We start from the raw sequence: 1,098,691 nt of genomic DNA, 5'->3' as shown, positions 1-1,098,691 counted from the left end.
CCACAGCCAGCCAAGAACATCAACATCTCTCCCAATGCAGCAGCACTGAGTCACTCTGATGGAGGGCAATAAAAGCTAGTGTCAGATGCTCTGCAACAGCATCCTAGTCTTCATTTACTGGTTGCATTTCAGCAGTCTGGAGGGCTGCCTTCCTCTGTCAGCAGAGCCCCAAGCATGGCCAAGCTGCTCCCATCTTTCTGCAGAGGACAAGGGGTGTCTACCTCCAGAGCATTTAGCCTTGTCCTGGACAGGGAAATACTGTCAAGGAAGTGATTTTGGTGAGAAAGGGTTACTCCTCACCAGCCACTTCACCTTGGGGGAAAAAATAAAGGCCAAGTGCTGCCCTGTAGCCAAGGCTGCCTGCTAAAGCTGTGTGAGTTCTGTCTTGTGACCAGTCCTCTGCAAACTGAAGAGCACATCTGGTTAGCTTTATTGTTTGAGTTGGCATGTATTCTTTTTTATTATCAGCTGTTGTCACACTTAATGGTATAGGACACATTTATCTTTGCAACTATCACAAAAGACAACCACCAGAAAGCAGCACCCCTTTTTGCTTGCAGGGCCTGCTGCCCACTGGTCACCCAGGCCAGCCCCCAGCTTAGTGCTAAAGAAGGTTGGCCTGGGGCTGTCTAGAGGCAGCCACTTAGCACCACTTCTCTTAAACTTACTTAGCATGAATAGCTCAGTTGGGTGAAGCCTTATGCCACACTCAGAACATGAGGGACTTGCACCCAGCTCAGGAAAAGAGGCCCCAGAAGCAGCTCCAGCTGGAAAAACAGGGACATCACAAGCAGCCTGTATCCCTGTGTCTCACACTCCAGAAGGGAGGATGTTGCAACTCTGAAATAAGGCATCAGGACCCTGAGAAACAAAGCCTCCTCTCCCTGCTGGGGCAGGGAGAATTGTGGGGTCTGGAATTACCTCCTCCAGATCCTGAGACACAACAACAGGACCCAGCAAGGAACAGGAGGACCCCAGACCTCAATATTACTCTTGGTGCAAACTAGGGTGTGAAGGGTGGAGAACTTAGACCATAAAGTGAGAATTGCCTACGGCTTCCTTTGTTCAGGTCCCTCTCCAGGGGCATCCAGCTTGAGCTGTCCTTTGCTGCTGTACCACTTAGAGTAACTCAGTTTGTGGTCCTCCGTGTCTGAGACTCTGCCTCAGGAAACCCAGGGTCAGGGACCTTCTTGAACAGACTGGTGACCAGACTGGGTCACCACCACCAGACCTTCCCATCTCCAAACATCCAACTGCCAGCAGCAGGTGAGGTCACCTGGGATCTCGGGAGCAGGCAGCACCCAATGGGTGAGTGCTAAAATGCCCTGAGCAGGTTCAGAAAAGTTAGAGGGGGTTCAAGGGCCCCTAGGAAGGAGTGTCAGGGTGGGTTCCAGTCCCTCCCTTGCTGCAGCTTTCTTACGGGTGCGCAGCCTGATAAGCCTAAGGTGCAGTAGGCAATGGGGAATGCACCTGGCATGGAGAAGGGGACACCCTTAGCCAGGGTACAGGAAAACTGGGAAGAGATTGATGGTACGTCAGCCTGTCAAAAATGCACATGGTTATGTTATGGCAGGAAGATGAGCCATTTGCAACAGAAGATGGTAATCCAGCACAACACTGGCCACAGCAAGGGACTTCTGATGAGGAAACATGAACTTTCCTGCAACATCATCTAGAAGAGAGGTTTCCAGCTCAAACAGATTACTGGCACATTTGGGATAACTGGGCATGGGCACAGGAGCATTCCAGTCAGAAGGGAGGGAGCAAAGAAACCCTGCCACAGGTAACACTCACACTAGCAGATCCTAGTACCCCAGACCATGCTCCAAGAGCTCCTGCTCCACCTTATATGCCCGACAACCTATCTGTCCTTCCCCTTGCCCTGCTCCTCCTCCCTCTACCAGCTGCCAGACTCTGTCCTAGGATCTCCCGTGTGCTGACTGATCCTGCCACTGTGCAGCCAAGGGGAATGCAAGGGGCCAACCCCCCTCCTCCTGTGCTGCAGCTGTTTACTAAGCAGCCCTGGAGCCCCAGCCATCTCGCCTTGGGGGCGGGGGGGTAGTGGGGTTAAAAGCCAAGATTAAGAGAAGATGCCAAGCCATGTGCCCAGTTATTTTCTACTGTATGCACCAGGTAAACCAAACCATAACCCAACCTGGAGTGACTCCCATATTCTTTTGAGGGAATTATTTCAACCAGATGAACAGGAGAAGGTAACAAACCAAGATGCAGAATTAGCACAGCAAGCCAGGGGAAACAGAACCCTCTGGCCAGCAAATGATCCAAAGTGGGACTATAATAAAGCAGGAGACAGAGCCCTGTGTCAAAGAGGACTTGGACATTTAGTAGAAGCAGTTAGAGCATGCAGAGAGTTAGGAGCAAATGGGACCAGAGTGCAAGGTAGACAGTGATTAGATGGGCACCCCAGTGACTTCTGGGGGCAGCTGCAGCAAGCTCTGCTGAAATATGGGGAAATGACCCCCCACAAAACTTCAACAATGCACTCAACTAGCATAGCATAGATCAAGGAGCCCTTGATACACAGAAGTATTTTAAAGAGCATGCGCCAGGCTGGCAAGGGGAGACTTTATGAAACATTTCAAGTGTAGCAGTATTCGTTTATGATGGTTGAGAGGAAAAACAAAGCTGAGCAAGTAAAAGCAAGCAAGCAAGCAAATTCACTGGCTACAGCTCTAGCAAGGAATTTACAAGTGAAAGAAAGGGGTCGAGGAAGAGGAAGACCAAGCCCGGGGTTCGGCCGAGGCCATGAAACAAAGGAAGGAGGATAGGGGGAAGTGAAGGGAGAGAGTGTTATTCTTGGGGGGATTTAGGACGTTTACAGCTGGAATGTCCCCTTCAGCCTCAAGGTCTGACTAGAGACAAGAACTACCCATGTCAAGAATTAGCTCAAGAAAATAACCATTCACAATGGCCAGAGGAAGGGAGCCCTGATGACCATGAGGAGGCAGCAGGGTCACAAGTTTTTCTTATGTGGGGAATTCATTTAGACAAGAAGGGACATAGAGCTGGTAAAGTAGAAGGTCAAGAAGCTGAATTTTTAGAAGATACAGGAGCCACGTTATCTCCTTTAAGTTTTACCCCCAAAGGATCTAAAACTGAAGACGAGTTTCTAACGCAGTCACAGGAGGAGGGGGAAAGAATTTAAGCAAGCCCTTGTTTTTAGGAAACAAAATAGGAAACAATAGGAAAGGAAAGCATATGGGGGAGATTCCTATTAGCAGCAGACTCTCCAGCATGATTGCTAGGAAGAGATCTTTTGCAAAACCTAGGCATGGAATTACACTTATCCCCTGAAGGAAGGGATCTAATAGTTATGGGAACGACTGTCATCACTGAAAGCCCCAGCCCCAGAGTAAAAATACCAGAATTGCTAAAACCTGTACCAGCAAAGCTATGGAGGAAAACTGGTACTGACATGGGGTTGAGCTGAGACTAACAATCCACAGTTATAAAAACCAAGGGAGGAAGCCCACCAGCTGTGAAACAGTATCCAATTCTCCAAGAAGCCAGGAAAAGCATACAAAAGCAAACAGGCCAATATTCAGCCAAGGGGGTTCTGAAACTGTGTTTCACCATAGAATACTCCCATCCTCCCTGTAAAAAAGAGCAAACCAGATGAAGATGGGGATCCTGAAAACCGCTTTGTACACGATTTGCAGGCTATCAATCAACACATGGTGACTCCTTACCCAGGGGTACCTGATCCTTCTACTCTACTTCTACAAATACCACATGGGCAAAATGTTTTTCTGTAATTGATTTAAGCGCCCCTTTCTTTAGTATCCCACTTGGTGAAAGTAGCCAACCCTTATTTGCTTTTACAGGCAAAGAGCAACAACAAACATGGACACATCTCCCACAGGGTTTCACAAGGTCTCCCACCCTTTTTTCCATGAATACTGGGGAATGATGTAAAGGATACCAAATTACTGGGCGGGGGGGAAAATCAGCCCTAGTGCAGTATGTAGATGACTTGCTGATAGCAAGTAGAGATGAAGGTACTTGTCTAATAGACTCTATACATCTACGTATGGCTTTAGGAGAAAACTGTCACCAGGCATCTCCATCTAGTCTCCAGCTGTGTCAAAAGCAAATAGACTACTTGGGGCTCATTCTGAAATAAGGGCAACGACTACTAGACCCAGAAAGAGGAGATGCTGTAAGAAAACTCCCCCATCCAAGAACAAAGAAACAGTTACAAGGATTCCTTGGAGCTGGGGGATTTTGCAGACCATGGATTCCTGGGTTGGGAGAATTCACAAAACCCCTGACAGAGGCAACCCAGAATGAAGAAGCAGAACCCATTGCATGGAGCCCCAAAAGGCAGCAAGCTTTTAGAGCTATGAAAGGAGCTTTGGCATCTGCACCTGCTCTCAGGCTCCCAGATTAGACAAAGCCCTTTGATTTGTACATACACGAAGGTAAGGGGATTGCCAGCAGAGTAACAATGCAAGAATTAGGATCCCACCAGAGACCAGTAGCATGTTATTCTGCTCAGCTAGATTCAGTTGCAGCAGGGGTGCCAGCCTGTACCAAATCTGTGGCAGCAGCAGCAATAGTGAAGAGAAACCACCCTCCCATTCTGGGACACCCCGTAAACAGTTTGTCCCACACAAAGTGGAGATACTGCTAAAATATGCAACCCAAGCATTATCACCACAACAGGCACAGAGATATGCACTGATCCTCCTCATGGCAGATCATGTAGTCTTAAAAAGATGCAATGCCTTGAATGCAGCAACCCTAATATCTCTGTCTGGTGATGGAGAGAGACATCCCCAACATGAGCAGGTAATGCACACATCAAGCAAGCCGAGAACTGATTTAACTGATGTTCCTTTGCAAAACCCAGACCTAGTTCTATTTGTAGATGGCCCATCCTACTAGCTGCACGGACAGCAATGAACTGGGTATGCTGTAGTCAGCCAGGAACAAGTCATAGAGGCTGAACCGCTTCCCACACAAATGAGTGTGCAAGGAGCAGAGCTAGTAGCCTTGACACACACAGCACACCTGGGAAAAGGAAAGCAAGTCAACATCTACACCAGCTCTCAGTATGCCTTTGGGGTGTGTCATGCAACTGGGATGTTATGGAAAGAATGAGGACTTTTCACATCATCAGGAAAGTGGCTAATGGAGAAGAAACACGCAATTTGCTAGAGTCAGTCCAACTGCCTGAAGAAATTGCTGTAATGCACTGCCCAGCCCATACTAAGGACACTGCAGAAACTAGGAAAGGAAATGCTTTAGCCAACACCACCACAAAGGCTGCAGCCCAACAATCTCTGAGAGACTGTGTGGTTGCAGCTCCAATCAGGAACCAGAGTGAATGGCTGAATTTAATACACCCCAAAACCATGCATGAAAAGGACTGCTCAGGAGCAGAGAAGAAACAATGGGAAAAGCAGGAAGCAAAACAAAATGACAATGGAATATGGACAGTTGGGGGAAAACATTCTACCCACCCCCAAAAAAGTAATCACTGTAGCTAGGTGGTTTAACAATAAAGCTTATGGGGGAGCCGAGGCAGTAGCTAACCAGGCACACAAAGGATGGGCTGCTCCAGATATGGGGTTCCAGAGTCAATGGAGTCACACAGGGGTACCCATTTCACAGCAAACATAATCAAGCAACTATATACATCACTAGGAATAGAGAGAAACCTGCATACTCCTTTATCACCCAGTCTTCAGGACAGGTAGGAAGAATGAACAGAACATCAAAAGAAAAAATAGCAGGAATATGCACACATGCTAGTCTAAAAGGGCCAGAGGCATTGAACTTAGCTCTGTGGGAGGTTTGAAATGCTCCATGACAACCCACAGGACTAACACCAGCAAAAACTCCCTTTGGGAGACATTTAGCCCTACCAGGGCCTTATATCCCTGCTAAGACCAGCCTGTTAGAGATGAACAAGTGACACAACATGTACTAGCTTTGCAGGAGCAGCTTAAGGCTCCACAAAATCAGGCGCCATGGTTTCAGCTAGCACCATCAGACATTCAGGTACATGACAGACAGTCTGAGGATGAAGTTTTAGTTAAAACATTTCTACAAAAATCCAAGTCAGAACCTAAGTGGGACAGGCCATATACTGCCATGCTATGTTCTTACTTTGCTGTTGAAGTTGAACTGTACTTGTATACATTGGAAAGGCGTGCATGTATGAGAACTCTTGGTAGTCTTATATTCATTAGATACCATTGCTGCAAATACAAGTAATGACTCAAATATTTGTGTTCACAACTTGACCAAAATTGTGGGATGTGACTTCAGTTCCTCAGCTCCTGTTAGATCTTATCAGTTGTTACCATCTAATTATACATTGACTCAGAATTTACTACCAGCCCCACTGGAATACATCTTACACTGGTGAAAAAGCTACTACAACATGACAACCTGCATCGACTGCTAGAAGGCATCCAAAACAATGGACAAGAACTCTAATCACCACTCACCAGGATACAGAAGAGATACACCATGTCTTAGAAAGGGTAAGGAAGGATGGAGACCACCATGGGTGGGAAACTCTTTTAGGATGGTCACCAACCACAGCAGGGATTTATGATCACCTGCTGCACTCGGTAGTAGCTGTGTTAAGTTCAGCTGTGTCCTGCCTATCACTTAACCATATTATACATAAAATTATGGAAAGTGATAGTATGCCTCAAAAGACTGAGGACTGTTTCAAGCGTTAGCAGGGATGCTTAATAAAAACAGAGAGGACTGTTTAAGATTATTGAACTGAAACTGTCTAGAGGTAGCTGCCCATCACAACTTTTATAAAAACTTAGCATGAGTAGCTCAAGTTGCTGAAGCCTTAGGCCACACTCAGAGAACATGAGGGACTTGTCCCAGAGGCAGCTCCAGCTGGAAGGATAAGGACATGACAAGCAGTCTGTATCCCTGTGTCTCACACTCCAGAAGGGAGGATGTCACAGCTTGGAAATAAGGCCTGTGCTGGGCATCAGGACCCTGAGAAACAAAGCCTGCTCTCCCTGCTGGGGCAGGGAGAATTGTAGTCTGCAACAACCTCCTCCTCCTCAGGACCTTGAGACACAACAGAGGGACCCAACAAGGAACAAAGGCACATCCCTTAGCAGAAACCACACCAGTAAAGGTAAGGAAAGAAACAGCCTGCCCAGGGACAACAATGAGACCCAATAAGGAACAGGAGACCCCAGACCTGAATATTGTTATTGGTCCCAACTACCCCACAAGGGGTGGAGACCTTGGATTGAAAGGTTATAATTGCCCAGGGATTCCTTTCTTTAGGGTCCCTTTTCAGAGGCAGCCAGCTCAAGCTGTAATTCCTGCACGCAGGCCATTAAAATTCATTTCATTCACTTGGATTTGGCTCCACACTTCCCAGCAGGAACCTAGGGTCAGACCCTGCTGTGGTGGGCAGCAAACCTAACCTTCCCTAACACTGTTGGAGCAATACCAACTGCTGGTTTGAGCCTCTTTGGGAAGCCCCATGCTCAAGGTTTAGTGTCATGCCTGACAAGTTTTCTGCTTATTACCTGAGGGCTTTACCTTGTACAGGATTTTGAGACAATTCAATAGTACTAATGATTTAAATAGGGCCTTGTCTGCCAATACTCTTCCCCCCCTCCCAAGGGGGCTAACTCATTCTCATTGGCTGTGGAAATAATTCATCCCTTCTCAAACCACCCAAAGTGCCCTCACTCTCCTTTTGAGCCTGTGTTCCAGCCGTCACCAGAAGGGCAACATGCTGAACCCCCTGCTCCTCCCCCAAGTCCCTCCTGGCCCCACTGCATTCAGGAGAGATTTGGACTGTGCTCACAAGAGCTCACAAAGCAGTAATGTTGAAACACACTGCCCTAAGCTCAGGAGTCTCCTGGGGGGCTGGTAGGGGCTAGTTTTACACACCACTCAGTTTCTGCACACACCCTATAGCAGACAGGCAGCTGGGGAATCTCCTTGACAGATAAAATAGCTTTAGGTAGTCCCTGAAGCAGTCATATTTTACTTCCGTCATGTCTAAAAAGTCAAAGCGACACGAGGCAGACAACATACCAGCTACATTTTTCAGCTTCTGATGGCAGCCTTCGGATCCCAGTTGTCTGCCTTGCGAGCAGACCTCACCTTCTGATGTTCATGAGCTCGAGTGCTCTTCTAAGACCTGCAGGGGAAAAGTAGAGTCAATCCAATTGTACCAATGATTAGCTACAGGACTTGGCATGTCACATACTTGAACACAGGGGCAATCACTACACTGTTGTACCTCCAAGCAAAGCTTGTTCAGAGGGGCTTATTTAAGCCCATTAGGGGTGATCAACACCCATGTCAATGGACTAGGCAGAGACTGGAAACTTAAAACATGCAGGAAATCACCTCACTGGATGGCTCCTCTGACAAGCCAGGAACATCTCAGGCCCATCGAGCTTCACAACTTGACATGAGAAAGACTAAAAAGGGCTCTCCAAAGAGCACGGGGCCCAGGAAAAAAGCCCCCAACAAGCAATGCCTGTGCCACGACAGCATGTCTGGCAGGAAGACAGGGGACCGCTGCCTGCTGAAAGGAGCCCCCAGGCACTGTCACCTGCTGCTCCCCCTCAGCACATCACACATCAAAACACATAACCTGCACGAGCTCCTTCCAGAGCCAGCTGCTTTCCCAACTGTCCTACCAGGGCTTGCTGCCCCATTCGGCTACTGGGCACAGGGCCCTGCCAGACCCCCGGGTCAGCAGCACAAGCAGCCCTGCTGCAGCTGCCGGGAGCTCACAGCCTCCTAGCTCCAGCCTCTCCCCAGCCGTCCCTCCTGCCCTGCCCCTGGGCTCAGGCACTGACCTCAGCAGAGCTCTGCAGAGGGGTTGGTGTCCCCAGCTCCTGCCCCCGGTGCTGCACAGCCCCAGCGCCTCCTCCCCGGCCACCCACTGCCTCCAGCAGAGCAGGGGTCCCACAGGCCACCCCACAGGCAGCCCCAGAAGCTCCTGGAAGGAGAAAGGCAGCCTGGAGGCAAAGGGCCCCTAAGGCAAAAGAGGGAATAACACCAAGAGGTGCCCAGGGAGGGGACACTGCTGAGAAGCTCCAAGCACCCACTTAGAGACACTGGAAAAAAGCAACCCCACAAGCAACTTCTGGGAAGGAGCCACCTGCCTCAAGCAGCACTGTCCCCAAAACAGGGAAGAAAAAGCATCAAAACCACCTGTCAAAAGCCAGGAAGGGGAGAAAATCCACACCCTGGCAGAGCACACACAGCAGTCCCTCCTCCATTATCATGGGAAGGGGTGACGGGGGGGAGGTCACACTCATTTCCTTCCACCCTTCGGTTAGTGAAATTCAGGCAGTTTTGTTACTCACCAGATCAGACCTGCCGCTTTGGGGCAGTCAAGAAGCACCAGGTCCCACTGGGACAACCCTGGGGGCTCATGCCAGGGGCTCCCCTTCTTGCCTTCCTGCCCACCCCAGCCCCTCCATGGCAGGAGAATTGGAGGCAGGATCTGGCTGTGCTACAGCTGTGAGGAGCTCCCAGGAGCAGACCCAGGGCACCCTGACTCCCAAGGCCTCCTCACCACTTGCCTTGACTTGGAGCCAAGACCTGGCTTCCCATCACATTGGGTTTCCACTCCAGGGCCTGAATCAGTTCAGTTTGCTGACCAAAAACCCAAGAAACACCTTGTGCATGGGAGAAGAGCTCTTCACTGCCTGAGGTTTTCACTACTTTGTTGTTAGTTGACACTTGTTGGCTGAGAAGCCTTTACTTAGACTTGCTTTCTTTTTTAAAAATTAACAAAGTTAAAAGAGATAGCACATCCTAATACAACCACCCCCAATTACTGCTCATTCAGTAAGAGCCTGGATGCTCTCTTCCAGGCCACTGTTTACTCCTCTCCTTCAATGCCTGCATTCCAGTTTTGACAACAACATGAATTTCAGAGGATTGTTTTCTCTTACAGAGCAGAGAGGCCGTGTGCCAGTTCTGGCTACCACTTGCTGCTCTGACACAGTCCCTGCTCCATTTCCCCTCCCACTCCAAGGGACTCAGAAGCAATTCCTGACAAGGACACAACAGCGTTGTGTGCACCAGCAGCACTGGGCATTAAATGAAACCTTGCTTTAAGAGAGTTTTAAACAAACCAAGCATCTCTTCCCAAATAATCCTGTTCAATTAATTATCAGCTCTGCCAGGGACACCTCAGACACAACAAGCAGCTCCATTTGTTCTTTCTGGGGAAACCATACATTGGAGTTTCAAAACAGTACTTCACTCTACATACCCATAAAGCTAGTCTAAGCAGCAAACACATGCAACACCTTTTTAGTTTTGCTTGGATGCTTGCTCTTCTTCCATAGAAGCAAGAAATAAAGATTTCTTTTCTTTCCAGTGCTCTTCTTGAGACATGCAAAAAGCCCTGAAGGGAGTCAGAAGCCTCAGCGCTGGAAGGCTCTGACATGCCCTGTTTGCAACAGGCCCAGGTTGCCTGCTTAGAAGTATCACTCTTCAGTTTTCAAGAACATGCATCAAGGGAAAGTGACAAACTGTTGCATAAACAGAAGAGCATGGGAAGACTGTTTGGTTTGTCCTCAGTGGTCAAGTGGTACAACCCACTATCTGACACTTCAACACCTAAAGTATTTCCTGTTAAAGAGCACTGGACTGGGGCTGTCTAGGGGTAGCTGCTTAGCACAACTTTTAAGAGACTTGCTTAGCATGAGCAGCTAGATTTGCTGAAGCCTTAAGCCACACTCAGGTAACTCATCATGTTAGGTGAAAGAGGGCCCCAGAGCTGGTTCAAGCTGGAAAGAGAAGGAAGTCACAAGCAGTCTGCACTCCTGTGCCTCACACTCTGAAAGGGAGGATGTCAGGACTTTGAAATAAGGCCAGTGCAGGGCACCAGGACCTTGAGAAACAAGGCCTCCTCTCCCTGCTGGGGCAGGGTTAGTTGCTGTGGTCTGGAATTACCACCTCCTCCTCAGGACCTTGGGAGACAAGGGCAGGACCCCACAAGGAACAAAGGCACATCCCTCAGCAGAGGTCACACCAGTAGAGAGAAGGAAAGAAACAGCCTGCCTAGGGACACCAATGGGACCCACAAGGAACAGGAAGACCCCCCACCTGAATGTTGCTGTGGTCTCAACTACCACACAAGGGGTGGAGAGCTTAGATTGAAGAGTTACAATTGCCCAGGGATTTCTTTGTTCAGGGTCCCTCTTCAGCAGCACCCAGCTCCAGCTGGAAATGATGCACATGTGTTATTCAATATGTTCATTTTCCCTCTGACTTGGCTTTGAACTTCCCAGCAGGACTCTAGGGTCAGATCCTGTTACAATGGCTAAGCCCACACAGTTTTTACATAACATTTATTTCAGTTCAACCAAGGCTTTCATACTGTTTCAGGTACACAAGTAAATAGTAGCTTACCAACCATTCCTGGGAGAGAGTATATGAGCACCCAAGCTCTTAGCTGGGGCATTTCCCCAAGGCCTCCAAACTGCTTCAGGGACATGAAAGAATTCAGCAACGGATAACTAAAGTCTGAGAACAGGAACACTCCCAACCTCCCTCAGGCTACTCAGAAAGAGTGAAGAGAAAAAGCCCTCACAACTCAGTTAACAACTCTATATTTCACCACACTTGATCAAAGGTCTACATGACTAAGTAAAAAAAATAGGTTAGATGCTGCAGAAAAAGGAGCAAACACCTCAAAAAAAACTTTCACACCACAAAAATACTGTGACACACACAGCCACCAAAACCCTGAAAAAAATAGGGTAGCACATCCAAACTGAAAGTCTACATAAAGAGATAAATTAACATTGAGGAAGAGGAAAGCAGAGGAAAACCCAAAACTTAAACAGAAATAAAAGAGGCAGCCAAGAACAGGAGCAGGAAAAACAGCACAAAGCAGCTCCAAGAACCACCCAGAAACTAGAACAACTAAACAGCTTTAAGACTTATCTGAAAAAACAACATTAAAAACAAGACACACAACTCACAACACAAACAACACCTCAAAAACAATACTCAGAAGACCCACACCCCCAACACCAGCCAAACAAAGCCCCCACCCCCAAGGCTCAGCTTAAATACAGCCCTCAGGCCAAGGGGCAGAGGGGGCGTGGCTGGGGCTTCCAGGTGAGGCTGGTCAAGGCAATGTGGACCTGGGTGTGTGGTCAGGGTCTTGACAGCACAGGCAAGAATGGCAAGGTGAAGCCTTTAAAGGTCAACAAAACAGCTAGAGAGGTTTAACGTTTGCTGAGGAAACACCACAATGTTCTGCCAGAGAAGAAAATGGCTGGAGAATGTTTGTTTTCTGCTACTTGCGTTGTAGGGACTAAAAAAAGCCCCTAAGCAGTGCTAGCGAGGGCCAGGCCCAAAGCACGCAAGAGATGTTTCTTCACATGATGCATAATTAGACGCTGGAGTTTCTGGCTGGATGTGAACAGTTCACATGGGCTCCAAAAACGCCTGGACAAAGTCTCAGGAAAGAAAAATCTGTGAGGGATGTGAAATGCAGAGGCACCACCTCTGCTGCTGGGAGTGCTTGAGCCACAGACAGCGAGATGCATGGCACCTGCAAGAGGAGGATTACTGTCTGCTCGCGCCGCACATCTGGGCAGGTACAGCTTCTTGGAAGTGCTGGGAAGGCTCTCGACACCCAACACCAGCAGGTATCAAAGGAGGCTTTCACAACCATCGTACCAAAGGCCTTTGGGGGCCGGTGACACCAGCTCCTTAGAAGATCTACCCACCTAACCAAATTGTCCTAGTTAAGCTTTGTTTCAGTGTGAGGTGCTCCAAGGGACTGTCACTGGTCACACAGAAGAGCTTTCTTGCCTTGGCACTGGGCTCCTTGGTGCAGCAGGAGGCCTTAATTGCCCTGACCAGGCTCAGCTGCGGCTTCGCTGACCAGACTCACCTGGGGCTTCCACCCACCCGTCCTCCACCCGTTGGCCAGAGGGCTGCATTTAAGCTGGGTCAGGGGGAGCTTGTTCTCCTTGGGTGTCCTGGAGGGAGAGTGGGGTGTTTTGTTTATCATGTGTTTGTGTTGTGCTGGGTGGGTGTGTTTTGGGGGCTGGGTCTCTAGGGTGGTGCTTGTGCTTTGTCTGTTTAATGCTGTGTGAAGCTCTCAGTGAGGTGACTAATAAATTTGTTGTTGTGGTGCCCTGTTATTGTAGGCTTGTAGCTGTGCAAAGGCTGCCTCTGTTTCTGTGTGTGTTCAGATCACCCAGACTTCTGAGCTCCTCTTCCCTTCTGGAGTCCTTCTGTGTTTCCTGTTCCCTAGCAGGTAAGTATGTAACCAGGGCTGAGGGCTCCTTGCTGGGAGCTGTTTTATTATTGGAGGGGCCAATGCTCCTGATCTCCTGAGCAGTCCCTGTTGAAAAGCTGTGTCCTTCAGCTTCTGGTGGGATGCTTCTTGGGCTGCTCTTTTCAAAAGGGAAGAGTGTCCCCCCAGGAAAAGCTTAAAAACTCCCAGTGTCCTTTCTTGGAAAGCAAAGAGGGCTAAGCCACAAAAGCTGGTCAGATGTACAGTCTCTGCAGCTTGAAGGGCTTGAGTTCATCTTTCATGTAGCTTGTTCATTGCATCTACTTACCTTGCGGGAAAGGCTGTTTTATGTGTCTGGGGGATGGTTGGGGAGGAGAAGGTGGGGAGGTTGTAAAAGATGCTTAAATCATCAGGTCAGGAGGGAGTTCTCAAAAACATTGTTGTCTGACCACAAAAACCAGTTCCTGTGATGGAATTGGGTCAGAGTCATTCCTTGACTATGCCTGTGCCTTCTGAGATGGAGGTGAGAGTGTTTTTTCCAAATGTCCCAGCACTTAAGTCAGGTCTTCTCAAGAAATCTTCATGCTTCAAGCTTAAATTAAGCAGTGGTGCTGTAATCAAGCCTAGCAGAGAAGAATGAAAGGCAGAAAGACAAAACGCAAAGTGTTTAAAGACCTCCCAAGTCTGGCCAGATAGCTTCACAGCCATGTTTGGCAGATGCTTGGCAGTACTATGCTTTGAGGAGAAATGAGTGTCTCTTCTCTTTTCAGCTCCCTTTGGATGCTCTTGTTTCTCTCTGGAGCTCTCCAAAGGCATGTGCAGTGCTGCAGCTGAGAAGAGAGAAGCAGCTGCAGGAGAGCTCTGCTGCAATCCCTGGGCTTCAAAAGCCTGAGCTGCTGCTAAAGACATGGCCTATCCCCCCAGGACACAAAGGGGGCCAGCTGCCACATCAAGGGTAAGATGATAGGACACCCTGTGCTGCCCAGTGTGCAGGGCTTTGCTTCTCTGGAAGCAGCTGAAAGTGCGAAGCATGGCTCTGGGCAGGCTTGCCTTTTGGAGGGGTCAGCACTGCTCAACTCCTGCATCACGGTGAGTTCCTGTCTTGCTGGAGTAAATGGAGATGCCGGACTAAGTGATGGTCAGGGTTTCCTTGTGGATTCTGTCTGATGACACAGAGGGTTTTCTTGTGGTGAGCTCAAAGCTTGGGTTGGGATTAGTGCAGTCACATGGAAATGCTTTACAAGCAGTAACTAGCAGTGGGCATGCCACCCACTCAGTGTCCCAGCTGTGAGGGTCTGGGGGGGTGAGGTGGTTGACAACACCTGGCATGTCCCAGTGAGGTGCACCTGCAAGAGCTGGGGGATCCAGTGAGGTGCTGGGGAGGAGTTCTGGCAGTGACTGGGAGGTCTTGGTGTTGTGTGACAGGGTCTTCAGACACTGCTGCTCTTCAGATGCTTGAACTGAAGAGACCAATATAAAAAAAGACAAATGGCTTTGAAAGTGTCTCAGGTGGGTGGAAGTTTTCTTTTTAAGGAAAAGCTAGACTCCACTGTGGGAGGGTTTGACCTACAAAGTGGCTGCACTCTCAGGCTGATGTCTGGGTGTGAATGCAAGTTAAATGTGACAAGGGTGTTAAGCTGCTAAATAGTTCAGTGTATCCAGTGCTAAGCTGAAATAAGTGAAACCAAGCTGTTGCAGGTTGCAGAGGCTTGGCAGTCTGGAGCCTGGTTAGAGGGAAGTGTGCTTGAGGGCTACTGGTGTGGAAGACATGGTTTCCTGTCTCTCTCCTGCCCTCACAAAGGGAGGCCTGCTCTAATCTTGCAGCAGGGCAGCACTGGAGCTGTGGGTTGGTGGGTGGGTGTGTGCAGGCTGTGTCCTTGCTGATGAGGGAATCCTGGCCCCTGCCCTCCCCTTCCATGTGATGTGACATGTGGATGTATGGAGTTATCCAGCCACAAAGGGGGTGGGGAGGGTGACAAACCAGTCACCTGTGTGGACATGCAGGGGAGCACTGGGGTTGCTGCAGCAGGGAAGCCAAGGGCTGCAGCTCGGAGCAGGGCTGGTGTTAAGCACAGGCCTAGTGAAGTTAACCATCCACGAGTCCTGCCTGGAGCAGGGACAGGCCTAACACAAGCATGAGACTCGATGCTCCCACCCGCTCTGTCTTGTCTCCAGCTCTGGCCTTGCTCTGGAGGACAGAACTGAGTTCTTGCTTTTACTGCTCCCTGGCTTCCTAAGATGAGGCAGAGGGACTGCTCCCATTCTGCTCCTCTTTCTGGTGTTGAAATGCTCCCTTCCTAGAGGGCTCTGGCTTGGGAAAGTCCTGTTAGGCTAGTCTTATTCTGTCAAGGATTATCCTGTCTCTTTCTGTAGTACCTTTAGGTGTGTAACTGCTTTAAAAACAACTCGAAGCCTTGGTGACTTCATGCTGTTGTCCAGGGGAAGCAGCTCTCTGTTGGAACTGGACTTGCTGGGCTGCTTTGGAGTTCCTGTGTGAGAAACCCTTCCTGGGAAGGACTTCCTCTTCCTGAGGACAAGGACTCTTTCCCCTGAAGTAGTCTGCATTGTTTTATCAAAAAAATGAAGGTGTTATAGTAACTCTGTAGTAGAGGTGCTATTAGCAGGATTGAGTTATTGCTATTCCATCCTGAAAAACTTGGCCAAAAATCAAGGGTGATGTTTGGGCCTTGTTGAACTGGTGGAAGACTTGCCCTGGCTTGAGGCCAAGCAATCAGCTTGAAGTGCCCAGGTAGAAGAAAAGAGAAGGTGGGGGGAGAGGGGAGGGAATGAGTGTATTGCATGTTGCTTTTTCAAGGAGAAGTGGGAAGAGAGAGTGCCTGGAGTCAGAGCTGGCTCCAAGGGCCTGAGGCCCTAAGTCACACATGGGTGAGGATCACCTCACCAGGAGAGAGGGTGTTTCTCCTTGTGCAGGCCTCCCACTAGCAGGAGCAGCAGAGAGGGTTGGTTGGCCTGCTGGGGACCCTGACAGCTGCCAGAGCATCAGCCTGGCAAGTCTGTGCCTAGCTGGGGGGTCATGGAGCAGTCTTTGACAAGGAGATGGGCCCTTGACAAGGGGGGTGGGTGGTGTCTCTGCAGGCTCTGCACTGGCTAAATGAGAGAGCAGTTGCTGCAGAACCTGCTGTTCCCTGTGTCTTGTCCTCAGGTTGTCAGCTTGTGTCACCTCCCTGTCAGAATGTGGTGTGCCTCGACTTCCCAAGGACTGAAGCAAGGCTGTGTTGGTGGCAGCTGCAGGCATCAGTTCTGGATTATTTATCCAAGACAAGTCATCAGAGAAACCTTCTTCCCAGCAAGTGAGGAAACATGAAATGCTAAGGATAAGACCAGCTGCCTTGCAGTGTTTTATGAGGCTGTGAAAGGTATACATGTTTTATGCATCAGCATAACTTCCAAAAAGCTGCAGTGGAGTTGGGGGGGGGTGTGTGTGGAGAGGAGAGGCTGATGACAATTATACCAAGGCAGTATATACTGGAGACAAGAGGGGCAAAAACTGAAGGAAAATGAAATACTGGATGGACAGTACTTGCTGCTGCAGTTAGTAGCATAGCTGCAGTCCGTCTGGGCATGCTGGAGAAAGCTTGTGTGAGAGATGAATACAAAGTGAATCTAGTGGATCACTTCGAATTTTTTGGGGGGTAGACCTGCTCTCCCGGGGCCGCGGGGTAGACCTGCTCTCCCGGGGCCGCGGGGTAGACCTGCTCTCCCGGGGCCGCGGGGTAGACCTGCTCTCCCGGGGCCGCGGGGTAGACCTGCTCTCCCGGGGCCGCGGGGTAGACCTGCTCTCCCGGGGCCGCGGGGTAGACCTGCTCTCCCGGCGCCGCGGGGTAGACCTGCTCTCCCGGCGCCGCGGGGTAGACCTGCTCTCCCGGCGCCGCGGGGTAGACCTGCTCTCCCGGCGCCGCGGGGTAGACCTGCTCTCTGGCCCCCCCCCCCCCCCCCCCCCCCCCTTTTGTGGCAGCACCCGTGGTGGGAACAGGTCATGGCCCTGCACAAATACAGGTGAAGTCGTGCTCTGTGTCCTAGGCAAAAGACAGGGGAAGAAACCTGCAGTAAGTGGTGACAAAAATAAAAGCCAAGTCTGGAAGACACTGCATGAGCTAACAAAGCCACTAGTGTGCTGCTGTCATCTTCAGCAGTGCAGAAACACTTGTCAGAAAACTGAGGTTTTTAACCATCCTTGGTCTGTACAAGCAGAGAGGCCAAGGAGAGAGCCTGCAAAGCATGATAGTAAGTAAAGGTAATGCTGGGCATTTCAGGCAGGGCCCTGTCCCCCTCCATGCACATGCCTGCAGAGACTGGCAAGGCCAAGAGCCTACAAATGCCTGTGGAAGGAGCAGAGCAGCCCTTCAGGTGGGGTCCCTGGCTGGGCCAAGGTCATGGAGAGAGCTGAAGGAGAGGGACCTTGAAGTGTTCCAGATGAGTTTGAGAGGGGCTATTGCAGGAGCAGGTCCAGCTTTCAAGAAAGTGATTTTAGCTGTGTTAGTCTGTATGGAATCAGCTTCCCAAGTTTTGCATTTCTGAGGGTATTTTAAGAGGCAGCCCACTGAATGTCACTGTGTCCCTTGACATGTGGTGTGGGAGAAGTAAGTACCTATGAAACTCTTCACCAAGATGTCTTTTTCCTTAGCAGATGTGCTGGAATTCCTTACGGCTGTGGCCATATCTTGCCCTTGGCCTGTCCTTCATATGGGGCCTACTAAGAAAAGGGCAGAGCTCTTCAGCCAAGCCCTGGAGCTGAAGAAGAAATGTTTCCTCGGTGTGTTCCAGTCAGCCTGCGCAGCCAAGCCTTGTGCTTCTCAAGCCTGGGTATGACTGAGGCAGCCACTGGCACCCAAAGCTCCTGCAGCACTGCTTGGCCTGGGCATGTTCTGCCTCCTCCATGCAGCTGTGTCCACAGTGTGGTCTGAAAAGCCTGCTGTGGACAGGGACTGGGTGTCTCATTCTTGGGCCCCCAAACAACTGTGCTGCCTGTTAGCTCCTGGAAATGCCAACGCAGTGCTTCTGGCATTTGGTGACGAGCATGCAAAACACTGGGGGTTGTTCTGGAGCCTGTGGAAACAGGAAAATATCCTTTCAGGCCAGGTGCATGAGTTGCTCTTGGTTTTTCTGATACGCATCAAACCAAGACTAGTAATTGAACTGGGCTTTGGCTGAGACAGTCTGATGGATGTTCTCCCAGGAAACCTTATGGCATTATCTACCTCTTCCAAAGAGGGTTTATGGAAAGAGCATGTCTTTAGCAGAGAAAGCTACACATGGGGATTGTTTCTCTAGCCTTCAAACCATAAGTCATTCCACTTTCTGATGCAACTGGACTTCATGGAGCTGTGTTTACTGCCTTAAGGCCTTGTGATAAGTGTTCACTGATGATGGATCATGTTTCATTAAAAACCACCAAGCATAAAATGAAACCTGAGTGGAAAGGGTGCCTGAGCAAGGAGGTCTGCCAGTGTGGGAGCCCTGAGGTTCCTGGAGCCTGGACACAGTGGGGAAGCCCCCAGCTGCTGTGGTGTGGGGGGCTGAGGGGAGGGGGAGGCTGCATGGGGAGCATGCTGGGTTCCCCCCTGAGGCTGGACCCCTGGGTGGGGTAGAGGGTGCAATCAAGATCTCTGCTGCCTGCCCCTGTGTCCTGACCCACTGCACAAAGCTCAAGCTGGCAGCCAGGTTCCCCCAGCTTTTGCTCTCCCTGTGTGCCCAGAGAGACCTAAATCCAGTTGTGTCCTGCACACGAGGCCCAGGAGGGATCCTCCTGTTCCCTGGAGAGCTCTGCCCTGATCGCCAGCAGTCTTCCTCCTCGCTGTTCCTCCTCTGTTGCCCACTGCCACCACGAAGCCCCATGTAAAAGACTCTGTCCCTGCTGAGCGTGGGAACTGCCTGCAGCTTCCCGTGGGTGTGAGCGCGTTTTCTAGAAATGAGCCCGTGGGCCTGAGCCCTGCAGTCCTCCCCTTCCCCCTCAGCTTCCAGCATGAGCATACGGGGGGGTGGGGGGGCTGGAAAAGTGAACCAAAAGGAAGCTAAGGTCTGCTCTGGGGTCCCGGCTTTCAACAAGGCTGCAGAAAAGACTGTGGGCCTGGGATTTTCTGTGAACTGGACGTGCCCTCTTAGTCCCTGCTGGCAGTCTAAAACTGATTCATGGCACTGGCAGTGCGAGGGATGGATGTGAGTGGGCAGGAGGCCTAGGCAGGTGCGTCCTGGCTGGGTTTCATAGTTGCACTCATCATGATGACTGGTAAGTGTAAGACCTGGGAAAAAGGCATGGTGTGCTTACTTGATTGGGGTAGGTGACACATAGGTCTTGTTTCTGTTGCTGCTGTTTCTTCAGCAGTCCATAGAAGTTTATAGGAAAGAGCATTTTGGGAGCAGAAGTCCTTAGGTTCAGCAGGTGATAATGGGTTTTCTGCCTTTCCCAGGTATTAGCAGTAGGCAGGTGGCATCCTATCGTGAGGTGATCAGATGTACCAGGGGTTGTATTTAATGAACTTGTCTGTGTTTGTTTATTTCAGGTGTAAAAGAGTTCACCCAAAAAGTTGCTGGAAATGGAAACACTGCTTTACCTGTCTCAGCATCCAGGGCGTTTATGCTCAGCATGCCACCTCCTTGTCAAGCATCAGAGTATGTAATTTTTTGGACTACCTGAAGGATAAGGAGCTTTGCCCGATCCAGCTGACCGCCAAGGAGTTCACTTGGCAGTTGAGTTCTGTGCTTTATTTCCTTTAAAACAACACGGTTGTTTTTATCTAGCAGTGATAGCAGTGGTTTTTTACAGTGTAGCTCTTCTTTCTCGCAGAACCCCGGTAAGGAGGAAACGCACCTTCCTTTGAAGAAGGATGGAGAAGGGGCTCCCCGAAGCAGAGTCCAACGTTGTGCTGACAGGATGGATGGGGCGGCTGCAGAGGTTTGTCGTGAAATGGGGAGTTTTCGCCCCCTGCTCGTCGGCTCCGGCCCAGCCCAGCCAAGGTGTCCGCCTCGGGTCTGTGATGCTCTCAGGAAGGTCCTGTGGCGTGTGAGAAATGAGTTTTGTGACTTTAATCCCTATTGCAGTAGGCAGGTGCCCGTGTCAAAGGACTGCCAGCCTTGCTGGTTTGTTCAGTTGACGTGAAGAGTGGATTAACCTAAGGTGAGAAGTCTTTGCAGAGCAAGATCAGGTATATTTGCCCAAAGCACCTCGAAGTGCTTGTCTCCAGAGCTACCAGGACTCATCTGGAGCAGCTGTTAGCACTTTTCATAAGGAAACAGATGTGCACTGAAAAAAGCAGGGAGGACTGCAAACTTTCCCCCGTCCTCACAGCTGCTTATCCACCCTCTGGCCCAGCGAGGTGCCAGTCCTGACTGTGGCTTCCCGAGGTTCCCACGAAACAAGAGAGAAAGGTTTTGGTGTTAGGCTGCAAAGCGGAGAGACTCAGACCCCCTGGCAGTGACCCTCTGCTCTGTGCAATGCTGCTGTGCTGTGGAGAGGGGTCAGGGTCAGGCAGTGCCTATTTTTATCGACATTTCTTCATGCAAATCTGTGTTTTAGGAAAATACCCTTGAAGGAGGAGAGAGAATTAAAAGTAGTCTTTGTATTTCAAAATAACTGATGTTGAAAGTAGGAGAGAGGCAACTAGTTTTTAATTGAACCACTTACTGTAAAGGCTGTCTTGCAGGATTAGACGCTTGGACTACAGAGTTGTAAAGAGCAAGCCACCCAGGCTGATGGGCAAAATTACCAGGTTTTCATTAAGGAAGAAATACAGTTTAGGTGTGGACAAGTGTGTGTATATATATATGGGGATCAAAGAGCCACAGAAATTATTACTATATTTAAATTATTATTATAGTTATTATAATGGGAACTTACTGTACCTAGCAAATCCTGCCTTGTTTAGCATTTTCCTTAGATCAGAAGTCAGAAAGTGAAGACCAGGTGGATTCATGGCTCTGTCTGTATGTTGTGCACCATTTGATGTGTCCCGTGTCCTTACGGCAAGGCTTCAGGCTTTTCCTGACAGACTCTGTCCTCCTCTCCGGATGCTCCGCTGAGCAGAACCAGCGCATCCCCTTCCCGCAAGTGCTCTTTTCTTGTCTCGACTGGCAACGGGTGCTACCGGACATAGAGAGAAATAGCTTCTTTAAAGATGTGTTAGATAAAAGGTTTCTCTTTTTCAGACTTCATGCCTTTCACTGGGAGCTAAGCTTTTCACCTGCTCTTTGAAAAACCAGACGCCTAAGACTTGGAAACGCTTTGGCAAACATGGAGGAACACGGCTTAAAGCTGTGCTGTCATTTGGAGGGGGGAAATAAAATACGAGTGTTCCTCTTCATGCTGTGGCAGAGAAAGTGGAGCTGCTGAGATGATGTGATGGGTGGTCTTCCTCTTCAGTTTTATGCTCCTGAAAGGAAATACAAGGTACGCTGCAAGCGCGTACTCGCAGCATCCGCCAAAGGACAAAATCTTTTCCAGCAGCAGCCCCAAATCCCGGAGACTGAGGTGAGGACGGGTGTCAGCCACGAGCCAGAGCCGCGCGCCAAAGGGAAGGGGCTGCCTTCCACAGCCAGAGGACGAAAGAAAGAGAGAGAAAACAGTAGCGGAGCAGCTTGTCAAGGACAGAGTCGTGGCTTTCGTTGCTTCTAGTTTTCCCACCCCGAATAACTTTTTCTCCCAACAGACCGCAGCCAAAACGAGCAGCAGACACTAATCCAGGCAGTCCAGGAACGACGGGTCAGACGACAAGTGGATGCCGGTTCGTCCGCTGTGGAGAGGCGCAGAGAAGAGTCCCTGCCGCAGGTACCATGGCCCTAAATTGGACACTCCTCCTGCCCGCTCTCCGCACGTGCGGGCCGGGCGCCGGGGCCGGGAGCTGCTGCTCGGGCAAGAGCCGGGTCCTGCTCGCTGTGGCCGGTCCCTCGTGAGGGCCTTTGCCAGCGCAGGTGATGCCACGTGGGAGCAGCCGAGCAGGGAAGGCTCAGCCCGAGCCGCGGCGAGGAGCGCAGCCCCGATGGGGGGACGCCGGCGCGGGAGGGAGGCGGTGTCCGGCGAGTGCCCGTGCCCGGCTGCTGGCCGGGAAAAACCCCTTTTGCCTCGTGGCTCCTGGCCGCTGTCGCGTGCATGGGGTGGTCTGAGGGGGGTCGGCGCGCGGGTCCCGCTGGGCTCGGCGGTGCCAAACGCGGCCGGGGCGCCCGCCCGCCCGCCCGGGGCGGCGTCTGCCTTCCCCGAGGCTGCTGCCGGGCTCAGGCCGAGCCCCGCGGGGCAGCTCTGCCCGGGGAGGCTGCGGCAGGGCCGCGGTGTCTGTGCCGCAGCCCCAGCGCTGAGCGTGGGGGGCCGCGGGGCGCCCGGCGGGGTGGGCACGGCCGAGCCGGTGCCTGGGGTGGCTCGTGGTGGTGCTGGGCCTCTCCTGAAACGCCCTGCACTTCCTTTTTTTGGTTGTTTCTCCTTTCCCTTTTTTTGTTTTTTTTCCTTTCCCTTTTTTTGGTTGTTTCTCCTTTCCCTTTTTTTGGTTGTTTCTCCTTTCCTTTTTTTTGTGTTGTTTCTCCTTCCTTTTTTTTGTGTTGTTTTTCCTTCCTTTTTTTGGTTGTTTCTCCTTCCTTTTTTTGTTGTTTCTCCTTTCCCTTTTTTTTTGTTGTTTCTCCTTTCCCTTTTTTTTGTTGTTTCTCCTTTCCCTTTTTTTTTGCTGTTTCTCCTTTCCCTTTTTTTGTTCTTTTTCCTTTCCCTTTTTTTTGTTCTTTTTCCTTTCCCTTTTTTGTTCTTTTTCCTTTCCCTATTTTCTTTTTCCTTTCCCTTTTTTTCTTTTTCCTTTCCATTTTTTTGTGTTGTTTTTCCTTCCTTTCCCTTTTGTTCTTTTTCCTTCCTTTTTTTTCCTTCCCTTTTTTTGTTCTTTTTCCTTTCCCTTTTTCCTTCTTTTTCCTTTCCCTTTTTTGGTTGTTTCTCCTTTCCCTTTTTTTGGTTGTTTCTCCTTTCCCTTTTTTTGTTGTTTCTCCTTCCCTTTTGTTGTTTCTCCTTTCCCTTTTTTTTGTTGTTTCTCCTCTCCCTTTTTTTGTTCTTTTTCCTTCCTTTTTTTGTTCTTTTTCCTTTCCTTTTTTGTTGTTTCTCCTTTCCCTTTTTTTTGTTGTTTCTCCTTTCCCTTTTTTTGTTGTTTCTCCTTTCCCTTTTTTGTTGTTTCTCCTCTCCCTTTTTTCTTTCTCCTTTCCCTTTTTTTGTTGTTTGTCCTTTCCCCTTTTTTTGTTGTTTCTCCTTTCCCTTTTTTTGTTGTTTCTCCTTTCCCCTTTTTTTGTTGTTTCTCCTTTCCCTTTTTTTGGTTGTTTCTCCTTTCCCTTTTTTTTGTTGTTTCTCCTTTCCCTTTTTTTGTTGTTTCTCCTTTCCCTTTTTTTGGTTGTTTCTCCTTTCCCTTTTTTTTGTTGTTTCTCCTTTCCCCTTTTTTGTTGTTTCTCCTCTCCCTTTTTTTGGTTGTTTCTCCTTTCCCTTTTTTTGGTTGTTTCTCCTTTCCCTTTTTTTGGTTGTTTCTCCTTTCCCTTTTTTTTGTTGTTTCTCCTTTCCCTTTTTTTGTTGTTTCTCCTTTCCCTTTTTTTGTTGTTTCTCCTTTCCCTTTTTTTGCTGTTTCTCCTTTCCCTTTTTTTGTTGTTTCTCCTTTCCCTTTTTTGTTGTTTCTCCTTTCCCTTTTTTTTGTTGTTTCTCCTTTCCCTTTTTTTTGTTGTTTCTCCTTTCCCTTTTTTTGTTCTTTTTTCTTTCCTTTTTTGTTGTTTCTCCTTTCCCTTTTTTTTGTTGTTTCTCCTTTCCCTTTTTTGGTTGTTTCTCCTTTCCCTTTTTTTGGTTGTTTCTCCTTTCCCTTTTTTTGTTGTTTCTCCTTTCCCTTTTTTTTGTTGTTTCTCCTTTCCCTTTTTTTTGTTGTTTCTCCTTTCCCTTTTTTTCTTTTTTCCTTTCCCTTTTTTGTTCTTTTTCCTTTCCTTTTTTTGTTGTTTCTCCTTTCCCTTTTTTTGGTTGTTTCTCCTTTCCCTTTTTTTGGTTGTTTCTCCTTTCCCTTTCTTTGGTTGTTTCTCCTTTCCCTTTTTTCTTTTTTCCTTTCCCTTTTTTGTTGTTTTTTCTTTCCTTTTTTTGTTGTTTCTCCTTTCCCTTTTTTTGGTTGTTTCTCCTTTCCCTTTTTTTTGTTGTTTCTCCTTTCCCTTTTTTTGTTGTTTCTCCTTTCCCTTTTTTTGTTGTTTCTCCTTTCCATTTTTTTGTTGTTTCTCCTCTCCCTTTTTTTGTTGTTTCTCCTTTCCCTTTTTTTTGTTGTTTCTCCTTTCCCTTTTTTGGTTGTTTCTCCTTTCCCTTTTTTTGGTTGTTTCTCCTTTCCCTTTTTTTTTGTTGTTTCTCCTTTCCCTTTTTTTGGTTGTTTCTCCTTTCCCTTTTTTTGTTGTTTCTCCTTTCCCTTTTTTTGGTTATTTCTCCTTTCCCTTTTTTTGGTTGTTTCTCCTTTCCCTTTTTTCTTTTTTCCTTCCCTTTTTTGTTGTTTCTCCTTTCCTTTTTTTGTTGTTTCTCCTTTCCCTTTTTTTGTTGTTTCTCCTTTCCCTTTTTTTGGTTGTTTCTCCTTTCCCTTTTTTTGGTTGTTTCTCCTTTCCCTTTTTTTGGTTGTTTCTCCTCTCCCTTTTTTTGTTGTTTCTCCTTTCCCTTTTTTTTGTTGTTTCTCCTTTCCCTTTTTTTGTTGTTTCTCCTTTCCCTTTTTTTTGTTGTTTCTCCTTTCCCCTTTTTTTGTTGTTTCTCCTTTCCCCTTTTTTTGTTGTTTCTCCTTTCCCTTTTTTTGGTTGTTTCTCCTTTCCCTTTTTTTGGTTGTTTCTCCTTTCCCTTTTTTTCTTTTTTCCTTTACCTTTTTTGTTGTTTTTCCTTTCCCTTTTTTTGTTGTTTCTCCTTTCCCTTTTTTGTTGTTTCTCCTTTCCCTTTTTTTGTTGTTTCTCCTTTCCCTTTTTTTTGTTGTTTCTCCTTTCCCTTTTTTTGTTGTTTCTCCTTTCCCTTTTTTTGTTGTTTCTCCTCTCCCTTTTTTCTTTCTCCTTTCCCTTTTTTTGTTGTTTCTCCTTTCCCCTTTTTTTGTTGTTTCTCCTTTCCCTTTTTTGGTTGTTTCTCCTTTCCCTTTTTTTGGTTGTTTCTCCTTTCCCTTTTTTTTGTTGTTTCTCCTTTCCCCTTTTTTTGTTGTTTCTCCTTTCCCTTTTTTTTGTTGTTTCTCCTTTCCCTTTTTTTGGTTGTTTCTCCTTTCCCTTTTTTTGGTTGTTTCTCCTTTCCCTTTTTTTGGTTGTTTCTCCTTTCCCTTTTTTTGTTGTTTCTCCTTTCCCTTTTTTTGTTGTTTCTCCTTTCCCCTTTTTTTGTTGTTTCTCCTTTCCCTTTTTTTGGTTGTTTCTCCTTTCCCCTTTTTTTGTTTTTTCTCCTTTCCCTTTTTTTGTTGTTTCTCCTTTCCCTTTTTTTGTTGTTTCTCCTTTCCCTTTTTTTTTGTTTTCTCCTTTCCCTTTTTTTGTTCTTTTTCCTTTCCCTTTTTTGGTTGTTTCTCCTTTCCCTTTTTTTGGTTGTTTCTCCTTTCCCTTTTTTTTGTTGTTTCTCCTTTCCCCCTTTTTTGTTGTTTCTCCTTTCCCTTTTTTTGTTGTTTCTCCTTTCCCTTTTTTTTTGTTTTCTCTTTTCCCTTTTTTTGTTCTTTTTCCTTTCCCTTTTTTGGTTGTTTCTCCTTTCCCTTTTTTTGGTTGTTTCTCCTTTCCCTTTTTTTGGTTGTTTCTCCTTTCCCTTTTTTTGTTGTTTCTCCTTTCCCTTTTTTTGGTTGTTTCTCCTTTCCCTTTTTTTGGTTGTTTCTCCTTTCCCTTTTTTTGGTTGTTTCTCCTTTCCCTTTTTTTGGTTGTTTCTCCTTTCCCTTTTTTTTGTTGTTTCTCCTTTCCCCTTTTTTTGTTGTTTCTCCTTTCCCTTTTTTTGTTGTTTCTCCTTTCCCTTTTTTGTTGTTTCTCCTCTCCCTTTTTTCTTTCTCCTTTCCCTTTTTTGGTTGTTTCTCCTTTCCCTTTTTTTGGTTGTTTCTCCTTTCCCTTTTTTTGTTGTTTCTCCTTTCCCTTTTTTTTGTTGTTTCTCCTTTCCCTTTTTTTGTTGTTTCTCCTTTCCCTTTTTTCTTTTTTCCTTTCCCTTTTTTTTGTTTTTTCTCCTTTCCCTTTTTTTTGTTTCTCCTTTCCCTTTTTTTGTTCTTTTTCCTTTCCCTTTTATTTGTTGTTTTTCCTTTCCCTTTTTTTGTTGTTTCTCCTTTCCCTTTTTTTGTTGTTTCTCCTTTCCCTTTTTTTTGTTCTTTTTCCTTCCTTTTTTGTTCTTTTTCCTTCCCTTTGTTGTTTTTCCTTCCCTTTTTTTGTTCTTTTTCCTTTCCCTTTTTTTGTTGTTTCTCCTTTCCCTTTTTTTGGTTGTTTCTCCTTTCCCTTTTTTTGGTTGTTTCTCCTTCCCTTTTTTGTTGTTTCTCCTTTCCCTTTTTTTGTTGTTTCTCCTTTCCCTTTTTTTGTTGTTTCTCCTTTCCCTTTTTTTGTTGTTTCTCCTTTCCCTTTTTTGTTCTTTTTCCTCCCTTCTTTTGTTGGTTCTCCTTTCCCCTTTTTTGTTGTGCTTTTCCAGGGACAGAGGAGCCCCAGCAGTGCTGTCTGGGACGGCCAGTGCAAATGCCGCAGCTTCACCCCAGCACTCCACTCGCCTCCCTCCTGCCCCGCGCGTGGCCCCACTCCTGGCTGGGGACGACCTGCCTGCGCCCGCCTGGCTCCGGGAAACCCTGCTGGGAGCACCGCGCGGGCTCCTTGCAGCGCTGGCTCCCAACAGCTCAGCTCCAGCTCCAGCGGTGCCCCGACCTGCGCCCGGGTGAGGCTGCGCTGGGGAATGGCCCCGTTGTGGGGCCTGCGGTGGCTTGTGGTGGTGCTGGGCCTCTCCTGAAACACCCTTCATTTCTTTGGGTTTTTTTTTTTTTGTTTAGTTTTGTTCTCTTTTTATTTTCTTTTGACATTTCCAGGGACAGAGGAGCCCCAGCAGGGCTGTCTGGGACGGCCAGTGCCAACGCCCCAGCATCGTCCCAGCGCCGGCTCTGGGACGCTGCCGCCTGCGCGCAGAGCCTGGGACAGCATGTCCGGCAGCAGGGGCTGCGTCCCGGCCCCTCTCACCCCCGCGGGCACCTCGGAGGCGCTTCCTGGTGAGCCGGGGGACGTTTCCCCCGGTGCCTTCTCCCTGAGGAGCCTGGGGGGTTGTGTCCCTGGTGAGTAACAGCTCCAGCCTCGCTGCCTGTCTCTGTGTCCTGGCCAGGGGCTGCCGACACCGCGCGACGGCCTCGCGCCTCCTTTCTGCGCTCCGCAGCGAAGCCGGGAGCACCGCGGCGCAGAGAGGCAGCGCGAGGTTTGTTTCCTCCCGGACAGAAGCCGCCCGGCTCCCTACTCGCAGCAGGACGATGCCTCCGCTCGCCTCCCTCCCGCCCTGCGCGGGGCCCCGCTCCTGGCTGGGGACGACCTGCCTGCGCCCGCCTGGCTCTGGGCCTCCTTGGGAGCCTGCTGGGAGCACAGCGGGGGCTCCTCGCAGCTCAGCTCCGGCTCCTTAGGGCTCGGCCTCATTACAGCAGTGGTGGTGACTGACAAGGTCGTAAATCAATCACTGTCACAGCTTGCGTATTAATATCATAGTTCAGTATTCCATACATACTGCACAGTTAGTTTATTAACAGTGTACATACTCCATACACACATTGAATAAAGAGTCCAAGTCTTGTACAAATGGGGAATAAACAGGGGAACTGGAAGATGGTGTCTGCTCGTGTTTCCTCCCCAAAAGCGCTTTCGCTCCAGAGACTATCTCAGACGCGAGGTTCGGCCTGGTGCATGCCAGCCTCCCTGCTGCCGGGGCGCTCGCGGACGGACCCCCACCTCCGGTGAGGGTCCACACGCCCTGCCCCCACCCCTGCCTCCCCCCACCCCACAAGGGCCCCCTCAGCTTCTGTTTGGGGGCTGGAAACAGCTGAACTCGCCTCTGTTTCCGAGTCCCCAAAACGCAGCACTTAGTCTCTGTTTTCAGCCACAGGAACAGCCCCATGAGCCTCCACTTGTGCCCCCAAACGCAGGACTTGGCCTCGCTTTCTGACCCCAAACCCAGGGCTCATGGGCCTGGGCTTGTGCTTGAAAACAGGGAGTAAGATGCCCTTTGTGCCCCCAAAACGCAGCACTTAGCTGCTGCTTTCAGCCCCATGAGCCTCCACCCGTGGCCCCCAAATGCAGGACTTGGCCTTGCTTTTGGTCCCCGAAAGCCAAGGCTCATCCACTTGTGCTTGTGCTTGAAAACAGGGACTAACCTGGTCTTTGTGGCCCCAAAACGCAGCACTTGGCTGCTGCTTTCAGCCCCATGAGCCTCCACTGGGGGCCCCAAAACCCAGGACTTGGCCTTGCTTCTCAGCCCCAAACCCAGGGCTCATCCACCTATTCCTGGGCTTGACCACGGGACCAACCTGCCCTCTGCGGCCCCCGATCGCAGCACCTGGCCGCTGCTGGGAGCCCCGGGGCAGCCGACCTCGCCTGTGCTTCCCAGGCCCAGAAACGCACGACCCGAGTCTCCGTTTCTGGACCCCAAAACACCCGACCTGGTCTCCGCTCCCAGCACCCGGCTCCGCCGCCGCTCGAGGCCCCAGGACCCGGGTGGCGCCCCGGGACCCGCCTGCACCCCAACGCCGCCCCCCCCCCTCCCGGAGCCCGTTGCTGCCCCAGCGCCCCCCCCGCCCCGCCCCAACCACGGCCGGGCTCCAGCCCCGCTCCGGCGCTCGCAGCCGCGGCCTCCTGCTCCCGGGCTCCCCGCGGCGCGGGGCCCCTCGGCCGCCGCGAGCACCGGACCTCGCCCCCTCCCGCGGCGCCGCGCTCGGCCCCGCCGCCACCGAGCCCCGACGCCGGGACGAGCCCGCGCGTTCAGCCCCGGCAGCGGCCCGTGCGCGGGGCCCGGGGCGGCGGCAGCGGGGCCGGGCCGCGACAGCGCTGCGGGGAGGGACCGGGCCGGGGCCGGTGGGGGGGGGCGCCGGGCTCCAGTCCTCCGGCCTCCGCTCCCCGGCCCGGCTCCGGCGCCCCCCGCCCGGCCCGGCCCCGCGGCCGAGCCCCCCCCGCTCCTCACCTGCCGCCGCCCTCCCGGCCCCCAGCGCCCGGGCCGCCGCCGAGCCACGGAGCAAAAGCGGGAGGCGCCGCCCCGCAGCCGCCACACACCGCACTGAGCTCCCGCCCGCGGCGGCCCGCGCACGCGCCCTGGCGCCGGTCCCGCCCCACTTCCGGTCACGCCCCGCTTCCGGCCCCGCCCCGCTTCCGGCCCCGCCCCCGCCGCCCCGCGTGTCACGGTCGCGCCGTCCTCGGCGGCGCCTTCCCGCGCTCGGCGCCCTCCCAGCAGCGCGGGGCGACCGGCGGCTCCCGGCTGCCCGTGCCCGGCCCCGGCGCTGCCCGCCCCCACCCCGCGCCCGCGATCCCGCCCCGCCCGGCGGCGCAGCGGCTCCGCGCCGCCCGCAGCAGCCGTGGCGTCCCCGGGGGCGCCCGGGGAGCGGCGCTGGCCGCGCCCGGAGCCGGCTGGGAGCGTCTGGGGGGGGCGCGGGCGCGGGCGCGTCCCGGGCGGGTCGCTCCGTGTCTGCCGCACATGGGCGGCGGCCCGGGGCTCCGCGGCGGCTCTGTCCCGAGCGCAGCGGGGCCGGTCGCGCCCCTGCGCCCGGCCCGGCCCTTCCCGGCGCGGCACCTCGGGGCCGCGGGCGCCGTTTCTGGGCGGTGCCGGAGCCGCTTCTGGGCGACAAACGCCCCCCGCGGGGACCTGTCGCACCGGGGGCCCCGCGCCGGGGTGACCCCGCCCGCGGCCGCCGGGCGAGCGGCGCTGAGGGGCGGAACCGGGCGGGGCGGAAGCGGAACTGGAGCCGGGAACCGGAGGCGCCGGGCCGGGCAGCGGCGGCAGCGGGAGCAGCAGCAGGTACCGGTACCGGCGGGGAGCGGGGTTCCATTGAGGGGGGGAGACCGGGGCACCTGCTCTGCCGGGGGCGCCGGGAGAACCGGGGCGGCCCGGGTCTGTCCGCGGGGCAGAGGGAGCCGGAGCCCAGCCCGGCCCGCGGCGGGGCCCGAAGGAGCGGGCGAGGCGGCGGCGGCGGGGCCGGGCCTGGGCGCTGCCCGCGGCAGAGGGGTCTCCGCGCTGCCCCCGGGCCGGGCCGGGGCTGCCCGGGGGGCTGGGTCGGGCCCCGGCGCTGCCGGACGGGCCTGGCCGGGGCTGGAGGGGCCCCGGGCGGCGCGGGGGGCTGCGAGGGCTCCCCGGGCGCCTCTTCCCTCCCTCCCGCCGGAGCCGGAGCCGCCGGGACGGACCGAGCCGCACGGAGCCAGAGCCGCCGGTGCCGCTGGGGCCGGAGCCACCGGCTGCTGCCTGGCGCCGCGGGCCGGGGCCGCTCGGGCGCGGGGCCCCGCGGGAGCGACGCGGCCGGGAACCATCCGCTGTCCCCGGGCGGAGGGTGTCACCGGGCCCCCCCGGGACAGGGACGGGGACGCGGTGGTGAGCGACGAGCCTGCGCAGGCGGCACCCGCACTGCCGGTAACCAGTTCCTCCCGACGCCGCGGGTACCGGCTGATGGACTGACCTTGGGCAGGGCCCTAAACCAGCCGCTGCCCCAGCCCGGAGGCGGAGGGCAGCTGCCCCGGTGTGCAGCGCTGCGGCTGAGGGCTGCGGGGTCCCTGGGGACTAATTACCCCGGGGGGGGGATTCAGGGAAGGCTGAGACAGGAGCTCAGGGACCTGCCCTCAGGGGTGACCAGTGACTTACAGGTGTGGACTCCATGGCCACTGATGGGTTACGGAACATGGCTCCGGGGATTGTAAGGGATGCGGTTACTGAGTACTGAACGTGTGGGGTGAATGCTGACTAACGGGGTCATATATGTCAGCTCACTGTGCACTGCGTGAACTAACTGAGCGTTTGGCTCGGGGATACTGCATGGACATTGACTCCCGGGTCAGTATGGATGCAGTTCCCACAAGCTGACTGCTTGGTTGGTGGTGAAAGTGCGGGGTGAACACTGAATAAAGGCTGGACTGGGAAGACGGTGTCTCAGTTTGTTAACAGTGTACATACTCCATGCACACATTGAATAAAGAGTCCAAGTCTTGTACAAATGGGGAATAAACAGGGGAACTGGAAGACGGTGTCTGCTCGTGTTTCCTCCCCCAAAACCGCTTTCGCGCCAGAGACTATCTCAGACGCGAGGTTCGGCCTGGTGCATGCCAGCCTCCCTGCTGCTGGGGCACCCGCGCGTGGACCCCCACCTCCGGTGAGGGTCCACAGGCCCTGCCCACCCCCCTCCCACCACCCAGCCCAACCATCCTCCTCCCACCACCCACAAACAGGCCCCCTTGGCCTCTGGTTCTGGGGCTGAAAACAGATGGCTGAATCTCTGCTTTCAAGTCCCAAAAACGCAGGACTTAGCCTCTGGTTTCCAGGCCCAGAAACAGCCCCCTGGAGCAGTTTTCAAGCCCCAGAAACACAGGACTTAGTCTCTGTTTTTGAGCTCAAAAACCCCAGACCAGGCCTCCATTTTCAAGCCCCTAAAATGCAGGACTTAGTCTCCATTTTTGAGCTCAAAAACCCAAGACCAGGCCTCTGTCTCCCAGCCCCAGCACCTGCTTCTTGAGGCCCAGAAATGCAGGACTGAGAAAGGGAAGCTAAACCCTGCCTTCTTGCAGCTCAACCACAGGTCTGGGGGCTGTTTAGGGGCTCAGAAATGGACTCTGAGCCCCAACAGCAGCCCCCTGGACCCATCCTTGAGCCCCAAAACAAGAGAACTTAGCTTCCCTTTCCAAGCCCCACACCTGACCCCCATCCTGTTTCTCCAGCCCCAAAACAGCCCCCTGGAGCAGTTGTGAAGCCCCAAAAACACAGGACTTAGTCTCTGTTTTTGAGCTCAAAAACCCAAGACCAGGCCTCTGTCTCCCAGCCCCAGCACCTGCTTCCTGAGGCCCAGAAATGCAGGACTGAGAAAGGGAAGCTAAACCCTGCCTTCTTGCAGCTCAAACACAGGTCTGGGGGCTGTTTAGGGGCTCAGAAGTGGACTCTGAGCCCCAACAGCAGCCCCCTGGACCCACCTTTGAGCCCCAAAACCACAGGACTTGGCTTCCTTTTCCAAGCCCCACACCTGACCCCCATCCTGCTTCTCCAGCCCCAAAGAGCCCTTGAACCTGTTCTCCAGCACCAAAGCCCAGGACTAAGCCCCCTTTCTGAGCTCTGAGACCAGTCCCGGCAGCCTGGGTTGAGCCCCAGACCCGCAGGACCAGCCTCCATTTCGGAGCCCCCAAAGGAGCCCCCGGAGCCTGTCTGGGAGCACCAGACACGCAGGACTCAGCCTCCACCCCCCAGCGCTGCGGTTCTGGTGCTCCCAGACAGGCCCCGGGGGCTCCTTTGGGGGCTCTGAAGTGGAGGCTGAGCCCCCCAAACCCCCCTTCGTCCCCCCCCCAGCTCCCAGCCCTGCACCACCCCCGTTTCCAGCCCCGCAGCAGCGCCCCGAGCCCCTTTCGCAGCCCCCAGGCACCACGGGGGTGTTGGGGGGGGGGGTGGAGATGAGCCCCCCGGCCCCGCGCGGGTCGGGCCGTGCCGGGCACCCGGGCCGGGGGGACCCTCCGCTCCCCGCAGGCAGGGCCCAGCCCCGCGGCGCTGGGCAGCCCGGGCCGGGCGGGCGCTGGGCTCCGGCCCCTCGGGCTTCACTGCCCCGCGCCGGCCCCCACCGGCCCCGCAGCCCGAACCCGGCCGAGCGCGGCTGCTCCCCCCCCCACCGCGGGGCCCGGGCCGAGCTGGCAGCGGGCGGCACCCGGCAGCAGCACCGACGGGCGGGCACCGGGCCCGCAGCTGCCTCCCGCCCCGGAGCCGCCTCGCCCGGCCGGGCAGAGCCCCCCGCCCCGGCCCAGGCAGCCCCAGCCGGGCCCGCACCGCTTACCTGGAGCCGGGCCGCCCGGCCGGGGCAGCGCTCGCTGCTGCCGCCCCGCCGCCTCCGGGCTGCGGCAAGCGGGAGCCCCGCGCCGGGGAGGGGGCGGCCCGGGGGCCCCGGACACCCAGCGCCAACGCCCGCCCGCGGCCCTGGGGGCCGGAGCGGCCGCGCATGCGCCAGGAAGGGACCGCCCGGCTCCGCCCCGTCCCTGGCCCCGCCCACTGCTCTGGCCCCGCCCCTCCCGTGGCTCCACCCCGCCCCCGGCATTGGCTCCGCCCACTTCGCGGGTCTGGCCCGCCCCTTGTCTGGCCCCGCCCCTTTGCCCCGCCCCACCCGCGGCCTTGCCCCGCCCCTGGTTCCGGCCCCGCCTCGGCCCCGCCCCGCCCTTCAGCCCCGCCCCCGCCGCAGCTCTGGCCCCGCCCCCTTCAGCCCCGGGACAGCGGCCCCGGCCGGAGCCCCGGGGACCCGGCGGCCAACGGGGGCGGCGGGGGGCGAAGCGGCTCCCGGGCCCCGGCGCAGAAACGCCCCGCTGCTGCGGCAGGTTCCCGGCGAGGTTTATTTCAGCGCCGCCGCGGGGGCTGCTCGAGGCCGGTGTCCCGGAGGAGCCGAGCGGCCGCCTGCTGCACCCGCGGGTCCCCGTCGCTCCGCAGCACCCGCAGAGCTGCAACGGCACCGGCACCGGCGTCAGGGCCGCACCCGGCACCGGCCCGGCCTCCCCGGCAGGGCCGTGCTGCCCCGCGGCCGCCGCCGTGCCGGGGCCCAACCCCCCCCAACCCCCGGGCCCGGGGCGCCAGGGCCCCGTCACCTACTTGCTGAGAGCGGCATCGCTTCCTCCCGCGTCAGCCACTCGAGGCCCGCGTGCTCCACGAGGACCCCTGCGCGCACAGAGCAACACACCGACATCAGGGCGACGCACCGACATCAGAGCGCCCCCGGGACCCCCGGCCCGGGCAGACGGGGACAGCGGCGGCGCGGGGGCAGCGGCCGCAGAGAGCGCCCGCCCCGACTCACCGGCGACGTCGAGGGCCGCAGCCTGCAGCTCCCCGCAGCTCCCCAGGAAGCGGCGCCGGGCGGCGACGTACAGCATCTCCTGGTGCTCGGGGCTCTCCTGGGCCTGGGGGACGCGGGACGCGCCGTCCTTCTCGGCCGCAAGACGACCCCGCCGCCCTCGGCGCGTCGCCCGCTCCCTCCCTCCCTCTCCCGGGGCCGGCGAGGGCCCCGCGGCCCCATCGCGCCCGGGCGCGCGGCTCCTCACCAGCTGGCTGCAGACGTCGCCCAGCAGCTCGGCCGCGCTCAGCCGGGTGGTGACGGCGAGGCCCTGCCGCACCCTCCGCAGCCCCAGAAACGGGGCGCACAGCCGCAGGGCGCCCTGGCACGCCTGCCAAAGAGAGGTGAGCCGGGGCGCTGGAGTCGCTACCCTGGGCGGCGCAGGGGCCACCGCGCGGGGACGCGTTCGGGGAGGCTCTGCAGAGACCCTGCGGCTGCCGAGCAGGCGGCAACGGCAGCAACGTCCCTGCGGCTGCCGCCCGGCTTCGCTTCTTGCTCCCCCCGGGGCTCTTACCATGGAGGCGCCCGGGTCGGGGTCCCGGAGGTGCAGGACGAGGGTGGCCCACGTGCTGCCCAGCTCCGCCGTGAAGAAAGACCTCCACCTGCTCGTGGCAGAGGCGGCCAGCACCCCGTACAGGGTGAAGGCCGCCGAGCGCAGCGACGCCTGCTCCTGCAACCAGAAACCCCGGCCCTCAGGCGGGCGACTGGGACGCCGCGTACAGCTGTTTCTGCAACACCCGGGCGCTGCCGGTCGAGCACGACGCCCGGAGAAAGGACCCCCACGGGGGGCACAGACAGCAGCTCCTCCGCCCGCCCCAGAGAGAAGCGTCTTCCCCGAACCCTCCCGATCCGCAGCGGCCCCTGCCCCCGCCGTCCCCTCGGACGCGCCCGCGAGGGACCCTTCGCGCAGGCGCCAGACACCGCCGCTCACTCACAGCATCGAAGAACCCCTTGGTGGCCCTGGCGATGTCCCTGAAGGCGGAGCCCACAGCCTTCCCCTTCAGCTCCGTCACCACCTTCGCCAGCGCCAGCAGGCTCTCTGCCACCACCTCCGCCGCGGCCGCGTCCTCCAGGCCCCTCCGCAGCGCCTCCAGCACCGCTCCCTTGTGCTTTCGCAGCTGCCGAGCGTGACGCACACGTGAGCCTCCCGCTAGCCCTGCCTCCCACCGCCCCTCTTCCCCGTCGCCTCCAGGGGCTGAAGCTCTCAGAAGCAGCCCCCGAGCACATCGCAGCCCGAGGGGCCCGTCGGCACCTCCGTCCCCTCCGCAGCCCGGCCGGTGCCCCAGAACAGAGCGCCCTCGGGGCAGAGACTCGCAGCTGCCTCTGCTGCGCTGCCCGCTCTCTCTCATCCCCCGCAGCTCCCCGCCGGCATCTCTCCGGTCGCGCAGGGCTGCGTTTCGCGCGGAGCAAAGCCCCTCTCACCTTCTCCGGCGCCCCGCTGACCAGGTTGCCCAGGCCGCGCGCTGCCATCTGCCGCACGGTGCTGCTCGAGTCCCGCAGCTTCTCCAGCAAGGCCCTCGCGATGGGCTGGAGGCACCTCCACTCCTGCAGCGCCGGCTCCTTCATCAGCTGCAGCACAGCAACCCGGCCGTCGGCACCCGCAGACGGATGCGGACCAGGCCCGGGAGCAGCAGCCGCCCCGGGCTCCGCACGAGGAAGCCCCGCCAGCCCCGGCCGACCGCCCCGGCGCCCGGCAGCTTCCCTTGGGGCCCGGCCCAGGCTGCGGCTTCGGCCAGGCCGAGGGCAGCGCTGCCCTGTGCCCGGGGGGCTCGTGGGTGGGTGGGGGTGGGCAGGGGCCGGGGAAGGGCAGCTCCTGAGAGAGCTGCTACGAGGGGGGGTCTGCTCCCACCGGGAACGGGACACCTTCTGCCGGCACCTTCTTGCTGGCACCCTGAGAAAAGCCCTCCTAAACCTCCCTCTCCCGCCTCTCCCTCACCTCCGCACAGAAAGCCGCGGCCGTGACCCGCAGGTTGGCCGAGGGGGCGTCCAGCCACCGGGTCAGCACCAGCACCAGGGGCAGCGAGACGGTCCCGGCGCGGAGCAGCACCCTGCGCGCAGAGCACAGGCAGGCGACGCGCGGTCACGCAGGGCGGCACCCGGCCTCGGGCCCCCGCGATCCCCCCGCTCCCACGCGGGCTCCGCTCGGCCCCTCCGAGACGCCCGGGCCCGGGGGAAGGGTCCCGCCAGCCCCTCCCGGGTCGCGGCCACCCCGGAGCAGCGAGGCGCCTCCTCGGGCTCTCACCCGGTCAGCAGGCAGACGCCGTCGTGGTGAGCCCGGGGGTCTTCCAGGGCAGCCCAGGCGCCCTGCTGCCGCAGCAGCCGCAGCCACTTCCCGTCGAGGCACGTGCGCAGCACCGCCTCCAGGGTCTCCAGGGAAAGCCTGGGCGAGGAGAGAGCAGCGAGGCCTCAGTCACGGCGACAGGCGAAGGAAACGCTGCCGCCCGCGAGGCCTTCGCTCGCTCGTGCTGCGAAACACCCCTGGAATGACCTCTCACAACCCTGAAGCCCGACAAGCTCGAAGACACCCGGCCTAGGGACCCCAGGGACCGTCGGCTCACAAACACGCCAACAGAGACCAAACCAACCAGCACGCCAACGCTCATAAAACAAGAACTACAACCAAACAGACAAACCCAAACCAAAATAAATAGAGCCCAGGGGAAAAAACAAGTCTCCCTGGGGCACCTTCCTCCCTGGGAATCAAGGTTACGGGGACCCAAGCCCGGCCCCTGCGTCTCTGTCCCCCGGCTCCTACCTGCAAGGATTGTCGTCGCTCGCGTGGCCCTTCAGGAACAGCTTTCCCCGGGTGATGAGTGCGGAAGACGGCATCTCCTTGCCCACTGTGGCGCTGATCTGCTTCAGCAGCACCGGCAGCAGCTCCGGGAGCAGGCGCAGCACAGCCTCCGGGCTCTGCAGCGCTGACACCACCACAGAGATGGCCCGGGTCATCTGCAGAGAAACGCAACCCAAAGCCGCCTGTGAAAACGAGGCCTTTTCCCACCTGTGCCCTGCCCGCCTCGGGGACCTTCACTGCCTGCAGTTCACTCCCCTGCAGCCCGGCAGCAGCAAACGCTCTCGGCTGCCAGCGCTGCCCAGGGCCCGGCACGGCACCGGCCCGGGGGGCTCAGGGGTGTTCGCGGCGTGCGCGGAGCTCCCTCAGGCTGAAGGGTGATTTGGGCAGTCAGGTACGAAGCCGGTGCACGTACCTTGAGAGGCTCCAGCGCAGCCTCCTCCTCCTCTGCCTCGGGCTTGGCAGAGCTGGTCCTGGGCTGGTCGCTTCCCGAGTTCTTCAGTTTTTCCATCAAGACCCGCAGGAAGTGGTCCACAAAGAACTTCCCCCCCAGGACCCTCCACAGCTCCTCGGTGTCACTGCAAGGGAGCAGAAGTTCCCCCGTGAGCCCCCGGGCTCTGGCACCTGCGACGCCCTCGGCAGCGCCAAACGCTCTCCTGGCCTCCACGGGGCTGGTGGCGGCTCCTGCCCGTCCGTGGGGCCGGGGCAGTGCACGTACCTGTCCATGGGCAGCTGCTTCTGCAGCAGGCTGTCGATGACGGCCCCGGGGTGGTAGAGGGCGAGCAGGGACACGGCCTCCAGGAGGAAGTGCCGGAGGGTGTCCTGCTGCATGGTCGGCATCCGGACGTAGATGATGCTCAGGATTTCTGGCACCTGATCGCAGACCACAAGAGCCGTCGTCTCCATCCTCTCTTGCTCCTCCCGCACGGCCCAGGCACCGCCACTCGGCCCACGAGCAATTCCTGCTCCCCGACCAGTTCTCGGGACCCAGCCCTAAAGCCCCAAGGCTCTGCGCAGCGGCGGGGGGACGCCGGACCGCCACGGGGACACATCTCTGCTGCCCACCGAGGGCGACGCCGAGCAGCCACCCCGGGCTCCTCGGGCCGGGAGGGCTGAGCATCGCGCCCGAGAACCGGGGAGCAACTGGGCACTTTGGGTGCCTCAGCTCTAACTGCCTCCGTCGTGGGAGCCACCGGGGTTTGGCCCAGCAGGGTCAGTGCCACCGGACGAAGAACAACCCCGGGATGAGGCGGCCGGCACTCGGATTCGACAGAGCCCTCGGCGCTGCGCACCAGGGGCGGCGCTTTGGCCCCCGGCACCTGCACGAGGGGCCCGGCAGCGGCGGAGGCGGGAAGGCCCGAGCCCCCGGGAAAAGGCGTCTCTCACCTCCGTGAACAGCTGCCCCCCGCACGTCTCCAGGAAGGTGAGCAGCCACTCGCCCGCTGCCTGAGCACACGCGGACTGGGCCGACAGCATCCCGTCCAGGGCGGCGGAGAGGAAGTCCGTGGCCTGCGCTGGCGGGATGTGTTTGCAGACGATCTGGGGAGACATCAGAAACGGGAGAGGCCACGTCGCAGGTCTGCTCCGGCCCTTCGGAAAGGAGAGGAGACTCGAGCGCGCGGCCGGCGGGGCAGTTCGCTGGGCCCGCAGGGTGCCAGGGCTTTACGGGGCAGCTGTGCAGGCAGGGCCTGCCGTGCTCTGTGCCGCTCGACAGCCGCTTGCTGCTCCCTTGGCTCTCCCAAAACGCAGCGGGGCCCCGGCAGCGAAGCAGGGAGCCGCGCGGGAGCCCGGGCACCGGCTCCCCCCGCGCCGTGGGGCCAGGCACCTTTCTGAGTCTGGAGGAAGCCTGGCGCAGAGCCTCGGCGTCTGGGGCGCTCAGCCGCTGGCACAAGGGCTGCACCTCGTCCTCCTCGGCCCCCGTCTCCAGCGTCCTGCCTGCAGGGAGCACCAGGAGAGAAGGGCGGCGATGGCGACGGAGACCCACCTCTGGCCCAGGGGCCGAGAGGAAGGAAGAAGGGAGCCCGGCCCCTTGCAGTCGTGGGGCGCGGGGGGCAGCGGGGGGCTGGCCGAGGCCGGGAGGGGGCTGCCCTCACCTTGTATGCGGAGGAGGTGGCCGAGGCAGGCCCCTGCCCGCTGGCAGGACGTGGCCAGCGAGTCGCAGGTGAAAGGCGCCAGCAGTCCCACCATGGAGCCAAAGGGCCCGAAAGAGGTTTCTCCCTGGGGAAACACAAGGACGACAAGGAGGTCGCGGGCAGCCCTGGCGGCCGATCTCCCTCTCCCGGCTGTGCTGGCGCCCGAGCCGTGGCAGGGCATCGGGGCAGGCAGCGGTGCAGCCCCACAGCCCGGGAGACCCAAAACCCAGCGCCCGGCGTGGGGCAGAGCTCCCTGCTGGGGCCGCAGCCAGCGGGGAGGGGGGACACGGCGTGCGGGGGTGGGGGGTCCCTTCTCACCGTGAGCTCGAATCGCTCCTCGAAAGCGCCCAGCAGCTGGGCGCAGGCCTGCAGGGCCCTCTCCCGCTCCCACTCCTTGGCCGAGGTGAGCCAGTACTCCAGCACCTGCGGAAGAGCACACCCGGCTCACACCAGTCCCCCCGGCCGTCCCGGCCTGCCCACCGCCACCCCAGACGCCTCCCTCCCGCCCAGAGTCCCGCCCAGGAGCTGCCGCCTCGGCAGCCGGTGGCGCGGCCCCTTGCGTCCCCAGCAGCCCCTCACGGAGGGCACCGGCGCAGACCTGCCCCACGGCCACCTCGCGCTGACCCCGCCGCCTCCGCAGCCCAGCTCTCCCCACGCAGCCGGCACTGGTGACGCCTTCCCCGTCCCCCCACGGACACTCACGTGCAGCATCTCCGCGAGCCAGTCCGAGCTGAGGTCTTCCTCCAGCAGGGCCGTCAGCAGCTCGCCGAGAGCCCCCATGGTCCGCGCGTGCAGACCCTGAGCGCGGGGAGAAGGACGGGCGTTGGGCCGCGCTCGGAGACGCCCAGCTCGGCCGCAGGGGCAGAGCGCGGCGCGTGCTGCGGGGGATCCCCGGAGAGGCCGGCAGAGAAGGGCCGGCAGGTACCTGCACGTGCCCGGCGTCTGCCGCCGTCGCCCCCTCCTCTTCCGCCGGCTCCAGGGCAGGCAGGGGCATCACGCTCTGCACACACTGATCCAGGAGGTCGCGGTTTTCCTCCCGGCTCAGCGATGGCTTCAGTTTGCTGGCAGAGAAAGAGGGAAACACACACGCGTCTCACTCCCGCTCCCCAGAGCGGCGGCTCAGACGACACCCCCCGCAGCCCCGGCGCACAGACCCTACCTCAAGTGCCCCACGGCCACAAACGCCTCCCGGCGCACGGGGGACGCCAGGCGATCCCGGGGCTCCCCCTGCACGAAGCCCTGCAGGTCACGGAGACACGCGCACAGTGGGCAGCGGGCGGCCGCCGAGAGCCCTCCCGCCGGCACCAGGCTCCGGGCGCTCCAGAGGTCGCGCGCGGCCAAGGCGGAGCATCGCGCCTCGGGGCGACCGGCCTCGGGGCTCGGCCCCGACCTCCCCGCGGCACCGGCCCGGCCCCGGCACTCACCAGCAAGGTGTCCAGCAGCTCCCGTTTGCGGCAGAGCTCCACGCCGCGGGAGCCCCCCGCCACCCGCACGGCCCGGCTGACCTCGGTGACGCTCCGGATCAGCGCCAGCTTGAGCTGCACGTCCTGCGTCCCGGCACAGGGAAACACGGCGGCGCCGGTGAGGAACTCCTCAGAGCGCCGAGGGCTCAGCGAGGAGCACGGCGGGCAGCCCAGCCCCAGAGCACGGCGCGCAAGGGCCACTGCGTCTGCCCAGCGCCTCGGGCACCTCGGCTCGGCACGCGGGTCGCAGGAAGGAAACCTCCTCTCCCCTCCCGGGAAGAAGCTCCCCCCGCGGAGGCACGAGCTTTCCCGGCTACCCACCGCAAGGAGACCCCCGGCCCCCGGCCCGGGGAGCGGGAGGGCGAGTCCGGCACGCCTGCGAGGGGAAAGGGGTGCGGGAAGGGCCGCGAGCAAGGCCCCGGGGGGCAGGACTTACCTTGGTGGAGAAGGAGAAGCCCAGCACCTGGAAGGGGAAAGGCGGTGGGGTGAGAGGCAGAGAACCAAGGCGCACAGACGCGGGACACGCAGCAGCGGCCCCGGAGCGCACAGACCCCGCGGGGCAGCAGGGACGAACCAGGGCTGCCGCGTCCCCCTCCGCCAGCACGGGCAGGGCACAACCGCCCCCGGGGCGCTGGGGGCAGTCGGCGCTCGCGGGAGCTTCGGGGAAGACCCACGTCTGCGTGGCCGCCCTGCGCCCGCGCACCCACCTGGCAGCTGGCGCGGTAGTGCCGCAGGATGCGCCCCACGACGTCGCTCTCCACGCGGGCCAGGAGCTGCTCCGGCGGGGCGCGGAGCGCGATCCGGCCGTAGGCCAGCACGAGGGCCGCGTGCCTCCCCGCTCTCTTCCCCTGGTGGTATTCCTGCGCCGCGGGAGAAGCCGCGAGACGTCAGCCCGGCGCCTCCGTCGGGCCCCGGCTCCCGCTGCCTCCCGGCGAAGGAGCCGCCCCGCTTTCCACGCAGCAGCCACCCCTGGGCTGCCGCTGGTTTGGAAGTGGAAACAAAGCAGAGGACAAAGGAGCCAGGACGCCCGGCATCCTTTACCTTCAGGCGTTTGAAAGCCCCGGACACTGGTCTTTCCTCCATGGACGCCCCAAACTCCTGCAGCACCTCCAAGGCAAGGTGGAAGTGGCTCTCGGCAGAGCCGGCCACAACCGAAATCATCGCCTGCAACACAAGGGAAAGGGTGAGGCGGCCTCTGGCCGACACTCACCACGGCAAGCTCCGAGCGACACCTGCGATATCCTCCGACGGGAACAGCAGCGGCAAGGAAAGGAGGAGAGCCTGCAGCGCTCTGCTCGGAGAGATCGCCGCTCCCCTGGGAATACCGAGGGGCTCCGGGGAAAGCAAGGGGAGAAGAGGAAACTCACCTCTCTCTCAGACACCTCCAAGTAATTCATCCTTAACAGATACTTCTTCATTTCCCGGCGGACGTAGGGGACGTGCCGACACGCTGCCAGGGACACCCCGACAGCTTTATACAGGAAGGCCTGAAAGACAAGCGGCCACCCCAGACGTGGTCACGCACGGTCTGGCGGCACAGAGCCGGCCGCGACGCACCAGCCCGCACCAGGCCCGGCTGAGCTGGCCGCGGCGCCCGGCCGTTCCGCTCGGCTCCCGCAGAAACGAGGCCTCGGCAGGGACCCACCTGCTCCCGGGACGGCCGGGGGTAGCTGCCCGTCTGCTGGCTCAGCTCCACGCTCAGGCCCACGGTCCAGGCCTGGCTCTCGATCGTCTCCAGCGACGTCCTCAGGAACTAGGGGAAACACAAGTTGAAGCGAAGACCCCGCAGAGCGGGTCACGACGTGCGACGACGGGACACGGCACAACACGACACGACCCTCTGTGATCCACAGCTGTTTGCAAAACAAAATCCCCAGGGCCTTTGCAGGGGGTCTTTCCCGTGTTTCCTGTTTTCTGAACAAAACCGGCATTTCCCTGCTCAGGGCTCCCCTGCTCCTGGTTACCTTTCCACCCACACCTTCCCCCTTCCCCACCGGTAGTTGCTGCCCTCGCGGCAGCGCTGTACCTTGAGCAGGAGCTGCTCCCACTCGGCAGAGTCCAGGCAGCTCTCGCTTTGCCCTACAAAGCCGGAGCAGGAAAACCCTCCGTGTTACTTAGCGCCAGAGAAGAGCCCGGGGGCTCCTTGGCACTCAAACACCCTCCGGCTCCCACGCCAGAAGGGGCCCAAGCCGCGAGGCTCAAGCCCTGATGCCGAACTCTTGGCCGGGCTCAGGACACCTGACGGACCCTGGGGACGGGGGACAGGGGCACGGACTCAGCTCAGCCACACGCCCGCCGGTCCCAGTCCCCATCGCTCGACTGCAGCTCCAGAGCAAACCAGGCCCTCGCACGAGGGCTTGGACCATGCACACACGTTTGCACCAGGACACGTTTCACCCACCCCCAGGAGCGCCGAGTCCGGCCCTCCCAAACACCCACGCAGCGAGGACGCCGGGGTGCTGCCACACCTGCTCGTGGCAGTGACGGGCAAGAAAGGCCCCGTCCCCCAGATGAACTGCTCCTGGGCGTCAGCGCTGCTCCCTGGAAGGGCAACGGCTGCAGAGCCGGCGCTGAGAAACCCAGGGCCAATTCCCCTCCCTCACGCCTGGACGCCGCCTTCTCCTGCCTCCCCTTCGGCCTCTCCAGCCTCCTCCTCCCCGACGGCACGTTACCTTCCAGGCACTGCAGCAGGAAGGGGATCTTCACGGCCCACACCATCCCCAGGGCGCCGTGGATCTCTGCGGACAGGGCCCGCAGCAGCCGCAGGGCAGCGACGCCGCAGCCGCCGCCAGTGTGAGGAGCCGCCGCCACCACCTGGGAGAGGGCAGGCGAGACCCGGGCTCGGGGCGGCCGGAGGAGCCGCAGCTTCTCCCCGCACGGAGGGCGGTCGCCCGGCCCCGGCCCAGCCGGGAGCTTCTCCCCGGCGCCGCCGGCTTCTCCCCCGCGCAGCAGCAGGGTCCCGCGGGGCCGGGGAGGCTCCGACTCGCTCCCGCACGCCGCTTCCTCCCCGCGGGCTGCCGGCCCCGGCCTGCGACGCGGCTCTGCCCCGACCTCTCCCGCCGCCTCCAGGCCCCGAAGCGCTTTCCCCGGGGCCCCTACTCACCAGCAGGCGAGCCAGCAGGGCCTGCGGCCTCGGCAGCTTGGCTGCGAGGAGACAGAGAGGCCGGTGAGAGCGGCGCGACCCGCCGTACCCTGCCCCTGCCCGGGCTGGGCAGCCCCCACGCGGCCCACGGGCTGGTGCCCCGGCCCCGGCACAGCCCGGCACGGCTCACGGCGAGAGCTTCGGCTTCCTACCTCGCTGCCGGGAGGCCGCGACGTTGGGCTCCTCCTCTCCGTCCTCGCCCCCTGCTCTCCCCCGGCTCTCGGCCAGCTCTCGCAGGCACCGGCAGAGCGGCACCAACGTGCCGGTGTACTGGGCTGGCACCACGTACTGCAGCAGCCGCGGCCACAGGAGCTGCAGGGAAGGACGAGGCCACTCAGCACGTCGCGGTTCCCACCTCCGTGCCAGCTCCAGCTCGTTTCAGCTCCGAGATGGAAACGACGCTCTGCATTTCCACTCGCCTTGTGCGCCTGAGGGGCTGCTCGGGGAGCACTTTGGGGAGAGCGGGGCAGGGAGGCAGCAGCAGGGCGCAGGACGACTTACTTTGGTCATCCCCCGGACGGAGACGTCCAGGGAGCGCAGGATGTCCAAGCACAGGGCTTGAAGATCTGCTGCTTCCTGCGCTTCTGCCTCAGACAGCTTTCCCTGCGCCTGCAAGACACGGTTGGGACAGCACCAGCATCAGCCCCTGTCCCCGAGACGGCAGGTGAAGCCTGAACCACCCAGCGCTGCCGGGATGCTCCCCCGGGAGCCCCCATCTCCGGAGGCAGGAGAGAGCAGAAAGTCCCACGGGAGGGGCCAGATCCCAGGGGAAGGAAGCACTAAACAGGCTGCGACCAGGGAGACCCGCTGCTCCTCGGGGCGGTCGCCAGCGTCGTCAGTCGGGGTGTCGGGATTACGAGCTCCTCCGGGGCCCAAGCGATGCCGCAGCGGCACCGAGCCGGTGCAAGGAGGTTGCCCTGCGGCGGGGCTGCGCTCAGGGACAGCGCTGAAACGGCAGCACGCACGGCCCAGCGGAGTCACGGCCCAGGCAGCGCCGCAGTCGGGTTTGTTACGTGCTGGTGGGAGGCCAAAGCACCCCCCAGCCTCCTCCGAGATCCCCCCCAGGAACGGCGGTGGGGACGCCGCTCGGCCCTCTGCACCGGGGGCTGCAGCCCTGCTGGGGGGGCTCCCCATTGCCAGGGCGCCCGCAGGGGCTCCCCGGACACCCCGGGCACACAGCAAAGCCGAAGCGCCGCGCTCTGCCCTCACCAGTCTGCCGGAGGCCTGGCTGAACGTGGCGAAGACGTGGGCCACCAGGTCCCAGGCCGAGCAGCTCTGGACGCTGCAGCCCAGCAGCTCCTTGGTGAAGCGCAGCGCTGCCCTCGCCACCTGCCACGGAGCACGTTGCAGTTACCCCCTCTGCTCAAAAGCCCGGGGGCAGACGCCTTCGCACCCACCCAGCCCCTGAGCCCCGCGCGGAGACCGTGGGGGTGCGGGAGGCCCCTCTGCTCCCACAGCCACGGCCACGCAGGAGCATTTCCACGGGGAAACGCTCCCCTAGGCTCGACCCCCAGCAGCAGCCCTGCCGGGGGCTGGCCAGGCTCTGCCCCCAGCAAAAGCTTTCTCTGCCGCCCACCGCGGTGCCGCCCCGCGCCAACCAGCTCACCTTCCTGCTGGGGTCTCCCAGCGCGCAGCGCACCGCCTGCACGAGCAGGGGCAGGCTCTGGCCTCTCTCTGCTGCTGGGAAAGACGGGGAGAGGCGGGCGCTCAGGCAGAGCCCTCGGGTCAGCGGGGAGCTGCCAAAGCTCCCAGCTCGCTCACACACGAGCGGCACCGAAAACCCGGGACAAGACGGTGACGGCCGAGGAAGCAGCAGAGTCCCCCAGCGACTCCGTTTACAGACACAACCGGGTGACGGGACCGACTGTTTTAACACCACAGAGCGCTGCAGAAATGCGATGGGTACAAGTAGCTCATGTCCCTGCCCCGTCACCAAGCATCGAGTGCTGTCACCGGTGCATCGCCGTTTACAGCCGCCCCATCACATCCCTGTCCCTGCAGCCGCGTGGCAGCTCGGCTGGGGAACATGCGCTTTGCAGCTCGTTTCGGGCGTTTGTGCATCACTGGCAGCCGTGTCTGCCCCCAGCCCGGCAGCCCAAACCCCTGGCCGGCCTCGCTGCGCCCCGCGGCACTGACCTGTGGGGCGCACCAGGGCTCCGAGCAGATCCAAGGACACCACGCGCGCGGCCTCGCTCCGACTCCCCAGCTGCGAGCGCAGAAAGGCCACCGTGTCCTCAGGGCAAACTCGGGCTGCGAGGGAAGAGTCGTGCTCTGCGTTAGCCAGAGGGTCGGGAGAGAGCAGCGAGGGCACAGCGGTGTCCCGCGGAGTCTCCTCCCCTCACCCAGCAGCAGGACGCAGGAGGACAGCTCCGACCGGTGCTCCCCGCTGTGCTGCTTGCTCCCGTCACTGAGCTGTGGGAACAAGGGGCGCTTTAGAGAGAAGAGCACCAGCTCCGAGGGGGCTGGAAAGAAACTGCTCCCTCCGCTCTCGCCTCCCCGGGGGCTTTGGCTACAACAGCCTCTGGACACCGCAATGGGAGGTGACTCCCAAATATCTGCACAGACTTGGCCTTAAGGTAGGTCCCGCTGCAAGGACGCTCTGCCCGGCCGCCCAGCAGGACCTTCCTGTCCCCGTGGGTCAGGTCTGCGGCACCCAGCGCAAGCGGTACGGGGTCAGGCTGCCCTTACCTGGCGGTGCACAGCGGTGCCGATGGCCTCAACCTCGTCCTGGGGGATGGGGACCTGCACTTCCCCCAAAACCGCCAGGAAATAACTCAGCGCCTGCAAGGGAACGGGGGTGGGAAGAAGAGCGGGGCTGTCACCTAAAGCAACGTCTTAAGAAAGGAAACCCGGCGTTTCTGTGATGAACTCCTCCACTCCAGGCCCCAGGAAAATAACCTAAACTCTCGACGGTGCCTGGGCGTTAGAGCAGAGCCCCTCGCGTGCACGACGCCCCAGGGACGGGGGTCGAGGCCTCCCTTCCCGAGGAGGTCGGCCCCGGGGATGCTCAGCTCCCTCTCGGCCCCACCTGCGCTGCTCTGGCGCTGCCCGAGAAGCCCAGCAGGCCTCAAGCCTCCCCTGCTCCCCCCCTTTCTTCTCAAGGGGTCCCGGCTCCTCCAGGCACCCCACAGACCCCCAACACCTCGCGGCACACGCACAGACCCCACAGCCTCACCGTGCCCCACACAACGCCTCACCTTGGTCACCCGGAAAGAGTCCTGGACCTGCTGGTACTGGCCCAGGAGCCAGGGGAGCTGCTCCCACACGCGCTCGCGGTGCTCTTCCTCGCGCACGAGGAGGCCCATCATGGCAGCCATCGCCCCCAGGACGGCCTGCTTGGCCTGCAGGGAGGGCAGCGAGACGCTCTTCAGCGGGGCCCCAGGTCCTTCCCCCCCGACACGGTCTGCCCTCCCCACGGAGAGGCAGCGCCCTGCTCCCCTGGAGGAGAAGGCCTTGCTCCAGAGGAGAGGGCACGTCCCCACCCCGGCCCCCCCGGATCCGGCCCTGCCCAAAGGCCCCCGGCGTCGCGGGGCCGGCGCGGCAGCCGCTCTCACCTCCTCCTCCTCGCAGCCCAGCCAGCTCCCCACCGCGTGGCCGAAGAGCGGGGAAACGCTGCTGCAGAGCTGGGCCTGCCCCACGCGCGGGAAGCTGCACTGCTCCCAGGCGCCCAGGTAGCTGTTCACGGCCTTCGACCACTGCTCCAGGACTGCGGCGAGAGAGGGCGCAAGGGTCAGGGAGAGCCCGTGGCGGGGACGAGGCCTTGCTCTGCCGCCCCAGCCTGCCCTCGGCCGCAGCCCCCGCTCGCCGCGGCTCCATCCGAGACCGGCTCCGGCCCCAGGCACAAGCCGCGCGGTGCTCGGAGGTGCCCTGATGGAAACGCTGCGCTGTTGCTCTCCTCCTCCCCATCACTCCTCCTCCTCCTCCTCCTCCTCCTCCTCCCAGCCGTGCTCCCCTCCTGCGCTTCCCCCTGCGTCCCTGCCCCAGCCGTCCCAAACACTCGCCCTCTCCCCCGAAACCCCCCAAAACCAGCCCGCCCTGCACGCAGCAGGCGGGAGGGAGCCGGGGCAGAGCTCGGAGCCCGGCAGGTCGCACCGGGAGCAAAGCGCCGCAGCAGAGGCGCCGAGGCTGCCCCGGCCCCTGCCCCTGCCCCTGCCCCTGCCCCTGCCCCTGCCCCTGCCCCTGCCCCTGCCCCTGCCCCTGCCCCTGCCCCGGCCCCGGCCCCTGCCCCTGCCCCTGCCCCTGCCCCTGCCCGCGGGGCCGACACTCACCGCTGCAGACGGCGCGCAGGGTCCGGCTGCTCCCCACCTGGCTCAGCATCGTGCGCAGGGCGAAGAGCGTCATGCCCACGAAGGGGACGCACCGCAGGGCTGCGGAGAGGGCCGGGCAGAGGCGCAGAGAGCGGCCGCCGTCACGGGGAGCCGGGGCAGTGCACGGGGGAGCCCCAGGGGAGCGCGGCGGGGGCCCAGGGGGGTGCCAGAGCTGCCGCAGGGGCTGGGGCAGGCCCCGGCGTGGGGACGGCTTGCCGGGACTCGATGGGGTGCTGGTGCCTGCCCTGAGTGGGGAGCGGGGCAGCCCTTCGGGGGCCTGGGAGGGCGGCGGGGGCAGAGCCGGCCCCAGCAGCCAGCGAGGGGCACCGAAACCTTGCAGCCTCCAGTTCAGCACGGAGCATTTTGGGGAGATCGGGGAGGATCCCTTCTCCCGGGTACCGCAGACCACAGCCCCGAGCCGGAGGCCGAGGGGCCCTACCGTAGCTGCTGGCCAGCTTGCCCAAGGTGACGAACACGAGGTCCTCGGAGATCTCTCCCAGGGCCCTCAGGCGGCACTGCAGCTCGCACATGACGCTGTCGAAGTGGCAGCGGGCCAGAGCCACCAGGACGTCGCTGGCGGCCGTCCGCACCTGCTCCGTCACGCCCTGGCGAGAGCCACGAACCTCCCTCAGCGGGAGAAAGGCCCAAGGCGCCGGCAGCGACCGCCTGCCTCCAGCTCTCGGTTCCTGCCTCGGCCACCTCCCCGCTCAGCCCCGGGCATCGCCCCCCAAATCCACTGCAGCGACGAGTCCCCAAAGCCTTTGCCTCCAGGAAACACTTGCTGGTGCAGAAATCGCGGCCCTGCACGTCCCAGCTCCGCCACCAGCCCTGGGCGCAGGCGCCGCCGGCACAGGCAGCTGCTCTGCTCTGCGCTCCCTCTGCAGCGGGGCTGGACACGGCCTTTTCTATCGCGGAGCCGCATCCGCGGGGAAGGAGCTGTCACAGGGGTCTGGGAGCCTCTGACGGGGCTTAGTGCTAGACACGCGTCCTCAGAGCCCTCCTGCGTTTTACCAAACCGGGCTCTAGCCAGGCGCCTCTGGCTGCCTTCAGAGAGGAGCAGCTCACCTGCGCCGCTCTCATGTCCCTCGAGGCCGCTGCGATCACTCTGGCCAGGACAGCGCTCTGCACGCGGCCGTCGTCGCCCTGCAGGACTCTCTCCAGCTCTCGGTAGACCTCCGCTCTGTCGCCCTGGGGACACGGCCCAGAAGGGAAGAGCTTGGCCTTGCCTTTCCTCAGTGCCAGGGAGCCCCAGAGCCGGGGACACGGGCCCCGCCAGCGGCAGCGTTTGCAGCACGCGCGGGTGGCAGGAGGGCGGCGGCGCCCTCGGGAAACCAGGGGCCCTGCCGGGCACCCGCAAACCCAGGCCCGGCACAGCGCGACGCCCCCGCCTCACCTCCTCCTCTTGCAGGCGGTTTGACAGAGAAGCCACTCGCCCAGCAAAGGTGGGGACGGCTGCAGGGACGGACTCTGCCGCCCTGCCTCCATCCTCCCGAACGGGAGGCCGGGACCAGCAGCCTCCACAAGCGAAGAGACCTGCAAGGAGAGACCCAGAGGATTAGCACCAGCTCTGCTGGCCTCAGCTGCCTGCGCTGTTTCGGGGCAAACGTCTCCTCAGCCTGCAGAGAAATCCTTTCCCCCAGCACTAACACCGCAGCCAGGGCTGTGTCAGCAGGCGGGCAGCCAGCAGGGCAAAGGCAGGGACTCCGCCCCTCTGTGCAGCACTAGCGAGACCACCCCGGACGCTGGTCCAGCCCAGGCTCCTCAGTAAAAGACAGACACGCTACAATGCTGTGATATAGTGGAGTGAGTCCAGAAGAGAGTCATCAGGATGGCTGGGGACTGAGCACGTGATAGGCGAGGGAAGGCTCAGAGAGCTGGCTTGGGGCGGCCTGGAGAAGGGGAAGGGAGAGCAGTGCCTTGCTGCACTAGGAAGAGCATTGCCAGGAGGTCGAGGGAGGGCATCCTCCCCCTGCTCAGTCCTGGTGAGGCCACTGGAGGACTGGGTCCAGTTCTGGGCTCCCCAGGACAAGAGAGACATGGAGCTACTGGAGAGAGCCCAGCACAGGGCTACTAAGGTGAGGAAGGGACCGGAGCATCTCTCCTACGAGAAAAGGCTGACAGAGCTGGGCCTGCCCAGCCTGGAGAAGAGAAGACTGAGTGGGGAATCTTATCCATGTGTATCAGTATCCGAAGGGAGGGTGCAAAGAAGATGGGGCCAGACTCTTCTCAGTGGCGCCCGGGGACAGGACGAGAGGCAACGGGCACCAACTGAAACACAGGAAGCTCCGTCTGAACACAAGGAAAAAACTTCTTTACTGCGAGGGTAACCGAGCACCGGAACAGGCTGCCCAGAGAGGTTTTGGGTCTCCATCCTTGGAGATACTCAAAAGCTGTCTGGACGCCATCCTGGGCCAGGTGCTGCAGGTGACACTGCTTGAGCAGGGGGTTGGACTAGGTGATCTGCAGAGGTCCCTTCCAACCTCCAGCAGTCTGCGACTCTGTGAAGGGGGTCACACCCCGGAAGAGGCACCCAGGGAGGCTGTGGGATCTCCATCCGCAGAGATCTGCCTCGCAGCCAGGGCCCATTAGCTCCTTGGGTGGAAAGCCCGTGAAACCAGAGCCTGGAGGGAGCTGCATGGGAGCGAGGAGGCGGCTTTCTCCCGGGGAGCTGGTGCAGTTGCAGGGTCAGGGCAGCTCTCGCAGCGTCAGAAACGGCCAGCCCTGCTCAGCGGTGCCGAGCACCAGGGGTTCGCGCTGGGGATCTCCTGCAGCCCCGGCCCAGCCCCGGCCCAGCCCCTCACCTCGGAGCGCCCGGAGTCTCCGCATGGCGCCGGGCCAGGGACAGCGCTGCTGCGCCAGCCCTGCCTGAGGACAGAGCGGGACCGCGGGGACCCGCTCCTGCGCGCCACCCTCACCGCCCCAGAGCGCTGCGGCCAATGAGGGCCTGCCCCGGACACGCCCGCCTACATCACAGAGGGCCCAGACCAATGGGGGCCTGCTTGGGGACACGCCCCCGCCCATCACAAAGGGCTGCTGGCCAATCAAGGCTTGCCCCAGCACACACCCCTGCCCATCACAAAGGGCTGCCAGCCAATAAGGGCCCTGCCCCAGGGCCACGCCCACTCAGGGCAGGGGGCCAGAGAGGGCAGCAGGCCAAGGACCCCACCAGGCCCCCAACCCTGCCCCATCTCCCTCCATCACTGCCACCCCCTGGGTTTCCTCCAAGGGGGCTGGGCACCGACCTGGCCTCAGCAGCCCCTCCCAGCCCCACAGCCAGGGGCGACTGCTCTCCAGGGGCTGCTTCGCCCTTTTCTCTCCTCCGCCTCTTTGCCTGCCTTTCTCCAAAAAGGAGCCTGCTGCAGGCTTGTCACCTGGGTACACGCCTGTCTGTGTCCTGCCCTCTGCTCCCTCCACCAAGGTTTGCACTCCCTCTCCAAGGAGCACAAGGCTGGACCCAGAATTGGAGGCCTCAGGCCTGTGACAGCCTCCAACATGCCATAAGAACAGGGCTCAGGGGAAGGAGAGAGGCAGTGCACATCCTAAAGGAAAGCTCCTATCAGCTCATATTGTACAGGAAAACCTAAGCTCCCCTTTATTGGGCAGGAGAAAATTTCAGCAGAAGACAGACCCTGCAGATCAGGAGGACTTGGGGTCTGGGCACATAGGCCCCCACGCCACCAGTCAACTTACTTGGTTGACTATAAACTCCCTGCTGGCGTGGCCTGACTGGATCCAGGCCTAAGCTCTTACTCCACACTGACTGCAAAGTGTAGCTCCACTGCCACAGCCAGCCAAGAACATCAACATCTCTCCCAATGCAGCAGCACTGAGTCACTCTGATGGAGGGCAATAAAAGCTAGTGTCAGATGCTCTGCAACAGCATCCTAGTCTTCATTTACTGGTTGCATTTCAGCAGTCTGGAGGGCTGCCTTCCTCTGTCAGCAGAGCCCCAAGCATGGCCAAGCTGCTCCCATCTTTCTGCAGAGGACAAGGGGTGTCTACCTCCAGAGCATTTAGCCTTGTCCTGGACAGGGAAATACTGTCAAGGAAGTGATTTTGGTGAGAAAGGGTTACTCCTCACCAGCCACTTCACCTTGCGGGGGAAAAAAAAAAAGGCCAAGTGCTGCCCTGTAGCCAAGGCTGCCTGCTAAAGCTGTGCGAGTTCTGTCTTGTGACCAGTCCTCTGCAAACTGAAGAGCACATCTGGTCAGCTTTATTGTTTGAGTTGGCATGTGTGTTTTTTTATTAGCAGCTGTTGTCACACTTAATGGTATAGGACACATTTACCTTTGCAACTATCACAGAAGACAACCACCAGAAAGCAGCACCCCTTTTTGCTTGCAGGGCCTGCTGCCCACTGGTCACCCAGGCCAGCCCCCAGCTTCGTGCTAAAGCATATAGGCCTGGGGCTGTCCAGAGGCAGCCACTTCGCACCACTTCTCTGGAACTTACTTAGCATGGGCAGCTCAGTTGGGTGAAGCCTTCGGCCACACTCAGAGAACATGAGGGACTTGCACCCAGCTCAGGAAAAGAGGCCCCAGGGCCAGCTCCAGCTGGAAAAACAGGGACATCCCAAGCAGTCTGTATCCCTGTGTCTCACACTCCAGAAGGGAGGATGTCACAACTGCAAAACAAGGCCTGTGCCAGGCATCAGGACCTGAGAAACAAAGCCTCCTCTCCCTGCTGGGGCAGGGAGAATTGTGGGGTCTGGAATTACCTCCTCCAGATCCTGAGACAACAAGACCCAGTGAGGAACAGGAGGACCCCAGACCTGAATATTAGTCTTGGTCCCAACTACAGCATGAGGGGAGAACTTAGACCACAAAGCGACAATTGCCCAGGGCTTCCTTTGTTTGGGTCCCTCTCCATCCAGCTTGAGAATGAGTGCTAAAATGCCCCGAGCAGGTTCAGAAAAGTTATTAGGGGCTTCAAGGGCCCCTAGGAAGGAGTGTCAGGGTGGGTTTCAAGTCCCTCCCTTGCTGCAGCTTCTCTTAAGGGTGCCCAGCCTGATGAGCAGAAGGTGCACTAGGCAATGGGAAGTGCAGCTGGCAGGAGAAGGGGATGCCCTTAGCCAGGGTACAGGACAACTGGGAAGAGATTGATGGTACAGTCAGCCTGTCAAAAAGGCACACAGTTGCATTATGTCAGGAAGATGGGCCCTTCACAACAGAAGATGGTAATCCAGCACAACAGTGGCCACAGCAAGGGACTTCTGATGAGGAAGCAGGAGCAGCTACATTTGCTGAAGCCTTAAGCCACACTCAGGTCACTCATCATGCTAAGTGAAAAACAGCCCCAGAGCTGGTTCAGGCTGGAAAGAGGAGGAAGCCACAAGCAGTCTGCACTCCTGTGCCTCCCACTCTGAAAGGGAGGATGTCAGGACTTGGACATAAGGCCCATGCAGGGCACCAGGACCTTGAGAAACAAAGCCTCCCCTCCCTGCTGGGGCAGGTCCATTGGGGTGGCCTGGAATCACCACCTCCTCCTCAGGACCTTGGGAGACAAGGGCAGGACCCCACAAGGAACAAAGGCACATCCCTCAGCACAAGTCACAGCAGCAGGGGAGAGGAAAGAAACCACCTGCCTAGGGACAGCAATGGGACCCACAAGGAACAGGAAGACCCCACCCCTGAGTATTGCTGGTGGTCCCAGCTACCACATGAGGGGTGGAGAACTGAGACTGAAGAGTTACAATTGCCCCGGGATGTCCTTGTTCAGGGTCCCTCTTCAGCAGCACCCAGCTCCAGCTAGAAACGCTGCACATGTGATATTAAATATGTTCATTTTCACTCTGACTTGGCTTTGAACTTCTCAGCAGGACCCTAGGGCCAGGCCCTGTTATGGGGGCTAAGCACACACAGCTTTTAAAGTAACATTTATTTCAGTTCAACCAAGGTTTTCATGCTGTTTCACATACAGAAGTGAATAGTAGCTTACCCAACACTCCTGGGAGAAGGTATATCAGCACCCAAGCTCTTAGCTAGGACATTTCCCCAAGGCCTTCAAACTCCTGCAGGGAAATGAAGTAACACAGTAATGCATAAGTCAAGTCTGAAAACAGGAACACTCCCAACCTCCCTTAGGCTACTCCCAAGAAATGAGGAGAAGAAGCCCTCACAACTCAGTTAGCAGCTCCATCTTCCACCACACCTGACCAAAGACCTGCATGACTAAGCTACAAAACACATCAGATGCTGGAAGAAAAATAGCAAACACCTCAAAAAAAGCTTTTATACCACAAAAACACTGTACCACACACAGCCACCAAATTCATAAAAAAAATAGCATAGCACATCTAAACTACATAAAGAGACAAATTAACATTGGGGGAGAGTGGAGAAAGAAGCAAAACTTAAATTAAAACAGAAATAGAAAAAGCAGCCAAGAACAGGAAAGACACCACAAGGCAGCTCCAAGAACCACTCAGAAACTACAACTAGACAGCTTTAAGACTTATCTGAAAAAACAACATTAAAAACAAGACACACAACTCACAACACAAACAACAAGTACAAAACAACACCCAGAACACCCACACCCCCAACACCAGCCAAACAAAGCCCCCACCCCCAAGGCTCAGCTTAAATACAGCCCTCAGGCCAAGGGGCAGAGGGGGCGTGGCTGGGGCTTCCAGGTGAGGCTGGTCAAGGCAATGTGGACCTGGGTGTGTGGTCAGGGTCTTGACAGCACAGGCAAGAATGGCAAGGTGAAGCCTTTAAAGGTCAACAAAAACAACTAGAGAGGTTTAACGTTTGCTGAGGAAACACCACAATGTTCTGCCAGAGAAGAAAATGGCTGGAGATTGTTTGTTCTCTGCTTCCTGTATTGTAGGGACTAAACAAAGCCCCTAAGCAGTGCTAGCGAGGGCCAGGCCCAAAGCATGCAAGAGATGTTTCTTCACATGATGCATAATTAGGCGCTGGAGTTTCTGGCTGGATGTGAACAGTTTACATGGGCCCCAAAAACGCCTGGACAAAGTCTCAGGAAAGAAAAATCTGTGAGGGATGTGAAATGCAGAGGCACCACCTCTGCTGCTGGGAGTGCTTGAGCCACAGACAGCGAGATGCATGACACCTGCAAGAGGAGGATTAGTCTGCTCGCGCTGCACATCTGGGCAGGTACAGCTTCTTGGAAGTGCTGGGAAGGCTCTCGACACCCAACACCAGCAGGTATCAAAGGAGGCTTTCACGACCATCGTACCAAAGGCCTTTGGGGGCGGGTGACACCAGCTCCTTAGAAGATCTACCCACCTAACAAAATTGTCCTGGTTAAGCTTTGTTTCAGTGTGAGGTGCTCCAAGGGACTGTCACTGGTCACACAGAAGAGCTTTCTTGCCTTGGCACTGGGCTCCTTGGTGCAGCAGGAGGCCTTAATTGCCCTGACCAGGCTCAGCTGCGGCTTCGCTGACCAGACTCACCTGGGGCTTCCACCCACCCGTCCTCCACCCGTTGGCCAGAGGGCTGCATTTAAGCTGGGTCAGGGGGAGCTTGTTCTCCTTGGGTGTCCTGGAGGGAGAGTGGGGTGTTTTGTTTATCATGTGTTTGTGTTGTGCTGGGTGGGTGGGTGTGTTTTGGGGGCTGGGTCTCTAGGGTGGTGCTTGTGCTTTGTCTGTTTAATGCTGTGTGAAGCTCTCAGTGAGGTGACTAATAAATTTGTTGTTGTGGTGCCCTGTTATTGTAGGCTTGTAGCTGTGCAAAGGCTGCCTCTGTTTCTGTGTGTGTTCAGATCACCCTGACTTCTGAGCTCCTCTTCCCTTCTGGAGTCCTTCTGTGTTTCCTGTTCCCTAGCAGGTGAGTATGTAACCAGGGCTGAGGGCTCCTTGCTGGGAGCTGTTTTATTATCGGAGGGGCCAATGCTCCTGATCTCCTGAGCAGTCCCTGTTGAAAAGCTGTGTCCTTCAGCTTCTGGTGGGATGCTTCTTGGGCTGCTCTTTTCAAAAGGGAAGAGTGTCCCCCCAGGAAAAGCTTAAAAACTCCCAGTGTCCTTTCTTGGAAAGCAAAGAGTGCTAAGCCACAAAAGCTGGTCAGATGTAGAATCTCTGCAGCTTGAAGGGCTTGAGTTCATCTTTCATGTAGCTTCTTCACTGCATCTACTTACCTTGCAGGAAAGGCTGTTTTATGTGTCTGGGGGATGGTTGGGGAGGTTGTACAAGATGCTTAAATCATCAGGTCAGGAGGGAGTTCTCCAAAACATTGTTTTCTGACCACAAAAACCAGTTCCTGTGATGGAATTGGGTCAGAGTCATTCCTTGACTATGCCTGTGCCTTCTGAGATGGAGGTGAGAGTGTTTTTTCCAAATGTCCCAGCACTTAAGTCAGGTCTTCTCAAGAAATCTTCAAGCTTAAATTAAGCAGTGGTGGTGTAATCAAGCCTAGCAGAGAAGAATGAAAGGCAGAAAAGACAAAATGCAAAGTGTTTAAAGACCTCCCAAGTCTGGCCAGATAGCTTCACAGCCATGTTTGGCAGATGCTTGGCAGTACTATGCTTTGAGGAGAAATGAGTGTCTCTTCTCTTTTCAGCTCCCTTTGGATGCTCTTGTTTCTCTCTGGAGCTCTCCAAAGGCATGTGCAGTGCTGCAGCTGAGAAGAGAGAAGCAGCTGTGGGACAGCTCTGCTGCAATCCCTGGGCTTCAAAAGCCTGAGCTGCTGCTGCCCTGGCTAAAGACATGGCCTATCCCCCCAGGACACAAAGGGGGCCAGCTGCCACATCAAGGGTAAGATGATAGGACACCCTGTGCTGCCCAGTGTGCAGGGCTTTGCTTCTCTGGAAGCAGCTGAAAGTGTGAAGCATGGCTCTGGGCAGGCTTGCCTTTTGGAGGGGTCAGCACTGCTCAACTCCTGCATCATGGTGAGTTCCTGTCTTGCTGGACTAAGTGATGGTCAGGGTTTCCTTGTGGATTCTGTCTGATGACACAGAGGGTTTTCTTGTGGTGAGCTCAAAGCTTGGGTTGGCATTAGTGCAGTCACATGGAAATGCTTTACAAGCAGTAACTAGCAGTGGGCATGCCACCCACTCAGTGTCCCAGCTGTGAGGGGGTCTGGGGGGATGAGGTGGTTGACAACACCTGGCATGTCCCAGTGAGGTGCACCTGCAAGAGCTGGGGGATCCAGTGAGGTGCTGGGGAGGAGTTCTGGCAGTGACTGGGAGGTCTTGGTGTTGTGTGACAGGGTCTTCAGACACTGCTGCTCTTCAGATGCTTGAACTGAAGAGACCAATATAAAAAAAGACAAATGGCTTTGAAAGTGTCTCAGGTGGGTGGAAGTTTTCTTTTTAAGGAAAAGCTAGACTCCACTGTGGGAGGGTTTGACCTACAAAGTGGCTGCACTCTCAGGCTGATGTCTGGGTGTGAATGCAAGTTAAATGTGACAAGGCTGTTAAGCTGCTAAACAGTTCAGTGTATCCAGTGTTAAGCTGAAATAAGTGAAACCAAGCTGTTGCAGGTTGCAGAGGCTTGGCAGTCTGGAGCCTGGTTAGAGGGAAGTGTGCTTGAGGGCTACTGGTGTGGAAGACATGGTTTCCTGTCTCTCTCCTGCCCTCACAAAGGGAGGCCTGCTCTAATCTTGCAGCAGGGCAGCACTGGAGCTGTGGGTTGGTGGGTGGGTGTGTGCAGGCTGTGTCCTTGCTGATGAGGGAATCCTGGCCCCTGCCCTCCCCTTCCATGTGATGTGACATGTGGATGTATGGAGTTATCCAGCCACAAAGGGGGTGGGGAGGTGACAAACCAGTCACCTGTGTGGACATGCAGGGGAGCACTGGGGTTGCTGCAGCAGGGAAGCCAAGGGCTGCAGCTCGGAGCAGGGCTGGTGTTAAGCACAGGCCTAGTGAAGTTAACCATCCACGAGTCCTGCCTGGAGCAGGGACAGGCCTAACACAAGCATGAGACTCGATGCTCCCACCCGCTCTGTCTTGTCTCCAGCTCTGGCCTTGCTCTGGAGGACAGAACTGAGTTCTTGCTTTTACTGCTCCCTGGCTTCCTAAGATGAGGCAGAGGGACTGCTCCCATTCTGCTCCTCTTTCTGGTGTTGAAATGCTCCCTTCCTAGAGGGCTCTGGCTTGGGAAAGTCCTGTTAGCTTGTCTTTTTCTGTCAAGGATTATCCTGTCTCTTTCTGTAGTACCTTTAGGTGTGTAACTGCTTTAAAAACAACTTGAAGCCTTGGTGACTTCATGCTGTTGTCCAGGGGAAGCAGCTCTCTGTTGGAACTGGACTTGCTGGGCTGCTTTGGAGTTCCTGTGTGAGAAACCCTTCCTGGGAAGGACTTCCTCTTCCTGAGGACAAGGACTCTTTCCCCTGAAGTAGTCTGCATTGTTTTATTAAAAAAATGAAGGTGCCAGCTTCTGCTGTATTAAGGTAGAGGCAAGAGTCTTTGGGAAGAAACTCTGCTAGTTTGGTGCTTGTTCTCTTCCTATTCCAGTTTAATGCTGTTGCACTTGCCTTGCTCTGATGCTGTCGAGTGGTGTCAGTGGGGGTGTCCTAGATCCAAATGCTGTCCTGTGTGTTATAGTAACTCTGTAGTAGAGGTGCTATTAGCAGGACTGGGTTATTGCTATTCCATACTCAAAAACTTAGCCAAGAATCAGGGGTGATGTTTGGGCCTTGTTGAAGTGGTGGAAGACTTGCCCTGGCTTGAGGCCAAGCAATCAGCTTGAAGTGCCCAGGCAGAAGAAAAGAGAAGGTGGGGGGAGAGGGGAGGGAATGAGTGTATTGCATGTTGCTTTTTCAAGGAGAAGTGGGAAGAGAGAGTGCCTGGAGTCAGAGCTGGCTCCAAGGGCCTGAGGCCCCCAAGTCACAACATGGGTGAGGATCACCTCACCAGGAGAGAGGGTGTTTCTCCTTGTGCAGGCTTCCCACTAGCAGGAGCAGCAGAGAGGATTGGTTGGCCAGCTGGGGACCCTGACAGCTGCCAGAGCATCAGCCTGGCAAGTCTGTGCCTGGCTGGGGGGACAGGGAGCAGTCCTTGACAAGGAGATGGGCCCTTGACAAGGGGGGGGGGGGTGTCTCTGCAGGCTCTGCACTGCCTAAACGAGAGCAGTTGCTGCAGAACCTGCTGTTCCCTGTGTCTTGTCCTCAGGCTGTCAGCTTGTGTCACCTCCCTGTCAGAATGTGGTGTGCCTCGACTTCCCAAGGGCTGAAGCAAGGCTGTGTTGGTGGCAGCTGCAGGCATCAGTTCTGGATAAATAGCACCAAGACAAGTCAGTCAGAGAAACCTTCTTCCCAGCAAGTGAAGAAACATGAAACACTAAGGATAAGACCAGCTGCCTTGCAGTGTTTTATGAGGCTGTGAAAGGTATACATGTTTTATGCATCAGCATAACTTCCAATAAGCTGCAGTGGAGTTGGGGGGGCGGGGGAGAGGAGAGGCTGATGACAATTATACCAAGGCAGTATATACTGGAGACAAGAGGGGCAAAAACTGAAGGAAAATGAAATACTGGATGGACAGTACTTGCTGCTCTAGTTACTAGCATAGCTGCAGTCTGTCTGGGCATGCTGGAGAAAGCTTGTGTGAGAGATGAATACAAATTCAATCTAGTGGATCACTTGGAATTCTTGGGGGGTAGACCTGCTCTCCCTGCGCCGCGGGGTAGACCTGCTCTCCCTGCGCCGCGGGGTAGACCTGCTCTCCCTGCGCCGCGGGGTAGACCTGCTCTCCCTGCGCCGCGGGGTAGACCTGCTCTCCCTGCGCCGCGGGGTTGACCTGCTCTCCCTGCGCCGCGGGGTAGACCTGCTCTCCCTGCGCCGCGGGGTAGACCTGCTCTCCCTGCGCCGCGGGGTAGACCTGCTCTCCCTGCGCCGCGGGGTAGACCTGCTCTCCCTGCGCCGCGGGGTAGACCTGCTCTCCCTGCGCCGCGGGGTAGACCTGCTCTCCCTGCGCCGCGGGGTAGACCTGCTCTCCCTGCGCCGCGGGGTAGACCTGCTCTCCCTGCGCCGCGGGGTAGACCTGCTCTCTGCCTCCCCCCCCCCCCCCCCCCCCCTTTTGTGGCCGCACCCGTGGTGGGAACAGGTCATGGCCCTGCACAAATACAGGTGGAGTCGTGCTCTGTGTCCTAGGCAAAAGACAGGGGAAGAAACCTGCAGTAAGTGGTGACAAAAATAAAAGCCAAGTCTGGAAGACACTGCCTGAGCTAACAAAGCCACTAGTGTGCTGCTGTCATCTTCAGCAGTGCAGAAACACTTGTCAGAAAACTGAGGTTTTTAACCCTCCTTGGTCTGTACAAGCAGAGAGGCCAAGGAGAGAGTCTGCAAAGCAGGATGTCAAGTAAAGGTAATGCTGGGCATTTCAGGCGGGGCCCTGTCCCCCTCCATGCACATGCCTGCAGAGACTGGCAAGGCCAAGAGCCTACAAATGCCTGTGGAAGGAGCAGAGCAGCCCTTCAGGTGGGGTCCCTGGCTGGGCCAAGGTCATGGAGAGAGCTGAAGGAGAGGGACCTTGAAGTGTTCCAGATGGGTTTGAGAGGGGCTATTGCAGGAGCAGGTCCAGCTTTCAAGCAAGTGATTTTAGCCGTGTCAGTCTGTATGGAATCAGCTTCCCAAGTTTTGCATTTCTGAGGGCATTTTAAGAGGCAGCCCACTGAATGTCACTGTGTCCCTTGACATGTGGTGTGGGAGAAGTAAGTACCTATGAAACTCTTCACCAAGATGTCTTTTTCCTTAGCAGATGTGCTGGAATTCCTTACGGCTGTGGCCATATCCTGCCCTCAGCCTGTCCTTCATATGGGGCCTACTAAGAAAAGGGCAGAGCTCTTCAGCCAAGCCCTGGAGCTGAAGAAGAAACGTTTCCTCGGTGTGTTCCAGTCAGCCTGCGCAGCCAAGCCTTGTGCTTCTCAAGCCTGGGTATGACTGAGGCAGCCGCTGGGACCCAAAGCTCCTGCAGCACTGCTTGGCCTGGGCATGTTCTGCCTCCTCCATGCAGCTGTGTCCACAGTGTGGTCTGAAAAGCCTGCTGTGGACAGGGACTGGGTGTCTCACACTCAGGCCCCCAAACAGCTGTGCTGCCTGTTAGCTCCTGGAAATGCCAACGCAGTGCTTCTGGCATTTGGTGATGAGCATGCAAAACACTGGGGGTTGTTCTGGAGCCTGTGGAAACAGGAAAATATCCTTTCAGGCCAGGTGCATGTGTTGCTCTTGGTTTTTCTGATATGCATCAAACCAAGACTAGTAATTGAACTGGGCTTTGGCTGAGACAGTCTGATGGATGTTCTCCCAGGAAACCTTATGGCATTATCTACCTCTTCCAAAGAGGGTTTATGGAAAGAGCATGTCTTTAGCAGAGAAAGCTACACATGGGGATTGTTTCTCCAGCCTTCAAACCATAAGTCATTCCACTTTCTGATGCAACTGGACTTCATGGAGCTGTGTTTACTGCCTTAAGGCCTTGTGATAAGTGTCCACTGATGATGGATCATGTTTCATTAAAAACCACCAAGCATAAAATGAAACCTGAGTGGAAAGGGTGCCTGAGCAATGAGGTCTGCCAGTGTGGGAGCCCTGAGGTTCCTGGAGCCTGGGCACAGTGGGGAAGCCCCCAGCTGCTGTGGTGTGGGGGGCTGAGGGGGAGGCTGCATGGGGAGCATGCTGGGTTCCCCCCTGAGGCTGGACCCCTGGGTGGGGTAGAGGGTGCAATCAAGATCTCTGCTGCCTGCCCCTGTGTCCTGACCCACTGCACAAAGCTCAAGCTGGCAGCCAGGTTCCCCCAGCTTTTGCTCTCCCTGTGTGCCCAGAGAGACCTAAATCCAGTTGTGTCCTGCACACGAGGCCCAGGAGGGATCCTCCTGTTCCCTGGAGAGCTCTGCCCTGATCGCCAGCAGTCTTCCTCCTCGCTGTTCCTCCTCTGTTGCCCACTGCCACCACGAAGCCCCATGTAACAGACTCTGTCCCTGCTGAGCGTGGGAACTGCCTGCAGCTTCCCGTGGGTGTGAGCGGGGTTTCTAGAAATGAGCCCGTGGGCCTGAGCCCTGCAGTCCTCCCCTTCCCCCTCAGCTTCCAGCATGAGCATACGGGGGGCTGGGGGGGCTGGAAAAGCGAACCAAAAGGAAGCTAAGGTCTGCTCTGGGGTCCCGGCTTTCAACAAGGCTGCAGAAAAGACTGTGGGCCTGGGATTTTCTGTGAACTGGACGTGCCCTCTTAGTCCCTGCTGGCAGTCTAAAACTGATTCATGGCACTGGCAGTGCGAGGGATGGATGTGAGTGGGCAGGAGGCCTAGGCAGGTGCGTCCTGGCTGGGTTTCATAGTTGCACTCATCATGATGACTGGTAAGTGTAAGACCTGGGAAAAAGGCATGGTGTGCTTACTTGATTGGGGTAGGTGACACATAGGTCTTGTTTCTGTTGCTGCTGTTTCTTCATCAGTCCATAGAAGTTTATAGGAAAGAGCATTTTGGGAGCAGAAGTCCTTAGGTTCAGCAGGTGATAATGGGTTTTCTGCCTTTCCCAGGTATTAGCAGTAGGCAGGTGGCATCCTATCGTGAGGTGATCAGAGGTACCAGGGGTTGTATTTAATGAACTTGTCTGTGTTTCTTTATTTCAGGTGTAAAAGAGTTCCCCCAAAAAGTTGCTGGAAATGGAAACACTGCTTCACCTGTCTCAGCATCCAGGGCATTTATGCTCAGCATGCCACCTCCTTGTCAAGCATCAGAGTATGTAATTTTTTGGACTACCTGAAGGATAAGGAGCTTTGCCTGATCCAGCTGACCGCCAAGGAGTTCACTTGGCAGTTGTGTTCTGTGCTTTATTTCCTTTAAAACAACACGGTTGTTTTCATCTAGCAGTGATAGCAGTGGTTTTTTACAGTGTAGCTCTTCTTTCTCGCAGAACCCCGGTAAGGAGGAAACGCACCTTCCTTTGAAGAAGGATGGAGAAGGGGCTCCCCGAAGCAGAGTCCAACGTTGTGCTGACAGGATGGATGGGGCGGCTGCAGAGGTTTGTCGTGAAATGGGGAGTTTTCGCCCCCTGCTCGTCGGCTCCGGCCCAGCCCAGCCAAGGTGTCCGCCTCGGGTCTGTGATGCTCTCAGGAAGGTCCTGTGGCGTGTGAGAAATGAGTTTTGTGACTTTAATCCCTATTGCAGTAGGCAGGTGCCCGTGTCAAAGGACTGCCAGCCTTGCTGGTTTGTTCAGTTGACGTGAAGAGTGGATTAACCTAACGTGAGAAGTCTTTGCAGAGCAAGATCAGGTATATTTGCCCAAAGCACCTCGAAGTGCTTGTCTCCAGAGCTACCAGGACTCATCTGGAGCAGCTGTTAATGCTTTTCATAAGGAAACAGATGTGCACTGAAAAAAGCAGGGAGGACTGCAAACTTTCCCCCGTCCTCACAGCTGCTTATCCACCCTCTGGCCCAGCGAGGTGCCAGTCCTGACTGTGGCTTCCCGAGGTTCCCACGAAACAAGAGAGAAAGGTTTTGGTGTTAGGCTGCAAAGCGGAGAGACTCAGACCCCCTGGCAGTGACCCTCTGCTCTGTGCAATGCTGCTGTGCTGTGGAGAGGGGTCAGGGTCACACAGTGCCTATTTTTGTCCAGATTTCTTCATGCAAATCTGTGTTTTAGGAAAATACCCTTGAAGGAGGAGAGAGAATTAAAAGTAGTCTTTGTATTTCAAAATAACTGATGTTGAAAGTAGGAGAGAGGCAACTAGTTTTTAATTACACTTACTGTAAAGGCTGTCTTGCAGGATTAGACGCTTGGACTACAGAGTTGTAAAGAGCAAGCCACCCAGGCTGATGGGCAAAATTACCAGGTTTTCAATAAGGAAGAAATACAGTTTAGGTGTGGACAAGTGTGTGTATATATATATGGGGATCAAAGAGCCACAGAAATTATTACTATAATTAAATTATTATTATAGTTATTATAATGGGAACTTACGGTACCTAGCAAATCCTGCCTTATTTAGCATTTTCATTAGATCAGAAGTCAGAAAGTGAAGACCAGGTGGATTCATGGCTCTGTCTGTATGTTGTGCACCATTTGATGTGTCCCGTGTCCTTACGGCAAGGCTTCAGGCTCTTCCTGAGAGACTCTGTCCTCCTCTCCGGATGCTCCGCTGAGCAGAACCAGCGCATCCCCTTCCCACAAGTGCTCTTTTCTTGTCTCGACTGGCAACGGGTGCTGCCAGACATGGAGAGAAATAGCTTCTTTAAAGATGTGTTAGGTAATAGGTTTCTGAGATGACCTCTTTTTCAGACTTCATGCATTTCACTGGGAGCTAAGCTTTTCACCTACTCTACTTCATGCTGTTGTCCAGGGGAAGAAGCGTCTGTTGGAATTAGACTATGGTGAGAAGGAAGAGTGGTGTCCGTGGGGGTGTCCTAGATCCAAATGCTGTCCTGTGTCATAGTAACTCTGTAGTAGAGGCACTCTTAGTGGGACTGGGTTATTGCTATTCCATACTCAAAAACTTAGCCAAAAATCAAGGGTGATGTTTGGGCCTTGTTGAACTGGTGGAAGACTTGCCCTGGCTTGAGGCCAAGCAATCAGCTTGAAGTGCCCAGGTAGAAGAAAAGAGAAGGTGGGGGGAGAGGGGAGGGAATGAGTGTATTGCATGTTGCTTTTTCAAGGAGAAGTGGGAAGAGAGAGTGCCTGGAGTCAGAGCTGGCTCCAAGGGCCTGAGGCCCCCAAGTCACAACATGGGTGAGGATCACCTCACCAGGAGAGAGGGTGTTTCTCCTTGTGCAGGCTTCCCACTAGCAGGAGCAGCAGAGAGGGTTGGTTGGCCTGCTGGGGACCCTGACAGCTGCCAGAGCATCAGCCTGGCAAGTCTGTGCCTGGCTGGGGGGACAGGGAGCAGTCCTTGACAAGGAGATGGGCCCTTGACAAGGGGAGCATCTCTGCAGGTATCTGCACTAGCTCATTTAGTACAGCTGTTGCAGAACCTGCTGTTCCCTGTGTCTTGTCCTCAGGCTGTCAGCTTGTGTCACCTCCCTGTCAGAATGTGGTGTGCCTCGACTTCCCAAGGGCTGAAGCAAGGCTGTGTTGGTGGCAGCTGCAGGCATCAGTTCTGGATAAATAGCACCAAGACAAGTCAGTCAGAGAAACCTTCTTCCCAGCAAGTGAAGAAACGTGAAACACTAAGGATAACAAGACCAGCTGCATTACAGTGCCATTAAAAGGAACGGTAACTGCTCACCCAGACGGCAGCCTTGGTTTGATAAGGGCTTGTGTCAGGCTTGTGAAATAGTTTGATGAGGCTGTGAAATGTGCACCTCTGTTCTGTATCAGCATAACTTCCACCAAGCTGCAGGGGAGTGGGGGGAGGGTGATGGCAATTATACCAGGACAGTAGGTACTAGAGACAACAGAGAAAAAACTCAAGGAAGATAAAATACTGGCTGGACAGTACTTGCTGCTCTAGTTACTAGCACAGCGGCAGTCTCTGTGCCTTACATTCAAGGCAGCGTATCACCATGTGCTGTCGGTGTTGGAGAAGGCACGTGTGAGGGCTGAATACTCCTCAAGCACAAATTCAGTGTAGTAAATCACATAAAATTCTGGGTGTGTCATGAAGGTTTGTGCCACTTCCGCCTCGGCGCGGCCACTTCCGCCTGGCGGCAGCACCCGTGGTGGGAACAGGTCATGGCCCTGCACAAATACAGGTGAAGTCGTGCTCTGTGTCCTAGGGAAAAGACAGGGGAAGAAACCTGCAGTAAGTGGTGACAAGACAAATGAAAGCCAGATGTAGGATAAGGGGCTTTGCCCGATCCAGCTGACCGCCAAGGAGTTCACTTGGCAGTTGTGTTCTGTGCTTTATTTCCTTTAAAACAACACGGTTGTTTTTATCTAGCAGTGATAGCAGTGGTTTTTTACAGTGTAGCTCTTCTTTCTCGCAGAACCCCGGTAAGGAGGAAACGCACCTTCCTTTGAAGAAGGATGGAGAAGGGGCTCCCCGAAGCAGAGTCCAACGTTGTGCTGACAGGATGGATGGGGCGGCTGCAGAGGTTTGTCGTGAAATGGGGAGTTTTCGCCCCCTGCTCGTCGGCTCCGGCCCAGCCCAGCCAAGGTGTCCGCCTCGGGTCTGTGATGCTCTCAGGAAGGTCCTGTGGCGTGTGAGAAATGAGTTTTGTGACTTTAATCCCTATTGCAATAGGCAGGTGCCCGTGTCAAAGGACTGCCAGCCTTGCTGGTTTGTTCAGTTGACGTGAAGAGTGGATTAACCTAATGTGAGAAGTCTTTGCAGAGCAGGATCAGGTATATTTGCCCAAAGCACCTCGAAGTGCTTGTCTCCAGAGCTACCAGGACTCATCTGGAGCAGCTGTTAGCGCTTTTCATAAGGAAACAGATGTGCACTGAAAAAAGCAGGGAGGACTGCAAACTTCCCCCGTCCTCACAGCTGCTTATCCACCCTCTGGCCCAGCGAGGTGCCAGTCCTGACTGTGGCTTCCCGAGGTTCCCACGAAACAAGAGAGAAAGGTTTTGGTGTTAGGCTGCAAAGCGGAGAGACTCAGACCCCCTGGCAGTGACCCTCTGCTCTGTGCAATGCTGCTGTGCTGTGGAGAGGGGTCAGGGTCACGCAGTGCCTATTTTTGTCCAGATTTCTTCATGCAAATCTGTGTTTTAGGAAAATACTCTTTGAGGAGGAGAGAGAATTAAAAGTAGTCTTTGTATTTCAAAATAACTGATGTTGAAAGTAGGAGAGAGGCAACTAGTTTTTAATTGAAGCACTTACTGTAAAGGCTGTCTTGCAGGATTAGACGCTTGGACTACAGAGTTGTAAAGAGCAAGCCACCCAGGCTGATGGGCAAAATTACCAGGTTTTCATTAAGGAAGAAATACAGTTTAGGTGTGGACAAGTGTGTGTGTATATATATGGGTATCAAAGAGCCACAGAAATTATTACTATAATTAAATTATTATTATAGTTATTATAATGGGAACTTACTGTACCTAGCAAATCCTGCCTTGTTTAGCATTTTCATTAGATCAGAAGAAGTCAGAAAGTGAAGATCAGGTGGATTCATGGCTCTGTCTGTATGTTGTGCACCATTTGATGTGTCCCGTGTCCTTACGGCAAGGCTTCAGGCTTTTCCTGAGAGACTCTGTCCTCCTCTCCGGATGCTCCGCTGAGCAGAACCAGCGCATCCCCTTCCCACAAGTGCTCTTTTCTTGTCTCGACTGGCAACGGGTGCTGCCAGACATGGAGAGAAATAGCTTCTTTAAAGATGTGTTAGATAAAAGGTTTCTGAGATGACCTCTTTTTCAGACTTCATGCATTTCACTGGGAGCTAAGCTTTTCACCTGCTCTTTGAAAAACCAGACGCCTAAGACTTGGAAACGCTTTGGCAAACATGGAGGAACACGGCTTAAAGCTGTGCTGTCATTTGAAGTGGGAAAAAAAATACGAGTGTTGCTCTTTATGTTGTGGCAGAGAAAGTGGAGCTGCTGAGATGATGTGATGGGTGGTCTTCCTCTTCAGTTTTATGCTCCTGCAAGGAAATACGAGGTACGCTGCAAGCGCGTACTCGCAGCATCCGCCAAAGGATAAAATCTTTTCCAGCAGCAGCCCCAAATCCCGGAGACTGAGGTGAGGATGGGTGTCAGCCACGAGCCGGAGCTGCGCTCCAAAGGGAAGGGGCTGCCTTCCACAGCCAGAGGATGAAAGAAAGAAAGAGTAGTAGCGGAGCAGCTTGTCAAGGACAGAGTCGTGGCTTTCGTTGCTTCTAGTTTTCCCACCCTGAATAACTTTTTCTCCCAACAGACTGCAGCCAAAACGAGCAGCAGACACTAATCCAGGCAGTCCAGGAACGACGGGTCAGACGACAAGTGGATGCCGGTTCGTCCGCTGTGGAGAGGCGCAGAGAAGAGTCCCTGCCGCAGGTACGATGGCCCTAAACTAAACGCCCCTCCTGCCTCCCCCCCTTCCTCAGACAGCTGTTCATCTCTCTTGGTTGCGGGATTTCGTGACATATGAGCCACGGCTCCCTTCACTGAGAGCCTGTGGTTCAGTTCCCCTGGAAAGGCTGTAACTGCAGCCTTTGAAATGTCACGGTAAAACACTGCCAGCATTGCAGGTAACGAAGAAGCGTTGCCGCGTGAGGCAAAGCAGGGTCTGCCAGGCACCAGAGAAGGGGAGAGAATTAAACCCTTGAAACAGTCTGAGTGAACTGTGACACAAAAGGAGAGGGCTTTTCGTAAGACGCTGGAGTACTTCATCGATAAATACAGTTTTATTTTTAGATAGACTAGAGGAACTCAGTGCAGAATGAATGTGGTTATGCAGCCTAAGCAAACATGGGCGTACTGGGTCCACTTGATGGTGCCATGTTGACGTATTTGTGGAAGGAAACTGATGTATACAGTGAGAAGAGCAGATAATATGTCTAGTTAGATGAAGGACCTAAGCAGCAGGCATGGAAATCACATCCCAGAGACATTGCAGCATTCGTCACTAGGTGCTGCTTTGCAGTGATCTATCCTTATTGCAAAAATCTTTTCCGTTAGGAGCTCTCGCAGATCAAGGCCTCTAGGTAGCTGTGTCCTCTCCCAGTGGCAGAACACTGCTGTTCTTGCTTTTTAAATGCTCCAAGTCCTCTGGTTTGGCCTCAACCTTTTCTTCAATGAATTAACAGGAGTATTACCCCCAACCCTGAACCCAGTGCAGCTTCCAAAGGAGTACTCTGAAGTCTGCATCTTTCTGAGCCGTGAGGTGTGCTCTCTTTCCCATAGGCTGTGCAGACGGAAGGAAGGTGGATTTACAGATAGGCTGAAGAAGCACCTAATTTCTGGAGGTGATCACATGCCTGAGGTACAGGCTGTCAAAGAGAAGCTAGTCCTGACTTGGCCCTTATTTTTTAAATGGTGAAAAAGCAGATGGTGGTGGTCTGGTTTTTTTAGTGCCCTTGAAAACAGGGACTGCAGCTGCAGCCTTTGTATAATACAGGAACACTTAACCCTGGAGAAGGTAACAGGCAGCTGCTAATTCATCCTCAATGGAAGTTCATTGTTTTACGTGAAAGGAAAACGTTAGTGACTGTCAGAGGACCAAATCAGGACCAAGGCATGCTCTGTAAACTGCAATTTTCCACCAGGTTTTCTACACAGGCAGCAAATACTGTTTTTCTGTGGGTGTGATGTGGATGCTGGGAGAGGAAAAGCCAAAACCTGGCTATGTTTCTCCCCCAGGTGTGTGAGCTGTGTCCTCCAGTACCAGGTTTTGCTCCTGACAACTAGCCTGTGATGGAAACACGAGGAGGGAAGCCAAGCAGCATAAACGCATGCTTTTATTTTATTTTATTCTAGGTGAAAAGCCCTGCGAGCCTCTGCGCGTGGAGAAGTGAATCAGGCTGCCCGGCCTTAAAAAGCGTGGCGGGGGCGGAAGGGCAGGTGCCGACCTGAGCGCTCCCCGCTCGGAGCAGCGGCTCTGGACGGACGGCGGAGGCCGAGCAGGACGCGCTGCTGGTGAGGGGCTGCCGCCAGGGCGCAAGGTGCTGCGTGCCCGGCCTGGCAGTGCTGCCCTGCCCGCCGCTGCCTGTGCCCTGCCCGGCCCGGCCGGGGCTGCAGCTGGCGGTGGTGGTGCAGGCCGGGACCGGGAGCCGTCGGCGGGGTTTTGGCCGGAGCACGGCAGCTCCTTCCCGCCTCTGTCCGGCACGGAGGAAACGGCGCGGAGAGGCCTCCGGGCGGCTGCGAGCAGAGGACGAAGCTTCTGCCGGCTCTGCGGGGCCCAGCGGTGAGCACAGAGGTCCCCGCGCACCGGCAGGTCCCGGCCCGCGTCTGCCGGGCTCCGCTCCGAGCCTGGAAAGCAGCAATCTCGGGATGCTGCGGGAGCTGAGCTCACTCACGTAGTGGCAGTGAGTACGGTACCTGCTCGATCTGTGCTGCTGGAGTCCACAGCTGGTTAGAACTGCAAATCCTTCTGTATCATCGAGGTAATGCTGGCACAGCAATGATTTAATAGCTGGATGTGAACCAAAAGTGTATTTTCAGCAGACGAGTTTCCCTGCAGGAATGTCAGCGGTTTGCCGTGACGAGCAGCCCAGGTTGGTGGTGTTTCCTGCAGGCTTTCTCTTGGGCTTCGGTGACCAGGAAAAACCTGCTTCCGTGGGACTGTTTCTTCCTCTGCAATTCCACCCCAGGTTAAAGCACCGTCTCACAGGTAACCCCTCTGTGAACACCTTGGGTTGTCTCGTTACTTCTGCCAACTGCTTCAGTTCTTAAATTAACAGATCAGATTGCATGGCTGAAATTTCACAAATGAATTGTGTCTTAAATGTTAATGCACTCACCTTCTTGTCACAGCTGAAGGCACGTACACTTAACAGGTGCAACTTTGGGTGCTGGCAAAGCTAAAAGCTGTTAATGTGCAATCAGGAAATGACTACTGAAGGTTTTTCTTTGGCCTGTCTTTTTGGGATATGGTTTGGCTTAAAAAGAAAAACAACAAAAAGCACAAGAAAACCCCCAAAATAGCAGTTTCCTAATGCATGTGCAAAAGGGCATTTCGTTGGCAGAAGTGCCCCAGCAGTAAAAGGGATTGCACCGTTTTTCAGAGGTGCAAGTTTGCCTTGTAAGCCTTATGTCTACAGAAATATTTTAGACTCCGTAATCCATTTGTTCAGAACCCTGTACCAACTTATGTCTGTGTGAGGAATGGAAGGATTCACATTTCCTTGCCAGGACGATGCTGTCTTCCCATTCCTGAGCTGATTGCGGGAGGAGGGAAAGGAGGAAAGAAAGCTGGACCAGGTGGTAGCTCATGTCCTGCACGTGCCAAAAAACTTAGTGTGAGATGACCTGAGACTCTCAATTCAGCTGCCTCCATGTAAACAAAGAGCCCTCGAAATAAAAAAATCATGCGCTTTAATCTGTTTTACTGATGCTGTATTCCACAGGCGCGTATATCGCGCAGCTCACGTCCAGCCTTTTACAAAGACTGCAACTTTTAGTAGAGCAGCTGTGTTATTGCAGCTGTTGTTTTTGCAGTGGTTTCTTCTCCATTTTTTATTGACAGAGAGGAACCGCTCTAGGATTGCTCTTCAGCCAAAAGCATGTTTTGAAAAAAAAAAGTGCCGTGTATGGTATTGCTTCTGGTCCAACAAGGTTGTCATGAAAAGCAGATGATGGCTGCGTAACGAGTTGGGAAGCCTGTCTGTTTTCATTGGCTTCAAAGGGGCTTTGAGCATTCAGGTGGTATTTCAGCAGTCAAAACAGTGCTTCTTTTTTAGGGCAGAATAGATATTCCTTATGCAAAACCAGAATAGGTTTTTCGGTGCTGTTTTAGTTGCAATAGAGAGAATAGATTTTTGTAATATGACTGAAGAATCATTTAAAATGCTCTAGACCAGAGAACAGACTATAGGCTGTAGGTGTCCAGCTGAACCTTCCTCATGTTGCCTCTGCAGCCTGTTGTGGTTTCCGCCTTTTAGATTACGTGTTCAAGTAATTTTGCACAGAAGTTTTTGAACAAGAGTGGAACAGGCAGGATTTTAACTCTCTCAACTCTTTTGGAGACGGGATAGTCTGTTCCCAATTCCTTCTCTTGCACGCTTTTCAGACATGGTGTGCAGAAAGCTGGTGGAAAAGGCACCCAAACTATTTCTGCAAGGGGTTACAAAGCAGCAGCAGTTTGTTCCCGTGCTCTTGCCTTCATTAATGGCTGGTACATGTAAACAAGGATAGTAGATTGCACCGGTGGGTGGGGAGGGGATGCTGCTCAAACCAGCATCAGTGATGTTACAAAACAGTCAACAAACTGTTTGTCTCAGCCCTCTCCTTCCATCACTCCAGTTTTTTTCCCCGTCTTTTATCAAGTTTTCAATGAAACCTCCATGGTATAGCTCGGAACACCTCGGAGGACTTCATGTGTGGTGTTTCAGATATAAACCCGTTCAGGTCCTATCTGTTGACAGCTGTGGAGTTAAACAGGTCGGCATTCCTGGCTGAGGTAACCCTTGCTCTTTTTCTCTTTGTGGGTGACTAGAAATTGTCACTGACTAATCACAACCTGCAGTGATAAGTTGGACCTTCTCTTTACAGCAAAGAAGAGACTTAGTTTTTAACCTCAGGACAGCTGGTGTTTGTGAGTAGTCTCAGAGATCCGGTGCAGACCAGGCGCTTGGACTTTTACCACGAACTTAAAAAAAATGACCTGCTGCAAGAGGGAGAGATGCCCTTGCCTGTTGCGAGAGTGCCTTTACTCGTTCTGCACTCATTAGCTGCTTGTCTTGCTCTTTACTGTAAACGGAAAGGCATCCTGACCTTCTGCTGGCATCAATACCGTAGCTGTCCTGGAGGTGGTGGTGGGGAGGCAGGCAGGGTACTCCTTGACCCTTTCCTTTGGGCTCGGAAATGGTGAGCTCAAGATGAGGTTGGTGTTTATACAGGCTTCATTCACCTCACCCCCTAAAATCTCTTCAGACTTTAAATAGACTTTAATTTTTTTCTGTGGAGGGATCTGTGCATTAAACATAACTGTGCTGGAAGTCCAAGGTATTTTAAGGCCGACTTAAGTTTTATGGACCAAGGTTTAGCTGAAGAGAAGGCTCTGAAAGCTGCTCCGTCCTCTCTCGGTTTAGGATGGTTGGTGTTTTGGGCTTGGCAGCTCGTGTCAGCCTGTGATGCCTTTGTGGCAGTGACTGACGAGTGCCTTTCGGAGAGTGCTTACGTGGTCCCTGTTTGCCTCCGAGACAGTGCGGCAGCGATCTGAGCTGTGCGTCTAACCTGACTGCTGGAATCCAGGTGAGGGGATGTGCTTTTTTCATTTTCCTTTGTTTTGTGGGGTTGGTTGGTTGCTTTGCTTGGCTAGTTGGTTCTTTGCGTGCACGTGTCATCGCTGTGGCAAGCATCTCACTCTGGAGAGGCTTTTAAACCTTGAAGATTTCCGGAACAGAATTGTACCGGCCTTTGGAGCCGCCTCGTGTCTCGCCCTTTTTGCCCCATCTGTTCCAAGCTGAGGAAAGGCTTGTGGCTGACTGCTTTTGCTGTCACGACCAGTAGCACTGCAGTGGCAGAAAGAGGCCCATGTCCTTCTCCTTTGGAGCTCTAGGAGCGAACGGAGACAATGTCATCTTTTCCGGAGTTGTTCTCAAGGCTCCGGTAGGTTGAGATTTGTGGCATAACTTGCTCCCGGGCTGAGCGCTCCTTTAGTCTTTGAATTAGCTGCTGCTTGGACTGTAGCTGGCAGCTCTTTACAGGAACCTTGTGCTGCTGCTAATGGTTACAGTATTTTGGCAGAGCCCAGGTTTGCAGAAGTGCTCACATATTCGAGCAGCGCCAGAGAGCACTGAGGCAGTTTTTCCCTGTGAAAGGGGGTGGTACTGGTTAGAAAGCAACTAATGAGATGAGCTGCTTTTTGGTTAGGTACAGAGAAAGTATTTACGTGGGAGGTGAGAAGTTCAGTGGACTGCAAAGCGGTTTTCTGTTATAACAAGATCTAGAAGAGGGACATCGGTGACTTAGCAGATTTTTGCTCTGGTTGGGGCAGGGGAAGAGTATTTAATCCTGACAGCAGTAAGAGTCTAAGCAATGGAGGATGGAAGCGTCTTGAGTTTTTCTTCAGAGGTGTAATTTTTAATGCAGTAAAGATGTGAGAGTAAAAGATGGTGGTGATCTTATGAGCCAGAAGGAGGTATGATGATTTTTCCAGCTGATTCTTGGAGCTGAAATACTGATTCTAGAAATGTTTGAAAGACAAGGTAATGCCTAGCCGAATAGAGCACAAGCGATAGGAGGACTGAGACACTTATTTGGTGCATAACACCTGGGTGTTTCATGTCTTTTTTTCCTGTCAGGGGTTCTCCAGTTGCAACTGTCAGTTGCCTTGAGTCCTCAAAGGAAAACAAGGGAGCTGCTTAACACGAACTGCTTTTCGGCGGCAGTCTGATAGACTGAGCTTATAGCCATTGTCCTTGTGTAATCTTACTCGGAAGCTCGTGTTCATCTTGTAGCTTCTATGGATTATTTTGGCTTTCCAAGATAAGAACCAAGCACAGCAGCAGCTGCTGGACTGTTGTACCAAAAATGGATTTTGAAAAAGGTTGGAAATTGCTTCAGTAACCAACAGGCTGCTTGGAAATAGTTTTGAAAATTCCATCTGTCTCTTCTTCAGAATACCTTTAAAAGCATTTTTTGCTTGCAAAAGTTTGATTTAGATGTTCTTGTTCCTGAGAATTTCCAGGTTGTCCTCTGTACATCGTGACCTTGACATAACGAAAGTTGAGGAGGAATCTCAGCAGGTAGTCTGTAGAAATTGTTGTTTCAGGTGGCTTTTTTGTATCAGAAATGCGCTTCTGAAGGCTTTTGTTTGGTTTTCCTCTTGCTTTTCAGTAGCTGCCTTACACTTCTCCAGCACTAGAAAAAGAATCCTTCAGGGGCTCGAATAGAAAATGTGATTTCTCCATCTCTTCATGTTTGTCTTGGACCCCCTGCTAATCCTTCAACTTTGAGCTTGGCATGAGGAAGCTTTATTTGATCTATGGGGGGGGGGGGGTTAGTCAGGTCAAGGGATTCTTGAATTATGGGGCGTTGGGGGTCTCAATGCCTGGTCAAACACAGAAAGTTCACTTTAGCGGTGCATTTGGGGAAAAGTCCTGATTCAGAGATGTTCGCTTTGCACCTTTCAGTAGACAAAATTGAACACTGCAGTCCTGGATTGGTACAGAGGAATTGATAGAGGTGAAAAAAATATATTTCTAAACACAAACACATTGACATGGATGCATATCTTCCCGAGTTTGTCTTGTGCATGCCACTTACCTGTCTTGCCTGATTTTTGGGTTTTTTTTAGTTTTTAACTGGGGCTTTTCTTTAATACACGGTGTTTAATAATGGGTGTTTTCCTCCTATTTCAGCCGAAAACTAAACCCGAAGCTCAGGCTCAGCCTCCTCGCGTACGTGAACAGCGTCCAAGGGAAAGACCAGGTTTTCCACCCCGAGGACCTAGACCAGGTAACGTGGATCGGTTTGTGTCCCTGCTTGGGGCTAGTTAGTGAGATGGGTCTCCTCGAATGGTCTGGCCTGTAACTGTGGCTGTACTTGGCTGATTATGAACTGTCTGTCCCTACTGTCTTCAACTGGAAATGGGGAAATACGATTTGTAGTCCACACTGAGATGAGCTATTGCACAGATTCAGGGTTATTTCTAAGCTTCTGTTCTTTTGAATCGTTTATTAATAGTCAGGCCACTTGCTTGTATGGCTGAATACCCTTCAGGTGGCTTGATGCAGTTGGGAAAAGCTAGTTTTCAAATCTATTGGGTTTTTTTGAGTGAGCCCTAACTTTTGCTGACTCTTGGGAATGAGAGCTCTTACATGCCTGTCCTTATGGCCTGTAGTGCTCTTTGTTTTGGCCGAAAACCTTCCCCCAGGCTGCTGCTGTGCTCTGCCCGGGGAGGCTGCGGCAGGGCCGCGGTGTCTGTGCCACAGCCCCAGTGCTGAGCGTGGGGGGCCGCGGGGCGCCCGGCGGGGTGGGCACGGCCGAGCCGGGTGCCTGGGGTGGCTCGTGGTGGTGCTGGGCCTCTCCTGAAACGCCCTGCACTTCCTTTTTTTTGTGTTGTTTTTCCTTCCTTTTTTTTGTGTTGTTTTTCCTTCCTTTTTTTCCTGTTGTTTTTCCTTCCTTTTTTTCCTGTTGTTTTTCCTTCCTTTTTTTTCTGTTGTTTTTCCTTCCTTTTTTTGTGTTGTTTTTCCTTCCTTTTCTTTGTGTTGTTTTTCCTTCCTTTTTTTGCTCTTTTTCCTTTCCCTTTTTTTGTTCTTTTTCCTTTCCCTTTTTTCTTTTTCCTTTCCCTTTTTTTGTTCTTTTTCCTTCCCTTTTTTGTTGTTTTTCCTTCCCTTTTTTTTTCTTTTTCCTTTCCCTTTTTTTGTTCTTTTTCCTTTCCCTTTTTTGTTCTTTTTCCTTCCCTTTTTTGTTGTTTCTCCTTTCCCTTTTTTTTGTTGTTTCTCCTTTCCCTTTTTTTGATTTTCTCCTTTCCCTTTTTTTTGTTGTTTCTCCTTTCCCTTTTTTTCTTTTTTCCTTTCCCTTTTTTATTCTTTTTCCTTCCCTTTTTTGTTGTTTCTCCTTTCCCCTTTTTTTGTTGTTTCTCCTTTCCCTTTTTTTGTTGTTTCTCCTTTCCCTTTTTTTGTTGTTTCTCCTTTCCCTTTTTTTGGTTGTTTCTCCTTTCCCTTTTTTTGGTTGTTTCTCCTTTCCCTTTTCTTGCTTGTTTCTCCTTTCCCTTTTTTTGGTTGTTTCTCCTTTCCCTTTTTTCTTTTTCCTTTCCCTTTTTTTTGTTTTTCCTTTCCTTTTTTTGTTGTTTCTCCTTTCCCTTTTGTTGTCTTTCCTTTCCCTTTTTTGTTGTTTTTCCTTTCCTTTTTTTGTTGTTTCTCCTTTCCCTTTTGTTGTTTCTCCTTTCCTTTTCTGTTGTTTCTCCTTTCCTTTTCTGTTGTTTCTCCTTTCCCTTTTTTTGTTCTTTCTCCTTTCCCTTTTTTCTTCTTTTTCCTTTCCCTTTTTTCTTCTTTTTCCTTCCCTTTTTTCTTCTTTTTCCTTCCCTTTTTTCTTCTTTTTCCTTCCCTTTTTTGTTGTTTTTCCTTCCCTTTTTTGTTGTTTTTCCTTTCCCTTTTTTGTTGTTTTTCCTTTCCCTTTTTTTTGTTGTTTCTCCTTTCCCTTTTTTTGTTGTTTCTCCTTTCCCTTTTTTCTTTTTTCCTTTCCCTTTTTTGTTGTTTTTCCTTTCCTTTTGTTGTTCTTTTTCCTTCCTTTTTTGTTGTTTCTCCTTTCCCTTTTTTTGGTGTTTCTCCTTTCCCTTTTTTGTTGTTTTTCCTTTCCCTTTTTTTGCTCTTTTTCCTTTCCCTTTTTTTGCTCTTTTTCCTTTCCCTTTTTTTGCTCTTTTTCCTTTCCCTTTTTTGTTCTTTTTCCTTTCCCTTTTTTGTTCTTTCTCCTTTCCCTTTTTTTGTTTTTTCCTTCCCTTTTTTTTGTTGTTTTTCCTTCCCTTTTTTTGGTGTTTCTCCTTTCGCTTTTTTTTGGTGTTTCTCCTTTCCCTTTTTTTTTGGTGTTTCTCCTTTCCCTTTTTTTTGGTGTTCCTCCTTCCCCTTTTTTTGTTCTTTTTCCTTTCCCTCTTTTTGTTGTTTCTCCTTTCCCTTTTGTGTTGTTTCTCCTTTCCCTTTTTTTTGGTGTTTCTCCTTTCCCTTTTTTTTGTTTCTCCTTTCCCTTTTTTTGGTGTTTCCCTTTCCCTTTTTTTTGTTTCTCCTTTCCCTTTTTTTGGTTGTTTCTCCTTTCCCTTTTTTTTGTTGTTTCTCCTTTCCCTTTTTTGGTTGTTTCTCCTTTCCCTTTTTTGGTTGTTTCTCCTTTCCCTTTTTTTGTTCTTTTTCCTTTCCCTTTTTTTTGTTTCTCCTTTCCCTTCTTTTGTTGTTTCTCCTTTCCCTTCTTTTGTTGTTTCTCCTTTCCCTTCTTTTGTTGTTTCTCCTTTCCCTTTTTTTGTTGTTTCTCCTTTCCCTTTTTTGTTCTTTCCTTTCCCTTTTTTTGTTTCTCCTTTCCCTTCTTTTGTTGTTTCTCCTTTCCCTTTTTTTTTGTTGTTTCTCCTTTCCCTTTTTTTGTTGTTTCTCCTTTCCCTTTTTTTGGTTGTTTCTCCTTTCCCTTTTTTTGGTTGTTTCTCCTTTCCCTTTTTTGTTGTTTTTCCTTCCCTTTTTTGTTCTTTTTCCTTCCCTTTTGTTTCTCCTTTCCCTTTTTTTTGTTGTTTCTCCTTTCCCTTTTTTGATCTTTTTCCTTCCCTTTTTTTGTTCTTTTTCCTTTCCCTTTTTTGGTTGTTTCTCCTTTCCCTTTTTTTGGTTGTTTCTCCTTTCCCTTTTTTTGGTTGTTTCTCCTTTCCCTTTTTTTGGTTGTTTCTCCTTTCCCTTTTTTTGTTGTTTCTCCTTTCCCTTTTTTGTTCTTTTTCCTTTCCCTTTTTTGTTCTTTTTCCTCCCTTCTTTTGCTGTTTCTCCTTTCCCTTTTTTTTGTTGTTTCTCCTTTCCCTTTTTTTGGTTGTTTCTCCTTTCCCTTTTTTTTTGTTTTCTCCTTTCCCTTTTTTGTTGTTTTTCCTTCCTTTTTTTTGTTGTTTTTCCTTCCTTTTTTTGGTTGTTTCTCCTTTCCCTTTTTTTTTGTTGTTTCTCCTTTCCCTTTTTTTTGCTGTTTCTCCTTTCCCTTTTTTGTTCTTTTTCCTTCCCTTTTTTTTGTTCTTTTTCCTTCCCTTTTTTTTGTTCTTTTTCCTTTCCCTTTTTTTGTTGTTTCCCCTTTCCCTTTTTTTGGTTGTTTCTCCTTTCCCTTTTTTTGGTTGTTTCTCCTTTCCCTTTTGTTGTTCTTTTTCCTTTCCCTTTTTTTGTTCTTTTTCCTTTCCCTTTTTTTGTTCTTTTTCCTTTCCCTTTTTTTGTTCTTTTTCCTTTCCCTTTTTTTGTTCTTTTTCCTTCCCTTTTTTTGTTCTTTTTCCTTCCCTTTTTTTGTTCTTTCCTTCCCTTTTTTGTTTATTCCTTCCCTTTTTTGTTGTTTCTCCTTTCCGTTTTTTTTTGTTGTTTCTCCTTTCCTTTTTTTTTGCTGTTTCTCCTTTCCCCTTTTTTTGCTGTTTCTCCTTTCCCCTTTTGTGCTGTTTCTCCTTTCCCCTTTCTTTGGTGTTTCTCCTTTCCCCTTTTTTTTGCTGTTTCTCCTTTCCCTTTTTTTTGCTGTTTCTCCTTTCCCTTTTTTTTGCTGTTTCTCCTTTCCCTTTTTTTTGCTGTTTCTCCTTTCCTTTTTTTTTGCTGTTTCTCCTTTCCCTTTTTTTGCTGTTTCTCCTTTCCCTTTTTTGTTCTTTTTCCTTTCCCTTTTTTGTTGTTTTTCCTTCCCTTTTGTTGTTTCTCCTTTCCCTTTTTTTTGCTGTTTCTCCTTTCCCTTTTTTGTTCTTTTTCCTTCCCTTTTTTTTGTTCTTTTTCCTTCCCTTTTTTTTGTTCTTTTTCCTTTCCCTTTTTTTGTTGTTTCCCCTTTCCCTTTTTTTGGTTGTTTCTCCTTTCCCTTTTTTTGGTTGTTTCTCCTTTCCCTTTCTTTTGGTGTTTCTCCTTTCCCTTTTTTTGCTGTTTCTCCTTTCCCTTTTTTTGTTCTTTTTCCTTCCCTTTTTTTGCTGTTTCTCCTTTCCCTTTTTTTGCTGTTTCTCCTTTCCCTTTTTTTGTTGTTTCTCCTTTCCCTTTTTTTGGTTGTTTCTCCTTTCCCTTTTTTGTTGTTTTTCCTTTCCCTTCTTTTGGTGTTTCTCCTTTCCCTTTTTTTTGCTGTTTTTCCTTTCCCTTTTTTGTTGTTTTTCCTTTCCCTTTTTTGTTGTTTTTCCTTTCCTTTTTTGGTTGTTTCTCCTTTCCCTTTTTTTTTGCTGTTTCTCCTTTCCCTTTTTTTTGCTGTTTCTCCTTTCCCTTTTTTTTGCTGTTTCGCCTTTCCCTTTTTTTGGTTGTTTCGCCTTTCCCTTTTTTTGGTTGTTTCGCCTTTCCCTTTTTTTGGTTGTTTCGCCTTTCCCCTTTTTTGTTTTGCTTTTCCAGGGACAGAGGAGCCCCAGCAGTGCTGTCTGGGACGGCCAGTGCAAATGCCGCAGCTTCACCCCAGCACTCCACTCGCCTCCCTCCTGCCCCGCGCGTGGCCCCACTCCTGGCTGGGGACGACCTGCCTGCGCCCGCCTGGCTCCGGGAAACCCTGCTGGGAGCACCGCGCGGGCTCCTTGCAGCGCTGGCTCCCAACAGCTCAGCTCCAGCTCCAGCGGTGCCCCGACCTGCGCCCGGGTGAGGCTGCGCTGGGGAATGGCCCCGTTGTGGGGCCTGCGGTGGCTTGTGGTGGTGCTGGGCCTCTCCTGAAACACCCTTCATTTCTTTGGGGTTTTTTTTGTTTAGTTTTGTTCTCTTTTTATTTTCTTTTGACATTTCCAGGGACAGAGGAGCCCCAGCAGGGCTGCCTGGGACGGCCAGTGCCAACGCCCCCACGTCGCCCCAGCGCCGGCTCTGGGACGCTGCCGCCTGCGCGCAGAGCCTGGGACAGCGTGTCCGGCAGCAGGGGCTGCGTCCCGGCCCCTCTCACCCCCGCGGGCACCTCGGAGGCGCTTCCTGGTGAGCCGGGGGACGTTTTCCCCCGGTGCCTTCTCCCTGAGGAGCCTGGGGGGTTGTGTCCCTGGTGAGTAACAGCTCCAGCCTCGCTGCCTGTCTCTGTGTCCTGGCCAGGGGCTGCCGACACCGCGCGACGGCCTCGCGCCTCCTTTCTGCGCTCCGCAGCGAAGCCGGGAGCACCGCGAGGTTTGTTTCCTCCCGGACAGAAGCCGCCCGGCTCCCTGCTCGCAGCAGGACGATGCCTCCGCTCGCCTCCCTCCCGCCCTGCGCGGGGCCCCGCTCCTGGCTGGGGACGACCTGCCTGCGCCCGCCTGGCTCTGGGCCTCCTTGGGAGCCTGCTGGGAGCACAGCGGGGGCTCCTCGCAGCTCAGCTCCGGCTCCTTAGGGCTCGGCCTCATGACAGCAGTGGTGGTGACTGACAAGGTCGTAAATCAATCACTGTCACAGCTTGCATATTAATATCATAGTTCAATATTTCATACATACTGCACAGTTAGTTTATTAACAGTGTACATACTCCATGCACACATTGAATAAAGAGTCCAAGTCTTGTACAAATGGGGAATAAACAGGGGAACTGGAAGACGGTGTCTGCTCGTGTTTCCTCCCCAAAAAGCGCTTTCGCTCCAGAGACTATCTCAGACGCGAGGTTCGGCCTGGTGCATGCCAGCCTCCCTGCTGCCGGGGCACACGTGGATGGACCCCCACCTCCGGTGAGGGTCCACAGGCCCTGCCCACCCCCCTCCCACCACCCAGCCCAACCACCCTCCCACCCCTCTCACCCTCCCACCACCCACAAACAAGCGACTTGGCCTCTGCTTTTTGGGCTGAAAACAGATGACTGAGTCTCTGTTTTCAAGTCCTAAAAACGCAGGACTTAGTCTCTGCTTTTGAGCATGAAAACGCAGGACTTAGTCTCCAATTCTGGGCTCTGAAACCAGTTTGTTGAACCTGTTCTTGAGCACCAGAAACGCAGGACTTAGCCTTCATTTTTGAGCTCTAAAACACAGGACCTATTCTTCTCTTGGCCCCCCCCCCCCATTCAGCTGCCTTAAGACTCTCTTTTTGAACCCCAAAACGCATGACTTAGCTTCTGCTTCCAAGCACTGAAAACACATGACTTGAGCTTTTTTTTTCAGGGCTCAGAAACAGAGGCTGTCTATTTACCCACCCCTGCAGCCTGTGTGTGATGTTGGGGGGGGGGGGAGGAGAGCCCACCCACAGCCCTGTGCCTCCTTCTGGTCCCACATGCAGTTTCAGGGAGTGCTTGGGAACTGGGGTGGGGGCAAGCCTCACAGTGGGCTTAGCCCTGGTGCTGTGGGGCAAGTCAAGGAAAGGGTGTCTCACTGCTCTCTGGCCATTTCGGCTTTATTTCCCTTCAGCTATCACTGACTTTCCGCATGCACAGGGGCAGGGGCACGCACACGCGCGCACACACACCCCTCTGAAAAGCCAGAAGCAGCAGATGCTATCACTACCCGACCAGGCAGAAGTAGTTTTTATTGCCTGCTCTCACAGTCCTGGTGAGGAGGCTGCGGCCACCTTGAACCGTGTAATTGTCCTGAGACTGAGTCTGCAGACGCATGTGGAAACGGGGCTAGGGCCAGCCTCTTGCTCAAGTTTCTGACACGCCAGGGACACAAGGTCCCATAAGGGGGGGAGAATGCAAACAGCACCGTGCGGTGACCCTGCATGGTGCTTACCATAACCCCACTCTGGGCTGCAGAGGAGCTTCCAAGGACAATACCAACTTCTGCCCGCAAGTCTGCAATGCCCATCAGCTCCATGCCAGCTGGAACGACACAAGTTACCCATCTCTGCAGCCAGCAAAAAAAAATATCATCAGGACCGGGAAGAGATAGGGGGCTCCACTCTGCCCACCCAAGCCTAGACAAAACCCTAGCTGTGCTAAGGACAGGGCCCTGCCCAGACACACACCCCCCCGCCCCGCCCCAGCTACACAGGTGGCAGCAACAACACAGTCCCTTTAGGCTCAGCACCCAGCTCTGACCTTTAGATAACAACCAAAAGCAGACAGCTATTCTGACCTTTAGATAACAAACAAAAGCAGATAGCCGTAGGAAATCTGCATTGTTTTTTCTTCACCAGCTTCTTTCTGGCCTCCAGCACTGGGGTCTGCAATTAGAGAATTATCTGGCCAGGCTGCTGCTCCCCCCACACCTGAGCGCCTGACTGGGACTGGGTGAGGCTGTTCTCAGCAGAAGGAAGGATCCACTGGATCCCAAAAGAGGTCTGGGGACAGAGCAGACGCCCTGCACCACCTTCTGCCACCAGCAAACCACTGCTAAGGTCTGAGTTGATCCAAACCGTAAGGGAAGAGCCTGCACTACGGGCTGCTAAACCAGAGGCCTCCTGCCCAACCTGAAAGGAAGAGGGTTTAATAAGTGTACAGCAGCCCCCCCCCCCCACCTTCCTCTTGCTCCCCCACCGCGGCGCTACCCCCGCGTTGCCCCACGTACCCGCGGGGCCCGGCCGCGGCTGCTCACCCCGGCGCAGCACGGCGGGGCGGGGGGGGGGAAAGACGGTCACGGCGCCTCGGGGAGCCGCGGCCAGAAGCGCGAAGCCGCAACGCCGCCGCGGCCGCCGGCAGAGCCGGGCAGCGCTGCCGCCGCCCCCGGGCCGCGCTCGCTGCACCGCGGCAGGCCCGCTCCCCCCGCCGGCTTCCTCCGCTCCCTGCTCGGCGCTCGCCCACCCCTTCCCCGGGGCTCCTGGGGACCGGTCCCCCCTTCCCGCAGGCTCTTACCGGAGACGGAGACGGCGAGCGGGCAGCAGCCCCGGCTGCCCCGAGAAGGGGCAGCCGCCCCGCGCCGCCGCCTTTTCCCCTCGGGCCGCGCCCGCCCCGCCGGGACCCGCCCCGCCGGGACCCGCCCCCGGCCCAGCCCAGGTAGAGTCGGCGGGGGGAAACGTTCCCGTTCCCGTCCCCCATGCAGCAAACGAGCTCAAGCAACAAACGCGTTAGGCGCCCCTTCACTGCCACAGAAAGCCATAAAGGAACTTGCAAGTTTTTAAGGGGTTCAGGGGGCCATCTCCAGACAGAGTCCTGCTCTGTCTGCTTTCCTTCCAGTAGCCCCTCTCACGTCTCCCACAAAAGCCCTCCTGAATTCCGATGTATGGGAAATGTATCATGCACAGAAGGTCAGGCGGGAGAAGTGTTTATACCGCATTGGAATTCAGATTACTCTCCGAGTGCACACACGCAGCCATTTGGATTGCACCTTAGCTAAAGAATAGCTATACAAGGCCAATTTGCAACAAGCGAAGATCAGAGGAGTAAGAGGAATTTCTCAGACCAACACTTCCAGCTCTTTGCGACAATTGGAAATACGCAGTTCCTCAAAAACATAATACAGCGCCAAAACGCGCACGTACTCCGAGCAGCTCCTCTGCACCATCCTCCACTTGCTCACCACCAGAGCGGGCCAGCGCCCGCAGGGGCAACCGCGCAGCACCGCAGGGAGCAAAGCCCCACAGGGCAGCCGGGGCTGGTGGTGCTACGCATTCGAGCACCGCTCACGGTAACGTCTTCCTTCTTAGTTTTCATGCGCTGTAGCAAGAGGCTCATGTGCAGCTTTGAAACCTTCATTTCACATCTGTTACTTGCTAGGCTTTATTTTGGGCATGGAGAGCTAACATCTACCCTGCTTCTGCCCAGGAAAAACTCAGTTAAAATAGCTATACCTTGTCAGTGAGTAATCAGTCAAGTTAAAGCACTCTGACTGAAAAAGAAAGACATACCTTTCACCTCAGGAGACCACCTCTGAAATTGCAGAAACCTTAAGCTAGCTGGTTATTTTCATTAAGTCCTACTGATGAAAGCATCCGGCCTGTTCCTAAAGATACGCCACATTTCAGTGCAGTATGATGGATTCGACTGTTCCTTTTATGTTGCTGCCATCAGCAAATGACAAATATCAAAGTTTTTCAACTTGTGTTTCAAAATATTTCTAATTCTTGATTACATTGAGATGCCAGGCAAATGCAACAGAGGAAAACTTTCCTAGTGGGAGAAAGGGAGCAAGAAAAAAATAAAATGGGAAGAAAACTGCATGAAAGGACAGGTAGAAGGTCACAGAATAGACGGCAGAATGAAACAAGTATTTCAAAATTCAACAAAATACTTCAGGGTCATCTGCTAAAAGATGTTGATACCATCTTCGTCGCAATGCTGAAATATATAGGAAACAGAAGAGAGGAATATCAGCATAAGACAGTTAAGTACAGAAGGAAGAGGACTGAGATAGAGCACTGAAAAAAGATCAATAGACCAAAAAAATGATATCCTTTTGGATATATTACAGGAGAGAGTTTGGCAAAAAGTTAGAGGCACTAAGAAAAGATAAAAAACAGTTTGACAGTTAAAGGCTTCTGCAGCTCTTTTGTTTATTTGGGAAAAAGTAACATCAAAGACGTAGTAAAATCAGGGAAAAAATTAAGGAGAGCAGGAAAAGGTAGCAACAGCTGCAGAAGGCAGATTGTTACTAACAAATACAGTAAGATATTATAGTGGGAACTCATAAAAATACCTATAACACAAATCTTGAAAAGGATGCTCTGTAGGATGGTGAGCCCAATGCTCTGACTGAAGTAAGCCCACAGACTGGTTTGTGAAAAGCGATCTGCAAAATAGTCATGTTCAGCCTCATACTATAGCAGATAAACGGGTCTTTTTCAAGTAACTAGTGTAAGAGACTAGGTCAGACAGGTCAAAGAAAAGGAAATCATCAAAACTAGTGGGGAATGATCATGACCTACTGAGAAAACTGCCTGTCTCCTGTTAAAAAACTCCATAAAAGTGTTTCCCACAAGATTCTTGACTGCTCTTTGCTCACTTAGCTGCTTCACTTAGCAGCTCCCCAGAAAGAAGCAGATAAAATAGTTAATCCTGTGGACATTTGCCTTTAAACAAAATAAAGATCTACTCTCTGCTATAATCTCAGCTCTGCAGCCACTGAGTATAATGTCTGAACAGTATACAAAGCAGTCAGTTAAAATTTCCATCTGGTCATAAGAGGAATCCTTAGAGGCAACACTCATTGCCTAATGCAATATTTAACTTGATAGCAAAATACCTTCACAGCCATCTGTCCCTCTTCTCAGGTCATTTTGGTTCAGATTTACATTTCTTGCCATAGGGAAGAAGGAGTCCATGCTGTTACAGGAGAGCTTTGCTCCTATAGCATGCACAAGACTTAGTATTATTCTAGCAAATGACTGCTGCCCTACAAAACCATGCGCAAGAAAAAGAAATGGTTCTTTGGAGCAGAAAATGTCCTCCTGTTTTCCTGTGTTGGCACAATGCCTGGCAGGGCTGCAAGAAGAGACCCCATTGCACAAATAATGATGAACATCTCCAATCTGTCTGCTCGCAACCCTGATGCACAATTCCAGCTCCACGTCATAGAAAACCGCCAAGCTCAGACTCTGACTTCAGCGCTTTACTACAACCCCTCCGTTCTCATACACACAAATACACATAGTGGCACTTCAGTAGATGAGTGTCTGTCCTCATGGTGGCTCACACCCATACCTGAAGGTTCAGAAAGATATGCTGTGTGTCCTGGTTTTGCTGGAAAGGCACCTTTAAATATCGCCCATGGTAGGCTGGGGTGTTACATGGCATGCTGTACTGCAACGATGCACGTGTGGCAGATAGCAGTGCCTGTGGGACATCTTTCACCTTGGACACGATGCCATGTAAGACGGAGGAAGTTGGGAGCATGGAAAGCATCCATTAGATACAATATAGAAACAGCTGCTAGGCTGAGATAAACAAGCAGCAGTTTTTATAATGAATGTAGTGTCAAATGTCACCAAGTAATAAGAATTACAACTTCAGAAACTATTTTGCTGAGAGAACATAAGATTAGAGCCAGTATTAGAAGGAAGATTTGATTATCGATTTGGAAACCAAAGAAATCAAATATTCATAATGCTCAAAAAGATTCTAATGGATAAAATGAAAGAATTGCAGAATACAGTCAACGCTGCAGTGAGGCAGACTTATAGTTTGGCAGGCAAGAGATTTAGACATGAGGGCAGTATTTTATTATAAGTAATTATCTAATTCTGTGCCAGTTTCACAAGTGTCTGGGTTGTATCTCTGCCTCATTAGGAAATATATACATATATATACATATATTTACCAATACAGTCACAGTAATTTGATTGGAGCTTAAGAAAAAAGTCTTTTACATAAGTCCATCCTTTCTACCATCACTGCCACAAAAATTTATACTGGTGAAGACAGCTACCAGGTCTAGAAAGTGAAGCATTTTCTTAAAGCAAACCAGAAGGCTTCAGATTTTTTTCAGATTTCTTGGTTAGTTTCTCTATAATTGGATGAAGTAATATTAAATATCGGGGATAATTTTCATTCTCTACCCCAATTAAGTTGCCCTTCAACTCGCTGCAACAAAATTAAGTCACGTTCAATAGTAAGAGTCCTGCAAAATATCCAAGTTCAGCTGACTGCCCTTCTCTCAGATAGTTTCTCCACGCTCTGCTTTCCATCTTAGAGAAACTCACTGGCTCACTCACGTTTTGGACAGCTCAGGACAGGAGAAGCATTAAATCTGTGGTACTCCTAAAGCTGATCCACTCCCCTCACCACTGAGTTCCAGAAGGAACAACTACAATGGGAGAAAGATCAAGGTGTTCCCAAACTGCAGTTTTCCCAAGCACCTTCCACAGAAAAAAGCTGACCATTACCAAAGGCACCTGCAAAGGCACTCGGCAGCACTTCCGAGACTGCCCAGCTTCAAGCGGAAGAGTTTGCTAGCTCCATATAGCAAAGACACTCATGTGACAGCAGCATGTCCTGTACTCTAGTCCTTGCTCCCATCACATTATTACATCTTTTACAAAATGAGACACAAAAATTTTGGATACGGGTGCCCAAATTCTGCCTGAATCTCTGTGTGAATCTCTGGCTGCTGTCATGCATCCTATAAGCCCCACAAATCACCAAAATCATAGCTAAACCTAATGCAAAGTTGGAGATCTGAATAACTTCTGGATTTGCGGAGACGTGAAAGGAGATCCATCTTTGGTTCTGTCCCCTCCTGTTGCTTTTAACAGCCAGAGCACAAAGCCCTCTTCCTAACTCCTCAGTCATAAACCACTGTGCATGCCCAGTTTTCATAGAGTCTGCAAGATGGCATGCTAAAAATGGTTCCTATACCACATGCATGCTACTGTCTTTTGAACCTCAAAGACCAAATTTTCAAAAAGCATCAGTGTGCTTAAAGACAGAAATAAACTCTTCTGAAAGTATCAGAAGCCACACTGCAATCCTTACAAATTTGGGTCAAAGTCCATATTGACAGGGTCACTTTTAACTATCAAGCTCACCAGCAATCGAAAAACTCAAAAGGGCAATTCTCTCTGTCTCAGAGTACCTGACCATGGTAAAACATGGTATTGCGCAGGAAGAGCAAAGCGAGCCATTATTGTGTTGAAGCACCCGTATGTAAGAGGTAGAGAACTTCCAGCAACAAGTTCTCAGGTATATAATAACACCCCCAAAAAGGAGGTCCATGAACTCCACTGCTTTCCAGTCCAAAGGCAAGTCCCCCTTCGACCTTTCTTTTCAACAGTGACTTGCACTTTATCAGCATCTCTGGAAACCCACACAAGATCTTGCTTATCTCTGTGCCCTAGGGAAGTGCAGTGGAAAATGTAGCTTAAGTCACCTTGCAGAGCTAATATAGTCAGACTTAGCAGAGACAGGTAAACCACAAATGACTCGTGAGCACCAGAAACAGGTATCTTTTTCTAGCACATATTTTTACTTGCAGAGGCTTTTCTGCCTCCACGCAGTGCAAGTCATGCAAATAAAAGGATTCTCCTTATTGAAGTCTCTTGCCAATACGGACAATCAGTGTCTTGGGAGAGCAATCCTGGCAGACTCCCCCAGTGTAATTAAGAGCTACCTAGAAATGAGTGCACACAAGCAAAGCACAATATACAACTCAGCAGCCATGTCTGTGCTCATCTTGTATTGTATTGCCCAGTCCTGCGGCCACACAAACACAAAGCACATGTCCTGTATCATCCCTTGACCTAGCCTGCCATGCTGCTGCTGCTCCTCCTTCCACCTCTCCAGACACACACCTTTCATAACAGGCCAAAAGTAAATAATCCATACTACTCAGAAATTATGTACACAGCACTCGTACCTTTCATCCCCAGATCTTTACTTGTTCACCCACCTGGATAAGCACCATATTCCCACTTTGATATACTAAAGGATGCACAGAAGAACAAGGTAAAGTGGGGATAAGGACCTTGAGGAGCTCACAGCACTACAAATGCAACATTGACCATCAGCTTGCATCATAGCTCCCATGCAGGGAGTCGGACTGTCTTTGACAGTATGGTGAAGGGCAGACACGTGTCATCATTTCACAAAAAATAAACAACTGATGGTTGCTTATTTTTCAACCATAAATAATGACAGAGCTGATAATACACGTTCACCTTTTACTGCCTTGCTTTTCTTCTCATGTCCCATTTCTTCTCCTGAACTGTCTTCTGCTTAGTTTGAAAAGTCTTTGAGCTGGGGGCCAGCAGCCAGATTGTAAGCGTTACCTATGTCAACAGCAGACAGTCACCTAAGTATCTTGTAAAATTCTGCCACTTAATTGCATCCGAGAATGGAGAAGGTGCTGCAGCCATAATTACAGTGAAACTGATGCACACAGTAATCAGATGGAGACTTTTACTTAATTTCCCCCAAAGCCTACTAGTAGCTCTACAGAACAGAATCCTCATTTATTTTTCATTTGCACTATTTTAATAGGATGTCGAAACGCACACCCTCCTTTCCTTGACATCATTGCAGCCACAGAGCTATGCTGCAATGAATGTATATTATATCCAGAAAAACTGACAGGAGAGAAAACTAGCTCAAGGACATAACAAGCATAAATACATGCAGTTTGTGATAATTTTCAATAAATTTTGAGCTTACGGGACATTTATGCCTGCCTGTTCTACAGTAATGGCACTTCTGGAAATAATTCTAACAAACTACCCACACTTCTGTTTATGTGGTTGCTATAGTCAAGACTCATGCATCAGTTCAATTCACTCCTTCACTTTCCCAAATAAAAAGGAAAAGGAAACTATGAAAGAGCTCATTACCAATGGGTTATAATTTACTTGTTGCATATTTATTTTTAATGCTATTGCTTCTGTCAGTTTAATTCAGCATCGCATTATGCAGAACAGTCTCTCGAGTCCTTTCCTTACATCATTAGAAGAAAGGAATTAGACAGTCATCTATTACAACCACTTCCACTCAAGTATTAAAACAATTGTCATTTGGCGGTAAAGCACAATCAGTAAGATAAACAGTAGCTGAAGAAGGTGAAAACATTCCAGTATTTTCATTTAATTGCACAAACAGCCTATTGCAAAAGTGGAGGAAGAAAATAACAAAATTAAGTTCATCGACCTTCTCAGAAACAAAGAAATCTTACCAAATCAATGTTCCCACCTTTGCCCCTACGACAGGTCATTTGCTGTGCCTCTCAGGCACATGGATAGGACCAACAGGCTCTGAGTGCCCTGACCAGCCTGTAGGCATCTTTCTCTGTAAACCTCCTCTTCAACTTCCCTTCCTTCCGTCCCCTCCTTTTTCTCCTCCCCCCAAAAGCACTATGCCCCTTCTAGAGGTTTAGCTGCCACGTTCAAAGCCTGCTCTGATATGCCACAACCACAAAACCTTGGATCAGGCATCTGTGAACCCCAAAACCTTGGATCAGGCATCTGTGAACACAGCTAGCTTTAAGAAAGAGCAGTGAGAAGCTTCATCTAGGGCCTCCACCCACGTTTCTTCCCACTTCGCTCAAGGCTGCATCAAAGCCCAGGCCCTGTCTGCGTTCCCTGCCTGGGCTGTGCCGTGGGCGTATCGTGCCAGGCCTTGTGCCTTGCTGGTCTGACTTCACTTTGGGCCTGCCTCGTCCCTACAGACTGGTCTGGTGGTCCTGCAGCTGGCCCTGGTCACCATCACCAGCCCTGCCCTGCCCTCCCCATCCAGGCGCTGTGGGAGTGTGCTGGGTTGGGGAGGTCCCTGCCCTGCCTGCCTTGCTGGCACCCTTGGGTCCCAGCTTGTCTGCCATTGCAGAGCTCTTGCTGCTCCCTGACAACCATTCTTGCAGCCTCGGGCTTGCTCCTGCAAGCTGCAGTGGAAGCTGCACCATGCAGCACTGTCGCGATTGCTGCTGTTACAAACTAAGTTAAACTGCAGCCTGACTGAACTCTCTGTCACATCTGTTCCCATGGCACAGCTTTTCCTTTTTCCACTAAGATCCACCTTGTTCTGCCCTTAGCTCCAATATCAGCTCTGGGAGGGAAGCATGATCCACTAGGAGGAACTGCTGAGTTCAGTAAGCCTCCCCTTTGGGTTAACTACTTCCTACAGTCTCTTTTTTGGCAGAAAGATGATGCAAGTGAGATTAGACAGCACAAGGATTAAATAAAATAAATCTTAACTTTCCATGGGGTGAATCATACTATGTTCTAACTCTTGCTCCTGGTGGCAAAACATCCTGGACCTTGATTAGGACAAGATACCTAAAGATGCCCACTTCATGAGGAAAAAAAGAAGTCTCAAAGACTCTTATTTTATACAAATTAAGAAAGGAATTAGGATTCTAGGTCCTCAGTAGAGTAAATGTTTTATCCTCAGTAGAGTAAATGTTTTACCTGAGTACTGGACATATAAAGAAACCCCAAACTGATCATAAGACACAGCACTGGTTTTCTTGCTATCTTTCTGAGAATTCAGAGTGCATGTTAGCACCTTCTTCTGACTCAACTGCAAAACCTAGGTCCAGGCTGAGGGCAGGTCAGAGTTATTCTCTTCACTAGTATAAAGCAGATATTCTCTCCTCTCAAGAAACTGCTCACTGTTCAGCCATTTTACACAATCACTTCAGCACAGGGCGAACTGAATCAGTTACCACTTAAATTTTAAAGCCTCAAATGTATGAAATAGCCCAAAGTTCATTCTTCTAGACATATAAAACAACTCCTGCCATTTCTAAGGGATGTGTGTGTGCCTCCACGTAAATTGTAAAATCATACTTACACTTTCCCAAGACAATTATGTTTTGGATATGAGATTTTCTGCCAAACACAGCATTAGACAGGATAATCATTTCCATTGAATGCATCTGTGCGATTCAGGGTGTTGAACCTCTGCTGTGTTCATACGAGCTAGAACTACCCAGGAGAAGACTTTAGCGCTTGTACCTGAGTCTGATCCCTTCTGGACAGCAATGCGGAAACCTCATGCTTGTTCTTGTGCAACTAACTGCTCTTCTGATTGTTGCTCTACATTCACAGCAAGTCTTAAAAATGCACCTAACTTGCAACTTCTTCAGGGTTGTCTGGCTCAAGAAACTTGTTAGACATTGGCATTAAGCTTTTTGTTTTTTTCTGGTCTCTAAGACAATGAGCAATTCTACTCAGGAGCAGATTTTACTAAAGCACTGTGAAATGTATTTCACTGGACAATGCCACATACACAGCTACCTTAAATCAGCCAGCTCTTTCCATCAAGTTCCTTCCTGTTAAATGATGGTTTTATTGACATTCTTTTTAAAAAATAAAAAAGTGAATAATCCTGCCAAAAGATATTTTTATCCATTGAATTCATGGAAAACAAGACTCCCAGGTTCTTCTACACTGTTTTCTGTTCTTGCGCAGATTCTTCCCTTAAATAACTTGCCTCCAGCACCAGTATTCACATACGGACAGAGAAGAACATTTCTGACATGCGTCTCGGAGATCTGTACTTCATTAGAAGTTACGTTTGGTTGCAATATCTGCCTGAATACTGTGTGTTATTATGACACCATGTCCTTTGTACAGAAACCCGTTGCGTGCAGCAGTTTCACCTCATGAGATGCAAGAAGCTTTCACATCCCCTGTCTCCATGTTTTCTGTCAGCCTCTCATCTAAAACCTCTGTCAAAGCAATAGAAGGGCGTACTGCTGTGGATTTCTCATTTGAACTTGTCAGATTTTTTGCTTAAAATGGGTAGTAATCAAATCACTTTGTTTCAACATCTCCTTCATATAGCTTACTGCCTTCAATATTTAGAGGCACTTTTGAAAGACCATCTTCAACAAGAAGCATCTTAGTGGACATAAGGTCTATTTTCACTAAGTCCTATTGGAACATCAGATTTTCCAACATTTAGGTCGTGTTTTGAAAAAATATTGTTTGTAATTTGCTTTCCACTAGCCTATTCTCTTTGTTATCTTCCTTTGCCTTCAAGCAGTAATCTGAAACAATTATGATAAATCAAGAATGAATTTTCTCAATTATATTAACACATCCATGAATCTCTGCTTTTGAGCACTTTGCCTTCATATAGCTGCCTCCTGTTGTCATACATCTAACTGAATTTTTGTGCGTCCTTTATAACTAACCTTATTCACTCCTGTCTAGGATTTGTTCTTGTTCTTTTTCAAATCTTTTCTTTGCCATGCTGCAAACAGGATTGCATTCTCAGTGTGTTTATTAAATCACTATCCCCCCCCATCTCATTATCAACAGTTACTTCAGTCTCATTATGATTATCAAATCCATTTGAAACAATGCTGTGGTACAAATCACATCCAAAGGCACATGCGTTGAGGAAACAGGTCCTTCTATTCAATGACCAAAAGGATGAAGCGCTCTGCACACTCTGTATCAGTTTAAGACTCATAAAAATACCTTGCTTTCCATTCAAAATGGAAAACACTCTGATACAACTTCCTTGGTTGTCCTTACATTTTATGGCCTAAATACTAGTGAAAAGTTTTTAACAAGTCCCATTCTGTAACACCACACAGAAATTGCCTGAAATACAAAATAAAAATATCTAACCTTACATGAACACTGAAAACAAGGTTAAAATCCATTTTGCCATCTCCTAATCTTAAGGCTTAGACCTAACCATGTATGCCTCTTAGGGTTTTTGTGTTCTTTTTACTGAACGCTCCTGGGATTACCACACTGGCAAGATTGAGTTAATGTGTCAGCTCACTCCTTCTTCATGAGATAAAGACACATACTAAAGCTTTTCCAGCACATCTTATATTCACAGAAAATAGATCCAGATTTGATTTACTTATTGTACGATACATAATTTACGAACTCAGACTTTTCCCTGCAGTCCATATTTTTAAAGCTATTTAATTGCCTAAGCTGATACACTTGCATTTGAGGAGGATTTTCTAAACTTCTCATTTCTTGCGCCTTTCAAATCCTGGTCTGATTCCCTCAGGTCCCAAGGATAAATGTTGTCTACAATATGAGTCAGTCTTCCCAATTGAAAAAAACTAGTATCACTACCTAAAACGACTTGCCTCAAAAGACTGTTGTACAAGCCATTTACACTTTAAAGAGATACCATTCACATGGCCTTCCAGTTTTTGTGTGCAAATTTATCATTTCATTTTGGTCATTCCTGAGTTTTCACTTCTCAGGCTAGGGGGAAGTTACCACCTGCAAGCTATTTCTTTCCATATTTGCTTAGAACTGAACTAATCGAAATCAAACTGCTCTGCAAAAACTGGAGAGCTAAGGTTTAAAGTGTATGTAATTACATTTGTCAATTCTCCTCCCCCTTTTGTTGCACTCTAAAACACATGGGAATTGTTAATTAGGAGAATGCAAACTGCACAAGCTTATCTCCAGTGCAACCTATATGGCAATTACCAAAACAAGGGAGAGCTGGAACCAATTCATATTGTATGCACAATGACATCCCCTTCACTTCTTGTCAAAGAGGATTATAGTGCTCTAGCCTGTGCTCATATGTTACTGGCTCCTAATCCCTTACTTGTCAAGGCCTCACTGTGTTGTATTTTTGGTTAAAAAAAAAAGTCTTTCTTCCTTCTGTCTTGGTTGGGAAATCAGTAGGTTTTTATTTATGAAAGTTGACAGCCTTTAAAAATGACTTCATGAAAATACTGTAACATCTCTACTCTGCTATGAAATCATGAAATTAAATTAAAACTATGAATTTTAGATGTGAAAAGGTTAATCTCTCACTTGTTATTATATTCATTTCAGTAATGCAGTGAAGCATATAAGCATTTGGGTCATACCAATATATACGAAAACCATTCATTTCCCAATCAGGTAACACTGATTTTATACACAAAGGTCTATTTTATATGGAAACTAGCTGTAGCTGTCAGTGTTATCAAACTACAGAGAAATAGCCCATACCTTTCTACTGCTAGAAATGTAAAGAAAACTGCAAGAAACACATCATCTCTAACCCAGCCAAGGTATTCTGAGATGCTAAATACAACTTCAGAATCTGCATGTGCAAAACGAATATGGCATCTGTCAGAATTTCCAAACATCAAAGAATGAATGAAAGGAATTCACACTAAAAACTACTTGTTACTGGACTGACGAGATATTCATTATAAAACAAATAGGTAATAATGCATGAAATGCCAATAAGAACTTCGTGATAGATGATGCTCTGACAGTATCTGAGTGATGATGAGAACTGTACATGGAACTGTAGTTCCACGCAGGACTGTTTGAGCAGCACCACTCAGCAACTTGAAAAACTAGCTAGCATCTGAGTTCAGCCGGCCACTTCTTTAAACCCTGGCCCAGCTGATGGCAAACAAGAGTCTCTGCAACACTGCCTGCCAGGTTTTCTGGTATCTATGAGAACTATCCACTAGCACAACCTAGTTCTTGATGGACAGGTGAAAGCTTAGTCCAGCCTGGGTAGCCCTTCACCTTTAACTCCTGTGAGAAACTTTCCTCCACATTCCTCCTTTGCTGAACTGAAAAAACATGCAATCTTCTTGAGAGCATTCTCCCAAACATGGCAGGGAACACTCTCATTTTTATTACAGTGGCATGTAGCAACACGATGAGAAGACTGCTCCAGAACATCTGTATTTTAAACAAAGTTCAGTAAGCCGGTAAGTCGCTCAAGCAGAGAGAGACTTTCAGAAGTTGCCCAAGGGGACAACTAGCTCATGCTCTTGTTTCCCACTGCACATGCCTTTGCCTTCATTTCCCAGATGCTGCTAGCACAAACAGAGGAGAATCCCTGATAAACAAATCTTCCCGCAATTCCGTTCTCCTCAGACTATTTTTCTCCTTCAGCTCTGTCCACAGCTTTAAAAAAATCACAACACTTCCTCATCAAAATGGCTCTTTAAGAAACCAACTTGAGCAAGCTGAACAAAACCTTCATCTGAAACTGGGTCTCTTTTTCGTGTCCTTCACCTGGCAAGCATCCAGACACAGTTCTCCGAGCAGCAGCTGCTGGCTCCTTCTCAAAGCAGAGACCGGTGGCAAGACTTTACAGCTACGTTTCCAACCATGGATGAATTGTTCTGACTTATGGCTTGTGCTTCATTTCTTTGTCCTCTGCAATATGTTGCTTACTGGCCTCAACTATTCCCTCTCCTTGAATAAGTGAGCAAGGTATTCATGGCCAAAGCACTCTTTACTGTCCATCTCAATTTTCAAATATGCCAAAATTTGCCACCCATACTAATTTAATTAAAGGTTGTCTGCTCATGTAACTGTTCTATTACAAGATCTAGATTTGACAGAAACTTTAGCAGTTAGGTGAAATCTTTTCCGCCTTTCACTTATAAAAGATCGAGCAACAAATGTATTTAATCTGGAATAAATTCAGCAAACAAAGATTTCAGCTTGATGAATATAATGGTCCATTTCTGCTCCAGCCTGGAAATTTCCCACTTGACCTTCAGGATTATCAGCACTTATGAGTTCTCCCAGCAGGTCTTTCTCAGTAGTCTGCTAGCATTTGTCAATTATATTATATGTAGTTACAATATAACAGAGGAATTTTACCACCTGGCACTGGTACCCAGAGGACAGTATTCTAAGGACTGGATTAAGAAAATCAGCTGCCTCTATATTGATATAATATTGCCACCCTGTGATAAACAGTTTGAGAGTATGCTTTGATACTGGCATATACAAGGCAACTTGCATAGCAGGGTGGATGCAACTAAATTAAATTCACTCTATGAATAATGTTCACTTGATATCTGTGGATATGTCAAATGGATGTATATGTTATAGATAAATTTTAAACAAAAAAAAATACATGGTAAAGATTAGATACAGATTTTAAACAAAGAACAGTGCTACTGAAATAATCCTTGGGATCAAATATTTACCATGTCAGAGGAATACCTTGAACCGCAGCGCCCTCTCCAGCCCATTTCTGCAATACTAAGACATGACAATATTCATCTATTATTTAAGCAAATAAAACTACCTCATTCAGTGTTTCTCCACAGGATTTGCAGTTCTAGATTTTTATAGTTTATCTGGACTCTGGACTCTGTCCAGTTGGTCTTTACCTTTCTCCAGGTGAAATTTCTAAATCAAGAGACAGTACTCTAGGTGAACTATGTTATCAGCAGAGCTGAGTACAACAGAAGCATGACTTCTTCTGTCTTACAAGGCATATTCTTATTTAAACAGCTCCACACGGTATTTTCTTTTCTGTCCTCTCTAGCAGCACAAGAATGTTGACACATTTTAGCCTGCAATCCACTAAAACCCCTGAACCTTTACTCCAAGCAGATAGGTAATTCTCACCAAACATCATAGACGGGCAAGAAATATAAACACAAACCACATTGCTACAAAAGCTAACTCGAGGTTACCTGGCAAATTAGTAAGAGCTAAAGTCTTTCTTTGGAGCTGTTCCATGACCTTTTCTAAGTCCTCCTGCCAGCCCAGAACCACTGAGAACAGAAAAAGCACCGTCCCAGCTGAACTGAGGGAAAGATTTTTAAGTTCCAGTATCTTTTCTCTCCACATCTTCCTCACAGCAATATCAAAAAGAGGACAGGAGAAACCAAAACAGCATCGCTAAAGGTACAGAAATGCATAGCTGACAAGAACAGATGTAAAAGCATCACATTGGGAAATCAAGATGAGACAACTCCATGCTTTCCTTCCAGTCTGGGCTTTTGCAGCTTGCTGCCATTCTCGCCAACCCAGCTGGCCTTCCCTCCACAACATTTCCCCTCTCCTAGTCTTGTGCCAGGTTTGGCCTCTTGTTGCTACATGTTCTTATGGCATCCCACACTGTTCACTGCTCAGGCTCCTGAGGAAGCCTGTTCAACTCAACCCTGCTCTTGCAAGTGCAGAAGATCACAGCACAGAAGACAACCTGCCTCTTCTGTTACATCTGTTACAGAAGATCTTTCCCCTGGGGTCTGATTTTTGCCTCATCAACGAGCTACTTCAAGAGGCTTTATAAAAAGTACTGGTGCGCTATCCCATGCAGTCAGGCTGCTAGAGCTACCGCCCATCCGCCGGCCCAAAGCAGCTGCCGGTCTGCCTCATGGAAGAGGTAGAACATCCTCAGCCCGAGCCTCAAGTGACATGGCTTAGGCTAGTCCCTTCTACCATGTCATTGCAGCCAGGTAAGACTGGGCCCCGGATCACCTACAGTGATTATATGACAAGAAATAAATTGGGAAGCCTCAGCAATTTGCTTTCACTGGCTGCTGTAACGGTACTTCTAACAAATCCACAACTCTGTTCTGGTTTGCTGTCCACAACGGCTTAGAACTGAAATGCTGGACAACACAGATCACATCTCAAATCTGTCCAGTCTTCCTGACAACAGTCTTTTCTTCTCTAAACTGCTCATTTTGCCCCTTTACTATGTGTGCCTTTTGCCCCAGTTCCCTGGATGCACCTTGGTATCTGGTGTTTCAGCTAGGTGACAGGGCAGTATGCTGCTAATGAAGTTCATCACAGGTAAATCTGTCCTGTAGAGAGGAATTTAAACAACTCACACTCATCAAAGTGCCAAAATAATTTAACTCAGAAGAGGGATCTCTGTGACACTACGTACAGCTCAACCAAAGACCTCATCTCAGTGGGCAACCATATTAAAATACAAAAGCTAGAACAAGTGTTACAATACACAGAGTAAAAATGGAGAATACAGGAAATATTATGCCATGAAACACAACACTGTGGCAGCTCTCCCATGGCTACTAAATGCAGTCACCACATTTCAGAAGAGTATCGCAGACTTTTAAGATGACCTTTACAAACAGATAGGCAGAATGTCCCAGGGCCTAGTATGAAGATAATGCAGAGACAAAATAGGTTCACCTTGCAGAGAGTTGATGACACAGAGATTTAAGTTCATAATATAACAAATGCACTAGAGCGAATCCAGCAGGAGCTTCTCTTCTCCCATCACATAGACACAATTAACAGTCAGTATACAACATGGCAAAATTCAGAACCAAAGATTTCCATTTTTGCATGGTGCATTTTCAAGATGTGAAACTTACTGGTGCAGAAAATTCTTGTGGTCAAGATGTGACAGGAATCAAGAGAAGGCTGCCACTTTTGACAGGCAATTCAGAGTTGTAATAGAAACCTTACAAAACTTATGCCTGAAAGATGTGAGCACTCTTTACCCACTCCTGACGAGACTAAAACCTAAAACAGAGCACGCTCCATCCACTACCTGCAGAGCATCTCACGTCCTCTTTTGAGAGGTCTGCCACAGCCAGAGACACAGCCCTCGACTGGGCAGACCCAAACCCCCCTCCCGGAGAGAAGGGGGGAGGCTGTGCCCCAGCAGCATCCACTCCACGGTGGCGCAACCTGTCCCGGGAGGCCAAGTCCTTTGGGTGCTGGCAGCGGGCGGTGTCCCCAGCCACACGAGCTGCTTGGGAGATGCAGCCCGGGGTGGCACTGAGCACCTGGGCCATGCTGTTCTGAAGCCAAGTCTGCCCCTTGGCCCGGGGTGCCAGTGTTGCCAGAGCCGCCCCTCTGCTGAGACCCCCAGCCAGCCTTGCTGCGGGGGCTGCAGCTCGCACAGCCCCACCGCCACCGCCTGCCCCAGCACCCCCGGCCCTGGCATGGCTATGCCCGGGCATGGGCGCCCTGAGGCAGGACTGTGCAGGGGCTGCTTGGGAGTGCATAGCTTTCAGTAGCAAGGGCTGTTCTCTTCTGGTGCTTATCTTCATGGTGATTCAAAACAGCTTTCTCCAAACCAAGGACTGTCTGACCCAAACGGTTTGCCAAACTCTGCACAAACACCTCTCCTACCGCTGCTGTCCAGCAGACTTAGTCTGACCCCAGGCTGTGGCCTCCAGGACTCTGGATCCCTTATTTTCTCCTCTAAACTTGCCCTCTCCTTCTGAGAGCATTTTTACATTCAGCTCAAACTCTTTCTTTTCCCAGCTCACAAACTTAAAGCTGCTACCCAAAATTGCCAGCCCTGGAGGAGAAACGCCAACATCAGTGGTTTCACGTTGTCTCTAAAAATCATCTCTTGTATCCCTCCTCCGTGCATTTCCTGGCAATGTCACGACTGAAAAACCTCTGCAAATGCATATTCATCAATAACTCCATCATGCAAGCCAACACTAGCTTGCCTGCCTATAAATCCTCCTTTGAATTCAGCAGACCCGAGTGTTCAGCGTGACTTACGTGAGCACTGTCTGTGATGGAAATGAAGCTGTTCATATAAGCAAAATCTGACTAACAGGACCAATCCAAGGAGGGCTGCACACTCTCTTACTTATAATGTAGCTCTCAGTTACAACAGACAAAATTAAAAATAAATGTTCACCACAGACATTTCCCTGCTTACTCAGTCCCTCAAAAAACAAATGTTATGGTGATCACAGGAGAAGCAAGTGATGAGAAAGTACGTCCCAGCAATTGCTTACTTACTCTCTGAAACTGAACTGCCCTGGGGAGGAGGGGATCCTCTCAGCTTCCCCGAGGCGGGAGGCAGTTTTATCTTGCTGCAAAGGTCCATCAGAAACGCAGTCAGGAGTACAGCAAATGCCCCCTAATTACAGTAAGGCAGGGGCTGTGCAGGGCCTTGCTCTGTGCTGGTGAAGTGGAAAAGGTAGCGGGTTCCCCTGCTTTGACTACATCGGCCCCAAAATCACGAAGTACACGGTGACAGTGGAAATTACTCTCGCAGCTAAACGCCTGGTTAGTACGGGTTACAGCAGAGCTATTACTAACACAGTTTTAAGGACAAGTCCCATTTCCACTGAAGTCAAGGGGTAGAAATCTGACCTAAGTCACTCTTCTGAAGGGAACTGAGTTACTGTGTGTTTACACCAACGAACAAAATGTAGCTCACTGAATCTAATGAAAGCAACACAGACTCTGAGTTTCCATTCATTTCAATTTAAGTTGTTACTGATTTTTTGATACTTTTCATAGTACATGGGAAGGCACAGTGTTAGAAAACTGTTACATTAAGAAAAAACACACTGAAGATTACAGATTGCTACAGATTCCAATAGCAGTTTCATTCTGCAGCCTGGAACATAAAGGATGTCAGCAGTTCACATAATAAGGATGCTACCAGCTACGATTTTTGGTAAGAAAAATCTGGGTAACAAAGCATGATTAAAAGATTTAAACTGAGATTTTGTGGAAAAAAAGAAAAAGTAAGAGTAATACTCAGCACTCTGCCAGGACAGTCCCCTACAGGGAAATTATTTAAGGTGCCCAAGATCACACAGAAGTGAGTTGCAGAGCTCTGGAAGGGACATGGGACCACAGTCTTCTGGGCGTTGGGCATAATTTCAGTCACCTGCATATCCCAGGAATCAAAGAGCAACATTGCCAAAACTTGCTAGAGATTTTTCCATATAATATCAGAAGCAGTTTACTGTCAGTCTGAGAACCTGTAAGCTGAAAACAGATGATGAAAAGAAAGACAGAAAATAAGACTGCAGAGAATTAGTCTGGTGCAGAATTATTGCAGAGTTCTCAGACACAGTAATATTTCTGGCAATCCCAAACTGCACAATTCAATAAATTCCTGAGATGTGCTACAGGAAATTTTTTCTCAGAGCATCTGTCTCAGTTCAGCAATACGAGTGGGTTTACAGCTAGGGATGCTCTGCTTAATCTACACTCAAAATCAACTTTATTCATCATTGTTTAGCACAAAAATCTGGAATGGTACATTTTATAATTCTCTTAATTTTATTATCTTTTTCTCTTGCCCCTGTTTCAGCAGGTCAGTGTGAGTGCACTATAGCCCAGGATTTGGGAGCTGGGTGCTGTACTGCCACGTGGTCTGCTATAAGTGACTCGCCTCAACTCAAAGTCACCAAGAATCACACAGCTTTATACTCCACAACAGAAGGAAACCGATGGAAAAGCAGGAGGTAGAGATCAGCATCCCAGGTTGCCGGGTTCTTCAGTCATCATGACATTCTGTAACCGTGCGAAGCTACAGAAATCAGAGCCTTTCACAGATGATCTTACTCAAAATCACTTTCTTGGGAGGAGAGCCATGTAACTACATTATAATTGCATTCTCAGCTCAAAGATGTTCTCACTCAGAATGAAGCAAGAAGATTTTGCTCAACACATTTTCCCTTTACAGAAGCACCAAGAGACCTGGCTATTCTAGATCAAGACAAAAAAAAATAATAATGCCATAGTGAAACCCTCACATTTGCACTGAGAACTCAAACTGGACCAGCTTTGCAACCTCCAGTGAGCAGAAGATTTCATCCCTGGTACAGATCTGCTTCTTGCTATGTTCGATTTACCAGTCGGTCATGATTTCCCAAAAACTGCACTGCAGAGGCTAAGCACAGGGCTGCACACTCCCTAAAGGAGCTCCTGGCTAACTGCAACAGCAAAAACTGCACAGGAAGCAGCTGGGAGACCGGGCGAAGACAGCTGAGAAGGCAAAGACAAGGGCCACCACAGGAAGCACGCACGCAGAGAAAGAAAGAAAAAGGGATTTCAGACAGACCCAGAGGTCTAAGCGGGGCTTTGCCATGAAGCAGATATTGATCTAGCAGCCTAACCAGTCACAAAAGTGACCTGAAGAGAGGACTCTGAAAGCACCTCAGAGCCCTGCACTGTCTCTGGCTGCCTGCAGGTATTCACACGCTCCATGAAGCCGCCCAAACGCCCCTCTAAACTTCTGCAGAGGCATGTGCCAGGAGATGGCACAGAGAACAACAACGGTGCAGAAGGGATGCACCAGCGTCTTCTCGTCTCAGAACACAGAAGCAACAAGTTTTCCAGGGCCTGTAATCCTCAAGTGAAAGGGAGACAGAGCGGAAACCACTCTGGAAAACAAATCACCTCTCATTTCCTATTTATTCCTGAACAGCCTGTTCTAAAAGAAAAATAACGTCCAATTTTACTACACAAGTCCTATACCCCATAATTCCCATTCTTATATTTGCAAGCTTCTGGAGCCCTAATAAACCTACAAAACACCACAGAAATGTCCTCTTTTTATCCTTTCCATTTGCAAAGTTAAATGGATCAGAAACTTATTACTCTTATTCTGCCTTGCTATTACTGGGTTTGTATTTGGAAGTAGAACAAACTTGATAGTATCAAAAACATTCTTTTTCCTTGCAGATACGAATCAAACAGCTAGGGATTATGGAATAACATTACCACTTCTTTCCTGTTTCTGGAAACATCTTTATATTCTCAGAGAATTTTGCTTTTCGTTCGATGGCTAGCCTGCCAAGCCAGTAACCTAAAAAGATACACTTCTTTCAGGAAAAAAAAAGCACACTCTTATTCACCTGTTGTAATAATAGATAGGTCTCCAGTCTAAAGCTTCAGCCTAAAGCTCACCCAAAACCTCCTGACATCAACAACCTTTGGAGCAGACCCATAATAAAAACAACGATTTAGCTCCAGATCTACAGCAGATGTAAATTGTCTAAGCCCTGTGGATATCAGTGAAAAAGTATTGAAAATCTGAGTGCAAGGGTCAAATTTATACCTGCTGCATCATCACTGATTCCAGGGGCTGGGTGACTTTAACTGTCTGCCTCATTTACTCAAGCAGAAAGTCCTTGTCAGGTGAAAGACCTAGTCAAATGAAAGGCACTTATGATTTCTAGAGGTAACACAACATTTAAAAGTCAATTTTTCTCCAATCTCCTCTTTGTCAAAACTTGCCATAGAAACATAGTTCACAGACAGTACAGCTATTATCTTTCTTGCCTCAAAATAGAGACAAACAAAAATCATGCCCCTGAATTTGAAATAATAAAACATTTGGTACCTGACAACTGAACCGTGAGCACAGTCACAGTGCTTTAACTATCAAGGGCTTCAGGGCCTGTTTTAATCTCTTTTATTCCTCTTCACATCTTTAAAAACAGAAAATTGCCCAAATGGGCAATGGCAAGATTTGTAGTTTGGTTTTCATTTACGAACTCCAGTGCTGAATTTTAGCAAGGCTGCTACAGACTGCTAATCATCAGCAGCAATTTATCACCAGGCTGTCCTGTGCTGTTTGTGTCTTTTGAGCTCAGCACAGCGCATGAACATCAGCTGCCTGACAGCCCACCTGTGATGATTTTGCTCTAGTGCTTCTCCTCACTAACAAGTCCTCATCAAGCTCCGACTTCTCATGTCTGACCAGAAAAGCTCTCCTGCCACATGGCTTCAACTGCCAAAGGTTTACCCAAGAGGAAGAACATACACTTTCCCCTTTCCAAGACAGTGTCTGGTTTCCACCAATTTGTTTCCATGAGCCACGAGGGACTGGTGGAGATTTCTTATAATGCCAGACGTTAAACAGATTTTCCAAGCAATAAGCTGTATGACAAGGGTAGGAGGGATTTCTCCCCCCCACACACAATTCTTTTACATGTTTTAAATTTCCTGCATCTCCAGCAAACCAGACATGAATTTCACAAAAGCTTTGTGCAAAGCACACTTCTGAACACTATTTATAAACTGGCCTTGTGTTCAAATAAAAAATTACTTGCTTTCCAAACTTTTGATCCTTTCTATAACAGAAAGAAATCCTCTACATTAGTAGACCTCTGAACAGACCCTTGTCCTAAGCTCGGGTCTAATTCTTCAACGCCTATGGCTATAACTTTCACCAAATTTAATGGGAGAAAGAACAGCACCAAAGTTCATGGTTTTAGAGTGCCCAGACCTATCTTCTTAGTGAAGCAATGACTACTTGTGCCTCCAACAAACACTTGCTTCAATCAACCGTGAAAACACATGCTTCACACAAGTCCTTGCTTTGAAAGCAAACAGCAGTAGATATTCCTTAATTTACGCTTTGAGAAAACCTGGTACATGCCACCCAAGGACCCCTCCCTGGTAGCTGCGCACAGGGAAACGCAGACTGTGAAATGCCGCCTTTGCAACAACTCGATCCCACCCTTTTCCATCCCAATCATCTCCTTCCAAGGCCATATGACTTTCACGTGACAGGGCCTATATGTCTGCAGATTCAAATTTGGGGCATGTGGTGTGATGTTCAGCCAACAGAACCTGCACAAAAAGGACACATACAGCCACTGAACATCAGGGAGTTACCTATCTTACTTGGTCAAGTCAGAGAATAATTTGGACTGTTATCACCATGCCTTGACAGGAAACAAGGGTATTTTCCCCAGTGGTTTTCATACACAAAACACTCCCCTCTGAAAAATACACGCTTTGCAGGGCCCTGCACGTGAGCAAAGAGATGTCACTGCTGTTCTTGGCTCCCTAGGTCCCCAGTTCAGGGAACATAAAGAAACCCATAGGATCCCACTGCTACCGAGTCCTCTCAGTGTTTCCATTCCCAGAATCCAGACAGGTCGTGATGGGACAAAAATGATTAAATGATCCCAGTAGGTGCTCTCAGAGGAAGATGCAGCAAAAAACTTGTTGCAGAGCTGGCCACAGTCAGTGTGGTCCCAGGAGGTACCAAACGGTCCCAGAGTTATTGAGCCCTGGTACATACGGCACAGACAGTCACATCGCCACTTTGTGAGGGTGTAACACCATAAAATACAACAGCATTCTCCAGACTCAAAAAGCAAATGACACCATTTATTGATTTATCTTACAATAGCCTTCCACAGGCCCTCAGACACTTGCAGTCTGACCTCAGCTGAGAGCTTTGTTAATAGGCCTTAAGTAGTTCGAGAGAGCTGTCTCTTCCCCAAAGACCCTGCAGTCTGTGCGGACAGGACAGAGCATGGCTGGAGGGGACAAAGGGAATGGCAGAAAAACTAAGTGATTTGGCTACAGCTATCCAGCAGGTCAGTGACAACCCAGGTGTAGCACCCACTGCCAAGTCATCTTCATGGTCCCCCTATCACACATGACACATCCCACTCCTCTCTGTGGCAAGAGATTGGTCTGTAGTCTTGCCTTGAGATTGCCTCACGGCAGCAGTTGCTCTGAGTGCAGCAGGTACTGAGAGAGGTACTCTGCTCTTCATTCTGTTACCATTTGCCAGAAAAATCCTCCCCTGTTGCCTTGTAGCAAAGGCAGCTTCTCATCCCCTTGTTTTTATTCAATCTCTGATTTTAATTTTTCACTGAAAAGATGACTGGGCATCACAATTCATCACTTTATTGCTCGTCTTTGTAATTAATCAACAGACTCGATGTTAGAGCATCCTGAGCAGTCTGTTTCTATGGACATGATAATAAAAGTTTATGGCATACAAGAAGGAGGCTGTACAAGAGCAATGGAATTGCTTCTGAATTTTCAAAGAGAAACCAGTCACTTGAAAATAAGAGATGTTTATTTACCACCTTTTCCCAAAATACTCAATTAGCATTTGAACACTGCCTTTGTTAGTGTCAGTTCACTCATCAGGCTAGCTTCTACTTGGCCATCACTTTTTATCCCCCAACACTTTTACCGCATCGAAACTCTCTCTGCCCAAAGGCCCCAGGTCCTACCACCCTCACTCAGGTTAACTGATGGAGGACGGACATTGCAAGCAGGGTCAGCACAAGATTCAGGAAAAAAATTAACTGCAGCACTGCTCTGCCCAACACAGGTTATTCTGCTGACTGTGCTGACTGTTCACCTTTGTTCAGCACATTGAAGGCCAACAGCAGACTTCTGAACTGCCCATTCCTTGCCCATCCTTAGGGGAAATGTGGCATCAGCCTAAAGGCAGTTGTTACCTGCTCATATATGGACTGTAAATGTGTGCAGTCTGCATAAAGCAATAAAGGGCACTAAAACACACACGAGACAATGGACACAAATTGCAATATAAGGCATTCCATTTAAGTATAAGAAAAAACTTTTTTTTAGTAGGAGGGTAGTCCAACACTGGAACAGGCTGCCCAGCGAGGCTGTAGAGTTTCCATCCTTAAAAATATCCTAAAGCTGACTTGAAATGGTCATGATGCTGCTTGGAGCAGGGAGGCTAGACTAGATGGTCTGTAAAGACCCCTTGCAACCTCAATTATTCTGTGCTGGTATGTTAAAGAGCTTCTGTTTGAGCCATATACAAGCAGAATTGGAAAAGGTTGCAGAGTTTCTTCAGATTATGAGATCACAAATCTGACTCCATGGTGCAGGCTCTTATACTGCTTGCTGTGTTGACTGGCACGCATAGAGCCAGAAGAAATGGATCAAACCAAAGGATGCTGGGCTTTCTTCCTTAAGAATTGTTTACTTGCCCTGTCAGCTTTCTTTGCTTTTGCCCAGCTCAGCTCCTTTGATTTAGCAAAACCGAATCTTGCTTATAACCATACATTGCTTTCCTTTCTCTGTGGCATCACAGCCCTGTGTTAACTGGAAAGAAAAAGATGGTAATAAGTGATAGAGGAACACAAGCTGCAAGTGCTTTGTTTGACCCATGAGAACAGTCAGCTGTGTCCTACAGGAGGTCACACAAGCAGGAACAGCACAAAGAAGCACTTCTTAAACTAGAAATTTCTAGATATGGGGGGAGGAAAGCTCAGGTTTTTATTTCGACAAATTTGGGAGCATCTCTTAAAACAGTATAGATGGAAGAGTACTTAAGATTGTAAATAGATCTTATCTTTCCCTATTTCATTTAAACTTTTTTAAAAAATATACACATGCACACACCTATGTATATCTATGCATAGATGCCTACAGGGAGACCAAGTTAGTAGCCAGCCTCCTTATCCAAAAGACATCAGGACTGCTGAACACAGCAAGAACAGCAACAGTTTATTAAATGGAGACTAGGAGTCCAGCAAACCAAGCTGAGTAAAGCACCAAACAAGAGGGAGGAGACGTTGACTTGCAATGCTAGACCAAGTTAAGTGACTACAGAAAGCACTTGCAGGTCATACATGTTTATTTCAGTGTTACCCACTCAATAGGTTGCTAATTCAAAAGTAGTTCTTGGGTTACTATTGCTTCCTCACAGGCAAGCGTGGGACTCAGGACAGTGCAGCCCACACAAGAGGGGTTTGCTGTAGGGTGCTGCCCAAGAGTTTAGGAACCTCGGGTGCACCATGGCCAGAGTCACCACACTGTAGGGTTGCCATAGCCCTCCACTGACCCCAGAAGCACTGAGTTAACTTAGTCAGCAAAAGTAGTGACACCGCAGACTCGCACTGTAAGCACCTAGGTACTGTGGAACTTCGCATGGGGTTATTTGTTGAACATCCCTACTGTTATCTGTTGACCACTGTATTGACCATCTTGTTATTAGCTGAGGCCACTGGTTCTGTTGTGTAACCATGGCCTGGCTCTGTTTGATTGGGTAATGAACTAAACCCAGGAAGCATAAAAGCAAGTGAGCCACCTACTTCTGGTGTGGTGGACCCAGATGCATTGTCAGCTGACCTGTGGACCAGGCAATCCACCCCTCTGCAAGCCAACTGCCAAGGAGAACCTGAAACATCTTGGCATAGGTCAAGCGTAGTGAGAATAATCCGGGGAAATTTTACCAGAGGGGTGACTCATAAGGACCAGGAAAGGGTGAGAACTGCCATCTTACTGTGCATCCATAGCTTAACCACAGAACTCCAATATGTGTATTATATTTTTAGTTCTGTTATATTTCTAGCCTTACTACACTTTTTAGCTTTGTTATACTTGTAGATTGTCTGGCATTGTTTAGTGTTGTCCAGCATCTGTCACGTGTACAGCTGCTTACTTCTAATCAATTCTTATATTTACAAATGATGCTCTCAAGTTCAGTGTAGCTAACCCCAGAATCCAACAATCTCGGACACCCCTCTAGTGGCATATCATGTTTCCCATAATATTTTGCTAACAGAAGCACAATCAACTCAAAGCATTGCAGCAATGTTATTTTAAGCTCTGATATTCTGGACCACGACTACAGAATATTGTTGAATAGTTTTTGAAGTCTTTATTTGATATTTTTGGAGGCTGCAAAGAATGTGTTTAAGCAGTTCTATGAGTAATAACTTCCTCATGTGCGGAGGAAGGCCCTTCCAACATACTGTATTGATACGATGTTATGTACCCACCACAAACACAATCATGTAAGCACCGGATGGTCACATGATCCAAAATGCCACTTGGTAAGGCCTGAGAGGAAATGGAGAATTCCCACAGCCAGCATATAGCTTTAGCTAAAGATGCTGGACTATATTTGAAGGACTAATGGACTCAGCCTCACAACCAGTGACTTGCTTGTGTTTGTCCATTTGTTTAGGAAAGCAACAGAAATGAGGTTCTGTCTCTGGGTTATGCTAACAAAGCATACTATATCACTATAACACACTTGATTCTCTATGAAATATGCACTGAGGTAACTTAAGTTCATCATGACTCTATGGAAGCTAAATAGGACCCCTGCATTTTACTGTTAGTATTATTTACACTAAACGCAGAACAGATATAAGCTGTACAGCTTTCCAGCTCCCGAGAAGTCTATACCTCTCCTAACTGCATTGAGATGCATCTCTAGGTGGCATGTTTCATTTCGCATCAGCCTAACTCCAGCACAGTTCTAGCAGACTGAACCAAATTGCTTATCATCTTGCAATCTGCTTCCATCAGCATGGGAGAGTCCAGTGCAAAGGCCAACACACAAGCCTGCTAGACCCAGGAACTGACACAGTAAGCTCACTGGTACTGACATCTTAAGAAGTAGAGGAGGTAGGTACTAGGTTCTGGAGTCAGTGCTCAATCTTTCATTGCCTAGCAGTTCCTCTTCTCTCCCCGAAGTCCCAGCTTGAGGTTTCTAGTGCTCCAGCTAGTGCATTGAGGTCACATTGTTCAGACCACTATTAATGCTGAGCAGTGCTTAATTCCACAAATTGTCCAAAATTTCAGTGGGCAATACTACCAAAAAGGAGGCAGAACCCAGCCTTTTAATTTCCCCTGCTTTCACTTCCAGATTTCATTCCTCTGCCTTTGTTCTTGCACAGCATTATGGTACTCAGTGATTCATTTAATAAGCTACATGGCTACTTACACAATACAACACGTGCAGGTCCAATTATCTATAACAGAGCTGGGTCAGGTGACTGGCCCCTGCAGGGCTGCCAAGGAAGTGTTTCATATCACACACTGCACAGGACCAGGAGCAGCCAAAGAGCAGCACTGCATCTCAACTGAGAGCGTGCAACAAGCAAGGCAAGTTGGAGAATGGCTAAGGTGTGTGTACTTCAACAGCTCTAGTGCAGTCTTACATGGTCATGTGAGTGAACCCTTTTCATGAAAAGCTCAACGTTACATACATAGCTACAGACATATACAGAGTTCTCAGAACATCATCTAGGCAATACTCAAGATGTGCCAAAGAAGTACTCCTGCATACCATAATCCTGATTGTCTCCATCACTCAAGCAGTATCAGATAACTGCAAAATGCAGTTTCAATGATCTGCAGTCAACAGAGAATGAAGAAACCACTGACAGGCCATTACATAGGTATATTCAGCCTGTACGGAATATGGACAGACAAAAAATGACTTTTCACAAAGTATTGCTAGCAAGCTTTGACATACTCCAGCCTCGACAAGTTTCTACAGCATTCTTTAGCGCTTCGTTAAAGTTTGCATCAAACTATATTAAATGAAAGTGTATATTACTTCTGGTAAATTAAAAATGCTGGATTCTAAATCTATTTAATTAGTATACAATTTCAGTTTGAATAGCAATTAAAGTATCAGAAAAACAAGCATTCAAAAATGGAAGGGAAATAATTCTATTTAATTCCTGCAAAACAGAAGCAGATTGAAAATTCTGGAAGCTTCTTGCTTGATTTGGAAGAATTCAAATAACTAGTTTCCTCCTACACACTATATTGTAGTTTACTGAAATATCAGGTGAGAAATGAACTCGTTTGACTATGTAGAACATAATGCAAGCTGCTCTGCAACACATTATCTTGCACAAAGCAAGCAAGTTCCTCTGGTAGTCTGGAACTCCTCCAGTTGAATCCTATTGAGGATTTGGCTTTGATCATTTTTTTTTGATGATTTGTTTTCACGCTGTTTCATTGTTCTGACTTTTTAGTTTGTATTTGTGACATGTGTAGGAGGGGTCTTAGACATGCACCAGAACACACTTGTCGAAAATGCTGTAAAAATATGAACCAAGCCTTCTCCGAACAGTCACAAGCTAAAACTAAGATGAGACAAGAAATGGCTACAGAGAGGAGAATAATAGGAAACTGAAATACAAGTGGTCAGCACAAGATGGAATGGATTTTTTTTTTTTTTTACTACTACTAATATTACTTTTTTCCTGAAACAAGTTTCTCTCCACAGGTTGACATAGCTTGTCAAATGTAAAACTTTTTGTGAGGATGTACTGATTTTATGAAGCCTTGGAAAGGCTTTTTTTTAAGGCCACAAGCCCTTTTGGTCTGAGCCACAGAGAGCAGAAAGTATTTGCAAAAGAGCCTCACGATCACAACACAGATTTGCAACATAGGGAACACTGAAACAACAAGTCCTGGCATTGCCATTTTCCCCATCCCAGACTACCCCTCTGAGTAGCAGGGTTTCTGGGGAAAGAGGCACCTTTCACACTCTCCAACTGAGGCTGGTTATGCAAGGGCTTGATCAAGCCTGCCATGTCACTGACGAGAATATGAAATCCAGAGTTACACAGTTCAACTGTGTCCGTCTGCTCATGGAAAGCCTCAGAAGGTCTTGAGCTCATTCCGAAGTAAAACAAGGAAGTTTGACATCTTGAAAGCATTTCACAGGAGAGGATGAGGAAAGATTTAAGCAAGTTGCATAAGAGGTATGAAGTATATTTGCCATGAACTTTATCAATGGACAAGGACAAGAGCAGGTGAAATGAAAGGGCCAGCAGGGCTCATGTGTCACAATGTTGACACATCTGTTAGAACCACATTCTCAGATGCACAAGGCAGGAAAGTTTTGAGCAGGTGTGCTACCTCTCCACTAAAAGACCTTTAAAGGGGACCACAAAATTAAAAAGAGGTGGAAAGAAGTGGCAGAATGACAACAAAGGAATTGTGGCACACCTTGGAAACTACAGTAGTGCTGCAAGGCATGAAATGGAAGAAAGATGCATGAGGGGCCATTTGTTTTCCTCCACAGTGTACAAGCCACTGTCTGGCTGTAGTCCCCTGCCTCTTCCTTTTTTGGATACCTTTTGTGCTTTCCTGTATAGGATTCATTTCTTGCTAAATCAGAAAGAAGGGAGGGGATATTTGCCCTTCCCCAAGTTTCATCATTTCTACTGCATCTTCAGTGCCCACTGCCGCTTTTAGGGTCTGCAGCAATCTGTCACTCTGGAATTCCTATCCCTTCTTAGGGCATCCTTGCGGGAGGCACACCGAGGCATACCTAGTCAGCGACCTGAGAAGGAAGAAGAATGGCTCTGCTACACAGGCAACATGCTGACATTCTTCACCCCTTGGAAGAGAAGCAGGGGTGAGGAGGGGCATGTCTGATAACACAGTGAAAAAGAAAAAAAACAAGCACAGAACCTGGTAATATGCCTAATCCTACCGAACCACTCAGGCAGACAGCATCAACAGAGGACATTTCATTATAGTGTTGAGTGCTCAGAGTAGAAAGAAAAACCCATTAAATACCAATCAAGATGTCAAACACATGGCAATTCTGCAGGAAAGCTACTCCTAAGCAGGCTTTCCCCACAGTACTCATGTGACTGACCTTCCTGAGAAATGTTGTTACATTCACAAACCCAAAAGCTCACCTGAGCAGTGTGACAATACCTGTTCTCCCATGTTTTCCTGTTTTCTGTGATTCTTTTACCATTGGCTTAGCAAGTTCAAAGAAAGTTCAAACAATCTTAACTGTTGTCTTGGTCAGGAAGTCTCTGTAACATGTATTTCTAGCAGTTCTGGGTAACCACATTACATTTTCAAACATTTACAAACATACCCGTCTTCTTGATCAGACAGATGGATCCAGAACAGGGAGTAAAGCAGGAATACCAAAGGAATTCCTCAGGAATAAACTGACCACAATTCTTCATTCCCATCACTCATCACCACTTTAACAGAGGACAACTTCCTTAGCACAATGACAACTAATCAGGATGCATTTTATCTGCAAAGGGTTTCATTTTCTAGTATCTGCTTCAAGGAGCAGTCTCAATAGCCCAGCAAAAGTGCCATAGAAAATGCCCTACACGGTGCATACGAGATCATTCAGAAGAACCCCTCTGTTCTCTGCTAAAGAAATCATTAGTTCCAGTTTCGATTGCTGTAGTCACAGCAGACTCTTCTGGGATTTCTCACACGCTCTCCTACAGTGGGGCAGGCTAGAACACATTTTCTCACTAGTAAGAGATATTTACTTATTTTGCATCCTCTAGTGTTGACAGAAGGCGCTATTTGGACAGCGCTAGGAAGTCAAACTGTCTCCTTACCCTTCGGAGAAGCACAACGCTGCCAGCACCATGAACTACCTGAACAGAGCCGAGAGGCTCCCCAGCACTTCAGGGACAAATCGGCCCTTCTGCAATGCAAGTTCCACTAACCTCACATCGCAGAGCATGCCTAGCGCAGCTACGCAGCAAAACCCACAAGCAATGGACAACACGGTACCTTTGCAACGGCAAAATCGGCTCAGGACCAATGTTAAATTGTGTCACTCATGCAGACATGTAAGAAAACAACATACATGGCAGAAGCAGCCTGCATCGTAACCTACAGAGAAACACCAAAATAGATTTTTTTTTTTACCAGAGGTGGCATGAACTTTCTGCTTTTCTTGGTTTTGCTTTGTTTTTCAGCCACCCTCTGTTTAGCTCATGGAAGATAATTCAGTCGTGCTCTCAGCTTCACCCCATTTGAAAGGCAGCACATGACGCAAGCATCTCACAGATGCACTTTGCAAGTGCTGGAGTCTTGCATTCGGCACTGGCAGATAAAGGCAGCAATTTCTGCCTTGACAATCCAGATCTGTGCTCTGAAATGGGTCTGGCTGGTTGTTAAACTGCAATTGTTTGAATTTGCTCCTCGGTTCGTGTTTCTGCTATGCCGCATCAATGCTACAATGGCTGAATATCATGAAAATCGGGGATTGGGAGTGGATTAACACCTAATACTGTTTGCAGCAATTTTGTGCATTTTCTATCAAGGTTTCAGGTCCTGCTTTTTTCTAGATCTAACTTTTTTTTCCAGTAAATTTACTTTGAAAACATCATAACAGATCATCCTGTGAGATATAACATTAACCCCAAACTGACTTCAATTAGCACTACCTACATTATCTGCTTCTTAATTGACAAATAGCCACACTAAACAAAAATCTGTGCTGAGAAGTGGTACTGGTGACATTAAGCAGATCAGAGTTATTAGCCAGGAATAAGAGAGAGGGATGATATCAGCTGTGTATAGGCCATTGCTGAAATAAACAGTCTTTCCTAATATCCTTCCACATCAGCTGCTGGTCCCCCACCGTGAAAGTCAATTGGAGAGCTTTGCCATGAACTTCAGAATGCAGGGAAACAGCTCAGGCTCTGGCATGCATTTCTGTGTAGGCTGTGATATACAGTAGGAAAGGCAGAGACCACTTAACATATATTTCAGGGAGGAGAAAATTGGCTGCAGATGTTTCACAGCTGTGCACAATACCTTTGTTTTACTGGAAGCTCATTGCAAATCTGTTGTTGAAATGTACCTGTTAAAACAATTTTTAACTTAGAGGACTTGGGGAACATCCTTGCACCTGACTCATATCACCATACATAAGGTGTTTTGGGTTGGGTTTAAGATCCTCTTGGGAAATGCCACAGACATATGAAAAGATTGTCTTACCACAGCACTTTAGGGGCTGGACAAATTAAAAAAACTTCCATTAATTATTAAAGCTGTAAAGATATCTGTGAAAATGAGGGCCTAAAATCTCCATAAGGCTCTCATAAAAAAACTAAGTTGTTTATTTTATTATTTTATAGATCCATATATTGAGAGAGTTTTGAGGGGCAGAGGTATAATTCCACAAGGCAGGGAAGCGTCAAACATTAACTGCTTTGTGCTGAACCACCCTACCGTTCATGAACTTGTTTCAGTGTGAGGTTCACCAGCCCATTTTAACAGCTCACTGTATCTCCGATTTCTCCCCTTGTAGCACCTCTGGCCCAAATATTTATGAATAACATAGGCAGGATATATAACTGTAAATAAAAGCTACAAGAAAGGGAAGATCAATGGGTAACAATTTCCAAAGCAAACACAATAAGTCTCCAAAGGTTGCTTTTTGTCTTCATGTGCAAAGAAAACAATTCTGCATTTCAGCTGGACTTACAGTAAAAGGGGAGCAATGCAAGTGGACAACCATCTATATTATCTGACAAGATTTTGTGAGCATCTGGAGTCTAAAACTAACAACCTGGCTAGAGATGAATTCTTGGCTGTATTTTCTTGAATTTTAAAGATTGCAAACAATAGCAACAGGAGAAAGCAAAGTCTGTATGCCAGACAACTATGGCTACCCAGCAGAGTGAAGCCTGTAAGAATACCTGTAAAAGTACAAAAATAATCTTCCTGCCTCTAAACACAATTTTATTCTAGGAATACCAAATTCCTAGAAGTTTATTCTAGGGGCTGGATGGAGGGCATATCAGCACAGAAACAGATGGAATGAATAAAACCAAAGTATCATTTCAATGGGAAAAGATTGGAAGGAAGCAAAAAAACTGAACAAGGAACTGACAGACTGAAACAAAGAGAGCAAGGCCTCCAGCGAAAGCAGGGCCAGAAATCTTTCCGTCAAAAGTGGCACAAGTGTATGGAAGCTGGTAGCAGAATCAATAGTGGATTTAAGGCTGGGCTGGAAGCGCTGGTCTATGGAATAATCCACAAAAGCAGATGAACAGATTGATCTCAGGGCAATGGAAGATCTGAAGGAACAGATTTGAACACAACTACAGTCACAGAAGCAAACGATTGGGTGAACGAAACAGTCTGAAAGCAAGCAAAAGCTGCCGAATGTACCAGGATGCAAGAGGTTGGGAAGTCAGCAGCATTATGCAAAGAGTAAATGGACCACAACAGTACCAGAGTCCACAAGCACTGCAGGTACAGAATAAAGAAAAATAAAGCTGCGAGACTGCAAGAACAGTAAACACAGCCTAGTGTAAAGGACTGGGTAGAAGGGAGAAGTGTTGAAAAGGCATCCTGTCTCTGTCCAGCAGCCCCAAAAGATACCAGCAAGTAGCTGAGCTACAGAGGAAAACAGGGTGGGAAGAACTGGAGAGAAAGCTCAGCAACCATCCATGGAGTGGAGATTCAGATCGTTTCCAAAAAAGAAACACAGCCTACAGAGAAGGGTCTGATACAAGGAACATGACAAGAGGAATAAAAGAGCAGAGAAATATGACTGGACAGACAAAGAGGAGAAAAGAAAGAAAGTAGGGATTTGGAGAATAGAGAAAATGGAAGATGAGTAATTAGAGTAGGAGGAGAATGGCAGAAAAGAAATCCTGCAACACCTGAACAGAGAAAACAAGGGAAAGGAGGACAGACTGCAAAGAAAGAAGGGGAAGGAGACCAAAGCCAAAGGACTAAGATGACAGATGAGTAGGAGAGAAACTCAAATAAAGCTTCATTTATGTGACTGGAACAGGCACTGTTGGTGAGGAGCCAAGCATGCAGACAGGATAAATGAGGAGATCCACTCACGTTTGAAAGAAGGGACAGTGGAGAATAGCAGAGAACTATCAGTAGAGAAAAGGAGAAGTCTGGCATAAGAGAATAATGGGAAAAAACAGTAAGTAGGCAAAACCACAGGCTAGAATGAGATGGGGAAATAAACAGATGGGAGAATCAAAGTAGGAAAAGAAATGTTAGTAGTTGGATGAAACAGTGAAGAAGGGAAGCCGCCAACAGGCAGAAATAGAACACGTGACACAGCCAAGGGAATTCTGTAGCCAGAAGGTTGAAAGATGAGCAAGAGATGAGAAACTACTAAATGGCTATGACATGAAGACAGAGGAGAAGAAAAGTGAGCAGATGGATTGTAAAAGGACAGTCAAGATCTAAGAGAGGGGAAGAAAAAGGAACAGCTGATCTCAGAAGGCTGACAAAAGATTGTAATAAAAAATATAAACAGCCACATGCATGTGATGGAGTTTAGCCTAAACTGATGCTACTCAGAGACATGTGATGGTCAGTGCTGAACAACAGATCAAGAATTCCACCCTGTCTTGAGTAAGTGCCAGCTTCTATCCAGCCATCCCAGGCTTTTCAAACTCAGCAAACTCTGTGTAGCTCTATTTTGGCAGCAGTTCAGAGGCACCCAACAGTCTCTTGGTGCTGTAGGGGCAAGAGTGGATTTAGCTGCTGATCTCCTGTCAAATGGCTCAGAATAGCAGCCAGTCCCACCTGAGTCTTGCCTGTCATACATCTCCTTGATTGCTTTCTTTATCCAGCTAACTTTGCATTTCTGTCTCCATGTGCTGGCATGTGTTCTGGCACCACCCAATAACTCTAATACTTTTGCTTCCCATGAACCATTCTTAGACTTGAGGCAGACAAAGGAAATGTTAGAGTGATGGATCTTGAAGTCATGTGGAACAGTGTAGAACAACCCCTCTCCCATACATCTTTTCCATTTCCACAAGCCTTCACCCAACGAAATCTCACATTATATTGTATCACATCCCAGCAAAAGAAATTTCTAAACTAGCAACACTAGACCAGAATGGTCTGTATCTTGCTGTGCTTCAATCAGTCAACAAAAGAGCAGCTGCTGTAAATACCAGAAGATGAAACAAAATCATCATTACAAATACTGATGTTCAAAATCCTGATGGGTAGATAGATACCTGTACACAACTCCAGCAATCATGATACTGAAATATAGTCAGTCAGAGCTACAAGGAAAACAATTTTTGCTATGAGGATAACTAGGCATTGGAACAGGGGCCCAGAAAATTTGTGCATCCTCCACCCTTGGAGATTTTCAAGATCTGAGTGGACAGAGCACTGCGTGACCTAGTCTGAATGCAGTGTTAACGCACTTTGAGCAGGATGTTGGAGTAGAGAGTTCCAAAAATCTCTTCCAACTTCCATGATTTTGTGATTCCATGATGAACACAAAGAAGGGAAATACGTTGTACGTTTACATCTATGCACTTGCAAACAAAAGGATGAATCCTGAACCTGCAGCCACAGCACAGCTTCTCTCACACACTTCCTCTGAATCCCCTTCCCTGGAAAAGAATTACATTTCCTAGTTAACACTAATACTGCTTAGACAGAAATCAGTAGGACCTTTCTGCACAATGATGATTTTGGTCATCCGTGTGAGCTATGAAGATGCTGGATAATCTGAATCGTGTTTTAGAATTCAAGTTATAAAACAAGAAGAAAGTACATTTTTCAGAAAACTCAGCTACTGCGATTGTCTCTCCCCTTCTCAACACACACATTTATAGCACTAAACATTTGTATGGAAACTAGACTTATTCACAATTACGGCCTGACCTCCCTGGACTTTCATATAGTAATGACAGCTCTGTTTCCCATTAATTTCAGCACTATACTACTCTGGGCTAACAAAAATTTGGCTTTGACCATTGAGTCCTGACTTGCCATACTCATCTTCAAAAGAGCTACTTGTTCTCCAGTGCTCTCTGACACTGCGCCTAGTCTGCAGCCAGAAGTAATAGGTTAGACAACAAGAGGCAAAAAATGTGACCTGAAAGGCTCAAAGGCTATGTCAACACTGCAAAGCACACAGGCTGACACTTGGTACAGTCATCTGATTTAAGTGTCACTTCAGAAGACATCTGTGCTGCTATTTAATTCAGTAAACATTTCAAGGCCTTTCCCATTCTGTTCATGTTTCATAATTTCCATCAGTGTCATCTAGCCTACATTCAGCTACGGTCAGACTGAACATTAATTTCCCTGATGTCTTCAGTTTTTCTAGGAATCAAGATTCTCAGGGACACATATATACAATGAAATTGTGAATGAGTTGCCAGAACTACAACAAAGTCCTGCATAGTTCGCTTGTGGGAAGATTAATATGACAACCATTGCTAATAATATTAATCCTAGGACAGGTAATTTAATTCTCAGAGGTATACAGCTTTTGGACATACCTCCATGGGGAAGAATATGCTTACAGTTGTACATCTAAACAAACTGAATAAGCAATAGAAGGCCTGAGCACACAAAGAATATGTCTTGTCTCAAATTTACCTTGTGCTCATTTCCTAGAAATGCAGAAGGATATCAAGGCACTGCCATATTTTATTTATTTATATTTTTCCAAAATATAATCAAGCTGGACAGATCCTTCAGAATACTTGGATTTATTCCTCTGAACATCTGGAACATCAAAGTTTAGTATTTTTCTCCTTTAGCAATATAACTGTGCATTTATTTTTGCCAACCAATCCTGTTAAAAGAAACCATGACCTGGTTAGGCCAGGACACAAGGAATGGAAAAAGTGAGTATAGAATACCCCTAAAAATCTTGACTCTTGTACGAAACAGTGACAAAGTAGAAAAAGCTATTTTTAACTTAAATATCAACTTCGTGGCAATGCAGTTTCTATCTCCTCAACGGCAGTTAATCCACTTGCCAGGCAACAGCAGTTTTAAACATTTTATAATCTTGGGGGGATGACAAGTGGTCACATTGCAACTGCTTATTACATACACAGTGAATAAATTAATAACAAAGCACACACATGCACAAACCAATATAGAACTGTATCTACTCATACAGAAGTAAATGCTCCTACTGGGAACAAGAGCGTGTTTACATGCTAAGCCAATTTCCCCTTTGGGGTCAGAGGCAGAATCTCATCTAGAGGCCTTAAAAGCCCCATTGCTGCCTGGGAAGAGACTCCCCAGCACAGGCACAGTGGAAAAGCCTCAGCGCTTACCCAACAGCTGGACTAACAAACAATGAAGTACTAGCTGCACATGGCTGGGGTGCAAGAGAGCAGTAGCACCACCACAGAGATCTAGGGCAGAAGGATGCTGTTCCGCAGCCTGGGGAGGCTGCCCTGATTTGCAGAGGGCCTACAGCTGGCAGGCTGCCTCTGCAAGGCACAGCACACCACACCACAGCTCAGCCCTGCCAGACCTGAGCAAGCTAAACAGGTTACACAAGCAACATCGCCACACAACTGTAACTCCAACCTCAGAACCTCGTTGAGGACATGAACTTCATACTAACATAATGATATCCTCCCCAACAGGCACTCTGCCTCATCCCAACTCAGCATTACTCCTGCAGGACTTCTATGTGCCCAGCTTGCACACGCCCAGCACAACCAGTTACCATCTCTACAATCCCCACGTAAGGCACAGTCGCAGTAACAAGTAGCCCCTGTCCAGAGGAGCCCACAATGAGGACAGCTGTTAAGAGACTGGGAATATACTCTTCATTTTATAACATCATCATGGTAGAACTAAACGACTTGGCCCAGTACTCATGCTTTCAGTCAGATCATATTAGAGATGATGTATATTAATACACATTATTTCAATTAATTTATAAAAATGAAATTATGTAATAAACATTAGATCATTTAAGTGAAATCATATTTTAAGCACACATCTCCTAAGCTTCAGTCCATCACTTAAACATCAAGAAGATCCAGTACCTCAAATTAAATAAGCATTGCAAATTACATGGATGAAACAGCTATCAAACACAACCAAATCCCTACTTCCTTAGGCCCAGTACCCTGCTTGTATGAGCAGTCAGTGAGTCTGTGCACACAAGGTCTGTGTGATGGAGTCAATACTCCACCAGTGCAAAGAGATGCCTTCCAGGAGCTACACTGTATTTGAAGGAGGCCAGGTGTCACCTTGGTTCAATGAAATATTTTTTGAAGCAGAATCTAATGACAGTTCCTTGGATGAGGCCCAAAAGGCTGTCACCTCAGTGATCCTGCTGTTTGCTACTATTTTTGATTGCAGTTTTATACTCAGGTCTAGATTTGAGAAGTGATCAGCAGTGATTCATGGCTTCAAGGCAAGGGGCCCTCTTAGCCACACTGGCTCTTGCTAGCATTTCTTGGGCAGGAGTACTGTAGATGTTTTCAATCAGGTGAAAACCAAAACCTCCAGAGAGCAAGGCTTTAACCCAAAGAAAACCTCTCCTGAATAGCACTTTTTTTTTCCTGTCTCAGGAAAGTAGTTGAGACAGCTGCTTCACACAGGTGGTATTCCATGCAGTGAATTACACTGCTTTTATGGGTGGCTGGAGACACACAGTCTCTGAACAATTAATTTTACCACTGCAGCTTTGACCTATGAGCACTTTTTATCACTGCAGAAAATCCTCATCAAATCCTCATGTGCAGGTGCAACATAAACACCTTGGGGAGAGCACAGTGCCTGTGGCAGGTACAGCTGGGAGCAAATTATACAAGTGACAGGGGAACAGAAGTAGAGGCAGGACACAAGGCAAAACTCACCTGGGCTAAAGAAAAATAATAGAATAACCTCTGCTGCCTCTCCCTGCTGCTCAAAAACACCTACCTCCTTCTCATCAGTAGGGGCCCTGCCCTCAGCCAAAGGGCACACAAAGAAAGCCTCAGGACCTTGTTAACTGGTCACTGAAGAGAAGGGCTTCACACACAAGCTGTTTAGGCACAATCTCAGGAGCAGCTGTGTTTTCCTCACCACTGGGCCCTCCAGGGAGTGGTGCAGCCAGCCCCACTCCCCACACACTCCTCAGCTCTACCCAGTCCCTGCCAGACCCACCTGACCTGGTAGGCAGCTGGAGAGCCACAGCTGGGCACTGAGCTGGGGAAGAGCCCCTCCTCCAGCTCCAGAGACTTTGCTCTCTGCAGGAGGACCACCCCCGGGCAGCCAGCTCTGCGCTGCACCCAGGAGCTGGCAGAGCCTGATAGCACAGAGGGCAGGGATGTAGTGGAGAGGTTTGCTCCAGGGGCCTTAAAATGGGAGCCGGAGAGAAAGTTTTGCTGGGAGTAGTTCTAACCATTGCACAGCAAAGGAGGGGAGAAGCATTCACAAGGTGTACTCTGCACAGAAAGCAGCTAAGTGTTTCCTTTGTTCTTTTTTGGGGTAGGAACAAAGTTTCCCAGGACTTCTGCTTTGCTGCTGTGTACCCTGGCTGCAGCCCCCTTCAGCGTGTAATCAGAGACACTCAGCAGACTTTTCAACTCAGTTGTCACAGTCTTGCAGAATTGGCCCTTTTGTACAGAGGAGTAAACTGAGGCCAATATTCTGTGAAGTCATACCCTTCCCCTGCTCCCCCACGCTGACAGCAGCCACACGCAGTACTGGATCAGCCTCAAGAAGTGCATGTCAGGATTTAAGTAACTTACCACAGTGAAGCAGTATATCAGCACCAGCATTGCAGGTTGTGCCATTCTCTTGCTCTGATGACAAGTCCAGTCATCCATCTAGAAAAAGGGGCAAAAGGAAGTGTTATTCAACTAATTTACAAATCAGCAATCAGATACTGTAGTAAGTGTCATCATATTTTCCTTACAGGAAAAACAGACATGGCTTTTAAATAGTTAAAAGAATATTAGTGATTGTTACTAGAATGTTACAGCAATGGGCTTCATACTTGCTCACATGCTTACAGATATACCAGAAGTGGTTTCAGGCTTTTTCATTTCCTCCAAACACGTAGGAATGCCATTTTTCACCCTAAACCCTTTGCCATTTTCTTTTAAGAAGAGAAGCTACCACCAGGAGTGACCAAAAAGTAATCAAAGATTTTGAAAACATTAAGCCAGCCATTTCCTAGATATACAGTGCTAGTGCTCTGAAATTGGCAGCACTTCATTCTTTCCTACCACAGGGAATGTTGCACACTTCTGTTAATACACAAGTGTTCATTTAATATGAGAATCTTCTGATGTGTCACTTAATATGAGAATCTTCTGATTAAAGGTCAGAAGTGCTTGCATGCCTATAATATGATGAAAACTGGCCAAAGGCCCCAGACTTACAGATGTAGATTTGTACTTCACAGTTGGTAGGAAGAGGAACAAACCATCCTCTTCTGAAATATGAAGTCATATGAACACAGCTGGGGCAGGGGGAGAAAATCAAACCAAGGAACAGTCATAAGGCTGTTCAATTACCATAAGCAATGCTAGCAAAAAAGCAGTCTCCTGACTAATGAATTTCAAAGGCTCACAAACTCAAATTCAGATCTAAATTTTTATATTCACCATGACAAACAATTGTGTTTGCAAAACTGATTTGAGATTCCCCTGAAAATACCTGTACTCATTACAAGTCCTTTGGGTTCCTGATCATGTCAAGAATATTATAAAGCTTGTTCTTGTCTTACTAGTATTTTCTTTTTTTTTCCCCTCAAATCAGGAAATAAAACAAGCAAGTCATCTTTTGTTGTTGTTTTTGAAGTAGCATGCAACAGTGCATCTTATTTGATCTCAGAATAGGATCAGACAGTAACATTTGGATCTAGACTTAGATCCACACAGTCTGAAAAGTCTGGAACAAACTTATACACACTTCTTCCTCTATCCCTCTTCCATCAGTTGAGGGGCAGTGACACACCAGGGCAAAAGAGGAGAGGGGAAGAAGGTGAGGTGACCTTTCACAAGAACAGGCAGTATGAAACTTATTTGGGAAGCAACTCAAATTAAGAAAATTCTCATCTGGCCACTTGTGTCTCCACATTTCAGTGGAAAAAACACACCACCCTTCAGGTACATTCCAGAATAACCATTCTCTACCGTGATAACAGCCTTGATATGGTTGACAGACCTTCTGTGCTGATCAGCAGCACATTCCCAGTGTACACACACTTTGGAGTCACTCATTAATGAGCAAGTTGCAAGCAGCCAACCAGCGTTGGGGCAGTTAACATCTTTTCACTAACCGTCTGCCAACAAAAATCACACAAACCTTTACACCAACTGGGCAGCGTTCTGCTTGGGCCAGGCAACTAATTCTGGAAATTAGTCAGCTGGTCTGATGAATGTAAAAAAAACATTAAAGGGTCATAACATGAGCCAGAACCCATAAAAACTGAAGGGCTGGGTAACTTGATGGCTACTGACACTAACACAAACTGAACCCAGCTGTCTTTGTGAGCCTGTGTGCTTTGTATGGGAGTCAGATTTTCACTTCAGGCCAGTGTAACTCTTTACTTGGCTGGAGGCACTCCTGACTGACCCGGTCTCACAGAGGTGACCTCGCCTGTGACAGAGCAGCCTGGTCCTTACAGACATGAAGGCCCCACCACCTTCCCCCCAAGATACAGGTCCGCAGAGAAACGCTCTGCCGTTTCACTGTCCTGGCAGTACAGGAACTGCCAGCTCCAGATCCTCCGTTTGTGTCCCAGGAGCTGAGAGACCACCCATAGCAAGGTGGGAAAGGCTACCTCAGCCTCTTGGCTGGAGAGAGGGGTTTCCCCCACACCAGTGAGCACATACACCTCTTTTCTCACCATTGCAACTTCTAGAGGCAAAGGGCCTGAAAGGAAGCAGCCCATTCGGGACCATCCGGCTGGGCTCCACTGCTGTTCTAGCTGGCCACTCCTCTCCCTCTCCTCCGGGCAGCCTCGCTGACAACACCATGTTCCCGGCCTGTCCCGAGAACCGCACACGGGGCCTGGAAGAACCACAGCTCATTCTGAGGGCAAACGTTAACAACTCTGGCACGGGAAAGGCTAGGGTGATCTGACCTAACTGCCCTCTGATCAAGAAAAACTGGGACAAAACGTTTCTGTGGGTAGTCTAAGAAACTCGGCATAATAAGGGATAGGATACAATGCTCAAAGGGAGAATTTATTCCTGCAAGCCTTCCAGAATTACACCACATCATGGGTCCCAGCTAGTCATCCTGCAATGACAGAAAGAAAGCTCGTTTCCAAAAAGCTGCAGATACAGACCACCTCTTTCTCGTCCCTCTGGCTTTCTTCCGTCCAGATTCACAGGCCTCACTGTCCCACAGAAACTACTGGGCCAGATTTAAATGGGCAAACAGAAATGGCCATATGACCTATGAAGTCGCAGATGGTAGAAGACATTAGGAGCTAAAGCATTTTTTTATACAGACCCAACCATGCATCAGGGAAGGGCTTTCAAACACAACAGGCCTAGGCCAGATGTGTCAATACCATTAAGGCAAAAGGGGCTCTGAAACCTTGCACAAATCTCTCCATTCCTAAACACATATACTTTCTAAAATCATATCTCAGAATACGCTGGAGTGAACCATTTGCCACAGTCAGGTGAAGGGCCATGAGGTAATACAGCGTGACACAGCCAGGTGGGGAGAGAGTCTCTGGGGCAGGACACTCCTAAATTTTTTTTATTCTTGAGAACTTTCAGATTACAGATCTGCCATCCCTCCACACAAAGCGCATCTGACTGGAGGTTTTCAAGTAGCCAGAAGCACCCTAAGCTGAAAAACGATCAGGGAGAGAAGTGGATTTGTCACCAGCTTGGGAAAGTGAATTATTCCTGACCAATACTTCTCCCACGGCACCACAGCCCACCGGCAGCCACGCCACGGTTGCCCACCTCACTGCGTGCAGCATGCTCTTCTGCCAAGCAGCAGCCTCAGAAGCTTGCTGGCCCCCTTTGCAAGGGGGGGGGCATGATATAAAATATTATTTCCCACTGTCAGCTCCAGCTTCTGCAGGCTGAAGCCCACCTGTTCTCCCAGCCCTTCCCCACCACACTCCAGAAAAACAAAGTGGTGCCCTCCCACACATAGTTGTTATTCGTGTGAGGTGGGGAGCAGCCCCCCCACACCCCACATGCAAAAGCCAGGCCCCCAGCCCCAGATCCAGGCTCACCCACAGGCAGTCTTCAGGCCCCAAGCCCCATTGGTGCTGCTCCCTGAGCTGGCTGCGACAGCCGAGGCTAAGGCACGGCAAGGCCTCGTGGCACCTCCAGGAGCTGAAAGCACCGGCCCCGGCCCTCACCACTGCTGAGCAAATGGCTGCTGTCACACCGGGACCCAGCTAGGGCCCCCCCTGCACCAGTGCAACCCTCCGCATCCCCTCACCGATGCCATCAGCCATGGTAGCTAGGATGGAGCACATCCCTGCAGGCAGGGGACAGCAGGCAGCAAAGAGACCCCCAGGACCACCTTCTCGCCTCAGCGGCTACAGGGGCTCCTCACGGAGCACCACCACCCTCACAGCAAGCCCTCTAAGGGGCCACCCCGCCCCGGCGCCGTTATATACCGGCGGCCACGCCCACGCCGCCCCGCCCACGCCAACGGCCGAGCGCGAGACCACGCCCCTAGCCCCGCCCACCGGCCGCGCGCGCTCGCGAGCGCCCCCTGCTGGGCGCAACGGTCGTGCGCGAGAGCGCCCCCTGCTGGGCACAACGGTCGTGCGCGAGAGCGCCCCCTGCTGGGCGCAACGGTCGTGCGCGAGAGCGCCCCCTGCTGGGCGCAACGGCCGCGCACGCGAGCTCCTCCTGCCGGGCCCAACGGCCGCGCGCGAGACTGACACCCCCCCCCCCCCCCCCCCCAAAACCGGGCCCAACGGCCGCCTGTGAGGGGCCAGAGCCGCCCCCCTCCCCCCCCCCCAAGCTGCCTCCTGACAGGGCCGGCTGCATCCCGGCTGGCGCCTCAGCTGCGAGGGGGCAGGTGGGGGTAACCGCGGTGGCTTCCACTGTCGCTCAAAGAGCCTCGAAGCTGCTTGTTCCGCAGGGGGCTGAGGAGGGACCGAGCCAGCGCTCCTGGGCAGAGGAGACGCGCGTGCCCAGGTAGGCCAGCGAGGCAGCGCCTCTGACCGTGCACTGATGGGGAAACGCTGCCCTTCCCCTTCCCGTCCAGGCAGATCTGACACACGCCCTCAAAGAGCAGCTGAATGTTAGCGCTGACACTGACAAACAGACACCAGGGGCGGGAGCAAGCAGGAGAGAAAGGCATCACGCACCCAAGGCGTCCTGGGGAGCTCAGGCACCTGCGGCGGCCCTGGCGATGCCCTACGTTGCGCCGTTCTGTGGTTCGGGGGCTACCCAGCGCCCCCGACTGCAGCTGGGGCACCCAGCAACAGGTAGCAACACGCACAGGGCCCAGTGTTAGCCACGGTTTGCTAAAAAACTGAAGCACGACAGAGTTCAAAATTTGTGAGAACATGTTTCCTTGGAAATGTGGGAATCGGGGTTTGGCCTCCACTCTATCCACACTGGTTCTGTAGATATTTCTGCAGATAGATTACTGTATTTGTTTGTCTTCCAGGGAAATGTTGGTTTGCTCATGTAGAATTTACATCTTTGCCTGTTTAACTGTACCCCAGCAGTTACTGGTATTTCCAAAGGCACTCAGAGGTGCTGGTTGAATCGTTCTGTTATTTCTCTGTGTATCAGAAAGAAAAGGTGATGTACTTTCTCACAAAATACCTCGTACAGCCATCTGAGGAAACAGTGTCTTTCAGAGTGGGAGTGACACCTTCTTACATCTTTTGACTCTAGCATTCAGTTTTCCTTTTGTCAGCCTTTCTACCTGCAGTAAAACCATTTATTTTGCTGTTTTTTTTTTTTTTTTTTCCCCTACTTGCTCTATAGCTGCGACATCAACTAACTGATGTAGCTCCCCTTTTAGTCCCTAGACTGAGGGAGCTTTCCCTGGGATATAAATTATACGGGTTGAGCTCTTTTAGCTCTCACCCGGTCTGCACTCAGCTGAGAACTTCTCTATCCCATGGAAGACATCCCAAGACTCTTCCTCCAGCGCTTCAGTCCCCTGCTTTTTCAATGAAATCCAATGTAAAATAGTCTAAGTTACAACGTGTGAATAAAGGTGACAACATATGTAAATAAAGCAGCTCTTGGGTGTTTGTACAATCTAAACAGATTTTTTTTTTTTTTTTTTCTCCTGGGAATGTTCCCCCCGCACCACTATCTCCTTATTTATTTTTCATTTTTGTCACAAGAGGGCACTAGTTGCCTAACTACATTAATTTTCCCACCCACAGCTTGACAGAAAAAGCAGAAAAGCAGAGATGTTCTTGGGATTACACCCACTGAGTAAATGTAATTACACTTGCATTGAGAGGGACGATGAAAGCAGACCCATCCGGAAAGGCAGATCGCATCTTCAGTAGGACCGACTTCCTCCTGTCTTTGAAAGTCACAGGGCAGCGCGAGCAGGTTACAGCAGCAGCCTGCTGTGCTGAACAGCGCTTCAGCTGACTGTGGCCAGGGCTCTCTGGGATCAGAGGGGTCTCTCCTCCCGTGCTATGTAGCAGAGCGCAGGAATCCTAGCTTCCCCTCTCATGCTCTGTTTGGGACACTTTCTTAAGGATGCACTGCCCTAGGTATGGATAAAGTTGGAAGTAGCAGAAATGCTAACTTTTCTGGCATTTCATTTGTCATTCATACATAAGACTCAGCAGCTCCCAGGAGACGCACACAGTGTTTCTAGAATATTGTTTTCAATTTTTATTAAAGCCAGTTTCAAAGCTTCTGCTCTGTGCTGTGCCAGATGCCTAGGTGACCCAGGCACCTGGACTCTTGAGGGAATTGGTTATTCTGAGAAGGATAAATATTCATTCGCCTTTGCATGGTTCTTGAGGAGGTTTTTACTATTTTTAAAACCTAATTCAAAAGTAGCAGACTAAAAATAAAGGATTTCAAAAAAAAATCCATATAGCACTTTGCAGTGAAAAATGTAATCCAAATCATGATGGAGCTAATTGAAATGCAACTCTTCCTTTTTTTTTTTTCCTCTTATTCTTCACTGTTCTGCTCTCCAGACAACCCAACTGCACAAGCAGTTTAAAACTGCTGTGCCAGGTATGCAGTTTTTATGCAACTTCATGATCTATAGCTTGACACAGAGCATCAGTTTGATATCAGTTTGCCTGGCTTTCTTCCCTACTGATGAGTGTCTCAGCGAGAATCTTGATGGAAATACTCTCATTGTTTGCCACAAGTAGGTGGCTCCAATGGTCCAAGGCCAGCAAAGAAGCTGGTTTTGTCCATGCCAACTCTTTCTCCCCAGGCTGACAAGACACACAGAGTGCGACTTGCAGAACCTGGAGAACCCTCGTAAATTGGTTTGTATATGTTTTCACATCTGCTGGATCAGCCATAGAAGAGGAACAGTGCAGTAAAACTGGAGAGTGAAATAGTACTAATTGGTGACTACATTATCAGGTTAAGGGTTAACCTACTTATCAGGTTAAGACACCTAGGCTTGGATATTTGTGGATGTAGTCAATGGAGACTTACAGTCCAGTTCAGTTACCAAAGTATAGGCCTCTAGTATTCATTAAGACATCCTTGAAGTATCCTGCAGGGCCTTCATCCTCTGTTCCACAAAGAGCTATGTCTCTTGCAGGTTTTGTGCTGTACCTGCCTAGATATCTCAGCTACCCCAGGGCATCTGGACTGCCAGTCTGTCTCTGATGGACCTGCTGGGCTCATGGGGATCAATGCATCTATAGACACTGCTGGGGCAGGGGGGTAGGGGACGGGAGTTGGTTCAGCGCTCGCTAAGACAAGTTCTGATCTAAAAGTCGGTTCAGCGCTTGCTAAGACAAGTTCTGATCTAAAAGTCCTCTAGCTGCTGAAGCACACTGCATTTCCCATGTTGGATGGGAAACCTTGCAGGAAGCTTGTAACGTGTGCTCATGGTTTGGATACCCACGACTGCTGGCCAGCCTGGTAAGGTGCTGGTCGTGACTCATCCCCGCCGGGCTAGGGATGGACTGCCTTAGGGACTGCCTCTTTCCCCACATTTTGCCTTTAATGAGACAGCACTGGGCCCTCAGATTGGATTCTCTTCATGAATAGCAAGGGACGACTGCTGCCTTTTATTTATTTATTTACTTATTTATTTATTTGAATTTGCTCCTCACTGAAATAACCTGTGTTTGATAAGCCTCTGAATATGCTGTAGTAAAACATTAATTTGGTGCAGTTCCTGGCAGAAGACTGACAAAATGTTCCCATAAGATAATTGTAAGGATCAAGATAAAGAGATTCTTTAACTGATTTGATACCCTGTGTAGACTGATTGATTTGTTTCATGTTTACAGTTATTTTTTACTGCTCAGTGGTCACCACTTTGACTGCAAATCAATTTAAATTTTTGACATTTTAAATTTTGTATGACATTCAGTCCAATAAAGGCAGAAGATTTTCCATTGAATTTAATGACAATTGGATTGAGCCCTTTGAGGACGACACTTGCATGTTTTGCTGCTTTTGTTTCCCTGCCTGGCTGTAAACTATTTTGGAAACCTGCAGCCAGAAAAGTCTGTGCAAAATGATGATAGCCATATAGAGTGAAAAGAGAGAGGAGACTGTGAAGCAAAGGCTTGTGTTCCAGACTGTACACTTGCGGCTAATAAATACCATTTAGCAATATCAAAGGGTAGATTCTCTTTTCATGGTTCACATGAGCACTGAACATTATATGTATTTGTGTGTGTGTGTGTGTGTGTGTGTGTGTGTGTGTGTGTGAGATATGCAATCATAATCAAAAGAAGCTTATTCCTTTTTTTTATAAAGTGGTTTTGAATGTTTTCCACTGTATTTATAAGTATATATATTTAAATGCAGAAATAGCAGTATGATATGTTTCATGCAGCTAGCAATTAGATGTGTACATCTGTAGAGCGTCTGTTGTTTATCAAGCAATTGTATTCCTTAACTTGAATTGTATACAAATAAAGTTACAGTGCAATGGGCAGTGCATTCACTTTTTACAGTGGTATTCCATACAGCAGTCCAGATTCTTAGTCCTGAATTGTACTTGTCCACATGATGCAGAAGAGACCAAGACAGAAGAGACTAACCTGGGGGCAGAGGCATGATGTTTTTTCTTGCAGCACAATGTATTGCCTGGATGCTGCCTGCCCCCCCTACCCCTCCAGTCAAACTATGCTCTTCCCCATGAATGTTTTCTGAAATCTTTCACTATTATGTAGCCCACATGTACATATGATTCATTTTATTTCTAGACTGTATGCAGAGGACTGAAGATTTCTAGAAACAGAAGCAGAAGCTGATACAATACAGCCTAAACATTCCTTGAACTAACCCAAACTCCATTTAACAGCTAGATACACTTTAGTCATCAACTCAGAACCAACAGTGCTACGCTGTCATAAAACAAGAAGGAAAATGAGAGGTTCAGACCTAGGTGATTTCACAGTGTTGGAGATTGTGGGAAATTTGAAAGGAACAGTTAAGATGAGGACCAGACTGTGCTTATTGTTGCCAACTGTGCTATTGTTTTCTATTTGAGGTTAGTAGAAGACAGAGTCTGACTGACTTTTTTGGGTGTACTGTGAATGTTTTAGTTACTGGCTGTATGAGCTGTGTCCTCAGTGTTCTTATACACCATTTTGCCTTTCTGTCTTGGCTTTGCTTTTATTCTGTGGCTTCCTGAGAAACCCAACACTAGCTATGTTTTTTTTCCTATAGTTCTGCCACTAGAGAATGTGCCTCAGGAGGCAGGAGGGATGCCGATTCTTCCTGAAGACAGAGCCAAGGAGTGATCAGCCTGCACTCAGTGGGCGGAAGCGCCTTTCCTGAAGTCCTGCACCAGACCGGGGAAGTAGGTAAGCACTTAGGAGAGAGGCACAGACAGGAGAAGCAGCAGTGCGTTGGAAGCTAGTGCAGCTGTTGGTATGCAGGTGCAACTTACTTTCAGTCAGGGAAAGCAGCACCAAGAGGATGGGCAGCTGTATTCTGCTGCGCATGAAATCTGATTGGGTTTCAGGTGGCAACCCCATCTCCGTGATTTTTGCCTGGATGTTGGGGTAGCTTCAGGAGCCATCATCTTCCTTGACCCACATTGGCCCCCCAGCTTTCAAGACCAAGGTCAGGCCTCCACCCTGGAAAAAAAGATGGATGGGCCTATCCGTCCACAAGTCCTGCCAGCAACATCCAGAAATAGCTGGCTATTTGACAGGTCTGAGTTGCCACAAAAGGCAGCTGAGATTCTTTTCCCCTCCTATTCGTCTGCATCCTTTGAAACATACATGTGTCCCCCTCATGTGAGGTAAGGTCTAAATTTAAGTTTTATGGGAAATGGTTGTCCCTCTTGGAAGCAAGCAGATAAAAACTGATAAAAACTTTCTTCTAGGGCAGAGAGTTAATGTTTTTATACGGCAAGTCTGATTTACAAAAGATTACTAGTTAGCAGCTCCATGCTTGGGCACTCTTACATGTAAACATGTTTTCCTGTTATTTTTGTGTAGTGGTGGCTAGATCACAGCTAAGGGAACATTCTGGAGTTCAATTTGACCAGGAGCTTTAAGCCTCTTTTCATTAATAAATAAATCACATCTCTCTAACAGGCAGGGATTAAAGCACAAGGTAAGCCTGGGGTGCTGTTCGAGTGGCTCCCTGAGCTGCACAAGAGGAAAGTGCGTGTGTAAAGCTCAGACTCAAGTACTAATCCTCAAGGCATTGAGTACCTTTTTATTTGAAGCACAGACCATCAGCTGAGGAAGGGAGGAAGGACTGGTAGGATCACCATGCCCGAGGCAGACACTCGTTCAGACTGATGTTGTGAGCACCCATAATCATGGACAGTCGCAACTTGTCTTTCTTGAACCTTATGTGTGCAAACTGCTTGGTGGATAGGACCAGCCGGGAATGATCGAGTAGTCAAAAGCATTGGTTCTGCTCAGGAGTCAGTCTCCTCTCCTGTCCTGCTCATGTAATCAGGGGCTAGAGATAAGGCCTGGTTCTGTATATGGCATGCAAGATCACGTGAATCAGAATGAATTATGGTTTCTAAGTAAGTTGGCTTGCACACCAGCTGCAAGAACGGTGGGTAATTATATTCTTCAGAATCCATGATTCGTTGCTTGCCACTGCTGCTATTTTGGGGGGTAGCAGCATGACATCAGCAAGATTTACATCAGTCTTGAAGTGCATCCTTTTGCAGAACTCATGAGTGTTTGGTTATGGCAACTTCTGATATATTGTGACTGATAGTTGGTAAAATGCTACTGAAATCAGGTGAAATCCTGATGCATAGAAGTCGAGGATAAACTCGGGCTGACCTCCATCAGCCAGTATTTCACTGATGTACAGCAGCTGAGAACTGGCAAATGTAATTTTAAAGCTTGTCTGATATACTTGCTGAGCCAGAAGCCATCACGGTTACTGAGCTTCAGGCAACGTCAAAGGAGAGAATGAATATTCCAATTAAATTATTGGGCTAATGGCAGGAGGCACAGCTGCTTAATAATCTAGTTTCTCACTAGGGAAGCAAAGTCCACCCCCAGGTAGACTGTCTTACATACTGTCTTGCTAAACAGAAAACATTCAGGAAAAAGAAAGCTTAAATCCACCCTAATATGACTCAAAAAGGAACTCAGCAACGTTGTATAGTACCCCATTTTAGTGTGTGGCTGCCAAGAGCTTATGTTACTGGTGTTACATGCTTCCTAGGGGCAGAGCAGCCTGGAGTTGTCCCTTTACTGGGCATGCAGTGCTACGGGAGCAGCAGTCAGGTGCCTACTCTCCTTCGCTTTTGTGGAATTACAGTGTATACCCCAGGTCTGCGTACCTTAAGTCCGTAGAAGAGGGAAGTAACAGAGACACTGGCATCAGTGTGGCAGACAGAGCCCAGGAGCTACAGACCTGCTGCCTCCTATGTGGCCCACACAGGAGGGACGTTGTTGTGCCCACCCCACTGCCCTCACTCATTCGGACCAGGGGGCATCAGGAGAGCATCCTGCTGCAGTCTCCTTAGAAGGACAGTTCCTGATGTTTCCATTCCCCACTTCAGTTTCTAGCGGTGTGCAATATGCAGTAATGCTGCAGGAATTACTTTTCTTCTTGGTTTTAACACAACGGCCTTGTGTTCTGCCCATACTAAGAAAGCAATTAGGGCTGCCTCACTCTTCTGATAAATTGCTGGGTGTCACCTTAATTTTTGCACTGTTTTTGTGCAACTCAGTAAAGCCAGTGGACAGAATCCCATTGACACCTTTGGGCCTTGGATCAAGTCCAGTAACCTTTGTTGCTTATTACTGTCACACTAGCTAACCTTTAACTCGATCCATAGCACCCACTCCCCAGCCATTATGTACTTTGCTCTATAAACACAACCTCTGTTTGAATTGCCTTTGCAAACATGCAGTTGAGATGGATGCATTTCCAGAATGCTGAACACACAAAGCAGTGGACTTAAATGTTCTTGGAAAGACTGGAGTACAACACAGAAAAATGATTTTTCTTGTAAAAAGTGATTTTATTTTAATTTTTTTCCAGAGTTTGTAGTGAAAGTTTCCTATTATTGAAGGGAAACAAATACAAATCAGGCAAGCTTATACATCAGTAGTGAAACATGCCCTTCACAGTGTTGCTGCAACCTGTCCTTGCGAACTTGACTACGATCCTAGCATTTCATCTCTGCAGTCCTAGTGAAAATTGTATTGTCTTAAGAACATTGAGAAAAAGAGGAAAATATTAAAAGGACAGATAGCAACAGATATAAAATAAATTAAAAGCATCTGTAAAGGTTTCTTTCCATATACAAAATATCTTCTCTTTTTTTTGGTAATTTTAATTTTTTTAAACTGACATTGTCTGTACAGGCATTAACCTCTAAACAGAAATCATTTACAAAGGCGTTTTTTACAAAGAGAAATGAGTTGCTTAACAACATGTCAGTCTCCCGCAAACTATCAAGCATCTCCTCAGAGATGCACATTCAAAGCCTTTGAGCCAATCCTGGAGTGGCACACAGTGACTGGAAACCCCAGAGGTGCTTGGCACCTCGTGAAAGGTGCTCAGCTCCTCTTGAGTTCAGGGTCCCAGATAAATGAAAAACATGGAGCCTGCCTTTGTAACTCTGTTCAGAGGAACAGCATCATTTGTTCTAATTGACAGTTCTCCTGGGTCAAGGTATCACATTGCAGGATAAATACATTTTATTTTGCACCCCATATTATGCACACTTACTAGGAGATTCCCCATTCAGCCTTAAAGAGTGGGATTTTCAAGACCTTTCTGCAGTGGTGGGCTCATCGACTGCTACTCACTGGGGACTATGCTCCCAGAGGAGTCCTTGGCAGAGCAAGGCTGGTGCTGCATCCTTCAGGACAGCCTATCCAAAGGGAGAGTTTCCATAGCTCAAGCCATTCTCCTAGCCATCTTTTGAGTCAACTGCAGAAATAATGCACTGGCATTAAATACTATATAATTAGATGGAAAGCAGAGCCATTTATCAATCAATAGTATTGCCAAAATACAGGATAAGAGGGAAAAGTCCCAGACACTTACTTAGGACTAAAATGGTGATTAGTAACATTAGTTGTAAATTATTTTGAAATCCTTACTAATACACAGTTATATACAGAGATCATTGTCTATGTGATATACATTACTGATGATAGACACGGCTTTATTTAGAAAACTTCACTTAGAAATACAAATGCAAAACAAGTCTTGTGCATACAATGTCTCACATACATGGTTAACTGAAGAGAGCGCTCAGAGTGTTTAGCTGGAAGAAGCAGATCACATTTTACCTGGAGGATTGTACCTATTGGTACATGCCAAGGTTAATGACAAAGCCTGGACGTACCCTGGTGAGAACCAAGCATAACACATTCATGTTCCTTTTCAGGTGATGCTTTTAAAGCCATTTCCAGACTGCCTTCTAACAACACTGGAAAGGATCTCCAGTAGCCTTGAGCTCAGCTTCGGTTCCAAAGAGCAACTCGGACCACTGTTGTCTCGGACTGCCGTGCCAATAAAGCATCTGCATTTAGTAGCACTTCCATTTTGGAGCGCAAAAGCTGTGAAGCCTGACTGCTGAGAACCCTATTCTACTCTGGGTGACTCCGCTTCCACCCAAGGGGTGGGCCAGGGCTCATCTGATCTCCGTATTTTCCTCTGAGGGCCCCATTCCACTGTTTGCACCAGGCACCATGCGCAGACTGACCGGGGCAGGGTGCAGTCCTGACCTTCTGCCCAAGGGCCCAGCAGCTCCAACTCCCTGCCAGGACGCAGGATGCAAGGGCCTGCGTCCCCTTGCCTGTGGGGAGCTGGGTGCCCCGGCCAGTTTCCTGGAGACGGGCTGCCCTTCTCCTAGGGAGCAGTTATTGCAGTGTGGTGACTCTCCAGCCTCCTGTGGGCAGTTTGAAAGTTGCCAGGTACTTTCTGTTCCACGCTGCATTTGGGAGGATGTCGTCTTTTGCTGCTCTATAAAGGGAATCTGTTGTGGTCCTAACACAAGGCAATCTGGGGAGAAATGCAGCCCTGAATGAAGTAATGCTGAGCAGCTCCCACCCTTCTACTGAGGACAAGGGGTGTCTACCTCAAGAGCATTTAGCCTTGTACTGAACATCAAAAATATTGTAAAGGAAGTGATTTTGGCGAGAAAGTGTTACTCAACGCCAGCCACTTCACCTTGAAGAAAGAAATTGGAAGTGTTGCCATGTAGTCAAGGTTGCCTTCTAAAGATGTATGAATTCTGTTTTGTGACAAGTTCTCTACAAAGTGAAGATTAGATTTGGTTAGGTTTGTTGTTTGAGTTTGCATGTTTTTCTACTAGCAGCCATTGTCACACTTAATTGTATAAGATATGTATTTATCTTTACAACTATTACAAAAGACAACTATCAGAAACCAGCACCTACTTTTACTTGCAGGGTCTGCTGCCCACTCATCATCCAGGCTGGCCTCCAGCTTAGCCTGCAGCAACCTCCGAGTGTCCCAGTGACACCAGGCTAAGGAGTGGGCTGACGGTGAGAAGTTACAAGGCGAGCCCTACAACACCCGGCAGCCTGGGGTACTTCAGCTTTGGACTGTCTGTAAAGTCACGACACGAGCTCACACAGCTCAGCCCCACAGAGACAGGCTGCTTTTCATTACCAAGACACACAGCAGCACAGCAGTCTTCTCAGTCCTGGGCAGTGAACAGCTCTTTGTTGTCTGCAACCATCTTTCATTTCAGTCAGAAGAAAAGCAGAGTATTTTTCCTCCAGTTTTTAAGTCTGATTTGCACATAGAATATCTAACTTTTCTCCTGCATATAGAAGTCGATCAAGTGTACACAACTTCGAACTTTACTATTTTGTTTTGATGGCAGTTCTGCTCCTATATGCTGAAGATGACAGCTGTTGTCTGGAAAGAGAGACTTTTCTCCTACAGTTCCATGACACAGATCCTTTAAGGCAATATTCTGCTGCAGAGCTCTTGGAATCCTAACATACAGCAGTCAGGTCTGCTAGCTGTGCTAATAATTATCATGACTTCACTGGAGCCCATAGAAAGGTATCAAGTCACACTCTTTGGGAATCTGACTGCAGGGGTATACTATTCAAGCAGAATAAGGTAAGGACTGCAGCCTAACTTGCATCTGGGCCTAATCTGTGGTTCTTTTTTAAAGTGAAATTCCTGTCAGCTTCAACTTGGTCTTTGTGCAGATAAAAAGTAATTGCTGAAAGGATTCATAGGTCATTATGTTCCAAGCCTACACCTCTCACAAACATGCACATTATTCAGGTTGGTAAACACGATAGCACCAGTGACCAAATACAAAAATCAATGACTGAATGTTTGAAATAGCCTCAAACAGCGATGAACCTGCAAGATAGCCTTTACATAGGAATATTATCATCACCTTCAAAATACTAAGGAATTGCTACCTCCAAAATAGAGAATCTAACCCTCATGATGCCTGGGAGTTAATTTATTCTCAATGTGTATCTGCTACTTAAGGACACCATTTCATAAAGGTTTGTAGGTAGCTTATGGAAAAGGTTGTTCAGTATTGACTCTTACTGCAATCTAAACATTGTTCTTGCCAGCCAGAGACACTTTAAAAAAACATCATTCTCTATAGATTATGTTGGTGGAAATGGAACTGGGGTTTTTAAGTATTTCTGTGAATATTCATCAGATAACAGAATGAGCTCTTTGCAGTTATGTATATGATCCATTAGACTTTTTTTTCTGCTAGTAGTTTCTCAAATGAATATGCTGATGGATACATTAATTGAAAGCATATTTTATATTCTTTTTTGTGCAAAACTTGCTGGTAAGAATTCTTAAATTGACAGCATAGCTACAACAAACTTCATTTTAAGAGCAGAAGTGAACCAAGCTAAGAAAAAAAAACATGCTACATCAGATTAATGTAACCAGTTAAAACTCACCAACCAGAGACAGTTTCAATTAATTATAGTGAAAGTTTACAGATCAAGAATTTTGCACCAAATAATTTCATGTCAGGAATCAACTACCATAATTTGTGCATAGATTATTTGCAAATATTTTACAGAATATTTCTTATGAACAATTCACTCAGCTGCTTCACCAAGTATGATACTTTCATACCCTTAGCCCACTCAGTTTCAAAGTGGCATGAAAGAAAAGTCTTTGCTTTTGATATACTACAATTTCAAATGCAGCAGTAATGGTTTTTTGTTCTTCAAACTGAGGCAACTGAGATCTAAAAAGCTGAATTACAAGGAATATGTTAATGAAAATGAATACACATACACAGTCAGTGACATGTCATACTGAGGAAATATATATCTAAGTTGGATTATCTAAGGCTCTTAGAATGTCAGATTTGTTTGTTTTTTTTTCTTACTTGCTGCGCTCTGTTCAGTAACCTAAAGCAGAAAGCTTAGCTTTAAAATGAATAATATATTTCTAACCTCCATCCCCATTAGTCACTAGAAGAATGGAGACAAGAATTAACAGCTGCTGTTGTTTCCAAAATCTTGTACAAAAATAGATCAATGCGTCCTTCTGACAGTCTCTAAAATTTTGAAGAGTCTTCTGTAAATTTCTCTTTCATCTCTGTTTTTCAACAGAAACAGTCAGTCCCCATCACCAAGACTTACCTCTTGGTCAAATCCAAAGATGAATTTTCATATTGCCCTTCCTTGGAATCTCTATTCAGAATCCATTCGATCCTCTTATTCGGATTTGTTTATTTTCCTTTTTCAGGATAAAATGCTTTGGCAGTGCAAACAAAAAGTAGAAATCATGAAAAACAATAACAAAATAGTAATCGATCACCTCAGCATTTCAAAGGGGTCCGCTGAGATGTTATCTGCATGCACAGGACTCCACTGTCATGTTGGGGTAGACCTTAAGAACCACATTCTTATTTTCATCAAAGAATAAGATGCTAAGAGAAGACATTTTGTCAGGAACACAGCAAGGCTCGGGAATGCCCGGGACAACCCCAACCGCTCTCACTATACTCTGGATGGTGGCATGGTTTGAGGGCTTCAAGGCCTGCAAGAGAAAGATAAAGCAGAAAATGAAAATGCACCCATGCCAAAACGGACCCATGTCCTCTACATTGCTTTGGAACAAAACTTAGTTTCTTGAAGAAGGGCCCTGTGGAGGCCAAATGGCTGTCTAGCTGTAGAGAGTGTCTTTCACTCAGGACCATTTCCAGTTGCCATCATATGTGCCTAAGCCAGCAGCAGGCTCTGACGGCCACTGGATGTCACTGTTGCTCCATAACGTTCATGGGGACAAGGCAGCCTCTGGCTCTCCGTGGGACGTGCCTTTCTAGGAAAACGCCCAGGCAGCAGGCCTTGAAACAAGGCCGTACCTGTAGGTCAAGGAAGTCTCTTCCCATGTGAACTCGGTTATATGCAGGCTGCAATTTAGTCATAAAACTCGTACAGCAGGAGTGAGACAGTAAACCTCACACTAGTAGGCCGATTCATTAGGGGAGCTAAATAAATACAGCCTGTATGCTGGGAAGTTAGTCTGATGGAATGTGGGCGCATCAGGAAAAACAAAAGTGGATAAGGTGTGCACAGAGGAGAGAATGGCAGTACTTTACACCATCGCGTTAATTGTGCCAGTTTGCTGTCTTGCAAGGTTTTGTTGGTTTCCTTATTCTTCCCTGCCAAATAGCTCAAACTGTTCTACTGTGAATTTGGCTACACGATGATTAAATGCACCTTTCAGCTGTAACATACATCATCAGTGACATTACTGAATAACAGAGCCCCCAAATCCCAAGTCAGTCGTACCTCATATTATAGTGACATTTTGCTGCAAAGGACAGGGTTTCCTAGCTTTATATTCACATAAATGGGAACACATTTGGGTTTGTTATAAGTAAAAAGCAAATCTGACTAGTCAGACAATTGAAAAATGAATATATTACATTTTACCTCTGAACCTCCAAACCCTTCCAGAACCAAATATCTGTAGTAGCTATGGTAGGTGAGCATGAGGACTGCACAAAACATACTTCTTAGTCTAAGACTTTTTTTCACAAGAGAGAAATTTTAACAATGCATTTTAGAGCTCCACTTACACAAAGACCCTGGGAAGAACGTGGTTAGATATGCTCAGTCAGATGCCACTAAGAAATATATGGAACAGGATCATTTGGGCCAAATTTGCAATCTGCGGTTTTGCTGGTATGAGAGAGAATTTGCTTCTCAAAAAAATCAGTGATGAGGATTAGATATCTAACCACCTGATTTGCAAGTCCTAACAACCTTGCATGCAAAAAGCACAGGAATAACTGTAAGATTCTGGCTCATTATATCATTTGTGTAGCATATTAGTACATTTTTAAGTATCTGCTTCCAGTTCTGCTGGCAATACACATGGATGTCTAACCTGTCCCTGCTTAAGATGACATAGCTCCCAACTAATGCCAATTGCATTTTTCTTCTTTCTTACAGAGACAGATGTTCTGTAATTTCCAACAGAAATGAATCTAAATGGACTTTTTCTATATCATGCTGTCAGAACTAGTCTCAAGCGAGAACAGGAACCATTTGACACACATTTGGAAAGGATTCACTTGGGTGCATGCAGCTATTCTTTACGTATGTGTTAAACATAATCTGAACGGTTTTCCTCCTTCTGATAAGGAACCTCTCTTGCATGCAGAGAGGCTGAGGAACAAACAGTGCCTATCCCTAGCTTCTGCTTATCCTTCAAGAGAGTGAGAATCTTCTTAAGTATATTTGGGATCCAGCTCCATTTTTAAGCACAGGAGTTCTACCTGATTTTTTTGCCCATTACTGTTCAAGTTTACTATCTTATCAGATGAATGTGATAGAAGTTCCTGGTGATGTTCTGTTTGAAACACAAATGCAAAGCTTGTTGCACCATCCTCTTGAAGGCTCTACGTTAGCTGGCATGGTTACAAAGGCATTCCTGTCAATCTAGCTCGCAGATCTCAAGAAAGACACTTTTATTTGTTTGTTTTTAATTCAAGAACACCTATATTACTCAGCAGTAGTTTATAAGGATTTTTAAGAGTTTGTTAGATTTGTACACAATTCAAATTTTTGTATAAATTCTGCTTGCAAAAGGATGTGAAAGCTCAGGTGGCATGCAGGCTCATTCCCTTACTCCATTCCAGTGCAGCAGGCTCCACAAAAGTCATCAGGGGCAAGAAGTTAGGTCTTCTAAGCCTTCTGATCAGATGCCAAAAGGTTAAAACAGTCTAAATGAGATTGACATGTATCCCCATTGCCAGGGGAACTGGAATTCAAAAAAGGTTTCAGAATATGTCAGATTAAGGTCTCATTGGAAACCCTTCATTTATCTTCAAATATGGAATCTGTACCACTGGTACAGTTTCCTAAAGAGTGCACATTCTTTTTTCCTTTTCTGCTGGTCAAGTTTGAAATTACCAAACATAATTATACTGTACTGAAGAGGAGACCAGCGATTCACTGGTTTATGGCACCATGCCATTCTGTAATGGCTGAGGTTTTGATACAGCTAATCAGTCAATCTGACTGGGTGGAGTTTTAAACTCTTCCTTGAGTTCCCTCTTTGGGCTGGGCCCTGAGCTGCATTATATCCCAGGGTGTTGTTCAGAAGCAGGTATGCTTTTATGTACAGAACTGATCTCAAATATTGTTCATAGACCTTGTGATATCAGGGAAAATAGCCCAGATACCCTCTGTCATTCTATTATACATGAGCTCAGCAAGAAATGCATCTATTCTATATGAGTATCTTTTGATACAGAACATCCTCTGTACTGACTTTAAGTTTGTCATGAATACAGTGCTCCTGGCCTTTAAAGGTGCAATTTTGAAGATAACTAGCCTTGGCATAACTCTGCTTCTGCCAATGGGGAATTTAACTGGGACCAGAGTAAAGCCTAAAGCTGAGTCCTTTTCAGAAAACCAAAACTCACCCTGGAGTACTGAACTGGCATTATGCCCTGCATAAGTAGGGGGGAGTTAGGTCATCTTTGCCTCAAGGTTGCATATGCTCTGTCCAGCACATGCTAATGAAAAGCAGGCTTTTCTATTAAGAGGAGAGGAGGGAGGGGAGGGGAGGCCAGGAGGAGCAGTGGGAGGGAAAAACTGACTCCAAACTGCCAAATCTGTGAATGAGTCCAGCTGTGGCTAGGGCTGCACCTGCTAAGCTGCATGCATCCTTGGGAGACTTGCTACCCTGTTGAATTTCATTAGAGATGTATTAGGAGTGGGGCAAATGATGTCAGTTATGAGCTTTCATTCCTGACGTGGGAAAAGGTCTGCCTGGCCTGTACGCTCTGTGGTGTTCTGCAAGCCCAGCACATGTGGGGTTGACAGCAGTCAAACCAGCTAATTGAAATCAGGGAAAGGGTAGGGCCAGAAAATTTGGAGGTGGAGAGGGAGGGGGAAGAGGCACATCTGTTCTTAATTATCCAACAGGTTGTCAACTTTAGGAGCTCACCCTCAGCAAGGGAACATTATATACCCACAGGCACAGATTAGTTTGTTATTGCCTGATGGTTATAGTATCATTTTGCAAATGCAGTCCTATTAGTTGCACCAGATATTATGTATGGCTCAAGAATAACATATGGCTCTGAAAGATGCTTGTTTCATCTTTACATATACTTAGTTTTTCATTTTCACTGGAAAAACAAGGTGATTTTTTTTTTTTTTTACAAGATTAAAAAAGTGCACAAAAGACACAGTTGCCAGAATTCCAGCATGAACAGAAATTTACCAGTCGCTTTCAGGGAACTAGACTCATGACAGGGTTTCGACTAACTGCTCTCATAACAAGCTAGTTCTCTCTGTAGCACATGGCAGCAAGTATTCAGCTTCACAATGTCTAAATAACTATAACACTCTGCTTCTGTATTCCTCACCCAACCAAGTCTAGGCAGTTTTGCACAGAAAGGCAGGATCAGGTCTTTTAGCAGGAGTTCCTGGAAGAAAACTGGTGTCCTGGTTAAGGCACTGGTAGACTTGGGCTATAGGCTTAATTCATGGCAATCAGACCTTTTGATTCATCTCAGAGAAGTTACTTAAGTTTTGTGCTTTATTTGCCCACTCATCTCCCCTTTTTATTTCTCACCTTTTTCTACTGTAAGCTCTTCCAGAGCAGGGACCACTGATTGTGTTGTACACGCCTATCTCAGAAGGAGAGTGGAGGGGTGAAGAGGAGGAGGAGGAGGAGGAGGAAGAGAAGGGAGAGAACTCCCTTGGGACTGCTAGGTTCAGTTACAGTGACAGTAGTAGCCAATACTGCAAGTCTACTTACTTGGGTGGATGAAGTTAAAACATGACATATCAGAGGCCTATGCTATTATTTGCAGCAAAGCACAACCTGCTTTTGGCAGAAATAAATTTGGCTCTGTAAGTTAGAAAATGTTTTTATGCAGACTATCATTCCTTTGGGGAATTAGCTAAAGATGGACAACTCACAGATAAAGCTGGAACTCATTTTTCACCCAAGCAAAATACCTGTTACCTATCCTTCAGCTGTGTGCACTGTAAGTACCTCCCTGTCATGCCTCAGAGTGTCAAACAAAACGTTAACTTTCAATTAAACTTCATTTCGCCTCTTTAGAACCACTGGTACTCAACTGATCTCAGGGTGTTCTACTTGCAGGAGCATTTGTATAGCTCATTGTGTTTATTTCCAGAGGTTTGAAACTACTGTGGAAATTAAGCCCTGAGGTTCTGGAGTACATCAGGGATTTTCCAGGTGCAGGTACTAACAAAGGCCCTAGGTAAGGAAAATGAACCTTATTATTACATTGCCTCTTTATTATTACTGTGCTTTTGGTTTCTGGGGTTTTGTGCGTCTCTCTGCAGATACTTCCCTCTTTTTGCTACTAGAGAATCCATATTCTCAAAGCCTGATCTCGACTCCTTAAGAGAGACTTGTTTTTTGCCTCAAATTAGGAATTTCCCACCAGCTCTGGCAGGATTTCAGAAGGAGTAGGCAGAGACCAGTAACAAGTGCTTCTAAAATGACTACATTCAAAGTGACCTTGGAGAAAGCCTTGTTTGCTCTAGCGGATGCACATTATCAAGCATTTTTAGATTTGATCTATACCTTTCTGAAGGCAAAGGGAATTCTTCCCACTCACTTTGCATCAGGCATGGGTTTACTCAAAATACATGATGTATACTGACTATTAAGAGAGAGCTTTTCTGAAAGCCATTTTAGTCTCGGTAAGTAAATATCTATTTTGCATGTCTGCCAAATATTAAAAAACATGTCAAATGACTGGGATGGAGTGGTTATGCTCTAGCAAATGCGAGATCCTGGGTGTTACTAAGCACCTCAACTATCATTTACTTTTTTGAGCGCTGAAAGAGCTGGAGCTGATAATCTTAGGAAATAGGTGCCTAAATGCTTTTGGGCTTACACTGAGACACCTTCAAGCCTTTCTGAGAAGCTGCTACACATTTTTTCACTAAGTTATCACAAACGCATAGGAACTTGACTGAAACCGACCTCCAAGAGAATCACTGCTTGTCCAAGGCATATTTCACTCTGTTTTCTTTCTATTGATGGTAGCCCAGAGTAGCCTGCTCATTTTAAGTGAAGCATATTTTAGGGGCCAGGGTCAGCTGGAATAAAGAAACTTTATTCTTGTCACTCCTTTGAATTAAAATATCCAGACTGTGCTGGTATGACATACCATTTTCTTCTGAGCCAAGACTGGTCTCTCAGAGCAACACTTTTTATCATTGGGATGAAGCTGTTCTAAACAAAGCTGCAACTGGAAATGCTGACCCAGTATTAAGCAGAGGAATGCAGAGGGCATTTGTATGGTTTTTCATGTCCTTAAAGTTAGAATGAAAAAAGTCCAGGTCCAGTGCTTTTAAAATTTCCAACCAGTTACTGGTGTGACAGAGCATGGTTCCCATGAACAATAAAGTAAAAGGCACAGTACAATTTGTTCAAAGGTAATGACTGTATCTCTTCCTGTTTTCTTTTCTTTTCTCCTTTGGTCAGAAACATGAAAGCCCCCCATTGCTGTCTGAGGTAGTCAGGTAAGTCATCCCCTTCAAATAGAGAGACCTGCCTTCTTCAGCTGGCCCTCTTTGGCCTCCATCACCTTTGGTACAGTCCTCCACCTGTCATTTTCAGAGGACTCACTTGAGTCCTGAAGTCACTGAAATTCCACATAAATTTTGGAAATTTGCTAAGGCTTCATTAGGTCAGAAATAAAGACTTTTGAATATAAGGTTACAGTGAGACCAAAAGCCCTACCTTTACTGGAATTTCCTGTAGGGATTATTTTTTAGGCCAATAAATACTGCATCCCATTTTCAGGTTTTGGTAGGTGCCAGGGGGAAGCATGCCACTAGTAATAAGATTGGGCATATGATTTTAAGGAGCCAAGTACATCCACCTAAGTCATGGGGCCAGGATAACAAAGCCTTTCTTGCTACTCACATGGCAGAATCTCATCAAAACCAGAGGGTATTTGGGAGTCAATTTGCCAGGATCCATTGCCTGTGGATCTGCTATGTTTGTATTTACAGCTTAGAATGGCCTTGTGCGGATACCAAACTCTTCTTTAGCAGGTGTTTTACATGTGATTCACTCAGCTCTTTTCCTTACATTTACAGCATCACAACCACTCCTACAGCTCCACAGACTCGCTCTTTCACTGTACCATTAATGCCTTACGAGGCACATATTTACCCTAGAGTGTGCTATCCTGACTGATTCCACTCCTAGTCTGCCAGCAGAGACTTCCTGGCATAACTACTACTGTCTAATAAGCAATTTCCTGGGTCTGTCCTATATTATGTTTGTTAAACAGGTTAATAAGCTCACACATCATTAGCACTATTCAGTAAGTGTTTTGTAGCTATTTGGTTTCTGGACAAAAAATATTCCTATGTAGTATTTTTTTCATTATCATTGCAAGCCTGTCTTCATACTAACTCTTTTAACCACTATTCCTTGTAGCACAAGACATGAAGATATCACTTATTTATACTTTATCCTAATACAGGATAGGAGACGAGCATGATTTTACTGGTACTGGAAAAAAATGCATAGTTTATAAAGCCTATGTGAGTATTCCTGCTCTATAGTGGTGGGACAGTAACAGACAGTGTAAAAGAATCAATAAACACAGTACCTTTGGAATTGGGAACTGGCATTCTCCTGAGCAGTAATAGGCATCAAAGGATTTAGGGGAAATAATCCACTCGCTCCAGCCAATATCTGCAAAATCCACCTTGAGATAGCGCCGGGCACAGTACCTTGGCTCATTCCACTGCTTTCTCCTTGCCTTCTTCAAGGTTTGTTCATCGAACTGGAGAGTCTGGCTCTTCTGGTGATGACTCTTCCTCTGCTTTTTCTTACCCTTTGCCCTCTCTGTCAGCCGTGGCTGGAGGGTTTTGTAGGGTTTTCTGTCTTCCCATCTCTCATCCTCATTGTACTGGTACTCGGCTCCTGGAAGCTCATTATTCTGCAATGGCAACAGGACATTTGTGGAGCGTTTCCGACGCCGCTTGCTGAGGCTGCTCTTTACATGGTTTTCTCTCCTGGGAAAAATCCTCACCAGGGGATTACGGTGCCCTTGCAAACTAGAGACAACACTCTCCGGCTCTGAAATAGCAGAATCATTGGCATATACCAGAATGTAGGGTTCATAGCGAGAAGGTGCCTTTTTCCAGGGGTGATGGCTACTCAAATCCATTTTGACACTGATCAGAAGGTCATTGTTTTGTTTTGCCTCATGCAGGACCTGAGTGATATCCTTCCACTGCCAGGAAAGGACATCCCGGTAAGCAGTAGAGACATTTGTTAAGAATTGTCCCAGACTCCGAGTCTGGTTACCAACAGAAGGAAAGGTCCAAACTGAAAGATGAATCTGAATTTCAGGTTTCCTGTGCCTGTGATGAGAACAGTCTCTGGATCGGGAACAGTTCCAACTAGCATTCAGCAGATCACCAATATAATAATACACTGAAGCTGACAAGATATTTTCAGACTTGGTGAGTGAGGTCAAGTTAAAAACATACAGCTCGTGGTTTCCAGGGCTCCCTAGAAGAATAAATATTTACATAAGAATATGGGCAATTCCAAGTGTTAGGGACATCTAGTCCAGAAGGACTAGATGTGTTGCTTTCTAGGTTATCCATTAAGTTCAGGTGAAATTTGCGTGCAGTATTCTGGGAACAGATTTAGGCCTCTATTCAGACTGATGACCCAGTCAGCCAACTGGTGATTTTAAATCACGTACTTTCTCTCTGTTTCCCTTGCAATACATATCTCCATCCAGAAATACTCATGCATTTACCACTGCTCCTCTGAATTCAGCAAACAAACTTGGTCACAGAAACACAGCTTGGTAAGAGATGCATTAAAGACTGTACACATCATCCGCAAACTTGAGCGATACCAAAGTAAGGTTTTGCTCTTTTTCTCTCTCTCTCTCTCTTTTTTTTTTTTTTTTTTTTTTTTTAAAAAAAAAACATTTTCCCCCCCTCCACCTCCAAAATGAATTTTAGGTGACCATGGTTGCCCTGCCATGCCCTGCCTAAAGAATTGTCTGTCTTTGTCCAAGACAAACAAGACATCGACAGCACTGACTCACACCTCAGCCCAGACCCAGACTCAGCTGAAGTTTGAGAAAGGCTTGCATTAGCTTCATTAGGCATTGGATTGTTTGTAAACGTCCATTATACTGATGAGCCACAGCTAGAGTTATAAAGAAAAGATTCACTTCACCACTAGTGGCTGCGGAAAAGCCTGGATTCAAATGGGGCATGATACTTGATGTTGCCACAGGCTTAAAAATATACTCTCGGGTCAGTCATTTGAGTGACTGTCAAGCCGTTCAATGCAAAAAAAGGCTAACTAGTTCCTTTAAAACTTCCACCCTGCTCCTCTGTGATCATCTGGGCTCCATCTACAAGACAGGGACTTTAGGGGCATGGGTGCATTTATTTCCTCTAAGTTCTTACAACTTCTAAGTTGTCAAAGAGACTCTTAAAGAGGGACCCAAATATGTAACACTCATTACAGCTGCCTACATATATCAAGATGCGGAATGGGTAAGCAAACACAAAGTACTGAGTATTTGAAAAGCTAAACCAAAAGACCAGCTTAAATCCTGAGTTACAAACTGAGGTACAAAGGATGCTTCCACTCAATACTAACCATGTCCCCATGAGAATAAGACCAAGTTATTGGCCCTTCGAATGGGCAGGGTAACCTTCAAGTGCGCAGCTGAGTGTTCATTGACCAGAGCCCTTCACAACCACAGGGCTAGAGTTGGGCACAGTAGCAAGTATAACTTACTAACAACAATATTGCCCACAAAGAAGAAACGTGGCCTGCTTCTGAAGACACAGGGTAGAGAAATACCGGGCAAGAATTACCTTAATCGTTTTTAAGGCTTGGATGTCAGTTCTGGAGAGAGACAGACAACTCACCGTTCGTAACGAGCTAAAGACACACAAGCTTGTCTGACAGCCTTTTGGCCATGTCAGATACTGATCATAACATGTTTGCCTCTAGAATAAACAGGCCCTGGGCTGCTTCAGTTACATCAGGTAAATTTAGTCATTCCACCTAGGAAGTTTCATTGATTTTCACGACAGTCAGAGCTGCCACACAAAATATTTACCAGTGTAGCTGGAGATAGATGGACAGTACTACAGCAACCTTGATAACCAAAATAAAGTATTAAAACTAAATGTTTCAGGGAGGGAGGGGTATGCCAAGGGGTGGAAGGGGTCAAAACGCACCCACTTGCCTCTGTGCAGAAGAAAACAAGCCAAGGAAAAAACTTCTTCCGGGTCAGGATGTTACTGTATCAATTAGGCGGGAGGTGGTGGAAAGTGGGATTTCCACAGCTGTGAAATTAGAGAAGTCAGCCTAACCACAGGTATCCTGCACAAACCCAAAGACACAATCCTAACACAGGCCTCACCTGTGAAAAATGTGTGGCTGACTACTTTAAGCCCCTGTAGGGTGCAACAGAAAGGCTTGGGGGGGTGAGGCTTAACTTTTGTTTTAAAATTTCCTGGTTGGACTGTGATTATGTCTGTCCTTCAGAATGGGAGAAATATAGATGCAAATGTTAAGGTGCTATTGAGAGCTGTAAAACCAGGCTGTATGGAAAAGTCAAATATAGTAAAACAAAAATATGTTCTACAGCCCCCAAAAGGGCTGGAAACAACCGAACACATTAGGAAAACAAGGGAGCATTAAGTTAAATGCTTCTTTGACGTCGTGGCACGCCAAAACCCTTTCCAGAGGGTGAAGAGAGGTTCGAGTTTACAGAGTTTTGCAAGATTTTGAGAATTTTGTCCTCCCCCCCCCCTTTTTTTTTTGTTCCAAGGAATGACAAGTGCAGACATGCCTGTGGAGTAGGGAAGAACAGACTCCCCCACTTCCACTAAGTCCTCTGCCCAAGCAAGTGAAAACAAATCGTTTCCAGTACTGATCTTTCAGAAATTTTGACAGTTTTATGTTCTGGGTGACATTCTGGGCTTCCAGGCTCTGATCAGCAATATTGCATCTGCTAACGCCATTGAAATGTGCCCATCAAATGACCATATTCTTCCTCTTCCTCCCCAGCCCCATCCCAAAACCCCAGATGGCCTCTTTTTTAAACTTATATTTTGAAGAACAAAATATATTTTAAAAAAGCAGGAATCAGTTCACTAGAAAGACAGAACCCCCCTCCCCGGTATATCACATGCATTGCTTCATGGAAGTAGGGAAAAATCATCACACACTTTTCACCCAAATAGGGGGAAAAAGAAAAGACCAAATCATCTAGGCAAGACAGCCTTGTTTAAACACTCAGCCTAGTCTGATAGTGGATCACATCGGTTCTCATAGGTAAGTTTCCAATAGCTGAAAATTAACATACCAAATCCATCCAATTTCTACCTATTTCTTATTACTGGGAAACCAGATTTTCCATGGGTTCAATCCTACTTTTAATTCATGAAGCCCCAAAACAGCTACTTATTACATTTGTAGTAAGCACACATGAACACCTGATCTCTGCTTGGTTTGTAATCACTAATATAATAAGGTTTATATATAATTTGGCAAAGCACTAAGTACATCAGTCTTAAGAACCAGAATTTATGATGTCTCATGCGTGTCTGCTTTTGAAGTTATTTTTTGTATCACTGTTGTATGTTGAATCACAAGTTTTGATTTTAACTTTTAATAAGAATTCCATTTAACAAATACTGCCTGTTCTAAAATGACATATTGTAGTGGAACACAAAACAAGCTGCTTTTGTTTATAAAGAAACTCTAGCTGGTGTGAAGCAGGCACAGAAGGAATATATACTTCTGATTAAAAGCAAAACCCGAGAAGCCACTCCTAGTATTTAACTACACCAAAAGCTAAGTCCTAGCAGTAGGTGGAGCTATTTTCTTACTGAAAGACCGCCATGCACAAATAGCTCAGAAAAGTTTTCAGATAATTCAATTTGCAAAATGCATGTCATCCTGAAAGCAGTTATTAGCAGCCAGCACAGATGTTCTGTGGATTTGCTGGGACCCGGCTCAGAACAACACAACTGTGTGACTTAGGTTTCTGTCACAGCTTAGGAACACTGTGTCAATTCCATCCTTCGTGTGACAGTGATAACTGACTCTTAGATGTGAGCAGTGAACTTAAATGCCCATGCCCCAGGCTAGTCATTACCCTTAAAAATGACAGATATCTAAGGGAAGAATCAGCTGTAAAACACCTGCAAATGCAGCCTCTCCTCAGGAAAATTCAGTTTCACAATGAAACTTCAGAAACTTCAGCCTCAAACCCAGAGCACACAGGCTCTTGAAGATCCCACAATAGCATAAATTCAACTATTATCGAAGGAGGTATTGAGTAGCATCTAATAGAATTATATTGCAAAGTAGGAAGCTTTCCATGAGCCTCATCCAGCTCCCTCTAATGACACCAGTAAAGCTACACTGACTGATGTGAGCTGAGGTATTAGTCTTTATAATTGCTTATATAGATTGATCGATCCCCGCCCTCACCAAACCCAAAGAACCCCAAACAAACAAAAACCCAAAGCAAACCCAGCTAGGGGTTTAGCAACTCTAGTACCTTGCAAATGTTGATTAGAAAATATTTCCTAGGATGTTACTGATACCTCAATTTTAAATGGAAGGGAGGAGGGGGGCAAACTACAGAGCAAAGTCCTTCTACAATTGCTTAGTAGCCAGCTGAGAGAGCAGGAATAGAAGCCAGACTAAGTCCAGCTTAGGACTCCAGTCAGTTTGCCCACTATAAAAAGAGCTTTAAGATCTTACATATGACAAAATCTACTTGCAACACAGCTCTCTTTCTTTTTTTTTTCTTTTTTTTTAATTGCCAGACAAATAATCACTTTGCACGTTAAAGGGCAAAAACAAAAAACAAAAAAAAAACCCAAAAAACAAAAAACAAGCCATAGAAAATTGTGGCATCATAATAGCTTTTTCTGTTTTCAGTACCTAACAAAATGTTGAAACATCAAACATTTGTAGCAGCTTTCTTTGTGCTAGTTGCCAAGGTGTAAAATGCTCAGTGGCAGACACACACATGCTCTTTGAAGTATTTGATGCTGAAGTGGGACAGCTCAGAGTGATGCTGGACAGAAAGTCCCCTTCTGCCTCGGCCAGCTCTTGGGATAAGGCAGTCGTGGGAAAAACTTAAGAGCCCTGGGTGTCCCTGCACTGCAGGCAACAGTTGGGGCAAAATCGCAGGGGGCAAGGGGAGCCGGGGGAGGGAAGGGCACAACGACACAACCTTAGTGCCTGGAAAAGTTCTGTTTTATGTCTCTGAGCATTTTAAGTGGTAACCTCGCACTCACTCACACCAGTGTACAATGCAATGCAGTGGCAGCTCAGTATTACTGATTGAATAGCAGTAACTTCCCTGGCTCATTTTTTATCCCTCCCAACTCTGCATGCAGTGGATTTCCATCAGAGCACTTGCAATTGAGCCAGTCTTTCAGCCCTTACTTACTTAAAGGGAGTTCTGTTAACTCGGCTTCGTTCTTGCAGTACAAAACAGGAAGCGCAGAAGACTTCTCAGCAACAAAGCGCATAAGGAGAAGATTTCAGAGGAAAAAAACTAAAGGAAAAATATGTGCAAGGAACAGAACTATATGCAAGGAATACACTGGTAGCTTCTAGATATTCTGAGGCCAGATTTTATTAGCAATCTCTTGTCTCCTTAGAGGAATCACCACGTGTTTGCACAGCCAGCCTGCTGAGGAGTTCTGAAAACCAAACTCTGCAGCACAGAGCTCTTTCGAATTGCAGTAGGCAAGATGGGCATCAGTGCACTTTTAGCATTGCCTGCGTACACTGTGTGGAGCTTTTAAATGGCAGCTGTGGGCTGGAGCAGAAACGTGCTTCACAAGAAGAACATCTCATTTCTTGTATTCATGCAGCATGTAACAAGGAAGAAAACGCAGCCCGATGAGTAGGCTACAGACTGAGCTGGTCTCCTCAGCCCGTATGACTGTCATATGCAAGTCATAATTCACCTGTGCCCTCTTCCCTTTCTTGAACAAAGCCCAGACAACCGACACCACGGCAAAGCTCGTAGTGGGCCAGGGCCACTTCCCCAGTCTCTGCTAGAGGGGCTGACAGAGCTCACCAAGGGGGGTGGGGGGAGATACAGAGTTTTCAGGCCTCAAGCAGAAATACCTTGCTCTGTCATGCAGGTGGTCATCACTCTGACACTGCCTCAGGGTGTGCCCTCACTCACAAGGCAGTAGTACCACCGCTACCCCTGCAGTTACTGGTGGCTTAGACCAGAAAGCAGTGCAGCTCACAGCACTCGAACCAAAGTACTTGTACCTGCTCAATCTTCAGAGGCACCGCCTGTGCTTCCTCACCCTCCCACAATAACCCACAGCTGTTCGCATTGCCTGTTGCTCTTACTAGCATTAAAAAGGTATTTTAGGAAAAAGCAGCAGGTCTGTGGAGACTGACATCGCCAGCGTGAACATATTCGTGTTACGAGGGGCATTTCCAAGCATCAATAAGCTGGAGCAAGTCCACTAACATGTGGTGTGTTTACCTTTATAGAGGATGCACTGACATTTTTATGGACTGCCAAATCTATCCCATGGGTGAAAAAGGATGCAATAATGAGGGCTATTTAGTTATACAGTCATCATTAGCCATCATTTAAATGAGATATTAAAGTGGTGCCCTTGTGCCAGTACACAGTTAATGTATCAGTATTTCCGTTGTAAAACCATGTTTTTGTGGGTTCATAGCCCAGCTACAAAAGTTCACTGAAAGCTGGAAACAGGGACGACTTCCAGGCTGGGAACACAAATTTGGAAGCTAGGTTTCTTCTTTGCTCTCATCTTTGCTCTTACTTGATTGCTGCTTCCTCCCTTACTAATTTGAGTATTCACAGAGCAAAAAAACCAGAATCCTGTCCTCTCATTTTGAAGAGCATAAAACTTTGTGCCAAATAGATTTTATTAATTCTTTCAGCAAAGCAGCTGAGGTTATAGCAGCTAGTAACTTGACATACAAAAATAATAACTCATCACCCTGATTAAAGCTATAATAACTTAAACAAAGAACTTTAAAAAGCAGTGATGGTGCATGCTCTCAGTCTAACTTACATGCAGATTTTATGCTGCGAAAAACAGGAATATGTACATTGCACATCATATAAATATGCTGCACAGCAGGTAAATGGTCTATTTTTCATACATTTTAAGCAGAAAGACCATAACAGGTTTGAAAATTAAACATGGTATCAAACCCAGAGCTCGCATACTCTAATGAATTAGGACAGGTAGCATCAGTACACGAATCTGGGAAGGGGCAACACCGAAGGCTGACCTTTCTCCTTACGGTCATGATTAATTCCACTTTACTTGCCCGAAGTAGGCTGGCGTATGAAAACCAAGCTGTGCACACTGCCTGTCCCCTCGGGGGCAGAACGCTGCACAGGGGAAGTTTGTGCTGCAGACACTGTGACTGACCGGGGACTCCAAGCACGGTTTGTCAGTGTGCGTGACAGCACAGGGAGAGACACGGTAACAGAAGCCAGAAAATTCAAATGCTGGGTCTGGTCCTGAGAGGCCAAACCTATAGGTCCTGTCTCTTTGCCTTAGAATAAAGTTTGCAGAGTCAGGCCTGAACTGCCTAAAACAAAACTTAACACGTTTCAAGTTCCTTCTGCCAAAAACCTAGCACAATGCTGCTGTTTGCACTGTATTTACAGGGTTATATCAAAAAAATATATACACCACACCCTCCCCTGCTTCAACCTTAATGTTTTAAAGCTACTTTTACTAAAGACCCTTAATGTTACTAGAGCTGAAAGAAACTAGAATTTTGCCCCTGTTGGTTTTTCAGTCTGATGGCAGTCAGCAACCGGCTGCTTTCCCTGTGCAGGACTTGGTTTCCCTTGTCTGCGTGGGCATTTCATACTGCAACAAAGGGAAGAAAAGCATTTTATAAAGGAGGAGAACATAGTTCTTAAACCACAAAAATGGGCCCGGGGCAGGTGCAATACCTAAAATTAATTGAAATTCAGTCAATAAAAAAAAGAGTTAAAAGCAATTTCTGACTGTATAGTTTTACTATAGCATCATTAAGGGGACCCTCCAATTAAACCTGAGTTTTTTAAATGACTCATTTGCAAGACATGTTCCTTTAGGGATGCTATGATTTAGAACTACTTTAATGTGCAAACTAAAAGTCTTGCATTGTGGGCTTTTATCTTTCCAGTCTCTGTTTTACTTATTCCAGGTTGTATCTTTCCTCCAAGTCCAGTGCCTCAGAAGCTGCAGAGCAGCAGCCCTCCACAGAAAGCACTGGCGGGAAGCAGATTTATACTGACAGGAGGTCTGGCTGTCCAGTGGTTTTGCTAAAGAGCAGGAGAAAAGAACATCCACGTGCAGAAGCTGAGGGACAGGCTCGATCACCGTTTAACGCTATGCTTTCTGTAAGTGTGAAAATGTTCAGCTATAACTCACGTATTGGCCTGTCCTCCTTCTAGCTTTCATTTTAGAGTCACATGGGATGGGAAATCACTCGTTGTCGTGGTGCCTGCAGACAAAGACTAGAAAAATCCTCTACTGGAGGATTTTTATTTAAGCAGACCTCACGGAAAAGCCTGGCCTAAGCAAGACCAAGGCTGCTGGTGTCATCCCACAAATATCCCACAACATTGTACTTGCAGCCTGACCAGCTGCCACAGAAATCAGAGGCTGAACATCCTTTGACTCGAATATGTAAAAATAAATTAGAGCAGTTAAGCCAAGAAAGGAAAATGGTGCTGGGGTATAACTGGATATACTATAAACAATGTATATCCTCAGTACACTTGAGAGGGATTTCAGGTTTGGGGATTTTTTCAGCTTTGTGATGGGCATCAAAGGTTAATATTCTGAGTGAATCAAACCAAACAGTTATGTTTCAAGATAATTTTACAAGATTAATGAAAAACAAATTTGCCTTAATAGACTCACATGAATGATCATCAAAAGCAAAGGCCAAAAACCCCAACCCAAACAACAAACCACTAATAATCCAGCCGATTTGTCAGCTCTGGTGTGCAAAAGATTTTAAGCCAGCCTAGGAGGGAAACTTCAGATGTGCCCAGGTATGGCCCTGTGCTTGTCCTGTCCCCTCCAAAGACTGAGCCACAGAAAGAAAAACTTGCATTTAACAGGTGTTAAGATGCTTGTTTTCATTAATCATTTTTTGGTTGTTTATCATGAGACTACAGCTGCCATAGGTGACCCCTCTTCTTTCCTTCAGCTAAAAGACAGAGAACCATTTCAACAAATCCTACTGGTTTTTGGTTTTGTTATGCAACATAACTTTATAGGGTCCTGAAAATTTTTCTGCTGGGCTTATTGAGAAATCTAGGAAAGGACTTTCCCTTGTGGTACACACTATCAGTTATAGAAGAGCCAGAAATCCTTAGGGGGAGAAGCATGGACTTTCACTCATTTCCATATGCCTTGTCTTTTCTGGTCAGCCATATTCGAGTTGTGTTTCAGAAAAGAAACAGCTTCTCCCCTGAAAGTTTGTAGTTAAATTGATTTGTTAAGCTGCAAATGAAATCACTAGATATTTTCTTTATGGCATCTTGCTGCAGAAGTGGGAGAAATTAGTGGATTCTTAAGAAAGTTCTGCTCATCTCAGATGTAAAGCTGTCTCCTAAAGTGTTTAGTAGCTCAGGATTATATAATTTGTTGAAGGAGTAACAGCAACATAATTAATTAATATAGCCATATCAAGGGTAAGGGAGGAGCCCGTGGAAAGCCAGAATTTGCAACCAAGGAGCTGCAGCATTCAAAGCAAAGAATTTGGAAACAACTTATCTCAAAAAGGAAATACTTTGGATGTGCTGTTTCCATTGCAGATCGGGCAGAGCAGACAGGCACAAGGAGAAAGTCAGAAACCTTTCTTTTCATTCCCTCCCCTCTCACCCTGCTCAGGGAACAATTGATCTCAGGTTTTTATGGAAATTCACTTTTTCACCACCAATAACCATACATATGAGCTGCTGCAGTCTATAGGGAGAGAAAGACAACAGCTAACTGGTTAAATATTTTGCATAAATACTTATAAAAGTGTCAAAAAACTTATAACCACTTCCAATTTATTGCTTTGGCACTTGAACTGTGAAAGTATTGGAGGAGGAGGAAAGGGATTAGTGAATAGTATGTTTATAGGACTGCTGCCACCCAACGTCAACTAAGAGTATAAATATAATCAGAAAGACCACAGAGATGGGATTTCAACCAAAGGCCTTCTAGGTTTAGAACAATAAATATCTTGAATCAGATATGCTTAAAGGAGCAAGTATCGCTCAGTTTAGATTATGCCTTTCCTTTTTTTCAGTGAAAGCACTGTTTATTTCAGAACAAAACAATATATATTAGACTTGAATACAGAAAAGACTAGTCACATTAGAAGGACAAGAGAGCTACTCCTACACAAGAATTGTGGGAGCAGCAGCCGGGCAGTCCCAGCTCTCCGTCCTCTGAAACCAATGTATTCAAGGCTCCTGCCTCCAAAACCTCCATCTTGGACAGAAATACTTGCAGTAACACAGGATGGACAGTGTTTGTAGACTGCATCTAACATGCCAAAGCCATTCAGTTATTCATGGTATTTGATCTCTGTGCAGCACTATCCTATAATAGATACTGTTGCCTTTGAAGAATCAGAAGTAGTGACTCCCAAAGAAACCCAAGGAAAGTTTGGCACCCAGCTCTCATTTAGATTTCTGGGAGAGGAAAGAATCAGCGTAGCTCTCTGAAACTCCCAGACAAAACTCACTTATCAGTGAAAAAGCTGCTGTGTTAATCCATTAGTGTCAGGAAAAATAAGAGACTGGCAAATCAGGCTGCTACGTGTGGCACAACAGTTGTCGTACAAATAGCGAGTTCATTGGGATGCTGTAGATTTGGGACTCGTATTACAGTGATGGTCATGTTCGGGTTCTGGTATTTACACTTAGTCCTTGCGGTAGTCAGATAGACACAGGAGCAAGAGCGGTCTGTGGGGATGCAGAACTAAGACGAGGTGGTCTTCCCTTTTTTCTACGGCACAGTTCTTTCGGGATACTGCCTAGCACGCCTGCCATGTTCAGTGCGTGGCCCCAGGATACAGTTCCCTGAGGGACCCCAGGATTAGGGGCCGTACTCACGCGTGTGCTTTGGAGAACTGAGCATTTCAGCTGTCCAAGGTGTTCCACCCAGCCATCCCGGCTACCAGCACCCCTCATTTCATGGGCTAAAACTTTACTGCAGTGGCTTTGAGACCGATTAGCAGTGCTAACATTGCCATATAGAGTCTTAACCCCACGTCCTGTAAATACTCTTTTATGAAAAGAGACTTTAAATTTTTCACAAATCTACCTGTGCATGCCAGGCTATAATCAAAGCTCCAGTCAGAGTGACAGTGGTCTGAGTGCCACTGCCAAATACGCTGAAATACACTAGTTAGCCTGCACAAGCTGTACTTCAACTCAGATCTTTTCCCATTTCCTCTACCTACCACTACTGTAACCAGCATTTGAAAATGAGCACTCTCTACGCAGTCTAAACGATCCCCAAATCATGTTATTACTCCATTACATGCAAATCACCCCTTGATTTCAACAGAAGCTACACATGCAAAGCACTGATAAAAGGAGACTCCAGAGAGCATATAGTAATTAGCTCGTTTCCCTCATATGGCACTCATATCTTAGCGTAGGGGCAATGCATACAGAGTTGAATAGATAAGACAGTAATTAAAGTACGTGAGACAATGTAAACATTGTAACATAAACTACACGAGTGTTGCTAGAGGAAACATGACTTTTCTTGTCCTTTTCCTCCTCACATCAAGTTCCCCGGGTGCTAAAACATGCTGGATTCAGCGAGACAGCTCGCCCCTCAGGACTAGCGCCGTTCACACAGGTGCGAAACGGACCTTTATCTGGACTCGGGCAGAACCGAAGCCTGTTTCATTTGCCTTCACGGTCTCACCTGAAAGCGAGCTGCTTCGGCAGCTCGGGAGGTCTCGGCGCAGCGGCCGAGGTCTCCCGAGCGAGCGCCCTTCCCTTCACAGCGGAGGCGCGCCCGGAGCCGGCTCTGCGAGCCCCGCCGGGGCAGCGCCCGGGGCCGGGGCCGGGGCCGGGGCCGCCCTCCGCCGTGCCCCGGGGCCGGGCAGCCCTGGGCCGTGCCCCGCTCCGCCGGCTTCGCACCGGGCTCGAACCCGCGCGGCGCCCCCGCCGCGGGCCGAGCCCGGGCACCCACTGCCCCGCTGCCCCCGCCGCCGCCTCGGCCTCCCCCCGGCGCGGCGCCGCGGACTCACCTGCTCCGAGCGGGCGGAAGCCGCGCACCGTGTTGCCCTGCCGGAGGTGCAGCGCGGGCAGCCCCGCGGGGTCCCGCGGCCGGGGGGCCGCCGCCGCCGCCTGCCCGCCGCGGCTGCCGCTGTACTGGTCGTAGAGCCGCAGCATGTGCTCCGAGACCTTGTCCCCCGGCTGCAGCCGCTCCGGCCGCCGCCGCTCCAAGCCGTAGTCACCTGCCGCGGCTCTCGGCCGGCCGCCCCGCGCTCCTGCCGGCGCCGCTCTCCTCCTCGGCCCGACCCAGCGAGCCTTCAGCGCGTCCCCCAGCGCCAGGCACAGGCAGCCCCAGCCCAGGCACAGGCACAGCACCCAGCGGGCCGACCCCACCATCCTGCCCCCTCCGACCCGGCCGGGCGGGCTCCCGAGCCCCCCGAGCCCCCCTGCCCCGGCCCGCAGGCACAGGCGGGACCGAGACCCCCAGCGGAGTTTGCTTCGGCGAGGTGCAGCCCCCGGCGGCGGCGGGCGGAGATGGGGCCGCGCTGAAAGTCCTAGATGGGGTTTCCTCTTCGGAAAAAAGGGGGAAAAAAAGTGGGGAGGAAAGCGCCCCCGCGCAAACCGCCCGTCCGTCCCGGGGCTGGCAGCGGAGCAGTTTATTTCCCTTCCCGCGCAGGTTGTTTTGTGGCGAGAGGCGGAGGTGCTGCTCCCCGTGCGGCTGGATGCTCGTCTCCCGCTCGGACTGGTGCAGGCGCAGCCCGGGTGAGTTTTGTGGGGCGGGGGGGCGGGAGGTGTGCGTGCGTGAGTGTGAGTGTGAGTGTGAGTCCCAGCTCTCGGGGCTGATCTGTGTAATCAGCAGCCAATCGCACCGCCTTCTCCTTCGGCTCCGGCTGCAAGCGAGAGGCAAAGCGAGGGGGAAACCACCGCGCGAAGGAAAACGCGCACGCACACACCCGCAGCGCGGAGAGTCGGCTCTGCTAATTCACTCCCTGGCACTGACCGCGTCCCCGAGGGCAGCTGGGACCGGGGTGGTGGGAGGTGCCTCTCCCCACCTCCACCCAGCCGCTTCCAAAGGCAGAGGAGTAAAAAGGTTGCAATGAAACAAAAATCCTGAAGCAAATCACACCCAGCCTCCTCCTGCTGAGAATCTCGGGTCTCGGCTGGGCTCAGAGCGCCGGTCCGCGGCAGGCAGGTGGCAGGCAGGGTGACTGGGCCGGGCCGGGCGCTGAGCCCACCCTCCTCAGCGGCACTCTGCTTCCTCCTCTGTCCCCCTCCGACCCAGCCGGGGCTGGCCAAGGTGTCCCAGCAGGCTGGAGCACACGGGCAGGGGCGGGCACCGTGCCCCCGGCCAAGGGAGGACCCCTTCCAAGCTCCACAGCAGCGGACAACACCCCATCGGATGCTAACGCGGTCCCTCCCAGAAAACGCTCTGCAGCACAAAGGCTGCCTCACCTCATACCGCTGGTGACGGGAAGCCTCTTGCGTTTTCCACGTTTATAAACACCTAAGCCCACATGTGGAAAATGACTAGGTTTCCAGCCTTAAGAAGGGAAATAAGAGAATCACCTTGCAGCTTAGCGTGTGGAGCTCAACACACAGTATTTCCAGCATGGGGCACTCATGTTTTCAACAGGCTATTTACAGGGCTAATTAGAGTACAGAGCTTCCACTTGTGTCTCGTGTGGCAAAAGGTAACAAAGCAAACCCTAATGGCACTACACACCTTCAGAAAATGCATCACTATCATGCACTAAGTGTATACTAAAATGTAGCACGGGAGAGAACAAGCTTGCCCTTCAAATTCCACCGAATATGGCACTTGGGTACCACGCATCCTTTTGCAGTTTTAGTAATGTAACTACATGAAGTGAGCAGCTTTTGCAGTTTTAATAATATAACTACATGAAGTGAGCAGCTACTAGCAGATATGAAGTAAAGAGATGGTTTTCAAAAGCAGACTAATAATTTTTGCATGCATGAAATTTTGTGTTTCATTTTCAAAGAGTTTCGAGGCATCTAATTGGCCATACACGTCTAAAAATATTATACACGTATGTACACGGACACACATAATTTTAATAGTAATGCTAACAGAAAGATTACGTTTCACCTCTCTATATAAGAAACTTACATTAGTGCAACATAAAATTTGGGCAATTCAATATACAGAAAATTAAGGTGTGATCAGGTTCTTGGACAAAAATAATAAAATCAATGTAGTTTTCTGCAGGAAGGAAATAAAATGATTTGAACTGATAGCTGAAAAATTCAGCCCGAGTAGCCATCTCTGACTTATGGCCATGACTGAACTTCCAGTCTCAGAAGAAGAACCTTTGAGCAAGTGAAATACTGGTTGAGTGCAAGTGCTATTTCAACTTTAGTTGTGTTATTTTTTAATGGTGAGACACCATTAAAAAACTATTTAAATAAAACACTAGCATAACCCAAGTCTCTTTTAAACTTATAGTGCCAAATAGTTGGCCATGAGAATGTAATCTGTTTTGCACGTCCAACAGATGAGGGATCTTACACACTGCGGCCCGACTCTTCAGGGCCACTGTAAATTGGGAGTGACTTCAGTAAAAGAGAAATATCAGAGACAGCACATATGTACGTCACACAGTACTTGAGCAAAGGCGGATTAGAGAAGAACTGACTGAAGCTCAACATGGAAGCTCAAGCACACTATTGCTGTGCTTTTATTTCAAATCTTTTAAGGCTTAGCATAAAGCACTGTTTATGCAAAATTAATTCAGAATTTGGCTCCCAGAACCTTGCCCCACCACCTGCCTGTGGTTGCTTAAGTTAGGTGTCTAAAGCAGAAAGTCAGCCCAGTACAATCCTGTTTCAGTCAGTGAAAAGAAAGAGGACTCTTGGGGTAAGGGAGAAAGGAAGAAGTGACTTCTTAGAGCACTAAGTTAGGTGCCTTCTCTGAATCCCTCCTTTCAGACGGGCATTGGAGTTTTTTGAGAATGCTGCAGAAGCACAGATTGGGTTTCGAATATCACTTCCTTTACAAATTGTCCCCCAGATAGAGTGGGATTCTCATCACATGCAGATCTGAGGCTCCCAGAGTTAAAGAATATCCTTGTATCAAACTGGACATACAATTTTACATGCCACAGCACCGTGACTGCACAAAACAAACTGAACTAGCACGTGTAAGTAGTTACTCCTCATTAGTAAATAACGGCTGGCAAACTCTCAGACCTGGCATCTGCGATAACAGTGCTTCTGCACCTTTCTATTATTTCTTTTCCATTTCTTATGGGGAAGTGCTTCAGATCACTGGCAAGTTCAGACCTGGTCAGAGAACAAAATTCTGTCCATGTCCCAGAGAGCTTAAAGTTTAACCCCACGGGTTTCAAAATAGTTATGTTGATTTACACAAGAAGAAAGAGGCCCCTTGAAGCCATATAGCCGTGCTGGTACCGTACGCAATGGCGAAGCTGTGTTTCTGGCCTTGACAGAGGGGCAGGGTGTTTCCATTACAAATACCACGGAGGTGATGGCACCCACAGGCTCACCCTCAGAAGACTTCTCTGACAGGGATTTTTTTAACTGCAAGTATCACTGAGAGATGTTACGGACATCTCAAAGTGCCACTGAAACCACCCTTTTCTCTTACAAGCGCAGTATTTCCAACCAGGAGGCACATTCTACTTTTTAAGCTCTGGTAAAAAAAATCTGAAAGATTGAATTCAATGAGTTATTTACATAACGGTCAGATTCCAGCTGCTCTACAACCCTATAATAATGTGTTTGCCTATGTCATTTATGGGACAGGAGGGGAAGTGGAAAGAAGTAATTCACAAGTGGATTGGGAGAGTGATGGAACTGGAAAAGGACATGGTGTGATAAATGGACAGGCTGCCTGGCTTCCGCAGCACAGCTGGACTACAAGCCCAGGTGAAAGCACTGTGCAACCAGTATTGCCAAACACGAGTGGGTTATTCTGTTGCCATACCAAACCTCAGTAGCAGAGAGAAGACTTAGATCAGGAATAATAAGAATTTACGTACCTGAATGATGCACTTAACTTTTATTTAATCTTTATCTAAAGGCTCCATTCATGTGTGATACCTCAACAATTTGTTAGCTCTGCACTTTTTTGGGTAGCAATATTAATGTATTGACATTGCTTTGCATCTTTCAGTCATGAACCACTGCTAACTTTCAGCAAGACAGCGCCAGGGTCAGCGTTAGCTCGCTGGGGCTCTGCCAGGAGGGGGGGGGGGGGCTGCAGCTTCCTCAGTCATCCCACAGCACCGTGCAGATACCAGGAAATTCCTTTAGGTACCGTGCCAAACGCGGGAGCTGCCTCCCCCTGCCTTTGTCAGCACAGAGCTTCCTTCCCTGCTGGCAATCTTCCACCTGCTGCCTAAGCCTGCACTCCACCTCTTGCTGCTTTAGCGGTACACGGACAGGCACACGACGCTGAAGAATCTGCCCTTGCTCTGGTCGTTTAAAAGCCATGCCCTCCCACTGAGATACAGCTGTGCGTGAGGGACGGATAGCGAGGCTGCGGCCTGTGCTAGAAGCGACTGTGTTTTCACAGATGAGATATTCCCTTGTGCAGTATTCCTGTCCCCACGAAATCAGCAGGATGGTTTAACACTACGGTCAGTATAAGCGGACACCAAGCCTGTAATTCCATCGTGTTCCCTCACGCATGCTAAAATTACTCTATGATTCTACAAATAATAAATATCAGGCTTACCATGCAGCACCTCAGCAACTTACTAAGCAAAACCAGACCCCACCCTGAACTGAAAGGACTGTCTATCTGTTTGGGAGGGTTTAATCTTCATGACCTCTCTTGTTTGTGGGCTTTCTGCTGTGACTGGCCGGCAAGAAACCTGCTAATCCCAACTCTCAAGGTCATTTTGCTGGTATGACTGCCTCAGAACTGGCAACTCTCCCAGTATCACCGACTCGTTTCCTGCAAGGCAATGCACACGCAGTAACTACACTAGAGGTGTAAGCCTGGACAGTGATGTTGCACTGGAAGGACCCAGTCTACTCGGACATCCCTCACTCTCACTATTCTGTGTAAGACACTGTCACATGTGGGGCCTACCAGTCCTGGTCTAGCAAGTAATTGAAGTTTTGGCAGGAAAAAGCTGTGTTTAATTCAAAATAAGTAGCTTAGAACGGGTGAGGCTGATTTTCTACCCATCTTACTATTACGATTTTTAGAGCATGTATTAAACGTGCACTCACTACTAAACAGACTATATTCCTGGCTACAAGCTTGCATTGTGGCTCTTGGTTCCCACAGCTAGTGCGCTGCAAAGACAAAAAAGGAGGTGCCAGCTTTCACCGCAAGTCAAGGCATTATTAAAGCGGAAGGAGATTTTTTTTCAACGCTCCTCTGAACTGCTACAGCAGAAGTGCAGCATGATGTGTCAAACTACAAGTCAGTGGACTGCGACTCCTACCTACTTCAGGTACTTCTGGGATTCTCTCTAAATGGGGACCACCTTAAGCACTCACCATTATGAATGGTGCATACTTACAGGGATTACGACACCTAACTTTCGGTGTCTACATATTAGCTGGGTGCCTGTCACCCCAGTCCAGTCAAAACAGGGACAGGAACCTGAAGAGCTATTCGGCTCACCCTACAGTAGACATTTGGCCTGCTGACTTATTCTCTGTGTAGCTGCAAAGATATTCTTTGGAGTTTTACTGCTGGGATTTTCAACTTCAAAGGCTGGAGTAATATTCCTGAGTTAGATCATGAGCCCCCAGGATGCTTCTTCTGTACCCTTCCTCTTCAGGGGCAGCAACATGAATACTTGGAAAAGAGGCTCTCCAAATTAATGCCCACTTTTGAAAATACGGATCTTGGCACCTGCAAGCAGTATCTGAATCTGCTGATAGTAGGAGTAAAAATCTTCTTTCTTCAGTTGACAAATATTCAACACTACTGGATTCCATGCTTAATGGCCTTCGAGGAGTTGTCAGAAGCAACTCTGGATCCTGTCAGGCAGGGTTTGTGTTCTTTCTACCTATCGATGTTTATTCCTAAGACATGGACATTGAGAGATAAGCAAAAGGATTTGGCTAAGTGAGAAAACAGTATCCTTTAAAATGAAATATTTTGGTTTAAATAAATTGTGGTCGGTTAGTTTAGATTCTGACTATGTCCCCATCTGAAATTCTCCATGGGCATCTTTTCAGCTCAGTTTCTTAAATAACATTTTACAAACATCAGTGAGGGCTATGGAAAGAACCCATGGTTTGGTTTTCAGTAGATATTTTGACACTGGTGCTACTTCCAGAATGGAAATGTAGTTCTGCCGTTTTTCTTAATACACTCTGTGGCCTGGATCCTGCTCCAAGTGAGGCAGATGGGTGCTCCAGGCTGGATGTACTGACTGGCCAGGTTTCATAGGGCTGATGCTTAATAACACAAGGAAGTCAGCATTTGCTAACACATTTTGCTGAGTTTCTTTCTCTGAAAAAAATAATACTAATTTTTAATTGAGGCATCAATTTTGTCTGCTTCCAAGGCCATATCATGCCTGACCCACCTGACTGCGTTTTGTGATAAAACGACCGGATTTGTGGAGAAGGGAGATGGGTGGATGACATTTACCTTGACTTTAGCAAGGGTTTTGGCACTGTCTGCCACAGTATTCTTGTATCCAAGTTAGGATGTTACCGTCTGGATGGGTAAACAATTAGAAGGGTGAAAATCCAGTTGGATGGTCAGGCTCAGAGGGTCGAGGTTCATGGGCCATATTCTACCCGGAGGCCGGTACCAAGTGGAGTACCCGGGGCCTATCCCGTATTAACATATTTGTCAGTGACCGGGAGGGCACAGAGGAGCACGCTCCTGTCAAGCTCGCGGATGACACCTAACCGGGAGGACCAGCAGATGCGCTCAAGGGCAGGGCTGCCATCCAAAGGGACCTAGGCAGGCTGGAGGAATAGGCTGACAGGAACCTTATGAAACTCAAAAAGGACAAATGCAAAGTGCTGCCCCCGGGAAGGATCAGCCCCATGCAGCAGCACAGGCTGGGGCCTGGCTGCCTGGGGAGCAGCTCTGCTGAAAAGGGCCCGGGTGCCCTGGTGGACAGCGAGCTGGGCAGAGCAGGGAAGGCCGACAGCATCCCGGGCTGTCTCACCAGCAGCGCGGCCAGTAGATGGAGAGAAGTGAGCATCCCCCTGTGCTCAGCATTTGTTAGACCACAGAGAGAACTCTGTGTCCATACCGAACGTCGGTGGAGGACGGGAGGCAGTTCAGCAAGGTCACCACAGTGAGTGGTGGCTGGAGCACTTGTCCTGTGAGGAGAGGCTGAGGGAGCGGGGCTTGTTCAGCCTGGGGCAGAGGCGGCTTTGGAGCAATCTCACAGCAGCCTGCCAGTACCTGTGAGGGGGTTACCAAGAAGACAGACGCAGGCTGTTCACAGCACTGCACGGCGAGAGGATGAGAGACAACAGGCATAAGCTGAAACAGGAGAGGTGCAGACTGGATGCTAGGAAAACCTCTTCCCCCTGAAGGAGGGTCAGTCATTGGAAGAGGTCACCCAGGGAGGCTGTGCCATCTCCATCACTGGAGGTTTTCAAGACTGACTGGATACAGCCCTGAGCAGCCTGGTCTGATCTCACAGCTGGTCCCGCTTTGAGCAGGAGGTTGGAGTAGCGACCGACAGCGGTTCCCCCCAACCCGAACGATCCTATGATACTATGATTCCCTGAGACCCTGCTTGGCAACTGACTGGTATGAGCCAAAAGCTTTTGTTTGCTTTGTATCAATATGCAGTCAAATCCTGAGGTCTTTTCTTTGGGCCAAATCCTCATCTGACACAAAATACCACTGATTTCAATATTATATGCACAGTTGAGATTCACCATATCATAACGGTCACGCTTAAAAGATTTGCTGCATTTTCACCAACACTCTTGTGCAGATACTTATTCAGTGAGAAAACCAGTATTACTTTACTGATTTATGCAGTAATGATTTTCATCATGTAAGGTTTTGGCCTCCAAAATGCAACAAATGTTAACAACAGTTCTGAAATTTAACATCTTCATTCTGCTCTCAGCTTTTCAGCTGCCAGCAGAACTGAGCCCAGCTCTGCCCGAAGAGACAGTCGGGGGAATGAAACACCTAAGCTCCTCCCTGAATCTGGGTCTACCCGGTTACAGCTGATGTGACCCTCGTGGGCCTTTTGAGCCTTCTATTGCTAAAGGCAAACCAGGTCACTTGGAAGGCTAAGAAGGGTTAAAGAATGTGTCAAGCTCTGGTGTTGATGCAACAGCAGTAAAAATGATTTGTGCACGATGAGATCTAGTCTGAACTTGGTGCAGAAGCACTGTACATATTTTGCATTCTTAATGGAGATGACTAAATGTGGTGTTAATTTCTTATTTTTTCTCCCTCCCCCTTTTTTCTGTCTTGGTTTGCCAAATGTAGCTGTTCAATGGCATAATCATCAAAGCAACAAAGTGGAATAAAAGCTTACCTACCTCTCCTGTGTTTATAAAAACAAAGCAAACATTTCAGTATGATATACTGACAGGCTCCAAATCTCAAAACACAGTCCAGCTTCCTAAATCACTTCTTCTGGAATAGCCAAACAAACTCATCTGCCTTTCTGCGCAGCATGCAAATCATTTTGGTACAAATGTACGAATCAGGTCTTAGGCAGTCTGGAGGGCAGGTCTCCACACAAAACAGCTGTAGGGGCATGAAAAGCTACAAAACATGCAGACAGACAAAAAGAATAACCCTCACCACATGGAACAAATTCTGCGCACACACTGGTGTCATTATGGATTGACTCCATCCTATCCAGTAGAGTCACCCTAGATTTCCATCTGCAAAGCTGAGATAACAATCTGGATTGCTATAGATAATCTATTACTGTATTTTTTTCCCTCCCCAGCCCCCCAGAGAGAAGAAACAGGAAAGATGCAAAGGGGTCAAATAATGCTGTTAAAGTTCTGACCTGGTCTCTAGAAAGAGGCACCAAACTCCAGCTGGTGTGTGCGTGTGCGCGCGCGTGTGTGCGTCTACAGAGGCACTTGCAGGCAGACATGTGAGGCAGAATCAAGCTCAAACGATCTGAAATGCTGGCTGTGTATAAGGCAGCCTGACTTTCTTTATCCCTCTTTAGTAACAAAAGGGTTACTTGCGTTACAGTTGGGCAGGGCTGGACTTTTCTAAGCTGGTCGCTTGTCTATACTTATTCTACCACAGTATTACAGAAAGAGGGCTGGTGCATGCTGCTTGTTTGTTCTCTCATTTGCCGGTGTGGATAACTTGTGGGTTATCCGTGAGCACTGTCCTTCCAAGCTACAGCCAGTGCAGCTCTCTGCAGGTCTGCAGCTCCTGCGCTTTCCCTGCTGGGCCCTGGCACCTTCTTGCTTGTAGAGCTCCACCTGATCCACCAGTAAGACTCCAGTTTGTGCTTCACACACGTTGCTGTACAGTCACGTAACTCGTAAGCAACCTAGCCTTTTTATTCCTTAGCCCTGGGCATACAGTAGGCCACAATCTTAATTAACTTTATTTAAATGATGTGCAGCGCTGGTGCCACTACCAGGGCCAACCTCACCGCTCTCCAGCAGTCCCTTTCAAAAGCGCTGTTTAAAACCCCCACCGAAAACTTCCAGGTTTCCACACTTTCAGTAATTGCCCTGTAACGCACATACCTGGTAACTTCACAGTTATCTGTTCCCTCCACACAAGCATTCGGAAGTCCCGGGGAAGAGGAAACCACAAATACTCCTTCTGGGGGAAATGAAATAATTACATATTTGCATAACAAAGTGATATTAGCAAAAGCTGTTCAGCATGTGAAGGCCAATCCCACGCTTGTGCTTATTAGTCGCCTGGGTTTCAGGCTTTCCAGAATTTACTCACAGAGGCAATCTCCGCTGCTGTGGCTCCTACATCCAGTTCTCCTCACTGTCATCTGGTGGATATCCCACGCAGCTTCACCTCAGCCCTCTGCGCCATCTGTTTGCTGGTCTCGGATGGGCTTCTGTGTATTCTGCTCTGGCAGGGCTCCTGCCACCGAATTCCTGGGTCAGTGACACCACCTTTGCTCCCAGCAGCATGTGTTCACCCCCTCCAAGTCAGCCCCACTCTTACTAGATCCGTAATCTCTGGCTAAAGCAGCCGCTCCCCTCCCCCAAAACATCACTCCAGAGCAGCCTTGTCTCTTTTTGTTGGATTTGGTCTTGTGATCGAGTCAGAATCTATTGCTGTCAGCCCCGAATGACTCACTTTTCCCAATCCAAATCATTCCCCTGCATCCTTTATATGCACACGTTCCCATGCACAATTCATAAAGTTCAAAACCAGCACAAGAGAACACTAAACAGCACATCAGCAAGCAGCACTTGGAACTGCACTGCACACATTGCAACACACGGAGCTGGCTCTCCCCTTTCTTTTATTGGGGAACAAAGCTGTGTCCTTTCCCTTTAAAACTCCTCGCTCTGGTCTTATAGACGTATGCAGAAAATAAGTCTTTTGCTGGGAGGAGTGGGAAGAAACTTTTACCAAGCTACCTCTCTGCATAGCCATTATATATATATATGTATATATTATATATATATATATATATGTATATATGTGTATCCATTATGCTTGCTTTTTTATGCTTACTAGGCTGGGTGTTTGCTCAGGTGGCCAGCATCAGCCTTCCCGTTGGAGGTGCCTTCCCAGCATAATTTCTTCTCTAGGGCCCGGAGATCACATGTTTCTCTCATCACAGAGAACTTCTGCTGTGGGATCTGTAATAACTCTGCTTGGAGTTGAGCTGAAATAAAACATGCCTCAAGCGAACAATAGCCAAATAACAAGAGTGATGTTTTTTCTGCTTGTAAAGAGCATGTACTGCACACAGGGCTAATCTGCATGGCTTCAGTACATTCAGCACCTGTGTTTTTGTTTTCTTTGCAGTGGGAACAGTGGCTTGGCCTGCACTGCTTGTCCCTGCCTGCCTTGCGGAGAATTGCCCAAAGGTTTTATTCATTTTCAATCTGATTTCTTTTCTGTATGCGGAGAGTTGGAGTTAAGGGAGGATTTTCCCGTACGACCTCTTTCACTGATGGCTGAAGGGAGAACACTTCATGACCACGCTGTAGGCTGCTTGGAGGTCTTGTTGTTCTTTATGTGAGATAGAGGTTGGCTAATACGGTGGCACTGGCACTTCTTTTTCCTTCATTCAGGTTTAAAGATGCAGCTGGATTTGCAAGGCTGCTGCTGGAATCAGCAACTTGAGAGTACGTGTAGTGCTGTGCTTTCTGAGCAGATACCTTATTATATAACTATCAAATTCAAATCTGGGCTTAACTACCGCCATTGCTTTGGGTTCCTCATACAGCTGGCCTTCCGCAAAACCACTTTTGGTCAGAGAATGCAAAGCAGAGCCTCTCCATAAAATCACGTTGATCTCATCAGAATTGCATTCCATGTAACAGTAAGGGACATTTTCTAACTATGTTCTGAAGCACCCTGTTACGATAGTTTAAGAACAAAGAACTTCAGTTTTTGGTTTAAAGTGACTTTTCAAAGCACCGTATTTTGTATTAAATAACAACTCTTCCTCTGATTCTGCCTGTGGCTCAGGATGGAGCTGTTCACCACCAATCTTACATTGTTTTTTAGCTTCACTCTATTATCCAAAATAAAAACAACAACAACAAATGTTCTGAACCTGTAAGCAAGACCAAAGATCCAGACTCCATATAAAAGGAACAAAACTAAGATTTTGGCAAGGGAGGTAAAGAAAAATAAAAGAATCCAAAACATATTCAGGCTAATATCTGTAGAACTTAACTCCTTTTAACTCATTTATGCAGTTTAAACATGCTTGGGGAAAAAAAAAGAAACAAAGAAACTCCCAGCGGTATAAAATCTAGAGTTTTGTAGATCCTTTGCAAGGATACACTTTCTCATCAATGCATAAAATGAGCTTAGGGCTATGCACTGTTCTGCATCTGGAGTAAATGTCTTGATCGGCAATCATACATGGTCTCTTTTCAGAACAGAATGGAGAAGTTTCCATTCCCCTTACGTTTATAGCAGGCAATAATTTCAAGCTAGACAGTTTGTATTTGTTTCTGCTAAAAAGTCACAGAGCACAGGAGGGTATTCGGGAGCTTTCATGTGGTTATCAGTTCTTGGAGAGCTTTTCTCTTATTACCATGTGTTTGGCTTGTCCACTATGTGCCTACGCAGAGCAGAACAGTGACAAGATGTTGAGAAAAAACATCACTGTCATTTTAGCATGGAGGGAAGTACAATATAATGGCACTCTATTGCCTTTAGGACTATCTTGTCTGGATAGGAAAATTCACCTTTTCTTTAAAATGTAAGCCAGATTATGGAAGTGTTCGGGGGCAGATTTTCAAGTGCTCACCACTTACAACAGAGGCTAAATTTTCTTGTATTTAGGATTGGCAAAGGGCTATGACATGTCACTTTGGAGCTTCCATTAATCATATCCTCTGGTGCTCAGTTTTGAACGTCAGAAGAGAGAGGACACCAGGAGATTAGCTCACAGGTGAGGCTGGACGGGAGGGAATTTCAATGAGTTTTTTGAGTAGCCATTAGTTCTGTAGGCTCAGTGAATACCATTATTTCATGGCACGTATTTTAGTTCAGAAAAGACGACAAGTTTTTATCTCAAAAGAGGTCACCACCAACTGCAAAAGATGAGGCTACATACGTCTTCACAGCCTTTCAGTTGTCTGCCTTTACATATATATAGTGCATTGGTGCTTTCACTGATAATGACCTGAAAACACGTAAAGCTCACTTGAATCCAGATTTCCTTCCATTTTACTACAGATGCAGACATGAGATACTCTTAGACTTCCTGTTATTAGCATCAAGAGTGTAGATTCATAAGACAAAAATAAAAGAAGCTGAACTCATATGGAAATAACTTCTACAGTTGAAAATTCACTTCTATTTAGTCTTACTTCATCTCTCTTCTTTTTTTTAATTATTACGACTTTGAGATAATGTTCTCCAACCTCCAGGAACCATTTTCCAACTTAAGTTTTTTATATTCCTTTGAGATCTGACTAGATTGAGAAGGAATAATGACAATTCAGTGGTTCAGAGGAATGAAACGTGTTTTATACTCCTACCAATTGTCCCTTCTACCAACCTTCATAATGAGGATTTCTTCTTCTCTAGTGTTCAAGAGAGGCAAAAGCTAATGTTTTCAGAATGGCTCGGGACCTCTGATTTTGTCTTGCAAAAAATATTTCCTGAATTACGAGCTATGCTATAGAGCCAATTCTGCTTTTATGCTATAAAGACGCTTATAAATGAATCTCTAGCCCTTCCCTTGAACTACCTCAATAAACAAACAGTAAATCAAAGCTGCGTCAATCACAGAAGCCCAGTTTTCAGATGAGATGCAAAAAAATGATGGAAATTTTTATGCTTGGAACAGATAATGAAGAGAGGGAAACATGGAGAAGCATCAAGGTCAAGAGCAATTTGCCCCAAGAGCATAAGGCCTTCCTCCTCTCCGGAGAAGTACATTTCCAACGCATGGGGTTGCAGAATCAAAGGGTTTCTACAGTCTTGGGCTTTTGTTCTTTCTGTTAATAGCCCTGGGAAGAGGCATCATTTGTCTTTGCCTGCTTGTTTTCTACTACTGGCTTGGCAGTTTCTCCGGCTTTGATGCGAAGGGCTGCGGTGGGTGATAGGTTTCTCTCTGCCCCGTCTCCAGGAGATCGTGCTGCCCGGAGCAGGCGCGGAAACTCCTCCCGTTGGCATTTGCTGCGTCTACACTAGGGGGCTCTGCTGACCTAGCTATGGAGGCCGAGCCTTGGCAGCGGAGACCAGGCCTACGACGTTGAGCTGCGTTGCCATGCTCTGCTCGGCTTCGTCCACGGCCTGGCTGCAGTTCAGGGATGAGTAAAGTAACCTCCAGTTTGCGTATCTGCTGCTAAATTTTCAGGGTCCGATGGGATGAAGTGCTACATATAAAAGCAAGATGTTATAGTAAAAGATTTTATTGTATTTTGGAAATGGCAGAACTTCATAACGTTGAAAGTTTTATGGGAAAGAAAACAAGTCTTCTAGGTCTCTCTCCCAAACTCTTGCCGCCTTGAAGTAACAACTTTCGCTTTGTAATTGCTGGAACACTCCCTCTCCTTGCACTAAAGGGATCTTTAACGCGCCAACTGCTAAGACCGAGGCTCTCAGCCTTTTCCAAAAGGAACATGCTTGTGATGAGGCTGGTAGATAAACCCCACCCTATGGTAAGCCTAGCACTGCTGCTACCATCTTTTTTCTTCTCTGAGTTCCCTCCCTCGTCCTTTCCACAGATTCACAGTTTTAAGGTCAGAAGAGATCATTAAAATCATCCAGTCACTTAAACAATAAGGTCCAGGGAATTTTATTCAGCCCTTTTCTGCCTTTGTTTCCTCTGCTTTCCCCTCACATCCTTTTTCTTTTCTCGGTAATTATTGTTATTTGTTTTCTCCTGGCTCTGTCTGCTGCTTAGCTTTGTGCCATTTTCATGTTGTCCCCTAAGCAGACAGCTATGTTGGTGGTTCTACCAGCTGCGTCATGTAAGTACGGGTGACTTCCCCAAGTGCCCTGGGCATGGAAGGGAGTCCCCTGGGCCACTGCATTGCTGCCTGAACTTCTGGCAAGCTGGGTCCAAAACCTTCCCTCTTCCCCCAGGTGCCTTTGCAGTGTCACATACCTCATGGACCTCAGAGAGGGCAATCAAGGGGCTCTGATACATAGACTGCATATCAGCGTGGGGCCTTCCTTCCACTTTACCTCTCTCACGAAGCCAGGCACATACCAACTCTAAACCAGTCTGAAAAGCCACCCTCCTTCCCCTGAACACAAGGTAAAGATCTTTCAATCGTTTATTTTTCTTCCAGATGGCGTTAAGGTAACTAGACAAATAGTTGGGAGAACAGCCGCAAAGATGGACCTTATGCCCCTCTTCTGAGGACATGGTCGTAGATAACAACATGGAGGTAGAGATCTGTTTCAATAGGTGTCCGCGTGGTGCTGTCTCCTGGGTAGGCCTGAAACACAGAATATTACAGATATCCAAACAGTCAGGAGAGACGAGGCATGGTTTTTAATTTCATGAATCTTCTCGTTCCCTTGGAACACAAAGACTGATCCCCCTTGAGGGTGGGGATTTCTCAGAGAAGATTAATGTCTCCTGATTAATTTCTCCTGTGCTGCTTTTAGCAGATGGAAAGACAGCAATACAGTTCTTTTAGCTAAACACAGCTAGAAACAACTGGACTATCAACTGGTCAAAGAGAAGGTCCAGTTGTAAAGATCAGGCAGCTGGTACTGAGCCTGTGAAAGCTGAAAGCACTGAGAGAACTCATGCTGATTTCGGTTTGGCCCACGGTGAGCACTTTGAAAAGTTTGTTCTGCATCAGTAAGCGTCACAGAAAAAACGGAGCCAGACGGATCTCAGGGAGACCTACGTGCCTGTACCCTGCAACCTGCGGGGAGACCGAATGTACACACTCCAGCGCTTCTTAGTGTGGCTCTCGGCATGCAAGGGTCTTTCACACAGACACTGAAGAGCTGGTTGTTTGTCACAGATGTTCTGCAGCTGTAGGAAGTTAGACTGGTGGCCCACTTTCAGTGCAACCAAACACATTTTTAGCTATGCATTTTTGAATTTCTAACAAACCAATACACTTATTTTGAAATACATATAATTTGATATTTTCTACCGTTACTATTCATATGCGACCATCATTCATGGGAAACACATCAAAGAAACCGTCATCCTAGATCTGTTCAGTACAAACCCAGACCAATTATTGCCCAGCTTACTTCATGTTGGTTTTGAGAGTAACCAAAGCCTGGGTGTGTTTGTCACATTCAATCTATAGTCCAAAGACCTCAGTTGTAAAGTTTAAAAAAGGGCAGTTAGCGCTGAAGGAACAGTCAGTTTCTTATAGAGGGAAGCTGTTCGTAAGATTATTACCCATTTAGTTCTCAACAAAAGATATATGTGGAAATTTAAACAACTTTCAACTTTGGCTGGAAATAGGATGCCAAGGTGACTTTAGTGTGTGAGTGCATTTGCTTTGTTTGGATTCAACTGCTTTGCAAATCTAAATAATTACAGAGTTACTTAAACAGTAGTGGGCAAAGTCTGAAATAAATGGCATAAATCAATCAACTTCAGCAATAATAGGATCAGACCCATTTTTAGGAGAAAGCAAAGCATACATTTATGCTGTCAATGGTATGTAAGAGACACAGAGTCTGTAACATTCATCCAGTATATAGTACTACTGAGGCACAAGCATTTTCCTTTTTTTAATCCAATGATAAATCCTTCTGAATGATTTACTTTGCAGTTCTCCACAAGAACAAGCATCCAGTGTCAAATTTCTCTTTTGTCTGGGACAGAGTTTAAATCGGAGTTTGACCCTTATGCCATGGTGACAATCCCAATCTGCTGCGAGAACCAAGTGACCTTAGTGAGGCAGCCTTCCTCAGGACTCCTCAAGTATTTTGTATTAAGGAGGAAAAACGGAGTTTCACTCACTTTAGGTTTCACTCAGTTTAACTGGAGCAAATTTGAAGACAAAACTGAAAGTCATATACAATTAGCAAAACTATTGCATGTTTTTTCAGAGGGATGGAGAATCGGCATCTCAGTGCTCATGGACTTTACAGATATGATAAAACCAGCTAGTGTGGTCATGGCAAAGTCACTCTGCATTCCCTCTTTTTTAAAGCCTGTGTGACGGTGACAAGCACTAGTGCTGCTGCCTGTGCAGCTGGGGAAGGAATTCTGCTAGTTTCAGTTCATCACTGCAAAAGTGCTGGGATGGAAGATGGCCCACACTTCATAGGCAGGAGCTGATCGTGCTTTATGGATTTGCTGGTGTTCGGCACCAGCCAGGATTTGGGATATTACAATTCTTGCATTTTGTTTCGAAGCAACTTCATATTCCTTTATTTTTAACCACCTACAGGCACGTTTCATAAAAGGAAACTTGATTTTTTAAGAGGCGATAAAATACAGGGTCTACCAGCCCCAGGATGGGTTGACAACATCCTAACAATTTTTCATCTTAGCAAGACGCACGTGTAGCATCACCTGAATAGAACACGCTCTCTTGCCACACCAGATGCACCTGCCCATATACTGCCAGCCCATTAGCTCTATAAGTCTCCCATGCCTCTGTCCTCAGTCCTTCCAGCCAGCCCTGCTTTCCTCCCAGTCTGTTCACTCCATGCTTCCCTTTCCTTCACACTTCCAGCCAATTCAGTTAATAGGATATAGACTCAGCCTGAAGCCTGTCCTGGCAAGAAGGGCAACGTTTTCTGCTTCTGTCAGGAAGGCAGAAGAGCAGGGAAAGGAAAGAATAGAAGAGAAATCCTGCTTTGGAGATCTTTCAGCTTTGTCAGTCAGTTCAACATTTGATTGCTGTCTTCATGAGGGAAAGGCCTAGATATACTCAGTCATAAACAAGGTAAGCTAAGTTTAGCCTGACAGGGACCATAGTAGCTGTGTCAACAAAGGAAACAGTATGTCTGAGTAAGCCTGAAATATTAGGTGCATATTGATAAACACACTATTTGCAATCAGACTTCAATAGCTTAGCAGTCCAACTCCATTGCATAAAGGAAATCCAGAATATTGCAGAAAAGACATTTACCTTTGGATCCACATTTATTATTTTCCTATCACTTTTGTTCTTGAAGAGTAATCCACAGGCATTTTCTGCAATCACTTGGTAATTTGGGCTGGAATTTGAAGTGCTGACATTTCTATCCCAGTTGTAAAAGCTGTGAAAATGTGAAACAGAAATAGTGTACTTTTAATGGATGTCATTCTTCCAGCTTAAAGGGCAGGTTCTGACCTACTTATTCATGTTGAGTAGTTCCTGATTCCACAACAGCCCCTCTGAAAGCCAAACAGATTCACTGAGGAGTAGAAGCCTACTAAATATTAGAAAATCTGTCCAAACGTGGTCCTACATAGTCTCTGGCAAACCAAAACTGAGGCCCCTAGTTGTCTTCTCATCTATTCAGTACTAGTGTTAGGAAAAGTTTGAGAGCCTAGGTTATAACTAGGGGGAAGTGGCAGTGCTTGAGAATTACTACTGTGACAGCAACAGCTCTGGAGACCACCTGAAAGTGCTTCCTGGACCACCACAGATCTGCAAACCAGATGTTAGAACCAAGTTTCCCCTTTGGATCTCATTGTAACTCTCTTGCTGCCTTACTGTTTTCCTCTCTCTTGTTTTTCATGTAATTCTGGTAATAAAGAGTTTTTGGATGTCTCCTTATGGCCAAGGCACAGGGGGGAGGTGCTGAACATCAGTTCCCCAGAGAAAATCCCAGCTCCCTGAAGAGCTGTAGGTGTCAGTCTGTGATTAATTCTAGAGCAACCATCCGATCAGGCTGACTCTGTTTGCCGGTTTCTAAAACATCTCAGCACTAAACACCACATCAGAAGGAATCATCAGCCCACTATGTCGATACCAAATGCACACAAAAGGATTTCAGCAATTTATCCGTCTTACTTCTAGGCTGGAGGTGTTGCAGTTCCAAAGGAATTCTCACACTTTTCTTTGATTTCCCAAACATTTCATCACCTGGCCTTAGCCATTTTGGCTTTTGTACTTGCAACACAGCCCACTAACAGGCTGTGATTTGCATGCTCGTTGTTAGCAATTTTTTAGAAACCTTTTCAGCTCAGTTGTGACTGCAGATTGCATGATGTGATGGCACTGCTACATGTACCTCACTGGGGTACTCATTCGATCATCTTAGTGGCTCACTGCACTTCCGCTTCTCACCAGATGTGTGTATCCTTTGTCAAAGGAAAAGGAAACGGGAAGAAGTCAGGAAATTGTTCTGGGCATAAGCAGGACTCAAGAAATTTTGAAAATACAAAGCCTTTTATTTTCCTGTCTTCTGCAAGGATACTCTGCTCCAGCTAGATACATGGGTTCCAGTTTTAAAAGCGCCTTGATTTCTGCTTCACATTGAAAGAACGTAAAGTGATAGGCCTCATTGTTACGTATCCTAAGCTTTTTTACATTCTGAGCACCTCTGGTGTGACTGAAGCAACGCGTAACGACTTCGCAATGAATTTACGACACCCTTACAGAGTTCATCTTGGCGTTACTGAAGTCAGCGGGTGATTTGCCACTGAAGTTAATGGACTACACCCAGGTGATATAACATGGACCTGAGATGTGTTCAGCACAAAATTAAGTTCTTGAGCAAATGAGGTAATGCAAGTACAAGCTGTCCTCTGGCATTCTGCGCAACCTGGTACTTGAGAGTCTGCAGAAAATGAGTGAAAGGTGGGTGGACATCATAAATTCAGCTGAATGGTTTTGCGTTGATACCGTAATTGGTCAAGTTAACTTGCTGTCTATAGGATTATTTAATGCTCCTGGGTAGTCATGTTAAGTGGTAAACATACAGAATTTTTGTATGCGCTGTTTAAACCTACGAATAAGAATATACACAAATTTATATACAAATTAAATACCCAAATTCTTTTAACTCTACTCGACAATGTTATTTCATCCATACAGCTTTTCCCTGTCCCCCAGGACACAACTCGCTTAACAAGACAAATCACACTAATGGAAACTGTTTGTCCTGGAAAACCACTACCAGATTAGGAAGGATTTGCTCTACATTATCTCAGGGGGAAAAAAAAAAAGTCTCTCTGCAAATACTTCCCCGCATTCATCAAAAAGAAATTAAACATCTGAAGGAGAAAATAGTCAATTAGCTGCCAGATAATACCTTCCTGCATTTTGCCAAGTTTCCAACCCCACTCCTACAATACTTCCACATTTAAGCCAGTGGGAACTTTGGATGTCCAGTGAATAAAAGATCAGAGCTCAGACAGGCTTTATATTGAGAAATGAAAGTCTAATGCAAATGGTTTTGTTACGGTTTTGTTTGCTCCACAACAAATTGGGTGCCATCATGTGCTTGGATGCTAGAGAGCGAGCCGCAGTATGTCCATTGGTGAAATGAGGTGTATCTATCTGTCTGAGCTCCGTACTGAGGAGCGATAGAGCCGGACAACCCCCTGCGCAGATCCCAGGCCGCCCTGCCCACGCACGAGCACGCAGGAATGCCGCACCCCGCACGTCCTGACGTTGCCATGTTCTCTAGAACAAAGGCCAACAGAGAGCGAGAAGGCTGCTCTTACGAGGAAGACTTCGGGGATGTCTGGCCACAGAAAGAGATTTCCACTTGCATCCCTCATCTAACAGTCTTCACTGAAAACTGACACAACTGATTTTACGATGAGATTCATGCAGTCTGCACCCCCAGCTTCAGCCGGCAGAATGAGAAGGGCTGCTGAAGCTAGATGCAAGGACAAAGTAATACATGCTGGCTGGAAATATATATAGACAGGAAGTCCATGGTAAATTTTGATGAGAGGAGCAAGGGGTTGGAGAAGCATCCTCTGCAGCAGCCTCTCTCTTCGCTGTCAGTTACTGCTAAGGGGAAACTTGATCATTTTACTCAATACTTTCTACCATGTGGCCGTTGTTGCAATAACAGGAGGCTGGAAATCAGGACCCAGGAGATCTCCTGTCTCATCCATGTTTCTCTCTCTAGAATAAACAGTAAACAAAATTGCAGCAGGAAGTACTATCATGAGTTACTATAATCCCAATCCAAGCAAATTGATTTTTATTAGTAAAATTACAGGTAGCTTTAAATATTTAAATTATCCTGAGATGAAAACATGCTATCAGACGAACAGGATCAAATGCCAAATTCAAAATCTACTGTGTACTTTTTTTCTATTATTACTTTGTTTGATTTCCAAGTGTTTTGGAACAAATTTAAGTCTTCAACACAGCTCTTAAGTATGTGGAATATGAGAGACTTAGCAGTGCCCACAGTCCAGCTGCAAGAAGAATGCATCTTTTTTTTCTTTTAACAATGAATTGTTGGTGCAGTGGTATATAACAAGTACCACGCTGTGTTTGGGTATACAGACTAAAATATGTGAGGCGTTTTTTTCGTTCATCAGCTAATTCTGGTCGGAGCAGATTTTCATTCCGCAGGCAGGCAAATGCCTTCCCAGAACCCAGGAATATGAATACAGGTCTTTGTACGCTTAAGTGCTCCTTCGGGTACCAAGATGGCAGCACATCAAACCACATGGTACTTACAGAACGTCTTTCATCCAAAAATCTCTGGATCCTTTTGTAAACATGCATTAAACCACTTGACATTCTTGTGAGATGTAAGGCAGGCTTTATTACACCTCATCAGTGGCAGGGGCAGTCAGGGCACAGAAAACGTCAGAGATCTTTCCCCAGGATACATGGTCCCTGCTGCCAGCTCTAGCCACGACAGGAAAGGCTTTAGGTGGACATGGAGTTGGCCAACTGTTTTCCTGTAGGCAAATCTTTGGCAAGGCTTTACAAACTGTATTTTGAAGCCCGGGTGCATGATTGTCCCCTTTCTTCCCTTATTCCAGGGTGGGAACTGAGCTTTGATGGAAGATGGACTCGCACAGCCTATCCTGGGAGTTGAAATTCAGTGGTGCATCAGGCTTGCACAGGCTGGAGAGTGCTTCAGTCAGACACTGAACAATCCGAGGGTTGCCAGTCACCACCTGACCAAAAGAGAAGGTGGTGTGTATCTGCAGGGTAAGAACTTTGTTGTCCCAACTTACTGTTTACTATTTAAAATCAGCAAAATCAAGGAGAGAGAACATAGCGTAAAGGTGTTTATGTCTGTTTTGGCTCCACCTTTGATCCTAAGGGGTTAGATTATACTACCCTCTTCTTTCATCCCCTCGGGATAAGGATTGGTTCCTTGATTCAGTTCTCTATTTTTCTCTTCCCGCCCACACATACACTAAGATAAAACCATTCCCTATAGCAGACTGGGACTTCAGTCAAAAACTAATTATAAACAATGATGGCTCAACAGCTTTTTTCAGTTTGTGGTTATATGAATTTGCGATGCAAACTATCTGGCTGCAGACCCCCTCCTGGTGATTTACAGACCAGCTTTCTTTAGTTGGGCAGCAGCAGAAGGGTGCAGACAAGGGAGACAGGGAGATGCAGGACAACAAAGGAGAGAAGAAATGGGAATAAAAACCAGAGTAATCCCTTTATCCCGAAAAACGACACACACTTTCTTTGTGTCCTCCAGTAGGAGTGCATCCATCATCATTCTAATAGGAGGAAAAACTGGCATTCTTCATGCGCTTGCCAAATATGACAAAGCAGCAATATACTTCGATGGGACTGGCCTGTCAGTCCTTCCACGGCTTTCTGGTGCAAACGAGGTCAATGTCTCAGTAGGACATGACACTGTAATACAGCACATATGCCTGACGCCATGCCAACCACTGTTTCATAACAAGATGCATGTCACAGACCCCTGGTTAAATAAGAACAAGCTACTTTTTTCCATGTAAAAGAGTTAGAGATGCTAAGAATTGCTTTTCTTTTTCATCTTGAAGCAGCTCTGACTGAAATAATTACATTTACCAAATAACTGCCATGGTAGAATAAGATTTGTTACGGTACTTCGGAAAACCAAGGCAGTTTGATTTGCTCCACAGCTACCATGCACAGTAGTTATTTTTGCACTATTGGGTTAAAAACAGGTAACATTTAGCTAAATTCTCATGGCTGATTATCTTCCATACTGGTAAATCAAAAGTAACTCCACTGAACTCTTGTATAGAATTGGTAAAAATGAACAGCTAGCCCATAGGACTAATTCATGCCTTGGTTTCCTACAGGCAGTGAAAAAGTGCAGCACCTCCTGGTGCGCCTGTAGTTACAGAGCAGAGTCACCACGGTAAATACTGTCTGACAAGTCCTCTTTATACCACTGGCACTGGGGGGAAGCGGCGACATATGATCTCGGTATCTAATCTGTTACCAGGCTTCCCCGTGCAGAACCGGAATGGTGAGAGGATGTTTAGCACTGCAGGCAGAAATAATTTTTAAGACTGTTCTGACCTTGCCTTTGCTATTTAGCTAACGCGGAGTTTGCTACATCTCATTACCGAACTCGGGAAACAGCCATGCCAGTAGTGGGGGTGGTACTGACGTTTCATTACTGAAAGGCAGTTTTTAAGGATGAACACTGTGGCAGCCAGCACTCGATGCCTCTGAACCTAGCAGAGATGCGGCTTTTCCCTCTTGCTCAAGTCTGGACAGCTCCTGCAGGGATGCTCGGTGGCCAGCACCACCACCTTCGCTACGCAGTCGCTGAAGGCAGCCTCTCTGTATCTCTCCCAGGCAATACTAGAAACCCCCAGATTTGGCTCAACAGAGATCAATGGCAGAGCTGCCACTGATTTCAGGAGGGCTAATGTTCACACAATACATTCAAAAAGCACAGGACAAGAACCAACATATGACTGCTAATCACGGGGACTAGAGCTACTCCATGGCAATGAAGGTCATGCATGGCAAGAGACTGAAAATATCTCACTGGTCTGCTGACTCCCCTTTCACTGTGTCGCTTTAAAAGCACCTGATCTTTTTTCTTATCCCTCTTCTTTTTTTTTTTTTTTAAACATAGGTGACGCTTTGCAGAAAGAGCTCTGAAAGGATGTGCATCCATGCTGATTCCTATCCTCCTATAATTTCACAGAAAAAGTGTAATGAACGCAACACTGGGAGGACCAAGATCCCGATCTGGCACCACCAAAGCAGTGCTGTGAGGATGTTGGGGCAGCTACATCTTCTGCGCAAGACACCCTGCCACGTAAGCAAAGAGTACTGATGAACGCTGGACACGGCAAGTGCCGGGAGGTGTCCAGTGGGGCACACAGATTGGCTTTAGGCCTGCTTTCATCTGACATCGTCCGTGGCATGCTGGAGCAGCTTTCAGATCAAGGAGCTTGCAGAGCTCCTCTTGGCACCATAACCCTTTCACCTTACCCACTTCTCCCATTAACCCCCAAGCCACGTGGCCGCTCTACCTCTTGCCTGGGCTCTGCCTCTAAGATCTCCCCGTTTCCCTACACTGAGAAGGAAAAAGAGCGCCATACGCCAAAATGATGAGCACCTGCAGCTTCCACTGACCCGATGTGACGCTGTGTGCCAGCTCAGCAAGCCTGTAAGTCAGCTCTGATGAGTTCGGTCTACACAGGCATACCACGAAGGGCAATAAACTGAAAGCAGGTGAACTGAAGACTGCTATTAGGAGCTGCACGCTAGCAGAGAGGCTTGCTGAACCACAAAAGCACATTGTCTGGGGAAGGAGCACCCAGACTGGACTAGACCATAATACAAATCTCAAACCCATGATGCAGGTGAGATGGACCCCAAGGTCTCATGGGAAGGCAATTCAAAGCTGGTCCACTAGACACTGGCAGGATTTCTGTGGTAAAGAGCTTGCATGAACATAAGAGAAAAGGATTCAAGAGCAGAAACCCCATGTGGAACCCCCCAAAGTCACAGGATTTGTGGACTCGAAACAATTAAACTCCCATATTAGACCATTCTGAGAAACATCAGCTACATCTGCTTCTTTAAGAAAGACAGATACTTCCGAGGAGTGAGGAAAGCTCTTTCAAGCACTTTTGGCAAAACGAAAACTCACCTAAGATGGCACGTGATCACGTACAGTAAGGCCGAATGCCACGATTCCAGCAGTAGCCAGAGGGGGAATGTGGCAGGCAGGAAGCTGATCCATTAGCCTGAACTTGGATGCTGTGAGTCTAAAGCTTTCCTACTGTACACAGCACTTATCTATGTTTTAACTAAATGGTGCATTTCGAGTTTATCATGGCATGTCATATTTTTCAGTTGGAACAACAGCAACAAAAAAGACAACTTGGAAAGCAATTTTTTTACACAAGAATTAGACCTCCCATAGCCAAAAGATGCTATCGTCCTGCTATTTTTCTGCCTTTTGACAGAATAACCACCTGTAATCTTCATACGAAACAGTAATTGTCTAATTGAGAATACAAAGATCCATATTCTCAGGGACTGCTGGTGAGTGCATCTCTCCTGCCTATGCCCATTTACAACTGCTGCATAGATTGTCTTGTTGGTCTAACTACCAGCACATAAGACGGTTAGATTTTCTTCCTCTGCTCCACACACACACATGTACGCAGATACTGAAATACTTGTTGCACTGAGCTTACTCAGTGATGAGTTTTCTTCTGGTCATGAATTATCTACGAATCAAAGATGATTTGAAGTATGTGTAACACACACACAGAGCTCACGATACATCTCCTCTGTCTACACACACACACCCACATGGGTATTCTGCACGCAGCAGTGGGATCCAGATGATAATCCTGTACATCTCTGTGTAGTCTCACAAACCGCCTACTCCCCTGTCACAAGTCATTACACTTCACCTTCCATGAATGCCTAAGGACTTGAACTGGGCCACATATTTCAGTCTTCAAAACCTAAATGTCATGTCTCAAGTTTGCTGCCTCAGAAGGATGTTATCAAATCAACAAACGCCAAACAGCTTTGTTAAGTTTTCTTTCTCATTTCCAAATATAGGATTCTTCCTTCCTTGCAAATTCTCCTGGCCTCCGGGAAGAATAGTTCTTTACGGGACCTTGACAAGTGCAAAAAAAAGTTTCAAAATTCATCAGGGAAAGAAAGGACATTATGCTTGCTTCCAGGGCAAGAAGATATAGATTTTAACAACATATCACTGTTGACACGACATAGCATATCCCTGACTCAACCTGTCATTGAGTGTAAAAGATATCTTTTCCACTGCTAGGTTTGGACTGACAAGTAGCAGTGGGAAATTAAACAAGAGAATCACTACCTGTGTTTTAAAAACTCTTTTTTTAAAAAAAAAACCACACACAAAACCCTTCTGCAAACTATCAGCATGCAGAGATTGTCAGTGTCTGTTTGGGATGATCGTGTAATTCAGGTGACATTTCAGCATTCAGAAACGGCACAGTTGCCTCAAACTCAGTCTGACAAAACTCTTTGTGACAACTATTCCTGCACATGTTTATAATATACCTCCAGACACTGGACCTGTGCCATACACTGAAACTTGCAGAACTGACTCTTCCCTGCTATATAACGCTATATTCTTCTGTGCATATATGTACACAACAGAACAGCTCTTTTATCATACAGAAAGCGTAAGCTGAACATGAAACCAGTAGCTGTGTAGCTCCATCTCTTAAACTCATTCCCAATTCTAAAGTTGAATATCATGGAAGTCCAAACATTGCCTAACAGAGGATTGCAACTGGCGTACCATAAATCTGCTGATAACCTTTTCTTCACCAGTGTGGCTTTTCCTGTCTCCGTGTCCCAGTATGCAACAGTGCATCCTTAGCAGCAGCCCGCGGCGAGGCTGGGACTCGGGCAGGCTGTGGGCTGCAGCTCCAGCAGGAAGGCGTGGGAGGCCGCGGGCCGCACGGCAGAATATTCAGAGCTGAACCACATCTGGCATCTGAGCTGGGCCTGGGTCATCCTTTCTGTAATTCAGCCTGGCTCTCCACAGCTGGCAGCGCAGATCGTAGTCTAACAGCTCCAACTTGTAGGTCCATGTGCTTTCACTTTTAGTGGACGTTAGTAGACATCCTCAGCACTGGAGCATTTAGAAATATTTCTGTTAGCCAAGATGTTTTTTTGTGTAATCTGCTCAGCACTCCCAGCGTTCTCTTTGAACTTCGGCTGGGTATGGCATTTGCATTTCAGGATGAAGGATAGGATTAAGAAGAAAAACAGAAGAAATGAAAACAATAAAAGGGAAAGAAATTGAAGTCCTCAGGGTTATAGGCCCAATCCCAAGAAATGATGAAACTACTGTCAGACTCCAGAAGTTGTCTAGTAATCACTCAGAATTTATTATTTTATTAGTTCTCTCGATCTTTAAAAGAATAAAACCACCCAACACATTAGGGTTTATGGCCAAAGGAAAGAAAAAGTTTTATCCTGAAGCTACGACAAAGAAGATAAAAAAGAGGCATGTAATTGTTGAGAGAACAACAGGATGAATAGCTTATACATATTGTGCAATTAATAATCACTGAAGGCCTGTTGGAAATTGTGTATAGCTGATAGATCAACATACAAAACTGGAGTCCCCATTCGCTTGCATACCAGTACACAGTGATTACATTAATAATGAGCCAATCAAGAAATTTGTTTTCCCAAATCTGCCTTTTTAAAGTATCTTCAGCAGGGAGCAAAAAACCCCTATAAAAATAAAAATCTGAGCTGTAAAAGTCTCCCTTTTAGCCAGGCCTTGGTATTAAAAAAAAAAAAAAAAAAAAAAAGTCATTTACAAAATGTCCACGCACTGGTCACTCTGTCCCCGTTCCACACCCAGCATTGTGGCCAGCTGAGATTCTCAACAACAGTCTCTGGAGAACAGGCAGATTTATTGAAACCATTTCTTTACCCCAGGAAAAAAGGAGAATAAAATGATCAGCCGTGACAAGGAAGAAGAGATCACTGAATCTTCCTCAGAAAAGAATGAAGATTTAGGCAAGGGTTTAGACTGATTATTTGAAGTGAATTTCTAGTGAAGGCTGACCTAGAAATTAAGGGAGGTGTCATGGTTAAGCATTCATCTGGTTGTCACACAGGTTCACGTACTAGCTTTCCTTTCCCATTAAGACCCACAGTATGATGAATGACTGGAGCCCTGCACCATCATTCAGCTAATTGCTTCAAGTGCCAAAGATACAGGTAAGTGCCAAGAAGGATTTCCAAAACCTGATGATTTCTTGCCTGCTGATTTCTTGTGGTAGGAAGGGTGCGTTGTGGGGGGAGCTTCTACCGATTTTTGCGAATCCCCCTGGGCACCTGCCTATGTCTTTAACACCTTTGAAAGCGTGGCCTTTAGATGTGTGCTGAAGTTGCACTGAGAGCAATGCTTAGGTGCTTTGCTGGATCAGAGCCATAATAAGTCATGATGAGCAGGAAGACCTGGAGGAACTAAATGACAGCTAGACAGGTAGGTGAGTTAGTAAAGGAAATGTTGAAGTACTGCTGCATATCAATTTGGATATGTGTGTTCTTTGTGGAGCCGCGCCAGCTTCTCAAACATTTTCTCTTTTGAAGGAAGCAGGGTTAACATCTATGAATAAATTAGCTCTCTTGATCAAAGTTTGATTAAGCAACTGAGATGAAATGATGGATTTTTCTGAAGGCATGTATTCAAAGCATGCTTAATATATGCATGTATCTCTCTCTGCCTTTCTTCTTGTGTTTTTTCTTTCAAAGGGTCTTCTTCCTTTCCAACTGTAATCTCCTTAGGCACTGAAGGAGTTGAGTCCAGAAAAAATTAATCCATAAAACCATCTGCTGAAACTTTTAATTATCAGTTGAACTGATGAAAAATAATTATTTTATGAAAAAACAACACTTTTTTTGTCTAGCATTTTACTTGTGGGGGGAGGAGGGTGTCAAGTCAGGGGAGACAGCCAACCTTCCATTCTTGAACAGTGTTCTGTCTTTTCCCACAACTTCACTATTGCAAATCCTTGGAAATCCTAATGGCTTGTACAGTGAGGGAATCCTTAAAACAGTCAGTCTGCTGAATCACTGAGTTTTCCAAGTGACCCAGGGACATTTAACTGCATCTCTCCCACTGGAACTGGAAAACAGCAGATTGAAAATCTCAGTGCCCTGAGAAGGACTCGGTTCCCTTCACACCTCGGTCTAGAAGACCGTGAAGTCACTGGTGGGATACCTCAGGCCCTGTGGCGGTGGTGCTCTGACCTGTGTTGCTGCTTTCTCATTTTGTCCAAAGTTGGACAACCATACAAAAATTTAGGAGAAAAGTCTTAAAAATCTAGGCACATCTTCCAAATGCTGCTCTACAGCTCCCTCCCCCCCACCCTGGAATACTCTCAGGATTTTATCTATATCGCAATGACCTCAGGTTTTAAATATGCAGGGAAGGAGGGATTAGAACTCTCCAGTAATTTCCATCTTCAACAACTTAACTTCCTTTCAAATGGCAAAAGTGCCATCTATTCAGGAAAGAACTACCTCGTCTTGGGGAAAAACTCTTTGGGAGAACCACTCCTGCACTGAATAGCTCCAAAGGGCTGATATGAAGCACACATCCTCAGCAAAGCTCTGGATTACACACTCGGGGTTCAGCACGTGAAAACTGCTGTGGAACTGGACATGGATTTTGCAGTTTCCAGCCTGCCAATACCCCTGAAGAAAGAGATGCGTTTTGCTAGGATTTTGTGTGGCCAGAGCACCCAGGAGACTGCTAAATCTGAGGAGAACTACTGAAAGCTAGTAATGTAAAAATAAAATTAAAAAATGCACAACTTACTTTGTCACTTTCTAAATAGTAGTTTTAACTTCAGGCACCGCTTCTTGACAAAGCTAGTCTTGATGTGATCAATTATTTGCTTACAGTTGAATGTTCAGTACAGAAAAAGGCACTGACTGTTTTCTTTGCTGCTAAAAGTTGATGCAACACACTGCAACTACCAGTGTGACACCCAGCAACATATACCATGAGTGGCGCAAATTAACATATCTATATTGAAAACAGATTTTTTTATCCATTCAAATCATGAACACACTGTTAATCTGAGAGACTGACATATCTAATCTAATTCTATGTTTAGTGACGGAGCAGAGAGATGACAGGGCATTAAGCAGGCAACTTTTCCATTTCTATTCAAACATGGCAAAGTTGTGATATTAGTGAAGCAAAATAGCATACACAGTGTTCCCATTCCTTACTTCTTCTCTACAACAGACTCATAGCTTGTAATCTGACTGCAAAGCTTACGCACATGAGACACACATGTATAACTAGATAGCCAAACTCTCTCATCTACTTGCAGATTAAAATGAGAAACAGCCTATAAGCAGAACTACTTTGAAATCTGAAGGGATAAAAAGGAGAGAGGCCCCAGTTCCAGAGAGTACTTTAAACACATGGAGTACACGGGGACCACTCAGCACGCTGGAAGTGGGGCTTATGCTCCGGTCAGAGGAACCGTTCCAGGAAGAGGTTATACACAAGAGAGGACAACAGACGGTAAGGACGCAGGAAGGAGAGGGAGAAGCTGAAGGAGAACTTCACGCGGTAGGAGGGGTACCGCGTACGTGAGAGAACAGGGTAAGTGGTTGGAAATCATTTGCTGGGTCTTGCAAGTGAGGATGAAGATCACGAATCCGATGCGACAGAGAGAGGAAGCCAATAAAAAGACTTATGAAGGGAGTGAGCTGGCCGTGTGACTGTTACTCATATTAGCTGCAAAACCACCTGAGGTTATTTGAATCACAGGAAGCAAAGAAAGACGATACATGTCCTTACAAAGAAGGAGCAAATGTATTCAAAACAGGATAAACTGATACGTAGGACTACTGAGGCAATACTTTTTTAAACAGTTCTAAGAAAAACTTTTTAGATAAACAGCTGACAATATGAATGTTATGCGTTTCTGTAAGATCTGAGGGCTCAGATATCCAGAAGAGGTATGCTTAATATGGCAGTTTCAATGTCTGCTTAATCCACAGTCCCGTAAAGAGCAACGCTATTGAACAAACTAAACCAGCAAAACTGCTTTAAAGAATCCATCTCCCTGCTTGTCTTTAACATGCAGAGCGTAAAGAGGATATTACAGCATGCTGTAGATAAAGAACCACCACAACAACTTTCTCTGAATGTTACAACCTAGAAGCAATTTTTTTTTCTTACTTACATGCATGAAGCTTTTACGCTTACTGCTTAAAAGAGGGCTGGGCTTTATTCTTTTTTTTTTTTGTTACGCATTTCCACTGAAATGATACCCACAATGCTATGTATTCATACACAAAACTCAGAATCTGAAACTATCGCTTGTTTTTTAAGTCATCCAGGCCAAAAAGAGCAACAGTGCTGCCTAAATGACTGAGGCACCTGAATCCCACAGTTTTAACAGGACTTTCCTATGTGGCCTCGTTGACTTTGAGAATTTTACTCTGCTTCATTTCTGTAACTTTCTGACTGAGTATCAGTGTGGAGGCCTGAAGATTCACATCTTTTCCATGGGATATTCACCCCAGGGTAGAACATGAGAAGACACTCGCAAATAATATCAAATAAACCACAGTTACAGAATTTTGTGATCTGCTTCAAAACATGCTAAGTCTGATATCACCAATTTTGCTCATGCTGAAGCTGCGGATTTAGTCCCATTGAAATCGCTGGGGAGATCTTCTCCCAAGGCTGCTGTACCACAGAGCTCCTGGTTAAGAGTCTGACGTGGTTTCAAAAGGTGATGGAAAGCTCTTTCCCTATCATCTATCGCATACTGCTGGGATGTTTACAGTTACGCGGAACTCAAAAGTTTAACAGTATTTGGTAAAAAAATAAATTGGCAACCATTAGCACAGATAGCAGCTAATTCCCATGAAAACAACCAAAATGACAGAACTGATGGCTATGGGAAGTAAAACCAAAGAATTTCATTAATGCTACGACACTAGCAAACGGGGTCCGAGTTAGCTGGCAGAGACCCTCGTCACTGTCAAACATCACCACTATTAGGAGAATGGATTTGACAGAAGCTCTGCAAGTGCAATGATGAAATGCCAGAGATCAAAGTAAATACAGAAATAATAATCCCCATTCTCCACAAATGTATCAATGATTTTCACAGGTCAAAAGACATCATTTTTGATGGAGTTACTTCCAGATGAAAGCCTTCCAAATCAGGAGTATCAGGCCAATAGCCTGAACTTGTCTAAAACACAGCAATACAAAATTACAGAAAAAATATTACAGAAACATTGGGAAAGTAGTAATGAAAACTAAGTGTCTTGTAAAGCCTGAAGTGTAGACGAAGACTTCCTGGAGCCCAGTCCAGTTCCCTCACCAGTCTGACAGGAGAAAAAATTGCTGTTCTGCATTTCTGTCGTAAGTTTATCACTTTTCCATGTTTTGAGAAATACTCTAAAGAACAGAGTGGAGCGGCTTTGCAGCATTCGGAGAATGGGAGCGGATCCCATCTCCTGTGAATCCTCCAAGGCCAAGATGCTTTGACCTCTGAGAAAGACTGTGATTCTAAGAAAGAAAAACAAAAAATATATAGTCTTCATCTCAGTCAGGTCCAGGGCAAAACTTCAGTGGGAGCAAGACTGTGCCTTTTACATGTCCACATGGGACATGAATAAAACCCTGTTTCAGGGAGGTTAATGCAAAAATTTCTTTTTTGGCCTGAGCATTCTTCTTCTTTTTGAAAGAAGTATATTCAGAATTTTTTTTTTGCAAATCCTGGGAAATTTTCTCTTATACAGGCACAATGTAAGAAGAACTCTCATTTAAGTATGAGTACTGTGTTTCACAGCATAAAAACAAAACCAGCAAAGTCCTTTACATACTCAGCAAAATAACATATTTAGCTAAAGAACATATTCATAAAGTGCCTTGAGTGCTACAGTAAGATTACTCTGATTTTAACTAGTGGCTGGGTAACAACAGTTGTGACTAAGACTACAAACCTTGGCAGAAGGAAGCTATTTGGAAAACACAGTGATTGTCATCTACCGGAGAAGAGAATTAAGTGACACGGGGAAATGTGAAAATGTGAAAATGATGGTGGACATCACCAGTGCCAGGCAAAACAACAGATAATGTTGTTACAAACTGTGATGGACAGAAAGTATAGACCAGAACTCAGCAAAACAAGGATAGACAAAAACTTCAATGAATCTCTCTCTCTTTGAAGACAGAATATGCACGTGTGTGTGTATGCAAGAAAAAATGAAGGTATATTGCTCCCAAACAGCACGGTGGTTTTAACAGCAGAAGAGAGACACTTACAGCAGATTATTTACTTCTGGCAATTTTAAATCGAAAACATAGATAAGTTGTTCCCCTCCCTAATGTTTTGAGCTGGATTCTCGGATATTATGATTTATAACTGATGTGTTCATTTTTTCCCACATCTGCTTAACATAGCTTAATACTTTGAATTTGAATGTTTCGTTGCAAAAAATGCCGCCTCTCTCCCCACCAAGCTAATTCTCATCAGTGCTTTAAATGGTTCAATTAGCTCATAAGAGCATTAAGAACAGAAAAACTACCTTTCCTTCCCCACCTTAAATGTTAGCCCATCTTCCTCCCACCCTTTCTCCTGCTGTTCCTCAGGAAATATTTTCAGTGTGGTTACAACATGTGTGATCTGCATGTGCACAGAAGGCCATAAATCCCTATTACCAAATGTTTCTCTTAGCTTTTGAACATCTCGGAGAGCATGGTATCAGTATCCCACAAACCTCAGGGCAGACCAGTGCAGGAGAGGGAGCTAGCCAGACCCCATGTCATTGCAAAGAGCATTTTCATCGGGGGCTATAAGGAGAAGCAGAATTGCAGGGAGGTTTTCTCAGTGGCAGCTCCAATGTGTAGGTGCAGGTGCATTACCCGGACAGAGTGCTGAAACAATGCATTTCTGGCATAGCGAAGCCTCCAGCTTGGCTCGGCTCTCACAGCTTCACATCCAAACCTTGTTACTAGATCGGGCTGGAATGTCATTCTAAATCCATAGTCTCCAGGCATTAATCAAGAAAGGGGGCCGGCAGGAGGGGGGAAATCCTATTTAAAACTTGTAGTAAAGGAAAAACACATCCTCCAAAAATGCCCTATCAGTGAAAGAACTAAGGCTCTTTCCCAGCTTGTGGTCATTATCAGAGACACAGTAAATATAACCTGGGGCACCCACAGAGTACCTGCAGTTAAGTTGTCATCATGCGCAGATGTACGGTATCCTTACTACAGCAGTACATTATATTATTTCCTTAAATTGGTCTCCTACTTCAGCCCCTGGAAAAGCACCAGAAGAATTTATTGGGGCCGAGAGACTCCAACTGCACCAAACAAGCCCCACCAGGCTCACTTGGGAAAGCATGGGAACTCCCTGCCACTCGACCGTTAGGGCCGAGATCAAAGAGGAACTGAGAAGCTAGGAGAAGAGGGCTGAGCCGCCACCACGATCAACGCGCAAGCTCTGACACCAGGGAGGGCTGTCCCCGTGCTGCTCCACGACAGCGCATCAGCGCCCGGGCGAGGGCTGCGTCGCTGTGACCCTCACGGCACACCCCGGGCATCGGAGAGAGCCCGACAGGGCCTCGACTCAGGAGATTCTGGTTTCCATGAAAACTGCGGACATGAAGAAGTATCAGGAGCTTCCCAAAGGAATGTCCTGTTGTGCAAGGTCTCGACAAGCACCTGTGAGCAAGAGGGGAAAAGGAGGCAGGGGGAATTCTGGAAATTCAGAGACCAAGAGAACTAGGAAAAGATTTAAATGCAACTAAAGAACAGAAAAACGAAGTCATACACTTACTTCGTGGAAGATGAGAAGGGAGGTGTGACGGGTGATAGAGGAAAAAAAAGGGCTAAAAGGACATGTCATCCTTTATAAAGTTTACAGCTTTTGAAATCTGAGGCACATTATTCCTTCTTGGAATCCCCTCTGCTGTCATGAAGTACCTCGCCCTGCCTTGAAGTGGAAGAGACTTAAACATTAACCCTCAGGTAATCCTAGGGGTTAGGCAGTCATGAACCAGACTTCTATCTACTCTCCACAAGCATGAATGCCTTTAGGATACTTGGAAAATCAAATTGCTATTGTATAGCACATGAAGATTTTTACATATATAAATAGGAACTCTGTAGTGTTCCGAGGTTTTTAAAAAAATCAGGAGACTCAGAGAAATGTGCTATTTACCCACACGGATCTCTGCTAGAGGCCAGGAGTTTTGTCTTAACTTTCTAAAGCCCCCAGAGACATACTTTAAAAGCTAGCATGTGCTGCAGTAAAGTGGCTTTAACATGATAAAGTCAGTGTGCATTGCTTTTTCAGTGCATATTCCTTTTTAAGAATACCTGTTGAAGCAAACTAAAAACGATCACAGTTACACTAACTTGATTTTGATGAAGTATCTTTGGACATGACCACTGCAGTCAGAAAAGAAGGTCCTATGAGTTGTTCATTTTCATGTAAATACTTACTTTTTACTGAAGTGATGTGAGGATGAGCAATGAAATAACTGTAAGTGTAAAATTTTTTCATACAAAGAAAGATTAACTGGTGTCGCACAGAAGAAAAGTACATGACATCATGATAATCCAAAAATAAGGAAAAACACAGAGATACTGAACAGATTTCAACTGGAGATACTTTGTTGTACAAGATCAAATTACTTGCAAAACTCGCTGCCACAGCACAGGATAGAAGTAGATTCAATCTGAAGTACCGAGGAATGTTTCAACCAAATATTTATTTCAAAATCCTGATTGCCCAGACCTCACCAAGGATGTGGGAGATCTAGCTGCAAATCCATCATTCATTAGATATTTGATTATTGACATAGCTCACACAGGAGAGACTGAAAAATGCTGCCACAAAAGCCAATAATCACTGAGTTATTCGGTGCTTGTTAGGGATTGTTCTCTGTCTCTCTGGGCTGCTTCCCCCCCCCAGCAATTTAAGGACAATAAGCTTATTGCAAAGAGAAATTTTCAAAAGTTTTAGGGGAAGTTTTTCAAGAAGATAAAACAGATCCCTGATCATCCACAAGTTAAGGAAAAGATGAATTTAAAGAGGAGCAATATGAAGATACCCACTTATCTAACAGATACAGACAGCAAACTTCTGCCTCCCAGGCTTTGCAGAATTGGAAATACGGCATTAGCACTGTGCCGGTGGCGGGAGAAGCCCCGTCAGCTCTCGCAGGTCGTTAAACCCAGACCCGCACCCAGGTAGGGAACCCAGACAGGAACATTCCCAACAGCAACGTGACGCAAAGCCTTCACCACCTACGAATCAGCTCTGGGAACCCCAGTGATGTTTTGTATTAATTCTGGTTCCTGGAGGTTAACATATTGTCATGAAACAACCTCTGGTCTTTTATGCTAGGCACAGGTATGGGCTTTCTATACCAAGAGATGGGGCTTCACCATGCTAAACTTCTGGGAGAAATCCTGCTTCTGGCAAGACTTAGTGATTATCCAGTGAAACCTTACCACCATTTGCTGCAATTGCACAGCTTTACCTACAGCAGGTGACAACCAAGGCAACACTATTATTTATCAATGCAACGCAGAAGAATTTTACCATAATCTTCACTAGGATATAGCTGCAACTAAAAAAAGTACTAGTTATTCCATACAACCATTCACTAAATATATGGACATACCAACTTTAGCCACAGCTATTTCCTTGTCTAACTATAAGGAAAAAGTGGTTTCTCAGACACCCATGTGTGGCAAAAATCACACAGTACTTCACGATCACCGCACAGTGCTTTGACTGACATTTATAGGACGGCAAACTGAAAACAGATTTCCAGAAAAGCAGTCACAAAACTATGGGTCACTACTGCCTCATTATAAATACTCCTTATACCTGCTTTACTAACAAACAGCATCCGGACCGGCCACTACGGTGTAAACTAAAGCTCTGCTTGCTGAGTCAAAGCAGATTGGCTCATGTTATATTGTGACCCTGTTGCTCTGGATCGGTGAAATCCTGCGCTTTTTTCTCTGCTGCCTGAACTCTTCTCCCCATCCTTCACATACTCTTTTTTGTAACTTAGATTTTAAATAAACAAGGCAACTGATCATGGTGAGCAGTATTTTAACTTACGTGCATCTTAATATTTTATGCAAAAACATTCACTAGTTAAAAGTCCCAACCCAGGGGCCTTATTCGGTTTTCTTGCTTGGAAAAGCCTGTAAATACCTGCTTGAAGTGTTCTTCTAAACAAGGAAGTAGTTACACAAATGCCTGTGTCCCTTATTTGGGACCAAGCCCATTAATTGCTACTGTCCCTATTATTATCGATTATATTGCAGTCATGTTAGAAAGCCCATTCCGCCAGGGACGCAAAAGGGGCCCTTAAAAAGGCACCCTGAAAGGGTTAGGCACGTTCTCCAGGTGTGAGACATGGCACGCTGACTGGCAGGTCTTTAGCCAACAACGGGACGATTTAGAGCGGCTTGACAAAATCCAGCTCGACAGCACCAGCGCATATCTCCTGTCAGCATTGCAAAGATTAATTCGGTATCATTTCTGGTCCACGTTAAGAGAGAACTAAGGCTTGTGGGAAGACACATGGCTATCTGGCGAGGCAAGATATCCAGTATTTGATCCTGTGACCTGCAGAGCTCCCTTTGGATACATGAAAGCACAGAAGAGTAGTGCAAAATTGTTCTCTTTATTTTCAGAGAATCCACAAGAGGAAAAGGAACATCATGTTTAGATCTGATTTCCTTATGCATCTGTCTGTGCATCATAACACTGTCTTCACACAAGTAAACAGCCGTGAATCACTTCTGCTTCTCAAATCACACATGGAAGCTGTAACCCAAATCACATTCCACATAAGTGTTTGGCCAATTTCTATTTTCCAAGATGTTTTTCCTACCGTTCTGTTGTTTCAGGTGATAATTTACTATACGGACAAAAAGGGCAAGATAGCCTTTCCCCTACATCTTTCTCCTGAAATTTTAACAGTTTGCAGTTTTCATTTTCCTATTGCAAATGCATACAGTTAGTTTGTTCAAAGCTATAAAAAGCCAATCTCTCCCCTGAAGAGATTTTATCTTTCTTAATTTATTAGAGTATGAATTGAAATGAAGAGAGAAATTAAAAGTGAAAGAAGTAATATTTACAGTATTTAAATATAAGCCAGATGTGGAAGTACACATCTCCAAATTAAACATTTACTGAGTTGGCAGCAATGGAATTTTTCTTCTCACTCATCCAGACCTTACGTTTGAACACACTAATTTCTATTTAAACATCTATCTGCCATTTGCTGCCTGTGCCTCGTACATCTAAGTGGCAATTAAGAACTGTTCCCCCACACTTCACGCAGTCATTTCTCTTGTAGGCAAAATGGCTCCATTTAATCGCCAAAAAGTTTTAAGCCCATGACCAAAAATCATGGGCACCGAATCTGAGACAGCAACACGCATAAATAGGCATGATCTGAACCTCTGAGTCAGCTGTAAATACTACTGAAAGCAACAGTAGCTGTAGGTGCTGAAAATCACCCCGAACCAAGCCCTGCTGTTTGTGAGTCAGGCTATGAAGGCATATGCATGATGAATACCATCATAGGAGGACAAGTACCGTTACACAAGGAGAGGACTCTGGAGTCGCAGCTAAACACTAAGAGGAACATCTTTTGTTCCCATACCGTTAGGGGAGGGCTCCAGCTGACCTGCCCAGACTGACACCAGCCTTCACGGGCCTCAACATGAGGAGGGCAGCCTGCTTTCACCCCCTTGGCAATTCATTCCCTCAAGGGCTCAACACCAACCGGTTTGGCATTATTGGATAGCGGTCAACACATGCAGAAAGCAGCTGGAATCAAAGAACCAGATGGGTTTGTAAACATCAAGTATGATGATAAATGACAGAAAAAAAACCATATTTACTTTTTGTGAGGGATAAAATTAATTCTTGTCCTCATCAAATCCTTTGAAAAGAGTGCATCTTTCCTAAGAGATCCAAAGGAATTTACCCCATGGGTCTGCGAAGTCTTGTGAAATTCGGATGCTGACAAGAGATGAACTTTTTTTCCTCAATCCTGAATTATTTTACTTTGTACTATAACTAGCAGTATGGCAATCCCTGCAAATGAGGGGCTGCATTCTACCTAATCCTTACTGGTCGTGCAGCGAGGTAACGAGGAACGGGTCCCGTGGGGAAGTCCGCTCTGCCTTGAGGGGAGCGCAGGCGCTGTTCCGCGTACGCCTGGCACCGCCCCGGCGGCCGGGAGGCACGTGGGGCCCGCTCAGCGCTCGCTGGCAGCGTGGAAGTGAGCGGCTGCATTTGTTGCACTCCAGGAAAGGGATAACTTACCAGGATACAGCACTGCATGTGTAGAATAAACGCAACCCAAATGTCCAGGGGCAAAAGAATTTAAAAGCTTGGGCCACTAACTTCAATCACTCCAATCTACAATTAGGTACCCAAATAAAAGTCATTAACTTTTCATCCACAGCTACAGCTGACGTCCACAAAATTGGAGATTGCACATTTCCGAAACTCAGGCTGTTCTTAACTAGTTACCTGAAATTAATTTGGGACTGAAGCTGTGATCTGTATGCCTAGCATGCAGTCTTTAGAGATGCTAATGACCTTCTGCCTTACAGGCACCCACCGCTATTGAGAACCTGACTTTTCTTGCGTTATCTGTGCTAGCTGGAGAATCACAGGTCACACAGAAATCACAAATGGGGCCAGCAGATTATACCACGCCTGGTTTACCAGATGGCTTCCTCTTTAGAGTCAACTTAAGTACAAACTACACCCGGGCAACTAGAGAAACAGCTATCTCTAGATCTTTCAGCACAAGGACAACCTCCATGTTATACTGGCGAAAAAATGCTCACCAACAGAACAGAAAACACCAAAATAAATATAACTTGTTTTCTTCTAATATCCATTCAACATCCTACCGTATGAAAGCTAGGACATCCACAACAACAAGCATCACCAAACACAGACTCACACTACCAGTTGTAGATGACTTACTCTTTAATGTAGATGCCTTAATTAATTAATTTACAGGCAGTAGCATGTTCAGGCCATCAGGCTGGTTATGAGGTTACCACAGTTCCTGAGTGTGAGTCACTACTGCCTCACTGCTCCTAACTGGGACTCAGCAAGAGTTCAGTCCTGGTCCTCCCACCTGCTCCCCGAGGGAGGTGAAGTTCGGCATTTCTTCTGCCCGGCACAGCGGGATTGCCCACGCTGGCCGGCACAAGGAACGCGTGAAAATGCTACCCTGACCCTGTCAGCTCTTGCTTGGGTAAGCAGGGTGGGAGCAGCGCTTCTGTGTGAATTGCCATCAAATCTATAGGGTGAGGGGGTGCAGCAAGGCAGGGAGAAGTTGCCTCATGCCCCACGCTCGGGAACGTATTGCTGGCCGTGATTTGGCCTACAGGTCTTCACAGATTAACAGATGGTATCTTAGCACCAACTGACAACAAAATGGGAGGGAATTCCAACGCCAGTTAATGAACGACTGCCAACTCCTACGCCCGCTTGCAGCCAGAACAGACCACAGTCGAACTACAAGAAGCAGAGGGCAGAATCTGATGGGATGTTTCTTGCCAACAACAAAACCCAACATGCTGGCTCCGAAAGTACCAGTGGGTCACGATGCACTTCTGTGGCAGACAAGGTGCATCACCACAAAGCCCTGAACGCGAGACCTCCCATGCTTGGCCTGAGGAATGCCAGGGCCAAAACCAAACCAGTTTCACCACTGATGAGATAAGGAAAGGATTTCAGAGCATAGGTTCTAGATTCTTCCCCTGTACTAATGTTCTACAGTAAATGGCTACTTACCTGGTCCCATTCTAGAAAGACAGTGCACGCTGGAAAAAAGAAATTAAAACACTGCCATCACAAATTAAGTGCGAAGATAAAACGCTGCAGTATATAGCATCATAAATATGATATCTATTGCACTGACCTAGAAAAATAACAAAAAAGTTGGAGCGGGAGTTCACATAGAACTGAAATAGTGTAATCCTAATGGAAGACATGCGTTTAATCCTCACTCACAAATGGAACTGAGCCAGATAGTCGAAGTATAGCTTATCAGACAGAAGTCAACCCCAAATTAGTCTTTTGCTGTCCTCTTTAATTCAGCAGAATTTTTTGGTATGGTTCCATAGAGTGAACATTCTCCATTTTCTTTGAACGAATTGTATTACACTTGTTTCTCATCAAATTACATAAATTAGCTGAGAGGGAATGGATTCAATTACAGTCCAGATTCCAGACCTCTTAAGAACTAACTTACTGCCTAACACATTCCTTTCATTTAATAAACTGGAACCAAATGAGGATTATATCATATAAATAATACTCCCTTGAAAGGGCAATGTAGTAAAATGGCAAAAATACTCAGAGGAACCACGTAGATCAAATACAGGAACCTCTGAAATTACCCACTGGATTTAAAGTATGAACATCACATGAACTTCATGGATCAGTATTTTTCTTCCGTATCGTGAACAAGAACTATATTCAGAGGGCACTTAAGCCCAAGTTTAATATCTCCTGACAACCTCAGATAGCCAATGAAAAAAATGTGGTGCAGCAAAGTATTAACTTCCATATTTAAAAAACATTTGACAGCTTTGCATGAGATACTAACCCTTCCACAAAATCAAAAATTTACACCTCAATCTCCCAAATGACTAAAAGTAAAGATGACCAAGAGTAAGGGCTCTGTAAAGCTCCGAGTGAGGCTGTTTCCCAGAGAGACCAATTCTTTAAAAAGGGAGGCAGCATTTTGGAACAATCTAAACTGACATGACAGATTTTAGAAACAACCACTCTTGACCGAAACACCTAGCTATTCTTTAAGCTTCAGATATAGGATATGCCCCCAATGCTAAGACATTTTTATACCTGCCTAAACATAGAAGTATCCAAAAAGAAGAAGAATGTGATGAAAAGATTTTGATTTGACATTAGCCAAGAGATTAAAAGATGAAGTCATGTAATTCTACATACAGCCAAGACACTGCCATTCACATACGACATTTTTGACATATTTTGAAGGAGCCAGATAGAAAACAGAGAGACAGAAGAACAAGGTTGTCCAGATGAGACATGGTCATAAAACGTAAATTAACTGTACAAAAATTCAGCCAGTTTAGACAACTGAAGAATGGCTAAAGACGGTTTTGATTGCAGCCTAAGAAATCACAGCTTGTCTAATACTAAAGCTTTATTTAATCCAGCATACAAATACAAAGACAGAATCTAGTTTAAATTTAGACTCAAATCAAGAAATAGAACATTTCAAACTATGCAATGAAGAGGTTTTCAGGGGACACAGCAAGTTCTCTGCCAACGGGAATCTTTAAATCATGACTGGATACCTTTCTACAAGATTTACTCACATCTGGCCATGTGCTAGATTCAAGGCTTCCTAAATTTTATGGTGTGTGTTATGCAGCAGATGAGGTTAGATGATCCTTGTCATTCTCCCTCTCGGACTTAAAATCTAAAAAATTATAGACTGAGAAGAAACTTATCAGTGGTGCGCTATAGTGAATGTATAATAGAGGGAAAAATCAGTCACACAATAAAATGAAAAGCAGTTTAGTTTAAAAAAGGCTAAAAAGAACTACTCCAAGGAGAACGCATTATTAAGAATGTGTGGCAACGGGAGAAGCTTTCTGAGAAGAGATTTTTACCATATTGCTTTAGATAATAGATGTGCTTTTACACCCAGTCTGCTGCTGTGGTTTGGAAAACAATCCACATTTCATGTTCAAAGCTTAAAGAGATCCAGACTGGGATACACTTTCACTCGTTATTACTGTTTATTTATTACTATGGACGATCTTTTATTTTAAAACCTAGATGCAGAATTGATCATTTTTTATACTGGATACACACCGCCTTCCAGTGATTGAAAATATCCTGTGACATAAAGCCGAAGTTCAGCAAACCAGATTAATTTTGTATTTTAGGTTTTTTGGGGTCAAGTCACAATTAGCGGCCATCTTTTCTTCTGCCCATCGCTTCTCCAAAAGCAAGGCTGCAGGCCACCTAATTCTTAGGCAGGGGGAATGAAAATACAAGATCGTTAAGTATAAAGGGCTCGCTTTACCTCCCAATGCGGTCAAGAGAGGAAGTGGTAGAGGAGAGCTGGTAGGTGTGTTTTTAACCCTGGATAGCAGAGCTGTTTAAAGTTGCACAAAGATCCCCAAACATTGCTTCTGAGGACACCTGCTAGGCAGCAATTTGATGAGAAAATGCCAACAAATGCCAAAAGAAACTGTTTATGCCCGACCGTGCTGGCAATTAATGTTCTTCTGAACAAAATGCCTACTAATATATACTACCATTTTGACTTTTAATAAATTTCTCCACAAAAGAAGATATTTCATGTAGAGTCAGAAAAACACTATATGACGGCTCCACCAAAACAAGCCAAATTTTTACAACTCTGAAGTCTGTATATTTAATACCTTCATATATACCAACCTTATTTGCTACTGCAACTGTATGTGCAAATGTCTCTCTACATTCAGGTGCGCTCATAGTTACAGTAATTGCACATGCAAAGGGTGCAAAAAATGCATGCAGACTTCAGTTGTGGTTTGATGAGAATACAAGCAAGGAAGAGTGACAGAACTCAGCTTGCTGGAGGGACAGATTGGTTGTAAGCTATGAACGGCAACTGGTGCAGTTTTCCCAAAAAGGCCAACTTTCTTCAGCCTGGGAAGAGCAGACAGTGTCGCACTCCACGACTCCCAAAGCAAGCCAGAGCAGGCTGCTTCCAGGGGCTCGGCCTCTCCTTGCAGAGGGCATGCACAGAGATGTCACAAGTATCGTTCAAATACTCGCAGAGTAGAAGGGATTCAGTGTCCCTAGTCACCCTTTTACTAGCTGAGAGACAGAAAGCAACACAACTAGAGTTTAATTCCTCTGACTTATTTTACATTGGAGTGAGGCGAATGACACCAACAAGCAAGAGTTTCTCTTCAGTGACTTTAAAAGGGAGTATGGAGTGACCTAATCACATGTCCTTGCTGTTAAGCACAATAATTCCCACTGCCCCACCAAAAGTCTCCAACATCTGATACACAATATTCATTATGCAATTAAAATAGTTCCTGTTTCTGACAAAAAAGCCCCAATGAGATCTATGCGCAAAAGTCTCCTCTAATGTCAGCAATTTCTGTTCCAGGAGTGATGAATGGGTCCAGCGAGCACACCTGAAAGGATGAGTTCGTAGGTCTTGCCCTTCACCGCCTTGTTGATTCCAAAGCATTCCTAGTCCACGTCCAGAGTGCTTCCCTGTTTGGTTGGTGTTGGTCTTTTTGGCGCAGAACAGGTGGCTTTTCCTTAGAGCCACAGTGGGTACTGAAACATACTTGTATTCCTCTCTACGGAGAGGCTCATCCATCGCTGGGGACACCACACCAGGTGATCTTTTCGCCCTCTGAGCTCCTTCAATCCGTTTGTCCTCTCTAGGGGAGCTCACAAACTAGGAGCAGCACTGTCTCCTACGCATCTACTTATTGCTCCCTACTGTTTCACACTGGCTTACTGAAAGAAAACACACATCTCTGTCTCAGATCGGTGCTTCTTTTCTTTCTGCAATTGCATGCTACATGGGCATGAACATATCCATACAGATATCTGGCCTTGCCTACGAGCTTCGCCAAAGAGAAACAAGAGAAATAAGACAACATGCCAAAGCCCTCAGCCTGCCCATTTCAGCTTTCCTCCAGAAAAACCAACTTTGAATGGTCTTTAGTAACAGACACATTCCCTATTACGAGCAGAACTCACGTCAGTGCTCAGAGAAGTGGTCCTTTGGTCATGTTCACTAACGCAAGCCCTGACCCTCCTGGATCTGCGGGCCTGAGCACTCCCCTCACACAAGCACACAGTGCTGCTACCCCTGACAAGCCAGGGCCACTAGCAAGGGTGTGCAGACGTCCCTGAGAAGGACTCTGTGTTCCTTAGCTAAGCTTAGAAAAATTAACTGGGGATTACGGGTTAAAGGGAACTCATTGGATTTGAACTTCTACAGGACTAGCCAAGTCTTTCCCGCTGGGCTTTTTCGTGCCTGCCCCCCATCTGTCCAATAAAGTCCTCAACGTTAAAAATGAGGGGCAGGAATGAAATGTCCTACTCTGCAGATATATAACTGATGCAAAAAGGGAGGCGTGACAAATACAGTGGGCCATGAAATACATAAATGGCATCAGGGTTGGAGAAGTTCTGTAATGTGATGGAGATTTTATGAAAATTAAGCCAATCTGTATAGGTGATGCATCATGGTCCACATCATTTAACCGTAAAGGAAAGGTTTCTTCTTTAGCCAGTGTACAAAGATGGCATGACTGCACTACATATGTTTATGTATATTTTTATATATTTCTTTCTATATATATTTCTAGATATATGTATATGAACTTCATTAACTGCACTGTATACATTCATACACATCTATGAATAAAACAAAGTCTTCATGGTACTGTGCCAGCTGAATCTGAATCTATGTTCAGCTGATAAGTTCAGGTGCAGTTTTGCATGGGTAGCATTCAGCTTATGAAACCTAATATATAAGTAATGCTTCATCTCTTTTTCTAACAAAGAGGTAAAATGAAACAGGATATGAAACTATATTCAATCATAATTGAACACACTAAGCTGTCCATGATGAGTTTGCACCTCACTCTAGTTTTGACACAAGGGGTAGAAAAAGAGATTGAACCGTACACTAAATGAGAGATTTTTCAATACAGAATAAACAGGACTTAGCACAACTACAGGATACAATGGTGACGCTTCATATTGCATATGACATCAATGACTTACAAGGCTTAGGTATGAGTCACTAATAAAATCCAAATATATAGCACAGCAGACACAATGTTATGTCTATTAGTGTTCTTAATTCAATCATAAATGAAACCCAACTGTTCATCCTTGTGATTTAAAAGTGTAAAATTGGGAATTTTGCTTCCCACTGCTGTAATGCTACAAGAGTCCAGTGTGTTTCTTTGCCTTATTACTGACATCTGCTGTCCCACGAACAAACAGCACACAAATGCAACAACACGCTTGCCCTCTCCTACACTCTTTCCTGCTTTTTCTCTCTGTAACTCATACCAAAATTTGATCGAACAGTATTTGCAGGGATTTGCATTGCTTCTAGAGGGGCTACTGACATTACAGAAAACCATTGTCACTGAAGATGGAGAAAATGCAGCAACTCCTTTATTCTTGACACCTTTTTACCGGGAGATAAGAATTGTGAACAACTAGCTGCAATGTCACACACAATTATTAACTTTTATCAGGTGGGAACAGGAGACTTGCATAATAATTCACAACCCCAGCCCACTGAAATTTTTACCGTTTCCTCCCCAGTCACCAACAGTGCCCGGCCTGTGGCAGTGCTAAACGCTGTCCCAGGCCCCAGTGAGACTGGAAGCTCTGCTCTGCCACATCTCTCGGACTTGGCCTCCACAAGCAGAAGTGCACAAACACACCTCATGCCCCTGTCCGTTGGCACACAGGCACAGCATACATTTTAAGGAAAATGGTATCCTTCAGTGAAAAGTGCACTGATGACATTAGCTACTGGTAAAACACCATCCTACTTGTCACCGGAAGACTTCTGCCCTTCGCGCACTTCCAAAGCAAAGCGTACTCCTGGGAACGCTGTGGAGACCAGGGAAAGCCCGGGATGTTCTGGCAAAGGCTGACTGGGATAAGTCAGCAGTTACTCAGTGCCATCTCCAGAGTTATGCTCGTACCCTTCTAAGCATGTTGCTATTTATAGACTCCAAAGGTTAATGAAAGATGTGGAGATAGGAAAAGGTTGTACTGTCCACGTAACATTTTATTCTCTGGACTAAATCAAACTGACAGGGTCCTTCCTTAGACTTGTTCTTCAGAACTGATCCATGGTATTTATCTTCCCGCGAAAAACAGTTTCATAAACCATCTTCCTACTCAAAAACATTTCTATCTCCCTCTCTTTCTCTCCTTCTCTCTACATATTGCCCAAATACAAATAAATGAAAACAAGGTCTAGATAAATACCTCAGATCAGTGTTCCGTGGGAAAAGTCTTTTCTTCCCGCTGAAGTAGACTTCAAAGTCGTCTGTTGTCAGTCTGTGCGCGTAGTCGATGTATGCAGACACCTCCTGGCGATGAGAATTCCGGTCACGAATGAAGATTATGGACTGGAAAACACAAAAAATGCCACAAGTGAGGGATGGAAACATATATATATGCATACATTTCTATATTAAAACATATTTAGAGATTATACAAACATTTTCAACTCCACCCTGGGGTAGAGTTTTATTTGAAATTAAGACACTTAAATTATGACACACAGGTTTTAATAAATGCTAGGCAAGATTCAATTGCCTAAACACAACATCCCATGAGACGCCCTTGTGTATTCCTCCATGCCTCCAGCTGCCCCTTCAGGAGGACATAGATTCCCCAGAGGTCCTGGGTCATATTGGCTGGCCCTATGCACATAATCCTAATGCAGTCAAAGGCCATCAGACATGTATTAAGCAAGTGCACTGAGCCAGTGAAAGAGGGTTTTTGTTTGACCAGTCTCCAATGCTACAGTCCATGCGCTAACTACAGACCAAAGTAATGACGTGAGAATGTTCTTCATTTTGGGGTTCATCTCTACACCAGAAGCAAAGCTTATTCAACTCACTATTCACAACAGATTTTCAGCTTTTCAGATAGATGAGTGGCTGGAAATTGGCCACACACCTCTCTATTCTGTGTTATGATCGAAATACAAAGCAGACTTTGCCAGCCCCCTCTCTCCCAAGACAGTCCCTGTGCCATTTAATTCCTGACTGTGAGTACTAGAACAAAAATCTGATGATTTAAAGACAAGCAAGCAAACAACAAAAAAATTTGCACACAGAAATACAGCTGACTAAAGCAGGATGGGTATAAGCAGGAGAACACCAAGAACAACAGAATTACTAGTCATAAATTCCTCTTTGGGGCTCTGTAAATTACCCGTTTAGCTTTTGAACCTACACATGTCAGTGATGAATTCAAGGTGGCAATAAGGCACCTGGAGAACAGCTACATATTTAGTAGCTGTTCTGGCTGAGAGAGATTACTTTTTGTGTCACACTTGGAAGGACAGAATAAACTGGCTCTAATGCTGCTGCTGAGATGCAAGTCATGGAGGAAAACCAGTGATGGGATGGTTTTCTATGCTATCTGTTGGTGGGACCTCTGTTTCTCACTTGCTTTCTACTCTGTTTCTTTACCTTTTACTTTACTGTCCAAATGAAAGGAGAATAGGCTGGTAGAAGACAATTCTTCTTGATGTGCTTCCACAATGCAAGAAGTACAGAACTGGTAGGATGAGTGCGGACTTAGAAGGGTTCTGGCACCCTGGGGCCCATACATGAAAGACTAAATGCTTAGGGTAGAGATTATTAGGCAGCTGAGATATGAAAGTTTTTTTTTAGCTGTATGCATGCTTGTTTTTACTCAACTGAAATCAGGTGATATTTCTTTTTTAAATATGGGGAAGATGGAAAGAATACAAGATGGAACTCCTTCAAAAGACATTTTTTGTTTTAACAGCAGCAGATTTCTAGAGAGTAATGGTTTATCTGGCAAGCCATTGTTATCCTCAAGACATGTTTCCTTTTCCAATTTTGCGTTTAATTCCACCAAAACATGTGCTACTCATTTTGCAATTTTGTAGCATCAGCATTGTTGACACAAAGAGCCAGAAGACTCTTTCGCAATGCATCCCACCATCTTGAAATGCAGCTCCTCCCTATTTCCAGAACACCTTCTTTTGAAGAACTGATTTATGAGTCTGGGCAGCCAGGTAAGGGCAGATGCAACACAATGGAAAAACAAATCTTTCTCCCTGGCATACAGCAAGAACACTGTATGTTCCAGCCACACTTAGATACGAGTTAAGGTGTACGTTATACACCTGAACAATGTATTCATCATCGTCCCTCTGAGGAGCTAGTTTTCAATAAATACCTGGAACTGCTTAGTATGAGCCAATCATTTAAAAAAGCTGGCAAATCTTACATTATTATTTGCAATATTAAATGCAAAGGGTATCTTTCAAGTCTCTTCCGCTTATAAAATTAATCTCCAAAAGCAGTGCTCACATATAATCAGCTATAAATCAACACAAAATTAAAGGCAAGCATAGAATCTATCATCAAAATTGCTTTATGAACTCCGAGAAGCCAACCAAAATATCTAAACAAAAATGTTCTATGTTAAAGGTACACTTCGGAGGCCTCCTTCCCAAAACTAAAGGCCTTTGATCCTCTCATCTGTCAACATTGCTCCTTTTCATTCTTCACCCCATGATTCATTTCTAACCACCCATAAGCATTCATTCATTAAACTATGAATCCGCTCAAATTTTCTTAAGATGTTCTGAACTTTTTAATTTTGTCAAATCTTTCTGCCTCAGAGAAGACTTGTATAAATTTCTCTCCCCAAATGATAAAGCTCTTCTCTTAAAAAGAAAAGAAGAACACCACAAAACCCCAGAGTAGAAAAATTCTCTCCCAAAGGGCTCTTCATTACTACTTCTCTTTTGTCTCTAACACACCAAACTATTAAGCATGGAGTCTGTGCTTTACATCTGTCCGTAAGTTTTGAAGGACTTCTTACATGGAAAAATCTTAGATTTAAAATGGTGTTTAAGAGGTACATTCACGCATGGCTTTTGGACCTAAAAACTGAACCTATTTACAGTGGGAGTAAACTGACTTATAATCACTATAATTTGGAGGAAATCAGCAACATGGAGTTCATCTTACTGCTCCTCTGATGAGAAGTAAGAGGCGCACTGAAGTTACCTTTGGAGTTCAACGAAGGATCGAGGAGTTCTTGCACTTTCAACAGACTGAATACCTGACTGCACTGCCAAAAAGCAGTGGAGTTGTGCCTGATCCACTCAGCCAGAAGTTTGGCCCCTACGGGCCTGCGCATTCCTACCGAAAACAATCGGTGATACCGCTGCCTTTGAGAGCAGCGCAGGTAATTCATCTCTCTTGTTGGACACAAATGAAACCCACATTTTGCCAGTCAGAAAATGCATATGAGGACATGCTTTTCAGCTGTGTGCAACAGGGACAAAAAGTAGTAGGTTCAGAAAGCCTTGGCTGTACAAAAGGACTGTGACTCACCCCAAAGAACAAGTAGTACACATTTCCTTCTTCTGAAATTTAGACACGTCTCAAAAACGCGGCCACCGCACGCGGAGTGAGGTCAGCCGTTGCGCACACTCCAGCGTTGACGTCGGAGGAGGCAGCCGAGAGGCGCGCGGGGCCGGCGCCCGCCGCAGCGAGCACAGGTGGGACGAGGGCTGCGGGAACGCTCTGCCAGCCTCCTGCGTGGGCTTCGCCGGGGAACGGGACCCGCATCCTGCCTCTCCGGCTGCCAGGAGGTTATAAGAAAAAAGCTCTAGCTCTTCACAGGTGGCACGAAGGGAGGTTTAAACCCCCCGAGAAGGGGGATGCCGAATTTACAGAGAAAACCGTGGGGCGGGGGCTGAGGAGGCCAACAAAGCTGAACATCTGAAAAGCATGGCTTGGGACAGAACACGATCCCATGCTTTTCTGTTTATCCTTCTCATTTCCATCTTCAGTGATGTGTTTTTACAGCAGATAAATATTGGGAGATGCCAGTGCTTTGATTATTACGGAACTATTTGCATCTGCTGCTTCCTACAGACAGAAGCAGAAAATCTGTAAGGAGCTGCAGCTGTGCTATGTTAAACATGGGGCACTTTCTTCAGGAGTGTATATACGCGAAAGGATTAATGCAACCTGTCATATTTCAAACCAGATATTAAAAAAAAAAGAAAAAGAAAGAAACCACTGTGAATAACCTATTCATCCTGACACTTACTGGTGTTTTCCAATATATATTTTTCCAATTCTGTTGCCATCAGTGTTTGCCTTTTAATGTGCAGCTCTACCAGGGGATTCCAGTAAGTGCATTTCTTCCATCTAGAGAACATGAAAATCAATTCAAAACTTGCACTGATTTCCACAGGCTAAGCTGACAGGCAGAAACACGGAAAGTAGGCAAGTTAGATGGGGATAAACATGGAAAGAAAATCAGCTTTTGAGTCTTCCCAACACAGGTAGGAACTTGAAGTGCTAAGAATACTAAGGTGTTTCATTTTCAGTTCAATGCCTGTATTTATTTCAAATTCTAGAGGTTCAGCTAATTTGGATAACCTTTTGGGAATTTTTCTGTACCAAACCTAAACAACAAATCTTTTGGGAGTTGCATACCCTGGTCCACTCTGCATTCTACAAATCTATAAGCTGACAAATATCGTATATATTGGGCGGGCCTTCTTGTTCGTGGCACACACCCTATTAATCACACAGACCCACTTCAGCCTCCCGCATACATTTCTAATTGGTATAGCACCCCGGGGGTGTTGCATCCGACTCATTCAAACCAACGAAACAGAAGTGTGTGATCTTTGTGTCATGCTCCAAATTCATGAAAGAAAAAAAAAAGAGGTATTTGAAAAGCTGTTCAGGCAGGAAAAATACAAACACAGCTTTCCTTTGGCCATCATTTCAATAAACACTGCGGACTTCATTCTCACATGTATTAACGCCATTATATGCTGTTCAGGGAGTATAAAAGGATTTTAAAAGAGACACAAATTACACATATCTCCTGCTTACAGTTTACTTATACTTCACTAGCCTTAGGGTGAGTAAGAGTCAGACTAGACTGATTTTGGTACTGGGTTTCCTGGAGGCATCAAACTGCATGCTCTTCAACCTGTGCTTCAAAAGCTACTAAAATCATGCAGTTAAAATACAGGCTGATATAGCCGTGAAGGTCTTCCACCTTAGTCTTCATGGAACCAAAATATTCTGGGTAGACTTTCTACACGGATTCTGAGAAAATACCATCCGAGCCTGAGTCTACTTCCATTTGTGAGCTTTCGGGTTGTAAGAAAAAAGCCTTCAAAGCCTTCCAGCAAAACATTCCCATATACATTATTTCATGCATTTAAACATGTCTCCTCAAACTAGTTTTGCTTCCCACCAAGCCCTCATCACAGTCACCAAAATGCTAACACTTGCCCAGTACTTTGCATATATTTTTATGAGCACTGTGAGACAGGTTTAAAGCTCATCAAAGACCGAAGACCTGCTTCTGCTGCCATCTGTGAACACTGATCAGTCTTGCAGGGTTTGAAATGAGTTTGTTTGAGACTGTGATCAGAACTGCAACAACTTGGTGAAATACAGCAGGCAGACCACTAAGAACCTTATCATTAAAGCTGGAAAAATGAACGCATTTTCTCCTCTTTTGTTAATATTACAAGTAAGAACTACATTCCTCATATTAAAAGCCAAAAGCTAAATTGGAGACTTTAAAATACTCCAAAATCGAAGGGTCGTTTCAGTTTTGAGTATCAGGCTGGGAATGAAGGGATTTGTGGAACCTGCTCACCACGTAGCTTCTGCTGAGTAATGGGGTTTCCCAAAGAAAAGGCATTGATGGAGTTGAGCCTTCTGAGAAAGAACCCCAATTTGTGAGAATCACCCCTGTACTAGAGCCTGATCTTTATTTTTTCAGAGGACAAAACAGCAAATGAGCGCCCCAGAACCCAAGGCCTTTCTTCTACGATGGCAAAGTTTACAGTGAGGGTTAACATTGTTTATAAGATCAATTAATATCCCTGGGCAGGGGAAAACACAACGGACACTTTGGAGGAACTAGACCTGAAGGTGTGTGTCGGTTATCTAACAAAAGCTCTTAGCTCTCCCTAAACCCTCGCCTTCCCTGTATCCTTACACGAGAGCACTGCTACTCCGAAAGCAGAACATTTTAATACAGGCTTTTCCTTAACCATTTGTTCAGGGCAGGCTGTGAGCACATCCTAAATATTCATTTCAGCAGTTTCTTAACTGCGTCCAAGGAGTTTGCTGGGCCAGGACCTACGAGATGGCAAATAAACCAGAGCGCGCCCTGATTCAGCTCACTCAGAAACGCGTGCTACGGGGAGACACGCTGGAGTGAAACGGAGCCGAGGAGACAGAATAGATGGGAAAATAAAGGGGCCAGCTCTGCTGTCTGGTGAAACAGTCTTGCAGCACAAGTGCTTTAAAAGCATGCCAGGTTGAAGGTAGATGACGGGAAAGAAAAGGCGGACGATATTTAGGAGACGGTTATAATTCCCCGAGGAAGCTCTTTTCATGTGGACAATATCACAGGCGGGGACCCAAGGGTCCAAGCACAGTTAGGCTGAAAGGGACAGGTTTAAAATACATTATGAGTTAAAATACATTTTTAATGAGTAGCCATTTATTTTTCCTGCATAGTGTTTGGCCTTATTTGCCACCTGCAGATCATGTTACGTCTAATAGAAATACCAGTGGGCAACAGTAGTCAGAGAAAGGCCCTCACCTCTGTATCTTTAAAACAGATGCTATTACCATTTCTGCTTTGCAAGTAAGAATAAATTGCTGACCTGTTCTTTTGGCTAGCGGAGAGCGAAAATAACATAAAACATAGACGTGCAGTTTGGGATTTTACCTTTTGCACAATTTGATTTTGGGGGAAGAGAGAGGGGAAACTGGAGCAGAAATATGTTTTCCTTTTAGCAGGGAGATTGAAACACCACTAAAATGAACCTAGAATGGGCTGTGCGCGCATTCTCACACTTTCACCCGGGAATACCATTCTCTCACTTCTGCTAACTTTGAAGTGTTTCTAAAACTCATAATACATTGGAAATTACCTCCGTTCTCCTTTCCTATGCTCAAAAACGCCAACCAGCTTTCTGCAAAATGTGCATCTTTTACCTACTACTCTACAACAGAAGGAAAAACAAGGAGTTTCAGAGTAAGCCCAGGATCACTGCAGCCTTTAGTCTTTCTTCTAATCTATCCAAAATAAGCAGGATGTGGTCTAAAGGCAAGTGCAATCAAAAAAAAAGGGGGGGGGGAGAAGAAAAAACCCCCATCTTAACACACACACACACACAAACATAAAATATATATTTGCCTTTTTTCCCCCTCTCACTTAAAATGTCTTCAGGCTCTGACCGATGTAATTACCTAACTTCCCGCTGCACTTTGAGCGGTCGGGAGCGCCGTGCCGGGTTGCAGCCCCCCGAGCGGCACCGGCCGGCGCTGCCCTGCGGCGCCCCGGCATTTGCAAGCTCTCCTCCATGCTGCGTCTAGCTGGCAGCAAGAGGCAAGCAAGAACTGAGCAGGAGCACAAAGCAGACGGGTACTGCACCTTTTGTCGAACGCTACCGCTCTTCTGCGGTTCACAGAGACCCAGTGCAAACCGGTGTCGCAGCAATAACACGGGGAATAGACCACACGGATGCTACAGTCATCACCCGAGGCCCAGTGCCGGAGCTCGCAGAGCTGGCGCAGCTTCCACTGGGGCAAGCAGGAGACGGCCGTGCGACGGGACCTGCGGCTTCCACCAGCGCCCTCCGCACCGGGCAGAAGGCCCCAGACGCAGCACTGCGGGAACGTTTTCAAGGCACAGAGGCGCCTGGGAGAGATCCTGAGAATGGGGCCGCTCACCCAGGCCACGCACTCGATCCTAGAGGCAATCCTAGCTCTGCGGCACACATCCTGCACCTCATTCTTTTTTAAGAGCTTTGCCCTGACGGGATTTGAGAGGAGCGGTCCCAGCTGTGGTATTTCAATACCACAGGAACCACTAAGGAACGGAGATGCTGCAAATTTGGTTCTCAGTCAGCAGGGCTGAATTCATTGAAAAACCCAGACCGTGAGTGCCTCTGTAAAACGTGCTCATCTGTAAAACGGGCGCCTGCACGTTGGTGCTCTGAGGCCGGCGGCCCTCGTGTCTTTAGACTGCACAACCTACCACCTTTGTACAAGCGAGTACCATGTCTCACTGAATTTGGACCCGTGGCCAGGATCGTAACTTTGACGACAGCAGCCCTACAGGCGGCGGAGGCGAAGCTCGCCTGCCCAAGGTGACAGCCGTCTCATCTTGCAGCAACCACGGGCTGGGAAGCACGCCCGAAGCCTTGCGTCTGCGTTGCCCCATGAGACAAGCCACTGCGAGCCGGGCACCCTCTGCCACGCCACCGCAGTCGGAAGGACGTGCGGCAGCAGGCCCACAGCAGCGTCTGTCTTGCTTAACGTGCCGCTGTGCTTCACTGGTGTGCTTCTGGGCACGTTTCAGAAACACACACGCTAACCTAACCAAACTTTTCTGAACCTGAGCAGCAGTGTTTGTGGGAAAGAACGGCTGGCCAAGAAGCAGATGTTCCAGCTTTCAACTCTTCAGAAAAAATTTAAAAAAATCTGGTTACCCTTCAGGAGAAGAAATGTTTGCTGTGTCTGTGAAACATGTGCTTCCCAGTCCCTTGCTGCTGAGCGTTCAGCGGCTGCTCTGACTGCAAGAAGCTCTGCGGACTGTGAATTTGCTTATCTGTGTAAACAGGGTGTTGCCTCCGTCGGAAAACGATATTCTGGCTGAGAACAGGCTGCTCAGAGTGTGAGTTTCGATTAATTCTGTTAGCGTTAGAATAAAGGAGCTTATTAAAAACAGAAACGCACGCAGAACTTAACATTTGCTAAGGCAGAGGCGAAAAGTCAGCTTTAGCAGCAGGAAGGCAGCCGTACCTTTTGGATTCAGCCAAGGTGGAGTAAGGCAAACTTGTTCCGGAATAGGAGCATTAGCAAAGAAGAATAGTTATTCCAGGCAATTCTCTGAGCAGACAATCCCACAGAATAAAGTAGTATATCATCCTATGAATGAACTATAAAGGCACTTCTGTATACTTAAAAAGGGTGGGGGGGAACAACCCAGGGAACAAAAAACACCCCTCTGCCCCGAGAGTTTAGGTCCTGGGCTCTTAGGGGGGTTGCTTCATTTTGTAATTAACACGAGTCATACAAGAGCACTGCAGATGCTTTCTGAAGCTTTTCTTTGGAAGCAAACTTTAAAGCCACTGAAGAACTACAAGCCTTTTAGTTAATTCAGAGACGTGAACAACCCCAAAATAAATACATCATCAGTACATTAAGGGAGGAAGACTACAAAAGCCACAAACGTGCCGTTATCTCCCCCGTTTACATGCTCTCCAGCGAAGCTCGGCTCTCTCTGAGCCATGCTCTTTGCCAAGGCACTGGCTGCTCCAGGGGAAGAGCTATCCCGCTGAGGCCTGCTGGGTCTCCTGGCAGGATACCGTATGTCACCGAATCATGACTATCACGATCCCGTAGGAGGTGAGCTGCCAAACAGGGGTTTCTGGCTGCTGAGGATGACACTTAATGTGTGCTACAGGATCTGAGCTCCTCCGGGCTTCTTCCACACCTCGCTGCGAGGTCCCCCCAGCACACGCAGTTTCCACAGCTCCACGGATCCTTAGCCCGCAAAAGGAACGATACTTCTGTTTGCAAATAGGAAATTTCTTATCCCAGAAAATCACATTCTTTCTTCTTCTACCTCACTTCCGAACTGCCACCCGCCCGGGTGGCTTGCTCCAACAAGAAGCTCCCATGTTTTATCCCCGGCAGGAATCCCCCTGCGTAGCCAGGCACGTAAAGCTGAGCGGACAGACGCGTCCGTCTGTCAGGGCGCTTAGCTCTACCTCTCACCATAGCCGTGTTGCCCCGCGGAGGGGAGAGCAAAGGGAGCTGCGGCAGAGACCGCTGACACCCAGACACAGCGTTCGGTGCCTGAGCACCCTCCCCGCAGCCCTGGCCGTGCTGCCCCGAGCCCACGCGACGGCCCCGGGAGCAGAGGGACACACGCGGGCTGCAAAGCCTCCCCGAAGCAGCAGTAAGGCATGCCACCACCAGCGACCTCCCGCCTTCCTTCACCCGGTGCTTTGCAGCGGGCTCAGGAGCGGGGCGAGCGTCCTCCCACAGCTCCCCGCAGGCGGGTACGGGCTCCCAGTCCAGCCTGCCCCCCCAGCAGCCTCGCGAGCCGAGCTCTCCCTCCTCAGCCTTGACGGCCGCAGACGGGCCCAAGGGCAAAACCCCGCTGCAGGAGGGGTGCTGGGTGCCCTCTGCACGCCCGGGGGTGGCCCTGTCCCAGCGGGCAGCCTGAGGACCCGCCGGCATCAGCCTGACACTGAAGCGAACCTGAAGGGAAAAAGCACCACTAGCTTATTCTCTTCTTCCATCTAAAATGCATCAGCTTAGAGTGGTTGATGGCCACACATTTTACTGTCCATAGCAAGTGATTCTTGCACGTCAACTAATATTTTCGTATATATTCCAGATCATCCTTGCTGCATGGTAACAGTAACTTCGATCAGAAATCTCAGTCAAGTCTGGCAGAAAGGAAAAGGTCTCAACTCAAGAAGCACTGGAAGAAAAGCCGACTGACTCACGTCATCCAGCTGCAGCCTGTACGGCACGGTGACAGCCACGTCTGGCGGAAAGAGGCAGGAAGGCAGCTCTCCTGGACCGAGACTACTTTGGCCACACGGACACGTTCATTTACACAATACAGCTGATCTTTGCTCTGTACCACATAATTATAAAAACCCAGAGCAGCGTGTGCTTAACAGCGTGCATCCCACCGGGCCTGCGCAAGCCCTGGCTCTGCCAGCACGCAGCCAGTCTATCACAAGGGTACGCAGCGGCAAAACAGCACTTGTGCCTGGGCAGGCCTGCGGTGACAGCAAGGCGGGGGTCTGGTCTGGGCAAGCTCTCTCCTCGGCTCACAGGAACGTAAGACCATCAGAGCAAAGGTCCGGCAAAACCTGTACCTGTTTCCGAAGGGACCCACGCCAGGTGTGCAGGAAACGGCGGCAGAGCAGGGCGGTCTCCTGAAGGCCCTCAATCTGCAGCTCAAGCCCTTCCTAAGCCAAGGCGTTTAAGACCGGGCTATTAGCTTTTCTGACGAACCTCCTGTACCACCTAGAGGACACGTTCTGGGTCGGACAGCAGAAGCGACTGCAGAAGTAGCTGAATAGAAGGTCAGGCCAGGGACTGTAAAGGTAATCGACATTTTGCCACTCACTGGTACTGCGGGAAGCGAACGTGCAGAAAGAAACGTAGAAATTCAAGGCACTTTCCTAGCTAACTTGCTGAAAACATACATTTCTGTTTGTCTTGCTAAAACATATAAAAGCTGCGTAATTATTACACGGGCAAACTATGAGATAAATTAGCAAAAGATTTCAGCCTGGAAAGTATGTGAAAAGAAATGCAGTGCCTTCTCCAAAAATCTCAACTTTCAAAAGTCCATAAATATTGCTTAAGGGTTTGGGGTTTTTTTTTCAGCTCGCCCTCCTGTACCTGTGCCATCAGAAGGGCATCAAAGTATTTTCCCTGGCCAACATATAGTTTATGAAGAAGTAAGTAGTGGGGCATGAGAAGCTAGAATAATAAGGGTATGCCGTGAAGTCGGTGAAAGGGACTGCTGAAAGCCTGCCCAAACGCTGCACAGACTAGATTTCCATGGGTGAGACGGCCTCAGGGACAACAGCAGAGCTGCACAAAGGGGCCTTTTATTCGCGCGTTGGTCATTCTCTCTCTTCCTCGGGCGGGGGGCGGGGGGGGGAGAAAAAAAAAAGCTATATTTTCTATTAATTGGCCAAGAAACCTTTCGGCGCCCCAGACCTGTCCTGGTTAACTTTCTCGCGGAGCGTGTGAAGAGCAAGCCAGGAGCAGCCTACCCGCGGAGCCCCGGCCGCGCGGCTTCCTCCGGGATGCACAGTCCCCCACTGTTCGGCTTCCTGCAGGTGTCTGGGGTGTCAGCTGCCTCCTATTTATTACGGGTCTGCTGTGCACAGGGAGGCAGGGCAGGCCGTCAGCAACAACTCTGTGCAAACGGGTCAGGGAAAGGAAAATAAAGCCTGTACAGCAGGAGCCTTTAGGGTCTGGGGTTTTGCTGGCAAGGCCTGGCCTAGTTCCTCTTTAGGTGCTACTTAAAAATTGCTACTTGTTTGCCTTGGAAGCGACTTCACATAGCAGGGCCTGTGTGAGATATGTGTAGCAGAGAAACCAGCTGGAGGCAGGTGTGCTGCCTTTTTATTTCAGCCTCTACCGGAGGAACACTTCCTCTGCCCAGTTCTGCGGGGTTTGCTTTTTACAAGTCTGTTTATATAATTTGTTTTCCAGGGGGGAAAAAATCACTGCAAAAATAGTAAAGGATTCATTTGCATGACTTTGAACTTTGCGGTTGTGTGTGTGTGTGTTGTTTTGGTTTGGTTTTCTTGAAAGGAAAAAAGAGAACTAGACATCTTACAATTGCATGAAAAAATATAAGCAAATGCCTTTTCAAATTTAAAACCTTTTCCTATTTACCCAGATCATCCGCTGACCTAAAACGCGAACCGTGCTGCCCGTTCAACGTCGACATTGATCGGCGGACTTGCGGCAGTTACGTTTCTTCTCGGGGGTGCAACGAAACGGACTCGCGCGCAGCTTTGGCATTACACAAGTAACTCGACTCGGGCCACCCAGACGTGTCTGAAGCCGCTGTTGAAGACACGGCCTACAGAGCGTCCCGGCAGCGCGAGCACAGCACAGGCGCGCGAGGCCCCGCGCCGAGCGTTTCGGCTCAGCCAAGGTCACCTGGGCGGCCCGTCGAAACCAGCTCGGGAAATTAAATGAGGAGAACAGACCCCTGTGCTCGCGCTGCTGGATGAGGCGCGGCACCGCCGGCGCAGCCGCCCGATGGGGCTCCAGCTGGGCACCGCGGATCCGACAGAGGAGCGCCGAGTACCTGCTCCCCCGGGCCAACACGCCTCCCTTGGAGGAGGACTCGCTCTCCCAAGACCTGGGATCCGTCTTTGCCAGCAAATCCACAAAACTCAGCGTTATTTTGTTCTCAACAGACATAACCTGTGCGCTCGCCGGGACGCCCCACCGCCTTGGCAAACACCGTGTTTGGACAACCTACAGCTCCAGTCATTAAGGCGAATCATAGGCCCAGTGTTACGCTGGGCTCTTCCGCTCTTCGGCAATAAAACCCCTGGAGTGACTTATGATAAGGGACTGTGTTATCTGTCTTCCCCCGAGGAGATATGTACACACAATTCACCGTAACACACAATTGCCTTATTTTGCACCAGGCCACCGAGGGACCTGAGAATCAATGAGCACCTTAAAGCAGCAGCAACCTGCCCAGCCGTCGGCAGCCTTCGCCTCCACCGGGCAAACACCGAAATGAGTAAATACCTCCCCCCATCTGCCCTGGGGGCATCTGTTCCTCCACAGTAACTTCAAGGCAACGGTCCTGCTGACGTGAGCGGGTGTTTGCTTTTCTGAAGCCAACTCCTTACTCGATTTTTACCCTCGCTATTCCCGGGCCTTGGAGCAGCTAGAAAGCCAGCCGTGTTTGGCAGGTGCAGAGCGGTGCAATAGTGCTAAAACCTGCAGGAACTTCCATTTCCAAAGGGAGCAGAATGAGCTCTTTTCCTGACTTTATTCAGACCAAGGTACAAATGGGCACTGTTTACTAAAACAGATAAAATTTAGCTTCTCTTAATGTCAACTCTGATGAAATCTGTGAGAGAGAAGAAAGAAAGAGAAGAGAAAAAGTAGGAAAAGAAAAAAGCACATGAGGAACATACTCTGATACGAAAACAGACAGGGTCGAGCTCCAGCTACGACGACAGCGGCTTCTAGGAGCTGCTGCAATTTTCACGAACATTTTCAAAGTCATCACATACTTCAGCTCTCCTAAACTTATGAGATATCAGAGGATCACTGCAAAAATTCCTACGAGGTAGTAATGAGCAGTCACTGATTGCTCAAGGTTTAGATATGGTATGGTTAAAAAACAGCTTTACTGAGGACAGTCAAAAAAATCACAGACCCTGGAGAGCTGCACAAAACTGAAAAAAAAGAGCGCAAAGATCCACCAAAGTCCTCGAGCCTCCGCAAGGGAAAAACACACCAAAATGAACAAAAAAGATACAGGACAGGAAAAGAAATAAAATCCAAGCACAGCAAAGAAAAAGTGTCTTTCTTTTAATATAAGAAAGTTTAGAGGCTTTTGTGTATGTGCATAGTCATCTTTTCCTGTTAGCAGGCGCAAAAGTCAGTGTGACTTGATTTTAAAATCCTAATTAAAACGGGTGTATCTTCGTCTGCCTGACTGTGCACAACATCCTCGAGGCACGGGATTTTCTCAAAGGCCCAGTGCTGATCCCGCTGAGTTTTCTCTCTGCCTTCCACAGAGCTCGAGCCTGACCGATGCTTTGAGACCCCATCCTGCACCTCCACCTGCAACAGCTCCGCTGCCATCGGCCCCCTTCTCAAAGAGAAGAAAAGGGGTTGCAACCTTAACAACTCGTTCTCCTCCATTTTTTAAGGAGAGACCTTTTAAAACAACCCACCTGTCTCAAGAGCACTCTTTCCTGGTATTTGTCAAGCATATTTGAACAGATTTGACTGTAACTAATGTCATGCCTTCAGCCATTGAACTGAACTAGTCATTCCCAGTCTTTTTTTTTTAAAAAAAAACCAACAATGTTTACTGAAACATTCATAAACTCTGCTTGGCAGCCTCAGGGCTGTATATACCCTGTGTTTACTTATCACTGACACTGCTGGAAAAGACCAGGGAGTATTTCATTATTCTTTTCCCCCCATAGCATTGGTTCCTGATTCATTACCCGGTTTCCGTCGGCGGGGGACAGGCCAGCGTCCGTTTGGAGTTCAGACTTTATACGCGGTCTCCAGCGTAAAAGGGAGCTCCGCTAACTGTGCGAACGCACTTGGCAGCTGGGGTACCAGCTTCTCACTTACGCTGATTTTACACCACTGAGAGAAAGCAAGGAGGCCTTAAAATTGGTTATGATCCATATTAGACTCCGGCCTCACTGTCAGCTCACGAGTCTACGCAGATGTAACGTGCGGGCAGTGCTAGGCACCGGAAAGACTCAAGTCTGCCAACTCTTCAGGGCAGGGAGCTTTTAATAACGGCCATCGGTAAGCTGCAGGAGAACTTTACAGATTCTTATTAATAAATATCAAAGCCAAAGAAACGGTACGTAAGCCTCTTGCATATTTTTCCTGCCGTTTGCTTTGAGTACAGCACTGCTCTAAACTGCTGCTGACAAAATTCTGTAGAAGGCATCTTCAAACAAAAGCGGCTTTCAGGAAAGTTACCTTCTGCATTATTATTCCTGCTAGTAAGACCTGAAGTTACGTAAAGCACATTTCCTTTAAAAAAACCCTCTATAAGTCCTTTCAACACCTCTGAAAGTCACCTCCTTCTATCACAGGAAGACAGAAACCAAGCAATCAATCCAAATAAGCATTGGCAAATGATCAAAAAGGGCAATCTCCTGCAGAGTGCCATCGAAGACGAGGATTCAACGAGTACAGAAGACGGATCCTGGATTTAAAACAGCATCCTGGTGAGCAAACACCTATCCTAAAAGCTCATATTAAAAACAACAACAAGAAAAAACAACAGCAAAAAAACCCCCTGACCACAACCCAAGCATTCACTTTGGAAACGAAGGTCTGAGGTCTGAATCGAACCTGCCGGATTTTTACTCTGTGGATGCCATTTATCACCGAGGCTCCGAGAGGCAAGCAGGTCATTCTAACTGCTCGCAAACTGGCCTTGAAACGGCACCAGTCATTTAAAAGTGTCTCCGAATGCTTATTATTAATTCCAGGAAAAGATATAAGCCTTCTCTTGGGCCACAATTCACTGTTCAAGCCTGCGTTTTGAGGTTGAACTGTTCCTTATCCACTCACCTGTGGTATTTGTAAATACTACATGCCATGAAAATTAAAACAAGAATGAAACCCCATAACCCAAGGGTCTCTGGGCTCGATCCAAAGCTTGCAAAAATCATCAGGAAGATTCCTCTCCATTTCAGTCATCTGACTCAGGCCAAACTTGGATGCTCACTGCTCTTCTAGTAAAGTGTATTATAGACACAGAAATGGCACCACAGGAGCTCTGTTTTACCCACCCCTGTGTTTTACATCTGTGTTTTTACTGACAGAGGACTTAATTACTCTGTGAGAAACTCCTCATATGGTGAAAGCAAACTAGGCTTCCCCACTGAGCATCTTCTGACTGGTGAAGAGTCAATCCCAATTTAAATATACACTTTATTCCAGTCGGTGTGATGCCAGTATGGCAAATCCCGTGCCTGGATAACAGCGCAAGCTGAGAGGCAGCACTGTCCTGCAAAGGGGACAGGCTCTGTAAAGGTGAAAAATCCTCGCGAAGCATAAAGCATCAAATAGCAGCAGACAGTGCATCAGTGGCTAAACACGGAAAACCTTCTGCCAAGAGCCAGGTTAAGTTAAGGCGGCAGTGAAAACGGGTGCCATTCTCAACAGCACTGGAACCATTTGCGAATACTGCCCTAAGGTGAGTTTTTCCAAAGTCTCCCTGGCAAAGACTCTGAAGGGGCTGGCTAGCACACTCGCTTGCAGAGACTTCAAGGGAAAGGGGAAGCTTTCAGCTGAGCAGCCATTCCCCAGAGCCCTGCGGCAAGTGTCCCCCGCCCTTCTCAGTTTGTGGATGTCTTCCAGCAAACCCCCACTGCGTCGCAGGCTGGTGCAGACCACGCGTCCTCCGCGGCCCCGCTCAGCAGAATGCCAGGCAAGTACATCCACCAGCAAAATCACAGGACACGGATCCCTTCCCATGTAATTACAGGGTGTTGCCACTGTGCAGATGCCTTCATGCAAAGCTTCAGCTGCCCACAATTAACCAGAAGAATCCTGCAGCAAATGTGGTTGGAAGAAAAAAAAGAAAAGTTTACCCTACATTTGACAGAGCTCGCTATAAATAGTTATAGGGCCTTGTCAAGAACATCTTTGCTGTAATTTCTCCTAAAATCTCATTTCAGCGGGCTTTCGTCCCATGTGTATATTTCCTATCGGAAAATGGCCTCACTAATCCATCTTAAAGTTGTCTCATTGCCTCTGCCTAGCATCTGGAAGGTATGCACGTGGATTTATAATGCTTATGTGAAGCATAAGTCAGTGGTTAATCCATTTGATTGTAAATCATGAGACTATGTACTGCGACCACATTAAAACTTTGCCATGAATAAAAAAAGGGAAAACTACAGCTAACCTATAATTTTGGTTGACTGAATCAAGTCTATTCCATGGACTCACACGCACTTAGTCCTAGATCTGTCATACAAAGGAGATGTTTGAAAGTCACATATTTAATGACTTACATGTGTAGCTCATGGGGCTGATGGGCCGGTGACTTTTTTCTCCCTCAACAGTTATTTACTCGACAAAGGAAAAATGGACAAAACCCAATGCTGATGCTGTGGAGAGTGCCTAAGTGAGAGAGGTGACTTCTTCACAGTTACAGCCTTAGACTAACGATGGAGCACTGGAAATGAGGACGAAGCTTAAATATCCTTGGCCAGGCTCTCGCGACTTCACGCCACTGAACAGCGTCCAATGTTATACCGAAGGCAAATTCAAAGCCAGCGCCTCAGCCCGCTACTTCTACTGCATTCTAATACCCGTGTGCCTCACAGCCCCGAAGATCTAAAAAGCCAATCTGCTTCGTATTTTTACTAGCATCCTGAGCCTCTATTTACTCAACATGCAAACTGAATAAGCAGTACAAGGTCATCCTTCATATCCAAGCTTCCTTGCCCTCATGTGCACGAGCACGATTGCTTCATAATCCGGAGGAGAACAGTGCTGCTGGGATTATTTTCCATGCACAAGCCAGGAAATTCCAGCAGGCGTAACCCACGGGTGGCTCTCTTTTTGGGAGAGCCATCATCTGGGATTTGAGTGGCGCTCAGGAGACCAAAGCAGCCCCTTCCCTCCACCCAGAGGCCCCAGCTGGACTTTCTTTCCTGCGGCAGAGCAGCTCCTTCACACATCGTGCTGCCCCACAGTTCCTGCGAGCGGGCTGTGAAAGCCTGGTGGGGGGTATGCAGTGCTAAAGCAGCCGCAAGCAGAACCCCACCTTGCTGCTCTTTGGAAGGGAAAGCTAGGCTTCCCCAGGAAGGGTACGCACCACAGCCAGCCTCCCCTCTTCCCGCTGCCGTTAACGGGAGATTCTGGGATCTGCTTTGCTGAACTGTGCCCTTGCTCCTCCAGGCCGCGTAGCCCTCCTCTGAACTGAAGCACCCCAGGCTGTTTTATCTGTCTTGCACTGTATCTGTCATTGCATCTGACTTAACTGTCAGATATGTTTCAAAAATATCACCTGCCCCAGTCCAAATTTCAGCACTTCATCTCCCCAGAACGTTTACTTCTAGGCAAGCAATGATCAAAAACTGCCGTGTGTGTTGTGCTGCCAACTGGTTGTACTGCAAAAATGGAAAGTGAATTCCTATCTTGAAGGGAAGCGAGGAAGGCAGTAGGAAGTCCTCTCGAGAGGACTTAGTTCTAAGGGTTTCCCCTTCACGTCTTGATTATTTCCTCAGAGGTTCTTCCAAAGGCGGCAGTTTTCCAGCATCAAAGCAGGAGAAACCACGCTGCTGCGCTTCTGTTTGGCTCCACTCTCAGAGCATTCGAGCACCGCAGAATGCTCAAAGACTCTCATTAATTAAACATTAGTGTCACTAGGACTGAAAACATTACTTAAGACTCTATTTATGGAAACCCTACTGTTTCCCTTTGGAAAAGGAGCATGACTGGGGAGGGAAGAAAGAAGGGAAAGGGAAAAGAAGATAGAAGTTACCCTACATTAGTCATTTAAATTCAGAGAACCAAACGTTAGAGACACCCACAAAGAAATTTCTAACCTGTATCTGCTGAAAAGGGACAGGCCTCTCCAGAGGAAACAGGCTTTCACACATGCAAAGGAACAGAAATGCATCTTCCCTTCTCACAAATCCCACTGCAGCCTTCCTTTCTCATCACTTTTACGTCCTTCTATTTGAAACTTGGCTCATGTTCATCATATATGACCGCACTCTCTCAGTGCAAAATGAGCACGGGCCTGAGCTGTGTTAGGCGCTGTACACACTCACAGTACAGAAAAGCCTTGCCCTCTTGTGATTTCTTCCAAATTTATGCGTAGATCCAGTCCTCTCTTCCATGCCTTTCCTCACTCCCCCACCCGCCCTCAGCTCCCTCTGCGACCATCCCTTTCCAATGTGGGTACAAGCACTTTTTTTTGTGGCTCTCACACCTGGGAACAGTCCTCCTCTACTCCTCCACCTCAGTGCTTTGCCTGGCTTCAAACTCATTTGAAAATCTGTGCTCTTCCCTTCTCTGTTTCACTGCGGCTCCCTTCCTCTGTCGGCAGCTTTTATTTTCATTTTCTTGCTAGCCACTTACTCCAGAGTACAGGAAATCGTAGCCTGGCCCAGTAGTGATACTTGCATAGCATTGTTCCCATTTTCTGACTTTTTATTTGATTTTATGAATTTTCTGGGCTCTTTTTATGATTCACTGGGGACCTGGAAGGAGGTACCATGATGCCAGATTTCATGATTTTGTGGTGAGCTCTGTGGTACTTCATGTAGCCCCAGAGCCTAGAGCAGTGATTAATAAGACTCTCAGATTTCATACAAAGAACTAATAACCCTCAGCCCTGGAAAGGACATTGCAGAAACTTGGACTAAGGTTAGAGCTCAGCAGCAAACAGCTAAATAATGATTTGAAAAGATTTCAGCATTTTTAAGTCAGACTCACAATCTGTGAACTTTTGGGGTTGGCAGTTTTAATAATTCTCAGATATCCAAGGTAACGGATGATGGAGGAAGGTATACGTGAAACGGCGAAATCTTCAGTAGCTGTGACAGGCAGACTGAGCGAATGCATCCTCTGTCTCTCACAGCGCCATCCTTGTCCATGATCAGGGCTCCTGGGCCGTCTGCAACTACATCCCTACATCAGGAAAGCTTAGTGGGGTAGTCAGTGAGGGGAAGCAAAAGTAACTGCGACACAGAAGCAGGCCTGTATGAGTCTACCAAGGCCTTTTTCTCCTTGCAGACAGAAGAGGAAAGAACCCAAAGCTACCGAAACCCAGACCGTTCTTCTGTCTCTGGGCTGTTCCTACCAAAACAGTGCTCAGGCGCAGAGAAAAGAGAAAGCAGCAGCAACTTGCTAGTGCTACCGGCTCAAGTCCCATGTTTAAGCTCTCCTGAAAACCCACCTTAGGGCCCTGTTAGACAAACCTGTCCTCATAAAGATCCACCAAGGTGCTCCATTCCTGTCCTGTTCCCATCAAAGAAATAACGCAGTCAGTCTGTACAAACTCCAGGCGTTTGACATCTTCCTGAGTTGTTTTGTGTGGTCTATCCCTTATATGGAAACAAGCCTAAGTAGACAAGAATTCTTTTTGATAAAATGATCTATCTACGTTTCTAATGAAATCCAACTGGTAACTCCACTCAAGTCTCCCTTGTCAGGAGCCTGCCAAGGCACACTCTGCTTGTTTACACCAGCAAAGCGCTTCGGTCAACAACTCCAGAACGAAATGCAGCTTAGAACAAAAACTGTACACTTGGAAAGACAAACAGACAAAAGACATCCTAAGCACCAGTTTAAAAAGTAGCTGATTTAATCAGAAATGTTTCCAAATGTTTGATAGCTTATAGAAACACATTTGAAACCGTATGGTTCGCTTTCTGTTTGTCCTCTCCCTTCATGTCACTAATATCATTTATTTCTGATGGATTAATTTGCTTTTGCTTTTTTTCCCTCATCTGAAGTCATTGGACACTTGATGATTGGTTTGGCCTATTATTTCAGGTGAGGAACGCAGAGTGTTTGTGGTCTCCTGTGAAGAATCAGCAGCAAAAGCACGCGAAACACTGAAAAATTTGGGAGCTGCTTTTTATATCAAAAACCTCACAGAGAAGGGAAGAGTCACGAGAGATTACAAAATTAACAAAGAGGGGCAAGATGGAAATCAGGCATATATGACCTATACTGAGCCCAGAATTTTTCAGAGGGGCAATTATTCTGTTAAAAAAAAAAAGGGGGGGGGAAATTTTAGTGATTCTAGTTGCCTGATAGCTATTTGTAAATATAAGTACAGGACATGCTGAAACAGCCATCCAGGCCAGTACTGTGTTTGGCTCAAAGAGGTTTGGGGCCGTTGTGCCGCAGGTGCCACAGCAGCCGGCCAAGCGCTGCTTGCTGCTGCAGACAGCGCTGGCGTTACCGTGGCTGTGTCTCCCAAAGGAAGCTCGGGCGCACGGTTAACACCTCTGTCAGTCCTCTACGTCCTGCAAGGACGTGTCTGTGCACAGACAGGGCATGGCCAAATTCCCACTCCTCACATGCTACCTTGCACTGACAGCTCCCTCTGTAGAGAGGCAGTAACGGGATGGTGAGATGCCCCTGGAGCGAGGAGGACTAAGGGTGCGGCTGAACGAGGCGGCGAGGCAGGGGGTGGGTTTCCAGGGTGGGAACCGCAGGGAACGGGAGGTACCTCGACCTTCAGCGCGAGTGGAAGGAATGTCTCAGATTTGCTAAGGAGTAGAAGAGTCCACGGGCCAGCTGCTGCAGCGCTGCTACGGGACTGCAGATGCCCACGCCAGCTCCCTTTCTGCTGACTTTGTCTTGCTCTCATCATTACATTTGGACCTTCAAGGTGCTTCATGTCAGGCACGTGAGTTCACCTTCAAATACTGAAGCAGTTTAGCTCTGAGCATAAAGAGCAGTTGCTCAGAACAGACCAGTCACCACAACACCGTGTAGAGAGCTCAGAGAGCATCAAAATAAATGGCTGGACTTTCAAAGAGACTGAGGCAGAGCTATCCGACGCCGAGCTCTTCTCAAAAACTGTCCTACTTAGGTGCCCGCACGTGACTCAGGAGCTTCTGAAAGTTAAGTTTCCTTGAGCAGTGCCTCTGACTGCTTGAAAATCTGGGCCATATTGATCCTAGCAAAGTTAGTTTAGCCCAGCTTGCGCCTGCAACTTCTGCCTACTCCTCATCTCCTTGCACGTTAGAACCTCATTAGCTCTTTAGAAGTTCATTAGCTGCTGCCTTTTGACAGGCAATCTCCGCAGTACGATACGCAAGGTGTACTCTCTTAGAATAACAGCAGGAAATGCCTACCGTGGGATTAAACACCGCAATGTTCTTCATGATGTTCTTTCATGATATCCTGGCATACCCTGAATACATCTTTTACATCAAAGAATCACTAATATAAACATACTTTGTTTACACTGTGCCTCAAAAATAATTGTTCAAGATCTTCTATACATCTATAAATCACTGATCAGGCCAACTTCCACAACTTCTACCTCATCCTGATTCCAAGTTCAGAATTCAAAACACACTTCCTGATTCTAATTAAATCACTAACTCTAAACCACTGTAATGCCCACAGCTGTCACTCCTAAAGATTTTTAAAAGAGCGCTGTGACAGTTTACAAGGAATCTGAGTGAGGAAAAGGCCAGGCAGCGTGCTGCTCTTGACAGTTCTGTAGAGTGCAAACAGATTACATGGCCCTCCAACTCTGAAAAAGTTCCTCATAATGTACTTGATTTTAAAATCCTGATGCTTAACTAAATCACATATTAATATAAAAAAAGCATTGCAACACAGCTTGGGTAGGAAAACATATAATTTCCTGAAATATACCCACAAAAATAAGGAAATGGAGATAATATCTATGCCTCCAACTTGCCATGATAGCTACTATACAGTATAGCCCACTTCAACCCAACATTGCCTTTTACTTGCACCTTTTCAAGACATGATTTTCTTCCTGAAATATTCTGGTTGCTTTCGATGTAGTCCTTGCTTGTGTTGACAGAAGGTAGTTTGGTAGAAGGTTGTGAGCAGAGCAGTGATTGAAGGGGACAGAAGAAGGGCCTCTCTGGAGGAGGAACTCAATATATTGAGTCATGATATAATCAGGGTCATGACCACTTAATATATAGTCAGCAATGTACAGTCTGTTGGGGAACAGGGGGACAGCCACCATTTAGTGGTTTAGCGTTTCACTTGTAGATCTATCTATTCCATAACCGGTTTTGTGCGTAAGCATTCATCAGTGCTATAAGCAAAGGTATCAACTTCTTGTACTTTTAAATATTTAGTTGGAAAGAGTGAAGGTGCATCAGAGCAAGACCACATTTGCTAACGGAAAGTATTTTGTCCGAATATATTGCTGCCCCTGAAGACATTGCTGCGGTAAGACAAAACATAGCTACAGAGAGAAAAGCCACTGCACACATTTCTTTCTCCATCGTCTGTCAGGTGTGTGAGCATGGTGTCCCCAGCCCATCAGGTAAATGTATGTACCCTTGAGCTCATGAAGAGAGTTTTGATTCTGGAAATCTGGACTATTATGCACAGAAGTTACAACTATAACAGAAACTGTTGGTAAAAAGGACTCCCTGTCCACATGTGAAAAACCCTCAAACTCACCTACTGGATGACTTGTTAAAAAAGAGCCTCCTCTCCATCAGTTTTTCCTTTGCTTTCCTTGGCTAAATGAATTTTGTAGAATACAGAGATCAATGAAAGCAGGATCTGTCAAGGACATATTCAGCCTGAGCTCTATGTTAAATATTCCCCATGACAATTTTAAGGGCAGAATGAATACAAAAGCTCTCTTTCAAACAAAGCAAACACGCACAGAAAACAAAGAAAATGCAAAAAAGCCTCACCATTTGCTCAGCTGGCCTACTACCTTCTTATCTACTGGCCAGCAACTTTTAAGCAAAAACGGAAATATATCTTGAATTCATTTTTAATCTAAATCACAATTCAGAATCTTTATCAGGCCCATCCAGAGTATAAACTCCATATTCCTGTTGTAATAAAATATGTTATTTTTTACATAGCTAGCATAATAGCTGCACTAGAGTATGATATATAATTGTGTTATTGCCCTCAAATTCATGAAAGTATAAACATTGACAGACAGATTACTTTTTTCCCCTCATCATTTTACTTTGAAGTTAAGTCAAGGGTGGCTCTCGATCAAGAACGTACTTGTACACCTGAGCATACGTATGCACAGGCCCACAGGAAATGTTAAACACAGTTCAAATATAAGCATGGAGATTTCCTTTTAGCTAACTCTATTAACCATGCTTGCATTTTTTAAGATTAATTTTCCAGAGGAAGAAGAATGATTAGGTTGTCACTGAGCATCAAGTCCACTGTTCATGCAGCAAAATTTAAAGCAATCTTTTCTACAGAAAATTACAGTTCAAACTACAGCTGAAAAGGATCTTAAAACAAAATGGAAAAAGACACAGTGTAAGGAAAGAAACCCCAGAAAAGTCCGAGTGTGCCAGCATGCTTTTTGGACACTGCTCGATGCAAAATCCCTTGAAAAAAGACTGGTTATTCCTGTAGTCCTTCCGTAAAAAAACCTGCCACATAAAGCAGGAGTGACATTGCCTCTTAGGTAGGTCAACTAGAGTAAGCAGAGAGGATTATTTTGATGGGTAGAAAATAACTGCACAACAGTGACAGGGGAAAGATACAGCATAGACAAGTGCCACATCCCAGACTGATGTACAGTAGGTGCCTAAGTGCGGAGTGTGGAAATTTATTGATTTTTCCAGCTTTTCCAGTACAAGAATGAATGGACATCAAATGAAGTGAGTACAATCCAATTTCAAAAGAAACAGGAGGAGGCATTTTTTCATGCAACGGCACTCCTTTCCAAAGGATGCTGTAGGTGCAAAAAGCTCACCTGGATTCAAGGGGAGACTGATGTGTTAGGAAAAGGTACCCACTGACGGTTACTAAATAGACAGATCACACCAGACTCCGCCAATCCCACCAACAGAACACTTGGCAGACCAGAAAAGTACTCAAGGGAAGTATTATATATGGTTGCCCTGTTCTTACTCTTCCCAGGCGTGTGTTTATGGCTACTGTTTTGACCAGGATCCCGAGCTCAAAGGACCTTTGGCTAGAAACAGTAAAGCTGTTCTCATGCTCTTATGACTGAAGTTGCGACTGTCTCCTGTGGCAGCGTTGATCCCGGGTGATACGAACAGCAGATCTCCCTGCGTTCACCACTCCCTGCCCGACTGCTCTCCAAGGGCCCTACGCCTCCGCAACCAGCCGTGACGGTGCTCTGACGACGGGGCTTTCTGAAGGAGGGAGCCGACAGGTCCCAGAATGCAGGCTGACACTAACCGGGTGCGATTCATGAAGGAAGGATTTCACCTCGCGTCCTGAGGGCCTGATACAAACGTCTTCTCACTTTGAGCTGCTGCAGATGACCGAAACCAAGGGAACGGGTCCAGCACTTGCCTTTCTGTAATTTCCTGGTGCTTGTGCCTGGTGCCTCGCGGGGCAGCTTCTAGCAGGTGGCCTAGCTGCCTGAAGCAACTGGACCTCAATAAATTGCTTTCAGTAGGAACTAGCTAATTGTCTGGGACAATTCAGTTTGAGTGGGAGAACCAAAATCAATAGTCCTCTATCATCGCCCCTTGCAACCACCTACTGAAGGTCCCTTGCTCCGCACTGAGAGCGCCCCTGCTGCATCATGCCTACGCTCAAACCCGGCTCGTCCTGGGGAGCCTTCCAGCAGCCCCGGAGCACCGATCAGCCAGTGCAGCTGGAGGCCAGCTCTACGGAAGGTGAAGTTTTGGTACTTTCCACTTCCTTGCCTGTCTTCTCTTAGCTGAACTGTAAGCGGTTCTTGGCATCAAAAAAGAAACAATTCCATAATTTCCAAATGAAGACAGCAAACGAGAATCAAACTTCACTGCACGCACGCTAATTTCATAGTGTAGGCCTAAGTACCTGATGAAAGACTGAAGCTCGGTTTCTAAGACACCAAAACAAAACTGTAAAATCAATGCTGAAATCGCTGCAGCAGAAAATGTTATCTCCGAGATTCATTTCAGTCAGCTGAAACCAAATTGGTAATCTAAACAAGAACATGTATGTTACTGTTACTGATACTATTTATACGTTAATTATTTGGATACAAGGTAATGCTTAACATATAACTGACCCTTTCTTCCAAGAACGGTTTTATTTATATGTTCCTCACATGATTCTGCCAAAAAAAATTCATTGGAATTTTCTGCAATTTATAGAAGACTATTTACAATACCAGTTAAAGGTCCCTCCACAGAACACATTTCTTCCACGAATCCTGCAGATATTAACCAAGGCACCACAAATTCTGCCCAACGTTCACCGTCACGTTAGCACCCCAGGCACCCTGCGCTGCTTCCCCGAGCGGCACCGGGGGCCGCGGGCTCTGCTCACGCCGCAGCAGGCGCTGGGTCTTGCCACCGGCCCCTGCCACGCCGACTGAAGACTTAAATATTGCTGTGATGTTCCTTGATAACACCCTGCCACGCTTCAGCATAGGTTTTCACATCAGGGAATTCGCATTTGTTTCTCGCACACTAACCCCTGGGGCAGACAAGCAGTAAGTCTCATTTGCAAAACACAGTTCTAGACTTTGGAACCTAAAATTCATTGAAAATAAGCGTGACTGAAGGACAACTAGGACAAAACTACTTTTTCAAAATAAGTAGTGGGTTCCTCCGCCACTGCTAAGCAATGTGATAATCCTGACTGGCTGTGTTTTGTAAGCAACTGTACTTATAATAACGTTGTTAATAGAAATAACAAATAAGAAAGCACCTGGGATAGTTTTTCAATGCATCTATTCAAATTCAAACGAAAGCTTATGGAATTCATACCAGCACGCAGACAAAAAAAAAAAAAGCATCTTGAATGAAGTATCTTGAATGTACTTCACAACCGAGCTAAATCAAAGCAAATCTTATTCCCCTCAAGTCTGATCCATTGTCAGTTGATGTAAATGAGCATTAGTTAAATGAATAAATACCTAAGTGCCTTCAGCTAGTGCCAAATTCACACATGGTATAACTTGTTGGCGAATTTGCCTACATGGGTCATCAAGAAAATATTTTCTCATTCTGTGTAAGAATAACACAGGCTATTCATCTCCCAACAAAAGTAATCTATTAAACAATGATAGCTGCTATATAGAATTTAATTAATTCTAATTTTCCTTATCCAGACACGTGTCATTGCTATTCACCTGGCACAAAACATTTTCTGGGAAAGGCTGCAATTTATTAAGCTGAAAATCACATCCACCATTTACAGTTACATCATCAGTAACACCTTTTACTCCCTTTAAGTTGAAACCCTCAGCTTCAGAAGGGTGATTTTTGGCTACCTTGACAGACTTCAGTTTTCCCTTAACCCACAGTTTAGGGAAGCTCTTTTCTTCCCAGTAGCCTTTCAAGCCTGTTAGGTATGAAAATATGCCAAGACGGCCCAAGTATGCATTGCCACGTCCATTTGCTGGAGATAACCTACAATTTGTTTTTTCTCTCCTCTCCTCTCTGCCCTTTCTCCCTCTCTCTTTCTGTCTGCCAAAGACACGTCTCTCCAGCGTGGACACAGAGCACTGGGAACTTGAAGTCCCCCATGACTCCTCAACAAGCCAAAGGCAAGTGCTTCCTCACCGGTAACAACTACAAACGCTCAGCTCACTGTATGTGTACAGGGCTCCTTTAATATTCCAAAAATTCACCTTATCTTTTGGCTGGTCTGAAACTGCCCCTAGGATTACAACAAGACGCCTAGATAGGCATCTGTAAGGCTCGTGCTGCCTGTGCGCATGCAGTCCCGCACGCACGCACGCGCGCGCGCACGGAGAGAGGAGCTGCCGGAGCGACCGGCGCTGAGGGAGAGGGCAGCCGGATCTTTGTTCCCTGCCTCTCCCCAGAGGCAGCCGTGGGCAGGACGTGCCTCACGTCGTTCTCTGAGGAGATCAAGTGATAGGGACCCCGCACGGCTTCTGCTCCCTTGACAGTTTGTGAGTCACCGGCTGACCCAGCCGCAGACGCGCTCGGGCTGCTGCAGCCCTCCATTCCCACCGGTTACCAAAAGCCAACGTACAAGAGCCAGCAAGTCTGGGGCCTCCGTCACACCGTGCCCTGCCCAAAAGATAAGCCGAGGCGACTGAGGCATCCTCCTGGTATGCTTTGGCTTCAGCATGTTTGAGGAGGAGTGAATCCCGTTTGCAGCACCACTTTGAGCCAGCTCCACTCAGGGTCAGGCCTACGGGCGGTAGCTAGTGGCGTGCTGCCGGGCGAGGGGACGCGGAGAAGGCAGCAGTGACAGGGAGCACGTACGGGACACGGCGAGTCAGCACTCGGCAGGTGCAGGGGAAGGACAACGGACGCAGAACGGTAGGGCGCAGGGAGGCATTCACCAGTTCCTCCTCCACGCTCAAGGCATTTGCACAGATAGCCAGCTACCGCGGAGGCAAAGCCGGCCGCTGTGAAAACAGTCAGCATTTGCATCTGGTTGTAGCAACTGCCTGTGCCAATTTTTGAGTCTGTGCCTGAAAACCCAGTCCAGGGGGTTCTCTTTCCCTTCTTGTCCTTCCGGCCCATTTCTTTTTCTGCTTGCCCTTTCTGCTTGTCTTTTATTCAGCTTGGTGTGTTTGTGTATTTACATCACTTGTGCTGCCCACATAGCTATAACCTCACTCCTTACTCTTCTCTGCAATAAAGTTTGGGGATTTTGCATATAAAAGTCAGTATTTAAGGGAAGGAAGGAAGAGGTTAAGGATGGACTTTGTTCTAACTGCCCCAGCTACCTTCAGTCTCTTGACCATAAGAAAAACAATGAACCTGTGATGCCAAATCTTTAAAATTAGAAACATCTTGAAATGCCTTTCACCAGTTGAATGTTTTTGGAGAGTTTTTGCTTGTGCCAAAAAATGGTATAGTTTCATCCTTTACAACTTCAGTAAAGCTTCTGAAAATAGCTTAGACTCCAATTAAGATGAGAATATTCTATTAACCGTCGACAAGTCAGTGCTTTAACGCTGACCTAACCAAATGCAGAAGTCCTTTTGTCTTCGCTGGCTGTGCAACAGCTATAGATTTTGTATTCGCCCATTTTAAGCATTTCAAAACATTTCTGTGATGGTCTTGACAACCTTCCAGTAAAAAGCAGCTGTCAAAATGTATCGTACAATATACTAGCAGACCTCCTCCACACTGCTGCTATAATTAGGTGTGTTCTTTACTTTTCTTTTTTTTTTTTTGGCTTTAAAGCAACTTTTAGAGAATATAATTTTCAGTTTGGCTAAATAAAATGTTCAGAGCACATCAAGTCCATAATTATATTTCAATTTGAGAAGAATGTGTTCTGTTTGAAAGAAAGCAAGCAGCAGTGTTGGTGGTAATTTATTTTACTTTTCACAGCTTCTGAAAGCCAAACCCTCAGCGTAACTACAGCTCACAAAATATGCAGGAATTTGAGACCTCATTCTGAAGTGAGTTCAGCATCCACACGTCCCTCTTAAGGCACCACTGTATAGGTGGAGGCTCTGAGATTTTTGCCTTCCAACTCTCTTCTGACACTTTTTGTGACTCCAGTGAAATAGAGAATTCAGTTCTCCATATCAATAATTATGACAAATTAAAGGGAAAGCGTTAGATTCCCCATTAGGGTCTGGCTGTTTTTGGTGCTCCTGCAACACAAAATACCAATAAATAAGACCAGTATTTGTCTTTGTGGGTGCTTTGAGTCAATGGAACTACGCAAAGGAGCCAGAGCATAACCGGAGAGCCTGGCTCCAGAAATGTGTATTAGTACCTTTTTGACAGCACTGTTTAATACGGCAGCTTGGTCAAAAGCCTTGGCCGAAGTCACCCTGATACAAGCACATGGAAGCCAAGAGCCATACCAGGCGTGAATCTGGCCCTTTGTGGCAGGGCTTTGCAGCCCATTTTTAGGCCAAACTTTTACTAATGTCCCATGAAGTTCTGCTTGCTGCTGGAGTACACAACTGCACCCTGAGGTACAAAAATGCTTTCAAAATGCAGTGGGTTTTTAGAAACTCTTTGGGTACATCTATCAACAGAGCCTTGTCCACGTTCAAGACAAGAACTACACTGTGACTCAAGGAGTTACAATCTGTCCCATCTTCCCATAGAAGAAAAATCCCCTTTTCCCTCTTCCCTCGCTTTCCTCCTACGTTCAAACCATCACTATCTTACCTGGCTGGAAGTACACTGGTTCCTTCCTACTTCACGTTCACAGTCTCATGCTTTGAAAAATAAAATAAAAAGAACTTTTTTTTTTCTTTTTTTTTTTTTTTACATCGCAAGTAACTGCATTTGTTAAAATATTTGAAAAATGTCTTTTTCTTCCTCCTGGGTTTGGTTTTATTCTTTGAATCTTTAAATCTTTATCTATCACTCTGCTCTCCTTTTTTGAGCCTTTCAGTGCAAGCATCTAAAGAAGAACGACACTTGTCCGCAAACCAAAGCTGGCAATCTTTTGGGGCCACTTACCCAAGACCAGGGGGAGACTGACAAACTGTGTGGACTGGCAATACTGCCCTTCTCCATCCAGTCCCTGTTCTTTCTTTCTCCTGCCTCCAAGCCAATTCAGTCCACTTTCAGCTTACCGTATCATCATCTCCTAATTGTCAGCCATTTCTCTTCTACACTTTCGGTCTCTCTCTTTTTTTTTTTTTTTTGCTAGTTTTATTCCTCCAAAAGCAGAGCTACTGAAGTCACCAATTTTCTCCTCATTACCATGTGTCAGGACAACTTCTACTAGTTCCTCCACCCACTGATTCCTGCTCATACAGGGAATAACAAAGCTGGTGTGACATTTCAACTCCTAATGGCAATGCTTACGCTACACCATCAGTGCAGCTCTTCGCTTAGGACAGAGCCTGCCATTTGCTGAACTGTCACAGTCACCACTGTTGTTTTCCCAGAATATTTCCCCTTTGGTTACTCGGACTGCTAAACCATGGATTCATGATTTACATTTGCACAATATCATTAATCAGAAGTGCTCAAAAGTCCCCCCCAGTCACACACCTTAAATGTACATGGTTTGGGATGGGAGAAAATCTTATGCTGCGTAAAAGCCCAAGAAAGCCCAGATGCCAGGTAAGCAAGACTACGGAGAGGGCACTGTAGAGTTTTAAGGAAATTTTTAGAGTAGCAAAAGCTGAGAGAGATTTGAAAATATAATTACAGCACCTCTGACAACAGCCATGTTACTTCATTGCTGTAAACTATGTGTAGATGTTAAGTTCTGCAAATGGCCTTGAACTGAAAGGGTCAGCCTCAATGGCAGTGCTCCTACAGGGAGGAATTATTCCTATTTTCTTTGTTTACAATGAGACAAGTGGATGAACACTGCCCTCTCCCTCACACCCTCTGAAGGAGCTGCATTGCGGCAGCAATGTACGCTGGCTGCATTAATTCTTTCAGCAGCGAGACAGGGCAAGACAAAGGGGTGAGAAAGGGACAGGCGGTCGGGCCCTTCACAGGCCTACCAGATCAGCACGTCGGCCATTCAGCACTGGCGAAGGCCTGCGGGGTTAGATGACAGGATATTGGCTTTTCATCCAGAAAAGGATGGAAGAAACAGAGGGCAGAAGTAAATGGAGAAAAGTTGAGGAGTTTTGCAGGGCTCTGTGCTAGGATCTGTCCAGTTGAACTTACTTATAGATGACAGCAAGAAGACGTGATGGGGTGAAGGACTGATAAAGCGTGTTGATGATACCGAATTATTGAGGTTAATAGGGATTGCAACAACAGTCAAAAAAACCCCACAAATCAAACATCAGAAAATACATTAAAGATAGGGATGTCTTCAGTACAAGAAAACTATGAGTCAACTAAGATGACCTGGAACGATATGCTAGGATAGTCTCAAAAGGGATTAAGTGTTCACGATGCCAAGGAAGAACTAGGAACCATCAAATGAAGCTAAGAGGATGCAGGTTCAAAATCAGCAAAGAGAGCGGCTCCTTCGGCAATGGACAGCGCATCCACAGAACCCGCTGTCACCAGATGTGGACGTTAAAAGTTTACATGTGTTCAAGAGAAGACTGGGCAAACGCATGGGAATTAGAGCCACAGGAGACTACTAAATACCATCAGCTTCCCAGAAGGCTCTGTTCTATCACTCAGATAGAACTGAGACAAGCAGTAAGAATTAATTTATTCTCTGACCATAAACACCTAGTCATCCTAGCAGGGAAAGATGCTAGGTGCTAAAAGAAAGAGAAGTGGGAAGTGAATGTCTATCTACAGCTTGAGAAAACCACCACCAAATGACTTGCACTGCTTAATTTTTTTCCTAGCTTATTTATTGAAAAAAGTCATCTAAATCACTGAGTAACCTTGAAAATATACACAAGAATCTATCCAAAGCTGGGTATATAAACACGTTAAAACAGCCCACAGCTACATTTAACTTCAGCCTGATTCTCCTTAATCCATCAGCACTGTATACTGTACAACTCTCAGTTCTTGCCAGTTCTAGAAATATATTTTTATGTTGACAATTTGCCCTCTAATAATCTTTCCTTCATATTTAAGCAAGATATATTTTTTCTCCACCATTTCTTCAGTTTATTTTTCCTTTTGCATAGAAAATACCTCTAATAGTCATGCTTCAACTCCTCTGAACTATTCTTCCTCTTTCACTAGGCAAAACAGAAACTCAGTAATGCATCAAGTGAAAGCGTGTTCTCCTCTTCTGCCTTTTTTGTGAGAGAGAAGAAGGGAGCGTGAATCCGTCCTCAGCCAAGATCCCTAATACCTCTGCTACCCCCTCAAATGCAGTCCTGTGTTTCAAAGGGTACCTCGGGAAGTAGCCTTGGCTTTCATCATTTGGGTTCATCGCACGCTTAGCCAATTCTTGCCATCGACAGTATTCAATCTGCTAAACGCTTTTGTTTACAAGTCTGATACAATTTCAAGTTATAAGGCTCCAGAAGGAATTGAAAAGTTCTCAACAGCTTATAATGGCTGCTGTAAGGAGACCTATGAGCCTTTATTTCTTGGTCTAGTACCTGAATGCATAACACGAACAGAGTGAAGTACCTTAATAGAAAGGTGGGGAATTTTCAGAAGGAGATTACAGAACGCAGTCAGCCTGTCACTTCAGGGAATATGGGGATCTTAACTCTGCTTCCTTTTTTTTTTTTAATGACAGCTTACGTATCCATGCTGTATATCTGGAGAGGTGGTCTTCTGGCAAAAGAGTGTCACAGAAACATTATAAATAGACCCCACATTCCAGACCTATCTAAAACATGCCCAGGCTTATCTCATATAATACAATTCAACTCTCATTTTTTGTAAGAGTTAAATGCCAGCAATAGCAGCTTCCTTATATAAGCCTTACACTTCACAGAAGTGCAGTCTCATCAGTTTGATAGCTTGTAGAAGCTCCAGGCTGTGATATTATGAGCTGCTCCGAGGCATTAAGACCACATACACCTGCAGCCACAAGCATTTTATAATATATATATATAATTAAATAAATTATGATTCTCATTGCTGCCAAAGTGTTTTACAGTTCAAAATTAGAGTGATCCTTTCTTGTACGTGAAGTTGCAGGCAATGAAACATAATCACTACATCAACTCCAGATTGCCACTGATCCTTCTGACAGTGCTTCTGCTTACACAGAAATGGCAGCAAATGTAAAGAAAGCTGCCTCAGAGGCAATGCACCGTGTTTCACCAGCTGAGCCACCTCCGCGCCACTTGTCTAAGCTATAGCCAATGTGAGACTACAGAGGTTGGAGCTAGACACTTCTGGAAATCAAAGAAAAGTAGAAATTAACAGGATGTTTTCAGTCTAGTAAGGCTGAATGTGCAAAAGTGAAGAATCATGAGACTCACAAATACAACGTGTAAGGTACAAATTGTTATTCTTAGGATAAAATGTATGGAATGTGTTCAGAGAACTAAATTATGGCGAGTCACTTTTGCATTTTTAGTTTTTAAATGCAAATACATACATATAACTGTAGAACACTCAAAATGGCAAAATATAGCCACAGCTTTCCCAGGAATTAACTTAACTCAACCATTTCTTCCTAAGAACCAGAAATCGCAAGAAGGGAAACAATTTAAAAAAGCGAGGTTCTTACCTGGTGCGCCATAATAAATCAGCCTGTGTTCTTTGTGTACCCCAATAATTACGCTACATTTCCACTCCTGTATTTTTCTGTTCAATTAAAAGATTTCTTTTGGGGGTGAGGAGAAGACAAGAAATATATGCTCACTGGTAACAGCAAGGAGAGAAGCATGGTGCTGGCCTGCCACTGAGTATTAACCCAACATAATATTGAGGGGACTGCCAAACAACAACTGAGCTGGATTTGCACCTTGAATGTACAAAACAGAGCCGGGCAGCCTTCGGTCGGGCTCCCCTGTGCTGGTTACGGCGGTGGCTTCCAGCTGCCCGCGTGGCAGGAGGGGAGAAGCCAGCCACTGTCCGCGGCGCCTGAACGCGCCCAGTTAGGGTCACCGGTCCTGCAGGTCCCGAATGCTCTCGTAACGGGAACCTCTTGAACAAGGAAGATATGAATTTATCGTGGGTTTTTACTAGCGTAGCCCTAAAGCTGTGGGCGTTCTCCACCTACAAAAATTAAACCACACGCGAGGTCGAAAGCACCCCATGTGTTTTGTCCATTTCTGGGAACACCGTTGACAAACCGGCGCCTGTCCTAAGCCAACAGTTCACAACTCACTCCACTGCTGAACACGGTATATGACCAGAGCATGGAAATAAAAGGAATTACATCATTCCGTAGCCTGATCCTTACATTTGACAGCGCGAAGACCAGGTCCAGTGCCCGAACAGAGCACAGCTAACACCGGCTGCACTCCCTGCGATAGGGGAATAGGCCTCTGAATGCCGGAGGGCCAGGCCCACAGCTGTTTGCCCTGTTTTCAAGATGAACAGAAGCTACATGCTGTTCCTGATTTTTCACTGGACTGAAACCGGCTTCTTTTTCTATCACCAAAACATACCAACTTCGGCAACTTGCAACTGTTGCATGCATTTACGTGCCAACATTCCTGCTACTAAGGGACTGGTTTACAAAATAATCAATTAAAACTTCAATACTCAATCCTTAACAAAATTCCACTTAGCCTAATGGGAATTTTAGCTAAGCAAAAGAATTCTTTAAGTCCACCTGATATAAAATGGCTGCATTTCACTAGGAAGAGCTCGTACTCATGTCGCACAGCACTCTCCAGGGCTAGCGCTTCAGCCCGGGGAAGGACGCAGCAGCGCGCCAGGCCAGGGCGCAGCCGAGCCGCGCAGTTGTCGGCAGGAGCAGACGCGGCCCGGGTGCAGCGAGCGGAGCCTTGTCACACTAGAATCAGCTGTTGTTTTCAAAGACGGTCAGGATTTAAATGACTTGAGAATTTGCAATTACTGAGCGTGAAATCAGCTCTTTTTACACTCGGGCTATTGCAAGGATTCCAGCAGGGTTCCAGGAAGTAAATGCTGGAAATGCAAGATTGGTTATGATGAGCTTCAAATACCATCTGCAAGGCCAAATTCACCCTTGTTATCATTCCAGTGACTTTACTGTAGCTGCACCAGGGATGATTTAGGCTCAGGGAATTCCATAGATGCATGAAATAAAAAGTGTTTTTATGCAAATGACAGGAACAATGCTCTGTATCTGTCTCCGGGCCTTTTCCACGTCCAGGAGGCCAGGCAGGCGAAGCAAAGCCTGCAACGAACGCTGCTAACGACGCACTTGTCAGCACACCTAGCCAGCTACAGTCTGCCCCGAGCAAGAGCAGCAAATGGAGCTCCTCCACCTGGGAAGCTCAAAACGGGGAGACAACAGGGCAGTAGTTCCCTGCTGGCTGCCACTTCTGCTTGTAGAAGGTGAGGCAAATTGCACACGCGCTACAGCAGCAAATCTGATTATTTCAAGTTTTCTGTCAACTCCCTTGTTCCGCTGCAAGTGGGGGCAGAGAGAAGGCTTAATCCGCTCTCCACCCATGGCCCTTCAGGGGACCTGGGGAGCCACCTTCTCCTTCTGCAGTGCCCCACCAACACCTCTGCTGGGGACTGTGACCAACGAGGTCACCACCATTATAAGATAAAGAGCGCGTACGCTTTGCGGGGAAGAAGTTAGCTGTCGGTAATTCACTTGGCACCATCCTAAATGCAGAAGAATGCAAATCTCTGACTTGTAAGCAAAGTGCAAAGATGGGAAAAGGCAGATTGTACGGATGGAGCTCTTTGGCGCAGAAGTCACAGTGTTATATAGCACACCAGAAGGCTTTAATTACGCAGATCTCTTTCAAGGTCTGATTTGAAAGCGGACAAAAGCTTGTAAGCAGTTGGGAGGTATTCTCTTTCTGCTACAAGTGTTGATAATATCTGGAGCAAGGAGAACATCTGAAATATAAATTAAACGAAAAGTGCTAACCCCACAAGTTGGATCTTTTCTTGCCTATTCATTTATCTCTTAATCCACTTCTTTCCCTTCACATCTGCCTCTGACTCACTATATCCCTTTGCTTCCATAACACTTTGTTTTTCCCTAGAGCTTCTTTCTTCATTGTTTTCCTTATCTAATTTATTCCCTTTTGTTCTTTGAAAAACAGCATCTCTCTTCCCTGAATTATTTGTTCTCACTTATGTTACTCAGTGCTGTCTTTCCAGATCTGAGGACCTCCTGCATCTCCCTCCATGCCTCTCTCTCCTTTTCTAACCACATAGCTGTCCAAGCCTCTTTCACTCTGAGCACCGATGAGGAGATGGGCACAGCAGAGCACGCAGGGAGCTAGTAGACAGCTCAGTGAATTGCGTGGAAAGAGAAGCACTCTTAGCTGCCTACGCAGGAAGCAGAAGATCAACCTGTGGAAGATAAACGACCTCAGAATAACTTTAGTCCAGCCGAGAAGCTGTTCTCGTGGCTTGGCTTCTCTGGCCATGTAGGAGAAGACTGGAGTGTCACAGCAGACAGAGCAGAAAAGGAAACCTGAGCAAAGGGAAAGATTGCCTTTCCTCTGCAAGATGCTTGCTCCCACCACTACCGCATCTGTGCCTTCCCGGGCATAGCCTTGGCAATTGTTTGACCCAGTAACTACAGTGTATAGACCACAGCTCAGAAGCTGGGAACACAACTTCTCTTCTTTAGTCCCACCCAGTAACATGCACTCTCCCTGAAACATTCGTAGCAAGCATCCTCCTGTGGACCAGCTATTAAGAGGAAAACTTCATCAGCTCTTACATATACGCATCTGTGGACTTCCTTATGCAAACCAAAGCCAAGCAAAGCAATGACTGAGGAGTTATAGATGTACATCATATGGCAGTCTGTTGCTTACACGGACTCTACAAGTCAAACAAATCTTTCTCATTGAAAATAACTATTTTCAAGTATGGTTCTGGAAATGCTCAGGCCTCAGCCTCTGGTACCTTGCAGCACTTCTTGTTAATTTGACTTTCTAATATATTGTCATGGAGAATTACGGTTGGCAAAAGTACCTTGGAGCTGGCAGAAATGCCCTGGACTGCAAAATAAAAAAAAGAAAAAGCATCCCCAGCCAGAACTATCATCGATTTCTACAAGAGACAAATTCTTTCACAGAATGCCAACACGCTCAAATGGCATAAACTGTAGTATTTATTCTGTTGAGTCAGTGTTGTTCCTAAACTCCCAGTCAAGTCACTTACTGGAATATTTTGCTGTGTTCAAATAATAAAACTACACATTCAAGCCTCCTCTCACTCTCATGCATCTGCATCTATTTACAAAAAAGTTACTCACACAGGTATGCTTAATTATCAGGCGCAGATACTAAAATTTACCATAGCTGCTACCCCTGCTAATGGGCAAGCCAGAATCTCTCACGCACAAAGTAGTTCCAAATCTTTAAGTGGCTGGAGGAAGAGGGAAACAACGCAGAGTCTCTCCCCAGCAACCAACAGAGCAGAGCTCTTCTGAGCCTCGATCCAGAACAACTTGAAAGCTTCACACGAATTTCAGAAGTCCTCTTACCTTGAATGGGGTGCAGCTAGTTAATAACAGGAACTGGCTTCCAACTATTGCAACTCTGGATTTGGCCTGTTCCAAAATACAGATATATTTTGTTGGGACATCTGTTCCTCAGACTGGAGAGCTGTTTCTGGAAGTTGGCAGACGTGATGGTAACCTTTTTCACTGAGTTATGTGAAAACATAAAAGATAATTTTTAAACTTCCATCTATCCTGGAGGAGATACCAATGGGCAGCAGCTGTTGTGAAATGTTTTGAAAGAGAGAGAAATGAGCAGTGATTTCCTGGAAGCAAAAGAAGAAAATTCACAGCTTGCTTATGTCCTTCTGTCTAATGATCATTACCAAAACTGTGTTTTCATGAGAATGGCCTAAATAAATATTTGGTTTCGACCTGGTTTCAAACACCCCTGACACTGAGAGTGTAAGCAATAGCGTATAACAGGCTACAGCGCAGGTCCTCTTTGGTCTTGCAGCCTGGCATGTAAACTTGAAGGCAAGAGCCTGCGAGAAGGGAAATGGCGGAAGGCCGGATGTTCTTTATGGATGGACTACTTCTTATCTGGCTTCATGGGAGCAGGAGAGGCAAAGGATGGCTAGAGCAAAATGTTCTTGGCCACTGTCTTTACTGGCAAGACAAAAATGACCCAGCTCAAACCTTCTCTGTTCATAATTGCTGGATTTCATGTAATTTTCAAATAGTTTAATATTCTGGGGATGTTATTAAAAACAGACTCGTAACGCTCAAGAACATCAGAAATGCTGTAAAATGGCTGGCTGGTGGGTAGCCCGTCTCCAAAAATCACAGAGCCAGCTAAATGGAAAAACACAAAACTTAATAGCTACAAAATAAAAAATACCAGTGTATGAATGACACTCAGTTTTCCATCCACACAACAGAAGAAACAGAAGCTAGATTTGACGTTTCAGAGTGGACTTTTGTTTCTCCGTTTGTTTGTTTGTTTTTTCCCAGAATGGATCACTACCAATATGGCAGGCAATAACATCTTGCAACCGTGCTACAGCATCACCAGGAATGGACTCAAACATGGCCCTTCCTCAGCCCTCATTCTTCTAAAAGTCTGACTGTTATTCACTGTAAGCATGAAAACAAGCGAATAAACAAAATTCCTTCTGCTTTTCCTTAAAAAAAAGAAAAAACAGACCAAAACTTATAGCTCATGTAAATCAGCTTACCAAAGGCAATGGAAAATCAGCTTACACAAGATGAGCATTTGATTCGATTTCTCAGGAAGAGAGAAGGAACCATACTTACTGTAAGTACAAAAGGGCTTGTTTCTAAAGGTATCTTTCATACCTTGTGTTAAACTCACTTAAAAACAGGCACTTTTTTTTCCCGCTGCAAACCAACACCTAACCAAATGAAACGGCACAGGTACTGCACTTCATAAAGAAAACCCTGCAGGAGGTTATTCCTGTCTGTTATGGAAGTGGGTGAGAAGGAAGAGATGAACACAGTTGTCTTTTCTTGACTGAAAAAACAAAAGACCAAAGCTGCTCCTGGTTTCTAACATGCAGGTTTTTCATCAACACACTCCTTTTTCCTCCACACACACCCTGTGCATATGCAAAGTAAAGCAGAGGTAAAAAGTCATGCCTGCAAGACAAGTCAGCAAGTCATCTTGAATGAAGTTCACATGAGGGAGGCTGGCAGAAAGAGGACCACACAGCTGGGCTACAAGCAAATGAGACTTCTGCTTTTTTGCTATATGCAAGACTTAAATGAAGTCTGAGGACAGAGATCCTTCTGCATTAGGGCAGGTTTGACTTCCTAGGAATAATTCTTTTGCCCTCAAAACCACCTGTCACCAAACTGTAATCCTACTCTTCACATCCTACAAAGTTACAAAAACTAATAACAAAGAACTGAACCTCACTTTTTTAAAAGAAGCTACCATTTTCCCATGAAGCCAGGATGTTTCCCCCTTAAAGAGCTTTCCACTTTTAGTTATCTTGCATAACCAGCTTCCCACTCTTTTTTTTAATGGGCAAGTCATTTTTCTGCAGAGTGGCCTCTCATACCAGGCACAGGCACCTGGTGCACAACTCAAGGCCATGGCTCCCAACTGACCTGGGAAGCCACAGAAGTGTTGCTAAAGTGTAAAATGAGACCACTGTACAGATAACGATGCTGTGCCTTACACCAAGACATTTATCCCATGTTCATTTGTCATTTCTGATTCAGAAACAGGCTGAACCAAGCAAAGCACAATTTTGCTTTTACCTTCTTCTCAAAGCAGGCCTGATGTTTCTTCCATGCCTTTTGATTAATTCTCCTAACAGAAGTTAACAAGTTTATGGGCTTAAGTTAGCACTGCTGCCAAACTCTTAGATGATGCATCTCCAGCTTATAGTACCAGGCTGGAGCACTGGCCATGAGGAACTGATACACTTTCTGTTAGCAGTGAGAGGCTTGGTGTCAAACATCTGAAGTAGCTACACTCTACAATAATTTACATTTCTGAATGCCAAACTAAACTGTATACCATTAAATACTGTGAGCGTCTGTACTACTACATGTGCAGAGTACCTTACAGTAATCTGTTCTAGAGGAGATGAATAAATCACTGCTCGAAGTTAACATCAAAAGAAAGGAATTTTCTATCTTCCCGACAAGAGCAGACGGGGAAAAGTGCTTCAGCAGATCTCTTTCATAAGCAGCTCGGTGCTGAGAGAGACCTCAGACCATGAACACACAGCAAAAAAGGTAATGCACATCCTCTCTCAAAGCGGAGGTTGAATCCCAAGCCATTCTTTTCTCCGCTTCCCCAGCCTGAATTCATTCTGGATGGAGCATTAATTCAGCTGCAGTCAGTTTTGTTTCCATGCAGACATTGTGTCATTCATTCTACAGCAGCAGCAGACATAAAAAAGTAGCAGTATAAAAACAGAGCCGGTTAACATCAGCAATCATTTAAAAGCCTTAACATGAAAGAATGAACTCAAATCATGCCCTGAGAGAAGCACAATTTATTAGGTATAGGGAAAGCTACAAACTACGCATAAGACCAAACAGATTTAGAAATCTCTAACGTGGAAGAAGCACACAATACTGAAAGCACCTGTAAGTCATTCCTCTAGGCCAGTAGGGTCACCAGGACCAACCGCATCTGAAAGCAAAAGAACAAGTCCTAAAAAAATGTTTCATCTGACTGGGTCCAGCTCTGAGATTTGGAATCCTTAAACCAAGCTGGGGAGAAGGGAGTTCACTCTAAGGCACCCGGGGAGGCTAGTAAAACCAGATCTGGAAGGACTCGTCAACATCTCTGCTATTTCAAACCCAAACATAAATGCCATTATGGAACGTGGTTTGGCAAACTCCACACACCAATATTTAGGCAGGTTTGGATTTTTATGAGAACCATTCACATGGCACTGTACCAAACCCGTGTCTGCGTTCAGGGGCACTGTGATGGCAGATACCCTCTTAAAATCTCTGACCTTTTTTTAAAAAGAACCTAGGACTGAGCTGTGGTTTTCTGCCCAGCTGTTTCTGCCTTGCTGGAACTCACCAGCTTTGTCAGATGAAAATGTGCACGGTAGCACCTCTCCCTTCACAGGGATGCTCGAGGTGGAGCAAGCATGGAGGGATGTGGAAGCAGCGGCTTTTCTGACTGCAAAGCTGATGGCACAGCAAATGCTGCCTTTGGCTGTCTGACTGTGAAACAAAGTTCAAGTCTGCTTATCTTGACAGAAATGTGGTAAGATGGGTAGGGACTGATAAGCTGCAAAAGGCATGATCCAGCTTCCTATGGATTTCCTTTTGGTTTAAAGGATTTAATACTTTGCATTTGCCATCCGTGCTCAAACTCAGAACCCTTACCCCCCACAAGATGAATGTGCCCTCTCTTCCTCAAAATAAATTTATCTTTTTGTTTGGACAAGCATCCCAAGTTGCCACTGTGACAACAGATGGATTTTCTTGTGCTGACCACAGGAAGAGATGGGCAACTGCAGTAAGATGGCTCAAATATCTTAATTGTAAGCAGAATTCCATTGTGCTCGCAATTATATAAGACAGCTCCTACTATATACCCCACGGTATAAAAACACCCAGTAGTATAGTGACCACCCAGAAGTGAAGGACCGAATTCCAAGAGTTTGGGGGGGGGGGGGGGGAATAGCTTAGTTACACACGTGTTCTTGTTTATATAATTCTTTAGAAAAATTAAATTGAGCTTTAAGAAAATAAAATTAAATATTGATGTCAACAAAATGCAAATTTCTAGAACATCTGTGCTGGAGAAATATGATCGTGTTAATCAGAGCACTGGATTAAGCTATAATCATAATAGCCAGATTTAAACAGAAAGGGGAAGAGTTTTTTAAAATGGAAGTCCTGTAAGACTTGTTACAAAGATAAGTGTACTGCTTTTAAGGAAACCAAAACTACAGAGTAGCTAGGTCTGATCTCATTATACCAGTCTAAATGCATATTATCATTACTCCATTAAAGACAATTGATTTCCTCTGGATTTCCTCTGGTATTTCCGGGTGGAAAATGGTTATTCTTTATTATTTGTACTACAGGCATGTACTGAAAAGACCTCTTACACATAGAAGTTTTTAAAGTCCCAAAGACACAACTGAAAACGTAAATATAACTCATCCCATTTCACAGACAAAAGCAGTTACACAATAATATCAGTAGAACTGCAATAGCCATAAACTGATACAAGTCGACTGACTTGAGCGCAATGCTGTTGAATTATATCGCTTAGAAAATCACCTGCTTCACCTGGCCATGAGAGCAGCAGCAAACTGGGAACTGATTTTAGAAAGGAACGGATGAACTCAGCTACCCTGTGCTGAAGGGACTTAACTAGACATTCAGAACATCTTTTTCATTCCTAATTTGGTCCACTATGCCTTACTAATTTTGACTGACCAGTCTGCACTGAATAAGAACAAGCCCATACCTTTATCTATCTATCATTCGGTCCAACAATTAAAGAAAAAATCCTAGACCTGAATTTCATACATCCTTGAAAACACCTAACTAATTTAAGCAAATTATTCTCATGGCATTCCTGAATCAAGAGGAACCAGGATGGTTTTGAAAATCCAGTCTCTCAAATGCTCCTTGCTTTTCACAGGCAAGCATTCCTACTTAAGCCGTGCTGACGACCTGCCAAGGCAAGGTTAACAGGGCTTCATCAATAACGTTCTCAGGTTTCCAGCGTAATTTCTCAACCAAAATGTCTTGGCGCATTTAGCTATGCCAGAGGATACCCTCGCGCTAATGCTTATGCCAGTTGTAACGCTCACGTAAATATCTTAGGGCTTACCCAAAAGACATGCTGGTGGTTTTCCACAAGCTATCTTAGACGCCTATACTTACCCCATCACCAGAGAAAGCGAGAACTTCTCGTCCTTTAATTTATTCTGAAAATCACTGCTAAAATCTCACTTAAGGTAGAGGAGGATTATTAACTTCTCATTTTTCACACTGGGAAAGCAGAACACAGTCTGGATTTATGGTCCTCATCCTTTTGCCCAGCTTGTCATTATCTGACACCAAACACTGGAGATGGAGGTCGGTGCTTTTACAAGCTGGGAGACTAAGAGAAAATGAAGTAATGACTCTATTGATATGTTTAAAAAGAAGCACAGTGAACCACAAGTGGCGAATGCTATGTTCTCTTTCCAGCAGTACCCCAGTGCTCGCTGCTGAAGATTACAGGGACGGAGCAATCAACAGCAGGGCACATCTGCACTTCTCAGAGCACCAAAAGACCGGGAATACAAGCAGGCTGGGGGTGTTTATGTGGAGTTACCTTGGTCTCAGCTTGCTTCCTCTTTCACTCAGCTCCTCCCCCCTCAGCAATCCCGCAAGCATTTCTATCCTGCTCATCTTAAAAAGCAAGACTATCCACTGGTTAATCCAGCCTAAAAGCCCTTGCGTGTTAACAACCTCGTCCTGTTTTATTTAGCACGGTTTCTTCCTCTCGGCCACACAAGCCTGTTTTTTTTTTCAACATACAGCTCTCTAGGGCCCTGGCCTTGATGGGGTGCCACAGTAACACAAACAAGAAGAAAGTCACTGACAGCAGTGACCCTAAACAGAAATCCAATCCAAGGCGCTATCCCAACATTTGTGCGCTTGTCCAATGTCAACAAAAATGGCATTTACCTAAAAAATTGCATTGTCGTTAGACTATAGCATGGGAAAGTCTTCGTTTTACGGTAGTACATTATTCCCACCAGAGTTTATCAAATACCGGTTTAATGGCAATATTGCAGCCCTGGCATCAGCTCTGCGTGAGACCACTGAGATTTGGTGTGCGGATAGGGAACCTTGCGCCGACGCTCAGAGGAGAAAACAGAGCGGCGGTTCTAATCCCACATTCAGGCAACCTTCCCATTGACGTCAAACATAAATATTGGAGAGTTCAGCTGTGTAAGCCTTCTGCAGTGTTGAAAACAAGTATATTTTCAGTACTTAAATGCTTGGCATGTTCTTAAAGAGAATTCAGATGAAGCCTAAAAGGCAGGTCCTCCTGAATAAGAACTTGCTGCTGTACTAACCATTCGGCTCAACAATCTTCCTGCCTGCGTCAAGACTCTAGACCATCAGGCCAAGGCTCAGCACAACAGGAACCTCACCAATAGTGCAATCCTCGTCTCATCAGCTGTTCTAACTCAACTGCTAGCTCTATGGCACACAGAGAAGGTGAGAATTATACGTAAAGGCAGTGCAAGTATGGTTTCAGAGGGTAACCCCTAAGGTGTTACTCTGTGTGTTCTACAGAAGACATGGTATACCCCCTTCTCTTCTGCCGATTGCATTAATTGTCACATATTTTTAAATATCAAAGAGTAAAATGTAGCCAGGAACAAAAACCACGTTTGTCATGTTTCCCTGCAAGTGACAACATTGCAGGATTTGGAGCTGGGCAAATTCACTGTGCATGATCACAGCATGCACCTTTGGCCTGTCCCAAACTCTGCGTGTATGTGGACGTGCACGTAACAAAAGCTGACTACAAGAAAATACAGCCCCACTTCTTCAAGCAAGGTTGGTGCAGACTGCCAACAGTGTGTAATCATTAGGGCTCAATTTACTTTTTTATTCTTTTGCTGCTGATACTCAGTTACACGAGCTAAAATCAATACTAGAGAAGGAACTCTTGCGCTACAGCAGGAATCAACACTTCTGAGCATATGAGCCGATCAGGACAACAGCATAGCTCAAATTCTGTCTCTGCTGAAATGTAAGCATTGGTAGGACTGCACACGTCTGTTCCAGCCAGGGTAGTTTGTATTTATTAGTGCAGAAGTGTAAAAATATTTGCTGGTAAAATGAACCCAGCGGATGTTTTTGCTGGCAGGAGGCACCTAGTGACAACTGTACTACTCATTGTGAAAGAGTAACAGCTGAGCATGTGCTTGCATTGCTTCCGCATTGACAAAGAGGCATCCAGTATTCTGTGATTAATTGGATTATAGTGGCTTTCCACTTCCCACCCAGATCAATTGCCATTTGAACTTACTCACTTATCACCCTACAAGGTGAAAGGTTGAAAGAATAACTTCGATAATAGGCCTTTTCCAAGAGTTTAAAAGACTGCTCCCCCCCCAACACACACACACACATTTCTTTAGTGCTTTGCAACATTTTCACTATGGTCAAGTAATGCATTTTTTGACTTTGGACAAACAATCACCTAATATGACAAAAAAAAAAAAAACTGGGACATTAACATATTCTTTTTCCCAAAGAGAAAGCAAAGCAAACATATTTGCACTTTGTTTTGTTCGGGAAATCAGAGGGAGCATGCCCAATGAAACCAATTCCCAGTGTAACTCCAAGTCTGATTTCAGCTGTAACGATACAAGCAATTCCATTCCACGTGATCTTTCCAAAAAGCTACCTTTGCTTAGAAATGTTATTTTGTCACTGCTGTGGCGTTTCTGACACATTTTGAAATTAATACCCAGTAAACACTTTGATCTTTCTTTTATTTACATTTTGCAAGAACTGCGTAATGATTTTCGATAAATACATTTCCGAGTAGCTCCCTGGTCTAGAAATGACAGCTTGGCACATTTGTTAGCACTTGAGAGGGCTTAGCTGTAGCTGTTGAGGATGGGATCACAGGCAGATATTCCTGGAGTTATGACGATTTGTCAGGGACACACAGGACACACAGGAAAAGGATATACAACCTCTCTGCCTTCACGTTTCTCTACGAAAAAAGCCAAAACTTTGCCTGCTACTTATGTGGACTTCTGGGGTAAAGGCACCGCAGATTTGGCAATTCTCAGAAACACCAAAGAGAGCTCAAATATTTGCCATGTAGAATCACAGCACAATTCATTGGCAAGTCAGAAGTTGAATGTGCTTTCTTGACTGGGTTGACAGGTATCAGCGCTTCAGCATACTGAAACACTACTGAAGTAAACAGTAAGTTACTACATTTTTCTTAACATAAGAGAAGCATAAATATAGCACAAGGTCACTTTTTTCCTGTAAAGAGGAGGGAAATGGAAGAGTAAGTGAGAATAAATGGGTACTAGGGGATCATCACAAGAAATAAAGCGCCTGGTGTTAAGATCTGCACTGAGAGAGCAAATGATATTCCACGTATTTTACAGCTTTCCACCTCCAAACTGTAAAACACTGAGAATCACCAAGGCACTACTGATGAAAACTGCAATAAAAAGAGAGCAAGCGCATATTAGTCGCCTTGCTGAGATGTCATGAAGCTTCATAGGTTAATTGTGTGCATCCTGTGTGTGCCAATGATGATTTTCACAAAAGGTAACGTATAGAGTAAGTCAGACTGGTACTCTGGTGTGCCGAAGACTTTGTTTCTCAAATGGCAGTGTTGACAGTCTGTTCCGTCTTCTGTATTTTCAGCATGATCAAAGGTGCGTTTTATTGGCTTCGTCCCTATCTGGAACTTCTTATGTAGCTGGTGCCCAACCCTGCGCTGCGAGCGAGGAAAGGCAGCTAGTGTCAGGGCACCTGGAGAACCAGCCTTCGCAGAGTGAAGATGTTGAGGCACCCTCAGTGTCCTCTCTTACCGACTGGTACTATGCTATAGCACCACTTGGCTCCGCTGCGTGATGAAACCACAACCTCTTGCCAACGCCATTCACAGAGGAGCCTCAGCTATTTAACATGACCAAACAAATCGCAGGCAGCGCAGCAAGTCAGCTGCATTAGGCTTAACAGTTCCAAACCCACAGAATACAGCAAACAAAGGATATAATTAATGTTTACTAGGGTTTGTTCATCTTACAGGACAGGTGCTCCCTTTCTGACTCCTACTAATTGTGGCCGGATGCCAAGTGCACAAAGCCACAGGTGGAATCCAGCTATTTCCACAGTCTATGAATCTCAACAACTGAATCAGTGCTCTTGTGAATGCAATCAGACAGATGATGCCAATAATTACCAGTCTCCAGTTGGACGTTGTACCAGTAATTAAATGGAGCTGAATGATACAAACACCAAGCTAAGAGTGCAAGCTACATGCTCTATCAACCTCAGTTCTGAATTCGCTGGGTTCATCCATTCCCGAGTACAGCACAACTCGGAGACAGCGTCTCCGAATGTCAGGGGCCCAAGGGGACAGCGGTAGAAATGTGGAATATGGCTGTCTGTACACAACTCAGATAATGTGCAGCTCTTTGGACAGCTACCTCCTCAGAGAAACTTGTCCTGGAGCCAGTGAAAAAACAGCAGATTTATTTCCTCCACCAGTTGGAAGTACTTTGTCCCATTTTGATGCTCGGATCCATGCTATCCTGTATTCTGGCTTGACTGACCACAAAGCAACAAGGTTCTCTGAGTAAATACTTATTTGCAGGAATTATGTCCTTACACGAGGTAATGAAGGAGTAACTTCATCAGGTCTCTACGAAAGCTCAGGTTTTCTATGCTTTGCTTCTTCTCTGCAGCAAACATTCCTGCTCAAGAAAAAGCAACGTACCTTAACTTTCAGCTCAACGGCCTTCACCCTCCACTGAAATTACTCCGACTCCTGCTGCCAGAGGCCACCTGTCCAAAGTTACAGGGTCTAAAACAAACCTCTCAGAAAGAGGTGCCTATTCAGGCAAGGGAAAACAGCTGTTTCACAAAAATCCAAGCAATTGCTTCAAAATCCTAATGTGTTACTCGGAATACCAGTTCAGCAATTTCAGCGCTCCTTCATATGCAGAAGATGGCCCACAAAATTGAAGAAGAAAAAGAAAAATTGTGACCAACTAATTCCTTGTTTGAAAGACCAGGGTTAACTGCAGATACTTTCCCCCTCAGGTCAGCTGCAAGCAGGCCAACAAGACATAGATGCCATGGCCATGGTAACTGCTTTTCCCCGTTCAGCACAGCACATGGACACCAACCCTCAATTACTAGTTCATCTCTCAATTACTTTGGTACCATTCAGCAGAAAATTAGCAGGCAAAAAATCGCTCTTCTTTTCACCACCTGAATGAACCCAGGGAAGTTTCCAAGCACAGCACCATCTACACATTGGCCAAAAATTCCCAACATATGAAGCTGAGGTCTTGCTCCCTTTTCAGTGTGAATAAGCACAAGGAAAAAGGCTCAATGAGCAATGCTGACATTTGACATCAATATCACAGTTCCTGAAAAATCAGTCTTTTTTCCTAAGAGGGGAGAGGGGGGCTAAGCAGCTCCCCCGGTCTGAAAACGTTACTCTCAGAATTAGCGTAGCTCCTATAATGACCGAGTCCCCTTCTCCTTGCTCTGTAACCAGCTGTACACTTGCTTCATTTTTAATAAAAAAGCTTGGCCTCTGATCACATGGATATTTTCCTGAACATTATACCAGGAAACTTTGTAAAAAAAATCATTCTGAAAATTCAAAATAAATTGCTTGTTCTGAGTCAACTTCATCTAGAATTCTATTAACGAAAAGGTTTATGGAGCACGGTTTTCCCTAGGAGAAGCCATCTGAGCCTGATCCACCTGGAAATACTTAAAGCGATGTTATTTTATACTAGTCTGCACTTGGTCAGAGCTTTGTTTATTTCTGCCAAGCAGCTGAATGGTCTGCAACTCCCAGAATTTCTCTGTCTCATGGTTCAAATAAGCGTCCGAATAAGCATTTCACTGAATGTATTCAGGCTTGCTCATCACTCGCTTTTCTGTTTAAGGGCCTTCTAATGCTGCCATGTTTGAGTTCTTCTACATCACCTTGAAACTGTTCTAGCTTTCAGACTTGTACTTAAGAAAAATCAATTAACTATAATGACACACGGCAGTTCTAGGAAGGACTGATCCCAAGTGCTTAATCGGGCAAACTCCCATTGATTTACTGGAAGCTCTGGTTCCATATGAAGAACAGGATAGGTACCTAGTTTTGTTTTCTCAACTGGCTGACATCCTTGAATCATAATTGAGCAGGGTGGGACTTTAATTAACTGAAGCTTTTTACCTCTGCAAGTTTATACAAGTTGTGAATGAGCTGCCAAGCACTGCAAGCCTAATTCTGCAAATCAGTTCCACTTTCTTGATCACCTCGATATCCTTCGATGTCCCTAACTGACCATATTAAGCCACCTAGGAACCATGTCAGACAACCGAGAAATGCCAAATACACACAACGTAATGCAAAAATTAATCACAATGTGTCACGTGTTAGCATTTCAAATCGATCCACTCAGAAACGTGGACTCTCAAAGACGAAAGTGCTCGGAGTGACAGCTCCTTGATATGCTATTGTTCTTCCACATTGCAAAATGATATTTAACTGAAAAGAAGTTATCTACCCTGTGCAAAAACAAACAACTGAGTAAATGAATTATGACAGCGTATGTATTATGATCATTCAGATTTTTTCCACTGAAGAAAAGCAGCGCTGTTTAGGCATGCCTTCAGCATTTGCTTTCACCGCAAAGTAAGCTCGTTAACAGTATATAAATATAAACTTTTTTTTTTTGCCTTAGGGATTTAAAACATGAATCCCAGCCACATAAATATTTATGTACTTAAAAATTATTTTTAAGCCACTTTTAAAATGTAATTGTTTTTAATGATTTTTTAAACCATTATTATTGGTTTCTTCATTTACTTATTAAGTTAAATTACTGTACTTGAGGTAATGTTCTAGTATGAACTATACACAGGGAATATACGCAAGATCTGTACTGAAAGCCGTAATTATTAATAGATTATTCTATGTATCTAAACATGTATTCTACATTCACAGTTCTTTCAAGATCTATTTCTATGATGCTTCTCATAATGGAAACCTGGCCTCTAGATTTCGCTGTAAAATTGGTTGCAATGCTACACAGGCCACCATATTGCACTGGCTTTCTAATACAGTATTTTGTTTCCAACAGACACCAAACCATAAGCTGCGACCTGTAAATTTGCATCTCAAATTACTGATGGCTTTTCCTCCAAAAATATTAAGCCTCACTGCACTAATGGTGTATATTTACCTCCTAATGCTTATGTGGCGAGCCCATAATAATATCTGAATGCTGAAGTGACAAATAAAAAAATCCCAAACCAGATCTGTACCCCAGAGTAATTTGAAAAATTAAGTATTGGTGTGTAAATCATTGCTTTGGAGCTGTGTGGGCAAAGCAGCAGCTGCTGAGGGAGGAAAAGACAGGACTGTGCTCAAGGGAGAAGTGAGCATTACAGACACAACTGCTGAATGGGAGTCTGCTGGAAAACATGCTGTCCCCATCTAAAGCTGCTCTTAAAAGACGCAAAAGCACACTCTGAAGGCTGACACGCAAACCCAGTCCAACAAGTCAGAGCAGGCAGCTGCTGGTTCCCCTCAAGTCCATTCCCTTCAACTGTACGATCAACAAGGCTGCCAAGAAAGCAGCTTCACTTTTCAAGACAGTCGGAGGCTCCACAGTTGTGCTCGCTTACAGCACAGCGGGATGAGGACGAGACCTTCGGATGTTTCCAAAATGCCACTACAGGACAGTGTCACTCTATAAGAGCCCACCATCAGTTAATCAGAGAATACGGGACAGGTGGAAGGCTACAGATGGGTTAGAATATATTTTACCTGCATTACCCCCCAAATTCAGAACGCAAGCAAGTCCAGCGCAATGGCAACTCTGGTTACCACTGGGACCAGACTGCTGGAGAAGCTGGACTAGACTGGTGAGCCTAGCTAGAGCTGGGCTGCTCTGCATGAACTTACTGGTTTGGGTCTTGGGCTGCTCTGATACCTCTTTAACTTCTCATGTTAACCACAAGTTCCAGTCTGGATTTGAACATTTTTCAGCAAAGCTGATGTGTTTCTGTAAAACACTTTGGCTCAAACAAGTAGCATCTGTTGAAAGCAAATGAGTTGTCAAAAAAATTTTAATGGGCTCTAGTGATTGAGGAGACTCTTGTCTGTCATGGACAAAGCTCTATGTTTAGAATACACTTGCAATGCTACTTTAAAGAAACAAACTGCAGCCTCTAATCTTTGTGCTGCAAAAGTTGATCCCAAATATGCTAATTTTCTGCAGATATATCTGAAAAGGTGTTTAATATACGCAAGGTCTTCTTTCACTCCCACAGCAACTCACTGTAAAAACATGCCACATCATGTCGCAGATGGAGCTCAACCCTCCGAGACAAACTGCACTGTGTCAGAGAACTGCATCAAACCAATCATCCCAGTAGCAACGCCTCTGCCACTCAGACTCATGGTAAAAGCAAGGTTCAATGCTTTTCTTTGTGTGATACAAAGAACAACTTGCTTGTTGTCCTATTATGTTGTTACAGGCTATTATCTGCTGCACTGTTAAAGACAAACAATAATCTTGTATAGGAAGGGACACGAGAGTTCACAAGGAAGTCCACTGCTTGCAGCTAAGTAAATATTTCGCCACTTCATTGAGCAGCTCTATCACTTATACAAAATACTGCTTTGTTGTACCATCAAAAGCCTTCCAACCAGTGATGGGAGAGCCATAAAACAGAGCCCACAGTTCACTGCCTGTTCTTGTGAATTATCCAATGGTAAGAAGCTACTGAAGTTATAGCAGCACACGGTCTGGCAGTTCTCTTCTACCACCTCACCCGGCTTCACTGGATCATGCTTGGCTCCATTCAATGAACGGTATTCATTCCCTGGTATAATTGCTGAGAATTTAATTAAATATCCCTGAGAGCCAGCGAGGTCAAATTTTGTGCATCTCCGCCTGTACGGCCACTGAAGAACCCTCCAGTCAGTTCAGGGCTCTAACTCACAAGCTTTGGGGCTCGGAGGAGACGGTGGTCCTCAGCTGCCCGTCACCTGCTCCTGCTGCAAGGGCTGCCCATTAGGAGAGACCGCAGGCAGGGCAGCACGCACTGCTCTGTAACCTGCCCTATTAACCACAGCCCGAAGTGGACTCACGACCCATGCGACATTTAGGCACGGCTGCTGAAGACGACACCTCTTGCGCAAGGCGCCTGCCACCCAGCAGAGCTGGATTTTCTCCCTTTCGGCTTCTCCCTCTTCACTCTGCGCGGAGGGGACATAGCCTCCTCAGCTAAGTGCAGAAGGGACCGTCAGCAAAAGCCCTTAAACGACGGGGGAGGTGAGTCAAAGGAGGAAGGACACCAGATTGAGCCCCGTATATATGCCCTTAGGGCTGGCAGAACTGCCGGAGGATCAAACTCTCCTCCTGCCTCACCCCCTGCCGCTCTCCCCACAGGGACCTGGGGCCTCGCTTTGTGAAGCATTGCCATCACCAGATATTTGTGAGGATGCAACTTCCAGTTAAAGACATTTCTCTACAAAGAAAAGTCTTGGCAACCTCCATCCAATAAAACAAGAATGTTCTGGAAAGGAAACCAGACAAACGCTCCCAGAAATACTTTTCAGTGATTTTGAAGTGCAATATCTATACAAACATTCATATCAAACCATAAACTTTATGGGACGCAAAGTCCTTCTCAGCTATCATTGCAGTAGGCAAACCAGTTGCTGCAGTACATCACATAAGATAACACACACTTCTCTCCAATTGCTCTTTTGTTTGCTATTACAGAATTTAATACAGTATTGATAATATGTAACTTACACAAATGATAAAAGCTTGAAATAAAAGTGTTTGCTTTGCCACCTTTCCAACAGATAGGCTTGCGTCCTATTCCCACCTGCGAAGCTTGAAGCATCATGAGTGACGGCACAGAGTCAAACGCAAACAGAAATGAACGGCAGTGCAGAGCCAAGCTCAGCGCACACCGAGTGACAAGGACCAGTCCCTGGGTGGACGGGGGCTGGAAATCAGAGGAAGAGATTTTCCTCCCACAAACTCTGCAGGCGCCATCGAATTTCACTGGCTGAAGCCAGCAACTCATGCAGCGACTCTGGCAGGGCAAGGATAGGAAGGTGAACAGCCCAAAGAAACGCTGGGCACCTGATGTTTCCAGCTTCTCAGCGTCCTGCTTGCTTCCACTACTACTCATTAGCCTCACTAGCACAAGGAAGAACACACTTCTATTATTTCAAGCCTTAGATCTCCTTCAGACCTAACCCGCAGTGAAGCATGGTCCCACAACGATGTCTGTTAGGGGACATGGACGCTGTATTTACCCTGAGCGCATCCCCCTCCCAGGTGTTTGGCTGCCAGGGCTGGGGGCAGCTCAGAGCCAGCGTGGTGGACATCCGTCCCCTCCCTCTGCTGACCCTGGAGAGGCTCCCAGCCAGCGCGACAGGGAGGCCGCAGCCAGCGCTGACCCCTGCCCGGGGGAGCTGCTTTCACATGCTGAGGCTCCAGTGCTTGGCCCCCGCCGCAGCTACAGCTCCCGCTGCCTCGCAGCCCTGCCTGCGCCTGCCCATGGGCCCCCGGAGTGATTTCCAGGCCTGGCCTCGGCCCTGCCTCACCAGCACAGACTTGTCTGGCAATCGGGGCTCTTGGACGAATGTGGCTGTCCCCGGCCTGCCCTGTTCCCTCGCTGGGGGCGGTGGGACAGGCCCTGGCTGCTGATGCCTCTGCCCTGCCTGCCCGGGGACCCCGCAGCTCCCAGCCCCCAGCCCTGGGGAAGCAGCCAGCCCTCACTGTGGCCTGGAAAAAGCTGCCTGTGAAGATGCGCAGCATTATCCAGAAGTTGGGAAGTGAAGGCACAGAGAGAGGGAAATGTCAAAAAAGCCATACAGGTACTGAATAACCAAATAACAACAATCACCCTTTTCCCTCCTGCCTGGCTACAGAGAATGCAGGAGTCTCTAAATCGCTCTCATAGGCAGCTCTGATCACTTACCCAAGTCGGACATAAACACATCTCACATGTTTCTAAGGATGTGAAGCTGGTGACATTTTACAGGAGGCACAGGGATGCCCTGTGGGCTTTGCTGAGGAAGTACAGTAAGTCTGTAGAAACAGGGAAATTACGTGTGAAATCCCACCACTGACATCTCCTTCCTATCTTCTCTTCTGAGTCTTCATACCCGTGTATTTCCCAGTGAGGATTTGAACTTAGAAGTCAATGAAAAACTTTGCAAAAGCAACAGAGCCCAGGACTTTCCTTAATGCCACAGAGCACTATAACACAGCTACACAGAAAAAGGTCACTCATGACAGCTGTAATCCTAAGCCCTTTTAAACCATAAATAAAATATTCTAGGCATCAAGTGCAAACAACTTGGCTGAGGGATGCAAGAGGCTGTGGAATAGGCCACAGGGAAAAGCCAGCCACCACCTCAGACCGCTCAGAGCGTGGCTGGTGTCTGTCCCCTTCCAAGGTTTGGAAGGGTTGGTGCCAGCTGAGACACCAGTCCACCCACGCACCTGGGCCAGGACCAGAGATGAGGGCACTCTGCCTTGCAAAGCTCACCGCTGCACTGTCCAGGTAACACTCACCTGCGAGAAGCAGGCTTTGCCTACCCTGGAAAACAGCCTGCTTTAAATGTAACAGCACGTATTTGAAATAGGTACAACAGACACAGTGATGTGCGTGCACGCGCACACATACATGCATGCACGCAAGCACATATACACACACACCTGGTTAGTTCTTTCAAAAGAAAAGGGGCTACGTGTTCCCAGCAAAGTCACCTTCATACTGATACAACACATACGCTGTTCTGAAGTTGGTGCCTGCATCTCTGTCCCTCTGATGAAAGAACAACAACAAAAAAATCCATAACCAATATCAACAATGAATGAAATGATTTTCAAATTACACCTGGCCTTAAGAGCCCAAGCGTCATGTTTAAAAGGTGATTTCGTGTTACGAAAAAACACAGTAGTTAAGGATCTCATCTTCTGTACCCGATCTGAGGTTCTCTGCACACACCTGCAGAGAATACATGTCTTCATGGACTAGTGAGGCATGATATGTTGCTGTTATCTGCCCAGTCACCGCTGTTAATGGAAACCCACCTGGTTGAATGTTTACACTAAAATGATGCCTAAAAAGATACTGGTTCTGTTCTTTTACACTCTACACCCATGAGAAATAAGGATATAAGCACCCGTGACTTAATAAGCCCCTGCATGTAAATGGCATAGGCAAGAGAGCACGTTTGCAAACATTTTCTTTTTCTGTGCTTTAGCGGAAACTCTTGACACTACCATTTAACTGCTAGCCATCTAAATACCATTTAAATACCTGCAGGAATCTTGGCAGTTGTCATCTATCTGAAATTCTGAAGAGTGACTGCCTGGTTTGTGCTTCCAAGGAGAATAAATGGCAGGACACCGTGCATTTAAGAAGGGCTAGCACACATAACGGAAAAGGCAAGGTGTGCTGTTCTTAAATCAAGTCCTCCGAGCGCATATAGCAGCTCGCCAAATAAGAGCAGCATTAAGATTTATACGGAAAAGTCATGAAACCGAATCATTTCCTTCAAGTCTTCTGCCTTTTCTGGCCCCTCGCCAGTCAGATTAGCATCTTTCACCACTTCCTGCTCCGCGTGTCTGTGCACCACACACCGCAAGGTACACGCAGGCCACTAACAATCCAACGCAAGGACATTCCTGGGTAATCAAAGCATTTTTAATGAGTATGTTACAAGAAGGAAACACGCTGTGGAGGCTCTTTATGATAAATATAGCAAGATGCTTGCAAATGGGAGACTTTAAAATGTAATAATGCAGTGAAATCGATCAGATGTTATCAATTGCACTAGCTCAGAGATCACCCAAAAGGATGTTGGCTTGCATACAAAAATATGGTTGACAGCACTGCAAAAAAATACAGAAATGCTAGATGGAGCCTACAAAAACTTCTGCTTAGTTGTGTCTTTTGAATTGCTAGACACATGAACCTAAAAATACAGGGTAATGACCGATCGCTATTTCCTTATTGCAGAACCTGAGCCTATTGGTTTTATCACAGCAGCTGTAAAAAGAATGGGAGGATGCGGCAGAGCAGATGAAGGGAGCGGGCACATGGAAAAGCCAGTACTAAAAGTTTAAAGTCAAACAAAAAACTTGGCAGAAAAAAAGTCTTTAGCCTGAATATCTCAAAGCTTGGTAACGGCCGAGGGGATTAATAAAAATGGTTAACAAAGTGGGGTCATTGGAATTGGAAAGCAGTTTTGTACAAGCCGTCGTCGTATAAGCCAGATACATGCCTCGGTGCCCCAGGACGTACTCAAGCGCCAGGGAGCATTCAGTGTCTGTTTAGTTTTTTCTTGTTTACATTTGTACGACTTTGTATTAGTCATGTTCATTTCATCGGCTGCCGTAACTGCGTTTCACTGTGTTACATAGGTTTTAACAACCAGAGCTATTAAATATTATTTAAAGTACCAAACAGCAAACAGAGTTTAATTATTAAGCACAGGGCTACAACAAACATTGATTTTCAGGAGCAAGGTAATTCAGCTATTTTTCCACAAATCTAAAACTGGTGCATCTCTGCAAAGAGCAAACATTTGTGGGGAAATGCTGGCAGACAGTTTGGTCAAATTTTGACTTTACAGAGATACAAAAAGAAAGAAATTATGAAGCTGGAAAACTGTTCTGTAGGCGGGTGGTCGCAATGAATATTTTGCAGTTAACCTCATACTGATCATTTTATGCAAGGGAACGTATTTTTCATGTTGAACATCATTAATCATATTCCTACTGCCAACGTTGTAGAACACGTTATCTGTAACACGGCCTAGCTTTATTCAGGAAACCATAATCTCCAGTAGCTCCAGGGAGCTACTCTCTCTCGCTGGTCACCAACACAAGCTGCACAGGCAGAGGCCAAAGTGGACACAGCCAAAGCCTTAAGTAAGGGGTGACGTCTCCCCAAGCGTTCAGCACCAACCCCCTCTGCTCTTGCCAAAGTTAACGGGACCTTGCCAGCAGGCTTTAGAGACTGACAAACCTGCTAGTGCCCTTACATGTTAGTAACATCCTACCAGTGGCAGACTTCTCCTGGTTTAGTCAATCAGTAGGTCTCCATTTGATACTGTTCTTAAAACAATATGTTCCTCTGTTTCAGGCAAGATACTCCCTAATTTACCCTACTATAAGTGTGAGAACAATCAGGACCAACGCTTTGTTAAAACATTTAAGTTACATGAGAAAGTTAACAGAGACAGAGAGAGAGAAAGATTTTAAGTACATAGCTAACTACAGCAAACTTGCAACAAAACTTTGGACACTGAAAAAGTATATGACTGTGATGTCCCTAAGTCACCTCTCCACTGTGTGAGAAAGCAGGGTCTGAATGAAGTGACCTAGCTGTAGGCCCAGAAAAGGACGGCTGTCTCCAATGGTGGCACTTTCCTGTCCAAGAGCATAGCTAATCAGCTTGGACATAGCACCACCCTCATGCAGTAGCAACGTCCTCCCATTGCTCCCACAGCCCAGCTGGTATTTTCCTGTATTATGGCACCATGCATAGTGGATGCATCAGTCTGGTTGATGGGATCTCAGTTATCACTGCACTGTTTGCTATCGCGTGCTATAAACATATGGAGAAGATAGAGCCAGGTTCTCCACAGACATGCATGGTGGGAAGACGTGCTGCACGGAGTCTAACGTACCTTAACCTGTGTAATGTTAAGGCACTCCCATCTGCAATATTATAAAGCTTGCCTTGCATTTGCATCTCCGTAATCTTCCCCCTAAGCTGCTGTGGCAGATTTTCCAAAGCTCTGTGGCAGTATTTTTTTCCCCTTGTTGTTCTCATGGGCTTGCACCTGTAAGCCCAGACACTGTAGTTATGATGGGTTCTCATGGGAAGTGATTGCTACCAGCATGTGAATCATCCTTTCTTTCTGCCCCTTATTATGTAGCTTTTGGCTAATATTAGAGGAAAACTTAGTGCATAACAAAGAAGATAATAGTCTTCCAAATATCCAGGAAGAGTACTCAATAATGTACAGGCACAGGAGCATGGCAACCAGAGTGGTTGCTTGCACCTGAGAGTTTTACCTTGACACTTCTCTCTCTCTCTCTCTCTCTGTCTCTGTCTCCCCCTCTCCCTCTCTTTCTTTCTCCTTCATTTTTTTTTTCCAGAGGTGACTTTGGCGTCCACATACACCGTCAGTTATGGACAACACTAATAAAACCTTGTGCATGCCTCATTATCCTTTGTGCATCGGATGAGAGCCAGTGTTTGCACACTGAAGCTGAGAAGTTCCAACAGGTTACAAAGAAAACATGTTTCACCATTAGGCCAGCCAAGCCTGGGAACAAGCTGCCCTGAAAATCTGTGCAGCCTCTATCCTTGCAGGACTACAAGACCCAACCAGAGAGAACCCGAAGCAACCTGGTCTGAATTCAGAATTGACTCTGCTTTCAAGAGGAGGTTGCATTGGAGACTTCTCAAGTCCCTTACAATCCGAGTGACTCTGTGACTTCGTAACTCTATATGCAGAGTCTCCTCCTGAAAAGCCCTAGAGAGAAGGCATACGCCTCTTCAGGCACAGGGGCCTGGCAGAGGAGGGTGAGAGACACCAAGGAGGAGCCTTGTGACATCACTGGAGTACTAAAAGTACTTCAGACTGACTTAACACTATTACAGTAGAAGAAAGTACTTTTTAGTAGCTAGCATAGGTTACCTTCTCTTGGGACAGGACCCAAAGCTCACATAAAAGAGTTCCTTTCCCTTGACTCCACAGAATGTGGTGACGGCTGTGACATTTCAAGGAAGTGTCACTGGCCGCCTCATCCCAAGCAAGGACAAAGCTGCACAGAGGGTTGTGTGGTATTGATCAGTCATACTTCTCTTTGAAGTGCTGAGTTCTGCTTTTAACTACAAAAGCTTACTCCTTTCACAGTTTCCAATCAGTGATAAGAAATACAGTCAACCTTACCAATGCCTTAATTAATGAAAAAATGGAAAAATACAAAATGGGATGTGTACCCGTTCAGATCGGCAGTACAAGCCACGAGCAAACTGCTTCACTCAGAGAAAGTGACTTCAAGATAGAGTCCAAACTATCACATTTTGTTGTTTTCTTCACTAACTTTATTAATCTTCTGTCCTTTCTAACTTTCTTAATCTTTCTTCATCCTTTCTAACATTCATTCAGTCATGCAACTGAACTGAAATGTAGCTTTTATGTCTGTAGTACTTGCTTGTCCGTTTTTTGCAAAGATGAGATCCCAAAGTCTATGAACCCCACCCAACTGATCAAGGTAACTAAGCAGATGGTAGATTTTAAGTGTGAACAGTCTCAGGGACATCTGTAATTCTGTCCATATTTCCTTGGTATCTATGCTTAAACTCAGACAGACTAGGGGTCAAGCCAATTACATCCACATTGCTTGTACGAACAGAACTAAGCCTCAGCCAATCCTCCTTTCAGCCTATTTCCCTGTTTGGGAGTCAACTTGCTCACTCCAGGGTTGGACCAATGTACAAACTTGCATTTAGGCAACATGAACAATCATGAAGGCTGGGCTCAAGCCTGAAGACAACTGAGAGGGATTAACTTTCCACAATGGAAAGAAACAGAGACAGAAAAAAGGCCCAGTGTGGAAAAGGAAGAAAACCATCAGAAGACAATGTCTATGAATCAGAATATCTTTTACTGAGGAATTTACAATCTAGTTTCAAGACTCCTTTATCTACAGGTAATTTTCAAGCTCTGTCATGTTTCCCCTGACCTCTTCCTCACACCTGCCAGGAACTCTCTCTGCTCTCCCATATTCCTCTTTAAAACTCAACATTTTGCAATGCTTAAAAAATTGGAAACTGCTTTGAGGATTCCTGCCACTACTGCTGGGTACCTCCTACCTTGGGATGCCTTCAAGTTTCTGGGCACTCCCCACATGCTGGTGTTCATCTGTGGTCTATATTTCTTTTCTATGCTTGCAAGTATTTTTGGAACAGAGATAGTTTTTTCGTATTTGTATCGAACACAACACAATCTTTGCCAATAGCAGGCTTTATGGGAGGGCAAATAAATAAAGTATGACTTAACAAAAGTGGAGAACAAACAGTAGGAGACAGAGAGAGGAGAAGCAACCCTCAAGAAAATCATTCTGTATTTCATTAACAGCATTCGTTTCCTGAGACCCCTCAGAATGATGACAATACTCTGTTACTTCAAGGGGGAAAAGACATGCATCAAAGGTAAATGAACGCTTGAGGAAAGCATTGAAAAAAATCACAGAAAGGGGTAGTGAGTACAATACATTTCTACAAGTGGGGAGCGTGGCTTGGGCCTGATTGAATAGTCTTCTCCAAAGCACGCGTATCGGATATGCTCCTGCAGAATTCTCAAATAGCAAGAAAATGCAGAAAGGGAAAGCTTATTATTGAAGGGAGCTAATGTTTGTGTCACCCTTACAGATGGGTGGCACTTTTTGAAAGTTCTTTTCGCATCTGCAAGGGAGAAATTTCCATCACTATAAAGCTAAAATCAGAGCTCACTAAAAATAGAGGTAAACAATACCTCTATTGTGTTCAGTTACTAGGAGCAATACACAGATTTCTCCCAAGAGATCAAGGTAGAAGACAGATTGTTAATTTTTTTTTTTTTTTAATAGTCAGGGTTGAAGCAAAGTTGTTCATCAACAGGCAGCATTTTGTGCTTCCTTGTACTGAACTGTCTAACCAGTTAAAACAGTCAAGTTTCAAGGATGCCATATCTATAAAATAAAGTTTAAAACACTCATGTCCTAATCTCGGCTGATTGGGACATCTTCAAAACATCTGCAAATTTTGGTGCAGTGCCCAGGAATCATAATTATTTCTGAGGAGGAGAAATTGAGATTTATTGAGTAAGACAGGGCAATACCTTGAAAATTATGAATCTTAGGGAAGATATGCTATTGCTAACAGCATTTCAAAAGTTGATGAGAGTCAGCACTGTGGAATGGCAAACTCCAGGCATATTTTTAATGATGTTTTTGATTACACTCTATTTAAAAGAATCAGCTGTCAACACTGATCATTTCCTTTTGTATAATTCATAAAGTGGTTAATTTCAGAAGCAAAAATATTAGGGGTTTGAGTAATTGGCTGTTGAAGCACAGTAGGTACTCGAACTCCACATCTGGTGACTGGGAGCACGTGCTTAGCCTGCTACATACTCACTCAAAAATGTACTGTGCGGAGGAATGCGCTCCCATGCACGGCCTTTCCGACTAGCGCAGGGCGGAAAGAACGTCTCCCCGCCGAACACAGAGGCCTTGCAATAAGCATATTGCTCGGTATACAACAAGTACGATGACCCTATCCATCTTCAGAAGCAGCATATCTACTTAGGATTGAAGCAGGGTGTGCAAGAGTTTGTGTTACGGTGAACAAAGCTACAATCGTTTGTGGTTCCAGCACTCACTCCTGCGCCTGTCACCCAAGTGGAATAATGCTTTACCAAGGCTGTGAATCAGCCCTATAGCACTACAATTTTATGCTGTTATATGATTCAGAAACCTAGACCTGTGGTCTTTGAGGCAGTAGTTTTCAACTATTTCTTTTCATGAGCATCTAAAAATTCACTTACACTCACAAACTGCTTTTCATTCTCACTGCATGGTTTGCAGGCATCCCCCCCGAGGTCTCTACAGACGAGCTGAAAACCTCTGTGAATAAAATGATCGGCACTGCATCAGCATGAGCTCTCACATCGTCTGGAGACTCTTCGCCCCAATGTCCTGGCCAGCACAGAGCCCCAACACGCAAAACCTCGTAGCTGAGCCTGTCACTGCTACTGAGAGCCGCGGTAACCCGTCCCCAAGCTCTGCCCTTCAGAGCTTTGCCGAAGACACGAAGCATATCACAAAAATAAACTTGCTATTACTGACACCACATCTGCTACCTTACGCTATCACAACATCCTGAAATACCGATTCTTGCTATTTAATAAATGTATTTAATGAAACTTTCCATTCCTGTGGTTGTGCCGCTTAGCATTCAGGTCAAAGAGCTAGACTACCTTCTGATTTTTTCCATAATTTCCCATTATCTCGATTTCCAGTTTTAAAGGAGAAAGGTGATATAGCCACAAGGTTATAAACGCACAGTGTATATCTTACTGTGACTCACCACACAGATATGATACTAGAAGCCAGGGAGAGAGAACATATACGTAATATGCAGAAAAGCATTTAAGAGTAATTTTTAAATATACTTGTGATTATTTGTTCAGAAGCTGGTTTTTGTAATCACAATCATTTCATGACTAAAGTTTTAATGTGATTATTAGTGAATTGTCTTTTTGCTTTTATTCCACCATAAAAAGAAACACATGAGTGAATTCTAAGCACAAAAACATAACTCCAGTTTAATGAGCATAATCTCTCCTGAGTAATTTTATTCTTTACATATTAAAAAACAAATCAGGCATGTAATCTTTCAACTATCTGTTCATATGAATATTACAAAAAGGGCTGGATTGATCTTCTGCTAAATCCCTTTCCGCTAATAATTTAGTTAAGTGAGGAAAAAATTTCACAAGAAAAGCAATATTCCTTCAGGCAGTGATGGATCTTTCATCTTTGAGGTGAATTCCTGCTCTCACGTGCCGTGATTTCCATTTCTTACTGGGTACACGTAAAACAAACGTGTTTCCTAATCACCAACCCTGCATGTGTCTGGTGGGATCTGAATATCAAACTGGGCCTTTTTTATTGATCACCAGTAAAGAAAAAAAAAAGACAAACTTTGCTCTGTGCAATTTTCATTTTTTCCAAAGGATGCCTGGGATTAAGAGCAGAATTTGGACTTCCAAATGCAGTTTAGTTAAAAATTTTGTTGGACATCCAAGATATAGAATATTTTCCAAACTGTTTTCTCACAGAATGTCTTTCGAGGATTACAAATAAACACTATTTAAAAGTTGCTTTAGTCATGACATGAAACAGCTGGAACACTGACTCCCTTCTTCTGAACTATAAAAAGAATTTTTGCTCTTTTTAGAGTGTTTCAGGAACTCAAACCTGATATTTGACTTGATCTCTGGATTCAGTTAGGCTCCTCACACACGTTACTTTGCCTGGCAATACTTTAGCACTGCCCTTACATTGAGGTATTTCATTCTACAAATTTAAATGAGCCCTCTTTCCTGTCTGTAACTGGTTGTGGGTGAGCAGCAGTTGGTTTCTGTAAGAAGGCTTAACAACTATCAGTACATACCTACTTTTTCCAGCCTAAAACTAGGACTATTAAAATCTCTGGGGAGACTATCTTGAGTTTTCAGTAAGGAAGACGATTATGTTTTTAAGCTCATCTGTTTTCACTAAACTTTCTAACGCTTCTATCTATTTTGGTCTCTTTATGCAGCACACCATAAACCTTCACACTTAACAGTGCAGGCAGCGAAATATGCTCCTTACGTTGGTATAAATTACAGGGGTATCATCTGGAGGTCACTGCGTTTCCCTGTGGGTGTTGCTATATAATCGCAGCATTAGGTACTCATTGTGCAACGAGTCATACTTGTGCTTAACTTTATGCACTAAATGGAGCAATTTTCTGCATTTCAGTGGAATATTTATAGGTACTAATTTAGGCATGCTGTAAACTTTCACAACGTAAAGGTAAAATTATTTTAACCAATAGAAGCATCTAGCTATCCATTTGCTAACTGATGATATTTTATTACTGAATAGGTCAAAATTGAGCAGAAGTATTTATAAATATTTCAACAGTCCATATAACTGACCATCCAGTTTTTGCAAGTCAGACTTTAAGATTTTGTCTTTGGCTTTTCTGTTTCTCACGGAACTGCTGAATACCTTTTCATTGCAAAGTGGTATCACTTTGTTTCCACTCGGCAGAAGCAGTGTCCAGCTGTGGCATTTGGGGAAAAGACATGGTAGAAGCACGTAATAGCTGCACCTCAGGGCTTATTGCTTGTACTGTAGCTGGCAGGTCAAGGGATGTGATTATTGCCCTCTGTCTGGCACTTGCGAGACTGAACCCCGAGTCCTGCATCCAGTTTTGGGTTCTCCAGTACAAGGAAGACACTGACAGACTGCAGCGAGCCCGGCGGAGGCCACCAAGATGATTAGGGGCTGAAGCACCCGACACAAGAGCAGAGGCTGAGGCAATTTGGTTTGTAAGAGCAGAAGGCTATGGAGGGGGATCTTACTGCTGTCCTCCGCTATGTAATAGGAGCGTGAAGAGAAGATGAAACCAGACTCTTCTAGGAGATGCCCAGTGGAAGGATGAAAGGCACTAGGGAAAAGTTGGAACACAGGAAATTCCAACTACATATTAGGAAAACATTGCTCACCATGAAGGTGGTCAGATATTGAAATGGGCCCAGAGAGGGTGTGGGATCTCCATCCTCAGAGATTTACTGCAATAAGAAGAGATAGCTGTTCAGACAAAAACCCTTATTTTATCACATGTGAACTATATGCAAAGAGGAAGTCTGTTCCATCCAGATTGTTCATACAGCCAACTAGGAATTTCTAAGATTTTTGTGTTCTAAGTCTCTGGAGTCCAACAATCAGGAAATAGTAATTCATTAATTATATAGAAGTCTAACATTTACTGCTCACAAGTAGCTATCGCTACGGCTCGGTACAGAACAACTGTTCTGAAGAGAGGATCATCAACCCCAATTTCCGTGGGTATGTGACAATAAAAACATGTCAGCTAACATCGTAATAACAGCATTACCTAAAGATAAATGAAGGCCTCCAACAAGGTTCAGTGCCTTTGGAAAATACTGCATAAAATATCAAGAGTTAGCAATCCACGAGAATGTTTTGGTAACCGACAATTACTTTTTCCTGATAATTAGAGGCTTGGGAAGAGGCATGCTGCTTTCACAATTCCAGGAATGTTTGATCTTTAGCCAACCATAATACTGAGTTACATAACTCCGCTCATTAGTGGCTGCATCAGTCATGAATACCATCACACACAGGAGTTGAGACACAACTCTTCAGAAATAAACAATTAGAAGTAAATGAAAAGTTACAGACAGAACGGGAGAGAGATACGGACGCTGTCCCCAAATCATGCTTTCCCCGTCAAGTTTTAAAATCCTTTCACAAACATTAATATATTCGTCTCATAACGCTCTTCTGGAGTAAAACTGTAACCCATTTTATAAAGAAAAAGGCTGAAAGAATATCCTTTTGGAAGTGCTGCCTATGTGGTGCCAAGTGCCAGGAACACGCTGCAGCTCAGGGGCACGGTGAGCTGTGGGGGACAGGCACTTCTGAGGAGCAAGCTCTAAAGTGGTCACCTCAACATGGGGCATCCCTAAAAAGCTGGCACTGGGGAAAATACGGGTCTAAGCAGCTCTCCAAGGCGATACAGACCCAGAATTTGTTGCTGTGATAAAACACGAGGGAGGGAGAGATTATTGTTATCTTACTCAAATAGAAGCCAAAAATTCTGCAACAGTCAAAAATCCGGAAATGCATTAGGTAAGAAGTCAGGGAGGCAAGTACGAGTGAGCCACACATCACCCTTTTGAGATGATTCCCTGTCCCTCAGATAGCTCTGTAAGTCCTGTTTCTTTTGTATTTTTCTGCATTCCCCCACTGGAGGCCTGGCCTGGCTCGACTTTCTCTGAAGAGCAAGAATCGCTGTCAGCTCCTGAGCCAAGGGAGCATTTCTGAAAGGAACAGCAGGGAAGCAAATGTGCATTTTTAGGAAACGTTTTCAGAGCAAATGTTTCCAAGTTCTTCAAGCCTGCATTAAAACATTAAGTGAAACAATATTTGAGGCTTTCACTTTTCTAAGTGACCACAGAGATTCACAGGCTTTTCAGTACTTGGAGGTTGGGGAGTGAGGGAGCAAAGAAAATCTGAGATTTTCAGTCATATAAGCCAGCACACGACCGGGATGAAACTGGAGGGAGAGCAAGCAAAAAAATATATAATTTATATTATGACCTCAGTTATAAATTATACTAAAAGTAAATTAGCTGCTAAGATGACATTTTAAGTTGACAGCCATAGCGAGGGCAGAAGAAACCACCCAGAAACGAAGGTATCACAGTGCAAAACAACTCTTATTCCACAATAGCTCTCAGTGGACAGGGAAGGAAAAAAAATAAGAGCTCTGAATGAATGCAATTTCCAACAGGGCCCCAACAACTTTTCAAAGACTTATCACTCATTTTGTTAAACTCCTGAAGCTAGCAGCACACTGGGACAGGGGAGAACTGGATTCCCCTTTTGCAGGTGCAATTTTGCACCTAGAAAATGAATTCCAGATGCAAAGCAGAGTACTTGACCACCTCTCTAATACAAACCTTTAGTTTGACTGACGTTTGCTTGCTTAAATTCCCACCTGCAGTTCAACTGTGGGTTAAAAAAGGGGGGAGCCCTCCTTTCAAAATCTTTGTTCTGACCCATTGCCACATATATGGTGGTACACTGGGACATGCAGAGATAAACTACATCTTGACTTTATATGGAGTATTTTAGGCATATAATTTACGTATGTCAATTATTTGTGGTAGACGAAAATATTTTTTCAATTATAAATTAAACTTAAAGGGAAGAAAAACATCTGGAAAGGCCCTTTCTGTACTTACAAATAGGGAATTTTGAAAAAGTATGCAGTCTTTGGGGATGTCAAACTGATTTGAATTTTTGATAAATCGTATTTCGAATTACCTTTTTTTCCCCTGTATGCACAGTGTGGGAATCCAAGGAAGGCTGAGGATACAGAACTTCCCCAGAAGCCATCAAATGTTGCATCTGGCTCTTAAACAATGTAGCAGGCTATTGAGGTTTTCTGCCTGGGATCATTTCAATTTGTTTACATCATTACTAAACATCTAACACTTTCTGAATCGCTGTTCCCCGAGAGGAGCGAGATCCCCGCGCAGTGACACAACAAGCACGCTACCTCGGGCGTATCACCCAGGGCCCGGTTTTTCCAGGAGCCCCAACGGCTTAGCTCCCAGCCATCGAGCCCTGGGCAGGCTCTCGGGGAAGCTCAGCACTCAACAAGCAGAGCTTGCAGGAACATTTTCTCTAATAGACTCAACGTTTCTATTAGTAATTTTTCTCAAGATGAGGCTGAAAGAGGAGGTGGTGAGGGACTCATTACTAGTACCTATAACCGTGGCAGAGTAAATATAACTGACCTTTTGTTTTACATACAGAACACTATCAAAAATTGCTAAGTCACTATGAAAAGGGCCTTTATTTGCCCCTACCTGAAAATGAATGGCACAGGGCAGCGACAACAACTGCCTGCAGTTCACTAAGCCTCGCCGGCTGTACTCTCCAATGCTTCGGCACAGTGGTCCTGGACAGCAGAGTGACCCTCACCAGGGAGCCATGGACGGCTGCTCTGCAAGGAAGGAATGCTACGGTCTCAGCCACCACATCTCCACTCCACGTTTGCTATATAAACGTGCCAAGAACCCCCGCAAGCCAGAAATGCAGCTAAAGCATCTCCAGATCGCAATACCGCACTACAGTGCTCAGGCTGTTCTCGACTGCAGGCTCTCGGCTTGTACAGGTATCACTGCTGGTGGTCAGCAACACACCCAGATCCCAAGTGAGCTCAGCCAAACCTTTCTGGGGTTACGTGAAGCAAGCAAGAGGCAGGCAGGCAACACAGAAAACAAGCATTTCTGATGGTGGGGGTAATTTCAGAGTTACAGACTCCCGTTCTGACGGCTCTTGAGACACCAGGGAAACAATATTTTCTCTCGTGAGAACAGAGGGGTCGGACTGGCAACCCAGAGCACGCTGGCGAAGACGACAAGGATCTGCATGAAGGAATCCTCACCAAGCAGGTCATAGCAGTCATTGAAAAATATAAGAATAAATAAATGAAAAGGGGCTAGCCAAGTAAACTAAGACTCACACTAAGAAAAAAAGATTGCAAGAGTGAGATGTGCTCTCTTGCTGAATGCAGAGGAACAGGTCATGAAGTACCCAGGTATTTCTCCTGTGCACAAGCTCTGTTTGTTGTCAGTGTGGTAAGGGTGAAGCAACACAGTCAGTCAGTCAGTCTGCTGCTTGTCTGTCTGTCTCTCTCCTTCTCCCACCTGTTTAGATGTGCTTTTGACCAAAGCAATTCGAGCTATGCTTGACCACGTTCCAGCTGCAGAGCGGTACATCTTCAGGGGAGCAGACTCCGCTCACACACAAGGAAGGTAAGCCATAGGTATCAGGCGCCTTTCGCTGACAGTCCAGTTTGAACGCACTGATTAGAGCACCATCATACAGACGAGCACACTGTTTATTGCCACTATATATCACAGGCTTGGAAAAGCTACAGCGCGGGCTTGGTGTGCCGGAAAATCAGCAGGACTTAATGTGCACTTCCCACCAAAACACAGCCTAGCCAAAAAGAAGGTGGGAGAGAGGAGGCGTATATTGGAATTAGAGAGGCTTTCAAGCCCACCAACACCGCTACAAATAGGAGGCTTCTGCTAACAATTATTCACTCCATTAACCGTATTCTGTTTTTTGTGGACAAAAGGAAGCCGTATCAGCAAATCTCACAGTGTTTCCTGCCTTAACTCTGCGCTGATTAAACAGGCTCACAAGTAATGGCATACCCCACTTGTCATTTTATAACCAGCAGCGCGGTTCCTGCTCCTGAAGCTGACAGAAGACAAAGCTAGCTCACATGGCTTCAGCAGCTGAGCGCTTCTTCGTATTCCTCTAAACGGACTAGAAACCCCTCAGTGCAGTGGCAGAGTCCATGGAAATGACCGCTCCAGGGCTGGCGGCGGCTGCCACGGGAAGCGGCAGGAACGGGGAGGCAGGGAGGAGGAGGTGGCTGCACTCCCAAGTGCAGGCTCTCCAGGTAAATGGCTCCTGAGTGACGCTAACAAGGAGCTGCAGTCCCTCAGGCCCACCCCAAAGCCGCTTGGGGATTTTATATGTAAAGCCTAAAAAAAAAAGAGATCACTTTAAAATTATCCATCTCGGCAGACATGACAGTTATGAGGCAAGAATATCTGAACTGTCCTGGGAACCACTGTGCAGTAGCTCTTGGCAAGTGGTAACTTTTTAAAAACCACTCGCAATACATGCTGTTGCAAGTGGCAGCAATGTTAACTGTTATCGCCAAGGACCTATATTTGCAGCGTATTGTGCTTTGGGACATATAGATAATGTAGTCCTTACTGCAGTGAGCTTACTAACTGCGTAGATAAGGCAGGGAAAGGGCGGAGGGGAAGCAGAAGCACAAACCTGTAAAATGACTTCCCCAAAATCACAGAGCAGGTCAGTGGAAAAGTCAATAATAAAACCTCGGTCTCCTGATTCCCAGCCAAGTATCCTATCTGCTAGACCACATTGCTTCCACTTGTTTGGAAATAGCATTTACATTCACGTACCAACGGGCTGATTTACAATTACAAGTGTGCACATGGGCTGATAGGCTGTATGATTTTTATATATAAAATATGAAAAAAAGTAACATTTTTAGAGGACTTTCTTTGGAACTGCCTTCCCACTGAACAGTAGTCCTTGCGAATTACGGTGTTATCTAACAGGCAACAGACTGTTTGTATTCTCATCTTTTTAAGAAACTTCAGACTGTGAAATCACTTGAGCGCTCCGCGCACCAGTGTGCCCAGGGATGATAAAGCCAGAACAATATTTGCTTGTCAATTTTAAGCAGTGCCATGAGTGTAAATCCAAGGATGTTTTAAAGTCCTTTGAAATCCTTAGGCGCCAAGGTCTTCATGAGCGTGAGAAGGGGAACTGAGCAAAAGGACTAGCAGAAATGGCCGTGGTCACTGGGTCCAGGCCCTCGCGATCACAAACATGCAGTGGGTGCAACAGGCCAACCTGCGCCTGAACCCCATGCAGTTCAAGGGTATTTCAGCTGCAGCTGCCTTGCTGAGGCTAGGACAGACGCCTGCCCAGGAAAACTCTTGGCTTCTGTGGGTAAGTATCAGCCTCCAGCTGTGACTGGAATTAAGCCAGTAAGAGCTGCTGACCTTGACTTTGCCAGGCCGCCCAGAGATCCGGGTCCATGACGGCCTTCCCCGCATGGAGTCACGTCCCACCAGCGAAGCCATCTCACAGTCCCCTCCCTCCAAAGTGTGAGTTTGATGGCTCCCCGCTCCGTGAAGAACTTGTTCTGCACGTCACAGGCCCCAGGAAGGCTGGCAATGCCCGCAATTCGCATTAAAGGATTCACCGGGAAATACATGCTTCCTCCCGGCGCACACACACACTCCCATGGCCATGTCCAAACTGACCGATGGAGATAAAGGGGGTGACACAAGGAGTCTTAAGGCTCTGTCCCCACACAGGGCGGCTTAGGGACCAGGTCTGCGAGTGGCGGGGCTGCTCTCCAACCCAGGCACCGGGGCTGCCTTTCCACAACACAGGGCGCAGATAGGCTGGAGAGTGCGGTGGTGAAGTGGAGGCTACACACATCTGGGAACTGACCTAGACTAGGACTTCAGGTGCAACCCTGGGTCCTCCAGTTTCGATGCAAGCTTAAAGACACTTAATTCAAAAGATCAGTGCCTCAAAATACCCACAGTGTACCACCCAGGGAGAGCAAGGGTTACCAAGGGTATTTCCAGTGTTTTCAGAGCATGTGCTGGCTGCACAGAGACTTATAAAGACCAGCTAATGTCTCCTCTACAGAACACATTCATCAACAGAGACGTCACAACCATAATACAACGCATATTCATACACAGGAGACTAACACTGAAGTCTCTCAGCCCCAAACACGCAGGTCTTCCAGGACTGGGGCTGAAGAGAAAACTCTAGGTTTCAGAAACGTGGCTGCATTCTTTCCGAAGTGCAGCCAGCCAGCTAAAAGCAATTTTCAAAAATTTCCTTGCCCCGTTTCTGGTTAAAAAAGAAAAGATCAACATGGCAACGCAATCTCCAACTGACATTAATAGAACCAAGATGGATCCCTGAAATCTTGCAATCACTGACAGGAGAGCCGAAGCCCACATATACATAACACACAAATTAGCAACTCACATCAATTACAGTGTGGTGTTCTTAAAATATAGAGCAGACTTACAAGCTTTGACGGATACAAATTGAGAATAACAAGCCCTTTTCCTTAGATAAAGGGAGACAAAGCAGCAGTAGATCAAAGCCAACATCTGAAAGCTGAGTGATTATTTTTAACACTCTGACTCTAAATATAACATGAGCATTTAAAGATGCATAATTTGCTTTAAGCATGGCAATTTTCGAGCCAAATCAATTTTTCAAGCTGAAGGTCTAGAAATGTTGATCTGGTACACCTTCACTCTGAAGAAACGATTGCTTTTCATAATAAACACATCTGATTTCAGTGATATTGGTCACTTTTTCCTCTTGGTTTTTGTTCAAAAAATGATTACCTGACACAGCTGTCCCTGTTTTCTGTTTAACTGCGCCTGCTGCCTTCGGAACATGCAGATTTTCTGGCAAGTTTTCCCTAGACTTGCATTTAAATCAATGCTGGCAGATGTTTCAGACAAAACCTGTTAGGAAAGCTGAAGAAAACATCCCTCAAATAGTCGATTTGTACAGGATACTCTCTTCACTCATTAGCTGTGATGCTAAAAGCTAATTCTCAACAAACACCTTGTCACTAGTTGTCAGAGCTGGCCCCTCATTTCCACACCGTCCTGGCTTGGCCCAAGAAATCTCGAAGGTCTGCGTCTTGCTGCTTTTTGTTCCCTGGCAGCTCAGAGATATAAAATACAGCTAGACCAACTTTCTCGAAATAAAAGTATATTCTTGCTGAAGATGGTTTAATGGTATTGAGTGCTTTCATACCAATTCAAATGAAAATAAGGTATTTCAGGAAGAGAACAGGGTATCTGCTCTGCCAGGGATGCATCTCAGCAATAAGGCAATTAACATTATTGCCTTTTGCTGTAAGTGATTTTACATTAATGAAGATGCAAAACAGAAGCTTGCACAGCTGTCGGTTGGGAAGGGCAGTGACAGACGCACTCGGAGATGACCTCCGGAGGAGTCCAGCGTGGCCCGGTGGATCAAAGAGAAGCCTTGCGGGAAAAGCAGGAGGAAGCTGTGAGACACAGCTCTTTTGAAAAGTGCCTGTGTACTTAAAACCATGCACGCTGCAGGCTACAATATTCGATTTTTCTAATCAGAGACCAAGCATTGTTACTGGCTAAAATCCAAAATTTCTTTCTGTCCGAGCTCTTCACATAGTAGGGACCAAGAGCCAATCCTGAAGCCTACGAACACACAGATCAGCTAAACATGTAAGTTAGTACAGAAAGGACTGAAGGTTGGTCAAAGAAATCTATACTAGTGCTGCATGGGTGCAGGCAACACTCAGATGGCACCACAGCACATTTGTGTGTTTGCCCTTCCTTCGGAGCTCAGACAGTAAGTTTTTGTGTCTGTTACATCAAATATACCAGAAATTAAAAAAAAGCATGAAAAAAGCCTTCAATTATGTCTTTGTATTACACTAGTGCCTAAGGAGAGGCCTAGATCAACAGAAGTCATTGCGCTACATGAGGAGTAAATGGAGCTCAGAAAGGCAGTGCCTGTCAGAAAGCTGACAAAGCTCTAGCTGATTAGAAATGATTTTAGGTGTGATGATCCTGAATGTTACAATAAGTCTCACTTGTACCAGCCATCAAAGAAGAGGAGATATAAAAGCAGATGTAAAATGACAGGCTTTTATATAATTATCTGAACAGAAGCGCATTTGCCAAAATCAGGGGAGAGGACGTTGGGCTGAGTGAGATACGATACGTGAGTCTGGATGAAATTTTTAATTGCTTGACTCTTTAGGGGAGACCGCAGCTCCAAGATGCTAACTAAGGAGAACCTGCAGAGCACGCTGAGTGTGAAGACCTGAGAACAAGGTCCAAGACAAAGCGCAGGCCACTTACGTGTACATCCCACCGTATAGGTGTGCTGCCATAGGAAACACAGTGAAAGAAAAAGTAACCCAGGAAAACTTTGGGGGATTTTCAAGTACAGGACAGACAACACACATACAGGAATAGGTAATAAATCAAATACCTGCTAACAGTTCTAAATATTGGCATTCTCTCAAGGGCACAGGTACAATAACTACCATAAATACATCAGTGAGCAAAGCCACCTAAACAATTGGCCAACTGTCCATAGATTTGCTGTAGCTCTTGTCGGTCGGGAGTAGTTAATCCAGGCACCAGAACAGAGCTGGCACTCGCCTTACACCCAGCTCCCGTGAAACTTCCCAGTTCAACAATACATGTTAGCAACACAAACTGGCACGCAGGACCTGGGGTCTTCCTCCTTCCTTGCAAAGAAGTGAATTACTTGTTATTCCCACAAAAATTGTCTTCCTCAGTACCCAGGGAAGACTGCTAAGTTTCACGTCGCAGTATTACAGAATCAAGCAGACAAGCGACTTGACCTGTTCTGCAGGTATCAGTTGCCCATCTCAGCCACAGCCGCCTCCCTTCTGCTTGGGCAGGTCTAGCAGCCTGTTCCCTGGAAGCGGGCGCTCACCCTGTCCTTCGCACCCCCTCTTTCAGGAACCCCACCAACAAGAAATTATTTTTTCCTTATTAGTTCATTCATTTGGCGGAATCTGCTCATCTGCCGAGAGCGCCTGAGTGCTGATATGGCTCTAAATAAACAGTTCTACATCTGCTTCTGCCAAAAAAATAAAAAGAAAAAAAAAACACCAAAGAAACAATTTCCCCCCCCCCCCCCCCAAGCCATACACCACCACTGCTTTTATCAGTCAAGAGCCCAGTGCCAGGACTCTGAAGGCACCAACAGATCCCAGTTTCCCTGACCGGCCACATCCAGGGGCTCTGCCACGCACCCTCTGCCCGCTGGCCCGGGAGCTCAGGCCATGCCCTCGCTTGGGCTACAGCGCGTTCGGTGCTGCTTGGCCTCATGCCCTGCCTCGGCCTCAGACCCCCCTCATCCCTACCAGCTGCTCTGGTGACCACGGGCTCGTGGCTGACGCCGGTTACTGTGACTGCCCCGCTCTGCTTGCTTTGCTTGGGCACTGTGGGAGCGCGCCGGGCCGCGGAGGTCCCTGCCCTGCTTGCCTCGCTGGCACCCCCGGCTCCCAGCTCCCCTCCTTGCAGAGCAGCCCCACTCCGAGCGCTCCCTGACATCCAGGGGAAACCTGGAAGGGGAATTCACTAAGCTTGAAAGATGGGTTGATTTGTAACCCAATTTTAAGGATTGTTAACATCTTTAACTGATCCATCCAAGATAACAAACGATACCTGTGACAGCGCGGGAAAAACAAACCTGTCTTTTACGTCTCAGGCTTCTGCCTCACTAACATCCCCATTCTCCCCTTCCCTTGCCCTCCCAGGCTCACTTCCCCTGCTTTGCTAACTGTTGTTCTGACTGTCACCCCAAAACCTGCAGAGCAGCCAGATGTTCAAGCCACAACAGACTTCACTGCTGCAAATCCACTAGGGGTAACTGCTCGATTACAGAACCAAGTTTCATTCGATCGGAGATGCTGGATGGGAACACAATCTGGGTATCTTACTGTGCCTTTTTTATTTTTTATTTCTTTTAATGAAGTCCCTATGCATGACGTGTAAACAGAGCCTAGAGCTTGCTGGCAAGTTCCTTAAACAATTGTGTAAACTGTATCTTTCCAACAGTAAACATCATTAAATCTGATGGCACCTGTTTCTCTCTGCAGCGCAGTTTATATACTTTGAGAGAGAGAACTTCAACAGGAAATTTTTCAGTAATTCAACATAAACTAGAAGCTTCCATCTGCACTTGGAAGCTTCATTGAGTTTTGGGAGGTTTAAGTGGGGGGCTTCACAAGTCCATAGCCGACGGACGCGCAGGCACTGCATATTCAGGCAGGCACACTTGAAGTCACCCAAGTCTAGCTCATGGTCCAAGCGGACCACAAGTTCCTTCCCAGCTCCAGTGGAGAGACTGTTGCTGGTGCTAGATGGGCTTCTTTTCCCTGGCACCAGACACGAAATAAAGAGATGACCTGCCGGAGGAGAAATCCCAAGGGCTAAAACAGAGGGATACGGAATTGACTGTGGAGCGTTGGACTTGACATAGTTCACAGCACACTGTCCCTTCAACGGGGGCTGCAAACCAGCCCTTCCCTGCAAAGGGAGAACGTGTCAGACTCTTGGACATAATTCAATGAGCTTTCAGAGCATTTCCCTGCCTCTCTGGGTTCCTCCGTGATTGACGAGACCATGTCGTCCAAACCCTTCTCAATTTACAGCTGATGGCAGCCATCTTGCTGGAAATTAATCTCATTTCTGACTCCCCCTCAACTAGGAATTCCAGCATAAGCAACTTTTAAATCTGAAGTTTTTACTTTTATGTTTTAAAGAAGTAAGCATCTGATGAAATACTATACTATGTAAACAAAAGGATTATACCTAACTATTAAATGTAAAGTCCCTTGTTTTGTTAAAGAAATACCAAAGCCAAGTGCAAAGTCCCTAGATACACTTGCGGGATATTCAAAACTTCCCTGATCTCCAAGATGGATCAGCCACATTTTCTGCAAGCGTTTCTTCAGATCTTCTGGTAATGCTAAGAGTCCGTTCTCCTCTGCAGGAGTTACCTTCTAGGAGACACGCGCAGGTTAGAAGCCAGGATAATAAACTGCCCTTTGGCCTTAGCAAACTCGTATCACTTTTCTCAATGTTACCTGCCTTCTGGAGACAATAATGCTGACCCCATCCATTTTACAAGCATCTTTTTAAGATCATTTAGAAGCAAACCTTGGTTCCAGTTCCCAGTCCAGCTCCCAGACCAGTCATTCTGAATGTCACATATAAAATGGATTGTTCAGGAAACCTGAAAGACCCCTAAGAAACTGGCCATAAAGACTCCAAATCCTTCCCCAAACACAAATACTGCAGAGCATGTAGGGCAGAACAACATCCTGAACTATGCCTCTGGATAAAGAATTGCTGGAGACTGTGTAAACCACATTTTAGATCAGGGAAACACTTGCACTCATACTAATCCAAAGCATAAGACAGCAATGTCTTCAGGGAAAAAAATATATGGAATCTAAAACGCAAATCTTGGCAGCTAACAGGACGAGGAAGACCACACCCTCAGCTGAAATAAATCAGCATAGCTTCTGGGCCACAGTTTGGGGGCTTTAAACATATCTGCAGGTTTTAACCCAAATTTCCTTAACTGTGGCTGAGAAAAATGTGTGCACAAACTCAACTTTAAGGCTGTGCATGCAGGTATCTTGACTGGAAATTGTTCTTACAAGGCATCAGTAGCACATTCAAGTGGACAGCAGCACTCCTGAATGGGCACAGACATCACAAACAGAAATTGGATGGGCAGCTACACTTGTGTTGACACTTCTAACCCTTGCTAATACTCAGGTAACACCTAACCTTCGTGCAGACTATATAGCAACTTATTAGAGCTAGTAATTAAAACTGATTGGGAAAACTTTGCTGATCTTGAAGATAATTCTATTTCTGGTGTGTCGCAAAAGGAGAGGACCTATTGCATTTCAGAAAGAAATGGGATTCAAAGACCATTTCAGAAAGAAAATAGCACAAGACTGAACTGAATTCTTTACTCCAGCAAAAGTTGCAGCAACTTCCACAAGATTTCAGTCTGCATTTAGGAACTGTGATTTCATCTCACAACGTGGAAACCGCCTGCTGTACCTTGCAGTATAACAGCTTCATCTGTTACTTTATAAGGTCTTCACTGCGTATCGCTGGCCAGGATTGCTAGTCCAGATTTTGAAACTATATTGCCTTCCTTACGAGGTTCCATATTAATGAGATCATCACTGAAAACAAGGGAAATGCACGTAACAAGACTTGCCATTGAAAATCGATGCAGCAAGATAAATCATCCTCCTCCAGGGCTGCAGCAATCTGTTCGCCAGGATTCCGAGCTCTGCTGAACAAATTTTTCCATGTTAATGAGCTCTCTGCTCTTTTCTTGGTGGCCATGAAACCCTCTGGGACCTCTTTTATGCCTATTAAACTTGTGATATTCAGCAAGACTTTAAAAAATACAAATAAAAAAAGCTGAAAGCTACATCACAAAAATGAGGAAAAATCCAAGAAGAGGTGCAGGCAATAAGGAATAACACTAATATGTAACTTTTGCGATCCCCCCGCAAGAAGTGGTCAGAGTTTGAGTTTATGTCCTCCAGGGCTGGACATCATGCAGTCATTAAAAAAAAAAAAAAAATCTCTGATATTGCCCTTGGCTACAGGGTTGTTAATACGCAGGAGGCCATCTTCAGTCCTTGGCAGCCTGCAGCAGGTGGCTGAGGAAACCCATTCTGCTTCTTTCAAGGAACACTATGTTTTTATCCCACAGAGACACTGAACAAAATTAGTTTTCTGACAGACCTGAGATGAGGGATGATTCCTCTCCTTCTCTAACACTTTCCTGGTGGATTTGCTGCAGTAATCTTCAGATTTGAGAATATGTTTACCGTAACCTCTTACCTAGCCACGTACATGCATTTGATCACTTTGAAAGAAGAAGTTTTGAGACATCTTCCACAATATTGGTGTGCAAGAGGTGCAGTTCCATGTTTGGATTTTGGCAATATATCCTGACTAGTACAAATGTCTGGTTTCCATGAGAACAATGTAGGAAAAAAAAAAGTTTGGCTCCTAAATCAGACGTCAGCTCAGCAGTAGTCAAATCATGTAAGCCCCAAAAGGCTCCACAGCCAAGACCATGGAAATCTGGCTTTTGTGTCTGCCCAGACTTCTAAATAAAATATATTTGCAGAGCAACCATGGTGGATCTGCACAAGCAGGGTTTTTCACCCACATAACAACAGTTCCTCAAGAGGAGAAAATAAAAAAGATTTTTTTTAAAGAGACAAAGAGAGACACAGACACACCTGTACGCCAGATATTAAGAATGATATGGAAAACATATTTCTGAAATTACACACTTCTCATCATTTTGGGCAGTTGAAAATAACTTCCAAGGAAGGTACTTTCTTGTATCTACTGTCATTTCCATATGACTACCAACCAAACTATAACTGTTAAGAGCTAAAGTTTGTGCCTTTGCTATTAGGCATTTACATCTTAAGATATCAATTAAATACCATTCTCATTTTGCAAAGAATAATTTACTCTCCCAGCCAGCAAGCAGAAACTGGCAGCTACACTGTACACCTGTTATTATGCATTACAATGAAATTAAAATATTTAGAGAATTTGGCAAGTCTACTCTGCTAAAACTATGCTGGTAGTTGTAACTGTGAACTGCGTAGATGAATGCTGTTCCTGCTCGCTAGAAAAATATTGCTGCATAAAAAACTACTGGTGGCCAGCAGCTGGCCTTTCAAGATACGTATCAAAAACACGCACTTTGGGACATTTGGTCAGATGGCACGGGTGCCGGGGCTCTTGTTATGCAGCAGCAGCAGTAGGGAGAGCGCCGAAGAATGCCCCCCTTGCAAGCCATATGCACTGACCTCAATGGGTGAAGTGCAGAGCACTATTTATTCAGGTGCAGGCATACAAATCTTTGTGGGTTGTTCTGCAATGATAAAACAAAGAAGATTCCAAAGAATGCGCTCCATGTGCGACTTCCAGAGCTCCACTGTAAGCACACTGTATTTGCCGTATCAAGTGACAGCCAGAAGCAAAGTTATTGTCGTTTGGGGCCGCTGAGCGTAGAGCTGGAGCAGCTCTTAAAAATGGAAAAGTTTTATAGTGCTGCAGATTATAACTGGGATGTAGGGAATAATAAAGGGACCTAATGGAGATAGGCTTTTCTCCCCCAAGTACTTATTTCAGCTGTCCTAGCCTTTTCATGTGAAAATAAATGGTACAAACTGCTAATAAAAGGCAATTTATGTGCATTTCTTTTGTCTTCATGAGCCGGTTGTACTATTACAGCACAGGGAACTGTGTAAATCCAAACACGGTCAGTGACCATAGCTTGTGTAATTATTACTTTTACCTAAAATCAGAGAATTTATCCTCAATACAAAGCACCACAAGTGCATGTGGAAGTAGGAATTCCAGTAATTTAAGGAACAACATAGGTCTCATTGTGAACAACAGGAATTGATGCAGGCGCCTCAGCATCGATTATCCCCAACGTGAAAAAATTCCAAGCATAAGCCCAATGCATGGAGGCCTCACTACATATGCACAGCTGACACTAACCTTATGTAGTCAGTCATTCCTGTGTTTTTGACATGACCAAATGACTGCAGTTTACGGTGTTGCTAGGTTATTTTAACCTCATCCACACATTGAATAACATCCTCATCCCAGGGTTCTGTAAAAAGAAAAATACCTGAAGGACCAGTGGTTTCCAAACGACATGCGAGTCGTTTCAGAAAGAGCGCGTCAATTGAATCATAATTGACAATTTTCAGAGACAACTATGTCCGGTGATCTCAGGGCAGTTTTACTATAAACAGATCACACAGCCATATACTGGGCGTGCACGAGCAGCTGAGCTAAACCTGGCGTATTTCAACAGCAGAGAGCGGGAGAGAAGGTGAACGCCAGCCACCTCCAGGTGTGCTCACTCCTGGCCACCCAGAGACCGGCTCAGCGCATGGCACGAGTGAGAGCCGTCTCTCGGCAGTCCGGCTTCAGGCCCCAGCTTTGGAAACTGGAGGTCACTGCATTCCAGAAGTGTGGTACTTCTGCTCTTCTTCCCTACGCCAGGACCCGCGCGCACCCTTTGCAACACACTCGTTACGGTACTTCCTCAAGAAAATGACGACAGATTGTTTAGAGCTGGATCAAGCCATGTATAGAGTAGAACCTGGGTAACTCACGGAGAAAGGAGATATAAACTGGATGAACGACGTGCAGTTCAAAGTGTACAGTAAAGGACTCCTACTCGGAGCATACCAGCATTTCTGCAATGCCTGTAAAACCTGGCCAGTTCCAGGGCTCTACACGGAGAATGGTGATTGTTCCAACTACCCAGGATTGATACCAGCAGTAAATACCGTCAGTGCTATTTCCTGACCCTGTCAATTCTGGATGCCATCTGGCAGCTTGGCACTTACTTTTCTTAACGGTTCAGTTAATCATAACCCCAGTACACTGCCAGCAACACGTGGCTTGGTTGGGTCACAGCTGTTCCCACAGGAGACAAGTGCTTCCACGTGTGCTCTACTTGCCTTTTCACTCCTTCCCTGCAAGACACTCATCCCCCACCAATGATGGAGTGTCCTAACCCTTGCCACGACACTGATGAGCATCTCTGCCTCAGCGGGATATCTTGGCCCTCCTCGTCAATACTTGCTGCCTCCTTTTAACATCTCTCTCATATGCATGCAAGCCCACACAAGAGTCTCAGCCCCAATAAATACCTCCGTAAGACAAGCAGGAAGGGCTCAGCCTCAGCCTAAGACATTCGCTACTTGCAGAGAGAACAGGAAAGTTTTATGCTTCGTGCTCCATTTGTCTCTTGGACGTGTACACATGTCCTAACCTGGAGGTCTCTCCAGTGATCTCTTTAGTCCAACCACACTGAACAAGAGAAATATTGAAATGCCAACTGCGAGTGGCTGGTTCTTTCCACCCCTGCTAAGGTTAGGATGGAGAGACATCCTCAGATGAAGAGAAGAACAGAAAAGCATTTCTTCACAGATGATTTCCACAGTGAAAAGGAAAAGCTGAACTGGGGGTCTTTTCTGGTTCATTTAAAGGGTTAGAAGCAAAAGCCTGTGATCCTCTAAAGAGTGAGGATCAAAGGAGGAACAAAAGATGAACTATCTTCGTCTACCAAATTTTCTTTCAGTAGAGGGAGAAATTCAGGCCAAAAGAGTTTCACCCCAAGCTAGCTTTTGGCTACAGTAGACTCCTTAAGCATTATGCATGATTAAGTATTCACCCATTATCAAGTCTAATGAATACCAGTTTACTATCCACTTTTCTGCCCTCCAAGAACAGAGGATGGTCTCACCCTTTATCCCATATCTTTTCCAGCTGTGTGCTTGAGGGTAGAGAAATATCCAGCTGTGAGAGGCCATTCTGTCTCTGCTATTTCTTCTCTTCAGGAACAGAGGTCATTCCACCTTTGACTTTACACCCTGCAACTGAAGGCAAACAAGAACCAAAAGAACATCTGATCCTCTGATGCCCTGTGCATCCTCCTCAACTCAGCACAGAGCCAAATTTAGCTCCTGAGCAAGCACAGTTGCACTGGCAGCAATGAAGGGAGAGAAGGATGCTATCCCTATTTAGTTAATGGATCAATATTTTGGAAGTGAACAAGTATTTCTGAAAGGAAGGAAGAAAAGACTTACTTTTAACTATTTTTGCTCTTGTTTTTCAGGGATTTTGTTTTTAAATAGGTGAAAAATCCGCAAAATAGAAGAATGACTGTCAAACCTGCGGAGTTTATTTGACCCAACTGAGTTTAACGGTTGGTTAACTAATTTCAGTAGGTAGCTGAGACCAGCTCCAGCTACCTGTGCTAGCTGCACAGAGAAGCAGAGCATAGACATTCTGACTAGAGCTGTTTTGTACAAAGTGCTGTTTGGCTAACATCTGTTTTTCTAGCAATGCTACAGCATAAGCAAGTTATATGTGTCTTTGTTGTGCTATATATTTAGCTTGGACATTTCAACTCGCTTTTGCAGATCTCATTTTTTTCTGGAGGTCCCTTTTTTTTTCAGTTTTTCACCTGTAAGTTTTTTGTGTAAATTTGAGCTCTGGTAAAGCTGTCTCCACACACAAAGCACAAAAGAATTCTGTTTGTCCCTGCAATTTTGTTTCAAGTTTCAGGTGTGGGGACACAAATAAAGTCTTTATTGTTACTTTATTCATTAGTTCTTCGCCAAAAACTTCTTCAGAAATGAAAGTGAGTATCAACTGCAATACATTTTCTTTTGCAGAAGTTTTCAGCTAGGACCTGGACTGAGATACAACAGTTAATGTCAACTGTGGAATGCTTTTCTTTGTGTAACACGTTAACCAAGGATTAGGCTGAGATCACTATATTCAATTCAAAATGACTACTGAAATAGGAAAATAATTTTCCAAAAATTACAATTCTTTCAATGGCTATCTGAAAAGATAGCTATGAGCTCACCATGTACACATGCTTGCATATTTGGATGGCCTTTGATGCCAATGCTTGGGAAGACGTGACCAGTGTTGTTGGTGTGTGGAGACCATACAGAGGCAAGATACACGGTTCCAGATTCAAACCCTGCTGATCTACCAATTAACAAAGTTATTTCATTAACTCAAGTCAAAAAGGACTAGCTAGCTTCTCATCTTCCTATTCCTTGTGCTTAATTGTGGAGAGCTGTAGAAAGTTTTTGCACAGATGGGATTGCCCCATGCTTAGATTTACAAACAAATGCCAGAGATAAAATATCTGCCATGTTTTCGTAACATATATTCTTATTTTGGAAATAGCTCAAAATTTTCTTATAAACAGTTTGTACACACTGAGATATCTTGGTAAACTGTATGTTGGAGGAAAGCTACTGTCAGAGGGCAACAGGCGTCAGTCCCTGCCTCTCCCAATCTCCTGCTGCTAAGGAGAGGGCTTCACAGGGAGAGGGTATCATAGGCATTCTCCCCTAGGACCAGGCAGAGGATCCACTCACTTGGCTGGGGTTAAGCCCCACAGAGACCAAACTCAAATTCAGGTTAGAATACATTAAGAAAAAAAAAATCCTTCAAAGCATAATTCACTATGGGAAGTCTGAACACAGGTATTTCTTGAACAGCAACCTAAAAACGCATACATGGACTATATGAAAATCACGGCAAGTTGTCATCCTGAAGAGAAAAAGTGAAAGAGACACCGGAATAACATCTATGTAAAAATACTCCAAAAGGAAATTTTCCCATTTGGCTGTGTGAATCTGCCTTTTGCCTCTCAGCAGCAAATATATTACATTTTTGAGTAACAGTGAAGTTCAGATATGTTAATCTATCACAGTGAAAAAGAAAACTGCAGAGATCTCAGATGTGGAAGGATGCTGTAATACTCTTTTTGAGACAGAATTTGTGGAAAAGCTGTCAGATGAACTGGGGGTTCCTTTGTCAAAACTGTGAGGTCTGAGTACCAAGAACAGATATTCCCAGCTGGAAGCCTTTAACAAAATTTAAGTGGTCTCCTGTCTCATCTTCTCAACGGCCGTCAGAAGTAAGGGCATTTGAGAAAAAACACAGAGGATCTCTCTTCTCATAGCCAGTATAAGGAATTTATCAAGAAACCAACATGACTCTTCCATCAGGAAGTTTTTGAATTTCACTTACTGTATTATCTATCTACATCAACCACAGTAATGGGGGTAAGTAATATCAGAACGTGACCTGAGAGGTATTATTTTGTGACAAACATTCCTGAGCTGTTCTTCACCCACAAAGACGACATAGGAAAATTATACCTATGTTATTTCTGCTAGAATCTGAATTAAGCTAAATATGTCCTTCTCTAAAAGATTAAAAAAAAAAAAAAGAAAGAAAGAAAAGCAAGTTTCGAAATATACTTGAATCTCAATGGATTTCAATGAATTCCGATGAATTCCTCCCTTCTAACATAACAAATACCTTGAAAGGATGATTCACTGGTTCAGTTCTAGAACATGGATCTAAAATACTGCGTGTCTAGAGGTTTCTATGCTTTTGTTCTTGAGGTCTTGATTTACTGATCAAATGTACAAAATAATCTCTTCCAGTCTAGCTATTGATGCGTTGCTTCTAAAGGCAAGTTACAAAATGACTATGCATAACAAGGCTAGAGGTATGAAACACATTTGGAAGGAACATTTTTAGCTAGGACATCAGTCTCATTTCCACAGCAGTGGCCATTAGACACATATTTGAATGCCATCATATGACCTAAAAAGGTCACACTTTAATCACCTTCCACTACAGGGGGATTGCTCGAGATAGAAAAGAAAATAGAAATAGAAGAAAATATAGCTGGTCAAACATACACTGGATACCACAGTCAGCAATGGTTCTCTCTGATGTGGCTGAAGAAAATTACTTCTTCCTCATGGAATTGAAGGGAAAGAAGAAACAGAGGCCCAAAGTCAATGTCTATAGTGATCAAAAATAAGCGAAATGAGTCCTAACCATAATTCTTGGTTTAATTTACACTGAATGGTCAACTGCACATGAAGTATGTCCAGTGTCAAATCATTATTTAGATATCAACTACGTACACACACCTGACAGAATTCATCTATGTAACTTAAGCTAAAATTTTCCACAATGAAGTATGTTTTGAAAGGGAAGACACAGTGTACATCTGCCTGCGTAAATCATACTGACAGTGGGAAAAGATGGGTAGAGTTGTTCGTTATGAAGCCAACATACAGACATTTTAATAATGCAGTTCATGAACATTTACCCGACCTTCTATATAGGTATTGAGACTTTATTTCTTTAAACTCTGGTGTGTTTATGAGGGGAAACATGTTGATCAAGAAAGCAATAGAGCTGGCAGAATTCAAAGACTGGATATTAGAGCTTCATAGCACTTTTGGCCCACGTGGAAGGTGCTTTCTTTACATCTGGATATGTGAAGAGAAGTAAATCACAAACCTAAAATACCTTCCCACTAAATGGCTTGAATAAATGCAACTAACGTCAAGCCAAACACATATTCTATCTTCGTTAAGCCTGTTAGCCTATGTATAAGTTACCAATTACAGTAAATTAAAAGCACTTGCATTGCTGGCTCTCACCCCATCAGTCAGCTTTTAGTTCTTTCAATAATCAGACTGAGCGAGTTTGACAGAAATAAAGCTAGAGACTGCACCCTATTTAAAACACTTCCCTTTGCATGTGAAAATGACGCCTTCTATAAAGAGTATCATCTCTGTCTGAAAGAAAATGGAAAGGGCAAAGTATTCTTATCGGAATAACCTTCACTACTGTTCTTCGCCTTTTCTTTGCAATTTAAGGTGACTCAGTTGAAAGCTTGATTCTGAGGATTTACAAAACAATACAACTTGCATACTAAGCTCAGTATTTCATACACACCTGTTTGTGCCTTGTACTTCCTGGCAAGTGATTAGAAACCATCTCTCACACAATATATTAAGTGGGATTTCAATGCTTTTCTTTATTCTTTTTCTTACACAAAGAAGGTATATTCGGTACCACTTCTGTGGGCATTAGCGTTTATGGTTCCGACGTAGCATCAGGACTCCACGGAAGCACAGCTCCCTGCAGAAGACTGAACCCAACACAGAGAGAGCAGAGAACAAGCCGGCGCCAAGGGCAGTTCTGCGATGATTTGCCTATCGGTGGCAGAAGTGCAGCACCAGGCAATCGCAGCGTTAATGGCCAAGAACGCACAAGGCTTTCTCGCTCGGGTAGCTACACTATCACCACAACCACAGAGGCTTCCTCTGCCTTAACAGAGAAAGAACGAGAGCTTGCGTTGAAACGCAACCTAGCCAGCTCCCTGCCTGAACGGCACAGCCAGCAAATCAAGGCTTGAGCACAGGTGCACAACTGGAACGGCCACAAATTATTAGCTGCTATCCCAAATTCAGAAAGGAAGCTGAGACACCCGAGAGTGACTCGGAGCTCAGACAATCAGCCAAGCTCTATACGGTAAACCAGAGATAGGTAAAGCGGCACCCAAGGAAGTGAAACTTGTATCAATGTAGAAAAACAGAGTATGAATATGGTAGCAGCTTCCTTCATTTTATAAAGAAATTCAGAATGGTTTTCTCATCCTTGCAACTAGGAATATGGATACTCACACTGCTGCATTAATTTTATATCAGAAGTAGCAATTTTATATCAAACAGAACATTAGTGTGAGGTTTTCCTGACTTTCAACTACCACAGGCAGTAATTTCGATACAGCACAGTGCCTTCAGGTGTCTTCCAGGTTGAACTGCCCCAGCGCTTATTTTCAGGGATACATTTTATTCCGGCTACCCATGTCTGCAGGCCCATTCTGCATTTCAACACTTTAGATCAAATGTGATGATTTTTACACTATTGCAGCAAGACTATCATTATCCCCTGGTGCAACTCATTTTCATATCATACAACAAAATCACATCTATTTTAAACAAGTCCTTTGCATATCTCTATGACTTTTCTAAATGCACTAAAGGAAGCTCAGTTCCAAACTACATTAACTGCTATAACTCAGCTGATTTGGTCAATTCAGAGCCATTTGGGAAAGCAACATTGCTGTTTTGAATGATTCAGGACTCCTGACCGGGTCCCAAATGAGCACTGAAAAGGGATCTGTGGTATTCTGCGCACCGTAATTCTTGGTATTATGCTACAGTTGCAGCAACAACAAAAGAACACCCAGAGAATGCACAAATATTATAAGGCAAGAGAAAAGAAAAAGACAAGCAGAAACCTAAGAGGAGCAAGGCACTATATTGACTTTGACAGTTTCAGATTCAATTAAGAGTTAGAAAACCTCATTTTTATATATGTTTAACTCTTGAAAACCGTCATTAAGCCAAACCTTAACACTGTCCATCCACACTCAATGTGTGAAAACATCTCTCAGAACAGTAGTTTTGAAGTCTTTCTCCAGAATCCCGTTTTCATAAAACAATCATCATCAAAGCCCCAGAACAACAAAAACCCAAACTGCTGCTGCTGGTCTTCCTTGAGACAGACGCTTCTACTGCATTCCAGTACGGGAGCAGCTAAGGAGAGACCACGGAACTGGGTTTTTCCTCAAAACGTTCATGATCCACAGGTTGAACATTTTAATTCTCCCACTGCACCGGGGAAGGATGGAATTGGCCAAACATAATCTATAAACTTGGTTCAAAATGAAAAAGTCAATCTGCACAAGGCCGCACGGGCCACAAGCAAGCATTTTCAGCAAGAAGTCTGCAACTTCTGCTGCTCCTCTGGCACAACACTGTCATGATTCCAGGCCTCATCTCTAAAGGTCTGATGTCCGAGTTGCCCAAGTTTACCAGCAGTACTGGCTCACTGAGTGACTGCTATATTACGTGACAGCACTGATGGATCCAATTACCATGCAGGAAATATAACCCTGAGTGGTATAACCTGGATGTGCAGAAGACAATCTTCCCTGTGGCTAACCTTCTCAGTGAACTCAATCCTGAACTGACCACCCTTGCAGATCAAAAGCAAGGTGTAGCTTTCTAACAGACTTTTCTGTCACTGGCACACATTAAATTTAAATAAAGCAAACCATGCAAATAGTTTAATATGATTTATTTCCTGCTGTCTAAGGGGAAAATAAAGAAAGCTGGAGAAATCTGTTCTATATGTAGATTGTCTAATCAGGCACTATGACAGCGATACTTTTAACAGAGCTACATTGCCGATTGGGGGGGGGGGGGCATCTCCATAGAAAATTTACTGCAAAGTACACAAAGGTATATGCATTTGGTACATCACTTCCTCAGCACTAACCTCCCCAGCTCGGGTCAGTAATGCACAGAGGAGTCCAGCTCCTCGCACTAGCTTCTCCTGCGAGTGTGGCTAGAGGGGTTTCCAGCAGCACAGCCACATACTCTCAGCCTGCCCACTAGCATTCCGGGGGGGGAACCTCCCTGCACGGCTAAAACCCTCATCTAAATTAAGAGGTACCAACGGCAAATGCCACTGACTTTGACGGGGAGCAGGAGCTGGTTCAGCCAAAGAACCTGTTACCATTTCTGTGCCAAATCAACCTCTCCCAGAAAGGTCTTCTCAAATAAAATAATACCAAAAGGGCTTCCAATAGATGGCAGAGCGGAGAGAAATATTTCTCTAAGCTAAACTGAAATAAAAGAATTCGAACAATGTAATATATGCATGCCCGCCCAAATACTTTGATAAATAAAAAGTAATCCAAAACTAAACCCCCCAGAAATGCAAAGCCCTCATTTCACTGTGGTGTAATGCATTTTGGCTTTGGCCTCGTGTACATATGGTTCAAATTAGCACCTGCATACCTCAGTTATTAAATAAAAAACAGCTCTCTTTACATGACCTGTAGAGTTCTTGTATACAAGAACTTGTCCAATGGCATTATGTCTTCCCTTATCAGATGTGTGCAGTATGACATAATGTAGCACTACAGCCCAATTGGCAATCATTCAATTCCCAAGCCCTGGGTCGCGTTTCCCATCGCCTTGTTCCAACGTGGACGGTACAGTGCTTGGTGGCTAATGGATGGAGGCCAGGAATTTCACCTAAGAGCCTTCAAATATAGCCCAATCTGATGAACTAAACTCAATCTCTAGGGAAAAATGCATCTGTCAAAACCACTGCTCACAGCATGTGGCTGAATCGAGAGGTATGCACCAGCAGTTTTTATCTTGATTTGTTGCACATAAGTTAAGGTGTATGCTATGCGAGCAGGATTGCAAATGAAAAGTTGCTGTTCTAGATATATTTTCAAAACCGTGCTTAGGGATTTAGATGGTAGAAGAGAAATTGTCTTATCATTGAAGCACATATTTTGGAGTTAAAGAGACCTAGTTTCTATTCTGGACTCTCCCAAGCATTTCACATGAGCCTACACAATTGGCTTACCGTCTCTAGATCTCATTCTTACCTGCTGGGCTGGTGCTCGTCAACACAGCTGACTGGCACCAACTGAGGACATAACTCCTGATGTCTTTCCGCCACTGTGTATAAACAAACCTTTGCTTAATGATGTGCAACCATATTCACTCCTGTCTGTTAACAGATCGAAGAACTTGGAGACTTCTTAGGCTGACGCACCATGCACTCAGTACTCGGAGATTCCCCATGCTAACACTGGGAGCTGCTCCATTCAAGCCTTCTACAGTCCTTTAAAAACCAGTAAAGGACTAGCTGTCCTGCAGAAGGACGTTCATTGCAAACAGGCAGTGCTTGAGGAGGAAAAAAAAAATGTTTAGCTATTTTTTGTTAAATGTGGCAGAAATCTTTAGGGCAGTAATATATGGGATCACAATATAATATATATTTATATAAATAAAATAGTTGACTATAAAGGCATTCTTAATCAGTTCAATAATCGTTTCATTTGCAGTCACTTCTCCAGTCTTTCAATGAGCTGCACTAGGCTACTGCCCTGAAGACATCTACAAAGACCTACACTGCTTCAATAAACAAACAAACAAACAAATAGATAAATAAATAGATAAAATAAAAAGCTGTGAAAGTAGAATTCTGAAATAAAGATACCTTATCTCTTCCTCACATTGTGAAGAGCTTAGCGTGAAAAAAATTACAGTGAGCACTCCAACAGCACAGTGCAACTCCGAGGGCCCATAGTGAACCCCAGTTAAAACCTATCAGTGCATAAATGTCCCAAACTGATACGAGCTAGACTAGGGCCCCTGGGCCGAGTTGTGAACTCCCTTCCACTCAGATCTGCATTTCCTTCGTGCCCGGGTACAGGCCTGTATTATCAAAACTGCTCTAACCTAAAAACTTTGGATCTGTTTTTCAAATATTTCATGAGTGCCATTTCCCAGGCCAAACCACTCCCTAACAACAGCAATAACTTGAAGCAGGCCAGCATTTAATTCACAGGAGCTTATTTCTTAAGATACTGCTCATATTTATGCTTAAATGCAATTCTGAATAAAGACTTTTTTCTACTTGCTGTAGTAAAAGCAGTTCTTTAAAATACGCCGCAAGAGTTGCACGGCAATAATCATTCTCAAAAGGTCGCTCGGTGTCAGCCTGTAACATTAATTTGTTCTGCACTTGCTCAAACACCGCATAAAGAAAACTTTCAAGTGCAAACACTGAGACATCCAAGAAGATTAGATTAAGCATCTCCCTTTTCATCTCAGCTGAACGCTAGCCAGTAAATACTCAAAATGGTGTTGGACAACGTCGCGCAGCTGTTCGTTAGAGTGGACGAGAGGAAATCATTAAAGATAGAAACTTCCAGCCACTTGACTTCCACACCAAAATAGAATAAGCGAGTGGTACAGATCGACGACCCGATCTGCATGCCGGCGAGCCGATTGCCAAGCATGGCTTTTCCCTGTAACGCGAGCATTTTTCTACAACGCAGTTGACAGCTTTCCAGTCCTGCTCTCCCGGGCTCCCATGCTTACAAATCCAGTAGCTGGAATTTACATAATTGCAATTTCACTTTGCAAATATTGGTGGGCTTTTTTTACGCCTGATTTTCTGAACAGCTGTTTCTCCACTAATTATTTCAAACATTTAATAGAAAAATGCAAACCATATTTGATACAATTATTGCACACACAAAAAAGAAGAATTTCTCATGGTTTGGAAGGTGAGGGGACCAAAGGGTTTTTATTCATTTTTTCTTCCTTTCCTTCTCATTTGCTCTTTAAGAACAGCACATGCAAAACATTTGTGAAGCCAACACAGCTGCAGGGCCCGCTCACCAGACCAGTACTGTCTACTCAGTATCCTTTCTAGCTTTTTATAGATACAAGTTAAAAACACCATGAAATTTATTTCCTGTAATAATGATCCCCAAATATTTTCTTTAAAAGTCAGTGTTTCAGCAAAACTGTCCCAAGAATGTAGAGTTACGCATTTACATTGTGTTACCTTGGTCCTTGCCACCCCCACTTCCTTCACTGTCACATTTTCAGACACTCTTATGTCCTTTACCTTCTTCAGTCTCTGTGGCCTATGAGTCTAGGCTGGCACGAACGTCCTTGTACGTACCGTGCTGAGAACTGGCACATCACAGGCTGGAGAGGTGGCACAATCCAGTATTCAGAACACATACATGGGCTCTGAGCCTTTTTTCCTAAATCTCTCTCTTTCCTACTATAAATTCTTGGGCAAATCACTTTATACCTCATTTTCCCCTTCTTTATTTGCTTCAGGCTGCTTCTGGTCTCCACCTCTGCATTTTCAGTGCCTCGCCTTGCCTCAGGAAGGACCTCTAGAAGCTGTTATAATGTAAATGTTATTATTTTAAGCTAATAAATTTAAAATCTCCTGGCCTGCATACACAATCCATTCCACCACACTGATATCATTTCCTCACGCAGCACTTGTTCTTTTAACCATTATACAGACTTCCTTCCGTAACAGCAACCCTCTCCACAGTGGTACGGCTATAAGCAATATATACCCACACACACTCTGGTTCTTCAGCCACGGTCTCTAGACTGTCGTTCACGAGACCCTCTGACATTTCTTAGGGCTACTGGAAAAGTACAGCTGCGGCTGGCCTGCCAGACGCAGAGACCGACATAAGCTGCAGCCCGGGGTACGTGACTTGCTCAGCGCTTGGGTCCCGAAGCCAGAGGAAGGTCAGGAGCGCTGCTACAAACAGTTCGGTGGTGGGGGCAAACGGTACGGACTGCTCTTACACCCAACCTCACTCCGCCTACCGGCAAAGCAGCTCTGGAATTTGTTACAGGCAATCTGGATAAGGAATATGCCACAAAATAACAACAAAAAAAGAACAGTTTGCATGCCTAAAAGTTCATTTGTTTATTCTAGATACATTATTCAGTATAATCAAACACTACTTTTTGCCTCATTTAGATCTGTACACCATGAGGGCTACAATAACACTGGAAAGCAATATAAAAATACTGCCTCCTATGCAAAGCCCAATTAATAATGGTTGTTCCTGTACTCTTCTTTACATCCTTAGAGCTAGAAAGTGAAAGCTTTCGAAGTATACGCATGAACTGCTCCAGCTACCAAGACAGGAACACACATCTAGGTAGGGATGCAAGGAAGAGAGAAAGATGATCAACTGTACATAACAAAGAGGAATTAAGGAAACACAAGGACATACGTAATTCCAGTATTCTTTCCTCCTTGGAGGACTTTGCTTTGCAACAGTAGCACTACCTTTATAAAATACAGCTTCTGTATTGTTCCTACAGATAGCAGAGCAGTAGTCCAATTTCTGTAGTGTAATATGTTTCTACACGGAAAAAATGCCCAGGTCCTCAGGGCAGCATCCTACAAGAATCTATGCAAGCAACTGGCACATGAGGCCTAAGATACTTGGTACAGATTTTGGATTGTTTGGGAGGTTTTAGGGTTTTGTTTTCCATCAAAGAAGCAACAGCAGTAGCATCTGAGGCAGATATTTATTTATATTTCGTTAGTACCCAAACACACTGTGTTAGCTGCTGTACAAACAGAGAGGAAAAGCCCTAAACCAGGGAGCATGCACAGCACACCTCTGAGGAGGAGGAACTCTTCCATAACAATTCCCCATCTCCGCCAAAAAATTCAGAGAACTGATGCAGGTTGAGTTGAAGGCTATAAAGCATCCCTCTCTCGTATGTATGTTGTGCCTGAGAACCAACTTGCAGTCAGCTGAGATATCTCATCTAGAGCATTTATTTGCTTTCATTTCATGTAGTCACAATGTTACTGCACAATTTCTCCTCCTAAGCCATGAAGTGGCTTTCCAGCATCACTAATATATCTTTGCAATCCAAGGTAAGGCTAGGCTAAGGCTTGGGGTTTCTCTAATAAGAAAATAAAAGAGCATCAAAGGTTTTTTGTAACCTTTCCATGTTTGACCAAAATATTTGGATTTGTGTTTCTAAAAAAGCCTGTGGTCATCTTTTGCCCACATACCTGCCACCAAAGTTGGAGGCTACGCACCCGTGCTGAGGTGCAGTGTCCTGGTACAGCGCACGGTGTCTGCCTTCCAGTATTCCTTCTTGCTTGTGGGTATTTGGGATACTGTGCAGGAAGAAGAGGAGGAGGTCATCATCTGCTGTGATTTACTTCACCCGCTGCTATTTAGACTCTACAGTGGAAGGCAATTTGTCATTTTGCTCTGCCTGTTTTTTTATTCTTTCCCCATTTAGTTCTCATCTGAGACACTGGTTGCTATAAATCTACTCTGTAAATTGTGGCGTTATGGGACTGTCTGTGCCTGCAATATTTAAAAAAAAATGGTGAGTTGTACAAATGATTTCAGAACTGGAATTTGAAAGCGTTCATCTGAGTATGTCAGTTTATTATTCTCCCATCGATCGGCAGCTTCCAGGGAACACCTCCTGGGAAAAGCTAGTCACTAAGCCTGGTACGTCAGAAATATTTGCTAAATGGAACAAGCAAATCTTAGCACCCAAGACCACATTTTTGTCCTCTATATGTTTATGCTTCTGAACTGTCTTTTAATCCTTGTGGCATCCAGCTACGACCTGGCTTTCTGTGCAGTCGAAGGGGTTGATTTGCCTGGCACCTCCAGTTGTGCTTACGGTATCTGATACCCAAAGTATTGACTACCGAGAGGAACTGTCTTTAATATTCTGGAAGTGGTAGATTTTAACCACGTGTAAGTATATGGCGAACAAGATGGCAGTTCACATTGGTAGTGCTCTGAAGTGCCTTCCCTGACAGCGGTGCTGATTACCTGCCACAGCACAGTTTCTGTGAAATACTTGCCTGGAATGTCTGGTGGCTGCGAGATTTATGCATGCTGGACAGAACAGGCGGCAGCAGAGCATGCAGGGGCAAGGCATCCGCATCTTCTAATTCAAGAGACATAACTCGAGAGTCTTTGCTTAACACCCAAGTCAATACAATTTACCTTGGCAATATCTACTATTTAGATTTATAACTTTGCTAGGTTTCAGCTGTGCTCAGAGCCAAGAGAAAGGCAATCAGTCATCACGATGAAAAATGAGCGACCTAGGAAATATTATAAACTTGTCTATCTAATTTTATTTGTCAAAGAACAGATAAAATCAGGTTTATTTCATTCTGCCTTATTTTGACAACTCTAGTTGTCAACACTAGTTAGGGTAGTATAATAAATAAAGTGGAAAAAGCACATTGCTAGTAAAAGCTTAAATAAAAATATATTTATATTGATTGTCTGCAAGTGCCAGCTGCGGGAAAAAAGCCTCAGAACTGTTACAGTTCTGCATGGAAAACAGAAGTTATTTTGTTTGGCATCATACAATTTCACTAATGCTGATCTCTAAACACAAGAGTTGGTGGCCAACACAGTCACAATAATTAGCGATTCCTGTTGTTCAAACTTCAGAAAACCTGAAAGGTCTGCTTACCTGGAAGCACCAACCACACTATGGAAATCCCCTTCAAGGAAACTCGAGGGGAAAGCCCTCAAAGGCAGGCTGTGAATACATCAACCTGGTGACTGGAGTAAGCGCAGTGTTTTTCGAAGGCAAGAGCAAGAGGCTGGGGTGTAACTGCTGTTTATGGTTGCTAATATTTTCTCCCTCCGTCTTGTTTTCCACAGTAGACCTAGAGTAATTAACTGAGGCGAGAGTAGAGTAAGTCACAACTAGTCATCAATTTAAATTGGACACAGGTGGCCAGGAACAGTTACCGAGCGCAAACCATGGTGGAAGCGTTTCCAAGCTGATTAAATATCCCATCTGCATGAAGCATATCCAATCCTCTCTTTTTTCTTTTATTTCACAAATATTGCATGGGATGAAGGAATGTCAGGGCTGAACTCTCCAGTACAGATGTAGAACACATGTATTTGCATCAGTCTAAAGCAAGATTATAGACACTGGAAAGCAGTTTTGGTTTGGCACTAGAAATCTTCTATTTTATTAACTTATGGTCCAAACAATTTCTAGAAAGTCTTCCTCACATTATAGGAGTAGGATTACTTCTACCAGGACAGGTTTACCAAGCAGATCTTCATGGGAGAAAACTATGAGAAGCCACTACTCCAACTCAACAAGCTCAATTTAAGACAATGATTCAACATAAGCAAGTTCAGCAAGTTCCACGGCACCGCGGACCGTCACGCCAGCAACACTCTCAAAACTCTGCGTGTGATTAAAGCCCACAGAATATTACCCAGCACATGAAGACCACCGCCAGGTGTGCTCTGAGGGGATCTTTCCTTACCCTTCAATTTTCTTCCTTCTTCTCCTACATATGTGCAGTCCTGCCTACCTCAGCTCAAAGGAATTAACCTGAGGTGGGATCAACTCCGTTAGCGGGCAGTCATTCCATTAAAGCTCTCATCAGGACCATTGCCAGTCAATGGAAGAGGATTTCACTCTAATATTTGGACGGCGAACAGGACTACTTGAGTAGAGAAAGAGCAATTTGACTAACTTCACTTTAAGAGCCTTAACACTGAATCCTTAAAGGTTCGAACAGATTCATCCTTACGATTAAATCCATGACCAACCCTGTTGCTTGAAATAAAACCACACAAGCCCAGTTTACTTTTTCATGCTAAAAAGAATAGACTGCCAGCTGCATAAAAATTAATTGGGTTATTCTGCTCCAGAAATTTGTATTGATTAAGCTTTGACTATCAAAAAACAGAATAATCATCTTATGAATGTTCTATTATTAGTAAATCCCTATTCCAAAGAATTTTCTCTGCTATTTAACACTCCCACACCACAAAAACTAAACACAGGGTTAACAAGCTGAGTTTCTAGATATGTGGTATTTTGCTCCATCCTGAACTAAAAGAAGAAATAGTATCAAAAACTAAAGAAAGAAATACGAAACAAATCTGAGATAACTATGCAACATGTTAAATCCTGTGTATTTTATTAAAAACACTGTTTCTCTTAATAGTGGTAGAATTCATGCTGATCTACTGCTAAAATGTAATTTTATTGATGAATTTTTCAGTCAGTCATTTCATGATGTTTTTGCAAACAATAAACCTAAGAACAGAAAGAAAACAGATGGCTTTATACAAGTTCTTATGCTGTGATTTTAGTTTTTATAAAGTCACCTTTAATTCCGAAACTTCTGAGTTTAAGGAATTACTAACTTTGGATAATGATGAAAAAATAGAAGTAGGAACTTAAAAATTTCATATCTGATGCGTCCAATCAGATTTTGTGTTTCAGAATAAGCAGTGCAGAAGATACCTTTTTTTCCGTAACTGTTTTTAAATGATTATATACTTAAAATACTGGTATCTTCCCGTTTTTTCCATTTTTTAGTATATTTATCTATTTTGGGCTGTATCGCACTTATCTTTATTGCAGCTAGAGCTAATGCTTTTTTTTCTTTCAAAGTAATTGCAAGTCTTGATAGTTTGATGTATTATGATGCACAATACACACAAGAAACCTTTCTACAGAAAAAAGAGAAGGGGGAAAGGGGAAGGGGGTTATGTAGCTGCTCCTTTTCCATTAACGTGGTGAGGAATGACAAAGCCGCCCAAGTCAGAAATTCATTCTTTAAAGAGTATGAGAGCTTCAGAACTTCATCAACAGAGTTACGCACCCAGCTACCACTGAAAATCAACTGTTTTCCCATCTATTGCATCCACTAATATACGAAAAATCCTGACCATTACTACGCGTGACCCATAAGAGACCCATAAGAGTCAGGCTGCCATGTCACTGTCTCCTAGCTGGCTTATGAAACCCAGACATGAGAACGCAGTAAAAGAAAAAAAAAAAAGGCAAGGAGCAAGGGTGATCTCACAATTACCAAGGCCAGATTACAGGCATGCAAGCAATTAGTACCCGAACCAAATCTAGTGCAACAGAAAAGGTAGACTGCTCCCAAGCCAAAAGTACCTTCCCATGGCAGAGTCAAAACAACAGCAACGCTGAACTCTATATGCGTTGTGCAGTCACTCACCTCTACGCTAACAGGGCTCTATCAGAGTTATACCAAATATTTATCTTCTTTTCTACAAGTTATTCAAAATATTCATAAATTGGGTTTTATTTGAGAGGAACTATTGCCTTCAGCTTCATCTGCTCCTCCTTTAAAATTATTTCCTCATGCAGTTTAAAGAATGCACGTCTTTGACTGAGGAGTATGAATGTGTCTTGAGGCCAGGGTTAGCTGAGGACAAGTTACCTTGTCCAAATTATTCATCTGAAACACTGACTACATTTACAGTGCCTGAAACCATCCTCAGGCTCTGCACGGAGCAAGTGTGGCCCTGGGCACTGCAGGCACAGCCCCTGCAGACCTCGCACGCTGGAGCAAGCCTAGCAGGTTAACACGCCAGCGAGCACCCCAGGTAGGCTGTCCACGGCATCTTATAAGCAGGTATAGCGCAACACAGTTTACAAACGCACGAGAAAGCGCTCTTCCTGAGTAACCCAGTCAGAGGCACAGAGATTTTCTGCCTGAGCGGAGTATAATTCTCATTTATTGCTGAGCATACATAAACAGTACGGGAGTAGGAGAAAGAGGAAGAGTTTTGAGTGCACTTTAACTGTTAGTATTAAGTATTCCTGAAAACTTAAATGAGAGTGTTGCACTCCTGGTATCAACTTGGTCCTGTTAAACCCCCCAATGCATACATAAAATGCGAGCAGAAATAATACTGTGGCCTGACGCTTTGCTACCATGACACATTCCATTGCACTAATGTCACTCAATTACGCAAACTTCACAGGAACGTGCTCTCCAAGGCTGGCAAAAGCCGTGCTGTAAATTCATAGAAGAAATGGTCTCAATGTGAACGCGTTTGCTGACACGTGGCGTTGGTTTAAAACATAGTGTCATCACTCTTGAACTGCTGAATTTCCCTTTTTCTTTACTTTTGGGGGTGAGAGGGAGGAATAAATAGAGCTGAAGGACCTAAGCTGAGCTAAAAGACCACTCTAGCAGGATAAAGTGAATACTCAAAATACAACATGCAATGCTGTCAGAGGATGCCAGACAACTTTTTTAAAGAAATGTTTACTCAGATGCCAGCAGCTCTTCCACAAATCCTCAGAAGAGCAGAAGATAAACAAAAAACATATAGCTGAAATCTGAGAAATTTAGATTAATGTCAGATCATTTCCAGTCTCCGGCCACAAAGAGATGCAGTGGCAAAAGACAAGGATGCATGTGGTTGTTACAAGCCTGATGGAAAGAACATAATACATTTAATTACTCTTGCTACATAAATATCCTGAGTTAATCTCAGTGCAAGCCCTGTGCTGGCCCAATAACACTGTTCTTTTCCACGCACCGAATCATCTCTTCTTCTCTTTGGCTGATGGTTCTTCCACTCCCCTCGTGGGAAGGGAGCCTGAGTGCATCCCTGAACACTGTGGAGCATTCCTGCCCCCTCTTGTCACAGCTCCATTACTACCATGCTGTGCTTCTATTTCCAAAGGTAATTTTACCTCTCACCGACATTTTGTCTGATTTTACCCCAGAAATATCAACTGCTTGGCCCTCCGATGTTTCTTGGGGATCCTCCCCTTTCTAGACATCCTAACTTTAATTGCAGATGTCCCTTCTTTGGTTTGCAACTCAATATTTTGCAGCCTTTCTGTCTGCTGTTCCTGCATGCTTTGGATTAACTTACAGCTCTCAAGGAAGAAAAGATGAAAGTCTTGTTTAGAATTCAGAAAGCTTTTCTCTCTCCAAAAGGAGGGACTCGTGAAACCCGTGCGACACAGGAAGCAAGGCCGAGCCCTTCAATGCCAAGCTGTTGAAACGTGCCTGCGTCTGCACGCCCTTCCACCTGGGCTCCTCGCCCAGCTCCACTCCTGGCACCTCTGCGCAGCGTTGCACCATGCCACCTTGCTCGGAGACAGCCTGGGGCTCTGGGTGACGCTGGCCATAGCCGCCTTTAGGACCAAGCATGGCTGGCCTCTGGAAGGGACGGCCGATGAGATTCAGCTCTGTGATATGCTGGTGAACACCTTGAAACCTCAGGCGGCTCCTCGGGAAAGATGTTACAAACTGTCCAGAAAGAGTAAGAACTTGCAGGGGGAGAACGGGCTACAGAAAGGAAGCTGGCTGCAGTCATTCCCTCTAAGGCAGAGGGAAACACGGGGAGTGAAGGCCTCCTGCTTCCCAGAGACACGCGTGCATGGACTGCACATTTTTATTCAGCAATTTTGGATTTGAATTAATACCGTCATGCCTCAGAAGAAAGACCTGAAATATGTGGATACAGTAATAAGGCCTTCTGAAATCTATTTTTACCTTGTGCACACACTTTTCATCTGTTTCCACTCTGTTGCACCCATTACACTTTGTATCTGAAGACTTGACAATTTTCAGTACAATCCCCCCTTGGCAGTGGGGAATCATCCCATCTCCACCTTATCACCAGGGAAACAAGCAGACGGGCAGCGTGATTTTTCAAAAGCATCTGAGCACAGCGCTGCTTGCCCAAAGCCATAAGGAAAGTCTGTGGCAGAGGAACTCGGACCATGTAAGACCTGAATACAACAAACACTTTCAAATCTCCTTCCCCTCCCACGTCTCAGTTGCATACCCTCCTCTCGTTCCCTTCTCAGGCCTACCCGTTTGGGCAGAACCCTGCTGGAAGGCCTCTCTGCCTTCCTCCCTGGCTTCTCCTATACCTAAGGTCCCGGGAGGGTGGAATGCTACCACCTTTTAAGTGCAACCCAATCAATCGAAACTCCAAAAACTCTGGCGGCTTCCCATTCCCTTCAGGAATCATGAAAAACATAGACATCTTCACAAACTGCATCTTTTCTGCTGTCACCTGCACTAGTTCTTTTTTCCTATGTTGTTTCTTTCGGGGGGGGGGAGGGAGGGGATGGTTTCTTTAACATACAGTGCAAAGATTTTCTTCGCTCAGGTATTCCGGGTTGCAACAAATTTCTTGTCTCTGTCTGTAAAACAGTATCCTCATTTAAACTTCAAGTCCCTTGCCTGCTCTGATGTTACATTCTAGAATAATATCGCTCATTAAAGTCATTCGGCAGAAGTCGGTTGCTCAGGATTTGGCTATTTCTTCCTAAGAAATCAACTGCAAGCGGGACAGTTTCCAGAGGCGGAGATGCTTGCATTCCTCCTCACAGTGCATTAGCCTACTTACATGACGCAGCGAGCTCCTGGGGTGACTTAGCTAGTATCAGCTTCACCTCAAGACCAGAACCCCAAGGGCTTGATTTCAACACAGTGACTCAGAGACATATATATATATATATATATATATATATATATATAAAAGACCCAATTCAACATCCACGAAAATCCAGGGAAAATTCCAACTGACTCCAAAAGGACCTGGATCAAGATCTAAAAGCAGCTACGTCTCTTGCTTTCACCTGAGACGGTGTCACCAAATCCCCCATCCCTGTACTGGATCAAGGTAAGCCTCACGCTCCGCTGCAACTGTCACCAAAAGAGACCAAACACCGCTGGCCCTCCGAGGGGTGCGGGGAGCCCCGGGGCAGGGGCACGGGTCACTGCAAGCTCCCAGCACGCTGCTGCATGCCTCGCAAAGCCGCTGCTGCTTTGTGGCGACAACCGCACAGCACAAAAAGACTTGCTGTTGATGTAGAGAAGGCTCCACTGCAACCCTAACGCTCAGAGTGCCAAAGGTATTATGCACATCGCATTTAGGTCTACCACTGGAAAGCTTCATTCCCAATGGGACTTCTCCCACAGAAGTCTATAACAAAACTCTTATCTCCCCAAATCAGGATCAGACCCAAAATGAGGACTTCCTTTCTTCCTTTAAAAACAAAAATAACAATTTTGGAGGTAGGCGAGGTGAAGAACTTATCTAAAGAAAAAAATCATCAGTGTCCAAGATGCTCTATTAAAAATATTTTCCAATTACATCATGACAGCTTCAAACAATGAGAACTGATTTTAACATGCAAGTTTATAACAGAGCTCAGATTCAGGATGGAGCTTTGAAAAGGAAAAAAAAAAAGGGGGGGGGGGTGTGGGAGGGCAGGGAACCAGGATCAGATCCTTAATTATACAGCATTTACTGTTAGGTCACCCGAGAGGCTAGTCCCCATTCTCTCCAGTTTCAAAGCTGCCTTACAAGATTTAAGAATGCGCAAATCAACCTCGCATCCTGTCTTTGGTGCCCATGACAAGGGCAAATGGCTGGGCAGTAGGAGCCTTTACATGAAGCTGAAACACAATAGTGCTGGGAATTATTCTTAATTTTAATTTTAAACTTGATCTTTCAGCTGCATGACTGACCAAGTTATTATTGCCTCTGCTGAGCAAGGTCTGCTCAACGTTGCGCGTTCTGGGTCTACAAACCGAGGACAAACACCGCCATTGTGTAGCGTGTCAAGAAAATGGAGAGGCATTGACAACCATTTCTTTCCAAAGCCGAGGAACAAAAAATGCTTGTCTATCAATTCTGCTTTTTACTGTACATTGCATTGTATCTATTACCAGCTGCTGACAATGACTTTTTAACATTTCAAGTTCAACTAGTCGAAATAAAAAGCAGGTAAGGGCCCATTCACATTCGCCCGGTATCTACTGTAGTATATTTTTTATCTTGGAGAGCATGAGACCTCTTTCATTTAATATTATTTATGTAAGACTGTGGTTTTTCACTCTTAAAATCTTTCTATTTTGAAGCCTCCTGACGCTGTACAGAACTTGTGGCACCACAATTGTTCCAATACCAAAACAGTCACTACTAACTCCAGAGAGTGGTTTCACTGCAGAAGCAACATAGAGGAGAAGCCAAACTCCCTTAGTAAGAAATGGCTTACAAATCTGCAAATCTACCTTTCTGCTGCATTTCTCACCTATGTCCTTGTTCTGCTTTATCTACCTGCCACCTCCCTCAACTACAAACAGATCTTATTTTTCTCAGCTGACTTCGGCCAAAATCTTCCTTGCAAAAACTAGCTATGCTCTCTTGCCCCACAGGCCTGCCCAACCTGCTCTCCCCTTTCTTCTCCTACCCGTGTGAAATGTGCCAGGCCCCTGCACAGGCCACGCAGCAACTCTGCTAGTGTGGACAGGGGTCAGTTGTCTCCTCCTGCTCCAGCCCTCTGAGGGGACAGGAGGTGCGGCACAAGGCCATGCCCGACTCACCTATTCCACATGCTACATTTTAGCCTGCCCGAGTTATATCCCTCCTTATTTCTCTGGTCAACTTTGTGATCCAGGCCAAAACCTGGGCTTACATTCCTGTAACCCATGGGTATACAACTTCCTATTTTGCAAAAAAAAAAAGTATTAGCACCCAAAAGAAAACCTTTGTTCTCCCTTAAAATTAATTCTCTCTTTAGTTTACTTAGAATTCAGGTTTTGAATAAGGAATTGTTATGAGGAACACATAAGAGCTATTCCACAGCAGAAACTTGTTCTTAATTACATCGAAAGGAAATGCAGGAAGGAAAGAATCAATATGCCTGATTATATCTGCCCATATATTAAACTCAAGAGCCTGTGACATTGCTCACTTGTTATGGCCTCAGCATTCATCTCCAGGAACAGAAAGCTGGTTAAAAAAAGTATCAATCAGTGGCATTTCCATAAACAGAAAAGGTAGACAGAGAAACTCTCCCTGTCTTTATGTTTTAAAGGAAACATAAGAAACAACTAGTAATAAAGAAATACAAAATGTTTCCATTTTGTGGGTTTTTTTTTTAAGAAGGAAAGCTAAGTCGATAGAAGAAAAGTGAGAAATTACATGAATAAAAATTAAAGAAACTGAAGTGACCTGAGAATAGCTAATGCATTACAACCGCCATTCCGAAAGCGACCCATACCATATACCGCTCAGTAAGAGCATCACTTACTACAGTCCACACGAGGCCCAACCCAAAGCCCACAGAAGTTGTCAGGAATCCATCCCCAACTAGACTTGCTCCAAGGGGACAAACCCATTCTCTTTCCACTTAAGTAACTGTCATTAAATGTATGGGAACACTTTTTCTACTCCAATCCCTTTCTTGTTTACAACTTTTCTGCTGTCAGTAAATACAATGCAGACAGTTAAGGCATTACTACTTTCTCGGTCCACGTTGTTCACTAGAGGCAGCAGGAACTGGGCTGAGATAAGGAAGACTGGCAGGCAAAGACCTGGGCAAGATAACTTTCACAAGACACACCGCCTATCTGCAAATCAGCATGATGTTTATGCACATACCTATCTTGAAGCACACATTCAGACCCTGCTGAATACGAAGCTGTGTGCCTGCTTATAATTAAACACGCTTCTAGGTTCTCTCCTGCATTTGTTTAAAATCAAATATGCATAAGCTCTGTTTATATGAAATCGGAGGCGTTCAGCATGCTTTTGCAAATGTTACTGGTTTTACAATTTCTAGTATTCTTTTGGCTTACTAAGGTTTCATCCTTTCTCCTTTGTTCATGAGTATTTTCTATAAAAGCAAACTTCACTGTTCCACAATCAATAGGTAGGATTCTGAGGAAAAAATGTAAAAGAAAAAATAATGACCCTCAGGGTAAAATCAAAGACCAGGGAAACTTTTCTGCCATGTGCCCTGCAATGGAAGAGAGCCGATAATTCTGATGCGGCCATAAAATTTCTTTAGCGTACACCAGCAGCCCCAGTGGAACCACCTCTTGCATTTCACTCTCTGAGTTGTAAGTTTTATTTTGTAAAAGTTGAAATCTTTATTTTTATCTGTTAATACCAAAAGCTTATGCAATAGCTACCGGTTAAACACTAACAAGCGGTTCATTTTACTCAGCCGAAACAAAAGGCATAGTCATAAAAATAAAGCAGACCTTCTACTTTTGTGAGTGCTTGTTCCAACTTGCTTATTTTTAAGGAATACTGAGTTTGGTCAGTCTCACCGATAGTCGGAAACGTTCTTTAAGGACAAGCCTACTGAGAAAATACGAAGGAGGACTGTAGAAGATTTCTTAATGCAACCTTGCTCTGTTTCATTCGGACACGCTACCTAACTCAGTACATCAAATATTGTAACCATACGCCATGGATCAACTTCTTGCATTTAAGAATAGGAAAAGAAATCCCACAAGAAAACAGTTACACAGGGGAAGAACTTATAGCTGATGAAAAGCAGTTGAATACGGTCCTTCTCTTTGCTGGAAAGACTTTAAAAAATGCGGTTTGCCCCAGTGATGTGAAATTTTGCACAGTCTGCTTGAACTGCATTTGCCCCTACCTGCCAATGTAGCCTGCACATTGTGCAGGAGGTGTTTGGACAGCTCTTGAAAAATCTCCCTCTACTACGCGTAATCCTGGTGTACTCCAGAGTTGTCACTGTATTAGCTCTTGCTGACAACAGCTATCTAGTACTTGATCAATGATTTTAAACAGGAGTAAAGCCTCACACACCAGGCCACAGCAAACTTGAGCATTTTCTTGAGCTTACTTTTGGCAGACAATCTGAAATCAGTGGAGCTAATAAAGCCATAGAAGACATTTGCTCTCATTTTCCTCTCCTTACAGAATGCATTTCTGTGCAAACAGTGCATTTTAAGACAAATTTTAAAAGACACAAACACACAGCCGAAAGTCACGTAAGACAGGTCGCAACTAGTATGTCCTTATTGCCTCAAAGTCACTTTCTGAGCCTGCTGATGTGGCGTTTAACTTCCCCCTGAACAACTTGAGAGAGCTGTTACTTGTTTTTTACCTCTGTAATGGCTACAGCTGCATCCGACTCCCCATGAGGAGCTCTGAGCTGCGCTGCCAGAAACAGCACCCTCCGCGAGCCCCTTGCAGTGGAGGCACCTTAGGGTGTGCTGACTCAGCACAGCCTCACTGGCATCGCAGCAGCAGCAATGATGCGTGCTCTTCGCTTCAGCAGTTCAAAAAAAAACCTTGCAGACTTAAATATTTACAAAAGACACACAGAAGATGGGAGAAAAAGCAGGCGGGGGAAAAAAATCAAAGACAGATAAGGTAAGAAAGCAATAGAAATCTTCAGAAAAAGTTCACTTTAACCTCTTCCCTTTTATTCAGCTTGTTCTTTCTACTAACACCAGCACCGAGAGTGTCTTGAGGTTGAATTCAACAGACATTGACCATATAACGGGCTGTGTATCAAAAGAAGTTTCTCTTCAGTGACCCGAATTTCACTTGCTCCATTACCAAGGACAGAATGGTTCCCCTTGTGCTTCTCTCTGCTAGAGTTGAGGCTTGGACCATTTTGATCTCCATTTCCCTTTTCACTTTTCTTGTAATTACTCTGAACACTAATTCAGGTTACTGCAATTTAGCTGAGACATGCAAGATTTATTTCAATGACTTACTCCAGGAAAATTCAAGATCTCACCTGCTGACCCAATTACAGACAAATTTGACAGTATTTTTCTGTCCGATATGAAGCAGAAGTCCTGGGTCAAAATCCTACTCACACTAACATCAATAAAAGCTAAGTGTTTTAAGGCAGTATTTGAAAACAGGTGTTATGAGCCATACTATTAAACCTCCATGTTAAAAACTTCCTTTAAAGGAAAATAAACGAGCTTAGAAGAAGAGAAGAGCCTCTTGAGGCATATTGAAAGGTTACAGACATGGCTGAGACGTAAGTGAAGAACGCGAAAAAGCAATGTAATGAAGCAGGCGCTAGTCTGGAAACCACAGGAGCAGTGAGTGTGGAGGCAAGTCAGAGACACCTCGGAGAAATGCCACACAGGAGGAAATCAGAACCATCAAAATGACATGGTGAGAGGGAAGTACTGACGGAAAGCTGCCAAAAGCATTGGTGAATTAAAAACTTGGCTTACTAAATCTCTGTCACTGCCCTTTCCTAAGGAATTTAGCTGACAACAGAAAAGTATAACTAAATACAAGCTATTTTGATTTGCAGAGCATCCCCAGCCTTCCCTCTGAAGCTTTCTGCATGCATGAGCAGCGAACAAGCAGCACTCCCTGTCCCAAACCACTTCTGCTCTCAGTAGGCGGCGAAAGAAAAGGTGAGAAAAGACACAAGCAGAGAAGTGTCGCTAAGACCCTTTCTGAAGACATGGCAGTCTTTTCACCAGAAGTATTTTTTTTAACACAGCTTTATATCCATTCGTGTGGGGGCTAAGGCCTGAGCACTACCTCGATATAACTAGAAAAGGGGAAAACAAAAAAAAAAGAACAAAGAGATCCTCCTGTTTAAGCAGCAGAGACCTTCTTTGCTCTGTGTTCCTTCACTGGATCCCAACAGAAAGAGCAATTACTATGGCCTCATTCAGACCAAAAAAAAAAAAAAAAAAAAAAAGGCTGATAAAGGATGGTTTACTTTGGACAACAGCACTGCCCAGTTTCCAGATCTGCACAGTGAGTCTTTCTATGTAAATACTATAAGTTGCCCCAATGTGTCTCCCACAACCTGTGGCTTGGCAGTTGTTGTTCTTTACTCACCAGCTCTTTCCCAGCCTCTCAGCTTTTTCCCTTTAGATGCCTGCTCCACCGCATGCCTGCTTCAGTGTGGGATATGAATGCTACATCATAAGCTGACATACGTTCACATGTCTGTTCCCTTAACTGTTTTCTTCATGCTGACACCCTCTTCCCTCTGAAAAGCAGCATGGAGTTATGGAGCATGTGACTATATACAGAAGTATTTTATTGAATGAGATCGCTGCAGCCAGACTACAGTTCCTGGGGGATCTCATCTATGGGGAAAGGAGCAAATACATTCCCTTGTGATAACCGGAACAGTGACTATGAACTCTGGCTTTTGGGTTGTTTCAAAGCTACTAGATAGCTCTCTCCCTCCCTTTAAATTTGGGATGCGCCTGAGGCCAGTGTTTGGTTTCCCACCTGCTTTGTTTTCAATGTGAAACAACCATACAGCAGCTGACATTTACTTCTAAGTATGGATGATACATGTTCATCCAGAAAGCCCCTTACAAATAAATCTTTTCAGGACCTTCCCAAAATACTGATGGGAAAATGTACTTCACAAGTCTTCAAATTTTGTTAAAGTCTCCTCCTGCACACCTGATCACGAAACAAAACTGAAAGCACTATAACATGGCACAGTTAAAAAGTGATACACTAGTATATCTAATATAAAAGTCTATAGATGTCTGTAAATGTAGTATTTATAGATCCAGTTTTCTATATTCTTGTTTCTGTCTTGGATGCTCAGTTAATGGATGCAAGTGTTTCAGAATAGGACAAGTACTGTGGATGCACTGGTCTGATCTGGACACTTAGCATCTTCCCAGCAACACAGGCTAGACTTTATCAGTCTCTTTACCGAATGTACTTTCCAGCTCAAAGTGATGGTGGGGCTAAACAAGACTCTGGGCAATCTGGGGACTTCTGTGCTCCCAGAAGCTGGTGGGTGACCAACAGCGAAGCCAGAAAGCTGGTCCAAAGCGGACCCTGCAGGTGTTCCCACTGGAGCCTGCATGTTGGGCATCCGCCGTCAGGCAGCTCCGTGCCCACCGCTGATCCTCTTCCCAGCTCCCAGCACAGGTGTGAGCTGCACCTGCTAAAGCATTGACTTTGCTCGCTGTGTTAACAAAACAGTAGCTGCTGAACTGCACCTGCCTGTGTGAGGTTACAGGCACAGCAAGGCTAGCAGAGTCTACCCAAGAAAAAGCCCTGCTACGCTAACGGGCAAATTCGACCCTGGTATTGCAGCCGAGTGAAATAACCGGAGAGTCCAATTTTCTCATGTCAGTTAGCCTTTGTTGTGCTGAATTTGTTTTTGCAACACCTGAAATCTTTTACTCACTTCAATTTTCAGTCAGCTTTTGTGGTCAATTTTCCTAATGCTTTTGAAGCTTCCTTTTTTTCTGGGTTTTGTCTCATGTCCTCTTACACGTGAAGTGTGGCCCCACCTTCTGGGCATGCTCAGGTCTTCAGGAATTGACCCAAATTTCATGGCGCTACCCAAGCAGTCAGGGCAACAGCTACTGGCTCCACTTGGAAAACTCCAAGTTACCTTATGGCTGCTGGATATCATTCAAAAAACAAAATCTGCACAAGTTTCAGCTGAAGCTAAACGCAGATCTGAACAAATGGTTTAACACAGATACTACAGTCCAAAAAGATCATTGTTCCTCTTAGTGTTTGATATGGCCTCTCCATCATGAGCTGGGGTGGGAGACAGACCCACCCAAAGCACGGCTCAGCGACAGTGTAACCCGAGATCTGCATCTTGCTGATGACGTAGTTCTGCTAAATGACAACCTGGACAACATGCAAAGCGAGTCCAGAAGAATGCTTAGTACTGCAAAGAGACCCAGCTCATCTGTCACAGAAACCAAACCTACAGGGGCTACTAACAACTCCCATCTTGAGCACTGCTGTAGAAAAAGGAAATACCTGAAATTTATGTATCTTGTTATCCATGCACAAAAAGAAAGGATGGTTCAATGGTATAAACTAGCTGCCTTTCCCACATAAAAATTATTTCGGCTACTGAAAATGCATATTTTAAGGGCCAAACTATGACACTGACTCAAACATTACGTACACCTTACAAATGCACAAAGGCAAAATGCAGAAATCTGTCAAAGATGCAAAGATACTGAAGTTGCGCCTGGCACTTGGTATAATCCATGAAAAAAGGATTACATACATGAATTTCTCCACCCCTTGCTCTTCAGAGAGGGAACGTAGAGATTTACGGACACAGAAAACAGGTAAAGAACAGTCTGGGATTGACAGGAACGGTGGAGCCCTGTCTGTGCTTAAAATGACATCCGATGGCGTGGGAAGGATTCAGACTCAAAATTTAGTCTTTATGTTCAGGGCACTGGCAGAGGGATTAGATACTACTTTGCACCTAATTACACAGGCATGTGTTCACCACTCCTGCCTGGTTTTCTAATACAGATGACACATGTCATTTTTACCTCCGGATAATGAAGATGATGATATTTAGTGCAGCTCCAAAGGAAGTGAGAGTGTTCACCGGTTTCTATGGCAGGACATACTTCCGTGTAATTCCTGTCGCAGAATGACAGAGTGATGGAATAATGAGAACATGTATTACTGACCGCTGTAATTTCATCCCTGCTTGAAAGGCCACGGCTTAAAAAGGAGATGAAAGCCCCAAACTGAATGGGGATGAAAAAAAGAAACAAACCTGACAGGAGTAACGCTCACTGTCTCAGGGCAACAATGTCACGTGTGTCACGTGGTTTTTCCACTTGGCGTCATGCAGATTCACGATACGCTCTGAAAGGAACCGATCCAAGTTTATTTTCATGGGCCTTTGGATGGCTGCTAGAACACGCTGGGGCATTTCTAAACATAACGGGGTCATATCCAGAGAACTCAACAGCAGGACCATGCCTGTCTCACACTGCCAGCAATAACTACTATTAAACGATTCTTTTTTACTCATCTCATACACAGATCCCACTGTGGTCTGTGACAGTTTTACAACCGACCTGTACAGAACCAGGATTTAACTGTGCATGAACACTGATTTTTAAATATTACTATTTATTTTTACTACAGCAATGACAGTCAGCTCCTGCTAGGGCTGTCATGCTAGATGTTACACAGTTACCTTAAGAAAAGGGACTGCCAAGGCAATGCACCGGAAAGTCAGCCCACAGCTCAAAGAGAAGGGTAGGAATCAAAGGTAAGTGGCCTGGGTAGGTTTTCTGGAACTGAAACTGAACTCTGCACCTGAAACCAGCCAGGATTTGTGACAAAAACGGAGCAAAGGACAAACGGAGGGATTTGGAGTGAGGATGAGCGAGGGTATTTGGTAACAGTGCCACGCAAAGGCAGGAGAGAGAAAGGAAAAAGGCCACCCAGCAAAGACCACGCGTCCCTGCTTCCCTCTCAGACAAAGCAGAAGAGTCAGCAGCTCACTGCCGTCATTCGCAGCACCCAGAGAGTACAAAAATACAGCTTTCTGGAGGAAAGACAGAGGGCTCACACCATCGGCCATGAGCTCCCTGAACACCGGGTATAGGCAAGCAGCACTCTTGAGAGCCATTTCTATTTACTGTTAAATAACAAAAAATATGCTGTAATACAGGGAGCATATGCTATGATTCCTTTCTATTCCTGACTAATAGAGAATGATTATCTCCATTAGTTTAGACTATATTCTTGGAGTGGATTTGTTTATTTGACCATTTAGTGCTGTAAAGTTACATCACAGATAACACCTCACTGCAGTAGATGATCACAACAAGAACCTTCGCCCGCGACATATGTATGTAAGAGCTTCTAGCCTGTTTCTTCAGACTGCTGAAGAAAGCCCATTTCCATTTGACAGAAGAGTCAATAACCAGTTGTCACCTTGCCTGGGCCATTAGACATACAAAACATAGACATACAAAAGAACAGCTGATTCGTCATCATTAAGATTATAAACACTACTGTAAGCACTAAAAGACAATTTTTGTTTTCAAAATACAAAAATGTAGAAGACTAAATCAAAGTCTCAAACAGTAATATTTCTCATATACTCATTTCTGTGATGACTAGATCCAAGATGCTCTAAGTCCAAAGATGTTTATGAGTCCACATGTTGCTATTAATTAAACATTACCGTACATTTTCCAGAGAAGTAAACTCTCGCAGCATTCTCACAGTGCAAATGGCAACACCCATTAGGTTGCACTTCTGTGAAAAATATGTAACTACAACATTCAAGAAACATATATATATTCAGAAAGAAAACTGAATGAAAAACATGTCTGATTATCTGGTTCTCTCCTTCAACTCATTTTCAAGCCAAGAGAGAGGAGGAGAGAGAGGGAAGGAGACTCCTACCTTGCATATTTTAGGCTAGCAGTCTGTCTTCTCTTGTATTGTTTTATTTGGCATTCGTGGGATACCTGCATAATTATTAGGTGTGTATATGCCCAGATATACACTTGGAGGAATTTCAGTAAGGTAGATCTGACTTTCAAGTGTTTGCATTTATTTTTACACATCGCAGTTTATGATCCAGGATGGCCAAGTTGAAAAAGCTTACCTATATTTCACCCAGGAGAACAATGATGCTGATGGCATATCATAAAAATAGAAAAGAATAAAATGAGTCAGTTTGAGAGAGCCAAGGTTTTCTTTTCTGACCATTTAAGCGATAGTCTGCGAGCTCCATGAAAGCTAAAAGGGGCCGGGTCTTTCATATCCTATTCATATCTATTCATATCATGTTGAGAGCCATTTCTTGAGCACTGCACACACAGAGTGGTCCTGCAACCAGTATGTCTGAAGAGCAGTCAATTCCCAGCGCCGCTGCAAAGTGCTCATGGCACACTGAGAAACAATTTTCTTTATCTCTTCAAGGCAAAATGCATTCCTTTTCCTTATTTACAGGATACCAGCCAAAAGTCATTATGAACTCTCATAACTATGCAGTATCTAGTACAAGGGTTGGGTCCTGCAACAATATTTTGAATACAAACTGAAATATTTACAAGTGTTATTGAGATTTAGATTCACTTCCTTTTCAAGTCAACTGTGAAACTGAAAATGATTACATTTTTCTTAGGTCTCTTAGAGATAGCTCATTACTTTATGTGGTTCTTACAGTTTCGCTGTTCACAGTGAAAAGTATTTGCTAGGTGAAGGCACCACACTGGCGATGTGAGAAGCACGGGTTTGCCAGGGGAGCTGTTCACAACTGCACAGAGGCAAACAAACGCGCTCTGCTCTCCGGTGAGAACTGCAGTCGAAGTAAGCTTCAAACACTTGGAACGAAATTTTGTAACTTACCATCTTTGGGATGCTTATGTTAGATGCTTATATTGGATCTGACAATCCAATATGGCATTATTTGTCTGCAGGCAACACAAAATATTTATGTTTTGCTTCAAAACAAACATAGATGAAAATACATTTCTAAAATACACACAAAGGCTAACGTCTCTCTCTCACTCGGTTTTTCACTTATAGGAGATAAATACTTGGTATGCTCCCAAATTATTGAAGGGAAAGCATTTCATTCTCACACAATAGCGTCCTGCCTGCCTGCGAGAACAAGAGCAATTTTCAGGACTTCCTGCCTTTGAATTTTCAGTTTCAAGAAACACACACACACACACACGGGCAGATGTCACAAAACATGTATCTACACTTCCCCTTCCTCACCAAAGGCTGTGCACCACTGTTCCTGGCTTTTCTCCTTTGCCATCCTCAACCACTTTGTGAGTTCACCCACAGAGCGGCTCCGTGGGCTACAGTCTCCTCTGCAGAAAACAGCAGTGGAACCCAAACGGGCGCAATGACCATCTGAAACTCTTAGAAGAGAGTCAGCCAGCTAGAAAATGCCCTTTAAAGTTATTTTGGGGGGTTGCAGAACCTGCAGAGTTAGCAAATCTCCTGCTAGAAAAGCGGCTCTGCAACACTGCAATTCTGTCTGCCAGGAATTCTCTAAGTATATACTGATATTTTGACCATCTATGAAGGTCTACAACTCTGTAATGTAGTGCAGACAGTGTGGGGTCTGCAGTTTCATGTGACCTCTTAAATAAGTACAGCATATTGTAAAAGAAAGAAAAAAAGAAGGGGTTCCTCTTACCTATTTTAATTCATTGTAACACAGATAACATAGCTTCTCTTTGCAACATGACTCTCTAGCGGTACTTGTTCAAGATCTTTGACAATCAAGTCACAGACCAACTCTGTGCAAATTCTTGATTCAAAATATTTTTTTTTTAATGAATGGTCTGCCTAAAACGGCGCATGCTAACCATGGAAAAAGTCACAGACCCCATGTTCCTGGAAAGTAACATCCCAGCTTGCTGCTGCTCTCCTTCCACTGCTAGAAAACACCCCCGACTCGTGGAGTAAGCCCTAGAGCCCTCACTCCCATCAGTTCTTTTCACTAATGCTTGCAGGGTGCTTACATTACAGACATCACTGTAGCATCTGAGTGCTGGGCCCTTCTTCCAAGCATCCCACCCAAACCGTCGCAGATCAGCTAAAAGCATCATTGTGCTGCCGTCAGGAGAACTGGGACACAGAGAGACCAAGCGACTCAGCCAAGGACGTACAGAGACTATTGCAGCAGAGGAAATCCAAGCCTGGCGATCAGCTGATATAAACATGCCAGTGTGTGCCTCCTGCTACTATCTCCAAGTTCACCTCCAAGATCCCTACCCTGCTGAAATCCTGTTTCTGGAATACCTGATAGCTGACATGTATATTAGCTTGCAAAGAGAGAAGAGGGAAAAAAAAAGGTTACGTTCCTTTCCATACCCCATGGCTGTGTAGCAGGAATGCTAACGGATCCCATGGAACTAGACAATATTGGAGATGGCAAAACCACTCCTTTAAAATGAGGCAATCATTAATCCTTAGGAACATGACACAGTCCAACAACAGGGGCCTGATTCTGCTCTCAATGCTTTGCCTCAAATTCTCACTGAACTTCCTAGAAATCTCCTCAGTAATGGGACAGAATTAAAGCTTTCATCTTCAGAAGGAATAAATCTCACTGTATAAACCCTCTCATTGCCACTTCAGCAGCGCAGTATTAACATAAATAGTTGAGAAAACCCATTTTATAGGTTGTAAATAATATCATGTAACACTTAGAATGAAAAGGAGACTATGAGAGGCTTGAAGCCAAACGATTCTCATATTCCTGTTTTGCAAACAAGAAACTATGTCTGAGGAAAGCGCTGATAACTTAGGTCAAATGCGGAGTGAAAGAACACACCCTTACTGTAAGTTGAACTTTAAAAAAAATACCTTTTTCTTAAAAGTACGGCCAGCTGCTCTTCCTAAGCACACAAATGTGATCCTCCAAAACGCTACATTTACTTGAATACTCAGTAACTCGGTTATTACCTGTTGGTTTTTAATTTCATTTTGTTTGGGGAAAAACACTGACACAACAAGCATATTTGAAATCACTTCTAAAGCAGAGCAATTAGGCGATACGCACGTTTCCAAGAAAAATAACGCAGGTAAGCCAACCGTACTTGCAGCTTGCTGTACACAGTACTGAATAGCTCCAGTCCTATTACTTGTGCACGTTATCCTTACTGTCATGAACAGAGGCACTGAAATCTATGGCCCTGTTAACCAAAGCCTGCATGACTATGAGTGTGCCTGCTTCAGGCCACACACTTCAGCAATGTGCATGAATATTTGCAGAATCAGGGCCAAAGTCCTATTATAAGGTTCCAATGTTGAGGAGGAAAAAAGAAGAGCAATTTTGTTCCTAGATCACAAAGAATTGTCCGAACTACAGATTAACTGAACTTTGAATTTTCTCCTACGGGGCCTGCAGGGAGAATGGGAGCATGACTCGGACGACACTTGTCTCTTTTGGTGGGAGCAGAACACTTAACTCCCTCAACCTTCTCCAGAAGTTGGAACTGAAAACACTTTCCACTGCTTGACGAGCATTCATCTGTGAACTCCTACCAATCTGCTGATGTTTGCCTACATCTGGAATTTGGCCCCAGGCAAATGTTTCTTTCAAAAAGCGGTAGAATAAGTTTTTGGACTTAAAAATCAGTCTTACAAAATCTGAGGCTATGCGTTTCAGTCCTGTACGTACATATGATTGAACTGAAGGGGCAACGCTGTCCCAATTCCAGTGCAGCTCCTCCCACTCCTCAAAAAAAGGCAAACAGTAGCTCCCTAAGACTTAATATACCCTATTCATTTTGAAGCAACTACAACATACTCTATTTAAACTGTATCAGCATAAGCTCCACAGAGAATGCAACATGCCCCACGTGTTACAGTGTCACCACATCTCAAACTCCTGTCAGATAAAGCCAATGTATGCTGTCCTTTTCATTCATCGAGGGTTTCAACTGATGCATGTGGTGGACTTCAACTGTTTTTTATGTCTAACAGAAGAGACTTGCAGGCGTACATTACATGTGCTGGGGTCATTTATGATTCTACAATCCAAAAAATATATCTAGCGCAATGATCCCTTGCAACGTACGCCTTGCTTAATGAAACCCAACAGTCTACAAGTATGCACAAAGTACAGCTATAAAGCTGTTCAAATTAACAGGCAAGGTGGCCACTCAGACTCTAAGAAGGAAAATATTTACAAATATTGCATATTATACATTAAAAAAAAAAAAAACTTGAGGCCCATTAGTTCTCATTCCTGCTGCATTACTGTGTTTCTTTCAGTAATGCTTTCAACGTCCTTTCTTACAGCTGGTTTTCACGGAGTCTCACTTATCAGACCACTAGCTAATGCCAGCAAATAAAATGACCTGTTGACAGGATGACTGTTATTTCATTCATTTCCACTAAAAGCTTTCATGCAATGGCCCTTTTTGCCTTTCTCCATTGCTTTGCTCAGAGGTTATCATTTATAATGTGAAAGTCATTGCGCTTGGTAACATTAGGCAGCCAGATGGTTGAGTATGGTTCTTTCTAGTTATGAAAAAAGAAATACTCCTACCGTAAGGGGTCGAAGGCTGAAAACGCTAATTAATACATGTCGGCAACTAATGCTTCAAAAAGTCAGTGATCAAAAAAGAAAAAAAAAAGTTTTAGACAATATCATCATTTTTCTATCAGTACCATCACATTTCACTGAGCTTACCCCCATGTCTTACATCATACTACTGATTTGTTTTACACTACATTTGTTTACATTTACATTAGTTTTACAAAACAAACAACCTGAAATAAGAACCTACAAAGGGTGTCTAAGCGCAAATGCTGAAAGGCTCTTAAAACATATGCAAACTATTTCAGAGAATAGGTTTTCCAATTAAACCAATGTGTTCTTAGTTATTTATTGAGAACTGACAGTGTGCTTAGGGCCTGTTTTACAAAGGCATTTAGAAAGGTTCATGGGTGCCCGGAATTACCAAAATTGCCTCCGACAGTTAGATGTACCAACTCCCAAATGGGATTGTGTGAGCCATCTTAACGTCTGTAACACCTGCTAGGCTTAGATTTACACCTGTAAAAAAACCCTGCTACTGTTTGGAATAGAAAAGAGACTGAGGATGAAATTCCTTTGATCTACTTTAATACAGGACGAACTCAGTCTACAGCAGCAGCAGAGAAAGAGAGAGCCCAATATGGAAGCCCAGGTCCTTATTGACATTTAATATACTCTTATCCCATTAAATAGTGCAGTCTGTAAGAAGACTATGATTGAGCAGCACACACGCAAAGCAGCTGACATTCTGGCTCCATTTAACGCAGTGGTGCTGATATAGCCATGGACTTCTCCAGAGGCATGACAACTCCAACCTCAGTTTCCGAGCAGACAAAACCAGCGGCCAACTAGTATGCCTACTTCGCTTTGTACAAGCATCCTACGGAAAAACATCCCAGAAAACACACACACACCCTTAAGATAACCTTGCCATTTTATGATCTCAATTAAAAGTTCTGCAACTGGTATTTTACAACTTCAAATGTAAAACTAAGAGACTTACTAAGCGAAGAGATATCACAGAAAGCAAACTTGGTTTGGAGAAGCAAGTTTGTTAGGAAGTCAGTGTCAGAGATAGGAATATTCACTTTCAAACTGAGAGGCTAGCAGCTTGCAGGAACCTCTAAGTACGAAAAAGGAAAAACCGCAGCGGCTCGTGCTGCAGCGGCCGCACTGCAATTCCTCGCTGGGAAAGCAGGTTACAGCGCTCCTGTCAAAGCAGGACTTTTACTACACATCAGTCACTCTCACCAAACTCCCTGCAACCCCCCCAACACTGGGAAACCCGAGGATTACCATGAAACGTGAACCACGCTTCTGAACCGCCGTGAAGGCTGCCTCCACCCTCTCCTGCTTTTTCCAGGCGGGGTAAGATGGTGGCTCAGCCACCTTGCCTGGGGAAGGAGGAAACGAGGGGCAGCCCCGCCGCCGCTGGGGCAGCCACCGCAAGGCGTTGCAGACGTGGACGGATCCGTCACACGACTGACGGGAAACCCTGATAACACCACCAGCACCCTCCAAGCCCTGGAGCCTTTGCTAGAGGGTAGCCAGGTGTTCGGCGCTGAAGGACTCTGATCAAGAGCCCTGTCCAGGATTTACCACTGCCCTTCTTTAACCGCTTAGAGAAGCATGAGACTCTGCTTCAAGACTGAAAACCAAACCAAGCCCTTCTGTTAGGCAGCAAAGACATTTAGCTCTTTTTTCCCCCCATGTATGTTTTAGTCAGTGATCTGACCTTAATAGGTGGAATTTCTGAAAACACACCTTTTTTAGCTGAGGCATTTATGTCACATTTCTACTTTATACCTCATTTGGTTTTTATACACAAGCAGAGAAGAACGTGGATACCTATGAAATTCCTCCATGCACAATTTAGGCACTCACCTCTGTGACATTCTTTAAAAACAAAAGAAAATCTTCAGAAACACATTTCCTACGTGGACTGCTAAGTTACACTCACCTAAGTACCCTACTGCTGCCAAAGTGTTCTGCAGTGACAAATTATAGCTACTCTAGGAAAAACAAATGGTTTCCGTTTTAGGGATGCTCTTTGATGATTCAGCACAGCATTACTCACTTTAAGGAGTTCTCTTCCCACTGCGAATTTTCTTTCTTCAAGCTCATAAGCCACAATGGAAATTTTTCATTGCATTTGCTGGCTTTTAACCCATCATCATGTTACAAATATGTTAAGCTGAATTGCAATCTATATTTGCTTCGGATCTATAATTAACATATGTCATACTAACCAATCTTCCCACTACGATTCCTATTCTTTACTGTTTTTAATGTATTTAAGACACTGACTGAAAAAGAAATACTTGTCACTAATCCGGGTCCCATTCAGCAGAGACCTCGGCCTATGCCTACACTAGCCAATCATGCAGCACAGCAAAAGCAGATCTGCAGGAGGGAAGCGTCTAGCGCTGAAGGCCCCCCGCCGCCCACTACATGTGTTTTTTGCAGGGGGTCGCTTCACCCTAGCACTAGTCTGATGCTGTGAACCGGTGGGTAGGTGAACCCTGGGAGCGCAGCTCTCTGTTTCATTTCCCTGGGAGGGAAATGCAACGGGTGTGCTCCAAGACTGCTCCACCACGCAAGAACCCTGGGCACCAAGAGGGGCCCATCGAGAGGCTCATTGCAAAAGCGCCCTCCTGATCCAAACTCAAATGCTGATGCAGACGCACCCTCACACACGTGTATGCACTAACTCGCCATTCCCTTTTCAGGTATTTAATGAACAAAATTCCTGCTGATACAAATAAAAACAATTCCAGGGTCTTTAAAGAGAACTTATTTGGTCTTGAAGGTAGTCATAGCAATGAATGACATTACGCATTTTGATCAGGACTTTAAGTGAACTTTGAGGACTTCTGAAGACAGCTAAAGCCATCCAAACAACATGCCACATTCCTTGCTGTCAGCTGATCTGAAATATGACCACTTGCTACTGTATGAGTAATTTGCAGTCATTTATGGCCATTACGTCAGCAAAGTGATACGATTGATCTATTATACAAAATGCACTCAGCTTTCATATATTTCTCTTCTCTTGTCAAATTCCTTCCATACAGAGTAAATGTTCTGCAAATTTCCCAAGAAAAATCCATTTTATCTAATCACATCATTTTTAAGCATTTAGAATAGCCTACAATCCACATATTGCAATTAATTTTGAATGATTTTTTCCTCTTAATGCATCTACAACTTATGTAAGGTATCATTAGAAAAAATAAATGTGATTATATTAACTGTTCCTTCCTAGTCAGCTTCTCTAGAATAGATTAGATATGCATAAAGAAAACTATCATAGTGAATTTATAAGCAGCCTTAATACGCTGCGTAAGATTTTAAGTAACATTCTCTGCCTGCATTTTTATCCCCTTTTGTTGCTATTGATTGTTCATCCGAAGAGTCAAATACTAGAAATAAGATGACAAAACGAATGAACAGCCAGTTCCCAAAAAGCTGTTTTTGAGGTTCAGAAATGGCCCCGTGTCCAAGTGTTCTTCTCCTCTCCATCCTCCTGTCACAGCCATTTGCTCTATGGTGCAGGGGGACGGTGGTCTCCACACACACAGCCTACCCGTCTGGGCCTGCTCCCTGTGCTGTCCATCTGTAGCATATTTGCTTCCTCTGGACACCAGCTTCAAGGCTATCCACTCGCAGAAGCAGACAGCACGTGCTTCAATACCTGATTACACTCGTTGCCAAATATGCACCAAAACAGAGCACACAAACAGTAGCAGAAAATCATGCCTATGATTTCTGGAGATACACAAAGAAAAGAAACAGTACTGCTTATAATCTGCACAGTGACTGGTGTCAGCAAGTAACCTGATTTCCCCACCCCTTTTAAATGGGGAGAAAGGCATACGTAGCCTTGTGGTGCTAAAAGACAGAGATTACTTCCAGGAAATTCCAGTTTTCATTTCTTTTACACTGCATGCTTTCTAGAGCAATGGAAGTTGATATATGTTTTATATCTCAAGGACAGAAGTGATTTGTTTGAAATTAAGCTATGATTACCTGCATGACTCATTTGATTTCCACAGGGATTTATTAATTGGACAAACATGGGTTCAGTTAAAAGAGAAATAAACATGTGTACGATACCCTCTTTTTCTTGAGAGGGAGCACTTCATAAATGTTGGGAAATAGTAAAGGGAAAAAAGACCATGTCAGCGCAATATTGTTGGTCATATACAACGCAATCTTATATTTCAGAGTTTGCAACATAGGAAACGGGTATATTAGAAACTGCCCAATTCACAGGTCTTTCTGAGTCAGCTGCAGTGAGTTCTTTGAATGGCTCTGAAGGAACAAGCTGTAACCAGTGCTTTTATACCAGCTTCAATAATACACATTTCAAAGCCAAAAGGCCCAGCTATCTCAACTGTTTACACAGCCAACGTGCACTGGGAAAGCAACGACCAACAAGTTCCAGTCTACCATGCAAGAATTTTATCCGATCCCCTGATTGTAGTCCTCGCAGCACTGGAGAAAGGAAGGACAGCCTTGTTTTTGTTTTTTCCGCTCAGTGGAATTGGGGAGAGGGAAATCCTTAATTTACTAACAGTATTCTTTTCCACTAAGAGATTCCACCTACCTACTTGAAGCACCTAAGCGCTTTTGATGCTCATAGTGAAGTCTTCAAGAACACATCTCTAACTTGTTCTGATACAGCTAAAATCCAAAGCCACACTTATGGGCTACCTGTCTCTCCAGATGTATCGCTACAGTAGTATTCCCCCCTCTGCCCTGCCAACCCAAACCCCCCCCCCCCCCCCCCCCGCGGAAGTCTGTCTCAAGGTATTCACAGAGTAACTGTGAGACTTGCTCTGAGATTTAAAAAAAAAAAAAAAAAAGTTCCTGAGGATTGCATAATTTCCTGACGCTTTTTTTAAAAACCAACCATGACATACACTGGGCCCTTTATCACCTTGAATCAACAAGAAATATTTAATACATACCAGGGTATAGGTGAGGGCTAGATAGGGTAAACATGCACCTGTGTAAAGAAGTGGAGATCTGTCTGCCTGCAGAATATGCCTGATGATAAGACTTACACTAGATTTCAGGTGAATTGTTATTTATGAAAGTACTTTCGAAATCCAGCACTGGGGACTTGTTACCTTATCCCCCACCTCCCTGTTCATTTTTCAAAACTACCTTGTACCACATGCTTCTTATTTCCCTTATAAACTTTTCTGGATCAAATGTTTCAATGGAATTGGTTAACAAACAAGTGCATGCAACACTTGTGTCAAGAGAGGCTCCTTTGAGGAAAGCATCCTCCCAGATCAACTTAACATATGGATGACCTGCAAATCTGACACAACACAGCGAGGAAATAGGAATCTCAGCTAAAGAGGCCACACGAGTGACCAAGCACAGCTGAGATTTTTCCCGATTGTAGCCTCGATTTCTTTGCAAAGAGGATAGGCTGACTAACACGGGGCTTGCCTTTTGCACAGAAGTGGGGCCATACCCAGAGAAGAGCAACAGATCTTTTCTTTGAGGATGGGAGTGGGATTTCTAAAGCTTTAGAAATACCAGCAGAGCTCCAGCCAAGTCCATACAAATCAGACTGCTGACACCGCTCACTACGTCAGGAACTAGTCTCCTAGATCTGATGTTGCTGTCATTGCGACATACAGGAAAAGTGCTGCTAACCCTAACTAAAGGCCTGAGCCTTGTAGAGAATGCTAGAGCAGAATAAGTATTACTAAAAGTTTCCTCAGCCTTTTTAACCGTTATTTCTTCAGCAACCCTAAGTCTAGCTCTAGAGCTGGTAACTCCAGGTAAGTAAGTCTGAGGATTTAATGAAATCGTTCATTAGTTCAAACACAGGCCACTGTTGTCACCTGGTCCCACCCAAGGCAGTATTGTGGAGTCATTTGATGACCCTCTGCTGTACGTCTCATTTTTATTAGGCCAACTTGTGTGTCTTGAGACCAAAATCCATGACTTGCACAGCCTTCATCTCAAGAGGATGAAGATGAACGGAGGAGCACAGAAATCATTTGTCCTAGCTCCTGAGGAGAGACAAAATGTTGGAACGTCAGCACGACTTGGCAGCAGTTCTAGCTTTGCAAACAGGCAGTCTTTTCTTTGGGTAGCCTGGTCTGTTCAGCAGCCAGTCTATACGGTCTTAGACACCAAGCACAAACCCCAAAAAACAAACATAATTGTGTAAAGCTCTAGTAATAATACTGGTGGCACGGGCAAGATCAAAAGAAACATGCTTTCATAAGGGAATACCTTTGCTCTGTTGGTTAATTAAGTATGCAATAGTAAAGAGAAGTGTCTTTTGTGTGCATTTGTGATTGCATGAAACAAGGTCATGTTCTGAATCACTGTCTGTAATGCGTTCCCACATTGAAGCGTATTAAGAAAACATGACAGGGTCTCCTGTACACCAAACTGCAGGAGAGTCAAGAGTTGAGGCTGAAATTCCACACCTGATTTACTTCATTATATCTAGTTACGTACTGAATAGCTTGAAATAATATTTGCTGTTCCAAAACCTTTTGATACATAACCAGAGGCTGTTTTGGGGGCCGAGAAATCCTATCACTACAGGAGGCCTAGGAACTGAGACCAGCTGTCTGCATTTTGAGGGAACTCTTCCAATCCCTGCCTTTTTTCTTTTTTTTTTTTTTTTTGGTAGGCTAGCCCATAATTTATCTACCTTTTTTTTCCTCAAGCCCCATATGCAATTCACCAAGTAGAGTGCTAAAACCTTACTAAGTGCTTTCCCGAATCCAAGCTCCATTTCAGGTAGCTGTAGTGAGTCTGACCTCCTTGTGCCCATGTTCTCTGCAGCGTAAGCCTAATACAGCCTACATAACACAGGAGCAGAAAAGGAAACCAAACTAGCCCCAGGACAGACCAAACCAGCCCCGTGCCTGACGGCACCAGAAGAAAAAGCCTTTGGGGGTATAATGTGTTTAGGAAATCAAAGGGACTGAAATATCTTTTTGAGAGGATAAACCTATCGTATCTTCTTCTGTCTAGGTTTCTCAGTGTTGAGTTTCCCCCAAGGAGGAGAATCTCCAGGGGAAGCTTCCAGGAGTTGCCTGGCTGCGCTGGATTCAGTTTTAGGCGTTCAGTGAATGCTGCTGTGCTGTCCCTCCAGCACCTTCATCCTGGGAAGCCTAACACTGACCGCAGCTCTTCCCAGTGCCTTAGGCCCTCTGTGGTAGCAGAAAAGCACATTTCATTTCCCATCTCCAGAATGACACAGCACCCTGTCAGCCCAGCGAGGAGCCATGGTTTTCCTCCTCCTGGGCTACGCTCTAGGCTGCTCAGAATCAAACAGCAGGGAGGTCTCAGCCGCTCCAAAGTGCTGGGCTCAGCCCTGCTCCCTTTACATAAGGCCAGACAGCTCTGTTAGCACGGCCGGAGTCTTGTCTGGAAGAGGCTCTGTTTAACTCAGTAGTGTCCCCATCTGTAAAATCAAGGAATTACAGTTTCTTTATAGCAGGCTCCGAGAACCCCAGCCAGGAAGGGAAATACAAGAGTAGGGCGCTACCACTAAAAACTGCACCTTTTTAAAAGTTATGGTAAATATCTGAAGCAAGTCACAGGTTGCTTCCACCTTCCAGCCTAAATCACTAAGCCTTTTTTGGTATCTCCCATCCTGTCTTGTTTCTGCCATGCATTTAACCTTTTGCATCATTTTTCTCCTGTAGAAATCCCTAAATATCCCAAGAAGCACAGTTCCCATGATATTTGTCGGCCAGCTGAAACCACAAGGTGTTTGAAGAAGCTTCATGAGAAGTCTTGCTCACATATGTTTTGGAACCACATTTCAGGCAGCATTTCTTCTGCAAATTCTGGCGGTTAATTAGCTAGCCATAAAAGAACAAATATTGATCCTAGAATTATACAGGGGAGGGAGGGGAGTTACCATTTTATTTCAATTATAAGAGATGAAGGAAAGCAAAAATCATTAGTGTACGCCTGATCAACTTCCTAAGCAAACAGAACAAGAGAATAAAATCACAGTCACTTTGGACTTACAGATGCTTATTGCTTTTGCAATTTTTTGAATTTTTGTTGGATGAGAGACAATAAACCAACAGAAATCCAGACTCCTACTATTCCATAAAGGGGGCAAGAAACAACACTGCTTTACTCTATACACAGCAACAAGAGCAGCATGACCACTTCTGACTCTTTTTCAATCAGGTTAGGAAGTTTAAATGGAAACAAATTGAACTAAACGCCTGGAATTCAAACCTCCTTCCTTGCCTAGCATGCAGGCACAAGCCCTTCCCTGTGCGAGACCAAAGCTATTAGTCAGTCTAGGATACAGGTCCCTCTTCCTTTTAAATGTACAGATACTGATCTAGGTGGTATTTACAAGTGGTATCATCAACCTCAGCAACGCCACCCCCAGAGCACACCTACATAACTGTGCAGAACTGAAGGACAAAGCAGGAAAAGATTCCCAAGTAGCCTCTGCCAGCACTAACACGGGAAAACAAGACACCAGTTAGCACAGCACACAGACAACTCTGATAGCTCTGCATGAGCCAGCTGAGTCAGGAGGCAGGCAGCGACCTTCATAGACCTTCCCTGTATTAGAATCAACATCTCAAGCACCTCACAAAACTCAGCAGTGCAATTCCTGTATCATCAATGTTAATGTGTTTCAAAAAGATTCTCTTGATAAGCAAGCTATCTCTTCCTCTATTTAAAGTCCACATGGGAGTGAATTTTGTAAGACAAACCCACAAGTTATGTAAAACAAAATGTACTTCACTAGACGTTCTTCTCTCAAATCCTTCACTCCATCACTTACCTGCTTGTGAATTTTCAGTCAGCTTTTTGATGTATTTTGCTTTTAAATAAATTAACATCAGTAAGTCTCTAGGTTTCGAGGAATCTCTCCTAAATCAAACTTTTAAAAATGTTCCACGCACAACCTTCATGTAAAATACCTCATTTTCCAATTCAGGTAAGATTCATTTTTAAACTGTTAAGACAACCATAATCTCACAGGTACTCACAGAGATTCTTCCAGTACGATTGGCTTCCTCTCTTTCTGCCAGTGCCCGTAAAAAGTTATCTTTCAGTTCTTTTCCTGCACTTGCTAGTGACCTGGAAAACAATGGCACACAGTTATTACTGCTATCAATTATTATTGTAGGCTTAGGGTTCAGTGTCCTGTTGGGTTAAGTGTTCTGTAAATATAAGGAGATAGCCTTTACCCTAACATGGTTAATTCATCTATTGCCTGTTCTGATTTACATTCTTGCTGCAGTAACAATGCATTTCATGCCCTTAAAACATTCTTCAAAAGTAAACGCTATTCCAGACGTACTATATGCAGTAGTTTATCAAAAGCTGACTTCCACTTGTATATATTTTCAATTCTATATCAAGACTAATCAGAGTGCTTGTTTTATAACTACAGAATGATGGCCAGAGTCATGTTTACACAAGAATACCAAACTTTCACAGTGGACAAATATAAACTTAAGCCAGCAAATATAAACTCAAGCCAGCAACTTATCAAATGAACTACTACATACCTAGACTGTTGGGTGTGGTAAGGTCAGTATACTTTCGATATCTTTAAGTACGAAACATGAAAAGACAACCCAATTTTCCTCCAAGAAAACTGGGAAAAAGCATCGCAAAAAGGATACCAAACTCTAAAAATTCATCCTTCACCTTTGAACATGGTACCCTGGAACTGAAGCAATAATTAAAAATAGAAAACACCCATCAGACCGACAAAAGCACTGAATCTTTGACAGAGCTCACCAAAAATATGATCCTTTAAAACAGTTCCTACAAGTTTCTTGGGCCTAACCCAAAGCCCTTCTGTAGCCACAGGAGTCACTCCGCTCCCCGCAGCGTGCTCTGCATGTACAAGGAGGAAGCTGACCCTTCTGAGATCCTGCACTGGGGTGGCTTCAGTGGGACCCTTTCTCCTTTCAACATTTAAAGCAGTGAATGCTTGTTGGAATACTCTCTCTTAGGCAACCAAAGGCAAAATAGTGCCTCTTGATTCAGCACAGATCTACCTGAAAAGGGAAGTATTATAACCTCCCTGCCACTATCTTGATGTATTTCAATAAAAAGGAGCCGCATCTATCAACCTAACAGTATCAAGAAAGAACTTTGTATCAAATATATACTGTATGAAGTCTCAAAGAAACCCTTGCCATGAAAATTGAAAAACTCCCCTGGCAAATTTTTAAAAGTAGAAGTCCTTGGCAATGTCCTTAAACTGTATGCATCAAAAGCCTGCATCTAAGCTTCAGGAGTCTGATGTAAAGCAGTCTGGTCAAGCTCTGGCTACTTCACCAGCTGTTACCCAGAAATACATTAATTAGAAGCTGTTTCAGAAGTGCATCTGCTGCATTGTAAAAATAAAAAACGGAAGACTAACATATGGATTAAAACTCCTCAATTAATTAGATATAAAAGAAGAATAAGAAATGGGGTATCACATTTTCCTCTTCCTGTCCGGTTAAGAATTCTAGATTACCAGACTCTGTCTGGCGGACTTTAATACTAAATCAATAGTAATGCTAAATCTATGTTTAGCAACTGTTCCATCTGACTTAGCTTGAAGTTTGTGGCTCCTATTTCAGGCCCACGGAGGGATTTGGTGCCGGAAATACCATGTGTTTTTATCCACTTGTATCTGACTGTCTAGTAAGAGACATGACCTTTCCTTAAAAAACTTGCCTTACTGTCATCCCTTGATCACCAACACAATTCTACCAACATCTTCTATTTGAAATACCTGAACCAGTTTTACAGCACTAAAATATATAAAGCTTTTTTTTTAAATAAAAGTATCCAAGAACATCCTCACTTCATTAAGAACACACCCATCCATGCCTCAAATCAAGCCGCAGTATTTCAAAAAAATACAAAGATGTCATTGGCCACCCTCCCCCCATGTCAAAAACTGTGCAGTGTTAAGAAGTAGAGGTGAAATACCACAGGTACGTCACAGGCGTACGGTAAGCAGCTTCTGGTAATCCTTGAAAGAATTCCCGTGGGACGTTATCACGCCTTATTTGTTAACTGATCACGTTGATTACTTGAGGTCTATCTCAGTAAGGCTAACCTCCAAAAGGCATAAGATATGAATGGAAATCATCTTATGTATACGTATTTTCTATGCTAGCCTCAGTTTGGCAAAGTCCTCACTTGCTCTGTGCAAGATGTTTCAACATCTACAAAAGGGGCGGGGGAGAAAGATGTTTTCTGAATTTTACTAAAATAAACTTAATCTTACTATGTCCCATAAGGAAAAAAACCCAGTAATATTACAACTGAACAAAACATAAGAAACGCAGATGATCATGGCTGATCTCATAGTGTCACAGCACCAAGATCATTTGGAGCACAGCTTGGTATTAACAGGCTGCTTTTTGTAATAAAGAGGGGTGGGAAAGAAGGCCAAAACAAAACCCCAAGAAAATTATTCATATTGTATGTTACGTCTGAGAAATACATCAAACATCTGTTCATTTGGAATATCTCTAGAACCACATTTTTAGAAATTAATCAATGTCATTTGACGCTCATCACAAAGTCATAATGGCCAAAAAGTATATAGCAATGCTCCTGGATCAATGTGTGCAGCAACGACACATCGGATGCGTCCTCTGTACCATACTCTTACCCTCAGTGAAGTCCCCCATCTTTAAATATAGACGCCTGAACTCTAGAACTCCAGAATCCCAGAGTATCCCCCAGTATCCAAGCAACCACTAATCTTTCCTGAGGTAGAAATAAACAGCTACTGGGTAGACTTGCCACTTTTATTAACTGGCAATGATTCACTCCTTTTATTTCCTGCATGTATGTGTTTCTTTGATTCTTCTTTGCCCCTTAGGATGTGCATCCTCCACCTCGCTATCCCAGCTCCAACCTGTCCCAGCTCTCGGTTCCATCTCCCTTCTAGGGGCTTGTCCACACAAGAAAATTGCACCCGTTTACCTTAAGGCAGGTTTTAAACTAACATATTTAAAACAGTACAGAAAGTTATATGAATATTCTTAAGAGTCAAATCAGGCTCATTTCAGTGTGAAACATGAATCAATTAGGAATTGATTTGACTTAAACTGCACATAAAGAATTGCAAGCTTCTGTTAAGCACGCACTGAACTGGTTTAAAAAACAGATTAAGTTCCAATTGTATAAGGTTCTCATGTGAATACAGCCTTTTATTCATGCAGAACGTATAGCATTTATAGGAACATTATACGAGTATTTGTTACTAGCCATTCTTGAGACGCAGCAGCTCGTGCATTCTTAGTGCTCTGGTTTACCATCGCAGCACAAGGCTGAGCAGAAAAGATCAAGGCATTCCACCCTGGGAAAGTTCCCCCACGCACAGACAGGCTGAAATTTTGAGGTGTGACTAGTTAGGAATTCATGAAGGCTACGTAAATGTTTGTTCCATCTTCCTGCCAGACGAGACAAGGGAGTTCTCCGAGCAGGGAGGAGCGGCAAGGAATTCTCTAGCGCCCGCCGAACACGACTCCTACCTAACAAGGGTTATTTAAGTTGCAGTGACCTGAAAAGTGCTGTTTAAAAAAACACAAAAAAGGAGTGAGTCACTCAAAACTCTGTATTAAGCTCTTCACAATCTAGAGGGTTGCAAATTATATACCAGCCTACGAAATATGCTAAAGATGCTTTTGCTTTTTCATATAAACTTGCAGCACTTAAAAAGAGCAGCAGAGAGCGTTTAATTATTAGAACGAAGTTATGTGTCTCTAGCATCACATGCGTGACCGTGACATTAAATAAACTTAGCACGCACCGACTGAAACTACTCCCACCATTCAGTTTGTGCCACGGTATACTTGCTGAAGGATGTTTCAGAGCGAAGTCCCATTTTACAAGGCAGCATCATCTTCATCATAACTATCACAGGAGTTGACTCTTAGATGTCTATACATCATTGCTTTTACCAAGATTTTGACTGAGTAGCAATATCCAATTTTGTACTGTACTTAACAAGCGTTTGTTTGTGTCCTGATGTTGTGCTCTATGTTACAGCGAAGGATAAAGTCAAGTCTGGTGAGGTTGTAATACTCCCCACTGACTTCAGCCAGCCAAAGCTCATGGCAGTCCACACAAAGGTTCACCAACTCTAGATGAAGGACCGAGCTCACCGCAGGTCTCCATAGGACCTCTCACCCCATCTGGTTCAGCCCTGAAGGGATACCACAATCCTGCCACTGGGATTTTCTCCCTCTCCTCTACCTTTACGTGGCACTTCTAAATAACTGCTAGCCACAGTCACCTAAGCACAGCTCTTAACTGCACATTTCTAACTGATGTTTTTAATTAACTGCACCGTGTGGCTAGAGGTCCACACTAGCAGTAGGATATTACGGTGCTAGGTGCTGTATATACTGCCCGTCCTGGTGAGCTTAGAAACCAACCAGCTGGACACACTAAAGACTGGAGGGAAAAGTAAAAATATAGGCAAAAGTTCTTATTCTCCCTTTTCAAATGGGAACCTGAGACACACAGAGATTAACAACATATCCAAAGATAACACAGAATGTCTTACCAAACATGTTATTACTGTTAGTAATCAGATGGCAAATGCTCTGTAACTAGTTCTTGTATTAAATATAATTTCTAATATTAACTTCCCTCCTTCTAAGGATACGCGTTATCTGTACATAAAGAAGAGAAAGCATTAAGAATGAGTCATACTCCTCCCTACAAAGTCCTTCAACGGAACTACCACTGAAAATAAATACTACAGTTTAGCAAAAATAAAAAGCATATTTTTCCTAAAGCAATTTTTTTGGGGTGCAGAAACTCCTAGTGATGTTAACAGTACCAACTGTTGGCTGCTGTTTCTAATTCCATAAATGCAGTTCTGATTTTATGATGCTCACAGTTTCACTTATGAAACCATGAATTTCCATGCTATCTTGTTCCTTCCAAGCTGATCCCTCCCTTCTGAGAGCTGCCACCAGCCCGTGCACCTTCTCCCGTTTCCAGTTCAGACACCTTTCGTGAACCTCTCTGGCCGTGTGCTTCCGCAGCTTCACTGCTACGTGTTGATGCAGCAAAAAGAACCAAGGCTCTCACTGAACTTGGGTTACGGCGCCTTGATTCTTATTTTGATAAGCTAAGCTGCTTTTTTCATTTTATTATGGTTCCCTAGGGTTTCATTTACTTTATTTTTTTACATTGTCTACCATGTGGCCTTTTCCTGAGAGCACTGGAGTCACAGTTGGAAACAGAACAGTGTGGTTGAACTTTCAGAGAGCCCGGCTGACCTGCAGAATGCTTTTTATCAAACTGAGATAATGGGAAGAACATCTAACAGTCCCACTGTTGTTCTTGCAAAAGTAAACTCTGTGTTCCAGTTTAGCAGCAACGGACTGGAATGCACACTCTCGCCTAGCTTCTGCAAAGCAGCTGTGTTTTGCAAACACCTGCCCCAGGATTAGTTGGGAGACAGGCGTAAAGAACTCAGTCCCAAAGCTTCTCCCTCATTTTGAAACACATTTTTTATTTTAAAACATTTGAAGCACAAACCTCCCAGTGCCACGCGCTTGCAGCACTGGGTCCTGAGGCAGGACTACAACTTGAACACTGTTCCAAGACATCAGACCTAGAATGGTTTTCTTTACATGAAGTGCACACCCTTTAAGAAGCGGGGAGAGACTATAGTGCAAGATTCACCTTAGAGACCAGTGTGTAAGGCTGGGACTGGACAGATCCGAGTTCGCAGTCTTGCTCCATCACTAATATGTGGCATGAGCGTGGCAAGTCACTTAGACTTCTGGTGCCTTAATTTCCAGTCTGAAAGACTGAGGGGATGGCACTTCTCCAGCTCAACCCAGCCAAACCCAGTAAGGCTGTGCGTGGCACAGCTAGAGGCGCAGCACTTACAAAAGCTTGGGAAGCATTGGCACATTGAGGAAATGCGGACAGAGATTCACTTGCTAATGCTCAGCCACATGAATTAGAAGCTTGGCTTAAATGGTTCACTTCATTTCTCATGAGCCTCTCTCCTCTGCAAGCATATGAGAAACTGCACCACAGTTGAACGTTATGTGCACAAACCCTTAGCTGTGGTTCCACAGGCTGCCTTAGGGGGATACCACGTTGGTTCTTGAGACCAAGTAATTCATGTTCTCACTCTTTCCCCAGTTTCTGAGGGACGTAATGCTGCAAGCGTGCTTGCCCCCTTTAGCTGATTCACATGAAACTGGAGATGACGTGCAGAAGACTCACGCAAGAGTGATTGATTTCTGTTGCACTGGTCATTTTAATGAAATAATACACAATTACTTCAAACAGTAATGACACTAGATAGGTAGAACCACAATCCTTTCAACACCACAACTACTTGAATTCATCTGTACATTTATCTCAATCGTAAAAAGGAAGAGTGGAAGAGAAAATAATAAAAAAAAAGAAATCACAGATGTATAAATAGCTGGCCAAATCTGACCCTCAGGGGTCCAGTCTTCTATTCTCCAGCAGCATTTCCACTGTATTACCAAGCAATAAGGTAAAAACAGGCACCTAAAACATCAACTGAAATCACAAGCAGGGTTTGGATTACTGCATACAAAGATGTCTCTACCTCAAATTAAAGGAAAAGTAACTCATTTCCAAAGAACCACCATATGAGGTTGCTTAAATGGGAATTATAGATTCTAAAACCCCCTTTTGGGGTCAGCTTTGCCAAATACAGGCCAGTTTATCATACTATCCAACTGGACATGGTATCTTGACTTGCAATACCCTGGTGCTGTTATAAGCAACAGCAAAAGGTAAAAGCACCAAGTTGTCTTTCTCACATTTAAAAAAGACTACAATAGAAGGAAAAGATAATTATTTAACTTGTTTTAAATTTAAAAACAACTTAAATTTAAAACAACTGCAACAAAAGGCAGCAGCACTTGTACAAAAAGCATCTGCAGTTTTATTGGTGAGGTGCATGGCTTCACAACAGGGCAGGAACTAAGCAGGCATGCAGGTCTAAGAGTGAAATACAAATTTTCTTAAAATCTGCTGCAATATCTCCATTCAGCGCCTTGTTTACTGTAGCAGTGTGAAGTCTTTAAAACACTGACAGAACTCTTCAATTACAGTAAGACCAGGCTCAGAGCGTCAGTAAGCTAGAAGCTTAATGCTGACCTCAAGAGAAGGCAAGCTATACACGGGTAGAATCAGGTCCAGTTTCACCAGGTCCTTCTAATGCTTTTTGACGTTTCCAAAGCTCAAATGCATTCCTGTAAAAGTCCTCTGCAAAACCTCCACTGACTTCCTAACCACAAGCTCCTGACCAAGGTATACAGTTCAGGGCATATGGACGCTGAGAGCTGCAAAGTGTGTACTACCTACCTATTTGTGCAACTTCATTTTTCAAAATACTTTTACTGCATGTCTGTGTTAAAAAAGAACCATCCTTGACAACAAGTAATTGGATTAGGAAGTTAGATAAGAAGAGACACTTAAACTTTCAAACATTTTGACATTTTTGGCATGTATCCATTTGTAAAACCTGCTATAAAATTTTTGATTGCTACTTACATAATCAAACATAAAGGAAATACCTTTGGAAGGACGTTAATACCATACATTTTATTGTTTAATAAAATGAACAAGTAATTGCAAAAACCATACTTACTACATGATATTTGAAACTCCATGGAGTAAATGGTATTTTAGAAAACATTCGGGTTTTATACGCACTCCTCTGAAACAGTTTCCATAGCTATCACAGGTTTGGCTTGTGCTGAGAAGCCCACACCTGACAAAATACTGGCACCAATATTTCAAACAGTTACAGCTACCAGCAACGTGGTCCTGTCACTTATCCAACATTCACTAACTTCCAAAAAAAAAAAAAAAAAAAATTTCCCTTTATCAGCTCCGGGCTAAGGTCGTAGAATACACTGCTGCCAGTTTAAAACAAGTAAAGGGGGAAACCTGAGAGATATTCCTAGCACAGCTATCACAGCTCTCCATCTATCAAGAGATGACTGTCCCCTGTATGTTACATCTTTTGGATCAAAGAACTGGACTTGCAGTCCTTTCTCAAGCAACCCCTCCCCCCAACTTTAGGAAGGAGATTTATAATGAAAAGAGGAATTGAATATTTTCTCCCCACAAAGAACAAACTTGTATTTTCATTAATACCAATTGTTAAGCCTCATATCGATGTTCTTAAAGGGAAAACATTTTATTTTCTAAGATTTGTTATGAATCATGAACTAACTTGGGTGATGCCCCAGAGCTCAATCCTGCATCCAAACCTTATTGAAGGAAAGTCAAGGCCAACCCAGACTCCCTGGGTTTATGCTCTGGGCATTTTCTTTGAAAGAAAATTACTGATCCAGTCCTTCAGAGTAATATGTTTTTTTCTTGCAACAGGGCACACTGACCACATAACGTGCAGCTTATGAGAAGGAGAGGTATTCCAGTTTGGTTATGACTCTCAAAGCTGGACTGGGTGCAGGCCAAGCCAGTCTCCTCACACAGGTCAGAGCAGCTGTGAGACCTTGATTCAGACTTCAGCGGTTGCAAGGCACCTACAAGGAGCCATCTGGACAGAGATGAATACCTATTCTGGCAGCATCCCATGGAGCACCTAGGCCCATACTGCTGTCACATTCTATTGTCAGGAAGGTACCAAAAAGCTATGAAAGAAACGGATCCCTCTTTTTCACCATCAAGAAGATACACTGGAATGTAGAAGACTTTAGCGTCACACCTGAATCATGACTGTTGAGGAATGGAACTGGATTTTTTTTGCCCAACACACACAGTTGTCTCCATGACTGTTAGTTTCTCCAAAACTGGTGCCAAAAGGTTAGGTTTACTAGGTAGTCTATGAAACAACACCCGGTTGTAAAACTGGGAGATAAAATTCCCTTTAACTTTGTTGTGAGAATGACAAGACCATAGAGGATTACAACAGAGACACAACAAAATAAATCTAGCTGTAACTTAATTATGTGACTCCTCTTGTTACTACTGAGAAGCTGACCTTAAAATGTATAATTTAGGTGTAATGCAGAAACAAAGAATAACATTTTGTAATAAACAAAATGGGAATTCCACATGGAATCTTACAGAACGACTTCATCAATCAGGAAAGCGCTACTCATAGATAAGAAAAAATGATCTGTTCCTCCAAATAAAGCCTAAATTTCCATAGCATTGCGGGGCTGTAGAACTTGCCAACAGCACCAATGTCAAAAGCTGACTCTACAGAGGCTCCTGCACTGTACAGATGCTGCAGCTACTGCTGCTATTGAAAGCAGTAGTGCTTAAGGCTCAAAGGACAGTCTTCCCCTAGTGAAAGCAATCAGGAAAAAAACTTGTTCAAGACTGCACAGAAATAATGATATTCCTATGAGATAAATGTGTCTCTCTGGTTTTAATTTTTAATAAATAAGAAGAAAGAGGTTGTTCATATATGCCATTGTCACCAACACAAGCTACCAGAAGAAAGATGTTTCTTAAGGTATAAGTGATTTTTCTTTTTTTTTTTTTTTTGCGCCAAGAAGGTGGTGACCGCAAAGATGCTGCAACGTACAGTTCAGTTTCCAGGCTGAACAAGGCTCTTCGTTGGATACTGATTTACAGTTTGGGTTATTAAGATAAAAGTGGCTGATGACTTTCTGGCAGAAGTCTCACACCTAAGCTTCGAGCCCGATCTCTGCAGAGAAGTACTGATCACATGTTCGTAAAAATGCTTACCACGCTTTCTGTTTTGAGAACAACCCTAACACCAAGTCTGCCCTGAGGGTACACAGATTAGCTGGGCAACAGCTGCCAAAGCACTCCTCGGCAGCTGGCAAGCCCTGAGGCACACTGACCCAATATTTTTACAGCTTACTGTTTCCTTCTGCTCTATCCACGTTCGTCTACCACTCCCAGGACTGTTGTGTTTGAACTTCCCTGTAATACGCTACAGTGATGACTGGCGAGTAGAGCAGCACTGTAGCAAGTTCATGGACACCTAAACTCAAATGATCCCCCTAAGCCATGAGAACTTCTCACAAGCCAGGTGAGATAGCTTTGGTGCTGTTTGGAGTGGCCAAACTAACGCAAAATTGCCTGAATGGCAAGCATGACCTGTCCAATCCACTAGTGACCAAAGTCCTCTGAAGACATGGGACTGAGCTAATCACCTGCACAATTGCTACTTTTGTGCCTGTGGTTTTCAAGTCACATGAAGAACTGAATATTTCCTGTTTAAGGAAAACGTGTCTCGAGGTAGTTGTGGGATATCTGATCTCACCAAGAAATACTGTTTCACAAGTGGTTACGGCAAGGGGCCTGAGAGGCAGAACTAAGTCGCTCAGGCATCAAACATACAAAATCGGCAGGAACACCCGACCAGGCTAAGACATGCATTTACAGTGCTTACCTTTTCCGATCACCCAAGAACTTGAATTCAGCACTAGGAAAATAAAGCATCTCTAAATGTTAGGCATTTTTATTGTGCGTGACTACAGTTTTGGCAACCCAACAGAACTTGGGATTGGGATATTCCTAGTAATGGAGAAACTTATCCATGAAAATAAAGATACCTATCAAGATTTGGACGGCATTCACTGGACAGGCCAAAGTGGATTAACAAGAAACCCCATGCACTTGCAACCTTTCTCCTGCAAAGCCAAATGATTTAACTAACGGTGAAAATTTGCCCCAAACATTCAGTCCTTAGATAAAATTCTAACAATCTCCAACCCTTAAATAACACTTTTTTCCTTCTTTACATCATAGCCCAGCTCTTCATTTCTACCTGAGGAACGGGAGACGCAAAGAGCTACTGTCGCTTCGCAGCAGTCATACAGCACTGAAGTGACAGCCACCCCTTGTTTGACTGCAGTACCTTCCAAATAGAAAGGGAGCTCCCAGGACACTTGCAGGCATAGCATAAATACCTGCTTAAGTGCACAGATTGATCGCAATCACAGCAGTTAAGACTTGTTAGCAATTCACCAAGACGAGACGACTTTTAAAATTGTTTTCATATCTTAACGTTTTACTAATAGATGCAATAGTGTGAGTAAGACCCAGAAAAACTCTATTTCCAATACAACCAGAATTTGCTGTAACAACAAAATGAAAGACTGCTTTCTGAGTAGGCAACAAGAGAGAAATAATCTTTAAAGAAATTGGTTCCGCTCTGCAGCTGGTCCAACGCTGACCCACTTTTGCTGCTGACTACTCTCCCATCGCAATTACACAAATGCTAGGTGCGATTCCAACCTGATTTACACTCATTCTCTGGCACCAATCTCCCTGCCTCCTGTAGTTAACTGAGGCCAGAAGTATCACTCCTTGCTTCTTCCATAAAGTCCTCTGCATTTTGCCTCCTCTAAATAAAGGTTCCTGTTAACTGCCTTGAAATCCCTCCCCCAGTCAGTTAATACAACACTGGACTGAGTACTCCATCGCTCCCCTTCTTCCTTTCCCGTCCCCTAAAAGGATAGCTGCTTCAGACAGAGAGATATAAACGGTGAGGAGAACATGGGAGGGAGGAGAAAGGCTTAGAGACACATGCACAAGGGCCAGAGCCTGCTCCCAGTTCCCTCAAAATAACCAACAAAACCATGGACTTCGGATGGAAATAAGGCTAAAGCAACAGATGACTGACACAAACCCTTGGCAAAAGAATGTGAAAATGGAACTGGGAAAAACAGAGCACACCTGTTCGCTCCACCTCACAAATGCTCCAGTTTTGATGTCTAATTTTTCTGAAGGGGGGAAAAAAAGTACTTCTAAAGCAGAAAGATTTAAGGCAACATGCTTAAATGAGGTCCTCTTATCTTTTTTTGTGCTTGGCTGGCTGACCATTCCCCACTTCAATTACTTGGCTGCTATTATGCAAATGAGAAGGATGCCAGAAGTCATGCACCTGTGTTTGCCTGTGTATTCAATATTCCTATTAAGTCCTTAAGCCCTATTATGTGGTAGACAGGCACGCAGGATTGCTCAACTCCGGTTACAGCAGGGCAGGTGAAGGGCTTCTCAAGCTCCAACAACAGTTAGAAAGAATTTAAGACAACACAGTGGTTAGACTTGGTCCTACAGCTGAGAAGAACAAAAACACTGAATGGTACCGAAAACTTTGTGTTTAATACAGCTGCTAATCTGTACCCACATACTTGATGCATGACAAAAGAATAAGCTCGGCCCCAACCCTGCATGCCGACCTTCAAACGAGGTGAGCAAGTCCTTCAGACTCAGCTGTTAAGCTAAGCTCGCATGCTGTATGTTTTGCAAGGCTGAAGCTTTATACATTTTCTAGTATAGTTTACAGCGACAAGAGGAACTTTTTCCTTGCTTTTCAGGAGATCTGCTTCACTGTCAAAGTTGTCACAACAGACTATTGCTATGTCTTAGCTGTTTTGTTTTACTGCTACTTAACAGCAGCTCTCGCTCCATCAGAACCTCTCTTTTCGATGGGTTCTCAGTAAACGCTGATTTTGCCCTAGGCATGCCATTTAGCTGTATGGAGCTGAATGCCTGCAGTAAGAGAGCACAGTAACAACTGCCTGCCTTTGCAGAAACACTGAGCAGTATGCACCATTACAAATATTTGAATGCGTAACTTCCAAGACATGTTGAAACGGTGACTAACAGCTGCACCTCCACAGATTAACCTTGCAAGTTCCCATCTTAAACCAAATCAAATGAAGAGCTGGAGCTCCAAAGGAGTATCGGCCTGACCCTCCGTCCCCTGACAGTGAAAATACTGCGAGAGACAGCATCAAGAGTAGTCGTGCCAAGACACCAATGGAAAGGCATTTTGGAGAGGCAGAAGCCAGAAACCACTCAGGCAATGTAACATGTTACCAAGCAACACTTCTAACTGCAAGTTGGGGATTATAATGTCATTCACTGAAGGCTCACTACCACTCTAAATTGAACAGGCAGGGATAAACAAAACATCTGGTGCACCAGAGCTGTATCATGTAAAAAGAGAGAATAATATAGAAATTAAAAAACGTAGCTGTGCTGTGCTGCTAGGCAGGCTAGCAAGCACAGACAGGAGAGCCGCACCAGCCCAGCAACCAAGGCAAATCCAGGGCACAGGTCTTACAAGAAGCCCCTCGGCCACAAAGGAAGATCAGAAATGGCAGGCGCTGATCTTTGGTCAGAGTGGTACCTGCCCAGCAAGCTGATGCACTGTCAGCTGTCTCACTAGGCTGCTCACAGGACGGGGCTTGGGGGGAAGCGGAGAGGGGACAGCTCATCTAGTCTGAATCTGCCTGAGGGCTTCATCACGAAAGGAAGTCAGCGGCCCAAAAGCAAGCACGCGCCACCTCGGCCTTTCTGCGTGCTCACGAGGTTACGCAGCTCTGGCTGGCTACAGAATTTTAGACTAATTTTCTCTGAGCATTGATACAAGGGCAGACTTAAGATGGAAATATTTTTTATTTGTTGATCTGTATTCCTTTAGCTGTTTGGTTTCCTTCGAAGCTCCTTAAATAAACATTTCATTACTTGAATTTTTTTTAACCAGTTGAGATTTGTTTCTTTGTTTTCTCGTGTCTAAATTACTAATATATTGTCTCAACTTTCACCTACATAAAATTGCTTGGCTCTAAAACTAAAATTGGGGAATTTCCTCAAGTCTAATGATGGAGAAGGAGATGAAGCGGTCTCTGGAGAGAGAGAGAGAGAGAGAGAGAGAGAGAGAGAGAGAGAAAGAGACAGGGTTTAACTCAAAACTCAGCGAAAGCTTTGTTAACACGGGCAAGCATCTCCTACCAAGAGCAGGCTGAGTTTCAAGCAAAGCTTGTGAACACTTCGCATGGCCTTATTCACTGGCAGATTCCAGCTTCCATTATTCTGAACAATTTCATTTCTTAGGGGCTCTCTGACACTTTTACCAAGATGACCTGTTTTCATAACCATTGCACAGCAGAGAGGATTTAAGCTGTCAAAGCTGGTTAACACCATACAAACTGCTGCACTGATGTACTGGTGAGTTTATATTTTTGTTACTAGTACTATTAAGAAAAAAAAAGCTGCTAATATATGGGATAAAAAATAAACACAGTAGTGAAACACTGCTGTTTACTTGAAAAATCAAAAATCCTAACTTTTTAAAGGAAGGTCCCTCCTCCTCCTTCTCCCTTCCTAATTGCCAAGGAAAGCAAACAGTTTCTAGGCTCTGGAAAGTCACTGGTTGAAGTCCAACTAATGTCCTTGATGCGCAGAAACTACCTCACCAGAACCTAGGGATTTATAAATTTGATTTAGAACGTACTAGCAGAGTCGGTATGAAGTTTATTGTCTGGAGAACAGGGAGCCATCCCTTGGTCTGGTCGTTTGTTCTTCTTCATGTGAAGTCTTTTTCAGTGCTTTTGCCAGAAAAATACTCTATTTAACCCCAATGAAAATATATTTCAAGTGTAGGAAAGGAGGAGGGGGGTAGTCTTTGTACGATTATGTTTATGGTAGAAAAACACAAACGAAAAATTCAAACCTGTAATAGTAATGTAACCTGACTCCCTCCCTTTCCTCCTCGCTTCCCACGATTATTTTTTTAGAGCTAATTTAACACTCAACATCAGGAAGTAACAGAACTGGATGAAACCAAATCCTTCTTAGACAGATGCCACACACAATTTCCCAGTGACCTCTGTTCCATACTTCTTATGTAATGCCCTTACTGTTTCAAGCTTTGGCGTTTTTTATACGGACAACCGGCAGTCCTGGCAAAGCAGATGATGCTGCAGGGTATTACCACGCTGCGGGCTTGCAACGACAGCCTTCTGGCAATGCTTAGCAGAAAGCCTGAACGTGGGCCACCAGAGCCCACGGGCGACCCTCTGGGGGGGACGCGCAGCCCCGGTGGGGAGCAGTGGTGCTGACCAGGGTGCTGGCTCCGCCGCGCCGCGGCCCCCCAGGAGCCACCACTCGCTCGGCACCCCCAGCTGCCCTGACGGGGCCCCCCGCTATGTCACGCCAGGCTTTGGAGCACTGTTGACAGGGACAGATGCCACTGGCCACACCTGCTCTCCCTAGACCACAGGATCAGAAGGAAAGGATTGGGAGTTCCTCAGAATACCCCTTCATAAGCCAAAATTAGGTTGCCAGAGGCTGGAAGAGCCTCTCTGGTCGTTAAACATACACAGGGCCACAGCCTGAGCAAGAGCTGTGGAAGTGTAACTAAGTACCAGCAACGCAGATAATGCCCTGTATTTAGAGAATGCAGAGAATGTCCTATTTAACCACAGATATTCAACACCCAAAGAAAGAAATTACCATTATTGCAACCGAAGTTTGCGACACGGTGAAATGCCACTGCCAAAGTACTGAGTCAAACTCCAGCTGTGGCAATGCTGGGGTATGAAAGATGTTCTCCAAAGAACCACGTGTTTGTTTGCAAGCAACCATCTAGTTACACATCTGGAAAAATACCTAATGGATTGGACGATGGGTAGAGTGAGGAAGATACAGGTGCTTTTCTCTCCAGACAAAGAAGTTTCGTTACAGATAGTGTGGAACAAAATAATTCTTAAGGACTTACTAGCTGACCAAAAAGACAGACCTTCCAGGTCACCCATGGAGATAAAGCCAAAATCACAGAGGATTTGCTTAGGAGAGAAGAAAACAGATGAGGGTGGTAGTCTGACTCCAGAAGAACACCCTCCACCCGCTCCCAGACTAATATACACATGCCTACAGCCTTGAATACTTCTCACTTATAAAAGCTTTCAAACAATTGCAGTGGCATCTCCACCCCTGCACAGCACAGCACAGGCACAACACAACTCTGACTTGATTTTCCCATAATTGCTTCACCTACACAGAGATATATTTTAAACAGAACAGTCTTTCAGATTTTTGAGACAGAACTCCCTCCAGAGTCCTGGATACCTGGAACAGGAGGAAGAAGTTTGGATGGCCTGTGCGCACTTACTAAGTATGGAGGATTGTGTGCCATTACACTTCAACAAGCATCTTTTCTTCTATGTTAAGCCAACAAATTATTAAGTTGCAGTCTTCTAGTATCTGAGGACTGGCCTCAGTTAGTGCCACATTGAGCAACGCAAAGCTAAGGGCTTTGTGTGTGTCACTGGACTGAGATTCAGGCTGCTTCTGCTACATTTACTGACCAATAATCTCATACATTAACCCTCTCTTTATATCGAAAAATCATTCCAAATACAGTGCTCTGGTACAATATGCTTTGGCTGTTACTAAGCCCTGAATGATGTCATGTTTTTATTTCATTTAGCAGAATTAAAAAATTGGCATTTCTGTGTCTGCACTATGGACTTTTACAAGAAAAGTACTGGGTTTTATGCAATAGTCTGCATCATTATATTCTTTTTTATACACACAGTAACTCTTAAGGTACAATGCTACATCCTTGAAATCACTCAAACTTCAACTACTGACTTTAAGAGGTGCAGTCACTCACCCCAAGAGCATCGTAGATTTGATGCCCACCGAGACCAGCAACGTCTGTGCTGTGCCTAACACTCCTCATCCTCCTGCACGACAAAGGTTTACCCAGCGATTCCTGCACTTAACACGGTGCCTCACTGAGCCCCAACCGCATCTCGTAGACAGAAATCCTTCTCCTTTAAAAACTGTCCCTCTCTTACATGGTTCATAATGCTGGAACCAGCTGGTTAAACACTGTCTCTGTTACAAACACCAGGTTTTCAGCATGTTTGCAAATCAGTTAAATGTCGAAGCTAAGAACTAAGAAATGAAAGCAGAGATGTTGATCTAGAATCCTAAAATAAGGTGCAGGGAAGTTGCCCGTGCATCGAGCGTGCCAGGGTCTTCACCAGCTCTGTTGCTCTGGGGCTCCTCTCTGCATTCCCACAGAAGAGCAGCGAGGCTGGCTGGAAAACGAGGGGTCAGCGGGCACGTTGCCCGCAGCAGTGCCGCTCCGGCCCCCACGCACACCAGCAGCGTTCGCTAACCCACAGGCGGAGGAGCACACTGCCCCTGCGGTGAACCTCGTTTGCTCCAACTTTGTGCAGGGTTATACAATTTGAAATCATGTTCTGCAGCATATGATGTATGTAGTCATACTCTCTTCCCCTTCCCAAGCCGCATCCCCAAGATAATAGACAAAATAGAAAATAAATCACATTTTCCCTATGTCACGGACTTGCATCACATTTTGCTTATGATTTTTAAAAGATCGTGCGTGCACTTGTATGAATTGGCCCATGTTTTTCTTGGGAGCGAAATTGTCTTGACAAAGTTTAAAGGAGGGAAAAAGTCCATTTTCGAGTGGAGTTAGCAGCTGGGTTAGAATTTACCCTTGAGTAAAAAAGATAAAATTTCATTTTGAAATGCTGATACATATTTTAATCAAAAAAAAGAAGTTCAATGAAAATATTCATACTTATTAGCTCACTAAAGGTATCTCCTTCTAGAAAATACAAGTTACAAAAATAAAAATAAAATATAATAGAAATAGTATCTTTATATAGACCTGCAAAAACTGTAGCAAGTAAAACGCAAGCAACCCCCAAATATTTTGGGGACAGAACCAGCTATAGCATAGTTCTATCAAAACTCATTGATGGAGTCAATCATTTTTAAAGCCTTAGCAACTAAGCTAAAAAAAAACTTTAAAAAGACTGAAAAAAATTTGAAAGCCAAATACTGCATGAATATAATTTTCTAAAATGATAACTGATAAAATTATGTCCAATTTCTGCAAAAGTTTCATGTATTTAAATCCAGTGGGATTTGCAATGTGACTACAAGATCGTGACTAATTCATTACACTCTTGCTATTTTTACTCCTCTCCTTCCTAAGTATCAGCATAAGCCATTTACTCCAGTAGTGTGCTGCACTACTAGTTATTTTTATTGTCAAAAATCTAGGTAACCTTTTTACGGAGCTCTAAACTGGATTTATTTTGTGATCCTTTCAGAGACTTCATACCTTCCAGAAAAATGACCACAGAACCTGTCACAGTCGATTAATAAGCTCATTTTGCACATTCTCACCAAATCTCCAAGCTATTTTTTAAGCAAAGTTTAAAAATAAACATTCTTGGAGGCTACAGTAAGCAGGCGGCACTTTTTCGGCATTCATTTCTGACCTAATAGGAAATAAAACGAAAGCAAGAGCAGAAATCTCACATTAAGACATCGGCCATCAGCAGCCTACATGCCTGAAGCAAAATACATTATTTTGCTTTGGATAATCTAGCCTTTGTTTCAGCCCCACGCAATTCAACTATGACTCAAATACCCAATTACAGGAAGTCCCTCTGGGCCAGCATAGAGATGTTCCTGATAACAGCAATTGAAAAACTGGAAAGCGCTGTGCACAAGATGATGTTTTCATATAAAACGTCTGCTGTGCAGCGGGCTTGCGAGCTGCGAACAAATGTTACTGATAACATTATATAAGCTGCCTTTAAAAACCTAAGCAATATTGCACTCACAAACAACAACTCGAGTTATCTTTCAGCACCACACTTGGATTTAAAGCTACAAGCATACAACATAATGGCATATATTTCCTGAAGTGATATAGATTAAGTCACCGCACGCAGCTGATTCCCTTCAAGTGACCTTGAGTTTCAGAAAGCGCTGAGCATTCACCATTAAAAAAAAAAAATCAAAACCCAACATGGCCCAACAACTAAAATCACTGTAAATAGCTTATGAAAATTTAGGACCCAAAACTCGTTAACCAAAACGTGTTTGATGCAGTGTCCAGGGCTTTTCAAGGCCAAGATCCACATGACCTATCTAAATAGCCAAAAAGATAACGTGCAGCTGCTACACTCTTCCAACCAGCAACAAGCATGTCAATCCAAAATAGTTCACAGAACGGGTATTTAGGACAAGTTTTATCCAGATCACCAAGTTATCTCTGGACTTAACCACTCCTCTGTGCTTCTGCCATCTTACCCCTAATCCATCAACTCTCCAAGAAATTTATCTCATGTACTAAAAACATTAAGACAACACAAAATCTCCTTCATACTACACTGAAATAATTTGCTATTTGGAAATTGGTTCTCTTCCATTGCGATACAAAAGAATCTGATCCTTTACTTTTTGGATTGGAAAATTATATATTTGCTAATGGCTGAGCAATAACGTACAGCTCTGGAGACTGTCTCTTCCACCTACCACAGAAAAGGGTTCAGCGAGTCCGCTTTCCAGCATCAGTAGTCTTGTCCATACGAGCAAAATGAGAGACTGCTGACAGCATACAAAATGAGTGGAGCCCCTCCAGTCTTCTTCCCCTTTCTCCCCACATTTTTTTTTCCCCTCTTGGAAAACACAAGCTTTCAGATTCAAAATAATTTCATGCCTTCGTTCCAAGTCCCTAAGGCAGGAAGAAAGTGCAATGGCCTATTCACCAAGAAGCTTAAATACAAAAGTTGTGACCCAAGAAGACACAGAGTTGAAATAGGCTCAAATACTGTGACAAGCTAGGAAGAAGCTGCTCAAAGCATCAAGCCAAAAATGACAACATGAAGAGGCAGAAAACAGAGTGCTGAAGCACCAGCAGGAAACAGCCCCCAGGATCTCATCCAGAGTTCTCACCAGGAGGAAAAATAAAAAATAAAAAAGACATGACATCTGTACTAGTTTAAATTAAAAAAAAAAAAATTAGTCAATTGGTACAGTCTGATACACTCCATTACTGAACTCATTTCGCTTTCAGACTGGCTGGCTGCATGCAAGCTGCCTGGACCAGGTTAACTCCAGAACCGCAGCTGGTAGGTCTTCACGTGGCAACAAACCAAGGACCAGTCTAACTTTTTTTTTTTCCCCACAATAGGATTATCACATTTCTGTGCCAGCACCCAGGCTTTGGCATTGCGTGGTTTATTCACACAAGCATAACCAAAGGGACTGGGCAAATGGAGTGTCTCCAGATACGAGGTTGCTAATGCAAGTTGGGCTGCTAAAGCAGAGCAGAGCTATACCAAAGCACTTGCCTTGCCAAGAGGTCCTGCATCAGAGGAACACGCTATAACCACTCTGATATGCCGGCATCGCCTCCAAATGCCAAGAGTCACAAAGCTGCCTTAAGCCCTGGGTCCTGAGCTGGATTATTCTTAATAACAACAGTTTTATCCGATTTCTGGCCTATTCAAAGTCTTCCAAGTCCACTGAACACTGACATGGACAAATTATAGCAGTCAGGTGGTAGCTAGACAAAAGCATCTGGAGCTCATCTAGAAATATTGAGGACCACTACGAAGGGTGGGATATGTGCCCAAGACTTCGGAGAGAACAAGTTACAGCTATTCACAACCTGCCAAGTCGGAGAAAGCACGGACACCCTCAGCACATGGACTTAACGCCATAAAAACGAAAGAGCTTATTTACTTCAACGAAGATCCATAGTGTAATAATATTTTAGGGCTATGAGTTACGAGAGGTTTTTCAAGCGGTATATCAGTTAACAGTTTAAGGAATAAAAGGGAGAGCAAGCAGAGAGAGAAAAAAAGAAAAAGAAAACAAGAAAAAAATAGAAAAAAAGCAGTAAGACCATCTCTGCTGGGGGTGTGAACTGAGAAGGAACTGAAATTGCGAGCTATGACTTGATATAATTACCACCTCCACTCGAGGCTCACAGCTGCTGCCTAAAACGTTCCAGAAATTTCTGCAAGCTTTGAGACCGCTGCCAAAGCAAATGCAGCGCACTGCAAGACTGGAGGATGGGCTGCTAGGCAGGGTACCTGCCATGATACGGGAACTCGGAGCAGCTTGAGCTTTCTTCTGTTCCTCTTTTTGTTTAGATCTGAATTCCAAAGCACAAAAGCAAAAGCTTTTGGCACAAACCCACTTCAGAGACTCTTTCTATGCATGTATTTAAGAGAACAGGTTTTTGCAGAACTGTAGTTACTTATATATTACAGAAAAGGTTTTCCTCTGATTCCCAAAGAATAGTGTTTGTAGTAAAATGAGGCTTTTTATTTTCTCTTCTGATGAACTATCAAATCACTCCTTTTTGTTACTTCTCTCATATTCCAAAGAGAGAAAAGCATCATTACCTGAAAAGCATACTAAAGTTAAACCAAGTCAGAATCACTGCAGTAAATCCTTGTATAACCTATGGGGCAACCAAAGCTAATGAATGAGTGGCTATCGTACTCAATATCCTAGCCTACGTAAGTTATCTTCCTTCAGATATAAAAGCCACTGAATTATTCACTGAATTTACATTTTCAGCAGGAAGAGACACTCCTTTTTTCTGCAGGGAAAAGTGGATTTAAAGGCAGAAAATAAATGTGTTAGCTAAATTGGAAAGGTAATAAGATGAAGTAAAAGTTGCTATGGCCACACTTGAAGAAACATGGATGAAGATCTTCGGAAAACATGTCCAAACCTACTGAATAAGACTTTCAGCAGCTAACTGAGAGGAAAATCGAGAGCCTGAGTATAATCACTTAAACTACTGTTGTTCTTTTAAGCATAATATCATCTTCATCCTGGGATAATCAACTCCTGAACCTTTGGCACTTGAGTTTATTCAGCTCAAGCTACAGTAATTATTTCATTAATTGCTGCAACTTACATTTATTAAAATGCTTTTAGTCCTAACCACATAGGCAGGGAAGAACGTGAGCTGCACTCATGGAAGAACAGTGAACCTCATTTTCAGCTCCCACACACATACACAGACATGTCATGCATCTCAGCAAAGCTTCATTAAGTAGAGCTACACAGATGACAACAGTTGTGGGTTTGGCCCAACATCTTAAATATATAACAATAAAAAAAAACATAACAGACATGAAACTAAAATTCTATTATTAGGAACTTACATGCTGTTACATGTGTGCTTGTAAGTATAAAACTGTAGTTTTATTAAGTTTGATGAAAGGTTGCATGGTACTCAACTTCTATATATAACCCCAAACAAGCTCATTGGCAATTGGTTAATCCAGGAGCCTGAAGTTTTGCCAAGAAGTAAATCTTGCCCTAATATACCTCATACCTCATCCATCTTACCATGACCATAGTTCTGAATTGCTAAATAGCAGTGAGAAGTGCTCTGTAATTTAGAAAATCTGTACCATTTTTAGAAGTAAATAAAAGTTGTAAGTTAAGGATTTGTAGCATATGGTTCCTGTTTACAGTTCTTCAGTCTTCCTGAATCCATTTACGAGAACCATAATGAGGTAAAAATGTTTAAGCAGAAAACAAACAAATAAATACAGCCCAAGCAGGCACTGCTCCGCTTTTATTCTTAGGCTACTTAAAATCTAACCTGATATGGGAATGGCACAATTTTATGAAGAAATCAGGGGAATTTATGCTCTGGGGGACACACGAATGCAAATATAGCCGCTCTCTGTTGATTTATGTAATTTCTATGAGCTTCTCGAAGGCCCAGTGGCAAACGAAGGGCAGGTTGCTACTGGGAAGAAGCAAGGTGAGGAGCCAAGGGGGTTACACTTCTCAGGTCTCACTGAATGCTGCAAAGTGAGAGAGAATTTCCCCTGGCAGGATGCAGCTCCTGTGCTCTTCTAAGTTTTAGCCCAACACCCTCTCATGGTACTTTGCTACTACGCAGGGATTTTTAAAAGAGGGTCCAAATATCTTAGAATGCCTGAAAAACAGTAACTTGAAATAAGATCCTGGACCAGAAACTAGGGTTTTAGCTGGGCCTCTGAGAGGACAACTGCTTTATGCCTTCCCATATCTGTCTTTAAGGGCTAGTTCATAGGTCAATTATATACACTAGCACAAAAGTGCCACTCGTAACAGACTGACAAGTTAGCTCTTGAAAGTATGTTACTGGTGTTAGCATTAAAATTCGTTATTGTCTATTAAATAGTTACTGGATTATCAGTTGACAATGGGCTGAAATGGATTAATAGGACAATATTATCCAAAAAGCAGTAAGTGGATTAATCCATCAAGGAAGTACTGGAAGCTTTTTTCCACCAAGCATGGTAGTTACTGTATTAGTGCTGAATCATTACCCATTTTTGATAGGGCGCTTCTGCCGCATTTTATTCGACATTGTCATACCACCGGACAGTAATCAAGTCTGTATTGTGCCATGCTGTGACATTACTGAAAGCTATTTCTTTGCTTAATTCCATTTGCAAAACTTGGGGCCGATTGAAGCCCATCTTTTCTACATGATTCCACTGCTTCATAAGGCAAATGTGACACTTTCGTGCAGCTCAATACACTTTATCTGAGAGGGGAAAAAAACAAACAAAAAAACAAACAAAAAAACAAACAGTAGGAAACAGAGAAACAGGAAACGACACATTTTCAAGTCAAACCCAAACACGGCCAAGCGGCAAATAGAAGCAAGAACAAATTTCAACAGAAGCTTGAAGTAAGAGACATACTTTCTAGTGAAGAGAAACAGAACCTGCGACACCTGATGAGTCTACCAGCGTCAATGGAAATACCTCACTGCTGTTAAAATGCAGTCACGACAACAAAATTCTTCTAATACTTCTTCAGTACCAACCTCAATCGGAAGCACTCTTTACTTGTTCTTACATCCCCGCAACAATAAAGGCCAGTCCTAGTGACTATGTCGCAAAAACAAAGCAAATCACAAAGACTGCATAAGACCGAACAACTACGGAAGTAAAACGCGTCATAAAAATGGCAAGGCTTTCTGATACCACATGCACTTCCAGCAGTGCAACAAGACTCTTGAGCAGGTGCATAACTTGAACATCATGGATACCCCTGCTTGGTTCCAAGCCTACTCCGGAAGTACAAACATTCTTCCATACCCCACATCATTTTCATACAAGACTAGCTGAAACCCTGCTTTCATTTTCAGCAATTTATATGCATTTGTTTCTCTCATCAGGAGCACAGAACTTTATTACCTAGTCCAGTTCAGCTTTCCATTTCACTTCTTAGTGCTGATACAGGTTCTCGTGGCGGATTTAGTTCTGATCACTACAAGGACCTATTTTAGTGTGGTATTTATTTTCATCCCATTTGGTGGAAAGAAAATAGTTTGATGCTATACAGTAATATTTTTATGTTCAATGACTGTGCTATGTTCTCTGCTCTAGTATCTGTTCAGAAATCTCTCTTCATCTATACTCTGCTGCGAGTTTAACAGGACTTTCTAGAAAGCCTAACCAAAGCAGGTTTTTGCCTGTGCCATCGCCATCACTGATTTCTGTTCCTATTTTAAGTTCAGGCATATATTTTGCTTTTTTGTTACTTCAGTCAGAATTTTTGCACTTTGTAAGATGCTTCCATAAACGGTCGATGGTTACAAGGGTAAAATTGCACCATGTGGGACTGGCTTGGTACGCACTCAGTTAAAAAACACTTGGACTCTCTTCCTTATTTGCTAAGTCTTTGACCAAGAAAAGTTCAACAGTCCTGTCAGAATCAATTGCTTTATACAAGGTTGGGTATATTCTTCATAATAGACCTGCTTCACTGTTTTCTAGGATTTCAGTAGTTTAAAATGCAATTAGTCATTCTAGCAAATAACCCGTGATTGTGAACTTCAAGGAAGGTTACTAGGATGCATGGATTTATTGCCAGTCCCAGTCATATGAGAGGGGACAGGCTGACAAAGGTTATCATGCTTACAGTCAGGGTGAAGATCCTGGTGCGTTCAGACTTGCATTCGGCCTTGGTTCTGGATCCAGCACTTAGCAGCGACTGACCTCCTCATTTTGTTGTTCAAGCAAGCACACTTATTCCTGCAGAAACCTCCTCAGAAAGAGAAGTACGTGCAAGAATAAAAGGAGCTGACAAGTCCTCAATGATCAATAGGAGAAATTTTCCCTTAGGTTCTTTTTTGCAGTTGTGATGGATGTAAAAAGCAAAATGGAGTAAAACATTGAAAATAAGGAAAGAGGTAACTGAGCCAAAGGGCTAAGGAAAACTGCTCACAGTGAGCATGATCTGCTGGTTGTGCATAACGACATCAAGGGACTTGGAAAGAAGCCTCTTTGGAGTAAGCCTGAAAAAAAGACTTGGAAGCACAGCATCGGGGGGAAAAATTACTTCATCAGGAAAGTCAACTTGTGACCTAACAGGACTTCCTAATTTCAGTGACTGTGACCAACTCTTTCTGTTGCTAAAAACCTGTAAACATTCTCTGCTGATTACTTCATCAAATACCTAAAAACTAATAGACATATACATTGTAACATCTGGAGCAGGAAACAACATACTCCCTGCAACTTTCAGAGATGAGAACAACTTCATTTTCTCTTTAAGAGTGTAAATATAGACATAAGCTTATTATTTTATAGATGGCTTGAGCTAGAACGTTTCACACCAGATTTAAACATATCTTAGAAATTCTCATTCTTTGAAATTGAAACAGTCAAGGAGTCGCCTAAAAGATGTAATTTCAAGAAAAAAAGTCAATGTTTAAATCTTTGTTGTATAATTGCGTACAGTTTGTATTTCCTAAAATCTTTGTTGAAAAAGAAATCAAAATCATTTAAATTCTTTTGTTTACTTTCGTTATGTCATTAACTATGAGAAGAAGATAAGTTATTTTTGAAGTTTCCAATTAATTAAGATTTGCCTTTGAAGAGCTCTCTAAATAAGCCTCTTATTTGCTTTTCATAGGCACTGAAGCGTTTTGCTAAGTGCACTGTTTGTTTCTGCATATTTTAAAGTAAGTTTGAGTTGAGAATAAGGAATAAATAGGAAGACTTGCTGAAAATCTGGAAAATATGGACAGAAAAGATTTATTTGATGGTGAAATACTTACAGCTTTTTTAAAAAAACAAGCAATACCACTACTTATGTTGCAAACTCATTTCTGTTAATGCATTAGTTATATGAGAGTTAAGGCCACAGAGATTTGCAACTATTTTATTTATAAAATGTGCTACACAGCTAGAAACGCATGACTACAAAGAGTTTGAATTTCAATTGCAGTTGCTAACATAATTCAAGTTGTGAACCTTGACCCTTGAGTGTTAGTATTGGTTCAGAACACAGTTCATCAGGTCATAAATAATTGGAGGGACATTTAATTCTATGTGGAATAATATTAATTACATTCCTTAGAGAAGTACTGTTGCAGATGTTAATATGAGCAAATGAGCTACAGAGCACTCTAAACATTTTGGAGGAAATGAAAAAAAAAAAGAAAAAAAGCTGCCAGTTCTAGTATATACAGTTTATTTACTTTACAATGGGAGATGGCTTGAAATCAGAACGAGACGTAAAACCCCACAAAGTTCAGGCCCTTCTACACCCGAAGTTTGTTCATCTGTCTAAGAAATTATGATCTAGGTGTGAATTTGGATTTTATATTACCCTAATGCCAAATTTCAAGGAGTGAAGATATCTGAGTTAATGGCTCACTGGCTCATCTCTAGCTTTCACACTCAGCTCTCTAAGTGCTTAAACTGCAGCAAGGACTGGTTGATGAAAATACAGTTTTGGCAGTTTCATATCTCAGTACAGATTTTTTGTATATATACACCCCCCCTTTTTTTTAAGCCAGGTGGGTTATACCTTGCACAAATAAAAGAAGTGATAAAATTAAGATCACTTCAACCGTACAGCTCCATTGGATCCATAACTCAAGCTTTACAAATCTAAACAAACAAAAACAAATAATTAAAAAAACTATCCAGTTTCCCAATGGCTCCTAATATTTCTATACATTCAGATATTAAAAGGTATTGTAATGACTGTTTAGAATATTTAGTTATTCCTAAAGCTTTCTACTGTATGCTTTGTTTTCAACAGTATAGCCATTTCACAAACAACGCCATGGACTATACGTGTCTTGCTTTCTACCTCAAGATAAATTTTTGGCAATGCCCGATCCAAAGACATTCAATTGTTTTCAAGAGAGAGGTTAGTGAAAAAAGGTTAGCTTTTCTTGGTTGGGGCTTTGCTTCTTTAAAACAAAGAAAAGAGGAGAGGGTTCTGGGGAGCAGGAAACACTAGCAGAATAATTGCACTGTACGTTATTCATCACTCAGGTAATTACTACTTTGAAATGCATTGCACTGAAGAGAGTTGAGACGTCTTACAGTAAGTTTCTGAAAGACAATTTCTTGTCTAAACCCTTTAATCCCTGCAATGTGACTGACACTCAAATATTGATATGCTGCACTGAAAAGAGGGATTTCTCTCTGCTTTGTAATACATGTGCACACAGCCTTGTATGTATAGCGAGTGGAAACAGAGTTGGAAGTACGTCTAGATTACACAGACCCATGTACTTGGCGAAAGAGAGACCACCACCTCTCCTAATCTTTATTCTGGTTTTCAGAGAATCTGTCTTGTAATTGTTTAAGCAGAAGGATAGGCTCTTGATATCAGTGCAGCCACTAAACGTCTGATCTGACAATCTCTTAGCATTACCAACAAACTATTTTTTTGCCTATGGACTGACAAGTGGGAATTCTTGGACTGTCATCTCCGGGATGACTAAAGATACTGACGTGCAGATAAGCAGGATCAGGGCTGATTTATCCTCTTGCTTCTCCTGGTGGTCACTTTCCCCCAAAGCACTCAAACCAACTTGCAATGCATCTTCTGTCAATCTCAAGCCTTAGCAGAGGAGCAGAGAGCTGTAGGAAACCCACCCCACCTTTCCCCACTGAGAAAATCAGAACCTATTTAACACGTTTTGCTCTTCAGGCGTAAAAGAACTGGTGCTTGCATTAGCCATTCGCTCCAGCGACAAAATTGTTCAAATTACCATTTCCAAGAAATGCACTTTCTAATAAGCTGCACAAAATGCTGAGGGGGGATTTTCTTACGTTACGCTTCTGCTCCTGTGCTTATGCAATGTTTAAGAACAATGAATCACCAGTCCTGATTCAATCTTCAGGGTACAGGCTATGGCTAACAGTAACAGATGCACAAAAGCATCTATTACTATTCTTGGGCAGGATTTGGCCTGCCAGCACCCTTATTACTGGCAATGATGAATAAACCACAAAAAAGAGCCCAGACTGAGTTTGCCCAGTTGCAGCGCGAGGAGGGGGTTTTAGGGAATGTATTTATAACTAACAACCATAAAAAAGCAAAATATACAGAGCTGCCAAATATTGTTTTTGAGAAAGTTACTTCAGAAACTGGAACACACATCCACACCGCCAACATTTCAGATGAGCAATTCTCGGATTTTTAGACAAAGAAAAAAGGTTATGCTCTTTTTGCCTCCGTTTCTGACTGCTTTGGGGAAGAGAAGAGCTTGCATGTTGAAATCTCCCATGGTCTACTCCAAAATTCCCTTGAGGCTTGCCAAAAAAGTGATCTTTTATGCCCAGCCTGTAGGAAGGAACCAGTTTAAAACCTGGGCTCTTGACCGTCAGCCCTGTCCTACTGGTAGAGAGGAAGCAGCTAGGCTTGGCCTCGGCAAGCCTGGGGTTTGAGTGAACTCAGTGGTCAACAGCAAAACCAGAGAGTGAAGCTACCTGAGCTGTGGCCCCACCCCAGACGACCACTGCCGATCTTTGCAGATGCAGCACCCAAAGCTTACGGGGCATCGCTGCGCTGGGCACATCTGCGTTTCTCCCCACCGCTGACTTAGCTGGTTTGGTAGCTGCCGCTTGGTGTGAAGCTTTACAGTAAGCGTGGAACTGACCGCGGGAGCCAGAACAAATACAAGCAAATTTTAAACTTGTGTTACAATATGCAGAAACTCTAGCTCAGAAAGATGCAATGTAAATCGATCCAGGCTGTGCCACCAATGACCTCAGCACTAATTTGGAAAAAAACACTCTATCCTGAGGTGAAAAACAGTTCATCTTGCACAATAGCTCCATTAAGTGTCTTTATTGAATATTGAATAACTGCCAATTGTATAAACCTGTGCCAAGCCATGCGTGATGGTTTTGGGACAGCTTCTCAAGACAGTAAAGACCAAATTCTGGTCAAACTGTATTTATACTAAAATTGTAGCAATTTTGTTATGCATCATATTCTGAAATTTCATATAATGAGATGTATAAAATAGAAAGCCTAAAAACCATGAAGAAGCTATTTACTTATTTCTTTCTGACACTACTATTGGAAACCCCAGCTCAGAAAAGTATCAGGATTTAAGCAGATCCTTAATTAACTGCTTTCCTAAACTGAAACCGCATCACTGGCAATACCATAATGGAAAACATGGCAGCACACAGCTTTGGTGTGGAGGAAACTCAGTTTCTATTTTTCTCATTTGACCAAAAAGCAGCGTTTCCAGACCAGATTCAGTCATACCAGCTGAACTTCCTTAATTCGTCTGCAGATGTTCAATAGTTATGGCTTTTTGCATAACCTTTTCTACATACAGTTATTTGGAATAATCATTATTCATGTGAAAATCTTTTCAGAAAAATAGGTCCATTACAGTTGTCAGAAAAATAGACGATGGAACTAAAATCTATCACGTTTTCAGTATTCGAAACCATTTCAAATGCACAGCAGGTCTTAAAAGGATCAACAGAGAAGGACAGAGGAAAAGAGAAATCCTTCCCCCCCCCCCCATCATTTTATAAGTCAATAAAACTCAACAGTTCTATCTGAGAAAAAAATGTATATGTAGTTTTAGCTAGCATATATGAATAACTTTTTCTTCTCATTTGTTGGAAATGATTATATAAACTGTAGATACACTGCCAACTGAATAACCTTTAATTATGATTATGTGGTTGCACATTTCTTCAAGGAACTTTTATAAGTTTGCGAGGCAGGATTTCCCCCTTACAAAATATATGCTTGTTCTTCCCCAGCACATGACATTTATTCATACATCTGCTAATTCCCTTCTTCATTATAATTTCCAACAATTTACCTTGTACAGTTGCTAGTCTTATTAGCCAACAGTTCACTGACACTCCCCTATACCACATTTTCAAACCTATTGTCATACTTGGCACCTCCCAGCCCTCAGTTTAAGCAAAAATATTCAGACCAATACAGGGAGGTTAACCGTTTCATAAACCCTAGGAGAACACCACTTTCAAAACAAAATAAAAGAATAAACCAGGGAGATCCAACTTAAGCAATTACTAAAATTAGAGCAGAAAGTTCATTTAGGCTGATCCTAAATCATTTGTATCTCTGTGGGTTTAAAAAAAAACAGAACAAACCAAAAAACCCAAACAAAAATATAATCCTAATTTAGACCTCTCAGAATAAAACAAGAACCAATCAAAGACAAGAGAACACCGCTGGCAAATATCTGTGGTAACGTGTCTCTGAAATTAATTGCCACATTCTAAACCAATTTTACTGTAAGTTTAAAATGTAAGCCATGAAAAAACATTTTTTAATCTGAAATTTATAAAAGAAATGAATATGCCGGAAATGTAAAGGCACAACTTCTGAAAAAAAGAATAAATGGAGTAAAGCTGCTTTCATCAATGACTTCACCTAATCTTCTAGGAGCAGCTCAGGTTCATCTCTAAATCATGACAGCTGGTAAGGAAGGGCAAGCCTAACGCATGTGAGCCTAACGCATGTGAGCAGAGATGTGAAACAGACTTCATGCACGTGATTCTTAAGTTCACAGATACTTCAACATATTTAATAGAGATACTTTAATAATCAATCTCACATCCCACTTAGCATGGGCCATCTAAAGCTCATATATTAGTAAGACAGCCAGGCTTGATTTAAATTATGGAAAGTTAACTGCATATACATCAATAATCTGCTAAAAAGGTCAGGTATCCTTGTTGAAAACTTGTTCTTTATTTCCCAAATAAAATGTATTCATTTTCGATTCTAGTCATGGAGATACAGTGCTCAGAAGTATATCAATAATGGTCATGTAAAGTATGCTTTATTAAGTATATTATCTTCTACCATTTAGCTTGAACTGCACATGTATTTAACTTCTTTGATCTGTCCCATACGATACCAAATCTACAGACTGTACAGCTTCTCAGAAAAAGAAAAAGAACAACTCCAAAGGGTGTTTTCCACCATTTACCCTATTCTTGCCATTTTCCCAGTAGCACTGCCGTCCAGTACAGCAACATCCTACATGTAGTCATGTGTAGTAACGCTAAAATGTAAAGGCTGGCAAGCCCAATAAGGCCTTCACAGAGAGGATGAAAATAAAATCAGTCCCCAGACACAAGAGCAAAGGCAGTGAAGCTTCTGTGTAACATTAGCTATGGACACAATCATTGCTTACATCAGCTGAGTTGCATCCCTTCCTATCACAAAAGGAACTAATTATGATCACTAATGCAAAGTCATCAGTCAAGCTGAGATTGTTGAGGTCTGCAAATCCCAGGCATATAAAGAAAACTAATTAGTGCACAGTGCCTATAAGTTACAGATGAAAAAAAACCCAAATATAATAAAGTTTTGGCTGTTGATATCCTGAAGATATCAACATGCATCTTCTCTGCAACGTTTCTCTGAGCAGAAATTTAGAAGAAAATTCCAGGGCATGTATCTTATAAATACGAGCCATGTGTTAAGAAACACCGTCTTACCCAATGAACTGGCTAAAGAGACCAACACAAGCCTGAGTTTCAGTGTACACAAAAAAGGCAGACGCACAGAACGCTTCCTAGCACTTCGCCATCAGAAAGCACTTGTTTTCCGCATACGAAGTTGTTCTCAGGTTCGTGCAGCACACAGGAGGTGACAAGTCACTCCCTCCAGTTCCTCTACTGCTAAAAAGGGTCAGGGATTAGAAAATATGAAAAATCAGTAGCCTCCACTAGCCAGCAGCCTGGGACCAAAAAACTCCTTTTTAGAAGAGCTGTATTACTGCCATTTCCAAATGGGGGCAATTACAGTAAAACCTGCAAAATGAGGGGTGCTAACATAGGTGGCTGTAGCTTCAAGAGCTCCGGCTACTGCGGGCTAATTGGCTACTGCGGGCTAATTGGCTTCGCAGGGCTAACAAAGGAGGCGAGACGGGACCAAAAACCCCACGCCTCAGACAAGGCACTGGCAAAGGCCTTCCTCCAAGAAATGCTTCCTCAAAGTTGACCCACCGAGGCACTGCCTGGCAGGGGAGAGCACAGGGCTACGATGCCAGGACCTTCACAGAGAGGCTCCCAGCTGCTGAAGACTGGCGCTTACAAACCAAGCGAAGCAACATGGCAGCCTCACAAGCAATGCTACGCTGACATCCAACATCCCTAAACCCGTTCTGCACTCTTTTAAGTTCCGCAAAAGCTTTAATGAAATTTAGCTCCACTGCATCATTTATAAATGAAATAATTTTACTGTCAATAACAAAATATTGGTTCAATTTTTAAGCACATATATTTGAAGTCAAATGTGCCAGCTTTTTCCCTTCCCCCTAAACACTGAAAATTTGCACTGTTTTCTCTAAAATCTCTAGAGGCAGCAATGGAAGAGTTGAGTGTATTGGCTTTCCTGTATTTCACCCTACTCCAGCCAAAGGAATTCCCCAAAAATCTTTAATAAAATAGAAATCATACATCTCTATTTACTTCCTGGAGAGCACAGTCCAATAGAAAGAAAGATGTTGACCATCTAAAATAAAAAAAAAAAAATATATAAAACCTGTGGCCAGAGACTACCTGAAAACCATCCTAACTGACACATGAGAAAACAACTGGCAGTCTCTGAAGGTTGCCTCTGCCTTCCCCTAACTACCTTCAGGGTTTGATTCCGACTTCCATGGAACTTCCACTGTTGAATGTTTTGTAAATGAACCGCAAAGATAACCCTAATATTTATTTCTCTGGTGGGTTTTTTCGGTAAGTCAAAGGTTAATGAATAGCTGCAGCATAAAGCACAGGCCAGCTGCTTTGGGATGTCATTCACCTCATTTTTTGGCACAACAAAATACGCATTTCTGATCCAACTAGCCTGCAATTGCTGACAGCTAAAACTTTACTATCTAAATATTTTTACGTATAAGAAATTTATTGGTAACTCTATCAGAGTATTTGTGCGTATATACTTTAGCACATATGGTCATAATGTGAAATACCTTTTGGATATATGGCATGATTACCGAAAAAGATCTAATTTTATCATAAATAAATAAAATTCATTATTCTACATTCTGTCCAGCTGAAAGTCAGTTCCTTGTTTTGACTAAGTAATCTCAGTTGCTTCACAAAGCCTAGTTTCTTTAATAACTAAGGACTCCACAGCTGATCTTACATTGCTGATTAACTATGGAGTCCCAGATTTTAATGCTGAATACACAAGCACATAACATGCAGAAGTCCAGTTACTAAATATAAGATGATGGCTTCAAGGCAGGAAAATTAAGGTTTAGAAATCACTTTATAATGAAAAGCATGTTACAGGGCGGGGGGGAAAAGTATTTTCAAAGTGCACATTCTGGATTTAGTAACACCTCTATTCTTACTCTGGGGTAAGACACTTTTCAACCAGGTGTTTCCATGCTTGGAATGACACTCAGCACTGCAACTTGTGAATACTTGGCACATGTCAACCCCAAGAGCTCTGCCAAACTCCTTAGTCCTAGACTGCCTTATTGCACTAGCCTTATTGTTGCACAGTTTGAAATTTGGTTACACTTAAATACAGGCATCCAGTGCCTTTTTAGCTGTCTTGGAGCATTTAAGAGAGACAATGCTGTGAGATGAGACACTGAACCTCTAGGAAGCTTGAGTTTCTCTGGAGCAGCTGCTAGATTCCAGGCAGGGACTATCCCTTTTGCATATACATGGTGGGAACTTGCTCTATTAAGGGTAAGTGAACTCTAACTATCACCTAACTTCAAAACATTCTGCAAAATACTGCCTATTTGCTTAGCAGAACAGTCCACATGTTACAGGACATAAAGAATAAATTATTGCTTCTTTAATGCATGTGACTTATACAAGACCGCTGAAGCCCTCAGAAGTGCTGAGCATCCCTTTGCCAGTGAGCACCTTGTAAACAAAGCAGCAGTGTTTGTCACAAACTGGGAGCAGGCCCAGTTTAGTTTGTGAAAACATGCTTCTCTGTTGGCGTAACATGAGAAACATTTCCTAGACTTCTTATTAGTCTGTGATAACCAAGACAGCCAATCAGCTACTGGAGCAACAGGAAAATGCTGTGGAAGTTAACTGCCTGTTATTCCCATGCCAGTAATGAATGAGAGCTCTACCTTCTGCCTACTTGAAAACCTGATTAGGGAGGCCATGGAAGGCCCAACAAACAAAGGCGCCAACCAGAAAGAGGGCTGCGGACTGTAGCAAAGAAGTCATTATTTATTTAAGCTCCGGTGATGATCACTATATGAGGTGCAATCATTTTTGTAGAAATGCTGTGAACCACTTACTATGTGTTTTATTAATGCTTGGGAGTGTTCACTTCAAACATATGCGACAGGTCCTTGCTGTTCCAGGGACAGTCAGGTTCACCCCAAGCCTGGGGGGCTTTTTATGAAGCAGGCATGGTAAGGGGAGTGGGGGACACAGCTAACCTTGGACTCGGCGGGGAGCGCAACTCCCCAGCACAGAGCCCCAGTGAAGAAGTCGGCATGTTCCCTGCAAGCATGTGGCTTTGGGAAAGCATCTAACCAAGGAGATCTTGGAAGACTGATTTCTCTGAAGCCACTGCAGCACTGGAAGGGTGTTCCCTTGAACAGGGCAAAATCTCCCAGGGCCATAGTTAACTCTGTTGCTGCTCCCAGCCTCTTAGCTCCGTTTTCTATATTTCTATAGGCTAAACTTTCAGATTTCTTCAGCAGACCATTTTCAATACTCCCATGTGTACTGTAAACAGAACTGGACAGCTGCAGTATTATTAGTAATTTTCCTGTTTTTTTTTTTTTTTTTTTTTTTTTTTTTTTTTTTTTTTAAGTCACCATGATCCATTTTCATTTGGGTATTTGAGAAAATTAAAGGCAGCTCTAAAAAGGAGCTCCAAAACCTAATGCACCACAATGAGCATGTGGGCAGGTTGGCAGGAAAAATTAAGGGGTGGGGGGGACTCAATTGCTTCCTGTGGTTAAGATGTTAAAATCCATTCCAGAAGAGACTGGCTTGATACTGTGGGTTTCGTTGCTATCTTATTTATGAAGATCGGAAATAAACTTGCATGTGTGCCCCACTTTCAGTATAAAGCACGTGTGAAACAGATGGAAGTGAGCTATACTTCCATCAAATACATTTGAAGACTCATATTGAAGATGCTGCCAGATGCCACAAAAACTAAACAGCTTCCAGAAGAACAGAATTTACTGTTGCAGTGACAGCACTTTCCAACAAAATAACAGGCTATGCTAACAAACTAAAGGAATTCAGCTTATCCACAGAGATTTTTCTTACTAAAGTCACTTATAACTTTTTAAAGATCAAGCACCCACTTATTCCAATTAATTTAGAGCAGACATATTAATAATTGGGTATCGCTAACCCAGATTTAAGGCTTCTTGAAACGCTTCGGCAAATTCACAAAAGAGCACTCAGATTATATTTAAACTCTGAGGGTCTGAAGTTCAGACGAACTGATTCTACACCATATACCTATGTTAGCTGGGCACGTGATATGTGCGTTATTGTCAGAGCCAAGTATTCCATAAGATCTTAGTGATTTCTTATAAATGCGAGCAAAATAAAATGAGCCTCACTGAAAGGAGCTGGAAAAACAAAGTTTATTTCTGAATTCCAAATTAGAAATGCTTCATGTGATAAAATGCAATGAGATATTCATGAGCACTGTGAAAGACGACAGTAAAATGAACTTTTTTTGGTGGTACAAAAAGAAGTTCACAAAGCAAATCATATTATTGCACAGGAAAACACACAATGCTACTGCTTGTAAAAGAAAAAGGTGCTTTCTTCAGTGTTCCTGCATAAGCACACAGATGTATAAAGTGCCTCCCCCAGTTGTCAGGTCACTTCAGGAAAGTTTTTAGTCGGGGTAAGCCTGACTTAGAGAACCTTGCCAGAAGCAAAGGAGACACTGCGAGGGAGATATTCCTAGTAAATGCTCCAACTCTGGAAATAGTTCCCACATGTGTCTGCTAGAACCCAAGTTTCTAAATATATTGTAAACTCTGCTTCATTCAGGTTTTTGACAGGAGAAAAAATGGCTAAAGGACATGACGGGATGCAAGAATACAACATGGTGATATGGCAAAGGGTCTTTTACCATTACAATAGGCAGATATATTTAGCGGGATCGGCATTTTGTTCCACATATATTTTAAGTATTACATTTTGTTCTAAGATCCCAAAAGTATCTATAGCAAAGGAGATAAGTGGGCCTTTACAAACACATTAGTGCAGGAGCTCATTATTAATTGCATGACACTAGCAAGTACTAGATGAACATTCCACGTTCCCTGTCCCTATATAAACCCCACTGACAAGTTCGCAACCGTCAAGAATATCCTACTGCACTGCCAAACTAGGAAGCATATGCCTTGAAGATGTGCTTCAAAGACTGGCACATGGGTATGGTTGGAATAGCTTATCAAAAGGATGAAGAGGTGACTGAGTTATAAATATCTTCATGTGGAGAAAATACCAGATATTATTAAGCTCATTAATTTAGCAGAGAAACATCTAGCCAAAACCAATGGCTAGCAGCTGAAGCCAGACAAAGTCAACAGAGTTTTGGCAGTCAGGTATAGCAAAACTTCTCAAAGCCACTCAAGTCACTTGCTTTTATGAATTCAGGTGGAAAGCCAGTTACTTTAAGGCCATGGATTTAACTATGTCTTTAAAAAGTAAAGTCCCACTGTAAAGACTCAACAATGTTTCTATGAAGCACTGGGTTTAAATGCACAAAGACTGCAGAAAGCAGGCCCTCAGAAGAGTCAGTTTTGTTTAGTTTTTTTAACCAGCAGCAAAAAGAAATACCTGAGCTTATCAAATAGAGAACCAAGTTCAAGGTTTAATGAAAATACCATTGAATTACTGCAATCAGTACTAAGTTCCCACCATATTCGGTTCTATCATAACTGAAAATCTTTCTGTGAAAGACAATTATCACTTATCAGCATTGATATTAAATGACAAATTACCAGGGCTGATTAGTGACAACAGTTCCCCCCCCCCTTTTTTTTCCCCTCAACATAAACAGGTGTGAATCCAAATTTTTGTTTGCCAAGCTTTAAAGTACTAGTACCCCCAAGGCTGTGGAATGGCACCAGTCACTTGAAGAAGCAGAGTACATTCTTAATGTGACAAAAAGTACATGTTTAAAGTCCATGCTTCCAAACATGTCTCAATCCTAAAGCTCATCTCTACATCGGATCTCCCTTATTCCATCAGAATGACATACTGAGTTCTCTGTAGAACCAGACAAAAAATAATAATGTTTTGTTTAGAATTCTAACTGAGATGTGTTGGGAATAAAGAGAAAGCTTTCTTAATATAGTCTCAGCAGGGCTCTTTTTTTACCCATGTATAAAGACTGGCAGAATGCCCCTATTTCCTTCCTGATTTCTCCCCAACTTTTTTTTTTTTACTTAATTATTTCCTGATAGTAAAAAAGGGGGGAGGGGGTAAAAGGCAAACTACCACTTTATTGAGTGTTATATTTCACTTCTAAAAAGTAACTTTTCACCTTCGAGTGTTAACTGAACACTTAAAAGCTAAATGAATACATCCCCCTATGGTACTTCCAACACAGCAGAGTGGACCGTTATTAAAAAAGCCAGACTCCTGCAGCAAAGTCATGAAGGAAAAGCAGTTACCTCAAGTAACCCAGGTGGTACACTGGGAAATCCTCTCACAAATAGGGTTCCACTAGATAAGCAAGGACAGTTTTCCTAAATGTGTGAGGATAAAAACTGAAATCCTTTCTGTCACTTGGAAACACTCAAAGATTTATTTCAAAATTTGGAGAGCGTGTTAATTCAGGTGGCCAACTCAGATGAATTCCAAATCAGGCGGGTATTTTACTGCAAACTGAAAGCAGGTAATCCAGTAATCTGCTCACGTCACATTAAAACATTTGAAAATAAAATAAAATGAAAACTAGTCTGTCCTGATAGTGTGGTTTGCTTGCTGCCTTCACTCCTTGCCTCACCAGAAGCTCTCTCTGCTTCTATCTTCTTTGTGCCTCACAGAAATATCCCCCAAAACAATTAAGCCAGAAGGAGCACTTGGAGGAATTTCCAGGTCTGGGTCACGAAGGGCGAGTTTGCCGAGAGCGCTTAGTTTCATAACGGACTGAAGATGAGGACGCTCTGGCTGGCAACACGAATGTGTAAGTCTGATTTCCTTGTCTTTATGAGCCGGTGACTCGTTTGATGGACTGGACACCATACTATGTAGGCACGAGTAGCGTAGGGGCAGAACCATATACCAGTCACACCGGGAAAACGGCGTGAAAGTTACTCTAGCATCTTGCTGGTGAAATCCTAGATGTTGCCTACATTTAAAATAACATCAGCATCATGTTGACTGTCTCTAGATTTAATGATCTGTCTTGTTTCAGGAAATAGTCATTTCATAAAAATAAAAACACAGCACAATGCATACCTTTGCCGTACTACATGTCATTTGCCATTAAAATTAATCTTCCTAGAAGCACATGGAACATCTTAGATTAGCTTTTTTATAAACACTGTCCTGCGTATTATGTTATATCCTACTCACGAAACCCTAATAATGCAAATACTTTAAACAAGGTGTCAGGTGTTACGGTTATGCAATAAGACTTCTTGGTAGAGAAGAACTGTGGCTTTTCATCAGAGCAGAAACATTAAAAGCAAATGTTAGAATGCAAATAAAAAATTAATATTCTTACATTGCCTTTAAGCTTCTATGAACAAAAGAGTGAAATCTCTGATTAACTGAAGCCATTTGGAAGATTACACTGCAACACTGAGTGGCTACGGTTACACATAGTGTACTGTACCTGCTCAGGTTTTGGAGACTTGCCACCACAAGAACTCAAACCCAAGCCACCTGCCTGTAAAGCACAAGTGTAAACCTCCTGAAATTGAAAAATTTAATCTTTGTTTCCTAACAAATACACGATAAATGCTCGAGGAATGTGAGACTGTCATTATTACTGTGAAATCCTTGGATAAAAGATTTGATTTTCTGAAGTTTACAGCAGTGTGGTCAGCAACTTCTGACCTCTCACAACCAGCAATGCATATGATGTGACCTGACTGAAAAATAATAAGGGAGCAAGGGACATGGTAGAGATCAGCTAAGACGAGAAATTACCACACGGCGCTCTAGAGCTGAGTAGCAAAAGGGAGGACCTGAGCATTATGACAAAAACAAGCTATCGTACATCTGACATGACAAGGTAATGTAATATAGTCCTCTCCAAGAGGAGGTGATAGCTCACAGCAAATCAACAGATGCTGGCCATTCAGACCAGTAAACGACAGGAGGTAAAAATGACCTCGGCTAAGGAAAATGCTTCACTTCCTTAGATGGCCAAATCTTTTGCTGGCCCCATGGTTTGCAGAAGAAGAAATGGAAAATGTTTTTGATGACGGTAGCCAAAATGGGGTGGGGAAGAAGCAACTGTATAGCAAATGTACGTTCATGTGAGTCATCACCACTCACTGACTCAGAATTTCATCAGTTAACCTGTGTAACACTAGTCTCTCATGGCTGACAAAGTGAAATCATGTGAATACAAGAAGAATCAGTGCTATACTGTATCTCTCCTTTACTGAAACAAATGAGTGAATGACTGGAGGGTGAAGGGCAGATGGGGTAGGACAGGATGACTGCCGGCAAGTTGTGTCTTCAGAAAGTTAGAGCCTGATACCCTCATTGTGCCTGCATGTCAATAACTATTCTTCCTGTGAATGGTAAGCATCAATTGCTCCAACGGCAACCCAAAATGCAGCAAGGAATTAGTCTTTATCATACTCCTGATTCAGGAAATCAGTCACAAACGCATTTTATAATTAACTCTATCCCAAGTCAAGCTCCAAATCCTCCAACCCTGGAGACATCTCCCCAAATCCTTCTCTCTGCCTTGCTAACAGCCTCTTCCACAACCTCTCCCTCAATCATTCCTGCAGAAAGGAACACAAATTAGAGATCAGGATCCCAGATCTCTCAGGACCACACCTGACTGTTTTTCTCTATGGCTTCCTCTTATTGATTTGTACCTAATGAGTGCTTACAGTGATTCTGTGATCCTCATATACATTTCCGAAAGCTTTCTTGTAAAGAAAGGGGAGGTGTTAGAAGAAAACTGTGTTCCTTAAATTATGAAACTTTCAAGTTGCGAGATAGAACTGTCTTGGGATGGCTGTACTTGCCTGTCAATACACACTCATGCAGACAGTCTTGCATATCATTCAAACTGGCAACGTTTTCCAAGAGTTCCAGGTGACCACACCATACACTTCTATGGCATTACAATATCATCATTATAATTTTCTTTCAACAAGTACATGCATCAGAAGGCAAAAGCTGTAAACCAATGACCCATTTGATCTTAAGGCCTTCTCACAGTTGGATTTCGTGCTATGCCCTATCCTCTAAAACCCTGCCAAAGTTTGAGTATAATCCACTTACTGTACCTTACATCCACTTACTGGGTTGAAGCTTCTTATGCTGATTTTATAGCACTTCTTCAATGTGGCTGAAACTTCAAAGCTATGCATCTCTTCATAGACATTTTCTCTTATAAAACCTCCATATACTTTTCCAGGTTCAAAATGGCTACATTTCTGCCACTATGTGCCTGTTACTGCATGATTATTTGTACCTTTCCAATGGTTTTAAAAGAAACAGCTACAATGCCCGTTTGCTCCTTTTCATTTAAATTAATCTGCAATGTGTAGATTGTAGGCCTTGTGTTGGCCTTTGTTTTCCAAATTATGGCATGTAACAACCTCCTGAACACAATCTGCACTGTTCCTTTGGCGCCAGACATGAAATTTTAAGCAAAGATCAAGTTTTGCAAGGTCCCAAGTGAACTGTCCAACCCTGTTTTATTTGGATAAACATCTTAGGAAGCTGATGTTCTTAAGGTCTCTGTAGAGCTCTTGATGACAAATGAAATTACTAAAAGCTCTGATTGAACGCTGGCTCCATCTTGTCCTCACAGGGTCCAGTCTCAGAGGAAAACACCTTACTGTGTCTGAGTTTATCATTAATTCCTTCTGTGACCAGCTTTCCTTTCTCGCTACATCACTTCCTCGTGACTTGTCCCAGTATTCACCTTAGCAGGGACACTTTGTTACATTAGGAGGTTTTAATACACATTTTCATTGAACTTGCACACTTTTAAGTTTCTTCCATGTCAATGAAACATTTCTGGACTACTAGCCCAGAGGAAAACTACTTAGGGCAGCATAGATAAATTTTATTTCTGTCAATTAGGGCCATGTTTCAAATTTCCAACACAAGCCAGGAAAAAAATCTACTCACAGAGGATCCAAGTGAAATCTGCAGGTCAGACCTCAGCTGAGGCAAGTGGCAGGGTTAACTTCAAGAGACATGCAAATCTGGCCACCCACACTTACATTCCTGAAATGTTCTCAAGTTAGCTGTTCTGAAATCTCCACAGGGCTGTCTATGAACAGCGACAGCTGTAGCTCCAGAAAGGAAAGGAGGAAAAAAAAGAAAGAGGGGATGGACACCCTCAGAGAGGAAAACAAACAAAAACCCCACAGAACACAGGACAGACTTCACATCACTTTGTCTCACCTGCTCAGTTGTGAGGTCTTGAAGCTGCTACTAACTCGTGCTAAATCTTGGTATGCTATCTAGCACATCTGGTACTCTAACAGTAAATAAAAATGCAGTTCACAGGAACCTGAAGTTATCAGGCTTAACCAGTTTGTCATATTAAGCTGTGTATGACTTACAGAGGGACTGCTGTAACCAAATGTTGCAGGTATGCAATCACTTACTGCAGCCCTAGGACACCAACGGCTACAGCAACCACACCTGGCATCAATTCACCAAATCCACCTGGTGAAAACTGCCACATTAAAAGGAAAACACAAAACTGGCAGTGAGGGAAGTGACTGTGATGTGCCAAAGGGTATTATTTCTGTCCAAAAAGCAGAGGCAAAAATCAGCTCCGTGGCAGGTAAGAACAGTGGAAGCGCAGTTCAGGGAAAGGGTTAATGAAGTGAACAAAGTATTTGACAAACAAACTAGTAGATGTTTATATTTTCTTCAGTTGTTCAGTGTACTGTATCAGTTACTGGAGCTTCAAACAGAACAATTAAAACACATCTGAGAAGCCTTGCAGAATTCTGGTGCCCCACACAATTATCTCCGCAGCAAAACTTGGGGCTAATGTGTTGCAATACGCTATTCAAACACCAAACACTTCCTTTCCTATGATAGAAGATAATCCAGGAATTTAATTTGTGAGCTCCCAGGTGGCTGTCTTCCACATTACACAGGCCTGAGGGCAACTGAATCCTTTAATACCTTTTGTACCCTCCGGTGAATGTTCCAGACATGTTCCAAGAGGAGCTCCCCTTTATGTAACCACATCACACAATAACAAGTAAGAATTTACTCTGAAGCCAAAGATGATATTAAAAGTTACCTAAACACATTATTGTTTCGATATTTTATGTGCATTTTACACTAATTCTCATTTTTTTTAAAAAGAAGTTTAGAAAAGAAAGAGATAAATTTTGTAATCCTTTCCCAGAAAGGATGTTACCATTGCAAAAAGCAATGCAGCACTTCAAAAGTGCAACAGGGAGAAGTGTGACAGAGGAAAGCAGTAAGTGGAACAAAGTGCACTAATCCATAGAAGTGATTCTGCCCCTTTTAGGTTAGCTTCATTTGTGGTACTTGAATAAACCAAGTCTCACCTAACCCTTCAAGTGTAAAGGATGATCTTATCAGGCTAGCTTTTAAGTAAATCAAGGAGTTCAACCTGGCCAGAAAGTTTTGACATTGTAATAAAAAGCAGCCAACATAACTATTGATAGTGAATGAAAGAGCAACTTGAGCAAAGCAGCATACTAGTTATTAAAGTGTATAGTAACATTTTAACAAGAGATCAAAAGGTTCCTCAGATCATTAAAACACATTCCAAGAACCAAAGGTATAAGGCCTTTGATTAAAAAATTTGGTGGAAGCAAGGAATACCACAGTTTTAAAAATAATCATTTATGAAGATGATGGATGGAATTCCAACTGTTGGGGGGGTTTTTTTAAAACAATGTTCACAGTGAATCCCTTATTTTTTCGCCATTAATGCCAATGTATCTACACTTCAGATATTCTTTAAATGCACACACGCACACATCCTCTAAAAATAAATACCAAAGAGGAAAGCTACTCATATATATGTTTAGGACAGTCTCCTTCCATACATACACACTCACCCATGCGTGTTAAAATGAAGCCTAGCAAAGACAGGCGCAGCGTCAGTACTAAGGAGTTATATGGGTACACTAAACTCCATACTGGAAATCTCACTTGGGGACAGCCACCGAAGCCTCAACAGAGCACACACAGAATTTTTGGCCATCATATGAATATCCTGGGATACCTGTGAAAAACGTTCCACAAGTTCCCTTCCTGCTCTGTGCATGGCACAGACAAGCTAAGTTTGACACAGGAGACATGGTGGCATGCCTAAGCATGCTGGACACAGCTCGCACAGTTGGTCCAGCGCTTCCCGGACACTTTGGAAGCATCACCCACATGCTGAAGACTGACTTGCCTATACAGAGCTGCAATAAATGAAAGGAGGAATGCACAAAATACTCTACTCAGACAAAACATCCGAAGGGAATGAAATGAGACAGCACACACTACAACAGCTTTAGCATCGGGACCATATGACACAGCCTCCGAGAATACAGCTATGCTGAAACAGCAAGGTCAGCAGAGCTCACTAGTGGAGAGAGAGAAAGAGCTGCCTTCTTGCCACTAAAAGCAATTTTCTATCCCCACAGCAGTGTCTACACAAGAAGTCTTCCAGACATCACTATGCTACTCTTCAGATTTCTAATCTATAATCTCAGGCTATGTCACCAAGCTGTCTAGTTTAGTGCAGGCCTCAGTCATCCCAGAACAGCTTTTAAGAGGTCACCCTTAACGTTCTTGCAGCCCCAAAACACAGCAGTTGCGCAGCGTTCTCTGCCTTCAGTTTCAATAGCACACATGGCCATGTCAACTGACTTCACAGGAGTGGCAAAAATAGCCCATAACCATGAGTGTATTTTAAATGTTGTGAGCTGAACATTTGACCGTATGCTACAGAAAGAAAAGCCTTACAGTGTCACATTTACAGTTCTCAAAGTCCAAAAGACCAGTTAAGAATGGAAAGTCCCTTGGACTGTGATAACATAACAGGCACCCAACACCCGAGCACTCCTCTTGTTCCTTTCAAGGAACTGTCGCCCACAATCAAGTTGAACTGACAGTGCATGAGATCGCAAGAAACTCATTAGATGCCAATTCAAGTAGAGATACAGCACTGGTTCCACTTCAACCTGTCTTCAATTAAAAGTGCTGTGACAACTTCCTAAGAACTCCAAAATTTTCTATCTTCTGAAGAGACCATTGAAGCATCAAAAAACAAAACATCATCCCTGTCTTTTGCACTTTTCACAATGGTTTCATGGAAAGTGAATTGGCAGAAAAGCCTAAGACCTAGAAATCCAATAGCTATGCTAAGTTTTTCTTTATTTTTTCTTTGTAGTTCTTATGCATTAAGTCTAGCATAATCTGGGACCTGTTGTTCATTCATACTGCCTCATTTCACACATACATTCCTAGATCATATATAGAGAGATATTATACAGGGAAAATCCATGTGTGCTCCACAAAACCTCTAATTCATGTGACAAAGTTGCCAAAGTCAGGAGTAAGGAGATCTAAAATTCACTTCTCACCTTCAGACATTTTAGATTTCCAAGCATTCACTACCCTTCTTCTTGTCTATAGCCCAGCACACATGAATTGCGTCAACAGGCCTGTATATTGGGCTGCTATTCCCTGCATTGTCAGAGGAGTTATCATTCTGATTCAATCGCCCCATTTATCCTAATAGCCAGCCTGGACAAGCTTGTTTTCTTTCTTCTTTTAGTCAGCTTCTTCGAAGGTAAGGGTGACACCGTCTCTCTAGCATAGCACCTCCTGACAACACTGCACACCTTGGACACCTCAGGATTAGTTTAACAGATACACTCGTCATCAGCAACCTACTGAACTGTCTCAACTTGCAGCCTTGTGTACAGAGGGTAAACCAAATGGGATTCATAAAGGCTCAGCAGAATATAGCTGCAACGACAGGCTTCGGTGATGTTAATGACTTAATTCTTTGCTAGCTTACTAAAAAGTTGTATGCAAGGAGCATTAACAACTATAACCTTCTCTGATTAGGATAATATCTTGATATAAAACACAAGAAGTGCACACCGGACATGTGTTGTTTCTGCTTATCCATCAGGCGTGAAGGTAAAAAAATAAGACAGATCTTTTGCATAGTTATCAAAAGCAAAGTTAGCAACATCAGAACAGAAAGAAAAGTAAACAGGTTTTCTTCCTTGAGATTAAGCTGTGTCCTGCTCTTAAACTGTAACTCTCATTAGACATGACTGCTGACACCATAACATCCAGATTTTCCTTCGAAGGAAAAGAAAAACAATCACCAGTAAAACAGTGGTGTTACAGTTAAGAGCACACAGGAGAAGGCAGGGACTTCGGTAACTATAAACGGGTGCCCCCTCTAGTGAAATGGGGCTGCATATCGATGTCAAACTGAGCTCTGCTTTGGTGATGCCCTACTTTACACAGTAATCACAATCTTCAGGACACAAGGTTTGACTGCAGTAAAGTAATGCCTTTTATTAGGCAAACTGACATATTAGTTTGGACACACGAGCTTGAAAACTTGCCTCTTTTCTGCCAGATTATCAGTTGCTCTAATAAATTATATTATTTCTCCCTTTGACCCATATATCCTTAAACCTCTACAGGCATTTGGTACAAGCAATATGACCTTATCTCCCATGCAAGGCTTCAGCACAACGATTCACGCTTTGGTAAACTGAGATCACCTTATTACTGTTGTGTTCTATGTGGGGTTAAAACCTTAGACCAGTCAAAGTTGAAACTGGTAGAGATTGATATACCACAATATATTAATTTGAGTTTGAAGTGTACATTTTCAACTTCAAAACCATCTACTTTTTAGTTCACAAAAGTCCAGTTTTATTAACCCTCCAGATTACTCGTTTCTCAAAGTCTGATCAAGAAGGGATAGGAGCTGGGTTACGTGTTAGGCCAGGACTCAGTTTATATCATGATCCTAAAAACATGATTAAGTACTAAAACCCCTCCTGGCTGACTGTTAGCTGAATTTCAGAAAGAGAGATGAAAGAAAGCAAGTAGGAAGTTACTACTTCATCCCATGAATGAAGTTTGCCAAACAACTGAATAAATTCAAATGCATTTCCTACACGTTTTTCATGATGAAAGCCAAATAACAGAACTACAGGTTTCACATATTAGTTACTTTATTTCAACAAGCCTTTGTCTTTACTACTACTGCCTCCAGAATTCCAATAGTACATTTCCATCTCTTGCTATCATACTTTTACAACCTCAAGATTTATTTTTAAAACTACTCTGGACAGCAGATAAGAAGGATCTTGATAGGCCCTGTAAGAGGGATCTTAGACGTTATTTTTCATCTTAAATGCTGTGAAGTCTGAAATGACAAATCTTCATTGATCTTTTGGATTGAGCAAGAAGTAGGTCTGTTGGCAAAAGAACAAACCATGGTATAAAAAACAAACAAGCAAAAGCTTTTTTCTCTTTAAGTTGCAAATATGATGTATATGGGAAATAAAACGACAGCCTCTAGGCCTGACAGGATACAATATTTGAAACGAATCATTCACTCAAGTCTGACCACAAAACTTCTCTACCTAGAGGATTTAAAGGGAACACAAAAGCCAACTTTAAATCCTGTACCCCAAGAGCTCCTGTCAGAGGTTCCTGTTTGACTTTATCTGCTTTTTAAGGCCTTTTTCTGGAAATTACTATAACATCTGCTGACCTGTGGCTGATACCTGAATATATGTTTCCTTGCACTTCTGAGTAAGCTAGACTGAAAAAGTCCTGCTAAGCAATGCCCAGAAACAAGTACTTTGCATACTGAATTGAGCTCTGTGACAAAATAGATAGCACTGAGATTGCACCCACACTCTGCGTGTGTCTGTTTTGCAATAGATAGTCTTGAAGCTACATCAGCTAAAAACTATTCTCTCAGCAAGCAGTCTTTTTCCTTCATGCAAGTTGATGCTTAAATCTTTAGGGTCATCTTAGCTGGTACAGTTTTCAAGTGAAATCCAGCCCAAGTGAAAACCAAGGTCATTATTTCATCCTAAAAACTTCTTAAAATCGTTTCCAGGACTCAATCCTGAAAACTGTCTCAAGGTTAAGCAAGGAGGAGGTTAGTGAGGACTAAAAAAATATATATATATATATACACATATATATATACACACATATATATATATACACACGTATATATATACACAAGATGGACCTCAAAAAACACAATCTGGATTCTTTAAAGTAACAAAAGCACTCACTCATTGCAGGGAAAGGTGCTGCTTGTAAAACTGTCACATTTGCTGTGCTTATGATCTTCCTTTATAGCTATGAAAAATGAAGTAATAGTAATTGGCAATCATTTCTTTAAAGAACTCACACATGATTTTTAACCTTAGTTGATTTTTCATGCGACAAAGGCTCATATCTATACTTTGATTCTTAAAAAGGGATTTGGCATTCAAGAAAAAACTTTTCCTGTATCAAATTTTATTTAGAGACTATACAAGAAGCTTATTGTTAATGACCTGAAAAAACTCTGGAACCATGACATCCCTAAGGACAAACCTAGCTCTTCAGGCTAGGCAAAGTACAAAGTACTTCATCAACCTTTGAATTATTAAAGTGGGAAGAAATAGGTAAGTGCTAAAAAATGATAAGCCACTCATGTACAAAACTTGTCATCTTCATGCATGCAAACTGAAGTGTGATTTTTTTTTTCCCCAAAGAAATTCTTTCTATGGGGCAAACAGATTCAGCTTTCATACCCTTCAGATGTCAGCCTCACTGACCCTATATTAAGGTTCCATGATGAACTATGCCTTCGGTCTGTAAAAGGAAAAACAAACTTTCAAGTAATTTTGCAGATGATCAAAAACCCCTGCCAGTAGATAGGTGACTAAAACCAAGCACTTGAGGCACCTAAATATGAGCTGCTACTGTTACTTTTGTATCCGTTTGCCTTTTAGGGTTACTTAGTACTGCACTTACACTTACCTAATTTTATTCTTACCAGGATAAGTGTAACAAAGCCTGTTTTGACTACTTAAATTCTCACAAACAAGTTTCTGGCTCCCATTTACCTCTATTAAAATAACCCATCTTAAAAAAAATAAACCCAACCCAGATGAGCGATCAGGCCTTTAATCCTTGACACATAAGTAACACGGTACTGACTACAATATGAGTAGTCCTGTTGGAATTACATATGGGCTTAAATGTCTTCCTAGATCAGGGGTTGCCTGACCTTGAAAACAAAGACCAATTTCTAAGCTCACTAAGGTTGTGGCATTTAGTTTCTCCTCAGCATCCCAGTTCCATGACAATGAAATCTCTGAGAGACCCCTTTCCTTTCTCCATTTCCCTTATTACAGGCAATGCATTGACAATATCACTCTTCCTTAATTCAGAGTACAACAGTGCATACAGCCACAACACCACCATCTGTGTCCTCAAAGGATTGTGTTTGCATTATTTTTGGAAATTACTATTCAAGAGCCAAGAACTGGACCAGCAAGGACAATGGTTTTGTATTCCTGTCTGGACTTTCTGTACCCGCAAGAGCTACATCTGATGAACACCCCAGAACGTGATTATGTCTTGCCTGATTCTGTTACCACACAGGCATACATCTGGCATTGTTCAGCAGTAACCTGTTACGTATTTGTTTCTTGTTTGCTGCAGGCTGGTGCAAACTCACCACCTGCTTAGCAGCTCAGTATGTTCGCTTCTGCAAAAATATCATTCTCAGTATTACAATCCCACCAAAGGCTTTCCTGACACCTCAGCAGTCAAGTCAGACAAGTATGCCCATGTGCAAATTTAACTAGAAGCTAATCAAGTGACAGGCTGAGGAAGAAATAATTTGCTCCTCTTGAGAATGAGTCTAATCTAGAAATCTGTAAGAGAGGACAGGAAAAAAACTCAGACATTCTGTGTGTGCTCATGCTGCCTGCAGCCTGTCCCTGAGTGGCAATAGTTAGGAAAAAAACCAAGCATTTTCCGCGGTTAAACCATAAATACAAATAGACTGGCACAGCTGGCTGAAGCCATAATGGGAAAGAACCTGGAAATGACCACTGACAGATGGTTGGCAAGCACCCACTACCCACACATACTTCTCTTACGGGCTGCCGACCACTGTCAGTGGCCCTCCCCAGTTTGTTAATGTCAACAGCGTGTACAGTGCTGACAGTCCAACATCTATGCTCAAAGGAGGCTGACTGAGAGTCTAATTATACCAACATCACAGCTGGGTTCTGCAATGATGAGCAGTGCAGTTGAATTGTGATCAATTCTGCCAAAACATCTCTAGATAAACAGGCTCCTGATGATCTGTCCTAGAGCCCATCCATGCAGCGCCCTGCAGTGATAGCAAAAGGGTGCCATGTAAGGATACTCAAACTAGTTTATGGCACTTTATTGGGTGGGGGATGCAAACATTTTCTTAAATTATTCAGCACCTAGTCTGTTGGTGACCTACTGAAAGGAAAAAGCTATGCAGTTCACAGAATAACTACATACCAAAATATTTTTCGTATGGTCTTTCTTTTTAAGCTAACTGCAGCAGCAACACAAAAACGAGAACAAAGAGCGTCAGAGCCAGAAAGCCCAGATATGAAGGCAAACATGGGTGTCCTGTCCAAAAAGCTGAGAATCCAAAAGGAAAGAGATAGCAAAACAGTGCAAATGGTAGAGTGAAAGTACTGAGTATGGAAGATCAGGATAGAGGTGGGCACTATTTATCATGTTACCTGAAAATTATATCTTTTTTTAATGTAGACACTTGGGACTTCCAGTAAGGAACACAAGATTGTCAGAGCAAGATGAAAGAGTGCTTAAAATAAATATGGGGGCACAAGGAAGGAAACCACACAGAACCACTCCCCCCCCCCCCCAAGCACTACTACCTAACATTGAAGTCTTCAATGCAGTCCTGCAGTGTGTATCCTCCAAAGAAGATAACTACAGCAGTGATCCACAATATGCACAGTAAACTATTGGAAAGGTTTTTCGGGTTCAAATCAACAGTGGACCATACCAAGGCAACCTTCCCATCTCATCAGAAAAATGTTATTGACCCTGTCTATGGAGCAGAGCAAGTTGTAGTAACTACACAGCTGGTGGAAGGAATGACTCCACTGCTGTGGAAAGCAAGAGACTGAACAGATGGCACAGATAAGCTGGCAGAGACGGTCAACAAGTAGACCTCTCTCAAGATGTGGCTGGGCACAACATATGTCAGAAATGTCAGAGTTAATACTAACGTAAACATTTATGTGCCACTGGAAGGCAAAAGAAAAGATTACACTTCATGCTCGCAGTGCTTCAGAATAAGTAGTTTGCTTTGCTCTGTGAGAATGCCTGAAGTAGTAGTTCTGGTGTTATCAGTGAGAATTACTAATAAAGGGCATTTTCTCGAGATGTGGCAACACGCAGATATCACGGGGCTGCTCCCTGGGATCAGCACACTGCACTGTGAATTCAGGTTCTGACAGCAGGAAGCTAAATTCATTCCTTCTCAGAAGCAAGAGTTACTCAGCGTGCTGGGAAAAAGCAACTCATGATGCCACAATGTTTCTAAGAAAAATTACGTGCCTAAAAACACTGCTTGAGGAAAACCACCCCATCGCTCAGCCTCAGGATAGAAGTCCTTATGGATAATACTGTAATGCAGTAGGGCTGACAGATCATAGCCTTATAGGATCGTTCAGACTGGAAGGGACCGTGCCGGGTCTCTAGTCTGACCTGCTGCTCAAAGCAGGCTCAGCTATGAGATCAGACCAGATACTGCAAGTCTTTATCCAGTCTGGTCAGGAAAACCCTGTTACACTGCTTCTCCGTGCTCATAAGGAAGAGGTCTTTGCTTATATTGAAGCAACCTCTCTTACTTCAACTTACGCCCACTGTCTTTTGTCCACCCACCTCTGGATCTTCTCTTGCCAAGAGGTTAAAATTACATGATATCACTTAATTTTTCGCAGCGATTCAGACGCAAGAGAAAATAAAACACATGCACACCTAAAGGTAATTACTTCTCATTTCTTCTGCTTTATAGGGGTTGTTTTAACTAACCCTTCCTTTATTCACTGTAAACCTACTTTGTTAAAGAAAGCTTTAGTCCATCTTTTGCTAATGTTTTCCATGTTTTTATTTCAGGTTGTTACTCCCCACCTCAAAAAGATTTAACTAAACATAATTTGGAGAAAGTTTTACAGGAATATTCAAGGTATAAACTATCCCTGTCTGCAATCTGACAAGTGTGTGTGCGCGCACACACACACGTCATGATCCCATCTTAAATGCATTTATGGAGAAACAGCTCGTATGAAAACAGACCAAAACATCAACTACCTAAAAACAGTACTGTGCTGTGATACCAATTCATGCTGAGTAAAAGATCTGCACAAAAGACAATGGAAAATATTCTAGTATTTGCACAGCCTGTATTCCAAAACACTTGAACTCTTGGGGTTTGACTCCCTCTCTGTAAATATGTGATAAGATATAGCAGAGACAAAACCCCCCAAAGTGGTAACAGGAACAGCTTTTCAGAACATTAGCCTGAACCCCTCCTGCTGAACCACTGAGCATCTGCAGCTGGAAGACCAAATGGGCAGATCTGAGATAAAACCAGGCGGCCAGATAAGCCAGCCTTGTGCAGAGACTCTGTATCGCCTTCTTCACTCACCATCTGTCAGGTAGTCATGCCTCATCCACAGAGAAGGAACAAGGGCTTTTACCCCATGCCTTCCTATTCCCCTTTCCATGGGGTCAAGGAGCCAGTGGAGTGGAAAAAGCCAAGGACAGCTGCATCTTTCTGTGCAAGCCTGAAGAGAGCAAGGGGAAATCCTCTTTTCAGAGCCTCACAGCCTAGTAGGTCTGAAAGCCCTAACCCATCCTTCTCCTGTAACGAAGCCAGCATCTCGGCCCACACGAAAGCAAAGAGAGCAGCAATTCAGGGTGGCGGTTTTGCTGGAGTGCTGCACACCAGCTTCAATACCCCACATCCCGCCCCCCTTTTTTTCCCCCTTTCTCAAAAAGAGGAAGGTTTGACCCATCTGTACTTCTTTTCCTGCTCCTTTGTAACAACTTTCAAACATCATCTTTCTCTCTACATCAACCTGACAAATGTAGGAACAAAAGAAAAAAATACACAAAGGCTGTCCAAAGGAATTAACACACAAAAGAGAAGAGAAGAGAAAACCTCTGACACTAGTCAGAAGGAATACTTGGTTCCAGGTCATGATTTAAAGAGACAGTTATATGACGTTCTCCAATGTGAGTATTCAGCAAGTTAATTTATATCACTTTCCAAACTGAAAACTCCTAAATCACTAGTCAAACTGTGCGTGCTAGTAAAAATGCAGGGAGAGTGTTTCTTGCCACGGCTGAAAGCGAACCAAGAACTCTGCGTGAAGGATGCCTGCAAGGTCATGTGCTGCCAAGGTTTCCAGCTAAACACAGGTGTTACAGAAAGGCACACACAGTACTCTGCTCTCTAGCAGCTAGCTTAAGACAGTCAACTACACTTTTCACATCCAAATGTGGGAAAAGGAAAAAAGAGGGTAGGGGGAACACTGCTAAAATTCATGTTTTTGCAGATGTCTAGTTCGAATCATTTAATGATCTTTTATTTCAGTAGTAGTTTGTTCAAAACTTTTATCTGACATTTTGGGTGTTCAAGAAGAGAAAGAGGAGACAAGAGGTGTGAAGAGGGAAGGTGTAATGAATTTAAAGGTTTCTCTTCCACAGACTGCTTTTCATGCAGTTACTACACATCATCCAGCAGAAAGGTAGTAAGGACTCATTTCCTCTGCGAGGAAAACTAATGCTCATGCCACCATAGCATTTAGCAATCAGTTTTCCTACAGATTAAGAGGCTTAAAAACTTGAAAAGGGGTGTTTTAAATACATACATACACATCCTAGACATGTGAATCGTGGGATCCTATGAAAGAGATTTTACATGCCTTAATCATTTAAAACTACAAGGATAAGCAACCATCACATTCATTATTAGCACATGCACATGGAATTGGGTTTATGGTTTATATACCAAAGCACTCCAGGCCTTCAGATGGAGTAACTCTGTTACTAGAAAGAAGTTTTGGTGGTCAAGTCGGCCAATTCCTGACTCTGCACCTTTCCCAGTATAGCAAACATTTGCACCATGATCATCCTTGGCTACAACTCTGCAAGCAATGATGAGGAACAGACTCTCCGAGCAACAGGCCTGTTCACCTTACAAGCAGAACAGGTGTGATGTAATTTGCTTTGATCTCCAAAGATAACCATCAGACCTTAGGCAAATGTGGTATCATTCAATAAGTAAACATATCGGAAACAGGCAGTAGCTGTGAGTTTGGCTTGGCTAACAGCCATTTCTTTCTCAAATTTAAGAAAATTCAAAAAAGCGTAAAATTTGAGTTATTGGAAGACAAAGCTATGCAGGCAAAAGCTTGCATCCCTATTGCCTTCAGAAGACAGCTTACAAAGTCAACAACAGAGGTGTGATCCGAAGACCAAAGAAAGAGGTGGGAAATCTGCTTTCATCTCTTCTTCCTCCCAAGTGTCCACCTTGACCCCTCCCTTTCCCCTGGCAGAGGCCTCTGACTAGACTCAGATGAAATCCTGACCCACTGAAACAGCCTAAGTTCCACAGACATCTTTCACAATGCATTTCAGTAAAAAGAAACTGCATAGAGAGAGGGAAAGGAAAAACGTGGTCTATTAGATATAACTACTCCCACACGTTCACCAGTTATTTTACTTCTCCCTTTGCATCCAGAATTACAAGAAGTGGACTATTCTGCTTGCTTCACTACATAAACAGAGCTTTGAAATTCTTTGGTCTTGTTAGATTAAAAATATTTAAGCCTTATACCATGAGTACACAAAAATACTAAGGAACTCCAGGCTTTATTATACCCAGTTGACATATAAAAAGTTCATTTTCAAAAGCAAAATTATTCTTTAATTAGAACAGCACACAAAAAAAGAAGCCAATGCCAAACAGATTACTGTTGATTTTGGCTAGCTTAATATAACAAGCAAACTGATTCTGACATGATTCTACTACATAAGTGTGAGAGAGTATAATCATTAAAGCCTGAAATTGCACGCCAACTTAGAGAGTTGAGCAAATTTAATAGGTAATTTATAAGTCCCCAGAAAAGGGCATCTACAAGGCAGAACTGACGTTCTGTTAACTCCACTCATGCTGTCACTTGTTTCTCCACAGTTGGCCCTATGACATGCATCTCAGAAATAACCTGCATAAAGCTAGATAACTTCAGATGTGGGAGCGACCATTTTCTCAAATTCACAGCTTGCTTTCTTTTATCTAGGAGTGATTAAAACGTGAAATAGATAGTTATTAATAGAGTATCATAATGGGCAATGTCAAGAAAAGAGAGAGAAACAGGACCTGACTTTTATTATTAAATCGTATGCATTTAATATCCAGACTAGCAGTCAGAGTTTGACTCTATCCCCTTCTTTGTTGTGCAGACTCTTAAGGCATAACAAACCCTATTCTTGACATTGCTGTTTCACTGTGAAAGAACAGCATAGAAGCAGCTACCTAATCAGGAGAAGGAATCAATACAGCAATAGTGACTCAACCCATGGAAACAAAAGAAAAATTAACTTGTTGAACTGACCAAAGAGCAGGAAAGAATAAAGAAACAAACAAAAATAAACCAGGGAGAAAAAATAATTTGGCAGAACAGCTAGAAAGAACAAGGAACACCAAGCAGTACATTCAGAAGCAAGCAATGCTTTCAGGAGGGTACATTCAGGAGAAAGGAAACATAACAGAAGGATATCAAAAGAAATGAAAAGTAAATAATGTTCCAGCAACTAAAACAAGTGTGTGTGTGTGGGGGGGGGAAATCAGCATTTTAAGAGCGAAGCAGAGATGAAAGAGGCTTTCTTTAGACCGAAAAAAGCCACACTGGACTGGAAAGCAGAAAGCCACAGAATAGCCATATTGAGCACTGGGAAGGAGGTATGAAGACAGGCAGCCAGTAAAAGTTAGAGAACACAGGAAGGTATGATCAGAAGATCATGGTAATGAGTGGCATGAGAGGAAGGAAATGGAGAATTGCCGCCATTTCCAAAAAGCATGGAAGGAGAAGAGAGTTTGTGTGCTGAGCAAATGGCTCAGAAGTTAGCAGAGAGTTGCTACTGTCAATCGATAAAAGCCAGAGGATGCAAAATGTGGTTTGAGTAACATGCAAAGTTTTTCCATCCACTGATAAAGTTTTACTGTGACAGATGTTCTTCCACCTGAAGATAGAAAACAATGGAGGCTGATGACATCTGTTAAGAAAAGCAAAGTCATTATTTCACCACTTTCACTGATTAAGGTTGGGGGGGGGGGGGGGGCGGGCGCAGGGGATGGAAACCAAGCAGCCTAGACTTCCAGAGCAAAGTGAAGAATACACTATCTGTGGCAGACAAATGAGTGAATTGGCCTTTTGGCCAGGTTGTTTAGATTTCATCATAGCTGTGTTCTGAGAAATTCAGTGTAAAGATTCATAGCGCTGGCTACCAACAAGCATAACGTAGGCAGGTGCTGGGCAACACTTCCCAGGCACACTGCAAATGCCAACGTTCATGATACTGAGCAGACTCTTGATAGCACCTTCAGGAGTTTTATATTTTAGACTATTGAGATTTTCTATCCAAAGACAAGCATGTTCTCTTTGTGTGTGTTATATCTAATGCTCAAGCCTCAGTTACTTCTTGTAGTTTTATACGTTGATAATATAATCTCTTTGCCTTAGCAAGAGATTCAGTTTGCCCCCGAATAAAGCTGGTACGATGACTGGAATAATATCTGCTACAATGATTGTCAGTATTTTAAATAAAACAAAAAAGCTCTTATTAATGGGTGAAGCTACACTGAGTTCTTCCTTCTAGGGCTCCCTTTGAATTTCTTCCCCCCCTCCTGTAAGAGGCCATGGTATCCGCAGTTAACACTTTTATTCTATTCAGTTTAAAATAGTAAGAAATACTGGATCAGGGCCGCAGCTGGCCAGTGCCAGCATGATGCCTCCAAGAGTGACTTTGAGATCAGTGATGCTACAAGTGTTACAAGAGCTTTACACTTTGAACAATTTTGGTACAGAGGAGGAAATTCTGTTACGCCAGAGCTGAATCCAGTATCAAAACCCAGCCCTCTCCCCTGCAGGGAAGCAGTATATTCTGCAGAATATTCTGCAATTGCCATAGCAAGTTCATCCAGTTATTATGTCTGTTACAAACAATTTATTAACTTCTCAGAAGATTTTAACTGCTGCATCATTTATCGCTATGTGCTGATTTAAATACAAAAAAAATAATAAAAAGCCATGCGGATCACTCAAAAGATGCAGGATGAACCCTTTGGTTCTTATACAGTTCTGCTTATCAAAAAATCCTAAGCTTGTTATAAACCAAAAGAGAGATAGGAACATTCATTTATCCTTTAACTGGCGCAAGCCTACACAAAAGAAAAACAGGCTTCCAAATGCCAGCTTCTTTCAGGATGACTGCAGTTTCAAGCCCAATTCATGGCTTTCTGCAGCACAAAAGTCTGCATGTCATCTTTTCCTAACAAGCATATGTGGAGCTATAAGAAAATACCTTTCTCCTCTTCTTTTTTACTGATACAAAGCAAGCAGATTTCAGAATAAAATATTTCTAAAAACCCTACTCTAGCCAAAAAGATTATCACAGCCTAGTCAAAGACAATCACAGCCAGATTTGCCTCTTGGAGACCAATGAAATACACAATAAAATTTTCTATTTCTTAAGGAGACATCTGGCCTAGGCAGACTAAACTGAAAACCGCTTTGAAGTCACAGCAAACAGCCTGGACAGAAACAAGCATTACAGTGCCCTTCCCATAGCTGCACCTGCCCACAGGCCTGGCTCACACAGCTTTACACACAGCAGGAACAGGGTTATTCTGCCACCCAGCAGTCCCACCTGATCCAGGCTCTTTGCACTCTCTAGTACCATCACATGCAGCTCCTTCTGAAAATAATGATTTTGACACACAGAATCATGTAAACAATGTTACAGACCAATATAGAAGAGTTGTCTTCAGAATTATACCTTAGAGATCCCCCTCAAGTAATTGTTATTTAATTTTCATAATTGCCATATTCTGGCATCAGATAACATACACACAGCCTCCGCCTCAAATCCAGAACAGTTTTGCCCAGTCATTGCAAGAACAGACTTGAAGTTACATATTGCACAGGCATAGCTGACAGCACCCTTCGACCTTGGTCAGATTTGATTTATGGACATGAGGCTCAAATCTGTTAGGGATTTTTTTTTTTTTTTAAAATGTGCTTGTTTTTAAACGTTACCTGCTACCTTCCATTACAAGCTCTGAAACTCAAAGAACAAGCATATGTAAATATTCTCCAACTGTTCTCCAGATAGGTTTTCTGAGACATTCCTCAGCTCACAGATGATGATGATGAAATTGTGAAACAAATATATACATAAAGACAAACACACAAATAAACCTGCAGACCTGAGAGTTTTCATTAAGTATTATTGGATTTCTTTCCACACAAAAAAAGTGGCACCTTTCTGTTAGAGCATGTGCATGGTCCTACTATTGTTTTTTTCTTTTTAATAGTCATGCTTTTAGCACACCAATTCGGCTGTAAGAGGAAATTAGCATTTTTCGGGGTAGAGAAATTTCTTCTATTTTACTCATCAGTATAGAAATTCTGCCCATACTTCCTTTCCCTGTACCCCTCACAAACTCCTGCTTTTCAAGGTAACATGTATTCATTTTATATCTCTTGCATATAAACTTGTGACAAAGTAATTTATTCAGGTATCTTCCTTAAGATTTCCTCAGGTGGAGAAGGGGAGGGGGGACACAAAGGAAGAAAGAAAAGGAAGGTTAAATGCAACAGGAAAGATGGAGAAAATCTGCCATTTCTTAAAAGCGTCCCCCAGAGATGCACAGAGGCAGAAATGTTAGCTTCTTTTAAATTCCACAGGACTCCAAAAAGTGTTGAAAAAGCTACCCATAACCTATCCAGAGGATAAGGATAAGCAAGACACTCATACTCTACTCATCATAATGCAGGGGTGTTTTTTGTTTTTGTGGGGTTTTTTTGTTTTTTGGTTTTTGGTTTTTTTTAAGACAACTGTAGTACTATGACAGATTTGGGGGGGAAACAGAAAGATAATTCACTGAAGTTTTTTTTTTCTCTTTACTCTTTTTTTACTTACTTTTAGTCAAATAATTTTTTTATATTATCATGAAGCACCAGTGTGTTTATGACATGACTAACATGCAAGAAAGCCCATATATACATATTTCCACAGATTCAGTACTTAATTGAAGGATAGTTTGAACTCTCTAGAACAGCAGAGGACTGCAGATAGGCACAATGTATCAAGTTTGCGATAATTAAAACAAAAACAAAACAAAAGCCTATAATCTCACAAAAGATTTCAGTTCACAACTTCTACCCACAGCTCGGTGTGCCATTGCTTGCAAACACCAATTTTACACGTAAGAGTATTTTTTCCACAGTTATATTCTCTTACGATGTTATTTCTGGACAGAAGACATTATCAACCCAGGCCAACAAGCACATCTTTCCAGCATATCTGGAATAGATGCATGCCAACCTTGAACCTTGATCTAAAGTTCCTACTGCTGCCTGACAACCTCCAACTTGTCAACTTTCACTATCCTCAATTATTTTCTTTTGGTGCTTGTGTTCCTTTAAAAACAGCATAAATCAGCTGTAGCTCACTTTCTGCATCGTCCCATTCCTAGGGACCTTCATGTATATAGTTTGGCACCACTTGCTTCAAAAGCTACAGGAATATCAGATTCTGATATTTGTTTTATTTCAGTTCTAGAAAGGACATCTGCTACCCTCTTTTCCAAGTTTTTATTCTAGCTACACTTTATACAAGTAATAGAAGGACTGCATGTGCCTATGGTACCACAGTTTGCTAGCCAAATTTACTACAACATTTTCTTGCTTTTCCTCCAGCATTTGTGATCTACTGTGGTTTATCCTGCAATTTAACCAATTTTCTCTTTTTTTTTTTTCTTCTCTCCATTCTTTAGTTTAAAGAAGTATCTACCAAGTCTTTCCTAACTTTGGGATTTGCATTCCTATTAAGTCAGCTCTTTTACTAAGAGCCCAAAAGCCTAAATGAACATTGTGTTTGATAGAGCTGGACAGTTTTGACTGTATAGAAATTGTTCAACAACTTTTTGTGCTCTGAGCTCTTACATAAATTGGCATTTCTCAAAAGCTTCATGCTTTCTAGGGGTGCAAAACTCTAGATTTCTTTACATTTTGTTACCATTTCTGGTAACTGACCAGCTCTTACTTAATTCTGTGTTTTAAACAAGTATAGTGCTTCTATTCCTGTGGCATTCAGAAGAACTGTTTTGTGTTCGTGCTCTACCCTGCTTCCTATCGCGAAGAAATAAAGTTCGTATCTCAGCTTCCTGCAGGTGCCTCCAGCTGGACCTCTGAGTTTCTCCAGGATGTTACACACTTACCACTTCTTTCTTACTCCACATCTGCAGTATTGCTATACAATGTTCTCTGGCATTAAAGAGCATCACACCAAATTTTAATAATTACCTCAAAAAGATGAAATTGCCAGCGCAAATCCTGGAACACAAAGGAGATTTCCTCAACAAGATGACCCATTTCATACACTTCAATTTTCACAAGTGTCTCACAAGCCAAAGGCTTCCCCCCATTCAGGTGCCAGAGTTTACTTAACAAATGAACAAACAAATAAAAATATGTTTTTCTGCCCAGTAAGCTGGGGGGGGGGGGGAGTAGCAAGGAAACATGGAAAGGTTGACACTGTTGTCACTATTTAACCAAATATCCATCCAAGCAACTATCTGAGTGATATTTTCCATGTTAAAATTCAAAAAGAATTATTTCAAGATGATTTCTACTAGCTCTTTTTTTAGCTCTACTTACAGCATTCAAGTCTCTCAAGTGCTTATTTAATTTATAATCTTTAAATTATGAAGAGATGCTTTATTTCTGTAAAACAAAATGAACCATAATCTTCAAAGGAGGAAAACAATGGAAGACACTAGAAAGACACCCTGAGAAGCACTTCAAAGCATAATTCCATTAATAATTACTTAAGATGTGAGGTTAAGTTTAAATCCTGTGATTTAGGAAACTGAACCTAAAAGAAGAGACATGAAATTTGCCCTCACTAATCTTAGGTTCTTACAAATTCGTACATTGTTTTTTAATGCCAAAGGGACTTTCTTAGGAAAGATTAGCATGTCCTACTATCACACCAGGTTTTTGTTAAGTGCCCACCCTTGCAAACCAATCTGAGGAAAAGCCATTTGCTACAGGAGGAAATACTCACATCTACAAACTTTGTATGAGGCCACAGACTCGGAAAAACCCCAGAGCTACCACACTGGAGGAAACGTGGAGCACATTTGGCAGGATACTACTCCAAATGTTTTCTTTTAAAATAAAGTTTTTAGTACATCTGGCTACACTATTAAAATAAATAAATGTATTGACAATTCTCAGGGCAAAGCTTTTCTGGGGAGGAAAAAAAAGCAATTTTGGTGGCTTAGCCTGATACACATTCAGAAAAAGCCAAATTTTCAGAAGCTACTGAGAAGATACCTTGTAAAAAGCCAGGTCTTTTTATAGACATCAGAAGTAGTAGTCACTTAAACAAAACACCAAGAAGCCCCCACAAGTTCACAGCAGACAAATAGGACAATGCAAGACACAAGAACTTAAACATTCATCACATTACACATGTTCTGAAGGTGGAGAGATGGTGTCATTTATTGTTTTATTTAAAAATATTTATGTGATTATAGAAAAACATAGGCTATCTTGAAAGAATTCACTAAAGACACAGCTAAAATTATACAAGCAACTGTAATTTTGGAAGCATTAAAGTAAGCACTTCCTCCTGCTTTGGCACCTATGACAGATAAAAAGAGTACTTGTTCCTACTCTCATTCATCTCCTACCTCTCATTTTACACAACTCTTTTCAGGACTTAGTACCAAATACTATTTTTCTATTGCAGTAGTATCACATCATAACACATCGAGAGTTTGGCTTGAAGGCATATTTTATAAGAAACTGTTCTGCTTTTACGTGCATAATCCTTGACAACATTTTCTTAGTAAAATAAATATTTTCCATAGTGAAATGCAGGTGCAAGAGAAAAAGTCAAGTACAGCACAGGAATCTTTTTCAAGCTAAGGACAAATTTAAATCTTTTAGGGTTTAGGTCATTCTAGTGCATCAAAAATGTTTTTGAGCTGTGTAACTGAAAATGCTTTATCCCTCTGACAAGTTGTTCTTTGTCATAATAAGTCACGGCTATAAACCTGCAAACTCAATCTGTTGCTTTTGGCTCTGAACTAGAACATCAGCAGTATGCAAACCAAGCTGCCGATTTGAAACAATCTTGCTTCCTGTATGGATCTCCAAACCAGAAGACAAGATCCTTTCAACAGGGCAGTATTATACCCAAACAGACAACGTGCAGCACGTAATACCGCTGCATGAACGCCCATACTTCACAGAGTTGGTCACACGACACTATCACAGGATTTCGGCCTTCTCTCTTGCGAGCTCTAGAGCAGTCCTGCACCAAGACACATTCTTGTGTTTCCTTTACCGAGAAGATTTTGCTGAAATAAAACAAACTACCTTACATCACTGATGCGCGAGCACTGAACATTCATAGCTGAGCAAGGGACTCATTTTGGAGATGAGACAGTTCGAGGTTCTAAGCTTGGAGGTCCACAAGCCAATTTCACCTGAGGATAGCTGAAGGCAGCCTTCTCAAGAGCACACAGTTGAAAAGCTCCCCTTGAGATGTATCAATTTATTGCCTGTGGGATTTTCAAAGCCTTCTACCAGAAGTCCCATGAAGTTTTTACCTCTTTAGGCACTAAACTGCTTTTGTATCTCAGGGCACCCATAGCAGTCACGGTGAAATTTCAGTTCACCCTCTCAACTCAGCCTCACGCCAAATGTAAATTCTTCCCCTAGTGCAACCCTCCAAAACACAAAAGTATCACAGAAATGATACTTCTGCAGCCACTATGAGATAGTTAATATGAAACTGAAATAAAAAATTATTTCAATAAAAGGAGGCATCTGCCTTGCACAACACAGCCAATCCGACTATTTGTTCAGCTCTCTGGCTTTAGGTACTCGAAATTAGGCACATCTAATGAAAACAGTCGCTGTTCCTTATATACTGCTTTCATATGTCCTTCACTACAGCTTTACAGTTTCAGTTTTGTGCGCACATCAGGACCCATGCATGAGAACTATTGTAGCAACATCCTTGAACATTCCAACTTTACTACAAATAAAGTCTTAACCTTCTTGAACTCTTTCTGCACTGCAATGACTAGACAAAGTTTTGAAGAGCCCTTTATATTTATAAAATGTAGTGCAAAGTTTCAAACAAATCTCCTAGTTAGAGATGCAACTTGTGTCCAGAAAGAGTAAGTTCGGGCCTAGGAATGAAACACATGCATGGACCATTGTCAGCTTGTACCTGCAATCAACTCCATCTCTGGCACGGTGTGAAACACGGCAACCAAAAAGCTGGCCTGAAAATCTCATTAAAACAGTGCACGATCTATTTACCATCATTTCTGAAAGGCTTTGTATCATTATTTATAAGTGTGGCTCAAATACAAAGCAAAATGATAAATCACATAGATAAGTTTAAAAAGATTTCTGAAATGTGTTTCTGCAGTTCACACAGGCTGAGGCTGTCAGTTTGTCTGGAAACCAGACCATACAAGCTCATGTTCAACACTGTGAAGAGCAGAACACTAAAAAGGTGGGACAGAGAATATTGTTTTCAGGACAGGTTTTAAGCAGAATTTCACCAACTTTTTAAAACGAAATCAAGTTATCATTCTGAGGTTGCTTAGAAATAACAGGTGATGATTTCTTCGAATCATGGACACGCCAAGTACTAGCGCAGCAATCAATAGCTTAGCTAGCTCTGGCCCGCATGTCTTTAGAATATGAAGAAGGAAAAAAAAAAAAAGCAACTTCTCAACACATCAAAACACTTGTTTTTGACTCCAAGGTAAGAAAATCCTTGAAGCTGCAGTACAAAACACATATCTAAGCAGAGCCTAATACCCAGGTCCTGCTGCAGTGCTGTGGCCCGTTCAGTTCTCTGCTGCTACACTGCTTGTAGCTAAACAAGAGGCAGTTTTAAATCCAAGATATTTCAATTACTTCCAGATGGCTGGTTGGTAAAAATAAATTTGATATAAGAACTATTTTCTCTTTCAGAAGTATTTAATTTATTTTTAAGAATGATAAAAAGTCCACTCAAAACACAAACCTTATTTAATCCATTTGCAGATAGTAACCCTGCATCTTGCCTTCGTTCTTCTATGCTGACAACATACAGCTCTGATGCCCTGATTGCAAAAATAGGCAACTCTAAAAATCTCTCTTTAATGTGGTAAACGCACTGTATGTTTTCTTCTAATTGAAAAAAACCACAGGTTACAAGTTACACGAGATATTCAAAGTCCTATCAGGATATATACCAAACATTACGTTTTAAGCAAATGCCATATAACATATACACCTGGCTAGTGCTCTATTTTCTTCCTTTACAGAAGTAGTAATGTCTCATGGTGGATCTTGCAGACAGCCTCTTCAAAACCGATGCTTGTGTCACCTATGCCCCTTCCCAAATCTAACCCAGTTACATGCATTTGCCCAGTTGTGGACACCACCACATCATCACTGACCTCTTCAACTCATGTAAACCACTGTTCTAAGAATCACAGCCATAGGCTTTCATGGCTACCAATGCAAAATACGGTAGCTAAACAGGGTCATCTGTCCTGTTCCACTGAAGTAAGACCCTCTTCTCTAAAAATAGGAACTCAGCATGCAGTATTGCTAATTCTCATTCATGCGCTTAATTTAAGCACTTAATTAACTTCTAAGCACGTAAATAATTCTGTGAGAGTAGTCGCAGGGCCCAAAATCTAAAGCTATAATGTGGAATGCACACAGTATCTCAGTCTGTGTCTACCAAAACCATTATGCTACTACAGAACATTTTCTTCTGGAAAACCAACCTATTACACTAGTTACATATCTGACAAAAATGCAGCAAGTTACCTCAAATCCCATCAATTATCCACTTTCACCACATCCTTAGCCTTTCAAAAAAACACAAAACCTCTACAGCTATTGGAGTAGTTCTTGGAAATACAATAAAACACCCTCCTTGGAACACACAAGGGTAGGTACTACGGGCACAACGCAACTGCTGCCCAAACCCACACATCACAGCCCTAAAAAGAGCAGTGTTCAAAATGGGTAAACACAGCCAACGCCACCTCCGCGAACAACTGCACGTAGCAGAGGGCTAGCACTGCTTGCTCCTGACAAACAGCAAAGTGTGACTCACCACATGTCCCTCTCCAACACACCCCGGGAAAGCCCAGCCAGGCAAGCAACTCAATTTTAGCAACGTCAGCGCCTCAGCATCTCCATTACTTCCAACAACACTAGCCAGAAAAAGCACCAGTCTTGTATGTATGCAGGGTATTGCTGTGGCTCTAACTTATCTCCAGAAAACAGCCGACACGGGGACTTGCAAGTGCCAGTCAGCAAGACTGCTGCAAAATAATTAACGCTAATGCCACATGCAACACTTCTGCTCTCCCTTTATTAATGAAAATTACCTGATCACTCAAATCAAAACCGTCCCTCGAGTACAGCGGGAGCTCAATCAACCTCTGCTGCTGTGGATGTCTACTTGTAAGCATCCTTTAAATATTCTGAACACCTGCAGCTTTGGAGTAAGAGTGAAGTCGTTATAAAAATTTTTTGTACCCTTCTGCAATATTTCCCCTTAAGCGATTAATTTACAACTATGTCAGCATAGGCAGAGCTGTTTCCTTGGTTATTCCATCTCGCATCCTCTATTTACACTCAGAATCCTTTGTGAGTGCACGTGTAAAAATAGAATAGCTTCAATTAATTGCAGTGTTGCCCATAGCATGCCTCTGATCAGTGGCTGTTGCACACCTGCAATAATAAAATACCAAGAGAGATAATGTACTGAATTTTAATCACATGTTGCCGTTTTACATATTACGCTGTTTAAAAACATTTCCTTTATTCCTGAGCTGTTTGTAAAAGGGTGTTACCAATTAAGCATGAATAGCCTGGGGAGTGATATTACAGTTCGCACAACTTGGTTACAGTGACTAAGTGCAGAAAAGCAGCTTGATAGCAGCTGGTATTTTTCTTAAATGGATAACATAATAATAGGAATTTTTTCATCAGTCTTTGCAAAGGGAAGGGAGCTGAGGTGGTTTAAAACCTCTTGCCACATAGTAATGTGATATTGTGAAATGATGATTCACAGTTCAATATGAAGGTTAAAATGAAAACAATCAGTGTGCAGGGAAAACAAAATTAAGAGGTACATTAGTGGCAAGATGTTTCCAGAAAAACAATGAGAAATTTCAATCATACTTTTTTATATATTCAGGGAGACAGCCTGTGCCACTGCCCACAAACATGTAAACTGAAAGAACATGTGTAAAGGGGAAACTATAGGCTGACTTTAAACGTACTGCTTGCAAAACACCTCCCCAGTTTTGCTGAACACTTCTTTCTGTCAGCACCAACTATATAGACTGAATTTAAGGAAATATGAGTGTGCACTAGAGGGCTTTGCTGAAAAACTACGAGAGGAAAAATGATGCACACGCTGCAGCAGCTGGCCTTAGATAAGGAAGATCCCAAGCTTCACGCATCCTGTCAGTTTCTTGGTTTACCTACAAAGCTGCAGTGCACCCCTGAGGTACAGCTCATTTGGTCACGCTTTGGCAACTCTGTAGCCTGGGAGAGGAGGTAGGGATCAGAGCAGATCTAGCGCTAGCTCCCCAACGACAGGAGGAATTGCTATTGCCAACAGTCTGTGCAGGAAGATACTCAAGAGTAGACTCGCAGCATCCCACTTTACTCCTTCACTGCCACAAAGGGAAGAGCATTACATATTGGCCTTTTGTCCGGTTAACCTGCAAACCACAATGTAAAATGAAACGCACTGTGCCTCTCTCGCTTTTCTGCAGGCATATGGTGAACAGGTACAGGCTGTTAATCACTAATGGTTACATACAGAACTTTGCAGATGCACTGAATAAAAGTCTAAATAATCCAAATGAAAGATATTTTAATGCTCGTGGGACTAAAAGTCCATAAATATCAGCCAAATTCTACAGGAATCAGTGTCCTTTTCAACTATTACAGTGCCAAATGAAACAAAACTCCAGTAAAGTCCCTGTATCTTTTATGTTCCTCCATTAAAATGTAATTGATGAATGTAGTTTTGCTTCTAAACCTTCAAGAGCTAGATTTCCTTGAAATGGCTTTCCATTGTATAACTCATGAATTAAAAAAATAAAAGAGTTGTTCTATCAGAACAACCCATTTAGACAGCAATTCTTGGCCAAACTAAGCAGCTTATTACAAACTGCGGTAAGCAAAGAGGTACGTTCATAGGCATGTGCCTCTACCCCCGTTCATGAGGGCTGACATGAAAATAAGCTACAACCAGCCACCCCCTTCCACTATCCCTAAAGTATAACATAAATATAATCAGAGCAGGAAAAAAATGACTAAAGAAGAAGAAAAGTAAGTTAGATTTGAAGTGTACCTTACTTCCTCTTTTGTAGGGGTTCAGAAGAGACAAAACCAAAGCTAATGACTAGAGAAGTGACTTAAAAAAAGCGGGTATGTGATGAAGGTCAAGAAATATTGGCAGCAATAAAAGCAAAGACATCCGGAAACAACAGAAGAAATAGGAAGAGAGATTATAGAAACAAATTGGCAGAGAGGAAAAAACCCACATAATCCAGGTGTCAAGTCAAAGCAAATGCATTCCTTCCCAACTTCATTACTCAGGCAATAATAATGATCAAAGACGCTCCAGAGCACATTCCACCAAAGTATCTTTACTAACTACTTGCACAGTGCATGGCAATTCAGGGAAGAAAAAGGCCCTTGCAGACTAGCAGCCTGCTTTATTAACACTGATTTGGGTGGGATTTGAGCTATCAATGGAAATCTTCTCATAGGTCTCACAGTGTAGAAATAGCTGCTAACAACAAATTACAACCCTTCATCAGAAAATGGGAAACTTTTCCAGTTTTCATGTTGTACTAGATTAATGTCATATTTAATACTTCATTCCAGCCAAAGGCAGACCTGTTGTTCTCTTGATTCGATTCCCTGCAGACATGACCCAAGGCCACACAACGGAGAGGACACCTTCGTTAAAAACACCAATGAATTATCAGTCCAACACGTTGAGAGGAATCTGAAAACACAATATCAAATAGGTCAAACTGAGTTCTTCATCTTGACAATCAGTCTTGTCATGTATGGTTATTGGGTTTCTCCTCATTTTCTGCGCCAGTCCGCACATGACTAACATTCAGCTACATCCAGACTCAATCAAATCCACACAACCTGTTCATATGCATCTACCACAGCAGCTCTTAAGTCAGCTACGACAGATAGCTAACTTCCCCTTCATCCAACAGACTCAGCACTGTTCTACAGGCACTCTAGACTGAACTACAAGAGGCTTTCAGCTTAAGAGACACAGTGTATTAATGCTAAGTTGTACCTGCCAACAGAGGTTGTAACTCTTATCGACAAACTTTATCCTTTTAAGGTATGTAATGCAATGTTAATCTGTAACATGGAAAATCATCATTTTAGAATACTCACGCTTTCCCACAAAACTTCTTTTTACTCCTGTCATTTGTGGAGAAAATCATATCATGAGCTGATTTGAGTCAGTGCCTCGAAACTGTATTAAGGAAAAGGAACTTAAATTTATAAGCACTTTTTGTTTGTTTTTATCTAACACAATACTGTCAGTTACACTATCTAGTGGATTTAGTGACAACTTGCCATTTAGGCAATACATAGGGCAATTAAAGGTTTTCTTTTTAACATTGCCAACATGCTCCTCTTTTTCTTTCAGGACCTCAATTATTTTTGCTGCTGTCAGTAACTTTGCATTCAGCAGTCATTGTGGTGCCAACCCAGATAGTCTAGTTAAATTCCTCAGAAGTGTTTTAACCTCCTCAGGAATTAACAGATATAAATAACATTGATCTGAGGAAGGAGGACTGAGCCACCCTGCTGTTTGTCTTTTGCCAAGATGAAAGATTGAGACTTCTTTTTTTTTGTAGGTTCTTATTTTTTTTTTTAAGCTGGTTTGGTGCATACCAAGATGTAGTCACTTACTAACCTAGGGGAGAATTATCAAAGACATTCTGAAAGTTTAAGAAATTGTGTCAGACTGTTTCTCTTCTTCCCCTCTTAGCAGTACATTTGGAGAATGGCAGGAGATTAAGGAAACCCAACTTTTTGTTTGCCAAAACCATGTTATGATGATTTTCCATGTGTTTTATTTATTCTGTGATCAGTTAAACACATTCCAGTGAAAACGCTCACTAATTTGCAAGTCTCCGCTTCTTCCTTAAAGCATTTTTAAAAAAACACAGTATTTACTACCATCAATGATGGATGCCATAAGTTCCATCACTTCATGACTCACTACTCAGACTCCTGCGATTACACAGATTGGACGTGAGGACACTACTTGGTAATTCCCGTCACTTCTTTCCAGGACACGTTTCAGTACCATCTCCTATCTTCAGTGCTACAAAAGAGCAGGTTTATCCCATTGTCTTCTGTAGTCAAGAATCAATTTAAAAAATAGTCATTTTTAGGGTCCAAATGGTATTTTGCTTAGTTATTCACGGTGTACTCTTATGTAAGCTTACTACTTTTTTCCATAAACCAACACAACACGTTGTTTTCTTCTTTGCCTTTGTCTATTCTTTTCTAAGCCATATCAGCCATCCTCTGACACACTGACTGCTATAATTAAAGATTCTGCCCCCCATCTTCACAGTTCCAAATTCAGAAGAAACTGCCTATGCTCCAAAAGCCCTCAGGTACTAAATTAAGCTAGCTTTGTAGCAACATCAAGCCAGAGCATGGCAAGAGGCTTCAGTAAATGCCAGGGCCTTCTCTAGCTGCTGTTGGCATCACTGACACTTCCTCAGATCCCCAAGTAAAACAGCAGAGTGTTTCCAAATGTTCCCAAGTTTCTTTAGCCTCTTTTCACTTTCAAGCACATTCCAAAGGTAGGTTATTGCAGGTAACTGGAGCAGTATATTTCTCCTTGGCAAAAAAGACAATTACAAAGCAGACTCCTCTCCAGCATGGATCAGAATAAAGACACACAAATATTAAATACTGGTTTCTAAGTCTGAGGTTACCGTTCAAGTTAATTGTGCACATAAAAACACTCAACAGCCTCCTGGCAGCATTTAATATGAAGACATATACCCGTGAAGCTTCTGAAATACTGGACTACTTGGTACGTAATAGGAACTTGCTGCACCATCAATATGGATGGATAATCTATATTAACTGTACATTGCCACAACAATACTCCTGCTGTTTACAAACAAATACTTCATAATTAATACAAATGTGTCAATTATTAGCTCCCAGACCACTGGGAAAGCAAACCAGCACCATATCTGAACAGATCACATTGTTCGTTTTCAGCACTCTGATCTAGATTTCAGGTCTTTGAAAAGCAATGAGGGAACTATTCCAGTAAGATAGTCACTGACTAGATCCCTCAGGCAAACACTTCCAGCACGTGCACAGGACACCAAGCAATGTTGTTTCAATCTCAGCAAAACAGGAGCAAGATCAGAGGATTGCACGTAGTACTCAAAACTCGCATGACTCCTCTTGGCCAGTAGACAGCATTTCATAATATACACAGAAATTAACAGATCTCTCAATAACGAGAAGCAACCTTTAATTGGAATAGACAGCTTTCACCAACCCTTCAAAGCTAGTTCCACCAATGGGCTAGTTTTCATGGAAGTTAGCTACAATAAGACAATCTCTGACTTTTGCACAGGAGCATCCCCAGTCACTACACGTAGAGGACTAGCTCATCTAGTCCTTCTAAAGAAATACAGTCAAGTGTTCTACTTGCTATATGTCTGTTCATGTTGATCAAAAAACGAGAGAAGGAATAATTTTTTTGAACATACTTATACACAAAAGAATTCAGGGCATGCAAACACCGACCTACAGAAAAGACTACTTCGGAATGTCCCCAATTCCACATCACACTAGAAAGCATATCGAAATTCAGATATGACTGATGGAAAAAGGTGATGTGAAAGACAAGATGGCATGACAGAAGCGTACACACGGGCATGGGGGAAAGTGCAAACGAAACATGGTATGCCAGGAAGACGCTGCGCACAAAGCTATCTGGTCACAAGCATGAAGAAGTCAGGCCAAGGGTCAGACTACACCGACTTAACTCCTGGCCTTTTCAAAAAAACCCAGCATCCTTTCAAATCAAAACTCTCATATTTCTGTTGTCTCATTTGGATCCTTCTCCCGCTGACATTGTAAGCAAATCCATCTACAGTTGTCATCTTGTTCAGGCTTCCTGAAGTGCTGCCAATCTGGTCACTAAACATGCTAGGTGTTAAGAAGCTTCTGACAGTTTCTGGAATTCCAGCCTTGGGAGTACCATATCTAAGCAACAGCCAAATGCTATTCAAATTTCCCTAAATCAGAAGTGTTCCCCAAGGAAGTACTCAGATATAACTTACAGCATCCCGATAGGATGGAACCTTTGTAGTCCTCCGATATTGACCAAGCACTAGAATCGTGACCTACGGAAATAGAGAAATCACTAAGCCCGTCTATCAAATATTAGCTTCACAGATGAAATGATGCGCTTTGAGCTGATCATCATCATTCAGGAGTGAGACCTTTAGATAACGACGCACATTCTTGGTCATCGCAACTGCTTCCAAGTCAGTCTTATTTGTTTCCATTAATCGTTTTCATAGAAGTTTTAGACTGTTACTTCAAAGCTAGCCTAAAACAAAGAACTTTCCGGCAGTTATGGAACAGTACCACAAACTTAAAAATCCAAAGAACATTCAACTAGGCTTTTTACAAGCGCATCATCCTGATATAACATAGGTATTCCTGGCACATAGCTTTCCAGTTACCAAATGGAATCATAATTCAAAAATTGTATAATTTTAGGCAGCATAAAATATAGTAACTCAAATATATTAGGGACAGAGGAGCAATAATTACCAAAAGGAGTTTACAGTTTAAGGTGGAGACTAGTTTTTCCATATCTTGCTGGAAGAAAAGTATAGTATTAATGCTACCAACAACTTAAAATCTTTATTTTTTAAAAAAAGTAGCGGGGAACAAGGCTTCTCTATAGCACATATTTTGTCAAGTGATTCAAACACAATTTAAAAGCATTTGGAAAAGAAAGATTTACTTGCTAAATCCCAAAGATTTAATTGCCTTCAATTACCTCATTGAAAAGGGCAACACCACACGCACACACTTTTCTTTAAAATACAATCCTAGCCTGCATTCAGAGGGAGCAACAGCAATAGTGACAAAGCAATTTGAGATGACATGGCTAGAGAAAAATCACCAGGGACACAGGAGCATGTGAGGAGGAAGAATCCAGCTGTAACAAACTCCCTGGTGCCGTGCCCTGCCCTTGGCTTGCAGGGGGGAAGCCAGTGACCATTACCACTCCTCAGGATGAGGCAATAGGTGTGCCAGCACCCAAACAGCAGCATATTCCCTGAAGAACTTTTTGGAGAGTCTCTGAACAGTGCGATTTAAAAAGCAGGAGAAAATTTAGCCATGGCAGCACTAGAGGAAAATACTCCTCAGACTTTTCTGTACACAGAAATTTAAGATCAACAGGGCTCCTAGACCACCTGCTACAAACTCTGGTCAACTACAATATGAGGCTTTTACCCATATACCCTAGCTCCTCTTTTCCTGGTTGTTTTTATTCCAAATAGTTGTAATGCAAGCCTTTTTGACAGTTCATCATAGTAGTCTTATTTTTTCCACCAATCATCTTAAAGGTAAGAAACCACATGCCCGGGCCAAAAACCTGATGCTGGCTTTACAAGGGGCATGCACATTGCTAAACCTTGGATATGCAGTCAAGATCACCATTTGCCTTTTAAAAATTAACTGTATTTCCCAGCACATCTAATTCTGTGATAATCCACTACTTCCACAGTTGGAGTGCAGAGAACTCTGCTGTGTGAAAACAGGGTGTCTGTGTGGGGGCATGCAGTGTCTGAAGTTTCTACAGAGAGTCTCCATCTAGATGTTACTATATGGTTTGGTATATACATCTTTGAAATGCAAGTCAGCCCAAACTGATTGTTCCCATCAATTTTGCTCTCCTTTACAGGAGTGTAACCAGAGAAGAACTTGGCCTTGTTAGTCTGCCACTCTCACAATTACAGAAATGAAGAAATGCACCAGAATATCCCAGAGCAGAATTAGATCCTAGGAAGACGAGCTAGACAAACATGCTACAAATGATGCCAAAAGCTTGCACAGCTACATTAAAAGACACTCTGCATGTCTGGTAGACACATGATATGTGATGCAATCCCTCTTCCAGTAGGCAGCGTTAGGTAGCAGACTGAGTTCTCGGGTCAGGAAGCATTGCCCAGCCTTAGTTACCTCTATTCAGTATGAACTTAGTGTCACTGGTTAGTATAACACTGCAAGAACATGTACCGAGTGGGTCCCGGCTCCCCCACAAGAACACAATCATACGATAAAGCTTTAAGCTTCACACATCAAAAAGTTGACCTTGAAACACTGAGGTCCCTGCAATCCTCAAACAGAAGATATGCACTCCAAAGAAATTCAGGGCTCAGGCAGCCAAGACAGTCAGACATTGAAATGTTTAAGCAGCCTCGGCCAAAGCTTTAGCTTTTGTACATTTCTTTGTGAAAGATGCTTCCTTACCACAACAGAGCTCCTGACAGTATCTTTTTCACAATGTGCTGTTGAACTCTTTTTGGAGGTGGCTGGGCAGAAAATTCTGCCTGGTCCCTAGCGTGGGCCTGCGGTTCTTGTTTTACTTTGCCGCAGTGGAATGTTTCAGCTCAACGCTACTGCTTTACAAGAGATTGCAATCCCTGATACACTTCAGAGGAAAAGCTGCTTTGTTTTTCAGTTTTGTTAATACAGAGCAGCTGAACTTCAGGTCTTTGAAGATCCAAGTGCACATGGCATATTAGCAGGAAAAAGCTGGAAAAAGAGGCAGACATCTGAACATCCCTGCCTTAGGCAAAGTTATGTCAAAAGGAAATACACAGCAAATTTTTTTCTAAGTGTCTCTTCCAGGTATTTAGCTCATCTCAACTAGAGTTTGGGTTTTTTTAAAACCTATCTTGTCCAAGAGAAATTTGAACCAGCAGATTATGAACTGCAAGAATCCACAGGCAAATCCATTTCCTGGACTCTTGTTTCTTCTGCTTGAAGATTACAAGCAAAATAACAAACAATCCCTCTGAAAAGGAATACTTTTCAGCACCTACTTAAACACATTTCATGTATTCCAAATATTTTTCCTGAACTATTCACAATTTATAAAGGAATTTAAAAAAAGGACCAATTTACTCTCAAGTAAAGAGCATTGATTATCGCAACACATTTCCAGGTGAAAAAACATTTCTGCTTAGGTAACAAATTCACTGTATAGAGAAGAAGGCTACCCAAACACACCTGGATCTTTCAAGAAAACAGTTAATAAAGTATTAAGGACAGTAAGGACCTAACACTTAGAATCATCAAAAACTGCTCAGGTTTGTGCGCAACTTGGGTAACAGCTTTTGTGCACTGTGAATTGAATGGTCTCCGGATACAAATAAAAACAAGTCAAAACTTATGTTAATTACCTGTTCCACAATGTGCCTCATTGAAAAGCCTGTATCATAGCCGTTATGGCCCAGGCTGGAAATCCTTACTTATTCTTTTCTTTCCATGTTTTGATTTGCTGAAACATATATACATACATATACCTATTTCTGGGAAATGTCTATAAGTCATGTGACCAATAAACCGGTTCTCCACTGCATTACTTAAAGCTAATAATTATTTTTAAAAAATTACAAAATGGAGAGCTTAATGCATTATCCTAAAATTCTGCTCAGTGATGGATAGCTATGTGGAGAATTCTTGTCCTCCCAATCCTCCCAGTCAGGGAGTGGAGAATTTAAAACAGAGCATGTTGTCCTTGCCTGCAGACACAAGCTCAGTCCTGCCACTGCCATCATCAAGGCCCTTCTCCTCTCTTCAGCCTGGCCACGTGACCCCTGAAGAACCAAAGGCACTAGCAACCCAAAACTCTTGGTACTGCTGCACCCAATATTATGCAAGCCTTAATGTGATATCTTCAGAGAAGCACACCCAAGTAGATGTTTTCACTTGCCTGTCAGGTTTAAGAAACTGCATTTAAGTCTACATTTCCTAAGACATTTAACTTCATGCTTTCCAAATTCAGGGTACCCAACCAGGAGAAGTCTGTTAAGGGAAAGAAAAATTGACTGTTTTCTTGCCTGTGTTGACCTAAATGTCTCCTAAACTCACCTTCGAGAAACTGAGTTATTTATTTATTCAAGTGGTGCATACTGAAGACGCTATTTGGCACACCAATCTAAGTTGTTAGACACAAAAGGGGAGGCAAAAAGAAACTAGTCACTGAACTGATCTTTACAGTCTCAGATTACTTTTTATTTGTGCATGTAGCCATCACAAGTTTGGTGAAAGCCCAGAAAGCATGACTCATGCTAATTAAAGTGTCCACATGTGTCTGTGGAATCCCTGATAAGCATTCTGATGCCTGACCCGTCCCACTAAACTCAGGGTTAATTAAACAAAAATGACGACAGCCAATGTACATGTTGGCATTTATTTCTTTGCTTATCAGGACAGATAAGAAAGGAAAAAATGTCATTACGGTATGTGACCATTTATAGATTCATAGTTGCTATTTGCATAAAAGTGAAGTCTAACAGTAGGTGAAAGAGGTTTTATTTTCCTGAAGAGGATCTGGGCTTTTAAGGGCATGGAAAAACACTAATCAAAAGACAAATGTAACTGTCAATATAAAACAGAGAATGCAGAACAGTTTTAAACATCAGAAGGGAAGAAACCCAGGGTTGTCAGCACCTTTCGTTGATGCTACCAACACAATTTTAAGACTTAACCAACTAATTTATCTTTCAGTATTTTCTGCAAAATCTTGCTTTGTGGGTAGGAAGCAAGGGGAAGCAAAAAGCCCATTCCTTTCTACAGCTAAATCTCGAGTTTCAAATCATGACAGAAGCAGAAAGGACTACCAGATCTCTATATAATCAGCAAATGACCATGCAAGAGCCAATCGTCTGAGAAGAGTGGGAGTTGCATTTGTGCTCCTCTTTTATTAGTCTGAAAATGTACCACTTCATAGTGAATTATTTAAAAAAAAAAAGATGCTGCTGTTAGAACAGTAGGAAAAGTGATAAAAATTTAAAGAGGGGGGGAAAACTTAGTCATGCTATTAGGTTTAGGGTCAAAAATGGGTTATCCTCCCCTTCCCAGTAAGGTATTGGTTTAACAGACTCTGAGGGAGGGTGTGGAGAAGGAAGGAAAAAAAACATGGAGACAGCAGAAAGACGAGTCCAAAAAGCTATTTTGCAGGGCCACAAGGGCCACCATGAAATGTTCTTAAGGCTGTTCCAGTTTGCTCTGTTGACCCAGCCTTGAATTACTGAGACATGTGCAAGCTTCAAAAAATCCAGCTCAGAAAAGCCTTCCAACACTGTTATCAATCTAAATGTTATCTATACATTATGGGCTAATAAAAAGGGTGAAGAAAAAAGCTCTAACATATTCCTGCTGTAGATTCTCTCATACCTTCTCCAATTCTTACTCATTCTGCCTGAGCCAAAATGCAGAATGTCAGCCACATGACTAAAGCTGTTCAGTCTGTAGTCCCAGCAAGCACTTAAAGCACAAAGGCACATTGATACGAAATGTAATTAACCATACTTTTTCCCCAACATCAGAAAAAATTCTATCAGAGCTTAGTAATACTTATGGGGGAGAACTGGCAGGGGACAAGAACAGGAGCGGCTTGACTACATTTGCAGGGACTAGGTTCTTCAGAGCCTCTAAGGAAGTTAGATGGTTAATTCAGTGGAAACGAGGCAGCCAGCTGCCTTCAGTGCCTTTCAGCCTAGGCAATGAGTAGGCTCTTATATTTTTTTGCCACCTAAAAAGCCACAAGTGTTTAGAACAGATATCCCTTGAGCCAACCTGTGCTGTAAAGCACTGACCCACCCAGCAATGCAGATGCAGGGCATCACACGTTAGACACAACCTTTCACTAGAGCAGTTTGAGATATTTGCTAGTACCAACTGTACATTTCCCCCTTCTCTCCCCAGTGAGGGTGTTATCTATGCCTAAATCCAAATTAACTTAAAAGCCAAAATGGAAAAAGCAGGCACTAAAATCATGCCACTTCCCTCTAAGACCCTGAAGTGTACTAAGAGAAGGTCGCTTCCTACACACCTCTAAGAATAAGCAGATTCACCCCTTTTTTCCCTCCTCCCTCTGAAGGAGTACCCATGCAGTGCTCAGCCAGAACTTGATTCATACAAAGGAAGCACTCTGAAAGGGATTTCCGCAGTAGTTATCATTTAACTCTAATGTCTTCTCCACAGTCACAGCAGAGGCCACAAGAGTTGCACTGGGTACAGACTCACTCTAGGACAAGAGCCAGAGAAAAGGTTTGAGGAAAGCCTCAAGCTCTGAAATCAAATGCTGGATACCAAATGAAGGCTTGCTCTAGGCATATTCCTTTTTTTCTTCTTTCTGTGTACAAGAAAATGCTTTAGACCATATACACACAGACAAATACCCCCCAACCAATGATTTTGTTCTAAAGATGTTCATTTAACATTATACATGTATAAATGCTTTTTGGGATTTGGCATTTCCTGCATCTCCAGTCACTGAAATACATGAAAAGAATTAAACTACTATTAAGTGCAGGGTCCTGAAGTTTAATTCTTTTCCTTATACTTCAGTAGGATCACTTACAATACTGAAACCCAAAGTAATACCAAAACCAAAAGCAGTAACATTCCCTCTCCCGCTTTTCATGTTTCATTTTTGTGGCCTGCTTATGAATACTTAAGAGAGAGAGGACAGCCAATGACCTGCTTTTGACCCATGTACAAAAACACTTGTTTTCCATATGGTTTATAAAAGGAACGGATTTTAATTAGACTTATTTGTTTTTCTAAGAGGAACATTTGTATGTATAAAAACACATCCAGGAGAAGTATTTCTGAGCCCACACCCCCTGGGTGAAGGAATAGAGAAAGACAGCACAAAGATATCAGGTCCCTAAGAGAGACAAAAGTTAAAGGTAACTGTGCTTAGTATGACACTCATGAAAGATTTGAAAGTGAGCTGCTCTACACATAGGTAGCTAAGTGGCACCTCTAATACCCTGCCTTTGGTGTTACAGCCCTGACACTCCAAATGGAAATACTAGCCCTTCCTCCAGAGGAGAACTTTAACAAGGACAGCTCCAGGATCTTTTTCCCTTGTCAGAGTTCCCTCGTACAACTTAAACAATCAGGTGAGAAGTGCTCAAGGGCTCTCAATCTTAAGGGGAGGGAGGCCCCTCCTGGTTACATCAGGTAAGGCACCTAAGCCGCAAAGCAAAGAGAGAAAATTCATCCCTCTCCTAAACAGTCTCCTAATTTTGGCTACTGCTCTTTTGATTGTTGGCTTTAGTAGTTCCTGCACAGAGCACAGGGAGCAGAAACAACTCTGAGCTACAGAGTCGATGCCACTCATCAGAGTCAGTGCCAAAGACACCTTTCCAATGTGGACATCAGTAGAGCAAGAGTTGAAATGCAAGTGATTTGCAGCTGTACTGTGTGTTGCTTAGTACTAAATCTTGCAGGAAGTGAATACTCATGTGCCATTCAGGAGTCACTTCACATCCACATGACAGTACTGTATTTCCAGGTAGGCAAAGGCATTAATACCACAGTAAAACACAGCTACAGATGTCAGCAAGTCCACAGAGCCCAGATTTGGCCTTCAAAACACAAAAGCAATAACTACTGCTCCCTCAAATTATTCAATCAGATGAGGAGCTTAAAGCATCATAAGGCAAAAGTCCATTTTGAAACTGAGAAAAATGAGTTGTTTCGTCCTTCCTTCACTAACAGACATGCAGTGATGTCAACTGAGTTTTACTTACTCTATGCATTCTCAGCTGAAAACACAGCATTGTTAAAACATCGCTCTAACAACAATGCAGTAGAAGTTAGAGGAAGCTTTTGAAGAACATGAGATTTCCCATCTCTGTCATTTTGAAGTACAGAAAGAAGAACCAAGGAACTTGCACAGATTTAGAGATGATCTAATACACCAGAATTACTCTTTATTTCTCATTTGGCTATGTCGACTAAAAAACCCCATGGCTCAAGCTTCTTCACTTCAGATCTCACAAAAACACACATACATCCCTGCTGCAAAGACCAGATGGCGTTTTGTGCTTCTCTCTGCCTCTCGAAGTCTGCAGTTCACTGTTTTTTAATCTCATTTCTTTATTCCTATCAGGGGAAAAAAAAAGCCCAAAGACAACTCCCTAATGGTGTCCTTTTTTGTGGAAAAGTGCAAAGTATTTTAGATGCAGCTAATCTTGCACCTACTTTTTTTTCCTTTTCCATCAATTTTCACTTGACATTAGATGAGATGCTAACAACAGAAAAGTTTTTAACTGCTTCATAGTTCAAAAGAAGACACAAATGCAATGCCTCCAGCCTACCCAAATCCATTTTCTGCCACATTTACTCAGCTTCTCTTTATCATCTGTAAAGGAAATCTTACTAACCTACTTTAGTTGATAAGGCTATTTAATTTAAGCACAAATAAACCAAAAAAAAAGAGAGAAAGGCATCCTCAGAATGACCACCTTCTTTTACTACTACTACCATCAATTTAATTCTCTTGCTAGTTTCTTGCTACTGCACTTCAACTATACTTGGAGATATTTTGCTACAGCTAAAAGGACAGCTTTCAGTTACTAACCTTGGTGGATATTGTATTTTCAAGAAAAATAGGTTTGTGTGATTGTTATGCAATACAGCTGCAGGAGTAAAATGTGTGACAGTAAAAGGCTATGCACTAAGACAGCCTATACAAGATAAATGTTTCTGACCACTGACAGAGTAACCCTTAATGTAAGATCGGAATTATGGAAGCCAATACCAAACAGGCAGCTATGCACAGTACCCAGTGACACAACTGTGGAGCTGAAATGCAGCAGAGGCAATACATGTTATGGCTACTAGTTTATTTTAGCTTGTTTCAACAACTGGAGCTTGAAGCTGTTTGTTGAGCAATACCAATAGTGCACCGTATTCCGAATGACTCAGTTTAAATCAGTAACACAGGCGGGAAGTATTCTGGTTGGGGGAACCCCATGGTTATGAATATCAGCACTTAGAGATGTTTCCAAAACCATTAAAAACAAGCTGTTTCAGAAACAGAAAATAAAGAGTCATTTATCAGCTAACTCTTGTTTCTGTGGGTATTGATCCAAGCACACCCTAACTGTAGGAACATTGAGAGCCTACCCTCTAGCCTTTGAGCTAAAAAAAACTTTCATCATTTTACTTGGATGGAGGTGATGATTATGAATTGGGAAATAGCCCTTCAATCCCTTTGTACTGGGAAGCAGCGTCACAGCAGGAGGTGGGACATGGAGAGGAGTACCAACGCAGAAATCCAGAAGACACCATTGCCCAAGGAGCTTGCTGTCATATACAAAAATCACCCGGGCAGTAAGAATTGACTATGACAGTTTCTGAGACTAGGGCAACCAGTCCAACTCAAGGAAGTCTTTTTTTGTGCTCAGAGAAAACTAGAGAGAGACTTCTGCAAGCAGAAAATACAGAAGCCCATGACAGCACTAACTCCAACACAGATGTTTCAATAATCTGATCAACCACACTTGCTTAAAATAGGCCCATTAACCTTGTGAATCAGTCCCCACATCTAATGGGAAACTGATCAAATAGTAGCATAATGAGAGATGTCAGTAGAACAAGACACCCAATAAAGAGATATACAAGAGAGGCAACCGCACCAAGAGCAAGGTTTTAGCTGATTTCACTCATCTTTACAAAGGGAATTTCTGTAAGAGTAATCAATCATCAGTGGTTTAGACACCTTTCATAATGTTTGTGGGCTAAAAACATATATGCTATGTAGTTAAGCTAATGGCATACACTATGAAAGGCGGTTGATATATGCTGCTAAATTATTAAATGATAATTTTATTACAGCAAGAAAGGGGAAAAGTATCAGAGGAAAAAACGGTAGCTCCACTAGTCACCCCAACAGATTGGCAAAACATAAAATCTCAGTATTATAATCTTACTAATTTCTTACAGCAAGATACCAAAAAAGGTTGTTATTTAGGGGATTTGTTCATTTATTCTTTTTAAGAGATATACAAAAAGAGAAACCAAAAAGAGTAAGCAGCTAGATGTGTTAAGATTTGTAGGTTGGTTAAACAGAGTGAAGAAGGGGGAAAACAAGAAACGAGGAGAGAATCAGCCCAAGATACAATGAAGAACCCTTCATCACAAAAGCACTGAACTCTCCATGGAATTAGAGTTTTCTTGGAAAGCACATGCTATAGCTGTGCATGCTGTAACAGATATGAGATGGCAAAAGGAGGAGGGGGGGAAGAGGCTAACATACATTGCTTGAACTTCTCTTCTCAGAGACTTTTGGAGATTAAATCAGCTCGCCCCTCAAAGGCCTTAGAAAATGGATGTAAAATTGTCCACGTAAAAGAGCAGACAGCTTGTAACAATGTCCGAAGAGACCTCCATCCAGTCTGACCCTTTTAAGACTCTTCCTAAGTGACAGTTCTCATAAACCTTAGAGTGATTAGCCTCAGGTAGCTTCTGTTAAGAGTGTGCTCCCATAGTAAGCTGTCTCCCTGACTTCAAGGAAACACTACCAAGAAACCAAGACCAGCATACCCTGTATACAGGAAAGGAACTCTAGACTACATGACTCAGTAAACCCTATCATTGAAGCTTAACAACAGCTGAGCAATAAAGGCTTTTTCCTCTTCTCAAAGGCCACCTCTTTTCCATCACTATGTTCCCTGTCTTATAAACATCAATCCCAAAAGTAGAGAGTGTCAGAAAGCAGCAGTTTCTTGGCTCCAACCGTGAAGCCATGATCCACCTAACAACAAAATAACACGGTTTATTAAGTAACAATATTTAGGTGTTTCAAATGCAACTACCACTTAAGAAACACGTAGATCACTAAAATGAAATAAAATGAAATAAAATGAAATAAAATGAAATAAAATGAAATAAAATGAAATAAAATGAAATAAACAACTTGAGGGCAAAGAGATAACAGGGAAAGCGTTCACCATGGTCACATTTTTCTTGCATGTCCTTGACTTGCATTTGAACCAAGGGTAAGAGTGACAAGAAGGAAAAGAAGTCCCGCAACCCCCTCTCGAACCTCTAGAAGCCTTTACAGTCAGGACTCAACTTCTGGACATGGGTAGATGGGGCAAGCTTGGCTAGAAGGCATTTAGTCACAGCAGCATAGTGGTCATACTAACGATGATGCCCTTTCTAGCAAGTCCCAACAGAGGTATCTAACGAGGAACGTCTGCAGCACACGGAGGATCCCGCACTGCCGCCCCCGGCGGGCACTTACTTCTGGGAGGGGGGTCCCGAGACCCCCGCGGCCTCCTCCACCCAGGCTTCGAAGTCCTCCCGCCGCAGCACGTCCCCGGAGCCGCGGAAGCCCAGCTCCACCAGCTGCCGCGCCACCGCCTCGCTCTGCGGGAAGACAAGGCCAGGCAAGGGGGTCCCGTCAGTGCCGAGCCCCCCGCCCGCGACCCCCCCGAGCCCGGGGCGGCGGCAGCAGCCCCCCGCCGCCCGCGCCGGAGCCGCAGCCGAGCGCGGCCGCAACCGCGCGCAGATGCCGCCACCCAGCGGCGGGCGCGGCCCCGGCGCCGCCCGCCTTTGCGCGGGGCGGCTGCACCTGCGCTGCTCACGGCGGGCCAGGGACGCCTGCCCGGGACCCCAGCCTGCCGGGGCGAGGAGCGCCGCTCCCCGTGGCCCCCGAGACACGCCGCTCTGCAGCTGAATTACCGGCTGCATCAGAAATAGCAGCTCGTACAGCCACTCCAGTTTATGGCCTCCTTTGGCAGGCAACGGGCAGAACTTCAACACTGGCTCCCTTCTTGGCTAAACAGAAGGTGAAAACCTTCATGGGCAAATGAAGGTAAGCTGCAGAAAGCCTCCCTGAGCTCAGCTGCGCCCAGGCAGACAGGAGCTGTTAATCAAGCAGGGCTCAGGCAGAATACACAACATGCAAGCTACACACTGCAGCAGGACAGCTGAGATCTGCTCAGTGCCCAGAGCTGAAGTCTGAAAAGCACTACATCCTAATGACCACATCCGTACTGAAGGATCAAGAAGTTCTGCATAATCTTATTAGAGACTTTTGCGTACTAAGAATGTTTAATACTACCATAGCCCCAGGCATGCCCATGATCCACCAAGTAGCAATGAAGAAAACCCAGCAGCTGAAGCCCTGCAGTTTCCCTCCAGTTTTTCCTCTGCCTGCATCACATCTAGGCCTCAGGAAAGGACTCAAACTCCTCTATCACTTGTAATCACACAGGCTTGTCTCTTGTTAAACAACCAGCTCGGGAATCTAACATGGTTTCCAGCTGGACGTCTAAAATAACCCTCACACACGAGAGTAGCACTGATGAGTTCAGCACTGAGGCAGGAGACAGCAGAGACAGGGATAAGATACTTCCTTTTGAAAAAGGGCACCTGACAAGCCCTACCGGGCAAACTGCCACAGGAAATACCACATGTGACTTCCACCCCCCCACACCCGTTCAAGTGCTCCAGCCAACTTATCAGAGGGTGTCAGAATGCCACCAGACTCTCTCCAGATTTATAAAGCCAAATGAGGATTGGTAACTGCCCTTTGAAAGCAAACCTAAAGCAGTGGCAACCATTTTTAACACCACCTCCCTTCTAAGAAAATCTTTCGTGACTTGCCCCGAAGTGTTTTCAACTGAGCGCTGGCAAACACTGCACATCCATAGCATTTTTAGAGGTCAAAAGCTCAGCAGTCAACACCCTTCCAATATCACCCGGATGTGAATTCTTGAACCACACAGTTCCTTGGAACAACTCACTCCAAAAATCATCCTTTGTATGGACTGGAAACATGCAAGATCTTATTCCTGGCTTACCTAACAATTTAACTTGACGTTGCCTTTGCATATCAAAGCCAGCCCCACTGTCTCTGTCTCCTTTTATACCACTAGACAAACGGGGGTGTTTGTTGCCATACTTTGTTTCTCTGGGTGGATATTAAGAGTAAACAGTGCACAACAAATTCCTGCTCACATGAAAGGCTTTCTGGTCCAGACCTGTAGTTTAAGCTTACTTGTGAACAGACCACTGTTTTGGCCTGCTGCCTTATCTGACAAACTGAACTCGAGCCAGAAACACCACTGGCATGCCTCTTTTCCCTCCTTCACAGGGATGGCATTTCCAACAAACCTCAACACCATTTTCAGGGCTTATCCCTACACAAAAGCTGTGCTAGCTTCCTCCAGTGGAGACAGTTTGCTTTGAGAGACACTAGTTTACAGTAATGCAGTTTATTCCCTAAGGATGTGGGTTTTACTAATAGGATCATTTCAGATAATGGATACTGAAAGCATCACAAGGTAAAATTTGTCTAAGTCCCCTGAAGAGCTAATTATTGAACTATAGGCTAAATGTGGGCTGGGGTACTTTATCCTCCCATTGCAGCGATTTAGACAGCTCTGATAACGACACACCGGGAAGCAGGTGGCACTCCCCCCACCCAGCACAAGGCCCGAGACGTATGGAGGGAGCAGGGGTGCGCCGGGGGACGGTGCCTCCTCACCACAGACCCGGGGGGAGCAACACGGCTCACCCCGGCTGCCTTCACCGGGAGAGGCTGGGGGACGGGCAGGGTGTTTCCTCCCCACCTCCGCGCTGACCTCCAGGTAAAACAGGTCCTGCGCCGTCACCTGCGACTCCAAGTACTCCTCGTAGGTGCCGAAACGCTGCGCCGGGGACCGAGCCGCCGCCGCCATCCTGCCGCCCACCCGCGCGCGTCCTTAGCAACGGCCGCAGCCGGGGGGGGGGGGGGGGGGGGCACGTGGCCCTCCCAACGGTTTTAGAGGCACGCGCCTCCCGCGCCAACCAATCAGCGCGCGCAGCGCGGCAGGAGGCGGGAAGGGCGGTGGCGCGCGGCACGCGCGTGCCCCCCTCCCCCAGCCCCCCTCCCCCCCCCCCCACGCGCCGGCCCGGCCGTTAGTGCCTTGTCCTGAGCTGTTTTAGCAACGGTTGGTCCCCGCCGGGCCACCGCGAGGTGCCTTAGCCCCTGCTCCTCTGAAAAAACCTTTTTTTTTGCGAGCATTTCCCTTTTTTTTATTTGCTTGCTTTTATTTTATGAGTCCTGGTCATCAAATAGCAGTGAAAAGTTTAAAAAAATTAGAAATAGTGAGGCCTGGCAGCAGCCTGCTTCCATGCCTACACGTGATGTTGTGTGTGGAGGCGGGGGCCAAAAGGCTGGGTGTTAGTTGGGGGGGGGGGGGATATCACTGATGAACGGTTGTGAAGGTTACTGTGAGAAGAAATGCTTCCATCTGGCATTTTTAACAAGATCCAGCGTGGAAACACTGTGTAACGAATGACAGTGGACAAATGAAAGGATGAAGTTAGCGCATCTTCAGCAGCCCGCCACAAGCAGAAGCAACAAGCAGCAGGAAGATAAGGGCTAACACATCTTTTCCCCCCCGCCTTTCTCAGAGGCTTCTATTATTAGTAACAGAATTTGCAATTCTTTATTAGTACGACAGCAGTTCAGTTCGTATTTCAGTGTAAGGGCAGATTAATTGTCCCCGGAAGTACCTCGGTGAGTGGCTGAGAGCCGTGTGTCTGTGCCGTCTCCCAGAGCACCATAGCATTTGTCATCAAAATTGTTGTCTTTCAGTTAGCTCTTCCCTGGAGAAAACCAGAGGTAACTGTGCAGCTGCAGCCTTCCAATAGCCGTGGCAAATGCAAAAGCAAATTGGAAAACCAATTAATCCTTTATCCTCCTTTTCTTCCTCCCCATCAATAGAAGCACTTGCAGCCTTCACTTTGAACTTCCACAGGTCCAGCATGCTTTGCCTCATGAGCTTTAAAAATAAAAATAAAATAAAAGATGCAGTTGCCTCATTTTAGGCCTCTATTCTAAGTGCAAACATTTTGGCTGTCCCACTTGTGAGAGGTGAAAATGAAATCATTTAGCCTTCAGCACTGCAGGTTCCTCCCGCAGAAGCAGACAATGCAGCCCGTTTTGGAGGCAGACAACAGCAACTCCTGCGCATAGATGAGCACACAAACCGCTCCCGAACCCACTTCAGTGGGGCTCTGTCAATGGATACCCGGCAGGGCTCTGGTCTGTGAAATCCTGGGGCTGAACTGGGAGTAATTGAAGGGGGAGGAGCGCCGTATTGTCAAAGGAAATATTTGCTTAGATTTAGAAGATGATGTACCCCTGCAGGGGTGCCTGGTAGAAGGCGGGGGGGAAAGTGACCTGATTCAGGCATTGTTACAAAGAAATGGGCAGACTCTGATTTTTGAACCTCAGTGGTCCAGGAGGCGGGGAGGAATTCACATTAGGCATTTGACCAATAGATCCTTTTGGGAACAGATATAATTGTCAGCCATATTGTGTCCTTTTGTTTGAAGAAGGTCGTGAAAAGACCTGACAGTCTGGAAGAGCGTGTGAAGTGTAACCTGCTATGACCTCTTACTGGACCATTTTTTTCCTGCAAGCAGAGAATACTGAACACTTCCACACCAAGAACAAGGTGGAGCAAAGACTGCAAAAGCTCCTGTCAGGCTGGCAAAAGGCAGGTAACAAGCTCCAGATCCCAAATTGGCCTCATCGTCGCCAAGAGCCTTTGCCATCGTCAGGGAAGATGGCCAGGGGTGGGAAACATTTTTTTCAGTTCAGAATTTTAAAAAACGAGATCTGCAACTGAACCCAGACTCCAAGCTTTCTTCATTTTGCATGAAAACAATGAAGGATTCAAAGTGCTACAGAAACAGGAAACATGGTACACGTACGTATAGTGCCAATTTGGAGAACTGACATATCTCTTTGGATTCAACCCCAGCCCCTCAAAGCTATTCAATGCATAGCTTCAGACTTCCTTCCTTCCTCCTCCAGCCATCTCACCTCGATCTTCACAGCTGTCTACCCACCATTTTCTTGCTACCTCCTCAATACAGCCCAGCTCTGGTGATGATAACAGGGAAAACTAAACCGCTGGAAAGGCATCAGTTTGCTCCATGCTGCACCCCCTGCCACGGTCTGCATGGCACCCAGCAGCTCACAGAGAGTTTGTTTGAACATGGCTTGCAGTTTTTGGTGTGAACTACTGTGCAAGTGTGCGATCCAGCTCTTAATTCCACACATACTTGTGCCTACTTTGAAGTCTGTAATTGTTTGGAAAAGACTTTATGAATTCCCTTCATTTGTTTTCCAGCTTTGTTTCCAGTTTCGTTTTATGTCATTTCACTACAACCACAATATTAATTCAGAGATGGTAGGTTAAAAAAAAAGAAAAAAAGGCAAGCCAACAACCCCAGGCCAATGTCCAAATTCTTTAAATATGAGGTGTTTAAACCAGTGTTTCCCCCATTGGCTAATAAATTCAATTTGCACTTATTCCCTGGGGGGAGGTAACACGTTAACAGCGTACCCTGTGGCTAGCACCAACTCTGCATGCTTACAGGTATTAATGGACAAGCAAGCCAGTTGGGGTAAAACACCAGCTTTATAGTGCAAAAAGGGAGTTAGATACTTCTTGGAGAATTACAGATAAAATTTGTGCCAACACCTCCCAACTTTGTGATTTTAAGTGAACTCGAGACGTTGAGTCTCTCCCCATGTAATGCTTCCCCGAATGAATGTCTGAGTGTTTTTACATCCACAAAGACTGAGGTAAGAAATGATTCCAAACGCAAATCAAAGGGGGGGAGAGTTAGATATGAAGAACTGCAGACAAGAAGTTCAGAGGCAAGCAAGAGGCATAAAGCCTTGTGCCCATGAGCATGGCCTACAAATGGTTAACTTTATACATCTGCTCGAAGGGGTGGGGGGGACTCAGGAAGTCTGGCTTCCATTTCACGGGGCTGTTGAGATGTTGCCCACTGCGATGCTTATATCAGACCTACTGTGAAGCTGATCATTGATTAAAATTGAATCACGGGCTTCTGGTCCGTCACTGAAGGAAATCCAGCAGTCTGTCCTGATTATATGTTAATGAAAAAACATTCATTCTGCTTCACTTGCCCGGCTAAAAAACAAACAAACAAAAAAACGCGGCTGCTGTCTCGCTTCTCACAGCTGGCCGGGTAGAGCCGGCCAAAACCTCCACGGCGGGGCAGAAGGGGCACCCCAGGCAGCCGCCCTAACCCTCGCCCAGGACAACGAATCCCCAAGCTCAGCCAGCACTTTGCAATATAGGCACCCTGAAAAGAGGCACAGCAAAGCCCCCTTCCTCCAGGGAGCACCTTCCCCCCACGGGAAGCACCCCACGGCCCTGCCCGAAGTCCCACCACACACTAAGGCCTGTCCACAGAGTTCAGCAATGGTTCTTCATCAGCCGCTGACCTCTGAGCCGGTGGGAGGGCATCTGCTGCTTGCAGAGGACAAGAGCACGTCACCCTATGCAGCCACCGGGACCACCCCACCACACGGGACTTGACCTACTCCTGCACCGGGATGGAAAATAAGCCAGAAGAGTCCTCCTTTACTCAACAGAACAACCTCCATGTCATAGCTAGGGTCCAAACTGTGCCTTGGCAGCCGGAGCTTTCCTATTTAGTTCCTGGCCCAAAGTTTTCAAACCTTTTTACTCCTGCAACTGATTGCTCCATCTTTAAATCCAAAAGAATGGTTTCTTCCATCTTCTGTTCTCTGTTGTGTTCGCTTGGGCGGCAGCCTTTTTTAGGACAGCACCGCTCCTCACTGTGCGCATGTGATCACCTGCTTCAAGGGAACTGTGACTGGGTTTTGACTGCAGGCTGGTACCTTAATAAAAATAATAGGCACCCAGACTTCTTATTAACTTACGTAGCACCCACCGTTTAATACTCATACAGTGTTAATCAAATATGTGCTCAACAGGTTTTTACTCCACGCACAACAAGATGTAATGGCAAGAGGAAGAGCTTCTGTGTAAGATAAGCACAAAAATCTGTTTGAGATTCTAGCAATTAGTCCCGTTGATTTCGAAGTCCAAGTTATAAATCCATTCAAATGAAATATGAGAGGCTGACATAATAATTTGTGTCTTTGGACCAGGAAGCAGGACTCCGTGCCTTTTTTTTTTCCTGGACTGTCACAGCAATTCTTCTTCCCTTAGGTCAAAATACCAACCATACCGTTTCCAAAGTTGATTTCAAAAGAGTAATACTCTAAACATTATAGAAGCCTAAGTTCTGCAAACAAGCATGAAATAAGAAGGGAAACATTGCAGCATTTTATACTTTCTCTGAAAAATCCTTTTTTGCTGAAATCCAGTAGAGACTCCCCATTTCCTTTGAAGCAGGAGTGCAAAAGAGTATGTATGCTTTCTTAGCCATTTTTGAGCTTCTCATCATGTTCAGAAAGCAAATGGCAAAACCAACGTGACCTCAATTCTGCTGGTTTAAAAAAAAAAAAAAAAAGCCCAAATGTTTAAATTTAATTTACAGCTGTAAATAAAAGTTAAGTGACACTGAACACACTTTTGAAATACAGTGCACTAAAAAAAAGTGTATTGATTGCTTAGAAGGCTCTCAAAATATCCACAGCCATGAACTCCCCATCAAAGATTTAAGCAAGTGTTTGTGTGTCAACTGAAATACATTCCCATTTCAGGGTTTAAGAGATTTCCTCACATGGGTTTAAGAGATTTCCTCACATCTTCTCCAACCATTAAAATAAAGCCACCAAAACACTCTGACTTTCTTCCTTGGTTCCTTGATTGCTGTGATCCCCTCTAAATCAGAATTATGAGACTATTTTTAATTCAGTGTAAGATACTTACCAACTTCTTCATGCTGTCAGTCTTCTTTTATTAAGCAAACCTATTTAATTTCAGTGGCAAAAAATGGCCAGAAGGGAACATGAGGGATTTTTAAGTCCACTTGATTTACAGTGATTTGAATTAGTCTTTTCTCTGATGTTGTCACCAAGCTGCTGTTTGTCATAGTATTTAGCTCTTAACTATAGCAGTTTTATTGTAATAATCATTGTACTAATGAAGTCACAAATACCCAGTGGAGGTTCAGCAGTGCCAGGTGATCTGCTTTAAGGGCTGGTGCATGTTAGCTGTGTGTGATAGATCAGCTTTCCTGTTACCTGGCAAAGGAAGGAAGGGAAAAGGACTACTTTAATCCCAGCAGAGAGAAGCTGAAGGATGGGCTGAAGCAAAGAACAGCACGTTAAAAACAGATGCTCCACGGCAAAGGGTTAGGAGCTAATGGTTTTAGGAAAGGCTGGAGACAGTGCTGCGAGGCTCTCTGGGGAAACGCAGCCGCCCCGTGCCCGAGATGCACGTCACTGCAGCAGCGAGGCAAGTCACCACCTCCTCCGAGGCAGCCCAAATGTTGATGATGGCTTGAAAACAGGGACTGCCAAGGAAAGGGGAGCCTGCGTTTGAGGGAAAAAACAAGGTGCTAACGAACACAACATACCTACTGGCAGGGCCGCCTCTTTCCCTTGCTGCAGGGTGGTGATACAGGTACAGCACCCTCATGCCGAGGGGCACAAGGCCTTTCCCTCGGCGGTGGTGGATGCATCTCCTGGCACTGGAGCTTTCCAGGCACCGGGGAAAGTCAAGACATTCGGATGCATACCTACATGGATATACAGATGCTCTTTCCTCATCCGAGAGGCAAATGAAGCAGCACGGTAGGCAAATAGCGTTCATAACCCCAACAGAGGCAGGGGACAGAGACCATGAGGCCATCCAATACCGTGGACTGGAGAAGTCATCTTTCCCAGTATCAGCTTTGGAGAGAGACAGCAGGAGTTCCCAGGCCCTCTCCTCGGATGAGCAGCAATAGCCCCAGGCTGACCAATGCCCAGCCTTTCAAATCCCCCCCCCAACAAACCCCCCACCTGAGTGGGGCCACCCACACCTTGCAGCCTTCTTTTACCCTGGCCGCAAGCCTGTGCCCGATAACACAGTGATGGAGGCGGCCTGGCTGCAGTGGTACTGCTCTGCTTTCCTCCCCAAGCACGCCAGGAAAACCGGCTCGCAGGGCCAGGCAGCGCTCAGCCGCAGCGAACCTCAGCAACGGCACTTGTCCAGCGCAGTTCCCACTGCCATGGGTGCTGCGCCAGACCCTCAGGCACCCTTTGGCTCCCCCCCCATGTAGCCCCCCCAGATATCCCCCACCTTTTACCAGAGAGGAGGCCGTCATGCTCTTCACGTCCTCATTCCCACACAGCCCCTTTGCTGTCCCCCTGGCAGCTCCCTCTCTTCTCCTTGCCCTCAGTCCTCCTTATTTTATCCCCTTTATTTTGTTGCTAGCTGGCTATAGGCTTCTTGGTGCTTACACTTGCAGCCCGGCTGGAGGATCCAGCAAGGTGGAAACCCAAAGTACAATGTAAACATTTCACCAACGGCCTTCACGGTGCAACTGTTTTGCACTGAAATGACAGGAGGCCGTGAGAGCCGTGCCATGCCCCCGGACGCCCGCTGCTCCCCTCTCGCCCACACGAGACCGGGCAGACGGCCCTCATCGCCCCTCCTGGTGAGCGATAGCGATAACGGCTTCAGCAAAACGACAGGAGCAGAAGCGGGGAAAAAAAGAGTAGCTGAGTGTTCATCTGCCCCCCGCCAAGCCCTGGTGCAGGTGGGGCGCGACCACGGGCAGTTACGGTGAACAGCGAGCAGCAAGCACGTGGGCAGCGTGCAGAAGACACCGAGCGTGCCGTGGCTCCAGGAAGCACGCCGTGCCCTGCGGCATTTGCCAAGGAGGAGAGAAGGTGAAAAAAGACAAAAAGGGGCAGGGGTGGGAGCAAATCAGTGGCAGCAAAGATGAGTTGAGGGCCAGAAGAGTGCAAGGCTCACCGGGGGCATTGCTCTGATTTTTGAGGCGCTGGCTGGTGTTGCATACGCCACTTCTCACACTGCACCTCCAAGGCAATCACTGGTCCAAACGCTGAGGCTCTCCGGTCCTCCTTCCCTCACGCAAAGCCCTCCTCCCTCACTCCATCGCTCCACGGTTCATGGACTCAAAAGGCACCCAAAGAGCTCTGCTGAGCGCTGATCCCAGGTGCGGAGGGGATGGAGGCGGAGGGATTGGTCTGGGAGCTTCAGGCAGGCTCCTCCCTGTGCTCCGCACATTAATAGTCTCGAGCGGTAAAACCTATGAGCCGAACTGGCGCGGTAGCACCATGGTACTGCCCGCAGCGGAGATGTTCGCCAGGGCTCAGCTCCGTGTCACGTCAGCATCTTTCACCTGCTGCTTCTGTTTGTAGCTGTGGTTTTGCAGCACGTTTTCAGGGCAATGCTTGAGAAGCTTGTCAGAAACCCCTCTCGGCTGGCGAAGGGCCCAGGCACAGCTCGCCCTACGGGACATAGGCTGGAAGAAGTAAAATTCCCTGTGATCCCAGATAGACTCCTGCCTGCTCCTCAGGCAGGTTCCTCATCCGCTCTGAAGGGCTTTGTGGGTTTTAGTTAAACGCGTCCAATATTGCCACTAAAATCCCAGCTGCACTCTCCCTTCAACTCCAGATCAACGAGACCACAGCAACTACACCAGTCAGGCATTGCCTATTAAAAATAACACTGTAAAGTATGGGATTTCAATGCACGAGCAGGAGACTTCCTGGAAGGTAAAAGACTGCTAGAAAAACATAGGTGTAATTGTCCCCTGGAGAAAAAAAGCAGCGTTGTGCTGCTTCCTCAGCCCAGTTTCACCTGAGTGCGCTGAAACCTGATAACAGAAATAACAGAAATTACAGCTCCTTTTCTACGGGGATAGCTGCGCGCTGGTGCTTTCCGGGTCGAGGGCTTCCCGAAACCCGGACTCTCTCACTGCTAGACCGCAAGCATGTTGCTGCCCCAAGAACAGCACAATCTTTACATTCACGTCGTTGCTATAGCAAACATTTAACGCTGCTGTCGCAGTTTCGAAGCGGTTTTTGCCAAGGAATACGCCAATCAAGTCTTTTTTTGGTCATATAGGCTAGTTATTGGCAAGAGTTTTTTCTAAAAAAAGCCCTCTCTCGCCTTTTGTTAGGGGAAGCAATGCCAGCGAAGCGACGACACGTCGTTCGCTGCTGTTTTAGCCGCAAAGGGAGGTCTCGTCCCAGGCACCCGGCCTACCTCTGCGCACGTCGCGTGCCCCAGCCGCTGAGGGCTGAGGAAGGCGCCGTATTGCGCGTCTTCTGCAAATGTTTTCATTCAATTAGTTAATTTAGGTGGCCCTATGCTTCGCTGAGCATTAATTACACCTAATTGTGCCTGGCTGCGAAGCTGCAGATAAGGAGCCTTATTTGAATTTTTTAAATCCGTAGTTGGGCTTTCACAGCTGAAATTGCTGGGCACTGGTGTGCATAATACACCGTTGTTCTGCTTTAACTTTGCCGCTGTTAATCAAGTCCAAACAACTGCACAAGATAAGTGATTGGGAGGTTTGTCTCGGCGCAAAATATGTGGAGCATGTAATACAAAGGGAGCATGTGCACTAATTTTGCTTCACTCCATCCTGGCAGCGATATCACGTCTGCCAAAGCCTCTTACAAAAACATGTGTAGTGGCTAATTTAGCAACGTTCATTTTTCACGTTCGGGAGAAAACCTAGGACAGCAGACAGACGACAAGAGATTACACAACCATGTTTTAAAATGAAGCACGATTATATTTTATTCCGGCGTCACCATCCATTCCAGTACGTATAGTGTACGCCCTTACGCAAAATCATTTACTTCCCCGTATTAAAAATAGAAAGACTTTCCGAGTGTGCTCAGTTTCCCCGCCGAATGGGATGGATACACCCGCACAGAGGCCATTCAGGATGATGATGGGTGAAAAACGATGCTTTAAATGGAAATACCCATGTGTGGGATTTTCAGATTTTGGTAAAACGCTAGACAGCACTGCCTGCCTTTGTTATTGCTGATCCGCAACTACAATGCTAGTGCAGCTCATTTAAGTATGGATACTACTATTGCAAGCCAGGCTAGACTTCTATTAAGGCTTAACTGGTGAGTTTTGACTCTACTGTCTTCTTCACATACCTAACACAGCTAGATGCTGATAAAAACTTTATATGCATAATTACTTCATAGATAACAACACAGCTGAAAAACTATTCAACAGTAAAAGCCATACGACTACCTCAGGGGGAAAAAATACTTCCAAGATTCAAGTAGCTACAAGATTGTTTATTGCCATCTTGCCACGTTTACTATAAAATGTTTTTTTTTCCATAAGTGTATTATGAATGCTGATGCAATAAAAAATAAATAAATCCTGTAAACCGTAGGAACTAATGCACCGCAGAGCTACCCCCGTGCTGGGTGATAGTAAGCCCAAAGCGCTCCCAGCGTAAACCCGTGTCGCTCCATCCGGAGCTGGGATTAGGGTCGATCGCGGCAGCGTCCTGCCCACCCTTCGGTCCCGGCCCGGCCCCGTCGCGGGACCCTTTCCCTTCGGGGCAGGCGCCTCAGGAGAGCTTTTATTTCCCTGGGGCAGTGACCACAGCCACGTTCGATGCCGCGCCGCGGCCCTGCCGGCGGTTACTTGATACACCGGCTGGCCTCCCTCCGCTTCTCCCGTAGCGCAGCTCCCTCCCTGCGGACCCATAATAGCAGGAATGCTACAGGGTCATGCCAGAGGTATTTTAAACACAGACTTCCCAGGGATACGTTGATGGACAGAGTAAGACTTACTCTTCCAGCTGTTCAAGAAAGAGTAGGAGAGACAAGACGAGGGTCAGGGTTGCTTGTCTAGGAAAAATTCCCTTCCCCAAACTTGAAACCTCCGGGGAAAAAAAAAGAAAAAAAGGAAAAAGTATTGCCAAAGAGGATTAGACTCCCCCCCACCCAGTGTCACCCATAAGGTGAACGTGTAGGGCTTGGTTTTGTTGTTTTGTTCTGGAAGGGAGAAGTTGATTTGTAAGAGTAGGCAAACTAGATTTTTAAGTCGACAGACCTGAATCTACCATGGCTGAGGTATGGTCGGAAGTCAAAAGTGCAGCAAAGAGGAGGAGATGCAAGGAAAAAAAAATGCATGTAATGTGTCGGCGCTGAACACATTTCTTGTATGAAAATGATTGTCACCAGTGTCATCACCTAAAATAAGGTAAGAAAATAAGTTCGCCGTAGAGGTACCTTTCTGCTTCTTTCAGCAACAAAACTAACCCAAAGTTCATAGGATATTTTCTCTACATCACAAGTCTGTTCTTTGGAAAGCAGAAGTGCAATAGCTCCAGCCTGTGCTTCCAAAGGGACGGGACGGTCGCAACGCTTTGGAGAGTGAAAACCAGAACAGGAACCCAAGAAAGCTATTTAAGGCAAACCCAAAAGCCTCCTCACGTCCTTCCGAACCGCAGCAAGGGCCTTCTCGGCGCGGGGCTCCGGGTCCTGCTGCCGGCCATCGCGCGGCGATGCAGCAGGAGCCCCGCTGAAGCGGGGGCTATCCCGCGCCGTCCCACGGCCCCGTCCCGGGGAGCGGCTGCCCTCCGTGGCGCCTACCCGAAGCGAAACTTGAGGCGGTACTTGACGGGCGCGGGGTTTCTGCGCGGCGCGGCCGCCGGGGGTTTTGCCGGCGCGGGGGCCGGGGGCTTCTTCCTCTGGGGGACGGTGACGGTGAAGGCGAGCTCGGGCTGCTCGGCGCGCCGGAAGCGCGGCAGGAAGTGGGTCGAGACGTGCTGGGGCTTCACGCGGGGGCTGCAGCCCCGCTTGGCCTTGCCCCGCTTGTTGAGGGCCACGTACCACTCCCTGCCCGACCGCTGGCTGCGGTGGGCCGCCGAGGCGTACGTGTTGTAGCTGTTCTCCTGAAAGCGCTCCCTGAACTTGCAGTCCTCGGTGAACTTGGCCTGGGGAAGCAAACCCAGACAGAGAAGCTTACCGAAAAGCCAGTGTTTCGCCCACCCCCTGCGCCTTTCCCCGGCCAAAGAGCTGGCCACCGCTGCTTGCCTGGGTTCAAGGCTCCTAAAACAAACGGCCAAACGGCCTTCAGCCATGAGGGGTGCTCAGAAATCCCCTCCCAGGCCACCGGCTGCCCCACGTTTGGGGAAATCTGCCAACCGAGACATCGTTAAAAACCTAACTCGAGCGCCCTTTTTGGGGGCTTCCTTGGAAAGGGAGGCTGCGAGCGCCTATCCCTCGCCAGCCTCAGCAACTGCAGCCTTCACACGTGACTTCTCCTCCTGCCTCTCCTACCCAAAGCACATAGGCAGAGGCTCTTTATCTGCCGGGCAGCAGCCCCGTTGGGGAATATTAGGTCCTAACCTTCACTCTGTCTGGATTCCTGCCCTCACAGGTCTGGCTTTTGCACTGAATCATCGCTTAATAATCTGGAAAGGCAATTTGCATGCAGATTTTCATCGCTTCACTGAGCAGAGTTTTGATTGTATTGGATTTTTTTTTTCCCTTAAATGAACTTGGGGCCTCTTATCCCTTGATAACCTTAAGAAATTACTTGCAGCCAGAGATGGCTTCCTCTCACAAGCGGGGCAGTTGTGCTCGCTCCTGGGCCTGGACCACCACAGGGAAAGGCTGCCCCTGACATGCCGGCAGGGCATAAGGCATGGCTGAACCAGGCACAACCCCGCGAACCGGCCCGAGGCCAAGGGCCACCGACCGCTCGGCATGCACACACAAACACGCACATCCCCTGCCGACTGCTGCACGGGGAGCAGATCGTGTCTCGCCCCGTAAAATGCCAGCGCCGTTCACACAACGTCACACCCACCAAAATAAGAGCAGGTAACAACTCTGGAGCGATGCTACAGCAGTGCCAAGCTCCCTCTGAAACACAGACTTCAGACACGGCAGCGCCGGCTGGCAAAGGACCCAGCCTTGCTGAGACGCCGAGTGACACTGATGTTCAGGAAGCCTTCAGCTCCCCACCCTCCCAGAAAAATAAGTGTGTACTGAGCGCTCATTTCTGCCTGGTAGAAGTGGGGTCACTTTCTAGAGACTGGCTTGGACATGGGCGTCAGCCATAGAGGGACCACAGGTGTCAGGACCCTCTGAGGCGAGATGGGACCCGTGACCAGCTCCCGGCCAGGCCAAGCTCACGTGGCCTGGCCAGCTTTGGAAATCCCAGCTTGACTCTCGTTTGGCCTGAGAAAAATAAAGCATTTCTTGTGCAGACCGATGAGGAAGCAGGATTAGGGCCTGACACAAGCAGACAGAGAGAGACAGCAGTTTTACTGTGGTCAGACCTCAGGTAGAAAATACAACGTGTATCAAGCAAGTCCTGGCCCCAGGTGAAAGCACAAAACACTAAGTATTCGTTACTTTGGAGGAAACGCTGAACATTGTGAAGCCCGTGCTCTTACCGTTGTTAAGGGAAAAAAACCCGCACATGCAGAAATACAAAAACAGAGCTGTAAAACTCCAGGTATCTGTGGCACTGTGATACCTAGCTGCATTCTTCAGCAGCTGCTCTGAAATACTTGCCCATTTTTTTTAATCTGATAAAGAAAAAGTGAATTGGGGTCGTGTTATCTTCTAAAATGATTTCTGGTGCATCAAAGTCTGATTGCCAAGTAAAGCATTCAGACTATTACTTTGAAACGGATGCTGAGCTTTTTAGCTTAGGAACCCAAGGCAATGCCAAGCAACAAAGAAAAACCCAATGTTTTCTAACCAGTTAGAACAGCCTTTTGGCTTAGTATCACTTTTAAACCCCTAATTTAACCAGAGAAGTCGAGTCCTACAATTCAAATGATGGTGTCCTTGACCCACAGTACATCTTTTTCTCCCGTAACACTTAGAATTAAGTCTCCTTTTGCGCTTTGCTTGGAAGAAACGTGATCTCGACTGCATGTTTTGGTTTTCCCAGCCTCTTATGACCCAGCGTGCTGTTTCGCCCACGCGTGACTACTCTGCTTCTCAACATAAAGATCTGCAGCGAAAGCCTTGTTGCTCTCTGCAGCGCTAAAACCTGCAGCCGCGGGGCACGGGGCAGCCCCCACATCGCCCCTCTAAGGGGAGGCTTTAGGGATAGCTGACCCCCAAGACTAATATGATACTCAGCATATGCTGACTTACCAGCATATTCTTCTGGGATATAGCAGCGTATTTTTCTGGGATATAGTTTCCCTGGATTTCAAACAACCCTGTGGCGATGCTTTGGGGGGGGGGGGGGGGGGGGACACACATCCCTGCAGGTAGGGGATGTGCGGAGGTGCTTTCCCCGGTGTGATGGGCCCCCCGAAAGCGCTGGGGAGCTTTGCTCCGTGCGGCGGGCGCCTGCCACCAAGTCACCCCCCCTCCGCCCCCGCTCATCCCCGGCCCGGCTGGGCTGGGAGCGGAGACTTGGCCGTGCCGCCGGCACCTCGTGCGAGGGCACTGAAGCAGCCCCGCTCTTTCCTGGGGGGACTCGGGTGAACGGCAAGAACAGGCCTTGGTGTGCGTGAGGACGCCCGGCTGCCCCGGGAACCCAGGCCGCCAGGGCCCTCAGACGCGAGGCTGCCGCGGGCTCAAGCGGGCTTTGCGGGCCGCGTGGTGAACACGAGCTGGCGCTCAGGGCCCGCTCCCGCGCGTCCGGGCGCGGACGGGCAGCTGCTGCGCTCCTCGGCAGCTGCATCAAGGCTTTCGGGAGGCCCCGCGGGGCTGGCGGAGCGCAGCCGCATGGGGAGAGGCAGCGGGAAGGAGGCTGCGCAGAAGCCCTCCCGCCACCCGCGTCGGGTGCCGGTGCGCCTGAGGGAAGACAACAAGTCAGCGCCGGGACTGCTCTGCGGGGAAACGCTCCCTGCACGTCAGCGGCGAAAGCTGGGGCAGGCGGGGAGGCTCCCGGCCGCGGCCGGGCTACCGCGAGGGGCAGGAGGGGGAAGCCGCACGCGCTCTCCTGCGGCCCAGCAGCGAGAGCAGGGTACGGGGGAGACGCGCGGAGCTTTCTTCCACGAAAAGAGCAAGCGGGGTGAAGGGCTTTTGCCTCAGAGTTTTTCAGCCCGAGCATCAGCGCAACCGTGGAAAACAACAGTCCTGGAAGACGACACAGTTTCGGCTCCCGCCCTCGAAAACCGAGAGGCGGGAAGATGCCCCTTGGCTGGAAACCGTCACCTCCAGCGCGTGACGCGCCCGCTCGCGCCACGTGCCCCCCCGCCGCCGCAGGGACGTGCAAAGGTGCCCACAGCCCCGGCGCTGGGGCCGGCGCGGCAAGGAGGACCGAGGAGGGATGGGAGCGGGCGCCCTTGCGGCAGGGCATCACGCTCCTCCTCGCGCCCCTTCACGGGGCTTCGGCAGGGCGTCTGCGCCGCTCGCCCGGCCCCGCCGAGGGAAGCCACAGCGTCCCGCGTGCCAGCCCAGCGCGATGCCTACAAGGCCATCATCTTCCTCTGGCCAAGTCCGCGCGCGGGTCCGAGCCCCTCGTCCTGCGAGCCGTCCTCAGCCGAGAGCGTGCGCAGGGGCAGCGAGTCGGGCCCACGGTGAAGGCGCCGGGGCTGTGACGCGACCCGAACGAGCAGCCAGGAACGGCCTGACTCAACGGCAGCGAGCTCTTCCTCGGTGTTTTAGCCACGCAGGTCCTTGCAGAACCGTAAAGCTCGGCAGAGGAGAGATTGCAGGGAGAAAGGAAAGAAACAAATTCTTCTTTCACTTGTTTCGCTATTAAGAGTTGGCAAACAACTGCTTCATCACCACCTGGGCAGGTTTCCCCGTCTCCAAGCGTTTCAGCTGAACGCTGGCAACGCCTCAGCTGCGAAAGGCCGCTTTCCCCGGCGGCTTCGCGCCCGGCCCGGCCCCCGCACGCTGGCCGGGGTTCAGGCGCCGCAGCAAAGCCCGAGCCAGCCGCAGAGAGCCATCCCCAAGTCCCTTAAACTTCAAAATTAACTTCAACGGGGATCCGCCCGAGCGAGGACCACGGCATTTGGTCTGCAATTATTAATTCAGCGCAATTCTTAAGAAAGGCAAATTGCCTTCGAGCCCGGTGGACAAGTCCCGCTGCTCTCCCGTTCGTGCCAGCCCCTCCTGCGCTCAAAGCCAACCAGTTCTTGCCCGTTTAATGCTAATAACGTTCAAACATGTAACCGAGGATTTAAAAACGAGGAAGGAGCCATCTGTGCATGGAACCGATAATTGCCAGCAGTATTACTTCCGAATCCAGCGTCTAAAAATGAACCACTTGATAATTTAATTAAGCTGCCATCAGAAGGAACGAGGGCCCGCAGGACGCGCCGAGCGCCGATAACGCGGCGCCCAGCGAGGTGCCGGCGAAGGAGCCCAAATAACCGCAGGAATTGCTTTTATCTGCCGTCCGGCACCAAGTCGCCGGGGTGACCGTCGTATCAAAGCGCGGCGGTGAGCGACAGGCGCAGGGCTCGCCTTGCGCTGCTTAAAACTCATTAGGCCATGAAATAACTTCATCCTGCCGAGCCAGGGAAGAACAACAGATGCTGGCTCCGCGTTAGCGGCGTCACTGAGCCCGGCGGTCTTCAGACATTTGGGTCAAGTTTCGACAAATTCACCGCTTTCATCTGAGCGGGGAGTCGTGCGTCCTAACCCCGCGGTCTGACCCGCCTAATCGATGCCCATTCATAACGCGGGGCTTTGTTGGGCGACGATTAGCCGCACCCTGACGAGGCCCTAATTTAATTTGGGCCTGTGCTGAGGCGTAAATCGAGACTTAAACTCGAATAACGGCTCCCTTGTACGGCACGGAGGAGGAGAGGCGCTGCAGGACGCGAGGATCGCGCTCCTGCCCCGCCGCCCCGAGATTTATACGGGGGGGCTTGGCCCCCGCTCCGTCCTCTCCTGCTATTGAAGCCACGGCCGAGGGAAACCTGTGATGGTGAGCTGAAACAGCTTTTTCCCTCTTAGGAAGGCTCTCGCGTGCAAAATCCCGTGCCGAGTCCCCGTCTGGGGCGGGAAACCCCTCCGCTCCCCGGGGTTTAGCCGAGCAGCCCTGCTGCCGCAAACCTGCGGTGTCCGACCCCTCGGGGAGGACGGGTTAATTCAGTACCGCCGCTCGGTCAAACGGGCTGCGGTCTGGGCACCCCCGGCAGGCCCCTAAAATCCCCCCGGGATGGGCGACGCGCCACCGCGCAGCAGCCTAATGCCATGCCGACAGCTCCAGCCACCACCCTTTTAGCACCTATCCTGCACCTCACCCCCCCCGACACTCTTGCTCGAAGTCTGCTTCTCTTTCTGCCTTTTTTTTGGGCCTTCTGTTTTATCTGCTCCTCTACTCTCTGCCTGTGCTTCGCCAGTTTGCTCTCCCTTCTCCTTCCCTCTTTGCCGCCTTTGCCTCCTCGCAGCCATTTCTACCTTCCTGCTGCTGTTTAGTTTGCTAAAATAAGCGATGATACGCTCACCCTTTAGGCATCATTAGGTTTCAGGAGCAACACTCCGATAAGAGTCAAGAGAGGGAGAGGCGAGTCCATAAATCTCAGTTTCAGGCAATTTGTGGACTCGGGCAGTGGCAGCAGCAGTAGCAGCCACTTCACAAGGGTGAAGCTTATTTCATAGCACGGGGGCAGGAACTCGCTGCTTCTTAGGGGAAAAGCCTCCCCGCTGCCAGCCCTGAATTCACGCCCTGGGAACCGATTTGCACGACAGGCCATACCAGAGATTGCATTAAACACGTCGTTCTCCGGACGCTGCGTTTATATACTTTGAGAGAATGGTTTCTACATAAGCACGGCAAATATTTTAATCTACATTTACGTTATCTGCAAGATGAACAGAAAAAATCAGGAAGCGGTACCCTGGACTTGAAAAAGGACACGAAATCAACTCCCAGGATTCATTTGGTATAAAAAAGACAGGAAAAAAAACCCCAACTTAATTCAATCTGTAATAAAACTAAGACAGAAGGAAAGAAACGTGCAGAAACGAGAGTTACCGTGATTTTTCCAGGCGGCTACCAGAGCTTCCGCCTACCACGCCAATGTATCGGCTGTAAACCCTCAGCCCGACCGTCACGTCTGCTCGCGCCACCGGCGAGGACGGCTTGGGGCTCCCGAGGGCCTCGCGGGCCCTTTCCCTGCTCCCGCGGGGGCCGAGGCAGGGGATTTTCCCAAAAACTCCCTTTTCCCCCCCGCCCCGGCTGCGCTACCTGCTCCGATCGGGGGGACGCGTCCCCTCGGCCCCCGCCGCCTCGCGCTGCGGAGCCCGGGGCGCTTTGCAGCCCTCTCGGTGGCCGGAGCCGCTCGGGGCCCCCGGCATCGCCCGAGCTCCCGTGTGCGGGGGGCTGTCACGCCGCCTTTGATAGACAAGACATACTGAGAAGGGGGGGTTTACTTACACTTGCATGGAGTTTTCCTTTTTTTGACATCGCTAAAAATTTGTTGCTGAAAACTCCTCGTATTCCTACAATCCCCTGAGACACAGCAAATATTTCCAAAATACCTAGGACGACAGAAATCCCAAAATAAATCACGGTTCTTTCCACAGCGTGACCGAAGAGCAAAACAAAGCAGCAAGCGCCCTGGCACGCCTGCGTCGCCGCTTCCCGGCTCCCTCGCTCTGCCACGGCCACCGCCAGCCGAGCCGCGGAGCGGCCGCGCTTGCGGACACGGCGTCGGGTCCGGCGGCACAAAAGCACCCGCAGAGCCGGGCAAACGGCTCGGGCCCGCCAGCGCGGAGCCCGTCTCCGAAATCCGGGCGGGGGGCAAGGTGAGGGGGGGGCAAGAAGTCGAGCAAGGCCAGAGCGACCGCGTGCCTGCGGCCTCCCTACGGACGGGGCCTCCGCCGCCGCCTCCCGCACGCGTCGCGCCCGCGATGCTGCGCCGGGGTCCCCAGCGCTGCCGTCTCCCTCGGCAGCGCCTGGGCAGCCGCTTCGGCCCCCCCGAGCCGGTCTCGCCCTCTCGCACCCCGGGGTCTCCCCCCACCGACACCGGGGCACCCGAAACGAGGCGGTGGAGACCCGACGACGCGTGCTGCCAGCGCCGCTGCCGTCGAGGCCGGAGGCCGCACGAAACCCCGGCCGCCGGGAAGCCCCCGTCGCCCGGGCGAAACGGCGAGCGCTCCCGGGGTGACGCCGGGACGGGGCTCTCCCGGGCACCCTTCAGCCGCTTTCCTCCCCCCGGCAGCAAAGCAGCTCCCGCCGCGACGACACGCAACGCGCTGCCTGGGCAACGTCAGCCCGGGTCCTGTTTTTCAAGCCAGCGGATCCCGTTGCTTTGCTCGAAGGAGGAGGACGCGGAGGAGCGAACGGAAGAGTTAAACGGAGACCCGATGGCGGGGGGGGGGAAAAAGAGCGTAGGGAGTCAAAGGCAGAGGCCGGGTGAGCATCCTGCCGCCCCACGCGTGGGTCGGATGCGTGGGTCGAGCGCGAAGCCCGGGGCCGCGCACGGGCCTCCACCAGCCCCGGTTCACCGCCTGAAGGTGGGCGAAGGCAGCGGGGCGCCGTCACCGGGGGCTGCTCGGCCCAGGCTCTGCCCCCGCGACGGCACCCAGCGACCCGCTGCTCACGGCCCCCCTCGGAGCCTGCTTGGGGGGGGGGGGGCCCGGCGCCCCCAGCCCCCCCGGCGCCGGAGGGGCTCGTCGCCCAGCGGGCAGCGGGTCCCCCCCGTCCCCCCCCGCCCCAGCCCCGGGCGTGGGGAAGGCACTTACTGAGCGGGCCGGCGTGGTGGGCGCCGTCGACGCGGCCGTCGGGGTGCAGCTGCAGGTGGAAGCCGATGCCCACCCGGCAGTAGAGGCGGCCCCGGCGGCGCCCCGGGCGGCTCCGCGGGAAGCGGCTCGGCCCCGCCGCCGCCGCCGCCGCCCAGGAGGAGGAGGAGGAGGAGGAGGAGGAGGAGGAGGAGGAAGGCGCGGGGGCGGCGCGGCCCGCCGGCGCCCCGCCGGGCACCTGCTCCCGCCTGGCGCGGGCGAGGAGGGCGAGGAAGAGGAGGCCGAGGAAGGACAGGCTCATGCTGCCAGCGGGAGGGCGCCGCGCCGCATCTTGCTCCGCGGCCGGCCGCCTTACACCGGGGGGTGGGGAAGGACACGGAGGGACAGACAGACGCGCAGGCCCCTCCCCGCGCCGCCACCGGGATATTTATAACGGGGCCGGGCGGCGGGGGCGCGCACCTGCGCAGCGCCGAGCACCGCGGGCAGAGCTGCCGCCGCTGCCGCCGCCGCCGTATTGGGTTGCAGGGGCCCCGGCGCGGCGGCGGTGACAGCCGGCAGCTGCGGGCGGCCCGGCCTCCTCCTCCTCCTCCTCCTCCTCCTCCTCCTCTTCCTCGCTGCCACCGCGCCGCAGCCGCTGTCGGGGGGCCGGAAAGCACCGTCGCCCCCACATGCCCCACGGGGACCCGGCGGCGGCGGCGCTCCCCAGCCTTTGCGGGCCGGGCCCCTCGCGTCGCCCTCGCTCGTGGTGCGCCCACGTGGCCGGCGAGGCTGCGAAGCGACGAGGTGGCACCCGCCTCGCCCGCCCCGCCCGGGCAGCCCGCGGGGGCCCTCCAGACCGTCTCGCGATACCGCCGCTGCGCCTTCGAAGCATGCAGGAGACCTCCTATGTATATATACATGTTCTCTCCATATGTATGCGTAGGTGCATGCACGGCCGTGTTTATAAATACGCGTGCGTCTACGTAGCGCTATCTGTAAATACGCGCACCTGAGGGAGGGTCTGGGCCCCCGGATCCTGCTTCCGCCCTCCAGCCGCGCTGCGTGGCCTAGCAGGGGAGGCGGCTGCCCCCGCGCAGCCTCGCCGGGCTGCTTTAACGCCCGCTCGCGGCGCGGCCCACGCGCCCCGGCTCCGGGGGGACCTTCCCCTTCCGAGCGTTTCTCCGACGGCTTCCCGCGAGCCCGGCCGAGGCGCTGGCACCCCGAAGCGTTCACACGGCCGCGGGTGCGGGGCTTCGCGGCCAAGTACTTCAAGGGCTCGTCCGCTGCGGACGCCGCGTTTGCCCTGTTACGGGAAGGCGGCTCGGCTGCTCTAAGCCGCCGCGCGACGCAGCGCGAGTTACGAGCGTGAGCCGTGGCGGACGGGGGAGCCCGAGGGGCTCCTTGGCCAGCAGCGAGCTGCTACCTTGAGAGCGCCGTCGCGATGGGCCGCCGTCGCGATGGGCGCCGAGCGGCTGGTCTTTCGAAAAGGCAGTTTCCCTGTAAGCAAGTGCAAGCGCGGTGGGCGTAGTCTGCGTTAGCTGCAGGCCGAACGCTCGCTATTAATAGCCGTAAAAAACAAATCGCTGGCGCGTCGCAAAAACGCGTGAAGCCACTCGAATCCCCCCCGCGAGCGCCCGGCTTCCCGGATCGCCGGGGCGGACCTTCCTCGGGGTGCTGCCGGGCGGCTAATGCACGCCGCAGACCTGTCTTGGCTGTGAAATTCTGGTGAAGTCGACTCTCAGGTGGTCTTTCACACGTACAGACGGACCCGAATTAAAATGGCCCGGTACTATCAGTCCATACGATACCGTTAATGTCACGTATTCCAAGCGCTGGTGCAGGGCAAGACAGTAAAAAAGAACAGGGCTTAAATATATATATGCGTACGTGTACCTGTCAACCTCCTTGACTAATGCGGCTGAGCTGTCCTTGGCAGCAGCAGCGGTTGCACGGGTACCAGCAGCTCCCACCACCCAGCGCCGACGTGGCGGCGGCCGCGTCGCTCGGGCCGCGGTTACAGGGCAGCCTGCAGCACGCCGGGAGGCTAACGCGGCTCGCGAGGTGGGGGGAAGCGCTGCAAGATCAATGTCGCTTTTTTATTTTGCTTTTTCTTTTTATCCACTGTCGGTACCTTACGGACAGGGCAAGGTTTTTCAGAACGAAACGCGTGCAGTGGGAGGCGGCTTTGGTTGCACAGCAGAGCACAAATACTGTATAGCTCATATTACGTCTTCGAAAAACAGAAAGAAAAAAAATCAATTAATACAGTCCTTTCTTGGCTAGACACAGCCGACTATCACTTTTTAAGAGTGGGTATTACAACGATAATATAGCGAAACCTTAATAGCCGATTTTAAAACGTTAACAGCCTGACTAATTAGGAGTTAAGCGGCGATACACGTCCTACAAGCCGTGCGAGCGGCTGCGGCGGACGGCATCGGCGGTCGGGAAGCCAACGCGTGCGCCCGGGCCCTGCTACGGCCCGCACGTGGCCTCGGCCCGCGCGACGTCGCCAGCACGTCGGCCGGGGGCAGGCGCTACAGGCTGGTACGTCCCAGCCGCGCCGGGCACCCGGGCTTCGGCGGGCAGCCGCCGCGCCGCGACCAGCCGGCAGGGCCCGGAGCCAAAAGTCAAAGCGGCTGCAGGAAGCCGGAGCAAGCGCCTAGTTTCGCCGGGGTGTGTGATCCCGGGCAGGCGGCCGGTGCCCCGGCGCGGAAGGGGGCCCGCAGCGGTTGGCAGCTAAAGCGCTGCTTGAGGCCTTCTTGCAGCGCTGGCCCGGTTAAGGCGACGGGCGTTAGGCGCTGGCGGGGAAGGGGAAGGAGCGGGCCGGGTCCCACTAGATGGCAGTGCACGGTTGGCCTTGCCGGGCGCCCGCCGGCCTCCGCCGCAGCCTCCGGGCCCAGCGGCCGGGCAGATCCCCAGCGTCTCACCTGCCTCCTGGGCGGGACCTTACCCCGCGCGCTCCCACGCGCACTTTCATCCAGGCAAGAGGGAAATAAAACCCATCACGCTGCCCCGGCCATGCCAGGAGGCAACGGGAATACCTTGCTCTCATCGGGGAGCATCGCAAAAGAGCGGTGCTCAGTGCCTGCGGTCAAGAAATAACCCCCCCCACACACCGCTGCATTAAATGGAAACCCCTGGGGAAGGATGAGGGCCCCAAGCCTGCAATCAATGGCCGATGAGGAGCCCCATGTGCGTTCCTCATCTGCATGACCTCCACTCAGAGTCCCTAGGATCTGTGATGTTACGACGTGCCTCAACGTTTGGGGTTTATTCCCGTGGTCCCGGGGTCTGCAGTGGGGACAACTTCAGCTTCCAAGGCAATGTCAACTGCTAGGCCAAGTGGCGGCAGAGAAAAGTTGGGGGGGAAAGTGATTTAAGCACACCCTAAAAGTGAATTAAGAAAAAAAAAAAAGAGTGAGCAGAATGGAAAATACAGTATATGGGGAAAAAAAACTCAAAACCTCAAGACCGTGAAGCCAGTTTCCTCGCGGGGCCCCAACTCGCGAGCTTCTGAAGCGTGGGACAGCCAGCGCTGATTATCAGCCTAAGCTCTTCTCCGAAAAAGACACGGAGGCCCAGAGTATTAGGCGTTTTAAAGCCTGTCAAACCTGAAGCTCCCGACAGCTTCTCCCAGGGCAGCAAAAGCTCTGCAGCGGGTCCAGGCGCTTCCCGGCAAGCTCCAAAGTTCACGGCAGCAGGCACTCGCGGTCCCCACAGCCCCCTTCCCGCACAGCCTGAGGATGCCGAGCGGCTGCGGCCCTCGCACCGCCGTGGTCCGGGGGGTTTGAGCTGCGGCTGCGAGCGGGCCGGCCCTGCGACACCCGGCCCTCGCACGGTAACACCTACCCGCACGCGGAAACGGGGTTTGAGCACCTAACCGAGCTGCTGCTCGGGGCTGTGCTTTTCACTGCGTGTATCGTCACTCAAACACCCAAAATACGTGGGTTTGACGGGAAACGCGCTGGCTGGGAGACAGGGAGCGTTTCCCACGGCACCCGCGGGCTGAGGCTCCCCCCGTGCCCAGGCTGGATCCCTCCCGGCGGGCGGCAGGGTGGCCTCCCCTCGCCCGGCCCCTCCGGACCCCTTCCCCAGGCTTTTTTGCAGGTGGGAAAACAGGCGGCTGTGGAGGGGGCGGTTAATCCAGGCTGGCCCCCTCCGCCCCTGCCGGCCCCGCACCGCTCCCGCCTGGCTTCCCGGGCCGGGAGGCCTTTGGTGCCCTGCCGGGAGCCCTGAGCTCTCCTTCCCACCCCCGCGGAGGCACTGCCGTCCCAGCCGGCCCCCTAACGCACCCGGGGAGAGGAGACTCCCCAGCCGGGGTACCAGGCCTCGGGCATCGCTGCGCCCAGCACGGGCCCCCCGCGAGGGGCTGCCGTGGGGCAGGTGTGTGGGTCCCGCGCCGGGGGCTCTGCCCCTCGGTCCCAGGGCTGAGCCTCCCGATGGGGGGGCTCAAACTCCGGTTCACGGCGTCCCTCGGAGACTCGCCCCGGGGAGTGAGCGCTGCGCGGGGGCAGCCCAGACCCTCCCGCCCGCGCCCGGCACCAGCATCCGCGGCCCCACACCGCGAGCGCCACCGTCCCGCCGGGGCACCGTCCCAGGGCAAGACGTCGTGCGCTGGGGCTCCGGCCACCCTGCGAGCCGGGGGCAGTGGAGCGGGGCGCAGGGCCCCGCACGGACCCGGGGGGGCTGGAAAGGCTCTTGGGGGGGGGCGGGGGGGGCAGGCAGCGCTGGGGCAGCGGGGAGCAGAGGTGGGGGGTGCGTGGGGCGGGGGGGGAGGCCTGAGAGTGGCTGGGGGGCGGGAGGGAGGGGAAAGGGAAAAGGGAAAGAAGGGGAAGGGGGAAGGAGGGAAGGCGAGGGAAGGGGAGGGGAGGGGAGGGGAAGGGAAGGAAAGGAAGAGGGAGAGAGGGATGAAAGAAGGAAGGAGAATGGAGAGCGAGAAGAGAAGCAAAGAGAAGGAGAAAATGAGAAAAAAGTGAAAGAAAAAAGAACGAGACAGTAAGAAAGGAGGAAGGAGAAAGAGAGAATGAGAAAGAGAAGAAAGAAAAAGAGAAAGGAGTGAAAGAGAGAAGAATGAGACAGGAAGGAAGGAGAAAGAGATGAGAATGGAAATGAGAAAGAGTGAAAAAAAAGGAAGACAGGGAGGAAGGAGAAGGCAGAAAGGATAAAAGGAAGAGAAAGTATGAAAGGGAGGATGAAAGGATGGACAGATCGAAGGAGGGAAGGACGAAAGTGAGAAAGGACGAGAGGAAGGAAGAAAATGAGGAGGAAGAGAGCGGGGAGAGAGGCGGGGTCTCTGCCCCCCCGGGGCGCCCGGCAGCGAGCCTGGGCGCAGCCCGCGGCCCCCGCGGCGCCGGGCAGGAGCCCGGTGCCGGCCCCGCTCGCCGCCGCCGCCGGCCCGGGCAGGCTGCCGGCTGCAGCCCTCTCCGAGGCGGCGGTGACCGGCAAGCCGGAGCCGGGCGGGCGGAGCGCGGCCGTCCTTCTGCGGGCGCTGCCCCCCAGGGCAGCTTCCCCCGCCAAAAAGCAGTGATTAACGTCCAGGTGCTTTGAAGAAAATAAAGTCATTTATTGTCAAAGCATCCAACATACCCAGATAAACTATAAAGTTTAATAAATCTTTTCGAGGGGAGGGAGGAAAAAAAAAAAAAAAGGAGAGGTAACACGTAACTATTCAGACTCCATCTCACGGGCACGAAATGACACTTGGTATTAAAAGGAGATCGGTGTTTACAGGCTGGGTGGCAGGCGGCCGCGGCGGCCGGCCCGCTCCCGGTGCATGCACGTCCCGGGCGGCGGCCGGGGACCCTCGGCGGGGGCCGCTCCCGCTTTCCCGAGCGAAGAAGCCAAGGCGCCGTCAGCCAGCGCAGCCCGCGACGCTTTTAACTTTATATCTAAAATAAAAATTTACCCTTACATATAATCATTATTACATCTAAACCATAAGTGCTTAATAATTTAAGTAGAAACGTATGACAAATGCATCAATATGTTGCAATATATGACATTTCAAAAAATGTATCTTTTAAGTCATTTACTTGGGTTTCCTCCTCTTCTCGCCGGCGGTGGCTTTTCGGCGGCTTGCTCTGCCTCCGTTCGCTCCTTCCCTCCCGCCCCCCGCGAAGGGAGACCGCGTGCAGGGCCGGGGGGCCGCAGGGAGGGCCGGCGCGGGGCGGCCCTAGTTGTGCGAGGTCATGTGGCGGGAGAGGTGGTGGCGCTCGCGGAAGGACTCGTTGCAGATGGGGCACTTGAGCTTCTCCTCGCGGCGCCGCTTCACCAGCGGCTCCAGGGCGTACTCCTTCTTGTGGTGCGAGCGCATGTGGTACACGAGGTCCGAGGTCATGCGGAAGGAGGCGTTGCACTTGGCGCACCAGTTCTGCGCCGGCAGGCACAGCGACGTGAAGGACGGCGGCAGCAGCGTCAGCGCCGACGGCAGCTGCAGCTGCAGCGGCCCCGCCGCCGCCGCCGCCACCGCCGCCGCCGCCGAGCTCTTGGGCCAGAAGGCGGTGGCGTAGAGGAAGGGGCTCTGCTTGGGCAGCCCCCCGCCGCCGCCGCCCCCGCCGCCGCCGCCGCCCGCCGCCTCGCCGCCGCCCGGCAGCTTCACGGCCAGCGCCTCGGCGGCGTAGAGGCGGCCGGGGGCGGCGGCGCCGTCGGGGCAGGGCTCGCCCAGGCCGCCCAGCTTCTGGCCCAGCACCAGCGGCGGGACGTGGGCGAAGGAGCGGGCGGGCTGCGAGAAGGCGCTCTTGCGCTCCTCCGCGCCGCCGCCGCTCAGCTGCGGCACCGTGGTGAAGGCGCTGCCCCGCGCCGGGCTGCCGCCGTCCAGGCGGGCGCCCAGCGGGCCGCCGCCGGGGCCGGGGCCGGGGCCGCCGCCCGGGGCCGCGGCCGGGGCCGGGGCCGGGGCCGGGGCCGGGGCCGCGGCGGGCGAGGCGCGCTCCTTGCTGTCCTCGGCGGCGCCGTCGGGCTCGGGCCCGCGGGAGGCTTTCTTCACCTCCACGAAGGCGCTGCGCTTGGCCTCGCCCGTCTCCGGGCTGGGCGGCGCGAAGAGGCGGCCGCCCTCCTCCAGGCCGCAGTAGGAGCCGGCCGCGCGGTACTGCTGCTGCGGCGTGCACACCAGCTCCTCCCGCGGCGCCGACGGCAGCCCCGGCCGCTCCGCCGCGAAGCGGCCCCGCGCCGCGCCGCCGGGGCCGCGCTCCTCCTCCTCCTCGGCGTAGCGCCGCTTGGCCTTGCCCGCCGCCGCCTCGCCGCCGCCGTCGGGGGGAGCCGGCCGCCCCGGGGAGGCGCCGCCGGAGCCGCAGCCGCCGCCGCGGGAGTTCTCCAGCTCCCGCGCCAGGTTGTGGAAGTCCGTGGAGGGCTTGGTGGCGGCGGCGGCGCCGGCGCTGCCGTCGGCGGGGAAGTGGTGGGGCAGCGGCGCGCCGGGCTTGCAGTACTTGCCGGCCTCCTGCTCCTTGGCGGCGCCGTCCTTGCCGCCGGGGGCCTCGGCGGCGGCGGCGGGGCCGGTGTCGGCGCCGTGGAGCCGCTTGGGGCAGCGGAAGCGCAGGTGGGCGGCGAAGGGCAGCTCGAACTGGAAGCGCTGGCTGCACTCGGGGCACGCGTAGGGCGGCGAGCCTGCGCCGGGCACACGCACACGCACACGCACACGCACACGGACACACACACACAGCGGCACCGTCAGCCGGCCCGTGCCCTCGGGGCCGGCGGGCGGCTCCGCGGCTCCCCGAGGGGCTCAAGCAGAGGGGGGGTCCCGGCGCCTCCCTCCCGCCTCCCCCCCCGCGCCGCCGCGCAGCGTTGCGCCGCGTCCCGCCCTGCCCGGAGCCGCGGGGCGGCCGGCGGGGGCACCCACCGTTGCTGCGGGCGGGGGCCCGGGCGGGGCTGAGCAGCAGCAGCTCCGTGAGCTCCTTGCCGTACCACACCAGCAGCTCCTCGTCCTTGGCGATGCGCCGCAGCGAGCGGTAGAAGAGCTGCCCGCTCTTGATGTAGGCCTCCAGGTTCTGCTCCTCCCGCTCCCGCGCCGACTGCACCAGCCGCAGCCACATCAGCCCCTCCGACGAGCCGTTCGCCGCCGACGTGTCCACCTAAAGCAGAGCAGAACTGAACCCCCCAAACAAGCAAGCAGCGAAACCCCCACAAACGCAGAAAGGGAGCCGGGCGGCGGCAGACCGGGACGCGGGACCCCACGGGGCAGCGGCGCTCCCCGCCGGCGGCTCCCCTGGGCCGCGCCGGGGCCGGGCGGGAGGGCTGGCGGCGCCCCGACGGGGCGGCCCCTTACCCGGAATATGTAGGGGACGGTGCGCTTGTCGGTGGACTTCAGCGCGATGAAGGCTATGCTGTCGTACAAGGACGTGTGGCTCAGGACGCAGGGGCCGAAAATGGCATTTTCCGGAATGTCGCAGGTGGTGTAAACGCTGGTGAAAATGTCAGTCAAGCACTGCTGGACGGTCTTGGCGTCTCCATCCCATATCCCCCTCTGGACGCCGGCGTCCTCCATCCCTGCGGCGGAGAGAGGAGGCGAAGCGGGCACGTTACGCAACGGCGGGGCCGCGCCGGGAAGCGCCGCGCCGGGAGGCGGCCCGCAGCCCGCCGAGGCGCCGGGCAGGCCGCAGCGGGGCCGGCGAGACCGGGAAAAAACACGTGAAAAAAAACCCCAATAGTCGTTATGAAAAAAAAAAAAGAAGAAGGAAAAATCGGCGGCAGGCGAGCACTTTCCCCGGTCTGAGAAAAATACAGAAGGCGAGGAGCTCCGTGAGCGAGAGGCGAGGTGCGGGAAGCTGTCGCGATGATTTATTTATTAGCCAGCCCGGCTGCGAGCGCTACGGGAGCCGAGGCCAGGCAGGCGGCGGGGGGGAACCCAGCGCACGGATCCGGTCGCGGGCAGGAGCTGGACAAAAAGGGCGGCCGTCTGCGGGCCTCCATGCGAGGCGAGGCGCGGGGTGCGGGGGCTGGTCCCCGCGGTGCCGCGGGCTCCGGGGCCCCTGCTAGAGAGGAGCCCCGGCAGCTCTGCGGGCTGTGACAGAAGAGCAGAGCGAATGGGTTTCAAGTGGCTTGTCATTGTCAGTGATTGCATGTCAGCTAACCTCCCGCTCCGGTCTACAAGAGGGAACGTATGTCTGCTCATTACCATAATCCAGCACTTTCCCTCCGAGACTTTAATTAAAAGCAGCAAGCAGAGGTAATTATTTTTACCTCGACACGCTTATTTATGGATGAGAGTGAGTCCCAGCTACCTTGTAATACGAGGGGACAGACTCGGGCGGAGGAGACGCGGGAAGGGGGTCGGCGCTGCGGGCCGGCCAGCTCCGTGCCCGCCGCCGCTCGGCCCGCCCGGGCCCCGGGGACCGGTTCCGGGTACTGGGACCGGTACCGGGCCGGTGGCGCGGGGGCTGCGGCCGCCGCCGGGCTGCCCCGCGCCCAGCGCCGCGCTCCGGGGAGCCGAGGCCGGGGGAAGGAGCTGCGCGCCGGGCTGAGGGTGCCCTTTCCATTTCAAACCCGATTAGTTTAATGCCGCCTTCCCCCCGCCCCATCTGCCATCGAATTTATTTATTTTTGGTTCGCTCGGAAATAAATCTATATTTGCATTCGCATCTATAGATACACCCCAAGCCGCACGAACCGGGCACGGCCCCGCCGAGCCGCCTTACCCGCCGTTTCGGGGGACAAACGTGTCGCCGGCATCCCCGGAGCTTCTCCCCCCCGGAGCCGGCCGCGGGGGCGGCCGCGGCTGTCGGTGCCCCCCCGGGAACGGGGACCGGCGGGAGGGCGCTTTCCCTGCCGCCGCGCTGCTCCCGTCGTTACGGTGCTGCCCAGCGCGCCCCTTCCCCGAAAGGATTATTTCAAGAAACGAAACCAACGGCACCAAGCGGCCCCCGCGAAACTTTCCTCTCGCCCGCTGCGGGCCCCGCACGGCCCCGGCTCCCCGCCGCCGCCACCGCCGCCTCCCCGCCGGCTGCGCTTTGTCCGGGCCGGGCGGCGCCGGGGCCGCTGCCGGGGCCGGGGAGGGGGCGGCGGGCACCGGCCGCCGCCGCCGCAGCCCGGGCAGGGCCGCCTCGCCCCGGCCGGCAGCACCGCCGTCTCCGGCATTGTTCCCTCCTCCTCCTCCTCCTCTTCCTCCTCCGGGGCTCACCCGCCGGCTCGGCTCGGCTCGGCTCGGCGCGGCGCCCGGCCGGGCGCTGGGCCCGGCGACGGGGCGACGGCGGCGGTGGGGGACGGAGGGGCCCCGGGCCGGCGCGGCGCCGGGTGTACTCACCAGGGAGAGGGGGAATACAGTCCTCGCCCCGACAAGTGGCACAAAGACGGGCTGCTGCCTCCGCTCGCCCCGGTGCCTATTGCATCAGGGCCGCTCCATGGCCGGGCGGGCGCGGGGCTGCTGTCCGGGCTGCTCGGGGCGCGGGCGGCGGCGGCGGCGGGCGAGGGAGCCGGGGAGGCGGCGGGCGAGGCGAGCGGGAGCGCGAGTCGTGCAGATGGACCCGATGCAGTGAGTGACTGGCACACAGACACACACTTTTTGTTTGCTGCACATAATCTGCCCAATGACGCGTGACAGCCCACGTCCCCTCCCTTTAACCCCTTCGGGGGCTGCCCGCTCGCTGCCTGCCCGCCCGGCCCTCACCTGGCCCCGCCGCCCCAGCACCTTGCGCGGGGAGCCCGGGGCAGGACAGGCCGCCCCCCGAGTCCCCCCGGTCCCTTGACGGCCTGCGGCTCTCGGGGCCGCCGCTCCGGCCCTGCGTGACAGGAGGTCCGCGGTGGCGGCGGGGAGCAGGAAAGGCCCGACGGCTGCCGCCGCCCGGCCCCGGGATCCCGGCGGCCGGTTCCGTGCTCTGCCCGCCGAGGCCGCCCCCTCACCTGCCGGCGGGACGGGACCCTTCCAAGAAACACCGTAACACTCCATGAAAAGCACCGCTGCTCGCCCCTTGCTCGGAGGGAGGCAGGGAGGGGGGCGTGCGCGGAGGGGGATTAAGCGCCTGCCTTACTCAGCAAATCGGGCTGCCGGGGCGCTCCGCGGCGGCCCGACGTGCCGCGGCCGGGGACCGGGACCGGAGCCGGGAGCCGGGAGCCGGAGCCGGGAGCCTCCCGCCGGCGCGGGGCCCGGGCCGGGCCGTGGTCCTGATCGGACAGCGCCGCGCTGCCGACGGGGCGGCCCGGGCGCGGCGGCGTCTCCGCCCGCGGCGGCCGCGGCAGCAGCTCGCGGTTCCCGGCGCCCCTCGAGCTGCAGCCGCGGCCCCGCACGGGCGCGTTTCCTCTTGGGTAAGCGAAAGCACCCGCAGAGGCTCCGTGCCGGCGCGAGGCTTCACCGCCCGGGAAGTGTTTGCCGGTCCCTCCCGTACCGCCGTCATTTCAGACGCCGAACAGATTAAAAAAAGCATTTTTTTTTTGAAAGCCCAAACTAAACAAAAGAATGCACAATGCGCTTCGCAGAGGCGAACGAAGCGCTGTTTGCAATCAGAGAGTGGGCTGACGTTTGGCTTTCAAATTCACTTATCCTCTATATAATTACGATTTTTTCTTGCATTAGGATTAAAGGCTGCATATAATATGCTTTCAACATTTATCTTATTAATTCAACAAAACCCATCGTCTCCGAAAACGGAGATTGACATAACATTAAAAATATGGGAGTCTGCAAAAATTTGGATCTTAATTCCTGCTTCACAGGGGTTTTCCCCTTTTTTTTCCTTTTTTCCTTTTTTTTTTTTAAATACTGCGGCTCTTCCTTGGTGATATAAATTGTCCAAATGACTGTCATTAGAAGGGGGAAAGAAAATCTACTCGTTATTTTTATTCGCGAGAATTTTAAGGGACACCACGGTACATAAACTATCTCGAAATTGCTTCGACATTATATCAGATACCGAAATTCCCTGATACTAAAAAGGACCGTTGAGGCATTTACGAGCGTTTATTCAGCCTCGGATGCCACCATAAAAGTGAATCCCAGTCAACAGCGTCGCCTCAGCCTCGCAGAACAACAGTTTTATATACATGGACTGTTTCTTTTAAGTTTATGTTTCCACGCGCTGCGTTCGGGGAGCGACAGCAGCAAACCAAAATCGGCTCCCGCTCCCTGGCAGAGCCGAACACCATTGTCTGCAGCGCCGGGAAACGCGCGCTGCGCAAGAGGCGACGTGGAAGTCTGCGGGCTTCGGGGGCAGCCGGCTGCCCGGGCTCCGCGGAGGGACGGCGGGAAGCTGCGCGGGGGCCCCATCCGCCCCAGCCCCTGCGGGCAGCCGCCGCCCGGCGCAGGGCTCGGGGCTCGGTCGGCCCCGCCGGCAGGGACCGGCCCCCCGGCCGCAGCCCGGCGAGGCCTCCGGGCACGCCGCAGGTGCTCGCCAGCCCTCCACACAAACGCTGAGAGCCTCCTTGCATACAGCATATTAAAACCCGTTATTTTATACATACATATATATATATATAAGAGGGAGAGAGACTCGAGGAAATCTCCCGCGGAGACCCAAGCGGGAGCCGGGCGGAGAAGCTGCGGCCGCCGGCTCCCCAGAGGACCTGCCCAGCGCCCAGCCGCACACGGCCGCCCCCGCGGTTCCCGAGCCCCACAGGCGCAGCCCCGCGCCCCCAAACGCCGCCGGGCCCCCGGAGGCAGAGGGCTGGGCGCCGCGGGCCGCCCCCCGACGGCACCGCAGCGCTCCGGAGGGGCCGGGGACACCCGCCGAAAAGCAGCTCTCGGCAAAGCTAAATCGGCAGCCTCCCCCCTCCCCCCGTGCAAAGGCAGGGCGAGGGCTCCGGCCCCCCCGGCCCGTGAAGGAAATGCGGCTTCGGCACGGATCGCTTCCCCGCCTCGTCCCCGAGAGCGGACGGGCACCGTCCGCACCTCGGGCCGGGGGGAGCAGCCCCCGCATGGCCGCTGCCCCGGAGGGGCCGAGCTGCCGCAGTGGTGGGGCCCCCTCCGCCCCGTCCGGGACACCTGGTCCGCCCCCCGACAGCCCAGGCCGGCGCTGCCGCTGCCGGGGGGCGGGCCGGGGGCACACCCGGCCCCACGCCGCTCCCCGGGGACGCTTGGAGCCAGAGGAGGGCGGCGAGGCGGCGACAGCCCCACGGACACGCCAGGGCCGGCGGGAGGGACGAGGTGGCCTCGCCGCAGCGCGGCGGTGCAGCCCCGGGGGCAGCCCGGGCCGGCCTCCGCCACCCCTCGGCAGGGCCTCAGCAGCGGGGGGAGGGAGCAGCCGCAGGTGGCGGGGCAGGGGGGGCCAAGGGGCGCTCGCCGAGCCGTGCCGCAGCGAGGGGACGACGCGGCCGCGATCCTGCCCACGGCGCTCGGCCGCAGAGTTCGCTTAACCCCTCGGAAACGGAGGGAAGCGTCGGTTCTCTCCCGTGGTGAGTTACCATGGGGATGGCTGCAAAGGACTGAGGATCTGTCTCCCTGAGGATGTCAAGACACCCTCCAGACTCGCGCTGGAGAAGCCTTCCTTTTCCTCCCTGGATGTCACCAAGAAAGGGAGAAAAAAGAGGCCGGAAGAGGCTGCGCGATCTGCGGTCAGCCAGGGGCAGAGACGCTCCTGGATCCCTTGGGAGATGCTGCCTCACAGCCGTGACACGGTGAGGAGCACGCACAGGCCTACAGATGTACAGTTATTCCTGTGAGGACCCAGGTATACAGCCAAGGACCGGCTCCCAGGTGACTTCAGTATTAAGTCGCCCATGAAACAAAATCACCGAGGAACTCGAGAAAATACTTCAGTTCTCAGAAGCACATGAACCCGGCCGTGGTCATTTCGGCGGTGCTGTGGGACTGCAGGAAGGAGGGACGGAGGGATCCCCAAAGCTGCCTTGCCCTCACCTCTGCCTGCTCCTGTTCGGAGGCACGGCCGCCTCTGGTCCTTGGAGGGGAAAGTGGGGAAGAGCACAAGGCGGAACGGAAAAGTGACTTTAAATGCAACGCAGAGCATGCCACAAGCTTTCCTGGTGCCTAAAGAAATGCACACAGAACTGTAGCCTTCCCCTGAGACAGGCACCACAGCTAGGCCTCTGTAGTGGAAATAAATAGGGGCCTCAGCTGAATTACAAATTATTCTTTCCCCATTTAACTGTTACCAGGCTTGCAGATGATGCTTTTCCTCAGGAAACCCTGTACCAGGGATGTCGGCAGCATTATTCCCACCCTGCACATGGACAGAGGCAGAGAAGCGGTACTTCTTCCACCAGTAACGCATTAAAACTGAGGCACAGAGACCATTTTGGGATGCATCAGTCCCACAACCAGCCATGACATTTCCCCACCACGTAGGCCCTCAACCAGGGCTGAGGCACACCAGCAGGACATGTCCTATCTTGTTTCCAGCTCGGCTCCGAAACAAGCCCACAGTCCTTGTCCCTTCACATTTCCTTTGACCCTTCAGTCTCATCTCACCGATATTTCCATAGCGTCTAGGACTTTCATGTTAAAATCACTGCCACACCATGCATCTGCAAAGCCCCTTTCGCCAGACTCCCGCTTTCGCCTTAACTCACCCAAAAAGGAGAAAACACTCCCGCTCCAGCCAGAAGCCGCAGGCGGTCCCAGCGGGACCCAGAGCCCCTTCCCCTCCACGCTTTCTCTCACAGCTCCGAGAAGCCATAAGCGTCTCTGCTATTTCTTCAGTCCCTGACTGTGCTTGAACTTGCTCTGAACTTCTTTCAGAGCACTTTAAACACAGAAACTATTTAGGTACCAATGTATATATTCATCAAAGTGTTACAGAAAATTTGCTTTTAAATGATCAAAAAACGAAGCACTGAATGTCATATACACTGGTTAATTAAACAAGACCGCTGGCTAATTTATAACCCCAAATCACTTTTTACTTTGTATCTCAAAATTATTTTTTAACCATATTTTGTGTTTTTCCTGCTTACTTTAGCTGACTAGCACCAAGGATTGTTTAAGATGTGTAAAGCTTTTGCCTGGCTGTAGCTCCTGAAAAATGTTAAACAGCCTGCTACGGGGTGTTACGGGCTGGACGGGACAGGGAACGAGAGAAAATGAAAGGGGGAAGCCGCACTAGGACTAAAATCTGTTTCTCGCTCCGGCATGCCCCTGGGCCTTTCGGTACCTGTGCGCCACAGTCCCCGTAAGCCAGCACCAGCAGCCCGTGCTGAGGCAGGAGCCACCCACTGCGTGGCCCTTGGTTATCTCCTGCTCTGCTCCCGGAGACGGCTCGGGTCCTCCAGCCGAGGTGCGAGACCTTACAGAAGGAGAGACGTGATTGCAGACGCGCTCTGGGTAGCGGCAAGCACCTCGGCAGGGGCGAGAGGGTGCCGGGGCGGAGAGCCGCTCCGGGGGGAAGAAGCCCCCCGCCTTGGGGCTGCCCTGCGCGAGGGGCATCGAAGTGCGGCCAGCACTGGGCTGCCTGGGCTTTGGGAGATCTGGGCCCTGACGCGAGCGGCTGGCAGCCCAGCCCAGGCGTCTCTCTCCAGAGGCCACACAGCCTCTGTTTTGTACGGTTTATTAGGATGTCACTCAAAACTCCCCACGGGGACTGATAGTTGCAGCTTTCAGGGTTACACACGCACAAGCCTTCACAGGAGCCGAGTCCCTAGCATATTTCCGTGAGGCAGACGATCCACGGCTAGGGATGGTCTTTTCCTTCTCCTATAGCCTGCGGGGCTGTGAAGGCCTCCGGTGCTCCCGTGAGTGACAGTCCCTAAAGTTTGCAGAGGTTTGCTAAACACTGACAGGGAGGGGGTGGGGAGAGCAGTGAAAGGAAAGAAAGAGAGAGGGGGGAGGGAAGGAAAAAAAGAAAGATGCAGAGGATTTCAGCTCTGGCTCTGCTACAGCGACTTGACATGGGGTGTGTGAAGGAGCCTGAAACTTAAAAAGATTTATTTTCTCTAGTCATAAATCTCATCCCGTTGTTCCTCTGACCAACCAAGCATGATAAAGTCCTTTTCCATAAAGTATTCAGTATTAAAGCCACAAAGCTCACCCAATCAGTAGCCATCTGCTTCTCCCATAACTGCTGCTCCAGAAGCAGGGAAAAGCAGCCAGAAGAGAAAGGGCACCACTGTTAAGGCTCCGGGACAAATGAGGAGGCACTGAATAGCATTCGAAACCTTTAGTTTGCCTTGTATATCTGTATCTATAGAGACAGAGAAAGAAAGGAAGCATTATATTGATACAACAATTGTAAAACAAAAAAAGGAAGAGGCATCTAAAGGGCAATACAGCAGGCATCAGAGGGCCCCACGTAAAAGGGATGCTAACAGATTTATAGAAACCTTTAATTGGTTTTCAATTGAAAGATAAAGAGGTTGAGGAAAAAACCGAGAAGAGCGGCAAAATGATGTGCATTACTCTTCTGCATACGTGACGGATTTCATGCAACCAGATCATTTTTACATGATTTCCCTCGTGTTGAGCCCCCCCTCCATCCCTCCCTCCTCCAAAGCATCCAAAACATCCCAACTCAGAAACGCTGCTTTGAACTTGACTTTCAGCTGGCTTGGAGGGAACAGTCCTCCTCCCCCTTCCCCACACTAGTCGTAGCTAAACATATTTGAACAAGAAATCCTGAGAGCCGCTCCGCGCATGCAGCACCTGCGGGGACACTGAGTCCGGCTGGTGACAAGTGTTTGGAAAAGGTGGAGGAGGCAATAGCTGACTCCCAGAGAGGTTATTTTGAGGGTGCTCCCCCCTCCCCTCCCCCCCCCCCCGGCCAGCAACGCCGGGTAATTAGAGGGTTAATGGCCGAATTATTTGATGCCACGAGAAAAAACCGCTTGGCCGAAAATACCCATCGTATTATGCTAATGGCCTCGCACCGCGCCTCTCCCCCCGCTCTGCACATGGACATCTCCCTAACGAGGCTAAAAACAGGCTGAGGAGACGTCGCACCGACACACACACACACACACACCACGGCGGCGGGTCGGGGCCGGGCATTTGACGGCGCCCGGGATTAGCGGCCGCCCTGTATAACGCCGCTTTTCGGAACCGCTCCCGGGATTAGGAGGCAGACACGCCGCGGGGACACGCTCCGCACTCGCTGCCCCGTTCGGTTACCGCTCCCCCGCGGGCTGCCGGGGCTGCCGGGGCTCCCCCCGACGGGCGCGGCCCCGCCGCCGGCACCGGGAGGAGTCGCCGCCGGCGGAGCGGCACCGGCACCGGAGCGACGCGCCGGGGACAGCGCGGAGCGGCCGCGGGGGCGCGGGGCCGCGCGGCTGCGAGGCGCTGCTGGAGGTGGGGAGCCGGCGAGGAGGGCGGGCAGCGGGGGCCAAAAGGCGGGGAGGCTTTCTGGGGGGATTGGGAGCACAGCGGAGTTTGAGGGAGTTTCCGCGGGCCCCCTGCTCCCGCCGGCCGCGGCATGCCGCTGGAGGGTAAATGCTCCCTTCCTTCCGATGGAGGGCAGGAGAGGAAAGACGAAACCCACGATGTTGCCGGTGACACGATTTATGTCCCGGGCACTTTTTTCGCAGCAGACTCGGGGCGGGGGGTGGGAGGGGGAGACTTGGCACCCGCCGTGCTCAGCACCCCCTTCCCCTGCCGCGGCCGCGCTCACTCACGCCCGTCGGTGCGGCGTCCAGCCCGGGACACGCCGGGGAGACACGCAGAGGCAGGGGCTGCCTGCAAGCACCAGCTGGAGCCGACACTGAAAGTACAGGAAGGAAAAAAAAAAGAGGGTTTTCTTTTTTAGGTCCCCTGGCATGCAAGGGAAACCGACACAGATATGATTTATGCACCGATTTAAAACGTGGGCGACAAGCAGGGGACACCGATTTATTACCCTCTCTTGTACAGTTTTGTTTCTCTTGCAGAACTGAGAGATTGAATTCTGTGTTGAAGGCTGAAGTTATGCCGTGGCTTTTCCCAAGCAGTGTCGTGTCCAGTAGCGCTGCATTATGTCAAAAAACTGGCACGGCAGCCAGTGGCACATCTGCTAGGTGTGGATGACATTCATTAGCCAAGGCTCTCTGCTAAACGGCCTGCCAGAGTCTCAGCAGTAATGCCCACTGCCAATCACTCGGCTGCTGCCAGCTCAAAGGCAGTCCTGCTTCAGGGATGGCTTCCTTCCACGCTGGCACAAGCAGCACAGGAAACAATGCATTTAGACGGCAGGGCTGTGAGCGAGGTTGCATATGGGAGCACCACGCAGATGTAGCAGAAGAGGAGATGAAGTTGTGAAGTGTCATTTAATAATTGCAGCACACAGGAGATACAGTGGCCAATCGAGGATTAGGGATGGAAAACATTAACCTCTTTCCCAGATACTGGGTGGATGGTAGTAGAAGCTTTTTGACAGCAAAGGTAATGAGACTAATCCAGCAAGTTTGTGCCCATAAAGGACAGGTGAGGTCTTCAGCAGGGGGCAACTGCATGTCGAGGCAGCCCTGAAAGCAGCTTTAGGCCTGTGAATATGTCAGTGTCTCGCATCTTGGGATCCATTCGCACGGGTTTGAAATTCAACAGCGAAGCAATCAGTGAGGACTTGGAGATGCCATTCCAAGTGTGCTGTGCAGACAGGTTTCTTCCTTGCCTTTAGGCTTTTTGTAAATAAACCCAAGCAATTTTGAAGGAGCTCTTCAAAACCACTCAGAACCGATGGCAGGGCAGGTCTGCAGAGCCTGCCTCACCGCTGCCTGGATGCAACAAGCCCAGAACTGCTCTTCCGCACGGGGACTTCAGATACCGGTCTTAATCTCAGGGAACAAGCTGCACATAGCTGCTTGTTAATCTGACTTGAGGCATTGTTCCTCCCTGCGAGTCCACCCAGTGCAATCTGGACATCTTCTGCGCTCTTGATTTAGCGGGTTTATAGCCTAAAAAGGGCACGTGTATAACTGGAGCGGGCCAGGTGCTCACCACACACAACGTGCTCTCATTTGAGTGATCTGGAGGCGAGAGATGGAGGGAAGAAGCACCTGCTCAGCCCTGCTACTACCATTTTTCAATGAGGAGAGGCTCTGTTTCCCTCTGTTCATAGCCCTTGTAAAGGTTTTTGTTCCTGTCGGGTGATTAAAATACCTTGTGACACTGTGGATGTAAAGAAGGTGCTGGAAGTAGCCTGTCCTTGTGGCTGCCTCAAAATTGTAGCCAGCCACTGTGCTGGGCATAACAAGACCTGGTGTGAAGGGTTATAGCCTACAGGGAGCCCAGGAGGCCCTCTATCCATACAGGTCACTTGGAAGTTGCAGCCATTCGTTTTTGGCAACAGGGTTGTCTGAAGCGGTGATAGTGAGGGATTAACTTGCCAGTGCTACACTCTTTTTGCTTCCATAACATTACAACTACCTAGTGAGGTTCGAACTTGATCCAACATTTCATTTTCAGTGAATCCAGGCAGTTACTTCAAATAGGTGAAAACTTACCTCATTCCTCTGCATTTAATTCTTCAGCTTCTACTCCTATTTCTATTTTTGTTTACATCCATTCAAGTAGTGGTTCAAAAATGTGCAAAAATGCTACCTACCTACACACAAGAATGTACAGTCCTTGCCTCAAAGATGAATTTCAATGACAGCCTCAGGATCTTAATTCTTCAACTGTTTTTTTGTTTAAGCTATGAAAGACCATGGGCACCTTTTTTTAAAACAAAAACAAAAACTTACTTTGGCCAGCCAAAGACTGATGAGCTTTCTCCCCCCCCCCCCCCAAGTGTTGGCCTCTCTGCATTTATCTGTACTTATACATCCCCACATACTTTTTTCTGTGGACCCTTAACAACACAATATCCATGTTTCCCCCACCATGCTAGTGTTGTTCACCGTGGTGGTGACTATCTCTAATGCCATGTGTGCTCTGCCTCAGGCTTATCTGAGGACTCCTCCCACACTCTGTGGTTGCAGTTCCCCCAAATTCCCCTGCCCAGCCTGTCTGCAGTGAGGTGCAGTTGTAAGCCCTTGTCCTTATAGCTTTCTGCTCTGACCTCCCTGGGAAGCTTTGATGATCAGCCTGCATTTTGGGTTGAGCATTATCCACCTTTTTCTTAGTTTCTGAGTTCGCTTTTGTTCTGGTTAGTTGGTTGGCCTCAACCAACTAAACATTTGTGAGTTATATTTGCACCATTTTTTCCTTTTCATAGTTTAACACTTACTGTACTATACCAACATGCTTCTGTCAGAGGCTGTGTGACACCTGTAAAATTGAATCCACAGGCAATGGACCTAGACACATTTTAAGGGCAGGAAATAAACTAATAGGTAGAGATTTAATACTTCTAGCCCAGTCTCCAAATGTTACTCCTTTGTTTAACTTTAAATATGAGAGTAATCCCATTTGATCTACTCTGGTGCTTACAGTTAAGCTTATTAAGTGTTTGCATGGCAGTGGTCTACATGCAGAGGAGTCAGAAGAGAAAGGGAAGAAAAGAGTGTGACACCGCTCAGAAGGGGAGTTCTGGCGGTGGAAAACAATGCCTTGCTCTCCTCCCCCCAAGGGCAATGTTCTCTTTTCAGCTGCTCGTGGTGCTGTACAGCACTGGCATCAGGCTCTCCCTCTGTGTTTGGTGTTTCCATTGACATTAGCTATGTAAATGCGGTAATAATTAGGGCTGTCAAGATGAAAAAAATATATTTTAAAATTGTTGCCAAAACAAAAACTGATTTTTTTTTTTATTTCCACGTTGAACTCAGTGATTCATTTTGTCTGAAACTGCATGTCATTTTATTTTCAAGGTGTTTTTCTCGCTACTCATTAGAACTGTGTTCATTGTCACTATTTTCAGACAACTATGTGGGAGAGAAGAGTTATCACTGTTCCTACAATGAGAACTCAGGGCAGAAAGGCACTGATGCACATGCTTCCTTCACTTTCAAAGGATTTTAGGCACATACTTAAATTTAAATGTAAGTACTTTTTGGAACAGGGAACCTCTCATAGAATCAGGGCTTAATTCAAAAGCTGTACATGCGAGGAGCTCTGTCTCTTAACTCTTTGCTTTAAGCACTAGAAAATCTCCTGCTTCAGCAGTATAAAACAGTGTCATGCTGTTTGATACATTTCTTGGCACATGCACATTCTAATTCACAATAATATCATTTCTTTCCTTTTTTAGTTTGCTTTTCTTTGGGTGCAATGTACTATGTTTTACTGTATGTACTACTACATACTGCTTGCACAATGTTTTGCATGATCTAATATTCTTTGTTCAAAACTGCAAAAAAATCTAAATAAAGACTATAGTGTGTCGCATCAGTATAGGCATCAGCTAACGTTTTCTACGGCATATGGTACTTCAGAAGCCATATGTACCACTGTTTAGTGATTCTGGCAAAGAGGCACAGAATGGTGAAATCCAACTGCCAGGATTTCTGAAAACAAATATGTAAATGCTCCAGTGCTTTTGTTATTCATAACATACCTCTAACACAGCACATACAATATGCTGTTCATTCTGTAACTAGTATACTACTAAACTATATTTACTTCAGTCCCCATTTTAAAATTTTTCTATGTATGATTCCTCTATCCTTTCCATCAAAATCAGTTTAAACTGGAATTAAAGAAAGGGATTTTACCTATTTTAAAGAATCCAATTTTGGGGGGCATCACAGATCTACATAAGAATCTAATAGTGGAACAAAGAAACACATTATTTCAGTCCAAGAATGCCAATTTTAACTAGTGAGATGAGAGCAAGAAAAGGAAACTGCATTTATTAAGAAGATCAGTTTCTACTGAGTGAAGGCTCTTAAACCAGGAATAGTCTCTCAGGGAAAACTGGTTGGTTGGCCCCGCTCACTGGCTAATATAAAGCTAGTAGGCTGACAAATCCCTTGGGAATATACTCTAGGAAACAATTGTTGCGGGGAAAAAGATTATTTCAGACACGTGCTCAAAGGTAAATCGGCGCTGCAAAATTCTGACCTGGGCTGGGAGTCGTCCTGGCAAGCTGGCGCTTGGTCACTAGCAGAGAAACAAAGGAGTCGCGCTCCATGGCCGCAGGTTTCTCCCCAGAAGGGCCATCAGCATCTGTGCCGGCATCTTTTGTGCGGTAACCTAAGAAGTCAGAGCACAGACATTAGCACACGGAGCTACGCAGTGCCTTCCTTGTCTGTGGGAGAATAACCTGTATAGATTGGTCCTTGCACACACATACAGCATTTGTGCATCGGTAAAGTCTCTTCAGACCACATCAGTGATTGTGGTAGCATCTCTTCCAGGGCCAGCACCGGTAGGAAAACAGAAGTAACTAGACAATCCCCATTAATGATCTCTGGCAGTGAGACTTAATGGTACTACTCTCATCTGCAGAGAGCCTGTCATGTTTGCTTGAGATTCTGCTATGAAGAAGTATTTCAAAATGTTGCTATTTAACATTCAACTTCACTATTCACAACAAATGGTTTAAAAATTCTGTAGTCATGATCGCCTGTCTTTTGGATCATCAGTGTACATGGGGATTGAAGTTATGGGTGTGATCAAATATGTTAGCAAATTGTTCTACTTTCGTCTAGTCTGAAAAGAAGATTATTGTAAATCACTGCCAGAGCCAGTGTTTAGTTCTGCTGCATCTCTTTGTAACACCAGTAAACAAGGCAAACCTAGAGCTGGCTAGGGAATAGGATGATAAAACATTTGCAATGCTTCTGTGAAACACTTGTCCTGTCAGTCATCATTTTTGATATTTAAAATATATTAAAAAAGCAAAAGAATCATTTGCTTGCACAAGCTTCAGTAAGACAACTTTTTACTGAAAAGTTCTTGAAAAATTTTGGCCATCTCCAAACATGATGACATTACATGGGTCACAGATGCATTTCTCCCAGGAGATCAAGACCTACTGTTTTGTTTTTTTTGCCAGTCTTCAACTATAACGTCCCTTTTCAGCAGGTACAACCTCACTCAGAGCAGTCTTATGCTCACTGCAGTCTCTGCTTAACTGTCTTCCTACACACATAACAGACATGCTTATAACTAAACTCTTCTGACCAGTCCCTACTTTATTATCCTGAACCTTAACCATCCGGATGCACAAACAAGCATCCCCCCCCATCCCCTCGCCCGCAATACCCATACTTCTTCCATTCTGTCTGTCATAAAAGGAGCCCTCAAAATGATCTTCTTTGTTTTCCTAGTTTCGTGATTCGCCAAGCCAGAATGTAGCTTGCTGGGGACCTGTTGTTTTTTCTGTTCGGTTCCAGCCAGCAGGTGATAAGAAGCTGCCATAAGAAATTTTGGCTTTGAGCTTAAGCAATGTCTGGATTAGAAAAAGGGAAAAATTGAGTGTGAAGCGGCAAAAAAACCCTTAAGAAGCCAAAAATAAAAGAAGAACACACACACAATCTGGCCATCAAAAAAGCCACAGTTTTCCCTCAATGCGGTAAAACCAACCATGCACAATCGCAGAACATTTTGAAAGGTGATAAGAAACCTATTAGGAGAGGGGGGAAAAAAAAGAAAAAAGGAAAAACAGTCCAACACACAGTCCGACAGCTAAAGCTACGGACAACAGTGAGAAAAACTGCTGAATAAGCAAAACATTCTGCGTTCCAAAACAGAGGCATGCCAAGCTTCAACCTAAAATGAAGGAAAAAGAAAAGTAAAGGGCCTGCCACTGTGCAATTGCCTGATAAGACGTCGTACAAATCACGCAGCTACTGATAAGACGTGCTATACAACGGGAAGAGTGCCAAAAAAAAGCGTGTTGATAGAATTGGTTCATGTACCTCAGCATTTATGGCAGACCAAAGGTTAACCCTTGTATTACCTCTCATGAATCCCTCTTGAATGAGCAAGCTGGTGATTTAATGGGCTAAGAACAGAGTTATAGCAAGGCACCATGGGTTGCTGGCTCTAACCCCAGCCATTGGCAAAGGGTTTATTTTTTTATCAAGGGGGCTATACATGAAATAGCTATTTGCTTATAATGTAAATGCAACCCTGTCCCACAGAGTGTGATGCTTAGTATTTGACAACGGCTTCCCCCCAAGTAATCAATACAGCAAGTTTGGAAAGTACCTTCCATACTTTGTCCTGAATAGTCAAGGGCATGGGAAAGCTGGAAGAGATATAATGCAGTTGCTGACACATCTGTGCTTTTTGGCATAATTACAGCTGTGAGCACAAGATCAACAGAGAAAACCCCAAACACCGGTAGTAATGAAGAGGGTGAGTACTGACACCACTTCACTGTCGGCATCTGTTTCCTCGGCCGAGCCAGCCAGGTGTGCATCCCACAGTCGAGAGAGAGAGGCAGGCTCACTCCTCTAGAGGGCGATTTAGAGCTCTCAAAGACTGGCATATTTTTAGGGGAGAAGATTTCTTACCCGGGATATATCCCTCTAAACAGAGTTGTTGCTTCTCATAAATCACCATCCTTAATTTCACAGGGACATGGGCTTAAAATTGGAGGAATAATCTGAGCTGTTCTGTAGCTATGAAAATATCTCCTTGCATCTTTTCTATGAACAGCTTTACATCGAGGTCCTTGTCTTATCTCAACGCTTCTGGTCTCTCCATCTGGAACACGGCCTCTGGCTGCCTGTATGTGAACCCCTGGGTTATTTTTTCTGTCATTCCCTGCAGATCCGTATGATCCCTGCCTTACACAGCATATTCTTCTTTTACTAGACCCAGTTCGGTTTTGAAATTCCTCTAGTCCCCTGAGCTCTGACAGTCCTCTAAAAGTACCCTTGAGTCTGCATCCTGTTTTCACACATAAGATTTTAATCACACCTCACACCCGTGTCTACCTTATCTTTTTCTGTTGCAAACCAAATTCTCCTGATTGCTGAACATCAGCACAGGGATCCAAATTCATCTCCTCATTCCTTTGCTCCCCGAAAGCTCCCTGCAATCTGAAACAAATCATGTAACTGTAGTCTGTCTCCTTTTCTCTTCTGTAAAAGAGAGACATAACTTCCTTGCCTCACAGAGCTGCTGTCAGAATAAGCTTCCCAGTGTGTATGGGACACTCTGACACCAAAATCCCTTTGGCTGTCTGGGCTGTAGCTAGCTTGGCTAGGAGAGCCATATAAGGACTTGGAGCGGGATTCCCGATATGTGTTCCTGCAGAATGAATGAATAATTTCTGTTCTGCATCTAGTGCCAGCACTTGCTCTTTGCCAGTTGGCAGAGGGTACTGCTTCCTTTTCTGAGGAAAGCTTAACATTCACCTTTCTTCTCACCAAGGGGTGCCACAGAGCCTGGTGGAAGTATTTTTGCGCAGCCAGGCATGTGCTGAGTTATGGGAATGGGGGAATTAGAAGAATCCAGCAAAAGGAGCTCAGTCCTGTTTCAGGTGCTCCTTTTAACCAAAGGTGAACAGCTTGTATATCCTTTTCCCTTACCTGAAAGCTCCCATGGGAACACATAAGGGCTCTACAACAGCAAATTTTGGAACATGCATATATGTGAAAAACTTCTGATATAATATTTGAGTCCTCAGATGTTCAAACATTTGCACATACTGTGCAAATGCCTTATTTGCATAGAATTTGTATTTGTTGGTATTCACATTTGTAGAAGAACGCATACATTAGATTAATGTCATCACAGTTTATGGAGATCATCTGTGCCACGATATCAGCTCAAAGCTCTGACTGTGTTCAGTGCCCTGCAGTGCATTACAATCATTCCTGTCCTCACAGGAGATAAGGTCAAGGCAGGGCCACAAGGAGATGGGGCAGCTAGCCCAAGATTACCCAGCTGCAATGGCCGTGTTGAGACCTGAGCCCGGTATCATCTGAGAATCCTGTTTGCTAGTCTGAATTAGCTTTTTCACCTAATTCTGAAGCAGAGAGGCTTCAGCACAGTGAGGAGCAACTGGACAAAGCTGCTGACCCCACATTTCCAAAAGCAGAGTTATTTGAACTAACTGAAGTTGTTCTCCTGAATTTCTTTATATGACCCTCTCTGGATGCTTCCTGTTTTTAGTGCCTAAGTAGGGGTGTTCGGATGCAAAGCCATCAAACTGGACAGACACCTTTGCTCTTCAAACAACATCCCTCCCTCTGTATAATGACAATGGTTATTATTCACTCCTTAGTTTACTATGGCACCTGGGTGATCTAGTCTGTCTAGACAGCTGGAAACTGTCATGAGAGATGCTGTTCCTCAGAGAAGTGTTGCTAGGCTCAGTCAGATATTGTTTGTAAAGCAGATGGAAAACCTCAGAAGAACAGCACTGCAGGAACAGAAAACTCATTTTCTGCTAGGAATTTTTTGTTATTGGATAATGTTTTCATCAGGTGACTTTGCATCCCTGTAATCCCAGTTACGAGAACAGCCTGAAGAAGGTTTTGTTAACTGACTTCCATTACTGAAATCCTGAAGCTTTACTTTGTGAGAATAACCAACAGTCCCCCACATCATTTTTAAATATCTCTGTGCTCTAAACTTGAGTAGAGCAGAGAGCATTTGAGAGCAGCAAAGATCAGGGCTCTTATTCTCAGTGACGGCCAAAGCACCTCCATCTCTCAGTCTCGCAGAAAGCTTTTCTGCAGAGAAGCATTTTACCCCTGAGCAGCTTCTAATACACAAGCATCTCATCTTCACTTTCAAATCTGAGTCACTCTTTTCATCAGATGAATCGGCTGGATTACCCTAGGAGGCCGGATTCTGCCACCCACACCCTGAGCAGCAGTAGGCTGAGCCGCCTGGCTGAAAACCACTTAGGAAGTAGGATACTCTACTTCCTGGCGTGCAAGAAAGTGAGTGAACCAGCCGTCAGAAGTTGCTGAAATAGCCTGAGCAAAACCGGATAATTTTAGAGCTCGTTTCTGAGAAACTGGCACAGGTCAGTTAATGGGAAAGTCAGATTCTTGGTGTAACACTGATGCTCTCACTTAATTTGCTCAGTCACAACAAGCATTGTGCATGCTTTTACGACACTAACGGCTTTACACTGGTTTTGAGATGTGTGTTTATATAGCTGTTCACTCTGTATTACTGCTCTTCCCCTTCTCTCTCTCAAAGTGTGTATGAAATATCCCGCTTAAATATATTCCCCCCCAAAATAAGATCATTATCTGCAGCTTCAAGGGAAGGTGTAGTAAGCGACCAAGAGCCAAATCCTGAATGGACCGAGATTTCTTACTGTAAAATTGGTCTCATAATCTTGATGATGCAACCCAAAGGAAGTGGGTAATACAAAGGAAAAGCATATACCTCCCAGTCTTGCTTTTAATGATTTCATCCTCTCTCTGGTAATTGCCAAAATAACATAATTTTGGTGGTCATTAATAGTTCCTCTATTAAAAGTGCAAGTCACAGGCCTACGCTGAAGCCAAATGCGCAAGAAGTTGCTCGAACTTCTTCATTATAAAGAAACAGCTCTTTCACCTCACAGCAATGGCCCAGTCCTTACTGCATTAAACCCACAAAGTTACCATGTTGGGAAAAATGTGTAGAAGGGAACGGCATGCCTAAGTGTATGGTCTGTTTCATTAGACATTCATCTAAATTTATAATTTAAATGCCCAGTTATAAGCAAGACTAACTTCTTTAAAAGTTTTTTTCCAAGTGATTTGCACACTTGGAAACCTAGAAAAGAACTTCCAAATCATATTTAAACTCCTTAGATATTTCAGAAAATTTTGTCCCAAACCTTTTTTCTAACATCCTTGTAGTGAACAGCTCCCTATTTTTCTTTGCATTAGTTCTCACTTCTCACCAACATCTGTCACTACGATCATGATCTCTAATGAGCATTCCGTATTGATGGGATCCATTCAATGATTAAGTGTCTCATCCTGCAAAATGTGAAATACTTCCTACAAGGTGCTGAAAGCCCTCAGTTCCCATAAGACAAAAGGCAAGAAACTCAATTTTTAACATGGCTTATTCAAGGAAACCTGGGAACTTAAAAAGAGATATACAGGGACAGAGGAATTTCAGCCTGTCTGCTTTACACGCTGAAAATCTTTATACAAACATGGGAAAACGTTTTCTGCACAGCAGAAAAGACATGGCACATGCTTCTCCAGAGCTGTAAGGCAGGTGGAAAACAGCAACAGAAAGTAAAGGCCTCAGAGAAATACGACACTTAAGATTGTATTTCTGCTGATTTTTAAGTTAAAAAGGAAGGATACAGTGTTGAGTTTGGGTCATTTATCTGAAGAATACATACAATCAGGTAGTAACTCAGTCCCTTCATAGTGCCAGACTCTAAGATAGAGTAGCACTTTATTCCACACCTATATATGTGTGCACACTTTTTTTTGCTAATGACCACATTGGACTACTTAGGTGTTAGCAAGTAGGAAAGTTAATAGCACCAAGCAAGGTTTGCTACCTTTACTATTAGGTACTAATTTCACAATCGTGATCAAACAGTTCTGCAAATGTATACCTACCCCAGCTGGCAATCTCTAGATTACTTAGGCCTATCAGGTCTAGTTCGCTATTAATTCATCAGGCAGCCGAGATAACTTGTGGTACACCAGGATCTCTAGTCAGCTTCTGGTTAGAAGCTATTGTCCCCTAGTAGCCAAGTGAATTAAAGCAGCCCCACAGGCAGGTGACAGACCAAGCAGCAAGGATTTGTGGTAGTACCCTGCTTTCACATTAACGCCTCAGAGTCCATTTACTTCCCCCCATCTTTCTGGGAAGACTGGATCCTCACTAAAACTTGCTCACAACACGCACATCCAGAGTCATACCATGCACTCCTGTCACTTTTCTCTGTCCAGATGGACTGAATTGGGGGTACTGTGTGCTCAGTCAGTCCCATCTCAGACAAACAAGACTGCGAGAGCAGTCATTTTTTTTGACAGGGTGTACAAATAATTTCTCATGGGATAGGCAACAAGGTGATGACTCCTAGCTGATGACTCAGCTTTGTCTTTCACTTCTGTTCACCACGGCTCCTGTGACATGGCTCAGGAGTGTAGAGTATCAGTAGGGTTTGATTTATAGGACATGATTTTCTGGGGGTATTCTTGTAGATAAGGATGTGCAGAGCTGATGTCTGCTTTTGAACAGTTGCCACATTTCAAGCCTAAAATAGCTGCGTTTCCCTTGTAATTCTTGTATATTGCCTGCCTTTCACTTCATTTCTGTGAAGTGACTTAAAAATCAATCAGGACCAAACATGCTGTGCACAGTAAACAAGAATAATTGTCATCACTGTGCCACTCGTAGCATGGCTGGGATGCTAGACTCTGTGAGAAAGTGGCTTTACAGTTAAGAACAGTAGAACAGGATGCATCTGAATTTGTGGCTCTCAGGACCATTGGCAAGTTGTGCAATTTCTTTGGGTGGCAATCATCCAGCTAACCAGACATCTGCTTTGCTGGTGTCTAGACATGAGCTTTGCATGCTAGGCTGTGGTGCTTGCAGAAGCAACTCAGCTCACCCAGAAGCAAGTACCTACTTTTGGTCAGGTAAACTTCATCTTTGTCTTTTCCATCTCCCAGAAAGACTAACTCACTGTGGACGTTTACCATACAGGACACGTGAAGTTAGGCAAGACGATGCCATATGCTGCACTTCAGCCCCCTTCTGCACACATGGGGATGCTAATGATTCACCTCTCCTTGCCAAACTCTGCTAAGGGGCAACTGCCTTTTAACATAGTTTTAGCCTTGGGAAGTGCTAGGAAGATATCATGGAAGGTGCTGAAAATGTATTTGCAAAGACTCCAAGGCATCCCTAGGAGGGGGAAATTACTCAAACTAATGCAGTTGGTAATAAGTGGCCACGAGAACTGTATTCCCTAAGGGGACAATTAGAAAAAACAAGGGGCCAACCCTACTTGAAGGGCAGTGGACTATTCCAGAATGAACCCAGTTCAACTGTACATCCTCCTGCTCTTTTCCCAGGTGGGAGGGTCTCCAATACCTGTGTGTGTGTGCGCACGCATGTGCGTGTGTATTTTTTTTATTTTTAATTTCTAAAGTAAGCACTAAGTACCCTCCTAAGTCCAATATGAGTCAGACTTTCTTCCTGAGGTGCAGCTGGTTCCAACCTTTCTTGGAAGGTTTGGAGCAGGAAAGACTAAATGTGCAAACAGAAAAACAAGGAAATGATTCAGGTAGTAGAGAGAGAGGATATTATATTGTTGGCAGGGAACAGATAAGGGGCTTGTCTTCACTTGGCTGCAAGTGTGCTGCAAGGCAGCTTTGCTTACCTTTATTTTTTTTTTGCCTGTATAGGTGAGCTGTCTGAACTGCGCAGGCGAATACATAATGACTCACTCTCGACTCAGGAAATGAGTTAGCCAGTGACTTAAACTGTCTCTTACTTGTACAGTTTTAGCACGAGTTGAAGCACCCCCATCCTAAACACAGTTCATGACAAATCTCTTTTACTATAATGGCCTTATGACAAAGAAAAGTTTCTCCCATGCAGAAATGGATGAACAGTTCTCAAACTTGAAAGGTAAACAAGGCTAGATACAAACAGGTCTCCCTTTGTGGCTGACTGCACACAAGCCTGTTTTCTCTGCTGTTAGAGGGGGAACCAGACAGGTGCCCACTGGAACCAGTACCAGGTGTTCATGTCAGCACCCTGCAAAGCAATCACAACAGCAGTTCTACGCACAACACAAATCCGTACAGGAATCGTGCACAAGACATCACCAAGGAAGGACAGGCACAAAACAAGCACTGTCAGGTCCCTACAGTTGAGGGGCACATAGTTACTGGCACTACGGAAGACCCCAGAGAGAGATCCAGCCTCACTTGGGCATGTTACCTAACCATCCCGGACAAAGAGAGGGTGGGGCGGGAACAAAGGACAGTCTGTGTCACCCAGAGGGAAAGCTGAAGACTGAAGGATTAGATTCTTGGGTATCATGGAGAAAATAGTGGTGGAATTTGCATGATGGAGTCTTTTTGTACATCCAGCTTTCAAGCCTTAACCACAAAGCCTGTCTTATTTTTTCCAAAGAGCTTGAGGTGCACTGGGAAGGTCAGTCTTGGTCCCACATGCCAGTTGGCTTCTTGCTTAGCTTTCTAAAAGAAAGCTTCTACTTTGTTACTCCAGTTCTTTCTTGGGGAAATGAAAGCCAGGAGAGTGCAGGAATTCAACATCCATACTAAAATACGGCCATTTCACAATAGCAGTGTTACACCCTATGTCTTCTTCTGTGACTATTACTGCATAGCTACTACGTATCACCCAGAACTGTGGCTGAACCTTTTACATCCTGAGTAGTTGATCCATAGAGGTTCTTTCCAAGCTAGTCTTGTTGAACTTCTCATTTCCAAGGCACCAACAAAAAAGAAACACTGATAAAGCTGCTTCATCTGCAAGTGAAGAGATACTACCCTTTCCATCTATGGTATATAATTGTACTTACTGATCTGCCAACATCACTGCTTAAAATGAAATCTGGAATCCCAGACAATACTACTCCACTCCTATTTATCATAGCTACCAGATCATACAAAAGGAAAGGAAAAAATCTCATCAATTACAGATAATAGGACCTATTAGCACCACTTGCTGTATAGTACAAGTTAACTTCTTTTAAAGCATTGAGAACTTGAGGAAGGGCCATTCCAGACTCATGAAAAGATAATGTCAGTCAGTTAAGATAGATTATAACCATCTGTCTCACTCCTGTCTGAGAGCCAGTATCGTCACACCAATGCACAAAATCCTACTCATCACCCAGACAGTGGAACTGCTCACACAAATAGGGCAATTAAGACTGTAACACACGTCCGAGTTACCAGAACTGCTCAGTTGGTAAATAACCTAGCATGCTGGTGACTCAACTGATAAACACGCCCATAAGTGCACTTCCTTCTGAGCAGTCTTTTGACAACAGATAAGAAGGAAAGAAAAACTGCAGTAGAAATCCCAGTCTACTTGGTAGATTTAAGTTTTCACCTAACGCGCACACTAAAAGCTTTGACTGGACTTTGTAGCACCAGTTGTTAAAAGACTCCTAGGTTTTGTTGAAAAATATAAAAACCTGAAATTAATCAAGGCACAGAGGGCATTGCCACCACCAAGTTTAAGCTGATGGGCTTTGGACATAGGAATTTATTTGGCTTAATAGTATTCCTGAAATCACTTAAGTTGCAAAAGACCTTGGGAGGTCTCTAGTCCAACCTGCCACTCAAAGCATGGTAAACATCAAATTCGGACCAAAACTCAGGGCTTTGACTAGTCTGGTCTCAAATATCTCCAAGCATAACCTCTCCAGGGCCCTGTTTGAGTGCTCAGCTGGCCTCACAGTGAAACTTTTTCCTTATATCCCTCTGTAGTCTCCAACCACAGGGCTGCCCTCATTAGCTTGTCCTCTCACCTGCCCACAAGCACTCGCCCGCCTGTCACCCATTCCACAGAACATCTTCAGACATTGCAGCAGCTCCTTCGTGTGAGGGGCAACCCCCTGACCCCTTGTCCCTGTCTCCCTCCCTCCTGAAGGGCCCGTATCCATCCACCACAGCACTCCAGCCATACAAGCCCTCTCTCCACATCTCAGGTACTCACAGAGCATCCTAGATCTGTGCAGTCACCTGGAGGTCTAGCTCCTCCCATGTTTGCCACAACGTGCAGACCTACGCACAGGCTTTGAGGGGGGTCCCCCTTTCAGCCATGTTATTCTTCCTAAAGGCTCTCTGGTAGGCATCACCCTGCCCTGGGTATTCACCACCTAACTGGCTCCAAAGCCTCACTTAACACCATCTATTTCCCTCACTCAGCTACTGGGCACAGGGCCCTGCCTGGACACTGGGGTCAGCAGGCACAAGGAGCCCTTCTGCAGATACCAGGGGGCACGAGCTCCTGACCTCCCTGGCATGGGCATCTCAGTCTGCCTCTTGGCCAGCACCATACCCAGCTGTCCAGGGCTCAAGCACTTACCTCCAGAAGGTCTCTGCAAAGGGTCTGGTGTCTCCAGTTCACTCTCCTGCGTGCTATGCAGCCCCAGCACCTCCACCCCCAGCAACCAGTTGCCTCAAGCAGTGCAGGGGCCCCCATGGGCTAGGGGCAGCCACCCCCTACAAAAAGCACCAGGCTTTCCTACAGCCCAGCTGCCCCCCCCCCCCAAGAGCTCCCTCTCCCCAGAGCACAGGGACAGCCAGACCCCAGCTGCACACTGAGCCCCCCAGGAGAGCCCAACACCACTTCAAGCACAATTTCTGGTCCCCCTCACACCCCTGCTCTGCCAACTGCTGAAGTTGCTATTTGCTGAGGTCTGGGAGCACAGCCACAGCATATCCCCATAGCCATACCCAGCAGAAAAACATGGGACCCAGGTGCAGGCCCTTATAATCACAAATCCACAATCACGGAACACCTAACAGCTGCTGTCAGCTGCAGGCACCCCCAGAAGCAACTACAAGCAGCAAACCCAATTCAAGGAAAGCAGAACCTGAATGAAAAAGTAAATGAGCAAATCCCACAAAGAGCTGTAAAGGGTAGGAAGGGAGGAATAATAAAAAAATGCTGGCTGAAAGCCAAGAAACCCCCCCCAAAAAAACTTCACACAAAGGAAAAGCTGCTAAAAAAAATCAAAAAGCCTCTCCCAAACCCATAAAAATGCCTGCACCTCAATGAATAAACTAAACAAAAATGCCATAACGAAACTCTGACACTGGGGACTCCCCCCAAAAAACTGACAAAAGACTGATGGAAAAAAAGGAAGAAAAGCAGAAAGGAAAAAAATCCAAACAACCTGATAAAAAGTGGAAAGAGACTGCTCTCCAAAATAGGCAGGGGGAAGCACTAAAATTTGCTGAAAAATACACCAGTGATAATGCCACCATCAAAACCTCCCCCAGCCAAAAAAAAAAAAAAAAAAACCTAGCAGAACATCCCTCCTTCAAAAACTAACAGCAGCCTCACTAAGCACAAATCTCTGCTGAGCTCGCGCTACCTGCCAAATAGCTGACCCCCGGCAGGTGCCCAGCAGACTGCTCCTTCGTCAGCAGGCTATATAGCCTACAAGAGGTAAATAATCCTAAGAAATAGATCCACATCACAGTGGATTTTTGGTCAAACCCTAAAATGAGTTATGTTTGGTCAAATTATGGGCAATGAATTTTATCACACTGTATTACAGCGCTGAACTGAAGGTAACTAAATGCCAGTGGAATGGATCCCTGGCTGTAGGACTGACACAGGTTACATTGCAGGGCGCTGTATTTTTAAGCAGTTACTTGGGACTTCAGCTGTAGATATGGCTTGCGTGGGGATGAATTTCACACTCTAAATGTGACTATAATCCCAACAGCAAGTGATATCTGTGTGTGGTCTGTACATTGTTCGGTAGTGCCCAAAACTGCCAGTGAAAACAATGCTCACAAGCTTCAGGCATTGCCTAGCATTGCTGCTAAGCACGAAGCTTTCCGTGACTGTAACTCGACAATGATTGCACGCCGGAAGAACGTTGCACAGATGACTTCATGAAACAAAATTAAGAGTCATACATAAGAGAGGACATTGCCACAGCTCTGGCGTAATTAGGAGCCATCATCATCAGATACAGGAAATTGGCACATCTGCTTTTTCAGGCTGTTGATCCAACAGTGGATTGTGCACACTGTCAAGGGGAGTTCTGCTGCAGCTTGCTAGCTCTGCAAAGCTGTCTTTGCATAAATATTTACATAATTTTCCCCAAACAGCAGTATAAGCACTTTTTAAAATCATTTATCCTCCCAATTATTATTTTCCCTTTCTGTTCCTAGGCCTGTGAGGGAAGCATTGACTTTGCATTGTAACACTCTCTTTCTCCTTTCCTTCCCAAAAGAGGTCAGGCTAGATAAACACTAGTAACTTTTTAACCAGTATAACCCAAAGTAGAACAAAAGTTACGTTTCTGTTTGGATGTACCCTACCAGGGTTTGATCCTTCTCCTCACAGAGTCAAGGATGAAACTGTAGCAAATTCAATAGCTGCAGGATAAAGAGCTGCTTTGTATCTGTTTGTGTACTTTTTTCTTTTTTTCTTCGGATACCTACTCAGAAATCCGTTGCCCTTTCCATGGAAGGCATTGCTGTTCGTGGAGAGTTTACTGTCTGTTTCATTCCTCCGTCTCCTCTGGTTGTGTAGCTGTTTCCTGAGAAGACCAAAAAGGGTCACTACAACTCTAGAGTTGTGCTAAACTCCCATCCTAAGTTATCCCTCCGTGCTGCTGCGAGCAAGCAGCGGCTCTCGGGACAGAGTGGGAACTTGATGTTTTCTGTCACAGTTTTTTTGCTCTCCCTAGCCTGGATAGATTTATTTTTATTCTGTGCTGATTTGCACCAGGACGGCACCTTTTTTTCTTTGTTTTTATTCCCTCTGGTCACTATGAACAGAGTGGAAACTAACAGTTATGCAAAAGGTGCCTCGTGCTGCTGTGCAGTGAACCAGTCAGCAGATAATCATACTGGAAAATAAGGGAGCCTTTTCCACCTATGCTGAGACCACAAATGAATATCAATTATTATCCCTGGCTGATCTGGACAAATAATGGTCCAATATGCACATACTAGTGAAAGAACTCCACACTCACACATTTCTAGCTTCTCTCATCCAACATATTGCCAGTGTTTAGGTTTTCTGGTTTTTGGAGTTGAGAGGGTTCTTTATGTGCTTTTGTGTCTATCACAAATGCAAACGAAACAAACACAAACAAACCAAAAAATGGGTATCCCAAACTATTGCATTGTCTCGGAAAGGCATGATTATTCAGGAATTCTGAGCTTGCATAATTCCCAGATTTGTCTGGACAGATATTTTCCATCTGGATGATATATGCAAAAACACATACTAACATGAGAGTTCCTGTGTTACTTAATCCTATCCCTTTTGTTTGTTCATTTATACACTGATTTATTGAATGAACATAGACTTCTGGGCAATATCTGTAAAGGGAAAAAAAGGATTTGCATTGCTAATCCTCCAGCAACTCTTGTGTGACCCCTACATATTGTATAACTTTTGGAATCTCATTGTTTTCTCCTTCCTTTTGCAAGGCATGAGACTTGCATGTGTTGTTTATATCCTGTGATGGGACAAGAGAAATATTTCATATGAGGCACCTTGAATCAAGTGCTGTTTTAAACTGGAACAGCTCAAGGGATTGCGTTAGTGTCACCTTGTCCTTCAGTTTGTACAGTCCCACATCACAGAGTCTCTCAGAGAGCTCTCCGGTGCCCACAGCCACGTTACCTGCAGCCATCGTGTCAGAGCAAGAAGGTGGTATGTTATATTCTCAAAACAGCCTCCTAAGTATCACTGCAGCCATAAAAGCTGCTCTAGCACACAGGCTGAACAGGCCTCTCTTTTTCACAGGAAAAGCGCCAGGGTGCCCAAAGCTCTCCTGTGTCATTTTGCTCCTGTAGCATGTGGCAGATTGCCAAATCTGAACCTGAAGCAGAATGTATATTTAACTCATCAGAACTGCAGCCACACAAAAAGTTGAATTCCTCCCAGACAAAATTTTGGCAATATTTGAGCATCCTCTAGAAAGCAGTGTGTCTCACAGTTGTTGTTCAGAGGTATACTGGACAAGAATTGACTTTAGGGAGTAACAAAGACCGCCCACCTCTTTGTAGTCTATAGAAAAAACAGCTCATCCATTTACTGACCCACTGTTGATTTTGGTTAAGCCAGATGACCTCCTCAGCTAATAGTAGGGCCAGGCTTTCAGTTGGGTTGCATTATAGTGCGATTTTTTGCTCCAACTACTTAGTTCTGAAATAAGCTGAGTTCAGTTTGGCACAAATGCAGTTTGTCTAAGGCCTTCCCCAACACCGTGGGCCAAAAAGAAGGTGTGGGTGGGTGGATCTTAAGGGAGAACATGTGGGGAAATTATCTGCAAGCGCTGAAGAAGAAGAAAGGAGTTGTATAATCCCAGACGTGTTTTGAACTGTATTGTTTACTACTTTCTCTGTAGCAAATCTTGGCAGCGAATTTATGTTGATCTATGCATCAACCTTCCACGTGAACATTTTTGCTGCTATTGCTAGGTTATTTTTAGGCTGTATGTGGAAGTTGTGTTTTAAATGATTAGTGATTTCCCTCCTCTGGAATTAACTAACACCTTCATTTCGTTATTTGTGTATCGCATAAAGGATTACAGAATCATTTAGAGAAGTACAAATACTCTTTTTTCTGCCTTGTCAATCTACCATAGCCAAAATATGACCCCTCAGTATGGGGTGAGAAGTCCTCAAACCAAAAAACCCCTGAGTTTTTATTTTCATGAGCATTCATTTGTTAAAGCACATAAATAGAGGCCTGCCTGCAAATATGGGGTTCAACCTATTACCTTCCATAGAACTAAGAAAATGCTTAAAATTAAACAAGTTGTTAAGTACTTTTCTTATATCAGGGCCACCCACTGGAAAGTTTCCCAGTTTATGACGGATATTGTAATCTGCAAGGTTCAAGCTGACCGTGTCTCTAAGCTGGGAAATGCTCTGCAGCCCTTAGACTGGTGGTGCTGAGAAGAACAAACTTGCCTGCTTGAGTGGGTTGGCCATCCGAAGTCAGGATGTGAGTGACCTGAGGTCCCTGCAAAGGCAGGAGCATGGACTCATCACTGCATCTGCCACTGCGCAGTGGTCTGCCCGCGAAATGTATCAACAGGATAAAACAATACCAGACCCACCCTTCCCTCACTAGACTAAAAATAGGCAGAAATGAAACACAACCCTGTAATTTTGGGGATGTAAAAAAGCCTGGAGAGGACCAGTTGGCTTTAGACGCTTGAAGAAACTTTAGATAAGCACATGTTTTGGGAGATGCTTCCTCTACATGGTCTCTCCAAATGTTCTCAGCCTCATGCATACCAAATGCACCTGAGATTGGCAGTTTGGTGGTTTCTCCCTGGTTCCCTTGTTTTCCCTCTTGTCCCAGCCACTGCTGGTGAATATCGTGTCACAGAAATCAACTGTAAAAGATGTTCTTGCACTGGTGAGCTCCACTCAAGATCAATGGGAGAGGGGGCAAAAGAGACTTTTTGTTACTCCGGATGTAGAACGAAACACAGACAGAAAGTCACTCACCCAGTGTGAGTGTGAAGGTGGGCAGCAAGTCTGGGTCCTTTGGCACAGAAAAGAGCAGTAGGAATCCTCTCGCCTCATTGTAACATGACTTTCTCTCATTTGGGCATTCTAATAACCCCCAATTCAGCTCCTGGGACACAAACAAGTATCTCTATAGGCACTGAAGGGAGCACCAAGCGTGTCCAGTTTAACTAGTGTCTTGCAGCATTTCTGAATTTAGCTCCATGAATCTTTCTTTCTGATGGATTTGTATGTAAGGCATTTCTCACGTAGTGAAAAATGCCTACCTTTATGGGGCTGAACTGTTAATTTTAGCTTAAGTTTTACTTAGCACTTGAGGGCTCCTGTAGTGGTGAATGAAGAAGAGAAAGAGGTGAGAGAGACATAATTGACTAATGAGTTCTGAGAATTAGGAAAGGAGGCCTCCAGGCCGCTGTGCAAACAACGCCAAACAAATGTAAATAGCCACAAGCTATTCCTCTGTACCTCGATGCCTATCTTTGTCTCATCTAACCACTTCAGCAAAACAAACTTGATTTATCTGCTACTTCGGCATAAACCACAGAAGAGAAGAGGAATTCACACACTTGGAAGCAAGAAAAGAGCAAACTATGGCCACGACAAATCTCCACTTGGCAGGGAAGGTCATTCCAAAAACAGTTGGTCACATGCATTTGCAGTAAAATTTCTAACAGCTGGATAATACGACCCGTATTCCCACTGGAGACAAACACTCCCCGGGCTCCGGGCTGACTTGTGTAGCTCTGAAGGCCAACATGCAGGGTTGGCCTGATAACTCTCAGGATGCCTGCTCTGCTACATCAGATGCATCTGCAGAGGGAGAGGCCGGCATTGCTCATCATTTCTTAAATGTAACAGATTATGAGCCTTTCCTTTATTTGGGTCTTTGACAAAGCACAGCCTGCTCTGTCCTTAATCCTCAGTGTTTTGTGCATCCACAGGGACTGTAAAATACAGTTTACTTACCCTTTGGCCTTGCTAGCTCAAAAACATTAAGAACTTCGTGAGCCAGATCTTCAGCTGATATAAACCACTGTTGGTCCATGGACTTTTGTGAAATTTCCAAATTACATCATACCGAGACTTGCATTTGCATTCTGAATGGCACTGGAGAATGTATTCTGACACTGATATGTCAGGTCACAGCACTTTGCACACAGGAAACCATCCCAAGACAGCAGGAGATGCAGTGAAATGAAAGAAGAGAATGTCTCCAGCAGACTGCCTTTGACTACAACTTTCCCTGCTCTTAGGAAGAGGCCTAAGATCCTTCCCGGCCCAGGCCATGGGCCTGATTCACCTACAAGGCCTGTGAAAGCCACATGAGCTGTGGCAGGTCATTGTCATGATTAAAAAAAAAAAAAAGTTCCATTGTGTCTGTGCGGATGAAACTTTAATCAGTGATAGAGTACGATTTACAGACATGGTAGGACTGAACTCTAAGTAAATTTTATTTTTGTATTTCATGTACTTCATTTTTGTAAAGCTCTTTTTAATCATCCTGTTCTAACTGCCTGACAGAGCCGCTTCATCTGACTGTTTTGTTTGTGCTGAAAGCAAAATTAAATAATTTAGAAAGGAAAAAAAATATTATAATACCAGCATGGATTCAACAATAAATTTATTTGGGGTTTAATATATGACACATGCCTACACATGGGGAATGCTGACAACAATCTGCAAACCTAAAGTCTTTCTTTCTATAAGAAATAGCATTTGTTTAAATGACTAGGGTTCTTCATAAGTCTGCATCAGGGAAAACAGAAATTATTTGTTTGATCTCACAATAGTCGAACTCTGTTGTGATTCTATCTAATAAGAAAATACTTCAAAATTCAGTGTGAAGTACTGTCATTCCAACAACCAATTCAAGACAGGAAACCTTTTTGTTAGAAGTGACAAGGAGAAGACGGATGTTAAAGATATCAACTTTGCCAGCTTATCATTGGCGTGACTGACATGGGATTCTTCTTGTATTTTATCATGCGTAAACAAGAAAGATGTTGACTCAAAGGCAGAGACTCAATGGGGATAACAAATATCAATCCACCATACTGTCTATTTTTCTCACTTATCAATGACATTTTGTCTAAATGCTCATGCTATCTGGATTCTCCTGAGTTGTATGCCAGACTCTGTATCTGCAGTAAAATAGAGATCTCATTATGAAAGCTTGCAGTAAGCCATGTTTCTGTAATAGCCACATCACTTCAGTTCTTGTGAGAGAGAAGTGTAACAGATATGCTTCTCTTGTGAATTTTTTTCAGTAACTGTTGCTCTTGAATCAAAGATGCACTTTGTTTCACCTCCTTGTATAAGTGACTATCAACTTTAAGACATGGTGTTGCGGTTTAGCGGCTGGAGCACTTGCCTCACTGCTAGGAAACTTATTTTTCTACTTGCAGTGCCTGTTACAAGTACAGCACCCTCCAAGAGCAGCAGGGCCTGCTCTGGGATGCTTGGGAAACACTTTGAGGTTACAGCAGCTTGGAGCGGTCTCCTCACTGCCCTGAAACCCAGACCAGCTGCACCCACGTGCGCCCCTGCTACGCTTCCTAAGAGGATATCCCCCCACTATTCTCACCTGTATTCCCTGCCTATGAGGCCTCGTGAGGGGGCCCTGCAATGTCTACTCCAAGGGCGTTTCTTCCCGGGAGATTTTTGAAGCTCCTGCACCTATATACAGGAAGATCCTAGTAGGATGAGGAACTCTCTCATCTCGATCAGCTATATCATCTAAAATCGACTAAATGCTCCCTGCTTCGTTTTCCTAGTTTGTCTGGCTGGCTGCCTGAGGAGCGTCTGAGGTATGCCTACTCGAAATGCTGTGCAGGAACTGAGCAGTAACAGACTGCAACTAGAGGGGCTGAAACTTACCACTGTGTGTCCCTGAGAAGCACAGCCAGCCACAAAAATGATGCAGGAGTTGCTGATGACCCCTTGGTATCTGCTCGGGAAGCATCTTCTCTAGCTTAAGGAACAGAAAAGATTCAACACAGAAGGGAAAATGTCCTTCACCGGTGGGTGCAGACTACAGGCCAGGGGAACCCTGCGAAAAAAAATCAAATTAAAAATAGACAATGGAACAGCAACTGTTGAAAGGGAAATAACATACAGGATGGTCCACCTAAGAAATCAGATATTTTCTAAGAGGAAAAAAAAAGAACCTTGGGAACAAATGGTAGGGTTCCAGGTAATATCCTCTATACAGCCCAAATATTCCATAAAACATTAATTTAATAAAAGCCACAAGGCCATGGCAGCCTACTGCCAGTCACAAACTCATCCTGATTCATGAATAATTTATTTGGCAGTTGATGGGGAAAAATAGTAAATTCTGGGGGATTTTTGTCTTAGTAAATTGCTCACCCTCTGACCAGTTCCACTGCAAATCATTCACTTCAGAAGGACTGTCAGCTACCGAGGGAAACATGTCTTTTTCTCATAAGGCATGCGGCACCTTAGAACTGCTTTATCTTTCCACAGTTGGACAGCCTTATTGACACACTGCTCCTGTGATGGATATTATGATGGGATACAGGTTTTTGGTAAATTGGCGAGCTCTAGCAAATGTGATAGTCCCTCTTATTACTTTGCTAGTAAAATGTAACTTTACACATTGAAGACAGAATGCTCGGTTTAGCCCTAATCTGAAGTCTGTAGAGATGTTCGGTGCTTGAGAGCCCTATGTCTTTCGTTTCCCTGCATTCTGACCATGAATGTGGTTTACTGCAAATTAAAACTGCTCCAAGTGGATGCTCTTAAAACAAAGTTGGGTGCATATTAGGTGGTGGAAAAATGAATACTAATTTTATGTCAAATCCTGTTAACCACTTGTCACATAGTGTGTGTGGCATAAAGTCCAGAAACAAAATAAAGAAATAGAGGCTAGACATTTATTTTTAACTTCAGAGATAATTTTGGTTTATGTGGCTTGTCATATGACCATGATTTTTCATCAAAGAAAATTCACACATCTTTTTAGCCTGCAGATAATATTTTAAGATTATTAAGTATGTTTGAACTTCCCTGTTAAAATCTGAAACCACAGATGGAAAAATCTGAAAGATAACATTCTTGTAGCATAAAGTGACGCTTTCTACAGTGCCTCATGTTCACTGCGAAGGATCCAGCTTATGCTTCAAACCAAATGTTTGCTCTATATTTAGCTTTGCAAAGTCCATTGTAAATCACTGTATTTTAGTGGTTACCACGTGCACAGTCCCAAAGCAACAGTTTGGCTCTATTGTGGCTAGTTTCTAAAATAGAGAAAATGCCTTACTTGTACAGTTGTAAAGTGAATCACATATACGTGACAAAAGAATTGTGATAGTACTACGTATACATTGAATGTGAACATGTGTGCAGTTCCTACATTTTCAAAAACAATACAGAATTTACTGCTCCGTTTTTAGCTGACTGCTGAATTAGAAAACAAGCTGAATGTTCAGCACCCCAGGGAAAGAACCTTAAAAGGAGCACTCAAAGGCTGAAGTATTAATTTTTTTTTTTTTTTTTAAAAAGGAGTGCAGTAGCTTCTTGGTTAAATCTGTTCAATGAGCAGCTGACACAGACTCATTTAGTGGACAGGTTGAGTCTCAAATCTCCATGAGGAAGTTGTTTAGATTAATGTGACAGAGATGACGCCTGTCCTCCAGAAGTACGAAAAGCTTAGAGAGGCACGGTTTTGTTTTAATTAAGGGTTTTCAGTGTTAGTACTGAAAAAAAATATTTCTAGCATGTTGTAATCAGTTTGGCCAGCTCTTGTGGCTTTTTAAACTTTGCGCAAGCCAAGCTGAAACCAGATGGGGCAGGCGACGGCTCTGCTCCCCCGGCGACCACAGTATTGGCGGGTTTCATAAAGCTCGGGCTCGGCGAGCCTCGACTGCTCAAAAACTCACCTCTCGGTTTCTAACCGGTGTCCTCAGTAACGGGGCTCACCCTGCCGAGAAGACCTGAGTGAGGAACTGAAAGAGAGGCAGTTTTGAACCCCGCGCCCGCTGCGGCGGGACCCCGGCGGGGTAGGGAGGGGGGTGCTGCCGCAGGACCCCCGCGGTCCGGCCCCGTGACACCCCAGGAGGCCGCCGTCGCCTGCCGGGGAGGCGCCTGTGGCGGCGGCGGCGGCGGGGGGGGGGAGGGAGGCCGGGCCGCCGCGGGGTCGCCATTGCCGAAGTTGCGGGTGGCCGCCAGCGGCGGGCGGGTGAGGGAGGGAGGGAGGCGGGCCGCGCCACACAGGCGCAGAGGGGCGCGCCGAGCCCGCCCGGCCGCGGCCCCGGCCCCGGCTCCGGCCCCCGCCTCAGGCACAGCCGCCGCCGCCGCTGACGGGCGGGGAGGGCCGGGCCGGGCCGGGCGAGCCGCGGCGGCGGGCGAGGGGCGGCCACTTCAGCACCGCCCGCGCCCGCTGAGCGGCAGGACGGCAGCGCCGGGCCCGCGCCTCTCCCCCCGCCGCCGCCGTGCGCGGAGCCGCGTCCCGCGCCCGCCCGCCGCCCCGCGGCCCCATGGCCGGGCCCGCGCCCCGGCGCCCGGGGCGCCTCGCTCCCCGCGGCCCGGCGCTGCTAGTGCTGCTGCTGCTGCTGCTGCTGCCCGCCGCCGCCCCGGCGCCGGAGGGGCCGTCGTGCCACGGCGCCTTCGACATGTACTTCGTGCTGGACAAGTAAGGGCTGCGCGGCGGGGACGGCGCCCGCGGGCGGTGCTTTTGTTCCCGGCGGGAGGTGCGGGCGCGCGGCCGTTACAGCCGTTGCGGGGAGCCGTTGGCGGGGGGAGGGGGGGTGCGCGCGCGCTGAGGGGCGCCGGGGCGCGTGGCTCGGCGTGGCGCGGCGCGCGCGGCGCCGACCGTTACGGACCAACGGTCGCCTTCGCCGCGGCCGCGCGCTGCGCTGAGGGGAGGCGGCGGGAGCCCCGCAGCCGCCGCGGGAGCGCCGTGCCCGGGCCGCGCTGTGCGAGCGGCCCGGGGGAGAAAAGTTTCGCCTCGGGAGCGTCCGAGCGCGGAGCCTGAGCGTCGCCGCGGGAGCAAGCGACGCGGCTGCGGGGCCGGAGTTCGTGGCTTTGCCTAACGTCCATATTGAAGCAGAAGGCATCGGAGTAAGGGGGCGCAGAAAGTTTTCAGCTTTCGCAGACCATTTCTTTTTTACACTATCAGTCAAAGTAATGCTGAAGATCAGGATGTTTCTGATCCCCCCCGCTCCCCCACTGCATTCACGGAAACTGTAAAGTTCCTTGAAAAAACAACTTGATTTTAGTGAGGCTGCGTTTTCTGACCAAAAGTATATCCGTGGACATTTTTCAGTCAGCCCGAGCAACCGGCAGCATCTGCCACCCCTCCCCCGCAACAGCTGTTGATTATCATGTTTTTAATAGTGAGGTTTGTACATAACAGGTCACCATCAGCACGCTGGCGTTTGCGGGTGGAGAGAGAGAAGAAAAGCCTTGGGTTGGATAGGGTGACTGTTTGAATTGATGCTGCTGCTGGGCCTCACAGCAAGATTGTTTTGCTCTCGTTTGCTGTGATGTGCTATTTACTGTATGCATTTTGCTATGCCTTGGCTTGACAAATCGTGACAAAAAAATCATGTGCCAGTACCACCCTGAGCCCAGGTTGGTGGTAACTTGAAATAATTAGAAAAACAAATAGTCCTATGTTGTCTAATTTCACACTGGAATTGTCATCTTCTTTGCCTGGTTTCCTTAAATAAGGCCTACTAATGTGGTTTTGTTTTCTTTTCAGATCTGGGAGCGTAGCACAGAACTGGCATGAAATATATGATTTTGTAAATCAACTGACAGAAAGATTTGTGAGGTGTGTTTTGCTCATTGTAACTTCTATAATGGGATATGTTGAAGAAACCTCCTCTAAGGTTATTAGATGTGCATGTTTCACAAACATGTTAAGTTTTGGCTCCTAGTGCCCAAATAGCCAGCAAATACTGGAAGCTACTTCTTTTTCTCATGTTTGGAACTGAGTAAAAAGGTGATAATATGCATCTTTAAATACTGTTCTCAGATTTGATTTGACATTTTTTTAAGCATTGTTTTTCCATAAGCCATGTGGCTTATTTCCGATACAGTATTTCTTGTATATTACTTTTAGAGGTCTAGCTAAGAAGACAATCTGAATACATGTCTATATGTGTGAACAGAGGATGCAGGTCAAAAGCAAGGGAAGATCTTTCAAGTGCACACAAATGTGCATGAAGTTTGTGCCATGTTAACAATATATGTATAAGATACGATCCCATGGATGTGATCAACTTGACGTGTACCTGACTAGTGCTATTGTCTGGCACGTATTGCTGTTGCAGATATGGCTGTCGTAAATACTGGCTAGCTGTACTCTGTACAAAGACCTGAGGATTACTGTGATGTAGCATCTTAAGAAAAGCCAATAAAACAAAAAGAGCCCCCCAAACACACAGACATAGATGTTGCTGTTTTTTTCCTAAGGAAAATGAAATGCAGTGAGCAATTATAAGGCATAATTAAATACTGTTTACATTCATCTTGTAAAAGACAAATCTTATGTAAAACAAGTCAGTGACAAAAGCTTTTGCAAGTCATCTTGTAAGCTCTAGAAGAGAAACAAGAGCCTGAGAGCAAAGCATTTCCTCTTTTCAACGAGCAGTGAAAAATACATTTGTCGCTACTGAAATGGTGGTGCTTGTCCAGTGTAAATTCTTCAGTTCATCATCTTTTGCAGCCAAATGACACTCCCTTTTGCAACAGTTGGGTTGTGTAGTGGTCTGGCTGTATTATCTGAAATAAAACTGTTTAGCTGTATTTACTCCACTGACCTTTCACAGCAAAGTATGATTAATAACGGTGCAGAGCCAGCCGGACTAACTTAAGAGTATCTCACTTGGTGTCTGGGTTCTGAGCGTTCAACCTTATGCGGCACAAACCCGTCACAGCATGACAGCTGTTTGCCTCTTGTGAGAGCCTTAACAGTACATCTCCCCATGTGTTTCCCTCATGGGGCGGGAGTGCCTCTGAAGGTTGGTAGGGCCTTTATCCCACTTTCAGGCCTCAATACACTTTCAGAATAGCGCATGGAGTCATTTGACCTTACCATTTCTTAAATTGAAAAGAGTAGTTGTGGCAAGAACAGCAAAGAACCATTTGGTATTTGTTTGCTTCAGTCCACAGTGAAAATTTTCACCTGAAGAATTAGTTCACAGCAGTGTGACCTGTGCATCTGCTCTTCAGTTTGGCTTGTCTGTAACGTGCAAGCTTGCAGTAATAGCACTGTGCATGGATTATCCTGGTTCTGAAAGACCTGCCTGATCTAACTACTGTGTTTGTCTGATTCTCTTCTGTCATCAGAGTGTCTGAGTGCTGGAAGAGTGGCAAGAAGCAGGATGCCTTGTGAAGAGGGCAGTTTCATGGTTTTCCTAAAGACAAATCAATGAGTTAGATCATAGCTTTGAAGTTACTATATACAAGAGAGTTATATCACAAGTAGGTTGCTTGGGCATAGTGACATAATCCACAGAGACTGAGATTGCAGATTCTTGCTTGTCTTTTGGCAACTGTCCGCAGCAACTAAGACGACTAATAAGGCCATGACCTAGAGTATCCTGACATTGCTCAATTTCTTTCGGAGCATCTCAGAAGATACGGAGCTGGCAAGCAGAAAATGTTATGAGCAGGAACTTAGATGGGATTGAGGTAGTTGGAACAAGATCGTAAGGAACTAACTCTGTGATTTTTTTTTGCAGTCAGAGCCTTTATGGAGAAACTGCAAGACTGGATCTTAAATCCAAATTCTGTGCAGCCAAAGATTTGCCGAGTACTTATATTTCCATGATGCCTGTTTTTAAAGTAGTATCATTAATGCAAATGAACTGAAAAATTATGGTCATTCATCTTTACAAGTGTCATGTCTTTAGTAACACTAACCCAATAAATTAATGTTGATACACAAATTATAAAATTAGCAAATATATGGAAATAGGCATGAGTATAAATTAGAGGAAGGTAGGAGAGATGTTGTTACAATTTACCTTAGGAAGGTAACTGACTTGGGCTTCCAGAGCATCAGTTCCTGGGAGACACATTTCTCCACTGATAGTTCGATGTAATTCCTCGTAATCTTGTTGGAAGATGGGCTTCTACAAAAAAAGACCAATTCCTTAATAAATTCATTTCATGCAGTACTGTTTCTTATGATGCGTGTTTCCCTAGTTACTTTTAAGGATGTTGATTTTAGCTGTCGCAATTATATGTTACTGAGATGGAAACATACTTATTCTGAAAACGTTCTTTATGCTACTTTTATCTTAAAAGGAAATGTTTCACAGGGTACCATTTCTTTCATTTTGATGATTTTATGACCAAACAGTGCAGTTCAAAATTTACATTATGTCAAGATCAAACTTTAAAAGGGGGAAACTCACTTTTGAATGTGTTCATGTTTCATGTCCCAGATTCTGAGTGTACCCTGAGTGTATGTCCCTGGACTATTTTTACATCAGCAACTCAAAGTATAAAAGGACATGTCATGTACTCATGTCATGTGTTAATTTGGATTCTAGTCAGGCAAGAAAGAATAATAATTCTACTTCACTCTCAGAGTAATCTGGGCAAAGAGTGGATGGGCAGAAACCCTTTAATTCCTTTCTCAGTCTTGATTTGTAGTTCAAAAGCATGTTGTTTGAAATTTAGAGGATGAAGGCAATAGTAGTAAAGCATGAATATGTGAATGGAATGGTGAGCATCTGTACATTTCATTTGTCTAAAATATATGTTTTTTTTTTCTTTTTCCCTTTTCTAAAAGCCCCAAGATGAGATTATCGTTCATTGTGTTTTCCACCCAGGCACACGTCATTATGCCATTAACTGGAGACAGGTTAGTGTACAGCTATTTTATTCCTCCTCCTGCCCTCTCCACCCCCCCCCCCCCCCCCCGCTAAAGATCTCATATTAAATCAGAGGAACAGTAACAGACACTGAACAATAATTGATACCTTTAAGTGGTGGCCTCTGTGTAGAGCTGGATTTAGTTTTGTGAACATCTCAGTAAATAGCCTAGTAAAAGGAAGAAGAAGAAGAAGGATGAGACTGAAATTCTTGATCTGAACTCTGCCACTGCTTTGCAGAACAGCTAAAGGTAATTTTTTCATCTCTGCATAACTCTGCATCTTCCCTGGCACAATAGGAGAAATAGTTCTTGCTCCTACTTTTATAAAGCAAGGTCTGTAGATGAGTCCTCTGAATTTGTTAATATATAGGTAAAGCCTACAGTGGTAAATGAACATTTCCTATAATTTCATATAAGGTAGGTATTTCATTTTACATTTTCAGATCATGACTATAAAACAAGTTTTAGACAGTGGAGTTTGTACCGCTTGAAAGGTGTGAGATCTCTCTGGTAGAATGGGTGTGTTTGATGTGCCTGACCTCTGCCTTTCAGTTGATAAGTTCATGGCTGCTCGTTCTGATTTCTAAAGGATATAATGATCAGCAGCTAGGATAGGTCAGGGATAGATGGGGAAAACAGGAGAAAATTGGGTAGAAAAGAGGTGGCTGCAAAATTACTAAAAAAAAAATAGTCACAGGAACTTGAAATCCATATTGTGGAATCACTGCTTTCGGCAGAGGACAGTTGCACTTGGCCTTGGTGGGCCGAGCTCTGTTCCCATGCTCTAAGACCAAGATGTTTCCCATTCATTTTTTCTCAAATAAAATATGCTCTCAGCCTTGTCAAAACATGACCTCTTCTCTGTCTCCCTTTGGTCTGGAAGCCGACTGGACCGAACTGTTTCTTGGGTTTTGAACTTTTAGATAAATGATTTAGGAATCTTATTAACAAACTGTGGCAGGGTGGAAGTGAGGTAGTCTTTCCTTTCTGCTTCCTTTAATAGAGTCCATACAAAGCACAGTCTGTCATATTCAGTTAGTTTACTGTTTTTTTAATAATACATAATAGCAAGTACAAGAACTTGCTGAAGAGAACTGTCATTGGGAACAGACAAGTGTATTGCACTATAAAAATGTATGCCGACACTCTAGAAATAGAATGTCTAAAGTCATAATTCTAAGCCCCTCCTGTTTTAGCATTTAAAAAAGTGGTCTGACTTTAGAACTGCTAACTTTTCACCTCCCCCCCACCCTGACTTGCATATCAGATCTGTTGTCTGCAGAGTTGCAGAGAGAGAGAGAGAGAGAGAGAGAGAGAGAGACAAGATTATAAGCCATTTTTCCAGATGGCTTGAAGGAGGTCAGGAGAGGACACTTTAGCTTGTTCCAAAGACTGCTGAAGTCAATGAGATCCTTTTCTTTTTTCTTTTTTTTTTTTTTAAATTTATTTCAGTAGGCTCATAATTCCTGCCAGTGGCCTATTCCTTATCAAACCCTGAGAGTCAGCACAGATAGCATTCAGACCACTTCGAATGTTTGGGCAGAACTCTGGAATCCAGCCACGGAATCACAAGTGCCTTTTTCATTGCATGTCTGTGGCACACTTTAAGTCATGGGAAGAACCATGTCTTTTTCTGGGAAATCTAGTTTAAAAATAGGAAGAACCTGTTTCAGTTCTAGCAAGTTCCTCTGCAGGACTTTTTTTAATCCAAAGCGTGCTGATGCTTTTGTGAATGTAGTAGTGGAGAGGAAATTACCCTTGTTATCTGGGAAGAATTATATGGAGAATGAGGAAGTGGACAGTAGTAACTGTGACCATATGTACATGAGTAAGAACAGCTAGAGACACCTGAAACAGTTGACATTTTAAATATTAAAGGAGTCAACAGTGGGAAATGATTTAGTATTTGTTACTCCCATTGTTCCAAACAGAAGATGATGATGCTAAGTACCGTGCAGTATTGCGGGGGGGAGGCGGTTTTGGGATGCTGCAGCCTTGATTTGGTTATGTGTATTTTGGACTTCCAGGGATTTTCTCTTCTCCCTAACCCCCCCCCCCCCCCCCATTTATTTGCTAATTCACAAATGTCAGGAACCACAATTCATTTCCAGCAGTTAGTTCGAAGTGGTGAGGTTTTGTTATTTTTAAAAGGCTTAGGATTCTAATTATTCGCACAAAGTTCTTGCTGTTTTTTACTGCAAATTAAAGCTGCAGATATAAAGAAACCCACATGCCACGGAGCTAAAGCGCCCAGATTACCAAAGATTTGCTGACTGTGAGAAACGTTACGCGAGTAACTCTGGAAACAGAAGTCATTGTTAACCACAGTACACGCAGTGCTACAATAAATATATAAAATAAAAATAACATTGACATGGAGAAGACTTCTCACAGTGGTTATATCCCATTTTAGAGATACACATTTCCCTTGTGGAATTTAACTGGAAATTGTATGCAAAGCAGTAAACAAAGATTTCTGCATTCACACTTGGGGCTCAATTGTGCTACTAGTTTTAAAAAGTGAGTTGCTTGGAAAAGCAGGTGCATTTATGAATGTCATATAGATGATACAGCATCTGCTGCGTTTTCTTTTTGCAAGCTATACGCTGGCCAGCAGAATTGCAGATTTCGTAAATTTGGTTCTACAGCATTTGACCAACATCCGTGGCCCAGACTAAATCTGCTGATTCTGCTCAGGGGAAGCTCCTGTTGGAGCTCATGAAAGATTTTATTAATGAGGGTGACAAGATCAGGGACCTTTGTATATCTACTGTATTACCAGCTGAACCTTACTGCAGTTGTCCGGAGTCTGGTGGACTTCACTGGCTATTCCTTTATTGCACAGAGACATAATGAAATATACACATCCTGTAATCCAGCAGGGCATTTATGCATGTTCAACCTTAGTCATGTGAGCAAGCCCTGCACTTTGATGCAGGAAGCCTGCCAAAATAGAGCCATCTGCAGTGTGTATAAAGTACAGGAAAATCAGCCACTTACTTTTTTCCAGACTGCGCTCATGCAGGAGGCCTAAAGTTTGAAGCAGAGTAATTATTGTTATGGCACTCGCCCTCTGTAGTATTTCAGAGATGTAGAAAGGCAGAACCTCCTCCAGATTACGCATCTGAGAAGGCCCATGTGTAGCGTTTACTTTCAGTAGTGTCAGCTGTGTTGGGTAGGGATGTAGGACCACCCACCCTGCTTTTTGTTAAAAAACACTTTTTTTCTTTGTTTCTCTGACAAGTATACATGTTTTCTACTTATTATATTTCTTGCTTGACAGAAATGCTGAGGTACAGTTTTTGTTTGCCTTAATTTGTTAGAGATCATGTACGTGACCTCTCAGGCAGATGGCCTCATTTCTGATGATAAGTATATGCTCATTGGGGATCAGAATTTACCCTGCAGTATCCATTGTCAGCAGTGCTCTGCTCTGAATAAACTGAAAAATGACTCAAGATTCCAGCATTTCAATATGTAGAATGGAACATGGAAAAGAAATAAAAGCTACTGTCCCCTGTCCAGAAGAGCTAAGAATACCACTGCTTAAAACTGCATAGACACTAACGGAAACCCAGTGTTTTGCAGGACGCTTGCCCCATGCTTCAGCATGAGCTGATGTTTATGTGGTAATTTCAGCTGGTTCTTCCTTCCGCAGCATTAATGTACAAGTGCAAAATTGTCTCTCTAGAAAAAGCAGGAGTTTGAATAGTTTTTAAGTTTCAGTCTTCAAGCATGCTTTGCCTTCTATGAAGTATAATCCTATCCCTTTGTACATGTTGGAAATACATTCATTTCCTTTGAGGCAAATGATTGTCCCCTCTCTGTTAAGTGTGCTTACTCTCAAAACCAGTACTGTGTCTCTGAGACATTAAGATGGCCTGTGACTCATCACAGGTCTGTAGCGTTAATCTTTGCTCTTCTAAAACAGGGGTGTGATCTACATCCTTTGCAGTTTAAGGAAATCTTATCTTTGTCTTCCACTGTCAGTGATTGCTGACTGTAGCCCTATCTATACCAGGAAAAAACACAGCACATTAACAGCATTAGTAGTCAGACCACCTGGCTGCTGACAACACTGTTTTTAGCACTGCGTTGATTAAATTTTCTTAAAGCAAGATAATACGAAACAGTGCTGAAAACAGTTTTTGTACCTGTTGAGTTGCCTCAGATCTTCCAGCTTGGTGCAACAGAGCTTGTGCAGAGAGACCTCTCCAGTAAATATCTGGTGCTGACTGCTTTGTCACAAGTTGAGTTTGGGAAGGCCAATAGCTGCATTTGGACCAGAAAGTACAAGCCAAATGCTGGAGCATGCTCAGTTAAGGAAAGGTGTACCTACATTGTAGTTTATGTGGAACTGATTTCATTAGCTGTTTGTAAAGCTGGGCTGCTTTGTAATCTCTCTTCATTAAATGGTGCCTTCTAAAGCCTGAATTTAGTTCTGCAGTGCCCTGCCTTGGGAGGGCACTGAAGGTGCAAGATAAAATCATTGTAGACTTTAGCCTGTGTAGGGAGCAGTGTTTGTGGATAGGTGCGTATGCCTCACCAAAAATTAGGCTCAGCTCTCTTTACAACAAACATGCCCTCTCCAGCTGAAGTGTATAACGCTGGCGCAAGGTCCTACTTTCTGAGATGGAGCACAGCAGAGTAGGCCCAAAAAAACAAAGCTGTGGGTGCTGCTGAAGCTACCATCAGAACCCCTCCTGACTTCAGCCTGGCTAGGATTTCACCTGTAGCCTCTGTTTGCAGGAGTTCATGAACTAGCTAAAAAGAGATTCCCAAAACAACGTGATGCAGAGCTTGTAGCCATGCTCGTGTTTGCCTGGCTGCTGTTGGAAGAATTATCTGAACTAGTTACAAAGCTTAAAAGAGAAAACAGACCGGATAGCTATTACAAATTAAATGTGCCTTTTCTAAAAGACAGAGGTGTGATGCAGCACATATGCTGAATTGGGAAGAGATATTATATTTGTAATCATTCAACCCAAACACAGACAGGCTGCAAGTTGCTGAATTTTGTTTTCTTTTTTCCTCCTCCTTCCCTTGTTTGACTTAAACCATGAAACCAGTGGCACTCCAGCCTTTATTACTGTTATTGAATTGTACTGTAGTATTGTCCAGGCACCCAGACTGAGGTCATGGTTCTGTTATTTTGGTACAGATGAGTTTTACATAAAACCAGACCATCCCTGTAGAGTTTGTGGCTGCAGAAAATTATTACAGAACTAAAGAGAGGAGAGTTTTGTGTTAGAGGACTGGAGGGTAGGAAAGAGGGCTTCAGAGTGCTACCAGAAAGCAAGCTATAACAGCTGGTTGACTAAAGAGCATCCTGTTATCAAAAAGATTCAGACAGACACGTGCTTCTGTGCCACCCTCCAGACCTGCTGGTGTGAGCCAGTGACTGCATACCCTTGTTAGCGTGGCTGAACTAGCCTCTCTTGCTGTCTATTGGGGCTCATTTGCTTGGGCTCCTGTCCTGCACTAACATCGCTTTGTGACTTTCGGGCCAGAAGCGACTCAGAGCATGGGTAGAGCTTGCTCACATCTGTCTGGACCAGCTATGCCCTGAGAGAGAGAGAGATGGTGACTGATTAAATGCAGCTAAAGAAGCTCTTGCTGCCAAAGATTTTCCTGGAATCCCTCATAGGCAGAGGCCTGGAAACACCAGAGATTTATGTGTGGCCGGGTCACAAGACATTCTCGATATATAAAACTGAACCGATTGTACGAAAGCTATTTTTGCAAAATGAAATCTGTTTCAGAAAACTGGGACTTCAGTTGCTGTTTGTTTCTTGGCAGCAGAACACTAACGCCTGTGATGTGCTGCCACTCATTTCTGGCAAGCACTAAGTACGTGGTTTATAATCTGCGTTCATACATAATCACTTTCAAGTTGTTTCTATAGATGCTGAATGTAAAATATTTGGATCAAACAGATTGTATTACCTTACATAACTTGTTCTCTCGCATCTATTTAATGCAGCATTTCTCTTTTTTTGCAATTATGTCGGTTATCTTCTGTTTGGGAGATTATTACAAATTGAACATTACGACTATGGATTGTACTTTTGGAACAGAGCTTCTAAACATAGAGGAACCCCATCAGTGGAACAAATGACTTGTGGGTGGCATTCAGGCAGAGTGGCATATGCATTCCTTCTCATTTTGTTTGCCCTAAGGAAAGCTTTCACGCATCCTAGAATGTATTTTCCCTCCATCTCCTCACCCCTGCTTGTTTCCTCGTTGTCACCTATATTTATTATAGTGCTCTATATATTCTGGCCCAAATTTTGTGTCTTTCCTTAGATTTCACTTGTCCTTTCCTAGAGCAGCTTTCCATGGGCTTAACTGGAAGTTTACTTGCATAAAAATTAAGAGCTTCTAGATTTGATTCTTTCAATATAATCTCTCCCTTTTTTTTTGCTCGTACTGACTGTGCTGGAAGCAGATCCCTTTGTAATACCTAACAGCATCTCCCGTCTTACCACCATAGTTAACTGAGCCTCTCACAGTCAACAATGGATTTATTTCAAGGCCCATGAGAAATAACAGCACAACTTTATTCTCCTGTTAAAATAAGTGAACTGCATCTCATATAGATATAATGTCTTGTCTAAGGTCACATAGAGAGACAGTAACAAAGCCAACAATTTTAAAACCCTATCCTGATTTCTAGTTCATTGCCTCAGGTGTAGGAGGAGTTTTGCAAATGCTGCATTTGCCTAATGATACTTATTTTTTAAGAAGGAAGATATCAGTTACTTCAATTCTGTACTACCTCATATACCTTTATATACCTTTATACCCTTTATATACCTTTTATGCATGTTGACATGGATAATAATTATATATATTATATATGTTGATACAGATTATAAAACTGCTGTTTTAGGGTTTTTCTTTTTTAATACCAGTTTGATTGGAAGTGAAGTCTGCTTAAGCAAGCATAATAAATTTAAAACAACTCAACAGAATTTCCATTGGGCTGTTTTAATTCTGGGGTTTGGCCATATCTTTGCGATATACACTCCATCTGAAAGATTTTACTTGAATCTAACTCTTTGACTCGCTAAGGCATATTGTGTTAGTTAGGTCTAAAATATCCGTTACCCACAGTGTCGCTTCCGTTGTGAATGTAAACTCTGCCTCCACATGGTATCTCAGCTAAATACTTTATTTTACGGGTTCTAATTCCAGGCCTCATTTATGACAAATACAAATTTCTCCGTCAATAAACTAGCCACTTCCCCCCAGTCATTCTAAATCTTTTATCTTATTGCTTTCAGAGAGAAAATCAAGAAAGGTCTTAAGGATTTAGAGGAGGTAAAACCAGCAGGTGACACATACATACATGAAGGGTTAAAACAGGTAGGTTTTACCCATCTCATTGCAATCAAAAGATCCTCTCTTCTGACCCTTTAGATAGCAATAATCTGTAATGTAAATGGATTGCATGTTTCAGTCTGCTACACTCAAATCTTCTTGTTCTTTTTTATGTGTTCCCAAGACTGTCCAGCTATTCAGCAAATCCCATGCAGGAGATTAGCCATCATCAAAACTTGACATACGGAATTTCTTTCGTTTGATCCTTTGCAGTAGGGAGTGGTTCTTTGTCATAGATCAAACAGCTGATACAGCATACCACTTACATGGTAAATAGTCACACAGCTTTGTAGGGCTGTGAGTGTAACTGTGCCTCCTAGAGAATGTGCTTGTAGACAATTAACTGCACAGACAAGCATTTTCAGAACAACTGGCCTTAACTTTGGGATGTCTTAATTATAGAGTTCCCAATTGCTTATATTTTCTTCAGGTGCACAATAAAATTATACTTTGTCATTTTTCTAGAAGTTTAGGCCCTGAAGGTGAGGAATGAGATGAGCATCTAAGCTTTCACTGTTATGGATAGAAACTGATTTTCTTCCTTTATGGCTGTAGAGGCAAGTTTGTAATTGCAGTGTGTGCACTGAAAAGGCAAACAAAAGTTTGTTACTGATTAAAAAAATGGTAGCTTTTCCAAAGGTTCCTCAGTTAGTGACCCCAGCACTTTGGAGATGGGCTCACTGTTAATTTCAAAATATTAGTCACAATCCTTGTCCAGTCCAGATTACTGCCTACAGCCTTGCCTGAACTCTTGCTACCACTGATGAATGGTTTCCTTGTCAGTAATTAGTAACGAGGAAGCAGAGGATTCTGTAAAGAGATGGGTTTCAATATGAGGTAGTGCGTTGTTTCAAACACTACGTTAACTTAGATGTTGTGTCTTGCTTACAAGGTCAGGTATACTTTTAAGCTGGATAAATATTTTTCATTTTCAGGCTAATGAGCAAATTGCAAAGCAAGGAGCCTCGAGGTTTTCTAGTATCATCATTGCATTGACAGATGGCAAGCTCGATGGTCAGATTCCCTTGTATGCAGAGAAAGAGGTGAGCACTAGTTGAAAATGCATGTTATATTCTGAAGAGCGTGTGTTGCCCGTTGGACAAAAAATGTTTATTCCTCTTTTCTATTCTGGGGCAGGCAAAGAAGTCCAGAGAGTTGGGCGCTCGAGTTTACTGTGTTGGCGTCCTCGATTTTGTACAAGAACAGGTAAGAAAGTTACTATTTTAAATTACTAGTCAGTCTCTCATTTTAGGGTTTTATAAGGGTTTTATTAGGTATAGAGGAATTAATTTGGGTTGCCTTAGGCAATATAATGTTTTCTCTGGCTCAGGAAGCAGAAACTCAGATGCGTACATAGACCTAAATAGAATGTGTGGGTGTCGCTTTTATTGCGGAAAAGACCTGTCGGAAATAGCCTTGCTAACTTGTAGCTGCCTGCAGAAAAAGGTGTAGGAATAAATCTTTCGACTAAGATGGTGACCAGATTAGACGACAGGTTGCATTAACAGAGTAGCTATAGACAAACTTCAAGCAGAATGAATAACAAACTTGGGATAGGAAAAAGAAAGAAGGATCAATGCCATTAATCAACTCAAAGCTCTTCTGGAGTTCCTCTGCTCCAGCAAAGCTGTGTTCTAGTCAGCAATATAGCTACTCTTGTACCATGAACATGCCTTAAATGGAGAAGTATATAAAAGATGTGTTAGTATAAAAGACACACAGAAAGGCCTTTTAACCGAATGCAGAGTAAATAGGGAAGATAACAGCAGAAAGAGATGTAAAATTACTGCTGAGATACAGACCCTAAAAGGTTGCCTTAGTGTGGTTGCGTTTGGCATGGTGAATAGCCACTGAAACATTTTGTTAGCATCAGTAGACTGTAGTAAGTCTACTTCAGAAAAATCATTTAGAAAAATCATGATCAGCCTCTTCAGCTGTGAGTTGGGGGGGACTCGACATTTTCCTTCTCTTGCCAAGTTGATGGAAGTTGTTATTTTCAGACATCCTTTTACATTTTAAGGCTGAAAAACAGTGTACCAAGTTTACTTTGCCAAACAATTCATATGTATGCATGTGTTTTCTCTCCAAAGCTTGAAAAAATTGCTGATACGAAAGAACAAGTCTTCCCTGTCACTGGAGGATTCCAAGCACTTAAAGGAATAATTAATTCTGTGAGTATTCAGGCAGTAAGCTGAACACTTCCTCAAGATTGTAACATACCCTCCACTCCCACTTTTCCAGGCAGAATTGGTTCCTAAATCAATGATTCCAATATATTATGTTTTTCTCCTTATCTTAGAGATGGCATTCCATAAATTAACATTGTCTGCCACTCCTGCAATTATTCACCCTCAGACTTTGTGTGAAGTTTGATAAGACCAAGCTCAATTAAGTGCACCGAGTTTGAGGGGGATGCATTCAGGAATGGCTGCTTCAGGCTTAGTCTGAAGAAATTGAGACTCTTACTCCAGGAGAGTTGAGAACAACTAGTTCAGAGCATTAGGAACATGTGAAATGTGTATGTATCACAAATCTCTGTATACAGGGAAGTATTCTAAATGCCAGCTTTAGCCTCGGCTTCAACCACTTGTTTTCCCAGTAAGTAGTCAGGCTTTCAGTTCCTTTTTTTGAACATTTCATGAAAAAGTCACATCAGTGAGATGGGGTGGTTTCACTGATTACTATGATTTGCTCGAAAGGATCAAAGCAAGAGGAACTTTTAGTTGCGATCAGTGGCTGGACAGTGTTTTAGCTGTGAGTCGAGAAGACACTTTTGTGAGGACCTAATTTATTTGCCTCATCTCCAACTAAAGGCTGTGTGCTCTACGAAAGGGTATGAGAGCTGCTGCATGTAGTTCATCATATCAAATCATATGTGTAAAAGCTGCTTTAAACAGCAGAAGGGAAAATCTTACAAACTTATTGTCAAAGGTGAAGTCAAAAGCAACAAGGAAATCCTTTTTCTGAGAGAGATCTCATTGTAATTCATTTTTCTTATCCCCACTCCCCCCCTTTTCTTTAAAAAAAATAAAGGATACTACTCACATACAGGATATTATGCAGCCATGAATTTATCACTTCCCTTAAATAGTGTGGTTTTTGGTGGAAGTTAATGGCATAACGAAACAACTTTTTTCCTTCTCTTTGCTCAGAATAAATGCAATTTCAGAAGCTGCCTTGCACAGTTTAAAGAGATATAGCCAACCTTTTCATGCACTGACATTTATTTTCCTGAAAAGATAGTACACCCCATGCGGTGCTCCTTTTTTAATCTCACTCTGTGCCATTTTCAAGACTTAAGAATCAGTTTCTCTGGTAGTGCTAAGTGATGCAACATTGAAGCCATTAGAGGTAGTCTTATTTATACCAGCTGAATGTTTGGTCCCAATTGATTAGGTCATTAAGTTTCCAAGGATACTGCATTTTAAAATGTGTATATCAAGATAATACTTGGTAAATGAAGAAAACAATTGCGTTTGGACTTTCCCCTCCATCAAGGGCCACTGACCTGCAGATTGGGCCCTTCCTGGCAATGGGATTTCTCCACTCTTCTTGCTCCTTGAGGAAGCAGCAGGCATAGGATGTCCTGAGGTTCTCCAAGATCTCAGCTTAAGGATTCTGTAATTAAAATATGCAGAATATCCTGTCAGTTGTCCCATTATCCCCCATTCTTGGCCAGAGTAAATTTGGGCAGGCTCTGGCTACAGGAAGTGCCAGCCTGCCTCCTTTATGCCTCCCAAGAACTTTCAGGCGCCTTTGCTCGTTTTTGTGGACAGGATGGGGGAAACTTGCCTGATAAGATTTGGCAGATGGGGTTTGCACAAGCCTCAGTCCAGGCTCTTTTGGTGCTTGTGAAAACCCTATCCAACTAAAATCCAAGATTTGTGCCTATCGCGGCTGTAGAGCAAGAAGAAACGCACATAATGGCAACACCCTTGTTTTCAAAAGAAAAGCTTAACTCGGGCAGGGAGAAACATGACTACTTTGCTGTCAGACTATATAAAAAAAGCAAACTTCAAGGGAACTGTTCTGGAGTTTAACACATTGACTGCTCCTTTAAACTGTGACTGAACTGAGTCATTTAGGGTTTTATTTAGCAGACTGCAGTTTGAACAGGTATTTCAACACTCAGCTTATTGTATATTTCTGTCTGTAAAAAGGCTGTATGTTATGACTATTCAGGCCTGTGCAAAACATTTTCACTGATAAATAAAAGAGCATAAGAAAGCCTTTCTGATGGGAAAGGCATCAACTGGCTTCAGTGTTACCTGCATCAGTTTCTTTTGTTGGGTTAAGTAATCAAACAAAAACAATTAGACCTAGTTATTTGATAGTTCCTGGGGCTTTTAGAGGTTTGAACACTGTTTCCAGCTTCCTGGAAAGCATTGAATCTAACTGGAGTTTCATTTAGCTGTCAAGGCATTTGAAATCCTCCTTTTCTCTTCTACAGAAGACATGTTAACTGTATCTGTTGGAAGCTGTGGGGGAATGATACACTGCCAGAATCCTTGTTTTACCACTGAGCATAGATTGAGGTATCCGTAGATAGATTTTTTTTTTTTAATGCACATATGGTGGCCGTATTAATGTGGTTGATTGATAACTCAATTTTCATTCAAGGGTTTCTGACTGATTGTGACTATTCATTCTCATTGCACTATAAAGTTGGTAAGCAAGATCTAATCAAATGTGAAATAGTCACAGTTTTCCTTTTTATCTGTGATTATAAATCCTTTTGGGTTTGCAAGTTAGCTAGAGAATACAGGCCTAAAGAGACACTGTGTCACAAAAGGGAAAGCTAATTTCAAAATAGATGGAAATGAAATACCCATGTCACAAATATGTAGAAGTATTGCCCAAAGCTTGGTTTCAAAGGTGCAGTTGTGAAGTATTCCACTGACATTGTTGAGCATTTTTTATTAAAAATATATGGTTCCCAAGACTTGCAATGACTCAGCAATTAAAACTCTCAAGTGAAACTACCACAAAAAACTACTGAGTAGGAATGATGGGAGGAGCTGCTTGTAGCCTCTACTATATTTGTCTCTATGGGACTCTTAACTGTGAAATTTTTTGGCTGTTACATTGTTACCCTTGTAGTAAATTTCAAGAGAATTGAGCAGTTAACCTTTTGTTGATGGAAGAAAGCAACAAGCTTTATCACAAAGAATCTCTTAGTACCTGCATCTGCAGTTGTTCGAAGTATAAACAGGTTTTAGGATTCTTTGGCCACATACACAGAACATGTTTAGTGATGGCCACAGATTAATATTGAAGAGAACTGGAGGTGAGCATTTAGAGAAAACCTAGCTCAGATCTTGAAAGCTTGTATTGTGTCTTGACCTTCTTACTCTGGATAAAAATTCTAGTGAAGTTAGTAAGGACTTGACCTCCATGACATGCTGTTTCTTTTGAATAATATCAACTAATGATTAAAAAACTGCACACAGACTTCTGTGAAGAGGGAACTGTTTTGTTAAGTTTTCAGCTCTTCTGGCATTGCTAATATCTAACTGCACTAAGTAGTGACTGAACAGCATTGTCAGAGTAAATAAATCTAAGCAGAAAGTCTAGAGCTTACAAGAAAAATGCTGAAGGCAAGATATTATGCTATCAGGAACAGTTTACTGATTTAGTTTGGCTGATAATTACATGGAGTATGGCCTCACGAGCAAGCCATGGCAGTGTGAACTGAAAGGGTTTGGGAATGCACAATTTACATCACCATGTGACAGTTTAGTGCTGTATAAGAAAATGAAATCCCTTCTTTTTCTCCTCCTCTCCTATATATGGTTTATGGTAAATGAAAATATTTTTTGATTTGATAAAGAACCATTTGGGAATTTATCATTTACATTGTTAAAACTGAGTGTCTCATAACCAAGATAGCACCTTCCTAACTGGCCTTGGGGGAGTGCTGATGAGGTTGCACTTGTCTTGACTACATTCAGATGCAAGGGTGCTGAGGATCTTTTGGAGAGGATTAGCAGGGTCAGGACCCAAGCTGTTTCAAGAAAGCAAGCTAACACAAGAATGCTTCACTTGCATTTAACTACATATGGTCCTGAACCAGCGTGTTCATCGCGACAAACACTGTGGAGACTTCGGTACTTATTTAATAGCTCAAGCTGAGACTTTCAAGATTTCCCCATGGGATCAGTTTCCACAAGATGACTACAGACTGTGGGGCTGAGAACCTGGAGAAAGTTTGAAGCATCTGAGGCATCAGGTGAAGTCTTTTCTGTAATGCAAAAGCAGTATTAGACTCCCTCTCAAGGAAGAAAGCAAGGGGTGTTTGTTTTCACAGAAGTGGGAAACGTTGCAGTTCTGAACACTGTTGTTCCTAACTGTTTGATCACACGTGAAATGACCACTGTAGGAAAAATAAGTAGTGATGAAATTAAGGAGCTGGGAGCCAAGATGCTGCTGTTATCTGACTCCCTGTTATGTCAAACAGGCAGAGTCTTTAAAAAAAGATATACCTCTGCTCCATGGTTGAAGGGCTCTATGTGTTTTCTAATACCCTGTCTGCTTGCCCCAACCCATCTCTAGTTATTTGATGCCTCTTTAAGCATAGCAATACTACTTTGTACGATCACCCTTCCCTGCTTCTGTTGTGCATGTTATACTTGCTGTCATATTCTCTCTTTAGAAGATTTTTGTTTGAATGGTACCAGGAAAAAAAAAATCCAACCAGCAATATTTGGGGTCAGTTTGATTTGCATGGGACTGTTTCTTCACAAGGCTGAAGTTTCACTGATGTTCCTGTAACACTCCAAACTGCATATCAGTATAACCTTTTATCTCCAATTTTTCCTGCATTTTTTTTCATATTTTGCCTGCCTGCGTGGCATATTTCTGTGCATATATTTTGCACAGATCAGCAAGTCTAAATTGCTTATGTGCCACATTCTGAAAAGCAAAAACAGTAAAGTATCCCTGCTTCCCTTTTCACTTAAGCGAACACAAGTCCTACTGATCTGTGAGCCAAAGTTGCCTTGTTGTCTCTGGGCAGAGTTGGACTAGGCTTGTGTCTTTAAAAGTTACATTAATGGAGCTCACTTCAGTAACTTTATTAGAGTATGTGACAGCTGTAAGTAGACTTAAACCCATTTTTATACTAAAGTGAGCTGGCAGCGCATAATACAGGAAGTTAAATTTTTTTCGTACCTACCAACCCCCCCCCCCCCCCCCCCGATTTACTAGATAAGATTACAGGAACATGATACTTGCAGAACTTAGAACTTTTTTTTAACTACTTCCTTTTATCTGAACTGTTTTACCTTATATTGTTACAAGATTTCTGAGACTCGTACCTGAGAGGAATTAGAAATATAAATGTTAATCTCTGGCTTTGCATGTTCATTTTGTGTGTATGCAGTTTAGAATGGGGCATTTTCTGTGGGAAAACCACCCTTAAAAATAGAAAAAAATATTTTCATGCCATATAAGCTCAGCAGTTGCATCACCTAAAACAATTTTTAATTGTACTTTTAAAGTCAAATTGTCTCCAAGTTGGCCAGGTCCATCTAGAAAAAAAAATCTGAACCCTTTGCATGAATTTGTAACTTTGTCAAAAAAAGTTGCAAATTCATAGTTAGGATTGACACTAAAATAACACAGATTATGTCTTGGACTTCCATCTTTTCATGAAGAGATACGGCATCGTAGAACAGCTTAGTAACTGTCTGTAGACAGCCCCCCTGCAGCTGTGCCTTGACTACTGTGTTCAGCTCTGCAGATCTCATGACTGCAATGGTATTAAAAAAATTGAGAGAAAGTTAGCAAATGATTTAACTATGATGGAGAAGGGGCCAGCACGACAAGAGGAAATGACTGTTGGAAGGACGGAATAATACAAATATCAGTAATTCCTTTGTCACATTGGGTGTTTTCTGTGGAGGTGCCTGCACTGAAATTAGTAGCCCCATTTGCTGCATAGTATCTTATCCCACATGAATAAATTCCTCAGTATCAGCTTGTGCCCCCACTTCTTGTTTGAAGGGCAACCTGAGGGAGAGGCTACCTCACTGTTTGTAGGGCATCAACTCTGAGGCTGAACTGGAATGACTTAGGACCATAAAATGGGCATACCTACAAACGGTAAAATTGAGTAAAGGCATAATGCAACCATGGCCCTTTAAAGACTGGGTTCATAACAGACACAGTGACACACTCTTTTGCTAAAGTAGCACAAGCAGGTACTGCTATAAAAATATTTACTGCTGAATTACAAAAATTCTTTCCAGAAAAATTTGTTGGTAATAGGGAGAAGGTCTGCTTTGATTGTAAAGTACGGTCAGTAAAATCTCTAGAAGTCAGAGTCACTTGAGCAATAACAGTTTATCTATTGAATATCTAGAGGGTTTTTTTGTTTTCCAGTTACGTGGTTCCTGTATCAATTACTGTGCATATAACAATACATTCCTGCCATTTGATGAAAGCCAATCTGTAGGGCCCAAAGTGAACAATTATATAAAATGTATGTGGCCCTGGCACACACAACAGCTTGGAATGCCTGACTAGTCCCTGTCAGCAAGGGGCAGGCCTGTTCCCAAATGCCTTATGGTCTAATATGTCAAGGCCAAGAGAAGAGGGTCAGGGATGCAGAGGCACAGAGAGATACGTGACTCATGTTGGATAGTGAGTTTTCTGGCAGAAGGGGAAAAAAGAACCCAAGTCTAGTGAGCGGTAAGCAGTTATGCTGAGCACGGTCAAGACCTGTTTCGTGTTAAGAACAATTTCATCCTTTCAGTTTGTAAAATTCATTGTATTCAGTTACAAAGATGTGCTCCAGCCTCTTTTCATCAATCTCTGAATCCTTCTGTACTAGATGTGCTGTCAGTAGGATTTCCTTGATCTGAGCTGGCTTTTGGGCTGGGGTGATCATGAGTTATTAAGCTCTAAGAGTCAGTCCACATCTCCCATCGTCACCTGCTTTAAGGCAACATGCCAGGTTAGTGGGCTTCATTTTGAGGGTGGGAAGTTTACAACTGCAGTGGTTTAATGTGCCAATGACAGACATTGTGGTCAATCTGCAGTAGCTCTTAAACTGAGTTAATACTGTTAATGTGTGCTGAGCCACTTGTGTCTAAACTGCATGTCTCACTGGTCAAGTTGCAAGCAATTTGTTTATCCAGTAATAAACAGGGACTAGATTATTTTGAAGTAGTTGGTACTTCTGCCCTGAGCCAACTCAGCTCACTAGAGGTGAAATTCCTCCCTGGTCCACCTTGCTTAGAGCACATAGACTGCTCTCCCCTTTTTTCCTCCCCTAAATGATATCCCTCAGCTGGAGATGAGAGAAGAAGGGTCTGTAAGCTGACTGCATGCTGTTAAGATTTTTCAAGAGCAAAATCAGCTTAAACAGTTGATTATCAATTACACATCAACTTAATTGGATCATTTCCTGTAGGAAGAAAATATGCTCAGTTTGTGTACTGGGAATCCAGGAAGCAAACTATTAAACATTTAAGGAGGTGGGGGAAGGAGAAATGCAACAAGTTATCATTAAAAGAATTATTCTGATTAAATCAGTCATCTTCTTTAATCCACTTCGATGGTCTAATATTCAAGCTGCGCTTGGTGCAAGGTTCAGAACTAACGTTGTGCTATGTTTTCCATGTGATTGAGACTGAGTAGATCGCTCTGGGAATTACTGCATGTAGTTGTTAAAGAGACTCAATGGCCTGGAATAGAATGCTTTCTGCTCTACCCTTCACTGTTGCACAGCCCTTAATTTGACATTCTCTGACATATTACAAACCATATAATGTTCTCCTGGAGAACCATGAGCTTGATAAGCCAGCAGCATAACTGACACGGTTCCCATTTTTCTGTGCATGCATGTGCCTTGTGATTTGGATTTGACTTGTCAGCTATCCCTGCATGGCTATCAGTTCTGTTACATAAGTGATACTGTGAACTCCCTTAAAACGAAGCATTCACAAGTCCAACCGAAATCTATTTAGTGTTTCCTTAGTGATAAGTTCTTCCGAGCCAGATTTTCCTTACTAATTAAAAAAAATAGCCCAAACAACTTTTTTCTTGTTATGGAAAGTAACAGTTTGTCTTGATCCTTATTTACATTACTTGCTAAGTAATGGGTTTAGGGTTGTTTTTAGTAATTTTAGGGTAAAGGTTCCAATGCTGTTAAAATACGCATCTCTTATGACCCACAGTTTTGTCATCTACATGTGGTTTACTCAGTGCCTGCAAATGAGGCACCGCTTAGGCATTGTATAATTAGAATATTCTCACTAACCTGACACTGCACCAGGCTTCTCGCCGATGGTTATTTTATGCAAGACCATATGTCTCATGGATTTTTTCATTTAGAGAGGGGACAGGATAGCAACCTCCCTGCCCCCTCCCCCCCTTCCTGTTGCTCTTTGTCTAAGACCAGGCTGAGCAATGTCAGGAAGCAGGCTGAAATTGACAGCGAGTTGTAGTTAGGAGCACAGATGTTTGGCAGCCATCAAAAGTAGAGCCCATTATGTACCTAACTGCTGCAGTTGCTTTGGCACAGCCTTGTTGGAGAGCTCCGTCAGAATTGTGTTTCCTATGAAAGTGTTTGCTTAATTTCAAGTTATCCGGGATTAAATGTCTTCCTTCTAGTGTGAGGTAGTCCTACTGACTCATTGCTTTCCTCACAGATTTGCACTGCAAAAAGTGTGTGAAATGCTAGGCTTGCTTTAATACAGTAAAGACACCTGATGCAGGGCAGTTCTGTAGACATCATATGGAATTTCATCATGCATATAATTATTTTTTATTGCTAATTATTTATTGTTTTTAAAGCAGATTGTAAGAACATGGACCTTGTAAAACACTCTCTGAAAGAATGTAAGATGCTACTTTGGGAGCAAGCAATTGAGTTAAGGAATTTAACTGTGAGTTGTTTTAAGGAGAAGCCAGCCTGTCTAGAGGCTAAGATGCATGATAAAACTTAAAGCAGGTGCCTCTGACTTACAGATTTTGAGCATAGTAAAGGTTACTGGAATATAATCAGTTAAGTCAAGGGGTCCACTTATATTCATTTACTCTTGTGAGCTACTCCGTATTTTTTTCTTTGAAGCCTAACTTGACCATGGCATAGGAATGCACAACTCCCATTCAGTTTAAGAAAGCAAAAACCTGTAAAAGAGAAACCTATAGTGAAACCTGCACACAGTGGAGCCTAAGTTTTTCACCACCATCCTGCCTTCACTTATGCTCATGTTGCATATTGTAAAATTCACTCTACTTAATTTAAAAAAAAAATACTGATCTATATTCAGTCAGCATTTCAGCCTCCAGAAGAAGAAATGCAGCAAAGTAGACCATTGCTCCACTTTAATACCTCCTGCTTAAGTTTCATTTTCTTTTTACTGCCTCAAGAGTAGTGGAAAGAAAACTGAAGTTCAGCAAAGGGGAGGAAAAAAAAAGACACAGGAAGAATCCAAGTTGCCAATAAGACTTTCAGTGACTCACACAGAAGAAAAAAATCCCACAACATATACCAACCACATGGAAACATGGGGTAAGCCCAGTCCTAATTCAGCCAATCAGAGCAAATGAAACAAAAATCTTTTTAGGAACTGAACTAGGCACCTGTGTGAGCTCAGCTTTAATTGGTTTGGCTTCACTTGCTCTAACCAGACAGGCCATTAGCCCTGCCTAGCTGGAAATGACTAACCCAAACAATAGTACAACACTGTTTTCATTAGGAATTCTTCAGCAGATTTTTACAGCTCCAAGCTGGGATGAAGCTCAAAAAGGTATTAACTTACCAGCAAAAGGACTAACTCAAGAGCATTGTTCCACAGCTCTAAGCAGTTGAATGCAGCCCTTAACAGCATTTCTGTACTCCTTTTATACTCATTGCTACTACTGCTGTCTGTGTGCTTACTGCTTTTGCACTCAGAGGACTCTGCCCCTGCGTACCACTTATATAGCTGCTCCCCAAGCACCAGTTGCATAGGTGTGTGGCACTCCCTGATTAGCACTCAGTGGGAGACAAAAGGTGTAGGCAGTTCCTAATCAGGAAACAACCAACAGAACCAGGCAATTAGAGCTGACAAGCAAAAGAGGCTTTATCCACATGCGCTGTTCCAACTGAGACTAGTAATGTTAAGGCTGATTTTTAGTGCTATTTTGCCATCATGGTCCCTTTCAGATACTGTTGGCAAGTTAGCTGTAGTGTGTGCCATCTTCCTTTCCTTTCCTCTCCCCCTCCTTTCTGTACATTTTATCTAAATGTCCGTGTTCTGCAGTAACAATTGCAGGGGTTGTAGGTGGGCTGGCTTCCGTCTGTCTGCCATTACATCTTGACTGAGGGGGGATCTGAGGGAAATGCAGCTCTTCCTGGTGTAGGTGTGTCACAGTTAACTGAGAAATGTGCTTGGTAGGGTATGTTAGGAAAAGCACATCTTCTCTGCATGTCAAACTGTGAACGTGGCGTTTGCAGTTTGCCATGGTTCCTAGATCATCTTTCCTCATAGTTAGTTATAGTTTGCTCACTAGGTGTTGTGTTTATAGCATCCCTAGAGAGAAGGATGGACTCCACATTTGGAGGGGAGAGAGGAAAGAAAGGGGGTTTGAGATCTTAGAAAAGCCACTGTTTTGAGTTTGCTGGTAAATTAGCATTTTTTTACTGTTTTGCCATCTTCCTGAACCATGCAGGACACATTTTGCAGTGAGCGGACACATGACTGGCTGGCAGAATATGAACAGGAAGTGCTTGAGGTTCGCAAGCTCAGAGTGCAATGAGCAGGAGTTAATCCTGCCGTAAATACATTTTTGCACAGTGAGTGTGAAAGTGATTATATTGCACTGTCAGCATATCTTTCCTATAGCTTGCCATACGTGAGTGTAGCAAATAAGGTTATTTTTAACAGTTGAACATTTTTGCATCTTTAAAAATTGGTTCTGGAAATAGCAAGTTAGATGCATTTGTTATAGTAAATACAGTTTTGTTACCAGAACTGCATTGCCTTCCCCTGTAAAGATTCAAGCTAGCCTGATCTGCGAATGGCTTCCAAAGAGCAGTGGTGAAAGCAGAGGTGCCTGTCTGAATTAGAACTGAGGAGTAAAGGCCACTAGTGATTCTGGAAATCCTTTGTTGTTCAAAATTATCAGGGTGCTGTGTGTGACCACGAAGTGTCCAAGAGCTCTCTTTCGCCAAAAGTTCACAGTTAGACCTGTCTCTTAATCAGGAAGCAAATACCTCACACATCCACATCATTTTATGGTTTCAGAACAGTAGCTAGACTTGAAAACTGATATGGTGGTTCCATAAAGAATCCAGCTGTGCTGATGGCCTGTCCAAACCCTGTACTCAGCATACAGTTCTGGGGAGGAACAGATGCCATGAGAGTTATGGTTTATAGTGCTGATTGCTGCCAAAACCTTTTGAACTGCATGCTGGGGCTAAGCAAAATCAAATGATGCTGTGAAATGCATTGACACTTAACATATTTTGTTAATTGTCAATGTACAGTTGGGTTGCTCATGGCTTGTTCCTAGTGCATTGTTCTCACGGTATCTTGGAACATGAAATTCATTGAAGTGCTGGAAGGGAAAGTTGTTGTTTTAGCCTGCGTGTAATACTGTACCGCATGGTGCAGCTCTGTTCCACAGTATGTTCTGGGTATATGGTAGTCAAAATACTTACAAAGCTGCAGGAGCTGTACCATTTTACTATTTAAATTCTGAGAACTTTTAAGAGGCGGTAGCAAGAGTGAAAAGCGAGTCAGAGCAGAGCTGAGCTCCAGATGTGACAAGTTAAAGAGACACTGGAAAATGCAGAGGGCACGTTTTTTAAAGGAGGAAGTATTTGTATAAGGCAGGGGCAAGAGCTGTAACAAGGCTAAATTAATAAAAGAGGTGGAGTTTGCAAAGACTATAAGCACTGATGAGCCTTATTTCATCTTGTTGTTTGGCTGCCTTTTTTTGTAATTTATTGCAAGGGCGTCTGCTTTTTCTATGCTAATGTAATTATTAGTGTCGGTGTATTGTTTTTGCAGCTTAAATAATTTTAACAAAACATGATTCTGTTTTTCAATTCAGACACCTACAGGTCAGACACTGACAACATTTCAGTAAAACACCTCTAATAATTGAATTAAATATTTCATTAATGACATAAATGCTGAACTGCTTTGCTTATTTATGAAGTGAATTTTGAAGTTTATGTGAGCCTGCAGGAACCTTCTAGCAGGAAGCACATAGAAATCCGTGCCACAGACACAGATTGTAAGTATTGATTTACAACCAGGTTGCTCAGAAAGAAATTCAGTAGATGAAAAGTGATCCCAAACTGAAGGGTTGACATAGTGACTGGACTTTCTACGAAAGTTTTAAGTAAAAATTTACTTGTGCAGTTGTTTTTGCCTGAAGAAGATTAAACTACCCTTGAACACAAAACAGTCTGTGGCCTATAAACCTCTGAAATAGCTTAACAGGTGAAGATAAGCAGCAATCAGAAGATATGGAACTTGAAGCGAAAACCTGAATACCAGTTTGCTTTTTGAGAAGCCAAACTGTTCCAGTTCTGATTGCTGTGCACTACAATGTCATTAATGAACCAGTAAACAGAGTTTGGTAGTGACAGTGGCGTATGTAGAAACTCCTTGAAAAGACAAAGCCTCTGAAAGCCGTGAGTAGACCAGATACGACAAAGCTATCGTGGATGGAAGCTGAAGCTCACTTTCTGTGTGGGACATCAAAGCCTTGATCCAGCAAGGCATGTGTTTAACTCTCTTGTCTTTAAGCCAAGATCTTATCCCACCACATTCAACAAAACATTCATATGCTTAAAATTCCATGTGCAGCTAAGGAATGTGATAGCTGGCTGACAGACAGAATTGGGCAGTCCAACAGATGATTTACACATGACCCTTTCGGAAAAGGAGAGCGTGTTTAGCCAAATTCAGTCCCAGTGTACATTAACGAGTTTGCATCATGGATGAATTTGCTTTTGAGTGCCCATGGGATATCTCAGATGCCTTTATTCTGATAACCTCTGCTGTCTGAAGTATTCTGAAATAATTAACTTGCATTACTGATAAATGCTATGGAAATTTCCTGTACAGTATCCATTTACTTAATGGCCATAAGATGTGATTTCACTAAAAGCTTCAAAGGCTCTTTTGCCTTTAACTGTCCCTCAGAAGCTTTTCTGTGCTGTGTTTGCAGCACCGAGCGTAAGATGTGTTTGTGCTACTTGTTGTTGAGGTAGCTTTGGTAATAAGTGTTTACAGAAAATATAGCATAACACCGTCTCTTTTTTTGGATCTTACTAAGATGTTTGTCTGCTGCTGCAATATGGCAGTGATGTAACACAAACTCCGTGTATGAGGAACTACAGAATGAGTTTTTCTCAGTAGTCTGTTGTTTTTGTTGCTGTTGCTATTGCTGAGCAAGACAGCATTTGGGGCCTGAACTTAATGTCCCGTTGTCTTTAAGTATAACAAGAGATTGCTCATCCTGAAGAGCAGAAGTATTGCTTTCTGGTTTTTTTTCAGCAGCTACGCATGCTTCCAAACTGGAGTTAAAATGGCAAGCCCCTACCTGTGATTTTGATGGTGTCCATGAGCTTCTCCACTCTGTGGAGATAAGCCACTGTGTGTTTCCAGCTGGGGTAACCAGTTCTGCATAGTGTGGTTCTTTGTCAGACCTGGAGGAACTGCTCTGTAGGTTTTCCGCAGTTCTCCATTTCCAAGGTTGGCGGAAGGCAGAGCATAGGCTAACAGGTTGCAGTTCTGTTCTGCACTGGCTTGTGGGGAAATGTTTTGTTTCGGGGGAAGTTAGCACGCAGGGAAGCGCCTGGAAGGAAAGCCTTTCCAAGCCTGGGAGAACAGAGCCCTATATTTGGCATGGAACTCTGGAAATGAACTAGATGACATCAGCTCTTTGAATCTCTCCCCTGTATGCTCTTATGCTAGGGAAGTTTATAGTCTTATTTGAATTTATTACATGTCAGCAGAGTATTTAACTATCCTACTTAAGGATGGCCTTATATAGTAATTATTTCAACTTTACTTGTGGGCAGCAGGTTTGTAAATACTGAACTTGCAATGCCAAAGCATTCTCTTTGATTGTCATGAGCTGGGAAAGAAGGAATTTAGTCACACCTCTTAAGAGTTTCATTTAAATGTTGCTGATATTACAGCCCAGGTTTCCATAGCAAGATGGTTCAAAGTTAGTTTTAAAATTAAAAAGAAAAGGAGGGGAGGGGATGAAATCATATGCGTGCTTTGCTTTGTACATTGTCATTGTTCAGATTGGACTTCTGTAATGTGCAAAAATGAGGAAGTACCATTGGAAACTGTTTGTTGTTGACCTCTCTCTCCTCTTCCGCTGCAGAAGAGGTGGCAAGAATACCAGGTTTCAGCTGTAGGTGAGAACTCCCACACAGTGCGCGTAAGCCCAGTGCTTCTCCCTTTGAAGTCTATGCTAAGACACCAATTGTCTCAAAAAGGAGAAAAGTTAGATGGTTACTACGTGCTTTTCAAAATCCCTCATCAACTGTTGTTGAAAGAACATTCCAGAAGGCTGCTAAAAGGGGTGGTACAGGAATGGCCCCTGGTCCAGAGATATGAAAGCATATTTAATAATAGATCTTGATGCAAAATGGCCAAGTTGCCTTCACATCCTTCTTCCTGGAGAAATTAGCTTTTTATTGGAGTGCACTGTGTTAGCTTGTAAGGAACAGCTTGCATGGAAAGAGTGAGAAAAGATTAAAACAGATAGAAAAGAGTGTGAGCCAGAGAAAGGAGAGAGTAAAGAAAGGCCACAAGTTTCTGTACATCCTTTTAAGATGTGAAAATATGTTCTCCTCTCCCACATGTGAAAGAACAAGTGTTGATTGCTGTCTTTGAAAATATTTTCAGGTTTTCCAGTACGACAGCTGAATGCTAGTTACCTTATCCTTGTAAGCCAGATCATTCAAAACCAATAGGGCCTGGTACAATTAATCAAACTTGACCTTTTCCACAAATGCTCTTCCTGTCTTCTGCGATGGAAAATTTGGTCATATATATTGTTTAAATGCAGCTTTGAGGGAGTGTTGAGAGGAGGACTCAGAAGTTAAAGGAGGAGGAAAAAGAGCAACCTGTATGCTTTTAGGCTCGTTCTGCATGATTCAGTTTGAGACTTTACAGTGTGTTTCTGTTTTTCTGTTATATCTGTTTCTTAGGGCTACCTGATGACTGTTGCTGCAGGGAAGGATTTTCAGGGACAAGGCAAATATCTGTAGCAGTACCCTTTTCTTAAAGTAGAGACTATCAACAACTGACTTTTTGAAGGGTGAAGAAGTAGGTAGACTATCTTAGAAAAAACAAATTTCAGTGTGCCTATACTTTTTTTAAACAATTTCAACTTTGTTTTGCTGAAAATAGTCTGAGATCCTCACCCTTACCAAGAGATTTAAGATCTTTGAAGGGCAGGGCTTTCTCAAGTCAAGGGGAGAATGGCAATATTTGGATTGATGGAAAATTAGTGTCAAAGCAATTTATTATTTCTAAGGACAGTGTTAAAAGACAATGTTTTCCTGCTTTCTGTCATCATACCCAAGCAGCACATCTTCATGCAGACATGTGAAATCCATGGTGCTGTGGAGGAAATCAGTGTATCCTGAACTCTGTATTAAAATTCACTTTTGTTCATGAATTCTGATTACTTATTCTAAACCACATTTTATCTCAGCAGGAGTTGTTCTGTTTTTGCAGTTCATTCTTAAATCGAAAGGAAATTAAGCATGTCCAAATAGGTTTTGTTCCTGTTTTGTATTGGGTCTGGAAGTATAATATCAGAAAAGCACTATCAACTATGGTTGAGTAACAAAAATACTACTTTCAAGGCAGAGAAGTTAAATACGTCTGCCATTGTTTTCTTCCCACAAATTTTTCATATGGCCCTAATTTATCAGATAGTGGACAAATGGGGATAGGAGGGGTGCTGGAAAACTGCTTCCTGTGGATCTAGTGCTACTCTGATGTAAAAAAATTAATGAATTCTAGTGGGCCTTTAAAATGAAGTATAGGTGTCTCAGTTGGCAGGATAAAGCAAGGCTGTAGTCTCATTGATTTAAAATGGACTGCTCACGTAACTCAGTGCCCTCAGAGAAAAAACCAGAACCATGTTTTTACAGTAAAGTAAGAATCATCTGCTTTATTCCATCTGTATTTTACCCGTACAAAATGTTAGTTTATTTTACAAAAATAATAAGATAAGTTACAGTTCTTCTCCTCACACTGAAATAGGAATCAAAAGCCAAGTCCTTTTTTGGAAACAAGAGATGAACTCTTCAGCTGATATAAACTGGTTGAGTTCCACTGAACTTCAGAAAACTACATTCTTTCCAAATATCTCCACTGCTGTGTCTCATCCAAATATATGTGCCTGAGACACCTCTTAGATTTTTAGACACGACTTAATGCTTATAAATTAGTATTCAAAGCACTACAGAGAATCTGCACAAAACTTTCTGGAGAGGCAGGTGATATGGAAAGTGTTAAATGAGACAAGCAGTTCTTATTTTCTCAGAGCCTGACAATTTTTTTGAATATGTATAGTGACAGATATGGTACTGTTTGCACTGGGTCAGGATACGTAACAATAAAAGCAGCAAACAGGGCAGTGTAATAAAAACAGCTTCTAAAGGAAGGGAAAAGGAGGTAAGAGTAAGATGGATTTACATTTACTTACACTTAGGCCAACTCAGGAACAGGCACAGTTTAGCAAATGGCAGTAGTGAGGGGACAGTAACAGGACATTCTAATATGCACATGATAACACGGACCTTGGATGATTCCACACTGTTATATGTGAAAGCCTGCTGAAGAATATACCACTTGGTACAGGCACAGCTATACAAATACAATATGAAAGTGTTCTGAGTGAAAGAGGTCATTAAAAATTATTGGAAAAGTCACACATTATCATTTGAAGGTAGAAGGAAGTGTAATTGTGGATTGTTTGTGTGTGTTTGATCCTATAAGTTTCAGGTGACTTCTTCCCCCTCAGTTAGCAGAAGTCCTCTTACCTGCTTGCACAGAAAGGGAACAACATGTTGGTAACAGATCACAGCTCCTTTCTAGACAGCAACAACAAGCAGGAGATGAGGCCCTAGTACAGGGCTGAGATCCTACCAGTGGGGGTAGAGTGTGGGCTCATGATTGCAGCAACAGTTGCAATGAAGGTGGCCAGACATGCTTTATTCATTCCTTCTGCAAAGCACCATAGAAAATGGTGAAGTGGTCTGCAGCAGTGAAGACCTTGGTGCTATTTATGGCTCTGCTTAAGGGACCATGGATAACCTGATCACATAATGTATTTGCAGTTGGAAAAATATGACTTGGCTGAAAGCAGGGATAGGGTCTGAGGCCTTCCTTACATGTACAAATCATTCTAAGGTGCCTAGTTTCTCCTTTCCCTCATGTTCCATTCCCTCTATTTCCAAGTCATTTGTAGGAATATCATTTTATTCCTGCCTTTTGGAAGAACATGGTCAGGCTGGTTAGAGTAGCAAAGCAGGCGGACTGTTACAGCAGTAAAAAAAAACCCCACAGAATGCAGTACGCTTAAGAGCATGGTGCATTTCTGCTCTTCTTTACGTAGGGCAGGATGCCAGCACTTGGAATAATCTGCACTTGGCCTGACCCAGAGATTGTTGGAAGGCTCCCTTTAGCTTGACTGGATTTTGGATCAGGCTCCTTGTGACTAACTTTTGGCTGAAAGATTAAGATTGAGTTCCATGGAAAATTAGGTTAGGCAACTAGACAGAAATTCCAAGGCCAAAACCAGACATTATTATTGTTTTGAAGAGTGTCCCAGGTTTAACAAACTAGTTCAAGTCTTATGAACCCTTAGAAAATTTGACTGTGCAGGTGTGCAGAAGTTTTACACAATCAAGACCATGTCCTACTCATGTCAGCCACATGCACATGAAATCAGTAGATGTGCATGTGCATCCTCTGAGTACAAGCATTTGTTTTAAAAGAACATTGCCTACTGAAATAGCATTCTGAAACCTATTCTTTTGTTCCCTGCTTTGCAATAGGTTTTGAAGCAATCATGCACTGAGATTTTATATTTGGAACCATCCAGTGTCTGTGTGGGAGGTAAGTTTTTAGAATTGGAAAAATAATACTCAATTATAGGACTGTTTGATTTCTACATTCTACCCAAACAGGAACACTCTACAGGTCATCTAGAAAGAAAAAAAATCTTTAAAAATCCTAAGGGAATTTTTAAGAAAGATGAAATCCTCTGTTTACTCATTTTGCTCCTCAGAGGAGCTGTCTTCCTGGGCCTCCTTTTATAATTGCTGGTAGATGTAAGAGTTTGGGATAGACACTTGCCTCCCACTGTCGCTTTAGTCACACACGGTCATTTAAGAGTACTCCTCACTACCTGTTTTTTGCCTTGTGTTCTTTTGCCCAAGAGAAACGTGAAAGAAATTCAAACTTTTTAGAACAACCCCCTCCCTCCCAGAAGGTAAACTTTCTAGCTTCTCAGTGGCATGCATACTTTTTTCAAAAGTTAAAACTTGTCCTGGAAGTGCCTGCTTATCTGGCATTTGATGTGTTTTGTGAATGAGGCTGTAAAGTCCAATTCCCTCTAACAGTGGGCTCCAATTAATGACAAGTTATGGAAATGATCAAAGGAAACTGGAAGTGTAACATGCCATTTTCCTTCACAAAGAGATTGGAAAGCCTAAAATAAGCTGTTGTCCCTATATTCAGAGCAGTGGTACATACTCTGTGATACTTGCATACAATTTTATATACTGCCACTGAGTTAAATTTTGGGAATCCTGATAAGGTATGTTCAGATAAGTTCATAATAGTTTTTGTAGTGCCCTGAATCTGTGTAGCATGAGAACTAAAACATTTGACTTATTTTAGCATGATCCTGAAGGCAGAGATCTGCAATTTTGTGCTGCAAGTGTTGATACATATAAGTAGAACTGCACAAACATACAAGTGCTTGTCTTCTCTCTAGGATTTCACAATCCACACATACTTTGAAACCAATCAAAATAAGCTGGTTGCAAAATCTATTTTGATGTTTCTGTGAAGACATGGATCATTTCAATGAAACCAGTGGCTTTGTAAACAAACTTTTTCCACTCCTCCTCTGTAAAACTCAAATAGTGTGGCCCTTATGCAGCTTCCAGGGAAATAGTACTCCAGAGAAAGACATTATATCTGGAGTTTTAAGTGAACCTGATCCAAGTCTTGGGAGTCTCCTTATATGAGACCCAGATTCCTTATTTATCAGAATATTCACTGAGAAACTGTTTACTGCTTGTGCAGCTGAACCCCAAGGACTTCACTTGCTCAGCTCTGGCTGCTAGTCAGAACAGACTTTCTTCCAATAGGGCTACCCTGAATGAAAAAGATCGGGGAACAGTTCTTTATTTTTCCTTTGGTGATCTAACTGAAGAGTGAGCTACCAAGAGACACATTAAAAAGGTACCCTGAGGATGTCTGAAGCATAACTACGTTGTGTTTGAGTTATTGATGGCTATGTTGAATTCTCCTTGTCTGAATTTAGTGCTTATTACAAAGTACTACTAGAGAGTGGTAATTTAGTGGGGGATTGTTTGTTTTTCTCTGCAGAGGAGTTCCAAGTTGTTCTTAGAGGAAGTGGCTTAACCCTTGCCAGGAAAGTTGATGGCATTACTTGTACCTATCAAGTGAATGGAACTATCATTCGTAAGTATTGAAATTTGAAACAATCTGCCTTTGTATTTCTTAATAAAGGCTTTCTTCTTTTTCATTTAATTAAAATATAGAGAAATGCATGGAAGAAAGAGAAATAGAGAAACTCTGAGGATTAGTAATGTGACATGAATGCTTTTGCATCTTGCTCAGTGATTTAAATTTGCTACCAGCAGCCATTAGCTGTAAACTGCGACTGGTGTTGGCTGCCCAGCTGATTGTGTGAACTAAGCTGGTGATAAGTCTACTTTCTTACCTTAAAACAAGCAGATGTTTGCCTATGAAAAAGCATGACCACAGAGTGCACTAACCAAGTGTCCCCTTACTGTAGGGAGACATGGACCAAGGCATGGGCCCTCATCTTCATTCCAAAAGGCAATCTTTCCAACATGCACTTACCTTGGTATCTTAGAGCATCTCCGCCCATCCTATCCAGTGTAGCAGATGCGTAGCCATCGGGCTGTTGGCTTCAGGGACTTGGCAAGTTGTGGATCCCCCTCCGTGACATGGAGTACACTTAGCGCTTCTACTACAGTGTGAAAAGAATAAGGCCAAGTCAGAGCAATTGATACTATTTTATTCTTCTATGTTGAGCTTAGTTGTCAGCCCAGCATCTCAAACAGCATTTCCCTCCGGGAGAAGGTCTCACTGTAGCCAGATCTCTAGCTGGACTGCAGTTCCCCGAGTTTACACCCACATAGAAGAATTTAGTTTCAGACAAAATGAAGCTTTCCTTGTAGCTTTATCCATTTCCTAGAGAAAAAATCTGCTTTCCTGTGTTTGTTTTTTATTAGTACTCACTCTTGGCCAGATGTTACAATCCTTAGATCTTCCTTTGTTATAACATCAACATCACTGCGACATTTGTCCTAGTGGAAGACTGCAGAAGTTGGAGAGGAAAATTGTAACACTGATGAAGAGAGAATGCAAACTTTTTTCCTGCAAAGTCAGACATCTGATTAAATGAGTTTCCTGACAGAAAATTTGATTTTCGTGTTCCCTGAGCTGGCACAAGGGTGAGGATGGTGGAGAAATTGGCATTAGTGGGAACCTCTGCCTTTTTTGATATTCAGAAACTAAAGTGGACAGCTAGTGGATTTATATTCAACTTTTTGCTTTAAGCACTATCCCTTTCACACAAGCCAGACTGGAAAATGACCAGAAGTGGACATATATTAAAAATTATTTTTTGCTATTTAATGTCTGATTTTTGTATTAGCTTGTCTTAAATTCCCACCCTATTGAATATGTTTCCAGTACATTTTATTCCTTATTCTGGATATAATATATACTTTGAACATGTTGCCAATCTCTCCTTTTAAAGATCTCCTAGAACAACTTGAAAGAATAACAGAGTAGCACAGTTGCTGTGGATAAAGGCAACTTGTGTAAATAAATTCTACCTGTATAAATTTCTGTTATTCTCAACTAAAAACATCATCTTTGTTTCCTATATTAAACTAGCATGCTTATTTTCATTGTGGCATAAGTTAGCTTTATAGAGCTAGAATCTGCAATCTGGCAAAGTAATTCTTACCATTATATATTTATTATCCTGGTGTACCTTCCTTACTTGGAAGAAGTAGGGAAACAGACTGATTTAGTTCCAGGTGAAGAAAATTAATTCCACACTATTCTGGACAAATATTTGAAGCCTCAAAAACATAACTTCAGGATAATCAGAACTTAAATTTGAATTTAGGGAGATGGTTTAAGTCATCTGGATCTTTTAGTTCTAGTCCTGCTTTGCTCCCAACTTGCCATTTACCATGAACAGTTCACTTCTCTATACCCCTGTTTGTCCATCTGTAAAATGAAAATAACAGCACTTACTTTCTCCACATGGGTCTTCTGAGGCTTGCATCAATATGGTTATGTTTGTAGTGTTCAAAATCTTCTGATGGAGGGCAGTAAGGTAATGGTGGAAATAAGGACCTACAGAATATTAGAATTAAGGGAGGGCTCAGCCATTCTCCATAAACCTCAAGTTTAAACCTCTCCTGTCCTGCTGGCAGTTGTTACTGTATTAACAGTTTTGGCATGCCTAGTAGCAATGCTACCAGTACGCACCAGATAGGCTTACAGTACTTAATGACTAGTAGACTGTGGTGCTGCTAGAATTCAGGGCTGGTTGTGCTGCCAACAATAGTCCCTAGATACCTGGATTCTGATGTGCTGCTGCATGCTGCAGGTGGGAGGATGAACCCACTGTGTAGAGAGTCCAGAGGAAGCTGTCAAGGGTGGGCAGAGGTCTAGAGCAAACTATGAGAAGATAAGGTTCATTACATTCACAGAAAAGAATGGTAAATGTTAACAATTTTAACATGGGCTGCTTTCGGGATGAAGGTAAGAATTGGGCTCTCCAAATGCATTGAGAAGAAAACAAGAGGTCATGGGCTTAAAATTCTGTAAGTAATCCAAATTAGGTATTAGGAAAACAGTTCTCACTGTAAAAATACATAAGGCTTGCAATAGATTACCTAGAAAACCTTAACAGCAGCTTAGGTGAATGTCACTGAAGAATGTCTCAAGTGTTTCCTTCTTTAAACAGCCTTCTGAAGTGCCTACTAACCTTTTCTTCCCCCGATTCCATGATAGTGTAGCCATTTATACCAGAACAGAGTACATATGAAGAATATTTTACATCTGCGTTGCCTTTGTAGAAATAACTATACTTGGACAGAGTGAAGCCCCCAAATTCTTGCAAGCATCTGATGTGAGAATTTTCAGCTACATCTCTGGGCTGCTTTTTTTCTTCTTGGCTTCAGGAAAGGGTGTGCTAAAGCACAAGAAGGGAGAGGAATGGCAGTGATGTATTTATTATATGTTGCAGCATAACAACACAATCTGCTTTATGGGGTCTTGCCAAAGGCCTCCCTAACCCACCCAGGTTCTTGTCTCTAGCAGTGGCCTACATGAAATGTTTAGGGAATAAATAAGGAAATTTCATGTGATCCTTCCCTTGATGTGCTAGCTCATTTTCTACAGCTCTGTGCTGTGTGCCAAGCAGTTTTGTTTCAGAGGAGACCTAGAGGAGAACAGTAGATCTCAGATGGACAAAAAGGTAGGAAGGACTCTCCCAGCAACAAAAGGAAGAAACAAATGGCCCTAAGAAAAGGAACATTTTCCCCATATGATTCTATTTTCTGGTATAAGAACCAGCCTATCAGTGGAACCTCACCATTTTGGAGCATAATGGAGGAGGACACTCACATGAGGATGTACCTGTTATAGGTCCCCTTACTGGTAACCTGGGCTCTACTTGAAGACCAGCCTCAGAGCAAACAGTCATTTTATTGATTCTTCTGGTTTTGAAAGATAGATTTGGCATGTTTCTCTTTCTGCATTTATAAAGAACCATTACCAAATGCTAAAAAGGAAACCTGCCAAATGTAGCTGTGGGATAGAAAAATAATCTATGAAACATACCATTAAGACAAAAACATATGGCAATGTGCTAATCCCTCTTCTCCACCTCACAACTAGCCCCAAATCTAGGCCAAGCAGTTGGTGCAGATTATAGCACATAAGAAAAGGAAAGGTTCATTTATGCTAACAGCTCTTCCCCCAGCTGCTCTTGAACTATTTGTATATCTGCTTTTTCCCCTAAATGCGGGGTAGAGTCATCAAGTTTATCTTGCAGATCATTTATCCACCCCCCAGTCAGGAAATAGTCTATGCTTGCAAGGGTAGCTCCAGTACAGGAATTAACAGTACTATCTTGGGGGAAGTTCAGAAGATGATTCTGCACACAGGAACAGAATCCTTCCCAACTTACCAAACAGCCAAGGTAAAACAGCTCCCTTCAGCAAATACTGTATGCACTGAGTACAGACAGCAGTATTCTTGTTTGACCCCTTTGTCTCCTTCTGGAGGAATCTTCATCTGAAGGCTACAGTGAAAGGCTACTGCTATATTCTGTCATCTAATGAGGAGGAGGAAGGACTTTTTTGCCTTCTGTCCTTTTTGCAGTTGTGGAAAGTGTGCTCCGCTGGACACATTGATCTACAAATAGTTACCTTATAAGCAACTGAGATTTAGAAGTATTTAGAGACTAAAGCATGAGAAACACCAAAGGAGAAAACCCCACAGTCACAACTGATATTATAGTCATTGAATGCAATGCATGGGAATGGGCCTAATTAGAAACAAGCCTTCATCTTGCAAATATTAGGAGGTCCCTGATAATGTTCTCAGTCTTCTTAGAAAGGTCTTGATTCTAGGAAGACATCACTCTCTGGGAAAGGCTGAGCTGAAATGTGTAAATTTAACAATGTAATGTGAGCTCATATTACATTACTGTGGACTAGTATTTTCCCTTGACAAGATATGGCATTAAAAAAACCAAAACACTTTTCCTGACTTAAGGCCCTTCCTCGCTTGCAAGTGCAGGACACTGCCAAACCAATAGCCAGCATGCTGTGAAAAGGATAAGGACACTATAGAGTATTTGTGCATCTTCTCATCTGAGCAGCACAATTTATTAAGCTCATGTGATTTGTTTTTCAGATGAAAAACCAAAGAAGGTGGAACCAGAGTTTTTGCTCTGCCCTGCACCAATCCTATATAAAAGTGGCCAGTAAGTACTTAAAATAAATGTCATCCTGTATTTTGATAGAATTGGACCCATTTTTGCTGACACTAATCATGTAGGGTTTTGGCTAGAGGCAATTTTGTTGTTTTTATGGAGGGTGGTTTGTTGTTGTTGGGGCTTTTTTTTTCCCTCCTTCTTGTGTTATTTCCACTGTGTATTTGCCAGTTTTGGAATGGGCTTTAAATAGTCATCTGTGACCAAACCAATTTGGACAGTGCCTTAAAAATGAATAATCAGCCAGTTTATTAAACACTGAAAAGGTCTGGCTTGTCATAAGTTTTATGCAGATTAGCTATGTTGTAACCAGGCATAACATACTCTCTTCTGGATAATCTTCAGACTTATTGTTAAACACATTACATTATCACTGACACTTACAAGCTATTATTAAAACTGTGTGTCAAGATGTGTACCACCGCTCAACATGTAATGATAAAACGAGGCACTGATTTAACAACTGCAGCCATCTCATAACAACATTGTGGCTAAACTGCAGTTCTAGCCTTATTCTAAGTGTCACCAACTATGGCTGCAGATTACTTCTGGCCTTCTGAGAACTAATTCTTCCTTCCTGTTCTGAAATTCAGACATGCCCTAGGCTTTTAGAATCACTTCAGCTTAAACTTCATTTTTTAAATTTATGAGATTGTAACGTGAAATACAAATTCTAAGCTAATCAGAAGTCAGAAAACTGCATGTCAGACTTCAGCCCTGTAGGAGAGAGAAGGCTTTAAGACTGTTTGTTCTTTGAAAAGAGCTACTTGCAAAACAGGGAAAAAGTAATTTGGGATACAATTTTAATACTAATGCATTAGGAAGCATAGCAGTTTGCGGCAGATTTGCACTGTCGTTTTACTGTGACAGTTCTTAACAGTTTAAGAACTAAGCACATTGCCTAGATAATTTTTTGAGTAGAATTTACTTTCCTGAGTTAAGAAAGACTCAGCCTCAGTTGCTAGAACACTGATAACAAAACCCCAAATGCACATCTGTTTTGTACATTAAATGGCAACTAGGAGGAGAAAAGTTGGAAAGCAGTGGAAGGAAAAAAAAAGAAAAAACTTTTAAGCAATTAACCCCAGCGGAAGAATGGGGTGAATCACTGCAGATGAGCTGCAGTTAATGCCTGACATCACAGCCTCTCCGCACCAGCCAAAGCTCATCTCTAGGGAGTGAGCACTGTTTTATGGCAGTGCAGGAAAAACAAGCATGGAGGAGAGCTATGTTGGAGAGCAGAGGGAGGGGATGAGTTTAATTCTGTTATGTTTTTCTGATAATGAAGTTGCCTTTCAAATAGCTAGGCAAAACATTCGTCTTGTCCTACGTGCAACAGCAGTTTGTTAGCACTATTTTGCTATTGTATTACACAGGACAGTTTCACTAATTTCAGCTGAGCTAGGCTGCATGTGGTTGCATGCCAATTGTACAACAAAACAGCTGTAACAAACTGCTGTCTTAGCTAAAGCAAATCACCACCATGTGCAGCTGTAAGAGAACTAATTTTATCCTCAGGAAGATGTAAATCAGTCAGGTTAAGAACCTTCCTCTCCATGCCAAATATTTCAGTGGAGTTACACGACCTTACAACAGAAAGAGCACAGCAGCAAATTAGGTCCACAGTATTAAACACCGCAACACCTGAACCTGTAATGCTTTTCACACAGTTAGTTTGAGAATATGTAGATAGCATATCCTGCCAAATGAATGCAAAATACAGGAATATTTATTGATATGGATTAAAGCACAGTGAAAATTATTTGAACATGCTCTATTTCTTTTGTTCTGCAAGGTGCTTGTTTGGCCTTGGAAGTGTTTTTGAAATAGCCAACACACTGTATTGTAATTGCAGTCCTGATCAAGCACCTAATTACAGCACAGTTCGCAGTGTTTGTAGAAAAGAACGCATAAACAGTTTATGTTAGTTAAGTTGTATGGGTTTACACAAAAGCATTTTTCAAAAGTTATAATTATGTAAAACTAGTTCCATAACCCTATATTGAATCAGTTACAGCTTTGGCCCAGAGATGAACAGTTTGCTATGCAGAAGACTGACAGCTATGAAAGATATGTACATACTTGAACTCTTGACTTCCCATTGGCACAACTCAGACTATTGCTGGATACCTCCCAGTAATTCCTCATGTAGTGGAGCTAATATTAGTTGCTAATGTAGCAATTCCACTAAAAAGAGCACTAGAAAAAGAGCAGATCGGTTGTTAAGTACAACAGAAAAGCAAAGTTAGCTTTGTGGCTCTTAAACATACAGCTTTGTTTTTGGTGAATGGGAAGGACTCACGTAACAGGTTTAATTACATTTCTGTAGTATGAGACACTTTCAGACTGATGAGTTTGCAGTTTTCTAAAGCAGAATAAAAACCTACATGGAGTAGGCAAGATGCCAAAGTAGCCAAGACGTTTCCTTGGTAAACCCCTGGTCTCCTGGACTGATGCCACAGTATGCTTCTACTTTCTTTCCAGTTGCTGGCTGCACTTGCTTAGAAGCCTCCATAATATCATTTGTAGATTTATAACTAAGCCTTCTTTTCAAAGTCTGTTTCTCATAGTACCATGTAGCAGATTGACCTGGAACCCTCAGGTGATGTGATAACATGCTGCTGCTGCTTGTGCCATTTAAAATACCTTCTCATCATGGCTTTTCCAGAATGAGAAATTATTCTTTGTTTACCAGATTTGCTCCTGTACAAGAACCCTGGTTTGCTAACAGATGAGAATTACTTGTGATTTCTACACAAGTTAGCTATGGATTATAAGAAGTGGACTCTAAAAGAGTACCAAATGAAAAAATCCCCTCATATGATCTGTGGGAAGATGATGAGGAGATAAACCCAGGAAGGTTTATTTGCTTTCCTTTATGTACTTCGACAAATCACTTGCATACTATGAGGGCCAGTGTAATATTAGAACCAAGCAGACTGATTTACAGAAAGGATGAAAATGCCAATGCATAGACAATGTCAGAGTCAAATTTTGAGGCTCTTCTAGAATACCTGAGGAAATCGGTCCATCCTTACAGCTTAGAATTGGGTCAAGTTTACTGTCCTGCCCCAACGTAAGGGCATCAAACACCAACTAAATAAGAGAATTCCTCATCATCACTTGACTACTTTAGAGGTTTCTGATGTCATAGTACTTTGGAAAGAAAACAGAGCCCTTGCCTCTACTTTTGAAGACCAGCACAGGGAAAAATCGTGGTATATTTAAAAATCTCAGTTTTTGCACTACTGTAGATTTTATTCTAGTCTTTTTGCTCAAAGTCTTTTGAGTATACATTCTGAAAACATATTTCTAGGCTTGACTTCACAAACAGATGGCTTCTATTCTTCTAAGCCAGTGGTAAAATCCCCTCTGGCTTCAGTGGAAAGAGAATCAGGACAATATTTTTATTTACTAAACATTTACAAATCCTATTTGATATGCTGAAGATGATAATAAAATACTTTAAACTGGCATAACAAAATAGTATTTTACTGAAACATTTGTAGTTAAATATTTACCTATGTACTAGTTAACTCCCCCAATTTGTTGTTTAAACTCTAGTTTCTCACTGGAGTATTGCAGTAGGAGATTTGGGATTTGCTGGCTCCTGGTGCTAAAACCCAACTTAATATTCTTGTGCAGATACTCATGTAAACAATGCAAGAAAGGTTTGGTCTAGGCTAGAAGGTAAATTATTCAAAAGGAAATGAGGCTGAGAAACCAGCTTACTTACCAGTACTTAAAATAATTCTGAGAACTAAAAAATTTTTCAATGCAGCAGCAGTGTTGCCAGCCATCTTCGCCGTCATGGATTCTGCACTTGAATTCATAGGGAGTGTCTATTCCAAGATTAATATTTGAATAATATAAGAAGCATCTGTCCTAAGATTAACTCATAAAATGAAGTGAACACTTACCCCTCAGTCTGGCAAGACATATGAGTTTCTCATAACTTTAAATGCATTGACTACTCCACCTGAAATCACATATAATAAGTTGGACATGTGCTTAAAAACAACAACAAAAGGGCAAACACATAGTTAGGTGGGATCATTACTTTCATTGATGTATCTGATGGTTTCTGTCTCTCAATTATCTGAGTGAAGTTTTGACACACTTGCAGTGAATGGCATTTCATTCTACAGGTCTGTAGAACGGTAGGGTAGAAGTGGGCAGCATCTTTCTCCTTTGATTTATAAGCTTAACAAATAACAAACCAAAGGTGGCAAATCCTAGATCAACAAATCTGAGTGAGTGAAACCTTGCTCACACTTCCCCTGAATTTATGATTGTCACATGCAGAGATATAGTCTGTGCTACTGTTCTTGACTGACCTAACTTGCCCTCTACTCAAGAGATGTTGGCTTCAGTTTACATATATTCCTTCCTAAATCCTGTCCAAAATGAACAGCAGATGGCACTTAAATAAAGAATGAAAGCTAAATGGGAGTTATTTTTCTGTGTGGTAAGAAGCAAAATTACTACTCTACCCCCCAAATTCTTAGCTGCCTCCAGTTTTCAAATATCTGACAAATTTAGTCTCCAGTGTGCAGTTTACTTGAAATTAAGCACACATAAGTACATGAGAATGTTACAGTTCATGAGTTCATTTTTAATATATCACCAGCAGGAATAGCTGGAAGAGAAGCACAGGATCATTTTTGTGGTAACTCTAAAGGTATTTCCCATCCAGACTTTCCAGAAAGGAATTGCTAAGAGAAAATACAGTATTACTGAGCACTTCATATATGACTCTGAACATGATTAGAGAATAAATAGCTCAGACTCTTAAAACTCCTGTAAGAAAGTGTAAAAACTTTTGTCCTAGAAAGAAAATATAGTGGAAAATGATCTCTAGGATCACATAGATCAATATTTCTGAACTTCAAATGCCACCTTGAAACATTCTTTTAGTTCTCTATTAACCAGACTTCTCACAGGAGGGGCCTGTGTCATTCAGGTCTTTGTTCTTCCTGTTGACAACAGCTGCTTTGCTTGTTTTGCACTCATTTGTGAATGAGATGGCAGCTCACAGGGAATTCAGACACATGAATAGTTTTGTGTGCTTTCTGCACTGTTACTTCTCAGGTCTTTGTATGTGAATTTTTTTTCATTTTGGCCCATCATTTCTTTCCTTTTGAACTTGTCTTTAGAATTCAAATCTTGTCTCTCAGCCCTTTGGAATAAAAAAAATCAGAAGAAAGAAGTGACACTATCTCCTTATTTTATGTAGCACCTTCACCCTTAAAATAACAGATTTCAGAAAGTAACTTAACCAGCTATTGCATCTGTCTCTCTTGCTCTTTAGACATTTCTTAACTTCTCTACAGATAGAAATACATGTTTTACTTATTTTTAGGAAATCAATTGTTTCATCCTGTTGCAGCAAAAAGTCAGTCCTATAAAAAGTCTATAAAAATTCTTATCTCGGTCTTCATTTTTGGCAGGTCACATTAGCTGCCTTCAGTCCATTTTCTTCTAAGTGCCCAAACAGGCTCCAATCTCTCTCCCTCTTTATATATACACACACCCCTCTACCTTTTTTGGTAGTCTAAGATAGCCTGAATGCAGGCAAGAGTTTTCTCTCACTGGGCAAAGTTTTGGCCCTATGCTCCATCTCTGAGGTATGCATTTAGGATTTAGTTAGAATTAGCTGCTCTGACTTTGCTGGCTTTTTGCTGTGGACCACTTGCAGGACTGAGGGTGGAGGACAGTGGGCATTAACCATATGCTTAAAGGTAAGCACATCTTTGAGAGTTTCCCTAAATAGGGGCTTAAGGGAAGCCAAAGTTCTGTCTTGTGGCAAAGCTTCGGCTCCGTGTGATTGAAGAAATAGACTTCTGGATCCACTGCATTTCTTTCTCCCTGTGAGGTTCTGACAAATTCATGTAAAAAGCAGTTGAAAGTAAAGCAAAAATCCCATGCAATTCCATTTAAAACATATTAATTACAGTTTACAGAATGCATGAAGGAGTTCCTGCTTGCTACTTTAGGGATCTTCAACATTTACAGCAGCTACACAGGAAAAAAATAATATCTGAAAGCCCAGGAATCCATGCCTGAGCTGTCACTGATGCTCTTGCTCTCAGCTTTGCCCCCCCCAAGTAAACCATCTCTCAGAACAAATTGGAAGCAGGAAACACAGCAAATGACTGCTTCGTGTTTACCTCTGTTTATAAGGTGCTTTGAGTGAAAGATATGTCCACAGAAGCAAAACATTGGTACTTTGAGCCTTGCATTCCAGTTTGGAAGTGCCATTTTTATTAATACAAGCACCAGATTTAGAAGGAAGAGCAGGACACATGAGAACAAATACAGGCATAGCAGAGGTGAATGGATTGTGGTGCTCCATCCTGTAAATTACCTCATTTGCTCTATAGACAGCTGTTCTCATTCAAGAGCAGCTGAAAGGTGTTTCATGAAATGGCTGTCAAGGCTGATTGCTAACAAAGGATCCTGACTTTTGTCTCCCCTTGGACTAGCCCAAAAATAGAGCACGTTATGCCTTGACTCCACTGCCTTTTTCATGTGACATGAGCTTGGGAGCTAGAATTTTTAAAATTGCTTCTGAGTTTAACCTCTTGGGGAACAAAAGCATGTTACATTGGCCAGCAACATTTCTAAGTTCATTACGCAGGCAGGATGCCATGGAAGGGCTTGCTCCTTCTGGAATATGTGCAATATATGCAGAAGCAGTGAAGCCATCCTTTTTGAGGTTTGGCTTAACTGTCCAAAGAAAAACTTAGTCCACTGTTAAGTTTTTTTCTTCTCTAACACCTGTAGGTGCTAAAACAAACCTCTCTGCTTCCTTCCTATGTGTTAGTGTCTAAGAGACAGTGTTTTTCCACATGCTTAAAGCAATTGCCTAGAGCACTGCTGTTTGCATGTGACATTAGTACACAACGATCAGATTTCATAAATTTATTATCTTGTACTGCAGCCCCTTTATGGAGTGTTTGATTTTTTTTTCTTTTTTTCTTTGGGTGATAATGCCTCTAAAGAAATTAGAGTTAAAAAAATGTGATGCTGTGTAAGGTGACTGATGTTTAATATGTTTGCCTAATTAACTTCTGGCTAATAATTCTAACCCATTAAGTAGCTAGTTAGTATATGTTTCAAATAAACACATCTGGTCCTGCAATGAGTGAAGGTTCTGCCTGTGTGTGGGTGACAGATGTGATGGTAGTTTCCCCAGTGCTCCCTTTTAAATAATTAACAGCACACTGGTGAGGTAGCTGTAGACAGACAGCCTCAAAGCCAGCTGTATAGTCTCAGAGCTGTATCTATGGACATGTGCCTCATCTCATTAGTCTGCTCCATCTATTACATTCCCACTTCTTTGGTATTTCAAAAGCTGTGTGTAGCTCTAAGAAACATCCTTTTAAATAGCTTTGGACTCTTGGCTTCTGGTCTGAAAGGCAGCAGGAGATGAAGGAATAATATGTCAGGCCACCCAAGGGGCAAATAGTTTTGAATTCACAAGTCTTACAGATTGATCTCTCTTGCCAGACAAAGGGCATTTGAAATAGTCCCGCCCTGATGTTTCATTACTTGGAGTTGCTGGGCAAGGTTTGGAAACAACCTTCTTTTGAAGGAGTTGGCATCTTGTGGTAGGCTATTTCTTTAAATGACCAATAGCTTCCTAGCCAGGAACAGCTGGTAAATCTTACCTATCTCAGAAGTTAGAAAAGCTAATGTTAGTTATATGTAGAAGGGATCATACCTCTCAACTCAGCTGTTCTTTTGTTTTCAAATGTTGGTTTTTGTGGTTGAGTGTTTTTTTTTTTTAAAGTTCTTTTCCAGCTAAGGGGGAAAGGATTATACTTATAAACTAAACTGCAGGATATTTTTGAAGAGGCTAATTTGCACAAAAATAACTTCTTAAAAATGAGAATGGACTTGAATCCATCCTAACCAAAGGGCAAAGTAAGATTTATTCTTATTTTTCGAGAGTCCATGAACCCTGATCATTCCATGGCTATACCATAATGGTTAACATGCAGCTGTCATTAGTTCTAGTGATATGGGCTCAGTCTGTGACCTTTGTTTTGTAAGGCATCAACAATAGCACAGCTGCCCCTGCATAGTTGAGATCTCAAACCTGCAATTTGGCAAGAAGAACAGAACAAATTGGATAAATATACATAAACACATTGTGAAGGAAGGGAAAACAGAACAGAATGAACCAGAGCATCATCCTACAACTTGTTTGATAGGGATGATTTAAGTAGGCATATGGTATAGTTAAATGTGCTTTCAAAAACATTGGCCTGATTCTTCAGGCAAATATGAAATAAATATCTAAATAGAAGGAGAGCGGATACAGTATCATTAGTTCTCTCAAAGGAGGCATATGAATGCCTTTGGAAATGTGTGCAAGTGGGGGCTGGGCGTGAATGATAAGCAGATTTAGATTCCCACACAAAAAGTGTCATTAACTTATTATTAAGATTACAAAATTGTACTTCCTTCTAACACTGCAAGCATTAAGGAAAGGGGAGCAATAAGCTAACATTTACGCCTAACCCAGCACCAATTTTTCAAGCCTTATTAGTCTACTGTTGGCATAACAGACCACCACACCCACTGTAATACCTCTCTCACACAGTTTCTATTCAACAACCATACTGCCTACAAGGCACATATTCAAGAATTGGATATCACTGCTGTGCTCATCCTACATCGCAACCTTTCAATTCTGCATTATTTAGTAACTTAATAACAATTCTAAGTTAAAAAAAGCCTTTGTCTTTCAGCATTCCTTATACCAGATGGAAAGAGAATGAGATGTAGATAGCACGTTCAGAATTTCTTTGCCTCTTACAAAAGAAGCCTAACATATATTTAAATGATGCTCTTCACAAGTCAGACCAGGTATACCTCCCACATAAGCTGTGTGCAAATGCTCAAATGCCCATATCAATGATTTACACAGTGTATGGACAAACACAAGATTACCTATTCATTCAGCCAAACCCATAGTTTACTTAAATAAATTAACATGGTTAGAAAATTTATCCAAGTACAGAGTACATAGAGAAGTTGTGTTTAACTTAGCTGGACTTTTTTTTTGTCACATTGCATTGAGTAGCTGAGAGCCAGGTAAAGGAAATAACTCTTCTCCTTTCATATAGCTGCAGCTGGAATTTCCATTTTAAATAACATGTATCACTTTTTCCCCTTTGCTGAAAAAAGTGAAATTCTGAAGTGCAAGTTGCAAATACAGGAAACAAGTCCCAAAGCAAAAAATTGAGTGCAGTCTGCAGATTGACCTATGTACATTCCAGAGTTATCTAAGAGATGATGAGTATTTCATTGGGGGGGGAGGGGGCACATTGATTTTTTTTTTTTTTTTTCAAGCTAACAAACTACACGATCCCCTTCTTCTTTTGGTATTGTGAGCTAAATAGTATTAGCATAACCTTTGTAACAATTAAAATAAAGAACTAATTTGGCCACAAGACAAAAAAAAAGAATGTAACTGGAAGTTGATTCCATTTAGCCACTTTGAAGTCAGGCAGCTTTAGTGCTCAAGCATAGGTTTAAGGACCCTTGTTTCAAAATCTTGGCCCCAGCCTTTAAATTGGGTCGCAGCTGTATATTGCTTGAACAACATCATCCCTAAAGAAAAGAGTAGCAATTAACATTAAATAGGATTTTCTAGTTAGAAGATAATCTGCTGGTTAACATACTTCACATTCAAGACAGTACTGTTCACTACTATGGGAAAGCAAATGCACAGTAAACAAATATGAACAGTTACTTTCCAGTAACTGGTTGTATAGCTGTACCTTAAGAAGTGCTTGATGAAGAAAAACAGGTAGTCAGCTCCTCCAGAATAAAGTACTAGCCATCAGGATAAACACTGGGCCTTACTTCCCAAGTTGCCTTTGTGAATCCTTTCTTTCCTGTGCATGATGACTGAGCAGTCCCCTAGCACTAAAACAGCAATAACAGCCAACACCAAAAGAGGACAAGGGCATGCTTGCCTCCTTTTGACTTTCCTGCTGCCTCAGTCAGCCATGTGACTTCACTGTGCTCGCAAATTGATGGGATGCCATCACCAAATTACTTAAGTTGTTTTCACCTGTTGTTCTAATTACAGAGTCTCTGTGCTCAGGTGACTGGCATACTTTTCCAGTATAGATGTATGCATGGATAACAGTGACCATTTATTTGCTGTTAACATTATCTTTCCGTGTAAATAGCACCTCTTCCCTGTGTCACTGAGTAGAGAGATGAATTAGATCCTCTGCCACCTGGACTGCTTGCTTTCTTTGCAAAGGCACAGAGACTTGGCATTTGTTTTCAGCACTAGCACTTCAGCTGCCTTTCTCTGTACAGGGCTCTTGTTCCATGGAGAACAAAAATCAAAAAGAGAATGCATAATAATTACTGGTTACTCACATGATAACCCCCCCAAAAAACAGCTAGAGAAATGAATTGGGTAGGAGGGAACTAGAAATTTGGCTGGATTAGGCCTAATGTCTGTTATAAATATTACTCTCTGAAAATATTTTAGAAACACATTTCGTTTGACACAATTAGATTATAATGGGAACTATTCACAGATGGAAACATTCTCAATGAGTTGTATAGGCTAACTGGCTCCTAAGACATATGGATCTGATGTTAAGATCAGTAGTAATTTCTAATGCAGTCCTTCACGTTCCTCAGTAGGGCACACTGTGTTCCCAGAGCATTAGGAAAGAGTGCGTGAGCAGAACTAAGTGCTTAATATTATGCAGTGGACATACTATCCTGAGCTGAATTAATAGACTAATTTAACATAATAATGACATTTCATACCATGTTACTGCAGGTTCCCATGATTCCATGAGATCAAAGCTAATGCAATGCTGGCTTCCAATTCTGTCAAGTTCACAAGCGCTTCCAGGCAGCGAAGTTTTTAAGCATCTCTGCCCTTCCATCAGTTCACATGAAAAGCCAAATCCAAATGCACAGTATATCGAGCCGTCTACTGAGAAAGCTACATAGTGCTGGGGGTAACGAGCAGAGATCCTAAGATAACTATAATTTGATTTTATTTCAGTGCTAAGCTAAACCAAGTAAAACAAAAAGTTTTTACTAATTCTTGTGGAAAAAACCTTACACATAGTGATTTGCATACAGTGCAGGTCTTGCTATTCTCAGGAAAAATGAAATACTCATTTTTATGCCTCGGTGGTTGATGGGAGGAAAACAACTCTGACCATGTATCATAATTGCAGATTATTAACTGTCTCCGGTAAAACTCTAATTCACTAGGGAGTAAACTGTTTCCTATGCTTCCCAGGCATAGCTGACCCTTGGCACAGTGGAAACGCACTAAACATTTGGCAAGCAAGGTCTGCAACCCAGCTCCAAAGGAACTTGCTGTGTCCTTGTGCAGCTGAGGCTTTTGATCAAGGAACAGCAACAAAAACAGAAGCATGGGCTTGAAATTCTTCCTCTCTGGCTTTGTGCTGCCTCCTTCTACTGCGGGGACGCGTCCCTAGGGTCAGTCAGATTCGTAGCCCTGGACTGTTGCTAACTGATAATAGAGCAGAGCATGTTCTGCACTTTGGTTGGTGAGAATGTGTGTAACTATCAGTTGGATCTCCAGCAAATAATGGCCAACATTTTCCAACTCAAGTTTGTCAAATGGGACCCCTGTGTCCCTACAGTGAGACAGTAGCTTTGTTGTGATTGATGCTCCAGGAACGGACCTCACAGAGTCACCATCACATATCTCAGAGTCCTAAGGCTGGCTCCCCTGCCCTATAGCTAAGCATTGTCTCCCTGTTTATGCCACTACACTTGCTTTTCAACCTTCAGGCAGAAATGAGGGATGGCATGACAGAGGCCACTTCGCCTTGCACTAAAAATTTTAGTCCCCATACTGAGGCAAAGTCAGCATTGTTTGGTAATGGTGCCTTTCTTTCAAATTCTAAAATATGAATATTTGCACTGAATAAGAACATATATTTGTTCCAGCCAAATTTCTAGTTCCTTCCTACCCAATTCATTTCTCTAGCTGTTTATTGCTGGGTAAAAAGCTGGGAGTGCTACTGTCAGCCACAGTACGTTCCAGTTGCCCCATCTTTCAGGTGACTATCATGAGAAAGTACGGTCACTTTAGTACCCCTTTGTGCTGTCAGAATATTGTGTAGGAGATGATAAATTACATGGGGATAAAGTGACAGGCATACGAAAACAGTACTTAAATCAGTGATGCCACGAAACCCTACTTCCACCACTGGAACTGATTTTTCAGCATGTGATTTTTGTATGGAGATATACATAAAATATATGTATATGTGTATACACACACACACACATATATGTTTGTGCTTATACATACATGTATTTATGGGTATATATACAGATATATAGATACATACACACCCATATATGTCCACATATATGTATGTATTTTATATGTATTTATACACACATACTTATTACTGGCCTACCAGCATCAACTGTGTAATAAAGCTACACGTAATTCATGGAGGTAGTTGTCTTAAGAGAAGGCACACTTTTAAATACATAAATTTATTTTTTTTCCTTCCTACTATGTACAACAGTTTAATGCTGGCACTTGATTCTAAAATACCTTTAGTCACCATAATTTTAATAACTTTTTGAACAGTTGCCAGTTTAATTTTCAGTGCGTGAAAATTGGAGGTAAATTATTTATTACTTCCAGCAAATGTCTTTCACAATTTTATTTAATTTTTTCATCTTTTTTAATGGATCATAAAAAGGCAGTCTTTTATTGGATACTCATAAAGTAAGGAGCAAATGAATACTTTGCAAATAGGTTACTGTGGATTGAAATGTCAGCTGTATTTCACAGGGTACGAAATTCCTTAGACCAGAGCTGTAGTGAACATATGGCAATGGGCCATGTTCCTCTTCTGTAACAATAAAATGGCACTGGACATAAAGGAAAGAAAGAACTGGGATTGTTGAGACTTTTCAAGTTGCAGGTTTTTTTGTAAATTATTTATTAGACTGGCCAGTGGTCCCTGACTGATGCAGTTTAAAGTTGCAAGAGTCTTGTGTTTTCCTTTAGTCATGAATAAGAACATTTGTTAAAAGCCTTTTTAGACTCAAGTTTTCCAGGATTGATTGTTTTCCCCAAAATGATACTTTACAGACAAAAAAATATGGGAAAAGCCTTTCCACTTTGAGCAAGGGCTGTGAGCTGTTAAAAAAAAAAAAACAAAAAACACAACCCCACACAGGTTTTCCTATTACAAAAACATGTTTAAAAGGATGGACCACTGGAAAATTGCACATTAGGTCTGTGTTACATAAAAAAGGAATTGAGTTTTTGAATGTCTACACAAGTTGTTAATTACACATGCTTATTAGTTCAAGCTTGCCATCTCCTCGAGTCCACTTAAGTGCTGTGTCAGAAGTAATCACAAGACATGAAAGAGAATCCTGGAGAGAAGCGTTGGAAGGGGGCTGGAGTTGGGCACTGCAGGGTTTTTGAGGAACAGTGTGAAGGGCTGCACTCGCTCTTCCCTGGAGGCTCATCCTGCAGCCATGCTTTTCAGGCTAGATATGGAGAAGCTGGTTGATTCCTTGTGTTCTGGGTGTAACTGCAAGAAGGCTTTGATATTTGTACTCGGAGTGAGTGTGCTTCAATTATTAGAACCTCTGATTATTAGCCTCGGGGTCTGCTTTTCTTCTCCGTGTGCACATACATAAAATCCAAGCCATAAACCGTACAGAATGTGTTGCGCAGCAGAGATGAGCTTTTAGTGGGGGACTGCAGAATGTCTTCTTGGGTTGCTACAGCAACATCAACATTTGCACTTCCTGATTCTTTGTGGGTTTTAATCGGGGCTGACCTGAGGAGATGCTTCCTTTTGCAGCAGCTTTTCAGAGTTCAACATTTGTTTTCCTTCCATGCTGGAACAAAACTACTATCATTCTAACCTTTATCTGCAAAAACTGGCTTGTGTCAAAAGGTCTATTTTAGTTCAGGGAAAATGTGCTCTTGTGTGCATACCTGTGTTGTTTGCATGTGATCAGAGTCACCCTGAATCAAGTGCAATGGCCTCGCACAAGTCAGTGCAGTATTTCTAACAACACAGGGGTGGGACACTGGTACCCTCTCACCTCATGTCTCTCTCCCCGTACTTATTTCAGCAGAAGGAGAAACAGTTTTTCTTGAGTGTTTGGAAAGCAATTAAGATACTATGGATATAATCGTGTAAATCACAGAAATAATAAGTAATTGCTGGAAGATCAGCCCATACAAACTTAGAATACCTGGCTGTACTGACAGCCAAGCATTTAATGCCTGCGGAGGCATTTCTGAAGCATTTCTAATCACTTCCATCAGGGAGACTGAGGGTACGGTCTTCTAACCATATGACCAAAATCTGTGCTGCTCCTTCCCTGTGTTCCAAGTTATGAAAAATCACTTCAGTCTCATGTCCCTTTCTTCCAGTCTACAGAAAGAAATCTCAGCAGAGGTTCAAAGATTTAGAGCTGTAACTGGTGTCATAGGCCGGCTCAGCTCTTGCCTCACTTGAGCTTTACAGAGACCTTACTGACGGACTAGGACGCTCACAAAATACAGAGCATTAACACTGAAAATCACCATTTGGAAACGAAGGTGCCCAAAAGCTGAAATCACTTCTGAAAGCCATTTTATTTTCAAAATATTGTGCAGGTTATGCAGAATGCTGAGCTAAAAGCCTTGCACATGTGAACTGTTGCTAGTAAATAATGGATGTATTTATGTATGTCTTTTTCTTGGCTGTTTGTGAATGAGTGAATACAAGGACTAGAGCGCACTGTAGTAGGATTCTGCACAATTTTTGTATGTACAGTTGTGTCAGCAGTATTTTTTGAACTCCAAATTGAAGGGGGATTTTTAATATGAATCTGAAGTACACATAGCCCACCGAACAGGTGGGTTATAAAGAGATGAAAAAAGTGTATTTCTTATACCCTGCAGACATGACAATTTCAGGAAGGAAGTGATTTTTGTATGTTGACAGGTTCATCCTTTTGAAGATGAGATAATTATCTGTATGAGTTCACTCTGTAGCTTCTAGAACTGAATGAGTATGATCAACTCTATGAAAAATCTCAAATGGCTCATCCCTGCAGCTGTATATCAAAATGGAAGTTGATACAGAAACTGGTTGTTCCTACTGCATTGTATCCGAGTTGATAGCTGATGTGTTCACTGAGCCTGTTGCTTGGGATATTTGTCAGAGCATCTGACAGCTAAAGGTTGGGGGAATGTGAAGCTTGACAGTAACGACATGGCACATGGCACCAGGGACTTAAATCCTGCTCTTACTGCAGTCAGTGGGAGTTACAGCTTTGGGCCCAATTCTCATTTAGATACCTGTGTTACTGGTGCCCCTTTCTGGGGAAAACTGTATGGCCAGAATGGTGTAAAGAGGCATTACTGCGATTGAGATTCAGACCTTTAGATCTTACTGGCAGCAGGGTTCAGTCCCAGAGAAGGCAAGAGCAGCTTGCTCAGTCGCACCTCCTGAGAAAAGGGAAAGTCCCCTTTTCAGCAGCCAGCCTTCTTGGTCTTTGCAGTCTGCTCCTATTCAGTTAATGGAAAGCTTTTTCATGGGCACGTCTGCTGGACTGAGATTTTTGTGCCACTTGTGAGAATCTGTTTCCAATGCACACACTCTAGCAGGTACCGTTTATTTCTAGTTGAGCTGGTGTCTGAGTGTGGCTGTGTTCTGAAGCTAAGCAAAAGAGCTTAAATTCCAGGGTTGTGTCCCTGTGACCCTGCCCTTTCAGCAGCACACCACCCTTCTGGGCCTTGGGAAGGCTGCTTGAGAGAGCAGAGTACAGACATCCCTGCTCACAGTTTTTTTCCTAAATCCCCAGTAAAACATTTAAATAAGTGAATGGAACTAGAACACAGCTCTGCGGCATCCTCCTTTTCAACCATGTATGTTTGGGACTGGTAGCAGCGTGCTGAGCCAATGAACAAACTGCCAGAGATTAACAAAACATGATGAAATGATATTAGAAAGTATTCTTGATTAACAAGAACACACATTGGTCAGGAGACAGGAAGATATCGCCTAGCAGCAAAGAAAACTGATTGGATAGGAGAAGAAATCCATAAGAAATAAAGGATTCACATTCACCTTTTTTAAAATGAGGGCAATGATGAAATTGAGCATCTGAAAGCAGTTTGGGAATTTGACCCCAGTAGCTGGCAGATGCTACGTTAGTCAGATGCTAGTGGCCAAATCCAGCAGATCTTCACTGATGCATAAGCAACGTTATTTTTGATCTCAGTGGGAGTTTTGCCCAACAAGAGACTGCAGAAATGGTTTCAAACAATGATAAAAGAAGAGCTGAGGAAAAGCTAAAATGTATTTAGACACAGTTAAAGTATTATGGGAAATAAAGTCAATGTACAAGGTATGTAAAGGTATGTAGATCCTTAGACTGTCAGAATGTGATATGTTAATTTAAAAATCCAAATTACTCAGTGTACTGCATATGCAAGTTAGTGTACTTAGAAAGGGTTCTTACTGGGCTTTGGACCAAACTATAATCCCAATTACGGCACCATTCAGTGGGAACGCACCCTCTATTACTCAGGGAAGTTCTGCAAAAGTAGAAGGGCTAAATAGCTTTTATGTTCAGGAAACAAAACCATAATGAATGCCCTTTCTTGGGTGTAACCAACTTCAAAATTTGATGTGCAGCCTGTGGCATGTAACTCTGAGTGATTCTTTAAAAAGACATGGCTAATGGGGGGAAAATGAAACACTTCAGAGATTAATCTTTCCTCTTTGGATTTGTACTTAACTAGAAAGTTGCCATCCCAAAATACTTCCGTGTGCTATGAATTCATTTGTATTTATGGGCCACGTTCAGTTTTCAGTTAACCTGTACACTCACAGTTAATGCAGCGGTATGACCTGGCTGCAAGAGGATGCGACCCCAGGACACTGGAGTCCCATTAACTCGACTGGACTCTAGGCCACTGACTTGGACAGAAAAATGCTTTTTGTGTTACATTTATGTTGTGCAAATCTCCAACAGTCTAAACATCCAAATTTCTTCTAGGACACCTGTCAGGATTTAGGCCGTGTTTCATCAGCACAGCTTGTACTTCAGTCCTTCTCTGTTCAACAAAGCGCGTTGAAAGATATCGTCTCCCACTTAAGTCAGTAGGATTGTTTTGCCAGCCAGACTCAAGCAGGATTGTCTTGCTGAAAAATCCTGCAGGATTTCTCATTAAATTGGCAATGCGAGAAATTGAAAGTAAAAAAATAATAAGAAATGGCATTTCAAAAATTCATCATTAAAAAGTTTTGTTGCAGTTTGTTTTCTTAGTTCGTCAGGAGGAAATTTAATTAATTTTTTATTTTCTCTATTCTGGTTCACTTACTCCATTAATAATTAGAAGTAAATTAGAGTTATTCTTTCCCTTAGATCAATTATTCATAACACAGACCATTTAAAAATGAGTTTAGTGGAAGCAACTTACTACATTTTTACTAAAACTGAAAAAGAAATTAGGCAAATTAGTTAAAATAGCTTTGAACTCCATATTGACTAAAGCATTTGTGCCAGAATAAAAATTCATGACATATAAGAAGAACAGTATAAATGATTAATCATTTTAGTTCATGGATATCTATATTTTTATTTAATTACATCTATGCATAATATAAACTGTCTGAATCTTGGGAATCCAAGCCAGAGAAGCTGAAGAGTCTTCTTCTGTTTAACATTCGCCATGTGTTGTTTTCTTCTAGGGTTAATTTGTAAAATGTAAACCACATTCTATTTGTATGCAGTGTTTACGTACTATTTATAGAAAGTCTTGACCATTTATAATTATCCGACATTTTTATCCATAACGTCTGCATATGACTAAAGAGATGTTTATGTAACAGACATAACAATGCTGTTTTTACAATTGATCTTCATTTTCTGTAAAACTTTTTGGAGTATTTTATGTTGCATGGAATAGAGAAAGGATATTCTCTACTCAGCTGTCTTTGTTGAGAAGACTAGAATTATTTCTGAATAGTAATCAGCACAATACCTGCAGGAGACTGCAAATTATTAATACAGCTCATTTTAAGCAGGATAAGTCGAGGGAAAGCAAGTTTGGTCCGAAATGACCAAAAATTGGTTTCTGAAAGCCACAAAGTACAACCCCACAACAGCTATATATATTAGTCAATTTTAAGTCATCAGCGCTTTCTAGAAATGCTGATACACAGTAAGCGTGTTAGCTTTATTTCTGCGAAGTCACTTCTCACATCTAGTACAGCTCAGTGGCCCTGGCTCCCCTTTTCCTCCTTTGGAACACTTCCTCCGCTGAATGGAGTACATGTGCCTCCATAGCGTATGTGTGCTTTTATTGACTGTTTTATGGTTGCTGATTTTTTTTTCCTTTCTTTCCAGAACCCTAGAAGTTTTGGTGAGTTTGAATGAAGGGCAATCTTTCATGTCCAGCTCATTAACAATTACTGCTTCAGAGTGTGTAAGTAAATGGCTAACATCATTCAATGTAAAATACTGAAATTCAGTTTCTCTTACGGTTTTACCCTTTCATGACCTCACAGTGCAGAGAGCCCCAATGTGCAGCAAGCCCCATTAGCTCTTAGAATATACAAAATGACCTAACCTGAAAACTACGCCTGTGTGCAGATGCATACAGAATATATACCTCTAATGCTACATGATTTTTTAATATATAAATGCACACACACATATAATACATGTCCTAAATCATTTCCTCAGGATTCTGAAAGATGTTTAGACTTCATTTTATAAAACCAGTACACTCACAAGGAAGTTTCAGCTGTTTTGAAGTGAGGGATTATAGACAGGATTTTATTCTGCAGTTGCAAGAAATAGTTCCACACAAGTTAAGTATTAATGTGTGTATCATCCAGGACTTCCACATAATATGTAAAAAAGCATCCCTTCTGTGGCAGTCTTGGAGATTTATCTTTGCTTTCTGACATAGGCTCTGTAATAAGGGTTTCTCCTTTCACTGCTGCTGCATCTGTTTTGCTAGCTGCTTCAGGAGCTGCTGATTTAGACCATATGCAGAACTGCATGTAGAGGGAAAGCCCTGGTATTCTCCTGCTCCCCCAGGCTACCTCAGCTGGGCTCTATCCTGTGATCCAAGCAGTGGCTGTGTGTTCCGTATATGTTCTGGTCTTAGGTTTTGCTATAGCTTTTGAATTATATTTCGCTAAATATATTACAACAGATGTGGCTTTGAAAATATTGGGAAGCTTCCATACCATTAGAGACTTGCTCACTATAAATAGAATTATGTCAGAAGAGCCAAATGTGACACAGTCACTTGGGGGTCCCATCCCAGCACAGTTCCACTTCATAGGATTGGTGGGAGCAGGCTGAAGCTGAGTAGGCAGAACCTCAGGTCTTCAGCCTGGGCATGGAAGATAATTATAATCCTGCAGGAGAATATTAACTCTGTATAACTTTAGATACCTAATTTAGGTGCCTAAATAAGGAGTCTAGGCTCTCAGCCCTGTTAATGAGGAGGTGCTCTACGTTAAAGCACAAGCTGGAGTATCCAAGTTAGGCCTAGGGTTAGTTAGTGTGAACGTCCTCCTATGTTTTTATCATAGGCTTAGGGAAAAAAAAAGTTAGAAACGGCTCTTAGGATAAACTCCATACTTACACAGTTAGTGCCTTTGGAAACTCAATATACAGAATTTCTTGCCCCATTTTTCTGCTGTCCATTTATTGCTTCTGTCTTCTGTATTACATAGTCATGATATTTAACATTCTTTCAGTTAAATATGAGAACACTATGCAAGAACAGGGGTTTTGAAAATGTGTAGCAAATGGATACAGTTTTTCTTTAAATTTGTCTCATTTAAAAGCTTTCCTGTCAGGCACATACACATACAGAACAGTGCCTTCTGCTCATTAGCATGTATTTTTCCAACCGCATTTTCATCAGTCACAGGTAATTAACCTGAAAGAGAAAAACTGGTATTTTTTTCTCCCATTTCTTTTAAAACTAAGTACTTGGTGACTGCAGAAGTCAAATGCATCTCAGCTCACCTCTTACGTTTGAGGAAGAAAGCATAAATGAATTTAGAGCTGAAGAGACACACTACCTAAACCATGTTTCTGTGCCTAAGGCCTCTTTATAATTTGTAAGCATCTCGATCTTACACCAAAGCATGGTGATGCAGCCTCTCAGTGTGATAACCTCAGGACAATAGTTACAGGAGGATGCTGGAGACAAGCAGTATACTGCTTTCTCCTTTCAGAGAAACCAGTATACGTTAAGTGTGTTCCCATGCCCCCTGAAAAATTGCTAAGAGTGTAGACATAGGTAAAAATAAAGCACTGATGCAAAGCGGATGATACCAAATTGCTGGGTAAGGTAAAATACTTCCCTTCTCCCTCTGTTGAACTCTTCCATTGCTTCTCTGTGGCTGAAAGTTTTATCTAACAGGAAACAGAGTACAGATGTGCATTGACAGGAAAAACAGTAGAGTACTTGTGATCATCTTTTTTTTTTTTGTCTTTTATACATGTTGCAGCAAAGAGAGCTCAATACAAGGAGAACTGCGGTTTCCATAGTAGCAGATGGGCAACTGCAAGAAGTGGGTCACTGCTAGAATTGTTCCACTAATTCTAATGGCTGAACAGCTGATGGCTAGTTGGTATATGAGAGTTACAAGTTCCAGCCTCCCCCAACAAACACACATTGCTGCAGAGAAAACAAACAAAAATGGCATTGAGGCATGCACCTTGTCTTTTTCTTGCGTGTGCTTCATTGCCTGGTGTACGTATGGTCACCCACACACAGTTTGAATAAAGCTCTGCTTCTCCTCTCATTTGCAACAATTCATCTCCAGTACACCTTTGCTCACTTTGACAGAATTATTTGTGCTGCACGCTAGCATCAGAGATTCCCCAGTTGCCCGCTTGTCCTTTTCATCTCTTCCTTTTTCCCCAGCTGAATTTTGAGTAAGCTGTTTTCTAAAGGCCACTGTTACATTTTTCTCTCAGTGTTGTTCTAAACAAGAACAGCAGCACAGTCTATAAAGGGTTGAGAAAAAAAGTACCTACAGGATGTGGGTTTGAGAGGGTGGGAAATGGTCTAGTCACCTACTCGTTAAAAGCTGTACGTACCGGAAGCAATGGAAGTCGCCAAGAATTTCTTAGGTGGCTTCAGGTGCAAACACCACTGCTCTAAAGGCAGTTACTGTGGTGTAGTCTGTGCAATGTGAATTAGTAGTCTGGCTTATTACTTGCCCACATGTGTGGGCCATAAGTATAAAAGCCTGACTAGAATATCTGTATTGTTAGCAAAGAATCCTTATAATTCCACCCGTCCACCCATCCTTACAGACCTGAGTCCCTGTGAGAGGAGAAGGGCACTTCTGAGCCACAGATGTAAAAGGAGACTATTTGTGTCTTAACAGTTGGTTTCTTGGCATTTTCTGTCTGAAAAAAAACAAGAGTTGTTACTGCTGGAGAGGGTGCAAACAGACCAAGATGCTGGATCTGACAGACAGCTGGTTGATACCTGGGTAGACATATCCTGGGGTTTTTTGCCCCTGCAGAGCAGGCGGCCTTTGAAAGCTCCAGGACTATATTTGGAGTGCTTTTTCATTCACACAGAGCCTTCTGCAGCCCTGGTCAGATTCTCTTTCCAGCTCTTTCCTCCCAGTGGCCACTAACTTTGAATGGGCGATAGCCTTTCCAGAGGCAGCTTTTAGTTTGATCCTGTAATCCCTAACCAATGGCTATTTAACAGTTTTAACGCCTTTTGAAGTGTCCTAGTCTTCCTGGTGCATAACTGGTGGAACCGAAGAGACTTACACTGGCAGGTGTCACTGACTCTGCAGCATATATGAATTTGGCCGCGACCGCTTCCTGATCCTTTGTAAAGAGCTTTTTTCCTGAGGAACGTTGGCAAGAAATGGAGCCAATGAGTGGGAACCATTTGTTTGGTTCTGTCGTTCAATAGGGAGCTGTTTTGGGGTGAGTGGGCAAATGAGACAGGAATTGTTTGCAACATTACTGACATTGTCTTTCTGCTTTCTTCGCAGTCGAGTGGGGTAGCAGCACTTATTGCTGTTCTTGTGCTGTTACTTTTGGTGGCGCTCGGTCTTCTCTGGTGGTTCTGGCCCCTCTGCTGCAAAGTGGTGAGTAAAGAGTATTAAAAAAGAAAAAAGTCTCTGTATGTGATTTATGATCATAACTCATATCATGTTGTGAAATACAGATACAATAGGAAATAGGTTAAGTCTGAGAGTTCTATGTGACATGAGCCATCTGTTGAGGCAGTTTTCTTTCATTAGTGATATGCTGTAAACAAAAGAAGAGAACAGTTTACACGCTGTGGACTCTGCTCTTAGCAGTACTTTTGGCTTTCAGAGAGACCTGCACACACATGAACCAGCATCAGCAGACTGATGGGCTGCTCACTGGCTTTCTGCTGAGTGAGCAGATGTGTTACAGTTCTGTGAAATCTTTGATAAAAGCCTTTCTCTATTATTTGAAAGTTGCTGGCCATAATGGTACACAGATGTTAGCCTGAAATCAAGGACCGTTTTAAAAGTACTGTCACTAAAATTGATATTTGTAGTCCATTATGGGCTCTCAAGTTGGAAATCCCTTATTCTCTTATTAATCCCTTGCAAAAAATTAAATTTTCATCTTGCACACATTACATCTCATTTCATCTGAATAATGAACACTCTTTATCCTTCTAGCAGCAAACAATGCTGCTTTACTAGTCTCCCTCCATCTCCTTGCATGTCAGAGGTTTTAAACTGGTGAAGTTTATTACCCATTCAATTCAATGATGTGCTGAGGACTTCAGAAGTGGAGATTGCTTCCAGGCTGTCACTGTATTCCTTGTACACTTGTCCCAGGCTTGTGGAAAGCAGGGCAGCAGAGGAACCAGTCTTCTCTGCTGACCACACTGAAGCTCGCGTAATCAAAAGCTTTGGTGGTCCATTATGCCCCAGCCTAGCCTAGAACAAGAAGTCTTCATCCCGTTTGCTTCCTCATGGTCTGTGGTTTCTGAGGGAGAACTACTAGCTCTTCTCTGTTAAAAGAGTCTCTTTTCTGGCTCACTCTCCACAGTACAGCTCCCTCAGAAATCTAGGAAGGTTGTCTGTTACTTCTTTTCCTCCAGCAATTGTTTATTTCATGAACCTTCTCATGGAAGAGGAAAAATACAAATCAATCAGAAGAAAGCTGCTCATTTTCTTATTTTAAAATAATTGGCTCACTTTGATTCATAGGCAGGCTTCATACTTCTTAGTTTCTGCATTTTCTACATATAGAAAATGTCTACAGCTAGACATTTTCCACAGTTCTGTCATATGAGGCAGTATGGTAGGGAGATGGAGGATATGAAGGAAACAATATTCCAGTAGACTTTTTTTTGGCAGAAAAGCACACATTTTGTGTTTCAAAGACCAGTTGTTTTAAAAATATGCAGGTGAAATATAATTGAAATCTTAAGTGAAGGCAGGTAACTTTTCTTTCAGTGTCTCCTTTGAGCTATTTGCAGACACCCACAGGATTCTTTAAAATATCCATGACTTTGACTGAGTTATGTTTTACTATTTGTTCACAGTCTGTTGAGAGTGATCATATTATCCCCTCTCAAGAGCTGCTTTTCTGAAACAGACCATTCTGACTTTTGGCCTCTTACTGACTTTTTAAGCTTTTCTTTTTTATTTTAAAAACAAACACACTTACCTTTGAGTTGACTGATATCAGGAAACCTAATGTTCCTTTAGTTCTTAATTGCTCTCAGAACAAGTTGCCTCCCTAAAACTCTTGGTTTTTGTCACTAGCTGAATATCACTGTCTGTCAGAACGTATCCGCGCATGTCTAATTTATGTAAGCCCCAAATCAGTCTTTTACAATTGGAAGTTCCATAGATTACATCATATTCAGTTGTACATACAGTTTTAATCATTTGCCAAATGGGTGGTTTTTTCGGAGTCAGGTTTACACATGTACAGCCTAGTGAAAAATCAAAATACTTGTCACATCAGGCAGTGTTCAGAAGTCCGTGCTGGTCTCCTGGGGTGTAGTAAATCTTGATATACTGTGCATTTTCCTTTCATTACAGTAAAAAGTGATTGCAGTATCTCAGTCCCTTGAGAGCCGAAATCCTGTTTACAGTGATGACTTTGTAATGACAATCAGTAAGACACTTTCTGTATTTTTATGTCAGAGTCATACAAGAGAAAAGTCAACTGTAGAGTTCTGTAGTGCTAATTTTCAGCCCTTACGGTAGCTATGCCAGTATAATACATTAAAATATTAGCTGCAGCAGCCTGTGCTTGCCGGAATTGAATGGAGCTCAGTTTACATTACAGGTGTATGTAAATGAATCATGCCGAGCTGTGGAGGAATACCTAAGCTAACTCCCAATTAACCAAAATAGCTCTACTGTATAATGAATTGTAGAGCGGTGGTACTACCTTGGGTGCCAGCAGACGCACAGTGACATCAGTGCAGGACTCTGTGTGGGCTAATTAGGCTGGCTTCTCTTGTGTGGAGCTGACTTGTGTACCTCCACAAAGCGCTGCACTCAGCAGTGGGAAAATGCCCTTGGAATCTGACTCACCTTGTGCTTAGGTCTGTTCCTCCCTGATGTTTACTTTAAGGCATGGTGATTTATCCTGAACATCTTTTCTGGGTATAGGATTTGGTAATATCAGTAAATGTCTATTTTAAGGGAAGTCTTGAGCTGTTCAGTGAGCTGTTGTTAAAAAGTAGTCTGACTTCTATAGGAGCAATAAAACCAAAGCGCCTTGAATGTTAGTGCCCTGTTGTTTCCTCCCACCTATCATGAATATCTTATTTCCTTTAAAATAAAAGATCATTTTAGGGCTCACTGCTACAACAATACTGAGTTCCAAGAACACATACTTTTACACTGACCCTATTACCAAATATTGACTCTTCCTTTCTTTTTGTTTTGATGTTTTCTCAGATCATTATACTGTACTCCCATTCTTTTTCCTTCTCTTCCGCATCTGACGTGCTCACATTACATGTCATCACCACTTCTGGCTGAGAACCTTGGGCTTTGGTGCCGGTGTCCTTGACAAGAGGGGCAGCATATTAGGCTAGGCAGGACCTCCTCTTCCCTTCCACGGAGCCTGCTTGCCTGGCAGAGGGGAGTGTTCAGTTTCATGGGACAAGTAACAGGAGTGAGGAAGAAAGCAGCAGCCCTCAAGCCTAAAAAATGTCACATAGATTAGAATCAAATGGAAAAGAGGAGAAAGGTGTTACAGGCAGAACAGAATGAGTATCTGGAGCCACAAACATATAATTCCTATTGTCTGCAGGCCATCAGAGTTGTGTGCTTTGGGTAGTTTGGGCACTTACTTCATCCTTGCTAGGAATCAGTCTTGACAGTGTTCCATGATATGAAGTCCATGTACAGTTACAGGTTGGGGTGGGGGGGACTCCTTTTTCTTCCTTTTCTTCCTTTTTTTTTTTAAAGCAGTTCACTGTTGACAGTTCTTTCACTCTTCCCTCAATATCAGAACATATGATCGCATCAAGCTGGCTTCAGGCTCTGGTGCTGACATTTCCTAATGCCCACATCACTCGAACATTTGAAAAGTGTTAATGAGCAGATCAAAGGGACTGTTGCCTGAAGCAACTAACTTTTTTTTTTCTTTTTTTAAGAAATCGGCTCTCCTCCAAACTCAAGTCTTCATTCTTTGCAACTAAATAAATGAGATGCAGCCTTGCTGGACGATGATAATAAACCAAAACAAAATTAGGGAGCAGTCCATCTCTACTTGTGGTTAATAAGACAGCAGAATTATTCAGAGTCTTCAGTATTTAAATGATCTGAATAAAGTTCAGGAAAAGTTAATTTTGCAGTATTACGAGCTTCAATATCTGCAGTTTTATGCTACATTTGCATTGTTTTCTGCCAAAACTGCATGGGTTCCTTGATTTGTTTTTTTCAGAAATGGCTTTCTGCTAATTTTACTTGAAATATCAGACAAGACTGAGAATACTCTTTGTGTGTGTGAGAGAGAGAGCGAGAGCGAGCGAGTGTGTGAGTGTGTGAGGAGCCTGTGGAAACATAAGGATGCAGGCATTTACATTCCACTTCTGTCAGCAGGGGTGAATATCTGCTACTCAAAGCAGATTATTTTCTCACACCACTGTCACATTTAAAACAACTTTCATTTTCTGAAGCTATTAGAAATAGCAGCTAATTAATGTATCGGTTAGCTTCAAATCAAGTTTACCCTATAACTTCAGGGAGTTTAGCAGCTGGCATGGGATTGCATCCTTTGCTAAGGCAGTTAAACAAAAACTTCCACTGAGTTATGGCTTATGAAGCCCAGTGAGGTCAACAAGTGGTATTTTTCTTGATTCATTGGGGTAGAAATTTTGATTCTGTCAAAATTGATAGGCATTAGGCCCAAGCAAGCTTTAGAATGCATCATAAAGTTTATTATCCAAAGTTGTTTTTGCTTAGGAGAGATTCCAGGATATAAGAATCATAGAGCTATAGAAAGTGGAGTGATATCATTGTTAAATATGTATTTATACAAGTCTGCAACCTAGCTTGGCTTCTTCTCCTCGTCTTCTTCTTATAGTCTTGGCAACAAAATATGTACTTTGAGATAATGGTTAGAGACAGGCAGAGGGGAAAGAAGGATGAGAATTAAATACATAAGATAATGTGAACCTTAGACTGAAAGTAGCTTTTACTATTTCCAGACTTTTAACTGTTCTCAGTGAGAATTAAAGATCTTTTGAAAATCTTGCTCAGCACCCAGATTCTCTCAGAATCTGTTTCAGGATCTCTCTGTGTTTTTGTTTCTGTAAAGTTAGGGCAGTAATTCCAGTTTGGCTTTCAGGAATGCTTGACTTAATTAAATAGTTGATTTCTATTAAGTATTCTGAAAATTCTTGATGGATGACAAGAAAAAATACTCAGAAATATTTAAAGAAAAATAATTTTAACATGTTTTTGCAAGGTTCTGGCATGAAAGAGGTGCCTACTTAAAATCCCTAATTGATTTTCCAATCTACTGAAAGTAGTCTGAGCTTAATAAACAATTTAATATCTTAAAACCTGTCATACCATGGAAAAAATATTTCCAAAGGTGCCATAACTTATTTGTTTTATTTGATGTAATTCCTGTATCCAGGGCTAAAAGTACATAGCTTATATTAGCAGTAACTATTTTTGGTGCCATTGCGATTTGAGATGTTAGTCAGGAAGGAAAACTCTTGAGTATTGGTCAAGAAAAAGATGCGTCTTTTATGTATGATGCTAGGCATCTGTGCAATGACACATTATTTATAGGCAGTGGTAGAGTAAATGAAAGTGCTGTAATTAATAGCAGAGAGTGAAGAAAATATATTGCAATTAAGGTGTTTACTCTTACAGCAGGAAATTTAAGTATCTGTCATTGGGGACAATTTTAGTTGGGTGTATAGGCATAGCAGAACTAGACTGCTTTATATTCATGGGGTATTTTTTCCATCATTTTTGCATAATACGCACAAAAAATGACTCTTCATAAAACTGAAGTGCTTCCTTTTTAGCTTTACTAACCTGTTTGTCTTGCTGAACAATGCCTGTGCTTTCAGTTTTTAATCATCATCCTTTAAGAGGGTCGTTGCCTTCCTCTTCCTCTCCCTTTACTGTTGTTTCTTGTCAATATCCTAGGGAACTCCCTAGGATTCACAGGAATCCACATACAAGGATTCACACTGGGGGGAGAAGTTTAAATGACGTAAATGTGCTTTATATATTCTGTAGCTTGTTAAAAGTTAAGCTAACCTAAAGCAAAATTACAAGCACTTCATGCAGCAAAATGCAGGGCCTCAGTTATCCAACAGAGACCTTACTTCTGTCTTTTTTTTTTTTAATCACATAAAGAGGTAATTTCAGTTGGTAGCCAAGCAGTCTTGTGGCTGGGAGTAAGGTTTAAGTGAATTACCCTAACAGAAGCTGTCCATCTCCAGTAACAGTTTAAGAAGCCTTGTGAATGTAACTCCCTGATGCAGGCACTCCACACTGAACAGTCAAGGAGCTACGTATTTAAATTATTATCTGAAATGTGAGATCTACGGAAATGATCTGGACGTCTAGAGGTGAAGCCTGAGCTACCAGTAGGCATTTCACACTTGTCACTGGGCCAGAAATTCTCCAGCAGCATGGCACAAGGAAGCAGGCATCTTGGCCCAAGATTACACGAGACCTCACATAGACCTTGGGTTGCTTTTCCTCCCAGGCTTGCTAATTAACTCCATAGGATTTCATCACTCGCAATTACTTAGAATGACTGAATCTTATCCGGTCAGGAAGCAAAGGGGCAGACACGTCTGCCCAGAGAGTGTCTGTCAGTCAATTGATTTTATTTTCTATCAGAAGGGTGGTGTTAATTTCCAGAAGGCCTTGATAATCAATCCCCAAGGGACTTGGCAGCAGTGGCTGCCAGTTTGCAAACAGATGTGGAGGACTCGGACAGAAACAGTTCACTTAAAATTTTCTGTCGGCTTTTGGATGCTGTCAGTGCAGTTACTTATGTTTTTGTATGTTTGGTTTTTTTAGGTCATCAAAGATCCTCCTCCGCCTCCGCCAGCTCCAAAAGAGGTACAGTGTGGTGGTGCTCCACGGACCACATTGGTTACATGATACCATTCCTCTGTGCTTTCCTGTGTTCTGCAAATCCGTCTCTTTGTCCTAGCTGCTAAAAGAAGGAAGAACAAACCAGTGGGAAGCCTTAAGCTGAGACTTTTGGATGGTCAAAGTCCAAATCTCTGTCCTGCCCCAGTCATCTCAGTGCAGCATGAGTCAAGTAACTTAAACCCATATCCACAGAAATATTTTGGGGCTTTATCCCAAAACAGTTTAACATTAAGTTTCCCAATCTACAGTGAAAGCAGAGAGATGGGGTACTTCTTGTATGATAGTCTAAAGATTCATCGAATGACTTGATACAGCATTTTCCTGCAGCTTGGATATTCCAAACACTGAACAACCTTTATAGTGGAATTTCTTTACCTTTTATGGCCAATAATGTACAAGAGGATATTCTGGCATCTTCAGGGTTTTTTCCTCTTGCTCTCGATTTAGCCAGCCGCTTGAACGCATTCAAGCTTATTCTGAAAGTTAAGTCCATAATAAGGTACTCTACTGAGCAGAGGCAGCCGAGAGCAAGTTTGACAAAGGTTGGCTTAGGAAACAGTGATTGGCTGTGTAACCTTTATCTGCCGATCTGCTGAGCACCGTCTGCTGAATCCAAATGACTAGGGCTGGTAATCTGGCTCTTTGAAGGCAATATATTTTCTGTAGAGAAAGCATCTGAAAATCCCTTTCCTTCTGTGAGATTGCTTGTTTTTATTAGCGGAAAGGAAAAGGACAAGACAAATGAATTATGGTCAGTAGAATACATAGTTGGAGTCCCCATTTGGACTTTCACAGTGGTTGCCACCAATGTTTTCCCGTGCCCAAAAATGTAGAAGGATTTTCAAACATGACTAGATTTTGTTTGCAAGCTGGTAAACTCTTGGGGAACCTAAAAATCTGGTCCTTTGCACTTAAGATGGGAAAACCTTTTCTCTGTGAACTCTAATGAAACCATATATTAGATAGACACTTAGTGAAAAAAAAGAAAAGTATCTCTTTTTAAAGTAAACCTATCTGAATTTATGGACAGGAAGAAGAAGAAGATCCCTTGCCTACCAAGAAATGGCCCACAGTGGATGCTTCCTACTATGGTGGACGAGGAGTTGGAGGAATTAAAAGAATGGAGGTTTGTACTCTGTGGACATGCCAGTTCACTAAAGCACAAGATTTCTGAGGCTGCAGATGGTGGAAACAAAGACTTTTAAAGTGTACTGGAAATACAATGGTATAATGTTTGCTTCTTTCCCAGTGACATAAGCCTTGTAAAATTTTTACCATATCGAATAATTCTGACCTTGGTTATGAAAGAACAGCTTTCAGTAGTTCCGTTTGACTGGAACTTTAAATAGATGCATGAAGGCATGCTCTTTCCATCAAGCTAATGAGAAAGAGAGAGTGAGAGCCTTTTCTGAATGTTTTGGAAGAAATTACAGTGAAACATAAGTCCTCCAACTGTGGGCCAGCCAAATGCGCTGACAATGGTGATGCTAAGGAGAGGCTTGATCCCAAAGGAACTCACAGCGACAACAGTGCCTGTCTTTGAAGAGACATGATAGCATCATGTTAATTAAAACAGAATGAAAAATGTGCATCCTTATGGGCATGTCCTTATGTCAGATTTTATAGTCAAGTCAGCCTTTATGGAATTTGCAAAGCAGTTTTCTGCGTGTTTTAACTTTAATCTAGGAAACTGTCTCTGAAATACCCATCTAAGCCTTATTGACATATCTTGATCAAACTTTAAGTAAATACATGGGACTAAGAACCAGCTTTGCCTGAGCTCTTTTCAAACATAGAAGAAGAATGTGTATGCAAGTTTAAGGCTCTCCTGTTTATATGTGTTTCCTTCAGCAGTTCAGAATTGCTAATTTAGAAGAGCCTCAGCTTTTAAAAAAAGAAACCATTTTGTGCAGTGCTTTTCAGATGCAAACTAGAAAATGCTTTCCAACATAAAGAATTATAAGCCTGGATTCTTAACAGGAGCCATCATGAGCCTCCGGAAGGGATTCCAGGGTTTAAATAATTACAGTTTGGAAATGAGATCCTGCCCAGTGGAACAGAAAACTGATAGATACCCAATGAACACAAATATTATCAGTACCCATGAAAAAATGCATGTTTATCACATGGTGAAAATACAGTATTTCCTCTTCAAAGAAGAGAGGAAAAGAAATATTTAGGTTAGAAAACATTTTTATCCATAGTTGGAATTTGGACAGGCTAACGATGTAAACCATTTGAAATTGCTGATAACACAAACATGGTGCTGTTAGAGCTGGACTCTTGAAAGGCACTTCGTTCTGTGGAGCTGAGTCCTTGTCCTTCTCTGGGACCTGAGAGTATTCAGCAATGTTCAGAGTTGGGCTCCTCTTCCTAACTCCCTAAATATGAAGCTTCACCTCTGCCCGGTAGTATTTGTAACAGCGTGGCTGAGCAAACTGCTGGCTTAATTGTCCGTTTCCAGCTCTTCTGGATTAAGCAGTATCAGACCTTATATCTTTCACTGGCTTAAGAGAGTATGTTGCTCTTTTTGTGAATCAGGGCAGAGCAAGTGTGGAAAAGACAGAGAAAACAAGAACTTTCTTACACAATGATGAAGGTTAGCGGGTCAAAGAGAGGTTATTCCTTACTTGACGATAAATATGTAGCAATTTCTGTGCTGTGGCCAAAGAACAACTCACTGGTCTAGTCCTTTATGTTTCTTTGCTGTTTTCAATTCATGTGGTCATTCACTCAGTTGGCTCCTTTTTGTTGCTGCTCTGTGCTGTGTCATTCTTCTGGCAGCTTGATTCTTCTGGCAGTTTCCTTAGATAGAGAAAAGGAGAGAAAGAGCCAGTAAACTTATTCTTATCATTCCTGTTCTACTTCAGTTGGCATGCTATATTCTTTTTTGGGGCAACCTCATTCACTCCTGCCTTCCCCACTAGTTTCACCTCCGCTCCCCGCCCCTCACCGCCCATGACAGTCCAGAATAATTTAGCTAGTGTTGCTCAGTCTTCCTAGATTTGTCTTTTGGCATTGCTTTAAAGGTTTATGATGCCATTACTAGACCGCACCCATTACAGACTGTTAAGTTTTAATATCAAACTTGTATTGTCAGACTCCACAAATTCCAGTTTCTTCTGGGTGAAGCCATTTTAATCTGAAAGAGAAGGTCATTTTTTCAGTAAGGAATCCACCATCTATCTCTAAATGATTTTAACAGTGTTTAAAATACATTTTAACAACCTCATAAAAAACACTATAAAAGTACCATTGATCACAGTGAAAGATACAGATGCATTTTAATGACTCAGCAGGGTCTACTTGGACATGAAAGCCCCTTCTAATATTGCAGAAAGAGGATTCCCCAGGGAGAGAAAGAAATCACTAAGCAAGCCAAACAGCATGATTCAAAATAACAGAAAGGTTCAAAACAATCCCCTTCCTACGAAAGGATGGTCTGTATTTTACCAAGGTGGGGTATAGTATTCAGACCAATTAAAGCTCTGTTGTACTTTGGTGTTCTCATTCGCTGCACTGAGGCTGCAGTGGTAACAGACACCTACCTGGCGATGGTGATGAAATGACATGATTTTCCTCCAAGGCATTTTATTTGTCTGAAGGGGTCCAGACAGTGACTTGCCTATATATTTTCCTCACCCACCATACCAGCACATTCTGCATGTGAAGGTGATGAGGATGAAGAAAGCAGGCCGCTTCCTTCTGCCATCCCATGGCATAGTTATCCCAGCACATTATGAAGTGTTCCTAGCGGGACCTGGAGCAGTCTTCTCCCTCCAGGAAGCAGAGGGAGGGCCAGGAGTGTGTCCTTTTCCTGGGCAGCAAAATGACTTTATGCCCCTTTGCAGTGGGAGAGTTGTTGCATCCCACTGTATTTCTGTCTACTTTTCTGGTGCTTGAACTGGCAGTTGGCAAGATAGAACTGGCATATAGCTACCACTTTGTAATCAAGCAGTGTGCAGTGGTGTTCCTAATTCTTTCCCCAAGGTGGAAGATCAGTCAGTCTTCTCTGATTTTTCTGATTTTGATTCTTCCCTTTTTATGCCTGGAATTTCTAGTCTGGTGGTCCCTGAAAAATACTAGTATGCTGGTGGCATCCTGCAGTAATAGTTGCCTGGCACCATGAGAGCAGTGGATAATTTTCCAATAACAGTTTCACGACTCATCAGCATGACACATTTACCCAAAATGTAATGTCAGAATTTAATTTCCTGACTTTAGGTGTATCAGGTCTTCCTTACAGGCTAGATTTTAGCAGATGGCATGATTTAGAAAGTCTTGCACTGAAAATAATCCAGTTTTGGTTCTACTAAGAACTTTCAAACTCCAGCCATAGCTTTAAGATGCTCTTTCTGGCTGAGTAAATAACAGTCTTGTCTAGGTTCGTTTGTTTGCAGAATACAGCAAACATACTTGTTCAAATTGCTGCACAATTTTTCAAGTCCCAAGAAGAAATAAGATTACTGTAGTAAGACAAACAATCTGTCTTGGATGGAAGTTTGTTTTCTGTATTTTCTCCTTATAGCATAGTCAGTACAACTTTTTATGGACATACATAGAAATATGTGCTTGTCTCACCAACAGCAATAATCCAGGTTTCCTTTCCCTTTGAACTATTTGTATGTATTTTATATCCTTTGTGGCAGTGATAAAATACACATTGTTACACGTTAGACATTTACTTATTCTGCAGCTTAGACCACTTCATCTGCCTTCTCTCCAGTATGTATCTTCTTGCAGCATTACTTCAAAACCTCTGAACAGCTTCAGGGGGTTTCTGTTAAATCTTGCTGAAGTATTGCTATCTAAATTGGGAATCTCAGCAAACATGCAGTGTTCAGAAATCTAGATGGACTAAAGCCTAAGATTTAGCTTTGAATGCCAGATTAAGGTGTGGTATTTTAGGATAAATCAGAACTAGAAATGATATTTTTACATCACTAATAATGGAAGACTTTTTGGATTTCCTGTCTCTTATACATCCCATGTGATGCATGTAAGAATTTTTCAGTATTTCTCTTGACTTTTTGCTGCTGAGAGACAGCCACTCACATTTACGAATGTGTCTAAGAATGCTCATAGTAAAACAGGAAGAGTAAACATTTTCCTCAATGTTTCTCTCCTGTTTATTCAGAATTTCTTCCAAATTTAAAACTTTTGCCACTACTTCGGTTATTTAACATAATTTCCTTGTCCTTTGCATGCAATGTATTTATGTCTGTACTCTGGCTTTTCTTAGGTTCGCTGGGGTGATAAAGGATCTACTGAAGAAGGGGCTAGACTAGAAAAGGCAAAAAATGCTGTGGTGAAGCTCCCAGAAGAAGCAGAAGAACCTATTCATCCTAAACCACCTAAACCAAAGCCTACCTCACCAGTCATTCAGGAGAAGTGGTACACACCAATTAAGGTAATCTAGTCTTTGACACAATATAACTTTGTAGAAAGGCAGGATTTTGTCTGCCTTACCAGTCTTACCCATGATGAACTGTACCTTATTTCTCAAGTATTTCCATTCAAGTAGTTCTCGAAGTAAATTCCAACTCAGGACAAACAGCTGGAGCACATTTTAGCCCTAAATGCTGTACTTCAGCATTATGTACCGCATTCTGTTATCTTTCCACAGAAAGGGACATGTTTTACAGTAACAGAATCAAAATATATTTGTATTTGTATTAATAGGCATTTGGTCTATCTCAGTGTATATCTCATTAAGCATAAAGCTCTCTGTACAGAGTTTGTAGCAATTTACTAAGTTTTCAACCTGTGTCCACATTACCGATGAAGAAAGGAAAAAAACAATATAAAGCAACGGAATGCAAAATTCTGATTGAAATAAGAGAAACCCAACAAATGGTATAAAATAAAGACATTCTCCTCTGAAGATGCTATGAGACACATGCAAACCCGTAACAAGCATAACACCTAACAAGCATAACGTAACAAGCTTGTCTCAAAAACTGAAGATGGGGCCATAAACACCTTTCTTTAAATATATACAGGCAGAGAATAGACAGGTTTAGCTAAGAGTATGGATAAGGCCATTCTGTCTTCACAAATCCCTGTATGTCCTTTCTTAGCACCCAAGTGTCCTGAATCACCCCTCCGTGCTGAGTGGGATGCTTCTGACAAGCACTGGAGCTGCTGTGCATGTTCTGCACAGGCAGTCTGAGCACTCATAGTACATCTGTGGCATTCAGTACAGGCTGGACTTACTGTACAGCACTTATCAGCTATATGCCAGGTGCCTTGCAGGTCCAAGGCTTCCTGCGAATGATGAATTTGCTTTATACAGCCTGTAAAAACACTTTAATTCCTATGGGAGAAATCCTAGGTGGACGTGTGGCAATTCATCCCAAAGTACTGGCAAACAAACACGTTACTTTAAGATCACTCAGAAATAAACGTGGGGCAGGTCACAGCCACTCAGCTCTCAGTGGAGGCAGGGAAAAGTACCTTGCATTCACTGATGGGAAAGACTGCATAAGCCCGCTATGTTGTAAGGTGATACAGTCTAAGCTTATGCTTTGCTTACCTGGCTCTAAGGAACCGGTGTTCAGTTATACCAGTAAATTTCTCCATGGATCTCCTTGAAGAGTAACTTAGTATGTGGCAGACTTTCAACTGGTTGATTTTATAATACTGAAAGTCCTATTGCTCTGTTGCCACAGGGTCGACTTGATGCACTGTGGGCGCTGTTACGACGACAGTATGACAGAGTCTCTTTGATGCGACCACAGCAAGGAGATGAGGTTTGTGTGTTGTGAGTGCACCAGCTAGGGGGGGCAAAAAGGGGCACGTTACAGCAAGGCTTTAGCAGCAGATGAGCACTGATAATTCCATGAGCTTAACTAAAGAAAGCCATGCAGTCAAAAGAACGGTACAAGAAGAAAAACAAAGCTTTGGGGAAAAAGTGCATTGAAAGAGGTATCACACCAGACAAGAAATGCTGCAGAAACACCAATCTCCTGAAAGTATAATGAAGAATTTTGTAAGTATTCTGTGTGTTTGCAGTTGCAAGACAAAAAACATAGTGCAGATTTCATGCAGTCTAACCTCTCTGTAACAAATTTGCTGATCTTTCTTAAATCCAGCTGTTTATAAGAGTAGAGTTTGGTGATCAGAACACTAAAAATACATCCAATTTAACTGACCATCGATAACTTCCATGCACGTTGCTTCCTGTTGCTCAATGTTCACAGAGCCTTTGAAAATGAAAACAGTAGAAAAGCAAAGAAGAGATAAAAAAATGCATGCCAAATGCAGCATCACAGGAAGAAGTGTGGGAACTTGTTTTTCAGTCCTTTCTTCCATAGGGTAATGACCCATGAAAAAGTGGCCTCCACTACAAAGACTGCTATGGTTGGGAAGTAGCAGGGGTAGTTATTATTTGGACCCTTTACAGTAATGCTAGATCATTTATTTCTAGTTATTGCACCTTAAAAAAGCGTTACTTTAAACCGTTGTATTTACTTTGGAAACTGAGTTAATCATTAAGGTATTTCAAATCTACTAGAACCATTCAGCTTCCTGTTTATGACACATCGAAGAGACTTAGGAGCAAACTATTTCCTTTACATGAGACATCAACTTATTCTCAGTAAACTGGCCCCAGATGGGCATGACAGATCAGGTTCTCAGACACTGTAAGGCAGCAGAACTCTGTTGAAAAGTCAGGCTATGCCAGCTTACATTCGTTGAGGATCTAGCCCAGCAGCAGTGCATCTTCTGGGAGATGTGTGATGCTTATATGAAGAATCAGAATTGTTCTTCACAGTCGTAGTTTAATGGGGATGCTCTCCTTAGGTCCTCTTCCCTCTTGCCACTGGAGCCCTGCAGCCTCTCTCCCTGCATGGCATCAGTAAGATGCGGTTCATATTGTTCACGATGTTCGTCTTTGTCCCCCTTTGGTACCCAACTCATAGTGTCCCTTTTCTCTCCTCCTCATTCCCTCCCTGCATAATATACAGAAGCTTGACACTGGACTGCGAGTTCTCTACCTGCTCAGCATCTGCTCTGGACTGCAGAGCAATGAAAGTGAGGAATGTGATAGCAAAGAAAACAGAAAGCCAGGAGAAGAGCTCAAAGAAATTAGATTAATGCTATTGAAACAGTGTGCCAGAACACTATTTGTGCAACATACACCATAAAAAATGATGTATGAGAATTAGAGCAGCTAAAGGGAAGGAGCTACCTTTGACAGAACGAGAGGTAACTAGTATTTAGATTATTTCCTTGGTGAGTAGGATGCAGTTTAGTACTGTTCTAAAGGAAGAAAGGGTGAGATTTATTTAGGGCCAGATAAAGCAAGTGTTGGAAGGAACAGAATGACAAAGTGCAGTGCTAGAAATAGGGAGCATACTCTGTGTATGGTTGTGAAATACTGACATTCTAGTTGTGTTTGCAAGTTATTTACTGTTTGCATGGACAAAACATGTTGCACGTAGCAGAATTAGTAATAGTAATTCTACATGCCAAATAGACAGTACATCACAGTTTAACAAGTAAACTGAGTGTATAATAGTAACATAGGTGAAATGGTAACTGAATGGGCTAAAAATTGTTAGTCAAGCTCTGTTTTGAGGGTTTGTGACGATTAAGCCAGGTAGTTTCTGTAAAAATTGCTGGCTATGGAAGGCTTTTTGAACCACTGAGAAGTCAGACATCTCTTCTGTCTGGACTTCACAGGACGACATTGACCAACATCTTGGTTTACGAAAAACAGAGGACAGAAGTATCTCAGTAATCCTCGTTGAAAAGAGAAGTAGAATTTGTGCTGATGAATAAACATGTGACCTATAGCTCTGTAAGAATGCAATTTCTGTCTGGCTGAGAGTGTTTTATATCTTGGAAAAAAATCTTCTTACTTATTCATAACTTGCTAGGTACAGATCGCTTGCTGTACGCCTTGTGGGTTTAAGTCAGTACACAGATGAGCAACCACGTGTGTGCATGGTGAGACATGCACGCATGCACTTACACTGGAAGCACTGTCATGGTAAACAGTAGTCACATAGTTTTGTTTCTTTTTTTATTGCTTAGGAACTTGGTAGTTCCCATTTGTAGAAGAATTCACCACTGAATTCAAGTCCTTGATCAAGTAATTGAAATGTAGGCATGAAGTATCAAAGCAGAGAGAACTTTTTCTTCCTCCTCTCTCCCACCTTTTCTATGCTGCCAGATAATGCCGAGGGTGGCCCAGTTTGAGGGCTGCACTCAGTTCAGTCAAGAAGCTTTGATTGCGGACAGAACTCCTCCGAGTCATAAATTTTTCAGCTAGCAATCCGTGAGGTTAGGGAAGCTTGTACAGGTGTGAGCTAGCAGGTTGTCGCCGACATCTGTTTAGAGCAGAGGCACAGGTCCTCAGCAGCCTGCAGCGAGGCTGCTGGATTGTCAGCAGATGTAGTTAAGAGTGGCAGAACAGTTTTGGTCTCACATTTGCCGCCTGGGGGCTGAAACACTAAAGGTAGAGTGGGGGTGGACACAGCTGCGCTCCCAAACATGCCTCAGGCACAAATAAAGAGATCTAATATAGTTTGACTCTGTTGTGGTGGGGAGATGGGGACAGAGAGCCACTTCAGAGACAACTTAACGCTGCAACATCTGCCGCCAAGTTTCCAGGGAGTGACAGGGGACAGCAGGTACAGATCGAAGTCCCCACATAAACAGCCTCCATTAAGCCATGAACTCTTTTGAAGGGCTCCCATCAAACATGCTGGAGTCCACATCAGTAGAGTGTTTTGTTTTCAAAGCAATGTTTTGTTTTCTGCACTAACAAGATAATTTATAAATGATGCATTACCATGCATTCATACTCTAATTTACAATTTCTTGCCTTTTTACTAAAGGGGTAAAGAAGAATGAAGCACTGCACTTTTCAGGTTGCTTGATAAACCACTTAACTGTCCAAGGGTGTCTTTGTTTTATCTGAGGTTATGGTAACCTTCAGACCACAGTGCTGTAGTTCAGCTAGGAAGCAGAGCTGAATGTGTGTGCTGTTCCCGTGGCATTGCAGGGGAGTGTCTGCCATTGTTTCTGTACTGAAACTCCATGGAGTTTGTTGCTGTGTGAGAAAGAAACTTGGCACAGGTTTGCAATGTGAGTGTTGAGGTCCTGTTCTTTTATCTAAATTTTTCCTTTTTTTTGAATCACAGATTAGCACCTGAAGTTAATCTTTAGAGTTTTTCAAGTTTTTTATATGACCTGGCTGCTTTGCCAGTTTGATGCTGGCTGAGATTCTGATTCTGTGTACATTTATGCATAGAAATATGCATTAAATCCACAAGCCTATGGCACTCAGTTTAAGGTTTTGCACAATCAGGATGCAAATATATATGGCCAATAAAAGGAAGAAATCTATAGGTAATTCTAGAAGAATTTCCATAGTAGAATGGTAGAATACCTTCAGCTTTTTTTAAATGTTACAGTACAGCCTAAAATTAAGATATTTTTGCATTTTTTAGTTTTAAACCTGCTAGCATTTACACCCTTTAAAGAAGAATTTATAGTAAAGTCTGCAGAATTAACACAGGCTTGTATTTTTATGTAATGTTCCTTTGTGAGCATCTCCATGTTATACAAAGGAATCGTATTCTGTCTTGTAACTCTGTTAGCACATCACAATTTACAGTTCAAAACACCTTCAGAGTATTTTCTTCTCTTAGATGAGGCACATGTTATTGTTCCCTTTGTGTTTGTTCAGTAATTCCTACATTAGTTACAGGCAGAAACTACTAAATCATTACCTCAGACTGACAATTGTAGAGTGGAATAATAAGTGTTAGAAGTTCGTGGCTGTAAGTGCACCCAACCTTACCCTGTCCGAGAGAAAATTCAGTATTTTGGAAGAAAAGACTAATTGCAGTGCCTAGGAGTACTGTAACTTTCAGTTCCACAAAATGCTTTAACAGGGTTCTATAGCCAGTTCATCATCTTACATTGCACTGGAGCTGCCAGTCTGTCAGCACTCCTATTGCTAGCCTGGTTTTTTATAACTCAGTTATGAATGTTTGTTTGCTAAAGAGTAATGGAAAACAGGAATGAGACTGGTGATAGCAGGATTTGTTGGTTTATTCTTGTAAGCTCCAAAAACTATAAACAGTTTGGCCATTTTCCTCAAGGAGGTCAAGAAAATGAAGGTGATGTAGTTTCTTTTTTAATCATTGAAACAACTGCAAGTTGTTGAAATGATGTAGAGAAATAAAAAGTCACAGTTATAGAAAGATGACTGCAGCTACTTACAATTAGGGCAATTTTTGGTTTAAAATGTGTTTTTAAATCAAACTGCACTCAGCAGTAATTTGTATTACAACATAAGACTCAGTTCACTAGAGAGGTGCTCCTTGTTCAATGATAATATGGTATAGCATAATTCAGTGGATCATGGAAATGATAATGCTGAACAAAATAGTGACTGAGAATTTTAAAAGAGAACTTAAGTATTATTTTATTTATGTAGCAAAGTTTGTATTTATCTCAGATCTTCTGAATCGCTGCAATGTTAGGAAGATGGAAAACTAGTTTCAAAGTGCCTGAGATTAAAAGGCAACTAAAGAGCACGTCTTTTTCTTAAATGATTTCTGCCAAAATATTCCATTCTGCCCTTACTTTAAGTGGGAATTTGTCTTTACAGACCTGAGAGCAAAACTTGAGCCTAAGCTTTTTTTTAAACTTCCAAAATAGACCCAGATTACCATAAAAATGTCCTGTGCTTCATTTCACCATTAAAGGAAGTGGAAAAAAACATTTTTTTAAGAGTATCCATTTCAAACTGCCCTATTCAGACTGAAATCAGATAGAATTCAGAGGTTGTTCTCCAACAAAAAAGAATGCATCCTGGTGAGCACTGAAGTAAATTTCAGAAAAAGAGTCTTCTTCTCTTGGCCTGTACACAAGGAAGAGTCATAAGTGTTCTGCACCTCAGTTCCTAACCCTCTGTGCTTTTGGAGAGGACAGCTGCTTCTTCTGTTCAAATGGCAAGTAATAGCTAAGAGCTGAGCATGATTATGAATTATCATTTATTAGCATTTCCTTCTGCTGAATGCCCAGAAGAATATTATGTAATTAATTCATCCAGATAGTAGAAATTCCTCCAAAAGGATGCTTGACGTAAATGGGTATTCACAGCTCCACTTCGTTAAATTGGATTGTAGGCTCCCATCCAGCAGGGTCCAGTGAGTTTACCTCTCAGGTACTCCATTCTAGCCAGAGTGGTTTAAGTTAGGTAATATGTTAGTCACTGGATTTCCTACCTCTCAGTCAATGAAAGCTGCGGTAGGCACCTTTATTGAAAGTGCAACGTGTGGATAGATACAAGTTCTGATGGTGTGGGATTTTTTCAATATATGTAGGCAGTCACTTTTTTCATTCCCTGCCTTTGTGCAGATGAACACTATTGCTCTGTTTAAAATGAGCCTTCAGAAGTCATTAGCAAGAGGATGAACGCTTGTATGAATGAAATAGTATTAAAAAAAATCTACATGTCAGTCCCGAGGTCATGACATTTTTACGAGTTTGACTGGTAGTCCCATAGAGTAAAAAGGACGAAGCAGCTCTAACAGACCTTGCACAGGTCTTCGGAGTCAGTATCCTGCTGGTGAGTGTGCTGCTTCACATAAGCTGTCACTGTTTCTGTTAGGCAACAGTACATTACACGGTCGGTAAAAGGTTGTGATGGAAGTGCTATCATCCTAGAGCATGGGATGTACCTTTGTGTATCTATGGCATGTTGTAAAGAGCATTTTAAAAAACTGAGCTGCCACCAGGCTGTGCAGCCAGAGGAATTCTTGCTGTCTTTATTACTTTACAAACAGCTATCTGTTAGCTGAGTGTTTTAGGCTCCTTAAAATGCACCAAATATACCATACTGGGCATCATGGTTATTCGAGCTGTGCTGGCTGCACGGGAATAATGCCTATTAAGAAAGAAGTAGTCAGTCTTTTCTGGGTGGAGTGTGAATTTGTTACAGCTGTCAAATACTCTCTCTGCTACCCTGAAGAGCATTACAGTTCTTTTTTTCTTCACCTATGCTATATGAAGAAGCAAACATTTAATTTGGCAGTTCAGTTTTTGTCAATAACTGTTCATTTCATTGAGCATGATTCCAAAGAGAAAAAACGCATTTGTTTTCTTAGTTTCTCAAAGCATCTTTTTATGGAGTGGATTGCAGCAAACGCAGTTATATTTAATCACTACCTGGCTTCCAAGCTTTGAAGAGAGGGCAGTATATATCTAACCAAGCTCAGTCATAAAATGCAACTTCCAACCTGGGTATAGTCTTTATGTACAGCGGAGTCTGATGTAGTTTATGTTAATGTTGACTATCTCATTAGACCAGTTTACAGAAAGACTGACTGCCTTCAAGGAAAAGCAAGAAAGCTGACAGGTTAATTCAGTTGCTGCTCTCAAGAAGAGATGTGACAGCTTTAACTGTCTTGTGTGTCCAGATTTATGAACTAGTCCTATGCTCTTAACCAGATTAGTTCCTTTTCCATTAACTGCTGAAAGTAGGGCAGCTGTCCGAGCGGCTGGTTGTAAATTCGGTAATGTCTGCTGTGTTAATCTGTAGGCTTTTCAGATAGAGAAGGCAGCAGATAACAGGATTAAAGTTTCACGACCCAGGGTTTTCACAGCCCGAGATGCGAGTGTAGGGGAATAGAGAATGACTTCTGTCATTAATCTTAATTGATTGCCAAGAGGTTTTAATCTGGGTTATTAATTAGGAAGGTCCTTAACACACTGTCTACACATCAACATCAGATGCTCTTTTGGGACTTTTGGGACATATGGCCTATCTTATATTTACATTCACACAATTTACACACATATATATATTTCTGTATGAAGTGCACATATATATATACACACACATATATAGTGTGTGTGCATGCCAATAGCTGTAGATGTATTTATATGCACAGAGGCATCTCGGTTCCTTGGCAAAATTTGATGAAAATGAAAAAACACATAGGCTACACTTCTATATAACAAATATGTATATCTCCATACATGTTGATAGGTATGTGTATCTATATTTATTAAATATGCTGTTTATCTAGATTATCTTTTAAATGGAAATCTTTGATTTGCAGATTCCTATTACATTCACGTTTAGCAAAAGAGCAGCACATGTTGCTGTGTGCCTGTGGCCATACAGACACATACAAATCTCAAGAAGAAACATTCTCATTTTTATCTTTCACAATTTCTTTGAGTAAATGTTCAGGCCTTCATTTTTTTCCTTTTTTATTTTTATTTTTAAACGAATTACTGTAGGACAGCCAGAATGGATAGAGGTATAACTATCCACAGCTACAACTATGTAACTATGTAATAAATCCCAGTAACTCTGCTTTGATGTTTCCCGAAGTACTGTATGCAGGAGGAAATATTAAATTATGAATTGAGCATATAAACTAGGCAAGAAGAGAAAGTGCTGTGACAGAGTCCTGGCATTTGAATTTTGTGTAGATTCAGGCTGCACTATAAATTTCTACAGGTCTTTCATTTATTTACATATGATTATTTACAAGATTAATCAGATTTACAGAAATGGAGCCAAGAGCTGAGGAGACCTCTTGTTTTAAGGTCTCCATCAGTGACAGTGGAAACCCTGTTTCTTGCTGAGCGTGCCAGGCCATGCTGTGTCCGGCTTTACAAAGTAGGATGCAAATACTGTGAGATATCAACTATTTAGTTAGAAAAGTCTGCTCTTAAAGTGTTCACAGCAAACAAGAATGGTTTGAGATGTTTTGGTCTAGAGAGAAAGGTACAGCTGCTGGGTTTAGGAAGGGGAGAAATTCGGCTTAGTATCAGGGAGGACTCACTGACGAGTGACTACCACAATGAATAAAACAGTTTTGCTTGGGAAAGAGAGGGAAATCCATTGCTTGGCTCACCTAAAGCTGGACCGTACAAAGCAGCTGTTGTGCTGTAGGGACCTCTATCAGTGGAGAAGCACACCAAAAAATCTGAAACATCTTTCATAATTTCTTTCTTGGGTATTGTGTTACCTCTTTAAACTGTTATCCACAACTTTTGCTCAGTTTCTGCAATAAATTGCATTCTCTCTTCCATAAATAGAGATGTGTTAACTATTGCACTACCACACAGAGGCATCCCATAAAAACATGTACCTGCCAAAGAACCCTATGAATCACTGATAGGAAGGAGGAATTAAAACCATTTGAAACCGCATTGTAGGTAATGCACACAATAAGAGTGGATGAAAAGCTCTGTAGTTGCTCACTCAGAATCAGCAAAGAATTTTCTTTGGCTTTGTGTCCTTACCCCTTTGAGTTTGCTTTTGGACAAGATTTAAATGGTAAGACTTTACTTGGAGCAGAAATGATGCATTAGTCACTTCTGCTCCCATGCTCAAAAAGTTTATTAGCAATGATTTAGTTTATTTGAGATAGGATTCTCCACTGCTATAGAAATAAAAGATCCTAAAATTCTTCAGTAGAGATCTGGCATGTTTACACAGATTTACACCATGATTTAATTGCCATTTGGAGGAGGTCTGTACAAATAATTTATACCCACAAAGACACCTGCTGATGGAAACTAACTGACCAGGACCTAGGATAGGAAACTTCATGACAGTATGAAAAGACAGGTTCAAAACACTGACTGAAAAGGGAAGTAGGCGAGTTTTTCTTTCCTTCTTTACTCTAATTCTCTGAATAGGAAAGATTTATGAAAACTTATTTTGAAAAGACTATTTTTAGGAAGTGAGAGGTTACCTACCACTTTCAAGGTATTAGCGTTGCCTCCAAGTAGCTGTGACAGCTCAGAGCTCAAGATGGGTTAATCACGTAAGATGGATGTATTATGAGCTTGTGCTTTACTGTAGCTAACTGAGCTCAGAGCATGCTTAAGTACCCCCACCCAGATACTGTCAGTGCACCAATACAAAAGAGTGTCTAAAGCCTGAAAACATTTGCACATATCAATAATTTTATGCATGCAGATCCTCTCATTAGTTTTAATATGATATTATCAAAAAGAAAGTGGAGTGAGGGAGCCGTTCTGTTATCTTGACATTCACTGTATAGTTCTTGCAGAATCAAGGAACAAACAAGAAGATAGAAAGCTGGGGAAGGACTACAGCACACATGCTACTGAATATGACAGTTATTTGTTAGGAGTGGATAGTGGGGAGGAAAAGAAGAAAAATGATTGAAAAATTAAATTTATTGCTTCTAATCTTTCTTTGTACTTTCATAATTCAAAATGATTTTTTATTATTTTTGGAATTAATTCTTGCATGTCTGTAGTCTGTAAGGAACTATAGATCCATTAAGAATTAGCAAAAAATTAAACACTTGAGTTATTAGCATTTTAAAATAACTGAGTTTTCTTACTCAGTAATATTTTCTGAAGAGCTCAGCTTTAATGTCTTTATGGGGTGCTCTCAAGTAACATATGCCTCCAATCTTCATCTATTTGTATATTTTGTATAAAGGGGAAAATTCTACCTAGCAAAAGAAGTGATTGTGCTGTACATTGCCAGAGCCCAGTATATTTTTAAGTTCAGGCTGACATCCATCCATAAATTAGAATGTCTCAATACATTTGAGTTTTGTGCCCCAACAGTGTGACATAATGGTATGCCCTCATCCTTAACATTTAATTTTAATATTGAATGTGCTGCTTTTTGATGGCTTGTGTCACAGCCTTCATGTAATTTAAACACAGTCTTAAAAAAATTAATTCAATTATGAGTAATGGAGTTATTAATGCTGCTTCATGTCACTAAATATATATGGATACATACGATTCTGTTCCTTTCAAGTCACTCTGAAATGAATTTTGCAACTTCTGATAACTGTGGTGGACAAACGCTAAATGAAAATCAATCACTTCAATTTAAATTGGCTTAGCTCACGATCTTTCTTAAACAGCCTCTGTCGGACAGCTAACCAGATGATAAGTAACAGTTTCACTGACCTATAGCCTTTGAATGTTTAACATAACCCTCTAAGGACAGTACTTCAATTACCATTGCATTGCTTGTACTCTAGGGCTCAGGATTTCTCACTCACATATAAGGATTACTTTATTTTTGATGCACATTTCTATCCGTAGTTTTCTCCCACAATGTTGGCTTATTTTTGTTACTTACTCTAGTAATCGATACCCTGCAATTTAAATCAGTTTGATCAAATTAAAGAGTATTAGATTTTCTTGGAATTTGTTATCACATTTTTTTTCCAATAGAAGCAACAGAACTCCTTTAATGGTTTGAAATATAAATTTCTTTGCTGGATGCAAAATATTACTGTCTGATTGAAGAGGGTAAATACAGGTGGAAAGTGCAGGGCAGCAGTAGAACATTTTATAGCATTCTGTGCCAAGGTAGATGGAGGATATTTTATGTCCTATTATAGTACAACATAAAACCTGCTAAAAGTTGGAATGGTTGTAAAATGATGGACAGGTATCTTTAGGGACCTGTAGAAAATGATCCCAGAAGAAAGTTAGTTGATGACTCATGGCTGAAAATTTTCATAAGAGCCTAAGGGAGTTTGATACCCACTGAAATTTAGGGGGAATTTGCTACGTGTCTTCAGTGTGTCACTTGAAGTATGAGGTCTAAATGCCTGACACTAATCCTTACTGCATCTTCTTTGTGAAGTTGAAATAAAGGATAGTTAAATTGTCACCTGCATAAAACTAAAACACAGGTGAACTCAGGTAGGTATTAGTGCAGAATCAGCTTTGGAGCATTGTCATTCCATACTACTCCAAGTCCAAGGCTTGCAATTCTCGTTAAGTGCCTGGTGCAATAAACATTTAAAGCTTCCTGACTCCATCTCTGTTGCTCCCCAAAGCGACTGTGCTGGTGATTAGATTTAGAGAGTATTTAAGTGATTCTCTCACTTCTGATTCAGAGCCTGTATCCCTACTCTACTAAAACAAAGTGAATAGGGATTTTGCTAGACTGAGCCCAAATCCTCTCACGTGCATCTGAGGCCTGAAAAGACCAAATGATGGCTGTAGCACACTGAGAAGTGGCTCTGGTTAGAACTCATTGGCAAAGGTGGGAGTGTGATATGTGTATCGTGGCAGACAGCCTTCTTGTTGGGGTTGGTTGCACACCACTCTGTCCTTCTTCCAAAGATGACTGACCCTCTTCATAGTGACCCTGGTGATGACAGTGGATCTTATGTGCTGTGCAATCACATGTTGCTGTGATTCAAGTCCTCCACAGAGGGCTTTTGGACTTAAAAGTGACAACTTTTAAATAACACCAACCACCTAGCTAAGAGGCAGAGCCAAGCACAAGACATTTCCCCTCATGTATTCAAGCTGTGGAGTACTGGAGGAGAGAAGGCCCTTAAGAGAGATCTTATCCCATGACTCCCCAAGTCTCAGTGCTGGGAAAGCAGAGAGAAGCTCTGCATAGATAATTTCCCAGAAGGAATCCTGAAGATGGCAAGGCATGTTTGTACATGCTGCCAATGAATCTTCACGTTACCAGATTATTCCTCAGCACCTTTTTCCCTGAGCTCACATATCTTCAGCATTACTGAAGGCTTGCTTGTAGCCATCTAGCCAAGGCATAGATTGGGTCTTAAGATGTTACTTTGTTCTCTGGAAGGACTTTCCTAGCAAACCCAAACCCATCCCAGCATAAGAGACTAACAGGTCTCTAAATCGAATGAACTCTACATATTGCCCCTAGAAAACTACTGCTTGCTCTAAGAAAGTGATTTTGCATTTTAAGGCGCATCCTTATTTCGCTGCTACTTCCTTCTCTGTTGTAGTGCTGCCTTTTTGCCTCACTCTCAGCTTCATTCCCCAACTAGCGTAAACAGTACCATTTGCCCTCACTTTCGTAGGGCTTTTGTTGGCTAGCTTGAATCTAAAGTATCTATCTTAGTTGAACCACAACTAGTTGCAGGTCATTTGTTTAATTTCATTAATAAAATAATATCCACAGACCAAGGCTTCTGCCTGCTGCTAGCCACTTTGAGTCTCAGGCGGTTGATGGGAATGACCTTTTATTTGTGCAGTCATTTTCACAATGATATTCAGGGTCAAGCCTAACAACCAAGCTGCCATGCATTAGTAGACATCAGTTCCCTTTGAAAATATGACATGGATGCACCCCAAGCAGATGGACAGAGATCATAGGTGGCTAATGAACTCGATGGGCTATTTTATTAAGATTATGCTGGCAGCTAAATATGTTTTTCCCCTCTAATAACATTTCTAACAAAAAATTTTGAGTGAAAGACTTGTAAAGGAACAGGAAGATATAATGGATTATGTTTCTGTGGGACCTAGAATTCTGTGAATTCTAGATGTAATTTTTTAACCTCATTCCTTTAAAAATGCAGTGATATAAACTGTCTTGTGGTTGGTAGAGTAAAAGAAGCTGCTAATGAATGTAGGCGCTACTCAGAGAGAACTTGGAATGACGTTGGCTCCATCAGATTTTTGTTCTTGACTCTGCTCCTTTGAATGGAGTAGCCATATTTCAAAGTTATCTATCACCCTCCCCACTCTGATGAAGAGAAGGAGAGAAGAAAAGGGATGTGTGGAAGAAGGAACAAATTTCTGTAAGTTTGACCTTGCAAATGTATATCAATGATTTGCATATGCAGCTGGCTGTTGATAGCTACCTGTCTGTTATAGGTTTGCATCCCTTTAATGTTGGCAAGAAAGAGGAGTATAGCAGAGTCATACTTTTTTCCTTGAAAGTCCTTCCAACTCCTAGCACTTGCTTTTCTCATTTATAGGCATTTAAAAGCATTCAGACTTACCAAAGTGAAATCCAGTTTATCCTTTTTTTCCCCTCCAAATCAATTGTTTGGCTTCACGTTCAACTTTCTCCATAAAGTCTTGGGCCAGTCTCTGTGGACCTGACCCTGGGAGTATCAAGGCCAGTTGCACCTGCTTAGCACATCTCCTAGTCAGGGCCAAATCAATAAACAGCACAAAGCCATGGAGCTTGGAATAGCACTTTATGCCATTTTATGTTTTAAATTCGTGCCAAGTATAGCCTATTTTTACTGAATAAAAGCCAGTTTCTCTTTACTAGATAAATATTACAACTGTAGCTCAAATTTACATTTTGACTTATAAAGGCTTGAGAGGCCTCGGTCACAAGTCTTTGAAAAATCCCTTTGATTCCTGGCGTACTTTTCTTCTAGTTCAGCTCACCCAACCTGTTCAGACTCAGCCTGTGCAGAGTGAGGCTAGTTGAAGTTTAGCCTTGTTGACAGATCCCTAGCCATGGCATTTGCCTCCCACATTGGATTCCTAGAATACAGACCTGATGTTTTTCAGTATGGACTGCAGAAGCCAGTTTTCCTCCAAGGCTTATCTGAGGAGGGGTAAAGAGAACTGGTTTTCAGCTGTGTTGGTTATACTGTATACAACAGTGTCTGATTCATAAGGAGGTCCCTTGTTAAAACAGAAGTTTCTGGCTAACTGTGCCTGCTATAGGCTTGGATCTGTAGTTGCCTACGCTGTGCTTATACTCAGCAGTGATTATGATTTGGTAACAGTTTGTGAATGTTGCACTGAAGAATACTTTTGGTTTAAGCCTGCCAGAAATTTGGTTTGAATATATTTTAATAGTTCAAAAGAAGATAGTCTGAAAAAAATCTTTTTTTTTTCTAATTTTTATTTCCTATGTTGATTATAATGAAAGCCCTTTTCTTAAAAGAGAGTCAGCCACATGCTCAGTTGGTGCTCCGTGAATACTCTCTTAGGCATGTTTAGTGCATTTTTTTATGCCAGTCTTTCCTGATTTATAAAACTATAAATGCTTTGCCTAGGGGAAAAAAATAGGATTTGGCTTAGAAGAAGTCAGGAGAAAACCAGTAGACTAAATCACTCTAGGGGGGAAATTCTGTTTGAAGAGAATATGCTTTACTGACACATGTTTTCATGAAGGTAAAAGTACAAAAATTTGCCCCAAATCTGCCTTTCTACCCTAGTCAAGTGGTTCCTACTGGAATTTTCAGAACTGTTTGGATGGATGAGAGTTGCTCCCTTGAGTATGGATTGCAGGACTGGGCCTCTTAATGGTCTTCATAAACCCCATTGCCGTAATTGGTGATACCACTGAGATGGTGATGATGAGTGGAATGTTTGTGAGCTCTTTTCTGTAGAGTGTTACAGTGATTTGGGTTTTTAAAAATATTGGGCCTATTCATGTAGAACATCATTCCTAAATTGGTAAGAAGAAATGCTAAATAGGAAGGTTATTATGAAAGAGAAACATGAGGATGCGAGCTGTCTTAGCACGTATCATAAAATATATGAAAGCAGTACTGATCAATCTCTAAGCAAGAAATACCTGTTTGGTTTATTGAACCTGCCACTACTCTGTGCTGCAGTCCTCTCTTACAGCACCTCTGCTGTTGTCGGCAGAGCCCAGCATGTATGGGCCGTGATGTGTCTCTAGAAGAGACTGCAGTCATGCTCTCTGGGAGACAGTCCCGGCTGTGCTGCATCGTCATTGTTACCAAAAGCGCAAGGATAAGTCACAGCAGTGGAGGGTCTGCCCCTTCTCCTTTCCTTCCCTACTCAGGATGGTTGGGGATTGCATGGATCTACACTCAAAAGTTTGTCATCTGACACCTCTTTTAGTCTGCGTCCCAGTCTATTGTCTCCTCCAAGATCACAACACAGATAGAAATGCTGCTTATTGGGGTGAGGGTATGAAATATACTCCAGAAAAAGCAGGAGGAAGATCTAAGAGAAATGGAATGCCTGTCTTTGAGCTGGCTATTTTTTGATTTCCACTCAGCACATCCCAGCAGCCGCGCCACTAAATGCAGCATGTCTGCTCTGAGCAAAGCAGCAGGGCTTCTCCAGAGTGACAGTGGTGGTAATTAAGACACAAGAGATGGGGGCAGCAGGTTTCTAAGGGCTACAGCATCTGAGGAGGAGGACGCAATAAAGAGTGAAGCCAGTGATGGTACCTGACGTTTCTGCAGAGATGATGTGAACACCAACTAATGAAGGCAAAACTGTTCCTGGGGTGGGGGGCTGAAGGGACGCCTTTAGTGAGCTCTGTGAACGATAGCTTACTGGTTCATGTAGGAGCGTTCACATTCCCCTTGCAGTGGGTGGAAATGGGAGAGTTAAACTCTAAAGCACAGACAAGGACATTCGGTGAAAAAGAGGTGCAACATAAACAGGTTTCTTCCCATAGCTCTGTTGAGTGCAGCTCAATGTCATACTATGCAATACGAGTGGTCTAATACCCCACTGGTATTACTCACCACTCCCTGGGATCTTACTGCTTTACCAGCATCAACTAGTCACTAAAAAAGAGAAATGGATAGCATTTTGAAATTCTGGGGTTTCTTCTCTCTGATACAACACACAGGAGCAGTATTATCATGATAAGTCTTGTGGAGATGCTTAATTAATAAATACATTCATATTTGCCATGGAGCTTAAGGCACAGAGGTTTTACCTTGTGTACAGCATAAAAATCAAATGAAGTCCTACAAAAAGTCACATGTATTTATAAAAGATGTACACTACTTAGTTGCAGAGTATCGTGGCATGGAATGCTTTATGCTTAGGTTGTGCTAAACAACAATTAATATTATTCATATCTGCTTTACCTACTGTATTAGGCCTATGCCATGCCCCTTCAGTCTCCCTTCAGTTCTCCTTGGAGACAAGATCATGGCAACAGTGGACAGCCCACCTGGGAGAGGGACAGCTGTTAGAGCTGACTGCAGCCCTTGTCAGCATTAATGACCTGCAGTTGACACCTCATCCCAGCCGCCCTCGTTCAGTGTACAAGTATTGCATTGAAATAATTACTGCCTGTCATCCCCTATTTCACAGAAATTCTCCTCTTAGTCAGCCCAGACGTACAAGTGACATGTGATTGGATACTAAACTAATGTTGACAATCTCTCTCTGCATCTGGGCTTCCATACATGCAAGTGTGTGTGTATATATGTGTGTATACATACACAGACACAGACACAGACACACACACATATTTCACTGGATAGCAAAAATATTCAGTGCTCAAGCAGTATCAATGGCTAACTTGAATCAGGGAGAATGAGACTGCCACACTGTCCTTACTGTACCCCATCAGATGCAAAGCATCCAGAACATGCAAGGGTCTGACCTCCTGCTGGAGTCCGTGTGGCAGCACACGGTGCTTTTACCCAGCTGTAACACGTTCCACAGCTCTGTTCTGCTACTGGCTGTGGGTCAGAAGAGCACACAGGAACCCCTTAATACAACCTTATCCAGTTCTCTGCCTCTTTGGATTTGGGAGTCCTATGACCAGCATGTCTTGATTCTCTGAGATGTATGCAGATGCTACAGGATATATCACTTTGTGCTTGCCATTGCTCTTTCTTTCATAAGCAGTGGATGTCCTTAGCATGCGCACACTCTTCACTGAAGAGCGAGATAAACAACTGTCAATGTCATTTTAGTGGAGGACTGTTGCGTAATTTGGAAGAGATGGCACAGATCTCCCCAGCTGAGTTCCTCCATCCCTCCTTTTGTTCCTGTGGTGCTAACACTCTTGGACCATGCATGTCTTTGTATGGAGCAGACCTTGTGGTACTGGCGGGTCATCCATATGGGGAGAAAGAAACTTGAGGTAGGACAGGTGAGGCCAGTGTTCTTGCTGCACCTTTGCAACACTCTGTGAATCAAGCTGACAGCTATGAATGAGGACTTTTGTTTGGCTGTTGGACCAGCTGCTAGATCTGTATCAAAGAGAGGAATGTTCACAGATAAGAAAAAACCAAATTCAGTAAAAAGTGCTGTCATGTCTGGCCCTTGCAGAGAGTCAACACTAGTCTAATCCTTACTGATGTATCCTTAAAGAGAGAGTCTCTTTCCTCTTCACCTTTCCAGAATAGCAAGGTAGGAAAGGGACAAGGAGGCCAAAACTATCATGGCTTCTGTGGTTGAACCCTTCTTCTGGTGAGTAAACATCAGTCTCCCACTACTGCGTCAAATGCAGACCTCAGTCAAACGACTGTAAAGTCTGTGAGGAACTGACACTGAGGAAGTGATGCTGTGAGGAACTTCTGATAATCTGTTTTTTTCAGTACATGCTTGGATACAATTTATTTGTGTTTCTGTCAAGCATCACTTTCGCTGGAGATCATCTGAAAAAGAAGCTAGTTTGGCAGTATGAAATGACTGGTAGAAGAAAGCACAGTAATAGTGACAGCAAATCGTGTTCTGTATTCACTGAAACTTTTGAATTTTCGAATTTTAGTCTCTCCCATTGTGGTTCACTGTGTATCTTGTAAAGCCTGCAGTAAGAGAGATTTTACTAAACAATAGTAATACTTCAGTGGTATATATATACAACAGTGATACTGTTACTATAGAACCTGCACATACAGCAGTGAAAGCAACAGGGGATATTCCTATCTTCCTGTTCACAGCTGATTACATAATTTGTATTTGGGTGACATGTTCTCAGGCAAGTAGTAAAATAATGATGATTGGTGGTAGAGGAGGTGCTGAATTTTCTTTGGGCGTAAGTGGATACAGCTCTGTTACATCAGTGGTGCGTTTAGTTCTATGCATTTTAAGTTTTTGAGGCTGATTATTTTCCAGCTGTGCTACTCAAGTGTATTTTAAAGGTTCTTTGAGATGTAAGTTTGTGAAGAACCTGCCTTAGAGTTTTAAAGCACTGCTTTAGGAAGCAATTATCAGTAGATATTAATTATTGAACGTTCCTATACCTTCTGGAAAAGTTGTATCATCACTGGCAAGTGACCTTGTTAGAAGAGGGAGAGGGAAAGAGACATATAGTACCTCCTGAGATCAAGTGGAGTGATGCGTATCAAGAGAAGACACTAAAGATTTATTGTCTGTGGCAAAAGAAACACAGATCTCTGCTTGTGCAGTAAGTGTTTTTGACATCATACACCGTAAAGAATGACTGGATACAGTAGGTTGTAAGTGTTTCATGACGGAAAATAATAGATGTTTTCACGTTGCTGTTTGTATTAAGAGTGTCGATTGCTCACCTATTTAGTCTTATTGGTCCTGAGAATTTTATTGTCTCTGTATTAAAGCACGTACATGTTAAAAGGTAGAGGAATAATCATAAAAAAGGATCTTGAGAATATATCAACTGCAGGTAAAAGAAATTTAATTTAAGTGCAGAATATGTTTTTTATCTTGCTTTTTTATGCGGCTTGTAGTTGGCAAACAAAAACCATACTGCCATAGCCTTTCACAGCTGTTGTTGGAATCTAAGACACTGGGTGACATGAGAAGTTACTTCATTGCTCATGTAAAGTGTGTTGTGATGCTCTCATTTATTACATTTGCAAGATTGCCCCAAACTCTGGCAGTTTATAAAGAAGTTGAAGGTTGATTCTGCTGAGTGAGGAAAGTATAGTGAGGAACTGAACCATTCTGTGCTCTTTAGGAGGGATCTTCAACAAAGTACTGGCTCTCACAGCTCCGATGGCTGACTTGGGTCAAGAGTATTGCCAGTTCAATGGCCCCGTTTTCTCAAGGAATTGCAAAAGATTTCTTACATAGTTTACACTCCAGCCTTCACGGGTCTGTGATGTGGATTTTGCAGCCCGCAAGTCATTGGTAGATCTCACCTGACTTCCCTGATGCAGAACCCGCCCCACACTGGGACTGTGCTGTTGAATGCCCAGAACATAATTTTACACTTACTCCTGCAGTTTGACGAAGAGGTCCACTAATTTGTGCATCAGTGGAACAATTAAAGTGGTACAATTAAATGTTTTTTCCTCATCTGTCTTCCAGAAACTCAACTTCCTCATTTTTATATGCATCTGAGCAAAAAGAAAAAGGAGAAATTATGCAAATTAGCATTTTCCTTTTTGGGACCAGAATGTCAGCTGGAGCAGAAAAAACAACCTTTCCTACATTTTGGGGGACTATACTGTGTGACTTGTAGCTAGGGCTTTCTTAAAGAATAAGGCTATTTTTGCTTTCATCAGTGAAGTGACAAACTTCTGTTTCACTGCAAAGTGAGAGCTGTTACCTTTGCAGCTCCAGTTTAACATTCATTGAAAGAAGATCCCTTTTGATCTTACTGATTGCTGGACGAGGTTCTTACTGCATGATGTTCACCTCGCTGGACAATTCCAGCATCACACTGTTTGAAGGCCTTAAATAGAAATTTCATGTATTAATCTCCTCCTGGCCTTTCCCCTGGAATTTTCCCTCTTTTCAGAGGTGTTTGTGGAGTGCTTTGTTTGTCTTTAAGTAATACTGCTGTTTGGACTTTTCCTTCTGCACAGCCAGCTTTAATTGTTTCAAAAAAAAAGAAAAAAAAAAAAAGAGGGAAATCAATTTAAAACTGAAGCTAGGAAAAAGAAGATCACAGTGACTGAAATTCATCTCTCACTTCTATGATTGCCTGTGTTGGATTGGAGAGCAAGGCATTATGGTCAGAGAGTTTTTAGATAAATCATAATTAGATACACATGCAAATACATTAGCTAGGCCTAGGTGCACAATTAGGCACCTAATTATGTTGAAAATGCAATTGCACACTTAGCTAAAATGGCCACGCTTCCTCTGAGGCCATCCGGTTGATTCTGTTGCTTCCTCCAGCAAGTCTCTGGGCCGCCACCTGGTGAAAATGCCACTGCAAGTGGAGGTGGAGGTGTCTAACTAGACTGGGCATTCATCAGCCTTTCCTTCATTCAACACAAGCTCATCTTTTGGAAAACATAGCCCCCTGCCTACAAGTAGAAGGGGGTTTAGGTTGTTTTGACGCAAGAATGGCTGCTGGGGCAAGGGTTTGCAAGAAGGGCTTATGCTGCAGTCTACCTAAGTGCATTCACATATTTTTGCCTGGTTTCCTGATGAGACTGAGTTGATGGTACTGTGTTATGAGGGAGGGGATGAGCTAGACCAGAGATGTTCTGTCAGTCAGTTTAGAATCAGTTTGCCAGATTTTACAGAAAGGTAGAGGTTTCAAAGACATCACATTTCCTGTAAGTTTCAAGAAGAAGGTAGCCAGGTAGAGAAAGAAGACTTTGTTGATGTCTCCTTGGAAAGAGAGGCTATACTACAGTCAACTCCCTGAGGACACATGTGAGTATCCGAGCTGGTGTTCACCCAAGGTATCAGTCCACAGAGAAGCAGGCTTCACTGAGTTGATTTCTTGTAGAACTACTTGTTTTTGAGGAAATGAATGTGGAGCCACTGGAAGGCACCATGAAAGAGGAGGAGTTAGTAGTTCGCAGCATCTCTGGCATCAGGCCATCCTTGGCTCTTATTTAGCTATTTTTTCTCTTTCTGTTGCTTCTTTGTCTTTCTTTTGTCTTTCTCTAAACAAGGAAAAGAAAGGTGAAAAATGAAGCCAACTGTGATTTGTGGTTCAGTTGACAATGCATGATTGAAACTGCAGCAAGGTTGATTCTAAAGGAAAAATACAGTTTAAAATAGCATTGTCACTAATAAGGTAGTGTCGTCTTTACTGTAATGGCTTACTTGAAAATGTCAGTATCATGATGCACTGGGGGCATAATTTTTCAGCCAGTATTTTCTCTGAATTGATTTCTTACTGGGAACAATTGCGCAAAAGTTAGGGTTTTAAAAGTAAAAATGTATGAACTAGAGAAGGTGATGCTCAGAATTGTGGGAGAACAGCATTAACCTTTTCAGGGAATACTGTATGGATGATGTCTGAGTGTTTGGCTTCATTCCTGTGTACTTCTGCTAAAGTTTTCAGCTTGGATTTCAAAACCTAAGCCTAGGACAACCAAATGAGGTGTCTAAGTCTCAGATTAGGAAAATGAGAAAGATGCCAGATGAAATCGGTAGGGTCTGTGAGTTCCAAGTACCTCTGAAGGTACTGAGTACTGCATCCGAGTAGAGGGAATGAAATTCCTTGCTCTGATGAGAATGTGGGAAGAAAGTGTTTTTAAGATTCCAGATGCAGAGAGAAAATGTATCTGTCACCAGGTGAAATGCCCTACTACATAACGTGATTTTGTTTCATCATACATTAGCACTTGTTTGACCTTTTAAGTCTTTTGCAACTTGTAGGTTGAGTTAGATAACTTTTCTCCTAGTGTATTTAAACGGATTCTTACGTGCCAGCTTTTTCAGTTCTACAAATGGTGGTTTATAACTTCATATAAGCAGTTCATGAGATGCCATTGGGTATTATGGTGGATATGATGTACACTTAATAGTGAGCTGTGCTTGCTATTCTATGTGTTCCTAAAGGTATAAAAAACACAGTTCAGTATACTGAGTAGTGCTCTTCCTTCCTCTCTCCGGTTTTCTGTTCTTTGCTGTTATACTATGAATATCCCTCTTAACTTCCGACGCAAGGGGTAACTTCTCCTAATCTGCATTTTAGTATCTTCTCAAGAAGATGAGGGGATAGCTCTCCAAATTAATAATTAATGCTGGTTAATAATTACTTATTTTAATGCAACACAGTATATTTACAACAAGAAGAATCTTTTTAGTTAAAACATGATAATTCAGTTGCATTTTTCTTGTGCCTGTTGAACTCCAACATGGTATGTCCCATTCTCTTGATTCTTAGCCTTTATGTGACTTAATAGAAACATTATGGCTTCATTGTAGTGCTTCAGAAGTCCATAACAAGTACAAAATTACAACAGCATATTAATCCCATGATCTGAAGAGGTGTGTGCAGAATGGTAAGAGACCCAGCTCTATGATACAAAGGGGAAACCTGAGACAGTTTGAAAAAATGTGAAGGCTGAAAACAGTGCTGCCAGTCTAACCGGCAGCTGAGAATGATAATCAGCCAAGCACTAGTTTATAGCCTTGCTGAAGACAGAGGTTACTAAGGGAGAGGAGGAGCTTTAAACAGCATTTGAGCCAATAATACAAAGTCTTAGGTAAGTGACAGCATCTAATTTCACCTTTGAAAAGCCTAGTGAAAGGATAGCAAGAAGACCGGAACTGCAAAGTAATGCATGTACTGAATGATCTTTAAAAGCTTAGAAGGAAAAAAATAAATAGCTATATGTTTATAATGGTAAATACTTATGTATTTATAAACACATAGACATTCTTGCCTTTAACGAAAGGAAAAGAATGACTGTATGCTTAACGTGCCTGGAGGTCAAACTCCCGAGTGGGGCCCCAAAGCCTGGGCAGAAGCAGGAAACAGTGAAGTGGCAGAATCAAAGACATGAAAGATTTTGCCAGCAGTGGTGGATATGCTTAATGTGTTTAAGAGCTTAACAGCCTACTGAAATTAAACTGCAAATGTATCCCATATTGTGCCAAAGTCTTATGTCTGTCCACAGTCATGTGAACTGCCTTTTCAAGCTACCAGTTTTTCTTGCCTTTCCTGCATTCTAAAAAATGCAAACCTGTCCTTTATTTCCCTGAGGAAAATATTTTAAACTTGCCATTTACCAGGGACAAAAGGTTGGGGAAGATGGATGAGTGTGAGGATGGTTTTTTTCTTTATTTAGTTATATATATTTATTTTTTTCTCTTTCTAATCCTTGAAATGCGATATTGTAAAATTCAGAACTTTTTTCTCCTACTGCAGCATTTTTTTAATGTTCAGGTGATATAATAATTTTTTAATGATTGTAATAGGAGTAATTATTCTTGCATAGTGCTCAATATATTAAGCATCCTGAATAACAAAGAAGTAGCCCTTAAAATAAAGCAGTCACCTCCTCTCCTTTTTAACTCTATGTTAATTCCTATGAAGGGATGTGATCTGAAACTGAAAACTTAATATGGAAAGTGTGAGAATGAGACTTGTTTCAAAAGCTTCTAATAAGCCAAGGAGTGAAGTTTCTTACACTATAAAATCATAGAAATAGCTTTTTAAAATTTGGGGGTTTTTAGTTTAAAAATTTATATGATTTGTATAAGCTGGACTTCTCAGTCCATTTTGAGGGATCTTAAGTATCTTGATGTGAATATGGAAGAAAAGGCTTTCTGCATAGATGCGCGAAGAAAAGTTGCCTTTGGCTCGTTTTCATTCATTTCCATTCCGTTTCCAACTACTAGGCCATACAGTTGAGAAGAGTTTGCATTTCATTCCTGCAGTGTAACCATTACTAACTGCTAAAGAAAGCCATTATTTTGCTTGGGAAAAAATCCAAGGTCTCACATTTTCCCTGTTTCTCTCCTCCTTTTCAAAAGGATAGGTCCATGTTCCAATACCAGATGCAACAGAACCTTGCTAGTATGGGCATATCCTCCGGCTCCTGAGAAGCAGTGAACTGTGAAGAGCTTGTAGTAAAATAGCTGTCCTGCTTCTAGTACCAGAACTAGCTAAGTATTGCTATTAGGCGTGATGTGCCACAGTGCTGTACATCCCAGCTCACTGGTTCCAGGCTGTAGGGTACTAGTCATCCGGGAGACGTGCTGATGCTCGGTGGAACTGTATTTAGTCACACGAAAGGTCTGATGGCACTGTTGCATGGTGGTCCCTCAGAAAGCTTGAGGGAGAACAGCAGTTTATTGGTCCAAAAAGCTTGGGATCCTTATGAATGTGGCTGTAGTTTGACTTCAGTGTGTTTCCAGTCTAGGTGCAAATGGGGTGTAACTTCTTGGCTAAAGTGGGACTATTCTTCCTTAGTGGTGGGGCTGAATGAACCAGAACAGCAGGTTGTTAAAAACATCCCACTTGAATGTCTGAGCTAACAAACACATAATTTCTTAGTCGCAGCTCTGAAGCGCAGCCGCTAACACACTGAATCTCTTAAAGCCTTTCAAAAGCTATTTTGGTTAGGTGCTTGTTGACGGTCGCACATGCCACTATTTTGTGCGAGTTCCTGCTGTGTTTAGAACACTATATTAAACCAGGACAAGCTAATGTCCATTTTAAGATAATGTGCTAATATAACTGGCTTTTAAAAAACTATCTTGTATAGAATTCACGCAAATAGTACAGTACTGATTACCTGCTTTTTTTCTTATTTAGCTCTTAAACAAAAGCTGGCCTCTTAGTACAGATCGGCTTGGCTTAGGAAGCTATGTTGATATAGGCCTGGTGAGCTTTACCAAACAGACATATTTGTGATGGGATTTTTTCTTCTGCTGCGTCCCCATGTGCTCCTTCTGTCCATATTTCTCCGGCTTTCTCCTCCTCCTGTCCTTTTGCAAATTGCCAGCCTCACAGCAGCCAGTTCACAGTAGATAGAAATGCATGAGAAAAGAGGAGGTGCCTTTTGAAGTCCCCACCTTGGTGTGACCCAAGGAGGGGACACAGAATCCCACCTGGGACTCCCACCACCTCACGTGGTGTCACCCCACTGTGAATGCATCATGTCTGAGTGGGCTCAAAATCGGATAAAAGCTTTTTCACCCATTTCTCCTCTTGAGGTTTCCTCATCATTTGTTATTATATCTATTATGGAGGAGAAATAGGCACTGTATTTTCTTATTGTCACTATCAAGTCTGCAGTGATTTATTTTTATGCTTTGTAACTGAATTAAAATCTTAATTAAGCTTATGCCACTTTTTTTCTTCTTTTTAATTAGATATAGCCAAATCAGTTGTCTGTGGGATGAAGTAAGGAAAGGACAAAGAGCAGAAACATTTTTCCCTTGTCTGTACTTGTACTAGTGAAGCCTTAATGAGAATATCCTTTTAGAGGTATCAAAGGGTGTTTTTTCTTCTTTATTAATGTTAAGAATTTATTCTCCCTGAGAACCTCAGGCCTGCTATCCAGTTATATCCTATATCTTCTATCCAGAGGGTTCTCAGTAAAGGTTCAGTCTTGCTCCACTGAGCCTGACAGCGCCAGTTGGTGACCTGTACCTTGTGGAGGACAAATGCAAGCAGAAGCATCACGGGAAAGGCTTTTCCTTTAACAAATACAGTGTCCATAAAGAGGCAGAGGTCCATTTAGGATGACTGCTGTCTAACTGAGCATAACCCACTCTTAAAATGATTGATCAAGAAGTCCCATGCAGGTGAGGAGTGGCTATATTAGGCCAGGGGAATAAAGCAGTGCCACCGTCCATTCTTCACATGTAGATACACTCCTTTTTCCTCACTTGCCCTCAGAAACTGCTGAGACCCCATGACATGTTTCTGGTGACAGCCTGTACACCTCCTTAACAGAATGTGCTGCTACTTCAGTTCTCCCTGTTTTACACACCGACCAAGAAAACTTCTTGGCACATTTTCACTTGCCAGAAGTGAAAGTAAGGGAGAACGGGTGAGCACAGCTGCAACTGGATTTTGCATTTAGGTCCTGAAAAGAATGGGAAACCACTGACTAAATAACATCCGTCGTTCTTATTTTAAATGCTTGTAACTGCTTTGGTATGGAACTCGGGGAGGAGGCTGAGCAGCCAGCTGAAAAGCCAACAGCCTGCTTCCTTGCTGAACATGCTGTCAGTGCTTAGCTGTGTGCTGAGACTTGTTCACCAACACCACCAACCTTCTTGTCAGCTTCTTCATCTGGGCTCTTACAGTAGTACAGATGACACATTAAAGAGAGTGCTGTTATACAGGAAACCTCAATACTTCACAGAAGTGTTTTTATTGCGCTCTTCCTGGTGTTAACTCCACACTGAGCTTTTACAGTTCTTACCTTTAGACACCTGGAGACGACACATTGTAGCAATGAGTTTTTGATGCCTAAAATAAATACTGCTTCCATTTAGAGCAATAAATCACAGTAAAACAATGGCAAGCTAGTAGAGGATGCCTGTGTGAGGCTGTTTTGGTCTGCGGCACTCTACGGATGTCTGTCCGGGTTTTGCAGAAGCAACAATCTACACAGATGAGGTTGAAAGGGCGAGCTCAGCAGGATCTCGCCCTGCACTTCCTCCAAGAATACCGCTTCTCCTTCCTGCTCATGTTTCACCCACACCAAATGTTAAAAACATTACAAAGTTTCTCCTAGCAAATTAGAAGTTTGCACTAAACTCTCCAAAAATATCAAATGCTGCCATCAGTGAAGTGACTGAATGCATGTCTTTTCACAATGAGTTGGTTTTGTTTGGCCTTCTCTCAGTGTTGCCCATTCCTTGCGCTCTTGCCTGTATTCATCCTTGGCCTTCAAAGGTTGCAGTTTTGTGGAAAAAACGTAAGCTGTCTCTCTTTTGGGAGATGATAGCAAAGTTAATGTACTCGTTCGCAGGGCAGAATTCCTCCTAGCAATTCCTTTCAACCTCTTTTGGATTGAGCTAAAGCTTTTCATCAGGTTTATGTTGTCCTGGGGGTAGGATTTCAGTGAAAGTTAAATTCCAAAGTTTCCCGTCACGCAACTTTATAATTCCTATTTCTTACAGAACTCAGCTTCCACAGTTTCATTAATGTTTATATAATATGTTACTGATGAAGCCTTTATTAATGAGTCTTAGGAAGAAACTCTTAAACCCTCGTAAGTGCTTGTTCCATGGCGTTCCGTCTGGAAACCTGAGTTACTCCTTTCACTTAAATCAGCTGTTTATTGAGAAGCTTTCTTTAAAAAGCCTGTCTCTTGTAGTCATAACTAAAACCACTTCTTTCCATATTAACCTCATCGTTTGAGTTTAATCTGTACTATCCTTTGGGAAAGGAGGAGTTCTGGCATGTGACTGCTTTAATGTCCAAGTGGCAGACTTTCAAACATGCAAGCCCATCTCTGGTCTGACAGCTTACTCCAGTTAAGGCTGACGCGCTGTCCTTAACTCATCCTCTTGTGCATAGGTATTGCAGCACATATGGTACGTAACATTATGTGCTGATCTGAGACCTCTGCTGTACCTTTGCATGAAAGAGAACTGAAATAAGAGGTGTGGGAATGATGCTGGCCTGATTCTAACTTGATTTTAGATCAGAGAAGGTGCACCAAGCTTTGTGGAGATGCTCTATCACACAGGTGTGCATGAAAGAGAAGTGTCCATCCCCATAAAGTTAGCCTAGTCTGAAGGAGGATGTACTTCCTACTAGCAAATCTGATTATTTTAGTGCAATATGACAAGACTGAGATTTTCGAAGGAACTCATGGGATGTGAAGCTTTCCAGTGGGACTTGGAGAGTTACAGTTCTTCTGTAGATCTCTTGCTTAAAATTTGTGTGTTGACATTTTCTACTTAAGGGGCCTTTTGGCATCTTTTGCATTAATTTATAATGCTATAATAATTAGGCTGCAAGCACTGCAGGAAGACTGTTTATTTTAAAAAGACTTCACTTTGAAATCAAATTTGGTCCAATACAGAGATTGACCCCATACCAACTTCTTGTATCAATTTTTGCTTGTTTTTTAAAAATTGTTTTGATAGATTTTATAGATGTAGTGTATTTCCTAACAAATTTTCACCCAAGTCTTTATATTTAACGTGTTTTAATGAAGCATTATGTGACAGTGACAATACTTTGTACATGGGGAACCTAATCTTCCTATGCTAAATGGTGCCTTAACGTAGCCCTGTTGATTTTAACAGGATTAGTCCAGACAAAACTACCTCGGTGGTGGCAGCTTCCATTCCGTTTTGCTGAAGTATTTTGTTCACATTATTCTCTGAGTTTACATCTTTACAGACTGTGGGCGCGAAAAGCTTGGGTTGTTAATTTGTCCGTTACAACAGAGCCTTGACCTTTGCTTATTCGTAGGTATTAAACTGTAGAGGAGGCTGTATAATAGTTCTCATCCAGTGAAGACTAACATTCAAGTGTTTTGTGTAGTATAAGTGTTTTCTTAATTTGGGCATAAGTAGTAATAGTTTATTGACACTGGGCTTGATTTTTTAACTTTTATATTCTGTATGTAATTCTCAAACTCTGAAACCTCAAGTGGTTTGTAAATGCATAATTGGAAGCAAGAATTTTTTAGAAGAGCAAAGTGGAGCTTAATAGGAGTATTTATTTCAGTAAGGTCTTACCTGCACAAGAGAGAGACTGTCTTGATTAAATCTGTTAAACTGGTGCAAGACCCTATATGGACATGCCTGCATCATTTTAAATGTTTAAAAATCATTTAGCTTAAATCAGTCCTTTACTAGCTGCAGCTAAATAAATATAAGCCATATTTAAGACTGTTCCTGCAGCAAGCTTTACTCATTTAACTACATTTGTTTGAAAATGTAATCTGAATTGTGCTAGTAATTACGATAATTAAACCTATGTTTTATTTTTGTAAGAATATTTTTATTTATAAGTTCATAATTTAACATTATGAGCTTTTGTCTTATTATGGCTTCAGCTAGAAATAGCTTTCATCCCCAGTAGTGACAGGATTTAAAAAAGGCACCAATCTAGCCATATTATAATTAAATTCATGCTTAAGTATGTGTGTGTCTCCAGCTTTAGAAGATAATTGTGCACACCTCATTGCTTTTTACTTCTAAATGTTGCTGTGGTCATTTACCAGGTAATTTCTGAAGACAAGTTCTAAATTACCAGTAATATCATAAAGTTTAAAATATTCATACCTAGCTAGTGGATGAATGGGCATTTCCTCCTCCCCTCCCAAACAGGAGCAAATTAAACATTCATGAAAAATACCTAAAACTATGGGGGGAAAAGTATGTACTTTGAAGCCCTCTCAGGCAGCAAATTTTCAGTTTACTCTGCTGTATAATAAACAAGTTGTCACCATAGCAACAGCCACATAACTTGTTTTTTATGTAACAAACCACAAACCACATTTCTTTGCTAAATTCACCAATTAAATTTATCTTAGGTTTTTTTTGCTCTTACCTTGATTTTAAGGTACTGTACCATTTCCCTATCACTAATGAGGAATTTTTATCGTGACTTTTAATTTTCTTTTTACTAATTAAAATATTTCAATTCCTTAGCCACCTATCTTGAAATAGAATACCAGGATGATCATCATTTCTTTTAAATTTCTTAAAACTTTTTTCTCCTTCTCTTGTTGACACTTCTAAGTGTTTTTTCATGCTGGGAGAAACAAGTTAGCTCAGAGCACAAAGCTGCCCTGAGACCTGTTAATGTGCACAGCTGCAGCAGCGCAGAGGCCTGCTGTTCTCGTCGTGCACCTACGTCTGCACACACCAGATAGGTTCATGAGTGTCTGAAAGGGCTGACTGCGGAGGTGCTGCAGGTAAACTCTGCAGAGGTCAAAGATACAAAGGTCGTTTGTGGAAGGGAGAGGATTTGGCTGTGCGTACATTCGAGGAGCACTTCTTCATGGTCTGATGTAGCCAGTGGCTCAGTGGTTCTCCTGACGAGAAGCTTTCTGGCTCTAGTCCCAGCCTTGTAGGAGTGCACTGAAGCGTAGCTGTCTCCCAGCTAGCAGAAGCCAGCCCCGAGGTGAACCTGTCCTCCGCCGTGCTAATGAAGCTGCACAACTCCAGGTCTAGAGGTAGCTTGCTCAGAGCGTGGGCATGGCTGTACCCAGATGTGGCATCTGGCTGATGATGATGTCCTCCCCGCCCCCCTCAGCAAACCAGGAACACTGCTCTGAGTTTATGTACAATAATGCTGTTTGGTAGCATTTTTTTCACATTTCGGTACTGCAAGATGGATCACCCCTAAAAGCCTGTGCCAGAATCAGACCTGGCATGCAGCTGTGCCCAGTTCTGCTCTGAATTTAGTTCACTGGCTGGCATGGGTAAAGAATAGGTACTGCCATATAGAGAAGCAGAAGATCAACAGGAGAACACTGGGTAAGCATAGAAATGTAAGAGAAAAGGGCATTCAGGTCAGAAGGTAGCAATGTGACATGTATGTCAGCAACTGGCCATTTTAAATTCATAGAACTGCATTTTTTCAGTAGAAGCCAGTTCAAGTATTCTCCAGATGTTAAATGGCTGGATTCCTAAAATAAATGGACAGGGTTCCTTCCTTCACTTCAGAGCTGACAAGTGGATCACCAACCCTCTATGGCGATACCTAGCTCTAAGCTCTGACAAGCCTTATCAAGCCTTATATATGCTGCAAAGGAAGAACCAGATGTGCACTGTCTCCACAGCTCTTCAAAGTTAAGCTTCACTTTCTGAAATTGTCCTCAAGGGTGGGGTTTTTTTTTCCTTTCTTCTCCTCCCCATGTGTTAAAACAAAAAAAAAGCCAGAAGCTTTTGATAATGAAGCAAACATATTTTTGTGGTGTGGGCTATTTTTTTTTCAGTCTGCTGCTAGTTTTTAAATATAAAGTATAGCATATGTTTAACACAGAACATATGGAAAGAAAGAAAAAGCAAATCTTGAATTCCAAACATAGTATTCTTAGTAGAAAAGATACCCCAGTGTGAAAGTGGTCACCCAGAACAAAAAGAAAAAATATATTATATATAAATATTTATAAAACCAGCTCTATTTCTTCTTTTACTTTTCCTCATGTAAATCTGAATTCAGAGTCCTGACGACGGCGCAAAGTGTAAAGAAAAGAACGCGAACAAGTATTTGCATATGTAACAGATCAAAAAGAGTCTAGAGCTACTGTTGCTTTTACACCTTCCCTGTTATCAGCTCAGTGTCCCCCAAGCCATTTGGGCTCCAGGGAAGGGGTCCAAAAGCACAAGGTGGAGCTTTACTCTCCTCTGTTTCAGGCCCAGGTGGGAAGGGGCACCTAGCCATGAGGGAGTGAGAGATGTGAGGCCAGCCACGTGCCCCCCTCATGTGCTGCTGCCCACAGAATCTGCCATCTTCACTACTGAAGCTGAATGGTTTGGCCTACTTTGATTGAGCTGGTGCATTAAGAGCCCCCTATTACAGACCAAGAGTCGCTGTGCTACATGCTATATAAATACCATGACAAAAAGACAGTCCGTGCAAATTATGATTACTCTGTTAGCTTAACTATGAATCACCTTTAGCAAGGAGTATCTCTGGTGAGAGGATGTGACTTCTGTTCCCACAGTATTCCACTGTCCCCATGAACACAAAACACCTAAACACCAAGAACTGGCATTGGAGATCAACAGGTCTGCAAAGGAGACATGCTATATAAATCACAAGCTCTACTTTACAGTATCAGATGTCACTAGAAAGCACAATGAATGGGTTGTGCATCAAAGGACATAAAAGTAAAGCTGCCTGCATTCCAACATCTCTTCTTTCTGAGAGGAACATCTATTGTAATGTCATCCTAATTTCAGGGAATGGTTGCATTACAAGGAGGAGAGATAGCCTCATCATTTTTGGCACTGTCTGGACAGCCACAGAGATGTGTCCTGCTCTGCAGCAGAACACTGAATTGATTAGTGTTGGTAGAAATAGTGTTCAGTTCAGAGATGGTTTCTTAGCCCATCTGCCAGGAGCTCACTTGCTCACTCTCTCTCTAATACATAGGTTAGGCTGGGTAAGGCACACTCTCTTTGCTGACACACAGACATTGTACCCATTTAATTAAAACCATTTTTAAGCCACACAGTTCTGTTTTAAATTCTTAGTAGACAGTTATGTTTGATTTCAGAATACTCCCATTTGTATTTATATCTGCTCTTAGTACTTTGTACCTACCTACTTAGTGTAAATTGATATAAAGTGAAATCAATTAAGAGTTGCACAAAGTTCTTCTTGGGTTCAGCCACAAATATAGTAAAATGAAGATATCTTTGCCTTTAGTTGACGATCTTCTCGATGAACAGACTGTATTTATCTGGACTAGGGAGCTGTAGAGCCAGGAGCTATTTGTCTTATGATGCAGATGTAGTTGTACTTGGAAAAAAAGAATCTAAATATCAGAGGGAAGCTCTGAAGGATATCTGTCAGTCAGACTGTGTGAGGAGACAGTTAAGGACAGACTTGGACCATTATACTTTCACTGGCTTTGCCAGGGATTCCCTTTACTGCACTAGTGTTAAGACTCTCCCTGTCTCACAGATATATAGAGATTTACAGTTCAAAGGCTCTCAAAACTGCCTCAGTCTAGACAGACACAGGGGAGGAGGAAGTCAGGGCAGGATGAGGCTGAAGGTAGAGGCTGGCTCTGGTAGGTGCCTGGCTGCTATGACATGGCAGTCGCATATTACACACTGCTGTAAGACGGGCAATAAGAAAGCTTTGGATTGTGCAAAATGCTCCAGTTTCTCGGGAATCCTGGAGGAAGATTAGCATGCTGCTGTTTATCATCACTCTTTGACTTTGAAGAGGGAACAATTTTTTTTTTATGACATAGTAGAAGTCAAGCATTTAAAAACTACTAACAAAAGAAAGTACTTGCTTCACCACTTATTTATAGGAAAGAAAGAGTAACAGGCTATTTCCCACCTAATGTTTTGACCAACAGATAATTCAGAATGGAAAACAAAATGATAAATCCAGCATGGTGACATCTGCATTCCTATATACAGTCAATATTATAAATACGTTCAATACTAGCCGATCAATTAAAGGCATCACCAAGTCCACACTCTCTCCAACCAAACTGAAACAAGACACAATGCAAAAAGAATATCTCCAGGCCACAACGAACACTCAAATTCCAGTAGTGTCTTTCTTTACAGGCTTGCCAGCCTATCTTTCCCTTAGAAGATGAGAGTAGGGGAGAGTTTGTTCGAATACCATGATAAAATGAAATAGCTCTTATTTAGAAAGACTCAGAAAGGACACAACAGATTTCATCAGCAGTTGAAGTGAGGGACATCGGTGCAGGTGATCGTGCTCACAAGTGTGTCTTCTTCCCCGAATCCCATTAGTGCCAGCAGCAAGCATAAAGCTGTAGGTACTATCCTTACTGTTTCTCCCCCCCTTCTTTTTCTTTCTCTTTTTTTCCCTTTTTTTTCTGAGTGCACTTCCAGATAAATGCCAGTCATTTGGCCAGGGCTAACTCACAGAAGGTACAGCAGGCACAGATGGTACTAATGCATAAATGTAATCTAGCAAAAGGATGCCAACACCAACCCAGAAAAGGTTCCAAATAACTGCAGTGCACTTACAGGAATACAGTGATTGGCAAGGTGAAAGCTGAGATTTGCAAGAGCTTACTGTTCCCAAATCAACAATAGAAATTCTACAACAAATGAGCGTATTTATTTATTAATTTATAAAATGCACTTAATACCAAGATCTCTGGGCATGTGTATAATCAAAACTCACCAAAAACCTAACTCATTATACAAATTATACTGATCAAAGTAAAAGAAGGGAAAAGGGAAAGGTGGATATTAAAAAACAACATAAAAAATGGCACCACATACTCATTCCCCAGTGCTGCTCCAGAATGCTCCTAAGAGGAAAGGTAGGCAGCACAGAGGGGCTCAAAAGTCATGAGATCTAGAGAGTGACAAAGCACTGGCAGAAGCAAATCCCATGTGGATTGCTCTGTAGACCAAATATACCCTATCCTTTGTCAGGATTCAGAACATAAAAAGACCCATACCAAATCCTTTTTCCAGTAGCAACTGGTAATGTGCCCTTAGGAAAAAGGTACAGGGAAGAGGAGAAACACATTCTGAACGTCCCCACGGGACACTTTTCCTAGCTTCTGGAGAACATTAGCATCTCCACTAACCAGATCCGTGGCAGTCATTTCCAATGAGGAAAAAATATTTCAAGAATAAGCACCTTCCCCCATGTACCTACCCCAGTCCACAAGAAGGAAGGAAAAGAGTGCAACTACGGAAGAACTTGAGCAATATCTCTTTGCAGTGCACGCATCCTAGAGGCTGCCAGCACAACTTGCGATGGGCCAACTGCTCAGCAGTCCTGAAAGGGAGACCGTGACAGACACCGCGCTGTCATAATACAGTCTGAGGACCAGCTTCTGATGTTATTTCCATGAGCTTTACACTACTGACTTTAAAGGAACTACTCCTGATTTTCAGTAAGAGACATGAGTCCAAAAGCAGTGCCTGAAAATGAACAAGAGCTGATAACCATGACTCTACTACATCTAAGTGAACCGGTAGTGAATACCTTGCCAGACAGAAATACGGAGTACTGCTAGCCATCAAGATAACCCATGACAAAAGTATTCCTAAATTACAGACCTCTTGGGCAAGGAGTACTGCACAAGCCCACTGCATGTGTACTACCCATCCTGTCTTCTCTGCCTGAGTAACTTTTTGTATGAGCTGAACTCAAGTTGTTCACTTTCATCTCAGACTAATTCAGTAACGGCTACTTAAGCACTGTAACCCTTCTCTCTAATCTTTCCAAAAAGGGATCTTAGCTATCAAGTGACAAATCCATTCTCTACTGCCTTTTGCCACATTTCGGGTTTTATAACCTACAGAGAGGACCAAGAGCTCAGTTTGATGGGGCAGTACTCTGGATTCACAAACGCTGCTCTGTATGGCATGCCCTATTGATTTTACGGGCCATGAAAGAAGAATCCCCCTCTTCCTAGCTATCTATTTGCAGAGAAAGCCCAACCCAAGAGCATACATTCAATATTAATTCTTCAGTGGCTTCAAACAAAAACAAAACAAAACAAAACAAAACAAAGCCAGTTATTTGGCAAAGAGTGTCTAATGGACCATGTCCTGCCCTGGCTCTTTGTACGGAATTTGCAAGAGCAAGAAAAGGAGAGTTATGCAGCTCTTCCTGAAACCATGGTCAAAGATAGGGTTTCAACCAGAAGTAATACTAACAACAATTACACTAAATTAGCATAGTTAAATATGCCTGAAATACAATTAACATGTATCTTTGTAAATCAAGAACAGGGCAAACTAACAGAGATGTGTATGAACATAAATCAAACAGCTTTGTAGAATCTTCTCTCATAATCCAGAAGGTCTAAATCAGATGTGGAACAGGTCACAGGAGAAAACACATTCTGTGGTCATTTTAATTATGGCTTCCTGTGAGAGTTTGTCTTTCAGGAAGGATTTAGGCTTTGGTCCAAGGTAGAGGATTCTAGAGCTGCTGCTTCCAACATTGCTCTGAACAGAGAAGATGGAGGGGAGGGGGAGAGAGGTCTAAAATCTGAGAAGTTTATGATTACTAATCCATTTGAATTAAAACAAAAGCCTAATGATGTGCTGTGGGGTTTTGTCTGCAGGAAGGAGGATTGCCTCATTGGCGTGTTCATTGTACCAGGGAAGCTGACATGGGTTGAGGGGTGGGGAAATAGTTTGGCGTTCAGATTCTTTACTGGGCCCAGTCGTCAATGTCATTAATGCTGCATTCATTATCACTGCAAAGGATCCAGCTATCAGATATCACTGTAAAGGCTTTGGTTTGTGAAGTGACAGCTGGATCACAGTGGCATCTAGAGGGCTGTTTCACACAGTATCAGTGCAGGCATTTGTGTGGCAGAGCGAGATTCCTGCTGAGGCCCTGTCTTCCCCTCTACAGAGTGATCTCAATCTACGCAGTCAGAGCTGATAGAGCCGCACCATACTGCCCTGCTGGGGGATTTCTAGCCTTCCTCCAAAGAGAATTCACTTAAACTCTGCGTACATCTTCATATAGATTCACATTTTTCTATGGAATTTCTTAAGGAGAATTTTTTTTCCACAATAGTTGCATAATATTTATTAAAAAATGATACATATGCATTCATGATGCTGTAGAACTGGGGTGCCTTCTCTCTTTATGAATAATTTGCATGTGCCAGTCAGAGGCTGTAAAATCAAATGGGCCAGACTTTTAGCTGGTGGATGAATTCCATGTTATTGCTGTGCTGTGAGCTGAGAACATGACCCTTTGATGACTTACATACAGGATGATTTTAGAGCATCTGGTTCTTACGTGTACAAGCCATTTGAAGATGAAGGGGTCTCTTCAGAGAAAATGGGGTAGAGAAGTAAATCAAGAAGAGGAGACTGGGAAGTATTTCTAGGGAAAGGAGATTTTAGGAGAGGCTTGAAGGAAACTTTCCTGAGTTGGAGACATGGTACTGCAGGAAAGGAGTTTACAGACAATGGTTCTTGTGTCAGTCATGGTATATCCGTTATTATCTCTAGATTTCAGAGAAAGATAAACTGCATCCTTCCTTGTTTGAGTAGCTGCACACAGAGGAGGAAGGAAGAAAAATGGAGATTCTTGGCTTTTGCTTTAGAGATGCTATCCCTAGGAACTTTAAATGTCTGCTGTTTCTTTGACCTTTGAGCTTAGACTTAAAAAATCCCCCCACAAACTCCAGATTTTGATGTCTGCTGGTTTCATTGGGCTTCAAATTGCGTTCCTTTTCTGATTTTAAGGGGCTCAGAATTTTCTGCATATAGTAGCAATGTCTCTCCCCTGCTGTGCCCCTCTGCCTACCCACCACCACCACCAAAAAAAAAGGAGATGCAGAGGATTCGAGGAATCATTTAGGATGCTAACACGAGGAAACCATTTGGCACTAAAGATCAGGCCTGCTGTCAGTTTGGCTTGAGTCCTCCCAGAATATAAATGGGGTCCCCAGTAGCACTTCCTCCCGACAGGGATTCATCCCAGAAAATTTTAGAGAAATTCAAAGATAAACGACACTTCTCAAAGAAAACACCTCTCCTTCAGCAAAGCCCCTAGTGGTGTGAGCATACCACAGAAATACAAGGAAGAACCCTGGAAGTTCCACCTAGAACTGAATCCTACAAGCCTACCTCTCAGCTTTCTCTCTTAAGGAGAGGGAATTTCCCCCGTGACAACTCAGCCTATCAGTCCAGGAATCACGGGAGAGGAAATGTCCTGTTCATCGCACCCCTTTGGATGAACATCAGCACTGTGTTAGGCGTGTGTTCGGATGGCCGCCAGGATAGAGATCACTTTCCCTCTGGCAGTGACAATAAACTTGGTCTGCTTTCCAAGGCATAATTAAATCTGAAGGAGAAGAGCCCTCCATTGGCAGGCACTTGCAAGGGGAACGCAATAATGTGTCCTTCAGAAAAGAAGGGTCAAACCTTCCCTGGCCTTGGTGTATTTTCATGGAGGCAACGGTGCTCCAAGTGAGGGAGGCTTACTGCTGAGGGGCACATAAAGAGAGCTGGGACGCTCGCTCCAAAGAATCTGTGATGGAGAAACAGGGACTCTCCAGGCCATTTCCGCATCCTTTCCTTTTGCATAAGCAATGCTTGCCTTGTTTGAGGAAAACAACAAACTCCTGCCCTCTAGAGACAGGAGACCTCCAGCTCTGCTGAATAAAATATTTGCCACAACCTCCTTTTGAAGCAGATGCTACAAATGCATACAGTTTTATTCTCCCCTAAGGCCCACACAACCAGCTCAGCAGCTCATCGTCCTCTCTTCTCCCAGACCTGGAAGGCCAACTCGCAGGAGAAGCAGCTTGTCAGAACCACTCTTTTTCAAGGCAGTAGATTATTTGGGGAACTGCTGAATAAAGCAGTCACAGAGAACATGGTGAAAGAAGATAAATCCCTCCCTTCTTCATTACCAAAACCTGTCTAGGCAGGAAGGCAAATGCTGACACTATAGCGAGCACCTCTTTCTTTCCTTTCTTTCCCTGGCTGCCTGCACACCTCTACAATCTGCTCCCCTTCTTGTCCTTCTTTGAAAACTGGTCAAGGCAGGAACTGTCTCCCTGTTAAAAATTACAGAGCGATTAGCGCTCAGGGACCCAAGCACAGTACAGATTATAAGAATAACCCAGGCTCCTTCACTCGCTCGCTGTTGCTGCTGTGCGTTCCCCTCCTGGGCAGCCCCACAGACCACAGGAAAGTGAAGATCCAGGCATGTAGCCACCCGGCGCATGTGCTGTCCCTGTATGACTTAATCAGCAGTAGTGGGATGTGGACTGAGATTTTCAGATTCTTCTGTGGAAGCTTTCATTGGAATTTCAAGGGTGGAAAAATAAGTTTTGAAAGTCTACCCCTGGATCTTTGGTCTCCAGCACTGGGAGTCTTGGCAGAAGCACTCCTTTCAGTGCCACGCAGCATATTGAGCTACAAAATCTTTTCAGGCCTATTTTTCACAAGGTTACACCACTGGCAAACATGTACTTTGAAGAATTTATTCGCTGTAGCAACTGTGCCGAAATGTCCATATGTCCAGTTACAAAATAAGCGTTATTAGTGGGGTGAAAAGCTGTTCATAATAGCATTTTCCCAAAGCTGCCAGTGTACTAAAAGTACTACAGATAATACCCCTGATTCCACGTATTTTCATTTACATCTGAGCAAAGTGTGTACAAAGTGGATACCAAGCCGTGCCAGATTAGAACAGCAGCATTTTATAGTGCACGTACCTGCTTTGTACCAGTGAATGTTTGCTCTAGTTTAGCAATGCGTTTCAACATGACATTTACCAAAACACACACCTATGTCACATGTGCTTAAAAAAAATGCCCCAAAACCCAGAACTAAGCAGCTTTGCTGAAGAGTAGTGGACTGCTGAATCAGGACCATGTCAGATACAAGATGTAAATGGGTTTAAGATACCCATAGGGCTTCTCTCCCCAAATTAATGTTTACTACATAACATTTATATTAAGGTAACAGCTTGAGGTAGATGGCTACAACTGAGCTGCATATTTCACTGCAAGAAATATTTTTCTGACACAGCAGCTACAGACTCTTGGCCACCCATTATGCATTTTATATTTTTAGGCAGCATCTTTAAAATATCTACTTTGAACCTATTACTGGCAATTTTATAAGTACTCTTGGTGCAGAAAGACGGGAACTATCTTTTAAAAGAAATTGGTCCTGTACTTCTTTTCTGCACTTTACTCCTCCTTCCCCTTGCTCCTCCTCGTCTGAAGCAAGGACCATGGGATGAAAAGTGGGTATGAAGTCAGACTCAGCCTATTGAGGCAGCTGTAGTTGTGCAGGCACATTCTCATCATAGCAGACAGATGCTGCCAGTTTTCATCCTGAAACTGTGTTTCTTTAGATTCGGATATGTGACTTTTGAAAGTTGACCTAGAGGACTGCTAGATTGCTTGGAGAGATCATGAGATTCACACACACATGCTAAGAAGGCTAGATTACATAAATATGAGGATAATAAACAAGTTATATGCCCTTCCAGTTATCTCAAGTAACTAGAAAAAATTGCTGGAATGAAAAAAATCCTTTTTAGGGAAAAATATATAGCACCATTCATCTGTATTTTGTTTCTCTTTGTTATATGGCTGTTCTTTTAGATGGATTTCGAGTCCACCCGGTGTTGCTCTCAGGGCTCAGAGCTTACCTTACCTTGGTCAGACCTTAAGCCATGAATTAAATAATTTTGGGGAGAAAACCTCCTTGGTTGATGAGCAGCCCTAGAAATGATCCTGATGTCTGCATCAGTAATAATGTGTTCTGTAGTAATAATGCCAGTTCAGCATCATTCCTAGAAGAGATTCACTGCTGATTTATTCTCTGAAAAATGATGCTTCCAGCAATGTACAGCACTGCGAGTCATCTTTTCCCAGGTACTAAATATCTACCACCCTAGCATGGTTCATGGACACTCAGTGGGACTTTTCTACTTGCAGCTTGCGTAACTGCCTTATGGCAGTGCATTACGACGGCAGTTGGCGAGTGTGCAGCCACTGAAACAGGTTGTGGGTTGTCTTCTGTGGGTAATAATGCAACATGTGCAAGAGGAGGAAACTCTTTAACAACTTAAAATGGTTCTGCTTTATATAAAATAAACATGTTTGTAGCAACACACATCTGCAAAGATGAGGTTTTAGCACTAAGAGCTTGGCAACAGAGCATAGGTTTCTGTCAACAAAAGCGTAAAGCAAATTCTTACAATGTTTTGAGTTTCCTCGATCTCTGGGGCAAGGGATTACCTGTTTGTCAGGGACAACGTGGGAGAGGCAGAGAGAGAGGTGTCAGTTTAAACCTCTGAATGCTACTTAGCGCTGTACAGGACATGGGTGGTTAGCAACCCCTCTCCAAAGTAAACATGTAAATCAGCTATCTTTATTTTAAAAAAGATACATATATATATAAACTTAACTTCAGTTGTATGCTCCAGCTTGTCAATGGATATTTATGAGGTGAGCGTAATATTATAACGGTTATAGCAGTGAAATACATCCTGAGCGGAGGAGCTAGTAAAGAAGCACAGGAATGTTAATGCCAGTAGAATTTTAATGCCCAGGAGATGGGGGCAAGGTGACACCAGCTCCAGTTAATGTTGCTTGTGCTGGCTACAGCGAGAGAAGATCAGTGATCTCAGTTCCTAAGTGCTGTAACACAGCGGGGCTTGGCTCCTTAAACTGACACAGGTATGTCAGTGTGTGCTGTTGTCTTGTTATCTCCCTGTGATGCCTCTATGCTCTGCAGTGGGATTTTTCCAGTAAGGAAATACCTACTGCCCCTTAGCTCTTGCTAGAAGACTTTGAGGAAGGTGTTGCCAGTGCTGTCATCTCAGCGCCTAGTTTGAATCTCTGCCATTTTTGCTCCTTTAAAAGGTCCTTTTGTTGTCATCATTACATATTAGTCTGCAGGTCATGAGCACGTGTAGGAGTTTATTATGCCTGGTAAGCGCTGTATTGGGAGTTAATGATTCTAAAGAGGTTTGGAAAGCAGGAAATTGCCTGTTCCGTTGTATTACAGCAAAGAAGAAAAGACTTACACAATCCAGTCCTTTATTGGAAAGGCTGCTGGGAAGAACCTGATAGTCTCAATTTTGGCCCCTTATAGAGAGGCAAACTGCTGGATGGGCCACAGGGAAAGAAAGCTAACAAGAAATAAAAGTAACAAGAAATAAAATCAGATGAACCAGATGCCCATCTAATCATCAGAACCGCATCAGTGGTCTCAGCAGACTGTAGGGGAGAACTGTAGCAAGAAGACAGCTTTCAGGAGGGCTAACAGGGATGAAGCCGGCACAGAGATGAAAGATGCTCTGATCATGTTGTGAAGACAGGGCCAAGGTAAATGACACTGCTAAATACTTGTTTAGGAGTGACATTCCAAAATCTTCTCTTTCCTCATGGCTACGTGGGCACCGACAGATTGGATGGGAGGGCACAGAGTTTCTGTATGCCACATTAATGCACAAATCCCAACAGGGTACGTCCCCATTATGGGGATTCTGCAGCTGCAGGTAGAGGCACATGATTTTCAGCTTCTGCTGATATGTGAGTGACAAAAAATGGATGATCTTGATCCTCCAAGGCCCAAATGAGCCAATCTTTTATGAAATTATATATTACAGTAGGCAATAGTAATGAAGCAACTGCTCTGGACAACCACAGCTGTAAATGCAACTCTGGAGAATGCAGTTGTTCTTACCGTAAGCTGGATGCTAAGCAATTCAGCAGTGTTCAGGGAATGCTTTCCTATACAGTCACTCAGCATGTTAAAGAAACAAGTCACATGCAAGGACAACGCCTGCTTGTGTGACAAACTACTTGAGAACAGATAGTCCAGCACAGGCTGGGTGGATGGATGTCATAACCATTCCCTCTCCAGCTTCCTTGATTTTACAGGCAGCTTCATCTGCCCTTTCTGAATTACTGAGGAGTACTGCAAGTGAAGCCAAACATACCAAAGAAAACAGTAGCCAGGGATAGTGGGTTGAGGGTGGTGCGTAAAGAACTACATCTTAAGACCTATGACTACCCAGCAGCAGCCAGCTATATAAATAGTAAGAGAATGATTTAAAGTCCCTTTTTTGAGTAGAGGATATTCTCTCCCTTCAACTGTCCGTGTTAAACAGCTTACAGTTCTTACGTAGTATAAGCTTGTCAGCTCAATGGCATTTGGAGGATGGTTGTGATGAAGGATCCACAGCCTCAAAGGATGTAAGATCTCACTGGAACCTTTGTTATAACATTCAAAAGTTGGTGCTGGGTTCAGGGTTTTGTATAGAGATCCCGACTTCCTTTAATTGCTGCAGTCTTAGTCTGTGCATCCTTCTAAGTAATTACATAGTATATATAATAAGGGAGAGCACTCCAGAAAACATAAAATATTTGTCATTCGCCAGTTAAACAGTTACTCAATTTTGGAAAAGCTTGTCTGTCATTTCCATGCAGTGAAGCCTTCAGTGAGGAGGGTAGTGATTAGTATGTCTCATGTGGGTACAAAAAGCCTTTCATGCAGGAAAAGAGAGTGACAATTCTACTGCTGAATTTCAGCTTTGGAGTTAGTAGTGTGAGGACTGTTGTGGGTGCTTTGGCAAATGCAATACACATTTGAGATACAAACAAAGGAGTTTTTTTCTTTTTTCTTTTTTTTTTTTTTTTTTAAGAAGGAGTACTTCTGTCTTTCTGATGCTTCTTTTAATCACATACTGAGGCAGGACACATGGTCTGGATTGGCTATGTGCATCCATATGTGAATTAACATTTAGAACAGCTTATGTCCTGCTTGGGCGTGACATTTGACTGGCCCTCCAAGTTCTCCGATGACTGTTCTTCCTGAATCCTCTGCCTTTGTCCATCCTGGCTGCTGATGGGTAGTGCTATTCTGCCTCGGAGCTAACAAACAGCTGAAGAAAGCAAGGAGCAGAAGAGATTAAATCCAAGGCAAGGGGAGGAAACTGAGGGACTCAGGATGCAGAAGGGAGCTATGGGACCAGTGAAATCTCATATTTGAGAAGTTGTCTGGGATCAGGTCCATCGATGGACTGATTTCCACCCTTTTTTCCATGAGCTGGGAGGAGCCAAAGCTTTAGGTGCTTCATTTGAAATAGAAACTGGCGTGGTCTGAAGTGGTCTGGTTACTGCCACGTGGCTGCGCAGCACAATCACACACCTTTATTTAGATAGGGGCTTCATCTGCTCCAACCAGCCTGGCAGCTGACTGATTTAAAACATTTTAAGATTCTTCAACTGAAGACATTTCTTCTTGATTCATTTATCTCCCAGTCCAGACATCCATACCTGTGTATCTGTCTATCCTATGCATATACGTCATATCCTAAAAAAGATGCTTCTCAGAAAGCACTCATGGTGTTACTTAATAATAGAGAAAATTATTCTCTGAGGTGACTTAAGGCAATAAAACTCTCCCCAGTCAATCAGGCAGCTACAGAGTTTCCATCCAGTTCCCTTCCAGCCCATCCCTACTCCTGCAGCACCTTCCCACCTAACACTATGAACAGCTTGGTGGGGGTAAAGGTGGGGAGTGAGCTTTGCCAGCCTGCGACCTTACCACGAGACTGCTAAGGTCATGTCAACCTAAACGCATGTAACACATATGAGTTCTATTAGTGGCCTCCAGAAAAATGTTGCCTTTTATTCTCACCCCTGGGCAATTTGAAACACTCTTTTTGCTGAGCATTGTGCCTTCTGTCTGTGGTACTCTAGGGGGAAAAAAATCCCAATGGACTGTTTTAGATGGTTGATCAGGGCATAAAGTTTTATGGCTGTGTATCTTCGCAGCTTGAAACCAAAGGTGCAGAATGTTTCTAGTTCGTTTTTGAAAATGGAGAGAAGCAAAAGCTATTTTACTCTCTGGATCACTCAGGAAATACACTGTTAATATTTGTACAGCACTCTTAACATAGGGTGCCAGCTTTGGCAGTGGGGGGAGTGGGCAAGACTCTAGAGAAGTCAGTGAAGTTTCCTCCGCCAATGACTGTTGCCTCTGAAATGCCCAGTGTTACGTTACGGATCTCTGGAAAGCAGTGCATGTTTGCTCACACGTGCACACATACAAATTAAAGGACTTTTCATGCCTATCTAGCCAGCATCGACAGATGAGTTCCAAGCTCACGGCACAGTGCAGTCCAAAAGGTTTTCCACCTCCAGAACGCTGAGCGTATTGTTCCAGCAGAGCTATTTTCACAGAAGGTCACACTGGAGGAGGAGACGTGACAGTTTCAGTAGGCCTCTCTTTGGCTTTTTTTTGCATTGCCATGTGAGGCCCTTATTCTTTAGTCTAATAGGAGTGTCCACTTCTTCTGAAATTGTGTGTCCTGCAAGCAAGCAAGTTTATCTTGATTGCCCCATAAGTTAAAAAGAACTTCAGTAAGATATTCAACAATGTAACAAATGGCTTTGGTATATCAAAAAATATTCCTTCTTAGGTAAAAACCTTAGCCTTAGATCTCTCTCTCTCTTTCTCTCTGTCTCTCTTTTCTTCCTTTTTTAATGATTATCACATTCTTCTCCTGTAGTACCTGCAGTACATCTTTTAGCAGTTCAGAACTACAGACTTTTTTTCCTGCTGAATCTGGTGCATTGAGACAGCTCCCATATCCCACAGGAAGATCATGGAATGCTTGCGTTGTGTTTTAATTACTCTAGCCCTAAAACACCTATTTAGTTCAATTTTATACTGACTACATGTTGGTAGTGTTAAGGTTTATGATCCAGTGATTTACAAGGCATGATACATCTGAATTCAAATTGGTTGTATTGATTGTTTAATTAAGTACGAGGCCATGAGTGTAACATTAAGTCCCCAAACTGGCTGATCACGGTAATGTTGCTAGGATGGTAATTCATCAGTTTTATTAGTTTCATAGCACAAGCATCTTTTAATTCTGCAGGCCAAAAATAGACTGATGAGTCGATTTTTTAGTAAACAGTGCTTCTAGTGAAGTAAATAGTGCTTCTAGTAAAGTTTTGATTAATTAGAATAAAAATGTAATATTCCATTTCCGAGAGCTGACCTTAATGTTGAAATAAATATCACTACATAGGAAGTTTTGAGTTAGCGTAGGGAAACAGCTTACACACTTGTGAATGATTTGCCCCAAACCAGCTTGCTCTAGGACAGTGATGTTGGTTATAACACATACGATCTGATTTTCAGTTGATGTGTACTTGCAGTCCATATTGCCTTGATACAGAGCAATTAATGTTTAACAGAATTGAAAATTAGTTTTCTATCTTCTGTCTACTTCAGTTTGCCCATCTATAATGTGGATGGTTTAACATCTCATTTATACTACTTTGTTTGTATATATGTCATTATCTATTATTACCCAATACTGACAGCACAGGGAATTTTGGTAGTTGGTATTTCTTAGGTGCTTTGAGATCCACCAGTTAATGGTGTTTTATAGATACTAAATCAATTTTTGGGCACCATTAGAATATTTAGCTGACCTCTAGCAAGAGCGAGAGAAATATTCCCTCCAAATTCACAGTGCTGCTTCGTGGAAGCTACTGTAAGCTGCTTGGCCCTGGAATACCAAGAGGCTGCAGGAGAACTGAAACTGGAGCTGACCACGTTGTAAGAAAGTAATTGCTTAGATGCCTTCACTTACCCCAAGCCCTTTCTTCTCCCGGTTTAGTGTCACCACAGAACTAAACACCTTCCTATGCTTGCCATGTCCTACTGTGTCTCGCAGAGTAAAACGGCACCAGTGCCTTCAAGTGAGGGGATTCTCCAGACCAGCAGTAGGCAGCACTTGTAGTGTACGCACCAGGCTTGTAAATCTGCCCATTGGACTGGTTAAATGAGCAGGGGTCTGACTCCTCATGACTTGAATGAGGAGACAAGGCGGGGAGGGCACGGGAGATGAGTAGGGAACCATAATGGTAATTACTTATTTTACATTTAAGAGTTTGCTCCATCCCTGACATCTCTATTGGTAGTGTTCCTCTGGAACCACTCTTTCTGGAGGGAAAAACTCTCTAAGCCAGCATTTAGGAAAAGAATTATATACAAGAATCAAACTGGGGCAAACTGAGAGCAGGAGAGAGGCTTACAGATAAATATATGTATCTTATTTTTACTAACAAATAATAATAATAAAAGTATATATAGCAACTGTGCAAGTTAGACTAATTGCAAGAGAATGACGAGAGTTCGAAGCCCTATACATTGGCTTTAATGCTTCCTGTTAATGCATTTCCTGTGTAGGTACTGTGAAACCACACACCTTGTCACATTCCATTACCAAAATGCAAAAGCTGTTCTCTACTACGCTGGCATGCGGTATTTGCTGTTATGTAAATGACAGTACAGCATTCCTGACCTTCTGATTAATTAGCACTTTCAGTGTGTTTTCCAACATCCTGATTTCAGCTCTGTCTTCTGTGAATATCATATTGTTCACAAAAGATGGCTTGTTATACAAGAGGCTTTGTTTTCACTTGAAATCTCTTATCATCCAGTTTTCTTAAATAAGAAAAGCTAGTCAAAGTAAAGTTGCCAGAAGAGAAATTAAGAAAAGTCAGAACTCTCTGAATATCAAGTATATCAAATATACTTGCTAACTTGATACTTATGGATTTAACTCAGAGCTCGGCCTCCAAGAAGCCTTCTGCTCAGGCTGGGCTGGTGTCACTCGAGCTGAAGGACTGACTACGGCTCCTCTGTAGGTAGCACCTGCAACTTCCTTCTGCGCACTGCGGCAAAGGAGAGGGAGTGGCCTAGTGCGTCTGTGTGGCTGCTTTGCTTGGCAGCCTTTCTTTCCAGGCATGTCTGTGAAACACAAAAATTAATGCTACATCTATGCTAGTTCAAATACATATATATGTATATATGGGTGTATACATATAAGTATAGATGTAATATACATAATTTTATTTCATTTGTTTCATTATATTTTCTTACTTGAAAGCAATTTGAGGAAATGTTCTAGTTGAAACTGTTTGATATAAACTACCAAAAGAGAGAATGTTATGAAGCCTTACGGTAGAAGAAAAACCACAAGAGGTTCTTCCAACGACTTCTTAACTATTTCTAGAAGCTGGCAGAGAACATGTATTTAGAACAAAACAGAGTATATTTTTCTTAATTCCAGTAAAATCTATGCCTTTAACTCAATAAGAAATCACTTTCAAAATTTTTTTTTTGGTTTCACAATTTCCAGATTCATTTTGAAACAGGTTTTTGTTCCCTTTCCTCCTGAGTTCCCCCTGCTACTGCTGAAAAATCACCAGCAACTCATTGTCAGCCGTTAGAAGGTGACAGTCACTCCAGACGTTCAGCGTGCATCGGAGAAGGCCTGAACAGTAGAGCAGGGCACAGCACTACCTGCTGCACCTCCCCTTGCCCTGGGGTGGACAGGACAGAGCAAAGGGAGCAGCCTGGGCCACAGACCAGGGCCGCGGCTCTGTGCAGAGTTTACTGCTGGCAGAGCTAACGGATTTGTAGGAACCTTTACACTTGTGCTACCTGGTAGCATCCCAGTAAGGGCAGAGGTAGAAACCTAAGCTGCCTCCAGGAATAAGATTTCCAGGTGGAAATTTTTGCCTTATTTTCTATTCCTGGCTCTTCAATTAGAAATCTTTCCTATGTCCACGGGATACTGTTTTCCCTAGAATTAAGGAACTGGTTTGTATTTGTCATATAGTTAATTAATATCATTTTTTTAAGAGCTAAAAAAACCCACCCCACCTTAACATATTGCACTTACTGACTTGCTGCAGTCAGGTCTAGAAGAGCATATTTTACTTTGAGTGATCACTCTAGACCTCAGGTAAAGTGCTGGGCCACTCAAACTGCCTTCTAAATGAAAACCGAATGCAAATACCAAAATGATTAATAAAATCATTTGTCCAAAATTCATATAAATTCATGCACCGGTAACTATGTTTAAAGAACTGTGAGAAAGCTACGAACAAAAGCAGAGCTTTTGTAATGAAGGGTAAATTGCAATATAATTGCATCATCTGAGACACACTGGGACTCTCTCGTTAGCTGTTTTCTGCAAATGTTTTGTGATGTCTTGTTTTTGCGTATGCGGTATCACACTTGGATGTAAACATCCTTGCTGCCGTTGTTTAACGTTAGCTTTGTTGTCAGAAGTGCTTGAGTTGCATAGTTTTGGGTTTTTATGCTCCAGAAATACTTTGCTTCTACCACAAAATTCATTTTGATACATTCATTTCAGAAAAGCAAATGTAAAGTCACATAAAGCTGTGCCGTGCCTCTATGCTTTGTCTTTAATGGAATCTCTTAGCACTCCTGGTTTATCTCTCTGCATCTCTTCTGCATTTATAATCCAGATGATAGCAGCTAGAAGTTACTACGATTACTCTATCCATGTATTCGCTACCTTTTATATTTATTATATCGTTGACAGGAGGCAGGATCATTAGAAAAGAATTCTGAAAAAAAAATCCTCGGTCTGCCCTGCACTGTGTACTTACTGCTGCATTCGATCTAGACAACACTGCTCCTTTCATGCCAGTCAAGGGCAGATGCCTATTGAGACTTGCTTTAGTAATGCCAAATAACACTGTATCTAATCTCCCTCCGCTATTACTGTTAAAACATTTGGATCAAATTGAATGAATGAAGGTAATATGGAATTCAGGCCTAATTTCCTTTGATAATGCTATTATCTCTTACGTTAAATAAGAAAGCAGTAATTGCCCCCCAAACACACATCTCTAAAAAGAAAAAGGACTCAAAGCATGAGCACTTCTGCCTACTTCAAAACTAGCACAGTTTGCTTGGGATCATCTTTTAAGGTTCTCTTTTAAGTTGCTTCATGGATGCCAGAATTTATTAGAAGTACTCAGGTAGGAAGCAAAAAGAACAGAGAAAAAATTATATACTTCTTTCCTTTCCTCCTACTTACTCCCAGCAAAGACTTACAACCATCAATTAACTAAGAAGACCTTCAAGTAAAATCCCTCTAAACTCTGTGAAACCTATACAGCTACCTACCTTTGCAAATTTCCCCCCTCCTTCCCATGCACATATATATCCATATATATAACAGGCTACTATAAAAATACTTGTGGTTAATGTGCTCAAGAGGAGGGGAGCTCTGGCTCAGCTGCCGTAAGTGAACGTGGGTATCCGGTTCATGCAGCGAGCTGTACCACCCAGGCACGCGCAGGTAATGGTACCCTACGCTGAGTGAGTCATCTTACGGACTCCTCACTGCCCATCCAGACCGTGGTTTTGTATTACATAGCCCACTCAAATGGAAAGGCTTTGTAATTAAGAAGAACCTCAAGACAAAACATTTAACAAAGGTTAGTATACACTAATTGTAACAGAAGCGTTTTCAGAGTCTCCTTTATACTTAAGAGAAAGACTTTGGGGAATTACTTCCTCCCTGTAGAAAAGTCCTGAGCAAAGGCTTGATATAAGCTGTCTTTTCCATTATGGAAAGAAAAGGTACTGCTGCTTTGCCCAGGAGAGCTGTTTAAAGAGAGGAGTGATTCTGTTGAGACCACAGCGCACTTCAAAAACCGATTATCAATTTGGAGTTTTAAGATTTAAATAAGCTCCAAAAAGAACTGGTATATTTTCAGTGATTATGCCAAATTAATCAAAGGGGTAATGATTTTCATTACCGGATTTGTTTCACACTCAGCTACACTAAAAACAGTCAAAATTCATCTAGGCTCGCTTATGGACAAATAGTATTCTCAGATTCAACACCATGAGAAACCACTTTTGGTGCACAGAGATTTTAAGAACCTAAGAAACACAGTTTATAGATGCAGAGCCCTGGTTATCGCTAATAAAATACAATTTCAAACCAACAGCAGCTCTGCTGAACTAGCAGTCACATTTATCTGCACTGTACTGCGTGAGGAGTCTGCTTGGGGGAGATCCTTGGGGAGGTCTCCGTCTTTGCTGCGATCGTCCTTCCCTGTGTTTAGAACAGGAACAAATGCTCACGTTTGAATTGGCGCCCGACAGTTACTGAGAACTTCAAATTTGTCAGTTATCCTCACAAAAGACCTGAGAGTGTTCAAATGTGTCTTCTGTGCCATCACCGCTTTCATAACATCACAAATTTGGAAATCAGATGTCGTGCCTTGCTCTGGGTCATTTCCATTAACTCTTACAATGTTTTTCATGCATACGTTATTTTCACAAACATCTGAATTTAAATCACGGTCTTTATGTAGCATGTAAGGTTCAGCATTTGAAAATGTTGGTTGGTATTTATTACTTCACCCACCAATAAGAGCTTTTCTCTTTCTTCCCCCCCTCAGGGCCGATGTATTAACTTCACCAGAGTTCAATCTCAGTAAAGGAGGAGAAGAGGATACAAGGAGAAAATACAGCCACATTGCCACTTCTCAACCAGCCAAAGACAACTGAGCACTTCCTCGAATTGCTTGGATCATCTTCAAGCCTGAACTTAGAAGGTTTCTCCATTCCCCACCTCCAGGAGCCAGCAGTGCTGTACCAAGCTCTTGGGTTTTACTACGTTACGTTAATGCCCTGTGATTTGCGACAGTGACAAGAAGAGAAGCATTGACTTGCATGCCTACGCTTTTATACAATACACAGTACGCATGTGCGAGGGAGAATAAAGACAACCAGAGATGCTAATTTTTTATTTTTTTTATTTTTTAAGGACTACAGATTCTCAGGACGCAATGTGCTTTTAGCGGAGATGCAAAGTTTCTCAGATGCAAAGATGGCACGTGTTATTTAAATAAGGACTATTAGCCATAGGCGAAGGATAAAAATTCCCACCAGGCTAAGCAAATGCAAGAGTTCACTGCCTTACAGCGATGTCAGATCACAAAATCCTTCTGAGTCTCCCATCGCATCGTGCCTTACGGGAACCTTCTGACTGGAAATCTTGTCATTCTAACACTGAAAAGTGCACACGCATGACAAAATGTAGACAGGGTGCCTCAAGGTATTGGTAGCAAGCAAGACTTTGCCCTTTAGTTTTTGAAGACACCTTTCTTTCATTATGCACCCGGGACAGGAAGAAAATTAATAGAGCGTTATTCCACAGGAAGACAGCCTGTAACCAGAGATCTTGAGCAGAGTTTGAGGGACTGATGCTTCAAGACCTTGACACTGTGGCTGGTGGTTTTTTCCCCTTTCCTGCATTCAAAGTTCAGTAGCGCATAAAACATCATCATCTATAAACATACCTAGCAGTAGTAGGCTTATGTATTATTTTTTTTTGGTTAAAAAAAGCAGTAGCCACTAAGCTGGTATCTCAGGGTTTTTTTCCCCCTAAATCTCCAAGGGCTCTTCAGCGTCACAAGCCAGCAACTCTCTTTGCATGAGAATTTCAAAGTTTAATTAATATAATTAAAGGCAACAGCAAGCAGCAGCCTGTGAAGATTTTGCTCATCTTTTTTATGCCTTTTGACATTGAATGACCTATTACTGTATGTGCATTACTCGGTTTTTGAGGGGGCACTGAGCATTGGTTGAGATTCAGCAGTGGAAAAAGACCTCCTTCCATCAATTTAGAAATTAAATTTACGGGAGCGCCGGCCATCACAAAACATCGACAATGTATGTATTATAATTTTTTAGAAAAACCAGTGTCGTGTCACGTCGACGATGCCAAATTATGTTAGCGTGAGCGGAAACACTGTGGGGGAGGAAGGAGGGAGCAGCTGAAGAAAAAGGCTCAAATGATCCAGTCACTTTCGATACTGTACTTCAGATGCAAAATGGATATTCGAGTCGAAACCTGACAAAGCGCGCCTGCTTTGATGGGAACTGGTATAGACAATGACCAGTGGCTGGGTCAGTGGGATGTCTCTCTGCGAGCAGGGAGGCTTATCAAATGACACTAAAAATAAGTTCAACAACCATCACATTTGAGGGGAAAAGGCGAACATTTCACATTTGGTGGGCATGAATGTGCGCAAGATGGAAAGAGCAATGCGAAGCGTCCTGGTCTAATTATCTCCTTTGTGCTCTTCACTGAAATTGCAAGGGACATAAATAAATCTTTTGGTCGATGTCCAAATTCGTGGCACTGCCCAAAGAAGCCTTTACATATATCCACTTGCTTACATCTTTTGCTTGAGTTTATTTATGTCACTGGTAGCCTCATCATCAACAACCATGTGTGCACATTAGACTACAAATAAAATAATTACCTAAGTTTCTGTGATCATTTCTTCTTCTTCTTTCCCCCCCTGCATCTTCTTCACAAGTTAAACCTTAATTTTGCCAGCTACGCAGTCTCCCTCGCTACCAGCTCCAAAGGACAGACCACCTTCTTGTGGCATCACGTGGTATACCAAGAAAGCATGTCACCGCCTAACTCAGGGGCTTCTGACTGTTCCACAATTATTTAAAACGCATCAGACACGCTGGTACGTACAATATGTAGCATTAGCAATGTAAATAGAACAATAAAGTGCCCAGAGAGATCGCTGTTTCATCTAGCGTAATTCCAGCTTTGATACCATTGGCCTTTGGTTTGGAGTGGTTTCAAGCACGTGTGTACAAAAGGCTGATTTTAGTCATGCAGACCAACCATCAACACATCTTTGGGTTATTTCAAGCCATTGATTAAACCTCTGGGTATCGTCCAGCTTAACTCAAGACAGAGAACCAAACGCTAAGTAGGTTTGCAAAGACCCGGGTGCTGTTCTGTAGCCCTCCTCAGGATACTGAAGCAGTATAGGCAGAAATACTACACTCATCAGACATCAGGTTAAAATAAACGCTGTTCTGTTTGATTTATTTTTCCTCCATTTTTAACGTAGAGCCACACTTCCTTTGAGATATCTGTGAAATTGTCAGCTTGTATTTCAAGCAGTGTTGCGTAACACAGAAAAAACACACAGATGAAGATTTTTTCCTCACAGATATCTGCCGTCTCTCAAAGAATACTTGTAGCAAATATAGCCATAGAAATATAAATTCCCTAATAATCTTTTGTTCTCTATAGCTGTCTATCCATATTCATTAAAAACACTGTGGAATATGCAATTTTTCATGGAGTGGCTGATGCCAAGCAAAAACGTATTTCAGGTATCTACATTGATTTTCCCTTCTAATTGGCATGATATTACAGTATGTTACACTTTTCATTTAGTTGAAGATAACACCCTAAGAGTTTCATTATCATACAATGTGGAATATCTGTCACAAATAATTTGGGGGGCAAGAGGCGTAGGGTAATAATGGTTTAAAATTCACTGATTCAAAATGACACAAAGTAAGAATTATTTGGCATGATAGCTTAAAATACTTGAGAAAAATGTAATCGGTAGGTTTAATACAGTATGTCTCTTGCACAATTTAAAACCTTATGTATCTCCTTCTGATAAGACCATGCCCGATAATGTTTTTATACCTATTTTATTCTGGATAACAAAAGCAATACTGTCTTGAAAAAAATAAATGCGCAAAAAGAGTGATCTGGAAAATTTCCTCCACAGCAGTATGTAAAAAACTCACACTTTGAAACAATTCTTTAAGAAGATGCCTGCTGTTATTTCCATATCTTATTTCTAAGTCTAAAAAAATCCAAATACAGATGACAGCACATTTATAGGCATTAGGTGGTGTGATCCTTTACATGTGAAACTGGTCTAGGTCATCTGATCAGATGAGAACTCTCAAAAAATTATGGGAGAAAGAGCGTAAATTCAGAGTTTCCCTTCTCAGGAAGAGACCTAATTTTCCAGGAACACATGCTCTGTCTGGGTTTCCATTCTGTGTAAGATGAGTGGTTAGTTGTGAGCACAAGACTGTCATTCTAAGGCAAGCACTAAAAATATGTCCAAGTTTCCATATATGTTGCATTATGGTTTGGATGCCTTAATCAGTACTTTGGACGTTTGGGTCTCTAAAGAGAACAGGGTGTATAAAACATGTACTTTTTCTTCAAAAACAGAATAAGCTCGGTTATTTTATGTTGTAAACATGAAGATTAGCATAGAGCAAAGAAAAGACCAAACCTAGAAAAACCCCTGCTGCATGGCAATTTAGAAAACGGCTAGAGAGGTAACGATAAGGATAACTTCTCCTGAGTTGCATGTTATTTGACTCACCTGCAAATGCCTCATATTGCACAGACACTGAGCTTTCATTTGCTTTCATTATAGTTGAATTACAAGTTCTGCCTCGGTACCAGCTTTGTAAACGATACACACTTTGGTCGCAAAGGCAGTGTGCTTACAACATGCTGTGGCTGTGCAACACTAGGCAAAGTAATTATGGAGTACGAAGCATCAATTCCAGGGGACAGGAAATAAAATCTAAATGGATTCTTACACAGATGCTACCAGCGACACTGAAACCCGTTCCAGACACAGTATAACTGAGCCGAGAAAACCTGAAGTGCTGGGAAAACGAAAAGTTGGTTTCTCTGTCTTTATGCTAGATTCCCTAATAATCCCGGATGCCTGCGAATGCTACGCATTGGCAAGCTGTTTAAACAACACTGGGCCTGGATGATAAATAAACAGCATTCTGTAATAACCTCTCAATTTTTAAGAGATCTATCGATGCTCCTTTTACTTGGTCATGATAAAGAAGCGAAAATTTACCTTATCGCATACAAGAACATCACCAAGAGGAAGAGTACACTGGTGAAATGTTTTTTTCCCCTAAAGAGCAATGTGCAAAACACACAGAAACACCACCAGCCAGTCTTTGAGGAGCTTCAGTTACGACCGAGAGGAAGCAGGATTTATATCAGTGGGAAACATCATTGTGAACAACAGAATATCCTAAATGTGACAAGGCTGTTTTTATTTTATACATTTTGATAATAGGAGGATTTAATTAGCTGGAGTTAATATGAAACAAAATGAAAATGAATTTTTTAAGCATTCGTCTTCAGTCGGTTTTTAATTTAACTGGAGCTACTGCTTTCATCAAACATTAATCCGTTGGGCTTAAACAGAATGAGACAGGTCAGGCTGATCTTTATAAGGTGAAAGGTAAGGGAATTTTCTCGAGTGCCACAATGCAGGTTCATTCGGAGGCACAAATACTGCATGAAAACCCAGCCTGCCTGTTACAAATTCATGCTGGTATTTTTCCTCCAGGAAATTACTGTGCCGCATTTCTCCTCTCCTAATCGTCCTTAATGCGACACCACAATTCTGTATTTTACGCAGAGATGTTAGTTTACATAACGTCATCCTCTTAAAACGTTCTAACGTGTATGCATTGTGGATGCAATCCGACCTGTTCTGGCTCTTTTAAAGCAAAAGATAACGCTATTTTTAATGGCCTCAGTAAATGGTACCTCATGCAAGTCATGTATATATCCCTTACCCGTAATTTTGATAGACTACAAATACACAGTTATCCAGCCTCTTCAGAATTAGTGGTGACATCAGACTGCACCATTCATTGTTTTCACTTTTAAGCACGTCCTTACAATTCAAATCATGTTGACATATTAAAAAAAAAAAGAAAAAGAAAAAGGTGAAAGCCACAAGTAAGGTAGTTTTTACCTTTTGTGCTTCCTCCCTTCATGCAGAAAGGAGCTAAAGGAGTTTATGTGCTGTCATTTTAGCCAAAACATATTTTCCAGCTGTGGGACAGTTCTCTCTCTTATTGTGGCCTATACTGCAGGACAACTTAGACTGCAGGGAAGGCTAAAGAAACAGAGCACTATCAATTAGATTTTTCCAGGTGGGCAAAATCTCCATTTTATCCTGTGATTATTGACTGCTACCTCATGACTAAAATAACATTGGTCTTCTGTGCAACGGTTTGCTTTTTTCTAGCTCATTGGGAAGCAGTGAAGGTGCCATCGCCATCTGTCTTTAGATTTTAACTCACTCAAACTTCTCACTCATGAGAGGAGCCTCTGAAGGGAATTTTGGAGGCTGAAGGTTACAGTGTAGGGAGGTAGGGCTGATTCTGCAGCTCCTGCTTGTGCCTCTCACATGCTGCTGGATGTGTCCCATCTCCTAAGAAGTTTCAAGGATGTCCTGGGATGTTTTGCTATGGAAGAAAAATCAGTGCAGAAGCTGTGATCCTGAGAAGTGGACAATGTCTGTAGGTCAGGGAGAAAAGCTGGCAAAAAGATGCTCAGAACATGATTTCCTATTTACACCTAGCCACAGAGTATTGATTTTACATATATAATCTAAGCTAGGGTGAGAATTCATAGGTAAGACTATGTGGGTCCTGTGGGCCAAGCTCATAAAGATCTCCTTATCCAGGGGACTATTCGCACGCACATGTAATTGAATTAGAGGCCAAAGGCACAGTCCCATCAGTGGGATTTAAGCATGTGTATGAAGTTAAGGATTCATTTCTTTTCCTCTCTGAATAATGGTAAACACCTGCCTATATTTGGGGAGCTAATTCAGATGAACGAATCTTGAAAAAGCACTGCTGACTCACTTCTCCAACCTATGGACACTGTGGCTTGGAAAGCATACTGAGGCCCAGAAGATCTACCAAGAGAAAATACAAAGCGTGGGGAGAAGGGATGCAACATAACGGTAACTTGATTTAGATATACAGTAACCTGATTGAGATGTGTGTGAAAAAGCCAATGGTGCCTTTTATTAGAGGCGCATTATCTACGTGTATCTATTTATGGGCAGTTCGGAAGATTTTTCTGGAGTCCCGTTTTGCATTTCCCCTGTAAGCAAACTTGGGCTTGATCTGACTGAAACTTCGCAAGAATGAGGACAGCCAGCAACAGGCTTTAAAGACATCGCCTTCGACAGCAGCGGCGTGCAGCTGACTAAGAGGTTTCCCTTCGGAGGAGCAGGTTTGCTTGGCGGTGGTTGCCACAGAAAGGTTAAATGTTCCTCTACTGTCAAAAACTGCAACCTATTCCATGCTACCAGCTGAATGGGAATAAATAATGGGGTAAATTGCTGTAGAAGCTACACTTAAGTATTAAAAGATACAACTATTTCCTTTCATGAAAGGAGACCACCCAGAGCGGTCTCAATGCTCCCGTCGAAGCGGGTGGGCAAGTTTTGCCATTGTCTTCAGCAGTAAGAAAAGGATCCAACGCAAGGAGCTGACTTTGAAAATGATACCATTGAAATGACAAGGGTCAGATGTGAAAGCAAGGTAGAAAAATTATATCTAGAGAAGACAAATTAAAGCAGGTAGAAATGTACTTATCAGTAACTTAGGAAATTACAGTAGGGAAGTGAAGTAAATGCTACATTTACTAATAAGCATCTCCTAAATACCTCTTGTACTGTTAAAAAATTACTTTATGTCAAAATTCATAGTAAGAGCCTTATTAGACCTGGCATGTACTATTTTATTTCAAAAATCTGTTTTGCATTGGCTCAATTAAAATTGTTATATATTTTTGGGTCTTGTGTAGGTGCCATCTGTTTAACAGTACAAGTGGGTCCTGCAATGCACTTGCAAATTTTCTGCTGCAATAATTTTTTTAATATAATGAGGGACTTCAGATACGAGAAATTGCCTATATTCAGTGATTTTTTTCTTTTTTGGCAGTAAACTTGCAAGGATTCTTACCGTGTTACAGGCATGGCTCTGTATCCTATGCAAAAGCAAACAGTTGATCTACATGTTTGCACCAAAGCCATATTATTTAATTCACACTTATTTTTTCATTTGCTTGTTCTGCCTCATTTTGTAAATAAGCTTATTTTCCCAAGCTGGAATCCATAGGATTGCTCTCAACTGGTTTCATATGTCTGCAGCTGCTGCCTTCCATTGAGCTATTTGAACTATATGCTAAAGTCAAGTCTTTATCCAATAAACAGTGAAGTACCATGAAGTCTAACCAGTGAAGTCCATGGGTCTACCTATCTCACGATCAGGTGTTTGATGCTTGTTTGAGGAAAAAAAAGCACTTGTTATTAAAATCCCGTGTAATGGCGAAACAAAACATCTCTGGCAACAAAGAGCCATAAACGGTACGTAGTTCCTTGCCTTACAAATATTTCCAAAGGAACGGACTGGATGGGGGGCTATTTCTGGGGTGTGGGACCCAACAGGAGACTTTTCATACTGACAGACTGGCTTTTCCCCTTTGCTGATTCTGAGCAAAGCTACAGGAGAAAGAAACTTGCTCCCTCAAAGCCAGACTAGCTGACACAACAGCACTGCTTCACAGTGGCGCTTCAGCTTTTGATGCTAGCGTGCCAGCGACAAGACGCAGTAGCAGAAGTAGCCAGGCCAGGGACCTGTCTGCTACCCAAACGCTTTTGAGAAACTGGCCTCGGGTATCCCGGGGATGGATGACATCAACATGTAAAAAGAGCACAGATACAAGATCAAGTTTGCAGAGTAGGGATTAGACACCCCTGTCTTGCCTCCAGCCTCAGCTACCGCCACAGCTCCTCCAAGAGCATTATTAGAGCACCAAGGCACAGAGAAACCTGCTCGCAGAGGCTCCCTGAGCCCAGCGCTCCCCGGGGTCAGCCCCGGAGCGCCCCGGGGAGCAGAGGCCGGACCTCTCCGAGCAGAGCGCCAAGCACGGCAAGGACGGCCCGAGGGCCGCAGCAGACCTGCTCGGGCGCTGAGTGACGCCTCGCACCGTGCAGTACGAACCTCTCGCTGCGCCTGCAGCTGCGTGAGCTCAAGCATACATACAGGATTCGGCCACAAAGCCTTCCGCAGCTGGCACTCACTGCAACCACTGCTGTTGCCGAAGCCAGTTAAAACAAAATGCACAAACATCTCATGAACGTGATTGGGAAAAAAATGCACCCTTTTGAGGAAGAAATCCCTGAAACAGTTCAATTTTGTGATGCGCTCTACAGCAGAGTGGAACCTGGGGATAAATCTCCTGGGAAACAGAACTAAAATATTCCTTATCCTTTGTTTTTTTTTATTATTAGCTCTTGCTGTTACGTCACAAGCACTGAAATACTGCCCCCAAATCACAACAAGTTAGGATAAAGCCCCCAACCCAGCCCCATTAGTTGGTTTTCCTTTACAAAATTTAGTCCCAAATTGTGCAAAAATTTTCATTACATTTTTAGGGGAATGGTATTTTTAATGTTGACAGCACTACAGTTTATTTTGAAGTACTCAGTTTTGTTCTAGAGTCAAGAGAGGGATGCCAAATTTTTCATGTATAAGTAGAATTGCTTTTTTTTTCTATAGCGGATCAAACTGTGCAAAGTGCTCAGCTACCTCGAGCGCTCTTTAGGAAGCTCAGGAGAGCCCCCTTCGTGAAAACCACAGATCAGGAAGAGAACTGGCTCTTCGCAAACTCTTCAGATGCACTGTAGGATCTCAGCTATCTTTGCTGACATGTGAAAAATGTGTTCTCCTTCCCACCAGACTGCTGGTTGAGAAGGTCCTGGTGACCACCTACTGACGGCACCAGTTCTGACAGCTTCTAGGCACTCCTTGAACACAGCCTTCCATAATAGCAGGAAGGAAAGAAGAAACATCTTTTTCATAATGCCATGCTCTTTCTAAGACATTGGCAGAGAAATGCATGTACTTGAAATATGCTTCTTGTCTATTGATTTTACTTAGAAAACTGGGATCAACTACAGAGAGTTTTTTCCCTTGACTAAATCACTTGCACGGCGTTTACTTGAGACTAGAGAACCCATGCACCGAACTGGTCCTGGCCACCTGACGCAGCAGCAGAGTGAGGTACCTTCTTCCTCTAGACAAGCTTCTGACAGCACAGCGCAACCTCACGCATCTGGTCTGATTGCAATGCCACAGCACAGTATCTTATTTACAAGGTAGCCGCATGCTAAAGCAAAGAACGTGCACCATGAAGACATCCTGATTCCACCGTAAGCACTTAACGCACCATCGCAAGTGGCCTTTATTCCTGCCCAAAACCTCTCCACGCTGTCCATTTTCTCCACAACTCTTTGGTACTTGGGACAGCTGCACGGGGTATTGTCAACACCCCGAATATATTGTATCTATTGACTGAACTGTAAAATGCTGATTAAATTATGTGGTTTAGCCAACCTGTGTAGGGAAATTTAATTGAACTACAAAACTGATGGGTTCAGTGTTACCTTGTTGGAATGGGGAGGCTGGGCTATGTAATGCTTGATCTCCTTTTATTCGATTAGGCAAATTAGGAAACAACAGTGTGAAATGCATTATTGTACTAGTGTGATGTCCAAAATGTGAATCTCATTAGAGCTCTGGCCTTGATGCTTTTTATTTTGAGTCCACATAAGCTGAGGAAGACTGAGTAGGCCAGAAATACGTATTTTTTAAATTACAGTAGAATTATCCCGTAATAAACAGCATATTCAGAACAGGCTTTAGTCACTGGAACCTATCCTTATAAAAAGTATCTCTAAGCTTCTGGAGAAATTTAATGTCAGATGAACAGGAAATGGGAGGAGACACACGAGGTAGATGAGGACGGAGCCAGAGAGCCTTTTCTGTCGACATAAGCTCACTTAGAGGGAAAAGCTGCCTCAGAGAAAGGAAGCTTTATGGAGTGAGATGTCCGCGTTGCCCTGCGGACAACAGCAGTCAAACTCCTTTCCCGGAGAGGTCGCGCTGGGAAGGCAGCGCACGGACCAGCTCCTCCCCAGCAACGGGGGGCCATGGAGCAAACGCCAGCATGACCAGAGCGTGGGGGAACTGGGGTCCTCAGCACCCGGGGTAGCGGCGACACTGTAGCTCCCAAGAGGGACGGCTGAATGGCCAAAACCTGTTTCCTAACACTCAGTAAAACTCGTCTTGGAGAAGGTGTATGTTACAGTTATTCTGGGAGAAGGAAGAAAGAAGGGAGCTCAAAGGACCGCCAAACACGAGGTCGGGACAGCCAGCTGCCATGCTGTAAGACCAAGGAAAACGTGGTTTTGCCTACGGAGGGAGCTTTGCTGCAGCCAGGACGGTGTCTCTGTGCTACGGCTTGGTGTAGTACCCCCTCCTGACAGGTATCTCTTCCAGGAAAGGTTTGAATTCAAGGTCACTCCATAATGCTGGAGGAGAACAAACATATGGTATAAAAGTAAAACAACACTACACTTCATATGTAAGAGGGTTTTACGAGAAGAGCTAGTTCAGATATAAGCTTGTAAAGGGTCACTTCACAATATAGCCCTTTCAAATTGCAGTTCAAACTCAGAATTAATTATCCTTTCACTGTCTTAGGTTTTCTTTTCTTCTTTGCTTCACATTAACTGCAGCTGAAATTATTTTAAAGCAATGATCTTGAACATTGTGTCCTTCAGCTGGCCCTGAAAATCCATTTTCTATGGAAAGCCTCCTTTCTTTTCCAAGATTTCTGTTAGTCTATAAAGCTCATCAAGGCTCTGGTTCTCTAGAGGTGTCAGATGCTAGAATAATACCCAGGTGTCTGCTTGCTGGACCAGTTCCAAGGTACTTCATTAGCATGAATAGGCCAATTTGAAAGCAGTTTAACTCCTTCAGCTTTCAGGGATATACAGTGCGAGTCCTGCAGCAGCAGAATACTTTGCGCATGCGCATAGCTACAAATACAGCAACAAATTCTGAGTCATCAAGTTGTGAGATAAAAACAGAACATCAAGGGCAACATAAATAGGCTGAGACATACCAGTTTGACAAAAGAGAACATTTTTCATGCAATTACACCTATAAAATATATCTTTAAGGCTAGAACTATTCATAAGCTCCCACACTCTTTCAGAAATGCCTCTTTTCTCCCTTGCTATGTTAACTCCAGGCACAGCAGAAGAACAAGGTAGCTCTCACATGTGAAGCTACCACACCTGCATTTCAGGAAGGGCCATTTATCACACTGCAGCTGCTCACAGCTCCCAGGTAGATCCGCACGTTAGCTATGCCTACCGATGGAAGACAAGAACCTAAAGGCCGTGCTTCTGGCTCCCATCATGGTACCTGCACAATTACAAGGCTGCACGCTCCTACAGAGGTATAGGCTTCACAGGTCTGTGCCTAACAGGCTGACTTAATACCATGCAGCTTGAAGACTATTACACAAGGTAAATCACTTGCTCGGTTCAGGAGGGGCATGCTTAATCCCTATTTTACCTTCCTATTTTGCATGGTTTTCCAAGGGGAGGGAAAAAATGTACAATTCATCCTGTTTAAATGCAATGTGTAGTGGATGGTCCCAATTCAAATCAACCTCTATGGAGAAGGAGTGAATGTGGATTTTGGATTTGACTTCAGGTGTGAAAACCTGCCTCCCTCCCTGTACATATTATTCTGTCTCCTGTCACGGAAAACTTTTTGACTTTTGCTTTGCATCAGGGTTTTCCAGTGGCGCTACAGGAGGTTCAGATACACACAGCAGCCCCACAGGTACCAGTATTTGTTGCTGGGAGATAATGCTCTGACCCACTCTGACCGCTGAAGCTTGCCTTATCAGGAGATGAAACCCAAGTCCCTGGAGCTCCCCCAGCTCCGAAGCTGGAAGGACAGCAAGAGGAAAGGAAAGCACGGAACTGGCACCACGTGCTCATTCTGCTCCTGAATGGAGCCATGGAAAGAGAGATCTTTTCACAGTCTGAATGATAGCCAGCCCTTACTGGACTCCCCAAGCAAAGCCAAAGGAAGAGTTGAACAGACTGCCTTTTCTCCCTTTTCACCAGCCAAGGAGGGTCCAGCCCAAACGATCACACACACACCATCCTCTATTATATTTTACCTGTCATCCCCAAAGTAAGGTGAAAAACTGGTCTGAAAGAAGGTGAGTCCTGGGAATTACATGCTGCAGAGATTTCCCTTTCCTTTCCCTCACCTCCAACAGTCTGTTAGTTGGTGTTTATGAATAAAAGACTTCAGACAGGATTTTCAGAAGCTTTTAACCAATGTTTCAACTTGGAAATAAAGGTGACTTGATCACTGACATCAGCCCACAACTGAGCTGGTGCTAAGAGCTCTTGAAAATCACTCCCTCTAAGCTCAACAGTTTTCAGGAGTGGAAATGGTTCTGTCCCACAGAGACTGGCCAAAATTTGATGCAGGGGACTGGTTTCTTAGCAGCCTTGCTGCAGGCCCTGGCCGAGGGGCTTGCCAACGGAGCGGCTGACTGTGAGAGATGGATGGGGGCACAGCCCAGAGGGGCATAACGGGAACAGTCTGACGTCCAGCTAAAACCGATGCAGCCTTGATGGCCAGCAGGCTGGGAGGGGTTTCATAAGTGCCTAACAAATCTCCTCCGTCTTAGGGCTGATCTTGCCAAGGAGAACAAATGTTGGCACTGACCATCACTGCAATACATTAGATGCAATAGCTAGTGAGGAATGTCATACTTTCCTGCCACTCAGACATATTCTGAGTGTTGGCACAACCTATGGTCATCTGATGAAAAGCAGCAAAAAGCAGCCTGGAGGAAAAGAAACTGAGACAAGGCTTAGCTGTGGGATGTCATGATTATGAATTACATGGCTGAGACTGGTATCTTGGTATCTAGTATCACTAGATACTGACATTTCCCTTGTACATTCTCTGGAGCGCAAGAAAAGGGACGTATAAGGAAAATAATAGCTATACTGAAAGATGAAACACTCAATTCCAGTGTCTCCTAGTCATCCTCGGGGACCTCATTTCAGAGATCCTGGCACAACTTAAAAATGTAGAAGGCAGAAGTCAGGAGTCTAGAAATGGGACATGAATCACGACAGATTTTGGCCAAGTTAAGATGCCTCTGTTGTTATGAATGGGATGGAGAGTACACGTAGGAGGGAGACACTTCAGACACCTCTGTATGTTTGGATGTCTCAAACAGCAAGCTCCAGCAGAGACGGGTTGCTACCAAACACAGGTGCCTAAAATGGCCCTAGAGACATACTTTTGGTCAAATAAGCCTCATATATTTACAGCTTCCCTGGTGAACAGGCCTCCTGATTTTTAATTTTCCAAATCAACTTGCTGGAGTTTCAATCTAGGGCTTAAGAGTTCCTGTGTCTGGAGCATCAAGGGCCTGTGCTCTTATATTCTGAATGATGATAGCCCATGTTCGATTCCTTTGCCATTGATTTTTTTCTTCCCTTCTGTTTGATCAGGGCTGCATCCCCAAATGCTTCTGCCTCCAGCTCTTCTCTTACGAGGCTGAGGGGGGAGGCACCCTGTCACTGTGCTCAGCTACCTGTTTCGCCTGCACCTGTCAGAGCGCCTTTCACCCCAACGCTGCCGGCCGCTCGTTCCCACAGCAGAGACGTACCTCAAGTTCCAGGCTTCCCATTTACTTCCTGTTCTGCCAAGCCGGTCGTTATATTCCTCCTACATCCATAATCATCTTACAGCAGGAGTTGAGGACTGTGACTTCTTCCGCGGGGTGTGAGCTGCCATATGTTGACCTCGAAACCCAAGAAAGCGGCTCTCATCTCTAATGTAGGAGCAGGTAGCTTGCAGCTGGGACTCCGCGTGGTTAACAGTGAAGGCAAGACCCAGCAGCCTGGCTAGGCAGATGCCCCGCTTGCAGGCATGAGGAGAGACAACCCTTTCTAGCTGCGCCTCTCAGGACCTGGAGTCTGAGGACTTGTCACCTGAGCGAGGCTGTCTGCAAGTGAAGCACTAGGACTTGGAAGTCAAGCTGCTGCTCCTCCTTGTACCAAAATTTCCAAATGCAATAACCCTGCAACTTCAGCCTTTCTTCACTCCTGGCATTAACTTAGAGCCTCGTGTACTGGATCAAGGCATGCAGACTAGGCCATTCCCCGGCAAAGGGGGGCTGTGGTCTCCCCAGTGGAAAATGGGAAGGGCAGTTTTCGTATAAGGTTTATCTGGAAGTCTGCAAAATGGGTGCTGCCCAAGAATACTGAAAGCATCATGAATGAAACCACGTGTGACTATTTTACTAGCTCTGTTTATGTGCACAATAGAGCCAAGAGTAAATAATACTTCTCCTTATTTTTCTTTCTTCTCCATATTCATTTTTATTCCCTATCATCTAATTTCTCGTTATCATCAGTTGGATTTGCTAAGGAAAACTTTGCCTAGAGCATGGGATAATTTTTGCCTAAAATTGTGTGTGATATTACCAACATCTCTGGGCTTTTTTGAAGTCAGTCTCTTCCAACAAAAGCCCTAAGGGAATGACTAAGCTATCACACTTTCCTTAGTAACACGCAGGAAGGGATGACCCCAGTATCTCAGGCACCACTGTGTGGCAACCAGAGGTAAACGTTAACCTTTTATGACTGCTGCTTTCTTCAGCTAAAGACAGACAGCAGGTGAATACGCAAGAAAGATTTTGTCATATTTAGAGTTTTAATTGGCTAAAAACTCTCTTGGTAATTTTGTTATCAGTGATAGCAAGTCTTGAGTGTTAATTGCTAAAAATTAGTGAAAGAGGTGAAGACTGGTAGTGTACAAAACTTAAGAGTAGTGAAAAGTAAATGCATAGGCAACTGGATGAAATTAAAGATGTGGAAAATACAGGTTAGATGTCAAGAGAGGTTTCCTGTGGCGATCTAGAAGGCAGGGCAGGAGGGTACCAGAGATGGAGGCACACTCCTCAAGCAGCGGGCTGAGTCCCTGCCTAGCGCTTACGCGCAGAGAGCAGCCACCTCTTGTGCACCCTTCTTCGGACTGTGCTGCTTCGCCACCCCAGGCACCCGCTACTTCACGCTGCCACGGATATGTCTTAGGGAAGAAATACAGTCCTGTCGTCACAGCGAGGGAAGATCACCCCAGTGTAATTCCACCAACATAAATAAAGGAGGGTTGGATGAACAGCTACAAAACACAGCTCTCCTGTATCCCTGCTGCCTTGGGCCTTCCGAGTGTTCAGAGGCAGTTTGTTTTGGAGACTGGCTAAACCATCTGGGTGATGCTCTCTCCTTCCTCACACAAACGCAGGAAGATGGAAAAGAAACTGTCGACTGTTGCTGTTTGGGAGAGAAGTCCCTTCTCTCAGAGCCCAAGGCCCAACATTCACCTTGGCGTTCACTCCTTGCTGCACGACAGGCTCGGCCGTTTCTGCACGCAGCAGAGCCGTGCTGCAGCCATTTCCCTGGCAGAATGGGAAGTCCGCTGCAATTCAGGAACCTGGCCGGATTTCCGTGCCCTTGTTAGCGAGCAGGTGTTGGGCAAGAGGGGCCTCTGACACGTGCAAATCGAACAGGCAGGCCTGCGCAGAGACAAGACGCCTCTGTCCAGCTTCAGAGACGAGAGGCGGAGGCAGGGCTACGTGGGGTTGTGTCCCTGATCCAACCAGGCAAACGAGAAATCAGCAGCACAGGACTGAAGATGTGAAGCTCCTGTCATCACTCACTTAAAATAAGAAGTCTGAGCATATGCCCTTGGCTCTCTAGGAACTAGAGATATCTTAGGTCCCTTTCTTACAGCTCCAGGAATTTGCTTTAGGAAAAAAATCAGAAGGGCCTGCCAAGTCTAATAGCCTAGAGCACATTTACTGGAGCACTGCATCCCCTTGTATAAGTTTGGGAAAAGGCGACGCTCTTCAGCCCACTCCCCAAGAACCAGCCGAATGGAAACACGGTCTCTGGCTCACCAGGAAACTGCCAGTAATGAACTAGTAGTAGCGCACGAAAAGGCAAACGCTCCTCTCTTCCCTTTTGCCAGCACAGCTAGTAAACCCAGTGAGCCAGGTCCTTCTCTTTATAAAGCAAACGACAGCCAGGATGTGTCACAGCATCTTCCCCACACTAATCCACCCTTTCTTAAAGGAGGTTCGAGTGGCAGCTCTGTTACAGGTATATACAGTACATATGCTTGATGCAGAGAGGTCTGTTACCTTTTAACCAGAAAGCCAAGATTTTGTTAACCCATTTCCTCCAAAAGCTTTGTAGCAAAGTATGTTGTGGTCTACTAAGTCAAAGAATCTGGAGAGAAAAGCTTACAAGTGATCTAGATGGAGGAGAGCGAGTTCAGAGACCGGTCCATCATATCCGATCTTCAAAGTTATACAGACTGGTTACTACTCAGACCCAAGAACACCACCACAAGTCCAAGCATCCGTCTAGGCCGGTTTCCTGTCACTAGGAGCGGCGCATGGCAGACATCCCAGAAGGAATACAAGAACATGAGTTTATAAGAATGGTGCAACTGTAAATGGTATTTTCCCTGCATATTCTCCCAGGCCACAGCAATTTGCAGCTCAGGGATGCCCCGATCCGAGACAGGGATTTTTATACAATAGCTTCTACGATCACATGGGATCAATCCCACCCTTCCACAATAGATTTTAGTTTTTCTTAACTTTCCAACATGCAGAACTAGACTACAGAAAATAAATAATAAAAACACAAACCCCAACCTTAAAATTCAGCTTTCATTTAAGAACAAAGCTTCATTCAAACTGCACAGTGTCCTACTTTAAAGATTGTAGAAAAAAGCTGCAAATCTCAGCCACCAAGGTCCATAAGATTTGAATAAACAGAATCCCAAAGACAGTCATTAAAATTTTTAAAATCAAATATTTAAATTAGTTATTATAGGGCTTCTTGAGGCCCATTTCAGAGGGTTTCCACATGGGGGCTGACAGCGTGGCGGCTTTCCTAATTTGAAATTACTTTATAAACCCTGTGTCTGCTGCAAGTATCCTCTCTACTCCATCATGGAGAAGCAAAGTTAGAAGACATGAGCTTGGGAACAGGGCTTATGTCTCTGGGATCTGCCTGCATAGTCTGGTCAGATCTTGACTGGTGCTCAAGAAAACTCTGCAATGGAAAGGAGTGGGAGGAAAGATAATGTTTCAGCTGGTGACACTACAGTTTTTCACACCAATTCATTCTGGATGCACATTTGCTAGAGGCTGTAAGCAAGCAGGGGCAGACACTGCTCAGGATCAGTGTTTAGCACCCAGGTCTATCAGCGGACACTCAACTTCTTTCTCTCCAGCAGTTGTGAGTTCCTCCGTATCCTTTCAGCGATACTCAACAGCTCTGCATACAAAGGCACTTACTTAGGGCCTCACTATGAATGTACTTACCCACAGGTAAATACATTAATCAGTCGAAGCTTTGCAACGCTGGGTGGGGGTTAAGGCAAGCCTCCCCCCATGCTCCCGCCATGTCATCCAGTTTGCCTCTCTAGTCTCTGGGTCCAGAGCTGGAAATTTAGGTACCCACTTCCGTGAATAATCTGCCTCTCGCTAGGGCTGACTCGCACCTTTGCTGGGGCGGGGAGATGGATGGACGGACTCTGAATTCCCTTTCCTAAACAACTTTGCAAGAAATTTCAAGTTGTCAAAAAATGAAGAGATTTTTACTCCTCAAGTAAGCTTTGAAGTCCTGTTTCAAAGAGAACAAACTACACAGTGCAGAATTAACAAGTTTTTGATGAAAGAAATGGCCTTCGAGACTGATCAGTTTGTAGGTCTTGTTTTCAAAAAAGAACAAAAATGGTAAATATATTCTGCAGAAGGTAGTTTGACAAACAAAGCTGTATCATGTTCCTGTTTCACACTCTTGTTTCAAACTCCTCCAGATCAGTTCAGCTATTTTAATGGCAATAAATAGTAGCTTCCTAACAGTTTGTAAGGAAATCTGCAGAATAGATGCCTGAGGATTTCTGTAAGCATCCCCCAAACTCACCTAGATGCTTCTGTTAATGCACAGGAAACTGAGGGCAGCTGGCTGCCATTTCCCTCTCTGGGCAGTATTGTAGGTTGTAACAATCAGTTTTTCAGGAAGACGTGGTGGTCACAGCGCTCTACAAATCCCAGCCAAGCTCTGTAACTATTTCTTTTTCCTCCCTGTAAAAAGTAGGTCAGAAAAGCCAACGCTTTGTTTCAGCGTCTCCCTGGCACTTCCCTCAGCGGCACCCGCGACCGCAGACAGGAAGCACCAGCAAGCAGGGCACCGAGCACAACAGCAAGCTGCAAAATGCTTCCTGATCCGTGCAAAGCTTGGTTTCTTGCCTGACATGCAACATTTTTAATCTCCATTTTAGCATGCAAAATACTACTGCTCACAGAATAACCCAGTCACTAAAATGCTGCTACGGATTTTAGCCTTGTGACTGCCAGCTGACTAGCCACTGTGCAAAGGAATTGAATTTGTCCATCTTTACTATGACTGCTGCTAATTTCCTTGCACTCCCCTTTTCTTGTTCTTAAACCATCAAAAGCTGTAGAAAGAGAAGAATTGCTATGTTTTAGCTACGTACTCTATAATGAGTGCCTCACAGTGAAGTTCAATTATGTATTTTCTTCTCCTGCCTCATTTCTGCAAGCCTTCAACACATAATGTATGTTATACATTAACGTATACATCCTGCGCGCACTGAGGGTGTCTGTGGGTGTGCTGGGAGGGGGCAGGAAGAAGGCATCCTTGCTGTGTACCACTGCTAATAGCTTTGTTAGCAGTCTCAGGGGCATCGCTCACCACCGTTTGCCATCGAAAAGCTGTCTTGTCCACTGCCTACCGCAGTTACTTCAACGTTAGGTTAGTGCTGAACACTACAAGAAATCCCACCAAAATGACCAGAGGAATTTCGAATTCACAAGCTCTTAGTCCTCGCTCTTCCCCTGTCCCAGTCTGCCCAAACACACCGTTCAAACCCCTTGGTTTTCTGCAGGAAAACCAGAGGAGAAGGATGTACTGGGCCAAGGCCCTCTGTGTCCTTAGTCCTCTCAGGTGCAGCACGAATGGGACAGTATGTTCTGCAGCCGGCGCATGAAAAGATCGCCCGACGCTTCCAAGCTTCCTCTAAACCAAGCTTTATCGTAATTCTCTCTAAAGCTACAGACATATGGACTGCAGGACTTCTCTGAAACTAGCCACTAAAATTTCTGTATCTGTACCTAAATCAAACCAGCTGATGGAGTGGCTTTGCTACTTCACATAATTTCCTCTGAACAGGCCATCCGGTAACCACCAAAAGTTCAATTTTTAAAATTTTACGGGGTGGTATTATTTGACACACAATGTTTGTGTCCAATCTAGCCTGTGTAACTCAGCTGAAAGACTTCTCCTGATTTCTTTGGTTCCTGGACTTGGCTTTCAAAGCTTTAAACACACTAAACTTTTCAGAAAGGAACACGTGCCATCTCTGCTTTTTCTGATGCATAAAAAAGGCATAAAGACTGTTTTTCCAAGCCATTCTGTCTTTCTCACATGAGAAGTTCCTTTTCCTTCAGAGCAGCTGGAGAAGTAGGTGAAGTTGCCCTATTATGTGCAACAGGAGAGTAAAACTGAGCACCTGAGAAGGCAAACACACTTTGGCCAGGCCACAACACTGATTTTAGCCTTTGACATCTAATTTCTTTGGCTTACATGAACTGCAAAGTCTTTGGTGCAAACTCAGTCGGTATCCCTGGGAAAAGTCTGACCCCCTTTGTTTTATTGGATTTGAGAACTGAAAGTTTCCTTAGGGTTTCTGGGTGCTCCCAAGTGGGCACCAGCAACGGGAGAACACAAGAGGCCTCCACGGGAGCCAAAGCTCAGAGCTGCTCTTCGTGATCGCTGCCTGCACGGCCACCAGCCTTCACAGTTCAACACTTTCCCCTGGCAATCTCTTTAGCCACCCTATGTGACGAAAATAAGCCACAAATACTTTAAGAGAGACCGGCGGCGGGTGATTCGGACCCTGTTGGAGGAGACTCTGACCACCTAACGTGCACAGCCCCTTTAACCGGCTCCTGCGCCCGCCCGGATCCTGGCTCGGCACGCGGGAAGCTGCTCTGTGAAGGTGGGGCCTGCCTGCCCTGCGCTGCGCAGCCCCCGCACGCCGACACCAGCGCGGCCGGTCGGGGCCAGCCATGCGTCTCCACCCCCCGCTCCGCTGAGCAGGGCTCGGGGAAGGAAGCACGAACACTCGCCCTCTGGATGATTTATTCCTTCGATGTTACAGCTACAGGCTATGTCTGCGCAACCAAAGAAAACATTTCACGTTGCCAAAGCATTACATAGCGCAAGGAGCCCAGTAATACAGAATTAGGAAAGAGCTGGCGAGCGCGAGGTTTCCTGTAGCTGGGCTCTCCAGCATCATGAGGAAAGCTGAATCCTTCGGAAGAGCGAGAGGAAGTTCAAGCCCTCTGCAGCACTGGGATCTGGAGCCCACGGCAGTTTAAAGGGGAAGAGGGAAGAAAAGCTATTAGCTCTGCGCCGGAGCTGAAGGGAAAGGCGCTGTCACTGTGAGACCCAGAGAGATGAGTTAACTGCAAAGTAACTGTTGCCCTTGCAACACTGTTTCAGCCTTTCACCTAACAGGGCTACCTGAATCCCTCCTGTCCTTCCCCACCCCTCCAGAGATGGCCCAGCTTTGAAGGGGGGCCAGGAGGGGGGCCAGGAATCTCCTGAGCCTGCCGTCAGTGCCGGGGAAGGAGGATCCCTTCCGGGACCACCATCACGCTGGCTAACGGCAGCTGAAAGCACCTGTAGCGTTAACTTCCCTGCAAACACACAGGGCTGTAGGAAAGAGGTTTGCTTTACTGGGACCTGGAAATCTTTAAGAGCTGCCTAGAAAAACCCCATGCTGTGTGAATTCACCCTATCTCGCAGAACAGCCAAAAACTCTGCTGGGACACTGCTGGCGTCACCCAGCAAGGGGGTCTCTGGCTCACCAAGGTGTCCCAAGCTGGATCTGACTTCTCTGTCTTCTAAGGGTGAGGCTGTGCCCTCTGGCACGTGCCATACCTAGAGGAATACTTCCGGATTTTCAGAACCTCGTCACCTACAAGAAGGTGACCGAGAGTTCGGAAAGGGGCTGACACGCCGCTGGGTACCTCCCTCACCCAGCCAGCCCTGTCAGATGCTCTTGGTGGGGTGACCGGCAGCGCCGGCTGACAGCACCCTCCTCGAGCCCCAAATGCTCCTTCTATTTACATTTTGTTTCTCGTTACATAGCTGCTTCAACCAGCAGCTGAAGTTTAAAGAGGACTGGCTTAAAACGTAAACATTTCTCACAGCTTTCTCATCAAATATATTAAATATAGTCATAAAGAAAAAGCCCCACGATATTTTCTGTATTTGCTGAAGGATGACGTCTTCCTTGCCTTAAGCGTGCGCCAGATTACTCATAAACCTGGACCATATGCCACTGCAATTTACTGATGGGCCCAAGCTGTTTTGGTAGATATAAAATCCGAAGGGATTAGGGAGGCTCGATCCACGCTGAAAACAGAGCAACAGTGGTGGGGCAGCTGCTTGCTCTCTTTGCTCAGTCCCAATTTAGGTCAGTAGCCGGCAGAAGGCCCAGGCGCGACGCTGGGGGAGAGCCGGGCCGGGCTGCGCTGGGCACACGCGGGGGCCGGCCCCAGCCGCGGCGGCCGCTCCCCTCGGTGTGCTTGCCCTTCTCCGCGGCTCCGCATCCAGCTTGGGCTGGGCGAGGAGAACATCAGGCATGGGCAGAGGAAATGGCCCTGTTATCTTATATACCTTATTACATCTGACACCCAGAGGTAGGCTGCCACATCTGGCTGAGCCAAAGACCCCTCAATTCAAAGCAAAAAAGGGATTGCTTCCCCTTCCCCATCCTGCTTTCCTCCCGGTTTGAATACACAAACTGCTGTTGCATGGTTACAACCTGGTGTCTACACACACTGTGGCGAGGCTCTGTGGCCGGAGCACAAGCGTGGGAGGGAGGAGAGCACAGTCCCTTCCCAGCAATAGCTGCTAGCAAAGCTCTCTCGTGTAAACCTTGTTTGGTGTAAACCAAGCAGCTACCTATTAAATCATTTCTTCATTGGAATTTTTCCCTCTCCGGCATTTTCTTAAATTTCTCCTCCACTAAGTGAAAAGACAAGCTACTTCTTGCTGATGGCTCCCCCATCACCATGATGAAAGACGCTGCATGTCAACAGGGCAACAGGGCATTACAGAATATTGTGGACACTGGGATAAAAGAGGCTGAGTGTGAACATCCCACATTTCCCCATAAAGAAGAGCAGCACTCTGTTGCAGGCTTTCTGTGCTTTAGATGTCAAACTGAAATACCCTGAATCAGCTTTTCAGAATATTCATCTGCTTGGTGTAATTTGTGACTGTAACTTCTCATCGCTTAAAAGCTCCTCATGAACACCAGATACTGACTGAATTTTCCAGCTGTTGGAGCTAGCAGACTGTGCTACTAAACATGGTGGCTTTGTGCCCTCGCTCAGGATGAGTCGCACCCAACGATTCCACTGGAGCTATCTGTACAGCTAAAACACTACCTGGCACAAGTAAGTAGATCAGAGTCTGGCCGTTATTATTTTATTTTAACTAAGATATTACCTTGCGCTTCTCACCTTGATGGTTGAAACGCACCAAAAAATGCAGAATTGTATCTGCCAGGCTTCAGAGGAAGGTGCAACAGAGTCTGCTAGCAAAAGCTTTGACCAAGAAACTCCAGAGCCACGTACTTGCGAAGGGTGAGACAACTGCAGGCTTGCAGCTGGATTGCTTGGCGGCTCCCTCTCCTCCCGCGGGCCAAACTGATGTCGGGGGTCTCAGTGCCTTCGCCCTCAGACTCTGACGTGGAGGGAGGAACTGGAACGCTGACCCATCCTGACCACTGCTCAGACATGACGATCTTTATTCTCCTCTTGCTTACACCAGTGAAACTTCATTAATTTCAGGCGTATTACTCTTATTCTCATCAAGGCACTCAGGATCACTTTATATTGTGCCCCATCTGCTGTAACAAATATTGGCCCTAAATCTCACTTATGCTAAAATCCCTTTGCATCGCTCTGGCAAAGCAGAGTATCTACAAGGTGTTGTGCAAATGAGCCCCCTGCATCCAGGCTATGGGTTGCTAGGAGCTGAGGACAGTAACATATGATTAGAAAGGTATTTATTAATGATCTGTTTGCTCTTACACATTTGTCCTTTTCAAGTTTCTTTGTCTGCGCTGTGTCCCCAGGTGACCCTGAAACGCACACGCCTTCTCTTTTGGTCCAGGGCAGCCAAGATCGAGTACTGTTACTCCCTGCTTCTCATACCCAGATGTGCAATGCAGATGGGGCTTGCAGAAAGGGACAAGGTTTGGCTGATGATGATTGTTTATAACTTTTATTAAACCCATTTTCCTTTTCTAATTATTATAATAGTTCCCGAAAACATCGTCCATGGACTTTAAGTGTTTCATTATTGTACGTTTTAATGAAAACTGGAATTACCCTGTGCTCAGTGCCACATGGCCCCACATAGCAATGAAGATACTAAATAATTTTTAAAAATTTATAGTGTACAAGATATATTTCCCATCTGTGGCAATACAGTGGCTCCCAATTGCATTAAATTTCATTATTTTAACAACACCTCTTAAGAACAATTGGCCGAACTCCACAGGATGATTTTATAATGACCCGAGAAGTGTGTTACAACATATACTCATGTTGAAGATTAACGGCATCTGAGTGATACCAAAGCAAATAAACTCCCCATCCAAAACCAAGTGCTTTTACACTTCAGGGTGACGGTTCAAAGTAATGCATTGGTGTTCAAAGTATTAATCCCATTAATATAAAGAGAAAAGTTCCTTTTGGCACTTTGCAAAAGCTCAGCTCAACAGCTGAAGCCATGACAGTAACAAAAACCTGCAGAGGTTAGAGTGCAATATCCAGAGAGTGATTATTCCCTGGGGTAAGATTAGTGGGAACTTTTTTTTCCTTCTCCCCCCAGAGTCATTCTCCATTGCAAAGCAAAAATACACGAACTGTGCCCAACTTAAAAATTGATTTTGGGATGTAAGCCAGACCAGATGGTTAGAAAAGCTAAATACCAATGATTTATTTCTTACCCTTTACGAAGCAATATTAGAGACAATGGACCTTATCAGAACAAATGAGAATAAACATGGGGATGCAGACTCAATACAGAATTAACAACCAAAGCTACCAGATTCTATTATGCTATGATTAATTTTGAAGTTATCAGCAGAAAATGTCTAGCTGTACGTAATGAAACCGGTGTCAGGCTAGACAGTTTTGCAGTTACTGCTCTTTAATTTGCAAGATACTTCAGCAGGAAAAAATGCAGAAGATGCCAGGTGGAAAAGAAAGAAAGTCAGCTGGAAAGTTAGCTTAAAAAACAAAAAACAAAAACCCTCCAAACCAGATGGACAACACTGTGAGCTAAAAGTCTCTGAGGAATGGAGGCCTGAGGGATCTCACAAGGCAGATCTCTGAGATGCAAGCAGAAGTCTGTCGCTCTTGCCTTCCTACTCCTTCTAAAGTGAACAACTGTCCTTCAGCCTCAAGCTTTCTACTAATGATCTCAGGAACTCAACGTGGTAAAACAACCAAGGAACAAGGATCAATTCTTTTAATCCTCTATACCTTCCTTTGGCTCTGAATTCTGCTACAGATGATGCGATGGCTTTGGTCACAGCTTTCTTTTTTTCACAAACGCACCAAGGCATCTGATTGCTATTGAAATCAGGAAGACATAGGTGCCTAAATGCTTCTGCAGTTCTTGCCTTTCCCTCTGTGTGCCTCAGTTTCCCCATGTATAATCCATCATTGCCTCCACGTTAGATGCTGTCGCAGGACAGACACTTCCACTGCAGAACTCCCCATTCCTCTGTTACAGGCAGTAGGCGCAAGATAGTATATATTACGTTGTGGCTATTGGTTACTCCTTGTAAACAGGTTATATTAATTACTTAACAAATGTTTGCTACTGTCCTATATCACCCTTAGGTTCAGCCATCTCTGCAGACAGAATATTCAGTACTGGTTAACTGCTGCTGGCAACAAGAGGAAATGGACTTTCTGATGAAAATGTTTAAGGTCTGTTATTTGTGAGATGCAGCTGAGATGGTATGTAATGAATTTAGCCCTGTTTCGCTTCATTTACCATGGCTAACACATACAATAAAAGTTTAGTTTATATTCTGGTGCTGCCATGCATGAATATCTCATTATAACTGCAAAGACTTTTTATTTTTATTGGGACCTGTAACAGCATTGTGGTATGTTAATTATCAACGATGTAACAAAAATGCAGCAAGCTTTCCTTCCTTCCTTCCTTCCTCTTATATGGGCATAATTAAAACCAAGGGGGCCTGTACATGGGCCAGTATTTAAGCTGGCATGTTTTATTAGATTATGGCTGCAGTTAATAGGGACTAGACGCAGAGCACGGAAAAAATGGCAAGGAAGTTACTCCCCCCTCGGCATGCAACCACATCCATGCCAAGTGCAGAGAGCCTCCCGGGAGCTCCGGCCGCTCCGCCCCCAAGCCTCCCGAGGTGCCTCTCACCGCAGGTGGAACAGCCACGCGCTAAACCTCTAACGAACTGAGGGTAGTTCTCGCTCTTCTCCCTTCCTTCCCCTTCTGGTCCCAGCACGTGGGTCACGGCCAGCAGTCCTGCCACATGAAGACCCATCACTTCGTAAAGAGCTGCTGCTGGGATGGGGCTGGGGACAAGATACCACGCTGGCTCAGTTACTCTCGCATCTTTTCACTCTCTCTTCTTTTACTACAGGAAACTTATTTATTACAGCCAATCTGTTTGATGAAAGAATAGTCTGCTGCCCCACTTGGCTTGCGCAGGACCTTACCACCCTCCCACAGCTCACAACATGCTTGGACACGTATATATGGCACCACTTGATGAGGGTATGGCCTTTGGGAGCAAAGAGAAGGACGACAAGACTCGGAGGTCAGAAACGAAGCAAAGAAAGAAGGGCACCAGCAAGCGGAATCAGATCTATTTCAGGACATCCTGGCCTGCTGAACACCCTGTGCATTAAGAAAAAAGAAGAAAGAAAGGCTGCCACAATTTCATTGGTCAAAGTCATGAGTGGTGAGACCACAAAAGTGATGTCAGCCCTAAAATATGGCCAGCAACAAAAAATCCCAGGAAATCATCATATCCTGGCTTTGAAAGAAGTGGTTACTTCTGACATTTGACCATCTTGAGGAATGGGCACCACCGGTGGTTTCAGTAAAATCAAGTGTTATTGACTTGATGACAATCTCTTTGGTGTTTTGGGTAGGGGGTTTTCTTAGGCAACGAGGAAAACAGCATCCTGCTGAAAGCTGGGATTTTGTTTCATGTTCATCTCTAGGCAAATAAACCAGCTCTTTTCTACCGCTGTGCAGAAGGATTCCTTTAAACACAGCTTATCTGCCTGTAGCTCCAATAAGGTCATATTTCCCAGCTCTTCCATAATATCCTCTGAGCACAGCCAAAAGAGAAAGGAACAGCTGGGTGGAGGTGGAGGACTTTTAAGGAGTCCCTACAAGGGGTAGAGTCCAGTGATTAAAAAAAACTTTTCTTAACAAACTTGTGAAGAGCTGGTGGCTTACTAAAAAGTGGGACCACAGAGAAGGCACACAGGAAGGAAATCCAAATGCAGAAAAAGGCAGAACCACCGCTTAGCCAGCGTATGTAGTGGAATACCACCATAGGAAAGATCTTGCTGCTTATTAGGTAACATAAGCCTTCAACCCAGATGTCTTTTACAAAACTGTAGCCTTAAAAATATTCAGTGTGTTTTTTTTCCTTTCATGAACATTAATATTTTGGAAAACTACACACTGAGCATTACTCAAACTGCTAGTGCCCCAAGGGCTGAGGCTGTGGTGAGTCACTCTGCTACATAAAGTGACCTTTTGAGAACCTTTTGCAGAATTGAGCAAGCAGCTGCAATCACAGAAGGAGAAAAACATGTAAACTGCTCTTTTTTAGGGGCTCTTTACTAGTATCAGGACTGAACTCAGATATTGTTGCAAGCAAGTGCAATGCCACTGGCAGCAGCAACTTCTGGCCCAAAAAAGCTAAATGTTGTCCAAATTTTTGCCCAGAAGAGAAAGAGATGAGCAGTGGCTTGTTCTATGCTCTCTTCAACCATCACAAAGGTTTCCATCTTTCCAGGTATCCAAAATTCATTCACTTTACTCCCCAAATGTTCGCACAAAAGTTAGCTTGGTCTCAGGCTTCCTATTCCCTTTTCTGCTGAGTTTTGCTTTCAGTTTCAGGGTCCAATGAATAAAATAAAAATCTCAGAATGCTTTAAATCAGGCAGTTCCACCTTGGTCACTGGCTTCAGACTAGTGAGCCTATAAACACTAGCTGTAGAAATACAACTGCTACATAATCGGTCAGGTAAAGCAAATGTTGTGCTACTTTTTCCTTTCACCAGAGGCCAACACTGAGTCAGGGGAAGTTTTCACCCCATCACTGAATCCAAAGACCTGCGAGCATTCCCTCAGCTACCTCCTGGCTTTTGCAGAGGGTTGTATGCAAGTGGTGAGGGTGGTGCTTTGCACTACCTGTCTGTTAAATGTGGTCAGCAGAGACCCCTTCCCTATGTATGTCCACTGGTGAGGTCTTTGTTAGTCTGTTCTTCGTGTGCCGCAGATTTCCAGGGCTTTGACGCTGTGGACAACAGCGACTTGATCTGATGAATAATGATTTTGATACAATTGCTAGTGTTGCATATAGCAGGAGAGATCTGCAGCTGAACCTCATGTGCTCACCCAGTCAAAAATAAACTAAAATAATCTGGAGGAACTGACAGCTTGGTGGTAATGGAGTGAGCACCCTGCCAGCTGGATGAGGAAAGAGTTAGAAATCCTTCTTTCCTCCCTCCCTAAAGATGTATCAACAGCCAGGCCTGACTGGGACAACGTGCAGGGTCTGGTTCATCACACAACAGTGGTGGGGTGGGTGCTCCACTGTGGGCAAGAAAGGACTTTATGCAGCTCATGAGTTGGGTGTTTGGGGCATTAGCCTCTCTGTCGGACGGAGAACCTTCCTATGGGAATTTAGGTCATGCTGGCGAAAGCGAGTCTCCCTGTGTGTGGGGGTGTTTGGTTTATTCTCCTCCTTGCCAAGTTCAAGAGCTGGGATTCTTCTCTAACGCGTGGGGCCTGCTGTGTTAATGTTTCGTAGCAACACGGTGGACCTAGGGCTGCACGCTGGAGCCAGAGGGAGGAGGGAACGGAAGGTGTTTGCCAAGCCTGCTGGGATAGGAGCCTTGATAAAACTCAGCTCTGGACAGCACAACAAGAACATACTTCATTGCTTTTAATCAAACTTCTAAGCCTTTTCTTGCTATCCTGCCCTTTACTGTGGCTGTGGCTTGTGACTCAGTCGTGTTGCTATTCAAATTTCGTTTTCTCCACTCCTCTAATAAGTCTCTCTCCAAAAGCTGCGCAAGGTCTGCGCTGCCATTCAGTTCTCCCTGACTTCTTCCTTCCTTCTTCGCTTTCAGCTCTCTTTGTTAGGGGCATTTCTTAGTGCTTTCTAATCAACTTGTTCCTTTACGGCTCTGAGCCTAGTCTCAGGCTACAAGTGCAGTGGTGAGACGGTAAGGCCAGAATACACTTACTGCTTCCATTTGCCCGGGCCAGGCTCTCACTCCGACTCCCTGACCGTGAGCAGTAAGAACTAGCTGCTGTCCTTCACCTGCCCCGAACTCTCCCCGCGCTGTTGCGGGGTACCAAGCGCGTGACAGAGGGCCTCCTTTTCCAGAGAGCAGGGTGACCCGGGGCAATCCAAGTGATCGTCCAAGCCAGACGGTCTGAAAGGACCATATTATCAGTAGGGAAACACAACAAACTGCGGCAAATGAAATTTTCACTAGAGACGGTACTTGATCCCTCGTGGCTTTCCGGAGTTTAAAAAGGTAGGCGAAAAATACATGTCTTGCAAGTCCTGCACTTATTCATGTATAAGGTCCAGACTACAACAGCTTGGTCCTGGCAGAACCTAATACCTTGTAGTTTATGTGATTTTATCTTCCCAGTGCTTCCAGTTCAGTCTTGGCTGATTAGCAAGTCCAAATGACTATTTTTATGCTTGTCCAAGCCAACAAGGGAACTTTCCTGAAGTTTCTCCACTTTCATTTACTGTACGTGTTTTGGCCCAGGTTTGTATCGACCTGTGGCTATAACCACATGAGTTTGAGGCCAGATTTGCCATTTAGATCTTTGATCTACCAGAACGCCAGGTAACTCCCTTTGCACACACTCTGTACGTGATTTTACACAGCAGTTACTTCACCTAAGGTCAGCTGTAATTTATACTCAGAAACTTGCCTCCCGACCCACATTTTACAGCTGCTAGCACACAAAAAACTTGACATTGGATAGGAACACCTGCTTTTGGGATCTGTGCTCAGAAAAACTCAGGAGATACAGATCTGGCAATATACGCTTCTGGCAGGGCTGCGGAAAACTGGTGGTTCAAAAGTTCAGGTTTTTGACTCTTCAAAGGGAATGGCTAGCACAGCTTTTAAAAGTGTGCACGTATAGATGGGAGGGAACGGAATTTCTCCCAAAGGCCTTTAGCGAAAAACAAATCTAACTCATACCATATGAAACTTGCTGCTCTGACAATAACGTCGTTGCCAAGCTGCTGAGAAACAGTGCTGGGAGATGCACTCTGAGCACGGCTGCAAAGATTTTTTTGAACTGGAAGCAAACAGCACTTTCAGAAAGGGAACTCTGTCAATAAATAGAAGGTAGATGTGGCTCTCTGCTTCCCCGAATACCCATCTGTTCCTGTAGTAATCGCTGTGGAATAACATATCATCCCGCTGATGTCCTCCTGGCTGCATTCGAAGCTTTCAGCTCACCTCTGCGGGAGGAATTCTGGGGGACAGAAGAAGCTTCAGCTCCAGGAACTCGGTGGTGCTCGGAAAAGAGAGCCCAGGGCTAGGGGACATGAGCAGCACTGCATGGCAGGCATGGAGACAGTCGCTGTGACCCAAAGCTAGCTTCTGGCTTGGGCTCCAGTGTGCCCCTTATCTTGCCTGAGCCTCTTCAGGATCATCAGGAGAACAAAACAATTTCCTGCTTGCATGGCATAACTGAGATGTTTGTTATACGCAACGTACCTTCTCCCTAAACCATCTACATGATCGGGGCTGCCCTATGGCTTCCAGGAAGACAGTATCCTTTGTATCCGCAGTAGCCCATTTTCCATTCGATCCCAAGCCCTTTTGTGCTGACTCAGCTCGCCGCCTCGCTGCAAGCATGCTCTTCCCTCCTCCGCTGCTCAGCTTCCATGAAGCGATTCTGGAGGGGGGCAATATTTTGCTGTTCGCATCACCTACAAAGCAGGGTCGTTTCGTGCAGCAGCTGGGGCTTGTTCGGCATGCCTCGCGGGCCCGAGCTCACGCGAGCCAGAAGGCTGAGCGGTGGAGAGGTTTCTCTCCTCCCAACTTGCAAAAATATAAAACAAAGCAACACCTCTCTGCGAGGAAGCAGAGGGGGGCAGAAAGGGAGAGCAAGAACTTCTTGTTGCATCTGCGCTTTGGTGCTGAGTGCCGATGTGGAGGCGATGTAACGTAAACGGCCACACCTGCAGAGCTCCTGTCTCAACTGCACCGGCACGGCTCCTGGGGAGGGGGTTTGTGTCGTATTGCTCCGAAATACCATCCTCCTCTGCTCCTGAGAGCTCTCTCCTCCGCTCCCTCAGCTGCGGCGGTGGGATGGATGCGACACGTGCTGGGATAGGAGGCCGTTACACATGCCCAGCTTTGGCAGCTGGCTCTGTATTTCTTTTTGGCCCTGACAACACACTGATGTTCAGGCCCTTTCGCTTCCAAGAGTCTGTGTAACGAGAGCTGCCATTTGACAGCGCGATTATAAATGAAAGGAGAGCACGGCACTCATTCCTCAGCTCCAGCCCAACAGGAAAAAAGTCCAGGCAAAGACAGGAGGCCCCATTTACGTACGTCTTGGGCAAACGACCCGTGCCAAAGGCTTCCTGCATGGGCTCGGCCAAGTCAGTTAGACACCCTACCCCGCCTGTAAAATGAGGGTGGTAATGCCAGTCCCCTACTCGCACAGAAAGAAGCTGTTGTCGTTTGTGGTACTCGCTAGCTCATAGCAAAGCTGCACCCTTATTCAGAAAAGACTCTGAGATGCAATCGGAGCAAAGACAGAACCAAAATACCACTCGCTACGACCTTGGAGCCAGAGGCGCCCGGCTGGGATCTCACGTTACCCACGGGTCTTCCCTGCGAGGGGTGTGCAGCAAGCCGGCGCCAAGGGTGCTCACCGGGGAGCCCCACGTCCTCGCCGTTACAGGCTCTTCAGCTGCACTCTACCAAACCACGAGGCCACAGCTCCCACTCGCCCGACGCTCCGAGCGGCCCTGCAGCGAGGCGCCCGCAGCCCTGGGTGCCGGGGCTACTTGTACGGCCTCAGGAAGGACCCCACCGTGGTGTGCTCCAGCTCTGCCGGTGACAGACAGGACAGCTAGGTATGACAGACAGATGACTCCCTATTAATGCTAGGTTGTGGTACACACATTTAATGCCAGCTGATATTTAGGCTAGATAGCCACCGTGGTTTCCACTGGGATTGCCTGTGCTGCGAGGCACTGCGCCGCGGTCCGCTCTCCCTGTTATTTCTCAGAAGTGGCTGGCGGCGTTCCCGTTTTGCCAACCTGCTGACATACACGGGGAAGAAAAATTTGGGGCATACAGCAGGAGAGGGAGGGGATTAAAATGTTCAATACCACAAGAGCTTTCGCTACAGCCAGTGATACGTTTTTCAAGTGGGGAACTTGCAGGTCTTTTACCTAACTTCCCTTTTATAAAGATTTTCTCTAACCAATTTCTTTCTGTAAGTAGATTTGGATATTAAAATAAATAAAATAAATGCAGCCCTGCTACAGGCTTAGAAAGATTCCCTGATAGCTGTGCGAGCTGATGCAGAGTTTGTATTCCTCTTAAAAATATACCATGTTTAATTTCTGCTTACATGATTGGGTCTTTAAGCATAGATGCCTTCAATCACCACCTTGGAGCACATCATAAATCTCTGTTCAGTATTAGAGTAATAATAGCAGAAAGGAGCTCAAATGCCTCTGGCAGAATATTCCCCATTCGCTGTGCTTTGAGCGAGGGTTTGCCCTCACGTGGCGAGGGTGTTGGTTTATCCGAGGGTGCAGACACTGCAGTAAGTCACTCTCAGGGAACCCGGGCTGTGCCTTCCTGCCTGGCAGCTGCTCCGGAGTGGGTGCCCACGCACGGCTCTTACCCTGCAGTATCCCCCTTCCCGGGCTGCTACCTCCGGGCTTCTCGTGCACCACAAGTCACTCCTCCTCCCCATTTCCCCCAGTTTTGTGCATGATCCTGTGCACTAAAATTACTTTCAAAAGTGAGTTAGCTAAATGGCTGGAAACTTCTGTGTGGGTGAATGGAAATCAATTTCATTCCAGTTTATGTCAAATACTGCTTAAAACACCAAGGAATCAGATTAAGTTAAATCAGTACAAGACAGGTTTAAAATAAGTGTCCACAAGAGTTTCTCTACCCGTGCAGTGAAATAGATTAAAACCAGTTTACACTAGCACCCCTTTGTGTGAATCACAGGTTTTAGGCACTGCTTCTTCCACTCCTTCTGCAAGCTTATTATGGCTGGCAAGAACTGGTGGGAGGGAGCGCGCAGCATCTGGCTCCATTTCCTAAACAGAGATAACTGTACCGTGAGCACCGCATTTTACCACACATCTCCATCGTACAACTCTCTTTCCTAAGGGCCCATACCTCAGACCCAAGTTAATGGCATGATTCCCACGTTAGCGACTCTTCCCCTGCCTATGTATCCTGCGTTTCTAGGTCTGTGCAGACAACGGCTTGGAAAGGTGGCCCAAGCCACGAACACAAGTCATGCCCGGGCTGAGATTTTGACCTCCTGGTCTTTATGGCAACCTCTGAGTTGGGGGTCTCTGACTGCTCCGGGTTACCCAAGGATGCAAAACTTCCCTCTCCATGGCTGGGAAGACCATAACATATTCACATTAGGAAACGGCTAAGCAGATACAAGAGATGCTTAGGTGAAGCGCTGGAGGCCTAGGGCACGCCAAAGACAACATTTGTGCACCATGTGCTCAGCTCTCAGACAAAGGAGCCAAGCGCTGTAGGTGGTGAGCTAGTGAAATACCTTTCTCCCACCTCTTTTCAAAATGAATCACGATCATCTAGTGACAGGTACGACGCCAAACTATATATAGCATTATATTGCACTGACTAAAGAATACAATGGTTACTCCTTAAGTTCAGCTTGATGCTGTGGTGATGCACAGAAGTTTATTGGCTCTGAAACCGCTCCGCAAGTGTAAAAGCCAACGAGTGATTATACGGGCTGACGCTGTACAAAAAGGACCTATATGCGGTAGCTTATTTCAGCTAGAAACGACTATGCAAACTCACCAACAGAAGCAAGCAAAGGAGATCAAAAGGATTTCAAGAAAATGACTGAAGTAGAAAATCTTCCTGTGCCTAGAGGAGTATAGGGCATTAATCTCTCAGTTTGGCTGGTAAGGAAAAGGTAAGTGGTTTGGAGCTGCTCTGGGGAGCGCAGCCTTTAGATGGTGGTTTCAAACAGAAGCTGTCAGATAAGGATGCCTGGTGGCCCATGAGAAATTGCTTTATTTGACAGTGGTCCGCTCCTGAACTGCTTGGGTGGTGTTAAGTGAAGCAGAATGAACATGTGGGCAAAAGTATACTGCATATTGGTTTGAATCTCAAGGTAAATTACAGTTTGCCCGCATTAAAAGATCTTGCACGCTTGCTGGTCAAGAAAACATATAGCAAGGACTTTCTTAGAGAAAACAGAAAACACTAGCCTTAATGATTCACCAAAATCAACCCCCCAAATTATAAATTAATGTATCAAACTCATAACTCAAACCACCACTGGAACTGAGAGATTCACAAAGAACAACAGAAACCCAAATCTCACCTCAAACAATTAACAGCCTAAACATAACTATTAGAAACCTCTTTGTAAGATTTGTTGCATTACGATTACCTATTGTGCTGGAAGTAGTCTTTAGCGAGAAGAGCCCATTTTTTCCTCTTCTTATGCACACACCATGTTTTTCCTTGATGTCTGTCTTGTACATTTTGCTATCTGAAAATATTCTTTGAGCAAATTTCGTAACACTGCTGCACACTGTGTTCTCGCATGATATGGAGACCAGCGAGGTACAGTATTTATGGGGGCAATAGGGTGGTGGAAAGTTTCTGTTCAGGCTACGCATTACTGGTTCTCACTGTTTTTTTAAAGTTAGGTTTCCTTTTCTCTCAGGTCACACGAAGCTGTTTTGAATGGTGCGAGCAACATTTTTTATTCCAAGCAAACGCTCATCTCTGTTGGCAGTCTCATTTTTATTCCTGTATAGGTTATCGAGACAATATATTTTTAAAATACTGTTACAGCAGAGATCACCAGGGGATGGCATTATCCTAATGCTAAAAATACATTTTTTCTTAGCTCATGGCCAAGCTTTTGTTGTTATGAGCTTTGACTCTGCTTTCGAACCCGCCGTTTTGGGGGAGCTGTGGCAGCAGCAGGAAGTTTGATTGCTGCTTAACCCTTCTGCCTAGAGTCAATTTTTGAAACGGAGCTGCTCACTGAGGAGCAGGCCTCCGTGTTGGAGACGGAGCTGAGCACCAGCTGTGACCCCCTCTGATCCAAGAATAGCTTGCAAAGTGTAAATAACACAGATGAGTGCACTAAGAAAATATCGACGGAGACTAGCTGGTCCCAGCGAGCTCAGTGTTTTCACACCGCGCGCGACGCCACCGCTTTCCTCTTGCGTTCTGATGCAGCTGCGAATGGTGCGTCCTCACAGCTCGGGCTCAGCAAACAGCCTGACACAAGCCGGGACTGCGCGACCGACTGCGGGTGAAGACGGAAAGTGCCTCGGTGCAGTCAGAGGCCGAGCCAAGTGCATGGAGGTAAACAAGCAGTCACCAGGGTTTGCATGAGGCCTTTTCACACATGAACGTCTGTGTTCTAGGAGGTAGCTCCAGGCTTGGAGCGAGTGAGAAAAAGGAAGAGCACAGTAGCGTGAACACAACGAAAGGGAAAGGACTGGGGAACATGGTCACTTATAAACTGTAAAATCAAGGGACATTTCAGCAGAGCACAGGCTCGTGCCTAGAGAACACAGCTCCACTAGGCTATTTGATGTATAAGCAGGCGTATCTTCAAGAGAAGGACCTAAAGCCCCGCCAAAATTCCTTTCATGTACCCAAACCAGTTTCCAGATGACTCTAAAAATATGTTTGCAGACTTTCTTTATGAAACTAGGCTTTTCAATTGCAAATGTAGAGTTCAAAGTGATGTTTCGAAGAAGGAAGCAGAATGTAGTAGCCAACTAGCAGAAACACCCCAAGATAGAGGGCAGAAAATGAAAAATATCACTGAGTTGACTGATTAAAAGTGCAGAGAGAAGATCACGACAGAGTTACCTAAATACTTGGGTATTCTCTGTTTTCTTTAAAGAGTGGTCTCATACGCATACCCAGATAAAAAAGCGTAACCTCCAGCCAGAAAATCCCTTCCCAGCATCTTTCTTGTGTGCACTAACCTCTTCAGTAACCTACTCCCAGACCACAGTGCTTACGCAGGCTGTAAAACCCAGCTTTGTGCCCATGCAAGATGATGCTCCTTTGCTTGCAGTCACCGTTACAGTGTGGACGGAGGCAGAGGAGAAGGCAGGAGGGGTTGTACCATCAAAACTGTACCTTGTGCTTTCAAGCAAGTAAGACCTGAGTTTAAACTGATCCCCGACAGCAGAGAATCTAGCGGCTAAGGGCCTTCTTGCCGAGCAGTCGTGCCAGGGTTTTGGGTTGCTGCTCAGGCTCAGGCTTTATTCTTTCGAGACAAGAAGCAGCATTTTCTAAGGCAGCCAGGTTTGACCACCCCCGTTCTGAAAGGTCTCCAGCCCCGTGCCCATCCACAAAATCAGCATGTGCTTAAAATGAGGTACCTGCCTTTGCTGAACTTCCCCACTAAAGCAGGGGGAACTAGCTGCGTCGGGACTGCAGTATCAGGCTAGAGGTGAACAACAACCGGGGCTAGAGCAGTGTGCGCGACGAGGCTATTTAAGCTACACTACACTGATCTGGCTCCCTCTGCGTGACAGCTGAGCTCTGCTGGCCCGGGCACGTCACTAATGGCTCTGCAAAAGCACAAGCGCTGCGCACAGAGCCGTCGGTCGTGGCCGAGGTGCGACAAGCAGGGGCGAGAGGCCTGCAGAGAATCACAACAGACTTTTCAGCTGCTACTTCACGCTCCTCCCTCTGGACCAGAGCAACAAATGTGGAGAAGGGCATGAAGCTTGCAGCGCTGGGGCTTGGGACACGTGCACATAGGAGACAGAGTAAGGACACCACAACAGCTACATTCGTACTAGCTCCTCAGGTCTTCTGGGGAGCATGTGGAAGCAGATGGGTCCCGTTGTATCACCAACTGTCCTGTTACCACCTTTGAATGATAAATATATCAGCCCCGCAACAGTGACCGTTCTCCTTTGGCTGCGAGTCCCCTTGGAGGAGGTAGCCGTGCGAAAACCGGGGGAGAGGCTGCCAGCGTGACGCCTGAGCCGGCCAAGACGCCCGGGCCGAGGGAGATGGAGTTGGAAGGAGGGCAGCCGCGGGCGCCGGCGCGGCGCACGCATGAGCGGTGATCTGTGGGGTTCAGGCTGTCGGCTCCTGCCGGTCCCCGGGCTTGGCAGGCGGCGCGCCCTGCCCCTTCTGTGCTGGCGGAGAGGTAGGTGCCAGCACCGCTCCCCGGCTCGGACGCGCTTCAGATGGCGAGGGGACGGCGAAGAGCTGCGCTGCGCCGCAGCCTGTGAGCCACCGTGGCTTTCACCTAAAATTTAAATGCGGTATCAACTTGCCCAATATAAAGGAACTTGCTCATTAAAATAAGAGTGAGTTCGGACGCCCTTTTAAGCCATTTGATACTGGTGGTTTCAACCAGGAGTGGGTAATGGCATGGAACAAGGGTCTCCAAAGTGCCTTCCTTTCCTCTCACCCAACTCGCACATTTACCTTCATTTTCCCGGCAGTCCTGGGCTTCTGCAAAATCTGTCTTTTGCTACGTGCTGTGTGGAGGGGAGTACGGCAAGGTACGTATGGATATTGCACAGCAGCACGTTTACTAGTCGTAGCTACGGGGGTGGGAGCTGTTCATTTAACCTTCTCCAAGTGTGAATGCAAAAAGAAAAGAAAATCCTCCAGAACCTTAATCAAAAACCATATTCTCCTTCCTCTCACGGTTCAAGCGATGGGAGAGGCTGCTGAACTTTCCTCCCCCATGAGATTTCAATTTACAATAAAAAAGTGATGATTTTTACAGTCTTTTAATGGTTTTCCTTATTGGATCAACTGTGAATATAAATAAAAATGGTCACCAATCTATGCTTTCCTTTCATTACAATTATTCTAAGACACTTGCACTTCCGTAGTCTGAGAAGTCATCTGAAGGTCATCACTACAGATCTATAATTCATAAATCTAACATAATAAAAAGAACTACGATAAATTTTACAGGTAACTCCACTGCTTAATGTGGAAATCAATAGATAAATATCACCTCTGTATTAATTAAATGTACAGGAAGTGATTTATTTACTGTGATGGAAAATTCAGTAACTTTTTAATTGGCTGTGGAACAGGAACAGTGTTTTTCTTCCTTATCAAAAACTTGCCTAGCTCTATGTGCTTAGATTGCTAAGAAAAGTGCAGAGAGCTTTTTGTGCAGACTCCTGCAAAGATCCCCTCTGCAAGAGACTGTTTCGAGGACGAGCCGTATCGTTTTGTACTAAGGATGAAAGCTTTGGAGCAGGGTGGTTGTTTATGGGCTCAAAGTTTACGTTTATGGCATTTTTTCAGTCATCTCATTTGGTCTAATAAAAGGTTTCATCTCTTTGTACATCCAGCTTTACAGGGATTGCACTTGGCTGTACAGGAAGATGTATTTTTGTATTTTTGACATTCCTCTCAAACAACTCCATGTATTTTCCAAAGGCGGCAAATCCATTTTCCACCTCTGACAAATGACAGCCTCAGGAAGAACTTAAGGTTCCTCAGTGAACAAATCTAAAACGTAATAGTGCTATCTAAGAAGTACATGGCTGCGTTTCAGATTGCCTTTGCGTGCTCTGGCCAGGGAAAGGTGAAAAGGCCCAGGGTGGTACGGAGAAAACTTCTGCCAGCCACCGACACAAAGAGGATCGCTGCCGTGATGGGCACAAAGAAACCAAAGTGCTGTTATGAGTTGCTAGGCTAAATCAAGAGACAAAACGTAGGACCTCTTTGTGCAGCACGGCTCCAGCTCAGTGCTCGTTGGCAATGCTAACCCCACTGGAAGGCACTGGCTAACAGACACTTCTCACAACAGGAAGGCGAGGGAAATTCTACAGGTGTGATTTCTTAAAACTATACGACACCTCCATCAAATAGGGCGATACGCACAACTGTCTTCCTCCTCATCTAAAAGCGTTTACTTTCCGTACCGTACAGTGTCCTGCACTTTCAATTGTATTTTTCCTGCCTTTTGCCTCAGCAGCTGCTGACCCGCTTGCCAGCTTTGCCTCACAACAGGCCCTATGCAAATGTGCTAATTTCAAAGGGTTTAAAACCCCCCAAATCCGCGCTTAGGGTAACGTGGTTCTTTGCTGCAACTGATCCGAATCTAGCATCCTTTCCCCCAGGACCATCGCAGAAATACTTCTGCGTTACGGCAGTAACCGCCTATTTCTGTATTTCAGCACTATTCATCTAGGAAACTGCCGAAGACGCATTGTTCTCTGGAGAGGAACGTAAAGCTCTTAAAGATCCTACATCCTCATTAAGTGGAGTGCCAGTATAACGCCAGAGAGCAGACAGAGAGCGCTTGCTTCCAGCTTAAGCAAGGCTCTTCGCGAGAAAGAATATTTTTCATTGCAAATGTCAAGATCAGGGAAGCTGGCTCCATCAGTAGCAACTCTATTTTAAACCTGACCAAGCGCAGGATGCGGGTCGTTGGCACAGGGAAGCAAGCTGGGCTCCTTAAAACAACATGGATCACTCAGCGAATGTTATTGCCAATGTTATTGCCATCCAGGTATAAATATGTACATGGACTATCATTTTCGTGTAACAAACGGTAAAAGATATCCTGGTGACAGTGAGGCAGTCATGGAGAAAGGATTACTTTATCACCTACCTATGACTGTGTTTCCCAAGCAACATTCGCACCAATCGCAAGCCCGGTGTGATCATTAGTTCTTGCACATGGCAGCAATGAAATTGTCCCTTAAAGTAAATCATTCACGGATTTTTATAATCTGAAATAAAATTTTCTAATATTTTTTCCTAAGTTTTCCAGGTTTAAGGTTTTAATCTTTTATTATTTATTGTCCGGCAGTTGTGAAGGGCATGATGAGAAGCCCTGCGTAAATAGTTGTCGTTGGAGGATCCGTACACGACAATGCCGCGTTCAAGGGATTAATGATTCCTTTTCTTTCCCGTATTACCTCGATGCTCTTTCTGAGGGTGTTTAAACTGAACAAAACACAGTAAGGATAAAACAAAACAAACTAAAGCTGCACTTTGCCTTATGTGCATTTTCCTACCTCCTGGCTAAAGTTGCTGATAAATATTCTCTAGAAATTGCTCTGAACAGGGAGAGTGGCGTATACATTTTCTTTTCTTCCTTCACACTTAAGGAACCAAATTCAAACGAACACATTTCTCTACTGTTTTATATGACTGAGAGACAGACAGCTCCTCTATTTTTGTACTCTCTCTGATTAACCACTCCTTTAAACAGCTACACACAGAATTTAACCTTTGCTATCTTTACCTCTAGTAATTTTTTATAATCCCACCAGAGCCTGAATTACATGCTAATCACAGCAAAATACTGGACATTCCCTTAACTGTAGGCTTAAAAATAACCTTCTTTCAACAGAAAAAGACATAAAATATCTCATTAGACCAATAGCACTACCAGGCACAATCCATCCTAGAGTATAAAAAAATTTATGCTACGCATCATTTCCTTCTACCTAAATCCTACGGCACCTGGAATTCAGAGATTGAATAGTTGGTGCGAGTCCATGGCTGAACTGAAAGTAAAATAGCTCCAGTGCATGCTTTCAGGGCTTCATCCTGCGCTGCTGAACGACGAGACTTGAATAGGAGTACGGTCAAAGCTGCATATAGAGGTTTTCCCCCAAGCTATTGAAGCCCTTGACTGATCGTTGTGTTAAGGGCATGAGTGAAAGTTGTTCAATCAGGCCCTCTATTTCTGTGTATCACATTTTCTTCCTTTACGTACTGCTTATCTAATATTTCATATGAAATACATAAAATCAATAAGGTATGTGTCCTGGCTGCATTTCAGCACAGCCCCTGCAAACCTTTCCTCGTGTGCATAACCTGCGTCTATCTGGAGAGCAGACTTTATTTGGGTGAGCACGGAGCCCTAGGACCGGGCGCTGGGGACAGCGCTGCATCTCCCAGGCTGTCGCGAGGCATCATGCTCTGACCACAGCCTGCTTCCTAGCGTTACCGTGATTTGTTAGGCAGTCACCACCGCTCATTTTCAACTGTACGATGAGCAGGGCTGGTGAGGAAAGAAAGTGGGAGCAGACTGTCAGCTCTCTGCAGGGAGAGCTTAAGGAAAGGAGGCCAGAGGACCTGCACCATCATTCAAAGGGTAAGTGCTTAGAGGCCATGGGAGATCGCAGAAAGTAAATCCCAGCCCCGCAGATGCTGCTTACTTCAAATCGCTCAGCACTACGCAAGACAGAGGCTCTGTTTATTAGGCCCACTTGTACTTGAGTTAAAAGGGCAACTATGAAATATTAGAGGGCCCAATCATGCAGAAAAGAAAGTTGCAAGAGGAGCCTGCTTCCTAGGAGCAGCTCGGATGAACAAGTGCTCGCAGGCTCTGGTCCACAGTGCCTTTTAAATCCTTCAGAACAAACCCCCGTGTTCAAAAGAAAGCAGCTGAGGCTCTTCAGACTATTTTATGTCCTTCACATCTTTTTTATCTGCTTGACTGTATGCCCTACATTAGGACCAAATCTATACAGTACTAAGGACATATAACTCATCCCAAATGATCAAGGATAATTATATGCTTAAAGAGCAATATGCAAAGGTTCTCCTACAGATAATTAAGGAGAAAACTCACAGTTCACCCATGTGGGAAGTTAGCCAGGAAGTGCAGACATACTTTGGGAATTCATCCATTATTTATAATCTGCAGTGTCTTGTCAAAAACCCTAAATGAAAAGTTAAAGCTTTAACACATTCTCTAGCATACTGCTGGGCCATCACCTCCCATTAGTTTTTAAGTAACACTCCCATTGGGCCAGATTCATCAGAAGGTTTCCTGGCACCTGCTTAAACTCTTGGGACCTCAGGGAAGATTCGGCTCGAGGAAGCTCAAAATCGGCCTCTCTCGCTGCCCTCGCCCCGGGATCCGGCCAGATGTGCGTGAAGGCAGCTGTGGCATTCAGGCTGACTGCTCGGAGTCTGGAGGTCGGCCGTGAACGAGCACCCCCCTAGCACCCAGGCAGGGCTCTCCCACCCGCTGCGGCGACGTGCTTATCAAAGTGCGCCAGGTCTCATCCCCGCGCTGAGCTTACCGCTGGTGGACGTGGAAGACGTTAAACGTGGGAGCAGCTGACCGCAATGCGGCTGCTTGCAGGCCAGAAGTAAGCCATAGTCTGTCTTACCTGTCTGAATCAGGAACTTTCCCACCTATGTGCTAATGGTGATAAAATAATGCTGTGTATTGGTGGCATTGTAACTCTGCCACTTGTTTCATGCTGGAAACAACTTCCCATTTGATTTTCCCTCTTTATTAAAGAATAAAACAACATGAGGGCTCCATTTGCACTGTACACTGTTCCTACAGTATTTCAATTAACACAGCTCATCTTCAGGGCCATTTTTTTCCTAGACACCCCTACACTTCCATTCACAGCTGAGGTGCAAAACCCAATTAGTTATTAATTGAGGCACGTTAAAATTCATTAACTCTGCGTGTGAAGCTTAAGCTATAATTAACTGTCTTCCCAGGCTTTTGTTCTTTAATCTCCAGGTAGAAGGTCCCACTGTTAGTAAGAAAGATAACGCATAATCCTGCCATCTCTCCTGTGGGTAGATAGCTTAGTTCTGGTGGTGGCAGTGTGACATTAACCCCAGTGGGGACTTCATGTGTTAATGCTGTCCTGTCAGCTATTGAATATTGTGTGCCATGTGTGAATTGGAGCATATTTTGAAAGAATGGGAGCATTAAAAAAAAAAGATGAAAGTATTTTTCAGAAGGTCATTTTCAACAAGCTCAACGTCCTGCTACAGGACACGTACACCGGCCTCATTACTACGTGCATATCTTTCTTTCCAGCTTTGCCTCTGCAAGAATTTTCATTTTAAAGAGCTACTAGAAAAGTAGCTCAAGGCGAATTCTTGCTTCACATATGGAACAGCATGAAGCCAACCTTTATTTTAAAGCAAAATGAACGCAGAAATCAACGTCCGTGTCAAGTTCCAAGGCTTAACTTTGCAGCGATCGCTCTGCAATTTGCATGCATTTCTGTTACATCTCCATTCAGAAAAAGAAAGAAGAAAGAAGCAGAGGCAGAAAGCAAAGTTCTTTTCGAGGGTGTTTTCTCAAGCTCAGCCAGCACTTATTTATTCCATGCGCCCTTTACGCAGTAATAACCGAGCTGCTTGTGAACTGGAAGGACCATTTACATCTGGCGTAACAACCCGGTAGGGAGAGAGGCTAAACGAAGGGCACGTGGAAGGCTCTGCTTTTAGTCTCAGGCCTGTAGCATTTCTCCTGATTTGGGAGGGGAGCTGTAGATTTGCGTTTTAATGTTAGAAGCTATAGTTTAGGAGGTCAGCGAGGGGCACGGCCTGGGGGTCTCCCCCACCATCCCCAACGTGTGCAGTACCCCGTGGGGCAAAGCAGGGGGGCAGGTTTGAGAGGCGTTAAGGCTCCCTCGGCCCCGACTCCGTTGCACTGCTGCTGGTGCTTCCCCGGAGGGCGAGGAAGGGGGAGAGCCTTCCCCAGCCCCCATTCCTCCCGAGAGGCTTGCTCTGCCCAGTGACGTCCACAGAAGATTTGCCTCACCAAAAATAGAGGTTGCCGTGAAGCCATGGGCAGCCAGGGACGGGCAGGCCAGACTGGGGAGCTGACAGAGCCAGGACTCTGTTTCCATCCCTCCCCCCCGCCCCCTCATTTCTGCAATGTGCCAGCCTACACATTGGAGCTGGCACGCAGGGAAAGCAGTCTGTGCCAGCAAACAAGTCTGGTGCAGATTATTTCCCTGCTGGAGCAATGAGGAAGCCATGGAGACTCTGGGAGTCGCAATATGGTTCCTAACCCCACTCCTGCTGCAACGCGATCAGGCCCGGCTCCTTAGCGGGCTGGACACCAAGGGCAGTGTCCAGCCCTGGGGCTGCCAACGGTGAGAGCAGCCCCAGTGCTGGGCCTTGGCACTGGCTCATCTCCCGCGGGGCTAAGGAAGCCCTAAGGGCTGCATGATACATTTGGGGCAAGTGAGAGTTAGGCGCTGTCCCAGCCCCCTCTAACCTCGGCCCCACACCAGAGTGACAGACAGGGAGACTCTGGCAGAGAGAGAAAACGACATTAAAAACACACAGGTTTTTATTAGGATGAAAGGAGAAATTTTCTGCTTGGCATAGCGACAGGGGCAGCATAAGACTTGGATGGCATTTGCTCTCCCCTCGCCCAGGGCTCATCAAGCGCACTCCAGGTATCAATCTGGAGAGGTTTGGGGCAAGGACCCTTTTCTGTAGCACAGCTGGAAGAAGAAATAGCAAAGGAGAACGAGGGTGGAAATCACAGAGTCCAGCTGAGACACATTCTGATCTTTTGCACTACCCCATGCGTGTGTGTCCTCCAATTTGTCATACTCTTCCCCTCCATGTAATAACATGCAGACACAATGTGTGTGTCTACACAGAGGTGTCTTTAAACAGGGGACCTGCACCTCAGCCTTGATTCGAGAGCAACCACTGCAAAGCCGCATCCAGAGTCTTGCCTCTGCTTGTACATTATTAGCCCACGTAGTCAGCTCAGGCATGCACACGAGCTCGCTAATGCGCTCCTCCCTTGCGCTCTCTCTCCAGGGCTGCCACGTCTGTGACATGCGGATCCAGGGAATGACACTTTGCCCGCTGGCTGGCTCCAGAGGGCTAAAGCTCAAGCAAGAGCTCCAGGTCTCAGAGCCCTGCGTCCACGGAAGCAACCTGTCTGAACGCGCTGCTTGGACGGTGCCTTAAGCGGTCGGGCAGGCAGAGCCAGCCCCTGGTGCTGATTACTCATCTTCCCAACTGACTTAGCGGCAGTGCTGATGGATTCATTTCTCTGAGTTGAGGAGTCAGGGGAGCAACCAGGGCTTTTGTGAAAGCCCGGGGAAAAAAAAAAAAAAAGAGCACAGCAATGACCTTGCACGATTTTTCACATGCCTCTGTATCAATCATACATGTCCTGCCCTCATAAGCTCGAAAAGTAGCGCTAATACTAATATTGATGATGCTGTCAAGCCTTTACAATAGGCGCCTGACAGCACCATGTTAGCCAGAGATACAGATAGTTCAGGCAATCAATAGCTTGAAAAGTCTCATATGGAAACAGCCGCTCGGTGCAAGCATAGAAGATGGGGTGTAAAGAGTTTTCGTTCCTCCTTATAATCCTTGCCAGGATTCATGCTTGACGGAGTCACCCACCTCAAAACTGCTAGAAATAGGCTTATTTTCACGAGAGAAGACCAAAGCAATAAAGCCGTGTTCCTACCAACGAGCGCCGGGAATTGAGAATTAGCAGCGCTCTGTTGTGAAAAGAAGCTGAACATAAAGGAGAGGACGGTAACAATCAGACTGCACTCTCCACTTCAAGGGCTGAGAACACTATTAAATTTGCTTGCGACCGGTGGGTTTTCCTCCTACAAGCCTGTAAACTAGCACATCACCTTAGCAAGAAGCCTGTCTCTGCTGTAAATCCAGGTGGCTCCATTACCCTATCAACATATTAATAATGGTGTTATAAGATCAACATTTGTTTTGCCAAGAGCAATGAATAATACAAACAGTACCGCCTAAAATCATTATTATTTTATTTAGATCAGAGGCTGAGAGCCACCCTCTGATCCTGTGCCAAAACCAAATGAAAATGAAGTGCTTTTCGAGCTGGTGAAAGGTAATGGATACAAAGGCACGGCGACTGACCTGCTTCATTTATTAACGGAAAACAGAAAGTCAACGGCAGCACCCACTTGCCCCAGACTACGGCCACCAAATACGCCAGGCTTTTCTTTCATTTCGCCTTTGGAGCGTGTGTACTGCAGGAGCTGGAGAATGCTTGCTTCAAGCACAAAGAAGTTTCTTGGTTTGCTTCTTTCTGAAAGCGGTGACCCAAAAACTCTATCATTAGTAACAATAATTAAAAGGTGCCATAAGAGGGAGTGTATGGATGATTGCCACTAAAAGGAACATTCTCATTAATTTATTACAGATTTTTAACTTGGCTTCATTAGGACATGTCTGTTGAAGGCCATTTAGGACTCTGGGGATATTCCTGTACTTTAGATTCCCTCCATGTTGTCGGGAAGGAAGGCAAGAAAGACTTGTTGGCTAGTGCATAGTTTTGCATGTGTAGCCAGGAATTTATCATTTTGTCAATCTTCTAGCCAAGAAAAAGCAGCCTCTTGAAATCAAGGATGTGATTGATTGTGTAGCCATTTAAACATGAGCATCAAACACTGGTCCCCCTAGTACCACAGAATTTTAAACCATCTTTTCTTCCCTCTGTAATCCCACTAACCTTCAAATGCCCACAGAAAGCTCTGGAGAATCTGGAGTGGAAAGATTTCTCAGCTAGATGCTGTACTCATGTTTGCCACCAGCCTGCTTTCTTTGTACCCCAACCATGTGTCACCTGGAGAAAACCGTTCTTTCATTTACTTTCTCAAATCCTTCAATACTGATCTTTCTGCTCTGTGTTCGTGCTTTTAGGAAGAGTCTCTCCGTAGCACAAGCGGTCCTTCCGACATTTCCACTCTCACAGACATACCAGCCTGCGCCCCACACGGATCAGGCTATCGCAGTGCTGCTGTCCAAATGCTCCCCCACTCCTTGCCTGATGATTTCTTCTTCCCCCGTCATGCAGGAGGTTGTGAGGGCCTTTCTTCTTCCAGTGGAAAACAAACAACGTGGTGTTGCAGCCGCTCCACTCTACCGGATGAACCATTAGGGGCTAATTTTGTTTAGGATACTGCAAATTCTGTGCCAGGTTGAATTCAGCAGTAGAAATTAACAGTGCAGTTTAGAGGGATCTAATCAGATCTCTCAAGCTCAGCCCAAATGGAGAACTCGCACTGTTTACAGCAGGACTCATAAAAGACATCACAAAGGTGCCTGCTAGAAAACACTGCTTCTCCTTTGGAGCAGCGATGAGAACTCTTGAAGGTCCAACTCAAGCTTTAAGAGCTGATGGTGAACTTGGTGATGGCTGCTGGGCTGGCAGTTTTTATAGTTCCTTCCTCCTGCTTATTTCATGTATAGCTTACATTTGGGTTTCACATTAAAACTCCAGAAACTGAGGACATGTTTGCACTACGCTAGTCTTTGTTTCACCAACCATCAGGAACTCGATCTCATGGGAGTAAGCCCAAGGAAACAAAGAGACCACCTTTCCATGGCATTTAGGCACCTGACTCCTTTAAGCTTTTTTGGAGAAACCTGCTTCTTTGAATCTTTTTGATAAGAAAAAGTTCAAACCTAGCCTCTAATTGGGACACAGAAAAGACACAGAAGCCCTACAAATGATAAATAACGACGAGCACTTGGGAGAAGTTCCCTTGTTAGACAATACTCATAAAGCAGAGTTAACTAATAATTAACAAACCTAGCAGATACTAAGTATGTAGCCCTCTCTAATGGAGCAGAAGACAGGGAAATATTAAAGAAGTGCTAACAGCTGGCCTGTTAATACTCTGAGAGCCAATTTCTTACATAAGACACAAATGGGAAGGCAGAAATGTAATTAAAGTCTATTTTAAGGTAAACAGGAGAAAAACACCTTATGAATCATATCTTTTATGATACGGATATTTTGCAACTATTGGTCTACCCAGCATCCCCGGTCACCTCCTGCCCTTGCCCAGGGCAGGTCTGACAGCATGCTGAGAAAGGAGATGTCCTGGCCCGCTTCTCAGGTACTGCAAGGAGCTTTTAGCACAAGGGGCTTGTTAAAATAAGAGGAAAATGGCTCTCAGAAAAAAAACTTAGACACAGGGAAGCTTTTCAGCAGATGCAGGCTGTGGACCGGCCCTACTAAGCAGATCGGGAAAACACTAGCACTCCTCTGCCGTTTTTTCCAAGGCCATTAGCTGAATCTTCATAAGCCGCTTGATTTTTCCCCGTTACGGAGTAGCCACAGCAGTGGCTGTGGGCTCTTGGGAAAGAGAAGCAGGCTTCGGAGAGCCGAAGTCCTGAGAAAGCAAGACTTAAGTCCCCAAGCCAAAGGCATTCTAGGGGCGTTCCAGCCTCTGGGCATCGCTGGAGGAATAGGCTTTCTGAAAAAATATGCTAGCACTGTCTATCACATTAGGAAAAACACTTTTGTATCAGCATAGCTTTAAACGAAGTTGCTCTTACTTTTAAGGTACTTTCAGGAACGCTTTGAGGCATGCACCTCTAGGGAAAAATTATAATTTTCTTTTATTTCACTAAAAGCACACAATCTATGAATTGCATCTGCTTCCATCTTTGTGAGCAGCAGGCTTTGTTCCTATGTGCACTTCTCTTCTAATTGCCGTCAGAAAGAGAAAGCTCATCGGATACCATCCGGAGTGAGTTATCAGGGTTAAATCCACCCTGACTAGTAAAAGCAAATTAATGTAGGCTGATAAGGCACGAGCCTTTAGTTGCTAGGAATCCACTAAAGCCCCAGTCTGCAGAGATTTATTCCTGCACTTCATTTCCACAACGCAGCCAGCCTGCCTCCCTCCAACGCCGCACAACTTCCCTTCATACCTGTACATATTTATTTTCTCAACTGAAATGTAAATAAAGACATTTCTACCTGCTGCTAACACTCTGTGGATAGCATGCAACTAGGCAGCTTACTCAGCAAGGATTCTTTAATTAGTTTAAAACGGCATCTAATATCTGCATATATATTTGATCCATGTAAAACCAAAAGCGCCAAGAGTCTTTCAAGGGAGTGCAACGCCCGAACAATTTAAATAGCGAAATAAATCCAAAAGAAAGAGGAACCACATGTTCTAGATTATTTTATGTCTAGAATATTACACTTCACCCAGACAAAAGGCCACTCTGCTTCCATTTTTTAGTGCGATTCTTTACACACACAGTTTTTTGGCTTTTTTTATCATGAGACTAACAATGTTGGGTCAGTCCGCAAGCTCAGACAAAGGCTCTGGGGAAAGTCAGACGACTGCCCCTGCCATGGTTTAGCCGAGTTTTACACCCCCGGGCACGGGCGAGGAGCCGCCCGCAGCAAGGCATCGCTGTGTTACCGAAGGCTTTACAGCCGGGTGCTGCGAGGAGCTACGTTACAGTCCTAGGATGCAGCTTCTGTCTGTTCACAGGCCCGATGCTGTTAGCACATAACTGCAGCCCAGGACATTTGATTCAAAGCACAGGCTAAACAAAGCAGAGGGAGAAAGCAAGGTCCCGATATTGCTAGTTTCACGTAAAGAAAAGAGAACAAATCTCTCTGGAAAGGCTTCTCCCCCCCTTGCTAAGGAAAAGACTCGAGGCAAGAGAAGAATAACGAGAAATGCCCTATTTGTGCCAACCCCAGTGGACGGCACAACGGTTTTCCTTCTACCCGTCCGCTCTTGTGTGGGCCAAACCGGCTTATTCCCCCAAACCCTGCTGTGGGCCTGTCGGTGCTAGTACGAGCGTGATGTGCTGAGGAGCACGCGAGCCCGTCACGGCCCGACCCAGCTGCAGGCAACATCTGGCCGGCAGAGGAAGTGCTGGGTGCTGGCAGAGGCAAGGCCTTCCACGCCTGCGGCAAGCGTCGCTAACGCCTGGACACCTGTAGCACCGGAGCCAGGGAGAGGGAAAGAAATTCATGTTTTACGACCAGGATCTAAAACAAATTTTATTGGAAACTTTTATGTTTGTAGGTTTGAGTAGTTTTTATAGAGAGGAGTTCTGAAAACTGCCATAAAATTTTGCCTTAGGGGTTATGATTACATTTGTATCTTTCCCAAACTTATATAAATAAAGAAGACAGTTTTTACTGTAGAAGCTTAAAAGGTTAGAGTGGTATTTGGTCTGTGATGAACCTTTTATAGATATGATGTAGTAAGAATTTATTCTTAAATATCAATAAAAAAATACAACTTTACATTTCTTGATAAAGCAATGGCGATTAGAAAAAGAGCTGTTAAAAATGTGGTTGCATCACTAGCGGGATTCTTCCTGCTGAAATAAAGTTTTATTGAATTTTTCTTCACTGGAAACCACTCCAAACTAATTTGGCTTCTTTCAGAGGAGAAATGTCCCTTCTAAGGACACTTTGTGGTCTGCTCCTCTCTTCGATGTGAGATTCACTCTACCCATCTGATTTTCGTGGTGAGTTAGTGCCTCTAGAAGCCCCCATGATGGACCAGGACCCCATATAGATATACCTGGGACAAGTGTGGCAGTCTTTGGAAATCTCCGCTTTCTGCTACTAGACAATCCACACACTAAAGAATCAACAGGAGCTCCTAGCATTAGTAATGGTAACAGTTGAAAACTATATACAGCGACAGAACAGTCTCTCCTGAGGAAAATATATCTTTTTACATGCATTAATCCATAATTGTTTTTTACTGTATATGTAAACGTTTCTAAGTGCTGATAAAGTGTTCAAAGGCAAGCAAAGAGGAAGACAGAAAAAGACGAGTTTTAGCGCTGTAGTTAGCATAAACAGTAGCACGCTGTCAAGCCAAGTATGTTAAGGGAGGCAGATCTTTGCTAAAAGGCAGGCGTCAGACAGCAATGTATGTGTGGCCCGGGTTAAAGCATCACCATAGTACTGACTGTGTTTATAGTACAATCTATATAATGGTAGCTTGTCTTGGTGCAGACATCGGTTGGGTGGTATTGCATCTCTAATCCTCACACAGGCATATTTAACTGCAGCATTGCTCTACCCCACGTTCAGGAGGGAATCCATTGAATACGGCGCACGGTGAGAGAAAGTCAGTAAGGAGCCCAGCCTACAGAAGCTTATGGGGAAAAAGAACAGCCACCACGACCCAATAATAATACACTAAAATGCAAAGACAAAGCACCTTCATTTTTTCCCATTTGTGAGCGTCCTACCACATAACATAAATGATCCTGCCTGAATGGACATATACATGTTTCTCTATACACATCCCTAACAGTTCTGTTTTAAACTACTAGACTGCTTTTTTTTTCTTCTAAAAAAAACCCAAGAGTCTCCTGAGGGTTCCTCCTGTTGTGGGCTCAAGATTTTCTTATCAACACAACAGTTGATACTCCACTTAAAGTTCCATTTTGAAGGCCAAGCATGGGAAAAATCAGAAAATCAGTCTGTGAAAGCAAAGGGCAAGGAGGAGAACCCCAAGATGATTTCTTCGTCACCTGCTATGATGGCACCAACTGCCTCGTTGCCGGAGGACCCGGATACACGCACGCCTTGCAGGCATCCTGCAGCAGGAGCTCACACTGCAGTAAATGACTCTTGTTCTCCGTGCAAAGTGGCATCGTGTGCTCAGGCTCTTTGTCCTTAAAGGCTGCTCTAAACTCAGCTGAGGACATGGTGGTTTCTGAGCATGGGACCTTTCCCAGAGAAACTCGCGTGCAGATCTGCAGAAGTCAGACTGCCTAGTCTGACACACAGCATGATGCAGACCAGAAGCCCTTACCTGTACAAGAGCCCTCACCTGCACAAGAGCCCTCACCTGTACAAGAGCCCCGTGTAAGTCAGGAGGCCGTTTAAGAATTAGCACCTCCATAACAGCAACAGGTTTTGCAATGATGTATTTAAAAGGAACTCATTTTCTGGGAACTGTACCCATGCATAATTTTCATAAACTAAAACACAGGATCAGGATGTGGGCTCGGAAAGTTTCTTCTGGGAAGCCTGTCTCACAAGGGCTCTCCGCTCCGCACCAGAGCGGACAGGCTAGAGGGGAGGAAAGGGCTGGAGCCAGGAGCTGCAGGGCTCCACGTCCCCCTGCTCCCTCTGAAAAGCTGTCAGGCTCTGTGCTTCTCTTGATTCATGCGACACGTTTTCTTGCGCTTCTCCTCCCTTCCTCCCCTCCCCTGTGCCCACACGTGCCTGCACGCCCAGAGCCGATCACCCGCCAAAGTTCAGGAGCGACGGCAACGCAAGAGCAAACACTTCCAGTTGCAGAAGCACTTGGTACCAGATAAAACGAGCACTGCAACACGTCTCAGGGGAAGGAGGTAAATCACAGTGGCGGAGCTCTCTATCAGGATTAATACACTTATTTTGTAAACACGGAACAGATTGTTTGTAAAGTGAGCCCTTGAACACCAGAAGCTAGGATGAGTGAACCCACTTCCCTCAGACAGAACAATGATAGGACTTGAAATTTCAATAAAAAGGATGGTAATCTTGTTTGTTGCAAACAGGATGATTAATTAGTGAGGAAATCTCCTTCAAAGCATTCAGTGCAAGCAGTTCTCTCAGTCTGTGCACAATATATGGCACAGCGGGGCTCTCTGCGCTGCGTTAGCACAGATACACCCTACCAATCTGAGCACCACATGAATACATTCCCACCAAAGCACGCTGACTAAGCCACGGCTGGGCCTTTATGAGGTTATGTGGTCTTGACCACGCACCTGAATGAAACCTTTTGCCCACAGATATGTTAACAGAAAATAAATTGCGGACTTTCTTTCAAAAATACACATTTTAAGACAAATATTCACAATGAATTACTCCCCTGAATAACTGGTCATAGAAACAAGCTAAAATGAAAGTCTTAGAATTCAAACAAAACATCAAGAACACATAATGAGGTGGAGCACAGAGCAGCTGTCTTTTTTAGCTCCCCTTTCCCTTCTCTTCTCTTAATTTCCTCTTCACCAAACTCTGCTTAAAAAAAACCCCCATCTTCCACCATGGGAAAGCGTGGATGTTACAGAATTCCATTGGGAAACAAAATATTTACATCTGCCTGAGACAATTTATTCTGGTTTAGCTTGATTTTTAATAATTATCCTTTCACCTGACATAATGTTCCTTGATAAGTAAGACTTGAATATTTCTTACCTTGCAGCCTGCGTCTCCTACTTCGCACCACGACTGCACATCTGGCTGGTCATTCAAGGGCCGTGCTACATCACTGCAGACACAGCTGGACTGCAGTATCCAATGCAGAGCAGACAGCTGGTACAGAAGGCACCGTAGTATCCCTGCAAAATAAGTGTGCAAGCTTGAACCCAAAATGTTCTAACATTTCTCGATCAAGAATTTTTCACTGTGTGAGAAAGGTAACTGCATTTTAACTCTTTATCTTGATATGGGACAGAAATACATTTTGAGCCCCTGAGGGCAGCACGAAAACCACAGTTCTTTTCTTTTCATCATTTCCGTAATATCCCTTCTTCTCCCACCACCTCTCCATCCTTTATGCCTTCTGTTCTCAAAATGCAAGCCCTTGAAAACGGAACCGATCTATGGCTCTGTTTTTGCAGAGCGCCTACTCTTAGTGGGCCTGCAGGCACTACGGTAATGCAATAAATAACAGGAAATACAACGTCCAGCGCCTGGCATTCAGGCTATTAATTAAGGTTCACATTCTGCAAAACACTTCAATATATGCCCAAGCCCCATAGATATCCAAGTTAAACATTTGCTGAAATGCCTATCAAATAATAAAGATTCCTTGAAAGCTTAGCTCTGGTTGCATCCTTAAGTGGCTTAATAGGAAAGATAACGGATATCCTTCAAGCAGTACTGCACCGCTACTTGGAAACTCAGTTCCTTTACAGCAATGCAAAATTAGGACAAGAGAACTTCTAATAGCAAATCTGTTATCATTTTTTCCTCTTTCCCTCAGGAGGAAGCCAGGTATTATTAAAGCTAGGGTGGCCATATCTAGTTAAAATACTTTTGCCCAGGAAAAGCAAGAGGCTGCAGAGGCCTATTATGGCTTTCTCCTTAAAGCAATTTCTTTCCTCTCCTTGAGATGTCAGGAATTACTTCAAACAAGTCATTCCTCTTGTTTCTAAATCTTCTGGAAATCTATCCGGAAACTGCAGTAGTAGCATGGGAATTTAGGTTGACAATCACCACACACATAGCAGATGATGAAAAGCAAATGTTGGCATCTAAAAGCTCGTGAGAATTAATCTGGCTGAAAATTATTCACGTGAAGTATTCACATGAAGCTGAGGAATTAGACATAGTATATTTTTGTTAAAAACCTTATCTGCTTTCAGTCTTTCTAGGTGAAGGAAAACGTTAAAATCACCACATAATTTATTTGTTACGAATTGTCTGTTCAGGTCTTTGTACAGTTATAAACTCCTAATTGTTTGAACATAGGGCTTAAAAATATGCCACTAACAACTGACAATGACACCAAGTTTCATCCCAGGCAAAAGAAAGATTAAAAAGAAACTCAGTCCTAGTCCAAGGCTCCTCAGAGTCCTCTTCTTTCTTTCTTTTTCTTTAAACAAGAGTCGGTGTAACTGTGATCAAATGAAATCCAGTTTTAACGACACGTTGTGGGGACTTCTTCGACAAACATGGATTTTGTTGGGATTGCATTTGCAGTGCACTATTTTCTGATCACCTCTAAGTAGGAGCAGGAACGCGGAGAAGGTAGGGACAGAGTGCTAAACTGAAAACCGGAGCCTTTGGATCGGAAAACACTCATTCCAAAAGAAAGGAAGCAATAAAGTATCCGTCAGTCGCACAAAATGAGTGCTATCGTTTTCCTTCCACAGCAAAGCCAGACCAAATTGCGAAAGGTGGTAGAAAACACGAGGGCTCTCCTCCCAACGGATTCGAACTATTCAAAGAACATGGCAAAAAAGCTTCACAGCTTCACGTGCCGGCCCTCTCAGCTCCCTTCGGTTCTCTCGGCAGAGCAGCGAGGCAGGGGAACAACTCACGTTTTACCTTGGAGGCCTTCTACCTGGGCGCAGCCTTAACCTGTGTAGCCCCACTGATGAAGCCTTAATAGATGGTGAAACGGGAGAATTTGGGCTGTGATCTCTGGGGCTGGAAATTGTCACCTTGAGCTGTGGCATTTTGCCAAGCATGCTTCCGTGGGCAGGAGAAGTTGTGTCAGCTTCCCCCCGCCCGAGCACTTCTGTTTAAGTGCTACAGTCTGCAAACACACATGACTGATGGAAATGCTCCCGTGCCCTTGTCTCCTACCGCCCTAAGACAAAGACTCAAAACTTTACTGAAGGCTATTCCTGTAAACTCTTGTAGATACCCTTAACAGCATATTTTACATATATTGACTGGGCTCAAAGGAATGTAGCAGCTAAATATTGCCCAAGGGTAAAAAGAGTTTCAGAGATAGTGGAATATCGCCGGAAGCTGCAGGCTGAAGGCAATATGCAGAATCAAAGGAGCCATTGCTACCTGAGGCGATTTTACTGCTGCTGTCTCCGGGGACAGCCAGAGTTTGCTTATCGTCCTTAAAGTGCTTCTCTGGATGCTCAAGACTTTCTTTGCACAAGGTCTTTGTACATGAACAACACCCATCCGCACAGGAACTTTTCAACGCAGAAGCCTTTATGGATAGCACAGGGAAGAGCTTGAGTTGCTGCCCTGAGATTCGGCACCGAAACTTGAACCCACAAAGATCAACAGTGCGAATCTGCAGTCATTTACTGAGCCATGCGACCTGACACGTGCCAGTAAACATGAAAGGATGCAACGGGGTATATAGGGCTTGTATTTAGGGTCTTGATCAAACTGGTAATTAGAAACAGCACCGCATAGTAACACTGAAATACAGAATTACTCCACTTCTAATAGGCCCAAAGGCTTCCTAGGTGGGCTAACCCAATCTTTTGATTTTGATTACATAGGGCCATATATTTTTGAAGCAGTGGCCTGGTACTCCCTATTTCTGTGAATTACTGTACTGTACGGCAGAGGAAGCTATGAAGACTTAGAAGGGCAAATCTTAACACTGGCAGGCAAAGCTTAATATCAACGGTCTATTTTCTCAGTTTACTACACATCGTAATAAAGCCTGACTGCTAGAGCAGCCAGTAGCCTTCCTAATTCAGCTGTATGTGAAACCCAACAGAAGCATTTTCCATGGCATCCCTGCAAAAGCCAAATCCGCGTGCACGTGCTTAATGGGAGAAAAATGATTTTGTTTTTGTTGCAGATGCATTACGGGGACTGCATCGTTCAGCTAGCAAAAGGGGTGTTTTAGTTAACCTTTAGGTTTTCCTCATTAAACTGAGTAGCTGTCACTTTTTTTTTTTTTTTAATTCCTGTCTTTGAATTGATTGTGTGATGACAGAGAGCTAAAAGCAGATTTACTATGTGGCATATAAAGCATAGTCCAAGAAGAGTCAATTTTTTACAGGCTTGTTTGTTTTTTGTTAGGTCACCCCTGATTAGTGTTGTCACTTAAAAACATCCAAAATAATCAGGATAATGACTTAAAGCCACACTCCATCTTTATCCCAGAGAACTTCACAAGTGATGCACGAGGCATCAGCGCGCAAAGCTGCCTTGGGAAGCGGCTGACCCACAGCACCGGCTCACAGCAATCTGGACGGGAAACCGGGGAGCGGTGGGGGAGGGAAGGAAGAGCAGCTTCTCCAGCTGAACGTCAGTGGGGGAAGCCGAGGCAAAGCGAAGGGCATTACCCTCCCGGGGATGTGCCCAGACAAGAGACAAACTGGAACTGCCAAACAACCCCCAAAACAACCAAAACAGAGCCTTTGCTCAGTTTCAAGTTGCTTCTTTCTTAAAAAAAAGAAAAGAAAAAACTCGCTGCTTGAGCTGGGCTTGCTTAAAATCTTTGTCATGTGCTGTGCAGCATCCCGAGCCCAGAGCAGCCGCCAGCAGGCTGCGAGCAGAGATGCACACTTGCAGATCTGCCCCTGCACAACGTCAATGCCAGACCAACCACAGCGGTCACAAACTCAGCACCAGCTAACCACGCCGGCCGTGTCCGCAACAGCTTCAGAAGACCCAAACAGAGACGGGCAGTCTGAGGACACGAACAGAGGCGTCTGGATGAATCGGCCTCGTTTCCCTTGAGCCCAGCGGAAAGCGCCTGTGCCCTGAGCGGGAAGGAAACGCAGCGGAGCGTCCCAGTGCAGCTAGGACGTCCAAGGGCCCCCTAACTCCTCTGCTGCTTACCCCTGTCCCTGCTTCATTTCAGAGGGGTTTTCTCCTTGTTACCACGCACGAGAGGCACAGGCTGGGGCCGTAACAGGGCTAAGGGGGCAGAACTGTGTGGCAGGGATTACTGTACACGCAGCCGCCCTAGACAAATCGTTGGTGTTGCGCTGTAACTCTTGGGGGGCCCCTACAACACCGCTAGTGACTGCAGGCAGCCTCCGCCAGGTCTGACTGTTGGACTCTTCTGGTCTCTCATCTTCTCACGCAGGGTGTGCAGACAAGATGATGAAAGCTTCAGGGAGGAATTTTTTGCCAGCATGTATCTTTCTATTATTGTTACAGGTTGGCATCTCCAAAGAGCAAGGAGAGGGTGCCAAGTTTATTACTACCCAAGTTTTATAATTTACAACCTGCACAACTGAAAGCTGAAAACATAGCAATTTTGCAGGGTAATTGTGGGAAGTAACCATCCTACAGCACCAATTATTAAAACCACTCACACACATTAAAGCTATAAAGATTAAAAATATAGCACACTTGTCATTAAATATGAATGAAATCATGTAATATGTATTATGTACCAACGCAATGGCCAGCCGCGTGTGCTTCAGCACAACCCTATGGCAGAACTGCAAACCCTAAGTCCCAAATCAGCATGCATTTTGTCAAAGCCGAGGAACAAGTTTGTCATGCAAAATAAACACAGATGTTCCAAGCACCGACTGTAGCTTTCAGGCGATGGCTAGGACCAGAAAGTGCTGTAGGAAAAAATGCCTCTCAGTAAAAGTCTACCGTCTCTGCACATACTGTACTTCAGCATCAGCTGAGGCTGGATGAGTCATTTAAAGGGCATATCCTGTTGTTGTTTTTAATTTGGTTTGCTGTTCATTGTATTTTTCCTCAATACTCTGTCTTGAAACATATTCAAATGGCTCCCCATCCTGATGTGCCTGGCATGCGTTAGTGACACAGACACTCTTTTCCATGTTGCTTGCTAAATCTGCTGCATGTTTTAGAGAGGCTACAGTTTATTAGCACCTCAGGCCTTGCTTTGCCTTTTTATTGTAATTGTTTTCCTCTTTTCTCTCATTCAGCTCTCCCGAGGAATGAATCATTTTTTGTTGTGCTACACACAGGAACATCTTTCAGTTTCTCTCACCGCTGCACGTAATTCCCACGGCCTAGGTACCCACATCCGCCTACACTAACGCACGCACACCTACACACGCACAGTACTCCATGGTTTTCCCTCATCTTTCACCCCAGTTTTAATCTCTTTCCAGATAAAGGTACAGCCAGTGTTTCCGGGGAGACCTAACATTTATCTTAGCCGGGGAAAAAAAAAGTTAGATTCTGACATAATTTTTTTTTTATATATATAAACAAGCCTTTGTACTTGTAACAAGCAATAAAATGGCCTGCCTGGCTCGGTCTCTGAACATTAAATTCTTCAGCTTTAAGGAAGAAAGAGATGGTCTGGCTATAAAAATCTCCAAGTGGAGATAGAGTTTCCCTTCCGGGCGAAAGGCGGGTGTGGGACTGCGATTGGCTTCTCCATGCTCTGCCTTAGCTCTGTAGAATGGGCATAAAATAAAGATGTCGTTTCTCTGCGGCGCTTTTGCCTTACTGTTTACAACCCTGCTCAGAGCAATGCCATGACCAGGAGGAGCCTGGTAATCAACTGCATGCAAGTGTATCTCTATACCTGCTAAAAAGCTCATTAAATACTTTGCATAAAACAGAGGTAGACAAAATGTAGTTGCTGAGAGGTCAAACCCAGCCACTGCCCACTGCAACAATTCCCAACTGTAAGCTTTGCAACATGCCTCAAAGTGCACTGCTCTCTGGCTTTTCCAAAGCAAAGAACATGCCAGGGAGAAATGGGAAAGCCCTGCTGCTGCTGGCCCCTTTCAAAGTCCTCCGTGCCCTTCTGGCTTGGCTTTGCTTGTGGCCATGCTGATCCCTCATTAGCTTCCTCCGCTTCCCGAGTAACATCAAACCACACCAACTCATTGCCGTGTGCAGTACAGCGCTTACCAACGTGTGTAAAGCACTCTACAGTCTTTGCCTTGCATAAGAGCAAACTAATAAACTAGGGCTGCTTCAAAAATGGGAAACATTATTCAAAGAAGATTTCATATTCTTTTCTTTATTGGTGCTTGAAATATTGAAAAAGATATTCAGGATGTGCCGCGGTTAACACCACCCCCTCCTCCCCTGCCCAAGAAATAGTAATGACATTCACGACTACATTAGTGCTTTAACTTGGAATAGCATCTCCAGAAGCCTCTGAGTTTACTCATCCTAAACATCCTCAACTCAACGCTCTTCTGACCTTTTCAGCCCCTTGATTTCAGTTTAGAACGGAGTGCTGGGAACTGCAATGGCCACAACCTGGCACACTTTTGCATCTTCTGACCCTGCTTCCAGCCAGGCTACATGGCACGGGACGTAACAGCTTCACTTGCCCTGTCCTAACTCGGCAGGAAACGGGTGGGAACACCTGGTTTTTGAAGGAAGCCAAATGGTTTGTGTAAATGAGGGCTCTCCTCGCAGGTCTAGACTGCACGATCAAAACTGATATGGAAGTTACTGTGCTTTTTTAAGTCACTGTGAGGCACATGCAGAGAGCTGCAGGGAAACTGGGATGTTAGTGTCCCAACAGGAGAAATGGTGCCTGATCCGACCGGGAGGTACTAGTTCATCGGAATTAGCTATATAGAGGATGTATATAGATGCAATAATCAGTGTAGCTATTTCCAAATTGACAGTCTTACACTAAAAATGTTTTCTGGGGATTAGGATCGAAGTGTTAATTTAAAAAACCAACACACAAACTCCCACAATCCTACTGAACTCCAAAGAACCATCAAGCAACTGGCCAGGCTCTGACTGGACTCTAGCTTTCAGCCCTGGTGAGGGTCCCGAAGCAGTAACCCACTAGGCACACAGCGAGCTCACGTATACGCTACGCTCAGTCCCTTCATAAACATCCTATTTCTGAAAGGCCCATTGGCGTAACTATAGCAGGGAGCAGTGTTATTTCCAGTAGCGGAGTAAGGCCTGTGAAAGCCCTCACAGCGCTGCCATGTTGGTCTCAGGCATTTTATATCAGTGTAATTTAATTCAGTTCCCTGCCCTGAATAAGCTTTTCTGGCATGTTCAAGGTTATGTTGGTAAAACTGGCTGCACAGCAGACATTTTTTCTCCCTCTTGTAACTATGCCACAGATTCAACCTAGACAAAGATTAACAGACCTGCAAGAGGGAAACAAACCAGTTACTATAGATCTTACCTAACTAGTCAGAACTAAGCAACAGAGCTTGCACTTCCAATATCAAGGGTTGAATTTGCCTAGAAAACTGTATAAAATCAGCCATAGACAAAGGAAGGAAGAACAAGCAAAGTTCACCAAGTAATTTCAAAAACATAAATAGGTGCAGGAAACCTGGAATATCTGCAGAGATTGGCTATGCATGGAAAAAGAGGTTAAATTTGTCAAGTAAATTACTCGCCGAACATTTTCTCCCAGCTCTAGTTAGCAGTAGCGAGTTGGAGACAATGGATAATTCATTACCCACGCATCTCTGTCTGAACAGGGCAACAGAAGTCATTTGGCGTCTGTAGGCCTAATTAGGTGTCATTAAACGGACTGATGCTCGTTTTCCTGCTGCACGGCTGAAAAGGCAATTTGTGTGTGCAGCAGTTGCAAAAGTGGAGGAGGCTTTAAAATCCTTCTCTGCAACCTGACTGCAGCCGGGGTTGCAAACCTGGCTTGGGAGTAAGTGGGGGTGCAGGTGCCCAGGCAACATGGGGCAAGCTTTGCTCCCCCCGCTCCTCCCCGACTACTGTGAAGTGTGCAAGCGTGTACAGCTGCTGATACTTGGTTTGCTATTGAAAGCGGTAGGCCCCCCCCAAAACATACTGAAGCAGCTGAAATCTGGAGGGAAGGAAGCATCAAATCTGAACATCTGGAAAAAAAACCCTCTTTAATGAGATATTTTACACCTTCCTGTGTTTTATGCACTGCTTTTCATTACAAGAAAAGAGCATAAGCCAGAACCCGTTGAGGTCAAGGTAACATTTCTTAGAGAGTCATTCAGGTGCTTAAACGTAGGTGTTCGGTGGCTTCTCACAAAGCCCAGAGCACCTCAGGCATCCACACAGAACTAGAGGCTAAGCACCTCTGTCTGGGCACCGGAACTGCTCCCACAGTGGTTTCAGTGGGCCCTGGCCACGGCTTCCCATTGCTTCTGCTGTAATTAATTAAAACTCTGCTGCAAGATCAAGTTAGGTGAGACACTTGCAACATCTCCTGTCTTACTACACGTTTGAACTGCAGCCCTAGACGGGAAACAACACACTGTTCTGAGGCTGCTCCAATACTAAGTTCTGCTAGATCCAACCTTGTAGACAAGGCTTGTGTGTGGCTTGCAGACGTACCCAACAAAGCACGTAAAGAAATATTCTAAACCTGCCCTATTTGGTTTTCTTTGTTCCTTAAACTCTGAATATTTAACAAAGCACCAGAATAGCTGATGCTGTTGTCTCAAGCTGCTATTTCTTTTTCTATGGGATGAGGTAAATGTTTTAGATATCGAATAAGGATACTTATCAGGCAGATCCAGCCTCGAACCTGGGGGAAGGAATGTGGTGTTAGAGATGCTTAGACAAATTGCTAGAAGCCTAGAGACATAAGTTTGCAGAGTCACAGCGAGGTGAACTGTCATATCATACCCATGTATATATTTAGTGATCGCGCTGAACCTAGCTGGATATATTTTAGGAGAACTCACTTTCCTGTGGCAGAGTTTAAGTGCCCACACAGCAAATTACAGATTATGCCCACACTATTATTGCATTAACATAGCAGCTTCCAGACTTCTCCAGCATATGAAGAGCCAGCCCAGTGCAATAACAACCGCAGTGAAACAGTCCACAAAACAGCACCTACCATTACTCCACAGCCATGTTCCCCTCACGTATTCCATACTGAGCACGGTCAGTGGCATGAAATATTCTGGAAGAATGACCTCAAATCATTAGTGCTGAAATACTGAAAACTGTGCAACAGCCCTATGGGACACACTTTAGAAAACAGTCATTAAAACAGAGACTTCTTGTAACCACATATAACCAATGGGACCAAATTATGCTTGCTTTTCAATGCTGTAACAGCATTACCAATGTCAGTAACAACACTAAATCATTTTCTGAGGTTGCCTTTGAAATTTGCTTCTTTCAAAAACAGGTTTGTTATGATAGCATTTCTAGTTTGGAAGGCAGCCACAGTCAGCCAAACTCAAGGTAGATATAGGTTCAGAAATTTGCCATTTTATCTACCTTACTCTAGAATTTGCAAATCCCCAGACTAGAGAAGAACCTCAGCCTTGCATGGTAACTCATTCGCAGAAGCCGGCCCCATGCATTGTGCAGTAATGTGCTGGGCCCTGCTGCCATTAAATCCATTAAAAGTGACAAAATTCAGGCCCCCTTAAAGTCTCCCTCTGTGTTCAAAGATCAGCGCTGCACTCTTTGGGCCAGAACAGGAGCTATGCAAAATCACACTGATCAAGAACTTGGCTCACCCCAACCAAGCATTGAAATTAAGCCAGGTAATGGACGCGAGGAGGAACCCAACCCACCACGAGCTCTTTGCAGAGAATCCAGGGAGCTCACAAAACGGCAAACTCTGGAAATCCCACTCTCTTCACCCTGCTCCTGAGAGCTGGGAAGGTGCTTCTGGCTGAGACTCCAAAAGAACATAAGAGAGACTGATACCAACAGCCCACTGAAACTGGGTAAGGTCTGTGTACTTGTCTCCTACGAGGATGCTTTTAATATCCTACTTCAGGCAAAGAGAATTTTATTTGGGACCAACCTTGAGCTTACTCCAGAAATGAGTGTGGGAGAATGTGATGGAGAATGTGATGTGATGGAGGATTGGAGGAAGAGCATGAAGAATGATTACTTGCTATTTCTCAAACGAAACAAATTGAGTAGTATTAATTGCAATGCTCAGGCAGAAGGCTTAAAACATCCAGAAAGAAGACCTTTACGCAGGAAGTCATAGATGCTGAAATGTAAAGAGATTTGAAATGCAACTGGGCAAATCCATAGAAGAAACGTACACTGGGTTAAAAAGACAAGGATATGATTGCCAGCCCAGGGACATCGCAGAAGTCAAGGAAAGGTTAAACTCAAGTGTAAAAGAATTCAGGAAGGGAGGCCATTATATAGCGAGCAAGGTGGTACCACCAAATCAGAGGAGTCCCTTCAAGTCCTTGAAGCTCCAATTCAACCAAGTGATGACAGTCTTTTGCAAGATCCCTACCAAGTAAATATTCTCCACTCTCTTTTGACTGAAATTAGCAATGAAATTGTCATGGGTATATTTTCATTTGCCAATAAAGAAAAAATAAATCCATACATTTTCTTACAAAAATGTGCTTGTGCTTCTGTTTATTTTTTCACCAAGACACTATTTCAAACATGACCTTGATAAAAATAATACAGCCCTTAATATATATGCAGGGCAAACTCGGAGGGGGCGGAAAGAAGAGGGAAGGAATTCAGTTTGCGCACATACAAAGGAGTCAACATCAACATACTTTTTGAACCCATCCCTCTTTTTCATTTACCTCTTTACTGAGCCATATAAAGCTATATCCCTTCCTGCATCACTCTCATCAGACAGGACAGCATGGAGTATTTTATAGACTGCCTCATTAGGAAAGGCAGATGCACTTCTACCAGACCGTGATGCTTCCTTAAACCTAAAAGAATTTTCTCACAAACCAAAACTGAGACAAATTATGGTAATATTAATATAGGAAAAGCATGTGTGGTGGCCACAGATCACATTTGTGATCAAAAGGCATGAATTCCTGTCAACCTTCTGGTTGATCGGTTGTATCGTATTTGTGCTGTTGGTGGTGGTGACAACTCCTTAAACACATAGGGGGTCAGTCAAGGCTCCGCTGTATGCAGTAAACGCATATTTATGAAAAAAGATAGTTCTTGCCATGAAGAACTTTTGTTCTAAAGTCAGACACCATTGCTCTGGTTTGGTTACACACTTGTACTACCCTTCAAACAGTATCATTGGTGTTAGCACAAATGTATTTTGTGATTGCTACTCACACTGATGCTGTTGTGGAAGTAAGCAATGTAAAAAAAAATTAAATGCCTTGATTTATCTGTTTTCTGCAACTACATTACCAGAAAGGCCTTAATCACATAATCCCACCCTTAGTGTTTTCCCATACATTCCTGTCCCACTCAAGACTGCAGGATTGAACTGCTCACTGCTGTCTGATACACTGTTCCAGCATTTGTGTTCACCGAGTTGGTTCTTCCTTTACTTACTGAACCTGTATCTAAAAGCCTCTCAGGATTTGGGACTTCGAGCTTTCCAAGATGCTCTTTACTGTCATGCTTCCCCAACAAAAATGCACTTCTTACCTACTTAGCCCACTGGAATGGTATGGGGTAACATTAGACCTGTTTCTCTAGGGAGGAGGATTTGAGGCTAAGAGAAATTGTATGCAAGTGTCCATCCATTTTAAGTACCCAATTTTAGATGCCAAAAGCTCTGAATTTTTTTACAGCACATCCTAGACTTGAAGCACAGCTCCCCTTGAATCCAGATAGCCAGCACTCCTGCAGAGCACACCCAGGGAGCCAAGGATGCGCTGACAACCACCTGACAAGAGCGGTCAGGCAGCATCTCCTAGGACCCCACGTCACAAGCAGGAACTGAACCTAGTTCTGCAAGGCACTGCGACAGCCCCCGACACCGCGTACCATCCAGCTTCTGCAGCCATGGCTCCTACCACAAGATTCCTTAATACTGCTGCCCCGAGCGATCCCTGGAAAGGGCTGATCCTGTGCCCCAGGTGAAGGGGCCTACAGAAAAATATTTTGTAAGCATGATGCACAAGAGGATCAGATTCGACCGGTTTGGGCAGCCTCTTTTCTGGTAAATTTTACCTATTTAACTTTTCAGATAAAGCTCTTCCAATATGGGGAGGGCCAGGGGTTATCTCAGATGTGAAGTATGGATAGACTGTTAATGATATTTTGCTGTCACTGAGATCTCTTTTCTTTATTGGGGTTAGTCTTATTCAGTTTAAAAGAAAATCACAACACTCATTAATTAACTATTAATTAAGAGTAACTTGTTTAAGTAATACCTGGACTACAAACTACTCCCTCAGCTCTTTCCAGCCAGCAGCATGGATCAAAGTTGCTTGTGCGTACGATTTTGTCACAAATCCTGAGATACAGTGTTTTTTTGTGAAGCGCCAGCCTTTGTGGTCAGGAGAATCTTGGCTTTCAAAGACGTTACTAGCTTTCACGGCTAACAGAGAACAGCTGTAAAACCCATGAGAAGTAAATACTCTTCCTGCTTTGCTCATGTGAACCTTTAAGCCAAGCTCTGGAGGAGAGAGGGGAGTAGGGTGAGCTCAGCAGTCACGGCTGTGGGGACTGGCTTTGCTGACGTGCTGTCCTGTGACCGAGGCACACATCCGGGCCACTGCCGCATCCTCTCCTCAGGTAATCAAGGCTCTGCAGTGAAAACCCTGCACTGCGAACACGCGCTGGCCCTGCTCAGCACTTGCTTGCCCAGTCAGCAAGGCTCGCCTGGCCACATCCGCAGCTGGGGTGTTCCCCGGCTCAAAACCTGAGCTCTGCAGAGCTCTTTTACACCCGCTGATGAGGTGGCTTCTTGGTCTTTGTTTTTCACTGCCGGCCAAACATCATCCTACAGATGTGTACTTTGGACTTGCTTCTGCTAATCCCTTTGGCTTCGAAATGGCCAAGGAAAGGAGAAAATGGAAGAGCCAGTTTACATTTTCTGACAGTGTTTGTATACTAACAACTCACCCATGGCACAAGGTGAGGGAAACGGGGAGGACTTCACCTTGCCTTTGCACCGTTTCCTGGGAAAGCTGGCCACAAAATCCAAGCAACTGTTACTGATTTCAGGAGGCAGAAGACAGCTTCCATTTTCTCCTAGCAGAGAAAACGGCAGCCAACGGCTTGGTTTTTAGCCAGAACCATACATATGGATAAAATGGGGTCACCTCACATTCTCAGGAATTCAACATTCATGCACAGCTGTTTTAGCTGGACTGATACCAGCGCGTGATGTACCAGCAAGGGTGGTACTGGATCTTTTGAGCTGAGGAAGAAACAAAAAGAGAAAAGGGAATAAATGGGATCCAAATAATATTTCTGGTCTTTGGCAGCACTGTCAAGCACAGAAATCTGGAACCCACAGTGTTAACATGTATAAGCTGCTTCGACAAGGGAATATATACTGTTAAATCTTGGGAGTTATTTAAAATGCCAGTGAGTATAATAGCAGTGCTCTGAAATAACCATTTCATCTGCCTACATTACTCTAAAATTAATGAATAATGAAGCGATGCCCTTCACATTCTCTTCCCTTTCCATTCCAAGATATATTGATCAGATGACATTTATTTAAGTTTGGGATAATGTATTAATTTCAAGATAATTATTCAATATACTTTTGTCACTGTTGATATGCTTCAATGTCATACAGGGGCCAGGGGATGAATAAACTGTTATCTGACATTGCTGGACAGGGTGCTAGAAATAAATGCAATTTTTCTCCTTGAGAAGCACTGTCTTAGTTTTTCCTTTTCTTTTTTTCCCCTTTGGCGGGGGGGAGCATCGAGGAGGGTGTTCTGATGGAGTGGAGCCAGGCGAGACAGATAAGGGGGAAGAAAAAAAAAGGAAAAGAAACAGTACTGTGGGATGAACTGCTCTTTCGTTGTCACTGGGGTCAGCCTGATGCTTAGCAAAGCTGACAGAGCCCATCCTTAGTGGATGCCACTGCAATATTAACACTCATTTGGAGCAGATGTGGCTAAAAGCATGAAACATTGAACAAACAGCTGCCACAGATCCAGTGCCATTGCATGAGCACTTATGTTCTATTAATGCACTGTGCTGCCGGGGCCGGGAGGGCAGCCTTCATTCCCCTCCGCTCTCTAGCAGATGGGTCAAGCGCGGCGCTGCGGAGACGCAGCACTCCTTTTGCAGCGCGCAGCCCACGCGCTCCAAACGCGCAACGCCCACCCGGCCACTTCCACGCTGCGCCGCTCTAACCGCTCATTTTACATAGCAACATCGTCTTGCTCCAGATTTATTTGTACAGAGGAATGATAACTTTTCTTTTTTTTTTTTTTTTTTAATCTTGAGTCTTTATGTGATCCCCCACATATCACCGCTGGAGATAGACAGCAAAATGGGACAGTAAAGATTCAGAAATCCCAGCTCAGCTTCCGGAGATCTTGTGTTTAAATCTGGAGTAAATCTGTTGACCCGCATGGACTCACTTCAGATTTTAACCGGTGTCACTGAGCACCAAAATCTTCAGCTCTCGTGTGCAGAGGAGAAGACTAACAATAGGAAAACCTGACTGCACAAGTGTCTGGTGAGACAAGAAACGTGCAGCAAGCGAGGCATAAGTAAAACAGTGCACTCTCTTATTTTAAACTTACATTTTAGCTAAATGCTAAATTCACACAGAGAGACGGCGAGGACGCCTCTGGGTTCCAAGCAGAAGCAGACCATTCATGGAGCGCTCACTCAACGCAGATTCTTCAAAACCAACAAGGCATGTGGGTAAGAGAATATTTGCAAGCTGTGAGAAAGAAATGTTTCTTAAAAATTCATCTCCTTGAGAGAAAAAAGTCCCAGACAACCAGTGAAATGAGCATTTCAAAGTCTCTAGGCAAGCAAGCAAGATACCACTTGCTTGAACATGTGTGCACGTGCACACACACACACACACAGAGTGAACTTTGCATTATAACAATACGTTGAATTCACAGCTCCGCTAGTACAGACATGAACCTTTCTACAAATGACTTCCAACAACCACTCAAGCTCCTTTTAAAAGGGCCCTCTCCTACCTCCCCCAGGGCTGCGGGGACATGGAGTAGCTGCTTCAGAAGCAGAACAGCATTATATTTGCCCTCTAATCCCTAAGCAGTTAGGAATGGGTTAGAGAAAATTTTCTACAGCATTCCTTGCGGCAATGGAGCTTCTTGGGACGGCAGTTTTCCCCTCACCATGCCGTTTGCCAGGAAATCACAGAGCACGTGTGCCGCCAAGCTACCGCAGCCAAGGGCTGGGCATGGAAGACGAACGATTCCCACCGCCCAGGGGAAGGCATGCTGCGTACGCTAGGGACAAGGTCATTTATGCGAGGCCGAAGTACGAGGCTGGTGAAGGAAGCGTAGGACCACAGGGTCCATTCTGCAGCATTAAAGATGGCTCAGCTGGGCTAAAGAATCGGCACAGCTGGTTTCCATGGAAAACCACCACAGCACTGCTCTCAGTTAGAAGGTCAGGTTATTCTGGAAAACTCACCCTACAAGTAACCAGATTAACGGGAGCTTTAAGAGAGCCTTTTGCTACAAAATGAACCAAAGGCTCGCTTTTGGGCATGGTGGTAAAAGGGGAAGAGGGGCCTGCTGGCTGCGCCAGTCATGTGGGCTGCTGGCTGCCGCTGCCGCCCCTCCTGCCTCAGCACGTGGCGGTACCGTGGCTCCCGGCCGCGCAACCACCGCTCAGCTACGGGCTGGAAGGGGACGGGGAGCTTGCTGCATCCCCAGGCGCCGGGGTGCAGGTGGGTCTCTGCGAGGCGCACGCATGTCCGCCGGCCAACGCAGGCAGATGCACGGGCCTCGGCAAGCGTTACACACCGCAGTGTCGGCTGCCAACCAAGGGGTGTTTCCTGGGTGCCATGGCAATGGCACAGCTGGTCCGAGTTGCTCCGAGTCTTTTGCTCTTCAGTACTTCTGAGGTAACAAATCTAAAAACTGTCAAGTATCCGCCCAACGTGCCACCTCTCCAAAGGAAAACGCTGGAGTGCTGGGAGCGCAACGCCCTGCAAAGCCTAGCTGGAGCCCACATCTGTGAGCCGAGTCGCTGGCTTAGCAGACTGCACTGGAACTGTGGCAGGGAGTTACGCTCACGGAAAGCTCGCCTCCTAGCAAAAACAATTCCTGGTAATAAAAAGAAGTTGGCCCTGCTGAGGTAAATACCATTAATTTACCACTAATTACCATAAAACACCATTAACCAGAGCCCTGTTTGAAGAGCGGAAAGAAAATCTACTCTTTTTTGTTAAGAACTAACTACTGAGGAGGGTGAAAAGCGAAAAGATTAAAAAGAGCAAGAGATATGGACAATGCTGTAATTTAACTAGTATTTCAAACAGAATATGGTATCAACAGGGCAGAACATAAAATGATACAAATAGCCAAATAGTAATCACTGTCACCTCTTTGTTCCCGTACCTTCCACCTTTCTCATGGCCACCGCTCAGGCAATACCCCTGCCTTTACTGTACAGCAGGATCGGTTTCAGACACAAGTGGGAAGGGCATCTCTAGCATGTGCAGATTTCTAGCAGTTTAACCGAGACACATTTGTTATCATTACGATTTTGCAAGTAACTCAGATGCTGTATTTCTACATCCAGCACCAGGTATTTGCTATTCAGGTTTTCAAAAGCAAAAGCAGCTGCTGAGACTTGTGAGACAAGTTGCAAAGGAGGACGCATGACTCAGGGAGGTTTCTGATACAATGTGTTGCAATGCAATGCAAATTCTCCCTTCGGTGCTGTAAATCACACTTGGCTTTGCGGTCTGTGGTATTTGCCAGCTGACAGGGACTCCGATTTTCCTCTCAGTCATCCGAGTTCACTGAGGATACTGTGAGTTGTGCCAGCACTGGCTTTTTATTTTTATTACCTTCCCATGCCTTCATTTGCAAAAGCCGGAATGGTAACAAAACAGCAATGAAGAAAGGATCAACAATACAGGGAAAAGGCTTCTATTGCTTAAAGAAATGAAACAGCACAGAGGTAAAAATAACACCGCGGCTCAGCAGGTTGCACTGACGCAATAAAACGGCAACTCTTCACTCCCTCGGCATCAATCGCAGGATCCAACAGCAGCATAATGAAGTGTCATTGCCATCATTAATGACATGACGGACTGTCCTCCATTAATTTACCTGACGGTCAGGTCTGCCCTCTGCTCACCTCCCTCCACCTTTCAAGCGTGTTCCTAATCCTCAGGCCTCAAGTAGCACGGTCTTATAAATCAAACTGTCAACAGTTCCTCTTCGAAATGAGCAAAATCATGTACTTAACTTGCTTTTTCCTGTGTCTGTCCTCTTTCTGCCTGGTAAATCAGAGATCGATCTATATTTGTTATCTCCCTAACAGAATGGGGAAAAGAGTGGGCATCAGCAGCTCCCCAAAGGTTGCAAAATTCACATTAGCGACGTTGCCTTTTAACCAATTAGCATAATTCAGAAAGCTGTACTCTCCCCTTCTCCTGTATGTGTTCCTTAGTACTTACATACTCCAAACTGATTAATAACAACTGGGCAAGAAAGGCGCGAGAAAGTTTCTCAGGGTACCTCTGAGTTTTCACAGTGCATAATATCACCTGATCCCCCCCCAGCATACCACAAAAAAAAAAAAAACCTCTAAGAGATATTGCTGAATCACATGACAGCACATAACCCAGGATTAATTTGGAATTAAATGTCAGGCACGTAACATGAATAAGCCACAACTGATTTCCAGGATGCACATTAGCCTATATTCCTTTGAAGAGATGCTCTGAAAATATCTTGGGAGGTACGTGCAAAATGCCTAAATGACTTAGCAAGTCAATGAGTCTTGTATTTTTAATTCAAAGGAGCTTTTGCAAATGTCACTATATATAGGGCTAATCTGAAAATACATTGGACAGATACAGAAATATGTACACACTTTACATCTATGATTCACAACGCACCCAGAGGAAGAGGCCAGGAAACTGGTATCCAGCCTATGCCACATTTCCATAGGAAATGGATGCCGGTTCCTTAAGATGTCGGCAGAAGTTCCTGCATTTGTTTCTAGTTTCAATGACCCATATGGACACTACGACAAAGCCCAAACCAGCTGCTGTGCCAAGATCTGCACCTGATACTGCTCTTTTTCTAATTGGTCCTGAGTGAATTCTGAGCCTCTTATAATACAGTGTGAGCTACTACATTTAACACACACATTGTTCAGTTGCCAGGCCCTGTTGAATCGCAAGATCCTGGGTCAGGACTTAAACCGAGAGGAAACGCATGGGAACGTAGCACTTCCTCTCTCCCCTCCCCTCCCGCCCCCTCTTTTCTTTCTTCTGAAATAACATATTAAGCTGTTTCTCCATCCATCCATGTAGGTAATATAGAGCCACACTCCGACCTTGAGTCCTCCACCGCGGGCAGAGGAGGTTCTCCCGGCAGCAGCTCGCCGGTGAGTGCACTGCGGTGCCGCGGCAGCGGAGCGGGCGCGCAGACGGCCAGCGGGGAAGGCCGCTCCAAGCTCCCGGCAGAGCTGTCAGCTGGAGAAGTCTGAGCGGTGCCCCCCTTCCAGGGCCTGCTAGCCCTGCAAGAGCCAGCATCTTCCCGGGAGGGCCTCCGACAGACAGCCCTAGACAACAGCACGAGACGGCTGGGCTCCACTCTACTCGGAGAGTCCTCAGGCACTTGTTTCGTACCTCCGTTTCTCCAACCAACAAAAAAGGAAAGTGCTTTGAAATCTAGTGATGAAAAATGCAAGAAGAGTCGGCAAGACTGCAAGGACAAAGGCCAGGATGGACTTCAGAACTGTGTACCCAGCAGAGAGACTCTGGAGCAACGCAAACTATTTTAGTCACAGCTCTCTGTGTCTTGGCACCAAGTTCTAAACTAGAGTCCTCCTTCCTTCCTTTCCAATCCCCCAGGGAACCCGTGCAAACTTTTTTGCAGTTGGCTTCAGGTTAAACAGGCCAATTTTTTCATATACTCCCCTTCAGTACTTTATTACGCAATAGAATTAAGAAAAACAAAACAACAAAAACACCACCAAAGCCTGCAGTAAAGAATACGGCTTTCGTATCCATTTCTTTCAAGAAGTTTGTTTTTATCCTTTGAATAAAGGGAAGAAAATCTGTATGATAAGCAAAGTTATTCTGATTGCATCTGACAGCTTTAAAGTGCACCCCTTTCTCCTCAAGAGACTTTGATCCTCTCGCTAACAGGACTTGTAGCTGCAGAAAATTACCTTGTCATCTGCAACACAGTGTTACAGGCTGGTATTGACAGTGCAAAGTGTCAGTAACTGATGCACAGACCAGCAGGGCTAAATAATTAATGAGAAGAACACAAACTGGCTCCCACTTTCCTCTCTCACCAAGTAGGTGCAGCCTGTGCAGACTGCTCTCTCGGATCCCGAGAAGGCAGTTTCCCTGCCTGAACCATCTCAACACTTAGGAAAAGACTTAGCAGACAAAAACAAAGGCCAGCAAGAAAGGGCACTGATCCAAAAAGGGTATATGGAAGTTCTTCAAAAATCTACCCGCTACTGTATTGACTGGAGGGGCACAGAAGAAGTTTCTGCACAAAGGCTAAATCAAAGAGAACTCCCCGAGTGAAAGGTCAGTGACTAACCCACAGAGCTGTACAACAGCATATCACTTACTCCACCTTGTAATCACACATGGAAGCACAGGGGAAAAAAAGACAGAAAATCTATCCTGGTAGAAATAACACCTTGTGCTACCGGGTATGAAAAGTGCATTTCTAAAAGCTATTTCGAGGACTGAGATGAAGTAAGGAAGGCACTGAAAAGCTGAACTGTCTTAAAGGTAAAGGATACAAGGCGAAGTAGATAGGGGCAAAGTATCATGTTTCTGTGTTCTGCTGCTTCCAGATTTACAGCAAGGCACTCCCTGTTTCACATCAAACTCCCTCTGATGCTCAGTGGAAAGACTATGGATCAGACTTCATCCACTGCAAAGCTCTGCCGCGGCAGAGGAACTGCTGGATGCATCTCTCCCACCTGCGGCAAAGCTAGCTGCTTCCCAGGGTGTCCCCCTGCTTCTTCCCTCCTTCCTTCTCATTCTGTCAGGAGCTCACCTGACTTTGAACACAGTTACAGGATAGAAACTGGAGGTAGGCAGAAGTGAAAAGGTGAGACGGTTAGCCACTCGTTTTCCTGGCTAACTACATGACATTCAGTACAACACCTAGCTTTACTAGTTAAACGGTAACTCGGTGCTGAGGCATACTTTGGTGTCAGTCCAAACACCGTATACCTCAGTCTGAAGGAAGTCCTTATTGCTAAGGCATGCATCTCAGTGAACACCTCTCCTGCCGATGTACTGTCCCACCCGCATTGAGGGAGCTGAGGCAAGAGAAAAAGGAAGAAGAGGTAGCATGTGAACATGTTCTTCCTAAGAGTCCCAAGTCTTTGGAACAGCCTTCCCCATGATTTCTACATCAGACTTCAGCTTTTGGATGATGATGATGATGTTGTTTCAGAAAACTTCAAATAGCCATGGAGAATCTGAATACCATAAAACCCATTCTCCAAAACCCAAAACACTGATCAGATTAAATTAATTTTGGCCAAAAGAGGAAATGTTTTCATTTCAAGGTATTATGAGAGGGTCTCTTAGGAATTACAGGTTGGCTGCCTCCGGTTTCCCTGTCCACTATAAGCAGATTTGAATAAGGAGCCCAGCTTGCCTACTTAGCTAAAGTTCATCTGAAATACCTTGCTCAAGAAATTGCACTGTAAATCTTACGAGAGCTGTCTTTTGATTTCATATTTGTATTACAGAGCACACAGTCTATGCTCACCTCTGTAGCTTCATATTGATGAACTCATAGCCCCACGCTGCTCTTTCTGCCTTTATCAAAAGTTTATTCTATTGTATCCTTAAAAAAACCCCATGCACTCTTAACACATTTCAGATCAAACAAAAATACCAAAGCCAAAGCAATTTGCATCTATCAACTGTAATCAAGATCACTGGCGACGATGCTGTGGCAAACTGGACTTCACCTGCCCTGTGAGTTCAAAGGTTACAGCAATAACTATTAGTGCATTTCCCACAGACAGGGCAAGCAAACGAGTGAATATTTAAACAGTGCCAAAATATCACAGCGCTCCTCCTCTGCCTCAGAATTGGATTTGTCAGGTCTTAAATTGTGTGCATTTTCAAGCAGTGCAGCTTACTGCCTGAAAAGCCATCACATAACCACCATTTCTGTAGCAAATTGCTTCATAAATGTTAAGTTAAAGGGTAACGTTACGTGTCCCATTGCAATTAGGCAGTGCCTCCTGATAGACAGAAATAATGTGTTCCACATATAGTTCGTTATTTACTGGGAAGGAAGATGGAAAGAATCATGTTTTCACAAGCAATTGGTTAAAAAGAAAATCCAGGGGCCAACTTCAGAGTGCTTGTACTCTTCTGCTGAAAAATAAGCCCCTGACTGATACCTCCGTGCTTCTGAATGAAAACCAAATGAGTAAGAGTATAACCGTATTTTAATTAATCAGGCGAGTACAGATATGTAGCATGTTTTCTCAGATAAAAAGGAAAAACAGAACGACAAGTAGTAGATAAATTTGTAACAGGAGCCACTAACATGTGGCACGTGATGGGTCACCTCGGAAGCGCTGCAATGTGATGGAGGGAGGGTCAGCTGTAAGGTTTACCTGTGATACATCATTCAGATGGCTTTGTGCTGCATGATTCTCCAGCAGAGAGTGGTTGCTGGTTAACAAGTAAGATGAAGCTGGAATAAAAACAGCCTGGAAGGTTGCTTCCTTATAATGACAGGCTTACCAGAAGTCATTTCTTTACAAAATAATAGAAAAGTAGAAAGCCACGTTAGAAAATGTTACCAGCCCTACATTTAGCAAATGGGTCATACTGTGGTAGGAAGGAAATACAGTAATGACAGGGAAAAACATCATCCTTCTAATGTGGAAAAAATTAAATAGCTAGAACACCCTCAAGTAGTCAAAAAGATATCAGTGAAAGAGCGAGCAGGTTGGCACTTCCAGTTCCACACCCAGCCAGCTGCAGTGCATGTTTGAAATTCAGCAAATTTGGGGGTGCGCGGTCAATGAAACGAGAACTCCGGCCAGTTTCATTCCACTCACTGGAAGACTGCAAAAAGATGTAAGTACTATGGAGAGACTGAAAACGGCAGAAAACGTTTTACTCCCTCCTACTCGCGCACACTCGCAGAGGTATTTCTGAGCGGCACTCTGACAGCTGTGGGCACCCCACGAGGCAGCACCAAATACCGCTGCCATGGTGGGCTTTCAGAGAGGAGCTCCGAGACGGGGGAGAGGGGGTGGCAGGAAGCTCGCGCCAGAGAGAAGAGCACTGAAAGAGGAAGGGACGATAACAGGCGAGGGCCAGCTGTGAACAGAAAGATGAGGAGGAATTCATTATACCATTATACTGGCATATAACTGAAGACTGTTTCAAGGAAAATCTAGGTGGTAATAGGTAAGTTCCCAATCCATATTAGAAGCGATGTTTCTTCTTTCAGAGAGCTCAGGAAGAACAGAGAAGAAGGATTTACACTGGAAAGATTCCTCACCAGTCTGCATTAGTCTTTCTTTTAAACATACATGCCTTTGAACTTTCCTTAGTTCCCTGCTCTGTTGTCCTGGCAAGGTACCAAAGCATTTTACTCCAGAATAACAATGTTTTCAGCAGAACAGGTTCAAAGTTTCAGGACTGCCTGCCTAAATTACCCCTGTCTCCACAAAAAAAATGTTCCCTAACAACCCCTTACGGTGAAAATAAGCCTTCAGTACTGGCCCTGCTTTTAACTGCAGGGACTAAGAAGTAACAGATGGCAGAGGGAACAAGAAAAGCATCTACTGACCCAGCAGGGCCGTGTCTGTGGCTCAGGTGATCTGCCTGCGTAGCACGAGCCGTGTGCATTGAGGTCACACGCCGGGCTCACTTTTGAGCATGCTGTTACTGGGGTTACAGAAGAGACACCCAAGTACAGTTTTCCCATTGGAGAAGATTTCTGGCTGTACTGAAGTGTGCTTTCTCTGTCTCTAAGATAACTACTATGATGGGATTTGGTCACAGGTTTGCTTAGCTGGCTCACTGCAAAGGCTTTTATGCTCTGCTTGTTTGGCTTAAAAAATAGCAGGTAGTGTCAGAAGTACTCGCAAGGCTAGACGGACTCTACTGACAGCAGGACTGTGTTGCTCCACACACCTGAAAAGATCTGACCACGCTGGTCTTAAACACCGGGACATCATGGAGTCTGGCCCTCTTAGCAATTTTTCTTACAACATATACGTTTTATTCCAGCCGCTGTTCTGTGTTCAGATAGAAAACTAAGCAACCCAGAAACAGCTGAAGTAGTAGGATAAATGATGTGCAACAAAAAAAGAAGTGGACTGACTTCAACTCTTCTGCCTGTCCTCATTCACAAATGGTCCCTGCAGACATTAAGGTAACATTTTCAAAAGATCTGAAGTGATTCAAAAAATCTCAGCCTAACTCATTTCCAAGGGGACTCGGGCTTCTAACCTATCCGTAGGTTTTTTTTTCTGAAAAGGTAATCACTTCTGATTTTGCCATTTCAACCATTAACAGGAATTATTTACTAGGGAGTTTCAAGACACATTTTTGGGCAGTTACTTGAAGACTTAAGGGACTGAATCTACACCAGCTGAAGTGCGTAGCAAATATCCTGCTGACTCCCATGACGTAGGATCATACCCTCACTTACTATTCACCACGAGAAGGGATGGTATCTAAGCCAGGCAGGCTGACATAAAAGTTTTTTAGTGAGGTAACTCTGATTAGATCTGACTGAGATCCAACTTAATTTCTCAACTAGACAGTGATCTTTATTTACCTGGATACTGTACCACTAGTGTGGGTTGGAATAAGTCTGCACTGGGCTTTTCTAAGTCATCCAGTGGAGGAATAACTGTAAAGGGAGGTCTTGGTGAGATGAACGATAGCAATGAGGAGCAGCTCCACCAACTGGTCCTGCACTGAGCATGGGGATTTCACCGCCATGCATCCTTGAACCGCACTTACTTGCAATCTCTCTGCTCAGATTGTGAAGGGGTGGAGTTTGTTCAGATTTGACCAATGCTCTGACCAGCCAACTCATTTTGGGGGTAAGCCAGAATAACTGACCACCGCATGGATGCATCCTGGGAAGGCTGGATGCTACGCTCAGCTCCCGTGGCTGTCCAGAACTGAATCACAGACACAAAGCTGGCCACCTAGCCGATATATTAGTGTCCCACCTGAAAAATGAGAAGAACAAGCTTTTCTTTCTCTCCACATGTTCTTTGGGGATAGCAAATCCCCTCAACCGAGGAGTATGTTTGACCAGTACCGACAGACAGTGGAACTCTGGCATTCGACATGTTACTCAGAATATCAAGCACTGCTGCAGAAAAAAAGAGCACAGGATGGCAGGTCAAAGCAACCAAAGAAAGGTGCTTTTCTACACTATCTGTCCAGTTCAGCTTGATATACTATTACAAAAAATGTAAACCTTCTTGTAGTATTAAAAGGAATCATGTTTATTTTCAGGGGGAAGAGAGAGAGGACAGGAGAAGAGGAACTAGAATGTGAGACTATTAAAATCTGACCAATTTCGGGACCACTTGTTTTCTTCTCATCACCTTTATACATCAAATTGTTTCCCAGTGATATAAATTTGCATTTAGTTCATGAAACAGAAGTAACCAAAACACAACTTATTTTTCCGATTACTTGAAATGAAAGACATTAAGTGGTGTAAAGTGGGCTCGGGTCTTATCATAAGAAACAAGCCCAAAATCTCCCTACCTTGGTGGCTCAGCTAGTAAAAAATAAACATACTGCTAATTATGTAAAAGAGTAGGAGCCTTCCACTTCATTTCCACAGGCTGAAAAGAGCCAAGTCCTCCAACAGCATTGGCTTAGGTGGTAACCTACGCTGATGCTTGAGACCACCAGGACGATGGAGAACAACTGGTGCAACCCAATGGATTCAATCACCGCCTCTCCTATCCTTACCAGAACTGAAATGAAACCCTGAATCTTTCGAGGCTCCCTCATAGCTGATAAAAAGCAGGGGGCAGTCTGTGACAGAGAACTTCAACAAGTAGCTCCCAGCCAGATTGCTTGCTACCTGTCCAGCTACAGGAGAAGCAGATGTCTCTTGTGGAAACAGCTGTACGTCTGCCCCAGAGCCCACTGCTAGTCAGATCCCTTTGACCAACAGGTCAGCAGTTTTATCCACCAGGTGCCCAGCAGGAGACAAAAGGCCAGAAATCAAATCAGCTGGTGAAACCTGGGGAAAATGCCAGTGTGCAGGAGTTGGTGGCACATGGGATTAATGACTGTACTAGCTGAAGGTTCCTATTAGAGTATACAGAGGAAGCTAACAATGGTAAATTACCTTGATTTTTCTAATCAGCGAAAGCCAGCTCCTCCTAGCCAGAATCAGAGGCCTGTGCACACTGCGTGTCACTCACTGGGTGAAGGCAGAGGTGCTAAAGACACCTCGCTACACCCACAGGCTTGTCTCCATGACTAGATGGGGACTTTCAGCTCAGCCTGTGGAACCTCTCTAACCTCCGCTCACAGCCCAGGCAGTACACAACTGATACAGTTGCTGGAGGACGCCTGAGAAAATCGCTTTGAGTTGCATTAAGCTTTTGTGGATGGCGGCATCGTTCTCATTCCCAGACCTACCATTCCAGCCTTGCCAGCCCGAACCTGTATGTGTCAAAAGCAGAGGTGGCCTAGGGCCTAGTACAGTGCCACAGACTGCAGCTCACGAGAGGAGACAGCTCTGTGGCGCCATGTCTAGCATTTAATCTCTTTGTTCTACTTTATGCTGACGGAGTCACTGGGCTTCTTTCGATTAGAAAAAAAATCAGGAATCTTAATTAAGAAACAGCAATAGCTCACCCAAACCACTGGAGTCAAAGAATTGCAGAAGGAAACTTTACCACCCCCTTTACATCCCTAAACGTGGTGTAACGAAGGGCATTTCATTGCAGTTCGTTTAGAGTCGAGATGCAGGAATATCTGTAACTGCTCAAAGAGGGCAACAGAAGAGCATTTTATTAGTAAACCAAGGCTGCATTGGCGCATATAGGCTATTCACTAATGCTCACAAAGGACTTTCTTTAGCCATTCCCCCCCCACAGGACAAAGAGGTGGCAGTCAGGTGAAGTATTCCTCGACATAAAAAGTCAGAATGCAAAATGTGAACCACTTTGAGGGAGGCTGCAAACAGTTCACTTGAAGGAGAGGGTGGAAACCGACCTGTTGTAGCTTTATGTACTGCACCCAGACCCCAGCACGGAAATTTCTCCTGAAGAACGTCAGTGGAAGCTCTCCAGTCTCATTTATGCAAACGAATGATGGCAGCCAAACATCCAGACTGCTCTGGTCTGTACCAGCATCAATATATTTTTCTCTTATGCTGTCCAAATCTCCCTGTTCATGCAGTAAATCATGTAAATACATTGCTGAGACAGAAAGCCCCAGCTAGAAATTCCTTGGTACTGCTGCTATTGTTCGCGTTTTCAAAACCACATGAAACTGGGAAACGGATCCCCTGTAGGTTTTTCCTGCTGCTCTGAGCATCTCTGTAAAATCTAAAACAGCAGTCGACAGCAGGGAAAAAGCTGAGCTTAACCACCAGCTCAGACTCCGTATTACCAGGGCAAAGTCCTCAGCTGGTACCCACAGATCAAACTTCCTTGCAGTTACCAGGGCTGACCTTGCTTGTGCTGGCTGGGAACTGGCATTCAGGCAGTGATGATAATGGGTGGGAGAAGGCAAACACTCCTGCAAACTCCTGCAAACACATCTCCTCCTGCCTGCTGCGATGGGTAGCAGGGATGCAGTTTGCAGAAATGCTTGTCAGCGCTTGATTCAGAGGAAATTTAATGAACAAAAGGTCAAGTCGCTCTAGCATGCCATCATAATCAGACACCTGCAAAGGCAGGGAAAATAATGATGGAGACGTACAATTTGGTCGCGCATAAAGGATTGATTCCTATTTTCTTTCTGCACCACATTCTAATCAGGCTAAACACTACTTCTGTCTGCTTCTGCTAGCCCATTTTTAAGGAAGTGTTTATCTCTTCAGGGTTATTTCTTTTTCTTTTCTTTTTCTATTCTTTTTCAGAGTTTTTATACTTCAAGAGAGGGATTGAGCAATGTGTGATAAAAAGCGTTGAAGCGTTACCTGAACAAAGGTGAAGTCAAAGAAAGAAAGAAAAAGAGGAGGCACTTGCCAAAATAATTTGTGCAGGTTGTGCAGATGAATCCAGTGATGCTTTGCAAGGTCATAAGCAGAACTGAGTGTAGTTTTTTGTTTTGTTTTGTTTTTTAAGGACACTCCCCCCACCTTCAAAAGCAAAAGCAAGTCTGTTAAGCCCATCTTTGCCCTCATTAAAGGCAGTGTAAAGACTGCCTCCACCTTCACTGGAAACAGATTTAAGACAAACGCTGAACACCACTGGGAGCTTCACATGTTTTCAGGGGAAAGTGAGAGTTCTGTCGGGACAGGCAACGGGAAAAGCCCTATTGTAACAGTAAGCACATGAGGAACAGAAAGCCGGGCACACAGAAAGCCGTGTCAGGCCAGGTAGAAGTCATTCATTTAGCCACGTTTCTCGGTGGTTTAAATAACACAGTGCAATTGCTGAATTTACACCACGCCACTTCAATATGGGATCTCTCCTCCTATAAGTGGAGCATAGCCAGCCACTCTAGATGGATGCTGCAAAAAAGCCAATACTCCCGTGTCACATCTGTGTCCAGGCTCATATATTTTCCCTCAAGTAAGGTTTTCCATGTACTGCAGAGAGTAGTTTCTCAACTGCAATCAAAGCTTGACACCTCCTGCCTTCCCCAGGTTCACCAGAAAGTTATGAATGTTTTTCCAGCCACAGGCCATCTAGACACCCGAGTTTGCCAAAGTCAGTAGAAATGACTGGTACTCCTGACACAGCGACTTAACCAGAACGTGCTCCATTTGCTTTGTACGATGGGGCTTGTTCTTTCACACAAGCCCAACCGAAGTGCACTTGGACACAGACAATCAGCTCTCCACTCCCCAGAGAGTGCTGCGATACTCCCTGCCAGAGAAGGAATTCTACGGCTTAGAGAAGGCAGCGTAAAAATGTCAGTGCAAAAATTCCTGCTGATAACTAGGACACATATGTGGCGCCTGGACAAGGGAAGCAGAGAAAGAAAGATTAATTGCCAGACAGAAGATAACTGTTTAACTGCCTTTTTGCTATTGTCACTGTGGCCAAATCTTGTGAAATTTATAAGTCAGACACCAAAAAAGCCAGATGTGCCATTCACTTAATGACTGATGGCACAATTTAGAGCCCTCTCAGGACTGCTCTACACATAGACCGTAATCCTTTGGGGTTATTCTACTGGCCTTGCCATTTCCTTCCTGTTGATTAAGGCAGGCAGATGCAGAATCTCCAGACACATTTGTAGCTGCGTTGTTTGTCCCGGCAGTTTACTCGAGTTATTAGAATACTTAGGAAGTAAGAGCCAGGAGAACAGGGAACGTGGCCTGTGAAAGGGGGCCCCTTGCAGAATTTGTCCTGTAACCCACAACACCACCTCTTGACCTTCATCAAACTTTCCCCTCTCAAAGCTCAAACAGAAAAGGAGTTCCTTTTAAGCACTTGGGAATAAACAAAAACCACGTCTACATACTGAGAGACTCGCAGAAAACTAATCCCTAGTATTTTTCTTCAGGTTTAAGTTTTGTTGTGGAGAGCATCCTACAGATAGCGCGAAGCAGTAATTCATTACTTAGATCTCATCTCCACCCTTTTTCAAAGCACAGGCACTACTACTTACAAGGCAAAAGCTCTGTGTCAATGTAAATGAAAAATTCGCCTCCTACATTTGTGCAGATGTTGCTAGCAGAACTCCATGAAACATTCAGTGAGGAATGAAGAACATTAATAAAGATCTACTCTGGAGTTTGTCAAGTATCTGCATATTCTGTGGGCTAGATTGTTCCAGGCTCCTGTACAAAAAGAAACCCCCTCCAAAATAACCCCCCCCCACCACTTGCAGGCCTCTTCTGAAGGTCTCGCGAAACCTGCTCGGCAGCCAGGTTGCTGGAAGCAGTTGTGAGCTAAGTCAGGCTGGGAGGTAGCCGTGTCCTCTGCATCAGCCCTCAAGCACAAAGGGGCAGGCTTCCGAGCCTGCCTGCATACCCTGGCAAACGGCAGAACTGCCACAGCGTGCTTCGCGGCGTTTCTGTTTTTCCAGTCATCGCAGTGCTGGCTGCTATTGGATGTGGCCTTTTCTGCCCCAGCCAGAATACCCCAAAGACTTTGTGGGAGTATTTTACAGCACTTACTGAATGCCAAATTGCAGGCTGTGCTTAATTACACTTGGTTGGAGCAGAATGGTTGGGTTTAAAACGCAGGGGGCTGTTCTTGGTCCCACAAGCAGCTGCACCTACCCCTATTCCGTGAACAAGCCGAAATCATTTTGTCTCATCTTCTCACAGAAGGGAGGTGCGCTTTCAGCAAAGCTCTGCCCCAGACAGAGAAAAGATGTCATCAGCCAGTTTTCACCTGATGTAAATGTAAGTCTTCCAGGAGGCGCTGGGGGGGACCACATTGGAATTTGTATGGTACTACCACAAAACAATCAGTCTCAAACTCGATTTGGTCTTAAACTGCAGGATCTGTTTATAGAAAACTTCTTTTGAAATACGATAGACGTTTCACACAAATAAAGGCAGGAGGCTGAGCTCCTTATTGCCTCTGCTGTATTGCAGTATTACTAATCTTTTTAATAAGAGCCCCACTTTGCCACTGCCAGCCTCTTTACCTTCAGATGCATAAATACCAACTTGAACAAAGAAAATATCCCTCAAGGAAGTGTATTAGGAGTGACGCAGCAGACAATAATGGCTCCTCTGGAGCTGTTATGATCTGCCATGCAAATACATAATTAAGGACTTCTTAAAATGCAGATTATGTAAATACATATTAAGGGTCTTCTTAAATGCAGATTATTGACCCACTGGAACTGAATGGCTCCTCTGGAGCTGCTCAAAAATACATATTTGCATTTCGAAGGGTGGCGTATCAACCCAAAAAATTAGTAGCTCCTCCACCAGTGACTTTTAAAACTACCTATAAAGTTATCTATGTGGGGATGAGATACTTTTAAACTGTTTTCTGGACAATTACTATTTACCAAAAGGAAAGCCTCTGCAGCAGAGAAAGCCCTTCTCTAATCACAAAACAATTGCTCAGTGCTGCTATGCTGTGGATGCTCTTTAAGTCAGAGCACTCTGGACGTGCGTGCTTGCGCGCACTCACACACAAACCGTTTCTCCCAAGTTTAACTAAAGGCAGCAGCGTGGCAGTCTCAGACAAGCATCTGGTGCTTTAAAAGACAGTTAGCAGATATGTCATATGACGCTAACACAGAAAAAATGAAATAAAATAAAACAAACAATAGTCTCCAAAACAAAACAGCCTCCTTGCAACAGCCTGCATCTCTTCAGCTCTTACCAAGCTCTGTGCATGTTTCTGTATTATGGGTATTCCTGCTGTTTTACAGAACTGCATCCTCCGAACCTATGGAGCTGGTACCTTTACATGGTTAAGACATTCTTCTACGAGTCTGCAGTTTATACATGTGCTGCACGTATATCTCTGTGTGTGTTCATCTGTATTAATACGTCAAAGCTGTATCTAGCTAGGGCACGAGAAAGCTCAGTGACAGTAAAATTAAAACATTGGCCTCAAAGCCTTTCAAAATGCTCTTGTTCCTCAGCTGAGTAATACCAGATATTTAGGATCATGCAGACCAGATTCCTAACAGAGGAGAAATCAGTAGCATAAAATTATGTAGACGCACTGACCAGCCCTGAAACAGAGATGACATGCAATGCTATGTAAGGCAAATTCTTCTTCAGGGAGCTCCAAGCAAAGCTAACTCCTGACTCGCAAAGAGCAACCTCGCCTCTCTGCTCAGCTCTGTCCAAGGGATAACTCACAATTTCATCCGACAAGAAAATTTAAATGGCAAACAAACCTAACAACACATTATTCTCCCTGAGACTCGGCATTTGTTCACAACCAATGAGTTGGGAAGAATATGCTAAGTTATTGGGTGGACCTATGAAGCAAGAAGACGCTGGGAAGAGGCTGAGTTTTTTTGCTCCTGTGAAGAACACAGGCCTATCAAAGTAATAGAAATACATTGTGTTAAACCAACTGAGGGTTTGGCTTACTGAATACATCACTGGATTCTTAGAAACGCATTATGTGATATTCCAGATGGATTAGATAACTACACCAAAGCATCCACTCACATAAGAAATTACTCTTCTGTGACTCTTAAAGAGAAAGAGCTAATTCTTTCAAAAGGAAACATTAAAAAAACCCACAAGCTAGCAAATTATTCTAAAATCGAGACTCTATATGGAGCCATTTCAGAACCTGATAGATACACGGAATTTCCATGGAAACTTAACTGAACCTCTCAAAATGTAATACACACTTGTTAAACCAGAAGAACTTAGAATCTGCCAAGGTAGATTTTGCTCACCAGAAGGGAGATTTGAGCACTGAAAAAATTGACTTGTTTTTTACTTCTCTCTATAGACCAGACAATACATTAAATCATGCTGTTGGTTAATCCTTAAATAGAGAAGCAGCCCACTATATCTCATGGAGATTATTCATTTGAGTAAATGTTCACCAATAATATGAATAAGAAAGTACGAGCTGGATTTAAACTGGTACCAATGTCAAAAAAAGAAAGTGCTAACAACATTCTTTCCAAAAACTAAACACCCAGTGATTTCTTCTAAAATAACCAGGCTTTAAATAAGCTTCAAGAGAATTCTTAGGTATCTAAGGAGAGCTGAGGGATGACGACAACAACAACTGATTTTTTAAGACAAGAAAGGCCAAAATTTTAGGTGAAGAGAGATATCAGATCAGATTCTTACTGATGCTCTAAAACTGAATAGCTCACAGAACAGTGAGGTTGGAGGGGACTTCTGGAGATCCTCCAGCTGGGTCCAAGCTTCTCGCTCAAGGAGGGTCAGCTAGAGCAGGTTGCCGGGGACTGTGACCAGTCGGCTTTTGAATATCCCCAAAGATGGAGACGCCAAAACCTCTGAGCAACCTGTCCCAGTGCTCAGTCACCCTCACAGTGAAGTGTCTTATGTTCAGATGGATTTTTCTGTGTTTCGGTTTGTGCCTGTTGCCTCATCCTGTCACAGCACCACTGGCAAGAGTCTGGCCCCATCCTCTTTATATCCTCCAATCAGATATTCATACACACAGGTAAGATCCCCCGAGGCAAACAGGCCCAGCTCTCTCAGCCTCTCCTCGTAGGAGAGATGCTCCCATGCTTAATCATCTTTGAGGCCCTTTGCTGGACTCGCTCCAGTAGGTCCATGTCTTTCTTGTCCCGGGAGTTGTACGGCTCTTCTGACTCAAATAGGTAGGAGTGCTTAAGACACGTGGTGAAATATGCCACGGGAATGGGGAGAGGCATCTGGACTAAAATGGTAAGAAACAGGAAATCTACTTGTTTCTGCTCAAAATTTCAAGGTGCTTCACTTGCAAGATATTTCAGTGTTTATAGTTTTAGACCAATGTCATCTTACTAATCTAATGATAACACAAATCTCTCAGGTGGCTTTCGTATTCACGCCCACTTCACGTATCTCTCATCTCTCGTCTATTCCCGAGAAATTATCTGATCTTACAGACTACAAAGAACTGACAACACTGAGTGTAAAAAAGTCAACAGTACCCATATAATTATATTTAGCTCACTAGGAATTCATAGATCTTCTCTTGGCCACATTATTTGCTGATAACATCACCAGATTTCAAATCTGAAGAGCTGAGAGGATCATATTAGCTTCTACACCTCTTTTAAATAATCTTTTAGATGACTTTGGAAGGAAAAAAACTGCTTCTTCATGTTTCTCTGTTTGCTAAATAAAGCAGGGGAAACATCTCTAGAAAGTTCCAACTCTTATGAGATATTTCAGTGTATTTTGCAGCAAGGCAGATACAGTTTAAATCAGTTCTTTACTAAACTAATTGGACACCATGAGACAGAACTATCAGAGTCACCTGCCATTCGGGTTGTTTAAATTACCTCTGTGAACAAGTTCCTGTACCACAATACACTGCACATTTCACAGTTTGCTTTACCTTCTGTGTTGCAGCACCTGTTCCAAACATAATGTCACAGTATGAAAGTCAGAAACACTCCTGGATATCCCTGCTCATATCAGAACTTGATTTACAGCCTCGTGAAGTCAGTGCCACGCTGTCCCTTTGATCAGTGTCATCTGATACAGGGTTCATTGTCAACCTCTGTCAGGGGATACCACAGAGAACCCTGGAAGGAAGTAGCCATATTGGGGACCAGCCTGAATCCGTGCCAAATTGGGCTAAACAAAAGATCCTTAAAGTCAGGGGAAGATGAACATATGTCACAGATGACACAACGGTAACTGAACCTGCTGTGGGGTGGCAGGTGAACTAGAAGACCTCTTGTAACCTCTGATTCTAGAGTCCTTGCTCAGCAAGCAGTGGAGCCCACTGTCTTTCACAAAAGCCTTTTAGGGATAAGAAAGGTTGTTAAGGAGAGAAATATCAGGAATTGCCATAGTATAATTCTGCTCTGGAAAAGAAGCTGGGAATAGAAGAAGGCGGATGCAGAGAGTTAAAAAAAAGGGGGGGGATTTAAGATGATACTTGGCAGGTTCAGATAAATTTCATCTGGTAGCTAAACATTCTTCCCCCAAAAGTTCGTTCGTATAGCGAATGAACATGGGAATGAGCTGCCCTTATGACAATGAGACAAGATACTTGGGTCTGACGACTCAAAAATCTGACCTCAGTTCTTCAGAAAATGTGGTCTGTGGAAATTATTCAAATCTCCTCAGATTTGCCCATTGCTATTTCAGATGTTATTAGCATACAGAATCACAGAATAGTTGGTCAGAAATATTCTGACAGAATAGTTTTCTGTCACAAAGCGACAACTTGTCAAAATCAAAACGTTTAGCATGTTTTGACAATATATCACTTTCCAAAATGACAAAGGAATTTCTGATAAAGTGAATTCACTTTATTGCAACTTTCATTTTGATCTTGCATGTTGAAATGAGTTTTTCATTTCAACATTTTATATTTACATATTAAAACACAGTCAATGAGAACAAAGTATTTTGATTGGCTTGGATTTTTTTCTTTTCCCAGGAAAGAGAACAATAGAGGCTGTAGCTATTGTTTTGCTAGGCTTCATTTCAGAATTAAAAGGTGACCATTTCATTTGTGATGTTTCGAATTCCAATTTCTGTCTGATTCCAGGTATTAATCACAAGGTGAATGACTCTGGAAGCCCCCATACCGCTGGAAATAACATTTTTAAAAAGCGGGGCAGGTGCCTTTTTCATATTATCTCTCTTTTCCTCCTACCAACTTTAATTGATGCCAAAACCTCCCTCTTCAACCTACCTAATCCTGCCTTACCTATCTGTGTTTCTAGTACAAGTATCACTGTTGTACATGGAAACCAGATCTGGATCCCAAAACATGAGGAAACATTGGCTCATTCATTGGAATCTGCACAGCTTTTGTTTCACACAACTGCCTTCTTGGGGGCAAAATGGGCCACTTCAGGGGTCTCTCCACTGTCACTGCTGTCTGTGTTGACCCCACAGCACATGGCCTGATGCCCTACACACGTTAGCTCCTTAACAGACGTGGTATGTAATATACAACAGGTGCTGGGCCCAAAGAGCACTCAGCACATGAACCAAGGCGGGAGAAAAGCGCCTCTCCTATCACGTCCTGAGCTCAGGAGGACTCAAGGGGCCTGACCCTGACAGTCAGTGTTTAGTGACACTTGGCGCTTGAGCCTCGTGCCGGGCTAACGCAGGGGGCTTGCTTCAGAGGACTGGGGTATAGTCAGAATCACAGGAGAGGCAGGAACAGCATGAGTTAAACAGAAGTCACTACTGCACTTGAAGCGCTTTAGGGAGAATAAAAGCCATCCTAAAAGAAAAGCTGGCTTCCTGACAAACACGTTCCAGCAAATATGATTATCTTTAAGGTCTGCTGCTTTAACAGTAGTAACTAATAATAACAGACCGCCCTGCATGCAATACTGGGTGTCTGAAGATTGAATATTCACAGTAAAACCTCTTATTTACTTACTCTCTCTAATTACCAGTTTAATATATAATTTGTCAAGTGTTGCCATGTGTCTGGTGTTGCATGAATTGGAGGAGGGACTGTTCCTTACAGTCTACCGGTGGCATTGTCCTATGTCCAGATGCACCCCTTGCGCAGTATAAAGGGGGGAGAAGACTGATTTCCTACTGCCTATCTTCACCTCCCTGTTCGCAATTGAGCGCAGAGGATCCATGGCTGCCTGCTTGCTATTCTCCCCAGCGCCGACGCTGCTGAGCTGGGAAATTGATTCCTGGGCTCGGGTCCCACTCAGACTGGTCCATCAGAGCAGAGCCAGCCCAGAGCCACAGAGCCATCAGCTGTGGCTGACAAAGGCCAGGAGCAGAGCGGCAGGCAGGCAGGGCGCTCTGGCACACTTAGTTCATGGACAGAGCTAAGAAAAACAATTTTACTCCAACCCATGACAACGAAGGATTGTGCAATTTAAAATGTGGCAGAGCAAAAAAGAAAAAACAGAGAGAAAAAATTCTCCTATAATTTGTTTCCTGTTTATCGTCCACTTTTACAGCTGCAGCTTCTTTTCAAAAACGGGACTTTACAAAAACAAACCAAAAGACCCCCCAGCTATTTTGGTCAAAATTACCTTGAACTTAAGGAAAGTCAAGAACTTCTTTAAGGAAACAAAGCAAGTCCAGGCTTTCCAGACTTCTCAGCCTTTAGTAGACAGTGGCTGCTTCAGATCTGGAGGACAAAATGCTTTATTATTCCATATTGTTGCTGCTGCTTCTAATGATCTAGACTGATTTGCACTATCTATAATGATTAATACGTATTTTCATTTAGCTCACATACTCCAACAAAACATGACACATACAGCCAGGGCATGGAGGGAAGCAATGGCATCATCCTGAAGTTATTGGTGCAAAAAGTTTGCACATACTTGCGGGTGCAAGTCTCTCTTTATTTGCCAAGATTGTGTGGTGGGATCTTGGAGAGTGGAGAAGACCCCAAATTTAGTGAAGTCAGTGACAGGACACTGGCTTTGGATATTCGCTGCTTAGCTACAGAATGCAATCTGAACTGTAGCTCTTTTGTCTATAGAAAACCAACCAACCAAACAAAAGATTATTTGGACCCACTCCTCTGCTTGTGTTGTGAAAGGACATTTCTTTTACGTGCCCTTTTTAATGACAATGTTGGACATTGGTCTTAATTACCACTCCTGATTGCCGGTGTCCAGAGTCAACGATTCCTTCTTTCTTTTCAAAGGGAGATGGTGATATTAGTGTAGGTTTTCCTTCTGTTTTTAATTCTTTGTCCATGACAGATTTCACAGCAGGAAACAGTTCTGTGGCATATGGCCACTAAATTACAGAAACTTCAGAAACTTCTGTCCATGAGTTAATTTTATAACTAAAGAAACAGAAAATTGTTTAAAAAAGAAACTGAACTACAGAGCACAAAATCCTTTCCCTCTTTACCTATCCTTAAACATGCTATCTCCATCCTGGTCTGTCGAAACACAACTCCACCATGGCTGTTTGACTACTGTTTTTCAGATCAGGAGAATTCAGAGAGTTACAACTTTAGAGGAGGGATCAAAAAGCACCTACCAGCAACAATGCAGGACATCAGCCATTAACAGATAGGTAAGGTATTGCAACATAATAAGGTATACTAAAATGATTTCTTAACATCTTCAATAACTGCTCCATTGAACAGTTTTTTCCAGAGCATGTGTGGGGAAAGACTAGCCTTGACTTGGCCCTAAGGAGTTATAAGGTACGAGATAAAACATGGTCACAAAGGCAATGGCTGAAAGGACAGCGTGCAAAAAACAACGGTCAACTTTTTACAGACAAAAGGTGGAATGCCTTCAAAGTTTTGTAGCAGGATGCCTGCAGCAGGTGACAAAATAATCTGGAAAAGAGGAGTGATGGATGGTGTAAAATTCTGTAGACTCATCAAGACTAGAAAGAAACGGAAAAAAAGAAAAAAAAACCTCAGAGAAGCAAACTCAAAGAATTTACTATCCAAAACCAACAAGAACCAAGAAAGAATCACATGGGAAACCAGATAAACTGAAATGACTATATTTTGCAAACCTTTAACTCTTCCTTCACGCTATAACCTGGAAGGACTCCCTCAGCATCTAATATCAAACTTATCCCTTCTGGAGTAGATGAAATAACTGTGTAATCATGCGGTACAAGTAAACTGCATCTTACGGCTGCAGTCAAAGCATTATGGAAAGATTAGCTCTAGATTTCTTAACTTCAGGAGTCAGGAATTAGCCACTCCTAATGATTAAAAATGAAGGACTTCATGCATGACTCCCTGTGAGAACGCACGATTATGGATGCAAAGCATCCACCATGCAGAGTATCGGTGAAAGCAGGAAAGAGTCTTTGTCAACACTCAAATCCATGCTGACCAACACACAAGCAGTGGTGCTGATGCTGGGAAAATGGAGCAGTGAAAACGGACTAGAGCGCGTACCCTGTAACCACTGCAGCTGTGAGCAGGGAAAGAAGTAACACCCAGCGGACGCGAGGCATACAGCCAAGTGAAAAACACACCCACAGCTTTGAGGAGGTACATGTGGAGGTGAAGTTATTGTCTGGATTTTGAAGTCGGGAGGGAAGACAGCATTCCCAGTCTCTTTTCCACACTGCGCTCATGAAAACAAGCAGCTGCCACCAAAGGCAGTGGCGAGGCAATCATTTGAGGGGATGTGACCCACAGGACAGCCCCAGAAGAAGGCATCCCCCCATTGCTAACCATTTCATTTGAACAGCTACACCGGCCACGAGGAGCCAGTGGAAAAGCGAGAATTAACCACACACACTGGGCTACTGCTGCTGCTGCTGAGCGAGGCACCAAAGTACTGCAGGCCCGTGGCTTGCGCCGTGTTCCCCTAAGGGCCTGCGTGACCAGTCCGATTTAGCTATTCGAGCAGTACGGTAGGCTGGACAGGGCAAGCCCCAGCTTTCTTTTGTGTGGCTGGAGCTGTGCATTGACCGCTCAGCGTATTGGTGTTCTGCACGTCTGCAGTGCTGCATCTTGGCAGGCAGTGGTCATGGGGCTGCCTGCAGCTGCTCCAGTCTGCCTGCCCCTGCAGGGATCTCGGAGGACGGAGCATAATCTGGAGGTCCTTAAAGCAAGAAATCACAAAGCAGGACACACCTTCCTTTCCATCGCAGTTTAGGAAACAATGAAGGTAACGTTTGCTGCAAGCAAAAACAAAAGAGCAATTTTGCACTGATTTTAGCATTTATCAAAGAAAAACTGCCGAACTCTCAGCCTGCCTTTTAATAATGCTATCCCTATAATTTTGGTGAGTTATTATACTGTAAACCAAGAAGATTAATGCTGCCGTACAAACAGTCTGATTGGATCTGGCACAATCAAGGTTTCTTAGTGAGAAAATGTACAGTTTCCTAATGTGGCTGACAGAAAGCCACACTCAGACCTTTTCAAAGGCTTTCAGGAGTTATTACCACAGATTAACTATGGCGTAAGCAAAAAGGTTTAAAGTCTTGTTTATAGTTAGCCCATGGCTCTAAATTAGCAACTTATCCCTTAAATGATCAGTTGAGTCATAGGTGTTAATGAGTGAAGTTTAGCCAGAAGGGATGAGGAAGGAGGAGGAAAGATCTCAAGCCACTGCTTTGCAAAAAGGCAATATGAAAATCTCAATAATTTCTAGAGTCAAATTGTATTTTAATCAATGCCTCCCAAATAAGATGAAGAAGTCACACTGTGACTTTCCCAGCTGTAAAAAATGGAAGTCTGGTTTCGCATTTGCATGATTTTGAAGGTCAAATGCCTGCTATCCAAGTCTTACTGATCCATATGGACTAGAAATGCCACAATATGCAATCATCATGAAGGCAGATTGTCTCCTGTAAATCTGTCCTTTTTGTAACACATTCAAAATGTACCGTATTGGATGGATTATAAATCCATTCAGGAAATGCAAGCAATACTGTACCGAGTGCCTCTGGTTTTTGAAAACCCATGTGTACGGGTGAATATGCATGTATGTGCGTGTGGGTAACTGTGTATGCGTACGAGAGAGAAGCAGAGACAGATGGCCCAGCGCTGCCCTCACTGAAGTCAACGGGAGTTGTGCCATTATCTTCAGAAGACGGAAGCTTGGAAGCGGGCAGAAAGGGACTCTTATTAGCACAATGCTTATTCTATCTGCGTTTAGAAATGAAAAACACTTGTACGGGGAAAAGAAAATGGGTGCCTTGTTGGGAATTTTTTCTCTGAAGGGAGCATGCTATCTAGTACCTCCTTCTCCTTGCAATGGTCTGAAGTAATGCGAGTGGCTGTGAAGCAGACAAAATACTTTGTTTCCTTCATTCCTCAGTCCAGGAGAAAATGAGGGACACCTTGGTTTCACATCAAACTACTATAAATTATTCTAATGGTAGAAATTTTTGAATGATACCAGTCTTTAAAATATTTCAGTGTTTCTTTTGAGGGGAAGGCTGAAAGGTCACTGCTCTCTATCGCAGCCTAAGAGTACATAACAATTTCATTTTTCAGTTTTAACAAATCATTTTACACGTTGCCATTTTTTTCTTCCAGCACATGTAATTGAAAAGAGACATATGGAGACCAGCATGCAAACCCTGCAAACATTTCAGCATAGCTTCAAAACTAATGCTAATCAATTTTTTGAAACTTCTTTTTTTTCTCCCCCTTCTGTTAACTCAAGAGCAAGTTCTCAGGAACCCAAGGTAGTTTTTAAAGACAGTCAGTATAATAAATGACAATAATTGACAGGGAGCCTCCTCCACCAAATCTTCCTCCTCTCAGCTTCCTTTTTTTGTGTCGCATGCACACACGGGGTCACAAGCAGTACACACATGAAAGTCTCTGAGCTGCTGGCTTGGAAAGCTCAGACCAGCACAGCTGGGAAACCACGGACTGACAACTACACAGCGGCAATTGCATCAGCTTTTACTTCCCTTTTTTTTCCTCTGTGTCGGTGTCAAGAAAAAAAATCATAATACAAACTATCAAAAACCTCCTTCTGCATCGATGTGCTGAGCATTACCTGAGAACGAGGAAGGCACAAGATGAACAGACCTTTACAACAGAATGTGCATCTGCCAAGACAAAAATACCCAATGAGCTTCTGGTGCTGGCACAGTGACAGTATAAGCAAGCTGTCTTTGCAATGATTTTGCAAATGATCCATTACAAGATTTGAGCACGAATTCTGCAAAGGCCGTAAGGCCCCAAGGGCAACACTTTCTATATACGGCCACCTAAGCATTCACCAGATAGACAGGGCTACGGGCTAAAAAGAAATCCTTCCACGACTTTTTGTACAAATGCTTTGCAACAGACTTGTGAGTTGTTTTTTCCTCTCTCTCCCTCTCTCTCTCGTTTTGTTCAGTTGCCTGGCATTTGCTAACCCACAAGCTGCTGTTTCCCTTTCCAAAGAAGCTCTGATGGGTGGAGGGCCAGGAAAAATTAGCCCAACTGATGAATGCAATCTCGACAGAAAATATGTTTTTTATCAGAGACCACATGTTGCCAACAGCAATTAAAGTAAAACTGGGAGATTTCATCGGATATAAGCCTGCAAAAAAAAAGTGGGGGGGACTCACTTATCAGGTACCTGTCAGTTCAAGTGGATTACTCAAGTGCTCTCAGAGATTGCCAGCAGCCGGGAAGGGGCAGGCAGGCAGTCTCCAGAGAGGTGCCACAGTTGCTACAGCAGTGGTGCAGGGGAGGCCGGGCGACACGCTCCACTTGCGAGAAATGGCTCCAGCGGGAGGACTACAGGTAAGAGCTCAATCTCTCAGCTTTTCAGGCTGAGGATACTGTCTGCTTTAGAAGCACGTGTCCTCTTGCACTGGTTTAAGAGGTGTATGTGATTGCAGCTGAGAAGATGAAGGATATCCCTAGATCGAAAGGGCAAAGCTGGTAAGAGAATCACGTGTGTTTGCTCAGATTTTGTTTTCTGTCCTCCCAGTGCAAATGTGAAGAACATTCCCCGGCCTCACCAGGAGACTGTCTTTGAATCACAGCAGTGTTAGACCAGAAGCTGGCTCTATGCTCAAGCAAATGAGCTTAGAGTTGTCATGTTTTTCATAAGGCTTGGCCATTCATTCAAGTACAAATGACTGAAGACTGCAACTTAAAACTCCAGCTGACAAGAGTTTTCCCCTATTAGTCATATTTGTGTTCTGTATGTTCCATTCAAGGAGAGGCTGAGACTAGGAACCCTAGCCACCAGAGCAGCTCAATAAATGACAAAAATTAGCATTTTTGTATTGAAGAATGACAGGAATTTCACTGAATACACTCCATGGGAGCTGTGAATCATTTTCCCAGCTAACCATGCTAGGCAAAGAATTCGCCAGGATTATTTTCCAACAGCTGAAAATATCTGGTAAATGTTAAGCCTTGTCTATTACCCTTGATTTCAAACGACTACCGTATAATTATACATGTAAAAACTCACAGTGACAGAGAACATCATTTCCATCCACTCTATATCACAAACTATATAGAATAACAACAGTAATAACAGCTAAAACACTCACCTAAATGTACGTGGAATATAATGCAAGCAACCCTGCTGAAACTTTGCCTATAAATACAGAGAGGGAGGGACTGCACTCTGAAGAGTCCGCTCCCAGTGCTACTGAACCCCACGCAAAACACAGCCATCCTTCCTGAGGTCTCTTAAGGAGGGCTTCAGTCTTCCACTCAGACTTGTAGTGTCTGATCGAATTTTTACCGAGGCAATGAAATAATCTGAACGTCTTTCTTTGCAACATTCAAAATATGCATTCCGGGGCCAAAATTTCCCAATTCACATCCTTTGGCATTGCTGCGCTATGCCTTATGGACACAGGACGAAACTGTGGGCCAGGCAAAGCCAAAGCTCAGGCACCTTCTTTTGTTTTTCTTGCTGGTTGTCTTTGGAGAAGTGAATATATGTGCTATGAGAAACCACGCACGTAAGAAAGCAGGCATAAAATTTACAGGCATAGAGGAGTGGAACAAGGAAGGGCAGCGCCGAGAGGGGATCCAGAAAAGAGAAGACAGAGTGGAGAAAAAGGGCGAGGGAGCGACACAGCAGGCAAATGACCTGAGGAAGTATGGCAGGCAGATGGGAAAAAACAGCCCTTTCGCAGCTATGAGAAAGACGCAACACAACAGGAGGCCGGCGCTGACTGCGAGCCTTTGCGCGGCTCTCTGTGCTCTGCCGCTCCGAGGAACCCACCGTGCCGGGTCCGAAGTGTAACCAGCTAAGAAGTGAAGAACGATTTTCCATCTATCACACATGCTGACTGCTAAAGTGATTGCCTCTGTTGGTAAAAAAGAGACATCTCTCAAACAAAATAATCCTAATGCACTCTCGAGTAAAATATTTCCAGTAGCTAATTTCACTCTTCCAGTGAAATATTTTAGTAGCTAATACAGGAACTTTGAAAGGCATGACAGAAGGCATATGTAATTCTAGGGCTTTTTTTAAAAAAAAAAGGCAACCCCACAGACTAGAATAAATGAACTTAAAACAGAAAAAGAGCAAGTATACTTGTTATTTTATGAGAAAAAAATGATTGTGATCGACGGTTGTATTGGCTAACACCCTCGCCACCATGCGCACCTGGAGCAGCCTGTGTACCTCCGTAAAGCACAGACACCCCAGCGGTGTCTACTCCTTTCACTCTGTTACCCTCAACCTGTCCAGAGGCGGTAAAATCCCCTGGGTATACTGCTCTAAGCAATAGCTGTTGTTTAAAAAATATTGTTATCCAAGGACTAAGTAGCGACACAGGTCCTTGCCCTCCCATGCCCTCCAAAAATGTTTCTGTTTTCTCCCAAACTCTACTTTCTTAAGGGAAACAAACAGTCATCCTGTTCTTTTTTCTTTTTATATCCAAGTCCCTTGTACCATTATGGCCAGCACTAAATGAATAGCATCTCAGAAACAAGTAAACGAACAATTCGAATCACATGTGCCATTCTATGAGTCAAAAGAGAAAACGTAAAGCTCCTCACACTCACTCAGGCAGCTGTATTACAACACGTCTGCTGAGCTTGGTGACAGAGGCTTGCATTAACAAGGTGGTACTTGGGCTTTGGTTACCATGGCCCAGGTGATACATGCCTCCCCATTAAGCTGCAGTAAACTCCATTATGAGCCTTAAGGTAAAGAAAAGAGCCACATTAGCTCTCTCTTCTTAAGTTAAAACCAAGACCAGAATTTATTCTTGTGAATAGGCGAACCAGATGAGGGCAAGTCGAGTGACCAGTCTACAAATCATTCTAAAAAAATCTGTGAAATTATTATCTTTAGAACCCAAGACACCATTAAACTGGCATATGTCTACTTCCGTTATGCCATTACAGTGAAGTGAATGCAAAGGTTTGGGGTATATATCCACAGAATCGCAGAACAGTTGAGGTTGGAAGGGACCTCTGGAGACTGTCTAGTCCAGCTCCCCTGCTCAAGGAGGGTCGGCTCTGAGCAGATCCAGCTCTCTATTCCTATGAGTCAGATACTGATTTTACTCCTGAAACTCAGTTTTGCAGTGACCCAGATTAAGGCAAACCAGGCTTCTTGGGCAGCATCTCGGTGCTGCATGAGGAACTGAACCTGACAGAACTAAGATCTCAACCTAGAAGCCTGTACGGTTTGCGTTAAGATTTTACAATGGACCAGCAGCATCTACGAATAAAGCTAAAAAAGAATATCCTTCCAGACTTAAATAGGCAGAAGAAGGTATTATTATACATATATATCACTTCTAATATATATTCATATATCAATGTGCAGAGATAGCTAAACTTACATACCCATAGATATACACAAAATCCAACCAAATAGGGGGTGTAGCAAGCAGTACAATACTGCCACAAGTTTGTTGTGCAAATCCGCTCTGTGTTTACAAGTGCTACACCTCTGCAAAGCTATTGCTCCTGAAAAACATCATCTCTCCAAGTGTCAGCATTGCCCCTCTCCCAGCTTCAGAGTTGCAGCACCAGCAAGGCAACGCACCGTGAAGCAACTGCTGCCGTAGTTTTTTGTCCTCTACAAATAATACTCAGTGATGAGTAAGCTGAAGCTGGCATGATTCCACCGCCTGCAGTAGACATGTGTTGAATTACACCTTAAAAGCATCAAGCCGCCTTTTACTGGAAGGCACGGGAGTCCTTAGCCAGGCCCGCCTAACCTGACTCAGCTGAATGTCAGATAACCCGAGCTGAAACAAAGACAAGGTTAGCAGCTCCGTTCAAGTCCATAGGGCAGCCTGAGTCCGAAAGGAAGCTGCTGACAGAGGTCCTTTAGCAGGACCTGCTAAAGGGAGAGCTGAAAGAGTGACTAGAAGTGGGAGAACACATACCTCTGTAGGATTAAAAATATTAAAGAGGGTATAGGGAGAGGTATTTAAATGGTTGTTTTCCTCTTTCTAAGTTTCCATTTAGGCTAAACTTAATAAACATAAAGCACACCTAAAATCACAGGTCTGTTTTGGATTTTGCCTGCCACATTTTCTGTGCTTGGCCTTCTGCTGTAGAGCGTAGCTACCCCACGCAGAGAAATTCTTTCTCTTCGTGTGTCTTGACAAGCCTTGGCATTTTTCTCTTTTCTCTCCTCTGAGCTTGCCTCCTCTACTTTTATGCAAGTGTTGGAAGGCCCCCCTATCCCCTTCCCTGAGCCCCACACCACACTATTCCAGGCACCAAAAACATGGAATTTTTTTCAAAGCACAAATCTTTTTCAAGCTCCATCTGAAGACCAGTTTGGTGTTTTTTTTTTTTTTTTTTTTTGCTTCCACCTCTTGCCCTAAAAGCCTGAACCTCACTGACTGCTAGCAATCTTCCCTTAATTTCCAGCCTAAGTTTATTTTTGTTTTAAGACATCTAGGACATTCCAGCCTGAGACATTTTTGTTCTTGTGCTGATACTGGTCCCCTCTTTTCTCTGGTGTTGGCCTCTGTGTTGGATTCACAGGCAGCAGACATAGCTGGCAGTCTCAGCTAGAGAGCCCTCTGCCAGGGAAAGCTCCACAGGGCCATGTGCAAGAAATCTGTTTATCCTACTCAACCCCCTTTGTGTCCATCTTTGCTGTTTTCTGTCACTCCATGCTACAAAGCTTGGAATGATGCTGTTGCTTTTGTTTGTGTGCTTGAGTCTATTGTTTTTCTGCCCAAGAAGAAATCCCAAAATTTGGTTTCAAGTCAACCTGTGTTGTTGGAAAGGGAGGGGCTGTTTGTTATTCGGGTTTTTCCTTTTGGTCTGGCCAGCAGATTGAAAAATAAAAAAGGCCAAACAATCTCCACACAACTAATCCATAAGCAGACAGACAAAAACTGCTCATAACTGATATTGCTGCTTGTCTTGAACACCAAAAACTTGGCGTCTGTACTGGGGAGTAAGGCTCTGAACCATAAATTTGAACCCAGCTCTGCTCAGAGGCTTGTGCTCTCTGTGCTGGAAGGCACTCACTGATCCCAGCGGGATCACCTATCTGTTGACATGCTCAAGGTGAGGCAAGATGACAAAGCCAGGAGATGAGCACAACTACTGAACTCTGCAAGTGTTCATTGTTTTACCAACGGAGAATTACATTTGGTTGCCAGCTAAGAAAAAGCAATTCCAGTGCCTTTGCTGGTGTCTTCCTCTTTGTGTCATCTGAACTTGACCCTCTCTCTCATGTGCAGGTAAATGCTGTTGCTATAATGTACCCTGGGTGGCTCATTCAAAACCTCCGAAAGAATAAATGCATAAAATAACCAAATAATTTTAAGAGATCAAATATGAAATGAAATGAGTTATATGCCGCAGGGCTTCAGAACCTCCTGTTCCTTGTACAGGACAGATAAAAACAGTTACTTGTGCAGCTGCTGCTCTGGACAGTCATCTACTGCAGAGGAAAACAGGCAGCTGTAGAGTAGACTTTAATTTATTATATATTGTATCCACATGCATAGCTAGCTTCATCAATTTTTAAGTTGTGCATCAACCTCCTGCTAGCTATATGGGAAGGAAGAGAAGTTTGTAAGCTGTTGTCTCATTTCCTCACATGCAGGAATAAGCTGGCATGAACTGCGTACAGACCACGAGGTAACCCCCAAAGGGCCTAAGTGACAAAGGTGTGGTCCTCCCCAAACATCACTGGGACTGACACTGGCTCGCAGAGGGATCTTCAGAAATGTCACCCTTCAAAGATATTTTCCACAGGCCATTTTGCATTTACATGAGTGGCTCTGGTCTGGGCTGTGGGAAATTACTCAGGACTGTTAATGAACATCACCATTTTTTCACGTAACTGATTTCAGGCACTCCCTGGCGCGGCCTGCCACGCTGCAGAGCGCACAACTGGCTCGAACGGCGAGCTCGTGCGTCTAGGTGGGGCTTGGTCAGGCAGCTCCCTGCGGCTGTGTCAGCCTCTCCTCTGGGAAGCTCATTTCCTAATGTGTGGCCCATTTTCCTAATGAGCAACTGGAGTGGTCACTCACCCAAACACTGTTGCAAGGCTATGTTTCAAACAGAGGAAAAATCCTAAAATGCAGAAGGGGAAATAAAGTAGGGCGACTCAGCAACTGCCAGTTTCCTCCTGCTTTCATTCGTAGTTTAGCGGAATATTTGTTAAAAAATAAATGCAATTAAAGAGCTGCTTGAAGTGAGCAAAACAGCCTTAGTGATTCCAGTGTGGTGCTTTGAGAGCCAGGCAGGGGCTGCCTCCAGCCGTGCACAGCCAACAAGAAGCTTGCAACGCTCTTAGGAACACTGGTCTCCGCTGCAGATAAGCAGAGAGCCACCAGCGCTGCAAATCCTTTCACCTTCAAGAGCACAGTTGGCTTTTACGTACAACAACAACAACAAAAATGCCTGTATTTCTTACTTGAGTCTTGCTGATCCATGACCATTTCTGTCAAAAGCAATGATTTCAGCCCGTCAGCAGTATACGCTTTCAAAGGCATGTGGATAAAACCTGCGCTATAAACAAGTAGTGCACTCAAAGCCATGTTTATCCCCCTGTAACAATCACTCCAAGTGACATTTGCATTTGGCCCATAAGCAGAGGAGTTCACCTGACACAGGGTGGCCCAATTAATGCTAAAGACCTTGTCTCTCCGATCCTGGGATGACACTGGATTCCAATACAGCTCCCATTTAAGAATATTACGGAGGAATCAATCACTTGTCCAGAGGGAGCAGCGCACCGAGCTTCGCTGTCGGGAGAGGTTGCTTCTCTGCGAGCAGCACATCAGGCTTTGTCTGAGAGACCGGAGCTGACACAGAGCCGGTCTCTGTTGGCCATCAATTCCTTCTAGCAAAGATGGCAAGCTCCGTGCTCAGGGTGAGCAGCAGCGGCGGGCAGCCGGCAGGCAGAGCCGGGAAAGGCAGGAAGAGCCGACTCGCGGGCCAGCTGAGGGGTGGCCCAGGACACCGCCAGCAACGCTGCTGGGCTGCAAACCAAGCCAGGCAGAGGGCCCTTCTTAAGAAAAAATGGGGGGCTTTTCTGGGCTTCGTGCAGCAGGAACAAAAATAACACTCCTGTTCTGCAGCAAACCCAATGCCATTTTAGCTGCTTTAGATTGCAGTGACAGACCTTGGGTTAAATAGAAAAGAGGACAGAAAACGCCCTCAGATTTTAGAGATTCGTGTTCAAACCTGCGTAGACAAAAATGGAAGAAAGAGATAGGGAAACCTTCCCTTTTTTCTTAAAATAAAATTAGATTCTGGACTCAGATTGACTGTTACTCGGAACTAAATACGAGGACAATAAGTATTGCCAAGCATATGGATTATTTTTCCTTTGACACAATTACAAAAGCAGCAAAAAAGAGGTGCTGCAATAGTGGTACCTCTTTGGCTTTCTGCAAAGCACTTTTTATGTCTCTCCTAGGTGTTTTTTAAAAAATTGGCTTAGATAGTTTGCTGTCACATCTTGCAAATTAGCCAAAACCCAGGTGAACACAGGGTCAGAAACAGCAATGTCTTATATTTGTAGAGAGAGAAGATAGCAAAAGGGTTAACACAGAAGATCTCTGAATGGTCAGATCTAATTTAGCATCTTGACTGCTGATCTAGAAGGGAAACTGAAAAGCAAGTTAATAGCATTTGCAAAGGAAAAAAACATCCCAATTTGGGGACTGTCCACAAGAATGACAACTAGGTCCCAACACCTTGACATAAATATCAAAACGATTAATAGCACGGGAGAAAAAAATAAAACTGCAGAGTGCAAATATTTACTAGCTATTATACCAGAAGCGTACGGAAGCCCCAGCTAAGATCAGGCGCACAGTACCGTGTGTTGTAAGAGAGAGTCCTTCTTCCAAAAGCCCTTGCAGCCTGTGCAGGTGAGATGGACTGCCACCTGGCTCACGTCACCTGAGAGCTGGGACGCGCAGGGGTTGCTCACCACTGCAGGCGCCTGACTGCAACCATGGCCGCGTACAGCCGTGCGCTGGCTGTTGCCCAGCCGCTGCCCCCTCACCTGCCCAGGAGCGCAGCAGGGCTCACCAGCAGATCCGGGAACAGAGCTGAAACCAGGGATGGGATTTCTACCAGGACCAGGAGCTGCACCCAGTGGCAGCCAAGTTCAGCACACAGCTACCGCAGCCACAGCATGGCCTGGCTCAAACCAAGAGGAAGCTTTAGAGCTTCCTTTTAGCTCTTGACCACCAGAAAACAGCATTCATTTCTGACACACTTTCAAACAGCATGTATTCAAAAAGTAGAGGGAAATCAGAGATGAGCACCCAAATGACAGCACTGGATTAAACTGATTCCCTTTATTTTAAGAAGTTAGGATTTAAGTCCTGATCAGTATAACATAACCCTCAGGTCCTCAAACATCTGGATAAAATTGCAAGAGAGACAAAGGCACAACTCTCACTGATTTTGATGAGGTCCAGGTCTTACCTCCTGTGTTTACGCTCCCAGCTTTGCTACCCTCAGGAACGCATTCCTTGCGTATGTGCGCATCCATAAATCCCAGCTGCATAACATTACATGGAAAGATGAGGAAAGGACAGGAGACCAAGCATTAAGGGGTAACTTCATGAGTAATTATGTCCCTATGCCAGGAAGCACTTTCTTGCAATAGATAGCTCTTTGATCTAGCAGGACATAATGAGATCCAGAGTTTGGAACCAAAAGGTAAACAAACAACTTTCGACTAAATTTAGAGCCCATAATTTTCAAATGTGAGGGAGTGAAACCCATGGAACACGTTACATGGGGTTAGGGATATCCTCCCTTTCATTCTCTGTTAGAATTGCATCTAACAATTGCATCTGCACTCTCCAAACCCAGTTTTTCCCGGGAAGACCTCACAGAAGGCTGAGGATACTACATGCCAGTCTCTCCATGGACGGGCCTGCCGGAGCGTGCTGGCAAGTGCCGCAGGTAAGGGCCGCACGCACCACCCTCCCCACCTTGCTGCTTTTCACAGCCTGTGGACTGGCAACGTGGCAGAACCCAACTTTAGGTGCGGTCACTTTCCAAGGGCAAGTGATGTGCAATCTCTGCCTAAGAGGCATAAAATTGCCTGGCTAATGAGCGAGCGCAGCAGGAACTCCTACCATTTGCTGTGCTGTGCAGGGGCTGCCACAGGTCTCCTGCGGGCAAGAGATTTAGGCATCTGCAAAAAATCCTGGAGAACTAGACCATTCTGGGAATTAACCTGCAAATCCCCTGCGAGAATAAAACGCACAGCAAGCTGGGTCCTCATGAGGAATACATCAGAAGGGGAGCATGGATAACAGAGCTAGACTGATTTACATAAGAAGATCATTGGGCCATGTTTGCCACATGGTCTTAAGACAACTTCTTGTTAAAATATTTTTAAAAGGAAAGAACAAATATGGAAAACAGTCACCATCCATGTTGCATTCGTCCCTAACAACAATGCCCAAAATAGTCTAGTCATTTCCAGACCTTAAGTAAGGCAAATCTTGTGAGGAAAGATACTCTTTTTCATTGGACCAGTGTAGTGGCTAGAAAAAAGCAGACAAGTTTTCAGACACGCATGCCCTTCCTCTTTACCTGAAAGCTTGCCTATTCCTCCACCTAAATCTGTTTTTTCATTTAGCATCTATTTCCCATGCTGGAATCTCAGCTTCTGTTGAAAGCTGAAAAATCAAATTTCTTTTTTTTTTCCATTAAGTTTGTTGGTGCTCTTTTCCTTACAGCTTTGAGTTGAGTCCAATTTTAAACATATGAGATAAAACTAAACATCTTTAAGATGAACTGGAGGTTGCTCTGTTACCATGACAGTAGGTTTGTGTTGTAGCTGGTGATGGTTTGTGCTTGCTTGGATGGTAATTACTGTCAAAATGCAAAGGGTTAGTGAAGAGGGCCCATGGGAAAGGGCAGGATGACAGTCTATGCAAGACATCTTGCTAATAGGTCTGAGAGCAATTACTGTATGGTTTGTGATCACAATATTTAACCCTCTACCTCTCAAATATCCAAATGTCTTTGCTGTCTGTGTTTGTGCCCCATGGTAAATGAGACTCACTACGGCCCTACATGATGGCCCCTGGCTTTGCTGAGCGACAAAGCTCTTCTGGGCAACTTTTCCAAGCGTAAGTTGTCCCTCCCAAGCCAACGCTATGTACTGAGTCTGCAGACGTCCCGAAACAAATACAGGAAAATTTGGAATAGAATCTGTTCAATTACCTCTGAAACCAATGATGAAAATATAAATGTAATTTTTTAATGGGTTAGCTGCTGGCCAAACACAACAGGCACAACCACCTCATAGTCTTATTCCATAACATCCAACCATAGAAGATCAGAAGAAAATCTAGATTCATCTTTTACAAGAATGGATGAAGCCTTTCCTTGTAATCCATAATTTGATTATTCCCTGGCTCTACACTGGGAACATGAGGCAGCAGAGGAGAGATCTTCCACTGGTATGAGTAAGATCACAGAAATCAAGGGCACTGCTTGGGAAATCAACACTTTCATCAACTGTAAACTCCTTTTTGTCTGTGCCTGGTCATGGAATGGCTGCAAGGACAAACACCCGTTTGAACTTTCTGGCACTTCAGATCACTTCCCTTGCACAGACATTCCTGGGAATGGATGCCCACTGACTCTGAATAGGCACAAAATGGATCTGCTCTTTCTCTTCACCAGGGCCTGATTTAATTAAAGGTGCTGTGAATACTTGAATATGCCCTCTCCAGGGATTATGGATACTTTCTGCCTCATTTACCCAGCTCCAGTCAAAGGTCAGAGGTGGGGGAATGTGTGGAAGCTCACAGTGACACTGCTGGTGACATAGCTGCTCAGTCGCTTGTAGAGGCACTGTTTGCAGTTAAGCTGTACCTGTTTTATGGGACTTCCAGTCAGAAAGACACCCGCTGCCCACTCTAGCTCTGTCAGTTCAACATCTTTCCCTACAGTTAAGAGAGAAACTCTGAAATCCAACCAAACAGGTTTACAAACCAAAATTTCTCCCTGTCACAAAACCCTGTTTTTAGTATCTGTAATTAGCCTCCAGATTTAGGACTCATACTTAATTTAAAATGATGATTGATAGTTTAGAATACTCTGGCTTCTTTTGTGTTTCCAACAGTATTTCCTTTTAGCTAGAGGAACGATTTTTAAACAGAAGTACTTTGAACAGATCTTGCCTTTCTGGGTCCAAAGTACTGCCAAAGGATAACAGACAAACCAACCAGCATCGCCTGGATAGCACACGACTCTGTGAATTCTGTTGAGCCAATGCATCTGCGCATGTGCTTCAAATCAAGTATGCAGTTCGTACAGCAAGGCTCAGGTCACCGAATCCTCCTCATCAGTTACTGGCAGAGCCACACAAGCGCCGCTCTTTGACTCCACATGGCTTGGTGGGAGATCTAGGTATTCTCACGTATTATAAAACACTGTTCAGGTAGAGACTTAAGCATATCGCCGAGACTGACGATCGTCCCCAGGATGCAATCAGGACTCTGTCCACCTCCACAGCTCAGAACCCTTCCCTGCACAGCACAACTCCAATTATAACCTCATTCCGATTAACAGTGCCTTGATGGCAATTTCATTACTCAAAAAGTAACATTTATTAGTCTCTTGTAATGTGTTGTGATTGTAACTCTAATGCTAATAGGAAGAAGTTTAACCTCATTTTCAGTACAGCTAAAAACCTTGTAACAATGATCATAAATCACGGTTTCAAATGTCATCAAAGCAGAGTTGCAGCTCTACATTATGGTTATTTTTTAATTTTTTTGTATTTCTTATTACTCTCAGATCCAGTCTTTCAGAACCCCACTTACAATCCACATTTTGTTTAGATTATCATTACAAGAGCAAAAAAAACCCCTCACCATGTATATAATTTACATGATTTAGGTAGATTTTGTTTTCAATTACATTAATAAGCAAAAATAAGGCATACTGATTAGAGCTTTCTCTCACTTAAAATGAACATTTTCATTAGTGAATTCTTCAGACATGCCTCTCCTTCCTCCATCACTCCACACACCTAGGATGATTGTTAGATTTTATAAAGAAAATGCACTGTAACTTTGGTTTCAATGTATTCCATTCTCACTGAAAGCTATAAACTAACTAAACAAGACCCTACCGATGACAGCACAGCCGGAGTGGAATTTTTCAGATCACCCCCCCCTGCTTTTATATGCAGATCATTTGAATTTGCTTTTACTATTTTAGCGATGCTTTTTAGAAGTAGTGCCTTTCTAGTGAAGGCACTTCAATGAAAACACAGGCAATATGAATCCTGGATTCTTTCACTGTGGTATTGGTTTGCTTCTCTCCAGGTAATTCCTCCAAAGACTACAAAGAACAAATACTGACTATTTTGAGCAGGTTAGGTTGGATTTCAGAGAGCAATAGGAATCTGAAGTTCAGTCTACATAGGAATGTAGCTTCTGCTCCCTTGGTCTTACAGCCACCCCAACATCCCTTGCCTTAAGTTCTAACAAATTTTCTATGCTCAGCTACCATGCCAGGAGGCCTTAGTTTTGAAGACACATAGGCTAAGTTTATGTGACTGTCACCATCCGATGGGTAAGCATCTCTACAGCTGTGTGAACCACAGGCACAAAACAGGCAAAGAAAAAGTGGGATTGTGCTTGAAACCTACTGCATTGCTAGACCCATTTTACAAAGCGGCTGACTGCTGATCCCTCCGTAGTCAAGGAGAGTTCTGCATTAGATTTTTCAGGTGACTTTGGTCTTTTCACTGGATCTCAGACAAGAGCTGAAAGGTAGGAAGCTCTTCACACAGTATATAAGTTATTTGCAATATTCTTTCTCTATCCATTCAAAGCCTATGTAATACCCCATTATTCATACAAGAATGCATGACACATTTTTATTGTTGTGGCTGATCAATTATAGCTACAGATCTGGGAAATGTAAAGAGCAGAGACCAGGAAAGGGAGTTTTTTTCAGCAAAGCCAATAAAACGCAAATTTCCAAGCTGAATGCTAAACATGTGAAAACCTGAGTAATTCCAATGCAATTGGAGCCTAAGCTTTGCACCATGCAACTTGTGCGCACCTAATCACCCTTAGCTGGGCTACTCCACGAAGTTCATACTTAAGACTGTATCTTAACTGGAAGCAGAGCACAAAGGCTTCTTGAAAATATTGCGGAACTTAGATTACTGCATCTGCACCCTGCAAAACACCACGTACTTTCCTCACCACCTTCCAGTACTGTTTGGTGGTTAAAATCTTGCTGTAAAAGACTGTATGTGCCTGAAAGAAGATTCTGGGTGGGAAATGGAGAAAGGTGAGAAAAGGAGAGATTTTGTGTGTCAAAATATTTCCTGTTTTACCATGCAAGTAATATGAAATCCCACTGAAATCTGGAGGGAGGTTTCCAGATGGCAGGGTTCCTAAGTACTTGATACACTGACTGCAAATAGCATCACTGCAGTAACACAAGCGATTCTCCCCAAGCCTTAAGAAAGGTGAGACAGGCCTTCGCTCTACGTGTCCGGCCACGATCCGCTAGTCTGCGAGAGTAGACAGGAAGCACGGAAAGTGCACAAGGACCACTGATGCATGGTAGCCCCAAGTGGGAAAGTTCCTCTACTCTCATAGACCTATAAAAGGACCATGCTGCACCGTCTCCGGTCTTGCCACACTGGTATCTTCAGAGTCCCAGTACAGGACCGCCGTAAAGGGAACAGAACAATGCTATGAGCACAGGACATAACTAATGACTCTATAAATGGGATTCCCAAACTATTCTCAAATGGGAAGTGTCATTGAGTAACACTTACTGGTATTGCCTAACCTAAGACCCAAGAGAGCTTTGCCTCAAAAGGCAAAGCAGCTTCTATGTTTGCGTGGCATCTAAGTGCCTCTTCAGGTGAGGCTGCATCTACTCTCTTGGGAAATATTTTTTTGAGTCAAATCACATTGATGTGATACAGAAACAGACATAAATGACTGATTTATATAGCAGTGTATAAGGGGAGAGGTGTTAATGTATCTGGCAGGTGTAAGGAATATAGATCCTCTTGTAATTGATTTTTCCCTCTTGTGCAACGTTCACATGAAATATTAGCGAAGGTGATGTGAAGGTGAAGGCATAAGAAGAAGGAGCTTCAAGTGGAGAGCTTTCAAAAGTGGGACAAAGTACAGCAACACAAGCTCTACTCCCACTCCTGCAGTCTTCCGCTTATAATTAATTCTACAAGGCAGCTCCCTATCCCCGGTCCTTTGCTCCATAAATCACACTGCTTTCTGGAGCAACTGGAGCATAGTGTGCTGCCTACTCACACCATGCCTACTGCCAGAGAAGTGAGTGTCTCTTGCCATTCTACAAGCCTGTGACTATATTTGGGATCCTCTTCTCAAAAGTGGCTTTGACCAGCTGTTATCTTGCAGATCAGGTGCACTGCATGGTCCACAAGTCCTCACTTGGCACAACCAAGTCCTTCAGGCAGGACCTGCTGTTTGGAGGAAGGAAACGCTTCCCTTGGAAACCACCAGAAGGGGAGAGAAAATGGGCTTATTCCCCCTGCTGATGCCACTCATGGGCTGAAGAGCTCAGGTGAGAGGCAGAAATGCAAGTTCTTTTTGAAAGGCTGTTGCAGGCCCCTAACTTAGAGATACTTCTCTCACACCAGGAGAATCAGTGATGGATGTATCAAAGCTAGAGACCCATGTTCTGGTCTTGGCCACACAAGCTGCTATGCGTGACAGCAGTTAGATCCAGAGGACCATAACCAAGCAATCGGCACAGGAGACCATGAGTCGGGAGAGCCACATTTTCTTCCTGGCACTGCCACTGGTCTACGAGGCCATTATTTCCTTTTCACTGTGCTTGTAAGGATGGTCTTTAAATCTTTTAAGTCTAGGGAGCAGTGCAGAAGCGCAGCAAAGAAGGGAAGGACCTGCAGTGTTGTCAGGAACGGGTACTGGCACGCTCTCCCACAAAATGTGTGACGGGTCTAGGCCTGAGGCAAAACCTATGCCCAGCCCCATGGCAGCTGTTTATCTGCTCCATACATGTTGGAGGATTTCTGTATCTTCCTACTGAAACCTCTGCTCCATCGCCACAAGGAGCCTTTACTGGGAATTGGACTCAAAAGTACATGCACTAGAAACCCAATGGCATCTATTTCTGCTCTGGAAAAAGGGAGATTTAAGAGAAGAGGGACCTCCCATCTCTCCTGTCAAATTCAGACATTGTGTCTCCTTTCTGCTTCCTCTCCCTCCTCAGGAGAGGCCCCTGAGACTCCACAGTGTCTCCACAGCGTGCAGGCAGAAATGTTGCAACAAGGGGATTAAAGAACAAAGACGATTTATTGAAACCATTTCTGCTTGCTTTTTTCCCCGGCCCCTCCTCAGGACTTTTGAAGCGAGACAGAGGAAGCAGCATCTGATTTCAAAATAGACAGTCTTTGCTCCAAGTATAGGGTTTTCTTTCCAGGGTTACCGTTATTTTCTAGACTTTGAAAGAACTACCATGCTCCTTTGACCATCTCTTCTGTATTCCTTACTACACACAGACTATTACACAGACGAAAAGAAATTGTCCTTCCCCCGCCATGGCCAAATTTCTCCTTGCACTTCAGATTCATTTGTAAAGCAGGGTAGAAGATAAGTAAAATCTGGTGAGTGTCAGACTTCGGGTGGGACGCGCATCGTACAAACAGTATCCCAGAGCATCGGAACAAGAGACGAGCTAAGAAAAGCCTTTGTTCGAAGCCCACCGAGCAAGGCTAGTTAGTCTGACACCACAAGGTAACCTTGTGAAGAGAGAGGTTCATGAATGCCAGCTGCTCAGACAGGTAAAAGAAAGGCTAGGCCTCCTAAAGAACCCTCTTCTAGACTTTTCCTGGGACTGCCTGTCGTTCACTATTGTTCCCACCAAAAATCCTCCCCGCAATGTGAAGGCTGTATTACTAACACTCAGCCCTTAGCCACTTTCACCTACTAGGTTACCCTCCGGGGTTCAGTTCTGGAAAGGCCCTCTCCTGTTCATAAAGCTGATATAAGAATGCAGACTTGTATTTTCTTGTTTCTGGGGGTTTTCCACAGAAATTAACACTCCTATACAGGCGAGTGCTTTCTTACTACATGCTAAGACTTACCAAACACAAAACACAAGCCACCAATGTTCTTCTCTGTTTCTGATTTCTTTCAGTGTCTCTGACAAACAACACTCTCCTGTGTTTACATTTGGGAGCTCTGAATCCTGCCGTGTAAAAGTTATGCTGAATGTATCATTCTGATTAATTGCCATGCAATTAATGTCAGTACAGAAGTTTCTTCTGGAAGAATATCACAGTGGCAGGGACGGAGAGATTTCAAAACCGTGGAGGCTAACGCTAAGGTACTGAACTGCCTCAGGATGCCATCTCGCTGACACCGTCCTGTGTACACAGACAGACGGATACACCGCAACAGATATCTGCGTATATAGTATGCACTGTGTGTATCACAGATACCTCCCTAAGGCCCAGTTGCAAATGCTCCCTTTTATGGGAGTCCCAAACATAGGTCAGGCAACAGCCCAAGCCCACAGAGGAGTCAGGGGCTCAGAGAGAAAGGCAAGAGAAGAAGAAATAGATTCAGGGACTGACTCATATCCAGGGCCAGTCACAGAGTCAGGTTTCCTGAGACTAGCACTTCCATACCCTAAGATCTAGTATCACCACTGCTCTTCAGCACACACACTGAGAAACCACGTATGCTTGCTTGTCTGATACCTCAGGACAAGAGATTCCAATGAACTGCACTATAAATCAAGAGGCCTGACGTAGAAGCTGCCACTGAGGTTGGAGCTGACAGATCTTCGGATTAGTTCCCATTTTACCAGATCTTGCTGACTGTCTTGGGAAAATACAGTGCATTCAGAAGTATTTAAGTATTTGCCCTCGCTAGGTAACTGTTTCTGAAGGAAGACCTTGTAGCTGGAGTATCACAGAGCAAAAACACTGAGAGGCAAACACATATCTCATCCTGCATAGCTGGGTGAATTCTGTGCAGAGATCGACGGCCTGTTTGCGCTCAGAAACAGCTGGCAAATCCCCACTTGTCAAAAATATTCATCCTTCAAAGCACAGAGAAAATAAAATGGGGACAAATACCACTAGTCTGACTCACTAGCTAAAATAAAAGCTACTTTTCTGATGCATACTAGTGACCTCAATGTGACCTGATGCATTATTGATGAAAAATGTGGTGTTTGTGAGGAGATGGGATGTGGGAGTCTGGGGGTAGGAGTGGAGGGATGGGAATGAATGAAGACTGAGGATTTCACTTGAATTGCTGGTTATTTGGCACATCAGTAGTTTCATCTACTTTCCTGCAGTCAAGTGGAGTGTTTCACAGCAGACAACACTGAGACTAAGCTGGCAGCTTGCTGAAAAGAGTTCCCATGAAAAATTGAAGAGGCCTCATTTCCTAAAGCAGAAAGGTTACCATCAATACTCTTACCTTGCCTGCACTGAAAAAGGCAGGATTTTCTTTGGAAGATTAATTTTCTAGCTGCACAGACTCTGCGGCTGAGCTGAAGTTCCAGTCTAATTATTACCCCTCATGTGCCATCAAGCACAGAAGGAAGCTGCGCTTTCTGAAGAGACATGCATTTTGGGGGAAGAAAAACTATACCATGGGCTCTTCTTTATCCGAGAAAAAGTGCAAGTGTCTCAAAGGTGAGAAAAAAAGCTGTCTAAATGCTTTGGGAGTGGCTGTGTGTGGTTCTCCTAGGTAACAGCGCAGCACAAAAACTCTGCCGCATCTGATCACTTGTTTTGTTCTTTTTTATTTCCCTTCCCTTGCAACAACACATGAAGCACCTGCTGAAGCACACAGTTTTCACCTTGCAGACAAATTCAAGTTATACTGCTGCTCTTCATGGCTCTGTGTTAATTCATGCTGCAGCATGTTGTGTTTCTCCTTGCTTTCTTCTCTACTACTTTTCCAAACAAATAGACCTATGGCAGAGGCAATGGCCAAGGATCATTCCATTTCCCCATCTCTGGAACTTATGCTACAGCTCAAGGTCTGCCTTTCATTTTGTCCTTATGTCTTAAATGAAATGTCCAAGGGGACTGGTTCTGTGAGCACTCACTCTGGCTTCCTCACAGCTCCACAGAGATTATGGACATCATGTCCGACTTCTGTGAGCCATTTAAGAGTTATGGCAATCCTACTGCTCCCCTGCAATGACAGAAAAAGCAAAAAGCATACAAACAAAACCCTTTTTCTTTAAAATTAAGACTGAAAGGCGATTCTAACCTGTCATTTACAAAATCCTAGTAAATATGGCCAGAGAAACAGGTATATATTGAAGTCTCAAATCTTAAAAAATGCTTATCACATCACTTTAACTCTGACCCCAGAACAGCTGCATTCCTCATCTGATTCCCATCAAAGCAGTCTCCAAGAGACTGTGAGCCCAACTGGTATATCATTCCTACCCATATAGCATAACACATAACTGCAGAATATGTATCTATGCAATTTCCTACTGGGACAGGGTGCTATTTTCCTCTTCTCCTTGCATCTTCACAGTCTTGATTCCAGTTTCTGACCAGCTTTCCCATTCCTTACTCCAAAACCTACTTTGTACTATGGACAGCCTGCCCTTGGGTCTTCCTTCTGACGACACCCTTGCTTTGTCCTTCGTTTTGGCGCAACTGGCCTCTCCAGCTCCTTGATGTGTGACCTTGCTTCTTCCCTACTTCAACTGCTTTTTTCTCCTTCCTGATCTTGGCCATGGTAATTAATTCCTGATTCTATCTCAAAGCTAGCTAGAAAAATGACTACATTTCTGGGTTGTGATTCCTGCCATTATTTAAATATCTCAATATTTGTACTGTGGGATAGTGGTAAGTAGAAGTGAAGAAGAATTCTTTCATTTTGGCCATTATTTTTCAAGTTGTTGTTAGAGAACACCCAACCAGAAACGATAATACTATGTCTATCTGCAAACCAGTTCCTGTGTGCTAATGTCTTTAAACATTAGGCATTTATACAGGCAGCAGCAGGACACTTAAGTGCAAAGGGATACTATGGGCTGTCAAAGCTGCAGTGACTTAGGGTAGAAAATCAGTGTGGTGCTCGTGAAGCTCAAAGCTTCCAGTTCTCACCTCCATTTGCTAAGTTCCTCTTATTAGCTGGCTCCCTTAAAGCTAAAATCCCTCAAGTAGACCAGTCAAGGTCAGAGACTCAGATCTTCCGGAAAAAGCATCCTCTGCAAAGGACATTCTTACTCATCAATGATCTCCCTGGGGCATCTTTAACCCCTCCATATTGCTCTTTGGATGTCAAGATCTTAAACCGTACAGCAACCTTGGTAATATTACAGGGCAAGAACCATAAGCGAAGGCCTTGATGTTCTTGCAAAGTTTCCTATACTTATTAGGCATAAACACACTTATTAGGCATAAACACACTTATTCCCACCTGGAAACTGAACCCAGCTCCAAATGTAGCACAGAGCTCCATTCCAAACCTACATCTGTCAGCAATTTTTTCCTCTGTCTGACTCCCTGGGAACTCTCCCATCCCACAAAGCAACTACTAGTGTTTAGTGACCTTCTGCACCAAGTTCCATCTGTTGAGCACCAAAATAGATTTTCCTCATTTTAGGTGATGAGGAGGAGCAGTGGTAGTGTCCTCTGTCCCACTGCCCAATGCATCAGCAGCAAGAAGCTGTAGGTTCTAAAGGCATCAGGTGTTGCTTCATGAGGAGTACTGGCACGAGCTGATAACACTGCAGCAAGTCACATGCCTTCTGCTATAAAATAAATCAATTTCTGGGCAACGTTACTGCGTGTGAGCACCACAGAAAGCAGTCAGCTAGACTTGCATAATTCCCTTTCCATAATCAAGCCAAAGCACAGGCCAGGTGAGAGTTTCTGTTTTCACATCTGCTCTACTGTGAAAGATACGCAGCGACTAGCCACAGCATATATAAAATGACACAGACCACTGCGTGAACAGAAAGGTGCAGCAGGAATAGTACTTATAAAGAGAATATATTGCTTCCTGACTACAATGTGAAGTGGGAAGAGGTAGTTCTGGAAAGCTAGGGAAGTTCTAAACCAGGGTAGGAAACCTGTTTCTATAGGGGCAACTAGCAGAAATCAAACACTACAGTCAGCTGGCGATACATCCAAATCCTTCTTCGCTGGCTTTTACCACCGGGTGAAAGGATATTTGGGATCTTTTCTCTTATCATTTTACCAAAGGTTTCCCCTGACACATACCCATACCAAAACTGTCCTGTCAAAGTCAGTACAAAGCACCAAGCACAGTTCTAGCAATACAGAAATAAATAGTGTTTTGAGATATTCTGTAACAGTGATCACTTCCTAGACAGATTAGCTAGCAAATGTTGGATTTGTGAGGGTACAGCAAATAAATGTCGTGGTCCATGGAAAACAGCTGTGTGTTCCGTCTCTGCTGTCTGAAAATCATCTCCCAAATTAGCTAGAGCAAACACGGAGAATGCGTTGTGACATCAGCCTACCTATATTTTTGAGATGACAAATGCAGAGGTGCAGGCCTCTTCCCACAGTAACCACACTGAACTTCAGAGACACTATACAACCATGAAAGTGGTCTATAGAACTCTTCTATGTGTCAGAAACAGAGTAGTTTAAAATCTCAATTTTCCTCAAGATCCCTTCTAGAAAACAAACAGCTAGATCTACTCTTTTCCTCAGTGAAGATAACACTGTGTCCTTGCCCTCAATACTCTGATCACAGTAATTTGATTCATTCTGCTCAGAAAGCACCTTTGTGTGAAAGGGACAGAGCGCAAGGCGGGGTTGACTTTTATCCTCTTACAGGTATTTTAGCCTAAGTTCAAATGACTGCATGCATATGTCTATGCTGTAGATTAGCATCCCTTAAACTGTCCCATGTACTGATTTTTTGGAAGGAAACAGAAGAAAAAGAAAAATACTACCTGTGTAGTGCTCAGCTTCTTTGGAAGCGCTGAGACCCGGAAAACATTCCTATGGCATTTGCCAAAAGCCTGGATATACTGCATTATCTAATCAGTAGAGGGCTCCCTCGTCTATGCGAGCCATATACATTGTTCCGTATATTTTCCCTTCTCACACACTCACTTGCATTCACAGAAGATCCAGATGTACGAAGCTGTCATTTCTCATTGTTCTCAAATCAACCCTAATAGTAGATAATACAAAAACACAAGGGCTTGGAGAATTTAAGCCTGCTCAACAGAAAAATCAGCATCCGAATGCAGCATGCTGAGGAATATCTCACACCTAGGAAAATCGCAACTGCCTTAAAGATTTCTTCTCCTTGTACAACAATTCAGCAAATTTTGGACCTTGCCTAATGTTCGTCCAGCTCCAGTCTTCACTCGCGCTTGCAGCATGACTACTTCTAAATGTAAATAACAAATCCATAAATAACAGTGGATTTAATGAAAAGCAGATACCAAAGTGCAGCACACCCTTGAATAAGGCTCTGGGAACAGTGAGGATCCTGATAAAACCAGGTAGTAAACAATAAATTTCTTCCCTACAAATCCTTGTCAGCGAGTCTGGTCAGCTTCTAATTGAAGAGGGTAAGCGAATATGGCAGGACACTTCAGTATAATTAACGCTCCTTGAAGTTCCATCACTCTGGCATAGGTAACAGGAGGGTGTTATCCTCAGCACAGCTCTTAACCAGCCCGCGTAAGGAGACTGCAACTAAAAATCTCTAAGTACAGATCACGGTGAGGATCAGGACTCCATCCAGTTGTACTGATGAAACACACAAGCTGGGTTACTAGAAGCATTTCCAAGGGAGGCCACTATCGTTATCACAGTGGTTAATAGATGAACACACGCATTTATGCCAGGTGACGAGCATGGCAAGTACAGATCTTTCACTTAGGAACACTACTCCTGTCTTTGACATTCATTCAAAACATCCCTATTGCAAGAGTTTCCTTCCACTCTGTTTGTTTAAGGGTGAAAATTACTTTTACACTTACCTGCCTGCAATATACTTAAGTTCCTATCTTGATGAATCCATTCCATAACGTCAATGAAGGTCTCATTAGCTTTTTCTCAGTCAGACAAAGTAAGTACGCTTTGAGAGCTAACACAATAGGATAGGAATCCAAGAACGTGCATTTGAGTCTTACCTGTATCAGTCTGCTGCAAAGCCCACCTAGATCGACAGAAAAATAACCCACTTACCACTGAACCGAAATGCATTGCAGTTCCTCGGCTCTTACTATTGAAAAAAAAAAGTAAAAAGTGCCCTCACTGGAAAACAGAACTTGCAACTACTCAGAAAGCAACTGAAGTTCCTCAATTATTCCTGCCTTTGGACAGGAGACCAGTTCCAGCAAATACCTATGCTAACCCCAAAATAAAAGGCGAGGTCATTATTTCCTTTTTAAAAACTGATAGACTCATACATTTTTTTTCCTCCATTGCTTCTGTGGTTCTTCCCCTTTCAACCCAAAGGTATTTTACTGGTTTGCCTTCCTTCCCTATTGGCTTCCACACCCGCAGCTTCTGACCAGCCACAGCATTATCTCCTTGGTAGACTGTCAAGCACTGCAAGGGAAACTGAAGAGAAAACCGTAAGAGAAAGGAAACCTAATTTCAAAAAAGACAGAATTTAGACATCTCAAATCAGGACACCTACGGCCTATAATAAGATGGGAGCAGATGGTATAAGGAAGCCCATAGAATTTAAACTAAAAAAGGGCAAAATAAAGAACAGAGTGCTGTCCTTCAACAGCTCCTATCCTACACACATATCTTTCAATCCTGGATAACTGTCCATTATCTTATCCATGAACAAATGAGACATATGAGACAATTTGGAACTTGCCCTAGAACATGATTTCTGTCTCCTTGGCCCGCGTGCTAGAGCATTCATATTGGATGCGTTTGATTCTTAACAGACAAGACAGCAGTGTCCATTGAGTGACAGCACTGCGATTATGTGCAAGTTTTATCAGTTCAGATCAAAGTTATATACTTCTGACCAAGAATGAATAATCAATCCTCAGTGAGTGCTGGCGTGGTACTGATCAAACTAGCACGAGGAAGGAAGCTTATAAATAGCCATAATGTTCACAGTCAGTTTGAAATTTTTTCTTTATCCAGACAGTTTTTGTGCACGTCCTTCCTTGCTTATGAAAAGCCAGAATAAAGGAGTTTATTGCTAATGCCAATAGCTGAAGTTTTCGAATTGTGCAATTTAATAAAGTTCACTAAGTTTGTACTGAACTACAGATACCTGCCTCTCCTCCAGACTCTGAATTTTCAAAGAGGATTTATTATAACTCATTCTAACTCATTCCATTACTTCATTACTCATCCATTACTTCAGACCCAATGCCAGTTTATTCCAGTTTGGCATCTCTCAGGTATACTTGAAAACTACCGATTTAGAAACAGGGTGTCTGAGTGAGATGGACAGTTCTTCCTCTAATAGGAAGAACCTGTGTAATGATACAGCTTTAATTTGCTGTAATGCAATCAGCATTTAAGGCTGTCTTTGGATCACGTGAGGCAACATACAGCTAGTGTCTCTCTGCATACACCCAATGGCGTGGCTGTGGCCAGCAGCTCTCCTTACATAATCCCAGAAAAGAACTAACTGGGTGAGGGAACAGAAGAGGGGGCACAGGAACGTGACACAGCAACATCACGGTGGTTCAGTACAAAGGTCCATCTCCCCTAATATCCTGCTCTCCAACCGCAGCTATAGCAGACGCCTAGGAAGAGTAAGCCAAGGCAAAGCGTATGTAACGATTCCCTCTAACACGCTACCAGGCTCTACCCACTTTTAGCATTGGGGATTTCCCACATCTGATGTGGTTTGTCTGCTTACCCACGTTTCTCTTCCAAATGCCTGTCCAGTGTCCCCCTAGGCCCATTTAAAGAAGAAAGGTATATAAACTTATTCATATGTATTTTCTGAAAGTTTTCACTGAATCTCAACTAACAAGAACGACCCTTGCTTCATCGTAACACCTTTTTAAAGGCACCTTTCTTTGCAGAAATATCTATCTCTTGGTTTTGGAAATCTAGAATTTTTCTATTCTCACTTTCTCTTTCTTCTCCTCTTGCTTCCTCCCCACAAAGTGCATAGGAAAAAAATTACATTTTTATGAATACCATTAAGTATCCTCCTGATAATTCAGATTTCAAATAAAACAAAACTTTACAAATTTTCTGATATTTTGTGGACAATTACCAAAATTTTTCACCTGTGCCAGAGGAAGGTCACACAGGTGGAGCTTGCATTACTGATTCGGTCAGCTCCCCTGTTTCTGACTAACAGTGCTCCAGGAACGGTAGAATCCCTGTGCTGCTTGGAGACAGGTCTCTGAAGGCGTTTTCACTCGCACACAATTTTTTTGTCTGAATACCACGGAGAAAGACACAGAAACAGCAAAAACTAGGAAAAAAAAGAAAAACTAACCCCTTCTATCATGAACACAAATGCCTTTACTTTCCAAATTGATAAAAACATACTTTAGCCAGCGACTTTCTGGCTTTACATAAAAGTTGCTTTAACTAACCTCTACATCATTAACCTTTCCAATCCAATTTGATGTTAGCAAACATCAGAACCCATTAGCTCTTAGATTCAGCATATACCTCTCAGCTCTTGATATTATCTGACCTTGTCAACTCACACAGGGTTGCTGCTAAGAAAACATGTGCTCTAACCATTTAAAAGCAGGAGTGGTAAAACTTGCCACTGATCCTGTAGAGTCCTACACAGACTGAAAAAGAAGTCTGGAGGGGAAAGGTACGGCATGGGCAAAAGTTGAAATCAGAAGTTTTCTACTGAAAGTATGCAATATTTTAAAGTATACACCAGAAAACTGATGGTATGCTGCTCTTCAACAAAACCAACTTGAAACTTTGCAGTGAAAACTCAGAACAGCCCCCATGCGCGCTGAACAGAGTATCTCCCTTCGCTGCTTCTCCAGACACATGATCCTGCCTTTGCAAGATCAGTTCCTTAAGCCTTCTGAGGAGTTACTCAGGAGCAGCACGTACAGGTACTAAAAATGAGACACTGCCCAACTGTGCCAGAAAAAAAGACTTTAGAGCAAGTTAATAATTTCAATAGCAGTGCACTATGAAGGCCAGATGGTAAGCAATCATGAGTTTGGAAGGAACCTGAGGATGAAGTGGCTGAGCTGTGGACAAAGATGATGTATTCTATCATTAAAATTATCTACGATGCAAGAGAACTGGAGGGTGGCCAATAATGTACCTAATATTTTAAAATTGGTAGTGGTGAGCCTGAATATCGAAGGCCAACAAACCTTACTTGGTCATGGCTAATCAGAATCAATTACTAAAATAAGTTTATTGAGCACTTTGACCATTATGAGAGAGACACTTTGCATATTCACCATTGCTTTCTTTCCCTCATCTCTTTCTAAAGCCAATGATATCTCTGACATATTAGCATTATATAAGGGAATTCAACAAGTTAGAGCAGTAGAAGAACAAATGACCAACCAAAGAAGATTCCTCAAACTTTTGCCATAGAGTTAAATGTGTCTCTTAAAAACTGATGACTAACTTCAGAGACTACACCCTGTTGGCCTTCCTTTGGTTGTGAGCGTTCAAGTTAGTTGCCCCAGCAGATCACAGGCCTTTGCCTGCAGGCAGCTCCCCAGGAGAGACTAGATTTTTGATAAGTTTATGATAAAGCCACAGACAGCAAGTTCTTTTCCATCAGCCAGAAATCCATTCATTTCTTTAAAAACAACAGCAAAGAAAAGTGACTAAAGATGTCAGCATCTTCTTGTAAGATGAAGGCAGAAAATGTATTCATCACAATGCTCAAAGTAGTACAGAACTTCAGGACGTAATCAATTGCTTGAGGATGTCGAAGAAAACTTAATTATGGTCTCACTGAAATATGAAAAGGGAGCTGTTCAAAAGCCTATTAGTAATTCATTAATTTTGGCTTTTGAAAATTGCATTGCTCTTCAATGCTTTATGGTGACCGGGTACAAAGTTGTTATTTGCAAGGCAACAGACACAAGGGAGAATCTACCCCAAAGAACACAAGTAACAGGCTGAAAGCCCTTTTTTCCTCCCTCTCTCTTAAGGTTCTCAGAGTGGGGGGCAAATATGTTGAAAGCTAAGCTTGCAAGAAGGAGCACGAAAGAGGCTTTCCTAATGTGCAGGTGATAACAGGAATGGCAAGCTGCATGCAAACAAGAGAAGTCAGTCCTAGCAGCTGCTTCTGCTAGGATCTTCAACCTAAAAAGGGACTGCATGTCTCCCGGCAGATGTGTACATATGATGTGGGAGCTCAGCACTTTCCAAGTTAGGATGAACACTGTATGCGCCGCTGATGCCTAGAGAACATTGCAGTTGGCAGACAGACTTGCAGCGACTGCAGTGAACTGCTGATCAGCTGCCACGCACATCAGTATTTAGGGGGCTGAATGCTAAAATAAAATGGTTACTTTACTAATGTTTGCAAGTAAGAATTCAATTAGATGCTAAAATGAGGAGCCTTAGCTTCCTGGAAATGAGGAGTACTTTGCTACACCTATACTTTCTGTTGTGATGTCTGTATTTCACTCACTTTTACTGAGGTCAGATCTGACGCTTCTGAACCTTTAAAATAGTGTTAAGAAAAAAAAGAAAAGAAACAAAAAGAAACAAAAAGAAAAATAACCTTTCCAAGCAGCATATGTGAAACCACTCTCTCACCTCAGGCATTTCAGTCTGGACTTATTTTTACTTCACTTAGCCTGGCAGAGACTCTTCATTTCCTTGAGGTCAGGCAGTACACAGTCATTTTCTTTCCTGTGGCTGAAGATGCTACGGCTTTCTCACACCTCTTCATTCAGCCATGCCTTACACACTAAATCTGCCTCCGAATAGGAGGAGAGTTTCCTTTACTTGCCCACGGCTGTAAAGTAGGATAGGCAACATTATTCAGTCTTGTAAAGCCACCCTTTATTCTCCTGTAAAAGGATGTGACAGCCTGATAGCAAATGCTATCTCTATGGAGGCTGAGAATGTCAGCTCTGGGTCAGCTCTGCTTAGGACTTCCAAGCATCTGGACAAAATATATTTAGCTACTTAGCTGCTTATCAAAACTGAATACTTTCAGATTACAGTCAGAGCCAGCACCTACATTCAGCTGCTGCAGCTGGAAAAGTTCCTAAGGCTTTCATCTCACCAAGGCAGAGGTGCTGCAGAGACATGTAACACTCCTTTGGGCACGCGCATGTCACTGTCGGACCCTATGCAGGGATCAGGATCCAAATTCCCCATGTAAAAACTGAAATAAAGGCCAAGACCTCATTCAGTATTTCTCACCACTGTGAATATTTTGGGCCAGATTCCCAACTGTCGTCAGCTGGCGTCAGCTCTTCTGATCCCAGATGAAGACGACCAGTTCATATCAGCTGAGATTCTGGTTCCATTGCCTTTTCTTTGTTCTGCTTTTCACTTGCCTTTCTTGAGGACCCATGCCTTTTCCCCGGGGAGGACTCAATAGTGTTCTCATAGAGGCAGGACTCTCCTTGATTTCATCCACTGGATTTCCCCCAGTCCCATCATTTCTCCCCAAAGTATCCAGTCGGTCTTCTCCAGGCTGCAAGACGAGGGGCAGAACACTTGCCCACTAAAGTAAAAAAAAAGGCCCCAAAATTCTGGCACTTTGAAGGAGGTGGTGAAAATACCATAAACTATAATGTAGAGCAGATGAAAAGCATGAAGAACCTGCTCAAAATATAACCACTTGACAATTGTTTTAGATTTAATTTTCTCACTCCTAACAAAAGAGTGACAGTAAATTCACTACATCCTTTGCCCTTGAAGGGGAACATCAGAAGTGAGGAAATCTTGAAAGAGAAGTTATTCCCTGAGTTCACAGCTAATATTTCTTTCTTATTGTGAAAGTCTTTGGGGACAGGACTGAACCAAAGGAACCAAGGTAGCATGAAGTAAAGGTGTGGCCTTCTGTGCCCAATTAAAGTATTTTGGTCAAGGGCCACGGGGAACCAAAGTGTTTTGTCCTAGTCAAACACATAAAGGTATCGACACCAACGCGGACAAGAAAATACGCGCTCGGCAAGATGTAAAGGCCGTCACCATCTTGTCAGCCACTAAATGGGGGAAGTGCAGTTAACAGCACTAGAGAAATGTTTCCTATTTGATTTTATTAACTGATTGACATGAATTAATGCATTGGGATATTTGATTGTGTCATAAAATGTGTATATGAACATCATGATTCAATTTAATGTACCCATTACTGCTTGATGTGCCATTATATTAGACTAAATTAAAAGAATTTTATGGAAAAAAAATTACAATTAAAGACTCAAAATTGATTACATTCATAACTTAGAAGATATTCACTTCTATTCATGTTTTGAATAATGACAATAAAAGTACCAGAAAACAACACGGCCTCTGTAAAGATGGACAAAATACAGTATGCCAGAGATAAACAGGAGCAGTGCGAACAAAATGAGGGGTTCATAAAGGCCCACCTGCACACAGACTGGAAAACACCTGAGAACAAACTATCCGTAAGATTGCTCTTACGGAGTTCATTTCTGGAGAGAGCCCCACTGCAGCAGAGTAAAAGAGGAACACAAGGCACCACATTTTTTCCCAGCTGTGTAACTAGTGGTCTACAGGGTTTTTCATCCAGTTGTTTTTTCTACGGTGTCCATCACAGATATTTCTATCTTGGACCATAGCCCAAATTTGCAAATTGGGTATTACAAGTTAACTCTATAGCTGTCTGTCCAGTTACTGTTTGTAATGCTGAATATCCTGCTGTATCCACTGAAGCCAGCAGGGATTCCTGTGAGATCGGCACCTGTGGACCAGGGTGGCTGCTCATCCCAAACTTTCTCATGGACATCCAGTCGCTTTGACTGTGATAATTTGTAAGACAACCTACTTGTCGGTCCTAGTACTGTAGAGATGTGGATAGCTCATTTCCTAAGAGTACCAATATCTGCAAGGTAAACAATGTGTTGAAATAAAGTAGGGGAAATACTCTCAATAGGGGAATAGGAAAGAACTGAATAAACTGACAACCTTATCATATAGATTAAGCACAATTTACCATTTTTAGTGGAGAGAGAGAGTGAGCAAGAGAGAGAGAGAGAGCAAGCGAGGGCATAAATGTGCACACACACGCACTTGAAGGAACTTTAGGACCATGCAAGCCATCTCCTAGAGACTGGACTTTCCCTTTTTTTAAAAACCCTCTAATGACCAATTACAAAATCACTGTATTTAGCTTTTAACCATCTTTACAGTTACAAAGTATTTTCTAATTTTTCACCTGAAACTTTGCTGCCAATTAAACCATTCTACTCCTGCACTATGCCAGACTCCTTCGAACATACCTCTGCTTTTCTTAAGCTTTGGTAGCCAAAGCTGAAAACAATATATAAGCCCGCAAATCTCTAAATACTCCTGTTGAGACACTTCAGTGAGAAATTGAACCTGCTGTGCAGGAATCTCTCTTTGTTGACTCCTTTCCAGTTTCTGATCCACCACTAGATCTTTTTCTGCACTTCTGCTGCCAAGACATTTAGTCTCAGTTTTGTATTTGATTTATTAAGAACTTTGCACTCATCTTCATGGAGTTCCCTCTTTACTGATTTCAGGCCATTTGGCCACACTGGCAAAACTATTTTGAATGTTGCTCTTTCCCCCTCATCTGCCTTTTTGATGGTGTCCACAGATTTTATAAGACGATTCATTTGTCTAATGATGTACATGCTATAAAATGAATACTGAGTAGATCTGGGCCTAGTAGAGACCCCCTTCAGATCCCTCTTAAGACTCCTACTAATTAGACAATGAGCTGCTGACTGCTAGTGGACTGCAAGGTTACAAGAAGTTGTCATTGGGAAGATATTTCCTAGGCTTGTTATGAGACTATCATGTGGAACAAAAGCTCGCTAGAAACAAGACACACCATAATGCTTTCTCTTAATCATTAGGGCACTCGGCAGACCCAAAGAGAAAGAGAGAGAGACAATTTTTCTAGTGCCTTTCCAAGTATCAGCACCAGATTTCACTCCTTTCACAGGTAGATACTATATTTGTTCTTTAAGTATTCATGTCCCTATCTCTCCTCCTTAAATTTTCTAAGGTGAAAGATAATCTTCCACAGACTAATTCAGCTGAGAGTTCAAGTGAATTGTATCATGTTCTGTGGACTTGACTACACCTGCTATATATACAGCATCTAGAACGTACTTTTCCTCTGTTCTCAACAACACTTAAATAGAGTGCTTGCTCACAATTTCTTTTTTCTTCCCCACAGTAAAAACAGATCTATACTTTCCTTTGTTTCTTCCTTATTTCTCACATTATCCTAATGCAAACAGGTTTTTCTTACTGGTTAATAGAGATAATAGTTCAAATAAAACATGATTTTCAATGTGAAAATTCTGTCCCTTGAAAAGTGATTAAAAAGATAACTCAAAGCAAACTACTTCAGCCTGTCTTTCGATACCTATTTTTATTAGTTTATTGACACTTTCATTCCCTAAAAAAAATTTACAAAATGTTACTATAGTGGTTCTGCTACATGGACAGGAGGGAATAAATTGAGCCTACAAGCATGATAAGAGCGAGCTTTGTTTTCACAAGGAATATCTGATCTCAAATAGGACCTACATTATCTAAGTACAGTGGTAATGTGGTCCCTCAACTGGGTGAAGCATTTTCCAGAAGTTTCTGAGTAACAGCATTTTGTCTTCTTTAGCAAGTGACTTCAAATGGCACTGAACTAGGCAAAGCTTTTGTCCCACTTATTTCCTGGAAAGAGTGATGGGTAGGTGAAATGTGACATAAGTTTTGCAGGTACGTCCTTTTGCTTCTCTGGTGCTTTGCTTAAAAGTTTGATGCATTGATCCCTAAACTATGTGTTCTTTCAGGTTAAGAAAAGACCCATGATATCAAGGAACCTCTGAAGAAGTTATCTGCTACAGAGACAATACTTTCCCTAGTCAGATTAAAAGTGAAGTTTTAGGTGAGGTCACTAGATTTTAACTTATTTTTAATGCGCTGATAAGACAGCAGACGCATTTCTCAGTCTCAAACATAGTCGTATCCCACGCAAATTTCATGTCCATGCAAGCAACGGATTTTCACCAACATTTACCAGGAACAAAGAACTTGCATGAAGGCTACAGAATGACTGATACTAACAGAAGAGATCACATGTCATCTTACGTTCCTCCACACATGCTGAGACTCTTTCTGATTTGGATCTTTTGTTGCACATCACAGCTATGGCCTGGTGTCTGTGACGATGACAAAGACTCAAGTATGCATCAGGAACCGGCACAACTTACCATGTTTCCTTGCTAGCAGCTCAGGCATTGTTTTCCTCCAGTAGGACAGAAAGGCTGAATCTCAGTGCAGATAACAGCAATTATCTGTGCTAATCCGTCTGGAGATATTTACTTTGAGATCAGGCCCTGGATCTCGGGGAAGTCAAAGGAAGTGAGAGAAGATATCACACTGCCCTCTCTCAGTTGTTCTCATCTCCAGTCAAAGTTGCAGGCTGATCTCAAGCTGACTTTACATTGCACAGGCTAAAAGGAACCCAGTTACACCAAATGAAATCTGAAAGCCCTCTTCAGAGCCAGAACAGGCAGAGTCAAGCAGGCACACAGCTCCATCACCTACTTTAAACCAGCACTCTGAAGTGTACCCATCGGTTAAGCAATGTAGACAGTAGCTCTGAGCCCTGGTACATTCTCAGCTACTGCCTGCTTCTACCTTTGACGTCTATATAATCTGAAGGGCAGGTGGCACTGCTAGTTAGTGCGGTGGCCTGCTTTTTTCTAACTGGAGACTGTGACCCAGCTGGTGTAAGTGGGTCACTGAATGCTATAAGCTTTCACTGGAAGATGCTTAAAATTTGCTCATCCAGGCAGGATGCACCTTGACAGCCCACAGCTCACATGCTCCCTCTTCTCCTGTATCGGATGGCCTGGCACTGGCAGTCAGAGAGGCAGGGCAATGCCTTGATCCTGCGCAGAAATGTTGTACCTGTGGTGCCTGCTGCGAAGGAAATTGACCCAGAACACACAATCTTCCTTACTCAATTTCACTCTCAGCAGGAAGCCTGGGGAAAACATTTCTGTGCAGGAGCCACACACTATCCTACGGACCTGAAAGGAGGAAAAAGGGACAGGAATTTCCAGAGACAGGGACAGGACAGGAAATCAGCAAGAAAAAAAATGTCAAAATGCATGACAAAGGAGAAAGAACATACAAAGAAACATGGGTGTAAAGCCAAAAAGGAAAAGGTGGCAGGAAACAAAGGGAAAGCTGGCAGCTGAGGATTCTTTGCCCCAAACATTTCTCCAAATCACAATGTAAAACTTAGGAATTGTTTTTAGACCATCCACACGGCCTGGTAAGCCATTAATGTCAAAATCACAGTAGCACATCAGAATCGAATAAGACGCAGGTAAGTTCTTGGAGGAAAAGCTTACTAGCGATCATGCAGTTGAAAACAGAATCATAGCGCATGCTCCTAAGGCAAAGTAACTTCCGTTTGCACCGGCAACCTTATTTTTGGCTCCTTCTAAAGTCCTGAATGCACAATCTTGCGAAGCTAACAGACTTCTTACATGCAGTTTCTAGGCATTAAATAAGGCAGGTGAAATTCCAAACAAATGGAATCACAATGACATCCAAAGCAGTTCACTCATGGGATTAGGCCCTTTAAATCCACAGTAAAAGCCTCTGCCACAGGAACACCACCAGTGATGGACAACACTGATTGGCTGGTAGCCTACCTATGGACCAGCACCAGAGAGCTCTAAAATTTACATTTTTCCTTGGAGAAATTACTCAGAAATCATTTAATTACTCAGAAATCTTGAAGGATTCTCTCAGCACATAAAGATGTGACTCTTGAGAAGGGATTTTTGGACACCATCGGAATATAAAGATTGTTGATGAAACTTGTACACCTGAGGGCTGGCCTAAGGAACGCCCTTCTGCAGACAGGAGATACTGAGTATACTCCAGGTATGTAGGTATGTTTCCTAACACTTAAGGAGGTAAGAAAGTGACCAGCCACATGCTGTCAAGCAGAAGCCTCCTAAGCACAGATCCCTCCGTACATCAAGAGCTGGTCTCCGGTCCATGCATAGTTTTAAGAAACGCACTCACCCCAGGTCTCCACTATCCATCAGACACGCAAAGAAAGAAACAAACCCTCAAGACAGCAATCCTTCCTGTAAAGAAACCTGCTCTCACTGGTAGGTTCTTCTGCTTGCTTATGGGGATGACTATTTTATTCCGAGTATGACTGCACTGGAGCTTTCTCTCCATATCCAACATGGAGCTCTGCAGAAGCTTCTACAGAAACAGAGAAAGAGAAAAAAGAGCTTGTACCTGCTCCTTGGTGGCGTTTCATGGAGGGCAAGGTAGCCCTCCTGCCTTACAGCGCAATTAACAATGTGCTCCAGGAAGACCCTGATGTACACTGAACTCAACAGACCCTGGATGGTGACAGTCCCTCTAAAACACATCAAAAATACGTGACTAACATTAAAAAAAGGCCTTATATCAACGTGCACTGGGACCCTCTATGCCTGTGACTGCAGTCACACTACCTTCACTTAATCACAACACTTAGAGCTAGGCAGTGAAAACAGCATTTAGAGACAGCCACACATTTGTTCCATTGAAAAGGCACGAGCAAAGAGTCAGTACTCTAGGTTCTGTTTTGAGATCAGATCTTCATCACAAACCACTTCACAGCCATGAAGAAGAAACATCAGGGCCTGTTTTCACTCTCTCCCATTGCAGACCTGTTTATACCTATTCTTGCAGACCTGTTTATACCTATTCTATCAGACTTGACTGTTGCAGCTGATACCACCCATTTTATACCACTCCTTTGCCTTGTTCAGGTGGCTGACAAGGGTGCCCAATGACAGTACGCATTTCTAGACGTGTGACAACACTGACTTGGAGCTTTCTCTTCGTGCTTCAGAAACTTACTGTAATTAATTGAAAACGGTTTCTCCTATTCCACAAAGTCTTTCAGTAGAAAGGTACCTTGTAATTTTATAGTTATCTTAGTCTGGTACTGCTGTGTTTTCCGATGCTCTACGTCCTACAGGTTTCACATAAGCGTTCACTACCAGGTTTAGTAGACCAGTTTGATACACTTTTCTGCAGCTATTATTGTCTTCATTGCCATTCTATGGAAAGTACGAGTTGATAACACGGTGGTCCTTCCTCTTCTACCTTCCCATTTCCATTTAGTCACACTGTTCTGTGAGCAAGACAACTGATGGCGACACAGCCAGCCACTCCTCAAAACGTTCTTGAGTGGCAGTCCCCTGCTACAGCTGCTCTCGTGGAGCTGCTGTGTGGATGTGATCCAAAGCCATGGAGGTCACCAGATAAACTTCTGGGCTGTGCTTCATTCTGAAAGGACTTGGAGCTCTCCAACGTTTATTTGTATCACAAGGAATATGGACCAGGTTTCTAAGGTGGAAACTTGCCAATCAGCTTGAAATATTCACCTAATTTTCTAGCAGGCTGATGCTTGCTTGTCTTTTTTTTTTTCTTTCTTTTTTTTTTTTTTTTAAAGAATATCATACAATGAGCTGGTAGGGCCTTGTATTGACATCCGTTTTCTACAACTGAATGGAAACAGTCACTAATAGAATGCAATACATTAGATCAAGACCTAATTCAGAGAAAGACCAGGACTTTCATTTTACACCTCCTCAGGCTGCCTGTGGATTTCCTTGCCCTAGAACAATAATAGACCTTGACAACCAGGAACTAAATTCACCACAGTATAAACTATCACTCTTAAGAGCATTGCTCTTCTCAGGAAAAAAACCCCATATACCAAGTAGGGAACAAAGCTGACTCTAGGGCACACGGTAGCTGCTCTGTTTGGCCTGCAGTAGTGACTGCTACACCCCCACCAGACTTGATGCTAGGTTTTGAGGGCAAAAGTTCTTCCAAAGGAAGCAGCCCTTTTTGGCTGCCTGGAGGCTGCTCTGCAGCCTTAAATTTATTGCTATTAGCTCTCCCCAGATGGCACCCTAGGAACACAGTGACTGTCCCAGCACAACATACCATCAGTTTCACTGCTGTCTTACCTTTTTAGTGGGTAATAAGCACAGCCTCAAACCACCTGCAAGAACAAACCTTAGGAGTTTTATGGTGATCTGATTTCTCCAGTAATTACAGAAACAAATAAAACTACTATTCCCTTAGGTTTAATTATTTTTTGAGACGTTCGCTTCTCTCTTACAAGTAGCACCTGTGCAGAGCGAGAGACAACAATTCAAATGCAAACCACCCGTGCTCACTGGAAAAATGGTATCGTGAGATAACTGAATAAAATAGGCAGCTATGAAGTCCAAGGTGAAAGGAGAAGTACATGCATTTTATCACAGGGCCATTTAAAATCAAGGCACTGCAGCCCTTGGCAGCATTTTGTAGTGAATGTAGCTGAACCCATTTTTGGTAAAGGAGAACACTTGTGACATCATGTTCCTTATTTTTCGTGAAGATCAGATCAGACCGCTTGAGTACTACCTCCCTCCGTGAAGGCTGTTCTCGCCATTCCCCACAGAGCACCGATGCTACCCTTCAGCCGACTAAACACCAAAGTCCTGGTTTTACACTGATGTTATCTCCCTGAATCCCGCGTAAATAGAAAGAGAGCCAAGATCTTAGTGTTCTGATTGGGGATGCTAGAAAAATCTTACGTTTCCCAGAACAGCTTTCAAAAACATTCCTAACTCAGATGACTCGGATGCAAATGTATTCTGCTACAACAAAACAGTTTCCAAAAAGCAATCATTACTTCCGATAACACCCAGCTAAAATTCAGACCATCTAACATCTGCTATTCACACGTAGGATTTCCATTCTCAGAAGTTTTGGGACAAGTCAAATATTTCAAGAATAGCTTTTTCACCACATTTCATGCATTTCTAAGACAATCTTCTCTGACTTTTTAAATTGCTTTGTTACTTTTCTTAAGGTATTCCTTGTTATTCCCTATCTTAGTATCCTGGTAATCAATCAGTAACTAGGATACCATAGCGACAGACACAGTACGCACCCAGAAGGGACAGGGAGCTGCTGTCAAAGTACACTTGACACAGCAATTATAAAATATCCACTCGAGATCCTCAGAAGTCACTAGCGATCTTGAGTGTTACTATTTTTAGCATGCTGTCTTTCTAGGAACCTTTTAAGAGCATGTGATTTTTCAGTAAGTCAATATTCAAGGTACCCCAAAACATAAGCAATATCTTAAAATCTGTGGCAATTATTTTTCTAGGGAATAAAGTGGCCAACTCTCATGATTTGCTAGCTGGCCACTTCAGTCTGGGCATCAAAATCAGTTAACTTCTGAAAGCCACCATTACAGAAGTTGGACTTGGCGAGATATTTGAAGGAGGAAGTGGTAACGGCCTCGTGGAATACCCTCTTGAAGAGATGCCAACAAGTAAATTGTTGAAGAAAAAAAAAAGTGCAACGCATGTCAGATTTTTAATTACACGTCTATTTCCCCAACAAAGAAGTGCAATTAAAGCTAATCATTTCTATTATACTACACAATGCCTCCATTACTAATGGAATCAGGAATGCATGAAAGTAATGCACATTAATACATAAACACTCTTTTCATACCGATGAATACTTTGTACTCCAAACACACTTAAATATAGCAATGCTCAATTATGCATCACCCGTGTTAGTACATAACTATGCCAAATGCCTTTGGGGGGGAGGGAGGGGGAGAAGAGCGAGGCTGACTTAAAAACCTCAGTGTCCCTATAGATACTCATTTGCCCTTCTGTCCTGAAAGCATCCAGGAGAGCATCCTCCAGCTTCAGTCTTTGACAGCTGTCACATCTGTACACTTACCCATAAACCAGCGTGCCTTTCTACCTTCCTCTGAGCCCAAGAGCAGCACTGCACATCAGATCTACAGGAGTTTCAGTATGTTGTGCAAATAACAAACAGTCTGAATCGCAACACAGAAGACCAGAGCCTTGTATAATTTATGCAGTCTAGTGGAACTTGAGGTGCATACAGTATTAGGACATATTTTGCTCTCTGGTGTCAGTCCAGAGTAGCCCAATTGAAAATGGGGGATTTACTCCACATTTACACCAGGCATATATAGGAGCAGAAGTTGACATGTTCTTATCACTAACGATAGAAATAATATTTTTATATAGTCGACTTCTTAAACAGACTCCAGCATGGCTCTAACAATCACTGTTACATAATTAACGTTCGGAGCTAGACTGTGATCCAAAGTAGAGCCTGCAGGAAGAAATGACGTACTGGCTACACCTCTCTGGATCTGCACCCTGCACAGCTGTGCCTCAGAGATAACCATCAGCTTCAAGTACTCATCAAGACAAGACAGGAACTTGCCAGTTAGGACAAGAAAAGCATCTCTCAAAACCAATAGCGATGTGCCTGTCTCAAGAGGAAGCTGGTGCCTATCTAGCTTTTGAATTTGCAGTAGTGGCTGTTCTGCTCATGGACCTCAGTCCATGAAGGCCAGAGCAGAGAGAGATGCCTCCACAGCAAGCTCTGTTGCTTGTGTTGCGCGGTATTTGAGTGAAAAGAATATTAATGCCAATGCTCAACAGCTCTGCCAGCTCTGCTGCAGAAAATCCTGCTGAGATTTCATGTGCGCCATGCTCTCTGGGCTGCGCCTCTCAGGACTTAGCTTGCTGTGAAAGAACTTGAAGGCTGAAGATGTACACAGCCATGAGAAATTTCTGTGCTTTTGTTGCTCCCCACTCCCCTTTCGGTGTTTGTGCAAGTTCACATGAATATTAGTGGCAAAAGAAAAAAATCATGACGATGGAAGGCACATTTCAACTCAATTTCAACAGACTTTTGGAAAAGCCCTGATTTAACACAGTTTGTGCAAGTTTCCCTGATTTCTGTCAGATGCTACAAAGCATGGGCTCTCCATTTCTTTTAGTGTAAATCCAAGCCCCAAGGGGTACACTGATTTTAAAAATACAGTCAGTGTGCAGCAACATGCCTGCAAAATACTGCTGCCACATGATTCATTGTGTCACTTGGCTTATCCCAAAGACAGTTGAGGCCCAAGAGGACTGTTTATATTAGGGTTAAGCAGACAAGTGTAGTTGTAATAAAATTCTTTATGCAGCCCCAGGGAAGAAAAAAAACAGGGGACACCACTGCAGAGTCTTTGCAGCTAGGCTAGTGTCTCTTAGCACCTTCTAATTAAACCATCACCTGAAATAATAGCAACCTAAATGTTGTCCTCTTTGGGGAATGTGTGTGCGGGCATAGAGTTGCTTTGAAATGGCTGAGCTTCCAACCTGGCAGGAAAGAAAAACAGACCAGTGCCTAAAAGGAGATGAAGACCTCTTCTGAAGCGTAAGGGGCAGGCTGGAAGCCGAGATTTGCATTCTCGCCCCACTCACTAAGGAGTTTAGCTCTGCACTGACATCAGTTCGCATTCCCACTGCTGGGGATACTTGTGTTCAGCAAGGAACTACGTGCAGAAGACACACTGCCTTTAACAATGCTAGGTAAGAAGAGCTGTGTGGTTTTTTTTTAATTACACTTTGTATAAAGAATCTCGAATAAGTACATCCTCATTTTGCTATTTTTTGTTGTTGTTGCTCCCTTTCCCAGCTCCTCTAGATCTCGGATGAGCCATGCCCTTGAACAGCCTACAATCTGTCAGAGAGCGCTCCTGTAAGCTGGGGCAGTCTTCAGCGTTACACTTGAGACAGACTCGCTGCTAGCCACAAAGGTTGCTACCGACAGCTTCCACACTGTGCATTTTGGCACTGCTGAAAGCCCACTGCCGTGGAAACCTCCCCACTCCAGACCCTGCATGGTTCTGCTTTCCTCACTAGAGGTATTTAACCGCTTTCTCCACAGTCTCCATTAAGCCAGCTGTCTGAGTCAAAGTACTTGGGAGACCTTCCTACAGCAGCCTTGCAGCAGTCCAGGCCCCTCCAAATAACGTGTTTATGTGGCCACAGATACAAACTTCCTCTCTTTCCTTTAGGTACATATGCCCTGGAGGAGAAACATAGTCTTAGAAGTAGCATAGGATTTAGGAAGTTTTTGTTCAAGTCCATGTTCCAGCAGAGACTTCTATATGACCGTGGACGGTCCTTTTGGCTCAGTCCCCTGGGAGTATTTAGGCACCCAGCCCCTGCTGCGGGAAATGGCACTGCATTCCTCAACAGCAGCATGGAGCTGAGATACCCTTCAGGATATGGAGCTCACGTGGGCTTTTCCTTAAGTCCCCATCTGGCACTAGGGCACTGGGTAGATACAGATTGTGAGGGGGTTATATAAAGGCCTAAAATTAATGGGCGATTTTATAAATCTGCTTATCATCCATGCCCATACAACCACACTTTTAAGCAACTAAAATACACAGTTATTTTGCCTGCATGTGTGATGAACAGCCAAAAACTGGATAAAAGCTAGCTAGGGATGTATGAAGCAGGTTAAAGAAAACCAAAGAGGTCCCACAGAAACCAGTACATAAACAGTACAATCTCTTGCAAAGCCCAGCAGCTTGCTTCAAAGTTTCTAGCAATTAAATTATTCAAATAACTTCCTATAAGTTTTTCTTTTTAATTTGACTTTCTGCCAATAGAGACAATTAACAAGAAACTTTACATCCTGGCTGCATTTTTCTTTAAGGCAGGTAAGACTGAATATATTCAAATGCAGCAGTGACAGCTTTAACTGCTTATACTGTCGTGATGAACCATCTTGATAAAAAACCTAAAGCAGCAAATAATTTGTAGAGAAAATATATTGTTTTAATTTCAGGAAAGTTGGCGCAAGCCAATAACCAATGCAGGACATTATCATCAAAACTCTCTGAATTTAATTTACTTTTCTTTCAGAAATACCAGTTCTTTAAAAAGCGTGTTGTATCAAGGGGGAGGAAGGAATGAACACAAAATGAGTCATCTTTTTTTGTGAACACCTCCATTAATAACTGCTGCCCCTCCTGCTCAATCCAAAATGTATGCTTACAGTGTTAGTGTGTTTAGATTTTATTTTCTAAGATGAAAATTAAAAACAGGACAAGATACTTAAAGAAAATGTTCATTTACAACAAAATCAAACCATTCAGCCTTTTTAAATCCTTTCTGTGTTTCCTTCAGCCACAAAAGACCTACCACTTCCTACTCTCCTCAAACATGTTCAAGCCATCTCTTCCTTCAGGGCTGCCTCAGGTCACTTCTACCAGGCCTGTCTGTCCCCAAGAGAACTTTTCTCTACAAGGGAGCTGAAAATGCAACAACTCAACCATAAACACATCTGAGGACACAGACTTGTTGCCAAGCATCTTCAGCCTCCTCTGTGGCCCCATTTCACAGCTCCCTTGGCCAAAAAGAATCCTTCAGTTCTCCCAGCACAGACCACTCTCTCTCTGCTGGGCACTGGGCCTGGTCGGCTTCTCCAGGTAAAATCTGCACATCCCAGAGCTCTGTTTAGACACTAGGAGCTTAACTATTAGCTGCCATGGGATGCCTTCGTTTAAGCATTCGGGCATAAAATATAAATTGAAGATCCTATGCAACAGGCCCACCTACCCAGAGATAACCCAGTGAACCCAACATGATGCAGCTAAGGTGAAACAGGAATATATTTGGGAGCAGCAAAACCAGAAGCTCAGCAGGTATGAGAATGCATGAATAGATGGCTGATTTCTTCCCTTTTCATAAAGGCTCCGTGGCTGGCAGTAAAGTGCATGGCAACAAGGGGTAAGTGTTCACCTGAAAAAGGATTTGCTGGGAAGGGAAAGGAAAGGAAAGGAAATTTAGCAGCCAGGCTTGGGAGTGCTTCTGAACATAAGAACTGGCATTAGAATCAAATATTCAAACTCTTTAGAAGCCTGCTCCATCCCTTTAAAAATACACATGCTTTTCAAATCTAAAAATATCACCTGAGATTCAAGATGCAAACTGCTGTGTATTATTAAAGAAAATGAAGTGATTTATGAGTTTATTAAAAAAAAAAAGCCACAAAAAAGAAAACATATGATAGACCCCTCCAGTTAGGAACTGCTGTCAAAGAGCAGTATTCAAAAGAAAGAAAGCGCTCAACAGTTGTAGTTGGTGTCTGCTCCATACATTTGGGCTTACTGAAATCAACTTTTTTCCTCTACACAAACAGATCTACATATAAAATCCTTCCACGCGCTGCACAGCATCAATCTAAATTGCCAGCATTAACTAGAAGAAGAGTATTCTTTAGGATGAAGTGACAAGAAAATCATTTCACTTGGGTTTCTGTATAGGTAGATAGTAACCGAAACTAATGGCCAAATTACATCCTGATTGGTTTAAATTACGCTAGAAAAATAAATGTACGAATATAAAACCCACTAGAAGCTGAGAAGCTTCCACACGTGCAAATCAGAACAGTGCTGCGCATGATTTTCCTGTTGATCTTACTGAACTGGTAAGCGTATTTGTTGAAGACATCTCACAATACCTGCCAACTTCTTCAAAGGACACAGAACCTGACCAGTGGAATTCGCTGGCAAAGACAGTTATGTTCATTGCAGATGGTGCTTCTGATGTTATAGGAATATAAAAGCAGATATTTCAACAATCTTAGCTTAGCAATCATATTCCTGCTATGTGAAATCTTTCCAAAGGCTAGACCTCTAGCTATGGTAAATGTTGTCAAAAAGAAGGTGTAAACAGTCTTGAAATGACAATTTTGCAAACTTCTTCCTGTCCACCAAGAAGTTACACACTGCCCCCAATCCAGAAAAAATCACTAGGTTTATATGCTGCATAACCATACAGCATTTGCTACTAAATTGATAAAATTAAACATACAGGAGTATTTCTTTTGGGTCAATGTTCAGATGCTGAGATATGAGAGAGAAAAATAAGAATACTAAAAGGCAAGTTTCATAAAAGGATTAGTTCTCCTGGTTTTTGAGCAATCACCTAGAAACCAAACCCTAAAAAAGGTCAACTTCCAAGAATTTGCCTTTGCGGTACAGTAATTACAAGCACTGACTCACAGGATGAGAGCAGATACACTGGACTGCAGCTCAGAGTTGGTTTTAAACCAGAAACACACGAGCCCTGCTAAAAGAGCTTGGAATGACCTGGGTATTTACTTAGCTTCTTGGGAGGGCTTTTGCAGCTCATGATGACAGCTGTCAGTCAATTGCCAGCAGTCTTTGACTAATTAATTCAAAACTCTCTCAGGCAGGTCTACAAGAGATGCCATCAGCACAGTGTAGACATCCCCATATCATCACTTCAGAGCCTGCTGGAAAACTGTAGGCAGGAAGCTCACTGAAATCAGATTGCCTTCTTCCCTCCCCTGCCCCTGCTTAGCTCAATTTAGCTGTTGTTTAAATTCATTTGTTTTCTAACTTGCCTCTGGGCTTTTAATTACAGATTACTGCAAACACAACACAGACAATGTTTATGGGTCTGAAGTAATGATTCACCGAGAATTATTTGTTTACAGTGTAGGTGTAATGCATGCTGCTTCCTCACAGCCAGCCAAGAAAAAGGCACAGCTCCAGAAAGTTAAGCCACTGGACTGCCAGCCACAGAACAGTGCCCTGCCTCAAATGTGAGTTGCAGCATCAGAGGCAGAAGTCAATGATGAACTTCCCTGCCCACAACTGTGAGATTAACTAGATAAACTCCACAACAGCTTTACAGCTACCTAAGACTTGTAAGGCAATAGTTTCACCAGAATATAGTATGGGTGCTCCTTTCTCCACTTGCCACACTGCCAACTGGGCCAGGAACGGGCCTGAAGGTTTGAGTCTTCTCTGAAGGCAGTCAATGTGCATGCCCTCTACGTAGATGAATTAGCAGGATAGTAACCCAGCAGAGCTATATCCTGTGCCGCAGTGTCCTTTCTCTTCCTGACACACATGGGTTTTGCCAGCACCTGCAGAAACACTGACTTTAATTCAGCTGTGACCACTACACCAGCAGCAAACGTAGATCTTCGTGGCCAGCAGTTGCCTTAGCTGCTTACACTGAGAAGATATAGGATGCTTTCAGCCTAGGCGAATTCTCTCTTTAGCCATCCTCTCTCTGCCAACTCAGCTGCCCAGAAAGCTGCTCTTCAGCAACATCTCCTCATTCTCTTCTCTGTGAAACATTGGTGTGTGAGCTTTTTTTGCCACGCCTGAAGTGCACTTTATAATACTTTAAGAACCCCAATGGGAGAAGAGTGCAACCAGCCCTTTGAGTGAGTTTTAAAGAAATCTTAATGGTATTTAATGTCCCGCATTTATTAGCCCCAGCCCTCCCTCAGTGCTCTAGCGCAGTTTTCCGTGTGGAAAGCACGATGCCTCTCAGTTCTCTTTGCCAGCTTGCCTTGTTCTATTCAGAGAAGTAGAAAAGCTATCAATTCCATCGCAATACTTGCATGACTCCTGTACTATACCTTACACATGATACAAAACATAAAACTATTTATAATTCACCAATTGCCACATGTAGTAGAGGCTAACACTTTACTTAACTGATCCAGACAGAAATAACCACTTTTAGAAGTTCACTACTCTAAAAGCAGGAAAATGAAACCTTGCTGGAAGGAGTGCTTTCCCCATAGCCACTCCTTGTTCTCAGTGCCATTGGTTCTGCTCTAAGAAACAGAAGAGCTACAAATGGCACCAGCTCCCTCCGAGCGAGGGGCAGATGAGGTTAAGATGCCAGGATGAATCACATGGCTTGGAGGTACCTACTTTCAGACAAAGAAAGCTCTTCTGCTGTCCTTCCTGCCACTGGTCTCTAGTGGATTTATGACAGATTCATCAATACGCACTAGAAGCTCACTGCCAGTGAGCAGACATTTAAAGAATTAATATAGTTTCATATATTCTCTTGTAGGATCCAACACAGTGACGTGGGTAAACAAGTCAAAATCCTGTTTCAAAATCCTACTAAAAATGTATTGTGTGCACCAAGAGCCAAACACGTGATTCCCAAAGACCTTCAGTGAGTTGGAAGTGTGATGACGTCATGTTTTTAAGGCAACCAACCTGTCAATTGAGGCCCGTTATCAAAAGCGATGCATCTGATCCTTCTTTCCACTTTGTCGTCCCATGAATTTCAGATTTTCCATCATACTCTCATGGTACTTTTATTAAAATTTGTGAAATTATTTTTATGAATAAGGAAGAAAGGCCTTTGGTTCCCCTAATCTGAGTTTGATAGAAGTTGAGATATCAAACAGCTTGTGTTGAAGAGAAACAGATCTTCAGAAAACTTAGAGAACTTCTGTGTGGACTCCTACGATACCCTGAAATGAGGTTAATGTCACTGAACACACATTTTGAAGTATATGATAATCTATTACTTAGCAGACTACCAAATGCAAGAGAAACCAAAGTAGTCAACCAGAAGTGAAGGAAATTACTTCAACTTACAGAGCTGCTGAAAGATTACTCAATAGAATGACAGAGTAAAAGAAAACAAGCAAAATACTAAACAGACAAAATGGTATTTTTAAGCTGTGCTTTTCTATGGGGTTTTTTTGCAGATAAGAAATAGTTTAAGAGGGCTAGGTGTTTGCCTGCCACTGAAAAGCAGTAGAAATTCAGAACATAACTCTTACTCATTTCATTAAAAAGCCCTCTGAGGTAAACATAACAGTTCTGTCTTATAGGCCAGTTTAAAACTAATATTGTATCAGATGGGCAGGGGGAGTGAAAAATGATACACCATTCAAGCACAAGCTTTACTTATTTAAAGCTAAAATATAAGCAGCATTTCAGAGAACATAGAAAAACCACAGACCATGTGCTAGATCACATCCTGCCTAAATTGAGACCTGACTAAGAGGGAAATTTCAAAAAAAAAAAGAAAAAAAAAAAAAAGAGCAGAACTATTGGGGAAAGGAATACAAGGATAAAAGGAAGTCTTATAAGTCTGTAGATTAAGGGTAAGGTAGTAGTAGAAAACCATGCCCAGTCCACCTCCCTTCTTCGCTTCTCTATCATTCATCTAACCAACTGCTAATCTATCTATCCATGTTTTAGTAGTATTTATCAAATCTATGGTTATTATTATTACTAACTAAAGAAAACTGGGTAACTAAGGGCTTTCTTACCCAAGATGATTGCTTATCTTTTTCAAATCCCAACAGTTGGTCTAGCGTGAGTAGATGGGGCTTCAAAGCAATGTGAAGGTACTAACTCACCTTCTACAGCAACCGCACACGGGGTGCACAACCTCTCGGCAGTGGAGAATCCCATTGTGTTGCAACCATAAGAAGCTGCCTAAACGCTGGATGTGTCATTATTTACATAAGTAGATTACAACATCATGGTCTCATCAGTTCAGCTATTGTGTCTTGTTAGCTTAGCTAAATTTCAAACTCCGTAAGGAACAGCATTTCCCCCTGAAGTTATTAAAGGGTAGATTTCTTTTAATTGAACTCATTTGCATGACTAAATTAGATTTAATTACTCCCATTCATTTCACTAATACCTCTCTCTGATTGGAGAACGGCAACTTCTCTGGTTGCTTAAAACAGGACTCGGTGGGTCTTCTCTAGTACAAGCCGGCAAAAGAAAACAATAGCTCTATGGCTTCAGTAAAAGAGACTGGGGCAACTTTTGGGGTGCTAGAAATGCTGGACAACTTTTAACTATTAGACTTTCTAATTGTTATACATGGTACAAACTGACAGTCCAACAGAGAGGCAGACTTACTTACTTTATCTCCGTAGGATCTATAACATCTACAGCAAGTTCACCTATGAATCCTTTCCACATACCTCAGTCCTGACCAACAGACACCTTTCCACTGGGAGACAAATGGCAATTAAATCTGCTTCATTCTTTTTTATTTTTAAAATTTTGAAAAAAATTGAAATTTTGAAATTTTAAAGGCTCAGTACATTTTTACTTTAAAATTTAATGGTTCTTTAATCTCTTTTTCACTCTGCCATAAAGTTCATTACTTTACTTCTGAATTTTCATAATTACAACTTTTGACATTTTTGAATTTTCAAAATTTCAAAATTAGAAATTTCCAGGAAAAGTAAATTTCAAAAACTGATGTGATTTTTTTCCCCACGTTTTTGGCCAAATCTGAGAGGGATTCAACCCAGTCTCTGCACTGATGCCCCTCTATACACCACCAAGATCACTTGGTGTCTGACTGTAAAAAGCTAGCAGAGGAGATAGACGATGATGTAGGCTGCAAGTTCACTGCCAGAATGACAAATACGACAAATGCAGGTAGGAAAAGGACACACTCTAGATTTTCTTAACATGGTAGCCATTGCCAAATGACATTAGCATGCCACAGACTGTCCAGGTGGACAATATTCCCATCCTTTGCCAAGGCCTCATTACTCCCGGACAAGTAGGCTGCAAGCAGTGAAAATGTGGCTTCCTCAGCCATTCCTCTCAGCTTGTCTTAGCCACCTTAATTCACATTTTCGGTGACTGCTGTCATTCCCTCTAACTAAGAATGCCCCTTACACAGTCACAAAATATGATGACACTTGTAGGTCTCAAAAAAGGGGTAGCATTGCCTAGGCCACAGAACTGAAAGTCATAGAAAGCCAAAAACTGGAGTTGTGAAATTTAAAAAAAAGAAAAAGTAAGCCATTGTTTGCCTCTGGGGCCCCACTTTTTCAGGTCTTTTCCTACAACCACATAAGTAGAAGCACAGGAGGGAAAAGCTGAAATTTTCAGTGACATATTCAAAAAAATCTCACAAGAATTGCCACATTGAGAGTGGTAGCTATTCAAAGCACAAAGGAAAGGCCAACTGTAATAAGCCTCAGACAAATATTTTATAGAATATATAATAGAATTTTGTCTGGAATAGACAAAAGAAGATGAATTTTTACTATTTCTAACACTGAACAGAAAAAAACGGTATGGAATGTAGAAGTGAAGTCAGTCTCTAGAGTCTTGGATACAGGATCTTACAAACAATACTTTTCTAATGGTTAGACTTCCTCTTATATTTAAACTGGAAAGCAGCTCTCTGAACTGCGTGTTCACAACTTAGGGGAAAAAAAAGGACAAAACATTTGTAAGAGCACCTCTCATCATCCACTGTTGTTCACATATTGTAGTCTTGTGAATATGTTTGCAAGCAGGATTGCACAGAGAGCTAGTTGTGCAGGGTCCACCCCTGTCTCTCCTCTCTTTCTTGTCAAAGGGGTTAGCAATTGCAGGTTAGCTATCGTTTCTCCATCTATTTGTCTCCTGCGTTCTTATTTAACTAATCCTTGGAATGACGTTCTATCATCTCTTTGTCAGTGAGAGGAAAAAGAAATCTTCCCATCTTTTTCTGGCATTAGTAGGCGTAAGGGTTGGTGGAAAGCTCACATTTTGTGTTCTCGATTATCTGGAAGCCAGTCTACCAAGTACACAGCATTATTTCACACACGTGCACGCTGGCTGAAAAACTTTGGTATCCCCAGATTCCTTTTACACCAGATATCAACATGCTATCTAAATTATCTATAAAACCAAAGAGTCTAAGACAAACTTCTCACTATGTTAGTACAAGTAACCTTGTGAAACTCAGTGGGACCACTTGGCTCAGAAAGCACATAGAATTTCAGTATCTACTATGATTAACTTGTATTGTTATATATTGGTAAGATGCAAGCAAAATAAACTATGTACAGAATTCACAAACGCAGAGAACACCCTGAATTTCTAGACAGCTCTACAGATACGGCAGTATCTGTTTAATTTCACTGATGCTAACTGGAATTTTGCAGCACGGTCTGCCTTGCTGCAGTAGCACAGCCCAGCAGAAGGCATCAGCGGGAAATTCTAGGCAAAATTCTAGGGCTCGAAAGGGAACAAACGCTGGCAGCCTGGGCCATGCCGCAACTCCCGAGTCCTGGGCCACCGCATTATGTGCAAACCCTTCCTTTCTCACACCATTCCCAAAATATTAATCCACCACGGTGTCAGTCTGCCACAACTTGGCTGAATTGGAGACGCCATTAAAAACAGCATACCTCATCTCTGTACAAAATACAGAGATTTTTAACAGAGTATTTAAAGAGTAGTAAGGCTCCGATTTGGCAAATACAGTCTTTGTGCATCAGAGTAGATTTAATGATACATTTGCAAATGAAAGAATCACATTGTTCTTTTTTTGCACACATTTGGATGCAGAATTCAACCATGCTACTAGGAGTGTATTTTAAGATACTATGGTTGGGTTGAGGTGAATGAATTTGATTTCAGTAAGACAAACACAAATCTTTCTACTATTTGGCAACAGTTCCTTTCATTAAATATAATTCTTCTGCCCCCTTTCTCAACATGTAAATAGTATTTATCCAACCGCACATGATGTGTGGCCTAATTATCACTCTAATATTTTTCAGGAAAAAAATTAGTGTAATTAACAAGGAAATAAAAAACAAGCCCCCCTGCCCTGCTTTCTTCTCAGGTTCAGTAGTAATCACAGTGGTTGAAAAAACAAGTGATATTTTGATTTTTTGCCAGCTCTTAATTTTAGTAGATTTTGAAATTAGTGAAATCTTTCAAAATAAAAACCTTACCAATTTTCTAGTCACTTAACTTTTTCTCCTCCCCCCCAAGAAGCCTTATTATCTTTTCAGTTTTTTCACCAAAAAAACAAAATAAAGGAAAACAGTATCATCAAAAAATAAGCTAAAATGCATACTTTTCATATGATAAATAATCTGAAAAGGATACACGGCAAATGTAATGTAGGCCAGTGGGGATTAGAGTATTTTGGATGGGCACAGAAGATGAAGCTGACATTCAGGTATACAGAACTAGACACAGAGCCAACTTAAGCCAACAGAGAGACTTTCACTAGCTTCACTAGCTTTAGAAGCAATCCAAGAGCATATATTACAATTGCACATATGCATAGTATAAGGGCTCAAAGCTATACAAATTCCTACGGTTTATTTGTCAAAATCTGCAAAGAAAATTTATTTTCCTCCGTATGGATTTGCAGCCTATAGTTTCATTTTGAAGTTCAGGTTAAATGATCTCAAAGTTGAACTGCAAACACAGTAGAAATAATTAGATTTTCCCAAGGAAATGCATTGCAAGTGGACTAAGTGGCTGAAATTTCAGACTGGGTCAGCTCTGCTCAAAACTGGCTCCAGGCTTGGTCACTGCCTTTTAGTCCATCTTTGTCTGAGTTTCAAGTTCGCGGCAATACCTGGAAACTGGCATGGATTGAGGTTACTTTGCAATCACTCTTTGCAGCACAAACCTATGTCTACTCAGGACTTGAAATGGGTGCATCATATGTTGCTTTATACATCAAACAGCACACATCCAGAGGAGAAAGAACATGTCTTTATACGTCCAGTATTACATACTTTCAAAACAAGAAATTACAGTCACTGGCTCCTAACAGTGTTGGCCTTTACTCTATTCTGATAGCACCTTTATCAAATTCAAAGATTTTAAAAGACACGTTTCTACTAAGAAAAAATTATTTTCAGCAATATAGAAACGACCAACATTTCTACCAGACAAAACTTAAGACACCTGGTGCTTGAGCTCATATGCCTAGATTCCTGTCTCAGAGGTGGATCCTGAGCCTATCTGACCTCCCAGATCTAGTGCATGCCCCCCACCCAACCCTAAATCAGGATTTCACAGCTCATTTTCTAGCCCCAGTTCAGTTCTGTACCCTTCCCTCCCTCCCATATGAAAAGCAGCACAAAAATACCAGTGAGAGGGCCTAGTACTTCTCACGTGGCCTCCGTTAAGCACCATACTTCATTTACGTTCCATCGGCTGCGTTCATTGCCAGCATTCATCACCAAAGAGAACAGCAGTGCGTCGACCACTTCTGACAGAGGTGGTTTTTGGTTTTTGAAATGGCGAAGGGCTACCCTGCTCACCATCAGTGTTTCTTCCCCGTTTACCATTTACTGTTTCCCTTGTCTTAGCGCTTAGATGTGCCAGCCCACTCTTGTGTTTGACTTAAGTCGTTCCTTTGCCTAAAATGATCATTTAGGCATAATGTACAATGGAGAGAAGAAGGAAAAGAGTAGGTGATGTTACTCCCCCTGTCCAGCGACAGAGGCAGGAAAAGAACTAAGATGTTCCAACTCACCTACTTGCTGGCGCAGCTAACCTCTGAAATGCCATACTTGTAGAATTTAACCGCACAACCGTCTTTTTTACATCAGCACCTTTGACTCCAGCATTCAATGCACAATGATGTAGGTTTATGTTATTACACAGCAGGCTCAGATGTTGTAAAATAAATCACTGTTCCTATGTTCTAGCTAAGTAACATTTTTGCAGCCCTGCATACAGGAAAACTGTGGCATTTGCCCACCATGTTAAAATAAGTATTATTAGTGCGTAAACTCCCTGCTCGGTGCTGCTGAAGGTTGAAACGCTCAGGTATGCGTGCTAGAGATTGCTTCCAAATAATAGCATTGGCTCAAGGTCTCGTTCAGAAGCCCACAAAATGAAATTCTATTATCTGGGTGAACTCAACAGGTACTGTAGCCTCATTCTCAAGCCATTAGTCCCAGGGATTTGAAACAACAAAACAAACACTACCAACAAAACAAAAACACTGCATAGGGCAGAAGGAGGAAAAGTCAGGAGAAAAGAAGGGGCAAATCCTACCATTAACAACAAACACTTGTTACCAGCAATAGTAACAGATTGTTCCCTCCCTTTGGGGCCACTATGGATTTGCTAAGCAGTTCTGAATAGCTTTCCTTCTTCTTCATCAACAGATACTGCCACTGAATTCTGATTTTTGGGCTTCCTGGAAAGGAATAAAGTGATAATTATATGTTTATGTAAAGTTTCATCACCACATTTAGGAAATCAATTGAGAACATGGTTAATTTCAGGTAAACCATGCCATCATTTTCCTTAGGAATCCTGTATGCAAAGTTAAAGGTGAATTTATGACATATAACTCACTGGGTCAAGACTGACATGTGCTACTGGAAACATGACTGGACTGGCATATAAGCCAATCCAATATGATCAAAATTATCAGCGAAAATCCTATGAGTGACAAAACAGCTTTCTTGGTTCTGGTTTCATATGAAAAATTACACATATCCATCTCAGCTAGGTTTCCCCAACTTGTACAAGAATAAAAGTTGGTTTCTTCAATCATTCTGAAGGTTTGAGTTGGTTCTTACTTCAGTCAAACCACCGTAATTCTCCCAAATCTAATAGAAAATATGAGTAAGCATCCAATGGTTGAATCATCAGAAAAAGGGTTTTTTGTTTGTTGTTTTGGGGGGGGAGGGGTTTGTTTGTTTTTGCATCAAATTAATGTCTTAGCTCTGTCCGCCAAGAAATACCTGACTGACCTATTTCAGATATCATTTGTGTCATACAGTCTCAGGGCATGCCTTGCTGTTCTGGACAGGGAAACAATGTGATTTGAAATTAACGTAAATGTCTATATGAGATTGGAGTTAGTCTTGAAAACTTCAATCTAATCATGCCCCTAACAAATGCTTTTGCTGTCGAGTAAAACAGAAAAAAAAAAAGAAGAAGAAGAAGAAGGAAAAAAAAGTGCTGTTTAAAATGTTTGATAATCTGACAAGGCCATAAGGCTTAATGGAATCAATGATTACACACAGATGGATGATTAACTCTCGAGGTTTAATGTTAAAAAAAAAAAATAGTGCTGGATTGCTACTTAATGGAATTACGCTGCCCATATGGAAAAGAACTATACCCTGACTATACCCAGAATTATGGAACAGGTGGCAGATCTGGGCAGGACTGCTTGGAATGCACAAAAGCATTCTGAACTTGTAAGTGCCAGAAAAAAAAAAAAAAGTCTTACAAACTGTGTTAACTTTTCATGTCTGAGAATTGTAAATGGCAAAAATTAACAAAATGATCCCCCCAAACACCTTGTTTTAAGGAACAATTATAATAGTAATAATTATCTGCACGTTGCAGCCCCACAGAAAATAGCTTGTGTTAAAAATACCCATATGTGATTAAGGAATGTTTTTATGCTTGCACATGACAGGAAATCTTGATTTACAATTGCATACGAAGGCTGCAATTTACTGTGTTGTGCCTACATGTACACTGGCTCTGTTGCCATTCTGAACATCTCCAAAACGCTATCCTTGACAACAACCAGCTCCCCAACAGGGACTCTGGAGGGGACAGTCTTTCACCATGTGAGCACATCCTACTTTTCCCCATCAGCTTCTTGTTTGAGAATTAAAAATCCAAAAACAACTGCTATAAGACAACATACTTCATTTTATTGTGGTGTGACATCAGAAAATCTTCTGGTTTTCTGTTTTCCTTTGTGGAAGCTCTAACAGGACCAATTTCTCAGAATGCAAAACCCCCCCAAAACTGTTATTGGGATACAGTAATAAGCAATGTTAATGCTTGATTGTGTATAAGTGGCAGCTCTGAAATAATGAAGCTTAAAAACACATATTTCAGCCTCCTCAGCAAGTAGTGAAGATACAGTCACTATTCCCTATTTTCTTGCCTGCTAGCACCTACCAGTGCATTTTTCTTCTGTTATTGTCTTCCCTGTACACACTAATCTGTTGGGGCTTTATCTAGAGCTTTAAGAAGCTCCTCTGGGGAGTTCTTCTGTACTTCAGGAAGACAGCTGGCACTCTGAAGACCCTTGGTCCATTCCTGACTTTGCCATGGACTCTCTGTAAAATCTCAGGCCAACCTGTTACCTTCTTTCTACCTTGGATAATAGGCATTCTGTAAAAGCAAAGTAATATTATCAAAGGCATCTCCCCATAAGAATCAGAAGGCAGTTTAGCTAGAAGTCAAATATGGACTTGTTGGGGAATAACTGTGGTAGCCTTTCAAATGGAAACAGGACTGGGCATAATAAGTATGGTGCCAGAGCATTAGAGCCAGTGTGAGGCTGGAACTATGAGATGCCAAAGGTAACATATTCCAAGCCCCATTTCAAAAGCAAATTTGGTACCTAGGCATCCATAGTCCTGAATGAGCTTCACTGGTACATAAGTATAATAAACATACATAATTAAAATGGTATTGCTATCCAGAAGGATGTACTTATTCTACACTAAGAATAGCTTGCTTGTTGAGTTCAAAATTTCCAAAACAACATCAACTAGACTAGAAAGAAAATCATCTTAAGCGAAAACATAAAAGTTCACATAATAATGTGCCTAGAAGGAAGGAACTTCTAGGTTCACACCTCATACTGGTAGAGCATCTCCACATGTAAATATTCAAAGTCACACATAGGCTTTGCAAGCCCAGTTAGTAGACAGTTAGGCCCCACAGAGATCTAAGTTAGGCTTCAGACCTAAACTCATTTAGAATTTGAGATCGTCAAAAACAGAGGTTTAGCTTAAAGTATAGCTGTGGAGAGATACGGGAGCCTGCAGCTGCTCTTCCCTTCACTGAACCCTATGCCAGCAGCAGGTGCTCGGTTATCAGTCACCATAAAGCCCCATCAGAGCCTCATTTCAAACACTAGAATTACCAAGAGTCTGACCATTCATTACAGCGGGTTTTCATGACTCTTAAAGAGCTGATACAGGCCCTTTTCAGATAGGACTAGCTCTTGCTCACTCCTCCTACTGTAAACACTTAAAGGAGAGTTGTCACAAATGACCACTCAGAATAAACTGAGGTTTTTTTTCATGTAATTTATTCATGCGCTTCTGTAACCAAGGAAACAAGTGGTTTTTCTCTCACATGTAACGTTTGCTCTTGACGTTTTTAATCCAAGAGGTCTAATACTTTCTGAATACTGAACACCAAATTGCATCCAAAGCAGCTCAGCATTTCAGACACTGAATCAGGACATACATACTCTGATTTCTTTCATTGCTCCTATCCCTGGGGCTCCTGCCACCTGTAACTCTTCTCCCGTATCTTGTCTATCTCGAGTACAAGCTCTTCCTGCAAGTACTGTCTCTCATTATGTGTTGGTTCCAAGCATAACAGAGCATCTGTCCCAAATAATAAGACACACTGTCAGAGTCACTCAGGATAACCTGACAAAGAGAGTGATGAGACGATGCAATTGCTTGTGCACTTCAATTAGCTGAATATCTAGTAATCACGGACTAGGTTACTGCCCTCCTAGCAATGATAACTGTATCGAGGCTTCCAGAGGGGCACTCTCCCTTTAAACCGAATTTCTATATGACAATAGTAAAGGCCTTATCCAGAGAGAGCAAAGCCAGAGAACAGCAAATGAGACCTGCTACGTAGTCTCAGCTCAGATCTTCATCTGATGCCAAGCAATGTAACTTTACCCACGTATTGACTTGAAATACAGCTGTGCCTTTTATTTTATTTTATTTTCCCCTTGCTATCCTTCTGTCCCTAAGGGTGCAACTGTGGCATCACTGACAACACTTTCAGAAGCTTCAAGGTTTCAGATTTCAGTCAGGGGTTAAACATGCTACACCTTGAAACCAGTCTTTTTTCTTGAGCTTAGAACATCAGTTTTTGTTCTGGCCAGTTCTGATGGCCTCGTTTTGCTTGTGTTTTCCTTCTAAGTGTATTATTTCATAAGAAAAGTGTATGTTGGCCAAGCCTCTAGCGGTAAATTGGAATGATAGCAGAGGTCCCTACTGATTTCAATTGAGCTCTTTTACTTCACTTCGCAAACGGCTCGTGCTGCCCTTTACTTCCCCCCCCCCCCCCACATTCTCCAAGGACTGGATGCAGACAACTTCATGGACAACAACTCTTTCCCTTGTTTCCTCCCCTCCCTGTCCTCTGTGCCTTTTGGTAACTTGACATTGCTCTTCACTGTTACCACTTTGGGTGTGAAAAAACAACTGTTTGCAGTTCCTGCCACTGTGACCAGAAGTCCTAGGTCTGCCTCAAACAGCACAGTACCTTCTTTATGAACATAGCACTTTACCACATCTTTTATGTCATTTTCTTACATCTCTCTCTCTCCTTTTATTCAAGACACTAAGCATTTGGAAGCCTAGCATTTAAAGGTACCATTGTTATCGCATTCAGTGGTGGACTCAGGAGACCAAGTGGGCAGGATGCTGTACGTGCACATACAGGAATGACTGGCTGGCCCCAAAGAGACAAGACGGAAGTGACGAAGGGGAGGGAGTGCCCTGTTACAGAAGGGGAAAAAATGACGAGAAAAAGTTTAGTGCCTTTCCCAATATTCCACTGGGAGCACATCTGGGAGCAGAAGTTGCCTTTCCAAAAAGAAAAAAAAATAGTATCCTCTTATTCTCTCATTTGCAAAGCAGGTAGGATGGGGTTTTCACTTAAATGTAATTCAACGGAGGGAGTCTTTCTCTTGGCAGGTAAGAGGCACCTGCTTCTGTAACTCACAGGGCAGACAGAAACCCTGAGAACCCACTCCCAGCTTCCCTTTGGCACGAAATGAGGTATTTCTGCTTTGCACTCCCCTAAGTGCTAAGCAGTGCCACTTTGCCGTGATCTGAAGGAAAGTGTGCTGTTTGCATAAAAGCCTGAGAGAGGCTGTGCCTGTCAACAACATATCCTCCTCCAAAGGGTTGAAAATGCAAAATACCCGTATCTCCACAGCCAAACATGAATGGAGAAGGGAATAATGATAGCTCTGGCTAATCCCCATACTTCTCTACTGCTGCTTCTAGGACTGACTCCGGCATTTTAAGACAGAATCCGATCGAGTCATCCTCAGTGACGGAACAGAAGTTCTTTGCGGTGTAAGTCTCATCAGATCAAACGCAATGCCACGCTAACAGTCATTCGCTTTCCACAGACTTCTACAGCAGATGTACTATTTGCTAGGCTCAATTACTCTACTGCATGGCAAAAGCAACCAGAAGTACGGGTGCAAACATCAGGGGAGAAGCAGAAAGAAAACTTACAAGCAGAATTTGAGCTTAAAATACCATGGAATTTTAAATGTGCAAAATACAGACCATTTGAAGCAGTAACTCATTTGTTTCTCACTATTCAGCAATTCTGATGGCAGTAACTGGCAATAGAATTACTGCACAATGTCATCCTTACGGAACATAGGGTACTCTCAAATTAAATTGGTACTACTTCTGTGCTGCCATTAAGATGACTTATTTGTTTCTGATTAATTAGATTTCAGCTTCTTCCTTTTTGGCATTACATTTTCCTCCTGTTCAGTCTATCTGGACAGTCTAGGTCTGTGTTGGCACAAATCAGTCACTGTAATTCTGGATCAGAAATCTGTGGCTTCGATGAACCTGGCTTCTGGTTCCTGTCAATCTCTATTGCAGAGCATCACGAGACACACAGACATACAGACTCACACACACACACACAATGCGAAATCTCTGCAAAAAGGCAGCCGTGACAAGGTTGGCTTTTTTGGAACCAGACATAGGTGCCAACTAAAGGTCCTAGCAGCTTGTCTGCCAAAGCTTAAAAAGCTATGACAAACATTTGTCTCCTTGCTCATTTGAAGGCCTCATCATTGCTGGAGTGTGGGATTGCTATAGGGAAAGGCTGGGAGGGAGGAAAGAGCTCGACTGCTGTAAATTGGTGCTACGCCTCTGAAGCCAGTAGAGCTACAGCAGTCGAGGATCCGGCCACCAGTATCTTTGGCAGACAAACTCAGCTGAGTTTGCATTGCTGCTAAATTGACAGAGTCTGACTCTGCTCTTGCCTAGCATGAAGAAGTGATGAATCAGGAATTAAAATTAATGGAGTTGTAACAACGTAAGGGAGAAAAGAGGCTGAGGTATCTCACATCATTCCATCTGAAATTATATCATATTTGGAAATTGTAATGTTTTTTGGCATACAATATACGGGGTCTACAATGTGCAGATGGAAGAGCAGCTTATATTTAATAAAATAAAATTTGACATTCATGGCACATTATCATATACAGTCATACATTATGTATGATATAGACTTAGTATAGTTTACACACAGTCTAAACGTTTATCCTACAGATGGACAGGGAATTAGAGGGATAATCGTCTACATTATAAAAATGATCCAAATGTGTGCTTTTTCAGAGACAACTTTGTGGAAAACTGATTAAAAGTACAGACAAGTGATAATATTTTTGTGATTTTTATTTTTACGTGCTCCCTTCAGCTTTTAGAAATGATCCCAGCAAATTAAAGCATCTAAAGAAAACAAATGTCACCAACGTTTAAAACAGTGGGAGGATAAAGAGGATCTACTACAAACAGTATTTCTGATCAAGCCTCTCACTTTTTGCCCACCTTTGCAAAGAAACCAAAGTTAGCATTGATAGTTGGCACTGACTGTGCAGCCTAAGTTTCTTCAGCAAGCATACGCAACACCTAAAACTAAACTGCATACTGTTTCAAACTACTGCCAGAATCACAACTGCTACTGTCTACTTCAACCCTCATGTACATTTTCGACAAGTTCCTCCTGAAGAGTTTGAGGAATATATACTTGAAACATCTGTTAACTAGCCACCAGGAAAGCTGAGCAATATCACACTCTGCCCAAATATGAAGAAAAGTTAATAATTTCAAGTCATAATTTTAAACAAAAATTTAAAATAGTGCTTTATAGGTAAAAGCTTTACTGGGCACAGTACCTTAAATTAGTAGAGGCTGCAATATATATCTGAATGCACAGAAATGGAAAACACCAGATTCACTGGCTCTTTAAGTCATACATTTGTCTACCTACAGCATTCTTTGGTGAGAACCTTCTTTAAGAACAAAATACACACCCCTGAAATCTTTTTAGGTAGGCTGCCTATCTTAAATACACACACATTTATTCTTACATACTGATTTGCATCTCTGGGTGTGCATACTTTTGACAGTGTACATTTTCCATTCTAAAATGCCCCTAATTGTGCAAATCTTTCCAAAAATGTCACATTTGGAGTAAAGTTGTCTATCCAAGTTCTTCCTGAAACAGAATGTTTCAGTGCTTTTAAACAAAAATACTGTCACATTTTTAAATGACTAAATGACTTTCCTGAATAGAGTTTTGCAATCTCTCATCTTATTCACAAATTCCTTCATTAAAGCCATTCCTTCAGTAAAGCTGAGTCCCCCTCAAGAAATCATTGTTATCATGGAATTGCCTGCTTTTAAACCAGTTTTTTCCTTATCATGTACTATCATCAAGAAATTACACGTGTCTGAGTATGTCCAGCAAACACGTGAAACTTCTCGAAAAGCTGTCAGCATCGCCTTTGAGCCTGTTGGTTTGTTTCCCTTTGTTTCCACAATGAAAAAAACAAACTGTTTTCAAGAAGAAGAAACCTTCTGTCATTTCAGAGAAAATTATTTTGTCTAGATTATTTTAGCTCTTTGAAGAAAGAAAAAAGCTCAAAGAGAAAAATTTGCATTCCCTTTAATGGAAGAAACGTCCATCTCCTTTTCCCAGATTGTCTGCATTGTTTTGAGGTCCTTTGCTATGCTGTCTAGGAACAAGTTATAAAAATAGTATCTGTCATAAAGAGCAACTCATTTCCAGTTCTGAAACTGCTTCCATTTATTGGGCCAAGAAGTTACCAGGCATAATTTAGTAAGTCTTCCTTTGTTTGCATCCCTTCATTTATGGGTTTGGTCACATTCACTGTTTGCTTTACCTGCACATAATCTAGACTGTATATGCTTGTTGCAGCCATATACTTAAAACTTAGTATCTAAAATTTCATTAGAAAGCACACCGGAGCTCTGCAGAGGGCTTGGAAATTTTCACTCTCCATTTAAATCAACTTCTGTAAGGCAGAGAACAACAGCTGTGTTCTTTAACAAGGCTTGGCAATCCAAGGCTGAAAAAACTTGGAATTAGAAGGCACAGTCTCTGCGGGAAATGAGAAGCCCTACGGAAGCTTTTCCATCAAGTTAGTCTACAGAATCAGTGTTCACTCAGAGTCAGATTAGGATCGGTTTCTCTTGCTCACCTGAGAGTGTACTAGCTGGTCAGAGAAACTCGGTGAAACTTCTCATGTCTGCTCAAAGTGATTTTATTTTGCAAAATAATAAACCATTTTCAGAAGAGCAGAAAATTCCTATGGTTACCGGATGAACTCAAGAGTAACATGCAGATTTTGTGGGATCTTACAGAAGAAGGGTCATCAATAGCTAGAAATACATCCTAAAACCTTCCAATATTTCTCAGGAGAGAAACTGCTGGCAGCATAGCAACATCTTTCAATTAAGTTTGAGGGCAAAGCATTTTGTCGCTCAAACTTCTGCTGAGTTACTCTGAATTAGCAGAGGCCCATCCGCAACATCCCAGTCTGCAACCAAGCCATAACTGCTAGGTGCCTGGCCCTGCAATCGGGAACAAAATGAACAGCACTCTCAGGTAACAGACTGGCAGGCCCAGAGATTTTAGCACTGGCAGGGAGCTTGAAGTTGCTGACTCTGACCTCCTCAGACATGCAAAACAGTTAGGCCTGAACGGAGTTAGTGCAACAGCTCTCTCAGTAGTTTTGCCCAGTGATTTGAAGTAGTCTGCCTGCAAATATCAGGTCAACGGCAGACTTCATCTGTGCGGTGTAAGGACAGATCATAACCCAGGAGAGCGCTCCTAGAGTAAACACGAGCTACGCTCGCAGCACAAACAGCAATAGACCGGGTTTTTTTTGCGCATCGTGTTTTTTCACTGCCTGAACTTCCGTAGCTATTTTAGTAGACTAAACACAGATTAAGAATATAGGAATGACAGTATCGAGCTGAACCATGATTCACTTAGCCTAGTGAGCAAGAACACTTACCTTATCCACATTAAGGGATGGCTTGAAGCACAGCTTACACTTGGACCACGTCATCTAACGGCTAGCCGCGGATCAATTTGTCCTTTTCCTTTGTAAGCCCGTGGATACTTTCTGTCCTTCACAGTACCCTGTGGCAAGCAGTTCGCCCGAGTCAGGCGTTCTGCGATAAAGCACCTCCTTCCCAACGGGTTCAAGCCTGCTGCCTGACCTCTTCATTACGAGCACCTTGATTTTCATCTTTTGCTTCCTGTTGCACTTTCTCCTCTGCTGTGTAAAACAGCCCCTTTCTACTTGGTATTGCCCCACTGCAAAGATATTTATAAACCAAAATCATGTCACTTTCCTGTCACCTTTTTTTTCCTGCAGATAAAATAAACAGATTTGAGCTCTCTTAGTCTCTCCCTCTCCAGCCTTTACACCCATTCTGTGACACTTCTCTGCACTTTCTGCAATTTGGGAGAAAGCCCACCTCACACGCATTGCCTTGTTTCAGGTCCACTTTACACCAGTGCAAAGCATTTAGAGGGACGCAAATGCAACCTTCCCTGACACTAGGGTCGCACTGTTACAGGACCTTGAGTCTCCTTTCTGTCAGTACAGTCCCTAACTCCCAGCTCTAAGATCACTAAAATGAACTTGGTAATAGAAGAGACAAAGTTACAGTATATGACAAATCTTTAGCAGCAATATTCAAGGTAATAGCTCTCGCCATAATGATTTGTCATGCAATTTTAGACTCAAAGCTCAAAATTAATTACAAACATGAAACAAATCATGTTGTTAAAACATATATTACAAACAAATTATACTCTCAAAATAGCTAACTTACAGCCTGGAAAAGTAATTGATAAACCTAAAGCACTCACAAATAATTGTAAAAATGACGAGTAAAGTGATCACCCAGTGACCCACCTATCAGACTAACCAGGACAGGGAGATAAAACATGTAACCTGGGACCACCACTAGCTTTATCACAAACCATAAATAAACCATATGGGTTTTCAGGTTTCAATTCTGCTGTTCCTGGATCACGTGTCTAAAACAACAACGCCTTACCTCCCCTTGCCTTTTTTTGTTTTTTTAAACCAATTACAAAACTTGGGCCACGCTTTTTAAGTAAAAAAGACAAAAAAACATTTATGGAGCAGTGTCAACTCTCAGCTCTGTCCACAGACTTCAGGACAAGAGTACCACTTCTGTTCAGTAATCACTCAGAATCACGGTGCTGCTTCATTCCAGTCCTAACTTCTATATGCTCTGTACATAAGCCTCTGCACAACACAACCGCCACTTAAAACTGATCACTGTGAGAGCTTCAGGAGATCTCTGTGAAATCAGCTGCACTAATATCAGGTGACACCTAGCTGTGCCAGTATCTTGCTTCAAAAAGTAAGTTGTTGTCTGTTACTGCCTGTCCTCCGGAAACTACCCCCCTCCCCAGCTCTGTTGGTAGATAGGATTAGTATGAGCACTTGTGCACCCATTTCAGGCCATGTTAACAATTAATGCAGTGATGCTGGTATATCCTTCAGCTGACAATCAACAAAAAGCAGCTGGGAACAGACATACTTCAGCCACCACAGCCACAGTAGAGAAGAAATCTTCCCATGACCTTGTTTTGTGCTTATTGTTGTGGCACCTCTGAACTGACTTTCCTTGAATTAACCATTGAATTTCTCAACTCCTTATAAGTATTTGCATCCTCCATGCACTGGACATAGGTACGCAGTCAGGCAGCTATGTCACTCCGGCGTTCCATCACGCCAAAGGGGCTTTGTACCTTCTCTTTGCCTGTTGTAGCAGACGTTGCTAATGGCCTCCGGTTTTTTTCTCTATAGAAAGTGTGAGGTGTTAACTTTTCTCCCAGAGTGATGAGTTCCACTACACAGAATTTACATATTTGTTCATTTGAGCATGGTTCAGCAACATTTCACAAAGCTGTTCAGACTGTCTTGTCATGTCCTTTCACTGAACAGACCGAAAGGTCACTTCTGTAGGCCCCAGAGAACCCCTTCTGCCTCAAGAACATGATATGTTTTCTGATGAAATAATTCGAATGCCAAACATGACCCAAAAAATTATCTGAGAAGCAGCACGTGCAATTCTATATTCAAATTCTATATTCTGCTTCTGTTACTACCCAAAGCGGTGCAGTCAGCTATGAGTAGGGATGATCCCACTGCACTCCCCATTTTTCTCTCACTCGAAAAAGAACTTGCATCTCAGACTTTTCTGTCTACCCATCCGGGAAATCGCGCAGCAAAAGAGACCCTCTTCTAGCCCCTGTACCCATTAGATGTACATAGGGCTAAGGTGGATCAAGACAACGAGAGAACAGCACTGGACAATCTTGACTTGTATCCTGCTGCTCTGAGAAAAGCAAATTATTATGTACACTGAGACGACTGAATGTTCAGCTAATGCAAATCAGTATAATTCCCCCCACTCTCAAGGAGCTGTGATGATTTTTTTTGAAGTTGAACGCAAGTTTCAAAGCCAGTTAGTGAAAAACACACAACCATCTTTAACAGCTATTGTTGCATATTGTCTAATATTTGCCCAGATATCATCTAACAGATACGACACAAGAAAAATGCTCACTTTTTCAAGCAAGCACAGCATAGCAGCCTTATTTAATAGCACCAGATATGCACCTATACTGCTAGCCCCATCAAGATAAGTAGTGCCATGTGTCCTGCATCTGTTGATGCCGAGAGACTTGGTTAGCACAGCTTATTGCATATGATGTCTAATGCCACGATACTTAATAAAACCCACAGAGAAATAACAAAATTGAAACCAGACAGAGTAAGACATTAATACAGTGCATTTTAATCAAAGTGAGAGATATAATTATTATCTGCATACAACTAGAAAAGCTGAAAGGTTCTAATGGGGAAAAATAAAATAATCTGCTCTAAATCAGGAAGAGAGAGCTTTAGGACAATGTCGGCCTCTTAAACCCTATAACAATTTTGGGCCTTAAACTGAGATGGGAATTGATTAAACTCAAGCATATTTTGTCACAGACAAATCCTTGAATCAAAATATCATTAAAGAAATAGTAATTGAAAACAATTTCTGCTGCCACATGTCATAAAGGAAACAAGAAGTTATTTTACAGTTCCTGAATTAGATGACAGGAACGAGATTAGTGCCGTTCTATTGCAGGATTAAGAAAACAACTGTATTCCTTATTTTAGGAATCCTGAACCCTGGTTCATGTACTTACATCCCAGTGGGGGAAACTGAGGCTTGGCAACATCCCTTGACTGCATTCCCATAGTGCCCAGGAAGTCCAGCCCTCTGAACCAGGACCCAGGTGAGAGAAAACTGAAAGATATCCTCTGCCTCAGAAAGGCTACACTCTAAGGAGATGCCAGTATCTCACAGGTCTGCTCATCACAATTTTAACAATTCTTAGCAAGTTCTTGGGGGCTGACAATGCGCCAGGTGCTATAACAAAGTTGTATCAAAGCAACGCCTTCCCTTTATCTTCAGGATAGTATTTTAGCTGCTTGGCATCACTACAGCTGAGCTGAGCTGTCTTTTGCCTCTTCTTCCTCCCTTGCAGTGCTTCTCCCAGCACTACACGCTTAAGGTCTGGATCCATGAGGGCGTTTTATTCCCAAGTCACCTAACGCAATCTGCCTAAACTAGCTTACAAAAAGCAGTGAGAACAGTGCTGGCTATGATTTGCTTTCCTCAAAGATTTACATATCTAGCTCTAGTCAGCCAAACCTTGAAATCCCCTTGTGTAGATTAAGTCCATTTTTTCAAATTCGTAAAAGAATATTTTTTGCTTAAATATAGCTTGAGGAGAAGAAAATGCTGCCCACCTCCCCCAGGCACACATATATGCAGTACATGAGTAGCTACAATACTGACTGAAAGAAGAGGACTCAGTATCAATACCCTACTCCTGCAGGTGATAGGGAAAAACAGAATCTCTATTTCACAAGTAATTGTTGGATGGCTGATCTCCTTGATGGAGGAAAAAGAAAACACAAAAAACCAACCCTCCCACAGCAATTTGCATGGGTTTAGTGACAGCCAATGCACAGATATCCAACTCAGCTCTGGAAACATGCAAATGCTGAAGCTTAGTATCCAGTGGGTTTGTGCGCCATGTACAGTGGTGGGTGCAGGGGACGTGCTGACAGGCACCCAGACATTACTGTTTTACCTGAGGAAATACCTCAGGTACCTCCACCCTCCCTCTCATGTGAATGTAGCCTTTGTGCAATCTAAAGGAGAAGTATTTTTCAGTCCTGGTTTAGTACTTCTGTTGAACTTGGAGGAAGAATTACATTTCATCTAGCAAAGACCTGCTGAAACACAGCGTAGGTAGGAGCAGCTTCAAAGAGACATCAAAAGTTACATTACTACAGCAACAATCTAGATTTCCAGTTTGTGTGATACTTCATGAAGAGAGTAATAAAAACACACAGCCTTGTAAGTAAGATACATGACTCAGGTTTGATTCCCAGACTGCCCTTTGTGACTTAGACCTTCTATGCCTCATTTCCTCACATGTAAAAATAAGGATAAGCCTCTCCTTCATGTGTTTTGCCCATCTTGCCCAAGTAAACAAGCTAGGATTTTTGGGGCGTTTTTTAATCACGCTGGCAAGAAAGCTTGTAAACGCACAGGTACCTGTACTGAAGTTTCCGGAAGCAGGATGTATGAGGAGGAGGAAAGGAGTCTGAGCATGTAAGAGTGAAGTGACTCACCTTAGCGCTGACAGCAGGCCAGCTAGGAACACAGTGCAGATCCCCAGGTGTTAGGTCAAGAGCTCTGTCTAACACTCCACAACTGCCTTTTTAAGGATCTTCTTTTAGGATTCCTGGTGCTTTTCTAAAACAAAATAATAATAATAAAATGAAGATGTTATCAAATTTCAAAAATTTCTTCCTAGGTTTCCTTATAGAGAGCATTCATAAGAAAAACCTACATTAAGATAACATGACAGCTGGTGAGACTGACCTGTACAAGCACAGCTACTGTTCTTTCCTTTTGCCAGCATCACTGGATTTTCCTCTCACTTTCTTAGCAATTAGCTATGCATACCCATTTTATTATCATTTGGGAAGTAGTCAGTGTAGTCTACCTTATGTACCAAACACTTAAACGAGTGTCTTCACTCTGAAGGATTTACTACTGAAAGACAGAGATGGCTGGGGGAGAAATACTGTTAAGCAATCCAGAGATAAACACATAATATATGCAGATAAAGTTCCTACCAGAAACAATATTGCTTTAGTTACACATTATATCATAGCACATTAGGAATTACGTTAGGCATAACACATAGCTAGGTGCAGTTGCAGAACATAGCCATATTGTTGACATACTGGGATGATCCCGATCACTCATATGAATACTCTCTCCAACGCTGAATACAACCCCAGTGACCTCCCCCATCAATGCTACTTGTGCTGCTGCTGTTCCATTGCTCAGACGAACAATTCTTGAACAGATTTGGGAAGGCAAAGCTGGGAAGCAGGAGCACAGCTGGGAGCGGAGAGGAGCTGTGACTGTTCCACAGTGGGCTCCCTTGCACAAAACGGTGGAATGCCATCCATCCCCGTTGTAGTATGCCGTTTCATACCAGCTGAGGATCAGAATCAGCAGCTACCATATGATATGAGATCCAGATTTCTTTAGTACCTGAAGAATTTGCCACGACCCGAATGACCTCAAGGAAAAACCGACGGCACTTCCATGTGAGTGAACCCTTGCAGGTTATTCCCTTCTCAAGACGCAAGGGATCACAGCCCTCCATAACTGATAAAACAGCCCTTCAGCACCATCTTTTGAACTGCTTTTCCCTGGCTACCAAAAGAAAGTAATCTCTTTGAAAAGAGCAAGGTTGTGAAGCAGGACTTCTCTTTCCCTCCCCCTTCTAAATACTCAAAGACTCCTGACTTACAGGAGATCAGACCTTACTGCTCAGTCTTTTCCCACCTCATTCACCTGACAACCTCCTCCACAACAGACATCTTATCAGACGTGACTGATTGCTGTAATCTGTACTCTGGGCAGCCATTAAGCAAATTACCTGAATCATTGCAAGGATTAGTCTCATTAACACATGATTAGCATCAAATTAAAATAACGAGTGTTTAACTTCTGATGTCTTCCAGTTGTTTGAACAGCTTGATCAGCCACACCAGGCTGGCAGGGAGGTGGTGGGTGTCAAAGAGTCAGTGAGAAAAAAATAAAAATAAATAAAAAGGTAGGCTGCAGCGCACCAGAGACCGCAGCTCGCTTACAGAACAAAGCACAGTCGCTCTCAGAGCGAGCTCTGCGGAAAGTTCCCCCTCCGAAGAGCAGAGGCAAGTGGCCAACCCTGAACCCACCCCCTGCTTAACATGACACTGCCTGTGCTCCCGCGGAGCAAGACTTCACACGCTAATGGTGGCGTCACCTGCCTCTCCACCCACAGCTCTGCTTTCAGAGGGCATTTACCGGGATGGCTAGACATATTAAACAGCAGGGGAGCCAGTGCCTGTGATTTCAACAGAGCCGCTGAAAAGGACAGGCTGTAGCGAGTTGGTACATTCATTCTTGGTTACTTCCTAGCTGCTAATTTGTGTTGGATTTTTAAACCAAGTAAAACCAAAGACCCAACGTTCAGCAAAGCCTGTAGCTTCCCTGCAACAGCCATCATGCTTCATGACAGCTACAGACCATTTCCTAGGCACGATCCAAGATCTCCTCTAGTTGCTGTTACAGCAGTTTGTCGCACAGCACCCTTCAACACGAACGGCAGAGGAGGGAGGATGCCCCCCCCCCGCCCCGTCACCCCACGCGCCTGATGAGACCGAGCAGCCTCTGGCTCTAACCGGGAATTCAGCTTAGCTCCGGTAGCCACCTGCTCTCAGTCTGTGCCCTGCTACTCATGGGCAAGGCAGCTCTCCAAAGCTCAGATCACCTCCTTCAGGGACTGGTGTAAGCTTTAAAAGCATACACTGCTGTTATTCGGAGTAGTGCTGTGAAGCCCCTGAACATATGCCCCCTCCCTGGCAGCTTATTTTCACTCCTTCCTGCCTTGTAAGGCCTTGCTATAACTGGATTAGGTTCCTACAGTAGCATAGCTTTCTGTGCCCCTCTGTAACTCCATAGAGTTGCAAGTGCTCTCAACTGAGAGGCTTTTTTACCAAAAAAAAAAAAACAAAAACAAAAAACAAACAAAAAACCCGCTGCAACTCCATTAGAGTTTGTGTTCAAAATAGTAATGAAGCTTGAAAATAAATTCCCCAGTGTCACCACTTACTGTACATTCATTCAATTCACAGAGCATTTTGCTGCAAATTAACCAGCGACGTTTTGGAGGCAACAAACCCGAAAGCTCTGCTTTAGGTGTCCACCATACACAGTCCGGCTCCTAGCGGAAACGTACAGCTGTGACTAGCGACTGGTTCTTCAGGCACATTTGAACAACACGTGAGGGGAGAACACTCAGTCCAAGGGCTTGGACCAAGTGAAGTCCTAAGCAGAGCTGAATCCTTGACTGCATACAGTGTCAAGGGAGGAGCCTCAGCACCAACTGCTCTCATCTACTGATCTGCCCCCACTGCACTAAATTGCTAACATAGGTAGAATTGAATTAAACACTGCCTTGCTTAATTACAGCCTGTTTACATTATGGTCAAAAATGAACTTGTAAAAGAAAAACAAAAAAAAAAAACCCAAAACCAAACCCACTTCATCTGCAACAAAGAACTATGTGAGCAACTGAAGTCAGCTTTTTCTGTCTGCGGAGGCAGAACAGACTGCCATTTTTTGCTGTTTGTTCATTCTCTTCAATTGCTCAAGCAACCAATCTGCCCGGACACATTTCAGTCGCTTGATTAGTTACGAAGCAGCTTGCTCCAACTCTCCTAGCAGTAGCTCCACCCTCGCAGAGCCCACCAGCCTGGGTGCAACCACAAGCAGCAAAGAGCTTTAAGAATCCATTCCCCTTCCCTGCCATTTGATATGCGCTGTGAAAATCATGCTTCACTGCTTGATAGTTTCAAGGTAACGTGCAAGATTCCCCAAGAAGTACACTTCTCATGTAACAATTTTACATTAGCAAGTCTTGGTAACATATAGAATGCTTCTCTTACGTATTTAGTGTTTATCATATCAGTGCTAAATCGCCTGATTCAAATGATTTTACCTGTCTACAAACATGTATGCAAATACAGAGAAAATACAGCGAACAATATGGGCTTTCTCTAGCGGTTAAAAATCAGTTGGAAACTTAGCTATCCTCATCAGTCATTTTAGGACAGACAAGAGGTCCAGGGCTAAGGGCTGTATACTTACTGTATTATTAAGTTTGCAAACACTGTAAATCCCTTTTCTGCCTACAATCACCTTCTGTGTAGGCTGGTTGCTACTCTTCTGTCCTACACAGGGTGACCGAATCCTTATGTTCAACGTTACCGCTGTCAGTGCGGAGGGCTTCCTACTGCGACCCCACAAGGTCCTCACGTCCTCCCCTATTCAACATAGAGGAACAATTTCCTATAGCACACGGTCACACAGGAGAAAGCTGATCCCTGTTGCTCTCCATCCCGTGCACACAGCCCTCAGTATTCAACAAAAACAACTTGGTCTAATTTTAGTGGTGTTGAGGCTCATCACCAGAAGGTGCTAACGAGATTTTAAACAGCAATTAGTTATCATGCATTAGCTTCCCTGCTAAGGAGTATGGAAGTGCCCCCCACCCTGCTCAGCTAAGCGAGGGAACTGCTTTTGCCTTCCTTGGGCAATGACAGTGGTGACATCAACTTGCCCGTGTAGTATCTACCCTGGGGCAGGACAGTACTAAAACCTTTCTCCGGAAGACCTATGCTCGTTAGGGTTTTCTGAACTGGTAGAACTGCCAGTGCAGATAGGGTTACATCTCAGGTTTTTCTTGGTGCAGTTCCTTTCCCGTAGAAAACCATTAAAGCATTACTGCCAAAAGCACTTCTGTTCTGAGGTACAGAATGTTATCTCTTTACTCAGTTTAGCCTTACCAGTATAGTTTTATGGACTTACCATGTAGGCTGTAAATCCAACTGTTCTAATTCAAGACAAAACCTCTGATCTACTCTGCAAACTCGCTGTACAATACAAGGAGAAAACGAAGCACTTCCATTTAATTGCTTATTTTGACAGCACATGTCCAAACTTTCAGATTTTCACCAATGCCAGCTCACACACTGTCAGGCGAAGCTAAACTGTGCAATCCATGGGTATATTGGCAGGGGAGAATTTGCTCAGGCAAATCCTATTGATGAGCAAGAAACACACGATTAAGCCTATGCTGACTTCAGGATTCAAATGAGTATTTACTGTCCTATGAAGGAAGTATTCACTGTATTCATCGTGGTCAACACCTGTGTTCCAGCTCAGTAACTACTGATGCCAACTTCAAAGGAAATCAGCAGTTACTTGTGATTTATGTCAGTGGGTCTGCTCATGAGTTAGACTGACTAAGGTTGAATAAGGCCCATGGATTTAACAAGACTTTTTTTTTTTTTTTTACCCAAGATTTTTCTTGTTGCTTTCTCTGAGGGGAAGAGGAAAATGGGGCTTGTATATATTTTCAATAAACCTATGCTCTATGTCAGTAATGTCCTGTCCATACAATTTGGCAGGTCAGAAGAGTAAATAATTTATGAAAATTTTCAGCATTAAGATATGTTTTGAGCACTTTGGAACAAAAGCTTCCCTGTTCTGAGGATGTTCTCCAAGCTTACTTATATTTTTGAGTCATCTCCAACACTAATCAAGGCAATGCCAAAATCACATCACCATGAATAATCCTGGGAAGCATTCTGCTTCAAAACCTCCTCTTTGTTGAGTTGGTAACTTCTTGCCTGACCACCTCTTGTTCTGGGTTTATGCCCACCGTAAATGACTTGCCCTTCTCTCACTGCAGCTGGTGTGTTGTTGTGACTGGAGCAAAGTCTCTCCAAAGTCTCAGCCCTTTCTAATTCTGTTCCCTGCCCATCTGCTCCAGCTTATTTGATTTTGCACATGGATTTAAGAAGATTCCTGCTGCCTCCGATTCTCCTGCATGTCTGTAGAGCTGAAATCAAAACCTTGCCTTTCCTTGCCTTAAAAAAAATACCATTGACTTCTCCAGACATTCTGGGCTGCTTCTAGTTCAGTCCATGCAGCATGTCAATGAGAGACTGGAATTCTCCTCCTCGTACATCTTCCCCCTACCTCTGAAGGTGGTGCGAGATCTGAATATGCAGGCACTGCAGGATCTGGACCTAAATCTACATGCAAAGAAACATTTCTCTCTCAACGAAGGAATTGACAGAACATGTGCAGCAGCCAATGTTTAAGCCTCAACATCTTGGTTATTTATTCTTTGAAATGCCACAAACCATAAGTACATATTATAGACAAATCACTTGTCAAAGCTCTTTCTTAATTTAATTAAAGCCATTTTTTATTCATAGAAGTGCAAAGAAGCAACTTAAACAGATAACATTTTTCACACTTGCATAAAATGAAAATAGCCAAACTGAATTTTGGCAAAGTGTATAACAACAAAAGATCCAAGCAAAGACTATATATGTGCCAACTTTCATCTCTGCTAAGACATTAGTAATGAGCTAGAGACACAAAGTCTCCTAGTTGAATTTCCTATGGACTCTTGGCCACTCAGGTACAAGGAACACACCAGTGACAGCTAGGCTGCGGCCTGGTTGTCCCCTCCAACGGCCACACTGGAGTTCCTTGGTGTTACTCCACAACGTGATTTCCTGGGGATCAGTGTAAAACAGCAGGCATCAAAACGCTTCTTGTGAGAAAACGCTGTGCTTCAAAAGCACCCCTCTTTTTTCCAGTGTGCTTGTATCATTTTACTTTGGCAAAAGCACATGTGAAGCTGTGGGCTACACATATTCTTAAACCATTTCCGTTACTTCACAGCTGGTCAGCTGAGCATTTACCTTGTCACAGTGGCCACGTGGTCCCTGAAATGTAGAACTACACTTAATAGGATCACGTACGTCCCAGTGCCTTTTATTCACTCAGCCGCCTACTGCACACTGACATGAGATGACGACAAGATTACACAAGCTCAGCAACAACCTGCTGGGGACTACTTCCTCTGGTAAGAAAGGTACTGCTCTCCCCATGTTACTAGGAAGACTGTACATGGCCTACCTAGTTATTCTACATTAATGATTCATTGGCAAGCAGGTCCTGGAATAGTTACTAAAAGCACCATTCTGCAAAGATTTTAAGAACTAACTCACTGGCTGAACAAAGATGAACAAGATCATCAGAGAGTTAAGTGCTGATTCAGAAAGAATCAGCAGCTGACAGAAAGAAAAGACATTGTGCATAGGTTTGTGACTTCTGTGTTAGAAAAATCAGTTGTCAAGGCTTATACATAATCAGCAGGAAAGCCCTCAGTTAGACAGCATACAGACTGGTTAGGTAGCCTGCAAATGTCCTGCAGATACTTTTTCAATATGGCCTTTGTCAAAGATTCTTCAAAAAAAAGCCTGAAGTCTGCCTCCTTCGAAGTGTTCAGCCCCACTCCAAGACAGAGAAGGTCCAAAAATACTTGAACAGTAAACACGATGGTGATGGGAGCAATGTAAACAATCATACTGACAGTCCCTTGCATGTATGCAGTATGTATGTATGCAGATTATAGCTGGTGTCTCAAACCTCAACTCACAGTGATGTCTCATAAGGAGGAAAGAACTGCTGAAAACCCTGGTGAGACTATGGCCTTGTCCTGAAGAAATACCTTAAAGCTGAGCAAAGGTGGTTTAGGATCACTAACACCCAGATATAGGGCTTTGCTCTAAGTCAAGCTCCCAGAGACTGACCAGGAGGAAAAGGGAGAGAAGAACTCCCTTTCATCCAAATAAACCTATAAATACAATTATTGTCAATATAAAAATGGAACGACTGAAGTAAGTCTAGGGACAATGTAAGGGGATTCTGCAGAGCAGGTCACAGACACCACCCAACAATACAGTTTTTTTCAAATCAGCATGAATAATTTCATGCCAAGTTGCCAGCCGTCACTACTGTCCAGAGTAAAAACCTTCCTCTAATTATGTTTTTTTATTTCCACCTGCTATAGTAAATAGGAAATCATTTATCAGTTTACCTTCAAAGTTTAAGTTTGCCATTGTGCAATCCCTTACAGCGTTTGGAGATTTCATGATTTAAGCGATACATTCAGACTCCATCTGCTGCATATTATTGACCATATTATGTAAACTACGTTTTAGCAATTCACACTCGCTTGATTCTGCAGTACCTGTGGGTGCCAAACATATGTTTCGTATTCTACTTGCCTCTCCTGGGCCATATGCAATCCACTCAAACCAGCAGCTTTCTTCTATATGAAGCTTGCTGGTTGGTGGGCTTTTTTAACATATAAATCATATCAGCTATGCCAAATGCCAGGAATATCAACTAATCTGTGCAGAAGACTTTGTGGTAATAAATCAGCTGATCTGACTTACCCCATGTAAGACCAGAAGGGATATACAAGTTTGGCAACAGGGTGGGTTACTGCTTTAAGAGGCCCCCCCGCCCCTTACACCAGGCATAAGGTTTTCAGAGGATGAGCTTCCCTGAAGCAGTAAGGCAACCTTTACAGGTAAAATGTCTCAGCAAGGCTGCACAAGCAATCATCTCACACCTGCGCTCTCAGCTTGCCAGGCTGTCCTGCATCCCTTGACCCCGCACTATAAAAAAGCCAAACTGAAAAGTCAGCATGTCAAAAAGCCAAGAGGACTTTAAGAATCTGGTGTTTAGGACTGAGATACTGCTCTGTTGCTAGGCAAAACGTAACACTTTTTTCTCATCTTTTTGGAGAAGCCTCTGCTCTCTTGTTGAGGGGCAGAGCTAAATTTCATATTGTCACTAGTGCAAAATTAGAGTGACAGCATACAGACCTGCTTCTTATTCCAAGGCATGTCTCCAGCCTGTTCTCTTTTGGAAATAGCATCATGTACTTGCACAAAGTACTTCACAAGGAGGAGGGAAAAAAAAAAAAAAAAAAAGAAAAAACAAAACCATCACCCCACTACTGCAGTAGTATTATGTCAGGGCAGCGGGTGCTTTTGATTTTTACAGTTGCACTGGAGCAAAGAACAAAAAGAGGGCAACTTCAGCAGATTTCTGTGTGCAAAACGAACAGCTTTAAACAAACAAAAAAATGAGTCCAGTCCATTCAGAGGGGAAGGAAACAGCTGTCTAGAAGCCCATCAATTTGTTGATCTTCCACTCATATATCTGTCACTTTTAGGAGTGCTGAACATACATTGGGATGTGTTGCTCTTTTGTTCAAAACTCTTGAGATCTATTTTATTGCATCAAGAGGGAGTTCAAATGCTTGAATAGATCAACAGGAATTTCCCAATAATGCCAAAGCCTGAGAAAACATCTCTCTCTCTCTCTCTCTCTCTCCCTCTCTCTCTCTCTCTCTCCCCCCATACTTTGCAAAAGGCAGCACAGCATTGCCATTCATACCAGAAAATAGAAAATGTCCTGCAAAGAATTTCAAATTGACATCACCCTCCAAAATAGATCATCTACATTTATGGTAGAAATAAATCATTAGCTTTGTTCGTACTACTGGCAACATGCTTTAAACAGGGCTGCTTAAGTTATAAAGGACAATCGGGATTCATTGCTCTTCAGGCTTTAGATGCGAGCAAGGGATGCGCATCATGAGAAGTTGATTTCACAGATGTCGTTTGTTTGTTTACAGGAAAATACCACAGTGGCAGACTTGCGATTTGTCTCCACTCATCCTTACAAAGCCTTGATTCTCAGAAAGCTCCTTTTCCCAACCAGAAATACCAGGAATGCACCTTCGCACCATCTACCCAGGCCATTTTTCTACACAGGAGTTGCTTGCTCAGAAACCCAAAGGGCAAAACATTTATTTGTTGTGGGAATGAATGCAGAACAGCAGAATGATTCCATTCAACGCACCCTCTTTCCCTTGCCACAAAATGCCTGCAGGCCAGTGTCTCTCTCCTCCATCTTCTTTTGGAAAAAAACAACATTATTGAATGGGCAGCTTAGTGACTCCCTGGGACTACCTGCTGCAGCTCTTGCTTTCCATTCAAGGTGTAAGAAATGGACATTTCAAGACAGGCAAAGTCATGACATTACACCAAGGGATGGTGTTACTTAAGATTGATATTTGGGCAGAAACAACTTGATTTTCAAAAAGGTGCCCCATTAGCCTCTCTGCCTGATGAGTTCATCACTTTCAGAGGAGTCAGATCATCTTCCCAAAGGCTGCCCCATGCTGTTAAATCATACTATCTTAACAAAGGGTAAGAGCGTGAGATGCACTGCAGGATGGGTGACCACCCAAAAGCACGCTTCTGAATCACCGTTCTACCCACTTGCTTCCTGCTTGCTTCAAAGCAGTAGCAATTTATTGCTAGCCTATATTAAGCAAATTATGACATCCCAGAAGTCTAGCTCATCTGTGCTAAAATATAAACAGAAATAACAATACTGCCTTCCTGAGTAAGACTCTATTTCTCACTTATTTCTGTTTACCCAGGCCTAAGGTGCAGGGAGTCACCTAAGAAAAAAACAACTTTGGTGTATTGTGCAGTTCAAGTAACAATCTCGATAATTAAACAGATAACTCAGTCTAAGTATTTGCAGTTTCCTAAAATGGCGTTTGTTTGGGATGCATCTGGATCTCAATAACCATTACCTTCTGCTGCCTACAGGTAGAGATAATTATCCACAAGTAAACGATTACCTATGCCATAAATTACCTACAAAAATTTGGGCTGGGATTTTGCCAATCACCATTCCAATTAATTAACCAAAATTGACTAGCTGGCATTAGACCAAATATTTCCTCATCAGTATTCAATGGCAGTGCCTACAGGCTGAAGACCAAAAAAAAGAGAGAATAAAAAAAGTGGGGAGTGGGGGGGGTGAGAGAAAAAGAGAGAAAGAGAGAGAACACTGCAAGAAAGGTTAGAAAAGATTAAAGGAAGAGAGAGACGAGGAGAAACTGTTTCTAAGTGCACATGGTGGGCAATGGCTATTCTTTTGTTTTTTGCACGTGATGTAACACGAGTTACATATGAGTATGGCTCTGGATAGATCACCAACAGTGCACACAAAGCCATTTCCATCAAGGAATGGGGTCACTGCCACCAGCAGGAACTGGAAAGCTTAGAGTCTTTGCATTTTTCTCCGTATCCAAGCATGAGGCAGACCTCCAAAGGCTGCTATGGTTGAGCAAGGGACATAGTCACATTTGTATTACAACAGCAAAAAAGTAAACTCCTGATTTTTCAGCTCCTGCATTTTGAGGCAGCTAGTCCGAGATGCTCGAAAAGCCTTTCATTTTCAACAGTTGAGGTGATAGAAAAAATCTACACCCCTGAAAACAAGGCTTTAAATACCCAGAGCATTGCACATCTGTAGAATGACAATTGAAAAAACATGTGCTCAGTTTTTATGACTGTAAGCACTGAAAATTAAACAAATCCCTGACATTCTCAGCTGAACGATCACTACATCCTGCTACATGCAGAGACTTTTTAAGGTGCTAGTGTGTTCTATGGACATTTGTAATGGCAAAATTGTCATTATGAGTAGTGAAACTAACAGGCACCACCTTTGGCTCAGTGCCACATGGATGCCCAACAAATGCATTAGAGAGAAATGCACAGGCAGAGGAACCATCAATCAAAGCACACACAAATTAATGTAAAGATTCCCAGTGAACACAATGAGTCTTGTATCAGGACTCATTAAATGCACTCTGATGTACAAGTGGTTCTGTAAATATAACAGACACAAAGAGTATCGTACATTCTAGTGTGAGCTAAACTAGATCAAATATATGTCTCTGTGCAACCACTTATTTACTCATCACTTTCTGTGATACTACTCTTGATGTAAAATTGAAAGGAAAACATTACCTATGACAGTAGCCGGACATAGTTTGTGTATGTTGGCGAAAAATTATTCCCTTTCCTACAGAAGCCAACGAGATAATCAAAAAGCCAAAGACAACTTCCTAATATAGGTGACTGAAGAGCTGACAAATAGAGGCACTCTGCTAGACATCATACTTACAGGATCATGCAAGAAGGGAGCAGGGCTAAAAGCAGGATCACAACCCTGGACTTCAGGAGAGCAGCTTCGGCATGTTCAGGGATCTGCTTGGAAAAAACCCCACGAGCTACAACCCTAGAGAAAAGAGGGGTCCAAGAGAGCTGGTTGACATACAAGGAGCACCTCTCCCAAGCTAAAGCATGGGCCATCCCAACAAGCAGGAAATCAAGCAAAGGGGGCAAGATGCCTGCACGGATGAACAAAGAGCTCCTGACTAAGCTCAAAGACAAAGAGCAAGTGTACAAGAGGTGGAAGCAGGGACAGACGACCCAGGAAGACTACAGAAACACTGTCCAAGCATAGAGGGATGGGATTAGCAAGGCTAAAGACCATCTGGAGTTGAATCTGGCAAGAGATGTAAAGGGCAACAAGAAAAGCTCCTAGAAGTACCTAAGCAACAAAAGGAAAGCTAGTGAAAACGTGGGCCTGCTGTTAAATGGAGCATGGGCCATAGTGACAAGAACACAGAAGAGACTTGGTACTTGGTGCTTTCTTGCCATAAAATTGGCCTTCAGGAATCCCCAGTCCCTGAGACCAGAGGGGAAGTCTGGAGCAAGGATGACTTACCTTAAAGGAGGAGGATCAGGTTAGGGAACATTTAAACAAACTGGACAAAGTCCACGAGATCTGACGGGAGGTATCCACGAGTGCTGCGCGAGCTGGCTGATATCATTGCAAGGCCACTCTTAATCATCTTTGAAAGGTCCTAGCCATCAGGAGAGGCTCCCGAGTTCGGACTAGTCCTGGGTTTGGACTAGACAATCCCCGGAGGTCCCTTCCAACCCCAGCTATTCTGTGATTCTGTTCATGTGCTTAGGTGCTGGCCACTTAGAATAAAGTGTGTACGAGGCAAAGACAGAAGGCCTCCAGTTACAAAAGAAAGAGAACTGGGTAGGTAGAGAGCTTCTCAACTCCTGTGCTTCCATGTCTTCATTTTAAAATTAGGGGTCTGACATTCCTGCTTTTAAAGCTACAGGGAATTTTAAGTGAGTCTTGGATTTTCTGTGAAGAGTATCAACTTTTTGCTAACATAGGACTCTCATCTATACGCTTAGTGCTAGGACTTCTGAATGAACACTGTCAAAGGCTATATGCTCCAGAGCAGAAGCACATACATATTCAGAGAGGACACTCTCCTTCAGAGAGAAACCCAAGTGTTTTCTGAATGTCTGTAACTTGTGACTGGGATTTTTTTTTTTTTTTTTTTTTTAACCTTGGGGAAGGAAAAAGGGGCAGAAAGAGACAATAAAATGAGAAGAAATCAAGCTAACACAGCACTAGAGTGCAGGCAGTCCAGAAGCACTGTCTGGCAGAAAGAATCCTTTAAGAATACAGAATTTAAGTCAGATTTCTGTGAGATATTTCTTCTCTACTCAGGACACCTATCCTCCTCTGACATAAATAGCAATGTGCATTTAGTTGAAATGGGACTGAAATATTTATCTGGTAGTGATTTTTAGTACTAGTTTGTGAAATAGGCAAGGCACCTCATGCACTATAGGAAAGATATAAAGCTGTACGTGTTGACAAAAACAGTGATTAGCAGTCATTATAGACTGTTCCAGAGAACTCGTCAGGGAACTTATTTCAAACCAAACAATCTGCAAAGAAAATCACTAATAAGGATAATCTAGTGCCTTCCACTTCACCTCAAAAATTGTTGTAAAGACGCTTTTCTAGTGTCACCTCCAGTTATTGATTTATTAAAAAGCAACACGATATTTCACTGCATAAAGTAAGATTTTTATTTATTTATGCAGGCTTGTCAGTGTTGATAAAATGCCGTGGATGCTAGATATTACTTGCATTCCATATAATTAAGTGCAAGGCTAGACCTGTGTGCAAGTACTGAACAGAATTCTGATCCTGACTGTGGAGAAGGGGATAAAAGGGGAGGTGCTCCCAAGCGCAGCAGATCCCTGACTCGCTGCTAGTAACTGGGAATGGCCCCACATGTTCCCAGAGCTTCGCAATATATTCCAGGTCAGTCCCAGAGCGAGCCAGACAAGAAAATGAGCTAGGGGTGCTGACACAACTGTGCGGGCTGCGAGAAAGCATCCAGCAAAGCTGATGGTGCTAACTTAACACACCATTCCTCAAAACCCCCTACCACCAACTATTTGCCAAGGTCAAAAAGCCAACACAACGGGTAGAGAGAGTGCTACATCTTTCCGCTAAACTCACTGAGATATTACTCAGGCCTCAAAGAGCCAGATGTGTGTGCAAAACATTTCCAAACTAGTTGTATACAGGGCATAGCTCCACATCAACGTCAAAGGCATAGATATCTGGAAAACCTCTGCTGAATTTTGAACAGTATTTATATGCCTGTTACAATGAAGACATCATTCCTGTTTCTCCTAGGGTTATTCTCATCACAAGTTCATTCAAATATTTGTTAATGAACAGTAAATCTTTAGACTACTTAGAATCGCTCTCTTTAATAATCTACTGTGTGCACTTCATCAGCATTATTCAAAACTCAAACTCATTTATGAAAAAAATCCACATTAGTCTGAAAGAAAAATGTATTCAACTTTTGCAAAGGTTTTGGCAATACAACACAGGTTCAGACCATCTGAAACATTTAGGACCATAAGCAAAGCCAGATTTTAAAAACAGCTTCATTCTAGAGTCTAAAATGAAGACCCCAGATTTCTCAAAGCACTCTGAACTAACATTAAAATGTGGGCTCTTTAGCTAGGCACCTGAAGTGACAAATGGATGCTGGATACCAAACGCTTTTGAGGTACATGGAAGTGGCATGAGTGGTTTTGAGGTGGTATGGAGCAGGGAAGCCTGAAAGCAGCTTAAACTCTCACAGATTTTGCTTGGGAAGGTGTCCAGAGACAAAATGATTTTCCACAGGATTACAGCATGCATATACCTCAAAACCCTCTTGGCCAGTTAAAGACTTAATTCTCCTCTGCATGCGCTTTCTGCTGCCACTTCTGCTTGGGTAAGGCTTTGTAGAATTTCACGTCCGGGCCATGTTTCAAACTCACTTGGCTTTAGAGCTGTTCCTGTCTAGGCACAGTATTGAGACAGATCAGGCACTTTTTGAAGACAAGAGAGTAGATTACAACAGGACAGATGACGTGTGAGAAAGAAATCAGAGCAAATATATATATCTTCCAGATTCTGGAAGAATGCACTGAAGAAGGGCATAAAAACATCTGTATTTACCATGAACCAATGTGACACCGCTGAAATGTTCACATTCAGAACTATGGGTACTATCTTCTATCAGTGCTGAGGTTAGCCCATGTTGCTAACTTGGTATTTGCTTGCCAGTGATACAGACAATGATTTTTTTTTCATGACAATGATATGGATTAATCCAAATTTCAAAGTCTGGCAGAAACATGCAGCCACTGATGAGATTAGTTTTGTAAGAAAATGAAACAGAAAAAGCATTTTCCTGAAGGTCAGAGTGCTCTGCTGCAATCTTTTTGGAACAGAAGGTCTGGATTTTGCAGTTCAAAATTATTTTGTTACAATTTCTTTTCTTACAAAAAAAACAAAATCAAAGCAAGATGTTTTTATCAGTTGGAACGATACTATTTTTTCCAAAATTGCAGTTACAGAGAACTTGGAAACTGTAGTTTTTTCTACTTTAGTCTAAACTTGACAATCACCAAAGTCCCCCTGTTGATCCACCATGTTCCTGGTGCACGAGAACAAACAGCCTGGTTCCCATCCTGCACTGTCACTGAGCTCAGTGGCCACACACCCCTTGCTTAGTCAGGCCCAACAGTCAAAGCACCTCCCTCTCCTTGGAGGGGAGCTCATTGTGGTTCCTGGCCACAGCAAAACTTGCTTTGCTCAACCTGAGATTTTTGCATTGGCACAATACATATTGTCATCTGCTGCCATTAAGAACAGACACAGAGAGGAAAAACTGGAACACACAGAGGAGGAGGGTACGAACAACACAAAGCACTGAAAAGGGATTTAGGAAATCTGAATTCATTTTCTAGTTCTGTTGCAGTGTCTTTGAAGTAAATTGCAAAGCTTACTGGGAAGACCAAGACCAAAATCTAAAAAGCATTTCAGGATGCAGGGTGTTTTTGTTTTAGAATTCCTCAGGGCCTGCCTACCTTCCAAAGCCAGATCTCACTTGTGCTGTGCCTCAGGAGATTTCCATTCCCCTAAACTCTGCCTTTTCAGATCCAAAAGTGTGGCCTGCAGATCCTGCCCCTTGGTGCATAGAGTGAATAACAGGGCCAGCTGTGATATGGCTCAGGATCTCCTAATGTTAGAGTTCATAATGTGCTTGCACAAAAGAGGGGACAAAAAATCTGCCCATCCACAGCACCATATTATATCTGTATTATATCATATTGAAAATTATGTTACACAGACTACTCTGAGTTTTACTCTATAGTCTTTTATGTTCTTCAGCTTTTTTTTAAACTAGTTGTTGCTTAGACTTCCTCTGAGAAGAAATAAAACCTAAAATAATAAAAAAAAGCTACAGCTGACGGCCCTGCCTTGAGAAACCCCTGTTTTAAGGCTCTGAAACTGTAAATGTACCAGACTGGTTGGGTGGAGTCTGACTGAAGCCAAAGGGGGATGTGTCCTGATGCAGTACGATTACACATATTCCAGTGCCTCGCTGGGACCCACCTCAGCATTTTGCTAACTTTTTTTATGTATTCTCAAGGTCATTTCTTGTTTATTTAATCATCTATTGTGTTTGCAGTCTGATGGTCTCTTAATCCCCAGGCTGGTTTCTTAACTTTAAATTAGTTTCCAGTAAAGCAGTGCTTGAACCTCACAGGAAAAAAAGCATTGTTTTTAACACACTTGTAACTAATGCTGCCGGTCCTTGGGGAGGTTCAAAGGACCTCAAAGGCAATAGTTCTCTGCCCAGGAGCAAAGAAGCCATTACAGCTTGTACTAGAAGATTTAATAGGTGTCATAATTTATCATGTAAACTGAAAAGTGTTTCTTAATTAAGTGCGTACGTTAATGAATTTTTTAATTTGATCCCTGTAAGTACCTTGCTATACTAATTGCAATATTCTACACATTAGTCATCCGCTGTTGCCCTTGGCTATTTTCTACCCTGAGAGGGAGAGATAGAGCTTTTCAGTTAAAGTTCATTTAACTCTTTCCACCCAACAAATTAAATTTCCTGTTATTCACGCTGGAGAGTGACAGCTGCATTTCAGTCCTGCAGCACTGGAAGGACAGCATTCTGCATACACATCAGCTTGGGTCCTAGCGTGGTCTCCCATCTGGGGGGGGGGGGGGGAAATGAGAGAGAAATGAGGAAGATGACACATGATCCATCCATAGGGGAAAACCACCACCCTGTATTGCAGAAAATGAGGAGTTTGCTCCTGGCACTGGGGAGGGGCAGGCCAGAGAAAGGCCACGAGCAATGGGCACTTCTTAGCATGATTTCAAATACAGCACACAGGGTTCCTTTCATTGCCTTTCTCACAAACAGCTCTGAATTTGACATCAGTTTCCCAGCCCACAGATTGTTCCAGGTTTCAAAGTGTGTTTGGGTGAAGTCTCAGTTGTTTTGATGTTTTTCACTCACACCCAAAACACAAGAGAGATCATAGAGGGAGGGGAAGTTGCCACTGAATATCCGGCAGCCCAGTGGTCCAGGCACTCCTTTGGAACAGGAGAGAAAAAGGTTAAGTTCCCCATCTCAATTTCTATGGGACTATTGGTTATCTTGCCCCTCCTCTCGGAATTCGATCCAGAAAATCTGTTTGGGACTCAGTGTATCGGTCCTAAGCACACTCCCTCTACAGAGTTTCTATTTCAGTTAAATAATGCTTTTTTTTTTTTTTTTTTTTTTTTTTACTTCCCTCTCCAGCCACAACAGAACTTGTCTTCCACTAGTAAATAAATCTCTGATCGGCTTAATTGACAGGCAACAAAGCAAAAAATCTAAGGAAAGCTGAATATGGTCCTTCCTACCCAAACGCTCACTAGTGGTACCGTAGGAAGACTTTATGGAAAAGACTAAGGGTGTGTCTCTGAGCCATTCTGCGCAGTACCACTGCCAACAAACCAGCAGAATTTGCCAATGTGAATTCAACTCTCAGGTACCACCATTTTAACATCAAGTCATTCAGTGTACAGCAAGTTGACTAAGAAGGAGCTAAGGCTGTACTGGTCAACAGCAGCACGCCTCCTCAGCCAGAATACAGAAAAGTGATGAGAAGAGGGGAGAGAGAGAGAGAAGGAAAAGCTTCTGAAGGTAAGCATGTTGCATGCCTACTTCGCAAAACCAACCAGCACAGTGATCTATTTTCCAGTTTGTGTAGACAAACTGTCAAGATACAAAGTACCATTTTTCAAAAACTCCAGAGATAGCATTTTCCATGATATTGAGACAGTTGACAACACAGACAAGCACCTCTGAAAATTTCAGAGTAGCTAATTTTCAGTACCTGAATAGCTTGAGTGGTTTTCAAAGCCTATCACACATTATAGACTACAAACCCCTTTTTCTTCCACAGGCATAATCATCATCCTGTTGTTCATCTGTTGAAATGTCCTAACCTGCGTGAGGATAGTTTGCAAATACAGTAAAGGCAAAGCTCCCAGTCTCAATACTAAGACAAGACAAAGCAAAAGGGGTATGCCCGTGAGCAGACACAAAGTTGGTGCACGTGAAGCCACACAACTTCCTTGTCAGCCAAGTTCTTGACATTCTAATTTGTTCCTGCTTCTTCTGGAGTTTGAATAAAGAAATGCACAATTTAGGCTCAACAACTTTCAAAGGGAGAGTTTCACATCTTAATTCTGTCCTGTCTGCCAAAAAAGGAGTCATGGGCAGATAATGCATATCCTCCCATTCTCAGTATTCATTTCTATGGCACTGATTAATAACAGCAAGTCATCTGTTGGAATGTGTCAGTCCTCGCAGTGCGCATCTCCAATATGATTAAAAGGAACACAAGGCACTCGCTACATGCCTCTCAGCTTGCAGGCCACATAGATATTTGCAATGAAATCTTCAGCATTTATAAACTGGTGATACTCTTCCGAGTTAAGAGATTTGGCCCCTCTGAGGTTCTGCACTACATATGAGAGCGAGCAGCCCTTTTTACTTCCTTCATATGCTATGCTAGTACTTCCCACTGTTACAGCATTGTGACCTCAATTGCATACAGGTCCAATGAACTGAACAACGCAGAGGTACGCAAGACATTATGTGCTTACAAGATATGACCTTTCCTCCATCGATTGACTTAATTAACCTGTGCAATGTAATATTAGCTTATCACGCATCTGAATAAAAACTCACTAATAGTAGCTAAAAAAAACCAACTCAGCTTTGTAAAAGTTGACCTCTGCAGTCAATATGAAGAAGCACCTTAAGAACACAATTGCTCAAATGTCCTCCTGTATTTACAGTAGGCTTCCACAGAGTTTTGAGACAAACAGCTTCTCAAAGCCGAGGAAAATTCAATGCAAATTTGGAGGTTATCTTCATTAGGTCCCTCTAAGAATCCTAATCACAGTCAATTCTGAAGTCTGTTTAGTAACATTTACTATGCTCAGCCCATAAGAATGGCTGATATACCATAAAGCATCTTCCCCATTCCATCCAATTTTTGTGAACTGACTTGTGTAATACCCTGTTAAGATACCGATAACAACGGGGCAACGTGTGTGTACATGATTTACTTGATGCACAGTTCTTAGCAGGATCATGGCCTAAGCAATATGAATAAATCTGTATTTTACCCTGCTTCCAGAGTCCATCAGGAAGAAAAACACTAAAGAAATCACTGTTTCCTGCCCAATGATCTGTAATTTATACACTTGGTCCTTTAACTGTAGATTATCAAAGTGCCTTAGTGTAAAATTCATAGCACTGACAATGTAATCTTTCAGTTTCTATAATGCATCCCCAATTTGTGCAGTGAAGCATCCCAAGAATAGTGCAAATACTGTCCAGGTGCTTTCCTCACCCACTAGAAACCCAAAGGATTCCAAATTCGAACAGATCCATGTAGGATTGGTCCCAAATGGGCACCATTACAGTGAGACTTCCCTGAACTGAAAACTTACCAGAGCTGATGGCAAGGCCAGCTGTCCACCCGATCTTATTTAGGGTGTTACACTACCCTACAGCTTATCATTCCAGCTGAATGCTTTCTGCTACACCTGCTGTCAGCCTTATACAGTAGCCACACCTGACTTGTTCTATATTAAGATCCAGTAGCTCTAATTACCATCTTAGAATCAAATCTGCCCCTGGTCTCAGGAAGCCTGAACGCTCGGTTACCATGGCATGTTACTCTGTTTTCCCTCCACCACTTCTCCGAGTGTGTTATGGGTTTGCTGTTGCTGGAAGTTCTCCTGACAAGCTTACGCATGCAATTAGTGGATTACATGGAACATGCTTAAATAGCCTAGGAACTTCCTAGGCCAAGGCAGCTTTGTATAGCAGTACTGCATCACTCATTCACTTCCCCACTCACAAGCAGAGCTTGTGAAATTAATAGCAACAGCACAGCATAACACACTTCAAGGAAGTGAGACTCTTTACATGGGTGGCTGTCACCTGCTTTTCAACAAATTTCAAACAGTGTTGCCTACAGCATCCTGCTGTATTAGATAAAATGCATCCTGACACCTTTCTTACTCTATTATGCTTGGCTGCTAAAATCTTGAGATGCAAACCTCCTAATTTTTTTTTTAAAGGGAAAACACTGTCCAGTAATTGCCAGAGGTTAGATCTTGTTGGTTGATAGCAGATCCTCTGCTTGTATCATTCTACAGATGCCATCAAGGGCTGCTGATAGCAACCAGTTCTAAGAAGTGCTTCTCAGGTGTCTTGACACCTGACAGTTATTTCTGATGAGTTAAAGAGGTGAGGGCTGCTACTGATTAGTCCCAGGTCAGATCTCTGGCTAGCGTACACCAACATAGCTCCACATGAGCTAAGCTGGCATCATCTGACCCAGCTCTTATTGTAAAGTGACCTCTTCTAACTTTCAGGCCCCAAACACTCAAGTTCTTAATAATCAAATTACAAATTGCTGTCCTCTATTATAATCAATTATATCTTCAGCTCATCTACATTAATTTAGTTCTGAAAACCTCAACAAAACTAAGAGTAACTTCACCTGGGGGTCAGGCCAAACACGTACACAGAAGAAAATGCTTATTACTGACAAACTAATCTCATTGCTCTAGTTCCGCTGTCTGAATGAAACAAGGATTAGAGGAGGTGTATTTATCTTTCACTGAGTTCTGAAGAGAGCAAAAAAGTAATTTTCACAGACATGCAATAATGCAGTATTGAAACACAGGTAGAGCTATCAAGATATACAGTGAAGACCACACTTATCATATGTTTATGAAGACAGGAGTTGCACATGTTCCACCCCAGTGGGGAATTTGACATGACAGGGCATCAAAGTTCAATAACTTGATCAATCAAGCAACTGTCTTCTCTTCATACTGCTACCTGTGCACCCTTGCTAATGATATTTCCATTATAAATAATTTGTCCTCTTCTGTATGCAAGGTGCTTTCACTGTAATCATCCGCAAAGAGAGGTAGATAAAAAAAAAAAAAAATACACAGAAGCATGAATTCTAGCTTTAACTTAACAGATGCTCCAGGAATAAATTTTTTCCACTCTGCAGCTATCTCTGGAAAAATAGATGGGCTTTGCTCTCAAGTGCCTTGCACTTTTTTCCTTGCATATCTACATCTGTATGAATCCTCATTTTGATCTTGTACCAATTTTCACAGGTGTGAAATCATTACATAAAGTGCAATGCAATAGAAAACCAGGCTCATGATACTTCTCTCTCATCAAGACCATCTGGACCATGTTTTCAGCTGGTGTAAACTAGTATAAAACTGCTGACATCAATGGAAAGATGCCAAATTTACACCAGGTAAGAACTTGGTCCTCTTCTTTCTCTTGTACATTCCTGTTTGATTACTATCTTATTGGAGCACTGATTGAATGTCCAAGATGATGAGAATGAGGCTAATTTACAGAAGTCTTTCCCTCTAGAAAGAAAAACTCAATATTGCTTTTCTCAAGTCTTAAGGGAAAACCTTGGGAAGTCTTCGGGATAGTCTCAAAAGCAAGGACAATGGAGCTGCCCAAGTTTGGACCAAATTCTGGACCGACTACCTTGCCTTTAGCATTGTCATTGTTGCAAGCCTTCTCCACACTGTTGGTTCTGGCTGTATTTACTCTGAGTCTGCAGTGATCTCCAAAGCCCTTCTAGAAATGTAGGAATACTGCCTCCAGGTCAAGCACTAAATGTGTCTGTGGCTTTCCTCTTCATCAGCCTTCTGATAAAATAATCCATGTGTGTGATTCCTTACAATTTGTTCCTGTGTCAGAAGAAAACATCTAGCTGATTCTTTATAGAGCTACAGGGAGATACCCATGTCTTAAGTGAGCTTTTGCAAGTGTGTCTTTGCCAACTTCAGTGCAATCCCTAAAAATTATCTAAATGAAATTATATTTAAAAAAAAAAAAAAGAGGAGCTAGGAAGCACCTTTCTTGCCTGCTGCGTTTACTTTGCCTACTCTCTTAACCTTCTTCTTCCTGACATTCAGTAACAACCAGCACTGGTGGGAGAAATGGTTACTAAGTACCACATAGACAAGTAAAAATCAAAGATTGGACTACATCCTTTCCTGCCATCTCAATACAAGTCAAATTCCAGTACTCATTAATGCATAAAGTCTCACTTTTCTGTAAGTCATTAGCAACTGAAGATATTTGTTAATGGATACAAGCTAACCCTCCTTGTGGATCTCTTCCTTTAATACTTGCTACAAGGCAGGAACTGAAATTCTAGAGACTTGGTCCAGTCATAGCCGGTCCAGAACCATGAATTGTGTCATCTCCTTCCCCCACTGAGGTGGCCTCTTCTTGGCCTCAGGAGATGTCTAAATGAGGCAGATGCCCCTCAACACAGGTAGCACTGTACCCCGAGGCTCTTAGGAAAGCTTTGGCTCTTAGACAAAAAATACATATCCTGAGAACTCCTGGTTACCAAGCAGAAGACAGTAACTTGAAGCTCACTGACATCTGTTCGACCCCCTAGAAACACCCTTTGACAGAAGAAAAAAATAATAATCTAGCTGTAGTGTCTGAAATGGATCTGGAGAACTTTTTATATGCAGTCATTTATTGTATACCCAGCATCCCCACAGAGCAGATGACAGGTGCCCTAGCCACTTTTCCGTCTTGCTGAATGGTATTTAATGCAAAAGACATCTGATCTGCTATTGAAAGCAGCAGTAAGTGGTTTGATCAGAAATGACATCTGAGCCGAACGAGCTAATTAGTTCACAGAATTTCCCCTTTCCCCTCCTCAACAACAACAGTCCATGCATGTTTTCCCCTCAGCTTTAAGTCTCACTATAGGGTGCCATCCTATTGCTGAAACTATAGCCTGACACTTATAAAAAAGATTAAATGCACATGTTGGCAATTCAGCCAAAGCAGGCACATCTGCTGCTGATAAACACTCTGTCAGTTCTTTGTCAGGAGAAATACAATAATACTGACTTAGGGGAAAAAGAAGGAAAAAAAAAAAAAAAAAAGACAAGACAAGCAGCTTCCACCTAGGTGGGAGACTAATAGTAGCAATCTGGGACAGGGGAACCAAGTATTCCTTTGACTCAGCTGCTGAGGCTTTGAAAGTAACAAATTCATTAACAAAGTCTGAAGGCTCTCTTGAATTCATTTCTATTTGCATTACGGTGGCAATTTAAAGTTCCAATATGACTAAGAAGATCATTTTTACTGTTTAAAAAAAAAAACACCACCACATCCAACCTCATAATGGTGTCTGCAGCCCAAAGGGAATCCTGTGTGAGCACAGGGATGACAAAACATCCATCCTCACAGTCCCTCAGGTTGCACACCTGGCAAGATACGTGGCTACAGATCCAGAACAGTCCCTTTAGGCTACCAATCACCGAGCACATCTTAAAGCCGCAATGGATTTGCCATGAATCATCTGGGGAAGTAGCAGGAGCAGAGAGTCTGCGAGCACGCAGGTCCTTCTCAGTTCCAATCTGTTGCTGACTGCAGATCATACAACCACAACAGGTCCAGCCTCACAGCTCCAAACATGCCCTCAGCTAGGCGGAAGCGTGGCTTTCAGTGTCAGGATCTCACTCTGCTGTTTAAGTGAAACCATGGAGACAGGTGAGAAATAAAAAGGGCCTGGTGGACAAAACGGAAGCCTGTATTACATTCATCTGCTTGAACTCAGTTCTCAGGGACAGCAGCAGCAGTGTGCAATTTATCAATTGCTTCATCCAGCCCTTTAAACACTAAAAAGCACTCCTACTGCTATTTCTCCAGGTCTATAGGAAAACACAAATCTTGTGGTGCAGCAGTGACACCATTGGCAAAATCAAAGAAGTGCAGTGGCAACTAGTTTCAGGGAGATTATGTTATTTGTCCCCTGAGAAACAAAGTGGGACGGCTTCAGTGAAAGGACTGAACTAAATAAATATGGCAGTGAAGCACTCCATAGTTTGAACACTGAATGGTAGTACTACTTTCAGATCACAGGTAACAAAATCTCAAATACTTGCGGTCACTGAAAGAACTTTTGCCACTTCTTGCCAGAATCTGTGTCACACAACTATTAACTTTAACCAGAGCCTGGACTGGACCGTAAAAAAAGGCTCTCAAAACCACAGTTTTAAGCCAACTGCTGCTTTGATATTGTGTTTAGGAGACAGACGCTCACCCAGTAGTTGGACAAAGACACTCCTTGACCTATGCATTTAACAAGTGCAAGATATGATCTTCTGTGATAATAGGAACTAGAGGCACATATGTGCACTGTAATTCCCTACCATCACAGGGAGCAAAATGCTCTCTATACTTGGGAAAATAAAGGTGTGACAAGCAGAAGAATAAATGGAATTTATATTTTTTTGCATTGTTTAAATTGTCAGAAGTACATTCTGTCGTAGAGATTGACAAAGGCTGAAGAATTGTCACAGCGTCAAGACCTTTTCAGAGCACATCCAGTGCTGAGTTTGTCTGACTTTTTCCAGAAGAGCCATCAGCCCAGCAAGTGAGCTGCTGAAAGCAGTCAGGCAGGCTCTACAATGACTTTCAAGGACTGCTACACTGTACTGGATTTGAGGGGCTGATCTTCATTATAGCAACAGTCTTAAATAATTAGAACTGATTTATGCAATTTTAATATCCAATATTAAACCATTTAATATGTGATTTATATAACTGCAGGTTTTAATAGGTCTTAAAAGAGACGTTAACTTGAATAGGACAGAAGATATGCACCCTTTCCAGCAAAATAAGAGGAGATTCTGATATGACTTGTTCATGCCGCATTAAAACTTTCAAATAGCAAGGGCAAGAAAGTAGATGGCTCAGAAAAGTCAAGATACGAGAGGGTACGCGTGAATACAAAGGCTACATTAACTACCTTGCAATGCAATTTGCAACTAGAGCTTATCAAAAGTTTCGTGGATATCGCAGTTTCAATGAAATAAATGGGCAGATTTCACATGACCTTTCTGCCACTGTTTTACAGGTAGCAGAGAAGGTGGGCAACAGGCAAATACCCTGGATTTCGGCTCTGAACACTTGGGTTCAGTTCTAAACTGCGCTACATACAGGCTAGGTAGCATTAAATGGTTCTCTTCACACCCTATGCCTCAGTTTCCTCCACTGTGTGAAAAGGACATAATGGTATTTCTGTTCTTTATAACATGCTTCAGGAGTATTGATGAAAAGTGTTATATAAGACCAAGGAAAAATAACCGGTCTTACTATTATTAATACTACTGCTAGAGAGTGTGCAGCACTTTGTAAATACATGGGTCTTTTGGAGAAATTCATTTACTACAGCTCTACACAGCTTACCAAAAAAGAAAAAAAAAACCACCACAATTGTTCTACAGTTTTTACCCAGCTGGAATAAGAGAACACAACTGTTTTTCAGTTTCAGTGCCACAATCATTTTCCATGGGACTTGAGGGCAGGAGCTCCTAAAACCGTCCCTCTCACAGACACTATTCTCATTCCTATGCCTCTGTCACCAAGGCACCTGCCTGTGGCAGCAGAGCGAACTTGGTGATACCAGGATTTCCTCCAGCCTCCTACTCCTAAGTGGGGCACTGCTACTCTATTACTATCATGGCATTGGTAGGCTGCTCTGACTTAACAGGATGATACAGAGCGTGCTCTACATTTTTCCCAGACTTTATCTTCTTCAGAGGTTCTGTACAAAAGACTCCTAGTGGAGTACTTTGTATATAGGAGCATTTTGGGCAGCTGTGGAAAGTGCTTCCGTGTGACTGGGGACAAAATGAAATACACCCTACTTATGCAAAGGAGGGTGAATTTACACATGAAATACAGTCATTGAAGGAGGAGCAGTCCAATGAAAAGGTCATCGCTCAGCCTGCAGGAAAGCCGATTCCTTAAGGTCACAGATGGGGAAGAAAAAGTTACACCCAGCCTCTCAGCACACTCTACCTGTTCTGCCCTGGTACAGGGGCTGACTGTGGTAGAGATTCAGGACAGTGTCGCACACAGCCTTCTACTGGAAGCTGGTATCTGCCTGCCAGTAATACGCTTTTCAGTTCATTTCACTTCTAAACTTACTTTTCACAGGTTTCCAGGCTCCAATGCCCTTCGCTTTTGTAGTTGCAGTACGTTTGGAGAAGATGGAGACAAGCCCACTGAAATGGATGGTGACAAGACACATTTTGCTATGGCCTCATGCCTTACCTCATACCCACCCAGTCCATTAGTGCAAGCCTGAAGGCTGCAAGGTGGGAGGAGGTTTAGACTGGATGCTTCTGAGTTACCACACAGGTAGGCTAAAGAGTCTTTATGCTTCGCTATCCCCAAGAGGAAGTCAGGGAACCAGGCATACAAAAGACAGAAGGGATCCCAGTGTACCCTTAATCTATAAATATTTAAGTAGTCCCTCCTCCCCCTCTCCTCAACAACATATGCCAGTGTCTCCTTCAGCTCATAAAAGCCAATTCCCTCCTGCTGTTTCTGAGCACCAGAAGTCTCTGAGTGGTGATTAGTGGATTACGTGCATCACAGGGACTGACTCCAATCACTTTCCCCTTGCAAATTGCTCAACTTCTATGCAGCAGCACAGAGCAGAGTGGGCTCTGTCACCGGGGCCTGGTCCTCATTATAACCAGGAGACTTCAGGAGTTTGTTTACATGGCTGGAACATCATCCTCCTGGGCAGCTAATCAGCCTTTCCCCAGGGTTTCTGCTCTTTGAATGCTTAAGGGTAATCATTGCTAGCTAACTACATCGAGAGTAGCATCTAAGCAATTTCACCAAGTCAACTGACAACAGCTTGAGGTAATATTAGCCCCCTTATACCAAGACAAGGGCTCTCCACACAAGGATGCTGGAGCTTAGCACCACTCAATAAATCAGAGCAACATCCTGGAAAGCTTGCCATTAGTTCTGAGCCATTAATTTTTGCTGGGTCTTTGACACAACTGTTTGAGAGCCCTATAACCTGCTCTCTGAAAGTTAAATTATAAAGAGCAACTTCCCTGAACCTATCTGAAGGTGCTAGTCTACTAACCCATTTAAGTCCTTGGCTAAACATCTAAAATAAATCACTGGAGATCTGCAAGGCAGAAGGTTTCCTACTGTGCAGTATGGAAGAATAAGCCATTTCCCCTCCAAACAAAGCCCAGCTGGGAAACCTTTGGCACTAAGCAATACCTTTATAACACATTCTGCATAGTACCATACTAGCCGAGTGAAACAAAATGCTTTACCATATGTAATTGCACATAATGGCATTTTCCCCTTAAGTCCTTTTCGATAGGTTTTCTTAACAGTGATTAAAGGGCTTATTTTAACATAAGTGAGGAGCTGGGAAAAAAAAATACTAGGAAGCAAATAATAATCCACAAGCAATTTCCAGTCCTTTTACCCAACGCACACCTTCAAACACAGTAATGGCATTCTTCAAAGGTCCTTCTAAGAAGATGCACTCCTCTGCACTTCTTAAAACACTCCTGTCACGGACACAAAAAATAAGTAGTTTTTATTACTAATAGAAAAATAGTAACATCCATCATTTTTAGAGCAATTCCAAAGTCAGTTGTCAGGTGTATGGAGTGAGGAGACTGCCTATCTCTAAGCAATATTGATCAAAAATAACCAGTTCTCTCACTAAAATAAACCAGCACCACTGCACAACTTTGCAATAGCTAACCTGACTGACACCTGCGGGAGACTGGCCCACAATCCTTGCGGTTTTATTCACTTCATTCAAGAGGGGATAAAAGCAAAACCAGCAAAAGGCATTAGCCTGTTTTTGCCTCAAGTTCCTCCACAAATATGCTTGCTAATAAACCTGAATTCATGGCCATACTCTTATGACCAGGCTATTCCCCATCAGAAACACCTATCAATTGGGTTTTTGTTTGTTTGGGGTTTTTTTTTTTTTGTGGTCCTCCTAAAATCTTGACCCACTTCATGGCAAAGCAAGGCCTCACCAAAAGATGAATCCAGCCCTCAAAAACATTTAACTTAAGGTACAATATGTGAAACTACCTCAGTAACATGCACAATTCTCCCGTCACTCTGGCAAGACCTACTACAGAGCATCTGCAGTATACTAGCTTCATGTGCACAGCTCTGGACTCATCTACCCACTGTATAGTGCCGTAACATCGTTCAGTTTTCAGCACTGTTTCTGGATGAGGCTGTAATGGGAAATCCTAATTAAAGGCACAGAAGGAAAAAGGCCTTCCAGACAATTAATAATCAACCTAGCGTTCGGTTAAAACCGCGTTTTAATTGGACTGTAATGAGGCAACAATGTATCTCTGATTCCATTCAAAACTGAAAAGCCTGCTTCAGGTAAATGAAACCAGTGTGTTCATAAAGACGAGTAGTTATCAACCTTGTTCCATATGGCACCATAAATTATAAAGAGCAGGTAATGAAGCAGTGCCAAAAAGTAAATACTTCTCAATACCAGTTTCCTTAGATCTCTCTGTGGGGGTGTATTTTCACCATGATGACCATGAAAGTACTCTAGAAAAACAAATGGTTCAGACCGCCCACCCTTTACTAAGATACAGAGAGTGGGTTTTCTGTTCTTTTTCTTTTTTTCCCCCTGGAGAAATCTTTGCAATGATTTACTGTCCTGCAGGAGAATAACTGACTTTCAGCCTGTGGGAAAGCTGTCCCACTGGACCAAGTCTCCTCACACCAACATAGCTCTGCCCACAGGCTCTCTCACTCTTTGCTCTCTGACGGTCAATGCACCAACGATGCATAGCAAGGAAGTCCTGGAAATAGGGTGAAGCAGCTATACCGGAAAGGTGATACGATGCTTTTCTACATAACTTTCACTATGCTGGGTGAAATAGCAGAAAGCGAAATAGCTGGTAACCAGACTGAGACCACACAAGCACTAAACTGTCACAGAGACCCAAGCCACATCAAGAGTTGCACCAGACAGTACAAATGCGGAATCATAATGTCCCTTTAGCACTTCTGGAATAATGTGTCCCTGGAGGTAGAACAGTGTTTAACATAAGTCCATCCATGTCTTTTCATTTCTGTTCCTCACCCGTCCATCACTCCCTCCCTTGCCTAACGGGAAAAACCTGCAGAACACAACTCCAGTCATGTGAAAAACGCTCAAACTCAACCAACTTAAAATCAACTCACGAAAATCACTTTAAGCAGCGAAGAGTGATTGTGTTCTTACATTTTCATTTTTCCAAAGCTCCTTCTCATCTACGAACAATCCCATACTACAAAATCATTAACAGCAACCAAGAAAGAACACCGTCTTCAACAATAACCCACCAAATTATATTCAGACAGTGATGCAGAGTAAAGATCATGTCCTGAACAATGACAGCTGCAGCCATCACCTCAGAGGCAGTCACATGCATCTTTCCGTGTTTTTAAGCACCTTATTGATCACCACCTCCGTCTGGTATCTTGCATGGTCTGTGGCCTAAACCATCTATCAGCATGTTTACAACTACAGTCAGTTTTCCAACTATAAATAATGCCTCTAATTTCGTTAGTCAATTAAATAATGTAAGAAAGCATAGCCTCTTTTGTGCTAATCAGCTTCTCATTACCACTTAATGCTGTCCACACCAAGCAGTCACATTGTTTATGCCAATGAAGTTGAAGATGGTCTGTAAAACAGGTGGGGCACAACACATGCAGCACAGAAATGGAGAAAGGTGTTATTTCTGGTACTGATCTGGAAACATTTGGCAGAGGCAAATTATAAAGGGCACCAGTTCCAAAAGGTCATGCAGGCTATTGACTTTCATCTCAGATCTTGTTGTGGACTAGCTCGGAGTCCCTCCGTCTCAGGCACAAGAAAATCTCCTTGCTGGACAGCTCAAGCTGTTCTTGATCTCTCACTTTGACGCATCACATGAGTGATGTGACGTGATCTCTCATTATAGACACAAGGATAAAGAACACAAACTCCCAGCACAGAGCTTCCTTAGGGATCTATTCAGACAATAGCTGTGCACTGGAGAGTAAAAACCAGACACCTTCCCCCTCTTGGACCCAGGGTATGCACACCTGCTTTCGGTCCTGAAGCAGCAGGTAGATCAGGGAACAGCAAGCGTAGGCTGAGCCTCAGGAAGAGAAGAGCAGAATGACTGAACTCAGAAAGCTGCTTGACTGTAAAACATGAATGTAAGTGAGAATGTTTTTATTATTATTATTTGCAGGCTTAACTAAATTGTCATTTAAATAACATATTGAAAGGTAAACTGCCACCTGCTCCTGCCAGATGTTCTGCAAATCTTTAGTACCACTACACGAATGCTATGGTACTGAAGAAAGTGGAACGCCGGACCGTCAGGTATTTATCTCGCCAATCTCCTGCTGGGCTATAAGGAGATATTCTAATATGCAGACTCGTCATCAAAATAATAAGGACCATGCTCCAATTAGTTATGTAAATGAGAGCATACAATAGCACACTCCTTTTATTATTCCAAGGACCCAAATGTGCATAAACATGCTGGGATGCATATGGTAATGCTGCCCTGTAACTAAGTTTCCTTTCAATGGCAGAACATGTCTTCCAAGTGCTTTATTTCTGCTCTGCCAGTATTTTGAAAGGAAAGAGCATTCCCTTCCTTTAAAGTACACAGAGCTACTATAGTGATCAGTAAAGGTATGTGCTCATACCTTTGTTCATTTGGAATAGTGCCCATCCTGCAAGGTTCCTGTTTAAGTAAAGACACAAGAATTTGTCTGACTTGATACCTTTCACCTCGAAGCTCTTCATGATCTGGTATTGGGCAGTCAGGTCTCCACTTTTACTAAAACACCTGCAGTGAAGTCACCTAGGATAGCTGCAAGCAGGTGAAACGCAAACTTTTTCCTGCCTATTTCTATTCATATTGTCTTGTGCATGTGTGCCGATCCTCATCAATGCAGCTGATCATACAATACTTTTCAAGCAAATACCATCACTGCCACCGCCACGCACGCTACTACTGCATTGTTTCATCAGGTTCACTCCCTCCTTTGGGCGCTGACTAAGCTGCAGGGAGGGGATCTATGTTCTGTGTTGGTGCAGCACCTTGCACAAAGCAGTGCAACCCCAGAGGGATGGCTGGAAATCTGCAGCAGTGGCACAATATATACAGTAAATTGCCATTATTTGTACAAAACTTGCAAAGCCTCCAAGTTTTGCAAACTGCTTCTGCAAATACATAGATATCTTTAAGCACTTGCAAGCAACAAATAGCGTGAGCCTGCACCTAGCGGCTAATGGAACTTGCAACTTATATTCATTAGAAGAGTCACAAGTCACTTTTTTGTGAGATTTGATCAGCTGGAAGGAGCTAACTCTCTGCCTGCTGGTAAACAGATGGGACCTCTACACCCCCTTGCAGGCAGAACGATGCCTGTGAGCAAAAAAGAAGAAAAAAAGAAAAAAATGCAAGTAGAGAAAGACAACAAGCAAGCAAGGGAAGAGAAGTCTGGAATTTATCATGTAGCACATTTGCTCATGGTCATACAGCCAACCTTCAAATGTTCCCTTTGCACATGTCAAAACGCCACTGCCACATTGCAGAGATGCTCTCCCCTCTCCCCCTGTGAAACTGGGCATTGCCCATTCACTTCAATCCTGGCCACCCGTTAAGATCCTCCTGGAGCTCATAGAGTATTTCCAGTCTCTGTGGGTCCATTAACCACTGTGATGAAAGGCAGAAAATTCAGGGTACTTGAGAGTTCTGAAGTTTCATTCCTCCTGTCCCCTCAGGCTGACTGTAGAGCCCATCTGCCTCACATTTCCACAGTCACATAGAGGTCCATCATGTACAAAATGAAATAACTAATAAACTAGAAAGGGCTGTCAGAACACAAAAAGGCTGTCAATATATACAGCTTTTTCCCCACAAGTAACATTTTACTTGCAAAATAAGTTGTCGGCGGCCAAGCATTCTGCAAGCATTCGTTACTTTTATTTTACTCCAAGCAATTCACCTTCTCAACAAATAAAGGTTTTCTGCTGGGGGGCTTTCAAGAGGAAGAATGGTCTTACAAGTATGGCCTCAGCATGGATTGCAGATTAAAACAAGGACAATGAAGTTTAGTTTCCAGGTATTATGCCCTCACTAAAAATATCCCTTTCTAGGATGACCTCCAGCAACGAGGAATTGAACCCTCGTTTTAGTGGGAAAACTTGCACCTTATTTAAAGTGTAAAATTGTTTTAATTTCAGCTTCCACACAAGGCCTCTTACTATACAGTCATCTTATTGCACGTTCACCTCTTTTTACTGAAGAGCTTTGTGTCACCACAGTCCCGTCTCCCTTGGCTGCCATCCAGGCCTCCCTCAGCTTGCTCCCACCTTAATTTCAGCAGAGGGAATGTCTACCTTCTCCAGGAGAGCGCTCATTCACTTCTCAGTCTCTCAGAGTTGTTCTTCACATCCTCCACAGTTTTGCAAGCCTCTACTGGAACAGCTGGCCCCAGAACCAGGCACTTCCTTAAAGCAGCAGGCACAAGCCTACTTGGACACCAAAATAATATAATCTCCTGGTTGATAATTCCTCCGTGCCTTTCAAGGACGATAGCAGCTCCTTTAGCTATTGCATTGCTCACGTCTAGCTGGTTAGTCACCCTGACCTCCACTTCTCTTCTCAAGTCACTGCTTTCCAGGCAGCCTCTCCTATACTACACAGAGGGCCTCTATTCCCTGCTCTCAGATACACGTCTTTGGCTATATTAAGGAGAAAACCATCTCCTCCCCTTATCAAACCCTTGGGGCACTGTACCAGCAAGTAGCCCTTTTTGCTACTGAACGTTCCAGAAATCTTTATGTCATCACTAAGTTGCAGTGTATTTTCTTCTATGTCAACAACATTAAAGAAAATAAAGTAGTATAACGGCATAAGACAAAAAAGCTCTTCCTGCAGGATTTCATTAGAATCACCCCTGCTCAACAGCCCTACCCTGGTTACAACTGCATTTTAAAACTTCCCAGTTAGCATTTAATAACACGTAGTATGATGGTTTTGCGTCATTTCAGTTTCTTAATCAAAATACTGTTCAGTACCAAGAGAAGTCTATCAGCCAGACTCATAATCTCATCAAAAAAGATACCAAGTTCATTTGACAAGATCTATTTTCCATAAGGCCAGGTTGATTGACATTAATTATATTCAATACTTGTTCCTGCCCCAGACTGCTTGTGTGTGGGTGTTGCTTGCTCTTTCCAGGCTTCAATCTTCATCTTTTTAAATGAGCATATAAGTATGTCCTACTTCACGGGAGGTTGTGAGGATGTATCTATTAGTGCTTACAAAATGCTCAAATGCTACGACGACCCTTGCAGGAAGCAAAGCAGCAAGCGCTTCTGACAACACTATCGGGAAACACATCAAGGCAAAAAGATAGGCTGCAAACGGTATCCAGCTAACCTGATGCACTGTCTTACAATGGTGGACCAACTGGATGAGTCACAAAAAGCTAAAAGAATCTTCATACTAGGCACCTAGGAGGATATTATACTAATTCCTATTAATTAGCACCTTGATACAGGCAGGTTTACAGTCTTTCCAAAATACACATTGTCATTAAATCTAACAGCTCTAGGTATTCCTTTTAAGTAGTTCTTACCTCCTTTAACTGTGAGCGCTCTGGATCGCACGTGCATACACACCATCTACCAAAGACATCGTAAATGTTTTTTCAGGTACTACTGAAGATGCTTGCTACATGGTATAAAGCACACTTTCCAACTGAGAAGATGACACAGCACCATCAAAATGGTGGTTCATGAATATATTGTTTGGTGAAGTCTTGATTAGATGCATAGGAAGTGATGGCACCAACTCTCCCTCAGGTTTTGGAAGAGCCCATTTGTAAGTTGCAACAAGTCCGGCCCAAAACAGTGAGCAGGAATCAGAAATGTCCTGAAGGTGCATATGATTCACTGCCCTGGGTCTGCTTCAGGTACTTTGCACATTCGTATTGTTTAAAAATCTTTGAGGATTATTTTCTTTCTTTTTGTGTGAAAGCCTATTTTTGACTAAGACCTGGCAACATGGGATGCTATGCTGAAACGTGTACAGAATTAATGAATGAGGTGGGTGAAAACTGAGAGAGAACTGATCTCCAGTGTATGCTGTTTTCTTGCTTGTTTTTTTCACTAGTGATAATAAAGCTAAGTGAAGAGGACTAACACCATGATGGGAAAAAATAAACTTTAACACACATCTGAAATGAACCTCTGTCTCCTCTAACAGATGCTACCGTTGGGCTAAGAGGACTTCTCCAAGATGAAAAAACATTGTCAGCTCCTGTTATAATTTATTTTGGTACAAATCTCAGTAAGTATATGCAATATATGACCAAATGCAGTTTAATTGGTCTCTCTTCTCCAACTGTACATTGCTAGGCCATTGTTGCTTACTCTTTTGCTAATCACATAGTATCTCAATTCTCATTCCAACCCTCCCTGATCCTCAGAGGTTTTTGCAGAGATGGTGGCTAAAGATCTTTCTACGTCATCCATTTGCAACCTGAATATAGTCCAGGCACAAAGTTGATCAACACTGTACACATCATAGAAGGATGCCATTAAAAAGTTTTTACCAAGACTATTCCTTAAGAGTAAGAAGAGGAAATCCTTGTCACATCTTGTTTTAAAGCATTCAGCTGTCTCAATTTCTAATCAGCACTGTCTTACTCAAGTCATTTTCTCTGAGAACAATCAACAGGTAACTCTTTACTATGTTAGCACACAGCCCTCACAGACATGACAAGCACAAGAAATTTGCAGAGACTCTAGCACAGAAAAGGAGGAAAAAAAGTTAAAAGATTTCCTGATCTGATGGGTCAATTTTGCAGGCCACGTGCATCCCTAATGAAACAGTTAATAAATCCAGCTGAGATGGAAAGAATGAATGAGTTGATACTGAAAAGGACTGAGATACCATGAGTCTAACCCAATGTCAATTAAAGTAAAAGCAAAGCTTCCCAAGAACTTCGGCAGGCATTAGAGCAGACCTTCAGCACACCTTGCAAATGCCTACCCCAAGACTTCTCCCTTTTTCTAAGCTTTCCATTCCCCTCCTTCTATTGGATTTCCAATCCCTTCCCTTTTCAACCATTTACTGTGCTTGCCTGGCAGTCACGAAAGAAAGATGGAGACAAGTATTGCAGATTAAAGGGCAAGGGCAGGCGAGGGAGTCTGAAAAGCCATTCTCGCTCCCAGTGGAAGAGACGCCTATCTGCTCACACAGGCAGTGACAAATGGCGGGGTTCGGACTCCCAAACAAAAAAGTATGTATCTCAATAAGAGGGTGTGAGCAAGCACATCTTCCACACAATACTTTTTCTAAGGAAGCATCCACTGCAGCTTGCCATGATAACTAAATTTATTATTAACTGTGTATTTCATGATGTTAGTGACAATATGTTAATGTGATTTTTCACGTCCTCCTGCAGTGAACAGATGGCTCCTTTTACTTTACTTTCCACATCAAGTGTGATTATTTCTTGGTGCCAAAAGCCACCTGCCGCTCCCCGGTCTCCAGTCTAATTTTTTATGTTGGTAAAACACAGCAGGACTTGTTATCAGTTGGATGGCATCTTAATAAAAGGAGACATGCCAACATATTGACATCATGTTCAAGGGGAAATTTTAGCCCAATCCTGGCCCCTCCACCAGTTCATAAAAAATAATAAAAATGAAACTAAAAGGGGGGGGGGGAAAACAAGCCCCCCTCCCCTCCCCAGGCTCCACCAGTTTCAAGATGCTCAGTCACAATTTTTGGGCCTCATGCCAAGATGCAGAGTTGGCCTCCTTTTGTTCCCATACCAAGCACCTCAGTCAGGGCTCTGATCTCTCGTCCTGTGTAATGATAATTAGCCATAACATATTCAGAAGTCAAATGTAAGCAGGAATACATTAACATTGAGATCAGTGCTGGGGTAATTTTCATTGGGAAAATGACAAAGAAGGACACAAAAATTAAAATACAGGATGCAGAGATTTTCAGTATCACTTTCAAATAGATGAAGGGTAAACTCATTTGTTTGTCAGTCACGAGCTGGCACTCAACAGACAGCTGTGGTTTACAATAAACAAACAATATGAGTCTGATAAGCTATTTTAGCCCATCTCAATTTCTCTTCACACTGCCGGAAACAAAGGATATGTTTCAGATGAAGATATTCAAAAGTGAAAGCATAAAATTTAGTAAGCTCATGTTTAGACACCTGTGTAAATAGTCTAGTTTCCCACAAAACATCTCTCCTTGAGTTCTCTAGGAAAAGCAAAGTACTGAAGAGTGCAGTTTGGAACGGTAACTTCAACATCTGAGAAACTAAGTCTCCCTGAAAGCCAAAGGTACTTGTACCCTCAGACAAGGCAGGTGTTTTTGAAAGCATCACTCAAGTCCTTCATAACATGATAGAGCAGGGACATGCAAAGCTAACTTTAGGCAACCCTGTTAAAAAAATTGTGGGAATAGCCTGTCTAGGAGACATCAGTAGTATGTTTTCCTCAATATTCATGTGCTCCTGTGTTGTACAGGAACAAAAATTATAAAGAGAAAATCTCCAGAGTACATCATTATTTCCAACTTCCATGAGAAATGAAGCAAAAACTTTGGAGCCACACCCGAGAGTCCTCAGTTTCGGAGCATTTCAGACAAGACGTAATCGTGAAACGCTTCAACATCTTAATTAAAAAAAAAAAAAAAAAAAAAAAAAACTATATTAACAGCCACTGTGGAGTTCGCTAAAGCTTGCAAACAACTGACTACTCTTAACAACTGCATACTCGTAACTGCAGATGCTAACAAAAACTGGTCTAACAATAGCCAAGCATGGTTCATTCAGTACTTCAAATCAGAAAACAACTCAAATACATTTTTCTTGTACCTGTTCAGCTCTGAAAATATGCAAACATTCACCATATTTTCCAATCTCTAAATAATTATTCATGAATAATTATTACTATTATGCACTCAGCTGTGTGCAACTATCATGCAGTCAGCACTAAGGATTTCAAGCAGACCAACCAGTAGAGTCGGCTTATCCCCTATATTGCTCAATACGAAACCTAAATTAAAAAGGGGGGGGGGGACTTGTTCTGCAGAATAAGATGTAAGGTGTTTTTGTTTGAACAAAGTCATGAAAGTTGTGGTCAGATCTGCCTCTATTCTTATATAGTGCAATGCAAGTATTTTTATTGTTGATGTTTCGTATATCAGTATGGAAAATACACTCATTCATTCAACTACTGACTTGCAAATAAATTATTTTTCCATAGAAAATATTAATCTCCTCTGAAACTGGGAAGGGGCTACCATGAAAAGGAAGGGGACCGGACAGGAAACAAACACCAACCACATCAGTTCCTTTTTTGCTGATGACACTGGCAGCGCAAGAGAAGTGTTCCATCTTCGTCCATTTGCCAAAAAACTCAAGAACATCACAAATGACTTCCAATAAAACAAACTTTTTAAACAGAAACATCTTTGTTGCTTTTTGAGCAGCCCCCCTGCCTCATGCTTTTTCATTCTTTCTCACAAAACTAAATTTCTGGCTTCAACAAATCCTTAGGCAAAACTGCAAGTTTTATCCTCAAATCAGTCCACATCTACAACCATCAGTACAGACAAGCTCCCTCCCTTGAAATCTGGCACATTAAGGGAACTGAGACTTCTGTAGGACACTGTCTCCTAGCTACAAAAAACACGTGAAGGGGAGCACTCTTAATCAACCTTAGTATGCCACTCACTGACGCATACAGATTTTGGAGGGAATAAGGGGGATTTTACCCTCTGTATTAGCATGGTGCACTGCAATATATGTTATTGCATCACGTAAAATGATCACAACTGCTTGGCTGGGCACCTCTCTCGCTTGATATGGATGGAGTGACACCAGCCACCTGGACTACATTGCCTCATCTCCTGTCAAAAGGCACAGTGGAGGAGCCCTACAAATGGTTGCTGCTGGAGCTTTCATTCCTTGACTGGATGACTTATATAAGCTATACTCTTCTTTTTTAACCCCGTAACAAACTCACATCAGGGACATGTACCTTTTATAATCACAAAGCTTGATCTCTCTATTTTCTCCTTAGTTGGGTTCACAGAAGGAGTTCTCTATCACTTAAAGTGTGTTCAGGCTGCAGTATGATGTCTGCTTATTGGTTCAAACACCTGAGCATCATTAAGCCACCCTGTGTTCTCAACACCCACTTTTGCTAAAGGGAAAAAACAAAAAAACAAAAAAAAACCTATTTGATGACATGTTGGTCTTCATTTTTAAAAAACATGGTCATTTTGACTCTCCTTATTTTTGATCTTCATTCTGGTGTACTAACTCATCGCTCAGCTTGAAAGAAGCTTTCATCCAAAATGAATAAATGTTTTATTTGGGACAAAAGAAAAATTCTTTGTGAAATGCCTTTGAACCTCACTCCCCTCCCAGCCAACATTTAAGACTGCATCATTGTGTCAACGCAGCTACATCATAAAAGGTAAGGGAATATCAAGAATTTGCCGTTTCATATTCAGAAGTGTCCAGAAAGTAAAATTCAAGAAGAGAGAATTTTCACTGGAGGTACTGGAAGAAGTAGTAGTAAGACATCCCAGCTCCCTTTTAAAAGTCTGAAAACTACACCTTTTAATCAGTATCTCTAAATAGCTTTCAATGCTGTGTCCTCCTCCTCTGCCAAATGCCTCCTGCAATTCAGCGAGAACATTCAACAAATAAATCAGGCTTGGTTTCATTCTAGCATAAGTGCTTCTCTCCAAGACGCTGTTTCAATTAATCCCCTGGAAATACAAGCACAGGGCAAAGCTGTTATGATCAACATAATTGCTCCTAGAGAAGTCACTTTACTGGGTGAGGCTTACAGTAGCGCCTTAGAAATCATCTTGCTCTGCCCCCCGCAATTCTTCCAGGTCCATCTAACATGTATGCAAACACAGGGCCTGCAGTCTTCTGTATCACTATGTTCCATGGGGGAACCTTAAAGTAGGTGATATGAGTATCCCCCCATGGAAGACAGGACCACAAATAATTTCAAAAAGTTTCAGAGATCTTAACTTGAATTTTCTGTCTGCAGCTTTTTTACCTTTCCAAGACAAACAGACTTTTAAAGACAGACTAGAGTACTACATTTACTTTAAACAAGTAGCTCAGACAGCAGGATTACACCCAGTGGCTCCTGAAAGCAGTGCAAGAATTTGTAGCAGGAATGTAACATGTGTAGGGGAGCAAGATCGAGGTGCGTTTGGAAGAGTCCAGGTGATGCAGGACACACTCTAGCCTTCACTACCTGAGTGACACATATGGTCAGTCATACAGCCTAGGAAAACCAGAGGTTCTCAACCCACAGCCCTTCCCCATTTCATTATACAAATGGGTAGAGCCATTAGGTTTTACTTCAAAAAGAGGCCAAGTAAAGGAAGAAAAAAAGAAAAATAAGTAAGGAAGTCAAACAGTATATCCAAGATGAAACGATGACTAAAGACAGCACTTGGTACTTGCTTTCTAGTGATATTACTACATATGTATGCCCTTTCCAGAGTAGGTTAATCCCAGCTTCTTCTTCTTAAATTATGAAAAAGTTTTCACTACCAAATTCCTCACAGCAATTTGAACACTTGCTTTTGTTTCACTGATGGCACTGATTCAGCAACAAAACTAAACACATGCTTAACTTCAGGTATGAGAATGTTTCCTCAGGACTAAAACCAGGCCTTGATCTGGTCCTGCTGACCTCTCCCCCAAGCCAGAATGCTTCCTCTGCCTTTTACAGGAATTGAATCAGGCTCTTAAACCAGCTCAAGCTAGCAAGCAAATGGCATATCAATATAAACACAGACAATTCCTTGGAATCAAACTGAAACTGCTCCAACTCCATACCTGGCTGAACTTGGTGTGCAGCTGTATCCTGCCATGGTCTGGTATTCAAGTTACACAGGGCTAATACTGTTCGAAATCAGGGGCTGATGCTCAGGAATCGGAGTTGCTTTTTTTTTTTTCCCCAAATTGTTTCTTTCACTCACTCACACATACATAATAGTCGAGTCTCAAAAATGCATGGCACTCTGCGCGCCTGTGTCTGATAGAAGGATTAGCCTTCTCATTAGGAACCATTTTGGTGGCCGAAAATGCAGTCTCTCTCTCCTGATAATGTGTAGTATCATTTAAAACAAATTAATTTCTCATTTCTTGCTGCTGGTCATAATTCTCAGCATGGGACGCATCACAAATGACCTTAAGGATGGACACCACAATCATTAGCGAATCAGGAAAACCAGCAACTAAAAAATAACCCAAAGCCATTACAGCCATATTTTTTCCTCTCCGTTCCTTGGTTTCTGGAAGCTCATTTTCATAATAAAATTCATCGGATATTGGCAAATTACAGCACACTCTCCCTCCTTTAGGCTACTAGATCGCCTCTGTATATTCTATTATAAAATTGGTTAATTAATAATTTCTCTATATTGCCACTAAGCAGAACTGCACGGTTAAATGATGATGATGGAGCCTCATTACATGCACATTCTGAGGCACCGAGTGATCATTTAATGTCACAGTGTGTGCTGCGTGCACGTGCGCCGATCACCAGGCAGGACCATGCTCTTTTTTGTGGTGCTTTCAAGGGCTGTGCTTTAAAATTATAACAAGTCAAACTTTGTGGATGAAGAGAAAAGGGTCACGGGGGGGTGCAGTGCAAAGAAGAGGAGAACTAATTAAAATACAGAAATTTGAACACAGTCAGAAAACACAGCTTGTTAGTTTAACTGAAGGACAAGGTGTACTGTGCAAATCTCATTAGGGATTTCTGCAGGAGCCTAACTGGAGTCTTTGGTTTCACCTACAGGTGCAGGGAATAAAGCTGTTATATCCTCTCTTTTCTCTCAAGAAGCAAAAGTTACAGCAAGAGCAAACAAATAAACCTGTTTCTGTGAAGACCAGGCTCCTCTGAACCCTCCAGCTCTCTGAGCATGGTTCTGATGCTTGTGTTATCATTTGGAAATTAATACCCATAATCCCCTGGGAGTAAGCATTTGTTTGTCTCAGCATAAGCCCATGCCAAAGACTAAATATTATATTAAACTATCATCCATCTAGGTAGAACATTATGCAGCCACTATATGTGTTAGATATTGAAAATTTGTTGCTGTTTTGTTGCTGCTTTTTTTTTTTTTAATCATGCGGCCTAATAAGATCCCTATGAGTAATCTCTCTCCCGAGGTCTAACGTAAATACGATCACAACTCGGTCAGTCACCTACTTTAACCTCCTGTTGAAATTACAGCCTCACAATCTTTTCTGATTGTTTCAATCAAAACAAAATGAATAAACTTAACCCAGGGAGTGTTTAAATATCCACTTGAGTTTTCCGAAAAACCTTTACCACGTGATTTATATGAGCACTGGAGAAATTGCCTGTGGTGCTTGGCCTCTGTGCTTAGCATACAGTATAGATCATTATTCTCCTAGCAGTGCCAAGTGCTATTTTTTATTTTTCCACACATATATATTTTATCTCTAAAGCAGTGTTTGAGTCTAGCAGGTTGGTATGAATGCATATCTTACTACAGGATTGATGGGGACTAAGACTGATCAGCACACAAGCACGGATACCTGAAAACCTTGCTACAGTGTTGGAGGCAGACAGACAGGAAAGCTCACACAGCTTCCTTTGAGCGCAACGGGCCTTAACCAATCCAGCTCAGTGTGTCACCAGTCTTGGCTTCTGCTTTGCTCCCTTCTATAGAAAAAAGATGCTGGCATTTTCCACTCCTGCATCTCTTTTCTCCTTGTCTATGCAGTGATATGGAGACAGCAGTCCCTCCTTCTCACACTCCTGTTAACTCCTCTTAACAGTACTAGACCTTTGGGCAGCAGTATGAAAATGGTAGGGCCCCGAAGGTTTGACTCCACATCGCAAGCTACACCAAAGTTGTTGCTGGTGTAACTTGCTATTGACATACATACTTCAACCATGACACAAACAATATAGAAAAAGGAAATACCTTCTTTCACAGATGGCAAATCACCAACCAGTTGCCTGTTATTCTGAAATCCACCTTAACTTAGCCATTAACTCCACATCAGGATGAAGTAAAGATCAAACACATCCACTCCTCAAAGATCTATTGCACAACTGAACACTAATAATACCAAATGATGAGCTAGTCCGTGTGCTTTGAAAAAAGAACTTGCAGTATTATGTGTAACAGCATCATCTGGTGTCTTTTCCTATAACAGCGTGGATGTATATAGAACAACATGCACACAGTTTTATCCTCCTAGCTGTATCGTGTTGCAGGGCAACTTTCAGTATACAATGCCTAGTACAATCTCCCTAAGTCTTGCCCAGCTTTCCCAAGGCCTGACCACTTCTGTCTTGATGCCAAGACAGTCCCTTGCTCCCAGGCAAAAAGACATCCTCCTTAGCAGTGCCTGGGGGATTCCTCCACACCATCGACTCACTCCTCAGCCCAGGACATGGAGCTCCACACTGCCGAGACCCAACAGAGGGGCTGCTAACAGAAACACTCCTTATTCATTGCCTGTTTTCAGTGCCCTGTCACAGTCCTGACAAGCTGGAGAGCTGATTGCTAACACAACCATCCAGGAAATGCTCCAGAGGCAGTAGGCAAGCTCAGCTACTGAGAAAGATGGTCCTGGCTACCCACCACTGCTCAGAAAGAGGCTAACACGCTCTGGAGTGACAGCCAAGCCTGAAAAACGTATTGCTTTGCTCACAGGTCCAGAAGAATGGCTACAGGGAATGGACGAAGGGGCAGGCAGCTCCCGCAAGGACTCCCAGTTCCTGCTGGTACGGCACAGCCCAGTTCTAAAGAGATTCCAGGAGCTGGGAGCAGCTTTCCAAGGCTGCACAAAGTTGCTTTGCCCATCCGATGTGTAGGATTCAGCTTTCCCACATGCTATGAGCACCCTAAAGAAACCAAGTACTTGAGAGGTCAGACAAATTCCTTTTCCAACTGAGGGCCACCAAGTTTGCTGATTCTGCAGAGGGAGATCATATGCTGGCTAGTACTCCACTTCGCAAGCATAAAAGAGACAGCAATCTGTTGAATACTGCACAGATGACCGTCCAGGGAGAAGCAGCAAAACCTGCCCATTTGGGGGGCATTTGCTCCTAAAAAAGCTCCAACAAATAGGATATCAATTCTATGAAGTTCATATAATAATTCTATGAAGTTCATATTTATTGTAGCAAGCATTTGCTGTGCTTTCTCATACACACACACACACTATGTATACACACACACACACAGAGAAAATTATACTCCTAATGCAGTGCACACGGAACTGATGCAAAAACATTTCTAGGTTCTTGAATATGTAAGAACGTACAATACACACTTATGACAGCAACAACGGAAATAAGTTACGCAGAGCATAAAGTGGTATGTGCTTTACCGAATGAATGAAGGGCTGAAAACTCTTCCCTAAAGATAATGACAATTTTACTACAGTCTAATATAACCTCACTATTGCACAGTACAGTAGGCTATTAAAAAAGTCTCTTCTACAAGGAACGCAACAATCCTCAAAGTCTCTCCTTCCAAGCAAAACTGGCCACCTGATGCAAGGGCCCACGGGGACTAGCTGCTTTCCAAGACATTTGGTGATTGTCATTGGCTGAATACATGTTTACTCCAGTTATCTGTGAAAGATCACGACATGAGTAGAAAGCTCAGACAGGTGGGCCTGACAGAGGACTCCTTAATTAAAACACAAAATTGGCTCCTGCAAGGAAAAGTTGGTCTCGTTCCTTTATTTTAAGTGCTGAGTGACTGAAACATTGTTCTTTGCCAGAAGAAATGGAGACAGCCGGCAGCACGACAAGGTAGTCATGTCGTCTGTCCATTCTCCAGAGACATCCTGAACTCCAACCTTTCCCCAAGAAAAAGGAACATAATAAGGGAACGTAAGTATTTAATGGGGTCCAGAGCAAAGGCAAATTCTTATTTAAGGGTTCTTTCTTTTACTGAGGAAAGCTCTGCACATGACCCTGGGAAAATCCCACTACATACTCCAGCTTGCTTAGCCAGCCAGGCTCTCCAGTGGTTTTCTTTTCTCCCAAATTCACATCTCAAACTTTCTCTAGTAAGTGATTTAACTTTGTGCTAAAAAGCTAGATTTATGTTAGGATTTTGCCAAGGCCAAGGAAGGAGCTGTGACATGTGCCCAGGCTAGTTACACGACTCAGAGTTTTAATAATGTTATATGGAGTCCAGCAGTTCCCAGTTGCCTAAATCAAAAGGAGCTCAGTAGTCAGTAGTTCCTAAAAGTGGTTGCCGTTTGCAGCAACGTTCAATGGCCCTCGTTCAGACAACTCTATGCTCCTAACGCTTTTTAGCCATCATCCTTGCACACGCTAGCCATGATGCACTTCACTAGCTTCACCACAGTGACAAAGAAATAAAAGGGCTGAAGAACTAGAACCCCTCAATGCACTCTACTCTACCTGGAAATTCACGGATACTTGCATTCATATATCCTTTCTGCCCCGGAGAAGCTTATCTGTAGCACTGACACTACTGAAATCAGGGATGAAGAGGAAAATTTCTACTAAAAACACAAACCTGGTAGGGAAATTCTCAGGTAGGCAGTGGTGAGCACAGGGTCTATACGATATTTCTGCCTGCTAGAGACAATAAAAGTGGAAGGACTGCCTAAAATTCATAACATGTGTAACCTGATTTACTGTGCAGCAGAAATTTATCTGTCACGTGCATTGATGCTACTATGACGAATGCAGAACAAGTTGTTTACAGTCAGAAGTACTCCTACTGGTGTTTTGTTCTCTGCATCACTGCACAAGGACTTACACCATGCTTAGTCCTTTTTAAAAATCCAGTCTTAGAGAAAAAAAATTCCTTCTCCAAAAGGTTACTCTTTTAAAGATTATTATGCAATTAATGCATACCATTTACACACACACACTTACATGCGTGCGCATTTTTTGTTTTATATCAGAGTCCTCTTTCAAAATTCTCTTCACTAAATCATCCAAATTTCAATTCAAAATAGAGATATATCCATACACATGGTATAAATATGAAACCAACTCTGACGTACTAGAAGTAGCAAAGAAATGTAGCCAATAGCATTGCAGATCTTACAACATCTCTCCATGCTTTCTTATAGGCCAAGGATCCCCTTTTTATAATATGTATGAGTTAATTACGTGACCCATTCTTACCCCATAGGTGACTGTTTCTTTCCACCATCATCAAATTCCTTTAGCTAAGATCAGTCTTAATCATGACTTGAAACCCTGGAAAACTTTTCCATTGGTACTACTTGATAACAAGTGCATTCCTAAACCCTCACACGTACACTGCAGGCTCTGAGAGACACACAAGCCGTGCGTGCGTGTATGTGCGTGCGCGTGCGTGGCGGGGGGAAGCATGTATTTTTTTAAAGCTGTCATAAAGAATTCTTAGTCATGTGCATGTAATATGATGCAGAATACAGCTCTATTATTACTTCTAATACTGCACATATGGTGCACATGTGGACAAGAATGTACATGTACGTACGCATGCAAACATATGCACACATTCCAGATTACTCCCTGTGTGACTGTTTCCTAGTCCAGAGTAATGATTCTGTGCTGTGAAAACACAGTATTTCTTCTCACCTGCAAACACATACATAAATAGCAGTGCTGATTAGGATGAACTTCTAAATCATTGAGCATTGACCTGTGTTTCAGTGATCCTCAGTGCATGCTCTGGCAACACACAGCTGTCCAGGCCTCCACCAGACCCACTGCAGGGTACAATCGGCTCCTGCACCACCACCTTCACAGACAGCAGCACTTGGCACCCCTAAGTTTGCAAGGAGTGAAGTGAATACAGTTCAGCGAGAGAACAACTGGAGGGCTCTCAATGAACTGGAAACACCTGCCTTCAGGAGGAAAGACATCTAATGACCTTGGTGTGCCAAGACGACTCTCTCCACACATGCTAACAAGTATGCCTTGAAGCGGACATCCTCAATATAGCCACATGACATAGAAATGGGACATGTTCTCTGTTTAATTATGTCTGACCACAGAAAAAGCTGGGCGCCTCATGACTCTTCAGATAAACCGTAAAAAACATTTCCTCAAATGCCGCAAATTAGCAGAGCTCCGAAGACGACAATACAACCATTTTACTTGAATCCAGTATCTGGCCCTGTAACAGGAAAGGTATGAAAACACAGAAGAGACTTCAAGGACAGGAACCAGTTTTCCAAAAATGTTTTGATATATCTAACATCTTTGTCTCCCAGTTCATTAGAGTCAGTATAGGATTTGCTAGACACTGAATTAAGAATAAAGTTGTTTAGTAAATAGTTAAATACTTAAGGGACATCTGCTCTCTCCCTGTCTTGTGATAGCATTCTGCCCATATTCCAGTGGTTGCTTTATGTGACAAGGATTTTCAAGGAAACAATCTTTAGTGAGTGCTGGGCAATATTTGTACAAAGTTTTTTGAACTGGTAATAAGTTTGTCATTGCTCTGAAACCCTGATTCAGTTACCATCATCCAAACAGCGAACAGAAATACACCACTGGGTTTATATGCCCAGTAAAACTGACGCATCTCACCTTCAAACAAACTGCAAATATCTACAATGAAGGCTCACGCACAAACAATACCCAACACTTTTTTGCCCTAACATTTGACAGTTGTTTTGAATATCAATTCAACATACATCAATTATGGAGGATATCCAGGATCTCCGTCTCTGCCACAGACTCCTCGGAATTATCTGGGGATAAAATTCCCTCTTTTCCTTTTCCTTCTCACCTCAGGCAGGGATAGTCTTTATCATACGCTTGGACAAAACAAATGTGAGGCCTCCAACTCTGCTGGGTTTTTAGGTCAGACTCGCTGATTATCATCATCTGTTCAAAAAACAAAACCCCACAACAAACAAAAAAACATGCTTTGTAGTAGGGTAATTGCCTCAAATGAAAGAAAATGAGCAAGACAATGACATCTATATGGGGAGTACTTAGCTTCTAAGAGAGAAGAGCAGCCACTGTTCTGCACAGTGGCTGAAGTTTCCAAGTCCATGCTGTGCTGCAATTTGTTTCTTACAAGCTAACCTGTCAGTTCAATACAAGAAGTGTGAAGTCTCCAAAAGAATGTGTTGTGCAAAAGAAAAATAATACATTTGCAGAGGCCAATCATGTCAAATCGGATAACCGTGACAAGTCATCAGGATGCTGGTTAGTGCATAGCCTCAGCTTTCAGCTCAGATGAATAGGTATAAGCAGATAACTCAACAGTAGCTCTGTGCTCCAGTTGCCTGGAGGAATTCCAGTATAATTAACTTGAGCCCACCCTGGGGGTATTCAGGGTTCTTTCTGCATTTAGATGTTACATCTAAACCTGAGGCACACTTACACGAGAGCCTTTTAGAGAAAGACTGACTGCACAGATGCACGGTTCGACAAAACTTAAAAATATAGGAGAGGACTATGCATTTAACCAGAGGTCCTATCTTCTTACGCATTTCTCTACAGTTCAGGCCACAGTGTACGGCAGTAACGTCTGTGCTGATACCCCAGGTATCAGAAGCCATCAGCAGGGAATATTAATGCATGTGCAGCTGTGCTGCTACAACCCAGAAGCATTCAGGACCCAATGCACTTCACCTAGCCACAGTATTGTTTTCAACGGCATTTATGTTCATAAGCACAAAGAACAAAAGCTTATACTTCATACTGCTCTACTGCCAAAAAGATAGAAACAATCAGCAGGATAGTAAAGATGCTGGTTTCTTCTTCAGTAACCTAACACAAGCAGATACTCGGTCAGAATATATTTATCAGCCTAACACTGTTAGATCTCTGTTGCAGATAACTTCAGGATTTTTTTCAGCTCTTTGTGTTCAAGGATGCTGAAGCCAACACTAGTCAACCATTTTCCACTAGTATCAAGATGAAGGTTACCAGAAAGATAAGACACACACAAGCCTATGGTTAAAGCTAGTAAGAGCTCAGATGACATTCTGCAGATTTCTTTTAACGCACAAGGCGTAACTGGAAACGCGTTGGCCAAAACCTCTATTCATCAATACCACACTAACGCTTCATGCTCCCAGCCACCTCTATAGGGTCAGAAACCTGGCTGAACATCTGCCCTAAGTAATAACACCTGCTCTCTGGCACAGAAAAGAGTAATGCTTCATGGGGAGACATCCCAACTGATGAAAAAGCACAGGGATATCAGCCATAACTCTCAGAAGAGAGAATGGTAATCTAGCGCAACCAAAAAATTTTATTTTCAGATAAAAATGGGGCACAGGCGCTTGGTTGAAGTACAAAACATTACTGTTTTTCAGAGATTGGGCAAGAAACATTTCTATGGAATTTTCTGTGGAAAGGTTTTTTTCTTTTTTTCTTTTTAAAATCAAACTGTTTTGTATAGCCAAGAAACATTTTCCATCAAAAATGCTTTCGATAGAGGATTTTCGTTAGACTTGGTTTTAGCTTATTCTTTGCTACAGTACAGTTCTACTACCCATTAGGTACATCAGGCAGGAAGCTATTTTTGAGTTAGGGAGCTTGTTCTGAGCTTTCAAATCATTTCAGTTACAGTTGCATATGTTTTTCAAGAGCAAAATACAGCAGCTGAGGCAACCAAGTTTCACCTACATCACAGCTTCTGGTAGCAAAGCTCAAGACTCTATTCTGCCATCAGCATCACTGCACTGGGATGTCCCCCCCTTACCATATCACTCCGCAGAAACAGAATATATCTGAAGAGATTTTGTGTTGCATAAACAAACCATCTAAGGGAAATCAAGCCACAAAAAACACCTCTTAAAAAATGAAAACAAAGAACATGCAGAACACTACGGTTTACCCACCTACATTTATGACACAGTGCAGAGCTCACCTGATATTTTTATTACCTGAAATTCAGCTTCTCTCTTCTCTTTGGTCATCTTTCTTTACTTCGACACAACGTTACACTTTTTGGAAAGCCAGGAAGAAACCAGAGGCAATGCTAAACCTCCACTTAACCTGCAGCTTCACTCAGGAGGGCCATCGGACCAACCTTTTGCATTCAGAGAGACAGCAGATGTTCCCTCTGCCTTCTCTGGTTTCCACCTGTTTGCCAATCATTCCTAGCACACAGGTAGACTTTGCAACTTTTCTGCCTGCTGCAAGCCATTGCTCTGTAGGACAAATGCAATTATCACTTAGGATGCCTAATATCTTGTTCTTTCCCTTCTACCCTTAAGAGAACTGACAAATGGAGTCATATAGAAAGCTTTCCCCCACTCCAAGCATCACTACAGATGTCTTCTTGGGCAAAGTACAAAATAAAGCAAAGTTGACTCTACAATGTGATAAAAGCTAAACATTTTCCAACATCATCTTGAGATTTTCATATTTTTGTCTCTCTTATGTTGCCCTTGGTTCAAACAAGTTGCATCTTTGAAAATGCCACTTTGAAAAAAAGCTACTCTCCTGTTAGCTTGCCACATTTGTACAGTACTGACACGAACCTCATATGTACAGTATCCTGGGACTGTACACCATGTACAAAATACTGAATTCCCTGTATCTTATTATATTTGTTGGGGCCACTGCACCAATCAACCCCTGCAGAGATTAAACAACCTCATGCCATACCGCAAGCCAAAGCGAGAGTACAGTGCTGCTCTTAACTCCCAACACCTTGGCTTCTGCTGTGGACTCCCACCAGCTGCACATTACAAGCAGAGCAATTTAAAAAGCCACAGATTCTCTTAGCAAAAAATACAAGTCATTTTTCATGACTTCAGGTACAGGCTGACCACAGGTGTCTGGTCAAAGCAGAGCTGCACTGGGTATATCCTGTAAAGTTTACGTATTCCTTTGAAATGTTCAGGGTTGCTCCCTGTCAGAGAACATCAAGTTCAGTAAGCTGTACTTCATTTATTCACAGAGTCAAACTTCATTTGCATTTTCAAACCACTGTCTTTGTTTCTAATTCCATTTTTTCCCAGTGCCTGATAGTGCTTTGGAATAGCCTACAGTAATTCTTTTTGGCATGTGTTTTAAGTTCAACTTCTTTTCTTGAGCAATGTTTCCACATAAACAATGCTAGAGCTAATCAATCTTCTTCCATTCTAGTATATTTATGTAATTAGCTCTTGCTTCATCAAGATGACAAACAATGGTCTGCACCATAAAGCCCTCACTCAGGCAAAAATTACTTGAAAATTCTTTGGGATTTTCACCTTCAAACTTTCATATTTGACCCAAGTAACTACAGTAAAACTAAGAGTCCTGGTAAGGCCCCTCCGGTCAAATCACTGCGAACGTAACTGCTTTCCTCCTTGCAAAACATGGATCTAGTTAGCCAAAACAAAGGTCAGTGGACAAAGCTCAACTCATTCTGCACTGGGCCTGTATTGGCTTTAACCACCAACAGGGCCGATGACAAATGAGAAGCCAGGCTTCCAGCTGAATTTCAGTTTAGTTATTTTTGTTTTAATGTATGTGTGAATCAATTAATCCTGTCATAGAAGGGCATCGTAAACTGTGTGCCAGAGTTAATGAGTCAGACATTATCACATCATTACACCAGCTGGCATAATGTAGCATGTGTTGTTTGTCATAATATACACTGCCATGCTTAACAACCATTAATTGTTTACACGAGCAGTCATATTTTTCTTCAAAGAACCTTCAGCGACTGGTTAATATTTTGAAAGCTTCTTAAGCAAGTAACTCTTACAAGTGAAAGATAATAACAAAAATAACCCCCTCTCAAATGAAGCTACAGAAAATGGATTTATACAGAATGACAATTAAAGCTCTGTCTCCTTCATTAAAAAAATTGAAAGCCAAAAGCACTCTGATTCCAGCTACTTTCATGAATTCAATCCCCACTGGTCAACACTGCCATAAATATTAATAGACTAGATGCAAAAGTCTCTCTGGTTTAGCAGTGATGGAGTGCTGTCTTGATTTGCTCATGCAGAGCACTAAGCACAGAAAGAAGTTTCAGCTGATTCTCCCTCTGCATTGGAATACACTGGAAGAAAGTGCACTGAAGTCAAGAGCCTCATTGGCATAAGACTGGCAGAATATTAGGATTAGACCTACTCTTTGCAGCCAGAAATCTATGCAACTTTAAAAAAAAATGGTAGGAGTTTTCTGTCACTGCTTGCATCAATCACCTATGTTTGTCAGGTGAAAATACAGCAAGCAGTCCTACTTTATCATAATAGTTTGGCTGCTAGTGTTTTCTTGGCTGACTAAAGACAACATTTGGACACTCTCAGCAACAGTCCCAGGTTTACCAGCTTTCTGTGAATTGGATTCAGCCTGCTTCTGGCCAGATTTGTTGGCCATATGGCTTTCCAAAGCCAAAGGCTAATAACGTGTTTAAGGTTGAAATTACTACAGCAGCCAGAAACACTGAATTTGACCTGCAGGTATTGTACACGTACATTCACGGACATGCAAAAAAAACAAAAAACAAAAACAATCTTTCGTCACATTGGAGTTCTGCTTTTAAAGAAACATTCGTTTTTCACAGGCAAGAGAATAAAAAAATTTAAGAAACTCAAACACATCACCACAGAAAAGAACACCAGATATAGGGAAGCCTGAAAGAATAAAGATAAGGTCCTTTTAAAAAAAAAGGAAAAGGAAAAATAAATATGGAGTATTAATACCTCAAACAACCTTAATGTACTGTTAGTTTCATTTAAGACACTCGTGATTCGCGGAAGTGCTAAAAACAACAGATGCTGCTCTTTTGATGGGAAACATACAATCCTGTTCATTCACCTTATGGAATTAATTGTCACCATCCACTGCTATTCTGTGTGCGGAAGGGAAGATCAGTAGCACAGATGTGCTTAAGAAGACAACACACAGCAGCAAGGTCTCTCTAGCATTTTAAGGCCTGTGTGTCAGGCAGCTCACGCCTATGGCTACAGAGAAATGGCTCAGAATACACCATCGTCTCCGATTCACACCTATGCAAGACCTGATTCAACAAAGCGCTCAGGCATATGCTAATCTTTAAGCATCTGAGTTGTCCTGTTGAAGTCATATGCTTAAAGAGAAGCATATGTTACCTTCTGTTTGTATCTTTAGAGCCTGCAGCTAACACACAGTAACAGAGTCTACAATTGATCCATCTCTACTATCTTTCTGTATATTCAGCCTTAATAGCAAATCTAGTAACATTTTACAAGAGGGGATTTCCTCCCTGACCACCAGAAGATAGCTATCCTGCTACACAGACATACACACTGATTCACCTAGGAGTAGAAAAAAACCCAGATCTTCTTCTAGTTTGGCATCAGCATTTGATGTTCTACCGTATCAAAACCTCATCTTAGTAGACTGTATTGTGACACTTCCAGGTCTTCTAACTCCGACAAGAATGCCTAAAACTCTGCAGGAGCCCCCACAGATCTGAGCAGCTCCTAGAGCAGAAAGTTTTGCAGCAGCCACTACCCATGGAATTTACCGAAGGACTACAAACAGACCTCCTTCTCCTTGGTGCCCGCTGGAGCTTATCTAACATCTGGATACAAGCCATATAGTTTCCCAACTTCTCCGTCATGGAACACTGCAGTCTTCAGAATCCAAAAGAAACTTTGTCAGCTCCCACCTCCTGGAATACCTTCTCAGCATGTACGCGGCATCAGTCATCAGCTAGAATTTCAGCATCAGATCCGAAGGTCCTATTCTGTCAGCGTTTTTTTCTGAACAAAAATAAACCCATTTCTCCATGCCCCGTGTCTCAGCACTCAGCTCTCATACCTCAAATGCATACCAAAACATAACTTGCCCACTTGGTTGCAAGATATGGATCACAGCTGATTGACAGGAAATGGAAAAAGAAAATGAACCTACTGATACTCCATATCCTGAAGGGTTTCCTGCTGTCAGCTCTCTTAGAAGGGGGCCTGCAGTGACACAACTTAATTTGAATAAATACTTTATCATAACGCTCAACGCACAGGAAGAAAGGAAAGAATCGCCTCCAGTACAACTCCAGAAAAAGCTTCACATGCTTGGCACTCAGAATTCCTGCAGCGGAGGGATTCTTGGAGGTGCTAACAGTTGTTCCTGAGCTACGTGACAGAATCTAAAAAAGCCAAAAAAAGGGGGGGGGGGTATGTTTGGGGGCAGGGGGAGGGGAGGGCAGAATTCAAGAGAAAGTAACTACAGAAGCAAGGGCTGTGCCCAAAAACTCTGTATGGATAGTTAGCATATTCTGCGGTGAAATATAATGAGCTATAGGGGCACACCACGCTTGAGTACATTCTGCTGCAGAGAAGACTCCAACTAGTCTCCCGAGTGCCACTGAAGAAAAGTCTCTTAGCCAAAAACACAACCGTAGCACTGAGTAAACTGTGACAAGATCCCTGTAACCTAATCACTTTCTGAAGCTGAAATCACTTCTCCTGAAGCATAAGCAAGGTCGTCTTCTAAGCCCAGGCAACACTTACCAAAGGACCGGGGAGGCCAGGGTACTTCAGTTCAGTCTACAGTCCTTCACTGATGACATGAAGAAATAGAGCGTCACCACCAGTAAAGATAAGTTTATCAGGCCTCAAGTTGAAAAAAAACAACCAACACTAGAGCTGCATATCAGAAGACAGGGATGACACAAGCATCAAAAGGCAGAGATACTAGAGATCCAGCTTGACTAACTTTCTGAATAAGATAGGTAAATGATTGAGGCCTTTCTCCCACAGTTTGATGATAGTAAACACAGGAGAATGGGTCCTCTCAAGCCTTTATTTGATTCTTTGAAGCAATAACACAAACCATCAAAACTAAGCCAACAACAATACCAATAACAGCATGCTGAAAAATCTGAGCACAGGCCTGGTTAATGTGACACGCAAAGGATACTGTTAGGAGAATTGAGAGAAATATCCATCCTAAGAGGGGAAAAAAGTAAAACTTCAAATCCATAAGCACACAATTTTTCTTTCCCAAAAATATTACCTTTCAATTTTTCAGTGTGTTCTCCTAGAAACAGAGCTGTCCTCCCAGAAAACATTTCTGAGCTGTTGAACAGAAAGATCCTTGAAAGATGACACCCATTTAGGGGTGCAGCCCCATTCATATTGTTCACCATTACACAGAACTCCCATACTATCGTTTTACAAGGAGGCAAGGATGGGCCTGGAGACCTGCAAACAACATTGTGTTCTCAGTTAACTTTACCAAAGATTAACAGTCACCAGCGAACATTGTTCACACTCCACGCGGGATGCTCCTGTGTGTATCACAGTCATATTTGCCTATGTTCAGGCACCCAGCCACTGAGCAGGTGTATAACTCAATGCCCTTTGAAATAATTTTTAAAATTGTCTTACATGGAAGCTCTGTCTGTGCAGAGACATCGGAAGCAATCTGTTCAACATTCATACACCTGTATTGTATTAAGCAACTGTAATCAGCACATGTTTTTCTTTCTCCTCTTTCCATGTGACCCTTAGCCCATCCTTTGCTTTTTGGGCTTCTAATGCCTTCTGAAGGACCTCATTGTTCAGGTCCAACCTCATTTGCTAGATTACACAAAGAGCCACTTAGTTACAGGAAAAAACTTTTTTTTTTTCCTGTCCCCTAATTTTAATTTATAAAGGGGACACTGGAATATTTTCAGGAGGCAGTAGTATTGTAAATCAGGAAAAGGACAAACTCTTAGACTCAGTCTTCTCCTTTTGCAAGCAACCATGTCACACAATGCCATTATGGATTGCTCACTCTCCATTTTTAACTATTTTCAGTTCTCACCCCCAGTGCTGCCACCAGAGTGGTTCCAAAACCAACTGCTCTGCTATGGAAACTCTCTAACTCAGAGCATAAGGTTGTTCAGAGACAAGTTGTTCTCCCTTATTCCAATACACAGGCGCTCTTTAAATTCTCTGCAACTTTTCTCCTGACCTACAGGACATTTAGCAAGCAATCCTCTTCCCCACAACTTGCTAGGATGCTCAAGAAAACCTCTTCTAGTCTCATGGGTTGTGCTCTACCATGCTCACTGTAGTCCTGGATCCTTGATCATCTAAGACTAAAGATCTCTTTAGTTTATAGTTAGCCCACTCAACTTGCACAACAGTGCTGGTGTTTTCCTCAAGGAAGATGATACATTCATCAAGGTCTTAGAGAGTTTCATGCCCTAATTCATACTTATTAGCACCTTACTAAATCAAGAATCCCACTGGTATCAACGGAACCAGTCAGAGTTGAGCAAAAAGCTTTCCGAGGAGCATTTTATGTTCTCTTCAGAAAGGTCATTGTGTTAACATGAAACCTTCACTAGGATCACATATGCTTCAACAAAAGTTCATTTTGGAAAGAAAATGAAGCAAAAGCATTTTGATCTGGCTGAAGTGCCTGAGAACTTTGATTTAATTCTTAAACTATTTAGGTTCTGGAAATAATGTTATTTTTGTGTTGTACTATAAATTTAAAAAAAAACAAAGCTAAAATACTAGGTGAAAATCAAAACAAAAAGCATGCATAATCCTGAATCTCTTTTCCAAAAGATTTCACTATGAGTAGTTTTTTTTTCATTCTGCCTTACAACTAAGCTGAATCCAAGACGTCAGGGTTTTCTTGTAGAATCAGTCTGCTCTGTGCATTGGGCTGCCGCTCCATATGAACACAGTTAGCAGAATGCTGAAAGTAAGCAAACAAGCAGAGCAGAACTGGCCTACAGAAAAAGGATATGTGCATCTTTAAGAAATGCAGGGGAGGAGGATCCAACCATATATCACACCTGATATGCCATATGCCTGAGGATATATCAAAATCAGATGAAAATGAAGGCGGATTCTTATTTCCCTAATGAAATTGAAGCCCAGGGAAAGTAATGTCAGATCAGTGTCCTCTCCTTTTCCATATTGAGGAAATGATTTTACCTCTTAGTTGGACTTATAGTAATTGTATAAAGGCTTCCAATCTCTGAGAACTGTAATGAAATCTGTAATCCTGACCTGCTGCATATGAGCTATACAATTACTCTGAGTATATTTAGAGCAAATAATCCATTCCCACAAAGCTCCAAATATTCATAGCTTCTGATGCAGGACACTGTGTCCAAGGGTTCCGATTATAATTACTTCTGCAACAAGGTGGAAGGCCATGTCTGACTTCCCCTAAGCCCTTTAAAAGAGCTCATCCTCTGCCTTTGACAGGGTTTGAGACATGTTAAGTCTTCAGTTGATTGAACATCTATGGTGCGGTAAGAGGAAAAACAGAAAACCTGAGACAAGAGAGAATTCATCCAAAGCAGTCCTCCCACCATGAGCTAAGAAAAAAAAAAAAAAAAGCTATAACCCAGAGTTTGGGAAAAAAAGCCAAGAAATGTCTGTCTGACCTCTGCAAACTAAACTAGTAGCTCAGTCCTTGTTATCTACTGCTTTCTGTGAAGTTCTTGCAGAGCCGCACACACAGCTCTGAATAACTCTAATTATGAAGCTAGCATAAAGGTTTAGGGGTACACAGACATTTTGTTACTCAAATGACTATCAGCTTGTCATTAGCAGAAGGCCTGAGGTTAGAAATATGTGGCCATTTAGATACAACAGCCTTCTGAAATTAAGCACATCTGTATATAGACTGAGAAGTTTCCAAACTGTTTGCCTTTAAAATAACCCCTTTATAATGTATTAATGATGTCACTTGTACCCTGCTACTGACATCAGCTCAGGAGCTTCCTGACCATTTTTCCCATCCCTCTTCTCCAGCCCCTCCAATTGCACTGGCATACAGTTTTGCAAACCATCCTGTCATCCAAACCAGCAGAATTACCCAGGTGAAATTATTCCCTCCTCTTTTAGGGAAAGTCATTTTTAACCTCTGTCATTATAGCAAACTGTCCTTCATCGCGACATTACAACCAGCGAAATTACAGGGGAAGTGTGAAAATAGGGAGAGGTGAGGGGGGAGGGGTACAAGCATCTTACCGTGCATTCACCATCTCACCTAACAGTGTAACTAGACTGTGAAGGGTACTTTATGCAAAATTACGTGTCCCTAAAACATATCCTCTTGCCAACAAATGCTGAGGACAGAGTATAACTAGTAACAGAACAAAGGACATAATATTTGACTTATCGAAAAAGGTTTAGAAGTTATTAAAAACAGCACAAGAACGATAAATCAGAGTTTTTGCAAAGACAAAGCGCTATGCCCGCCATACAGCAACTTTGTGCACAAGGGCCAGACTGACAACCAATAGGGAAAGATACCACAAACTTCAACGGTCACAGGAGACTCTCTCAGCACTATCCCTACTCAGCAGTATCCAGCTACAGAGGAAGCCACCACCTTTCTCATCTGGAGATCAGCGTTGCTTCTCCTTGTCTCACATATCCGGTCAAATTGTAGCTATTGGCAAAAGAAGCAGCTGGACTAAAGTGCAACATTTTTGTTTTTGTCCAAATGGCATCTTTTTCATCTGATTTATCAGTAATCAAACTCCTTCTCCCCTTTACCTATAAACTGCAGCTGCTAAAGCAGTCTGCCCCAATGACCCTTCTGAACAAATCAGAACCTGCTCAAATACTCCTAGGTCTTTCTGCACCTTTACCTATACTGAGTACAAGTTTTAGACAGACAACCCCTCCCTGTCTTGTCTGCTTTGTGCCCTGCCACATTAGCCCTCTGGTCCTCCAAAGGCTGACTTCAGTTAATTATTGCTTGATTTTATTATTTATTAAGTATTAATTTCCTCTAGTTATCATTGCCTTCATGTTCTCCTCTGTTTGCGACTCAAACCACAGAGTAGCCTTAATAAATTGTCTTAATAAATGACTCTTCCTTCAAACCTCTTCCAAAGGTTTATTTCTTGCTGCAGTGTCTCCAAAGCTGCTCACTGCCGGCACATATATGCGTACCACTACAACTCCCTTCTGAGAGTTGTGAAGCTGCCTGTCCGCAGCTAAGACAAGCAACTAAATACAAACAACTGCAAAGCTGTGGGATTAGGGCATGCATTTTAAATCCATTAAATGATTGACATCAATAATTTTTTTTTTTAAAGGTTGTCTGACTCTGTAGGTTAGGACTCAATTGTGCATTGGGCCAAGCACTCACAGCCCCAAAGCAGCAAAAAAGACTCGAGTACGTACTTAATGTTAAACACACAAGGAACTCCTCACTTACAGTTAAACTTAATCACTGCCTTAATTTCTTGGCTAGATCAAGTCCTCCTATCAATATTCACAAATCAATTTGCTTTACAAAGCCTCGCACAGAGAAAAGCCTCTTCAGCCAGGAAATACGCAATAGTGAGCAATGTCTCAGGCTACCTAAGCCTTACAAACCCCTAGAAAGTTCCTGCACTTGAAAGACGGTAACAGATTGTCAAAAAGGGTTAAAGCAGCTGTCCACATGGCTCTCCTCAGCTCTCTGGAGTGTGGCAAAGTGTATTGTTTGGCGTAATCATGACACAGATCTGCATGTGTATGTCTTCAATAATTCATGTTGCAGCTTGTCTCACTGTGGGGACAGATGTCAGTGAAATCAGTGACAGCCGATCATGCTGATCCCTCACATAATCATGTGTGAGCTGATCCTGTGGTGACACTGAGCCTTGGGAACCCGCCCATCAATACTGATGTGAGGCTGAGAAGAAAATAAAGATACAGATAGATATATTCAAGAATAGATGTAAAAATATAGCAGTGCACATGCAGCAAGCACTGTACATTCACACAGGTATCAGATCTTCAGTTAATGTCAGAGTATACAACCTGAGTAAAGTCAAAGCAGCTATCCCAGGTTGGGGATGGAAGGGAGCTGGCCCATTCGAGAGACCAAAGCAAGTGTGAATGACACACAAAAATCATAATTTAATAGCTTGTGAGCACTGTGCAAGTTCATACTCACCCCAGACTTCAAAATGAACAACTAAGGGTTTTTCTCTCATTGATTGCAGCTTTAAAACAAGAGCAGTTGCTCCGTTCCTGTAAAACTATTCCTTTAATATGGATCCAGCAAATTTAGTTATTTTAATACTTGGAATCCAAAATGATCATCTTCCTTTATATCTTCAACTTTTTCTATCATATTAGTCATCTCAAAAAGCACAATAGGTTAAAGGAAAAATAGTTATATTTGCCACAAAAACCAAATATAATCTCTCGGCAATATAAAATGTCCCAGTGATAACAAGGATGATTAGATCCTTTCATCTGATTTGAGGAATTTATTGTTCTTGGATAAAAAGCACATTGCTCTCCATGTTAAGATGGGTTGCAGGGTTTTTTTTTTTTTTTCTTAATCCAGTATCGTGTGTGAATTGTTTGGATACTTAAAACATTCACCTGATTTGTTAGCTGTGTGTTTTTTGGGGTTTTTTTAAATATACAAATACGTTTCTAACGTTTCTAACTAAGCATATTTATCTTTGTTCGCTTGATATCTGTCTCTGCCTTTGTAGCAGTAACTGAGAAGATCCACAGTTCCCTTTATCATGCATTCTACACCCTGCTTTCACTTACAGAACTCAGAGGTGTCTAAAGTGATAGGAAAAAAAATACAGGTTATGTGAAAGGTCCACATTTTTGTCTTTTAGAGAAGCATTTTAAAAGCAAAAATACGTGAAAATCCTTTGTCTGACAGGAATATATCAGAGGATGCGATATATGTGTATACATATACAGACAAGTCCATCTAGGATTTCTGAAAAATGACACAAACTGGCCACCAGGAGAAAAAAAAAAAAAAAACTTACAAGCCTTGGGGAATCCCAGAGGGAAGATAAGATGCTCTTATTTCTAGAGTGGGCCATAACAGTAACACAATGGTTGAGAAGCTCTGATAAAGAGCTGGCTTTAAACATGGGTGGTTTCTCCTCTGATTGACTTCAGTAATAACTCAAGGTCTCTTTGAATTGTCTCATAAAGCAGTCTTTTTGAAACCTAGCATATAAAAACATCCTCATGCATGGGTGGCACACATGCTCCTCTGAGTCCAGTGCACATTAGCTTACAATACTGCACTGCAGTGAAGTTTAGTGAATGATATCACAACGCAAAGAGCAGGTATTTCTAATTCAGAAAACTATATTCTGTTGTTTCGTTTCTCAATCACTTTTTCTTCCTCCCGTTATTCTAGTATCAGGAGTGCAGAATTTTTGCTGGTGATCCCAGCCCCAGTAGAAACCTCATTTAAGATCAGTGCATTTAAAAAAAGGACATGAATTTCTCATTACGCTAGGATCAGACTGTTTTCAAGGCAACATCCTGAGTCAAAGTACCTCATTAGAGCTGCCATGCATACTGTTGTTTAACATCATGTGCCATTTTTCTTTGGAAGGTGCATTTACATAAACATTTCTAATCACAGCCCTGTAAAGAGACACAGTATAATAATTTATGACTTTTAGGTAATATGTCACATGAATCTTAACATATGGCATTACACTGTATGATGGCAATCTTGGCTCTTCTAAGGGAACCTGGATAACATCCAGTGAGATGTGAATGAGCCAAATGCAACAGAAAACTGTATCAATGCTAATCCAGGTTTACACCTTTCATTCAGCACTCCAAGCTTTCCACCAGATGGTTTTGCACAGAAGCATTAATGCTAGCAAATGCCAGAAATATTTGCGTAGACTCCCCCAGCTTTCAGACATGCTATTTCTGAAGCCTTAAACATTAAAATAATCCTAGTGAATGGCACCAGTAAATCATAGGTGCAGGGAATAATTTTAAGGCTATAGAAGAAACTACCAAAAGGTGACTTAGGAGCTCTGCTGTTCTGGGTCAGACTTGGGGGAAGACCCCAAAGGGGGATTCGGATCAGCTTCATCTCCTTCAAAGAATGCCTTTGCCAACAAGAAATGAGTTGGCCAACAGGAAATTAAAAAAAAAAAAAAAAAAGAAAAAGAAAAACACACACACACACACACAGAGAACCACTTAGCATGTCACATTATTAGCTGCTGCCATGCAACTTTCCATCAGATGGCCATTTTGCATCTCCACCTGAACGAGTAGCAGCAGACAAAGGTCTGCCATACGTAGGAGTTTGCTACTACGCGTGCCAAAACACAGTGCGTAGGTTTTGCTGCTATGAGCATAAGCGAGTGTCAGATCAGGAACCGTATTTTTCAAACTGAAGTGTCCCAGGCTCCACGTGAAGCTGCCCAAATCAGCACGGAATGCAGTCACTTCTTAAGAGGCCAATAAGCAAAGTTGTTTGAAAGCACTGACAATAAACCACTGAGGGAAATGCTAGTATCAGGGCATCACAATATCATGCTCAAAAGAAGAATATAACTTAAGATTTGAAAAGCTAATATGGAACTGCTACCAAAACAAAGTCATCTAACCACAGAAATGGTGCCCAGACGACCTTTTGCTGTCATCTTACAACAGTTCAGATATGGAACCAGACCTCTTGTATTCTTGGCTTTTTCTGCATGTCCTGATGGGAACTGCAATCAAAGTTTATTTCTCTACCACTATTAGGATCCTTCTTCACCTTCGGTCACCTTTTTGTTGGAGGGGTTACTGCTAAATATACCTACTCCAAGAGGTGTGTCTTACTCCGTCTCCTCCCATGGCCATTCTAACTTCCGTTTCATGGCCCACTTCAGTGGGGGGTAGGGGCAGGGAAATGACTTAAATAGTACAGACATGTCTAGAAAAGACCAGAGATAAGCATTCCTTTTTCAAATCTTGCAGAAAATGCCCTCCAAAAGCCACAAATAGCACGATGCAGCAGCTACCAAGTTTAAAAAAAAAAAAAAAAAAAAAAAGGAAGCTGTACTTGCTTTGAAAAAAAACATACAGAACCTGAACCTTCAAGTGGACAAGTACACAACTGGGGGGGGGGGGGTGGCATAAAATACCCCTCTCTACACCAGTTCTAAGCAAGAGGTTCAGGATATTACAAAGACCTTAAAAAGCTCATCAACTGGTCAACATTATGCGCTCTCCTCCATACATTAACTACCAAGGTGACTTCATCTCTCAAGATCCACTACTACCAACTATAAGCTGTGCTGCTCATGCACTTGTAAACTCTGGAGCTTTACAAGTCACTGCCTGCCCTCAGCTCCACCCCCAGTATCATGCAAAACAGCAGTCATGTCTGTATTCACATTCACGATGCTTTGAATAAGTTTTACTTCTGACAGAAACCCAGCTGGTATTTCTCAGTTTTGCCTTTCCTATTTCAAGTATTATCAGTTCTGCTGCATATTTTGTTTCCCCTGCATACAGTACGGTCCATGGAAGCTCTGATTTCAATAGGAGTTTGGGTTAAATTAAGATCTACAATTAAGTGAGTTGTCTTAGGTCACCTGGGAAGCCCATACCAGATTCATAATATGGAGTTTGGCTTGTCCTCCTTCTAAAACTACAGAAACAAGAATACCCAAGCGATTGTAACTAGGATTGATTCAAGTCCCTGGAGGGGCTATCATAGGGAGCCTACACACTGAATATAATACCACTACATTTTTAATGCCAGTAAGAGCATCTGAAGGCATTTACACTGCTGCTTGGCTCATGAAAGTCTAACCGCTGTGGTGGATCCCACATCTCCCAAAACAGACTCGGAAGATAAACGATTGTGACTTAGCTCTAGCCTGACATCTGTCAGACCCCTTAGAGGGAAAGTCTGGTTGTCTGGACTCTTCACAGATCTCCCAAGCTGTTAGTCCAAACTTCCAACACATCCACTCCAAAACACCGTGACCCCACAGGGGACTGTACTGGGCAGTGTCTTGGACATCAACAGAACATCCTACAATACTGCTGAGGCAAATCAAAGCTTTGGTACAAGCAACAAAATTGAGTCTTCCCATATCCTGTCTTAGAGCCTATATATAAAAAAAAAAAAAAGCTATCATGCTTTCACCTGATACTCCAGGCATTGGGGGGGGGGGGGGGAAAACAAAAAAAAAAGAAAAAAACACCCACCACACTCCTCACAAACCCCTTCTGTCCCAGGAAGTGATCTTGTAGCCATTCCTGTCCTTCACCACAGTCCAGTTTCTTATTCATGCCCCTGCATTCTCTCTTAGTTAATACCATATGATGTGCTTAGCTTCACAGAAGGTTTTCTTTGTCAGAACTATCCAAGAATGGCACCTCCCCGGTCCTGAACACTGCCAGCCATAGGGGACATGCCCCTTATGCGACACATACCAAGAGCACATATGTCAGCTTATTCTTCCCCAGAAAAAGCCAAAATTCCCCCTTTTTCCATGGCAGCATGCATGATGAGCCAGCTGTCAAGGAGATGCAGTTTTTAAGCTTCCTGCCTTGAACGTACATTTTCAGAGCGGTTTAACAAAACAGCATATTGCTGATATTGTTCCAGAGATATAAGGAAGAAAAAAGATTGAACTTTTGCTGTTATACCCTTGTTCTTTTGTAGTAGACATGGCTCCATCAGGCACAATGGCTTTGTTACAACACATTTTATTCAGGGCAAAAGCTTTGAATATTCAGCAGGGCTCCAGGCTAGTGATTCTGTTGCAGCTAGGTTTCTTGTCTTCCAGAAAGCCCTTGACAAAGGTCACAAACAATTTGCTCGTTCCTCTTATTAAAATAAAGATGGAAAGCATTGATGATAGCTCTGCCCAGCAGCTAACTTCATCATCTGTAGCCGTTCCAACATATGCTTGTGAGATAATGAAAAATATAGCATTAAATACAGTGGCAGATTGAATCTTGTTTCAGGGTAAATATAGTAAGTCATTTTTTTTTCCTCCTCATTTCCTCAGAACCTGTTTAGCATTACACTGTTAATATCATCACTGATACATGACAAAACTATTGCCTAATATACTGCATTCCAAGCCAACCCCCCACAGAAGCGAGCAATGACAAAGTATGAACATTATCCAGGCATTCACAGTAATGAAGTGCTCCAAGCCAGCCCTCTTCCAGCATGTTTCCATTTGCAGACCTTCAAAGAACCTGGTTTTAGATTGAGCCAAGTGCCTCTACATCTCTTATTTTCTAAGTCACATTCAAGGCATGGGGTCATTCTAGACTTTTCAGGTGCCGCAACTTTGCAAATGTCCTTGGCTCTTGAAGTGGGCCACGGTTGTACTGTTTACTGTCAAAGCACACCTGAAGTTGCATTTTTGTTGAGAAGCAAGGCAGCTGATCTATTTTCTGAAAGGAGTCACAATCAGAAGCCTGGACAGTATTTATCTAAGCTTTCCAGTGTTTCCATGAGAATCAACTACATACATTTTCAATACAGAAAAGATCTGTTGGGTTCTCAATCCTGGCTTCGTGCTCTGTGACAGCTGTATAAATCCTGCGAAGAGCAAAAAATCTGTAGGGGGGAGGGGGAAAGGGGGAAGGAAAAAAACCACACACACCACACCAAGCCACAGTGCATTTCCACATACTGCAAAGACAGAGATCAAACTATTTGTGTCAGATAGAGTTTTCTGCGGTTTGCATTTTTTGTTTTGAAGATATCTTTATAGGTGCTTTCCAGGCTTTTGATAAAAGCAAACATACAAAACTCCTAGGATTTTGTATACTTCAAAGAAAAGTGGTTCTGGAACATGGTTATTGAACAACAAAAGCTTTTCTCAACTAGCTTTGAAAACATTAAGACAAAAGCAGCAGCCAATTTGGCCAGGTTTTTTTTACAGTATACCTGACCATAAGCTACTTGCATCGTCTTCCTCCTTCCTGAACTAAATTCTGTAGAAAAAAAGTGGAGTCACATACAATTCCCAAGAAACAAAACAAAAAAATCCCCACCACATTGCCCCACTGCGTTTTTCATACAAAAGTGAACGGCAGGTAGCGTTGATCAGTGCTCCCCATGCTGCTTGCCGAAGCGGCTTGTAACTTTGCACTACCCACATACTGAGCTCTTGCCACCTGGCAGCGTTACATGCTAAGCTCCAAGTTTTAGCACTGCAGCACACATTTACCCTGATCACAGAATCCAATAAATCATTTTCAGGTACCAGGCCCACCTTTGTAGCATAAGATCTATTCTGAGAGGAAGAATCCACAAAACAGAGCCCTTGGGTACTGTTACACTAGATAGGCAAAGGCCATAAAAAGTTTCTTTACAAGCTAACCTATGATACCTCCTACGATGCACCTGCTTTTTAATGCAAGACTGGTATAAGCAGTTGATGTCAGAGTCCTCTGTCTATCGGCTGGAGTTCTAAACAAGCTGTTACAGTACTGCAAAAGCATCACCAGCACATCAGCTGAATGCTTCCGCTTTTGGTGCTCTGTAGAGTTCACACCCAGGAAAAGCAAAAAACTTAATCTAGTTCCATCTGGAGCATTCTCCAAATCGCAGGTTAGGAGAAAAAGCACACTCTTCTGTTCACGTGTCATCCTCAGTGATGTGTAAGCTACAGATACTCAAGACATTCACTTTCAGGAAATACCTACAGAACACCAGGAAATGAATTGACAATATGTTTTTTTCAACTGCATCATGTTATGAGCAAGTCTGAAATAGCATCACTGCACAGCCATCACTGGAGCTGAACGTCTGAACAGCAGAGCCATAACAGCCTAGGAGGAGCACACAGCCTTGTGTTTCTCCCAGTTTTAACTGGGCCATTGCCTGCGGCATTTTTGCCAATGACTTGTTTCCCAGATGTGAAATCGTGAATGCCAAGAGTTAATTTTACCCCCCCCTTTTTTTTTTTTTTTTTAATGAAGACAAGCAGTCAAAAAAGGTGGGAAAAACTGTCACATTCTGCAGCCATTAAAGCCCACAACCCAGTCCTTGTTAAATAACACATTCATGGGTTGCATACAATCAGGTCAGGAGCATGGTGTCACTTTACAGCAGCTGACATCCTGGCCTCATGTATTCTGTACACAGATTCTGCATGAGTGGTTAAGCACCAGGTTAACTGTGCCCTGTGCTGGTGCTCTAAAAGAACATAGCACACGTACAAACAAACACCATACTTGCTGCAGCCACTTCACGTTTTCCCTCACAACTCATATAACCAAGATGCACACTTTGGAGTAATTTTGCATATGCAGACAGATAAAGAGAGATTTCAGGTTTCTGGCAGATGCAGACTGAGAAACAAGGCTGCTCACATGTATCATGATGTTTTCAATATCCCTTTCTTTTCCCTTGTCATTTACTCAGCCTTGCTCTGGCCTTGATCATATGGCCTGCGACATATTTTGCAGGCTGAAGCAGTGAGACAAAGGTGATGTATGCAATTTGTTCACCTTATATGCACATACTACTAGAAATATTATATTGATACTGTTTACTAACAAAATGAAAACTGTTGAATTAAGTTAGTAGGAAAACAGAAAGCTTACAAAGCAGCTGCTATAACCTTTCCATACTGGCAGACTGAGAAATCAAGTTTTGAGGAGAAACAACTCATTTAAACCTTGCCCAAGCTGCTCTTACTACTGCTTAAAAGTGCCCACGGTGAGGGCATGCATCTTAAAGGCAGCAAACAGCATTCCTTTCAGATTCATTTGACAGGAGAGTTATGAGAAACAGGAAATATACTGTTAGTCAAGCAACCGTGGGGAAAACCAAGGCTATTCAAGCAGAAGTGTGAGGTAACCACTGCAATGCAGCACAGATACAGGAACCTGGCATCCGTATGACAGCTAGCCAGGAAAACTCCAAGGATACTTGGCCTCCTCACGCCTGCGATACCCCTCCATCTGCACACATCCAGTCACTGAAACAAACTCAAGAGGAAAACTCCAAAGCAAGGGAACCAAAGGAACAGAAGAGGACATCCAGAGCCCCAGACACAGCACTGACTGCTACCCTATCATCTATCATTCTCTCATCTCTTTTTTTGCTCGTCTCCTTGAGACATTCTAGGCCTTTGCTTTAGTTTAGGGCATGGAACCAGCAGAAAAGTGGCAAACTCTGTTAGTATGCCACATTTCATCTTCTTGCCTGCCCTCCTCCTGGCCCACTACCTCTAACACCAGGCTTGGAGGAAGAAAGAAAATCTCTGAAGACATGCAAAAGAGGGGAGGAACCCCTCCCCCCCCCCACCCACACACTAAAAAACCCCCAAAACATGCAAATGCACCACCCCAGTCTCTTCCTCAATTAGGCTGGGCCAGTCACAACAGTAAAAGGCCTTTCCTTTGGAGAAATTCCTTCATCACATCCTCATGCCTCTGATCATAGCAATCAATTCCAACAGACATCGCCAGACAAACCACCGTGGCTCCCTTCTCCTTACCCTAACTAGGAGTGGCAGCTCCACTAGATTAGCCAAGTGAGGCAGGAGACAAGTGACCAACACGTCATCTTTTTTCTCACTTCTGGATGTTTTGCACTTCCTATTTCCTTTGCACTGCTGAGGGTGAAGCTGAGAGACAGCATGCAACCCCGAGAGAGACATAACCTGCCAAAAAGCAGAGGAAGGCCAATATTCAAAATAAGCATATTTTTTCTGGCTTGAATAAAAAAGAGCCAAAAACTAGTTTGCAAGTGATAAAGCGCTATTTGTGAACTGCTTTCTCAAATGAGACACCCCGCCTACGTTCAGCATGCTGAACTGCTTTGCACAGAGCTCCTGCAGCACGAACAGGGAAAGCAACCTTGCTAACTGTCTTGGCAAACTGCAACAGAATTGAGCTACTGAAGCCTTCTTGCAAAGAGTTATGCTGAACCCCACCTCCCCCACCCCCAAAAAACATTTCAGAGAGAAAGAAAAGCCCTTACTCCTCAAACACTTTTGATTTTGACTGGACATTAACTCCAATATTCAAGTGCAATCCTTTGGCCAGAACAGAAGCAGCTCAAGGCAATGATCTCTATTACAGGCAGTCACGCTATATAGAAAAATAGAGGTGTCACGGGACAAAACAGAAGCACGTACTTAAGCTGGCGTTGGTCACTGGCAGTCACAGCTATTTAATAAGGTGCAGTGCAACTCTCACAAACAGCTCTTGAGGTTCTGCGAGCACACGTGCAGATGCCAGAAAGGACAGAGTTCCACTTGAGCGGCTCAATTAAATGCCTGACTCTGAAGCTAATGCTCAGTTTCCTGCAAGGACTCTTTCATGTTGGGTTCCATTTTGTCACCTCTTACAGTATAAGCAGCACCAGCACAAAACAGGGAAGCAGATTCACCCATGCCTCATTTCCTGTCTTTGAAGCCTTTAGCCTTAGAAGACAACAGTAACACTGCAGCTGCAATAGTAGCTCCCACAGACCTACTCTGTACTGCTTATTTTCCATTCACAGAACACTCATTTAACTGCTGGACCTGGATTTTTCCTGCATTTAGTTGAAGCCAGCACCTTAAAGTCTTAATACTACACATTTGTTGTCCAATTCCTCAAAAATTTAACAGATGTCCATTCTGTGGCTCGAGGCAGCCAGAAGGCTCAGCATTTCAGTCTCTTGACGCATCCCTTTGAAAATGAAGACCAGTCACGCTCCGCAGCAAGCCTTAACCCTTTTGTTAGAGCTCAGGGCTTCAAGCCATCAGATGCAACATCTGCCAGTTCACACAGGAGATGCGTCTCTAAAGAGAGCAAGTTAGAGGACAGAGTGGCTGTGGTCTGCAAATCGAGAACAGCACCCTTCAGCCTGTAAAAGCAATGCCCGGATGACAAAGCATTACCGAGTACAAACTGCAAGCAATTAAAAGCAGGTATCTAAGGCAGTTCCTTTTCACACCTTTTTGTCTTGCTTGCCTCACTGATGCTTGCTTCTTTTTTAGAGTAGGTAAAGGAAGTGAACTTGTAAGAAAAACTCCATCGAGTATTCTCTTTGCTGTCTTCTATCCTCTCCCGAAACAGCCAGAACTGCACAGGCTCTTCCAGCTGAAACTTCACCAGTCTTTTATTCAAATAAATAGCGTCAAGAAGAGAGACAGGAAGTGTTCTTCTGGATATATACAATCCATTCCTCCTGATGTCTGCACCACACTGGATGATTGCTTGCCATAAGGAAAACTTAACAGCAATGAGTTACTGAGCTCAGAAACTAAGATTCCTAATGACTAGGGCAAATGTACATTTTGTTCTGCCATCCCTCTTTACTGACTTCTGTTTATCACATTTAATCCTTCTCCAAGGTTGCTGCTAGAGAACTCTTCTTCCATGCTCAGAGTTGCAGAAGGCCTCTTCAAAACAGGCTCCCTAGGCAGCCCATGGGGAGAACTGATCACTCTGAAGCTCGCATCTTCCTGCTGCTTCTTGCCAAACACAAGTATTGCAGCACGCACAACTAAGTTGTTGCTCTTGATCTTCATACAATAGCATCCATTAAATGAGTTCACAGCGCCTCCCTCTAAACATTCGGCCACCTTAAGACACCTGTGCAACTCCTACAGAGGACAGCAATGCTCTGTGAGGATGCAGGACAGAACTGTTCTTGGGTTTTGAGGCTTTTGTTCTGGGTTCTGTTGTTTTTATTATTAGCCTGCAAGCTATCTTGCCCTTGTTTCTACACCCATGCAATTCCACTGATTCTCAAATTCATCACTTTTTTCTTTTTTCCGTGCAGGGGTGTCCTTTACCCAACACTTGCTAACTTTGCCGATAACCCTCCAAAACTCATGTATCGATTCTGAACAGCCTCCAAGTCAGCTAGAAAAAACATAAAAGCTAAAACAAATGCCTTATTCATTACTTCCAATAAAAGAGCTCAAGGCACAGTCAATTGTATTTAATGAAATTTTAGAGTTAAAAACTTTTGCTCTAATATCATTAGAGAAAAATAAATGCAGGACTTTATGAAATCTTTTCAAAGACAAAAAACCTGATTGCTTTTTTTTTTTTTTTTTTAAATCTGAACACGTCTTAGCAGAGGAGCAAATTATTTACGGACGTGTAGACCCACAACAACTACTGCTGCTATGTCTGGCATGGTGCAGCGATTCTGCGTCCCCTTCAGATCGTAACAACACCTATATGAATTAGCCCATAGTAGTGCTGGGAAAACAGACTCAGTGAATGAAGCCGACTTATCACCACTATTTGAACAACTGTAAGCGCTTAAGTACAAATAGAATTAACCAGGGCATGGACATTCATTTTAGCCTGTAGTTTTTCTGCTTGGAAGGCAATAATCCAGACTTGCTTGGAGAGACATGAAAACAAGGCAGCAAGACAAAGGTAGGTGTAGGAAACAACAAAGGGCACACAAGCACGTTTTGCAGTGCTACATACAGATTAAGCAATTTGGTACTCTCCATTGAAAAACTGATTTTAATGATAAAAATAGCTTTCTTTAATGAGAGGTGTAAAAACTTTCAGCTGAACCAGATCCCCTCAACAGTGCAGTTGGGTCAGTTCAAGGACACCATACTAACAAACTGCCACTGCGCCCAACGCCGAGAACACTCAGCCAGTAGAGCAGACCACAACCAACCGCTGCAAAATAGCGCAAAGCACCTAGAGCTGGGTGGCTTAGCCAAGCACATTGCAGAAGCTAGCTCACACCTCCCCTTGTCTTAGGCTTGTCATTTGAACATCAAGTTGCTAAATGTTCACATGAGCACTCACTGAAATAGATTGCTTTTAATTTTACCAGACAACTAATTATAAGAGGAATGTTATAATGAAATACGGAACTAAGTTACAAACTGACAACTTGAGTAAGTTCCAACTATAACTTTACCCTAGATATGCCAGAAACTATAGATTTCAAATACCTGCAGTAATTTTAACACTGATGAGGGGGAGGGGACATATGCTTTTTAAATACTCACTAGTGAGGCTGTATTTACAGAACTAGGAAGAACTGTCCAATTTTTCCCTTATGATGCAGTACCAAGTACACGCTTACTTGCCATCCTGTCCAAACACTGATCCCAAAAGAGCAGACTTACTGGGCAACTCATTACATTAAAAATGGGGCATAAAGCAACCTTCTATACCACCAAGGCTGTTAGGGAACTGGCTGATCCTTGCTAACCCACCATGTCATCTCTTAAATTTACTTAGTCTTACTTAATAGGAGTTGTTTTTCATCCTTTCATCCTACAGGCAGACTGTTTCAAAACCGCACTCCTCTGATAGTCAGGAATCATCTTCCCAGTTTCCAGTGACTTTATTTATGGCCAGTTTATATGGAGTGATACAAATGAGGAGTGAACTGTGCCATCTACAATGTTTCCCTACCCTTTAGAAAAATAATAAAAAAAACACTAAGGGAACATAATAAGAAATTGCACTGCTGAATTTTAGCCCTTTTCTGACCCTTTTTAATGGTTTTCACACTATAACAGGCTTTGGCTCTGGAGTTGCTTGGTAGAAGAGGACTGCATAAAGAGAAAGTAAATTTTCTGTGGACTGGCCAGGCACAAGTAAGAACACCACTTGCAATAGTCAGCAAAGCTTTTCCCTTTCTTTTTACACCATATTTTGAGTAAATATCAGAGTCAATTTAAGGCAGCTACAGTATATACCAGAAGCCCAATTAATTCTTGGGCACCTTAGGACACACAAGTGTCCACAGTAAGATTTTGCAAGAATCACCTAAACCAAGTTACATGGCTGACTGACTCCCTCCCACTTCAACAGGAGCTATGCGCGTAATCTGCTCTGATGCTATTAGCTCTATTTGAGCCAGGAAGTAAATAAGTATTTTTTTAATATCATGGTATGGACAAAACATTCACAAGCACTTAAGTGGTTTAGGCACTGCAGAGACACAGGGAGATCACTTACCTGAGTGACCCTGCAGGTCCATGAGAAAACTCAGAAGAATATCCCAAGCCTCCCAAGTCCCAAGCCTTGTGTCCTTCCTTCTGGATTAGCCACCTGTGCCGCCTCCTTACTATGCTTATAGTATCCTTTACCTTTTATTGTCCCCCCTTCTCCCCCGATACGTGTAGTTCATTTTAGTGTAAATCCCATAAACTCTAGGATTTCGTTTGGAATCTTAGTCCAAGTCAGAGCAACTTCACTTACACCAAACCATCTCTGCACTCCCTCCTCCCCTCTCAAGGAGCCTGAGGTAGGAAGGGTGATGCAAATGGGTCTGCGCGTGTTTGATGAACTCTCTAGCGAAGAGGAGTTACTCTAAAATTGTACAACCATAATTAAGACCAGAATCTGTGGTCACGTGCAGTTCATACAGCCTTCATATTATGTCTAACCACTCACCTTGACATGCCTTCAGAGTTTTTTCGATTTTTTTTCCCCTCTCCCCCCTCTTCAGAAAAATCTACTTCTCATGTTTCTATCCCTTTAAGCCAATGCCGCTAGCAACCAAGTTTGACACGATAGCTCCACTTAGTACATCAACTGATTAGTCGCAGGCAAACGTTTCCCTTATTTTCCTGCTGAGGAAGAAGGAAACCTGTATCAGGTAGCCCTCGTGACAGATGAATTTCATAAGACTTCCACAAATGTCAAATTGCAAACCTGTGCTCCAGCTCAAAACTTACCTTCTCTCTGGCCAAGAGCAAACAAACATGCAGAAAGCTTTTCAACTGACTGTAAATCATAACAGAAGAAACATCAACACAGATTATCTTCTTTCTCTATTACAGCCTGATACAACAAACATTCCATCAGCCACAGAGGAGCATACAGATGTTACTCAAGTGAATGGACCATCTTTCAAGGGCCAGTTGCAAAGTGACACCACCACTTTGTCACACCAGATTCCCACTTAAGGCCGAGTTGGAAATCCTTAATAAAGGGGCATTCTGCAGATGGCAACATTTATACATTAGGTCTATCACCTTTAAGCAACCTGAGAGGTTAGAGAGCATTCAGGATGTACCTGGCATCATCATCCATCACGTTATCAGCAAAGTTAAAAAGTATCCCCACTTGGTGGTGGCTTCAGTCAAGTTCTGTACTTTGCCAAGAGGTAGGGAAAATTATCCCATGCTTCACTCAGTGAAGCAAGGGACCATGGTGACAACTTACAAGAACAGTGTCCTCTCCACCTCAAACAGAGCAACTTCCCCATTACCTTGCTGGAGTGATAAGTGTCACCATCAGAAGACCTAAATCTCATCTACTTCCCCACAGGCCACACCCTTAGAAGAGGAAGGCACATCCCTTATTCAGTAACCCTTATCCTGATTCTTCCATGAAAATAACCTGAGAAGCTCAGTAAGTGCTATTATTCTGTCTCCAGGAACAGTGTGCACCCGTCAAACACGCATAGGATATTCTGAAGCAACTGGGGATTTGGTCGTCAACTGCTCTTCAGCACAGGACCTTTAAGTCAAAGAGGAAGCTGCTCTTTCCAGACAGAGGGCAGCAGAGGAGAGTGCAACGTACTACAATTCGATGGCAAGGTAAGAGAAGGGAAAAAAAGAAAAAAGAAAAAACCCATAAATCAGAGAACAATAAAGAGTTCCTTCATGGGGTTGGTGCTACCACAAATTTTGTCAAACATGCTACCTACCTAAGTAATAATGAACTTATTAGGCTAAATGCTACTATGCAGCATTAGAAACAGGAGAAGTCAAAAGAAGGATTAGACTGAAAAGAAAAAGAAACAGAAGAAAACATGCACTGTTTCCAAAACAGTAATAAAGCCAAGGGAAGGAGCATCACTGTGCAATAGGGAGAAAGAGGAAGAGGCTCCAAACAAATGCAAACAGCAAGGAGAATGGAACTTGGCATTAGAAGAGCCAAAGAACAAGATCCAGCAGGACAGCAACAAGCAGAGATTGATTCCAAAGGGTGAACTTCAGATGAAAAGTCATATACTGATTTATCCATTAATGGAAAATTGCACTCCTCTCCTCTACATTTCACGGATAGAAGTCCACACCTACTTCCAAGTGATTACATATTCTGAGGCCACCAGAGGAACTGTTGGATCCGGTGCCGAGTCATAGGTATCACTACAAACATTCCAACGAACCGGCTTTTGCACCAGGCTCCAGAGCATTCCAACTTTGTGGTAGTGTTGACCAGGGCTCTGACTGTGTATCCCATACCCTCTATCCCTACATCCATGCCTAATAGGCTTTCTCTGACCATCCCACATAGTGCAGAGAGATTGTTTTTGTCCTGCTAACTTGCATTATCAGAGATGCTCTTTCCAATGGGATCATTGCCAAACAGACACCCCAAATCTAACTGTATCACTGAGGAATAACAGGGCAACTCAGGATCAATGCATCTACCTGCACTGATGGGGACCTGCAGAACTGCAGAGCTTCACTAGCAGCTTCTTCCTTCAGGACCAAACTTGCAAAGTAGCAGAAGTTCTGTTAGAGTCTCTCTTCCTCCTTCTTTCCACAGGCCCAGGCAACAGGCTGTCACGTCCTCAGAGGAAGCAGTGACTTGTTTCCTCCCTAGTTCCTGAGCATCCAAGTTCATTCAAATCCAGTTCTCTGGAAGTGTTTCTGGTTAAACTTCAAACTGATTATTATGGAATCCAAAATGCCTCTACAAGTCACTTACAGCTTGATGGCCCAGCACCATATTTAGTTATTGCACCTACTGTTACATAGTTTGCATGAATAAAATACAGCTTGCTTGAAGGCTGACTCTCATTACCACTTTAAGGCCAGCATTGCAGTAAGGGTCAAGGAAAGCTACTGGATAGCAGTGTAATACTATGGTTAATTCAGCAGCTGCATCATGCGGTGGCTGCCTTAGAGGGTCTCCTCTTGCATCCCTAAAGGTCAGAGATGCAACAGTTGACAACAGTGGAAGATTAAGGTCACATCTGCATCCACAGAATCCACTTATATAGCAGAGACTACCCCCACTGCAAACCAAACCATTTCCTATATGCATAAGGCAAAAAGGCATGTTTAGCATTACAGAGATGGATACTTATATGGCAAGTTTTTTCTGTGATTTTTTTGCTAGCAAGTAAAACTATTCTGCAGAAGACGACTGGCGGTGCATCTGTCCCACACAATAGCAGTATCAAGGAAGTCTGTTCCTTTTAGAAACCAAAAAAACCCCCACCTCCTAGGAGATATCTACACACAAATATAAATGACCACAAACTAGCTGTAGCATGAAAGACTTATTAAATATTCCATGAGACAAATACTGTTTACTGTTCAGTTAACCACTCACATCAAGCAATACTGGTTCCTGCTCACCTCTCTCTATTTCTGACTGGTTCAAAGCTAGAACCTTACAACCACAGAATAATAGTCAGCCACAAACAGCACAGCCCACGCGTTCATGAATGGACACAGGTGAAAAAGCCAGCTACACTCAGTGTGCTCCCTTACTCCCATGAAGCTGCATATCCAAATAGCAGAATTAACACCCTCCCCTCCCCCGCTTTTAGATGATAAAAACTCCCCATTTTGTGGTCTTCTAAAACCTCCTCTCTCATCGCCTTGTTTTCCCTTCCCTCCTTCCACCCAGCCCATGCAGCAAAATATAAATAAATAATCTTTCCATCCTTCCTGCAAGCATGTGTTTATCCCTTTATTTTTAAATGTTATGGCTTCCCAACATCTGTCTCTGTGCGGTATAATCTTACTGATGAAATATTTCATGTTTTCCTTGAGCCCTCGTCAATATGTCTCCACGTTATCAGCTTAGCAGATGGAGAAGCAGAAGGAATAACCTCAGCTTACCTGGGCGATTTCTTTTTAAGTACATACTTAGTGTACTCCAGGACAAGAGCCATAGTAATTTTAGCAATGCAACATGATTTCTCTTCGTAACCAAGTATATTCTTTCTTCCTTTATGACAACAGTGACTGCTTCTCCACAATTTTTGCCTTGGAATCTTTATCTCCAAGCTCTTCATGCTGGATAGCAGTATTCCCAAACCCATTTTATATATGGGGGAGAAATGACATTCAGAGAGACACCGAAGCCATCTGGAAAGCCAACAGCATAGCCAGGAGTTGAACCCTATTCTCCCATAATAAACCCATTCTCCTATACTAAATCGCAATTGACTGCCTGTCCGCATAGTCCTTAGCCAGGTGATTACTGTAATGCCCATTTTCACAAGGGAGACTGAGTGGCATGCTTTTGCTGCTTAGTTAAGATCATCCACGGAATACATGTCACTGTCTGGGATAGTAATAGTTCTACAATTACATCCCTGTACTGTATTAAAATCCACGGCACTTTCATAACCTTACCTAGGCTGCATATCCAAGACAGTCCATAGATATCCCAGGAGAGTTTCCAGAGTAGAAGCGGACTTAGGAACAGTTCTTAAACAAAATGAGGAGGGTGACTCTGCATTTTGATCATAAAAAAGATGTTTCCCTAGAAATCCAGAGCCTTCTAGAAAATGCCTTTAAGGAGGCAGAGGAAAGGTAGAGGAATATGGTTATTTAGGTAGAAGGGAGAAAGCTAAAAATCTTTAAAAAGGCAGATGCATTTGTAAAACAAACAGAACAGCATGCTTAGGTCTGCTCACCTCTTCCTCAAAATGAGAGCATCAACAGCAAAACTGTGATTTATTTTGCCAGAAGCTTCAGACAAGATGTTCTCTACTGCTTTTTTGTAGTCAATATGTCTTCCTGTCTAGCAGCAATGTACAAGGCCCTACACGACTTGAAGTTTAAGCAGGACCAAGCAGAGTTCAGGGCCTTGAGCACATCAGTGCAGAAGAAAGCAAGGAGGTGTTTACCAGAACCCAGCAAGACAGTCAGGCTTCCCAGGTTCAGCAGCACAGAGAGCAGAAGGCAGTTCCCAAGCTCAAAGCAAAAGAAAGCTTACAGCACCTTCTTTCTTCCTCCATGACTTGAAATGCCTTTCCTATACCTGCAGATGCAAAGCATTTTTCTGGGAAAGTCCTTCACAGTCGTGGTCAGTGGGCTTCCCCAGACCTCTCACGTACCGGTTCCATAACCTACAGTTTGGGTCTGTCCTTCAACCCAGCACAGCCCTGCTATCAGAGACTGCCCTGGCACTGAGGATGCTGGTAACACCGACACTGTGCCATCCGGCAGTTTAAGTCCTCAGGAAGCTTGTGCATGCCACCTCAGCTATTCAGTGTTAAGTAAGGAGAGCTCAAAGTGATGGCAAAGACAAGAGCAGAACATTAAACAAGAGATTAGAAGGTTCTCCATTTCATTAGCCCAACAATTAGAATCCCTCTCTCCTTCCCCCCCTACCAGGTCCTAACTGATGCAGCAGTCACAGATACAAAGTTTCTTTCCAAGTTTCAGGAGAAAAAAAGAAAAGCCCATCAACAGTATTTCGTCTCTAGACCATTTTCATGCTTTGTAATCTGCTTTGCATTTGTTCTCTGCTACCTGATAACAAGTGCAGTTCTCTTCACATTTTAAAGTGAATTCCCACTTCAGGATTCTCAAGAGGCAAAGAGATACCTCAAGCTAAAACTATTTCCAAGCCCAATGGAGGTTTGTCTTGCTCCCAGGTAATTACAGATTACTCAAGTCACACCACATGCATCATTTTCACTGGCCGCTGCTAACAGCAGCCACTACCAACTTGTTTTGTTGGACTGTTTTCCTACCTTCAGGCTGCTTGCTCAAAGGAGAAAGTATATTGATATGCTTGGTTTGCTTCTTTCTGTTCTTCTTGAAGCCATCATCAGTGGTGGATTAGTCACTCAAGCTTTGTGCACCGAGGGAAATGTCCCCAAAGCACCTTTGAAAATTCCAGTGCGCCATGAAGCTGTACAATGTACATTCCCTATGTTCAGAACACACTGGAACTAGCACTAGTGAAGTCGGTTGGTGTTTTGCCAGGCTTCCAAACCAACACCTCCTGCCTTCTGTGCTAAACATGCAAAAACCAATCAGTGTGCTCAGGGCAGGGTCCTCGGTTGCTTGGAGCTCTGCAGATTACCTGCCTAAGACGCAAAAGAAAGTACAGGAAACTCCTCCTAAGCCTTGTCAATGATGCCTACAGTACAGAGTTATTTAAATAGACTTGCATGTTTAATTCCCTTGTACGCTTTTCAAAATTTCAGCTAACATCCAGAGAGCTCACTGTCAACTGCAGTAAGAATTCTCCAACTGCTTCTCCAAGGTGACTTCCCAAACTCAGAGGCAGATCTCCAGATACACAAAACACACGATTCTGTCAGAAATCAAAGGATCCATTAACATCCATCCCCCCCCCCCACACACACACACCCCTTTTCCCCCCTCTCACATCTTTTGGAGGTTTTACTTTTTCCCATTTCAAATAAACCTCTCAACGTTTATAAAAAGCAAACAAGTTTCCTCAAGATCTTTTCAGCATTCATGAGTTCAACTTCCAAAAATCTTCCTCCTGTTTTGGTACAGTCACATTTTGTGTCAGTCTTCCAATGTAATGGGAGATACTTGACCTTGGCATTACACAGCAATAGCTCCACTGTTTTTGACAAACAGGAAAAAACAAGAATAAGTCTCCTTTCTTCACCACTTCCCCTTTCCTACAGCACAAAAAGACTGCCCTGCCTATGGAGAAGTAAGTAGTAAGTTCCCAGAAATTATTTTGACCCTTATTTAATGACTAGTGTGGTAGTTAACAGCCCGAAGCAAAGCCTATGGCCATTAAGGCTTAGGAGGGGGAGAAGAGCCATTAATTGTATTTACCTGAAAAGATTTTTTTGGTCAAGTCACCAAAAACACATGAGCTAATTGCAATTCTGTGTCTTGGAGTTACATTCATAGAAATAAAATAGAAATACTGTGCAACTGAGTAGAGCAGATACACCTGGCAGCAGGCATAGCCTACCAATGCAAGCCTAGCCTTCCTAACCGCAGCCTCCATCCACAGCAATGCCACGTCCCCTTTATACTATGGCTGCAAGTGAAGGGGAATCAAAGCAGGTACAAATGCAAACAGGAAAGTAACCTTACAGCTGTTTAGGGAATCCACTCCTTTGCTCAAGGGCTCTTTGGCAGTGCTAACATGGTGTAATAGGAGTTGTAACGCAAGCAAAAATTGAGCTCAGCGTAAAGAATAGCTCAGCCTGACACAAAGAGTTATTACTGAACCAAAGGTATTTGTTGTATGTCAGGGTTTGCAGTTTGGGTTGGGGGCAGGGAGCTTTTTTATTTATTTGGTTTATAATCCTATCTGAATAAAGGTAAACACATAGGGATTATAAATGAAATAAATCTGAAGCAGAATAGAATTGGGGTGGTAGAAAAAAAAATCTCAAGAGGGTCAGGAGATAATGAAGATTATACCTCAATATTGGGATTATGATGTTAGTTCTTTATTTCAATAAAACTGGATAGAGATCTTTTATATCAGGGACAGAGCTTAGCTGTAAGGACAAAGTAATCTTCTGGGAATTATGCATACAGGCTCGACATCATTTTTATTGGATGGCTGATGAACTGGAAAACTCCAGGATAGCCTGGTTTTAATTTGTAATCTTAATTTTCATATAAATCGGTACAGTTGGAGGAAGGGGGGCAGATGTAGAGGGACTCTGATGCTGTGCTAATATTGTAGCATTAAGACAGCACATGCATTAAGGCTACAACTGTAACTCATCTAGTATCTGATCCCGTCTTTTTGTCTATCCATCTGTCTCCCATCTTTGCATCTATCATTTAAAAACAAAAGAGAAAAAAAATCTCAGCAACCACCCAAGACAACATTAACGTAATGTTCCATCCGCCTTGTCCAAGAACTATCTACAATAAATCTAGGAATGGCAGGTTGCTCACCAGGAGGCAGTGGTGTGAAGAAAGATGATCCAGACAAGCCTCATGCTTTGAGATTAACTCCATCCTGTCCCTTTGGTCCGCAATCAGCTACCATGGTTGGATGCAAAACATTGTTTGGGGCTGTGAATACAGGGTCACCAAAACATAGGTCCCAAGCCCCATTTTGGCACCTGGGCACTACAACCACAAGTTTCACAAGTGTAAGTATCCACAACTCCCGTTACTAGCCTGTGCGGGAGGGAGGAGGGCAGAGATCCAACAATCTTCAACCTTGGGCAAAACGTTATGCATAATTCCTTAAACCTGTGGCAATTCTCTTCAGTCCCAGAAATTTCAGCTCTGCAGCGTTCCAGTGCTTCAAAGCCCCTCTGCACACAGCAACTGAAAATGACAGGTTCAGCTTGAACTTCTGTGCCCAAATCACAATATCAAATACTGTATAGAGGCAATACCTCCCTCAACAACTGATGGCCTTAATAAACAGGACATAGAAGATAACATGAGAGGCATCAAAAGATGGACAGTTCTTAACAGTTCTGCCACATGGGACTTACCTGTCCCAAAAAAAGAGCAAAGCATTGTTTACATATGAGTCCCAAGTTGGACAGCTATCAGGAATCAATCACTACTCTGGAGAATATACATTAAATCACTAATACTCTGTTGAGTAAGAAATGGATTGAAATACCCATGCTATCCCCCCAGCCTCCCCATTATATCCCCCTCTCTCGATATTTAAGAAAATACACAACTTTGATAGAACAGCCCCTTTCATAAGGACAACAACAATGAAAGAAGCTCTCAGGATTCCTTAGCACTTGAGCATCAAAACAATATTTCCAGAAGGAAAATGGAAGTGCCAAAGAGATTTATATTTACCTATGCTGATGTCCTGCAATCCCAGCCTTTAAAATAAACTATTATATTAGCACTGAGGGAGAGAAGAAAAAAGACCCCAACATGCCATTCTGTTTTCAAAATATATAGCTACTGTAAAACAGAGAGAATGGGCAGAGCTATTCTTTTTAACATCTGCCTGATACCAAAGTGGAGAGAGAGAGAGAGAATGACAAGAAAAAGTCTGATCCACTGAGACATAATCTTAAAGTGTAAAATTCTTTATTTCTTTAGTGTCAGGAATGCCTTAAATCAGTTCCAACTCCCGCTTTTGTTTCTGAGACGATGTTGCAACATGCTGACAGAAATACTGCACATGCAAGCTAAAGAAAGGGCTACTGTCCCTTTCCCTGTTCTGCTTCTCCCTCTGCCCCAAGCATATATATCTCCCCTCAAGTTCTTCCCCCTCCTCAATCCTCCACTCTGGGAGAGCCAGCAAGTCACTAAAATGAGTTACTATGAGCATCAGCACCAGTCACCACACTGCAATGAATCATCAGTAAAGGCTAGGTAGGGTGTGGAGAATCATGCCAGACCATAGCACTTGATCAAAAGAGAAGATAAGGAGGCATGCAATGACATCTTATCCCGACTTCACAAAAGCTTCCCGTTTCCCCATAAGACCTTCCAGGAAAGTTAAGCAGTTGAGAACACAAGACAAGCATTTTGGCCATGAGTTAGAGGGATGGAGGGGAGGGGGCAACAAGAGATTAGGATCAAACCGTCAATTAATATAATGGCAGAAGATTAACAAGAAGGTGCCCCAAGACAATAAAACCACAGTTATTTACAATCGTTAGTCACAATTTAGAAAAGGCATTGAGGGGACAATCTGTGCAGATATACCAAATCATTTGGATTACTCAAATCTAGAGAAGAGTGCAAGGAACATAAGAAAGACGACTAAGGGACAGAAGATTTCCAGCAGTGAAAAGGAAAGGTAAGGAGCATTTGAAGAAATAATGTCAAGTTCCATGCATAGTCTCTTGCAAATCTAAAAAGCCAGCATATTAATTTTGAACAAGTGGCTAACATGCTTCTCTTGTGTGCCGTGGCAATCGCATCAGTACAGATAAAAGAACAGAAAGTGTTAAAATATGGAAGGCAGACAATGACAAATACATTATGATCAATCTACACATATAAAAATACACAGGAGGCCAAGATAATAAAGGAATTCTCACATGGACCCTAACTACTACTCAGACTCCTCCTGTCTCTAATAAGTTACAGAAAATTGGTTCCAGATAAAGACACTGCAAATAGTCACAGGTTCACTGTAAAGGGCTTGGGCTTGTCTTTTCCTATAATTACAGATGATCTTTTAAGAAAGTAATATACAAAAAACAAACAGGGAAAAAAATCTAACCAAATAAATGGGACCACATTCTATGAAGAGAAGATGACCCTCAATAAGACTGAAAGACAACCAGGTTTTACGTGAAAAATAAAATCCTTTTCATATTATTTCCTACTTATCCTTGAAACGTATTACAACCAATATTGGTATTTATGAAGAACCATAACAGTAATGCTTTATTACTCTATAACAGACAGTTAGCATTAGCCATTTTTAATACTGACATTTAAAAATGGATGTATACCAACATGATTCCAAAAAATTGGCGCTGGCTTCTATTGCCCACATCCTCTTTCTCTCATTTTTGCAGCTGTCCATTCAGGATCCCCCCCCCTTTCACTTTTTTCTTAAAATATCTGGTCTGCCATTGGTATCTCCTACCAGCAGTAACATACAGGAATACCGTATAATTCCATGTAACATTACATACTATTTCATGGCTACAAGAGTGTCATGAATTCACGAAACTTCAAGACATCTATTTTACAGCCCTGCTATCACATGTGCCCTAGTCATTTTAAAATAAAGCTAAAAAATACATCTTTAAACTAAAAAGCAAGCCGTGAAATGCAAGAGGAGAAACAGGATTCCTTCCAGTATGACTACTGGTCCCTATGATCTGGAGTGTACAAGTAAAAGCTACGTAATGGTGGAAAATGATGGATTTTTCTATTAGTTTTATGCAGTATGAGAACCTCTCTGCATTCCTGTTGCTTTTAACAAGTTGCTAAAAAAATTACTAAATTAAGGAAACACACAGCAGAAACCTCTCCTAGCCTCTCTGCTCACACTTCTTCTCACTGGCCCATCACATTGTTTATCAGCTGTGACGAGGACCTGAAATACATCCTTGGTGACAGCCAAGAGCCAAAGGGACCAAGCACATCCTTCAGCCAGAAAGCAAATCGAGTACTGGCACGAAGCCCAGGACCATGCCCTGGGGACAGATAGTACACTGCCTGGTGGAGCAGAATACAGACTTTTCTGGGTCGTGTGAACTCTTCTTGCAACCAAGCTGGAAAGTTTACCTTGACATTTTCAAACTCCTCAGAAAGAGAGAGCCGTCGGGGAGAAAAAGTAGACCTTCCATTTGTACAGTTCCAGAAACTGATTGCAAAAGCAGCACAGATAAATGGATGCCCCGATACATCTCATCTATGGTTTAGAACAAAGAAATCTAATGCCACTCCCTCCTATGCGACTGCTGAGAAATGTGTGATTTGCTACTCAGCTAACAGCTTTTTCAGCACATATGCACCACACCCTGCAGAAACAATCCTGTCTGTGACCGAGTCTTCCAGGGATTGCCACAAACCAGTGAACACAACCACTGCCAAGACAGCTAAAGGCTATGAGAATAAGCCACCCAGGCAGCAAGGATGGTCAAATACAAGCAGAGGAGCCACAGCCGCCCGCACCTCACAAACTCTATTTAAAACTATGTATATTGTCCAACTCAGTGGTGCTTACTTAAGTTTTAAAGAAGTCACATGCTGAAGCCCCTTCACAACTGTGTGCAGAAATGAAGTGTACTAGTCCTTAAGGATTTAATATTATGTAGAATTTCTCAGCCTTAATGAAGGGAACCCCTGTGTTTTAGTACCTCTGCTTTCAGTTTTACTTCAAGTCACAGGGAAAGCAAAGTCACAACCAACCTAGAAATCATCTACCCAGTACTCCAGCTTCTCCTAAATAAATAAGGGGGAGGGAGGGAGAAACCACCACACCTCCACTTTGGTTTTTTGTTTTTTGTTTTGTTTTTTTTTTTTGTATATATGACAATCTGTAAATAACCAACTCCCACTTGAAGAGAAATACCACTGTTCACAGACACAAATAACAGCCATTCCCCCCACATCCTCGTAAACAGAAACCCATCATCATTGTAAGTAGGAAAGACAATGGAGCATGAACATGGCTGAATACAGATTCTGGGAGTATCACAGAGCAGCTTGTAAGTATGTATGTGTGCACATATCCTTAAATAAAGGACGGATTTTTCTGATCCAGTTTCAGACACAAGAACACAGATACAGGCTTAATTCTGTTTCTTTAAGACTTCTTGTGTAATATTAGGCTAACTACTCAATCACTATATTGGGTGCCCACCCCAAAGCAATAGCAACATCCTTTTTATGCCTTTCTCTCAACTCAGCCTAAGTCTTAGGCTCACACTCCTTTCTACTCTGTGTTTGCACACATTCCAGCTCACTCTACAGAGCTTTCCCTAGTCTTTGTTAGCTCTGGGCAGTGTTTCCATGAAATAAAAAAAAAAAAAAAAAAAATGAAGAAGTCAACATAAATTAACATTTATCATGCTGTCTATGATGCAGCTTGTATGATGTTTTTAACCATGGTTACAAGAATAGAACAAGTCTGGTTACCTCACAGGTCTCCTCTGTACCTTTTCTCCTAACCACTAGAGCCTATCATGGAGTCTTAGTATGCCACATGGTCAGAATTACAGCGTGCTGCTAGCTGTCTCTTCTTGCTTTTAACTTCCTGTTAAATTCCCATCAATTGCAAAGAGAAGTAGCTAAAAGCTGCTTTGGGTTCCAGCTGTCATCTTCCCTCCTTATGCCATCTTTTCTTGCAATTTCAGGCTTGTTTCTTCCAAATGCACTTAGTTAAAAGCTTTTCTGTTGGCTCTCAGGGCAGAGACTTGAGCACTAAGTAGCTTTCCCACTGTTCCTGTCTAATCTTCCTATTTATCAACCTGGAGGTTCCTCAGCTTTACTAATCTTTCCTGAGAGCATGTAATTCTAATAGCGATTTCCAAAGCAAGAGAGAGTTAAACTACCTGATCATCGCCACTGGGAACTTCTGGCCTTACTTTGCATGTTTTGCTGCCACTCAGCCGAGGCTGCATTAAGTATCACAGAACATAGCTGCAACAGGCCCTTAATTCTCATTCTCTCCTCAAATATTTAATAGGGCCATTTTTTCCAAGCATGAAGTAGAGCTCCTTCCTATTCCACTTGACTTTAGGCTCTACAAAAATGCTGCTTTATCTGTGGTTGGCAACAACATCCTGATGACAGTTTTGAGATGAAGAATATTATACCCAGAAAGCTAGCTACTTGTCATACCCCTTTTCTCAACAGGCTACTCACTGCGTACAGCAACTTTTCTTACTGTTGTGCCAAGAACAGTGTCTTGATCTTGAAGGTAGGACTGTACTTCATTCTGTTTACACATACGAAGAAAAAGTCCTCCCTGAATAATTATAGTTTTTCTTCCATGGTCTAAAAGGGTAAGTGAGCAGGAACAAAATCCAGCCTTCTCATAGCCCATGGTCTCCAAACTACCATTTCTCCAAAATGGTGGCAATGGCCTTAAAATTAAAATAAATAGAGGTACACTATTTCTGCTCCCGCTACTCAGAGATGGAGGTGGAGAGAAGTAGAAAAAATTCAATACAATGACGTTGATATAGACAGATTTAAACATAAGTTAAAAGTGTGTGTGTGTATGTATGTATGTATGTGTATACATATATATATATATATAGAGAGAGAGAGAGAGAGAGATAAAATACACACATTTATGCATTTTTAGATAATACACACACAAAATTGTATTGTGGTCCACATTGTCTTCTGGAAGTGCTACTTCTAGCCAGATGCATTCCAAGTCACATCCTGAATCACCCTGCCACGGAAGGCAGGCATCACTATCTCTACACCCAGAAAAACTTTCAGTAGTATGTAACACTGCCCCACAAAACAACTTATCTTCACATGTGGTCTAGGGATTGGATTCCTTGCAACATGGTGGGGGGGGGGGGGGGGGGGAAGAGGGGAAAAAAAGAAAAAAAAAAAAGCAAGCGCAAGCATCTTGGGATTACTTGCTGAGCCTGACTTCAGCTCAGGCCTCAATCAAGGGCTTTCAGTTAGACACGAGCATCACTAAGACCAGAGGAGGCTGATCCCATCCTCAACAGAGCATCGCAGGTCAAGTCAGAGACATGGATACAGCATTGTTACCTTCTGATGTCCACGGACACAGTGAACAAATGGCTGGTTGCTGTCAACCATTCAGTTAGTTTAAAGGGAAGTTCAGCAGTGTTTAAGTATCTCAGCTGTCTTACTGAAGATAAGCTATACACTGTGAATCAGTGTTTACAAAACTTTCTCTAGCCTCTGTATTATCCGACTTTTCTGCTGTTAACATACTGCCTGCAAAATTGCTTCATCTTTGCTTCCTTCAAAGCAAGAGGAGAGACCACTAGAAAAGAATATAAACACCCATGCAATCTCCATACAATATCTTTTTAATCAAGAATCACAGGTTAATCCTAGCTTGCAAAATATAATAATCATAGAACATTTTATATACTAAATTCATTCAGGAACTGGACATGAAAAATATATAATCCTGTAAAGCTACAGAGATTTCTGATCAAAGTATAGCAGGTAAATCAAACCTGGAATGAAAGGATTAGAAAAGAAAGGTTACTGTAATATTCTTTTCTATTAAGTAACAGGGAAGCAGATTTCATCAAATCTTGCTCTGTAATTCCCATCTGGAAAAGCAGTGTTGGAGGAATGAATAGGTTTGAAGAAATGCCATTTATGAGATTGTAAAGTCAAAAACAACAATCACAGCCCACCATAATCCTTCATCTAGCAGCAGGTACTTTGCATACAATCACCGTGCTGCTGATCAAAGCCAGGTATTTGGGATAGCCATACCGATACGATAAAATTTCTTCTCTTCCCCCAACCTTCTCTGCCACATGCCTACTTCTCTTTAACCCAGCTTACAGCCAGGTGAGTAGATGAAAGAAGGGGGCTTCTTCCTTTTCTGCAGAAGCACTTGGCTGTATCTGGCCACCAACGAGCTTTATCTAAATGTGTATCATTACGCACTGACATCATCGCCTGTGCCACTTAACCCACAAATGAAGGAATATTAGCAGTTTGCTGCTCTGAGATACTTATGCAAAGGCTCAATTCCACTCCCTCCCCTTCCGTTTATATGACAAGGGAAATTTATTATGGAAAAGTTGCAAACTGTCCAATTTTCCTAGATCCCACTGAAACCAACAGAGCATTTGGGAACACAGCGTGTAGAAGAGCTATACACCCACCTAGCTCCAAGGCACCAAAGGACAAGAAAAATTAGAAGATATATGTGTTGTTTGCAAGTAATCCAATATGCCCCAAAGCCGAACAAACACCTTTTATGCACTTCAAGAGGATCCAGAGTACTTCTATATAGTCAGCTTACACCATACAGCAGCCAAGGGAATTCTACCCCAGTGTGTGCAGAGACAGAGAACGCAGGAATTACTTCGCCTCCTCAACCCTAAAAAGCTGAAGGAAAAGTTATTTGTCCAGATCACAGCTTCCCTCTGTGGAAGCCTGAACAAAATCATATGCAGCTATGAACTTCAGCCCTGGAATTGCCCTTAATGCTGCCCCAGAGGCGCTAACTCAGTTCAACAGAACTTTGTTTTTCAATTCTCAGCTCTATGAAAAATGCAGCCCTTCCCGAGGCCTTCCCCCAATGCAGCAATGTACTGAAGGATGCAGCTTTTTTTTACAGCAGGGGAAAAATCCTTGTCCATCTTCCCATTTGGGACTGAGGTGCATGTTTACAGCTCTGCTGCACCAAGCTTCTATCCCCAACTGCCCTTTGGGAAGTTGCGTAACAACCACTTGGGCTCTAAGCTTTAGATTGTCTGCCTCTATGCCCCTTTTATAATCGCTCTTGAGTGCGGCCTTTTGAATGATTAGGAACACTCAGGAAATAGCCTCACCAGCAACTTCAGAAGAAGGAGAGGCACATATAGGAAAGGACCTGCCATACCCATCAAGGCCATAGCTGGTAGTGCCAAAGTAGTTGCGTATCCTCATGGACATGAGCTCTGATACCACCTACACGTGTTCCTTCAGTCATTCCCCCTCCTCAACATACAAAGTTGGTATGAAAACCCAGTTATTACCCCTGCATTTTGCCCAAATCATGCATTTGAGCACCACTGATCTCTCTCAAAAAGCCTGGAAGTGCTGCTGCCCTTAAGATTTTTATTTTTCCTTCTCACAACACATTATTTTGTTCTGGTCTCCCCATGAAACACCTCTGCAGAGTAGTATTTCGTGTTTTCTGCCATATGTATTAATTACTTCTATTTTCCCTCATATCTGGGCTGGGGGGGGGGGGGCACGGAGAATTAACCCACATAGTCCGCAAGAAAGAACTCGTATGTCAGCAAGAGAAAAAGCAGCCTACTCTACTCCTCTGCTGCCTGTCTGGAAGACTCTCATGCATGCTAAGACTTCTTCTGAACTTCTAAACTACAGTTTAAGAACTGTATTCAGACTCAACCTGCTCCAAGAACAGCCTGTTATTTATTCATCACACATATTCAAGCTAGGAAATTTATCACAGTTATTTTTTAAATTGCATGCAAAGCTTGATCATAGTGCAGCATTCCCGTCGTGCCGAAAGTGAAACAAAGGAAGAAAAAAAAATATGACAAACACAAGCTTGACTCACCACAAAGTTTCCCTAGTTTTACAGCAACATAAAACCATTAACTGCAATGGTCAGTGCAGCAGCGAATCAGTGTCACACCGTCAACTGAGGTAGGTAGATCTACTGACTTCAGCATAGCTATACACGTTTTGGGGTTGACACAAAGGCTGATCTCATCAGGAGTCTCTGGTTTGGCCTGGTTCCTCCCTTTCTCCCTAGAGCCCTGCTTCCTGGAGTCACATCACTGTAGGCAAACTCTGCACTTGCATTTTACTTTTACCATCGAGTATTGCTAGCTGTCCAGGGTTTGGCTAAAAGCTCAAAAAAATGAGTTTGAGCTTCTCTAATCCAGACCCAAGAAAAAAGCATGAAGTTTTTAAAGCCTAACAATGTCTGAGGAATGATTTACAGTTACACGTAAAGTTGAAAGAAGGATATAATGCTATGTGATTCCTTCACGCGCACGATTGGAAAAATGCTTGGTCTTGGACTAAACAAGTCTCAAGAGGCAGAGAGATACATCATGCTAAGTTATATATTGTTAAGAGCAGCTGAGAGGCACTGTCATGAATTAAGAGGTATCTGTAATTAGTGATAAAATAAAATGTCTTATCTACTCTTTTTTAAATTAGAGACACTATAAATGGTAAAAATCAAAGTAAAAGAAAAAGCATTCCATCACAGACTATAGTCTGCCACCCTTCCTCATTCCAACTCTCACATTCCTTTTTTTCTGATCTCAGAGCGTCCTGCTAGCAATACCTCCTATTGAAGAAAGCGTTACTCCAAACAAGGGTTACAGCCTTCTGCTGATACAGACGCTGGGGCCCTACTGGGCTTCCCCCCACTCCACCCCCACTAGCTGAAAAACTGCAAAGAAAAATTAGATACAAAAATGAAAGCTAAGGATTTCACACTAACCCCTCCCCTTTTTTTTGGTTTAATGCCACTCATTCAGCCTGAACTGAGAAAATCAAGTGTGACATTTTGTGACTCAAGAGCTGCATTAAGCAGTTATGAAACTGCTGTAATTTACAGCAAAGAATAAAGCCAGCCTAGAAGACTTCGGCCCCAATTTGCTAAAACAACACACCTCATTGGTCACTGAATAGCTTAAAAAAAGCTTCCCCACATAAGAAACTTCTCTTGCATTAACTTAAGAAATTATTAGTTTAAAATTGGTTCTCATTACTACATCAATAGGCTCAACATACTATTTACAATGCTACAACTGCCTATTTTCTGCATAATATAAGAGGCACACCAGATGAAAAACAAAACAAAACAAAAACACACACACACACGCCCATTTCTCCCCTAATACCAGACTCTAAAGCCAGGAATCTCAGAAGGATTGAGATCCTCAGTTCCCACTAATTTCATTCACAACTGGCCATCCAAACCTTTCAGGTAGCTTGGAAATGCCTCCTCCACACGTTTTTTTCAAGTAAAACAAACTACACAGTCATGATCTATCCACACCTTCAGGGCCACACTCGTGGAATTCAGAATTTCAGTGGAAACAAAAGAACCTTTTGAAGCCATGTTTCAAATACACCTGAGCAGCAAATTCAGGAGCAGCTAGGAATATTTCACAATATCCTCATCACTGAGGTGTCCCAAAGCTGCCTAAAAAACCCCTACAGCTCCTGTTATTTAAGTGCACGTTCTGAGACCCAAAGCTAGCGTTTAGATTCCTGTTTTCATCATATGCTCAAACACAGAAATTCAAGTTGATGACAGAATTTGGCCTAGAGGATTTAAGTTAGAGACAGCTAAACAAGAATACTCAAAATACAAAATACTTCATATTACCAAGACAACTGCTACTGTAAAGAAATCACAGGTACTTCACAGGTTCTGGAAAAGATGTCATCAGTTACTGCCCAAACATTTGAACCAAAATACATGTAAGATCTTAAAAAAGACTTCAGACTGTGGACATTACTTCATTCATTTATGTCTATGCTAATCATTGTTCTTACACTGCACTGTATCTGTCAATGAGCATTTATATATGCTAACATTCCAGTGACAGATACACAGTCCGAGTAACACTACCCAGAGTAAACACAGCAAACGCATCTAAGGCAGGGTCAGAAAAGCAAATTCATCTCTAGCTGAACCCACAAACAAGCTTTCATTTAAACAAGGTTGTCACTCTGGTTGGAATAACAAGCCATCAGGAAACCTGAACAGATTTTGAAAAGATATACTTTGGACACATTCAAGGTCAAAGGACATTCTGCAGTTACCGCCATGAATCAACACAAAAAGCATGTTTTTCAAGTCGCATTAAAGTGAACAAGCCAAAACTTCAATTTAGCATTGCCTAGTATGGTCTGAGAAGTCTCCTTCAATCAAATTATTATTCTGCACACAAACATACTTTTAAGTTAAATGTACTTTCTAACTTTAGGTAACATGTCATTTCTGATGTCAGCTTTACAAAAAACAGCCGATCAAAAAAGAGCTGTTTATAAAGCATTTCCCATTTATGCACGAACAGCAATGGGCTGTCAATGGTTAAGATAGAACATTGATTTTTTTCCAAGTCCTCCGGAATTCACTTTAGTTCCTTTTTTGCAGTAGTTGCTGGGCAGAAATCATGTCACAGGATTCCAACTAGTGCAAAATCTTTAACTCAAGCCTCCAGTTTGGTCACTTAATTTAGTGCCAGATTTCTTATCCTAATGAAAGGAGAGTTAACATGATTATTATTCACGCTATTTTTAGTTGATTTAAAATTAGTTCATTATGCTAAAAGATTCTGTTTATCCTTTTAACACTCCAACTCAAAAGTAATCTTTGAGTCTTCAATTGTGGTCAAAATATTACAAGGTATTGTGGCACGCATCCTATAGCAAGCGTCTCTACAGTTCCCTTGAAAATGGGGATTACTAAAGGTAACGTGATCCAGTACAAAGACCACAAGTTACAAGCACCCTTGCATTCGCGTGTCTGAAATTCCTCATGCGAAGCTACAGATCAGCCCCTAATTCTGAAAGAACAAAACAGTTAAACACTGAGGTCATGGGGAAGAATTGTCTCCTCCTCCAAATATTTCAGACCAAGTAACAAATGCAGAGCTAGGTATCATTATGAAAAACAAAGAGGAAATGCGTGTTCACTTCCCCTTTGTGCACATACACATTTCCAAGTACTAGGTGGTTGTAAAAGAGTTAGTCAGGTGCCTCGATAAGCATTTTGCCTATGAGCTGACAGGTGACCTGGCCACTGCATCTGACAATTGAAGACCATCACATCCTGTCACTGCACATACTTTCCAAGGCTCCCCTAGAGACTGAAAGGGGAGGAGAGCAGAACTATCCTGAACAGGGTGGTTCCTACTTAAATTAACAACCTTCATCTTTCCTTAGGGAAAGATCCTGCTAAGCCATATGCTGACCCAAGGCACTGTTCACTGCCACTGAAGGAGTATGGGCTGTAGCAACAGTTCTAAACTAGCTTTGAGCATCCCAGTCCTCATTACAAGCTCCAGTATAAACCTAAAGAAGCATCAATCAACTCAGAACAAATACCAATCCATACCACCAACCCCTCTTATATAAAAAATCAGGGTAATATGCAGGATTGCTTGTTCGTTTGTCAGTCTTCTAACAGCTGTATCCAAAATGGCAACCAATATGAACTGTACTCAGTTAGCCCAAGCTGTCAAGGTCTGCATTTTCTGCGCAGAAGGTCCCAAATTAATCTACCACTAGTGACTGCAATATTTGTACACACGGGGAAATGACACCATCCCAGGCTGCACGTTACACCCACAAAGATAACAGACACAGCTATGGACTCATATTATTCCATTAACATTCAGATGCAACAAACGAAGGCATCAGATGACCATCCGATCAGCTTCTGTTCCTCTAATTCCCCCACAAACCTGCCTGCATGTTGTACCTCCCTCACCCCACCCCAGAAGTGCCTAGGAGAGAATACTGCAGAGAGGGGTAGCCACATTCTCATCCCACTGGATTAACTTCAAGGAACTGAAGCACAGTTTAAGTCTTGCACCAAACAGCCAAGAATAAGGGACATCAAATAGCTTCCCTGCCCTCTGATATCTGTTTTTCTGCATAAGCAGCATCTTTTCAAAACCACAGCAGATGATTTGTGTTAAATTCATCCTATGCTCCCCATTTAACTTACCAGCAGTTGTCTGAGAAGAAACCACCGGTGCCATCTCTAACCAGCGCTTCTTCTGCAGTCCATGAATGTAGCAAGATGAAGCGGCCATCGGAGCTGACGGAGAATCACCGTAGCCAAAGCTGCTGGAGGTTTGTCTACCCACCGCAGAAACTTCTGCCAACCTGTCATGGTGGGGGCAGGAATGCCACAGAAAGCTCAACCCTCAACAGCAAATCTCACTTGCTTGGGTGGGTCACAGCACATCACTCAGCATCTGCAGTCCTAAATGGCAAATGGGTACTCGTTAGTGGTTCCAATACAAAAAAATCATTCCATATTACAAGCAACGTTCTACCAGCAAGAACAGCATACACAGGGTAGCTGTTAGCTAGCCATGTACAGAAGGGAAGAAACACAAGGGAACAATTAAATTACATCCCTATTCAACTGATACTTATTTAATTGCTTATTTAAATCTTGATTTAAACAAAAGGCAAATCAAAGAGTTAAAAATTGAGTTTTCTTTCTGCTTTACTGAAAAGGCTTTTCCCCCCTAGTATGCACTTGCTTTTATGGTATCTATCCTATTAATTTTGTTACTATTTATTGGGCATAGATACTTGGAGGTATCAGCTCTGCTTTTCCTTCAAATAGTAGATGAATCTGCCAACAAACCATCTGAAGCATCAGTAGTGCTTGCTGAATTTGAATAGCACTCAAAAAAATCAGTTTAAAGGCAGTGGAAGCATCCAGTTTCAAGATGTTTTATGTTATGCCTATACTCAGATACTAGAAGACAGTTTTATAACCCACTATCATAAACCAAATACCTTCCAAAACACCTGAAGAGACTTCCTCTCTCTTTCCTTGCTAAACAAGTGCCAAGTGGTCAATGCCATCTAACAAACACATATTAAAAATTAAAGTAAATACATACAAAAGAACTTTGCAAAAGCACCATGTTGGTGACACAGTGCCAGCTAATCCTTTTCAAGGCAGCAGGTTTAAAAGCAAAAGGTATTTTCATGCAATACAATCCCATTGCAGGGACTCACTGCCACAGTATGTCCCAAAACCAAAAGCACAAGTGGCTCCAAAAGAGGAATTAGATAAATTAATAGAGGACCCAGGGGTAAAGGATTATTAGCCACAAGTATTTATACAAAACCACTACCTCAGGAAGTTCCTAAACCTTGGACTGGCCAGAATTGGAACAAATGACTTAACATTTGCCACGTTTCTCACTTTTTCTACGCATTCCCTCCTAGCTTATGTGAGATGGAATCATGAAGTTTTGGTCCCACTTCTCTGCGGTTCCTGTCACATTCACTTTAACGTTGGTTGTGTTTTGCAAGGTTTTCTTTCCAGGAATGAAGCTCCACATTATTTCAAAATCAAGTTTTTGCACTATGGAGAAACTGCCTTCCAGAACTATTTTTTTTTTTTTCAAGACAAGGTCCCAGCTCAACCAGCAATGCTGATGTAGGTCAGAGAAGATCCAGTCCAGAACAGAAGACCAAACTGAAGAGGTATCCAACATCCAGCTTTCATGTCAAATTCTTAGCATAGCTCAGGCCCCAGCACCAAATCCCAAGAAAAGCAAGAACTGTTGATTGCTAGGGTCTTCTTAGAAACAAGCATTTCTCTGAGAAGGCTTTCTAGAAACTGCTGGATCCTGAGCTCTTTTGCTTCTCTTGGTCTTTCCCATACTCAAGTGTCTCCAAACCAGCCTCCTCACCTCAACAAGCAAGCCTATGGAACCTAGGCACGTGCACTTTGCTGAGGCATCACAGAGAGAAGTTTCACAAAAGCAAGCCAGAAGGGAACTGGACCACATTACAACATTTCATTGTGGCTTTATCAAGAAACACATCTACAGAAGCTTCAACAGTTCAGTGCTCCTGAATACTGAATTACCTGAGACTTAACAAGAAAGTACCAAGGACCTTGGTTCTCAGCTTCTCCTCGCACTGCCAAAACAGCAACTTCCCTCTCCTTTTTCCCCCAGAAGGGAAACAAAAAGCAAGCTAGCACAGGTACAGCCTCATTCTATTGCACTTCACCTCTTGTTCTTCACAGCTCAGTACTAATCATCAGTCCATAATGCAGTGCAGAATTACCAGCCCCATCCTGATGATGTAGTTATTTCCAATTGGCACTTGGGAGCAGTGAAGATGGGAGGCATTACTCATCGCCAAGAGTACAGATGTTTCTAATTGCTTTCCATTACCAAGAATAACAGCTGTTTACATCTATCAGCAAATAATTCACAAGAGCTCCAGACTATTAAGATAACACACCCCACCTGGTCACCATCACAAGTTGTCAAGGCCAAGGTAGTGGCTGCCAGAATCCCCTTCTGCATCTCTGTTCATCAAATGACAGCATGTGTCACCTTCAGATATCCTTATGCTACCCCACAAGCTCTGGCTTCTTGGTGGCCTGACAGATCAAATGGGCATATGGATTCTTCATGGCTTTGCAGTAAATGTTTTATGGTTATACTGCAGCCAAGGGCAAATGACAGAAGAACAAGGGACTTGCAAATAACCCAATGAAAAAAAATTTCGACACTTCTAATTAATTAGCAAAAAAGTGTGCCTGCTTTGCTCTGCAGCTGTGCATGGAACAGCCTTTAAAGGTACCCAAAATAGCTGATGAAATGATTAGTTCTTCAGCTTTTGGTGGCATCGTACTGGGATCAGGTAACAAGCCTGAAGAAAATGGTCAACAAGGGAACTCGGTTGGTTATCGAACTGAATCAAGGCCCATGTTGGTGCAAACAGTCCACTGACTCGCGTTTTCCTCATCTCAGCCTGTCCAGATCATTAGCTCCATAGCAAGCAGGACTGTCCTATCGTACTCCACAGTTTGGGGGCTGAGCTGGGTACAAGGGCTCCTCACCACTTCAACAGTACAAATACAGAAACAGACAATTAAAATTAATAATTAGGAAACAGGCAACAGAACACCCTATGACTCACATAGCTAACCAATTCATTGGTATTAGCTATTTTCTGGTAATTAAGGTTGCATTTATATTTGCCTCATAGAGCTTCGTATGTTCACACATCTGTCCAAAATGACTAAAAATATGCATCTGTCCAAAATGACCCAACTGCAGAAACGGAAATAGACCACTATCACAGACTCTGAGCCTGGTCTCACTGACTTGAAGAGAAATAGCACAACAAGAGAAAAGTAACATCTCCAACAACTGTTACGGTCCACATGTAAACTCTTCCTCTGACCTTTTAATACTCCTGTTTCCCATTCTCTGGGAAAAACCTTCTGGTTTATAAAACCTTGCAGAGAGCACTCTGCTAGTTATTACAGTATGCCAGGGTCTGCTCTTCGCAGTATTTTATGTATTATTCTAAACTATTTTCGCTAAAGAAATTCTCATTATTATTTTCTGCCCAAATAATTATATCAAAAAACACTCCCAAATAAGACTTGACCCCACCTAAGTTTAGTTCACATCAAGCAGCTTGTACTGCTTTAATTAGTTTAGCATAGAAGTGGTACAAGCCTTTACACAAAGTCTTAGCACAGAGGTCCTACGTGTTCAACTAGAAAGAAAAATTCTAAACCATCTGAATGAAGCATGCAATTTTGAAGATGGTCCTATTTCTTCTTTGTGTGATCTATGCCTCCACTACCCCCCTTTTTTTTGAAACCAAGTTCCAAAAGGTGTTTCCAGAAATTATGAGGGTAGCATAGGTACGCCCCTATAACCCACATTTCAAAAACTTTAAATATCCCCTCTGGCACAGGAATACATCTCCTCCCTCCCTAAGCCAATTACATCAAACATCTCATCAAAACAGAATCTCAACTCTGTTTTCCCCTGAAGTTCCATTCTTTTGCAGTAAAGGACTGGCCTGAGGTTCCCCCAGAGACAAATACAAAGAGTTGCCCTGAGGAGCTAAGGGAACAATTGAGAGGACAAATGTGTTAAGGAAGCATAACACAGAAAAAAGAGACATGGAGAGCAGAGCTCATTCTGTGACAATATATCTGTCACCAGGAAGGAGTTAGCTCTCCTCCTTTGGTTTATCCTTTGCCCTTCTGTCACAGGGGCAGTCAAGATGCCAGTTTAGCACGTGGAGTATTAGTTTCTGCAGCAGAGATGCCTACCTGCTAGCAACTGAGTAAGTCCGTGCATGACTGCTTTTCAGAGACTGATGAGTCGTTTGGACTGGCTTCTACTGTCTTTAAGTCTGCCATTTGCTCAGGAGCTACTCAACTTTGACCCTCTGTACTGCAGTATCCAAAGGGCAACCAAATGCTCGTCTTTGATTTTCATGTAAGCACCACTTGCATGGCCACAGGCTAAGAGGCTAACTCATCGTGCTGTACTGCGGCAAACCTGCTGCTGAACATACTATTGTCTGCACGTTGTTCTGTGACATCCAGCCTGGCACTGTTCACCAGCCAAGCATATGCTAAAGAGATATCAAGCATATGCTAAGCAGAGGTGCTATTTCCATCCAAGAGGCAGAAAAGGCCTCATTTCCCCTGGCAGGATTATCTCCATCCTCCTCCTCACCCTGCCTCCACATGAGTCTGATCAAGCTAGCCCTGCAACCAAGGTCTACTGTACATCACCCTGCAGGTCACCTCTGAGACTCAGTGAAACCAAGAGGCACAGGTTGTACAACAGAAAAGGGTAATCCAGAATACCTGCGGCCAAACACGTTAGACAGCCAAGCTTGGTCCATCAGGACAGATAAAATAAGAACCAATAGGCTGCTACAGACATGTTTTTATCACTAATACGGCCACATATGAAGAGATGCCGATACAAATTAATTCAGACTAATAAGTCTGAGGGCTCTGCAGCTGATCTTCCATCAGCTCAGTGCACCAGAACTGGAGCCACGCATCCAACCCATCCCAACCATCTATTTTAAGCACAGCAGCCTTGGCAGTCCTCTAAGATTCGGCAGTTGGCTCAAATATCTGTTTGCGAAACCTGATGCCTGCAGAATGGGCCCCTCTATGCCAGCAAGGTCTCTGGCACAGGACAAGGATTCAGTCTAGCACAGGGCACACATTATTTACCAGACAGTTCTTCCCAGAGTAAGCTGTAGGTGCATGCATCTTTAGTGTATACATATTTATGGGGATAAAGTCACAGGACTAAATCCTGACTACCTATACTTTCTCCATGTGAGCTTTTCAGTTGTCTAAAACAGAATTTCATCCAGCAGAGCTTACAAACATTTTGAATATTTGCCTGAAAACCCTAGTTTCCAAGTAATTCATGTGTCCATGGCTCCCACAATGTATGATAAATTAAAGCTGTATAGTGTATGGTGGAAAAGAAGGTAAGCGTAAAACAAAACAAGGAATATTTCTCAGTAGTGCTTGCCACAGGATATATGCTAATATAAAGCAGCCACATACTGCTGAAGAGGAAAAAAGTCTGAAAGTCTAAAAGACTAAAAGTCAGCCTGGTGATAAGTATTTGGCTTATGGTTAGATAAGCCAGCTAACAGAGTATCCATTCTTTACCTCGTATAGGAGAATAAGAGAAGGATGGAGGAAATAACTTCAAGAAAAGTCACAGAGCTAGTCCTGTATTTCTAATCCCCGCAACGACCTATATAGAAGTAGTTATAGGACCTGACCACATCTCTCTTTCTGGAGAGACAGAGGATAGCCAGGATCTCAAGGACATTTCAGAACTAAGCAGCATTTTCCCCTGTCAAAAGATATTTCGATCAAGCATTCCTGTGATCATCTGAAAGTTGGCTGGGCGACTTCTGACTAGCTTCTCTGAAAGGAAGGGACACCTCCTCTGACCTAGCCACCCAGCCCCACCTTCTGCCAATTTCCACACCAACAAGAAACGTAGACTGCAAAGATTTAGCAAGGATTGGCCTGAAAGTTAATCTGAAAGATACCTGTTTTTTCACAGTCATACTTTGGATCTGCATGGGAGCACTGGGCAGATCAGCAAGCTTACTTGGGTTTAAAAAAAAAAAAAAACAAACAAAAAAACAAACAAACAAAAAAAAACACACACCACATAGTTCTAAGTCACTAGAAAATACGAGTCCAAAGAATGAATTCTTCCTCCCTCGTCTGTTCAACAGAAAGGTTCCCTCTGCCCTGGTAAGCAAAGGATGCATTAAAAAATAAAACCACACTACAAATGAACTATAGTGCTTAGGTATTTCTCTAGCTCTGCTTCTAGCTGTGAAGACATGAGCACACAGCCATCTCAACCTGCTTTACAAGTTCTTTGAAACTCAGCAGCCCCAAGTAAGAAATGACTCCAATGCCTTCCATCCTTTTTTTTCCTCTCCCAGAGTTGTCTAGCTATCGTTGTTCTCCTCATCATCATTTCTGCTATTTTGGGGCACTGCCTCCTGCCCAGGGATCCCTGCCAACAAGAGCAGAATGCCATTACGAGAGGAGGCTGCTGTGAGCTGCTGCCATCACAGGGAATTTATCACTGCAAGCCATGATCATAATGGACTCCTTCACCAAATGACTTTGGATGCGCAAGGCTTTTGGCAGCAAGTCTGACATCCACACACCATTATTAAACTGAATACCCATGTAATAGGAGCAGGGGACAGGGACATCACATCAGTGTAGGCAACAATCTCTCAAAAGCTCTGCATGCAAAAGCAGACAAATTGACTCCAGAAGTCCAGACTGCCCGACAGGCAGAGAGGAGGGAGGAGAGGAAGAGTAAGAAAAAAACAAAAGACAACAAATAAACAACTCCTCCCAACAAACAGCTGAAATCCAGCAACCCAGGAAAGATGTTAATACTGAGCAATTTTGACTGGGAGGGTGAGCTTAGCCAGGAGAGGGATGACAAAGACTAAAAATAAATTCAAAACACACATGGGCAGCATTATTTGTAAGGCTCTGATGTTTCAGTCTGGTTGGAGGTCCTAATTCTACTCTGGAAACTATCACCACTTCTTTGCATTGTTTATCTCACCTACCTCTCTCAAGCACATCCCCCTCAGACTGTCCCGTCTAGCCTAGCTCTTTGTGTTTTCTTTAGACCTACATGGAATTTCATTCTGTCTTTAAAAACTGGTTCTCCAGCTATTGAAAAGCTGTGCAAGAGTCCTAGAGCTGTGAGAGCAAGGAATATATAAAGATCAATAAACCCACGAGAAGCTTTTCTGCTCTTCCACCCAAAGTATCTACAGGCTCTCCCACAGCTGTTCTTCAGTCCCTGTGAAAGAATATGTATTCCCAAATGTTTAATCAAGAATGACAGGTTCCACTGAATCTAGCTTCAGCCTATACTAATATCTCTCTGGCCTCCATGTTTAGTTTCCTCCAGCTTTTCAGGTCTTTTAGCTTCTCCTGCATTTGATAAAGGAGGAGAGAAGATCTGGGACTAAGATTCCTGGCTTCTTACATTATTACTGTTACTGTGTCACTAAACACCCCAGATCAACCACCTAATTAGAGCTGCCAAGGTCTGATCCCCAGCTTAGCAGCCAAAGTCCAAGTCATCTGATGGTGCGTTTTCCATTTCAACTCCCTCTTATTTTCCCCCAACATGTTTTCATCTTCCTGCTTTTTTTTTTCCATCCTTTCCTTTCCCTTTATCCTGCCGCTACCAGCCACTGGTCCTTGTTATAGTTTCCCATCTCTCCTTCACATTCCCTCTGAATCCACTGCCTTTCCAAAAACAACAAAACAAAAAACCCCACACCCCAAACATGTCCACAGTAGAGCAGGCACTGTCTGTCCCCAGATACACTTATTGCAAGAAGGCTTCTCCTCTGCTCCAATGCAGAGCACCCAGCATGCTGCCCAACTGCATTTCTAAGTGTTCACGTCACAAAAAAACCAGCAGGTAACTTGGAGAGTTCCCAGCCAACTTCCCCTCATTCTAGAGATTAAAGTCCCCCAGAACTAGAGGATATATGTGGGAACACACACAGCTAGCAAACAACTGGCCACCCACTCAGGGTTCCCCCACTCCTGGGAGGACTAGTTACTGCAGATGTACCTAGGACCAGAAGTGGTTATGGAACACAGTGGACTGTCAGTCTAATCCCTTTCCACGCCCTATGATTTGCCAGTAGTCAGCGGCCAGATAGCTTTTCTCACTATTATCCATACAGTGTTTTCAGTGCTCCTGGTCTTAAGCCTCCTCTCTCTCCCTTAGCATTTGTTTCCTTATAAAGTATACTATTACCCTCTTGTCCCTTCCCCTCTCCACCTTTCAACTCTTTCCACTGTATCTCCCCACCCTATTCCAGCACATGCCAAACTTCTCACGTGCCTGCAGATTTCATACCGAAAGGCTAGCAGAGTTGCAGTGCCTTCAGTCTGCCCATCTTCACTCGTTGGTGTTTTACTCATGACTTTCATGATATCTATACTTTTAATCTACACAGCAGCTCCTAGAGTCATGCGATTTAAAAAAAAAAAAAAAAAGATTTTTAAATGAGAGTGGGAACTAAGTTTCTCAATCTCCTGACTGAAGCTTTTAAAAGCTTCAAAAAAAAAAAAAGTTTGAAGATTAACAACCAAAAAAGCAAACAGTAAGTTTTATACTTTTTCTTTCCTTAATGTCATGATTTGAAAGGCAGTCTCTGGATTTCTATAGTGCTGGGCTCCTACTTTTACACATTTGAGGCCGCCACCTGCTGTGCATGTTGGAAAAGCAGAAAGTTGGAAGCACAGCAATTTAAGAAAAAACCAAAGTAAACAGGAGCCTAGCAGAGGAGTTTCTGCCCAAGACTAATGCTCCGGAGGGCACCTTTGCCTTCTGTGGGGAAACCCACAGTCCTGACAGGTAATGGGAGCCACAGGAGTCAGTGAAAGCCTCCATCGATCTGTTAGGAAGTGTTTAAATTTACCCTTATGTTTTTTGACTGGAGCATACAATGCTATTGTTGATGTGTGGAAGATGGATAGATAAACCTATAACATTGAGTCTTGGAAGATGCCGGCACAATCTGAAACAATTCATCTTCCTGAAGTGAATGTGCTCTAATAGAGTGCCCAGGCATACGCCATTCATCAAACGACATCTATCCATCACATTGCACCAGACACAGCTTGGCAGGGCTACCACAATTGCTGGATGACAACGCACCTCTGAATCTATCCAAGGTAGCTTCTCTAGGCAATTATTTATGTTTGTCCTCAAAGAGAGGAGCTGACACCTCGCAAAACTACTATTGTTTTCTTATAAAGACATCAAAAGAAAAACATTATTTGACATAAAACTTGCCCATTTGACAGGAAAAAAAGAGAAGCTCATTTGCAGAGAGTTAAATACTCAGTGGTGGGGTTTTTTTGTTTGTTTTTTTTTAAAAAAAGAGGGGGTGATCCCAATGAGATGCCACCAGGACAAACAGCTGTGCAACTATACTGTGCAACAACTATAAATAGACTGCAATTATCATACCACCCAGGATCAATGTTTCTATAGCTGATGGCAAAGAAGCCAACTTAATTTTCTTTTTATACGCTGTGACAGCACACATACCATAGCAAGCAGACTCAGAGATCCTAATAAGAAATACATACATCGGTAGACATGAAGAAGAAAGATTGGAAAAAGCCAAGACGATACTTATGCCTACCAAAACAGTTCCATGCAAGATAGGCAAAATGCTGGCCTCCAGGTGAAATCTTCACAGCAAAGAAGAGATCACATATTGAAGCAAATAATTTAGCTCACGGTAAGCACAACTGGAAATAAACGACATACATCATATGGCCATCACAGTCGAGTTCTAAGCACTGCCACTACTGCTGTACTTGCTAATGGGATTCCACTTGGGCGTAGCACACATGAAACACCAGTCGTATCGGTGGGAGCTCCAAGCACAGAGGTAAACATGGAAATGGTTATCATGGCATCCATCACAACCATTTTGACTCTTACCTCATAAAGAGTGGGTCAGGCATTCTTTCAAAACAAGACACTTTACATCTTCTTGACTGTGCAGCAGGAGCAGTGTTACCATCTAAAATGGGGATATGAGCCAAGTAGCTATACAGGCCTTAGTATCAATGAGTTATATTGTATCATAGATAATCACAAGAACTGCATTAACTGCAGTGAACTAAGTTCTATTTCATGTTCCTCCTGGTGATATTGCCCTCTACAATGTATCAAGAATTTTTTCCTTTAATTTACACAGCTTTGTCCTCTTGACTTTTTTCCAAAATTCTTGCTGCAGCCAGGGCACTGATCTGCCTGTTTCAGTCCACAGGTTTACCCAAAGTCTGAGGTGTTCAAAATTTAGGTTTTGTCACGTCTGTTTAAATTTACACGCACACCATGCATGACGCATAAAACAACTGAATCAAAGTCTTCTGACAGCAACATTCATAGGCTCACAGGGTGACTCAGGCTGGAAGTAAGCATCTCTAACCCACCCTCCTGCTCAAAGCAGGGCCAGTAATAAGGTCAGATAAGACTGCTCAGGGCTATATACCATTAGTCTTGAAAGTCTCCAAGGATGGGGACTACACAGCCTCTCTGAGCAACTGGTGCTACTGACTGTCCTGATCATGAAAAGGTTTCTCCTTATTCCCCATCTGAAGCTCTTTTGTTTCAGTTTGTCTGTTGTCTCTCATCCTCCCGCCACATATCAGTGTGAAAAGCCTAGCTCTGTCTTCTTGATGACCTCCTCACAGATACTGGAGGGCTGTCATTAGGTTTCCCCCTGCCTCCACCCCCAAAGGCATCTCTTTTCCAGGCTGAAGAAGCTGAACACCCTCAGCCTCTCCTCACAGGGCAAGTGCTTCAGCCTCCTTAACCTCTGGAGGACTCTCTGATGAACATGCTCTAGTTCATGTATGTCCTTCTAGTGGCAGGGGGAAGAGGGGGAGAACTGGACACTATTCTAGATGTGGTCTAAGGAGTGCTGAGGGGAGGGGGATAACCCATTCCCCCAATATACTGGCCATGCTCCTGTTAACACAGGCTAGTGGCCTTCATCCCTGCCAGAGCACACAGCTGTCTCACATTCAGTTTGCTGTCTTACTACCAAGGCTCCTGTGGCCTTTTCAGGAGAGGTGCTCCCCACTTGAACTTCTAAGGATCATCACCAAGCTACAGAGAAACCACTTTTCTTTTAAATTATAGGCCAACTTAATGTGTAATTCTTGATCCAAAACCCCCCGTCTACACTTTCAGGGGTTATGGACCAGAAGCTGATCGTTAGAAACAACATCCCCTTGAGCAGGCTATTTGTCAAAACTGACATATCTCACATCTCCTCGTATCTTTCTTCACCCTATCAATTAGCTGGTGCTGGCCCCTGCCAGAGGAAAGGGACAAGGCTGCAGGATGCTTTAAAAATAATAATAATAAAATGTAAGAGTTAAATGAAAGAGACAGCATTAGGTCCCTTTCAAGTTTTGAAAAGAGTCCGAGTCTCTTCTTCCTTCATAACCATTACCAACTCATGCCTCTTAATTACACTATTTTCCCAGCCTGAGATTAAATGTCTAGTTTCAGGCTGGAAACGATATATTATCCCTACTTTTTGAGCAATGGAAAAATAGAGATTGCTAGTGAAATGGCCATCTGAATTCTTAACCGTGGCTAGGCGGAGTTACCATGCTGCTGCAGTAACAGTTTGGCACCTCTCCTGCACGCTTTTCAGCCTGAACCCAACGGACAGTCAGTTTGCAAAATTTTACAAGGGAACTTAAAGGGGTCATTCCCTGGTGCGTCTCCAAGCAGAGACTCAGACAAATCGATCCACAGCCTGGTGACTACCATTCTTGGTTCACAGCTACGTGAAAATGCAGCCTAGCTAATGGGAGCACCATATGCAAGATGCCAGTGCATCTCTGTGATTTACAGTATGTCTAATGAGCAAATCCAATGAAGAGGTTTGTTGTCTACCATAAAGCCAGATGGATGTAAGCAGTGATTAGATGCAATTAACTCCACGCAGCACTAGATAACTTTCCATCATTAATGTACTTTTTTCCCACCCCATTAGAGGTACGCAGGCAAGTATATGCAGTAAGGCACACTCCACCTCAATTTCATATATTCATATGCTCAGGTCAGGTGGACTTACCAGGTCAGGGGAAGGGGAAACAAAACAAAAAGACTAAACAAGTTGACAGAAAACAGTATACACATTGCTGAATAACTGGGCACTCCAAAACCATCTTTTCCATATATAATAGTCCTCAGGAGATCTAAACCTTTCTTCTGCTCGTCCTGATGTCTTCACTACCATCTAAGCACCGAGGCAAAAAGTTTTTGCCCACAGTAACCTTAGACACATCCATTTCAGTCATCAGCAAAACAGCCAGATGTCCCTGAAGACAGATAGAATAGTTCAATAGTGCCAGTAAAACCGAGACAGGAAAGCAGCCAGGGAATTTAGGTTCAAATGTGCCAAGAGAAGACTTCCAGATCATTAAAACAGTTCTACCACTGCAAGGCTTTGAGGTCCTTATTTTACCCTAGACTACCTAGATACATCTCTAGTCTCTTCTTTGCTGTACATGCATAAGCACTGGAACCCCCCTTCCGCAAGACACTGCCGATTCCAAAAGTTTGCAGGGGTTAAAAAAGCAATTGGGCAACTACATCAAAATTAAGTGTAGCCAGAGCTATTAAAAAGAAACACATCACCTCTAAGTCCTGATGCTGCAGACCACTGGAAGTGGGAATAACGTACCTGAAGGGCTGGTACCTGTTTAATCAGTTCTCATTGCTGAGGACAGGAAACCAGGCTAGGTATACCTTTTGTCTTACCTAGTGCAATCAGTCATTCCAGGCTGACTCACGTATGAGAGCCAGGAAAAGAAAAAGCAGTTAAGTTACTGCTACTGGTAGAAGTCTGTTCCAGACCCAGAGCTCCTACCTAGGTCTAAACTTAGCTTATGAGCAAATCAGCACTTGCCATCTTAAAGCTGCCACGTCATGGGGAGTATGCAGTATGCATCACCCTTGGGCTGCCACACAGAGCTGAGGTGAAGGAACACCATCGCCCAGTTACCTTCCCAACAGGACTTTCCTGAGTAGGAGATAAACACCATAGGGAGTCTTATTCCCAGCAGCAACGGCATAGCCAGCCCACCGCACCCACAGAGCTTCCTGCAAATAATGTCTCCATTAAGTTGAACTGCACCACTTCCCCCGAAACATACCCTTTTACCACACTCTGTCCGACATGGAAGAGGATCCCTAACTCTGATTACTTAGGCAGCTGAAGGGTCCTGCATTTGACAGTCATTGAAGGAATGTAATTAGAGTTCACAAAACTATCAAGTGTGAAGGGACCTCTGGAGGCCTCTAGTCCAAACCCCTGCTAAGCAGGGCCCATTGCAGTAGGCTGTGCAAGGGGCTATCCAGTCAAGTTTTGACCCTCTCCAGGAACGGAAAACTCAGCAGCTCTTTAGGCTCCTGTTTCAGTGCCTGACCATCCTTCCTCCAGCGAAAAAAGTTTTTCCTTTAGATCTAGCTGGTATTTCCCATGTTCCAGTTTGTCCCCACTGCCTCCCCTCCTGAGGCAAGTCTTGCTCTGCCTTTTCTAGTCTCTCCCATCAGGGAGTTGTAGACAGCAGTAAGATCTTCCCTAAGCCTTCCCCTTTGCAGGCTGAATAGGGCCAGTTGTCTCAGCCTCTCCTCCCACCCCATATGCTCTAAGGCCCAGGTTTTCAGCCACTCATACAACATCGTATTAATTGAGGGGCGGGGGGGGGAGAAAAAGCTTCTGGAAGAGGAACACAGCCTACTACCCGTCTGCTGCAGTTGCCTAGTCTCATAAACATGACTTGTAGATCTAGCAGGAAGACTACTTGGAGAGCTTAGTCTCTTAAAAATAATAGTGTTGCTTACTAGGTAGATTTCTGCCATCTCCCAGGATTCCCTGCCTTTTCCTTCTTTCCTCTTTGAAAATGAAGCCACAGAGGAAAGGCAAAGGGAGGCGGGGGAGAGCGGAAGGCTGGTGTGTGGTGGTTTGAAATGAGCAAGATGTTAACTAATTTTACTTTTAATCTTCCCTTTTGCTGCAAAGTGAGCCATTCAGGCATCACATCTTCTGCATTTTCCTTGCCTCTTTCAGAGAAGCATATTGGGGCAGAACTTGCCAGCTGTCTGCCTCCTTCGCCTTCTGCTACCATTATCCTGAGGTACCACCCCACCTTCTGGCCCTCCAGCTTGGGGGGGGGGGGGGCGGTGGGCGGGGGGAAGGGAGGAAGAGAGGGAGGATAGGGAACACATGCACTTATTCTTACAACACATCACACAGTTAAAAAAGCTTAGATAAGTATTCTGATAGACCATAACACAAGACCAAGAGCTGCATTTTTTCCATGTACACTTTACACCTGCCTTCATTCACATGCACACACCCACACAAAAATTCTGTACTGCAGTTTGTACTCCAGTTTGCCTCACAACTTAATAAAATCTTTACCATTAAGCACTCCATTCAGAAATACAGAGCAGCTCCCTCCACCTCCCCCACCCGCCTTGGTAGTATTTTCTAATGCAAACACTCAGCCAAATCAGTCGAGTCAGGTTTGCAATGACTGCAGTTTCACAGCTTGCAGGCTCCAAGCACATACAGCATCCTGGAAACCAAAGCCCTAATGCCTCATACTGTCTGTGTGTAGGTGTAGCTGTTTGCAAAATACACAGCATATAGAACGGATGTGTGGCAACAGCTCCACATTTACAGATGGATTCAAGTGATGTGGAGCATGAGTGTGCTATGTAAGTGTATAATTTTCCCTATATTTTTCTACCATATACAAAAGCATAAAAAAGAGCAAGGACTAATTAAAGAGCATTTCTATTTATCCACCTTTCCAAATACTCTTCCTCTCCTTCACAACAGCAGTTTTGGCTTTTTTCCATGAAACAGGGTCAAACCTAGTGGTTCATCTCAAACTATTTTTAACCCCTTAGGAACTGTAAAGAAATTTCATTTGTAGCAACAGCACAAACATACAGCATCACACTGGTATAAAAGGGCAAGCTTTGGGGTTTAGCAAAAGTATAAGGGCAACAACAAAACAGCACATCTGAAAGACGGGGCTGATTGCCAGCACGGAAACCTGGGATGCCACACGCACAAACAAAAGTTTAGACACAAGATTTTGGGGCTTCCCCTAACTTAACTTCGTTTGCTCATCTGCTTTCTCTTGTCAGTTGTGAAAGACAGTACTACTCTCTGATGCAGTATGTGGACATTTCTCCATTAATTTCACCTATTTAGGCACAGAGAAAACAATTTGTCTTTTGATGCTGCTAATCCTCACACAAGCCTTTCTGCCCGCATTCTCCTCGTGTAGCACAAAATGACTTAGTCCATTCAACCAAACCTGCCAATTTCACTGTGTGTTCTCTCAGGCTGGACACAAATATTCTAAGGTTGTGAAGACCCACGTAAATTAATGGGCTACTTGCATGTCTAAGTACAATCAACTGATTTAGCTAAGTGCTCCACCAGTTCCAGAATTGAGCTGTACCATAACATACCTCCCAAATCTAGTCTAAAGCTTATTAGAAAAGCATCAGATACAAGAGCAGTTGAGACTGAAAAAAAAAAAACCTTGAAAATCAGACACCTTCAGAAAATAAGGAAAAGGTATGGGGTCCACAGAGATATAACATAAAATTCAAATCAAAACGAGAAGGCTCTTCATGCTCTGATATAATTCCATTCCTTTTGGAAAGAGTGGAGGTTTGGATTTGAAGCCCTGGAGACGTTCTCAATGAAAACAACACGAGCAGTCTCTATGAGGCACCACAAAGCAGCTAGCAATTTCAACACAGTATTTCCAAGAACGAAACCAAGTTTCTCAGCCAGTATTAAGAGCAATTTTTGGTACTTGCTTCAGTACAAAGACTGCCTGAAACAGATTTAACAACCTTCGGAACTGCAGCTAGAAGGAAGCTCTAGGAGCCTTTGAGTCCATCCTCCTTCTCCAAAGCAGAACCTTTTATACTTGAACTCTTTCTGACAGGAGATAGTTCTGTATTTGTCGCAAGATTCTCATTTATTTCTGCCACAAGTTTCAGAAGACCTGGGTAGGTGCCAAATTGAATAAGGGAAGAGGTCTGTTTTCCCCTTGCTCTCAACAATATCTTCAGCTGCTCCATCTATGGGAAGGAGTTTGTAAGGGATAGGCTCAGAGGACAAACTGCCATCTGAACCATACACCTCTATCATTATCAGAGACCCAGGTCTTTAACTCTGAGTGACAGCTGCAAAGGAAGGTTACAGAAGTGAACTGTGCAGTACACTTATTACAACATTTGAGAAACCTTTCTCATATAAGATTCAAGATCTTTGGTAGAACCCCCACCTTCCGGCAAGTTCTTCTTCTAAACCAACTTATTGTTGTTCGAAACTTGAAAGTTTCAGTCCGCAGCTGCAAGGTAGGCTGGTGGCCACAGCAACTAATGCAGATACATGCTCAGTGCACAGAACATCATAGCAGCCATGAGAAAGTCTTGCTAAAGTCCATTACACTTCACAACAGCAGGCCAATTTCCTCATTGAATCAATTTTCTTTCAGAAGATGACATTTGCTAGTTACAGGTAGTGACAACTGTCATAGGGAATCAGCTATAGTTAGTTGTTATCAGTGAACTCCAGCTGATGCTGAAGATTCGAAGTCTTGCCAAAAGTAGCTATCTGGAAAGAAAGCTACCAAAACAGGATGTTGGTACCAGTAATGAAGGAGTCAGAGGCTGCAAGTTAAGAAGGGCAAATTGACAGAAGGGAGAGAATGGAAGAATGAGTTTGCTACATTTCCTGCATTACACAGAATCTTAAAAAATGGCACCACTGTGTTGTAAAAGTTAGCAGCAACACCCGCCCTGCAGAAAAGTACAGGGATATACAAAAGTAAGATGACAGCAGCAATTTAGTTCAGCACTAGCATCTCTGCACTACATGCAAAACTAGAAGAATGGAAAGTGGTACATGAACAGTTCAGAGCTGACTCAGAGGGACTCAACACCATACTGAAGGCATCATCCATAGATGAAGCCATCTCATAGTCCTATCAAATATACATCGAACTAACAAGTTCCAAAAACCAACATGTTTCAGTATATCTTCTTAGGATGAGGGAGAAGGGATAAGTGGACAGGAGAGGGGCACGCAAGCTGAAATCAGGAATAATGCTCATACGACTCAGTGCTTGGAACTAACCCAGAAATCCATTTTCTTATTGTGTGAATCCTGTTTTGCAGGCAGATTAAAACAGGAGCTCCTAAATAAGGATATTCACTGCTTCCATTTAGCTACATCAGTGAGGAGCTCCACATCTCTCAAGAGCAATAAAGAACCAACAGCATAATAATTTTTTCATTGTATTTCCTGTTGCGTTTTTAGGCAGTTGTCTTGAGTAATACCTTGAGAATAATCCTGCCTTGGCACGTTTTCAACTAAAACCTCTTCATGCTCCACATTCTTCCAAAGGAGAAGACCTAAACACCGTCCCTCTTCAGTCCACCCATTTCCACCTTGCCGGCATCTCCTACTCAACTGATTTAAGAGCTGCAGTACCCAAAAGTGAACACAATCCAGCACCTGCAGGTCCCTTGTACCTTTTATAAGGCACTAAGTGACAGGAATTGTGAAAGGTCACTTCTACAGCTCAAACTATGCAAAGCAATTACAAACACACATCACTCATCCATTTCAGCCAGTGTTTCCAATGAACTTTAAGAATGCTGCCTACTTGCTGCCCATGTCATAACTAGGAAAATCCTAAAGCTTCTAAGTACTATCAAGTAGTTAGTTTCATTCCTTGATGTAAAGTTATTTGTTCCTTGACATTCTTGGTGCAACAGAAGATAAACAGCCTTTAAAAAGCAGAGTCACATTTTACGTGTACATAAAACAACATTTCTGTAGGACAGAACAAACCATCATAAAATCCAGAGAAGGGTGAACACAAGCCATTCGCATTGTAGCGCATCCATAAGATGAACACTGAACAGAAGGATATATGTTCTTATGTTCAGAAGAAGATCCCGCATAGCAACATCAACATGTTACGGGAAGAAGGAAAAAAATAATAAAAAAAAAAAAAGAGTCAAACATGAAATGCAAATCTGTCTAGATTTCTTAGAACACACACACAGAGGAAGAACTGTTCAAAGCAGACCATTGGTCTAGACCACAGCATGTGTGTGACAGAGATCAACACAGCAGCATTATCAAATCACACATTTCTCCAAGCTGAGACTGAATACTAAGCACGTTCCTAGTAAATGCTAAAGCCCATAGAAGACTGATTTTACTCAGGTTGGCTGGCTATGCCACAGCAACATCTGCAGATGAGTTAAACGTAAAATCACTCTCTCAACCACCAAATGGGATACTCTAAAGGTGGTAAGCCATAGAATTGCATCCAAATATTTCCCCTTTCTTTCACTCCAACAGGAAAGAACTCTTAAAACAGACACTCTGAAGCAAAGCAAATGAGTATACTCTTAGCTCACTCTTAACAGGCATTTCTGAGTTGTGTCTCCAAGTAACATTCCAAAAAGATGCAAAGACCCAGTATTCTCCAAGTTCAATCTAAGCACTGATTGAACTATTACAAAACTCAAGAGAACTACTACAACTTATTTCCAAGCGCTTTAAGTCAGACACACCATAAAACAGATTTCTATCACTCAAGCAGAAGTTAAAAGTCTGTATTTAGAACAGTAGTAAAAAGCTCCATGGCAGCCCAATTCCATCATGCCTGAGAATCCCAGAAGTGACACTAGTGTTCAAACAGTCACTGGAATGCTGGATCAGCTCTGCTTGCTCAGAATAACCTTGACCAAAATATGCCTCAGCCTTCTGGGCTGGGCCTGTCAACAGTGCTGACCTCTGAAGCAGTTTTATACTCAGAAAAGAAGAGTGGTAATAATGACCACTAAAATTAAGCTGAAATCACTCTGATTTCCATCAGTATCATATGGTGTCATTCGATTTGATAAGGTGAGACTCTGCTCTCAGAAGTACAATACTGAATAATATATTCTGTAAATAAACTTACATGCGACATCCACAACAATAAGCAAGGGGAAATCCTTTCAGAGGCACTCAAGAGTAGGGTTTTGTTTTGTTACAGTACATTGTCAAAGACAAGGCATCCCTGCCAGGTAACATAGCAAACTCTTATATGGCAAAAGTAATTGAAATCCCATTGCATTCCTGGAAATAGGTGTGAAACAATCATTCACTAAGCAGCACAAGAAATAAGATGAACGTACAAACATACCCACACAGCTTCTTCCAAGTATTCTCCAAAGCTGCACCTGCTAAACCTCCATTTTGAAATTGCGTATCTTGAATTTCAGGGGCAAAACAATTTTATTTGCACTGGGTAATCATGAATCTGCTCCCAAAATAGTCAGAGGCTGTTGCCTGCTACAGGGTATGTTGTTCCCCCCTCCCCCCCCCCCCCCCCCCCCGCTTTATTTATGCAGGGTAAGCTACAAATATTCCTATGACACTGAAGGAAATAGCATAGCTACTAGGAACAGGTCAGGCCAGAAACGTTTATATAGCACAGCCCATGCCACTATAGCATACCCATGTGGTGACAGCACAGGTATGACCACCTGGTCCTATGGGAAGAGAAACTCAAGCTAATAATGACATTGGATGTCATCCTTAGTATTTGTTCTTTCCTTTAAGACAGCAGTTTTCCCAGAGCTTTTGCATCAGAAAAAACCTAACTGTACTAGGTCCAATGCTCACAGCTTCAGTATGATAATACAACTCATTTCTCAGAGAAGGGTGGCAGCAGGAGCAGGGAGAGGACCACCTCCATTCAGACAACAGGAACAAAAAACAAAACAAAAATCAAGGACAAAACCTTCAGGCCTCTGAGACCTGAACTGCAGTGTCAGGTAAAGCCATTCCGAGTCAGATTCAGAGATGCCAAGAAGCTGGAGACAACCACCTGCTGAGACCACAGCTTGTCAGTTAGCACTAAAACGCCTTTTTAAGACCCAAAAACTGAAGTACCAAAATGAAATGCTTCAGACAAAGCAGCCTCTAACTCCACATTTGAAACTGGATTGCAACAGAGCCTCTGGAATCATTTACAGCGATAAGTGTGGAAGGCTTCTTAATTCAGAGACAGCAATCTGTAATAAAGACTGCAGCAGAAAGGTTTAAACGGTTCCACCGGATGCATGCTCGGTAATACCAACTGCCCTTCTACCTGTCAAAGATTCACTTTCCGTTTACACTGCTCTCTAATTTAGAAATCGGCTCTGAAAGAGATTCTGTAATCACAAGCAAGCTGTGCAGAATGAATAAGCCATTATTATAACAAGGAAAACTCTTACCAGGGTTTTCATTCTGATTTGTTTGTAAGATACATTACACAGACTGTTACTTCTTGCTCTTTGAGCATCTTGTATCATTCTCATGCTTTTAATTTTTTCTTTTTTCGAGCTACTTAGCCATCTGGCTGACCTAATGCACATCTACCTGAAGTCAAAGTTTTCCTTCAATGGCAAAGGTACTAAATAATAGTGACACAAAACTACATGAAACTGAAAATAAACATTTTGCTTTTATTACATGCCTTCCAAGATACATTCTCTGCTTGTTTCAATGGATGCCATGCCACTGAAATCAATGAGGTGGCAGGCATTGCTATCAGAGAACTGTATTTGTTAGATGCTTCAGAAGCTGCAGAACATCTAAACCTTTAAACAGCCAATGCTGTTTGCACATCTTTTTTTGCTTAAACATTTAAGAAGTCTGAGTAGTTTTGATTTCAGATAACATAACATGGTTCAGGTGATGCATGGTACCTTCCCAGGAACCTGCCAGTTTCTGGCAAACACAACATAACACAACTTGGGACTCTGATAGATGCACAGAGACAGCTGATCTTTCCACACTCCTCGCTGACAAGCTTGCCCTTCTCTCAGAAGTCACTGCTTCTGCTGCAAGGACAGTTCAGCTTTTTGTGGAGCAACTGCTGAACTACCCAAGTTTCTAGGCAAGACTAAAAACACCAGCTTACCTACCAGGCCCACAATTAGGCTGGTCAACTGTAAGAGGCCACAGAAGTAGTAACAAATGCAGCCATCCTACCCTCAAAAGAGTGGTAGTAATAGTAGCATTAACAGTAACCTGCATTTCCCAACAACAAAATACTTATCCCTCTTTGAGCCTTTTCCCTACTCTTCTGTGCCTTTTCTCTGTTCTTCACAAATACCTCTTCTTACAGGCCTCTGAGAAGACAGTTTCTTTCAGCACTTCACTTGTAAGGCTCTCATTCTTATTTTTATTAAGAAAAGCAAACTGGGGAGACATTTCACCCACACAGTTGAGTTCTGCAAATAATAATTGATGGTTTAAAACTGGCCTGACTGTGAGGAAAGCACTCTCAGAAAGCTTTAGCACTGCTGATGCTAAGAGGGAGTGACAACTGTTACTGTTCCTTTCCAGTTAGGCTGATGACTTGCTTCATATTAGACAACACAGTATCTTTGTGCTGCTAAAATTAGACTCCCTCTTATGAAAGATGGGTGGGTGAGAGAGAAAGAGAAAAGAGTCCCCAACTCTGCTGGGGGGGGGGGGGGGGGGGGGACCCCCAACCCTCACAGAAAATACCCCACTTATATCAAGAATCTGCAAATGATTTAGGACTTTGACATCTGGATTCTGCTATTGGAAAACCTGCCTTGTACTTGCCCACCTCAGCAAAACTCTGTTTATATCTCAAGTGACAGAACTTCCACTGTTTGCTTTTCTCAGCATGACATACTGTCTCCTAAATCCAGTGCTGGACTTCTTATAGATTACTCCAATATTGTTTTTGAAATGCAACTGCTCATTTTCAACTGCACTAGCATCCACTAGAAGCGTCTATATGACTAGTCACACCGTCCTTCACCATACACCTAACTTTCATGTGCTATCATCTTAGTTGAACACGATTCATGAAAATAACTCACAAATGACACAGGCATTTTCTTACATTCTCATGAACAGATTTTCAGAAGCAGCTAGGCATTTCAGGTGCTGTAGTTTCTCAGTCCTCATCTTGCCATATTTGGGAGGCTTTGTTTCAAGACACTCTACGTAACGTAAAGTTAATCCCCCTAACAATAGAATCATAGCACTCAGTCCTTCTAAAAATATTGACCATCCAATACAAAACATTCTTCAGTCTCTGTGAATAAATGACACTCTAGAGAAAATAACTACATGTTAAGAACTTTGAGCAGTTTTAACCTACCTGGTTCACATGCCAGAAGACATCTAGTTCAAGTTCAACAACTGAAGTACTTTATATTGCAAGGGAATACACTGATCATTTTAAAAGGCTACCCTAATACTCGGCACAGGCAAAGGGAGGGAAGGGGGAGGAAACAGACTGTGACACACCATGCTCCGTGCCTTTGCCACTGTTAATAAAAATTTCATCCGTTTTATACTTAAGGAATTGGCTGGCTGAACATTAAAAAGATATGGTGATGAAATAAGGCAACACACACTTTTCTAAATGCTGGCATCTCTTGATTTCTTATTTGTCTTCAACAGAATGAAGTGTTGCATGGTTCTCCTTTAACGTCTGTGGACGGAGTTATTAAATAAATGACTGTGTGCAATGGCAGTGGCCCATGACACGCAGCTATTTCATACTCACAATGCAAATTCAGCTGGATGGATGAAGCTGTCATACTGCATTCTCAGTAGGGTATTTGTTAGCCTCATTTTGCTGCTGTCACGAGCTATATGTGTTATTCTGGCCTAGTCTCATACTAAACGAGTTCTGAAATCTCTGGTAGAAAAAGTAAGTGGGGAAAGCAGCATAGAAAATGCACTTGATACGACTTTCAGAGTAACAATAGAATCAGAAGTTGTTGCTTAACTAAATATAGAGTAAATGCAGGTTTGGAAGCAATTCAGGAAGCACAAGTGCATCATGCTAAATTTTGAGGCTGAATCGTGTAAAGCTTTTCCAATTGTATGACAGGGTTCCGATCACGATCCGCTCCAGCTAATCTGTTATATTGAAGATGGGTATAAATAGCATACGAAGGATTAAGGGGATGAATAATTACTCTCTAACTGACACCAAGAAAGCAGGATGAGTGAAGGCAGGGGAGACTAACATGACCTAGCACCTCCATGATACCACCACCCAACAGGCTCCAGCTCTAGCTCCAAGGAATACAGTGAATATCTGCTCAAAGTCAGTCAAATGCTGGGCTCTTCATCAGCCCTACTAATTGTGGCAGTGATATTTTAAGGCAGGTACTTGCATACTGAAGACAACTGCAACTCAACCAAAGTTGCTTCAGAAATACTACCGGAAGTCAAGTTTTTTCAGGCAGAAGAGAAATATGGATAAGACTTGAACAAGTACATCTTAGAAATAAAAGCCTATGTTACTCATTATTTTTCTCCTGGTAATTCGATCCCCATAATATTACAGCTTTTATGTCTACAGCGTCCTACAGTCTTACCCAATGAGTAAAGCCCTAATGATATACATGCAGACACACACAACCACACCACCTTGTACACACATACACACACATATACAGCTTATAAAAGCCAAAATAACTTTGGCACAACACAAAGAGGTGGTTGTCAACAAAAACAGATGGTCAAAGAATTGGGCAAACACTCAGAGTTCCAGAAATGAAGCTTTTGCTTTCATTCTAAATGCCACACTTTCTTAACCAGTTCCAGACAAGAGGATACATGAAGCCAGTCAAAAGTGAGCTTTCTGCCAGGCTTCTCTGTTTTCATGACAAAATTAAAGAGTCCACAGATGGAATAACTCAAAGCTAATTTTTACACAGGTTGGTTTCCCTTCTCTCCCTCCTCCCCACAATTCCGAACAAGAAGAATAACATATTGTAGGAAATTAAAGTAACAACTACAACAGGGGGGTGGGAGAGAAAAGTTGGAGAGCGAGGTCATTTTCTTCCTACAACTTCACTATGGAGCTCGCCATATTTAATTTGAGAAAGTACTTCTTCCACACTGTGACCTGGGAAACACGTTTTAGCTAAAAGCCTGACAAAATTCAACTCAGCCACTCCAGATCATTCTTCTTCTAAATTTCCTCTCATACACTGAAGGCAAAAATCTTATTCTTCCTTTGGCCTCTGACAATGCCCACAGACATTAGCCAGTCCATGTTTTCTCCCAGTGCTCTTAACCCCTCTATCCCTTCCTTTCCCCTCTGCTCCCATCCTCCCGTTGACTCATGAACGGAACTCAAGGCAAAGCAGGCAAGATAAAATGTTGTGGATCTGGAAGATGTCCAACTTGCAACACAGTAAATCACAGATGAAGTCCCTGGCTTACAAGTGGTAACCCTTGAAACTTCACCCCTCTGAAACTGTAAATGGAGTTAGGCTTTATTTATTTATTTTAAACTAACAGAGGTTCAGAGAAGGAAAGCAAATACTGTATTAAGAAGTATTAGTAGTTAGGAAAACAAGTCTTCAGTTTTAAAATCTTTAAAATGAGAAGATAGGTAATATCCAAGCAGCATATCAAATTATTTTTCATTGCCTTTGGATAAATACATCCAAGTACGGAGGCATTCAGATCTGCACACTGGATTGAGACGTTAACATCTTGAAGAGCTACTATTTGCCACCATCGCCACACTGCCGTGTCTTGGTTAGAAGAGTATAATCAGGGAAGGAGAAGATCCGATAAAAAAAGAAAAAATTCTGTTGTACGACAAAGTAAAAATACAGTTTTGTTTGCTGGGATGTAGAAAATTGAAAACACCTTTGTTAAAGGTCACATTTAAGAGAGAATTAAAAACACACACATGAGCTTTGACCAAAAACAGATTGTCATTGGCCAGTTCAATACTGTAAACTTTCCCTGAAGGGCAAATGTAGTACAAAACTACTATTGTTTCTGGAAGTTGTGCCCAAATGCCTATTTTCATATAGTAGAATAACGTTATAGTCCAGTATCAATGCTGAAATAAAGCCACTTACAGAACCAGCGGCAGCCATTATTTCTGACAAGAGTAGAAGTACCAGTTATTTGGATCCAATTAATAGTAATATTAAAGGCAACTGAAGAATAACTCTATTGGAAGACTTCAACAGCTTCCCTCCAGTCTTTTGTCTACATTCAGTACAGGGTGCAAGACACAAGAATAGATTTCTCCTTGATTGTAAGTCACTGTTACCGTGCTACAATTCACAACAATAACCCTGTTACGTAAGTCTCCAAGGGTGTTTAACAACCCTAAGTAGAAACATCAACGCTCAGAATTCTGACCTCTAACAATAGCCATTTCCAGTGGGAAAAAAAAAAAAAAAAAAAAAAAAACAGCCTTCTTCACTGAGTTCTGCCCTGCTGTTAACATCAGATTCTCCCCCACCTTTTCTGATGATGGTATTTTTAGAAGTTAAATTTAACTGGCATATCCAAAACTCAGTACAACAAATCCTTTCATCACTCACCTTTCCTGCATGCGGCTGCTAACGGAGCCTTACAAAAGACGAAACTAGCGCAGCAAGTGCTCGATTTTTCATGTTGTATATGAAAAGTAGCAAGCTCCCTGAAGCATCATGCATTGGTTAAGATATTCCTCATGTGCTAAAATAAGCTGTTTCACACTGCTTATTCTTATATTTCCACACAGTGGAAAACATGCTCTGATGTTCAAAAAGAGTATTAGAGCCTGCACAACTTTTCATACTTCATATATTTAAAAAGTACTATTCCCAGTTTAACATGTACAAGGTTCTAGGATCCCTCTGTTCTGCAGACTCTATAAAAATACTGCATTTAAAATGAAACAAGCATGAGTCGATCCTTGCAAAATTAAAGCCAAAGCACACAAAGGGCAAAAGAAGCCCCGATAGGGCCATTTTACTGACGTGAAGTTGAACTGTGAAGAAATTTTACTGCTACTCCTTGTGAGACCCAGAAAGACGCATGCCTTCACCTCCCCAGCCTCTGATCACTACTTCCAGGTCAGGATCACCCTTCCCCTCTAAGGGTTCAGCTGATCATCTTTTCTGTCTCCTCCTTGTTTTTGTGCCAGAAAAACCCAAGCTTCCGAATGTTCACTTCCTAGGGCAGAATAGGTGTTCTGTTACGTTAGGCAAGCGTTCTTGTACAATACTTTTAGTGCAAATCTGTAGAGCAAAACTTACTTCACTATGTACATACATTAACCATGCCAGGATTCTCTTTTTGTAAAACACTCGTTATGGTAGCGAGAGAAGTGTGGCTCATTAGCCACACTGAGCACTATAAATGGTGGAGGTTATTTCACTGAAAGACTGACCTTTCTGAATATCATGCCTCCAAAATAAACTGCATGATCTGCAGTGTTTGAAGTTCCAGTTAATTGGAAGCTCTCTCCTTTTTCTACATTTTGTCAAATGCAGAACTGTATTTACAGTAAATGTCACTGTAAATTGCAAGTGACATTAATTCAGGAGACATTTAATTCCCAACGGCGTGCTAAAAAAATAACTACTGTTGTTTGCACTGTGCTATTAGAGCTGATCTCCAAAGCACAACAGGTAACAGCAACGTGAGGAACTTACCTTTATACACGAGCTCTTACCCTCCGACTTCACTGGTAATTTTATTTATGATGCATAACGGGATGGTTGAGAAATTAGCTACGTAGATGCCAAATGCAGCGCGTCGAAACTTGTGACTAACAGCAGACTCAGCATCAGTCTGGTTTCTGTAACTCACCAATGAGCCCAGGTGAAATCTAAGGCTGGATCACATCAAAACCCTCAGGCTGACATGCAGTTGCATCTCCCCAAGATATGCAGAAGCTCAACTCCGGCTGGCTCCAAGTGCTCCAACCTGGAAACACTCAGATGTGGTGCACAGTTCTGGCCCTATCCCTTCCTTGTCAGCCTACCTACTGAACTTTCAGATACAGGAAGGGTTGAATCCTCTCCTGCAGAGAAATGACTTCAGATCTTGACATGGAATGGGATCTTAATTTCTGCTTTGTATCTCACATTTTGGGCCTCTAGCGAGTACTACAACTTCAGAAAACTTTTTCCGTGTTAAAAAGCTCCTATTCTAATAAGTCTCCCTTCTGTCCTGGGCTAAGATTTCATTGCCTTCTACAGACATGATGCATACCTAGGTCCTGTAACTTAAAACAATTACAAAAACAAAAAACAAAAACAAAAAACAAAGCAAAATAAAGCACTACATAGTAGATGATATTTAGGCAACCATCTCTCACTCTGTTAGTTATTTTCCACAGTTCTAAGCATCAGCATTTCCATACAATCTTGTTCAACTTTCCCCTTAAGCTTTCCATAATTTAATACACACTTACTCTCAGTATAGTTACTATATGCAATAATTTAAATTATTACATGTAAGCATACAATCTAACAAGCTAAGAAATAAGTTGACATTAGCTGGTTGCTCTTAACACTGTCTTGAAGCCTGGTGCGCATTCGTATTATTAGAGATCTTCAGCTGAAGAAAATCCCAAGCAAAATGTTCATAGTAGAAAACTAAACATATTTTAAGTAAGCTTTACTATGACCACCTTTTTGCAGTTTCAGGAGATGACAGAAAGTATGACTGCACATACATGATGAATGTCTCCTTTTTATTGGATTTAAGGCCTGTCACTTAAGATACTATTTCATTTTTCTGTTGGCTGCATGATACAAAACCATCACATACTGTTTTGACAACACCAGTGTGAGGAGGGAGGAGGGAGAGAGAGGAGGAGGGAGCAGAAGGCGAGCACACATAGTGTTCCACAGGCAGAGGATATATCAAGTCCTAACACAGGTAGTAAACAGTCTCACACAGACATTAGAAAAAGGATGAAAACTAACCCTGGCAGTAGTATCTAGATCAACCTGGGACCACCCGTTGACCTTTAATTCCTCCCACCCAGTGATTAATGCAATCTTTTCCTCAGGTTTGGGGGTCTATCAGACCTGACAGAATAATGATTCAGTCAAAGAGGGAAGTGCAAAGACAGCCATTATATCCAGATAATAACACATATATGACCTATAGTATGTATAATACAGTGTAGTACTTCGCAGGCATACCTACCTGTCTGTAGTCTACTGGACTACAGAGGACCTATTATAGGAAAAAGAAAAGCTCATAAGAGAAAGTGAGTAGGAGTTTCTAATTTTGCTTTCACATTTCCACAATAAAATATAGATTTTGACTAAAACCCATCAACACCCACATCTTACATGTGGCTCAGATCTCCTTTCGCTACCTATATTTCTGACCTTAGCTTACCACAGTTAGTGCCCTGAAGCCCTAAGCTGTCATTAAAAATGCATTACAGAGCTCAATCACTTCAGAGGAAGCCTTACAAAATACCATGTAAAGAAAGTCCCCTTACCTTTTTGCCCCCGCCATAAACGGCCATCATTCCCACTCTCCTGCCCTTCTCCCTGCTACACTAGGAACAAACAGCATCTGGCCATGGATATAATCTTGTGCTATAATGTATTGTGCATAATCAATTTTGATTGTTTACATACACCACAACTGTTGTTTCAGTGAGTACTAGATCCTCAGCAATAGCAGCGTTGCACTGAATAGTCAGGTTTCTAAAGTTCACAAGCACCTTCATCTCCTCTGCAAAAGGATTTCACTGTTGAGCAAAAAAGTAGCAGGATCTGGTCTTTAGTAGGGCTGAAGACAATGTATAAAAGACCAGCATTTTTTGCCTAGGCTAGCACATCAGAGACATCACACAAAAAAACAGCAAATAATTGAAAAACTCAGGGAACAAGCCACATCACTACTCAGATAGAGCTCCTCCAACAAGAAGCAGCCACTTTTGGTGAGCAACCTGAGACTGCAAAGGTGGGACAAAATTGTAAGCAGAATTAGCAAACAAACAAGTCCTCAAGAAAGCCTGCGAGAAGCATTTAGGTAATCAGAACAGGACACATTTCAGTCCTCATCTCTAGCACAGAAAGTCATCTGTATATATCAATGCAGACAGCTTGTCTAAGGCTCCTCCGCCATCAAAATAAAGGCCTTTGTCTCTCCATACACAAAAAAGAAAGCAGATTTATGAGAAGATCAACCCCTATATTCTTTGACCCAGTCCTGTCACACATTTGGGACTCCACATAGCATGGAAGACTGACAAAATACCAGTAAGACAACTACCCCATATTATTCCAAGCTGCAGCTTCTCACAGTATTTCTGAGCTCAGTCCATACGCTTCTGCTAGCCTCACAATGTTTAAGTTACAAAATGTGATTAAAGGCATCACTAGGAATCTTTCTGACTAGGTCTCCAGTTCTGTGCTCACAAAAGAAATGGAGGTGCATGTCATCTGCTGAGGGTCCAGCTTGTACTTTAGAAGAGCTGGAAACGCATTTCCCCCTTTAATAGCTTTGTTGGTTGCCTACATCTGGTAAGTTATCTCATTGGTTTGGTACGACCCTTCCGTTGGGCTCTGCAGCAGAGCCCAAGTTCCCAAAATTGGGAGCATCTCCCATGGAACCACTGGTACAGACACGAGTCCAAGCCAAGGTAGGCACAGCAGGATCAAGAGTAACACAAGAGGTATTACTTTTATTGCTATGGTTATGGCTATAGGCAGAGCATAAAGCGATCCAAGTTCTAGTTCCATTTCTGCTACCCGTCTCCTGCCGTGAAGAGGGCAAAGTCTCCATCTTCTCTACACTTGTAACCTCCCTTGACTGTATAGTAGGAAAAACCACTAGTTCTTCACTCTTCTGTCCGATATTAGCACCTCAGAGCAGAGACCAATTTTTAACACACACAGCTCCCAGCACCATGGCTTCTAAGCGCTAAAGTGGCTTCGTGTTGCTCTCATGCAGTACGGGGTCTACTGAAACAGCGAGGCTATCGTATTCAGAAGGAGAATACCCCCTCCTCCTATTTTGCTTTGATCAGTCCTGGAACTCTTCCTGACAGGTCTCCTTCCCTTTCCTACCCACTTATCTTCCTCCTCCTCTCTTCATAGAATAATGCAGTGTCTTTTAAGAACTCAATCCCTACAGGAGCTCTCTGGAGTCCAGCATCTTTATTGCTCTGCAAGAAGATAAAAAGCAAAAAGCAAAGGAAAAGGAGAAGGGGAAGGTACTTACAAATCCTCGCTGCAAGGTCAGAGACTAATACATTATGAAACTGTTAACAAAGAAACTTAAATTTAACATGTCCCTTGGGTGAGATCACATACATTCTCTGTCTTCTTTCCCCATCTGTCTCCTCTCATCTCTGCACTGACTCCTGATGGGATCAATTGAGGCAAATCTGGGTAAGCCTGAGCTACAGCTAGAGCCCAGAGCAAAGGGTCACTCAGCTCCCAGGTAGTTATTGCTTATGCTGCACCCCACGCTTAACATTAGGCAAGAGCTGCTAGGCAAGCTATGGGGTAATTTGGCAAGCATTTCAAGTACATCTCATTGATTTTCACCTTTTTCATTCACCCTCAGTTTGGATCTGAATTCCACCTTCGCCCTTTTCAATAGGGAACCTACATTCCTTGTCCCTTTCCCCGGCACTTTCTTCATTAGTTCTAGGAATTTCATTCCTAGTACATTTCATCTGTGGGAAGGCCGAGGACCCTGCCAGCTTAACACAGTGACACCACTTCCAGTTCTAGAGACTGCGTGGCTCGTAGCAAGCCCTGGTATCTTGGCACCAGAAATAGTTCGTTTCACTATTGATAGCTGTTAAGTCCCATCCTCTCTCAGCACAGCTTAGAGCCTCATGTGGAGTTTTTGAAGGGCTGCTGCACTACATCAGCTATGTAGTTATAAACTTCTGCTCCGAAACATCACCTTACAGGGTGATGGTTTATTTCACAATAGCTTCAGGTGAGTACATTACCTTGAGCTCTTCTTCCTCTGCACTTTCACCCCTAAAAGGGCATGCAATTGACCCCCACCTAGAAGCAACTGTCCCCAAACTAAGTTTTTCAACCCCAAGTTTTGCGTTGCTTTTTTCTAGGCTATGTAATACAACATGATACCACCTGGGTCCTCTACAACACATCCATTTTGCCTGAGCCGCTGCAATCCTCTTTCCTACAATGCTGATAACATAACCACACAAGCAACATTTCAAAGAGTTCAGTGAGAATAAGCACCTGCCTTACGCAGGTGTATATAAAACATCTTAGTGGGCCGCCTGAGAAGAAGTTCTAAGGGTGAAACGTTGAATTTTCAGCCTTTGATCTCAGAGCAGCAGCCTTATGGAACAAAGTCCTGCTCAACCCTAGCCATCATGTTTACTGAGACATCATTTATTATAAGACCTCCCTGCTTTCTCTTCATTTTGCCTCAGGCCTAGATCAGGTCAAGCAGACCAACCCTAACCAGAAGCAAAAGCTCTCTAAAGCCTCCATTAGCCAAGCACAGGCTTTTGTAAGACAAAAAGAAAGCTTCTCTAATGAGAGCTTTCCTTCCAGCTCTTTGATTAAGCACAGTGGCCAGAACAGCAGAAGTGACAAAAATGTTCACCATGGGTCTTAAACGTAGCCTGTGTGGTCAGGCAAAACAACTGCGGCTGATCAAATATGTGAACACGCTTTACATTAAGTGAATAAGAGGAAAAACTCGGAAGAGGCAGGCATAACACTGCCACAGCATTGCTGATTTTTTACAGCAGTTACCTCTGGAAAAGCTGTATGCACAGTCTACTGAGCATTGTGGCCAGAACTCCCAGCTTCAAGGTCTCTATGTCACAGATGGTTTATCTGAAGAAAAATGATAATAGCAGAGAACTGCATGGGTTTCTACTGTTAACGAGAGCTAGGAAAGTACAGGAAAGGATATACTGAGAGCAATGAAAACATCTTTCTCTTTATTATAATGAGCATTCCAAATAAAATGCTTAGTGAATTACCATATAATGAAGTTTAAGGATTTTTTAGGACCTAGTATAAAAAAACCTCTCCAGAGGTGGGAGGGGGAGGAAGAAAAGTTTTCACAATATGAGGTTTCTGCAATCCAAAGACTGCAGGTTCCTTTGCATGAAAAAAAAGATCACAGCAGTGCTCTTTTGCAAAAGCGAAGTTGTAGACGCCAGCATTTTTAGGCTCCTGAAATTCCCTTTATACATCCTAGTGTCATGGCAGATGCATCATTTCACACGACTGTGAAGCAGACACTAGGCTGGACACCTAGTTGTCTCTTTCTAAAATAGCCACAACCTTACATTTTATATTCGTAGTTGTAGCATCTTAGGCACGCAAGAAGAATAATCCATCCACTAACATACCTGGAAATTAAGGCATTATGGACATTCCCTTCTCTCTCTCTCCCCCACCGCCAACACATACATTCTCACAAAATCATTAGAAAGCAAACTGTGTATTTTCCATCCTTCCTTCATTAGACATGATGTGTAAGAAGCATTACCTTTCACTAGTGTTAAGTTGCCCTAATGGAACTGAACATTTTGTAGCAGCACACGGGTTAAACCCTTTCCAGAATTTGGATGGGTATTACACAGACTACCTCAGTAACAACTTGGCCAAGTAACAGCAACATGGTTCATCAGACAAAACAGTATCTTAGGACATGGAAGGGCTCTGCTCTCAACTATGGTACAGGCTTGCACATCTGCTAAAACACAGCCCAGTCACGTTTAGTTGCTTGCATTTAGCACAGAGTTCAGCCTGCGTCCATGCTCTGGCAGAAAAGGTTCTTTCTCCGGACTGCACCAGGAAACGCTGCAGACCACAACAGGGCAACTGCCATGTTGAAAAGTGCAATGTAAGGTGCCATTCCCCATGTAGGCCTGCGACCCCTTCCCAGGATTATAGGGTCTGTGATTTTGGGGGAAGGGGAGGTGTGCATCCACATAAGGCACACATAATGCTTTAACCACAAGCCTGTGCTGTGGGCAACACAACCCACTCAAAGAAACAGGAAAGCTTTCAGAGAGTTTTGGCTCATTCAGTTCCTTCCACTATTTACTGCTACTGACAGAGCTTCTTATCCTCAGCTCTATCTCCTATCTGTCTGCAGTAAAGACAGCTCAGGGAACTATTTTCCCTCTTTAACAACGGTTGCAAGCTCACTGTTGTTATGAGCTTCTGGCCACAACTATGACATTTGTGAAGCAGGTAACCCTACGGGCTTATCAACTCAGTCATGCTCTTTGCATGATAGTGTAACTGGAATATTAAAAAAAAAAAGAGTAGGAGACATTAACAACAAAGTATTACATGAGCAAGGGAAATTTTTCTCTGGTTTACATCTGGGCTGGACACCCACTGAGACTGACCTGACAACGACCTAAATCCAAGTCAAGCAGCTGTGACCATTGTATTCCATGAAACACTTTTCCTCAGTTGCTGAAAGTTGATTCTGAAGAGACTATTTAGATAGCCAAGGTAACGCTAAAATAAGATCAGGACTGCATCTGTTCTGGAAGGTGAAAAAACACTAAAAAAATATCTGAACCATAAGACACTTGACTAAGATTTGGAAGCACTGTCTTTCTGTATAAACTTGGTCTACACCTGCTCTTTTACATTCTCACATTACATGCTTCTCTATTTTACCCTTCAGCCATTCCCAAAATTGGTAGGACTAGGATATCTCTGAAAGGTGCAATGCTCAGGTATTTTGGAGCCAGAAACAAGCAAAGAAAAAACCTCTAAATCTAAATTCCATTTCTCTCACAGTATCAACAAATTTTCCCATTCCTGAGTACAGCACATCCAGTAAGAGTTACCACTTGGAGGATGTACATCCTACAGAACCAAAACTTGAATGCCTCATCCAGTAAAGACAGCAAGAGTTTGCTTATTCAAGGAAAGCACATTTAATAGCTTTCTTTTAATAAAGCTCCTGGAAGTCAGAGTCCACTGAAATTAATGTAAAGCACTGGACTAGCAAAGCATTCATCCATAATTCTCTGTGAATAAACATCACTACACTTCACTTTGGAAGCAGTGCCTGCATGTAAAAGCCAATCCTAGAATAAAAGCAGTTAAAAAAAATCACTCCCTGAAAGTCCACCCTGCACCCCCCTTTTCTTAGAGCCATCAGCAGTCAGAGGGTTTATATACATTCTTCGCTTTTAAAAAACAGACCTAAATAATAATTTGCTGCCTTTGTGCTGTCAGCTAGGATAAATTTTTGAGTCACCCATTGCTGTATGCTATATATAATTGAAAAAATTATTTTGGATGGATATTACAATGCTCCAGCGACATTTCTTTCACTTGACCAGCAATATCTGTAACAGCATCCATCTTCCTAAAGATTTGGCATTGTAGATTTTTCCCCTTCTCTCACCACCCAAATTCCCACAGTGGTAGACAATTTGACTTTCATTTATTTTCTCCATCAAGCTACCTCAGGGAAGTAAAATTTCTGTCTCTGCTAGGCTCTTAAGTCTTCCCTACAATTGCTATACATACATAAAATGTACATCAGCCATTTCTTCTTCTGAGAGAACAGCCACCTCATGTTTTCATGAAATTATCATACAGATTGCTTACAGAGTGACTAATATGCTTTTCCTTATTTAGAAGTCAACAGATGTTTAATATTGCATGTTCAGTTTACCCTGATTTGTGTCATGCTTGAGGTGTCAAAGCTGAGAGGGTAGCCACAGAAACAGCTGATGCTGTTGAGCCTAACCCAGGCCTGCTGTATTTGTATCACAAGACACTAAGTAGTCAGAAAAGAGGAAGTTACAATATTAAAAACTAGGCGCATGTCTATAAGCTTAAGCTCAAAAGTTATATCAATTCTTGTGTGAACCCAGGTAATAGAGCAGGGTTGGTATCTGGTATTTCATTCTTAAAGTGCTGGCTAGCTTGGCTTTGAGAGAACCCAGGGAAGGTCAAACTGAAAAGCAACAAAGTGAGAGAGAAAGCACATCTAAAAATAAACAAGAAACCACTGCAGTTTGTTCCAGCAGGTGGTTGGCAAAGTCAGCTTGCACACTTCTCACATTTCTAAACCAAAGCTGGATAACAGGCATTAGTCAAACATTTAGTGCCAGTGCTCACTGCAAGGCTAAACAGTGAAATGCAGTGACCTGTATTATTACACATGAAGTCAAACTTCATTCTCCTAGCCTAAAACTTTATGACCCTCTGAGGTTAAGATATAGACAGGTATTTGCTATGTTCTACCAGCAGATCAGAAAGTAAAAGCATTCATCAGTTCTGAGCCAGAGAGACCCCTTCAGACACAACAAAGTAGTTGCTGTTCATCAGCAATACTACAATTGCCTTCATCATCAGGTCTCAAGGAGTACACACACCTTGCACAGCAAAGAGTCAGTACCTTAAGCCTATCTGACAAAACACAACAGCTGGGGCTGAGTGTTTTAAGCTTCTGAACACCTGTGTAGAGCATTCAGGAAAGAGATTCCCCTTCAATTCTCCTCTGCAACTCTACATCTATGGGGTCAAATTCTTCTATCCACAAATTCTACACAAGCACCTTTTGATCAGTGCTAACCCCAGTTTGCAATGAAGTGTGAATGACACTTTGGATGAATGCATACTCAACACAAAAAGGTCAATCAAAGTTTTTAAACACAGATAATTGTTACTAGGAGATGAAAGAAAGTCCTGAAGAGGATTGCCTACCTGCTGTAACTGCATTCTGAACAAGAACATAGACAAGGCACAGATGTCAGCAGAGATGGCTTACATTTTAAGATTGCTCCCTGATCTAATTACTCCCTCCGCCTTTCTCAGCAGAGCTCCTTGGGCCACAGTTCAACAAGCCCAGCTTCCAGTTAAGTCTTAGCCCCAGAGGCTGGACTGGCACACACTGCCTGCAAGCAGCAGGCCTAAATTACATACCACAGCCTGGGAAGTGTCGATATCTAGGAGCTTATACTGAGTAAAGCTAAGGGATGCGATAGCTCTGAGCAGCTCTGGCTGCTCCAAGGTATCTGAAAGATACCAGAGCTGGGTAATTCAAATCAAAGCCTTTGGGTGAAAGTTACCTCATCTGTAGCTACCAGGCCAGACCGGAACAATGCAAAAGTCTAGGGTCAGTCTGGAGAAGAGCAGCCATTCAGGATGTGAAGGGAAGGGAAAAGAAAATGTTTTGTAGAAGTTTACTGACACAGTCTTTTACAATGCAGTGACAGGATAGCACACATTTTTCAAACAGAAAAGCTCAGTTTTCATTGCCCACGTGCCCCCTCTTTTCATCTGTCCCTCTAACTCTGGTATCTGGACAGAGACATGAGTTGGAAAAAAAGCCCATCTGTACCATCTTGCCCTCCGCTCTGGAAAGCACTTAACACAGTTCATCACCTTCTCCAAATCAGGTTAGTACCAGAGGCCTTTCTCTCTTCAAGACTCCGTTTTCATGTGTCCTGTCAGGTCTTCAAGGACAGCTACTGAACATGATGAGTCACATATGAGAATGGGATCCACATGCACAACAACCTTGTGGACTGAATTCTTGGCATATACCAAGCTTTTCCAGTGTCATCTAAAGGCTCCTCTGTCTTCCTATCTGTTAAGGCCCAATAAAAATAACTTACATTCTCTCTGGGCTATTTGGTTTAAGCCCCTCCAACTGAAGTATGACACTTTCTGGGACAGTATTAAGTTCCTTACAGCACTCTGACTAGCAATCACATCTGTACCTGACTGTCAGGGGACTCTCTTGGCTGAGTTGGCCACCTTCGTCTATTGCTGAGAGCTCTGAAATTTCTCAATTGAAACATTTGAAAGTTAATGAACCTTTCTAACACAAAGCTCCCACAGCTCAGGAGTTCTTTTATGAGCCCGACAAATGGTGGATGCAATAGGAAAACCTCAGTTCAGACAGGTTTTGCCTTTTCACAGCACTTTAAGGCAGCAGGCTAGATTGTCAGTGGCTGTAAATCGACACTGACATCAGGGGGCAAGTTCCACTTACACCTGAAGTTTCACAGTCTGCTGTATTCTTCCCTCAGGAAGAAATAAGACACTCCTAAGAATCCATCCAGAACTATATGGATTAAAACACTGCATCAGCTGTGGACATCACTCCTGTTTGAGAGCAAAGCTAGCTTGGCCATTTGAATTTCTTCATCTGATTTTTGACTACTATCTTACACAGATGAAATAGGAATTCGCTGTTTTGCGACAGAGAAAATTGATACCAAATGCTTATTGATCAGCTACAAATCCAACAGAGAGAACAAAACAGTGGTATATTTGACACTGCACCTCTTTAACATCTGTAGCTGCACCAAGCTGAGGGCTCGACAATATAAAACATATTCAAATATACCAACAGCATCCCTTTCAAAGAGTTCATCGCTAAAAAGACATGACTCTATTGAGGATGTGAAACTCATGAAAGTTGTCAAAGAGCGTGCTAGAGATGAGGGTCTTGAACAAACTGTGGAAACACGCAGCAGAAGTAAAGATAGCAATGCAACAGCTTCCTTTCAACCCTGTGTCTAACACAAGGAGTGTATCACCTTCTCCTGACCACATTACCAGCCTGCTGAGAGCTAGTATTTATAATACCAGCTTCAGCATGGAACATAACATACAAGTGTCCCCATCTTCTTTCCGTCCAATATTTTGCTGTGAAATAAGACTTCCTTTCAGTTGCCAAATATATGTGTGTGCGTGCACGCGCGTGTGTGTGCGCGCACGCGTGTGTGTGTGCGCGCACGCGCGCGCACGCGTGTGTGTGTCAGCTAACTGACCTGGAGGCAGAAAGCTCCTTTTCTCACTGTCCAAGACCCAGGTCAAAAAAAAAAAAAAACCCAAAAAACCAAGAAAACTCAAGAACAAGAACTGTAATTACTGTTTGAAGAACAGAAACATTAATGCAGATAGAGTTTGTTATATTCAGCACTTGATACCTATGGATGGATTTACATTTTCAAGCAGGGAAACAAAGTGAGGACAGATAGTCCATGGAAGATACAAAGCAAAACAATTACCAGAAGAAGAAGATCTGTACAAGGCTCCAACAAGACCATGCACTCATGATACCAGTTCTTCTAAAGAGCCTGATAGAAGCTCAAAGAAAAACTGACCTCCTAAACCAGAACAGACATCCAGCTGCCATTCCCACTGCAGACTCTTATTCCAAGCGGGAAAGTGAATACGAAGCACAGGATTTGCTACAGACTGCAGAAAATCTCATCAACAGACCATTTAAGAGCCCTGTAAGTTAATGCATTTTTAGGGACTACTTTAATTTAGGCCAAGAGTCATGTCTTGCCCTCCCACCCCAGAACTTGCACAGGCTGTACAAATATATGTTGACTTCCTCCTCAAGTGCGGTATTAGAAGATGCTTGCAGATGGGGTAATCTATCTAGCCCAAGAAACATTCCAGAGCAGTATAAAAACCCGTCACTATTCTCCAGTGAGTACCACTATGTGTTTTTCAGTCTTCTCAACAGGGGCACTCAGTGCCTTTGTAGTCTTTTCCTACACTCCCCAATTGAGACTGGTCCACAAACAGGTCAAGTAGCCCTGATAATGCTGCAGTCACTAGCAGTTACTTAGAGTCACTAGCTATGGGGAAACAGCCCATAGTTCTTAGGTGGAAGCTGCTACTGTAATATATTTTAAAAGTCATTTCAAGTTTGCAAGTAGGTGGAGAAAAGAGCTGTCCTTAACTATTGATCTTCTCATTTGCTCACCTGAATAAGAATTTATACAGCCATCAGTAGAAATATAACCTAAATAAATAGCAGATGTGTGTGCTGGGATTAATAAATTATTTGAACAGAGAATGAGTGCCTGTGCGAGTTATAATGTGTCAGAAAGGCGAATATATGGGTGAATTAACAGGTGATATACACGATCTGATTAGCAGCAATGCCAGAACACAAAAAACATAAGGGGAAAGAACTGGAGGAAGCAGACAAAGGTGCTTCATTTCAGATTTTGTGTGATAGAAGAATAAAGCAGGAGTCTCCCAATAGCCCGGCATATATTTAAAAACAGCAGCAACAACAGAAAGCAGTGAAGAAGCTACAGATATGGAGTCAGTGTTGCCATAAAGGCTAAATCTTTATGAAGCACATTGATTTATTTCACAGAGCAGATGACTGAAAAAAGGGATAGCTCAAACTCTGATTGTCCTGTGACAATCTGCATCATCTCTGCACCATGATCTAAGACTTTTTAAAAAAAAAAAAATTACCACCTTTTAGATGCCAAGCAGGTCAGCTCTGGAAACCTGGAGGACAGTTGTCTTATACAATAAGCAGTATAGTAACTTATACAGTAAACAAAATATCCCCAGCCACACACAACAGTTCTCTACAAGATGGCACAGGTATTTAACACACTTGTCTCTAGGGACAGTGGCAGAAGTTTGCAAGTCATCAGCAAGAGGCATCATCTGCCAAAGGCCTGGCCAACTCCATCATATTACACCATACTCAAGACCGCAACAAGTGACTGCAGCTTTGATACACTATAACAAAGGTACAGCAGTAACTTAGGAGTTCATTAAATAAAATAACCTGGAAAACAGACTCCTTTCAGAAGTATTACATTATTAGAAAATAGGTTAAGCTAAGCAGCTTTAAAAGCATTTCTACATAGGCTCATATTTATCAGAAAACAGTAATAGGACGGCAAGAGTGCATGTAAGTTCTTTCTCCGCCCCTGTACTGAAAACCCCCAACTGCCCCTGTATTGTTGTGTTTCTCACATTCCTTACTGAGAGGAATGAAGAATTTTAAATAGGGCTGGCAATAAATCAGTGAGAAAAACTTCCTGGCTGAATAAATGTGTGTCACAAATGCTAAACCATTCTTCGCTTTCTGAAGAGGCAAAGACACAACCACTGTCCAAATACAAAACAAATCCAACAAAGTACTCAGGAGTCAGCCACTAAGAAGCAACATGGGGTGGGGGGGAACACTGCTTCTCAAAAACTAAATTTATAAAGAAAAATTTAAGTTTCAGAGGCATCTTGCCTTCCTGAGGAACTTTTAGCTTCAAGTATGGGGATACAGAAACAGAGCCAGGCTAGCGTATTCTCTCTGCCCTTCTACCGTAGAGGGACTGTGTCAGTTCCATACACAGAGCAACTTGATACACTTTGAGCAACTTGGTTTCCGTGTCTGTTTTGTAAACATTGTAACACATTCATACTTCACAAGGATTCAGACACAGAGATTCAACAGACATTTTGGCAGACATTCTAGAAGTTTTTCAGGAGAAGGTGAGAGCGGAAGGCAACAAAAATGGAAATCCAATACCCCTGTCTTAAATGGTGCAACTCACTTCTACATACTGCTCATTTCAATTAACTATCCCTCTCTCCAGTACTGCACACCTTACTTAAATGACACTGCTGGACCCAAGGATAAAACTGCACTAAATGAGAGAATTTAGTAACATCATCACACAGGTACTTTCTCCCTCCTTCCCTGCATACACAAAGCACAGGGCAGAGGCTGCTATCATTCCAGGAGAACATGCTCTTTGTCTTTTGGTTTGAGGGTTGTTGGGTGGGGTTTTTTTTCCCTCCCACTCCTCTTTTCAATTGCTGAGCCTGCAATTGGGGCTGAGAAGGGGAAGAGGGGGGAGGGGAAGAGAATCTGGTGAACAGCTGGGGCCCATCACTTTTCATTGCAGGTCTTGGAGAGATGTGGTTGACAGAGTGATGCACAGAGGCTGTCCCAGTTAATGACTTCACCATTCTCCATCATTATCCCCATCATTAGGAAATTAGGAGGACAGAAGGTATTTACTGTAAACCTGCCACCTCCCAAGGAGAGATAAATAGAAACTGATAAATGGGATCTTCTGGTGCTGTTCGTCTATTAACCTTCTGCTTCCCAGTTTAGGCATATGCATGCTATCCTGCCATTAATATCCAGTAATTGGCATAGCAGTGGGCAAAACAATCATACCTTTAGCACATGAACACCTCCTGCGTCGCATGCAAGTGCATAACTACATTTACATCGAAGCTTTGCTAAACCAGTCAGTGAAAAGGTCCTGAGCAGTTACTTACACTTCAGCGCTGTTTTCAGAATCAGTAGCCAGCCCTGGTGACACTTAACATGCTTCACCAATTTGGTCAGAGGCAGCTCAGGAACAGGAGAGGAGGGGGAAAAACTGACTTGTGTGACCTCCCCACAAGTAAGTAACAAAACATCAAGTAGATGCATTCACACCTAGAGTCCAACTACCATGGGTTCAGCCTACCTCTAAATACAGCTCATGAACATCTCCAGATAAGTGAGAGTCCGCCTTGACAGAAATCTGTGAACACCAAGGACAGAAGAAATCTCATCATCTTGAAACACCTTCTGAAAACTGCATCAAAAAAAGTTTTAGAGCACTCAGAACTTAAGAACTGACTTTCCCCATCAAAAAGTAGCCAATGCTTTAGCAGCTTCCGAGACTAACTGTTCTGTGGTGCTCCTTCACTGCATGTGAGGAGCTCTTTACATGAGCTGACTTGCTTTAGCCTCACAGAACTTGACCTCTCAGATAAGAGGGAGTCCTCAGAAGAACACAGTCTTTGCCTCCTTCCTCAGTGATGAAATCTAGCAAGGCTGAACAAAGTCCACATTGCGTGAGATCAGAGTTTTACCTGAACCAGCTTCCCCACACACACTCTCACCCCAAAGCAGACATCTGCCTTTTTCCTACAAGCCCACTTCCACATCCGACAAGATTTCTCTTAATCGATTTGTCTTCCACCTGTCATGTAACTCCTCTACTTAAGAGGACTTCATTCCACTGCTACTTTCCTTAATGTATTACTTTGTATCATTAATTTCTTTTACTCTACATCCAGGCCTTTGTAATTTCAACAAGCACCCTAGTTTTCTATTCAAATGATGTGCAGGTAACCAGAACTGAAAGTTAAGAAGAAAGTTCACAGATACATCGCTGACAATGAAACAGTTAAACCAAAAATTAACATGGGATCTCATATAAATCTCAGATAAGACTCCTACATTATTATGACACTTTTAGCAATGTCCAACCTTTCTCAGAAATTCAGGAAGAATGCAGGGCCTGTTCTGGTATAAGCTGTTCTAGCAGGCATGGCATTTGCGTTATGTTGGATGGATGGCTCCAAGATCTCGGAATGCAGGAATTGTTCTCTAAGCTCGGATAACATCTGCAGCTGCATGCTCACATCCATCTTTGAGTCAGTACGCTGTCTTAGCTGGAATATGGAAAAACAGAATATTTGAAGATACTCAAATCCTGAGGGTTTAAAATAAAAAAATAGCTTGCATCTTCAAGTAACTCAAATGCCTGAGTAGGAACATGAAAGCTACACCCCCCAAAAAAAACAAAAAAACCCCCCCACACACACACATCCCGCAGTACTAGGCAATTAACGCAGATAGTATTATACTTAGCTCTTCCCATCAACCTGAAAATTTTTCTAAGGCAGAAACTAAATCAGATGGTCTCCCAAATAAACAGCCATAGAACTGAAGGGTGCACAGGCCTAACAGAACCACAACTCTACAGCAGCAAAAGTTGCCCTCAGAATCAAAAAACCTTCAAAAAACTTCAAAAAACTAAGTAGTAAGTTCACAATCACAAGTCAAAGATTTGGCATATTTTCAGCTGTCTGCCTACTATACACTATCATTAAAACAATTCCAAAGCTAAAGAACTATATTCTTATTTGTCATACAGCCTGAGCAAAAGCTGACAGGCCTGTTCTCAGTTCCCGTAAGCAGAGAAAAAGAAATGTTTTTCACTTACAATCTCTCAAATATTTCTTCACCAAACTAAAAACAACAACAGAGCCATAAACTCCATTGTCGCTTCCTGACACAGGGGAACTCCCTGTTGCTTTGGTTTGCTTTTTACAGACACAAAATAAGTGTGTATATACATATATATGTATATACACAAAAGTGTTTATATAATATATATAAAAAATGTAAATGGTTATAATACATATGTGCTGCAAGATAAATATATTAATGTAAGCATGCATGTGCATGCATTTTTTTTTTTAATTTTCCCCACCTACAGTAGCAGAGGAAGTCCAGAAAATAAGCCAATTGTATTTTTAGAAGGCTAAAGAAATACTTAGCATACACATAACCTAAAACATGTATTTAAGACAGGCCACAAGGAAAACACTTAGGCTCCAGCTGCTATTGCCCACAGTACTGCAATAGAGACAATGTAGATAAACAGTCTCTATGTCTGTACTTCATAGAAATCTTCCTTCTCAGGTGTTATCAGCTGTCACTTTTCACAAGAAACATATTACAGGAATTTTGAAAGAGAAACCCAATATTCAATATTTAGTTTTTATATCAGAGCAGGTAAGATCTGAAATGAAATACCAAATTACTAAAAATTACTCTAGCTCTATTGAAACAAGAGCAATCCTTCTTTCAAAAAAAAAGGAGAGACTTTCTACTTCTGCCATTTGGTCTCCTGATAATGTGCAGCAGTTGTACAAAAACCCAAAAACCAAGAACAATTTGTCCTGCTACTATTACCATAACAAAGCAACGTGTGTAAAATATAGGTTTTTATTTTTTAGCTGTTATGTTCGAGACACAGTTAAACACGCAACAATCAAAAGAGAAACAGATACAGTTGTGATTGCCATTTTTAGCCTGGCTTTCCAAAGAGAGATGACCTACTCATTCAAACTATCCATTGGTCTGCTTGTAAACCTCCCATTCCAGCACCTCAGCTAATTTGTGAACACAATAGCCAATTTCCACCAGGCCTGACAGGTCAGCAGAGATCCTAAAAAAAAACATTTCTTAACATTTTGTGGAAATAGAAGGCCAAGTAGAACACAGAATCTGCTTTCCCTTACTGAAGGACACTGTGCAGAAACATCTTGTCTAGTATTAGATACAAAAGCCTACCTCAAACGCTGCCCTTGCAGGGAAAGTTTCTTCATCAAGAACCCATAACTCGCAGCTCCAAGAAATATTTTGTTAACTGTGGTATCGGGAAGCATTTGTTCCCTTTCCTGTACACATGCCTTCAACACAGACAGGGATGACAACCCTGTTGTTCCATAGTCGTCCACTATTCATGCAAGGCTGAGTGCAGTTTAGGCTTCAGCAGGAAAACCCATGCTATTTCCTACATATTTTGAGACTTCATGCATCCATCAGGTTAGAAACAAAACTACTAGGAAAGCAAAATGATTCCAGACTGAACCTATTCATGCATTCAAACCATTCAGCATAGTCATCTCCCCACATTCACATCCACTCTTTCTAAGGCAGTCTAAGGTCTGGAATCAAGGACAACCCTTAAAAGCTGCCTGCACAGCTCCTGGGTGTCTCAGAGCTTTCTGTCCACAGGAACCGGAGCCGAGGACTCTTTCATGACTCAGTCTCGCCATCTCATGCAGTGGTGTACGGATGCACAACCCCACACAGATATGCAGCAAGTCCAGTGCTGCCAACCTAGTCTGAAGGTAGAAGTTGTATTTGCGTTTTCTCTACACAGTCGCATATACATATTAATTCAGTGCCAGAGACTAATAAAAACGTGACTGTGATAGCAAGTTCTAATAGTAACACAAGTATTAATTTCCATCTGTCTAAGCAACTGGCAGTGTCCATCAATTATGGTGATAGCCAACCAACAGTTGCAGCTGCAAAATAAAAAAAAAGCAGAATTAACATTTCAAGTTACTGTCATTCACCTGAAATTTTTTACAGTTGTAATTAGCTAGCTGCAGAAGCTGTCAACAATCAACATCAGCCAATCTGTCTACACCAGGAACTGGACTGTCTGCCAGAAATAGTCTTCGACAGGTTTTTTCCCCCTCCCCTTGTTTTCCCCCCCATTCAAGTTTTTACTTCAATCCTCCCTAACACTCTTGTCTTCTTTATCACTAGCCACTAGAATTTAGTGTGTCAAAACAGAGAGAGACAGGATGACTGACATCTAACTGATGCAGTCATAATTATTTCTTACCTCAAACCTCAGTACAAAACGTGCTATCTTCACTTTCCCCATGACTCGATTTCTCTGTCAGCCCCCTTCACAAAATCTGAACCTCATCTCACACTGAAATGTTTCTCACTTGGAGATACCGAATCATAAAATAAAAGCAGCAATGCGAAGGGCCTGCTCTTTGATGAGTACATGCAACTATTTTTCATTCTTTAGCTTAAGAGCTCTTGTCATTCCCTTCAAAATATGCACCTGTTCTGCTTAGTTCAGGCAGGAGATCACCCAAGAAGTTTTTATCTCAGAGACACCCAGTGCTTTTGTTTGTTTTTTCTGCTGCACTGCCTCACATAAACAGGAGACAAAATAATAATAATAAATATTCCCTCCTTTCAGCATTAACCAGGAATCAATATTTTTAAACACTTGAAGGTAGGCAAACATTACTCTCTTTAGGAAAGAGACATCCCAGGACAAAACAAACATGCTTTAATCAGTGCTACTCTGCTCACACCAAATATTTTTCATCTTTCTCTACACAAAGTCATGGCACAGACATGACATACTTCCCCATCAGTTAACAGCTTCCATAGTTTGATGTCTTCTGCTACAAATGCGATATGGGCAGTGGTATATGAATTGGGATAGCTTGCTCTCACACAAACATTGCCATATATATTTAACTATTAAGTGAAATGGTTTTATATGAATGAGCTCTCCTTACCTACTGAAACAGGGCCAAGATCACCTCAGACACTTTGAGCAGAGATCTCTGAACACAGCACAAAAAATGGATAACATGTTTAAGACAAAATACCACTTTGAAAAGTAGCTACAACAATCCATTCCACGCACACACGCTACTATCTGACCTCCAGCTAACGGTCAAATTAAACTGCCAGTTGAGTAACCAGAATAAAGGGGCTCAATCACAGCAGAAAAATAAGAACCAACACCCTCAACAGCTTTTATATCCATCAACATAAAGAATCATAAACAAGCCCCAATTTCTCTTCTTAAGGGACCACTGTACTCTCTATTTCGCATACAGCTTATTTTACAAAGAGATTCATAAACCTGGTAGAGTTAATTTCTGATTTATGAATTATTATATGCCACATTGGAGTCGTAACACAAAACTGACATTGGAACAGCATATAGGACAGCGCTGGAAACCTTTCCCTAGGGCCCTTATACACATACGACTTATAAACTGGAAAATAAGGACACAAGAAAATTCCAGTTATTAAAATGAAATATTTGAAGAGCAGACTTGGAAGGTAAAGTTCCTTAGCTCAAGTCTTCCTTACCTACCCAACAGCACAGCAGACATGTAGCAAAAAGGCTATCACAGGAAAAACAAAAGAGACTTTTCAGAGACTTCTATGCCTTTTAGCATAGAAAGAGCAACTGCATGATACCAGGCAAAGCTAGCCTGTCCTTTAAGCACTAGGCACAAAACATCCCTTCCTTATTAGGCATACTATAGGATAAAGAAATGCTTCTGGTCTTTTATAGTGGGACAGAGGCCTGTCCCATTGTAACTGCCCTTGTTTCCACACCTGCCTAGCGGGTCCAAATGCCAGCAGCGTTTAAGCCCTTGCTGCCACAGGCAATGGAAAGGATACTGGACCACTGGCTTTATTCGGGAATAGAGGTTGAGGGCAGGCCCGAGTCCACCAAGGAGCCAGCAGGTACCGGGTGCAGCAGGACACTGCACCCAGCCACACTGCACGCCCCTGCCCGCTGAGGGGAGCTCACATCCCCCGCAGGACCGGCTTTCTTACCGAGCCGGGGTAGCCGGACTCCTCGCCAAGCTGCCCGCCCTCCTTCTCCCGCCGCCCGACACGACGCCGCAGGGGCGCCTGGCTCTGGCCGCTTCCAGAACATTCCGCGGCGCCTGAGGCGAGGAGCCCGCACCGCGCGGGGCCCCGGCGCTGCCAGAGGGACCCGACGCCAGAGCCCGCGCACACCCGCCTCAACCAGCGCTCCGAGCTCGGCACTGCAGCGAGGACACTGCCCCGACCGTCCCCTAGCAGCGAGGCCGACCTCCCCCGCCGCACGGCGGGCAGGAAAGCCGCACGACCGCCCTGGCACCATCCTCACGAAAAGCCTCGGCCCCGAGAGGCGCGACAGAGCCCCGTAGACTCCCAGGAGACCCTCACTACCCAAAGCAGGTGACCCCCGCAACGCGGCGCCAGGCACAGCACCTCCTCGCTTACTTTTCTGACGCCGCCTTCTTCCCCGCTGCCCGCCCGGCCGAGTGCCGCGCGCGACTGAATCTCCTCAGGCAGCAGCGCGAGCGGCCTCACCTGAGGGCGGTTGGCGGTTAGCGCCGCGCGCGGCGCACCTGGCGCCCTAACGGGCGACCGCCAACGGTCACCGCGCTTTAAAGGAGCCGCGCGCTGCCCGCGCCGCGAAAAGGCGCCAAACTCGGTCCCGCACAGCGCTCCGCGTCCCGCTTTAAATGCAGGTTTGTTAGCGGCGCTTATCGCTAACAACGTCCAGAAGAGGGCAAGTGAGGAGAGCGACAAAAGGGGCTGCAGGTTGGGGGTAACTCTCCGCTATTGCTGCCTCTGCCACAAGAGTGGGTTTACTCCTTCTGTAAACAGCATTTTTAAATGCTACTGACAAAGCAAGTAGTCTTTGAGGTAGCCATTAAAATTGCCATTTATAATGTCAGCACGGTAGTTTTTTCGGGTTTGGAAACCAATGGTGACCCAAGCGCCTGCCTGCAAGGGCTGGGCAGAGGGAGACAGGACAGGCCTGTGCTGTGATGCACGCGCGATGCCTGTATCACACACGTGCAATATGGAGCTGTATGTGCAAACACTCACCTGCACACACTTCCTCTGTGCTCCACGTGACAGGATCCATGGGCATAAAAATCTTAGGAGCCAGCAAAGACTTCTTTCTATAAGCAAACTGAAACAATACATGCACAATGTGTTTTCCTATGCTCTAAGAAATACTACTGTTTAAGAATGCCCCAATTTTATAAGGCATTCACATTAGCACCTGGCTAATACCCATTGACAGAGTCTATGGGTGTGCTGGTTTTGGGACGGATCTTAATGAGGAATCATGAGCCAGAAAGGATTCAGGTGGGAGGATAAAGGATTTAGCATGAGGAAAATGCAGCAGCCACTTCCAAAACAAAGGTCACTTCCAAAAAGCTTGCAAGGATAACCAGTCTGACAGCAGCATGCACAGTTTCAGCAAATAAAGACATTTTTTCAAAAGAGCAAAGGGGGACTGCAAGTGAGAGGGCCTTTTCTGGAGCCTTACCGGGTGTCACGGGGTTAAAACGTTACCACAGCACAGTTCCCCCAGCTTTGAGTTCCTGGAGCTGTTCAGGGGCTCTGGTGCGCTGGAGCAGAATGCTATTAGGAGTTTGTGTGAATCCAAAACTTTTCAGAGGAGCAGATGAAGGAGGTCAAAATGTGACTCGGCTGGCCAGGCTCTCCCATGCAAGCCAAGCTGTCTGATTGACTGCAGGGCTACTGAGCCATCTTGTCTTTCTGGCAGGCAGGAGGCATTTCCAGGTTTGATGGAAAATACAGAGACAGAAGTGTGTGTGTGTGTGTGTGTGTGTAGGAAGGGGGTAACGGAGGACTGATAAGAGGAATCAAGGGGAAGATGTCAATTTTACATGGGGTGATATTTAATTTGTAGACAAATTTTGTTCTGGAACATTATTATTAAGTAGATACTGAAAGTAGTTCTTCAGAATTCATTAAAACCTTTAAGTCTTGTGATTCTCTTGACTTAAACTGAATCATGTCAAGACTGCTCATAGGAGTAGGTGTTTGTAAAGCCAGGCGCTTGTTTTATGTAATTAAACAAATGAGTCTTTACAGGAGAGATTTCGAAAGCAGCCACAGAACTTAGAAATATAACCTCGATGAAAACTGGTGAGATTTACTCTAAAAAGTCTCTGACTTTTTGCAGACCACTGAACACTTTACATGGGCAGCAGCCCTTAAAAAAAATTTTAAAATACCTTTGACAGATCCCAAAGATCTGAAAGCCTGTGGGCAACTCAGTGGCCTGCAGATCCCAGGTTGAAAACCACCACCTAAGGAGCTTTTGACTCTGCCCTACAGCAATACCGGGCTACATTTAGGTAGTCGCTTACAAGATGTACAGTTATATTAATATTAAAAGACATGGAGGAGACCACTCAGTTCACTCTCTCTTTGCTAATTAACATCCTAGCTAGTAAGCCTTATTTAAGTTTTTATTGAAGTAAACAGGAATTCACTTTGATAAAAACAGGAGTGGGGTGGGTAAAGCCTAGAGTCCCACTGAAGTAAGTAGCAAAACTGCTGTTGTTTTTGCCAAGACCAGTATTTGGTCCTAAGCATACACAAAAAGTGTTTTCATTGGCATGACACTCATTGGATCTGTCCCAGCTGAGAGGATTCTTAGCTGAGCTTTTTTAACGGCACCTGAAGAGAAATCCATGAGAGGGTTCAGATAATACAATGCATGATGACAGATACAATGTAAGATGACCGAGTATCTGGACCTGCACATGCTAAGAGTAACAGGTGGATAGCAAACACAGCTATTGCTTTCCCTAAAAACATTTCCCAGAACAGTTTTAAAATTCTTAGATTTTTCCATCCCCCAGTGAAATATTAGATGTTTGTCTTTCTTCAGCGTAATTAAATTCTTAACAGGCAAATAGGACACCAGAGCAAGCTATAAAGAACAATCCTTGGAAAGAGGAGCTGACTCACACTCACTCTCTCCTGCATAGCAGCTGGGTTTTAATTGGTTTATTGGGAAGTGCGCATATAAACGAGAGATCAGATTTCCGATCGAACATTCAAAATCGCTGTAAATAAGACAATAATAAATAGTTCATATGAAATATAAACCAGTACCAAAACAATTTAAGAAAAAAGCCTATATATCACCCTCCTATCTCAAACTTGGTTCCAAGGGATGTCACTCATTTTTGTTCCTGACCTTCTAACAGATGTGTTGCCCCTTGCTTTCACTGTTGAATATTATTTCTACTGGGAATGAAGGATGAGGAAATTCAAGCACGGGAAAAAATTATTTACGACCCAGCAGGGTGTTGCCGGAAAGTTTCCTGCCGCATAGGAGTTTTTGTCTAGCTTTTGCGTCTGGGCTTTGGCAGACTGAGACCTATGCTTTTCACTAAGGGCTTCCCAGATGTCAAGACAGAAAATGCTTCTTGGACATGACACAACTGGCCATCTAGTGGGAAAGAGGGAAAACTACTATATAGTTTGAGGCTTTGGTTTTTTTCCTTTTTAAGCTCTAAAGTCCAGTTATGTGAAATGACAGACAAAATTGTCCAAAATCCACTTAATCTAAAATAATTGTTTTATTCTCTTCTAATGTGACCAACAGCTAAACACAGTCTGTGGTGTTCGGGATACCCCAGAAACTACACAGTAATCACAATAAAATAAAAAACTTTACTTTAAACTACATTGTATTCAAAATGTTATTGGGACCCAGGAGAAGCTGGGTCTGGAGAGGCTCATTTGTGCTGAGCACAATGGGAACATTCTAGATCCTTTCCTTCATAGAAAATTACTATCAAATTGGAGAGGACGAGTAATAGTGGAGTGAGGGTAATTTGTCCAAGGTCATATTTTCTGCTCCTGACAAATTTTCTTTTCCAAGAGAAAAACAGGCAACTTCCATCTTCCCTTTCCATGCTTGCAGCCTGCTCTACAACCTACTGACCCGAAGTGAGAGGATATACCCCAATCTCAGTAGCCCCTCCTAATGTTATAAAGCAAGATGCATTAGGTGCAAATCAACTTTCCACTGTTGTGACTTCTTTGATATCACAGGAAGAGCCAGAGGAAAGGCCTGAGTTCAGCTGTCACCAAATCATCTTGCAACATTTTACAATCCAAAGGGACTGGAAAGGAAAGCAAATGGGCATTATTATTGCCAGTCACGTTTGCTGGTAGTAAGCCCCACCAATGGACAAGGTCTATGTTTTATCAAGTTGATGGCTGTCCTAGAGAAATGACATTACTTGCGTGACAACATTTGTGAGGGCATCTCCAATCTAAAGTAACTTAAACACCTCTCTCAGAAACATTAGGGAACAGAATCATAAGAAATTATGTTTCAAAAATCATCATTATCAGCAAACACCACAGTCTTGGAGCTTACACTGTTTAGTACAAAGTCTTACCACTATTTTTGTGTTTCCCCTGCAGTAACTGCAGTGCTCAACTGCGTACTGATGACAACAACTGGCTACAACAGACTGCGATACAAGGTTCACCTCCATTCATTTCCAATGTTTCTGCAGCTGCCAGGCCAAGGAGATGCAGATGTAGATGGCCAATTCATGGAACAGAAACTATTCCAGGGAAGTGCCTATGTTGACAGACTAGGGAACTGACATCCTAAGTGCCAATATTTACAACCCTTTGACTCAAGCTGACAGCCAGGTACACTATTTTGCTACATCACTGCTCACAGAATGGCATTGTTAGGCCTAGACATGCTTTTCACCTTGTTTGACAGGGGAAGTGAGGCAACATGTAAAAGGAGTTGCTAGGCTGTAGTGGAGACCATAGCCTGAAAAGGGGAGGCTAGGCACAGCACGCTGTCTGTCCTACCTGCTGTTGCAGCAATCACCTTCACGGCGAGGGGAATCCAGTCACTTCTCCATTTGAGCTTTGGTATTTGCTGTTGAAGCTTCCAGTAAACATTCCAAAGATGACAGTAGTTTTGGTCAGACCACAGCAATCACTAAAGAGCCATCATTTTCTTCAATTTCATTTTCTAGTTCCACCACTTACTAAGACTGGGGGGGAAAGAAAAGAGAAAAAAAACAAACTCAAAAAATCCTATCACCTTCAAGACCCAGGTCAAAGATCCCCAACATGAGTACACAGTACATACTTTTGAGATTCACTGCTTACAGCCTGATGCGTATTGCGGCGTTCCCTAAATACCCTCCTTGTCTCTTGCAATGACTAAAGAGATGCGTAAAGGGCCAGGGTCTACACCAGTGTAGCATAAGGGTCACCAGGTTGTTCGTTTCATTTACAATCACCTATTTTCTATTTTCGTTACAGACATTCCACTCCTCTGCTCTCTTCCCTGCTCATTCTGCACACTTGCCTTCCCAGAAATTTCCAGTCCCGGTTTTGCTCAATCAATTCTTTGGGTAGCCATTTCAGCACTTCCTATTTGACATACGCCACTCAAAAGCCAGATTTACTGCTTTGTGGAGCAATAGCCTGAGGCTCTCTTTTCATCAGATCTGATAGCTCACCCGTAATCAGCACACTGCTATTCTTCAGCTTTGGGGAGAAGAGAAGCCAAACTCCTGAAACGCCTTCAGTATCTGTCCTCTTTGCCAAGATTGTTCACATAGGGGACAATCAGTTCAGAGAGCAGAACTTGAACAGGAGGATAGAAACAACTGGAGGGTTTTGATGTGTTTTCTTTTCATCAGTTGTGTTTCTGAGGCAAAATGGACAACCCTGTGCCAGACTACGTGTCCTGTACTCATACCTCCGAGCCAATATCTAGCCTCACAGCGCTGTCATCACCAATGGCACAATTCAGATGCCCGTTCCTCGCGAGATGGGAAGGGGCTCTTCCACTACGTGGTGAGACTATTACAGACCCTTCTCCCTGCCTATCAACGCAGGGCTGCATCCTTCCCAGGTACTCTATGACAGGGTTGTAACTGTTTCCAACTTAGGCCACAATTATAATCAAAAACTGACAAGGCACACTGCTAGCCTAGTCCAAAACAAGGAGCCTTGCAAAGTCAGCACAGATTCTTTGGAGAGAGTTGTCAAAGCATCAAAACTATTAAAAGAAATGTACAAAGGAATATGCACCTTGCCTTATACCACCCAGAGTCCAAAGATCTTTGCATTTTCATTTACCTTTTGAATCACTTGTAACTCTAGCAGAAGGAAGTGTTTTAGACAGCATTTATCTCAGGACACCTCCCTAAAAACTTTCTGCCTGTTCGAATGCACTTATCAGGATCCACATAGAACAGCAGCTCTCCCCAGGCTTGAGAAAACTATATTATTTCTTTTCAGTGAGATAGTCATGTTTTCCCAAAAATGTAAATTGATTCTTGCGGGGAAGAGGAGATACTGGCCTGGCAAAAAGAGCGATATTTGGAGTGATTAGCTTTCCTTGCTGTCTCACATTTGTTTTCTGCAAAAAAATCTGATGTGGCAGCTTGTTTAAAACTTGTTTATTGGGAAGAGGTCATAAGCTGAACAGTGTTCAGAATAGGTCAGGCATCTGATTAAAGGTTGAATAAACTGAAATGTTTCACATGAATCTCTGAGACAGAAGCTTGATGAGGAGACAGAGCTTGTCTTAGGAAAACGTTGCCAGCTTCTTAACATCGCAGGCAGCCAGCAGACTGCAGTACTGGTTATGGGAGCAGAACGATAGAAGAATTCTGGTTGTAGGCATTAACAAATATTCAGTAGTATTATTCTGTACTGCAGAATGGGTTCTTGCTGGAAGAAAGCCCCTCTGTACAGGGAGCATAATAAGAAATCATGCCAGCCCTGAAGAACTGATAGTCAAAACAGAAGGGAGTAAAAAGAACATCTTCAAAGGATCTGAGAAACAAAGGAAGAAAAACAAAAATCAGTTTCTTATCCCAAGTCATGTACCACCCTTGTCGGAAAGGAGAGAGCTGAATTTGTATCTGCCCAGACCCTGTGCAGTGACTTTTTCCACAAAGGCCTTCCTTCCATCTTTTCACCTTTTAGCAGTGCAGTGGAAAAACATGAAATTTCAGGGAAATAGATGTACTCTAAGACTTAAGCCTCTAAAACTGAGACTTAGAAAATAAATCATTCCTTTTGCATGTAAAGTGTCATTGTTGTTGCTGTTACGCGTTCCTGTCAGATCTGGTGTGATAGTTTGAGCTGTGTTTTCCAAAGCTTTGGAGAGTGCAGTCTGAAGTATGATGAAGTCAATAGGTTGATTTCGTTATTGTTGAATTGGGTCTGTAATTCACTCCAAAGGTACAAAATGGGTAGCAATATGCTTCCTTTCCTCCTCCTCCTCCTCCTCCTCCTTCTCCTCCTCCTCTCACTTCTCTCCCCGCTTTTCACCCAACATCATCAGGAAACTAGTATGAAGAGCAGCCTGAAAACAAGACATGTATGCTTTCTGTAGTACAAGTGTCATTCAAGCTCCCTCTTGCCTTTCCCATGAAATCTGGTCAAGAGCTGTAGAGCCACACCAATCACAGTCACACAGTTATTTGCATCTGGGAGGAAACAACCAAAATCCATTTACAGCCCCACTATAAACTCAAGTCTCTGCTAGATGGAAAAAAACCCACTTCCAGATCTTAGCAGAGTGCAAAAATACTTAGGAAATAGAAAGGAGAGAGAAAATAAAACGCAAGAATTTAAAATTTTCTGGTGGGCAGGGAACTCCATTAAACACGGAAAATCGAACTGATTTTTCTGAAAATGATTTTCTAAACAATAGCTGTCTAGAGAAGGAATGGCCAGATTTATCCAGGAGATCAGTTGGGTCCCTGCTACATCTAAAACCCTGGAGCTCTGCTTTCCCACATGAGGCCTTCAGTTCTTGGGCATTCTGGGCCTCCTCGGGAAGGTTTTTTCCTTCAGAACAGCTGACCGCAGCACTGCATACCACAGCGTAACGCTGAAATAACTATTGACTCAACAAAGATCTTATGGGAGCTTTGACCCCTAATTTGTCAAGCCTCTCTTGTTCGTTAGAGCATTAAGTCAAAAAAAAAAAAAAAAAAAAGAAGCCTTAACTGTGCCGTAATGCAAATGCTATTCTGGTTAGAGTCCAGAACTGAGAATATTCTCCTACCCTGCAGGGATAACTGAATAAACCACCGGAATTGTTGTGCTCTGGTTTATCCATTTATAAAGCAGGAGCTGGGCAGACACCATTTATGCTAGTTAAATTACGACTATCATGGGGGTTACTGGGTCAAGCTTCCAGTGTGCAAAGCACTGGAAGTACAGTGATTTTTTGAAAGATAATTTAAATTCCTCAGATGAGGCATTTATTGATAAAAAGTCAGAAAGTCATTATAAGCCTAAGTAAAGCCATAAGGATGCTTCCGATACATGATGTATGTTTTGCCTGAGGCCTTCAGTACAGTGCTTCTGAAAAAACTGTACCAACACACTATACAGCTCATCACCTCTTAGGATGCTAAACATAGTCTTGTTTTCCTTGAGGAGAATGCAGCTCTGGTATGATATGCACCCTAATCCAACCCATTTTAGAAACACTCCAGCCTGAGCAGTTTATTTGCACAACAACAGAACAGACAGTCCTGGCTGCTAAAATTTGAAAGGTCTCAAAACATAATCACCTTGGGGGAAAAAAAAAAGTTCCACCATAACACAGAGTGCAGAGGACTTGAAAAATGAGAAGGATGCAAAAGCATTATCTTTCCCCACCCCTTTTCCCTTCTGCACTTAAGATATACTTGTTAGGTTTTCTTTTCTTTTTTTTCCCTGGCTAGAGCATGTCTCTCTCGTACACTCTCTCTGCCTCTTAACTGTAGCCTGGCAAAATGTCAGAGGAAGGGAAAAGTGACAAGCTTACAAGAAAATGAATATCTCATTCTGTTTGAATATTACATTAACCCCCAAGCTCCGCTGCTTCATTTGTCAGCTTTTTCAGAGCTCTCCATCTCTCCAGCACCCCTGACCTGGTTGGTCTGATTAGGAATGATCAATGTGCACATTTGCAGTGGAACTCTTTGCACACTGCTAGACCCTCGGCCTTCAGTCACTCATGCAGATAATAACGGCAGTTCGAGTCACTTGCCCATAACTCCAAGCTTCATTAAACAGGGGGGATGTCACCAAAAGTCCCTTTAACTGTCTTTTCGCTTCTCCGCAAGGGGAAAAAAATTGACAGTGCTGAGAAATGGGATTTCAGATATAAATAAAGTAATGATTTGGATATTCCACTGAATGCCTGCAGTTGGCCTGTGCCTGTATGCCAAAGTCTCCTCATTCAGTAAGGGTGGGAAGAGAGGCAGGCTGGGCTGAGCATCAATTGACAGGGAGTTTGCTCAGAAATGGGCCTGAGGTCAGGAACAGCTTCAAAAGGAACCGTTTGCCTGCAGTGGAGCAGGCGTTAGACAGGGACCCGTGTCAATCATTGCCTTTGCTGCTGGTTGTCAAACTTCTGTACCAGAGGTCTGTTTTCTGGGTATATTATTGCTGTCCTCAGTCATCTCTGCTTAGAAGTAATCCCTGCTCAGGAGGCTGTGGGGCTTTTCAGAGACTTTATCTGCTGCTTTTACAGGCAGAAATTGTCACTCGTTAGAACCAGCAATCCAGGTGGTGGCTGAACAGAAGCTTCCAGGACAACCGACAGGGAGGCGAAAGCACAGGAGCAGACTGAGCCATGCGCTGCAGCTGGCTACAGCCGAGAGCGGACACACGCTTAGGACTGTTTTGATTATAGATGTTCACCCTGCGGGCCATTCCCTGCCCTCCATCTGCATACGCCATCCTTTAACATAGCTTCAGGCCCTCCAGCCAACTCCCCAGCACCACAAGTAGGAAACACAGAGGCCCTGGTTTGCAGAGCTTCTGTGGACTGGCAAGTGCCCCTGCAGGTAAATCTCCTGATTAGCATTCAGTTCTGGGCCCCATGTCATGACAAAGCATCAACATGAGCTCTGAGAAGAATCAGGATGATGAGGCACCTAGGGGCTTTGGAGTGAGGTACTATTTTAAAAGAGAAGGAATCTGGACAGATGCAAAGTACTGGAGTCCTGGCTACAGAGCAAAAACTATTTGTTTTTCCTCTCCATTTTGCTATCCAAAGTCCAAAGAAGGAATCACAGGAAGGTTAAGTGACCCAGTGGAAGTCACAGGGACAGAAATAAAACTCAAGCCTCCTAGATCTCAGCCCAGTGCTTCCCCACAGGAATAGCACAACCACAACTGATCCACGGATGAAGGAGAATATTTCAACATATTGCAAGTGTCTATAGGGGGTCAGCCCCACCAGGAAGAGGAACTATTTAACACAGAAACTTCTCTTGAAGTGCTTTGAAATACATGGGTAGAATATTGCACAGCTGAAGGGCCATCCTGGGGCATCCAAGCCTTTCATGGGCTAGCGTAGTCCTCCTTCTAGCCCCAACTTTATGATTTATAGAAGAATGGAAGTTTTTCCCTCTTCCATTTCTGATACAGGTAAATAAAGGCAATGGACCCCCAATCTGCAATATAGATATTTTTCCCCGACCTGGGCAAGGTGGACATGAGGGTCCCTTTTTAAAATCTAATAAAAAAACTCCCTGACTGAGCCCAAGAAGAACCAGGATATTTACCATGAAAACCTGAGATAACAGACAGTCCTGCACTGTTCCAATGCTGGCCAGTGGGTCTTTGGATAAAGAACAGGTTTCATAAGCATCTGCTGGAAATAGGTAAGATACAGTCAATCTTGCTTTAGCACAGTCAGTGGACCAAGTGCTCCTTTCCATCTATTTTGTGCAATTCTCTGAATTGACCAAGCTCACCCTCAAGAACACCGTGTTGTCAAGGCTGCAACAGCACTGGGCTGAGCCGTGGACTCAGATCTTATTACTGCAAGCCGAGAAAGTTGGCAGCTCCCTTCTGTTTAAGATCCAGAGAATGGAGCTGACACTGCTGTTTGATGGTGCTTCAAGCTGACTGCGCACACTGAGAGGGTGGTTGACTTGGCCATGCACATGACTAGCGCCTAACCGCTGACCTGGAGTGAAGAGTACTGCAAGTACCTGGGGAGACTTCACTCCTACCACAGATGCATCCATTTTCTCCCTTGCAAAATTCCAAGCAGATCCTTATCCGTGCTTAAGCCAAGTGCTGTGCTTGTCCTGTTAACGCCTATTCCAAGTGCATGAACAGGCTCCCACTGATTTCATGGACCTTGGAGCAGGCTCATGGAGTGTCACCTCTGCTAAGAAGAGTTACATATTCAGTACAAACAGAAGCTGCATCCTTTGGGAAACTCCTGACCCCAGACAGAATTTTCCTTGCCTCCATACCACGGCCTGCCGAATGAGCCACTGTCTTTTTAAAACAAACAGTGTAATGTTGTGCTTCTCATTAGCCCCCAACCATTGTCCCCTTATTCATGGGAAGGGGTACCTTAGTCATCAAGAAGTCATTTTAATGGTGTCCCCCAGAGTAATGCCTTATTTTACACATGCACTGTCTGCCTGGCCTGTGGCCTGATGTGTCCAGAACTCTGGAAAGCTTGAACAGGAATTCTAGCTGAAAAAAAAACACAAAAAGCATCAGGATGAGGCCACAATGACTTAAATAAGAGCAGCAAGCACGTAATACAGCCCCGTAACAAGTAAACGATCGTTACAAAAGACTGTTGCTACAATCAGAGAGCAATGTATTGCAACCGTTTTCATCATGGTTCTCCCTGCTTTATCCAAATCCGGTTGTCTCTCAAGTTCAGATGCTTTCTGCCTTTTGCTGTCACTTTCTCCCTCTCTGCACTATTGACCACAGGACAAGGGGCAGGGTGATGAGGAGTCCGGTCCCAGCACCCAACCACCTCAGCGTAACACTTCTATGCCAAACCTGCTTCTTCTCTGGTTGCTTTAAAGTCAGTGGAGATTGCAGATATGTGTTGACATTGGCAGTCTCAAATAGCATTGGAACAGCTCAAAGAGCAAAAGCACATCAGATCCCTTGGTCAGACTGACCCGTTTCATCACCTTTCTTTTAAGAACAATCTCATTTTCAGCTGGGAACCACAGCAGCACACAGCAGCTGAGAATCTAACCTACCACATATAATCATACCTCAGACAAGTTCTCACTTGTGTACGCACGCATGCGCGTGCACACACACACACACACTCAGGCCATAGATATAATTTTAACAGATAGGGAGTCTCAGGATGGATACTCAGCTCCTGAAATCTGTCACTGCTTTGCTGAAGGTGGAAGAGTCATGCTGAGCTACACCACCTAACAATCTGGCTGCTCCCAGAGGAGTAATGGAGGTAATGCAGACCAGGAAAGAACCACACTCTAGCATCTTTACCACTGAGGTAAAGGAGAAGAAATCTGCTTCCATCAAACCAGGTCAGTTCTGAGAGGACAGTGATATTTACACTGATGTGGTCAGATGTTTTATGCAGGCTCGGCATTGTTTAACTCATCCTGAGCCAAAAACCAGCCCTGCTGACCAACAAGTCACGGTTCTCACTCTGTAACCAATCAGGCTGGAGAACTTTAAAAAGGAACAGATTACAGTTTGGCAACGTGAATCCAGCCGTGTGATTTACGAAGAGAGTATTGTCCGAGTTGCCCCCAAGGCCACTGAACTTTTACAGAAAGGAGGGGCAAGAGGGAGGGAAAAGAAAAATGGAGGGGGAATGCTAAAGCAAAGAAAAAAAAAAGGCAATAAATAGGACATGTTTGTGCTGTTTAAGGGAAGGCAGCCTGAACATGCAGCGGAAGTGCAGCCTGAACCCCAACACCTGCTGGACGTAATGGACTCTGAAGTGTTGTTTCAGAATTAATCAAGTCATTTAAAATCATAGCTGTAGTCTCCATTCACTACTCCTGTGCATAAACGCGCTGATCCCGATACTAATCCATGTCGGGTGACTTGAGCAATATATCACCATAATTGCCGTTTTAGGGCTGCAAATTGGAGCTAAAATAACCAGATGCAAAAGAGATGGCCATATCATACTCTCAAGATGGATCTTCAAAGTTCAAGGAGAGTTCAAGCATGGAAGAGGCAATAGAGAGGGGTCAAGTGTAAGGAGATTGTTCATGTTCAAGAGGAATTAACTTTACAAATATATTGTTTCTGAGGTGGTAATTGTACCATCTTACAGCTATTCATACCTCATTTAATCTTTGCATTCTTCTCAGCTATTAGAGTGATTGTCCCTCATTGAAATAAATTTGATTTTGACAAAATATTCTGTTTTAAAACTGCAGCTAATTTCCCCAAGATTTTTTGCTTTAAAATAATTTGCTCTGAAACCACACAGCCCAGAACCAGCTAAGACATCTACAAACCATGGGCTGAGATTCCAAGCACAAGGCAAAACTACTAAGACGGCGGAGTTGGGCTTTTTCGTTTTTCCTTTTTTTAGATCAGCAAAATAGGAAGTCAGACTGCTTAAGACAAATAACAAACACAGAACTTGAGATCTCATTAAAAAGAGCACTACTAATGCCGTTTTCTCTCCAAATAATGATGTATATCTGTGGGCCTGGTCTGGAGCCTTAAAATCATTCAGCCACGTTCACTGCCATGGGTTTTAAGGTTACTAACACCAAAATGCTTTTAGAATTCAAGGCCAATTTTTTCCTATGTAGCTTGACAAACAAAAGTTCATATAACCAGAAAAGTCAATTCTTCCCTAAATGGAGCAAGGGAAGTATTTTGAAATACGAGGAACAGAAGAGGATTAAAGAGTTGGACTGTAACAACAGCAACAAATTGTATTACTTTGTTTTGTTGAGACTTAGGCTGGCAAGCGTCTTCCCTAGTAAAAGAAACATACCTGCTATCAAAAACTGGCATTTATAACCCAACTCTGTAGACTTGTAAAATGAAAACAAACAGCATTTTATTAAGCTCTATGGCAAGTGCAGGAGGAAGATTTTAGCTGCTCATCAGCACTAGTTCAAGTAATTTCCTTATCTGATAGGCTTCTCTTTTTAAGAAGTCAGATGAGCCTATTAATTATGCGTTCCTCTTCCCTGCTTCAAATTGCACCATTAAAGTACGATTTCAGCTTATTGTTGAAGTACCACCGGACCTAAGCGTTACCGTTGGCATCTAATAAGTCATGTGCACAGCGGAGAGGGAAAACACACACACCATTGTTTCTATAGGGCTGAGTGGTAGGAGTCTCTACTGCAAAGCCGTGATTTAAACTTGCTGCTGCTACAACTCCAACAGACAAAGAGCCAGCTTTTCAGGCGATGTAAATCAGCACAGCACCATTGTACTTGGGAGAGCTATGCTAATTTATCCTGGCGAGCATCTAGTGACCTGAGCAGAGCCAAACAATGGCGTTACAGAAAGCTAATGTGCTATGGGTTACTTGATAATTTCTGCAGCATAATTGGCCAACATGCAAACGTTAGAAATGATTGAAGTTTATAACTAATTGCGACCATTACCAAGACAGCATTATTTATGATTAACTGCGTGTAGTAGGCCTGATTCTGATTTCACTTACAGATCATTTCAGTCAGGTTTTTGCCAGGTAGCCAGTGGTGTTTTCTGTGCTCCCGGCTTCTCGCTTACAGAAGAGGTGAGCTCTCCAGAGCTACAGCTGTGCTTTCCACTTTCAAGTGTTACATCATGCTGAACAGACCAAGAAAGTCAGGTCTTCAGTGTTTGCACCCTAGGATGAGTGGAAAAAGTCTTAACTTCAACTTGTTCTTTCATTTCCCTGTTGGCAGAGCTCCACTAGCCCACCCTCCACCTCTCTGCACTTCCCTGGAGCCTCAGGCTGCCTGGTGAATTGTATGTGCCTCAGCTCCCATATTTACATGCCTGTTAGGCAGGGTGGGATTATCGACAGTAAGTAGTCGAGGGTGCCAGATACTGAACACCAAACTAAAACAAGGAAGAAGTAGAGCCTAATTTGCCAAATATAGCACTGAGTGGAATTAAGTTTGCACAGGCAACCTGAATCCTGGCATTACCTGATTTTAAAATACTACTGTGCTGCTTTGTATGAGACTGGAACAGAGGGGCCCGATTTCCTCAGTGAGCTTACATGACATTTACAGTCCAAAATAAAGGGCTTGAATTTCCAGTTTTCTTCCTTAGGGTTGGCCATTATGAGTCTCAATGGAGCTTTTGGAAGCTGACTTTTCTTGGAAATCTAGTTTCAGCTGTGGGTGCTGAGCTTACAGATCTGGCTGGCAGGAAGATGACTCACAGTGGCATTACTTGGATAACTTGGGAACTTCCTACACAGAGAGAAAAATCAGTGTGAATTCAACCATTACTCCCACAAACACACACACACGTAAATGTATATATACATTTGTATAAAAATCAAGCCTACTGAAAAGTACCCTGCTTGGACATTATCATTACATTTGACACAGCCAAGTCAGAGTCTGGGATCTCTTGCAGAGAATGAATTGCTCCATATCTTTATTTTCCTGAGAGCCCTTGTCTAAAAGCAATCATCTGCAAATTATAATTTTTCTCCACCTTTCATAAATATCAGCAATAGTGCAGCCCTCTCTCCCCCTCTCTTTTTCTTACTCAGGATATCAGGCAGATAAGAGTTATCAGTAAAGGTCATCCTCAATTTCTGTACAGAAATGATCTGTCTCCGGTATGTAATAAACATTTATCCATGCCTTTATTAGCTATATTGGATCTGACAGTTCTGTTAAACCATTTTCTTTCATTTTGCTAGGTCATGACGGTTAATGCTGCTAAAAAATCTCATCACTGCTTTTGATCACTGTATTGTCTTCTCTGTATTAGCAGGATTTTGTAAAGGTAAGCACTGGCTGGAATGACCTATTAAAGTTACAGCCCGTTGAGTTCCTGGCTTTTTTCTCACCACAATAAAAAAGCGAAGGAGTGAAAAGCATAAATTCTACTTTCGGGGTTATATTTAGTTGTGCACTTGACATTTAGTGGAGCAGTCACTTTAAGCCCACTTTGCATTGGTTTCACTCCATCTTTTTCACATCCTTGAGTTTCTGAAATGGTGCTAGAAGCCACACCATGGCAAATGAGCCCCATTAGTGGGACCAGGAGGTGATGTCCCAGTTAACCCCTGGCATGCCAGCAGTGCATTAGGCATCTGCTCAGGATTTTAAACAATTCCTGTGATTTACGGAGCAGACTCCATCTTCAGATTGAGAGGCATTTTACATGTGTTCATTCACTCTCACATGCTCGTGGCAGAGTGGCATGTATTCCAAACCCCAGCAATATTCAGCAAAGCACTAAAAGATATTCATAAAGTTAGTCACCTACTTAAGATTTTGCGGCAACTCTCATCTCCCTCATTCCAGATCTGTGTTTCAACCACACCGACAGACTTTCTTTCAGCTTAACATCATTCAGCTGCATCTATGTCCAGCATGCCTTTCTTAATCTTCTGTCCATTGCTCTGCCCTGATGCTTACACCAAACTGATCACTGTGGTACCTGAAATATTTTTCAGACCTGCTGTTGTCCAGCAGTATTCGGGAGAAATCGAACAAAAAGCCCTTGTATGCCCAGTAGCTTCCCTTGCCATCTACTATAAGGACACAACTCTGCAGTGAGTTCAGACATCATCATTTTCACTGTAATGGGATCAAACCACTGGTGCCCCTGACCCTACAGACCAAATTAGTCCCTGATCTGCATGCCACCACCGGTGTGAAGTAAGAGTTAATGTGGGCTTGTGCCCTATGTCAGCATGCACTCATTGTAGCTCAGAAGTCCTGTTGGTAACGCACCGTCATGCCATGGCACGGGGCTGTTGATTCGAAGTGGCCCCATGCTTTCTATGCTGCAGGGCAATACATATGTATCACCTGGGCCTTGGGCTGGCAGCTCGATGAACCCCAGGGCCATTACCCCCACGGGCCAGCCAAGGCTCAACTCCAACCCGTGAGATACCTCTGTCCATCTGGCAACTTTTCCCCTCAGAAGCCAGGAACGGCTGCTCACACAGCGAGTGCAAGGGTGCTCTCTCCAGCCAGTTCTCAGTCGAGCTCTGTGAGAGTGAGCAGAGACAGTGTCCTCTTTCTTTCACCGTTCAGGAGCAAACAAGCTCTCTGTGGTGTATCTGGTGGACATGCTGCAGAGCAAGCAATTAAGCTATTTCCTCTAGCAGAGGGGAGGCTGGCAGCATGTTGCTATTAGGGGAGAAAGGAACAATGACCCTCAGTCTGCACTGCTGAGACTGCTTCCCTGTGAGTTGGAAAAAGATATTTTTGTAACAAACAAAAATGCACTGACCTTCTTGTGGAGGGGCTGCCCTGTGAGCATCTCCCACTGATTCCTGGACTCCCGAAGAGCTCTACAGTCCTGTCTTAAACAAAAGGCCTTCCTCTGTCTCAAGGAAAAAGTAGAATTTCTCCATTCTTTGGTTCTTCCTAGCCCACTTTGTTACTGGCAACACACACTGAATTAAGGAGAGCACTTCAGCCCAGCATGATCCTTCCAAGAGATCCACAGATCCTGGGCCATGTGTCCGCAGACAAGTGATGAAAATGAGCCAAAAATCAGTCCAAACTGGAGTGAAGAGCCAGTATAACTCCCTTGGGAGTCGAGAAACATATGAGTGATGTCAGCTTTAATTAAGACATGAGAGCAGCCATTTGCAGAAGTTGGCCTCTTAAAGTTTTCCTAGGATACAGATGCTCTTGGAGATGCCTGCATCCTTGGGGTTAAAAAAAGAAAGGCACTAGCAACTCTGTGTGAGAACAAAGATAACAGATCCTATTAGGACCACACCACTCTTAAAGAGACTTCTGCCACTGATAGCTTTGGTGCCTCTTATAAGGGGAATTCAGTCAAAGTAAGGTCTTCCTGTTCTCATGGGTGATTTCCAGCACTGCCCCAGGGATACCACTGGCTAAGCAGAAAGCCACAAAGAATATCAAAGGACATGCCCTCTTCACAACTTGGTGAATATTTACAGAACTAGGATCTGCAAATTCTTTAATGTAAATGCCACTAACCACCAAGTTATCTGGGCAAGTCTCATTTTCAGTGCCTCTCCAACAGTCTCAGTGGGAAATTTCACATAAGTTTAACCTGCAGTTCCATGCTGTAAGGAGTTGGGAATTGGCAAGCTGGTGCTGAGCAGGGGTCCCTTCAGCCTGAAATCAACAGGTTAGACAGAATCGGCAGGTTAAGAAGGTGCGGGTGTCCCTCGTGCTGGTTTGCAATGGAAAGCTATCCCCAGAAGGAAAGACTTCTTAATCCGCCGTGATTTGTGAAGAGCTTACACGCAGATGAAAGAACACTTACACTGACTGCAGAACGTAGCAATATGGGGATCTTCCAGACTTTGTGTTACACTAGGATACAGTGACTTCACTGAAGCTATATTAAATATCCACAGCTGAGAACCTGTTTTCTGTCTGAAGCCCTGTTTTCAGTTACAGACTGTAACAAGGGGCCTGATGGCAGTGGTATGAAAGGGCATGATGTCTCTTCCTGTAAGCAGTCTGTTGTCTTTACATTTCCACCAGTGTCCCCTTTTTTGACAGCAACAAGCCACGCTCGTCTATCCCGCTCCTCAGTTTTACCCAGTTGTAACTTCACTGACTTCCAAAGGAAAATGGGGAGAGAGAAATGCAGCAACTCACAAGAACAAGAAAAATGTTTTGCTGGTCTCCACGACAACAGGCATATCAAAAAGACAAATCTCTCTCAGTGCTTCTCCATATGCTCTCCATCCCCCTGGGTCCTGCAAGTCTGTGTTCACCATGGTCTGTGTGATATATACCTGCAGCATGAGAAGAGGTCCCAATTTCTTGGTAAAAGTGAATGGTAACCTTGTACATACATACACTTGTGTCGCTGCTGCCAGGACTCTGCTCAGCCCCACTGAAACGCAGGAACTGCCTACCCTCGCTTTGTGTGTGCCGAAAATCCCACAACTTTCAACAAAGGAAGATCAAGGGTGTTAACCCCGATGCCCTAGCTAACTTAACCCAAACCTCGTTCCCGGTACCCACATTTGGAGAAAGAGGCCTCTTCCTTGTCTCCAAATGGCCACCCAGCATAAGTATCTCCCCATAATAATTCACAAACAGGCTTCGAATGGTGTGGGCTTGGATGTGGAGGTTGGCTCAGACACGATTATCCCTTTCACCAGCCTAAGTTAGAAGTGCAGACAATAGACACACAGACCAATAGATGCACTCTGACCTTGATGTTTCAGACCACCAGGCTGTTAAACAAGAGGCAGGACCCCTGTGGTCATGGGAACCTCCAGCATGTGTTTAAAACTGTAACACTATATTTATTGGTGAACTTTGCCTAAGCAATCTCTAACATTTTTCCGGTGCATGAGATCTACTTGCAGGATTTTATGCACTCTGTATACGTGCATACATACATACAAGCATAAGAGAGGAAGAGAAAGGGGTAACTCCTCATAGCAGCTTTTAAATGACCAGTTATCAGCAGCTACCTCCTACAATTTTTCACGCCTTATCCCCACACCTTTCATTCAGCTGATCAATAAAAATGTGCTATTGAGCCTTCTCACGCTATAGACAACAGTTTTGGCCGAGAGCACTGTTTCCTAGATATCCCACTTAAAAACAGCAAAGCGCTTTCTGAGGGCTGGGGGTGACTGAATCATTTTTTCCCATGCTAAGTAGAACTGTCCTCAGGAACTACCTTTGCCAGGTTCAGCTCACTCTATAGTTTTTCTCCTACACATCAAAACAGGACTCAGAGCAGGTATGGTACAAATCAGTTTTAAAGGGCCAGTCTTCCAGGAAGGCTTGGGCCACCTTGTGTCTGGCTTCTATATGAGCTAGGAGATTTGTGCAAAAGGGTGAGAACACCCATTAAAATCATGTAAGTGACCAACTTGCCAAGTTATTTGTCTTTAAAAGGAGGCATTTAACATGTCCTGCTATATACTGATGAATTTTCGGAGCTGAGAATAAACACGGTCCTAAAAAATAAAATCCATATCCAGATAATGCAGCCGGTAACTAACGGTTACAATATGTGACACTTCAAATATACCGAGTGGATGACATTTAGTTGGTTTGCCTTTCCTATTTTTTGTTAAGCAGATCAGCAAAAGAAGAAAAGCGATTCATCTACTAACAAGTTTAATGCAACCTTGAAATAAATTACATTCAAAAGCTAGAAGCCTGACTCAGTTTAATAGTTAAATCATTTACTCCTAGGGAAAAAAAAAAAATCCTGCCCTGAAGTCATTATCAGCATGATCCTCTATTTGAAGTCTTGCAAAATGTTCAAGGAACGGCCCTTGTGATTTGGCCAAAAGGAAACAACGCACTCAGCAGCCTTATGCAGGCCAAAGAAAATGGAGACTCCCAGTATGAGAATATTAAATTATTATGGCTTTTGCAACAGGGGGCACAATTGTTAGTGGCCCCCTTCCTCTGATGGCCAAGCTACGTTCTTCCCTGCCGTGAGCATTCATTGTCATACCTAATATTTGCATGCTTTGATAATAATAAGATTGTCAAGATAATAGCAGGGAAGTTTCAGTAGAAACTCAATTTTCAAAAGCCAGCTGTGCACAGCCCCAGTTGCTTTTTCTAAGAAGATGCCTTCAAAAAGCAAAATTAAGCCTTGCTCATGAGAAAAAATAAATTATTCCTCTCCCCAAAAGAAGATGAGAAAAGGAAAGAAAGTTTATTGGACAAGAGAAGGATGAAAACCATTTCCTGAAGAAGATATTTTTACATGAGTTTAAACTTCTTTTTGTCCCTAAAGCATTTTGGTCAGTGCAAGCAAATACTACCGCAAACAGAAGAACAGGTCTTAAATCAGAGAATAATCACCTTTGTGAGCTTTATTGATTGCACTGATCTAGCTGAAAGAGTTTGGAGACTTTTCTCTCTCTTCCACCTTTCTGCATGACATAACCATTCAACAGCTCAAATGAGGTGGGACATAATGTGATTTTTGGAAAGAATGGTAGTATTGTTAAGGTCCACAAAATCTGTATTTCTTAGGGTTTTGGCAAACTTGCTCCTTTGTTCATACAAAATAATGGCTTAAAAAAAAGAAAAGAAAAAGAAAAAAGCCCACTCCCTCTCCCCTTTTGCCCTTTATCCCCATTTCAGACTATGTCATCCTGAGTTATCAAGGCTGAAAGACATCTGAACGTTCCTAAAAAAGCCCTGCAAAGGCAGACATCATGGGCCAAGCCCTCGGTGGACAATACGCCATACCTCTCCCCTGTACATTGGGAGGGCTACACAGCAACCTACAGCAGCTGAAGAACTGTGCTGTGGCTAGCGTTAGGTAGTCTTCCATAGGTACCTTCAATGTTTCTTGCTCACTTTGCCCTTGTTTTATACTTTAGACAGTTCTCTTTTCAAAGTCATCAGAAATAAAGCACTCTCCCAATGCCATACACTCCATTTAGAGTCAGTTGAGACACAGATGCTAGAAATTTGCTTCTGGGATTGGTAACTATTCTTCTGTGAATGAATTACACTGAGATGCACTGGTACATAATAACTTCAGCCCTGAAGTTATTTTGGTTTTACCTGAGAGAGAGGGGCAGAGAGAATCAGAAAACAGCCTTCTGCTAGGACACTGAGCAATCAAAACATCCAAGCCAAGCCCTCTCTTGTTGACTGATTGTGCCACCATTTCTGCAGATCAAACAGGTCTGTAGAGTTCTTTAGTATAATTTTTCATAGAGTGCACAGTCCAACACACAGGTGAGTAAATCCCACTGCATTTTAGGCCATTTGCACTCAAATAAAGACAGAGTGTTCAGTAGAAGACCTGTACTCTGACCCTTTGCAGGAAAGAGGAAAAGACCAAATTCAACTCTCAGGCATGCCAGTAGAGATTCATCCACTGAGCCCCTTTGGATTTTTGACCATTTAACAGAAAGCGGACTTTACACCGCAAATATCCATAGTCTGTCCCATTCTTTGCACATGTGTTTCAGCCTTCAAGCTACTGATGGGGTGACTTATCAGGCATGTTTCGGACATGTTTCTGGCCTTTCTAGGCTGCCAGGTAGTCAGAAGCAGCTCGAATACGTGCACACAAACCTAGCTATTTTTCACATGATAACAAGGATGTCTCTTTTCACTGGTTTGCGCTCTGTAGAGTTATTTATAGAGCAAGAGTGAAATGAGCATAAATTACCGACAGGTCAGATGCCTTTACTGACTCAGGCTTGCAATGCACTGCTGTCTGGGCAGGAATGATCACTGAAGATGCAGCACAGAATGAGAACAGAAGTGTACAGGGCTGCCTACGCAGAGCTGGAGCCTCAGGCGAGACCCACTGAAAAGACTTCTTTCAAGGTAACAGTTTCCCACAGTGGCCAGCCAGTTGATGAGGGAGTGGATCACTATCTCTGTGAAAGCAACCAACAAAAATGAGCAGAGACATTAGCTAACTTGATACTCATAAGATAAATGAATACCGAAATAAGAATGGAAAAGGAAAGTCACACCTTCACTTCTGCCAGTATTGCCTTCTTCAGAGAGGTTTGAAGAGCAGATGACAGCACTAATTATTCATCATTTCCTCCCACTGCCTGATCTGGACACAATGGCACCCTAGCATCACCTCCCCTGTTAAAAATACAACAGAATGACAAAGAAAATGTTTTGCAAATGCTTTCAAATAAACCCCGTAATTCTACAAGGGTACAGACAGACATATCTTCATGCAAACCTTTGCTCTACAGGGCAGCCTCACTATTCCGAAAAGCACTAATCCCAGGCAATTGGTTAGCTGAACGTTTACCTGACTGCCTTTGTCACTTCTGTGCCTCTACCAGCCCAAGAATTTTGGTGCGTAGTATGTATGGTTGCTTCTTTGTTTCATCTTGTGCTAGATTAGCCATCTGCAGCAAAAGAATTCAGAAGCACATATTTGCAGTAGCAACCACCCCACTGCAGCAATACTATCTTTCACTAAGGCAAGTTGAGATGCAGTTCCAAAGTGTTTGAATTATGGAGGTTCCAGAGAAAGGGTATGTATTGCATATGTTTGTAAACCCCCCCCCCAAAAAAAAAACATATACATGCTGTGAAAGAAAATAAATGCTCCAGAGTAGTAAGAGGTACTTGCAATGGACAATTAAGACTCCAATGGCACACATAGATTAAATGAAGATCTTGTGGCCTGAAACTATTGCTGTTTCTGTTTTGTACCTTCTCCAGGTGTCTGGTTTCAATGGAGTCCCATCGGTGTCAAGACAGTAGAAAAGCAGGTCCCTTTAATTCACCACATTTAAGTACATATTTTAAAACAATCTCTTCGAAATTGCATTTATGTATTACATAAACAAGGCTCATTGACTTGCTGTTTTCTGTGCAGGTTCGAAAGCACTCAACACATATCCATGGTATCAGCTCTTGAAAGAAAGAATTGAAGCATCTTCAATGTCAGCTAGGATCCCTGGCTTCCCTTAAGAGGCAAAGACAAAAGCTGCATAAAAAACCAGTATTGGAGGCTGGATTCTCAGCTGTAGTCGAGAGAGCAAAAACAGCTTGAACTCCCTGACAACTTTATTTCTTTCCCTCTCTTGCTGGGCCTGGGCTCCCCTACTTTAGCTTTGGATTCCTGACGTGTCACTCATTTGTCCTCTAGGAACTAAAAAGTCAACATCACTGTGTCTTTCAGAAGGAAATTTGTTAGTAGAGAATGAAGAAGAAATTAAAGCAGTACAAAGCAAGGAACAAAATCCAATTTGTAGTCAAAAATACGAGCAGTCCCTTTTATTATTATATACATATATAAAAAGTATGTGATATATTTGTATAAATCATATACAAAAGGAGAGTTTTGCTGTGACTCTGTCCTCTTGGACAAGCAAGAGAGCATGCATTTTGCTGGGAGCTGCTCAGTCTGAAAGGCCTGTGCTACAACTCTTTCTCTCGACACAAGTTTATCCTAAAGCTAGCTGATCTGTTCCTCTGAGAGGGGCAGCATGGGACAGAGAAGGAGAAGGGGGGGGGGGGGGGGCGAAAGCTTTTCTTTACACTTGTGCTGTTCTGAATGTGGACCATCTGTGCCCCCAGCTGGAGTGCTGGAGATGGTCTGGCACTTGAACCACACCATATTTACAGATCTAAACACAAATGGCTACTGCCTGATTGTTTCATGATTCATTAGTCAGACAAGCTCTCCTCTCCCGCCAGCACAGCTGTTACAGAGTAAACCTTTGTCACTTAATAGGCCTGATTATTACTTTCCATCAAAGGTATTGATCTGTGTCATCTCTACTTAAGGGAAAAGGGGAGAAGCGAAAAGGGGACCAAAATGTGTCAGGAAAACAAGAAAGAGGGGGAAAAAATTTAAAAAGCAATGACATTTGTATGGTGACTAGAGGCACCGGTCAATACGTTTAATCTCTCCTAGATGTACTGTATTCATGTATTCATTTACCACAGTGACTAGGTTACTCATGGAGATGAAACGTCTCACATGATGTGGCATTCCTTGCACTGCACCAGACTGCTGCAGTCACACAATATGGCCATGCATATAATTGGTGGGCAAAATACACAATGTGAATTAACAAATAGTATTTAAAAAAATAGAAATCAATTAAGTCACTTAGGCAGCAGAAGGTAAAAATACAGGTTCATCTCTGAACGGCGTAAGATTACATAAAGAGATCGGTAGTGAGATTTTAGAGGATCATCCCAGGGTTAAATTCTTTCCCACTGAAGTCGGTGGTGCTACCCCAGTTTACACCAGCTGAGAGACTGGCCCTTTTTGTTCAGCAAATGAGCTCCGGACAGGATGCGGTCTGTTACATAATTGCAATGCAGCATATATTTACCACAGCTTGAGAGCTTCTAGTTGCTCCAGAAGCCGCCTGACAAGCTGCCATGGAAGCAATTGCAGCATTACTGCAAACTCGCTGACTCCATTCACAGGACGAGATTTGCAATGTCCAGATTGAGACTTTCATTGCCTCTCTGACTCCCACATTGTTATTAGTACTGTTATTCCCCCCACCCATTAGGCTTTACTTGAGGCAGTAGCTGGTATGCACTGTTCTGGTGATGACCTATTCCATTTAGAGCCACGGACGTGGCTCTGGTGGCGGTAGGGAGCGAGCTGTCGAGGAAAGATGGCTTCACTCTTTCTATTATACTCACATTTAAGGCATCATCTCTTCAAGTCCCGGAGCCAAATCCCAAAGCTCTTGTCCAGTCCCCTCTCAGACTAAACAGCAGCTAGAGGCAGTGAGAGTTGCGGGAGAGAAAGGTGGCCACAGCAAAGACTGCCTGGCTTGGGCCCATAGCAGCACAACAGTGTCACTACTCATGCTATTGGAATCACAGACGAATAAAAGCCCTAAATGTGCGTTCAGAAGCTGAACAAGAACAATAAAATTAGTGTGCCATTTGTTACTGTTGTGTTCAGTTCCCTGCCCTGATCCAAAAGAGTTCCAGAAGCAAGCCAAACTACTGCTAATCCCTTATCCTAGAGCATGTTCTTTCTGGATGAAATCCCTCCCCGTGTTCAGAGTCTTAACACCTTCACAACAAGGCAAGAAATCACCTTTGCAGCCCTTTCTGCAACAGAAAAGCTCAGAACCCCAGCTCATTCCCACACACGGTGGCACACCCCCATTTACATCTGCATGCCTATCTGTCACGTACCTCTTGGATTCCAAGTAGAGAGCAAGGTCTAACACCAAGGAAGCAACTGCAGTATGGGACATATTTTCCATATGAGAACAGAACACATAAGAAATGCATAGGCTGCTGGTACATAAAGGGGACTCCTCCATCTTTTGGGTTTCCTCATGCAGCCTGTTTGTCACGAAGTCTTGCAAGGACTGCCTCCTTAGCCCCGCCTTCCAGCAAAACCCCTTCCCCACCCCACCAACGCCCCTCAGAGCAATCTGTAAATACAAGGGGCTTATCCTCAAACCAGGATTTGCGGTTTCAAAGCAAAGAGGTCAGTAAAATGTTGCACAGGGAATATCCTTCATTTAAGGCAAAGCACTGCTGAAAGAAAGAACGTGAAAGAACTGGAACCTAAATCAATGGGGGGGAAGACCTCTTCGAAGTACCTCATCTTCACCTGAGGTACGTATGCCTCCAGCGCCATACCTGCCATGTCCAGCCGAGCTTCGTAGAGCGCAATGACAGATACTGTTCCAGTGTATTAGTAGTGGACTAGGAAGCAATCAGTGCTGTCATGAGAGACATACAGGCACGTTAGCAGCTATGACATGGAATATTCCACTGCAATCCAGCTTCCATTCAAAGCTCTGAAACAGAGCAAAATATATATGCTTTTCTGACTGTCCCTGAGGAAACCTGGCTCCTCTGCCATAGTACTTTCCTTCAGCCCACTAAGATCTCATTGCTGCCCACTCCCTCCCACATCCCGATACATATGCACTTTTGCTGGATGGAAAATAAGAACACTGCAGCACATGACACCCAAGCAAGAGTTGTGGCACGCACAATCCACGGGAAAGTGTTGCTTGGCAATACTGTGTGTGCTCAGCTTCCCGCCAAGGGACCGGAGTTGTCTGTGTGCCAGCAAATCAGCCATTCAGATAACAGGCAAAGCAGCAGAAGCAGCGGCCACAGAAGACGGAGAAGCAGAAGGGAGCCGTCAAACCCAAGAGACATGCTTGCTCTCTTCTCCTCATGCGCTACAACAAATAGCGAGGGGGGGTGTGAGGAACTGGAAAGATGCTGAAAATTTTAGCTTAACCCATTTGTCTTCGGAAGGCATCAAAGAAAAAACTGCTTAGTCAGGGGTACGAGAGGGACAAAAATGACATACTGGGATGATATATTCAAGTTTAGGTTATAAGCAAAACCCTTGCCATTTGTGAGTTGGCTCAAAAGGGAAAAGGGTGACATTTTATCACTGAAGCATTTAGAAGTAGACTGAAGAAAACAGTCAGGAACAGACTGTTAGGAACAATCCACAGCAGCAGGTCTTTGCCGTTGTCAATGCCTAATCTTCTTTGCTAGGAGATGATGTTTGATTCTGGTAGTTGGTAACTACAGCAAGAAGCCAGCAAGCAGGCAGCAAGACTAAAAAAAAGAAGAAAAAACTCCAGTAGCTACAAATGAAACCTTAGCTCTCCAAAACCATCCTTTCTGCATACTTGCTGAGAAGTAAGGTCTTATTATTGATTAATAGAAATGGGTTATCATTTGATAATTACTGGAAATGCTGCTAATCTGCTTCTTTACTCATTTGAAGAAGGTGCTACTGAGATACACCAGACATTATCATTGTTATTCTGACTGGTGCAAATCAGGAGTAATTGCACATAAGCCCAGCATCACACCTGCTATAAGTTTAGCCCACTAAGACCCTTGATAGATACTATTAATGGTTGCAGTAGTAGCAACTCTTCAGCTTCACAGCAGAATTTGGATAGAAAACTTTTTCCTGTACTATGTAACAGAACATGCCACAACACAAAACAAGCAAAACAGCCATCTGAGCAGGATTCTCCTGCCCATTACTTGAGAATGTGTCTGCAACCACCCTACATGTGTCGCTATGGTGATAACTTCTAACCTCCCATCTTCTCACAGCTAGGGATGATATTTCTCTAGTGGCTCTGGACAGCAAAACCCAGAATCCAAACAATGCTTTGCCCAATTTAATTTTGGAGGGGGAAGGAGAGAAGGCGTGTAAAAAAACTCAACAGGTTAATGGGACAAAAGAGTAGGCCTCACCTTATGTGACCCGCTCAGCCGTCTAAGCTGCCATCAGTATAACAGCTACGAGCCATCATCTGCAGCTCTGAAGTGACTTAGGACACATCCCAGCAGAGTTCTCTAGAGGGCTGGTCTAATAACTAGAAGATGGTGATAATAGGCAGGGGCAGAGCCAGACTGCCTTTCATACAGGCAGGCAAGGCGGTTGCCTGGGCAGCAAAAACATTTCATGATTCTGGGCTGCACGAGTGGCCGCAGCCTGAAGAAAGGAGACAACCACTCTGAACTTGCGTCAGGCCCCAAACACCCTCAAGCCAGATCTGAAAGGACTGACTGCAGCAAAACTCCTCACAGCGAGAGATACGAGGGGAAAGCAGAAGCACAGAGTTCTCATTTCACCTTTGCATGTTGGCTGAAGCAAAGGATGGCGAGGCTGCAGCAACATGCACCGTAGTTCTTCCCCAAGTCTTCCATATATATATAGCAGCTGGTATAAATCGCAGCAGACCTGTGTCAGGTTCCTTCTGTGAGACTCGTCAAGTACTGTGCTTTGCAACTGAACTGTGTCATCAGCCTAAGATATCTTCCCTAGGAGAGGAGGGGGAAAAGGAAAAAAGAAAAAAAGGGAAAGCTTCAGGTCAAACGATTGATTACAGTTTTGAATTACAGAGGGCTATTGATTTTTCATTAAACACCATGTACTGCTGTAAAGCGGAAAAAAAGTAATTCATTGATCAGAGCTGTGGGCCATGTTCACTTATTGGCTTCCTGCCACATCCCATTATTCCCAGTTCTAAATGTATATTGAAGTCAGTTCATTCTAATCATTGCCTCCTGTCACCAGAAATGTCTCTCAGTAACTATTAGTTTAATCACCCCTTTCTTACAATGGTAATGAGTGATAATATCCAGCATTATGGCAGGTTCATGAATATTATTCATTGTATTACAGCATTGCATTTCACAATGCTACAGTTAAGGGTCTGTCGGCATTTCCATTACAAAGCCCCCAGGCCTGGGACTTTATAAATCACTCCTAAAAATTTGCTGCTGGCAGAAATGAAGAACGAAGAGTGTCTCAGTTCTGGAGAGAATATTGTTGGAACTGTTCTGTGCAAAATCTTTCTGGCCGCAGCTTAGCTGCATTAAATGAGTGCTGGAAATGGGAGAAAAAAGGGGGAGAAAGAAGAGGAATTTTGCCAGCTCAAGCTGCTTTTTCCAATTGATTAAAATGCCATCATTTCAAAAACAGGATGGTCTTGCTGTTGCATTGGACTGCGATTCAGGAGCTACGCATTTTCGTCCTAGATCTCACACATGCAGATAGCATTACCAAACTATCTTGCTGACAGCGATGCTTTAAATCTAATAATATCTTATCTGAAACCTTTTGACTTCTACAGTATGCTCTTCTGTATACTAGCTGTTGAGTTCTATGTTTGATAACCCACGTTTCAAGAAAGTTGCTTTCTGTAGGGCCAAATGATGAAGCCTTCATATTTTAGGTAGCACCTGCTTAGGCAAAAACTATCCCGGGGTCCACGGCATGTACAGTTTTAATAGAAAGTTTACATTGATTCCAGAATCCAGCCTGGAGGTTTGGAGGGAACCTGCACAAATTTGGGGCTCACATGTACAATGAAACCTTTCAGACTCCAGTGATTACAAGTCATAGTGATGCCGCTGGAACTATATGCTCTAAAACTGAAAGCAGACTCTGACCTATCTTTTCCAAAACGACGCGTCGATTGAGATTTGCCAATGTGAATAGCTGCTCTTACAGTATCCTCAAGCAAACGAAGGGAATGCAGATAAGGCGGGATCCAGACTGTGCCATGAGGATACCAGATAGAAAAGAAACAAACAGAAATCACAGAAATCCATTCCCAGCTGCTTACAGCAGCAAGCACATTTTATAATTTATAATCTTGTAAAGCCTGAACTGAAATACATAATGGTGATCATGAAGACTACTTTTATAAGAATGCCTAGGAGATAATCTTTTTTAAGTGCCACGTTCTGCACTAATACATTTTGTGACTTTCATAATTGTTGACTTTGTCATGGTTTTCCAGATGCCAGAAATATCACGAAGTCACAATCTCTCTGATACTCAAGAGTATCTCAGCACCCGTTTTCACTGGTTACATGTGTCTTTCCCTGATTCTTTTGCTCCTACAGCTCTGATTCTTCGATTCTATGGTGTAGTTTAACTTGGTGTAGGCTTTTTGAAATCACTTCTCAGGAAAGCAAGAGTAAACTTAACGTATTCTGCACGGAGACCAAAATAGGTACAGAACAAATAACACATACATACACACGTGCACAGGGTAATAAATATAAGACAGATTTATTTACTCCTATATGAAAGCATTTAGTAAAGAACAGACCCATTATAGGAGAAAACATGGAAACAAAACAGATGAGTACTAAGCTGAAAACTTGACCCTCAAACTAATTAGTTAGAATTAACATGAGCTAGACCCTCTTCCAGCATTCACTCACTGATGGCTTTGTCTATAATGGCTTATCTGCCACTGTGTGGGTCGGCTCCAAGCCAGTGAGTCCAGGCTTACACACATACAGCACTGCAAGAATATACGCACAACTTATCTCAACTCCCTGCACAGGGGTCTGCTGTAACACGTAGGCCAGGTTTTGCCTTCACTGCTAAAACTTTCATCTCTAGCTGTTTGCTTCCACCATTTAGTCCAACGGAGGTGCAAGCATTACCCTTTCCAGCACCATTTGCCTACGAAGAACGAAACAGTCATGCCAAGGGGCATTCACCATCACGTTGCCCCAAGTAGGGGCTCTCAAGGACAGACTCAAAAGGGGCAGCGTGGGCAGAGAGAAAAGGACCAGGGACTCCCACCGCACACACTCCAGGAGGAGGGACTGCCATGAATGAATAAGTTTGCACAAAACACCTGAGGGAGTTCTTCTCTTTTTCAGCAGGGGTCTTTGGGCCCTCCAACCCTGCTGGAAAGCAAGTTTCAGCTACAGGCAGAAAAACAGAGTACTTCATTTACTTACCGACATTTTCTTGCATGAAGTGTTTTTTGCAATGTGTTCCAATACATTGCCTCTCCCTGAAGCCAAGGCCTCCTGCTGAAGCTCTTCACAGTTTGTTGCGAAGGAGAAGATGCAGCCTGCTATTTCCTGCTTTCAAGTCTAGAGCCTGTACTTGAGAGGTCAAGTGGGGCTCAGAGAGACCATCTGCACTGAAAAGAAACAGTGAATTCCAGCCACAAAGTTGCTTTTGTACACTGGTGCCTTGTGGCTGCAAAGATATAAAAAAGGCTCCTTCACCCAATGCAGTAGAGGAGATGGTGGATTCAGGCCACAGTAAATAAATTCGGGTGAGGAAATGGGCTAGTGGGAGGATTAGAGTGCAGATAAGTTAGCTGAAGGCTGCAGGGCTGGCAGTAATCAGGCTAAGGGCACCAAGTGCAGCCCAGACAGAGCTTTCAGTGCTTAGAGGATGCTGCCAGGATAAATAATGCTTCTCCATACCAGTCATACGCACAGAGAAGCAGTTTATCCGTGTCAGGTAGTTATATGACCTCTATTACCAAGCAAGCACTTTGCAATCTCTACTATGTTTATCCTCACAATACTCCAGTGAGAGAGGAAAACACAGCTCTCCCAGATAGGAAATCCATTGGAGGACTTGGAGCAGGCTTGCCTGGGTACATTTGGAGTATGGTGGGGAAAACTGTGGCAGTGAAGCCAAAGAGAATAAGAACTAGGTTGTCAAAGCTACTTCAGCCTCTGTATCCCGCAGAAAATCACTTGGAAGTTACAGTGTACATACCTCTGAGGATTTTGACCTAAGTGACTAATCCAAGTTCACACAAGAAGTCTGCAGCAGAGCAAGGGACTTACTTCCAGTGTCCTCAGGGAAACCTTCCTTTCATTCCCGTTAGAGAAGTACACCCCAGTATAGACAGAAGTGCCTGCTTGCTTGGGCAGAGTTTTCTCCTTTATCCTCCAGGAACAGAGCTGTTCTCCTGGCATCTTTCATTTGCCTGGCATTCGCTTAACCTTACAAAAAGTTAGAGAGAGATCAAAGCTGTTATTTTGGCTGCCTGTGCATTCCTTGTCTCCCAGAAAACGCCATGCCTACATCAGCCAGGTCATTTAAAATGGATTGGTTGATGCTATTAAATCTACACCCTAGGAATGAAGCCCTTACTGGCAAGACTTTTTTTTTTCCTCTAACGTCTGTGACTTGTGCCAAATAAACAGCGCTGATTTCACATCATTTGCGAAGGACAGAAATCCTCTGCAGAGTTGCAACAAACAATCCTTCTCCCCTGCCAATATGTAGCGCACACATCTTGGGGTAATAAAGCCTTCATTTCATGCTTCAGCACACCTGATGTAAGGCTCAGATTCAACAACGTATTTAAGCTTACGCCCAGCTTCACTACAAATGCCCCTATGCTTTTGCTCATGTTTTTAACTTTTATCCTATTTTCCCATAGGAAAAAGAAAACAAAAAACCATTCAGATTTTGCACCTTCCACTTCTCCAGTAACTTTTGGGCACACTAGTCCACTGTAACCAAATCTGACTGGGGTTCTTTTAGACGGTTATGTTACTGCAAGTGTTGAAAGTAGGTGGTGGGTTGCAGAGGGAAAATACTGGGAACACTTCAACTGAGAGAAAAGGTTGCAGAGTGGGCACACTAGCTTGTTAAACATCAGGGAATACACTCAGGAAGGCTGTCTTTGAAATGCCCCAGGACGGGAAAAAATGCCATCAGAAATTGTACTTTCTTAGACACCCACACCATGTAACCACTAGACACAAATCCACGGGAAGCCAAAGACTATTTCTTTGCACTTAAACAAACAAACAAACAAACAAATGGTCCAAAGCCTATTCCTTGTGTTTAAAGCAAATCTCCCCATACAAAAGCTATTGTTATTGGGCCACTTTCCGGCACTGTAATTTCTCAGACTACATTCTGCAGGCATGTTTGACTTTGTACCCTTTACTTCACCAGCAATTTATGCCAAATCTTCAGAGCTGACCCCTTCTCCCACTCTCTCATCCTAGCTATTTTTTGCAGCGTGTCTTGTGACCAAGCCAAGCGATTGCTCTATCAAGCAGCGTCCAAGAGGACGCAGAGCGCCGTGAAATATGTGCGTGCTTGTTAAAAGCATAGCTTAAATAGTTACAGCGCCATAAATATAAAGTCAACAGCTGCTGTACCTTACAGTTCAAGGTAAGAAAGAATAGCTGATGTAAATTGTACTGGTGTGCTATCAACATAAAACAACAGGGCACGATATATTACTGCAAGCCCCAAACACTTCACATCTGTCTTGACACCATCGTAAGTTTGACATCCATCAGTTCAAAAGATAAAATACAGTTTGCAAAGGGAATTGTTTTGGCCCTGCATCAAAGAGCTCATATCTACAATGGGGCAGGAAAACGGTACTCTCTGTTCAGGCAGCATTAAGGAATTCCGGCAATGAAGCGCAAAGCAAATATGCTGATCTATTCTACAGGAAAATACCTGTCAAGATAAGTCTCAGTCCGGCAGGGTGTTTATGGCAGCATATAACCTCAAGCACCCATTTGAAGAGAGCTGCTTGCAATCTTAAAAGTTATGCACGTACTTATGCTGTTTCCATTATACCAGGGCATGCTAAAACAGGATCCACCAGACACCACCTCACCACAGCATTTCCAATAGACTAAATGCTATTCCTTGCCTGAGCTAGCTTAGGGACCATTCTTCATTTCACCCTATTTCACCATACCTATTACCTCCTCCACTGAATTAAAAACATCACTTCCCCACTCACTAATCAGAACGCGCCCCACAGCTTTGTTAATTACCACTCTGTTTTCCCAACACCAGTAATAGGATAACGAGGCCTTTCTGAAATGTCATGTCCTCTCCTTGACACCCTGATGGGAAAGCTGCTTACTTTGCTTGTTCTGAATAAGAGAAGGCTTGATTCGATTATGCATCGTTTTAAAGCCAACAAATATCTGCACCCATCAGAGAGGGTGCAGTAGTGGAGGCCCAGGTAAAAATCTGAGGCTGGAAATGGGTGACACGTGCCATAGACAATACCTGTCCTACTAGCCTGAGCCTCCTCTGATCTTAGCATTTATATCTTCCTTGGAAAGGAAGATAAAAAAGAAGTCACTCCTTCTATACATCCTGATTTTGTTACGGGGCACTGGCTTGAGAGAAACACTGGGTTTTCAGCTACTTCTCATTTTTAAACCCCCAAACTTTCCACTGTCCTGCTGTGACAAAATCCTTCTGCCCATGTTTCATTCACAGTCCCAGTGCGATTCTGTGGAAGTCACTGTCTGTGTTTAGGTTGTTCCTGGAAAATCAGGGCAGAAGACGGATGCACATTCAGCTCCCCTTCCAACATATATTTGGACAGGGCACCAGGGCACAAGCCTGTGTTTGGGAGCTGGGAAAGACTCCGAGTCCCTGGGTTTGGATGAGCCCAACAAGACCGCATGCCTTCTTCAAGTAATTGCTCCACGACTTTGCTGGATGTGAAAGTAAACTGATGCAAATGATTCAGGCTACATGCTAGCAGGGCACATTATTACAGGCCCAACTTCAAGTGCATAAGCCGTCGCACTAAACCCTGGCACGCATCAAAGCAGCTGGCTGAATCAGGACCTGAGCTCACAAGAGCCGGAGAACAAGCTGCAGTTATGGTCTTCACTGTATTCATTCTGCAATGGTACCATCCATTCTGGACACCATTAGGGAGATTTTTGGTTTTCACGGATTTTTGGTTTTCCAGTTGTCGTACTCAAACCTTCAGACGCAGACTTAGCCCTAGGGAATGAACAGAGCAGAAGCAGAGCACGGCCATGCACAGCAAGCATTTGTGGCTGTTAGTGAACACTGAATACTGCCAACCATTACAAAGCACTGGAAAATCACGAGCAAGGGTTTAGCCAGTTTAGAAAATCCTGCAGGGAATACTACCCATAGAAACTAATACATATTCAAGCAACAGCAAGCTGCCTGGGAAGCTGTGCATTTTGCCTTTGACATTACATAAAACTTAACACTTAAATTGCCTTTGGTCCAGCGTAAGTGTATTATTTAACATATATATACCCCCAAAAGATTGTTCCTGAGTATCAACACAGATCTTATCCTCTATTCTTCAGTTTTAGCACAGGAGGTCAACATTATGCTCACAGACCTCATTATGGAGGTCTGAATTCAGAGTGACTCTTTTTGTCTGTCTGGAAATAGTTCAGATTTCTCCCTAAGTAACTGGGAGCAGAATTTGTCCATTTAGAGACATCTCCCAGCCTGGAGGGCGCTGGCAGTCACTTGTGGTTTCTTAGCAGTATTCTGAGCATCTCCATATAGCCTTCCTGCATGGTACGTGCCTTGTCCTAGATCTCTTCACTCATTCGCTCTTGCTCTTGGTGTAGACTTGGTTTGTCTCTCTTTTCACACTCCTTTTCTCCTCTCCTAAGAGGACTGTATTTCTCTCCATTGTGTGGTCTTGCTGCATATGTTTTGTAAAATAGTGATTCCCAGACAGGGGGAGAGGGTGAGGGCCACATGTGATGTATTAGCATTACTATGCCAAGAACAAAACATCCTCGAATGAGGGTGGTCGACAGTACAAGTGGTTATCAGAAAGTCGGTGCAAAACTCAAGAGGCTGAGCACTTTCAATTACAATTCAAATCTGCCATTTAGTTCATGTTTATTTAGGCATTAAAAGCAATTTTCCAAGCACATGTCTGTCACATTTAGACACAATGGGCTAGCCTCTAATTAGGAAGTATATGACCTCACGGGCTTTAATTGGGAGAAGTCTGCATCCAATCCGCTTACCAGATGATAGAAGGCAACTGGCATCAGAAGGGAAGTCCGGTGTCAGCTGGTAGAATGCACACAATACCTGCTGTAATGGCCACCAATTCATCATCGCCCACTCTAGCATCAGGACTTTGTCAATGGTTTGTTCAGCAATTTGCTTGTGTACCAACACAAGAGATCAGGAGACAGATACCGCATCACAGCAAATGACATTTATCACAGATTGAGAAAAAAAAACCACAAAAACACAAAAACTGCAAATTCTGCTTTGGCAAGGGAGCAGAGCAGGCACAGGTCCAAAGTCAGGGTTCGCCGAAGTGGCTATAACTCTACTAACTTTACACCTGCTTATGTTAGGCCAGAATTTAGCCCATACTACCCACCAGGGCACGCTGCATGTAACATAGAAGAAAAAAAAATTTTCAACCGAAACAGCCCAGCAGAAGGCAATTACAAAGAAGATTCCATTTGTTGCATGAAAACGCAGCAAAGAACTCAAAATTCAGCTATATGAATCCTGTTGTGTAGGAAGTACAATTCTGGCCCAGTTAAGAGTCACCAGAGTCCTCTCTCTACCTCCACTGCATCTCTACTGATTTCCACAATGCTGTACACATGCTCCTGACTGCTGGATTTGCCACGTAACTACAAACCATCCCGAACACTGACACTCAGAGACAAATAGAGTTGTTTGCAATATTTTCAAATACCTGCTCCTCCTCCAAAGGGATCTATGCTCAGGCCCAAGGAGTCTTGCCAACTGATTTTTTCAAAGCAAGGAGGAGAGAGGGGAAAAGCTACTGCGTATAAAGCCCTTGCACCACTTGGAGACGTTTGCCTGTTAAATGCCATGGCAAATGGGACTGTGTCTCCAGTGAGTCCTAAGTGAGATACATAAACAGTCTTGCAGTAGACAGGCCTGCTACATGCAAAGTCTCCCTCTGCTAGCAAAGAGGGCTGACCATTCAAAAGCTTGAAAGAAAAACGTATACTAGAACCAAAGCTATATCCTGAAGGTAATCCTGTCCTGTCCTACTGTTCCCTTTGATTTTTTTATTATTATTATTACTGCTTTTTAACTGTGGTAGCAGCAGGACCCGCAGCCCTGCTCCATTAAGACCAGGACAAGTTCAAAACACACGAGCAAAGAACTCAGCATACAAGCATTAGACAGAACAGAGGCTCACATTCACTGCATTAACAACAATCTCAGTAGGCTAAAGTCACATCCTCTATGAAATATGTTCTGGGGCTGACTTGTCAGCTCCATTTATTGATGGGAGGATACAAGGATTTCCCCACTTCTAAGAACAGGTACCAGGTCAGTCAACTTACCTTATGTCCTTCGGCTATACTGCTTCACCTGGAGGAAGCAAGTGGGTCCACTCCCTCCCCTGTGAGCAGTCCCTCTCTTCAGCCCACAATATTGCACCTATAGGAAAGAAGCAGAAAAAGTGGAAATTCAGAATGTCTATCCTTTGGGAATTTCCAATATTTAAACATTTATATAGATAGATTTTACCTTGATTTGTGATAAAAAGCTAAGATCTCAGAACTTCTTGCAGAATGAAATACTATGAACTCATTGGTTCCAGTTTTACCAAAAGACAGTATGTTATAATCCACGGACTAAGCTAAGAGAGCAAACACATTCCAATCATTCTCCACAGAAGTTTCCATGAGCCTGATATAGACCTGGGAAACATTTCAATTTAGTTAAACTGGCATTTCATTTTAGCCACGTGCCCACACCTGAACCAGCTTCACTGAAACGATTCTAGGACACGCATATGCTTGTGAAATGAGCACGCTCCTTCAATTGTTAAGACTAAAATTTTATGCCAGCACTATCAAGACTGTGCATATATGTAAACAGCCTTAAAAATACACTATACATACGCTGGTATATGCGAGCTGGAACATTCCACCTCAGAGCGATCTGGGAGAAACAAAAAAAGTAAGACTAGGACATAGAGCCAGCTAAGACAAAACTCACTCCTACACTCCTCTGCATGAAATGTGTTATATAAATATCTGACATTCATACATTGGGTTTTTCAGCCTCAGATGATGAACATTTAAACTTGTGACAAACTGTGAGATATAAACGACACGATAAAAATGCAGAGGTGTTCTCAGTCAAGCTGGTGAGCATCCTCCAAGGGGCTGGCACATGTATAAGCTGTACACCTGCCCAAAGGTTTTCCTTGTAAAACCAGCCAAAGGTCAAGTAGGTCCTCTTCCCTTTTACACAGCTTTTCAGTATGCCTCACTGATTCCAACTCTAAATCAGAGATCAGAAAGAGAATGTGAGGACTGTCCCATGGGCTGTGCTACCACCTCCACCGTCACCCCGCAGGTGGGGAACCAATCTGCCACCCTTCTGCAAAGCACAAGGAAATCTTCATCTTTGGGTGCCAAGAGAAGCCGACATGCAACTCCGAGAGCCAAGGAGAGGGGGGAGCTTGGGGAGGGGTACGTGCAAAAGCAGAAGACAATATTGGCTCCTACTGTATACCAGTGTTACCCAGGACTGATGAATATGAAGCTGGTCCCAGGGGGACTCCACAGCCCCATAAATTGGCCAGCCTTGCTGTAGCTCCTGAGTGCTGAAGACATAATCCAACAGCCATTCAAAACCGGGATGGTTGGAAACAGGAGATGCATCTGTGCAAAAGCTGTTCCTTTCCCTTCTGTTTTTTTTGGCCTCAGATCCTCTGTCTTGGCCAGAACTTCTTTTTGAGTAAATTGGCATAGTTTCGCTGACCATACCTGCACAGTGTTTAATTCAGAGGAACACTTCTGAGAAGCTGGTCAGACATTATCAGGCCAGGTGAAATATTAAATGCCTAATATAATTATTCTGTAACTTGAGCCTCTTGTTCTTCATACTTTGGATAACCCTTCAGCACAACAGCAAGGCCCAGCATTTAACAGCGATTCTCTAGGTCAGAATCTTTACAAAGGTAACTGTTCTTCTGCTCAATTCTGCATAAAAAATGCTAACATGCATATGAACACGTGTGTATGAAGCACTGCTTCTTAAAAAATAACCCCCATAACCGATACGCATCTGCTGCTGATTACTCAGTGACCCACTAGAACCTGCTTGTGGTAAACTCAAACACAACGATGGAGTAGGCTCACAGGATAAACGTGCTTTCGTTACATGAAGTACAAATTGGTGAGCTGACAGAAAGGAACGTCTGTCCTCTAACTGAGTCATTCTGTAAAAGAAACAACTGCATCCCCAGCAGACTTCCACCCTTTTTGTCTCTGTCAAACACGCTGACTGCTTGGTCTTCTGTGGCTGACATATTTTACAGGGGGCAACGGAGAACATGAGCAAAACAAGACAAATATTCAGGCACGAGGAAACGCATCAGCTAGGCAGAAATAAAGGACAAAGCAACTGGGCTTTGGACCAGAACTTTCTGGCTGATTTCTGCTCTCTTCCAGCTCTTACCCTGAGAAACTGGCCTCCCAAGAACTAGCCAAAACAAGCAATGGTTGTACCAAACGCCTCTTGCTTCCTTCCCTTGGCAGTTCCCTCCTTCATGTCGATCTTGGAATTACTTACTTCTCCTCGCAGTTTCCATTGATTTTCGTCTGCTCTCGGCCTGCTTTGGTTCTCTTTTGGCGTCCCAGCTCACTGCATTCATCCCACGCTCCTGTCCCAGCCCTCCATAAGGTCCTTCCCAAAAACCATACCAAGAAGAGGCAAGCTGGCTGCTACAGTGCCCCTGATCTGTATTCAGAGCACACCCGGGGAGCAGGCCCCATCCTCCAGCCACAGCTTTAGGGATGTATCACTGGGCCAGTGATGAAGAGATGAGCTTCCTGCTCGCCGTTTCCAGGAAACATAAAATATGATTCCCAATGTGTGCTCCCAATAAAAAGGAGCTTGGCGGGAGGAATTAATGGCCATCTAACATATCATGGATTAGACTGATGGGATAAATAAGTAACCAAGAGAAAGCACACAGAGGAAAAGTACAGCAGGAGGCTTATTACATTATTTCTGTAAGAGAAGGGGAGGGGGCAATGGGCCTTGAGGGCCTCCAGAGCAATTAAGCCCCTCTTACTGTTTTCGGACAAGCAGGTCTGGCCACGGCTGTGACTTGTGTGGAAGCCTGAGGACGCGGCGAGCTCCCCTCCAGAAGCTGCTTGCTGCTGCTGCTGCTCTGATTCCAGGGCATTACATGTGAAAGCTGTCAGCGCAAAAGCCAGTTATTTGAAAGCAAAGGGTGATGCTGGCGGAGGGGGGTGGGGATGACGGCGGATGGGCCGTGCAGGGCGCGAATGTGTGCCCACAGGCTGGGGGGGGGGGGGCCCAGAGCGTAGGGAGGGGGGCGTGAGTTGCAGGAGACACACTGCCTGGCATTGCACATGGCTAAAGAGTGGAAGAGTACATCATTTCTTTAAACTCATCTTGCATTCAGCCAGCTGCATATAAATTTCCCTCTATCTCATCAAGCTCTCACTGTTTGGCCTCCTCTGACTGATATTGGCTCATCATACTTAATCTAGGGTGAAATTTCCTCGTCTGAGCTAAATTACTCGCAGCCATCAAGGGAAACGATATTTATTTTTCGTGGGGCTAATGACCTGTCCCCCGGACCCACCCACTGATGGTTATTTACTAGGGCCCAGATGCTTGGGCTCAAAATGAGTGCTAATGTCAGCGGGGGCCATTTCTCATTCAGGTCTCTGATTGAATTGGAGCGATCCCATTGACATTGACTCTGTGACTTTTAAGGCCATTACCCTCAGCAAGAGATGAACCTCTCATCATTGCTCCAACACTGACAGCTGATTAGCGACAAATTACAAGCAGGAAGAACCTAAGACTTTGTTTGCGGGGGTAGGAGGAGGGATTAGGAGGAGGCAGAGGGAAAGCGCAGAGTCCGGGAAGGTGGAGGGAGTAGCAAAGGAGAAGGGAAGAGTGGGAGGGGAGAGCAACCCTGAGAAACTGATGCAGCCTGTTGGCTTTGGTATTGCTCTACAGGCTTTCACTGAAGGCAGAAAAGGGCCCAGAGGCAAAGACTGGAAGAAGCCAGTGAAGATGCTTAATGGTTTCAGGGGGTTCGAATCAGAGGTTTGGGAGGAAGAACCTCCACTTTGAGTCAGCGAGTGAGGAAGGGACAGAAGGGCTAAACTGCAGCTGGGTTACGGTGCCATCCAAGGGGCTCCCAGGCAGCTCTGTGGCTGTGCGACGACTCCCTTGGGTCTCTGTACGGGTTCCACAAAGAAAGCAAAATCTCCATGAAAGCAAAACATTGCTGCAGTTGACTGAGAGCTCCAGGGGTCAAGTACTGCTCTGCCACCAACTCTCACCGCGTGCCCTTCGTCAGGCCCCTCACCTCTCCGCCACTGCCTCCCTAATGGACCAGGCGATCAGCAGTGACGCACCGATCCAGGCAGCATGACCCTACTGCTATCAGCCCCTTATGTCTCACAAACAAAATACTTCCTAAACCGAGAAGAAAGTCTCCTGGCAACCCTGCTACATGTTTCAGTGGTGGCCCTTGCATTTTCAGTGTTCTTAGTTCATGGGCAATAAACTACACAGGAACGTAACCAAACATATTGTCAGCATGACATAGTTTACCAAGCACAGTGGGAGCCCAGGCTCTCCTTTTACCACTAGTACCCCTAGTATCCTCAGTTACCTAAGGATAAAGTTTTGAAAGACTAGGGGTTGCACTCACAGTTCTGTTTCTAATCACAGAAATGCAGCCACCTCTGCAGTGAAATACCAGAGCCGATTAGTAACACGCACCAGATTTTCGTATCATCGCTTGCAAGAGAATGAAGAGTGGACATGATTTTAAAACTGCCAACTGCCAGAGAAAATTCCATATATTAAAAATGCTACCCGCTGAGGATACGGTTCTTCTTACCTGGATGATTTGAGAGATGGACTATGCTCTCCCAAGCAAAAGGGAGTATTTTTAGTGACACAATTATTACAAGTGGACCCATCCTGAAAGGCATTACAAGGAGGCTCGCTGCTCTGCAGTCCTGCAGAAGCAGGCTTGGAGACTCTTTACAGCTCACAAAACATCAGACTCATTTAAAAGAAAAAGTGGCATGAAATACAAATAGGGAAATTGCTTGCAAGGCTGAACTGCGGAGAGTGCCATGGTCACAACTGCCCTCTCTGAATTAGGAACTGGCTTTGGACACTCGGGAAAACAAATGCAGTATGCCAAAGTACAGTCACAGCATGTCACATACAGAGCTGGGCTGTGATGTCTGTTACTCTAGAGCCGAAAATCCCAGTGGCGTTTCAACAGCAGTAATCGGTATCTGAATCTGGACCCCAGTCTGAAGAAAAGTTGCTCGGAAGGAACCTGAGCCTGTGGGCAAACCTCCCCTTGATGCTCCTTCACAGCTGCACTTAGCAAATTTCAGCCTATCGTTTCTGAGGAAAAACAGCAAAATCAATTCTATTCCTCTCCCCCCTCCAGTCCTTCCATCCTCATTTCCACACTTTTTTTTTTTTTTTAAACTGAGCTCAGGAGTTCACTAGGAAAGATGACATGTACTCAGACACCCTAAAAACCTCTCAGGGACTTGGCAAAAAAATAGCGTACTGGACTAGCTGTACAATTTGCTGTGTTTTATGGCAGGCTTAGAAAAACAGTGTTCTCATTTACGCTGATGTAAGTCAGTTAATCCACTGAGGTAGATTTAGCTGCCGACTGTGGCGAGGACGGGGCTGCGGTCAGATTTGGCTCTTGCTGACCAACTGATACACATGCTGATACAGCGACTGAGTAACAGCCTCAGACAGTGCTCTCTACCTGTTAAAGCCCTGGCCCACCTTCCGTCTTGTTAGTTTAACACCCAACGACTTCCACAGAAGTGAATACAGATCGTCTTTTTTACACAAGCACAAACCATTATAAGCGTATCAGCACGAAAGCTGTGTTAAACTATGAACGCCCATCCTCTTGCCAGCACCGGTCTGATCCTTACAGGAAATCTCCTGGAGTATTGTCCAGGTTTTAAAAGGTGCAGGAGCAACCCCTCTTCCTAACGATTAACACGACTCCACGGCCTCCTTGTTCTCCGTGAGGTTCTCCTCGTATTGGGAATTCATACTCCAAGGGGTAAGTCTCCTTCTCCTATTCAGTTTCTCTCTTCCCCTTCTGATTTTCATCCCATTGCTCCTAGCTATGCCCACAAGTATGCAGGGAACTGTCACGCTCCTTCAGCATTCGTCAAAACTGTTCTGAGAGAAAGCATTGCCAAAAACACCATTTCTCAGCACTGCAGAACCACGTGAGGCTCTTCCCCTTCCCCAAGGCAGGACCACATGTACCTGGAACAATCCTGACAGAAATCAAAACCTTCTGTGGAAAACAGACTGGGCTTGATGAGCTTTCTTTAAAGTGAGGTCAAACAAGGTTAACTGACATCTAATAAGGTCAGAACATTCAGCCATTCTGGTGTAGACGAACACTTACATCTTCCAATTCAAATCAATCTTTTCTCAAGAATAGAACAGAAATGGACTATCTTTCCCCTAAGAATTTAATTCCCCAACAAATGCAGGGTTGTGGGGGTTTTGTTCTCTTTTACAATGGGAAAGAAATCTAAGTAATTGAAACAGATCTAGTTGTCACTTGGCCAAACACAACGCAATCCATTCAATTAGTGTAGCATCACTGCAACACTTGGTACTCAAACTATGCTTCAGAGCATACAAATATGTCAAAAGATCTTGCGTGACCCCCTTAAAGAAAAAAGAAAAGAAAAGGAAAAGAAGAGATTTCTTGTAGCATGGTCTGCAAAAACAGAATGAAGCTTGCTCATTTTAGGACATTTCAGCTAAGCTAACAGGTAAAGCTGGCTCTGATTTCCGGCTGCTGAGCAGCAGCAGGAAAGAAGACCTGATCGAGCGTCTGACTGCCTGCGTGAGCTGCACAGTTGCTGGGGTGGGCTTGTACGACTGTGCATCCAAACAGGCTAATGTTCCCCTTACCAGCCTGATTGGTCAATTTGGATGACATATTTTGGGCATCTCTGCTTACTCAGTGACTGCAACTTGTACACCATCCACAAATCCCCATCTGCATCTACAGATGGTCCACATTTTTTTTTCTTCCTTTCTTCATTGTGTGTAACAGCTCTTTGGGGTTGCAGAGAAGAGAGACAGAGATGTAGTTTTACTGTATCCTGCTACCGAAGCCGGGTGGACATGAAATTCAATTGAAGGGAAACCCAAATTCTGAATTTGCAATACTGTTTATTCTACGCTGGCAAAAAAATATTTCTCCAGTTCAGGCTCACGCGTGAAGCATAACATAAAAGCAGCATTTAAACACTAACATACATTCATTGTGGGACAACAGGAGGAAAAAAAATCCTGTTAAGTTTTTAACCACATGACCTTCATTTTTACTTCAGTGTTTAATACACTTGCTTCCACACTTCGTAAAATGTTCTCATTTTCTCTACATTGTGAGGACTGATAAGGTTTAGCCAAATCTGAGTATACCTTACAAGGCCTGAATAATCTGGTGGAATGGGACAGAGAAACCAAGTTCCAGTTTTATCTGTGCTGCAAAATATCTACCTGTCTTTTCACATTCCCCCATGCCTAATCTCTGTTTTCTTATTCGAGGATGCCTGCACATAGTGAGATGCATACAATGCAAAAAGCCTGCTTCACCACTGATCTGGTTTTATTTTGCTTCAGCTCTACTGAAACCGAACCAAAACTGGGGGAAACAGGCTAAACAGGAAAGCTTAAAGAAAGATTTTCTGTATACACACATTCACCCACTTACATACTTGCAAACTCCTCCTCCTGAAACAAGGATTCAAATTATCTCTATGTTAATATTTTATGCTGGGTAGTTACAGTTGTCAACCAAACTATTCTCAAGACCCAGGGCTTCTGTCTAGGCATTTATTTATTATTTTTCATTATTATTATTATTAATTTTAAATAAAACAAATAAGGATTCAGAGTCTATCAATGGCTCCCGTTCTGCAAAGAACTAGACATGCATTTACATGTAAACAGAGACAAAGCAAAGTAAAGTCTTGAACGTGGAGCAAAGCTCCTGTATGAGCCTGAAATGCTTTGCCTTTGTAGTCACACGTGTGAACAGAGATTCTGCAGATGAGGGCCTCTGAACTTACTAAGATTCTTCTGCAATGCCAGGACTGAAGTACCCAAACGCTTCAGTGCCAGGGAAGGAGCACTAGGGATGCCGTAGGCGACTCTTTTCTTGACAAATTCTACTCCCTGTGTTTCAGCTGAGAGGCACCAAGCCCGGTGGGGAGTTTCATTTCAGGAGAAAAAGATCCACGGCAGTCTTGACCCATCTAGCCATAGGGGTCTACAACAGCTTTCGTAAGACCTGTTGAGCTAGGCAGACTACCCAATCACTTTCCAGTTTAGTAGATAAGGCTATGCCACATATTTTGTTCTCCTGGCAGTTCCCTTTAGACAAAGTATTTTCTAGGACCAGTCGTGCCTTGCTACACGCTTGCTCCTCCTTCACTCTGGAGGAGGCTGAATTTGCAGTGATCTCTACACATACTTCTCACGGCAGGGCACCACTTCTCTACTCTGCTACGAGGTTCAAGCGGCTATCGCATATTACACTCCTTTATAATAAATGTATTTCTTTTCCTTCACCATTTCTTAGTCCACAGGAACAGAAGAGTTCCGCTCTTGTAGAGGCCCATCTTGAGCATCCTTAGTGAGATTTAATTTACAGTGATCCAACTCAGTAAACACATCTCCCATACCTTTTCAGCTGGACCCAAAACTATTATTCCATAATAAAAATGCAGACCATTTTGTACCCTTCTACTTTGAGTCAGGCGCACTGTAATCCATGGAGTTTTGTAATCTTCCACTTGATTTATTTCAGACTTAATGAGCCAGTAATAATTTATATTTCCAGCAGACTGCCTGAAACATGAAGCAGAAACTCACACATGTAAAGAACTCAAGGAGGAAACCTGCCAGCCCCAAAGTTCTGTGGGCATAAAATAAACCAACACTAAGACATGAAAGATTCAAGTGAAGTCTGCCAGATACTGCAGACTGAAAGCCATGGATAAATGTTGATTTTACTCGAAGTTTTAATTGCTGTGCTAAGCTGGACTGTTGAAAAAGTCATGTTGCACCTCACTACAGCATAAATTACAGCCAAGATTTTTAATGGCAGAGGGGAAATCCCCACTTCATTAAAGTCACTGGCCAAACTCCCATGGAAATCAACCAGGGAAGAGCTGCCTGGTGAGCGTCTGAGGTTAAGCTCCTACCTTTTATGTGGGTACCTAGGTAAGTGGCTTGATTTTCAGAGGTTCTGAGTTACCAGCAGCTCTCAATGACATCTGAAAATTAAGCCACTTAGATTTGGATATATGGGGCACTATTCTACGGCTTCAAGTGCCCACTGAAGTACGTGCCAACTCTTTCACAGCTCAAAGATAGAAGCTGCTTTTTCTCCACTCCAGAAAAGCAGCAAGATTTGATTGCAAGAGATAGCAACGAGAGTTTCACATGCTAAATGTGTGTTTATGTCTAGTATGTGCTTTCCTGCTCCCTCCGGGCATGTACCATTGACAGTATCATGTCATTATACTATTGAAATCTCAGTTGGTTTGCCAAAAATGGCGAGGATAAAGTAGCTTTTTACCTATAAAGTAGCTTTGCTTTAATGGGAAAATACATGGGGGTTTAATCTTGTTTAATTTTAAAATCAGATCAAAAAACTTGCATCTTCTTGTACAGCTTCTTTTTTAATTCAACAATAAGTTAAAAATCAACTCATTTCTGTATTCTTTGTCAGTCCCACCAAGCCCCAGAAAAGGGGGTGTATTTACAGCATCTGTGTTAGGCAACCATGTTCACTGCCAGTGTACACAAACTAAATTCTGTGCTTCGGCATGGCTATTGCAGTGAGGATCTGGCCTGCTCTGTTCTGTGTCAGCTCCGTCTCAAGAGGAAATTCAGCAAATAAATCTAGTCTGTCTTTTTAACAGTGAAACTGAATTTAAGGATGACACTTAAAATATTACTTTAAATGCTACATTCACAGTCCTGGTCTGCACACTGTAAACAAAAGCTGATTAGCCAAAGACATTTTTCCCTATAATTAGATTCACTCCTCGGTTTAAAGAAAACCCTCTTACGGGGAGAGAAAAAAAAAAAGGAATGTGGTATATTTTCTATGCTCTACACGAAGCTCTATGAATAATGTGGTTGTACTAATTGGTACCCATTAGGACACAGAATCAGAATCCCACTGCCCCAAACAGGCTGCCTTTTCTTGATAATTATAATGCTAGGAAGCATCCCCCCAACAATTTCGGGGCTAATCACAGAGAATCCTGTATACAGTGTAACACTGCATTATTCAAAAAGGTAATGAAATTCCAGGAAACATCAGATGCAGCAGGTACATGAAGATAATTTTGTTTTTATAACCAATTTCAGGCAGATAAATACTAGAATCCTTTCCAATTTTCCCCCCATGAAACTAAAGTGTCACTGAGATTTACAGCCCCCTCAAGTTCTCTTTTCAGAGGAACATTCATTTACATAAACAGATAATCCCAGATAAAAATTTCCATTAGACAAAGGTGAAATGGATCAATTTTCTCTGCCAAGACAAATCTTAAATCTTGAACAGATAGGGTCATTATTACACCAGGCCCATTTCAGAAATAATGTATTAAAAAAAAAATCAGCCGATAGCAGCCATTTCCAGCTTTCCAATTATCTTTAAGAAAAGCTTATTCTGTGGACAATAAAGCACATTACTGCACAATATGATACAGTCCATAAAGATCACAATGTTTTATGAAAGGTTAAAGAAAGCTCAGCACATTTAGGGGAATGTCATAACCCACAAAGTCTTTCAAGACTTAACTGAATCCATGCGCAGGCTGTGCAGATACTGTGCTATGGCTTGCAGTGCTCCCTTCTTGGTATCAAAACAGCACACAAGGAAGCATATGCCACCCTGGTTCCACCCTGAATTCAGGTACTCATGTGTCGTAAAACAGAAGATAAGGGAGGCACTTGCACAGCTCTTCTTCCTCCAGGGAAGGAGTTAATTCACCCATCCCTACTTTATGTGCTGGGGAAGAAAAGACAGTCTCTTATGAATACTTACCAAACCATGAGGTCTCTTTGCCCTTGTCTTCAAATCAAAGGGCTTTCCTCAACTCATGAGGATGTCTGACCACACTGAGAGACCCAGGAGGAGGTCGCTGTCTGTCTCACCCGGTGCGGTGCCCCATCTCTCTCCACCTACACCCTCGAGCGGGCTCCGGCGATAACGTAGCAGAAATGAAAGCACAGCCTTTCCTCCAGACGCTGCCCACTCGCTGCCCGGCCATGGGTTCCTTCACTCTCACGCCAACCGCAGTAGCCCTCGATGTGATGCCAGACTAAAGTGGGCAGCTCTCCAGGCCCAAGCTCTGGGGGAACTGAGAGAGGCAAGACGGCAGAGGCAGGAATACCCTCCTGCCGCAGAAAGGCCACGTCGCTCTGAGGTACTACACAACTTTGTCAGGCCCCTGGGAATGGAGTTTATGATGGGTGACAGCAGCCAGAGTTATGTGCTAGAAATCACTGTCTAATAGACACAGCCATCAAAGCAAAAACAAGCAGCAACGTACCTGACTCATGTTTCCATCTAAAAGGAATCAGATTTATTTGCCAGATAGCTAGCTGCTACTTACAGACATCACATGAGGAAAGGGGAGAGCAGTGATACGGGGCAAGAAATAGGGATCGTAAGAGAGGACCTGCAGGAAGGCTTTATACCAGTCAGCACCAGATGCAGTCCTATAAAGTGCTAAGCACTTTCATGAATTAATGTGATGAGGCTGCACAGCCTCGGTGAGAGGCTTTGCAGGCCCTGCGAGAGCTTTAGAGAACATGATGCACCTGTACATGATACATGTACATGATACATCTGTAGATGTGCAGACACCAGCTCTGAAATACAGGAAATTACAATTACCTGTAAAGAACTGGAAAACACCAGGCAAGCCTGGACACAGCACTGCAAACAATCTTCCACTGTACCACAGTGTAAGGCAAAGTCATTTTCACTCCTTTGCAAAAGGCAGCACAAGACCTTTGGCAGAACTAAAGCCTGCACAGTTCTTTCCCGAGCAGGGAGCTCATTCAGTCACTTTGTCGCTCGTGCCTTCCACCCTATCTGTTCTTCTGTTCTTGTTGGGGATGGTCTTTTAGACTCAAAGCTCTGTGGAACAGAAACACCATGTTGTTTGCCATTTGCCTTTAGAGCAACCAGCACTCAAGATCCCCAATTTCTATGACCTCTGGTCATCATCGCAATAGAAAATGCCAAATCTATGAAGCAAACATTAATCTTGGAAAGGAAGTCCAGCATCCACCTAAATGCAAGAAAGATGAGAAATGGTGGACCACAGCAAGAAATTTTCAAACTTCTGTTCAAGGCTCTTTGGGTTTTGTTTCTTTTAGGATTTTTCTCTTTGAGACACTGACCTAGAGGTCAGTTTCTTCACATTAGCCTGATCATATTGAGCAACTGCTATTTACCTGACAATAGCGAGTGGCAACTGTGCTCCCTCTGGGGCCTCCTCCCCCAAAGCTGCTATACAGGGGCTGTGTATTTGAACCCCTCAGAGAGAATCTAGTGCTTCATGAGAACTTTGCCTGTTCATAAAAGGAAAGATGGAGTACTATGGGTCTTCCTGACAGCTAAGTTGCTGTTCTGTAAGTGCACTGATACTCACAGAGCAAACACTTGCACTTCTGAAAATAAGAACTCTTTTCACTCTCCAGCTAGTCAACAAAAACTGAGACATATCCGATCTGAAGAGAAAATCTATCTGGAATACCTAACTGCTGGTTAAAAGAAAAAAAAAATCACCACATGACCAGTAATGGAAGCTTTCATCCTGAAACCCTTTCCTGCTGGAAATGCAAGTACCTTTTATCAACATTAAAAGAAAAACTTGACATTATGCAACTATACAATCATATTGTTAAATATAACTATACATACGGTTGATTAGTTAGTTGACAGCACTGATGTCGCATGAAATTATGCACCCTGTAAAAGATTAACGCTCCTCTGAAATTGTATCTGGTCAGATTCGCCAAGCCAAGTTGGTGTCTCTCTTTCTGTTCTATATAAAAAGGACAGAAAGCCTGTAGCCTTGTTTTAGCGCTTTAAGAAAATTATAAACTATTAAAAGAATCACTTTTTGCACAATTTTTGAATGAGTATTGAAACGGTAACTGAATGCCTCTTGTTTGGAAAAAGGTGATTTTTAGTAAGTTAAATAAATGCCCTAGTTATGAATTTAAATAATTATTTTTCTTGCGGAAAAAAAAAGAAAAAAGAAAATACCTTTGCTTTGTTCCCCCCAACAAACAGCAGAAAGAGGAGGGTAGAGGAGGGACTTTGGCTGCCCAAAGAGGGGCCGCTAGATGATCTTTCTACTCTAGGTTTGGTCCCACATGCCTCTGCATAAAACAAGTTAACTGTTGTAACCCAGAAAAAAATCCCAAGCTTTTCCTTTGAACCAATACAGCTACAAAGATCAAGGTGGTGTCTGCTCTGCCTCATCATGCAACATTTCAGCTGAATTTGGATCGGCTGAAGATGCAAGAGTCACACAGATATAACAATAATTTTGCTTTTTAAAATTACCAGGCTACATGATTAAAGCGGCCAGGCACAAAAATCAGCTTGCGATGAATAAATAGAAACTTGTGGTTCACGAGAAGACAATAAATGCCTGTCTTCCTGATTTTATTAAATTGTTTTAATTTTGTGCTGAGAAAACCTTCCAAGTAGAGCCATACTTTCTTTCATTGTTATTTGAAACTTTTTAATGTGTGAAAATAGTTACTATTGCAGTAGCTGGAGTATCAGTCATAACATCTAATGATGTGGAGATTGTTGCCTTATAAAATTCACAGCTGGGTAGCTACATGGCTCAAGGCTAAAACCTATTTTAAAATCCAGTGTTTTAGGAGGCAGAATGTTTATTAAAACATTTTGCCCATTAAAAATATATGACACATCATCGGTCATTCCATGTGATGCAGTGCCAGCCCTTTTTCAGGCAGTCCACTTGGGATGACTGCCGAAAACCTGGCAGGCCTGCTTGACAAGCCTACATCCTAATAATTTACTAGTCCACCAAAAAAAAAAAAAAAGAAAGAAAGAAAAAAAAAAAAGCATTCCAACAGCCTGAAAGAAACTCACCAGTGCCCTTGCATAGCATGCCCGGAAATTTGCGCTCACACATAGCCACGCTTGGTCTCTTCCCACTGCCAGTCAGAGACTGACATTCAAAAAGGTGATAATTGCTTGATCTGCTCATGTCACAAGTTATCGTGAAATAATAATGAGGCTGTGGCTCTTTTTTTTTTGTTTGTTTTGTTTTCAGAAATGTGATGGAGAGAGAAACACAAACACTCTTCCATTGATTCCACAGGTCTTTTGCATCCACTTCTGAGAGCTGGTGCATATCTCAACTTGGAGAACACAAAGAAGAATACTATAAGACTAAAAAAATCACAAATCACCCGTCACCATTGTTTAAGGACAGACTTAAGTACTCCATAGCAAGGATCCCAGTCTTCATGGGAGAACTCTCTCTTAAACACACACACACAGTGAAGTCCGTGGGATTACCAGGGGAAACGGCTGCTCACTAATGCAAGTTCACCAGTTCACCATCCCGTCTGACCTTAGAAAGAGCAACAGTGTCTGCAGCCATTAGTTCAGAAAATTACCTGAAAATCACTCATAGAAAGTTAAGACGACTTGGATACAGAGAAATGGATGTTCAGAAGTCACCTGTTCTCCCAGGACTTAACATAACTAGGAATTATGTCTTCCCAATTAAAGATATGGCTGCTTTGACCACTCAGCATCTTCCTGCTGAATCGAGGAGAACGCAAATGGAATGGAATGAATTCCATAAATGAACTCAAAATACATAAAAAGCTGGCCTAGGCAGCCCACAGAGCACAACACAACAAGCTGCTTTCCATATCTGCTCTCTTAGTGCATCTTGCTCTTATTTCTGACAACACAAGTTGGAAGAAAGGAAACCAATCACTACCACGGGGAGCCGGTCATAGACTATTAGTTTTTCAACAGAGTGCAAGTTATTTGTTGCGCATTCTACAACAACTCCTTCTCACTCCAGCTGGAAGCCACAATTTTCTCCATGTGCTGAGAAACATCACAGCAGTTCACAGCTGTGGGCAGTGTTGTAGTCAGGCCTTTCCCTATTCTAGCAGCATGGCCAGCGAGGTCTGCGAAGGAACCGAGAGGAGTCACTCGCTGGACCGCTAGCACAGCTTCTGGATACGAGAAAGCAGCTCAGCAGTAGGAGAGTGAAGGCGGACTAGACTGCAAGAGTACAAGGAGGATGGTGGGTCCTCAGATCAGAGCAGGTAAAAACACTTTGTTCGGTCTTTGCCATGTCACATGTAGCCGTATTTCTAATAGCATTGTGTTGGTGTTGGAAATCTGTTTTCCCTCCACAACACACAGTGGAAAGGCCAAGCACAGCATGGACAGAACAACAAAAACGGCTGTTAAAATATTTTCCCTGTATCAGCAGAGGTTTTCTCAAGGAAGTTCAAGGGGGAATGCACCCAAATATCTCCTGGGGACCCAAGAGAGCACAGCCCTTCCAGTGGACCTTTGATTTTAAAAGATCTCAGCTGAGCCATGCTATGGACTACCGCTCCAGCAAAAAGAACACAGCATTTTTATACTTTACACAAAAATGTCCCCATTGCTAACATCCACAAAAATAACCATGAGCTCATTGCACACCCCCTTGTACGACAAAGCATGGATACTGTCATATTCATACTGTACACATGTTCCCAAAACGTCAGCCTTTCCTAGTGATAATAAAGTGATTGAAAATTAAAGTGCAGTTCTGGGCAGGGAAGCAACTCTATTAAAAAGAGACAGACAGACAGAGACCATGGCCATTGCCCGTAGCTGCTCCTAGCTGTCTTCCAAGTTCTATATATTAACTAAGCTTATGTACAAATGCCATTTTTTTTAACTACTGTCAGCACTGCAAAGTCCATACAGCAGCAATAGAGCAAGCTGTTCTGCCTCATGCCTCATCAACATTTCTCACACTCTGTATCAAAGCACAAACATTAGCAAATTCAGCTGCCCTTCAAACTTCCAGCTCCAGTCAGGAGCAAGCATCTGTGCCTGTTTAACTCCTTCTGAGGCTGCAGTGTGTTTGTGCGCGTGTGTGAGAGAGACAGACAGACAGAAAATATCCTATCTTGCCAGAAATGCCCATAATAGCCAAACCCAATTCTTCTTCTCCATGATACGTGGCTGTAGGACAAGCAAGCGAGAGCTGTTGAACTCTGCTCACTTTCCATCATTCCATAACATCCACTCTTCCCTCCAGCTACCAATCCAAAACCCTACCTAGCAGCACAGATCAGTGCGTCAGCTGTAAGCTTTCATAATTCACTCGTACCATTCAGCACGTCTATGAGAATCAAAAGACGTCAAAAATAGAAGAGGCACACTTCAAATGGTGCTCTAATGATATGGCTGTCGTCAAGCAAAGAGCTTTCAATCTGCCAGTCACTCAGAAACAGAATAAAGATGGGCTTTGGGCAACAGTAACAGAATTTCAGCTCCTTCATAAAATTGTGGTGATGCAATAGTGTGCTGTGACTTAGTGCGTGGGATGCAAATAGGGAGTTAAATCTCCACCCCATTTTACCTAAGTATGGTATCAAAAGCAGAGACCGTATTATCTTTAGCCTGAGATTATAGAAAAAGGAGCAAAAGCACAACAGGATTCTCAAGGTTGGCCCAATTGCAGTCCCCTGTATGATACGCTAATGAGGCTTGTATGACAGACGAGATAAGATACGAAGCATGGCTTGTGATCTAAAGGATATGGCAAGGAAGATGCAGTGGGAGAGCAACAGAGAAAAAAATCAAACAAATGCTTATAGGACTGGGAGAAGATCTTGTACGGGACTTGCTTAATAGCTGATAATAAAAAAAAATCAACACTTTACTTTCAATATCTAGATGCAATTGATGAAATAATTAAACACTGATAAAAAAGGAAACTACGCAGGAAAGCAAGATACCAATCTCTTCCTGTCTCTCCCCTGCAGAGAACTCTTAGTCCAAGTAATCGCTGAAAAGAAATATTCTAAGGCTCCTGGCCTTGCATGGAGATGGGAACGTAGCATTTATTCACGTAACAGCTACACAAATAAAACACATGGAGAAATAAAATATTAAAAACAATTTCAGGATTTTGCTACTCATACTATATTTCATTCTTCACCGACTGCCCAGAATTTCCCAGTGCACTGTCTCTCCCATACACGTTTGCACTTAAAGGTCTCAATGCCTTTAAAAAGCCAGGCAGACAATGAGGATGACAGAGAGAAGATTAGCTATATATCTCTTAGAAGATCAAATTCATGGGATTCAACTTTTAGTAATCAAGATAACTGAGGAAAACCTACAATCTCAGAGTACAAATTAACTAGCAATGGGAAAACCCCAGTCTTGGCAGACAGGCAACAATATCCAGTATGCAGCTAGCAGAATGAGACAATTGTTCCCTCCCTGTTTCCCAGACCATTCTGTCCCAAAGCATTTTTGGAGGCGAGGCAAACCTTTAATTCGATATCTCAAATTCTCAAACTATACCACTGCTGCTTAGCAGAGATCTTGGCATTTAGCAACACATTCAGGAAAAAACATGATTTGCATATGCTGAGCTTGGCAGATGAGGAAAAAACAAGACAAAAGTAATGCACTGAATGATCAGCTTAACTTCTTTGGCTCTGAAATGACAGATTTTTTCTTCTGTAGCCCTATCCCTCCTTTGACCTTGAATTTCTAATACTGCCTTACCTACAGTACTCTCCACACTGCTTCATACAACTGCTGTTAAAAAAAAATGCAAATCACTACAAATGCTGGAGAAAGTTGCAAATAGCCATGTCCCATTTTTCAGCAACAGTTCATAAGCAAAAACTGCAAATGCCTTTCTTTGAGTAATTACAGGAACTGCTTGAACATTAGCCCAGCTACGCAGTTTGATTCAGATTCAAAGTTCCCTCACAGTAAGAGCTGGAGAAACTGCGTTTTGGAATTAGGGAAAGGCTACTTTATAAGAACCAGTCATAAAGTCCAAACCTCATCTAGATCAAAAGTCACCTCTCTAGGGATTTTCAGATCCACAGAGATACTAGATTTAGGCTAAAACCCCTTAGGCAGAACTGCAAAAAACCACAGATGAGTACCTTATGCTCAACGATCCTGGGGGATACAAAAACATTGTGGTTCTCATCTTTATTAATGGTTATTACCACTCAACAGCCGTGCAGTTCTTGGATTCACAAATCTCTTAACTCAAAAATATACCTTAAATCAGTAGAGAGCAATAGCAGTCATGAAGAGCAAAACGGTGGTGTGTGTTAATGCATTAACATGACAGCTTCTAGCAAGAGACAACCGCAAAAAACACGGCGTTCCTTTCCTTTCGGAGGTTGCCACCCGTATCTTATTACCATTGCCTAACAGAATCACCTCCTGGTATGTTCCATGTGAGAGAGACAGAACAAAATGAACAAGTCCCCGTGGACAGCCCAAAGGTGCTTCTCTTCTGAGGGGGGAGGTAAAAATTGCCGAATACAAAGGAAGGGGCATCAGATGGTCTCAAAAGCCAAATACCCAGGCCTTGTTTGGGATTACAGCAGCAGTTCACAGATCAAGTTTAAGAGCACATGAAATGTTTGGAAGGGATTCTAAAGAAGGCCGAGTAGATTTAGGCAGACAAATCCTGTACAGAATCCAACAAGGAGTATCTCCTATCACATTTACAAAGACATTCAAATACCAACATAGGTCCTTAAGCAACAGCATGGATTTATAACAAAAGTGATGGAATAGGCACCTGATCTCCACTGACACCAAGAAATCATTCTGAGCATCTACACAGCTCAAAATGTGATTGAACATCTTTGAAAGTCCAGCCTCTCCTCCCTCATGCTCTACTGAGAAGCCACTATAGAAGTCACAGCTGTGAAAACCACAACTGAAGGACTATTTTACAGAAAGGCTGTTTTGCCCTGGTAACCATGTCTTAGTAACATGGTCCCCCTCTACAGAAATTTGCTCTCAGGCTTTGGCCAAGTGAGGGGCAACTGTGATTGTCACAGGAACGATCTCGTTCTTATTTTAGAAAAGTCAGAAACCCCGAGGTTGTCCAGAAGTGGAATTACCGTATCAACCAAAGCTGTCCGCAAGTCCTGGAGTTTCCCCCTCATCGTAAATAACTCAAATGAATTCACAGTGACTAGAGAAACAAAGCCTCTGTAGTCAAAACAGTTTGTCTGGAAATGCTTTCTGTGGTGGCATGAATTCCAGCTATGATAACGTTTTATAAGCAAGCTGGGCTTAGAGAGACCTTTAAATATGAAAAGAACATGCTCCCAAAATTCAAGATTCCACAGAAAGTTCTTTTTTTCCCCCACTGATTTCACTGGGAGCAGGTTGTTGTGCTAGGAAATACCATCCCACATGACTAAGCAGCTTTCCAAACAGCTTCTTCCTTTCCCTAAAAATTCCCCCCATTTCTCAAAAAAAAAAAAAAGAAAATTCATGTCTTGTCCCCACTCCTCACCACTCTCAACTTCAGAACCTACCGAGAAAAAAAGCCATTTGTCAATTAATTCCAGCCCTTTAGGTTCAGGACTCTATCATGCTGCACAATTGTTCATGTGCGTCTGCTTAATACAGATGGAAAAGATGCAGCTAAATTGGAAAAAAAATAGTAGGCTGGGTAGAAGAGGTGCCTTCTTCCATTGTGAACACAGTGCATTTTTTGCTGACTGTAAGCTCTCACACGGCAGGAAAAAGCCCAAATGCCATCCTTGCTCTTGCTATTGGCAGCTGTTCTCTTATCACCAAAGAGAATTTATCGCACCACTGACAGATGCTGAGATTCAGAAGCCGGAGCTGAAAGCCAAAGGGATTGAATCAGAAAACAAAAACGCCAAAAAAAAAAAAGAGGAGCCCTACCAAAACAAGTCACTTCATTGCACACATTGCACATGCATCTCTCCACGGGGAGAGGAAAAGAGAGCCTGAACCCCCACGACAGATGTCAGGCGTTCTGTTTCGGGCACTCCTGGAAGCTGCTCAGGTTCTACAGTGAGAAGCTTGGTACAGGAAACCATAGAGAACTTCACCAAAAACGCGAACAGATTCAGTGCAGGGAAGAAAGATGCATCTCAAGGGAAGAACGCCTTGAAATCAAGCATTCTTAGTATTAAGGTCACAGACACAAGGTACTCACATCCCAAATGCTCTCCCATGAGGGGAACTGGTTGGTTGGGGGTGCCCCCGGGATTCCTGTTATTTCTTTCCCACCCTTCTAAAGACTCTCGACTTCCACAAGGCTATGAACCTTATGTCCTTATATGTAACTCCACCACATATCAACATCAAGTAGTTGATTTCACAGATGCTCTGGCTACTTCCAAGAAGGGATGTGACAGGATTTGTCTGTTCTAGATAACAAGGGGCTTTAAATAACTTTATTTCCTGATGTAACAGTCATCGTGTACGTACTCCACACAAAAACATGACCATTTGCAAGTCTTCTTTGCATGTATATACAGCACCAAAACCGCTTTATGCACATGAATAAATACACAGTTATCTGTGCCCGTAAACCAGTGGCTATATTTTATTCACAAGCTTTGCATTAAAGCATACTCATGAACACAATATTCTGATATATACCTGCCTCCCCCACTACCCCAAAGAAAATATGAATGTACTTATATACAGGTAAAGAGAAATGTAGGTATACACTGACACAGTCATGAAAAAGTCTCTCAAGTGTAAGCTTTATGAAAAGGAAGACATGCAATACCTTCAACTAACATCCCCAAATGTATTTTCTCAAGTAAGGAGAGACTGATGACAGATTTCATTCCTGTGCACTGACTTGGCTCTTTTGAAAAACTTGGAGCAAGCCAAGTTCTCCCACAGCAGCAGATTCCAACAGTGGGAAAAGCAGTTCCGGGGCGCCTCCCCTTTCTTTGCTCACAAAGAGCTTACGAAGAGCCCAATCCCCCATTAATGAAAATCAGGACGTGTTTTGCCAGGCATTTAAGAAGAACGGGATCAAATACTGAATCAAACATTCAAACAAACAAAGGAACATCAGCACTCATCTGAGTTATAGTGATAGGGGTCTGCAAGAAATGGCACTGCTGCGATAAGAACCCAAGTCACAGTACCAGTTCTTTGTTAATTAGAAAGTCAATGAAGAGGCATCTGATTGAGCTGGCAAGTGCAACAAATTCCTTCCCGCCAGGACAGAGGAAAAATGTTCAGGCTGATTGTACAGTGCCAGAGTGACATCTGGAGGAAGAGCAAAGAATGTGCTGGTGGGGTGGATTTTCGCACAGCACATTCACACCTTTGAATTTTCCCAAGTCACATACAACAAACAAACTCACCCAGATTCTCTTATTTACCTCCTCTTTTGCAGCTGCCACAGTCCAAAAGGCAGTTCTGTGAAATCTTGCTCCCATCGGTTGGCCGCGCTAGAAATGTGGAAAGTAGGAAAGCCAAAAGATGAATCAGTGCCTCAAAAATGGACATTAAGAATGTTTTGCCCCTATTCATTCTTTCGGTTTCAAAATTGAACAACCTTTTTTTGCTCAAATTTTGTCATGAGTATTTAAGGAAGTGTTTTGTTTGGATATTTTTTCTTTTAAGCCCTTTTTCCCCTGAAGAAATGGAGCAGAATGGGGCAAGACATAAAAAGATAGTGTAGTAACATAAAAAGTTGCTATATAACAGAATTGATACTGGTTAATTACTCTAAATAAATTTGCTGTTTTTTACCTATGTTTTCCTTAAATTACAGGCTAGAGAATTACTATTAGATACTTCATAAGCCTAAACAAGACATTACGCAGGCAAGATACTTCAAAAAACAAACTAGAAATGCTTTGTTTATACTGACAACTAGCAGATTTTAACTCAGTAGGGAGCAGTTAGGGTCGTCAGGAGGCAGTACGTTAGTTCAGTTCATTTATGATCTCCTCAGATTCCCCTTTGAAAAAAAGACTTCCCTACATTTGTCTGCACAGGTGATCTTGGTGTCAACAGAGAAGCGTGAAATCTCTCACGTGCATCTGTCCTTATCCCCAGTCAAGCTTATCTACCAGTAAAATTAGGAATACAGTACAGGAATTAGGGCAAGCTACTAAGTTACTGAAGGAGGTCAATTTAGTTCAAAACTATCTTGCCCAGATGGCTAATTTCAACCACTTACGCATGCAACACAACAGTTCAATAAGCTCTAAACAAATACTGTAAGTAATTACCTTAAAGCTGCCCTAATTGCTTCTCAATTTTCCCTAGTAATTAAACCTGTAACACTTCTTCTATCAAAGCTCCAAAGCTTTAACAGCCAATTACAGCTTCTTTAAAAAAGTGGTGTCTTCTCTGACTGCTTCTGACTGAACCCTTTCAAACGCTTGGAATTTAATTGAAATTGCACAGGGTTTAGAAACAAAGTGTTTTCTCCAGGTATGATGTTCTCAGAAAATTAATGATTCAATGGACAATTCAGAATAATTCAGGTTTTAGCTTGGCAAGAACTTTCTTAGAAGCACTAGGCTTAACAAAAGCGACTCCACACTTGGGTGAATAATAAATCTCCTCATTTACCAGTGGGAGCTGGCAAGAACGCGGCTTCCCCAGCTCAGCTTCACAACTGTAGTGGCTTCCCAGGATTGACAGGATTCATTTCTCTGAAGTAACGTGGCAGCCATATTCTTACTCCTCTAAATGCACATGTGTGCATAAATACATCTTCTCTCCCCATTTCTTGACATGAGAGTCGCAAAGAGAAGAGCTAATAGGATATTTGTTGGCAACAAGGCTATTGTCACCGTGCAGAAATCACTCCCGTTAGCTAGGTCCCAGTAGCAGCCTCTTTTGGAGGTTCTAGCTTCCAAGTGCAGTAGGTTGGCAAAACAGGACATTTTCCTATTTTGAGCACAGCTAATACAGGTCAACCCAAAACTGAATTGTTCCTCCATCTAGGAACAGGAACACCTAACAGCCTATGAATTGCTTCCCTTTCTAGCAAGCTACAAAATAACTCCTTCATGGCCTTCTACCATTTGGTTTCCAGGAAAGTAGTATCTGAATTTTAAACTTCTCTGTGAACCTGTTACACCTGGAACTCACAGAGCCATCAGCTGACTTAGCTCTTCTCAGCATTGTGTATCTGCAAGGTCTTTTATTACACAGTACTTCCTTGAGTACCTAAAATAACTGCACTGCCTGCAAAAGGGGTATCCTGTGCTCCATCCTAAACGTAACTGGCAGTACTACCTGGGTCTCTTCCCGCCACTCAGAACTACGTCTAACGATCTTGTTTCAGAATGTGTTTCTCTGCATAACTTCTTCCTAAAAATCTGTGGAAACTGTCCCAGTAACTCCTGCTTCAGAAGGAAGCCACAAGTCTAGACAAGGTAGAAAGAAAACTGTGGAAAGCTGTGCCTAAGATTATAAAAGAAATGTAAGAAAAGGACATCTCCACTCTCAGTCAAATCAACATGTTTTTCTAAGTGAAAATGTCTTCATGGAGTAAAAAGAAAAAAACTAATATGAACTAAGGAAGTAAAAATCCTAAATATGGGAATGTCTCTGGACTGCTGGTCTTGATAGAATGAAACACTGGACAGCTTATCTCAACCACCAAAAAAAACCCCAACATTTCTGCACGGTGAGTCAGGGAGTCATTAATAACAAGCTAGGGAGAAGGGACAAAACAGAAAGAGGGAAACCATATGGAAAGGAAGAGAGAAACTAAAGAAGAGAGAAATGAACTATTCAGGTGTATGCTTAAGAAACATTAAGAAAGGTGAGAACATGAAGAAGTTACTTAACGTTATTTTGCTGAACTACTTCTGCGAACATGCTTCCTCTGGATACCTCTCCTAAGTCCTGACATACACAAGAGAAAAACGCACCCAGAGCACAAAACAGCTATAGAGGAGACATAATTGTCAGCTAGGTCTGGAAAGACAGCAAGAATCCAGTTTCAGAGCATTCACAGAGAGAAATCTCAGTGAATGATTGACTAAGAGAAACGTTCAAGAGCTATTGTTGACCAGAACGAATTAACTAGCGTAACCAAATGATATAACATGGAAATTTGGAGGTTATGGAGAGCAGCATTACCACTTTTAAGGCTGCAGCACCTGGTCTTTACTGTCATTCTTAAATGCCCATCATCTTGCATCCTTTTTTTTTTCCCCCACAATAAAAATTTCTCTGCTATGGGAAAACCTCTCAGACTTGTCATACCATTTTGGTGAAGTACTTGAATGTTTTGTTTGAAGCAGACAAAGACCTTGGAAGAACACTGTATGATAACTTACTGGAGAGGAAGAGCAAGTGAATTAGCATGGATTACTGTTCAAAACACTGGTTTTCAACTTTGAAAATGAAGCCAGATACAGATACAGGGATTCAGCTGAAATCAGTTGAAAACTTCCTTTTCCATTTTTTACAGCAGCTGACAACTGATTCACAACTTTTTTTTATTTAGGCAAAGTAGATCATTTAGAAGAATCCTCTTCACCAAAAATATATTTTTTTTGTACTTCAGGATACACAGGAAAAAAGAAAATGCTAATAATCAGTATCCCAATTAACCAGAGCATCCTCTTACAAGGCGCAAGTATGATTACCACAAGGAATGAAATTCTTAGTACTTTTTGACTTCATGTTCCTGTTTCTTGGCCCATGTTTTAGGAAGGTTTGCATGTTCAGGTCTACCTAAAAGACCTGACTTACGATTTTTTAAAGCAAAACACCTTTCCCCGCGAGTTCCTCAGGGAAATTTAGATTTCTTTTTGATAATAATAATATTCTCTAACATGAGAATAACGTATCACTTCATTATATACCCTGTTACAGGAATTACATTTGGAAAATGAGTCATACGTACGCTTATCACTGACGAGCATTGCTGCCTTTTGCAGTACTTCGGTCCTATTTTGAGCACCGACCGAGAGCACGCACAAGCCTGGAACTAGTGTCGCACCCCAAAATGAAAAACTCCCCTTTCAGTGATGGGTTTTGACACAGCCAGTTTCCTTTGAAAAGTTTTGGGAAGAAAACGGCACCGTAAGCATCTGTCACAAAATCACAAGGCCAACAAGCAGCCAAACATTAAACGCTTAAAGCTGGTATTAGGGAGCATCGGAGGCTTCAGAAAGACTTTGACAGTGCTATCGGGCGCCTGGAAACCCGGGGAGACACGGTTACCTCAGCGCGCGCCCGCGCGCCCAACGGCCGCGCGCCCAACGGCCGCAACGGCCGCCGCGCGAGTAAGTGACGCCACGGCAGGCCCCGCTGCCCGCCACGTGCCGGGCCGCCCAGGGGCGCGCAAGGCGCAGGCGCCGCACGAGAACCACGTGGGGCAGCGCGGGGAGGCGGCGCGGTGACGCCATAAGCCCGCGACTCCCCAACGGTCGTAACGGCCGCAACGGCCGCTCGTCCCCCGGGCGGGCTCGGCGCCCCCTCCACCCCCCCACCGCGGGCGATGCGCGCCGGCCCCGCGGGCGGCCGGTGAGGGCCGGGGGCGGCGCGGCCGCCGATGCGGCGAGGGGGGAGGGCTGAGGCGGCGCGGCGGGCAGGATGCACCAGAAGCTGCTGCGGAGCGCGCACTACATCGAGCTGGGCAGCTACCAGTACTGGCCCGTGCTGGTGCCCCGCGGCATCCGCCTCTACACCTACGAGCAGATCCCCGTCTTCCTCAAGGACAACCCCTACATCACGGACGGCTACCGCGCCTACCTGCCCTCCCGCCTCTGCCTCAAGAGGTGAGGGCGTCCCCCGGGAGCGCCGGGCTGCAGCGCCCGGCCCCGGCTCACCGCCCCCTCGTCTCTCCCCTCTCGCAGCCTCTTCATCCTGTCCAACGAGACCGTCAACATCTGGAGCCACCTGCTCGGCTTCGTCCTCTTCTTCACCCTCGGCATCTACGACCTGACGGCGGTGCTGCCGGCGGCCGGCGCCTCCCGCGAGGACTTCGTCATCTGCTCCGTCTGCCTCTTCTGCTTCCAGGTGAGCCCCCCGCGCTGGGCCCTGGGCGGGGGAACGTCTGTCTTGGGGCAGGAAGGGGTTAAATGCCGCTGACTCCGCTTGCCCCCGTTTTGGGCCCGGAGGAGGTTGAGGGTAGCACTTGGCCGCAGCTGAGGTCGAGCAAGGTGGACTGGAGTCGGGCAGGGGTGACCGTGCTTTAACAGGAGAGGTTTGCTAAGGGTTATTGCAGAGTGTGTGTGTGTTGGGGGGGGGGAAGGGGGGTCTGACTTTAGTACTGCCATCCCTGACGCAGACAGCAGCCACTACTGCTGAAAAGGGGCATCAAGGGGAAGATGAATGGCAGATACAGCATGATGCAATCCTTCAGCTGTACTGCAGCTTTTGCTTTAACCTTCATGTTCCCGAATTTGGTGAAGGATAGAGTGTGTAGTTCTCTCTCTGCTAGCACAGCGCCCACCTTGCTTTCATGTTCCAGAAGTTACTCTGGCATTTAGTTATCCTTACAAAATCTGCTCTTCCAGTAACTTAAATGGCTGCAAGTAACTTATTGCTGAAAGCAATTGTCCTTGTGATTTTTAGTAGATGCACCGTGCATTGAGACATTTGTCACAGAAAACTGTAGCCCCTTCAAAAATGTATGCTCTACAAGACATTCTTGCTGCTATGCTGTATGGCAGATGAGAGTCATTACTGCTTAAGTTAGAAACAAAGCCTAAGCAAAAAAGTTATTGGTAAAATAAATATAGGAAAAAAAAAAGGGAGGATAGTGGTAATCCACTTTCTGTAGCAAAAATAGAAAAACAGATGAAATCTTTTTCCTGTACTCATTAGATACTGCTTTGATACCTAAGGCCTTAATTCCTTTCATTCAGTTCTCAAAAAAAAAAAAAAAAAAGAAAAAAAAAAGGAAAAAGAAAAGCACTTACTCTGCAAACCATATTTTAAAGCAAGTCAGATGACTTTGTACAAGACAGCGTGGGAAACATAGTCTTACTTCAGCAACAGACTAGGCAAGTTAAACGATGACTGTTGTACATTTCATTCTGTTGGCAAGGATTTGTCCTAAGTACAGGAAGAAAACATCCTTTACCTGCTATGAGCAAGAGCACGCGTGTCTCAAAATATATCTGTTCTTTTCTCAGCAGCAAAGACTTAAAATATATCATCACTTTACTGCTGAAGCTCTTGTGAAGTATACAATCCCTAAAAGAAGCATGCAGGGCCAGCAGCATGAGTTTTGATAGAGTGACTCTAAGGAACACTGTCCATATTCCCTCAAGAACACAAAAAGCCTTTGTATAACTAGAAGCTGGTAGACTTCCTTAGTGGTGAGGGAAGTACTTTTGTCTTGCTTTCTGCGCTCCTGTTGCAAGATGCAGGGTAACACAAAACAAGTGTCTCAGGGAAAAATTCTGATGCCAGCTCAGTAGCAAAGTGGCCCGTGTATTGGAGGAGTGTAGGAGATGCACTTCTTCTGTGAAAAAACACTGGTTCTGGGCACTCAGGCTGGATTTAGGCACTGGTTTCTACCTGGTGTAGTTTGGCCACGCTGCATTCATCAACCCACTGTACTTCTGCAGACATAGCTTTTGCATACCCCTGCTCTGTAGTTGCTGGCTCCTTTCTCGGCCTTGGGCCCTTGGCCCCAGTAGCCTAGTTTTCTTAGCTGTGCAGCTTGTGGTTACTAGGACATGCAAAGCTTTGTTTCTCCTTCGGTCTGCCAGAGAAGCTTATGTTAGTTTCAGTTCATTACTGACAGGAATCATAGCTGTGTGACATCAAGTAACACTGCATAACATGTAACAAGTTATTTTTATGCTGAAAGCTTTAGAGTCCGAGCTTGCTATAATCCCTCTCAGTTTTCAAGAAATTAATGCATCTCTGTTTGAATATTTGTGTAGGTCTGTATGCTTTGCTCAGTAGGATATCATCTTTTTTGTTGTCATCGCTCAGAGAAAACCAGCCGGCGATGGATGGCGTTAGATTATGCAGGAATTTCCATCGGTATCCTGGGCTGCTATGTGTCAGGCGTGTTTTATGCATTTTATTGTAACAACGTAAGTTTAAAGCACTTGTTCATGTGACATTTAGTACCTGTGATCTCGTTGTCCTGGTTCACATGCCTTAGGAAAGGGGTTCATTGCATAGTGTGCAAGTAGTAGGTAGTCAGGAGAAAGGCGGGGGGAACAAATAGTTTCATTCAGATGTCAGCACAACTGTACTTGCTCAAGTGATGGGCAAATTTAGGTTTGCATTTTTAAGCCGTCAATCACACAAGTTTCAAGGAAATTCGTAAGCTTGTATGAAGGCAGTGTAAACTTTATTTTACCTTTTGTCAAATTCATGAGGTTGATTATGGGACGTATCCCAATCACAAGTACTTTAAACATAATTTGCTACAAAGTAGCTTACATGGGGTTGGAATAAGCTTATTTTCTGTTCACCTAATAGAAGACCAATAAAAATAGTTCCCTTCAGTCTTGAGTTACATCCACGTTTGTAACTTGGCAGCTTCCTGATAGGCAGCGTAGCCTATCTGAAGTAGCCATCTGGTAGTTGAACTACTCAGCTTAGGTAAAGGTGTATTTAAAATGCATTTTAATTAAGGCACTGCTTGGAATAAATGGCTTTCTAACAAAGTGTGCCTGAGCCATACTTCCTCTGTCAATTGATTGATAGGAGTCCATTCATTGAACCCTTCTCATTCGTGCTCACAGAAGTGACAAGAAAACTGAGACATCATTGCATTTAGTAACCTCATCTTTCTACTAAGAGCTTACCTTTACACGTGATGAGAGAAAACCCATCAATTTGCTTTCGTTTCTTTTTTTCTCAGTACTGGCGTCAGGTATATTTAATCACTGTGCTGGCAATGATCTTGGCAGTATTTTTTGCTCAGATTCATCCCAGTTACCTCACACAACAGTGGCACAGGCTGCGCTCCATCATCTTTTGCTCAGTGTCTGGATATGGAATTGTTCCTACAATCCACTGGGTTTGGCTCAATGGAGGGATTGGTGCATCTATTGTACAGGTAAAAAAATAAAATAAAAATCAACAAATAGCCTTTTTTTTTCCGCTTTGTCTTCCCTGAGTTCTCTTATTTTTCCTTTCACCCTTTTGGAAGTGAGGGGGAAATAATGGTAATTTCTTTAAGCAGAGGATTTCTGTGTATGGTACTATCTAAATGCAAACACTCATTTATTGAGAATCATCAAACAGGTTGAATAGATAAAATCTGTTTGACTAATTTATGAAGAAAAAAAAAACAGGGACAAATGTGACTACATATACACGTATATGTACACACATATATACATATGTGACTGTGGGGCAGAGCAGCCTGCCTAGGCTGACCACACCCCAGCTCACCCCAGCTGAGGAGCAGGAAGCAGTTTGTCAGGCTGCACAAGTGCCCCAGGCCCTCTGCCTCCACACCTTCAAAGAGAGAGGAGCAAGCAGACTGTGATGAAATCTTAATTTGCTCCCTCTTCTCTTCCCACAGCTTGCAGCAAAATCAGTATTTGCATATGCAGCGCTCTGCCTTTTATACAACCCTCACTTAACATCACTGTGAAGTTACCAGACTATTTTCCTGTTCTTGTTATACCACTTAAAATTATGGCTAAAGGTTACACAGCTCTGAAAAACAGGAACCACAGCAGAGCTAGAGAGGATGAAGTTGTGCCTCAAGATGAGAAACCTGGAAATCATTGCAATTACCCAGGGCCATAATTATGCCAAAAAAACACCCTCACTTTCCGCAGCAAGCATTAAGTGTGCAAGTTCTTAGAGTGGCACTTCATGAGGACTGTCATCTAGGGTGATGACTTAGCTTGATCTAGAGCTTGTGCTGGAGGAGAACATTTATGAGTACATGCGGTCTTAGACAAGGCACTTAACACAGGGCGTGTAAAAGCCAGATGAACAGCTTTTTTGCAGCTTAGTTTGTCCTGGTGTAGCAGAACAGTAGATGCAATACTCACTGTATTCCTGTGAAAACTACTCCGTTTTTAGCAACAAAACTCCCCGTTAAGGAAAGTTAACAAAAGCAACCTATACCAATGGATTGCTTTCCAGTCACCAGTTTGATGCTTTAAAATCTGGTACATAATATAAAATGTGCTCATGGCTTCTAAGTTACCAGCTGGGAAACCTTGATTGCGTGATCTGTTTTAGCAGTTTCCTCCCCTCCCACCCCTCCAGTCATCACTGTGATCCACACTACTAAATAAGCTTTCGAGATGAAGTTGTTCTCCCTTAGCCTGGCCTTTTTGCGCAATATCAACGATCACATTCTGTTCCACAGATAATGCAAGTAGTGAAGTAAAATTCAGTTTTGTCATGCCTTTGTTTATAGACAACGTTTTTTTCATTCATTCTTTACCTTTTGCAGGAGTTTGCTCCACGTGTGATTGTGATGTACTTCATCGCTATGGTAGCTTTTCTCTTCTATATTTCCAAAGTCCCAGAACGATACTTCCCAGGTAGGAAAATCTCTTCAGGGTGTTCTTTCCTGCAGTTAAGCTTCCTATAGTGTCACAGTCCTTGCTGCGAGTCCTGAACTTACACTGAGATCATAGGTTGAGTATGTTCTACATTAAATATTCTCATATAGAGTAAAACACTGTGTGTAGTTGAATCAGAAGTAGTTAGAGATAATTTCTAATAATGTTTGTGAAGAAACTTAAGCCGAGTGTAGAGCTGAGCTTCTGAGTGATAGCTACTTGCATTGCCTGAGCTATTGCTGAATTTCACAACTTACCTATCTCCCCTTTTTCTTTCCAACAGGACAATTGAACTACCTCGGATCTAGTCACCAAGTATGGCATATCCTTGCAGTAGTGATGTTGTATTGGTGGCATCAATCTACAGTTTATATCATGCAATATAGACACAGCAAGCCCTGTCCTGAGTATAGCATGGACTTGTGAGTGAAGGTATAGCTGTTTTCATACTCGTGGGGAGGAGAAGTTCTAACATGTATAGGATTAAATAATCTCACTTTTAACACATCACATTACAGTTAACCTTCCTAATCTTTTTATTGCCTCCAAAGAAAATGGTGACTGGTGTAATGTGTCTGTGTAAATAAAAAAGTAGTCAACTCAAGACCAAGCTCTCCAACTAAACTATACTGCCGGGTTGCATGAGGCTCCAAGAACCTGCAACACCCATGGGCAAAGTTTCAGAACAGGCTGGACAGATGCATGCCAGGTCCCCTTCAGCTCTATTGCACCCTTTTAAGTCTGCAGCAATGACCATTTTTTTTGTTCCTGCAAAGCCTTTACTTAAGTTTTTTTTGCCATATTTTAGCTTATTAGGCATTTATCTGGTTTTTTTTTTCTTTTTCTTTTTTTTTTTTTTTTAAGAAATCAAGGAAGAGGTTATTTATTTCCTGTGGATATTAAGTGACAAAACCTCTCTCCCCACTATCTTTCAGAGGCGTCTTACAGCAATGAAATTTCTGATTATGAGGGTCTGGACCTTACCTAGAGGCTGAGCTATGGAGTTATGCACTGAGGCGGTTCCTCCAGCATCTCGACTGTTTCCCCACTTGCTGGGATGCACATTATCAGGAGTTTTGAAGCAAACAACAGTGCCCAGATCTTAGATTAATTTCCTTCTGAATCACTTCCTGTTCTGCAGTGAAATTCAAAACAGGTCTTCCCAGACTGGGTGATGGAAAGGTGGGCCATATAAGAAAGTATATGGATCACTGTATTCCTTTCCTGATGATAAACATGGACAACAGATGTAAGTACTCTTAATAAGCTAACAGACCCTGATACTGGTTCAGTGATTTGCAGGTTTTGGTTCAAGTGCAAAATGAAGGAACAAGCTCCTAACTGCATTCTTTTAGAACTGTGATAAATGGTTGGACCTCGTCTTGGATCTAAATCACATCAGTACAGTGTGCTGTATCTTTCAGAGTCATTGTCTGAGTGATGTGGTTATGCTTAAACATCAGTACAGTCATGTATAAAATGGAATTCAGTACAGTCTTTTACGTTTATAGAAAAGCTTTTTGGCTTGCTTTTGGAAGAGGACAGCAGATATCATCCACTGTAGCTTCCTTCATTACAAATCTTCAAAGTAGCTCCCGCAGCTATGGACTGTGCCATTACTTCAACAACTTGTTCAAACACACAGATCTCTTCTGTGCTTGTAAAAATACTGTTCTGAAATATTCTGAGGGTAACAGCAGTGTTCAAGTTCTGTGCACTCTTGTAGTCTGACAGTTGCAAAGTTGTTTTTTTTTTTTCTTTTTTTTTTTCTTTTTTTTTTTTTTTTTTTTTTTTTTTTTAAGTTCCGTGGGTTTTTCTACTTCCTTTTACAGGTATAAATTAAACATCGTATTTGAGTTAGTGATACTGCTGTGGATTCCAATCACTGAACTTGGCCTTTTAATATATCATGTATTATGCTGTACTTTCAGCACTTTCTTACTGAAAAAAAGACTTACTGCCATAAGTTTTCCCCACAGTAAAAATAATTGCCTTGGGTTTTAAAAACTGTCATTAAACCATGCCTTGTAATATGAACACTAAGGAGACTTGAAACATGCATAGCTGTAACTCATCATACTTTAGCTCGGTAGATGCCAGTTTTCCCAGCTGGATTGGAATTCTTCAGATTTTGGGGTTAGCAACAATTTTTAAGCGGCTTCTGTACAACAGTTGGCTGTGTTCACAGTTCAGTTGAGCAGTGGTAGCAAATGCTGCTGCATGGTATGATCAAGTGTTAGTCAGCATTAGTCAACGTTTTCCTCTGCATGCGTCAAGATGTTATTAATCCAAAACAGTTATAATCTGGAACCATAACAGTTGAAAGATACGATTGCATCAGCACCAATAGTGTCAGAAAGCAGGTGAACCTGTAACTGTTTCTGCTATGGCTAGAGGCAGAAACATTCTGTTCCGGGATTATCACAGGTGGTACAGGTGACCTCACGAGAAACCCATATGGTATGTAGAAATATCTTCATTCTGATTGTGTGATAATCTGACAACAGTCAGCCTGAAACATACTGATAGTAGCCTTTTGCAATTTTAAACAAGTTGTCTTAACCACAGAAGGACCAGGAAGAGATGATATTGCCTAGCATTGGGCTCGGAAAACCTTAAGCAACAATACTAAAAGCTGCATAACACACAAGAAAATCCATCAGCCTTGCCTATCCTCTGCTGTTGCCTTTGTCCTCTCAGAGGATGTCCTCCCTGAATGGGTTTTAGCTTACCAGTAGTGATAGTATAGCACATTTCTCCCTTCAGGTCTGGTGAGCCCTGCTAGTGCAGGAGGACCATCACAGCATCACTCAGAGGGAAGGGACCTCAGTGGGCCATTAGTCCAGCCTCCTGCTCAGCTGGGCCAGCACCAAGTTCAGAGCTGGTTGTTCAGGGCTCTCTTCCTTTAGACCTTGGAAAACTTCCAAGGAAGATGACTTCGCAGCTTCTTCGGGGCCCAGTTCCGATGTTCGTCTGGCCTCGTGGTAAAACGCCCTTCTCCCTGCGTGTAGTCAGTACTGCCCCTGCTTCAGCTTGCACCCTCGCACCGTCTTTCATCCTCTGGCCGTGCCTCTCCCTGCACAGCAGGCTGCTGCTAGGTCCCCCAAAGCCACCACCTCCTCTCCTGGCTGCATAGGCCCAGCTGCCTCAGCCTTTTCTTGTAGGGGCTGTGCTCTAGCCCCCTGGCCCTCTTGGCAGCCCTATGACCAAGGAGATGCTGTCAAGGGAATAGTGATACCAACTTCACTGCAAAGCTTTTGAACATTCATCTGAGATGGAAAGTGCAGGGTGCGAACTCCTGTACTGGTATGCTGGCGTTTGTTATGAGAGGATAATGTTAACTGTAGATGAAGTTCATCAACACAGTGTTTTTCTCAACTCCAAAAACACTTAATGGCAAGAACTGACTTGGCATTTAGAATTTAATACCCACACCTTTGAGCTTTTTCATGTGAACACTGAACTATTCTTTTTTTTTTTTTTTTTTTTTTAACTTGACAGCCAAGCAAGTTTCAAGTGCACTAATGACTACTACTGAAGCCTAACAAGGAACCTGCAAGTAAAAAAGCCTATTTCCAGTGTTATGTAAATGATATTTGAACAGTGTGTGATTGTCTTGAGAGCATATTGATTTTGTAGTTTGCTAGATTTTTTTATGTAAACTCTTAACTACTGTAGCAGTTTTCACTGGATAAGGAAACTGATTGACTGCTAAGTTGTACATTTTTATTACCCTGATAAAATTTATCAAGCTGCATGACACTGATTTATGTAAATATTGAACCTGTAAATAAATTTTGGTTCATTGGATGTGTACTTCAGGTAACATCATTCTTGTTTTTAATACTATACTCAAGAGTTTCATGTTAGTGAAGTGGAATACGTGAATTGCTCAGCCACAGAACCACTGGCAACTCCCCAGAATTTGAAATAAATAAGGAGACTGTTTCTTACATTACCAAGAACACAATCTAGATGGGCAGGGCAAGTGTTCTAATTGCACTGCTCTATTGATATTTATTGCACTATGTTTTTGAAAGAGCATCTCCAGGGTTTGTTAGACATGTGCATCTGCAGATTAACTCAGTTTTGTTACCACCTTTTCATCTAGATTGTTTCCAAGTACAAATAATGTCTTGTTTGTACCTTAAGAGCTTGGGCCATTTGTCCTTATCACTTAAACTTAAGAGAAAGGTCTGTTTGCTCTGCATCAACTGAAAACATAGTACTCTTCCCATCTCAACTTGGTAAAGGTACTTTTGCCCTTGCAGAAGTAATCCAGCTGCATCCTAAAAACAGGGATGAGAAGTCAAAATATGTGCCAACATTTGTACAGTAAACCCTCCCCAAAAACCACACAGCTAATAACTGCTCCTGTAACCGCAGAGGCTCAAAACAAACCAACCCGCTATCGTAGCTGGAACTGGCAGAAAAGCAATCATCTTGTGTGTCCTGCCGCTCTAAATACACACAACCTGCAGCTACAGCCAGTGGCAGCAACCAGCAGGAATCAGTCTGCACCCTTTCCTTCATGGCAAGCATATGTTCCCACACTTTGAGTGCGCAGCTAGTGCTCACAGAAGAGTTTTACACCTACACCTGTAACACTCAGGATTCCCACAAGTCAGCTTCCTCTCAAACTCACCCAAGCCTTTAAAGCGAGGGGACCACGCATACAGAAAAGCCTTAGCTGTCAACATGAAACTAGCTGTTTAAAAGGGAGAACTTAACAGCCACCTTAGTTCACTTTTTATCAGGCACAGCCTCCAATTAAACTATATTTCTTTGTGGATTTGTTTCTAACAAAGTTAGACTGAAATGGGCAATAGGCAGAAGACAGAACAACCAGGATGTTAGCTACTCTTTAACAACTGGGTCCCACTGCCGCTATTCGTCCTTCTTACAGTTTTTGTTCTTAGGCTTACTTAAGAGTAAAATCAGTACAAGCAGCCTCAAAAGAAAAAAAAAAAAAAAAAACACGCAAAACACAACCCCCAAAACAAATTATATCTAGAAGGTAAGTGGCAGAACTCAGTCCATGGAGTTAGCATTAGAAACTCTACTTAAAATTTAGGCTATTGAGAGAAAAGGACAAAGCTACTGTTACCTCATTTTTTTCTTTTAAGGAAGAAAAGAAAAAAAACCACCTTCAGAACTTTTCTGCTGGAAGGCTTTATGGAATTATTTTGAGTGCAAGGAATGAAGAATACACAATCAATAGCATTTTAACCACTTAGAAATGATGACTGGACAGCATATATAAGTATCTGAAAACAAACAAAAAAAAAGCGGGGACAGGAATCTAGAGCCACACAACGCATCAAGCAGAAAAAGCACTGCTTATAGTGAAGAAACTGAAGCCTAAGTGTGAACACTAAATAATGCAATGTTTAAGAAGATCTGCAAAGTCACTGTATCACGTTTGTTTATTTAACAACTGCACGTATTTTATGACTTACATCAATTTCACATAAAAGTTAAAGTTCTCTCTTTAGTGGTACACAAAAAAGCTTTAGAAACTTGAAGTCTAACAAGACATGGAAGTGTAGTTCAGGAAAGTGCACTTAAAAGCTGTATGCCAGCAATTTTAAAATAGTTTTTATGCTTTTTAGTATTAAGTGATGCCTTAGTCACAAACTTAGCTACACACACAACTTCCTCCATCTTCCTCTCAAAAGAAGCATAGCAAAAACATAACCGAGCAGTCGCCCTTCGCACTTTTCCCTCTTGCTCCTTTCGCAGCTTTCTTTCATATTCACTCTTTCAGTCCCATGGAAATGATTGTGGCTGCAATGTTACCCAAAACACAGTAACTTCAAGAGATACATGATGTGTGCGAGCATGTGTATATTTTATATATAACTTTTATATATAAAAATACACCATATAGTATAAAAATCTCCAGATAAACTCTTTTTCTCACAGTAGTAAATATATCAACTTATTTTCACAGTAGATACTTTGTTTTACTAATTGGGACACCCAGAATAAATAAAAGGTATTTCCTTGAAAGCTGGTATTCATGGGTTCCACATTACGCAGGTCAGCAAAAGAAATCATGCACATCTCAAGACTATGATTTTGAGAGTTAGCAGAGAAAGATGTCTTTTTTTCTTTCTTTTAATGATCTCAACCATTAAGGCTTCTTAGTACCTTCTGACAGAATCTCTTAAGCAGCTGATTCTGACAGATCTGTGGTTCTGTCCTTAAACATACTAAGAGAAAAGCTCTAAATCAACTGATACTCTCTGTTGGAAGGGAAATGTCAGTTCCTTACCTTGGCATCGTTATCTTCACAGGCAGTGCAGTACACCTCTAACACAGCAAGGTCTTTCCAGAATTTCAGTTAAGGTGGAAAGTGCACACACACATACACGCACACTGAATACATGCAGAAGGACATCACATTCCCCTACAGTACCACATTTTGTCTCTGTTGGATAGTACATCTTAGCTGAAATCAAACCCAAGCTGCAAACCCAATCCACCATGCGAAGTTAACTTATTGAGACATGCTAATCTCTTTTCAGTCACAAAAATAGGATAAAATAATTCTAACTCTAAAACCAAAGAATTTATGCAAAAACCTGTTTCATAATGAGAACACATAGGACAAAGTTTATTAAGGCCATTAGGAAGCAAATATCATTGGCCATAACTAATAAGCAGCCAGAGGCATTATGCCAGTTCTAGGCTAACTTGGCTCGACGGTTTGCTTTTACTTCCTCTATTAGTTGCTGTGTATAAGCTAACCTCACCTGTATTGCAGTAAAACCACTTGAGAACCCCCTGCCAAAAAACTACACGCAAGAAAAACCTGTAATGCTCCTCAGCCTGAAGTAAAAACAGACAAAAAAAATCCCCCACATGCAATGACATCAATGTCATTCCTTCTATTCTTAATTTACCTGAAGATTTAGGACCACGGTAAGTCAGTCTTAGGCCTAAACCACCGTTGATGCACAACCTTTCTTCAGTGTCAAACAGCCAACCTCCTCTCCTTTCAGACAGAGTCATCGAGACCCGCTCCTCATACATGGTGTTAAACCCACATCTCCCACGCTAAACGGCTGCGCAAACCCTTCAGTTGCTTGTACTCCAGGGAAAGCAACGGCTGCAGGGCTTCGGTGAAGACTCATCAGCCACGTTTAAGACTCTGGGTCACTTGCCCGTTTTAGTCTCATTTTGTTTCCACCCAACCGTCCCACTTTTCTGCAATATTCTGTTCCAACAACTCATTAGGCAGGTAGGTAAAGTTTCAGAAGGAAACTGTATGAAGGCAGCTAATAAGCACGCATAGGAAAGTATAAATCACAGTTAACCTGAGTATCATCAAATGCTACAAACTTGGCGTGCACTTCTTAGAGCCTTTGGCACAAAAAACAGGTGAGAACAGTAGTAAAGCCTAAGAAACTCATGTGCAAATAGAGTTGAAACATTTCTACTCACATACTCTTAAAAGCTTAACTTCTAACCCTGAAAAAAAGCAAACTTAAGCAAGTAGAGCTCTAGCATTTCAATTTCACCTTGTCAGGACAAAAGAAAAAAAAGATAAAAGTAATGAGGGTGCACAGCTATATATGTGTTACTTCCAAAATCTAGGATTAGGAGAAAAACTCAAAATGTATCTGAGGCATTTTTTCAAACCAACGGAATAAAACCACCACAGGAGAAAGTGATTTAAAAAAAAAAAAAAAAAAAAAAAAAAAAAAAAAAAAACAAACATGTTTAACATGCTTTTTCTAAAAATATTTTAGGGAATCCACCCCCTCTATTCCTGCAGCATATCTCTGCGTGACTGTGTAACCAGCTCAACTTTTTTTTAAGTAGACTTGGAAAAAATGTACAACCCTAAATATTTCACTTTACCCATGGTAGAGCTGAGGGAGGAGAGAGGGGAAAACCACAGACACTGTCTCCATAAATAAACATTCACTTTTCTGTTCATCAGCATTTGGGAGAGCAGGATATCAAGCTGGGATAAGCGGAGGAACTAGTTCCTTCCACTTCCTCCACAGGATTGCCATTGAAAAAATGTAGACTAATTGGGCTCTTCCGATTCATACTCACTGCGCAGTAGGCATAAATGGCTTGACACAAGTCGTGAGGCAATGGGGAGGCTGGCCCACCTACAGGTAGCCTGTGCTTTTATAACAAAGTAACTAAATCTTGTTTTCAGCAAGTCTCATTACATCGCTTCGCCATCATCTACCTACTGGCACTGCACGCTCCCAGGTTTTTTAGCCACGTCTCACGCACCTAATGTCTTGGAGGTACTTTGCAGCAGGACAAGAATCCTGCCTGTAAGGCTTCACGGTGTGAAATGCAGTTTAATGGTACAGTAGCCATCAGCATCTGCAAGCTGCCTGCTGCTTACCGCTTCTGTTCTGAAACAAATCCGGTTTCAGAGTGAAGTTTCTTCAAAGCTCAGTGCATTTAGCAAAACGTTCTATAAAATAGGCTTAAGTACAATAATAGATTCATCACAACTTAAAAGAACATAAGGTTACAATCATTTCATAAAATTATTATTGTTTTAAAAAACAACAAGTTCTGAAAGAATACACATTTTCTCTGCAATAAAAACCCAAGAGGAAAAGAACAGGTATTTTCAGACACAAACCCCAACTCATAATCAAATAGAACTGATGGTTGCATTTCACAGTCAACTGTACAAGCAATCTGAAACACTCCATCTGTGCCAGATGTTTCATTCACAGAAACCAGCCTCTCTTCCCCAGCGTACTGAGTAGTCTTCAAAGTGCTGCAAACACTGGCTGCATCCCTGCTGGTTTCCTTTCCTACATTCACGCTTTTCGTCTCACAAACCATTATATTCTCTGCATCTTTAGTTTTAACTCTAGACTTCCAGTTTGCTATTTTACATTAATGGCACTTACTGTAAAAAAAGTAATAATGATGAAACTGAACATTTAGGCACACACACAAAAAAATCTGCCTTTCATCTCTGCAGCTGCATAGATGACTACCAGGTCCCAAGCCACAGCTGTGCTCTGGAGATCTGGGCCACAGTCCCTTTGGAGGACTTGGCTTCTTTATTTTATGATTAATAAAGATAGCTTTCATCTAGGAAGCAAAGACTCAACAACTTCCAGCAGATTAATCTGGATATTAGTACATTTAGGTTCTTAGGTCTATTGCGATTGAGACACAAAGAACCCATTCCAATTCCTTTAGCCCACTTGTACGTATGAAAAACCTTTTTCATGCAACTTCTGCCTATCCCCCGCCCTCCATCTCAGCACATCACGTCGGACTGAGAAGACAACGCAGAAGTGCAGAATGACAAAATGTTCCAGGGCCACAAAGTCAGTGACAGACAATGATTCATATCAGATTTCTCTTACGTCCTCAGAAGTACCTGTCATATCAAAATGATGCTCCTGTCTTTGTTTTTCTCCAGATCAACAACAAAACATGCCATGATTCTGAATTTCACCATGTGAGCTGGCCATGCCCTCTTTAACTTGAGTAAACTGTACAACCCAGTTCCCTATCAATTCAACCAGATAAATTATTCCACTAGTTATTCCACTAGTTAAAACCTTGATTAAGTAACCCAGAGAGATGGGGGGGCCGGGGGTGGAACCCCACTGAAAGCGTTTACTGCTTGGAAGGAAACGGAGCTGCTCCAAAGGGGTCCAACTCTAATGCCTGCTGCTGCTGGGTCTGGGCACCCTGCACGACCAGTTCTGTGAAGGGTACTGCACCAAAGTCATCTGTTTTTAGCCCATCACCACTGTGAATGGCCCCATGCAAGGAGCTCTGCCTAGGTCTACCAGCCACTACTACTGTACCATGATCCCCACGGTTGTCACCAAATCCTTGATGCTGGGGATGTCGCATCAAGTCTGGAGGGTGGAAGGGTTTGGCTCCAAAAGGATCCAGCAGACTCTCGTCCGTCTGCAGAGGGTTGGTTCGATCTTTGCTGTCAGTCAGCGAAACGCTTATGTTCTCTTTGGAGTCCGAGATAGTAAGGAGCTCATTGCTGCTCTGCGAGTCCCTGCGGCCCGCTTTCTTGTGCCTGCGGGCTCTCTCCGGGGTGCGGTAGCTTGGTTTCAAAGCCTTCTTAGTGGTGGTCGGGGTGCCATGGTGGCGCTTGCCGTTGCTCTTAGACACTTCCTGCTTCATGCGCCTTTGGCGGGAGGAAAGCTTCTGCAGGTTACGCTGCTGTTTCACCTTCTGCTGCTGCTGACTCCCTGTGATCTCTTCAAAAGGGATGAGGCCAAACAGGTCCTCTTTACTCCCACCGGTCTTTGGGAGAAGGGGAGGCTGAAATGGGGTGCAGCCAAAAATATCTACGCCCCGCGGAGAGGCAGGCGAGATTTGAGTCTCAGCTCCTACCACCTGGCCATCTTGCTGAGCCACCTTTTTGCTGAATGGGGCTTTTGTGAAAACATCAAAGTCATCCTGCTCTTGGTTCAGGCCAGGAAAAGCAGTCTGAGAAGGGACATCTTTGTCACTCTTCTCTCTTGCTTGTGGCTGAGGCTGAAGAGCAAAAAAGGGCACAGCCCCAAACACATCAAATTCTTGGCCAGAGCTCACCTTGATTACCGTACTTGGCACTTCAGATGGGGAAGCGAGCATTAAATTGGGTTCTTTAATTTCACTGTTGCCAATGCCCTCTCTATATCTACTGCTGCAGAGCCCTTCCACGGATTTTCGCTTGGTACGATCCGAGTCTGAGTCAGAACTTTGTTTCTCTTCCTCCTCCTCTTCCACCTCTTCCTCGGAGTCCATGAGTAGAGGCCGGTGCCCTAAGTTCTCTGGCTCTGTATCGTTGTCATCATTGAAGTCTCCGTTCTCACCTTGCAAGACTTCCTCATCCTCCTGTTCTTCTTCTTCCTCACTGCTCTTGGGAGAAGGAGGATCAGATTCAAAATCACTCTCTGACTCATCACCACCTTTCACTTGTCCCTCTGCAGTTTTCCTCCCTGGCCGTGGATCTCTAAAAGCATGGCTCAGTTTTCCAGACTTGGTAGGGGTCCCTAAGTTATTTGCTCGATTGCTGGCCAAGTTATCCATTTGTTTTCCGGGGGAACCTGCAGGTCCAAAGAAAAGGTAAGACAAAACTTTAAATACACTCTTAAAAATCAGGACTTACTTCCCATATTCCATGCCCACACATACAAGGAATCAAAACAAACATATATTCTGCAGTTACTGAGAGGAATGAGCTAAAAGAACATCTCATGTTTAAAATAACACCAATAAGGGATCAGTGTTCAGACTTCCCATCCTCAAGCACAAGACCTCTAGAAATAGAATACTAACAGTCTGGGGGGCAGGGAGGAGGACCACTGAACACAGGTGCTCTGAAGAGACAGCTTTTCTAATACCCTAGTTACCCAGCAGCTCCTATCCAGAACAGGAGTGTGCATGCAGGTGGGGTTTTTTTGTTGTTTTTTTTTTTTGGGTGGGTTTTTTTTTTTTTTTTTTGGGCAATTTCAGACAAATCACTTCAGGTGTTGGGTACCACTTTACACCCACAACAAATCTGAGACAGCCTAAGATTACTCTCCTACCAAGAAGTCTGCTGTGCAGTTTCTGTATACCAGGAAGCATGTGTGAGCAAAAGCTCTCAAGCGATGCCATCTCCAGGCTGCCTTTGAAGAGGTTCTAGATGATCGACCCACCGTACGAAGGCACGTACCATGCGGTCAGATCCGTGTGGCAACACTAACATACTCAATGTGGTTTCAAAAGGGAAACAAGAGTGCACAGCACCCTAGCTTTTAGTTCCCCATCCCAATGACACCAGACAACTCTATCCAATGCCTCCAAGACCACTGGGCTTCTAAGACATCTATAAAAACTGGGGTCTGGGTAAGGAGTAAGCTTCATGTCCCAGCCGCAAGGAGGACTGCAGCAGGAGCTCAGCATCTCTGCCTTCCATCTGCAGGCCACCAGCTCCTTACGTCGACTGAACAATCAGGACTTGGAGAGCTCGGCAACAAGCACAACACAAGCATTTCTTTTTTTGTCTCACTAGCACATGCTGAGGCATACAAAAAAAAAAGCGACAAGAAAATCCATACGGGCATAGCAAGGTAATCAGCTAATGCAGTTTGATGGAAACGGTCATGCTCTCATTTGAAACACTCTCCTCTTACCACTAGTACAACTGTTATTTGCCCTCTTAAATCCCACTGACAGTTTAGTTTGATGCTTACTGCCATTTGCACATTTCAAGAGGTCTTCCGAAGCGCTCACCTTTGGCTTCAGCAGAAATAGTCTGTCTCCATTAGGACCTTTCCCGTGAATACTGTCAGCAGAGTTCACCCAGAGAGCAACAGTGGTGATCTTTACAGGACTTCTTTTTAAACAATACTTGCCTTAATGTTTCGAACTCTTGCCTAGCAAATGTTTTCTCTTCCTACAACAGTGACGCTCCACATTTAGCCCCGTCTAACTTCCAGTGTAGAAAACGGGGGTGGGTGGGGGCGAAGAAGTTTTAAGTTTGAGAGAACTGTCTTTGTGTTTGTTTGCAATTAGGATCCATCAGCTCAGCTTCTCTAGGGGAGGAAATCCATCTGTTCATTTTGCTCTGACATCTTCATCCCTGACATTTACTATTTGGCAACTAGAGCTAAGCAAACAATTCCTTCATGACACTGCTATGGAACGCTTGGCTTAAAAATACTAGGAGTGGTAAAAACTTTGTGTCAGTAAAGAAAACAGATGGCAACAGCATGCAGATCAGATAAGCCCGCATACTGCCATTACCATGGCATTGGTTACATTTATTTAATACTAGTTTCTCTTTATTCAGTATCTTTTGGAGCCACGCTACTGTAGAAAGGTTTCCACCAGAACAATTGAATTTTAGAATTTTATTCGAAGAGAAAGAGTTGCACAAAAACAGAAACACTTGGTTTCAGCTCAGGAAAACATTTACCCTTGAGATGTCCTTTTCTCTAGGACACAAGTCACATAGCAGTAATGTGGCTTTAAGAATGCATAATTTCACATGTAACACTAACAGCAGCATATTTTAGACCAACATCAAGTGACATGGATGAACTATTCTGCAACACAGCCTGCACTCAGACAGACTTTACATAGTCTCAGTGCTGCTACTGACCCTTTGGGTGACCACCCACAGCTTTCTACTCCTTTGGCCATACTTTCCTCCACGATGAACTACATTTAACAATACTTTTGCTGTGTGTGAAGTACTTGCAATTCTCTGAAGGGAGCTGCATCCCAAAGGGCTGGGTAGTATTATTCTGTAGGCCTTGCTATGTGCATCTCCATATGGCAGGAAGCCATCCCTAACCAATGTACGGGCGAGTGCAACAGAGAGGACGGCTATGACATCTTACCTTCAAATTTGGCCAAATTTAAGAGTCTACAGCCACAGGCAGGTTATAATAGTGCCGCTTTAACATGCGGACGCACAGAAAACATTATGCTGACACAACTGCTTCACGCACACACATTCATGCTTCAAAATACCTATGACAACTAATTAAAAATCTTACTGACGGAAAATACAGTATATGCTGCCTCAATGCTCTTCCCAGAGTGCTTTGTTGAACAGGGGGAGTTCTCCATTTGAACCACCAAAAAAAAAAAAAAAAAAAGAGAAAAAAGAAATTTATCCTAATAAAGGCTATTTTTCACGCTACATTCTGTTACCACATAGTGGAAAAACACTGATCTTTCAGACTACCATTTTCATGGTGTTTTATTACAAACAGAAACCCATACATTTTAAGGCCCTCTGAACACTCAAATGGGACTGTGCTCTTTAAGAGTCAGTTCCAAGGTAAATGTAGAAGGGATGCCGATACGTTGGCAACATTTTCGACTGGAGGGAAGATACTCAGTTCAAAGGCTGCTCTTGGCAAATCAAATGAGGATAGCATATGCTATTTTTCCCATGTTCTTACACAGGGATTAAACCACCACACGATGCAGAATAATGCAGAGAACTGAACGAGAACGTGGCAGACAGAGGCAAGACTGGGTTTGCAGGAGCAGCACACAAGAAGCAGTGACTACCATGTGCAAATCAGAGACCACTCAGAAAGACTATAATCACACAGCTGTACTTATGAGACCTTCTCCACTTCATCCATCACTGTCTACTGCAGAGACTAGCCTAATCTGCACATACCAGACAAACCCTCTCTTTTTATGGATAAAGTTACAAAAACACAACAGACTAAAGAAAAGATTTCCAGAAATTTCAGTTTCACAAACATGATTTTCAATCTGAATGTACCATGCACAGTTGTACCACTAGCAGCAGGTGCCAGCCACCAGCAGAAGATACTGACAGTACTACAGGATCTTGCTTTCATATTATTCCCACAAGAAAATTAGTAGGTCTCTTTTAGTATAACCTCACTGTCTTTTCTAAAAAAGAAAAAAAACCAAAAAAAACCACCAAACAGAAAGGGTATACACCAAGGTGAACAGTCACTTTAAGATCTTGCCTTCTTACAGGGGAGGGGGGAAAAAAAGCTTTCCCTTTTCCCTAACTGTCAAAATACATGCAAAGCATTACTTAAGTAAATTCACTCGCCTAAAAAAACAACAGAAATGAACAAAGGTCTAACGTATGCCTGTGACAGTCTCTCCTGTTTTACTGGTATGAAAAAGTCATGTCTAAGTTCAAGGATCTCTTCTCCATTTAATGTGTTGTCACAGTATGTTAGACCCTCGTTCCATCAGCAGCTTCCAGGTTCAGTCCAAAAATACTGATTCTAATTTATAAAGGCATAAGCAATTTGGAGTGTATTTAACTCTTGGTGCCAGTGGAGCATGCTACTCCATCAACACACTTAACATTTTTTTGCTAGCGATCCAAATACGTTCTCCTGTAGTGCACAAAGGCAAGGTCACCTCAAAGAAGTTAACTTCTCGCTATAAAAGCCATATTTGTAGGTGGGCCAGCCAAGACTCTGGCTGACAACCAGCTTGTGCTTGGCTAATGGCTATCTCGAGTTCACTTATACCTGGCTATGACCATCCATATATCCCACTTCACGGCCTCAACTAATGACCTACTGTGCAACACTGACATGCTATGTTGGGAGTGCCTAGTCCAAACTTCCTACGTATGCAGCACCTGACCGAGTCCTGGGGAAAGGGGATGTTCCTTGTTAAAGCAATTATTAACAAGCTCAATCCACAGCACTGCACTAGATTCTCAAAGTTCCCACCTAACCAAAAGTAACACCTTCCATTTACAGCTTTGTTAAACAATCACTGTAATTTCAATCAACTAAATGTACTCATAGAAGCAAAGAAAAAAAGAACTTCAACCAAAACCAAGTTCATGACTGTCTCCTTGTCACAAATTGCATATTAATTTTATGGTCTTTCTTAACAGTTTCTTCTTCCATGAGGAAATAAGCACACAATTTCCAGGCCAAGTCAGCTCTTCTCTTTCTATGATTAAGCACAGACTAGACTATTAAGTTTTACAAGATCAGTTCCTTCCTTTTTTTGAAAAAAGGAATAGCTGATTTCTTCACACAGTAGCTGTTTTGCCCTTCTGCAAAGCACCCAAAATTAAAATACAAAAAATATCTTACTTGTGAATTTTTATGTGCTCAAAAGCAAGATGACTGAAAGGACTAAAAGCATCGGGTGATTAAGGCTTTGAGCTGTTTCTCATTCGCTTCTGGTGTCAGATTGCTTCTTATCTATTCTAATTTTAAATACTACATATTTGGTTTGCCAATAAATTAGAATCTGGATTATTTGGCTGCTTACTGTAGATTTCCCAAAGGTACAGCCTTCACATCGCGCTACATAACCCCAAGTCTTCCAAATCCTGTCATTTCCAGTATTTGCTGGAACGCTGTAATGTTAACATAAACGCAATTAGATTAAAACAAAAATCTCTCTAGGTTAGATGTTAACTACACTTATGTTTAGGAGGAAAAACCTTTTTATGTATGTCAGCGTCCATGTGAATTTACACTCACATGCAGCATTTGCATGTCTACACCTAACTTCTACTTGCTGAAGATCAAAGTCTTCTTTTGCAATACAAGAACTGAATCACAATTACATCTAATGCATATGGCTTACCAAAAGGATGTAAATGTTATTCATTAATTATTGCCACAATCACACTGGCTGGAAAACAAACTGCAAATGACACCAGCAAGACCGAAGAAGCTACACAAACAGCTGCTGACTTGCTGAACAAGTAATTTAAACCCTACAACATTTACCTCTCAGCGGGAGACCTCTAGAGACAGAAAATACATTAAACAGACGGGACTTGACAACGCAAGACGAGACACTTCAGAGTTTTCTAAGTAACATTAAACTTATTACTACCAGCACACCAGCCACTTCAGTGTCTGGCTACTGTCAGTAGAGACACCTATTGTTACCACTTTTGCTGGCAGCAATACCCAGCAAAAGGGTTTGGGAAACAGTGATCTACTGTTTAGAGACAGCCTAACTTGAAAAAAATACACACACACACACATATATATATATATATGTATTAGCATCCTAAATTTGCTTCTTGAATATAACAGCTACAATCTCTAGAAGAAGAGGGATGAAAACAGGAACAATCCACTGAGGAACTTAACTTTCTAGAGACTCGCCTTCCATAACAAGTGCAGCAACAGCCTGCTCATCGTGTGTTAACTACTTGTTTTATTTGGAGGACCTTTCTACTTGCAGCCCCATTCTCTTCCTCAGGCACATGCTGAGCACATTCCTCATGGACAGATGCAGAGATCTGCACAATGGACAATCTAGACAATAGCTGGCAAGATATTTAAAACCTGAAGTATTCATTAACTTTTACATTTTCTACACAGCAATCTGTCTTGGCACTAACTGCTTTTGCAGCCTCTAGTCCCACCAACAGCAACAGGCAGAACTTGTACACACTGATCACAGCATATGCCATTTTTGAAGCATCTTAAGAACAGAGAAGCACACAGCAAAAGAAAAGTATGAATCCGTATATCTGTAAAAATATATACGCTTGCTTGGGAGAACACATTCTTTAACGTCTTCATTCTGAAGTCGCTCAGATTTTATGAGCGCATCCATTCTTCCAACTGTAAGATCTCAGCTTTAGGCAATTAATGGCCTATTGGCTTCAAACCCCTCATTTCAGTACAAGTCACCTCTGAAGAGGCTGTTTTGAATTCCTAGCTCCCTATCCCTAAGGTTTCTCCTCATCTCCGACTCTTCCCAACAGGCATGAATATTAAATTTCCTGCTGTGATACATGACCAAGTTCCCGTATTTGGTACAGGAACAAAATAACCAAATAGAGAACAGATTTTTCAGTGAGTAGGAGCTCACAGGCTACAGTGAGAGCTCGATATTATTAAAACTTCAGCATCAGCATGCGTGGGAGTGTGTATGAGTGCACGTGCACAGCCTCAACGGTAAAGCAAGTAGCACATGTCAGATGACGCTGGTAGCTGCAACTTTGCTTGCTATACACTTTTGAAGAATGTGCTTTTGTTTTTGCAGCATTTTAAGAGCGGTGACCTTACTGCTCCCGCATTTGTACGTTTCGGGAAAAAGGAAGCATCTTACTTCATTCTTCCGTTTGTGTCAACATGTTGTTAAGGAACAGAGCCGTCTGCTCCGAGCAGACGTTAGTCTAAGATACTGCTCTTGCACACACTCCAGTCTGACATGGTCAGACCTGATGGAAGATACTCGCTCTGCATATGTACTCTTCATCTGCTGCATCTTTGCTTGACTCCTACTGGCAGGGAAAAAGATTCTAGTTGACCGGTGTCAAGCTAAAGCAACAAAACAAAAATATATCCTGAGAGTGTGGTCATTCGTTTAGCTGTCACTTCTAAGCCCATGACAGTAATCTCTCTTCCAACTACAATTCAACATCTTTCACTCCTAAAGTAGTGAACTACATACAAACCAAAAGCCCTACAAATAGAAATTTAATGCGCTGAAAGAGAAAATTCTGTGGTTAATGACTTTCTAATGCTCTGGTCAAATAGATTTCAAAAATGAAGTATTCCATCATGTTTATTTCATACTATCTTCTCAATCTGAACTGCCACAAAGCATCTTCAGATGCATATTTATAAAAAACACTGAAAAAATGTGGAGGAACATCTGTTCGTAATGTACTGTTCAGATTACTAAACTTATAATCAGGTTTGCATCTTGTAGGAGACAATTGTTCTTCGCTCAAATGAAAGCCAGGTGGAACATCTTTAATCATATAAGAAGATCCCAATCTTCAAGGAAATTTTCTGTTCTGATGTTCTTTTTCTAGACATCCGATTATAAGAGGATGAATTCCTTTTAACAACTGCAGTAATTACATGCCTTCTGCTGGTTCATCATTTTCGGGTATTGCGGGGGTGGCAGAAGAGGGGCATAAGGGCTTTAAGCTTTCTTTGAATTGGTAACATACTGCCGCCATCATTTTAGAGCAATTTGCCACATGTCAGGCCCAAGGATTACCAGCATGTTTCAACTAAATCTGCACTATTTCTTTGACAACAGCCAAAGCAGCAGCTGCTGAATATTGTAGTGGATTTACACTGCTTGCCGCCTTGATTTTCAAGAAGGAAAAAAAGAAATAGGAAAACAAAACACTTCTGCCCAACAATGACTCCTTGGAAATGCTTTTTAACATGTTAGACACTGTATGTTGAAACATGGCGGGGGAGGAGGGAAAGAAGAAAAAAAATCATGACCCCAGTTGTCCTGAGGCTTTGTTAAAACAAAACAGAAAACCTACCACCAATGCATAACAGAGAAAAAAACCACGCTACTGGCATAGCCTGCACATATCATTTATTCTTTTCAAGTGTGAGTAATTTCAAATTCCTCTGTAAGTTAACTCATACCTAAAAAAAAGGAAAGGTCTAAAGAGAATCTTCATCAAGGAAAACATTCGGTACCTCCATCTGCCAAACAGTATGAATGTCTGAAAGCCACAGGGAAGGAAAGGTTACTAAGTAATGTCAGCAGTATTTTCAGCAAGTACAATAATCGTATATGAACTGTTGTTTTACTTGCAGAGTGATCCAAACCTGGAAGACTGCGCATCAGCCGTAACAAGTTGCAAGCTTAGTCATCTTCCAGAACACAACTCAAGAACATGAAATGCTGAAGAAACGTGCACTGATTGTACTTGATATTCAAGTGGAACACTACAGGAAGCTGGTCCAAATCATCCTTTTGTTGCTTCTGTTCCTATGTTTGGTATTTCTTGCTAAATGATGGCTAATTGCGAGTCTCATTTAAAACTTCTCCAGACCGCGCTGCAGTACGAGGCTTCCAAAGCTGTGGGACGGATACCAGTAATAGTCTGAAACCTCATTAGGAACAGTATACAAAAAGAATAATCAGATGAATAGTTGTTGACTACGTGTCTTCATGCCAGAAAAAAGCAGTTTTCGGGTGCAAAGCGATGAATATGAGAAAACAGCTATTGCTGAAGAGTCTGTTCAGTGACATATTGTGTCCAGATCGCTGGATGATTTCCATTGTACTACTTGGCATTCAGTCAGCTGGTTTTCTGTCAGGTCTGCACAGCTGAGGCTACCAAGTTACACGCCACACCAAAGAGTTACAATTGCTCTTAGTCAAAGGCAGACACCTGTAAGACTCATTTAGAGACACTACCAGGTCTTGGAACGCAGGAAATAGGGAAGTCAAAAGGAAGGCACTATAGAGCTAAAACTTCCCTTTATGCCTGGTCTCTGCACAGTGGAGATGCATGCAGCGACCAGGAAAGGGTTACCTGCATACATCGGGGGTAAGAAAAAAAAGAAAAGAAAGAAAAAAGAACACACCGAACAGTTAGTTGATCAAGAAGCAGCATGTCTGCAGTACTAAAAATGAACTACCCAAATAGGCAGCAGAACGGTTAAACCGATGACCAGAGCTAGAGCTTTATTCCAACAAGGAGAGTCAAGAGGCAGTTCACCTAGATCTTCTAGGGGACCAAATGCCTGGCAGATAGCTTCAGGTCCTGCACTTGGAATCAACTTCCAGTCCAGGTTTCCCCAACATCTCTACTCCTTATGCAGTCCATCCGCTGACTTTGAGAGCTACTTCAGATAATTTATTACTTCTCTGAATTCTGGCAATAAAGTGAGGGAAGCAAAGTGAATCTAGCCCAGTTTAACCCCAGAAGAAATCTGCCAAAACAACCACGAGATGTCAAAAGGCCACCGAGTATAGCTCAACAGCAAACCAACTATATTCACAACATTTGTTTCTTATAATTAGAAGATGACAGAAAAGTTTTCTCTGTTCTTTTGCATTTCTGAAACACTGAACTTAAGATGTTGAGAAACAATGTTACAACTAGAGCTGGTTAAAACACACTGGAATTGAAAGTTTCCATCCCAAAACGCCGACTGTGGGAGCCAATTTTTCACAGCAGCCACCCAGTGGCTCAGGCATTCAAGAACTCCAAGCTGTTTCCCACATGCCAGGTGACTGTCCTAACCGCTGCATTACTGGCTATTCAACACTTCCCTTTCTTAATAAGAAGTTTGAAGCGTTTGTTTCTAACAGATCAAGCGTTAGAACCCTTTCTCAAGCCAATTTTCTTTTCTAGCCATCTCAAGTTGTAACTCATTTCTATTTTCCCACAGACATTCAGGCATAAAATAGTGCATACAAACAGTTGACATGTGGTACTTCTAAAAACATTGGTTTTAACTCGATATCAAGTGCGTTAAACACTGTGTGCTTTTACACCGATTTCCTACCAACTGTAATAAAAAGATCCTAACAGCTTTCCAGCTAATTTCTCACAACTAAACACCGTTTGCATAGCATGCCAAGTGACATACATGATGCTGTTGCTGCCTCTTCGTTCCCACCTGAGAAGAATCGAGCAGAGACGCTCTAAAGGATGAGCAGCCTTTGTCCGTCCAACTCCAGCTCCTCCTTCAGCAGCGGCCTGAAGCGCATTGTCAGCTCCAGAGCGAGAATCCCCGGGGTTAGCCATCCCTGGAGCCCCATCGTCCTTTCCAGCCACAATGGTAAAATGCTTCCAATTGCAAGCTCGGTATCTCCCTTGTCCTTGCGCCTTCTTCCCAGACAAACGTGAGCATACCTGTTGGCAATTCTTTTGCTGGATTACCAGCACCCTATGGAAAGCTGCCAAGTCCTAATAAGGTTACATGACCTTTTGTTTCTTGCTACCACTCTGCATCACATGTTAGAATAGTATTTAGTCAAGTGCCACGTTCACCAGAGAAACCTTATGCCTCAGTAACAGAAGAAATACTTTGGGCAACTCTGCTCAGCTACAATTCACATACAATGTTTATGAACCTGAGGCCCATGTCACTCACAAAAAAGAAAAAATGAAGAAAAGGCAGAAATGGACCACAGTTCCAACCCAGAGAATATTAATACAGTAGAACACATCTTCAATAGAAACTGTCATTTTTTAAGCAAGTCCAATTTTCAATTTTTCAAAAAAATAATGGATTGATAGCATCAACATTTCATCTCATGGCAATTCGACAAGTCAAAATTCAGTACTCAGAAAAGTCTGGGTGACTACTGACGAAATACTCAATATTCACACTACAGATGCTTTGCAGCAAGGAAATGACACTTCTGCTCTAACTAGATCAAACCAGCCACTCACCGGAATTGTACTCAAAATACTAGACATACATTACATTTCCTATTGAGTCATCTTCCCTCTGATTCCTTGAGTAAGGTACACGTGCAGTTTATTTCTGAATTAAATGTTTTACAATTGCAAGGAACAAACCCAGAATGACAACACAATACGGGAAAGGGGAGTACAAGAAGAAGTCTGTATATTAGGGACATTTGTCTAGTTTTTATTAGGAAGCCCTCAACCAGAAATAAAATACGTTTAAGTCAACACCATTCACCCTTTCTCAGCTTGCTTACAATGCATAGTTACAACACATTTCCAAAAACAACTCTGTAGGGAAAACAAGCCAGCTTTTAAAGGATTTATTTTCAAACTTAAATATTTGCTAAGTGTAATAGACCGTCATCCCAGAAATCAAAATATCTTCCCTGAAATGAAGATGCACACACTTTCTTAAATTCCAATTATGAGCCAGTAGAACAAAAAGCTACTGAAAAGTCCTAACACTTTTTCATCAAAACAGTTATCAACATGGCTTTCCAGCAACAAGATTTCAGCCAGTCGATTTTTCTCAGCCATAACTGAAGCATTCCCCCCACCCTGAAGAGGAGTTACAACTCCTTACATTTTCAATAATATCAACATTTAAAGCTCAAATCTCAAAATAACCGAAGCAAATTCGTATGATCTAACACGGTGAGGCTACTCATTCATGTTTAAGTTATAACATAGCTAACTGATAAACAGCAGCTGAGCTTACACCCTTCAAAAGCCTCAGGTAAGGAAAAAAAAAAAAAGAAATCCCTAGCTACAAGGGTATCCACACTCCAAACAGGAGAGTAAGCAACTGACAGTCACCACTTCAGATTAAGGGTAACTCTTGTTTCTTTTGCGCATGAATTTAGACTCACTTACAAAATCAAGCAGCCTTTTTATGAAGGCAACAGGGTAAATCTTTCCAAACCTCCATTCGTAGAGAGAACAAGCATTTTTCCACTTCGGAATTACTTTCACCTTTTATTGAACTATTTAAGAACAAGATGACTGAATAAGGTAACCTTGTCCTTACTGAGTGAGCAGAATAGAAAGAGAAAGTAGGAACACATTAATAGACCATGTAGAATTAATTCAAGTCTTCTTGACAATAGAAGAGGACACATGTGGAAACAAAGATGTTTTTACAACAAATTGCCTTATAGAAAAAAGCAACATTCACTCTTCATCATGTATAATACAAGAGCATTTGTGAGCATAAAGCCCCAGTAAATGCTCTTTAGGAATATGAGATGAAAGCCAAAGGAAACAGGGATGCTAAGAGAAGTTCAGTCCAAGTCATTTAAGGCATGTTATCTCAGCTTTTGAACTAGATAAGAATAGTTCTAAAAAGTTATATTAAGGCACTTTTATCTCAACACAACTTAGGTAGGTAGCTAAGCGGCACCATAAGCAATCAAAGCTCTTCTTACCATTTGACTTTCACCTGGATTTTACTTTGCCTCAGGTACCAAAATTATGAATAAAGTGAATTTTGAAACTGACAACTAATGACAAGTAATGACAATTGATGATGCAGTTTTCTATTAAATTCCAGAACATAAGATGTACTTTTACTCCATCGAAGTGAAAAATAGCGAAAGCTCAACTAAAAAGCAACAATGAGCACCCCCCTCCAAGTTCACTTGCTTCTTTTTTAATGCATATATATACATATGCAGATGTATACACACACACCCCATACATACATATATACATACACATATGTATATTATACACAGATCCATGCATACACATACTCTATTTGCAACGCAGCTATGTACTTCAACACAGCGGAAGCTTACAGTCTTAACTTGGCTGGAGAACCAAACTAAATGAAGCAGTATGTTCGAAATAGACTACAGGGAAGGAGCAACATTTGGTCTTAACAGGTAATTTGTTTTCTTAAAGTTCTACATAAATAATGCAGACTATGCTGATCTGATTCATTTGCAGTGTAAAGACCACATAGTTTGTACATAGTACAAGTAGCAAGGAGTGAATGCTGGGTATTTTTTAATTAGAGATAATCAACATGTACAAACTTTCTTCAACTCATCTACTATCACAAGGCAGCCAGCACCTTTATCCTTCTTCGGTCAACTGAAAACACTTACTTCAATAGATACAGATATATCTACATATATGAGGTAGTGATGTTACAGATGTAACTTGCCTGGGTGAGAAATGAAAGGAACAGAACCAAAGGGATCTTCCGGAGGATTGTTCTGTGGAGCAGAATGTGGCTCCACATTCTTATCTGAAGATGCTCTCCTGTCCACCAGCCTGTCTGTAAAAAATAAAATGAAACAGAACAAAAAATAAAATAAAATAAAATGTGGCAGGTCTTACGCCAACATAAAGAAACGTAACTGTTTGTGGTGCGAGAGTGAGCTACCCTGGGCTAGGCTTTTAGGTTTGTTTTAAAGATATCCCTGTATCCTGAATTCACACCTCTGCCATTTGGCAAAGTTTATCCACACAAACCTTTTGTTAATCCCTTTGTCCCACCAAATGAAGCACGTGCTTCCTGACAGAACGCTTTACGTGAGAATACCTTTAACAGGTTATACGCAGCGTATGTGCTCTACAATAGAAGTTACTAGTCCTCTGTAGGCTGATGAGATTAAGCCAGAATCACTATCAAAAGCACAAAAAATCATTCATCTTGTCCAAGTTTCGGCCAGCCTCGGCCACAAAACCAGAAAAGCTAAGAATCACAGCAAAATTGCCAGGAATACTTTGTTACAACAAGTAACATATCTCAGTAATTAGAACCCATTTGAGCATCACAAAACAGGAAGCAACTAACATTGATTTTGTAAGGCCTTTGTTCCGTAGGATACTAGACTAGTTCTTCAAGATGAAAAATAAGTTTTCAACTATGTCAAAAATTAAAAGGATCCAGCCAGACCTGTCAGCCACTTCAAGAGCGTCACTGTGACAAATTTTCCATCTTCAGTTACCAAATCCTCCATCCTCTATGCAGAGGAAATAGCATTTGGCTTTGCCCTATTTTCATTGCAATCAGCCGCTCTTCTGAACAACTTGCAGCACAACCATCTTGACAATCTGTTGCTGTAGAGAGGCAGCTGAACTGTGCCCAAGTTACATACCAAGCTACCTGCATGTTTGCTATCCAGCCCTCCAATAGAGTAACCTGGAGGCTTTACTAAGGCAACCACAACAGACTAGACAGCAAGCTCATCTGCCTCAGACAGATACCTATCAATCTTACGTACAAAGCCCAAGAGTCCTGAAACTGAACTTTCATAGACAAGTGTTCTCTGCATATAAAAGTGTCCATAACCTGAGTTGTCTTTTTCTTATCTACAGTTACACTCAAGAAAGAAATACAAGTAGAATTTGTTCCATTACAGCCAGCCTCTACTTAACACATAATTACTACTGTGGACTCCGAGTGTAGGAGATTAAACAGTCATCACCTCAACATATATGAATTGAAATAAGCAGAGATTAACAGATTCAATCTTTAAAAAAAAAATAGAAATAAAAAAAACCAAACCACCACACTACAGTGACAGAGCTGTGCAGAACAAAATACCACCTTAGATGCACAAAAGACTAGCCTCAGCAGCAGCCGTGTGTTTTATACTATGGGCTTTAAGCCTTGATAACAAACATCTGCAGAACATCACATCGGAGAGCAGTACTTATCTGCGATTACACTCATATTCCACGTGGTTCTTCCTCTTCAGGGAGGAAGATTGTTTTTTGACAGGTCTGTCTGAAGAAATGCATTTGAGCTTCCACTTACATCTCAACAAAAGCAGACTAAGCGAGGGAAGCTTCTCCTCTATTATTCCCGCTGTCCTGCTTCCAGAAGACGACTGGTTGGCTGACCGTTACACAATTGGCAGGTAGTTAACCTCCAGAAGAACTTTTAGGGGTGCAACAATCTGAACAACTACAGTTTAGGCCAATGAATTCCTGCAAATGCGTGCAAGTAAGACTATTTAAGCACAAATCCACATAAGACATCAGTACCTCTTAACTTGAGCAAGGGCTAGGGACAGGGGAAAACAAAATGGATGGAAATTCTAAGCATGCAAGAGCCAAATTAGGCAGAAGGAGTAAATACAAGGTTTTAACTCCTCCATGATACCTAGACGCATTCATAGTAGGATACATTTCATTTCCCAAGGAAATAAAGTCAAAGAACTGTCAGCTCAAGGCTGAGGCGTTTTGAAAAGAATGAACCATTTTTCCCTTCTGACTGTGGCACAAATTTCACTTGTCCACCTTGTCATGAGATCCACTTCCCTTTAACGGACAGTGTTTTGGAGACAAGAGACAGTGACAGTTTCTCCAACTTCATGTAAGCAGAAGCAGACTCAATGGGACCCACCACATTAGAGGCTGTTAGGCTTCACATGCAACATCCTTAAAGATCAAAGCATTTCTCTGGTGAGCAATTACATAACTGCAGCCAAGACCACTACCAGAGATAGAAAGATGCGCCATGTGGCACAGCTGCCTCTTCCATAGAGGGTTATCATTTGTTTAAGCCCATGAACCAAAAAAAGCAGCTGCTTCCATTGAAGTGACTGACCCAACACTCTTCAGCACACACCTCTCTTGAGGTTTTCTCAAGTATGAGAAACACCTGTGCATACAGAAAACCTACTAAGAATATAGCAATTTCATGCACAGATGGCCAAGGCGGTTCCTTCATGCTGCCAAGGAGACAAGCACAGAGGTTTCTAGGCTTTGCACCCATAGGTGGCTGTGCAGAAGCGCCGAGTTGATTGTGGGCCTAACATGAATCTCTCTGCAGTTCAGTGAGAAGGCTGCTATCGTATTTTTCCTGGTAAGAAAGCTGTCTCATTTTCTTGTCTCCCAGTTCTGCACAGAATACTAAGACACTAAAGGAGCTCATTCTAACAAACAAATTTCATTTAACACTGTCAGAATCTCAGTGTCATTCACGTGTTGCTTCTGTACCTTCATCAGTAATAACAAAAAGAGTAAAAAAAAAAAAAAATTAGTCAGAGAAACAGTACTGTGCAAGCCCAGGAACTCCATCTTTTACCTCTGTATCAAAGCCCACCACCAAGGTGCTCAGCCCAGAACTCTTCATTCAACCGCATGCAACTTTATACAGCAACAACTTACCCTTTTTTAACCATGAAATTTTTCACCCCGTGTATGTAAGGTGTTCTGTTGTAGTAGTCGACTCCCGTTTTAAAGGGAAAGTAATTAACCATCACAGTAATACCCATCTCTAAGCACGTTAGGACGTTAAGCTGCTAAATGTATGAAATTGAATAGCAGTGTTCGCCTAGCAAAAACAGCGAGGACATCTTGACGCTCTAACAATGGCTGTGTATATTTAATTACTCATGTATTGTTGTAATGAATGCAACAGCTTTAAAAAAAAGGTTTATACATAATGAATCAACAATACAAACTGGGCTTTTTAAAGTGGAAACACAGGATTAGCATTTCTAATGCTATTTCAGCACCAAGTAGCATAACGAACAAACTTATATAACAAGGTACACAAGCTATAACGTACAGGACAGCCACTTGGTTTAGTAAGATACGATCTACATTTGTTCAAACCCTGATCATTGGCTCTCCTTCCTCCAGATGGCGAAATGATTCACAGTAAACTCAGAAATCGAGCAGACCTGGTAGTAAACAGCAGCTTTCTCTCATAAGAAATAATCTACATCCACAGCAAAAAAAACCACTGATATTTAAGATGTATCTGATGAAACTCTAGAAACCATTACACACTTAAAGATAGTTTTATAGCTCTAATCCTTAACTGTACAATCAATCCCCCAATTTTTTGTTACTCCATACAAGTCTGAGAAAGTATCAGTAGGAAAAAAGTCACATGTAAACATTTCTCCTCTGACTGCAGAAGACAAAAAAAAACATTGCAAGGTAAGTTAAGATGATCGTGAACCAACAAGTTTAAGAACTATAAGGCACAACTTAATCTCAAAAAAAAAGAAAGTTTAAAAGGCCCTGGAAATCTTTCATGTCTATACATGGACAAATTAACCCTTGCCTGTACTGGAGCTCTTTAACTGAAACAGATCCAAAAGGCTTAAGAAAAGCCATTACTGCATCTCATATTATGTATAAACAAGTCTGCCCTCTAGTGAACTTTTGGTCAAGTCACAGTATTTTTTGTTCTTTCTCTTTTTCTTTTCTTTTTTTTTTTTTGGCATTTTCTGTACTCAAGTGGCCAAAAATCCCCAAAGCTAGTAACTACTAAACAGAACCATGCTGCTATGTTTACCCTTCACGTACAGCATATGAAGCGTATTATCACATCAAGGTCTTCTGTGCATTACACTGTCTTCACTAAGAAATGAGGGAAAAGCTAAGAAATATCTGAGTAGGTTTCTTCTCTAAAAAAATGTAAGACTGTTTTAGCAGATGTAGTACAAAAACTGGATAACGGAAGTAAAGAAGTTATGAGCTTTTCTTTCTGCTACAGATGTAGAGACAGCAGTTAGCAACATTTAGCTCCAAGTTATTCTTCCCTTTTCTTCAGAAATGCCAGTTCTTATCTGAAAAGAGTCAGCATACTTGAATGAACAGTATGAAGTAAAACACTGGGCACGTGCATCAAAAGATGAAGCCAAGTCTTCCACTGTGCAGTGGATTTTTATGAACTTTTGAATTTATTAAAAACATATTTCCTCCCAGTTATGACGTCTTGAAGAACAATCTAACAGTTCCTATGTTATTCAGCATTTCAGCATAGAGAAAGTAACCGCAATTGGATTGCAAAGGCTTTCTTGTTATGCTCTCTCTTCGGTGAGTGAGCTGGGACTCTTAGGTAAGCAGCAGCAGTTCTAATCCCTAGAGAGTTTGTATAATGATCTTACTAATACACTGCTTTGTATTTTCCTAGTTCTGTATCAAGTACTTAATCACATCCAAATACAATGCCAGAAGTTCTTCCAAGAAGGTGCATAAAAGGAGGTATATGCAACTCAGATAATAAATAAATAAATAAAAAGATGTAAAGCTTCCTGATTAGACAGCCTTATACAAAGCACAGTAGAGCCTACTAGGAAAAACAAAAATCTCCTTCTTAAAACCAAAGTAAAAGCAGCTATGTATTAACATTTTATAGTCTGCTCTGTTAAGTTTAAAAAGTTACACTACATAAACAACTTGAAAATGTTTGGTTGTTTTATTTCACCTTACACAAGAGCTCCTATTTTCCCAACTTACTTTAACTGTTATATTCAGCTACTCAAGGCAGGCACATTTCTTGTGTAGTATATTCCAGCTTTCTCATAACGCCACTTGAAGTATTTCCTTGGTTAACATACTCTTCTGTGTAACTGTTCAAAACATACGGCTCCACCCAACCAAGTTCACGAAGCTTACCACAACCACCGTCAGCAATCCAAAAGTCAGTTGAAGATTGTGAAGATGGGTAGCGTTATCGTGACCTTTTCATTTAAACTGGTCTACTCCAGATTCAAGAATATACAGTTTCAAAGTTCTTCTAAGGCTTCATTTCCAAGTAGAACGCATAAGATAGTCAATTCTACTACTGGGAAAAAATGCTTTCAATTCTAAACTTAGATCCGCAAAGAATGCTCATTTTTCAGCTAGTACAATATCCAAGGCCCCACAATGCTAGCAAGAACAGTTCTTCTACCATAAGATATTTGTGTAGACTACATCTGCATCTCAAAAACAGAGGTCTTACTTGGTCAACGCAAGATTCAAGTCAAAACAATCGATACCTTTTGACTGACAAGATGAATACCCACCACATTCCTTAAGGATCAACAGGTAATGTGCACATCTTTCTCAGCTAAATTTAAACAACCAGAAATCCAGGAGGAAGCAGATTCAACTGAAGACATTGGTTTCTTTCAATACTTGATATTAACTTCACTGAGTTTTTAATTTCAAGGAACTTGCTGGGAGTCACCCAAGTATTTACAATCTGTTTTTTAGACATTGTCCCATCTTACAAGTCTTGCAAATAAATTTGATCTTGAGAAAACTAGTTTTAGGAAGAACATCTAATGAACACATGTTAAGCAATTAAGGAAAGCAAGTAATTCCAAGGAAAAAATCATTGAGAGAACTGACTTAAAGAGGAAAAACTTTATTCAACTATTGCCATATCAGAACAATTAAGCAGCCCTTACATGTAGCCACTCATCAAAAAGGACATTACAAAACATTAACATAATGTAATAGACCAGTTTTCTTTCAGGCATTTTCAAAGGGCGTAACAGACCCAGAGAGTATCCTGTTCTAGTGTGCAAGAACAATGCTGGAAAGGAATAAAGCAAGCAGCTAAACCGTCCCTCCCATGTGACAAAATACCTCTGCTATTCAGAGCTTCTTGACAATCAAGATGACAAAAGCGGTATTTAAGAGCTAAGATATTGCCATTTCTGCAGTATTTGAGCCAGTAACTACCAGTTTTGCAGTGAGTTCCCAATGCACACCTTTTCAAAAAGGGAAAGAAAAGGAAGACGACAGGCCCAACTCCGCCCTCAAATGCTCAGAAAGAATCTTCTGTACACAGACTGCACGGCCCTTAGACAAGACAGCTGTTGGCACTGCTGAGCAACTACAGAGCCCTTATTTACTGTGAAGCAAAATAAGCCTTCAAGCGTCCCTTACTTGATCTTAGCAGGTCAAATTCTCTGTCCAGCAGCTCCTCCTCTGTCAACTTGGAAAAATTGTCCTCTCCAAAGGGATTCCAGCCTGACATGTCAGGTGGATTACTGATGCTCTGCTTTGGGTAACTGGAAATTGCCTCAGCATCAGGAATACCTGACCTGTAAAGTAAGTTTACGGAAGCAAATAGAGAAACGTTACAGGATTGTCTGTTAGAGTGAAATTTGATGCTGTACTTCATTATGTTAAAACACTACATACGAGTAATACACATGCATTAATAGCTTTTCCCAAATGCATCTGAGAACTAATACAAGGTAAAACAGATCACTTGGATCATACGGTTCAACCACATCATTTCTGTATGCAAGCTTCTTTTGTTTTTCAGTTTATTCTTTGCAGCCACAAAAAAAAACCCTTCATCAAGGTGACCTGTAACAACAATAACTGTATTTCACCTTTGTTCATTTCTGTACTACCACAAGAGACAGTCTAAAGTTAGCTTTAAAAAGAAAAAAAAGTTTCTAAATATGCTGGAAATTTTCATCTGTTCTCCTTATTCGTGAATTATTTTTTCCCCCGGTTACAACAGGCAGACACAGTAAGCAACTTCAGGTCCTACATCCACAGGACTGGCAGGAATAACAAGTATGAGTCTTATCTAAATAGATGCTAAAAAGCCTTTGTACAGATTCAGTCTTCCTTTCAAACATGTGGTGTGATCCCACAAAACTACAGGCTCTTTCTACTGAGAGGAGGAGAACTTGTAATGCAACGCAATGTACTCCATGCAGTAGGTCAGGGAAAGAGAAACTCATCACCCATTACTGTAAGTTGAGCACTCATCTTTTTCAGTTATGAGGTCACCCTTAGGTGTTGCAAATTGTTGCTAGCTTCAGCTCACTGACTGGGAGTTAATAGCAGGATTGTCATCTTTAACTGAATACGCATTCGAGAACCTGGAAATTTCCACATTTACTTCCAGTCTGGAATGATTCCTTCCCAAGACGATTTGCAGCTGAAGTACTCTGACAACAGACTTAACTGAAGTACAGATGCTAAGTCTCAGACATGGGGACAGAACTGCAGGACCACACACTCTGCCTGGGATTAGACTACCTCACTGGTGAGGTCAAGCCCAGGTGGTTACAGGAATATACTAAATCATACCATCTCAGCCTACAACAAAACATTTTGCCCTTTTACTCTTTCAATACAGTGTAATGTAGAAGAGACTAAGAACGCCAACAGCAACTGAAATGTATAAATCATATTATCAGCCAAAAGTCAGTGTCAATACTGACTGCATTGAAAACTGCAGCTTTCCCAGAACTGCAAAGGGCTTCTCCTTCAACACTGTAGAGTACGCATCTACACGTACACTAACCTAGTTCAGAGCGTCAGTGAACTACACAAGTATGCGGACTTTTTCTTTCTTAACAACAGAAAAGTGAGGGTTTTTTCCTTCTACAGACCTTTTTTAGTGAGGATTCAGGGGAAAGTCATCAGTCATCATACTTCACTAAACAAGGTTAAGTGCACAGGCCCCCGCAAAGGGGTGCATGAGTTAGAACTTCTAACAAATAAATCCCAACAGTAAAGCCCCCCTTAAAGGAGGCTCCCCTCCAGACTGGACTGGAAGACTCAAGAAAATGACACAAGTAGCATTTGAGATTACTTTCACATGCCCGTTACCTCATTAAACAGGCTACCGACCACCCAGAGCAAGGCGGTTAGCAATCAGTGTCCTGGACACTAAGACAATAAACAAGAAAAAAAGGAAGGCAGGTTCTTTAAGAAATTGGAGCAAGTCTGTCTGGGTGATCTGTTTAGAGTTATGTGCCCCACTCTTTCAAAAAATAGTAAAATAAAACAAAAAATCCATTACCACTAAGAAGCAGCTGTGTAACCATTTTAAGAAATTCCGTATTATTCAAAGCCGCATGTAATTTCTGAAGAAAAGAATCAGGAGTGGCCATCACAATTAGGAATGTAAGCAATCAGGAACCCTTAGGCACATCTGTGACAGAACACTTGCCTGTTTGCACTATAAGAAGGATCCACTACCGTTCCAACGTGCACTGGAAGCGATGCAGGGTAGGAGATTAAGGCTGGTGAGAAATCCTGTGGAGAAGTGATATATTCAGGAGACTGTGGCTGTTGTGAATGCTGTTGCTGCTGAGCAAGCATCTGCTGCTGTATGAGAGCCTGCTGATATTGCTGCACCTAAACAAGATAATCAAGTTATTAAAATTCACATGACCCAGCCTGAAGCTCTTCTGCTATGCAACATTACAAGCCTTCCAGAAAAACAGATTATACAAACTAGCTTTCTTGCTTTACCCATACCTCTAGGTAAGTGGAAGTTTCCACCACGCTACAGCAGCAGCATGTAGCACATAAAAGAATATTTACTCTTTAGTGAAACCACTAAGAAAATAACTACATGATGATAGAATACTTCACCATTTCAACAAAGAGTAGCATTAATAGCTGAAATATTCTTGGATCCAGTTTTAAAAGTGCTTAAAAAAATAAAAAAAGATTCGGCCAATATAACTCTGATTATTTCAAGGCTTAATCATCAGCAAATGACAAACTCTGTTTCCAAAAGTATCCCTGCTATTGCACATTCCAGTGCAGTAACAACATTTGTGCTTTCAGCATGCTGTTAGGCAAGGATTCCTCTGGGTTAGTTAGGGTTGTAACCATTATAATTCAGCCAAGCTTACACATGTACCATTCCATTATAATGTCCAACCTGAAATAACTATTTTAAGGAATCCAGCAATGTAAGGGTGCCAACTGTACTGTTTTTGATTTGTTTTTAATACTACTTTAACACTTAGGGATTTTGTGTGGGTTCCTCAGGCATACTTCCAAATGCAACCGCTGCATAATACAGCTACTTAAGCACAAGCGCAACAGAGCCTGAAACAGGAGTTGGGAGCTATTTGTATTTAGATAAATTAACTACTTAGTTATCTTAGGCACATTTAAAGTAAAACTTTAATGCTGCCGTACTTTCTATCACTTTTTAGAAAAACATACGTTGGTTGCTGTGGTCATTACTGGAAACCTTAAGCACCAAGTATCCTTCAAATTAGTACATAACTATTCAACATTGTTTAGAACACAGTCCATACTCCATTTAACTTATATAAACATGTAATCCCAGATGAGTTGCCTCAGCTGAGTTCCAGTCAACCTATTCTTTTTCTTTGTTCCCACTAAACATTATTTCAGACAGTCAGCTTCTCTGTATTTACCATGTTGTCTTTAGGTCATTACAATGGCTCAAACTCCTGTATGCTGCTACTTTGCAACAGGCTTTTAAACATACTACTTATTTGACCATTGTACCATCTACGTTCCATTCTTGACATACCATAGCGGGATACTGAGATTGGGAAGGCTGCTGCTGGTACACAGATTGCATCAACAGCTGCTGTTGGACCATCTGCTGGTGCATTGCTTGTTGATACTATATTTGGGAAGAAAAACAAAAATCTTTAAGAAGTCACTATCCCTACTCCTGAAATATATGGCTATTTAGGAGAATCACTGGATAAAGCATCACCTCTGTGCCTCAATAGCATTTTTCAGCTAAGAAGTCGCATAACAAAGAATCAGCTTGCTATTCAGTCACTGCATTTTAACGACAGTGTGCCTGGAAGCTCTTCTGTGCCTGTTTCCCTGCCCAACACCAGGATGCTTAACAAGAGATTATACCTACATATTCTGCACTGCCTTCTAAAGGCATATCATTTATCGCCCCAACTTTTACTCTTTTCATAAGTACTGAGCCCCTTCGGGGGGTAGGGGGAAGCTATGCTTCAAGTAATAACACTGCCCAACAGAGGGATGGGGGCAGCAAAACAAACAAGAATAGCAGTAAGTGTCTTGGACAAGATCCAAAAGATTTTATCTCACCTAGCTCCTCTTCCATTCCATTTTCAAATAGTTATGCCGTGATAGAGTAACTTGTCAGTTAAGCTACTATATTTGACAGCGTGCAAGCTGGACAGCGTTAGGATATGTAGTATGCATAAAAAAAAATCCCAGTTGACTGAAGAATTACAAAAAGTAAAGTAGAAATTAAGCTCTTCATTGACCAAGAAGAGCACAATCCTACTCAGATGGTCTAATCAAAAACCATTTATCACAAGCATAGCATTGTCATCTAGATCATTCTTAACATTTCTCTCAAGCGTGCTTAACACAAGCCCAAAACCTTTTTTGGGCAAGACACAGTGTTGATTCAAAGCAAGCTGGAATTCAGGTTTAGGCAGCAAAAGCTAGACAGTGCAAAGGAAGCAACTTTCTAGGCAAGTATTACAGTATCTATGCAAGGGACAGACATAATCCAAGTTTAATAGAAGGGGCAGGTGCGATGATCCCGTTCCCTCACCCTACCTAAGAGAAAAAAGGCCACAAAAGCAGAATTATCTAACTAGCGTGAGTTTCCAAAAGTTATTAACAGACATAACTCGTTGCTATTTTAGAAGCATCTCTAACAAGCCTAACTTGTACCTGCTGCATATAAGCGTCCTGAATTGCAGGCTGCTGTTGCTGGTGATGTAAATGGTGCAACTGCTGTAATCTCCAGTCCCCCTGCTGCAGCTGCTGAAGAACTCGGTTCTGCTGTGGATGGTGCTGATTGGTCCCTTGGGGCAGTAACATTTCTTGTCCGTTTCCGGGTCGCATGGTTCCTAGAGTATTAAAAAGACACTGTTAACATACTGACTCCTGATGTTTAACTACAGAACTGCCCTGGCAGTTAGCCTCATTTTTAACACTCAAGGTTAAATAACTTGTAGTTCACTTCCCAGTTGGAGAAGTGGTACAGTTGATAGATATTAAAATTAACTGTACATTTCACCCTCTCTGAAGATACCTTGCAGGCTTATCAACCAACCATTTCTACTTGCAGGACTTGAGAAGCTTCCTTTGCTTTCACAGTCTACAGAGATCTGAACAAGCTGGATGCAAGGGCTCTGCTTCACTAACACTTCAGCTCCAGCTTTTAGTATCTCAAATCCACTAAATCCATTCCAACTCAAAATTGGGATACGCCATTCTGTTCCTTTTAGTCCCCACGTTCTCCTCAAAACAATTTCTGACACATTCCTTCTCAAGTGAAAATACGCAATAAAGCCTTTTGGATTTTCTATGTATAATGGAAAGCAAACCACACTAAATCCCCAAACACCAGAAGCAAGCTGGGGCTTCATACAACGGCTGTTTAAATATAGATTTGTGCATTTGAATGGATGCTTTCCCCCCCGCCTTTAAGAGATCTATTGGCTCCTGTATCTGTAATTCCTGAAACAGAACACCGGATGACTCTATCCATTCATTTTTGCAGCCTTTTAAGTAAGCAGTTACTAACACACTCTCTCTTGCACGCTGCATTTGTATTCGAAAGCTCCCAGGCACGATCTGTTCCTTGTCACAACAGGACGAGTTTTCCAAGTTTCATGTCCATTGGACACTATTCAGTGAAAATAGTTTACATCTGGGACACTAACATTCTCAGTGGCCTTCTGACTGGAGGCTTTCCCCGTGCCATCCCTGAAACTATTCTTCAACGAATCCAAATCTCTGCTTACTAACGTCAAACAAAACTAAACTAAAACAAACACACAACTCCTAACAGGGCAGTATCTTCTCTTTTAAAGAGCACCACTGACAGGTCATGGACTGCCGGTGGCTTCCATCCCTTCGTCTGTCTGAGATGCACATGGCTAGTGTGCTGCATGTCCTTGGTTTTGCTCCATCACAGGTTAAACAGCCCAGTTTCTCTGCCTCTAATATGAGGCAAGAAGTGTCTTAGTCCTCTGTACAAAGTCTCTCCTCCACATCTGTCCAAGTTAGTTGGGCTATCTTGTGTTTATAAGTAGGGCTTCCATCTGCCTAGCAGAAACAGAGGAGTTGAACAATCATGCTCTTCAGAACTGACGACTTAGCAACATCTGAGTGACTGACATCCCTGTGTTTGGTTCTAAGTCAGTACCTTCTGCTTCGAGGCCCCAGGTTACACAAGCGCTTCCGAACATGGGAGTAATGCTGGTTTATCTGGTTTTCATTTTGATCCCCAAAATTATATCCCAAACACCGGTTTACGTAAATTCAGCTTCAGCCGAGCATCCTTAGAGTTGCGGGATTAGCAGACAAGGCGACACTTAGCATCACTCACCCAGAACGGGGCATTCTCAAAGCTGAACAGGTGCTGACTGTGCCTACACTTACCAGAGCCCCTAGCGCACCACAGTAAACCCAGGATTTAAATCCTGGCACTTGACACATTTCTTCAGAAGGTCTTGTTAGGAATAACAGACTCAACAGACAAGGCACACACATGTGCCATGTATTTCTCCCCTAAAAGGAGGAAGAAGTGATGGGGAGCAGGGGGAGACTTTATACGAAATATGAAGCGTTAGGTTTTTTTCAAATAGGATGAAAGAACTGACTAGGGACTCCAGAATGATTTTTTCCCCAACAGTAGCTCAACTCTCCCTTGCTGCAGCAAAGAGAATCTTTTTGTCTTCACAATAATTATGTTAATGTACACACAGTCCCAATAAATGCCTCTATCTGGAGGCAATGGTTGGCATTCCAAATATGCACTGCAGTGCAAATACTGCAATAGACACATATGTCAAAAAGTGCAACTAGGAAAGTATTCAAGATATAAATTAGTACAATTCACACTTACTAGATCCATAGTTCTTTTTGAATGAAGCAAAAAAAAACGCACACAAACATCAGGACTTACTGAAAATACATTTCACATGATTGCATCTCCCTTTGTTACCCTTCTGTTGCACCAGCAGTGCAACGTGAAACGTTCTGGTCAATCATTAGAGGAGGGAAGTTTTTCACACAGTGTCAGCCTACAAATAATATCAACATTTTATTGCTATCTCGTGATTTATTGAGGCAAAGGAAGAATATTTTTCCTAAGAGAAAGGAAGGTGTTTCTTGCTGAACTAAAAAGATAATTTCCACTAGTAAAAATTACTTGGAAGTCAAAACTAAACAATGAACTTCTACTCCCACAGTGGCAAAGTTGCTTGAATTAAAAACAGTATTAAGCACATTCAAAAAACCTTTCACTTCTCAATTTTGTTCAATTTTTGTGGCACCTGGTCAAACTCACTATTGGTATATTTAGAGCCTTCCAGAAAGGAAGAATATTTCCTCTTTAATGTATAAAAAAAGGAGATGGAATTAAGACTAAGGTCATCCTTATTAAAGCAACAAGAAAAAGAAATTCACAATGCATTTTAAGGATTGACCAAAACGATTGAAGACTTCAGCAAGTTACCTTTTTGCCCACGATTACCAAATTCACCAGGAACTTGTACTTTGACTGGCGTTGCTGAACTCTGGATCGTCAGCACACTGGAAGTGGCAGTGCTTGAATTGGCCTTTGGTCTTTGTCGCGGTGCAATTGAGGTTTCTGTTGGTCCAACGGTGTCTGTTATTCTAAAATGCAAAGTTTTCCATAGGAGAGACTTCATTCAAAATGACTGTTTCTTCTTCTTCAAGATAAACAATACATGTCTTAATAGCTCAATTACACCTTAACCACACACTACTCTAACTTTTCGAGTGGATCTTAATACCTTAGTATACCTTAAAATTGGCTACCTAAAATTCACCCACCACCCCTAAGAAATATGACTGCTACAGAACACTGTAAGAAGGAGCTATTTAACAGCCTTACTCCCAAGACCACCAAGGCATTAGATGAAGATGAAATACCTCCCTGTACAAACTGCCTGTAATCTGCAGTCATGAAGAGAAGTTGCGTGCAGAGCTTGAGTCAGTCATCCTGCGACTAGAAACATGACTACATACTTCACACATACAGGAAACAAGGAGAAATCTTATCTCTTAGGTCAAATCTTGTCTACTTTTGAAAAAGAGCTTCAACTTCTACAACTTGCATCACCTGTGACCTCCTCGAACTATTTGGGTCTTCCCTGAAATATTTCAAAGCAGTATAATATTCTGCCAAGCTAAGAAAAATGTTTGACAACAAAGAATTCTTTGGAGCTTTCTTCCCATTCTCAGGTTACACACTAGGCAATTCTTAAAATTGGAAAAACTGCTTAAAAACAGTAATTCACTATCTGAGCTATAGTACCCAACATCTTGCATTAGTTACTACTGTATTAAGACACTGTCTGTCTTAACTTGCTCTAAACTCAGGCCATCAGGAAAATGTTACTTAGGAAGAACTATTAATCTTCCTAATATTGTCTGACAGATTCAGCTGGAGTTCAAAAAAGTTCCACAAATGGCCTATGCCTGCCCCCTACTGCGCATTACCAATGGATGGCAGAGTCAGCAAAACCAATAATGTACCATGACATTACTTTAAAACACCACAGAAATATCGACACCGCCCAAAGCGCATTTGATGAGCCCACTCATTTGCTTCTCATTCACAACGGGCTAAAGTCACTGTCAAAATCGCACTGCTAAGTATTTATTCATTCAGCTACATTCAAGTCACAGATGTTGGTAGATTCCAAGCCCCTAAACTTTCATTACCGAGGAATAAAAATCTAAAGGAATCTTCCAGCTTTAGAATTAAGGATTCACCATATATCACAGCAAAATAAAGACCAAGATTAAGAATTCTTGACTTTTTTTAATTAAACAGTGCAAAAAAAGGAATATTTAGGTATATACATCAGAATTTTTGGAGGAACACAATCCACTTGTCTTCAGATTTAGTGATCAGCCAGAAGGTAGCACCTTTGAATAACATCCTGAAGAAGAGCTCCTCCGTAATGCGTTATCCTGATCCCCCACTAAAACCTCTTCATTTCAAAATTTACTCATGACACTGAGAAAAAAAGGCGATCAAGTACAGACTGCTAGCAATTAGCTTTTTCCATTATGAAGTGGGAATCTTGATTTTCTCTCAATGGATTCTCAATACAATAAGCAATGGAATAGAACCCAAAGACAGACTTGAAGCATTTACATTTGTGGCTAATGACCTCTGCTGCTAAAACCTTTTTACTTATTAGCAAGAATATCAAAAAAAGTTTCAGACATCCATGTGCAGTTTAAAGGAATTAACTGAAAAAATGTAAAACCATGCCCTTTTGCTCACCTTGCTTTTATTTGGCTTTTTCTAGCAGCTGCCTCACTAGCTGTCATGGGTTCAGGAAGAGTTGAGGGGACAGGAGAATTCTTGGGAAAAATAAATTTGAATAAATTAAAAAAGCGAAATCCTGAAAGAAAAAAATCATTACAAATTGAAGAGGAATACTTGGGCTTAAGTTATTCATGTTACAACGTTTCATGCAGAACTCAGTCACATGGCTGTAGATTTAAGAATGTTTTAATATAACATTTTTCCCATGCTCTGTTATGAAAGCAATAGCAACTAACACATTACTAGCCCAAAGCACTATTACGTCAACTGCTTCATTTCATTTACACACTACCAACGAGCAAGAACGAAGTAAGCGATTTCCTCCAGATGTTTCTTTGCTAATTTGCATATAATAGTATAGAAAAAAAAATCCTTATTTTCGCCATCAGTTTAAGGATTAAAAGAAATCCTGAAGTTCAGATGAAGCAACAGTAGTTTATTTAACCCACTCAGCTCTTCTACCACAAGGCGAGAGCCACAAAATACAATATTTAAGCTCTGTGGTTCTTAAACTTACCCCTACTAATCACACAAACCTAATTCTTCCCCGACCAAGAACAACCCAATAAACATAAATCCTCATGACACTTAAATGAGTTGATATTGCTCTCACAGTAAGGAACATAAATACCTCAATTTAGGCTATGTTAAGATAACGCTTTAAGTACTGTTTCACATTTTAGGATGAAATATTAGAGGGAGAATATCATTACTGCAACTATCCTCAGTTTAAGGACATCCAAACATATTATGAACTTACATTTTCAGGACATTCAGGTGATCCTAACCACACTCTGCACTGACATGATACAAAAACATTCAGAGCACTTGAAAACTAGCCTTTGCCTACAAGCAATAAATATTGTAAGTTTTTCCAAATATTTTTGTCTTTTACCTATCCAAAGTTTCCAAAAGGTAACGTCCAAGTTACTGAGCACCTTGTTTCTTTTTGTGCGAGACCAAAAAATAGAAGATGACAACATCAGAAGGGATCTCAGTATGTTCATTTGTCCATCTCTGATGGCACAGGTTACTGTACTTGATACTTGCTCCAAAGTTAACTTTGATTTTAAATCAAGATTGAGTTTCCCTAATTTCATAATGTCTACCTTGGGACTCACTTCATAATACTGAACATTATTCATATGTCCTTCAACTTCATTGCACAGTAATTTGGTCTGTGAATAACACGACCTTTGAGGGAAAGCTCAGACTCGCATGTAAAATAAGGGTCGGAATGCAGGCTAACCAAGAAACTATTCCGTTTTCCTTTGTAGTTCAGTATAGTCCTCCCAATGGATTAGTGTAACGGCTAAGGACAATTATAAAAAGAGGTTCATCCAGAATCAACAGAACTCCTCTTCTGACACTTCACACTGTTACAATATTAAACTTTCTACTGCCAGTAAGATAAACCTCTAGAGTATATTAACTCTTAGATTTAAGAGATTAATAAGGGTTAAGAGCACAGGTCAGGTTTTACTACCCTTAAACGTAATTCATGAAGCTATGCCCTCAGAATTAACTTTTTGTTTAGAAAGGTAAAGTTTCACAAACTCAATATCTGAATGAAATGGTCTCTAAAATGGAAACGTGGAACAGAATACAAGTTTTTAAGAGTAAATGAAAGTCTTCCGCGGTTAATTTGGTAGACTTCGACTTCTTTTAACAATGCTAAGACCAACCTACAAAATCTACTACAAATTTGGAGAAAAATCAAAGACTACTTACATTAATATTGGACACTGGACAATCCTTTTTGGCAAGTTTAAAGGCAAAGTAAGATACTTGAAAGATATCAGGTCTCCGTTCTTGATCTGGTTCAAGCATATATCCTGCAAAAATTGATAAGACCAGTTACTGCTTTTTGAAAGCAAAATGCCTGTTAGGCAGTGTGCTACAAGCAAAAACAAAGTAAAGCAGCTACTCTTGTCAACTGAGCTTACACCTGAAGGAATTATTATTACTAGTCTTATTTTCTAATGCTTTTTGTCAAGTCCCATATTTTCTAGGGTCAAATATAATTGGTCAAGAGCTATGCTGTTTGTTGTTTTTCTTCTCAACTGTGGAAAGGACAGCTCAACTGAAGTACTAAGTCATTACATCAAACAGAAATGAAAAAGTGCATTGCACTGGCATTTACTAGGGTTAACACAAAACTCGGTGTAGCTAATGGCCGATACACAAATATATCTGTTTTTTTGTTTACATCAGACTAAAGGTCTACATTATCTTCTAGCTTGCATGTTTAATCTGCTACATAAACTTAATTTTGTAAAAAAAGCAGAAGAGCTAGTTGAATGGATAAAAAGACTTTTTCAGACAAGGCACAGAATGTGGGATGTCCCTCTCAAATACGATCTCCCCAGACAGAGACTAAGAATTCCATGTAGGCAGAAATTCTCATTTGTGAAGAATCAAGTTATCTTTTTTTTTCCCCCCCCTTAAAAAATGTTCCAAGAACATAACTCTTGAAGACAAGTAGGAAAAAAAAACTTAAATCAAATTCCATGCAATATCTAGTGTTTTTCAAGCAAATAAAAAGTTACTCTATATTGTTTATAAAATGATACTGCGTATATAATCATTAAGTCTCGCCTAAATGACAGAGAAGTCTAAACATACAATAGAAGATCAGAGGGGCGGGGGCAGGGGAACCGCACACACACGCAGTCTCCAAAAGCTGTTCAGCTACAAAGAGTAAGAAAAACCTATGCAATTTTAATTTCTCATTTTTTTAAATAGGAAAAAGCTGAGTTAAGTTTCCAGAACTGTAAAGTACAGCCAACCTGAAACAAAATTTTGTGACAAACCTTGAAGTAAAATTTTTTTAATATTAATATAACCTTACACAAATTTTATGATTCTGTTGAAATCCATTATTTCATGTCCAATGCAGTTCCCACTAAGTTGTATTTTTAATCGTTTTTAAAAAATAAAGCAGATTTGAATTAATAGTGACATCAAAATTAAGTAGAAGTGGAACACTTAACAGGTAACTCTTGCCACTTGATTCTGAAATCTTGAATTCATGAGGTGGAGAAGGCTGAGCTTACTACTGTGTTTTTTCCCCCTTGGAGAAGGGCTGAAATAAAGCCAGCACCCCCGAGACACCTTTTATGACTAACTTTCACTCCAAATGAAAAGAAGCAAAGTTGACTTTTTAAGATTCTTCCCCACCCACATGTATTCTATGAGAGAAAATAATGCTCATCTTTCCACAACAATTAGCTGAAACTTAATAAATCAGAGTTCATGATTATAAGGAGACAGGATCAAAACCTGAACTCTCCCTGAAAAAACAGTCTGGCTCTGCTCACAGAGAACAATATTTAATCACTTGTAAAGTAATACTACATTCTGCTAGTTATTAAGTATTTACACAAAGCTGGATAACTTATTTTTCAATTATGAGTGTGCTCCAAAAAGTGCTTTGGATTTGATATTTCCTGCTACACAAAGCATGAACTACATGCTCTATACATTCAAAACTGAGACATAAATTAAAAGAGCTCCAATTTTGACATTCTTTTCATGGATGTTTACATGTTGTCAGTCACTCGTTTTTGAAGTTAAATTATTCCAAATTTAAAACAGACAACTGAAAATTCTGATTATTTCTGGAAATATTAGATTTGATATCCCTGCATTCAAACAAAGACAGAAATCACTAGTCTCAAAACTGATTCTCCCCCGAATCCTCTTCCAAACTCGCTATACTTTCCAACTTTTACCTGAGTTGACGCCCAACAGTTTTGGTTGCACGCAGAACTCGATTAGATTCATGTTCTACTATGAACCCCACAACTGCTGTAAAATCCTCTCTAGTGCAATTCACCTCTGTAAGTTTAAGTTTCCACACCGAACTTGCACTTCAGATTCATCTAGTTAAACATATTTGTCTACCTTGGATGGGGAACAAAACAACCAAAAAAAATCCTATCTCCAGTCTGGCATTGCATAAAAAAAAATATACACTTAAGAGCAACTATGAATGAAGTCAGAGCTATCATTTTCATTCACTGTTCTTCCTTAGTGCTTTAAGATGAGCTGTGACAGAAAAAGTAATCCTTGCCACCCAAAGCAATCAAAAGGGGTTTTTTGTTTGTTTGTTTGTTTTAACAACTTCAGCAGTTTTCTTTTGAACAGAGAGGTAGAAGTTAATTGGCCAGGTCTTTGAAGTGTTCTATTCTATTTTGATTTTCAGGTTATCAGCTGATGACCCAGTTTACAACAGCTCATTTTAAGTAGTAAACTGTCCAGGAACGGGACTTCTTTCTACTTCAACCAACAGGCCCACTTCTGGTGCAGTTTCCCAGAAGTATTCTCTTGGTTTTTCAAATGCCCCTGTAGACCAGCACCTCTGTTCTGTACCCTGTGGCACCCTCCCCTGCTGCGCAAAGGGAGAAGGAGGCCTCTCTTCCAGAGGAAGGGCAAGAGGTCCACCAGAGATGGGAGCCAGGAGCAACTCCCACTGCTCACTCAACAACCCAGCCAGCCTGGGCCATATATCCAAGTCACTGCTCCATACCAACAGGGTCTTCTGCGTTTTATTTCGTTTCCGAGACAAATAGTTCAGTGCTGCACAGATACTTACTTATCAAACAATGAATATTATGAGTATATCGGGAATTGTCCGGAATGGTAAAACTTCCATCGCAAATAGCAACTTGACTCTCTCCAAAGGGAAGGGAAAAGAAACAAAGTTTATACAGCAAACAGCCAAGTGCCTGTAAAAACAAATACAGGCACTGTGAAAGGATGAGAGTAAGCCACTTAAACAATAAGGAAGCACTAACAAGAAACAAATGGCATCCTAGCTATGGCTGACACTTGCACTGGTACGTAGCAGCCGCGTGATCAAACATTCTGCTGACGTGATAAGCCAATATATAAAGCAGTGCTACAAGAGCTTTCTTTCCTACCAACTTATACATTAGACAGCAAATAACTACTAAGACTAAAAACGCTGCATGTGCATACTCACATTACCCAGAGATACTACTAGTGTTTCTGCCCAATTTAGTCTTTATTTACTTCACTGCAGTGGCTTTCAAGGACATCACCTACTAAACTGACCTTACCTTATCATACAGTTCCCAGGTTTCCATGAGAAATCACCAGTGACTACCAAGCAGTCAGAGCCAACAAGAAAGGAAAAAAACCTAAATAATTACTCCCTTAACTCAAAATACTCATCTCACACAGCACTCACTTTACTTGCAGAAAGACTTGGGAAGCCTCTCTCTATTATACTCTGCCACATACAGCCTCTCTCATAATTTCAGAGAAATAGTTTTCCAGTTAGTCAACGTGGGTTTTAATCACTTCTTACTCTTAATGAAAGCTCCACAATTCATAACCTTCCTTTTTTTTTTTTTTTTTTTTAAACTTACCCAGATATCTGCCTTAGTAGTAATTGGTTTCCCTCCATACAGGTTTATCATTTCAGGAGCTCTGTACGATAGCGTTGTGTACCTAACAGTACATAATTAAAAGAGGACAGAGATTAAAAGCTTGCCTTGGGACCAAAGGCACCTTTTCCAGCGTCCATTCACACTTCAGTTTCTGATATCCGTCTGGAACTTTCTCGCACCGCTTAAGTCACTTACTGCAATCCCACCAATGAAGATCAGAGAATATTTGGCCTAGCTACATAACATTATCATCTTCAATAATGAATGTTAAGTCAGCTAAAATTTGCTCTTAAAAATATTTTGCCAGAATGAGTACTTTTGTAACTTAGCATCGCTCTGCTTACATACTGCAATAACCAAATAGTCATATGAAACATGTAAGAGTTATTTAAGAGTATTCCATCTCATACGGAAATATACAGTAGGCACCCCTCAAAAAACTAACGTCTCAAAAGGTATTTCAAAACCCGTAGTCGAAAGAGTATTTTTCAGAGCTGAAAAAAATTACATATCACATTATAATTTGAACAAGGTCTGCATTTATTCCTCTGCAACAGTTAACACAAAGGGGTAAAAACAACCCAGTGTGTGTTTGCTCCAGCAAAGTTAAAATAATTTTCTGACCAGTCTTGGAAGAAAGGACACAGAGCGCTTCATCAGTAAGTCCGTATATAGACCTGTTCTAACACTTCGGAATACCAGTTCTTTTCCTCTCATACATTTACAGTTTGCTCTATTAAAATAGCACAATTTAAAATACCAGACTCCCAACCTGGACACTAGCCAGGTGTATATTTGCAAACTGTTTGTTTTCCAAACTTCGCGCTTTTTCAAATGCCCTTATTCTACTCAGAGTTTCAGCTTTGCAGAAACTCTGTGAGTAAATGGGAAAAGCTCCATTACCAAACAGTTCTGCTGTTTTACTACACTCATTTCAGTACTTGTTCAACCACCACGTTAAAATTTGTGTTGATACACACACATTTCTGTTTACTAGGATACAAAAGATCAGTGAGTAATATGTCCTAGCAGCGCATTCGTTGCTTCTAAAAAGTCACCTGAAAGCGAAGCAAACTTACTTTTTGATTTCTTCCTCAACCAGATTAACACCATCTTTTTGAGGATTTAGAAACTTGTTAGTGGCACTGCCAAAATCACAGAGAACATAGTTTCCACTATCATTTAACAATATATTCTCCACCTTCAAGAAAATCAACAGAGAAACAGTAACATTAGATGAAACAATGGCATTAATCAAGTTAACTTTTAAAACACATTCTTCCCCTCACAAACACACTCACACAAGACACAGGGAGAGTTCTCAGAAGAATCAAGCAATAAACTTAGCATTAGCTGATGTTGTCTTCCTTAGTCTTCTGCTTACAACTCCTCCAAAAGCAAGTGTTTACCTAACTAGAAGTGAAGTTCTTAAAAATACTTCCTACGCTCCCAATCCTTTTAAAGTAGATTGCTCCATTTCAGCTAAATGTTCCTTTTCACTAAAAGTTCCTACCTTTAGATCCCGGTGAACTATAGGAGTTTTGCACTGATGCAACCTGGCGACAGCTTCACAGGTATCGCAAAATATTCTCATTACTTCTGATTCGGTAAAGCCTGTCTGCAGACGCTGATTCATCTGATTCACAACTTGCCCAGCTAAAGAAGCAGCACAGTTGAGGTTTTTTTTAATACATGGTACGACTTAAAGTAGTAAATATGTTTTTCACATGGAAAAAGCCCACAAATAAGATACAATGAAGTTTTCCACAGTCATTGCATTACAAGTAAGTCCTTCATTTTCCCACCTTGTACTCCTATGCCACCCTAGACAGAAAAACTACCATCTCAAACAAGCAAACAAATACTCTATGACAGAAATCACTTTGGGCCAAACTGTGCGATGGATGCTTTTTTGTGTTTGCGGCAAAGTTACCCCAGAAATGCTTCTTGTGTTTAGATCGACAGCCAAAATGCTGTCAGCCAACAGAGTTCAATTGAAATCATGCTCTAGACAGCCTTTGTCTCCCAAAAAGACAAAGAAACAAGGGAGACCTGAACCCACTCCAAGAGAAAAACCCTCATGTAACCTCTTCATAGGCTTCTTTTCACAAGCAGGAACTACCGCTTCGCTTTTGGAGGCTACTGTACCACGTTACCCTTCTTTGCCTATCACAATGTTTACTCAACACTAACAGACGAAGCACGACTCATGAGCTAGGGGGCTGTGAAGAGCATTGCGTCTACACAAAGATCTTTTGAAAAAGAAAAATCTAACAGTCAAGTCATTTGGAAGTTTACTTCTGTGTCACTTCAAAATTAAGTGGGTAGAAATTAAATCCAGAAGTATGGCAGCAAGTTTGCACAGAGCGTTTACCTGGCAATAAGCCATCCACGAACTGAATTCAGAAAAGCCCAAAGCAGTGAGTTAAGCTGAACACTGAGAAACTGGCTCCTATCAATTGCAACAGGCACAGAGGTATTTCTCTAACATTTACTATCACGACTAAGGGAACAATGTCGCCGACACAGAGTTTGAAGTGGGTTCCCACAATAGTGCTGGAATTCACCCACAGCATGGAGGACCAGAAGTTTAGATGCGAATTTTCACCTACTCTCCTCATTTCCTTTCCGAAGCAGTACATCGCTAAGTCTCTCTTTGGCTCCTTATGGTACAGATAGAACAACTTGTTCTATGTGCTGCTTCTACTGGAAGCAAAAACAACATAAAACTCAGCTAAAAGTATTTTAAGAGCCTTATGGACAGCAGAGGGTTTTTTTTCCTCCTCTGAAAATATCTTCTACTTGCAGCACTTGTTCTATTATCAGCAAGTTCACGCTAATGCCTGTGTGTGGTGGAAAAAAAAATTCTGGAACCACCTGCTTTGACTACTGTTTTTATTTTACTGTGTAAAATAAAATTACATTACAAAATAATGGTTCTACATTCTGCTTATGACCAGCATCATCAACACTAACAATATTATGCTGACTTACGAAAGGTCACCTGTCAGGTAAGTGGAAAGCATCTTTAATATCATGAGCTTAAACAAGAGACAGGAGAGGGGTAACAGCTGCCTCCTTGTGCACGCTTTGTTTTCCAATCTTCGCTATCAAATTACATTCTAACCACATGTTCATTAGCAAAAACAATGAAATGGAACCACTTCACATTCTATTTATATAAATTTTTCTCCTATTTCTAAAAACACTCAATTAGAAAGCTGTATGACAATAACATTTACATTTTCTCAACATGTTCAACAAATTTGGTGCTTAACTACCAACACAAAACAGAAATGTGGAAAGAAGTAATTGGATTCCAGCTGTGAGATCCGTACTTTATCCTTTTAAATTAAGGGGAAAACATTACATAAAAATCCCAGATGAGCAATATGAGTGTGTCCTTTGCATTTACTTTGAAAACCAAAGAATAATCTCTTACCTCGACAATATTCCATGAGAATGAGTACCTCCCAAACATTATCACTTACAGAATTAACAGCACAATCCAAATATCCAACAATATTCTTGTGCCCAGACAACTCTTTCTGAAGGACAGGGTGGAAGGGAAAAGAAAAAAAAAAAAAAAGGCACATTATACTTCAACATCAAAAAATTTAACCAAATGAAAGCAGGTAAAAGTTCTCTGCTAATCATTCACAATCTTAAATTAACCAAGACCATGTCTCACATCCACTACTTGTTTACTAAGTACCCACAAACAGAATATGTTTGAAGTCTATCGCTGCCAGCAAATTTAGTGGTGAAGTTACAGATGGAATACAGTACAACTGCAATTAAAAAATAAATCTGATGTGCTACTGGCTAGACAGCGCAAACAAGTCCAAATGGTTGTAATCCAAAACAGCACTGCGTACTGATATTATTGACAGCCTTGATAGGTAACAGGAAAAAAAAGAAAAAAAAAAAGGTTACTCCTGCCACTTTCAAGGTAAATTCCAGAAAGGAGCACTATAAATGAGGAGGTGGCAATATTGCAGAGTAATCTCTCTGTTATTAACAAAAAATAGCTGAAAGAAAGCCTAAACTTACACAGCTGTAGCCAGAACTATTACAAATTTAGAAACATGTAAGCTATTCAAGTTGTCCCAAAGCAAAAAAACAAGCCATTTTACATGGGGAATTTAAGCAAATGTATATTACACATTTGACAATACTAGTGTACTCTTCTGTACTACAGCGTGCCTGCCTATGTGACAACTTACAGATAACAAAAAAGGACCTCTCTTCCTGATAATTCAACAGTGACTTCTATGGTTAGAACACGTTTAAGCTCGAAGTACATGCAGATAGAGAAAAATAACCTTTGCAATGCCTGCTGGAGATGAACAAGACAGATTTTCTTTTACGCTGTCAACCACTAATACTTTCTTTTTTTTTTTTTTTGATTTTCAAACAGCCATCGAGTAATTATAAACCAAAAAGCACCTGAAAAAAGAAATCTAGTTTTTCTTTGTTTATTCTTGATCAGCTTAAAAAAAAAACCACACAGATAACGTACTCTAATTATGTAGCAGAGTTCAAAGTTTTAAGCTACACTCATATCAGTTATCTCACTGCTGGATGGTTCAAGCACATGCTTAAGCCTACTGAAGATGACAATATTTGTGCAAGTAACCAACAGCATCACTCAGCCAACCGAACTGTGGCGCACACACACAACTTAAAATTGAAGTTATCACTTCAGAACCAGAAGAAGCTACTTCTTCATTGGAAAACAAATGTACTAACAAAACTACCAACTATGGAATCAAATACATTTTCATAGTTGCTTTAGAAATTTATCACATACTAACCCCATGCTGAGTATTAGTTTCTGACAAGCACTAACTGTGCAAAACCAGGACCACAAGGTCAAAAGAACACGTGGTCTAGAAGAGATTGCCATTAGAGAGAAGTGAGGTATCACATACGTATTGTAAATGAGTACATTCCACAACTAAGTAATGTGTTACTTACCATAATTGTAATTTCTCTCTTGCATATGTTGAGGTCTGGCACACTGTTAACATACATTCGTTTCAGCGCGCAGCGTATTCCACCATGCGTACGTACCAGAAACACAGTTGAGAAGCCACCTGGAGAAAACAATTACAAATGAATGAAACTACTTGAGAGCGTTGTTCCCCTGACATCACAACGTGCTAAGAAATGAGTCAGGAAGTGCGCATGCCAGTCTCCAAGTGAGGAGCAATAAACACTTTTTAAAAATTACCAAAACTTGACATCTCAGTCAAAACTCGTATCAAGTATTCTGGAGAAAAGGTTAAAAATCCTAGTTATGTTACACTACTAAACAGAATTTTTTTTTTTTAATGTTTTCACATTCAAGTGATAGTCTTGAGTGAACTCCATATATTTTGCTTTGGAAATACTAACCCTGAAGAATTTTCAGGGTCTCACCCAGAAATAGGAGCAACTTGAAAGTGTTCTCCACCCCTTCACAGCTTTTAAACTCTCCAGTATTTGATCAAGTAGATTCTTATTCTTTTCCTAAACTACATTTTAAAATGCCAAGAGTAAGATATTAAGCCAAGAGTCATGAGAAATATTCAAGAAGTTCTGCAAGTTTTCACTGTAGGATGGAGACAGGAAGAAACCCAAAATCATTAATAGTGCAAGAAATCAACTCAAAAGTAATCTTTTTTATTCAAACCCATGTTAAACACAGACGAAACTGAAACATATTACCGTTGGAGTAAGAATATTCGTGATTAGACTAGTCGTGGGAACATGAACACTGTGAAGTTGAATGCACGCCAAACACCTGAGCCCTTCTCCCAACCTCAGTGTTAGGTTTTTCCTTTTCTTTAGTGGGGGGGGGGGAACCACTCACACAATATTACTTCATGCAGAAACAAGGTGAAATGGCCTACACAAAGTATTCCAAACACTCATGCAAACCAAAGGAAATCACCCTCACTCTGTCATATGTTAATCCCAAATACTGCTCATGACCTATAGCACATTATGCTAACATCATCTCAAGGTTCACACGCACAGCTTTGCCACAGTTTTAGGAAACCTGTCTCATAAAGCGGCTCATATCCATCCATGCTTTCCTTAGTTGACTGCTATCTGATGGTAACACAACTATTACCATGGGAACTTTCAACTAGCACAAAAACTAAGGTTCACAATCAGGACAAAAATATGTAAATTAGTATGATTAAATACTTTGATAACCATGTAGCCATTTGAAATGCAGATGTTTCAAGTTTTCTGACATAGTCTGCAAGCAGCATTTATACAGTCTAAAGCATCTCATTTGATTGAAGTCTCATCAGAAGCGTGCCTTAGAATTTACAACTGAGGAAGGTTAATTTCATTAGGAAATTTTCTTTTACATCAAATACCTATTATTTGTCTAAATGAGCAATTAAATGAGATGCTACAATGTCAAAACAGAATTACAGACAATTTTAATACACCAGCCTAAGTTCTTCAAAAATATTATCATAATAAACTTAACGTGGTTTACGTAGGGTACTCCCAAAAGACGAACAGGACATGTGCTCTCAAGTTACTGAAGTTCTGATGCTAAGTTCCAGCTGCGGCAGAATTGTTCCTGCAGGGAACCCCTAATATCAGACTGGGGCATTATGCTAACAGATTGACGTGCAGACCATTCATGTTGGAAGATATTGTATAATTCTCATAATACAGCCTTCAGCTCTTAAGCACAAATATTTGAGCCACAACATAAAAGAACACTCAGGTAAACCACAAAATTCTAACTGTTGGAAAACCAAAACATTCATTCTCTTTTATCCAGTTTAATAGCCTTAATTCTCTACAACTAGCAGCAGGGCAATACCAAAATACTGGATTTCAAGTTTCCTTGACAGTCATTTTTATGTAACCAGAGCAGATATGATCAAGTGAAAAATAAAACAAACAAACCACGAGAAGTGAGAAATCAGAATATTCTGGCAAACACTATTTTTGCCATTAGGTGGCAACATTAACTAATACTTAAACCTGGAGATAGCCATAAGAGCAGACCTACTCCCCATTTTGCCCAGGAGTAGATACGTGACCTTGAATGATTTTCCATTAGTAAGTGACAACATTATAAAATGCCAGTGGGACCTTTGATGAAAGGACTAACTCTGAACAAAGCTTCATTATGTATACAAATATTTACATGAACCCTAAAAGTAATCGGTGCTCTGGAAATCTTTGTGCAGCAAAACCCTAACCCATGAACCTTCTCAGTCTCTAAAATTAAACTTCTCGCTAAAAGCGCCACAGCAAACAATAATCAGTGCTGTAAACATTTACAGGTCATTCTAATCAATTTGTCCTGAACACTTAAAGTAACCGCTCAAGGAGCACAACCCACTGAAGGGCTTTTTGGGTTTTGTTTTGTTTTGTTTTTTTAAAGACTAATCACAGGAAATGAAAGACCCTCTGAGATAGGCAGAAGTTCCCAAAGTTTGGGAATCTCCTAGAAAACTTTTATGAAGACTCTTGTACCATGTTGCTATGTTATCAGGGAGCAAGGAGGAGCTAAGAAAACAAGCCACATACACCTTCTTGTCAGACGTTGTACGGAAACACAACCAGAAATAATGAGTAGGAGCTTTTTCGCAGACACTCAGCATTACAGGCCGAACAGAACTACACTCCCGCATGTACATTGGCATAGGAACTTGCATTTTGCTAGTACTTTTGTAAGTCGAAGAAATTTTCTATTATTTGACACCAGTAAAGACAAAAAACCCACCAAGGTTTCCAGAACAGAATGCATCCAAAACAACACCTTGAGAACTAAACTGTCAAATGCTATTGCACATAAAAAGATCACAGCACAGTTCCAAATTTTAAGCCACCACCCTCCCTACACACTTCCTTTCCATACCACCCATCATGACAATTCTGGTTCCCTTCTTAAATTCCTGTAACTTGACCCATTGCAAGATACATTCAGGTCTCAACTGCCCCATAGCATCCCACAGGTAGCTCCCATCTTCCCCCGGACAAGAAATACCACAATATGCAGTGGCTGGTCCCAGGACAGGAATGCAGAGACCAGCACACATTCTTCACCTACTGGGCGACCAGCAACAGCTCTGCTGACTTTGAGGCCTTTACAGACGCAAACATAATTTTAGGTTCCCTCATCTGTGGAAGCACAAGATTTATACTATCTTTGATAAAAATTTCACAAAAAGGATGTGGTCATCAAATGTAATAATCGAGCAAATAGCGTATGTGCCCAGGCTATCAACATGTTTGGCAATATAATTATGCTACCTTCGCCACCTTTAGCAGAGCATTTTAGCATGGCAAACGAGTTTATTTTTCAGTAAACTCTTTCGGGTGCCTTCTAAAAATTGCTACTAATACAGATTTCCTAGCAGACTCATATGCAAGGCATAAGCACAAATAAGTATCTCTTTGTATGACGACAGCTGCAGTGGGCTTGGTCAGCCTGATACAGCCTATGTCAACCTCAAAAAAGAAATATTTAACAGCAGCGTTGGTAAGCGTGAACCAGCATGAAGCACTCCAGCTAGAGGCACTGTAGCCTAGACTCATCTCTACTGCTCTTAGACCTCACCATAAAGGACTAAGAAGATACAACTTAGAATCACTAGCTATTTTCCAATCAAAATTAATGTTCACATGTCCTTTTTATTGTGTGCTGGAGCGGTAGATTCGAAATACAATCATTATCCCCCTTCCCATTTTCGGCAATTATAGAAATTAGGTATCTTAGTGCCTTATTTCCACAAAACTTAACTGAAATTGAACAACACAAAAACTGTGCAGGACAGTCCCATTGCATAAGTCACATTTCCTTAAAATACTAAGCTAAAAACCCCTTTTGTGTCATCTATCATTTCATCAGTCAGGATAAACTTCCCAGAACTAAAACCTGCAAGATGGGAAAATTAAGCTCATTACAAAGCAGCTCAGTAAGCTGATATTCACAAATCTTTCTTACCTTGGACAGTCATCTCTTCCCCCTCAGTCATCCACTTCTGAAGACTTATTAATTAGCTTACTAGCAATGTCTGAGCCCAAGTTTAAAACAAACAAACAAACAAACAAACCCACACACTTACAGCAGCCCCGTTTTCAACTCTATTTTTCTATGCACATTTCAGTACAACTCTGAAAAATGTAAAGGGTCTCAACTCTCTGCTTACATCTTACCACATTATATTTCTGAAACTCCAACTAGAAAACTGTGAACCTGCCAGAATTTAAAATATCTTATTTGTTTACTCTGGTAAAACAAGATATGACTAAAGATTGCTCTATTATCTTGACTACCTTTCAGACTGCTCACAACAGTTCTATCAAGAAACACCAGAAATATATCAAAGACATTCTGAACGAACATTACGCACACTTTAAGATACACAGCAAAATGGAAAAGAGTTTTTAATACTCCATTAAAACATATAGAAGCACCAAGTGTTATACCTCCAACTGGTTGACTAAGTCCTCTAATCTCAGGCAAATAAAACATAACTTTCACTGACAAGAGAATTGCACACAGAGTAAAACGCAACAATTCCTACCCACACTTTCAAATGTTGAACCAGGAACAGCAGTTTACTACAATCACTCTTAAGAACAGCAATGTACAAAAGCTTCCCTACAAATTCTTTCAAATCTGGCTGCTAGAAAGAGATGGTCATCTAAGCCTTAACATTCATCTCCATTTAGATGCAAACAAATAGTTGAAAGGGAATACTTATAAAGCTAACCACTATATTAAAAAAAATTTCTTTTCAGCTATAGCATTTCCATCGAGCTTTTCGACGCATTTCAGTAGCCTGAAATGAATAAAGAAAGGTGGGAAGTAATAGATTAAAGCTCTTCAAACAAGTGCTACAGGAAACGCTGGCCACTGCTTCATGTTTTCCCCTCTTCTCTGTCAATACCATCAGCACAATTAGGTATTTAACAGTATCTTTAAAAAAAAAAAAAAAAGAAACAAATTGGGCAAAAGCTAACCCTTAGAGCTGAACCCTAAGAAAGGCTATAGGGCCAACATTTCTACCTCCTACTAAGGCACATTTCCAGCAGTCGCATGCATAGTCATTATGTGAAGTTATTCCTACTGAACCAGAATAACCTAAAAGAAACTTCATTTCTACTTTGAAGCCAACTGTCAAGTTACACTATCAGCTCTGCATGACCTTAGCCAACAAGAAGGTCATGTGTCCCTCTCTCTGCAAAGCTGCAAGTGGCATGTTTAAGTGAAAATTATTTTCCAGGGCCCATGTACCCACATATATGCTGCTCACCTTATCCTCTTTGGAGTATAAAGTCTTAACATCCACATGCAACCACTCTTTAAAATACCAGACTGGGCTTCTTGCAAATTCAGATAATGTAATGTTTAACAAGACAATAATATATGTGCATTCATTTGTGCTGTGAATCAACCACCTCTGCCTTGAGCAATCCTTTCACTGCTATCTCACACTGCATCACTTCATGCCTAGATCACTTTGTGTCCATGTCTGCTCTCTGTTATTCTGGAACTAAAAGTTGACCAGATGTCCCCAACATCTCTCAAAATAAAGTTAACCTGCAACCAGAGATGTCCTCATTCATAAGGTGCCTACCTCCTAGAATTGCATATCCTTCTCAGCACTACAGATTGCAAACCCTGCACACAAGCATGGATCATTTTAGGGACTACGAATCTACTGAAAACATGCAATGAGACCAGACTTTGAAAGCAGCACTAGTAAAGCCCTGTAGACAGTCTCCAAATGATGCTGAAAAGCAAAAATATCTTCTTGCAAGTCTACAGCAAAGCATGGCAGCACAGCCTCATTCAATGTCCCAAGTACATGCTCTTCAGAAGTATATTTTTTGCTAAGGAAATCCACCTCTGAACTCTATGACCTTATGAGCAGCACGGAAGACACTATAAAACCCACAGTCCAAAAGAAAAAAAAACTTACAGGAGACCAGCATCTCCTTCTCCACCAAGCAAAAACATGACCTTGTGAAAAAACATCTCCCAAGATCCACAGGCACTTCAGTGGAGACTACTTGGAAAGACCCTCTTTCCATAAGTATTAGGCATAAATGTGTTGTTTTTGCAAGGAACCTTGAGAAAACCCTGTTCTGCCACAGTTATGAATTAACCCATGCCAACAACCTTTCCACACTGCTCTGTTTTATCACATGTTCATGTCCTTTATTATAAACACAGTGCATTACTGAAGTTCAGACAGTATTTCTGTGATCCTAATATACCACTACAGTGCCAGAAGTAATTGAAAATTTTAGTCAGACTCAAACACTGCATGGTTGTTGAGAACCTACATGTTAGCAGAGATTTATCATATGATTTTCAGACCTTCAGAAGAATTTTTGCTAAAGAGTTCATTTTTTGCCAATGACTCAACAGGACAAGAAAGCGTCCTCAGCATTGAGCATTTAGATAATTCTGCCTTTGCATTCCTGAAGCACCCCTGCATGAGAAGATGATGAAGCACCCCATCAAATAAATTACCAGTTTTGCAGCAGAAGCTAGAAGATTCCTGGCAACAGTCGGAGTATCTCTCTTGTCAGTGTGCTGTGCTTGCAGAGTAAGGACAAAGGTCATTCAGCTTTCACCATCCCTGTACACTGCCATCACTTTATTCATTCCAGCACCACTGCCATATTGCACCGACTACTGCTAGTCCTGAGCCCAGCAATAGCATGCCAGCTACTGAGAAGGTGCCTTGCATCAACTGTCTCAACTACCCTGGCTGCGCTGCCACAAAGCAAAGACATAACACCTGAGCATGCTCATTTTCAGGAAAGCTCTGCAAAGTGGCCTTCCTGCCGAATAAAAACAGTCTTAAATCACAGAACAGTTGACTTTGGAAAGGACCTCTGGAGATCATCTGGTCCAACTGCCCTGCTCAAGCAGGGTCAGCTATCGCACGCTGCCCAGGACTGCGTCCAGTTGGGTTTTGAGTATCTTCAAGATACTCACCACCACTCCATCACCTCTAAGCTACCTGTTCCAGTATTCAACCAGCCTCCAGCTGCACTAACTTTACTCTCAAATTACCCTAAGCTGCAAAAAACAAAACAAACAAACAAACAAAAAACAACTTATCATGTGCATTTCCTAGTCTCCAACTAATACATGGTCAAAGGTTTCTCAAACCACGAGAAAGCAGACCACTACATGCAAAATAACCAAAAAAGCAAAGTGTAATAGGGCATAGAAATATCTATTCAGAATGCTGCACACCACAGATCAGAGGCAAGTGTTGCACTCACTCATTAAAACCTATTATGAGGGCACAATCACTTGGAATACCCTATGTACATGCATGCATGCATACACGTGTGCGTGTTTATGTATACTTGTGTGCATATATTTTTAGTAAAGAACATTCCCCAAGTCTCCATCCTGAACATAAGGCTCTGAGTAAGAGCATCTGGAATAGCAGTTGACAGATGTTGCCCACAAGCCCAGGAGATCAGCATTCGAGAAACTAAGAGTAGAAATAGCTCACTACCTTTAAAATAATCCACATCCACATGCAAATTTTGGACTTAAATATTTCCCCACGTTGAGTGTGCAGACAATGCATTCAGAGAGACATACCACTACTAAGCAGTCCGTTCTTCCGCTGCCCACACAAATTCCCACTGCATAACACTCTCTGAATATCACTGTTATCACTAGTTTAACAAGAAACATTGCTTTCTTCAAACTTGCATCTGTTCTTAAGGCAACACTGCAAAAATAGTAACTGTGAATTGCAAGGGACAACCTTACAGGACATTACAATACACTGTATTAACATCTGCCATGCATATCTGCATGAGGCAATCAGACTTTTAGTCCTGCCTACAAACTGGCATTCTCACGTTTTTATTTCCCCCAGCACCAACTACAGTCCAACTTTGCACAAGGCTTGGACATGAGCACCTGAGAGTATTCTGGGCAACAAAGACACTTCAAGTTACTATGGAGCTCTGGGAAATGTCTAAAAGAAAAAGAAAAGTCTGATACAGTTTTGCATCAAAAGTTTTCCTATTTAGTAACATCAATGCACCAACAGGCATGCTTTAAAAAAAAAATTTATTTTTACAGTGGAACTGAGAAATATGTGGCAAAGCAGAGCAAACAAGTGCCAACACACAAAGAGAATTTTTTTTTTCCAATAAAAAACAAGATCTGATTAACTCTCACCACGTGCAGTCATGAGCAAAACCCACAGATGACAGTACTGCAAACAGGTGCAAGTATTTTTTTATGATCAACCAGCAGGAAAACTATCCCTGAAGTTTTCTTACTGACTTGAAATGTCAGCTATAATTCCTCTTGTCATGGCAAACTTAGTTCTTCAGATGAAGTATCCCATAAGCTTGCTACCAAGTGAAGATTTAACTCCATACAAACTGAAGTGCTACACAGGAATCTTAGAGCCACCATCTCCGATACTGCTGTCTTTCACTCTTGGCCTGTAAGGACCAGCAAGGAGGCCTGGAGTCTATCCATAGTGTCTTGCAACTGTTTAAGTCAAGATCTCTTAAAATTTTGAAAGCGCAGTCATCTATTAAGCCTCTCTGCTTTCCTCCCCTTCCATCAGACAACATTTTTCTTTCTCAAGGAAAATCAATTGAGAAAAATGCATATAAGGCAAGCATGCTTATGTACCTATGAAAAATGCATTAAAATGTCATTAACTGGCCTTTTAAAAGGCAAGTCTCCAGAGTCTTGTAAATCACTTTTCTTGCTGCAGTTGGCAGTAGAACGTCTTTGTAAGAGTACTTCCAAGAGGGCAATTTGGAACAAGTCCAATCATACACAAAAAAAAGACTTTCTACAGAAATCCATTCTGTCCTCCCAGAATTAACTGTATTCAAAACTTCATAATTCAATGAGGTGATACAGACTTCAGAATATTCTTTTTCTATATTCAATAAACCTGTTCTAGTCAGCTGGAGTCCTGCAGCGCTCTGCTGGATTGTCAAATACTTTTGCCACAGACAAATTTAAAGGCTAATGTTGTAGTTCTAGATTTACGCAGATAATGTCCGACAGCTGGCTGACTGAGACGGTCAAGCTTTCATCTAGCCAAGAGCAAAAGGAACAAAGCTCAGTATTCTGCATTCAAGATGATCATGCTGCTCATCAGACATGTTTCTTAAGTATCCAGGTTACCTGCTATCCACAGCAGACTACCTTAATGAGGGCACTGTTCCTGTGCAATATTCTGACTAGCTGCCTCAGCTGCATCACTTTCAGAGATAAAACCAGACAGTTTTCTAATGCAGATCAATGTCAACTAGCTTAATTAGATACAGCTACTAAAATTGAAGCATTTGTATTTCCTACAACATTCTGCAAAGTTTAAGGAAGATGAAACCACCTTGACTGAATAGCTTATTTAATATATATTCTAAAAACTGGAGGTCTTTAACATGCCACATGAAGCAACATAGCGTCTAATGCTTCCGAGATAAAACATGTAACTTCTTTGGGTAAAAATGTTCCTCTACACCCCATGCTCTTTTGAGGAGGCAGCATGAAAAACCTCCCCACATTTCAAATCTGAACCAAGTTGTCTGACCAAAAAAAAGTCACCACCACTGTACTACTTCATAGTAATATGGTATCACCCACACTTCCTATTCACTGAAAGATCCGATCCACTTACCTCTACAACTATATTTAACGGACTTATTTAAGTCGTCAGGTACTCGCCTTCTCTTACTAAGAAAGTTATCATAGAACACGATTAGTAGATCACTCACAGCACAGTTAGTTGCTTATGAAGATTTAAACATAACCTCTCCTCACCTACAGATTCAAACATCACACTGAAACAAAAAAGACTAAGCAGGGTTAAATGGGTCCCTTACCTACACTAACAGAAACTGAAAGTCGGAAACTAGAGTAAGATTTGGCAACAAGTCATGAGCACTTTGGCTTCATTCATTTGAAAGGTCACCTCTTACGGCTCTAGGACTACACCACTGCGAAGACACTTACTGCTTTAAAAAAGTAAAAAAACTAGTACACTGAACAGAAAAAACACAACAGTACATCTACTTTTAACAAAGGACTAAGAGATTTCCTCTCACAGAAAGGACACAAGGTTTATGTTTAAAGAGACTAATACAAGTCTGCTCCTAGCATTGGTGGGGACCAAGAAGCACTTTAGGACTACACAGACGTATCTGAGAAAGGCCGTTCTAAATCCATCCAGCGTAGCGTACAAAGACAATAAAGAACATGTTAACAGGCACATCTGTAACAGCAACAAAATAGCTTTCAGCTTTTCATCTTCTCGCTTCATTGTGTAGGGAACAAAATCTTCCAGTCTGGGAACAACACTATCTTCAACTCATCTAAAAATCACTTGAAGGTCCATGCATCTGAGATGCACAGTAAGGCAACCGATCCATCTGTTTATTTTCTCAAACTCCTTCTTGCTAGGCAAATGTACTTCGTGCATTTTCTGTGCATGTCAGTACACTGAAATAAGCATGTTTTCCCTTTATAGGGCATCTGAATATTTTTAAAGCCAGTTTCTTTTGAATGAGCCTACAAGTATTGTCACTGGGTCTCCCACCCGCAGTGAATTGCATTACTCAGAATTGCATCATTTACTAGCTTGGCATTTTTAGAATCCTTATCTGGTCTAAACCAGTTCTGGAATAAAAAGGATAGAAGTTCAAGAAACATCATACAAGTTTCTGAAGCCAACAAACACTTTACAGGAGAGACAGCCATCTGCAGGAGGAAGCAACGTTTTTCTCCAGAAGATACAAATGTCAAATCACTCATGCTTCCCTTACCAAAAAGTGAGCTTCAAAAACAAACAGAAATCCACAAAACAGAACCTTATTAACTACTGTCAAAAGTCAACAGCCTTTTTTTGTTCTCGGTCAATGCTGTTAACTGAACATTTATATAAGGGATTATGTCAATTGTGTAATGTAGGCCAAAAGGTTTAGTTCAGTTCCTTTTTTCTCCAATTGCAGGAGGATAGGCATATCCTGTTACTGAAGATGTAACCAAAGTAAAGCCTTCAGGCAGGATGCATTTCCTGGCCAACTTTTCATGATAAAGCTTCTGAGCTCCTCCAAGAAATTGCTAAAACACCTATTACTGGCACCTGCCAGCAGGGTAAAAACAACTTTGAACTGCAGTTCTCTTCCACAGATGCCAAGGTTTTTTTTTTTTAATCTGAGCATCCCGTTTCAGGTTTTTCCACTAAATTCAACTCGGTGTCTAGTTTACTCTAAATTGAAAACAGAGGCAGTTTAAAAGACAGGAGGAGGATATAATCGGCCAATATAAACTAGACAGGAAAATGAAATCACTCATGCAAGAACACTAAGGATATGGTAAACAGAATCCATGAATTGAATCTACTGTTGTAAGTTGATTTCAAATGACGTTTCGCTAAACACTTCAATGCACAGAATAGTTTAGATATTTAAAAAAATGATTTAAATTCCAATTTTCCATTAACAAGTTGCTTGGTAAGGAAAGCCATATCATATTTCCAATATAATAAACAAGAGTCTGTATAAACTGCAGTTACATAATTGGTTAAATCAGCTGATACAGACATACTACATGCCTGCTGGGCAACCATTGCAACTTTTTGGGAACTAAATTTAGTTTTTATATAAAACCTTTAATAGTTACCACCCCATAAAAAAGGCTCTTCGCTAAACTTCAGTTTGCTCTGTATTTAGTCTTCAGAAAAGAAGAAATTGCTATTTTAATTGTGATTTAAATACATAAGCAGAAAAATCCAAGGCAAGTCTGAGGATGGATCTATAACTCTGCACATCAGTAATTCACGCACGGAACACCACAACGCTACCATGGCACAGAAACAAGGCAAAGCATAGGGTTCCCAGCTTCTGCAAAATGGCTAGTTCTACGGCATCTTGGATAAGTGCCACTTCTCACTGCCACAGTAACAAAACCATCACTAGGCCATTTGGAGATCAGCTAATTCATAAGGTTAAAAGCTATCATTTCAGACTAAGGCGTGTGTCATATGAACATTTTCTAGTTTACTATTTTTTCCTAAGGAAGCATATACATGCTAGCAAGATCAAATTCAGATAGCTTAATTGCCAGAAGAGCCTACATACTCTGCCCATTTTTACATATGGGTGTAATCACAACTGAGTTCATTGACCCATTTCCACTTATGAGCGCCATCACTGGATTCACCAGCCAAATTAAGTAGGTAAGGTCCAAAACATATTTTTGAGAGTATCAGTATAATGAGAGTATCATCATCTCACTACTTAGCTTTTTCATCTTTAGCTGTCTGTAAATACTGGTATGCAATTAAACTCTCAGCACACCAGAGCAGCAGACACAGACCTATTCGGACTATCAGCTAGAGCAACAGAGGACCAATAAACTTTCCTGACATGCCAGTAAACAGAAGCCAAAAGTATTTTAAGTAATGGTACTTCCATGGCACCTAGACGGGGGCGGGAAGTTCTTAAAGCTCTATCTGGTACACGTTCTGTGCTTTTCATCACTTCAACTAGCTTTCAAAGCATCTCTTTAAGACTCCCATTTGAATTGTTTTAAATCACATTGATGCTTGGGAATGGTTCTGCAGTAACACTTCCAAACCGCACGCTGGGACATTTGATGATTTAAGAAGAGAAACTGCAACTTCCAAATAGTATGACTGGCTTGATGATTTATCAGTTAAAAATCAATGCTGCAATGACAGCCAAGTTCTGAGTATCAGAGTAAGGATTATCAAAACAGCTTAATACCTCTCATGAGTCTACTGCAATTAGAAGGGAGAGCCAGTGAACAGTTATAACACTGAACAAGGCTGGGGTTTTTTTTAAGTGGACCAGTCTGAAAGCTGGCCTGCTTTTGGCTTAGGCTCTAAACAGGAGAACACTATGACCAATTTAGCATCTAAACCAAGAGATGTCCTCCGACAAAAATTTCTTCTTACAAATGCAGTTTCATGACCCAATTCCTGTTTAACAAAACAGCAGGCCAAGGGGAAAAAAGCTAAAATGGCCAGTTTGATGAAGATAACTAAGCCATACACATATGAAGGAAGTGGAAAACTGGGAAGGCAATACTGTAAATTTAAACAAAGATTCAAGAGTCTTGAACACATCTGCAAGTCTAAACCAAATTGGATTCAGTGCACAGCATTTTGATGAGTTTCAGAGTAGTTACACTGCTTTTACAACTACTATGACGTCTTAACTTTTTTTGCTGTCTTCAGAGTGCCTAAGGAATCTCAAGATATCTCATCCAGACAATGAATAATCTTCCTGCTGCTTTCATGCTATTTCATTTAGCAAAAGCCATGTGATGCTATCTAAGCAGTAGTTGATCTAAATTGAACTAAAGGCCAAAGTCTATTACAGACACAGACCTGAGCTAAATCTCCGAATCACATGCTCGCTCAATCTAAAAAACACACAGAACAAACCTGATTCCATATCAAACACGCCCACGACAAATTTCTTTCACACTTATTATTTTTGCCCCATGAAACACACACTATATTCTAGTCAGATCCCTTATACAATTCATGTCACTAGAGTAATTCAGCATCTGAGATGCTTTAATATTTGTTCTGTATCTGCAAAAGCGAAGTATTAAAAGAAATGATCTTCTACTGGGTTTACATCACTGCAATCCAGAAGAGTGCTTGGCTCTGCCAGACTTCTTAAATAGCACTAGCTAAGCCCATGCACATTTAACAGTTTGATCAAGATTAGTTCCAAGTTTTGTTCCTTCACTAGCTTGTCTCTGCATAAATAAGTAATCACTTTACTACAGTTTTGTGGAAGTCATTTAGTAATTATCCAACCCCCCAAAATGGTTTAGCAAGCATCTTTTTAAGTGACACTACGTGCAATTTTTTCACCTGTAGGAATTACAAAAGAACATATGTTTTTTTCTTATTAATCATACTGGCTTATAATTAGTTTTTTCTTTTATAAGAAAAACAGACAAATGCTGTTAGAAAGAAAACAACTGTTACAGAACTGGTACTGAAAGACAAAACACAGATAAAAATCACAGCTGAAACAACAAATATAAAATTAGAACACAAGAGGTAAAATGAGTCAATATATCAGACCAAGATTTAGACCGAGAATCAGACTTACTACATATAAGTACCTATCTCTTACAGGACGTGCACATAAAAGGTTCAAGGCACTAAAGGAACAAATTCATCTATTAAAATAATGCGCAAGTTTGGAAGGAAGCTCAACATATACTTTATTCTAGATAAGACCTCCTAAAAACCTAGTACATCTGAATTCCTTTCTCAGTCTGAAACATCCAAATTCCCTAGTTCTGCTTCCGTTTCATATACGGCAATCGAGGTGTACTAACAGCATATTACAGAAGTGATGAAGAAACCAACACAGAGCCAGGAAGTTCCAAACTCTACCCATCTCTCTTGTGCAGACTTGTTAAATGACTTGGGGCAAATCCCTTCAGCTTCCTTTGTTTCTCCATTCGCAGGGTAACAATGCTCCCTAAGGGGACGTGGCATTCTTCAAATCAATACTAGTTTTGAAACCTATTGAAGAGTAAGACAAAAAAAAAGAAAAATAGAAAGATAAGAGGTGTTCACTCTCATATGAGTGCTGTTCACTCTCATATGAGTCTACATAATTTCTTCACTATACACACAGGTGTCTGTGTGCATGTGTCATTCGCAGCAGAAGTAGCAAGGTAAATGTAACAAAAACCAAGGATGAAAAGAGACTATAATACCTTTAAGGGGACAACACTGCAAGTTAACTAGCTTTCAGCTCCACAACACAAACTTAATATTGTGTAACATCTGTGTTGATGACACTCAGGAACGAAGCATCGGTAAACACAAAACATCTTCTGCTACTCAAACTAAAAGATCTATTCCCCACTTCCCCGCTTAATTAAATCAGATTCCTAGGATCATGTCAATTTTTATTTCCAGTTGTTACACTTCTACCTCTCTGTGTGTTCTTCCCGGCTCCCTTTCTATTCAGAAAGCCAGTTTCACAACTGACCCCACCCACATCTGAGACATCCCACTGCTGCTAGCAAGAACTAACCTACCTAGGCAATCCAGAGCAAGAAATGGATCAGTCGCGAGGAGGAAGCAACATGTTCCTGTCCTCTTCACCAGTAGACAAACACTCAGAGACAAATCCTTTCCTAAGACAACCAGGAAAGCAGGAGAACACGCATTTCTCTTCCTCCCTTGTCAGCAGCTAGACAAGAATGAAGAGAAAAAACAGAACCTGGCCCTTCACGAGAACAGGGGTTTCATGTTCATTGCCTAACTTCTTAAGCTTGAGCGGAAAAACAGGATAAACGATCTCTACAGCGGCACAACAGCACATTAGAAACCATGAGACGCATCAGTGAACTGCTGCTTAGTATTACTGGGATCTGAAAACTAGCATCAGGCTTCCAATTTACAAGGATTAGAAATAAACCAGTATTTCAAACGTTTAACGAAACAGCTGTTCATACAATGCGTTAACTGCTTTTAAACGAAACCTGTAAGGATTCAGGACAAAAAAAGCTTCATTCCAAAACAGATATCCAGAAATGCAACCATTTCTTAGGAAAAAGACAACATCTTAAGCAATCAAGTTACTCTTAACTGACTGACAATGCCTTGACTCATGATTAGTCAAAAATGCTTAATAAAATGTTTGCCTGAACACCTGTCATTGACACACTTATACCTCATATTTTGGCACAGCGTAAAACAACTCAGTGCCACTTCACGCAGCTCTGCTTACAAACTGTAACTCAGCCAACTATCTACACTATTATGGAGGCAGAAAATAGCTACAATAAAATAAATACAGCCCAAAGTTAAAAACTTACAGTTGGAAGACTGAAAACTAACGCTGTAAAACACAGACAAGAAGCACAGCCTAAATGAGTATCTCAAACTTTTCTCCCTCAACCAGAAATGAAATCTATTTTAGCAAGAAGCGAGACATTCAGGCACTCTGAGTGCACACATGTACAGTGAAACAAACAGCTACAGCTAGAAAGATGCCTAAGCCTACACAATGGACATGTGCACATAGAGAGCATGTTCACAGCCCTTCAAGATTCAAGAGGAAAAGAAGGCTGGAGTTAAGCTGCTAGGTAGAGACCAAAGAAAATCACATTCTGTCTCCGGTGTTTACTTTGATTCTCCATCCACAAAACAACTGCAGAAATACTTCCATATGGGTAACATACTAGTTAATGACTGACAGCTCTGGTACTATGGCAACAAAGCACACAGGAATAAACATAGCCTTCGCAGAATCAGTAGTTCCTACATTAATACCAGTCTGAAAGAGAACTATACTTTCACTAGCTAACAAAGGTTTTGCTTCCTATGTTGACATACAAAATCCTGAGATGCAATAAACAACAAGAAAGCAAGCTTTCAGCTGAACCGACCGTAAAAGCACATCAAAAACACAATCCTGCTCAGTTTCTTTTAAAGCCAGGCAACAAACACGTTTTAATCAAAATGCACATGCAAGGGGAAAAAAAGAGAATAGATGGCACATACATTTGTTTAATCTGTCTTTTGTTAAATCTGGCTAAGGAAAGATGATCAAAGATAGTGCATCATATTAATGTGATACTGCTCCAAACCAAGTTGCTTCTCCTACATGACAATTTGACTCTTGGCCACTGTCCCAAGAACTTAGCTCAGAGCTACTAGATTCCAAAGCTCTTGCTCAGTGTTTAACTACTTCTGGGCCTAGAGAGGAAACTAAATTGATAATGCTCTTTAGAGAGAAAATTATTAATTACTTGCACACAGAGAAGTAACATCAATATGTTACATGTTCAGTGCAATGCCAAAACACGTCCTTAGGGGATGCAAAGACTAGTAACTTGACAGTCAGATGAGTATGCGACCACACGTGAATAAGAGCCGAACTTGGTCTTTGCTGCACAATAGATACTTTCACCAGCCTGTAGATATTTCTTAACTTCTTCTGTTAATCTGTCCACCTATGTGAAAAAAGCACCTGACAGCTCTGGGGAGAGGATGAACAACAGTAGAGTCCTAACACTGCACATGAATTAATTGGCACAGTAAGAATAACTTCATGTTCTCCCAGAGCACCATGAAAATTCAACCAAATACACAAGCTACCTGAACACACCAACCAATTGAATTTACAGCTTTTATTTTGTGCTCTGTTACATGAAACCATATTTTACTTGATATAACATGTGAACATCAACATGCAGGTAAGGTAAGGATCACATGCCAAAACCCCAGATACTTCCTGTTTCTTTTTCTTACATACAGACTATAGCTACATCCTGTAAAATGCAAAACATAAATCTTGCTTCATGATGGTATTAGCCTGCGTCAAGCTTGAAAAGCCTGAAGTTGCAAGTGCTAAAGCATATTCGCCCTCTCTTCCATTACCTGGAATTAAAGCTTCTGTCAACACCTCACTGCCTGCTATTCCAAACTTACACTTGATATCAGGCAGCCATGCCGATTACTGAGACTGTGCAAGAGCTTCACAGGTATTATTCTATACTCTTAGCCAACATGAAAAACAAAGTTATAAATCCTCATGTTGCTTTTTTCTCCCTTTACCTGAACTCGAAAAAAACATTTCTGTTGCTCAAATACTAGCACAGCAAAACCATGTCTGAGACAAAACACGAGTGACCTTTAAGACTGCATGTTCAAATAAGTTCAATAGTTGCACTCTGAAAAATCCGCGTGCCCAATCACAACTCAAATTCCAAAACTTATCTTTTACAACAACCTTCCAGCAAAAAAGTGCATAATCCGTCTGAAAGAACAAATCTAACTAGCTTATATAGACTAACAAGAAAATAAAGTTACTGCAGTGAGTAGCAAGCCGCCTGCTACACAACCACTAAACAACTCAAGAACAGCAATAATAAAACATTCTGCTCGCCACATATCAGGAGATTACCATGCTATACAGTCACCTAAGACAGAAGCAGTGATGCTGCACCAGCGGCATCCATACCATCTGCCACAAGAACAGACTCTCAACACTGGGATTCTCATTCTACAGTCTCAGAAGTTGGTCCAAGCCATATTTAAAACACTAAGTATCAAAATCAACAGACCCATCACAATGGCACTTCCCCCTCTTTGCCTGTTCAGAGCAAAGCACAACCAACCAGCCAAATCTCTGCAAGAAGGAGAACAGCAGATGCAGAAGAACAGCACACTTCAGAATCTACAGCAGCTTCCAGAGCTGCAGTTCCCAAAAATAACCTTTCATTCCTTGGTTTCTGAGTGATTAAAGGAAGGTAAGTGAAACAGGGTTTGACAAAGCATTATAGAAGGGCAGGTAGAACCATTTGCATGTCAGAAAGTGAGTCTGCTTGGACTAATTGGACTGCTGTTACTAATATGTACATAAGTTAAAGTTTCAAGACGATTCTAAGTCTAAGACTGATTTTGCAGAACTTAATATGCCTCCTTTCTGAGGGATAAGCGATCCAGTCTTTACCACCCCTGAGATGCCTGTTCACTGTTAACGCTCTTCTTTCTTAGCCAATCGGTTGAAGAAAAAACTCCCATTAAAAGGCATTTTCACTAAAGATTAAACAACAACATGACAATCAGCAAACATACCGCATAAAACCTCACAAAACAGCATTTGGGTTCCTCTCTCCAAGATGGCTAGTTTTCTTAGGGCTGGACTGGAACGGTACAAAAATAAGTGACAAACTGAATAATGAGGATCAATTACTTGCAAGCTCTACCATCCTACTGAAATTTAACATGCAGTCTTTGCAAGAAGCTCATTCCTTTCACAGTTTATCAGTAGGAACTCCAAGACATTGCATCAGTGTGAAGAGGACTACAAGAAAAGAGAATGAGGTTCCAATTTTGTAAGAAAAGACTGGAGGTCTTCACTTATCCTCCAAGTCCCTCTTCTCTGGAAAAAATGCTTTAACTATCATATTAAATAAACGAAGCAAACGTTCTGTCTAATATAAACACTGTCACTAATTAACTTTAAAGCAATCACCACTTGAAAGGCATTTTTCCAGCCTGCCTCGTCCTAGATAGAAAGTTACTTAAAAAACAACAGCTTTCTAAGACAGAGCACTGGAAGGTGCAACATCACACAACACCAAACCTCCCATTTTATGAGCCAGAATAATAATAAAAAAAACAATGTAACTGCTGCTAGTCTTCCCTCCACCTACCCTAGGGCAAAGGAAGAAACACAGCGCAAGCATACTCATGTGTCGTGTTCAACCCCTTCTATCGGAAGTCTCCAGATATGGAAAAGCCAGAGAGCAGCCTACCGCTCTTTCTAATTTCAACGAGCCTACGCATCACTTGACAGTTAGGCTCGGTATTTCTGGGAGTAAGTTGCACAGGGCATTACCCCATTCCTTCCACCCGAGTCTCAAGCATTTCACTTCCCCCTTCACGAGCAATACACTTACTGGTGGGAGAGTTAGGGTAGAAACAACTGTACTGACAGGAGATCAGCGCTTTGTCCAGATACAGCGAGTACAGTCCTTCTCCAAAAGCCAAAGTTTTCAGGAAAAAAAAAACCACCTTCTTGCAATATAATCATGTAACACGATGGTGTTCCTCATCCATAACTAGGGTAAACGCTTGAATCATAGGCAAACAGTAATAACTGGATAATCCTGTGAACTCCAGTTCACTTATCTTATCTGTGGCAAGATTAGCCCTCCCAACATGCAACAAAAAGGACTTATTTCTTGTTTCCAGGGCACTGCTTATTTTCCTAGAAGGTTCTTCACTGAAGAAGGCACTTAGTACTGCCTACTAGCCACATGATGCTTTTATTACAAAGTAAGAGCACCTCATCAGAAGATGCAAAGTCCAATCCTGTTAAGTTCTCTGAAAAGTATAAACTCCAAATGACCTAAGATATATGCTCTAACACTTTCCTCTTTCTTTCGCCTGGGAGATTGAGTCCCAGATCATCGTTTTAAAGGGCCTTCTAGCCTTAAGAACAAGGGGAGGGCTGGATTCTTGCTTCTCTGGTGCAGTACTTCCAAGGGAACAAACATTTAGTGCCTCTACAGGCTGTTCCCCTAAGATCAGAAGTGACTACTGCTTGACATGGAGTTACCCCCTTTTTTTTCTTTTCGGCTGAAAATAGCCCAATTAAGAAATCAGGAAGTGTCCAACTACAGTACTAACTGTCCTGTATAGCAGAAGAACAACCAGCCTGAAGAATCCATTGAAATCGTGGTACTTGAAATACCAGTTTAAAGACATGCAAGACTGAACAAAATTATATTAGCTATACCATAGAAAAAGAAATGCTACACAAGAGATTTTTGTAAGATGCAATTTCACATTCCCCATGACTGCTTTAATCAATTCTAAATAGGTTACACAATAAAGTAATGCTATGCGCATCCTTCCGTGCCCACAAAAACACTCTTGAACTGGGCCAGGAACTAACTTGTGACTTCATTGCATTTCAGGTACAGATCATCTCGCTGTTTCCCACCCCCCCCTTTTTTGAGAAAGCCGTAAGCCCCCTTACTTGTTTTAGCTATGTTCAGTAAAAACATGATTAACCACGTACTAAATTTCAATACACCAGCTAGCATGCCCGCTTCTATCTGCTAAATCTAGTAGTACAAAAACTCCTTGCAATCTGGCAAAATCTTTATTTACTCTATTTAAACACCTCTAAGGCCCCCCCAAGCAAACAAGACCATAAGATAACTAAATCCCAATGTCAAAGTATCTTCCAATGCCTACCCTCGTAGTCGCCAGAAAAAGTAGTTTCAATGCAGTTCTTCCCCGTGAATAATTCATATCTGTTTAAGTCAATCTGAAAAAGTAGTAATATTACCCTAATTTAAAGCCACAATGACCTCCTCCTTACATAAACAAAAAATATTTCACAAAGTTGTTTATTTTTCCTTTAATTTCATTCTTCACAATATTAACTGTTTCGCATTTGACATCTGAAATTGATTAAAGAGGATGTTTCACCCATTTTCACATCCAACGTGCCGCAGTTTCTGAACTAGAAAAGCTTTATCTTTTTTTCAATATTGGAGTTACTATAACTAAAAGAGCTAACACAGGGCCTAGTACATCATCAACAAGTTTGAAAAGACAGACTCGTCCCTGGTTTTGTCAGCTTTAATTTTCCAAACTTCAGTTTCATTGCATATTCACTTGTACAACGAGAAATAAGGCCTTCACTCCACATATGTCAGTCGCTACCCTGCATACTTTTATCAGACTCTTGCTGCTTCCATCTCCTCCACTGAAATAGTTGACAACTCATTTTCTCCATCAGGCCTTACCCCAATTGATTGGTTTTTTACCTATCTCTGAACAGTAAGCCTTAAAAACAAACAGCTCCATCCAACAATATACTGACCCTTGAGTTAAGGCTAAAAAAAAGAATCAAAAGAAGTGTTTAACACAACCAAAAAAATATCTAGGAGCCTAGTAACTGTACAGTTTCAGCTTTTACATTTACTTCAATATAAGAGGATGCAGTTGCATCAGACAATATTATATGTTATTTTTGCAAAAGAACTAGATTACAATACTACATAGTTTTACCTCCAGAATATTGCAATAAAAAAAAAAAAAGACTGTCAAAGATTACAGAGAAGTGTTTTGAGGGCAACATCTATATCAACATGGGACATCTACCAAAGATTCATGACTGTAGCCTAACAGTATAGTCACAACTTAAGCCTTTTGGCACCAGTACTGCAACTTCCTTTGGTTATAGGGAGCTTAAGTCACCTGCAAGACCAGGACCTAGCTTTCTAAGACAATTCAAAAGCCAGATTTTAAATGGGGGTGTGTGCATTTTGGGGCGTTTTTTTCTTTTTTTGGGGGGGGGGGAGGGGGGTACGACAGTTTGTGCCTGACAGACACAAACTGTTTCCCTCCCACCCCCACAGAACGCTAATGATCCAGTTAGTAAACCTAATGGCTAGTAAAATGCACATCCATATCACACCACTGCTAACAGAACACTGTGCATCTATGCCATAATAGGCTTGCAATTAAGTTGCTACATTCATGAACTTACTAAAGATGCTTTGAGTCACACAACCTCAAACTCTGATATGAGCCTCTTAAAATAATAACTCATACACGGTATTTCGACAGCACTGAACACAGAGAGAACTGAGACAAGACTACGTCACTCATAAAAACTGGTTTTCAGTAAAGGAAAACTACCTCAGGCAGAGGAACTAAGAAAAAAAGGGGGAGTTGTTTTGGTTTTTTGTTTTTTTTAAAGGAGGGGAATTATTAAGTAGGGGTAGCATTAACTATTAATATTGATATTTGATAGTAACATTAAACACTAATATTATATCAATAATATTATATTACTTAATATTAATTATTACTAAATACAGGGTAAAACTGACTGTCAAGAAGTAATATCTAGATAAGATGACACTTATTCATTCGTCAACTATTGCGGTCTGGTAAGAGTACAGGGGTCCCAGTAAATAACTTACTAATTTGCACCTTGTTATTGGTCACTTCTGCTGCTCCCTCCACATACAGTTTCTCAACAGTCAGAAAAGTTGCAAGAGTATTGTTCCCTCAGCTCCCCCACTTCCCTACTACTACTATCTTAACTATGTGGTTGTCAACTGTTATTTTATTCTCCTCTTAAGTCTTGTTAGGTCTTCGCTCCTGAATAGTTCTGCTGCTGGCTTTGCAGACTTCTCCCAAGATGCAGTAGATGTACGCTGTTCTTATTCTTAGGAGTTTCATTCATAGTCATCTATATGTAAGACACTAATAAAAGCTATAAAAAACCCCCAGCTATTTCTGCCTCCAAAGAAAGAAAGGTAATTTGCACAACACTCAGCTGCTGGTTGCGAGTTTGTTTCCACAAACTGAAGAAAAAACAAAACAAAAAGAAGGCATCAATAGTAATTCTCTACATAGCATTTCATGAGAAACCACTTTTAATAAGACGCTAAATCAAGCAAAGCAACATGTGATTTTTCTGCTTTCTCCTACACGTGGGGTTTTTTGCGTTATCCCCTCAACTTGTTCAGGCACCGATTTTCATAACTTCTGCAGAAGCCTCTACCCTCTAACCAGCCCTGCAGAGAAAAGACCTTCTGTCAGATTGCAAGGACTTTTAAGGAGCAAGGACTGCTCCCGTAGCCAGCTGCTTACCTGGCTGCCTAACACCAAGCTCAAACCTTGTTTTCAGAAGTCAAAACCAAAATATTCTATTCTAAATATTAAGCATCAGCTCTACTGTATTCCCTAAGCCTCTTCAAAATAGCACTGGAAGATGAAGTACCACCCATACTATTAATATTTAAAATAGAAAATGTATTTGTACATACCTGTTTAAACTGTTAACGGGAACAAAATTTTCATCAGGAAACACACATAAGCAATCAAAGTTTATCATACACTTAGGCATAAATTCATCTGAACAACACACAAAACATTAAAACGACAAAGCTAAATTCCTTTACCCACAACGTCCAAAGCAGTACATAGCAGTACTACAAAATTCGGCGTCTACCAAGTATACAGGACTGGCCCTGTGTTCAGTGACCTAGGAAGTGAATTAAGCTGAATACCTTACAACATCTGCTGCCACTAACTCAGAGATCAACTCTGTGCTGTTGCCTCCACCCAGCAAGACCCAAATATGCCTGTCACCAAGACGCCCCATGACACAGGCTCTGCTGAAGCTGTATAAGGAACAAAGACTAATCAATTCTACAACTGTCTTAATTCATACAACTCTGCCATAAGCCCAAATGAAGGCCCAACAACACAAAGCACATCTAAGATAGGAATCAGAAATCTTCAGCACGCTTCAACGAATTGCTGTTTTCGGCCGAAGTTGTTAGCACTCCGAGCTCACTCGTGACCCAACTACAAATCGACCAGGCTCCAAAAATGAAATTCGTGTTTTTAGCGGCAAAAGCCTTCCACAGGACTACAAGACCCCGCTCCCGGGCTCCGGTTACCGGGCACGCTGTCTCTAACCCCAGCTCCTCGGGCCCCAATGAATCACCCGCCCCACCAACGGCAGGCCCCTCTCTGGCCCCTCTAGTATTGCTCTCCTCGGGCCGAGGAAACTCTGTCGGCCACCTAACGAGCCCCACGCACCAGCCAACAGTTGAAACGACAACAACAAAAAACAACAAAAACCCCTTAACCGGCTTAGAGCGGGTAAGCAGCTATTTAGGGCCTGAAACGGCGAGCCAGCGGCTGGCGGGGGGCCTCTGCCTCCCCCCCCGCCCGGTGCCCCCCCGGCCCCGTTACCTTCGGCCAGCAGCTCCTCGGGGGTGACCTGGTACCGTCCCACGGCGAACACCTTGCCCAGGGCGACGCCGCCGCCGCCCCCGCCGGAGCCGCCGCAAACCGTCCCGCCGCCGCCGCCACCGCCGCCGCTCCCGTCCGACTTGGGCATCCGAGAAAACTTCTTCATGGCGAGCGGCGCCCCGCCGGGCCCCCGCGGGACGGGGCGCCGCAGCGGCGGGGCGCAGGCGGCTGCCCACGAAGGAGCCCCCGCCGGGGGGGGGGGCGGGCGGGCGCGCGCGCGCGCGGCCGGGGGCGACCGTTGCCCGCGGGCGGCCGTTGCCCAACGGCTGCCGGAGGGGGTGTGCGCGTGGCGGGGAGGGGGCTGCCCCGGTTCACATGCCGGCCGCGGCCCCCGCCCCGCTGCTCCTCACCCGCCGGCCCGCCACCGCCGGCTCCCTGCGCCCGCAGCGGCGCCCGCACCGGGAGGCGGAGGGGAAGGAGGAGGAGGAGGAAGGGGGCGGGCAAAACCCCGCCGCGGGGACCGGGCAGGCGCCGAGGGCCGCGCTGCCCCGCGGACGCCGCTCGGACTTCGCTCCCAGCCCTCGCGCGCGCGCAGCCGCCAGCGCCGCCGCCGCCAGCGCCGCCGCCGCCGCGGGGGGCGGGGGAGGCGGGGGGGGAATGGCGCGGGGGGGGAGGCGCGCGCTACGCAGAGCGGCCGCCTCGCTTCGCCTGTGTGTGTGGGGACGAGCGGCGCATGCGCAGCTCTCTGCACCTCACACACGCGTACACTCCCCCCTCCCCGCCGCTTACCCAGCCGCCTGGCCGGAAGTGAGGTTGTCAGGCCCGCGCGAGCACGTGGAGGGGAGGGAGGGGGGAGCGAGGCGCCTCGCGCTGCTTCGCTCCCCCCACCCCGCTCGCCTCGTGGCGACCGTTAGGACTCCGGCGACCGTTAGAGTTCCAACGGCCGCGCGCGCGCCGCCCTCGCCGCGCTGAGGCGACCCTGCCGCTTCGGGGCGTTGAGCGAGGGCGCCCGCTCGCACCCTCCGCTCAAGGAGGCGATTCGGCCCCCGCGGGAAGCCTGGCGTTTTCGCAGAGCTGTTGCAACAACAAGAAGAAAAACAAAAAAAACAGGCGGGAGGCAAACAGAGCCTCTCGCGGTTGGCCCCGGCCACCGTCAGTGCTTCGCTGACACCACTCAGTGCGTTTAAAGGCAGCAGGTGCTCTCGGGAAGGGTGGCTGTGCAGAGGTTTAGCTTCGGACGGTGATGGGAAGGCGTTTTAGACCACTGTGGTGGTAAAAACGGCCCTGAACACCCTGATCAGGCCACCCGACAGGCCTGCGGACCCTCTGAGGTCCACAGACTGCTTCCAGAGGGGAAAGTAATAACTGCAATAACTCCGCTGACATCAAGGTGCATGTAAATTGACAATAGGGAGGCTTCACAGACACACTAATTTAGGAGTTAACTGACTGAAAAACAGCGGTAGAAAACCATGAATCTCGACAGAAGAATGTCAGCTATGCATTCCCTGCTGTGAAATGTACCCTCCATGGACATCTTGCCTACAGACAAGGCAGGTCTGGGAACTCTCCAGCATGAGACTAGTTTCACCTGTGAAATTTCCAAGAAAATAAAAGTTGGATTTGAAGAATGTTTTCTGAGCCACGAGAAGCCCAGTCTTTGCAGTCCCCCGCTCAAGACTGTGGGCTCTGTTGGAAAGCTACAAAGCCACGGCAGCCAGGGTGCTGGTGACTGAAAGGTACGTTATTATTGCCATGCTGCTGGATGTCAAGATGGCCATTTAGGCAATGTTTGGCACAGTTCCCTAGAAACATAATTTGGGAAACACCCTGCATTTCCAAGTAATATCCCAAATTTCTGGCTGAAATTAACATTCAAATTGAAACCAAATTTCAAACTATCCAAAATGTCGAAAGACATCCAGTTTTAGTACTAAAACTAAGCAATTCTATTCATCCAAAAATTGTGAGAGATAAGAGTCATTCAAAAGGTAGCTTGGTTACAAGCCTGTTTTCCTTGGGTATTCCCCTCTATGTGCATGCAAACAATGTAGTCATGCGTCTTTTTTTCCCCTAGAAGATGAAATCATACAATAAAAACAAAAATGATATGGGAGCTGCAGTTGATCTCTCACATGACTAAATGAAGCCACATTTTGGCATCTCTAGTGTGAATTTGAAAATGCAGCCTTTCCAAATGAAGTTCTAAATTTAAGATGGACAGCAATAGCAGCCATCGAGTCAGTAAAACCTCTCGAGAAGTCAGAAGCTTGAAATCTTTGAGTTAATATTTCAATAATCAAATTAGCTTTGACTTAATCGTATTGCCGTACTCCGGGTTCATAACAAAATAACAATGTTTCTGTATTGAAGTGACAAGTTGTCATACGGTGAAAGCATAGATGAAGTTATTTGCATTAGTAGTCCCCTTTCTGCAGTCATTCCCCTCCTTTCAGTAACTGGAGATCAATTTTTCAGGCGCATATAGAGATTCTAATTCACAGTTTTCCTTAGAAGAGAGGTATTTTGACTGCACATGAAAGGAACGGAGTGCTGTGAGGAGAATGGCATGATCAGCAGCATTTTCTTAATGAGGACATTCTTACAGTGCTATATGCCTGAGCTCCTTAGAAATACGCTTTTAATTATGTCTTTGAAAAAAATGGAGCTAGGTTAAAAACACATAAACTTACTGCGAGCGAGCAATAAAGTTTTGCTTGCCCTCAACTAAAACATAATGTATTCTGTAAAAGTTGCTGCAAGAGCGTAGCACTGGCTTTTTGGTTAGTGGATTAGTTTTACTTGTTTTGGGGCTCCCTATCCCCATCTGTTTTTGTGCTGTTCAAGGTGAAAGATGAAATTATTGCTTGAGTTATTTACAGGTCAGACAAAATAAGCACTCTCATTATACTGTGATTAACACTACTAATCTCTGTGTTCACATACGAGATGTAGAGGCCAACTATGAAACCCCTCATTTGGTTCAGGCAAAGTAGGGATGCCTGGGTCTTACACAGTGCAGTAACACCAGCCCATATCTTGCAAGGTGTGCTTGACACAGTTGCAGTATCACAAACAGGCCACAAAGGTCTTCACATTATTTCCAAAAAGAAACAGAAAACACATTTTAAAACCTCAAAAGTAGCGACAAGCCTAGTTGTTTTCTGGGTGGATGCAAAACATTGGATGGTGTGAAGAAAAATCCAGTGACAACAAGCAGAGAACCAGAATCCCGAGGTGAGGAGAAGGAAAAAACAAGAGGGAGGATAGTGCAGAAGCTGGTTCAAAGCCGTTATCATCATTTTTATGTTTTTCTTCGCTATATAATGGTTCTTTCTTAGACCTTCAATTCTAAGGCTTGTGCAAACATAGGAGATATTCAGCTTTCATTACCAAAGAAAGAGCAATAAAGGTCAGTTTCTGCTTTTTATGGCTGTGGAATCAATGGTGAACTTTTACTGCACTAAAGTAGGAAAGAAAGCAAAAAAGTCATGATCACATGCTTTGTATGTCTCCATTAGACTATTGTAGGGTCTTGCTTCATTCTTTCTTTCATTGCCTGGGGTCTAAAATGCTGAGGCTTTTTTCCCTTTTTTCCAAATTGTATAGTGGCACATCCATAATGGAATGTAAATGATTCTGGTTACAGCCTTTATGCAGGATGTAACACCCATTTTGAATCTTCTTTCACAGCTAGTTCCACAAAACAAACCTCAAATTTTTATTTTTTAATACAACAGAAGCTGTATTCCCAGAGGCAAGACAGTGAGAATCACAGATTGTCAGATAATGTATTTTGTGGCTTTGTTAATACAGTGCTGAATCAGAGTACTTGAAATCTGCTCCTGGCCCTTTGCTGTTGGGCAACCTTAAGCATGCTGCTTCATCTCAATATACCAAAAATTTTCCATGCATCTCTCTCTCCTCTTAACTTTTCTCTTCATGCAGTACATAAATTAGTTTCAAATCAGTCCCATGAGGGAAAAAAAACAGCTTCCTGTAAAAATGATAAATGTCCCTTATGGAAAATAGTTGTTAAAGAAAAAGAGAAGTAGAAGCCTTTCCCTGCATAAATATTATTTTGAAAATGCCCCTCGCTGTCCCTGGACAAACACTTTTGATGTAATTACCAGGCTGGAATGTTAGAAGCTAAAGAAAAAAATCTAATTTTTCAGAAATCTGTTCTTTCTGTACTAAAACTCTTTTTCTGTTTATGAGGGTCACTCTTTTAATTATTCTTTACCTTCATTTAAGGCAAACAGATTTGTCTTTGTATTATAGACTCGCAAGTGTTCAGCAGCTCTTGCAGTAAAACTTTTTTGTCCTTATGCAAGTATGTGAGGGTTATTCTATCTTATAATAACTCAGTCAGCCTAAACAAGGCATTACCAGAGAGAAAGTTATATTAATAAGCACTTTTATTTTTTCCCCTCTTCTTATCTCATCATTGTTTCATGTTTGCTTTCCTTCTGGTCCTGTGGGAGCCGTGAGAAACAGCATTTACACAGAGAAGTAGCCGTACAATCTTCCTGTCTTAATAAATATTGTTTCTTCATTTCATGCTGCTGACCCTGATGGAGTCTGTTTTAGACACAGTTACTAAAACCAAACAAAATGTTTATGATGAGCTAAAAGCCAGGAAAACCCCAGGAGACAACTGTTTTGAGTTTGGTTTTGTTTTTTTCCTAGGATCAAGTTATAGCTCAGCTCACTGTCTCAGAGACAGCAGTGGTAATGAAAGGGTTCTTTTTGTTTGCTTAATTCTATATACAAAGTATTAGAAAGACTTTGGTATGTTGTGAAACGTTGGCATGGGAAAAAACAAAGAGCGGGACTGAAATCACTTAGTACAGCAGGATGGCACAAATCAACTACAGAGTCAGTGCCTTGTCTGATCTTTGTTTTGACCCGGTGAATAGAGGCAAATGTTGGTCTGTCTCAGTTTGCGCCATCTATTCTAAGCAGGAAATAAACAAAAGAAGTTGTGGAAAACAAATACTTTACTGATTTTTGATATTAAAATGAAAAAGAACCGGAGAGGGAGCTGATAAAGATCTACGCGGTACAAATGAATTGCTGAATTCAGCTTCGGTGACACTGGGTGCAACTCTCATTGACACTGAGGTCAACAGTCATCGATTGCAATGTGAGATTTGTTCATTTGTACTAGAGATGGGTTTTGGACCAAATAGAATATAAATTACTAGTTGATGTGACAACCCATAGCCAGATGAGAACAGCAAGGGAAATGGGGGAAAACATAATGGCAGATGTGTCTGCAAGAGTCCTAAATAGAAATCGTGGAGGAAGGAATAAGACAGAGGCTATAAAGGGCTCAGAATTGCTTGCATCTTGGCCTGGTAAATTGCTTCTTGTTAATAATATTCCGTATCTTTTTTGGAAAACAACAGTCTCTTATGTCTGTCCTGATGACTGGGATTCTGTAGCGTGGCTCTGGCTCTTGCTTCATTTGATAACAGAACACATTCCTGCTGGCTTTATAAGAGTGTTTTCAGTTCATCAGTGTAACTTTTTCCTACCTTCTTTGATCCAGGTTCCTGGTTATTCCCAGCTCACCAGCTGTTTAGTTTATTTCCTTCTCGCTTACAACCATAACCTGATTTCACGTTTCCTTGAAGAACTTAAATAATTGCATTCCTAACGATATGCACTAAGTTTGGCTTATAGGCGCACTGTGCTATGCGTAGCCCTTTGAGGTTCAGTCATCATGCTAATCCATTTAATGAGTAAGTCTTTGAAAATGACTTCTCTTCCTTCACCACCTTATGCATGTAACTGAAACATTTTTTCTTAAAGCTTAAAATTCTTAAGCTGTGGTACATGTTTTGGAAAGGGCCTGCTGATAGTCCCTGGATATCTGGCTGGTGACACATTGTTCTCCTCCCTGAGAGTTAAACTTTATTACAAGAAAACTGAAATGCCTAAATTCCAAGGCTAACGCTACTCTGCTGCGTAGCTCTCTGTTGTGTCTACAACTGCTACGAAGATAAACAGAAGGGGAAAAGGTGTGTACAGTTGGGAAGGGAAGCTGGCTTCTCTCTACTAATATATCATTCACAGTAGGGAAAAATATGTCTCCCAACTATGTCTGATTTAAAAAACACAGACACAAGGACTGTAGAGGGGGTCTTTACTGGTGGAAGCTGTTATAAGACTGCTGGCCTCAGGCCATGAAATCAAGACAGTTATGACCATGAGTCACATATGCACACTATATTATTTCGTTTCTAATGAAGAAATCTAAATACAATAACACACTCCAATGAAGCATTACGTTAAGAGTTGAAAAAGGAGGGCAGATCGTCTTAGCTAGAGCTTTTGCTCTCGTTTTTATTAACCCATCTATTTTTCCAGGTATGTTTTAAAAGTCTGTGCTACCTACAAAGCATTAAGAGTCTTAGGGTTCTTTTTTTTTCCGCAATGAGGAAAAAAACAGGCACAGAATACCCAGCAGAACTGGATGCCAAGGTTTTCACTCTAGAAGAGGGGAGTCTAGATTCGAACCTGTGCCTGGCTCAGCTAGGAACTCCAAAGTGCACCACCCACACCACAGCTAAGCCATCTGTCCAGAAGTATCACTGTACCTGGCCGTACTGAGCCTCTTGAGCCCCATGTACCCACTGGGTTATCCGAGTGCAGCCCTCACTGCTGATATCTTGTGCTGGTGGAAAGGAGCTGGATTTTCTGACTCCCTCGGCCCAGGAAGATGCAGGCTATCAGAGGCCACTCAAGCAATATGCCTCAGTCCCTGTGATAGATGCCCACCAAGCCTGGTCGTGTCCCTGTCTAGAGCCGGAAGGAAAAAGAACTTCTGACAAGCCACCATTATCTGCCATCTGGGAGCCTGCTAGGAGGTCTCTCTCCCTCTTTTCTCTAAGGGACATTGTGTCCGTCCCATGGCTCTTGGTCGGAAGATTGCTTTCATACGTAGCTTTTACATCCAGGCACTGGGCCATAATGCTTTAAAGTCTCTTCTGCTATCTCGTTTGACCTTAGAAAACTTTGATTACAAGACTTCTGTCAAACTGATATCATCCGAGAGAAAGCTTTAGTTTGGACAATATGTTATTTGCTATTGCAAAGATCATCTGGTCTGAAAATTCCTGCCCACCAGTGTCTATAGTGAATAATGAGCGTAACCACCAGGGAGAAAAAGGTTAATACAAACTATAAAATTATCACTAGCTGTGCATAATACATCTATATGAATCTATCAATCATAAACGGCAAGTCTGAGTGCCTTCTTAATTTGAGCAGCATACAAATTAGAATATAGCTGCCTTCACTTAGGTATTTTTGAGGTGTAATACATTATTCAATGTCACACAAGAAAATCCATGTGCCACTGAGACCTACCAGAGGCACTAATATGCCCAAAGCTACTTGTAGCAGTAAAAAGTCATGGAAAGGCTACAGCACTTGAGGTACAAGAGCTAATTTTATTTCAGATCACGTTCTTTTTACTCTATTTGCAGATATGTTTTGCTTCTACATTTGTTATGTGAAATGTACAATGGACTTTTATTCCCCATGTATTTTCTGAGTATTAGAACACTGCACAAATATCACTGGTCATCAGTCCCTATGCTAAAAATACTTACTTTTTTATATGGTGTTGTAAGCTTGAAGGGAAGGAAAATGTCCTTGGAACTTAGAGCCTGGGGAAAAGGAGTGTCTTTCGGGTAATAACTGAACAGTCTGTGTGCTGATGCACTCTTAAATATTGAAGTGGTGTAACTACAATCACTACAGCTGTCATTTCTGGCTCACTCATACCAGTAAAAACCCACATATAAATACAATTACTTGCTTATAAGTTGCTTAATTTTGGTATAGGTTATTTCAGCTTGCAAGCTGTTACCTAAAAGTGCATTTCAAACAGTACGGAGATCTGAACTCTAGTTTTACTTTTGCCAGGTTAGATAGAACATTACGACTTTTGCAAGTCCTTTATCCAACAGCATTTACATCCACGCTCAGGAAAGGGAACAATCTAATGTTATGGCAGTTGAAGTTACATACCTCAACAAAAGTAGAAGGAGGAATATAGAACTGCTGCTAGATTATGCCACGTCTGGGTGGGTACAGAAAAACAGAAATGTAATCATTATTCCTAATTTTGCAGTATTCTTTCCTGAAATATATTTGGTTGCCCATTGTTCCACTATGCAAAGAGATGGAGATGGAGCTGTGACATATGCTAATGACTGCTATTTCATGCTCCACAGCCCAACTGCATATTATACAGGATACATAAGTCATTGGCATGAGATGGGAATATTTTTCTCTTCTGGAAAGTGGAGAAGGTTACTAGAGGAAGAGCTATGTAAGATCTGGTTTTAAATAATATGGTGAAAGTAGCTGTAAATCTAGACATGAAGGTGTTTCAGATAAAAGCAATCACAAAACCATGAAGTTCATTATGTAAAAAAAGTACTAGCAATAACAAAGCAAAGGTAAGGGATTTCAGAAAACTTAAGTAATTAAGTGTTACGATACTTGTGGACAGGTCCTTGGGATAGTAATCTAAGGAATAAAAAAGTGCAGAACTAAAGATTTCTGAAACATACGGCATTACAGACTAAGCAGCAAAATATTCTGACATAGTGAAAAGAGAGGCAGTTTAGTAAGGAAACAATATAAGAACATGAGATAGAAACATATTAAAGAGGCATATAAACATGTGGAAGGCTGCCACTGCCAGTTTGAGAGACCATTGGAACTAGGGCACTGCAGTAGTCTTCCCCAGAGTGGATTTTATTCAAGATTACTGTTAATTACTCGGATAGTGGAAAAGCGTGCGCTTCCAGACTGTGTGTATGACTCAAAACCCGAGAAGAGTTACAAGTAGTTTGGAGGGGAGAATCTGGAATCAGAGAGATCTTTATAAATAGAGAATTGGTCTGAAATCAACAAGATAAAATTCAGTAAACATAAGTGCAATAACTAAATGCAGGAGGAAAAAGTCAAACTCAAATACAAAATGAGAAATATCTGGCAAAGCAGCAGGACTGCCAGAAAGAATCTGAGGGCCACAGCAGCTCACAATCTGAACAGAAATTGACAGTAGAGTAGCACTGGAAAAAGGCAAACTCCAGCACGTATTAAGAGAAATGACATCTGTAGGACGTCACGGCAATTAATTTGCTGAGACTTCGTCTGGAGTACCATATCCAGTTTTGGGTACCGCGCATTAAGACACGTTACTTAGGTTAAAGGAGTCAAATTCTCTTGGAGAGCAGAAGAGGAAAAAAGAGAGAGTCACTTTTCCAGGTTGAAAATGTTGTTACTTAGATAAAGTTGATCAGTTTTTCTCGGTGTTTACAACTGGGAAGACAAGAAGAATTTGGTTCAATTTGCAACAAAGAAAATTAAAACTAGATAGTAGAAAAAGCTTCCTTATTATAAGGGTAATGAAGCAGTAGAAGAAAAGTAATTAAGCCCAGTATTGTTATTAAAAACTCTGTAGAAACTCTTTAAGCTTTTTATTTTTTTAAGAGTAAATAGACAAGTATCAGTTTAGAACAGATTAAACTCAAGTTGTAAATACACATGATACTAGGTAGAGCCTGGTGACAGATGATCTGAGTAGATTCTTTTCTACCCTACATTTCTACATATACACTGGGAACAAAATTTCTCCAATTTATTGTAGCAACCTGACAAAGACATGAAAGAACTTAAGAACCAAAAGTTCCAGCCTGCAATGTGCTGCCTGCTTTCATTTATCCTTATGTTCCTATATACTTGGTTGTACTGGCCTTCAAACTGCTGTAAATTTGACTTTTCTGTACCAACTAAGGAAGTCATTCATTTTTAAATTGAACGTTAGTGAGAAAAGCAATATAGGTTTACATTCAGAATACATGAAAACCAGCTTTAACTGCAGAAGGAAAAGGGACTTGCGTAACAGAAAAAACAACATACGCCCATAAATATAGATTGGTGGCAGAATATGTTTGGAAGGACTAGTTGTGAGTTAAACTCAGAAAAAGCATTAAATGTTTCAAGCTCACATTTTAAACTGGCTAGGAAGTTGAAAGATGATTGAAACAATCCGACTGGCTTTCAGGACTTAAAATTCTTTTCAGGGCTTGCACTGGCTTTCCCATGCCAAAAAGATTGCGTAATCCATTAGAAGAATCCTTTCTCTATTTTTGCCTTGTGTTTTTTTCAACTCATAATTTCAATAAAAATTTCTCTGCAGGATCTTGGGCCATCAGTTCCTTCCAGCCTTTTATTAGTCTCTATGAAATACCTACACCTCGCCATCATTGTTTAACTGGGGTGTCACTGAATGATAGTAATGCTTTCAATCTTTACAAAGGCTGGTGAATTAAGACTTCCAGTGTCCTTGAGAGGAGATAAGTAACAGCAGTTCAGTGAACCGTGAACAAAACCTGGGCACTCCCGCCGTAAACACAGTTACTGCCGTCAAGAGCCAAGAGAAACAAAAAGGCATGAGCACTTCAGATTGCAACTACCAGAGCCTGGCTTTCCAGCAGCAAGTGATTCATCACTCCCGAGTGATTCCTAGTCACCCCTGTAGACCTTCAAACAGACCAGGCACAAGTTTAAAACATTTAAATTCTGTGTTTATTTTTGCCACCTAAATCTTAAGAGTGGAATTGTCAAAAGCTACTCAGCATTATGACAGTTTCTGTGATATCGATATTCCCGACATTCTGCATCATGAACTTTATCCATCCCTAATTTATTTTGTCCACAGTCATCATGCTGTTGTGATCACGTGCCCAAATGAGGGATCCGACAAGAAGATGCTGACCAGCTTAGAAAGTTCTTAACAATTATAACCTGTAATGGTATGTTCCAACTAGGGCATAAAGGGAATACTCTGCTCTCTGCACTAAGTTTAGTAAACCAAATGGCAAGATTGGCTTCCATTGGTTACAAGTCCTCTCATCAGCATGAATGGGGAGCTGGAAAGTGGGAGAAGGGAGTAGATTCAGTATTGGCTACATTCCTAAACACGCACATACACATACATACACACACACACACACTTAGAAGCATCAGCACTAAGAGGCAATTAAGGGAGAAGTGAGAAAGGCTTGGCACAGCTACATATCCCATGTGAGCAAGGACAAACTCTTAAACTCATGTTTGGTCTTTAGCTTGTTTTGGGGGGCAGCCCAACTATGCACTGTAGCAAATCCAGGTTTTACTATCATGTCTAGCAATAACCGGGTCTTTTTACGTAATACAAGTTAGGTGATGTTTCAAAAATTACCGGTACCAAGCATAAGCACAGACAGTGCTCTATCGCATAAACATCCAGACAGGAAGAGCATAGAGACCAGAACAACAGATTAATACATCAGATTCTGGATTCTTTCAAGATGTAGCATTCAAAATATTTTGCTTTTTAAAAATGCTGTGCAGATAAGAAATAGAAAACATGTAGATTTTCTACCAACCCCCTCTTCCCTACCTATTTCAAAGGCTTTAGCTACAGGTTTTGATATCCATATTTTGTTGCACGGGTGTTCCATGTTTTAGAAGTAGTGTTCACTTAGAAATGCCATTGATGTGAGTGGGAGCTGCAGAGTCTTGACGCCTTTGCAACCAAGGCCATGTTCCTCCAGCTGCTGAGATAAGGAGGAACAAGGAGTATGTCCTTAATTATGACAATAGTTTACCTCTACTGTGTTAGGTCCTTAGAGCTTCAGTACGTGCCTGTCCTGTATGCTGTACAAACGCAAAAGTGAACTGAGTTTAATCTTCATTTTAAAGGCAATCCCAGAGACATTGTTTTGGCCAGTAAAATGAAGAGCAGTTTGCACATAAGAAAAACAAGTGAACCAACGTAGTAGGCAGAAAAGTCAAAGCTTATGACATTCCAAGTCAAAACTAGCCTTCGCAGTACTTTGAAGAGCGCTGCAGTGGTTGTCAGTGATACAGGTTATCTTCTTTGTCCAGTTGGGAAAGAAGAAGAAAAGTTATATTGGACCTGATGGAGGATTCTGCACAGGACCAAACCGAGATGACATTCAGCTGTTCAAATGTAGTTCTCTGTTGCCACTGAAGACTCCCTGGAGTATCTCAGAGCTACTGTGAGGGCCAAGTCTACAACAAAATGATGTGACAGATCCAGGAGCCTGAAAGAACACTTGCCACCGGTGCAGCGATTGAGTTTTAGGGACTCAAAGCCACACCCATGTAGCAACAGTGGTTTTGAGACAAGGTTAATTAAATCCCTGCAGTCTGCAGACCGCAAAATCAGTTTCTGGACTGATTTAGTTCAGTCAATGCACTTCATATTCATAGGCATAGCCTTTATTCAAACTCTTTCTGAAGCAATTCATGTGTGATCAAGAGAATGTTTCCCCATTCCCTGCAAGCAGTGGGTATACCCAGAGACTAGCACAGCATTCATGTTTCTTTACAGTTAGCCTGTCCTATAGCATTCAAACCCAATCATCTAGAAAATACATAAGGAAAATGCCACATCCAAAACTAAAGCAACAGCATCCATGATATCTGAGGCAGCTGATATCTGTTAGTATTACTATAATAAAGCCCATGAAAGTCTCTGTGCGTGCAGAAAGTTAGTAAAGACTGCACTAGGAGGTGTTGCTAAGACTAAGACCATGACACCAGTAAGTAGAATAATGAATAACAAGAAAATTATGTATGTTGTGTTTATAAGAATAAGAAGCTAGGCAATTAAACCAAAAAGCAGACAGTTGAAACTGGTTGTGCAAAAATATAGACATACATATACACACACTATCAGATATGTATATCATACATATATTATGTATACATATAACACAGGACCAACCTGTAGAACTCTGCTGCTAAGATTACAGAAACTAAGAGCTTAACTACATTCAAAGGAGATGTCTAGCTTGGTATTAAGAAAAGTCACAATTATATCAAGCAGCTTCATCTACTAAGCATGGAAGTTAAGACCCCTCATTCATAACTATCTCCAGATAGTAGAAGTGTCTTTATATATTATTTTCATATGTGTTTACTTGCTTTTTTATATCCTCCTTTGAAACATCAGGTATGGTCCGCTACCAAAATCCAGATGAATCATTTGACAAGTACTGTGTTATCTTTCATAAAGCAATATTGGAATATTTAGATAAACAGCTGTTTTCAGAGCACATATTTGTGTGTGCAACCATTTTTTAAAGTAATGAAATGTAAACATTTTTCAAAGGAAAGGTCAATTTATTTAAGAAGAAAACCCATGTCTTTGAGGGTGTATCTTCTGCTGTGAGAAACAGAAAACATTGTTTTCCTGGCTTTATTACATTAGATACAGTTTGAGAAATGACAAAAAAAATCCACAGTTGTGCTTCATTTGGTTTGGATGCATCAATGCAGTAAATATTGTTTCCGAAAGCATTTTTGACCCCACTGTCCCTATGAAGCCAGACATTACATTTCAGTTAATAACTCTGAAATAGCTGGAGCGGGGAAAACCACTACACGTTGTGGCCCATGAAAACAAAAGCTTCCAGCTTCCACTGCTTCTCTGTCACAGAGAAAGAAAGTGGCTGCTTACTGACAGTTTCATCTACACTTCAATATCTACAGTGAAAATGACACTACAAAAGAAGGCATCAGCAACCTTGTCAATGACTGAATGTAGACTCTTTTACAGTCAGTGCCTTAAGACACTTATGGTTCAAGTGCCTTTTAAGGTCTAGATCCAGCTAACACACTGAGGAACTCCTCTGGCCCCTGAGGAATCAGGAACTGGGAGAGGCGGAGTAGTTAAAGATCATAAGGCAGAGGTTGCAAAACCACGAAGAGTAGCTGAGCACAGCTTCCCTCCTGTGCCTTTGACACCTTGAATAAAATAGACAACTGCCCACAGCTAAAATGTGAGAACTATTTAGCATTAATGCCACGGATTTCTTGATTTTAGGGTGCTGCACCGCCCTTGTATAGTATAAAGTTAGCTCCTCGGAAGCAGCTTTCTATTTGTGGAATGACATGAACTCAGCTTTTTGACAGTGGGGAGGGTGTGATATAACAAGTGATTAACTTAAACAGTTCTGTGTACACAGTGAACATGTACACATTTAGGAAGGTTAAAACTCAGTTGCAGTTTGCACCGGAAACAAGTCTGTGTACACTACACCTGCATAACAGAGAAGCATTAAAGACAGTTAATTGGAGCACATGTTATTTTCCTTTTAACTACTTGAGAGTCAAAGCTACATTCTGTTATCAAATAAAAATCATTGCTCCTCCAAAATCTAAAAGCAAATAACATTATTTGGAGACAAAAAGTCAGATACGTAGTCTTTGCTATTAAAAAAAAAAGAATTAACACCACTGAGCAGTGTGACACATGACTGAGATGGTTTGCTTTATTATTTGAAGAAGCATTTGTCCCTGAGCTTAGTCCTGGATTATCACATCAAACCAGTATTTGGATTCATCTGCATTATTTAGGCATGGAGATGGGAGCAAGCTTAGCCTTCAAAGGCAATCTGTACCCTTTCTGGTATAAAGCTTATCCTCTAGAGCATCCATCAGCTCTGCTGACCACGTGTATTTGGAAGTTTTGAGATGCTTTAACACAGAAATGCTGAATGTAGCTGTTCTGGAAGACACCAGAAGAGAAAACCATGATGCTGACTGAGGAACACAGGTAACAGTGCGGTCTCTCCCCACCACGAGGGCCAGAGCACATACTATACTCAACCATCACAGTGAGCCACAGGACACGTTCCCTTCCCACCCTGCCACGCCAGTCTCCTAGTATCACCGAGACAGAAAAGGGGGAACTGAACATGTGAGGAAGGGTTAGGACCAAATGGTTTCTAAATTCGATTCCCACAGCTAAAGCGAATAAGGTAAAAATCAGAGAACAAAGAATATCAGCCTGACAAACAACCACCACAGTATCCTAATCTAATGGGAACATGAATCTTCTGCTGAATCGTGCTCTACAGTTCTACCCTGAAAGTGCTTTGTCTTTGCAAAAAGGCATGTGCAACATCATTAAAGCAGGATACAAGCTTGCCTGTCATTGATGAAGTGGAGAAAGAATGGCTTGACCTTCTTTGAAGTACAGAACACACAGCATATATAAGAGGGTAGAATAAATTGCCCAATATATCGTAGATGAGAAATAATGTCATATTATTAAAGGCACAAAGGAACAGGTTTAAGGGGGCAGAGCCAACTGAGCACTATCATTTCTTGGCTTTTTTTTCTGGCTGGCTTACATAATTGTATATTGCATGAACCTATGGGAATGTCACTACCAAATTTATCATAATTCATGAAGTAAATGTCAGTATTGAATTCACTTAAAAAAAAAAGAGAGAGGATGAGCTTCAGCCATCCTTACCCTGAAACTCAACCCTTGCTCCATCAACACCATCCACCTCAACAATAGCTTGTGTAAGCCTCTACTTTTAAATGACAGAAAGTTGAGAAGGTTTTAAGTCTGCATAAGGCAGACAAATGTGCAGTGTTATTTTACAACAGAAATTACTACTAGTCCTCCTAGGAACCATTTATACTTTGAAGAATGAAGACTGATGGCTCTGGTGATTTTGTTTCAGCTACTATCAATGCACAAGCAAGTTTGTTTTACCATTTTTTGTTTTGTTTCCATGATTGCTATCATAATAACAGGCAAAGCACCCTTTGCCCAACCAAGCTTACAATGATTAAACCAGGCGCTACATCTCAAAGTTCCTCTTTTCCCCCATTGCCTGAAGTGGAGAATTAAGCCCTGTTCACAAATATAATTCTAGTCATTTGTTTTGTAACCTCATACAGCAGACAATGTTAGGCAACTACAGAAAAAAAATGCACAAAAGTACAAAGAGCAGCTTAATACTATAGTAAGCAATTAAAACAGCTCCCTCTTGGTTTATCCTTCTCACAGCACAGTACAGTGTTTTTTTCATTCCCCAGTAAACATCTCTATATTCTGAAAGGAAAATTAAACCTTTGTTAGTGTTTAGGAATCAGGCAGCTGGATCAAGTAGACAAAGATTGCATTTCTTCGTTTGTTTCCTGTTTAAAATATGATAAGACTTAATGTTTGCCTTTTAACTATTACAAGATTTGTGTTCTAATAAATTCATTTTCAGTTCACAGAAGTTAATTGTGCATACACCACACACATATAAGACTTCCAAGTACTTTTAGATTTAGGATTCTTAATACTTTCAAAAACACAGGGTTCCTCTCCCCCCCCCCCCCCCGACAAACACACAATGTAAAGGGGACAGAATATATCACATTAAGAGAAAAAGAATATTTTTATAGAAAATGCATGGTACAACATGGAAGCTGAACAAATGAGATCCACCTTCCTTCTTCATTCCCCCTCCTACCCTAATACAGGAAATAAAATGCTCAGGTTCCCCCACAAGTATCACATTAGTTCAAAGTAATTCAAATAGGAATTCCTTTAACAAAGGGGAATGAAATATGCTAGACATGTATGCAAGAATTCTACCCTGACCATATTTGAGTCATTCTTAGAGACCCAAACTAGCTTGCTGTAGCTTGTCAAACATCCCCTGTTTATTTTTCCCTCTCCTTTCGTTTCCATCTTGCAGTCTCTGCCCTTGTTTGGTGAACTCCTCTGAAGGAACGTAATTTCTCAAATACTGGGAAAGCACATAGCATTTGAGAGTCATTCTGTGAATGAAAACCAGAAAGCAACAGCCCGAGTTAAAAGTAAAAAGGATTGTGGTGTTATCAGAGCTAATAATTCCACAACTTACACTGAGCTGACTGAAAAAAATGAAGTTACATGAACTAAAAGTGTGGGATGAAACAAGAAAACACAGGTGGGAATTGTGCTCGTGAAGCACAGTTTGCCTTTCAGAGAGCAGACAAGGTTGCAGTCTTATTTCTCAGTACTCTTTTTTGAGAAAACCAGTGCTCAGGAGGAGATAGGGAAGAGCAACCCCTACACATTGGAGGGGTGCTGGAAGTGATCCAGGTGGATAGATGAGCCATCTCCCAGCCAAAACCTGCTGCCCCGAGAGACTAAAGTCTAGATCCTGTTTTTTGGTCAATACTGCTTTTAGACACACATACAACAGATCCCACTGACTGTCTATTGGGAGACCAGTACTAAGATATACTAGAAGGAAAACTTGAATATCTTCCCTGCTCCAGGGTCAACCTTCCCAGCGATGGCATGCATTGATATTGCTGACCTCTAAACCCCACTGTCATGGGTTTTACAGGTTGATCTCAGCTATTTCTAACAAAGCTAATCAAACATATATGGTGCCATAAACCAGCATGTGGCTGTGGAACAGTTACATAGGTTTGCACCAGGAGCTAATCTGCCTTGTTATTTCTAAATTTGATAACGTACAAATTCCCATACCCTCCTGCAGCACAGCTGTCTGCCTGATTTGTCAGTGAACTCCAGTCGGGAAAGCAAAGCCACGGTTGTATTTTCAGGACATTTCACATGCTGATGCAAGCCTAAACTTGATTCCCTCAACTCAGGTTGGGTGGAGAGGGAGCAACCACATTACAAAAACACACCCATAGATAAATCCTTGATGTGTGTTGATTTTTACATAATGTTTTCTTAAAAGAGATCGACAATACAGCATTAGCAGGTTTCTAACAAACTCCTCTCAAGTCTGTGTCTACCCGCTGTGCCCAAGGGCATGCTGAGACAGTTGCTTCACACAAACCCTGCAGCACTGAAATGAAGTTGGCTTTCAGCAGGGCACATGGAAAGGAAAAACAGAGCCAAGAATAGGCTCACTTGCTACAGAGATGAGTTGCTGAAATTAGATATAATGCTAGTCAGGAAGAGACAGATAACCAAATTGCTCTAACTTCCTTCTATGGCTTCCGAGTTATGAGCCCCACAAGTTTACTCCACCTCTGTTTCTTTATAAAATTTCTAGCAAGGAAGACTTTTTTTGTATTTTGCGTCACAAGACTGAGTCCCAAAGAAGCTATTACAGTGTAAGAACTGAGTTTACTTAGCCTACACAGATATCTTTGTAAATACATACTTACCAAAATAACCTGATTTCAACAGCTTAAAAAAAAAAGTTGTTTATTCCACAAGAGATGAACCAAACCATTCTCCGCACTCTGATGTCCTTTCTAGAACTGGATTCCTTCCATACTGCCTTCTCATCTGAACTCATTTGTTTTAAGTGGTATGTTTTCATGTAGATCTCCCTACCACCTCATCAACCTCAGTCAACGAGAGTATTCACGTCCCTTATGGGATAGCACAGTGGAATATTTTAAGTGTGCTATGACACTGAATCTCTTCTGTAATATTTTGGTCCAAGATTTCCTGGGCTATTTAATTTCAGCTTTATAAAAATGGAGTGTCCTGTAAAAGGAAACTGCATTAGCAGAAGAGCAATAAATGCATTCATTCAGTGTCCTTGGCCAAAATAGCTCACACAGTCTTGGAATGAAAAGACCCTTGTCCATAACAACACAGACAATTACAAATACAGACAGGACAGTTTTGCCTAGAAGGGAAAAAAGGCATTTTAGCATGGGGGAGGGGGTGGGGAATCTGTCTTGATGGGTAGGGCAATCAGTCTGATCAGATCAAGTAATTAGTACACTTCTAATAGGGAATGGGGGGAAGGTTGGAAGTCAGAAATGACTAACAGGGACAACGTGAGTCTCAGTACACCACTTCTTGTTCCCTTCTCTTCCCTTAGATGATTTAGGATAATTTATCACAAGGCATTCTGAGGAAGAAAACCCATCAGTTATTTACCTCCTTCTCCACTGTTCTCTCTCAGCTCTACTTTCTTCAATAAAATCATCCTTATTCCACATCTCCTGTATTTCATCCTTCTCTTCAGTTCTTAATATATTACTTTCTCTTCTTCCTCTTCAGCCTTCTCCTTCCTTGTATTCAGCACTTGTCTTCTGCTTCCACTCCTTCCCTCTTGACCCTTCCTTTTGCTTCTGTCTCAATCTGTGGTTCCCCCCACCCCTTTATTTTTACATCCCAACCACCCTCCTGACAGATTCATGCTGCAGCTGACAGTAGCAGCTGCAAATTGAAGAGTGCCCTTGATGCCCAAGCCACAGGACTCCCAGAGAATTATCTACCACAGTATCAGACCCTGGCTATAAAAGCGATTTAAACTTACAAGGGGAGAGGGGAGAATCAGACATGGTGTCCATTTTTATTTGCCATTAAGGACTCTCCAGGCCATAACATGATCTCACCAGGTTCAAATCAGTATTAACAGTGGCTTGCAGAACCTCCTCAGACAGGAAGCTGGGCTGAGGCGCAGTCCTTTATGGTGTCCGCTTCTTGCTTCCCTGAAAGTAACTCCTACTGAGGGTTTGGTCTGAGCCAGATGGAACAAGCAAGACACATCAGCAGTCACACCCAATGGAAACACTTCATTCTGGACACAAAGTTAATAAAAAGTTACAGTTTTACTTAGGCCATAAATGCAGAACAGCAGGGTACTACACTCTATACCTCTGCAATGCAGTAACTACTCCTGAAAGCATCTTTCAGATGTTACAGCAACTCTATCCCTTCAGGGAGCACTGCTTTCAGTTCTTCACCTTGATCAAATTCTCTGACAAGACTGCATTAAAAAAAGGAAAACCTATTTCACATGTGCAAATTCTTTTCAGGTTATGCTCTTTCTGTTTGAGATCACTAGATTTCTTTTCGGTGATGAACACAAGCTTCAGAGGCATGTATTACATATTCATCCTGCTTTCCAGTAGGCAAGGTATTTCAGGTAGACAAGTATGTAGTGTAATGAATTGTGCATGGGACTCTCTCTCAGCAAGCAGACCCAGGTGCTCCTCCTGCTTTTGCAGGCAGCCTGCTATAGCCTCAGACTAAAGAGTCTCTGTGAGTCTGCTATCTACTCTGAAAAACATAGATCATATGCATCAGCTTACCAGACCACTGTGAGATCTATGAATAAAATAAGTCCTGTATTTTTAGTAAATCATCTCCATCTCCTACCACGGCAACTGAATCTCAGAAGACCATTTAGTCTTAGTCCTCTGCTTTCTGAAGAGGCTGTTGTATGCTTTCCAGATGGGCTTTGCATTATCGCTCCATAAAGTTAGGATACACTTAGACAGCACTGCCAGCAACAGGAAGTTGTTGATGTGCTCACTCACATGTTTTAAAATGTCTTAAGGTGATCTGCCAGATTTTCAAACAGAAGATTTCTGTTTTGCATGCCAAATATTTCTTGAAGAAAACATTCTCCATTTTCTCTTGTTGCTGCTATTAGTCATTTGACCTGCTTGCAGGGAAATTATGTTCTAGTTACATTGCAGATCAATGCAAGAGAACACCATTTCTGCTTTTTACCCTGGAAGGGATGTTAAATAAAGCAAATAAATAGCTGGTTAAGTTGCAAGCTCATCTTGAACACGCTTAATAATAGAAATTTTTATTCTCATCTCTTGATATTCCAATCAACTTTCAGGTACATAGTTACCTCTACCAACATCAGAAGCACTCAAGTGACCTTGGGTTCAACGGAAGGATGTCATGGCACATGCCAGCATAATGTTTTAACACCACTGTCTAGACATGGCCAAACTTCATCTCAGCCTTTACTGATGCTCACGGGAACAGAGATAAGTCTGTAACTTGGCTTTCCAGCCCATCTGACACAAAGCAAAGGAATTCTTTTAACCTGAACCAAAAGCCATTCCTGACAACAGAAGCATATTATCATCTCGGCCTCTTAACGCATTTATTTGTGACTTTGCATATCAAAATAAAGCATTTGGGATGTGATTGTTGTTTATCATAAATAAGAAAGCAGTTGAAGACAAAAAAAAGGAAAAAACAGAGCTCCTTGGCAAAAGACCCTGTTTTCCTCTTTCCCTCCCCTGCATCCCCCCAGCCAAAAACCACTGAGGTTTCATCAGCTAAACAAATATGCAGGGACTCAGATATATCTGCTCAGTCTGATACACAGCATCCAAAACACTTTTTTTTTTTTTTCCCAATCTCTCCTTTAATCCCCACCACTTAATATGTATTGTCAGATCTCATTCCTGGGGAGCACAGAGTATAAATACAGACTACCAATCTTTCAACTTCCAGCTCAGTCAGCACTTAAAACTGTAGGATCAGGGAACTATTTCCAAGCTAAGACTTCACTTTGACATTACAGAATATGACAGAGACTATTGCAGAATCACAGAATGGTGGAGGTTGGAAGGGACCTCTGCAGATTATCTAGTCTAACCCCCCTGCTCAAGCAGCATCACCTAGAGCACCTGGCCCAGGATTGTGTCCAGACAGCTTTTGAACATCACTAAGGATGGAGACTCCATAACCTCTCTGGGCAGCCTGTTCCAGTGTTCAGTCACCAACACAGCAGAGGAATTGGTCCTCACGTTCAGACAGAGCTTCCTGTGTTTCACTTGGTGCCCGTTGCCTCTCATCCTGTCCCCAGGCACCACTGAGAAGAGTCTGGCCCCATCTTCTTTGCACCCTCCCTTCGGATATTTATACTCATGGATAAGATCCCCTGCTCACTCTTCTCCAGGCTGAACAGGCCCAGCTCTGTCAGCCTTTTCTCGTAGGAGAGATGCTCCAGTCCCTTCCTCACCTTAGTAGCCCTGTGCTGGACTCTCTCCAGTAGCTCCATGCCTCTCTTGCACTGGGGAGCCCAGAACTGGACCCAGTCCTCCAGATGCAGCCTCATCAGGGCTGAGCAGGGGGGAGGATGCCCTCCCTTGACCTGCTGGCAATGCTCTTCCTAATGCATCCCGGGATACCCTTGGCCTTCTTGGCCACAAGGGCACATGGCTGACTCGCAGTCAACTTGTTATCCACCAGGACTCCCAGGTCCTTCTCTGCAGAGCTGCTTTCCAGCAGGTCAGTCCCCAGCCTGTGCTGGTGCATGGGGTTATTCCTCCCTAGGTGCAGGACCCTGCACTTCCCTTTGTTGAACTTCATGAGGTTTCTCTCTGCCCATCTCTCCAGCCAGTTAAGGTCCCTCTGAACGGCAGCGCAGCCCTCTGGTGTCTCAGCCACTCCTCCTAGTTCTGTACCAATTTAAGCTATAGCTGTCTCTCGCTTTTCCATCCTGGCTTTAAGTCTCATTGTGAAATACCACCCTTAACCTGGATTAGTTCAACTACATTGGCAATTGCACCATCAACTGGGCTGCAGAACAGGGGATGTAACCCAAGAACCCTAACCCGAGAACCTCCACATAAGGAGATGCAGCAGTTAATCTACACTTGACATAGGCTTAATTACACATCTCTGGCCTGGAGAAGATGCAGTAAAAAACTATTTTTTCGTCTCCTCTCTGGTCGGACTAGGCTTTCCCCCAGGCCCTGTTAGCCTGCAGGAGGTGACTGTGCAGTTGTGGATTTTTTTCATCTACTAACTCATTTCTCATCTCCTAATATAAATAATCTAATTCTGATACAAAACAGAATCCACATCTGTCCTCTCCTTTCCTACTTCCTTTCCCTCAGTTTACATTACTATTCTTCCCTTTTAGCAGAGCCTCTTCTCAATAAAGCCACCTTCCTCCAAACAGCGGAATTAATAAAAAATATGAGGATAAAGGTAGTGCTGCCATCACCTTCCTGGCTTCATTCGTTTGTTAAAATACATGTTTCTCCCTGTATCTGTCCTAGTCTTCTCCCCCCCCCCCCCCCCCCGACAGGAGCTGTTTCTCTTTGCACAGCACTTAGCACAGGCCCATTTCTTAGTTAACCTTACTGCATTTTAGTCATGAAGGCAATTAAGTTGAAAAAACCAGTTTCCTCATACAGGAGATGAGCAGATGAACTATCAGGTCAAATTCCACTGAAAGGATACTTCACCTGTTACTGGTTGGTCTTTGTGTCCTATTGCATCACATCTACCTGGCAAAGCAACCATGCTCAAGCTTATGATATAGTTGTACTGCCCAAGGCATAAGCATGCTTCACAGTACCTAGGAACCAACTGCAGACATGGCTTGGTTCCATACAAGATGCGAAAGTTTTTTGGTTTTTTTTTTTTAAACCAAAACATAGGCAACTACCAAGTAACCAAAGCTCTGTCACTCATTTCACTTAGCTCTAAATAAGGCAAAAAAAAACCCATATCAAGCCTACCAAAAGTCAAGAGTTGCTTTAAGTCTGTGACCATTAATACAGGGTATATTTAGTCTAGCATTTATATATATTTTCATAGTAGAAATTCAGTTTTGCTCTAATTGCCTTTGAGATTTCTCATTTCCTCTAGTATTTGCTCTGAAATATATATATATGTTTATACATATACACAGAAGTGAAATTTCTTACATAAGGTGACCACTGAAGCTGAAACAGAAATATTGCACACCACAATCATATGCCTGAACTTAGGTTATACATCTGCACACAGCATATTCTGTACTCAGATGACTGGGATACAGAATTAAGTCTTGCTGATCTCTGCTGCTAATTCACTGGATGACACCATGGAAAAATCCCTTTCTTACCCGAAGACTCAGTTTCCCTAGTTATAAAATTAAAGCAGTGATACATATCTGAAGTCTCTTTAGGGGACTTCAGTAGGACTTTTGCTTGATTAAGAGTTGAATGCTTACAGGATCTATTCCTATATTAGCCATAAGGTTACTTGTATATAATAGGTGTTATTCTGAATCATCAGCTGTTGCAAACAGCTCTTTCGAAACCTTGGAGTTTCCCTTTAAGGTCTGGTGAGAGATCTGTGTCATTCAACAGCTTGTTTTACTTCCTCAGCATTTTCTCACTTCCGCATTGTACATTCTGGCAGTCATGATCAAATTATTACAAAATGAGACTCTTCTGTACACAGGAAAGAGCTGAGCGCTGATTCTGACCTCACACCAGCACCAAGCCAGCAAAACATCACTAAGTCAATACTTATTCTGGACTTCTATTAGGACAGAAGGCATGAAAAACTGATCCGAACTCACTTGCAGGATGCACAAATGCCATTCTGCAAATGATTCAACTCTGTCAACTTTTCCCGAGACAAGAAATCCTGTTATCAACAGAATGAATAGCAGTATCCAACTTTGCTGTCAGGTTCACTGCCATAAATCTAGAGTAACACTCTCAGCCCACAGACTTACCCCGGCCGTGTAAGGAGCGTATACCTTGAGAAAGAACAGAAAACACCAGGAAATGTTGCTGTAACATAATTTATCTCTCAGCAATCCTCCCCTCCTACCCAGGGAAGTAAAATTAGGTAGTACTTTATCATACAAAGTTGGCATTATACTTTTGCTGAAGTATACAATGTAAAAGCCCCGTTCTTTCCTTCTGCTCTTCTGTTCTTGATCTCAAAGGAGTTGTGCCTGTTTTACACCAGCCCAAGTGAGAAGAGAATCAGACATTCTATCTTCAACGCTTTTGTTTCAAAGATAAATGACTGTTTTGCTGCTTTCCTCATGGCTTCTTCCAGCGATCTGCTGCCAGTTCAGTCTGGCTCAGTGTCAAAACTTGACACACAGCAAAAACAATTGAAAAATAGCAACAGTCTATTTAGTCAGCTAGTTTGGAAGTTTTCTGCATCTTAAGCTATAACATTTAGGAAGACAACTAACCCACAGCATTTTTAAATAAGTGTTTCTATTAGAGTATGTTTTGCAAAATTTTGTCCCACGAGTTTGGAACAGGAAGCAGATGACTTAAGATGAAGCACTGTAAGAAAAACAGGAGAGAGAAGGAAAGAAACAGCTAACTGGTATATAATGCATGCAAACGTCAAAGTGCAACCAAGCAAGAGGCAGTGTACCACATTTGCACAGGCAATGAGCTGACAGGGAGTTAGAGGTAGGGCTCAAAGACAAACTGATGACATGCAATTCATGTCTCTTGTGTAAAGAAGAGTTTCCTTTCAGCATTTGATTCTCAGCAAGGATTTCCGATTCTTTTATAAAAAAGAAGAAAAATTTAGTTTTCGTCTTACCTTAAAAATACTCAAAGTAGGCCCAGATTCTCATTTTCTTTGGGGCTTTTTTCTAGTGATCTATCAGAGAAGCATCTTCATAAGCACTTAATACAGATCTTCCCTTCAGCAGTGCAGTCCACATTGGTGAAAATAAAAGCATTAAACCAGACATCATTTCAAGTGAGAAATTTTATTTTACACTAACTCTGGAGTGGACAATAGGATTCACTTCTTAAAGGCATATGCACATGGTATGCTTTCAAAAGCAAGTTATAAATTAGAACAACTAATAGGTCAGAACTGAGCCCTAGAACTATAGCATGTGGGAGGCAAAAGTTTTCAGGCCCAAACACCCCTCAGCTCTTCACATCATGTTCTGATGTGCCTAACAGCTCTTCAAAGAGATTTACGCCATGGACTTCAGGGTTCAAACTAAGAACTGCTTCCTTAAGTAATTTCATAGTTTTCCCCTGCAATTTAATAGACGCTTCACCCTGAAGTCAGTAAAAAGCTACCTGTTTATGTTTTCTATCCATGTCCAGAGCCACTGAGTAATCAAAATATTCCTTTTGGAGCTTAATGGCAGATGTAGCAATAGGACTGGGACTTGGTTTCATCTCACATAGCCTCAAGAGACAGCCTGCAGTGCAGTTATTCACACCATGCAGAGTATTATTCTGCTGTGATCTCACCTGGGAGAAGAGTTAATTAATTTTCAGAAAGCTTCTTTCACATGTGTGAGAGAACCGAGCTCAAATGTCAGCTTCCACATTTTGATGTTGGCAGTTTGAAAAACAAAAGAAAACTTTGCATTCGTCAGCTGCTGGGATTTGCTTTAGGGAAACACACAGGGAACTGCTCAACACTTCGATTTCACAGCAGTTTGGTTTTTTTCAGTCCCTTTTATGATTGGAATTGCATTTAAAAATTATGCTAACAAAAGTTCCTGACTAAAAATAGTTTTTTTCAGTGTCTGTTCCATAAAGCACAGTGCAAAACTGCTGTGAATAAGAAAAATGCGATGCGGTGTTAGACTCGCTTTGACACAGACGTTCTTTGGCCACCCCAGCAGCCTATCAGCTTGGAAATGGCACCAAAATCCTTCTCTTCAAGGGACAGCTGGAAGCAATAGTGGGAGACACAGGAGCACTGTCACTGAGTAGTAACTCAGCTCATAGTCCAGCCTCGGCCAAGTAATTTAGGACACTCAGTGTTCCTACGAGATGGACATTTTCTGCATTGGTGGTTGTAGCAGAGCAGAAATCTTACAAGTAGATGGTTAAATTCACTATAGGTCAGTGAGTTCATAAGGAAGGGTTATGAAAAGAAAAAGCAGCTATCACTTTTCCTTCACAACTAGGAAATTGTTCACCCAGCAAAAGCCTTGACTCCTAACTTAACTCTCTGCTAAGATATGCTTATTTCCACATCCTTACGCATACTTACTCCAAGTGATTCATGGCAAAAAGATTTTGTGTCTGACTGCTCTAAAGTATGTAAACCTCAAATATCGACAGGTGTGCTTTCTTGACTGGACCGCAAACTGACAGACTGATCTGAGAGCAAAAAGCAGTTTGTGTAAGAGAAAACTTAGTTAACGTTCCCCTCTGTTTCTTTTCCTCCCATTTTGAGATGTCCGTGTTCTCACATCGATGACTCAAGGGTGCTTTTGTAAGCAGCCAGACCACACAAAGTAGTTTTAAGCCAGGGAGTTCACACCCCAAATCATAGGTTTTCTTCTTTAGGTGGGAATATTTCTTAACTTACTGCATTTTTTGCTTCTAGGATTCATCTTTTCAGCTTCTTTGGTCAAAGAGGAATATTAAAGAAGAGTTCTCTGGGGAATTCTAAATTGTATGATTTCTAGAGCTGCAATTTCAAGCAAAGAAGGGCTCACGTGAGATTTGTGGTGTACAGTGATAGAGTGAATAACAGTAAAATGGCCCACCTCTCAGTAGCTTTACATTCCTTAACTGACACAAAGGATACTTCTCCTCTTAGAAGAAAAAAATCTGTCAGAAATTGAAATGAAAGCAGCATGAGATAATTACTGCCAGCAAAACAAGAGAAAACAGTATCAGTCACCCTCAGTGGCAAAGCTGGTTGCCTTCCAATTAAAGGACCATTCAATAGGAGATGGATAGTTTTTATCTTGGACATTGAAAGCAACCAGTAGACTGCCTTCTGCTTTACCTCAGATATATGCAGATAACTGTCAGGATTATGATAAATATTACAGGTACAAAGTTCCCAAAATGTCAGAATGAAAACACAAAACAGGTATAATGTTTCACTTTCTGACAGGACTGGAAGATGTAGAAACATGCTTTATTTGGATTTCAGATTCTGTCATTTTGAAGACACTAAAGTCCTTTCCAAACCATAGCCCTAATGATTAGGGAGCTGAAGGACAACTAGAGCCTTACTTACTTGGTCTCCAAATGCATGAAGACAGAGTAAGAACTGGGTGGGGTGCAAAAGCCCATGAGCTCACAGCTATCTCCCCTGCTTTATGGCTAATCCTCAAGATCGACTGCACACAAACTCATTTCTGAAAAAAAGAAGGAAGGCTGGGGCAAAGGAATCCACATGGCCCCTCTTTGGGATGCCGTGGTGCAGATTCCTTCCCAAGTTTGTGTATGACAGAAGGAGGCCAAGAGCAACCTCCTCAGCATAGTCACAACTCAACTGTGCAACATTTTGTGCACATTTAGACTTAGCACTGCTTACATCATGAATTTTTACCTCATTAGCATGCTCTTTACTAGCACAAGGGCCAACTTACTGTGCAGTTGTAATGTTAGGTTGGACAAGAGCTCACAGTATCATGAAGCAGCAAAGGGAAAGTGCCAGTGGTAAATTCCCTAAGCTTGATAAACATACCAAGGGCAAGGTAATCTGGAAAGCCTGGCACTGCTTCTCTGAAAAGGCACAGAAAAATATTTCTGAAGGGAAGCTGAAGGGCATAGACATGAGGTCTGCAAAAGGATTTTTCTTTTCTTTCTTTTTTTTAAAAAAACTCTTGCCCTTGAGAAAACCAGTTGTTTGAGCCTGTAATGACTTTTCTAACTGTTCTGCACCTGGAGGGGGTCCCAGGGTCCCAAGTAGACTGTCACAACCTAGAGACCGGCAGTATGCTCTACATCCAGCAAGTGACCGCAGGCCATTTCCATGCCATGCTTTCTTCCGCATCAGTGCTAAGGGAAAGCAAGAAGGCAAACTCAGGTCAACATACAGCCCTGGAGGCAGAAGCAGAGAAACAGAGACAGGGAACCTACCCTTCAATACAGACGAAGTTTGCTATACATTTCCCCCTGCCAACATGACACATTGTTGAATTCACAGACATCCATGCTCAAAGCCTTGGGAAGCTCCAGAGAAGGGGCACTTCCCAGTCACAAGCCTTGTACCAGTTGGTGTGTGCAGAGATGCACGTGTAAGCTTCTACTACACAAGAGAAAAGAAGTGTCAAATCCCTCTTCATTGCTCCCTGTGTGCAGGTTCAGGGCAAACTGCTTCCCAGCACAGCCACACTAGGTAGCAAGTTTTATTACCAAGGCCAGTGCCTGTGAAACACGATCATTTAGTCCATAGAAGTCACTGGAATTCCATACTGGAAAGAACATTCTCGCTTTTCTTACCCAAAGTCACTAGTGACTAGGGGGACTCGCATGGGTCTCCATTTCACCAGTCTCAGAAGGTTTCTCTTTCTCCTTCATAGATGGTCAGGACAAAGAATTTCATTTCTAGAGAACTGAGACACTGCTTAAGAAAAACCTTCAGGACTCTGGAAAATGCTAAACCTATTAGTCAGCAACCATGGAAAGAAACCAGTCTCCTATCCAACTGCTAAGAAAAAAAATGCTGTGACCAAAATGACGTCTTCTCATTTAGTCGAGACAGTCACACACTGTTTTTTGTTTTGAGCACACAAGGAGAAAGAATACTAACATGACAGTCCAGCAGAAATACCACATCTGTAGCAGCCCACATCACTAGGGCAGTAGGAACAGGCTGACCTGCCACACTTAATTATAACAAACCGCTCTCTTGAAGAGTTTATTCCTCCATTGCACAACAGCATTTTCAGTTATTTGTCACACTATGTACCCTGTGACCAAGGAAGTACCTGCTCCTAGCCCCAGAAAATCCCCATCAGGTTGAGCTGGGATATGAACAGCTAAAAGAGTGAAAACAGCTCACCCCCCCAAATTGCTGTTGCCCTGCTCTTCCTTCTCTGCCTCAGGAAAACCCTGGCAGGTCAAAGTCTGCATCTGTTTGAGGGCCAGTCAGTACAGTGGTGCCTGGAAAGCTGCAGCTGATATAAATCCTATCCTGGGAGCACCGTGTAGAGGGTATGGATAACTGAGGAAAGGACAGCATTCCCTGTCCTACCTGGGACCTGGTTCTCTCATGGGCTAAACAAGCCAAAGAAACCATTTACCATTAATGGAAGAGTGAAAACTGCTGGACAACTCTAGTTTTTAATAATCCATTGTCCAGTGTACCATTGTACAAGGTTACAGAGGGGTCTGTTCCTGCCCCAGCGCTGTTTAGTATTTCCATAGAAAATCTGGATGGTAATTTTTATATAATAGAGATCGTACCTCTTAAACCTGACACTGAGTTGGAAGGCGTGCATGTACCGCTGAGGGACAGAGTTAGAACTGAGTATGATTTGAATAAACAGAGATGATCTGCAAACAGAAGCGCAGCTGGGTGCAGACAAGAACAAGGTGCTGCACTGTGCTTGGAGCAGCAAAAGCAACCACTCACTCTGCTGTTCTGCAGAAAAAGCTCAAGGGATTACAGTAGATTGTGAGATGGACGTAAGCCAACAGTATCATGTGGTTTCAGAAAAGGCAGACAGCATATAGGGCTATATTAACAAGAATTCAGGATGCAAGAGATCTGAATTAACCCCTCCCTTCTCTATAACTACAGGAGTGCAGCATCCAGTTAGTATACTCTGCTTCAAAGGAAGGTGTGGCCCAACAGGACAAAGTCCAAAGGATGCCAATGAGAATGATGAGAAGTCTGGAAAACACATCCCTTGTGAGTATAGACCAAGTGGAAGGGGTGGTTCATCACAGAATGTAAGACAGAACATAGTAACTTTTCTGAGCTGCAAAAAGAGCAAAGAGGAAGACGACAGTTCATGCTCTGCCCCCTTCTACTCAAGGCATAAAGCAATTGACTTAAATTACAGCAAAGAAAATTCAGGTTAAACTTCAGGGACAAGTTTTGTAGCTAGAAGGATAATTAAGTATTGAATGAATGCCTTGGGGAGATGGTGGCATCTCCAGCACAGAATGGCTTTTAGAACAGGTAAGAGACTCAAGTATAGATTGTCCTGCTGCAGGGTAAAAAAAGACAGAGGATGAGTTAAGATGATCCCTTTGCAGCTTTCATTTCCTCCCTTCTAGAAATGAAAAGAAAGATCCTAATGTTCTCAGGATATAGCTTTCTTGCATCAGCCCCACTCAACTCTCATACTCCCACTCCACCTAGCCAAACCCTCCCCTTCGTCCTCCATCTCCTTTCCTGCCCACTTGCTCAAGAGCAAGGATATTACTTACACGGCATTTCACATTTTCCACTCAGTCCCTTTTCCAAAAGCTTGCTCTCTCCTTTCCTCAGGTGGTAACTACCTTATTACTGCCCCATCAGTTCCACAGGCACCAGCTAGCTTTTCTCAGAGCATCTAACAGGTAACATTCAGAACAACTGTTTTGCCAGTTACTGCCTCCATGTCCAGATGGAGGAAAGCCTTCTGTACCCAATTGTTGAATTAATTTTCTACTCATATTTGCTCACCTAATAAAGATGAAACCTACTCCACACCACATGACTCAGCTAGGCCTCAGATCAGCAACGCTACCAGGCCTACATGCTGTCTTCCCACTTGAATGACAATCAGACTAAGTGCCACAGCTTTTCACAGGGGCTGGAAAAGAGGTTTGCTTTCTTGCTTGGGTCACAGAGCCAGAGTACAGAGCTTTGCCCAAGGATAGCTTCCTCTTTCCTAATAGAGTTTCACAGTGTTTCAGTTGGTGGTTTTCAACGTTTCTGGTTTCTGCTCTGGAAGTTGTCCCTCCTCAGCACTCTGTGGTCAGGCTGTCTGGTGCCTGATAAGAACAGCCTTACAGACAGCTGCCACAAGAAAGGCAGGGTGAGCAAGAAGGCACAAAATAGGTGCACATTTTCAACAGCTGCTTTCTGACTGAGCCTTTGGGAACATTATGTACAGCAAGTATTTTGCACTCAGCTAGAGACTGTCCTGTTTCAGCCATTTTTTTCAGGAGAAAAAAAACCCACACTCCTGCATACAGAACTGTTTTGTAATTTAGCATGATATTGCAGCAGCAGCTGCCCCTTCAAAAAACTGTTAACAGACCAGCTCTTAGAGAAACAAGGTCTAGGGCCTGTCTGATCAAGACCTTCCCACCCATTTCAGGATGGGTGGCTAAGCAACTGCAGTCATCTCCTCCACCCACCAAGACACTAACTGACATGCAGGTTAGGCATGGTTCCTTATTGACATGACATTTCTGTTCATGCTCAAGATTTACACGCTTTAGATCTTATCAAAATTATTCTCACTAAAGCTTGTGCCTGTCTCAGTCTCCCCAAGATTTGGCGATCACTTCCTAAAGCTCACTTTAGGGGTGAACTGCTGATGACTAGCCATTCAAATCGGCTACTCCCACAGGGTAACTCTACATCCTGTTGCTTCTTGCTTATGGTTCTACTTCTGAAGTTCCCATCTCCAGGAGCCCTTACCCTTGAGGAAAGTTTGAAAGTTGTCCCTGTAATCAAGCGTATAAAGGTGTATGGCCTTCAAGGTGGGTAAACTCCACAAGCAAAGAAGGCATTTGCATTTACAGTATGAGGCCTGCAAGACAAGTTTTCCTTCAGCCTACCACCTGAAAAGTGGAGAGCTTTTGCACTGCTGTCAGCAAGTTCCCTAAAGCAAGGGCTAAAAAACCAAATTGGCAAAAGCTGTCATTTTCAAGACTGCCTCTTTGATCCTCCTTACACTTCTGTAATCATGCCAACATCTCTGCAAAACAGATCAACATAGAGCTGCAGAAAGGCAGCCTTCTTCCTTCCTTCACGACCCCCCCCCCCCCCCCCCCGTTGGAATTGTTGCTTGGTGATATTTCATCTTATACAGTAAAACCCGCACACTTTGCCCTCCGGTCTCTACCTCTATCACAGCATTTCTTTAAGTTCATGGGAACCCCAACTCAAAGAGGTAGTGCTGGCTAGAAGGAACACTTGGTTTTGAAGTGAGACATTCACACTGCGCACTCTGCCTCTGACCAGTTGCAAAGCAAGGTAGTTTAGCATTTCCCCTCTTGCTGCTTTGCACTGGGAGTTCCACAGAATCACAGCTGGCTGTTTATTTGCCTAAGGCCTAGGACTGTGCAACCCACAGAGCCTCTAAGTGTTCCCCTGAAGCTAATCTGTGTCAGATGACCCAGACTGCTATCTGGCTTCAGGGACTGCACAAACCACCTCCTGGATTCCATGAAAAGGAAAAGGTTTCACTGTGGTATTTTGTCTCCCATGTGCATGTGTCAGTACAAACAATAGTGATTACGCCATGCCCTGTTACAGGTAGGCATCATCTTGGTTTTCCAGTTTTTAGTAGTACATAACATCAAACACCAGGTGGAGAGTAAGAGAGTCAAGTAGGAAATGTCAAACTGAAGAGTGAGCCAGTTTGAAGGCCTGACTCTGCTTTGCCAAAAGCCCTAGCAAAATCCCAAACTCTCTTCCAGGGGCCCACATGCATTAACAGTGCAGCAAATATCAGCTGGTCAGAAAACATCCATTAAAGGCACATCAGTCAAGCAATGCTAATCAAAAAGTGAGGGTTTTTTCCAATGATCCTCTGACCTCTGAGCCTTGAAGGTGCATGGCAGCCAGGCTTGCCAGCTTCTTTGCCTTGTTGCTTTTTAACACAATAACTATGATTTTCCTCCAAGTCTATGAGCACAGACAGTCAGAGCACCAAACATTGGAGGGCTATACAACGATAAGCAAAGCCTGGCAATTATGACTTAAAGGATCTGAAATCAAAGCCTGCCTTAATTCATGCAACATTATAAAAACAAATGCAGTTAAAGTATATCCAGTATTTTAATTTTTCAATATTTACAAGTATGTCATTACTGACAGTATAAAAGCACAGGTGAAATGCAGAATACAATATACATCATAATATGACTTTGCTTGAGACCCTTTTTAGATGAAGGCTGAGGGAGATAAAAATATATGTAGAGCTAGCATGCAAACTTTCACTTGCAGTTATGATTCAACTAGCAAATCCTTTCGCTATTTACACTTTACCAGGCTGTTTTTAAAAGGAAAAAATCCATGTCCAAGCTACTGAACTATACTTGTCTAAAGAGCATGAAATCAGAGCTCTCTAGCATGTGCCCTTGCAGTTAACATCCACCACATAATTAGTACTTTAAGAACATCTGTTTTCAAGTGGAAGCATCTCTGAAACCTTCAAATAGGTATTTTTAGCTTCAAAAACAAATATAATCTGGCCACTGAGAGCACTGTCTTTGTTCTGTCTTGGTATAGCAGCTAGCAGAAGGGGTCTTGGTTCACAACCAGAGCTACTGTATACTGCCACAGTATTTGTTTTTAAATAACTCTTCCAGTGTGATTGACTAGCGTGGGAACCATGTTCCTTAGAGGATCTTGCGTTTTACATGACTCATATGAGTATTTCCTTATTAGGAACAAATGGAGCCTTTTCCTTTAGCAATAGCTAACATAAAAGGTGGTATTGAGAAGAGACTCAGTGTTAGGCTCCCTTTCATTTGATACCTGCAGTAAAGTTCAGTATTTCACTGCAGCAGTTACTAGTGTATTCTCGAACAGAATTAGAGAGGCAGAGCAATTTAGAATATTCACTGTAAACATGTCATGAATTCATTCATCCAGGGCAGTAGTCCGGGACCAACAGTTGTCAGTTTGCATTTGACCTTAAACACTAGTATCCTGTGCATACATGCATTCAACAGGCTTCCATCTTATTTGTCTTGTTCTCATCATCATTTGCACCAGGGCTGAAAGACTAAAATTTATCTGGATCACAGCAGTAATATCTGACATGCGCTCACTTAACCCTGCTATCCTACATATTCAGTCTTTTCACCTCTCATTCTGCAACTGTATCTAAGATGACAGTTCAGAATAAGGGAGCAAGAGGAAAAAAAACATCCCCTGCAGCACAGGGGCCAGATGCTTTCCACATGACCCAGCCAGGTACCTCTGACTTTATCCTAGCACAAGGGGAGTGCGAAACACCCCCTCCTTAGGGCAGCTGAAGTGATAGTATAAGCTACAGTAAAAGGTCAGGCCTATTGTTTGTAGCCTATCGCTGGAAATTAATACCATTTACTGTGCTGCAATATGTGGATCTGCTCTCTGAACGTGAAGGACAAAAAACCTCACTAAGCAAACAAAGTACTCAGAACCCCTTGAACTGTCATATAGTTTTCCCTCCCAGCAGTCATTCACAGACTTAGAAAACAGACATCAGCTTGTTCTGTTTGGTTGAATATATCAACAGGCTCCCTCAGCTGTCCAAGTGTGGATCTTCCTTGCAACCAAGAGCAGTCTCTTGAATGTCAAGACAGCTGTTACTCTTGTTATTGCAAAAGTATGACCACCACTGTCTTCCTTCCAAACAACTTGAGAGCTAATCAAAGTAGAAAAATCAAGTAAAACACACTACAGATTTACATGGAGATCAATGGTTTTCATCATTATTGACCAACATGACTATGACCAACAGGAAAATAGCAAGGCCAACTGCTCTTTCACCCCAGTCTTCACTTGAGGAACAGCCCAAGTCACTTGAGCAACAATTGCTACAGTGAAGTTCCCAACTTAAAAGCCTTGCCAACATTCATTTCGTAGTGGTAGTGAGGGGATGCTTCTTAGACCAGTGCCGTGATATCACAGGGAGGGAAAGAAACCTTCCATTCACTTAGAATGACAAACAGAAGAGAGTGATATCTGAAATACTTAGAAACAGACTTTTTATACACTGTTGCTCTCCAGTGATGCCTCACCCCCTAGGTGGAAATTTTAAGGCTTAGACACAGCCAGTCAACTTTTTTCTCATGAAAAAACTTGTGCAGAAATCTTCGCCTGTTTTTGATGTATGTTTTGATGCATCTGATATTCATTTCCAAGTTGTAGGGATTAAGTTTCATCAACATAACTAATGAAAAGCTTCCTGCTGCAAAACAGTTTTAAAGAAGTGGGAGAAAGAACTCACCTCTTTGCAAAATGCAGCTTTGCTTTTTTAACCAACTAAAAAATGCTTTTCACTGCAAGTTCTCCAATTGCATTTGTTCAGTCATCCTTCCTTTAAGCAACTCCCTGTTATAAGCTCAGAGTTAAAGTAGAGTACATGCCAAGTTACCTTGGTGCAACAAGATGAATGTGAAATCCTGTCTGGCTGTAGCAGAGCACAGAGAACCTCAACCCACAAAACATGCATTTGTTTGGTCCCAGAGCAGGTTATTGATTGAACTATTCTAGCACTACAAGCTATGTGGCTCTTTGTTGACCCATTGTCTCACAGGACTTGTAGCACAGGTTGTCCCTCTTCCGCATGGGCTAGAAGGGTCAGGTTGTCCCAGTCCCTGGAGCTGAAGGGCACTGAGGGACACACAGCTTGTCTGAAACCAGAGCATTGAGGAGAAACCCCAAACAGCAACCAGCAGCTGCCCCAGGTACTGCATCGTTATTGCCACTTAAACATTGTCAAGTTGTAAGTGTTCATGTCAATAAGTGAAAACCCAAGTGTTTGATGTGGGTCAAACTCAAACCAGCACGTTTCACCCCCACCACGGAAAAACTGGGGGCAGAGGAAGTTTTCTAGTGTAAAATGATCCTGTAGAGTTGGCTTCACTGGTGGAAAAAATCTGAGTAGTTCCACTTCTTGTACACAGGGCTTCACATAAACAGGAGTTATGCTAGAAGGAAAATACAGACAATTTGTACACTCTGCTTATTTCAGCTTTTTAATGGTTCTGATACACATGGTTACCAGCATTACCTGTTTTAAGACAGTGATCCTGACAATCTGAAGCATGCCTGATAATGCAGAAGCCATGTTACCATAAGATTATATATGCAGTATCTTAATGCCAAGCATGTATGTAAACCTGGAAAATGGAAGCCTTTCTTCACTCATCTGCACTGGAGCAGGCTTTGAGCAACAACGCTCCCTTGGCACTCTAGAGCAGCTTGTGTCAGTGGAGCACTGCAAGCTGAATGACAGAAGGCTTGATTTCAGACAGGTGGCAGAGCTGGGAAGCCAGAAATCTTCCAGGCATAACTCCTATTAACTTCTGTACCCATTTCCAAATGGAACTGTCATTTCCCTGCTGCTGAGTTTTTATCTGGGCTGCTACTTGCAAGCCAAAGCAGCCAGCCAATTCCACTCACAACCAGTGATGTGACCAACCAGGAGAGAACAGGGGCTAGACCTGAAAAGGCTTCTGGCCTCCTGCTGTGCTTAGATTATGATTTAATACTGAAAAGTTGGCATGGCAACCAAATGCTTGGCAACAAAATGTCATGCCCAAGAAGCAGGCCCAGAACAGGGCCAAATGAAAGCACTGCCCAACACTTCCATGGGCAGATCTGTGCCCTACATAAACTTGTCAGCACTTCTGTGCAAGGGACCATTACATCAGAAGGAAGCATTCTTAATAAACTGGGCAGGTCTGCAGTAAGTGAATAGCAAGAAGTTCTCCAAAACACTTGAAATGGACCTTGGCACCTCAATCAGGCTCCTTTTGCTCTGTCAACTGATTGCCACAGGTTGCCAGGAGACAGTGTTGTTCCACATGAGGGCTAGCCATTAACTGCCATTGTGCTTTCTCTCTCTAACCCCCTCCTCCCCTGTCCTGCTCTTGCCCCCCTCAATGAGAGAAGCCTGGCAATGTCCTCTTTCTCCTTTCTGACACAAATACCTCCTTTGATTAGAGAGTTTTCAAAAGCTGTTTGCTTTAGCCCCAAGAACTAACTGAGCAAAGCCCCCACCCCACACAAATCCAGACTTGCACACACAGACTGGAAAAGAGATGCCAGTGCCTTTAAAGGATAAGACCCACATAAGGGGAAATCAGTGCAGCACACAGGAGCTGTGTCAGGCAGCTCAAAGACCTCTTGTCAACTGCATAAACACTGCAGCTGCATCTTCTGAAGTCTGAGATCCATCTAGCCTGTACTAACCAGGCTCATAGGCTTAATGCTAGTCTCATTTGTGCTGAGAATTTGACAACCCATTAGAGCATGTCCTTGACCATGTACATGCTCCCTGTCTTTCAGGTCAACATACACAGCTGCAAAAAACCCATTTGCCTCTGGATATTAGCAAGCTGACTCCCACACACCAAAATAGCTGTTTATTCTACAGCCTTCATCAAGTGTTTTCCTTATACCTTCTACCTCCTTCTGTGCCTCTAAGGGAAGCCTTCTGGATATGGATTGAATATAAGCCAATGCAGTGTCACCTTCCCGATTCTGCAGGCTCTAGTGTCAACCTGCTAGCTCAGAGAGCTGGGCTGATAAGCCGGTAAGTGAAGTTACAGGCTAATCAGTTCCAAGGTTGCTTTGCCAAGTACTGTGAGTCAAGAATCAATTTGTGCTGCCTCTTAGCATAGCCTTTTCTGGTGGGAACAGAAGTTGAAAGGCAACAATGAAGGAGGAGACCACTACTTTACTAGACACCTCTTCACAGTACCTAAAGGCTTAGAGAAGAGTGTAGCTAACACATGTCTAGAGAACATAAGGCCTCAGCTTCCTAAAGTACCTTAGAAAGCAGACATAAATTGGTAGAGGGTTTTTAGTGCTGTTTGGAAGGACTTGAGCACCCAGCCTGCCCTTGTGCCTACAAGGAGACTTATTTCTTTACGTTTTATCCCTCAGTGTTGTATCTAGTTGTAAGCAAATAATTTCTCATCTTTCCCTGAATGAAAATGGCTCCACTGCTTGCAAGGAAGCTAAACCAAGCTTAACTCCATCAGTCCCAATACTTCTTTTGCTTATTCCAACATCACTGTTCAGTCCTACATTTGGCCCCTCCCTGACCACATCTTTTGCAATCACAGGCCTTAAATTCTTAGTTTTGCAGATGCTCCTAGACACACATCACCCCCTCCCCCCCATTTAAGCCTCGACAAGGTAACAAAACACTTAATGTCAGACTGATTAGACTCCTATTTCACTTTACCAAATTTTTCTGTTTCCAAATGCCTCCTGCACCGCAAAGACATTTCCCCTCCTCCTTCCCTCTCATCACTAGGGGCAACAACAAATGAGTTAAAGCATTGCTGTGTGGGGACTCTCCAGTTGAATGGAACACTGGGAGACAAAGTATTAATCTCCCCACTTTCAGACTTGGACAACAGAGCAGAGTAGCAGTGCTGAAAGCCAAGAGCTGTAGAGAGGAGAGGGTCATCAGCGACACCAGCTTCAGCTCTCGACCTCGCTACCTGCAGATCAACAGCTGAGCTGTTCCCTTGCACAAAAGGGAAGAGGAATTTCATAGGTCTTGGACAAAAACCTCCCCAGAACACTCGGTGTAGTGGGCAGTGTTGCAGTGCATGTCAGAAAGGGACAAAATGCATAGTGCCAAGCTGCTAATTGCACCTCCTCTCACCACGCAGTCTTAATCACCATGGTAGGAACCAGATTACACTTGTAAACCTCAGTAGGGTGGCTGTTTTCTTTGTAGAGCCCAAAGTAGTATTTCTAGCCTGGCCAATCTGAACTTGGTTGCAAATTCTACTTTTAGTTAGGTGTCACTAGATACAGAAGTCTTGCAGACGCTCCAGAGGCATACCATAGGGCAGGCACAGACTAACTACAGACCTCAGTGTATGGAAGGGTTATGTTTGCCTGTCGCTGCCTGTCTATCCCTCTCCTTTTGTCTTTGATTGAAGATACCAGCCACACACTGACCAGCACGTGGACAGCCAGTAAAGAAAGTGCAAGGAGTCTCACAAGTGCACACACACATACAGCTGAGGCTTTGTTCTCGTCATGTTTACTTGCAAGGCAAACAATTGGGCATTGTTTCTGTTTGACAAATTGTAGCAGTTCAGCTAGGAGAAATCTAGCTCCAGCTGGTTAGAGCTGTTTGATATCTTACCTCCTCCCCTTCCCTCTTTAATAATCTATGAAGCCACATTACCCAGGGACCAACAGAGAAAGTACAAGCTGTTTGTTGGCTTCCTTCCCACTTTCACCTGACACTGGACTAACAGAAGTCCCTACCTCTATCTCTGCTCAAAGTAAGGTCTTTAAGTGTCTCAAAACGTCAACTTGCAATTGATCAGTGTCTCAGACATTAAGATCCTGTACTTTTCATTTATGTTAGGAATAGCAAAGAAGAGAGAGACGCTTTCTCAGGCCCCACTAAAGGACTCTCACCTTGTCAGACACTAGAGATTCAAGAAACCTATATTTCAGTTTGAGACTGTTGGAATATAGCCAGCTCCAAGAACCTCAGAGCTAATTATTACCAAATTACTGTTTTGCCTCATACAGCAGCTGCTGCAAGAATGCACTGATCATCCACTGTTGAACACACCAGGTCTCACACACAACTTCTAATACTGCTCTCAAAAGAAGAATATGAGAAAAGTCTATAATCAAAGCAAAGCCATTCATTTTTTCTGCTGCATGCACGTGGAAAAGTGATACCAGAGTATCACTAATTTGAAACACCCTCTTTCCAACAAGAAAATTACACTACATACTTTTAAGAAGAGCTACATTTTACAAAGACAGTACATCTTAATCAAAAAAGAGAAGACACCTGTCTCAAGAAGTTCATGGTCTTCACAGGGAAGAACTGGCAGAACAAACTGGTATCCAGTCACATCAGATCTGTTGTATATCTGCCAGCAGAACCCAATAGTACAAGGACTAGAGAGCCAAAATGAAATTCCTGGTTCACTGAAGCTAGAGTCCTGCTCATGAAGACTGCTGTATCAAAAGAAGTCTACCTAAAAACATGCTTGCTAGCTTCACTGTTCTGTCAAGAAGGAGGTTTCCAAACCTCTCCCATATCTTCAAGATCTATCCACTGAACCACAGTATGTCCTCATCTGAGGACTCTCAACTCAGCCATCAGTGACAGGTACGTGGCAGGATCAGCTCCCATTACCGCTAGTAAATAATGAAGCTTGGTGTTCTAGCTTGCAGTTAATTCAGCAAAACCGTAACTGTGATGCAAAGCACACTAATCAATACACATCTTCCACAACCCTGAAGGGGGCTTGGGCCAAGCCCTAAAAATGCAGCAAAAATAGAAGGGTCAGGAAAACCAAGTAAGACCATTCATTGTCACTGACTCTGGGTCACTAGAGGGCAGCCCTCGAGTCCTGGAGGGCTAGGACAGCTCATGCCACCACTGAACCCAGGCTGGCTAATAAGTGCTGTTTATGTATCCCTGTGCAGGCCACCCCCCACCCCCCCTTACCAGGTGCAGTGCAGAGAGCCTATGTGATTTGTGGAAGATGCACTACATAGCAGGTACATCAAGGTCCGCTATTTACAGCAAAGCCCTGGCTGCACTTCACAGCAGGGAAGCAGGGACTGCAGTGCGCTCAGCCAATGCAAACATGTCCATGGGGCACTGCATGCTCCCCTCCCTCTACCCTGCAGAATGACAAAGAGGAGCATGGGCTAAGCATGAGGACATTAATAGTATGTAGGCATCCCTTGTCCAGGCTGAAGAGATGAGATTTGTTTTAAATAATTGCTTAAGAGGGAAAAAAACACAGCAGCTGTTAAATAAGCAGATTAACAGATAAAAAAATGAAATCCATTCTCAGGATAATCTTCATGGGTAATATAGCATATTCAAAGAGCTTTCTTATACATTTTTTCCTCCTCCTGTAATTAAAAGTGAGCCACCTTCTGCTAGTACCAAAGTGCCTCTAACTAGATACCAGAAAGCCTTGCAGAGCATTATTTAAAGTCAAGTTTGTACCATCACCCTGAGCCTGATCTTTGACTCCTGGCTGAACAGTAGGACCAAAACCTAGGTGCACAATTCATGTACATATGATCTGTGCTTATAAACATGGTTAAAGAAATGCATTTTAAGGACTGAAAACCATGTCACAATCAAAAATTAACAAGCAGAACATGAGCCCTAAAGTCCTTCACTAATTAGCCCCCATAGTCGTTATTCAAACAAAGGATGAGACTACACTGTTAACATGCTTCCTGCATTGCATTTCGTATGTTTTCAGCTTATTTTGCACAACAGGGTTCTGTGTGAGGACTTAGCTGGGTGACCTAGACATCAATTTCCCCTTTAGAAAGAGTCTCTGCTTGTCCCTGTGGGCACTGGCAAACACACACTTGGTTTCGAGTTTGGTGAACACACACTCCCCAACAAAACATGCACAGTGAGGATAGCTCATACCACCACATCTCATGACTGTTGCCTCTCACATGTTCCTCCACTTACGAAGAACTCTATAGATAAATTTCACTTTATCTGAAGGGAGGAAGTTAGTGCCGGATGCCAAGAGCCAGGAAGGACAGCAGCCTATTGCACAGAGAAGAAGCTTTAGAGGAACAATCATTTTCCCATGCAGATAGGAAAACAAGACTATTAACCACTTGAGTGCCATGCCAGATTAATTCTGTCTGTACTAGGCACATCGCTTCAGCAATAGAAGATTTCTAAGCTATACCTTATTTTGAAAAGGCCTTTTCCCTTCCAATTACAAAGGGTGAGGGGAGGGGAATGAATAACTGAAGCTCTTTGGTAGCCTGAAGTAATAGAAATTAAAGGCCCTAAAATTAGAGGCACTGCAGCAGAGATCTTGAACCTCACAGGTACTAATGCTTTCCCTTTGCCAGGCACTTCCCATATAACCTTGAGCATGTAGGCTTAACCATTAGCCAAGGACACATGTCCAAGAGAGCCGATACTTTTCCAGTTGGGCTCTCAAAGGGAACAGCAGCAGAAGAGCACCGTATGCCCAGGAGTCCAACACAATTACTTCAAGAGTCACTTGGGCTACCTTTAGAGGGCACTTGAAAAATTAGGCAGATCTGAAAGAACAAAGATTACCAGGACATTCTTTCCCCAAGTGCTCTGCTCAGTCATCCCTTTCTGCTCAAGTGGGGCTCTGAGAGCAAGTGACAGCACTTCCCACACACTGCCAGGCCTTATCCAACATCTGTCAAAATAATCACTTAGACAGCAGTGTTTGTCACAAAAATGCACCGAACTCCTGTCCCTGTGGTCAGAGTCACCTGCTCAGAAGGTGGCTTCATATGTTTGCAACCCCTCTTGCCTGGCAAGCAACTTCATCTAGATCAGGCATCTTTTTGTGGGCTTTTCCCTTCAGAAGAGGAAAAAGAAGCAGAACCTCACTGTATTTCTCTATTTGAGGATTTGATCTGAGCACAGAAAATCGGTAAAATGAAATTCAACACATGACATAACCTTGGACCACAAAGAGGGAAAGTTACCACTATTATCCATTCATATAAGTTCCTGGTAAAATGTCTCCCTGTCCTGATGAACAGTCACTCCCAAAGCTATTGTTGCTATTACCGTGCAAGTTTTGCAGTAGAAGATGGATCTTCTATAGATGAGGAACAACAGATCTGTAAGACATACTGACAATCTCCATGAAAATGTCATTTCTTAGCTGGTAAGAAATAGCACCACTAAGCTTACATGCTGCACAATCAGAGCCTAGAGCTGATAAAATGGAAAGGCAGACAAAAAAAATCTGAGGTAAAGAGATTCTAGCGCAGAAGGCGGCAAGAGCCAGCAGTGCCTGCCACTTCCCACCACCCTTCATGCAGGGTTTCCAGACTCTGGTCAGAGTTAGTTCTAGCCAGGCTGCTTGGTCTCTGGAAGCCACTGGATGCACACAGAGGCCCAGGCCTGCCACGCACATACTTTGCGTGTGTCCACTGCATCCAGGCTGCTGGGGATTTTCTAAACAGACATTGGCCATTGGTACACAGCACGCCTGTTTGCCTTTATGCATCAGAAGCGCAGCAGAGGATTTAAAAGGCCAAAATACAGCCTTGCTTCTTCAGAGGTACTATTTGCTCCCTGATATCATGAAAAGAAACCACCACAGCCCTCAGATACTCATACCAGCTAGCAACACAGCACATATCTACAAGCAGTGCTGACTCCAGGCCAATTTCCCTCCCAGAACAGCAGCCATCCCCAGGGTGGCACAGATACAGCTCTAACAAGGACAGCAATACCACAAAGTCCCCAGGGTAGATAGGATCTTTTTGGCTCAGACAGCTGCTAAGCAGATGATGTGGGAGAAAAGAGCCAAGCCTTCCAATGTTTATCCCATTAGCCACCTTTCCTTCTGGGGGGGTGGGGTGGGGTGGGGTGTGTGTGTGTGTGTGGTAGCAACAAGCAAACATATATGAAAAGGCCAACTCCTCAGGAAGGCTTGAAACAAGCCTCCCTGTACTGAAAAGAAAATAGTGGTTTGCCTGAGTCCTACACAACACGAGCCAGGCTCTTTGCTGACAGGCAGTCACAGAGCTGGTTCTTCTTTAATAACCAGAGACAGGTGGATCAGCATCTTCTCGCTTGTAACTCCTGCCTGAGTTTGGAGAAAGTGACTTTAAATCACAGAAGGTGGGAGTATTTGGAACACTGAAGAGGGTGCAGCCTTCTGTATGTATGACAACCCAGGCCTTCTCCCTATTCATTTAGTCTGCCACTCTCCAGGGCAAGAGTTACCCATTCATAGTTTGTCTTTTTTTTAAATCCTCTAGGATTAAAGTCCTCTAGGACTTGCTTACCTTAAGGAACTGCAAGGCCAACAGGCTCAGTCTTTACACAAAGAACTTGTCACCTGGCCAATCTCTAGAGAGGCCTTCAATCTGCATAGTCTGATAAGATAAGGAGAGATCAAAGGTGTAACCACCTCCCTGCTAGCCTCTCTGAGCTCCTTTGTCCCTGAAGCATTGTTGCTTTGAAGTACAAACCCTTATCTCCTGACTTACATAAATCCTTCAGGAATTTTTTTACCTTGTGTTAAGTACTGTGTAGCCCTCCACCTGCCAGAGGTAAGTTACAGCACAAGAACTAGCTACAGCACTAGAAGGAACAGCATGCCGTAGTCACTCATTTGCATGAATATAGTCACTCTGTGGCTTGGGTGTCACCACACCTATCTCATAATACAGTGTTTCTACCAAAATGATAGCCTAATTCAGGGCTGTAATAAACCCTGAGCAAACATCTAAGAGAGTTCACATACTCTGCAGGGCTTTTTGTTTATTTTATTACCTCTGTTAATGGCTACCTTTCATCTCTTCACCAAAAGACAAAACAGCGAGAACTATTGGCTCTTTCACTGTGACATAGAACATTTCCCAAGCACCAAATAGAGGTGGGTTAAGCAAAGCTTCCCAGTTCAACAGTTCTAAGATATATGGACATCTCCTGCCAGTTTGCAGATGGGCAACAGGCACCAAGAAAAAGCAGTAATAAAAAAGTAGCACTAACAGCATTTACAGCCCACAGAGACCTAAGATCCTCAGGACAATTGCACAAAGTTATTCTTACTTGCACAGTTTAAGACTCTAAAGCACTACTTTGTGTTTCAAAAACACTGAAAGTACAGGCCAGCAAACATGGTGGTTCATAAGTACTTCTAACAAACATCAGGGCAGTAACATAAAACATAAAAATACTATGTAAGGTTCCCCCTGGTCACAGCAATACCTTACACAAACATCTTAAAAGAAGAAACAATGATTAAAAGCACTGGATGATAAAACCTCCACTCAGCCATCACAAAACTTACCACCAGCAAAGCAGACAACAAAAAAAACTAAGCCCTCTCCTTTGCTCCTTTATATTGTTCACAAGTCAGCTGAGAGACAGCTGGTGTAAAAACCACAAGGTGCTGATTCATCATTCCTCGGGAGGAAGACAGGCATTTAAAGAGGCACTCTTACAATTATATAACACCTGTTGTAACATTGTCTGTCTCTTCAGCATGCCACTGAAAAGAAGCAGAAGTCCATGCACATCCCATTTGGAAACTAGAACCAGATGGTGTCATCTCCATTTCCATGATCAGCTACTCACAGACTCCATCTCTGGTGAAATGTTTTTTTCAGTAATGTAAAATAGCTCTGAGCTGAATCACGTGACTGAGCCCCGGTGCCGAGCACCTATAACAAGTAGTCCAGCATCTCCCGTTCTTGAAGCTTCTGACTCTTCCTCATCACAAAGTCCATCTCTTTCTTCCCTTAATATCAGCTCTTCTGCTGTCCTGCACAGTATTTTATATGGGTTATAAACCCTTTGCAGGGTGCTCGGGCTAAAGCACAGGCAGCTGTCATAAAAGCCAGGCAATCAGGGGTCCATCCTGCAGGTAGCCACTCTTGAGCTATAGAGTCACTCTGAGCAGTAAAGTCACTTTGCAGCCATAACAAAAACTTCCTTTTTAAGGTCTTAACATGCATTTTGGACAGGAAATAGCTAAACACAGTGATCTGACCGATCTCAGATGGCAGAGCTGGTGGCAGTCTCCTGGTCCCACAAGTTTGCACGTTATCTGTCATTTAGTGGTGTATAAACTTTACTGCTCTAAAAGTAAAGGCAGCTGTTAAGAATGGTGCCTTGAGCAAGACTGAAGGACATTTCTTACTTTGTAAACTCAAACTTTCCCTAAACAGCTGCACCTCAGAGACCCAAAAACCTACTAATCCCACTGAGTCCTCTTTTTGAAGTTTTATTTGCTTTACTGAATCAAAGATCTAGAAACATGGCTTGGCAATGAAATTATTATAAAATCTACTGGAAGCTACAGAAAGATTCTTTTTTTCATCCTTTAAAACAACCTCGATATTCAACTGTGCTGAGAAATCAGGATTTGGGAGAGTTATTTCTTGAGTGACAAGGAGGGAGAGTTGCAATTTTTTTCTGTCCCTGAACACAGTGGTGTTAGAGGTGCAAATAGCAAGCACCATTCCAGGCAGGGAAGGGGAAGGAGGGGGAAGGGCAAAGCATGGAGACAGACCACGTAGGCAAAACAGGAAGCTCTGGCCAAAGAGGAAATGCTTCAGTGCTGTCTTAAAAATATTCTTCTGTGAAACTCCAGGCAGTTAGAGAGAGGTGGAAGAAAACTAGCTTTCTGCTGATTCAGTGACCTGAAGCTCATGTTCTGCAGCACGTGAACTATTGCAGCTTTGCCCAAAGATCAGACCACGACTTAGAGCAGCTTGCCCTACAACTGTACAAGCAACTGGCTCAAGAAATGAGGCCTGGCCTTCTGAGAACAGGCCCTGAGCACACATTTTTTCACTTTATGTGGGCAGTCTGCATGTGTCGTTTCTCACACGGTTTCTAGAAATGCATGGGGCATGCTTATAAATCTTCTGGGGCATATGCTCTTCCACGTAGTTGGAAGCCCTTAGTCTTATGAGACTTACAAAACCGGCTGTCTAAATCACATGGCATCCTTTCTAGACTCTGTTCAGCTGTTGGGTTGCTAGATGGGATATGCTATATAGCGGCAGCCTCAAAACTCACAGCCGACACTTGGTTTCACTAGCAGCTTGGTTTCCCCAGGACACTCAGAAAGACTCATCCAACCTAAAGGCACCAATATAAAATGGACTAATTATATCACATTATGTCTGTGTGGAAGTTCTTGTGTAGAATTCAAATAGTATTCATTTGGCTTACCTTCATTTAGTGTGAGAGAAAGCAGGCTCCGTTTAAATGGCTTTGAGACAAAAACCGTGAGCAAGGTGTGAGGAAAGGTTAGAAGTGGCAAAAGTCTAGAGATAAGAGCAATCCTTACACATCAGCTTGTGATGCCAAATGAGATAGGTCACAGATGTCACTGACAGCTTGGCATGCTCACAGCCACACAGCTCTTTGCCTCTGTGAACTAAAATCACTGCTGACTTGTAGTAGCCTTTCTCCAAGCATTCATAGCCTACAGTACTTCCCGTGAATGAACGACAGGGTAAGAATCAGTAAGCGCCGTTTTTCCTAACTCAAACATGTTAAGAAATAAATGAAGCTTCACGGACCTCAGTTGCCACTGTCCATTTAGTTTGCTAAATGCCATGGGATCTCTCGTGCGAAAGCAAGTCAAGTGCTTACTAATCTTATCTAATTTAGCTAATCCCATGATCCCTGTAACAACAAACGGGCAGAATTTTGAGTAGAAAGATGGCCCTATAGTCAAAAGCTCTGAACTTGAAAGACTCTTTGTTTCATGTGGTCTCTTTGATCCTGAAGTTTTCTTGGAAGATATGTAAAGAAGACTTCACTCCAACATCATTTTTGCAGACTAAACTGTTGTTGCCTGAAGTGCAGAGCTTCTCCAGCACAGAGGGCAGTTGGTGTAAGACGCACGCACATGTGATCAACTCAACCTGGTTTTGTTGCTCTGAGTGTACAGCAAAGTCCATTATCCCTTTTGCTGAATAGTCCTTTTTTTTTTTAATGATGCTCAAAGGCAGTTTTCAGATGGCCATCAATGTTGATGTCAAACTGACAGGCTAGCACAACATTGCATAGACCACAAAGGAGTTTGCTTTCACTGGCAGCACTCCCAATTCTGTCATATTAGTGCTCTGCCAACAGCTATTGTCCTTGACAAGTGACTCTGCACAGCCAGAACAGGATTCCTGCAAAAAAGCTCTTCCCATGCGCTACGTTGCTAGCATCTCCTGAGCCTTTAGAAAGGCTAGAATAGCTGCCAACACCGAGGAATTCATGCCTCCTAGAACACAGAGGTATTTTACAGAGCTCGAGGGAAACGATTTGGCATTGGAAGAAAGAAACGCCATTCAGGAGAAACTAGCCATGAAACAGCACCATATGCAACTGGAAGAGGCCTAGGCAGTCTCTACAGACCCACGGAAGATGCAACAAGTTGGTAGACGAGGCCATGTAGAATTTGTGCTCCCTGCATTTTTTCATTTCTTTGTTTTCACATAAAAATCGGCTTTGGAGAAGGGAAAGTGATATATACATATCCAGGGGCTTTCCCTCTCATTTAGAGCAATTAAGCATGCAGCCATAGTGACTGCATGCACGTCTTTACTTTTGTCTATCACTTGGAAGAGAGCACAGAGATAATGAGGTATTCACACTGTGCAAGGGTAGGCAGTTAAGTTAGCAGACCAGTTACAATACAACTGGCTTCTTCAGAGGCTGGCCTAGGGCAGGAAGAGAAAAACACTTTGGGGACCACTAAAATACTGTGTTTCGCTAACACTGAAATATCTTGTCCAGATCCTACTTTGTCAATGTCCTCTAATTTATGATGAAACAAAATGCAGAAATGTTCCCAAATACAAGATCAAAACATTTTCTTTTGGGAAAGAGAAAATGCTTCTTCCTCCCCTCATTAAAACAGAAAACCTCCTGCGGAAAGGTTTCTTTCCACTTAGCTGTATTTTCCAATGAATAAAACACTTTGTTGGAAAGTTGTCAGCCAGTTCGAGTTATGCAGGACATAATCAAACTGCTTAAATATTGACAGCAAGTATTCTCCTTTTAGGAAAAGGAAATGAAAGAATATTATATGAGTCACAGAAAACTTCCCCTATGTAAAAACAGAGGTAAAGGGGGATTTCAGGGAGCCAGTGAGGGCAGCAAGTACAGAATTGGCATGCTGATCCTTCAGCACTGATACGGGGCAGTTACCCTTTGGGTAGCTATTAGTTTCCGTAGAGGAACTGTATCTGAATGAGGACCTGAGCAAATCTGTGAGTACTGATCTTCACAAAGTAACACAGTTACCTCAGTATGCTTAGCTCATGTTTGACAGAGGTGACTTGCCATAGCAAGAGCAACCTTGGTTGCGACTGCTGCCTGTGAATGTGCTATAAACTGCCGAACCAAAAAGAGAGGTGCCCTCAGGCAGCTCAGTGCCCCTGTGCACAACACCCTACCCTATCTCTGAGCCCTGCAGGCAGTTTCTTGAGCTGCATGGAAGGTTTTCTGATGCTCATTCACATTCCCTACAAACAAGCCAGAATTTACCAAGCAAAAGGTCATAGCATCCGTTATAAACAGATAAACCTGGGAGTCAAAAGGAAACCCATCCATGCTGTGCCAGCTTCCCTGCTTCCATGGAGAGAGAATGTAAAGCGTGAAAAGTCAAATGGTTTAAATCTCCATTTGCCTTGCTTGCTCCCATCTACAGTCTCACGCCCCATCACCTTTGCTCTGCTTTTAAGACAGCAGAAGAGAGGATGCATTATTTTCAAAGCACCTGTAAATCCTGGAGCAGAACATTGTGTGTCTTCACTTTATCTTTTATTGCTGTCGTCGTTAGTGTCCCATTCTTGCTTTGGGATACTAGGCAAACTTCGCCCTCTCTGATGAAAGAAAAAAACCTCTCTCTACGTATCTAAAGCAAGAAGGTAAAAGAGAAGCTCCAGAGGTGGTTTTCTTCTGTTTCTGTGATGTAATCCTTGCACCAGCAGAGGATGTTCATGAGTGAGATCTGAATTTTATAGAAACATGTCACATGTGCAGAGTTTAAACAGAATTTCGTAGCGACTGTGTTCTGACAACTGTATTTTTTGATGGTCTTTGGGTACACCTTTTATCTTTTCATGATCGCACAAGGTTGTACACCCTCTCCCATTCCAGGAAACTACGTGTGTGTTTTCAGTAGAATAACTTCTGTTTATAAATTGAGAATGTCTTACCATTTTTGTAGCTGAGAGACATCTATGTTTGAACAAAACTTTAAAGATACAATTTTCAAAGGTAGCCAGGGAATTTGACTATTCAATTAAATTCTAAGAGAACTGAGTCCTCTGAGGTCCTTTCGAAAAATCCCTCCCTAAAGGTAGCAACCTAATGAAGATCTGAAGGTAGTAAGAGGAAGTGGAAACTTGGCAGGCATTAAAGAACATCACTAAATCCTGCAAAGAGAAATCTTATTCTGTTCTTCTGGACTGCAATCCATTTAGTAATTCTGTAGTTTCTTTCCTAGAGTATTGCTGTATTACACTGCTAGGACAAAACATCTGCTGCATTTTGGGGCCGCCTTTGCACAGGAGACCTGGAGAACTGCACATCAGCTGTCTGCAACATGCTTTAAAGACAGTTGGATCACAGATACTGCAGGCACAGAAAGTTTTCATACTGCTGAGGTGGCTTGATCCAAGCCCCTATGTCTGAATTTCCATGCTTATACATAAGTAAAAGAAACTGCAAAAGACAGCTGATATGTAAATTGGCAGGGCTGTGAGGGCACCAGCTGACCTTAATTGCCCTGACCAGCCACCTCGGGGGCCTCTACCCTGCACCCTCTGCCCATTGGCCCAGGAACCCCATTTAAGCTCAGGCTCATACATTTGTCTCTTGAGTGGATTGTGTTGTATTTGTATGCTTCTTAATTGTGAAGGCTGCTGTCTTGATGCTTCAGCTGGAATTCAGGTTTGTCTTACAGTAGTGGAACAGTCTGGTGATCATTATGTTGTGGCTGATTGCTGTTACTGGACCTGTTGTGCTTGTTTTTGTTTAAGCATTATGGGCCTGTGCCTCTTGAGGCTGAGGGCATGGTGTTGCTGGCTATTACCCTGAGGTCCTGACTTTTTCTGGTGGAATAAGCTGTTCTTGCTGTTTCTCAGCATAAGTGTGTTAAACTTACTTGTCATTTGCTATGAGTAACAAAAAAGGACTGTGATGAAACACCTAAGAACTGTTTGCTGCTGGTTACAAAGTGCAAGGTTCCACTGTATCTAGAAACAGAACTTAAGCTGGAGTATGGCTGTCAGTGAGGACCTGCATGCTCAGTACTTAGTCAGTTATCAGCATGTTTTGGTCTGTGTATTCAATGGAGAGGGCTATAATTCCCTGACAGAATTTGTTTATTTATCAATAGTACTGTTTACATGTTGAAAGCTTTTTTTTTGACTTGGCATTTTATTCAGGGTACTGTAAGACTCTTTTGTCAGTCACTTAATGTATTTCACTGTAGGACGATATACACAAACTTGCTTAGCCAATTGATTGGGCAACATACTGAGCACTGGAGAAATGAAGAAAATGTTGATGGGTTGTTTTGTTTACTTATAGGTGGTGTTTTTCTTAGCAGGAGGTATGAACAACAGGTTCCTCCATTTAAAAAAAGTATGACAGGTAACGCAAGTTCTCCATTTAAAAGCTAACTACAGTGTTTGTGGTTCAAAACTGACTTACACGAATACAGTAAGTTGGGACTGTTAAGTACATCACAGCCTGGTAACTCTTTGTTCCAGAAAGCCTGTGAAGCTGCATGGCTGAAGTGATAAGCCAATCCAGATGTTTGCCTCCAAGAAAGAAAAAGATCCCTAGGCAGAAGAATTTCTTGTTTTTTCTGGTGATAAATCAAAGATGTGTGTCTTTGAAGAAAGTCACACACTACTCCAAACAGTAGGAACTTTTTAGGAAGTGCTACATATTATCAAATGCTTGCTTAAAACGAGCTGCTAGACATCCACCCAATGATGACATAAAGCTTTGTTTTTGCCAAGTACTCATGGTGTGGGAAAGAGGGAATTTGGACTAGCTTTACCTTACAGACCCGAGTTTCCTGCAATCTGGTGTAATCACTAAACAGGATGCACCTTGGGACAACTTTCTCTTAAAGGTCATGCAGTCTGCCAGCAGTATGATGCAGAAGAAGAAAGAAGAATGGCTCTGGGATTTGTTTGCTTGTGGAGTGTCACTTCTATTTCTTAAACACTTATTTCTCCTAGAAGTTTACTAGCTAACACTACTTAAAACTGCAGATTTCCTATAGAATTTTTCTTGATGCCGTTCTTTGGCTCTGCTGTGGTCATCCTAACACAGTAGTCAATAGATATAACGCTTTCTGTTATTAAGCCAATTCATGAACAAAATCTGTAACAGTATCTTGTTTGTTCTGGTAGTTCAGATTATTGCTTATTTGATGTACATTTCCAACTGGCTGAAGTCAGAGTTGGCTATAGTGAATACGTAACTGTAACCATCAGTTTCCATTACTGGAAAGATATTGTTCAGCTTCTTAATGAGCATCTTGGTGGAAGATAAAGGCAGGAGTGCAGGAAAATTTTAAAGCTCTACAGCAAGTTTTAGATAGTTTTAAACAAGTGACCCTTTTTATCCCTGCAGCTGACTGCAAAGCTCCTTTTCCTGGCTCCCTGCTGAGCAAAGCCATCTCCCTTGGTGGGTTTTGAGAACTAAAATTAACTGACAATGCTGATACCTGAAGCTGCTGCCCCGATAGGGAGTGCATGCAAGCAAAGGACAATCCACCCAAATCAAAGGGAGAGCATATCTTTCAGGAAGATAATACATAAGAGGTAGCAAGAAAATGTGGGCAGCATGTTTTAACCTATCCTTTCCCCTTGCTGACTAGAGCCTTTTACCAATTTCTAGTCTGTTTCTTTGGAAATACTCCATGTGGTAGAGGCTTTTCTCAAACTGAAAGCCAGACCTGTGAAGAGAAACCTGTAGCTGATTTCACAAGTCCTTTATTGTATTTAATTTACTGTTGTGCTGAGTTAAATACAGGAACCCTTGGTATAGGGAAAGGTAACTTTTCTACACAACTGGTTTACAGGGGAGTTAGCGGAGATCTCTTCTGTTAAGAAGCACTGTAACTGTTTCATGACTTAATAAAAAGCACACCACACTGAGCAAGGCAGATGCAAAACCAGGAAGGAGTGGATTAAGCTCTACACCCCAGTGTATAGCCATGTATATGTTTTCTCTCTAATGCAGTTTCCTGGCACCAAAGGAGATAGTTCTTTAATAACAGATAGCTGCCCCAGCAAGTCTTTGTGTGCTCCAGCCGAGAATCGTTTCTCTGAGGCCACAGAGGGCTTCCAGGCTGTGTAGCAGCACGCAAGCCTGCCCAGGAAAGCACTGCCCAGTACACTAGGATGCGTCTGAAGCCGGATAGACCAGGTGGCTGGGTAGTGCCCTGCTGTACTCCTGCTATGTTCCAGAGGTGTTTATAAGGGCTGACAGCAGCCCCCGCTGGACGTGTCGGGGATGTGCAGCATGGCAGGCGCTGTGCTGTGCTGGACTGCCTGACCTGGCTGCCTCACGGGAACCAGGCAGAACTGTACTGCCTTAGTGGAGCTTCATAGGAGCTGCCTGGCTCCCCTCGGTAAGCTAGCGAGGCTTCCCAAGTGCTCTGTGACTTGTCCCCTCACAAAGGGAGGGCACAGAAGCACCCCGATGTGACTTACTGCCCGCTGGCAACTCAACAGCACAGTCAGTGCTTGCCCAAAGCAAGCTATTGGGCTCCAGACGTACGCAGAGAGGTGCGATACCTTCTACAAATCAGCGTGAACTAGCCAGAGGTAGCAAATCATGCCCTGGCTTACTGACAAAGTTTCTTGGGCAAAGTTGTTCCTCCAACTGTGGGTTAAGGAAATAGCAAAGGCAGAAGTGAGCAGGACTGCCTGCACTTCTGTTCCTCCTGTTTTAGAAACAAGTCAACAGTTGAACTGTATCTCACTTGAAAATTTGAGGGGTTTTTGCTTTAGATGACAGAAGTTTCTTAAGCACAGTAAGTGCTTCATTGTGATCATGGCAAGATACTCTTCCCCTCCCCTGATTTCAAAGCAATTGCTTTGTTTTTATGGCAGAGCTTATTAATTATAACAGTGCTTTCTTATCTGAAGTGTGGCATGCACAGGCTCTGTGAGGCTTGCTATGGTCAGGGATGGATGTGCATTCTTTTTAGCAGCTCACTTTCTCTGAGGAGAGACTGGACCTAGGGATACTCCAGAGTATGGCTGTTTCTCCCTCTTTGATGCATTTCCAGCATGGCTCTCCTGGTGAGGTGACACCACCTGCTGACTGGGTGAAAAGCTGCCTACTCCTCTCCCTGGTCACTACAGCCACCTGCCGAGTCCATACCTATGGTGCAATTTCTTTCAGGAGGAGAAAGTCAGACAAGAAAGTATTGACTGATTTCTGCCCCTTCCACTCCCCACCCCATGAAATGCCACATCTTGTGGCAAGATGGAATAGAGCCATATAGTTTTAAAAAGACTTACTGTGGTGGATCTGCTGTCCCATACTGCCTTTCGTGAAATCCCAACTGGATTTGGCAACTGGGAAATGAAAACCCAAATATTCATCTTGTCTATTCTTGCATTAGTATTTGGTAGAATGAATTAGAATGGTAGAATCAGAAGATCAGCTAATGTGAGATCGATCTGTTTCTGAACTCTCCTGCAGAGATTTGAAATCATGCCACTCCACAGAGAAAGTGAAGGTGTAGAAACCTTCACAGCTTTTTATTACAGTTGTTGGAGTAAGAAAAAGTACCAGTTTGCCTTCCTTTTCCTACTGCAGCAGCAGGTATGTCAGTTCTGTGATAGTCTGTTAGAACTGGGGGTTTTGTAAAAACAGACTATTGAAAATAGTTCTTTTACAGCCTTTATATTTAGCTGCTCAAGAAAATGATCAGATTATCAGCAAATGAGGTAATAGACACTTGTGCAATGCAAATCATGGACAACAGAAAAGGTCCCTGAAATGATGATTACTTTCAGGGAACTCGAAAGCAGAAATTGCCAAGCTGTAGTGGAAGTGGTTGGAGAGAAAAATGCAGCCTTCAGAAGGCTGAACTTGCGATTTGGCCAATATGTGAGAAACCAAAACCAGGAACTTCATCCCATTCAAATCCACCTGCATCATCAGCTAACTGCTAGGAAAGCTGCTCTGTATTGGTGTGGTAAAAATGCAGCCTGTATCAGCTTTGTTTCTGTATCCTTTGATGCTGGCCAGAACAGTACATCACCATGTGCTTGCCCATCTGTTGTCCTTCTGACCTTCAATTTACAAGCTTATAGCCAAAATCTCTGTGTAAGGAATTTTTTTTGAGATCAGTACAACCCCAAACCTTCTCTCTAAATCTCATAACCACTTCCTACAGTATTTGTAAGTTGCTGAGCACAGGAAGTCTGACTGGAGCTCATCAATGTGAAGGTGATATCAAACACAAACCTAAGCTCAAAAATTAAATTGTAGTGGATTTAAATGTAATGGAAAAGAATCCAGTATCTGGGTGACTGGCTGACCAACCTAACCTGATGTAACACAGCTAGAAAAATGGGACTGGAGAAAGTTTTACTGTTGGGACTACTCCAAAGTTATGCCACATTTTCTTAATGCTGTACAGCTGCTGAAGGGCTGTAACTACTTCCAAATATGCTTTATCTTGCAGGTAGCTGCAATCTGTGTATTTAGCAGAATCAGTCTCTGATAATTTTGAAGCATAGTTTATCCAGACCACAGTGTGCAGTGAGATAACTAACAGCAACTGCCTGAAGAAATGTGCTAAAATAAGCGTCTATTTATTCTGATGCTTAATGAAAAAGCAGTTAGTATGTTGCAGTTTTATACTTATTAAGCATTTAAAGGCTTTTCAAAATGAATGACAGTAAACAGGAGAAATGTAATAACACAATGCTCATTTAGAATTTACTTGCAGTTATCTCCTCTGCAGACTGTCAGCAGTGTGTCTAACTAGTCACCAGAACTGTCAGACTGCCCAAAAGAAAAAAAGCTGAACCACAAGATGGTAATGTTTTGTGGGGAACTACTCTCTGCTACTGAGAAAACAGCTGTTCTTGTAGAAATTGGTCTCTACTGTCATTAGCCTGTGTTCACCCCCTCATTTTTCTATCTTTTTTTTTCCCTAAATTCTGGTAAGTGGAGCTGGATATTTGATGTTCTGTTCAAAATCAGCTGCTAACTTTTAAATATTTACTAAAGAATTGTAGCTGTTAAAGCTTGCTAGTGTTAACTGCTTGTCAGAAATTGAAGGTTTGTGGTTCCTCTCATGATTTGACTTGAATCCAGGTCCAGGCACATTTTAGATGGAGAAGATTCTCATTTAAACTGCAGGAAGCCACTCAAATGAAAACAAGTGTGTGCAGAAGAGTTTGCCCTAGGTCAGTTGTATCTGCTTAATTAATTTAGCAGAGCCAACTTCCTTATGAAAGTCTGAGGTTGTGATGGAAAGTTCCAAAGAAGGCAGGTAATAAAACTGATATATATATATATTTATATTACACATACATGCACACATGTGTACGCATGTATGTGTAATATATATGTGTAGAAATAACATTTTCAAACAATTTGTGGTTTGAAAGTACAGCAGATGGATGAAGCACAATGACCAGCTTCCTGTAGGAGAGCAGGGAATTGGGAGATCACAAAGGGCAGTTGATCACTCTGAAGCTGTCCTGTTCCTGAAAGGTCTGCAAATACTGCATCATGCTGTGCACATGATGTATTTCATGAACTGAATCAGACAGACTGAATCTATCACTGATTGTACCAGTCAGTGTGCCCAAACTAGAAACCCACATGCTCCACAGTCTGGCTCCATCATGAATACTAAGGTGTGACAGTTAGGACACAAAGTAGCCCACAAAAAGTAGCTGTGGGACAGCTGGGAGAAGAGCTGTTTTGGAATGATGGTCCATGAAAGCATGCATATCCTGCCACTTCTTTAGCAAATCAAGGTAATGCCACTTGAAAGAAGGCAGGTTCTGGGTTAGCTGTAACCTTGGGAGCCAGCAATGGCACTTGAGCCCCTCTGTAGGGATGAGTTTTATTTAGTGAAGGTTTTACAATTACAGGCTTACTTCTGATGCAGAGGGTGTTTCAAGCAGTGTATGACACTAGCAATGGGGATGGACGTCTCAGATGCAGGCATGTTGTCAGATGTTTGTTCAGTCCTGGCCTCTATGCTATAATCTATGCAAATGCTATTGTGTTTGAACTGTACCATGATCCATGCTGTCTGGGAGAATGGGGGGAAAAAAAGATTTGCTGGAAGAGAACCAACCTTTTAAATTCTGTAGGGATGTATGATTCTGAATACTGGCACCTCAGCTAGGGCAAGTCATGCACTAGAGCAACTGTTTCAATTTGCAGTCTCATTAAAGCTTTCCCTATATAAACTGATGCAGTGAGGTTCATCTTCGTAAGTAATGCTAGAGAACTTAAGGATTTTATACTCAGTGTTTTAGATTCTACAAAAACTAACAAAACCAATGAAGTGATGGCACAACAATGTTACTGACCTTATCAGCTTCAACTCTATCCTGAAAACCCTCAGAATATAGTCTATTGAAACAATGACCCATTATTTAACTTAAAAAAAAAAAAAAAAAAAAAACAAAAACAAACTAGTCTGTACCAGGTTGTGTGCTCCCTTTTGGTTAGGTTTGCTCCTGAAGGGGAGAACTGTGTATATCCTGCCTTTACTCACCAGAGAGATTTCTCCTTCCAAGAACATAGTGGAAATATTTCTTTTATGAAAGAAGCAATTTTACATGAAAAGTCAATATTAGAATTAATTCCAATGGAGCAAGTAGGAACCATAGCTTTGGAAGTAATACATCACTCCTTCAGGAGAGGGAAGACCTACTGGTGCCTCATCCCACACACTTCTTTGGGAAGGACTTCACTGTTCATCTTACTGCTTACACACAGGGATGTGACAACATTCCTCCAGGCACTTAAAATCTTAATTTGTGTTACTCAGACTTTTTTCCCCAAGCTTTGGGGTTTAAATCCTCATCCTGTACCAAAAAGGGAAAGTGACATTCACTTCTTTCTCTTTAAGGTTTGTCTCACCCTACTGTTCTCTACTAAGATTTTAGACCAAAGGAAAAGTGTTCTAGTTTGGCCATGATGTAGAGGGAAAAGATCACTATAGAAACTTGGCACTGTGAGAGCTGAAATGGAGCTGTTTGGGTCTTATTTAGCTTAAGTGAAGACTCTGTGTATGCCTGGCACACAAGATTTCAAAGAATGAAAACTGTGCAATTGATAATAGAGAATGGTACATATCAGCTGTAACTTAACTGAGCTCCTCATATGTCACTGATCTGCTGGGGGGTGAATGATTATCTTCAAGCAAGCACAATTGGGAGTGGGCAGAGTTCGGGGCCATGCAGATCTAACAGTGAATACCAAGCTGTTAAGAAAAAAAGCTTCTGCACTGTTAGTCAAGTACAAACACTTCTGATACGGAGAGGTAGATAGTGAATCATCCTACTACAGCAAATCACACATGATTATCAATGGAAAGACTTGCCAGCAAAAAGGCTGTGAGCTTATACAAATAGCACACAGGATCAATTACAGAAATAAACAAAGCCCCAGGATCAATTACAGAAATAAACAAAGCCCCTTCCAAAAAGGGAAAAGTTGGTTTGTAAAAGTGATATGTAATTTTGACTGTACCAAGTTTTGGGCTGGTTGCATTGGTCATCATGAGTTGGATTTGTAAAGGAATACTGAGCAACTACATGTCCAGACAGCCTCAGTAGGAACCACAGCAGCTCTTCACTGTCTGAGCACCCAATCCCATGTGTCCACTTGGGTGCTGCCAAAGTAGAAAGGCGGCAGATGGGTGATGTGAGCTGAGAGATGCATCTGCAGGCTGTGAGGAGCTGTGGGGACAATGGTATGATGGGCATAGAGAATGGCTTCATATCAGCTGTTCACCCTTAGCCTAAAGGATGGACCTTTCGGAGTTTTTCTGGATGGCAAAGTGCTGTTGTTACTGCTATGTATAGCTACAGATTTTGAGTGTTAGTTTGGGGTCAGATCACAAGGTAAAGCTTACTTGAAAGTTAAAACTGTAGGTTTCCATGTCTGTGTTTAGCACACCAGGAGTATGGCTTGGCAGGGGGTCATGCTCTAATATTACTGCCTAAGTGCCACTTTTGCTCATTCTCCCTGGCTTGCTTAACAAAAGCTAATAGGCTCCTTTTAGGGACATACTGATATGTGCTCACGAGGAAGCTGATGAATGTGAGTTATTGCCTAGGGTCAAAAATACTATGCAGAGTAATTACTTTAACAAAATGTATTGGTAAGAAATATGTACTTAAATAATTGTGATGCCAAGATTTCACTATTTTAAATATTCTGTGCCTTTTCCCCCAGAACTCTCCTTGGTATGTAGGCCAACCAAGGCACTACAGTGATTGTATTTCAGTTATGCTTATGCCACTATTAAAACACAATGTTCTCCCCTCTATTATTCAGTGTAACAACATACAGAAATTGAGTTTGCAAAATAGATATTCCTAGAATAATTTCTATATAGCATTAGCAAGATTTGACACTAATGCTAATTCTTCATTAGAAGATATATGACAAGTAGGGTAATTTAATATGCAATTAGCACTAAAAGATGTTTAGCACATGCGGTGAGACGTCTGTTACTTGCTAGTGTTTGACAGCTTTGGAAATCTAAATGCTCTGCTTAGTCACGGAGCAGGTGCAGTCACAGTGCTGAATACAGCACAGGTTTTCCGACCTAGGTCTAAGCTGTGTTCCTTAGTCCTGATACAGAGATCATTTCTTGCAGTAAAGGCACAGTCATGTAATCTTCATGCTTGTTATGTTTTGGTTCTCTCTCTGCAGAAATTTCTTTGCAGAAACTGTGAAAGATTTGTCAATCCTGGCATAATTCATCCAAAAAAAATCCTTAAAGACCATCACAAAGATGAACTAGCAATAAAACTTGTATCGAAAACAGGAAAATGCCACTAAGAAAGGGAGAATTGACACAGCTGAAGGGAAAAGAAGATAAGAGCACCTAGGAGAAACTACTTGTGGCAGACACAAAGGGCCAATTGTTCTGGATTGTTAATTCACATGAGACAGAACCATGGATAGACGCAGCAGGGAAGTTTTTCAGACACAGCAATTGCTTCTGGGATTTCCTTAGGATTTCAAGAAAGCGCAGTCTTCTGTATAGCTGGAATGTGTGAAGAAGTTTGGGTAGATGGACACTAGAGGAGGTACCGAATCTCTCAGCCCTGGGGACACGTTGAGGGAACCAGCAGTCCCTCTGTGCTTCCTGCTGTAGACTGCCTGGTTCTGTTCCTGTCCCAGCCCCTGCCTTGTGCACGATGTATCTGCCCTGAAGGCTGATCCAGCTGAGAAGTAAACCAGCATGTGTGGACATGAGAAAGACAGGAAGAAACAAGTGTTGGCAAGGTGACAGAATTGTCTTTCAGCAGCGAAGCAGCATCTGTAAAAATGGCAACTCTCTCCGTTGCCCACATGCTGACCCTTTTCATCGGTGACATGGAAGTGCTAGGAACGGGGACTCTGCAGCTGTGGTGTGCACAGTGCTTTGCATAACACATTCACACTCCCAGACAGATGCTGAGTCCTGCTGCACTACAGAGACTAAAATAAAGACCTGAAACATGTCAGTCAAGTACCTCTTGGTTACAGCGACCATGTTTTCAAAGCTTAGAGGAGCTGCTCCAGATTTGGCTGACAAGTTACATCATCCCCTGACGAATCATGCTTTTCAGCTTTTCAGTGTGCTGGGAAGGCAGAGGATGTGTATATGGGTTGAATGCAGTGTTGATGCTCACAAAGAAAATGGATTTTTACCTAACAAGTCTCAGATGAACCTGTGCCAAGAAGTAGCAGGAGGGGTGGGTACCACAGTTAATTTTCATTTGCTCACAATTGATCTTAGGCCTCCAGGAAAGAAGGTATTTCCTTCCTCCTTTTCTTACCTATCTCTCTATTGGGCAGTGTCCGTGAACAATCAGGAGAAAAAGTGGCCAAATACACCCCCCCCCAAAAAAAGAGAAAAAAATTCATCTGAATCATCTTATTTCATTCTCTTCTTCTGCTAATGTTCAAAGAAATGAAATAGTAAACCAGAGTAAAACCCAGGCAGCATCTGACCTCAGTCTTTCAGCAATGTTGACTTGGTTTCTTGATTTAACAGCCCAGTGAATGTGCATTCTCGTGGTCCTGTGCTCCTGTCGGTTCCACTCCTCTTGCATGGGTTTGGTCTCGGGGAACCAAAAGAAGCAATAAAAGATAGTCCTGGCAAGCACATTTCCAGCAGTTTTCCCACTGCCACTGCTGGAGCACTGTAAATGAGTTGGCAGAGAATCCGCCTCACTTCGAGTTTTAGCACGCAGCCATTTGATTCAATCAACCCTTTGCTGGTCCTACAGAAGGGCAGCAGAGGCAAGCAGAAATCAAATAAAAGGCAATAAACAAAGGGCAGGAACTTGTCCTTGGTCTGCAGCCAAGAGGTTCTTTGGTCCCACCAAGACTTTTACTTGCAGACAAATGAAGAGATCAGCTTCTTTTTCTTGCCCCTTCTGCTCTGCTCTGCTGTGCATTGCTCTCCTTGCATTCTGCAGCTCATGAAACATTTTTTGCAGAAGTACTTGACGTCATTCCTGCTTAGGCTACCAATACTTCCAAGGGACAGCAAAGCTGAGGTAGCAAGCTTTCAAAAATACCAAGCTGGAAGAGAGAAGTCTCAAGGAGACCAAATCACATTTACTGCAAAAGCAATTAGCTCAACTCGAAGGTATCACTATATGCTGAGGAGAAGGTGCAAGGCCTCCTAGTGCTAAACCTGCAGTGTGCCACATGCCTTGAGCCAGCCAAAAGAAGTCATCCTGACAGCCCTTCCCCAGGCATGTGCTCTTCCTCTTGCCCCAGGTCCAGCGTTTTTGCAGCTATGTGGTGGCCCAGCTGGGGAAACACAGTCTGCACAGAGCTACGTCATCAAAAGTGAAAGAACTGGATGCCTTTTTAGAGTAGTGAGCTCCCTGATCCTGTTCTCTGCAAGGCTACGCAAGTTCTCTGCCAGGCTAAAAGCAGCAAGTTCTGTCTTACCGCATTTTCTACACAGCAGCTGAAGGTTTCGTTATTCACATACTGTCACTGTTATGTGTACTGCCACACGATGGAGACAGAGAGCTCAGTGAGGCTGAGACCCTCCATTTCCTTAACTGCATGCTGGCCTTAAAGTGTAGCCATGGGGTTCCTCAAGGATGCACACAGCTGATCAGCTGCACAACTTTCAGAATTAGTCGGCAGTGATCAGGGACCGGGACAGTCCGTAAAATCCAGGAGCCAGGTATCTGTGCTCTCCAGGCATATGTACCAGCCCCTGCTGCAGGGTGTCTTTGGGTCACTTGTGAATCGCACAACCTTGTATTTCTGCTCTTGCAAGATGGGGTCATACATCTGGTTGGATATAAGAAAATCAATGACACAGGTTGTCCAGGGAGCTTTTGCAATCTCCATCCTTGGAAGTTTTCAAGACCCAACTAGATAAAGCCCTGAGCAACCTGCTCTGTTCCCATAGCCAACCCTGATTTGAGCAAGAGATTGGACTAGGGACCCACCAAGGTCCCTTCTAACCTGAATTATCCTATGATCTTGATGTAGTTTTGGCTTCTTATGGTACCTGAGACCTTCAGTCCTGTTCTTTGCATGTTCTGGAGGAAAAACTCCTTTGGGCAACAGGCAGTGCCTGAATGAGCGTGGGCTGGCTTCAGAGATCCCCCAGGCCTCTGTGTGCTTTTGGTGTCCCTGGACCCCAGGTATTTACCTTGGCCCTAAAATGCTGCCAGGGATTGTCAGTGTGGTGTAGCTCTGATGGATTGTGAGGGACAAGTGTCAGCTACCCACGGAGAGACTCCAGTTCTGCCCTTGGTCAACAAAGATGCATTTAGCCCTTTCCCAACAGGATGTCTCTTATGTACCACAGATTTAGGGAAAAACAAAGCATGGGAAAGGCATGTGATGCTGAGGCCCAGCACAAGCAATGTGAATGGGGAAGTCACACTGTCA

General features: G+C 43.9%; 9 protein-coding genes and 13 long non-coding RNA genes across 29 annotated transcripts; 4 read left to right on the top strand and 18 right to left on the bottom strand.

The window, feature by feature from the left end:
- Nucleotides 1–22,455: 22,455 nt before the first annotated feature.
- On the bottom strand, nt 22,456–27,814 carry LOC135328145 (axoneme-associated protein mst101(2)-like). The gene is made up of 2 exons (XM_064510475.1): nt 27,718–27,814; nt 22,456–24,663 (listed from the first exon to the last, which is right to left on the bottom strand). Exons 1-2 carry the CDS (start codon nt 27,812–27,814, stop codon nt 22,484–22,486), a joined length of 2,277 nt encoding a protein of 758 aa, XP_064366545.1. The 3' UTR covers nt 22,456–22,483.
- A 5,885-nt stretch (nt 27,815–33,699) lies between these two features.
- Nucleotides 33,700–50,870, bottom strand: LOC135328290 (maestro heat-like repeat-containing protein family member 2B). Its single transcript, XM_064511333.1, has 42 exons — nt 50,846–50,870; nt 49,438–49,577; nt 49,110–49,232; nt 48,484–48,649; nt 48,006–48,104; nt 47,292–47,443; nt 46,935–47,078; nt 46,426–46,518; nt 46,080–46,149; nt 45,874–45,987; nt 45,344–45,414; nt 44,947–45,066; nt 44,239–44,346; nt 43,890–44,049; nt 43,498–43,739; nt 43,268–43,409; nt 42,622–42,674; nt 42,241–42,348; nt 41,963–42,082; nt 41,637–41,759; nt 41,303–41,455; nt 41,032–41,058; nt 40,557–40,679; nt 40,292–40,371; nt 40,058–40,193; nt 39,835–39,930; nt 39,451–39,555; nt 39,094–39,217; nt 38,826–38,935; nt 38,387–38,539; nt 37,719–37,873; nt 37,416–37,578; nt 36,965–37,158; nt 36,452–36,589; nt 36,146–36,257; nt 35,632–35,778; nt 35,145–35,327; nt 34,724–34,879; nt 34,418–34,540; nt 34,174–34,276; nt 33,972–34,037; nt 33,700–33,823 (listed from the first exon to the last, which is right to left on the bottom strand). Exons 1-42 carry the CDS (start codon nt 50,868–50,870, stop codon nt 33,723–33,725), a joined length of 5,121 nt encoding a protein of 1,706 aa, XP_064367403.1. The 3' UTR covers nt 33,700–33,722.
- An 11,854-nt stretch (nt 50,871–62,724) lies between these two features.
- On the bottom strand, nt 62,725–64,846 carry LOC135328127 (uncharacterized). Its single transcript, XR_010388862.1, has 2 exons — nt 63,906–64,846; nt 62,725–63,060 (listed from the first exon to the last, which is right to left on the bottom strand). It is a non-coding gene; the product is annotated as an uncharacterized LOC135328127 (long non-coding RNA).
- An 886-nt stretch (nt 64,847–65,732) lies between these two features.
- On the bottom strand, nt 65,733–67,616 carry LOC135328126 (uncharacterized). The gene is made up of 2 exons (XR_010388861.1): nt 66,916–67,616; nt 65,733–66,068 (listed from the first exon to the last, which is right to left on the bottom strand). It is a non-coding gene; the product is annotated as an uncharacterized LOC135328126 (long non-coding RNA).
- Nucleotides 67,617–79,455: 11,839 nt separating this feature from the next.
- On the top strand, nt 79,456–80,589 carry LOC135328124 (uncharacterized). 2 transcript variants are annotated; one of them, XR_010388859.1, is made up of 3 exons: nt 79,456–79,688; nt 79,833–80,009; nt 80,121–80,589. It is a non-coding gene; the product is annotated as an uncharacterized LOC135328124 (long non-coding RNA). The 2 variants fall into 2 exon arrangements; XR_010388858.1 differs by having other exon boundaries at nt 79,833–80,589.
- On the bottom strand, nt 80,481–81,906 carry LOC135328125 (uncharacterized). Its single transcript, XR_010388860.1, has 2 exons — nt 81,710–81,906; nt 80,481–80,684 (listed from the first exon to the last, which is right to left on the bottom strand). It is a non-coding gene; the product is annotated as an uncharacterized LOC135328125 (long non-coding RNA).
- A 51,473-nt stretch (nt 81,907–133,379) lies between these two features.
- On the bottom strand, nt 133,380–159,407 carry BMP3 (bone morphogenetic protein 3). Its single transcript, XM_026103369.2, has 3 exons — nt 158,207–159,407; nt 145,512–146,422; nt 133,380–138,415 (listed from the first exon to the last, which is right to left on the bottom strand). Exons 1-3 carry the CDS (start codon nt 158,568–158,570, stop codon nt 138,224–138,226), a joined length of 1,467 nt encoding a protein of 488 aa, XP_025959154.2. The 5' UTR covers nt 158,571–159,407; the 3' UTR covers nt 133,380–138,223.
- Nucleotides 159,408–166,668: 7,261 nt separating this feature from the next.
- Nucleotides 166,669–168,071, bottom strand: LOC135328123 (uncharacterized). Its single transcript, XR_010388857.1, has 3 exons — nt 168,058–168,071; nt 167,847–167,922; nt 166,669–166,887 (listed from the first exon to the last, which is right to left on the bottom strand). It is a non-coding gene; the product is annotated as an uncharacterized LOC135328123 (long non-coding RNA).
- Nucleotides 168,072–173,037: 4,966 nt separating this feature from the next.
- CFAP299 (cilia and flagella associated protein 299) lies at nt 173,038–412,812 on the bottom strand. Its single transcript, XM_026103370.2, has 6 exons — nt 412,717–412,812; nt 410,370–410,494; nt 328,491–328,581; nt 204,737–204,879; nt 175,839–175,968; nt 173,038–173,216 (listed from the first exon to the last, which is right to left on the bottom strand). The coding sequence occupies exons 1-6, from the start codon at nt 412,810–412,812 to the stop codon at nt 173,121–173,123; spliced, it is 681 nt and encodes a 226-aa protein (XP_025959155.1). The 3' UTR covers nt 173,038–173,120.
- An 8,806-nt stretch (nt 412,813–421,618) lies between these two features.
- Nucleotides 421,619–431,858, bottom strand: FGF5 (fibroblast growth factor 5). Its single transcript, XM_064510395.1, has 3 exons — nt 431,511–431,858; nt 430,201–430,304; nt 421,619–423,820 (listed from the first exon to the last, which is right to left on the bottom strand). The coding sequence occupies exons 1-3, from the start codon at nt 431,806–431,808 to the stop codon at nt 423,473–423,475; spliced, it is 750 nt and encodes a 249-aa protein (XP_064366465.1). The 5' UTR covers nt 431,809–431,858; the 3' UTR covers nt 421,619–423,472.
- A 5,173-nt stretch (nt 431,859–437,031) lies between these two features.
- On the bottom strand, nt 437,032–441,968 carry PRDM8 (PR/SET domain 8). Its single transcript, XM_064510394.1, has 4 exons — nt 441,724–441,968; nt 439,750–439,970; nt 439,324–439,555; nt 437,032–439,088 (listed from the first exon to the last, which is right to left on the bottom strand). The coding sequence occupies exons 2-4, from the start codon at nt 439,966–439,968 to the stop codon at nt 437,662–437,664; spliced, it is 1,878 nt and encodes a 625-aa protein (XP_064366464.1). The 5' UTR covers nt 439,969–439,970; nt 441,724–441,968; the 3' UTR covers nt 437,032–437,661.
- A 5,436-nt stretch (nt 441,969–447,404) lies between these two features.
- LOC112985026 (uncharacterized) lies at nt 447,405–450,996 on the bottom strand. The gene is made up of 3 exons (XR_003259647.2): nt 450,872–450,996; nt 448,968–449,053; nt 447,405–447,544 (listed from the first exon to the last, which is right to left on the bottom strand). It is a non-coding gene; the product is annotated as an uncharacterized LOC112985026 (long non-coding RNA).
- Nucleotides 450,997–453,171: 2,175 nt separating this feature from the next.
- LOC135328121 (uncharacterized) lies at nt 453,172–474,527 on the bottom strand. Its single transcript, XR_010388855.1, has 4 exons — nt 474,221–474,527; nt 472,197–472,368; nt 466,263–466,360; nt 453,172–453,399 (listed from the first exon to the last, which is right to left on the bottom strand). It is a non-coding gene; the product is annotated as an uncharacterized LOC135328121 (long non-coding RNA).
- ANTXR2 (ANTXR cell adhesion molecule 2) lies at nt 474,491–599,942 on the top strand. Its single transcript, XM_026103366.2, has 17 exons — nt 474,491–474,972; nt 476,044–476,115; nt 479,089–479,160; nt 486,459–486,540; nt 487,491–487,598; nt 487,693–487,761; nt 488,646–488,726; nt 506,600–506,660; nt 508,164–508,259; nt 512,775–512,844; nt 531,280–531,358; nt 534,930–535,025; nt 541,452–541,493; nt 542,560–542,655; nt 546,772–546,939; nt 548,201–548,281; nt 598,067–599,942. The coding sequence occupies exons 1-17, from the start codon at nt 474,818–474,820 to the stop codon at nt 598,103–598,105; spliced, it is 1,467 nt and encodes a 488-aa protein (XP_025959151.2). The 5' UTR covers nt 474,491–474,817; the 3' UTR covers nt 598,106–599,942.
- LOC135328122 (uncharacterized) lies at nt 476,849–479,341 on the bottom strand. The gene is made up of 3 exons (XR_010388856.1): nt 479,279–479,341; nt 478,316–478,423; nt 476,849–477,703 (listed from the first exon to the last, which is right to left on the bottom strand). It is a non-coding gene; the product is annotated as an uncharacterized LOC135328122 (long non-coding RNA).
- LOC112985039 (uncharacterized) lies at nt 536,711–848,398 on the bottom strand. 3 transcript variants are annotated; one of them, XR_010388853.1, is made up of 4 exons: nt 848,146–848,398; nt 755,756–755,879; nt 650,645–650,787; nt 536,711–544,334 (listed from the first exon to the last, which is right to left on the bottom strand). It is a non-coding gene; the product is annotated as an uncharacterized LOC112985039 (long non-coding RNA). The 3 variants fall into 3 exon arrangements; XR_010388854.1 differs by lacking the exon at nt 848,146–848,398 and adding an exon at nt 844,000–844,079; XR_003259651.2 differs by lacking the exon at nt 848,146–848,398 and adding an exon at nt 757,084–757,303.
- A 40,831-nt stretch (nt 848,399–889,229) lies between these two features.
- Nucleotides 889,230–899,750, bottom strand: LOC135328368 (uncharacterized). Its single transcript, XR_010389200.1, has 3 exons — nt 899,568–899,750; nt 890,022–890,206; nt 889,230–889,287 (listed from the first exon to the last, which is right to left on the bottom strand). It is a non-coding gene; the product is annotated as an uncharacterized LOC135328368 (long non-coding RNA).
- A 15,152-nt stretch (nt 899,751–914,902) lies between these two features.
- Nucleotides 914,903–918,655, bottom strand: LOC112985040 (uncharacterized). Its single transcript, XR_003259652.2, has 4 exons — nt 917,834–918,655; nt 917,424–917,523; nt 917,128–917,248; nt 914,903–917,028 (listed from the first exon to the last, which is right to left on the bottom strand). It is a non-coding gene; the product is annotated as an uncharacterized LOC112985040 (long non-coding RNA).
- A 1,908-nt stretch (nt 918,656–920,563) lies between these two features.
- Nucleotides 920,564–956,454, bottom strand: LOC112985042 (uncharacterized). Its single transcript, XR_003259653.2, has 7 exons — nt 956,264–956,454; nt 952,764–952,832; nt 931,520–931,616; nt 926,228–926,386; nt 925,376–925,563; nt 922,739–922,927; nt 920,564–921,700 (listed from the first exon to the last, which is right to left on the bottom strand). It is a non-coding gene; the product is annotated as an uncharacterized LOC112985042 (long non-coding RNA).
- Nucleotides 956,455–956,727: 273 nt separating this feature from the next.
- On the top strand, nt 956,728–965,684 carry PAQR3 (progestin and adipoQ receptor family member 3). Of its 2 annotated transcripts, none has more exons than XM_026103368.2 (7): nt 956,728–957,140; nt 957,219–957,381; nt 959,262–959,417; nt 960,260–960,394; nt 961,757–961,847; nt 962,152–962,300; nt 962,804–965,684. In XM_026103368.2, the coding sequence occupies exons 1-6, from the start codon at nt 956,956–956,958 to the stop codon at nt 962,292–962,294; spliced, it is 873 nt and encodes a 290-aa protein (XP_025959153.1). In that variant the 5' UTR covers nt 956,728–956,955; the 3' UTR covers nt 962,295–962,300; nt 962,804–965,684. The 2 variants fall into 2 exon arrangements, with proteins under 2 accessions (XP_025959153.1, XP_025959152.1); XM_026103367.2 differs by having other exon boundaries at nt 960,197–960,394.
- Nucleotides 965,685–967,276: 1,592 nt separating this feature from the next.
- On the bottom strand, nt 967,277–1,036,762 carry BMP2K (BMP2 inducible kinase). Of its 4 annotated transcripts, none has more exons than XM_064510392.1 (16): nt 1,036,053–1,036,759; nt 1,011,724–1,011,842; nt 1,010,186–1,010,291; nt 1,008,257–1,008,399; nt 1,007,823–1,007,944; nt 1,006,723–1,006,804; nt 1,005,924–1,006,077; nt 1,003,058–1,003,161; nt 1,001,282–1,001,361; nt 999,476–999,636; nt 996,679–996,857; nt 995,534–995,629; nt 994,184–994,371; nt 992,149–992,306; nt 985,679–985,792; nt 967,277–972,931 (listed from the first exon to the last, which is right to left on the bottom strand). In XM_064510392.1, exons 1-16 carry the CDS (start codon nt 1,036,216–1,036,218, stop codon nt 971,493–971,495), a joined length of 3,411 nt encoding a protein of 1,136 aa, XP_064366462.1. In that variant the 5' UTR covers nt 1,036,219–1,036,759; the 3' UTR covers nt 967,277–971,492. The 4 variants fall into 4 exon arrangements, with proteins under 4 accessions (XP_064366462.1, XP_025959148.2, XP_064366463.1 ...); XM_026103363.2 differs by having other exon boundaries at nt 1,005,924–1,006,056; nt 1,036,053–1,036,756; XM_064510393.1 differs by lacking the exon at nt 985,679–985,792 and having other exon boundaries at nt 1,036,053–1,036,762.
- A 9-nt stretch (nt 1,036,763–1,036,771) lies between these two features.
- On the top strand, nt 1,036,772–1,097,943 carry LOC135328120 (uncharacterized). The gene is made up of 3 exons (XR_010388851.1): nt 1,036,772–1,037,791; nt 1,065,919–1,066,029; nt 1,095,485–1,097,943. It is a non-coding gene; the product is annotated as an uncharacterized LOC135328120 (long non-coding RNA).
- The last annotated feature ends 748 nt before the right edge of the window (nt 1,097,944–1,098,691 follow it).

The sequence above is a fragment of the Dromaius novaehollandiae genome, chromosome 4 (assembly GCF_036370855.1).
Source record: "Dromaius novaehollandiae isolate bDroNov1 chromosome 4, bDroNov1.hap1, whole genome shotgun sequence".
NCBI classification, from domain to species: Eukaryota; Metazoa; Chordata; class Aves; order Casuariiformes; family Dromaiidae; genus Dromaius; species Dromaius novaehollandiae.
This window is presented reverse-complemented; position numbering and strand designations above follow the sequence as displayed.

Bases quoted from the DNA above. Each gene is read 5' to 3' on its own strand.
- CFAP299 (XM_026103370.2), bottom strand. From the start codon at position 412,812: ATGGCGGCGGCGGCTCGGTCCCCGGCGCAGCGTTTCGGCACCTACGAG. The intron at 410,495-412,716 runs GTCAGCGCGGAG...GTCTTCCCGCAG, and splicing joins AGGACCTGTTTTACCTGGAG to AGCGAGGCGGTGGCGCGGCA. The intron at 175,969-204,736 runs GTATTTATCTAG...ACATTTTCACAG, and splicing joins CCACGGAACACTGATCTGAG to CTTTTACAACTGGGATAGAA.
- LOC135328145 (XM_064510475.1), bottom strand. From the start codon at position 27,814: ATGAGGCCGAGCCCTAAGGAGCCGGAGCTGAGCTGCGAGGAGCCCCCG. The intron at 24,664-27,717 runs GCAGGTCGTCCC...AGGAGAAATAAC, and splicing joins CCAGAGCCAGGCGGGCGCAG to CAAAAAAAGGGAAAGGAGAA.
- BMP2K (XM_064510392.1), bottom strand. From the start codon at position 1,036,218: ATGAAGAAGTTTTCTCGGATGCCCAAGTCGGACGGGAGCGGCGGCGGT. The intron at 1,008,400-1,010,185 runs GTAAGAGATTAT...CTGCTTCTTTAG, and splicing joins TCTCATGGAATATTGTCGAG to CTGGGCAAGTTGTGAATCAG. The intron at 1,006,805-1,007,822 runs GTAAGTTTGCTT...ATGTACTGTTAG, and splicing joins GTTGAGGAAGAAATCAAAAA to GTACACAACGCTATCGTACA.
- FGF5 (XM_064510395.1), bottom strand. From the start codon at position 431,808: ATGAGCCTGTCCTTCCTCGGCCTCCTCTTCCTCGCCCTCCTCGCCCGC. The intron at 430,305-431,510 runs GTAAGTGCCTTC...CTGTCGTCCTAG, and splicing joins CCACCACGCCGGCCCGCTCA to GTATTTTGGAAATATTTGCT. The intron at 423,821-430,200 runs GTAAGTAAACCC...TTGCTTCCCCAG, and splicing joins AAGGAAAACTCCATGCAAGT to GCCAAGTTCACCGAGGACTG.
- PAQR3 (XM_026103367.2), top strand. From the start codon at position 956,956: ATGCACCAGAAGCTGCTGCGGAGCGCGCACTACATCGAGCTGGGCAGC. The intron at 957,382-959,261 runs GTGAGCCCCCCG...ATATTTGTGTAG, and splicing joins TCTGCCTCTTCTGCTTCCAG to GTCTGTATGCTTTGCTCAGT. The intron at 961,848-962,151 runs GTAGGAAAATCT...TCTTTCCAACAG, and splicing joins CCCAGAACGATACTTCCCAG to GACAATTGAACTACCTCGGA.
- BMP3 (XM_026103369.2), bottom strand. From the start codon at position 158,570: ATGGTGGGGTCGGCCCGCTGGGTGCTGTGCCTGTGCCTGGGCTGGGGC. The intron at 146,423-158,206 runs GTGAGTCCGCGG...TTATTCTTCTAG, and splicing joins CTTCCGCCCGCTCGGAGCAG to GGAGCCCTGGAAACCACGAG. The intron at 138,416-145,511 runs GTACTGTGTTTA...TTTCTCTTGCAG, and splicing joins GCCAGTTCCCAATTCCAAAG to GCCTTGAAGCCCTCAAACCA.
- PRDM8 (XM_064510394.1), bottom strand. From the start codon at position 439,968: ATGGAGGACGCCGGCGTCCAGAGGGGGATATGGGATGGAGACGCCAAG. The intron at 439,556-439,749 runs GTAAGGGGCCGC...GCTCTGCTTTAG, and splicing joins CCGTCCCCTACATATTCCGG to GTGGACACGTCGGCGGCGAA. The intron at 439,089-439,323 runs GTGGGTGCCCCC...TGCCCGGCGCAG, and splicing joins GGCCCCCGCCCGCAGCAACG to GCTCGCCGCCCTACGCGTGC.
- LOC135328290 (XM_064511333.1), bottom strand. From the start codon at position 50,870: ATGCGGAGACTCCGGGCGCTCCGAG. The intron at 35,328-35,631 runs GTGAGAGGGGCT...CACGCTCGGCAG, and splicing joins TCAGCGGGGCGCCGGAGAAG to CTGCGAAAGCACAAGGGAGC. The intron at 34,541-34,723 runs GTAAGAGCCCCG...TCTCTTTGGCAG, and splicing joins CCGACCCGGGCGCCTCCATG to GCGTGCCAGGGCGCCCTGCG.
- ANTXR2 (XM_026103366.2), top strand. From the start codon at position 474,818: ATGGCCGGGCCCGCGCCCCGGCGCCCGGGGCGCCTCGCTCCCCGCGGC. The intron at 487,599-487,692 runs GTGAGCACTAGT...ATTCTGGGGCAG, and splicing joins CCTTGTATGCAGAGAAAGAG to GCAAAGAAGTCCAGAGAGTT. The intron at 535,026-541,451 runs GTGAGTAAAGAG...TGGTTTTTTTAG, and splicing joins GGCCCCTCTGCTGCAAAGTG to GTCATCAAAGATCCTCCTCC.